The sequence below is a fragment of the Sphaeramia orbicularis genome, chromosome 16 (genome assembly GCF_902148855.1).
Source record: "Sphaeramia orbicularis chromosome 16, fSphaOr1.1, whole genome shotgun sequence".
NCBI classification, from domain to species: Eukaryota; Metazoa; Chordata; class Actinopteri; order Kurtiformes; family Apogonidae; genus Sphaeramia; species Sphaeramia orbicularis.
In genome coordinates this window covers 5,919,277-7,027,202 of record NC_043972.1, presented here as the reverse complement: position 1 = coordinate 7,027,202, position 1,107,926 = coordinate 5,919,277, and the positions used below count along the sequence as shown (strand labels likewise).

The 1,107,926-nt window shown below is 38.3% G+C and overlaps 14 protein-coding genes and 1 long non-coding RNA gene across 21 annotated transcripts; 7 read left to right on the top strand and 8 right to left on the bottom strand.

Moving 5' to 3' along the window:
- The first annotated feature begins 15,323 nt into the window (after nt 1-15,323).
- On the top strand, nt 15,324-17,381 carry kcns2 (potassium voltage-gated channel modifier subfamily S member 2). Its single transcript, XM_030159226.1, is given in 3 exon segments — nt 15,324-15,436; nt 15,645-16,553; nt 16,556-17,381. Coding segments are annotated over 2 exon segments (1,437 nt in total). The 5' UTR covers nt 15,324-15,436; nt 15,645-15,646; the 3' UTR covers nt 17,086-17,381.
- Nucleotides 17,382-176,427: 159,046 nt separating this feature from the next.
- On the top strand, nt 176,428-180,645 carry osr2 (odd-skipped related transciption factor 2). 2 transcript variants are annotated; one of them, XM_030157088.1, is made up of 4 exons: nt 176,428-176,683; nt 178,657-179,334; nt 179,662-179,761; nt 180,233-180,645. In XM_030157088.1, the coding sequence occupies exons 2-4, from the start codon at nt 178,685-178,687 to the stop codon at nt 180,305-180,307; spliced, it is 825 nt and encodes a 274-aa protein (XP_030012948.1). In that variant the 5' UTR covers nt 176,428-176,683; nt 178,657-178,684; the 3' UTR covers nt 180,308-180,645. The 2 variants fall into 2 exon arrangements, with proteins under 2 accessions (XP_030012948.1, XP_030012947.1); XM_030157087.1 differs by having other exon boundaries at nt 180,151-180,645.
- A 3,447-nt stretch (nt 180,646-184,092) lies between these two features.
- vps13b (vacuolar protein sorting 13 homolog B) lies at nt 184,093-648,206 on the top strand. 3 transcript variants are annotated; one of them, XM_030157727.1, is made up of 68 exons: nt 184,093-184,200; nt 184,808-184,966; nt 186,310-186,453; nt 201,822-201,939; nt 210,285-210,452; nt 212,036-212,217; nt 213,543-213,717; nt 219,844-220,112; nt 224,338-224,433; nt 226,707-226,829; nt 228,221-228,358; nt 230,661-230,748; nt 237,344-237,529; nt 241,006-241,175; nt 244,224-244,418; nt 249,883-250,007; nt 266,083-266,267; nt 283,218-283,352; nt 284,151-284,330; nt 351,180-351,289; nt 355,835-355,967; nt 370,577-370,710; nt 397,348-397,582; nt 400,900-401,117; nt 405,939-406,142; nt 416,155-416,326; nt 419,751-419,865; nt 426,880-427,021; nt 428,712-428,984; nt 429,959-430,115; nt 430,606-430,720; nt 462,889-463,092; nt 470,841-470,967; nt 474,302-474,445; nt 492,992-493,333; nt 494,174-494,588; nt 495,036-495,173; nt 503,221-503,601; nt 526,645-526,847; nt 529,668-529,884; nt 532,945-533,129; nt 542,613-542,809; nt 544,537-544,718; nt 545,918-546,138; nt 546,257-546,388; nt 555,429-555,590; nt 581,163-581,318; nt 586,894-587,160; nt 591,897-591,980; nt 592,694-592,869; nt 596,796-596,966; nt 603,770-603,977; nt 606,359-606,547; nt 609,577-609,723; nt 611,931-612,217; nt 614,075-614,202; nt 614,280-614,476; nt 618,119-618,237; nt 619,498-619,948; nt 620,836-621,006; nt 622,216-622,444; nt 627,369-627,545; nt 628,924-629,094; nt 630,754-630,930; nt 637,324-637,426; nt 642,807-642,975; nt 643,057-643,137; nt 646,671-648,206. In XM_030157727.1, exons 2-68 carry the CDS (start codon nt 184,820-184,822, stop codon nt 646,917-646,919), a joined length of 12,189 nt encoding a protein of 4,062 aa, XP_030013587.1. In that variant the 5' UTR covers nt 184,093-184,200; nt 184,808-184,819; the 3' UTR covers nt 646,920-648,206. The 3 variants fall into 3 exon arrangements, with proteins under 3 accessions (XP_030013587.1, XP_030013589.1, XP_030013588.1); XM_030157729.1 differs by lacking the exon at nt 426,880-427,021 and adding an exon at nt 425,478-425,544; XM_030157728.1 differs by having other exon boundaries at nt 430,609-430,720; nt 646,671-646,919.
- Nucleotides 648,207-650,108: 1,902 nt separating this feature from the next.
- rgs22 (regulator of G protein signaling 22) lies at nt 650,109-687,917 on the bottom strand. The gene is made up of 24 exons (XM_030157536.1): nt 687,790-687,917; nt 687,674-687,702; nt 687,507-687,569; nt 687,191-687,373; nt 687,018-687,103; nt 685,632-685,762; nt 682,863-683,532; nt 682,594-682,755; nt 679,671-679,857; nt 679,435-679,557; nt 679,128-679,229; nt 675,033-675,227; nt 670,121-670,213; nt 668,289-668,476; nt 666,538-666,700; nt 661,038-661,202; nt 658,134-658,202; nt 656,120-656,278; nt 654,496-654,675; nt 653,218-653,397; nt 653,000-653,143; nt 652,636-652,735; nt 650,307-650,411; nt 650,109-650,220 (listed from the first exon to the last, which is right to left on the bottom strand). Exons 1-24 carry the CDS (start codon nt 687,809-687,811, stop codon nt 650,189-650,191), a joined length of 3,531 nt encoding a protein of 1,176 aa, XP_030013396.1. The 5' UTR covers nt 687,812-687,917; the 3' UTR covers nt 650,109-650,188.
- Nucleotides 687,918-688,391: 474 nt separating this feature from the next.
- On the bottom strand, nt 688,392-695,059 carry fbxo43 (F-box protein 43). 2 transcript variants are annotated; one of them, XM_030158372.1, is made up of 6 exons: nt 694,954-695,059; nt 692,074-692,912; nt 691,206-691,958; nt 690,225-690,327; nt 689,321-689,509; nt 688,392-688,887 (listed from the first exon to the last, which is right to left on the bottom strand). In XM_030158372.1, the coding sequence occupies exons 2-6, from the start codon at nt 692,874-692,876 to the stop codon at nt 688,639-688,641; spliced, it is 2,097 nt and encodes a 698-aa protein (XP_030014232.1). In that variant the 5' UTR covers nt 692,877-692,912; nt 694,954-695,059; the 3' UTR covers nt 688,392-688,638. The 2 variants fall into 2 exon arrangements, with proteins under 2 accessions (XP_030014232.1, XP_030014233.1); XM_030158373.1 differs by having other exon boundaries at nt 694,958-695,042.
- A 749-nt stretch (nt 695,060-695,808) lies between these two features.
- Nucleotides 695,809-698,038, top strand: spag1b (sperm associated antigen 1b). The gene is made up of 8 exons (XM_030157535.1): nt 695,809-695,933; nt 696,097-696,256; nt 696,361-696,483; nt 696,573-696,628; nt 696,831-696,943; nt 697,049-697,154; nt 697,366-697,496; nt 697,865-698,038. Exons 1-8 carry the CDS (start codon nt 695,809-695,811, stop codon nt 697,984-697,986), a joined length of 936 nt encoding a protein of 311 aa, XP_030013395.1. The 3' UTR covers nt 697,987-698,038.
- A 3,553-nt stretch (nt 698,039-701,591) lies between these two features.
- Nucleotides 701,592-718,672, top strand: LOC115435569 (sperm-associated antigen 1A-like). The gene is made up of 9 exons (XM_030158075.1): nt 701,592-702,067; nt 705,032-705,131; nt 705,489-705,641; nt 707,697-707,854; nt 709,450-709,591; nt 711,790-711,916; nt 712,072-712,230; nt 713,615-713,938; nt 718,064-718,672. Exons 1-9 carry the CDS (start codon nt 701,692-701,694, stop codon nt 718,190-718,192), a joined length of 1,668 nt encoding a protein of 555 aa, XP_030013935.1. The 5' UTR covers nt 701,592-701,691; the 3' UTR covers nt 718,193-718,672.
- Nucleotides 718,673-723,690: 5,018 nt separating this feature from the next.
- LOC115435579 (E3 ubiquitin-protein ligase RNF19A) lies at nt 723,691-739,267 on the bottom strand. The gene is made up of 9 exons (XM_030158091.1): nt 738,558-739,267; nt 732,609-732,817; nt 731,701-731,845; nt 731,172-731,334; nt 727,842-727,956; nt 727,414-727,575; nt 726,234-726,447; nt 725,974-726,117; nt 723,691-724,728 (listed from the first exon to the last, which is right to left on the bottom strand). Exons 1-9 carry the CDS (start codon nt 739,265-739,267, stop codon nt 723,927-723,929), a joined length of 2,664 nt encoding a protein of 887 aa, XP_030013951.1. The 3' UTR covers nt 723,691-723,926.
- A 21,864-nt stretch (nt 739,268-761,131) lies between these two features.
- On the bottom strand, nt 761,132-767,138 carry LOC115435355 (polyadenylate-binding protein 1-like). The gene is made up of 15 exons (XM_030157706.1): nt 766,318-767,138; nt 765,683-765,876; nt 765,411-765,526; nt 764,165-764,304; nt 763,977-764,071; nt 763,714-763,851; nt 763,502-763,597; nt 763,141-763,413; nt 762,909-762,999; nt 762,626-762,748; nt 762,387-762,529; nt 762,149-762,233; nt 761,869-761,999; nt 761,615-761,705; nt 761,132-761,494 (listed from the first exon to the last, which is right to left on the bottom strand). The coding sequence occupies exons 1-14, from the start codon at nt 766,508-766,510 to the stop codon at nt 761,616-761,618; spliced, it is 1,908 nt and encodes a 635-aa protein (XP_030013566.1). The 5' UTR covers nt 766,511-767,138; the 3' UTR covers nt 761,132-761,494; nt 761,615.
- A 4,192-nt stretch (nt 767,139-771,330) lies between these two features.
- Nucleotides 771,331-787,478, bottom strand: LOC115435356 (14-3-3 protein zeta-like). The gene is made up of 6 exons (XM_030157707.1): nt 787,353-787,478; nt 784,251-784,562; nt 778,735-778,858; nt 775,647-775,810; nt 775,341-775,436; nt 771,331-772,464 (listed from the first exon to the last, which is right to left on the bottom strand). The coding sequence occupies exons 2-6, from the start codon at nt 784,551-784,553 to the stop codon at nt 772,405-772,407; spliced, it is 747 nt and encodes a 248-aa protein (XP_030013567.1). The 5' UTR covers nt 784,554-784,562; nt 787,353-787,478; the 3' UTR covers nt 771,331-772,404.
- A 13,810-nt stretch (nt 787,479-801,288) lies between these two features.
- Nucleotides 801,289-804,453, bottom strand: LOC115435052 (zinc finger protein 706). The gene is made up of 3 exons (XM_030157229.1): nt 804,321-804,453; nt 803,333-803,481; nt 801,289-802,438 (listed from the first exon to the last, which is right to left on the bottom strand). Exons 2-3 carry the CDS (start codon nt 803,465-803,467, stop codon nt 802,343-802,345), a joined length of 231 nt encoding a protein of 76 aa, XP_030013089.1. The 5' UTR covers nt 803,468-803,481; nt 804,321-804,453; the 3' UTR covers nt 801,289-802,342.
- Nucleotides 804,454-805,276: 823 nt separating this feature from the next.
- On the top strand, nt 805,277-822,105 carry grhl2a (grainyhead-like transcription factor 2a). 2 transcript variants are annotated; one of them, XM_030157225.1, is made up of 15 exons: nt 805,277-805,614; nt 806,242-806,428; nt 807,828-808,253; nt 809,014-809,069; nt 810,281-810,539; nt 813,284-813,395; nt 814,075-814,169; nt 817,876-818,034; nt 818,143-818,200; nt 819,084-819,223; nt 819,372-819,409; nt 819,821-819,912; nt 820,014-820,099; nt 820,877-820,941; nt 821,039-822,105. In XM_030157225.1, the coding sequence occupies exons 1-15, from the start codon at nt 805,601-805,603 to the stop codon at nt 821,151-821,153; spliced, it is 1,902 nt and encodes a 633-aa protein (XP_030013085.1). In that variant the 5' UTR covers nt 805,277-805,600; the 3' UTR covers nt 821,154-822,105. The 2 variants fall into 2 exon arrangements, with proteins under 2 accessions (XP_030013085.1, XP_030013086.1); XM_030157226.1 differs by having other exon boundaries at nt 805,281-805,614; nt 810,281-810,437; nt 821,039-822,103.
- A 1,956-nt stretch (nt 822,106-824,061) lies between these two features.
- On the bottom strand, nt 824,062-936,528 carry ncalda (neurocalcin delta a). 2 transcript variants are annotated; one of them, XM_030157228.1, is made up of 7 exons: nt 936,407-936,528; nt 929,813-929,928; nt 903,350-903,406; nt 842,553-842,963; nt 831,843-831,948; nt 828,438-828,557; nt 824,062-826,151 (listed from the first exon to the last, which is right to left on the bottom strand). In XM_030157228.1, exons 4-6 carry the CDS (start codon nt 842,928-842,930, stop codon nt 828,460-828,462), a joined length of 582 nt encoding a protein of 193 aa, XP_030013088.1. In that variant the 5' UTR covers nt 842,931-842,963; nt 903,350-903,406; nt 929,813-929,928; nt 936,407-936,528; the 3' UTR covers nt 824,062-826,151; nt 828,438-828,459. The 2 variants fall into 2 exon arrangements, with proteins under 2 accessions (XP_030013088.1, XP_030013087.1); XM_030157227.1 differs by lacking the exons at nt 903,350-903,406; nt 929,813-929,928; nt 936,407-936,528 and adding an exon at nt 877,711-877,962.
- A 26,977-nt stretch (nt 936,529-963,505) lies between these two features.
- Nucleotides 963,506-979,696, top strand: LOC115435727 (uncharacterized). Its single transcript, XR_003937732.1, has 3 exons — nt 963,506-963,516; nt 979,442-979,452; nt 979,582-979,696. It is a non-coding gene; the product is annotated as an uncharacterized LOC115435727 (long non-coding RNA).
- Nucleotides 979,697-1,011,960: 32,264 nt separating this feature from the next.
- id4 (inhibitor of DNA binding 4) lies at nt 1,011,961-1,015,456 on the bottom strand. The gene is made up of 3 exons (XM_030158325.1): nt 1,014,748-1,015,456; nt 1,014,137-1,014,202; nt 1,011,961-1,013,407 (listed from the first exon to the last, which is right to left on the bottom strand). The coding sequence occupies exons 1-2, from the start codon at nt 1,015,123-1,015,125 to the stop codon at nt 1,014,155-1,014,157; spliced, it is 426 nt and encodes a 141-aa protein (XP_030014185.1). The 5' UTR covers nt 1,015,126-1,015,456; the 3' UTR covers nt 1,011,961-1,013,407; nt 1,014,137-1,014,154.
- Nucleotides 1,015,457-1,107,926: the final 92,470 nt, after the last annotated feature.

Here is a 1,107,926-nt window from a genome sequence, read left to right as displayed (position 1 = left end):
TGTTCTAAGAGATCATGTGGATGTGGACAGGGGTCTGGATCAGCACGCATGTTGGTCTAATGGTCTAAAAGTGATGTTCTAATGTTCAAAAATAAATGTTTGTGTTTTTCTTGTATTTTTATATTTATTTATTTATTTTTATTTTTTTTGCCACTAACGAGTAAGGAACCAAATACGGTAATTTCACTGACCTTGATTTTCTACATAACAAGAAAAAAAAGAAAAATTTCACAAAAGTAATAGTCTTGTTAGATCCTCCAATAACACATTGAGATTGAAATTTTGAATTTCAGAGAATTTTTCTGAGTGCCCCATAAAGGGTTAATACCTGTTGATCCACTAATCCTATCAATACATGTAAATAATTGGTGTAAAATGCAGTTTGTCATCTTTTCATAGTCATCACATATGACCCATTTGGACGTTCAGAGGCTCCGTAGTTACCATGGAAACACTGTCATCTTCTACAACATTGATTCACCAGTAAAACCCATGGAGTTGGATCAATGACAGTGGATGGAGACACTGGGATTATGTTCAGTTAATGACACATTTACTGAAAAAGTCACTTTTCTACAGTTTCTCTGTTTCTGATGTAATAACCCTCAGCTATAATCTGATCTTTTATGAACATCTACATCAGGGGTATCTATTCTTAAGTGATTTATCACCATTTATTATATTTATTATTATCTGTATTTGCATTTTTTCAGTGTAAATCATGTATTATCCTGTATTTAATTTAGTGACCATGTAGATCAGGGCTGTCAAACATACAGCCCATGGGCCAAAACCAGCCCACCAAAGGGTCCAATCTGGCCCCATGGGATGAATTTGTGAAGTATAAAAATTACACTGAAAATATTAACAATCCAGGATGTTAAAAGCATTTCAGGTTCAGGTTCAGGTTTCTACATACAGACCAATATGATCTCAAGTGGATCAGACCAGAAAAATAATGACCCTGAAAAGTAAAATTACATTATGAAAATGTTTAAAGCTACAAAGCATCTGTTTAAAAAGGTTTATAACATGAACAACCTAAAATAACTTTAAAAAAAAAAAACAAAAAAAGGGGGAATTTTAACAATATTTTGCCTCAGTTTATCATTTATGCATGTACATTACAACTTACAGATCAAAGTGGATCTACAAATACACCAAATATTTAGTAACAGGGATAATATTAAAATTGCAATTATTTTTCTTAAAGTTCATGTTGTTCATATTTGTTCAGGTTATTTAGATTTTTTGTGAAAGGACAGTTTTTAAGTGTAAATTTTAACATTTTCATGTAATTTTACTTTTTCAAATATTAAAAATTTGGAGTTTTCATTATTTATAGGTTGATAGTATTTTACTGGTCTGATCCACTTTAGATCATATTGGTCTGAATGTGGAACCTGAACTAAAGTGATTTTAACATCCTTGATTGTTAGTATCTTCAGTGTAATTTTTGTATTTCACAAATTCACCCCACAGGCTGGATTGGACCCTTCGGTGGGCCAGTTTTGGCCTTTGGGCCGTATGTTTGACACCCCTGATCTACACGATCACTAAATTAAATACAGGATAATACATGATTTACACTGAAAAAATGCAAATACAGACTACATACAGATAAGAAATACAGAGGATAATATTCTAATAAATGGTGATAAATCACTTAGGAATAGTTGAACATAGAGAAAAATTCATTTGGGAACTAGCACAAAAGTCGCTCTGGGTGTTTATGGGTTAAATACGCAGTGTTGAACATTTCATTACATTTTTTATTCTTGACTCTAGAGACACATCGGGCTCTTCAGTTGCTCTTTGACCTCACAGTTTCATGCTCAGTAATTAAGTGCTGCAAATGTAAGGTGCATCCATGTTTTCTGCTAAAGACATCCAGCTCTGCAACATTCTCAGTCTGCCTTTATGCTTTTTTAAGATCTACCCACAGATTTTCATGATGTTGAAGTCCAAAACCTTCAGCTGGAGTCTCTGAGGGGGTCTATGGCAGATTTAGAAGTGCTGTTGTAGAATCCATCCTCCTTTAAGCTTTGTCTTTTTTACACTGTGATGTTTGTTTCCACAATTTGTTGGTATTTAGTGGAATCCATTCTTCCTGTCCCACTGGCTGCAACAAAACCTCAAAGCATCATGGATCCACCATATGGTCAACAATTGGTAATTGTGTCCACAGAGTTCTACAGGGTGTCCATAATGTCTCTTTACAATTTAACAAATGTACTACAAATGTACATCCTTTACGAGGTGAATTTCAGCTCCTTTCCTCTGGACGGAGGTTCTTAGTCCCGAGGTGCAGGACACAGCGTTATAAAAACAGCTGTGTTCCTGTCGCCGTCACTGAGCTCAATAAGAAATACTGACATTGCACTTTATTAGCTTATTTTAGTTATTTATTCTATTTCTTTGCTCTATTTATTTTATTATTATTGTGACTTCAAATTTTAAAATTTTATGTTCATATCTTGGTTTTTATCCCAGACTGTTTTAATCTTCTCTGAGTTTTTATTGTCTTTTATTGCATCTGGTTTTTATTTATTTGATCTTATTTATTTATTTTATTCTTTTACTTATCCATGCTGTTATACTGTTGAATGGTGGAACTCTGAGCACTTTTTGTCCTGTTTTTTTGGTGCTGTCTGTAAGCTCGATTAAGTACCTGCCAAACATGTTCGATATATGTCTTGCTGTTATACCAAAGCAATCACCCCGACTGCAAAACAAATCTACCCACAGGTACAAATAAAGTAACCTTGAACCTTGAATCTTGAAAGCAAATGAACAGACAAATCTGTGGAAATTATGACAAAATGAAAAGTAGATATTGAAGTTTTTTTAAAGTTTAATACCCCTCTGTATGGGCACCAGGCCCGGACTGGCTAATCGGGAGGACCGGGACAATTCCCGGTGGGCCGGTATAATATTTGGGCCGCGAGGGCTGGAGTTCACTTTAAATATGTATTTAATATTTTATTTATTTATTTTTGGGGGGCCGGTGTTCAGTCATAGCACTGAGTTGATCACGTAATCTGCAGCCGCTGTTCCTGGGCCACACCCCCTCTACGAGCAAACTGTTTGTTTTCTTCCTCTTATTTGCAGACGCACCGTGACCTGGCGTAACATGTCCTTGCATTCGGTTAGTAGCTCTGTACTGTAGCTGTGGAGCATATATGATCTGTGCTCTGTAGGCTGTGGATGGTCAGCTGTGTTTGCTGTTTGAAACATGTATAATAGAAAGAGCATGGGTGGTGTGGAGAAGCAAGAATTAAAAAGAGGAAAGTTCTGGAAGCAAACGCAGCCAAATGTGACAAAATCTGCAACTTTTTCACAAAAACGACCTCCGGTTGGAAACAACTAATAAGGACGATGAACCGGGTCAGGTGAGCTGTTGGAACAGACTGTGTGAACAAGCATTAGTTCCAGTAAAACCACTTTCTAGACCTAAACGATAGTACTGGCCTATTTTAATTTTTATTATTAAAAGTGAGACAGTAAATACACAAAGCCCACAACTGAAAGGCAATAGCATAAAGTCATATTAAATAAGCCTGCATATTTAGCCAATGTAAATATCTTAATTGGTTAAGTAAGTCAAAATGTCTGTAGATATTATTTTTATTGTGATCCAGGTGCAGGAGAGTCTAGGGAAACTGGAGGAAGTGTGAAAGGGAGAGCAGAGTCTGCTGATGACAGAGGAGCAGCTCAGCAGCACAACCCTGAACCACTAGGCACAAATGACACAGATGAAGATGAGTCTGTCGTTAGCTTTGATCGCCCTCAGTCACAGGATACACATGTTTTTTTCTTATCATCCTCATCAAACCCCTAATATCACTATACCAAAAGTTTTCAATAGCAACGATGGAACAAACCGCAAGTAAGTTGTGATGGAAATCTTTTGTTGCAGAGGATACAAAAATAATAGTTATTAGAAAGTGCAGCAAGCTTTATTTATTTATTTTTATTTAATATTTTTATATATTCTTTCATTTCAAACATTTTAAAGGTTTGAAAAATGTTAACACTTATAAGAACAAAAATATAGATTCTGTTATTGTTGTGTTGTGAGGAATAATAATGTTGGAGATGTCGATGTGCACTCACTGTTAAAATAAATCCACATTGTGAAGCAATCTTTATTTGCGCTGAATTGGAAACATTTTAGAAAATACACTGAATTAGAAGGCTTTGCAGAACAGTGTGTAGACCTAACATGTAAGGTTATAATTGCATGATTTTAATAATAATCGGTCGTGATCTAAAGTGGGCCGGTCTGAGGTATGAAACTCCAGGGCTGAAAATGAGTCTCAGTCCGGCTCTGATGGGCACCATTAGTAGACGGTACTGGATTTCTTGCATAGCCTCATCAGTGGTGGCAATGGCATCAGTGATATTTAGTTTCAGGTTGCTGACGTCCTGCATCTTTGTTCGATACATGATATCGTTAAAGTAGTGATATTTTGCTTTTTTAAATGAAATTATCCATTTGAAAACATTTCCCTGTGGTCTACATCAACTGTAAATGCTCTGCTTGGGTCTGAATTCTTCATTCATTCAACTCCACAGGTCCATCTTCAACCCTATTTCTGAGTAATGACACCAGAAAGGTGGTTTTTAGCGCTGGCCCTTTAAATGCACATGAGCCACTTCATGCCCCACCCCCTCCAGGTTTTTGGCTGAATCCTCCAGGTGCTGTAAATCTATCTTTATATTCGTTTTGGTAAAAAATCAAGTAGATTTCTACAACCCGTGTTAATTCCTTCTTAATTCGTTACCTTTTAAAACTAGTTATGTCATGACATCTGCACATATAAGGTCAAGACTTCAGATGAACATTTCTCTGAGTACGCCATAATTGTTTGTCAGCAGCAGCGGTTGTAGTAAAAACTGAAAATATGTCCAAACTTCAAGCTGATTACCTAAAATGTTCAGTTGTTGGTTGAACAGTACAGAGCAGCACAGCCCACAACCCAGAAGGGGGTGGGGTCATGTGCATTTAAAGGGCCAGCGCTCAAAACCACCTTTCTGGTGTCATTACTCAGAAATAGGGTTGAAGATGGACCTGTGGAGTTGAACTAATGAAGAATTCAGACCCAAGCAGAGCATTTACAGTTTATGTAGACCACAGAGAAATGTTTTCAAATGCATAATTCCATTTAAAAAAGCAAAATATAACTCCTTTAATAGAAATAAATCCAGGGGAATGATATCTGAGTGATTGGTCGTCCACTCCTCCCTTTATCTAACACTGTCCTTGTCTCCAAACAGTGACGGTGAATGTCTTCCATATTTAATCCTGTAGTTTTGCTGAGTCTACATATCTGATTTTGTTGCAATAAACCACAATGTACATTGTGCCTTTTCTTGAGGAGTAGGCATTTTTAGGGGTTTATTTAATGGAACCTATTCCATCAATACAGTACCTGAAATACACAAATACATGTGATTGAAAACTTTGACTGTAATTGTTTGAGTGTGTAGCGCTGGTTTAACCCATAAAGACCCCAAACACTTCATCACCGACCAAAAGCATCTACTGATCTAAAATGTTTAATACCTGTTGATCCACTAAGTCTATCAATACATGTAAATAATTGGTGTAAAATGCAGTTTGTCATCTTTTCATGGTCATCAGATATGACCCATTTGGACGTTCAGAGGCTCCGTAGTTACTGTGGAAACACCATCATCTTCTACAACATTGATTCACCAGTAAAATCCTTGGAGTTGGATAAATAATAGTAGTTGTAGACACTGGGTTTATGTTCAGTTAATGAGAGATTTGACTGAAAAAGTCACTTTTTCTGCGGTTTTCTCTGTTTTTGATATAATTACCCGCAACTTTAATCTGAGCTTTAATGAACGTCTACATGATCAGTAAATTAAATACAGGAAAAAACCTGATTTATAGTGATAAAATGCCAAATACAGAAGATAATATTATAATAAATGGTGATATATCACTTAAGAAATGTTTAGAGGACATTTTATTTAGGAACTGACACAAAAGTATTGCTGGGTCAATATGGTTTAAAGATAAGCATGAAATAAAGTAAAAATGTAGATTTTACAGCGGTTAAAAGTTTTAAAGACCTTTACAATAAACATGGTGAAACCTTCACTTTATTTTCAATGCACCCACTCACATAAGTACTTCTACATTTTAGAAATCAAAGTATTTCACAGTGCTAAATCCTTCTTGACCTCCCTCATCGATTATTCAGCTGAAATATGTTCCTGTTTTATATGAAATGAATTACATCCAGCGGGCAAACTTAATGCAACAGTTTGTTTTTTGCGATTTACTGCCTGAAATCTGAACTGTAGATCTTTTAAATACTGTGGACATTTTATTTCCTCTTCTGTCCTCCTCATTTGCCATTTTAGGCTGTTGGGGCTGAGTCACTGCCATAAAACTGTCTATTATTTTATGATTAAATTTATATTGGGGTTCTGAAAAAGTTTCCATCAAAGGATATGAGATGTGAATGAACTGTGCAGAATCTGAATAAAGGAGGCTTTTTCTGGTTGGTTTTTGTTACAGCTTACATCTGTTTTAGTGTTGATTAATGGTATTCATAGAATTTTACACTTCTATGGTCTTTTTCCCATCAAGCCTCCAGTGTGTAAAGGCCTTGAGGCAATGACATGATGAAAGTTACAAATAATTAAGACATTTTAACCATTGATTCGAAACAGGACATGAGCAAAGGGTTTCCTATGTGAAGTTTCTGTGTCAAACTGCTAACGCTAACACTAACACTAACACTAATACTACTTTCTTATTTTTGCTTGAAGATACTCAGACAGAAGTATTCAACGAAGAATAGAATAGAATAGAATAGAATAGAATAGAATAGAATAGAATAGAATAGAATAGAACAGCCTTTATTGTCATTGTGTGAGGACTGGAATCGGGGGGTAGGACTGGATAAGCAGTGGTTTCTTCTTACTCCCTTTCAGGCACGATAGTTGTTCCATTTCCTATTCTTCTTCTTTTTTTTTTCTTCATTTTGTTTTTTTCCTATGTTTTGTAATATGTTTGTGTCTGAAATGAACAAAACTAAATGAAACGAAATGAAATTAGGAGTGCTAAAAAAATAAAAAAATAAATAAATAAAAGTAAATAGAATATCGATTTTATAATTTTACAAAGTAGCATAAGAATAGAGTGAAGAAGAATTAATAAAATAAAAATGGACAAAATATGACTAGACATAAATTTACAGTTTGAAGAGTATTTATTTATTTATTTATTTATTTATTTATTGCCATTTTTGCTCCTCACATTCAGGCACAATAATTATTTCATTTTCTATTATTCTATCTTTTTTAATTTTCATCTTCTTTTGTTTTTTTCTTATGTTTTGTATTATGTTTGTGTGTGAAATAAACTAAACTAAATGAAATTAGGAGTGCTAACTTTAAAAAAAAAAAATACAAAAACTAAATAGAATATAAGTAAATAGAATATCAATTTTACAGTTTTACAAAGTAACAGAAGAATAGAGCGAAGTAGAATAAAAAATAAAACCGGACAAAATATGACTAGATGCAAATTTACTGTATTAACAATATTTATTGTATTTTATTTTATTTTTTGCCATTTTTGCAGCCATAAGATGTACAAAAGCACAAAGTAACCCACAGTGGGGTTTTCTTGGCTGGACATTCAGATTATCTTTGTTAAAAGTCTCAAATGACAAAAATATTTAATAATATAACATTTGTTAGGTGTAATAGTTGACATGATAAAACCAGATCTATGATTTTCTGAGGAATTAATCATAAGAAAGTTCTGCTTCCACAAATCAGCTCTTTAAATTCAACTATTAATTGAGAAAATGAACCAAAAGCACAAGCAGACGGGGAATCATCTGCAAATTAAAGTCTTCTTCAAACAAATAATTTAGAATGAAACACCTCAATAATCCTGAGCAAAGTGGCGTTGTGGCTGATGACATTCGGTATTACAAACATCAAGCTTCTTCACCCACGCTAATGAAATCTGCAGAGGTGTGTGTGCAGCCAGAGATACCATTCAGGAGCGATGAAGCCTGCAGAGGGAGAGAAGACACCCATTATTTTCACCTGAATCAGATATCAACCTGCACAAAATGAACATTTCTCAGCAGGTGCAGGATTAATAAACTCCCTGTGTAATATAATCCACAGCTCTGTGACATGTGGATGTGTGGCAGTAAAGGTATGTTGTCAGCTGTGAATGAGAGGAAAACAATCGCAATAATACACATCATAAATATCAAGGAATCACAGCGAGCCGAGGATGATGCATATTCACTCTGTAGGTCCCTCGCAGCATGCTGGATGGGGATAATGATAGAGTAAATAGGATTATAATCACAACACAACATTCCCACACATGCACAGATAAATCCTGCAAGTGAGAGGCATTAATAGAAAGTCTGTAATTTCACATTATTGCAATCAGCAGAGGGGGGCTTCCAGCTCGTTCAAGGCTGTTGTTAAGCTTCCCAAATCCTACAAATCTGCCATGTGAGGGTGTAAAGGATCTGCAGAGGTCTATGGATGATAATACCCTCATATTTGGAGCACCTAAAGTGGGCAGCTTTGAGATTTCATTAAAACTTGACAGGATAAGGGTGAATGTAGTGTAAAGACCCAATCTGTGCAGTCGGTCTCAGGGGCTTCCATTCTTATGTTAAGCTCCAATTGTTGGGAGGAAAAATGTGATAAAATATTAATATACAGGCTGCCCGAGAGGAAAGATCCTATTACAGAGCAAACAGTTCAACTAGCAAATGGTTATGTCTCCAAACAAGTGCTGGGTTATAATATAACAAACATAAAACTGCGTTCAGTGATCCTAAATGTACTTTAAATGCAGCCAGAGACAGGTTTTAGCCAGAGTAGATGGTGTTTAACTCATAAAGACCCAGCACTACTTTTATGTCAGTTCCCAAATTACATTTTCTCTATATCTAACCTTTCTTAACTGATTTACATATAATACTATCCTCTGTATTTTGTGTTTTATCAGTATAAATCAGGTATTTTTCTGTATTTGACCCTTTCATGCACGAATTATAAGAACCTTAATCAAGATTTTTTTCCTGAGTGTGTTTATTCCTCTTTAGGCATGAAAAAAAAAACAAAAAAAAACAATGCAATTGAAATTTTTGTATGACCCTACTTTTCATGGAGTTACAAAAATATCCACTCAGCTGGACACCATGCATTTAATTTTTGAAGCAAAGAAACATGTATTCACTGATATACTGTGTGAAAACTATGAAATACATTTTTTTAATGCCGCTAATCTGATGTTTTGTCACATTTTAACATACTCTAATGTTAGTTATTACTCACTTTATGGAGATAAGATGCAAAAAAAAAAACCTTTTTGTTTAAGAAAAACTGTTAATTACAGTCTAATATCAATAACAAGCAATTGATTTACACTCAAACATGTTACTGCAGATCAGGTTTATCAAGAACAGCAAAGTTACAGTAATGGTATGAATTGCAGTGTATGGGATGGTGCATAGGCATCCACTGTGTTGGCTGATATGGAACTAAAAACAATAAAATCCATGAATATACAAGAGAACAGCTGTAGAACAGATGTCCACTGGAGTGACCAGTATGCATGAAAGGGTTAATTTACTGATCACGAAGATTTTCATAAAAGAGGGTTATTATATCAGAAACAGGTGAAAAAGTGACTTTTTCGGTAAAATCTATCATTAACCCATAAAGACCCAAACATCTATCATCAAAAGCATCTCCTGATCTAAACTGTTTAATATCTGTTGATCCACTAATCCTATCAATACATGTAAATAATTAGTGTAAAATGCAGTTTTTCATCTTTTCAGGGTCATCAGATATGACTCATTTGGATGTTCAGAGGCTCTGTAGTTATTGTGGAAACACTGTCATCTTCTAAAGCATTGATTCACCAGTAAAACCCATGGAGTTGGATCAATGACAAATGATGGAAATGTTTGTTTTTTGTTCAGTTAATGATAGATTTGACTGAAAAAGTAACTTTTTCTGCAGTCTTTTTCTGTTAATGCATAAGAAATATTTAAAGATGTGTTTAACCCATAAAGACCCAAACATCCACTGGAAACTAAAGTCATTTACTGATATAAAAAGTAAAAATACATGTTGATCCACAAATTCTATCAGTGCATGTCAATAATTGGGATAAAATACAGTTTGTCATCTTTTCATGGTCATCAGATATGACCCATTTGGACATTCAGAGGCTCCATAGTTACCGTGGAAACACCGTCATCTTCTACAACACTGATTCACCAGTAAAACCCATGGAGTTGGCTCAATAACAGTGGATGGACACACTGGGTTTATGTTCAGTTAATGATAGATTTGACTAAAAAAAAGTCACTTTTTCCTCCATTTTCTCTGTTTTTGAAATAATAATCCTCAACTTTAATCTGAGCTTTTACGAACATCTTCATGATCAGTAAATTAAATACAGGAAATACCTGATTTATACTGATAAAATGCAAAATCTGGAAGATAATATTATACTAAATGATGATAAATCATTTAAAAAGGTGAGATATAGAGAAAATTCAAAATCATTTGGAAACTCACATATAAGTATTGTCTTTATGGGTTAACTGAACATAAACCCAGTGTGTCCATCCACTGTTACTGATCCAACTCCATGGGTTTTACTGGTGAAATAATGTTGTAGAAGATGACGGTGTTTCCATGGTAACTATGGAGCCTCTGAACGTCCAAATGGGTGATGACCATGAAAAGATGACAAACTGCATTTTTCACCAAATATTTACATGTATTAGTGGATCTACCGGTATTAAATATTTTAGATCAGTTGATGGTTTTGGTCGGTGATGGACATTTGGGTCTTCATGGGTTAAGAACAGCTTTCAAATGACGGACGGTAGGAGACTTAAATGATCACAAGATCAGCCTGAGAGATGCCATTAACACCTTCACTTAAGCACTTCTCAAACAAAATGAAGAGGTAGTGCTATGACCTTTATCATGGCTACTAAAAGAGTGGGTTGGAATCCCAGGTGGGTCACGTGGACTTCTCAAACATGGCATCCTCCAGCTCTGAACACAACAACTCAACTGCCTATTTTGTGTTTCATAATGTGGAAAATGTTCCATTTGATGGTAAACTAACAAACACAAACACCCAGGGGATCTATATGAGACCTCTTTCATCTGAAACTCCCATTCGATGCACCAGGACATATGAAAATAAAGAACTTCAGCACTTGAAAGTGAGGCTGTTCATCTGGATTTACGTTCGACCAGACAAGGCTTTTAATGATGTTGCATCTGAACTGAGAAAAGGAGACTGAGGTGGTGATGATGGGAGCATTGGTCAGAGCTGAGAAGCTTCTTTCTCCTTGGATGAAACAAACAATTGCCCCCACATGCTGTGTCATGAGAGCCAGTAAACAACATCTGATGTGACTGTGGGGAGGAGGTATTGGCCTGGGTTGAATGTCATAAGTCTGTGGATAAACTGCACAGCAGGGTGCCTGTTTGATCAATGACCACAGACACGGAAATCAATGGTAACCTTTACATGAAAACATCAGCCGTTGCATGTTTTAACATTTACAAGTTTTACAGAAAAAAGTCGCATTTGTTACTTGTTCATCTGAGGCCCTGGTTCTATGGCTCGTCCATGGCATTATCATTAACCCTATAACATCAAACATATCATAGTTGAAACATGTTTTGAAGCCCTCTACCTGATCAGTGTGATATTATTTTTCTTGAAAAGCTGATGTATACAATTAGATACATGCAATACACAAATATTCCACCAGGGGGGAGGAACTCATTCACTAAAGACCTTTCCAGTGACACTGCAAGACTGTCATTAATGAGGAAGGAGGCAGAACTTTTCAATTTTGAAAAGGAATTACCAATTTGTTAGACATCTTTGTGTTATATTATGTTGTTGTTTGTTCAAAAATGATCATATTTGAGCATTGAGACCCAATGTATCAAATATGATACAAAATTGAAACTCATTCAAGAAATTAATATTTGAAAAAAAAGTTTTTTGGGATGTTCACAAGGACCAATAAAGGCTCCAGTTTCAAAGAACTGGAATTTTCTGTCAGTGATTTCATGGTTCAGGCTTTTCAGGGTTAACAATAGTTGGTGATCGTTCAGATACTGTGTCATGGTTTTGTTTACAGTAAATGATTAGGTCAGCTTTATCCATATATATTTTGCGACTGTTTTTGGGGAGGATAGATTTTGGGAATGACATGCAGCAACTGATAATTCCTCAGGCTGGAGTCAAACCACCGATGTCACATGATGTGCTTTTCAAGTCATGGAATACAGTAGAGCGCAGCTGTTATAATAAGAATTATGACAGAAAATGGACAAATTTCTAAATGAGAGTGAATAAAATGATATTGAAACCAAATTCAGGCCAGATTGGCATAACAACAAAATCAATACTGACAATGAAATGAAACGTCTTCAAGATATTTTGGAATTAAGTTGTTTTTATGAGCAGCAAAAAAACCATCTATAACAGATACATAGAAAAGTGACAAAGACAGATATTAAAATCAAAAAGCTGGTATACGTGTGTGGGTTTTAAGACAACTCTTAAAAATATCTTGACTCCAACAGTCTAATAAATGACGCCTCCTCATTTTTTGTTTTATGTATGACACATGTTTATTAACCCTTATGTCTCCAAAAAAATGTTGACATACAATATAACACACAAAAAAACTGTGTTCAGTGATTTTAAATGTACTTCAACCCTTGAAGATGTAGAAGTATTTTTATGGTAACTTCAAAATGTTTTTTTCTACACATCTAACCTTTCTCGGGTGATTTATCTCCATTAATTATAGTATCATCCTCTGCATTTTGCTTTTTATTTCAGTGAAAATCAGGTATTTTCCTATATTTAATGCACTGGCTTTGTAGATGTTCGTAAAAGCTCAGAGTAAATTCAAAGGTTATTAGATCAAAGCAGAAAAAAATGAAAAAGTTACTTTTTCTGCATAATATATCATTAACTGAACATAAAAATACGCCTCTACAACCACTGTCATTGATCCAACTCCATGGGTTTTACTGGTGAATCAATGTTGTAGAAAATGATGGTGTTTCCGCGGTAACTACGGAGCCTCTGATGATCCAAATGAGTCATATATGACCATGAAAAGATGACAAACTGTATTTTCCAGTAATTATTTACATGTATTGATAGGATTAGTCGTTATAAGCCATTAAACATTTTATATCTGTAGATGCTTTGGGTCGCTGATAACTGTTCAGATCTTTATTAAGCCATAAAGACCCAAACATCCATCACCGACTAAAATCCTCTACTGATCTAAAATGTTTAATAGTCTAACTGTTGATCCACTAGTCCTATTAATACATGTAAATAACTGGTGTAAAATACAGTTTGTCATCTTTTCATGGTCATCAGATATGACCCATTTGGACGTTCAGAGGCTCTGAAGTGAATGTAGAAACACCGTCATCTTCTACACAGGGGTTCCCAAAGTGGGGCTCACATACCTCCAGGGGTACTTGGAATTTTATTTTTTTTTTAAAAATACATTAAATAAGTCAACATGTACCAAATACATTATAAATAATGAAAATTAATGCTGAAATATAAAACACAATAAATACATTCATATAATAGTTTTATTGTCAATCATTTTGTTTAAGCTTTGGTAACATTTTAAGAACATTTATGTTTTATATTATTCAAAATAAGTTTATTTGAGTAGCTAAGTAATTATTTTTTGTTGATGAAAGATTCATTTATTACTTAATGACCAATTTATTTATTTTTCTTATCGGTGAAAGAGGGCACTTTTCAGCTTATATTTTGCACACAAAATTTACTTTTAATTAAATTAAAAAATATATATATATTACTGTTAAATATATGTTGTTGGTTTACAATGTTTTGAAAATATAAACAGACACCTTTGGCACAGGAACAAATTTTGCCTTTTTTTTTTTTTTTTTTTTTTTCAATCAAAAATGCTGAAGTGAGAGTTGGGGGTATTTCGCTAAAAAAGTGTATTTAAGGGGGTACTCCACTGTAAAAAGTTTGAGAACCACTGGTCTACAACATTTATTCACCAGTAAAACCCATGGAGTTTGATCAATGACAGCAGATGGACACACTTGTTTTATGTTGAGTTAATGATATTTTGCTGAAGGAGTCATTTTTCTTCAGTTTTCTCTGTTTTTGATATAATAACCCTCAAGTTGAATCTGAGCTTTAATGAACATCTACATGATTAGTGAATTAAATATAGGAAAATCTCAGATTTTTGCTGAAAAAACACCAAATAAAGAAGATAATATTACAATAAATAGTGATAAATCACTTAAGAAATGTTAAATATGGAGAAAAATCCATTTGGGAACTGACACAAAAGTAGCACTGGGTCTTTATGTTTTCCAAGGTTTTTATAGTAAGCTTTTCAAATCTATAATTCACAGTAAGTCAGTGGAAGTGGCAGTCATGTCACTTCACACGACCACATCTCAGTTTACTTCCACTCGGTCAGGTGTCAGTACAGCCTTCCTCTGGCTCTGTCTGCTTTGTGTGGATGCTGTGGTGGGGGTGGTGGTGGTGGTGGTGGTTGGAGACTCCCAGAGCTGCGCCTCGCCCTCCGCTCCGTGATGCTGAGATCACCGGGGGTAGGCGGCGCACACCGGCTACGTGTTGCTGCGCAGCAACAGATACAGGAGAGAGAGAGAGAGAGAGAGAGAGAGAGAGAGAGAGAGGAGAGAGAGAGAGAGAGAGAGAGAGGAGAGAGAGAGAGAGAGAGAGGAGAGAGAGAGAGAGAGAGAGAGAGAGAGAGAGAGAGAGAGAGAGAGGAGAGAGAGAGAGAGAGAGAGAGAGAGAGAGAGAGAGAGAGAGAGAGAGAGAGATAGGAGAGAGAGAGAGAGAGAGAGGAATTCCCTCGCTCAAACAAAAGCTGCCAGGGCGTGTATCAGTCCGTGTGGTTCCAGAAATCCCTGTTCTTACTGTAGCTGATACCTGTAGCTGAAGGAGGTGTGGGGAGCACGATGTGAAGAGCAGCAGCTGCACCAAACCTCCGGCTGTTTGGAGAAAGGAGCGATCATCACTGCCCCTGTGGAGGCAACATCAGATTTAACATCGTGCGGCTCCTTTTGGATGCGCCTTCCTCCTCCTCCTCCTCCTCCTCCTCCTCTCCCTCCTCTTCCTCCTCCTCCTCCTCCTCTGTTCAAGCTGTGAGACGCCACCTGACTGAGACGCGCCTGTCTGGACCACGAGTGACAAAGGTCTCCACGTTTAGGGTCAGAACTTGGAGAAAGCAGGATGGCATCACAGGAGCTGAGGTGTAAAGTGTGGCTATAGGAGGACTGGATGAACTGACCGCGTTTTAAAGTAAGTTTGTTGTTCTTGAGCGCTGTTTTACAAGGCAGGTTAGAAAGCACAGCCTGTCTTTGTGTGTTTGATGAAAACACGTGGATGTGGAAACTGGCTGTGGTTTATCTTCGGTTTGTAAACTAACTCCTTTTCCTTCTGTTTTCTCTGTCAATGTGCTTGCGTCTCTGGTTCCATTTTCTTGTTGTTGTGTCTTTGTTTTCCACAGTCATGACAGGTCATATCTTCGGTGAACCGGGTCGTGGGTCTCACATGGATGACAATGCCGCCATCCGCATCAATGTGGGCGGCTTCAAGAAGCGCCTCCAGTCCGACACCCTCTCCCGGTTCCCTGAGACCAGACTGGCGCGTCTCCTCCACTGCCAGTCCAAGGAGTCCATCCTGGAGCTGTGTGACGACTACGACGACACGGAGAAGGAGTTTTACTTTGACAGAAACCCGGCTCTGTTCCCCTACGTCCTGAATTTCTACAACACGGGGCGGCTCCACGTCATGGCCGAGCTGTGCATCTTCTCCTTCAGCCAGGAGATCGAGTACTGGGGCATCAACGAGTTCTTCATCGACTCCTGCTGCAGCAGCGCCTATCACTGCAGGAAAATGGACCAGGACCGGGAGGACTGGGAGGACCGGAGCGATGAAGGGAGCACCACTTCATCTTTTGACGAGCTGCTGGAGTTTTACAACGACGCCACTAAGTTTGACAAGCAGCTGCTGGGGAGCGCACGGAGGCGCGTCTGGCTGATGCTGGATAACCCCGGGTACTCCGTGGCCAGCCGCATCATCAGCATCCTGTCCATCCTGGTGGTGCTCGGATCCATCGCCACCATGTGCATGAACAGTATGAGCGAGTTCAGCCTTTTGGACAGCGAGGGGCAACCCACTGAGGACCCCCGGTTCGAGACCGTGGAGCACTTCGGCATCGGCTGGTTCACTCTGGAACTGGTCGCCAGGTTCGTGGTGGCGCCGGATCTTCTGCATTTCTTCGAGCATCCGTTAAACGTCATAGACCTGGTGTCCATACTTCCGTTTTACCTGACGCTCCTCATTAACCTGGTGGTGGACAGCACCCCGGCCTTAGCCAACCTGGGACGCGTTGCGCAAGTGCTGAGACTGATGCGCATTTCCGCATCCTGAAGCTGGCGCGCCACTCCACGGGGCTGCGCTCCCTGGGGGCCACCCTCAGGAACAGTTACAAAGAGGTGGGCCTGCTGCTTCTCTACCTCGCCGTCGGGGTGTCGTTTTTCTCCGTCATGGCCTACACGGTGGAGAAGGAGGACAACGAGGACCTCACCACCATCCCGGCGTGTTGGTGGTGGGCCACCGTCAGCATGACCACCGTGGGGTACGGGGACGTGGTGCCGGTGTCCATAGCGGGTAAACTGACCGCATCCGCCTGCATCCTGGCCGGAATCTTAGTAGTTGTGCTTCCAATTACACTAATTTTCAATAAATTCTCCCTGTTCTACAAGAGACAAAAACAGCTGGAAATCGCAATGAGAAGCTGTGATTTCGACGAAGGGATAAAGGAGGTTCCGTCCGTCAACCTGAGGAACTATTACGCACACAAAGTCAAGTCCCTCATGGCGAGTTTATCCAACATGAGCCGGAGTTCCCCCAGTGAACACAGTCTGAACGAGTCCATACACTGACCCCGTTCGGTCCGGGTCCTGGTCTTAGCCCTGGTCCTGATCCGGCTCCTGGTCCTGTTTTGGGTCCTGGTCTGGGTCTTGGTCTTGGTCCTTGTCCTATTCCCGGTGTAGTTCTTTGTTTAGGCCCTGGTCCATGAACTGGGTCCTGGTTTTAGTTCTGGTCCTAGTCTGGGTCCTGGTCCTAATATGGGTCTTGGTCCTTGTCCTAGTCCTGGCCCAGTTCTTGGTTCAGGTCTTGGGTCCTGGTCCTGATCCTAGTCTGGATCTTTATCCTGGTCCTTGTCCTGGTCCTGGTCCAGGGTCTGGGTCCTGGTCCTGGTCCAGGGTCTGGGTCCTGGTCTTGGTCCTAGCCCTGGTCCTGATCCGGTTCCTGGTCCTGTTTTGGGTCCTGGTCTGGGTCTTGGTCCTTGTCCTATTCCTGGTGTAGATCTTTGTTTAGGCCCTGATCCAGGAACTGGGTCCTGGTCTTAGTTCTGGTCCTAGTCTGGGTCCTGGTCCTAGTCCCGGTTCTGATTCTGATCCTGTTCCCAATTTGGGTCTCAGTCCTTGTCCTAGTCCTGGCCCAGTTCTTGGTTCAGGTCCTGGGTCCTGGTCCTGATCCTGATCCTGATCCTGATCCTGATCCTAGTCCTTGTCCTGGTCCAGGGTCTGGGTCCTGGTCTTGGTCCTGATCCTAGTCTGGGTCCTGGTTCTGAACTGGGTCCTATTCCTCATAGTCCAGTCAGTGTGGCTGCATGAGGAGCTGTCCGAGGTGCTGAAGCCTCTGGACTGAAACCTTCTTCCCACTGATGTCTGACCGTTTGCCTCTGTAGCTCAGTGCAATAACGTGTTTATTTATATGTCAGTCACAGTCAGAACGTAAGCAAGTGTAGTGGACAGCCTCAACATAATATCTCACTGTGCATTATCATGGCGGTCCACAAAACAGGCCAGCTGTTCAAACAAAATTTGCGCTTTTAAGACTAAAATGACAGAATGCTGTGGTTGTTTCCAGTCCTACAGTGTCACAATGTAGTCCACCTTCCAGCTATACTTGTTGTGATCAAATATGTCTGAAGTAATTTCAGCTGTACCTTTTTTGAAAGAGTGTTCATGTATAATTGTGATGTTGCAACAAGTTACTTGAGATGTGTGGATAAAGCAAACTATATTAAACCAGAAACATGTAACCAGGTTAATCGTTGTTAATGTCCAGAGCACGCGGTCTTCCTAACTCTCTGTTACTGATTGAGATGCCACATGTTCTTGTTAGCCTGAAGGGGGGGGGGGGGGGGGGGGGGGTTATAGAAGTGACTGGCATAATATCTAAAACAGTTTGACAGGCAGAGCAACAACCATTCAGAGCTGACAAGTTGAATAAATTTATTCTCTGAGGATTTGATTTTTGTGCTGCATCCCTGTCTCATTTGGCAGAAACAGTTGTTTATCAGTCAATAGGATTTACAGTAGATTTCGCTTCCCATGTAAATGACCACTGAAGGCTCAGACTGACCATCTGTCACCGTCACAGATTTGTAAGTTTCCCCCAAGGAGGCAGAGTACATAATTTATAATATAGATTCATGCAAACTGCTTTCTTCTCTGAATGTTAAATTCAGTTTGTGAGAGTGACGGGTTACATTTCCTTTTTCCAGTGTCGATGTGTCTGGATGAAACAACTTTGCTGCCACTTTGTCCCATTCCTCGGTCAATGTTACACTGAACACCTCACTCACCAGATGCAGTGGCACTTACAAAAACCCAGAGGAGAGCACTCGGTAAACTCACTTAAAGGCACTTACCTAGAAAATTCAGTTTAAAGCAGAGAGAGGTACAGTATCTGAGACAAGCAGGACACAGGTCGGTTCATATGTCGTCTCATATAGTCCAGTGCAAAAGTTCTAATCCAACATTAGAATGTTACTCTGCCAACAAACCTAATGTCCACACATACGCATTTGTTTCTGCATGTAGAGCCAATCGGGATATATGTTAAGTATGTACAGCAGGAAAAAACAAAAGTTTCAGAGGAAAAAAGTCCATATAAATCAAAGATGTCGTATTTAGTGTAATCTCCCACCACACTTAATATGTCTTTTGTTCTGAGAAATTGAGAGTTATGGCATTGATTTACTAATGATTTATACCAGTGAAAATTTTGGCCAAAAAAGAGTAAAATGAGCCATGAATTGGAAAAAAAAATAATCACAAAGCAAAAATAAACAGGGGAAAAAAATCACCCCAAAAAAAATCAACAAAATGAATAAAAATTATTATTGTAATCAACAAAATGAACAAAATGATGAACAGATCAAACAAAAACAAAAAAGTAATCAACAAAATGAACAAAAAAAAATCAAGAAAATGACTAAAAATGACTAGTAATCAACAAAATGAACAAAAAAAATCAACTAAATGAGTAAAAATGACTATAGTAATCAACAAAATGATCAAAATGATGAACAGATTGAACAAAAATGAAAAAAAAATCAACAAAATGAACAAAAATAATTCAAAAAATGAACAAAACGATGAACAGATTGAACAAAAAGGAAATAAATAATCTCCAAAATGAACAGAAAAAAATCAACAAAATGAGTAAAATGACTATAGTAATCAACAAAATGAACAAAATGATAAACAGATTGAACAAAAAATGAAACCATAATCAGCAAAATGAGCAAAAATAAACAAAATAATCAACAAAATGAATAAAATAATCAACAAATTTAACAAAAATGAATAAATAATCAGGTTTCATTCAACAGTTTCTATATAGCGAAGTATTTTCTTCACAAAATACTACACTTGTAATGTAGTACAGACAAATAAATATATATTACCATGCAAAGTCCTCATCCAACAGTAGGTTTGTTTGGTTTGTTGGATTTATGTGAAGTATGTACAGCAGTTAAAAAGAAAAGTTTCAGGGAAAAACAACTTTAACTTTTTGTTTAGACAATACGATATTCACATCATTATCTTTTTTGATGTTTTACACAAGTTTCATTCAACACATCAAATGTTTCTAGTTGTTTGTGCTGCTTCTTGTCATGGGGTCAGGGGTCACACTAAACATTGACTTTAACCTTTACAACACATTTAGTATGTTTCAAGGCTGTGCACATATTCCTGTATTTCTTGCTGGATCTGAAAAAAAGAGAAGGAGAAATAAATATGTATGCTCATCTCAACCCTGAAAAACAACAAAGACAAGGTGGAATCAGACTTTTCCACAGCACTGTATCATTAAAAAAGTAAAATAAAAAGTATTTTATTTTTAAGGCTGCTTTTAAAGTGGTTCCCACATGAAAAGAACTGACAGTTATATTTGAGTGAATCTGCATATCAAAATAAATCCGCGGTGGCACCTTCACCACTTTGTTTTTCTGAAGTTGCAGATAATTGCATACATTTATGCACATTTCAATGATTTGTGCAATCAAATTTATCTGCTCGCTGATCAAAGCATAATCTGAAATTCAATGTTTACTGATTAATATACAGATATGTAGACGGGCAGAAGACCTGAGGCACTACGGGCCCTTAAAACTAATGAGTCTGAGCACAAAAAAACACAGACTGAGTGAATGATTTTCACCCACAGAAGACGGAAGCCCAGGGAACTTTATAACTTCTGCAAAACTAGGATTCATTTTGAGACAGGGGTGTCAAACATGCACCAAATCCGGCCCGCCAAAGGGTCCAGTCCAGCCCGTGGGATGAATTTCTGAAACGCAAAAATTACACTGAAGATATTAACAATCATTTTACCTCAGGTTCCACACTCAGACCAATTCAATCTAAAGTGGGTCAGACCAGTAAAATACTATTATATTAACCCATAAATTAAATTGGCTTCAGAGTCTGGTTTCGACCGGCTCGATATATGAAGGGTCATGAGATAACTTTTGTTATGATTTGGCGCTATAAATAAAATTTGACTGACTGACTGACTGACTGATTGATTGATTGATTGATTGATTGATTGATAATGACAGCTACAAATTTGTCTCTTTGTTTTAGTGTAAAAATAATCATTTTAGTTCAGGTTCCACATTTAGACCAGGGTTGTACAAAATTCCAAATTTCAGAATTTATTCCAATTCAATGAATGAACTGAAGTTGAATTGACTCCACACTACAGGATGTTGAATTGAATTTGAATCAGAATTACAGGAAGTGGAATTGAATTCATTGCAATTCAGAGAAATCCATTTTTATCACATATGAGTGAGAATGTGATACTTTTAACATCCATTTTTCTTCCAAATAGAAGTACAGACACTAACATTAAGCATACGTTCCCTTAATGTTGAATAATTAGTAACATCTTCATTTCAAAGTAATTAAATGAAATAACAGAGTATGTTTTTAATGTTAATTTGTGATTAAAAAAGGCCTACTTACTACCATATGCTACTGTGTACATAAAGTCCATACAATAATATCTGTATGAAATTCATGTTGTACTCATGTAATACATGCTGTAAAGCTTCATTATTAAATACACCTTTATTATGTATGATGAATTTCTTTGAATTTCATGGAATTCTAATTCTACTTCCTGCAATTTGAATTGGAATTGCAATTCCATGTCCTGTTTGCAATCTCGATTCAAATTCAAATTCAAGAACGGAATTGGAATTTAGGGGTCATTCTCAATTAAGTTCTGAATTTTGTACAACCCCCATTTAGACCAGTTCACTCAGTAAAATACAATCATAATAACCTATAAATAATGACAACTCCAAATGTTTTTCTTTGTAAATGTAAACATTTTCATGTAATTTTACTGTATTTACACTAAAACAAACTATCGTTTCTAAATAAATATAAATAACCTGAACAAATACAAACAACCTAAAATGTCTCAAGAGAAATAAGTGCAATTTTAACAATATTATGTCTGTTATTAAATGTTTTGTATATTTGTACATCCACTGTGATCTAAACTGAAGTATAATATTGATAAAATTGCACTGTTTTTCTCAATAAATTTCATTTTGTATATGTTAGTCACATTGTCTTAAAGAGTAGTTTGTAGATGTAAACATTTCACAAAGTAATTTTACTTTTTTCACTGTAAAACATAGAGAAAAGGAGAGTTGACATTGTTTATATATAATTATGCTATTATTTTACTGGTCCGGTCCACTTCAGATCAAATTTGGCTGATTGTGGCCCCTGAAATAATATGAGTTGGACACACCTGTTTTAATTGGATAGTTTTATTATACGACAACCAGGAGATCCACTAGATTTACTGAGTTACCAGCTGTCTGTGAATGTATAGACTGAATTAATATTCAACAGGCTCTTGTTTCATATTAGTGATGGAAGGAAACAGTGGCACAGAGGTAATTTAAATGTACGTCAGCAACAAGGTCACGTCGTCTTGGAAAATCCTAATCAGAAATCTGAGTATTGTTGGATGTTTTCCTTCTATTTCTGGGGAACTCATTTGAAATAATATTTACCCTCAGAGGCCAATTATATCAGTCTCCTTTTGTTTACTCCAAAACCTTTAAAGGCTTTTCCCCTGGGAGCAAATCCAGCACGACACAGCAGCGTGGAGAATGGGTAAATGAGTTCACAACAGCAGGTGACTTGAACAAATCGACAGAGGCGTGTCAAAAAGAAACAGTGGCAATTCCTTTTCATGTTGGGATGGTGAAAAAGAAGAATGTGAAACGCAGGGGCAGGAGAGACGCTAACGAGACGACAATACTGAGCCGCTGTGGTTGGAGTTCCAGAAGCGGCGGCTGTGTGTTTGCGTGTAGGTCACTGTGACTCTAGAGGAGAATGATGAAGATGTCTGGTCCCTCTGCTGCCCGGCGACGGCTCGTCTGTATCATTACCCTCTGACTGTGGTGATAGATGTAAGGGAAGCCCAGGGCCTGGCTGGCACACAGCTGAGCACAGATGGCAGCTCAGGTCATTAGACGAAGGCCCTGGACGACGTCTTCACCAGCCGGTCCAACATTGAATCCGATCCAATCGTCTATTATGATCCTCAACACTCAAATTTGCGGCTCATGAAGCTAAAACAGTCGACAACGATAAATCAATATATAAGAGCTTTCAGGAGCTTAATATTCAATGAATAATTACTAACAAAGAGGAGCTTTTGATTAAACATCTGAGACTGTGTTTGTTTAATTCCTGTCAGGTTCTTACTGTAAAAACAAAAATAAATATAACCCCCTGTAGACTATTATCGTGAATTCACCTCAATATTCCACTGTTTTCGTAATGAGGTGCTGCTGAAACACACTGTGTGAATGTACATACAGCCATGGAAAAAAATTATTAGACCATCAAAAGTCATCAGAAACAATGGTTATGCAATCAAGTACTAACTCCTGTGGGTGCTATGTGACTAAAACAGACAGAAAAGAAAACATGGAATGTCTAAAAGCACTGTTTTTGTCAGTGCAATGCCATAGATATTGATGTAAGAACTGAAGTGATTTTGGTTATTATCAAGAAAACCATGGAAAATGGATAGATATCAGCTCTGAAATCAAACTCCTATGAGCTATTTTTGTTGTTATCTTTATATTTGTCCAAATAAATGTACCTTTAGTTGTACCTGGCATTAAAATGAACAAGAAATTGAAGAAAACAAGGGTGGTCTAATAATTTTTTTCCGCGACCATATGTTACCTGGTTCATGGATCTATTTCAAAGCCCTGTTTCTGTAACAGTGGCATTCTATCAATTTTTGGATCATTTTTGTTTTGTTGGGATCGTTGACTGGACAAACTAATCAATAGCAGTATCAATAAAATAATCTATATACCTGAAACTGCAAAATTTGTTCAATTACTATCATGCTAATTATGTCTGTCACTGATTTGCATCACAGTTATTGTATGTGTTATATTGAAATTAACAATATCCACTTAATTTGGCCTCTGTGTCACAGCAAAAACACAAATACTTCATTTTTTTTATACAATAAACTTGGGCAGTAAGGGGTTAATTTCAAATGAATAATTACTGAGTCAGAACAGAAGCTTTTGATTAAACATCTGAGACTGTGTTTGTTTAACTCCTGTCAGGTTCTTACTGTAAAAAAAAAACAAGAATAAATTTAACACCTTGTAGACTATTATCATGAATTCACCTCAATATTCCAGTGTTTTTGTAATGAGGTGCTGCTGAAACACTCTTTGTGCAGGTACATATGTTACCTGGTTCATGGATGTGTTTCAAAGGCCTGTTTCAGTAACAGAGGCATTCTATCAATGTTTGGATCTTTTTTGTTTTGTTTGGATTGCTGACTGGAGGAACTGATCAATAGCAGCATCAATAAAATAATCTATATACCTGAAACTGGAAAATCTGTTCGATTACTATTATGTCAATTATGTCTAATGTCACTAGTTTGCATCACAGCTATTGAATGTTTTATATTGAAATTAACAATATCGACTTAATTCAGCATCTGCGTCACAGCAACAACACAAATAATGTATTTTTTCTATACAATTATAAATACATTTGGGCATTAAGGGGTTAATTTCAAATGAATAATTGCTGAATCAGAACAGAGGCTTTTGATTAAACATCTGAGACTGTGTTTGTTTAATTCCTGTCAGGTTCTACTGTAAAAAACAGAATCAATTTGATCCTTTGTAGACTATTATCGTGAATTTGCCTCAATATTCCACTGTTTTTGTAATGAGGCACTGCTGAAATACTCTCTGTGAATGTACATATGTTACCTTGTTCATGGAGCCCTGTTTCTGTAACAATGTTATTAATTTCATGACATTTGACCAATTTTTTGCATCATGTTTGTTTGGTTGGGATTGTTGACTAGAGGAACTGATCAATAGCAGTATCAATAAAATAATCTATATACCTAAAACTGGAAAATCTGTTCAATTACAGTTATGTCAATTATGTCTAATGTCACTAGTTTGCATCACAGTTATTGTATGTGTTGTATGTTTGTATGAAATTACAATATCGACTTAATTCAGCATCTGCGTAACAGCAACAACACAAATAATGTATTTTTTTTTATACAATTGTAAACACATTTGGGTAGTAAGGGGTTAATTTCCAATGAATAATTACTGAATCAGAAAAGAGTCTTTTGGTGAAACATCTGAGACTGTGTTTGTTTAATTCCTGTCAGGTTCTTACTGTTGAAAATAGAAAAAATTAAATAAAAGCAGCATGAAAGGGTGATGAAAACAAGAAAGAAGACTGAGCTTATTAACGCAGCAGTGACGGGGAACATGATTTTAAGTGTGTGTGCTTTGGCGTGCGCTTAAGTATTGTACACACATAGACAGTGTGTCTAACGGGGAACTTATCGAAGCTGGCAGCAGAAGTGTCATCTCCTCTGTGCTCGGTATCGCTGATATAAAACTCTGTTACTAAGCAGGCGTCATGTGTTGTTGCACGTTACCATCTGCTACTATGCCGTCACTTTAAACAGTGTGGGAAGATTGGATCTTTACAGTGTGCTTGTTTCTTTCTCCCCCACCCCCCCTCCTGCCTCTTCCCGCCATGTCTGATCTGTGAACGTCTCCAAGAATAATCTCTCATTACATGGATCATGGCATAGCTAATTATCACCTAGAGATCTGATGCAAACGTGTGCAGGTAAAGCTGGACAAGAATAGCTGATAAGGGGGTTTGAGAAAAATAAAAAACAAAGCAATTTTGGAGTTTCCTCTGTAGGTTTGTTTTAAAACTGGTACATTAGGTTTTGCTTTTTTTTTTTTTTTTTTTTTTTTTTTTTAATAATCTTATAAAGGAAAAGAGAACACAAAATACAAAGTAAATAGTAAATAGGTAAATAAATAAATAAAAAGAAAATTTCAAAATAAATACAAAAAGAAATTTAAAAGGAAAAATACATATATCATTCAGTTAGCAATACCTTTGCTGAAAAAGTAAATTTTTCTTCATTTTTCTCCATTTTGATAAAATTAACTTTGAATTTACTCTGAGTTTTCATTAACATCTACATGATTTCTGTATTAAATATTGGAAAATACAGGATTTACACACAAAAAAGGCAAAATACAGAGGGTAATATTAAAAAAAAAAAAAAAAAAAAAAAAGTGATAAATCGGTTAAGAAAGGTAGAAATAGCGAAAAATTAATTTGGGACAACTGCCACAAATGTAGCACTGGGTCTTTATGGGTTAAGTTATCATTCTGCTCTCTGTTAGAACCTGAAAGTATGTCAAGGTATTCCCATGAGGAAGCTCACTGGATGAAGCTCATCATTCCTGAATACCTTGGTCCCTGTTGGCTAAGATCTGAAACAACCATGGACAACTAACCCTACTAAGACTGATACTTAAGTTACTCTATTTTTGGTCATAAGACAATTTGTTGCAATGTAAATAAAAAGTAAATAAAAAGAATCAAAAAACATTGAGATAGTGAGTTAAGCATCTTTCAATCTGGCATAGTAAAGCAAACTCAAAAGAAAAATAAAGTGCAATCATAAAGTGCAATGAGCATCAAAACATAAAGACAGTGAATGTAACAGTTAAACAGTCCTAATGGAAGTATTTGGGGGGGGACTTGGTTCAAGCCCGGATGATCCTAAACATATATATATATATATATATATATATATATATATATATATATATATATATATATATATATATATATATATATATATATATATAAAATCAAGTCACTGCTTTAGTTTTAACAAAGTGTGTGTTTCTTTGTGAAGCTTCATTTTACATGTCCTGGTTAAGTGATGGTTTGAGTGGTGGTTTCCATAAAAATCATTTATAGAAGTCCATTAGATGATGCAAGGTCGAGGCAGTTCCTCTTTGTGCATTAAAAACACCCATTATTTCAGTTCCCAACAAGCCCGAATGGCCCATTAAGTATTAGTTTGTGATTCTTTGTTGCAGGTGTTGCCAATCCACAATACTTTCTCGTTTTTCTTTAAATACTTAAAGGTTGAGTGTTTAATATTTAGTGGCATCTGGTGGTGAACTTTTGCAGCTCACAGGATGTCCTCTGCTGGAATAATCTTGCCATTGTGCAACTATTTTAGTCTTCATTCTCCTCTCTTTCAAAGTCCTCCTCATGATTTGAAAGACCAACCTCTGAGCTGCAATTATATGCTGAAAGTGTCAAGTTTTGACAGATGTACATGTTTCACACAGCGCTTTCTTTTGCAGAGATTTAGTCATGTTTAGTCATGGACCCCCCCCATGTGCTCCCACTCTACAGCATCCTTCCAGACTGGAATTACATCTGCAAATGGAAATCCATCAGTCCTGGTGCATCTATAGCCTGTCCGTCCATGGGAGTGGGCCTCTCCTTTACTGTGGTTCTCCCTCAGGTTCCTCTTTTCCCACTGGGTTTTTGGAGTCTTTCCTTGCCAAGACAGAAGGTCTAAGAACGACGGATGCCCAGTACATTAATCCATTTCCTTCATCTGCTGTTTATTTGACTGTTGTTTGTTTTCATATCCAACTAATTCTGTAAAGCCCTGTGAGGCAACCATGTTGTGATCTACAAATAAAATTGAATTGAACTGAATAGAATAGTCCTACAGTTGTGCTTGTTCTCATGCTCCACTAAAGTTCTCCTCAACGTAGCACCCATCAAACCACAGTGGGGTTTGTTTAAAGAATACAAACTAGCTAAAAAAACCCAGAGACCCCATGTTTTCCATATTCTGTGATGACTGTAGATGGTGTTAGACATTTGTTCAGTCCTAACACAAAGCTAATTAAATGGGGAGAAAGGTCTGAACACCAGTCATCCACTACAAGGAAATCCCTGTTTGGTCTGTACTGGACATCTGAAGGAGAATTTAACCCTTTATTGGGCAAGTGACTATTTTTGGTCATTTCCACACATCTTCACATTACCAAACAGTGACAGCAACAGTTACAGTCAGGACAGTGAGTCAACAATCTCAGGTCCAGTGTGGTCTACAGGGTCTGTAAGGTCCACCTCTGCATGAACAGCAAGTATACCTGTCATGTCGGCTCCCAGACTGTGTCTGGATTTGTCTGTCTTTTATGTTGTCTGTCATTTCCTGTTTTATTTTGTTAAGTTTCCCTCATGTGTCATGTCTGGTGTCTTTACTTCCCTTCCCTGATTGTTTCACCTGTGCTTGATTACCTGACTCCACCCTGATGTGTTCCACCTGTGTCCAATTGTCTTCCCACCCTCTTGTGTATTTAAACCCTGTGTCTTCCCCTGTTTGTTTGCCAGTTTGTGTTCTACACTCGTGTGCTCACTTACCAGTGTTTTGGATCCTGTCAGTCTGTTTGCCCGTTGTGACCCGTTTTGTCTTCCGACCACCGATTCTGCCTGTTCCTGTTTTGCCTGCTCGTCTGTGGCCTGGTTCGCTACCTGACTCTGATTCTGCCTACTCCCTTTGGTACCTCAGCCTCCAACGATTACCTGTGTATCGACCCTGCGCCTGGATTACTGACCGTGAGTTTTTGCCTGTCCCCCATGTACCGTTGCCTTTTGATCTGCTCTCCCGTGTATGACCTGGCCTGTTTTTTTTTTTTTTTTTTTTTTTTTTTTTTTTACCTCCCTTTGTTTGTTCCTAGTCGGGGTTCTGTTGGGTTTTTCCCGGCTCGGCCATGCTGGTCGCCAGCTGTCTCTAGCCCCGAACACAGCGTCATCACAGATTCACTTATTCTGTGTTGTGTCATTTCCCTTGTTAAAGTGTTGAATAAACACTCGAACTCTGTCTGTCTATTGGTCTTGCAATTGGGTTCAGCCTCTGTACTTGTCTCATTACAATACCTGCTTTGTTAGGTACATGAAGTAATGGTACTAATGTAAGTAATGATGTTCAAAGGGATCATGTGGATGTGGACAGGGGTCTGGAGCAGCACTTATGTTGTGGTAATGCTCTAAAACTGATGTTCTAATGTTCAAAAATACATGTTCCTTCCGTATTTCATGTGGTTTTTCTTTTTTTTTTTTTTTTTTTTTTTTAAACATTTACTTGTATTATCTTTTTTTGCCACATATGGGCAAGGAACTAAATAGGGTAGCTTCAGTGACCTTTTTGTATTATATTTTCGACATGACTATAAACAATTTAGAAAAATTTCACTAAAGTAAGAGTCTTGTTAGGTCCTCCAATAACACACTGAGGTGGAAATTTTGAATTTCCGAGTATTTCTATAAGTGCCCTATTAACTTTATATGGCCGATTTCATGTATAGAACGTGTTTGAACCACAAAAATATCATTAATTCAATTTGTACATGTTCATGAACTTCACCCTTTATAGTATAAAGGGTGAAGCGTGATCTACATCCAACATCGTTCAAATGACAAAAATGCACCTTAACGCTGGATGGCACCAGCTAATAAAAAGGTGGGAGTCATTTTGGAATGACTACAGAAACATGTTCAACTCCATGAAAGTGACTCACTCTGTAGCTATAAGCAGCTGAATGTCCCTAAATCTGAACCTTTAATGTACAGATTTAGAAGAGTTCCCAGATGATGCTACAGCTAGACTGAGACCAGCACCTGCAGGAGTAGATCTGTGTTGAATATCAGGTTTTATGCATGAAAAGTGTGGATCCAGAAGCAGATTTATGGTCAAGAAAACAAAACCAGGAAATACAGAGAAAATCCAAAAGTCCAGAGATGAGATGTTACAAACTGGAAACAAAGGGAAGGTGAGTGACAGCTGATTAGTGAATGGAAACAGGTGAGGACAGGTGGAGGCGGGACAAAAGGAGACAGGAGGAGGGGTGTGATTATGGATGTTTAACTAATTTTGGTTTTGTGAAAGGATAGTTTGTAATTATCGATATGTTCATATTGTAATTTTTTCTTTTTAGTACAAAAAACCAAGACAAACATTTATAGTTGTCATTATTTATAATTTTTATGGTTTTCTTTTACTGATCTCTTGAGATGAAGTTGAACTGTGTGTTCCCTCTGAACTAAAATGAATTTGACACCCCTGATTTAGATTAAATACTCAGCATCTTATGTGAATAAAACATTGCACATTCTGTAGGTAAAGCAGCTGGCCTTCATCTGGGGCATATACAGTCACGTGATGAAAAAAGGTGAACGACACGCACATCCAAAATTAGAGGTGTGCTGGATCCCAAAAACAGTAGAACGTGAGAAAAAATAAAGGAAGGTCCGCACAACCAGTGAGCTCCCAAACCATTTAATCGTGACGTTTCGGGCCAAGGCCCTTCATCAGACTGAGGACAGAAACTTACACAGGTGTTCTATATGTGGCGTCTAATCATAACACGTGACCTGCGTTACACGTCATAACAGAAAAAAATTAAAACTTTTCAAACATATGACCAATTGTAGATGATCAAGAGTCTTACATTTCAGAGTATCCACAAATACAAAATACACAGGTGTTTTATATGCAGTGTCCGATGAAAATAGCACGTGACATGCAATAAACATCATCTTAGAAGATCAGAAAATAACTTGTAAAGCCTAATCATATGTGCAGAAAAGTCTTTTAGGTTCGGATCTGATTGTATTATGTGCCAGTGTTTATTGATGATCTGTATAAAGTCTTTGCCCAAGGGTGAGTATTGTATAATACAGTTGATTTTGGACTCTGTTTTTTTTTAGTTTTCCTAAGTTGAAGACATTGATTCTGAGTCTTTTGGTCAAACCTTTTTCGTGCTTCTGAAATCCATTCCTCTTTATACTGTCTTTGTTGGAACCGCTTTGTCAGATCCTCTGCTTGAGTCTTATAATCAGAGTCAGAGCTGCATATGCGGCGGATCCGGTTAAATTGGGAAATGGGTAAGCTTCTCTTCAGAGGTGTAGGGTGAAACGATTCACCATGTAAAAAGACTTTTCTGCACCACCACGAGTGGTTTTCAAAAGACCACCTAATTTGAGTAACATGCTGGTTCGGGCTTATTTACCTCCCTTGACTCAGCCACATTTTTTACAAAATATACCACATGGTAACTATAGATGCGGCCACTGCACTCAGTGTAATTTTACACATAAAACACAGACCTTCACTCATCCTAGGTCTGGCAAATCCTACAAAATCAAAGGAATATAACCTGTAACACAAGAAACTTAATTTACATGTTAAAATGTCCATGTGGACTAGCCTACATTGGAAAAACCAGTAGACATTTGAAAACCAGGATCTCAGAACACAGATCAAACATGCGTAACAAAGACACAAAGAACCCAGTGGCCATACATTTCACACAAGCACAACACAATGTCAGCATGCTTAAATACTGTGGCATAGAAAAAGTCAGTGTGCCCAGCCGAGGGGGAGATATCAACCGCTTGTTACTCCAACGGGAGACTTTTTGGATTTACACCTTAGACACACTTAGCCCTAAAGGCCTTAATGAAGAATTTGATCTTAGACCATTTTTATAGACTCTTCACAACTTCTCACACGTTCCTAAAATTAATCTTCACATAGACCACTTCACTCCAGTGTATGTAGTATATATATCCTCACTCCAACACTGCAGTTTAGATGTCTATTTGGATGTATCTCAACGTTGCCCAATATAAACCTTTTTTAAAAGAATTTTTCTTTTGTTTTTGCTCTTGTAAATCTGTTCTTGTATTTTTGTTAATAAGAACCGTGCACACATGCTGTGGTGCTTGTCACCACATTCAGATGGACAGTATAACTACGTAGACCTGTAGAAATTTGATTATCTATTTACAAATATGAATGCAAAGCAATTTGATCATTAAAAATCATGTATATTTGCAGTCGTTTGTAACACTTCATGATTTATGATTGATTGCACATATGATTAGGCTTTACAAGTTATTTTCTGATCTTCTAAGATGTTTATTGCATGTCACGTGCTATTTTCATCGGACACTGCATATAAAACACCTGTGTATTTTGTATTTGTGGATACTCTGAAATGTAAGACTCTTGATCATCTACAATTGGTCATATGTTTGAAAAGTTTTAATAATTTTTTTCTGTTATGACGTGTAATGCAGGTCACGTGTTATGATTAGACGCCACATATAGAACACCTGTGTAAGTTTCTGTCCTCAGTCTGATGAAGGGCCTTGGCCCGAAACGTCACGATTAAATGGTTTGGGAGCTCACTGGTTGTGCGGACCTTCCTTTATTTTTTCGCATATACAGTCACGGACACAATTATTACACCATCAAAAGTCATCAAAAACAATGGTTATGCAATCAAGTTCAAACTCCTGTGTCATGTGACTAAAATGGAGAGAAAAGAAAACATGGAATGCCTAAAAGCACTGTTTTTGTCAGTACAATGCCATAGATATTGATGTAAGAACTGAAGTGATTTTGGTTATTATAAAGAAAACCATGAAAAATGGATAGATATCAGCTCTGAAATTAAACTACTATGAGCGATTTTTGTTGCTATTATATTTGTCCAAACAGATGTATCTTTAGTTGTACCAGGCATTAAAATGAACAAGAAATTGAAGAAAACAAGGGGTGGTCTAACATTTTTTTTCTGTAACTATACGTATTCAATCCAAGAACTTCTGAAGGACATGAAACCAGAAACGGCAGCACTAACATTCCTTCTGTTTAATGCACTGCTACCATTAAATGACTCATACAGAGACAGATGTTTTTGGACCCAAATCAGTCATGCTCCCACTGAATTTTAATGGAGAGCACGAAACGGCCCCATTCAACACTTAGCAAGCATTACTTTACCTTTTACCAGTGACTTTTATGAAAATCAATTCCCTGATTTATATTTTAACGCCACGTCGAGTCCTGTTTAAACGGCCTAAAAGCCTGAAATGCATTTTGCGCTCTCCAGCCAAGAGGGGTAATGGTATACTTTGGCAGTTTTGTTTGGATGGCACAGAAGTGGCAGTAAGAGCAAACACTTTAATTATATGAGCTCATATATTTCAGGCGTAAGTGCAAGCAGAGGAACTGAAGTTATGGGAAAGAATTCCTATACGATGTCTCTGGAGTTAAACTCTGGGAACTGGACCAGAAACAAACACTGTCTCGCAGAGTTTTTCACTGGGTTTCGGTGCCACTTTCAGATGGAGTTTGACAATTGTGGCAAGAAAAGGAGGAAATGATTTATTGTTCATTTCCTCTGCCTGGAAATTCTGAGCTGCTCAGAGGGTTTAATAATATCCACCCCGACGAAACCCTGCATTTCTGAAAATCAGGCCACAGATTGTCAAAGAAATTCATGTGACCCACCTCTGGTTTTACAGTTAATGTATTTAGAAGGTAGCTTTTATTATTCCTTGGGTCCTTCATTTAGTTTTTTATGTAAAATTTTTTGCACTGTTTCATGGGTGCACGAGTACTTTAACTTTTATTTTCAAGAATTAACTAGTTTTACTCTTGTGCATATGTTAGTTTGAAATGCTATAAGGAAAAAGAAAGCAACTTTAGTCCAAAAACATTTATCTTAAGTCACATTTTGTCATTAAACCTTTTTATTCTTGAACATCAAACCATTAAAATGCAATACTGATTTTACAGGCAATTCTATTTAACTCCGTTTAATCATTCACTTTATTTTTTACTCAGTTTGTGACAATATTGTTTTTAATTTGTTCCTCCATTTTCAGAGCTAGTTTTAGTTATGAACTGTAATTACCTGGCTGCTGAGGCAATTTAGTCCACAGTGAATATGATTATAGCACTAATTTAAAATCCAAACAAACAAAGATGAGTTTTTATAGATAGATAGATAGAAAGAATGGTTATGCAATCAAGTCCTAACTCCTGTGTGTATCATGTGACTAAAACAGACAGAAAAGAAAGCATGGAATGCCTAAAAGCACTGTTTTTGTCAGTACAATACCATAGACATTGATGTAAGAACTGAAGTGATTCTGGTTATTATCAAGAAAACATGGAAAATGGATAGATATCAGCGCTGAAATTAAACTCTTATGAGCTATTTTTGTTGTTATCATTATATTTGTCCAAACAAATGTACCTTTAGTTGTACCAGGCATTAAAATGAACAAGAAACTGAAGAAAACATGGGGTTGTTTAAACATTTTTTCCGTGACTGTCGATAGATAGATAGATAGATAGATAGATAGATAGATAGATAGATAGATAGATAGATAGATAGATAGATAGATAGATAGATAGATAGATAGATAGATAGATAGATAGATAGATAGATAGATAGATAGATAGATAGATAGATAGATAGATAGATAGATAGATAGATAGATAGATAGATAGATAGATAGATAGATAGATAGATAGATAGATAGATAGATAGATAGATAGATAGATAGATAGATAGATAGATAGATAGATAGATAGATAGATAGATAGATAGATAGATAGATAGATAGATAGATAGATAGATAGATAGATAGATAGATAGATAGATAGATAGATAGATAGATCAATAAAATCTATCTATCTATCTATCTATCTATCTATCCACTGTTTGCACTGTAGCACGTAGGGATTTGCTTTTAATTTCATACATTTAAGCACATTTCTTTGATTTCTACAGTCAAACCAGCGGTCAAAACATCAGCTGGGCTTCTAAACGTACTGCTTCTTCCATGCCCAGAGGCTGAAGTATTGTGCATAGGTCATCACACCACTGAGAAGTTTCTACTTGTGATTCCTACATGTCTCTTTCCTCTGCATCTGGACCATGACTCACACTGAGAGGGCATCTCAGCCCGTACCGACCCTGTACACCTGTCAGGATACTCGTGGAGAGAGGGAAGGTGTTGGGTATTCACAAGGTCACAATTCCCGCTGTCACTGAGACAGTCCCCTAAAGTTAAAAAAGATGAAAGAGTAATATACACCAACTTTAACAGTAACACACACCGATGCACAGGCACTGCTCAGAGCAAATTGAGAGATGGTAGTTCTGAGACAGAGCTGCTCCCACAGGTGATACGGAGTCAGACAGACTCAGATTGGATCCATTATTGTGCTCGGATGGATGTGGGCAGAGGGTTGGGGTGTAGTCAGGAGGACAGACATTTCCAAATTCTAAAATGAGAATAGAAAATTTGTCTCCTAGAGAGATATATATCGTGTACTGTTCAGTTTGTGTGTATCCTGTGATGGTGTGGTTTATGTATTTGCATATATATTCAGTTTGTGTGTGATTACTTCCCCCCGGATTCAATTTCCTTGAGGATGTGCCAAGGACAGCAGTGCAGACACTTTCATTTGTAAAGCCTGAACAGGAGAGTGTCTGCAGGCCTCGGTGGCCGTCCACCTGAGCCCAATGCGTGACGTCAACAGAACCATCTCAAAGCCGGTACATTCACAAGAAATAAATACTTTTATAGAAGCTGTTGCAGAGATAACACAAAAGCGGACAACTCCAACCACAAGGATCGTGACTCCTCAGAGCGATGAACATTCTGAACAAGGTGCTGAGGCAGTAATTGGCTCCATCTCCTCCTGCTTTTGGTCCTGTTCCTTCCAGTTCTTCTGTTTACTCCTCTGCTCTCTCACCCTGCTCTGTTTCTCAGATTTTCCCTAAGGAATAATCACTAAACCCTCACAGACCTAATTAACGTCATTTGGTGGGTGATTGAGTGCAGGAGGACTTGAGATGGTGTAAAACGAAGTGGGTTTGGAACAATCGCTGCATGAATCCTATAATAACCTTTAGGCTTATTGTAACTACAATGTTGAGAAGGAACAAGTCTTCTAGAACTTCTCTTGGCTCTGATTTTAGAAAGCGTGATTAGCCCAGTGGTTCCCAACCTTTTTTCACTAGTGAGTCCATTTTAACATGACAAATTTCTGGTGACTCCAGAACAGAAACATTTTTTTGCTAAAATTAATGTTTTTGATCAAGTAGTAGTGTGCTATACTATGTTTCAAATAAATGTTAATTTTAGTTGACATTTAGTCTATATAATGTTTATTATTATGGACGGAGGCAGAAAAGCCAGGTGTAGATTACTGCACAAAGTGAGAATTTGATTTTCCTTGGCCAGGATATGTCCAGTCAGTCCAGCTTAGATTTCCAAGGCTGACAATTAATACTGAACAAACAAGAACTCAAACTATGAATTATGAAAGAGCTGCAGCATCTGAAACCGACCACAATGAACATTTGACAGATAAACAGAACCACAGTGCTTCAGTTTCAGCTTCAAAGTTTGTCATGTCTTTTATGGACTGTGATTGTCTCTGTCAACTCACCATATATTTTTTGTTAGAAAGTTTTTCAAAATTTTTTATCAAATACTAGATATTTCAGGCGACCCCATTTGAATTCCAGGCGACCCCACGTGGGGTCCCGACCCCAAGGTTGAAAAACACTGGATTAGCCACTTTTACAGACATCCCGGAAAAAAGGTGAGATGGTGATCCCACCTTTTTGCCACCATTGATCGATTTCCACAACCAAGCCAAGGGAGTAACAGAAGTGAGACAGGCTGGACTTTTACTCTCTGGACCTGCGTTCCGGAATCAAAGGGGCAGTGACAAAGCATATAGTGTGACGTATAATTTGCACGTCGGAAATATCCAGAGCGGCACTGGCTCTCAAAACGACAATGGACGACGAACAGAGCGCAGCAATGTTTATTTTTTTAAAGTCCTCACTGGTCTTTTACCATCTTTAAATCATTACATTTTCAGTATCTTTTAATGCAAGTCAATATCACTCTCGTGCAAAGGACTGGCTCACATTGATGCACTGCAAAAATCAAAATCTTACAAAGTGTATTTTTCTCATTTCTAACCAAAATATCTCATCACACTTAAAATAAGACATAATCGCCTGAAGAGTAATTATTCAGTGAGATATAAGAACTTATTTTCAGACAATAGCTCTAGAAAACCTTATTTCAAGAAATCTTACCAAGATAATTTTCACTTGTTCCATTGACAGATTTTTTTTTGCTTAATTCAAGATTTTTTTTTTTTTTTTTTTTTTTTTTTTTTTTCTTAATTCAAGCAAAAAATCTGCCAATGGAACAAGTGAAAATTATCTTGGTAAGATTTCTTGAAATAAGATTTTCAAGATCTATTCTGTTTTTTCTAATTCTGAAAAAAAACAACTTTGAATCTGTTTCATATACGTAATATATAATATCATTTTTATATTTACTAATCACTCAAGACTTGTATAGATTGTATGAGATAAATTACAAGGTAATAAATAATAGAATACAGAAAGATATAATAAATTGGTCAACATTAACACTAGATTTGAGTTCAAGGATAGAGGTGGTGAAAATGAATCTATTGCCTAGACTACTCTATCTCTTTTTATCACTTCCGGTCCGAATCCCTGACTCTCAGTTTGTGACGTGGGACAAATTAGTATCTAGATTTATTTGGGCTGGGACAAAACCAAGGGTAAAACTTAAAACACTTCAATTGGGAAAATTGGAAGGAGGTCTAGCTTTACCTAATCTGAAACAGTATTACTACGCAGCCCAAATGAGGTGTATTGTAAATTGGTGTTCCCCTGAGTATCAAGCCAAATGGAAACATATTGATTTAAATTTAGACATTTCACAACCTCAGGCTTGTTTAGGGGGTAAAGAACACACAGAATATAAGGGAGATAATGACATCATAAAAGAACAATTGAGAATATGGAATGTGATTATTAAGAAATATAATTTGGAAAATGATAGTAAGCTCCTGGTATGGCCTTCCCAGTCAGATAAATTCACCCCCGCTAAATCTGATAATAGATTTCTGAGGTGGAGAGAAAAGGGAATAACAGCCATTTGTACACTCATTGAGGGGAAAACTTTTAAATCATTTGATAAAATAAAAAAAACAATATAATTTGGAGGATAAGGATCAGTATGGATATTTACAGGTAAAACATTTTTTTGACAGAGATTAAAAGTAACTTATCAGAGGGCAGTGAACTGATTAAGGTCTTCACAGGAGCTTACAAACACACACCCACTAAGACTGTGTCTAAAGTATATCAGGGTCTACAAAAATGTAATGGTGTGAATTCATTTTATGTTAAATCGAAATGGGAATCTGAATTGAATATTACTGTCTGAAAGTGAGTGGCATTCTATGTGCAAAACACAGCTAACATCCACCAGCTCTAAAGGTTGGCGAGAATTTGGCTGGAAAACATCATTCGCTTCTTTATTACACCAAATATTAAAAGCAAACAACTGGGAAAACAGCAGCAATGTTGGAGAAGATGTGGACACATGAATGCCAATCACTCGCATATCTTCTGGACATGTGTAAAAATGCAAATGTTTTGAAACCATATTTTTCAGACAATGGAGAATATTTTAAATTATAAAATTCCAATGGACCCCCAGACTATCTACCTTGGTCTAATACCTGATGACATAATTAAAAGAGAAGACATTTACTTATTTAAAATTTTAATTCTTGCCTGTAAAAAGGTAGTCACAAGGAACTGGTTAAAAAGTGACCCTCTATGACCACAACAATGGCTGGACATTACAGAAGAAATATACTCCATGGAAAAATTAACATTTCAACTGAGGATTAAGATGGGAACTTTTAAGCGAAGATGGGAGAAATGGATCATATTCAAGGACAGAAATTCATGATATCAGATTGAGTATGGAAAAACTGTCGAATGTATAAGGAACAACATCCCCCGTGTTTTATTGTGTGGGTTTCCACCCCCAATTTTTTTTTTTTTTTTGTTTTTTTTCTTTGTTATTTAGCATTGTTAATGCACTGTAAAAGTGATTCAAAACATTAAAATAAAGAGTATTTTATTTATATATATATATATATATATATATATATATATATATATATATATATATATATATATATATATATATATATATATATATATATATATATATATATAAAAATTTTTTTTTATATATATAAAAAAATTTTTATATTAGGGGTGTTGTTTTTTTTAGCAGCAGATTACGTTTGTTTGGGGTTTTTTTTTTCTTTTTTTACACTTTCAGATCCTATTTTTTCACTTTCAGATCTTTTTTTTGTCAGACTTGAAGAGGAAAACAAATATTAATAATAACAAAGTTAATGAATTAAAAGACTATAGAAGAGTTTAATAAAAAAAAAAAAGTTAACTAAGACCAACATTTCCTACTTTTTTACAAATTCACAACTTGAAATATCAGTTTATAAAGTTATTTGTTCAATTAAAACCTTTTTGCTCAAATTAACTAAACTTGTGGCCTGGTTTTGGCTTCTTGTGTGCATATTACACACTGTTCTTGTTAACATATTATTTCTTTGTAATATGATTATGTATTTGCCTTTCCTACCGCCTCTGGGTTTCCTCTGGTAAACCCGTGTTTGACATCACAGTGCTATAAACTATGGAGAATTCCTTCGGGCAAACTCTGTAGAAAAGCAGACGTATGGAGAATGTGCACAAAGGCTTCAGAATATCTGCGAGAAAGTCCTCATGGAGTTGAGGTTTTGACACGATGACAGCCTTCAGCCCTTATAGATATAGATGGAATGTGTCTTAAAGTCTGAGTGTGGATGTTGTGATTAGACCAGTGTGTTTTCAGTTTCTTTGTGGTTTCTGCCTCCTCAGCCACTTTTCCACTCAGTTGCTGTTTTCCTTCATCATCCCATTCTCTCCCAGTAACACACACCTGTACTCACCTAGTATCATTCTTTCATCACCACAGCGTATTTACAGAAATACAGCAGGTCCTCCCCCAGTTAACTGCCTGATGTGAGGTGTTTTTCCTGCAGTGGATCCTGTTAATGCAAAAACGAAAAATAGTATGTGGATAATACTGGATATATCAGACACAGAGGCTTTAATACAGTGGTTCCCAACCTTTTTTGGTTCGTGACCTCATTTTAACATCACAAATTTCTGGTGACCTCAGACATTCAAAACAGAGACATTTTTTGGCTAAAATTAATTTGTTTTTGATCATGTAAAAGTTTGCTATACTATGTGGCAAATAGACATAAATTTTAGACGACATTTAGACTATATAATCTCTATTACTATGGACGGAGGCAGAAAAGATATTTTCATTCTCCTTTCAGTCCAGTTTTCTGACTGTGACTGTGTCTGGGTAGGTTGAAGCATAGTAACGCATGTAGTCAGATGATCGGGTCAATCCCTCTCAGATATTACATCCTGCATTTTATTTGAACTTGATTTTTATGAGGAAATGTGTTTAATGTTTTAATTATAATGAAATATATATTGAATCATTGAAAAATATTTTTATATGGAATTTTTTAAATCTTTTATCAATTATTAGAAATTTCAGGCGACCCAATTTGAATTCCAGGCAAGCCCATGTGAGGTCGCGACTCCAAGGTTGAAAAACACTGATTTAATCTGTAATGAAGGTGAAGCAACGACAACAGGTTCAGTAGTAAACCTGTTACCTTAAGTCTTGATTGTGGAAATGTATCCTTCATATGATGTGGATCTGTCCGTCTCCCAAAGGTATCAGTGCTGACCTCAATCTACTGCAGGTCATACACTGATTTATACACCTGGATTTGATGTTTCAGATGCAGCTTCAACACACAAACACATAACAGACATGATCATAGACCAGGGGTGTGGAAGATGTGTTGGTTCAGGGGCCACATTCAGCCCAATTTGCTCTCAAGCAGAACAGATCAGTAAAATAATAACATATGGCATATAAATAATGAGAACTCCAAATTTTTGTCTTTGTTTTAGTGCAAAAAGGAAAATGAAATTATGAAAATGCTTGCATTTATTTTCTTCAGAGCAAATTCTTTGGGAGCAAAATTTGAAAACCCTTAAGTTTTTTAAGAAAAATTACTGCAATTTAAACAATATTGTCCCTCGACTTATCATTTATACTTGTACATTAAAACCGATGTTGTAATGTAACAGTACAGTAACGTAACTTCTTTTTTCGGGTAAAAAGTAGTGTAACGCGTAACTACTGAAATGTTGGTAACGAAACGTAGTTCTTTTTTAAATTTGGCATAACGTTACTTTTCTTACAGACAGATTTGTAGTCATGTAGAGTTTTTAGCTCCGCAGTCATCTGGCAGTGAAACAGCTGTGACTGTACTGTAGTCGCGAGCTGTCAATCCACATGGTATGTCACAGAGGCTGGTGTTAGCATGGCGACATTAGCATGTGAGATGTCAAAATTTTACATAACATATATCCCTCCAATGCTATTTTGTGTCGATTTTATGATGTGGAAGAAATGTGCAACTTTTGTCAATCTGAATCTGAAACTACTCTACACTTATTCTTTTTATGTGAATGTTCTTCTAATTTTTGGTCCAAAATTGAAAATTATATAATATCTAAAAGTAACAATAAAATAAATATAACATCCCAAAATGTAATTACTTATTTTAAACATGATACTAACAATCTAGAATTTATTGTAAATTTGTTCATATTATTTGGAAAATTTCATATACATAAAAACAAATATACTAAAACACTCCCAAATTTTAAAATCTTCCTATTAGAATTTGGAAATTCTATAAAATCTTTAGAACTCATTTATAATAATAATAATAAAAAAAAAAAAAAAAAAAAAATTAGAAAACAAAGCACTAACACCTCGGCTATTTATAAACAAATTTTTCATACTGACTGAACTCTCTGTTGCATTTATTTATTTATTTATTTATTCATTTATTTATTTATTTATATTTGTCACAATTATTATTTATTATTTACTTTTTTTTTACTTTTATTTATATATTATGCTTTGTATTTTTAAAACTATGCATTATTTTCTTAAACTTATATGTTCAATTGCTTTTCCCTTTTGACATCTTGTTTGTTTAAAATGTTGAACTGTATACTCAAATTTTGTTAATAAAGTTGAAGAAAAGAAAAAACACATTAGCATGTGAGGAGCAGCTAACGATAACTTTGGAGGGATGGGGGTATTCCCATTACTTTCAACTCGTCGAAACTACAGGGAGGAATGTGAGTGTAAAGTGTACACTGTGCCCTGGCGAAAAACTGTTGTCCACTGCCCTGAACTCAACTGCTAACTTCACCAAGACTTTGAAAGGAAAACATGCTAACGTGAAGCTTCTAGCCAAAGACAAATGATGTTATGTCAAAGGATACAAGTTCAGATAAGCAGCTAAAACTTCAGTTTCACCAGGTAAGTAAACAACATTTCGACACTCTTGTCGTTTTGTTCCTTGTCTAAGAAATGTTATCCATCTATACTGTCGAATCGCACACTTTCAGAAAAAATAATTAGCAAGATACCGTTAGCAGGAGACAATAAGCTCTTATGTATATTGTGTTCACCTATATATATATACTGTAGTTTGAGGCGTAGTGGTCGAGTTGAAGCTTAAGCCTCATATTAAATCCAGTATTTTCCCGTGAAATGCCCTGTTTTATGGCTTTTTTTTTTTTTTTTTTTAAATAAAGAGCTCAAATTAAATACCTGTTATGTCCTCCATAGTACAACTTTATGTAGCCCTGCACATTTAGGAACAGATATGTGGTTTTGCCCAAAGTTGGGCAACATAAAAGTAATGTAAAAGTAACGAGTAATGTGAAAAAGTTAATTTCCATAGAGGGTAACTAAAAATGGATTACTTCTTAAAGATGCAACAAGTAACGAGAGAAAGTTACTTTTTAAAAGTAACTTCCCCAACAGTGATTACAACTTAAAGATTACAGTGGATCTACAAAGATGAAGAAAAAAAAAAAAAAAAAGTTGTAACAAGTGCAATAATGTTAAAATTTTGGAGTTTGACTGTTAATATCTTCAGTGCAAATTCATCCTGTGGGCCAGATTACATTTATTTTCTTCAGAGCAAATTCTTTCAGAGCAAAATTTGAATAACTTGAAAAAGTTGAAGTTTCTCAAGAAAAATAAGTGCAATTTGAACAGTATTATGCCTCAACTTATCATTTACGTATACATGTACATGACAACTTACAGATGACAATGGATTGTACAAAGATGCAAAAAAAAAAAAATTGTAACAAGCATAATAATGTTAAAATTTTGGAGTCTGACTGTTCATATCTTCAGTGCAAATTCATCCTGTGGGCCAGATTACATTTATTTTCTTCAGAGCAAATTCTTTCAGAGCAAAATTTGAATAACTTAAAAAAGCTGAAGTTTCTCAAGAAAAATAAGTGCAATTTGAACAATATTATGCCTCAACTTATCATTTACGTATACATGTACATTACAACTTACAGATCACAGGGGATCCACAAAGATATCAAAAAATTTAGTAACAAGCATAATAATGTAAAAATTTTGGAGTTTGACTGCTAATATCTTCAGTGCAAATATATCCTATGGGCCAGATTGGAGACTATGGTGACCGGTTTTTAATATCAGTTTTATAAAATGTCTTTTGTGGACGGGGAATGAGACAAGACAAAAACCTTTGAAAATCCAAGACTAACAACACAAGATAAGACAAAAAAAGCTAATAATTTCTATTGGATATTTGTCAAAGAAAAGACAAAAAGGCAACAAAAGTTAATTTTCTCTTTGTCAGTTTCAGACAAGAGACATGAAAATGCTGTCAAGTATCTGTGCAGTTTTTAGAAACCTCACACTCAATTTGAAAAGCTGTGGCTAAAAACAGATTTCCTGCATATGTAGCACGAGCTGTGATAACATATTGTGAGACATGATGTGAACATAATAACATAATTAGTCTATTTCGGTTTCTTAGTGCTGCAGCCTCTCTTACTTTTCTCTCTCCCACTCTCTCTCTCTCATTTACTCTATCGATCTTCCTGGATCATCAACTCACTAAATACTAAGGGCTATATTCATCCCCTATAGTACTGGGATGGTGATAATTGCCTAATTTGTTATAATTGTGGTTCTGTACCTTGTCTGGTGTGGTTAATTGCCTCTGAAATCCACCTGGTGTCTGAATTATACAGTGTTTCAGCCACTCTAGGGGACCATGGCGTCTAAACGAAGCTGATTATGGAAACAAACTGAGCTCTGGCCTGACTCTGCACACACTAGATTACGTGTGTGTTTTGTAGATTTAGACTAATTTCGGGTTTGATGGAGGCTGATGGGGACAGTTTGTGTTCTGAGGTGAAAGTGCTTGGTTTGCCTTGTGATGGATAAATGCTGGTCACTGCCCTGCATGGCTGCTGGGTGACAGTTCAGTCCAGTAAAGCCAGATTTGTTGCAGTGACACAAAAAATTGTGCATCTTGTCCTCAGGAAAAGGTGCTTTTAAAAATGTCAGAACTGGCTGTCAATCTTACTGATGCAAGCAAGTAAAAGGGGGTTGAATCTGTGCAACAGTGGAAGAAGTGAAGTAAATAATATCACAATGTGAAAACATCTCACAATGAATAAACAAGTAGCCTTTTGATTTTATTTTGCATTAAAATGGTCCCTGTCAGTGTAATATTATATTATGTTTTTGGACCCATATTACTGCTGCTTATTCCCGTTCATTACTCAGGTAGAAGTATTGATACTTGGGTTTAAAAAGACTTTTGTAGAAGTTGAAGTATCTACTCAAGCTTTTTACTCAAGTAAAAGTATACAAGTACTGGTTTCAAAACTACTTTAAGTGTAAAAGTCAATGTAAGGGGAAAAAAATGCCATTAGGACAAAAACTTCAGCCACGCCATAGGGGAGGGGCAGATGGTGCATTACCCCACTTCCCCAAAAAAACATTTTTATAAAGGCCATAATGACTATAATGTTATATTAAAATGTTAATGTTGAAACATTTAGGATGCACTAGGGTACCTGTTTCAGCTGCGTATATGCCCACTGAAAATGAACACATTTTAGTCCCCTGCAAATGTATTAAAGAACCATATATGTGCACTACTGAGCATTAACATGTGTTTCATGGAGCAGAAGATATGATGACTAGTTGAATATAAGTATTAGAATGGTGCAAAAAGTCAGGTGTGATGGATTGCGTACAAACCAATAGGGTATCAGAATGGTATATGTTTATATTTTTCATCCAATCACGATCAAATTCACTCTATCCAGATGGTGTGATTGATCTGGGTGTTTTTCTTTTTTTTTTTTTTATTTGAACGATGACAAGCCGGTATTAAATAGGAGTAATGAGGCTATTTTTAAAATGTAAGGAGTAGAAAGTACAGTAAGGAGTAGAAGTAAATAGTCATCTGAAAAATAATTACTCCAGTAAAGTATAGATAACTAAAATTTCTACTTAAGCAAGATAATGAAGTATTTGTCCTTCGTTACTTGACACCTCTGCACGTATCTACATCTTAAAAGTAGTTCTATGCAGTGTTAACATTCCAAACTGTACCAGTAGGGGGCAGTCTGGTACCAGAACACACTTACAACTACCAAAACCAACGAATCAACACTGTGTATCTACACACTGTATCGCTCATATGTTACAGAGACTAAATCTGCATTTATCAGAGCCCTGATGAGTTCTATATCTGCCGCTGAAGTGATCTTTAATTACAGGAAAACCCACGTTAGACCTGAATATAAGGAAGGGGTTAACCTGATGACAGTGAATGCATCATTTGAACCAACGATAGATGAATTACATAATCAGAAAAAATATATTTAGAAACTATAGGCTTTTTATTAAACAAGTTCAACTTTGCTTTGGCAATATTTGTTCTCTTGATATAATTTTGATTATTTTAGCTATATTTTATTTGTTAGGATGTGTATACACAAACTCCTGTGTTTGGACTTTAAGGAATAGTCATACTACTGTAACTTCTACTATGACTAATAGTAATATTTATGTACTTACTTCTTTTTTTTTATCCAGCCATTGGATTGGCTTCGCACACTTCATGAACTTCACTAACTGTTGACATAATGCTGTCTTCTTTAGTTAGTTCTTTTAGATTTTGCATTTTGTTTTTTCCTGGTTAAAGAAATTCAGTTGAAAAAATGTTATTGAGCTCAAAACCCATGTTTATAATACAACCCCAATTCCATAAAAGTTAGGATTCTCTCTGTTAAATATAAATAAAAGCAGAATGCAAATCTCATAAATCCATATCTTACTCATAGTATAACACAGAAAACATATCAAATGTTTAAATGAAGAAAATGTACTATGTTAACAAAATAAACAGGGTGATTTTCTGTTTAATGGAAGCAAAATTATTCTAAAAAGGATGGAAAAGTCAATGCTAATAAAAACAAACAGCTGCAGGGACATTTGCAACTAACTTGGTTCATTAGCAACAGGTCAAAAAGAGCAAAAAGAACATTGATTATTTTCATTTCATTATTATTTTTCTAAAATTGCACATTTCCTCAGTTTAAATGTTTGTTTTCTGTGTTCTTTTGTCAATAAAATATGGGCTTATGAGATTTTGCATTTACATCCCAACTTTTTGGTATTGAAGTTGTGGTTTCTACTTTAATATAGAGTTATTTCAAGGTTCTCAACTGCATTTCCTTTGGAGATTATGTTTTCACAGTTATTTATGATAAGGAAAAGCTTCAACAAATCATGTAACTTCACTCATGTTATAACAGGTGGATAATTTGTAAGAGGCGTTTGAGATAATTATTTTGTCACACCTACAATAGTTTTTTTTTTTTTTAATGTAAATTGCTTGGGTGTTTTACTTATTATGATTTCATTCTTGCAGATCATCCATATCCATCATGCTTTATTATCTGTGCTTATGTCAGCAGTTCAGGCTTCAATTTATCTCGTTTCCAAAATTAGAAGCAGATAAAATTCTCAGCTTGGTTCGTTGTTGTTCAAGGATGTATGTATGCAGCATTCAGAGAGCAGAACTGTAGGTAAATGAGGAATAACAAGCAGGATTATAAAAACTTGAAGATGGCCCTAAAGGGTAAAAGCCAGGAATGTCGGAAGAGCACGAAAGTGATTATGCTGATAGAGATTAAAGATGAAAGAACAGTCTGAAGTCGAGTTCAAGTTGAATCCACTCAGTTGGAGTATTATGAAAGGGAACGGGGTGATGCAGGAACCTGAGATGAAAGAGGGACCAGCTGTGAAACGCTGCTTCTTGTTTATTACTATTTCACAGGAGGAAAAAGAGGAGTGAATGTGAAGGAGCGAAGCAGGAATACAGATGGATGCCTCCCATTATGGATGATTACCATTTCCTGTGGTCCAAAAATCTGCTAATGTGCGATCCTGTGTGCTTTTATTGTACTTAGAATTTTTATCAGGGGTTGTTAAAACGGTTTTATACGGTCGTTCATCAACACTTTGTCTGTTTATGGCTATTAATACGCATTATGTGGTTGCTCCTAAACACTAATTCTGTTTCGTAGAAAAATGCATTCAATCAAATCATACTGAAGGGGTTTATGTGTGAATGCGAATCAAAGTGGAACTGAGGGTTAAATCTGCTTTGTTGTTCTCCCAAAGTAAAGGGTTAAAAATTTAGATAAATAAAATGGTAGTGCTGATTTTCCCAGTTCTCACCAGAACACATTTAGGACCAAAACCACCAACGAATCAACCCTATGTATCCACAGACTGTGTCAGTCACTGAATGAAGTATAAAGCTCATTGTTTCCATATCTGTATTATAGTTTCATCAAGTTTCTTCTTTAAATTAAAACTCATAGACGCCTATTTTGATAGTCATTAAAAATCACAGTGTCTTATAATGTCATGTGCTGCTTTAGCTGATAATTTACATTATAGCTCTGTTAGCTTAGCTCTGTTTTTAGATGGAAAACAGCCACAGTAAAACCACAGATCACCTGTTTTCTGTTTGGTTTGTGTCGTCAATAGCTGAACTAAAGATCTGTTTGGAATCAAACAAATAAGGTCAGAACTGACAGAGTTTAGTCTGAACCATGGATCAACAAACAGCAGCTTAGCAAAGATAAGAACATCCCATAATAACTTTATACCTTCATTAGCATCAGAATCAAACTCACCTGTGTGGAAGAAATGCTGACGTTTCAGCATCAAACTCTATTCTTTTCATTTAAAGTTGTGTTCAGTGGTGAAAACAACAACAGTGCTTCAAGCTTTTGTCACAGAATCACTTTTAATGACTCTAAAGGTTCTTTCTTAATGGTTCTCATCCCTTCTTGTCACTTTCTGACACTTTGGTCAAAGGCTCTGTGGTGTTAGATTCCCTCATCATAGGATACTGGCAGAGTGAGTCAATACTTCATCTAGTGGTCACATAAATCCCCTGACCTGAAACTTGAACTAAATTCACTTCAGCTCTCTCCAATCCAATACATTGCCATCTTTGGCAGAACTTCACAGATTTTTATTCTAAACATTTATGATAACTGAAGACCCTGGTGCTAAAAGTGCTAAAGCCAGAAAAAATAGTCTGTTAAAAATATTTGTAGGGTGGACTTAGCTAAACAAATACAACATGTTTATATGCTCAACTTGAACTAAAAAAAAATGTGACTTCAGTACTTTTAGCACCAGGGCCTTCAATTTCATGGTCTTTTTTGTATTTAAAGGTTGAAATGTTACCTATAGACCCTTTAAGAAACAATGATTTTTAAATTAGAAGATGAGTCACAGTAACTCCAGTGACATTTTTTGCTGGAGAAGTCTTTGGCAGTAAAGCCATGGCCACATCTGAGTTAGGAATCCCAACTTTCAAGCTCTGTCACATCAAATAGAATCAGTGAAGAGGAAGAAAGAGGAGCCACGGAGGGAAAGAGGCAGCGAGATGTGCTCACCCCAGACACTTCTAATCTATTAGTCTTGGCTTCAACTCCAATCAAGCAAAAACACCTAAGCAAGACTCTGTTGTGTCCCAAAGATCCTGCTCGGTTGCTGTGTCTGTATGCACACATCTGAATACGCGTGTTCTGGTTTCCAATGAGGTGTCTCCCATAACAACGTATCTGAATTCCAGTCACATCTGTGTGTGCAGCGATGCACCGAATAGGCACCTATACCCCCAGGCTGCACCGGGGCGTACACAGCCGAGTGGAGACACGACAACAGGACCTTTGTGGGTCCTTTAAGCATCCCACCTTCTGGGGACTCCCATGACGGTGTATAAAAGGACAATCAAGTCTCACTTATAAGCTTTTTGGAGCCCAGGAGGAAGCAGCACTGCCTCTGTGAAGCACATAGTAGTGATTGCTTTCTGGTGAAATGTCACACCTATATTCCTAGTGTAAAAGACTGGATTCCTGTGTATCACTTAGAGCCACTGGGGACAGATGCATCATTTGGAGGAGCTCATTACTCTTTCATGGATAGTTCTCAGCACTCGAAAGGCGCACACACCTTTTTACCAGCGAAAGAAAGCAATGTTACGCATTCATTCATAAGGTCACCATTAATTAAGCTTCTCACAGTGGTGGAGATGGTGATGGATGGTTGATATTTTCCTCAGAAAGCACTCTGTGGTGCAGATTCCTGGAAAAGGCTTTACTCAATCAATCAAGCAGGAATCAGATTTTCTTTTATCCAGAGGCGTGAATCTATTTGCCTCTGTCTGGTGGTGCCAGTGGGCTCTAAACACATCAACACAAACGGTGTCTGAGTGGGTGTGGAGTTAATGACATTCTGTCACTGCTGGTATGGTGTAGACAACACCAAAAACTCATCTTCCTTCCTGTGAAAGGAGAGAAAAGGACAGGAAAAGGAGAGATGTGTAAAGTATATGTAGTTTTGCATTTGTGGCGTGTTGAATCTTACTTCTGTCTGCATCAACATTTTTATGAAAAGCATTTTATTATGATGCATCATTTTATCTTCCAGTATGTGGAAACTGTACCCTGTGTTTTGTGGTTTTCCATCAGGCCAAAGTTGTGGAGAGTATCTCGGTCCTTGTACTTTTTTTGTATCTCATCTGTTGTTTCTAGTGAGCTGAGAGATACCAAAAGGTCACATGAAAACAGACGACTGAATGTGTAAGAGAAAATCCTCACTACCACTGAGTCATCATTGTTTGAGATGGGGTTAAACAAACCCTATAGTCTACTCTACATTATATCAATTTGTTAAACTATACAACTAGCACACAAAGCCGAGCCGAGGTTGAATGAAGAGGCGCAGACGTTTCAACAAAGATTTTGTGTCATGTCAAACATGACATTGAGGCACTTTCATGTTGCGTTGCTATGACGACCAGCAACATTGAGCATGGTACTATCCGCAGTGGAAATGAACAAAGCATCAGGTACCAAAAGCAATTAGAGTGGATGAACCCATGCAGTGGAAAAATGCCAGATGTTTCCAAAATGTCTGAAAAGCGGCTCAAAGTAACACACACCTGAATGCATCGTGAACTGCAACAACACAACACTGCACCGCATTGTTTTTCAGACGTGACGATCACACAGCTAATTATCCGTTCATGCAATTTCATGTTCTCCTTGTGGCGGTGAAGAGGCAAAACAACTTGAGGCAGAGAGGGTCCCTGTGGAGAAATGCGCTGATGTCTAATTCACATTCATTTACTGGCAGAAAATAGAAGCAGTTTTGATGTGCCTGCAGCTACTGTTGTGTTACAAAAAAATACATATGTTAAGGACAGATTATGATTCCAGAGGCATTCATGTTTTAATTCACTGCTGCCGACACTCTCTGTGGGCTGAAAGTTTATTATCGCTAATAGAACTAAAACTATCATGGATAAATGCAATGAAATTTAGTTCATTTGTATAAGAATAAAAGCATGAAAAGTACAAACAAAAACTATGTTGTATAGTGCATCAAGAACTCAAGTGAATCCAGTGGTGGGCCTTCAGTGGTGTTCTTCATGACTTAATCTACTTTTTAATATCAATACTATACCATCAATACTACAGGGTGTCCCATAAGTCTCCATACATAGGAGACATAATAACTTATGGTTCTAACATGTATTTCTTTATATTTCTTCTTTATAGTTCTTCAGCAGTGGAGGACACGCATTGAAATGTGTTCCCGACAAAATGGCAGTCATATAGAGCATAATATATAAATAAAAATGGTTTATGTCAAGAAACGTTTATTTTTCCTATGTAGGGAGACTTATGGGACACCCTGTATACAAAAAACACAATGTAACGAGGTGTTGCATCATAGACAGGCATCTACCATATATAATCTCAAGCATAATCAACAATATTTACTCAATAAAATGACAATAACATACAAATATTCATAAAATACATTATACTCACCAAAATTACCGATTATTTTTTAGTCTGTCTGCAACCAAATCCATTTCTTCTCTTCTGTCAGTCATTGTGAGTTGACAGATATTACATTTAAATTAATAATTTCTATTTTATATAATTCTCTATATGTGTGGTTTGTAGCTGCTATGTCCTTTGATCGTCCAATCAAATTATGTGAAAATACCTAACTGAATAATTGTACACCTGCTAGATTGCATCACATGTGGCCAATATGAAATCTGAGTGGTTAAATCAACAGGTTCATTCCATTTATTTTTGCTCCACAGGCTGCAGAGTTGATTTTGAGCCTTAAGGCAGGTTTCTTTTACTGGTGAAATCTGATTGGACAAATATTCTAATATACATGTAAAGGACTGAAATCAGTAACCAAGAGAAACGATAGCAAATACAGAGAATAGACTATAATAAGGAATAATTAAATACAGCTGATGGCCCACGATCGAATGAAACAGTAATGCATATGAAACCTTTAATAAATAGTGGTTGTAACTTGTATTTAATGTCATGGATTCTTTCATCACACCTCTTTCAATTTCATCAAATGTAATATTTCGGCCAGTATCTCTACTGGGAAATAGGATGACTTTTCTTTTATGAGAGCAGCAGATATTGATCTGTTGTGTTATATTAAAGATTTTTTAATAACTATGTATGTACGTATCTGTGTTCATTCAAATATAATGTGATGAAGGACTGGAAGACTTTAAAATAGAAACTATTTAATATTTATAATGAATATTTCTTTATTTAGAAGGACATAAATAACAAAAAAAAAAATCAGATTGTCATTCTAAATATCAGTATTAGTCATGAATTTTGCGTCCCTACTCATCATAATAGCTAAACACCATAAGAAAAAACAGCCAATTCCTCAAAATAAAAACAGAACTAGAATTGAAAGCCAAAACCAAAACTAAAAGTTTCTGTTGCATTTATAAAATCTTCATGTCAGGCTTAGAATTGAACATATATTAGTTTTTGCTCAATTTCTGTGGTTTTAGTTTAATCACTGAAAAAAACCAAGCACCGCAGTTTCACCCAAAACTACATATTTGTCAAACTGATCCCTCCTCATAAGCAGTGACAGAAGTCTGAATTATTAAACACATAAAGATCCAGCTAATCTAATTCAGCTGTTTATGAAGACATCGATACACTGAAATGACAGTAAGTAGCAACACCTTTGTCCCAGAAATGAAGCTTTAATCGAAGTGTAGGGGCTGTGATATCATAAAAGTTGTACACAGTAACCTCGGCTGTCATTACATAACTGTCGCATTAACGTGACACCTTGGCTGTGAAATAATTACGACAAACAAATGAGTCGATTTCTGGAAAGCCCTGCTGCTGCTGCTGCTGCTGCTGCTGCTGCTGCTGCTGCTGCTGGTCGGGTTTCTAATTACTATAAAGTCCTGCTTCTCCTAAATCCTCTGGCTTCTTGTCAGGCTGAAGTCGTTGCTGTAGGGCTTTGGAGAAAAGGCTAATTGTGCTGGAGGTGATTATTCCCACAACTACGCTCACATTTCACCAGGTTTTACTCTCTAAGTCTCTGAAAGTCTTAACTCTAACAAGGAGGGAAATGTTCACATATAGTGCAATCAAGTAGAATCTAGTTGAGTTATAAATGCAGTCCTGGCTATGATTTTGTTGGTTTTGAATAATACGGCACTGCTTTATTAACCCATAAACACCTAAACAGCCACCGGTGACACAAACTGTCTACTGATCTAAACTGTTTAATACCTGTTGATCCACTAATCCTGTCAACACATGTAAATAATTGGTGTAAAATACAATTATTCATCTTTTCATGGTCATCAGATATGACCCATTTAAACGTTCACAGGCTCTGTAGTGAACGTGGAAACACCGTCATCTTCTACAACATTGATTCACCAGTAAAACCCATAGAGTTGGATCAATGACAGTGGATGGACACACTTGTTTTATGTTCAGTTAATGATTTCATTTTGCTGAAAAAGTCATCTTTCATCAGTTTTCTCTGTTTTTTGTATAGTAACCAGTGTAGTCAACTCTAATTTGAGCTTTTATGAACATCTACATGATCAGTGAATTAAATATTGGAAAATATTCTATATTCTACTAAAAAAACCTGGATTAGCAACTCACACTATTGTTTACATTTGAGGTGTGGACATTGAATTGTACCTGAAAGGGAAGTTTTGTATGATTTGCTTCTCCAAATAAACAAAGAATGGAAATATATACTGTATATAGGAATATATATATAGGAAAATATCTGATTTTCACTGAAAAAACACAAAACACAGAGGATAATATTATAATTGGTGATAAATTGCTGAAAGAAAGGTTAAATAGAGGTCATTACTTTCTGAAAGTTTCACTCAAATATCTGAATTCTAAGTAACTTGAAAATTAAAAATTGGTATTTTTGTGGTAACATGTGGACAGAGCCTTTTAAGCAACTCACAAATGTTCAGACCCATAAATATCAATAATATTCATAAAATAATGAAAATCTAATACTTGAAACTTAACAATCATCTATATAATCAACAGACTGAATACATTTTTCTAATTTTTTAGACATAGTTTTTAACGTCAAATTCAAGCTATGGCTGTGTGTAAAAAGTACAATCGATAAAATCTATTTTTTCTACAAGTGGTATTTTAAAAAGGATAACAGTTCCATAAATAGATCTTTAGCTAAAAACATGAGCCCACTTGATAAATGATGTGTGCAGATTTACATTTTCATGTTGATGTTCACTTTCGCTTGATCGGACCCTGCAGTAATTATCTGGTAGAAGTATATGAACTATTTGCCTCAGGCTGCATTTATTTCATTTCAGATCCATTTCCACAATGATTATTATGTGTAACATCATCTTTAAAGGATTTCTTCGAGTAAAAGTGGGTGACCCCCCAGCAGCATCTTTAATGTGGTCATTTTTAGAGTAGCACACCAGTGACACACATTGGCTTCTGTCTGTGCATTAGGAGGAGACTTCATCACAATCAGCCTCATCTAGAGCCACTTGTGTTAGCGGATGTCACTGTGGGACTGTTGTCGACAATCAGCCATTAAAAGAATATTAATTGTGCATAATTAGACACAAAGCCGACTTGGATGCTCGAAAGTGGGGCTTTGAGGAGATTTTGCCCCTGAGCCCTAACACAGATTTAGAAAAAGGCTCTACTTTCTTTGGAAATGAGCATTTCAAGGCAGCACTGAGTGTGTGTGTGTGTGTGTGTGCGTGGGTGTGTGTGTGTGTGTGCGTTTGTGTGTGTGTGTATGTGTGTGTGTGTGTGTGTGTGTAAAACATTGAGATTTGGCAGAAAAAAAAAAACACAGTTCATTCTAGCTGAATAACAAGATGAATATTTAAACAGTCTGTACAGTCTCTGTAGACAAGAGTCATTAACAGGGGTCGCAGTGAGTTGCATCGTCAATACTGATTCATAGCTGAAGAGTTTTGGATTCCAGTCATGCAAAACAGAGCCATTCTCCGCTGTACATAATCAATACAGACGATTATAAATTATTCCATGTTCTCTTAAGGTGGAGCTCAGAGGGAGACAAGTATAGATTCATGTCAGATGGGGTCAAAGGAGTCAAAATACTCAGGCATGGTATGGATAAAAATAATGTCATCAAAGTACTACAGACTAACAAAATAAAGAGCAAAATCAATATTAAGAGCTGGTGAAAATACTTCAGCCTTCCAAAGATCCAGAGGGAGATCTCTGTGAGGGTTGTAGAGCTCATTCCTGTCAAAAAATAGGTTGTGACATTATCGAAGATATGGTGTGAGCGATATGGAACAGCTCATACACAGACTGAACCCAGAAAACAGAGGAAAGGATTGCTCATAAAACTAAATCCAGCCAAAGCGGAGTAAGGTGTACAACTGAATGATTTATTTTTGTTAAGAAGCATGAAAAGGAATAAAAAATTTAAGCTGAAAAAGTAGGTTGTGGTTAATTGTGTCTACACTTGAATCGGTGTAGCCACCTCTTGGCTTTGGGGTTTTCTTCAGATCTTCATCTGCCTGGATTACGATGCTCACATCACATCACATCACATCACATCATCTCTTTCTTTCCAAGCTAATGACTGCTTGATACAAAAATCACGATCAAATCTTTAATATTCATAGATTTTTTTCCACTGTATTTGACAGATGTTTGATGAAAAACATGAAACAGTGGAGTCATAAGATGCATAATTCAGTTTGGCCATTTTGTTCTAATGGGAATACTGACTTTGAGGGAAATAATGACTCAAAAATAAAATATAAATCCCATCTACATCTTTTAGTTTGATGCCTAGTGAGTCTTAGATGATCAGTTGAGCAGTCATGCAGATTCTAATTGAGTCGCTTCTGTGGTAAATGTTTTTCAGGGGCGATATCAGTCACTTTATTCAATTTTTTATATCATTTTCCACCATTGTTTGACCTTCACAGCATGAAATGTACAAGATCATTATTTCACATTGCTCTAGAAAGTCACTTATTATCATTTACATTCACATATTCCACCACTATTGTTAAATTAAACAGGTGATATTCCAAATTAGAACTTTTTCCCAAATAAGCATTGACGTGGGATGTGCTGGTATTATTCTGGTATTCAGCAGATTAAGAAAATAAATCTAACTTGCATATTAGATCATGTTCTAGAGAATCAAAAAAGTTGAATAAAAAGTATGAACTGAGAATAATTTGTAAGGTCATTAATATAAGAACTGAAAAGGATGGGGCTTAAGATTGTGCCTTGAGGGATTTCTGTCTCACACTTCCTATTGTAATATTAATAACATGTTGTTCACAACACTTAAAATGTAAGATATATCATGACAGTGACCATTTAAACAAATACACATACACATACAAGTTGTAATCAACTCAGTAAAAAGAATGAAAGATAAACCAAACAAAAAACAGAATTAATGAATAAGCATTAATTAATCCGTGAATTATGTATTAATTATTGACATGATGACAAAATGTATGATTTACAGAATAAAAAGCCTTTTTAATATTTAATCCAGGAACACTGAACCTACAACATTTTCTTTATCGGGTGATTTAAAAAAGAAAAAAAAAGTTTTCCAGTAAAGAAGTGACGAATTCTGTTGAATGTTTATATCTGAAACTGAATTGTAGAAGGTGAAAATAATAGCATGTCTCCAAGGTGTGTAATTACTGCTCTGATACAACCTTGTCCAGAACTGGGAGAAAAATAATGGTCTGTAGATACTGACCTCTCCTCAGCAACATAATGTGAGCAAATTTCGAAAAGTTGCCCTTTTCCAGATGGTGTTTTAAGGAACAAAAGAGGGAGGGGTACATTTTTACAATGAAACATTACTCCTAATTCGCTTGTAAGTAGGAATATTAGAAAAAAGACTGCTTCTCATTGGCCTTGTAAAAAGTCACATTAGACCAAAATGTTAGTCTGTATTTAACCCATAAAGAGCAACTTTTGTGGCAGTGCCCAAATAAATCTTTTTCTCAATTTAACCTTTATTAAGTGATTTATCACATTTTTACAATATTATGCTCTTTTTACAGGTCTCCCAAAAAGCACCACTGACAGACTTCAGCTGATTCAGAACTCTGCAGCTAGGTTATTAACCAAAACCAAGAAGAGAGAGCACATTACTCCAGTGTTGGTTTCCCTGCACTGGCTACCGGTAACCTACAGAATTGGTTTTAAGATACTACTCCTCACGTATAAAGCTCTAAATGGAACCGGACCAAGTTACATTGCAAACTCACTGATCAATTATGTACAAACTAGAACACTGAGGTCATCAAACGCAGGGTTACTAGCGACTCCCAGAAATATTACAAAGAAAATGGGGGACGCAGCCTTTACTAACTATGCACCAAAGTAATGGAATACAATTCCAAAAGACAATAGAGAAGCCAGCTCGCTGAATATATTTAAAACCAAATTAAAAACATTTTTATTCTCATTAGCCTTTGAAAGGAGATAAAAATGGGGTCACAATTCAGGAACCAGGAATGTGCGGTTTTTTATTTTTATTTTATTTTATTGTATTTCAAATTTCATCTTATTTCTTGCACTTCAAAAATTCTATGCATAATCAAATATTTTAATTTGCGCTGTTTTTATGTTTATTTTATTTTATTGTATTTCTAATCAAATCTTAATGTATTTTAATATTGTATTTTTTTCAATCAATGTGAAGCACTTTGGGCTACAATTTCTGTATGAAAGGTGCTATACAAATAAAGTTTATTATTATTTTTTTGTTTTGTTTTGTTTTTTTTGCACATTTAAGTGAAAAGTCATACATTTTTCCCTATATTTAATTCACTGATCACATATATGTTCATTAAAATCAAGAGTAAATCTAAAGGTGAATATTTTACAACAGAGAAAACTGAAGAAAAAGTGACTTTTTCAGCAAATATATCCATAACTGAACGTAAAAACAAGCATCTCCATCCACTGTCATCGATCTAATTCCATGGATTTTACTATTGAATCAATGTTGTAGAAGATGACGGTGTTTCCACGGTAACTACAGAGCCTCTGAACGTCCAAATGGGTCATATCTGATGACCATGAAAAGATGACAAACTGCATTTTGCACCAGTTATTGACGTGAATTGATAGGATTAGTGGATCAACAGATATTAAACATTAGAGTTGAGTAAATGCTTTTGAATTTTTGCTTTTTAAATCATCATTAGGTAGATAGGCAAATATTTTAAAATATGTTTGTAGTTATTAAGAACATTTATATTTATTAAAGATTATAATGTAAATTGTGTCTCTTATCACATGTTTAAGGGAACCATTTATAAGCTGAGGAGTGCTTATGGGGTGTCCCATTAAGAAATATATCTTGTAAATGAATTGTTGATCTTAACTGTTTGTAATAATTTTGTTATAAATTGAATTGATTGATTTTGGTCACCATTAGCGGTTTGGGTCTTTATGGGTTAAATGTACTCAAGAGCAGATGTAATTTTATACAAAAGATTAAATGCATCTCAGATATTTTTGGAACTCCTTTGGAAATGGTACACAAATTAAAACCATGGTCCAACACACATGACAACTTGACAACTCATTAACTACTGGGGTTGTGTGGCGTTTCGAACTTGAAAATGGATTCATAGACTGAAAAAGATGATTAACTCTTCTTTAAAGTCTGCAGATTGTGGACAATAGCTCAGTTAAGCAGCAGCCGACAGACATGAGACTGAAAACACACAGTCCAGACACACGAACACAGTCTGAGATCACACACACAATCGCTCATTAAGAGAGAAATGTGGAGCAGTTGATCACAGGGAGTCCATGCAGATCTAAAGCATTATCGACCTAAAAATGGCACCGTCTGTCACAGCTCTGCCATGACTATCGACACACCGTCTGCAGCAGGATGGATGTGTGCTCCCTGACTTTAATGGGCTGCTCTGATATCCACAGAAAAGGCTTTCGGAGATTGATCGGTGGTTTCAGCTGTCTGCCCGGTCAGCCCTTCACAGCTTACAGATAAATCGCACAGGAAGTCGCTCGTTGTCCAACGCTGCCTCCATAAACTCAGACACTGAAATCCACACTGTGCTTTAGAAATATATTCCACTGAGCTTTTACCATGACGAGAGCGGGATTAGAGCCCGGCTGTGGTGCTTTTATTTGTAGCCGAAATAGAACCGAGTGACCCTGTTTACAGATATCTAGTAAGGTTTTTTTAATAGCTATTGTTTTATTTGATTTGAAATCTTTATTTCAAACATGTAGACAGTGAAATCAAAATTAAACCAACCAAAAAAATATTAGTAATGATGCATCAAAGGTTAATAAGTAAACAAAAGAAAAGAGAAAAAATAAATAAATAAAAATAAAATTAAACATGCACAAGAAGGAGTAGGAAGAAGTAAAAACGTATATACTCCTACCCCCAATCCTTATGATCTCTATATAAATAGTAGCAATTATTATTTTATATGAATATCAATATAATAATAACAAAAACAATAACAACAAGTTATAGATTTGATGCCTTGAGGGTTTGATTAAATTAATCCAAAAAGGACAAAATTAAGTAAGTAATTTAATAGTGTTTTTCAAAATATGACTTTTTGTTTCCAAATTACACCAAATTATCTACGGAGATCTTTGTCTGTTTAGGTTTTTTACCCCTCAGCCTAGAGATATTTTAATCATTTTGTCATCTGTCTGTCTGTTTTTTGTTTATACAGATCCCCATTAGCTTCCACCATAGTGGTTGCTACTCTTCCTGGGTTCCATTAACCCTTTCATGCATGAATTGTGAGAACCTTAGTCAAGATTTTTTTCTTCAGTGTTTTTATTCCTCCTTAGGCATGAAAAAAACAATGCGATCGAGTTTTTTTTTCCTATGGAGTTACAAAAATATCCATGCATTTAATTTCTGAAGTAAAGAAACATGTTTAAAACCCAATATCAGAAAGTGATATGAACACAATGAAATAAAAACATTTTTAATGCTGCTAATCTGACATCTTCTCACATTTTAACATTCTAATGCTAATAATTACTCACTTCGTGGAGATAATATGCAAAAAAAAAAACTTCTTGTCTAACAAATAACAATTGATTTACACTTAAACATGTTAGCGCAGATCAGGTTTATCAAGAACAGCAAAGTTACAGTAATGGTCTGAATGTCAGTGTATGGGATGGTGTGTAAGTGTCCACTGTGTTGGCTTATATGGAACTAAAACAACAAAACCCATGAATATACAAGAGAACAGCTGGAGAAGAACTGTCCACTGGAGGGGCCTATGCATGAAAGGGTTAAAATACAGATACAGTTACAAAATACATACATAAAAACAAGTTCACAGTTCATTGTTATCATCAGCCAGCTGAACATTTCATCTCAACACATACACCATAAAACATTTCAACTTTTATCTTTACAGCAACTTGGATTGCAAGAGTCAAAACTCATGATTTTAAAACTCTTGAATCCAGTTTAACCTGTAAACAGCTCCCAGTGACCAAAAGCATCTACTGAACTAAAATGATTAATAGTGTGTAAACCACTAATCCTATCAATACAACATTATCAACACTGCACAGAGTAGCAACACAGTCATAAATCCACTTTATCTAGACACAAAAGATAAATTTAAAAAACTAGAAGCACTCGGAGAGCGCAGACCTCCGCCAAGGCAGATCAGTGCCCTGGATTTGGATGAAAATTTCAGGAAATGTTGATACTGGCACAAGGAACAAATGATTAAATTTTGGTGGTGATCGGGGGTGGGGGGGGCCACGGGGGCCCACTGATCTGCCTTGGCGGAGGTCTGCGCTCTCCGAGTGCTTTTCTAGTTCTTTATAAAATGAGACAGCAGGACGGGGACAGACTTCTTCTTGAACAGTGCTTTACTTTTCACACACGACAACTACCTCCACAACACTTCCTGACACACATCCTCACCTGACTGAACTAACAAATCAGGAGCTAGCAGTACTTAGATCAGCAAATGCAAGCGATTTAGAAAGGCAGATTCAACAGGTTATTTTAGCTGCTTGTACACTACAAATAAGAATATTTAAATGTGTAAATAATAATTCTGCAAACATAAATGTAAATAGTTAATTGGGTAAACACTGTCAAAATATTTTTAACAAGTACATGAATTAACTTATTACCTGTTATATGAATTTACTGTTAAACCTTACATTTCTTCAACATTAAGTACCTTAACTTCTGAGCCTTACATTATCTTGAACAGATGAAGTCACAGCCTGATGGAGACACACATATGAAAAATTATAACTTCATTTTGTGAATGTGATGTTGAGAATAAATACATGTTTACTACTTTACCAAATGAGACCTAATTAATGACATTAGATGGATTTAACAGGAGCTTTAATACTGAATGAAAACCGGTAAGTGCAATTATTAGGATAATACAAAGATTCAGCACAACCAAAAGAATATTTCCTGTTTAATGTCTTTGAAAATCATTTCCTGATGTTCACCTTATGCCATAAACCCATAAAAGTATTAGATCCAACTGGAGGACTGTATTAGCGTCAGTAAACATAATATCAAAATGTCTGTCGTATCTCTTCATTAAGTTTTTCCAACATTTTCCTGATCATTGTATGCATCCATTCTGTCAGTCTGAGGTTTTTTGGAAGATGTTCAGTTTTGTAAAACCAGCCGAGCAGCTGTAACCCTTCCAACAGTCACAATAGTAAACTGATTAACTGTGGAAGTTGTGTCCAGTTCCCCAGGAGGCGGAACGCAGGACTTGAAGGCAGCGTGGAACACAACCAATTCCTAAGTAGTGCAGAACTTTGAGCCAAAATGGGTAAACAAACGATCCTTCCAATATCAAGTGTCCAAAGACTATACCTCCTTTTGGCATTTCCCCATCCTGTGAGAGCATCAAGTATAACCTGCATGGAAAGTTTTATCATGCTTGATAAGATCTTTAACCCATAAAGACCCAAACAGTCAAAAGTATCTAAATGTTTAATAACTGTTGATCCACTAATCCTACCAATACATGTAAATAATTGAGGTAAAAGGCAGTTTCTCAGCTTTAAATCATCATCAGATATAACCCATTTGGACGCTCAGGGGCTCCACAGTGAATGTGGAAACACCGTCATCTTCTACAACATTGATTCACCAGTAAAACCCATGGACTTGGATCAATGACAGTGGATGGAGACACTTAATTTTACATTCAGTTATAGATATATTTACTGAAAAAGTCACTTTTTCTTCAGTTTTCGCTGTTTTTTATATAATAATCATCAACTTTAATCTGAGCTTTTATGAACATCCACATGATCAGTAAAGTAAATATAGGTAAATACACGATGTTCACTGAAAAAACATAAAACACAGAAGATAAAATCATAATAAATGGTAATAAATCACTTAAGAAAAGTTAAATATACTGGAAAAAAAATACTTTGGAATGGCCATAAAAATAGCACTAGGTTTTTATGGGTTAAAACTGTACAAGTTAAATTTAATTTTGTTCTTTTTTTTTTTTTTACTTGCTGCTTGAAACAAAAATCTGAACCAAAATCAATGTTGTCCTGCCTTCATCTTTAATTGTTTCACCTGTGTCTCATTTTTCTGTTTGTGATATAATAGCCTTTGAATTTACTGACTTTATAGACATCTACATGATCAGAGAATTAAATATAGAAAAGTATATGATTTACACTGAAAAATGCAAAATACAGATAATAATATGAAAAAATGGTCATAAATCACTTAAAAGAGGTTAAATGTTGAGAAAATTTTCATTTTGGGAAGGCCACAAAAGTAGTACTGGGTCTTTGTGGGTCTTGAAGTATTTCTCCTGAGATCTTTTTGTGTTTCTGAGCTCTAATGGTAATCAGTTAAAATTAAATAAAATATGGCAGCTTTGGAGCAACTTATTACCACCACTTCAGTCTACATATACATCTGAAAGTGAATCAGATTAGTGAACATTATAATATACTGTCTTTTATTGCACTTGCTGCACTTTTCATTAAATAATATATTGATCTCTTCCCTGACTTTAAATGTAAGTAGAAGTTATTTTTGGGCTCTTTTTTCCACTTTTTGCACTGTTATTTTCTTGTTATATGTAATATGCAAAAAAAAAAAAAACTTTTAATACAGTAAAACATAGACTTAACCTTGTAAATTATAGTAAAGCAGCTGAAGAGCAGATGGAAAAGTCTCTATTTTTATGGATTTCATGGTTTAAACATGTACCTGTCTGCACTGTGGAATAACAAATTACACCCACGTCATTTTCAAGAAAGTAAAAACAGATTTCACTGATATAACAGGTTATATGGTGAGTGGTGTAAGGACAGTAAAAAGGCTACTTTGAGCAAAAGGGAAATTTTAAGATATTTTATTTGGTCCTGACAAGTGATTTACTGCACACTGTGAAGAGCTCCTGATTTATGAGCTTCCTTTTCTAAAAGAATGTCTGAAGATAACATTTATAAAATAATAAATATCAAATGTTGCTGCAGTGCAGTGAATACAACCTATAAATCTTCCTCTGAATAAAAACAGTCTTTAAATGAGTCAGTGTGCAGTAACAATATCACTTTTTACTGAATTATTTAGTTTCAGTGCCTGCTATTGTTTGTACCACATCAATACTGTAGATGCACTTTTAATGGTATAAATCTGACAATCATTTTGTAGTTGATATATTTTCAGTTAACATGCCCTTTGATACTGGCAACTGAAGATACATAGAAGATAAACATGAAACACATGAACTATTTGCAGATCCCAGATGGAAAAAGAAAGCCTCAGGTGAATTAGACGACCACAGGCTGCAGAAACAACATTGAAGTCAATGATGTGATGCATGATTTACAACCCGAACAGTAGGGTGTAGACAACCAATGAAAGGCAGCTAAGAATGAGCTCTATACAAGAATAATAAAAAACATCACATATTGGATATAATTGTATATCAGTGAAATACATGGTAACCACAAAAATTTGTTCTATGATTTGACTCATGGTTTATTGAATAAAGATCATTAACATTAATCACTTACATGAACAAAGGAACTTTTGCTGAAGAGGTTTATGAAAGAGGGTGGATGTTAACACTGGTCACACTGGTGAATACTGGGGCAGAACATTAAGATGTAGAGTGAACAATTTGGTTAATATCCTCCTGAGACCCAGCAAGGTATCTTTGTCCTTGATAGGGGACAGGAATTTCACAGCTTTACTAAAAAAAAAAAAAAAAAAAAAAACTGTCAAGGACATTCCATTGTCATAAGTTTTGGTGAGAGATGGACCCACGATGCAGATAAACAAATGAGAGATGAGCTTGTAAAAATGACAAAATCTTTAATGATTGTACAAAAACAGGTTTGAGCTGGAGCAGGATGAAGGTGGCTTATCAAGTCCGGGAAGGTAGCAGGCACAGGCAGGAACTGGAAAAAAATGCAAACAGATTAACAAAAACAGGAAAGTAGCAAAGCAAAAAAATCTACAGAGGCAAAGTTTATGTAATACCACTTGAGGTTAGCTGACAATCTGGCAATGTGTAGAGCTGAAGACCGGGCTTAAATACAGAAGAGTGGAGTAGATGATTGAAGGCAGGTGGCTTGATTACAGATGGAAGGCAGGTATGTGGGTGAGAGGTGACCTCCAGCTCCGCCCAGCTCCAGACAACACACACACAGACAAGACAGGAAAAGGACAAACAAGACACACACCCACAAAAGGGAGGGGGAAACACAAGAAAACACTAGGATCCTGACATCCATAAAGAAAAAAATAATAAAACTGTCTCTAAAAAAACTCTTGCCGTTTTTAATCAAGGCTATTGTTTAATGTGAAAAAGCCAAAACTTTTATTTTCCCGGGCCTCAAGAGGAGATATACATATATACAGTATGTGTGTGTGTGTGTATATATAAATATAAATATATATATATATATATATATATATATATATATATATATATATATATATATATACGTGTGTGTGTGTAATACATATATATAATACATCTACATATATATTTTATATATTGTATTTATATAAATTCATATAGTTGTGGGTTATATAAAAAAACACATTTGAGACAGTCATATTTTGTAGAACTCAAGTTTCTCAACTCAGCTTTATTCAAAAAGCACTTTAAAAACAACACAAAAAGTGCTGTACACAGACATGAAAACAAAACACATAAAAAAAATGTATTAAAAAAAATTATACATTAAAACAATGGTGCCAGGCACAATAAACCCTGACCATTGCACGTATTGTAGCTTATTTAGTCATCGATCCAACTGATGTCATCATGTCTATGCGTGTGCTGATGTCAGCATAGACAAATTTCCCCCATTATAAGTAAATGGGGAAAAAAATAATAATTTCAAAAATTCTTTAAAAATTTGAACTTTGACCTACTTTTCCCATAATGTAATCACATGTATTCTGGGTCACCAGCAATCTATAAACTCAATTTGGTATGAATTCAACCAATAGTTTTGCTGCTAAAGAGTTAAAGAAACAAACCGAACCTGAAACAATCCCCCTTGCCTCCCCTTTGGGTGGCGTGGTACCAATAAAGGAAACACTATTAAATATTTTCGATACGTAGATGCTTTTACAATGTAGGTTTCTAAGGGTTAACCTCAATGACAACTTGACAACAAAAGGATGAAAATATCTTCATTTTTAGTGTAAAATTCTGTTGTCATCTTGTAATTTGTTGAGTGTTCACAGCCCCTCTACAGCTTAAACAACTGGGAAAACTGTTCTCTTATTTCACCTTCATCCATGGATAAAGACACCTATCCATGTTGTGTATCACTAATGTCAGTTACACAGGATGTTAGAGCTACACTAGTGCGTTCTGTCAGTTCTGGAACGTTGCAAAATAATTATGTAATTGCAAATATTGATAACAAATGCGTAAATCATACAGTAGATTCGTTGGCAGCTACCGAAGCCCCTGAGAATGCGATTGGTGTTGACAGTGCATTTGTCAGGATTAGTGATAATTTGGCTGCTGTCAACAACGGTTGTGTGATAAAATGAAAATGATGAAAACTGAAAGCTCAGCATCATTACTCAGTAGAAAATGATATTAATGTCATTTTAATGAGCACGAATGCAAAGAGGATTGATGAAAAAAGACTCGGATTATTACTTTTATTAACTGTACTTTGTGTTAAATCATAATGCAGATCTGAAATGTCTGCAGATTGGGAGGTTGTTGTATGTAGTTTTCATCTATGAATGTGAGTATGTTAGAGGCAGTCAGGTAGCTAATCAACCCTGTCTTCTCACCGTGTCTCCACAGGGACAAGCCAAGAGGCAACAACAAAGAGTGAGAGACAGTATCTTGATTATATTTTTCATCAAAACAAAAGGCTCTCTCCAACTCCAGCAGCCGACAGCAGCCCAACCATATAATTGAGAAGATTTAATATTGTCAGGTAGAGAAGCTTCTTTCCATGGGGGGTTAGGGGAGCATGCAGATCACAGGAACACAAGCATGAAAGGACAATTTTACGGCACCAAGGACAGAGGCTAATTATCAGCTGAGGTTTCAGAAAGAGAGATTTTTGACATATAACACTGAGACAAAGTCTAAAATAATCCCTCCTGTTTTACCCGATGTTAAGTGAATACTGATATCCTGATTGGAAAGCAGTGGAACAGCCTGTACGAGAAGGAGGGAGCGATCAGATGGATGTAAAGTGGTGAAGAAGAGGATGATGGGATGGTGATGTTTTGGTCCCAGACAGTGAAGGCAGATCGTCTGGGTGAGTCACTCTGCGATCCTTCATTTCCAAGCAAATCAACAGAAAATAAGCATCGGAGGAGAGCAGCTTGATGAGGTCTGTGGATCAATATGCTGTTAAAACCTGTCTTTACCCACTCTGCCCCCTCCTCGACCCAGCCCTGACCGGTACATCTAAATGTTTCCCGTCCAGCCTGAGTGGTCGACTCCAACAAAAAGCATCGATGGTTGCATGTGTTCCTCATTTTCTTTGCAGTTAATATTAGTCTGTCTGTGATATGATATTTGGATAGAATAGAATGCCTTTATTGTCATTATAAAAATGTACAATGAAATTTAAAGAGACAACTCTCTTTCGGCTCGTAGTGCAAAACAGTTTAAAAGAAAAAACAAGTGTAAATATATATACAGAATAAAAAATGTATAAATTTATAGTGATAAGTTATGATTTCTAGGCTTGAATTTACACTGGCTGTCATAATTTGTGGTAATTTACTTTAACATTTTGTATTTATTTATTTATAAAGAAATAATGCATATTAATGAACATATATAGCCTATGTAAATATGCAAGATTATAGCCAGGGCTAATTTCCATCTTCAGTTCCTTGGCAGGCCCAAGCCAGCCGCACAACACAGCTCATACAAAACAATATAAAAATAACAACAACAGTCAATATACAATCAATATACATATTGATTTTTTAAAAGAAATTCCCATAGTGGAGCAGGGGATTTTCCTTGGGGGATCTTAAACACCAGGATGAAATCTACATATTTTATCATCAACAAATTATATTTATTAAGATCCTGCGGTGATAAGTTTTTATGTTTTTTTATATTTAAACCTTGGTTTTTTTGCTGTTTCAACAGGTGTCACAGCCGTCTTGCATACCAGTACCCACCTTGTCATACAGTATGTATGAAGTGCATTTTATTTGATTCAAGTGTTGTATTTAACCCATAAAGACCCACATATCCACCAGAGACCAAAAGCTTGTACTGATATAAAATGTTTAATAACTTTAGAACCACTAATTCTATCAATACATACAGATAATTGGTGTAAAATACAGTTTGTCATCTTTTCATGGTCATCAGATATGACCCATTTGAACGTTCAGAGGCGCCACCGTCACCTTCTACAACATTGATTCAAGAGGAAAACCCACAAAGTAAAATCCACAAAGAGAGTGGATGGACACACTGGGTTTATGTTCAGTTAATGATAGATTTTACAGAAAAAGTCATTTTTTCTCCAGTTTTCTCTGTTTTTTTATATAATCATCAACTTTAATCTGAGCTTTCATGAACATCCACATGATCAGTAAAGTAAATATAGGTTAATACATGATGTTCACTGAAAAAATGCAAAATACAGAAGATAATGTCATAATAAATGGTGATAAATCACTTAAGAAAAAGTTAAATATACAGAAAAAAAATATTTTGGAATGGCCATAAAAATAGCACTGGGTCTTTATGGGTTAAAACTGTACAAGTTAAATTTACTTTTGTTCAATTTTTTTTTTTTTTTTTTTTTTTTTTTTACTTGCCACTTGAAGCAAAAATGTGACTCAAAATCAATGCTGACCTTCTTCTTTAATCGTTTCACCTGTGTCTCGTTAAATCCTCAGATTTCTTTCCCTTCAGTAGATGTTTCATCCCCCAGAAGCCCCTCCCCTTTTGGTCGTATCTCCATTCACACTCACCTGTTGTTCATTCTGTAATCACACAGTCTATATCTACACTTTCCCTGTCAGCTTATTACATCATCTTCATGTCAAACTCCTTAGCTTCCCCTGTGTCCATTGGTCTGCTCTTGTTCCCTTGAGCTGCTTTTGGGGTTTTCCCCCGTTAATAGATCTTTCCAGGCAGGATATTTGCCCAATATAACATGGAAAAAGACTCCAAACGGCCAAGACAAAGCAAAGACCTCATATCTAAAACCAGAGCTATTTCTGTCATGTGGTTTATTTATGAAAAGTCAGACATGGACCAGACGATTACATAAAATAACACAATATATGAATGTTTTTATGCTTAATTTACAGAAACACTCCAAGGCTACGCTCAGATTTGGGCAGGTAAATGTGGCCCAAATCCGATTTTTTTTGCCCATATGTGACCTGTATCCGATCTGTAGACAGTCTGAACAGCACAAATCCAACCCAGGCCACTTTCATATGTGGTCCTAAATCTGATACGTATCTCATATTTTGCAATGCGACTTCAGTCTAAATGACCAGGTCATATTTATCCGACCTTTACATCATTGAAGTCGCCACGTCACAATTCTGCGTCCCAGGGGGTGTCACTTCCATAAACACAGTGCGTACCTGCGTGGTCACGTATTACGTAAGGACCTTTTTTGAGCATGCGGGTCACTTCAGGGTCGCATTCAGTTCATACTCAAAACTGATAGAAGTCACATTTAACGTGTAATATGAACGAGCACCCAAAAAAGTCGGATTTCACCAAAAAAGACCTGCTGTCTGAACCTGCTGTCTGAACAAAGCCTAAGTAAAAGGAATCTGAGGAGTTAATTTAAGAAATAGGCCCTGTGCTATTAAAAGATATGACATGCGTTGGTATATTTTTTAACTTTTCTGTCATATCCTCCTGAGACCCAGCAATGCATTTTTGTAGGGGACAAAAGTTTGACAGTTTTACTTAAAAAAAAAAATGCTGTCCAATGCAAAAGACATTCCATTGAAAAATAAATAAATAATAATTCTAAAAATGTGTCTGAAAAAACTTGCATAATGCAGCTTCCAATCAAGACAAAAAAAAGCTAAAACTTTCACTTTTCTGAGTCTCAGGGGGATAATGTGACTTTGGTTGTACTCTCAAAACCTCTAAAGTAGCTGAAGGATAAAGACGCATCCTTTTCATACTTTGGTACCTGCTGGCAGTCGTCTTAAATCCTCCTGACTTGCATGTCTTCGGGCTGGAATTGAATAAGCAGTTTGATGGCTGCGAGGCAGAGTTTTAATGGAACAGCAGTCTACAACAGGCCAAGTGTCTGCCTGGCTGCTCGGTGTGTTTGGACTCTAGCAGACAGACTGGCTGCCGGGTTAATGGCAGCCGGATTACATGCATGTCTTATCTGACTTTGGCAGAGCTCTCCTGATGGACTCCAGTGCTCCTTCACATGAGCACACAAAGGAGATCTACTGCAAAAGTCACTGTAATGAATGTTCCTCAGTTGATTTGACACTTTTCAAAGTAAAGCCTATTCTCTCAAAATAGGAGGAAACTCTACCATGACGGATGTGCACAGCTTAATTTCAGCTTATGGTATAATACAAAGGGACACGGGTACAACAGCAATTATTATACACTCTGGAGACAAATATGGTATTGTTTGCACTCATGTCCATCTGAAGAATAACTCACAATAGAGGCATTCTCATTTTTACTATAAAACTTGACATGTATACGGATTGAATGAATATCTGGAACACTAGATTTTTATCTACATGTCCAGAAAATATACTCTGACTTTACAAATGTACAATTTTGAGCCAGACATTTTCGAAGATATGAACAAAAAAATTATTAAGACATTTTATTTACTGAAAAGAGTTTTACTTTTTACCTTTTTAAGGCACAAATACCCCCACAATTGTTTTCTGTCATGGTTAGGATCTTATCCTGCCTTCACATGCTATGAGAATTATGCTAAATACTAGTTACAAACTCAAAAATTGCACATGAACGTCCCTTCATGCCATATTGGGAACTGGGAAAAAATTTTAATATATGAGCTTCTGAGATGAAAATAACCTTTGAACTTTTCAACATGGTAGAGAACAACGAGGGATTCATCGCAAATAATAAACAATGCTTTTATTATTGTTCTGCTGCTGTTCAAAATTAGAAAAAATGTCAGGTCCGGCATCGAAATGTGGTTCAACGAAACTCAAAATAAAGACAGCAGAATATCATGGGGAGCCTCATATACTTTATGAAGTTTCCCTTGGCAATGCAAATTTGTTCAGCACAAAAGGGCAGCCAGACCACCATTCTGCTGTTATGATGCTGGACAAGACAAGTTTAAAAAAAAAAAATAGTAAAAAAATAAATAAATTAGAAAAAATGTTGTAGCAGATGAATTAACACATCCAAAACTGTTTTACTCAAGCAGTAGGTCACGATAAATTGCAGCCATCTTTCAATTCACTATGACAACAAAAACACTTAAACACAACACACTTGTAATTTTAATTCACAAGTGGAAAGGACCGTTTTCCCGATGGCCCATGAAGGCACCATTGGCCACAGGTCGTTAGTAGTTATCAATTGCACTTGCCGTGTTTCTGCTCACCTGATTGTAATTAGTCAGTGGAAGTCTTTAAAAGGAGACTGAGCATCCCAGCTCAGTGGGCTGTGTACTGGCTAAGTGTCCACAATGCCACTTAACTTTCTGTAATTTCCACAAATATACAAAGTATTACTAAGTACAGTTGGCCTCTTTTCCACCCTTTTGTCCTACCCCCGTCCTGACCAGTGACTCCCAGTTTAAATACTGTCTAAGGCCCACCTTTTTTTTTTTTTTTTTTTATCTATCTCCCTGATACTCAATGGGTCACCTTTTAGAACCCCTAAAAGAGCCCTTTTTAGCCCTTTTTCATGGTTTTCTAGCAGTTTTGTTTTGTCGCTTTCCCAATTTGCGACCCCTGTCCATGAGTGTTTTTTTGGATTTTAACACCATCATGTGTTGCAGCAAAATATATAAACAGATAGAGTTTCACCTTTGAAAAACTGGTTTATGTTCTGTATATACTGCTGCTGGTGTACATTCACTTTCCCTACAGTGCAGTGATTCTCCTTCTTCCTAAATCTGAAGTCAGACTGAAATACTACATGAGGGTGAAGTGTCCACTCTGCATAGAAATGAGACAACTTTCTTTCATCATGACCGCTATCTTATCTTCAGTAGCTCTGACTTTTAAGGCAAAAAAAGAAAGTGTTTCAACCTTGAAGTTGCTGTGTATATGTTACACAACCACTCGGATACAGTGGCCTTCGGCAGAGGGAAAAAATGGTTGTTCCGCATAAGTAAAAATGACAGAAATTACACATTTCAAAGATTTACTTCAAGACTGGTTTAATACAAGGCTTATCGGCACGGTCATGGGTAACGGGACACCACAGGGACTTTCTCCAGCTCCATGTTGAATCCATATGTTTGATAACATAAGGTTTTCTCAGAACGTCTGTAAATCCATTAATCTGAACAAGATGTAAGGAGTAGATCCAAGTTCCCTAATCTAAAAACCAAAAAGTCATAAATAAAGTGAAATACAAATTCGCTGCATGACTTAAAATGATTCTATGTAGTATCAGGACTAACAAAACCACCAACAAATCACCACTATGTATCCACAGACTGTATCACTCACTGAATAAAGTATAACGCTCATTGTTTCCACACATCGAGTTTTCTTCAAATTAAAACTCAGATGCTTATTTTGACAGTTGCTCAAAATAACACACTTTTATAATCTTTATGTGCTGCATAAGCTGATAGTTTACGTTACAGCTCTGATTTTAGACAGGAATCAGCCACAGTAAAACCACAAATCACCTCTGTTTTCTCTACGTTTTGTGTTGTCAATAGCTGCACTAAATCAAACAAGGTCAGAATCATCAATTTAGTCAAACAGCAACTTAGCAAAGATAATAACATCCCATAATAACTTTATACCTTTATTAGCCTCAGAATCGACCGCATCCAGGTAGAAGAAACATTATCATTTCAGCATCAAACTGCATTCTTTTCATTTACAGCTGTGTCCAGTGGAAACAACAGCCTCTAACAAAGGCTCTGTAGTGTTTATTTTCCTCACCATGAGAGACCTCCAGAGTGGCTCACTACTCCCTCTAGTGGTCACTGGAAATAACTTGGGTTTACGTCTCTACAATCCAATACATTGGCATCTAGCAGAACTTCCCAGCTTTTTATTCTAAACATTGAGAATCTAAGGTCATTTTTAACATTTGAAAGTAGAAATATTTTATACATAGACTCTTAAACTTTTTTTTTTTTTTTTTACAAAATAAAATCTGTACAAAACTCTGACAGAATTTGCTTACCTATGTTACAGTATCTCACATAATAGTTTATAGTTATGACTTCAGATCCATTCATTAAAGACTCCCAGCCTTGAAACACTAGTGGACGATGTTATATTATTCTCTGAAAGCCTCCAGCAGAAGTATCCATTCATTCCAGTATTCCATTCGTTCAGTCCATCAAAATACTTTAATTAAAAGGACACATGAGATTCAGTTGGTTCAGCAGTGTGCTATATGTGTGTGTGTATATATGACAGAAAACCATCCCACGATGCCGTACGCAAGAAGAGAAGTCATTACAATCTGACAGGTTCCCTAGGAAACTGCTTCCCACTCCACTGCTGGCTGCAATGATGTTAGCTTTATCTGCACTTTTCTCATATAAAAGAAATAAAAATTATACCTGTCATCTTCTACATGTTATTACATAAAATATATCAAATAACACATAAAGGAGACAGAGAGAGAGAGAGACACAAGGGGAGAAAAACAGATATTTCCATGCTTCAGATCCACGTAGACCATATCCAAAATGATTTGAATCATATTTCTCTGGAGCATTCATCTCCATTCGGTGAACTCTCGGTTGGTTGACTTCCAATTTGGAGTGATTCAAGACTCAAATGAAGGATGGCAAGTAAGGCTTTGGATTTATGCCATTGTAAAAGACGGAGACTTAAAACAAGGGCAGGAAACGCTGTGGACTAGACAGCTCATTAGGCTGACGTTATGAGTGTGAATAAGACAGGACATTGTACAGAATAAAAACATACATTACTGTATCATCACACAGGAACATATTGGCAGTGATCCCTGCTTCTGATATATAATAAAAAAAAAATTAATAGAATTGATTGGTTTTGACAGTGCAAATGTTTTTTATTGAAGTGCAGTTCCTTCAGTATCAACACTTGGCGCTCTGCAGGTCGACAGGAGGAATGATTAATGCACCCAGTCCTGATTTCCTCTGTTACTCAGCATGATAAGGAGCTGCCACACATCACCCGATCAGCAGAAGCCAAAGGTGTGGTGGTCAGCTATAATATTTCATACCTGTCGGACCGTGCACACTTTAAGCCTGATGCTGAATGACTAATGGAACAAATCCATTTCTTCATAAAACGCACAGAAACATTATCACTGATCTCAAAACTGAATATCCTCTGTGTGATCAACAAATCTGCATTAAACCATAAGAATAAAACAGATCAGTGTTGACAGCAAAATCCCCCAAAACCACCCCTGGTTGTTGAGATGATCTGTCTTTTGTGTGTAAATAATACAACAAAATTCCACTCTTTTTGTTTTTAACCCACAATTTATATGAGTAGACAGGCTTCTTTAAGGTTTCCACTTTATTTTTATTTTCCTCTCTCTATTATGCAAGAGTCTTAAAAGTGTCACGCTGTTACTTTTGAAAGTACCCAGGGTGAAAGTAGGGTGAAAGTACTTTATTATGTGGCAATACACGGTCATATGTAAGAATACAACCTGTTCTATAGACACTAAAGCTACGCTCAGACAGCAGGTCTTAATGTGCAATTCGGATGTTTTGGTGAAATCTGATTTTTTTTTTTTTTTTTTTGGTGCTCGTTCATATTACACATTAAATGCGACTTCGATCAGTTTTGAGTATGAACTGAATGCAACCCCCAAGTAACCCACATGCACAGAAGAGGTCCTGACATAAACGTGACCACGCAGGCACACACTGTTTACAGAAGTAAAAATATTTTGCGAGTATCCTTTTTTTTCCTTCTTCTTCTTCTTTGTTGTGGGTTGTTGTTGTTGTTGTTGTTGTTGTTGTTGTTGTTGTTGTTGTTGTTTTTTGTTGTTCTTTTGTTTGTCAGATGTTCTTTGCATTTATGTGGGTACCACCTGGAGGAGAGAGGGGGTGGGTTGGGGAGATAATGACTTGTGTAATTAATGCATTTCAGTCCATTGTAAAATATGCTTATAAAGTGGTTAAAAAAAAAAAAAATTCCTGCTGCATCTCCTCCTGGGATGCAAAATTGTAATGTTTGTCGCATTTCAATGACATAAAAGGTCGGATAAATGCGACCTGGCCGTTCAGACTGAAGTCACATTGCAAAATATCAGATGCATATCAGAATTAGAACCACATATGAAAATGGCCTGGGTCGAATTTGTAAAAATCAGATTAGTGCTGTTCAAACTGTCTTTAATAGATCGAATACAGGTCATATATGGGCAAAATAATCTGATTTGGACCGCATCTGCCTGCAGTCTGAACGTAGCCTAACAGAAACTGAGAAAAAGCACACATTATAGAAGTTTCTGTTTTAAAACATTTTCCAAACTCTAAACTTTTTCACTTCAGCTCTGTCTTTATCAATCCAATTAAAACCAGTTATTATCAAAAGTGGCTGAAAATTAGAACAGAAACAGTTGGAAGTAAGACTTTAATCATCAGTCTTAAATCAAGTTAATTATACTTCTTCTGTACAATGACCTCAAATCAACGCACCATTCACAATTGTTTCATATTTAATCAAGATTGCATGATTTCTTTTAATTTCATCAGAAACTAACGCCTTTAAAATGTAAAAACCCAATTAAAGGCCTCCTGCTGGCGAGCGTAGCCACAGCCGGGGGAAACGATCGGTACAAGAAGGTTTTTTTTTTTCCAGTCCAATTTTATTTATTTATAAAGCACAATCATAACAAAATCCGCCTTAAGGCACTTTACACAGTTACTATAAGATCTTGAAGTATTATAGAAAGAAACCAAACAAACCCCCTGAGAAAGCGCTTGGCGACAGTGGGAACAAAAAGCTTCTTTTTAGAGGAAACCTCAGAGAAAACCAGGCTGGGGGTTTACAACCGTCGGCTTCGACTCGTCTGAGGAAAAAGGAAGGAAGAACGTAGAAAAACAACAATAAACAAACAAACACAGGGCAGCGTAGGGGGCAGTTACCAGAAAACCACAGCTCAGGAACCAGAGGTACCTGTAGGACATTAGAGAGACTAACAGGACAGAGGGGGCTTTTCTACCACATTAATTCTGGTCCTGGAGCCAGGGTCACTCAGGATTCTTGGAACATTGGTGCCATTTAGGGACACAACAGTGAACAAGAACACTGTAATCAATGCACTATCGATAGTAGTACAATAACATATTACCTCACCCAGGTCTACTTTTGACACTTCTTTTACATATACAGTTGTATAATAGGGTGCATTTCATATATACTCAGTTTTGGTCATGTTGTAGGTGAAACATGTGGCCCATGGCCCAAATCTGGCCCACCGTAGGTTCCATCTGGCCAGTATACTGCAAAAAAGGTGTCTAAAAACAAGATAAAAGCACTAAATCTGGGGAAAAAGGTTCTCAAAACAAGTGAAATATCTGTCCATGCAGCAAGATTGTTTTGTATCTTTGTAGGTCCACTGTGATCTGTAATGTACATGTATAGTTGATAAGATGAGGCATAATATTGTTAAAATAGCGCTCATTTTTCTTAAGAGATTTTGTTCTCAAAGGATAGGGAAAGAAAATCCATAATTCATATTTAATTTTACTTTTTTGCACTAAACCAAGACATACATTTGGACTTATTTATACACTATCATGTCATTATTTTACTGGTCTGACCTGCTTGAGTTCAGTTTGGTTTAAATGTGGCCCCTGAACCAACATGTGTTTGGCATCTGAGACAAAGAATAAAAGTTAACCCATAAAGACCCAAACAGCTACCATCAACCGAAACCATCGACTGATCTAAAAGGTTTAATATCTGTTGATCCACTAATCCTATCAATTCATATAAATAATTGGTGTAAAATACAGTTTATCTTTTCATGGTCATCAGATATAACCCATTTGGATGTTCAGAGGCTCTGTAGTTACCATGGAAACACCGTCATCTTCTACAACATTGATTCACCAGTAAAACCCATGGAGTTGGATCAATGACAGTGGATGGACACGCTATTTTTATGTTCAGTTAATGATATAGTTGACTGTAAAAGTCACTTTTTCTTCAGTTTTCTCCGTTTTGATTAAATAACCTTTGAATTTACTTTGAACTTTAATGAACGTCTACATAATCAGTGACTTAAATGTAGGAGAATACAGGATTTTCACTGAGGAAAATGCAAAATGCAGAGAATAATGTAACAAATGATAATAAATCACTGAGAAAAGGCTCAACAGAGAGGAAAATTCATTTGGGAACTGCTACAAAAGTCACTGGGTCTTAAAGGGTTAATGACTGTAAATGTAAAAGATTCGTGTAATAGTGGCATATATAAGTCCATTTAGAGAAAGAGCAGCTCAGTGCATCATGTGATGTCCCTCTGCAACCTGGGCCTAAATATATTCCAAGTCAAATCCCTGTAATAACTTCAGACCTCAGTGAGGCACAGCTCAGGCCTTCCCTGTCCACGCATTACACTGTTTTATAACGCCTCAGAGTGAACCGCAGGTCACATATCTCAGCCTCACACCTCTCCAAAACATCTGAAAGTAACGTCAGTGTCCTCAGTTTGTACCACAGACTCACAGAGATCACAGTGTTAAGATGCTCTTGGTGCAGAGTGGATTGTGGGAATTTCCAATTGTACATCCTGCAGGTGTCATAGGCCTAATTCAACAAAACAAACTCTTGATAACTGTGACATACCCACGCATGGACCGAGGCTACAGCACAAGTTTACCTCTGCCTCTGTCCATGATGCATCAGTATTTTCTAACCTCAGATGTATTATTTTGGTTTGAGGGTAAAAATGAGTACATAGCTTGCATTTAACCTCCTACATGGTCTCTCACACAATGACGCCTTTACTGCTACATACTTCACCTAGATTCATTCACTTGTAACTTCATAGAACTGTGATTTTTACTTCCATCACGGAGGTTATTTTTTTATTGGCATTGGTTTGTCTGTGTGCAAGATAACTCAAAAAGTTATCGACGGATTTGGATGAAAATTTTAAGGAAATGTTGATACTGGCGCAAGGAACAAATGATTAAATTTGGGTGGTGATTGGGGGGGCACGGAGGCCCTCTGATCTACCTTGGCGGAGGTCTGCGCTCTCCGAGTGCTTCTAGTTCTCGTTTTATTTTTTTTGTCTTTATTCAGATGCTTTCAGATGTGAGTCAGTACTTATCAATTTACTGAGAATGAGAGCAAACTCTTTGCTTATGGGTGCTTCTATGAAACTGGGTACATTTTGGTATCTTTTTAGACCCAAAAACAAGAGAAATTTAGACATATTTCCCCCCAGGATGTACCTAGTGATGACCTCAGATAAATGTAAAAAAAATTATACTCTTGCTCTGAGCCAGCCCAAGATTAATGAATGTTTAGTAACATATTGGGGGCAAAAATAGGACCAAATTGGGACAGGAAAAGCTACCTAGGTGTCAGTGCATTTGATCCGAAAACATCCCTGTAAATGGTCTTATCTAGTGCTATAAATAAAGACTCTGTGTGTGTGTGTGTGTGTGTGTGTGTGTGTGTGTGTTTAAGGATTCTAGTAGTTTTTCTAATCCAGACATACAGGTTTTTCATGAATCTCAGTCTCATTCCAGGTTTCATGTGTAACCCATTGTGTCCACTCACATTACATGCAGAACCTGCCCATTTAAACACAAATAAATTGCAAATTATTTTGCAACAGTGGTTATTTTTGTGAAACACTCTGCCTTGCATAATTAGTTCAATTCCCAAAATGTACCTGTGAGAGAATAAAAAGATAGTTTAAAAAATGGTAGCATGTAATTTTCGTGTCCTTTTGACCGCGTTGCATGTATATATTAAAAATAATGCAAAAAAATATAAAAATGTGTTTTTATCTGAAATAGTTTCTCTTTTATCTCAGTAAATATTTATTTTTAAAATGGACCCAAAGTGCTTCCAAACTTGCTTCATAACAGTCTACATCTGGTTTGAATGTTTAGCCCCCATGTCCTGTTTTTAGGGACCAGTTTCATAGAGGCACCCTTCCAGAAAGACATGAAGTGCTTTGTGGTGTAATTCAGAGAATCCACTATACAGAGGTACAGTAAGGCTACCACCCAAGCAGACAGGATTGTGGGTGGCACTGCAAATCAATGACAGCGTTGATTGTCAGTTCCGTCACGAACTGTCTATTGTCACTGTCATTCCTTTTCAATTCCAGCCCCTTCACTGAATTTCTTTGTCTGAATTAATGCAGCCTATTCCTCTCCCTCACCCCCTCCCGTGTATTTCATCTGTATTTTTCATTAATTTCTTCCTTTCTCTCAGGTCACCTGTCTCTCTATTTTCACACACTCCTCTTTCCCATCACTTCTCCTTGCCTCTCTGTTGAAGATGATCCGATAGGGCTGGTAATTAGCTTCTGAGAGGCTGCACAATGGTTTGAAAGAGGAGGAAGAGTGTGCTTGACAACAGGCCAAAGATAATGAAGAGATCCCAGGTGAGAGCCGTCCATTAGTCCACTGAACTCGGCTGGAGCACATGAGGAAAGCAGCCGGTCCTCGTCCACAGTACAACCATCCCTGCACAGCCACAGCGGCATGATGCACACTCCCACTCTCCACATCTGACAAGAAGCTTTCAACCACAGCTCATTTAGAGAAGTCACACCTGCCCTCAAGGTGTTCAGTTGTTCCATTTAGCAGCAAAACCTGAGACTGTCTGCTCAGAGTTTTATGAAATTCACTGTAAAAACTCAGCCGCATGAAAGAAAAAAACTATAGTTGGACCAACCTGGAGAAAAGTGATTCCTTTAGGTTGGTTAGAACATCCAGTTCTACGGAAAAAAATTATTTGACCATCAAAAGTCATCAAAAACAAACGTTATGCAATCAAGTACTAACTCCTGTGTGTGCCATGTGACTAAAACAGACAGAAAAGAAAACATGCAATGCCTAAAAGCACTGTTTTTGTCAGTACAATGCCATAGATATTGATGTAAGAACTGTAGTGATTTTGGTTATTATCAAGAAAACCATGGAAAATGGATGGATATCAGCTCTGAAATTAAACTATGAGCTATTTTTGTTAAATTTGTCAGAACAAATGTACCTTTAGTTGTACCAGGCATTAAAATGAACAAGAAATTGGAAAAAACAAGGGTGGTCTAATAATTTTTTCCGTGATTGTATATTCACTGTTGGATGCTGATGGTGACTTTTGATACAAAGGAGCATTAGGGTTGCAGTGAATAAGAAATTAAATATATTTCAAGAATAAATTCACATTTCACAAAAAGGTCGTAATTCTACAAGTAAAGTCATATTTATGAGGAAAAAAAAGACAATTATTTCAGCTGAATCCCAAAAGACTGAATAAGAATATCCTTTCAACTTTACTACAAACTATTGAACACTTCATTATTTGTGAAAACTGGTGGACGGACGTTTCGGCCTAGGACGTTTCGGCCTTTCAAGGGTTAGGTTTAGGGACTGCAAAAGTGCAGTCCAAAACATCCTAGTCCGGAACGTCCTAGGCCGAAACGTCTTAGACCGAAACGTTCAAGTCTGAAACGTCCTACATTCGTGAAAACTATACTTGTCTAACTCAAAGTGTACCTGCACTGAGTATGCTTATGATATTAATTGTGCTATGTGTATTATTTATAATCGAGAAGTGCAAATTCAGTTTAAAAAATCGCCATAAATAAACTGAATTATGCGCGGGGCAGAACCTACAGGAGCAGCCATTGTTTTATTTTTCAGCATTAATCCTCATTATTCATTTTGTATTCGGTAAACGATGACTTATTTAATGTATTTTTCCCCAAAAATTTCAAGTACCCCCTGGGCTTCCTCCAAGTACCCCTGTACCCCACTTTGGGAGCCCTTTACCTAGTGCTACTCTTTGAAGAGATGCTCTACATTCCGCATTTTAGGAAAATAAAATGTTATCTGAGAAAGCATCTTCATGCATCATGAGAAATGCTTTTACATATAAAACCTACAGCCCCACTGTGGAATTGTTCCTGACCCAAAGTGTGCAGATGAATCCCTTCTACCTGCAGAGGCTGATGTGTTGAGGAGGAGGAGTTCATTTGTCTGGCTCTGAAGTTTAATTATGCTCCTAATTAGTGTTCACAAACAGTGCAAACAGATTACAGAAACTGTTTAATTAATGATATGAATGAACTGTTTTGTCTGAAACTTCATGTACTGTACCACACACACATCTGGATCTGTCTTTATGAGGTGGGTTTTAAAGCTTGTTTTCATTAGCATCAGGTGGGTGATTAATGAGTCCTGCTGCAGGGGATGTCTTTACTCTGCTTAATATGCACATAAAACTGTAAAAGGATGAATTACTTTATCAGAAAATCTCCCCAGTAGAATTAATAAACCTCTTTAATGACATGACTCAGTTTGAAACTCATGTTTAAATATTTTGACCATAACTAACAATGATTCCTACTTAGATTATCCAGTAACTATTTTTTTAAAATTGGTTCAGTATCAGTGTATTTTGTATATGCAACGAAACAAACAAAACTAGAAAAGCACTTAGAGAGCACAGACCTCCACCAAGGCAGATCAGTCCCCCCCCCATCACCACTAAAATTTAATCATTTGTTCCTTGTGCCATTATCAACATTTCCTGAAACTTTCATCAACATCCTTCCATAACTTTGAGTTATCTTGCTTTTTTTTTTTTTTTTTTTTTTTGAGTTATCTTGCTAACAAACAGACAAACCCCGATGAAAACATAACCTCCTTGGCAGAGGTAATAATCCTACATTAGTGTTTAGAAATTAAACAGAAATCAAGAACACATGAAAACCTATACAAATACATGAAAACAACATATAATGACTCAATTCGCATATTCGAAAAGGAGTAGAAGTGTAACATATAACTCCACCACTTCTCCAATTATGACATCATCACCAGCTGAACAGATAAAACATGAAGCCATCAGATGTATATTTTCCACCACTTTACTGTTTTCTTCTATATTGACTGTTGAGACCCAAGTAAATGTCACGGTAGAGTTTTAACTTCAGTCCACATTCTTTTTCAATCCCCCTCCGTCTATTCATCTGCTGAACACACACAGACACCACAAACACAGACAGAAAGGCTTGACCGAAGGCCATCACAGCAGAGACAGACCTTTTTTCTCAGCATGGAGTGGATACAAAGGCTAAAGAGCAACACACACAGAGGAGTGGAGTTACACACTGTACAAACACACACACACACTGTTTCCATGTGACATTACATTGCTTACATACATCCACCACAAATATAAATGTAACCCGACTCTTTAAAAAATATCACACATTTAAGGTTTACAGTAAAATAATCGTTCATTTTAGTTTTTTGTTGGTTTTTTTTTTTTATGCTAGTGGGCAAGAATTCCATAATTACCTTTCAGCACATTGTAGTTCAAGTGGTGTGAGAGAACCTAAAACCTCTGCCTCTACTCTGAACTCTCGACATGCTGTAGAAAATGATAGGTCAGAGGAGGTGTTCACCTTCCAGACAATAGTCAAACCAAGGTTCTGTCAAACAATGTTGACTCCACTGCTTTTATCAGTTTCAACATCGATGCTCCTATTACTGATACTTTTACTTTACTTTTCATATTATCTGTTTTGTTTTTTAGTATTTCGGACATAGAGGAGAAAGGTGTGCAGGACAAAATTCTGGCGCTTACCTCTCCTCTCCATTCAACCAATGAGAACAGAAAAGTTGACCAAGCAACAGACTGAACAATGAGGGCAAGAACCGACGGCAAGCTTATTTATTTAACTAAAAATAATTTACTTAGGGGGTCAAATGAGTGGCCATTTTTGTCACAAAAAAAAAAGTTGTAAGAAATGCATAGAACTGTGTTGAAATAATGCTAATCCATTTGTGCACAGACTACTGATATTATTTGACAGTGGAAGCTATATTTTCAGAAATATTGGATTTGGAATAGCACGTGTATGTGAAAACTTTTGCTGGTGGATGGACGTGACATTACCCATGATGCTCTGGTCAGTACCAGTACTTTATTAGCAATAAACCTATACACTTACTATTGCTAATTCTCCTCTTATTCATAAATGTTAGTATTGTGGATCTAAAACAATCCCAGCTGACACAAAAACACAAAATGTGTCAGTGGACGGATGTGACATGGTTGTTGTGGATCCCATCATACTGATGCTCGGCAGCCATGTCACCGTTTACACTAATGATCCCTGCGCAAAAACTAGGATCAGAATTATTTATTGTATAGTTTATCATCATACTAAAGAGTAAATAACAATATAGAATTATTTCCTTATAAAAATGCTTATTATTAGAAAACTATTGATTTAAAAAGTGACGTGTGACATTCTTAATGTATGTATTGGTGTAACATAAGCAGGATGGATCAGCACCATACTCCAGATTGAACCTGTAAAAATAAAACATGTGATATGTAGGATAGAATCTGGTAAGAAAAACTGGGGAATCTAACAGAATAGAATATTTGTTTTTTAGGTAAATTCAGTTAAAATATAACTTGGCCTTTTGTGACATGAAAATATAGCATTAATTGTGATGAAATTGGACATTTTTGAGCTGAAAACATAGTTCATATGAGCATCAACATGTTGCAACAGAACTGAAATCCTGTAAATTTGCATAATTTGCATTTACCAACACAAAGTTCCTTTAGGGATTCATTTATATTGATTTCTTATGCACAAAAACAGAAATAAGACCTCTAAGCAAATTACATTTTATTTGTAACGCACTTTACATTTGACACCAAATCTCAAAATGCACAATACAAACACAACCACAGAAACAGCAAGAATGTACAATTAATACAAAACACAACAATGGATAAAATCAACCAGAAAAGGCTTTTCTAAAAAGGAAAGTTTTTAGTCCTTTTTTATAAACATCCACCGTCTGTGGAGCCCTGAGGTGGTCTGAGAAGGCATTTCACAGACGGGGTGCAGCAGACTCAAAGACCCTGTCACCCATGGTCTTGAGCCGAGTCCTGGGAGGGTGCAGATATCCTTAATAGCACATAAACATAGCCACACCCTCTTAAAACTACACAGGAAGTTCTTGTTCATTGTCTTAGGCAGCAGGTTAATATGAGTGTATGCGCGCACATGCTTTGCCCAGAGTTTTGTCTCTCAGGCAGATCATCAGTGAGAAGAGCAGATGCTATTGTTCTGCTTGTACATGCTTTGCAGCTTTTCTCCACACTTCATTAGGTCTGTGTCAGTGCTGTGTATAGGTCTGGTTTGCTAAAAAAAAAAAAGTAAAAAAAAAAAAAAAAAAAGATAGGACAGACTTTATTGATCCCATATGGACAGATTTCTCAGTTGACAGCAGCAAATACAAAAAATATACACAAAATACACACTTGTGAAGCATACATAGCCTATATAAATAGCATATTTCTTTTTTTCTCTATTAAATTTAAACATTATATACATATGTATTTGTGCATAAACATGGTGTGATACTGGGGGGGGGTTTATATATTCTGAAGGCTGAGGGAAGGGATAACCTTGGCTTGTTCTTGGGCGGTGCTGAACGCAGGAGGCTGTGACAGTTTATTTGCAAAATAGTGTCAGGAGAAAAGTTGTTATGGTAGAAAGTGGTGAACATGAGGAAGTATGTCATGGTGTTAAAACGACTACATCCCCACAAAAGAAATGTCACATAAAATGACACGTCTTTGTTGAACCTGCCATTTCCAGGGGGTTGTCACAGTTGAAGGGTTGTTGAGTAGATCTAGAGTAGGCTGATGGTGCAACACCACGCAGTGACAGGTTCAGATGATTATTGCAAGGATTATTATTGTATGAGTTGTTTTTACCTCCGCCAAGGAGGTTATGTTTTTGCCGGCGTTGGTCTGTCTGTCTGTCTATGTGTCCGTGTGCAAGATAACTCAAAAAGTTATGGACTGATTTGGATGAAAATTTCAGGAAATGTTGATACTGCCACAAGGAACAAATGATTAAATTTTGGTGGTGACTGGGGGGGCACTGATCTGCCTTGGCGGAGGTCTGCGCCCTCCGAGTGCTTTTCTAGTTTTTTGTTTGGGTTTTTTTTTTTTTTTTTCAGGAAATGGTTATAATTTGCTCTGAAGGGTATTTTTAAATGCAAACTGATAAAAAATTCTGTGATACACTCTGAGACAAAAGACGGAGTCACTAGATTCTGGAATCAGAAGATTTTACTTGCAAGGAGTCAAGTACATACAGTGAGATGCAGCAGTTGACTGACTCTCAACAGGAAGTTTAAGATCTTATGAAAGAACTTGAATATTACAATTATTGGACCAAGTGTACAAATATTATGACATTGATCCAGTTCACCATTGGCTTAGGTATTCAAAACACGGTGATGCATGGGTTCAGTGACCGCGTTTGTACTCTTCCCCCACCTGCCCCATGGCATGATCTCCTCAAGGGCAGCAGCCTGCTCTGGTCCCAAACTGGATGGACAACAAGTACACTTTGGTCCCAAATTGGAACAGAACGAGCAGACAGCAAAGAAATGGTAGACATATCCTGAGTGGATATGTCCAGGCATTCTTGCAAAATGTCATCATAACCCATCCATGACTCGTGCTCTGGACACCTGGTATTTACAGGATATAGTCTAACAGCCTCATTTTTCTAACACAAACGTTCAAATAAAGCAACATGACACACAATGTAACATATGTAAAATATTTCATCCCTTTTTCACTCAAAGGGTTGGATTCTTCTCTGGAGCTGTACATTTATATAGAATAAAATATGAACAGCTTTATCAAAAGTATTCTTAAACACTAAAAAGGGCCTTGGATCATATAACACAGTCCAGTATTTGATTATTTTGCACCTAAATCCATAAGAAACAGACTGTGATTTCTGAAACAGTGCAACCTTTTGAGGTAAATGTACCAAAAGAGGGAATTATTATGAAAAGATCATGATGAGAGGCAGCGATGCGTAACAACAGCCATGGTGGATGTTGTTTTATTAAGCCTTGAGTCTGCCTACGTCCACAGTGGCATCAGCAGAGCCTCTGCCCACCAAAACCCACTCACACTCCCTGCTGCAAACTGCCCACTCACTCCAAAACAACAGCACAGATAGTGAGCGTTCAGGACACAGAGTTAAGTTGTTCCAGATATGAAGCGTGTTATGATTGTGCCGTTTTAACAACCTTTCATAGACAATAATACCACTTTATTGTAACGTATTAGGAGATGATTGAAAGCACGTTCTGCTTCTCCTACATGAAAATGCGAACAATAGGTGACGGGGAAATTCATCAGTCGTCGGTTCGCTGTGCAAACATGCACATCAATCAACAGTAAAAGGTTAATCAAATGCAATTTAATATACTGACAAATTATATATCGACGCTCATGTCAGACGAATAATTGATCTGTGTATATTTACAATATCGTTTTCTGATTGTACTCCCTCCTCTGCAAACCATGATGAGTTTTTTTTTTTTTTTTAACTGCAAAATCTGTCTCATGTCAAATATGATCTAATACTTCCAAAATGCTGAGTAATCCAGTGCTATATTCAATGTAACTTGGAGCTTTTAGCCTATACACAAAAAACGACAGCAAAAAGAGTCATGTAAGCTCGACTGCACGACAAAAGTTAGAGCCGTGATAAAATATATCAGCCGGAGCAGGAAGGTCAGTCAGCAGTTTCAGGCGCTGGGACTAAAGTTTTGTTGCTGTCTCCTTCAGGAATATTAGACCGTGTTGACGGCGCTGATGGATTCGTCTGGTTTCAGGCCTGTGAGACTTATCACTTTGTGTCTTCACTTGTTGATACAGGTCTGGACAACTTGGCAATGAAAAGTTTGCCTTCACATTTATCAACACAGACATTGTCATCAGACTAGTGTTTAACAACCTACATTAACCCATAAAGACCCAAACAGCCACAAGTGACCCAAACCATCTACTGATCTAAGCTGTTTAATACCTGTTGATCCACTAATCCTATCAATACATGTAAATATTTGGTCTAAAGGAGGTTCTTAGTCCCAAGATGCAGGACATAGCGTTATAAAAACAGCTTTGTTCCTGTCGCCATGACTGAGCTCAATAAGAAACAGTGACATTGCACTTTACTAACTTATTTTAGTTATTTATCCCATTTCTTTGCTCAGTTTATTATTACTGTGACTTCAAATTTTTAAATTTTATGGTCTTATCCTGGTTTTTATCCCGGATTGTTCTTATCTTTTCTGGTTTTTATTGTGTTCTATTGCATCTTGTTTTTTTTTTTTATTTGATCTTATTTATTTATTTTATTCTTTTACTTATCCATGCTGCTATACTGATGAATGGTGGAACACTGAGCACTTTTTTGTCTTTTTGTCCTGTCTGTAAGCGTGATCAAGTACCTGTCTTACATGTTCAATGTATGTATTGTTGTAATACCAAAGCAAGCACCTAGACTGCAAGGAAAATCTACCTGCGGGTACAAATAAAGTAACCTTGACCTTGACCTTAAAATGCACTTATTCATCTTTTCATGGTCATCAGATATGACCCATTTGGATGTTCAGAGGCTCCATAGTTACCATGGCAACACCATCATCTTCTACAACATTGATTCACCTGTAAAACCTATGGAGTTGGATCAATGACAATGGATGGAGACACTGGGTTTATGTTCAGTTACTGATATATTTGGTCACTTTTCTTCAGTTTTCTCTGCTTTGATATAATAACCCTTACCTGTAATCCGAGCTTTCATGAACATCTACATGATCAGTGAATTAAATATTATAAAATACATGATTTACACTTGAAAAACCCAAAATAAGTAGGATAATATTCCCATCAATGGTGACAAAACACTTAAGAAAGGTTAAATGTAGAGAAAATTTTATTTGTGAACTGCCACAAAAGGAGCACTGGGTCTTTTATGGGTCAAAATGAGTCATTATTAATTCAACTATTTAGTTCATCGCAGATATTTCCTTTAATTTTCCTCAACAAGTGATATAATGCGACAAATGTAATTCCATCACTTCCACTGATGGGAGTGGCAACACCAAGCTGCATCAGTACATATAGATGTGACATGCACAACTGTTCCTTCTGACAGTAAATTATGAAGACTTATTAACTCTATTTTTGTGGTTTATCGTCATTTATTTTAAGATTATTCTCTGCATTTTGCATTTTCAAGTACAAACCAAGTATTTTAATGTATTTAATTTACTGATCATATGTTCATCATAACTCAATGTCAAAAGAGAAAACTAAAGAGGAAAAAAAGTAAAATATATCATTTACTGAACCACTGTCATTTATCAGACTCCATGGGTTTAAACAGTGAATCACTGCAGGTGACTGTGTTTCCAGGTTCACTACGGATTCTCTGTCATCTTTTCATGGTCATCGGATATGACTCATTTGGACGTTCAAACTGCATTTTAACACCAATTATTTACATGTATTGATAGAAATAGTGGATCAGAGGTTATTCTACATTTTCGATGCTTTGGGTCACTGGAAACTGTTTATATCTTTAGTAATAGTAAATATGTGATTATTTGTGTTGGTTTTGTAGGACATATGAGGAGGACAAAGCCTTTATATAAAACCCATGATTTATTTCTTTTCTTTCTTTTTTGTGCTCACTGTTACCATAGAAACAAAGGTTTAAAGTTCAAGTTCATTGGCTCTTCAGTTACAGTCAGTTATAGGCCAACCAGCCAAAGCTGAAACCGTAAGCCATAAGTGACATTGTGTTTGTGGTTTAACAATACTGTGGAAAAACAGAGTGGACTAAAACTTGCCCTTCTCCTTCCATGTTTTATTCATTTTCGCAGTGTGAGCCATGCAAACGGTGTAAAGACGTTCAGTTTCTGTTTGTGGAACGCTGCCTTTTACTGCATACAGTTTCAAGCATCGTAGGAAAATAAGTGCTCTGATGGGATTTTCATGCAGAGCGCAGGTGTAATTACTGTAATAAACCAAAAACACTTCATCAGCAGAACCATAAGAGGTCAGGAGAAAATAGAAAGACTTGGTAATGCTCACAGGTAGGATAGACATGCAAATCCCACCTATGTGTCTCATACCGGCGTCAAAACCTGACAGCCAGAGTAGACACGTGAACTGTTCAATGATAAGTTCTTGAATATTTACACAGTGAATGACTTACAACCAGAGTTGTGCATGTTACTCCCAAACTGTAATGTATTACAGATTATTTGTTACTGTTATTTAAAAGTAATTCCTTACCTTAAAATATTTCTGTCTCAGAATCGTAATGCGTTACATGACTTCTGTGTTACTTTTAAGTTACATAGACTCTCATCAGTACCCTCCTCCCATCTCCCATATAAGAGATAACAGAACCTTGGGATATATACATTCAACTCATTTTAGTTCAGTGGCCACATTCAACCCAATTTGATTTGAAGTGGGCCAGACCAGTAAAATAACAGCATTCATTCATTCATTCATTCATTCATTCATTTTCTGAACCCGCTTTATCCTCACTAGGGTCATGGGGGTCGCTTGGAGCCTATCCCAGCTACATAGGGGCGCAGGCGGGGTACACCCTGGACAAGTTGCCATTTCAACTCAGGGCTGAACATATAGAGACAATCGCTCTCACATTCACACCTATGGGCAATTTACATTAACCAATTAACCTATCAGTGCATGTGTTTGGATGGTGGGAGGAAGCCGGAGTACCCGGAGAGAACCCACGCGGACACGGGGAGAACATGCAAACTCCACACAGAAAGGTCCCACCCCCCGTCGACTGGTGTTGGAATCAAACCCAGGACCTTCTTGCTGTGAGGCACAAGTGCTAACCACTGCACCACCCAAATAACAGCATAATAATATATAAACAATGTCATTTTCAACGTTTTTATTTCTAACTTCTATGTTTTAGAGTGAAAGTAAAAATTATATTATGAAAATATTTACATCTACAAACTATCCTTTAAAAAAAATGTGAATGACATGAACAAAACAAAAAGCATAATATTATATAAATAATGTTATTTTCAACCGTTTTATTTCTAACGTCTATGTTTTAGAGTGAAAGTAAAATTATATTATGAAACTATTTACATCTACAAACTATCCTTTTAAAAAATGTGAATGACATGAACAAACTAAAATTTATTAAGAAAAATACGTGCCTCATCTTCTCATTTGCACGTTTATTACAATTTACAGATCACAGTGGATTTACAAATACATAAAACATTTAGTAACAGGCAGAGGATTGTTAAAATTGCACTTACTTCTCTGAAGACATTTCAGGTTGTTCGTATTTGTTCAGATTATTCACACTTTTTGTGAAAGGATTGTTGGTAAATATAAACAGTTTCATGTAATTGTACTTTTTTACACTAAAACAAAGAGAAACATTTGGAGCTGTCATTATTTATAGGTTATTATGGTGGTATTCTACTGATCTGAGCCACTTGAGATTGAATTGCTCTGTATGTGGAACCTGAACTAAAATGATTAATATCTTAAGTGAAATTTTTTGCATTTACAACTTTATCCCACAGGCCAGACTGGACCCTTCGATGGGCCGGTTTTGGCCCGTGGGCCCTATGTTTGACACTTATGGTCTATGAAGTTCGAATCCCACCAGGAACACTTGCATTTTTTTCAACATTTTACATGTTCAAACAGGGGACATGGTGCCGAGGACAAGAACACCGATAGATGAAGAATCAGTAAAGAACTCTAACTAGTAGTAGAAATGTTAGCTTACCTGGTCAGTGCTGATCATGCTATGTCATACTAACTAGATTCTGTAAACAGGGTTAGTGTTAGTAATGAGCATATGTCATGTGACCAGTGGACTGTCTTCTGCAGTCTTCACCCATTGGCTGAACACCAACAGGAAATAGAACTTTTCAGACGCATTTTTGATTCTTTAAGGTCTCACGGTCTTGCTGTTTTTTCTGTTTTTGTTTGTTTTTTTCATCTGAGCAATTAAATTATGGGTGAAAAGTGTTGTAACGCAAGCGGTATTGAACATGTACAAAGTAAAATATTACTGAAAATTGATTAGTAATAAATGATTGAATGAATTTTTATTACTGTGTCCTGCATCAGAATATACCCAGCCCTTACATGGGCTTAGAAGACACTGAAAATACAAACCAAAGACCAAATACCAGACAATAGGCACAACAGATATAAACAAGACAATGTACTGACCTATTTAAACAAACACATCTGCCACTTTTTCCAGGCTTTACAAACAATTAATGCTAATTTATATACACTGGAACCAAACAACCATTTCATCTTGTCATCATCAGTGCTCCAGAGCATATCAGATTTCGAATAAACATCAAACAAAGAGGCTCTCAGTTCATCATATAGAGGACAATACAAATTAGTAATGCCTTACACTACTGTGTTACAGCAAGAAGTAATCTGTTACTGTAATGCATTATTTTTGTAACGTGTTACTCCCAACACTGCTTATAACATTCAGGAGGATGTATTTGTTGTGATAAAAACTGCATAAAAATGCCTGCGGATGCTTTCAGCCCCTCACTGTGAGACACTTAAGTTGTTTGAGACACAAACGAGAATCCTGTTGAGTTGATAAGTGTATCGCATAAATAACTAAATGTTTCTCTGACAGAATTAGGATTGTTTATAGCTTGGGTTATGTGAGAAGAGCTTGTGTTGTTGTCATTTTGTCCATCTATAAAATGCCTCAGAGTGGTTCAGAGCATGAGTGTATATTATTTACAAAGCACTTTTGGATTTATTGCAGGGAATTTAGACTCCCACTCTGCTCCCACATCCTACTGTTTGACCTGATTTTCTCAGGCTACTTGTTTTTGTTTGTGTGAAATAAGGTGATCTGCTGTTACTTTTATCAGACACGGGTCTACTTTTCCACCAGTGGAAACATAATCATGTAGAGACTCACCTGATTCTATTTTCCCACACCACCCTGGCCTATTTTATGCCCCATCCTTCACCTCAACAGACTTTCTCAGCATCTATTCCAGTTCCTCTGCTTCTTCTCCCACACCCTCCTCCAGATATCTCCCATCATGCTCTTCTTCATCATGCTCCCTCTCTCCCCTAATCTCCTCTCCTCTCTTTTGATGTGACTTGATTTGTCTGGAGTCTTGTTTTCGTCCAGTCAGAAAATTTTAGTCTCACTCGCCACAACACCTCCCCTGGGACGTCAAGGAAAGCTGTTGATGAAAGCGAATAGTGAAGCCGATGTGTGTCGGTTTGGGTGCACACAAGACAGTGGTTATATATATATGTTTAGCTTCTCTAGGCTGTGAAAACCTCCCAATTTCTCATTCTTGTATAGATTTAGAAAATGTTGCAACCCCTCAGGCTTATGAACGCCTCACAAATCTCATCATATAAACCCAAAAATGGCTGGTTTTTAAGCTGAGACAAAGCTGTTTCTCGTCCTGAAAAGCTGACATTTTGCTGATACATGCTCGGGTTTTACCCACTAGCCTGTATTTGTGTGTGCGAGTAACTGAGAATGGAAAAGTGGACTTGAATGTCACACCTACTAGGAACCTTCCAGACCATGACAGCCATTGTTGAGCTATATCATACTCCACAGGGAGAGCTTTTATTCTCACCGATGTGTGGCTCTGCAAAGGCTGAAACCACAGCCACTGCACTTTATCTCTGACCTTAAACAATGAGGCTGCTGCTGGATACGGTATAAACCCAACATTATATAACAATAGCGGTTGAATAATTACATACAATGGACATTTAATAAGGCAAAAATATCAGCAAACTCTGCTTTAAGAATTTATTATTATTATTATTATTATTATTATTATTATTATTATTATTATTATTATTATACATTGCATTTATAAAGCACTTTTCATTCAAAACTGCTACAGGGAAAAAAGTCTTACACAGAATAAAATACAAAATACGAAAGTTTGTTTTTTCTTCTAATGATGTTATAAAAACGTATAAAGCCTAAAGACCTAGAGCTTTTTGTGAAGACTTAAATTATTTATCATCATTTTTTTTTAAAGATTATTCTCTGCATTTTGCATTTTCGAGTGAAAATCTGGTATTTTCCTATATCCTCCTGAGGCCCTGCAATGCATTTTTGTCCTCTGTAGGGGATAAGAGTTTCACAGCTTTATTGAAAAAAAAAGCAAAAAACAACGCAGTCCACTGCAAAGGACATTCAATTTTTTTTTTTTTTTAACGCATCTGAAAAAACTGTTTCATTATGCTGTTGCCAACAAGGCAATTATTTAATGTAAAAAAGCCAAAACTTGTACTTTTCTGGGTCTCAGGAGGATATATTAAATATCAAGTTGTTTTTTGGTTTTTCTTTAATCAAGTCTACATTTGATACAACAACATAGTTTCTCGTCATGTTCCAATTTGTTGCATCATAATAAAGAAAATACAGGAAATAAAAAGACCATTGATAAAGTAGTAATCATCCACAAGTAAACACCAAACTGACAAGGTTATATATGAGAATTCAGAGGTTTTAAAGTGTGATGTAAATGACAAAATAGTGAGCGATGCACACAGAGTGACTAGTAATTAAGTATGTATTTGTATTATATATTTATTATAAACTCATACACAATTAAGGGGGTAACTGCAGATATGTACAATTAACTAAAAGAAAATAACACACAAAAAAAAAAGCCCAAGGAAGGAACAGTTGAGTAGCTAAACTAAAGGGGTTCATGAGCTAAATTAATCTGTTTATGTAAAGTCCAGTTATGTAAAGAGAAGAGATGTTTCCAAGCTTTTCTCATTCCTGTCTTTGAGTAAAACTTAGTTTCTCTATACAAACACTTTAAAAGTTTTAAATGACATTTTCTGAAGTCAGAGTCGATCTGTGCTGTGTAATAAATCAGACTTCATTGTTCGTTGCCCACCAGCATATAGTGCCATCCCTCATCCACAACACCTCTGACCTGGGCTTTAAAACCATCTATTTGAGGAGGAGCTCATGAAGTACTTGTCCCATCACCCATTTGGCACTTCTGTTAACTTAGAAATATAGCGTGTTTATTATTTTTAACTGTCTTCGTTCAGGTCTGATGTGTCATTGATCTTCACCTTGAATCCGTAAACCTTCTTTATAAGAGAATGACAGTGCAGGTAGACTTTTTTTGTAGTGTGTAACGATGGGGTTTATAGAATGGAAAGGCATATATCCATTTATTTCTGTATTTATGAGCAAAGATCACAAGAGCAACGTAGTGAGAATAAATTGCTTATTATATATGAAGTGTATGAAATGTCATGGATGGTATTAGTGGAGAAGGACGACAGCTGTTGCGTGGGCATCAAGAAACATCTACTGCATCTTCTGTCCCCCGTAAACTATCAAAGTCACAACTGTTTACCCAAGTTTCTTATTATACTTCCTGAAATTGTTGTTTATTGAATAGATACGGAAAATATTATCTTGACTCTAGGGTAACAAGGTTTCAACCTTAGTATGAACTGAGACCAAAAAATGTTAAATGAATCAATGTCAGAATAAAACAACTGGTCCTTGCATGAACAAATGATATATAAATGAGCAATGTAACCTAAACTATGCACATGGTGATAGGGGAGAATAGAATATAATATAATTAGTGTTGTTATGTTTTTATTCTGTTTTTATCGGATTCCTATTTGTTGTTTGTTGTATTTATTAGAATTGTTCTCGCTTTGACCTGTTTATTTACTTTAACGTATGTGCTTATTGATAACACTGGTAAACAACAAATTTATTATCTAAGTTTTTTGAGCTGATTTAGGATAATTTTGGTGTGCTGAATCCAAAAATCACATTAATTTTGCTCAATCAGGTCAACTTTCTGAACTATGCTACATATTGGCTTTTTAACATTTTTGCTTACATTTATGGGCATTTTCACATCATATGATACAAAATTCTTTCATATTTCTTGCAATAAACGAGTTCTGAAGATTTTACTTTTGCCAATTTATGATTAATGGTTTTTTTTAATATTACAGGTGAATGAAATGGCTTCGACTAGAAGATCTGGCAAAAATAAGCCTGACGTATTCTGCTACATCTGCAGTGAATACACCATTGTACCTAACAGGAATCCTGTTAGAAGATGATTTTTTTTCTCTTAAAACTTATTTTGGGTGAGAACTATATAAAAAAATCAACTGATAAAGTCACAAAAATGTAATCAATTTTGTGAGAAGATCAAATTTTTCCAAATCAAATTAGCAAAAAAAACCTGACCTGATTGAGAAAAACAGATGCCATTTTTGGATTTAGCGGTGCAAAATGGTCCTTATTCAGTTGAAAAAACCTAGACAACTTGCAAAAAACATTTTGTTTGTAACCCAGTGTAATTCCTATCCTTGAGTCTTTATTTTATTTATTTATTTTTATTTACTTGTGATTTATTTTTTGCTTTTCTTATGCTGTAGCCCGTGTTCTACCCTGATTTCTAAATGTTATTCTACCTTTGTCTGTAAAGCACTTTGGACCAACTAGTGTTTGTTTTTAAATATGCTATATAACTAAACTGAATTGACTCCAGTCAGTGCAACAATATGAATAAAAAAACCACAACGTCAGAAAATAATAATAGAGCGAATATAAAATTACAAAAACTAAAAAGTAAAATTAGAAAATAGGATGTAAAATTTTACAAAAAGTAAAATAAAAAATAGACATAAATGAAGGATGTACAGAGATTTTTGCATGAACTGCAGAGGATTATTGCACAACTTATTGCACATACTTCACATTACACTGGGCTATTGCACATTATTGGGAGTAACTGCATGAGGATACATTAAGGGAAGTGAATGTACTGGAATTACATGATTGCTCTGGGTTTTGTTGATGAAAAATGTGAGACATGTCCATCCCCAGAAGTGAAGGTTGGAAAAAACAATCCTTGAGAGTTCCAGTGTTTGGCCTCCATGGAAAACAGCCTTAATGTGCCTTAGCATTGATTCTGGAGTCTCAAGGTTATGGATGGTTAAAGACTGTTATTCTTCCATTCCCTCCATTAGTGCTTTGATGATAATGGTGGAGGCTGTCCATCCATTCACTTGCTGCTGCTTATCAGAGACATAATCCCTTCAATATGTCCACGCTCTGCTCCATGGTGTCCTTCTGGTTGGACCCAGGAAGGTGTCCAGGCATCCTGTCATGATGCTCGAACCACCCCGACTCCATTCTGTCAATGTGGAAAAGCAGCAGGTCTACTCTGAGCTCCTCAGTGTGTCGCTGTGTGTGACTCACGCCTGATTTTGTTTTTTTCTTTTATGAGCACAAATCCGATCCTATCTTATGGTTCTAAATCGGACACATCTGATGTTTGGCAATGTCTGAGCTGCCTGAACGGTCATGTTGTATTTCAACTTACAGAATAGAATAGGATAGAATAGAATAGAATAGAATAGAATAGAATAGAATAGAATAGAATAGAATAGAATTTGTCATTGTGTGTGCAATGAAATTAGTGTCTTTATGTTTTTATTCTGTTTTTATCAGATTCATGTTTGTTGTTTTAATTTCTATTTATTAGATTTTTTCTCATTTTGAGCTCTGTTTCATTTTAACTTATGTGCTTATTGATAATTCCTATCCCTGAGTCTTAATTTTATATAGAATAGAATAGAATAGAATAGAATAGAATAGAATAGAATAGGCTTTATTGCTATTACACCAGTTGTGCAACAAATAGCAGGTGGTCTCTACAAGCAACAGTGCACATACAACTAATGGCAACACAACAAGCTATAAACATATATTTAAAGAAAAAAAATTGTGTGCAAAAGAAATATGTGCAAATTTGAGATATACTGTACAAAAGGGTCGAAAAGATGAAAATTTTTCTGAGGATCAACCAAGAAATGTTACATTACATGGAAGCCTTTCCTCTCTTTGATAAAACATCTATAGAAAACATAACAGAATAGAACACTCGTAACACAACATAACACTCATAATTAAGTGAATGTGGACCAGTGTGGGTGAGGGGTGGGGGGTACTCTTTTCTCTTTTTTTTCTTTTTCTTTTTTCTTTTTATTTAGTTTAAGTTTTTATTTGTTGTTAATTGTTTTCTGGAAAACTGAAAAATTGGACATGCTAATACCTGTGCTGAAAGGATATGTATACTGAAAATGTGTCCAAATAAAAAAGATTATTTAAAATAAAGTGCAAACGTAACAGTTTAAGTCACTGAAATACGACAGACATCATAATTCTGTGCTGGAGGAGACAAGACTGGGAAAGATCCATATTTTCTTTCATAACCGTTCACACATGAGTCTAATGGCATCACATTTGAATTATAATGTAAACAAACACGCAAAAAAATCTGATTACAGCAAAAATAATCTAAATTACGCTGTAAGACCTACAGTGTGAATATAGCATAAGACAGTTCAGAGGAAACCCATTTTCACCACTTACTGCTAAGCCTCATCTGTGGTTACTACACACAGCATGTGGCCGTAGGTGCAGATGATGCAGATGTTGGACCAGTTCACTCATCCATCTCCTGCTCCATCCTTCCCAAACACATGGAAAAGACCTCCAGATACTTGAGAACCATGGCCTCAGACCTGCTGTCAAACACGTCAGCCCAAAATTTGGTTGAAGATCTGTGACTCTGAAGTCCAAAGTTATGACTCACACCATTTTCAGGCTCAAACTTCATTTAGTGAGTATTATCGTCCTGGAATAGGCTGCTCCCTCCAGGTGTTTCCCTTCATTTGTCACCTGTCTGTACATATTCTACAGAGCTCCAAGACTGTGATCCAAGTTGTTGGAAGTTAAACTAAAGGATTTGTAGGAAAATGATGGGAAGAGGTGCATCCTGTTCTTTGACTCCATACAGTGACTCCATCTGTTTGTGAATCCACTGTATATAAAGGATTAATTATGTCAAATCCCTGCCAAAAGTGTACTCTTCTTTCTTCGCTCTACATCCATCCATCTATCCATCGTCTTTCCTCTGACTCATGTCCCTGGATCTGAGCCATCCCAATGGAGGTAACATGACTTTGAGGTAAAGCTCTGCTGATTGCTGTGTAATGGTGGCTGCGTAGGAGTTGCCAAAGGCTGTCGATTATCTTTGTACAGAAGGTGTTAGTTCGGCAGGCCACCAAATCGCTCTGGGAGGAACATCAACATTATTTCCTCAGCCGTTTGGCGCAAGCTCTTCAAACAGTGACTCAGACCCACCGGGGCATACGCACTGCAGAACTCACAATGCTTCAGAAATGAACGCAGCTGCATTCACCGAAACATAAGCCAAGAAAAATTAAAAAAGTGAATGTATGTGTGTAAAGTAATGCCCTCAAACAAAAGGTGTTAATCCCCAGATTAGTGTCTCATTCATAGTTATGGACTCAAAACGCTAACATCTGCTCGGGGCTGCTTGTAAATAAGATTTCTGAAATGAAACAAAGCGATTAAAATCCCAAATGAATGCTGTTTTGTTTGCAGCATGGTCAGCAACATGACTGCTGACAGCCTCATTTTGCTCTCTCAGTTGGGTGCGATCTAATTTTACCCCACTCCAAATAAACCTTCGCCTTCCAGTAACTAGAAAACCACACTCAAACTGCTCTTCACTTTTGCTGGAACATAAACAGAGAAACCGTGAAGTAAAACAAAGGAATACAATACGAATGAAACAGCCCTGCCATAACCCAAACTGTCTGCCATAAAACAGGATCTTCATTCTCATGGCCGCCTGTGTGTGAAAAACCCATAACTGTAAACAGTCCAGCTGGAAATCCACTCAGAAGCCCCAGAGGTTTAGTATGTGTCAGCTCTGTGCAGCGTTGACTGGCTTTAACAGGTCCTGGGATGCTTATGAAGACCTGAGAGTCCTTCACCTGGACGTAATAGGCCCCAGATCCCAGAGCCTCCCTCCCTTCCCAGAGGATGGACCGGACCGGGCCACGTTGGAGCTGACATGTGCTGGGCAGATGTACCTGACTAGAGCGACCGGGGAACACAGCAGGTGTTACTGATGAATGATTCAGATGCTTTTTCAGAGGCTATTTTTAGGGAAAGTGGCCCAATGATGAGATTTAGATTGGTCTTCTCTAAAAGGAGTGATATTTTTGCTTTTTTAAATGGAATTTTACAGTGGTTCCAACCTTTTTTGGTTCGTGACCCCATTTTAAACATCTCAAATTTCTGGTGACCCCAGACATTCAAAACGGAGACTTTTTTTTTTGTTGTTGTTAAAATTAAATTGTTTTTGATCATGTAATAATTTGCTATACTATGTTGTAAATAAATGTTAATTTTAGATGACATTTAGTCTATATAATGTATATTATTATGGACAGAGGCAGAAAATCCAGGTGTAGATTACTGCACAAAGTGAGAATTGTATTTTCTTTGGTCAGGATATGTACAGTCAGTTCAGCTTGGATTTCCAAGGCTGACAATTAATACTGAACAAACAAGAACTCAAACTATGAATTATCAAAGAGCTGCAGCATCTGAAACTGACCACAATGAACTTTTTTTTTTTTTTTATCAAGATCTTGTTATTGAAGTTTTCTCAGTATAATACAAGTGCAGTGCTGAATGGTCATTAAAGAAATCTCAAGTAAGCATAGGTGTAAATTAAACGCAGCTAGCACCATAGAAAAAAAAAAACAAAAACAAAAAAAAAAAAGCAGAGCAATTAACAAACTACATAAAAGAATCCCTCCTCAGTCATTGCCAGTGCACTAGAAATAATAATAAGGGGTCACTATCATGACAAAAACCTGCGCTAGGAGTAAGTATGGAGTAAGCAGCATTATTAAACTGCACTTAAAAGTCAAGCATTTACAGGGTCCGGAATGTTTTTAGGAAGGGACCCCACACTTTCTGGAATTTCCCATTTGATTGCTGGAGTGAATATCTAATTTTGTCCAGTTTTAAGCAGGACATAATGTCTTCTAACCACTGTGCATGAGTCGGGGGGGAGCATCCCTCCATCTAAACAGGATTGCTCATCGAGCTAGAAGGGCAGCAAAGGATAAAGTGTGTTGTTTTTCTGTAGGTAGCTTAATTTCACCTTCCTTTACACCAAATAGAGCAGTCAAGGGGTTTGGTTCTAACTTGATGTTTAACAGCTGAGAAAATGTATGAAAAATTTCAGCCCAATATTTGTTAAGGCTTGAACAGGACCAGTACATGTGGATGAGAGAAGCTTCTGCATGTTGGCATTTGACACAGTGTGGACTAATATCAGGGGATATGGAAGACAGTTTTGCTTTACAATGAATATTTGACAGATAAACAGAACCACAGTGCTTCAGTTTCAGCTTTAGTTTGTCTTTTATATATTGTGATTATCTCTCTCGACTCACCATTTATTTTTTATTAGTAATTTAAAAAAAAAAAAGGCTACAGGGTGGGGAAGCAAAATTTACAATGAACATTTAGTTGTTTTTTCTCAGCAGGCACTACGTCAATTGTTTTGAAACCAAACATATATTGATGTCATAATCATACCTAACACTATTATCCATACCTTTTCAGAAACTTTTGCCCATATGAGTAATCAGGAAAGCAAACGTCAAAGAGTGTGTGATTTGCTGAATGCACTCGTCACACCAAATGAGATTTCAAAAATAGTAGGAGTGTCCATAAAGACTGTTTATAATGGAAAGAAGAGAATGACTATGAGCAAAACTATTACCAGAAAGTCTGGAAGATACTATTAAAGAAGAATGGGAGAAGTTGCCACCCGAATATTTGAGGAACACTTGCGCAAGTTTCAGGAAGTGTGTGAAGGCAGTTATTGAGAAAGAAGGAGGACACATAGAATAAAAACATTTTCTATTATGTCAATTTTCTTGTGGCAAATAAATTCTCATGACTTTCAATAAACTAATTGGTCATACACTGTCTTTCAATCCCTGCCTCAAAATATTGTAAATTTTGCTTCCCCACCCTGTATTTATTTTTATTTTTATCAGCTACTAGAAATTTCAGGCAACCCTATTTGAATTCCAGGTGACCCCGACCCCAAGGTTGATAAACACTGGAATTATGCATTTTCAAACATTTCCCTGTGGTCTACATAAACTGTAAATGCTCTGCTTGGGTCTGAATTCTTCATGAATTCAACTCCACAGGTCCATCTTCAACCCTGTTTTTGAGTAGTGACACAAAAAAAGTCATTTTGAGCACTGGCCCTTTAAGTGCACATGACCCCACCCCTTTCCAGGTTGTTGACTGTGCTGCTCTGTCCCATTCAGCCACTTGTGTTTGTTAATACAATCAACAACTGAACATTTTAGGTAATCGGCTTGAAGTTTACACATATTTTCAGTTTTTACTATAAACGCTGCTGCTGACAAAAAATTATGGCGTACTCTGAGAAATATTTGTCATCTTATATGTGCAAATGTCATTACGGAACTAGTTGTAAACATAACAAATGAAGAAGGAATTGAAACAGGTTGTAGAAATCCACTTGATTTTTGCTGAAATTAATATAAAGATAGCTTTGCAGCACCTGGAAGGTTCAGATTCAAATTTTATGAACTATTAGGGTCCAAATACACAAATAAATGAACCAAAGACTAATGAAAGTGGGTTTAGCAAAATATGACCCCTCTAAAATTGCAAATTTGCTCTCCTGGCCTGGTGACTGTTATTTTACATTATGACAGCATTTAATCACACTTCAACTACTGCAAAACACAGGGCATGCAGTAAAAATAATAGCAATGATAGACAGCTCTGATTAAAGGCTGGGTCATGGGAGATTTTATTTGGGTCGCCAAATAAAAAAACAGCTGAAACAAGAAGCAGCACTGAATGCTTATGTTCTGATAATTGCATTTTTAACACTGAATTCAGGATAAAATGCATGCAACTGATAAGAGAAGACAGATGAGAACCTGTTTACTTTGTGTTCATTCATAAGGTATAAAACAGGGGTGTCAAAAATACGGTCTGGGGGCCAAAACCAGCCCGCCAAAGGGTCCAATCTGGCCCATGGAATGAATTTGTCAAACGTAACAATTACAGTGAAAAAGTGGATCAGACCAGTAAAATACTATCATAATAACTTATAAATAATGATAACCCCAAATTTTTCTCTTTGTTTTAAAATAAAAAAATAAAATTACTCAAATATTTACATTTACAAATTATCTTTTCACAAACAACCATGTACAATCTGAAATGTCTGAAGAAAAATAAGTGTAGTTATCACAATATTCTGCCTGTTTGTAGATCCACTGTGAATCAATGTTGTAGAAGATGGCGGTGTTTCCACGGTAACTACAGAGCAGTCATATCTGATGACCATGAAAAGATGACAAACTGTATTTTACACCAATTATTTACATGTATTGATAGGATCAGTGCACTGTTTTTCAACTCTGGGGTCGGGATCCCACACGGGGTTGTCTGGAATTCAAATGGTGTCGCCTTAAATTTCTAGTAATTGATAAAAAATTTTAAAGAACTTACTAATAAAAATATATGGTGAGTTGACAGAGACAATCTCGATCCATAAAAGACATGACAAACTGTGAAGCTGAAACTGAAGCACTGTGGTTCTGTTTATCTGTCAAATGTTCATTGTGGTCGGTTTCAGATGCTGCAACTCTTTAATTTAATTTTAATTAATTTTATTTATTTATTTATTTTATTTCAAACATGCAAAGAAAAATAAGACAAAACAAAGCAAATTAAGACATGAACAAAATAACATTTAAATGGACAGAATCTATCTTCAAGCACATACAAGTCTGAGTATTGCATGGTCAAAAAGGAGTAGGAAGAAGTATAAACTTATTTAATCCTACCCCTCAGTGCTTTTACACCTTTATCATTAACTTAATACAACAATCAGCCTATACTATTTCCCTAATTTTAGCATCGAACCACAACAATCCATCATAATTCATAGTTTGAGTTCTTGTTTGTTCAGTATTAATTGTCAGCCTCATAAATCCAAGCTGGACTGACTGTAAATATCCTGACCAAGGAAAATCAAATTCTCACTTTGTGCAGTAATCTACACCTGGATTTACTGCCTCTGTCCATAATAATATATATTACATAGACTAAATGTCCTCTAAAATTAATGTTTATTTGAAACATAGTACAGCAAACTATTACATGATCAAAAACAAATTAATTTTAGCAAAAAAAAAAAAAAGTCTTTGGAATGCCTGGGGTCACCAGAAATTTATGATGTTATAATGAGGTCACGAGCCAAAAAAGGTTGGAAAACACTGGATTAGTGGACCAACAGGTATTAAACATTTTAGATCAGTAGACGGTCTTGGTTTTCAGTCTTTATGGGTTAATGTGTATAATACTTTTCCCAAAAACTATGAGTATAATATCCAAAGCTAGAATGACTGCACAGCAGCGACAGCCTACATGCACAGTCTGTTTCACATTACCTTGATCAGCCTGTGTGAACAAGTATTGTGTCCTTAGAAAATGATGCGGAGAAAACAATCTGTTCTGCCTCCACAAAAGAGAAAAAAAATAACATACTGTGGGTTGAAAAACCGGGGGGAAATTGTTCCACTTCCTTGCAAAAATGGCCAACACGGGTTAGGAGGAGGAAGACGGCACATTTCTGAACAAATCCAATCACACTGTCAACCCCCAGAAGTTTGTCACTGTCCATTTCTCACAAGCTGATAAACTGCTGTCTAGAGGGCAGCTCCTTATCACAGACTGGAGCTCTGCTGGATAGATACCACATCCGGCTCTTTCTAAACAAGCCCTAATGCACCCAAGGCACGAGGAATGTACGTCGTCTTCTTCTTCTTCTCCCAGTTGTCACGCTGTCTCTCATCATCACCAATAATTCTTTTCCTAATCAAGGAGGACAATTAAGTCATTGTGCTCCAAACTGTACGGTTTCATTATGTGGGCCACTGACTTGACAAGCACGCGTGTGGGTGGTATTTTTTTGGTGAAAAATGAGGTAATTTCTGTTTTCTTTAATGAGAGGTGGTGGGTTAAGTAATCATGTTCTAGTCCCGTGATCCAATACTTGTAAGGATACCCTGATTGCCTAAATGGGTCATTTCCACCTGGGGCAAACAAACACGCTCTATTTAACATATCATAGGAACTCCTCAATACGAAGCTGTGAGGAGACGCCTGCAGTGCCAGTTTTTGGGCACAAAGGAGGGGTAACATGATGACTTAAAGACCCATTAAATGTTTCCCACCCTTGTTTGGTTTCATTCTGTTTTTTTTCCCACTTACTCACCCTTTTTCTGTTTTCCTTGTGATCAGTCACTAATTGTTGTAGCCCACCATCTCCATCACCTCCAACACCCACAAAAATGCCTGCTTTTTCCCATTCTCTCCTTTTTCCCGTGCGATGGTTGTTTAAGTTACAACACCCACTTCACAGTCACACCTTATGCCAGAGCGACACAGCAAGTGAGGCCAATCACAGTCAATGTGAAACCAAATAGCTCACTGCAACTCACATTTCAAGGGAAAACAAAAGGCAGCAGATGGGAATTGGGCAACAGCTGGCACAACACTTACATCTAGTGGCAGAAGGTTGAACTACACCTGAAACACCCTCATGTACCAGACCTGGGCATTGAACAGCCTACGAGCCATACATAGCAGACCCTGACTGGCCTGCATGAGGTCAATGGCAAATTAAAAGGCAATGCAAATATCTATTTTTTATTTTATTTTTTGTTGTATTTAACCCTTTCATGCATAGGTCACTACAGCGGACAATTCTTCTCCAGCTGTTCTCTTGTATATTAATGAGTTTTGATGTTTTAGTTCCATATCAGCCAACACAGCACCATCCCATACACTGACATTCAGACCATTACTGTAACTTTGCTGTTCTTGATAAACCTGATCTGCACTAACATGTTTAAGTGTAAGTCAATTGTTATTTATTAGACAAGAAGGTTTTTGTTTTTGTTTTTTTTGCATATTATCTCCATGAAATGAGTAATTACTAGCATTAGAATATGTTAAAATGTGAGAAGACATCAGATTAGCAGCATTAAAAATGTTTTTATTTCATTGTTTTCATAATACTTTCTGATATTGGGTTTTTAAACATGTTTCTTTACTTCAAAAATTTAATGCATGGATATTTTTGTAACTCCATAGAAAAAAAAAACCTCCATCGCATTGTTTTTTTCATGCCTAAGGAGGAATAAAAACACTGAAGAAAAAAATCTTGACTAAGGTTCTCACAATTCATGCATGAAAGGGTTAATTTTTTTATTTTGAATATTTTTTAAAAAGATAAAAATTCAAAGTGGAATGAATTACAACTTAAATCATCGTAATAGTGGCAACAAATACAGCAACACTTGCTTTTATTTTGAAGGATCTGCTTTTTTTGTTTTTTTTTAAAGAAATATAAGGATGAACAACAGCAGTTTAACTCAGGATGATAATGGAAGTGATAAAAGAAGGAAATACAGCTGTATTGTGTTTGTGCTCTTTAGGTTTCTATGGTTTGTTATAACTTGAGCCCTTTTTCAGTAACTTAGTGCTGACATGTTCGTTTTTTTTTATGGACTGTATGTGTCTGTAAATTTGGGGTAGGACAATATAAGCTCAGCTTCTTCCATTTTGGACATAAAGCGTTGTTGAGGAGCCACAATGAGTAGTTCAACATTGTGTTCCTTGCCTTTCCTTACCTTTGTTCTTGTCTTTGATACTCTGGAATGTTCAGTTTAAAATTGTGGTCTCTCTTTAACTCTTTCACCTTTGTATTTTGTTTCTACTTACATTGAAAATAAACTTCAAACTTCAAATTAATGCTTTTTTTTTTTTTGCATATACTTGGCATAAGGTTTATGCACCGATTGGTTTGTTGGTCAGTTTCAGCCCATGAAGATGTCAGCTAATGCAAAAAAAAAAAAAAAGACAGAAAGAAAAGAAAGAAAAACACTGATTCAGAATGCAGAGTTTTTAAGAAGACACAGACTTCTAAAAAAAATAAAAAAAATATATAAAAAATAATAATAACTAAGAGATGCAAACAAACAAAGCTGAATGCATTTATTGTTTTTCCTGTAAAGTTAATGTGTGGAAGTGGGTTTGCACATTTTCGGAAATGTTTTTGGTGAATACTTATTAAATAGTTGTATTCTTGCATTTTCTTGAACCCCTTTGTTATGTTTGTTTTTGTTTGTAAAGCATCTTTGAGTGTCCAGAAAAGCGCTATATAAGTGTGATTTATTACTATTACTATTATTATTATTATTATTATTATTATTATTATTATTATTATTATTATGTGCTCCACATTTTCATTGTGTCATTGTATTATTTCATTTCCTATTTTATGACATTATTTTTGTAATCTGTGTGTAAACTAATGCTGTGATGTGTGGACGTAGCCTTAATTTTTATTTATTTTTTTTTTTTTATTTTCTAATTTTATGAATGCTGGTACTTTACATCTTACCCAGGGACAACAGTTGAAAAATAGCTTTCTTGCTAATACTGACACATTTACAGAAATGTTCATTAACCCTTTCAGGCATGAATTATGATAGCCTTAATAAAGATTTTTTTTTTTTTTTCCTGAGTGTTTTTATTCCTCTAGGCATTAAAATAACAATGCGATTGCCATTTTTTTAAACCTATTTTTCATGGAGATGCAAAAATGTCCATTCAGCTGGACACCATTTAATTTCTGAAGCGAAGAAACGTCTTTACTGATATACTGTGTGAAAACTATGAAAAACATTTTTAATGCAGCAAATCTGATGTTTTCTCACATTTTAACATACTCTAATACTGGTCATTACTCGCTCCATGGAGACAATATGCAAAAAAAGAAAGGTTTTTGTTTAACCCATAAAAACCCAGTGCTACTTTTGTCATCATTTTGTTTGAAAAAAAACAAAAAAACTGTTAATTACAGTCTAATAACAGCAACAAGCAACTGATTTACACTCAAACATGTTAGTGCAGATCAAGTTTATGAAGAACAGCAAAGTTAAAGTAATTATATGAACTGCAGTGTATGGGATGATGCATGAGCGTCTACTGTGTTGGCAGATATGGAACTAAAATGACAAAATCCATGAATAGAACAGCTGTAAAATAGCTGTCCACTGTAGTGACCACTGTGCATGAAAGGGTTAATGTGTACTGTCCCTGCTAAATAAACAAACATAGAGATATATATTGAGCAGAGCTGCCAGTGTATTGATCTGGCTCTTAACAGCTGTCAAAGTTCCTCATGTGGCCTCATAAGTAAATAACTGCCCACCCCTGTCACCCCTGTCTACCCTGCTGTACATCTAACCAACCCCACGCACAGACATTGCTAAACCATGATCAAAAAATGACCAAATCTCCCAGTTGCACGTCTGAGAACCCATCTGTCCGGAACAAGATGATTACTTCCACAGAAATAAAGCAGCTATTTAGACTCACTTCATCATAAGTCCAATGGGCCGTGGAAAGGCAGCAGTGACTTTTCCATGACTCTGTATGTAATAGTGTCTGCCCATCATGACCCCTGGCTCTTCTGAGGCGGGATCTTCCAAAACAAGTCCATAACATGGTCGTTCCATCTACGTATCTATGCTGACTAGTCGGGTCCTTCAAGGTCCATTTTCCTCTAAGTCATCATTTCTAACCGCCGTCGCCAGCTCCATCTCATCTGAACAACCGCCTCCCCGTTCTGCCTCTGCTGTTCAATCCATTTCTTCATTGTTCGGCTTTCTGAGTGTGATCTTTTATTTCTGAAATTCTGTCTTCTGTACGAGGGAAGCTTTCACCCTTATTTCCCACACATGCGGTAAATTGCCGGTTCCTTTCAGCCCCGGTATTTTTCTGTGTCATCTTTTTTCCTCGCCTCTTTTGTCACTCGTAATTTAATACAAGCTCTTTTAGTCCCTTCGCCATCAGCTGTGCCACATGTCATAGTGTTTTTCTTTGCACTTGAAGCCTTTCTGCTCCTTCTTTTTGACTCTATCTGATAGATTTTAAAGGCCCAGTGTGGAAGATTTTAAGAGGTTTAGGGGGATCCTATTACAGAAATGTAATATAATGTTCAGAATTATGTTTTTGTTCATATGTAATCACCTGAAAATAAGAGTTTTACCTTAAAACGGGCTCTCCAAAGTATTTCAGATTAGAATGGACTCTGCCTCCTTTTCTACATTGTATGAGGGATGGAACTCAGTGTTCAGATGCTCTATCATCACTTACTTTATTCAGCTGTGTCATTTTAACCCAAAGGTCCAGAGTAGATAAATGTATTTTATGTCTGTTACCATGACAACAACAGTTTGGCCAAACTAAACCTTTAAATGGGTTCTGCGTAGTATTAATATTCCCAATTCTCATCAGCAGGGGCAGACTGGTACCAGAACACACTTAATTCTACCAAAACCACTAACAAATCAAGGTCAAGTCAAGGTCGAGTTTAACCCCATAACACCAAACGTATCATATTTGATACATGAGGATTCACCTTTGGAGTCTCTGACCTCTAGTACAGCATTGTTTTTATCTGTTATCTGGTGTTTTTGTTTCAGTTCAACACATATTGGAGCCAGCATGGTGGCATCTAGTGACATAAACCAGCAGTTAGAGATCGGAGCCAGAAATCTTAGATAATAGACTATATTATTTTCATTAAAACTCATTTTGGTCGTAGTTAAAGAGAAAACACAGTGTCTGCAAATCCTGAAAAAGTTGTCCTAAATTAAGACCTTAATTATTCTTAACCCTGTAACACCAAACATATCATATTTGATACGTGAGTTTTGAAGCCCTCTACATGATATTTTACTTGAGAAACCTGATGTATACAATTAGATACATGCAATACACAGATTTTCCACCAGGGGGGAGGAATTCGTTCACCACAGGCCTTTTTAGTGACACTACAATACTGTCATCAATGAGAAAGGAGGAAGAACTTTGCCAGTTTTGAAAAGGAATTACCAATTTGTTTTTCATGTGTGTGTTATATTATGTTTTTGTTTGTTCAATAATAATTATATTTGAGCTTTGAGATCTGATGTATCAAATATGATACAAAATTGAAACTCTTACATGGAAATTGATATTTAAAAAAAAAAAAAAAAAAAAAACCCGGTTATTCAGAAGGACCAATAAAGGCTCCAATTTCAAAGAACTGGAATTTTCTGTCAATAATTTAATGGTTCAGGCTTTACAGGGTTAATTCTACAGCACATTTTAAAACAACAGAAAACTGCCCCAAGTGTTGTACAAAGACATGGGTAAAAATACAAGAAATGCTAAAACTGGTAGGTAGGTAGGTAAATAAATAAATAAAATTAAATAACAATAAATATAAGATAAGAAAACTGATATAAACAGATACAGAATAATAAAATAAATAGCACCTAAAACACATCAGTCATCAACACTACATATCCACAGACTGTATGACTAACTGAATAAACTATAAAGCTCATTGTTTCCACACATCTGTATTATAGTATCATCAAGTTTATCTCTTCAAAACAAAACTCATAGTCACTTATTTGGACAGTCAATCAAAATAACATTGTTTTATAATCTGCACGTGCTGCATCGGCTGATAGTTTACATTATACAGTAGCTCTGTTAGCTTAGCTCTGTTTTTAGATAGAAAACAGCCACAGTAAAACCACAAACCACCTCTGTTTTCTGGACGGTTTGTGTTGCCAAAGCTGAACTAAAGATCTGTTTGGAATCAGTCCCCCACCCTCATCACCACCAAAATTTAATCATTTGTTCCTTGTGCCAGTATCAACATTTCCTGAAAATTTCATCAAAATCTGTCCATAACTTTTTGAGTTATTTTGCTAACCGACAAACAAACAGACACACAAACAAACCCCGATGAAAACATAACCTCCGCCATCCTTGGTAGAGGTAATAAGAACACTCCATAATAACTTTATACCTTCATAAGCCCCAGAATCAAACTCACCCATGTAGAAGAAACGCTGACATTTCAGCATCAAACTCCATTCTTTACATTTAAAGCTGCGTCCAGTGGTAAAAATAACAGCTCTTTCATCAACCCTAAAACTTGTTTCTTAATGGTTCTCATCCAGTCTGGCCGCTTTGACACTTTGGTCAAAGGTCCTGTGGTGTTAGTTTTCTTCACCATTGAGGACTTGCAGCTGACGTCACTGGTCATGTGATTGTTGTTTACACCGCCATATTGGTAGGCACGCTATCTGGATCTAGAAAGTCAGAACTGTTGCTTTATATCGTGTTTTTCTTTGGACTCGTGTTTTCTTATTCTCTTATTTTCTCGTGTTTACTCCCCACCCGTCTGAGCAAGTCTGCTTTTCTACTATGGGACAGCCTTCCCGATGCGGTCAAGTCAAATTATGCGGCTGTGAAAGAGAAGATGGGATCGGCTTTTGGACAGAGGCAGTTAATGGACCGTTTTAGAACTAACATATCGGCTCGTTCACGAGTTCCGGGGCAGAGCCTGGAGGTGTACGGCTGATGTGAGCCGGCTGGTAGCTGGTACTTGTGTTTTTACCTCCGAGTTGCCCGCGCATCACTGTTGTTTGTAAAGATTGAAACTCATCTATGGTGCCTTTATCACAAGCAGATATACTCACAAATAACAAAACACACAAACACGAGTCCAAAGAAAAACACAATATAAAGCAACAGTTCTGACTATCTGGATCCAGATAGCGTGCCTGTCAATATGGCAGTGTAAACAACAATCACACGACCAGTGACGTCAGCTGCAAGTCCTCAATAGGGTGATAGTCCAGGGGAAGCCCTCCTGGTAGGTTTAAAGGGGTCTTCATCACCGTACCACATGATGGCAATTCTTTTTTCCACGCTGCTAAGCTAGGCTAACTATACTGAGAAGCTATGCTAACCGTGGTAATAACTATAAACAGTGGTCGGCAGAACAGAACCACCGCTGCCACCAATGGAACCGAGTGGTCTTTCTGCCTAATTTATAATTGGTGAAAACTAAGTAATAAACGGCACACAGGAGTTTAGCAGGTCCATCGTTTAACACGTTGTACGATCCGAGGAAGGCTTGCCTACCAATATGGCGTCGTAAACAGAAAACCATGTGATCATGTGACGTTTGTGCAGAACCTCAATTGGAGACCGGTGGAGTGAGTCAATACTCCCTCTAGTGGTCAAATAAATCCCCTGGCCTGTCCATATCTCTAGAATAAAAAGCTCTGAAGTTCTGCCAAAGATGCCTACAGTATGTATCGGATTGTAAACACTCTAATGGTCACTTCAGGTCATGTTTTAATACTCGAAGGTAGAAATGTAACATGTACCCCCCCTTTAAGAAGGAGATTTAACGCCTCAGAGCCCGACAGCTGTGGTCAAACATGGGCATCACTCTGTGCTAACTAGAGGATGAAGGCAGCCCGGTTGCATTGGAACTCAATTTTCTCCTATCTCTTAAAGTAGCCACGAGCGTCAATCATAATGTCATTCCTGGGCAGGGGATTTTTCCTCTCCTAACTGCGTGCAACAACAAGGTTCTGCCGACAGCTGTTTGAAGTTCTTACAAGGCGAGGACTACTGCTGCTGTGTTTAGGAAAAAACATTTAAAGGACATTAGCCGGCTTGGATCTGACTTCAAATGGAAACTCAATCAGGGTGTGAAAAGACCCCGACTATGCAGCAGCTCTCACTATTCTCCGCTGCTTGGACTCTTGTCTGGTTTTATTTGAGAGTGACAGAAAGCAAAAGGCAGCCGAGTTTGTGGGGATCGCACTTGTAAACATAATTTGCGGTCGAAGCAAGTGGTTAGAGATGCTTTGTTGGTTGGATTGGTGAGATTAGTTTGAAACTTTAAACGTGTCCCACAATGTGATAAATAATCAAGCTGAGAAGAGTTCCACTAGTTGAAGCCGTGGGTCTGTGGTTTAATGGGGAGTATTTCTAGGAGTTACGGTGAGATGACTGCGTTTGTTTTAGGCTGATCTGACTTGAGCTGAGATAATCTGGCCCAAGCTGTGCTGAGTTTGGAAGACCAGGTCTGGCTGAAAACGGCTGAATTGAGCTGAACTGGTCTGAGCTAAATCCTTTCTGGTCTGGGTCTGGATGTGGTGGGTAATGCTGGCCAGGCTGTGTGCAGCTGGATTGATGAGATTCACAAAGTGGAGTTCTTTTCACCTCTTCTTCAGGGATGAGAGCACAGGCCTGGTGATGTCATCGTCATGGTAACAACAGCCAGTGTTTGAGTCCACTTTGCTGGTTACAGGAAGCTACAGCAACCCACCTAAAACAATCCCTTTAAAATACCTCTGGGAAAGATGAAATCCTACGTCTCGCATGCGTTCCGTAACAAAAGGACGAAGATGTGTGTGTGTGTGTGTGTGTGTGTGTGTGTGTGTGTGTGTGTGTGTACAGTGTGCGCAGACTTCTGCCCTCATTAAATCATGCATGCATCAGTGTGCGTGTCATGACTGTGTGTGTTAGTAAGAGAGATTCGCCTCATTGCCTTCGCCACCAGCTTGATTCCCTCAGCTCTGGGCCTGAGGCCTGGCGGAGGGGGCTGCTGGAGGCCGACTGAACAGATGCCTGACACCTTTATGAGGACCAGTGGCAGGGGATAAAACCACATCCTGCCACCTCAATCCACTCACATGCACACACGCATACATGGAGTTCAGATTCAAGTTTATTTGTCATTTCAGCATATAAAAAATACACAGAAACAAAACAGTGTACTCAGGTCCCCGACTGTCAGCAGCATTTAGTAAATAGTATAAATTACTGATAAAATAATAAAATACTGATATAAAATAGCAATAACAATAACCCCCCCAAAAAAAAAAAATTACCTATAAATAACTAAAAAGTTTTATTTCTAAAGTGCACAGCAGTAAAGTGCCAATTTAAAGTGCAAGTGCAAGTTGTACAAAACACGACCAGTGGAGTGTACAAGTACAGTTTTTGGACACCCTTAAAATTTTGCACAATCTCAAATATTATTGTAAAATTCATTCATTCATTTTCTGAACCTGCTTTATCCTCACTAGGGTCACAGGGGGTTGCCAGAGCCTATCCCAGCTACATATGGGCGAAGGCGGGGTACACCCTGGACATGTCGCCAGTTCATCACAGGGCCGACATTTGTTGGCCAGGTTTAAAAAGGCTAGCTTACAAAAGCTGAAAGTTGCATATAATGATTCCATGAGAATACTGTTTAAAAAACCTCGATGGACTAGTGCAAGTGAGTTATTCTGCAATGGAGGGGTTAACACTTTTCAGGCTCTTATGAGAAACTTAATGTACAGATTTATCTGTCGATTGAACGATTCTCAGAATTCCATCATTAGGCTTTTGACAAATCCCAGTCATAGTTCAGTGCGATACCAGTCATCCCTGTGGTGACACTGGTACAGTTGTCTTTTATAATATGGATGATGTTTTGTCTGTATTTTTAACCTGTGTTTTTAAATGTATTCAATTGTTGCTTGCTTGTTTGTATATTTTTAAATGGACTCCCAAGTCTGCAAATAAAGATGATGATGATGATGATGATGATGATGATGATGATGATGATGGAGACAAACAATCCCTCTCACTTTCACACCTATGGGCAATTTTAGATTAACTATCAGTGCATGTTTTTGGATGGTAGGAGGAAGCTGGAGTACCCGGAGACTCCACACAGAAAGGTCCCATCCCCATCAACTGGTGTTGGAATTAAACCCAGGACCTTCTTGCTGTGAGGCACATAAAATATTTGCGGGAAAATCTTTTTGGTGTTTCAGGTGTGGCTGCATCAAACAAACACAAACAAAGGCATCTTTTTTTAGTTTCTTGTTATGAAGAAAAAATTAGCCAAACCACACTCCTGATCATTTCATCATGCCATGTCCTGGATGTGTTTCATTATCGGCTGAAACATCCAGTTTCGATCTCAACAGAACAGAGCATGTGCAGAAGGAAGCATGTGGATAATGGATTAATATTTGGTAGACCTCAGTGACTTAAAAGTGGTTTTTAATGCAATAAATCACAAATGCATGGGGTGAACAAAGACTTTTTTGCACCACTGTATTTAACTGTTCTTTTGTTTTACATGTGTGACATGTACTTTTTGTATGATGACTTCATGATGTTTTTATTTTTATAATCTATACTCTGTGTTTTGTGTTTGTAACGACTTGTTTTTAGCTTATGTAAAGTGTCTTTGAGTGTCTTGAAAAGTATCATTATTAACTCTATTCTCTTTCTACTCCATCTCACAGGTAAATACTATACTTTCTTCTCCACTGCATTCCTTTGACAGCCTTATTTACTAACCAAATGAAGATTTTACACAGTGGATAATGTAACACGTTTTTCAAATACATATTAAACCAGTGCTTTCCAACCTTTTTGGCCTTAGATATCTAAAAAAAAAAAATTTAAAAATGCCATGTGCAGTCAGGCACACACTTCAGATGTCAATGAGTTGTCAACAGCTTCAACAAATAGTGTTTTTTCCCTCGAAGCTTCTCACATGGTTTCATTTCAATAGATCTTCAGATCATCCAATATCACACCATAAATCATAGATTGGACAAGAAGTCCAAAAACTGGAAACAGATTTGTGTATCAGAACTTTATTTTTCCTTCTTTCCTTCCATTAATCATGTGATGAGCCCTCGGATTTATCTGGTGTCTGAAAAAATGGATATGAAGTAATTTAGACTAGGTCCATATCCAGCAGAAACACCAGTAATGTACTGCAATGACATTGATACTTTAGCATTAATAATCTAATGGTGTCATATATCATTAGACATCTGCCAAAAGGACTAAACCAGTACTTCTACTTCAATACTCTAAGTACATTCTGTTGCTGTTACTAATGTATTCTTACATTTTCTTAAAAAAAAAAAAAAAAAGATATTTTTCTTTTTTTAAATGGAGTTATGCATTTTAAAACATTTCCCTGTGGTCTACATACAGGGTGGGGAAGCAAAATTTACAATGAACATTTAGTTGTTTTTTCTCAGCAGGCACTACGTCAATTGTTTTGAAACCAAACATATATTGATGTCATAATCATACCAAACACTATTATCCATACTTTTTCAGAAACTTTTGCTCATATGAGTAATCAGGAAAGCAAACGTCAAAGAGTGTGTGATTTGCTGAATGCACTCGTCACACCAAAGGAGATTTCAAAAATAGTTGGAGTGTCCATAAAGACTGTTTATAATGGAAAGAAGAGAATGACTATGAGCAAAACTATTACCAGAAAGTCTGGAAGATACTATTAAAGAAGAATGGGAGAAGTTGTCACCCGAATATTTGAGGAACACTTGCGCAAGTTTCAGGAAGAATGTGAAGGCAGTTATTGAGAAAGAAGGAGGACACATAGAATAAAAACCTTTTCTATTTTGTAAATTTTCTTGTGGCAAATAAATTCTCATGACTTTCAATAAACTAATTGGTCATACACTGTCTTTCAATCCCTGCCTCAAAATATTGTAAATTTTGCTTCCCCACCCTGTAAACTGTAAATGCTCTGCTTGGGTCTGAATTCTTCATTCATTCAACTCCACAGGTCCATTTTCAACCCTGAGTAATGACACCAGAAAGGTCATTTTGAGCGCTGGCCCTTTAAATGCAAATGAACCACTTTATGCCCTGCCCCCTCCAGGTTGTTGACCGTGCTTCCTGTCCTGTTCAGCTACTTGTGTTTGTTAATACAACCAACAACTGAACATTTTAGGTAATCGGCTCAAAGTTTGGACATATTTTCAGTTTTTACTACAACCGCTGCTGCTGACAAACAATTGTCGTACTCGGAGAAATGTTCTTAACCTCTTAACTGTATGCGCAAATGTCGTGACATAGCTAGTTATAAAACGTAATAAATCAAGCTGGAATTGAAATGAGTTGTAGAAATCCACTCGATTTTTGTCAGAGTGAATATAAAGATAGCTTTGCAGCACCTGGAAGGTTCAAATTCAAACTTTTTGAACTATTAGGGTCCAAATACACAAATAAATGAACCAAATACTAATAAAAGTAGATTTAGCAAAATATGACCCCTCTGAGTACACAGTCTTATACTTATTCTAGCACTGCTGTACATCTGTGTATATGATGCAGGTGTATAGAAATGTTGAACTACTTATTCAATATTTCCATGAATATTTCCAGTAACATGATTCGTTACAGAATAATTTCAATCAATTTTAAATGCGCAACTCAATATTCTGTTCTGTTTAGGCTGAATTTTTCAATATTCCATGGACTTATTGTATCATGATGAGCAATCCTTGAAATATTCGGCATTCTGCTTGACTACAATTCAGTTTGGACAAGAGGTCACTGCATCTGCTGCAATGCACTTGAACTAAAGGATGACTGTTCTAAAAAAAAAAAAAAAAAAAAAGAAATAGGAGGGATTGAAATTACATCCAAGGCAGATCAGCGCAGCCCAAACTGGATGTGTGGCCACTAAAGATTTGTTCAGACACACAATCCTCTGCCAATGGCCAAGGGGGAGCAGTAATCAATTAGGCTCACATGGTATTGCAGTAATTATGTACTCCAATTTACTCCTGGAGGGTGGAGAGGGAGAGGGAGGTGGTGGGGGAACCATTTCATGCTACTCCAAACCACTTCCATCCATGTATCTCTCAGATCGTATCGCATTATAGCGCCAGCACACCAATTCAAACTGGCACGGAGGAAACCAGGTCCATATTACCCCCTAATTGGTCATTTCCAGGGGAAGCCTTGGTTTGCAAAACCTACTTCCAGGACAGGGCTTTCTTAAACAAGCAGGGGCTTAAGACAGAGGCTACATCTGGGCGGCAGGCAGCCCGACAGGCAGGCATTGATTGGGTCCGGCCCAGTAGTAAGTGGGCTGATTGCGGAGCAGGCAACACGTTACATCAGCTTTTAGTTTCCTATTTACCTTATGTCAGAGGAGAAAGGTATATACTGTACGAGCTTCAAAGTGGACGGGGAGGCGCACAGGCCCGATGTATTTCAATTACAGTGTCCTTGACTGTGAAACTACACAATTCACTGATGCTACTGATTATAGGGAGAGGGCCCCCTAATGTAAAGTCTTGACTGAATAGCTGTGTGGGGTATTTTGTAATGGGAAAAACTCTGTATAACTCTTGGCTTACCACAGTTTACGTGTCTGTATAACTGTCTGTTGATTGCAGATATACAACAGGTATACAAAAATCCGTGCCTTCCCCCCTACAAACAAACACAACAGAGGAACCTGGGATTACTTTGTATACACGGCACATCACGAGTGTGGATGTTTAACCTTAAACTTGATCCATAAATGTCATCATTTTACACTTCTGGAGGGGCCTGATTAGAAACACAGCTTTCTATTTCACACCTTTTTCTCTGCCTCGCCTCAGGACGTTTCATGTGCAGGACCTTGATATGCAGTAATACTAAACACAGATATCTCCAGTGCAACACATGTAAAAATATGCAGACCTACACACACACACACACACACACACGCCGCTCTACTGGGCAGCCTGTGACCAGGCTGCTAAGCACTGCCAGATTTCAATCATATGACTGCCTATTGGATTACTAGCTGCAGGTTACTGGTGATGAGCAGATCCATATCTAATAGATGTTAATGTGTAATTCCTGTGTGACTCCTGTGTGTGTGTTTATTATATTAAGAGGACATAAATCTGTTTCTGCTCTGGCTTGTGGGGACGCAGACACCTTATGTGGACACAATGAAAATTAAGAGTTGTTTCAGGGGCGTTTCAGGCATGTTATGGTTAAAGCAGGTCTCCAAAAAAATCAATTAAAATACAATGTAATGACTCTAATCATACTGAAATGTAATGAGTGTGTTTGTTTGTTTGTTTGTTTGTTTGTTTTTTATATTATGGGGACACAGCTCACACACTAAACCAGTCCCTGCTGCTGCCAGGGAAAACTAGTTTTGTTAGGTTAAGATTCGGATCAAGGTAAATATCTGCAAAATGAATGTAAGTTAATATAAAGTCCCTTGAAAAAAATGCACTGTGTGTGTGTGTGTGTGTGTGTGTGTGTGTGTGTGTGTGTGTGTGTGTGTGTGTGTGTGTATCCATAGGGACAAAAACTGGAGATAAAGCTGAATTCACAGTGAAAATCATTAAATCAATTAAATCAATTTTAGTTTAAGTCCTCTTCGTAACCAAAATCAGAATAGTTTTTATAGTATGGTATGGCAAAGAGCACTTTTACAGTACAAGGATAGTGGCAGAAAGGGCAGAAGAATGAAATAAAGTACTATAAGGAATAAACTTACTATTATTATTAGAATATGTGGATCTATATACATTAAATAAGAAAGTGACACATAGAAAAAAGAATAAATAGAAAAATAACTGGAAGCTAGGGATGTCCAATATTGGCTTTTTTGCCAAAAACCGATATGCCGATATTGTCCAATGCTTAATTTCCGATTCCGATATCTACCGATACCGCTGCCGATATATGTGGGATATTAAACTAATTTTAGGTAACATCACATATCTCCTGTCATGGAATTAACACATCATGCCTAATTTTATTGTGATGCCCCATTGGATGCATTCTCAAATGCAACAAGGCTTTCAAAATGTAAACACTGTCTGTGCAAAGAATACATACTTCAACTTAAGTTGTGGGAAAAATGCCATATTTATTTATTTTCTCTTTTCCCTCCATGAGTCTATTTCAGTGTGGCAACTCTACTGTACAATTCTGAAAAATGCACATTTCTTTCAGCTATAAACAATGCTTCATTTACGCGCCGGTAAATGCTGGTGACATCAAGGCATTATTTTATCAGTTTTAATGATAGGCAAAAAAAATGATAACGATAGTCACCGATGTTACATTTTTATGCCAATATCGGGCCAATAATATCGGTGGGCCGATATTATCAGACATCCCTACTGGAAGCCAATGTAAAGGTCTATAAATACATGAAAATGTAACTTATATGCAAGAGTTTGTGTGTTGTATCTTTGCATGAATCACTATGACTATATCTGTGTCTATATCTATATTCCTGCCGGTCCTCAACACAGCCTCATATTTCTCCTCACACAGTAAATCAGTGAACAGTAGGTGACCGTGGATGTGCTTTCACTCATATTTTTCTGGCACAGGGATGTGTTGAGCACTGGGGGGCAGTGTACTGTAGGCCTGGTCCAGCCCACACAGTCCATCAGCGTCCACATGGGTGAGCAGGTCTAACAATAGACCAACTGTTACAGTGTTAGCACCAGAGCTCTCCTCACCTCCACCAGCGGAAATCACTGACGGAATTTCTACAACTGGCAGAGTGCTGAGTGAGCCAACCTCAGTGCACCGTAACAGTAAAGTTTATCCACTTCACACAGTATGTGCCCTGTATGAAGAATTATAAGGTTAATCAAACATATGCGAGACAGGACAGCTTGTTTAGAAAAGTCAAACATAACTTAATGAATATCTCAAATGAATTCTGTAATGGCAGTTACTTTTAAGTGCGGGCTGTGAAGTCTGTTCAGACGTAGTTATGTGTCGTTTTTTTTAGAAACACAAAGCATGAATAACTGTCCGAGGCTGTCAGAGTGTGTGGGTGTGTTCGCCGAGGTGCCGCTCTACTGTAATAACATCGGCAGGTGGCCCAGCTAGCCCCCTGCCCACCCCCCCACACACCCCCCCCCCCCCCCCCCCTCTGCTCCCCCCACTTCTTCACCGCAATGGAAAGCAGGTGTCCGGCCCTGGTCTGGGGACAGAATTGAATTAATGTGCAAAAACAAATGACTCCATCAGCAGCGTCTAGAGGGGCCACAGTGACAGGCCTGCAGACTCCAACGGCCCAAAGCTGAGCACACTGTCACCCGACACGGGCCAAGCAGGATAATATCCACACCTATTACACGAGGATTCATGGGAAAACAACAGCCCAGGCTAAAGGTGAGGATGAGGAAGGAAAGGAGGGAGAGGCAGAGAGCAGGGAGGAGGAGTGCGGAGGTTAGGGAGGACAAAGCTGTATTCTTGGAAATACCTAGAGATCTCATTTAGCCAGCAACGGCCAGTTTGTCTGTAGTGAACATCCAAAAAGGAGTGCGTTAGTCCCCGTGATCTGCAAGGCTTTGAGGAAATGTTTTGTCTAATTGGAAGCGACGGTAGTCAATACACAGACGGAATCCCGCCCTTGAATGACATGCCCAACTCTAATACTGTCTCCAATTTCAGGATTACCCTGATAATAACTGAGGCAGCCATTTCCAACATACACACATGCAGACATAGACATGGCCGCAATACACACAGGCAGTTCTGGCACTGACATTGTAGCAGGGCACAGAGAGTAAATGTCTGAAACCATTAACTGCATTGCCTCCAATGAGGCTGTCTTGGCAGGGCGCTCATGAGAACCATCTAGAGGAGCTGTAAAAATGACAAAGTCAATATCGAAGATGACCGCAATTACAGCCTTTCAGGGGACCGAGGAGTCATTGGTCTTCCTGCTTGTGTGCTGTGAACTTTCTTTATCGTGTTATTTATTAGGGGTCAGCCCACACTTTATGAATGACTTAAAACTTTAAAAATCTTTCGAAATTAACTAAAATATTTCCTACCCTAAACTTTTTTGCAGCTTTTTTACCATATGTTTTCTTAACTACCGTCTATGTGTTTTTGAATACCATTCACAAAAATAGGCTCCTATCAGCTGCAAGATCTAGAATACAGGATGGCTATATTTACAAATGTTTCCCACTGGTTTCCCAGCAACTAAGGGCTTTCCCTCATGACAAACACCCCCAGTCCAGCCCCCCACTGCCCATCCTCACCCATTTTCACCCCCTCCATTGCTACAGCTACCACTAACTCTTGGTAATCTTATCATCTCCCATCATTATATGTCTCTCCCACAAAAAAAAGCACCCAGCCAGAACTGACATCCCTGAGACTCCCTTGCCCTTAACTCGCCCTCCCAAAACTCTATCCTATCATTTGGTGATTTGTAACAACCCCTCTACTCGCCTACACCTCCCTATAGCTGCTGGAACTCAGATTCAACTTTCTGTCACCTCGAATACCAGGTGGGGGGCGGATGGGTTCGGACAGCGGCCACCGTATCCCGTAATGCTCGAGCCAACAGCCAAACTTTGATATTGGGGATTAAGCTCCCGTCGGGCTGGCACAACACGGCGAGGCAAAGCGAGGCGAGGTGGCCCCGTAATTTCAGCCCCCTAATTTGTGAAAAAATGTCTGGAATGACATCAGCAGCTATCAAAACAAGAGCGGCCGGGGGAGGGGAAAATGGAGGGTGTCCTGGGGATTCTCGCTGGCCAACGGTGGCTGATTGAGTCGGGGCGTGGTAGTGATGAGCTTTCATGTTGTGGTCTATCTACGCTGCAGTCTGGCCAACTCAGACAGACATGGGGGTTAAAGGATGGGATGGATGGGGATCAAGTGTGGGGGACCGGCATCTCTCTCATTCACCCCTCTGGATCCTCATCAAGGGCTGGAAATGCATGTGGGGGGTGCCTACGGGTCGAGGTGAGGAGGGGGTCAGGGGCAGTTATCAGCTCTGATAGCATTATCTGGGAGCAAACAGGGAACGCACTTGGTTGTGATGTATAGGGGCTGCAAAGGGTGGACTTTGGTGTGAGCGGGCCTGCCACTGTGTTACGTACAGGCCTGTCTGCATTTTCAGACTTTCACACCATCTAAAGATATCAGCACATTCACTACAGGCAATCAAATCATTCATGGGATGCGCTCGGCTCAGTGAGTTCATCTGTTGAGGGTTAGATCCATGTGGATCAGACGAGAGAACATCAGCAAACCAGCAGACCTGAAGGTGCCCTTCCATCTGAGTTGTTTACATGTAAAACACCACTGACTTTAATCTAATATTTTTGGTTTTAATATGTTGTAGAAGTCAATGATGGAATACTACTCATTTATTGTACTTTAGTTTATTTGAGTATTTCCATTTTAGGTGACGAATGTGTTAATTTTGAATTGGAAGGATTAAGAAAGAGGAAAGTTCTGCGTTAATCTAAATAAACACTTTAAAACCCTCATGGATTAGCTGGATGAAATGCATACCATATTTTTGAACCCAGTTCTCTGAGTTCATGTAGAGTTGACTTTTTTGAATGACACTATTCTCACAGGAAAGCAACAGTATGAATGAATGAATAAATGTTTATTTCAGACATGTAAAAATCACAACACAACCCAAAAACAAAGCAAATTACCAACAGAAAACAACCAAAACAAAACAGGAAATTTATCCTATTATACAAAAGATATACTTAATATATTTTTAGTAGTATTTATACATCTGAAGAGGAGTGGGAAGAAGTAAACGCTTAAAAAGATCAATTAATTAATTAATCCCACCCCTTTTGCCTGAATCATCTATTACAAGATTTCATCCTCCTGACATTACTGTAAGCTGCAAGGACCTATCAAACACCAAAACAATGACCATCCCACCAGAGGAAGACAAAAAAAGAAGAAAAAAAATAATAATAACAATAACTACAAAATAAATAAATGAATAAAGTAACCACAATATTATGCTTGTTATTAACATTATAAACATATGATGATTTTAGAATATCCTGCATTATTTTTTCTCAAACAACCAAAAAGAAGATCAAGTAAAGGACATTAACATTACATTTATGCAACATTTACATGAGTGCAGACTGAATAAACTCAATCCACAAACACTATCATTAAGAACAAAACACTGACAAGACCCTGTAGAAACTTTTCACAGTGTGGTATTAGTTCTTTTATTTGAATAAATGCTTTGTCATTACTGCTCACCATGATTAGAATGTAAATATCACATGTTATAATATTATTGTGAAAACGTTTTATGTCGCCCTTTAAATCATCACATTTCGAGTTTCTAGTCCAATTGCGATAAAAGGCTCTGACGTTTAGAAGTTCCAAAATTTAGAGCTACAATTTGTTCTGAAGTGTCTGATGAACGAGCAGGCTACCATCCCTTCATTCCTCTTTGTATTGCTCCCACTATCTCTCATTGGTGGATTTATGACCTCCCTGAGAGGTCATTGACAGGGTTACAAGTTTGGCATTCCCAACCGAGAGAAAAAAGGGGGGAAACGGAGAGAGGGAATGGAGGGGGGGATGAGGGAAAAGAAAGAAGAAGAGTGGAGGATAGATAAGGGAGGTAGGAAGAATGAGGGAGCAACAGAAAGAAGTGGAGATAACAAGTGGGAGAGAAGTGCTGATGGCTGTAGGTCAAATGCTTGAAAGCAGCAGTCAATAAAACAGAGGCCCACCTTAAAAATGTGATAAGAAATTGTCTTAAGTGTGGGCTATTTATTGCAACACTAACCCTGCTCTAACTGCCATGTTTTGACCATTGATGGAAATATTCCACATGCATGACAGGTGATTTTTCCTCTGTTTCCCAAAAATGTGGTGAATGTTCTGGTCCTGCTTCGACTGAAACTATAATGAGGAACGAACTCAGCGTGACTCATTTCTGCTGTGGATTATTGTAATATATATATATATATATATATATATATATATATATATATATTTATATATATAGTATTATATTTTCAAGAACAGAGACTGGATGTAGAACACACTTCTGATATTGATCTGTGAAATGCACCTTTACTGAAGCTAATCCCAAAGTCCACACATAACTACAGAGGGAACAGGGGCACAAGTGTTTGGCTTTCATTTCCAAACCCTCTCAAAGCCCTCTAATCACTGACTTACATCAAAACATTCAGGAGTCTGGCTTAATTAGCTAAAATCAACCGGGACTAAACTGCATTTCTGAGCTGAACACGGTGGAATTCACATTCCAGACGGGGGCAAAAAAGAACTTCAAATATCAACACACCGCACAAACTGTCAGAGCCAATCAGCTTCCCCCGCTCACTCTTTGTTTAGTTTGGTTTCGTGATTTTGAGTTCACTGAAAACACCACGATTAATTTCTCCGTCTTAATCATCCTCATCAGAGTTGGATTCAGTCGGTGTGGCTGCTCCCACAGAATAAACAAAGGCATTACAGTGGGGGAAACTGCACCACGCTTATCACTACCATGACTTACACAAACCCCATGGTCGTGGCCTTCGGCGAACTAAATTTGCATGTGATTATGTTAAAAAAAAACTTTTTTCCAATGACAACGCTGACGTTATTTTCGGCTTCTGGCATTGGCAAGGTAAGCTGCGTTGTGTGTCAACTTGAAACCTCAGACTTAATTCAGATTGAGAGAGAGGACTCTAGGGGAGTAATGGATATCTAAATGTGGTATCAGTTATTCTTATGTGGCCAAATAAATCACTACGTGACAGACGCTCACTGCTCAGTTAGCCATTGTTGTAGGATGTGTCGGTTTGTCACAGCAACTCTCGGTCAGCCAAACACTTTATCAATAAAAGTGATTGATGATAGAATCATCAGGCCCTAAAGTGAATGAATTTATTACTGTCATCTCACTCAACCACTCTAACCCTCATCTTAACCACCCACACACAGCCAGACCCCACTCAGATATACCCACACACACCCTCCCACTCGCTCACAAAGACGAATTACAGCCTTCTTGAAGTCTAATCCGTACGCACACACCCCCATGCAGATGCACACTTTAGCTCCCATCCGTGCTCACACTCTTAAGTCGAGCAATAATCTATTTTCACATGAGCCTTTCTTCAACAAGTCACCAAATTTGTCATCCTGCTGCTCTGACGTCCAGGGGATCCACCGAGGCGTTTGTGGGATTCCTGTAAACAAGCTGCCAAAAAGAAAAATAGACGAGACAAGAGGGCACGGGAGACAAAAACACGGATAAAATGAAATGCAGAAAGAAAGAAAGAAAGAAAGAAAGAAAGAAAGAAAGAAAGAAAGAGTGGAAGACGATGAGAAGACAGGAAAAAGTACAGAAAAATATGAACAGTTGGCGCCTAAGGTCCCAGACAAATAAACACTTCCTTGTTCGATCCCTGCGTCTCTATCGTACTGTAAATCTGCTGAACAAATTTTAATGGGTGGAATAAGTGTGTGTTGCAGTGTGTGTGTGTGTGTGTGTGTGTAGGTGTGTGTGTGTGTGTGTGTGTAGCGCAGTCTAAAATTTCTACCGTGACTGAGATTCAGGAAACTGCTCCATCTGCTACCAATGTAACCCCTTCCATTAAATTTCCTCCCAAAAAAGGGCATCACAGAGAGCCCATCACTTCTGACTCTTTATCTTTGGTGTGCTTAAAGCCACTCTGGAGGCAGCACCCCCACTCACCCCACCCACAGCCCCCCACCTCCACCTCTGCTCCACTGGCCAACACGTACATTCATCCGTCAGATATAAACCTATTTATTACAAACACCGTAGCTGCAGCGGTGTTGGCAGGGGGATTGCATCACATTTGTAGAACATGTTACGTGCTGCTAAAAATACAAGAAAAACACTTCAACTCGACCCAGTAGAAACCCAGGAGATAAGATTCTCTGCTACTTGTAATTCTGAAAACATGACCTTTGCTTGCTGCGTATTGGATTCATCAGATTTGGTTCTTTTTTTGGAAAGTTTGAGGATGCTATCACACATCCTACACTGGAAAAAATCAAAATCTTACCAAGTGTATTTTTCTCATTTCTAGTCAAAATATCTCATCACACTTAAAACTAGAAAAGCACTCGGAGAGCGCAGACCTCCACCAAGGCAGATCATTAGTTCCTTGTGCCAGCATCAACATTTCCTGAAAATTTCATCTACAACTGTCTGTCCCATTCTGCCCCCCCCCCCCCCCATTCACCACGAAAATGTAATCATTTGTTGCTTGTACCAGTATCAACATTTCCATAAAATTTCATCCAAATTCGTCCATAACTTTTTGACTTATCTTGCTAACAGACCAACAGACAAACCCAGATGAAAACATAACCTGCGGTAATAAGACATAATCACCTAAAGAGTAACTTTTCAGTGAGATATAAGAACTTATTTTTTAAACAATAGATCTTGAAAATCTTATTTCAAGAAATCTTACCAAGATAATTTTCACCTGTTCCATTGCCAGATTTTTTGCTTGAGTTAAGCAAAAAAAAATCTTGAACTAGAAAAGCTCTAAGAGAGCGCAGACAGGTCACCCCACCACCACCACCACCGCCATCACCACCAAAATTTAATCATTTGTTCCTTGTGCCAGTATCAACATTTCCTGAAACTTTCATGAAATCCATCTGTAACTTTCTGAGTTATCTTGCTAACAGACAGACAGATAGACAGACAGACAAACAGACAGACCCTGATGAAAATATAACCTCCGCTGTTACACTTGGCGGAGGTAATTAAGCAAAAAAATCTGCCAATGGAACAAGTGAAAATTATCTTGGCAAGATTTCTTGAAATAAGATTTTCCAGATCTATTGTCTAAAGATAAGATCTTATCTCTCACTGAAAAGTTACTCTTTAGGTGATTATGTCTTATTTTTTGCACTAATTGCACTGTTTCATACAGTGCACTGCATCCACTGGCACTGATGTGTGTGTGACGTATTGCTGTGTGATAAATGAAGGAGGTTGATGTGTGAGGAAATGAATGAATGGATGTTGATTTGTGAGTGACGCATATTTTGTTTTTATTATATATTTTTATAGTTATTGTCACTATTTATTACTATTTATGAGTACGCATTCTGATACATTTTGCATAATGACAATAAAGTGTCTTATCTTATCTTATCTTATCTCTCACTGAAAAGTTACCTTTTAGGTGATTATATCTTATTTTTTGCACTAATTACTCTATTTCGTACATTGCACTGCATACACTGGCATTGACATGTGTGTGATGTATTGTTGTGTGATAAATAAAGGAGGCTGATGTGTGAGGAAATGAATGAATGGATGTTGATTTGTGAGTGATGCATATTTTGTTTTTATTATATATTTTTATAGTTATTATCACTATTTATTACTATTTAATTGTAAGCATTCTGATACATTTTGTATAATGACAATAAAGTATCTTATCTTATCTTATCTCTCACTGAAAAGTTACCTTTTAGGTGATTATGTCTTATTTTTTGCACTAATTGCACTATTTCATACATTGCATTGCATACATCAGCACTAATGTGTGTGTGTGATGTATTGCTGTGTGATAAATAAAGGAGGTTGATGTGTGAGGAAATGAATGAATGGATGTTGATTTGTGAGTGACGCATATTTTGTTTTTATTATATATTTTTATAGTTATTGTCACTATTTATTACTATTTATGAGTACGCATTCTGATACATTTAGTACATTTTGTATAATGACAATAAAGCAAATTATCTTATCTTATCTTATCTTATCTTATCTTATCTTATCTCTGACTGAAAAGTTATTCTTTAGGTCATTATGTCTTATTTTGACTAGAAATGAGAAAAATACACTTGGTTAGATTTAGATTTTTTCCAGTGTACGAGGGGCTAAAGAATGAATCTGTACACTGGACGGTCCTGACCTCGACTACAGGCCTGTTCACTCATTTCAGAAATAGATTTCTGTCCCAAGAGCCTGAGACCAAACTATCACTAACATTTCTGGTTCCGCTGGGTTGAAAGGAAAGACAGGGTGAAGGCTGACAAATAAACACCACTCAGCATCGCCGACCCAGACTGAAAGGCCAGGACGAGCCCTCCTCCTCCCTGCCCTTCTAACATTTATTCACCTCCACAGTGGAAAGAATAACAGGCTGAGGGCAAGGTCCAGTTTGTGTAGGTGGCCTGAGGAGGGTCAGGCTTCATGGTGACTGCAGAGCCCCCAGTGCACCTCCTCACATCTGCAGAATGTTTGAATAGAAAGGGAATAAGGAGGAAGTGGGGGGACACCAAGGACAAAACATGGGCGTTTATTAAATTACTGATATGTCTGAAGCCAAGAGGAGCAAAACCAAGCCAGGCCCAAAAAAAAAAAAGAAAAAGAAAAAAAGAAATAGGACATTTCTGCAAACCTTGAACATGTATAATCATTTAGTCAGGGGTGTCGAACTCATGTTAGTTCAGGGGCTGCATTCAGCTAATTTGATCTGAAGTGGGCCAAACCAGTAAAATAATAATATATAATAATGTCAACACCAAACGTTTCTCTATGTTTAACCCTCCGGTATTCCGTCCAGTAAGGCCTTACTAAGCACCAAGTGTGCCTTTATGGCACACTTGTGGAATAATGTCAAAAAAATTTTCATACCGTTTGTTTTTAATTCTTTTACACTTTTTTCTATTTCATCAACTTGAGCCGTAAATAAAAAATACCAAATACTCAATAATTGTCACATTTTTTTTAACCCTTTAATGCATGTTTGTAATATAAACAAACCATTTTTTTGGATGTAAAAAACACACAAAATTTATTTTTTTCAATATACTACATAAAAAGTGGATCACATATTATTAGATTTTTTCATCCTGGCATATGTCAATGATTAACTCCAACATTAGTTAATTTGCATTATTATTTTTGGCGCTAGGTCAAATGTTCAAAAATACTAGCATCTGTCACCAAGTATGCGTAAAATGCCACACCTATAAATCAAACTATTAAATATTATATACTGATTTATTTTTCTGCTCTAATTTGATTTTATTTTTGTAAATCAAGGTCAGCCCTAATCATACATATCAAATGGTAGAAATAGTGCGTTTTAGGCACACTTGGGAGACAGATGCTAGTCTGGTAATTTTCTTTTGTTTACAATGTGCACATTTTAGTTGGTGGACAGAATTTTAAAGATCATGCAAAAATGAACACTTTTGAAGTCAGATTAAAGTTATGTCATAATAGCAGAAGAACAGAGAAAATTAAGAAAAATAACTTTTCAGCAAATCTATCATTAACTGAACATAAAATAAGTGTCTCCATCCACTGTCACTGATCTGACTCCATGGGTTTTACTGGTGAATCAATGTTGTAGAAGATGATAGTGTTTCCACGGTAACTACGGAGCCTCTGAACACCCAAATGGGTCATATCTGATGACCATGAAAATATGACAAACTGTATTTCACGGACTGATAGGATTAGTGGATCAGAAGTTTTTAAAAAATTGTCTATTGGTGGAGCATTTTGGTCACCAGTGGTTGTTTGGGTCTTTATAGGTTAAAAAAGATCACATAAGAAGAAAAATTAGTTTGGGAGGTGCCATAAAAGTAGCACTGGGTCTTTATGTGTTAACCTTACAAAAAATTTAACCATTTACCATCCAGTTGTTTCTGGGAGAGTTAGGGTTAGAGTCAGACGTGACTGGAACAACCTCAAGTCCAATATGTGTGTTATTAAGCGTCAATTGAAGGGGACTGTCTTCTAGTTTCTGTATTTTGCATATCACTAGGGATGGGAATCATTAAGAATTTAACGATTCCATTATCGATATTGCTTATGGATGCGATTCTCTTATCGATTGTCATTGGGTGAGGGAATAAAAGACTACAAACAGGTGTGTTTGCATTAACTGCCTTTTATATTTCCATCTCTGCACAGAAAATATAACATATACAGTACGTACAAATAATAATAACAGATGACGCCGGGCCGGTTTGGGGGGGGCATGCAGTGAAAGTGAAACTAAAGATGCTTTACTAATTCCTTTATTGCTGCATTTCTACTATGTGGAACTGGTTCGACTCAGCTCGGCTTGTCTCCCGTTGTTGTGCACCTCATTTCCTTTCCCTTCTTACCTTTGGAAACTTGTATTTGAGGAGTTACGACGTTTGTTGCCCACACCGGAACCGGCCCGGCATTCACTCTGCCACTACATTCACAAGCGTCGCTAAGTAGCATTTCAAATACGTGACATTCCTGTACATGATTCACATGCTGTGGACAAATGTTTGAGGATATTGGAGGGATTCCACCCTTTTGAAGACATGGAAGCTTTGACAGTGTTCCAATAAGTGGACCTGGTGTCGTCTTTTTAGACCGTTTCTGCCGCAATGCCATGTTGGCCATACTCTGACCAAAACAATGCAGCATACGTGTGACGTCATCGCGCATGCACAACGAAGGCGGAATCGATAAGCAGAATCGTTAAGCAGGCAGGCAAACGATTCCAAGGAATCGAGCAACTGGGAACCGGTTCTCAAAAAGAACCGGTTCTCGATTCCCATCCCTACATATGACACAATAAAACTACATCAGTTAAAGACAAAAATCTTAACTTTGTAACAGTTTGGAGGTTAAATAGTTAAATATAGCATAATTTCTGAGGGATATGCTTGAAAAGAGCCGTGAATGGTTAAATGCTGTAACACCAACATACAGTCCTATACAAAAGTCCTAGTCCTACATTAGGTTTGTTGGTTAGTAAAGTTCTAATGACCACGCATATGCATTTGTCTCCATGTTAAGATCTAATCTGATATATGTGAACTATGTACAGCAGGAAAAACTAAAGTTTCAGGGAAAAAAACAGCTTCCATAAACCGAAGTGGTTGTATTTAGTGGGACCTCCTTTTGCATTTAACATGTCTTTAACCCTTTTGTTCAGACAATATGAGATTCATGGCACTCATTTTCTGATGTTTTATTCCAGGTTTCATTCAACACATGTCATATTTTTGTAACTCTTTGTGCTGCTTCTAGTCATGGGGTCAGAGGTCAAACTAAAAAGTGACTTTGTCCTTTAAAACACATTTAGTTCAGTTTTGTGTGTTTTTTAAGGCTGTGCACATATTTCTTGTGTTTTCTTGTTGCATCTGACACAAAGAGAATGAGAAATAAATATATATATGTTCATTTCAACCCTGAAAATTGACAAAAAACAAAGATAATGGTGGAGTTAGATTTCTGCACAGAACTGTATGTATAGAAATCTAGGCATAAAACATGTAAATGTATCAGTGGTTTGCAGAAATGCACAATAGCAACATTTTAGTCTGGCAATTAAACTGCGAAAAAGGTTTTAGTATAATGAGCTAAAATTCATTGTATTCAAATTTTAATATATGTTTGTTGCAGTTGCTGAATACTGTGAAATTTTTTACACATTAAGAGGTTATTTTTGATATTTTGTATTTTGTTTCCACATTTTATGGTAGTTTTTATTCTACTCTATTGACCTTTTATATGTTTTATCTTAGATTTTATCCTTTTATCTTCTATGCTACAGAACTGAGACCTGGGTAACTATATTTCATTCTATCATGTACCACTGAAGGAATGACAGTAAAGCTGAGTCTGAGTCTGATTATTACTAAGTTGTCCATTAGTTTTGTACATGAACTTGAACTTAGTAACTGTTCCCTTTGGCTCAGTCGTGTCTAAGTCTGGAGCAGACACCTCTGAAGAATGTCACCCATGTGGGTGGACGGCGAGGGCAGCGGGGCTGGGCCTGAACGGCACAGACTGAAATAGCAGAGGCATTTAAACAAGTTAACTAATCAGTGCTCATTATAGACGATGTCTAGCCAGAACACAAACAGAGGCTCAGCGAAGGCTCACGGTGAACTGACACTCTGCGACAACTGAGAGACGGAGGTTGTTAGCTGAACGGGCACGAGTCACGCTCAAGCTTCACCCTGTAAAAACTTAAATGGCTGCTATTAAAAATGTTATGATGCCGATTGATGTAAACACTTGCCCCGAGTTATTACAAGTAAAACAAGCTCCTTAAAATGTAATGATGCAATATAAGCTTCAGCATAGAGAATAAGCGTGGCATAGGTCAAATAGAGTACATTTCTGAAAACAATGTTCCAGTGGGTGAAGTAGTTTTCAGGAAATACTGTGGTTGAGGACAAATCTGAGTTGTGTGCACTTTACTTGAGTGTTTTATGTAGGTTATATATAGTATTTAGGTTATACATTTCCAAGGTAAAGACTATTTCCACTCCATTTCAGTTTCCGTCCATGGATCAAATGTGATTATTCTAAGTTTGTGTGATAATATAAAGAATGAAGTGATGTTATTAAGGGTTGAGAAAATTATTTTAGCTAATTAAACTTGTTAAAACCTTTTGTATTCGATGAAAAAGCTGAAAACAGGCCAATTTTCCTGAGTCATAACAAGTTGACCTTTTAGAAATGCACGACTCTGACAGGACGACGAAGCTGTGAACATCATCTAATAGAACATGAGGCAGCACGACAGTGTATGAGATTTGCAAAATTAGCTCAAATTTAAGCATTAATAGAAATTATAAACAAAATCAAAACATTAATGCACTTAAACATGTCCTTTATCATAGCAAAACACAGGTAGAGACCAACGACTTAATTTTCACACATCAGGAAATTTACAGTATGTACATACTTATGTTTTTACAGGAGGTTTTGAATGTACGACAGAATCTTTATTATTTAATCAGTATTTTCATTGTTGCTAAGTTTCAGATCTAATCAGTATCAAAGGTGTGAGGGTTTAGTTCCAGTTTTTAGACACCATCATATACTTTGTGTGAATCATCCATTACTTAGTGTGTTTTAACGCAGTCAGATCGAGGGCTTTTTTTGAGTGACAGTCGGTGAGCTCTGCTCCTAATACCCTTTGAGCCTCACGCTACTCGTCTCCTTATCTTAAAGATAATAAGAGATTTCCAAACAACGTAGGTAGCCAGCTATCTGGACCCTCGAAGAGATAAAAAAAAAAATCATATGCAACGCCTTCATTATGCAGCAGTCTGTGGCTTCCAGAGGATGGAGAATGGCACCAATAAACCGTTCACCTTTGTACTGGGCAGTCGCACTGAGTGTTAGTGATGGCACAGGCAGAGATGGGAGCAGGATAAGGATAACGAATGACAAAGAGCAGCAGTACATATTTACACAGACAGCTCGTCAAGGTAAACAAACCTTAAAATACAGTTTATATGAAAGATTGATTTTAGAAAATAAATGTTGGATGGATACGTGTGAAAGTGCTCCGTGAACAGGTCGAACCTTTTTGTGTTCAGGAGAGGATTATGGAGCCGCTGTTTATTGACATGCAACCTTGTCTTATCACATCATAATCAATACTATACAGCTTCAGCTACATCCCAGAGTAGTTAAACAGGTGCACTTTATATTCTGAATGCACTCTGTCCATCAGTCTGTCACTTTGCAGGACTGTAGGCCTCATTGCTCTAATGGACCTCTAAGCTGTTCCGACGTACGTATCGGACCATTGTTCACCGACGACACACACTAAATGTTGACTGACAAGCCATGGTCAACACATTGATGTGAATGACAGATAGCCGCCTTATCATTATCTTATCACAAGCATCTGCTTGCAGGGACGATCTGCTGCTCGGCTCTGCTGACAATCAGCTCTTTTTTATGCTCTCAGCCAGTGAGCGTTGAAAGGTCATAATGACAGTCATCAAACCATAAGCTGATGATCCAATTGTTTGTGAGAGAATACATTCATCCATTTACACACATATTATTAAATATGAAACCATTTACTAACTGCAGAGGTAGATGTATGTATACACCCTGGCAGAGACACAGTTTATGTTAGTGTATGTCTCTGATACAATATACATCTGTTGATATAGAAAAAACAGACAGGAAGATACGACAGACTGCAAACAATGAGGATGAATGACTGGCTCCAGTCTGAGGAGAAGCTGTTTGAACATTATCAACATTAGAACAACTCTTTAAGAGGAAGTCACATATACATTATTCACTGTTGCACAAAAAGTTGGAATAATTTTCAGACACATTCTTCTTAATCAACTTTGTCTACAGTAGGTGTAATGGTTACATACTCTGTCCCAGTTACACTTTATATTACACTGGTCTACAAGGAAAATGCTTCCAGAACAAAAGTAATGAAATTTTACCACATGAGAGTCACTGATAAAGAAAAATCAAGTCAAAATGCTGGTTGGCTGAACTTTCCAAGATACAACCTTGGGTCAAAATGTGAAATTCAAGAATTAACGAGAGAATGGGTTTGACTCTAAAGGAATATTTGTCTCCGAGCTACAAGATCTACTTCAAAACACTGTCTGCACATTAGAATACATTCACTTTACAGGTTCTATTTAGTGGAAGATTTATAAAACTATTATATAAATATACATAAACCAATATATATGTGTAATAACACTTAATTATATACCTTGAAAACATGAGCAAACCGGCACTTTTGTCATTTATTTTCCAATTAATCTTATTAAAATACGTAACATTTAGCACATTTAATCTCTGAAGCAAATCATTCTTTAAAAAATTGTAGACCAGTGTTAGTGCTGTCAAAGGATTAAATTTTTTTATCTGATTAATCACAGGGTTGCTGTGGGTTAATTTTGATTAATTACGATTAAATATTGATTCGTAATCTATATTAATTGTGTTTCATCTTGCATGAGCAAACAGACTCAAGAAAGAAGAGAATATATGTACACTTAATATGTTTATTAAACACCTTCAAAAGTTCCAACAAAACAACTTGAAACAATGTTCCATCTTGTTTTTTTGTATTCATATTTGTCTTATATCTTTATCCGTTGGTTCTGCTGCCTGTCACTACCGGACCAACTGCCTGTTTGTGCATGCACGACCGTAACTCTACTTGGACAAACTGCCCGTGCTGCTGCAGATGAGTTAATTGCATTAAAATTTTTAATCAGATTAATCATGATGATGGATTAATCTGTGTTAACATGTTAATTTTGAGAGCTCTACTTTATATGAATAATGAATAAAGGAATAAATCAGACAATCACAAGAGGTACAAATATTTAATTCCAAATTTATGGGCAACAGCGTACAATTTTACACACTGTAACTGAAGTATCTGTGTCTCTTTAAGTACAGGCAGAGTGTTATTAATGCCATATGTAAAATAAATGCAGGATAACTGTAATGTATCATCAGAGTGTTGAGCTAAAGAGATTAAAAATCAGACAGAAACCCTTGACAGACCTGGCTTTCCTCATACTTTTTTTCCCAAATGATCTCAATTGTACAAAAATAAATGTAAACTATAGTAATGTCTAATTAAATAACGGAATAAGGGAGGCTCTGATGAATAAAAAGTACAAAGTTTAACAAATTAATTCTAAAATAGTTGAATTGACTGCATTTAATACATGGATTGCGACTGTATCAGACAATACAAGATAATAAATAAATAAAATACAGAAAACTAACTCTGAAATAAATTATTAGGAACGGTCTAATCTTTAAACAATACTCTATTAACTCTATCTGTGATTCTGTTTGATAATGACACGATTGAACACTTCCTTAAACAGAAACCATTAGCCATTAAATCATTACTGTTGCTCCTTCTGTGAATAATACAATTGTTCTTTCATTAGTCCTAATCTAAACACGCTGATAAAGAAATAGGTTGAAGATATGAACACTCGATCAGGAAGCCGGAGTGAAAAAGAGGTTCAAAGTCATGTCAAGAAATCAATAGACAGTAGCTCTGATAACGGCCTCCTGCTTGGTGTTTATTGGTCTAATTCACCATTAGAGGGCACCACTGGTGTTGTTTCCCTTCTAAACATGTCAACAATAAAGAAGGAGACACAGGAGATAATATACAGGACATGGGACAAAGTCTGTGTAGCCCACCCAGCGGCTTTTTTCTGTCGTTGCCTAAACAAAATGCACTGTCATGAGGCTTTTTGTGTACATGTGAGTGCCATCTTACTTCCCTGCACAGCTGATAACACTGACAACATCAACACCCATGTATTGCCTCATATTGCTTCTGAACTTGCAGATACATCCAGTTATTATCTGGATGAACTGCAGTTAAGGACAGCTAAATAAATGTGTGATAAAACAGTAAGATATGATTAGAAATGACTGCTGACTGTGCTGAAGATGCACGTAATTTTTTTTTTTTTTTGATGCTTTTGCTCACAGCTGTAAGACATTTTGATAAAAACACCGCTATCATTTTCTTTTCTGTGCATCTGCCTCCGTATCTGCTTCCAAACTGTTTGTGCAGCCGCAGAAATTCCAGGGTTGCTTGAGGTTAATAAAACTTTTTTGGGACGACTTTCACATATTGTAACAATTTCGACTGCAAAGCCCAGATGGCGTTCTATTTTATTAAACAAGATTAATTTTCCACTCATGAGCTGACTGGCTAGGAGGCCATTCATGGTCCAACTATGACAGGTTGTAGTGTGTTCAGCTGGATTAGCCCTGGCATTTCATCATGCTGATTTATGTCTTACATAGAGAGACACCGACTCGGATTCACTCTGACAAATGTGCATGTATAAAGTAAAATATTTCAATTGTGTCCAGCTTCGTGTCTCAGCCTATAATAAGGTTCCTGCTTTAAAAACTCTAATGTAGACCACAGCTCATCAGTTCATGTTCTGATGTTAACAGCCGTGATGAATAATTACTAAAAGCAGCAAAAATCTGAAGTATCCAGGGTGAAATATAAATCATATCTTTCTGCAAATACCCTTAAACATACTGTCATCAGCTTACACCCTGCAAACCATTACATATAGGTGTTCAGATCTGGTGACTGCAAAGGCCGCAGCATATGATTTACATCATTTTCATCAAACCGCAAACGTCCCTGTGGAAGATACCACTCCCACGGATTTTTCCTTTAATTTGTCACCCATCTGTATGTCTTACAAAATCTCTGGCAGTCAAGAATGAAGTAAATTATGTGCAGGGATTACAATGTGTGAGACCCCTGAACTGGCAAACAGACAAGTGTTGAAAGCACTTCCTTATGACCTATCGCAAAAAAAACGTCATGCTTTTCATCTTGAAAACATCATCGACTCAGGGTCAAAGCCCACCGCCACTGCCCCTGTCTGTTCCCGCAGCAGAAAACCTTCAGCGGGATGTAAATTCCCGACGTTTTGAGATAATGGAGAGCGTTGATGCGCCGAGCCAAGAAAGTGGATGGTGTCCTGCTTTTCTGCACCTAACCCTCCTATCAATAGCAGCCCAGGATGAGCTCCAAATAAAACAATCTTCCCTTCGCCTGGAACGCATCTTAGGCTTTATTGTGAGCAAAGGTCTGCAGCAGCTGGCACTGAAAGGTCCGAGGCTGGAATAATCTTATCTGCCATCAGCTATAAATATTTGACAGAGAAGGGAGAGATGAGGAGAGAGGAAGAAGCAAAGGAGGAGGAGGAGGAGGAGGAGGAGGAGGGAGGGAGGGGGTTCTGAGGACCTTCTGAAAGCCGGGTGACAACTGCGCCTTGGAGATTTCTGACAAATTAAAAGTTGGGCCAAGCAGAGGATTTGCTGGTCTTTTCGAGGCAGGAACAGATTAAGATGCACTTCACAGGCTTGTTTTTGGTTCTTGACTGATCCGTCAGTCGTGTTGCACAGCACAGACTGTGCTCACTTTACACTCCGAGTTCCTCGTCATCATCACAAGCTCATTCTTCTGTATGGAAACACAGGTGGTACCACAAATAAACACTATAAAACCGTCTGGATGGCTTTTATATGTGTGCAGCGTTCTCATAACAGTCTTAATCAAAGGAAACATCCCCCCAAAACACATTTCAGGTGGTCCGGTCCAAGTGTGTGTCTGTGTGTGGATGGGCGCTTTGGGGGTCATTCTATTCTTACATCCAACTACGTCAGATTTTTTTTTTTTTTAATTCATTCCATACTACCTACCGACTTGTTCTGTTTCTCCTCTGAAGCTCACGGTCCAAACCCTCACACAAAAGGAGAAGATTATAGGAAGAGTGGAAAAACAAAACTAATTACTCGAGGTATTTCAACCAGCCAATGCTGCTTAAAATGTAATTACATGGGTTTAGAGCTTTGGCTGAGGCTGGGGTGGCTGGAAGTCTCACACTGGCAGAACTGTTCCTGTTGTAAAACCTCTGAAAGTGACAGCAGGACTTAGACCGGGTCCGGACGAGGAGATTAATGTCACGTCCTGTGTTGGGAGTAATAGATTACAAAAATAATGCATTACTGTAACAGATTACTTTTTGCTGTAATGCAGTAGTGTAAGGCATTACTAATCAATTTTCAGGAATAGTTTACTCAGTACGTGTTTAATAGTACTTGCATGACAACACACTTTTCACCCATAATTTAATCGCTCAAATGAATGTCATGACCTGGCAACAAAAAGGGAGACAACACCGTGTTAAACTTTACAAAATATCTTTATTGAACATATTTAACCAAATTAAATATTCAAACAAATCCTAAATAAGCCAAATTGGACCAAATTAAAGATTTAATATGGGATGTGGAAGTCAGTCAAAAAAAAACCAAAACAGCAAGACCGTGAGACCTTAAAGCAGCATATGACTTTTGTTGCCAATTTTTCATCAAATCTGTAAAACCCAAGTCATAGCCTATGTATCATGAGTCTGTAAGTTAGGGGTTTCCAACCTTTTTTGTATGGTGACCCCATTTTAATATCACAAATTTCTGGCGACCCCAGATATTCAAAACGGAGACACGTTTTTTTTTGCTAAAATTTATTTTTTTGTTTTTGATCATGTAATAGTTTGCTATACTATGTTGCAAATAAACATTAATTTTAGAGGACATTTAGGCTATATAGTATATATTATTATGGACGGAGGCAGAAAAGCCAGGGGTAGATTACTGCACAAAGTGAGTATTTTATTTTCCTTGGTCAGGATATGTACAGTCAGTCCAGCTTGGATTTACAAGGCTGATAATTAATACTGAACAAACAAGAACTCAAACTATGAATTATGAAAGAGCTGCAGCATCTCAAACTGACCACAATGAACATTTGACAGATAAACAGAACCACAGTGCTGCAGTTTCAGACTCAGTTTGTCATGTTTTTTATGGATTAGGTTTTGTCTCTCTCAACTCACCATATATTTTTTATCAGCAAGTTTGTTTTGTTTTTTTTTTATCAATTACTAGAAATTTCAGGCGACCCCATTGAATTCCAGGGGGCCCCACGTGGGGTCCCGACCCCACTGCACTGCCGCAAGTTTTTCCGTGATTACGCATTTGAATCTCTTTCTCACGATGAACAATTTCAAAGTGTACTCTGCCATAAACAGTCCATTTGTTTTATAACTGAGCCGGTTGGTCACTTGGACATTTTTGGAAATTTGTTGCGATGTGCATTGTGGGAAGTGAAGCTCCACACACCTGCATTATGGCCGCAGCAGCAACAAACACAGAAACGGCTTCATTGCCTTTTGTTACCGCAACTGCTGGAAAGTTCTATTTCCTGTTGGTGTTCAGCCAATGGGTGAAGACAGGACAGTCACGACATAGAGGTATGCTCATTACTAGGCCTGTAACGGTACACAAAATTTTCGGTTCGGTACGTTTTCGGTTTTCAAAGCCACGGTTCGTTTTTTTCGGTTCGGTACAGGAAGAAAGAAAACCCCTCAAAATGTATTTCATACATTTGAATTTTTGAACATTTTTCCCCCAATTTTTGGACACAATAGAATATAGAAAAACAGGAGTAATATAATTCTGCTGCTATAAATCAAATAGAAAATAAATAAATTATTAATATGACTAATGTATTTAAACATTAGTATAACACTTTTCCCTGAAAGGTAGTTTTGAACAAACAACAAAAATCTAATCACAGTTCTGTCAGTTTACAGTCTGCATAAAAATATCAACCAAAAATTCTGCATGTAGTTCAACATTAACAGGAGGGTAAACTGGTATTCTGTTTTAACAAACTGAAGAGCAACATTGACAACAAACTTAACCAAATTATTTATTTAGGACAGAGAACAAACTGTTTAGGACACTTTGTGTACTCGTGTGTGCGCGTGTGTGTGTGCGCTGTGTGCGCACACGCAAGGTGCGATTTGTCTGGGGGATGGTTGTTTGTTTGTTTGTTTTTGGTCGGAGCCGGGGGGGTGCGGTCCGGTCCATAACTAACGTAACTAACGCTGGCGTGAAACGAAAGTGAAACTTCATTTTTATATACTTTCAACGTCCAACTCCGAGTTCTATTCCTCTGGTATACAGCGTGCGTGAGAGACAGACAGACAGACAGACAGAGCTAGTGTGTTTTAGAACTACCGTAGCTCCCAGGGGCCACACAGCGTTCGTCTTATCTCCGTTTCTTTCCTCGTTGTTGTCTTTCACTGGGACCTGAAGTGATCCCCAAACTGGACTGTACTGATGGTGGAGGTCTTCAATCTCTTCCTTCCAGGTTCTCATCATATTTTTTTTTTTTAACCTTATATCAGCTGCTATTTCGTATTTCAGGTCAATGTATACGTCCTTAAATATGTCCGTGTGAAACTTGCGCGTATTTAAAGTTCCGCATCAAACAATGTCTTTCGTTCCTTTTTCTTTTTCTCAACAGACTGTGCCGTTTCGGTACAACTGTGTACCGAACCGAACAGGTGGGTACCGAAACGGTTCGGTTCGGTACGTGTACCGTTACAGGCCTACTCATTACTAACCCTAACGCTGCTTTACAGAAGCTGGTTGGCATGATCCCTGTGATCAGCAATGACAAGGTAAGCTAACGTTTCTATGACTAGTTAGAATTCTTTATCAGTTGCGGATTTATGTACCGGCATCCTCTGTGTTGCACCCAAAGTTATAATAGTTTTGTATTTTTCATTTTAGTTCAGTTTTATTTAGTTTTGACTTGTTTTTGTCTAATTCAGTTCGTTTTAATTAGTTTTTAGAGGAGGTTTGCTAGTTTTTATTGTTTTTGTTTTATTCTAAATGCTTAGTTTTAGTATTAGTTTTAGTGTTTTTCATATCTTTTATCTTCTCGCCGTCATATTCAAATAAATCCCGTACAGGACTCTGCTGCTTTTTCCCCAACTTTAGTCTCCATGTGCCATGGTAACAACGACAAGTGACAAGAAGTGACGGACCATGAAGTGGCGCTAGCTAAAACTGCTCGAGCGAAATAAATCAATTCATATTAGTCCGACATTGACAAAGACGAAAACGAAGGGAATTTTATCCATAATTTTATACGTTTTAGTTAGTTTTCGTAATCTCACAATACAGTTTCAGTTAGTTATCGTTTTTTCTTTTAATTCTAGTTTTATTTATTTCAGTTAATGAAAATGTTTTTTCAGTTCTAGTTTTCGTCATTTCATTAGTTTTCGTAACGATAATAACCTTGGTTGCGCCCTGTTTGAACATGTTAATGTTGGAAAAAAATGCAAGCGTTCCTGCTGGGATTTGAGGGTCGTAGACCGTAGCGTTACTGAGCTATCCATCCACATGGACTTCAGAGCACAAATTTATGCATCCCAAGGCTCTCCTATCTCTTGTATGGAGGGTGGGGTTACTATTTGAGTTGGGGTTGGGGTTGGGTTCTACTGCGCGATTCATGATGAGAGCCTGTATTTAACTCAAAAGTAATACAGTAATATAATATTGTAAGGTAAGGAATTACTTGTAAATAACAGTAACAAGTAATCTGTAATGTATTACAGTTTGGGAGTAACTTGCACAGCACTGGTCATGTTTCTGTCATCCACTTGACAGAAAGTTGGAAAGAAGATGATGAAGTAAGATGAAAGTTCAGCTGATTCGTTATGTTATGTTCAACAGGCCTATAAAGCCTCTTCAAAAAACAAATGTTAACTTTAAAACCCAATGAAATTCTTTAAATAAGTTTTTTTTAAAGCGCCACAACACAGGTAGCGACATTTTACAAGGACATCTTGCCGTTTAATCACCAATTAACTACTGTAAACTGTTATCTTTGGGTGGATGCACCTTTGAACGCTATCACAGGTGAAGAGACGCACACAAAGGGTGGTAAAGCCATAAAATTAGGGTAGCTATTTGACAAAAGGCAGATACCAGTCTGTATAAGGCAGAGGTGAAGGCTGCGAGCCGTGGGAGCTGATAAGGACGGCTCATCTTTCTCCGAACACTGGCAGTTGGAGGAGAGATCGCTTTAAAGTTTAGATACTTATCTGTACCAACCCTCGTCTCGCTCTACTTCCAACGAAGGAGCAAAATGAAGTGAGAGGGTGGGTAAGGTGGAAAAAAACACAAACACCGGGGCGTTTTTCTGTCTGGCATCCAGTACGAAGACGTTCAAGGGATGTCGGAGGAATTAAGTGAAGTAGAACGGAGTTATTTTTGTTGAACACTCATTTTTCATAGAGAGAAAATATGTGGGAAAATTTTTGGAAAAAATACGGGAGTTAATAGTGGACTAATCCTTGGTGGGCAGTCCATCCACAGCACCTTTACCCTACATCTACTTCATTCATGTGTAGGAGTAAAAGATCCAAACATTTCATAAGAGCATCTACCTCCAGAGCAAGAGTTTAGCCCCATTTCTTAAGGGGGGGTGGGGGGGGGCTGCTTATGCAATATGACAGTAAAACTCCTACCATAAACTACTGTTTAAGTCCCGGCTGTAAAAGTAAGGTGTGTTTCCTCTGCCTGGTTTACTGCACGTCCTCTGTAGTTCTTCCATCACTTCACAGTCTTTTTATAAACTGTCTGTAAAAAGAATCAAATGCAAATGTTTGGGAATAAAAAGCAAACACCAGCCACTGTTCTCGCTGTGAACGAAGAGTTAATTACGTTGTTAAACTGAGATATGGACGTGTTTCTTGTGAGAGACATTATCCTGTACAACCTGTGGCTGAATTCCCTCAAACATCGGTTTGTTTTCTGTTCTGGTAGTGAACTCTTAAAGCGCACAAATTCCAAAATGTGTATATTAAGTCTGTATAGTTTTGTTTGCATCAAGAGCATCTTTCAGCAAAATCATCCACAGGTCCTTTCCATCATCTCCCACTTGGCAACATGTGGTTAAGCTTAGATTAAACAGGAGGGAGAAAGAGAAAGTATGTTACCAGTTATTGGAAGTGACAAAGAAGCAACCCGCTCTCTTTCATTCAGCTCCTGTCTCCACTGTGATGATATGCTGAAGGAAACGGCTCCAAAAGCAACAAAAATCAGTATTTAAAGTGTCACGGTGCTATTAGAATTGGCATTAAAAACCTGTATAAATATGCCAAGTCCCTTGACAGCCTCAGCAGTGCAGAACAGGACTTCCTGCTGGAGAACGTAGATGCAGTTGTGGAGAAGATGAAGGCACACGATCCGGGACTGTGTGGTGATTTAATACAGCGAGCATTTAGAAACAACAAAGCACAGACAAGCAGCCACTTGGGACCATGCTTCAAAGACCAGTGTGTTAAACACTTGCAGAGAGACATTCTTTGGACTCGTGATCATTCGAAATAGCGGGAAAGAAGAATTAGGGAGGAAGTTGAGGAGGAGGAAGGCATAGAATAAGAAAAAGAGGAAGCCAAACACACAAAACTGTCAACCTGATGATACCGCAGCAACATGAAAGGGAGGGAGAGCGCTCCGTCCACTTTCATTGAATCTTAGTTTAATCTGCAGAGTCCATCTCCTCATCTTCTTCGTGTCTTCCTGTCAGCGGAGGAGCCCACAGATATGCGCTCCACGGCCGCTTTCTGAATTAACAATAATTCAACGCAGGTCACTTAAGTGTCCTGTGGCTCCAAATGACCTGATGAACAGCGGCGAAATGCTGAGTCAGCAACAAAAAAAAAGACCAGAATCCATTCTGTCTCTCATCAGGTGGCTCAGTTCAGTTCCTGTACCAAATCTGAAACTCTGGCAGCCTCCGTCTCAGCCTGCTGGATCAGGACTACTGGCACCGACATCTAAGAGCCTGTACACAATATAATGCGAAATAATAAACTTCCTCAAAGTATCAGTTCTGTAAGTCGGAGCCAGTTTAGCATGTGGTTTAAGGAGGCTTTTGTTTAAGAAATTAAAGGCAGATTGGTAGGGACACGTCATTATTAAAAGCAGATCAAACATAATATCTGCAATTCTATGTGTTTGGATTGAACCAGATTGCAGTCGCACCTTGGACATGAGAGGGCACCAGCTGGATGTTCTCTGATTGTGTTACACACAAATATGAGGAAGCACCACACTCTGACACTGAGAGAAACACTATCATGATTTAAAGACGGTTTTCCTCAGCAGGAAACACAAGGTTAAGACATAATGCATTTTCACATTCTTTAAACTCCCACTTCAAATGAACGTGATTTCATTATACAAAGTCTGAGCCGCAGCATCCAAAAACCTGGAGGTGTGGAAGTATTGTTTTCATTGCAGGTTTTTGATCAAAGAAACAAAAATGTGCTTATTTTTGAAGTGGGAATAGGAGAATTTCACCGTCGCTGCCAGTAACTCAACCTTTAGCTTCTCTAAATGCTACTGTGGCAAGAACGGGTGTTTTTCCTCCTAATTATTTTACCAGTCCTACTTGCTCGTGCACCCTCCGAGTGATTAATCAAAGTTAGGAAAAGCCAACCATCAACTGGGGCATGTTTCGCATTTCCTCCTCCTTTCGAAGGATCCTTGTAGGGGCTGGCTGCTCGGCCTTATTACAAGTTAATTGAAACCTTGTTTAGAAATACCAAGGTCAACATTTCCAGCCATGTTATCCCCAATTAGTCTGCAATGAATCCCTTTAACAGGGGTATTGAGTGGCCGACCCAGTGTGCTACTTGAATTCCCGGCGGGACTCCCACATTCAGGGGCCTGGGAATGGGAGTGTGGGTGACTGCGGAGAGACACTAGGGAGAGGGGTGGGAGGGGTGGGAGGGGGCACTGGGTATGGGTACTGCCACTAACAACAACTTTATTACAGACACATTTCCTAAATCTCATCAGCTTCTAATGTATCCCAGGGCTGGATAGCTACAATACTGTGTTTATTTAAATGTTGGAGTTAAGTTACGTTTAATATAAATCAAAGTTTATTACAGGCACGCATTACAGCCGTTTCAATCATCTTTCAATAAAGAAGTGCAAAAAGCCCCTAGAAAAGGACAAATGCAATCAATGTGCCTTTGAAACAGGACTTCTGGTTTATGTAAAAGGAGGCATTTGTGTGCCATGGAGGTTGTTGTGCAGATTTTCATTCCAACAAAAGGCTTTATCAGCTGATTTCACTGATTAGAGAAGAGGAAAGAAGAGAAACTGATCATTGAAATCAGCTGGTGAGAATGAGAACCAGGATGTTGACTGCTTGGAGTGGCATATGATCACTACTCGCTCTCATGGAGTGTCAATCAGGTTCCTGTTTCTATTTATAACCGTTCTGTTTTTCATGTATGATGTCTGTAGCTGTAAAGTAGAACGTGAGAACCTGCAGAATCAGCGCTGTGCATTCATAGTGTAACTCATGTCCAAGAAATATATATAGAATTAAGGCACTTTTAATGCAATGTATGTATAAAAATTGTGATTTTTTTGTGAGACACACTGTCATTTCTGCACAGTTTACCCGACAAGAATGTCCTAACATGAACAAAATGAAGCTGATAGGCGAGCAATCAACAACAGATGCCACAGTGACTTTATTTGTATGTGTAAGATTAAAGTGTTGAAATGAAAGATAAAGCGTTCGTTTCTGGGAGCCTTGTGATGTCAGTCACATTCCTCCATTGATGAACCCCGCTAGAGCCTGCGTGCACGCCGTAAAGACGGAGCACAAACACTCTGATGGCTGATTACAGTTCTCAGAACAACTCGCAGCATCTGGAAAGGAGCTATGCAGTCATTTCTTAAAAATATCAAGCAGATTCTTTTCGACATTTTCATCTGATTATACTCCAAGCATTAGAGGAGAGCCTGAATTCTGCTTAGAGTCAAGTACAGATTTGTTCGCTGTTGTTCATCTTTCTTGTGAAGGAGTGAAACCAGTCGTTATAGCATGAAAAATAACATTGATAGAAACTCTTATGCCTTAAGACACCGCATCCCACAAAAATATGCTTTAAGTGTTCAGCGGTCACTTATTTTTATTCCTTTGTGTTTTCATGCCGAGTGCTGTTTAAGTGTTTAATTTAGGCCCAGTCCCAGCGCCTGGACTCGTGAACTTTGAGATACATTCCCTCTAAATCTGCGAAGGCTTAAGTCTGTCCCACTGTCAAATCATCAAGTGCACAAGGGCTCTGACATCGGCATTTTGGGATTTTTATGCACACTTTCATAAATCCACATTTCAGCAGACTTTGTGTGAGGAAATTACCAGCATTTCAGTAATGTCAGATGGGTTTACTGGAGATAAAACCCCAAGCGCTGAATAAGAAGGTAAACAATTGTGCAGATCGGGTGAATTGTTAGAAATAAAGACACTATGTTAATGAAGATTTAAGATGATACATAAAGAACCAAGTGAATCAAAGGAAGGAAAGCATATTGTATCATACACATCTGTAGAAGCCAATAATGTAATAACAGCCGATAACGTAATAACGGCCGATGACTTAATAATATGCTATTTTTTAAAATGTAATAAGCCAATAACATAATATCTAGCCAACAACATAATAAAAGTCTTGAACTGATAACATAATAACTTTGGCCAGTAATGTTATAACTTATTGGCGGTTATTACGTTATTGGTCTGGTAAAAAAAATAAAATCTTTGCAAATGTAATAACTGACCCAATAACATAATAAGTTATAACATTATTGACCAAAAGCTATTACATTATCGGTTCAGGACTTTTATTATGTTGTTGGCCAGATATTACGTTTTTGGCCTATTACATTTTAAAAATGGCAAATTTATTACGTTATTGGCCGTTATTGCATTATCGGTCATTATTACATTATTGGCTTCTACAACATCTCATGTTTATCAGCAATTTCATTTCATTTCTGTTCGATGATGCTGGTTTAACACAAATCATGTCTCAGTTACCTCTCATCTATTTTCTAAATCAAAACTAGGCCTCTGACTGTTTTTGGGGCAACTTCAGAATGAATTTTTTATCTAAATGTAACCTTTTCTAAGTGATTTGTCACTATTTATTATGATGTAAGGCTCAGAAGTTAAGGTAATTTATGTTGAAGAAATGTAAGGTTTAATAGTGAAGTTAATTCATATTACAGGGAATAAATTAATTCATGTATTTGTTAAAAATATATTAACAGTGCTTACCCAATTAACTACTTACATTTATGTTTGCAGAATTATTATTTACACATTTACACATTTAAATATTCTTATTTGTAGTGTACAAGCAGCTAAGAGAATCTGTTGACTCTGCCTTTTTAAATCCCTTACATTTACCGATCTAAGTACTGCTAGCTCCTGATTGGTTAGTTGACTCAGGTGAGGATGTGAGTCAGGAAGTGTTGTGGCGGTAGTTGTCGTGTGTGAAAAGTAAAGCACTGTTCAAGAAGAAATCTGTTTCCGTCCTGCTGTCTCGTTTTATAAAGAATGAATCATTAACCACCAACAAACCATCACGTTACAATGATATTATCCTCTGCATTTTGCATTTTTCAGTGGAAAGCAGGTATTTTCTTATATTTCATTTAAGCTCAGAGTAAACTCCATATCAAAACAGAGAAAAGTGAAGAAAAAAGTTACTTTTACAGCAAAATATGATGTAAAAATGTGTGTCTACATCCACTGTCATGTATGAAACTCCATGGGTTTTACTGGTGAATCAATGCTGTAGAAGATGATGGTGTTTCCGCAGTAACTATAGTGCCTCTGAACGTCCATATGGGTCATATGTCATGTTGAAAAGATGACATACTGCATTGCATTTTACCTCTATTATTTACATGTATTGACAAATTATTGGTTCAACAGTTATCAACCATTTTTGTTTAGGTCTTTGAAGATTGAAGGCCGCATTTGAGAACAAAAAAAAAAAAAGACCAAAAAAAGTAAAGTGTAAAAAGTTCCCAAATCTAAATATTACAAATGTCATAGGCTAGAACCATTTTTCAGGAATAAAAAAAGAAATAAATAAATACGGTTACAATACAATATTTACAATATTACAGTCAAGGGTGAGACAATTATTCCATCATTTACACATTTAATGTTTGTCAGTTTTAAAGACAATTTTACAGATGAATGTGTGAGTTTGTTGTAAAACTGTTGACGTATCAGACTGTGAAAATACATAAATATAAGACTATACAGCTGAAAGTCATGGAGGGACGCCATTGTGACAATCCCTTCTCACAACCTGTTCAGTCTGAAGATGGAACCATTAAACTTTTTTTAATATATATACTTTATTTTTATTTGTTTTATCAACAGACAATACAACACAGAAACTAGGGGTCACTGGTTGAACACAAAATATTTAAATGAAATACAGTAGTAATTATGCATTGTTTTGTTTATAGTCCAGCCATTTTCTCCAGCACTTTATGAAGATATGTTTCTTGAGCCGTCAATCTTTCCATAGAGTAGATTTCTGCAATTATAGCCACTGATCCTCACGGGGAACCATTAAACTTTTTAAATGTTTTTTTCACTTCACTCTCAAACATTGACACAAAATTTGTTAAGGCAGTGGCAGTTTTGATGTTGCTGAGTTTCAGCTGTTTAACACTTATTTAGATGTTTTTTTCCCACACACTGTGACTCACTTGACTTGTAAAATGATCTTTTAAAGTGTCAAACAACATGTGTATGAATGGTAACATTTTTATCTCTTCATCTACCACCACTGACTACCTTTCATACATTTTTCATTTCCATTGGTTACAGCATCTCTCTATTTATTTTGAGCCCATCATTTATCAGATGGTGTAAATTAAGTGTGTGATGCTTTAATGGTTACTGCTTATGAATAAAAAAGGATTAGAACTTATTGTTAATATTATAAAAAAACGCAAACCTATGCATCGAATGAGAGTTCACCACTACTCATACTGTAGCCCTCTCTTTTTACACCTATGAATCAAAATTAACAATATAAATCATTACTTTCCTTATGTCGCAGTGACCTCATGGCTCATATTATAATAAATTAAATATATACAGGAGTGTGGTAAAGACAAATGAGGGTAAATGGGTATGAGCTCAATGAACTATACCACTTGAACGTTATTGATGTTAACTTCCTAAAAGAAAATATTGTTGCTGTAATTCTGCTTCAATTGAGCGAAGCCAGAAGCTTCCATCACAGATGGATGACTCCAGCATGAGCAGAGACTTTGTACGATGGCCGCTTATGCAGCATGGGATGAAGCAGGAATTAATATCAATATCTGTGTGATGTGAGTGATGGCGTGGCGTTACGATAAAGCAGTTAAGACGGAGCTCCCTGTTGTGATTTCATGGCTTCCAAAAACACAAGCAGACAGTGTCATTACCTCGCCTTAAAGCCGCCACGGCCTCTCCTTTCACTGCATTTCCACTCCAAATACACAGATCACCGCGCAAGGTTAAGAAAGCAGGGCCTGTGTATTTTGGCAGGTGGAATATATTCTGAAAGAGCAACAAATCTGCTATATTTAGTTTTGATGGCTGAGCGGGATGAGGGAACCAAGGCCTGCGTTGGTAAACTCCAGATCCAGTGGAAGGGAAGGACAAAGTGTTGCATGACAGAGGTGATACAGGAGATAGAAACCACAGGTGTGTGCGGGAATGTCGCACAAATTATGCCAAAAAGTCCATGTTTACGCTGTTCAACTGGGAATCTCTCAGGTCAGAACACAGCAGGATCGTAAGCCAAAGCCCATGTATCCGTCGTTCATATTGCGTGGAATTGAGCGCAGGTCTTCCCGCCTTACTGCCAGACGGTGACAGAATCGGAGTTGACATCTCTGTTTCCAGCTCCGCTCCACACAACGCCGACCGCCCCGGCAGATTTACGGCGGAGTGTGGAAGCAGCAGCTGGAGAGGGAAGCTAATCTTGTTTACATTCAATCTGCTATTTCCTCCCCTCTGAAACCTTGAGAGAGCAAAGTCATGTAATACTTGTATTAAAAATAAGTGTAGCAGAAATGGGCCTACTGGCAGCATGCAGCAAGAGGGCTTTTGTGGCCTGGCCAAGAAGGCCTGCGGCGAAAAGCAATCGATACGCCCAATATTCCAGCACGTACTCTTGAATAACAATAACCCACATTTAGACCTACACCACAAGTCCTCGACCTGCTCCAGAGAAAATAAGGGAACCTACTTTCTGTGTCCATGTCAATTGGAGCGAGTTGGTGAATATGATGAATGTAACGTTTGCTCGTGTGTGTTGAAGAGTGTGTGTGCATGAGAATGTCAGTGTGTGCGTGTGTTAATAGTAGGTAAAGAAATATAATAACATGATCATTTCACATTGAACAGTACGAGCCCTCGTTCAGCAGATCCATCAAAATACCTCAGAATGACAACTTGTGATTTTGGTATTATTATGATCAGCTGCACTTGATGGTTATATAAGCAAGATGGCATGGTTAAACTTAGTCTGAGTTATACTACGTTTTCTGTACATCCATAGCACACTGAGTTAGAGGTCAATACAACTTCCCTGTATTTTACAATTCTACTATATCAGAATACTCTGCTGGGGCCCTGTAAACTTTTTTTTTTTCTTTTTTTTTTGTTCTTAAAAGGGTAGATTGTTGTTTGGCTCACAGCTTGATGTGTTTTTCCCCGTAGCAGATGCTGGCTGTTTTGCAGAAAACTGTGCCAGAAATGGAGGCCTACAGGAAAAAAGGAGCCAAAACTGCAGCCATCACAGCCCCTCTGGTGAAGGTCTGGAATGAAACAATTGAAACTTCCTAAAAAGGTGAGAAGCAGTTCAGAGCATAAAGGCAGGTTTTGAGTAAGAATCTAAAAGTGTACAGTATGAGTGAGCTGGAAATGCCCACAGCACAGCAGGGAAGAACACAGAGGAAGCAACCACTGCTGAAGTCGTGTCAAACCCAGTTCCTAAGCAGACGTAGTTAACCATAAATGAAAACTATAGCTGGGAGTACACCTCCCTCAGGTGCTATACAACTTTGATTTTTCCAGGGCTGCTTATATTCACCCAGAATCCCAAAGCTCGTGGAGGTTTTCTGGGTTTATGAAAGGTCTGGTACCTTCGTAGCACACAGTATATGCACATTAGGTCTGCAGACGGATGCCCAAAAATTACATCTGACTATGTAATGAACCAGCTGCAGACACTAGAGTTACCACCGTCACCCTTTTCTGAAACAATCAAATGTGGTAACACAAAAAAACTTAGTAGAGCAGGAGTTTATATCACATAAGTGATGATTTAGTGTAAGTACCTTGGAAAAAAACACAAAGCTGATAATGTAAGCAACAACTGAAAGGAAATAAGAATAAAATCAGAAAAAACACAACGGAAAAGTGCGTTCTTTTTACGGAAACTAAATTTCGAACTGAAAACCATGCAATCACCACATTAAGGGCTCCCATTCTTTAGACAACCACCGGTATGCAGCGTGGATGCCAGGGCAATGTTTTCCATTAGATTTCTCTGTTTTTTCAGTTGATCTGGCAAATTAACTTACAACAGGCTGAACCCAAGATGCAGCCTGGAAAGGAGCATAGCAGCAAATTGCATTATCAAAACACTCACTGAGACTGTTTACTTTATGTGATCTAATAAAAAAAAGCTCATGCTGGGAGTGTTTCAGTGATTGCATATGGATATAAGAGAACAGTAAGCCCCAAGTACGACCGCTTAGACCACATGAAGAAGGGCCACATTTAAACCCCATCACCGTCATTTGTTTATCACTTCACTATCATGGTATCTTTGTGAGGCAGTTTTTCCCATGCTGCTTTCCGCCTATGGGGTTGTGATTGCTCATTCTCCGTCGCATTCTTCAGGGATAACCGTGCTTATAAAAGCTGTAGGTCATATCCTCGTTGACCATTTAACACAGCTAATTAGATATATGAATTATTGCCTCCAGAAAAACAGAGCTGTCATATTCATTGATAGGGTGAGCATTGGCAGCGAACATTTTTGCTTCCTACCGCAAGTTTTATGGAGCTCTTGCTGTGGGTTAAGTGAGGAGGAGGCCATATATAAGTCAGACGGCTTCCACTCGCCACCTAAAATGCTGCTTTATTGGCGTTTTCCCCTTCTTGTTAAAATAAATAAATAAGCATAGGAACACACCTACCTGGGCTACCATCCATTCTGTCACTTCGTTTCTCACATATAAAATATAACTACCATTGTTCAGCTTCTTGGATGACATTCTTGCAAGCCAAAAAAGCATTTTGGGCTCAGGACGTGACATCTTACGAAGGATAGGGAACTAGATCAAACAGGATCCTCAGAAGACGAGAATAAGGATGACCCTATGAAATGAATCACCATTACACGCTATATCCAGTCCGTTTCTCCTCCCTCACAGCCTTGACGGAGAAAGGTATGAATGAACTTTGCAGACACATTGGCTGTAAATCAAACAAAAATAATGTAAGGAGTTTCTCTCCCCCACTTGCGCTTGCATTTATTCTGTTTAAATTATTTCACTCTTACATATGTTAAACCTGAAGCTTAAAATGGTTTATTGTGCTATATATATATATATATATTCCAGCCCGACTAAATTGAAAACTCTAACACCCGCCCTGTAGCTTCATCCCAGTGCGCTGGTCCAGCCTCAGTCCCAGCCACATACAGGTTCTCAGGGGTCATGGTCCTGCAGTTTTTATAGATCTCTTTAAATCATCAAGTGCTTAGCAAAAATGGTTAAGTGTCCAAAAAGTAAAACAATGCAGCCAGGTAAGTAATGGGGCGCTTATGCTCTGTAGAGCACGGACCACCCAGCCCGGTCCCAGCAGCAGCAGACCCCGGACTGTTTGCAGCTGTTTGGTCCAAACCAGGCATGGATCTCTGTCCGATGCCCTGGTCATCGACCTCTGGTTAAAAGGTGGAACTATTTAATGGATAAACTCCTATAAAAGACCTGATGAAAATGAATTGTTTTCTGTTTTCTTGCTCTGGCATCTTAACAACACTGGAGGTTTCTATTTGGTCTGTCCCGGAGGAGGAACTGTCTTAAATTTTAAGCCCGCTCCATAGGGAGGTCAAAGGTCAGATCAAACACAGAGGAGTACCCCTAGAGCTGGTATATTCAACGTCTTGCTCAAGGACGCTAAAGCAGTATCAAAGGCTCGTATTGTTTTGAGTACTATTGTGAGCTCACTCTGCTTTGCATGGTCTGTGTGCACTACTTCTGTGTTCTCCATCATTTGCATAATTTTGTTCATTTCTTCCTTCCTCACTGAACTTCCACAGTACTGTAAATCTCCTGCCCTCAGGCACAATGCTGTTTATCACCCACAAAGAGTTCACTACTGACTAACCACCCACGGGGAGCTTTAGCTGCTCTCTGACCCCCCTCTGAGGATCTCTGGCCAATCACTGTAGAGAAAAGAGAGGAGTAAGATGAGTGTAGCAAAGATACACCAGTGTGGGAAAAGTAAAATGTCCTCAGTAAGCAGTAAGCGCCCAAACCACAAACTTCTGTTGGAAACATGACGATCGCTCATAATGGGAATTAACTGCACAGCCTGAAGAGTGTAGCTCCTACTCTTCTGTACTCTGCACATCGTCTCTCTGGCAGCTCCGGAGGTTTTTTTTTTTAAAGATAGAGCTAGATTTTGACAAGATTAAAGTTCACAAGGGGTCATAAAAGTTCCCCACAGCATTCTTTGGAAATAAATGGAAGCAGAAACTGTGTAGGAATAAACAGTTCCAAAAGTCTGCTGCATCCAGCCTTTTGTTTTGCACCAGAAAGGTTAATTTAATAGCAGCGAAACCACCGAACATAGACATGATCATCATCTGCCATATTCTCCAAGGGAGACCTGACTTTATTATGTTGACTTTTAGAGAGTGGAAGGCCCAGTGGAATCGAAGCTCACCGTCAAATGTCCAGCCAGGCCAGAATCAGCCAGTTTCGCATGACCTTCCCTGTCACAGAGTATATTCCCAGCTTTCATCTCCCGGTGGATTTTCCTCATAAAATGCAGATAGCACAGACCCTTCAAGGTTGATTTGAGGATGTAGACTGTCTCATCCTCATTGAGCTGTGCAACAAAAACATACAAGGGTTATTTTTCCAGTGATTAAGACACTCCAGAATATGAGATGCTGAGAGTCTCCTCCTGGAATAAAACAACCAACTGGCACAATTTTAATTTGCTTTCAGTTATGGAGCAGCAGGTGCTGTTACTGGAGGTTTGGAGTAATAAAACAAGTATGGATGCATGCAGTTATGTTTGAAGTCAATTCATCCGTCCAAGTTTTATTTTCAACATTCTGAGATTGAGTTTGGAAAATGAAGTGCTGTCTCATCTGCAGCTTCAGCATCAAGGTGCTGAAAATGAAAATAACCTCCTTGAATTGCATTTGTTGATGAATGTTTCCTTGTCTCAGACCAATTCACAGAAAGTAAGTGCACATTTTTTTCTCACACTCCACCGTTCAACGTCAGTCAGTGTCTCAGCCCCTAAACCTTTATCCCATTTTGAGCCACCCAGTCCTGCAATAAGTCAGCCCTTTAACAAGTCAGCCAGCCAATCGCCCAGACAGTCAGCCAACCGGTCCAACAGTGGCAAACAAGTGTAAGGAGGTTTATGAATCAAACGTCCCCTGGCTGATGGCTGGCTGTTCAGGACATGAGTCACACACACCAGAGTGGCAGCGGCAGAGAGCAAGGCAGGCAGGGAGGCATGGAAGAAGGGGAAATTCCCATTAAGGGATGGCCAAGGAACCGGTCTTTGCCAAATGCTCCGGCAGAATATGCACTTCATTAGTGGGAAAGTGCCGGGCAGAACCAGGCCGGGCCAAGTTCTTTGAGGCTCGGGAAAAGCTAATAAAAATCTGAGCCAAGGAACCGTACAAGCACACTTGAACCAAGAGACAAGGCAAGGCAGCAAGACAGCAGAGGTCTCATCTGAAAAATGTCCAGAGATGCATAAAGGCTCGCTGCGTTATTCCAGCGGTCTGATCTGACGGTGACGTGACATCATCTGTCAGAGTCAACAGAAAGATGCGGTTTTAGGACTACACAGAAGCGCAGCACAAACTGTTTTAAAGCTGTGCTTCCCCTACCCGATCACCCAGAAGAAACCACAGATACACGTAATGTCACTATAATCTATCCCAAAAAATTTTACTATTTTGCCATGTTTGCAAACCACATGTATGTGTAATCTCAGAGTAATTTATCATTGAAGGATCCAGTGTTTTTTTGTCTCTACATCAATAGGCAGGAGGTAGGTGGGCTGGATGGTGGATATACAAAATCCAGGACTTTGGATGCTTTCTCTTGCTTTTAGGTTCGTGCAATTTACGTTCTTCAGTTAGCGTTATAAAAATGAATATTATTGTGAGTCGTTTTTCATCTCATATATACAGAATGTAATATAAGTTTAAATATGTAGGATTTGTGCATGCATGGTTAAAAGAAATGTACGTAGAAGTCTGTGTTGTGCAGGAAGCTGGATGTGTGTTGATGTTAGCTGTATCCATAAATTACCAACAGCTAGAGGTCCAGAGGAAGTGAAGAAAATAATTCCAGTTTACATTAAACCAGTGAAAGGCTGTTTTCATGGCTGTAACCAAGGCCATTGTTTGTGTAGAAATGTTGGTACCATCAGCGAAGACTGGTTTCCAGCATAAAACAGATGCGAGAAACAGCGCAGGAGGCACTAATCTTACACATTGAACCTTTAGATATATATATTAGTATCTTATTGTACAGTTAGACAGTACTATTGTCCCTTTAAACACAGTAAGATAAGTATAGAGAAATGCTGCTATGAAACCTTTTCCCCCTGTTTTGCAATAACATACTGTGACAACATTTGGCTGTAACGGGTTGGCATCCGAGGACAAAAAGGAAATTCAGCAAAGATTGTCTTTTTCTGCAGTGCATGAATATCTAGATTCGGTTACATTCCCTTGCCTTTGTCTTTGCAGCTGTGCTGGAATTGCCAAGATTGACTTACACCACTACAGCGCAGAGCCGGACCCCCGGAGCCGTAGGTTGAGACACTCCGAGCAGCCACCCAGATGCCTAAGCCAGGAGAGCTCACATAAAACACAAGCTGTTTCACTGCCTTTTACACATACGGCTACACTTACACCACACACCGCTGCTTTGACTTATGTAAAGCGAATTTCTGTCGCAATACCATAAAGACCTGCAGAGAGGTGCAGAATCATAAAGAGGAAGAAAGAGGACGGATACAGAGTGGAAGTTGAATATTTATGGAATTCCCAAGGAGCTGGAATGAAAGGTGGTTTCAGAAGGTGATTTCTGAGAGCAGATGCTGAAGTTGAGGATATGATTCACAGTATGTTTCATTTCACAAGCAAGAGAGTGAAGTCGCACACATGTGGACACGGTGAAGGGCCCGGGGGGATCATTAAAAGACAATGTTTTTTTGCTGTTGAAGTCCAGTACACAATAAGGAAGGATGTCTGATTATTTATAGGCGGTTTTCTCTCTGTACCGGTGTGAGGGGATTAGCTGGTGAAGGCTGGACCTGAGCTCGCCAGCACCTGGACAGTTACAGATCCCCACAGTCCACTTCAGCCGCTTGGACGCACCATGCGCCACAGGAGCCCGCCTCCCCCAACCCTCCGACCACAAAGCCTTTCGCTTCCATCTCCCTCCATGCACTTAGCCCGTGTTTATTCTCTCAAATAGTAACAAAAGTCTAGGGCCCGCAGAGAACTGTATCTTTTTACAACGTGGTGACATCACTTGTAAAAGCAGCGAGGTAAACACACAGTGCTTGGGCTCCTGGTCTTCCAGGTTTACAGTTCCCTGCCTGTCCATCCAGAGGGGCCCGATATAACCCCTGGTGACCCCCGTACCGCTGTCTGACTCCTGATTGGGGTCAGGAACATTGCTCACATTGGTTTCACAGCCCAATTAAATCACCCCGATGGACACGCTGCACTGTACTGTTAATTCAGTCAGTGAGGAACTGGGGAAAATCTGTTTTTTCTTCCTTTCTTTGGGCTGTAACACAAAGCATATGAATGAACTTCTTACACTTAAGAGTGTGAGTGAAAAGATAATTGAGATAATGAAAAATAATATCTTCCAATTTATCATAAAGAAAACAGGAACCAGCTGGAAACTTGAAGAAAGTGGAAACAACATCTTTGTGTGAAGCAATATCAGTGTTTCAAAGCCCCAAGTGGTTGAAAAAAAGATGTAATTTATGATATTATTTAAGGCATGTTAGGTGTGTAGAGATGTAAACACATAACAAACACAACAATAATTTGTTGTCGTATACAGTTACTATGCGTAAACTCCATAACCATGAACTACACTCAGAAGTCAAACAGGTCATCGAATTGACAAACATATTATTGAAGACAACAGAGTCTTAGCCTCCAGTTACAGCTGTCATTTCAATGGGATTTTTGATACCTGATCATGGAAATCTTAAAAGAACTGATCTCAGCTTATCCAAACTTGGTCTGCAAATGTCTGTTATGCATCTTCATGTGGTTGCACTTAATTAAATCTGTATTTTCTTCCCTCACTTTATGTTTCTCAGATGAACAATGCGACTGGACAGTGTCCAGACGACGCAGAATTCCACTGACAATGAAATCCAACCATTTCGGATGTGGTCTCGCTCATTACACTAAAATCCAAATTGGAGTGTCCTCAGCTGTCAGTCAGTACATCCTGGCATGACTGGAAAAGTTAAATTGTTTAAAAATCTTAATGGGAATCAGCTTCATCTGAATCAGCATCAGTCGACAGCTGCTATAGCGGCCGACTTCGCAACAACAGCATCTGCATCATTCGCTGAATTTAAGCATCGCTCCGATGTTGGTTCAGCTCAAACTGTCACTACCGATCCCTTTTCAGCTGACACAAAGAAAAGGTGAATAGGACTTGACTGTAAGTCAAGCCAGTGAGGATCAGCTGATCTCCAGCTGCAGAGCCGTAGACATGGAGCTGGTTTCTGCTGGTTACTGGGCCACTGGGCTGCAGTCAGCACTTTAATGAGGAGCATTTGTCTCTGCTTCCTCCCTGCGGTCACTTTGACAGCATCTGTTGACTGTTGCTGCACCCCCCATTCCATTCTGCTCCCCCCACAACCAAAAGTCCCAGATACACAACAGCTAAATAAAACACACAAATTAGCCATGTGGACCATGGTAAACATTTCCAGCTTCCCTGTCCAAGCCAGCTGGAGTTGCATGTGTTGTACTGTAGCTTTACAGCAAAACGCCGACTTCACAAGCACTGTTCCCTCCAGCAGGGAACTTCAGCATGAACAGCTTTTCTCTGTGTCACTTCGAATCTCTGCAGCGAACACAAACTCTGGTGGAAAAGTGTAAAATTATAGACAAGAACAAAATTATTTAAGACGCCATTATTCTTATTATTATCTTATCTTATCAACCATTTGCCCTAAATAAAAGACCATAACAGCTTCAAATGCCTAATCTGTATTCATTTAATAACAGCCTGTGTGTGTTTTAAACTGACCCGTCCAGGTCACTATGCACTACCAAATCTACTGTGCCAGATTCTATAAAAATCTGTTGCCTTTATGGTCTCATTTATAATTACCATGTGCACCGTTACCAAGGGAGCAGCAATCAATTTCCATGTTTAAACCAGTAATACATCCACCATGAGCTTTAGCTGAGATTTATAAATCTAAAAAGTCAGAATAATTGTGGATACAGAACTTTTATAGTATTTTTAACGGCTCCCAGAGCTGTAGAACTGGGCCCCTGGCCCCTAGAGCCTCCAGCCAGCCCTCCATGAACATCCCAGGGACTGCATTCCCCTTCCTCTTCCAGTGCTCGAGCCCTGGTACTCCTGCTCCACATGTGAAATCAATACTACATCATTTATAGCCAATTCTCACATGTACCATCAAATCTGAAACATATTGCCAAAAGTATTACCATTTTTAATACTCTCTCCTTAAAGATAAAAGTTACTGTGTGAGAAGAAGGAAAGATAGCACAAAAGAATGAGATGACAGCACATATAAAGGGTGTCAAATACTGTCCTTTCAGATTTATCAATGCATAACAACGTAGTTCCTATTTCATTCAAAGTAGTAAATGGATTCTTAATTTCATGCCCAAATGGTAAGAATGTGTGATGAGAGCCGCCAGAGAGTGTTAAGTTGGATGTGCAGGGGCCTCCAGCTCTAGGTCCTCTCATAGGTGTTTAATAATAAAGCCTTGGTTCATCCAGCCTCGCACTTTGACTGAGATTATGTGCTTCACAGACCAACCCCAGGGCCCTTTAACTTTCATAAAACATAATCCTGGAACACACTTTCACCATCCATCACTCTGACACCCCTGCACATGCAGAGATGCATTTCGGCTACATGTGACAGGTAAAATTCAAGGCTTTTAGGAAATATTAAATCCACTGGAACACCAGTCTGTGCCGGTGGTTTTCTTCACCTGTCTCATTCAGGACAGCGCTGTGTGAATTCCAAATGCAGCAGCAGCAGGAGCAGAATGGCCGGAGAATAGCAGCGCCAGGTTCTGAACCTCCGCAGAGGTGAGAAATATGTGATTTGTGAGGAGTTTTAACACTACATCACACTTCCCTCTCTAAGCCCCTTAACGTCCAATTACAGCATTCAAACATAGTGACAAGAGGCTGTTTCCATTCAAAGGAGAAAGAGGGGAATGTTGCTCTTTTTTTCTCTGTGGTATTAGGAGTATTTTACCAGAACCTGGGCACTAATCTAACATCTATGTAAAGACAAAGTAGCCTGGTTTTCTGCGCATTTCCACTCCCATCAGACACAGCAGCACACAACACTCTCATGGTCTTGCCACAGGAGGACTTTTTTCCATCCACTTCAAACAAATACTCAAGTTGTGACTCGACTTCCCCCTAGTTTTACGACAAAGCACCAGTGTTGGTATAAAACAGGTCATTGGGACCTCCCCAGGACCAGCCTGCTGGAACAGTGCAACCTGCCAATATCCACAGCCGCCCAGGAGCCCCCCTTTGACCAATAACTCCACTCTCACCCATATGTCGTAAACAGCTTAAAACCCTATTAAAAGCACAAATACATTTCAGAAACTAAGTAGACATTTATAAAACAATATTTCCTGTCTGTGAGTTGACTGTATGACTGTATAGATGCAGAAGCTTATAATATATTCCTGGTGGTGGTCAGAACTTTTTTTTCCCCGGCAACAAGTTGTGAACATGCATCCTATAAATGCATCAGTAAAAGACGGTGATTTACTGGGCTGGAAGGGAAGTGATTACGAGTGGCTGATGAGAGCGCAAAAGCAACCTCCCTAAAGACTGCACCTGTGTACATTAACATTTACTCAGTGCGTGGTAGCGCTGTAGTGTGTGCCAGTTGAAAGTGTCTGAAAGCATTTTTCTGTTTATGTGTGTGTGTGTGTGTGTGTGTGTGTGTGTGTGGATGCAAGTGTCCACACACTGAATGCAACAGGAATCCAGGCTATTACTTCTAACCACAGTGGAGTAGAAATCCATCAATAACACATGACTCCACTCAGAAATTATGTTATTTTAGTTCAAAGAGCAACAAGGTTGGATTCCAGCCATAAGCGATATTTATACCAGCTGAGAAAAACAATTGGCTTTTCAGGTTTTTTTATTTTCGCTATATCTCAGTGATTCATTGGCACAATAATGATAATGGTCTAAAGAAACGCCGCCCTTCGTGGATAAATTTAATTAGATTGTCCTGTAGTCTTATGAAAATCGAAGCAAAGGGCCTGCCTGCAGAGTAGCTCTCCCAAAGGTCCTTCACAGCCAAAGGTCCTTCTTGTAACAGTGTCAAGATCTGTTCTCATTTTTTTAAGTGGAAAGCCATTTCCTGACTCTCTTTGTAATGCACATACGTCTGGCACATCACAAAGGGAGAAAAAGGCAGGGGAATAAAGAAATTATATGAAATCACACAGGATGAAAGTTATTGTTGTTGCTGTTGATGTGGGAAAATGACTGGGTCTATTGCATTATTCATCCCTCATCCAACAATATCAGAGAAATGCTTTCAAGGAGGCCTGATTACACTAAATCATGACTAGTAGTCTGCATCAACAACTTCTTAGAGTTGTTCCACCATCCCTCTACTCCTTACATCAGCCCTTTCCACCCACCTATCTCCTCATCTTTCCACTGCTTCTTCAAACAAATCGTGCTTCTTCCATTCTGCCATTCCTCCACTTCTTCATCTCTCTATCCGTTCAGGCCTCCTGTTTCTGTTCAAGCTCCCCATCCCTTGCTTTCATCACTCAGTCCGTGCTCTATTTCCATCTTTCCAGGTACAGGACGGATGCAGCAGTCACTGGGACCTTTTAAAAATGTCACTTCTGACAGCCTAGATGAGACACTCTAACCCTCTGCTGATTTATCCTTCCAGCGCGCTGCAGTAACTTTGTTAACGTCTCTCATCAGCCTATTAACAACACTTGAGCGTGGCCAGGAAACAGGTGCTGGGAGAGTTTTACTGTCCATCACCTCAGAGGCAGGAGCTGATCGGCAGCAGGGAGCCAAATCTGTGCAGTTGGACTGACAACGAAGATACTTTTGGGTTGACAAAGGCAATAATTAAGCCAAAGATCAGACACATAAACAAGTGTAAAAGAAAAGAAATCAGCTTTAACACATAGAACCAGGGTTACCATTCCATTGTAGCCAGGGGCGCTGCTACCTATTGTGGGCTCCATGAAAGCTAAACGTTGTGGGCTCATTAATAAAATTCAGTATATTGTCGATCTGTCGGAGTGGGGGAGGGGGGGGGGGGCGCGCAGAACATACATAACATCACTTATGCTAGCATGAAAACAAAACTGAAACTTGACATGCTTTCAACGTCCGATTCCTGACTTCTACACTTCTATGCCTCTCTTATGCAGCAGACCATATGTAACGGAGTTAATGTATATAATCTAGGATTCCACTTGCCATCTCACACTGTTTTATTGTGTTAATTGCAATTTTATTTTATGGACACTGAACACCACACTCCTGCGAACTAGGGTCGTGCACCCCAGGGAGATAGCGGCAGTTTCGCTATGCTGTCTGCCTGGTGAGTACACGCATGTTGGTCCCGTCATTATTTTACATTTTTTGTTTTTTTTATGTCATATTTGAATAATTGTTTTGTACCGTTGTGTTTGTGTAATGATTGGCTCCCTGTCGGTTGAGCATGTTTTTGAATGACAATGTTCTTTATTGTATGTTCATGGTCTGATTGGCATGTGGTGTTAGCTAACTTTGATTTTTTTTAATTTTTTTTTTTTGACAGTGTGAGAACGGAATTCATGTTTTTCGTGAGACTGATTTTGTGTTTTCTGCCAGCCTTGAGTAAACAGCAAGGTGTAAAGAAGATTGCGTTTTGGCAAATTCTTCACAACATAAGAGTACAGCCGCTACACATACACAAATTTTTTTACAACTTCTAACCTGTATCCACTGGACCCCCTTCTCTGCTTTATAGCCCCCCCACAAATTCTGGGCCCCATGAATTTGTCATGTTAACTCCCCCCTTATCTGCGCCCCAGACTGTAGCCTCCAAAATAAACATGGAAATATACAATGTCTGATTAATGTTAATTAAAGTTGTAATACCCCTGACAGCCACTGGGGGGTTACCATAAGCTGCTTTTACACAGAGATCCCGGGAAAAAGGTGAGATGGTGATTGACTGATTTCCACAGCCAAGACAAAGGAGTAACAGAGGTGAGACAGGCTGGACTTTTACACAATGGATCTGCATTTCGGAATCAAAGGGGCAGTGATGCAACGTATGTAGTGTGACGTATCACTTCCACATCAGAAAAAAGCCCGAGCATGAGTCTCCAGAGTCAGCCTTGTCTTTCACCGTTCCACAAATGTTAGCATGGATAGAGTCCTCTGCCCGAGTGACAACAGCTCACAGATTTTGGCCCAATTCAACATCTTTCTGGTCTCGTTGATATGTTGTTTACTGTTCACAGCCCTCAACTTTAATCTGAGTTTTAATGAACATCTACATGATCAGTGAATTAAATATAGGAAAATACCTGATTTTCACCAAAAAGAACAAAAAAACAGAGAATAATACTGCAATATATGCTGATAAATCACTTAATAAAGGTTTAAACAGAGAGAAAAATCCATTTGGGAACTGCCACAAAAGTATCTCTGGGTCTTTATGGGTTAATTTTCCACATTAACCCTTTCATGCATGAATTATGAGAACCTTAGTTGAGTTTTTTTTTTTTTTGAGTGTTTTTATTCCTCCTTAGGCATGAAAAAAATAATGAGAATGAGTTGGGGGGGGTTTCATAGATTTACAAAAATGTCCACTCAGCTACACCATGAATTTTATTCTTGAAGCAAAGAAACATGTATTTAAAACCCAATATCATAAAGTGATATGAAATCAGTGAAATGAAACCATGTTTAAGGCAGCTAATCTGATGTTTTCTCACATTTTAACATATTCTAACAGTCGTTATTACTCACTTCATGGAGATAATATGCAAAAAGTAACAATTAACAACTGATTTCCACTCAAGAGCCAATCAAGAACAGCAAAGTTAGAGTAATGGTATGAATTGCAGTTTATGAGATGATGCATAAGTGTCCACTGTGTTGGCTGATATGGAACTAAAACAACTAAACCCAAGAATATACAGGAGAACAGCTGGAGAATAACTGTCCACTGGAGTGACCACTGTGCATGAAAGGGTTAAACTCACATAAATATTATACTTTTTGATTGTATCCCCACTGAAATTGGTTTAAAGTGAAACAGTAAATGATGAAAATATGTTGAATTGAATTTAATACTCATTAAAACTACTATTAGAATATTTTTTCAAGTAAAATGTGTATAAATTCACCTCATTTGACCTAAATTCCCCTTATTTGAGAAAATAAAAGCACTACTCAGGCCATACAATCATTTCACCGGCTTTTCTAGAAGCATCATATTATCGTTTTGTTCCACATTTCTGCATAAAAGAAATATGAAACCATTACACTGGAATATAGATGATGCAAAGAAACAAAACATTTACTAGTGTGAGAAGTTTCCCATGTAATTCTGTGAGTTTGAAGGGAAAAGTGTGGGAAAAGAGAAATGATGCAATGATGAGGGCAACGAGGCAAAGTCACCTTTTAAAGACCCGCTCAGTCCTCACACCAGAGCAGCAGCTGAGTCCAGAAAAATCCCCGCCCGGCAACAAAAAGGTCACGCCTGTCATAGCCGAGCAGCGAGGAGCTTCAGAACACACTCCAAGAAAATACCTTTTTCATGACGACCACATAACAACGTAAAGATGCAGTGACCTTACAGCGAGGAGAACACGCTTTAGACAGTTTGATATGGCCCTGTCTGCCTGTTTTCAACTAGAGGAGGAAGTGAAGCCTGGATTCCTGCTGGGATTTTACACATACATCCTCCAACTTCACTGCTCATACAGTATATACACACAGCTCAGGGAAATGTGGACTGAATCCCAGTGTTTGTCATTTTCACTCCAGTCATTTCTCACTAATTCATCCCCTTCTTCGGAGCTGTCACTCAGGCGACATTTCATTTCCGTTCATTTTTTCATGCTGCTCTCATTACTCTGAATGTGTCTGCCCTCCAGACTCTCACTCTTGACGTATCTCCTCTTTGTTTTCAGTTTCTTCGTCTAAAATTACAGCTTAGGTGGATTTTCCATAATAAAAACCAGTGGTAGAACTCAGCTACTTTTACTCAAGTATTGTAATTAAGTTCAGATTCAAGGTGTTTGTACTTCACTTAACTGTCAGTTTTATGCAGATTCGTTATTCTACTACACTGTTTTCCATCATATTCGTCTTCAGTTAGTTTTCAGATTTGCAGTTTTTGAAATGTGTTGATTGTGAATGTTTATGGAAAACTCAAGGACAAAGTTTCCATTTAATGATCTGAGTTTAACTTATAAAGACCCAGAGCTACTTTTATGTCAGTTCCCAAAAAAAATTTTCTCTTTATTTAACTTGTCTTTAGTGATTTATCACCATTTTTTATAATATTATCCTCTATATTTTTCAACTTTTTCAGTGAAAATCAGGTATTTTCCTATATTTAATTTTCTGATCATGTAGATGTTCATGAAAGGTCAGAATAAGGTTCAGGGCTATTATATCAGAAACAGAGAAAACTGAAGAAAAAGTTAGTTTTTGAGCAAATATATCATTAACTGAACAGAAAAAAAAGCATCTACATCCACTGTCATTTATCAAATTACATGAGTTTTACTGGTGAATCAATGTTGTGGAAGATGGCGGTGTTTCCACAGTAACTACAGAGCCTCTGAACTTCCAGATGGGTCATATCTGATGAACATGAAAAGACGATAATCTGTATTTTACATGAAGTATTTCTAAGTATAGGTAGATTTAGCAGTTAAGAAGCTAATAAACGTTTTGGATTTGTAGATGCTTTTGGTTGCCAATGGCTGTTTGGGTCTTTATGGGTTAAGCTAAATAAACTTTTAAAAAAAAATCTTGGATTTGCTGGAAAAAGCATCGCAGCAAAACTGAAAACAGGCCTGTTTTCCTGAGATCATGAAAAATTGTTTGTGGTTCTCATAGGACTGTGAAGACCATATAGAATATGATGCATTGCTGCAGATTAAATTACCAACAGTTTATAAAGAAGATGAAATGAACTCAACCTTAAACATGTGCAGAAGTAAAATGCAACATACACGTCAATGCAACAGTAAAATAAATGGAAAAACAATATGGTAAACCAGTGAACAGGCCTTACTTTAACCCATAAAGACCCAAACCTCCACTGGCGACCAAAACCATGTACTGATGTAAACTGTTTCATAACCTCTGATCCATTAATCATATCAGTCCATGTAAATAATTTATGTAAAATACAGTTTTTTATCTTTTCATGGTCATCAGATTTGACCCATTTGGGCGCTCAGAGGCTCCAGTTAACATGGAAACACCGTCACCTTCTACAGCATTGATTCACCAGTAGTTTGATAAAAGACAGCAGATGGAGACCCTGGTGTATGAGTTCAGTTAATGATATTTTTTGCTGAAAAAGTTACTTTTTCTTTAGTTTTCTCTGTTTCTGATATAATAACCCTCAACTTTAATCTGAGTTTTAACCCATAAAGACCCAGAATTAGTTTTGTGGCAGTTCCAAAACAAATTTTTCTCTCTATTTTACCTTTCTTAAGTGATTTTTCACCATTTATTATAACATTATCCTTTGTATTGTGCATTTTTACGTAAGTAAGTAAGTAAGTAAAGGTTTATTTATATAGCACTTTTTAAAACAACATGTTACAATGTGCTTCACATAAATTTTTCACTGTAAATCATGTATTTTTCCTTTATATTTAATTTATTGATCATGTAGATGTTCATTAAAGCTCAGAGAAAAGTCAGTGGTTATTATATCAAAACAGACAAATTTGGAAAAAGTGACTTTTTCAACAAAATACATCATTACTTAAACATAAAAAAACAAGTGTGTCCATCCACTGTCATTGATCCAACTCCATGGGTTTTACTGGTCAATCAATGTTGTAGACGATGATGGTGTTTCCATGGTATCTACAGAGCCTCTGAACATCCAAATGGGTCATATTTGATGACCATGAAAAGATGACAAACTGTATTTTACACAAATTATTTACATGTATTGATAAGATTAGTGAATCAACAGGTATTAAACAGTTTACATCAGCTGTTTGGGTCTTTATGGGTTAATAAACATCTACATGATCAGTAAATTAAACAGGAAAATACATGATTTACACTGAAAAAAAAAACTCAAAATAAGGAAGATAATATTACAATCAATGGTGATAAATCACTTAAGAAAGTTTAAACATAGAGAACAATTCATTTGGGAACTGATAAAAGTAGTACTGGGTCTTTATGAGTTAAACACATTTTGTGAATAATACTTACATACATTTGACCTTTTACTTATAGTGGGGTATTTTCACAGTGTGATATCAGTCATTTACGAGTAAATATTTGCACATATGCATTACATAACACCTCTGGATGGAACTAAAATGCCGTTGAAGGCTCATGGTGTTGACATGATTAGACTCACATATGCCACCATACAGTAAACACTGACATTTGACTTTGAGGCTTCCATACGTTCACTTAAGCGGCTGATGGTTTCACACATATCCAGTGACCGATCAGGCATTTATTGATGCACTTTATGACTAAACACAGATCCCTCCTCTCGCTTCTTCTCTTCACCACTTTTTGCTTCTGCTTGCCATCAAACCAGACAACAAATAACTAAAGATGTCATGTTAATGGAAGGGAGCGTTACAGAAGCGCCTGGCCTGCACAGACAACGGGAGGAAGCTATTTGCTGACAAATGGGATTTGGTGCTGGGCTTCAGCAGCATTAACTGGTGGGTTTTATTGGTTGAAGGAGCACGATAGCATGGCGGTTTTCTTCTCTATGCCTCTCTGGCAAAGTGGATGATGTTGCAGGGAGTGAAGGCGTTTGGTCACGCAAAGGTGCCGGGCGCTGTTAAACAGATGGCAGGAGACCAGTGAAGAGAGTGGCAATGGACGGCAGATGGAGAAGAGATCATGAAAGGAGACCAGAGGAATGTTCTTCACATACACTGTGCACTGCTTGTCCCATGTTCCAGCTCATACACACACACACACACACACACACACAGACACACACAGCTAAACACAAACACACATATACAGTACAGTACATGCACTTGTAGGTGTTTTGCTTATGTTCATCTGAAGATCTGCAAGAAAAAGTATTTACAGTCACAGAAAAAAATTATTAGACCATCAAAAGTCATCAAAACAATTCTTATGCAATCAAGTACAAACTCCTGTGTGTATCATGTGACTAAAACAAATAGAAAAGAAAACATGGAATGCCTAAAAGCAGTTTTTGCCATAGCTATTCATGTAAGAACAGAAGTGATTTTGGTTATTATCAAGAAAACCATGGAAAATGTATAGACATCAGCTCTGAAATTAACCCTATAACGCCAAACGTATCATATTTGATACACGTTTTGAAGCCAACTATGTGATCAGTGTGATATTTACCTCTGCCAAGTGTAGCAGTGGAGGCTATGTTTTCATCAGGTTTGTCTGTCTGTCTGTTAGCAAGGTAGCTCAAAAAGTTATGGACGGATTTTCGTGTAAAATTTCAGGAAATGTTGATAGTCACACAAGGAACAAATGATTAAATTTTGGTGGTGATCGGGGGTGGGGGGTGGGGGATTTTTTGTTTGTTTATCTGTCTGTTAGCAAGATAACTCAAAACTTAAGGACAGATTTGGATGAAATTTTCAGGAAATGTTGATACCGGCACAAGGAACAAATGATTCAGTTTTGGTGGTGTTGGGGTGGTGGACTGATCTGTCTTGGTGGAGGTATGTGCTCTCCAAGTGCTTTTCTAATTTTTTTTCTTGAATACCCTGATGCATACAATTAGATACATGCAATACACAGATAATCCACCAGGGGGGAAGAAATTCGTTCACCAGAGGCGTTTCCAGTGACACTACAAGACTGTCATTAATGAGGAAAGAGGCCGAACTTTGACAATTTTGAAAAGGAATTACCAATTTGTTAGACATGTTTGTGTTTTTTTTGTTTGTTTGTTTGTTTGTTCAAAAATAGTAATATCTAAGCCAAGGGTGTCAAACATGCGGCCCAGGGTCCAAATCCGGCCCGCCAAAGGGTCCAGTACGGCCCTTGGGATGAATTTGTGAAATGCAAAAATAAGATATTACAATCCTTTAAGTTCAGGTTCCAAAATTCAGACCAATTCAATCTCAAGTGGGCAGGATTCAGTAAAATACTATCATAATAACATAAAAATAATGACAACTCCAAATTTTTCTGTTTGTAAATGTACATAGTTTCATGTTTTTCCACAAAAAAAATATATAATTTTGCAAAAAATTTGAATAACCTGAACAAATATGAATAACCAGAAATGTCTTAAGAGAAGTAAGTACAATTTTAACAAGATGTTTTGTGTGTTTGTAGATCCACTGTGATCTGTAAGTTATAATGTACATGTGTAAATGATAAACTGAAGCATAATATTGTTATAATTACACTTATTTTTTTCAGTTTGTTCATGTTATCCACATCTTTAGAAAGGATAGTTTGTAGATGTACACCTTTTCATAATGTAAATTTACTTTTTTTGCTCTAAAACATGGAGAAAAGTTTGGAGTTGACATTGTTTATATATTATTACATTATCATTTTACTGGTTCGGCCCACTGCAGATCAGATTTTGCCAAATGTGGCCCCTGAACTAAAATGAGTTTGACATCCCTGATCTAAGCATTGAGACCCAATGTATCAAATATGATACAAAATTGAAACGCATACATGAAAGAGATATTTGGAAAAAAATGCTTTTTGGGTTGTTCAGAAGGGCCAATAAAGGCTCCATTTTCAAAGAACTGGAATTTTCTTTCAGTGATTTAATGGTTCAGGCTTTACAGGGTTAAACTCTTAAGAGCTGTTTCTGTTGTTATCATTGTATTTGTCCAAACAAATGTACCTTTAGTTGTACCAGGCATTAAAATGAACAAGAAACTAAAGAAAACAAGAGGTGGTCTAATATTTTTTTCCGTGACTGTATATCACAGGGTATAGAACAGACATATATATATTAATCCAAAATTTAATGAATGAAGAATGAAAGCGTGAAGTATTTCTCATTGTTTTGGTTTCACAGACAGTATTTAATCATGTTTGTGGTACCTGACCTGCAGTAGTACGGGGTGTGTGAAAAGTAACTAGGCATTAGAAATTGCTTATAGAATTTTTAGTATCATTCCATGTGATTTTTACCTGTATGATTACACTAAAGAGGAAGTGTACAAGACAGAACCATGCACACTGGAGGACACGGAAACACAGATTCAGGAGGTTCTCAAGGATATCCCAGATGACATCCTTCAGAACATAACAATAAAGAATACAGTACATATTGGAAGGCAGAAGTGGAAGCAAGAGGCCACCTACAAAATTTGATATAAGAAACATTAAATCAGCTTCATGAGAGATTAAATACCAGTGTGTTCCAGATACATGAGTCATATTTTAGTCATGTCTGTCACACATTAAAACAGAGAAGTCCAATAAAGTCACCAGAGTTACTATTATTCTCTCTAAAAATAAATAAATAAATAAATAAATAAATAAATAAATAAATAAAAATGAATAAATAATTTAACTATAAAATATCAGGAGAGGAAATTGCACACGTCAATAAAAAATGACAGCATGAAGCTATTTCAGTGTGGATGCAAAAATAAATAAATAAATAAATAAATAAATAAATAAATAAATGGAAACAAAATCAGTTACTACAGGAAGTCGCTAATTTCCCCCAAAAAATAATACTTAGCTTTTTTTTTTTTTTTTTTTTTTTTTTCTGTCTTCATTAATTCTGTCCAAGGAACAAAAAATAACCGCAACTTACATAATCACAAAATTTACAGTGAAAAGGTTGTTGATTCCATCCCTGGCCATTTGAGGAAACTGGATGATGCCACCAGTGCTTACGTTGAAATATGAAGATTTACTAACATTTTCCCATGTAATAAAGAACATGTATCATTAGTTTCAATAAATTCATAATAGGAATATGGATTTTATGACCAATTTTTAATGCCTAGATACTTTTCACCCACCCTGTATATTTAGTTTTTCTAGGATTTCTGTAGTATTGGTCAGAATCTGTTGCTCTATTCATCACTTTTTTTTCCCTTCTTTTTTTCCAAATCTGTACATTGCACATTATTACACATTTAATACAAGCCCGTAGATTTGTATATATTTATATTTTTTGCTTATCATATATTTCTTTTGATTTCTAAGTACATGATTATTGCTCATTGTCTCCATTGCACCAAGACAAATTAAATTCCACTTATGTTAATACTTACTTGGCAATAAAGTTAATTCTTAATCGGATCAGGTTTCAAACAGCATCTCATTTGGGAGAAGTTCAATCTCATCCAGTACTTTAAAGTCACATTTTCAGGAAAAATAATAATAATAGTGTCAAAATATGATGTTTTTTTCCCCTTTGTAGCTCAGAAAAATCCTGCAGCATTGTTTTTTTTTTTTTCTTATTTGGAAAATTGAATGTAGATGTTTTAAGTTTCCAAATAAATTACTGTCTATTCTAACTTGAAAATTAGAATCATTCGTTGGCTCAAACTCAAAAATTTGATAAATCAGTGTTGGAGAATATCAAGGTCTGAACACATTCACTATGGAGCCTTTACATGAATTAATATGTGCTGTTTATTATCACTGAAAAGCTGAGGAACTCCATTTTAATTTACTTTTAAAAAGCATGTGTGAGAGGCTCAAAAATTAACAAATATTTCTGAAAAAAAAAACAGACATTTAATTCACAGATGATGGTCTCAGAGGGTTTTAATTCATGTCTCATTCTGATGAACACATGATGAAACATGTTGCGGCTCTAGTAATTCTCATATACACCAATAGGGGGCAGTCTTGTACAATAAAGTAAAGGACAGAGCATGTGGTCATCACAGTTGGTCCTGGAAAGTCGATGTTTAATCCTGTCGAACTGTTATAATAAGATACATTAATTGTCTGTTTCCAAGTGTCACAATTACACTCATTTATACTGAACACATTTTACTTTATTTATCACCAATGACTGATGATTTATTCATGACATAAACATGTTACAGATCCTTTAAATGATCCTGTTGATGTCAGTTCTTGCATCAGCCTCATGCAGCCAACAATAACCTTATAATAAGACAGCTTTAGATATACAAATGCATCTAATTATGCATTTTAAGAACTTAAATGCAGGCTTTTTAAATATAAAATCATATGTAACTTCATGAAATGTGTCAAAACTGTGTGAAGACAGTTGCAGAAAGAATATCAATGCATGAGGAAAAACAAATAACAAATCAGTTCATGTTAAATTTTGTGAATAAAAAAGGCTTTAATAAACCATAACAGCAGTTATATATGTATATACACTGCTGTAATCACCTTTGACAGGGTGCAATGGTTACATACTGAGTCCCAGTTACAGTATATGTTAAAAATAAATCACATCCTCATAATCATTTTGGGAAAAAAAACATTAAAAATATTTTTATTCCAACGTATTGAGCAACAGTCTATGTATATGTTTTACTATTTTCCCATCAAGTAATGCCATCTGTACTGTCTGTTGTTTTGTTGGGTTTTTTTTTTGCTATTTACGCTCTTTTGTAAATATGTATATAGTCTGTAGTTTTGTAGTTTTTTATTATCATTGAAATTTATTTATTTATTTATTTATTTTTTCAGTTTTAGTTTTAGGGGGTTTTTTTTGCACTGTCCTTGCGCATGTACACTTTTTTGCACTTTGTTCTGTTGCTGCTTTGATTGCTAAATTTCCCTGTTGTGGGATCAATAAAGTCTAATCTAATCTAATCTAATTTGTTTTATTATTATTTGGGCTACTTGTATTAATTACATTTAGGGGAAAATATCACCCACTACACATTGTAATTAGTCATATTTTCATATAAAACAGGAAACAAATCAGGCAACATGCACATATTTATGCTTCACTTTTACATGACAACAACTCAGACAGAATGAGGCATAAACCCCTTTTTGAGAAACGCTCCATTTCATGTAAAAGAGTTTGATGTGGAGGAAAATATGACTCTAGGGGTCTCTGAGAGAAAAACAGCAATCCTGAGAGCTGCTGCCGGGACAGGATGAGTGAGAGTGTAGGTGGGGTTGTGGGGGCTCTGAAACCACAGCAGGTAGGTAACAGTGACAGGTTCAATCCCCCCTCCTCCTCCCCCTCCTTTCACTATATGGACCTGACATCCTGTCTGGCAACACACACAGAAATACAGCAACACAGACACACACAGACAGACAGACCCACAACAAGACAACAGCTCCATGTTCAGGACTCCGAGGACGACAGAGGTAAGGACACGAAACAAGAAGACACCATTTTACAGCAGATACAGGACGGTGAAAAAGTCTTAGGCTGGGTGAGAAAAGAGCATATATACTTATTACTCGTTATCTTTTATTCAGATACAATATGGAAATACAGGAAATATGTGTACAACCTTAAAAGACAAACAAGCAACTGAACTAATTGTGCTATAAAAGTTGAAGTCACCATTTAGTGTGACCTCTGACCCCATGACAAAAAACAAAAAGCAGCACAATTAGAAACAGCTGACATGTGTTGGATGTAAAGTGATTATTTTGGTCATTTTGGTTCGATTTGTTGGTTATTTTGTTCATTTTGTTGATTATTTGGTTAATTTCTGTCCATTTTGTTTATTATGTTGTTCATTTTTGTTCATTTTATTGATTATTTTGTTCATTTCTGTCCTTTTTTGTTATTTTGTCCATTTTGTTGATTATTTTGTACATTTCTGGTCAAGTTGTTGACTATTTTGTTCATTTTGTTGATTATTTTGTTCATTTTTGTTCAATTTGTTGATTATTTTGTTCATTTTTGTTAAATGTGTTGATCATTTTGTTCATTTTGTCAATTATTTTGTTCATTTCTGTCCATTTTGTTTGTTATTTTGTTCATTTTTGTGGGTTTTGTTGATTATTTTGTTCATTTTTGTGCATTTTGTTAGTTATTTTGTTCATTTTTTTTAATTATTTTGTCCATTTTTGTCCATTTTATAAGTTTTTTTTTTTTCATTTTGTTGACTATTTTGTTCATTTTCTTTGTTAAATTGTTCAATTTTCTTCATTTTGTTGATTATTTACTTCATGTTTCTTCCTTTTGTTCGCTATTGTGTTCATTTTCCTCATTGATGTTGATTATTTGGTTCAGTTTGTGACTAATTTTTCTCTTTTTTTTCAATTTCTTTGTGGCAAAAAAAAAAAGCATCAGAAAATGAATGCCATAACCCTCATATTGTCTGAACAAACAGGTTAAAGACATATTAATCACACTAGATTCACACTAGATTCAACCACTATGGTTTATAGAAGCTGTTTTGTGACTGAAATTTGTGATTTTCCTGCTGTACATACTTCACATAGATCAGATTGAATCTTAATACAGAGACAAATACATATGTGTGGACATTAGAACTTTACTAAACCAAAGGCTTTTCAATGGTACTGGTCAGAAAATACGGAATTGTACATGTTTTCAGCTCTAAGGAACTGGCAAACTATGCTGTAACAGAGTCAGATCAGTGAATAAAAGGCACATACTGTTGATTTTGTTTCCATTATGTCTCATTTGCAGAATAACATGTAAAACGGGTACATCTGGGAGTTTATTATAAGTTATATTAGATTAAAAAAAAAAAAAAAAAAAAGCTAAGTATTCATCTTGTAAAATCTCCAAAAGAGTCAATGTGTCATATCATGTCTCGAGCCTTGATTTGAGCTTCAACTCAGATTCTGCCTCTCAGTCTTTTGTGCAAATTCACCAGAGCTCTGTTGCTGTTTATTAATAATCCCTGCTAGTCTTCTCTTCTGTCACTCAGTGATATTGGAAGAGGAGTGTCGGCCATTACAGGCTTGGCAGCTGCTCTGAGCTGCAACACTGATACTCTGTGGGAGTCAGATTATCATAGAGAATGATGGCGGCTGTAGGGGACTCAGGGCAGGGCCAAAGGGCAAAGCATTAACTCCATGGCTCTGACTTTACCCATAACTATAAAGAATACAGTAATACTATAGCACAGATTGGGAGGCAGAAGTGGAAGTAAGAGGCCACCGACAAAATTTGATATAAGAAACATTAAAACAGCCTCATGAGAGATTAAATACCAGTGTGTTCCAGATACATGAGTCATATTTTAGTCATGTCTGTCACACATTAAAACAGAAAAGGCCAATAAAGTCACCAGAGTTACTATTATTCTCTCTAAAAATAATAATAATAATAATAATAATAATAATAATAATAATAATAATAATAATAATAATAAATGAATAAATTATTTAACAATAAAATATCAGGAGAGGAAATTGCACAAGTTAATAAAAAATGAGAGCAGTGTGGATGAAAAAAAAAAAAAAAACAATAAATAAATAAACTACAGGAAGTCGCTAATTTCCACACAAAAAGAGATAAAATAAATACTTTTCTTTTTCTTTTTTTTTTTTGCGAGATTTAACTGCATTTCTCTTCTATGGATTCCACTGGTAAATGAAATGTTATTATGTTTCTAAGCCGTCCTACAGATTTCTATCAGAAACTGTCCTTGCTGTCTTCATTAATTCTAAGGAACAAAAAAAAGGAAAAAAAAAAAACCGCAACTTACATAATTACAAATTTCTAAAGTGGTGAAGATATGCTGGGAAAATGCCATCATCTATAATGTAAAAATGTTGGGGTTTACATGTCATCTAATCTCCTCCAATTGTTCAGTGTTTTGACAGTGAAAATAGAGGCCTGTGTGATATGAAACCGAATGAAAACCACAAGCATGTTGTGTGCAGAAAATGTTCTGCAGCTCAAAGAAAACGAAAATTAGGCTACATGAGCTCTTGGTTCGACTAAACGAATTAGACAAGTGCTTTTCTTGTTATCTCTCACATAATGAGCTGAGAGCTGCGCGCGCCCCTCGGCTCTCGTTTTATTATTTAGTCTAAAAACACACAGGAAAAAATGCAAAAGCTTTAATGATTCACTGCTGGAATAAAAATGTGTTTAACTATGATTGTTTTCCGTCAAGTGCATTAATTTACTTGACGCCTGCGTATTATAAACATCGAATATTTTATCAGAAAAATTAATACACCATTTTATTACTATTAAATTATTTATAATAGAATGTTTTCTGCGATTTAGACACATAATGTTTTTCAGTGCATTTAGTGTCACATTGTCAGAGTTGTGTCTTCATGCAGTTTTATGGACACAGTTTGTCGTTTGTAGAGATGCCCAATAGGCGGCGCTGCAGACCTGCATTCTGCAAACAGGCAACACCAGAGCTGCAGCTGCAACAGTAAAACCCTGAGAGTCCTCAGCGCTGGACGCATGAGTGTGTGTGTGCATTTACACATTTAAGTGAAAACGGACAAACTTTACCTCCTGTTGGTTCGTTATCGATAATGATCATTAGAAATAAACAGAAAAAAAAAATAGAATAATCTGAGACGCAATGAGAGAATATCTAATATCATCTGGGTTTTTGTTTTGTTTTTAACTTGGATTTAAATGCCAAAAAATGTCATTCTGCTTGTACGAATTGTATGTTTATATGGAAAAATATGACAAATTACACATTTTCGTTCAAGCTGTTTTCGTGCGTAAAGTCCCTTCTCTGCGCTTTTGGCACAAAAAAGCTGCACATTAAACATTTAAGTAGTTATCTTGTCTTGATTGAGCGGTATCTTCGGCTACACAACCCGCAGTGTAATTAAAGAGTAGACAAATGAATCTCATAGAGTCTGTCGCTTTTCATAGACCCAGTGTCAGAGATGGAGAAATGATAATCATGTCAGAATGAAACATAACAAAAAAAAAAAAAAAAAAAAAAAAAAAAGATTTATCTCAACTCATACACAAATGTCAAATCATTACATGGGGTGATTTCACTGTGTAAATAATATATAATAAGAATTCAGTAGTAACTTCAGTAAAATGTCTGTCTTGGCAACTAAAGTGACGTTTTCATTCGTCAGGTTTATTAAAGGGTTTGATGTGATTTAAGGGGAAATTATAATAACAGAAAAAGAGCAGCTCGTGTCTGAACTCTACAAGTGGCATGAACTGTTTAGTTTGTATTTGTTCACTATTACTGTTGATCTCAAAGGCGTTTTCTGTCAAAAACCTCAAAATTGTTTTACTCTTACCACAATGAAATAAAACGATTTAATGTGGTGGCTCTTGCATGTGCCCTCCATTTTCGTAAATGGGATCTATGGTTTCAGAAAAAAAAAAAAAAAAATCTTGTAAGCTGCTCAAGTATCCAAAAGCACGTTTTCAAAAGCGTGGAGTTTGGGGAAAAGGGGATCAGGGTTTCCTCTTGCGCTTCCAAACATGTTTCCAAAAGAAGGTATCAGCTTTGGCTATATGGTACATGAGAGGTGTCAGGAGGCAGATTGGGCCGAACACGCTTCTCTACTAGGTCTGCAGCCCTAGTTGCTATCCAAACACAAATAAACAGAGGAGGAACATTGGAGTTAATGGCAGAGGAGGGGGGAAGGCGTGTCGAAGGGCGGGCTGAACGCACTGGATCCCCGAAGCTCTAAAAAAGTGATCGGCCGGCTCGTACGCACACTTCCAGCCCGAGCTCCGGACGGGACTCCCACGCTGCTCCTTGTCTCTCCTCCAAACTTCTTCGTCTTCTTTCTCCAACTTTTCACAACTTGTTACATCTCTGCAAAGGTCCGAGGCATCCGAGTTGGCTGCATGACTACATGAAAGTTTCATGGACTTGGAACTTGGAGAACTTTTAGCGACGCTTTATTGGAGCTCGTCGCCTCTATAGTTACTGTGGATTACTGACATACCGCAGGACCTTTGGCAGCTATTTATTGGGGTAAGATTCTGTTTGGCAGCGCATCTGTCAGTCTAGTGCACAGAGGGAGCAGACCCAACTCAACTAAGTCCTCCACATACTGTCAGGGTAGAAACTTTACTGTGACTGTGCTGTTAGAAAAACCTAGTATCAGTTTAAATCAAGTCTTGTTTCTGGAGGAAGGTTAGGGGGAGGTGGGGGGGGGGACCGTTGCGTCTTGACGATCACCAGCTGGAGGTCATAGTTCACCCATGTTTTTACATCACCGGTGTGTGTCCGCAGCGCCAACAGCTCCAACAGCCAGTGACCAATGCGTGCGCCAAGACTTGTCACGACTTATAGAAACGTAAAACCTTCAGCCAAAAACAGAAACTGACAGGGATTTAAGGAATATGACAGGGCACTTAGTCTGCTGTCAGGGTTTAAGTCAGGTCCAAAGGTTATTAGAGAGGAGAGGAACAGGTTGAACAAAGTTGGACACAGAAATGGCCAAAGAACAACAAGTGCTTGCATAGTAATTTATGTTGCACCTGTGCAAAATGAACCCTATCCCCAGAGCTGAACGCGTAAAGGAAAGAGTTTTTTTTTTCTATTCAGCAAAGTAACGACCTGACTGAAATAACCGAGCAGCCCTCCGGCTACCGTGTAAGCAGGACTGTCACTCTTCAACCCCTCTCCAAGTGTGAATAATGGCTTAATCTCCAAGACGTGTCAGCTTTCACAGGTTTAAAATATGTAGAATAAGAAATTAATTTAGACCGATCAGGCCAGAGCAGCTTTAAAGTGAATAATATATGATTTAAAAACATATAAAGCTCAACTTATTTTTTTTTTCCCCTGAAGGTCAGTTGAATGTGGTTCAGCACCGTTGGCCTTAAGCCAGTCTCGCTTTCCCCCCACATCGAGTCCCGGGTTTACACCGTGGACTTTTCCGTGGGAAAACATAACCTGTCATCCTCATCCATCGGTGCCAGACGCTCACATTTCTCGCACCGTCAGCTCCCTTTATTTACGCAACATTATGGAGCTCCTTGTAATTATTTTACGCATACATTGTTGGGTGGAAAAGTAGGTTAAATCCCCCAAAGGATATTTACTACCGTGTTCTCCTGCCAAAGGAAAACTCACCTTACACAAAACATCAGGCTTTAAAGAAAACAGACATGTAAGCTTCGAAAAATTATGAGTGCCTGTAAAATTAACCGGCTTCTATCTGCAGCCCAAAAAATAAAAAGCACTTCCATTTCCAGCTCAGATAAAAGCAGCTTTCTTGTGGTTAATAGCCTGGGTTTGTGTGTTTTACTCTGACTCATGCTCTTGTACTTAATAATACATTCGATCAGTGTTTGCCAGTTTTCAGGCTTTACAAATCTGTAAACAGAGCAAATGTTTTGCAACAAAATAGAAGCTACAAACCCGAAAAACACTAACGTCTCTGATAAGATTTATCACTTTATTCACAGTGATCTGCATTTATAATTCTAAGTACTAATCATTTCCATGTGAGGAGTTTTACACCCATTTAATTTAATTAGTTTCGACGATTGATCTGTTTTATCAAATACAGTAGATCATCTCCGTTTTAAAAAGACAAACTCTGCTTTAAAATAACTTACGCAAAATATCAGCTGTTAATGGAGCTACAATTACTCGTCATTTACTCACCAGTAAAAGTAGTTTAGGGAAAATACTACAGCACCTTTACATGCTGGTCAGATAATTTCCTTTTTAATGCTTTGTGCAGGTTGTTTGAGTTTTTTTTTTTTTATTCAGTTACGATGACATATGATGACATCTATGCACATCCATAATTTATGATAAATATTATAATGTTTAATTATGAGGAAAAATATCTAGTAAAATATTTAATGCATTGCAGGTAAAATAGTTGTGTATATGCAAACAGGTGTGACAGACGTTTGTCACCACTGAAATTCTGATCTTAAAGTGACATTTCTATTAAAACACTCACTCTGTTTTATTTTTCCCCTCAGGATAATCAGTGTGTTCTGCAGAGCTGAGATGGGGAGCAAAGCCCTCCACGCTCCGATCCCCCTGCACCCGGCCCTCCAGCTCACAAACTACTCGTTCCTGCAGGCCGTCAACACGTTCCCCGCTGACCAGCTGCAGGGACTGTACGGCCTGAGCGCGGTGCAAACCATGCACATGAACCACTGGACTCTAGGCTACCCGCACATCCAGGGACTGCGGTCGACCATCACAGAGATGGCAGCCGCCCAAGGTCTGGTGGACCCCAGGCTTCCCTTCCCGGCGTTACCCTTCACCGCAGCCCAGCTCTTTCACCCAAAACAAGCCGCCGTTACGCACGGTGTGCCGTCGCTGCACAAGGACAGGCCGAGGTTTGACTTCGCCAACCTGGCCCTTTCCGCCACTCAGGAGGACCCGCCGAAAGCTGCGGATCTGGCCAAGCTGGCAACCGGACTGGGGGGTACCATCTCCGAGCTGAGCAAGCTGTCCCCGGATAGAAAACCCACCCGGGGCAGGCTCCCGTCCAAGACTAAAAAGGAATTTATTTGCAAGTTCTGCGGTAGGCATTTCACCAAGTCATACAACCTCCTCATCCACGAGAGGACCCACACGGACGAGCGGCCCTATACCTGTGATATTTGCCACAAGGCCTTCAGAAGACAGGACCATCTCAGAGACCACAGGTAAGACTTACTCATTACTGATTGTGTGTTAATTACGCACAGACCTGGGGGAAGGTGTAGGGAACCTGTGGCGCACGTTACAGCCTCAAGTCGTTAAATAGATCATGTTCTGTTACTAAGAAGTGGTCAGTGCAAAAACAAATCTGAATTTTACTCCAACATATACACAGGCCTGTTCCCAGAGTTTTCTCCATGAGGGCGCTAAAGTACTTTTACGCTCGCTGCTCAGTAGAGCTTTTTTCAGCCGTCGGCTCTGGGGTTTGTTACAGCTCCATGCAAATCCTCGCATGAGCAGACATTTGATTAAGTGTTATTTCTGTTTTACAGATACATCCACTCCAAGGAAAAGCCATTCAAATGTCAAGAATGTGGGAAGGGATTCTGTCAGTCTCGAACTCTAGCCGTCCATAAAACCTTACATATGCAGGTAAGCTGACTACACTGTGAAAATATTAACAGTGACCTTGATTTTATGCTTACTTAACTGTGTCTTACGTTTTGATCATAATTCACCCAATTACGCACAGCCTGCTGAATGCATGGGGATGCTAAGTCTCATAATAAGTCTCTTTCGATAAGTCTCATAATTGGACATGCGTTTGGAAACTGACCAAATTAATCAAATTGCACTGAGAGACATTTAAAAAAAAAAAAAAAAATCATTTTATTTATTTATTTAATTAATTAATTTTGTTGTGGAAATTTGATTAGTAACTGGCACAACAGTGGGTTTTATTGAACTGACTGAAAGATCAAATTGTAAAAGTTCTATACAATTAAAGGGAATAATCCTTTGCTTGCTTTAAATCTAAACAGGAGTCTCCCCACAAATGCCCCACATGCGGAAGAACCTTTAATCAAAGAAGTAACCTGAAAACTCACCTTCTCACCCATACAGACATCAAGCCCTACAGCTGTGGCCGCTGCGGAAAGGTGTTTCGGCGCAACTGTGACTTGCGACGGCACAGTTTGACGCACAGCCCACATCAGGACTACTAGCCTGGACAGAATAATAAAATAACAATGGACAAAACACAGAAAGACAAGTCAGCAACTTTCTCTTTTGCTCAAAGACTATCTCCAAATCGGGACTCGTTTACTGCAGCTCATTGCAGAGTGGGATTTGGTTGGCCGTCAAGTGGGAGCGCACCGCAGCCGTGGCCTCGTCCAGCTCTCAGACCACCTGTAAATATCAAGACCATGTAAATAATGTTGTTTTTCTATGTTTTTTGTGACCTTGAAATGATAAAGTTGTCAAAAAACAGTCATAAGTTTAAAGTATGTTAAATTGTATTTTAGAAAATAAATATTTCCTTGACAAATTTGTTCTGTTTTATTTCACACGCCTTGAAACACGAGATGGAAAAAAAAAAAACATATTTAGATGGAACTAATAGTATAATGTGTAATAATGTGTTTACGCAGCAGCTCAGTCTGGATTAGACTTTTATTTAGGCCAGCTGATTCCATGTAGCAGGACACATGAAGGATAAGAGTTCAGCTAAAATAATAATCATCATAAAATATGTCTTTATGCTTTTATATGTCATCCAATTATTTATTTCAAACCATATTCTCAATATAATGAGAATATTTGGGATCATTTCAGTCTCAATGACCATCATGTCATGTTTATATCTATAATATAATAAAGACGAAACAGCAGGGAGGGAAAAAAGCATGAGTGGCATCAGCAGAGCATCTAAAATAAACTGAACACCACAAACAGTACGTTATGATGAGGAGAAATGTCTGTGTTAATTAATCCATTCCACTAAGAAAAAAAAAAAGAAAAACAAGGGGGAAAATGAAGATGAAAGGGAAGAAATTAAGTAGTTTTGTTTTATTCTGCAGCCAGTAACGGCGCTGTTACGCATGAAATGATGGATGTCAATCAGAAATAAACACAAACCAGGCCTGGATCTGCGTTCTGTGATTAAAAACTGGGACGTTACTCGAGACTTGACAAGTATTTGCGTCATTAATTAAAAGCATGATACAGGAATAATTGTGAGGAAAAGGCCCTGAACGCAACACTTTGATAAGACATTACATTTGGTTTGATGCGTTTACGCAGGTGTTGGAATATTTTCCAAACCTGAAACCATCAGAGCTGCTTTTCGAATCTTCTTCTTCTTCTTCTTCTTCTTCTTCTTCTTCTTCTTCTTCTTCTTCTTCTTCTTCTTCTTCTTCTTCTTCTTCTTCTTCTTCTTCTTCTTCTTCTTCTTCTTCTTCTTCTTCTTCTTCTTCTTCTTCTTCTTCTTCTTCTTCTACTATCAGTTGGCCTTCAGGCCTCGTTCCATGATTGCTCCAGTTTCACCAGTTTCTCTGGCTGCTACAAAGGGGTTTAAAAACCTGATTTCCACCCGCAGGTGTACTCAATCGCGTGAAAAATAGCAGTAATCTTTAATGAACTCGTAAATAGGATCTGGGAGAAGTGGTTACAGTCACAACAGAAGATTTAAATCGGCGCTTATTGCTGCTGAAAAGCTACTAAGTAAGTCCCCGTTTATTACACACTGCGGGCCATTTCCCTAATTATTATTTCTGAAATGGAAAGTTGTTTTTTTTTTTTCGGCACAAAGTTCAGCGTATTTAGCAGGTCTTTATTCGGAAAAAACACTGAACTGACAATACTGGAATTAGTATTCAGCCCAAGCGTGCTATAATAATAATAATAATAATAATAATAATAATAATAATAATAATAATAATGAACATTATCATTCAAATTTAACTAATTCATTCAAATTGAAAATAATGTTTATGGTACATAACCATAATATGTCCTTAATAAACGGTTCTTCTGCAGGTGACAGTACAGACTTTTGTTAATTATATTAAATATATCTGGAATATAACATAATAAGTATGTTTTGGGCATTTTACAGGTGCACATATGCAACGTTTCCTGAAGTGTTTTAATTCCTTCTTTCAGCACTTGGCCTTGGCCGATGGAAAATGTGCAACTGATCTGCGAGATTCGGTTGAAATCTCTTATCTGAAAGCAAACTTTGCAGGAATGATTACAATGCTTGTGGAAAAAAGGTGATTTTTTTTTTTGTTGTTTTTGTTTTACGAGTCTTTAAAAAATAAAACCTATCAAGACAGTTTAAAGCGTAAAGGGACACCAGTGCCAAAGGGAGATTTATAAGGCAGCTATGATAATATGTATGTGTGTATGAGAATATAAACTAAATCCCTGCAGAAATGGACTCGGTGGATCTTTCCAGAAGTATCTGATCGGAGGTCAGAACAATGGCACCAGAAGTGAGCAATCTTTTATTCCTTTCCGTGGACGCGCTCAGACACGTACGCAGTGGACAGTCACATGATGGACTTCATCGGTGACCGTGTGCGTGGACTGTGTCCTCAGGAAGTTTTATCTAACGGACACAAACAGACCGTAGGCCGCAGGACTCTGACATTTTATGATCCAAAGGTGACTCCCAATGGGTCAGGACAGTCAAGTTTACTGTTCCATTTCTCCAGAAGCTGCACACATTCTCCTTTCTTTTTATTCTTTTGCCATTTTCTTTATCATCATAGCTAGATAATTATTTATATTATTAAATTTATCATAGTAGTAGCCTAATGTTATTTTTATTTACTTATACTGTTAATAACGCCGTCCCCTCAAACTGTGAAATCTGATTGTTATTGTTAACAAATTATAGAAAATAACTTTGAAATATTCAGGTCAAGCTGAGTTATGTTTAATTATACAACAAATTAGGCTATCACAAATGACAAATTTACTTCCGAGACTTAACGATCTATCCAATATACAACACCTTCTGTTCTTCAACCCTTGATTAGGAAAGGAAGCGGTTGCACACCAAAAAAAAGTTCATAACTCAGTTTCACAGACAAAGAATACTTAATATTTTATTGTCCTTTATTGCTTTTGTTCATTGTTTGCCATTGTGTTTTATCCCGAAGCCTCCATTGTGTAAATAAATGTTCGTCCAGTGTGTTACGTTAACGCTTCATCACATAACATATTATAAGTCAAATCAGTCACAAATAATGTTTAAAAACAAAAAAAATAATAATAATTTGTTATATTTGGTTAATATTTTAACTGTGGGCCTGTGTCTTTTTCATAGGCTGCATCAATTTCAGATCTGAAAGAACAACAATGTGAAATATTTTAATATGCGGCAAAATTCTAAGTCATCGGTTGTATTTTATTGACATTGATTCATCTCAGGAGAAGTGCATATTGACACTGAGGAAGCTGACCGGTGTGGGGTTTATTCTGTCACCCTTATCTCACCGCAGGTGAACTTCCACATCCATATAAGGCCCGTGGGCGCGCGAAATAGCGTATGAAGATCACGTGGTATGATGCCTTCCTGTACTTCCAGTAAAACTATAATAACAGAGTTGATGCTGGAGCTTCAAACACCTTATGACCAAAAGCAAATAAAGAGTCAACTCTGGAAATAAGCTGTGTGTTACTTTTGCATTTAAAAACGCGAAACTGCACCATTACGTTTTTTGATTAGCCAATAAACGTAAATTCATGAATGATTTGATATTGATGTGGATTTACTTTAGTGATATAAGAAGGAGTTTATTTCCCTTTTTGTAGATTAAAATATAATACATGCTAAAATTTATGTTATCGGGTTTGTCTTGTTTGCCGTTTAGTCCAGGTATTCTATGAGCTCCAAAGCCTGAATGTCAAATTTTCCACATTTACAAACGCAACACGGCAGCAATACGGAAGCCGCGTTGCTGTTTACTGATGACGTTTCACTGAGACTGTTGAGAGATGTGGCTAACGACATTTACCGGGATGATTTTGTGATATTAAACGTCACTTTTAGAAAATAGCTTCAGGAGACAAACGGGAATCAAGTAAGCTCATATTTTCGTTGTGTTACACCCGTGGTCGCGCCGTTTAGCTCACTAAAAGGAACTTAGGGAGACTTCTTTTTAGCTGTTAGCTTAGCTTCTTTCCTGTGCTGCTGCTGTGAGTGTAACTAGCATCTGTGGCTAACTCCTCCGCAGCTGGACCGCGGTGAACGATGCTGCTAAATTTAAGACACAGAGTTATATTTAGCCACTTTGGTATCTATCATAGTATGCAAATAGACATTTCTGCCCGTGGCCACTTGTGGAAATGTAGAGTAGCTTCCAAGCTACTTAAAGTCGCTGCTCGTAACTTATTTGTATGCTACAGACAACATAAAGCTAGACAGAACACAATTAAGAGACAGCTGAAGGAAAACATGATGTCAAATGAAGGCACAGGTGTGGCTAATGACATTAATTATGACTCCATCCCATTTTCACTCTGCAAGAACCAGAGATAGCACTGATTGCATACAATGCCAAAATACTTGTGTTTGTTGACATTCGACTTTAAGTTTGACAGATTTAACATATAAGGCGTGTAATGTCCAAATGAATCCCACTCTGAATTGCATAAAAATGTTGTGTTCAATATTGAATGTGTGTCCAGGACAGGGACAGGATGTTGGAGTCCTATGTCACGCCGCTCCTGATGAGCTATGTCAACAAATACATCAAGAATCTGAAACCATCAGATCTGCAGCTCTCACTCTGGGGAGGAGATGTGGTGCTCAGCAAGTTGGATCTGAAGCTGGATGTGCTCGAACAGGTACTGTGTGCTGACTGCTAACATCTTTCTTTTTCCTTTCAGAAAAAACAAAAAACAAGATTTATGAGGATGAACAACTTTCTTTGCCAGTGATGCTTGTGTTTTCTCTGTTATTTTAATACAGTTGTGGTGCTGTGTACATTCATTCATTCATAGCTGTTGCTGTTTGAAACAACAGTAAAAAAGAAAAAAACAAAATTGGAGGGTCAATCAGTCTGAAATCTGTAGTGTAGTAATTTAAAATAGATGCAAATCCTCAGAATTGACCTGTAATGTTCGAAGTATCTGCAATGAAAGCTGTTGGAGGCTACGTAAAAAAACAAAAAGCAATTCTTGCTTGCTTAAAATGGAGGTTGTGATATTAGATATTTTAAATTACTGAATAATTTTTAACTTCAAAAGCATCTGAACTCCATTTAATTCAATAACAGATAAAATTAGAGCTAAATTACAATGTTTATATGTATGTGTGATATAAAGTGGATACAGTTGCAGCATAAAGTAAACTCTTCATATGATTTGGAATGAATCAAAAGCTCTTTTTACTCTGGTGTGTAGAATAAAGACATTTTACCTTGTCTTTTTAACAGAAGCAAACCGCAGCAATGCTTTTTTAGCCATGGTTAAAGGCAGTGTCTATACTGTTAAGTCATATCAGAGGAGCTCTGATAGATATACTTGGACATTTTGCACTGCAGTGATATTTTGACATAGTGCTCTTTTTTACACTTGTAATATCTGGATTAAATCAATCTGCCATGAGTTAAAAAAAATTCTCCTGAGTGGTTTCTGACTGCTTCTGAAGAGCAGACCAAAACACTATCTAACCCAACAGAGAGTGTGATGAAAGTTCTTATTGGAAGCAGCTTTAAGTCAACTGACAGTGGGAATTGTGTTAGGATTTTGATCTGTAACGCTACGTCAAAGTTTTGGCACTTCTTTTGTCTTTGCTCTTTTGCATTAAATTTGGAAAGCACCCCTTTATTCTTTGCTTGATAAATATGTAATTAGATCATATGCTTATTGTGAAGTGTCTTAAAACGAAACACTGTACAAGATATCAAACAGACATATTGTAAATCCATGACAGCTTTCCTTTAGAAATGTTTTTGGTGTGAGTTTGAGGAGGATTTGTAACTTGTGTGTTAGCAGTTGTGTTTTCCTGGGACTTGTTTTCCAATGTAAAAGTTCTTACACATTTTGCTAAAACTGTGATAAATATGTTATCAAGCAGTTAATTTTCTACTTGTCTTGAAACAGTGTGAAAATACTACATACCTGTGTAGATGTAAATATCTGTATAGTTCTGTCTTTTCATATTTCATGTCTTTGCATGTTCGTAGGAGTTGATGCTGCCTTTCACATTCATGAGTGGTCATATACATGAGCTACGAATCCACGTACCATGGACAAAACTGGGCTCAGAGCCTGTTGTCATCACCATAAACACGATGGAGTGCATCCTCAAACTGAGGGATGGAGCTCAGGTTAGTACCTCACTTGTATGAGAAACAAGTATCCCTGATCCTGCTACGCTGCCAAAACAGGGCTGGCCAGAAATACACGTAATTTATGTGAAAATCCCCCTCATGCCAAAGTGAAGCTTTCTCATTCCTTTTCCTTGCTGTGTTTCCAAGTCGTTTCATCATAATTTTGAAGTACAGTCTCCTTCTACTTCAATCTGCGCTCTATTTTCAGTTGCACCAAAATACTGAAGTTTTAGATATTTTTGCAAATATGTATATGTAGTCTTACATTTGGAAATAATCACTACAGAGTTCCTTGTATATTCCTTGGATATTTTTCTGTTTATATAAAATGTGACTAAGAGCTCTATGTTTTAGGGCAGTTATATTTTATTAGTGTTTGTGTTGTTTTGACTTCGCTTTAAAGAAAAGGAACCAGCTAAGATTAATATAAATTAGTGTTCACATCCACTTTGATTAAGTCATGTGCAACATTTCATGCTATAAGTACATATTTTATGTAGTCAAATTGGTGACGTATGTGTCACTTACAATATCTTTGGAGCAAAAAGCCAGTGAAACAAGGGCTCACTATCAAAAACTATCATACAGAGAGTCTATAGAGACTGTGATATTTTGTTAAAACTGACACTAGTCACTTTAGTTTGACCTTGTTAATCTGTCTGATTGCTTTTCTTCCTCAAAAAAATATTACATTATCACTTCAATCTTCAAAGCTGTAACTGCACTGTAAGAATATGAGTTTCAGTAAAGTGCACTTTGGTAATGGTTACGTCAGCTGTTTGTAAAATTATTTGCATCTACTTAATTGTTCCAAACCATACTGGTCCAAGAGGTCAGGTGGACACGGACGCATTCAATGTTGTCCGGCATGTTGGATCTTCCCTCCTCACTGTTTCAGATCAAAGTGTTTCATCATTTATACTATTTTTACTATTTTTCAATGGATCAAGAGGGTCAAGAAATGTATTCCAACTTAAAAATATTGTATAATCTAACTCTTTAACTTTTGCCATTGCAAAGAACAAAGGGTGAACTTACTCAGCACATTTCTTCCTCATGAGGGGAACGACTTCACTAACCACAATCAAGATAGTTTTGTATCTCTGTCAGATCTGAAAGCTTAAGCAACAGAAGTTGGATATTATCTTTTATCAGTTTAATGTCACTTTGAGCAATGTCATGCATCATTTTCAACAAAAGACTTGAAAACAGCTTACCTAAAGAGCACTATTTACAGTGTGTAAAGCACATTTTTCTCAGATTTGTTTTTGTAGAAGAGCCTGGTCTTACTGCTGCCACCCATGCAGTTTGCTAAATTGAAATTGGAGCTCAGCACTGGCCCGGTATTGGAAGGTTGAAGTTTCAAGGCCAGATGTCCCAGAAGAAACACATTTCATGGGAAGTCAATTACAGCTAATTATATAGACTGCGGCAAAAAGATTTGTAACACATGAGCCTGAGCTGCCTAGAACTAATGGTAAATATCATACTGTGCAGGTGGCTACTGCTTGAGTGATCAGGTTTCTCCTTCGATGGAAATTTCAACTTATTTTTTTGCTTCATACACTTAAGGTCATGCACCAGAACTGGGGCTTGTGAATGCATGTACTCTCAAAACAACTATTTGTTACAGATGTTTTCTAATAGGTTTCCAGTCAAGAAAAGATTTTGGGAGAATTGCAAATGACGTTTAGACAAATTATTCAGTGGTATGTACACCCATGAGACATAATTTGGATCAATGCCAGGCTTACAGCAGAAATCCTTCCAGCATGAGGAATGTAAATGAGCCGCTACACTTCTCCCCTATGTGAGGGAGAGGCCGGACTCAGACTGACTACTGTGTTCTCATGCCAAGAAAATGCAGCCAGTTTCCTCATATTATTTAGATTTGTGTAATTTGGTAACTTGTAATACCTTTTTATTTTATGTTCATTACATTTTGAGGATTCTTAGATCATTAAAAAAAACTGCAATATTTGTCATGTTATCCTTCGGGTGGCAAGTTCCCACAGGAAAAAATGGGAATTTGCTTAAATAAAAGAAAAGGTCTGGGACTTTGTCACATTATTCTCCCAGAAACTGGATTATATTCCTCTAGAGGCTGAATATCCTGTTCATATACATGTCAGGCCCTGGTCCAGCTTTAATCAGGTTCTAGCAAGGATGCAGAGTTTGGCATAGGTGCACATAAAACCTGGATCATAACAGTGCTCCCAGAAGCCCTAGAGTAATTTGGGTGATGGCCCACAGGATTTTCTAAAAAAAAAAAAAATGTTAAAAAATTCATGTGTAAATGGAAAATTTTACATTTTAACTTTAGTAGATTACCAGTGTTTCTTTTGAGCATTAGACAGGAACTTTGTGGTGGGCCTCATGCAGCCAAAGTGTGGAAATGATAAATTATATCATTAATATGGTTTGTTTTCATAATTACCGTTAAAGCCTGAGTGCTGGCCTGTAAAAACATCCGTACGTCTTTTGAAGTTCATTAAGGGTTGTGTAATTTGACCGGAATTATTTGGACCTTTTTAATGTTCGTGTTTTCCCTTGGGAGGAACTGGGTAATATTAGCGATATTCAGATTGCTCAATAGGACCCATCTGCAAAGCACCAAAAGCAACTCACAATTATAGTTTCCAGCGTTTGGGCGTTTAGCAGCAGTGGGAGATTACAGCTCCTGCTGACAGTGTAATTGCTTTAAATAAGCTGTAATGAGGACTTGTAGTGCAAAAAGTATGGTAATAGAAAAAATGTTGTCAACTTGTTGTTGGCATTAATTTTACAAACCAGAGGCCATGTACAAACAACATGTATAAGGTTGAATATGTGTAATATTGTCCTGAAATGAGTTGCATTATGTTCGGGCACAAACTTTAAAAATCTGTTTGTGTTGAGCTACTATTAGAGCAAAAGACTCTTCAAGTATTTATTAGTATTGGTCTCTGTTTTTAAATAGACATGATTCCGGTTTATTTTTTTTTATTATGTTTGTGCATAAGAGGCCTCCTTATATTTCTACATGCCTTACTTCTCCATTCATGGATCAGCAGTGTAAACATCTTCATGTGAAATTTGACTAAACTTTCATTTATGCACTTGAACTCAGGTGAGTAGTTCTAAGATAAACAGGTTTGTATAAGTGAATGTTACGGTCTTTGTGTTAAAAATCACATTTAATATTGTCTGTCTTTAACTTTTTGTCTGAAAATGTCACTGAGATTATCATAATTTTTTTTTTTGTTTTTTTACATCTTTTATTCTACATGGACAGCTCACACTGAAAGTCAGATTATCTGTCTAGTGTTTTGCTTGTGTTTGTTTCAGGAAATGAGTCTTCACCCAAAGCATTCACATCCTGGACAGTTTTTTTTATTGAACATATTTCAGTTGATCATAAGGTGGTGGTGTCATTTCAGGGTTTTCCAATTCCAAGATCAGTAACAACAAAATCTGAACTGAGTCCTTAATGAACACCCTAGCTGCTAACATTGACATAATAGCAAAATTACATACATTTTTTTTGTCTGTTTGACGTCTTGGTAAACTGCTCCAGATGTTGAAGATGAGGTGTGATCAACAAAGACAGAGAGGAACTGGCTGGACAGCAGTTAAACTGGCTCAAACTGTAACACTCCCAGGCTCTCTTTATTTTTTTACGAGACAAAGATAAGGGCTTGGGTTTACTGAGGAGAGCCTTTCTGGTTTTGGCTCAGCTCGCTGCTTGATCTGGGAGTTTTATGGCTGCTGAGTGCATTTGCCACTGATGTGGAGGTTCTGATTGATGCATTGCCTCAAGATGATTTGGGGAGGTGCTTCTGAGACTTGTTGGTTTGGCATATGGTCCAACAAGGCCCTTTCTTCTGTTAGATTCCTTCCAAACTATTTTTAGGGCTTTGCACCACCAGACCTCAGTGCTCCTAAATAATGGGTAATACATATGAGTTAGGGAACCCCCTCTTGAAGACTACCACCTATTAAACAAAACATAGCTACTTGGCGTTTAATTTAAATGGGAATCTACAGATGTGTATAGCACAGGTCTATAGGATGTAACTATCAATCTCACGAAACTCTCAGATGATTGTGACCTCAGCGGCGCAGTCGAATCCCCATCTTGGATTCCGGTACTGCTTTAACATGTGTGGTTTTGCCACCCAGTGACTGAATCCTTTGGGTGAATTCTTGACATATAACCCAGTGAATAGGAAACCTCTGATGTATGGACTGTTACCACCGTCTGTTGTGGTGGTCTGTTTTAAGTATGCTCTACTTTCTCTTTTAAATAGAGAAACTGAAACTCCAGTTCACACGATGAGGAGGATGTTTTATACCAACACTGAAACAATCAGAAAGGTTTATTTAAGATATGTAAGATATATTAGTTTATGCCTGTGCAGCTATGTTTTACCAGTAAGAAAGCCAAAGGAAAGGAGCATGTAAAAGGAAACAGCCTGTGGAAGTTTGCAATCAGATAGCACAAACTGGATAATCTCTGTCCCGATGCCATCCGGAAATCTTGCCTTTGATTCTCCGGCTCGCAGGGAGCAAATAGCTTACAGAGATTGCACCATAAATCCATCTGATCATCAGCTCAGCAGGGCCTTGTCTTCAGGAGTGAGGAGGCAGAGGATGAAGACGTGAAGCTCTGGAGAATGCGCTGTAGAAACACAGCCCATCTCTGAGTGTAAATAACAGAATGATGCGGTAATGTTGGCATACTGTGGATTCCTAAATGCAGGTGAAGGTCTGGAAAATGAGATAAGACAGCTACAGAGGTAGATTTAACCTCAGCACATAAACTTGTAGGTAGCTCTTATAAGGGGGTGTATGTCCAAGTACCATCCGATCGTTCAACTGAGATTATCTGGTCGGTAACGCTGTGCTTCATGTTTAACTGATCATTTGAGGCCTTAAACCTCTTGTGTAAGTCAGTAATCTAGATTTATGTCCCCATACATGTGAATCTTCTCCAGTGACCTGTTGCTCTCTGTGGATTGAGTTAATGCATCCGCAGAAAGCACAGCTACATGCGTGTCATCCCGACTTGCATCCAGCCACCACTGCCTGTGAGTCAGCCACATCTACACAATGTACAGCCATTTGTTGCTTTGTCTTTGAGGTTTCGCTTCCTGGTGGGATGAGATTACTTCAGCTCCTCAGACAGTCCTCAGACACAGGAAAGCAGTCAGGGGAAAAATTAAACCCAGCAGCTTCCTTCATCGAGTGAGTCAAACAGTGATCAATACACTCTGGGCAGGATGCTGCTGTTCCACAGCTTAATCCCTGCTCTCAGGCCATCCGGCTACAGCAATAGCTCAGTGAGGCTTATTACTTGCTCGGTGCTCCTGGTGATATTGAAGTCTGGGAAACAATTACCTCGCAGTTAAGACTAATGTTGGCCTTATTAGTGCTTTCTTTGGACAGAAAATCTGGGAAGGTATTAGGTTGCAACTTGGAACATTATTTGTTTAATTGAATTTACATGTAAGCAACCCTCTGAGTAAGAACTGCACTAATTAGGGAAGATATTTTTTCAACTGTCTGCTCTTCATCCTGCATGCTACGTTGATCACAGTGCACATTAATCCATGGCAGTAACATGACGCATTTAGCAAAGCAAAACAAACTACTTCATGATTTAAAAGAACTTTCCCTATTTTACCTTTTGTTTGTAATTCTTACTTAAACTATAACTTAACAATTGCTCCTTTGTTGAGTATTATATTTACAACATTTTGTGTATTTGCAATTATTGTACTTATCAAAATTATAATATTTGCTGTGAGTGAAAAATTCAGTCAGGCATTCTTCGTCGTACTTTATCAAAGCGTGACATGTTGTGTTTTGGATCTTCAGTAGAGGGTCAAATGTGAAGTTAAACAACAGTTTTAAGGGTTTGAACACGAGTTCAACTTACATCTGCACTTAAACTTCTGTTTACTCTGCAGGCAGACTGTCACTAAAAGGAGTAACACAGTAACAGGGTGGCTCTGTGTGTAATTTCTCATTGGATAAAGGTAGCTTGTACGACTTGATGTTACACAAACTGTGGGTGGTCTGCGTTTTATGTCCCAGAGTGAATGTGTGCTTCATTTAGCGAAGTCTCACACCTTTGACCTATGAATAATTACACTCTTATTATCGAAATCGTGACGCCAAATAAGGCTTGGTTGTTGATTTACAGATCTAGTAGCTAATTTAATGAGTGGAACGCTTTGATTTTTGAGATGAAGTTACAACACGTTTTCATCAGGAATATGGATCCCATTGTGTTTCTGGAGTAGCTCTATGTTGTGTGTGGGCATGTGAGCGAGAGTGTGCCAGAGTTGGTAGTGTTTGCTTTTATCTCGGCCGGCTCAGACCTCTGTTATGTGTGTGTAAGAGAAGAAGAATGTTATATGAATAATTGCACAACTTGTCACTCTCCATGGTGGGGGAGAAAAGAAAGGGAGATTGTGTGGAGAAGGCATATGGTTAGCTGAAAAGATAATAAACGTGCAGAAGTTGAAGGAGTTTATCGCTCTGGTTTGACATTGACCACACTGGCTCTTTAAAATGACCTACACGTTAAGAATTTACATGGTATAATCAGGTTGAATCTGGTCCAGTTTAGACACTTGAATTGACAGAACTGATTGTAGGGATACTGTGATGCTGGATCGAGAAGTATAAGGTATAATTACACCCACATTTCAGACTTCTGAAATGAATTTTTAATGACTTGAAGTGAAAGATAGGATTTTACTCTCATCTTTTGCTGTGCTTTAAATCTGGACTTCACTGTTTCTTTCTTCAATTTGAGCTTGAAATCTGCTCATTCATCTTGACACGATTTGGTTTCTGTTATTGTTTTAGGAACATCCTGATACTTGCTCCAAATACAGAGGTGTAAGCCGCCAAAAATTCCAGCATTAAACTTTAGTAAGATTATGAATATTATTCTGCAAACACTCTGGGTATAAGCAGTTATTACAGACTTTCAAATCCAATTTCAGTCTTGTGAATCATACCTTATACTTCCAAATCACACTTTTACAACTATAATTTTATTCTTTGTTTTATTATTTATGAATGTAATTTTACTTCATAAAAGGGGACTGCACTCTGGATGCTGGCCAGGGATAAGCTTTGTGTTCATCATGCTATGCAAATTTCAGTGAGAGAATGAAATACAGTACGTCTCCTTTCATTATCCTGACATGGACAATAAGAGCCTTGAGACCCACGGACAAGGACTGGGTTACAGCTTCAAGATGTTACAAGGATGCAGTTAAAATGATTTGTTTCTAAAGTGAAGTTGACAGTTTTCCATCCCTCAAGTAAGCTGATGAATGTTGACAGTACTTCAGTTGCTTTGGAACCTGGTGTATAAAAGCTATGCAAACATAAGGCCTGCTGCATTCCGCTTGCGTGCTTAAACCTCCTGCAATATGGCTTTGGTATTTCTCAACATTGACGGAAAGTCCTCTCCCATTTCTCTCTGTTTGATTTATTCTATCTTGCTGGTTTCAGAACATTGATACTCTCCAAGAACACTTAGGCCTCTATAGTTCGTGCCTTCCAGCTGCACCTCACATGTGCAATTAAGTTGTCAGAATAGCCTCAGCCACTGCTTGCGCTGTTCCTGGAGCTTGATGCCTACATCTTTCAAGGGGTGCTTATGTCTTGTATTAAGTACCTAATATTGTGTATGTAATATTGTTGCAAAGCTCTGAAGAGGGGTGTTTCCGGTTTTGACAGATGAGTGTCAGCTTATGTTAAACTCTGGGTCTGACCACTAGTTGTCAGCAACTGCGCAAAATAAAAAGCTTGAAAGATCTTCAGTAGAATAATCATTTTCTTTAATCATCTGCTTAAATATATTATATATGCCATGAAAATTAACGACGAATAACGACGAATTTCTTATTGTTCTATTTGAATTAAGAAAAAAAGAACTGGTTATGTTAAAAACTATAGCTGCTTTTAAGAATTCCACCACGTGCGTCATTCTTGACCTGACTGAAGACGGGTGCTCGGTGTTTTTTCACATGCCTAAGTGCATCTGTATGTAAGTCATAGGTCTGTGTGGAGTGTTTTATTGTAGCTAACACATTGCAGTTATTAGCATAAGAGGGTAGCTGTGCCAGCGTAAGCAGCATGCCTCACATGCTCAGCCTGGGCTTGTGGTTAGCTGATGGAGACATCTGAAGGACCAAAACCTCTCAGATCTAAATCAGGAACAATTTCTCCCTCTTTCCCATTCTCTCTTTGTGTCTCCTTCTCTTTTGATTTTTTTTTTCCCGCCGCTTTCCTGTTGTCTCGCTCCTATTTTTCTTCTTTTACTGTCTCGGCTCTCTAGCTCTCTTTATAATTTCATTCTCACACTCTTCTTTTTTTAATCTGCTGTTTATTGTATTTCTTTCAGTCCCTTTCCTTTCACTAATGACACAGTTATAGCTGTGTCAGGTGTAATAATATTTAAAGTGCAGGACACAAGAGGGAACCTGGTATGTTAACATTCAGAGGTCATTGGACAGAATTTGCATTGGCTTTAATGAAAGGAAAATCAAAACACCAGTGATGTCGACTGTTCTGGTTCCAAATTCTCTCATGGCACCTACACCAGAACAAGTGACTCCGGTCTGAATTCTTTGTTATTAGCTGTTAATCAATCAGGCTTTGGATTGGAGTCATTATGACTCAAAATCCTTTGTTTTAACGGCAACAGAAGAAAACAAACACTGGCACCTGAAATAAAACAACAGTAACCTCATTGCTCCATCTGATATTTAAGGTCTGCCCATATGGCCATTTATGACAAAGAAAGTCATTTAACGCATGAATGCATTGGCTTTGAGATTTACTGGATCCATGGAGAATTATGTACACTTTAACTGGAGCAAGAACAGCTACTGTACCATAAACACAAGATTGGTTTCTGCTGGTATTACTTGTGGTTTTCTTAAGTGTGTTAGGATTACAACTAAAGCACAGAACCACAGAGCTCAGTAGATCCACAGAAAAGCCAAACAATATCTAAATGGGTCACTTATTAATGGAGAATTTTAGCTGAGATAATGTGGGACGTGACCTCTGGAAAAACTACTGTTATGCGCTGAAGAGATTTCAGGGAGGCATGAAGCTTACAGCTCGGCCAAAAGGGTCTTACAGGAAAATGATGGAAGTTCAATGTTCAGTTAAGTCTGTCTTATATCAATAATCGGGTGCCAACAGGAACTTTGCAACAGGTTTAGCTTGCAATAATAATTCTTCCTGCTTATACTGGCTTAAGACCAGTATAAATTAAACCTTTCAGGTGATTTTAGCGTGTGGCACTCATGTCGACCCCTTGCTCAGATCAGCAGAGCAACTGTATTCAGGTGAAGGCGAAATCCAAGTGAAATACGGCAGTGCGACGTCGCTTTTGTTGCACTCTGCGGGTCTGCATCTTGACTGGGATCCCTGTTTGCCTTTGTTGTTATTCTGGGCATGTTGGAGGCAGATGATAAACATAGCCGGTTTGACTTGGGTACAGTGGAGGCGCTCTTGGCAGGGATCCTCGCTGTGACATCACCAGTTCTGTTGTTGTGATTCCTCCCGCTTCAGAGTGAAATAGTTTTGTAATTGTGTGTTCTCCTTTTGGCAGATATGTCGGAATCTTTTCCATTTCGGTGCTCCCCTCCTCTTTTATAAACATGTTATATTTTCAGGCTTCTGAAAGAAAGAAAGAAGTCGCCTGTTTGGAAAATGAAGCTGTGCTTTCATTGTTAAGAGTCTACAGGGACAGAATGTGCTTAGTAACACTTGTGATATTACAGACGTTGTAAACAGTACCCCCCTTTGAAACGAGTCCAAACAAATCCCACAACTCTCTTTATTTGTTGTGGTCGAGGAAATTATACAGGTATGACGGTTCTGAAAAACACAAATTACACATAATTACTCAGACAATAAAATAAAAATAAACACGCCTGAGTGACGTCCAAGATATTTTGTAATCTGACGGGTAATATGCAGAATGTTGTGAATGGTTACCAGAGTTGTGGTGTGCGGCTTCACAAAAAAACCTTTTTTGTAGCCGAATCATGCGAGCTTTGCTTTTGACATTAGGAAGCCGCACATTACCATTAATTTTAGCTGTTTTCAGTTGTACTTCCTCTGTTACACTGATACACTGAGGTATTTGCTCAGAAAAATGAGCCTAAGTACTACACCAGTTCAAGTTAAAGACTGCAGCACATTGTATACATTTCAGAGCTGTAATATTTCATTAGTGCAGTAGATTCATTGCAAATGGGGATTTTCTTTCCCAGTAGTGGATTTAATTACTTGAAGAGAGAGGGAAAGAGAAAGAAGGAGACCACATTTTTGTAATGAGCTGTTTTCATTGAGATAATTATTCAGAATGTCACAAGATGTGATATTCATCTGGGTTCATTTCGAGCTCTAATCCCTCCAATCTGCCATGGATTCCAGCTGCATGGCTCTACTTTATATTTAGGGATATGTGAGATTGTGCTTGTTCGCTGAAGTGCTGCAGTCTGTGCTGTGCTGTTTGGTGTCCGAATACACATCACGGTGTATAAATTGTGTAGAGTGTTTGTGATTGTTTTGCATGCGATGACGACTGTGTGGAATTTGGTTCTTGCATCCCCCTACTCTCGTTTACCTCCGTTTGAGGAGAAAATGAAACCCGTGTCTTTAATCATAGCGTAATGGCTTTCTGCATTTGTTACAGTTTCATTAAAAAGCCATTAGCAGCTAATTTTTAGTTGGCCTGATGGATGAGTTAGAAGCCAGGGGAAGTTAAGGAAAAGGTAATTTGAGTCAACTATGATGAGCTGCGTTCGCTGCAGTGGGTCGTCATCAATGGCTTGAACAGCGCAAGTGTAAGAGAAGTGGCCACATACCATTTGACATTACTGGAACCACCCCAGACTGTGACTGTATGTTTGAAACACTGAGCTATTTTTCATGTCTCATTCCGTGTGGTGCCAGCTGGAAACAATTCTTATGAGAACCAGGGTCACTGTTAAACAAGCTGTAGACTAGCTGGATATGGATTGTGTAACAAGGTCTACAATAAGTAGATTGATAAGGATAAAGGGCGTAATAACAAAGAACAAAATGCAGAATAGATCACCGTGCAGGAGAATAATATATACAACTCATAAGACAGAAGTAAAATGAACAGAAGCTGTAGTTGTAAGACGATATGAACTGATGAGTATAAATAACAGCACTGAGAACAGAAGCGCCGTGAAGCTTTCTGCTGTGGGTTTTGAGTGTTGTTGTGGACGGTTCAGTCTGGACGAGGGTCTGATTACTGGATCCTCTCCAGGGAGGGTGGTCTCCGAACCCTGACATGTGTGACACGGCCTCTACATGTCAGACCTGGGGTGTGTGACTGTATGTGTCAAAGAGTGATTTGATAAAGGAGGGGGTTTGTCGCAGATAAGGAGCTATTGGGTTTCCTTCATTTATTTTCTCACTCCTTGGGCTTTTACCCTCCACTGGCCGCTCCTCAATCTCCAGGCCGGCCGCTTTGATGTCAGCATGTGTTCGCCAGTGACCCGCAGAGGAAAAACAACAATAACACAGAGCGTGTTTACCCAGAAATGGTCTTCTGCATGCTCCCATTAATCTGCTCAAACTGTGAAATTGACCAGTTTTAAAAATGTTTGGTTTCCAAAGTGCTGGCTGTTGTAGACATGCAGAATAGATGGCTACAAGAATTTGTGTGTTTTTCCTGTGTGTGTTTGACCGAAATTGAATAATTGATTTTTAATTTGTGGATGAAAAATGACGGTTTTTATTTCAGAAACAGTGCTTTGGACAATAAAAACAGTTAATGTTTAGAGACCGTGCTATTCTGTTTTCACTCACACTGTTTTGTATATACTGTGTTATTTTCACGACTTCATTTATCAGCCTGATTTTGTATTCTCGCGCCGCTCTTCAAGTTTCTACTTACTATGACTTCAGATGGTCTGAAAAGTCCTCTTATCCAAAACACTTATCTTTATTATTTTTTTTTAAAATCAATAAACCTATTCATGTTATCTTACATGAAAATCTGCTTCTAAAACACTTGCACAAATGACAAAATATATTTTCTTGTCCAGTCTTTTTAAGTTTGTTCATGTTAGTGCATTAAGTAGTTTTAGTGTTAATTTAGTTTGCTTTTTATTTTACATTCTACTTTATTTAACCTTTAACACAAAAAGCCTTGATTTTTAGAAGCAGAAAAAAGGTCAGATGGAAAAATGCTCAACATCAAGTATGATTTTCAGCATTAAAGAATCCATGTAGTTCAAAGCCTTTTTATTGCAGATGACAATAAAAAACATGAGGAAAACGACACTGACTGTATTTAATTTAATAGATTTTTTTTCTTTTTGTTTTGGTGATTTTTCTCTTTTGTTAGTGCAGTTTACATTTTGTCCACTACTAGTTTTCTACATGTCTTGTATTAACTCTAACAGCCCTGACCTTGATTGAGAACTAGCTTATTTGTGTTTTTGCGGTGACAGTATCTACAGAGGTACTGTTTTAATTTAACAGCTGCCTGGATGTGGTGGTGGGCTTTAGCTAACGTGTTAAGCAGCTCAGATGAGGGTCGACCCTTCAGACAAGCTCAACACACTGCCTCCCGGTCCCTGACTGAGCCAGACGTCTGCAGGCGAACAGAGGTCAGGCCTGGCCTTCCTGTGCCCTAACCCTCCATAGGTGCCCACTTACCCTCTGAGTAGGGGGTCCCCCTCGCCTGTCACTCACGCCACCAAGGCCTGATCCTTCTCTGTATCTTGTTTCTGATCTCATTCTCTCAAGTCTTTCTCAAATGCTCTCGGTGTCACTTTCTCTCACTCTGTTATTTTTTCCATTTATCTCTTTGTCTCTTGTCTCTTTTTCCTTTTTTGCTACCGTCATCTTTGGTCAACAGCTGAGTTGACATGCCTGCAGGGGAAGCAGCCCCCCCTTTTCCCTAGTCCCAGTGTTTCTCCCTCCTTCTCCAGCCTTCCATCCGTCCCTCCTCGTACTATGCCCTGCTGTGGCGTTTGGGAGGATCAGTTTACCCGGCAGCAGCTGAGGCAGACTTCATTTGTCCCAGGGCTTCCCTCTGAAAAGGCATGTTTCGCCTCTGGAGAATAACTCACTGCCCACGGTGACATTGAGCGCTTAATTGCGCTACTTCCAAATTTGGCAGTCTTGTCCTTTAGTGGCAGTTTGAATTGTTGAACTCAGTGTTCTCTTGGCCTGCAGGGATAGGCATTCCTTTAGGTATAGATATGAGAGTTTAGAGCAGGGAGACTGGTTCTAATTTTAATGTGCTCAAGAAGTGTATTGTGAAGTAAACTTAGCACCTAAACATGTGATCATGTTCAGCTCTAAACGGACGTCATCTAAAAACAAACCTTTCTTCTTTTTCATTGACACGGCTCTAAATTGTACATCTTTTGAAGTGATGGCAACAATTGAACTGTACATAATGAGAAACAAATTTACACCTTATTATTTGCCAATCTCTATTCTTTGTAACCTTGATGAAGTATTTATTTTTGCTGCTCCTCTGTTTACCAATTCCCACCGCTCAGTGATGGGGAAAGAAGCGGTGTGGTGCAAACGCCTCACTGATCTAACATGTAAATATTTCTGCCTGAGCCTTTTTTTGTCTCTTTTGGCAAATGCGTGTTTACTTTACCGCACTGGGGGATACTCGCTTCTTTGTCTAAACTTATGCAAAACACGTTTATGTCTTCATTACACACAGAGAAAAGGGTTTATTATCATTGAATTGTGTCACGACTGGAGAATGGGTTAATTATGTGAGGTGCATACATGTGTAGTATGTACAGAATGTAAAGTGTGTGTTGCCTAAAACATGTTGCTGTGAGTTTTCATGTGCCTATTAGAGCTAAAACATGTATGTGAATGGAGTAGTGGAATATATTTAGTTTTGACACCTTTAGTGTTTACATTAGTCGAGATAAGAGTGACTCCTGAGTCACTTGGCCACGCTGATCCTCTGCTTAAATGCTAAACACATGTGACCATTCGCTCTCTTTGTCCAGATTGTTGGACTAACTTGCTGCCCAAAGGTTTTATTTCTGCACCAACCCGTGATGAATGCCATACTGCATGTTGACACACTAAACTTTTAACATTGTTTCCTAAGCTTTCTATTTTTAGAATAGTTTGTAAATGTATTGTCCTTTCTTTTCCACTTTAATGTTGTGTGTTTCTTTTTTCCTTCATTTTTACCTACCATCCTCTGTTGCAGGAATATTTCTACTGTGAACATGGATATGAGGTACTTAGAGTAGTTAGACATAGAAGTTGTAGTAAAGTAAAAGATCCCTCTAGTCCTCGTAGTATGTTGGGTAGAAAAATTTTCTCACAGATTTATTAATGTTGATAAGAACAGTATAAATGTGAGTCGTTAAATATAAGAATATGAACAAGGTCTCTGCTAACTCTTGCACAACAGAATCAAGACCTTCTGCAACTGTTGTAGAAATATAGTGCTTTATAGTGAACGGTGCTTCTCCAGGGATTGTTACTTGACTACATCTGAGGGTCTCAATTCTCAGCTTTTAGCCTTTAACTACTTTTACATATGACTTAAAAATCTAAAATATTTTGTACAAGAAGATATTTTCTATTTTAGTGCATTTGCAGATTTGCTGAGCTGTGGCTAAAATGTGTATTACCCAACCTTTAGATCCAAAGTAGTCAGTAGTTAGAACCATAAAACTGTGACATTAGCCTTTTCCTTGTATTATCATAGTTCCACGTCTTGTCTTACTTTAATCACAGAGCACCCCCAAGGAGAACTAATAGTAATCCCCCACCCCCTGCCCCAATCTTAACCCAATCTGTTTATTTTTAGGCCCATCCCTGGCCAGCGATGTCCATTTCATCGTCATTTCTACACGTAGATAAACACAAACACAGATCCTATACTTGCATTCCTGGCTTAACGCACCACTGCTGAGTGCTGATGACATTTTCTGTTGTGGAGGAGAGACCTTAACCCCTCTCATCCATGGACCAAAGTTTATTTGTAGAGCCCACAGAGCTGGTTGTTAAATGAGGAAGAGAGGAAGGTTAGTGCGAAGGTTTGACGGGGGCCTCAGCAGAAGATGTTTTGGCCCCTTGGCACCAGATGCCAAATATCACATATGTATTCTGCCTCTCTTTACATGTCTGAAGAAAGATGGAAGGAACATTAACCTGAAAAACAGCTACATCAAGCCATAAATGTTACATATTCCACATTTTCCATATCTATTAAAAGGCTTAAGTGCACCAGTTCTCTAGAGTTCTGTGTTTCCTCCACCGCCTACCCTTAAGGACCTTCTTGTTTGTTTTTTCTTCAGGATGACCACGAGAGCGGCTCTAGCTCCACCAGTCGCAGTGTTTCAGACAGCTCCAAGGCCGTAGCCAAGCCCCGCCGCCTCCAACAAGCTGCCCCCAGCGACCCGGACCTGCCCCCAGGTGAGTAATGGCCCTGAGGCCAATGAGGCTCTTCTGCCTCCCTGTTCAGACAATAACCACCAGGGCAGGCAAAGCCTCAGTGGGGGAGGACAGGGGCACAGAGGTAGACATAGATTAAGACTTATTTACACTAAGTAGAAATGTTGCTTTTATTGTCAAGCCTCTAAAAATTTCAAACTGGATTTAAAGCCCCTGTTGTCAGTAGCCTAATGACATAAATGTATGGTGTATAAAATGAAAACACAGGTATTTTCTGTTTATACCTTAAGAAATATACTGTCTGGGGGGAGCTTAGTAGCATTGCATTTTTCACTGGCGTTAATGTAGCTGGAAAGGGTATGGGGGATGTGCCTGTGATAAATCACATAGTGATGGCTCTTATCAACAAGGCCACTTGACCACATGCCTCCTACAGGGCTGTAGTATCCGTACCTACTTGAGTACTTAACAACACTTCACAAAGACAAGCCTTTTTGATTGGAGCAGGATAACAGCCTTTTATAAATAGTTTTGACATGTATTTTTATCGAGATATGTTGAGAATTCTGACTTAAGTTGCATACTTTAGCTAGTATACTTTTTAGGTGAGACATTTTGGACCTTACCTTATTGTTTACAGTATCAGCAACCTGAACACACGGTGTCTTAATGTTTGCAACAACCTTTTGTTTGTTTTCAAGTTGGTGAAAAAGTTAAACCAAATGAAAAGATAGAGGCAAAATATTGCACAGAAAAATATAAAAGAGGGAAGTAAGAGTTGTATTTCCTTACTTGAACCAAGGGTCAAAGGGTAGAGAATTGAGTACTTTGTACAAATTCTGAAGCACTCTGAGGTTAATCTGTGTTTTGTGTTATTGGGTAGTATAAATGAAACAGAACTGAATTGAAAGAGGAGGAGGGGAGTCTTACATATAAAGTCAAGGTATTGCTTTTAATGAGCAGAGGAAAGTGGAGAGTGGGGGTCTGCTGCATTAAGCACGAGGTCAGAGTCTAACACCAAACCATAAGACACACTTTTAGAGCTCTAGTCTTCATGAATATATGACCCTGCACTCCTGGCTGGTTGTATCTGGGGAGGATCCATTTCCAGGCCTGACGTTATGAGATAATATCTCTCCCCAGCTGTTAAAGCAGGGTGCCTCACACCCCAGCATCTCCCTTTGGGCCAGCGTCCACAGATCTCCTCCCAGGTGTGTCTGAGTGCAGGAGTATTCCTGAGCGTCTTTGTGTGAGAGAGATTCTTCTGTATGTGCCCTTGTATATGATTTTTGTGTGTATTTGCGTATGCACCGGTGGACCTTGTTTCAACCCATTACAGGCTGCAGAGATAATTATGGGGTCAAAGGTTGTGGTACCTCTATAGGAGCGAGGAAGCAAGTGAATGTTGTAATCCCAGCCTTTCTCATTAAAAGGTAGAGGTTAAAAGGTACAAGAGGTAAAACTAACCTGCTATGACTCAGACAGAGGATGTTTTCCTTAGAATGAGATACAAGAAAAACCTGTCAAGAGTTTTTAATGTTGTTTGGAGCTGATTTTAAAAAGTGAGGGCACTGCATGGGGCACCGGGGTCATTGGAAATCTGGACTTTTTTTCATGTTTGCTGCAGTAGGTTATCAGCATGTGAAATGTTATGGTGATGGATCATGTTAACTCTACTAAATGTTCCTAAAATACTAAAATACCCATCAAAACACATTGCTCTCTGTTAATGTCAATTTCAGTGGCTTGATCCTCTTATGGGTGTACTCTATATATATGTTTGTTAGGCGTTTGTTCAAAATGCTGCAGCTAATTTTAAATTTTCTGGTATTTTCATGTACCTTCTTGGACCAAATGTTCTTTTATACGTATGTACATTTTCTAATTCACATCCTCTTTGTCAGGACAAAACAGCAAATGACCCAAATGTTCCTTAAAAGGAACTACTGGTAGTAACTTTTTAATATTAATTTGGGTGAGGTTCACAAAGACACCGATCATCCATAATATTCTGACCACTGAGGGGAGAAGTGCTATTAATACTGATTATCTCATTCCAATGGGACCTGTCAGTGGGTGGATATATTAGACACCGAGTGAACATGTCGACCTCAACGTTAATGTGTTAGAAACAGCAAAACAAGCAAGAAAATGGATCTGAACTTTGACAAGGTAGAACTAGTGATGGTCAAATCACTGGGTCAGAGCATCTCCAAATCTTGTCTGTCATTCCCAGTGTAAAGTGGTTTGTACCGACCAAAAGTATCTAAAGAACAACAACAGGATCTCAACTAATCCAGCATCTATGGGAGCAGAACATTATTTTCACCTGTCTAATACTGCATAGGTCCCCCTTTTTCCACAAAAACAGGTCTGACCCGAGGCCTGACCTGAAGGTGCACACTGGTATCTGGACCAAGATATTAGTTAGCAGCAGATCCCTGAAGTCCTGGAAGTAGAGAGGTAGACCTCCATGGATTGGATCTATTTGACCAGAACCTCCTACAGATGCGTACTTGTCAACAAAGTGACCAAAAATGAACAAATACTGACCAAACTAACCAACAAAGTGATTAAAAGTGAATGAAAAAACAACAGTATAGTCGACAGTGAACGAAATGGACAATAAATATACAGCAAAATTAGCCAAATATAATAAAGCAAAAACATGATTGTCAATGAAATGAACATAAAACTGCCCAAACTAACCACTATATAAATATAACACATAAGAAAGAATATGAAAGTCAACACAATGAACAAATTTAGAAAAATGATCAAAAAAAGAATACAATCATAGCAGTTGGCTAAAAACAAACAAAATAATCTTCGCCCATGAATTAGATTTATTGGTCCAACACCTTCCATAGATGAACAATGGTCCTGAGATTGTGACGTCCTTCCTTAGTCCAGGGGTGTCCCATCCTGGTCCTCAAGAGCTATTGTCCTGCATGTTTTAGATGTATCCCTCTTCCAACACACCTGATTCAAATGATAAGCCTATCATCAAGCTCTACAGAAGCCTGATAACGACCGTTAGGTGTGCAGGAAGAGGGACATACCTAAACATGCAGGATAATAGCTTTTGAGGACCAGGATTGGACACCCCTGCCTTAGTCTGATATTGGCAGGTACTAATGACTGCAGACCAGGAACACCCAACAAGACCTGCAGTTGTGGAGATGCTCTGACCTACGCATCACCGTTACAATATGGCCCTCGGCAAAGTCACTCAGTTACTTATGGTTCTCATTTTGCTGCTTCCAACACATCAGCTTCGATGATGTAAATGGTCGTAATGGTCACTTGCTGCCTAACATATCCAACGCAGTGAAAGGTGTCATTGTAATGAAATAATCACTTATCTGAGGCAGAAAAACTTGCTTGTCAAAATTTATGATTATCTTGCTAATTTTAATATAGAATTCAGGATTTGTTGATTGACAGATGATTAAAGAAATCCAGGTTTGGTCTGTCACAAATAGTGTTTCAGTAGAATTGAGTGGAGTTTTGGTGTGGCGGTGGATCAAAAGGTGGGGAATGTTTTACAGTTTGATCTCTGATTGTTTTAATTAATATGTCCTTGGTCAAGATGCTGAACCTCAGATTGCTCCACTGGTATATGTGTTTGTGGACAGTAAGAAACACCTGCTGTAACTATGACACCAGTGGAGCTCCATGGTCAATCTAAACTATTCATCCGCATCTACGTCTAAATACCACTGTGTTGCGTCTGCCTCCTCCCTTCAAAACAACCAAAACAAAACACGGCCGACACTAAAAAGCAGCCACGAGCAATTATCCAGTCATTTGGCCCTAAGCTCTCACATACTGAATGAATTTATCCTTCATGTTCTGCCTGTGGTGGAAAATAGTGATGTTAATTCATATGCCATGGGATTGGTAGCCACACAAAGACCAAAGACCAAGTGCTTCCACCTTGGGCGATTCTGTGAGTGATTATGTTTACTGCTGCTTGTGGGGGACCAGTGGCCACCGTTTGTGAGAACCACGTTTCTTTACAGTGCCAGGAGAGTCTAGCTTTGGTCCTATTCACACTGTTGAAAATGTGTTTTGTTTTACGTGAGTTCAAAGACATTAAATGGTGATTCTGTCTCACTTTGGGTCTAGGTTTAGTCTACTACCTGCTTGTTGTGGGGAATCAAGGCTGGACGTTGGCCAAGACCTGTAGCTTCAAAGTTGAAAGAAGTTTTTTCTCACTTGGTTATTTTCCGTGGATATGGACTTTATTTATATATGGATCAGCAAATTGTCACATTTTTGTTCTTAAAGAATAGGGTCAAGTTCTTTTTATTTCTGTATTAATCTTACACTGAGATCAGACTGATTTCTGTGACAGTTCTTAGTCTTCAAACAGCACTAAAAGTTTTCTCCTGTAACATGACAATAATGTCAGTGTTGGGAAAGTTACTTCTAAAATATATTTCTCTATTTTACTCAAAGCGAGTAACTTATTTAAATGCACTTAATTACTTTAATCTTTTCTTACTGTATTCTAAGTGACTGTGAATGAATGCAGCATTCACACAATGCTGCCACATAAAGTACAATAATCCTTGATAAGATAATCCTTTATTAGTCCCATAGCAGTGGACTAAACCCAGGAGTCACTCTGAATCTTACACTTACTGCACAGATTCAGGCTCTAAGTGTCAGTAATTATGCAACTTGATTGCCCACCAGGCCAAATATTATCATTATTAGAGCAGTTACTGCTTTTACAATTATTCTTGTAAGAATATTTCTCTACAAACCGGGTCGAGCAGTTTGACTAACTGAAACTAGAGGCCAAAATTGCAAAAACATTAGAAGATTCTTGGCACCAGATTTTGCATTTGACATGAATACAGTAACAAAAACTCAACACACTATACTCTTGAGACCCAGCAATGCATTCTTGTCCTCTGTCGGGACAAGAGTTTCATTTTTCAATTTTAAGACAAGTATGTGTATTCTCATTACCACTTATTTATACTGTGGTTGTAGCTAAATACAGTTGCTCACATTGTGCATTAAAACATGTAACTTTGTTAAATGAATTCTCAAACTCCCCAGTACTGGCTGTGAGAAATAGAGGATGAAATGCACAGCTGTCATGTTCAGCTGGGGCAAATATAAAACTCTAGCTTGAGTAATATAAATTTAATTGGTGTCTTTATTTACTTTGAGTTTCCCTCTTTTTGTCCATCTGGATTGGCGAAAGAACTACCTTAGTAGCCACTCTAAAGTCTGATGAATATAAATACTGAAATTGTACTTTTCCAAGATGAACAGCTGCTATGTGGAGGGAATTGTTGTATCGTCTCTATTATTGGAGCAACCCATGCATATTTTGTTTACCTTTGGTGTGGATATAAGTTCCTTCCTTATTGCTTGTGTATTTGCGTCATTGTGTGCATGTACAAAGACTTTAGAGTAAGTAGCCTACATGCACCTAAATTTACCGTATGTGCAACACTAACGTTTCTTTGAACGTATCCAAGAATTTTGCATGCATGCAGAGTTGTGTAAGCATGCATGTGATTGGGGGAGATCAAGATTTGTGAGGGCTGAAATGCAAACACACTCCTGAGACAAATCCACAGTCCAGTGTTACTGCTGTCCTGGTACCGGGGGTCAGAAAATGCTCAGAAAATAAATACTGCAGCTGTTCAGGCATTACTGGAAAATGCTACTTATGGATGGAGAATATCACATACAGTACTGTTAAACGCAGGAGCTATCTCCAGCTGGAGCGTTCCTGTGTTCTGGAGACCTGCTGTACCATGCATGGTTGGGTTGTTTGAGTCTACACCTTAAGTCAAAGAGGCCCAAGAGAAAAAAAAAAACAATGGCTTGTGTTTTATTGAAAGGATAGCCTCTTGACACGTACCATCAGAAATACAACAAGTTTCTTTTTGTCGGGGGACTGGTATCTTTTCTAGTAAAGGTCAACAGTGCTTCTGGGATAAAAAATGAACCTGCATCGAATTTCTTAGTTTCCAGTGAAAAGATAATAATGTGTGCTTTGTTTTTCAATTTGTTTTTTGCTTAGGGCAGTACCAAACAAGCATGGTCCCTCCCATCTAAGGAATATGGTTTTGTAGCGGAGCATCTTTATTCCACCGCAACACCTTATTTTTATTGATGAGCTGCAATATATACCTTTAAGCATATTGCCATGAAACTACTAATACCATTTAGGAATTAATTATTCTGCCCTACACAGAAGGTGTTTTTCATCAGTAGCTGTTAACTCTATTCTTTTGTCTCACTGTGATTGTACCTTTCAGAATTACAAAAAGAAACTAACTCACAATATTTACTGTCTGATGGACTTTCCTTGACCAATAGCTGGCACAACTAATGGCTACTAATACTTTCCATATACAGGAAAAATGGCGAACATGGACAGTATAGTGTTTCTTTCCTATATTGCACAGAGGAGAGTACTTGGCCTGTTCTGAGATCACATAAAGGAGCCGGTTTTTCCAGTCATTTTATGGTTGAACAGTTTTAAGTGGGCTCCTTCCCTGTGGGCCACAGCACAGGTGCTGGCTGTGTCAATTGTTTACAGAAGTTCAGAGCGGTACGATGGTTCTTAGGGAGACGTACGGCGTCTCTGGACTTGATGTGCGAGTCTAGAAGAGGTAGAGAGCAAGTGTAATAGAGTGCAAGAGAAAAAGAGAGACACCCTGACACGGGTAAATTAGATCCAGAGAGGGAAATAGCAGGGGGTAAAGTGCCGGTTTTACTGCCCAGGCTGCAGGTGCGACGGAGTGTTCGGACTGACCCCACAACCACAACCACAGAGGCAGACACACATAGGGTCGCACACACTGCCACATTCATGCACGCAGGGGAGAAGCTAGACTCGCACTCAGTCAAGCACATGCATGCATGCAAGGCCACGCACAAATGTCACGAACACACATTGCGTTTATGAGTTGAGTTTATATTATGTCATCCTCGCTTCCTGCCGCTCTGTTTGGTCAGGCAGTGCACTCATGAGAATTTTGTCAATTGGATTATGCTAATGTGTAGCTGGGCCTGTGTACAAGTGGCAGAACAGCTAACCAATTCATATAAATATTTTCATCAACAGCACCATTTAGTTCTGCCTAATTATCAGTTCTGTTATGCCCTGTGCCAGGCATGTAGATACAGGAAGACTAACATTTGGTTTGGAAAACAGGGGAAAAGCATTAAAGGTTTATATGTTTTAACTCGTAGTTACTGTGTTTAACAGTACATGGGAGGAATGAATAATGCCATTGGTCCTGTGGTTAGGACGATTTATTGCTGTATATTTTCATATTTTATGGTCAAAACTCCCCTGTCTGTAATATTTTAAGTTCTTTCGTACTTTGTTGAGTAATGACCTTACCATGTATGTTATTCCTGTGAAGCTTCTGTTTCTGGGCGTCACTGTGGCCATTAGGACGTACTGGTAACGCTGCAGGATGGCTCCCCCAGCTCTGCTGAAACTCAATCTGTCAGACGGTGCTCGGTTATTACATCCCTCCGCTTCTTCACCACAAAAGCCACCTGCCCCCACCTTTCACCCTCACCATGAAATCTATCTCTGTATTCCTTTTTCTTTTCACTTAAGGAATTGATTTCTTTAGTCTTTGCTCTCTGTCACCATAGAATGGCAAAAACTCGTTGATGCGGTCGAATTAATGTCAATATCATAGTTTTTCTGTAAATACCATCAGTGACAATATAAACTTAAGGCATTATGATGAATGTGTCTAGTTTCCTTCTTATGACCATTTTTTTTTCATTATTTGGTTGTTTTTCCAATTTATCATTGGGAGAATTTGTTATTTATTGGAAACCCCGGCATTGTACATCATCTAGTCTGAATGTGTGTTTGTGATTGTAAGGAAGGGTGAGTATTAAATAAGAATATGTGGTTTAGTAGGCATGGAGGAGGGATGTGTCTGAGGCAGCATACACATAGTTTGGGGTTAAGCAGGACTTTGCATCTGAGAGGAGAGCCCGTTTGGGATTCATAAATTCACCCAGGATTTGTAGCGTTTCTCCGACAGGGTGAGGAGTACAATGTTTTTCATGCATATTTAGCTCTTAAACAGTGTACGTCCAAGGAATAGACTTGGGCTAAAAATAACATGTCAAGATTTCATCTTATTTATGAGACCATAAGGATGGGAAGGGTCAGGGATATTGAGCCTGGACTTTCTTGGAATGTGGTTCTGGATTTCAGTCTTTCATGGTGTGTCAATACTAAATGAATGCATCCTGATGTATGGTAGCTTATATGCTAATAATAGCCACGCATTTTGTACATGTTTTACATTTGGATTTTCATTTGTTTTGCTTGTGTTTTTTATTGTGTCTAGGTTATGTGCAGAGTCTGATCAGGCGTGTGGTCAACAATGTCAATATTGTAGTCAACAACCTGATCCTGAAGTACGTGGAGGACGATATCGTGCTATCGGTGAACATTACCTCGGCAGAATGCTACACCGTGGATGACATCTGGGAGAGGGCCTTCATGGACATCACTGGTGAGTAGAAACAGCTTACTAGTCACACAACAACCTGAATGCTATAGTAACAGTTGCTATTTATTCAAAATAAAGTTAAAAAGACATCTTGCGCAAGTTTAGATGTAAAGGTTTGTTTATATACTCATGGTAACCAGGTGAGTCTCACATTCTACTTTGACAGCCGATTTTAGATGTACATTTCGAACAATGTAGGCTTGAACAGTTCACACCTAAAACTACACTGGTTTAATGAGGTAATGGGATTCTAAGGCTAGATTTTAAGGCTAAAGCACTACTGTGATATTTTAATTCAAAGTCATTATGGTAATTGTTAATGGTCCCAGTACCCCCCCCCCCCAGCATGTGCATGTGCAATCACAATGTAAGTATGTAAATAATATTTACTTCTAAATTTATATAAATATTTATAGAAATAACAGATTTCTTATTTTTTTCTCTTTATATTTCATTTTCCCCTTGTTTGTTGTTTTTCTATCGTGTCTTATCTTAATGGAAGAGTTTAATTTCACAAACTGCATATTTATATTGGAAGTCCATTATATGGGTATAGAACAAGAAAAACAAACTCATTGATTAGTCATGTTCCTGGGACTTTCTGATGCTACACACCCGTTAAAAACGCCATCCATCTCATTTGTTCAAGTAAGCTCACTATGTTGAAAGAGTGTGCTGCTAGTGCAGAGAGTTCAGCCAAATTATGTAGCGTTGTCATACAAAAAACTGGAACCTGGGTATACTGTTGCACTGCTGCAATGTCATTTGGAAAGTCAGTGTCATGGCCAATCAGGGTAATTCAGACTGAACTTCATGTCTCATTTTTACCTGAAATAACACACCGATAATCAGCTCCTAGGGTTATTTTATAATGTCACATAGACCTGACATCATTTCTACGTACATTGACTTATCTGGCATTTTCCCAAATATTTTCTATGTCCTTTAACAGGGAAAAACTTCAGTCTCTCTCGTGATTATTCACAGCATCAGTATTGTAGGAGGGGAGGGGTGGAGCTCAAAACCTCTACTTCACTGTACAGATGTGTCCATGTAACTCACACAAGGCTTTTACGTGTCGCTGTTAAAGAATTACACTTAATTTACATCCATAAAGAGGTGATTCTGAATGGAGACTCAAAGACAAATCCTCCAGTGTCATTTTCGGTCATTGTTATCACCATACAGTTTCTTGTTAAAGGAGGCCCCGTTCCAATGTGTGACGCAAGTTAAAACAATAGTTACTGGCATTGGGTCGGGAATGAAATTCTGTGCATGAGTAGTGCTGTTATCACTCTGTGAGGTGAGTGAGTCAGTGACAACTGAGAATCTGAGTATGTGTGATAATCCCACATGAGACAAAAACACACTCACAGATCACTTAGTTGTACCTCTCACACAGGGGCCCTGCACTGCCTGTCCTCTGTGAAGGTTTCTGTAAAGCTTTGTATGTACACTGCCTGTGTGTTATGTATATTCAGTGATATGCATTTCCTGTATGCACACATGGCTAACACATATATAATAATTGACAGATGTTGTATGTGAAATAATATTTTGTCATTTTGTTTTGCCCTTTCATGCAGCTCCAGAGCTTGTGTTAAGGAAAGTGATCAACTTCTCCGACTGTACCGTCTGCTTGGACAAACGAAACGCAAGTGGCAAGATTGAGTTTTACCAGGACCCACTGTTGTACAAGTGCTCCTTCAGAACCCGCCTCCATTTTACTTATGACAACATAAACTCCAAGATTCCATCTGTCATCAAAGTGAGCAGCTTTAAACTTCTGCAGTTATGCGAGATCATATGTTTGATGATAGCTGTTACCATTGTTAAAGACAGAGAAACTATTTATGGAGCTGATGCTACAAGCTGTTAATTTCATTTCATCTTTTCATTTTGTTTTTATCCAAACATGTTATGCACACAAAGCTTAAAATCTGAACTCAATTAAACTGTCGCTGCTTACTCTTGCATAGAATAGAATAGAATAGAATAAAATAGAATAGCCTTTATTGTCATTGTGTGTTCAGTGAAATTAGGAGTGCTAGTCCAGTCAGTGCAACAATATGAGTAAAAAACCAATATGTCAGAAAATGAGAATTGAGCGTATGTAAAATTACGAAAAATAAAAAGTAAAATAAGAAAATACAATATAAAATTTAACAAAAGTTGAATAAAATAAAAAATTAAATATTAACAGTATGTACATCTATGAATATCAGCAATACCAACAGTATGTATATAAAAGTCTATCAAAATAGTGCATTTACGTTTGAATAAATATTGAAATAAGTATTGGATTGTTATTGCAAGAACAGAGGAATTTTGCACCACTTATTGCACTTAATTCACGTGTAACTTGGTATCTGGCTAGACTATTATACAGCAAGGTGTTCTCAGATCATTGCAGCCTAAGCATTAATTTCAGTTCGTTGTTCATATGCAGTAACATTTTATATTTGTTTATCAGTTGTTTTCACTGGCAAGGTCTTACTTTAGTGATGATAGTGTTACAAATATTATCTTGTGTTGCTGCCATATTATCATGTTTTGGTTCCAACGTGTACTCCCTAAAGAGATTTGACTTCACTTATCATCTTGACATTAGTTTCATAATGCCTGTCTGAAAAATTATCCTGCTTTTTAGTGTGGTAAGTTTAAAAAGCAGCTACAAAAATATTTCGTTTCTGACTTGGGTTTGCTCAGAATCATCCATGAGGACTTATAAAACAGAACATTTAGTAGGACATGTAGTAGAAACAGTTTTTTACTGTTGTGACAAGTTTTATGATAATTAATTTGTTGTTTGAGGAGTATTTGTGTAAGTGTCGTGAGTATAAGAATAAGACCGTCGGCTTCTTTGTGTGATTAATTTGACTTGTATACACAGTCACAGAGAATTTCAATGATAAACATAACATCAGAGCTATTTTACTGATTATTCTTCATATTTTTTTTGCCCTGACATGAGCTTTTTATTTGTTTTAGTTGTTGCACTTTGTCTATTGCTCATTAAGTTGCATTTTCAGTACTCACATTCTCATATCTTTTAACAAATTGAATATTAAACTGTATTTTTTGTTTTCTTAGATCCAAACGATGGTCGAGAGCCTGAAGTTGTCAATCACTGACCAGCAGCTCCCCATGTTCATACGCATTTTAGAGCTGATTGTTGCCCTCTATTATGGGGAAATAGGAGGACACAAAGAGGGTGAAGGAGAAGAGGGCAGCAGTCATGCCAAGGAGGCTGGAACAAGTTTACCCGGTAAGTTTTATCATGAGGAAACCACCTTTTTGTTTTTGTTTTTTTTTTCTGTAATTTTATTCATCTGTATTTTTGTGCGGACATATGCAGCTGCAAATGTTAATCTTTGTGTGTGAAAACAGCTTCGTTGCTGGTGGATATATCAGTAACAACCACAGAGAGGATGTTCTGTAGTCACTTAAACTAAAGCAACAACTGATGTTGATGTAGCTGGATCCCAGCATAGAGAATTTACAATCTTGATTTATTTTTATAAGAAATACTGAGTATTCTTCATTTAATGGTGACAGTTCTGTTTGCTAAACTGTCATGCTGTGCCTTTCTGTGCATGTACCAAACAAAAGGCGCACATAAAATGATATTTTTATAATATGGTTCCTTTAGAAGCCACATTTCCCGAACAAAGAGTGAAGTGGTTAATCACCCAGCTCGTGCGGAAAGCTATGACCTTTTTTCCTAGACAGTGTTTTCAGGTCTATCCACATGCTGTTGTTGTTACTAAATGGGACATTGAACATCACTTTGACCGTAGTGTGCGCTCCTCCTGCCATTTCCACAAACAAAAATCTATGTTTAACTCGACACAGGCTTTCTTCTCCAGGCCTGATTCTCTCCATGTGGATAGAGGCGAGAGAGAAGAGAATGAAACAATCAGCCACAGCCCCATCTTTGTCTTTTTGATTGGAACCTTGCAGAAAATCACACTTCTTACATCAAGGAGCAAAGAAAAAAGTATGATTCCAGACGGTGTTTCTCCCAGGCATACCCACATACTGTACAAATATATAAAGTGTGTAATATATAATACACAGCCACCTGCGGCATGTGCTAATGTAATGTAGCCGTGAAAGGCAAACATACTGCACATACACACGCAAAATCACACATATACATAGAAGGTATAGTTTTAATAGCTACAGCCACCCCCTAAAAACCAGCCCCACCTCATTCCCTATACACCCATCTGACCTCCCCCCGACTGCTCACGCTCATCCCAGCCAAACAGAACAGGATCCACTCCCAGGTCCCTCAGGGCTAAATCAGCCTCTGTAGCACCAGGAGCAAATTATGGAGGAGGGAAAGTGGTGGGCAGAGGGGATGCAGGCAGCTCAACACAATACAGCCCATTGGTTTACTCTTCTTTCTTTTACTCCCTGCCTGTTGGCCTGGAACTTTTACTGCAAGTTGGCGCAGCTTCCACTTTGGTGTCCAATGCCAGATGTAAGAGTCAATGTCATGCTACTGCTATGCGAGGCCGCTGAGAATGAATTAGTATCCCATCACAAAAATATACAAGAGGGGACCAGCTCTTGGAACCTGAGCGTCCCCAGATCTTGTTATGCTGGAAGTAATCGACAGAGTGAAGAAGCTGAAAGGGAGCGGGGGCCAGTTTGTGCATGCATGTAGTAGGTGGACGTGTATTTGTTGGGATGGGCTCACGCTTGTTCTGGAACATATGGTTTTTATTGTATTTATCTTGGATTAAAAAAAGAAGAATTGTAATGACATTAGTAACAGTCCCATATTAAATAAAAAGCTGTTTTTTCTCAACCCACCATATGTGCTATTGTTGTAGGGCTCTGAGCACGACAGCACTTCACAAATGTTCACATTTATAGTGACGGATTTGGCTTCGGTACAAATTGTATTTTTAGTGTGTTGCAGTTTGTAGGAAACTTCATCGTCACATGATTGCTGAAATGTGATATCCGTATTATGCATATTATGCAGTATACCATGACATTCGTTTGATTTCCCTTAGGCTGCTTGTGGTAAATATCTCTCTCTCTGTATGTAGGTGCTTTTAACCGTTACTAGAATATGTGGGCAAACGTTTGAGCTGAAAATGAAGGCCTCGGTCTGGATCCACTCTGTGTTGTATTAATAAAGCGTGACTTTTAATTGAAAGCAGTTCTTTTTAGAACATTTCAATCAAAGGGAATATTAATTTTTCCCCCATGTGAAGGTGTTTTTCTTTTTGCCAATTAACGAAGTGGAAAAAGCCTTGTAATGTGTTTATGTGCCGGTGATTCACTGAGGCCGCATGTTGTTTGTTTAAATCTCTCTCTTTAAGGTAAGAGCCAATGTCTCATTAATGAATAGCCCTAATAAGTAAACTACGCAAGATACTTGTGTGTCACTAACCAAAGCAACCTTTCAGTTCAGGAATAGACAGCTAGTTTTCCTACTGTCTGAAATTCAATGAAGTCTGCGAAACACTGTAAAAATTTCAGTGGTTGGAAACATAGATGACTAACATGCATGAATGGCCCAGCTGGTCACGGCAGCGAAAGCTCAACGGTTTCATCAAGTATGTGAGGAATCGTGAACCATGGCCTGTGGCTGCTAAAGTGTGACTGTGTGTCTGTGGGACTTCTAGTGTGCACGCCTCTCTGCAAAGTATATGATGACGTGCCTGAGTGTCCAGTGGCATATATCATTTACTCTCTTTATATGTGTGTCACAAACTACAGTGTAGCTGAAGGCAGAGGCCGCTGAGTTTACCATCACTGCACTCGGATCCATATAGAATAGATTAGACCATCACAGCGAGAGGCCAGCGGCGATCGCCCTGTTATACCCTCATGTGGTTGCCTTATGTTAGCCTAGTGTCGTGACAGGCCTCTTTTTAATCATCCCTTTCATTTTTTTAATATTGGTGTGAATATATGAAACCCATTAAGTTTAGAAGTCTATGGATGTGGATTGCATAACTTTTTGTATGTGTTTTTTTTTTTTTAATATATATTCCTCTGCCATGAAAGCTGAAATGGAGTTTGAACATTTGGATGTTAATGATACACTGTTAGTGTAAAAGTGAAACAATATGTGATGCACATGTTGTGTTTTGGTTCTTCGTATCAAAGTAGGTACTCTATGATAAGTGTGCGTGTTTGTTTTGTGAATGTATATTTCCTTTGAGAAAGTAGTACTAATCTGCATAAATACGAGCAGAGGTGTGAGTGTTGATTTTTCGGTGTTTACTGTTTCCCATAATGTTGGAATCAAATATTTCTTCTCATCAAATAATGGTAACAATGTGATTTGATTGTTGATAGTGTAACTGGGACTCAGTATCAAATCATTACACCTGATCAAAGGTGGTTACTGATGTGTATAAAGAAAAATATGTCTAAAAACAAAGTTATCCCAAGTTTATGGGCAGCACTGTTCATGCATTATACTTTCATCATATATTTATGTGCCTGTGCGTATATGCCCGAAAATGTAAGCACATTCAGCAGACAAATGAAGTGAGGAGTGGGTTGTCTTTGCTGAGTGGTCAGGTAACCTCTCCCTCTTCAAACATGGAGGGACATCTACTGGCCTGTGAGGGCACTGCCTACTCTCCCTCCTCTCAGTGTTTCAGTGCTACTCAGCTTTTTACTAGTGCACATACAACCCACCCACCTTTGACTCACGGAGACAAGTTACAACCCTAAATAAAAGGTGATACACTTGTGAACACTCTTGTGCTGCTATGCCTGTAGTAGTCATCTGTTACAATAAGATCCTGTCATGGAGGGTGTGGTTTAGGGTTTGATTTCTCTTAACAGTAAGCTGAGATCAATGGTGTCAATTTTCCACCTGTGTGGTTGTGGTACTCTAGCCCACAGCGGCATACATTTTGACCAACTCACATCACTCTGGGAATTTTTCACTCACCTCTGTGGATTAATACTTCAAAGTCTTCTTAAGCCGGTCTGTTTTGATCACTTGATCGGTAATTGTGCTTTTATTTTGATTGCCTCACAATTCAAACGTAGGCTTCGTCAGGCTGTGACGTGAAGCGTAAGGGCTTAACTTGTTGAACTGACACCTCAAAGGCTTCAACAGTGAAAACAAAGAGGGGAGAAAAAAAAGAAACAAGAGATAGAATCAGACGTGGATATCGGGGGAGTGAGAGTGAAAAAGCCATAGCATGGGATTTCCAACTGCCAATTCACAAACTGAAAGATTTAATTAAAATATGTCATAATTTTCACCGCCTTAGCCTCTGGGATTCCTAAGCTGTGACCTCACGGACAATATTGTTTTCTCGCAGAGGACGTGAGGCCGTGAGGAATGGTATTACACATTCTTGTGTATTGACATCAGCTTCCTCTCTCCCAACGCGCATGGAAACAGACACGATGGGATGAGTTCAGAGGTCAGGATCAGGGAATGGGGTGGTGGAATTGACGAACATGTGACCCCCCCCTCAACAAAATGTTTTGCTAAGAGAGAAGTAACAGAGAAAAGTGAGTGGGGTTCACCAGACCTCTGCTTGTCTTTATTACCCACATCATCAGCAGGCTGTACTTCATTCTCCTGCACCGACTTCCATCCCTGCAGCCGCCGAATTAATTACTTTCCCATTTGCTTTCGCTCGCTGACAAAATGCTGACCCATACACAGTCCTGCACTTTCTATTTAACTTTAAACCAATGTCTTTTGTTTCCTAATCACATTTGTTGTTCAGCTGTTGCCCCATATTTAAAGCTGCAGTTGCACCTCCACCCAGCCTCAATCTGCTTGTCCTGACCACTTTGAATATTACCCTGTTCACCTTCTGTGAGCCATGTGCTCTGCAGTAACCAGCGCTGCATTCAAGCCCTCACACTCTGAGCAGAGAATGTGTGGTTACTAAATGACCACCCTCCTCCTCCAGCTCATCTTAACCAGTCCCATGGTCAGCCATTCCTCACCTTCATCTACTTCTACCTCTGGCCAAACTCAACCTGTACTGATCGCTCACACTGTAAATCTTTTATGCCTTGATATAGAACAGGGGTACTCGACGTGTTTTAGCTGGGGGCATTTTTATAAAATGACCAAGGATAACAGTAGTCTGTTCATTCTATTAGATGAAATGAATAAACATGAAATCGTCTCTTTTTGAAATGATCTGAAAGTGTGCAAGAGCAGGATATTTTCTATATTTCATAACTGCAGCTGTATTATAAATACATACTTGAGTTGCATTTGAAAGAGTTTCTAAAAAGTGTACATGTATTTTTTTTGACACATGAATAATGTTGAACTGTTTTGCCCCCAATAGAGCGCAGGCCCCTACAAATTCAATATTACATGCAAGATAAATGCATGTAAATAAATATACAATAATATATTTAAATATCACATGTAATAAAATGTCTCTCAATCAGGTAGACACATCATATTGCTCTGTTCTCATGGCCTCTATGTCAGTCTCATGGCTTGTGGACAAATATGTGACCCAACCCATTCCTACACGTGTTTGTGGATGCAGGCGGTGCTGTTCGGTTCAACTAAAGCCCCTTTCAAACATGAACTCGGGGCAGTGTGAAAGAGGTATAACATGGCCCTGACCACAGCACCTACTGGGCCCATTCAAGGCTCTCCTCTGTCAGGATGTTTGCTGACAGCCCATGCCCTCTGGCCTGCATCGGAATAGACTTCCTAATATGCATGCGCACACACACACACACACACACGCACACACAAATACACATACAAATCTCAACAGATGTAGTGTGCACAGATGGAGTTCATGGAGCACACATGTTCTCATGCACCTGCATGCAGGAGCATTGGCAGCGGCTACTGTGAGGCCGCCTTGGTCTTACTGTTTTTGTGTGTTCAGTTGACAGCTGAAACAACTTGCTTGTATTGAATTTGCCTGAAGGAATGGACTAATTAATTTAGTGTGGTGTACACTGTGAGGAAACTTCCACTATCAAGACATTTTCTCTGTTGTAACTTCTTTGTTCTCAGGAACAGATTGACAATAGACAATTGTTCTATTTTTAAAGGTGAAGAGGGTATTGAACCTCACTTGAATTTAATAAAAACCCTCAATCACTCCTTACAATTGTAACAAGATACCGACTGTTTTCTTTCAGAGTTTGTGTCTAGCAGCATTACACACATTCTTCTACAACTACAACTTTGTTGGCTCGGAAATACAGACTGTAACTATAACCCTAATCATAAGTTGGAGAAGACACAGTGAAAGTAGCAAATAAATCATGCAAAAATGGACATGTATCCTCACAATTTTGTTCCATGGCTGCTGAAACTACAATCAAAACTGCCTTGTAAAATATGTTTCTGTTTGTTCACATACATTAACATCGTGATTAATCAATACTTTTTCTCCAACAGGGATAGATGTGGATATGGAAAGCCCTGGGACGAGCCAGTACCCCAGCCCAGACCTGTACATGCAGACGGGGAGTCCAGAGGATGCAGACCAGGGCTGGGTGTCCTGGGCCTGGTCCTTTGTCCCAGCCATTGTAGGTACAGAAGAGGAAATGGAAGAGGGGCTCTACCAGGAGGCAGGAGGCATCCCCAACAGCCCCCAGCAGCACACACCCAAAGACCCCATCGTCTCCATCGGTTTCTACTGTACCAAGGCCTCCGTTACCTTCAAGGTAATTCTGTTGATGCAGTCTGATTTTAATGATGATTTTAGATGCTAAGAGTTATGGAAGTTACACTGGTTGTAAATAAGTATAGTATCACTGTAAATTAGAAGTAATACAACTCAGCCATCATTAGTACTTGGAAATGATGAAATGTCACACATTAGAAAAGGCCTTAAAAAGTCTTAAATTCAGCTTGATAAATGTTAGATTTTAAAGGTCATTAAGTAGCTGAAAACCATCTTTGTTGTGTCCAGACACTTGATAACTGTAGAGACCCTGTTTCATTCATTATTAACCTTGAGTAATTGAAAAAAATCTGAATACTTTATTAATCAGTGAGGGAAATTGTTGTGTTACAGTAGCTCCATTGAAGTATAATAACAAGTAGTAGGAAAGAAATTATCAATACAACAAAAGGAGAAAAAAAAAATTAAAAAATAAATATATATACACACCAAATATACATATTAGAACACTCCATTAAGACACAATTAGAACAGCAATTTGTACAATATGTACTGGACATTATATTTTCAATATGACAGTTAAAGAAATATACTTAAGTGTGGAAAAATATTGTTGTGTAATTATAATTATGAGGTTATAAGGTAGAATTAGACAGTGTGATGGCCACAGGTATGAATGATTTCGTGGAAATGTACATTACAGAGGCAGAGCAAATAACTGCACACACTTAGTCTGGAAATTCTTAAGGAATTTTAGCAATAACAATATAGAATAGATTTGGAGCATGTCTGTGTAAACATATTGCTTCAATACTACTGTTAATGTTATTTACTTCCACTGCCTCCCCTCACATTCATACTTTGTGATCATTTTCAGTTTAACTCCCAAAGAACAGCTTGATCCCCAGGAAGTTTTAATCCTCTTTGTGTCTGTGTGCGGTACTGGGGAGGGTAGCGTAACTGCTAAATGGCGTCTCGGGTCACGTTAATGTTTTAAACATTATACATGGTATGATGACTATTCAGAAAGGAACCCCTAACTTTAATCCTGCCTGCTCACTCAGAATAGTTGGGATTCATCTGCGTTTCCCCTCAGGTTCAGGCTCTTCAGATCACATTACTGCTTCAGTGTGTGTGCGTGTGTTAATGTGTGTGTATGTGCACGCGTGTGAAGGGGAGGTTTGTCTCGGTCCAAAAAGACCTTGGCGCTTTAATAGTAATGTTGCAATTGTTTCTGTATTGTTTAAGTTCTTTTAATCAATTAATTGCCTTTGGACTGGAGTAATTGCAGACAGCTGAAAGGATGTTTTTTTTTTAACCTGGTCGTCTCTTTCCTATGAGGAAGTATTTATTTTGATGGAATTTCATGTCTTTGAACAGCCACTGACTGAACCTGAGCCTGACATGGTCATGAAATCAGAGAGGTATTTTTAGATCGCGGACATATCGGTCTCCAGGTTTTTGATCAGAGAAATTGGCTTTTACACAATGCAACGGTCATTTGTTCCCCTTTCTTCATTTCAGCTGCCATTCCAATATCTCCTTACATGCTCCACTTTGCCTGATAATTTCGCTATTATTGGCATTTTAATTTATTTCAAAAATAGACTTCGATTGTTCTAAAGGTTTTGTCTCCACCAAGGAAGTCGGAGGATTTCTTGAATTTCTCTGTCAGTTGGCTTATGCAGAGTTACTGAAGTGATTTTCCTGACACTTAGTTCAAGGTTAGGGCAGAGGCCATGGACAAATCATTTCCATAAAAGAGCAAAGCAGGATGGAGTTTTTATTTTTTTTCCTTTTTTAAGACTAGAAAGCTCCGGGCTATTCTTTGATACACTTAAAGGTAGTTCAGTTAAACACCAGCTGAAAAAGGTTGGTCACAATTTGGAGTTTATTTGTTGTTTATTAGTATTGTGGAAAACTTTCCGAGTGCCCTCCGGTATTTTTACTGTGTTGCATATCATTGAAAATGCATTAAAGATATGCAATAAATCAGTTGAGACCTGCTGAACCTTAACCAATAAAGACCCAAAGAGGGCTGCATGATATATATTGCAATATGAAAAACTACTCAGGAGGATATAATAGCTGTATAGTGCCAACGTAAATGGTGAAAGATATTAGTTAATAATAATAATAATAATAATAATAATAATAATAATAATAATAATAATAATAATAATAATAATAATACGTCAGTTTTAAAGACACAGTTGTGTTTCCTCTTGTTGTGGCAACAGTTGCAAGGCACTGTCGACACAGAACACGTGTTTCAGTATCATCCTTCTTGTAGCCGAAATAATTCCAGATATTTGACGTTGCTTTTCTTTTTGGTTCCAAGTCTTCGCTTTCAGTGATTTTCTCTTGTTCACTGCCCATTTTTCAATGTTGTTACCAGCGATTCACTCCGTGTGCAGGGGTATGGTCTGCTTTGGCAAACTAATCAAGAACGCTTGTGATTGGTGGATCTTTGTGCGTAGTGTGCGTCAGGTACCCAGGTTGAAATTACATGAGAACACATTGAGTTGATTTCCCTCCTACATTGCAGGACCTGCGATGTGACTATTGCGCACACACACATGGTGATGACGATGCTCAAACAATATATTGTGCAGCTCTAGACCCAAAAAGCCGCCGTCAACTAAAACCTGTTGATCCACTAATTCTATCAATACATGTAAATAACTGGTGTAAAATGCAGTTTGTCGTCTTTTCATGGTCATCAGATATGACCCATTTGGATGTTCAGAGGCTCTGTAGTTAACGTGGAAACACCGTCATCTTCTACAACATTGATTCACCAATAAAACCCATGGAATTTGTTCAATGATAGTGGATGGACACACTTGGTTTTGCATTCAGTTATTGATAACTTTGCTGAAAAAGTAACTTTTTCTTCAGTTTCTCTGATATTGATATAATAGCCCTCAACTTTAATCTGAGCTTTAATGAACATCTACATGATCAGTGAATTAAATATAGGAAAATACCTGATGTTCACTGAAAAAAACCCCCACAAAATTCAGGGGATAATGTCATAATAAATGGTGATAAATCACTTAAGAAGAGTTAAATATAGAGAAAAAGGTATTTTGGAACTGCCTCAAAAGTAGCACTGGGTCTTTAAGGTTTAAAAAGGATGGAAATGTGATGAAGGAAAGTTAGCGTAGGAGCACCTCTTTCTATGACTCCCTGTATTAGGCATTTGTGTCGATGCTTAATGGTATATTTCCTTTCTGTCCTATGTGTTATATCGCTCCTAGTCCAGTCAGGAAAGTCCCCCCCCCCCCTCCCCAGTCCAACCTTGGCTACATTCTTATTTGACAACCAGTCAACATGTGTGTTTGATTGTGATCTGCAGCTCTTCACTCCAGAGCCACTATGCAGAGAAAGGAGTTGTGTAGTCAGATACAGCTCCTACTCACTGCTGCTCCAGAATAAGTGCAGGATGGATTGTGGGGTGGGGTGGTCCCTGCACATGATTAAACCATCAGAATCGAAAAGCGGGGAAGGGAGTGAGTGCAAAAGAGTCTGCTCCATCACTGTGGATAATAAGCCACAGCTGCTTCTTGCTCTGCACCTGCTTCCTGTGTTAAAGTGGAGTGGGTTAGGGTCTGCACAGCTCTGCTCTACACCCAGAGTTCTTTGGCCGGTTGGGCTCAAAGCATCACAGGTCTGTGCCCTTCTCACCTCTGACACACTGCTGTGGACCACAAACACCTCCTAATCCTCACAAAGAATGAAACCTGCAAGGAGAATCTCTTTTATCAGACTACCTGGGTAAATAAACCTGAAAATTCTCCTCAAGCTTTTCCTGTTTCTCCTCATATTTCAGTACGTTGTGATTTTTTTTGATTGTCATACTCAATAAAAGCAGCGATGGCCTCCCCCAGGATTCAAGAGGAATGACTGTCATGTGGTTTGATTTATGTTACTGGCCTGTTTCCAGACATAAAAGACACTCAAGTAATTCCCAGGGCTTTATTCAGTTTCTGATGTAAAAGATGCCATCTGTCCTTGTTTGGATGTTAAGTATTTAGAGCTTGAAACATTTTCCAGGTTCTCATCAACCTGTTTTTTTTTTTTTTTTTCCAAGCCACGAGTTCTCCTCCTTCTCCTTCTCCATCTCCTTTTTTCTTTTTCTTCTTCTCCTTTTTTCTTCTTCTCCTTCACCTTCTTCTCTTTCTTTTTCTTCTTCTTCTTCTCCTTCTTCTCCTCTTTCTTCTTCTTCTCTATTTTAAAATGTCTCTGTGTCTCTTTTTCAGCTGACAGAGACCCAGTCAGAGAGCAGCTACTACAGTCCTCAGAAGGTCAAGTCCAGAGAGGTTTTGTGCCTTGAGCAAGAAGGGATCACCATTGAGGTAAGACTTGTGTCAACATGTTGAATTTGATTAGTCTTCTACTAGATTTTCACCCTGGTCATTCATGTTCCTTTTTTTTTTTTTTTTTTTTTTTTTTTAATCAATAAACTGTCTAAATTCAATGGAAACTCAAAATAAACAGTGACACATTACTGTAGTGAAACAAACCTGGTGGCCTTATCAGATAATATCTGGAATTTACAAAATAATTAGTGTCCTGCTATAGATGAGTTATTCTGTCCAACCCAGCATTTTAGCAGTGATTATTCTTATTGATCATTAATGCAAGCGAGTGATATGTGTCTTTTCAGAGATGAGCAGATATATTGATCAAATTGAAAAGAGTGATAGCTGTATTTGGAAGTGATGTGCACCTGAAATTATAAAAAAAAAAATGCTTTCACATTTTAGAATAACTCTAATACAGAGCTAAAAGTTGGGTTAACTCTGAGAAAGTGCAATGCATAATAATGTTTCAGCAATATTTACTGTCAGTCTTCAATTGGAGGGAATATTCATAAAAAATACAATTACATATTTTATTTTATTTTTTATTTTATTTTATTTTACCTTTATGTAAAACAGGAAGTCCCTTGACAATAGAATCCCTTTTTCAAGGGAGTCCTGGCTAAGAATGCAAACCAACCAGCTCAAACATGACAAAATGCATAGAATATAACACAGATAAAAACAACAGGTAAAACAAGGACAAAACTATGCAGACAAAGGTACAGAAATACTCAACAAAGTTTTAATGTCCCTTAAGGAGACAAAATCATTTAGTTGTAGAATATTCTGAAGGCTATTTCAAAGCCAGGGAACAAGAAGTAATTCTGTATAAATCCCAGGAATTTTGTATAGAAGCCAATTAGAGAAATGAAAGTTAAAACATCTGTTGATAGGTGATAGAAAATTACACAAACAAGTCTGGAGTTTTGAGTGTTGACAGGCTACTATCGGCTTTGAGTGGGACTTTACTTATCACCACTAATCCTGATTTATTCATTTTGATGGATAAAAAAAATACAGATACTGATAATATTAAAAATGTGACCATTAGAGCCAATAATTGGTCAATCCCTAATTTATGCACCCTTCAAATTATTTCAACAAGCAGCTCATTGTGGTCAATGCAGCCCTACTGTAAAAAGACGCCTGTGCTTCGTTTTGATCCAGCGCCGTCATTATTCTTATTATTATGAGTAGTGGTAGTGGTGGTGCAGTCATTATTCCTCTGTGGGTCACTGATCCGTGGCCTGTGTTGAACACAGTGGAATCTGTGCCTGAGTCAACCCCAAGTCTGATCGTTTCCGCATTTCTTCTCAACGTAGAAAAAAATGTTAAACCTTTTCTCTGATTACCTGGTTGGGGTAGAAAAGGGGTTTTCTGCCCTTAAGCTTTCTACCAGATGTGAAAATTTGAGAGATTTCCAATTTCAATTTCTGTAATTTATGCTTTTGCTGGAAGAGGGAAAGAGGAGTCTGAACCGGGACCAAAAGTGAGAGCGTTGAAAGGCAAGGAATGGCTAGTAAAACGGGGGGGAAACTAGGCCTTGTAATTATTGTGTGGTGAAACGTAAAGTTTTATTGGATTGCTCTCTGTTTGGTTGTCTGCTAGATGAAGTAAAAGCACAATGTGTGAGGGAAAAGCCACACCTTTCTTGTTTCAAGGGCTCATGGAAGCTGCTTGACCCCTGGTCTTTTTTATCACAATGAAAAGAACCCGTAACCTCACACGAGCACCACAAACAAAACTAGTCCTAAAATGGTCATGGTGGAGAACCCTGTTTGAGATAAGCACACAATAAATTCAGTCTTAAAGTGTCATTCATTTTACATTATATGTTTTATTGCAATGTAAAAATGCAGTACAGTCAAACTAATTTGTGTGAATTATTGCACTGTTATGGTTTTACAAGGCTTCTGTTGACTGCTTAAAGACATTTTCTGTCCTGGGTGTTCTCTGTGGAGGGAAAAGAATACAGAACATAGTATTTTCCCCTCATTACACCTGACTCAGTTTTAATTTACCTTACACGATCACATCCTAATGTCTCTTCTCAGATTCCATTGCCATGCAACCAAGTATATTAACATCCATTTCAATGAATTAATAGGCCTTAGAATTTATGAACTGTCAAGGCCTTTGTATATTTTATTTTCCTCAGTGATGAGAGAACGATTCCAATTTTCACATTATTCTTTACGCAGACACGAGTAAATCAGGAGCATAAAAACCGGTTACGTCACAGCTCATCCTCTGTCTTTTCTCAGGTGCTGATGATGGGGGAACCCTTCTTCGACTGTCAGATTGGTTTTGTGGGCTGCCGGGCGCTCTGCCTGAAAAGCATCATGGGAGTACGAGATTTCGAGGAAAACATGAACCGAAGTGAAGAGGTAAAGACAGCCTTAAAACCTCAAGGAAAGATAAAAAGACAGTCTGGTTTGTTTATGGAGGAGTCTGCCTTCTGTTATTTGACATTTCTTCATGTCACAGTCTCAGTCTCATCATCCGCACCATTTTTGCACTGAAATCTCCAATTGTGGTTAATGTTTTACTCTAAATTCACCTTTGGTTTATTAAAATTAAAAGGTGAGAGTAGTTTGTTTACATTAAACTGGTTAAGAAGGAGATGTTTTATAGGGTTGGATGATATGAATGGACAAAAAAATCATAATAAAGACAACAAAGTAAATCCCCAAAGCAACAGAAAACCACCAAAAATAAATTAATCCTATTATTAAAGAGCAATACTTTGTACAAGTTTAGTGTTATTTACACATCCACAAGGGAGTGAGAAGAAGTAAACACTTATTTAATCTCACTCTTTTTCCCTAAATCATGTAAGGCAAGGCAGGTTTATTTCTATAGCACATTTCATGTACAAGACAATTAAAAGTGCTTTGCATAAAACATTAAAAACATTACAGCAGGGAAGCAATAAAAAGTATAGGCATGAGAAAAACAAGCAAGCAAACAAACAAACAAACAGGGTGTAAAATACTGGAAAAAAAGGGACTTTTTCATTCAATCTGTGGACAGTAAACAGTATGTAAATGTTTGAATATACCTGTGACCATTTCTGTTTGTTTTGTGCCTTATATTAAAATAATAAAAAATAAAGTACAAAAAAAAAACAAAAAAAAATCTGATAGATAAAACAGATAAACAGATAAAACAGACAAGCAGATAAAACAGATAAAAACTTTTATCTTAAAAGGAACAGTGCAGATCTGATCTGATGAATAAAAACTCTGTTCAAATGCAGCTGAGAACAGGTGGGTCTTTAACCTGGATTTAAATAAACTAGCTAATAAATTATTACAAAATTTCAACCTCCTGACATTAATGTAAATACTTAGTTAATCCCCAAAACAATGACCATCCCATCAGAGGAAAATACTACTAATAATAATTCATCATCATATCATTACTTCAATTTTTTTCTCCCTCACACCCAAAAAATAAACAGGAGAAAACCCACTGATATACAAACATTTTGGTCCCATATCTCAACAAAATCATATCTTTATTCCTCTGTTTAAATTGAAATATATTTGGACGTAGTTTTATAATTTCACTCCACAAACAGAAACACAAAAATTCGTCCTTGTTTTGTGCACCCTCATATTTTTTTAAAAAATTATATAACCCCCTTTAACTGATTTTTTTCCCTTATTAATAAATGTTTTCTGGGTATTCTTTGGGTATTTTTTTTGCCTTAAACGTATGATTATGACTAAATGTTCCTCGTGCTTTTTTTCTTTTTCCTACTGTGTCTCTGCAGGATGCTGTGTTTTTCACCTGTGGCGACAGCCTGAGCAGTAAAGGAATGACCTACCTAACTAACTCCCTGTTCGACTACCGTAGTCCGGAGAACAACGGGGTCAGGGCTGAGTTCATCCTGGATGCCGCTAATCACAAGGTCGCTATCAAATGAGACCTCGAATTTCCACAATTTCAGCACAATTCTACATGCACTGTAACTGATTTAACTTTGCCTGTAGCCATCTGTCTGAGCAGCATTACAGCATAGCTCATATTCAGGCATTTTTGCTCAGAAAACTATCAAACTGATAGCACAAACTCAGACCATATTGCAAGAATTAAGTAGTGAGGTAGAAGCCAAACTGGGCCAATAACCAACTCAACAAGCACCTCATGGTTCAAGCCAAAAAAATTACACAACACAGTCATTAAAACGACAGTAATGCTAAGAGAATTAATTAAACATTATGAACTTGGTGTTGCTCATTACTTACACATCGCCTTCACTTTATGGAGACTTTCCTTATTCTCATTAGTGAAGAAAAAAGACTAAATAGCAGAAATAGACAGCTGTTTTTATGTGTATTGGTAAATGAATTAGATAAATTAAGTACTGTTTTCATATTTCAGTCCCCGTGTTGGCAATTTTCAGTGTGTTTTTTTAGTCTGCTGGATTATCTCCTCGCATCAAGTAGTGTTAAAACTCACTTCATCAGCCATCAGAGCTGCAGTGTTGACTTTTCTAAGAAATGTTCACCGCCCTCTGTGAAGCAATTGTTTGCCTGCATCCATCCATCCACCTATCGATCAGTCTCCACTTGAAACTCTTAAGAAGTCAAAGGTTTTAGTGTTAATTCATTAGCGGTTCTGAAAACAGCCAATGGCTTTGATCCAAAAGCATGTCAGAGCCATCAGAGATCCCCTAATAAATATTACTCATTAACCCGCCCCTCTGATAAGACTATTGAAATTTGTGTTTGGAGAACCAGTGGGTAGGTTTTGGGTGGGGGATGTTAAATGTGTGTAAGTGGTCTCTGTCACTCGTATCCTTTCTTGTTGTTTTTGTGCTGTTTGTTTTTGTTTGGTTTGATGTGCAATAGAAATATCTTTCAAATATTCACCAGGACAGGGTCAATAGCTCTTGAACTGTAGACTAATAAATGATATTGTAGTGAAACTCTAGTTGGTAAAAGATTAGAGAAACATTCATGGTTCTTTGAGAGTTAACTTGATATTACCAATACATGCAGATGGAGGCGTAACTCTGCATTTCAACTGGGTTTAAACCGTTTTGTTGGTCTTTTTTTCTTCCAGCGTTATTTTTTTCTCTGCTTGGATGTTCCATCATCAACCCTAAAACCTGAAACCTGCATTTTTTGGTCAAATTATAAAATAAATATCAATTTTTGAGCTTGTGTGAGATGTGATTTAAAGCAGTTTCATGCAAACCCTTAACATAATACAGGAAGATACCTTTCACATCGCATTCGTGCTTGTTAAAGCTGCACTTCCAAGTCATGTTTCACAATTTTTAAAATGAAAGTATCGGTCAAATCTCCTGTCAGGGGGTTTTGATTTGTTATAAAAATGTCCTGTCTTCTTCCAGATAAGATACGCATTTATTTCTGGTGGCGTACATCCAAGTACTGAATGAATGGGGAAACCTTCAATTCCTGTTATCAGTGGCTTATTTCTCAATAAAGAACATACCTGGTATCTAATAAATTACTTCCAATGCATTGTAAAGTACAATGAAGATGGAACACAGCTACAGGACTGTCTAATTTGATGCAGTTTTCATCTTATTGCTCTAAAATGTTGATTGTGTTAGTCGTAGGAAAGGTCCATTATCAAAATCAGAATCCTTTTTTTTTTTTTTTTTTTGACACTTTTTATTTCTAAACATTTTAATTTTACAAAACAAGAACAAGAAAGTGAGGTCTGGGAGTGACGATTATAACACAAAATGCATACAATTAATTATTATTAACATTATTACTTAATTAATTATTATTACAGTGGCTCCGTGCAGTTATAATTAAAGTAGCAGCAAAGAGGTTATCAATACTACAGAACAAAACAAAACAAAAACAAACAAACAAAAAAATATATATATAGCTGTAAATATGTGTGTATATATATATATATATATATATATATATATATATATATATATATATATATATATATATATGAAGTATACATATTAAACACTCTATTAACCATAGAAAAGTAAATCATTATCACTTCATTTCAAGTTTTTGTCAATAGCTCAGAATATTCTTGGTATTGTTTCCCGTTAAAATGATGTTTAACTAAGAACCCGAATAACTTTTTTATCTCCGACTTGACCCCCGTTTCTGCATCCACCACGACCCCTGTCAGTGCCACTATTAAAGGCTATCAGTGTGTTTGCTCCCTTACTGCCGTGTTTACCCAGCTCTCCTTTTGTTTGACAGGAGACCTACACGGAGATAGCGGGCATGCAGCGCTTTGGTGCTTTCTACATGGATTACCTCTACACAATGGAGAACAGCAGCGGCAAAGGTATTGTCCGACTTCTCCCAGAGCTTGTCTACTTGCCCTGCCTACTTCTTGTTTCTGTTCCCTTATGTCAGGGGTGTCAAAGTCATTTTAGTTCAGGGGCCACATACACAAAATAATAACATAATAACCTGTAAATAATGCCAACTCCAAACCTTTCTCTGTTTTGAAGTGAAAAAAGTAAAATTACATGATGAATATGTTTAGGTCTACAAACTATCCTTTTAAGAAATGTGAATAACATGAACAACCTGAGATTTATTGAAAGTAATAAGTGGAATTTTAACAGTATTAGACCTCAGTTTATCGTTGACATATGTGTGTTGCACCTACAACAAATACACAAAACATTTAGTAACACGCAAAATATTGTTAAAATTGTACTTAAGACATATCTTGTGAGTCATATTTGTTCAGATTATTGCCATTTTTGTGAAAGGATAGTTTGTCAATATAAACATTTTCATGTAATTAGAATTTTTTCCACACTAAAAGAGAAAATTTTGGATTTGTCATTATTTATAGGTTATTATGACAGTATTTTATGGGTCCGACCCACTTGAGATCAAATTAGTCTGTATGTGCCGCCTGAAGTAAAATGATTTTGACGCCATTGATTGTTAATATCTTCAGTATCAATTTTTTTGGAATTCACAAATTCATCCCACGGGCTGCATTGGACCCTTTGACGGGCCGGTTTTGACCCGCGGGCCGTATATTTGACATCCCTGCCTTACATCTTCTAGGCACTCTTCTCTTTCTTGCTATCTATCTCGTACCCTCTGTCTTTCAGTCTCTTTTTTTCTTTCGCTTCTCTCTGTCAAACAAGCACCGCGGAGACTTGAAGAAAGAGTTTGTCTTGTTTAAGCCACAGCCACCTGGTCCTTGACCCTTCCTGTCCTCGCTCTCACCCCAAACTTACCTGGAGGGCAGCTGTCAGAAGTGTTTAGTCTGTGCTGACACATATTTGAGTTTCTTTCTCCTTGCTGCTTGTTGAAACACTGTTTCCCCCGTCTCTACCTGTAAGCTATTGAGAAAGTGAATAGGCCCCTTTTGCCTAATTAGGTGTCAGTCTCCCTCGCAGAAGCCTGAAGACCGTCAGGATTCCTCATTCCTCAGTCCAAGCACTCAAGAATGTTTATTCAAGTCTCCAAGATCTGAAGTTACCATTAAGAGATAAAGCATTCTCTGTACAATCTGAAATGTTATATTTGGCCGACGAACGCCTCTGTGCTTTAATGTGTAATTGTTGAGCGTTTAATTTCTAAGATGCTCTTTGTACAAATGACAGAGACTCTTAGAAAAGATGAAACCTGACTGACATCCACAATTTTAAAGTAAAAAAAACATGCCCATCACTCGATTTAAAGGAGACGATACCACCCCTTCCTGTGTTCAAAACAAGGTATATGGAGATCCATAAAAAGTCTTAAAAAATCTTTAAATTAAAGCCTTAATTTATATATCAAACTGATCATTAATCCTTAAATCTGACACAGAAAGGTCTTAAAAATTTCACAGACACAATAAATGATATTTGCTGTATTTACTTTGTAAATCTTTATACAGAATTAGTCAAATGTGTAATTCGTGTTGATCATTTTATCCTCCCATAAATGTAAAAAAAAAGTGACTCCCTCAACAGACCATTTCATCAAATAATAATAATAATAATAATAATAATAATAATAATAATAATAATAATAATAATAATAATAATTTATAGAGCACTTTTCAATCAAAGTACAAACTGCTTTACAGAGAAAACAAATGAAATAGAAAATATAAAACAGCAAAAGCATATATAGGATAGTGTTGTCCAGATTAGGATCATTATCCCCTTAATCTAAAATTTGTAGGTCCTTCAGTAGAGGTAATCACATAACTGAATTATGTCATCATGTATTCATCAACATGTTGAATATGATGCATGTGACATTGTAAGACAAAAGACTTAAGTGTGATTGTTCTAAATTAAGGCCTTAATTGTCCTTCAAATTAATAATTAATCCTTAAATCTATCACTCAAAGGTCTGAAAAATTCAACAAACACAATAAATGATATTTGCTATATTTTTTGGTAATGCTTTTTCCAAAATTAGCCAAATGTGTCATTAGTGTTGATCATTTGATCCTAATGGAGATGGGAATGAGTGGAGCCTCCAACAGTCATTTATAGGTGGAGGGGTTCAGGTATGAGCTTTAGCAGCTTCAACGACATTAGCACAAACTTTAGTCATGGACAAATGGAAATGTAATGTTAATGGATAAAAACATGGTTAAGACTGGTTCAACGCAATAACTATGGGGCCTGTTGGACTGGTTTTTATGTGAATGGAAGGCCTGAAATTTGACCAAAGATGATGACGAAAATGCAGAGCCCTGCAATGAACTGGTGACTCATCCAGGATGTACCCCGCCTTCGCACATAGGTAGCTGGGATAGGCTCCAGCACCCCCCACGAACCTACTGAGGATGAAATGGATTTAGAAGATGAATGAATGAATAAACATGCAGGTGCACTGTGTATGTTTAGTGTATTTTATTTTATTTGTGTATTTGAGCATATTTTTGTATATTTTACCTTTTTTTTTCATTGTGGTACATTTTGTTTTTTTTCGTATTTTAGTGTGCTTTTTGTGCATGTTAGTGTATAATAACTCCAACAATCATTCATTAGCACAAACATTAGTCACGGACAAATGGAAATGTAACATTCGTGGATTAAAACATGGTTAATACTGGTTCAACACAATAACTGTGAGGCCTGTTGGACTGGTTTTTAGTTTACCAGCCGAGAGGCTGTAAGCTATTGTCGTCATGCATCGTCTGGTGTCGTCATCTGTCGTCCGTTGTCCGTTACAAAACTTTCAATCGTCTTCTTCTCCAAAACTACAATTCTGATTGACTTCAAACATGGTATACAGCTTCTTCATGATGATGTCAACACAAGGTATTGAAATTATTTCGAACCGGATCTGATTCTGGATTTGGTGCGACTTTGAAAAATTTTCCCATTATAAGAGATAGGAAGTGGATTGATCCAATAAATAAGTAAATATCAATGATATCAAGTTGGAATTTGAATTTTTTACAGATCTGATTGGAATATGACCAAAACATGGTAGCCATATGCTGATTTGCTTGGCACCATTAAACTGAATTCGAATTTGTTGTTTTGAGGTATCCAAATTCTTACATGTCTGCGTGTTACAGACGCACGTGTTTGATTGTTTACAAATAACATCATTCAGGTAAAGGAGTACGGTCACGTTATTGTCAACAACCAATTGCCGACTGTACTTCCTTCGAGCATGCGCGGTGTGATCCTTTGCATGTTATTTGTTTAGAAATAACCTCATTCACGTGATCAGAAGAGGATTCCTAGTGACGTCATCGCCGGGAATCCTCTAAATACACATAACTGGGTGATAATAAATGGCATCTGGATACATTTCCCAAAGCTTTTAATTTGGCTGATAAACTACAAGGCCATTGGTCCTATTTTTATGTTAATGGAAGGTCTGAAATTTGACCAAAGATGCCTTGAAAAACATCCTTAAAAGTTAGAAATTTGGCTTCATCAAACCTGCAGATACCCCGGTTTATTTTGAATGTGACAAGGAAACCTAGTTTATAATCTCTATTGATATGCATTTATTTAGGTTCGTAAGTGAAGAAAAAACAGTAAGTTTAACTTTTTTGATGACCCTGTGTTACAAAATGACAGCAGCAAACGCAAGAATAATATTAATAAAAGAAAGGATACATCTCTGTATTAAAAATGGTAGGAGATAGAGAACAGCAAGATAGGGAAGAAAATAGAAGAGCAGTTTGTCAAGGAATTTACACTTAAACATCAATAAGCTAACTCACATAAACAGTATGAATACACAGATACAGTTTAAATGAATCATATAAATTCCCTTTTGTTTTTACCTCTTTCCCTCGGCCTGTTTTTGCCTCTGCCTCTGTCTGACTGGCCTATTGTTTCTTCCACTGTCAGCAGATAATCATCTAAATTAAAACCAAACAGTGATAGTGTCATTCTGGGTCGTCAAACACGTTTCTGACAGCAGGATAAATGTCAGTCTTCTTCTCCTGTGGGATGACTGAGGTTACTGTTGCCAATTGGAATGCTTCTCCTCTGTCAGTGTTTCTTTTCTTGTACACGGACCAGATTCAGTGTCAAGCAAACAAATTAGTCTCCACTGCCAGGGGAATAACACAAACCCCGAGCTGACTCACCCGACCCAGGTCACACTCACCATCGACTTCACATTAAAGCAACGGTGAAGATTTTGCTTTTCTTTTTACTCTCTCTGCTGTTTTTTTTTTTTTTTTCAGATCTTGGGAAATGGAGACACTTTTAAATCGTCTAAATCCTGGCTAATTTCAGCTTCCTCATTATTCCACTGACCGTTCTAACTGCAGCCATATGGTTGATATTAGGCCTAATCCATGGCAGCCAAATCATGCTGAAGAAGGGAAGGGGAAGTGGCATTGCCCGTTGCCCTTTTATAAATCTCCAAATTCAATGAGAATTTTAAACCGTCTCCCAACCGTTCCAGCTAAAAAACTAGAATTCACATTGTTGATTATTCGCTGTGTGGATGTGCAGTTCAGCCGTGGAATGTAATGGGAATAAGGCAAGTTGTGACCCTTTGTCCTCTACCTCCCCCTCTGCCATTCATCCACCCCCTTCCTTTATTTTTAATTTCTCCCTTTTTATTGCCGGGGAGCTGAGTCTTTTAAGTCGACCTCTGGAACAGAGGCCTGGGATGAATGAAGGGACAGCTGTGTGAGAGAAGTGGACATTTGGAATATTCATCATTCCAGTGAATCAGGGCTGTGTACGCCACTCTGTGCTGCTGCGTTACACCACCGCCACATACTCCACACCAGATTGGTCAATATAGAGTACGAGGTCACGATTGGCTCCACAGTAATTGTGATGTCACAGATCTTTCTGGTTGGTCACATACCTGAAACTTTTAATAGGAGCAGAAAAAATGTCTCCCTCCTCATCAGACGAATGAAAAACAGCATCAAAGTACAAACTAAAGCTAGTGATTCTGTTACACGGTGATGTGTTTGGTTAGTTTTAGCTTCTTTTTGCAGTTGTGTGAGTGCAATGATGTACTTAGACTTTATGGACAAAAGAATTAGGACACATTGAATTCAAGGTCATAGAGGGTTATGTAAACTAATTGGCTTGGTAATAAAAATGTCATAATATAGATACAGAGTTTTTTTTTCTTTTTTTTTAAATATTCAATTTTGATATCAAGATTTCAAAAAGCTGTTTTGATCAGTTTTGTTGCTTTTCATAATATTGTGACTTTGTCACTTAAAGTGTTATTCAGCTCAATAAAATAAATAGAACGAAATCAGAATCATATTTATTCATTAAGTATGTTAACGCATACAAGGAATTCTTGGCTGGTAGTTGTTGTCACTCTAATAAATTATAAATACAAGTTATAGGCTAATAAAAATGTATAGAAAGTAAAATAAGAAACTGTATATACATGTAAACTCTGCATATCTAGACAGAGGTCTTAAAATAAACTTAATTTAATTGTTAAAATATTATTTAAAAAGTGTCAAAAATAAAAGTAAGAGGAAAGAAAGACTGAATCATCAGACTTTGGTATGAGATGAAGAGGATGATCTGGATTTCCCAAGATGTCTTCCACCCCCACCAGTATCAAATATCATTTTATATTTCAATAAATACCATTGCAATCAATATTTTGATATCACCTCTGTCATCTTCACAGTTAGTTTTATTATTTTAAATGTTCTACCGCTAGGTTTTTTGAATATGTGCCACATTCTGACCATAATTGATCATTATAAGCCATATTATTTCTTCAATTTTCAGTCACAAAGACAATTCAGCCAAATACTGATTTACATCATGGTAATTATTAAACATGTTTATCATGATAATATTTCAAATCAATTAGAATGAGAGTTCATTCAAGCTGCAGGTGTGATGTCCCAGTATTTTTGTCATCATTACCCATGTGGGTTGCTTGCTGCTGTAGCTTATACTGATTTGTAGATGGGTTTCTGATGTTGATGTGTTTGACCAGAGAAAAATGAATGGACAAGTTTTTGTGTCTGTTCTACTATTTATTATTACAGGATCACTACTGGTGTATTTATGATCATGTCATTGTTCTGTGGTTCTCTCATATTCCTGTCTTTCATGCTTTTTAATATTTTTCATGTTAAGTTTCTGTTTCTTTCTACTTTCTAAAACTATGTGCTACCATGGCTTATTTTTCTTTCTGTCTCTTTTATAATGGATGATTATAGCCTGCTGTGGTTCCTCGTACTTGGTCTGAATTTCCAAACCATCCAAAAAACACAATTTGACATTAGGAAGGAACTGGACCATAGTTAAATTTGATCTGGACTAAGACCACCTCTTTTCATTGGATCCAGGTTCGGCTGTTTGGTTTTAGGAAACTTTAATACCTGTATTTTTGGTTTTGATCAGTCTGGACCAAATCAGTTTGGTGTGATAGTACCCATAGACCCTCAGTTAAACATCCCAGTAACTCGTGTTTTTTTTTTGTGTTTGCAGGCTCTCAGGACTTCACGGTAATTAATCCAGAGGAGGTAGCACCCACTGTCCAGGAGACGTCCATCAAGCGGCTGGTGGTTGGACCTCTGGACGTCAGGCTCCACAGCAGCGCAGTTCACCGCATTCTCAAGATGGTCACATGTGCCATGGACCACGAATACGAACCTTACTGCAAACCACAGCGAGGTCAGACACCACGTGTTTACTGTTCTCCTCATTTACTGGACTCGCTCTACAGCCTTCTTTTCTGCTTTACCAGATACCTTGTGTTGCATTGTGTCCGGTTATCTTCTGTTTCTGTATTCTTTCCTCTGTAAGTTATCAGAAACAGCAACAGCTTGCATTTTACAGTACCCTCATTACATTGTTATTTCCTTGCACAACCCGTCTTTCAACACACAGCTGTACATGAAAGTAGTGACCTTTTGGACCACAGGAGGGAGGTTAAACCAAACACCTTTGTTGGTGATCGGCCCTGCACAGCTATTGATGAGCTCATCTCTGGGATGTTATGAAACAACTTTCAATCTGTACCCTTGTGTAATATTTGTAGCAATAACTCAAATTTTTTCGAAATGATAACATCCGTAGGTTTCGGTTGTTGAAGCATCTGCAATAGATAATAGATGATGGAATAATTACTTTAGAGCTTTTGACTAAAGCCGGGTAGGTCATCGTGTTCCTTCCTGTTTCTATACGTGTCTGTTTGTTCTGGCATATGTTGGAGAAGGGCCAGTTTAGATAGACCCCCAGAAGGGATTGAGAAATTGAGACGAGATAAGAGGAAGCTCTTTTTTTTTTTTTTAGCCAAGGTAACTATTACAGAATCTGAAAATAAGTTTAAGTACACTCTGTCCTCTACTTACTGCACATTTCCTCTCTCCTCTCAGTTAATTACATTATTATAGCTTCTATAAACTAGAAGAGCGTTCATTCTTCTTCTCCATCCACAATATTTAAAGGTTCAGGTTCACTATAACTCAAGAATTCTTGGAGTAATTCTAACAAGAATTCACATTAAAATGTATTACGATTAAATGATGAACTGGCGACATTTGATATCCTTAATGTCAAAGGTTAACTTCTCTGTGACATCATGATGTTTTGTTAAAACATTTTCTGTCCATTATTCAACACCATCTATCACCAGGTCTGTAAGTGAAACCTGAATGTTTCTCCTCTGGAAATTACTCACTGAAATCATAAGTTTCAATGTAGTGAGAAACTCTATATCACCATAAAATAACCTTAATTAAAATCCTTCACTATGCAAATGAGTCTGGACAGATGTGGATGTGAACTGTAACCTGGTTGGTTCACAGTGGTATAGAAGTCTGAGATGGTAATTGTAGTTTCTAACTTTTTAAGGATCTGTTTCAAAATTTACTGTGTTCATGAAAATCGGCATTAGTTTTTGCCAAATGCTGCGGGCTGACAGATTATCCTGTGTTAAACAAATGTGTAATAGGATAAAATGATGAATTGGTGACATTTTATATCCAAAAGGTCATCGGTCAGGTTCCTATGACATCACTAAGTTTTGTGAAAACATTTGTCTGTCCATTATTCAACTCCAGATTCGTCTAAAAGTGAAGACAGGAAATTATTCACAGAAATAATCAATTATAATATAGTGAGGAATTCTGTGTCACCATAAAATACACTGAATAGCTTTATTAAAACCCTTCACTTCAGTCTGGTCTGACATGGATGTGACATAGAAGAATTGATCTTTTTTTTTCATTGTTACAGGAGCAATTAAAATTTGTTTAGCACACTTAAAGTGTAAAAGACTGTATAACAATATCAAACAAAATGCTGAAAAATATTGGCAATATACAAAAACTACAAAGATGAAATACTAACTTTGCAAATACTACTATATACAAAAGGCAAGGCAAGGCAGGTTTATTTGTATAGCACATTTCATGTACAAGACAATTCAAAGTGCTTTACATAAAACATAAAAGCATTACAGCAGGGTGCAGGGAAGCAATAAAAAGTATAGGCACTAAAAAAACCCAAACAAACAAAAAAAACCCTAAATAAACAAAACAGATACAGAAAAGAACTTTAAGCTTAAAAGAAACAGTGCAGATCTGAAGTTCTGAATAAGAACTCTGTTCAAATGCAGCTGAGAACAGGTGGGTCTTTAATCTGGATTTAAATAAACTGAGTATTACAAAAGCTAACTCTATAAAACAGATAAGACATTAACAACATATAAGGATATATATGAGTAATAAAGGACATATAGCCTACATGGTAAAATTAAAAACAGGGTGCATGGGTTGTGATAATTGCACAGAGGTAGGGTGAGTATTGAAATGTCCATTAGACTGGGGGTGGCATAAAATTCTGAATTTATCATTTTTAAGGATCTGCATCCAAATTTACTGGATTCATCATTAGCTCATGTCTGACCATGTCACCAAGTTTTATGAAAATGTTTAGTAGTTTTTCCCAGGAAGGATGACTGATGGTCAACTCCATCGTTACATTGCAGCGTTATGCTTTTGTTGTATACTGTAATCAGACTGAGACAGTGTTTGTGTGTTTGCTGTGACAGAAGTAGAGGTCAGAAGGTCAAAGACTTCACTATCTTTCTACTCTCCCTGTCCATTTCTCTCCTGCTCCTCCTTGTACATCTCTTGCAAAAGCCTAGAAGGATTAACTTTCCCTTCCTCCCTAAACTGACCTGTAAACAGAAATCAGAATACCCAGTGTTGTTATTATCACTCTATTTAATGCATGACTTACATTTTGCTCAAGAGCAATAGGTGGAACAAGTACAGGAACAATAAAAGTTGTTCATTTCAGAAGGAAAATACAAAGCATGTTAAGGTTAAAGTTTCGTCTCATTGTTTTATTGAATAACAGTGGATATTGACTTTAGCCCTAGCCCTTTATGATTAGATCGAGCGTCTCAGTGGTAGGCCAAAGAGCAAGACGACTTAGCGATCAATTTCTGGGCCCACCTTGAAGCAAGAGCCGAATCTTAAATTAATAGACTCAAGCCAAGCCAAGAGCCAAGGCCGTTCAGTAACAAGAAACTGGGGTTTTGTTCCACCTCAGTGTGGATGGGGTTTGTAGTGTCAGTGTTTCAGAGCTGTGGTCCGTCCTTTAGTTTGGTCAGTGCTGACCTCGTAGCCTCCAATCCACGCTGACTCAGTTCATTTCTGGAGGTTTTAACCTTTACAGCGAGAGATTAAATCAGGGATTAAATCAGAGTTCAGAAACAAAGCTACTCTAAATCAGCCACTTTAATGAACGTAATTTCTATATGCCAGTACTTTTACGGTGCATGTTTATGTTATGTATGAGTTGGTGGTTTTGTTGGAAAAGATTTTTTTTGTTTTATTGCTGCAGGCACGGAGGAAAGGCACCCACTCAAAACGTGGTTTGCTTTATAGCTAACCCCTTTCTCCATAAAACAGTCTTAAATCACTCATATCCAAACGTTTCTGGTCTTTCTCACAAGTTCTATCTCTAATAACACATAACAGGTTGTAGTTACAGTCACTTGTATAAAATAATGAATCCAAAATGTAAACGCTTGTTGTTAATACTCTGTCTTAACCCTTTTCATTTAACTCTGAAATGATGAAATGGTAACTGGTTTTTGTAACATGCTGCTCTCTGTGGTGTTATTGACTTCATAGAAATAGTTGAGGAGACCCATGCTCCAGCCACTTCTGAGGAGATATCAAGCTTAGAGGAATTCATCCCAACCAGACTCACTTCTCTCACACTACTCCAAGTTTCGGTCACTGTCTCAATGGCTGAGTTTAACCTCCTTCACACACTAATGCCTGTCATCATGGGACACAAGGTAATGCACAGAAACATACTCTGTAGATCCAAATACTCTGCTTATAATGTCTCTTTTTCTTCCTCAAAGGGGTCATATTTAGCTAAACCCACTTTTTATTAGTCTTTGGTTCATTTATTTGTGTATTTGGACCCTAATAGTTTGTGAAGTTTGAATTTAAACCCTCCAGGTGCTGCAAAGCTATCTTTATATTCATTCCGGCAAAAATGAAGTGGATTTCTACAACCCATTTCAATTCCTTATTAATTTGTTACATTTAGAACTGGTTACGTCACAACATTTGTACACATAAGGTAAAGACTTCCGACGAACATTTCTCTGAGTACACCATAATTTTTTATCAGCAGCAGCGGTTGTAGTAAAAACTGAAAATATGTCCAAACCTCGAGCCGATTACCTAAAATGTTAAGTTGTTGGTTGTATTAATGAACTCAACTGGTTGAACAGGACAGAGCAGCACAGTCAGCAACCTGGATGGGGAGGGGTCATTTGCATTTAAAGGGCCAGTGCTCAAAACAACCTTTCTGGTGTCATGACTCACAATTAGGGTTGAAGGTGGACCTGTGGAGTTGAATTAAAGGTCCCGTATTATGCTATTTTTCAGTCACGTCATATAGGTCTCAGAAGCCCAAAAACATAGTATTTAAGTTTGTTCGCCCCAAAATCTTCCTTTTTTCGGAGTTTCAGCGGTCGAAAAAGTCACTCTCACCAGCCCTCCTCAGAACAGGCTGTTTCTGGGCCTGCTTCCGGGTATGCAAATGAACGCATCTGTCCACGCCCACTCCCCCTCCCCTCTCTGGGAGAGGACGCGGCTTCCGCTAGCGGTACTACGCGCTAATGTTGACTGTGAAGCCATGGCTCTCTCGTCTACAATACACATGTCTCAGACAGAACGTCTTTCCAAACACTGGCTTTCTTTGCCTTGAGGCGTGATTGAGCCCCGACGGAAAACGGCGGTGTTGTGTCGGGTTCGTGGACCTGACACGGAAAGACGCCTGCCGCCACTAATGCAGGCAGCTACAAACAAGCTTGATGCTAACTATACTGATGCCAACCACAAAAGGCCCGTGTTCAAAGTAGTTCTGTTGAATGTCTCACGATATTATCAGCTCTTGCATGTTAACGGGGACGCAAACGTTAGCAGCAGTAACCGAGCTATGTTAGCTGCCATGCTAACGTTAGACGTACACATCAACAAACACAAGCTTATCCGTAATGTAGGGTTATGCAGTAAAGATACAAAAAAATGATAAGAACTTACATCTCCCACACTTGTACTTGGGTCACGAAGCGTTGGTACTGCGTACTTCTTGATTCGGAGTCTTTGTGTTAAACCGGAGCTGTATGGACCCATGTTCGAAAAACACTCGTCCGTGAAATGCCGGGCACACACATACAAGCGTTTGGTACATGGCCATCACAGATATAATCCAGCCACTTTTTTCGGAGAGGCTCGGAAGTGAGGAGCAAAAATAAACTATCGTGTTGGTGTGTGCAGCCAACAACACCACAACTTGCGTGTCTCGCCTTCGCCATGTTTGTTGTCCAAGAAGTACTTTGCCAGGGCGGGGCTCGCTTTGCCAGGGTGGGGGCACAGTCAGGGGGAGGAGTTAAATCCGCTTATGTCGTCATAAGCGGACCCAACTCAAACTCGGCCGTTTGAGCAGGCATTTTCACTAAATGTGGTGTAGCAAGGCAGGGAGGAAACAGACAGTTTTCAAATTCGAACCTCATAATGAGGCTACTGCAACACACACTACTATAAGAAAACTTTCACAAAGTGAGATTTGCATAATACGGGACCTTTAATGAAGAATTCAGACCCAAGCATAGCATTTACAGGGTGGGGAAGCAAAATTTACAATATTTTGAGGCAGGGATTGAAAGACAGTGTATGACCAATTAGTTTATTGAAAGTCATGAGAATTTATTTGCCACAAGAAAATTGACATAATAGAAAATGTTTTTATTCTGTGTGTCCTCCTTCTTTCTCAATAACTGCCTTCACACGCTTCCTGAAACTTGCGCAAGTGTTCCTCAAATATTCGGGTGACAACTTCTCCCATTCTTCTTTAATAGTATCTTTAAGAAAGTCGACATTGCTGTGTGATGTTCTATTGGTAGCATGTTCTAAAACGCCTCGAATAACATAATCCAGAGGGTTTAGATCTGGGCTAGAAGGCGGCCATAAACATGATTCCCAAAAATTGCTAAAGTTGGATTTGTTGCTGTTGCCAACAAGTGTTTTGGTGTTCTTGTGTAAGATTTTAACTTCGAATCATATTTTACTGCATTTCTAACGGTCTTGTTGTCTACCTCAAGCTCAAGTTGCCATTTTTCTCATGGATTTGGTTGGATCCTTTAGGATTTTGGATTTGAGAGCTTTAATAAAAGCTTTGGTACGTTTTTTGTTGCTTCCTCCACTTCCAGACTTTCTCGTAATAGTTTTGCTCATAGTCATTCTCTTCTTTACATTATAAACAGTCTTTATGGACACTCCAACTATTTTTGAAATCTCATTTGGTGTGACGAGTGCATTCAGCAAATCACACACTCTTTGACGTTTGCTTTCCTGATTACTCATATGGGCAAAAGTTTCTGAAAAGATATGGATAATAGTGTTAGGTATGATTGTGACATCAATATATGTTTGGTTTCAAAACAATTGATGTAGTGCCTGCTGAGAAAAAACAACTAAATGTTCTTTGTAAATTTTGCTTCCTTACCCTGTAGTTTATGTAGACCACAGGGAAATGTTTTAAAATGCATAATTCCATTTAAAAAAGCAAAATATCACTCCTTTAATCTCATATTCTGTCTCTGTCTGCGGTTTCATCTGTACTGTCTATTTTTTTGGAATTCCACTCTTTTGTAAATATGCATATAGTTTACTTACTACTGTTACTACTATTTTTACATTCTTTGTCTTTTGCACAATATTTGCACATTTTTTGGTTTTGCACTTTATTCTCTTGCTACCTTGACCAGTGAATTTCCCCAATGTGGGATCAATAAAGTCATCTAATCTAATCTCATCTAATCTTAAAGGCTCCACAAGGACCAGTCAACATACCAGCCTTCCAGCCAGTGTGTCCTCTGCCATCTGTGCAGTTCCAGGTTGAAAGGGTGAACGTCGAACACTCGGTTCCCATGTATGCCCAAGAGCTGGTTGGCACTGTGAGCAGCCTTGGTCAGCCCTCGGACAACCTGCTCCACCACTGCTACGCACACCTCTACCTCAAGGTGAGCAGAGAAACCATGAACATGACGGACTCGGACTAAAGCCATTTGATGGAATTGTTTGTGTAGATGTGTGTTTCACTAGTTTCACTTTCAACCAATCAAATTTTGTTTATATAGCGTCACATCATTACAAAAGTTATCTCATGACACTTTACATTTAGAGCTGGTCTAAACAAGACTCTTAAACCAATTTACTGAAACCCAATAGAATCCTCCAGGAGCAAACACTTGATGACAGTGGAAGGAAAAATTGGCTTTTAACAAGCAGACCCCAACTCTTGGAGGATGGTCGTCTGCCTCGACCAGCTGGGGTTATGGAGAGAATTTTAAAAAAAGAGAGAGAGAGAGATAGGGGGTAGACACAAGGACACACAGCAAACAGAACTACAACTGTTAAAAACAAGAACTGCTGTTGCTAATATAATTACCGATAGGGCTGCGCGATATTTGAAAAAACTGACATTGCGATTTTTTTTTAACCCTGTGATATATATTGCGATATGAAAACATACTGAGGAGTATATAATAGCTGTGTGGTGCTGCTGTAAATGGTCAAACAAATTAGCTGTGTTACCTCTCGTTGTGGCAACAGTTGCAAGGCACTGTCGACACAGAGCACGTGTTTCAGTATCATCCTCCTTGTAGCTGAAATAATTCCAGATAACTGACGTTGCTTTTCTTTTTGGCACCAAGTCTTTGTTTTTGGTGATTTTCTCTTGTTTGTTGCTCATTCTTCAATGTTGTTACCAGCGACTCACTCCATGTGCAGGGGTGTGGTCTGCTTTGGTAAACTGATTAAGAATTATTGTGATTGGTGGATCGCTGCGTGCAGTGTGTGTCAGGTACCCAGGCTGAAATTAGATGAGAACACATTGAGTTCATTTGCCTCCTACATTGCAGGACCTGCGATGTGACTATTGCACATGTGTACATCGCGATGACAATGCTCAGACGATATATTGTGCAGCTCTAATTACCAATAACTAGAACAAATGTCCATAACTTTTCAGGCAGGAATGTGTACAAACTTTATTATCAGTTCCTAGAAGGCAGTTGAAGAATTAATGGAGGTCTTTTGTCCAGATCAGACCTTCTCCATCTGTTTAGTTTCTTGTTTCCCAGACACATCAACAAATTAAAGCAGACAGTATTCTTGTGTGACGCGTTTAATGCATGTTGGTCTGCTTAGATTGTTTTTTCTGCATCAAGACAAAAAGAACCAAAAACAAACCACACCAAGTTTACCACCTCCTCTGAATGGATGAGAGCAAACAAACAATAGTTGTGAAACAACCCTTACAAACCCTGTGTTTTAGACCAACACGAGGAACTGATCGCTTGTGCTGTTTCATAGTTTTCCTAAATTAGGATCTGAATTTTACATCTAAATCTGTTTATTCCCCCTAAAGGTTAGTTGGATCTGAGTAACCATCTTCATACCACATGTCATGTACTACAGCAAGATATCAATCAGAAGACATGCCCCAGTTAAGACCTATAATTTAAAGCTTATTTTTGTGGTTGTGATTTGGTTCTTGCATTAAACAAGTTGTTTTGTGTTGTAGACAGTTGTGAAACAGCACTAAATGTTAATTATACTGTACAGTGTTAAAGAAAATCGCAGTTGTATGGAATGGTTTAATTCCAGGAGCCTCTTTTGTCTTTTCTGTATTTTATTTATTTAGCACAGGGTTCTTTTTTTCTCATTGTTGTGTTTTATAGAACAAATATTGAGTACTTTGAATAGCCAAAAGTAAATATGCCTGCCCTGTACTACTTCACTTCTTTACAAAATGACCCTAATGGACCTTTTAATGGCCATGATGACCTCTTTTCACCTGGTCATAAACATTTCAGCTCTGTTCTGTGAAGACCTCCAGTCCAGTCCTGGTCTACCTCATGTTTTCATCCAACAAATAGATGGAACACTACAGGACACTGTTGTCCAGCTGTGACGTTTCCCTTAGTTGTTTATATATTCCTAACTAGATTTTAAAGAGTTGTTTCAGTAAGATGTTTAAACCACTTAAAGAGCTAGGGCTATTATTGTTCCTTCCAAAGGATTTTTTTTGTCTACATCTAACTTAAGTATTTCATCATCATTTAGTATAATATTATCATCAGCATTTTGCAATTTTCAGTAAAAAGTAGGTGTTTTCCAACATTTAATTTAATGATCATTCAAATCTTCACGGAAGCTCAGAGTAAATTTGAAGGTTATATCAAAACAGATAAAACTGAAGCGAAACTGAAGTGACTTTTTCAACAAACTATTTAATTAACTGAACATAGAAACATGCATCCACAGTCACTGTCATTTATCAGACTACATAGGTTTTACTGGTGAATCAATGTTGTAGGGGTGACACTTTTTCCACATTCACTACAGAGCCTCTCAACATCCAAATAAAAACCCATGAAAAGATGACAAACTGCATTTAACACCAATTATCTCATGTATTGATTTGATTAGTCGTTAAAAAGTTATTAAAAGGTTTTCGGTCAATAGATGCTTTTGGTTGGCAGTGAATGTTGAGGAATACAAGTATTTTCTGAACGTTTGTCTAGAGTTAATGAAGTGTGTTATAATGAATGTTTGTTTGTAGCTACTGTAAACGTGGTCTTGATTTCAGTGAAATTTTCTCATTAACTGAAGCCTATAGAAAAACAGAAAGGAAACATCCACAACTGCTGAATGACAAGATTCAGGAGTGCCATCCTATAAACACCTCTACAAATGTCAAATGTGTTCATACTTTTAAGAGCATTGTTTTTATTTATTTATTTTACTTCGGATACATTGCAGTATTTTTATTTAACTAACTCATAAACTGAGCTGATAATGCAGACAAATAAAGTGGACCTTTGATGTCAAAGGAGCGTTGTAATGAAGAACGTAACGTATTGTTCCTGTGTCTAATCAAGTGTCCAACTCTGGAGACTTTAGACATTTCAGCTAATCCTCTCTGTGGAACCTGGATAACAAATGTGTCCTGGGGTGTCCCTGTCTGGGCTGTTACGGCCTGGATGTGTTGTTTTAAAGCAGGATGTTTGCTGGACATCATGCTGGTAGTTCTTATCACAGGGTCACTGCAGGGTTAACAGTCAACTAGTCGGTGGCCAAGGCTCCTTCTGACTGATGGACCAATCTGCATCTGTATCTACCTCGGTATTAATTCGCCCTCTGGATTTCGGCAGTGGGATCATGACAGGGTGGAGGTCACTCTGGCCACAATTCACCTAATTCAGGAAGTGATTTGAAATGGGTATAAACTAAGGCTTATCTTAATCTCTGTTTTATTGACACTGGCTGTCAGAGCTGAAGCGTCTGTCTTTAAGGGAACATTTAGCCATTGTCTCACTTTTCATGGTTGTGGACAAGAATTCTAAATCGGCCTTTTTTCAAAACCAGGAGGCCACAGAAGTAAATACACCTATCATAATTGAAAACTTGGACTATTTCAAGTTGCTTTGGGCCATCAATGGCAGCAAAATTTGCTTGTCCTCTCAAATAAGCTGTGGTGAAACAGGCTTCGTGTCCTCAAGCAGGATTTGTATTATGTCTACATCTGAATCTGGCAATCACGCAACGCAACTGGATATTCGACTATGGTTTATAATGTCACATCCATAGCCCAGTTTCCTATGAATTAATTATTATTTTAGTTTTGTCTGTCTTCTGTGGGACATCTGCACGGCAAACTAGTTTGGTAGACCTTCACTCTGCAACACATAAATGAGCGGGACAGCTGGGTCCGGCCGTCAGTCACTACCTACAGTATTAAACAGGATTACCGTCCACCATGTTCACTATTGGCAATATGTAAATGGAACTGCTGCGGTACAGTTTGTATTGAGAAGGGTTGCTACCAAGAGCTTAAGTAATGAGAACATAATTGTGTCTTGACAAACTATAAGAGAAAAAGAAATCTGCAGCTGTCTCTAAACAGATTTATAATTCAGTACAGGGATATAACAAAGCTACCCAGACTTAAAATGGACTTGGAGAAAGCTGTTTGTAGAGTAAATAAGAATGAGAGTTGAATCTGTTCTTTTATTGAAATCACACTTTTGCGCTATGGCTGATTTCAGACTATAATCGGACCAACAGTTTTTATTCATAACATGGGTGAAGTCACAAAAGCTGACATGTCGAACAGTTGGATATACAGCGTGTCTATAATGTCTCTTTACACATTAAGAAATTTATTACAAAAGCAATTGATGAGATAATTATCACATTTGTTCCATTTACTCAGTGGTTATCAAAGTTTTTAATCATATGGTAGGATCATGTGCACTTGAATCATTGGTCCATTTTTCTCCAACGAGAGATCAATTACTGCAAATGTTATCCTTGACCTTTTGACTGAATATGTGTCACCACAACTGGGTGACCTTCAACCAACCATTATTTTCCAGCAAGATGGTGCACTACCACACTGGGTTCTGCATGTTGGTGGGTTCCTAAATCAAACATTTCCACACCAGTGGATTGGAAGGGATGGCCCAATTCCCTGGACACCTCATTCAACAGATGTCACTCCCCTGGATTTCTCTCTATGGGGATATGTTAAAGATATTTGTTTGTTATATGTTTCAAATAAAGATACGGGACATCAGTGACCTGAAGCAAAAGATCACTGATGCCATTGACGCCATTGATGAGGCTATGATACAGTAGCATTGCCAGCCATCTGGTTTTCTCAGTGTATTCAATTCTGAGAAAAAAGTCTGGAATTTAGCCAGTTGCTGTGAAATATGCACAGTCTATTCTATACCGCCTAATCACAAGTCTGGGTTAGCAGGTGTTTTGCAATGTGTCATATGGACCAACTTCTTTTTGTTGCAAGTCAAAGTCAGTTCCAAGTTTGCAAATCTCATTTCAACTGTTGTTGGTTGTTTGCTTGATTCAAAAATAAGGATTGAATTACTGATTACTCCCTGTATTCTTAAATTTCTCTGACGAAAGCGTCATGTCCGTCTTATCTGTGATTGGTTTACTCGGTGCCTGTTAGTCCCGCCTTCATATTTGGATTCAAGCCCAGCGATTCCAGACGGATTTCTCATCGAGAAAGACGGATGGCTGGCCAGGCTAATGATACAACCAACAAGGCAGGAAATCGAGTACCATCTTGATGCGCTTCATGTAAATAATGGTGGCCATATAGAGGTGGATTAAATGAGGGGAAAAAACCCGTCAGTATCTACTTTTCATTTTGTAATAATTTCCACAGATTTGTCTATTCATTTGCTTTTGTAATAAATGTGTTAAATTGTGAAGAGACTTTTTTTTCCTTTTCTTTACTTTAGTAGAGTAAGTAGTAGTAGTAGTAAGTAAAGTAAAGAAAAAAATTGTGAAGAGACTTTATGGACACCCTGTATGCTAAACTACTGATGTACTGTCTTTGCCTTTCCCTCTTCCTGTCACTTACTGTCTTTCTGTCTTCATCCTTTTGTCCAGGTGTTTGGGTTTCAGACAGGCTTGACGTGCCAGGACACTTCTGGGGTTTTCCTGCCTCTCATCCCCATCATCCCTTCCTTCAGTACCGCACTCTACGGCAAGCTGATCCAGATGCCTGCATACTGGTGAGTCTGACATTTCAATGCAGAGTTGAGTTGATGCGGAAATGAGCAACATCAAGCCTGTCAGTACATTTCGACTTTCTTCAAATATGTGTTCTGTCAAGTATTCAATGCTTGTTGTGGTAAATGGCAAGCCTTTGCGCATGTTATTTAAGGTGTGTATGGTAATTCTTTAGTCTTTCAGCATGAAATGTGTTTGTTTAGTCCACTTTAACCTGCAGAAGTTTGTATAATTTGTAGGGATGCACCGATACCACTTTTTTCCAGAGTACGAGTACTTACATTTGAGTACTTGCCGATACCGAGTACCGATAGGAGTACTTAATAATCCCATTCCAGTTCTTAGTTCCTTTTGTAAATGTGCTTTATTGTCGTCATTAGTCTGACTGCAACAAAGTGCTGCTACTGACATTTAATGTGTTGGAATGAACGTTTCTCAATTAATCCACCAGGGGGCACTGCTCTGAATTAACCATACTGGACAAATACTACAAAGAAAAGTAAAGTTTTTTGAGAAGAAGAAGAAGAAGAAAGTCACTAATAACAAACATGGAGACGACAGAGGCAACACTAATGCGATACTAATGTTGCAGCGTTTTCGCTAGTAAGGTTTAAAAGCTTAGCTTCAGCAGGTAGAGAAAAGAGAAATGAGTGATAAGTTTTGTTTTCACTTCCGCTGGCAGCGGTCCGCACTGCTCCGTACTCCCGGTGGTATTCTCTGTCTGGGTACACATCCGCCACCACCTGGAAAACGGATGGAATGTACGCAGAGGACGGACAGAACGCTGTGTCCGTATCTGTCTGTGTCTTTAATGTTACTTGCAGTCAGCGTTACTTTTATCACTGTCATTTATTTTGAAAAATCTCCACACTCTTCACACTACCCACACATTATTCCACCGCCGCGTACCTGCTGCACAGAACTGTGAATGTTGCATGGCCGTAAGTGGTATCGGTGCATTTGTATCGGATATCTTTTCCGAGTACAAATACGAGTACACACACTGAGTATCGGAGCCGATGCCGATACTCGTATCGGTGCATCCCTAACAATTTGTGTTCAGATCACAGTCAGCTGCAGAGGAGGGTTTGTTAGAGAAACCTCAGTTTACTTTCCACTAAGTTATGCACGCTAGGGAAACTGTTTTAGTCATGTTGTGTTTTATAATCCTTACCATTGGCTGTTCTTTACCTGCATATTGGATCAGTGAAGCCATGACATGCTGTGAAGGTTCTAACTCAACATACTTTGGTGACTCATTCATGTAAAGGGAACATTGTTGGTTCAGTTCACAGACTGGGAATGTTTGCGGTACCTCCAAAGTACCATTCCAGTAAAAAATCTGCCACATACAGGTGGGAATCTGAAAACCGCATTGGGAGACCAGCTAGTCTCCTTTAGGTAGTGGAACATGTGCATGGTCACATAACTATCCCAAGTAGAGACCATAAGTCTTCATAACTAGGCTGCTCAAACAACATAAAACAGTATTATGATTCCCCAGAGGAATATTTTTGTTTATGTGTTTGGACTGCGTTTCCAGGCAGCTTTCAGCTCAGAAGGCTGGGACCGTCAAAATATTGTCACTATGAAATATACATGTGATCCATCTCAAAAATTTGAACTTCCACACAACACAATGAACTAACAGAAACTGGGGCATCATCAGCATCAGTCTGCCTTAGTTGTATTGAAGTTCATGAGCATGTGTGTCTGTACTGAATGGAAAAAAATAAACACTACTTTTATTTTCTTGTGGGTCCACTATTGACTAATACATGCAGGATTAACAGATATACTTTGTTGTGTGTCTTTGCGGTGTTAAGCCCATGTATTGTACTTTATGTAGACTATTGCAGCCTCTTGTGGGCAGTGCATCAGAGGGTATTTAAAGTGATGGATGAGCCAGTTCCTCAGCGGTTGGTGCGGAAAACAGAAAAACAGAGTCATCGAGTAACAACTGCAACAATTTCTCAGATGGTTTGAAACACTAGGAAAGGAAAATAAGACAACGCTGTCGAAGGGGATGAAACATATTGCAATATCCCTGTCCTTGCACCAGACGGAGGATGACTCACGGGGGATATCCCAGGGAGAGGTAAAGAGAAGGTTGGAGTTGAAGAGAGGACAAGAAGCAAAGGACCAGAGTATGACAGAGGAGGTGACAAAGATACCAACAGAGCACAGGTGTAGCAGGAAGTGGAAGAGGATCCCAAAAACAATGACGCTGGATAAAGGAAACTAACAACAACAAACGGGAACAGAGAAAACATGTTGAAAATGTTTTTGGTCAACTTATAAGTCGTTAAATGCAGAGGCTGTCACAAAGAAACCAAAAAAAAAAAACGGAAAGGACTGAATGAATAAGCAGCTCATTGAAAGGATTAGGCCATCTGGAATATAGAGGGAGGACAAAGACAGAAAGAGAAGAAAGAACCCATTAATGGAAGATGAAATCTAACCATAACTCTAAAACCAAAGTCTGTTTTACACCGCTGGTCCAACGTGGGAATATTGTGCTTTTATTCTGCTTCAGTTTTCTGTATAAAAAGTTTGAACATGGAACAGAAGGCATTTTTGTTCTGTTTTTAAGCCAGCAGGAGAAGGTTGAGATGTTTTGCTGACATCCCTAAAGAAATTGTTGGATGCAAACCTGCAGGAACCAAGCACTTGAAGACCTCTGCCAATGTGGTTTTAAAAGGAAGACCACAATGTTTGCATTTTCCGATGGATATTTTACATTTTGCACTTTCTCTGTTGACCTCCATTGTATCTAAAATCACAATGCAGGTTTCCTCTGGATTCCTAAGGGTTTCCCCTGCCATTAATTAACAGGTACATACAGTTTCAGAAAAAAAATATTAGACCACCCCATGTTACCCTCAATTTCTTGTTCATTTTAATGCCTGGTACAACTAAAGGTGCGTTTGTTTGGACAAATATAAAGATAACAACAAAAATAGCTCATAGTAGTTTAATTTCAGAGCTGATATCTATCCATTTTCCGTGTTTTCTTGATAATAACCAAAATCACTTCAGTTCTTACATCAATAGCTATGGCACTGTACTGACAAAACAGTGCTTTTAGGCATTCTGTGTTTTCTTTTCTGTCTGTTTTAGTCACATGATACACACAGGAGTTACTACTTGATTGCATCACCATTGTTTTTTATGACTTTTGATTGTCTTAATAATTTTTTTCTGTGACTGTATATATGCATTCTATTATCAGTGTCCCTGACCACGGTGCTGATGGAGATCAGTAGTTGGTTCGTGAGTGCCTTCAATATCAGGTCACTGCTTGTAATGTGTGCTATATGCTAATGCTAGATGCTGTGTGTTTATTAGGATGGGGGAAAATTCAGAGACTGAATTTCCCTATAGGGATAATGAAGTGAGTTAACTTAACTTTTAACCTTTATTTTTGGTTCAGTGCCAGGCAGCACTGGCATAATTATGGGTCTGGATCTCTGTTTTAAAAGTGCTCAAGTCTTAACCTTCAAAAAGCCTGCTCTCCCTGTGAACCCATTTTTGTCTTCATAATGACTCGAGTCCTCATGGGTCACTGTGCTTTCAGGTCGAAGTCCCCAATAGGACATAAGAACAAGGCACTCACACATTTTGCCCTCTCTCCAACACCTTGCCGTTAGTACGCCTTTGAAAGCAGGAAAACCTGTCGGAGAGTACTATCTTGGGAATCCATTTCCCCCCATTAGTTTAGATTTAAACATGCCAAAGACCTGCAGATGTTTTTGCCTTTTCCTGACGGCTTCTCCAGACAAACACTGTATCTGCTGTACAGTGCTTCGCAGGCCACGGCGTCCTCATCTGGGGGGGTTATGGGTGTAAGAGAGTGCATTTCCCTGTACCCTCTGCTCCCAATAAGAGACTCTAAGCTTCTTGTTTGATCTCAGGGCCTTCTTTTTTTGCCCTGCCTCCTTTAAATAGTGGATTCAGATGTCACACGGATGTTATTTTTTTTCTGACAATCACAAGAGGTTTCTCGTCTGTAAAGAATATTGAACTTTCATTTCTGTGCCCTTTCATGACCCAGCCTTTAGGAAAAACACAACAGAAAAACACAATGGAAGCGAATGGGTATTAACATGATTAAAATACATATTTAGCTACGTGATAGCATTGCAGTCATTCCTCAGAATATGTGTGCACAAAATACCTGAGATCATGTTGCTGATCACTTCAACTTCATCCCATTTTCTTCACCTCAGTAACTAAATTCAACTTGATGTTTCCGACACTTTCCGACAGGTTAGAAGCACTCGTTAAATTCTGTAATAGTTGCCTGTTTGTTTCACTGTCAGTTGCTTTCCTGTACATGATAATGACCCTCGGTATTATTGTGCAGGATTATGCATTCTGAACCTGTCATTTTGACTCTTAAGTGACTCGTATTTGACCTTGGCAGGTATGTCTGTCTTACTTCTAGTCCAGTGCACAATGACAGTCAGGATCTTATTAATGAAAGCTGACATTTGCTCCTGTAAGAATGATGATGAGCAGGTTTGACAGAAAGGAGAGAAAAAGAAGTAAAAGACAAAAATGGCTGCTTTTGGTCATCTCTAAACAGTAATAGCGCCCTCACACCGTTTGTACCAAGAAGAGAGTCAGTTTCTTTCACTGAGGTGAAAACTTAGCTCAGAGTGACAGAGAAGAGCAGCCAAAAGATGCAATCCACCAGGTGGTAGCATTTAATTTGACTGTATTGATGTTTGTTTTGGGACGGCTCTTCAGCACTGATGTAACTATAACAACACTTGTTCTCACTTTCCAACATGTTCTGTCCTCAGACACTGAGCAGAGCTGTGGAAGCGTTTGAAGTTTTAAGGCATTATGGGAAAAAACGGGAAGCCTGAGACCTTAGCGAAGGTGTGAGAGAGAGACAGAAAGATGGCAAGACAGAGAAAGGTCAGCCCCTGGTAGTTTGTTATGCAGATTCTTGGAGCAGCTTTCCAGTTTCTTCTATAAAAGATGGCTTTAGATTTGTCAGCTTCTGGACTCTGTTGTAAAGGGAATGGTGAGTGACAGGAGAGAATGGTAGCTGGGAGTTGGAAGTAGAGAGGCTGATGTCATTTGCACACATCTTACATTCCTATTCCTTTCTTCTTTTTCTTTTCTTTTTAAGTACAACGCAGTTTCGTCTTCTTTTTCCTCTCCCTCTTTTCCTTACACACATACAGACCAACTAGATGTGTTGAAATTGTGCAGGAGCCTGAGCCAAGCATATACGACTGCCAGGTGATCATGGGGATTTGGAGAGGCACCGGGCATCTGTGAAGACCCAGCACCTCTCCTGATGAGTTGGCCCACAGTGCAAAGAGAAGCTCAAGTTTCTCCGGTCTGACTGCAGTCTAAGCCTTCCCATAGTAGGCAGCAAGGGACTTTAAGTGGGGAAAGTACATTAACTGGAGATGCTGTCTTTGCCAGCCTCGCCAGGCTTTTACTGAGTATTTGGTTGTGAGTGTTAGACCTTGGATAAATCCATTTATCTTCCTCAAAGATCTACAGACCTTGGATTTAGCTAATTAGACTTTAATGTATTTACTTCTAGGGCAGTCCTGAATAGCACTTTTGGGCCTTTAAAGATTTAGTGAGAAATCGCAAAGCTTAAAGGTGGAGTAAGACAAAATCAGAGATAGAAAATATAAGTAAAGAGTCAAGATTAAAATAGAATCCTACCCAGATCTTTAACACAGGCCTCCTACTGCTCAGTCTGCTTTTTGGTTGTGTTACAACAAAATCAATGTGTCCAACCGGGAACTGCTAGTTCTAGTACAATAAAGCCAGCGATGAAAAATATGAACTCTGAAGGTGTTGACGAAGCAGGGATGCAAATCAAATTCTTTGCACCATCTCCACTACTCAGGAGGTCTGGGATCAAGTTTCACCTCATTTTTTAAAGAGTTTTCACATTCCTTGTGACAGTCACTTCATTGTATACTACCAGATGCTTGGCCTTTTTGATATTTTGCCAGTGTAGTTGTAACTTGCAGGCCTTGTGCCATTGTTTCATTGTTAGATACAGAAGTATATGGATTAAATGTTCATGTCTGGGCCCTGAGAGTAACAAATAATGTTGATGCATAAAGAATTATGGTGAATGATTTATTGCTTCAATTAGAATTCAGAATTGGTTGTCAATTACTGTGGCAAAGGTGAAAACTATACAGATCTTAGGGGTTTCAGTTATTTTTAATTAAGTTTAATTGCCTTATTGGGAATCGTGAATCTGTGTCTCACATTTTTTCTAAGATATAAGAAGATGTCAAGCTACTACACTGTAAGTCAAGAAGGTAGCCCATTTGTTTCTGCCCTGAGTTGAAAGAGGGCAGTAGCCTTCAGGTGGGATTGTTGTGTCTGTGTCTGTGGAATGGCACTGGTTGGAACGTACAAACCAACAGCGTGTGTTATTTGGTTGTCCTAACTACAATGATGCAGATAGTCCAGTCCGTCTCTCTGTGACATTGTGTTTGGGCATCACTATGGCTAATATATAACTGAAGGAGGGTGTTAGCTGTTGTTAAACAGTAAGCTCAGGTCCAATTCATCACTGTCAGCAGAACAGAGGTTTGTGGGAGCTTTCCTAAATTCTGACACTAGGTGCTGGTTAGAAATACTAAGATAAGAATGCTGTAAAAATAGCTATCGAAGGGTTATTGGTGTTAAATATCCTCTTCTGTGGTGAGCTAGTTTAGCGTGAAGTGTTTTTTTTCCCTTCTGTATCCAGTCATTTGGAAAACATACCTATGATGTGCAATATTCCTAGAGCACTCTTACATAAGTAAATATCACCTTTAAATGTCAAAAATAAGCTTTGGTGATGGAATTGAGTAAATTGCCAAAACTTTCTAAGTCCCTGCTACTGTGACAGAACTCAAGCAGTCATTTAGTTAGCAACAGTCCTCTGAAATAAACTTCACTCCCAGTGAATTAAAGTGCTGCTGAGAGGCATCAGGCTGTACTTATGTGTAATGAAAGGTAATGTATGCAGCTGCCAGTTTCACAGGGACTCTACAGAAAGTCTCAATGGATCTGGTTGTTAAACCTGTTATCCCACACATGCCGGTGCCTACAAAGAAAAAAAAGAGAAAAAATGTGAGGGAGGTAGCAAAAAGGACAGGGAGGTTAAAAGTGCCACTTGCACCAATCTCTCTAAAACCTAACCTCATTCACACATGTGAGCGCACACATGTATGCTCACACCATATAATATTCGTTATGTACGGCCACCTGACAGCAGGAGCATATGGAGGCAGGCCAAGACCGGGGCCTACCAACTAACCAACCAGCAAACCGGCAGCAGCCTAGTGTGGCTCGTCGCATTGCAGGCCATAATTCAACCCCACGCCAGCTTTTATGTGGCATTTTTAACAGCCTCTGTTCCTCGCTCAGCTATTTCTGAGGGGATAATTTCTTAAACCATGTGGCATTACAGGTGCATGTTATATAGCCACGAAAGGCTGTCTTGCCTACCAAATGTTTCTGAATAGAAAAGAATGTTGGTTTCCCCTGATATGTAATTATTGGTCTAAGTTCATTATATTGTCAATGGTTACTTCATTTTTTAGCACTACCTAAAGGATTTTTTTATGTGAAGTTGAGAAGTCCATTACTATGTCTGGTCCTGTAGTCTAGACTCCAGATTAGCTCATGTTGTGATTTATGAAAGCTGCTTGAGGCATCTGAGGCATGAGGCTTCTGGTGTGATTGTAATGCCTCATTACTTCTGTTCATAGTTATTCATAGCAAGCTGCTCCTGGTCTATGTCTCCACGCACAGCCAAGAACAGGAGGACAAATGCTTTCTGTGTCCTTCTGTGGTGTGCCGTAGAGATCCAAGTCAAATTTAGCAAATGTGGACGAGGACATTAACAATATTCACTGGTGAGAACATTGACCATGGCTGTTACATTTGTCTACTGGCCATTTTGGCAGGCAATATCATTAACAAATTGAACTGGAATAATCATTTTGGCTGATGAAAACTGATTTGGGAGTGGCTGTTGGATGGAAAAGTCCATTTCTGCGCTCTAAGTACATTTATGTGCCCTGAGTACACATTTATATGATGTATGACAGAAATCTTGTGAATGATGTCACACATGCAGCTTCTGCGTCAGCTGGTTTGCTCCTAAACCAACTTTGATTAGAGCAGAATTCATTGTGAAGTAAGCACTATTTTTTTCGCATAGCAAAGCACCCACCGAGAAGACGTGGTTAAAGTTGCTCCAAGATGTGATGGTGAAGGATAATTAAGTGACCTGAAATCAGTGTGTGGTGGCTGCGGTCATGCTCTGCTTTAAGATGTGGTTCAGAGGCCACAAGTGCAGCGGAGAAGTCATTTGACTGAGGAGGGCAACCTAACATGAATTAGACTCTGTTTAACAAAACCATGCAAATGTTTTCAGAAAGGGCATTTTCACGTGATGAGGCTAAAGGGGTGGCATGTGCACAACGCAACAAGTAAGCTTTATGTATTAACAGGTGTGTATTAAAAGTCTGGAATGGCACATGATGTAATATTGTTCCACATTTGGCTCCAAAGTGCAGGAGTGCAGAGGATTGTAAGCTGCTAGTTGAAACATCATATTTCATGTTGCACAGTCCATAAAGTATTTTGACCAACTTTGTGGTATGGATTTTTTTTCTCCTCTACATCTGGTGTCCGACAGTTTTATTTGGTTTTATGTCTAACAGAGATCAATGGACATATTGAGGAGCCTTGTATAAAGGAAATGGCATCAGTGAAAGCAAACTTTGTTCTTTAGATGATTGACGTCTCGGTTCTAATGGAAGCTTCCACGGCTTTCTCGCAGCTTTAGTTTAAGTGGTGTTACTCAAACCATATTTATTCAGTTATAGAATATGTGCACTAATTATTACAAATGTTATTTGGTAGCCTAAAGCAACAATGGTTTTAATTCATGCCTGAAGTTAATATTGGAGGCTGCAATATTTCTAAGACTTACGAATATCTATTGAAATCTAACTGTACCATAAGATATATTTGGATATAATTTATAAACCAGAGCCAGGAAAGTGGACTCAGAAGCAGCTGTAGATGTTTTCACTTGACTGAAAGAGTCTATTAATGCCTGAATTAGTCATCTGAGGAACTGAAGCTTGAGGGAGGGAAAACAGTGGGAAATAGGGAAGGGTAGATGGATTATCAGCTCTGAGTGGATTATCATCTACTGTGGTGTGCATTCCACTGTCCTCTTCTCCCAACCAGGCCCGAGTGCTGCTCCATCGCTTCCCAGAAACGAGTCCCATCCAAATATCACTGCTTAAGGACAAATCTACAGTTGTTCATGAGGAACAGGAAACACCAGTGGTTACCACAATAAAAATTAATATGTCTTCTATTTAGACAGGCACCTTGGGGAAGAACACACACAGGAGGAGAGTGTGTTTGTATTGTCAGTAACCATCTGGTCAGAGACTTTGTGAGAATTACTGAGGACAACATCTTCAGACCCTGCATGTGTTGGAGTGACGGTATGATCTGTGAAAGCCGGAAGCAAAATCTGAAAGTATAAATGTGATGTTAGGTCTGCAGTCTCTGGACAGCAGTGTCCTATCTGTGTGTGTCCTTATATGGAACCGCATGTCCTGCACAGCTGGACATGTTGGTTAGAGGCAGGAAGCCACACACACACACACACACACACACACACGCCATTATACATGCACTTACACAGGGCTCTTGATGTGTTTTCCTTTAACAGCCGATGAACCACGTCATTGCCATTTTCTCGCCTCGCAGTCTGCAGCTGTCTGCACAACTTGATTAAAACATTTCTTTTAGTAATCCCTGTGTAATGAAGCTCTCTCCTGAGATCGGACTTCGCCGTGGTCGTGTATTCGTACTTGTGTGTGTGACGTTTTGCGCATGTGTGTGTATTTTGGGTCAAGGGTGATCCAGATGGGAGAAAGGGGAGGGCCTTGTTGATGTGTGAGAGTGAGCGAGGGCTTCTTTCTAGGAAGTGTTTGCACCGTTCAGGACTAATTATTCAGAAACATCTTCTGGTGTCGTAAACCACAAAACCAGAGCTATGGCCTCATGGGCAGACTTCACCTCAGCCACTAAATTCTTGATCAAATCCAGCACAGAGACATTTCAGAACATGGAATAAAATCAAATCAAATAAGCAGTCAGGAAAAATCCCAAAGAATGAACAACTTTCACTACAGAACTATTTATCAAATAAAAAAAGCACAGTGAATTTGGCAGAAATAATAAACTTTAGTAAGATATATGTATTACTGTAGTGAAAGGAATGAGATTAATGAAAATAATTATATCAGTAAAAGAGGCTGCAGGAAATGCACATTGGTATGGAATTGATTTTCACATAAATACCACCACTTCCCTCTAATTCTTTCTTGCGCTCTTCAATTGGGTTTAACTGGATTAAAACCCACCAGATACATTTGCCAACAATTATAGTTACCATGTATTTCTGCATTTCTGCCTTAATGGCTTTTTGCGTAATTATCTCCATTGCAAAAATGCAAAGGGGTCCACTTGATTGGTTTCCAACTTGTAAAATGACAGGTTTTCCCATCCACCGCGACGGTTTCTTAGGTGTTATTGTTTGTGAAGTGGTTGAATGATTTATAATGTCCATTTGGAGGCTTTGGGTGACACTGTTGTGAGTCTTTTGTAGTAAGATAAAAGAGGGGGCTCGAGAGCAGTCTATAACTCACTCTGGTTATTTTCAAGAGGGTTCAGTGACCTTGGCTTGGAGAGATGGGGAATTCTGCAATCCTTCAAATCAATCCACACCACAAAGGGGAAAAAAAAAGGACTGAAGGTGCAAGCTGTCAGTCCTCTCTTCCCTCCGTTTTCAGCCAGATTCCCTCCAAGGAAGCTCAGAAAATTGGAAAACAATAGCAGTTGAGTAGTTGAACTGCGAGAGATAGGGAGTGTTTATACTGGTTAATTAAGGCAGGGTGTGACAGTGAATGATTTGTAGAAACTTTAGATAACTTATCACGAATCCCAAGACGGTGGCTATCTGTTTTATCTATCTGACAAATATGTCAAATGGTAATGGATTACATTGGCATCGCCGTAGACTTTGTAAATATACCCTGATAAGTAAAAGAGAAAGTAGCGCATTGTGACCTGACTATTTTGTTGACAGTTTCACAAACATTTTCAGTTGTCGTTCATGTGGAACTTTCCATTGAACTCCCATTGTAGTTTTTATTTGGTGGATTTACCACAAGTGGGAGTCTGATTTGGACCGACCAGACACCTTGACCCACATCTCCTGGCCACCTTTTAGCCTCCGCAGATGTCCGTCTCACTGTGTTTTGGAAAGCATAAGGAAACCTTTTTTTTTTTTTTTTTAGCACCATAGAGGATATGAGTAATAACAAAAATGAATATATTGGAAAGTGTGTGCGGGTTCCAAGCTTGTATTCTGGGACACTGTGTAAACCATTAGGACCAGCTGCTCTTGGCGATATTCTCCCAGTCATGGTGAGATGCTGACCACATATGGCCCTGCAGTTCTGAAATTTTCGTTTGTGTTATGCTTTGTTGGCATTGTCCTCTGTCAGAACATTTGTGCTAACGCCATCACAACTAGATCTGACTCGAGAGGCATACACAGCACACCCTGACATGTTGTAATCGCTCTGTATATAAACAACGCAGTGCTTTTAATTAGGCAGCAGGATTTTTACACAGAGTACAAAGCAGTGACCTAAGGGTTCTGCTACTCCTGCATTTGTACTGGAGCTTTTCCAAATGGCTTTTTTAAGGAGACTCCCTATGTCAGGTGTTATTTTATCTGGACAATAACAAATGACCTACAAGTTTGCGGTCTCTATCTTCCTCTGTTCTGTGGTTCCTGATTTTTCTCTCTTAACAGTGGGAGCTGGTTTTGTAAGTTTTATATTCCATGTACTTGTTGTTAGAGCAGCAGGCCTCCCATCAGCCCCGGTTCCATTAGTGTTTTGGCTCGGACAAACCTAGCTGCTGTTATTTGTTAATATGTCTTTGCGCTATTATAGCTGCTGCAAACTAGACTAAAACTTTTTTTTTTCACCTGAAATGCGAGTAAAAACATTTTTCAAAGACAGTAAAAATAAATTCAATTGTATTCAAATAAAAAGTATAAGAACGGTGTAAAATAAGCTAAATTGCAGGTAAAAACTCCTTCATTTTCTTTACCCTAATGTTTAATGTTTCATGGTGTAGAGGAATAAAACAGCTTTGCCAAATCTGGAACCTTAAAACTTTAGCTTTATAAATCATATATTATGATTCTCTTAAAGCCATACTTTTCCTCATAAAACCATAAACCGAAGTTAAGTGAATTACTTAAAAAATGAAAACGCTTATGCACTCAGGAAATGTCCTAAAACTAAACTGAAATAAAAGTAGAAATTAATGCGAATGTCAAAACTTTAATACATCTGGGGCATCTGCATGTACACACATACCAGTATGATTCACAGGAAGTGATATGTGTGTATTTGTAATTACCAATTTACTTTATTATGTACAGGTGTGTGTGTCAGTGTGTATTAATGTGCTTCTGTGTGGCCTCTGTAAAGCAATGATCTCGGCCCATTAGCGCGAGCCACAGCTGTATTTGTCTAAATATAGTCGTGACCACAGACCAGTCCAGGACGCTGATTAGTCTGAGAACCAGTGGCCCAAATGGATCTCAGCAACTATGAAGGGAAGACGGTTTGGTCCTGCTCTGAGGTCCTGTTACTCAGAGGCTGTTCTACAGGAAAGTTAGGTTTAGGGGGCGATACCTCATGCCAGTGTACGGCTGCAGCATGTTCTGAGCCATGACTCCTGCACCAGCTAACTAATTAAGACAAATTATACAACAAAAAATATTTTCTTAGGGCACTGTTAAGTCCATTAACTTTTAGATTTCACTCATTCATTTTAATGACTAAAATAATTTTCTGTTCAGTCTTTGCTTTATGTTCACATTTAGACAGACACACAGAGGAAACAGAGGAGGCTGAGAGTACAACAGCTGGTTTGATACTCATGACTCGAACTCACGCCCTCTGCACAACATTGTACCCTGTTTTACTTTACACTGACAGGGACACTGGACAGAAGGGCCATGCCAGTCTGTAAGCCGTTTACCTCGCCAAGCAGTCCGTAAGTCAGCCAACTGGCCTGTCCTAGCCCTGGTCTAGTTCTCTGTCACTCATTCACTGCACCAACAGGGGACAGGTCGGGAAATGAAGCCTAATGTTGTTGAAATACTCAAGAGGAAAGAATATTTCATTGGCTGAAATTGAAACACCTAATTTTTCATAGCTCCTGCTAATTTTGATTTCCTTTTAGCATATTCCTGGTGGCCTCAGTGTTTTAATAAAAAAAAAGTTACTGACTTCAAGGACTACTGTGAGGTCAGAGACAGCCTGTTCAATGAGGCACTGAAGTTCAAGCCAAGGACCTGATTTCTGAAATTATGAGTCAGGATCCAGAATGGGTTGTGGGCCCACTTCTGGTGGGTCTCCACATTATAGGAGTAAAAGTATGCTTTAATGAGTTTTGTTCCCCAGGCTACAGATTCTCTTACAGTTTCTGTACTGTAGCAGTAAATAGCATTTTATTAGTTGTCCCAGGCACATGCGTTTTATGTAGTAAGATACTGTAAATGCAGATGTAGTGAAGTAACTAGATACTACTGTTGATGCCCGAGGTATTGGTAGTGCCTCTTTGTACACTTTTGTGTCCTTCAAAGCCTCTGGTAACGGTGAAAGAAGCCGCCTGCCAGAAAGCTGTTTACCATGTTGTAGGAGAAACACTGAGTGTGCCAGCTACTTAATGAAATCCGATGAGTGTCTGGCTGTCTTCACATCCAGCATTCCCAAAACACCCTAATGAGAGTTTCTGCTTCTCATTTAGCTCCAAGATCCAAGTTGCTGTTCACAAAGAATTGGGCATAATATAATAAAAACAGGTGCATAATTAAAGTTTTAGACGACCACATGCACATGACAGCTCCCCTGAAACGCTATAAACACTCGAATAAACCAACAAACTTTCATCCCTTGCCAGTCCTCCCATTGAAGTGGCTTTGCAGGCACATTTGCTCAGCATGTGGGGACATTGTTGTTGCTGGGTCCCCTTCACTTTCTCTTGTTTTCCAGGAATATTGAACTGTACACACACTCACACACACGTGCTTGTACATTTGAACAGACAAGAATGCACGTAAAAGGTCGGGGTGATTGATGTCTTGCTGTATAGCATGTAACAGTAGTGATTTTTAATAGTAGAGAAGCATGACATTGCATGGTCCAGCTGGTGCCAAATGCACCATATGTTGCCAGGGATTTTAAAATGTATATGCGTGCTGTCAAGGTAAACTCATTGACCCTGTCAGGTTGGGAGTTTCTTTCACTCTTGGCCTTTGTTTTTGCTTTACCCTTACATCTCGCTTTATCAAATACTCTTTCTGTCTAATAGTAGTTCCCCCTGAGACAGCAGGCAGTTAAGAACTCTGAGCTTTGCTGTGCACGGCTAACAGCGAACAGCTCATGTCACCCTACTGAACCACCCAGGAGCAGAAGAAAGGGAAAGATAAAGAGACACGGATAGAAGAGAAGCAGAGGAGTTAAACGATTGCAGAGCTGCCGAGCAAGGGGAGAGACCCTGTGACATATCCCACACTCTGAACTGGGACCAGACCAAAATGGATGTGTGATTAAATGAACTGTGATGCTGGTTCCTGACACGCCGCAGCCATCCCTGGAATTAGTCACGGTTCTATTTTCACCGAAAGCGTCCCTCAGAAGGCAGCGCCGCTTTTGCTTCCATTACAATATATAGCCAAGAGATCACATACGCTTATGTATGCGCACACAAAAACTTGATGTGTATCTAAGTAGGGGGCAGTGCCAGTCCTCAAAACCCAGCCCAAGAACCTCTCTGAACAGAAGAGAGGAAAACAGGAGTGGAACCAGAACGGGTTGTTTTGCAGTGTTTAGTTTAGGCTCCCTGGGTGTTTTTCCAGTGAATGGAGGTTCTCGGCGACACAGAGGAAAGAGGGAGGGAGAGGGAGACGGGCAGAGCGAGAGACACGAGAAGGATAAAGTTTAGTAATTGTGAGTCTGACAAGCGCTCCATCACTCTCAGCACAGAATATAATGCAATACCTCGGCCAGTGTGTGTCTGTGTGTTGGGGAATCCCTCTTTTCGCTGTTGCTGATGTCAGGGGTGGAATCTTATGAACTGAAGAGCCATGACTTCACAGCCTGGATCAGATTGAAAACGCGCTCCAAGACCCAAATCAGAGATTTTAAAGGGCAGAGTGTAATATGAGTGGTTAGCCTGCAAATATGAGAGAGGAGGAATTAAAGAAAAAATGGAAAAAAAAAGTTAACTTTGTGTGTGTGTCTGTGTATTAAATGATAAATGAGAGCACGGTCCGCCGAGGTTGTGATGGACAGGGGCCTGGAGGACTCCGTCCGACTGCACTGTTACCTCATCCCTCTGAACGCTCAACTCATCAGCCTGTCACACACACACACACACTCACACACACACACACACACACTTAGACACACACAGAATCTCTCTCTGCTCACTCTTGGAGACAGATGAAATGTTAAATGCGTAGATACTCTTTTCAGGGTCAGGTTTCTGGGCTGTACATCTCTTCACATAAATCATCATCACAGTTTTGACGGAGGGGAGAAAAGGGTCGACGGCAAAGAGGCAAACTTCGCCCAACTGCCAAAAAACTAAGGAAAGTTTGGCTTGTGCTTGGTACTTGTTCAATTTGCTGTTGGAATGCATTTCTACCTATTTGGCCCATTGTACTATCAATGAGCTGTTTTATATTGCGATATGATATTGATGGATTTGTGGAAGCTGTGAACGATTTGTTTCCACTGGTGTCCATTTCATTCAGTGTGTGTTGGCTCTCATGCACAACTCTCCATTCCTTCATTTATTATGGCCAATATATCTTTACTTTCTTTGTTCCTGTTTTTCATCCCATGTACGCTATTGTCCATGATCTAACTCTGTCTGTCTTTGTCTTTTGTCCCTGTCTTGCAGGACCAAAAGATCCTCGGTGCTCACCACAGAGTGTATTTTCGAGCTTCCTCAGTTCACGGTTCAGGCCACGAGGGCACAAACGCTTTTGCTACAGGCGATTTGCCAAAGCTGGACCCACAGTGTGGTGAACGGAGCCCCGATGACGCTGAGTGAAAGCCTACTTAATGAAGTGTACAAAGCTCCAGGTAAACAACAGGCGCTACTGTAGACTTTGTGAAGTTAATTGAGCTTGCTTTGGCTTTAACAACAATGCCTTCCTACTCACTAATCCAGTTTTATGCATTCCTAATACCTCTACTCTTCATTTTTCGGTTTAGGAGAGGTTTTGGCCTGTATTTGGATCTACTCTGTTGATCTGAAATATAACAAACCTCTTCAGATTTTTCCAAAAGGGTGTTTTCAGTTTAAACACAGTTAATTAACCTGCACAAGTGTTAGCCAGAAGCCTGACCCTGCGGAGTGTTTTGCTTTTCACAAATCTTCACTGATTACCAAAGGGTTGTGTGATGAATGCATTTTCTTTGTTGTTATTTTTGCCCATACTTCAGTGGTTGCGATATTAACTTTCCTCAGACATTTTGCTCTTTTGTTGTATTTTAGCTTTAAGGTGTGTGAAGAGAAAGTGATTATCAAAAGCTGTGTTCAGTATAAATGTTTCATAATGCATTTATACAGAACACTAACAACAATAACTCCACAACGTCAACTCAGTCGCTTGGTAAAATAGAAAAATACTCACACATGAAATCAATACATCCTCTGCCTTCTTGTTCTGTGCAGCGTTTCCATGCATACTCCAAGAACAAACCACATTACTCATCTGGTCTCTTTTAAGCTATTGTATTAGATGTTAATGCATTCATCATTGCAGTTGATTTATTAAATTCTCTTTTTCCCCATAAATTTAATTTACTGCGATTTGTTTGTTTAGTTCACTATAAAATAGAAGTTTCTCAGTACTAGTAAATTTCCAAGAGAGATATATAGAACTGGCTGCAGTTTAAAGTCATTTGACAATTGTATAAAAACCTTTTACAGTTATTTCTCAGGGCTTACTGCCTCATGTGCCAAACAGTCATTTGCCCAAAACAAGTCAACCTGATAGCAGCGAGTCGGCTTGGGGTAGATTGGCTGCACACCAGTTTACCAGTGGTGCAAGTACGCATCCAGGAGTCTAGGTCTCCAAATATGTGAGTCGCTTTGGCATAAAGGTCAGCTTGTCCTGTGCCCAGTGTGGGGTACTAGACCTGCAGCTGAGGGCAAATCAACTTTGAAACAGTTTCACGCTTCATGTCATCTAGGATGCCTTAATGGTCAAATAATAAATTTTGCCCCTTGTTAAAGAAAGGGAGGGGAGCCTGAATTCAATAAAACAGTAGCGTTTCTCATGACGGTAGCATCTGGACAGTCCTCTGGAGGGCCAGGGATTTTCCAACTCATTAGGATCATGTTGTTTGGTATGCCGTCAACATTCTCCCTCGGCCAAGCCATCCAAGCTACCTTTTTCACCGTTGTGTGGCTGCCAAAATTTATGAAACTGGTCTCCCGTGGAGTGAAGTCAAATATTCCTCTCCCCTCATTCTGCCTTTCTCTTGGAACAGGACTTGAATAGCAACATGAAGAAACATTTGCACATCTGGTCTGTGTGCTGGCAGGTTAGAAAAAGAGCAGTGGGGGAAACAGTTTGGTTTTAGAAGGCAAGAGAGTGAAGGGGAATAGGTGATGTGTTGTGTAAGTATATGTTTAGTGGGGGAAAACTCTGCAATAACCCCAATGACATAACCGAAGATGTCTAATACTGTATCTGGTTTTGAAATTGTGGTGACACGCAGGGTTTAAGGAAGATGTTAGTTGTCCCAGGCCCTCTCACTCTTCACTATGACAGCATGTGTATGGAGGAGAAATGGAAAAAAAAGGAAGATGCAAGAGGAGGACAGGAGTAAAATTATTAACTTAACAGACTTGTGAGGTGCTTTGAACCGTGTTTGGTGGTGTATATCTGCCTGCACACGCAATGAAGCCCAGCCAAATAGTTTTGGTTCCTGCGGGCGTTGTGGTTGTCCACACTTTAGCCTTATGATGGAAACTTGCCAGCTGCTCTTTCTGGCTGTTTGCCTCCTCATCACTGCATTGGGCCAGGTTTTTGTTTTTTTAAGTATGACAGGGTTTTTATAATTTGCTTAATTTGACTGATGGTAATAGTCTTTATACACCTCATGCTTTCCTGGGTAGGATTTTCTCTGTGGTGTGACTGTTTGTTGTTAAACAGTGGGCCTGGTGTATATTTACAAGAACCAATCTGGATCCTGATTGAGTCCTGTGTTAGTTCAGACAAGAGCAACGGACACATTGGAAGTTGATTATTAATATAGCAGGAAAAAGATAAAATAAAACAAGCTGTCCACTTTGATCAGTTGTTTTCCTCTTTCTTGTCAGAATTTCTCCTCCTTTCAGTTCTTTTGATGTTACATGGTTTTTCAATAGTCGAAGGTGTTTCATATCGAGGTCTAGCTGATAACACAGATGGTCAGTGTCCTTCGCGGGGGAGCCATTCGGGTTTGAGATTGAAGGAAATTCCACACTTCAGCAAGGAGGGAAAACTCAACAAAACTTTAGTTCTTAATCTCAGGGTACTGACAGACCAGTTACATTTCTTCTTGTGGATTCAGATTAAAGAAACAGACTTGGTTCGCAGTCAGTAGAAAAGGTTTTCAGTGTCTCAGACTTGTAAGACCTCTGTGCTTCCCAGCGGCAGCAACAGCAGTAACGCAGCCAACAGCGTATGCACTGTAGCGTGTGTTTGGTCTATAAGCCCAGAGACGACTGAGTGAAATCACAAAACAAACCGTAAAATCGTATTTTCCCTCGACAATCAGACATCGTCAGTCACTGGCTGTTGATGGTGACCATGATGGCATGGTTTGTCACACAGCTGTCTTTAGTGCAGTGTTGATTTTCAGCGTTGCTGTTGTTAGCTTGGCTTCAGCGCGAGCCGAGCTTTCTGTGGTGACACATTATTTCAACGTTCTGCTTTTGCATTCCAGTAAGACTCACAGTAGTGTTGTATTTTATTGGTGAGCTCTACAGAAAACAGTATGTCATACTTTATGTGTCTGGTTGTATGGTATAAACTGAAAAGTGGTGTATGGGGAGTGGTGTTCGTGTTTGTGCATACATGAGTACATGCATTCTCACAGTATGTGCCCCCTAAACCTTAGCCTTGTCATCTGCCCAATAATGGTAACATTTTTTTCCAGCATTTCCTGCCTCATACTTCTGTTTGTGTGTTAACACATTTACTGTCCATCTTGTTTTTCCTGTTCTCCCCTTGTTTTTAATAGAATTCTGAGCTGCCAACTTTGATTTTCTTCTTTGCATTTTACAAGCTGCCACTTCTTGTGATTTTCTTGCTGCACTCACTGTGTCACACAATCCCATCATCTCACTTTTGGCCACTGAAACTGGAACTTTCTGTTTTCTTTTCCTGTGATTGTCAGCTGTAGCCCGTCTTCCATGTCCTCTTTGTTTATACTTCCACGATGCCTTTGTGGTTTGCAGTAGCGGCCATAGCAGTAGCAGTAATAGTAGCAGAATGGAGCCAGTAATTCAGGCCTACCACTGCTTCTAGCCACTGCTAACCTCAGATTCAGCGACACACTGACCACAGTGACCTCCCACACACTCCTTAAGCCAGCATGCATTTGTGTGTGAGCAGACAGTTCATTCGCAATAACTTCTTTGGATTTTAATTCGTTCACTCACTTCCCTGGTCTTAACTCACTGCACAGTGATGAGTCAGTGCAACGCTGGCTTCAAGACTTACTAATCTTTTGTCATTCCTAGTGCTGCCTTTATTGTTGAAGAAATGTGAGAATAAATGTTGTTATATACTATATATGTGGAGTTTTTGTTAGTTGCTTCCTTGTGTGTACTTCTTTTGTCACGCTGACAAACAAAAATTCAGTTTCAGCTGCAGCTTTGGATCTGTGATACTGCAGTAAAAGAAGTCAAGATTCTCCAGACAGGTCATTAGAGAAGATGGATGATTTTGTCTGTCCATTCCTTATAAACGCAGCCAGCAGTGAAAATTCTTCAGTTGTTTTTTTCTACTTGTGTGCTTTACCCGCAAGTAGCTGAGAGATATTTCCCTTGTTTATTTTTGTATTTTTTTGAAGCTCTATGAGTAAATGACCTGACATAGTCTTAAGTTATGGCAGTTTGTTTTGAGGGAAGCTTATCTGTTTACTAACCACTGTTTTTGACTCTTCTATAGGCTGCTTCAATGAATCTTCTGCAACTAAGATCCCAGCAGAAATATAAATATATCTGTGCATTTTTATTTAGTTACTGTGAAAGCTAAAAAAAAAAAAGTTTGAATTGCGAAATCCTCAACAGTTATGTGTGCCTTATTTACATGTGACTTATCTAATAAATCTAATAAAAACGTAGTCCTTTAACACTGTTGGGGTGATCGCTAATACATTCGACAACAGCTGGTTTTGTGCGTAGCTCAGTGGTGGTCTCGCACAGGGGGAGGGGGATCTGGTAGAAGTTGGTTGATGGTGGTCACCAGACGTGCTCTAGATGATTGCCAGGTTATATATGAGCTGTGACATAACTTTTGCATGACAGATAGAAGGGGGGGACAGAATGGAGAAAGAGGAAGAGAGAGTGAACATTATAATAAGCAGAATGAAATATGAAAGAGAGGGAAACACATTTGAAAGGAAAAGTGGAACTTGGTGCACGGAAACCCAACTGGCCACTTTGTCTTTATTAAATCCAGCTTTGGCACCTAATTAAGAGTCGGGTTAGAACCACCTACGCTTCTACACACATGCAGGAAAACATCCATATTCACAGATCCACCTCCATCCACTGCATGTACCCCCGAACTCACTGCATACAATCCTATTTAAGGCAAATGACATCAAGAATGTTTGGGTACAGACACTGAATGCTCTCATTGCATAGCTACTCTTAGTCATAACAGTATCATTGTTAAAACAAGCCTTTTGTTTTTCTAAGTTCCCCCTACACATAAAATGGGGGAGGCATGGGGAGGGCAGAAGAAAAATAAAGAAGAGCAGAGGAAAGGCCTGAGTCTACTCAAGGTTACGTCAGGGAGACTTATTTATTCTTTTCTTCACACTGATATTTCCCATTACTGGGAAACAAATCTCTAAGAAGACCGTGTCAACAACAGTTTTTACGCATTTTTGCACTGCATGAAAAAGGCTGCTTCTGTCATGGCCAGCGGTTAACCTCCCTGTGATCTAACTGCCTTCCTGAATATGGCTCTGACGCAAATCCCCCTGTGACGCTGCCGCACAATAAGTGTCGGTAATAGCTCTGTGTTATTGGAGGGGAAACAGTGTCCATTTTCATATCACTCTGTCACCTCCGTAAGCTGATCCATGGCATGTTGCGCATTTTACGTTGTCTGGTCGCAGAACATACCCGTCCATCTCTTTTTCCACTTCTTTTTGTTTCTCTGACATTCGCCCATGATGCAGCTGTTGGTAGCATATTCCTGGACATGAGACTGTACAGGGGAGGTTGAACTCCTCTCAGTTTTCCACCGTTTTCCTGTGCAGATTATGGCTGACATAGCCCTACTTACTCAGAACCTTAATGTTTCCCATCTATTAATCGAGACAAGCCGGCTTTGCCCTGTCATATGACGGCCCATACACTTAGCTCATGGAGATTATTTTGATAGTCCTTTTTCATTGTTCCACAATGAAAGTGAAAGAAGGAAGGACAAGAGCCTTTCTTCATGGTCTGTGGCTGTCACAAATGTCAGTAAAGAGATGGGAAATTTAATGAAAACCCTGAGATGTCTGTTTCAGCGTGGCCTGGCCCCTCACTCAAGTATCCATACTTCTTTGAAGAGGTAACTTATTGGTTTGAGAGAAATTTCTGCCTGTCTACTTGTCTGCTTCACGGATTGACATCAGGGCAGGAAGAAAGCAGGAGGGAAAGGAAAGAAAAGGGGCTTTTTCATCCATACGCAACCTTATTCCTGACATTAAAAACACGTTGTGTCAGCATCAGAGAAGCGATAAATAAATCTTGGATGGAACTTGAGACGGTTCTTGTCAATGAAAACTTCAATGAGCCACAGACGCCCCCCGCTCCACTCCTGGCAGATTGTGATGATGTTTTAAGTCAATCCAGACTCGGGCCTTCCTCGTTTCTTTTGTCTTTCTGAAGCTCTCTGCTCTTTTTCTGGTGTGCGCTGGAGATCAGAGCTAATGAAAGAAGCTAGTGGAGACGATGCAAAACAGAAGTTTGTTGTGTTGTGTTGTACCACAATGGGACATCACATTACATGGGTATTTATATGTTTAACGAGATGAGAGGAACATATGAGGAGCCTGAGGTCTCAACATCTCTAGTCAACCTTCACCAAACAGCCCCTTTATGCGCACATGCAAAACGCAAATGCACACACACTCCCTCTGGGTGTTTGTGGCGTTCATAAGGACACACAAAGCTTGTCATTTCATACGGTGATTCTCCATTTATCATCCCCCTTTCTTCACACCGTCCGCAGGCTTCTGGCGAAAGATGATCTGTAAAAGAAAATCAGAAGTCAACTGAGAGTGCGCCAAGGCTTTTCTTTCTGCTGTTAGTTTGAATAGTAGCCCATTTTTCTGTCATGGGAAATAAGATGTGATCCCTGGCATGTTGGATAACATAAATGATCCCAATACAGGATCTGGAAACCTAAATTTTACATCCAACTTTTTATCTCAGCTTTCTGATATGAATCATCGATGGTTTCTCTGAGGCATCTTTCCACTCACGACTAAATCTAATATACCATCAGTGTTGCTCCTGAACATGTAGCTAATCTCAAATCCTTTATGCTCCAGTGGTTGAGTATGGCAGGTAGTGGCCGGCCAGGACTTGGTGGAGTTCTGGTAGGTTCAAGTGGTCAGTATACTGAAATGTGAAAGCCTCTGTTCCTATGCTCTATGAAAGCTGTTTAAGAAAGATGGGTGAAAATATACAAAGTGCATTTGTTCTTTTGTTTTGATGACTGTGTTTTATATGAAAGCTCCTTAAAGACACAAGTACATGAATCAAACAAAACTGTGATGTCAAGTGTTTTCATAGACCTCCAGAAAACCACTTCCTTCATAAACAGAAGCTTTTAAACTGAAGGTAATACTTGGGAATTGATTGCATATAGATTCACACAATAAATACTTTCAAGAGAAGATGATTAAGTAAGTAACTGGTTATCTAGATGAAGACATGCACAAATCAGAGTGTTTCACTGATGCGTGAAGCAAAATTCTCTGTAAGTGGAATGTGCTTTAAAGAGCCCACAGCAGACTGCTAAGCCCCGAATCAGTGACAGCCTCCAATAAATCTGTTTGTATTTAAGTCATCTGGTAGTGTCTGCAGAGCTGGCTCCCTGCTGTGAGCCAACCGGCCCATCTAAGGGTAGTGACTAGTGCCGACCGAGCACATAGCTCCACGTCACAAAGACATAAATTTCCACTGTAAGTCCCATTGAAGTGCCTCAGCAGCACCAAAACCCCAGTCACGTCTTGGCTACCACCACACACAGACTCAGTCAGCATCTGCAAAGCTGGGACATAAATATTGATCTCAGTGGATTATTGATAAACAAGAAAGTTCTGCTCAGTTTTTCTTTAATTCTCTTCCATAGCAACAAAAGGGAGAAGGGGGGGAGGTAGCATGAGAAAAGGGACCAGTGTGAGTTATTGAGTCACCAAGATCTTGAGAGGCTGAAGAAGGGAGCAGTAATCCAGAGTTACATTTCAGTGACGGAGGGCCTGGTTTAGCATCATTAGCTGCGGTCTGTAGTTTCGAGCATCCCTCTCATGGTGGAACCACACTGGCATTCCTTCCTGGCTGCCACTTCAAAGCCAGAATGCCCCTGTTTCTGTGCTAACCAAATTTGTCAGGGCAGCATTAGACTGGGGATATGGGAGATTGAGAGGCAGGCCCTCTCATCCAGAACTGTGTTTTAATGGCCTATCTCACCACCGGCTAATCGTCTCTTACAAGTGGCAATGTGGGAATCCTCCATGTCACTGCACATGTTTCTCTATCACCCTCCACACATCTGTGTCTCCGTTTTTTCTCCTACTCTCTCTCATCTTCCTCACTTGTTCTATAACCCTTTGACTCAGCTTTGCTCTACATCTCCCATCTATCTTTCTTCTTCCGCTCCCTCTTTCACTGTCTTCCAAACCCCACTGCCTAGGCCCATTAGTGTTTGCCAAATTGCTTCCGCATGAAGCCTCCTTAATTGTGGTAATTCAGTGGCAGAGAGAACTAAGGTTTGAATGAGTGGAGAACATGTGTCACTGCTTTAGCGGGCAGACAGAAAGGCAGGCAGCACCTGGAAGGGATGGTAATCATGGAAATTAGACCCCCAGCCTCAGCTACCACCAGCACTTACACCCCGTTGCTGTCTTCATACCACCACAGAACACTTGCACACTCCACCAGTCTAACCTTTACCCAGTGTGACGGCGGCGGCGGTGGCGGCAGCGGCTGTGAGAGCTGAAAGGTGGTCTGTCGGCGGGGATGTTTGGAGATACATGCCTGTTCCCCTCTGACTTTAATTTAGCCACTTTAGACACATTCAGAACATCAGTACTTTGTATGTTTATGCAAAAAATAGACTGTTTATGGGGGTTTTTGTTCATCTTTCTTTTCAGGAATGACATTGTTGTTTTTGGTTTTCATTAGGACTGATCAGTCTGGTCAAAAGATTACATAACAACCATGATCCCTTTCTCACGTCTTGTAAGATGTAGGTCGTTACAACCAAACAAGGTTATGGTGGCATGTTTTTTGTCGTTGATGTCATTTGACTCGGAAAAAAATGTTTTTGCGCCGATATTATTGAATATTTACCCAAGCGCTAGGTGAAGCAAACTCCAGGCAACTTTTTCCTAATTGTGGTGCATACAGCTGCAATGTTTTCTGTTAATTACCTCATCTTTTGGCCCGTCATAGTCTAACTTGTCCCACCATAGTTTCATAATAAACTGAAAATATTTTTATACTCCTCATAATAACATAAAATCGTCCAACAGTGTGTTTGCACCCCTGCTTTGGCAAAAACCAAACTTGCTGCACATCAGACAGTTGCATCCACCAGCAGCTGGATGTAATTACTTCATCAGTGGCAGCAAAACAGGCTATTACACAAACTTCTGCAGGTTAAAGTGGACTAAATGAATACTGAAGAGTGACCATAAAAACACTCCATGATGCAACTCAGTACCTAATTGCATTGGAACTTCGGTTATTTAAAATGAATATTAGTGGAGTAAAAAACTTTGGACAGTACAGTATTTATTTAATATCTGATCTGTGCAAATACTAGCACTAGCACACATCAACTAAATGTAATTCCCCCATAAAAGATCATGAGATTGTGCAACCCTTATTTTCAAGAGTCAACATTCACTCTATTGTCCCTCAATGTAGGGACATTTTACATCCACACAAACCCAATTAAAAGACATTCAACATACATAAACATAGTGACACAAATGACAACCAAACCTAAAATTAAAGTTAAAAAAATATGATACAAAGATGGATTAAGTTGCAAGTTTATACTTATGCATAAACAGATACATACACTCATACATACCTATATACAGTCGCGGAAAAAATTATTAGACCATCAAAAGTCATCAAAAACAATGGTTATGCAATCAAGTCCTAACTCCTGTGTGTATCATGTGACTAAAACAGACAGAAAAGAAAACATGGAATGCCTAAAAGCACTGTTTTTGTCAGTACAATGCCACAGATATTGATGTAAGAACTGAAGTGATTTTGGTTATCAAGAAAACATGGAAAATGGATGGATATCAGCTCTGAAATTAAACTACTATGAGCTGTTTTTGTTGTTATCATTATATTTGTCCAAACAAATGTACCTTTACTTGTACCAGGCATTAAAATGAACAAGAAATTGAAGAAAACAAGGGTGGTGTAAAAAATTTTTCCGCAACTGTATATATGCATAAATATAAACATCACATTAATAAAAACTGTTGGTCTGACTGTTCAACCAGGAAGCATCATCTATCAGTGTTCTTGTTGGAAATAATTTACATAAATAAGAAGCAGAAACCTTGACCTTTCACCAGTGGCTTCATGTTTGTGTGTGATATCCTTGGAAAACATTCAGATTTCTTACGTCCTCTTCCCCCCTTTAACCTGCTGCCAGACCTGCTCTGTTCTGACTGTCGCTGTGGCTGCAGGTCTAACCTCTCCTGCTTCACCTTGTGTGTTTTCGTGTCCTCCTCCCTTGGTGTGTGTCTGTATTTTTGCTGTGTGTCAGTGCTGGGCCCGGTGCCAGCAGACCTCCTGCTCCTACTTACTGCTTTTACTTCAGCCCCTCCTAACTTAGGAGAGACAGTTATTGTTTCTGCATCAGCACTTAATGGCTCAGCTGGCTGCTTTCAGTCCACCTAACCTGTCTATGTCTACTTCTTTTTCTGTCAGCCCCCTCGCTGCTGTGGGCCCTTTGCCAGACGTTGAGTTGTTAGTACTCTGGGTCCACTTTCCTTCTCTGTCTTTCTTTGTCTGTCTACCTTCCCAGTAGTGTTCGGCTGTAGTGTCCGTCCTACTGACGACTGACCGTCATCACATATCAAACTGATCCCTTGAGTCTTAGCACAAGATAGTGATGGATTTTTGGAGAAGGAGAGGAGTGCTAGTCTGTGAGTTTATACAAAAGGTTGAATGAAATCACAGTTTAAACACCAGTCTTGTGAACGTTGAACATTTTATACCACATTTTTAAATCTGTTAAAGAATACATGATTGGAAATGGACCTAAATTTACTGAAATGAAGATTTTTTGTTACGTTTTGAAGCCAAATAATCATGCCTATCAAAGTCGATTAATTGTGAAGTCATTGTGAACACATGGACTCTACACAAACCAAATTAATAATAACAAAAGCTTTTCAGACTTAACATATACAGCACTTAAAAGCACCATAGCCATTTGTTCAATGTCAGTAAAACCATCTCCACCAATCACCAAAACAACCCCAAATTAAAATTAATCGACTCAACCATTCTTACTGCCTTGACTAATCATTGAATCGATTATGCATGCACGTCCCTGTTCAAATACAGACAAATGTAGAAAAATAGAGAAAAAACTCTATAATGAATGTATGCCTTCCATGAGAATAATATAGCTTTTGCACATTTGACTGTATAAGTTAATAATAATTTAGAAAATCCCTTATATTTACATGCATGATTTCTCATGCTTGTTAGCTGTTTATACTTTGTTGTTTTGCAGGTTATCTTATGTCTTTTATACCTTCTTTTTTCTTACCTCAGCCATTGTTGTAACTTCTTGCTCCAGCCTATTGCCAGATATTGTTAGTTCTTCAGCCTCACCTTCGGCAGTAAAGGCAGTTACAGGTTCTGCATCAGCACTTAATGGCTCCTCTGGCTGTTTCCTGAAGTGCAAACATTATAAAACTTTTCACACAGGGAGGAGGCCTTCTTCCTTTCCCTTCTTCATCTTATAACAATTTAGTGTTCTCATGTGAATCTCCTGGCTTATTTGCTAAAACAAGCGTTCCATAGCAGCAGAAGTGAAATTTTCTGCTCTTTTTTTTTTTTTTTTTAAAGAACTGTGTAAATGTGGGCTACTACAAGAACTGTGCTTCTTCTGTACAGGCATGTAGACTGGCCTGGCCCAGCTTTATAAGCAGACAACTTTCCCATACCATTTTTCAAAGCAGTGAGAGCAGGACATGTTGGAATGTGTAAAACATGGCTTTTATGTCTGCAGATGTCCCACACGCACTCGCATGCACACACAGAAATGTGCACACCACATTAAGGTTTGTGAGTGATAAGGTAACGTACGTAGAAACAAGAAAACCGTTCACATACCGCCCCATGAGCATGCTGGGGTTCTTTTTTTTTTCTGTCCTTTATGTGAAAAAAATCTCTCTTCCTTTTCTACTCTTTCCATTCCCCCTTTCCTTCCTTTTTTCTTTACTTTCTGCTCGGCCTTCGGGATGGCAAATCCAGCTGCCCATAGTTGCCCTCACAGTGTTTGATTGAGTGCCGTAGCCTCTGGCCCCTAGCTGTGTGTTTATGTTCTCCTTGCACCTGCCTGTGGTGGAGGAATAACAGCACCACACACATTTCACTCACTCACTCAAAGTCACTCAAAGAAACTCGCAAACACACACGTCTTCTGGCTGAACTACACACTCTTACCAAACTGAATACAACTGTTCACGCCGACAAACTACTAACCGTGTTTTTCCTCTTCCTGTGTACCCTACGTTTTTATAGTCCAACAGCTGGCCAAAACATTGTCCAGAGCCCCCCTACGCGACAGCTACCACCCCAGCAGGTGCACCGTGCCCTTTAGGACATCTACATGGGCAAGCAGGATATGTTATAGTGATACCCCTACTGCCTTTTATCCGAGAGCAAACAGGCAGAGGAATGGCCTCGTGTTCTAGATAGGGCTGCACTTTAGAACTCTGGCAGAAAAACCTGAAGGAAACGGGAAAATGTTCAATTAATCGAAAATATGTATGTGTGGATATGTTCTCAAAACATACACAGGGGCTCTAGAGAGAGAGAGAAAAATTCTTGAGTATTAATTTAAAATGTGTTTTTCTTTTCTAATATAGTGGCATGTGTGCCCTGCCTTTAAATACCTCATATGTTAACTGGATAGTTGAAGCCCTGCCCATTCCCCTGTGCACCATGGGATCTAACTTCAGTGCCGAGACAAATGGTAGATTAGAATTAGATTAGAAATAGGCCATTAGAATTGTGCCACATTTACTCATAAAAGGTTAAAGAAAACGTTTAAGATTAACTTGCTTTATTATCCCTGCAGGGAAATTCAGTCTTTGCATTTTACCCATAATACAAACAACACCTAGCATTAGCATTAACACTTAGCATGCATTAATAGCAGTGAGCTGTCATTGAAAGCGCTTGGAAGCAAACTCCAGATCCAGGTCCTCCAGATTTATTATAGCAATAATTATGATAATAATAGTAGGAGCCAAGAAAGTATGATACTAAAGAAACATCTACTTTTGTGTGAAACAGTTCCAAACTAGCACCAAAATGGTTGTTGCCTTGGCAAATTTTACATTCATTTTAGAGATCTAGGTGAAAAAGTAGTATGAGGTGTAAATCATTCCAGTTTGGTCATTTTCAAATTGCAGAGACATCTTTAACAGCTCTTAACATTTTTGCATATTTTCTTCTTTACATATTTCCAGTCTGATTTGTTTTCCAACAAACTGTGACTTTATTGACTTGTAAAATTCTAAGTTTATTAGTGACAAACGTGTGTACTTGATACATAAACACACAAACAGGAATAAAAAAAAATGTCCTCAGATTGATTGTAATATATATTTTTTACCAAAATAAATTCCCATGGGACTTAACTTGAAGGGGCTAGACTCAGATTTTTTTTTATTAATCAAAAATATTTCCTGAAATAGGAATATCACTAAATACAATAGCTGAATCACAGGAGATACAATATTTTAGTAAAATGTGTCATTACACGTCAGTATTTTTAAAAAAATTAAGAATTGTGGCCTGTGAATAACTTTCTCCAGACACAAGGGAACATCTTATTTTGATACAGACTTAACATTTGTGTATATATTTTTAAAGTGAAAATGAAATTCAAAATTCCACTTAAATTGTAACTTGTTCTGAGATTGCTCAACCTGTCAAAATACTTACAGTATAACTCTTTTTTTCTCTAGTCTTTTGTATATATCCCGCTACAACTCTCTCATCTCTATCCAAATTGAGAATCTAAACATACAGATGGATGAACCTGATGTTGTTTCATGCCGTTATTGGAAATCAAGCCATTTTCCAAGCTTCCATTGATGAGACGTGGAACAGAGAAGTAGAATGACGTCCAGGAATCGGATCAGTGGTCACCTACCTGTCTGAAAATGTCTGTGATTAGGCAAAGTCTGGGTAGATTTACTGCAGCTTGAAAACACAGAGCAGGAATATGCAGAAGTCTCACGTCCTCTCCGACCACTTGAATTACAATACGCTGAAAGGAAATTATGGAATTTTTACCCATCGATGCAAAAAACCCCCCAAAAACTATCGAGTAGCTTTAACCACTGGCTTCTATGGATTCCTGCACCTGAAATGCAACCCGTGTCGTACAGATTGAAAGGTTTTGTACGGTTTCACCAAAGCCACAGAGACACACAACACTGCTCTGTTTCACTTCCAGATAGATCAAGTGGCAGGCAGCAAGACAGAAAGAGGGTTATTAACGTTCCCATCTTCCATCTGTGCTCATAGAGGGCCTCTCAGACAGCAGGTGAAGAGGTTGCTGGGTAATTTGTCTGGGGGAGAGGAGGGAAGTCAGTGGTTAGGGAATTTGGCAATTGCCTGTAATTTTTCTGGTTAAATGAGCTCTGTTTATATGTCTACTGACTTCCTTTATCACCTGTTCTCTCTTTGACATTAAACCAACTTAAATAAGTCAACTGACGGATGAAAAACTAGTTTTGTTGGTTTATTTTGTGATGTTGTACTGCAGTGGTTCCCAACCTTTTTTGGCTCTTGATGCCATTTTAACGTCACAAATTTCTGGTGACTCCAGACATTCAAAATGGAGACTTTTTTTTTTGCTTAAATTAATTTGTTTTTGATCATGTAATAGTTTGCTATACTATGTTGCAAATAAACATTAATTTTAGATGACATGTAGACTATATAATGTATATTATTATGGATGGAGGCAGACAAGCCAGGTTGAGGTTACTGCACAAAGTGAGAATTTTATTTATTTTTTTTTTACGTACAGTCAGTCCAGCTTGTATTTACAAGGCTGACAATTAATACTGAACAAACAATAACTCAAACTATGAATTATGAAAGAGCTGCAGCATCTTAAACCGACCACAATGAACATTTGACAGATAAACAGAACCACAGTGCTTCAGTTTCAGCTTCAGAGTTTGTCATGTCTTTTATAGATTGTGATTGTCTCTCTCAACTCACCATAGATTTTTTTTTTTTTTTTTTTGATTTTTATCAATTACTAGAAATTTCAGGTGACCCCATTTGAATTTCAGGCGAGCCCACGTGTGATCCCGACCCCAAGGTAGAAAAACACTGTCATAGGCTTTTGATTTGAACTGAGAAAAGAAGGAGGATGTGTATTATAAATCCTGGTATTTCTCCACTTATTTCTGCCACCTGTAACTTTAAGAAACAAGGTAAAAGAGTGGATCGACGTTATAAGGAAACCTGACCATTGTTTTTTCTATATATACCTACGTCTGATGAATACATTACCTTCTCAGTTACCTGTTAGCAATAATCCTTTGTCACCTGCTCTTTTAAGAGAAGCAACTGTTACTGAGTTGTAAACTTCAGAAAGTGCTACTTATGCTTAAAGGAAATTAAGTGCTATCGCCGTAAGAGGGGATTATTCTGAGAAGTAAAGCCTTATTGGAACAGGTGATGTAAGAATTTAATGCGATTCCCTTGGACAGTTCCAGCTCACTGGAAGAATGTAGCATGTGATAGATGGATCTTCCTCTCTTCTCTCAACAGGCGGTTTGGCCAAGAACTCCTTAACTCCATGGTATCTTTTATACGTCCAGATATTTCTCTCTCCTTCTCCTATAATGTGTTTGAAATAGCCTCTCACCATAGAAATAACATTGACATATTATAATGGTGAGTATGTAACCCCCCCCCCCCCCCTCCTCCTCCTGTTACCACAGTGTGAGCTTCATTTTGGAAAGATGGCAGATGGAGGATTCTTCCACACTAAGCTGCCATTAAGAGAAATAATCATTGAGTAAGAGCACTTGAGGCTCCTGTGATGTAATGCTGGTGTTAGGTGAGCAGTAGTTGACACTAAGCTGGATACAGGCGTGACTGTATTGGATATTGTTTTGGAAAGATATATCCTTTATATTGGCCTATTACTCATACTTCTAATAGCCTCTGTTATTTAACTTAAATGCTCAAGTCATTCCACTCGGTAGATTTATTTGGAACTTGTAAAACATTTAGAACAAGCACTTGACAATTTAAGGCTTTTTATCTCTTTTAATATCCTTCCTGAGCACTTTCTAAAAAAACAATATGGCTGTGATCTTGGAATTTTATGGCGGTCTATCCAAAATCCCATCTATATACTGTAAATGTTTTCACTGGGACTTGCGTAGTTGGAACACTAACTGATAAATACATATCTTTGGTATTTGGGTTGTGGCTTTTGGCGACTGTCTACTTATGTTTTAAAGACAGTTTTACACTTCTCTGCTCTTGTTGGAGGTGTTTTCATAATAAAAACATAAGTGTAAATGCAAGTTAACTCTAGAAACAGAGGGCACAACTACAACTCCAGACAGATCTTAACCCATAAAGACCCAAACATCCACTGTTCATCTAAATAATCTACTGAAGTAAAGTGTTTAATACCTGTTGATCCACTAATTCTATCAGTACATGTAAATAATTGGTGCAAAATGAAGTTTGTCATCTTTTCATGGTCATCAGTTATGACCCATTTGGACGTGCAGAGGCTCTGTAGTTACTGTGGAAACACTGCTATCTTCTACAATATTGATTCCCCAGTAAAACCCATGGAGTTGGATCAGTGACAGTGGATGGAGACACTTGGTTTTACATTCAGTTATTGATGTTTGCTGAAAAAGTTTTTTTTTTTTTTCAGTTTTCTCTGTTTCTGATATAATAATCATCAACTTTAATCTGTGGTTTTATGAACGTCTACATGATCAGCAAATTAAATGCAAGAAAATACCTGATTTTCACTGAAATAACAAAGATAATATTTCAATAAAGGGTGATAAATAGCTTAAGAAAGGTCAAATGTAGAGAAAAAATTATTTGGGAACTGCCACAAAAGTAGCACTGGGTTTTTATGGGTTAAATAACCAAATCCACTTGCCTTGGACCTGGTTTCTCACAATTTCAGCGTCGAAAAAGGGGTCAGGAACAATTAAGGGCCAATCAACTGAAGCTCCGGCAGCAGTGTTTAAACCTGCTGGACTGCACTTAATTTTCGCTTTGTTTTTTTTTATTAGGTGTGAAATCTCCGGGCCCGTCACCGACTCTCGAGGGCTCGGTCCAAAACCTGGAGCTGAAGTTCTGCAGCCGTGCGACGGTGAAATGTGCCTCAGGAACCGTGGGAGCTGTAAAAGTGTGCGCCAGGACCCCAGGTGTGTGCAGCTGTGCCCTGTTAAAACTTTACAGCCTGTGTAGGAGGGAGAGAGCGAGACCGACTAGACTCTTCTTTTACCTTCTTTAACTCACACTTTTATACACTCCGCTCTCTCATTCTCTTCCTCTGAGTTTCTCCCTCTCTGTCGTTATCTTGATGCGTCTCCAGCTGTGTGATTCAGTCGCTGTTTTCTCCTGGGGTGCTGTCATTGGGCTCTGGCCATGTCTTTGATGGCGAGGATGTTATTGAAGCGAGTGTCATAGCACTGAGTTCACAAGGTCATACTGCACACATGATGTCAGGCAGATTAAAAATTTACTGCAGCTGTCAATATAGGAATAGAAAAATACCAGCATGTGCAATTAATTTTCTGAATTTGAAATTAATATCTATACGAGATGCATATGATAATGTACGCATTCAGTAACTTAGCTACGGAGATAATAAATCAACACTGCACTGCTTTGGAATTAAACTCCACTGGCTTAATGTGTTCAAAATATAATTTTATTGCATTTGATCGCCACCACTAAAACACATGACACGATTTGTATGTTTGTTCTTGCAAAACAAAGGCCATCGACTCGTCTCTGTTCTCTCTGTTTCTGTATTTTTAATTCATCGCCCCCCTACAGATACGAGGGGAAACATTTCTAAAACACACAATCCCCATAAACAGGATCCAACCCAGGCTCTTGATAATATTTTTTCTTGTTTTGACATTAGCATGTCTTTCACATTAATAAACTCCATTCTGATTGCGGCCACTAGAGACTTTGTAACTCTTGTTCCCAAGGTTCAGGCGAAGGGATGAAGGAGAAGCTGGTCCCTCTGATCCAGGGCCCGTCGGACACCAAAGAACTCCACATGAGCCGCTGGCTTAATGAGATCCGCAAGCCTGAATCTCTGCTGGCCCCTGACCTTCTGGTGTTTTCCGTTCAGGTCCCCCAACAAGGAGACGATTGCAGGAACTCAGGTAAAAGCTGTTGAAATGCGTTAAGACGTCACCTCCCTCCTCTCTGCTCTGAGCCTCTTTTATGTGCACCACTTTCTTTCCACTGAATCCATCACTGTATTTCTCTGCGCCACAGACTTTTGTTCAACCTGTGTATTTTTTACATCCTGAATCGCTCCCTCTTTGATATTTCTGCATTTTTAGATCCTTTTCCAATCCTGGTCGCAGTGTTTGGATTTGTCACAGGTGCTGGTCGTACATATTCCATCACAACATTGGTGATCTAATGCAAGTTTCTGAACTTTGTTTAGGTTATCATATTTTCCTTTCTCCGACAGTGGCACGCAGTACCCGGTTTCAGATATTTGTTTAGCAAAGCCGATAAGTGTTTTCCACTCCAGTATTGTTGGTTGGCAACATGGCATGTCTCGGTGTGCGACTTCTCCAAACAGCAGCTCGTTTTTCCATTAGCGCAGGTCGCATACTCTTTGTCATGATTTGACTGAGCTGGCTAACAACAGCTAACCACTCAGAGATTACTGTTGAAGGCTCCACTGATGTCATTTTGCAGTAGCAGTTTCTCATTGTACCTTTATTCCGAAGAATCTACTGAATTTCTGCTCAGTATATGTCTGTGTTAAAAGGGAAAATGTTATATCAATCAGCAGAAATGCAGAACACACTGTGCTGCCGTGCTTAATTTAGTAACGTGGATACAGTTTTGGTTTGTCCCAGAATCCAGGTTCTCCTGATCTCCACTGTACACTCTGTTTTTCAGCTAAAATTAGTCTATGAATGAAGCCATGAATACCAATCTGTCATCAGTACTCCCTCTTACCTGCCTCTCTCCGGCTCTCCTATCAGACTGCTGTTTAACTTCCACTGGATGTTGTTGCATTTGGATGTCGATCACTTGTTCATCTTTCTGTTGTTGTAGCTGTAAGCAACTCCCAAGTCCATAAATGTCTAAAAATAAAAGGTGACCCCCTCAACAGACCATTTCGCTTAATAATGAGAATAATATGTATATTTTTTATTTATAGAGCACTTCTCAATTAAATTACAAACTGCTTTACAGAGAAAATAGATGAAATAGAATCTATAAAGCTTAGCAAAAAGTACATATAATGTTTTCCAGATTGGGATTATTGTCCCATTAATCCTAAATCTGTATGTTCTTTGGTAGAGGTAATTACAGAACTGAATCATGTCATCATAATGATGTCATGAAGCACATGACATTATAAGACAAAAGTCTTAAAAGTGACTGTTCTTAATTATCCATAAAATTGATCATTAACCCTTAAATCTAACACTCAAAGGTCTAAAAAAAAATCCCACAGACACAATAAATGACATTGCTATATTGTCTTTGTAAATCTTTCTCCATATTCAGTCAAATGTGTAATTATTGTTGATCACTTTATTCTAATGGAGATGGGAATGAGTGGAGCCTCCAACACTCATCCATGGGTGGAGGGGTTCAGGTATGAGCTTTAGCAGCTTCAAGGTCAGTAGCAGAAACATTAGTCATGGACAAATGGAAGTGTAACATTACCTGGACTGAAAAATAGTTTAGATTGGTTCAACACAATAACTATGAGGCCTGTTGGACTGGTATTTGAGTACATCTTAAATTTGATCAAAGATGCTTTGAAAAATGTCCTAAAAAGTCACACATTTGGCTTAATCAAACCTGCAGATACACTGACATGAACTTCGAAAGCGACATGAACTTCGAAAGCAACATAAATGTTTTGAACGCAGCACTAGTATGCTTGTAATTCTGAGGCAAATGTCAGCCTTATTTGTCTCAAAATCAAAGTCAGTGTTATGAATTTTTTTCGTAACTAACATTTTATAAGATCTGTTTAACCCATTATAAGGCACTCATAGAAATACTCTGAAATATAAAATTTTAACCTTAGTGTGTTATTGGGGGACCTAACAAAACTTTAATTAGTTTTGTGAAATTTTTCCAAAATTGTTATCGTCATGTAAAAAATTGGAATGAATGAAATTACCGTATTTGGTCCCTCGCCCATATGTGGCAAATAAATGAATAAATCCAAGAAGTATATATGAAAAAATTCAATAAAAACATGTATTTTAGAACATTAGAACATCACTTTTAGAACATTAGACCAACATAAGTGCTGATCCAGACCCCCTGTCAACATCCACATGATCCCTTTGAACATCATTCCTTACATTAGTACCATTACGTCATGGTACCTAACAAAGCAGGTACACTCACTGTTCATGCAGAGGTGGACCTTACAGACCCTGGAGACCACATTGGACCTGAAGTTATTGACTCACTGCCCTCACTGGAACTGTTGCTGTCACTGTCTTGTAATGTGTGTGGAAATTACCAAAAACAGTCTCTTACCCGATAAAGGGTTAAGAATACTAATATCTCCGACTGTTGTTCCTCCAATCCCTCTCCACTCACCAACTGCATGACAGTGTAAGAGAATACACCTGAAGTATTCGTCTCAGACTTGTTCTCAGAGTCACGCCTGTACATCACTCTCAATGCGAGATTGCAAAGAGTCATTGTGTCGTCTTAACTTACACAAACCCACAAACTGAATCCTAAATCATGTCAGACCACGGGGCCTTTTACATGTCAGAGCTGAGCTGGACTTTGCTGGTCATGCAACAACGAGAAGCTCCGGCTGTCTCTTTATGTAGTAGCCGAACCAGAAGATATGTTAGGTTTATATAGACGGTGGATTTGGCAGGTTATCTCTGACTCGGGTTTCAGCTGCTTTTTGATTGTCACCCAGTCAATCAGTGTCCGATTTCTGGTGAAGGGAGCACAGAGATGCAGCTACGAATTGAACATGTAAGATGAGGAAATCCTTACATTTCAGCGGGAACTCAGTTTGATAAATGCACAGACAGTCACTGATAAATTCTCTGACATAAATGTAGATTTACAAAGAAAAGTAGCATTTCTTAAAGGGTTGTTCCGCCTTTTACAGCCTTACAGACATAGATAGATACTTTTAGGAGCTCTGTTAGATTCTATTTAGTGCACAGCCTCAGACTATTACTTTGATTTAGAGCGCATATTATTTCAGCGAAGCAATGGCTCATAAAGACAGTACATATTTTTGAATATTAAAACCTGATCTGAACACAAACCAGAAGACCGAAAAGGAAACGAAAAGAGGGAGGGAGAGAAAGAAGATGAAGGTAAAACAGAGGTGGGGGGGCGACTCCCAGAAGCACTGGATATATCTCCAGCAGATGTGGAGCGGCGGAGGCCTGCACTCTTTCTCATCACCGCCTCAATCCTCTCCTCCATTTTTTTTCTTTCTTTTTCTTTAATGTTCCTCATTTCTCGCTTATGCTTTCCTTCAGTCTGTCTGCATCTCCCTTTGTCTCTCCCTTTTTCTTTTGCTTTCTTTTATTCTCATATCTAATTGTTTTCCATTATGTCTCTGCTCACATGCAATTAATTAGATTTCTTAGAAGTTAGTATGTACAAACTGACTTTTTTTTTTTTTTCATTTTGAGCAGACAGCCTTGCAGAACAACACAAACATGTATTTCTATCTTCTTAGGACATCCCAATTCTATTCCCTAGCCCTTTATTCTAACCTAAACCAAATCCTAAACCACACTTTCACCCCTAAAACAATGTTTAATTTCCTAAGAGCCTAAATACTACCATTTGTTCTCATAACTACACAAACACATCTCCCCACACTCACTCACATTTACGCCAAAATCCTTCTTTTATGTTCACTCTACCTGTCAGTCCATTCAGAGATGGAAAGACCAGTGCTGCTTGACAGTAACAATATCCCCAGACTGGAACATTTCTATTTCTCTGTGCATGTGCGTGCATTTTGTCAAATATTCTGCTAAGTGAAGAGCTAGCTAAGTAAGCGTGTTGGTGCTCGGGCATTTGTGCGCGTCTGCAGGCCTGCGTTTTGTATCGTAATCAGGCTCACATCAAAGTGTTTGGTCAGTGCACATGTCCCGTGTCCCCCGCCGTCGTCCAGAGGGCGACTGGGAGTAGAGCGTTAATGGAATGATGGATGCAACGCCTCATTCAGCCACAGATGAAAGGTGGGGTAGCACCAGTTGAAACAGGCTGCGCCCTCTGCTCCCCCAGGACCGACTCTGAGCCTCAGAGTTTTGTGATCATGACATTTCTGAATTGTTTGAGCTCTTGGCCTTGGCATCAAACGCATTTTATTCGTCCCATGTGGTTCTGTTGATTCCATTTAGCAAATTCTTAAAGCGTGATCATTATACATTGAGTGTAGAGCTCGAGTAGCGGAGCAAGAAAAACGCTAACTCCATACAGCGTGGACATACGGAAAAGATTAACATATAATGAGCCACAATCAACTTTTATATTCTATTTTACATGTGATTAGTTGCTTCTGGTTTTTGTAGGGATTCGATGCTGAACAGTGCTGCTCAATCCGCCTGTCCCTTTCTCGAAGCATAATATTTATTTAACAAAATGGCGAAAAACTTTGACATCAAGATGCCGGCAAGTAGTCAAGAGTTTAAACATGTACTCATGTGCCATTTTGCATCCACATATGCATAATTTGTTTTGTATGTGCATTTTTTACTGTGTGATTGAGTGCAGTTGATTTTTACACAGAGAAGTCTTAGCATCCATGTTTCCCCTCTGACTTTGGATGTGTGATTTCTGTGCTGTCTCATTTCTTAGAGGATGTGACAGGCTCTGGAAATCGCCCGCACTTTACTTATGGATCCTTTAACTCGTACCAGAAGGCGTTTCCTTTGCATTTTTTTTTACATGTTCTTTAGGAGCTCGAGAAGATTTGTATGTCGCATTTTAACATATTTAATCGAGTAGATGGTTAAATTCCATTTTGATGTCTAATTACACAAGCGAGTATAGAGCACTTCAGCTGTGTGCCTGAAATAATTTTAGAATTAACCTTAAAAGCCCTTTTGGGAATGATAATTTTTAGTGTGCTGAATAAACCACTCAAACTAATGAGTCCAAATAATTGAATAAGCAGTAGTGTGTTCTCAGGGCGACTTTCTCACATGTTTTAATCCCCCCTGTTTTGTTCTTGCTCATTTTATATCTTTCATGGAAAGTTAATTCACCAAAGAGATGCGTTGCTTTCAAATAGGGCCAGTGACATCTGTTTTCTGTCTAATTGTTTACCAGTGAATTAAAACAAAATTCCAATTTACTTAGAAAACGAAATGAGGGGTTGGTGTTGGGAGGCTCCGGGTCGTGGTTGGAGGGGGTCCCTTTACACTTGTTGAAACTCCTGCAGAGCCAAACTAATGTGTTTCCATTTAACACAGTTGAGGCTGGAACATTCTAATAAATTAAAGACAATTACAGGCGTGGGTTTTAATGCAGAAGGACGAAGCTGTGCTGCTTTGAAATATCCCCTTTATAGATCCAAAGGCGAATAGTCATTTAATATCTCGCCTTTAACCCTTTGCATTACAATGTGACAGTCCCAGATGATTTCTTCTAATTGAGTAGTCGTTCCAGATGGATCTAACAACGATAAGATTTTTTGGCAGTTCCAGGCTCCGCCATAGCCAGCTATTCTTCTTTTTCATTTTCTCCCCTTTTACAAAAACCAAACATGATTAATGTTGTTCTTTGTTATGACACGGAGTAATGAGAAATCAATGCCATTTTTAAAATAAAAAGAAATATGCAGTAATTAAGTGCGGGAACAATATGGAAGAAAGATGGAGCGGCAGAACGAGGAGCTGGGGTTGGGGGTGGGGGTGGGGGCATTGTAGTTGCGGTCCAGATTGGCAGACTGACTGAAGGGGGCACAGGTTAGTCTTCCACATGGGCCCAGCTGCGAGCCAGAGACTTGTCATCCTTCAATAGCACTTACTGGGACTGATGCCTGTATTCCTTGACTGGCATTCGGTCTATAAATTATTTGTGAATTTAATCAGAGACGAGTCATGCCTCTAGGATCAGTAGGACCAGAAATCTTTGGCCGTGTCATTCATAATGATTGCCAGTGCTGCTCTGAGTGTAAATTATCAGCGCTGCTCAGGAGACGGCTTGATCATTTTGATCCCCGGACAGTGGCTCGCTGGCTGACTATCCTCCTTGGCTTGGTCCGGGCCTGTCACTGCTGATGGATGGGGAACACTAAGGGGGCCTTGGACGAAGCCGGCGTGGGGGAGTCGGGGCCGAGAGGGCGTGTGAGGAGCCGGGGTTTGTGCTGAACTTTGGGGCGAGCAGCAGCCTGCAGGTGTTCCCCCCCCGCCCTCCACCGCTGTGACTTTCACCAGAGGAGGAGGGACGGACGGGTCGGGTGGGCTTCATGATCATAGCGAAGACAAAAAAAAGAGAGAGAGTGAGGGATAGCATGTGTTTTCCCCAGGCACGCCAGCAGCTGCGAGACAATGATTTATGCTCTTCTCAGAACTCTGGGATCTCAAAATGTTACATTTAATCAAGCACACTGAGAGCAGAGCAAATGTTAAAGATGTTCCCTATAAAGCCCTCCAGTTTTGATCTCTTTACCATACCATGGGAGCTGTGGGAATAAGGGAACAAAGTGATCTTTAATCTTAATTTAAACATATTGGAGGGAATTATGAAAGCTACATGGAATTAATCCTCAGAGAGTGCCCTGGGCGCTGTAATACTTAACATATTTAGTTCCCTAATTGATATTAAAGCTGTTTTCTCCTCATTACTTTTTCCTATTGCACAGATGGAAGGAAGAATGTTTCAGAGCGATTGTTTATGCAAACTTTAGTCCTCTGCTTAATAGTAAGTGTTTACAATATGACATTTTTAATATACAGTTATTATAAGACAATAAAATATGTTCCTAGTTCAACATGTATTTACACAATGAGTCAACACATACATTACATTATATGCTGTTGCGTGATCTGTTTAGAGCATCTTTCTATGAGGTGTCACATACTAATAGAGTTCACAGTTTAGGAGACCTGTCTACAGAAGTGGGAGACAGGTGGGATCGTACTGTATAACCCTAAAGACTAATGAGAGCAGGTGGAAACGAGGCGCCACCTGACTTTGATCTGACCACTTCACACATGCACAACACGGCGAGTGCAGCGCTCACGCTTGCACGCACGCATATACATAGAAACACTGGCTGCACATGCTCCTTTTGTTTCATCTCTGTAACTATAGCTTCGGAGTGGGCTGCAGCGACCCCATAGATGGGGTGTGAATTTTGGGATCCTTGCTCCAGGCCTCTCCTCCATTACAATCTTTCAGTGATCTGCCATGCTTTCATACGTCCATCTATCATGCTCACTTTCCTCTCCTTTGAATACGCTCGTTTAGTCCATTGAGTTTTACATCAACAGTCTGGCGTTGTCTCACACGGCAGCTTGATGGCTTTAAGCTGCTGGCCTCACTTTTTTTCCCAAGTAGTAGCAAAAAGTTGTGAGAAAACACAAGAGGCAGTTTATCTTTCTTAACACCTGCTTAAACCACAAAGACTCAAACAGCCTCTGGCAACCAAAATCATCTACCGATCTAAAACTTCTGATCCACTAACACTATCAATACATGTAAATGCAGTTTGTCATCTTTTCATGGTCATCAGATATGACCCATTTGGGCGTTCGGAGGCTCCGTAGTGAACGTGGAAACAATGTCATCTTCTACAACATTGAGCCTGTTTATGTGACCATTAAAGTCCAATAACTGGGAGTAATCAGATAATTATAATAATCAGATCTGACGCATTTACATGCACTTAAGAAATGCAATAAATTAAAACAATGATTTAGACATTCCAGTCCATTATCGGATTTCTTTCGGAGTACATAGGTATATGGTAGAATCAAACTTCCTATTATGGTCTTTGTAACTTCCATTTTCTACGATTTTATTTGTTTTTACACATGCGCAGATGTAAAAGAACAAAATAAATCAGATTAACCTGTATACATGCAGAAAGACATTGAGGAAAGAGTATTGAGGAAAAATCTAGGTTAATCTGATTAATTGTGATTGTTAATCTGATTTCTCATAATCACATTACTACTGTTATCTGATAAAGCGTATCAGATTATCCTGTTTACATGATCACTTGAATAATCCGATAACTCTAGACATCAGATAATGATCATAGTATTGGTGTGCATGTAAACATGCTCATTCATTCACCAGTAAAACCCATGGAGTTTGATCAATGACAGTAGATGGACATACTTGTTTTATGTTCAGTTAATGATAGATTTGCTGAAAAAGTCACTTTTTCTTCAGTTTTTGATGTTTCTGATATAAAAGCCCTCAATTTTAATCTGAACTTTTTTGAACGTCTACATGATCTATGAATTAAATATAGGAAGATATAGGATTTTCACTGAACCCATACATGTATGAGTTAAGAAAAAAAGTATTTAGATTTTTTTTAGATTGATTTTATTACTGAAAATTAGGCTAAAGTTGAAATGCATTTTTAATTTTTTTTTAAATATGGTTTTATTAAGAAGATATTGAACCTCTTGACACCCAGGAAAGTACAAGTTTTGGCTATTTTTAATTAGTAATTGCCTATATTGGAAACATCATGATGAAACAGGTTTTCACATGCATTATTTTAACAATTTTTATGGAATGTCCTTTGTGGTGGACAGTTATTTTTGTTTGTTTTTTGTAGAAATCTGTGAAACTCTAGTTCACCAATGTTGACAGAAAACCCGTAGCTGGGTCTTAGGAGGTTTATTTTATGAGATCACAGAGCAGTCCATATTCAACAACTAAAGTCATACTCTTTCGTTGTATTCCTTAAGGTCTATAGAAACCACCTCGATGTTGTTTGGAGAACGTTGCATTTATAACCCTTTGGAAAGTGAACTTAAACTATGTGTCCACAAATGTGGACGTCATGCATGAAAGGGTTAAAAATTGCTACATGGAGTGGGTAATATTATAATAAATGGTGATAAAATACTTAAAAAAGGTTAAATAGAGAGAAAAATTCATTTTTGTAATTGCCACAAATGAAACTTTGGGTCTTTGTGGGTTAAGTATGAGTGAGTGTGTATTTGTAAAAAGTACAGGTGTTTTTTCTCCTTCACTTTTAGATTTCATGACTGTAGCTGCTAGAAATCAGAGCATATGTTGTTGTTTTTTTTTTTTTCATGTGCTTATTTGTTTAAGCACTCTTTAAGTTTTAATGTCGAAGGCAGCCCCTGACATCTCGTCTCATCAAGCGGAGTAGGTAATGCGGAGATTAGACCCGAGGGAACCCAGGCTATTGAGGTCAATCATGGCCCATTACTGGAGCTGTTCATCTGTGAAGTGTTGGGCTACTTAGGCCACTCTCACAGTGCTTAAAGCCGGGCTGGAGTGTGAGGCTGAAGGGCAGAGGCCAAAGATTGGGGACAACGTACAAGAGGATAAGGGCTGATATTGAGGCTAGAGCCGGGGTAAGGTTGGAGTGTGACTGGACCCGAGCTGCCGTTCAGCCTAGAATCCAGTTGTACATGAAATCCCAGCTCCCATGTGACCATTTGGCACCGATCGTTTTACACGTTGGTGATTATGGAGTTCATCTCAATTGGAAATTCAGAATGGGCAGATGTTGCACTTCATTTTCCTTTAGTCAAATGTCTTATAGAGCTAAACTGGAAGTCACTACCAAGTACTTTGAGTTAAGATGTTGCTTAGAATTCTTCTCTCTCACCCCAAATAAAATTTTATCACCTATCCCAAAATAACCTGTTTACTTTTTTTCATTATTTATCATATTTACTAATATTAACTTCATCCAGTCAGTGCTATTATATTCATTTAATGGCAGAAACTAATTACTTTTTTCAGTAGCGATTAATCTGTCAATAATTGTTTTGAATAATGAAGTAAGTGTTTAGTCTGTAAAATGTAAAAAAAAAAAAAAAAAGACAAATAGTTGATGTTCTCAAGTGTGTAATTTGCTGTCACAAATGGGGTAAAGTAACCAGACAGTACAGAATTATGCCCTGTCCACTGTAACATAGATGATTTTTCGAACTGATAATTTCTTCCTCCATTTTTAAAATATAAATTCTGTCCACACAACGCAAAAATAATTCAAAACTGGTCCAAACTCTTAGACAAACTAGAGTTGTTGTTCAACGTGTGGACACCGTGGATAATACTGGATGTAGCAGGCACAGAGGCTTTAATCTGTCATGACGATGAAGCAGCAATGAGTTCAGTTGTAAACTTGCATTACTTTAAGTGTTGTATTTGTGGAAGTGTATTCTTTACATGATGTGGATTTGTCTGTAACGCCAGTCCAGTCCAGTCCAGTCTGTCTCCCAAAGGTATCGGTGCTGACCTCAATCTACTGAAGGTCATCCACTGATTTATACACCTGGATTTGATGTTTCAGGTGCAGCCTCATCACACAAACACGTTAGATTTGAGCAAAGTGGTGTGAGATGCCATCGATTAACAATCTGTATGTTTTTTTAGAAACACATGAATACACACAAACCATGGTTTAGTAAATGCACACTTTGGAAAGCATTGTTAAAAATCAGTTTCTGTGATATAAAATGCCAGTTATGTGTGAACAAGAGGAAGAAACTTTATAAAGCTGAGTTGAGTTAACTGCAAAGTTACTTTTGCAAATGTTCCCAAATACATTTTTCTATAGATTTAACATTTCTTAAATGATTTATCACAATTTATTCTAACATAATCCTCTCTATTTAGCATTTTTCCAACGAAAATCACTTATTTTCCCATATTTAATGTACTGATCCCATAGATGTTCATAAAAGTTTAGAGGTTCAAAGGTTATATCAAAACGGAGAAAACTGAAGGAAAAGAGACTTTCATCAAAGATATCAATAACTGAACATAAAAACAAATGTGTCCATCCACTGTCAATGATCCAACTCCATGGGTTTTACTGATGAATCAATGTTGAAGCAGATGAAGGTGTTTCCACGTTCACTACGGAGCCTCTGAACGTCCAAATGGGTCATATCTGATGACCATGAAAAGATGACAAACTGCATTTCACACCAATTATTTGCATGGATTGATAGGATTAATGGATCAACAGGGATTAAACATTCTAGATCAGTAGATTATTTTGGTCACCAGTGGCTGTTTGGGTCTTTATGGGTTAATTTAGTAAATCAAAATTGTTGGCTGCTAATTAATTGACAACTAATTTATCAATCAAGTGGCTCTGATTTATTTACCTATTTTAAGTCCAGTAACTCATCTTCTTCACTCTTTGTGTTTCTCTTTCAATATTTATGCCATTCTATGTGATTCAGTTGATGGACAGCGATAAAAAGGTTTGTTAAAAATAAATTAAATGAAATGTAGATTTTTTTGTTACTGTTACCTGCTTTGCCTGTCAGGTGGCGTGTAATAAACCGGGGATGTTTCGTTGTGTTCTGGGTAATATGGGGCAGGTTCTGCAGGTATAGCTGTGAAAACCCGAGACTAATTGCAGCTTAGGGGAACACGGTGGTCAAACCGTGGGCTTTCCTGGAGTTAGCGTCAGTCTAAGGCAACGCAGTGGGATGTAAGTGAATCAGAGATGAAGACTGAGCCTTTGAGTGTGAAGAGAGGTCATTCTGGGTCACTACTGTTTCACGTCTAAACGCAGTTGTCTAAGTAATGCAGGGTCAGAGGGTGGGAGACGGAGCGGTAATCGGCCTGGCTCAGCGTGTGAAACTGGAGACCATATTAGCTCATCAGTTTCATTAAGATCATCTTTGTACAGACCTAATGACTGTTTTTAACTGTGACGAGACCACCGCCTTTTATCATTTAACACAACAGTTTCTAACACTACAAAAATAGGAAGGCAGTAAGAGACAGAACAGGTAATGAGCAACAACATTATCAGTTAAGATCTTAATCAGTCACAGATATCACAACAAAAGCTTATTCTGTGTGTGCAGCTTTCCCTGTATTTCCATTTTTTACACTGATTAATTGATACACACAATAATATGATCACATGGCGTGACAACATCGCAACAAAACAAAAATTAGAATGACAGTAGTTAAATAAATTAAATAAAACGGATACAGAAAAATCGGATCTTTTAAGTAATTCAGATAATTACATCGACATGATCAGCACCATTTAAAATATTAGACTAAAATGAAATGATTGTATTTTGGAATAATCTCATTTTTCCCACTACAGTGCATTTTTCCCATTTTATGCTATGGCTGGCAATTTTTTTTCCTTTAAAAAAAATCAGCTGTGCTACATTTTGTTTTTGTATACTTCAGATTAGTTATTGATAGAAATATCATAATATGTAAGGAAACTAAGGAAGGCTAATTGATGATAATATAGGTTTAAATCAATAAGGAAGTTGGATAAATAGTAATGATTAATTTACGGAGGATTTGGAGTAAGCAACTTCTGCACATCCTCCTACTCTTCACATATTAAGTGAAGGCATTATGTGATTGACAGTTCCTTCTCTGCAGAATGTAGTGTTGTATTTTTTCTTGAGTCTTTATTTTCTGCTTTTTTGCATTCAATATCAGCTTCAGTATTGTACCAAATGATATACATATATGATAAAAGTCTGGGTAGAGTTTTAATCCACAGCCACATAAAGCTTTAAGGTCTCCATTTCCATAAACTTGCAATGCTGAAGCATATTTTCCTTGTAAATTTGCTTCTCAAATAAGGGAAGGAGATAGTGATCCAGTGTGTCAGCTCCTGGCTGTACTGGCTCATGCATTTCCATTCAAGGTGCAGTTCATTTTCATGTTTGTCACCGCGGCATTCAGTGAAAAACCCAACATGAGTTCACTCGAAAGCCCCCTCCCCTACAGTTTTATACACACCCATCATTTGATATTCCCATGTGACTTCAGAGTTATTACACTGAATGATTTCACCTTAAGCTCTTTGGAAAGGGAGGGAGGGAAGCAGAGTCTGTAGTTTCCTCCATCCCCAAGTACTTTACCAGCTGCATTCTCATTCATCATTAGGGGAGAAGAAGTTAATTGATGTATAGAATAGAATAGAATAGAATAGAATAGAATAGAATAGAATAGAATAGAATAGAATAGAATAGGGTATCAACAGATCTAATTTAATAGTTTTTAATGCCACTTTAAACAAATTTAACGCCCATGTCCAACAGTTCAGTTCAGGTACGGTTGCCGTCGACAGGCTTTAACCAGGTTTTGAATAGTTCCTCCTCCCACCACTTTTGCTGAAACTTGCATTTTCCCATTTTTCCGACATTTGCTAATATTTCCTCCACTCTTTCACTATGGCATGAGCTCGCTCCCAGCACGTTGCATTCCAAGCATCCGGTGTTGTGACTTCGTGCACTGGTCATAAACAATAGTCAATTAAAGGGTTCCGCCTGTCAATCATCACACTATACTTCCAAACAAAATTATTAAATTTTTACATAATCAAAATTAATTGTGAATAACAATGTTTTTTCCATCAAGTGTATTACATTTACTGCCTCTGGACATTGAATTTAATGCTTTTTAATGCCATTTAAGGCCTTAATTTTCGCTAAATCTATTTAATGACTTTTAATGGTTGTTATTGACCTGCAGAAACCCTGTAGAATAGAATACAATAGAATATCCAGTTCAATCCAATTTTATTTATATAGTGCCATATTATAACAAAAGTTATCTCATGACACTTTACATATAGAGCCGGTTGAAACCAGACTCTCAGAATAGAATAGAATAGAATAGAATAGAATAGAATAGAATAGAATAGAATAGCCTTTGTTGTCATTGTGTGTGCAATGAAATTAGGAGTGCTGTTCCAGTCAGTGCAACAATATGAATAATAAAAAAATGTCAGAAAATAAGAATAGAGTAAATATAAAAATACAAAAACTAAGAAAATAGAATATAAAATTCTGTATTATATGTATATGTATAAATTATATGTTAAATAAGAATAGAACTAAAAGTAGAATAAAATAAAAACACTTGGAATGATTTAGAATGTAACAACATATCCTGTATAACAAAACTGACATAAATCTATTGTTTTTGTATTTTGTGTGTGTTTTGTTTTTTTTTTAACATTTGATTTTCATATTTTTATTGATATATTTTCTCATAATTTTATCCTGTTGTATCACTGTAAAATGTTTAATGGGTGAAAAGAAAGAAAAACCAATAAAAAGTGAGTTACAAAAAGGAAAATGTGAATAGACACATTATTAAAAACATTAACAATATATGTAAGTGTGTATCAGTCTATAAAATACTGCATTTATCTTAGATTATGAATATATTGAATAAATACATTGAATAAATCATAATGATAAATATTGAATAAATATTGCATTGTTATTGCAAGAACAGAGTTATTGCACATAATTCACATACATATGGTTCAGTGTTTGTGGGAGTGGACGGCAGTAACCCCTGCTTCTCTGTCCGTCCCACAACGTGTTTACACTTTATCCAGTTCTGAACAGAGTAGCAGGGGCGGAGGAGGTCAATTTAGTTAACCTTATCTAATTGAATGTTGTCACCGGATCAAAGGTCGCCACATTCCACGCCGTCAGATCAAGCACACAGCACAATCAAAACAATAGGCTTCTCCGGATCACCTAATCAGGAGCCCGGGATTTTATTCTCACAAATTAGAGGGGATAATGTCCAGACTGACTCGCAGGGCCAGAATACTGTCTTCAGTTGTGCATTTGGATTAGAGCTCATTTGGCTGCTACGCTGAAGTTTCACCGGTACTGCTTTTTGTCACATATTGCAATGAAAGTCTCAAAGGAAAAACAATCGTTGAGTTGGTGAAGCGGCCCTGTTAGGTTTTGATCGCTTTGGAATAGCTTCCCTCTTGATGTCATTTATGCTTTTAATACCTCGTCCTCTGATGCTGCATGATAAACGGCACAAATATGCTGATGCCAAAGCTTGTGGCTCAGTATCGGTCCTGCGGTTGAAAATGGCCCCTTCTAATGTCTTATTATACATCGTGTTTTTGCTGACAGAGATAGAACTTTAATTTGTGGTGGCTCCTTGTTGATCACCCAACCACCCCCCAACCCCACCCCTTCCCCCTCCCCTCTTAGTTTATCAGTGTCACGGTCTGTCTTGGAGCCATACTTCTGTCTTTCATCTCTTATTATTACTGTTCCAGCTCTGAGTGAGATCAACCGCCACCTTCTCACATTATTAAAGGCTGGTTACTGATTCATACCGTTCCAGGACTAAAGTCACACACAAACTAACCCCAGTTCAGACGGATGCCGACTCAACCCGGCAAAGCAGCGCAGACATGACCAGACAACGCAAACACAAATAAAAATGATTATGAAAATAACAGAACCAGTACGAAATACAAGATTAGGAGAATGTATTTTAGAATAATCTCATTATTCACTAGAATGGATTTTTCCCCCCATTATATATATGATTTATGCTGTGGCTTGTGATTTTCTTTTTTCAAACATCTAATTTCCAACATTTTCAGGCTGTCTACAGATCCATAAAAAGTCATTTTTGTAAATTAATGCTTTACTTATCCTTAAAATTAATAATCAATCGTTAAACCTGACATTCAAAAGGTCTTGAAAATTCCACAGACACAATGAATGGTATTGCTGTATTTACTTTGGAAATATTTGTACAGAATTAGTCATATGTATAATTAGTGTTGATGATTTGATCCCAACGGAGATGGGAGTGAGTGGAGCCTCCAGCCGTCATTCATGGGTGGAGGGGTTCAGGTATGAGCTTTAGCAGGTTCAACGTCAGTAGCAGAAGCATTCGTCATGGACAAATGCAAATGTAACATTAGCTGGACTGAAAAATAGTTTAGACTGGTTCAACACAATAACTATGAGGTCTGTTGGACTGTTATTTATGCGAATGGAAGGTCTGAAAATTGACCAAAGATGTAGAAAAATGTCTTAAAAAGTCAGAAATGTGGCTTCATCAAACCTGCAGATACCCTGCTTGTGTTTTTAGTGTATTTCTAAAAAAAATCTTTTAGTGTATGTTCTGAGTATTTCATTGTATTTTTTTAGTGTATTTTGGCATTTCTTTCATAATTTACCATATATTTTATATTGTCATGCATTTTTTTTGTGTACTTTTTGTGCATGTAGGTGTATAATAACTCCAACAATTAGTCAGTAGCAGAAACATTAGTCCCAGACACATGAAAATGTAACGTTAGCTGGACTGAAACATAGTTAAGACTGGTTCAACACAAGAACAATAAGGGTGTTGGACAGTTAGATTTGACTATATCTTATATTTGACCAAATACACCTTGAAAAATGTCTTAAAAAGTCAGAAATGTGGCTTTGTCAAACCTGCAGATACTCCAATTGTATATTTAGTGTATTTTTTTTCAGTGTCTTTTAGTGAATGTTTTGAGTGTTTCATTCTATTTGTTGTTCATTTTATCATATTTTTGTGTGTTTTGGCATTTCTGTTGTAGTTTACCGTATATTTTATATTGTCATGCATTTTTTTTTAAATTATTTTTTGCACATGTGGGTGTATGATAACTCCAAAAATTAGTCAGTAGCAGGAACATTAGTCTCGGACACATGAAAATGTATCGTTAGCTGGACTGAAACATGGTTCAGACTGGTTCAACACAAGAACGATAAGGATGGTTGGACAGTTATATTTGACTGTATCTTAACTTTGACCAAATACACCTTGAAAAATGGCTTAAAAAGTCCTATATTTGGTGGGTGAGATCAACCACCAGCATCTCACATTACTAGAGGCTGGTTATTGATTGATACAGACTAACCCGACTTCAGACGGCCGCCGACTCATCCCAGTAAAGCGGTGATGAAGCCAGCCGACTGGAGTTCTGTGCCAGTAGCCAAACTAATATGTCTCGCCGCTTGAGTGGCCATCAGAAAACACGTGGTAGGTGTGGGAAGGGGATGAGAGCCCATTAGCTTCTTCACAGCTCAGCTGCCGCGACGCACCCCCTCATCTCTCCTCCTGTTCCCCCTACACTCCTCCATCTTCACTCCCCTCCTGTCCGGTCATGATCACACTTTCCCAGGCTGCACCGATGCCCAGATGAGCTTGTACGAAGAATTGAACCAGCAGCTTCTCCAAAGAAGAAAAAAAGGGGGAAATGGACGAAGTATTGGGACACGTTGAATTCAGGTGTTTTTTTTCTCTATCAGGGCTACAAAACAATGGCAAATGTCATAAAATAAAATCTTCATCCTTTGAATCTGCTTTATCCTTACTAGCATTGTGGGGGGGCTGGAACCTATCCCAGCTACCTATGGGCGAAGGCGGGGTTCACCCTGGACGAGTTGCCAGTTCATCACATGGCCGACATATAAAGACGAACAACCAATCACTCTCACAGTCACACCTATGGGCAATTTTATTTGATTTTTTTTGGTTCACCAATAAACTTATCAGTGCATGTCTTTGGATGGTGGGAGGAAACAGGAGAGAACCCACGCAAACATGGGAAGAACATGCAGACTCCACACAGAAAGGTCCCTGGTTAGAATCGAACCCTCTTACTGTGACTGCGACAGGGCTAGCCACAGTGCTAACCACTACACCACTGTGTCACCTGTTTGTATTTTTTTCTTTATTTTTCAATTTTCATAATTCATTTTCATTTTAATAATAAGCATTACATCAGCATAGGACATATGAACTAGTTGAAGGCAGAACAACACACAAACATCAAACCCCATCTACCCACCCATCCAAAGGCTCAGAGAGAAGGAAAATAAATAAAATAAAATAAAATAAAATAAAATAAAGAGAAAAGTTAGACCAGGAGTGTCAAACATGTGGCCCGGGGGCCAAAACCGGCCCGCCAAAGGGTCCAATCCGGCCCGTGGTATGAATTCATGAAATGCACAAGTGACTCTGATGATATAAAGCCCTACTTTTTGTCTTAAGTGGGTTGGATTAGTAAAATATTACCATAATAACCTATTAATAATAACGCCAATTTTTTTCCTCGAGTGTAAAGGCATAATATTAGAGGCATAATATGGATAAAATTGCACAATTTTTCTCCAGAATTTTCAGGATGTTATTGTTATTCACATTTTTTAAAGGATAAGTTGTAGATGCACACATTTTCATCATGTAATTTTAATTACCTCCGCCAGGAGGTATTGCGATTACTTTGCTTTGTGTGTTGGTGTGCGTGCATGTTTGTTTGTTTGCGTGTTTGTTTGTTTTTTTGTTAGCAAGATAACTCAAAAGTTATGGATGGATTTTCATGAAATTTTCAGGAAATGTTGATACTGGCACAAGGAAAAAATGACTAAATTTTGGTTGTGATTGGGGGGTGGGGGGGGCAGATCTGTCTTGGTGGAGGTCTGCGCTCTCTGAGTGCTTTTCTTGTTTGTTTTTTTTTTTACTGTTATTTTATATGGTTTTTTTTTTTTGTTTTTTTTAACTTATTATTTAATCGGTCTGGCCCGCGTGAGATTACATTGGACTTTATGTGGCCCCTGAACTAAAATGAGTTTGACACCCCTGAGTTAGACTGTCTTTGGTAGTTTTGTTTAAATGATCTTTGCTTCCAAAATTGATGAACTTGATGTTTATAAACTATATGGACAAAAATACTGGGACACATCATGTCTACCGCTGTTCATGCTGATTTGACATATAAACATCAATATTTCCTTAAAGTTTAATGGGAGATTTTTCTTCCCAAGTGAGATGTGAAGAAGGTAGATGATTTGTTGTGGTAGAAAATTATTATTTACAGTCAGAGCATGAAAAATATTTTCAAAATTTAGAGGTAAAACATTTAAAATTATAGTCATGGATAAAAAGAAAAAAATCAATGAGAAATTTAGTAAAAACCATCTCTGAGACATTTTGGAAGCAAAGATAATTTAAAGAAAACTAACCAATGCAATGATATTCATCATAATATAAAACTATGGTATGACGTTTGCCATTATTGTTTCGAGCCCTGTTAGAAAAGAACCACCTGAATTCATCCTGTCCCAATACTTTTGTCCATGTATATAGTGTATTAAATGTTAACGGTGCAGTACAGTCCCACATGAAGCAGCAGTGGGGATGAAAAGATGAAGAAGGGGCTTAGTGGCAGTAGAGTCTAGGGGTGAGAAACACTGTGATCCCATATTCTTGGAAGTTTCTTTTGATGCTGATGTGGGGATTATTACTGGAGCTGTTTGCAAAGATGTAATTAATTAAGATAATTAAGCTAATGGTGGTTATGGGGTTGTGGTATAGGTTTGGGCGGGATGGTTGTGGCAATGAGAGAGAGTTCTCACAGAGTGGAAAAAAAAAAAAAAAAAAGTCAAAGTAATTAACAGAATCAGCCACTAGGAACCAGACCAAGGGAGGGGGGCTTCATTCACTGAGGCTCAGTCAAGAATGGAATGTGACACAACCTGCACTAATGTTGAATTCTCCCATATAACTGGATTATTCTTACACACTCTCAATCACACACAGACGACTCTCAATAGTGACAATTACAAGGTTGTTGGATCATGTTCAGAAACACACCGGAGCCCACACAGTTTAGCATCTTCTGTTTCTTTCAGAGCAATAGAAGCAACTTCGTTTTCATTTATTTCATTCTACCATCCAAAACCGCCGTTATTGGTTCCAGTGACAGACAAATCGAAGAATGGCTTCACTCCATCATCACATATTTATGCACTAAATATGGAAGCCCCCCCCCCACACACACACACACACACACACACACACACACAAGTCAGAGAGTTCTTCAGACCACACAGGAACATCTTTGGTGTCATTTCCCATAAAAGACCCCCCCCGAGTCATGTTGAGATAATGAACTATGCAGATTTAAGCGTCTGCTGCAGTAGGATAAAGTGGAGCAGATTCACAGCTGTTGCTTCTAACCTTAATGCATGCATCTTTTTTTTTTTAAACTCTCTTTTTATTAGATGTTTAATTTTAACAACACAGTTGAGTTTATTGTATTGTGGACAATCCCAATTAATTAACTGTATCAATAACAGTAAAAAGGGGCAGCTTTAGCCAACATGGCTTGTATCCTGCTGTAGTCCCAGGCCTGATGACAATAGGCACCCTAAAAAAACCCAATGTATTACAGCACACTAATTAAAAAGAGAACGTTAAGACAGCTAAGAGACAAGATGAATCAAGATAAAAAAGATAAATAGGAACAGTGAAACATCAGTATAATCACACAGAGACAGCACATATAATCCAAACATACAAAAGCAGCACATGCAATATCACACACATCACAGAGAAATAATAATGCAGTAAAATACACTGACTAACACATGAAAAAAACAACAACAACAACAAAAATGCCCAATACCTGTTGGTGAAATTGTGGGGCTCAGTTGGGGAACCATACCCACATATTTTGGACATGTCCTAAGGTCAGAGCTTTCTGGGATGATGATACATTTGTCGCTGTGAACAGTTTTTTTTTTCTTCTCTTTTTTTTGGACACTTTTTTTTGGTCTCTTTATAGTGATATTCATGTTTCATTTGTAACTAATTGTAATCAATATCTACTGCAGATATCCATATTTTATTTCCATATAGGCTGTATAGGGATGTTTGATTAGATATGTTTATGCATGTAAAATGCCTTGTATATTTGTATGAGGAAAACTATATAAAAATTTAGTTTAAAAAATACAGGGTGGGGAAGCAAAATTTACAATATTTTGAGGCAGGGATTGAAAGACAGTGTATGACCAATTAGTTTATTGAAAGTCATGAGAATTTATTTGCTACAAGAAAATTTACATAATAGAAAATGTTTTTATTCTATGTGTCCTCCTTCTTTCTCAATAACTGCCTTCACACACTTCCTGAAACTTGCGCAAGTGTTCCTCAAATATTCGGGTGACAACTTCTCCCATTCTTCTTTAATAGTGTCTTCCAGACTTTCTCGTAATAGTTTTGTTCATAGTCATTCTCTTCTTTCCATTATAAACAGTCTTTATGGACACTCCAACTATTTTTGAAATCTCCTTTGGTGTGACGAGTGCATTCAGCAAATCACACACTCTTTGACATTTGCTTTCCTGATTACTCATATGGGCAAAAGTTTCTGAAAAGATATGGATAATAGTGTTAGGTATGATTATGACATCAATATATGTTTGGTTTCAAAACAATTGACGTAGTGCCTGCTGAGAAAAAACAACTAAATGTTCATTGTAAATTTTGCTTCCCCACCCTGTAAAAGTAAACAGGCTATCTTGTTTGAGGTGAGACAATTCATCAGGTCCAAATGATATAACAAATAATTGGATTTACCAATGGGAGTAGGAAAGGAATGCAGCCAGCAGTCACTGTAAATTATGATTCAGGGACTGTTTCCCGTTTTTCCAGTATCTTTCACATTTTTCAAAAGAACATCTCAAAGAAAAAGTTAAACTCTCCATAACATAGAGTTCTTTCTTTTTTTTTTTGGATCAATTTTTTATTTGTTTTCATTGTGCATCTCAGAAGTACAATACAGAAGAAAAAGAAAGAAATTCACATTTTATAATACAAGATTCTGTGACACACAAAGTATAACCCCCACCCCCCCAGAACCAGTGGCGACCCCCATACCAACCCAATCTGGATCTCAGAATACGACAACCAATTAATAAAGACAAATAAAGACAAATACATGTATATAGAGGAAAGAGAATATAATTTACAGATATAAACAGAATGGTGATCAGGAAAGTCACAGACAATTATGTTGCACTCTGTTTTTAACTATAAAATAAACACCATCCTACATACTAAATGTTTTTCGACTGGCTGCATGCATCCGGGCCACTGACCTCTCCATCATAACTATATCAAGAAAATAATTGATCCATTGTTCATAACGTAGAGTTCTTGTATTATTTCTGTCCATTCTGAAAGTATCAGTGTTTTTTCATTCAGCCATTTGGGGGCTATAGCCTTCCTGCCAGCAGCCAGTAATATTTGCAGCAGTTGTCTGTCCTGTTGGCAAGTCGCCCAAAAAAATCCTAAAGTTGAAACCCAGTCATCAGTTTAGTCCTTTCCATCAGGTCTGTCCAGTAGTTAATGCACACATCTTGTAAAGAAAGTAACTGCCTGATCAGCTAACGTGAGCGAGACTGTATTACTTTCCATGTCCGAAACGATGACATCAGTGATGTTTCTCAGCCCAGACTGTGATTGATTTTATGGAGGACTACGTGGCTGAGGTGAGACTTTTATAACATGCCTGCTAATGCTTCATCCATCCATCGCCTACTGAGGATCAGCTCATACCGTACGCTTTCAGAATCATGTACAAGAGAGGAGTTGTTCTAGGTTTTTTTTTTTTTTTTTTCCCTGATTGCAGTTTTTATTGTACATCACTGAGTCTGAGTCGGCACCTCTGCAATCTCAGATGCAGTAAAATTATAACCTGCCAGACTCATGACCAGTGGTTTGGACTCTCTTTTTTTTTTGTAGTTTTTCTAGGCTTATATGGAAGCAAAAATAGAAAAATAATGCCAATAAACTGCCACCTTCATCTGAATCAAATACTGTAAAACCATCCAGGCTTAAAATGGTTCGCATTAAAAAAAACATCTTTTACTCTTACTTTTTAATTTGCTTCTGCCTAAATGACTGTATAAACGCTGTGTCCTGCGGAGAACTCGTGTCATAATTCACTTTTTTCTTCTAAATATATTCACTTTCACTTTCTGCTTTGCATCAACTGGGTGATTCTTTAAATCACATGTCACATTGTTCATTAGTAAGAAATATTTCCAATGGATTTTTAAACTTTTTGCTTGTTTAGTTTTTCTGCTAAAGATAAATGATATGTATTAATCTGTCAACCCGTGGCTCTCACTGTGACACTTTCCTCCTCTATTTTTTGCTTTTTTTAAGTTGTAGCGCTATAATCATTAAGACAGATTTTGTAAAAAAAAAAAAAAAAAAAAGAAAAATTAATTAACTATGAGAAGGTCTAAGATCATGTGACCGCACACATTAAACGTCTGCTTTCAGTGAAAGTCTTAATGATGAATGCTACATATTCATCTTAAGGAAAAAAGTTTGTTATGATTCACACCTCCTCTGAATATTCCAGTTACACATCTCTGGACTCTGTCATCATGACCTTTCTACCCAGCATTTAGTTTTTAATTTATGGTTAGTTCAATGTTTGTTCATGCTGTAAAGTATGGCTCAACCTCTCACAAGTGTTTTCACATCTACCTACATATCGGACAGATTTCCATATTGTCGGTTACAGCTGAGTGTTTACTGCGTGGGTGTTTAGACAAGCAGTTTAGGATGATCTATTGCAATGTAGGAATTTAATATATAACATTAACTATTCTTTTATTTTATTTTGGCACTTGAAATTTTCTTTAAAATTCTAATCACATTTTTGGAAAACATTTGATGTCATTAAGCAATATGGGATGTATATTATACATTACAATACCACACGATGTGATGTGATATGACATGATAGTATACGACACATTTTGATGCAATACAACTTAATATGATACAATATGACAAGATGTGATGCAATGCGACATACTTTATTGATCCTGTGTGGAAATTTGGTTCAGATTCAGTGGTGTTGTGTAAATACATTATCATAAATACATCTAAATCATTAAAAGGCTCATATTTAGTTAAACCCACTTTTAGTAGTCTTTGATACATTTGTTTGTTTGGATGCTAATAGTTCAAAAAGTTTGAATTTGAACCCTCCAGGTGCTGCGAAGCTATCTTTATATTCATTCACGCAAAATTCTACAACCTGTTTTAATTTCTTCTTAATTTGTTACGTTTTATAACTAGTTACATCCCGAAATTTGCACATATAAGGTCAAGACTTACGACGAGCATTTCTCCGAGTACGACATAATTGTTTGTCAGCAGCAGCGGTTGTAGTAAAAACTGAAAATATGTCCAAACTTCAAGCCGATTACCTAAAATGTTCAGTTGTTGGTTGTATTAATGAACACATGTGGCTGAACGGGACAGAAAACATGGTCAGCAACCTGGAGGGGGTGGGGTGTGAAGTGGCTCATTTGGATTTAAAGGGCCAGCACTGAGAAAACTGGAGAAAACGTCTATATAAAGATACGCTTTTATGTCAAATATTTGAGTATAGTTTTATTCGTTCATTTTCTAAACCCGCTTTATCCTCACTAGGGTCACAGGGGTCGCTCGGAACCTATCCCAGCTACATAGGGGCGAAGGCGGGGTACACCCTGGACAAGTCGCCAGTTCATCACAGGGCTGATAGTTTTAATTTATTACAATTTTGATTTTATATACCTAATATTTGGAACCAATATTTACTTTTAAAGTCTTTGAAAAGGTTCATTAAGCATCTTTGAGTTATTTGTGCAAAAAATTATATACATTTTTCAAATTGGATTTTATATTTGTTGTGTGTTTTTTGGCCTTTTGTGTTGATATAGTAGATTAAAGTGAAAAAATAATAGGGAGATGAGATAGATGACATTGTGCTGAAAAAAAAAACAAAAAAACCAAACATGGGTATAGTAAACATTTCTTTATATAGTATATAAAGGCAAAATCAAAAGTACTCAAAAATGGCCAAAATAGGCTCAGACCCCTAAAGGTTAAATAAAAGTAACTAGAAATAGAGGGTAACAGCCATTAAATAAAGTCATCAATAAATAAAAACCAACATCAATAATCAAAACTAGAGCAATAAATGATTGACAAGTAACACTACATAGATGTCAGAATGATTTACAATCAATAAATAGTGTCTTCATGAACAGATTTTAAGTAGATATTTGAGTGTCTATTACCATTAATTTTCAATAGTATATGAAAATATGTTTCTCTCTGGGTACTCCGGCTTCCTCCCACCGTCCAAAGAGATGCACTGATAGGTTATTTGGTTAACCTAATATTGCCCATAGGTGTGAATGTGAGAGTGATTGGTTGTTTGTCTCTATATGTCAGCCCTGCAATGAACTGGCGACTCGTTTAGGGTGTACCCCGCCTTCGCCCATAGGTAGCTGGGATAGGCTCCAGTGACCCCCGTGACCCTAGTGAGGATAAAGCAGGTTCAGAAGATGAATGAATGAATGAAAATATGTCCATGCATTCGTGATATCTCTGTAAACTGTGTACATTTATAAATCTACATGTGGAAGTGATAATAGATGTACATAAGTTTACATAAAGTGCTTCATACATTCATAGGAATCTCTGGAATGGCCTAGTTTGCATTTAAGTATCTATAATGACTGGTTCCGTTCACAGAATGTGTCTGGACGGAGGCTCAGTGAGTAGTTTCAGAGCTCTACACTCTGGATATTGATAGATTTATACATGTCAGTGTTTACCTCCACTCTCTCCTAACCCTGTGTCCCAGTGTGAGTCAGGTGGTTTAGCTCAGGTCTGATCAGTAATGGCTTTAGGGAGTGGGCGCTGCGTAGCCTGGTTTACATCAGCCCGGCCACTCTGCTGTCCAGTCCTGACCCGGGACAGCTGGGGTCGTCCCTGATGAATCTGCATCTGTTCCACAATCACTACTACACCAGCCTGCTTTTCCTCATGGTTTCCTGCACAGTAGTTTGTGGTTTTTGTGCTTTTTTTTTTTTAAAACTGAAACACCATTCCTCTGTAAATACCTCTGGAAAAGCACCGATGAAGGGTATTTGGGTTTTGGGTTCTAACTACAGCTCAATTCAGTGCAATAGCCACAACACATGCACCTTACTACTTCCTGTATATATCCTATTTGTTGTACATATCTGTCATCTGTAGTATAGAGTTAGCTTTTGTATATTCTTTCTGTATATTTTGTTCATGTCAGGAGTTCTAGCATTACTTTAGTAGCATATGTGTATTAATATTTTTTTCTGAAACCCTTGCACAGTCCACTTTTTCTTAACCCTCCGGTATCCGGGTGCGCCTTTTAGGCACACTTTGCACATTGTGTTAAAAAACTTCACATTATTTTTCACAATTTAAATAAGGTTAAAATTCAAAAGTTGTTCATTTGTGCATGATCTTTAAAATTCTGGCCACCAACTAAAATTTGCACATTGTAAACAAAAGAAAATTACCAGACTAGCATCTGTCTGCCAAGTGTGCCTAAAACGCACTATTTCTACCATTTGATATGTATGATTAGGGCTGACCTTGATTTACAAAAATAAAATCAAATTAGAGTAGAAAAATAAATCAATTTATAATATTTAATAGTTTGATTTATAGGTGTGCATTTTATGCACACTTAGTGACAGATGCTGGTATTTTTGAACATTTGACCTAGCACCAAAAAATAATAATGCAAATTATCTGATGTTGGAGTTAATCACTGACATATGCCAGGCTGCAAAAATCAAATAATATGTGATCCACTTTTTATGTAGTATACTGAAAAAATAATACTTTTTTGTGTTTTTTGCATCCAAAAAAATATTTGTTTACATTACAAACACAGCATTTAAAGGGTTAAAAAATATGACAATTATTGAGTATTTGATATTTTTATTTGCGGCTCAAGTTAATGAAATAGAAAAAAGTGTAAAAGAATTAAAAACAAACTATGAAATTTTTTTTGACATTATTCCACAAGTGTGCGAAAATGGCACACTTGGTGCTTAGTAAGGGCCTTGCTGGACAGGATACCGGAGGGTTAACACTGTGATATTTGTCTTTTATTTTATTTTTCTTATACAGTCCGTTTTGCACTAAGTGTTTTGCTGCTAAATTGAACTGAGCTGCTGCACTGATTTTCATTGTTCCTGTGACAACGACAGTAAAGATCTATTCTATTCTATTCTATTCTATTCTATTCTATTCTATTCTATTCTATTCTATTCTATTCTATTCTATTCTATTTAATCTCATGACCAGTTTAATCTCAGACCAGGAAAATAATATTATAATAACTCATGAATAATGACAACTCCAAATCTCTTTGTTTTAGTGCAAAAAAAAGTAAAATTACAGTATGAAAATCCCTACATTTACAAACTTTCCTTTCACAAAACACACGAATAACTTGATCACTGACGAACAACTTAAAATTTATTTTTAACAATTTAACAATATTATGCCTCAGCTTATCATTTACACATATGCATTACAACTTACAGATCACACTGGATCTACAAAGGCACAAAATATTTAGTAACACGTCGGGAAATGAAAAATATAGTATTTAACTTTATGCTCAATACAACTTGTCAAGACTCAGTGATAGTCTTGACTTGACGTTGCATTTCACAAATTCATCCCATGGGCCGGATTGAACTCTGCGGAGGGTCAGTTTTGGTCCGCGGGCTGTATGTTTGACACCCCTGCTTTATGCAATCTATACACTATGATAAAATTAATACAGTTGAATCGATAGTAGTTAATTACAGGCTTTGGGAAATGTTTGCTAATGATTTGTTCCATAATTAATTCAGTTCATCACATGTAAAAAAGGACTTGATGTTACCCTTATCTTCATCTTGTGGAGGTTTAGCCCATGCTATGTCTCCATTAATGTAAGAAAACCATCAACACACACATGAATGCATCCACTGATACTGTAAACAGACATGAGGTCTTAACAGCAGCAGTGCAGACCTGTAAGTGGTGTTATTTGTCAGTGATTTAGTGTGTCCTTCTGCACTCAGAGTACACAGACCTGGTCCAGATCCCTGTTCTGCTCTTTCCTCTGCAGCCTTTCCCCCCCACTTCCCGTCCATCACTCTCCACAGAGGGGTCATCACACCGTCATTCCCTCCCCCGGTGCCCCTGTTTTCTTCTTTTTCTTCCCCTTTCTGTTACTCTCCTCTTATAAACCCCTCAACTCCCTCAAACCTCAATATGGATCCTGGCCCCAGTCTTTTTGCCCCCCCACCACCATCTCACCCCACTTAACCTTCATTTACTCTCCTGCCAGGTTTTGCAGGAATGTTAATGGAAGCTGTCGATGGGGGCGGATTTGGAAGGTGATTGGAGCTCCATCCAGGGCAGGCTGGATGTGACAGAGGCTCCGGCCCAAACAGAGTTATGTTCTCCTGGGTGAGGAGAGCATCCCACTCCCTCAGCCCTTCGGCCCCTCCTTGTAACCTGAGCCTGAGTGTTTCTGAAGTCCATGCAAGGCCAGGTGACTGGTCATCTTCAACTCCACTAAACTTTTATGACTACTTGTCACTGTCTGACTCAAAACACTCCTTGCTTTTACCTTCGCTCCTATTTTTTTTTTTTTTTTAGCAGTTGCTCTTTAGACCTTTCAGACATAACTTTAATCTTAACCTATGCTGTGAGGCAGATTTTAAGACAACAAACCTTGCTTATTATTTTAGCTTCTTCACTTGTATTTACCTTTCTTTAATCTTGATTTCATGTCGTCTTTGCTTTAGCTTTATCAGCAAAATTAGCATTCTGGGGCTACTGACGCCTGCTTCTCAGGGATTTCTGTGGTTTTCACAGGAAGAGAGATAATGAGGCCAAAAAGAGCACTGCCCAAAACCAAAAGGTTGTCATTATGTCATGACTCATAAACATAATTTTTGACGTTAAGATCTATATGAGATCAGAGCGAGGCGGACGGATGGAGAGGCGGCCTGACCCACCAACGTACTCATTACAGAAATTAATAAGGAAAACATTTCACCGCGACATATGATCTGGTGTTTTGAAAGCTGTGGCTAATGTGTGTCTGTACACATAGTGTGTATTAGCTTAATCAGTTTTCACACTGCACAGACTGTCTGGGCTGTGAGGGAGGTTTAACACTTAGCCTTGGGGCTTCATCCTTGCTTCTGTGAGACTGAGTTCAACAGCCAAGGTGCAGGCCTCGCTCAGGGGCCTTGGACCTCCGAACCTCCTGTCGTCTCCCTGGTTGACGGCACCATTAGAGCTGTACTTATCCGGTATCCCTGGGAAAGGCAGTCAAAACCTCTCACATAAACTGAGCACTATATGAATGTGTGTTTGCACTGAGAGTGATTTTATATGAGTGTGTACCCACATATACATGTTTTATTTGCAGATATATAGGTGATTATAGTCCGCATATAGATACATTTTAGTTTGAAGTGGACTGTGGACTAAACAGATGTTGCTGTGTTTTCAATATGTCCATGGTACAGTTTCCAACGTATTTTGCAGAGGTTGACTGATAGCATGTCTGGCGCTGATGCAACTGCCTCTCAGCCTGTAGTCACCTGTTATATTTACCTCCGCCAAGGAGGTAATGTTTTTGCCAGGGTTTGTTTGTTTGTTTGTTTGTTTGTCTGTCTGTCTGTTTGTTTGTCTGTCCGTTAGTGTGCAACATAACTCAAAAAGTTAAGGACAGATTTGGATGAAATTTTCAGGGTTTGTTGGAAATGGGATAAGGAAGAAATGATTAAATTTTGGTGGTGTCGGGGGTGGGGGGGCCCACAGGGGGGGGGGGGGGGGGGGGGCACTGATCGTTAGTGTGCAACATAACTCAAAAAGTTATGGACAGATTTGGATGAAATTTTCAGGGTTTGTTGGAAATGGGATAAGGAAGAAATGATTAAATTTTGGTGGTGATCGGGGGTGGGGGGGCCCACGGGGGGGGCCACTGATCAGCCTTGGCGGAGGTCTGCGCTCTCCGAGTGCTGCTAGTTATTTATATATCCTCCAGTTCAGTTTGACAGTAAATATTGTTGAAATATTATTGCATTTACTTTTTTATTTGATTTGATGGCTCCAAAGCATGTCAGTTTTATGTTGGAGTCGCTCTAAAATGATGCCAACATTTTAAATTCCTATTGATTGCTAATAATTAGAATCAGAATCAACCTTTAAAAAACATATTTCTGGACGCCTTATTGTTCTATCCTGATGGTGGAAAAGGTGTAAACCCTAGAGTTTAGGAGGCGCGCCAGCAGAAACCAGCAGCAGGCAGCTAATTTATCAGACTAAAGGAGAGATGAAAGCTGTGGAGTCACTTTAAGCTGCTTGATGTTGTTTAACTGTGTGTGCTCTTATGTGTATGAATGAAGAATGGGAAGTGTGTGTGTGTCTTATGTGCACATTGCTGGAGCTGTATGTACAACTTCTACAGATGTTAAGAGTTTCTGTTCCTGTTTTCTAATAGTGAGCTGAGGCCATTAAACTATGTGACCTGCTGTGCATGAGTAAAGATAAAGCTTTGCCACACATACCATGTATAAAATGCACACAAGTGTTTACACCACAAGATACACTTGTAACCCTAGGGTAAACCTTCATGTTTGGACTCTTTTAACCCCTCGGAACATGGAAGTAGTTGAGAATCATTACAGCATCAGCTTCCAGCAGGTTTTGAGGTGTGGTCTTCATTTGTGTCCATCTGTTTTTTTCTTTTCTTTTTTTTTTTTTTTGGCGGGGGGGTGTCTTCAAGGACATAAGGCTGATAAGTAGCGTTGCACAAATGCACCAGTGTTTGGAATCCAGCTATAACTGAGCATCATACAGGAGGGGAGGAAGCAAAGACAGCAGATTGACTGCTGAACGGGCCTGCTCTGTTTTAAAGTGTCACTATGAGGCCTGGTTTTTGGACAGGCAGAAGATATCTGGCCAGGTGCAGACCCTAAATCCAGCCTGCTTCTCCACACCAGGAGATAGATGAGTCGTCTACATGTGTGGTGCATGCGCGCAGTAGGCCGGAATACACAAGGGCCTGTTACCTCATAGAGAAAATTGGAAGTGACTGTCTGCTTGCTCGGTAAATAACGGCTACAAGACACGGATTACGGTTTTAGGTAATATATGTAAAAATTCCCTGTCAGTATTTACGATTCAACAAGTAACGATGAGTTCACGCTGTCTATATTCATCCATTATGTAGTCCTCATGGGTCTGAGGCTGTTGTCAGACCTAATCATTATTGAAGAGCACCTTTAATTGTCAAAAAAAAAGCTGTGTTTGGGCTCTAACACTTAAATGAGGTAAAACATGATTAGTGAGCATGGGGTTGCTGTTGTTACTTTATATGGGTAACATATCACAATAGAATATCTGAATTAATAGTTGTTTGAGAATAACCACACTGTATTTAATCCCATTTAATTATTTTCTTCTTTTAATTGTAACTTCCGTACAAAGAATTGTTGAAATGACCACATTTTGTGTAACATACAGACTTGTTGCAGTTTTTTTTACCTCATTTTCATGCATTTTTCTCCATGTGGAATTACTCAAAACCACTCAAATGGTAAAAAATATTGCCATACAGACTGTGATCTGCAACCCAGTGATATAAATTACAAAGCACAATAGGGAACAGTATTTTTTTTTTTATCATATGATATATATCATCATATCTTACAGCCCTATTTGTGAGGATAAACAGCATGAAGACCTCAGGGAAACGCCACCTCTAATGGAATTTGTTTTGTGGACTAACCATTGGATGACCCCCCCACTCCCACTCACTGGTCAATATTGCACTGTGGCATTAGTTAGAAATATTACCCTGTTTCAGTATAAGTTATAGACTTTCTTCTATAGCCTCGCTGTATCAACACACTGATCTAATTATTATTTTCTCTCTGATAAATTGCCATGTTTTGTGACTGCACTATTGTCCTCTTGGTGCGCTTTGCATATTTTTCACATGCTGTCACTTTACCGCTTGTTACAAATCTCTAAAATTCAGAAGTGAAGCCTTTTTATCTGTGTAGACATGTGCTAATGCTGCGTTTTGTTGTGGTGAAAGTCATGAGTGTAGCCGTCTGCGCAAAGGCATCGGGCCTCAGTGCATGTGTGTCTGTGTGTACTTTGTGACATTAGTGGGTGTCTGGGTTTTAGGGTCTTCTTATTGTTGAGCTCGACGGCTCTTGATAGATCTCCAGCATTACGGGATCATTAAATCATGCTCACCCTTTCACCTCCATCTGCTTCTTCCAGGCAGAAATCCTCCGTTTGTAACAGGCGAGGCTGAAAAGCGACGTGTGACAATCCTTAGATGGTGGAAGGCCCCTATAGTGAACTAATAAGCCAGGCTAATCTCTAAACCCTGTGATGGCCAACACTCTCCCACCACCTCTGCCACCTCCAACGTGTTGGCGACAGCATTTCAGCGCCGCTGCTTCTGGATCCCTCTTAGCCTCTGAGCCAGTCAGTCGGTCGCCCCGTCAGTCCAATCTGCCCAGTCCGTCAGTTTCATTTAAGAGGCTCTTTAATGCCCGTTGATTAAGGTGTCAAAGGTCACACTGTCGTCCCTTTCCCCCATGTGTGAGGGGGTGCGGAGGGGAGGGGAGGGGAGGGGGTGAGCGACAGTGTGATAAGAAGCAGACAGGAGAGGCTAAGCAAAGAAACCTTATCACATGGTCGATTTATGACTATACAGCAGTAGAGTGGAACTATACTTGTCCCCAGGCCCAGCAACACTCCTACTGATATAAAACACACACAAACAAAATGTATTTAACAAAGAATAGTTATAGATGTCAACACTGAATGAACATTACATCAAAACTCTTGTTAGAAATGTATTTGCTAAGAAATAAAGTACGATTACCAAATCACAGGTGCTTGAATTAAGTTTTGTGCATGAATGAATGAATGAATGAATGTTTTTTTCAGTTAAATACAAAATACAAAACACATACATATTAAAAAAAACAACAAAACAAAACACATACATATTAAAAAAAAACAACAACAACATAAAATTAACACATTTTGTAACTGAAAAAGGAAGAAGCTGAAGCCGGAGCATTAGAATTAGATTAGATTAGATTAGATTAGAAGTTTATTGATCACGTGGGCAGAGTTTAGGCAGAATATTTGTTGGCCACAATAAATAAATAAATAAATGACTTTTTTGATGCAGACCCCAGACTTTATCATCACCTCCTTAGAGTTTAGTCAACCTTCCAACCTCTTTTACAGCTTTTACAGTTCTTCTGGGTTTTTTTTTCTCTTTTATTTTGGTTACATGGATTCAGAACACCATATTTAACACCAACTTTAGTAATCATTTTGTAATCTCAAAAGTCGAGTCAGGTTTATTTTTTTCCAGTATGTACCAAATCTGACCCCCTCTGTCCCTCTGACCACACAGACTAACTGTGCTCTGACAGGTAGGTCATAACAGCCCGCCCATCTTTCTGACGTCCTTTATCCTTGTAACCCTCTAACCTCCAGTGGTCTGTCATCCTAACCCCCTGCAGTGACAAGCTTACACTGCTGTTCACACCTCTCTTATCAGCCACCAGTCCTTCTCTGCTATCGCAAACCTTCGCAGGAGCTTCCTCCGTTGCTGCAGGAAGGCAAGAGAGACCAACAAGCACAGACTCAGATATAAAGTGGTGGAAGAAGGGTTTTGGCAACATGACATCATGAATTGTGTACAGATAACACACCACTTTTAATTTGTATGCATTGTAAGCTTTCCGCGTGTATGTTCACAGCGCGTAAAATACCACGTGATTAGCGGCTAGCGTTAGCGGTTATGGATATTTAAACCGGACATCTTGGCGTACATTGAGACACAATCAAATGACGTTGAATAACATGCGAAGCGATGAAAGTGTGTATGTATAGCACGCCAAATGCCATAAGAACTGGCGTGACATAAAACGTGATTTCATGAGATCAGTCTGATTTTTGGACACCCCATGCATTTGTCATACATTGCATTAAGAATCACTCTTGCATCATTGAACTCTGCTTGGTATTGTTTTTCCAAATCCTTATATTCCTATTCTGCACATGCTCTGTTCCATTGAGGTCAAAACTAGATGTTTCAGCAACATGATAAAGCACATCCAAGACGTGACATTTTGAAACAGTTCACAACTTTGTTAACAGAATAAATTTTATTTGTTTGTTTCTGTATGATGCAGCCACACCTTTTGAAACACTAAAAGGATTTTTCTGCAAATATTTCATGATATTTGAGATTTTAAGGGTGTCCGAAAACTTTTTTTCCACTGCTGTACGTATTGTTCAAAAGGAGGTATTTCACAGATGGACTTTTTGTGCAGATGATGCTTTGGTGGTGCTGATAATAAACTATTTTAGATTTCCTGCAGAGCACCCATGATGTGTTCAATTTCCTAAACCCAGTGTAATCTATTGTAATCCAGAAATCTGATCTGAGCAGACACTTAAAAGGAAGACGCCCTATCATGACATCCAGCAGATCTACTCCAGTGGTGCCTACACAGCAGGTGGCGGGGTGAACATATGGGCGCAGAGCAGCTTGACCAAGAGCTACCGGGGTATCAGAGGTGTATGATGCATTTCAGATACGCTGCTAAACCCCCTGCCCTCAACCCAGGTGTGAACACGGGGTCACCTATTCAGGGGAGGGAACGAGCAGCAGGGAGTTGGAGACGGTTGTCAGACAGACAGACAGACAGACAGACAGTGGTTAGATGGTCTCACTCCACTGGATGGTTAACATTCTGGGTAATAGATCACAGCCACTGCTGTAAAAATAGCCGGCCCTGACCCTTTTAAGTAGGTACACAGAATATTTTATATGATATTCTGTTTCCACTTAACAATAAGACAAGAAATGTTTTTTTTTTTGTTGAATACTTTTTTAAATAGATAGATAGATAGATAGATAGATAGATAGATAGATAGATAGATAGATAGATAGATAGATAGATAGATAGACTGAACAAAAATGTAAATGCCCCACTTTTGTTTTTGCTCCCATTTTTCATGAGCTGAACTCAACAATCTAAAACTTTTTCTATGTACACAAAAGGCCTATTTCTCTCAAATATTGTTCATAAATTTGTCTAAATCTGTGTTAGTGAGCACTTCTCCTTTGTCCTTTGCTGAGATAATCCATCCACCTCACAGGTGTGGCATATGAAGATGCTGATTAGACAGCATGATTATTGCACAGGTGTGACTTAGGCTGGCCACAATAAAAGGCCACTCTAAAATGTGCAGTTTTACTGTATTGGGTGGTCCAGGGGGGTCAGAAAACCAGTCAGTATTTGGTGTGACCACCATTTTCCTCGCACAGTCTTCTTCATGAATTCTCTGAAACAGCTTTGGAGATGGCTTATGGTAGAGAAATGAACATTCAATTCACAGGCAAAAGCTCTGGTGGAGATTCCTGAAGTCAGCATGCCGATTGCATATTCCCTCAAAACTTGTGACATCTGTGGTATTGTGCTGTGTGATAAAACTGCACATTTTAGAGTGGCCTTTTATTGTGGCCAGCCTAAGGCACACCTGTGCAAAAATCATGCTGTCTAATCAGCATCTTGATCTGCCACACCTGTGAGGTGGATGGATTATCTCAGCAAAGAAGAAGTGTTCACTAACACAAATTTAGACAGATTTGTGAACAATATTTGAGAGAAATAAACCTTGTGTGTACACAGAAAAAGTTTTAGATCTTTGAGTTCAGCTCATGAAAAATGGGAGCAAAAACAAAAGTGGGGCATTTATATTTTTGTTCAGTGTAGATAGATAGATAGATAGATAGATAGATAGATAGATAGATAGATAGATAGATAGATAGATAGATAGATAGATAGATAGATAGATAGATAGATTGATTTGTGTTACTTCTCTTTTAACTGAATTTACACTATGGCCTGTGATGAACTGGCGACTTGTCCAGGGTGTACTCCACCTTCAACCCTATGTAGCTGGGATAGGCTCCATGTGACCCCCATGACCCTAGTGAGGATAAAGCAGGTTCAGAAAATGAATGAATTTACACTATTAATTTACCATTTTTAATACTAATTAATTCATTTATTTTCCATTATCTGTGGCGAGTGAGCAGGAAAGGAGTATGTACTTGAGTTTGTTCTATGTAAATGTTAAAAAATTCAACAAAAACAATTTTCCAACAATAACAATAGGACAAGAAGTGGTTAGTAATGATGTGAAATTACAACAGTTTTCAAACACTGATTCTGGCTCAACATCCAGCTAATATTGCACATTTTTTATCTGTTAAATCACAGAACTTATTGTATCCAGTTCCATTTTGTGAGTCAGCATGTTAAAATATTTCATAACTGGCGTGCGGTAAAGTCTGCATCGCCATTTATTGATGAGTTGAAGTAAATTTAAGGAGTTGAAGCGTTGGTGTATGAATCAGTTAATTTGATTGTGGTTAAATTCTAATATCTCGCTAATAAATATCAGATGATGGTTGATGGAGAAGACAAAGGAGACAAAGAAACCTAGTGAACTCATTATTTGGTCACTGTAGCCCTGTTTCCAATGTGTGTGACAGACTCATTAATAACTGAATCATCAACGTTTTATAAATCCTTCATATGCGTAGTCGTCTGTTAAAGCGGCTCTGTTCTACCTGTGATTTTATCAGTGAACGACGCTCCATCTAAGTGTGATTCAGCCGACACAACATGCAAACGCTGCCACTGTTAGAATGTTTGACTTTATGGATGTTGGAAATTCGGTCTTGAACTGGCAGCTTAATAAACACCATTTGCAGCTTCAAAAGCGTGTGGCATTTTAGCTGTTTGTGGTTGCGACTTTAATGCATGTGAGTAATTGCTCGCAGCTTTTGAAGTTAACAAAACGTCGCAGAAAACCCAATTATGGAAGGAGGATTCATATGCGTGACTTTGTTGCTTTTTTTCTTCATAAATAAAGAAAATCTATGCCGGTCTGAGTCAGCGTTGCTCTGATCATCTCGTGCGTGTCCATGTTGGGCCTACACCGGATTGTTTATCGACCACACTTTGCGAGGATGACACAGCGTTGGGTGGAGTGAGTGCGCGCTGCATTTGGTTGGAATTGTTTGCGGTTTGGTAGCAAGTACAGTATAACTAGGCTTTAGATGAGTGTGTCTGCTTTTGTACATGTGTTGCACTGGTCACTGGGCTCTTCATCTTTGTGGTTTACCCTTTGCAGGCTTCCAAAGAGGTAGACATCTGGACCGCCAGAATATCACACACTAGAGATGTTCCAGAGTGCAGCAGAGATGGTCTTTTTTTTTCATCTGTTTTCTAGTGATTGCACAGTTCTGTTTTCTTTTATGTGCTGGCCCACTGGTCCGATAGTTGACTCTTACAGTGGGTTAAACAAACACAAACAACAAGGTACTTAGAGGCTAAAAGAAGCAGTATTCCTGTTTGTTCGATAGCCACAGATGGTGTGTATGTGATTGACAAGCTGTGACACTGTCCACCGTGTTCATACAAGCTGTGGTGAGAAGATTATTAGTGCAGATTTTTTCATGAGCTGTGCATTCGTGGCCCGGCAGCTTGCAACATCTCTTGGCTTGTTTAAAGATCGGGTCACAACAGAGACACCAGGGCGCCTCCCTCTGGGACCTGTGGTTTTACTGGGACAGCTCTCTGGGAGGCCAGTGACTCTGTTTGTGTATGTGTGTGTGTGTACATCTGCGCTATTCAAAGGACACCGCTGGCAGACGGGCTTACATATTTTTAGTGCGCTATCTAAATGAAGATTTGATTATTTGGTTTGCTTTTTCCATCTATATATAAAACTGTTTAAAGGTCAGGGCTGTTATTAATGCTGTGTTATGACTTTTAATCTGATACGGTAGAAACTTTTAAGCCGTTACTTTGTCTTTACTGATCTTTTTAAGAAGTGCTGTCTGTCTCTGTCTTCATTCCTGGTTCCTCATGTCTCTTCACTGCTTCTTCATCCTCTATCATTGTTCTTCTCCTCTACTTCTTGTGCAGTCCTTCATCACCCACCCTCATATTCTCTATTCCCTTCTCGCTCTTCCATCAGCTCTCACTGAGGAAGTCACTCTGACCTTTGGTAGGTCCTTGTAGCATCACTGCCCCCTTGTGGTGTGTTGTTTATAATGTGAACAACCCCACACTGTGCAGTTGATGGTAGGCCACCCCAGTGGACACTGTGACTGTGTAAGTAGAATGTTAGATGTGTTCATCCTGATTAAACACAGTAAACCAAATGTTCTATGGTCTTTTTAAGTAGCTGATTTAACTTTTAAGAAATGCCGTGGTTTTACTGTAGACACATCTCCAGTTTATGAGTCTGTGATTGATGTCATTTACACAGAAATACTTAAGATGATGAGAACATGAGCTGAAACATGGAGTTGTGGTAAAGAAAAACAAATCTGTTAAAGAAGTATTCTGTTATTAGGAATCTGTCTGACTAGTCATCCTTTACCATTCCAGCTCATCCACTTCATCAGATGAAACACTCAGACTGCTCTGTTTGAGACAGTGATAAATGCACAAACTCATGATCTGGTCTGAGTTCAGCGGTAGTTTACAGAAAAGGAGGGGAGGGGGCCGGGAGCACTATGTTGGAAATTTTTTCCGGAAATGACTATAATCATGCAAATACCCGCAGTCACTTTCTAAACGCGGCTGCCTTTCACCCGAGCTCGTACACATAGGCGTTTTCTAAATATGCAGGATGGTTGTGTGAAATACTCCCATAAACACATCTAGCCTTGGCTCTGTGTGCATGTGTTTGTGTGTCTGTGCATATGTGCATTAGTGTTAAAAGTTGTGTAAATTCTGCAGAACAGCAGGAATGTGGCCATTCAGAGGTCCTCTCTTCTACAAATAAATATTTGGTGATGACAATATTGGAGATATGTTAAACACGAGGAGGGTAATTTTCTAGTCAAATAAACCTCAGCTCTGTTGGTGGTGAGGGGGGCACACATGTGTCTGTGTTTTTGACATGTCGGAAAGAAAGAAGGAGTGATGGGGAGAGAATGGATGTTATGTATACATATATGTAGCAACAAGTCAAAATCTATAATAATACTGACAGTGTTATTTTACTCTTAATAGTGCTTTTTTGTACTTGATGCAGTGAGATATGAGTTTGTTGTCCTGTCAAGTTTGACTGACCTGAGTGGTAAAAGGGTGATGACAAGAAAACTGGGCTGAGAAGAGAAATTAATATATGAGGACCTGTGGTGTATAGTTATGGTTGTGTATCTGTGCTTTTACTGCTGCTGTAACAAAACATAATTAGAAAGAAATTTTATTCTTTAATTTTTCATAATTTTAAGTAGAGCAAATATGATGGAGCTATTGATCAATTGGACATAAATGAATATACATTTATGTTGACTTACTGTGTGTCCCTGTGGAGCATATTTTTTTTGTATATTTTAGTGCATTTTAGTGTAGCTTTTGAGCATCTTAGTGTAATTTTTCATATTTTACAGTATTTTGTGTGCTTTTTGTTCATGGTGGTGTAAAATAACTATGAGGCTGAGTTGTACTGTTATTTATGTGAATGTAAGGTTTGAAATTTGACCAAAGATGACTCAAAAAATGTCTGAAAATGTCATTATTTATTTCTTATCAAACCTGCAGATACCCAGTATAAGCTGTTCTTGTTCATGTTCCAATATGGATTTATCTTTATTTACTTGTAAACTGTTTTTGCATTCATGACATCCTCGATCATTGAAGAAAGAAACTCCCAAGTCAATAATAAAATTATGGACTAGTTAGTGTATGTTGGAAAATATTGGATGGATCATATGACTGACGCTTATGAAAACATAGGATCTGCTTGAAGCCACCCACTGTGATCCTGCAAAGTGCACAATGGTTGCATTAACTACAACCGAAATGAAACTAAACCACTGCCAACATTCTGCTGCACTCGGCTGACAATAGAAATGCTTTATAATGGAAATTTAATTCAATAATATCGTGAGTAATTACTGAAAAAATATTTAAGGGCGAAGGGAAATTATGTGCGAAAATGGGCGAGGTTTCAGGTTGTCAACAGAGTTCAGGTGTAACTCATGAACCTCCCTCCACCAATGTGTCCTTTAATATTAGAAGACAATTACACTGTGTTTTCTCAACTGCGGTTTTCGGTCTATAAAACTGCGCCTTATGAACAATGGCTCATTTATTTGTAACTTTTTTAAAATTAAATTGGTATTAGTCATAAAAAATAATTAAAGTTTTTTTTTCCTTTACTAATAAATCCAGTTGTTATTGCCATTTTAAGTGATATTTCTATCTCTTTCATCAACCAGATGTGGTCTCGCGTTGATCCCGTGCTGATTTTCCTGATAGCGTGTCTTCAAAATGATTCTATTTACAAAGCCAGGAATCATAAATATTGCACTGCGGAATTATCACAACCTGAGATCACAGTGCACAGTTCAAAGTAAGCGCCCTGAAATTACAATAGTATATTAACATGGCCTGAACCAGACGTGACATGGAGGTTTGGCCCTTATGTTGAACTCCAGGCGACTTTTTTTCAGTCATCATTTAAACAATGGCCTTTTCTGATGTCAGGTAAAAACCCTGCGATTCTTCCAGTCCGACCACCACGCACTGAACATCCACACAACCAACGTAATCCTTAGAAGTCAGAGCTTAGCATCAGAGTCACATCCCCAAGTAGTTTTGATTAAATGTAATGCTGCGCGTCTAAATATTTAAGAATTTGCATCAGTTTGATTTATTATAAAGAATACAACAGATTAGAATAATAGCTAATTCCCTCTGGTCGTCATAGGGGTCTCCAGGAGAGCTGACAGATGTAATTTCTCCAACATGTCCCGACTGCTTTGTGGTGCCCAGATAAATTCCATTCAGTCCATTCAACATTAACGCACCGTGGCTCGACATGAAACTCCAGGAGAGTCCGGCCCTTATTGATTACTTTTACTCAAGGTCAATTGCAATAGTTGGTCATGTAAGTTACAGCAGGACCGTCTGAGGTATTATGTGCTTTTTCATGGGAGTGTCTTTGTTGTTGACAGTCTGAGATGTAATCAGAAGTAGTAAATGTTTTGAGGCAGGTCGTCCTCGGGTTAGCCAGCAGATTGTGTCTTCACTCCCTTTACTTTATGGAGGGTTGGGACCATAGGGAAGCTGAGAGGGTGCAACAAGAGGTCATTACCTAAGGAGAGTGTCACTGTTCAGAAATTGTAAATGGGAACAATGATAGAAATGATGTTTGTGTGGAACTGACTGAACGCACTAAATTGAGTTCTGGGATTTATAGCGTTGAGGCATATAGAAACCATAAGAAAATTTAAATTGTCATGTTAGTGATAGAGATGGGACATGGGAAAACACCTCAAATATTACAGAGAGATTGAAACTTCGCACTAAAAGCTGATTTGATGACATTCACATAACTCTGTACATGATTTTTTAAGACAATTTCTCAGTGTTTGATGCCTTGTCCACACTTTTTTTTGGTTTATTTCGAATATGCAACAAGACAAAGTAATCTTACGTTGTCCTTAGAAATAAAACAGGTTGTAAGAAGTCATGTAAAAAACCAAAAACCCCCCCCCAAAAAACGAAACTTATACATATACATAACTGCAATTGTACATTCGAAAAGGAGTGGGAGGAAGTATAACTTATTTAATCCCACCCCTTCTCCACTACTTATGCAGATATTTTGTAGAACTGGCCTCTTTTCCATATATAAACACCGTTGTAGGTCACAAAAACAGACTGGACTAGTGTTGTGAAATCTATAGTAGGGTCCGATCAAGTGAAAGTGAACACGAAAAAGTAAATTTGCTCGCATCATTTATCAAGTGGGCTACTTTTTTAGTTAAAGATCTCTACTTTATGGAACTGTTATCCTTTCTTAAATACCACTAATACAGTACAAGAGAAGTTCCGAACCTTGTGCTAGGCTGCATTAAATTAACAAAAAGACTGTCTATTACTATGAGAAATTAAAACTCTAAATAATGAAGTTTGTGAAATTATACACCGGTCACATTTAAAAAGACTATCTGTGAACTGTTACCGAGAAATTACTCTTTATTTGTAATTTACGTATATCAGTATGGACCAGCACAAGTTGTAAATAACAGTGTTAGTATTAAATACATTAAATAAAACATTGTGATTATATCTGGCTTGTTGTTTTAAAATAAGTCAACATTGTGGTTGATGCATACGATGGTAAAGAGTTGTCCATGTGTTACTATGGCAGCCTGTCTACGTGTTACCACATTCTCATGTCAATAAAACACAGACTTTTCAATATTTTACTCCAAAATTTATTTTGAGCATAGCTGAACATAATATCTAAAAGGTTTTGTTCTATGTGATATCAATTTCTGTCAAGAACCGCATGTTTTGAATGTTTGGTAAAGCTTAAAAAAATTGATGTCCTTTTCAAGTCCATGTGTTACCGAGCAGTAATTTGACATTTTCACCTAAAAACGTTATCTCCCCAAATTTTGTTATACATAATGTTGAAGTCCTTACAAATACCTACTCACATATGTATAATACATGTACATAAGTTACTCTGCTCACATTATAGTGACTGTTAAACACCAAATGCGTCCACGTGTTTCCACTTGATCGGACCCAGTAGTGGAAAAAAGTTTGTGCAACACCCATAAAATTTTATACAATCACAAGTATTGTCATGAAAAATGTGGGAAAATCCTTTTTTGTTTCAAAAGCTGTGGCTTCATCAGACAGCAAATCCATTATTTTGTTTATTGTGAACAAGAAAAAATGACAAAACTAAATTGTTGCCAGTTTCAACATGTCATGTCCTGGATGTGTTTCATTCTCTGCTGAAACATCCAGTTTTGACCTCGATGGAACAGAGCATGTGCAGAAGGAAGCATGTGGGTTTGGAGAATGGAATAATACTGGTCAGAGTTCAAATACTTTCTTCCACCATTGTACATAATGTTAAGACTTTCGATTCCAGATTGATAAATGATGGCGTCACACCCTATTTTGTTCATGTCTTTTATGTCCTTGTGAAACATCAAACCCAGGTATATAAATCAGTGTATGACCTACAGTAGACCCAGGCCAGCACTGATACCTTTGGGAGATGGACTGGACCGGCGTTATGGACAAATCCACATCATTTAAAGAATACACTTCCACAAACACAACCAACACTTAAGGAAACACAAATTTACAACTGAACCTGCTGTTGCTGCTTCGCCCTCATTACAGTTTATAGCCTCTATTTCTGCTACGTCCAGTATTATCCACGGTGTCCACAGTTTGTAGTCCTTTTTATGTTGTAGTGTGGAGATGTTTTTTAAAGTAAAGGTTGTGTGAATATATTTTTTTCAAAACCCAGAGGAATATCTGTGGGATGTCTGCTCAGAAAAATATCCGTGTTAATGTGAACAAGGCACAAGTGCACACGATACTTAAATCTGAATTAAAATCTGTGGGCATTTATGGAACTTGCACACGTGTATACAATATATGTCCACCCTAGAGCATGTCAGAGCCAACCCTTACATTATAAATGGGTGTATGCAGCTGTAATAGACTGTAATGAAGCATTTTTGAAAATGTTTAGCTCATTTTACCCAAAGGCACATAAAGTAATCAGTTCTGTAATGCAGACTCCTACCCTCATAATGTCCACTGGTTATGACTCAACAGCAAGTGAGTAAAACATTTAAATGTGTCTTAGAATAGCCTTTTTATTCACAATGAATGGGCACCTCTCTTGCCCTGTCCAGATGTTCTCTGGTCCTGCAGAGTGGCACACTGACAATACCCTGAACGTCTTTGGTGGTGGGTTTTTCACCGGTGGTGTTGGTGGGACTGGGAGATGTGTCAGATGGCACGATAGCCTGCGTGCCTGAGGAGATGCCAGGGTTTATTTGAACAGCAATTCTACTTAACATTTCTGAAAGTGTGAGTCGGGATTTATTGTTTAGCTGCGAGTCCGTCAGTGAGATTCTTATTTCATGACTTCTCTGATAGGTCCAAGAAAAATAAACCCACACCTGAGCTGGGTTTATAGGTCCGCCTGACGTCAGGCCCATTATCCACAGCATCGACTCCACATTTTTATTTCTCTACAACCTGGTGTGTGTGTGTGTTTGTGTGCTTCATGCGTGTTTGCAAGTAAAGGATTAAGTGTCTTGAGTTGATGCGGTCACTGTGTCTTACAAACATGTTTCTGTTCAACCATTAGCAGCAGCAGGAAAATGAATGGCTATTAACCCTTGACTACTGGTAAAGTAGGTTTTTTTTTAGCTTGAACTAAGTGTTAAAGAAGTGATATTTTGCTTTTTTTAAAATGGAATTCTGCATTTTAAAACATTTCCCTGTGGTCTACATAAACTGTAAATGCTCTGCTTGGGTCTGAATTCTTTATTAATTCAACTCCACAGGTCAATCTTCAACCCTATTTCTGAGTAATGACACCAGAAAGGTTGTTTTGAGCGCTGGCCCTTTAAATGCAAATGAGCCACTTCATGCCACACGTTAATACAACTGACATTTGAACATTTTAAGCAATTGGCTCGAAGTTTGGACATATTTTCAGTTTTTACTACCACCACTGCTGCTGATAAACAATTATGTCATACTCGGAGAAATGTTTGTTGGAAGTCTTGACCTTATATGTGCAAATGTTGTGATGTAACTAGTTATAAAATGTAACAAATTAAGCAGGAATTGAAACGGGTTGCAGAAATCCACTCGATTTTTGCCGGATTGAATATAAAGATAGCTTTGCAGCACCTGGAAGGTTCAAATTCAAACTTTTTGAATTGTTAGGGTCCAAATACACAAATAAATGTACCAAAGACTAATTAAAGTAGGTTTAGCTAAATATGACCCCTTTCAACAAGCGGACAGTTTTATTTTTCCATTCAATGCAGTTAAATTTAGACGTAACATTTCATTGTTAGTGGTGATATATGGTATTTATCAGGATGCCATGGTAACAGTTCAGCCGTTTCCAATATTTTTTTTTATCTCTCATTTAAGGAAAACTGAGAAATAACACAACACAGATAAATAATGTCTGAGTTTCAAAAGCATGGCATTTCATCTTCACACCTCGTTGAGAAATTGCGTGTGCATAAGCAAGCGCCTCATATTTAGTAATACTTGTCCAAGTTGTGATTGTCTTCTTGTTCTTGCCACGAATCCTAAGCTAGGTGTGTGACATCATGCAGGTCAGGTTCATGTCTTGGATTCTTCGCTGCAGCAGAGCTCACTATTTTGCAACACTATCTCGTATCTGATCCAACTTTGTTTCAGGGTCCTGACCTCGCAGCAACCAAAACATGAGCTGAACACAATCCTTACAACTTAGGTAATGCACTGCGGACGCTTGTTGACCATCTCTGGGGCTTGGAATAAGAGATCAGTTGATTTTCGCTTGTTGTCTGGTCTTTATTACTCAGGTCCTGTGATGAAAAAGACGGATGGCTACACCCAGCCCACGGCCTGAATTCCCAAATCGCTGTAAAGATTATACTGAATTAGACCACTGATTTAAACTCAGAGTAAGAAAATATTAACACTCAGATCATGTTTTCTCCTGGCTTCCGGAGAATATTAAGTGATTGCCATGCAAAGAATGTCCACTGTAACAATATACACAAACCACTTTCATATTTTCTGACACCTCATTGTTGTCGAACAAAAAATATAAAGTCAAGTCTTACATATAAGTACATGTAATGTTTTTTTAATAAGTCATGAATGATACCAAATCTCATACGGATGAAACTAATAGGACACCTTTGTGTAAGACTGTATGCACTTTATATGTGAAATATTAGGGTATAATTTATCATTTTTCCTTCACAGTTTTAAATTGACTCAGATTACAGACTAAAAACTTTTCTTTGCAATATTAAAATGCAATATTACATTAAAGATACTTCTTTAATTTCTACTATAGATTATTTTGGTTGTAAAATAATAGTAGTTATTTTAAATAGTAATACAATAACAGTATAAAATTAGGTATTCATCTTTAAATATGGTGTTTTGCAATTACATCCTTGTTTTGAAAATTCTGGTTTGTACCATCTATATCATAATACTGGAAGGTCTCAGAGCGTGTGTGTGTGTGTGTATCTGCAGAGTTCTGAGAAATTGAGATGTTTTTCTCAGGCCAATTTGGTACCTACAGTTGAGGAATAGTCCCATCGCCACATTAAATATCTCAGCAAGTTGAAAAGACCAATATTTTGAGAGATATTAGTCATTTTGGAATACAATAGCCTTACAAACATGTTGCTCAGTTGACCAGAAGCGTAGTACCATGCTGCACGACAGGAAATGAAGTTAAACAGGAGCAAAGCATTTACTAACTTCAGTCCCTAGATATCGGTATTAATATGGGTCAACGCGCTAGTATATTAAATTCTCACACTCGATCAGACATTTGTTCAGTACTCCTCTGTCAACACTCATAATAAAGAAATAAAAATAATAAAAAGATTTGCGGGTGTCATGGTCCAATCATATGCATTAACATTTACTTTAACTCGGTAAGTGTTGGTGTGTTTGTGGGTAAATGAAAAGTGGGGTCTTCCGTTGCATCTCTGCTACGTTTGTCATAGTTTTCTCCAAAGTTTCCTTCAACATTTCCTTTTTTTTTTTTTTTTTTTTTACATGTACATCACATTAGAAAATAAATAGACACATGAACTAATTTGTCCAATCATAGGAGCTGTGTATTACCCTGTGCAGCTCTACTATGTTGTTGATGTAGTGTGGATACTATTGTCCTACCAAAATGAGAGATTGTGGACATTTGTAAGATCGATCATGATATGAGTTTATCAGATCGGCCACCCATATTGTTACATTACCGTAGTGGACACTGGTGGGAGACTGTCCAGCCCGTTCACCTGTCTTTCATCACCCCGTTGAGCCATACGTCCATCTGTCGAACCACTCAGTCACTGTTTCGAGTCCATATCCTGTTCAGGGTTGTAGGGAGCTGGGGAATCAGCAGGAGTCACAATACACTCTGGACAAGTCACTTGTCTCCAGTTGACACCAGTTCACATTCTTTGACCTTTATTAAACTGCTGTAAGACGTATTGGACCTGCAGTCATTGTGTGAGTAATCGTTTGGAAACTGGACTCAGAAGAGAAACATTATGTGGCCCAGAGGACGTGGATGGATTAGTGATTGAACTGAAGCAGGTTATGAAGCCTGTCTCCACTGGTGTGCATGAGTAAATGACTTGAAGGAGGTAAAGTCGAACAGAGAAGCAGAACTAGTCAGAAGAAGGAAGACAAACAAAAGACAGAGATGAGCAAATGACCATTTTGTGGGTTCACTTGTATTTAGTAAATCCTCCCCTCCTCCCCATCCCAGTGAGTGATATTTGGACAGAAGGGGGACGTGTCGACTCATAGGATGAAGGTTGATAATAATGTTTTATCCGTGGAGAGTCTTTCATGCGGGTTGTTGTTTTTTCTCTGCTTGGACACATCCCCCTCTGACAGCTATGCATGGAGTCCACAGGGAAGTCTGTTGATTAGATATACTCAGAGTACCTTAGTAAAAGTTTAGCTCATAAAGTATTAGGAAGATGCATTTCTGTACTGTTTTCCTCCTGTATCAGATTACACATATTAACTATTATACCCTCCTTCCTTCACCTGTGGTCGCAAGCTGTGGGTAGTGACTGAAAGGATATGATCATGGCTACAAGTGGCAGAGATGGGTTTCCTTCGCAGGGTGGCTGAGCTCTCCTCTTAGAGATAGGGTGAGGAGTTAAGGCATCCAGGAGGGGCCCAGAGTAGAATCACTGCTCCTCCACATCAAATGAAGCCAGTTAAGGTGGTTGGGGCATGTCCATCCAGTAGGAGACCTCAGGACAGACGCAGGACATAGTGGAAGAATTATATCTCTCATTTTCAGAGTGAAAATGATTTGTTGGTCAGTGGAGAATGAACAGACTGGTTCAAGCTCATTGAAACTAAACAATAACTCAAACAGACCACCGGTTACAACTGAGGTCTGCAGAAGTGCATCATTGCATGCAGAATACATCAAACGGCCCTAGCATATACACTCTCTGGCCCCTTTATAAGGTATATCTGGTGTTAGGTGTAACTTCTTTTTACCTTATCATACTGAGATGAACTAATAGGCATTAAGGTGTTAGATGGTGCTGAGTAAAAACCTAAATATGCAGGATGAATTCCCTATAAAAGATGAGTTTTTTTTCCCTCAAACTTTAAACTCTGTAACATTTAGTTCATGTATCACTTAAGATTTTCCACTTTTACAAATGTTTCCTGCTCATCTATTTAATGTATTTACGTTTCAATGAATACACACTTGCATACCAACACAGTGGCCCTAGCATATACACTCTCTGGCCCCTTTATGAGGTATACCTGGTGTTAGGTGTAGCTTCTTTTTACCTTATCATATTGAGATGAACTAATATGCATTAATACGTTAGATGCTGCTGAGTAAAAACCTAAATATGCAAGATGAATTCCCTGTAAAAGATGGTTTTTTTTCCTCAAACTTTAAACTCTCTAACATTTAGTTCATGTATCACTTAAGATTTTCCACTTTTACAAATGTTTCCTGCTCATCTATTTAATGTATTTACATTTCAATGAATACACACTTGCATACCAACATGGTAGAGCAGCGGTGCAGGTGCCTCCCAGCACCACTGACCAGTGTTATTGTAATGGGCAGCTCCCTGCACAGATGAGATAGTGTGTGTAGACATAACAGCAGAGATGAAAGCATGTTGGAGAGAGATGGTGTAAACTCGAGTAGTGTGGCAGTAGTTAAAAGGGAGGTATGGTGTTGCCTTAAGGTCCAGATGGATGGCTCTGTATCAGAATGCCAGCTTGCTCACTTACAATTTATTATTCTACCGAGGGGACTTAGTGGTTTAGCTGCTCGGATGAAGACAAATATAGGTCTATGATTTTGACCCTTTCTCTTTGAATAATGAGGACAAAATTCTCTTTAACTTCAGAGTTGTCCAGTTTCCTTTCTTCTTTTTTTTTTTTACCTTCCCTCTCTCTCTCTCTGTTTCTTTCTTTCTTCTCTCTATTCCTCACTCCCTCCTCCTTTTCCTCTCCAGCTCCCCATGCCTCAGGCAGTTGTGTTCATTAACCCTGGGTGTAATTATTTTTGTTTTAGTCTCATATTGCTGACATTTCAACTCAGGGGCTCCTCAATCAGGATTAACCCAAACCGCAAGAAATCACACTTCACAGCCTTTTCTTACAGCAGCGCTTGTTGCCTCCAATTTCAGTCAAATTAAAGGTTTATTTTATTTAGCCTTCTTTTTTTCACTCCGGCCCTGTACCGTGAGAAAACAAACCAGACTGCTCGCCTTTGATTTGCTGGTTGGTAGTGACTTTCTCAGTATCCCCGGCTCTCTCATTTTCATTGGGCACAAAGCAGCCCTCTGTAAAGGCAGAGAACATCGACATCACACAGGTGGTAGAAATGGGAACATCTGCTGTAACAGAAAATGCTCACATAGACTTGATTACTGGCTATTAATGATGTAAAAGCACTGAATACACATGTTGCCTGGTGGGTGTAGCAAGGTTTTATGCTTCAAATGACGAAGGAGAGGAGTCGAAGGAGGGACTTTAACATGGAAGACCGGGAGGTGGGGGATGGAGTTGGGATTTCACCATTAACATAACATACTGGTTGATATGGATACTTATTCATTATGATGACAAATGATGTTTCAGTTGCAGCTTCGTCACGCAAATACATAATAGACATGAGCAAGGAGTGTGAGTGTGACACCGCTGTTTCCTTGAACAGACTGATTCACACAAACCATAGTTGAGAAACATCTCCACTTGGGAAAAACGTATTAAAAATCTCAGTTTTTGCGACATAAAATACTGTATATGTGTGTTTGAACAAACTGAGAGAAAAATATCTGTTTTGCAAAATACCCACATCAGTTTGGACAGGGATGAAGACATCCATGAACTCACTTCTTTACTAAATTAACTTCTTTCTAACGTTGACACCAGACCCAGATGACAGATAAAGGATATATTTTATTGCAGTCAAAGTGCACTAAAACTTCATTATAGTCTTCGTTTGAAAGACATTAAGAGTGTGTTTCAGTTTATTTCCACTTAAAAAATGTCCGACACTGTAAGTTGAGTATCCCTGGTGTGCATAAAGTGGCAGTTGACAGATGAAGTAGCTTGAAATTCTAGCACCGCGCAGCTTTTCGTCGTGTTTAGTGTTTCAGTCTGATATAATGTAAATGTAAATGAAGTCGATTTAAGGCAACAGTCTAGTGTATACATGCTTGTCCTTCCTAAAAGCTTGGTTTCCCTCTCTTTGCCTCAGAGGCCTTGAGGTCCACAGGAACCTTCAACTCGTCTTCCTGCCTCAGGGGCACTCAGTCTCAGCACAGTAGTAATAAACTCTCATCACTCTGACTCAGTGGTGTGTGTGTGTGTGTGTGTGTGTGTGTGTGTGTGTGTGTGTGTGTGTGTGTCGGCCTGCTTCTACAAACGTGTGTGTGCAGCAGGAGCAGCAGTAGTCATAGACCGTGCAGTAGTTGTAAAATCTCATCACTTTGAGTGGTCCTCTGGGGGTCCTGGACTCCTCTCGCTGTGTGTGGTTTGACCTGCTGTGGCCCCCCAGCCCCCACATGCCCACTTAGATAAACAGGCAGTAAACACAGGCAGTCCGAGCACCACTCTCGTTCCCTCACAGCATATACAATACCAGCAGATGAAAGGACCATTTCCCGACACTAATAGCCGCTAGAGATTAGCTTCTACCAACCTCCTCTGACTCATAATTAGAAGTTCAGCTCCCAAGTTTCATAAAGCTTCTAATACTAGTTGAACACTTGGCTTAGGTCAGCTGCACCTAGTCTTAAAAATACAAGCTGTTTGTGTTGCCTTAAACGACATACAGGAATGGGGGTTGGACAAGAAAGCAATAATAAACCCTGATAAAATGCTGTCTGAATACTGGTATCGTTATGGGGCAAATAAAGTAGTAAACGTACAATTAATTTGCATCTTAAATGTATTATTTGTAACAATTCCACACTGAAATATTCCATGACATCCAACCTAAGAGAAAGTCACCTCATGGATTCAACTTGGCAAATAGTCCAAATGTTTCCATATGTTTCAGTTTTTTAACCCTTTAACTGATGGAGTGAGGAGGCAGCCATCAGTTGTAGAGAGAATAAAGACTGGACTGTGTTTCAATGCGAATGAAGCGATTACCCATCATGCCTAGTGCCTACGGTAAAAGCCTGTGGGGACTGTGGTATGATCTGGGGTTGACTCAGTTGATCAGATCTAGATTGACAACGTTACATGTCCATAAAATGAGGTTAGCAGACCGCCTGAATTTACTGAATGACCAGGTCTGAGCATCAGAGGAGTTTTTCTTCACCGATGACACCTTCATATTCCAAGATGACAATAATGGGATTCGTCAGGGTCAGATTGTGAAACAGTGGTTCAGGGAGCATGAGAGATCATTTAACACATGGATCGGACACCACAGAGTCCAGACCTGAACCTCATTGAGGATCTTTGAGATGTGATGGAGAAGACTTTACACAGCAGTCCAACTCTCCATTGTTAATACAATATCTGGGACAAAAATTAACGCAACTATAGATGGAAATAAATGACAATTATAGTGACAAAAGCAATGGATAGCATACAGTGAATGTGTCCTGTAGTCAAAGTTTAAGACATTCCAACAAAATACTGCATATGGGGCTTTTTTTTTGGGGGGGTGGGCAGTATGTATTGTATTAACTGGTGTACTTACATTACATCAAATATTCGTATTGATCTACATGTCGTTTGGCTCAATTGCATCATGAGCAAAACGATGTTAGTTGGGTCTGTTGCTTGAGAATTAAATGACACCTCATGAGTAATGTGAAAAAATTCTATTATATTACATCGATAGTAGTGAAACCAACAATTCCCATGATCCCATTGTACTTCACAATATCATCATCGTCTTTATAGGGGAAGTCGATCAAAGACACGGGGTCTCAGGGAACATTGTGTTTGTTCAGACGTGGTGAGGAGAGGCAGATTTACTGCTCGCTATTGTTGGCTTTATCAGAACAGTTGTAAATTGCCAATTCATTTTTCTCAGTATGCATCTCACAGAGTCTTAGTGTTAATGATGGTGGACAGGGTTCTGGGTAAAAACACATGTCCTCCTACTCTCCCATTACATTCCTTTAAATGGCGTGGGCCACTAACTCTCAATGTGGGGAAAAACTCTCTTGATCCTTGGTGAATTTCATGAGTCTAGACAGAAAACATTTTCATCAAGTTTAACATTTCCACGGAGACATTCATTTTTAGTTTTTTTTAGATCACCTTGGGATTTGTCCCGCCACCATGGCCAAATATGTCATCTCCTGTTTTTTCATCGGCCGACAGACATCTGAAGGCAGGGGAGATGGATTGTTGGCTGGCCGGCCTTTGCTGCTCTTATTGTCTGCGGCATCTCGACGTTGCATGTATAAGGCTTCGTCAGTGGTGTGAGGAGATGTACAACAGTCTACAGAGTTACATGGACCGCTGTTCTCATTCCTCCCACCGGCAGGATGTGTGTAAGGTTGTGCGTAGATCCATATTAGCATTTCGTTGAGACGATGCTTTTAGGCACAATAAGTCTTTATTTAAGGAATTAGATGGTAAGAGATGGAATTTGGACCAAATGTGAATCCTTTAGATATGCTCTGTGTCCTGATGATAACTCTGAGATTACAGGTTGAAGGATAAGTGCACCCTCTTTGACAGCAGCTGCTGCTGCTTTTCTACCTTCAAAGACTCATCCTTCCTCCCTCCCTCTCCTCTGCCTTTCCTCCCATTCCCCATATATCTCCTCGGCCTTCCCTCTCTCCTCTCTCCTAACCTCCCATCATTTCCTTTTCTTTGTCCCTACCCCTCCCTAGTGTTCTTCATCCCTATCGTCTCCCTATCTCCCTCTCCTCCACGTCTGTGCTGTTGGTCTGCAATGAGCCAGTCTGTGTTTCAAGTGTGTTTAGAGTAGCTGACTCATCACTGTTTCTGTGCCACGGTTTGTTAATGTCGGGCATCTGATAGCAGTTTGGACGTCCTGTGTTGCAGGTGGCCCAGGCGGTCTTTGTTTGTATGTTTCACAGCACACGTCTGTCTGTAAGGGTGACGTCTGGCTGCATTAAATAGCCCCGATAGGTATAAACACATCGGCCTTATCATCAGTGTGTGTGCAGACAGAAGTGACATCCTCCAAAAACATGACCCACACTCTGTCTTTACTCTGCTGTCAGCAAGGAGTGCTCAAAACACAGCTTCATTCAACAGTGACTAATAACAGGCTAAAAACACAAGCTTACCACACAAAGCTCCATGTCCTTGGTGAGTTTTTGTGCTTATCCAAGACTCGTGGAATTTGTGAAGACGTTTTAGGAGGTAATTGGCACACCACTGAGACGACAGGAATCTCTCTGGCCTTATTAATCCGCCAAAAGCACTATTTTGTCAATTTAACATAAGGCCTCGCCGAATCAAAAACAACTATACATGATCTTCCTCCTCACTTTAACATGCTCGGAATTTACTTTTTTCTTCTAATTGTTCAGTCGTAATCATCCCATTTCTGTTGAGCTCATCCCTTCTAGCGCTGACACTGCAGTGACCCCCTTCCTGGATACGAGTATCCAACCAATCAGAGCAAGCGTTTGATCGCATCGTACACCCCTTCTCGTCTTCTATCCCTTCGTCCCTGCATCGTGGCTAAAATAGCTCATCCTGAAACCATTAGACAAAATTGCTAAATGGTTCAAATGTGCAACCACTTAAGGCTATGTCTTTAAGAGGAGTAATCTTCAATCTACTGTGGCAAGCAAGAAGAGGATGAGGTGGATAGTGGAGCAGCAGCTGAGAGGGACCCACAGAGACTGGAAATGAGAAAACGACAGTGAGACAGAAGGAGGAAGGGCAAAGAAATATTAGTGATTTCATAAGCATCTCCCCACCTCCACAATTTTCTCTGTTTCACTACACCCAAATGATGTATTTATTATACTGCTGTTGCTTTCAAGAGGATGTGAAAAATTACATTCATGGGAATGTGAGACACAGCGGTAGTTATTGAGGTTAATAGCGAGTAAAAACACACATGCTGAGACTTATTTTCCCTCGCACATTCACACGGTACTTCGACAGACACTTGTTTTAAAGTAGAGTACAAGTAGATGAACTGAATGAATTATTGACTGGTCTAATATATTAGCTATAATTGATTAAACATTAGCATTTATGTGAAGAATGATGATGATGAAACCAGAGGAACTGACTGTGTTAGCACAGGCTCACTGGCAAACACACAAATAGGTTCCCAGTGTTGCAAATCACAGTCACTGGAACGGCGCTTGTTTTTCTTTGCGAGGAAAAAAGGAACGAACAGTCACAACAAAAAGGACATGGAGAGGTTGACATGGAATCAAAACACATAACAATATTAGAATAAAGGTCCTCTCTTTCTATAAAATATGTGTTTAAAAAAAAAAACTTGTGCAAGAATCAACTGGAAAAAGAACATTTCATCGCAGGTTATGATTCATATCCATGGAGAGCACAGCGCAAAAGAATGCCTCAACAGTGACTACTTATCGCCTTCTACCTGACCCAATAAATGGCCCAAACAGACGAATATATTCAGCAAAAACACACAGACAACAGGCCAAGATCTATTGCCTGTTGTCATACAAACTATAGATTCCTCTGTGTAGAATCCCCAGCTTCCTGAGTGACCTCAGATCTCAGCCGGAGCACTTTGATCTGTCACTGAGATCATTACTAAGTCTACTGAATTGACAAAAGGCCAAGCTGAAAAACTTGAATGTAATTAAAGACAGGATCTCGTCCTCGATTGTCCTGCATGCTCTACAGAAAGCTGAGGCTGTGGAGGAGGAGAAAAAAAACAAAACAAAAAAAACCTGAGGAGAATGGCTTAAGAAGATGGGATTCCACACCCACCATCTGGATGTTTGTTGCAAAATATCGTTGGGTCATGAGACCGGTCAGTGTTTTGGATGCAGACTCTGTATGACAAAACTTTCAGACAAAACCATAAAGTACAAAACTAACCAAACAAAGGAGTTAAAAACTACAGGAGGAAGAGAGGGAAAGGGGATCTAATATGTGGATTTTTATGTATTTTTGCTATAATTCCAGTCTGGCTGATCCATTCTTACGCCGCAGTTTTATCTTGTCTTTTCTGTATGAGCAACACTTGGTAGCCATGTATTTTATGAATAAAGTTTTACTTGTTTACAGAAGAAAAGAATAAAAATAAGGATGAAGCCACATTAGTCTGGTTGAAATATCAGAGAAAATGTTATTTAAATAAAAGTAAATGTACCAAATGCAGCATATAGGCTACTGAATCATAAAAAAACCCCAAGAATAGACAAATACACTACAGTTTTCTTATTTTATGTGCTGGTGCAACATTTTAGCTTCCTACAACCTCTTTACATAGAAGAATGAATTCATATGTCAAATGATCCAAATGTTTTTTTTTTTTTTTTTTTTTTTTTTTTTTTACAACATTCACATATTTTCAAGTGACTCAAAAAAAACAAAACCAAGAAAAAGAATGGAAGCTTCTCGCATGCGAAGAGTAAAGTTCTTAATGTGAACAAATAAACAGAAGTAAACAAAGAGCTGGACATAAAAATGAGTTAAACGTTGCATATCACGCAGACAGACGCTGTATTTCAGTCTCGATTCCTTTCCTCCAACATACTTGAGAATTCCTGCATATCTGCGTGTTTCCTATTCATCCTCAGCTCTCACTTTCATTGATTTCTGTGTGTCAGAAGCTTAACTAAATATTTCCACATTTGTATACAAACTGCTTCCAGTCTTCTTCAAGTTGTTCCTACTTTTTTTTATTATTTATTACAGAATATTTCCCCTGGTTTTATTGCATAAGTATTTTTATAGACATTTTTATCCTCAAGTGTTTTAGGAACGTTACTGCACTTTCAGGCAGAATTGAAATTTACATTAACAGTGCTACATGTTACAATGCATTTCATATAAAAATACTTGGAAGAAACCCCGACTAATGACAGACATTAAATTGCTCGACTCCCTCCCTCCTCATGACAAACTGAGAGAACTCAGCTTGAACTGTAGAGAAAGCCCATGAGCCAGCTGAATGATAGCAGTGATAAGGAGTTTTCAAGGTAACTATGCAAAACTGAAACTTTCTGTGGGAAAGCAGCAGCAGAAGCAGAAGTCTGTTTATTTTAATGAGCTCAGAAGTGTCTCTCCTGTTCCCATTACATTACAGCAGGGCTCATTTAGAGTTCACACAGTGCACTGTATGCCCATGATGGATACGGTAATGATACATTAATGCAATCAGGACACAGTCTGTTTTGTCTCTCATTAAGAAGGCAAGCTATCTTGCTGACAAGCGCCGGGTCACGATTGGTCGTGACTTGTAGAATTATCCTTCGTGTGATTTGAAATGAGCGAGACAGAAAGAGTGTATTTTTGTGAGCGTATCAGAGAAAAAGTGTAGGAGACAGAGGATAGGGAGACAGATAACAGCTGGGTTTCTCTGGATCAGGGCTGCATGGGTTTCAGAGAGGGCATAAACTGCAATTGTGAAGTGTCTGGTTGGCTTTTCAACACCATGAGAGTTGAAGTGGATTTATGAAGGTTACGAATCAACCAGAAGGCGGATTTGTACGGCTATGGAGTCTCTTATCAACATCTGGACTTCGCTAGAGCTGCTGTTCTACCACTCCAGACGGTCATCTGGCCTCACTGCTGGTGCACAGTATATGGATGTGCATAAGTCCACTTTCCCATGGCCAAACGTGGAGTGTGTGGTCTGTAAACTATTGTAAAATCATCTTATACACAAAAACATTCTTCATTTCAGACATGCATCAGAAGCAAATGTTGTCCGAAACTGCGTGTTGCTATCACATTTATCCTAATTTATCTCTAGGGATGGGAATTGATATTCGAATCAGGTTCCATTATCGAAGAGGTATTGAGGTTGGTTTTTGATAAGACACTCCTTATCAAATCTTACGACACCATTTTAAACAGCCTCGCTAAACAGTTTCCAACAAACAACCTTCCACTCCTGGACGCAAGGTCTTGGACAATGACCCACCACCTACTTAATGACCCTGAAACCCAGGGCCACCCCATCTACCACGCTAGCACTTAAGGTCATTAACATATGAAAAGACAACCTTCAAAGACCACTCCCCCTACAGGTTTCTAAGTCCACTTTAACCCAGCAGTAAATATAACTGAAGAAGTCTATTGAACACAAAACTAGTCCAGCTGAACCTAGAAAAAACTACCAAGAAGAAAGATGACCTGGGCAAATGAAAACATGCACACATACATAACTTATTGATTTGATACCCTATCAATTCTCTTATCGATTCTTATTGGATTAGGGAGTAAGTTTACAAATGGCTCTGTTTGCATTAACTCTTTAATGTCAAATATGCACAACCATTCTGCATTAGATTCGAACTAACCTCATTAAGACTTATAAAGATGCAGTTAAAGAAGTGTGAGTTCTATGTGCTGCAGCCTCTGATCCTCATTGTCATCTAAATGTAATTATAGAACATGGAGATTATTCCTAAACAACAGTGAAACCAGGCTGACACAGTGAAATGGCGCTAACATTAACAGTATTGATAGAACCTAGCGGTGTTTAAGCAGCCAATCAAAGACGTTCCACTGGTGCAGTTTAATTGGATGCTGTGGTTAAATGTTTATGCACGTTGGAGGCGTTTCCTTCTTTTGTGTTAATGGAAGCTCTGCAACTGTTGCAGAGAGTCTTATGTCATCTTTATTGGTGCAATGCAATCATAGTTTAGAGTGATTCATTCATTCATTCATTTTCTGAACCCGCTTTATCCTCACTAGGGTCACGGGGGTCGCTTGGAGCCTATCCCAGCTACATAGGGGCGAAGGCGGGGTACACCCTGGACAAGTCGCCAGTTCATCGCAGGGCTACTTTAGAGTGATTCTCAACCAAAATACAGAAATGACGTGTGACTCATTTGACGTGACGACGGCACAAACTCGATAAGCTGAATCGTTAAGCAAGTCAACTAAATGATTCCAAGGAGCTGCGTTACTATGAAGCGGTTCCCTGATTAGAAACCCATCCGACGTAAACATTTGTACGAACACACGTTTTCTGCTCGCACAACCGTTGGACATGAACCGAAGCCGAGTTCAGTCACTGCGGAATGGTCACGTCTCAGAATAAGCCTGAGAAAAGTCTGAAATGAACAACAGTGAGTCACCAAACCCAGCAGAAGGGGAACATAGAGTCTCAGGGCCTGTGGGAAACAGGGTCGATCTCTCTCTGGATGACATACAGCTCCAAGCTCACGACATTGACTACCATCTGGGTGCACGTTTACATCCTCGCATGACAGTCAGCATCCACATGTGTACTGTCAGCGTGTACACAAGGGCAATACATACTGTACTCCCGCGTTTTAATTCTCTACTGAATCCGTGTACATGTACATGGGTGTAAAAGTTCTTGATGTAATTGTTTTTGTAAGCATTGACACTATGCATGCATACATGTGCACGCCTCTATTGCTGGACTCTTTGTGCTGTTGCTAGTTCACAGCATTTTGCATATATGGAGACTCAGTGTAGTCATCCCATAAATCATGCAGATCTGTGGCCAAATTCCAAAGCCCACTCACTTATCATGTAGATTAAGAACACAACTTCTTAAAAAGCACTTTGTCATGCACTTTTTTCACATGTTATGTCTGTTTATTTAGTGTATCTGACTGTCTGTGCCTATATTTTTGTTTCTTTCTTTGAATATATGATTACGTTTTCCAGTCGGTTTGTGGATGTTTCTTTGCTTCTGTCACTTTATCTTTTCTCCGTCTCTCCCTCTCCATCTGAGTTACTCTCCAGCTTCTTCCTGCCGATCGCTGTAACTGTACCCACAGCCACAGTCAATCTTTACGAGGTGGGTCGAGCCCGTCAGCTGCAGGGCTACTGCTGAAAGAGACACACTTATATACGCCACACACATATATACATAGTGTATATACCGGCTTCCAGGGCAGAGAGTTGTACAGCCCCAGAGTGAGAGCAGGCTTTCCGTAGGCCAGGGTCTGTTTCCAGTCAAACCTGCCCGTGTCCTTCCTGAGCCCCTGGGCTCCTGCGGCGGCGCTGCCCCTGGGCCGACAGGTCGCAGCGCGGCGGGGGAACAGCCGTACGGTGACTGTGTAGAAGTGAGAAGGTGTGTGTCCATGTCTGCACACTGTCCCACTAATAGAAACACTTCCTTATGTTTCACAAAGATACATGTACAGACTGGTATCATACACGTGCACGCTTATAGCATACATTGCACACACTGTTCCATGCATCCACCCACACATAGCCGAATCCCTTTCCAGCGGTTACAACAGTTGTAGCCCTCACACACGAATCACACATCGACGCACACACACACCAGTAGAACACCTGTCGGGCTGCGTGGCTTGCTCCAGGACACCTTCGAGTCATGAGCTCATCGGAAAAGCAATTAAAGGCAGCGTAGGCCCCGCACGCTGGCGTAATGTTTTGTTTTGCTACTTGGCTTCGAAATTAACCAAACCTGTCAGAAGTCATCTGGCTGACGCGGGCTGGGCTATATTTATTTATTTTCTGTTGGAGAAGCTGGACGCAGGGTCCCAGCACTGCTCGGCGTCCAACAATGAAGCGATTCTGAGGGGGCGATTAGCTGGCGAGAACATGAATCCTCCCCCCTCCGCCTACCTGGGGGGTACACGGTGTTTGCCTCTCGCCTCTCCTTGCCTGTCTGTAACTCTGATTGTCGGGTCATGGCCCTGTAGTTGGAAGGTTGTGCCCTTTGTAACCCCAATCAGGGCTTTGGTCTCCACTGTGGGTTTTGAACTTGCACTGACCTAACCGCTCCCAGTTTATTGAATTTCATGCTTGTGGTAACTGAACAAAAGCATGTTTTAGGTTCAAAAATGTTAATATATAAGCCACACAACCTGATAAAAGAAAGAATGAAGACAGAAGGGTGTATTGCTGACACTTTACCGGTGGACTGATATGGAGATTGATGGAAGAACATGGTCAGAGCCTGAAGGGGTTGGAGGTAATCTGTCACCCTGGCCTCATGCTCCACTGTAGCCTCAGGCCTTTCACAGCCTGATGTCAGACAGCCATAAAACAACAGCAGCAGCAGCCTGTCCTTTTCTCTACTAACTCTACTGGTCTTAAGCCACTGAATAAAAAAAACAAAAAAAAAAAAACACCTTTGACATTAATAGGTCCACTGTGGGTGAGTCAAGGTAAGTGTGTCTTCACAAATGCCTGCACATACATTCTGCGGTCGTCTGTATTTTCAGAGCCCAGGCCGCCGAGCAGTTTTCGTATGTTTACCCGAGGAATCATTTAGGAAGTAAGAAAAACACCTCTGTTATCATTGTCATCACTTTCTGTAATTACCCGTATGCCACCCTGTTAGAGCAGAGAAAAACAGTTAGGCTGCTGCCGAGGTCGCCCTTTAAGCATGCCAGGCCGATTCACGGAGCTGCACGCTTCAAAGGAGGTGTCAGTCTTAAGCAGTTATGTCAACACAGTGATTAAACAAGAACACACAGCGTGGACGGTAAAGCCTCAGTCTTCAAAGCCTTAAAAGCCAGGTCAACACATATTTTGTTTCTGTGTCAGTGTCAGAACAGCAGACAAAAAGAGAAAAAAAGAGTGTTTGCACTGTTAATCTCAGAAAGAAAGCCTTTTGAGTGGTGTTTTGATGTATCAGTCCGGTCATGGCTGTCACCGGCAGAAGCCAAACAGACATGACAGACGGCCGCAATGAAACGACAGCCGCTGAAACAACACAGAAACAAACACTGACACAACGCCATTTACTGGGGCCCAGTTACTTATTTAAGCATCCACTCACATGATTCTAATAATAAGCGTATTTGTTTCTTATTTAATTTCTCGCCGCTTTTCCGTTCTCTCAGACGAGTGCACAGTGACATCCAAGTCAGCCTTTTTTCATCCGGTGATCCTTTGTTTTAAAGAAAATTCTCATTGTGTTTTTATGTTTGTGCCTGTTCACGGCAATAAATAGCGTTCTGATCTGGTTTTGGCTCTGCGGCAAATGCACAGAGCATGAAATTGTGCCTTCTCTGTTTTGTGATGTTGTCTGGTCCCTAAAACAGGATTTTGTCCTTTTGAAAGTTGAAATGGAAAGTGAGTTCAGGGAATGTTGTGTCTTCAGTTTAAAGTTAAGAACAGTAGTGACATTTAGAAAAAAAGCAGCATAATATATACAGATTGTGAAGGATGGTTTTATCATTTTTTTCTGACATTTTATTTGTCTGTTTGGATCTGATCATTTTATAAACCTTCTGGGGTGTTTTTCCTCTCACCTGCATTTTCTATTACATTTTGATCTATATTTTCATTTCTTTTAATAGTAATAATAATAATAATAATTTGCCTGTACGTCACTGGAACTTGTTGTACGTTTAGTTAAAGGTAATTTGCCATAAAAAGGTATTCTATTACAGATTTTGCTCTTGTTTTACCTTATCATACTGGCTTACAGAGTTAAAAACAAAAACATAAAGTAAAGTAAAGTAAAGTAAATTTTATTTATAGAGCACTTTTCACAGACAGAGTCACAAAGTGCTTTATCAATTCAAATCAGAATCAAATTAAGTTTACAGAGACCCAACAGAATCCTTCAGGGGCAAACACTTGTGATTGGTGATCTAAACATCTAATTTAGTCCTAAAAAGACATTTTTAAAAAAAAGACAGTAACATTATTTTTTGTCTCAGACGTCTAAATCTTCAAATCCAGCCTATATTTTTGCAAATGACGAGAACTGAGGCTTTTCCCCTCCATTACTTTGACATCACAGTGTGTTCACAGAGGACATTTAATGTCCAGGATTACAGCGGTCTTCACTCTTCTGTGGTTCCAGGACAGACTTGAAAATTTGTGAACGTTTCCTTTAAAGCTCTATTGGCTGCGGGATGCATATCGATGATATGCAAAGACCACAGTTAAGCTGCTCTGGTTTAGAGCGTTAGCTGCAATTAGGAATATATATCATTTTATTTGCTAAATTATCTCTGTAGTAACTCTTGAAGAAATAATCCATCTGTGAAGACGCGTGATTTATTGCCCCATGACTCACTTATGCTGAATGTGCTTGCTTTGTCGTGCTCACTGCATCCCATAGACCACAATTTAGGGTCAGTTTATTGAACACATCTTCACTACTCAGCCCATTCCCAGCCTTTTGGGTCCCGTATTGCTCATGCTGTTCTGGGCGGAAACCACTTGAAGTCGGGCCCCAGCACTCCAGCTACAGCCAAAGCTTATTAAGCAGCCACACTGTGGTATAGGAGTTCAAGCCACAGGGCTGAGGTTATGGTTCCTTGTCAGGAGGCGGGGGGTGGGTGGGTGTTGGATGCAGGGTGACAGGGAAGGGTGGAGGAGAGGTTTGAGAGGAGAGGATGGGGGAGGGGGGACAGAGGCACCTGGAGGGAGAAGTATAGAGGAGGTTCGTCCATACAAGATGGGTGAGAGAAACGAGGGAAGCTTTACAAATTAAATTAGAACAACGACAGCCTGGCAGAAAAGAACGTTTTGAGGTGTGGATGGTTAAAGACATTTAGAAATAGGAGAGGATGTAAGTGACACAAACTACAAATGACACCATGCTGTGAGTCAGTTTTAGTTAAAACCACAGTAAAGAGTATTTTTTTGGTATCACATAGCAAAAAAACACCCAAACCTTGATGTAAAGTGTAATTCAAGTATTCTGAGATGAAACTAGACTTGTGCACCTCCTTCTCTTGGTTCTCTTGTCAGGTTCTAACAAATCAGCTGCAGATACTAGGACATATGGAACCACAATTAGAAAAAAAGTTTGAGGCCCTGTAATGAACATGAAAACAGAATACAAAAATGAAACACAAAAAAACCTGTACATTGCAAAAAATGTATCTAAAAAATGAAGTTACATTATTCTGTTTCAGTGACGGCAGTTATTTAATGTAAAAAGCCTAGGACAACATTTGTCTCTCTCGAATGACCATCAGATTATTGTTAGAAGAAGAGTTGAGGCTACACAGTGGTGACCATGATCCTGTCATGAGATGTTTTACATCTATCTTATTCAAAGTTACCTTGTTTTTTTCTAAATGCATTTCCTCAGTTTAAACTTTTTGTATGTTTTCCATTTTCTTTTATTATTAAAATGATGTTTGTAGGATTTGAAAATCATTGGGTTTTTTTTTTTAATTTTCATTTTTCTTTTTTGGAATTAGGTTTGTATGTAGAAACATAGTCTTTTGTCATACTGCACTTGTAAATACATGCTGTAATGTTAATGGAGTGATCAGAAAGGTGTTTTTTTTTTTTTTTTACCTGTCACGTCTTTGTGGAAGATGCAGTATCTTTATTCTTTATATCTTTATAATATTTTGGTTCGGTATGTTTTTGGTACAGTGGTCCTTGGTTCGATACATTTTTGTTATGTTTTCGGTACAGGGAAGGAGACCAATTTCATTAAAAAAAACTTTAAATATAACCAATCTTTATGAAACAACGCCATTAGACCGCCGTCAGACCGACAGTGAATCCAAAACGCTCCTAAATCGGAGACCTTAGAGAAGATGGAGGGTCTTCCAACTCTGGCTTTGTACTTGTGACACTGCTCTGAGCTGCCATACTGATTCACCTTCAGCATGTGTATGGTGCGTGTACTGCTTAGACGTCTGACTAGGATATGAAATATTGCGCATGGTTTCTGCTTGTATCCACCCTGCTCATACTGTGTGTTTTCCGCTTCAAGGTTCATGTGGAAACTTAAGGCGAGTGTTTTCTTTCTTCACATAGGCTACAAGTATTTGTTCAGTACTCCTCCGTATTGTGTCAAGCGCCCCGAACTGAAATGGTTTGGTTCAAAGTGCACCATTACACCCTTACTATACGTGGTGCAAGATTAGTGTCAAGAAATCTAAAAATGAGTAATAACCAATTGCTTAGTTAAGAATCTGTTATTGCATCTCAGCCACAAAGATACAGTGAGTTCATTTTTTCCCCATAGTGACAGGAAACATCACATTATGCATGTTTTTATATAATCTATGTGTAGGACAGAGAGGAGAAAGTTGCAGGAGTAGGGGGTGGATTTTCTTTTTCTGCTGCAGCTTTAATTGAATGAAGTTTCCCCAAAGCTTTATTTTTCTTTTCAAGTGCACCCGGTGACGTAGATAGATGCACACACATGATAAGTGCTTTTAATGTTTACACACATTAAACATCATAACCACTGAGAACGGTATTTTCACTTATTTCACATCACACGTCTTTGAATTGTACACATTTCTGACTGTGAACACCCACACACAGACTCACAGGCCACAAATCACTGAGGGTTGTAAAGTGGGAGCAAATTAAAGCTGTTTTATTTGCATTGTTCACAAGAAATAATGGAGGAGGGAGTCTCTGCTGCCAAACTGTAGAGACCGGTCTAACATAAATATGTGTTTAGTGTGTACGTGTGAGAGAGAGAGCGAGTTAAGAGAGTGAGAAAAATCGTAATTATGCTTTGTCATTGCTATACACACAGTAAAATGTGCAAAAGTACAAGCAGTCAGCCTATGTCGGAGGCGAAACACACACACATTTACACGTTCACACATTTACACACACTACTTCGCCTCAGGACGTGAAACAAAAGACCGGGGTCTTGTCCAAAGCTCCATTAAACTGCTGAAAGTCCTTCTAGAGCTGAAACATCCTCCTATCGTCATGCTGGGACATTCCACGGCACGCCAGAGCCCCTGCACTAATCCTGCCGGCATGGGAATCATTATTGATAGGATCCTAATGCATTACCTCAGGGCCTGCTTATTGTTGGTACAGATTATTATTTAAGAGTAAACCAAAACCCAGAGAAAGTCTCGAGTTTCATAGAAATTTATCAAAAGAAAATGTTATTCTTGGCTTAGTGTGATACCACTTTGAACAGTGCAATTGAAACAAACTGTGCTCCTCGCCGCGCTCCAACAACAGCGCTCCATACCCACTAGTGGGTCATTTAACTCGGTGGAAAGGTTCAGGAGTGGGAGAACCTGACACTCACTGAGCAGATTTACTTAAGTCATTTTCTCTGTGAGCTTATTACCTTACATTGATTTCATTGATCCATATAGGCGCGCCTCTTACGTTATAGAAATAATGGCATCAAGTACGTTTAAGTATTTTTATGTACGGGTGTTCAGTTTCCACTTCAGCTCATCTCTCAATCTGGATCTTATTGAGTTAGCTGTTAATCATTTACATTTAGATTTGTCAAAACCACGGCTCGAATGCTTCCATACAACTGGTCTGTGTTTGCTACATAGCTGTAATTTTCATTTTGTGAAAGCAGGAGGCATTGACATATTGAGGTTGATGTTGTGATTTTTGTGCATATATACATCCCATATCCACGTCTTTCCGAATTGTAACGAATAGTTGTGTTTCTCCTTCTGACCAGAAATGTGGGCTTTTGTTTTTGTTACACATCTCGACGCCAGCCTCACAAACTGTTTGTGTACCATGCATAGAGCTGACTGTAAACAGGCTGTATGTTGTGGTAAAATCCAACAGAAATGTATATCATTATCAGCTTATCCACATCTTAGGAGGAAAAGGCTGCATTTGGAACACAATGATCAACAATGATTTTGCTACTGGGAAAGTACACTAGTTGTACGCTGATTCCAAATGTGAAATCAGGATTTTGTTCTATGTACATGTCAATATACAGGGTGACACAAAAAAACGGGAACTTTTTAACAATCCAATAAAACCAAGAGTGATGGAAGAAAAATATTTTATTCATAGTAATTGAAACCTTAAACCATGCCATTTAAGAACCAATGATGGAATTTTCTTTTTTTTTTTTTAATGACTTTCTGTAGATGGCGTCCTCCTGTACGAATGCATTCTTGAAATCTGCTGTTGAGATTCCTCATTGACCGCTGCAACATCTCAGCTGGGATACTGTGAATTTCATCCAGAATTCTCTGTTTTAACTCATCCAGAGTTCTTGGTCGAGTCGTGTACACTTTACTCTTGAGATAGCCCCACAAGAAAAAACCACAAACGGACAAATCTGGCAATCTAGGGGGCCAGGGAACGTTACCGAATCTTGAGATCACACGGTTACCGAACAATTCTCGCACAGCCGCCAATGGTTACTAAAATGGGGGTGTGTTTACTTGCTCAAGGTCACTGTCTCGCAGTGCTGCCACTTGCTCATGTCTGCCAATACGCACTTCAAAAATTCCCGTTTTTTTGGGTCACCATTGTAACCAATTGTAAATCATAAAGTTAAATACTATAATTTTTGGTTTCAGATGCCTGTTACTAAATGTTTTGTGCTTTTGTAGATCCAATGCGATCTGTAAATTGTAATACACATGTGTTAGTGATAAACTGAGAAATGATGTTAGTAAATTGCACATATTTTTGTTAAGAAATTTCAGGTTGTTCATATTTGTTCAGGTAATTTACATTTTTTGTGACAGGATAGTTTGTAAATGTAAACATTTTCATGCTGTAATTTTACTGTTTTTGCATTAAAAGTTATTTTGCTATTATTTTACTGGTCCGGCCCACTTGAGATCAAATTGGGCTGAATAAGACACCTGAATTAAATTGAGTTTGACATCCAGGATTTAGAACAATTCCAAACTGAGGGACTCTGATACTTAGATATATTGATGTTTGCCTTGATAAATAAATATGACCAGTTTAGTACAGACTATCTTCTGATTGTGAAAACATATTAAAAGGTGTAGGAAATTACTGTTTTTACATGTTCACATAACTCGAAATCCTGAGGTGCTGGAGAAATTTGTGATTTCGTTTTTGGAACCCGCCTAATCGACCTAGATCAGATGTTTTTCCTCCAGTAGCAGATGAAAAATTGCTGTCCCGTGTTATCCAAACACAATAATCTATGTCCATGCTTTAGTTTATGTATACATCATAGGCGCTTCCGATGAGAGATATATTTTTTTATGAAGCCAAGTCTTCAGTTTCCTGTGTTTCTAGATTACATTTCTATATTCCTGATTATTCATGTCTCTGCGTATTGTCTGTGTTGTCCAGGTGCCGTCCTGCTGGTCAGCGTCCAGGGCATAGCGGTCAACGTGGACCCGGTCTTCTGCACGTGGCTGTTGTATCATCCACACAGAGGGAGCAGCCGGCAGCAGCAGCAGGTACTGAACTCACAAAAATCTGTCGGTTTCTCTTACTGGCCTTTTGTGTCAGGAATTATACAGATCACAGCATGTTTTAACCTCACATTTTGTTAATAAATAATAAAACACTCATCATATTCTCCTGTTGCAGTGGCTTTGGATACGAGCCTGAACTGAATGTAAATGTCCGTGGTTCTGGCTCCCTCCCTCTCGCTTTCCCAGCTACCTTTTTCCATGTGCTCTGCTCCCTGTCTTCTATCCAGTCGCTCTCTATTTATTTGACAGGGGTCATGGTGATGGTTATGGACATTGAATGCTGTGTGCCCACATTACACACAGTCAAGCACACACACATGCACAAATGCTCAAGTCTGATTGCCTGAGATATTGCACAGGTTCACTCTATAAATATATATAGTTCTGAAAGTATCATATTATAATGCATTTAATGTTTTTTTTTTTTTTTCATGCCTCCTGCAGTTTGGACAGGCTGTCAGCATGCATGTGTGTGTGAGAGACAAAGAAAAAGGGAGTTAATTGCACCAACTCCTTACTCTGGACGCCGTTGCTTTTCAGGGTAAACACATGTTATGAGTTGAACCGCAGCCAATGGGAAGGACACACAAAAATGGCTGCCGTGTGTGCAGACCTGCAGCCAAAAACACGTGTGTTAGTCCTTCCATGTTTTTGCTCATGCCTGTGTTTCTCTAAGGTCGTGTACTGTACTTCAGCTGTCTGTCAAAACCGTATCTCAAGGCCCGGCTGCTTTATCCCGGACCTTCAGCTGAAGGCCAGACCACAGGCTGAAGGACGTAGGAGAGGACGAGGATGGGGTAGGGTCAGGGTGGTAGGAAATGATGAGTAAGGATGTGGTGTAGACAACAGGACAAAGGAGGGGACAGCAGAGGGAAGTATCACACGAGGAGGTCAGAGTAAAACAGACTGTGATGCAAAATGTATTTGGTGAGGTTAGATAAAGAGCGGAGATATGAGAAGTAAAGGTACAAGAAACGGGAATGGGTTGGACATTTAATAACTATTTACAACTACTACTTAGTTATGTTACTGTTAGTTATGAGCAGGACCTTAAATTTAACATGATAACTTCATCTGCAACAGCTTTACTTTATTACAAAAAGCAGCTAATTAATGATTACTCTTTGGTTCTTTATGGAAAGTATCATGTACTACGAACGAGTGACTGTTTACATGGGCATACATCCCATTAACCTGGGATTTTATTTGAGATATGGAGTTTGCATGGAACACTGGGAAACCTGGATACTCACATCCTAATGCAGGATAAATACAAGTATCCTGGACACTTATTTTTGTGCAGGCGCCTGATGTTTCTAACATAATGTGTTGATTTAATCTGATATTTCAGTGGCTGCTGCCAAAGTTTGAAGTTACTGTGGTGACTGTGGTAGAAAACCAATCCACTTTGGTTCATGGTAGACTTGACTGGGTTTGTCTTAGTAATATTCATCTATTGGCGGCACTGGGAGATGAGATCAGCAGGTACACATCCAGCTGTTATTCTGTCAGTTTCATCATGTACAGTAGTAGGAGCTGTGAGTGGTGGCACAGGATCAACATGATGGAGTTCAGAGACTGGGTTTAGTGTGTATCCATTTAAAAATGCTTTTGTAGTGTTTTCCACTGGGGCCTGACTTTCACTACATACAAAACAAGGTCAACATCCGGATGACTTTTTCCATCTAAACTGCCAAGTATATTTAATTTTTTTCATTAATTAAAGACAACACTCTGTGTCTCTGTTGCTCCAGTAGCAAGATGCTTTCATTGCTGACACCATGTTTGTTTTTCCGGTATGTTCCACTACATCATTTACCACCTTCACAGTAATCCACGGCAGTCAGAAACCAGGATGACATGTATACAAGTAACAGTATCACGGTTACTATCACAGTACTCCATCTAGAGTGGGGGTGTCAAACATACAGCCCACGGGCCAAAGCCAACCCAGCTAAGGTTCCAGTGTGGCCTGTGAACTGCAAATATTACACCAATGGGATTAACAGTCAAGGGTGTCAACCTCATTTTAATTCCACATTCCAAAATCTGTAATGCACATGTATAAATGATAAGTTGAGGCATAAAAATCTTAAAATTGCACTTGTTTTTCCTTAAGAAATTTCAGTTTTTCAGGTTATTCACATTTATTTGTGAAAGGATAGTTCATAATTGTTAACATTTGCATTATTTAATTGTACTTTTTTTGCACTAAAATGGAAAAATTTAGACTTGTCATTATTTATAGGCTACTCTGCTATCATTTTACTGGTCTGGCCCACTGGAGATCAAATGGGGCTGAATGTGGCCCCTGAACTAAAATGAGTTTGGCATCCCTGACCTAGAGGATCCGGGTTTCTCAAAATTAGGATTAGGTCTTAGCTTATCTGAGTTACTGGATCTAGGATGTGACATTTACACACACAAACACTAAGATGGAATACCTAAAAAACTGCACAATATCCAGGATAGTGATGTGAATTTAAAGCCAATGAGTGGTAGTCACTAGTTATGGTATATACATCATACACATCATACACACAACCCATCAAAAATAACACATCTACTTCTACATACAGTAATCCAATTTAATTCAAGTCAAATTTATTTATAGAGCCCAGTATCAGAACAAAGTCACCTCACAGGGCTTTACAGAAATTGCTGGAATGTAAAAAAAAAACAAAAAAAAAAAACAAAACAATGAAAATAAACAGTCAAGAAAACACGCAGTAAACAGTTGGTAAAGCAAATGGATCAATGTCTTGGGCATCCCCCGTCTTTAGACCCCTCTTCGTGGCAAGGAAAAACTCCAAAAAACCCAATGGGAAAAAGAAAAACCTCGGGGAGAACCACAGCAATGGAGAGATCCACTCCCATGGATGGATAGACTGTAGATGAGACTAGCACTGACGGACTTCCATTTGCTGATGTAATTCCAGTCTGTAGGGTGGGGGTACATGCAGAATGCTGAGGGGGTACATCTGGTGAGGGTGAGGAGGTCCATCCAGACTGGTGAGGGTGAGGGGGTCCATCCAGATAGGTGAGGGTAAGGGAGGAGGTCCGGGGTCACACATCAGGACAGGGCACAGATGGGTCACCTCAGGTCCTGTCGTCATTGGGCCTTAAGCAGCCACATCTGAAACAGTAGCCACGCCCCCAGAGGGGAGTGGGGAAAAGGGGGTGAACAGCGGTGAACAGACTAAGTAAACTAAATATTGTAGATCCAGTGTCCAGTCCACAGTAAACCAGTGTCTATATTCTATGTATAGGGCTTTTGGCATTGAATATTTGAGCGTATTCCACATTTGACTTTGAAGTCACACCTGACTTTGGGCGACTAACCTACTGGCCTACAGAATTTTATTTACCCTATACTAAGTTGAAAGACCCTGGAGGCATTTGGCATCTTACCTCAGCCAGTAGCTGCAAATACTAATGTAATTTTGGGGCCCATTTTTAATCTTACCACAACCAGCCTTTGGGTCCCGACTCAGTCACTGAAAAACAACTACATCAATGTTCTGTGTGTGTGTGTGTGTGTGTGTGTGTGTGTGTGTGTGTGTGTGTGTTTACACAGGCTGCAGTACGTGGTTGGCTGGTGGCCTTGTGCAGCTGCATCATAGCCTAGCAGTGCTGCTGGCTGATGCTAATGGGGTTTCCTTATTTCAGACCAACCTTCCACTCTTCTGTCTTTTAGCCATCTCACTGGCAGCGAGTGTGTGTGCATGTGTTTGTGTTGTGCATGCGTCTGTGTGTGTGCAATTGTGTGTTTGGCCTGCCAGAAGTATGGGAGAGTGCTCAAAAAAAACAGGGAGCTGTCACTAGTCCTTGTTGGTCTTGGAGGCCGCTGTTATATTCCACTGCATTTTTCTTTTCTCTTTCTCCTTTCTGGCTCTCTTTTTCTCTTCCTTTGCATTAAGCATTTTGCCTCCATATTAACCCAGATCTGTAAAGCTGACTTAAGCTACAGCAAATCTGCCTCAACACAAATCAACGATTGTACAATATAACAAAAATGTTCTCAAAGTTTCCACAAATCTTTTTTTTTTTTAAAGCAAATTCACTAGATTCTGATTTAGTGGAAATGCATGTCTGTTGCATGGACTATATGGTGGTTGATTTTCAGCATTTATACCGCATTTACAGTATTGCACAACAGGGATATGACCATGTTAACCATTAGATATCAAAGTGGCTATGTTTATTATGTTAATTATTACCTCTGCCAAGGAGGTTATGTTTTTGCCGGCGTTGGTTTGTTTGTCTGTCTGTCCATGTGCAAGATAACTCAAAAAGTTATGGACGGATTTGGATGAAAATTTCAGGAAATGTTGATTCTGGCACAAGGAACAAATGATTAAATTTTGGCGACTGATCTGCCTTGGCGGAGGTCTGCGCTCTCCAAGTGCTTTTCTAGTTAAAGATGTAAGGGAGTGATCTCTTACCCAACTAATCTTTCATATTTTGATAAATAGATGTGTGTTATGAAGTTATGAACTTGTTCTTGCTCTGTTGTGATGACTGCAGACTCCAGGCCTGGTTCCTCTGGTCAAGAGAAGAGAAGATGAAGCATCAGTTGGGAGCACGCCCCTCGCCAAACAGACTTCCAATCAAGCCTCAGACTACGCCAGCAGCCCCGTCAAAACCAAGACTGTTACAGGTGAGTCTACCTGAGTTTAGATGCTCTGCAGGTGTAAAAATGAAGAATGACTCATTGATCTGGACGCGCAAAACAGAGATTTGTGAGAAGATCATCATACTAATGAAAATCTGAGTGATATATACATCTGGCTCTATGTGTTACTGTGCTATATTGGTGATATCCACAATATTTAGCACATTTAACCTCGATTCTGTGCACTCAGTCCATGTTTCTATGTTGTTATATAACACACCACAGCTGACACCTGAGTGAACCCTTCCCTCAGAAGACACCACATATCCAGGCATATCCTCGATTTTCCTGCACTTGTAGTATTACTGTGGCTCTGTGGGCTCTGAATGCCCAGAATAGATGAGTGACTTGGCTTAGTGGAACCCTCTTCGATGCCAGTTTTCCGCTTTCTGGGACCCCCTTGTGCAGAACAAACACACTCTATGCACACACGTATAAATCCAGAACATACAAGCACAAATAAGCGCACAAACACACGCACACACACACATTTAGATACAGGTACTTAGTTTTATGCACCTGTGCGTCCCACACATACAGTCATAGTGTTGCTATGGTGCTTCTTAGATCCTTTCCAGTACTTTTCAAGTGTTTTCCGTTTGTAAGAAGGAAACTCTTGGTCCTGTAGGACTTAAAATAGACAGATTGAAGAAACAGCAGAAAGGGGAGCAGATATGAGGGAGGATCGACACAGTTTTGGACCTTGTCAAGAATGTGACTGCCTGCTTTATTGTAGGAACACACACTTAGGTAGTGGCAGGACAGTTAAGGGAATAGAGTCGCTGACAAGTGTACCAGGCCAGAGCAAAACACTCATACAGGTTCTTTTTTTAATAGTGTAAGGTATATGTTTAGTGGACTTCTGGGATTTTGTATGGTGATTAAAAAATGCTACCCTAAGCACAGACGCACACTCTTTCTGTATGATGCACATTTATTCCTACACTACTACCTGGGAGGATGACTGGAGCCGTCACTCTGTTTAGGAGCTGTTCATGAAACAACACAGAGCCTCACTGACTGCAGAAATGGTTTTTACTCATGATACTCAAATGGCGTATTTATAAAACTTAATAGCCCACATCCCTCACGTTCTCCTATACAGTATATATTAAGTGAATGTCCTCAAATGGAACATCCTGGCTAAGCTGATGTAACCGAATTAGGTGCACAGTTTAAAAACTGAATAAATAAATACAATAAAAAGTCTTCCCGGTCTCTACTGTTTGAGTCTCCCAGTGTTTGGGCTCCAGGTCCTCTAAACACTTTAACGGCTTAAACATTCGCTGCCAAAGCATTGCAATGACAAGTTGAGGGAAAAGCAGGAGGTTGTTTGGCTTTTTTTTCCTTTGTTTTAAGTCCCTGGGAAATATGTTCCCAACAGGGATGATGAATCCCTGTTTTTTGGGTGAAGTCATCTTGTAGCTGTAAATAACATTGCATGTGTATGACGTTCCCCTCTGTCAAGTGTTTTGATAGGAAAAATGCTCCTTTGACATTTCAGAGTCTAAAAAAGGCCATTAGGGTTGTTTCCTTGCTTGCTTTAAAAGCTCGCAGCTGAAAGGTCATGCTGCCTTTTCCTCCCGGTTTTCCCTCTGTTCCTCGTTTGATCCAATCTGCTCTAATGGGTTTTCCATACCGCAGCATCTTTGCTTACTCACATCTCAACAGTATATTCTCTGGTTAGAGGTTGTCAGTAAACAGTCACCTTGGCTCTGTTACCAAACACACAACTAAACCCAACCAACGTGAACACGCCGGCTATTAGCGTCCGTAACGTCCAATCTGCCGGCCGTGACTGCTCTTCTGTCTTGCTGTCTAACTTTGTGTTTTTCTGTCTGTGAAGATGTTTTTCTGTCTAGCTGTCTGTTTATCTTTCTCTTAAGTTTCTCACTTTCTTGTCTTTTATGCCGTCTGCATTTTTGTAATTCTGTTTGGACAGGTATGGATAAATGACCAAGAACAAAGCCTGGATCGGACTTGAGGATTTCAGAATCAACCACTCGCTGCGTGAAATCCTAAACTGACGTCACATTTCGTTTGTAATCGTGTGCGTTGTATTGTTTCGTTAGGCTGCATTAGCTAGTTAGAAACACACTCAAGCTCTCTGTTGTCCAAATATTTCTCTAGTGAAGCAGAAACAAGACGTTGGTAACTAGGTTCTGGTCCTGTATTTTGCTTTAATTTACCCCTGAGTGCCTCTACTCAACACTCCGCATTGGACCGGAGTGTGTTAGGAAATGAATAGCTTCTTCTCTGGAAATGGCTGCGGTGTCATAGGAGTAGATGTAATAAAAAGTTACAAATTGTTTCCGCAAGCAATCAGAATAAGAAAAGGGCAGAGGCATTTAGCCCTTGTGGTTTTAATCATGGTGAAACAATAAGCCTCCCTACAGTTAGACAGTTGTGATCGAGTACAGCTCGACGCAACACGGGGTTTTATCATTGTTACATAATACGGCATCCTTCCTGCAATTACCTGTTTATTTCTCAGTTTGCGCTATATCAATTGAAATAATAGGTCATGAATGAAAATTTGTTCTTTGACTGTTCTGCTCATTTAATGTTAATTTTTCATATTCCTATGGGTGGATATGTAAAACTATCTGTTATACACACTGGTCTACCTTGATCCCTGTTTATTGCATTTGCCAATGTTATTATTTTACTCTAGCTCTCCTCATTTGCTCAGTTTCACATGAATAACATACAGGATTGTGCAGTTCAGGTGGATTTTTCCTCATAAAACTTTCCATCTATTACTTCACTCCTGACATCTAACATGATTTGATTTAAATTAGGTTAAATTAAGATGATTTATCAATTGCTTTATCATGTCTACTGAAATCTGACGTTGAAACAAGAAGGAAATAATTGGACTTCCCTCTTCTCTAGCTGTTGTGTTGGAGGAAAAAAATCCTCAAAAAAACAAAACAGAAAAACTGGCTGGGATGAATCCTTCAGTCTGACTTAGTTATTAGTTTATCATGTTCGCCGGTGGTGTTTATACTTTGACTTTTAGCTGGACATAAAACTGTCTTCTGCATTTCCTTGTCAGTAGGATTCATTTCGTCTCCAAAGCCATTTAGCCATGGCGAGGCATCTGATGGATTTTTCAGAATCTATTTGTAATTGCTGCGTGTTTACCCTGAGACATCCGATCCAGCTGTTTAGCTCGGGTTGAATCAATAAGCTATAATGATTTACCAAAGGGTAAAGCTGATGTGAGTACAGTTTAGAAATAACCATTGTTTCTCGATGGACCCTAATCTGTGATGGAGGAAGGTTTTCAGGCAAATTAATAATCGCCCTGGGAAATAAATCGCATTGCAGTGAGAAATGAATAGAAATGGCCCAGCTTATTTTTCATCTCTGGAGCAGGTATAAAGAAAAATATTTTTTTTCCCCTCTTTTTGCCAAATTATCATTTGGCATCGTCCTCGATAGCTCTAATGTGCTTATTTTAACGTGACTCCAAGCAAAGGTCCAGATACATGACAAGGTCGATTTTTGCTGCGGGTTTATTGCTGGCATATAATTTCTCAGGGGACTCTAAGGGGGTTTGTAATCACCGCAGCAGCCGTTTTATTTTTCAGTCTTCAGTCATCTATTTAGGTAAACAGAGGAGAGATGTGCCGATTGTTTGCCAGTTGGAGTCAACACGTGTTCAAGCTGCCATTCAAAGAGACGCACAGGGAATAAACACATCGGACTGGCTCTGGCTCAACAGGAGCAGCCCGCCAAATGGACCGCCACTGGTACTGCCGCTCCGCTGACCTTTAAGAATAGACGCCATAGAAGGTCTTACACAGACTGTTACACTGTATTTGGTTGCACATTAAACCACCATAACTGAAACACTTTCAGCCCCAGGTTCAGCACAATCTATTTATTCTACTTCAAAAAGTTATGTCATTTTAATTTTTTACTCACCAGCCGACAGGCCAGGAGCTATTGTGAAGGCGCTGTGTCTGGCGTTGTTAGCAGTTTCTTCAAACATCATCATCATCTTCTACAAAACTACCGGTTGGATTCATTTCAAAGGATTTCAGTTTTATATGTAGCTTCCTTTGGACACTGTCTACAAAGTTTGTCCGTGACCGTTGACCTTGGATGACCTTGAAGGGACAAATAGAAGGTCAACAATGTCTACATTTCAACAATCATCTTTTCCTAAACTAGTGTTTGGATTCATTTAAAATCATTTTATGTAGTTTACTTGGGACAATGTCTACAAAGTTTGTTCATGGGTTTGAAAAATTTAGATTTTGGAATTTTTGACAAATTTTTAGAATATTAAAAATTTGCTATTACTTATAATCGTCCATATTTTGATGGTTTATAACATGTAAATTCTTAGAGATATCAATACAGTTACTATTGAGCACTGATAGGAAGTCATATATGGACTTTGATTTAATTGTTTGAGTTCTCCTCCAGTGAAAATACCACCCACTTCTATTGGGAGATTGGTCTTATTTTTCTGTTTTAAAGGACAAGCGTCACTTATATAATACGTTTCAAGACAAAAATAGAAGATTTTCCATCATTTCATCCCACTGTTATTGTTATCTAAGCTGCCACAAAACCCTTGGTATTGAAAAAACAGTACATCTATCTAGTGTTGAGAGGGTTCTTCTATAAATTGCTTCAACGTTATAGATGAGCTTTACATCACTGCAGTAGGAATTTGCATGTTTTGATCAATATATTTTTATACACGTTAAGTATTGATCTAGAAAAGGTTGAAGGAAATTGGGAAGTTAAAAAAGATAATCTAATGGAAACTGCTTTTAATGCTCACTTGAGGAGACTTTTGTGTTTAACAGAGCTGGAAACGTTTTTTTCTGCATATGTTATAACATAAAGATTTACCTCAAATCTCACTGATCAGCTGTTTCCTCTGTGCATTCGTCGATATCCCATAAAGCAACAACAATGCGGCAGATAGTAGCGATCGATGCGTGGTGACTGAACAAATTACAGCCAAATTATATCTCGGTCTTATCCGTGAAAAAACAACCGCAGCTATAAAACACCAGTGGAATGCTCTACTTCCACCGTCCTCTTGCGAAACTATGCGCCCTAGTTTATTCGATCCAAACCGCTTGATGGAAATGCACAGAACTGGCATTTTCTTTTTTGTGACATTTCGAAAGTTCACTTCTAATTCGGTTGACAGTTATATGGAAATGCAGCTAGTGTTACACCACGCGCTTCTATACTCATGCCTTGGTATTCATAAGATACTGTGGTCACATCGTGCCCACCAACCACGCATTAAAGTGGTCAATTAGAAACTATAAATTAACTATAGTCTATAGTAACCAAAGCGAGGTTGTTTGACATACGTTCATAAGATCAAGTGACCTGATGTGCTGGATATATGGAATATTGATATAGAGCCGTGTTTTGTTCCACCTGATTATAAGTTGGCGAGAGCAGGCTTTTTCTGTGCCTATTGATTTTCATAGTTTTCCACTGGAGCTATTGATTTCCCCACAGAAATCACCTCGGGGAATTAACAGAATAAATCATAATCCACTGGAAGAAAATCATTTTCAGAGTTTTTAGCAGTTCAAAGCCTCCTCAAAACAATTGCACTGGCTAGATGTCCCTGCTTCCAATTGGCCATTTGAACGCATGCCTGGCACTTTTATGATGTAAAGAGAGTGTTATGTTGTTTTGTTACCACATTCAGCCTAGCTACAGTTTCGTAGTAATCAAGGGGGACTTTCCTGCAGGCTTTTGGAAGGTGCCTGTTAATGTGTAGGCAAATGTACAGAGACACACAGAACCAGTCGACTGCAGATCATTTCCCCAGAAAGCACTGAGGGCAAGGTGATATCATACTGGGGCTGTGGGGCTGCCCGGCTCAAATCTCACAACCCATATCCACTCAACTACATTTGGCAACAGACTATTTCACTCCGTCTCTCTTCCTTTCTGGTTTTGGTCATTGCACATGTTAAATATACAGGGTCTGTGTTACAAGACGTAGCCGACTTTCAGAACCAGAAGTGGGTGATTTGCACCAGTTCCGGTGGATGACAGCGATTTTAACTGCCAACAAAGCGGATGGTAAAAGATATTTTACCATTTGTATTTTTATGTGACTGCACACAGGTCTGGCTCTCGTTCATGTTCGTCATCATGTTGCGCTCAGAACATTATCACATACTCTTTGTAAAATACTCTTTTTTTTAATGGATGTTTTCAGTAGTTTGTGCGAAAACTTCACTTTTAAAGCTGGTCAGTTTTTTGTGTGACGGACTACATATGATATTTAACAGTTTTGCTAAAATCCACCATTTTTACATCTTACTCATCAACATTTTTTTTCCTGTTACAAAACTAAAGAAGCTAAGTAGCAGTAAACTCAGTTTCCATTCAGTCCATCAAGCTTTCGTTACTGGTCAAAGTACTTAGAGTAACCGATTGTTCTGACTGTAGAAGCTGAGATTTTTACTTGATTTTTAGAAAACAAACACAAGGCAGATCTTTTACCTTGCATAATGGCTTTGTTTGAACGTTGCTTAGGAACATCCCCATACAAGTGTTAACAGTTGTTTTTGTGTGATTATCCCTCGCAAGAAAGACCATGGAACAGCAACTCTGAAAACAAGTCGTTTCTTCTCAGTTTGAGGTCGATTTCTGTCTGCCCGCACAATTACACCACAAATTGGTTCACATAAAACTAGCCTCTAAGTATTTTCTTTATTTGTCCCTAATGAATGTTCTTGTTGGCAGCTACACTGAGTTTCTGATCGAGAGCCTCTCAAGTCCCGAGCTTCTCATTGTTCTCTAACATCTACCAGAGTAATGATCTCACTGGCTTTTCTTTTCAATCCTAAAATTAGCTGTTGGCGCTCGGAGAACATACTTCTTTTACTGAGAAGCCTATCCTCCGATCTGGCTACGCTTCCTAAGCATTGGAACGAGAACTGTTGTCTTTGTTCCTGTCTGCTAGTGGTCGAGATGATGGGATTAGATGTAATTTTTTTGTTTATTGGGAGGAAGAAGGACGTGGAAACAAAAGCATTGTTCATTCTGTCAATATACAAGGTGGAAGACAGTATCGAGTGCTGGTCACGGTTTTAGGCCTGACAGAAAAGCTGCTGTACTGATGACTTTTCTGTGATCTCAACCGTAGTGCAAAGAACAAAAAGTGGGAGTTTGGGAACATGAAGGAAAGTCCAGGTTTTGTGGTCAAGAGACATTTCATGGAAAGACATGAATTAATATATTCTGGAGAAAGAAATGGCAGAAAGTAACTAATATATACATGAACATTCACATATGTAACAGGGGGAGAGCGATCTGATGAGAGGCTTTCAGGCAGAACTACACAGTCATACATAACTATAATCCAAGCCCAAGTAGCCTGATGGAAGTCAGGCGGGTTTTTATTGGCTGCCGTGTGCTTTTCAGAAGGGGATAATATTTTCATTGTGGAGTTATTTATATAGTTTAATTTTTCTGGTAAAGTCAATAATTTATCAAGGTAATGATGGTTGGAGTGGGGAAAGAAAACAAGAAAAAGGAGAAATAATGAGATTGGAGGCCCCCCCTGAGAAGAATGGCTGTAGTCTGTAGGGATCTGGACTCGGTAGATTAGAAAGTCTCAGGCCTCTCAACGCTGATGAGTCCATAGAAACCACACACCGAACCATCTGCGGGGAATAGATGTGTCCGTACGTATCCCTTTTTTTTGCTCTAGTGAATGATAACGGTATTAGGTCTTGTGGATGTTGGCTGTGGTTTTTGGGGTTGACGGGAGAGGGAAGTTGGGGTTCAGTAGTGGTGGGGAGTGGGGGGTTTAGTGTAAATGACATGGGAACAGGAAGGGATCGGTAACTGGGCTGACATGATTTCACAAGGGACCTTTTAAATGTTCCCGGTGTCACAGAGAGAAGACTTGTCGTTTTGTTTTCATGCTTTATGCAGTGTGTCATGGTCTGGCGTGCAGGAGCTTTCCTGTCCTGTCATTTAGATAAGTATCTCCTGAATTTTGTGTGGATTGGATAGCGATGTTGTGAATGATCATCCTAGACTCTGATGATAATGATGATGAAAGCAATGACGATTCCCACCAAAAATGTGTATGATGGTCTATGTGCCTGAGACGTCAGAGCATGTCTCCTGAACTGACACATCTTCCCTCGACGATTACTTCGACTGGTTTGGGGACTTATTAAAGCTCAGCTGACAGACAGAGAGCAGATATTCAGTGTGTTCTCTACAGCCAGAAGACATTGCATTCAGGTCCTTTATTTAAAGCTGCAGGAGCCAAAATCAGGAGGAAGGGTCCTTATCAAAAGACTATATGTAATACAGATGAACCTGATGACCTGACTTGCATACAGTTATAGAAAAGTGAGTAGAGCAGAATTGCATCTAGGTCAGATCTGACAGAATATGATCAGTGATTGGTCATTACAGCTGTCTGTCATATATTGAACCCTCCTACTTGTCTAAAAATACTTGTAATTAGATCAAATCTGAGTATCATGCCGTAGATGTAGACATCCTGTATCATGTCAGATCACTTGAATTACAAATTACATGAAGGTCCTCATTGAATTTTTGCCCAATGATGCTAGAAAACTATCAAACACTGCTGTATTAAGTAAAAGTATGTGGGTAGAGATGTGAATTCTGTTGAACTTCTGAAAGTGAAGCCCCTACGTTTACAGTGCATGTAATTCTTAAATGGTTAATACAATATTTTTGCTGAACTTCTTGAATTAAAGCTGAAAGTCCACACTATCAGTCACACCTGTCTTGCTTCATCTCAAATTCAGTGGAGGAAAAATACCAAATACTGTATGTGGCACTGTCCATATACTTGTGGGTCTGACTTTATCAATAGTGTTTAAAGTTTGAGCCATGTTCTTGTGTTGAAGCATGAAGGAAAAGCAGAATATGGCAGCTTTCACAATATTTTCCAGCTGGAAATGTTAAAAAATCAATGTTGATTAATATGATAGCACACCTTTACAACAGTTTTTAGGTCTTTGGCTGAAAGGACATAAGCTGTTCTGAGGGTGCTGTGTCCAGTGTCGCTGTCTTCATTAGCAATTTCTTCAAACATCTTCTCTGGTAAAAGTACTCATCTTGTTTTTATGGGACAATATCTACAAACTTTGTTCATAGTTTTGTTATACTTTGATTTTTAAAATTGTTGACGAATTTGGTAAAATGAAACATTTGCCTTTACTTATAGTGTTCCATATTTTGATGGCTTATAACGTGGAAATGGTTACAGATATCAATATACTTACTATTGAGCACTGATAGGAAGTCATATATGGACTTCCATGTAATTGGCTGAGTTCTCCTCCAGTGAAAGTACCACCCACTTCTTTTGGGACATTGATCTCCTACATCGAGGCCACAGGACTCTAACATTGCATAAGAACCTGACAAACTCGCAAATTCAATTTATTGATGTGTGATAGAACATGCCAGTGAGATACAGGGACATTGGTCCTATTTTTCATACATGTTTAACTGCATGACGTTTATACGACAAACTGTGGGAAGAAGGAGAACAAAAAGTATGGATTTTGTTGCACATGGACAAATGACTATTAACTTAAACTGTTGGACAAATATAGTGATAGTACAATATTTGTGGAGTTGAAGTATGAAGTTGCATATCGAGTACTAATATCTCAGTTTTTTTACTTGGATGCAGTACTTGACTAAAACTAGTCATTCACATCCCACCACCATTTCCAACATCGTCACACCGCTGCTCTTTAGTGGCATCTTCAATAATGCTCTAACAAATGGAGTCACGTAAATATTTAAATAAACACAGACTTGCATCCAAAACAAATAGGCGGGCAGGTTTATTAAAGACACCCATTGCTGCCTCTGCGCACAGCTGTAACAGAATATACAACACTTCAACTCCTTGTAAACCATTTGTAATAGGGAACATACCAGAAAGATAGCAGGCGGCACGAGGAAATGCTGAGATCTCTCGATGAGGCGGCTTTTATGGTTGACTTACTCAACCACTCAGGAAAGACATATGGACACTTTGTGCCATTGTTGTTTTGAAGATGGTTAAATGTGTAGCCGAGGCTTTGCTTACGCTGTTATGATATTAGCGTCATGTGAGTGTGAGTAAATCAGTGAACGGTTTGTGTGTGTGCAACTTGCCAATTCATATGATGTGCGATTTACACTCACCAAACCACACACCCTCACACATTTTACAGCCGTGTTACTGTGCTGCAGCGGAGTGTGTTGTACATCATGAAGTGATGCAACTCTGATTTGTTCCTCGCCTTAAAGCCTCGGTGTTGCGCCGAGCTCCGGTCGCTGCCTTCGCTCTGATCACTTGACACATGCTTAGGCTGCGGCCGTGGAAGACCAGAGCCTGTCACTTGCCTGGAGATGTGATGGAGCTGTTAAAGAGGATGAATAATCACCATAAGAACACTCCAATGTTTATGGGGAACTGCACTGGCAGCTTCGCACAGCAGCTGAACATTGTGAGAGAAAGAGAAAGGGAGTGGTCAGAGAGAGTGAGAACAAAACAAAGGAGGAAAAGCAAAGGGGAGGGTGTGTGGTCACAGTTTGTCCAATGAGATATTAGCCTAATGACCTAACAGAGGGTGAAAATGAGGACATGGCTGAGATGGCACGAGGCAGGGGGAACAACCCCGCTCTAAGAGGACTCTGAGGACTTATTAGGCCCGGGCAGGTTTAAGAGCTCTGGGCGCTCTTGTCATATTTCTCTTTCATTTGCATTTAGACATCCAGTGTTCTCTCTGTCTTTCTCATTCTCTTTCCCTGCCTACCTCGCTTTTTCTCAGTCCTCTCCCTACAGAGATGGCGGGCGCCAAGTCACTATAACAAGATATGGCAGTTTCATTCCAAATAATGACCCCAGGATTAACAAACAGAGTCCTGGAATGGTATTTAAAACAAAGCAGGGAGCTACAGGCAGACTGGCCTTGCATTGTTACTGCCTATGCTTAACTTCAGTCTGCTTTCTGATTGGCCTAACAGACGCTCTCTGGGGAAGGACTTTCACAGCCTGGCCAAACCCCAAAAAACACTCAGAAAATAAATGATCAGAAATTCTCTGCTTGGTCTCCTTCAGGTCAAGGTTAGCCATAAGGTCTGAAGGATTAGGCCTGTAATCAGTTTTTAGATGAGAACTGCAGCTAGTGTCAGGTCCGTGGCCTGGTCAAAAATGTAATAAGCTCAGGGGGAGTCCTTCCAGAGAAATGACTCAAATTAAATATTTGATGGTTGTTTTGTAGATTTAAGGTGAGAAGGTAGTGAAGGTCATTATTTTATAATAACACACAGCAAATGGTGTCCAACTTGTAGTCATGCAGCGTTCACTCCACCCTCACGCTAACACTGCGGTGGTGTGTAATAGATTATGTTGGTAAATCGGACGGACACAGTACAAGTGTGGGTGACCAGGATTTATATTACTGAACCTCAGAGGGGTGGTCTCTGTTTACTTAAAGACTTCATCAGTGATGATTTGTTAGGGTGTGAGCATATTTTGGATCTGGTTTAGAGGAGAGCGTGTTGTCAGGGCACTACGTGTGTGTGTCCACAATGGTGTTGTGTTTTCTGATGTGGCAAAGTGGTGCGTGCAGTGTGACAGTGCTGTTTGGTTGGAATAAGACGTATCCTAGTTACAGGGGGTAAAACTAATAACACACTAATGTGTCAGTTTTGTTCAAGTCTTAAACATTGACACTCAGGAAATGCACACACTTAAAAACATATAGTTTATAGGTTTTTATTTATATTATACTGATGCTTTGACTTCTGTATTGTGCTTGAAAGATGTTTTTTTTTCAATACTCTACTTACGAAATTGATTTTAACAAGAAAACTGCTATAAAATAGTCAGGTCAAAGCTGGTTTTACATCATAAAAAATAAGTTTGACTTGAAATTGTCTTGTGAAGATTAAGTATGATTTATGGGTTTTTGTGACATTTGTGTTGCAGTATGTTTTCCACTGGGAGTGTTTTAATGTTTTCTAAGCTAACAGTAGCTAATGCTGACCACTGTTGCAGCTATAGAGGAGCAGGATGAAAACAATGAAGAAAATGGGATCAAGCGTAAGGATTTTTCATGGAAAAACTGAACCCTCCGCATAGGATTCAGTGTATTGTGGTGGTTGTTATAGATGGAGGCAACAGAGACAATCGTTGGCTTAGTTATGGAGTTAGATAATGTTAACAGACGATGGAGACAATCCTCTTGTGAGAACACTAGCATGCATGTTCTGTATTATCCATATCCTTTTAACGTTGCAGACAAATTTGGTACTGGACAGCATTTTTTCCCTACCGTATCGTATCTAAGCAGTTCAGTCGCCTTCTCGTATATAAATCACTGACTCACGCTTTGCCCAAAACCAAACGCATTACATTGTCACCTATTTTACAGACAACCCACACACACAAATGCACACTTGGACAAATGGAGCATGCCCGGTCCCCAGGGTAACGTCTCCCTGGTCTAGACAGTTGGGCCACATGACAGAGCACAGCAGCCACAGAGCTCTGTCATGTCTATATGATCCCCTACAGAGCTGAACAGGAAACAGCTCTTCAATGCAGTGTGACAGGAATCCTCTAAACACACACAGCCCCGTACAACAAAACGCTATTGACAACCCAATGATATCACAGCGGTTTGTGCAGCACTCTCTGCACATTACTCAATGAAAGACAGTCCGTGAAACATAATCTGTCCTGTCAAAGTCAATTTTTGCCATCTGTGACTATGTGGAAATTTAGTTAAATATAAGACCATTGGAATTAGTTCTGTGCACGGCTCACAGAAACAATGTAGCTGACAAATAAGGAGAAAGGGAAGGTAAAAATTGTTAAATGTACCATGCAGTAGAAAGTAATGTGTATACAGTAGTATGTAATGATGAAGCAATGTTGATTATAAGCATCATGACAAATGCAAAGCTTTTCCTACTCCCCAAGTACCAGAGGTGCACCTGGATGCTGAGTGTGAGAACATGCTGTAATTCCAGACGTGATGATGTGCGCTGTTCTTCCACATACACATAAATACATATTTTACACACATGCACCTGTGACCTTAGTCACCCGGTCACACACACACAAACTTCCACCCACACACTTTGGGCCAGTTGCCACAGTGACCACAGTTCAGGGTAACTCGCCATCCCCTACATCCATTGCTGCAGCAACACACTCTTGTTACCATGCCAACCGGGTTCGATGTTTTTGTGATATTTGGGAGCGTGGCGTCGAAGGAAGCATGGTGGTATTGTGACATCACCGCCGTTTCAGGACAATTGTGGGATAGCGCTGCTGAGCAAGGCAGACCTTTAAATCATGGAATATGTCTTAATGTGTCTTCAGAGAGACCCCCTTCCCTCACCTCGGACGCTCTGATGGCTTTAACATCCACAGACCTCAGGCTAACCTGCTGCAATATACGTTCTGTCTATAAGCCTCCGTTTCATTCCTCCTGTTCCGCTTCTGCACCTTTCTCTTACATGAAGCGTCTACTCTTTTCTTCCCGCCTTAACTAACGCTTACACACCGAAGGCGTTTTTGACCTTTGGGTTCAAATGGCAAAAGCAGAGGCTAATAGTGGGTTTTGTTGCTGTGTGATTTGTGTGCTTGGCTGTTGCCATGAGTGTCAGCACAGACAATCGGCTTTCGTCTGGACCACAGCAGGCACACTAGGACATGTCATGTCTAGGACACTGTGTGTGTGTATGTGTGCATTCTCTCAGTTCTCATAGTTCCCTCTTTCTCTGTAGGAGACAAGAAACCTGAGTGCCAACATTACATCACCTCAATGAGGTGTCAGTTAAACTACATATAACATGATACTGTACAGCGAATGAAAATAACAGTGACTTATGACGAGAGTTAAATAAAAAGATGAATACAGGACAATATATTTCTCATGTACCTTATATTGATTTTATTTTATATTTTACCTTTTACAGGGTGCAACTGTACTTCAGCGGTAAAGAGGTTCCTTTAGCTCGGGACCAAGAGTTTGAACAAATCTAATAATTCTAATAAGACTTCCTCTTTGCACTCCAGGAAGCTGATGCAACTAAAATCTGCACAAAAGACAAGATTTTATTAGATATGACAGCGTAGAACAAATTACAAACACACAACAGCTCGTAGAGTAAGTGAACTTACAGATGTTAGTCAGTACAATGTCCACAAATGGGTGAGGAAGAGAAAAGGCCCAGGATGAAGGCTAGGAAATATTGGTGGGTCAAAGGTCAAAGAAATATACAATTAAATGCAGTTCAGTGCAGTGCAACATGAAAGAAGTAAATCTCAGCTGTCTCTTGATATGTTCAATAAAGCATTAGATGAAGGAACTTCAAGTGTTGGACAGATACATGAATTATCTCAGGGTATCAACATCAAACCGTGTACTTTACCCAGTTTTCTAAACAAGGAGTTTAAACTGATTTCCATTTTTTTTACTGTAATAATACCAAATTTTAGGGCTTGTTGGAATAAGTAGTATAAAAAGTACAAGGCAGACTAAAATTTAACCTTGTTCATATTTTCTCTTTGACAGAATCTCGTCCCCTTTCCATCCCGATGAAAGTGATGCCTGACACCACGGCTGTGGAGTCATGGTCCACGTCAGAGGAGAGAATGAAGGAGCTCATCGCTCATGCCTGGGATGCTGTTAAACGCCTTACACTACAGGTACCATACCTTCGTTTTGTAGTTTATGCTTGTTTATTCTTTTTTCTAACTGGTGGTGATCTTTTTGAGATCACGCTTCCCCATCTCCTCAGGGATGTTTTTCATTTCCATTTTACTGAAAAGCTCTCAAGCTACACACTGAAATGCCTGGTGACTCTGTGCATGGTTCTATCAGAAGTGGCCTCCCAGTACACAGTGGATCTGCCTTTACCACGTGTATCCTTGGTGTCAAAATATCAGAACTGTAGCCAGTAACTACACTACATTTCCACACACAAGTCCCAGATCTACATTAGAAAGTAACTCCTTCACCCTGTCCTCCTCCTTCGATCTCTGTCACCGAAAAGTACATTTTTACTCAGCTCAGCCAAGTACAGCTCAGCTCTCTCTGTGGTTGTGGCCATATGGCTTCCAGGGACCTCTGTTAGCTGTTAGCTTATTAGCTTGTTTTACATAAAGATGCATTCGTAGTGTCTCATGTCCCTTTGTGGCAGGCTCACTTTCTGGTTGGCTGCTTGGCTGACTGTATTTCCCTGTCTGTATGTTTAAGTGTCTAACCGGGTAGTTAAGTGCTTCCATTGTGTAGCCGTTTGCTGTATCTTGATTGGATCGGTTAGCTGTGCCCACATCACAACCAGCCCCATCTGAAGTACATCAGGAAGTGCTGACAACTCTCTGACAGAGCTCCTTGAAGCAGGAACATAACTTCAGGGTGCAAGCATAGGTGCCTGTGTGCTTCCACACACACAGCGCTCATGTAATATAGTTCTGATTGGGACATATGGACGCCACATTCACATGCCGACAGTATTAATTTCTTTTTCTTTTTTCTCTTTTCCTTTTTTTTTTTTGCTGTTTTTTGGGTTCGACTGTAAACATATTAAAACATTTTAAGCTCTTATTCTTTTTATTGGAGACCTAACCAGAACTAATTCGTTGACTATTTGTTTCTCCTGCCTTAAATAATAACCACAGGTAGTTGTTATTGTTGTGGCCTGTTGTTTTAGTGGGCTGGACGTAAGCACTCTTCAGTTTCCTCATCGCCTGTTTATTTGTGTCAACAGGGATACTGTTGCAGGGTATTTAAAGTGCAGGTAAACAGCTTAAATCACCTAAAAACATAATCAGTGATGCAGAAGTCCAACAACCATTCTTCATTCATCTTAATTCTTATTGCTAGGACCACACAAACTGATGTCAGTCAAACATGAAAGAGAGCATGACGCATGTGAATTGAAATAATGCTCCGGAGCCCAGGTCCCATGTCAGCTCATTGAGCTGTTTACAGTACTTCAACAAAAGTTAACTCAACCCTCTAATAGTTTGCTGAGCCCGTCATTGCCTCCACTTTCCTCTGTCCCCTTCGGCTGTGCGACTAGGACCACACCATGTAGTGCAGGAGTAATTAGGAAACAGTCTGTCCTGTTGACATGGGAGTGGAAGCGGACCAAACCGAGCAAACCGACAGCTGGTACCCCAGGCCTTGGATATCCCCAAATTTAAACCACTCCATTTATTTTAGTGTGGTGTAAACAGAATACCTAATCGCTCACACTTCTGCTGCACATGTACCCAATTTGGCATGTGGGGGTTTCTTTCCGTCCTTTACAAAAGAAAGAGGAGCAGGCGAAATAGCGAGAAGGTGGCAGCATAAGATTGTGGGAGAGAAAGTTACAAAAGTATTTATTATTCTACGGCTGCTGAGACCACTTACGGCTGAGACGGTTGTTTAAAAGGAGCAGTGACACATGAACAGTGGAGATTTTGTAAATTCTGTTTAAAACTCTTGTAGTTCTGGTCACAAGTGCAATCATGAGGTTTTCTCCCAGTGACAGGATTCTTTCCTACAAATTCTCAGCAGGAGACATGGGGGTAGACATTTTGCACAGATGCTAGTCTGTAGAATCATTTTAATAGGAATAAGTAAGAAAATAGTTATAACACAGAATGGAAACTCTACAGAACATTTACATTCGCTGCTATTGTCTGAATTCCCAGCAGTTCATGAATTGGATTTTTTTCTTTTTCTATCGTTTCCTTTTCACATCAGATGTGGGTCAGATGTTTAAACTGTACATGGTCTAATGCACTTTGCTGCATCACCATTATCTTACCCCAAGAAACAGACTAACTTCAAGAAATCTGGCTAAGCAGTTCTATCCCACTGTTCTGCAAATAGCATTCAACTGTGACGCTATACCTGAATATATCTTATGTAATGTCTTCGACTCAAATCGCCCACTCAAGAGCTAAAACCAGAAAAGCAGCTGGAGAAAGCAGAACATGCACTATTTCTGTTTGTAGCTTTCTCCACAGAAATCTTTCTTTACACTGTGTCTTTTTAATGAAAGGAATAGTTAGCATTGATTCCTGCTGATGTGTCGTCATGCGTAGTTAGGGCACAGATTATTATCTGAATCCATGAGTGTCACGCTCTATCTGTGGCTAAGTGCATCAACCAGTCCCCAGAGATGATCCTGAGCCATAGTTTCTCTGCAGTGCTTTTGTATCGCTGTCTGTTTGTAAGTCCCTCTTCTCCTGTTACTTCACAAAGAAATACAGACGTTATTCACCCCTCAATGAAAATGGCCAAAGCCTTATTTGTAATCCATTCGAAGCCATCAAAGAGCTTTCTTTAATCTTACGAAACTGTCAATGTTAAAGACAGATGGGCAGCTAATGCTGAAAACAGACAAGCTGCCTGGCTCAGAAAGGTTCATTTTACACATATAGCTATGGGAATCGCTGCTTGGAGCTATATAAGGACCTACATTCCTAAACAGTAGTTCATTAGTTTAGAGGCTCGTTGTGAGGAAGAAAGTGACTTTATAGAGTGAAAAGAAGTGCACTGCATGTTAGACTGTCACGCCAACCGGCATGATGAGGTGATGTGTCATCCATAAAACAACACAAATCATCTGTGCTGTACAGACAAGGGAAGGAGTGTGTATGTTTGTTCCTGTTGGTTTCATTGTGGGTCATACAAAGTAATAATATGTGTTGATGGTGCAATTTTAGCAGTCACTTCCCATCAGGGCTGAAGGGCGATGCTGTAATTGTCACCCCGGCCAGAGTGGCCTGGCACATCTGAAAATGGCCATTTGCCCCTAACCTCGGAGCTCTGACCCTCAGCTTAACTGCCTCCTCTCAGTCCAAGTTGTGTGTTGTTCCTCTCATCCAGTACATTTCCCATCTCTCACTGTTCGTCATACCTCTCGTGTCCCTCTTAACCCCCTGCGTTTCCTCCTGCCTGCCCCTTACCCCCACTACTCACTCTTACGTCTTTTAATCCTGTCATCTCCCCATCTCCCCCTCGTTCTCCTCGAGGACACCCATGTTCTCTCCAGGCCCTGATAATAATTGCAAGTGATCAGGATGGTGATTCTATTTCAGGAATTTTGCAATAATTCCTTCTATTTAACACATGAATGTGTTCAGCGCTGGCAAAGGAGCACGTTGCTACCAAAACTGAAATGGGATCTGCTGAAACAGAGAGACCGTTGCCATGGAAAAATGAAGTAACACTGCTCCCTGCAGCTGCCATGCATTAATGAGTAGGATATTTTTTTAGTGAGAGAAAAAGGAGAAAAAGCAGTGGGGTAGAAAAGGTAAAGTGATGGAAAGGAGAGGGAGGTTGGGAAGAGAGGCTGATGGAGGAAAAACTGGGCAGAAGGTGAATCTGAAGGCATGAGGAAAAGGAGAGAGATAGAGGAGGATCTGTGCTGAATGCTTGGTGTGGCTCCGATAGAACTGTCCAGATGGTTTCCATGAACAGGATCTGACCCCCGGCTGGAGCGCCTTCTGCAGGCACATTACTTCATCCTCTACCCCCTCTCCCTCTGTCCTATCATCCCTCCATTCAGCACCTCATCCTCCCTGTCTGTCACATTCCCACATTTCCCAAATGATTTGCAATTACATATTAAACTTTGTGCCTAAAACTGAATTTTTCTTTAAGGGTTTTGGTAACGTGTTATCAACATTTCAATCTGTACCTACACGACACGAACGTTACAAAGTCTGAGGTACAGGATCTGGTCTAAATCAGAATGAATATCCAAGGTAAATTATTGGATGGAATAGCAGAAAATGCATTTGTTTAATTTTGTTTATTTCAAAGCTTAAGGTGATGAAACCTGATCAATTCACAAAGGCTGATGTAATTTAACAGCAATGAAACTGTTATCACCTTGCTACACACATGTTGCATTCCCTCCCAGATGCTTCGACTTTTTTTTTTTTTTTTCCTAAATTTTGCTGCTATTTTCTAATGATCAAATAAACAGCTTAATATAAACTATGTGCTTTGTAATTATTAGTGTTAATGTACATCCTGAGTGGTTCAGTCTCAAGTCAACAGCTCGAATGAAAGGTGTGAATGCGTTCAGGATACATGGAGGTCCCATCACTCAGGACACATTCAGAGGTGGTCTGGGATGCACATGTCCACATTCTGTCAACAGTCTGAATGCAAATACATCCTGGGACAGACTGAAGGACGTCCAATGAGAGCTTCAGGTGTAATAGCACTTGGGGATATTGGGGCGAAAAAACCAACACTTTTTATTATAATATCTACAGTTTGCATGATGATGTGTGCTCGAGGTTTCAGTCATACTAAAGTTTATGTAATGCAGAGGTAGACAATAAAATCAATAGAAAGGTCTCATCAATATTAAACTAATATTGGTTGATTTACTGCATCAACTCATTTGTTACTAACAGGCAAGACTTCACTGCCCCTTAAGAGTCGCTGCTTGTTTTTAAGCCAGTTTGTTAATATAAATAGAGTTTGGAAGCAATATTCATTCACAAATGATCATTGAAGACGCATCTGGGGAAGCATTTTAATGTCAGGTGTGAACAGATGGTGACATGTGATCTGATCGCTCAGGATGTAGGTTAATTAAAGGTCTGGACACAACCACGGTGTCTCTGAAGTCCCTGGAAGCTAAACAGAAATCTTTTTTTTTTCTTCTTTTTTTTCCTTTTTTTTTTTTTTTATGAACAAAAATCTAATGATGAACAGAGAGTGAAGGGTAATACTGTATGTATGTCACCCATGTCCTGCACATATCCCCATAAACACAAAAGAATAAAAGGAGAGAAACGAGAAATGGTGAGGGATTGTGAAGGAGTTGGAGAAAACCGAGTCCTTCCTGTTCTGTCGACGCGTTCATCCTCTCTGGTATCAGTTAACCTCATTCACCAGCCCTCAGTGTCACAGTAGATGTGTCATTAGATAGAGAGAATATGTGTGTGCTTGAGTGTGTGGTCGTGTATTTCTTACATTATGGGGAGTTAAATCTGCTTAGATAATCACTTGTGGGCTCTGGGCTCCCATGTGAGTACAAAATGTGGGTTCCCATAACGTGAATCATTAAATTTAAGGATGAAGAGTTGTTTTAGGGTAAGGGGCAGATTAGAGTTCGTATAAGGTTAGGGCTAAGGTTATGCATGTTGTGGTTAGGGTTGACTTCAGAAAAAGTCTTTAGGAAAGGAATAGAAGCTGTTGTAATGTGGCAAAAACATACATGCACGTGTTCGTCCTGTGCATGTGTGGCCAGAATCGTGTTCCATCATCTGCTGCTGTGTCAATACAACGGTGACCTCACAGCCATTAGAGACACACACATATTTGACCCCTCACTGGACTGCACTGGAAAAGTGCTTACCACTGTTCCCTTGTGTCAGTAACCTCATGAACCACAGAGGCCTAGAGACCTGAAACTGATTTTCATTAGGATAAAAAACACTGATTCGCTGCTTCGCTTCCTAAGCACAAAATTGTCACAGCAGCTACAGTTTCAAGACCGGGATGTGTTAAAAAATTGTCAGGGAAAAATTATGTGTGGTTTTCATCCTGATCCACTGAATGTGTTTTGGAAAGCACGCTTGGAGGTGAATCTGGATAAATAGTTGGAGTGTGCATCCACCCTTTGTCTTGAGACAGAGGAGGAAGCGGTGCCAAACACAGGTCAAATCAGATCAGCTGAGGTTTAGAACAGCCCAGTTTGGCCTACTTGATACGGTCACACCACATAAATCAATAGTGGTGAAAACGTGCCAGTGTTGGCCAATAAAAGCTCTTTTCATCTGCGCTCCATCATAATCTGATCCATCTTGGCCTAGTGTTTCATACTGCATAACATAATCATAGCCACCTCCACTCACTTCAGCTCGCTCGGAGAAAAATAGTCTGGCTACACCACCACTGTAGATAAACCAAGCCAAGCCAACTGACCAAATAACAATTCAATCTGCTTAAAGAACGTGTATGCTTCTGCTGTTGGAGCTCTCAGCTATACCATGAATCATGTGTTGCCTAATGCTCAGCTCCAATCCCATCCATCCCAATTCACATTCGCGTATTTTCCGCCTAATCCAAGCCACACTATCCGAATTTCCCCCAGGATATCGATTTGTTACCCTGCTTTACAAAGCCTATTTCACAATGTGGTGTCGTGATGGAGATTATCAACATGTTAAGTCAACCCAGGTTTTCTGTCTATAGTTATGTGCATGTTCGCATTAAAGTTCTCACAAGAAGAACGAACTGTAATCCCAAAAAAAAAAAAAAAAAAAAAAAGGAATTTTAAAATGTAATAGAGCACTCGCAGCCAAAACCAAAATGGAAACCTGGCAACAAACTGCCCACTGTGTGAATGTGAAAGATGACATTCAACCAATATCACATCATTAAGGCACAAGTAGATTTGACTATAATTACAGTCGTGTATTCCATTAAATTCATTTGTTCCTCAGCTGTATTCTCACGGTCTTATTCTTTTCAGATGCAATGCTGACATTTTTTTTTATGGTCTTGGAGTGAAGTAATGGGCAAATATGAAAATAAAATGCAAACTGATAAGCAGCCTTACTGTCAAATCCTATAAGGTTAACAAGTTCAAGGCTTTTGTGCTGTTTTGAGATGACGTATTATATCACTGTGTAAAGCCAAAGTGTTGAAAGGGTCTCGGAAATCTCTAGCCTTCCTCAAACTCTATGCACTAGGGATCTTTTAAGGGGCTCTATGTAGTTTTTCTACTCTTTCAAAGATTAAAGATGTCAGTGTACTGGATTATAGAGATATGAATAAATTTATTTCCAGCGACAGGCCAGGGGATTTATGACCACTAGAGGGAGTAGTGAGTCACTCTGCTGGTCTCCTAACGCATTAGAAAGTGTCCGGATGGGATGAGAACCACTAAGAAACAATTTTTAGAGTGGGTGAAAGTGAGTTGATGCTAAAAGCTAGAAGCACTGTTGTTGTTTGCACCACCAGATGCTAAATGAAAAGAACGGAGTTTGATGCTGAGATGTCAGTGTTTCTTCTCCACGGCTGAGTTTGATTCTGAGATTTATGAAGGTATAAAAATTATTATGTAATGTTATTATTTTTGCTAAGTCGCCGTTTGTTGATCCACGGTTCAGACTAAACTGTGACAGTTCTGACCTTGTTTGTCCAGTTCCAAACAGATTTTTATTTCAGCTATTAACAACTCAAAATGTACAGAAAACAGAAGTGATTTGTGGTTTTACTGTGGCTGTTTTCTGTCTAAAAACAGAGCTAAGCTAACAGAGCTATAATGTAAACTATCAGCTGAAGCAGCACATGAAGATTATAAGACAATAAGCATCAATGAGTATTACAGTCTGCTCTTGTTATACCGCCAACTTCCGTTCACGGCCAAATTGGCGGTATAGCGAAAATGGCGTTACAACGGGTTGCGTCCATAATGTGCATGTCTTTACTATATGATGTCTATGCTGCCTCCGTTAACCCGTTCTAATTGCGTTTCTAAATAAATCTTGATTCTGTTATGTTGTAAGGGATCATTTAAAGTGGGGAAACATTTTAAGCATTATTATACCGTGTCGGGAAATGACACCCCATCATCTTGAGGCTTTGGCTTAATCCCACGTCCTCTTCCCGACATCCTGACCTACTGAGTGTTCTGCGATAAATGAACGGTGGCCGTTCCGTAGACCTACTCGTAGCTTGTCGCGATCAGCGTCTGGTGCATTTGTTTCAGTGTATTGTTAAAATTTATGTGTACTCGATGGCAATCACGCTGGCGGTATAACGGTCAGGAAATCAATGGTATAAGTGTTGTTTGTGCATGGAACTGGGCTGGCGGATGGCGATAGGCGGAAATGGCGGTAGCTAATGGAATAATGCATTGGGGATTTTTGTGCAATGGTTTTGGTCGGCGGTGAGCGAAAATGGCGGTATTACGGCGGGCGGTTTAACGAGAGTAGACTGTAGTTTAAAGAAGAAAACTTGATGATACCATAACACAGATGTGTGGAAACAATGAGCTTTACACTTTATTCAGTGAGTGATACAGTCTGTGGATAGTATTGATGTGTGGGTGGTTTTAGTCCTAAATGTGTACTAGTATACTAGTATGCAACATCCCCCTGCTGGTGAGAGTTTGGAACAACACTGCAGAGAAAGACTTAAGAATTAATTGGGCCGTAGGCGGTGCTTTCATACATTATTATCAGGTAAATTGAGCATAACCTCCTTCTGCGAAAGGTCAGACCTGAAGTTACTTTGCTAAGCCCTTTATCCTGTGTCACAGTCCATACCCCTGGTCAGTCCATCTTGGTGTTCCTGATCGTGACCACCCACACCCGGCGCATCCTCAGTCCTGGTCGCCCTTTAAAGCCCATCTGTAACGGCTCACCATTTAGCGGTGCTGGAGAGGGTGATTGTTTGAGATTGGGGGCGGGGGCTGGCGAGGCAGGCCAGGCCAGCCGCACTCCTAAGGCCACTGCTGGATCAATAAACGCAGCGATCAAAGTCGCAATTAACCCACCGCACTAACACAAACAGCCAGGCCAGCAGAAACAAACAAAGCCTTCATGTCACCTAAAGCGTTTATTTTTGCAGATTTCCACCTCGGCAAGGGAGACCTCCAGCGCTTGTCAGCTTCTGTAAGCAGTGTTAGGAGAGAGGAATGCAGGGCCACAGGGATGGCTTGTTGCCTGGTCGAGCTGCTGTGCCAGGCCACGAGCTTATTGCTTGTGGTGGCATGTGGGTGAGACCTACCCTATCTGTTGTCAGGAGGCATCACGCTTAGATGCCTTTTTCATAGACATCAGGCAGGAACGCCACTTAATGGGCGCACGTCTGTGTACAACAACACACATCTGCACAGTGTCATCCTCAGATACACACATTAATCATCCTAATTTAGAAGGAGACACTATTTACTATAACAAGCACTATTCCAAATGTGTTTCTGGACAAAGCTGAAAATGCAGGAGGATACACAGAAAATGGGAGCAGAAAGTTAACAGTGGGTGGGATATCCAGAGAGATTTGGTAAAGGTGGAGGTGGCGTGGGGGGGGCGGGCTTGTTCTGTGGACCTTCTGTTCATCTGACCGGCCACTTAGGAAACACTGTGTCCCGTCTGGTTTAGGCACAGGAAGATTACATTTGGAGCGGTATCAGGTTTTTAAAAACAAAGGGATGTGTTTTCCGTCCACTGCCGATCCCTCCACTGAGATTTTTCTGCTCCAGAGTTGCAAATGTTTTCACTAAGGATGCTGGGAGGGTGTTTCTAATTTCCTCCTCTCTATCTCTGGGTGATTTCCTGTGTGTCATGGCTCGCTTATTGTGTGCGTGAAAAAAACACTGTGTAGTAAAGAAAACAATCAGAAAATGTGTGAGTACACCCATGCGCTAACGTACGGGTTCGTGTCGGAGCGTGTGTTCGTACGTGGACGTCTCATGTTGTGGGGTCGCTCCACAAAGAGGTGATCGTGACCAGTAGGGTTTGGACTGAACAGGACTGAGGTCTGTGCAGAGTCAGAGCCTCCACCGTTCTCTTCCCTGCAGAGATACGAAAACAATGAACCATCAGTGATTTCAACCACAACACCGCAGGATAAATATCAAACAGTATTTCAGTCCAAGATACACTATATGGACAAAAGTTTTGGGACGTGTTGAATTTAGGTGTTTTCTTTTCTAACAGAGGTCTGAGCTACAAAGCAGTGGCAAATGTCTTAATATAGTTTTATATTGTGATAAATATCATTGCATTGCATTAGTTAGCTTTGTTTAAATTGTTCCAGAATGCCTCAGAAGTGGCTTCTACTTAATTTCTGTCAACTTTGATTTCTTTTGATTTTTTTTTTTTTTTAATCCATGACTATGATTTTAAATGTTCTACCTCTATATTTCTAAAATACTTGTCATGCTCTGACTGTAAATAATAATTTTCTACCACAACTAACCATCTACTTTCTTCACATCTCACTTAGGAAAAAAATGCCCCATTATAGCAATGATATGTAGCACTGTGCCCAAGATGAATTTCCCCTAGGGGACAATAAAGTTTATCTTACTTTACTTTACTTTTATACTTTAAGCAAATATTGATGTTTAGAAACTATATGGACGAAAGTTTTGGGCCACATCATGGCTACAGCTGTAAAGTGTCCTGTTCATGTCAATTTGAGATTTAAACATCAACATTTCCTTAAAGGTTAATGGGAGATTTTTCTTCCTCAGTGAGATGTGAAGAAAGTAGATGGTTAGTTGTGGTAGAACATTATTATTTACAGTCAGAGCATGAAAAATATTAGAGAAATTTAGAGTTAGAACATTTAAAATCGTTGTTATGGATAAAAAAAAATGCCCTTATTGTGAGAAATAAAGCAAAAAAAAAACCCAAAAAACCATCTTTGTAGAAACAAAGATAACAGTTGAAAACAAAACTAACCAATGAAATTATATTTATTCCAATATAAAACAATCCCAGACCCCTGTTAGAAAAGAAACACCTGAATTCAACATGTCCCAATACTTTTGTCCATATAGTGTAGATGAATTAGAGGTTACATTTAGCCTTGTCAGAACTGTGAACTCAGGGGTCTGTGCTGCTGAAAATGTACTTTTAAAGAAAACTGGGCATGGGGCACTACATCTACATTAGCTAATGCAGTCAGAATATCAAGCCAACTTTTTCTGCTTTTATACTCAATTTGAACTGGTTGGTCAAAAATAAATACATCAAAATAATAAAAACCGGAGGGCACTTGGAGAGCACAGACGTCCGCCAAGGTCAATAATCCACCCTCCCTCTCGTACCACAACATTATTAAACCACAAACAAACCACAAATTATGACTCATGTTTTTCTCCTTTTTGTCAATCAGTGCCAGTGGTCAGATATACTGACTGTTACCAGGCTGTTCCTTGGGGTAAACTGTTCTCCAACGTTGAAGAAAAGTGGGAAAAAATGACATCTTCCACATACTTTTTTGCAGATCTGCTTTTTGATGCATCTGCTTCATCCTTTGCTGCCGCTCTCTCCTTCTGACTTTCATGAAAATTGTTGCAATAGTTTTTGCGTCGTCCAGACAAACAGATAGTTATATATTTTATGGTGTTTTTCTCTTGATCGTATATTTTATATTACTTTTCATCTCATTACACCCTTTTTTCTTCTTGTTACTGTTGTTTTTATCATCTTGTTACAAATTTTACATTGTTCATGTTAATCTTGTTCAGTAATTTCATAATAGTCAAACTTGTTCACGTTGCTTCACATATGCTGACTTTTACATCATTAAACCAAAAAGAACAAAATAAAAATAAAAAAGTAATAATATTCTAATATGGACTGTGTGTGTGTGTGTGTGTGTGCGTGTGTGTGCGTGTGTGTGTGTGTGTGTGTGTGTACAGGGTGGGGAAGCAAAATTTACAATATTTTGAGGCAGGGATTGAAAGACAGTGTATGACCAATTAGTTTATTGAAAGTCATGAGAATTTATTTGCCACAAGAAAATGTCCATAATAGAAAATGTTTTTATTCTATGTGTCCTCCTTCTTTCTCAATAACTGCCTTCACACACTTCCTGAAACTTGCGCAAGTGTTCCTCAAATATTCGGGTGACAACTTCTCCCATTCTTCTTTAATAGTATCTTCCAGACTTTCTGGTAATAGTTTTGCTCATAGTCATTCTCTTCTTTCCATTATAAACAGTCTTTATGGACACTCCTACTATTTTTAAAATCTCCTTTGGTGTGACGAGTGCATTCATCATATCACACACTCTTTGACGTTTGCTTTTCTGATTACTCATATGGGCAAAAGTTTCTGAAAAGGTATGGATAATAGTGTTAGGTATGATTATGACATCAATATATGTTTGGTTTCAAAACAATTGACGTAGTGCCTACAGAGAAAAAACAACTAAATGTTCATTGTAAATTTTGCTTCCCCACCCTGTAGCGGTACTACAAATGATAATAATAATAATAAAGTGGTAATAATAATAATGATAATAATAATAATAATAATAATAATAATAATAATAATAATAATAATAATAATAATAATAATGATAATAAGCAGCAGTAAGAAAACTAAATTACCAACAACAAACAAACAAACGTTGCACACTGGATTTTATTGTAAATTATTGAAGTTCATTAACATTTTAAGCATTGAAAGTATGTGATTAATTAATGGTATAATTCAGTATCTGTCCATGTCACTCTGCAGGTCTTTCAACCTGCTCTGCGCCCTGTCATTTCATGTCTGAACCATTTAACTGCACTTCTAAGAATGACTATCTGTGAATAATGTACTCTTAAGTTGAAGTTGCTCTTCAGAGTCGACAGGCTGTCCTCCATCTAACTCACTAGTGTGTCATTTACTGGCGAGCTCCGGCGGATCCTAAGAGCCTCCTGTGGTTATATAGGCCATTTCCACATGGCCCCAGCCTTTTAAAGCCTAAGTGTGTTTGGCCCTCAGCTTCCTCTCTATTAGAACCTGCTCTGCTGGAACCAGATAAACCATCTTCATAAAGACTCAAGGGAGAAATGCTACACAAGACAGATCATACACTCCCACTGCTGCTCAGAAGAGGAGGAAGTAAGGGACTCTTTTCGGGGGTATTAAGACTGAAAGATTTGAAACAGGGTCCGCACATGTGGCTGGATTCTGAACGCTATCTGATGAAGCAGGGAAGTGATCAGAAATAAAACTGAGCAGAACACGCCACAAAAATGGAACAATCCCTTATTTAGAACCCTGTGATGTGACGCCAAGCGCGGATGAGAAAGAAGAATTAAACAAAAGAAAAAATGTCTTTAGGCATCTTACCATTTAATCAAAGTATCCTCCAAATGGATATGTTTCAGGCTTTTTTGTTCTGCTGTCTCTTTTCTAGTAGTATTTATTTACTCCTGACAGCGTATACTGGCTTCCTGATCCAGAATCCAGATTGAATTAGTGCCTGAGTGACTGTAGATCAAAGTGTAAGAAGATCCTTGTTCATTTGGAGGCCTAAGAGGAAAGGATCAAGGCCTAAGTCCCCGGATAAGCAATGGTCACCTACTAAATAACCAGGCTGTCACTCAAAACCCGGGACACTCTCACTCCCGTTTCACTGAATCGAGACTTATAGACCCGATATGCGCTTGCTCTTTACACTCCGTGATGCAGATCCCTTTGTGATTTCCAGCTACTTTCTGCTCTCTTTGTTCTGTCACTCTCATCTCTGCGTAAGCCAGCCAGATAACTGAATTTTCTTTATGGATGCGGTGATGAAAGGCAGCAATGGGTAAAGTGCATTGTAGGGGTTTCTGTAAGCAAATACACATATGATCTATGTTGTGTGTCTAATTGTGTTGCCAGCTTATCAGACTGAAGGCGGTTCAACCTGGAGGAGCTCATTCCATCGATGTTAACATTAACCACTGAGACGTTATTTCAATGAAACGGGCCGCTTGGAATTTGTGTCTGTTTCAGTGTCATAAAAGCTGCTGTGATAATGTGCTTGTGTTTCTTTACTTCAGTGGTTTTCTTTACTGTGTGTTTTAGGCTCAAAACAGGGTGGAATAACAACAAAAGACAGAGATGAATTGAAGTTTTACACTCAGAATGTACATCAATAAGAGATTTAGGATGTTTAGCATGACCTGTGAACTTGAACACACTGAACTACAACAAGGATTTGAATTTTGGTCCAGTAGTTTTTGTTTTGGGCTCTTCTTTTTCTAAATCAGTCCTGCTGCTTTTTGCACCTGGTTGAACTCTGAAAAGCTGTTACACGGTCAAAACTCAGTAAAAACACAGTAAAACAAGTGGTGCCAGGCACAACAAACCCCGCCCCTCGCACATATTGTTGCTTATTTTGGCATGGATCCATCTGATGTCATCATGTCTATGCATGTGGTGATGTCAGCATATCAATTACCTCTATACATGTGGCAAGTTTGAAGTAAACTGAAACAAAATTGATATTTTTTATAGACATTTTAAATTTGGCCCATTATAAGTAAATGGGAGAAAAAAAAGATTTTAAAAATTCATAAGAAATTTAGACTTTGACCTATTTTTCCCAAAATGTAATGACATCTATTCTGTGTCATTGGCAATCTATAAACCCAATTTGGTGGCAATTCAGCAAATAGTTTTGCTGCTACAGACATTTGAAATTTCAGCCATTTTAAGTAAATGGAAAAAAAAAAAATTAAATTCATGAAAAATTTGAACTTTGACCTACAGTTACCAAAATGTAATGAGATCTATTCTGGGTCACTGGCAATCTATAAATCTAATGTGGTATGAATTGAACTAATAGTTTTGCTGCTAAAGTGTTAACAAACAAACAAACAAACCGAACCAAAAACAATACCCCTTGCCTCCGATTCGGGGCCGAGGTAAAGATTAAGGAAAATCACACCACTGCAAATAACAGCAAATACAAAAAAAAGTCAAGGAAAACTGCATTAAAAAAGCCCAAACCTTCTATTTTTATAGCAAGTCTGTGTCACTCACTGCTACACAGGCAGCGGGGGGTGCACTGAGCATGCCCAGATGTCTGTGGAATGCACAAGGTCTATTTTAACAGCACATTTTGAAATTTTTCTTTTTGAGCAGTTTAATTTTTACGAATGTTTAAATTAAATCATCCATTCAGAATGCTCACCGCAGACACGTCAGGGGTTAAAGGGTCACGAGGAAATACCAGAAGAGGAAGGATGCTAACTGGGCTAATTCTGCAGTCGGTAGCTTCAGCTTGAATGCAGTCTTTCTCACGTAGCGAGCGTCGTGGTGTAACTGAGTTCATTGCTATTGCAGGTGCCATCCTTCAAAGGAAGTGGTAAGCACAGCACCAAGTCTATAAGGATATTAAAAAGATGTGGGGGCCCTCACAGCACAGCACTTGTTTAAAGAGAAAGAAGACGGGGGATGTTAATTCAGGTGTTTTGGCTCAAGCCCAGGGATTTTTTTTTTATTAAATTTGTTTGTTTTGCTCCTGACTTTTGACTGATGACACCATTTTCAACAGGGAATGTGATCTAGGGCTGTGAGTGTGCGTACTGTATGCGTAAGTGTGTCATCTGAGCGTGTTTTCGCAGCGTAAGCCGGCACGTGCAGCCTCATAAGGACCCGATTGGCTTCAGTCTCTTTTCCTGAGATTTCCTGGTTGAAATTGAAAAGCGTTTTGACTGTTTTTGAAGTATATTAATAGAGTGTGCTGCCTGCTTCTGAATACACACTCAGACACATACGCTCAGTGTCTCTGTGTTTTTCCTAAATGAATCTGTCATTAAAGGCTATGGGTAACTGAAGCTTAGTCCCAGGTCGCTGACACTCCATTTGCTATATTAAAAGATTTAGTTTCACTTTGGCAGGACATGATGTCATTGAACAAAAGGGATGAAGTATGTCTCTTGACTCCTCTTTTCCCCACTGAAGCTTCTACGACACAGTTATTGGACACACCTGCGATTCTTAAACTTCTAACCCACAGAAGTTGCTTGAAATCCAGATCTTTAAACAAACCTGTAATGCTTTATTCTAATATGTTTCAGCTTCACATACCATTCTTCTAACCAGAACCCGCAACAATGTAAAGACTCAGATCACACATATGCCTGGTCTGAGCTCTGACTGTTTGTTGTCATTTCCACAGACCATCTATCTGTCTTTTTTTTTTTTTGCTGTACTTTTATTCCACATTACCATTAACCCCACAGAGGGTAACGTTATGTAACAGATATTCCACACTGCAATTATACCTCTGGCTTTCAGATATTAGTTGTGCCCCTTCTATTTTTAAACTTGTTTCAGAGTTTTCCTTTTGCTGCATTTGGAAAAGTGTCCTTTCCATGGGTCTACCCCAACAGAAAATACATTTCCACTATCCTATTATTGGTAAAATTTAGTTTGCTGAGCCATGTGAGTGGCTGGTGAGTACAGTAACATGCTGCTAATGTGGCCCATGTGATGGAACAAACTGGGTTTTAGGTCAGCCTGGCATACCTGACAGTTTCCTTTCCTGTCACAGTACTTTGTGCCTGCTTTTTCTGTCTCATATACACTCACACAAACATACATGAAGCTGGCGTGGCCGTCGGCTTCCAGGCGGGGGACACTGTCACACAGCCGAACTGCTTCTAGTGCTGTGTTTATTGGCCTGTTACAGAGCTGTTAAACACAATTGCGGGGAATAGCAAACACGACCCTGCACAACCTCAACTGAACTTTTACACCTGAAACCGTGACATAAAACACACGCTCTTACTTTCCGCTTTGACCAGCATGAACTTTTTTTGTTTTGTTTTGCTTTTTTTGGGGTTTTTTTTTTTTTTTTCTAGCCTTCCTCCCCTCCCTCTAGGTTATTCTTTCCCCCCTTTTTGCTGAAGTCACACCATCTCTACACAGACTTTCCACCTCAAATCAATGCATGGTCATGATGAGAGGCCTGGAGCCCCTGTCGAAGATGACTTAGCCTGGTCTAGAGTGTTAGACCTGTCTTAATTTCTCTCTCCAATCAGCGTAATGCAAGTTTCCAAAGATAAAGACTGACTTATTTTAGACACCCTACACTCAGGCTAAATTAGAACTAGTCATTTGTTTCCATGTAAAAATACAGCAATGAGGAGGCTGTCAGTCATATACATTTGTCCAAGAAAATTGTCCCGAGCCCACACATTTTTCCAAATCCATTTAACATTTTGTGTGTGTATATTGTTACTTTTTACCTGAATTTTCCCTATGAAATGTTCTGTAACGGTTCAACCAGGCATTTTGTTTCCTTCTTTTGTTGGAGTGAATAGAGATGAGCAGCTTAAAAAAAGCATCTCAGTCAGCTATCCCGGGTTAAAAAAAGCTCTAATTTCCCAGAACTCCGATCTGTCTTAGTGCTAATTAGATCGAAGCCATATTCAAGGTCTGTTTTGGTGAAAGTGGCCTCTGGAGACTGACGGCAGGCCTCGGCACTGACGGGGACAAAAGGACAGAGCGTTGGACTCACTCGGGGAGAAGAGATGCTGTCAGTGGTTTTGGCAGCGGTCAAACTAGTGATGCATTTGGGACATTCTGACCTCAGACTATTTCTCTCTTTGGATCTGTCAGCGCTGCTCAGTAATGCCAAGGCTCGCCATTCTCGCCCTTTTGTTAGTCCCGTCGTCTTTCTCTGGATACTCGGTGTGTATGTGTGTGTGTGTGTGTGTGAGTCACGGCTCAAACATGAGACCACAGAGAGGGAGTGAGGTCTGCGAGGTTAACCAGAGAGACCTGCTGTTAGCGGTAGCACGAAGCAGGAGAGCGAGGCCCGCCGGGTCCTCGGTCCATGCTCTTAGAACGAGGACACGACCGCAGAACCGACCATGTTTGGCAGGAATTTTTATATCCCGTCTTTGGATGACCAGTGGTTTGCTTTGTTTTCATGTGTCATTTCAGTGAACATGAAAATGTGCAGGCCGCAGCAAGTGAGCTAAACATAGAAACGGCTTTTACATGTATTCTTTCTGTACATTGTTATGCTTTTATGAACATTTTTCTCTTGATGTTGTACCTATAAAATACTAGTCCTTACTAGATGCTAATCCAGTGTTTTTGAACCTTGGGGTCTGGACCCCACGTGGGGTTGCCTGGGATTAAAATGGGGTCGCCTGAAATTTTTAGTAATTGATGAAAATAAAAATAAAAACTTACTAATAAATAAATATATATATATATATATATATATATATATATATATATATATATGGTGAGTTGAGAGAGACAATCACTTTACATAAAAGACATGACAAACTCTGAAGCTGAAACTGAAGCACTGTGGTTCTGTTTATCTGTCAAATGTTCATTGTGGTCGGTTTCAGATGCTGCAGCTCTTTCTTAATTCATAGTTTGAGTTCTTGTCTGTTCAGTATTAATTGTCAGCCTTGTAAATACAAGCTGGACTGACTGTACATATCCCGACCAAGGAAAATAAAATTCTTTCTTTGTGCAGTAATTTACACCTGGCTTTTCTGCTTCCGTCCATTATAATATACATTATATAGACTAAATGTCGTCTAAAATTAACATTTATTTGCAACATAGTATAGCAAACTATTACATGATCATAAACAAATTAATTTTAGCAAAAAAAAAGTCTCTGCTTTGAATTTTGAATTTTTTGTTTTTTTTATTATTTTTTGATTTTATGTCTTGTTTTCTTACTTGCTGTTTTTAATCACCTTTTACACGTTTCTTTTATAATGTTTTAAATGTGTTTCTTTTTTCCTGTCGTATTTCAATGTCCTGTGTGAAGCACCTTGAATTGCCTTGTTGCTGAAATGTGCTATACACATAAACTTGCCTTGCCTTGCCTTTGAATATCTGGGGTCGCCAGAAATGTATGATGTTAAAATGGGGTCATGAGCCAAAAAAGGTTGGGAACCACTGTCCTAATCTAACATTATGTTTGTAGGTTTAGTGAAGTTGTAATGACCACACATACAGGGGTTGGACAAAATAATGGAAAGACCTTCACCTTAAGATGATAATGCCCCAATCCATACAGCTAGAATTGTTAAAGAATGGCATGAGGAACATTCTAATGAAGTTGAGCATCTCGTATGGCCGGCACAGTCCCCAGACCTCAACATTATTGAGCATTTATGGTCAGTTTTAGAGATTCAAGTAAGACGTCGATTTCCACCGCCATCGTCTCTAAAAGAGTTGGAGGGTATTCTAACTGAAGAATGGCTTAAAATTCCTTTGGAAACAATTCACAAGTTGTATGAATCAATACCTCGGAGAATTGAGGCTGTAATTGCCGCAAAAGGAGGACCTACACCATATTAAATTATATTTTGTTGATTTTTTAAGGTGTTTTCATTATTTTGTCCAACCCCTGTATGCATTTGTCAGTCTCTATGTAAAGATCCAATCTGGATAGATGGGAAGTATGTTCAGCAGTGAAAACCAGTAACAGATTTATTAAATTAAGCAAAATGAACCAAAAACTGAATTTAAAAAATCTCTATGAAGCAAGAATGAACAGAAAAAATTAACAAAATAATCAACAAAAGTCTAAAATAATCAGCAAAATGAACAAATGAATCAACAAAGTGAATTAAATAATTAACAAATTTGGCAAAAATGTGTAATATAATCAGGTTCATTCAGTAGTTTGTATAAACCAAAGTGGTGTGACCTCCCTTTGCACTTAACATGTCTTTAACCCTTTTGTTCAGACAATATGAGATTTATGGCATTAGGTTTCATTCAACACATGTCAGATGTTTCTACTTGGTTGTGCTGCTTCTTGTCATGGGGTCAGAGGTCACACTAAATAGTGACTCTAACCTTTATAACACATTTAGTTCATATTTCTGTGTATCTTTTAAGGCTGTGCACATATTTCTGGTATTTTCTTGCTGTATCCAAAGAAAATAGAATGAGAAATAAATATGTACGATCATTTCAACCTTAAAAAAACAAAGATGAAGGTGGAATAAGACTTTTGCACAGGATTGAAAATAAAAATGATGACATTTGTACCATTGTTTCTAATGGTACAGACTGAACGTCACTTCATTGCTCCCATCAATAAGACAACAAATATAGACAAATGTGCTGCTGTGGTCGTACACAAGGCTCTTTGAATATGTGCTAGTTCTCATTTTATTTGATCTTACATCTGTTTACTATATTTGTCTTGGATACGACTTCAGCCAGTAAGTGCCAGTAATCCATACCATACTCCTAGAGCAGGTGTGGATTACAATAAGCATTTTGTTCAGGGACTCATTGGCCCCGCAGACCTCTGCAAAGTTGAACCCAGGTCCTGGCAGGGTCTTCGAATACCATTAAAGTTATTTTTTTAATCTGTTTGTAAAAGCATTATTGGCCTTATCTTTCTGTGCCTTCATTCTTCTTCTTCTTCGTCTTGCAGCAACTCAAGATAAAAAGCAAATGTTGTTGAGTTCTGTCTGAATCACAGCATGTTTGTTTCTGTGTTTTCTGTGGCTTTTATTAGCTGACACCAAAAGGGGAAAAAGGGAGAAAAAAGCCAAGCAAAGATTAGTTTAGTATCACCCAGATTTAGGTCTGACATGTCATTTTCTTTTCCATTACATACCCTGGGCCTTTGAAGCATTTTAAGCTTTTCTGCAATAGTGTAAACATTCGAAGCAGCAGTCGCTATGCCCAGTGGATGCCAGTCAATTGTTGGAACTTTTTCCTCTGTTGTCATCTGTGAGATGTTATCTGATTATTGTTACGATTTCACTGATGTGGCAAGTCTCTAGCTACCATACACTTGACATCATCTTTAGTTTTGTGTTACCATGGGGAACAACAGCAAAGCATTATAAAGTCATAAGCAAACACCATTAAGGGTATTACAGTATGTTTTTCTGTAATTGCACACCACAGCAATTATGGTGGTAAATTATATAGTAGGTGCCAATTTTTATCTGCCCTGCTGTAATACTCTAAGATTTATGAACATATCCCCTGGTGTTACAAACTACTCTTTACATAGATAAAGTCTTTTTTTTTCCCCTTTACTGAGCTTTTCCAAAACAAACTGCCTGCCACTCAGTACCTCAAAGAATATAAAGTCACCCTTTTCCGAGCAGTTATGAACAAACTTTACTTCATTTTTAATTGAGCTAAAAATATCCACCTTTTCCATTTTTCATTTTAATGCCCACATTTGTTAATAGCGGAGGTTAATGCAAAGTAAATGTCCTGTACAGTAAAAAAAAAAAAAAAAAACTACATCTGGGTCTTTTCATATACAGACAGAACAATTTCCTCAGGTATTTAAGCAGCGAGAGCCTTCATCAGCAAGTGTTTAATATGTTCACATGCTTATATAAAAGTCCCAGCCTCAAAGTTTGATATATGGTGACAGATTTAGTCAACCATCAGACATAGTATAGGAACCGAAGCCATTTAGGTAACTTTAGTTGGTCATTTATAATAGTTGTACATAAAGTCCGCTTTGCTCTGAAATGATCCATTTAGAAGTGGTCAGTGTGTGTGTATAAAGTTACTTACTGTTTGTGTCGCGTGTTTATTTATGGCAGCAATAATCTTATTGAGTGACACGCAAACATGCACACATTTAAGCTTCATTTCCTATTTGCCCTGCATTAAATTGATCAATAAATCAAATGCAGGTATGACAGTTTTTTTACTTTATTTTAGTAATTTTTAAAGCTATGTTCAGATAGCAGGTCTTAATGCACAATTCAGATTTTTGGGTGAAATCCAATTTTTTTTTGTGTGTGTGTGTTTGCTTGTTCATATTGCAAATTAAATGCGACAGTTATCAGTTTTGAGTATGAACTAAATGTGACCCTGAAGTGACCTCCATGTGCAAAAGAGGTCCTGACATAATATGTGACTACGCAGGCACGCACTGTGTTTATGGAAGTAAATATGTTTTTCCCACCGCTTCTCCTCCTGGGACGCAGAATTGCAATGTTTGTCGCATTTCAATGACGTAAAGGTCGGATAAATGTGACCTGGCTGTTCAGGCTGAAGTTGCATTGCAAAATATCAGATACGTATCAGATTTAGGACCACATATGAAAGTGGCCTGGGTCGGATTTGAAAAAATCAGATTAGTGCTGTTCAAACTGTCTTTAACAGATCGGATACAGGTCACATATGGGCAAAAAAATCGGATTTGGGCCACATTTGCCTAAAGTCTGAACATAGCCTAAGCAACAAAACAAATAATGTACTTATATTCCCTAATTTAAAGACAATTTTTCAAGATTTTTCTCACGTGTAAAATTAGAAGCTTTGGCCTTGACTAAAACTTGTAAAAATCATGATTATACTCTGCACAATATGCTATTCTGTGTTTTTTTGGGGGGTTTTTTTCCCCTTTTTTTTTTCTTCCCATTTTGTGTTTTTATTTTACCTTATTTTACCAGGTGAGTCCCATTGAGACGGGGGATCTCTTTCTTAAGGTAGACCTGGCCAAGACAGCAGCGATACAGACACATAATTACAGTTTTACCATAATAAAAGAATTTGCAAACAAGAAAAAAAAAACATATACAATCGGTCGAAACATTTACAGACCAACAGGTTTTATTCCAGGGTTTTAATGCTCTCTTTAAAATCCGTCAAAGGAATCAGTCTTTGTAGATGCTGCTCAGACTGCAGCTTGTTCCAGACATCAGGAGCTGAAAACCTAAAAGATTTATATATACTATAGCATATATTATATACTATACACTATATTCTACATTTTTGTGTGAAAGCTGCTTTATAAATGAATAAAGCATAAGTAGGTAATCAGATGAATACATTACATCTGTGAGGTGTTTGATCATTTTGTCGTCATGTTCTCAGTGCTGCAAAAGCGTTTACCGTGCATCTGCCCCTGTCACAGTCCAATCCTGTAAAATACTTTGACAATAATAAGAAGAAATGATGTGCAATAATGTGAAATAACGTGTATGACTGAACCAAGATGTCCAGCAGGAGTGCATTAGCCCCACTCGGCGAACTGGAGGTGCAGATCAGAGTCGGTGTTAAAGCCGGCGGTTTCCGTGTGTGCGCCTGCTTCACAGCTTAACCCCACTCAGATCTGCAGCTGACCGGGCAGTGGCCGTGGATTTTCTTCCTGCGTGCCGCCTCTTAAAACGGCCCGAGCTTTATGCGTCGGTGTGCAGAAGTGTTCCGATTTCAACCCCCACTTTGAAGAGGAAGCAGAGTGAGATGAAAGTGTAACCATATCTCTACATCTTTCTTTTTCTCTTTTGCTCTCTTTTCTCTTTCTTCATGTCTTTTTCTGTTTTTCTCACTCTTTTTCTCTGTGTGTCTGCTGTTTGAGGCTCCCGATCTCCTGGTTCCCATCAAATCTAGGAGAGCTAGTCCCTTTTATACAGGCCAATGTGCGATATTAGCAGTCTGAACAAGTGTATTTGCAAATATGATCAGTACTCTATATCTATGTGTACTGTGCGTATTGGGGGTGTCAAATATGCAGCCTGTGGGCCAAAACCAGCCTGCCAAGGGTTCCAGTCTGGCCCATGGGATACATTTGTAAACTACAAAAATTACACTGCAAAAGTCTAAATCTTACCAAATGTATTTTTCTTATTTCTAGTCAAAATATCTCACAACACTTAAAATAAGACATAGTCACCTAAAGAGGAACTTTACAGTGAGATATAAGAATTTATTTTTAGACAATAGAAATCTTATTTCAAGAAATCTTACCAAGATAATTTTCACTTGTTCCACTGGCAGATGTTTTTGGTTAATTCAAGATTTTTTTGCTTAATTCAATTTTTTTTTTTTTTGCTTAATTCAAGCAAAAAATGGAGCAAGTGCCAATGGAGCAAGTGAAAATTATCTTAGTAAGATTTCTTGAGGTAAGATTTTCAAGATCTAATGTCTAAAAATAAGTTCTTATATCTCTCTGAAAAGTTACTCTTTAGGTGATTATGTCTTATTTTATTTATTTTATTTTTAATTTTACACTTGATAAGATTTAGATTTTTTTCCAGTGTATGTTGAAGATATTAGCAGTCAAAGGTGTTGAACTTGTTTTAGTTCAGGGGTCACATACTGAACAATGTGATCTCAAGTAAAATATAATAGCATAATAACCTATAAATAATGACTCCAAATTTTCTTTTTGGTTTGATGTAAAAAAAAAAAAAAAAAAAAAAAAAAAAAAAAAAGCCTATAAATAATGACACAAAATAGTAACATTTACCATTTAGATAATGACAACTCCAAATTTTTCTTATTTTAGTGCAAAAAATAACATTCAATTAAAAAATATTTACACTTACAAACTATGCTTTAACAATAAAATGTTAATAATAACTTGAACAAATATGAACAACCTGAAATGTCTAAAAATTGAGTGCAATTTTAACAATATTGTGCCTATTACGAAATGTTTTGTGCCTTTGTAGATCCGTAATGCACATGTATAAATAATATGTTGAGGCATAATATTGTTAAAACTGCACTTATTTTTCCTCAGAAATTTCACTTTTTTCAGGTTATTCACATCGTTTTTGTTTGGATAGTTTGTCAATGTAAATAATTTCAGAATTTAATATTATTTTTTGCAGTTGTCATCCTTTATAGATTATTGTGCTATTATTTTACTAGTCCGGCCCACTTGAGATCAAATTGGGCTGAATGTGGCCAATGAACTTATGAGTTTAACATCCCTGGTGTATATGTACATTTAACTAAGGCTCTCCCATCACCACCATATCCTTCCAGTGTCGTACAGACCACATTTAACACACTGAATATAACACACACCTGCTGCTTGGCCTCTGGATCCCGTCCTCCTCTCCTCTCTGTTAACTGGTCTTTTAAACCTCCGCAGCCTGGATGTAATGGGAAAAGAAAGGCACCATTAAAGCTCAGACACGTTTAATATGTTCATACCATTACTGGCTACTGGTTACTGACCTAATGGTAACCAGTAGTCGTAGTAAAATGTGCAGATATATGAGTTGCAGGATGCAGCCAGAAAGGTTCTCCCAGTCTGAGTTTATAGCTGCAGTGTACTAGTATTTCTGTGTTTAATTTCCATGCTTATAAGTTGCTTGTAAAAATGTCAAGATGGTTATTTTTGTGATTAATTAATTGTAATCTTCATCATTTTTAAGTGCCTCTGGTTTCTCTTTCTTGTAATGGTGTTAAGGCTAGGATATTGTTTTTTTCCATGGCTCAATTATAACATTGCATCTGTGAGGTTATACAGTGTAAAGTAGTGATTTAAGCAGCATACTTTCATGATAGTGCATGTTAATATGTTCACGATGACAATGTTAACACTTAAACTGAAGAAAAAGAGCAGATCAGTGAACTTATTACAGCTCATTCCTAAAGCGACAGGATTGGATCAAATTTCCTGGTCACTCCCATATCTTACTGACCGCAAATTTTAACCTCTGGGAGGCACAAAAGTATCTAATTTTCTGCAAATCTATTTAGTGACAGTCCAGTGGATTAGTGTCAAAATAAAAAGTGACATGTTACAGTATCCATGTGTGTTCTATATTCCGTACACAAACATAAGAGACTCACACAGGAACAGACGGAACTCCGCAGTGCTACTAGTGTCCAGAAAGTCCACCAAAGCTGCAGAGGGCGTCTCCCTCAGATGGGGATGTTTAAAATGGTTGCAGTTGTTCATTTCAAGTCTGAAATTCTTCATAAAATAACACTTTCCAAGATAATATCCATCAATCTACAGTATTTTCTGGGATGTAGTGGGCTTTAGCCAGCGAAGGCAGGATCCGCCCTGAATAGGTCACCGGTTTATAACAGGGTTTACACATATAGAGGAAGATAAGCATTCACACCCAGGGTCCTCAGTTAACCTATTAACCTGCACGTCTGACCACACAGAACAACACGACTGAGACTTAAAGGAGAGATATTTTTTAGAAGGAATTATGCATTTTAAAACATTTCTCTGTGGTCTACATAAACTGTAAATGCTCTGCTGGGGTCTGAATTCTTCATTAATTCAACTCCACAGCTCCATCTTCAACCCTATTTCTGGGTAGTGACACCAGAAAGGTGGTTTTGAGCGCTGGCCCTTTAAATCCAAATAATCCACTTCACACCCCACCCCCTCCAGGTTGTTGACTCTGCACTCTGTCCTGTTCAGCCACTTGTGTTAGTTAATACAACCAACAACTGAACATTTTAGGTAATAATGTGTTGTTCTGTGTGTTGTTCTGATGTTTTGCATTTCTGTCTACTGTCTTTTTATGATGTCTTTTACGATATTTTGCCTTTTTTTTTTTTTGGTCAACTGTCTTTCCTGTCACCTGCCTAGGGACTACAGATGGAAATTAGCACTGCTGATACAGTCTGGCATATTTACAGCTGCAATTGTTGTAGATGTTCATTAATATGCACTGTCCCTATTAAATAAAAAAATAAAAAAATAAATCGTCTCAAAGTTTGGACATATTTTCAGTTTTTACTACAACTGCTGACAAACAATTATGTTGTACTTGGAGAAATGTTTGTCGGAAGTCTTGACCTTATATGTGCAAATGTCGTGACGTAACTATTTATAAAACGTAACAGACTAAGCAGGAATTAAAACAGGTTGTAGAAATCCACTCGATTTTTGCCGGAATGAATGTAAAGATAGCTTTGCAGCACCTGGAGGGTTCAAATTCAAACTGTATGAACTATTAGGGCCCAAATACACAAATAAATGAACCAAAGACTAATAAAAGTGGGTTTAGCAAAATACGACCCCTTTAAATACAGAAAATGAAGTTCTATGAACTGAAGTAACAGGTAAAATGAAAATCCCATTATAATCCTCTTCTCATGTGTTCTTTGTTCTTCCAGTTGGAGCTCCAGTCGTGCTGTGTGTTCCTGCCCAACGACAGCCTTCCCTCCCCCAGCACCATCATCTGTGGCGACATCCCCGGCACCGTCCGGAGCTGGTACCACAACCAGGCCTCCATGCCCGGGACGTTGGTGGTCTGCCTGCCCCAGATCAGCGTCCTCAGCGCTGGACACAAGTACATGGAACCCCTGCAAGAACTCCCCTTTGTGGTCTCCAAACCCATCTTAGAGGAAGGTACGGGAATGATCAGAATTTAGCGATTCAGGCCCACTGGATGAATTTATGAAATGCAAAAATTACACTGAAGATATTAACAGCCATGGATGTCATAAATCATTTTAGTTCAGGGGCCCCATACAGACCAATATGATCTCAAGTGGACCTAATTAGTAAAATTCCATCATAGTAACCTATAAATAATGACAACTCCGAATGTTTCTCATTGTTTTAGTGTAAAAAAGTAAAATGACATGAAAACATTTACATTTTACAAACTAACCTTTCACAAAAAAGTGTGAATAACCTGAACAAATATGAGCATGAAATGTCTTAAGAGAAGTGTTTGTAAGTGTAAGTTTAAGTGTTAAAGAATGTTTTGTGTATTTGTAGATCCACTGTGATCTGTAAGTTGTAATGCACATGTGTAAATGATAAACTGAAGTGTAATATTGTTAAAATTACCCTTTTTTTTCTTCAGACATTTCTAGTTGTTCATGTTAAAGGATAGTTTGTAGATATAAACATTTTCGTAGTCCAATTTTACTTTTTTTACTGTTATTACTCTACTGGTCCGGCCCACTTGAGATCATATTGGGCTGAATGTAGCCCCTGAACTAAAATGAGTTTGACAGCCTTGTCTTATTGATTCTCATTGGATTAGGAAATAAACTATTGTGCAGTGGTTTGGTTTGTGTTAACTCTTTAATGTCAAATATGCACTAACATTTTCCTTTCAATTTGAACTAAAGTCATGAAGGGTTATAAAGGTGTAGTTAAAGGAGTGTTAGACCTACCTGCTGCAGCCTCTGAGCCTTGTCATCTAAATTTAATCATAGAACATAGAGATCATTCATAAACAACAGTGAAATGATGCTAACATTAACAGTATAGATAGAACCTGGAGGTGTTTAATGTTACCAGCTGTGACCTTTGGATGCCATGCTGTAGGCTCTACTTCCAGAGTCACTGCCCCCTTTGCTAAACAGCCAATCAGAGACAGCCAATCAGATTGGTGCATTTTAATTGAATGCTGTAGTTAAATGTTTGTGCATGTTGGACGTATTTCCCCCTTTGTCATAATGGAATCTCTGCAACTGTTGCAAATGGCCCTAGTCTCATCTTTACAGGTAAAATACAACCATGCTTTGGAGGCTTCCAAACCAAAACACGGCATAAAATCAAATATGGTGAAATGACGTGAAATGATAGAATCGTTAAGCAAGTAGACTAATGATTCCAAGGAAAAGAGCAACAGGTTTTCTACAAGAACAGGTTTTGTGTTCCCATCCTCAACTGTATCTGTACCTCACAACGTAAATGAGAATCGTCTGAAAAGCTGAACACACGTCATGTTAAATGGGTTCATTAGAAAGTTTAAATGAGAAAACAAAATGTCACACTTTGGAAATCAATGGTGGAGATAAGGTCAAAGGTTGAACGTGGGAGTCTTGGAAAATACATTTCATGGGCTGGAAAAAACTCTGTTAAGTGTTGTAATAAATGAATTTGCTTTTATTAATAATTGAAATGAATGTTTAGAAAATAGTAATAGGCTACATTAAGTGAATTCATCATCATTATGGCCTTTTCAACACTGAGGAAACCTTTGACCCACTACCACTCATTTACCATGACAAAAGACAAACAAACTTAAGTAGAGTGACTTTGAGAGATAGATCTCGCACATGTGGTGTGCACACCTGGTAGAGTTGACATAAGCAACACTCAGACGGTCAAGCAGTGTTTTCTCTTCAGAAGAAAAAGAGGGGGCGCCCTCCTTTTTTCTCTTAACTCTCCAATGACATCAGAACTGGGCATAGAGATTTCAAAAATGGAGGAGAAAGAAAAACGACAGCAAAAACAGTTACATCAGTGGCCTTGTCAATGTTGCCGTTAAAATTAACAACCCATGCTTTTAGTAATTCATTCCTACCCTTTGAAAAGTTCTTCATCTCTCATTTTTAATGCTCTGGATCAAAGCGTTCTGCCCACAGTGCAGGGGAAATGTATTCTTCATGGCCTTGTGCTAGTGAACAAGTTCCCTTTCTCTACTGGATGGTCCTGAAAGAGCAGCGAGTCGGCAGTTGAAGTTTTCAGAATGTGGCATCGTGCGTTAGACTCTCAGATTTACAATAGCACTGCTGAATTACGTCCCTGATATTTAATTCTACCGCACTTTGTTTTGCTGCTTTTTCTAAATCCTCGCTGACTTATATCCCAGGCTTCTCCTCAGTTTCACAACACTTTGGCTCGTGCTCTTCGCCTTCCCTTCACATGACATCTCTCTTCTTTAGCTGCTCCTCTCAATTCCTGCCAATCCCTTTCACAAATCTGCGTTTCATGCTCTTTCTCTCATTTTCATTCCTTTCCCACGTTTCATCATCCAGGGTGCTTGTGCAGGTCTTGAAAGTCTTAGAAAGTATAGAATTTTGAAACACTGTTTTCCAGACCTTGAAAAGTCTGGAATTTTGTGTGAAAGTCTTGATAAAGTATGAGAAAAAGTTTCCGTCATGATTGAATTTTAGAGTATGCTCAAAGGCACATGATCTTGTAAGATAAGAAGTACATGAGGAGAGCATATAAAAACTTGATATTATTTCACTAACTGGTCAGTACTGGAATGATTCTAGCAAAACTTGTTTGTGTGATATCCATGCACTTATGTTTTGAGAAAGTTTCTGTCAGTAAAACATAACTTACTGTGAATTATGCATTCATTCATTCATACATTTAACATGAACTTTTCTTCTACACACAACAGGTACAATCTCAGCCAAAGAAGTGGGCACACATGTATAAAAGTACATTAAAGCTACCTTCAGACTGCAGGCAAATATGGCCAAATCCGATTTTTTTTGCCCATACGTGACATGTATCCAATCTATTAAAGACAGTTTGAACAGCACAAATTAGACCCAGGCCACTTTCATATGTTATCCTAAATCCGATATGTATTGAATATTTTGCAATGCGACTTCAGTCTGAACGGCCAGGTCGCATTAATCCGACCTTTACGTGATTGAAATGCAACAAACGTCACAATTCTGCATCCCAGGAGTGTTACTTCCATAAACACAGCATGCGGTCACTTCAGGGCTGCATTCAGTTTATATTCAAAACAGATAAAAGTCGTATTTAATGTGTAATATGAACTGGCACACAAAAAAAATCAGATTTCACCCAAAAAATCTGAATTGTGCATTAAGACCTGCTGTCTGAATGTAGCCAAAGTCAAGATTCTAGAAAAAAAAAAAAAAAAATGCAGTTTTGGAATTTTTATTTGGATAACGAGCAAGCACCCTGTCATCCCCGGGTCTTTTTCTTGGTCTTAGGTGATGCTTTCCCTTGGACCGTGAGCCTCAGTCAGTTCAGCGTGTACACCCTGTTGGGGCAGCAGCAGAGCCTGAGCCTCCTGGAGCCCATGGGCTGCACCTCCACGCTGGCCGTCACATCCCATAAGCTGCAGAGCTCCTCAGAGGGACGGCACTCTTTCGTAGTCTGCCTCCACGTTGACCTCCAGCCGGTCCACGTCAAGTGCTCCAACCCTCAGGTCAGCCACAAAGCCCCGCATCTCACTAAGTAGTCATCAAACGTACATGTGTATTTATACAAATCATCTACTTATAAACTTCCCTAAAATATCAACACAGAGACTCTGGCGGGAACAGCCTGCCTCCACATCATTTTTCTGATGTAGATTGACTCCAATAAACAAACGGCCTCATCTCCGTACCAAGTAGGATTCCCATGAAAATAGGAGCGTAAACAAGAGAGTGTTGCCTTGTTTGTTTTGGTCAAACATTTTGAGGTCTGAGCGAAGCAGAGCGGAGGGTTGTGAGACTCATCATGGTTGTTTTACAGGGTGTTATTTTGTTTCGGTGAGAGCGTGATGAATACGGACGGACTGGAAGTGGAACATGTTTGTCTCCTGGTTAGGGCTTTGTGTTGGTTTTCATTGTGCTGTTACAGGCCTATAATCACATCTACATGTACCATTACACATGTTTTGTTTTTTCTCAATTGAGTTAGCTGTATTGAATTAGGTTTCTCTGTAAACACTTAATTGGAGCGACCTTTTGAGTGGTCACACTGTTAAATGTCTCCGACCACAGTGATGAGCCATGGTGATATTGAGGGGAATTGGTACCAGAAACAAATGAAAGGCCTTAATCTGTTAGTGGTGAAAACTTTCCCAGCGATGAGGAGAGCTTGGCCGTTTATTGGGAGAATGTTTCTCTTTTCTTCTCCTCTGTTCTTCCTTTCAGATGGAGTGCCTGTGACTGGTAGAACTGGGAAGGGTTATTGTGATTATTTGATGAGTCATTATTAGTTTTTGGGTCCAATGAAAACTCATGAAATTCTCTTCTCTTCTCTTCTCTTCTCTTCTCTTCTCTTCTCTTCTCTTCTCTTCTCTTCTCTTCTCTTCTCTTCTCTTCTCTTCTCTTCTCTTCTCTTCTCTTCTCTTCTCTTCTCTTCTCTTCTCTTCTCTTCTCTTCTCTTCTCTTTTCTCTTCTCTTTTCTCTTTCCCTCTTTATTTTCTCATTGTGTCTTTTCATTCTTCTATTTCTTCTCCTTTTTCTTCCTCTTGTTCTTCTTCTACTTGTGTTCTCTTTCTTCTCTTATTTTTCTTCTTTTTTCTTCCTCCTGTTCTTTTTCTTCTCTCCTTATCCTCTTCTTTGTCTCATCTTCTTGTCTTTTCATTCTTCTATTTCTTTTTTTTCTTCTTCCTCCTGTTTTTTCTTTTTCTTCTCTCTGTATGTTCTTCTCTTCATTCTTCTTTTCTTCTTCCTCCTACTCTTTTGTTCTTCTCTTCTACTACTTGTCTTCTCCTTTTTCTCTTTTTCTTCTTCTCTTTTCTTCCTCCTGTTCTTTTTTCTGTCCATATCCTCTTCTTTTTTGTTCTCTTTTTATTCTTCTATTTCTTGTCCTCTTCGTTTTCTTCTTCCTCCTCTTTTCTTCTCTTCTTTTGTTCTACCCCTATTCTTCTTCATCTTGTCTTCTTCTTTTCCTTTTCTTCCTGTGCTTCTTCTCTTTTCATTATTCTTCTTGCGTAAATTGTGTCGAGGGGCAGCAGCAGCTCCTTATGAACTCCTGCCAGAGAACCTCCACCCCTTCAGAACAAAGGGGACCTCACACCACTAACTCCTCTTTTTAATTAACTTTGCCATTTGTGGGAATGTAGATGAGGATGTCAGAGCACAGCACAGTTACTGCACGATGAGTACCACCAACACAGTAACAGATGTACACATGGGTGATATAAAAGGGAGGAGACTGGGTGGTGGAATCAGATACCACAGATCAAAATCAATAAGATATTATCACTGTAATTCTGAGACATTAATTTGCTGAAATTAAACAAACAATGCCAGTTGGCCTTCAACTTCCTCTGGCCACTAAACTGCATTTTTGTGACATAAAATCAGATTTTCCAGAACATGCAATGGACTGCTGTCTTATACAAAAAAGAATGTTTAATACGCTGAGAAAAACAGGACAGAAAGGTTTTGTTTTCCAATTTTTACACTCGATTTAGTATTTTTGCGGGTTGATACAGGTATCCTGTTTCTGTGGTTTTGCTTCATACACGCAAAAACACCTTTTTTTTTAAACCCACCAACAGATAAAATTCCAAACGTTTTGGCAGCGGATATAGACAGTGACGTAGGTTAATAGCGTGAAACACTTAAAGAGTAAAATGAGTGATAAGTTGGGTACAGAAGAGTGAGTGTATCAAAATGCATTACTTTTCTGTGTAAATGCATCACTGTAAATTGATGCATTTACTTAATAATAACAAGAAAAAGAAAAGAAGAATTAGTAGTAGTAATAGTAGTAGTATTAGTAGAGCATTTCATAAATTACAAAGGTCTTGATAACATACAAAATTAGAAAACACAAAAAAGCTTGGTTATTAAAATAGTACACAAAAACAATAACATAAACACACAGTTCAGATAACACGAGAATGTTCTATCTGGTAAAAGTATCGGAAAACCATCTAAAACATATATACTTAAAACTCACTGAACACTGCAGCTGAAGTGGCTGAAATCACTCCACAGCATTAAATATAACATTTGTTGGGTAGTGGTTTGTCAGTGGTGTTAGATTGTTCTTTGTCAGTTTCGCCTTCTTGTCCAAATACGGGTGCTTCTGGCTCCAAAACACCAAAGCAGCTTCTTGAGAACAGTAATTCGACAAAGCAAACGGTGACACCACAGTGGTTACATCCATGTATTTTACACAGTTTATGGGTTCATTTGAAAGTGAGGAAGGCCAGGTTTTCATTTCAACAGTTAAAAGTCAAACTGGTTCTCACAGTGATAGTAACACAAGTACACACACATATACATATCACAACTGTTTGCGTTTACCTCTGGCACATTGCTACATAAACACACGTGTACACACACTACACATCTGTACACCTGTATACACTAAGTTACCACACAACAATATGCCAGTTCTGTGTAGCTTCTATGTCTATATATATATACTATCCTGTGCTTAGATAAAGACACACAAACACTTACCATGTGTATGCTCTCCCGCCTTTCATCTGTGTGTTTTTATGAATGAGTGTGGAAGCCTCTGTTCAGTCTCCAGTTTGTACTACTGCAACCTCACAGGCCTCCTGATCTCCAGATGACAGGTCTTTGGAGAACTTAACCTTGCAAATGTTTTGCTCCATTTCCTTGCTCATGAAATGTGGCATCTGTGTTATGAGCTCATGTAAACGTGTATGTGGCCCGCTCGTCTGACGATGGCAGCTGAGATTAGCCAACTGACCCCATGTCCTGCTACGAGTGGGTACCGAGAGCAGGAAGAAAGACAGAATGTGCTAAGAATCGTCAGAAAAGACTCGACAGAATGTTTCCTAAATGTGCTGATGTGCCTTGAATCCGGCTAAAACCAAGGTCGTGTGTCACCCTCTCTACTCACCCTGTGTATTTTTTCCTTTCCTCTGTGTTCTCCATTCTGTTCCCTCTCATGTGCTGTTGAATGCAGTAGGCCTTGTTGTGCTCGGTTGGCCGTCCAGACCCCAGACTCTCAGAAAGGGGAGCTTTTAGCTTTGCCTCTCCTGCCGGCAGTGCAGTTCAGTAGGGTATGGCAGACAGCTGTTGGCCCTGTCCCTGGACGGCTGCTGGATCAACGTTAGCAGCTCTTCCTGGACATGTTTGAAATGGCCCAGCTGTAATGTATTGTGCTGCTTTTCATTTGATTTATGCTTATTTATGGAAGGCCTCCCTGTAATGCGTGTGCTAACAGGCGTGCCTGTGTGTGAGCGAGCAGTAGAGGGTAAAAATGTGTTTGGAGTTCAGAAACCTGTTTTGTGTGTGTGCTCGTGTATCTGTGCACCTTTTCTTTTGAGGGACCCTCAGCGGTGGGGGGTGAAAGGGTTAGCTGGCTGCAGAAGCGAAGCATTCGAAATCCAGAAATTAGCTCACTGTGAAAGAGCGTCAATTTTCTCCCTTCCTTTCCCTCTTTCTTTTCTAAAGAACACCGAGTGAATGCATGAATAACCGAAAGCATCACATCACATTCCCCTGCCTTCCCCTCATGTTTTCCACTCTTGTTTTTGGCTTTGTTGTTGTTTGAAACTCAGGCCTCTTTTCATGTGAACACATGATAAATAGTTGAGAACACTTGACGCCGAGCCTTCAGTTTTTCCTAACCGTGGTGACTTTTTTCTGGGGAAATTGATGACACAACTTAACTTTCCTCTGTGGGTGTTTCTTTGGGAGTTTTGTTGTTATGGATAACAAAATTGTACAGTGAAGCACGTGTATGAGCATGCGGTGGCTTTCATATAATCACCCATCGGACAGAAAGGTTTTACATGTGAAACGAATATAGGCGATGAAAACTAAAGATAAAAGTGGGTGACATGGGAGAGAGACATTGAGAATGCATCATGTTCCATTACTGGCTAATATTTTCTTCTTTCTCCTCTTCTCGGTCAACTTTAACTAGGTTTGGTGTCACATGACTACAAAACTGCCAAGCCAAATCATGGTAATGGCCCTTAGAAGTCAAACCATATGAGAACTCCCCAGAACAGCTGTTTGAGTCAGACCTTGGCAAAAATACATGTGAATTAGGTCTCAAATATTAAGACTATTTGTGGTCTGTTAGGTTCATCTTTTCAGGATTTCAGTTGGCCCAGAACATTTAACTATTTTAAAGTGTGTTCAGGTTCAGTAGCTTTTATATGTGAATCATGTGTCCTCAAAATATGAGGAATTTGGCATAAAAATCCCTGTCACTGGGATGATTTTTTTCTAAATTGTGTATGATCATCAGAATTTAAGATGAAGTGCTTTAAGTGCTGTTCACTTAAACTAACCTCCATTGTGTGGTTCTCCAGGTCCAGCTGTTGTACGAGCTCCTCCTCAGCTGGAGCTCCACGTGGGCTCGTCTCCAGAGACATGGCATCCTGCGTCAGACTTCCAGCGTCCCAGAACCCCCTGCAGGCGCCGCTCCGTCGTCTCCAGTACGAAGCAGCGCCGGCACCGCTCTCCCAGACACCAGCACCTGCAGCCCCTCGGCAGACTTTGGCTCCCCCACCGAGGTTTGTTTTCACTGCAGATATGTATTTTAGCAACATTTAGCCTTCAGTCATCCTTCTCCCAGTGTCTTCAAATGCTAATTAGAAAAAACAAGACCCGATTTAGATATAAACCTGACTCCACAAGATGGAAATCATAATCATAGAAGTCTGGGAGAAGAATAGTTGGATAGCTTCCCATAATTTGTGTTCAAATGTGTTGTTTCTGTCCAGTATGTGTGTCAGTAGCAAATATAAGACCTAAATCACCCTATGAAAACTTCAAGGATTGTCTGAAAACAGTCTCCAAAAACCAAGCTAGCAAACTAGCATCATTAGAACGCTAACTGTAGTCATCAACAATCGTCTTAAATGCAAATTTATATATTTCTTCATCTCAAAACTAAAAAAATTCATCCATTTTGTGTGTGTTTGAGGCCCAGTTTACACGAGAACTCTCTCAGGTGACAATCACAAAATATTTCTTCAGATGTGCCTTTCATTTAGACGGCAACAGCGTTTTTGGGGGTTGAAAACGCAAAAAAAGTGAAACCTCCTTCCAGAGTGGAAATCTTAAAAACGCTCCACTCTTCTGTCACCATCTAAGGGGTCGAAAATGCAAAACTGCGTTTTCTCGTCGAGTAGAGTTTACTTCACAAGCACGCACCGGTACAGGAAAACAACAACATATGAGATTATCTCCCTGTGATGGACCTTCAAGTTACCCTAGCCGCTCTAATTTACATCCAACAGTCGTTCCAGCAATTGTCACTAATTGCCATGTTCTGTTTCCTGTTTTGTGATTGTATTTCACGCTAGGAGAAAACAGGAAGAGAAGCAGAAAGGTTCTACGCAGGCACTTGGTCTTGGTGGTGGTGATGTCACCTAGCCCCCTGGTGTCCATACTACATTGATAAATAGGAAATTTCGCACACTTTTGCGTGTCCGTCTGCATGCAGATTTTTCCCCCAAAATATGTGTCTAAACATGGAATTAAAAATGAGAATACAGCATCACTTTTGCATTCTCAGTTCAGATCATTACCGTCTAAATGTAGCCTCAGTATTTCATTAACACCAGGCACCATCTTAGAGGTTAAACTGTGCTATTACATCTGGTTTTAATGGGTTCAGAGATCAGTTTCATCAGACCTTCTCAAACAGCTTCAGAAACCTGCTGACCTCATGTAGTTTCTCTACTACTTCTCTACATTTCTTAAAGCCAACACGTGGACATTTATGCAGTGGCTGTCCATGTTGAAGTTTAGTTCAGGTTCTAAGTATCTATACGTTTTTTTTTAGGTCGATGTACAGACTTTTTATTGTGAGCACCATTTTGAGAAATCCAAGGTTTAGAGAACAGAGCAGAGACTGACTCCAGATCAGCGGCTGGTACTCTAAAGGCTGCACTTACAAAGAAAGAACAAAAAAATGTGATTTACTCACTTCTATATATATTTATTGATGTTTTTACTGAAACCATAGTTCACGTATTTAATTTTCGAGCTTTACGTCTCTCGTGTTGTGCCATTTGATTAATAAGAGGCCTTATGATTTATACCCTGCCAACACCCAGTTATGAGCTTTTATAATCGGAGGTGGTATGCGTCATGCATTAACACTTGCTATTTAAGCCGTTGTTGTATACATAGCTCAGCAGCTGATTTATGATTTTAAGTGCAAATATTGTATTTTTTATTGTTTGAGTAGTTGAGTCAGTGCTAACATATGCAATTTGTCCAAAAAATCTGTTTTGTTTGGGAAAGATTTTCAAAGCTGGAAAAAATCACATCAGTGCTTGTGTTTCTTACATTATTTTTTCTTACCCAGAACAGACTGTCCAGATAGGCAGTGAGCTCTGTTTGATTCTTGTAAGCTTGGGCTTGATTGAGTATAAACCTGCCCCTTAATTTGGGGAAAACAATAACCTGTATTTACATTTTTCACTCAGATAAAATATCAAACCCAGAGAATGAAGTATGAACTGTAGCGAAGCGTGCAAGCATGTGAAAAACCAATGGAAAAATTACGCTCCGGGTTTTTAGGGGGCAACAACAAACAAATGTTGAGTGTTATTTTTCCTCTTGCCCCAAGGTGATGCTTATCTGAGGCTTAGGCGATGTAGCAGAGTGATTTCTCTCAACTAGCACAGTAGCAGCAGCAACAACAACTAGCCAGGGGTCCATGGCTTTGGGGCCTCGGCCCTTGGGGGCTCCTGTGTCATTTTTATGAAGTAGAAATATAGGGCGAACCGGATGGTGTTGATGAGAATGTTTGTGTTTTTTATCCCTGGATTTAATGCTTTTTGACCAGGTTGGTGCATACGAGGCCCCATGAATCATAGCAGCCCCATCATATCACCATGAGAGGCAATGAAATGCATCTGCAGAATGTGTATGAGTCTGTATACATGTGTTTCATATGCCGATATGCATCTCTGGCCGCATTTGTTTCCGTGCGCTCAGCGTGAGTGTTTTTCTTGCATCATTTGTGGACCCGCGGTATAGTACGTCTATAAAAAGGCTACAGAGGCCCCTGACAGCCCACTTGTCACTGTTTACCTAAGTACAAACACTGGTAGAAGTGTTTAGTCCTCTGGGAGGCTGGGTGATTGAGCAAGAATGTAGGAGCTGTTTTGATAAGTCTCAGCAGTAGTGGCAGCAGTCGCTACCCAAATCCCCTGCCCCCCACCCACGGACTACATCCTCTGCACAGCCCCAAACTATCCATTACCAACCTTTCCTCGCCCTTAAGCTGTCAAAATGAAACAATAATCTGCAGCATTTTTGGAGAAATCTGTATTTGTAAGTGATACAGTATGACATAGTGTTTATTTAAGATGTCATGAATTTCATCTTCCCTTTTTCTTTCAGCATCTCTCACTTTTTATTGATCACCCTCAAATGTAGTCACTTTATGAAGAATGAGAATCTTAAACCTCAGCCTGATAAAATCTTCTCTAAGCCTCAAGGCCTAAAACTTCTACAGCAAATTTGATCCTGACTCTAGCCTAAAAAAAGTTCAGTTCAGTGTGTAACATTTAGTGACACCTAGTGGTGAAGTTGCACATCGCACAAACGGAATAATCCTATGATCAGTAAAAAAAAAAGTAAAATGCACATGTTTTTTTTGTTCCAGGCTTTTTAGTTGCGAGGGTTTTTGAACTCTGATCCACATTGAAACATAGTAGGTGATGGTAATGGTCTTTAATGCTTGACGTCACCTACTAGTAGCCACTTGAACTAACTGCTCCATGTTATGTGTTGCCATGGTAACGCTATGTGACGCTTGTAGTAATATATACATGCTATATATCCACGTAACCAGAAGAACATCAGCTAAAAGTTCAACAAAACCCATTTTCGGAAAACAGACCACAACTCAAACAGGAAGCACTTTAATGAGCAAATATGTAAACTAAGCTAACAGTCGAGATAATCTTTGCAGCGCTAAGCTAACACTTAGGAGACCCAACAGTACAAGTATTATTTCTCTACTGCTAAAACTCACTGAACGAGACGAAGAAGAACAAAAATAAAGGTCAAAATATGAAATGATTAGGATGATTATGAACTTTATTACTTTTGCTGTTTTCTGGTCAGAGCTTGGTTTGACGTTTCTGCTTTCGGCTAGTCCATTGTTTTTGTTACTTTGAAATGATTCCAACTAGAAACAACTAGCTCAGCGTTTAACAGTTTAAAGAGAATAAGAGGAGGAAGAAGAAACATGCCCATGCCACATCACAAAGGCACACGCAGATGCTGAAATAGTTAAAACATAGCAATTCTTATTTTGGTGTGAAACTAATGAAAAGATATTCCATTTTTGCAATCCTCCTAATTCCATCTAACTCTTAAGACTGGACCTGGACTCTTGACAAAGCCTCCCTACTGTGAAATTTACCAGAACCATTAGTCATATTAATTCTACTAATGTTGATAATAAAGTTGATAATACTAATACTAATAATAATAGAGAGGTGCTCTCTTGTGATAATCCCAACTTCCATAATCAGTCTCTGTTGGAGTCTTATCTTACCAACCTTTTCTTACTCCAATCTGTTTTCCTTCAGTTTTCTTCCGTTTTACCCTGCAAACCTTTGCTCATCTGTCCACCTGTCCTTAAACCATCCCCTCTTTCCACTCCTCTTTCTTAATCTGTCCTTAGCTCCATCTTTCTTTGACACTTCCCAGCCTGCTGTTGTCTTCCAATGTTTGGGTCTCTCTGATGAGCAAAGACAAACGTTGCAGAGAAAATAAACCCAGATCCTCAGCCCGTTTATAGCACAGAGGCCCAGGAATTAAACTGTATACTTTACATCTTGGCTTGTGAAGGTGTGGGAAAATAGCTCCCTCTCTGAATGTGTGTGTGTGAGTGTGTGTTGTTTTTTTTTTTTGGAGGGGGGGGCAGATTTGGCAGCTCAGGAACGTGGCAGAGCCCACCTCCACCGAAACCACGTCACCACATCTGGTCCTCAAGGCCTCACCTTGATGAGAAGGCAGGGGTACAAACATAAATAATAAAAACCTCAGCTTAGAGATATAGTGTCAACTCTAGAGGTCGACTGATAGGGAGCTTTTATGGAGCAAAATGATAACAAAAGTGCCCCTTCTTCCAAAACCTTGTGCACTTAAAAAACATTGACTTGTAAGTATCTTTGACTTAAGAAGAAGGATAGTTGATGCTAAAATCCATCATCCAGAGGGCTTAAAAATTCCACAGAACTAAAAGAACAAGATTGCTGTATTTTCTTTGGAAATGTTTATAAAATAAATTTGTAATGGGGATCAGACAAAGGCTTATTCTGAACTCTGTGGACGTCAGTGGTGGTCCATCAGGTCCAGAAAGGCCTGCTCTGCCTAAAGAATCAGAATCACTGACCTACATTTATATATTTGCCTCATGAAGGTGCATTAATTAATTCCCAATAGTCTTTTCTCTTGGTCACTGCTTCAAGTCATGTAAGTGTATGTCAGAGTGTTTGTCCAATCACATTTCACCATTGGGTACTGCTGGGTATTTCCACATTGAGGCTCAGAAGCAACACCGCAAAAATGGTATAATTTCCGGACTATTGAGCGCACCTGAATATAAGCCGCCACCTCCAACATCTCACCATCGATTCATTGATGCCAAGCTTACGTGCAGCAGCTCTATTTCCTTCTTTAACAGCCAGATCAACCACCTTTAACTTGAAAGCTGCCTCATATGCATTTTTTTGTGTGTTTTCCATGATGAGGGTGTGTGCATGATGCGCAAAATGACTGATCTGAAGAATTTAGTGTGAGTGCGTTTGATTGTTTGATCATTGTTAAAGCCACAGGGTTCAAAGCGTGTGAAAAAAGTAGCAGCTTATAGTCCAGAAATTACAGTAAATAGAATGAACTTGTAGCTTTAACCAATCAGATTTCATATTGGCCACCTGGGGGCCATCTAGCAGGCATACAGCAATGCAGGCATTGGATGGACCTTCAAAAAGCATAAGAGCTACAAACCACATCTGTAGAGACTTGCAATCGATTGGTTTAGATTTAATATCTATTTCCAACGCACAATGGCCGACAGAGGAGAATAAATGGATTTGGTTCAAACAAACTAAAAGATGATCAGCTGTTTTGGTGAATACAGTGTATTTTATGAACATTTGTATGATCAAGTTATTTTATTCACTAAATATTGCTGATTGTGTCGAGATGATGTATGTGATACAGCCTGCTGCATTGTATTCATTGGTTTCTTGGGTTTATAATGACATTCTTTCTCTATGTCAGATACCTGTATGTGATGCAACCCCTTGTTATATTGTGTTTTTTTGCATATTATTGATATTAAAAAGTTGATTAAGTCAGGTTAGACACCACTGAAGGCCTGGGTGTGAAATACATGGATCAACACTGCAATTAGTGCAACCACCAACAATCATTCATGGGGGAAGGGGCTAGTTTCAGGTATGCGCTTTACCATCTTAATCATGAGTGTCCAGTGGAAATGTGAGTCAACTAATAATAAAAATAATGCATTTATTTCTAAAGCTGTCCATCAAAGTGTTTTATAGCAAAGAATAAAAGGAGTAAAGAGGAAGTAGTAAATAGTATGTAGTAAATCAAGTAAATAAATGTTAAAGTTGTTGTACTTTTAGGTATTTCATGAATGTAAGTCTGATTTAATTAAAGTGGTGTTGAAGGGGGCCTTAGAAGTCTTAAATTTGGCTTCCTTAAACATGTAGATACACTGCTGTCCATAATTAAAGTAGTAAACACATAAAAACCTGAATAAATCTATATCACATCGTCAAGTTAACCATGAAAAATCAATGTGGGAGCAGTTTTTAAACATCCTATTGGCCAAGTCGGTCTGTCGCAGTAAAAGTGTCTACGCAGAGACTTGTTAATCTAACAGGCATGTCCGATTGTCAGAATGTTCTCTTGGTTTTTCCTCAGCTACAGTGAGACCGGGGATGTTTAAGTGACAGCAGTGGTTCTGACTGGGATGCAGGAATAGCTGGGTGTCCGATGCTCAGATGTAACCACGCTACAGTACACAGTGGTCGGAGTTTCCCACAGCGCCAGCGGCTGGCTCCTGTTTCCACACATGACATTACAGAGACTAATCCGACCGACCGGCCAGAACTGTAAACTAAACAGCGCTAACCACACACACACACAGAAGGAGAGAGAAAGGGTGCTGTGTTTTGACTCCAGCTCAACAATAATTAGTCCCCAAATAGCAGTTGACACTAGAATATCTCTCATGGAGACTGACTGAACAGCGTTATTACTGAGCTCATGTTACTCACTGCCAGTCACACAAACCCAGCAGCGCACACACCGGCGCTGCTCGCTACCTGATTGAGATAAATGCCAGTTCTAAGGGAATTAAGTTATTTAGTGTTTTTTTTTTTCCTCTGGGTTTTCTCGTCATACCTACAGAGTCTGATTAGCCTCCACACTTCATTAGCTCTGCACCAGTGACAGATGTGACCTGGTTTAACGTGCAAAAAGTCGAACAATAATACTCATTCTGGCAATAATAATGCAATATTTATCAGACATAAATGCACTATTTTTTATAGACGTGTTCACAGATATATATATATATATATATATATATATATGTTTATGCATTTGGCAGACGCTTTTTTCCAAAGTGACTTACAGGGGAAAACCAATCAAATCACTCAATCAATCAAATTTTTTTTATAGCGCCAGATCACAACAAAAAGCTATCTCATGACACTTTATATATGGAGTTGGTCAAAACCAGACTCTAAGCCAATTTACAGAAACCCAACAGAATCCTCCAGGAGTAAACACTTGTGACTGGTGACAGTGGCGAGGAAAAACTTTCCTTTAACAGCAGAAACCTCAAGCAGACCCAGACTCCTGGAGGATGGCTGTCTGCCTTGACCAGTTGGGGTTAAAGAGAGAGGGTAAAGAAAGAGAAAAAGAGAGAGCGATAGAGACTGGGGGAGAGGGGGAGAAAGGGAGAAAGGGGGAGTATACATACTGTTAATATTGTGTCTATTCATTTTTTTTTTATTATTTTATTTTATTCTACTTTTTGTTCTATTCTTATTTCACTTTTTGTAAAATTTTACATTCTATTTTTTATAAAAATTTTTAGTTTTTGCAATTTTATATTCACTCCATTCTTATTTTCTGACATATTGTTTTTTATTCATATTGTTGCACTGCCTAGAGTAGCACTCAGTGACAATAAAGGCTATTCTATTCTATTCTATTCTATTCTATTCTATTCTGTTCTGTTCTGTTCTGTTCACTCCGCTCCCCTCCACTCTGGTTTGTTTGGTTAGTTTGTATTTCTGAAGCAGTGCTAAGGTCATGCCAGGCAGGGGGACATTTGGTGGAATATGTGCACATGGCCAAGTGACACTGAATACCCACATAAGAAAAGGCCACATATGATTGTGTACATGCCATTTTTTGTAGCTGCAACTTGATTGTTGATATAGTTTCCTTAATGAAACTAGGCAAGGCAGGTTTATTTATGTAGCACATTTCATGTACAAGACAATTCAAAGTGTTTTGCATAAAACATTAAAAGTATTACAGCAGGGAAGCAATAAAAAGTATAGGCATGAGAAAAAAAATTAACAACTAAAAACAGATAAATAGATAAAACGGATAAACAGATAAAACAGATAAAAACTTTAAGCTTGAAAGAAACGGTGCAGAACTAGCAAAAAGGAGGAGAGTGCAGATGGAAATAGTCACCTAATGGTACATCCTGACTTGATATATAGTTTTATCTCATAATTGCTGTATTTAGTTATTTTTGGGGGGATCTTTTAGTTTATTTCCACTTGTCTACATTATGTTCATATCTGTGTCCTACATTTCTTAATTCTTCTTCTCCTTCTTCTGTGAACTAAAGTAAATCCACACATGGTGCACATACTACATCTTAGCGATTCCTGCTGTAATGCTGAATCTATTTTTGAATAAGCATTATCTTTAATTTATTTATATTATTGTTATCCACTGTTATTGAGTTCTGCTGTCTGCCACTCTCAAATGTGCTATTAAATTAAATTTTCACATTAGAGTGAGGCCCTCACCCCCCCAGCTGTGGAACAGGGACATATTTTCCTCATCTGGATCCTCTTTAAGACACTGTAATCAGCCCAGCAGCTGTGGGGTTTCTAATTGAGATGGTTGATAACCTCCTCACCAACCACAGCCAGGCTCGATAACCATGACACAATCTGTCATTACCAAGCTGCAGAGAGAGAAGCTGTGGAAAAAATGAAACCCAGCAATGCCAGAGCTGCAAATTGCCATATTGTTTGTTTGCAGGCTTTTCACTTTTCCGAGTCAGACACACAGATACATGTTTGGAAAACACATTCACCAGGAAGAGAGAGAGAGAGAAAAAATAAAACCCGTCCCCAGTGCTGTCATCCTCTGTGTTTGCCAAACCCCCAGTAATGAGATGAGAGCTCACAGAAGGCAGCCTCCTCCGCCGCATCCTGCTGCCTCTCCACCTAACCCCCAACCTCTGCCCCCGCCTCCGGTCTTCACTTCCCATTCTCTCCCAGGCTGTGAGACGTGTGTGTCCTGGTAGTTGAGTGAAAGCAGCCCATGTGGTGCTGGTGGCTCCGTTTGGGGTTAACACCAGTGACAGCTCCACGCAGCGCCCCCACCCCCCACCCCCCCTCTCACACATCGCTCATCTCAGCTCTGTTCAGCAGACACTGATGTCATCTCTACACCAAAAGGCTCGAAAGCTGGTGGTTGCTTTGTTATGGCTACATGCACAGCGACAACACATTGTTACATACGTACACATGCACTGAACAGATGGTTCGACGCACGCACACAGTGACAAACCACCGGACTGTTGACTAACATCACAGCTGGTAAATAATACTGGAAATACTGTATTCTGGTGTAGATTATATAAATACATGTATCATTTGCTCTGCTGGACTGTGTTCTGTTTAAAATATGAAGCAGTGATTCAGGGTGCTTCCGCAGGTCTTGAAAGTCTTAAAAAGTTTAGAAAAAAGTTTCTCTTGTAGGCGAATTTTACAGTTTGCTCAAAGGCACATCATTTTGTAAGATAAGAAATACATGAGGAAAACATATAAAAAAAACTTGACATGATTTGGCTAACCAGTCGGTATTTGAATGATTCTAGTCAAACTTGTTTGTGTGATATCCATGCACTTTTGTGATTTTCATGTTTTGAAAACTTTTCTGTCACTAAAACATAATTTACTGCAAATTATGCATTCATTTATTCATACATTTATTAAAATTTACTTTTCTACTACACTCAACAGGTACAATCTCAACCAAAAAAGTAGGCTCAGAAGTAATAAAGTACATAAAGTCAAGGTCTTGTGGAAAAAAAATAGCAGTTTTGAAAAAGTTTGCAATTTTTATTTGGACAAAGAGCAAGCTCCCTGTCATTCATAAACTGAAAACACCTTTGGTAGTCTTAAAACTCATTACAGTTCTTTCTTGCGTGTTTTTATGTTTTGGTGCTGAACGCATTCTCTTTTGGCTTGGTAGGGCGACTCGGTACCAGCTGGAGACGACAGTCCTTTTGCCGACACAGTCACTCTGGAGCAGAAAACCAGCAGCATCGGTGGGACCAGTGGGAAGGTCAGCCTGTGGATGCAGTGGATGCTTCCCAAGGTCACGGCTAAACTTTTTGCTCGTGATCCAACTGCCAAAAAAACAGGTACTTTAACCCTCAAAGACCTAAACATTTACTGTCAACCGAAAGCATCTGTTGATCTGAAATGTTCAATCACATGTGATCCACTAATCCTACCAAAACATGTAAATAATTGGTGTAAAATGGAGTTTGTCATCTTTCCATGGTCATCAGATATGACCCATTTGGACATTCAGCGGCTCTGTAGTGAATGTGGAAACACCGTCATCTTCTATAACATTGATTCACCAGTAAAACCCATGGAGTTTAACAAATGACAGTGGCTGTAGACCAGGAGTATCAAACTCATTTCTTCCAGGGGCTGCATTCAGAACAATTGGATCTCAAGTGGGCCGGACCAGTAAAGTAATAGACAACAACAACAACAAACATTAGACTGAAAAGTGTGATGACTTTTTTTTCTTTATTTTTATTGCTTGATTTCTGTACAATACAAAACAAACATAAGCGACATTTGGGACACATCGACCGAAGAAAAACCTTTGTGACTAACAATTGGTTTTAGTAATGTGACATTGAAATGAAAATATCCCATTTCTTCCATTTATCATGACACGGCTCTTCTTCACGAATCTCCATCTCGAGTATTCCATTCACAATTTGTAGCCAGTCGTTAGTTGTAAGAGGTTCTAATCTGCACCATTTTTTGGTAATAACCTTTTTACAGGTTGCTAATAGCAAAAAAGTGTGACGACTTCTAACACATTTGACTTCTGCATTTTGCTGTGTTAAAGGTTACCGGAAGCATTTAATTTTTTCATCTTGCTATATCTCCACCTAAAGTGATCACTCCTACTCCTTTTCATTGGCATGCTGAGCACCGAGAGGGGAAACGCAGCTGGAGAGAAGGAGGGATGGAGGGAAAAGACAAATAAATAAATGGGTGATGAATCCTAAGCGAACCGCCTCTTGTCCCCTTTAGATTTACTGGGGCGATGAAAGGCTAGATTTACCTTTAATTGGTGTCTGTAATGTTTAGCATCTGCCAACCAGATCGCCCAGCTTAAGGTCTTTAATAGTGGAAAGGGAATATTTTGGAGGACCTCACAGAGATGGTTTGACTTAGAAACATCCTAAATAGGAATTACTTTGGATTTGGGCTTAATATGTGCCATCTGAGTCGCGAGATGAACTTACCACCGGATTTTCTGTATGCAACCCATTAAGCAAAGCGCAAGGAAATCAAAGCAATCCTGCATGTAGGATGTCAATAAAATTGTGTGTATGCAATATATTAACTGGCTAATATCACAAATACATTCTTGGAGATAAGTAAACCACAGATACGGCTGCAGCCAATCTGCTATGATGTAATATGTTTTTCAGCTGTGAAGGAAATAGGACTCTTGTCTCTCCAGAGAAATGGAAAAACAGCCCTTTCAGATGTATTGGTTCTCAGATATAATGTTGTGCCATTATGTGTTGGAAGATTAGAGGTCGAAATTTAAGCACGTCTCCAGAGGCTGTTCTTAAGGCACAAATCAGCGGTGCACTTTCCTTCTTTTAAGATGAACCGCTTAAGTCGGAGGGACTAAGGATTTCCAGTACTCGTTCAGGGGGAAGGTTTAGAAAAGTCATACATCAATATCAACACAGTGTTCGGAGAGTTTCAGAACAGCTAACAACTACAGAAAGTTCTTTCCACACAGTATCCACAATAAAGTTGACAGGCCTTGTGTTTCAATATTAATAAGCCATTAGGAACTGCTCTGTTTCTCTGAACCACCGCAAGGCAACAGTACAACAACAACCATAGTTTCACATGCTTGAAGTCCATTTTCCCAAGCTACCCTGTGATTGTGGGACTTTCTCAGTGGAAACAATGAGAGAGTACCAGCAGTTAAGCTCACAGGCTCGGTTCAATATAAAGTTAATCAGTACTCGTATGAAGCTTACTCACTTTGCCTGCAGTGGGTGGGTTTGTTGACATACAAGGTGCACTGAGGCATGCAGATACATTTATATGAGTACACACAGACAGAACTGAGCCTATTGGATAAACACACACAGTAGGTACACACTCTCTTCCTCATTATGACCAGCTGAGGGCTCCGAGGCCTGTCGGACAATGTATCCATCACCAAAGATGCTCTGACTTCTTACCCTCAACTTGTGAGCAAGGTCAAGGTCCAGTTTCTTTATATAGCACATTTAAAACAACGCTAAGTGCTGTACAAATCTGCAGATACAAATGCAAGACATGCTAAAACTAGTAAAATAAGAATACATTTTATTTATTTATTTTTATTTAATTTTTTTTGCACATCATAAACAGCAAGAGAAGAATAAAAAAACAAAAAACAAAATTTTCATGCAAGTAACACCATTGTCCAGGAGAGGATAGAAGCCAAAAAAGGCTTATGCAAATACCTCCCTGGAAATAAACAATACACAGGAAAAAAATAAAAATAAAATTACAGTATAACTGAAATAATAACCTAAAGTAAAAACAAAAGAAATACAAATCAAATGAATTACAGCCTTACATTTTTTTGTAAAAGTCCTTTTCAGATGCTTTTTAAATACAAAATATATTTAAATGAATAAAAAACAGATACACAGTAATAGGATAAATAGCATCTAAAACACAACCAGAAGATAAAACAAATAAGTCACACATTTGTATTAACAATGATGCAAAAAACCCCATTAAATATACAATATAACTGAAATAATAATCTAAAGTGAAAACAATAGAAATACAAATCAAATGAATTACAGCCTTACATTTTGTCGTAAATTAGAGTCCTTTTCAGATGCTTTTTAAATACAAAATATATTTAAATGAATAAAAAACAGATACACAGTAATAGGATAAATAGCATCTAAAACACAACCAGAAGATAAAACGAATAAGTCACACACTTGTATTAACAGTGATGCAAAAAAAAAAAAAATAAAGATACAATATAACTGAAATAATAATGTAAAGTAAAAACAATAGAAATACAAATCAAATGATGTACAGCCTTACATTTTTTCATAAATTAGAGTCCTTTTCAGATGCTTTTTAAATACAAGATTAAAACGGATAAAAAACAGATACACAGTAATAGGATAAATAGCATCTAAAACACAACCAGAAGATAAAACTAATAAGTCACACACTTGTATTAACAATGATGTAGTGATGTATTAAGTGTTTTGTCTGTAGAGTTTTTATGGGTATTAACCGTACGAACGCCCACACACATTCACGCTGCAGGCCGGTCCATGAGTCCAGGAACCGACCACAGCAGCGTAGATGAGGGCCAAAGGCAACACCTGGACAGGGTTACAGAGCAGGTTCTGGTCCAAGTGAAACCTCCCTCGTTTAAGTTCATTTTGGTTCCTGTTTGCCAGGTACCGGTGTGGTCACGCAGTTGCAGAAACAGACAGAAAGATAATTTAAAGCACACATTTTTCTGTTTTTGTTTGTGTTTGTTAGAGATCTGTGTCATCAGCGAACTAGAGGACCTGAGTGCGTCTGTGGATGTCCAGGACGTTTACACAAAGATCAAATGTAAAGTCGGCAGCTTCAACATCGACCACTACAAATGCAGGTGAAGTAACTCAAATTCACATAAATAAAATTAGCTTTGTGCGTAAAATAACTGATGTGATAAAACATGGGCCAAACCTACACATATGACGTGATGGGATAATGTGTTGGCTTTCACATTTAGTAAACATATGTAATGTAACTTACTATATTTGAGTAGTATTGGACTTTTCTTGGACAACAGAGCTTCGAGTCCTAAAACTATAAATCTAAACCAGGCATTGAAAAACCACAGAACTCCAAACTGAGTTCTTCAATGTAACTTCAATTAAGGTTGGAATGTTTTGTTTTTAAAGCAAAACCACCAAAACAAATCACAAGTATTTAGATCACAAACAACAAACTCTGACTGCAGTAAAAGAAAGCTCTGTTCTGTCGGAATAAACTGAAACGAATATTTATCGCAAGTAAGCTCTGTTTGTACCTGTGTTTTAATTATATGTTTTATCATCAGTAACGTTTACAGATTATAGACAGTTACCTTTACCTTGTACAGGGTGTCCATAAAGTCTCTTTACAATTTAACAAATGCATTACAAATACAAATGAACAGACAAATCTGTGGAAATTATTACAAAATGAAAAGTGGATATTGAAGTTTTTTGCCTCATTTAATCCACCTCTGTTTGGGCACCATTACAGGGTTTCTGTGGGTCATTAAAAAAAGCATTAAAAGTCATTAAATAAATGTTGCGAAAATTAAGGCCTTAAATGGCATTAAAAAGCATTAAATTCAATGTCCAGAGGCATTAAAAAATTAAATACACTTGATGGAAAAAAGCATTGTTTTTCATGATTTATTTTAATTATATAAACATTTAATAATTTTAATCGGAAGTATAGTGTGATGATTGACAGGTGGAACCCTTTAATTGTCTATTGTTTATGGCCGATACACAAAGTGTCAACACCGGATGCTTGGAATGCAACATGCTGTGAGTGTGTTCATGCTGTAGCAAAAGAGTGGAGGGGATATTAGTGAATGTTTGAAAAATGAGAAAATGCAAGTTTCAGCAGAAGTGATTGGAGGAGAAACTATTCAGAACCTGTCAACGGTAAACCTTCATGTATTATAAAACTGTATCTGCATTTGGACATGGGCATTACATTTGTTTAAAGTGGCATTAAAAAGCATTCAATTCAATTTGCGGATACCTACAGAAACCCTGCATTAGTTGCACAAAGCACATGCAGACAGTACTGGATTTGTTTCCATGTTGTCTGTATCATAGCCTCATCAATGATGTCAATGACATCAATGATCTTTTACTTCAGGTCGTTGATGTCCAGTATTTTTGTTCAATACACGATATCTTAAACATAACCCCATAAAAAGAAATTCAGGGGAGTGATATCAGGTGAATGAGGTGTCTAGGGAATTGGACCAACCTTTCCAATCCACCGGTCTAGAAAGGTTTGATTTAGGAACCCACCAACATGCAGAACCCAATGTGGTGGTGCACCATCTTACCTGGAAAACGATGGTTGGTTGAAGGTCGTCCAGTTGTGGTGACACATATTCAGTCAAAAGGTCAAGTGAAACATTTGCAGTAATTGACCTCTCGTTGAAGAAAAATGGGCCAAATACACAAATGCAATGTGATTAAAAACTTTGATAACCACAAAGTACATAGAACAAATCTGATTAACATATCTCTTCAATTGCTTTGAGACTTTGTTGACAGCCTGTGTTTTAATTATTTAATGCTGTTTCATGTTGCTGGTTCCTCCAACAGGACACTTTTGTTCTCTCCCAGTCTCATTTGTACATGTGTTCACGCAGAACATCGAGACTTCACCACCAATACCACTGACACTTTGTCTGTTCCCACTTCTGCTCATTTGGGTGATTTTTCGGATTATCACCTTGGAGTCGTCGTCGTGCCAGACAGCTGTTGTGGTGATGACCACAAAAGTAACAGGCAGATGGACAGAAAGACAGACAAAAGACCTGACGGACTGACCCGACTCTGACTCAGAGCAAAGCCGTTCAATCAGTCCGTCAGTCATTTTCCTTATGCCTGCGGTGTCGGAATCAATTCACAGAAACATTAACACGTTGTTAGGGAAGGAAAACCACCGGGCGACGTTCCACTGCATCCTTATGGTAATCTCTCCCCACGTCAAGTTCCAGTTAAAATGGGGTAATGGGGTAAAAAGCACATTCTACAGCGTTGCACCAAAGAAGCTGTGACTAAAGATTTTACCACTATTTCCATATTTTCCACTCACACACATTATGGCTGCAAAGTTAGAGAGTGGTTCCATCTTTTAATACCTACAGTTCTGTATTTATTCCTGTTTGCCTTGGTTATACATACCTCTGAAATGGAGTCAGCAGCTCTGTGTACGTGCCTGAGGTCAGAGTCTGTTGGGAAGAGACCACTTAGCAGGAGGCAATTCCCCCTGTCTTGCTCTGATTAGATAATGAAACAGTGGTAGAACACTCCAGCATGCAGCATCCAGCCGACCAGAGTGTGTTTTCAGGTCCGTGTGCCTCGGTGCCTCTACAGATATTATTAAGGAGATGGACCTTGCCGGGCCGTCCGCCCATATTGAATTTCATTGTTTGTAATCAGTGCCCTCACCACTGATACGATAATTGATATTGATTCTGATATGCCAGATTTTAAATTACCCTTGTCAGGTCTAAGCCGTGTCAATAGGTCAGAGAAGGACCGGGGCGAATGTCTTGGAGTTGAACCGAACTGTCTAACAAGCTCCTCTCAGACCTCCCTGTTTCACTGCCGTCAGTTGATTTATATTCTGTCAGGCCACATGTGGCACATTTACTACGCATTATCACCCCAAGCCAGGACAGTGTCAGCGGATCGACGCTTCCAGAGCCCGAAGGTGTCGCAGGTCGTTATATCATCGTATTTTGCTCTCCACAGGTGTGTGTCCAATTGCTTCTGAGACTAAGCCAACCTTAATCTCTTTAGTAGACCTCTCTGCCTTCTTAAGTAGATAATGGGTCAATTTTCTCATTTCTAGGTTATTTCAGTTTAATGTGCATTTAACAACATGGTCTCAACACGCTTTTAACCAGCTAAAGTTCTGGCAGGCAGAAGCACTCATTCATCCAAGCCAGGTTATAGTCATGGCTGTTTAGGACACAGTGGAGGACCTCTGGGCTCCCGGCCCACTCTAATCTGTATCATCCACATATACAGGAGAGCCCACAGGGGTTGGAGTCCATATTAATCATTCTGAACAGATAATTGTTAGGTATTTCATCACCCAGCCCAGGTTATTTGTGTGCAGTGGGTCAGATTAAATCAAGCTTGACACAGAAAATGTCACGTCTGGCCTTAGCTATCTCACTGCTAGAAAATGAATGGAAAGTTAGATAGGGCAGGGAAATATGGGAGGTAAATATATAATTGAATCCCTGATTGGAACATAATAGGAGGAGGAAAAGATAGGGCGGAGGAATGAAAGAGAATGACAAAGTGGGAGTCCACGGGGAATTTGAAATAGGTGGGAGAGGGGGGCTGAAGAAAGTCAAGGAGGTGATGTGGTGATTGGCCGTTTAAGCTTGCCGTCTCCTGTCCAGTGGGAAGGCTGGAAGATATGATGAAGCTCCTAATATGATGAGAGGCTTCTTCTCCTTCTCATGAATTTAGCCAGGTCTCCCCTAGCAACGGCGCTCCTTGAACCGTTCTGAAAGGCAAAAACTTATTTCAGAGGATGACCGGTGACAGATCATTCTCATTCGCTCCAAGGAGCAGCTCACACAAATTGGAAGTGATGTCTTCCAGCTGCTCTGCAAATGGCTGGGAGCAGAGGATGACTAGATGGAAGCGGAGCACGGGAAAAGAGCGGCATGATGGGGGAGACGGAGACCTGTGGGGGGTCCATATGTATTAGTCACTGTTAGAGCTGAGGGGGGAGATTACAAAGAGATGTTCTCAAAGCCGTGCACAGAAAGGCTTGTTTTACACTCACACACACTTCCACCCGTAGATCCACTTCACATTCTCCACTCCTGCTGTCCTGGGGGGTGTCGTCCGGGGGGAGCTGAGCGAGAGGGCAGCATCAAAAATGTTGTGAAACCATTTCCATTATGTAAACCATATTTGGCATTAATGCGTTGTGCATGATTTGGCATCACACTGCACCCGTAATAACGCTGCACATGTGTGTTTGCGTGTGTTTATCATTCACCGTGGATTTAGTTGTTTTATTATGCTCCAAAAGGTGATAATTTTTGTGTGTTTTCATGTTAACTTTTTTTTTTTTCTTCTTTTAGATCTGCTTTACAGGTGTTGCGGTGGATTTCCACAACTATACATGGAAACTGAATTAAGTCAAAACAAAGACAATGATGTAGCACACATTTTGTGTTAAAATAATGGAAACAAATGAATACATCTTTATAAATATTATGTGAATGTTTATGAATGTGTGGTCATTCATCATACCTTGGGGCGTAACGATTCTCTCCACGTCTGGTTTAAACCATAATTTGTGAGTCACGGTTTGGTTTGAGTAGAAATAAAACGTCAGGGTTTAATTAAATCAGCTATATTTTGGCAGTTTAAGGAGAGTAAAGGTGCATTAATATAAAGTAACTTGACATAAATTAACAGTACACAAAAATACAGTAGTGGAAAAAAAAAGTTTTTGGACACTCTTAAAATTTTTACACAAATACTCTCATACAACATAATTAAATTCTTGGCAGTTTAAACATGTCATGTCCTGGATGTGTTTCACTCTTGCATCCAACCATTTTTAATGCAATATATCACAATGGGGTGTTCCAAACAGTTTTTCCACCACTGTAGATGCATAAACTTCTCTACATGTTAATTGAGAAAGTAGATAAATTAAAAACCAGACCAGTAGCATTCGTCTTTCTTCCAACACAGAAGTTAGAACCACAACTTAAGTCATTTCTGTTGTGGATTCAGACTTGATTCCACCCCTCATCATAACTTTTATTGAGGTTTTCAGAGTCCTGCAGGCTGCTGATTTTGATCAAAGTAATGTCAGTATGTGGTTCATTTATTTTGTAACTACTGTTGCTATTAACCCATACAGACCCAAAGCATCTACTGATCTAAAATGTTTATTAACCGTTGAACCATTAAACCTATAAATACATGTAAATAATTCAGGTAAAATGCAGCTTTTCAGCAACATCATATGTCTTTTTCACATGCATCCATATTCTCTGTAGTGAACATGGAAACACCATTGTCTCTTGCAACATTAATTCACCAGTAAAAAGTGACAGTGGTTGGAGACACTTGTTTTTATATAGAATTCATGATATGTTTTGCTGAAAAAAAGTCAGTTTTTCTTCAGTTTTTTGTGTTTTGATATAATAACTTCTGAATTTACTCTGAGTTTTTATAAACATCTACATGATCAGTGAATTAAATATAGGAAAATACCTGACTTTCACTGAAAAAAATGCAAAGGGTTTTATAATAAATGGTGATGAATCACTAGGTAATGGTTAAATGTAGACAGAAATTCTTTTGGACGTTACCACAAAAACCAGTTCTGGGTCTTTATGGGTTAAAGCGATATGATCACCCCCTGAAACATCAGTGTGAGTGCTCCCAGATGCCGCTCTGAGCTTGGGCTTGTGTGTCTCCCCAGACCAGGGCAGGGCTGGCACTCTGGTCACTATGAAGGACTCATTCTGCAGTGCAAGGACTCAGCCGTGGTGAGGCCTGTGTCTGTCGCAGAGCAGCCATCGCAGCCTTAGGCCTCTGTTTTCAGTCCTTCTGTCACTCTGCTGCTCCTCATCGAGCCCCGGCGTCTCTGCTTATACTGGACAGACAGGAAAACAAAAGGGTTTGGGCTGGGGCTGGGACTATTCTGGACCCTTACGTATGATTTGCATAGACAGTACTGCACTCCCTGTCTCTCCAGTGACTCTGATTGGTTTAATAATCAAGCCAATGAAATCTGGGGGCGACCTTTTTTTCTGTGTGTGGGAGGACGTGGGCTTCCCTTCTCCTGATGATGATACTTTTACTGGCGATGGTCTTATACTTGTACCTTACATCAGGGCTGTCAAAGGTCACATTCAGTCCAATATGGTCTCAAGTGGGCCGACCAGTAAGATAATAACTGTGAAGAAACGTAAAATTACGTTCTGAAAATGTTTACGTCTACAAAGTTTCATTAAAAAAGTGAATAATATGAACATCCTGAAATGTCTTAACAAATATACATGCAGTTTTAACAATATTATGCCTCTGTTTATCATTTACACATGTGAAGTAGAACTTACAGATCACAGTGGATCTACAAATGCACAAAACATTTAATAACAGACAGAATATTGTTAAAATTCTACTTATTCTCTTAAGACATTTCAGGTTGTTCATATTTGTTCAGATTATTCACAATTTTTGTGAAAGAATAGTGTGTAAATGTAAACATTTTTATGTAATTTTACTTTTTACACTAAAACAAAGAGAACAATTTGGAGCTGTCATTATTTATAGATTATTATGAAGATATTTTATTGTATGTGGAACCTGAGCTAAAAAGATTTTGACGCCCTTGATTGTTAATATCTTCAATGGAATTTTTACATTTCCCAAATTCATCCCACGGGCCGGATTGGGCCTTTCGGCGAGACAGTTTTGGCCCACAGGCCTTATGTTTAGCACCCCCACCTCACATTTGTGATGCCTAAAACTGTTGATTTGTACATTTTAAACACAGTTGTGTGCTTTTCACAACATCCATCTTAGACTTTCATAGACTTTTCAGTTCATCTGAATGTATGAGTAAGAATCTATGTGTAAGACCACGCCATAATATTTCATCTTATTGAAGCTGGTGCAACTTCTCTTAATTTTAATCAGGTTGCTCTGTTAATTTTTTTCCTAAAATCATCACATTTCATGCTCTTCCATCTCTTCTCCTCTCCCCGCTGTGTTCATCTTGTCTCTTTTTCCGTCGTCTGGCCTTTCCCATCCCTCTCCGCTTCCTCTTCCTCGTCTCCTCCTTCCTTCCTTCCTTGCTTCCTTCTCCTCGCCTCCAGTTTGGAGGATGGTGTTCGGAGCTCGGGCAGCTGTGGAGGAGTGGTCCTTTCTTGCACTGACAAGCTGAACAGACGCACTGTGTTGGTTCGACCCGTCAGCAAGCAAGACTCTTTCAGCCATTTCTCTGGCTTTTTCCCTCCTGTAAGAATCCACATCCTCTTCTTTTAAGCCTTTGTAGTTTGTTCTGCTTAACCTCTATCAACGGTGGTTTGAGGGAAAAATGCTGTGTGCTCCTCAGTCCACCTTTTCATTTGGTTTTAGATTATAGTGTTGTTTATTTCAAAATCCTCAACATCAATAAAATTAAGGCACTAACAGTCACAGATTAATAAAATCAAGAGTAAAATGCTTGACTCTGGGGTTCTGAGGAATGTACATATGTTTTTATGTTTCTTATATATTTATCTAGTTATTCCAGAATGGCAGCACATTCATTTTTCCAACTTTCTACCACAGTTAATGGGTGTTACCGCAGACTTTATCCTGATTAAACAGATCTGCCATTGTTTAATAGTGCATCAGTTGGAGCTGGTATTTATTTACTTAATGGATATTTTAACGATTATCATTCTGTAGACAATTTATAAATGATTTATCAGAAGAACGATCTGGCTTATGTGAAAAATAAACAAACGGTCTTTGTAAATTCAGCCTCGGAGGTTGCTGCATTAGTTCATTTCAGGTAATTTCTTTATTTCTATGCACCTCCTAAAGCAGGCTGAGTTGCTGCTCCAATTGAAATTGCAAAGCAGATTCTGATAAATCTGATGTAGAACTCTGCTCAAAACTTCATCTTGGCTGCTATTAGAGTCTTCGTGGCTGTAGAGTGAACTGCTTTCTTGATTGAGGTTTGGTCTTGACCTGAAATGCTTGTTCAAGGTTTCAAATATAAATTACAGGGGGGTCCACGGATCCTTAAAAAGTCCTAAAGTAAGGTCTTAATTATCCTTAAAATTGATAATTAATCCTTAAATCTGACACTCAGAGTTCTTAAAAACACAATAAATTATATTATTTGCTTTGTAAATCTGTGTACAGAATTAGTCTAAGGTGTAATTAGTGTTGATCATTTGATCCTAACGGAGATGGGAATGAGTGGAGCCTCCAACAGTCATTCATGGGTGGAGGAGTTCAGTTATGAGCTTTAGCAGAAACGTTAGTCATGGACAAATGGAAATGACTGGTTCAACACAATAACTATGAGGTCTGTTGGGCTATTATTTATGTGAATGGAAGGTCTCAAATTTGACCAAAGATGACCAAAAAAATGTTAAAAAGTCAGAAATTTGGCTTCAGCAAACCTGCAGATTACCTGATTGTGTATTTAGCATATTTTAGTGTATTTTCTATGTATTTTAGGGTATGTTTTGTGTATTTTATCATAATGTAGTGTATTTGAGTACTTTTTTGATATTTTGGTGTCTTTTTTTGTGCTTTTTATTGTATTTTAGTATATTGTTTGTGTATGTTGGTGTATAATAACTCAGTCATTAGTAGAGACATTCGTCATGGGGAAAGAGAAATGTAACGGTAGCTGGACTGAAACATGTTTAAGACTGGTTCAACACCATAACTATGAGGCCTCTTGTATTGTTAATTAAAAATTATTTCAATTTGACCATAGATACTTTGAAAAATGTCTTAAAAATCATAAATTTAGCTTCCTCAACCCGCAGATAATAAGAACATTTTTTAAAGATACTTGCTAAGACGTTGCTGGTCAAGCCTAACCCTCATTCAGGAAAACACTGGACGTATTGAATTATGTGGAACTGCAGTGTAATTATGTGCTCGTGTCATCAGTGAATGTGTCTTATTTCATGCTGAGCAGACGGCAGCCAAGGTTCTGGAGGGTTCACACCAGCAGCATGGCTTCCTGTCCATCACCTACACACAGGCCGTCACCAAAAACGTCCGCCACAAACTAACCACGCGGCCCGAGCGGCCGTCACGCAGCAGCGCGACCACGGCGAGTCACCGGGTGACCGCCGACCCCCTGGCCGACGGCTCGCCTCATTACCTGAGAGAAATCCTGCTCACAGCCCAGCCTTTTGATGTGGTGCTCTCATGTCCTCTGCTGGCAACTGTAGCTGGAGTATTTCAGGTACAAAGGACAAGTAGTCCACTCTTACAATTCAGTGTATCATATTCAGTATATTTACATGTTATTTAGTACTCTGAGTTTCCCAGGAACTCAAATAAAGAAGTCTTATTTTCTTGTTTACAAATAAAAGCAGAAAACTATGTAAAGAAATATGTATTTTCTGAGGTGAGGGAGTGAACTATTTGGCTCATTATTTGATTCAATTCAATTTCCTGTGTAGAGCCCAGTATCACAAAGTCGCTTCACAGGGCTTTACAGAAATTGTTGAACTGATAAAAAAAAAAAAAAAACACACACAATGAAATAAGAAAACAGTCAAGTAATCAGTAAATATTCAACAGCAAAAATCAAATATGATACAGGTTTTCTCATGATATGATAATAGACTGAATATTGACAGCTGTAAATCACTCCAGATAATTACAAGACTTGAGCAATTCCATGAAACCAAAAAATATAAATAAAACTCTTTACAAAACTTTATAAAATGTCCTCAATAAGATAAGATATTCAAGTAAAATGGGAATAAAAATAATCTTCACACATACGGATATATAAAAATGTACAGCAAAATATATATTTTTCTATTTTATATATTTAAAATGTATTTTATTTCTAAAATTAGTTGGGTTTTTGTAAACAATAGCAGTTGCCACAGTGAAACAAAAGCAAATGGGCTTCAAAAATCAAAGATGCCATTGCAAAGTACTTGCTATTTTCCCTATTTGCAGAACTATATAATCCATTTGAACTGTTCTGAGGTGTCTAAATCATTTCTCAATCTTTATAAAAAGTCATAAATGTCGTTAATTAGGTCGGATTAATTGCTTTTTTAACCTACTCTGTAAGAACTGTTTTCTTCTGAGATTATTAACAGCATTACACAACCAATCAAGATTTTCATTTAGGATCTTCTTTATCAGTTAATTACGCACATGTTCATAAAACCTTGCGTTTGGTTTGTGTGTTTTCAGGCTACAGTACCGAGACGCTACAGAGAACGTGGGAAGTCAGCGGGTCAGCCAATGAGAAGCCACACTCTGACTTCTCGGTGTTTGCCTCTCATTTACATCAACACCAGTGTGATCAGGGTTTTCTGTCCTGGATCCCAAGACAAACATCCATCATCAGGTCAGAGCTCTACTGTCTGTTCTGAACACACACTTGTGTACTTGAGCTGACAGTGGTGGTTCAGGATCATGTCACCCGCTTTGTTTTGGATCCTCAAAGCCTTTGGTGTCTGTGTGAAAGCTCCAGTCGTTGCCGACCAGACATAGCAAAGCCACCACATTAGTATGCAGACATTTGCTAAGATAAATAGATGAGGTTCTGAGGAGCAAACCACAGTTATATACACTCCTAACAAACATGAAATTATTGTTGGAAATGTCATAAGTAGAGGTTTGTTTTGTCTGCTTGAAGTGATGACTAACAGTAGTGAGGCTTTCCTTTCAAGTGTCTGTGTGTTTGCAGACATTTAGAGGTAAAGAATGTGGAATATGTCTATTTACATTCACATCTGTAAATTGTAGGTTTGTAATAGTAGATCTGTGTTGTTCTAATTGTAGGTGGTGTATTATTCTTTGTGTGTAATGTGTGTATTATTGTGTCGCTATTCCAGCAGATCCACATGTGAAGAAAGAAGACACCCTGGTGTTAAAGCTGGGGTCTCTCAGCATGGCTCCACAGGCCGATAACCCCCTGACCCGCACCGTGCTGAGAAAAGACATCTACCAGTAAGAAAAACCATTGCATCCTCTCTGATCACTGAACTAAATCTATAACTGATAAAACTTAGTAAGACTGGTTTGTAGGCAGAACCAGGGCTCTGTAGTTTTATCTAAGGTTTCATCTAATCGAGTGTTGCATGGTTAAATGACACTTTACATCAATGTTGAGCTTTTACATGAGCTTTTCATCATAATTTTGAGAAATAAAATCCTGATTTAAAAACCAAAAGTGCTATGAATACAGAAATATAGGCCTATTTAGAAATGGTATTTATTATATGGCATATGGTTTTGACTCATAGTACATAGTCTTAGTTGAGTGTAATCAGAAATGCATTTGGTATTATTTATCTCCACAGTGGTGTTTACACCTACTGCCAGGTATCTATGCTAGTGGAAGCTGTGTTTTGTTGAATAGATCTATACACATTTAAACCATTTGCAAATGTGGTAGAAGGCCATGTTGCAATGCTAGCTGTTAGCATTCTTCTCTATGTTTTTGTGTGCTGTTTCATTTCATTAGGTAAGGAATTCTAGCATTTTTGTCTTTGACTTCTGAGTTCAGGCTTTTTGGGATGAAGTTTTATTTTTATCATAATTTGGTAGTAATGGAGAATGGAGGGAAAACAAATTATTAGTTTAGTCCGACAAACTGGACTTTAACAGTGCATGTAAACATGTTAACTCGACTGAAATTGAAGTTTTACTTGTTGGAGTAACACATATAGATAATGCGATTGAAATCAGATCTACTCTTGCATCGGACCAGTCGGACTGGAACAGGACCAGGTTTTCTGACCCAAATCTTGAACATCATGCATCTCATCAGCATAAAACAGTAGAGCAGACAGAAAGTACAACATGTGCAAATTTACAACTTTGTCCATTGTTGTGTCCATTTACCTCATGATTTGCTAGTTCGCTATTGACTGTTGTTGTGGTCTGTGACGGCGCAGGTTAACAAACTTAAAGAGTGAATATCGCTACCTATTGAAGGTAGAGTGACATGGTTTTGACAATAAATCAATTACACTCCCGTGCATGTGGACTGAGACAAAGACAACAGTCCAATTAAATGGATTGTCAAGCTACAGTCGTAGCTCAACTAAGGTGTGCATGTAAATGTACTGACTGAGACTCAATAAATTCCATGTAAATCCATGTATTTACACTTGCCGTCCCATCCAGAGGCCTGATAGTTAAGACCAGATCGGTAAAAGTGTCCAACCTCAACTCACACTTCATCAAACCTCCTGTGAGGCAGGTTTTTTTCCCATATACTTACGGGGTTTGTCCGTTTGACGCTTATCGCCCACTGGAGGTTTTTGTGGCGTAGCAGGTGACAGCGCCACATAGTGGTTGCACCCGTGCACTCAGTGACTGACACCTTGGGGGTCCACCAGGCCCTCCAGCTGAAACACAAGACTGTTGACACAAGCCCCCTGTGCCATGTGGATCAAAGCTGCTAGGCAGGGAAATTCTGGACTTCTGAGGGAAATAGCTCCACGCAAAACACATTTCCCCACTATAGGCAGCTACGAGAATCTGGATTGTGTCATAGCTGCCTTGAAACCGCAGCCCCACGGCGTGGTGTGTGTACGAGTGTGTGTGCACTTGTGTGAATGGGCAGATATGGAGCTGGCAAACACATGTAATGAGGGAGATAAAAGTGGTGCCTAATGCTTTGTGCAGCTGCAAGTGAGATGTGAGCTGACACAAGACGTAAAGTAGAGAAATAGGGGGAAAAAGGGAAGGTGGACAACAAAAGCAGAGGAGAGGCCACTTCAGCCATCATTGCTGCCTTCAGTTAGTGAAAGTGTCATATGTAGGGAGATTGTACTGAGCAGTGAGGCTGAGGGGGTCCGGGCCTATGGGCACGTCTGGCAATCTGTAACCATCAAGGCATCAAGACAGAGAGAAATACAGTCTGTCCAACATTGTCCAAATTTCTTCCAGAGTATCCCAGCTATCTCCCTCAGAGCCTTTCATTTACCCTTTTGATGTATTAGAGCAGGAATGGTACTGATCAGTAACCATAGCTACTGTTTTCCAGGGACTTTTCAGGGGTGATTCTCTTTTTCATTCCACCAGTTTCTCACAGTATACCACACTGAAATGTTTGCTGTTTGTTTTGGTTCAAGTAAATACACGTAATGGGATGAAACGGCTCAGTTTCCATGGACACGGTGCCTAGATTTATTTTGCTGACAGGTCGGCCATGTTGTTATCATGTCAAATGATAAATGACGACCTTGTGGGCACGGAAAATAATCTGGAGTTTTTCTCAGACTTTCACCCCAAAAACCAGTCACACCAGCCATGCAATTTCACCCCATACTGGCCAGTAATGTTCTGGTAGTTATAGGATTGGTGGCTCTGCGGCGGTGGTGCCCACATCTTCCTGCAGACCGAGATGGTCTTCCATGACGCTCCACCCTGATGTGAACACACAGGCAGACATGTAGGGAACTGACATGGAAGGTATTACATGGTTGTAGTGTTTCAATTTGGTATTTGATTTCGGTTTGAGGTGAGGAGAGGCCTGGTTTTAGTTTAGGATAAAATAAGATAAGATAAGATAAGATAAGATAAGATAAGATAAGATAAGATAAGATAAGATAAGATAAGATAAGATAAGATAAGATAATCCTTTATTAGTCCCATATCTGGGAGATCGAATGTATATATTTGGTGCTGTTTTGCTCATGGAACTTTAATTTCCTGCAGGCTCTACCTAAGTGATCAATACATTTCTATCTAGTCTATTAGCATCACATTTTAGCCTCAAGGTCTTTAGCTACAATACATTTTAATTGTTCATTGTAATATCGTTAGCCTCATAGCATAATTGCCTTAGTCATATTTTTCTTAGGACATATCCGGTGATGTAAAATGAAGCAGCAGTGTTAGTAAAGTTATGCAGATATCACAAATTGGACAAAACTATGACTTAGGTAATTAAACTATATGCTATTAAAGGTGCTAGCAGGCAGTTCGGGCTGCTGCCAAGGTTTTACAATTTGTGCAGGGAAAACAACCAGATTGGGCTTTAAGGTTTTTCCGACCTTGGACAGCAGGGTTAACCCGCTGTTCACAGAGAAGCTGTTAAGAACTGGTTGAGCTTCTAGGATTCTTTGAGTCCCCGGGGGCACAAGTAGTGAATTGCACTCATGATGAGGCAGGTAACCCAGGGGTGGTGGTTTCCACCGGAGTGGAACATCTTTTCTGCACTTTCCTTTTGTTTAATGTTTTATTCTGCTATTGTCCTATGTAATTTTATGTGTTTCTATGCCTTTGCAAAACACTTTGACTTGCCTTGTGTATGAGGCTAACGGTATGTTGCTTTTATTTTAGTCATACCTTACTTATTGTAGTGATCCTCTGTTTGTTTCCAAAAACCACATATGAGTTGTATTCTAACATGACTTTACATCATGTCAGACGGTAGAAAAAAAAAAAAATCCATAAGCTCCGTAAGCTCTCTTTTTATTTATTGCTGAAGGGTCATACGACACACATACACAGTGAAGGTGCATTAAATAGCAATGAAGAAAATGAGAAATTTGCAACTTCACACAAATAAACCTAGAAACATTAATTCTTATTAGCCATTGTCTTTTGGCTCTTACACTTACAATACCCTTGTCACAAATAAACGTACATATGTGGGGCACCATCCTCTCCTGTCTCTCTCCACTAAGTCAATCAGATGAAAAGGCCAAAAATAAATATTTAAATAAAACAGAATATACATATGTGTTACACAGTCTCACACACTAAGCAGCAGGCATGACCATGTGTACAAATACACCAACATTTAGTCACCCCTTTAACCTCTGCACACAGAAGCCAAGAGTCACCACTTCCCTCTTTGCACCGAAACCCAGGAATTATGTCAAACCGCTCTCAGTGTTCATTCTTCCATTCCTAACTATGCATTATACCAACCACCTTCCCTGTTCACATCTGCCCTCCAATTTAGGACAATGACACCCGTGAGTCATATGATTGATACCCCTGAGATCGGGGACTTGTTGACATAGAATCGCAAAGACGGACGGCGATACGCTCTATCTGTGCTGAACTTTACGGCCTGTGCTCCCCCAAGTTGTATAGAGAGAGTCGTAGTGATAGTCTGTAATTATGCAAACCAATGTGTGTTTACAATCTATAACCAACTGTGGCTTTAAGAAGATAAATGTCTGTGAGTTCCGGTAGCCATTTGCTGCAGTTCTGTTTAAAGTCCGCCACTAATTACATCCACTGTCATAATTGAATGACTGATCCAAGTCGTCACGCTGGCTGTTATTGTCTACTGTACATGAAATGATCACAATGTCTGAGACTGGGATTTACTGTAATGCCACCCTGCGAGAGAAGACAGCAGCGAAGGCTAAAATAGCGAGAAAGTGTAAACATCCCAACGGAGCGTATCTGGACGTCGGTTCTGACACACTTTAAGCCTCGCCGTTTTCAGGCCTCAGTGTGTATTTATCATCGAGAGCAGATAGACGCCTTCAAAGGAGGTAAAATAAACCTGTTTGACTGCAAGGCTGCAGAGCTGAGTCGATGTCCACCACCAGGTTCATTTGGTAACAATTAACACCGTTTCATTTGATCAAGTGACGGTCCATTTTTTCCCTCCCTCTGAAGGTCCCCAGCGGCTCTTTTACTAAGCAAGAATTATGACACAGAGCTGCATGCTTCCCCTCTTTCTCCCTCTCCATCTTCACCTACAAGGCCGCTGTCAATTTACACAGCTGAAATCATTTTCCTGTCTTGAAAAGCGCCTTTTTCCAAGTACATGAGCGTCGACCGGGGGAATGTCCAGCATGCTTTCAGCCCTGACTTTCTTGTGGTTTGGGCCCTCTGTAAAATCTCACAGATCTTTTTACTCCCCTCTCCTATTTTCTCCCATTCTCTCTTTCTCCTTTCTTCCTTTTTTCCAGATAGATTTTTTTTTTTTTTTTTTTTTTTTTTTTTTTACTCACGGAACACTTAATTGAAAGCTTCTTGTAGGGTGAGCAGCTGGGGGGCGAACGGGACCACCCTTCCAAGTATCCTGCCGAAACTGGATGCTGCTTTGTAAGGCCACTGAGTACAGATATGAAACACATAAATACATCTGAAAGTTAATATAATGGTAAAATTCATCAACATATTGACTTCAGTAACATTTCATGATCCCATATTAATGAATGAATCAAAATAACCATTAGTCAAGTGAGGATTTTCTTTAAAATATTTGTTTTAGGTAAATTATTTTAATGGACAGAACACGTTACAGGTAAGTAAATTAGAAAATGAAAGTACTTGTAATCTGTTACAGCTACTGAGAAAAAAAATATTTGTGTTAATATTATCCTAGAAAGGAGGGTTTAGGCCACACTGAAGATAAAAAACAAGGTATTTCAGATTGAAGTCATTATATATTGAGAAAATAGTAATTTTTTAGAAACAGCATATATTTGTAAATATTTTTTTAGGGCAAATTATGTTTGTGTTTTACATCTGTATTTGATTGGATCATGAAAAAGTGACATTACAAGAATAAGATGAGTAAGAAGTTGTGTTTTTATGGGGAAAAAATACAACAATTAAAATTAGTGAACCCCGAAGTTTGATTATGTGAATATTTTTCCAACTTTCCATCATTTGTGAAACTTACACTAAAGTATAATTTAAGGAGGTGCTTTACATTCCTCATTTTAACACGATAGATTGTTCCTTTAACTTCTTAAAAACTTAACATAACTTTAGGAATTTTTTGTAAAATATCACAACCTTATCCTCATAATTTAGACTTTTTTCTTGTAATATGAAGACTTTTTTTCTAAAAAAATATTACCACTTTAATCTCTGTGGCATATTCATGGTTAATCTTCAGTATGGCTTTGTCATATACGTGTATATTTTTTCATTTTAGTATTTTCTGCTCTTAAAAAGCTCATACGTTGAAAAAACTTGTGCTCAATTGTTTTGCTTTTTTTTTCTGTGCAAGAATCACATCTTTTGCTGATTTCTATACAGTCTGCAAAGCAGTCAAATGCAGTAAGTAAATTCTGATGAAGTCACTGATAGACATAGTTTCCATTAAAGTTGGAATAATTTTATTTTCATACACATTTGTCTTTTTATTCCTATTTCTACATCAGTAATCACCTTTGACCAGGTACAATGATTACATACGGAGTCCCTGTTATACTTTATCTATCAAGAATGAATCACATGTCGTCGTCTTCGTTGTCATCTTCGTAGTCGTAGTCTTCATTAGCAGTTTCTTCAAATATTTTCTCTGACAGAACTACTTGTCGGATTCATTTCAAATTTTATATGTTGCTTAATTGGGACAATGTCTACAAAGTTTGTTCAGTTTTGAGATATTTAGATTTTTTTATTTTTTTATTTTAATTTGCCATATTTTGATGGTTTATAACATGGCAATGGTTAGAGATATCAATATAGTTCCTATTGAGCAGTGATAGAAGTCATGTATGGACTTTGATTTAATGAGCTGAGTTCTTCTCCAGTGAAAGTACCACCCACTTCTGTTGGGAGATCGATCTCCTGCATCCAGACGACAGGACTGTAACATAGAAACAGAACCTGACAACCTCACAAATGCAACTTTGTTCTTGATAGAACATGCTGGTGAGATACAGGGAAATTGGTCCTAGTTTTAGTAGAACTAGTAATGTATAAGATAAAACATGTCATAGATGGATACATTTGTAGGATAAACCACTTCTTTTGACATTATTTTACATATCAGTACCTGCTACTTCACGTCACAGTAACTGAGTTTTACTGTAAAGAAAAAAAAGCTAATCCAGCGTCAAAGCATGAGCATTAATTTTTCCTCTTTATGCACGTGTTTGTCCCGCCCTGTGCTCACATCCATGTTTCTGAGTGTGTGTTTGTGTCTTAAAATATCCTGCACATTTCCCGACATACCCACACCTACATGACACAGCTCTAGATTCCATCACATACTCGGTTACCTCATGGTCTGTCTGAGGGAGACTCGGGAGCATCCCGCTGCCGCAAAATATGGTTTTCGTTTTTTTCTTGTTTTGATTAGCGCACATGACTGCGTTGCCACGGAGACGGCAGAGTAGGTTGCTGTGTCATCGGTGACGCAGAGCCAGCTCAACATGATGCAGCTCCGGTCTCTTTCTCTCACATCACATTTAGTTTTATTTAACTTCTATTTGCTCTTTTCGTCTTTTGCTCATCCTGTGTTTGTTTTCGCTGGTGTTTCTGAACCAATTTACGTCATACTTTAGCATTTTGTTTATGTTGAATCATCCCCACCTGAGCTCATTTTCAACACTATTTTTCTATGTTCTCATCACCATTTAAAAAAATATTACACCAGCCCACATGATCACACAAAAACAACTGTTAATACTCATTGTGTATATAATATGTTTGGGGTTTTTTCTTCTTTTTGCTTTTTATTAGTCAAAGAATGTGCATAAATATTTTGGGTTACAGTGTTACATCAAAATGAGCAAAATTACTGATTGTGAATCTGTATCTGAATGCATCTTATGTTAAATTCATTAAGTTTTAAGCCAGATTTTTTAGAAGTGGTAGGAAGTTTTGGTTTTTTTTGTATTTTTTTTGGCCCCCACTTTCTTTTTCATTGCAAGATAAGACAAAATTTCCCCGGTTTCTTACTATCTTAACTCTTCTTTTCTCATTCTCTCTGTGTACATTGCCTTATTTTTGCCTTATATGTACTTGTGTTTCCAACTTGCTCTTTTTCACACAAGACTTCCATTACATTCCCCTTTAGCTCACCTTCTGCTGTCCTTTTAACCCTCAACATTTCTCTTTTCAAATTACATTTCTTCATTTTTTTTTACGTCTATTTGTTATTTCCTTCCCGTCGTTCCCTCTCCCTCTATGTTTCTCCAGTGTTGGTTAAACTGGTCCCAGTCCCAGTACGCTGTGGTCAGTAAGCCAACCCCTTATTGCTGTTGAATGGCTGCCTGGTTAAGCCCACATATATGTCCTAATAAGTGGTTGTGATGGGGATCTCCCTTCCACAGATAAACACAGCTCACTGAAGCCAGGACCCTGCCTGTTACTAATAAAATTCCCTGGCAGTGCGTTATATGCACCCTTCTCCTCCAGTAGCATCCACGCTACAGCCGGGGACGAGTGGATGGAGGAGCAGAAAAAGACACGTCTCCAGAGGGATGAAAAAAAAAAAAGACAAGATGGACTATGTATTGTGTAATGTGTTCTTTCTTTTCTCCTGCTTGACACTAAGTGTTTTCACCTGGTGAGAAAATGATGGGAACAGATTGTATCTTGGTTTTTCCTCCAAATGGAACCATGTTTTTACTGCAGTGCACAGACAGTATATGGTTTTAGTAAAACCTGCATAGTTGGATTCTGAATATTTTAATAAATAAATAAATAAATACTGAACCTTAATAATGTTAATTCCTCATACAAACTACTTTAGAGTACTATACAACATGCAGGTTTAATGTACCATAAGATTGCATCTACACTTGCACATTTAGGATTAAACCGAGCTTTGTTGTTTGATTAAAACAAGTTAACTGAAATGGAGTTTAATCAATATGGAGATATTGCATAACCAAATAAACATAATTGGATAAGTAAAAAAAAAAAAAAAAACTTGAGTGAACAGAAAAAAACTGAAAAAGTAAACCATTAACTATCACATGCTCTATTCCTCTAAAAAAAATTCTATTTGCTACCTGCCTAGAAAGTTACTAACTTTCCTACACAGTTCGATTTTTTTCCTCCTCAGAAAGACTTCTCAATACAGTAAAAGAAGGTAAGTCCATCTGTGCTTTAACTTCTTTGAGGAACCTGATTATTTTTCCCAAAACATCTGAAAAAGGCAGCCACCTTTACCCTTAAAGTTCTAGAACTATTTTTTTGTGGTAGTTTTCAAATAATGTTCTCGGTACATTTCATCATATAGATGTTCATAAAAATTCAGGGAAAAAATTCAGAGCTTATTAGTCATAAGTGAGAAAACGTTAAAAAAAAAAAAAAAAGGCTTTTTCAGCAAAATGTAACGCTAATGGAATGTCAAAACAAGCGTCTAAAACCACTGTCATGTATCCAACTCCGTCGGTTTAACTGGTGAATCAATGTTGTAGAAGATGACGGTGTTTTCACGTTCACTACGGAGCCTCTGAACGTCCAAATGGGTCATATCTGATGATCATGAAAAGCGGTTGAAAATATTAAACATTTCTGATCAGGAAATGCTTTTGGTCTTCGGCTGCTGTTTAGGTCTTCGTGGGTTAAAAGTTAAACCTTCATGAGTCCCTGAGATTAACATTAATACTGAAGCACTTTTTTGAGCTTTGTTGAAACAGGATTTAATTTAATCTCAGTTTAGGGCAAAATTCAGCTCTGAGTTGTAGTTTCTTCTGATTTTGATGTTTGATGCATAATTTTAACAAAAACAGAATTTGATGCAGTTGAGAAATTAGTCATTTCTGGTGCACCCTAACTCTGATGACCTTCATAATATTAAATAATACATAGTAATAGTTGAATTAATAGATGCTTCTTCATTACTCTACACTTTGCAATAACATTTACTTAAGATTCAGTTACTATGGACATGCAGCTGTACTGAATATTCTAGTTTTATTTATGTCGGCGAGTGTTAGACGTGTTGTTTGTTCATTCAGTAGTAGCAGCAGACATAGTATTTCCATTTTTATTGGTTCACAGCGGTAGGAGTGAAGCCGAGGTGTGGAATAACACTGTGTTTAAGCCTTGAGCACATCAGCTCTGTTCAAAGGTGCAGGCCTGTCACACCATCACCACACACCTCTGTAAATTCACCAGCGGTCACCGAGGTTCACATACTGCTGCTGCTGCTGGTAGTGGGATTAGGAGACCCTTTCCACTTTTATGCCATTTAATCTCTTGTCCTCACATCGAGGCCGAGCATTGAATGAGCATCTCCGGCGGCTGTGTGACAGCTGCGACCTTCCCTTTACTTTACGTTTCATATGAAATGCCATTCTTTTCTGAACACTCTCAGCTGGTCCCCGTCTTTCTTGTCTTCCCTCCTCATCTTTCTTTTCCTCATAAAAACCCAGAGTTCCCAGCAAATGATTCATTAGATGCTTCAGTGCACACTTGCCTCATCACTCACTTTAGTCGGCTGCCAAGTGCCCCATTTCCCCGTTTGTTTACACCAGCGAAAAGTGCGCTGCTTTGCTTCGCTGCCGCAGTGAAGAGCTCCTCAGGCCACACACAGTGACACCCAGGACCTGCACTTATATACACTCATGTAAAAACACTGTGTCTGGTGAGCAGATTTAACAACGAACTTACTACAGTGAGTGGAATATCTGTATCACACAGATGAAAGATCTCACATTCACAGGAAGTTCTGCACTGCATTCATAAGTGGAGATGTGTATGAATAGAAAATACATTTTATTTGTTGTAAAACTCCCTTGTTAGCGTCATGTACGACTATAAACTGTTGTGAGGATACAGAGTCACAACAGAGCGGCGTTTCTGACCGGTAGTAGCTAAGGGGATTACCCAGCCAGACATGAGTTATTGGAATCAAAGTTGTTTTTTTATCTATTTTGGTCTCTACTTCCAGGCTTTGAAAATATAATCAGAGGATTTTCGTTCCTTCGTATACACTCTTACTATTTTGTCTTTTTGTGAAAATTATGCCAGTGTGTCATTAACACTGAACTGTGGCTAAAACCAAACCATCTTACTAAATCTCTATAATTGCATTGGCCCTTTACTTGTTCTGCTCTTTAAGTCGCTTCATGTGTGTATCATGATGTAATTACTTATTTCAGCCTCTTTTATGACTTTAACTCAAACCTACTTTTGCAGTAATCCGTTTAGATGCAGCGTGTCTGCTCTGAGTAAATGTAGTTAGAGTGCGGTACAGGCTTATCTTAGTTATCTAGAAGTAATTTGGTAGTTAATCCAAGCTTTTAGGACTGAAAGGAGCGAAAAATGAGGGGCTTCTCATTCCAAGTTGCCAATAAAAGAGCACATGCACGTGGAAAAAGTGTGAAAGGTTTCAATAACGGGAGCGGCCAAGCATTAATTCCTGTTTTTAACTCACCGGTCGATGGGGAATGAGCTGTTGTGAAGGCGCTGTATCTGGGTTTGTTTTTGTCATCATCTTTGTGATTGTCTTCATTAGAAATTTCTTCAAACATCTTCAACTGGGTTGGATTCATTTCAGATTTTAGATGTTGCTTCCTTGGGACAGTGTCTACAAAGTTTGTTCAGTTTTGAGAAATTTCAATTCTTGCATTTTTGGCACATTTTTTTAAAATTTGCCTTATAATGGGTCATATTTTGATGGCTTATAACATGAAAAGATGTTAGACATAGCAATATAATTACTACTGAGCACTGATAAGAAGTCATATATGCTCTTTCATTTGTGTCCATGACTGTTGAACTTGAGTGACCTTGAAGGGTCAAACTCAAGGTCACCAATGTCTAAATTTCAACAATCTTCTCTGAAACAACTGGTTGGATTCATGTCAGATTTTTTATGTAGCTTCCTTGGGACAATGTCTACAAAGTTTGTTCAGTTTTATAGAAATTCTGATTTTTGACCACAGGACTCTAACATAGCGGCAGACCCTGCCAACCTCACAAATTCAAGTTTTTATTGATTCCTAATAGAGCATGCCGTTGAGCTACAGGGCCATTGGTCCTATTTTTCTATTTGCGCCTGGAAAGCTGAGAGGGACTTCCAGTTTGGATGTTTCCCGGTCAACTCTAAATCATCTAGCTTCATTTGCGTCTCTCCTTTGCTTTAACCCTCTCCTCTGCTCTCTGGCTTTAGATGTTCACTCATGTTCTCCCTCTCTTTTACAGCAAAAGAAGATAAAATAAGCAAGGATTGGAGGGTCAGCCAGAATAAACATTGTTTTTTGTCAGTGCAGCAAATGAAACACCTGGTGCTGGTAAACGCTGAGGACATATTTCACATCGCCTTGACACTCAGGATTAATACAACATCAAATTGTTTTAAAGACGGGGACAGCCGCTACCCAGTGTAAATCATACACCCCCTTTTATTAAAGTTTGCCCCAGAATTTATGTGTTGAATTAGACGGGATGGCTGCGCCGGGCCGTCAGATGAGACTGGGAGTGGATTCGGAAGGACTCATGTTGGAACAGCCCTCAGACGATGTGTCGTAATGTGAAGAGGAAGTTTAGACTCAGCCACTGAATACTGCTGTGGCTTTGAGGTGGATTATAACCCCCTTCACCTTTTTTTTTCTTAAGATAAAGTCATATTTGTCATATTCTTCTGTGGGAACCAGGCTGATAGAAATTTCTTTGACTCCCAGATGATGCCGTGAACATATCGCATGTCATACAAGCTGATTTCCTGGAAACGGAGAAAATAGTATTTGCTTCTATTTGAGGGGGGAAAAACTGGGTTTGTGTTTGCGGAGCTAAAGTTACGAGAGCAGAACAGAGGAAACCAGATGAATGTTAGTGGATTTGATCTTTGATCTGTGAACCAGAGTACCTGACCGCTGTGTTCAATCAAGCCAACCGCTCGGTATGAGGCTATCAGTCTTCCTAAGGGTCTGACCGCCAAACGTCCCTTTTTCTCTTTGACTAGAGGCCCTTGAACACATTATTACAAGTAAACTTTGAACGAATACTGAATAAAGCTGATTTGTTGCTTCGTCTGTGTATCGTATCATATCTTTATCATCTGTCTCTCCATCTCTCTAATTCCAGTTATCCATCACTGGCAAGCCTTAGACCACAGCTCTTCACTTTGTGTTTAGCCAGCAGTGTCTTGCGCTGTATATGAGTAGGGAGCTGTATACAGCATCTTGTGTGCTGTGTTGTGGTGTCTGCTGACTTCTGTGTACAGCCTGTGGTTCATTCCATAAATAACTGTGGCCTTTGTGATGTTATTCTCAGGCCCTCTGCTCTGTGAGAAGATTGCACCACAACACTTGTATTCCTCGGCCTGCAGTTAGAGGTTTAGGGGGATTAGGGGGGAGAAAACCCCAGCCTGAGCCCTGCTATACGTTTTTATGGCCATTTTATTCATACGATTCTGATGTCGTTTGTGGGCGAAGGAGAGAAGTGGGAGAGATGGGGGTATTAGGACTCACCGCAGGAGAATCAAACAAGTAAACCACAGCGCTTTTTCCCTCGCTTTTTTAGCCGCACTATTGGACGGGCTGTCAGGATGGTGATGTGTGTCTGTCCGTCTGTTGGTCCGACGCTTCTGGCCAGAGGGAAAACCTCGAAAGCACTTGGATAGACGGTCGTACAGTCCGCTACGACATCTATCACTAGTGGAGGGGGCTACAACAAGTTCAGCAAAGGCCTTATTGAACTCAAACACAAAACTTTGCACGTACATTAGAACTGGGGGAATATTTTTATGTGGGTTTGTGGATCATGGATCTGGCAAAATGACTCAGTAGCTTCTACTGCAAAGCTCCACGTGCCAAATTAGGTTTCACCCAGTTTCAGACTTCCAAAAACCCCTCTGGAGCCGTACGTTAATCCACAAATTCCACTGCTGTTTTTTGACATTTCCAGACGTACTTTAACAAACTCATCGTAGATAATTAACCTGAGAAGCTCCAGTATAATTTGGACATTTCATTGAACTCTTTGGTTGTATTAACCACGTTGATGCTACAACGCTCCCTGCCAGAACACATCTAAGTGTTAATGAATTATAGTCATAGCACTACCTGCTGACAACAGGAAATGAGCCTTATGTAACACATATTAGCTGATTTACACAAATGTACCTGTGTTTTAATGACATTCAGCAACACACACTCTGTACTGTTCCATCATAGTCGATCATTAAGTACTGGGTGGAGATTTGGGGAAACACTTACAAAACAAACACTAATACAGAAATTTTTTATGCATCAATAGCTTTAATTTTTCATAATTTATATGCATTAAAATTCCATGACATCTATCTATCTATCTATCTGTCTATCTATCTATCTATCTATCTATCTATCTATCTATCTATCTATCTATCTATCTATCTATCTATCTATCTATCTATCTATCTATCTATCTATCTATCTATCTATCTCTATCTCTATCTCTATCTCTATCTCTCTCTATCTATCTATCTAGTTGTTTACTTACTTATTAACTGTTTGGATGACTTCTAGAAAATTCTGAAGTACACATAAATAAACTAACTAACTTACCAATATTGCATAAAAGATATTGATGTGTCTGGAAAAAACACTGCTACACTGTGACATAAGCATGAAGTAACAGCTGTAACACACAGCTGTAATTCCCCACTTTATTTCCAGATTGGATATTGTGAATTTTGCTGCTAATAATCATGGTCCACAGAGGATAAACCTCATCATACCGCCCCTCACAGATATTTGTAGTGTATGAGACAGATATTTGATGAATTAAATCATGACCATGACAGAGTGAACCCCCATGATTCCGTTAACAGATCCAACTCTTATGTCACACACCCCATGGTTCGACTTTTACATTTTTTAGGAAACATTTATTAAGTCAAACCGTATCAGTCCTGGTCTCGTTCACACATTGCCTATCCACCTCCCCAACCACTGCTTTCCTTTATCCTTTTTTTATGAAGCATCTGTGTGTGTGTTGCCGTTCGTAGCAGCACAGAGTTCTGCATGTTCGGTGGCACTCGAGGTGACGGACCTTATTTCAGAGCTTCCCGGAAACTGCTCTCGTGTTTTGGCATTCTGCTGTCAGTCAGGTCGGGATGCGTGCTGACAGAGGCTGGAGGGATCACATCTCAGCTGTCCTGTCTCATAAAAGGGCCTGATCCAGGGGTTGACCACCTGGCCGCAGAGCTCCAGCCTCAGTGTGTGTGTGTCTGTGTGTGAACAGTTCATCCTGAAGCAGGATATAAACGTTCCAAGAATACACCCATACTACCAACTAGGAAGCCCTGAACTCTACTGCAGAGTGTGATACGGATATTCTACCGCTGTAACTTTGTGTACGTGCGTGTGTGTTGTTGTGTGTGTGTGTGCGGTGAAAGCCCAGCCTCGTGCATCGTTGTGTTTTTGTTCCCCTTCTCCCTGCTCATGACATGTTGATGTTCTGGCATCCTGTGTGGTTGGTTTGAAGCTGTCATTGTCCTGTCAGACACACTCTGAGTATCCAGTCACAGAGCAGTAGCCGGGCCAGGTGGACTATCAGGGGAATGCAGGGATACGGGATCGATCATCAACGTGTCTCCACTTTGTCTAGGTTTTTTTTCGTAGATAGTAATAGTTGAACGTGAGCCATGTGTCAGTATCCACAGTACAGTTTAGGAGATTGCGAGACAGGGAAGATGATTTGGAAGGAAAATAATCTGAATGGCAGCTTTTTCTCTTGGAACAGGGAGGCTGTTTGTGCACTGACAAAACTGGATTTTAGCCAAATTTTGCATCATTCTTTACAGTAAATATTGTATTGAGGTACTGTATAGTCACTTGAAAACAGAAATATACCTTGATGCTGTGTTTCCATATTGCTGTAATAATTTATAAGCATATCTTGTGTATTTCTGTAGTAGTAGATGTGTTTGTGTGCTCTCTGTTGGGGAAGTGACTTATATAGTATAGCCTTGAAAGTTTAAAACTATGTCACACTGGAAGTAGTCAAACAACAGCAAAAAAACATTGGCGAGAAATGAAGTTTTCTGAGCCAAAACTACTCATCAAGATGTCACAGTGAGTGAGTATATCTAATTCTAAATTATAACAAAATGTAGTAAACAAAGCCTATGTCCCAGCAAAAAAAAAAAGTGTAGCATACCCCCCCGAATGAAGGATGACCCTTCACTGGTGATTTTCAGATTTAATGGCACTAAATCCTTAAATCGACTGTAAAAGCTAAAGAACACACAGACAAAACATATGTAATTACAAAGCACTTACATTAGGAAAATATCTGAGGATTAGCTTGACTGAAACCTAACAATAAACATTAGCTTAGATTGCTATCTTAAATGACAAATTAATAAACCAGTGAGAGACACAAAATATTCAGTTACATTTCTAAATTTAACACAAACGTACCTTGTGCCTCTTCAGAGGGGCGGCTAACGCAAACTTTTTTAACTGTTTTTTCTCTTTTTGATGTCGAAATAGGAAGTTACTCTTCAAAATAAAAGTCTGCTATGTCCAAACTGGATATTACCCTTTACATAGTCAGAATAAAAACAATATGCCAAGACACAATTACAGAAGTGAATTTAGCAATTGCACTCGGGGTTATTTACAGAAAAGTTTAATGCTAAATATTCGAGTTTAATGTTAGGATGATGGGGGTTAATACAGTAGCAATTTTATGGTCCCAAAATATTATTGTTTCAGTAGTTAACTGAATAAAACAGCCAACAGAGTAGTTTATCTTCTTAACTAATGAGTATGCAAATGTAAATGGAGCTGAATCACCAGTAAACCACAGGAAGAAATCTACAATAGTACGACTACTTGTTTGTAGTTGCTACTGATTACCATTGAACGCTGTGTTTGCCTTGGTGTGCGTGTGAGGTCAGTAGCCTCTCGCTAAATTATCCACATTTATCTGTCGGCTACACAGTAGAACATAAGACCAGAGCTGAGGCAATTGTAAGATGGAGAAGTAGCACAAGAAAAAAAGCCAACCTCAAGAGAGAAGGAATGTGCAGATGCTTTCAAATGTCCATGTGTGAAGCCACAAGCTCTTCTGCGGCTCGGGGAAGCCAATGAGAAGCCAGTGGCGTAATTGCCTAATGCTTGTGTAATAAGAGGCACATTACAACCCCAGGAGGCCCAGCCAGACATGAAAGAGCCAGAGGCTGGCACTAAAGTGGGCTCAAAACTGTCTTCCTCCTCCTGGTCTTTACCACTTGTTTTTACTCTCTCCGACTCTATACCAAAAAGCTTATTTTATGTGTATTATAAACTCTACTGTATGTGTTAGAATAGTCCCACTAGCCCTATACTCCAGATCCAGTTTCACATCACCTTGCCTAACACACAAATATTCTCCTCAAATAAACATGTGTAATATGTGGAAATCAAATACTGTATCCGCTGTAATTTGTGGTCTTTCAGTAGTCACTTTTATCCGTCTTGATTAATGACCCTCTACTATAATCTGATACATCTCAAAGTGTGTCCATTTGTAGGTTTTATAGCATATTCCAGGTTGATTCAAGTCTTATTTTGGTAAGATTTTTTTTTTAAACCTATTTTTATAATCTGTTCTAGCTGTAATGCACTTAATGAGGTTATTTACTTGCAGGAAAAATAACTTACACATTTTGTTTTTTTTATAGAATTTACAAAAAAAAAGAGTAGTGAAGTCATCACAAGCCAGTTCTGCCCTGCATCAAAAGCCTACTCAGTATAATGTTTTTTTGTTTTATGAATTTTTCTTTTCTTGATAATAGTATTCATGCAATTTATCACTTTTCATACAGTATTGCCAACATATTCTAGTAAATACTGAACTGTAATCATATTGCTAGATTATTGCTGAAACACAGACCAATTCCCGACTGTGTGTTAAATTATTCACAGTGTAATCCATGGTTAACCCATAAAGACCCTAACAGTCACTGGCATCCAAAAGCATCTGCTGATGTAAAATGTTTAATAACTGTTGATCCACTAATCCTATCAATACATGTAAATTATTGAGGTAAAATACAGCTTCTTAGCTTTGAATCATCATCAGATATGACTCATTTGGACGTTCAGAGGCTCCATAGTGAACATGGAAACACGGTCATCTTCTACAGCATTGTTGCACCAGTAAAACCTGTGGAGTTTGAAGTGACAGTGTATGGAGACACTTGTTTTATATTCCATTATGGATATCTTTGTTGATAAAGTCATTTTGTTCTTCAGTTTTCTCTGTTTCTGATATAATAAACCTCAAATTTAATCTGATTTTTAATGAACATCAACATGATCAGCAAATTAAATATAGAAACATATCTGATTTTCATTGAAAAAATGCAAAATACAAAGGATAATATATATAAAATAGTGATAAATCACTTAGAAAAGGTTAAATGGAGAGAAGAATTTACTTGGTAACTGCCATCAAAGTAGCACTGGGTCTTTATGGGTTAAACAGATACCGTGCATGGAACAACAAACCGATGCATCTGCAAGTTTAGGGGCCCCATGGCCACCAGAGGACCCATGTTATAATGTACCACAACAGACCTTAACATTTGTTTTTGTGATTTATCAAGTCAGTGCTAACCAGACAAAATTTCAATATTATGCTAATAGGAAGGCTCTTACCGCTACTTTAATGCATCTGTTACACATTAACTGGATTTTGATGTAAGTGCACTCAACACAGCCCAGCTAAAAGCAATGTCGCATCCTGGATTTAACAAAACACATAGGTAACATCCCTCTATTGGATAATTACAGCCGTGACTAATGTGTTTCAGTTCCTTTAACCCTTTACATCATGCAGTTAGGAGCTTTACAGTCATCAGTTTGTAGAGAGAATAAGGACTGGACTGTGTTTCGATTGAAAAAGGTCATGTGGTCTGATGAATCCCGATTGATCATGTTCCAGAGGTGAATAGAGGGATTACCCATCATGCCTAGTGGTTACAGTACAAGCCTGTGGGGGCAGTGTTAGGATCTGGGGTTAGTTCAGGTGGTCAGGTCTAGGTCTAGGCCTGTTTCAAGATGGAAACACCAGGATTCATCAGGATCAGAAATAGAGGTTAAGGGGGGATGAGGCATTATTTTCACACATGGATCAGACACCACAGACTTCACACTGTGGTCCATCATCAACACAAGATCTTTGAAGGTACTGTTGACAAAAATGCGTGTCGCTAAATTTACCGTAACATTGTGTGGCATAAAAGATGTTAGGGCAAATACAGCCTGTGAAATCTAAAGGTTGTCCGAAGAAAGGCTGTGTTTATGACATTGACTGGACAGATTCTTCAAGTAGTGATTTAGTCAGTAGTGCTGATGATGGTGAGATAGTGGGTGGTGGTTGTGGGGGGGGGCTCCTCTTCGGCCCCCCATGAAGGCCTGTGCCGCCCCTGGCTGTAGCTTCAGAACAGGTTGTGGTATAAATGTGTGTGTGTGTCGATTGTGTTACTTCATCTGCAGGTTTTCGACAACCACAAAGGGAAATGTGAATCCACCGTGTAGACAATTCTTCTGCGGTGGTCTTCTTTCTTCTCTTCAAAACTTACCACACACACACACAAGTCCACGTGCACACACATGCACGCACGCACACACTGACATCTTCCAATCAGCGCCCCACCCCTGTCACTTTATCACCGCACGCATGCACAGCTCTTGTTACGCACATGTAACCGGGGCAAAAATTATTAACTTGAGAAAATATGCTTTGGTCGATATATTTATGCTGAAATGAAACTGTTGGCAGGACTTTCCTCCATTCCTCAGTAATGACGAGGAGCCAGTGTTTAAAGCATCATAGTTCCCCCCTTGATATTTTTCCATCTTCTCTTCTAACAACTGAGAAGGCATTTGAAGAGCTTTGAAAGTTTTTTTAAGGCCTCACATTATGTGTAGCGTGGTAATGGACTGATATTATTAGGATTTTAAAGCCACATTAGAGATTTTTTTTTTTTTTTTTTTACGGAAAGAAAGCTGGTTTGAAGGCAGAAAGAGAGATCCATATGACAGGCACATGTTGGACAGGCAGTAAAGGGAGACAAGAGGCTAAATCTGACACATCACAACATGCCATATCACACTGCAGACCGTACATACATCCTCTCACACATGTTCTCACTCGCACATGTATTCGCAGCCCCATTAACCATGTTTTTCATGAAACTGCTGCGTGAATTTGAAGCAAACTTGGCAAAATGCAACTTAGGTGCATTTCCATCAACAAGTTTGGAGTGAATAAACTAGGCTGTGTTCTGTTGTTGGAAAGTGGTGTTATAGAATATGTTACATATGGCAAACACCAGCTATGTTTTCATACAGGGATATGTGGGAAATTACTGGAAATAACCGGTCACTCATGTGAGATGAAGTTTTGTTTTGCCATAATATGAAAAGACAGAGAGTAAAAAGGGAGCAAGCCAAATAGAGATTTTCCATCAATTTCCTCAAACCAGGTTAAATATTAATTCACTTTATTATCCTCCTAGGGAAATTCAGTGTGTATTTCACCCATCCTTAGACACACACAATTCCTAGTATTAGCATTAGTAACTAGCACTAGCACATAGCAGATAAATACACAAATTCACTTTAACCCTTTCATGCATTAATTATGAAAACCTTTGTTAAGAATTTTTTCTTGAGTGTTTTTATTCCTCTATAGGCACGAAAAAAAACAATCTGATCAAGTTGTTGTTTTTTTGTTTTTTTTTATGGAGTTACAAAATGTCCAATAATTTTTGAAGTAAAGAAACGTGTTTAAAACCCAATATCAGAAATTGATATTAAAACAATGATATAAAATCTGACGTTTTCTCACATTTTAACATATTCTAATGATAATTATTACTCTTTTCATAGAGATAATATGCAAAAAAAAAACCCAAAACAAAACAAAAAAAAAACAAAACTTTTTTTTCTAACAAATAACAATTGATTTACACTGAAACATGTTACTGCAGATCAGGTTTATCAAGAACAGCAACGTTACAGTAATGGTATGAATGTCAGTGTATGGGATGGTGCATAATTGTCCACTGTGTTGGTTGATATGGAACTAAAACAACAAAACCCATGAATATACAAGAAAACAGCTGGGGAATAACTGTCCACTGTATTGACCATTATGCATGAAAGGGTTAAAATGTGTATAAAAATAACAACCACTTAAAGGTTTACCCACTTTATTATCCCCATAAAGAAATTCAGACTCTACATTTTACTCAAATACACACAGCACCCAGCATTTACATTAGCATAACACTTAGCATAAGTGATTAACATTATAAAAGCTAATGTTATTATTATTATTATGTGCATTATTATCAGTGAGCTACCATTGAAGACTCTTGAGGACCGACTCCACATCTTCATCAGTACTGTGCTAAAGGGCACCGACAGCAGAATTCAGCTACATATACTTGTTTTTGATGGATGGACCTGGAGGAAAAGGCGAACTAGGCACAGAAAGGCCCTGATTTGACTGGGAATCGATTGCTGCTGTGAGGTGGAAGTGTTAACAACAGCCCTCTGCATGTGGGATTTTAGATGCATGTAATATTTAGCTGGAGATCGCAACCAGCTGAAAACCCCTCACCTCACCCTCCTCTATGTTGGTGGCTAAAAACACCAAAATATGACAGGTCCCCATTAGACCCAGTATTTGGTTTGTCTATTCTGGACCACCATAATGTGTCAGTGCAACATGAAGAAATGTCTGATTCTAACATCAGTTCTTCTTAGTAGGTGATTGTGCTGTATGGAAACATCAATACCAGGTTCATTTCTGTAAACAGATACCTCTACGTCTTCCACTTTGGACTTTTAATCTGCTTCGCTCTAGGTTTTGTCACAGATCAGCCTTATCCCAGCCCATTCGGGGTCATGTCTCCTCACAGGATGTTGCAGCTTTTTCCCACTCTCTCTTCCATCCTCCCACCCTACACTATGTTCTCCAGAGTTTTCCCTCCTTCTCCTGTTTCTCCCCGGGTCCCTCCATCCCCCTGCCTTGTCCCCTAATGTCCCTCTTCTGTGCAGGATGTTGTTGAACATTTTCTACATCTGCCTTCTTCTGTTCTTCACCTCCCACTTGATTTGCTCTCCTGGCTGCTCCCTCTCGTCTTTCTCTCTCTGGTCAGCTCACAGGATGCTGTAGAGCATTTCCTGCCACCCGGGCTACAGGAAAGAGGCCAAGTACAACTCCATTTGATGTGCCATCTCCTCTAATTCTTTACACCTGGACCGTGCTCTGACTGTACAGATTTTCTGCTCAACAGAAGCCCCGCTCTCCTCCCTCCTTCCTTCCTACACCATCGTACACTCAATTTCTCAACATGTCCCTGCAGCCTCTTGCTACACAGCTTGTTCTTCTGTGCAACATGCTTTTATGGTTTATACAGGGGGCATTAACTCAATTCCACAGAGGCACAGGGGGTTGTCATGTTAGCATCATGTCTTTCTCATCTCTCATTACGTTCTAATAAAACCAAGGCCCGGTCCAGTCTTTCTCTCTCAACACAGATACTGCAGAGGCTGGGCTTTTGCATGTTTTTCATTTCGTCTCTTTTTTTTCTACCCATTTCTTTCCCTTTGTTTTTTCCCCATTAAAGGTTCTCAGTGCCTGCAGCTGTTTGGATGTCGGCATGGTGGTCAGAAGTTTTGGCATTGTGTTGCTTGGATGCCATATTTTCACAGCACTGCCTGTTTAGAGTTGTGGTTTGTCAGGAGCCTAGCCCTCAGGGGCCACTTCCTCCTCACTGTTCTGGAGTTGGTGTACCAAAACACTGCCTTCCAGGGGAGTACAGGGGAGAAACAGGAACCGAGAGGGTTGAATTTAATACTTTAACTCCTCTGTATGCAAACTTAGACTTCTACTCCACTACATCTAAGGGACAAATATTGTACTTTTTACACCAGTATATTTGTCTCACAGCTTTATGTTCGTTCATCAGCTAAAAGATTTTCCACCTTTATCTCAATGAACTCTTTAAGAACTTCTTGGATTAGCTGAAAAACTCATGAAAAAGTTGACTCTTGATGTATAGTTCTTACAAAGCAGTGACGCTAGAAACATCTGACGATCATATGGAATATGAATCACTGTTGTAGATTAAACTTCTCAACATATGTATCCATGAATGCAGCACTAATGTAATTCCACAAAATATCATGGATATAGTAAAAAGCTGACATGTACCATTTTACTTCATAGTGTCTACTGTCATTTTACATACTTTAACCCATGAAGACCCAAACATCCATGATCATCCAGAACTTTGTACTGATATGAACTGTTTAGTACCTGTTGATCCACTAATCCTATCAGTACATGTAAGTAATTGGTGTAAAATACAGTTTGTCATCTTTTCATGGTCATCAGATATGACCCATTTGGACGTTCCGAGGCTCCATAGTGAACATGAAAAGGCACCAGTTCAGATTCTGAAGAGGCTGCATTTATTTCTTTTAACTCAAATGCAGTGATGAGTTTTCATAGACAGCGTTTTACATGCAGTAGATCATGATTTAAGTAAATCTTTAAATCCTGTTTTAGCCCCTTGTCAATTTATAGCAGTGCATCACTTCACTTCCTGTTCAACTGTGTATTGACATCAGTTGCCACTTTGACAGAAATGATGTGAAAGGCCTCATAAAAGCTTTATTCTGTATCAAGACCATAAAGACTGGGTGCCGATGCACATGCTGTTTAGCTAAAATGCTAACGTTTGCTAGTGCCAGCGATCTTTCTCAGTCATTTAAGACTTACAACTTTATTAGCTTCATCCACTTCCTCTGCTCTTTATCATCACATGTGAAGTGGTTTAAAGATAAACTGACAGGTTTTATGGACTCAGCGACCCAGTACTGCAGCAGATTCAGTACAGAGGAATGAACAGGAAGTGGAAAGTGATGTCACGGCTTAACAACTGATAGACTGATATTAAGAAGGAAGGGGGATAATTAAAGATGAGAAGATTAATGCAGAGGAATGGAAAGTGCAGAAATTGAATTATGTTGATATATTATGCCTTAATCACAGCACATTAAACTTATTGCTCATTCCGTGTCTCCTGAACTATCGTGATTTTGATCTCCCTCAGTTTCTCTCTCCCCTTTGTGATTCTCACATTGTGCATGTTTCTAGTTCCTTATTTGATCAAGATGATGTGCCAGCTAACAAGCAGAAACAACCAGGCTCTGGCTGGTTCTTAGAAAACGCCGTCATTGCACAAGTGCAGTATGAAGCGCTCCAGATGAGTCTGATTGAACGCAGCCTTTATTCCAACTCCAGCCTGATCAATGTGTCATCTATATTACTTTGGATTTCTTCTACTTTTGACTTCGTTCGCATAATACGATAAGCGAGGAGAACTTTGAGTACTCTCGAGTCCAAACTTGGATTATTTCACTGGCAAATTAATCAGAGGTATCGGTGCGATGACATGAAATGTGTATGATGAAATCTGTTGACATGAACCACGTGGAGTCAGTCACAGCCATTATGGATCAGGATTTGTGTTGACATATTTTTGTGATGACACATTTACACTAGCCTTTTCAGCCCCGTGACTTTGCATCAAAAAAACCTCATATGAACTCTGAGGTAAAATTTCAGTAGCTGTGTTGGGTCCGTTGTTGTCACTGTTATGCAAATATTTATTTTGTGTTGTTTCTAATTCTGGTTCCTCTGTCTCTGTTTTGTTTCTGTACCTCTTCCCTCCTTCTCCAAATCAACAACATCACTAGTAGAATTAGATAAGCTCAGGAGTTCACTCCCTCCATATGATTTCCTCAGTTCGAGGGGAAAAAGCGGGAAATCTCCCATATAGAAATGTCACTTTGTATAAATACACTCAGCGGTTTGGATGAATGCAAGATCCGCTTCAGAATTATAAACACTGGCTCCGCAGTCGTTCACAGAGGAGGAAGAATTAGCTGATGTAGGAAGCATGTGTGCCCCAGATTATTGTAATTATTTTATGCTGTTTTTCCTTGCTGACATAAAAGTATTTGGACACTATCTCATGAGAAAGCCCGTAGTTGTGTAGACTCTTCTCATATTTTCAAAGTCAAAGTGTATCTTCTTAAAGCTTTTGATTTAGACATAAGTTTTTAATTCCATTATGTGGGAGCTTCCAGCAGCAAGTTGTATTTTGTTTCATTCTGCTTTTTGTTTGCTGGAAGGAAATCTGAATTAGAACAAAATGTTGTTTAAGGTCAAGGCAAACGTCAACGAGAAGGACCTACTGTTTTAGCTATCCGGTTACATGTTTGTTCAGCCTGTCTGCTAAACCTGTAGCATACGTTAACCTAATCAAATATGGCCATCATTTACTTGACATTGTTTAGGAAAATTTTCATTCTTTATCCGAAGAAGGATAAGGCCTTGATATGTAATCTTGTTGCTTTAAACATTTGTCAGAATTCAATAATTGCTGTAAACAATGTGTAATCAACTTCAAAGTGCACTGCCAAAGACCCTCATTTAGACAGATAAAAATGAGCATCTTCAAAAACACACACAACACGCCTGTGTGTACACTAATTTGAACCAGCTTGACAACACTGAACCGCTTAATCAATATCAAGTGGAAAAAACAGTAGTGGTTCATGGAGTTGGATCCATAAAGTGGGCCTAATTTTACAGCTCCATAAAACACCCTCCTAGCTGGAGCAGGAATTAAACAATTTATGTGCACAAGTAAATCACAGTAGACTGTAACCGTGAGACTTGTATCGCACAGTATATGTACACTGTATGTTCCTGTGTGTATGAGATTTTGCATTTAAAGGCATTGACTCTGTACATTTTTTTCTGTGCTTATGTTTACTTCCATGCCTGTTATGACCTCGACATTGTATTACAACTTAACGGCTACTGTTATAGATAGAAAACTTAGCAGCGATAAGAGGAATATACAGCAGTCCTCCACGTATGGCTTTATTTTCTGACAATCTGGACAGCACGTCCGATAAAACATGTGAGATGCAGCTGTACAAGTATAACTCGCTGTATCATCAATTATTGTCAATCAGCTAAAAAGAGCGTCAGCTGGATTTAATGGTTTTATTCCTGGGTGATTCCCACTCCTTTGTGTTTGAGAAGAGCTTTGATTCACTTCAGGCTTTGTCAGTCAGAGCAGCGAGCACGCTAGTCCCTGCCAGACACTAGGGACAGAATCAGGAATCCTCCTCCAGCAAGAGGATTATTTTCCTTTAATTAGTGTAAAAGTAGCATTGAGGTATGCGCCTGTTCTACTTTAGCTTGATGAAAATGACTGCATACAAGGGCAAGCCAGATCTTTGGCTACTCCTACCATGTTCCCTACTGCAGCCAGTTATGAATAATCTATTCCACGCATGTGTTTAGCGATTAATTAAAGATAAGGCCCCTCAAATTAAAATGGCAGTGGGATTACATCATTGTGAAATCGCTCTGTGGGGACACAAATCTGGTTTCAATCTGGGGTCTGAGGAAGTCAACGAGGCATTCCCTTCACACCTCGACGTCAGGGACCCAACGCTAAAACTCTGCCTGACAGGTTCTTATAAAAGCAGCATTATGTCCCTTTTCAAAGCAACGAGGAAGTATTTCATGTCTGTTACTGCTAACAGAGGAAGTGATTTCATAAGCACCGGTCCACTCAAGTCTATTGGAAAAATGGTAGCTTTGTCCCGGTTTATCGCACGCTCACGAAAACACACACTTGACTCTCACAGTAGTGATTCTCAGCTGTATTGTTGAGGATCCAACACAGACTCTCACAATACACACACAAGTCTGCAGCCGCATCTTTTGTTCACAAATGAGTATCCGAGATGCCTTTTTGTGTAGATTCGCTGCAGATGTACCTACTGTATGAAGGAATCCAGCGAGTAGTCAGTGCCCTTAAAAAGCTGGTGAATTACTGTCGCTGTTAGCCAGGAATGTTCCGTGCTTAGAGCTACGTTCAACCAGAAGCAGGAGAAGATCACAGGTAAAGCTAAACAGACCAGGCAAAGTGTGCATTTGTCTGTGTGTGTGGAGGCAAAGCAGAACAGAAGCAGCGAAGATGAGGACAACATGTGTGCGTTTCAATAAATGACTCTCGCGGTACTATTAGCAGGGACAAACTGCAGAATCCGTCAGACTGAAATGTATGTTTGGAGGCGCATCAATGTTCTGACTGATGTGCGGCCAAGGATAATGTGATATTAAGGCTTAAAAAATACTTTCTTTTTTATAATGTGTTAATAAATGAGCCAGGATCCACAATGTGATCGTAGCATACTGTAGCTTTTTACTGTACAATGAATCATGGAGAATGATGAAAGAAGAGCAGTTTAATTTGTATAGTCACTGGCATGTGTGAATTCCACGAAATGCACATCAGCCAAAGCCAAATGAAATATCTGTTCAGGCTTCACACATGGCTTCTTTGCAACATGGAGCTCTGATGCAAGAAACAGATTTTGAATGAGTGCATGATGAGACCATAAATTACACCATCCAGACTGACATCTTTAACAGGCCATCATGGCGAGCACATGTTAGCCAGTGTCTTCAGAGCAACACGTCTAATTCTGACTGTTTATAACAATATCACTTCTCTGACATGTAAACTGCATGGGAGATAAATGACTCCTGTAATTAAGATATGTTGAAATCACACTGCAAACACTGACTTTCGGTATACATCATGTCACTGTAAACACAGAGCCCTCTTCAACAGCGCTTTCTTCTACTTCTTTACTATCTTGTACTGCTGACATGAGGGTGGTACAACTTTGAGTTAAGCCCTGCTTGTATTGTATATAGAAGTAATAGTTTCCTCCTAAGATCTTGTGTAAATATGATATAATTGGTCGAGTATGAATGTCTTTAAAGTGCAATCAGCCTAATGAATAACAGGCTTCTGTTGGGAGCAGCAGTGGAGATGAGTAATTCTGTTGGGCAAAAAAAGAACACAATATTGAGTCTTTGTCATGGGAATTTGTGAGTACATCAAGGCCAAGACACAATGCAGGAAAGCAGCAATTATTGTTTATTGTGGCTTGTGCCAGTGAGAAAGAAGTCGACTATAGATTGGATTTGTTGCACTTGGCTTAAAACACCCCTAAGTACTTTGTTATTGCCAAGTGTGACAAATTTGGAGCATTGTCGCTGCTTTGTTGACTTGGATATTTTGTTGTTTTTGTTACTGTGTTTGACTCCCGTTGTAAAAGCTCCAGTCATCAAAAATCATTTTGGTAGCAGCGGTATAAAGCTCGCTGACTGACTTGGTCTTATATTCTGCTGACTCGCCATGTTCCACGACATCATTTTCCCCTCTCACTCCGAAGCCTTCTCAACGTTCTAATTCGGAGCCTTAATTACTATAATTGGTAGATGCAAATTAACAGCAATTGGACTTGACTGGGGTCATAAATCCACAGCTCAGAAGTTGCCGAATTTCTGGCAATCCGGAGCGGACCACCGTAGGCAGGGGCGCTTAACTTACTAAGTAATTGCAAGTTTCATGAATCATAATGCTTATGAATTCCCCCTCGGCACACACTCAGGCCCAGTGGGCCTCGCTTTAAGCCTCTGGGAGTCATTGCGAGCTGATTGAGAAGCCACTGTGCAGCTCAGGCTTCTCCACTGCAGAAACACCCCCAAGGAGCTGCTGGGTGCTAATGGTGTTTGGCTAATAAAATTTGGAGCCTCAGAGAATATCAAAACCTCAACTGAACGCTGTCTTTCTAAGACTTTACGGATGAGTAATATTATTTATGCTGGTCTCACAAAAATTCCTTGGCTTGTGGATGTTGCTTTACCATTTGAATAAAGTGGTCAAGCCCCTCCACAAAGGGAAAATAGCCCACCATGACATGCACCGTTAGTATTTCACGTGGCATGTGTTCTTTCAGTGTAAATATACAGTAGTTGGGTTCTGCTCAAAACAAAGAACACGGAACAGTCATGAAATATAGCACATATGTGTACAGACCTAATTTAGCTTGACTAGGTGGAATTAAGCCTGAGATCTGAATGAAATTTCTACTCAATATGTAGCAGGAGAGCAGAAACAGAGGCCCCTATCGCTCTCGGAGACACACTCGTATATGCTCCTGCCTCCGTTCAAAGTGTAAGCAGACATGTATTGCATGTGATTTTTGGGGAAATGGAGTGAAAAACAGGTCTGGGGTTGCGGGTTCAGGTTGCGGGTTCCAGAGTGACGAGATCCAGAAGCCAGCAGCACTTGGTATTACCCTGCTGCTTCCTGCCCCACTGGCCCAGGGGCAGGGGATGGGGGGGTGAGCAGGGTGGGATTGTGAGAAAGGAAGGTGGGAGGCCATTTAAGCCAAGGCCCACGATACACCCTGCCCCACAGGCTCACCTCAGTGAGAGGCTTTTACACAGTCCACTGCTCCTACTATTGGGCCCCGAGCCTCCACCAGATCCCACTGTGGTTTGTTTTACAACCTTGAACCATGGTTAGCCTTCAAAACCTCAGCATGGTAATCAGGCTCTCCCAAGATTCCACTTTCACTCTTTTTCAACAAGGCCTTTTAGTTATTTACCCATTGACTCTGCACAATAAAACTCTGTATCCGTGCAACTTTTGAACATTTATTTCAGTCTCTTTTCCTTACAATTGTTTCTCTCCCGTCGTGCATGCACTAAATCCTGAGTTTTGATGTTATTCCAAAGTTGTATAGAGCAGCAGAGTAAATCTTTGGCTGGTTACACCTAATGCCTCCATGGCATGCAGCAGCAATGTGTCCTCATGTGCGTATTCACTAATCACTATATACATGTGCATTAGTCTGTGTTCTATATTATGCACATGCCCAGAAGGTTTCTCCTGTTATGACTTCAGCACAAAACCCCCAAATCTGCTACATGTTAAGCACCCAGTCCTCCCACAAGTCAACCTAATAACACAAATCATGATTGATTCCCTGCCCAGCACCATGCATAGACCCGAGGAATGTTAAACAGAGGAACATAACTTGCAATTAATTACCCATTTGTAAATTTGTCTGCATATCTCCTGTTCAAAAAAATTTGGACCATCATTATTTTTTCTCTGTGAAGCACCACTGCAAGTCTCTTTCCAAGTCCCGCATTGTAGATACATAACACTGCCATGTCCTCACTGTTTTGTCTCCCGTTTCCCACTGAATTTGATGGAGGATTTGACTTTGAGCCATAATAATTTTGGACGGGAGCCTTCATATTTCAGCTCTGATGCGAAATCTGCCCAGTGGCTTTTCAGACTCAAATTGGGTTTAAATTGTGTCAGAAGAGGGAGAAATGTTTTTTAAAATAATAGCCATGAATACCATGAAACAGAGCGTTCTTGCTGCAGAGCTTTTGATCCGTTTTTATAAATAGCAGAATTTTGTCGTAAAAAATAATGTTTCTGTGGTCTTTTCCTGCAATTAAAATAAGGTTGGCTCAGGAACAAGGGCAAAACTAAGTGCTTGTGTTCGAGAAAAATTTCTCCCTCTCCTTCTCTCTCCCCCTCCCTGCACTCCTCATCTGCAAAAGCATGTCATTTATGACTTGTTATTTTCATTTTTGTCCGTATTTTCCACTTGGTAGTGGCGGGCAGATGTCTGATAATGGTATGTGAGACCAGCAGAAGGGTGTGTTCCACCTGCTTCGCTCTGTATGTTTTAGTTCGTCCGTGTATATGGTGGGCAGAGTGAGTGCTTTCCCAAGGCATTCTCTGATTCCTTTTGGCCAGGCAGTGTGGTCTTCACATGACCAATCAAATATGTCAAACCGCCAGTGTTTTCCCCCCACATGTACAACAAGAAAATCTGGCTTCAATTATTATTGCACCCCAAGGGGAACTTCCAAAATTCCTCCCCTCCTCATTTGTCAGAAATGAAGCTCTCTCGTTTCCTGCGATTGGCTGAAATATGTCTTTTGATATTAAATCACACCGGTTTCCACTGCCTGCATGACCAAGACAAATGTTTATCATATTTATTTATGTCATTGGAGATGACCCTGCAGCTCAGCAATGCAGAGACTTGGCTGCAGACTCCCCTGTTATGTTGATTATGAGTAAGAGACTCTCCTAAATAAGCTGAAGTTAAGAGATAATTTGGAAAGCATATGAGGTAACTGTGGTTTGTTTAATGTGAAAAATACAGTTTGGGGTTGGGGAGGGTGATGGAGGTACTGTTACAAAAGCCCTAATGAATCTAGACTGACACATCCCACCCAAATCTTGCAGGGCTCATGGATTGATTTATATTATACTCTGTTGATAAATGCGGTTCCAAATGTTGATTAAGGATCTGTTTCACTTGTTTGTATGTCAACAAATCCGGCTAAATCCAGTTATACACCTCTGATCTCTCATTGCCATTGTTTTTGTATTTGGTGCTTATTGTCATAACATCACGCTCTGGTAGAGGCCTTTCCAGTGTGGCTAAGGGAGGGAAACGCTATATGAAAATTGCCATTGACGTTGCCGAAACAAATAAAACTACTCATGCTGCCGCTACATCTGTAGCCATTTTAAGCCCTTATTTATACCATTTAAGCTCTCATTTGAATTCACCAGCACAAATAAACATATCATAACGAAGCGAAAGCCCTGATGTCATATGCAGATGTTGAATTTTGATTATTCCTTTTGCCTAGTGAATTCGTCAGGATCTTGTCTCTCAAAGGCAAAATACATGACATCATTTTTTCTTGGCACTGATGGGACACTGTTTGCTCACTTGACTGTAGCAGCTCAACTACAGAGAGAGCGCTGCCCAGTCCTGACATATCTCTACATCTCTTCTACCATATTACAGTTTGTGTATACTGTAGAAGTCCTGCATTTCTGGAGACAGAAATAGAAAGAGAGGCTGTAAGAGCCCGAGCCTCCAGACTACTGTGCCGTCCAGCCAGGGTTTAAGCAATGTTTACTGCCAATGATAAGCTGGCATAAATCAAAACTTATAAAAGGTAAATGATTTCACCTGAGGCCTGCGGGGTTATTTATCTGAAGTCTGGTTATACAAGAACCAGAGGCTTTAATTTAATCATGAATCATACTGTACGAAACGTGTGCTACTTCTACCACTGGAGTAGGCAGAGAGAGGAGAGCAGTAAGTAGTGGTTAGGGCCTCATGCCAGATCCTCTTTAGTTGTTCAGTATAACTTACTACCTGGTCTACTCCTGTGGGAGCCAAGTAATTCATTGTAAAAGACTATAAAAAAGTGCACCGTGACCCAATGTAACCTGTAAAACAATTAATAAAATCTATATCAATGTTTTATACGTTTAGTTTAGTTGGACCAAGACAGCTGTTTGATGGATGTGCTCTACCCCAACATGGATACCATGTTACACAACTCAAATCCCATTAAGCGTTCTGAATTTTCTTCTTTTCTTCTGGTACATTATGTTGTTGTCCTGTCAGAGTCTAAACTTGGCCTGAGCATCCTGGACTTACTAAAAAACTACGTAATTCATGAAATGCCTTGTCCTTTTCCATCTCCAGACATGCACTGAACCTTGGCATCCTGCGCGACCCGGGTTCAGAAGTGGAGGACCGTCAGTACCAGATCGATCTCCAGTCCATCAACATCGGAACGGCCCAGTGGGAGCAGCTCAAACCCGAGAAGGAGGGAGCTAAAGGAGGCCTGTCGGCAGAGAACGAGAGGAGCTCCCAGAACCCAGCGCTTGAATGGAACATGGCGAGCAGGTCAGGAGACGATTGAGTATTTACATGTTAAGGCTGAACAAAGGATGCTGGGATATTCAAGATGTGCATAATGTCTTTCATGGACCAAGGTTTAGTCTCAGCATTGGACGCTGCCACCAATCCCAGATAAGATATAGATAACATCTGACTAAAATGACCCCACTGACTTGTTAAAGCAGTTTTAAATATGGAGTGAACAGGAGTTTTGTAACATCCACTTTTTTTTATTCAATATTTTGCTATTCAAAGATTATATTTGATAAACATCCTGGTGCCTCTTTATAATTCTATGTAATGTAAAGGAGGCTGTAGTTTTTAAACACCTGCTTACATCAAACCCTGAATATGGATTTCCACATCAGTCTGTTTCCTGCATACAAAATAATTAATTAATTGTGACATACTCATACTACTTGAATTAATTAACTGAAGTTCAATTTGTTCAATCCATAAATGTTTACTTGTGCTGAAAACCAGACTGTCGACCTAAAAATATCAGCTGACGATTCCTTTTCAGCCAGATATTTAGTCAAATCAAAAAACAAAATGAAAAACAGAAAAACTGATGTTCTGTCCACACTTACACAGACATTTATTTATACAGATGTCTTTGTCATCTGTTTTGTTACAAAATAATAATAATAATGTGTCCACATAACAATGTCAACAGATCACAACCTGGTACAAACACTCAGACTTTGTTAGCCTTGTCCAACCTGTTGACACCGTGGATAATACTGGATGTAGGAGACACAGAGGCTTTAATCTGTTCTGAGGGTGAAACAGCAACAACAGGTTCAGTTGTAAACTTGTGTTACCTTAAGTGTTGGTTGTGATTGTGGAAGTGCATTCTTTACGTGATGTGGATTTGTCCACAACACTGGTCCGGTCCGTCTACCAAAGGTATTGGTGCTGACCTCGATCTACTGCAGGTGCATGATGTTTCAGGTGCAGTTTCATTACACAAAGGCATAACAGACATGAACAGAGTTGGGTGTGACACCACTGTTTAACAATCTTTATGCTTTCCCTGAACACACAAACCAGAGTTTAAAAATCTAAACTTTGGAAAAAGTTTTTAAAAATCTCCATTGTTTCGACTTAAAATGCTATTTATATGTGGATGAGAGGAACAAGCATAGACAAAAAATATCCACAATAGTGTGACCATACATCATAGTGTGTTGAGCAGCACAAACAGAAACTACTAGTTTCTGGATCAAATACCAGAATGTGCCCTTTTTGCTATCAGAAAGATGAGGTAATGTGATTAGCTCAAATATCGGGGTTATTCAGCAATGACGTATTCTTAAATCTACACCATTGATGTAATGGAAGAGATATTAATAACTACCCATCAACCCCTGCCACCTAGAGTGAGGTAAAAGTACAAATGCAGCACTGAGCTTGGTAGTTAATCTATCAGGAACACGGTGTATATTTTAATGGGCCCTCAACATTAATGAGCAGTAGTTTTCACGCAGGACCTAGGTTAAATGGTATGCAAAAAATGAGGTCTTTTTTATACCTTCACACCTTGTCAAACTAGCAAAGCAGTACAAACACAAACTCAGAGCACTGTATTAATTTATGTCAATGCTCTTTATTGTCGTCTAAGTCAGTTGCTGTCCCCCCAGTCAGGTGCAGTGTGTGTGATCTACTGTGAACGTCCCATATATTTTTTATCTCATCAGTGTTGATGTGGGAGCCGCATGTAGTTATTGAGTTAGCTCTCTATCACGGAGCCTCTCCATGCACAGTCATAATTACAAACCCTGTCATTCTTTTATAGACTCGGGAGCTAAAACAAGCACGAGTGTAACAGCCTGTTTGGCCCCACATCCTTTTTTTTCCACTCATGTTTTGAAAGGGAACAGGCCCAAAAATCACAGAATCGCAGGCAAAGACTCCAGATTTGTTCCCTGTCAACTAAAAATAAGCCTCGTGGAAGAATGCAGTGAAAAATCAACACAGGACTGATTGAGACTGAGCACTCTCGGGTCATCAGGGCTCAGAGCGAGGTTGGCCGAGATACACACACCTTTAACTGACACATGCACACTCTGTTGCACACCACACAAACACTCATAAAACCCATGAGGAAGCATTTATATTCTCTATATCTTTCACAGACAGACTTACATTATGCTAGTCATTGGATTCCATCCAGGAAAACACAAACTGCTGCTGGTGATACTCATACTGAGGCCGAGGTTCTCAGGCATGCCTTAAAACCCTTTATTGCAAACCACCATCAAGATTTATGAACAGGAGATCCCATACTTACATTTATTCCCCCTGTTTGTTTACATTGAGTATTTACATAAAGTCGATTGTTAGGGTCCTACCGGCCTCGGGGTTTAATGTACCTACTGTGTAATGGCAGCCTCCCGGGTTCTTGGCCAGGAGTCTTGGTCGCCTCTCATCCTCCATCTGTCTCTCTTTTCCTCTCAGCTCCCTACTGTCAAAATGCCCAAAAAATAGTTTAGAATATATTCAGTGGACTTTGTCTTTTTCTGAGTACCGCTCATATATCAGTGGAAAAAAAGAGGACAGACACTTTAACAGAAGATAGCCAGTGGAAACCGGTCTTTTGTAAAAAAAAAAAAAAAAAAAAAAAGAAACTTACATTATTTAGTTTAAATCAGTTTCTTGCAAGTGTAAGTGTTGTTTGACTTGTTTGAAACATACAAACTACTTCTGACCAATAAAATGCATTTTCAGACAATAAGAACAGATGATGAAGACATGACAAAAGTAAAGTATGACACATAGCATGCAAACATTTCACTTGCATACATGGGCCATGCATTCACACCATACATCACCATACCAAAGCCACCCATTGGTTTCTAAACTAGTTTGAAATTTAACCATTGCCATGTTGGCTTCTTGGAGCCAAAAGTGACCATATTTGGACATAAGAAGCAGAGCTGCAGGAGTGCAAGGGTTCCTCAATGTGCTAATCCTAAACGCTAGCTAACAGAGTCAGTAAAACGACAAACTTCATCGAACGCTGTGCAACAAAACCATTCTAAAATCTTCTTAATGTAACCTATTAATCGACAACTACAGCCGGGCTATCTGTCAGGAAAAAATGAATTTCATCAAATAAACAGGAACTCCAAAAGCCTGACACGGCAGACGAGGGAGCTGTCAGTCACACCTGTCAGTCAAATCCCAACACAGCAGACAGACTTCTATTCAGCCTCAGGCCTTAATAACAGAGGAAACATTTAAAGATGGACCACCAGATCGCTTATTAAATGGTCCAAATAAAACAAATGAGACTGAAGTGAGTCTTGGAAAAAAAAGAAATATTGGTTATTTTAATAGAGACGTTCAGTGTAAGTCTATGGGCTTTTCAGAGCCAACCCCGGTGGCTGTCAGTGGAATTACAGTTTTGATATATTTCCACACGGGCTTCATTTGGAAGTAAAATTCATTCACACCGTTTGGCCAAATCTATGAGGGTGGCTGATGAAATAGAAAACAATGACCGTCTAGAGGAATCAGTTGTGGTTAATAAAGACCTTGTTGCATTTCTACTGTTTAGATAAAGCCTCTTAAAAGACGTTATTTTATTTTTTATTGCAGTGAGACATTGCATCTGTGTAGCTTATGTCGTGGAAGTTTCTAGCACTCTGGACACCATTTTGAAACAAGAACACAAAAACTCACAGAACTGGGGTTAAAGCAAATATATTGTTACATGTAAGAATATTGACACAACAGACCGCAATCCGTCCAAAGCCTTGCCCCCTGCTATCTGATCAACAGAAGAATTCTTAAAGCTACTATAAGTTTAGTCTTTTCCCATGTTAGGTTGACATCAGTTGATTGATTTCGTCTCAACTCCACCTATATACACATTTTACCTTAAACAGTAAAAAGGACAGTGAAGTATTCCTTACAGAGAAGGTAGACAGTAAGTCTCTGACTCATCATTTTGTGACAGTGAAGGAAGCAACGAGCTTGATATGTTCACAGCAGGTAGTCATATGTTATGCAATGTTTTAAATGGGAACATGGGACTCTGCAACGTTTTACTTTTCTTTGTCATTTACATGTATTTTTTTAATCTTTGCTTATTTAGCGCAATATTGACAATGCTTTGAGACACGGCAGATATTCCTCATATTGTCCAGGCCAGAAACAGACCTATGGGATAATCTCTGTAAGCATCAGACCACCATGACTGCTTCTCTTGAACCTTCTTCTTCTGGGTAGTTTTGACTATTTATTCTAAAATCCTCCTTGTCCTGACCTCCTCACACTGTGGCAGCCAGGCCCTGCTGTAAAAGAGGCCATTTAGGTAGCGAACTTGGACCCATGTTGGAGTCTTACACTTTGCCTGGCAATCTCACAGCTAAGTCTGACTAGCTCTTTGAGTAAAGGGCTACTGGGGCTCGGCCTACTCCCATATTTTCTTTCTTACTCTCAATGTGTCTCTGTGGATGGGAACGAGCCTGCTTAGGCCTCGCGCCAATGCCAGATTGTCTGAAAGGGCAATGAGGTGAGATTTTGGGCTCACACTTTGAGCTCCAGAAGAGTGTTGAATGCCTTTTGAGTTGAATCAACTTTCTTTAGACATGCTATAGCTGCAGGCTCTGGATTTGTATTCAGACCTCGATTACAAGATGACCTAACATGTAGCTTAGCAGTTATTATTGCACTCGAAGGATTGACACCCAGTGTTATTTGGTGAAGAATGTAAAGTAGATAGCGAACATTACAAGTTCAACGTGTCCCACCGATTAATCATTTTGTATTACACGGCTCAGGTTTTGGCTGCTGACATCGCATGCAGTCAACTTATCATTTATGTGAACTCTCTTTCGTATCCCTGATGATTATGGTCCACACAGTACGTCAGTCTGATTCTGTGTGGTCAAGCTGAGGAGTCACTGGTGGCTTCTAAACACAAACCATTCGCCTGAACAAAACGTTACCATTGTAGGTTTCTGCAGACCACAGATATGTATAATTTCAATGTAATTTGTCACCGAGGGATCCAATTGTCTTCCCTTAATAGACAGGAGGCGGTTGGTGTGTTGGATATATAAAATCCAGGGCTTTACCACCCAAGACTGGGGTTTGCATCCACACCTCCCTAGGCTTTTAGGATTACGCAGTAAAAGCGGTGTTTAACGTTATGTCCAGGAAATATTGAGTCAATTTTATCAACTTTATCTGCATTAAAAAAAAGCCCTTATATCTTTCCCAAAACAACTTATTATTAAAATTACTGTTATACTTCACCACAGACGACAATTATATGTATGGATTAACATTTAACCATCTTATTATCCATTGATTTTAATAAAAGTTCATGTTTGACAACCTGGTTGAGAGAGCTTACACGTACACATACATTTAAATATTTACTTATGTATGTCATTGTTGAGAGACATGGATGAAAGACACAGCACTTTGATAGATGTACCTAGAAATTCTAGTATAAAATGTTTTATTTCAGGAACATTGAGATTATATGTACTTGTGGTTCACAGAAACGTACAGTGGCAACATTTTATTCTGGTGAATACGTAGCCGAAGAAATTCGTCAGTGTTGCTGTCATTGCCTCCTTGTTTCTTTTCTCTCCAAACCATGGCAGAAACAGCACTGGACACTCTGTTGGAAAATGAGCTTTGCAATGTACACCCAGGCTCAGCCACCGCCACGACCAAGTCATAGCCGAACATGTGATTTCGACTGTTCCAACACACGGAGGAAAGGGGAGTCAAGTTCACAGCTTTACTTGTCTGCTGCAATCACCCACAGAAATACACCACCTCGGTTGTAACAAGTTTTGACACACACCACTTCCAAAGTTCACACCTTCCCCTCACTCCCTACATCGAACCCCCCCTTCCCTTCTCTTCTCTTCTGCTTTGGACTTGTGGCATGTTCGCTCTACAGTTTTTTTTGGGTTCAATTCCAGTAGTTGTGGATCAGCAGTGGCCTCAGTTGGCTTCCTGAGGTTTTGTGAGGAAATTCCAGCACCATGGATCCACTGACAGGATCTGTCCTCGTCACAGTGTGTAGTTGCCGGCTAGGAAAGACCCCGTGTCAGGGAGCTGTGAACTCCCTCTACCCCCCCACACCCCCACCCTCTCGTCAGCTGGCCATAACAGGCCCCTTCTCTCTCTTTTTTTGTCCATGCCACTGATATCCCCACTTACTGTTCACACTGCAGACTTATACAAGAGAAAAGCCGTTCAGTTTTCAGCCTTTTGTTATTTGCACCACACCCACTCAAAGGTGCACACACACACATACACACACTTACGCAGAGGCATGCACATTGCTCACCAGCTGAGTTAGAGGCCCCTATATTACTGGTAAATTGAGCTTTATGCCTCCTTGCCTGGCTGGTGAATGATAGCACCTGTCCCCTGCAACGAGACACTCATTGTTTCAATCCCTGTCTGAGGGGAGATTAGCCAACACCAATTGGCCTCACAGATCATTTCACCTCTGAATTAGGCCTCCCTCAAACTCTCTACTTGAAGAAATGTGTCAGAAAATAATCCCTTAAGGGCACTGGTAATGCACATTTGTGTAGCAGAAGCGAATATGATATTGGTTCTGGTTAAGCACTGTACTCCAGGCCACCTAGAAACAGGCCCTTTTCTAATCCTGGCCAACTATAAATATTGGAAGCTGCACCGCTTGATTGTTTTAATAGCAGCAGATGTGGCAATTAACACCACCTTATAAAGCCCACTTGTATATTTGTTTTACTGCTAACAAATGTTCCCACAAATATGACTTGATTGTGGGAATGAACATTAGTGAAATGGAGAGAGCTGGTGTGAGAAGGTCTCAGTTTGATCTTGTGTATACAATTAAGGGGTGTTCCCAATTGAAACTTGTCAAATAACGTCTCACTCTGTCTCCTTAACCATATTCAAGCTTCCAGCGAAAATGTGTTGGAGCAGAAATTTCGTGGAAAAATCTCGCAGCTCTGGTGTACGAGAGAAAATCCAATTTGATGTGTCTTATTTTGAGTTGAGCTCGTCATCGGACTGGGTTGAATTTGAGAAACCAAAGCAAGTTTGAAAAGTGTTTCTGTCTGTCAGCTAAGGGCATAACAATAGCTCAGCTGTGAACATTTTGTGGTTTTGACTGTGTTGTGTTGACTTGTCAATCTTAGGCAGATGGGACAGTATTACAAAGATTTTACAACTATAACTATGACAAGTTATTAATAAATACACATTGAAGAGCTTTAGCTGGTCTTGGTGTTGTAGAATGTTGCCAGAAGAGCTTTGTCTGGTTACTTCGGTACTTTTTCATAGACCCATCCCAACTGATGCTGCATAGAAGGGGGGGGGCATTTTAATATGGACTAGTGGTTTAAAGTTCCAGAAGCTGAAATCAGAGGAAAAAAACATGATTGGTCACTCAATACACACCTTCTTTTTGAAGCTTCTCAGTTATAAAAACTAAATGACCTGGTGTTTGATGCCACTATGGAAAAGATCAGTATGGTCACATTTGACTAAATCTTAACAACAATCAGTAATTTCATCGATTCAACCATTTTGCACTATTGAGTGGTCAAAAATCTCCTGTCATGAGGTAGATTTTCATGTCCACGTGAGGGGGTAGAATTCGAAACCATATCTATTAGTACTTGCTGAAAAGTAATTATTATTTTCCCAGTGATGCCAAAAAACTATCAAGCACTGTAGCTTTAATTGCATCTGTTTCTAATGGTTTGACCTGTTTCTCTGTTCAGTATCAGGAGGCACCAGGAGCGCCGGGCCATCCTGACTCCAATCCTGACTGACTTTTCCGTCCGAGTCACCGCTGCTCCGGCCATTATCTTCAGCAAGAATCTGTCCCCTGACAGTGGACAAGCAGAGGTCAGTACCCACTCAGGACATTGCATTGTTCAGTTAAAATTATTACACTGTCCTACATGAGGGACTTTTTCTCATATCAGATAGAGACTAAAAATAGTCAAAGCAAATTTAAAAGAACTCATTAATACCGAACATTTGTAATATCGAGGTTGAATATCTGAGCATTAATAACTACAGGTCCTGAGAGAGAGTTTTCCCAAACAGTCAGTTGGAGGTTGCATATTTTCCTTCATCTACTTTGCACAGCTTTGTTCACTATTTATACTGACATCTTGTGCCCTTTGCCCATGACCTGCTGCAGCCATGATTGCAGCCATCCGTTGTTCCTATGAAAATATGTAATTGATTATGTGAGATGTCAGAATTATTTACATTTTGCCTCTTAACATACAGTAACTTACTCATTAGGAATCCTTCAGTCGGTGCACCATGTAATGGAGGCTTTTGACCCTCAGAGTTCAAACCTTTCTGCTTATACAGCTGATGTTTTCTGGCTCGGCTCTCTGAAACTTCCTGCCTCTTTGATGCTGCCTCCGTCCGTGCTAACGTGCCCCTTGACAATGCGTAACAGCTAATCCATAGTTTGCACCGACGCACACACATTGTACAACTCCCTGAGATATGAGACGGAGCCGGTAACAAAACAAACACGGCGGGACTTTTAACTACTTACTGCAGATGACTTACAATTCCTTTTAATAAAAAATTTTATTTTATTTATGAGTGTCCGAGTTACTTTTAATTGATTTATGCCTGTTTACTTTATAAATGTTCTCTAACAGCTGTCTTGAAGTTCTTTATTGTAATCAGTTTAACAATAAATTTTCATTCACCCGGTCACATGTTCTGTAACTGTTATTGTAACCTCATGAGACGATGACCTTATATGTTGGAACTATTTGTCCTGCTACTTCAGCTGCTCCTCCTACAAATGGCAGCAGTGGTGGTAGTACTCGGATGAGCAGTAAAATGTGACTGGAAATACTCTAACATTTATATCCATATATTCAACATATTATTAATAGAAATAAATGTGGTGGGTTTTCCCTCATACAGTTAGAAAGTACTACCAGAATAGATTATTCATGCACATGCAATACACTTAATGAAAAATTAGAGTAATTTTTTGGCACAGAAAATTAAAAAAAACAAAAAACAAAGATGAACATATGCATTAATATATAGGCCAGACATCTGTATCACCCGAGAATACTATTATCATGCAACATGTCTTTTCACAGATGACAGTGTTATATTGAAGGTTTTCCATAAATTTGTGTGTTTTAATCTGTGTTCATTCAAAGATAATGTGATAATATAAACAATTTTTTATATTTATAATTCAGAAAACAAATCAAAAACACAATAAAGACACAGAAAGCAGTCGGTATCACCCACAAATTTTTATTATTTCTAACATCAGGATCAGTACTAGCCAAAATGTTGTCATTAGTGCATCCCTAAAAAAAATAATTTCAGCCAGTTTAACTTTCTAAACAAAAAACACTCTGGACAAATTTCACATAAAAGCGCCGAAATAGGCAAAGAAATTACTCATAATGACAAGTACTAATAGACGGTAAGTACCTCGAGATGAAGAGGGGAAAATGATGTAGAAATAGTCGTGGAACAATATAATGTCTCCTTGTCTAATTGAGCTGTTTTCATACAGTCGAGTAGAGATGGTTGTGATTATGATCTGATAATGTGGTGATGTAATAAGGATAGATTATCATAGTAAACAGGCTGAACAGTTTATGTTTATTCAGCAGCGGTCAGTGCTGTTGTTTGTAGGAGCTGTGGGTTGTGGCCCTTGTGTTTGTGTTTGAGCTCAGAGTGTTAGTGAGGTGAAGGTCTGTGGGTGGGACGCTGTTGAGGACAGAGGGAACAAGGAAAAGAGGGAACAAGTGAGTGAATAGAGCAAGGATGTCAAACTCATTTTAGTTCAGGGGCCACATGAGGCCCAATTTGAGCTCAGGCCGGGCCAGTAAAATAATAGCATAATAACTATAAAACAAATAATGAAATAATAATGAAAATAATGAAAACTCCCATTTTTTCCTTTTTGTTTTAGTGCAAAAAAAGTATAATTACAGTATTAAAATGTTATCCTTTCACAAAAACAAGTGCAGTTTTAATAATATTATGCCTCAGCTTATCAGTTACACAACCTACAGATCACAGTGGATCTACAAATACACAAACCATTTAATAACAGGCATCTGGAAGTAAAAAATACTGTATGTCCCAAACAAAAATTACAATCAGACTTTCTGCAATGATAACTTTAGAAACAGTGAATCAATCAAAATGCAATTTCAGGGCATGAAACTATAACTTATTACTTACATCTAGCAGAAAACCCCATTCGATTTGCTTCAGTGGTCACAGAGAAATGGGAATCTTTGTAAAACCTGTCAGAAGTCCCTTCCCTCCAAGTTTTGTAAGGAGATGAATTTCCTTTCTCTGAACTCCTCCCTTACCCTGTCAAGATTGTGGTTTGTTTCAGTGCACCTTAACACAATGAATGCTCTCTGAGCAGGAGTTAGTTGCTGACCAACCATACTGAATTTGCAGTTTGAGAATTGGATGAGTAAGAACCAAAGGGAATGCTTGTCAACAGATGTTAGCTTCTTAGGAACAAATGCAAAATGGTAATTGAGAGATCAATGCATCTTTCAACAACAAAACCTCACATGAGTACACACCATTGATATAATGTTATGCACAGAATTTGGATTAATTTGTTAGTTGCCCTGTCAGTTATGAGCAAAATATTTTTATTCATATGGATGCCAAGAGCATCCAAGTGCCAAACTTGGAACAAACGAACCCATGATATGCTTTACAAAGATCCACATTTCTCCATGACCACTGAATTCAATTAAATGGGGTTTTCTGCAAGATGTAGGGAACAAGTTAGTTTAATACCCTGAAATAGCATTTAGATTGTGTAATTATTTTTGAAGTTATCAATGCGGAAAGTCCGATTGTAATTATTTTGGGGACATACGGTACAGCTTATAACTTTAAAACAACTTGTCAAGACTCAATGACACCCTTGACTGTCAATGTCTTCTGTATAACTTTTTCACTTTGTAAATTCATCCTATTGGCTGGTTTGAACCCTTTGGAGGGCCGGTCTTGGCCCGCGGACCATACGTTTGACACCCCTGGAATAGACAGACAGTAAATAGACTGAGTAAGAATCATAATGTTAAGACAGAACAGCACCGTGCCAGAGGTTTCAAACAGTCCTGATGTTTCGGCCATATTTCCTGCCCCCTCCACCCCTGTTCTCATGACCTCCTCCTGATCTGCCTTGTCTCTCTAGGAGGTGGTGGTGTGTGGTCACTCTCTGGAGGTAAATATGACGAGCAGTCTGGATTTCTACCTCAGCGTTGCCCAAGTGCAGCTCCTTCAGCAGCTCCTCAGAGACAACATGGTGGGGATAGACGCTCCCGAGAGCAGCTCCGAGGTACATGTCACGCAACACAGCGTTCATAAACCTACATGCTCTAAGGTAACCATTAAAACCTGCCTCTAAAACATGTTTTTCCAATTTTTCTTTATGACATTGTAATTGCGTTCAAAATTACACACACATAAAGGCAGCTGCTGCGTGACCCTTCAGTTCTATTCACATGCTCACACTTCACACCGTGGCCCTGTGATCACCTCTCTCATGCTCGTATGATTAATCTTTTGTTCAATCTGACCGAGTGCCAACGACTTGACATCCATCCATTTTCAAATCACCCCGCGATACCCGTGCCAATTTCGCTCCAAACTCCATCATGGATGTTTTCTTGATACAGTGCCCCTAACTATCGCCCCCGACTATTTTGGGTGACTCTAACACATTTAAATATTTACTCACTCTGAGCGAGGCGGTTCTCTAATGTGGCCTTAGTTTACTGTACTGTGCTCAGCTGCAGCTTTCAGGGCCCTTCCTATTGTTTACAGGACAGGGAGCTCCCAGGCGCCATTTGCCCCGTCTGACCGCTTAATAAAGCTTTCTAATGGAACACAATATAAAAATATTTACCAGCTGTGGTGAGGATGGGAGTCGCAGAGGAGGAAGGGGGACGAGGGAGAATTGGATACAATTAAGTGAGCTGACAGAGTGATTTTACTGTTATCTCCACTTAGGATTCTTTATGGGGGGATGTGTGTACTGACGTGCAGCGACTGCTCCAGATGACTCACATCCTGCAAAAGCTTCTGTAAGGAGATGTCGTAGGTTCCTCAGAAGCAAAACACATTAGGCTCATTAGACGGATGCAGGTACATTTATCCGATGCATAGATGGCGCATCATCTCGGAAGATTTGTTTGTGTAACTGAACAAATGAGCGGAAGTCACGGTGTGAAGTGAGCCGACTCCTTTATTTATTCATTTATGTTGTTATTTATTCATGGAGCCCAAAGGAGGGGCCTGCCGTGCATCTGGTCCTGATTTGGGTGATCTCGGAGCGGTCACCCCTGACTTGTAATGATTCATGGCTTGATTCTGTTAAAGGGCAGCTAGAGGCTGTGGAGGGTTCATTCAGGTTCAAGGCACAATGCACAAGTTGAATAGCTTTTCAGGGAGGTCTATTAGCATCAGGTTGAAATCGAGTCTTGTGATGGTTCCTTTAGGTTTTAACCCACTGAAAAAAAAAAGAAGAAATATTTATATTAAAGTACGCAAATCTACCATTAATGAGTTTTTATAAGCATGCATCGTAGTAGCATATACTGTCTTTTTATTAATGTTATTTTGCATTTTACAGCTGCTGGGTCATTAACAGTTTTCCTTCAGCACACTCCCAGTTACTGCTTTTTAAAAATAGTAAGAGAAGTTGTATATAGATTGGACAGTATGAGCCTTAAAAAGCAGTAGAAACACAAGAACGTCATTCTGCTTATGTAACAAACCACAAACTACAAGTGTTAATAGTGCTCAAATAACTCCAATAAGCATCCAGTTAATGGTGGATATGAGCACCTTTCTAATATAAAGTGTTAGCAGAAGGATATGGAATTTGTTGTACTATATTTCTTCCCTCTCCTCGTGCCTCAGGTTTCTGTTGTTTTTGCCGGAGCAGCTGGTGTTTAAGGGTATTTCTCATGGGCACCCTGACAGTAGCTGCAGAGTGTTACATGTTCTTTTTCCCTTATCCATCTTTCCCATTTTATCCATGGATTGGAAACATCAACTTTGTGCTCTGGAATGCACATCTAACTGTTGTGTTATTGCTGCCTCCTGCTGAATTAAGTGAAATTGAAATAACCCACAGGTCCAGAGTGATGTAATGTGAAGAGCAGTAATCCACTATTGAGAAATGAGGAATATATGCTTGGGAAAATACCTCTGTGTGCTCGTTTAATGGTAGTTTTTTTTGGTCGCAGTTGTAAGGAACTCACTGCTCTGTACTTTGCTTTTTATTTAATTTTCTTTTTTTTTTAAAACGCCGTATTAATTTCTGGTGCATTATTTCCTGTTCTTTATGAGTGTGTTATAGTAGTGCTGTTGTAGAACATAATGTTGTAACTGTATCATTAACACTGAGGTCACATGGTGTGTGTCTTCACCTCTGTGCAGCTGCAGAGCACGGGGGTTACTCTGAATAAATGTCCTCTGGCTTTGAATTTTTGGACACTCTTTGTAAAACTATTTGTACCTCCATCTATCTCAATGTCGTAAGTCTTTTGGCCACTACATCTGTCCGGCTGCTTGGCCCAGACCTCAGTGTAGGCAGGTCTGTGTGACGCTGCTGTGTTCCGGTCTGCACAGGCCCATTCTACAAGCTGCAGAGCCCTCTAGTGGTGACTTTGACTACAACACGGTGTGATTACATGCCCTGGTTCTCGAGGCTGCTTCTCTTCACTCACAGTCTGCTCTGCCAACAGCTTGTCTACCCCCTGCTAACACATTAGACACACCACCAAATAATATCAGTAGTATTTGTACTAAAATTGTTTGGAGTATGAGTTTGGAACGGGTAAAGACTTTTGATACTGCCTGAGTAGATTGCAGAACAGAATAAAACAGATGCCTGTTGACCCCCTGCTAACAGGTTACAAATGATAATCACAAAGCTGAGCTATGTTTCTATTTTAGCAGTTTGGAAGCAGTCTTTTTTTTTTATCTTAACCCAACTTCACTCCTGATATTTATGATATTTGACAGTTTTGTTTGTACTTCCTTTGTGCAACCTGCTCAAAGGATCCAGTTAAAAACAGGTCCTGGTTTTCAAGCATCTGGCAAAGGGGAATTGTTTTTGTTGTTGTGCTTCAATAAAGCATCTCCGCTCTCACAGTCAGCGCCGTCCCCAGCAAGACTTTAAATTAAACACTGCTCCTCGCTCGCTCTGTCTTATTTCCAAATCCTTTGCTCTTTTTTTTTTTTCTTTTTTTTTTTCACTTCTAGACATTTTGAGTACACACTGTTTGCCTCAAACAGATTCTCTACAATCCCGGGCGCTGATTTCAAACAGTTCCCATCGCCCCTCACAGCTGTGTTTTATTGTCTGGGTTAATGAATTTGTTTTGTAGGGGCTTTTGGGTTCCCTGGCAGTGGTGAGGCGAGCCAGGCGCGTGGGCAATGTGTGCAATTCCTGTGTGTGATTTCAGTCATTTCTAGTCACTGAGCCTGTGCTCTGAGAAAAGTTAGAATCTGTCCACACACACATTAAATATGACTCTTCCTTTTGTACAGACAGATGTTGTCCTAGATAGTTATTCCCTTTAATCTGTAACATTCTCTGTCATTGTCTTTTATAGCCAGTTCCAAAGCTAGACCAGTCGTCTTTTTTTTTGTTTGTTTTTCTTTTCGTTGAATCATGATTAAGACGCAGACCAAATGCAATACGATTACTATGCAGTCAATAGGCGGATTTGTTGCTCTACAAATCACTGCAGTATTAGAATGTTTATCACAGCATTAGCCATGGTCCGTCACAGTTTGACTTCATCTCTGTATTTTTTGGTTGATGTTAATGATGATAAAGTGAGGCTGGGCTCAGATCAGGCAGCTTTCAGCAGCAGGAGGTCTCGCAGCCAGGCAGCTATGAATAGATGATAGAGCGGCTTCTGGGACTTATCTCACTGCTCTGTCATCAGCACTGTCACCCAGCAACACAGAAGTGTATACCCTACATGTGCACACACGTACACAACTGCATATACACACAATCACACACACGTACACATGGCCCCCACATTCTCTGCATGGTAACTGCCTGCAGCCTTTTATTTGCGAGCCAGTGCTGTAATGCTGCTTTACGACTGAACAGCTGACCTGTGTGTTTGCGTGTGTTTGCATGTTTGTATTCTGTGTGTCAACTTGGCTATGACGTTATTGGTGCCTCTGAAAGGGCAACGCAGATTTTTTTTTTTTTTTCTAATTTCAACTTCCCTCAAGCTTCTCACTGCCAGACATTTGTCTCCTTTAACCACTACTACTTCCTCTACTTCCTCTACACTATATCATTCATGATATCATATTTTTGTGCCACCTCAGTGCCATCTGAGTGGAACCTCTCATTGGTGGCATCGTTTTCTGGCTGCTCCCAAAGTTTTTCAGTGATTTCCCACCAAACTGGTAACTAGAAAATTGCTTTCCATGTCCTGTGTTGGTATCTCTCCCTCGGTCTGACACACACACACACACACACACACACACACACACATAGAGGCAGTCCAGGTCAACCATGTGCTTGTACCACAGTGTGAGAGGAAAATACCCTCTGGTACAGGGGAAGTCCCGCTCGGCTTCATCTTCCACCTCATCCTGGGATGATTACACGCATGGGAAACAGGGCTTTAGACTTCCTCCAACACTCATGTGCACACTCACATTAGCATACATACACACAAACACACACACACACACACACACACACACACACACACACACACACACATACTGATGCCAGTGCAAACAGACACTGAGCCAGTACCAGGTTCAAGACAAGGTATCAGCTCTAAATTACAGTTTTACTCAACACACATGGGGAAAAAACTCAGTCACGTACACGATTACCTGCCTTATCGGTTTTCCTCTCCTTTTCTGTCATTTCTATTTTGTTGCAGCTCCATCCACCAGCCCACACAGCCTTTCTCTCCCAATCTCCTTTTAAAGTCTTTAACCTCCGTCCAACTCATCTCTCAGTTCCGCTTTTATCAGTTCCCTCGCTTTTCCATGTGCTTCTTTTTCTCTCATTCATTTCTTTTTCCCTCTGGGGACTGGCACAGCTCCTCGTAGGAAAACTGTCGGTCCTTCCAGCGCTGGATAGTTACGTAGCTCTCTGGCTGACAGTGGACAGGGCTCCTTCTCTTGAGACAGATAGACTTTGACAGTCCGTAGATTATGATATTACAACGCTATTACATCTGTGTAGTCTTTAACGCCTGAGCTAAGGACGCTCACAGGCCTCACTCTCATGCAGAGCTGGACTAATGCAGCACTTGGACAGCGGGGGAGACTGCCAGCCAAGGCGAACCGCTGTGAGAAGTGAATTTACAGTAGGCACGAACACGCCGGTCGGTAGCCGGTTTGGTTTGTCAGTGGGTTTGGACAGCAGTTTTAAGTTATTAGTGGGGAGGATTCAGTGTTTTATTGATGCATGTTTTTTTGTGCACATCATCCCCTCAACCACACTCAAATACAGTGAAATGTGTTTGGACAGTGAACTTTGTTGTTGAGTATTTTATGTGTTGTAAAGTTGCCTGTGTTAGAGGCTTAAGAGGAAACAGAACCATCTTGTTTTGTTTGTCTTTTCATTAAAGCAAAGCAAACAGTGATGCAGATCAGTCAGCAGTCAATAAGGAAACATCAGATTTCATCGGCTTACATTTTCGGACTTTGATTCTTGATAAATAAATGAATAAAACCTATGAAAAACATCAGGATCCTTCTCTCTTTTCACTCCAAATGCTACTAAATGTGACACTGTGGGAGAATGGAAGCTCGCTGACCTGTTGTGCTCCCTTGTATAACAATTTAGCTTTAGATCAAGTAGGAGTATTAGCTGAATGTCACAAGCACATGAGATGGCTTATCTAAGCCATGGTGTTGTTGACAAGCTTGGCTCATTGAGGAACCTGGGCCTGGATGTTCGTCTGTGTATGTTTAAAGTAAACTATTTCCAAGGCCGCTCCTCTTCGCGATGAGTGTTTCATATTGTCTCGTAGCTGTCGAGCTCTGAGAACTGAAGTTTCTGTCTCGACCTCCGATCCTTCCAGGACAGTGAGGTGTCAGAAGAGCTTTTATGTCCTCTGCTGGCCAACAGAAATAGGGAGACATCAAATGAGAGAGAAAATCTGCAGCACGGCAGAGGAACAGAGCAGACATAAGAGAGTGGAGACAGCTCCGAGAGAGGATGGCCAGATGACAGAGAATGCAGGAGAGAGCAGGAAGGGAGAAATCCACCACGATCAGACACGACAGAGAGAAAAAGAGTCCGAATCCAGTGTTTGCTTTGATTCTTGGCTCTGTCCAAAGTATTAGTCTGTAAATGTGGGAGCTGACGTTTGTAAGAGGTCAGCTCTTAACCACTCAACCTGAATATTAACCCTCTCTGAGGGCCAGATCCCTTTCACCCTGACCTCTTCCCATCCTGCCTCCAACTATTTTCATTCGCCCTGTTGCTGCTGAGAGCAATAATAAATAAGACTCCCTGCACAGCCAAGTCTTTTTCCATTTTGGCTGCTTTACATCTGTTAAATAAGCGTCGTTGTCTTAGCTTATCTTAAACATACATATTTTTATAACCAGTGTTCATCTTGCTGCCCTTCTTTTGTTATGAAACTGTATCTTTTTCTCTCTTTTTTTGTTCATGTCTCACTGACCCTCCTGTGTGAATCAACTGCTAATTGACAGCCAGTCATAACAACTCACCTTCCCTGTTCAGCCCCAGCACCGCGACCAGCCTCTGTCTCAAAGCATAACCATGGCACATTCTTAAATTGGCCCCTTGGAAACTCAATCTACTTGAGATCAGTAGCAGCTGAATTTGCTCTCTCCTCAATCGGTTTTGGCAAAATTGGCGTGAAAACTCCAGATAAAATCACGAAGGTTGGAATTCTATTAGAGTGGAGAAACAAATGGTGCCTTTGAGGGGAAGCAGCGGGCCCCCACCATGAACCGCGGGATCGGGTGTCGACTCAGGTGAGGAGGAGTCAGGAGGACCCTCTCTCTCTGCCTGCAAGGGAAAGAGGGTCACAAACCCAGGAGACTCGTAAAGCAGGGCACACCAGGCCAACCAGGGCAGACTCATATGTACACACACTGTCGTTGACTTTTTTAGAGTAAAAAAGCTTTGAATTTTTGTCTGAAGAGGTGAAAAGAGGAAACAGATTTTTCCACGCACCTGTATAAGCAAGATTCCACCTAGAATAACAGGTGATGGGGAGTATTGGGTTCTCGCTGTGTAACTTGAATATTGCAGTAAAAGTGTGTGCATGTGTCTGTTTTTTTAATAGCATGTGTATACGTGTGCAGATATACAGTAAATGTTTGCATTTGACTCCACCACTGTATCTGCTTCTCCCTCACTGTGATTTTTATTAAGCCTGTGGTCGACCGGAGTACTACCTAGTTCCTCTTGGACTGCTCTCATTAAACTAAATATTTACCCTAAAACAAATTCACACATCATTCCACAGGCTTCGGAAGATTTTCCTTGGATGAAGGCACATTTTCATTTTTTTCCCTTATGTCCCTGTTTGTATGTGACTGAGGTCACGTAGGGGTAAAATATTAAATATGACAAGTCCCTAGATTCAGTCTGCTCAAGTACCAGCAGAAAATGTATAGTGCATGGGTGATAAAATTTTAGAACTGCAAAATGCCCTTTTTTTAACGTACCGTCTACTTTCTCACATGGTCAGGAACTGTGAGAACAAGTACCATAGGTTTCAGAAGTGTCTTTGTCTCATAATAAATGTTATTAAAAGGTACATTTACAATGAAAATAGCTGTTAATTGCAACCCTAAATGTGCTGTTATTTGTGGAAGTACATCTCTTCACCTTTGGAATCGTTGTGCTGTGTAACATGCCCATTCCTCATGTCCATATTTTAAGAAACAAGACTTACACGATGTAAACAACTGCTATCTATGAATGTGTGTCTAAAATGAAAGCGGTCTTTGTGCTGTAGGCTTGTGACCGGCCCTGAAACCTGATAGAGGCATGTAGTCCAAATGAAGTCTAGGCAATGATAGATATGCACGGATAGGTGCCATGAAGCCACTCGAGACCCAACTGAAAAACATAGCTCAGATGGTTTAGATAATCAAGAGGTGGACTTGAATTTATACCTCACCTGTTTCAGTTTGTCTGTTTGGAGGTGTTCCAGTGGTTTAGATATGCATGTCAACAATGAATCATCTAGTGCACTACACATATTCCAACACTTGGAATAGACATCAGCAAAAATAATCAATTTCTGATAATCCAAGTGCTTCAGCCAGTGCAGAAAAAAAGATGTGTGTGATGATGAGTTAGTTTTGGAGTTTAAAGCACTACAGGTGTTCCCTCTTCCCAATTCTGCTTCTGAATCCTCCCAGTGCAGCCAAGCAATCATGTTTTTGACACCTGAAATTGTTGCTTCCCCTCCATAATGTCCTCTTGAACTATGCTTGTCAAGTGTGCAGCCAAGGTATCCTGAGAGAGCAGCAGGTCGGCTCCAGGTTTTTCTTCTATTGCTTCATTTCGGTCTTGTCTTCTGTGATGTGTCCTGTAACTCTGTCCCCCCCCCCCCCCCCCCCCCCCCCCCCATTGAGGCCCTCTCCGACAATCCAGATGAGGGGACAGGGGGTCTTGCATCATTCTCCTTTGAGAACCTTACATACAGCACATCAGAGCCTTTGTTTCACTCAGCCCTGGGAGCACATCCAGAGAGAAATTAAAGGAAGATTACTTCAATCCTCTTCTTCTAATTTCAGCTCTGTAAATAGACAGCGAGCCAGGATTGTTCTCGTCTTCATGCTGCTCTTTGAATTTGTTTTCAATCTTGTGTGTGTTTTTTGTGTTTGAGCGTGCAAACATGTGTGCACAGTTATAGGTGTGTGCTGCTCACTCTTACACACTTGTGTGTACTTGCATGTATGTATTTTTGCAACTGTGAGTGTGTGTATGTTCCCCAGAGTGAGGGCTGGTCACGGCAGCATCACTCACAGTCCTCAGACCACCTGGGGCTTATCTGCCCCCCTCAGCTCCACGCCTTCCACCCCATCGTCCTCCAAACCGCCCCCATCTCACCTCTGATCGCTGTTGTTTTCCCTGTTGTTGCTGTTACTAAAGCAGAGAATACAGACATGGCCGCCAGGCAGCTCATGCAGGCGTTTCAGAAGAACAGTCCCATGACCTAATGAAAGGCATCTCCACTGCTGTTTGAAGTCTCTCAGACGTCTGCTTTCATGAACCACCGAGCCCATGCTGAAGACAATGCAGTTTGAAGTCTCTTTTGTTGTTTGTTTGTCAAAAACATAATGCCAAAGATAATTATGTTAAGTTGAAAGCTAGGATGAGTGATCTTGAAGACCAGACTGAAACCTGACGATTACCCTGCTGCAGTTCTCAGCCTTACTGAGTGTGTATTGTACCATGTTCATGGACACGCTTTACTTTAGTCACTAAATATGAATGAAGGTGTAGTTAAAAAAGAAAAAAATTGCACTCTGTGCTCCTTTAACACCTTCTCATGCTGTTCATTTATATCACTATAATAACATTCAGTGCACGGCAACAATGAAATGTAATTGTATTGTATGCACTTTATTTTACTCAAGTGCTCAACTTCATGACAATCTTTACATAATTCCATTTTATGCTGCTTTCATCCTATTGTCTTTCAGATCAAAGTATTTTGTATTTTATTTCACTTTGTTTATTTGACAAAAGGATATGATGTGCCTGACATGCTGAAGTACTATACTTCTAATCTACTACCAAAGCATCTAAAGTTGGCTCTAGATAAATTAAGTCAAATCAAGCTTAATTAATTGAAACTTTTTCCCATCACCCCTCAATTTTTAGGACTTGAGACTCACTTGACACTGATGAGAGACTTGACTTAGACTCATCTTACTCAGCTTGACTTATATCAATATCTAGAGGTCAGTATTTAGTGACACATTAGAAGACATTTTCATGGTTTGATGTAACAGTAAATATATTCACCCACCAGTGAAACAGAACCCCGAGACCAACTTGAGGTTCAGTGTCTTGCTCAAGGACACATCAACAGGTGGACAGAGGTCAGGGATTGAACCTTTATCCTTTGGGTTAGAGGATGACCTGCTTTACGAACTAAACCACATCTACATCGTAAAGACTAGAAGTAGTAGTGGAAGAAGCACTACGTCAGTAACTTCAGCAAAAGTACTGATATGATGCTGTGAAAATGTTCTATTACAAGTAACAGTACTGTATTTTCAAACTTATCTCTTAAAAGTAGGTTTTATACAAAGTAATCAGTCAAATGTAGTTAAAGTGACAATAGCCAGAGTGTTGATTGTGTTCTCTAAGTTAAAACACTTAACTATATTATCCTGTATACTGTACTATATATAAACTGCTATATTCCACCACTGTCAGTAATGTGAATGTGTTTTTTTCACTATTCAGTTTACTTAATATTTGTTTGTGTGAAGAGACCAACAGAAACAATATAGACGCATTCTGTAATTTCAGAGCACCACTTGCTGTTGGTGTTCATCTGGGCTCATAATTGGAGGCTCACTTTTTTAAATTCATGTGATTTTATTTGACACAGTTGATATAAACAGTAACTGGACTTGTCTTGCTTGACTTTTAGCTTGGACTCTACTCGATTTGCTTGATTTTCACCAGAGACACGTTGAATTATTTGAGACTTGGTGGTTCAAATTTAAGACTTGTTGCTTGTACATAGGTGACTTATTCCCACCTTGACTCAGTGTTACCAAGTGGTTGTTTCAGTTACAGCTGCCTATATTGACCAGTATGACCTCTCACCTCTGATATCAACAAGGCATTTTGACTGTTCACTGGGTACTTCCTCTTTTTCTAACGATTCTCTGTAAACCTAGAGAATGAAAATCTTAGTAGAGCAACTTTGAAGTCAGAGTTTATCGTAGATTGAAGAACTGAAGAATGATGTAAATCCTACTCTGGTATTTCTTCTTTTTCATGTATTTAAGTAAAGGATTTGAGTTCTCCTTCTAACTCTGCTGTAATGTAAAGTTGTGTTGTGTCATCGTGGTACCGCCTTAAAAAACGCAGCACATTGTGTAACAAACCCAGAGATTTTTCATTTCACAGTAGCTCACCCACAGACAAACACTTTAACACCCATTTTCAGGCCCCACCGTTACCATCAACCCCACCTCACTCGGGGAGTCTTGGCATGTGTAAACATTTGAGCCTGAATATTAGATTAGAAAATTACCCCTGCTCAAATCCCAAAACTAAATAGGGACGGTGACAGCTAATGAGAGCCAGTTGTTTAAAACTCCATTCCCATGGAAAATAAAGAAATACAGGCAGGAAGAGACGACAAAGGAAAGAAGGTTCTGATGATGATACCGTTGCTGCGGAGGCCAGGATCACTGCAATTAAGACAGACCCCAGGGTGCTTCTGTCTCTCATTCACTTTCACTTGTGCTGTAGCGTGTCTTATAATTACACCTTTCCCACATCTGGCCTTCATCTTTGTTTCATCAGAGTCACCGAAGACTCTGAAATATTAGCTGTCTGGATCCAGTTGTCCGGCGATGTAGAAGAAGGAGTTAATATAGATGTTTTCATACTACATGTACAAAGGCCACTCATCCATTTATCAGCAACAATTTGTTCTGGCAAGTTCTGCATCTAGCTTTGGCCCTAGACAACTTTATCATAAAATTTCAATGTTTTCACTGCCCTCATGTTGTTTACCACATGGCTGATACGTTGTTTATCATTAATGATGGAAGCTTTCGGTGATAAAGTCCATTCAGCGGCATTTGATTCCAGCCAAGAGATTATGTTGGATGAACGGAGTGAGTCTGTGTATCATTTCTGAAAACTTACATCATGACGGTCGGGCCACTTTCCCCCTCTGTTTGTTTTCACTAACACAGTTTGGTGTTAATCTAGAAATTGTCTTCTGGCATTTTAGAACACTTCCTTTCCTGAGTTATAACAACTACATCGCATCCTGCTTATACAAACAGTCAGTGTTATTGTAAAGATATGGGGTAATCCCTGCGTGTCCTCGCTATCACCCCTAACCCAGCCGTTGGATTTTATTGGTCGATGTGAATCAGGGTTGTTGGTTTAGATTGGTGGATCTGTTGAGGATGACTGAAGCAATAAGTCTCCTGTTGAGCTTTAAGGGTGGTGTCTGTGAAGCCTTTTAAATCATTCTTGATTGCCAAAGATTAGGAGTGGGGCATGGTGGGTTTGGCGAGCCTCTCCCAGGGCCTAGAGCTGCGAAGGCCTAGGTCTGAAACATAACGTGTCGAGCGGAACGCCGTAGCCTGCTGCACGTTAAAAGTTCTGGATGCAGCTCTTTTTAATAGGCAATGGCAATCTGCATTCTATTTGTGGCAAAATATTTGTAAGCAAACTAATGTCGTGTGCAGGCGTTGGAGAGAACCAGTTTTGAAGTTCAATCAATTATAAAACAGAGGCTTTGGCCACCACATCTCCCAGAGCCAGGTTTTTGTGGAGCAGCACACTGTAGTTCCCCAGATGGACCACATTAACTTGCTCCTTTCACAATTTTTCTTTTCATTCTCCAGCCTTTATCATTTGCATCTTTGTTTTTGGGCCAGGGCTTTTCCAAACCATAAAACAGCTGAAAACTGAAGAACATCATCTCTATGTTCATGTTTTCATGCGCGTTCATCTTGTTTTGTTTTTTTCCAGTTAGGTGTTTCACAGGCCTTCCTCCATTCAGATGAGCCATTCCATGCTCTCTTTGCTTCTTCCAGTGTAGGTTTTGGATGGAAACTGTTCCCACTGACCCACTCCTTTAGGAATGTCAACACATAGAAATCGTTACCTGGACGTTTGCTTTCCCCAGTATACATGGAATCAGGGGAACGGGACTTTCTGACATGCCAGGAAAAATCAGTGATTATTTTTCTGATTCTGTCCAAATCACAGAGAGAGGGAGAAGGGACTTTGGAAATCTAGGAGGGTGGTTTGACTGTGAGAAGACAGAGTTTAAAGTGTAGGATATTGTCTCTCCTGCTCCCTTGTGGAACATGCTGTGAAACCCTGGAGGAACGAACCCACCCACCAGCACTACTGGGTGGATCGAGCTTGTTAAATCGGCCCCACTCGGCGCCCGGAGCTTGTGGAGTTCGCTGTGTTTAAAGTACAGTTGACAGTCACTCTGAAGCACTCTGCATCCATTTGCAAGGAACAGGGTCGCGACCTTCCAGTGCGTCTTTGTTGTGGTTCAGTTGAAGTGCATAGCAGGTTGTCTTTGTTATTGAAACAAAGTCGAATGTATTAAATGACTGCTTTGATGCCCTTTTTTGCTTTGTGGCCGCTGTTATGGCGTACAAAGAGCGGTGACTTCATATTATAAATGTCTTCCCCCCTCTGTTTGCCACAAGAAAATAAGAGAATGAACTGCGGCCTTTATGGCATTTGGTTAAGTATTATTGTTATTATTTTGGATTAGGATGAGGTATTGCCGCATTGAAGTTTTCTTCCATCAGCACAAAAGAACAGAGGCCTGCTATCAGCTTTATGACTCTGGTAAACAATAGCGGGTAACACAGCAGGGGCCCAACCTGTAAACTCTGATGTAGTCAAGATACAGAAGTTAATTTCCATGCAGGCATCCTGCAAGTAAGTAGCTCCAGTGAATGGTTCTGCCAGACAGATTTAGTATTATGACTTCCCATGTAATTCAATGGGAATTCTACTGGATTTACTAGAGTACATGGGAAAGGCATGATAATCACTGAACATATTTAACCATGAAATGTATGGAGAACAGACCAGATCCTCCGCTGACCTTAACTGACCACTTCATTGACTCTAACTGCTTGTCATTCGTCATATTTGTCAGAGTGAATAAACAAACCCGTCTTTCATCGCAGTCGTAAAAGACAGAAATAAAACTGTTTTTATTTGTGAGAAACATGAGCAGACGGTTGGGCCTGTAATCTCTTCTGGCTCTCGGTTGTAATGCTGTCCCCACATACTTGTCACCTTCAAGGTTCTCTCTGAACAAATAAGTAATTCTCTAATGATGTCAAGTTGCTGACCCCCTCCACTCAACACTGATGTCCGACTTCCTTTCATAACGCCGCCTTGACCTTCTCCTACAATCAGCGCTGTTCCCACTTCCTGGTGATGTCATTCGACAATTCATGACCATTCATGAGTACAGCTTCGAGTACAATGTTTAGTGTTTTGTAATGTAATAGCCTCCATATTACATCATCAGACTTATACATTCAGTTCTTTTTTGATGACTTTTCTGATGGATGTTTTACACTGGTCAATACACAGGAAATTCACTCCAGCATTACACAGCCATATACTGTATATCCAGAGGTCATATTCTGTGTCTGCAGTTTTTTTTTAGCATCACTAAGCAAAAATTCCATAAATTCCCCCTCTGTTGGTCTGAGAGGACAGGAGACTTCTGCATCTACTTTTTTCTTGTGTTTTCAGGCTGTAGAAAATATTCCCTGTGAGGCAGATTCTGGTGTTTTCAGACAGGTATGGGGCTAACTGTAACTATCAATCATACATGACCTGGATGTTATTCTGCTGCTCTGTGCTGTTTCCTGATTCAGAACCTTGGAAACAAAAACATGAAATGACATGAGGTTCATCTATCTTTACATCCAGTCTTTTCATTTAGACTGAGAGCAGAGAGCTGCAGGAGGACGACGTGCATTTTTAATTCTGATTTCAGCTCCGGTGGCTTCAACTGGAATTTAATTGAATCTTTTTTCTCAGTATCTGTAACTTGTTGCATGTAGTTACTCCGAAACTCTGATCTCATAACCATCATGTGTGGCGTGTTTTAGTGCCATTTTGTACTTTCTCATGCCTTTCCTTCATATTGTCTTCATCGGTAGTTGGGCCAGTAGCCAAGATTTATTTTTACTTTTTATTATCTTTAATGCTTTCATGCCTTTCTTGAGCGTTTCTTGTCTCTAAACCAAACCAGGACACCCTGGAGCCTTTATTTTATAAAATGACTGGATGCAGACTTCATTGAGTATATCTGCTTGTTAAATAGAGCCTTTTTAAAGTAATAATAGTCACCTTTGTTCAGTGCGCTGTATTTATTATATTCTTTCCTGTCAACTACCATGGGCCTCCCCACCATCTTAAAACATCCAGATTTTCATGTTCCCTGATCTCTGAACCTGAATTGCAACCTACTTTTCATTCATCTGGAAACAATCAGCGGCATATGTGGTATTCAGATGTAAAAGTTATGTTGTCATATTCGACTAGCCAGCCAACACTGTAAACGGGTGGCATTTGGATGATGTGACATTTGCTTCCGCATATTAGCCTTCCTCTAGCCAAGCTGTTCTGAGTTACACTGACAGAAATAGGGGTCAGAAGTCGTACAGATGCACTCTGATATGATTGGCACTTGGGAGACTCATGGTTTCACACTTTGGGGATTATCCTCCATTTTCCAGAATGTTCTGCCTAGAGACTCTGAGGGGATGACCTCATGATTGGCGGGGTAGGGGTTGGGGGTTGAGTGTATGTGTGTGTAATCGCACATTCATGATCATGATCAGCTAAGTCCAGAGAAAGATTGCATTGGGATCTGGAAACAGCGCTTCAGTGCAGCCATTATATAATAGAATCGAAAGTAATGGTTGGAAAAGGGGATTTCAGCTGGGACCGGGCCTTTAGCTGCACTGCATGTTTGTATGTTGAATTTATTGCCCTCTGTCAATGAGTAAATTGGCAAAAGGTTAAAGCATATAGAGCACAGAGCCATAGGTTTATGTTTTCTGTGTATACCTGTTCTCCTTTTCAGTGAGTGAGCACCATGGGGATATAACTAAGCCCAGAATTACAGAGAGGAAGCCAGTTTTCTTTAAAACTTGAGCTGAGATCAAACCCTGGGAAAGCAACTGACTTCATGTGGGTTTGTGTGTGTACATGTTTGTGAATGCACTGATTGCATGCGCTGATTCAAACTATATGAACAACTGTGTGCTGTGGTATGTTTTCTCGTTGTCTCTTTTCCTTTATGCCCCTGATTGTGTTCCCCATTATCCCTTATTCCACTTGTAAGCACATCTAAATATAGACCAAGAATTTGCTTAGGGGGCACTCTCTTAGTAGTGGTGGTTAAAAAGAAGACGGGGTATTTGCTGTAATTGTAAATGCATGTGTACAGCCTTAGCTTGGGAAGAGAGACAGAGAAGCGTAAAGAGTATCTGGCAGTTTCTCCTGGCTCTTGCGCTTTCCCAGCTGCTGTGCAGCTTATTTGTCCCTTCAGCGTGGGGCGCTCCTCAGAGTGGACGCTTTGCCTTTGCCGAATACCTTTTCAAATACCTCTTTACCTCAATACAAGTTTCAACCGCTTAACACAACACACATGGAGACAAGTCCCGGCTCTTTTCTGCTTTCTCTCCCCTCCCCATTGCTTGGAAAATCTTACATTTCTACAGAAAAGAAGTGCACACATCCTGTCCTCATTAGACCGGGGAAAGGAGACGGATCTGGCAAGGTCGATCCTATGGAAGCCCTACACATAAGCCCGGCCGAAAAGAACAGAACAGGCAGGCAGGCAGGCAGGCATGCCGCGGCGTTTTATATGGCTCTTGTTCTTAGCCTTTGATGACACTGTTTAGAATAGGAAATATCTAATAAGTCAAGTATTTTGTCTAATGTGCTGCCAGTGGGTTTAGTATTAGCCTGGAGGTCTTGAAACACTATCTCCGCCACAGCAATAATATACATTTAAAATTCTCATGGAGTGACTGAGTGGGAGAGAGCGATGTAAAGAGAGGAAGGGGGCAGCTGAGCGAACATGCTGTAATAGCAACCATGTGCTGGTTGGATCGGGGGGGGTGGGGGTGGGGGCTGGTAGGAGGTAGGACGGGACACACCTTGAGTGTTGAAAATTCTTTGTGAATGCCTCCTCTGTTTTTCAATTTATCATAATCATGTTTCAAGAGACAGCAGTAGCTAATTGGGACTGATGTTATATCCATTAACGTGGATGAGAAACATGGGCAATGACCACAGTAAAGGGCTAAATGTGTTAAACCAGTTAATGGAAGTCATGAATATTTACGCTTTCACCCTGCATTCCTTTTTTTACACGTTTACCTGAGCCTTCCTGTCAGAATCATCTCTACTGTATGAGAAAAGTCTGTTCTTTTCTCTCCAGCAATAAAATATTTTCCAGGAATTTTCTGAAAAGGAAACTCCTCTTGTTGTTGCAGCTTTTTCCCAGCTTCTCTTTTTTTAAAATGTGTCAGTTTTACACAAACATATCCAGTAATTTATTTTTTTCTAGGTAGCATTTAGCTTTATGTGTTTGTCTGTTTCCTCCCCCTTGGGAGCTAGTGGCGGCTTCTTTATTGTCATGAAGATGGCATTCTTTGGTAGCAGAATAAAGATGCCTGTTTTCATTGTCGCTTGAAACCCAGCAACCTACTCACATTGATTTATATCATCTGTCACTGAAAGCTTTTTATTGCCACAACGGCTGGAACTCTCCTGACATCCGTTAGTTGGAGCCAAGCATAAAATCTCGGCTGCTTTATACACAATACCACAGTCGCGGCACGAAACAATTCGATTTGCCGGAGTAAGGCCCTTTTTAAAAGGCATTTCCAATATTGCAAGAAGTGCAAAATGATTTTAAGACCGCAGGAAAAAGTCCCAGAGCATGCCTTTAATGTCTCTGTGGCTATAAGATGCTCTCCTTCTTTGGTCAATTTGTCCATGGTTTCAATCAAGTCAGCTATTTGGTTTGAGTTCCCTTGTAAAGTCAGGATCCAAACAAGAGAAAATAAAACAGCTCCATCCATTTCAATATGGTTTCAGATGAAAAGTTGGTTTAAATTTGAGATGAATTCTCACATCAAGGTTTTAGAGCAGTTACACAGGTTGTATCTAATGTGTTTGTGTTCAGGTTATGAATTCTATTGTTTATTTTATCTTTTGATCATTATTAGGTTTTCTGTTTTTAGACAAATTTAACCCTTAAAGACCCAAACAGCCTCAGGCAACCAAAAGCATCTACTGATCTAAAATGTTAAATAACTTTTGCACCATAAATCCTATCAGTACATTGAAATAATGAAAGTAAAATGCAGTTTCTCAGGTTCTCAGTGTCATCAGATATGACCCATTTGGATATTTAGAGGTGGAAATTGTATCATCTTCAAAACTGATTCCTCAATAAAACCCATGTAGTTTGACAAATGTCAAGATTGTAGACGCTTGTTTTTACATTCATTCATACATTTAGATTTTTCTGAGTTTTGATACAATAACATTTGAACCTTTTATGAACAGTTACACAATCAGTAAATTAAATATAAGAAAATACCGGATTTTCACTGAAAATTGCAAAAAGTAGAGGATAATAGAATAATACATTTAGAGAAAAAATCATTTGTGCCACAAAAATTGGTCTTCAAGGGTTAAACAAAACAAATTTGATGAATGTATAAATTACATTATCAGCATATATATATATATATATATATATATATATATATATATATATATAGTAAAAATACAATATTGTATATATTATACAGTACATATATACATAGTATATATTGTAAAAAAAAAAAAAAAAAAATATATATATATATATATATATATATATATATATATATATTTTTTTTTTTTTTTTTTTTATTTTTTTTTTTTAATTTTTTTTTTTTTTTACAATGCAAAACCAAAACCTTTTACTACAGAAGAGAAACTCTAACTGTAACCGAGGTCTTTTTTTTAAATTGTAGTGTTGGTATTTTTCTCCTGTTGGTTTCACTGAATACAGTCCTACCTTCAATCTCCTGTTGTACACTTTCTCAGGTGCGTCGACATGAAAAGAAGCGCTGCAGTCGTGACTCTGCAGCAGCCATCGAGGCCTCGTCGCGCCACAGCGGAACCGGACAGGACAGCGGCTTCGGCAGCGACAGCGCCCGCATCCGAATTGTCCAGATCGAGCAGCAGAGCGGCGCCAGCCACCACTGCATCGCCCGGCCCTCCCACAAGTCCACCATCACCAAGAACCTCAGCTTCATCCCTTTTGACATCTTTCTCACCGCTAGTAGGCTGTCTGTCATGACCTACGCCTGCTCCAGTCCCCCGAAGGCGCTTCCCTCATCATCAGACACCCCCAGCACCCCCGAGAAGAAGGAGCCTGGGGAGAAGGTAAACAAATGCCTGTAACATGGAAGCTCTCGCATGAGTCAGGTTCTGGATCTGTCAGTGGTCCATGTGTGTATAATTAGTCTTACCATGCACATTTACAGTACTTCAGCAGTGTGGCGGTGTGTAAGTATAAAATATCTACATTACTGTTTCCAAATTAACTTTTTAATTTGAACGTTTGATTTGTGGTTGATGAGGGTAAGTTCAGTTTCCACAACTATGGAACAGAATTCAACTGACAGAATGATATACTTTGTAAAATGTATATATTAATCCCATCAGTCTGTCATTGCTCAGACAACTACTCCTAGCTTTAAAAATGTATAATGTGCATAGCCTCTTTGCATGTGAAGTCAAATTACAGATTACTGTGTTGTGGTGGGAACTGCAGATGGAAGACAGTGATTCTCTGCACAAAAAGTCTGAAAACCTCTTGAAGTGTCTCTGGTTGGTAGCATTTACTGTTAAAATCAATCAAACAGAGAAACCACAGGGAGATTTTATTGATTAACAAAATGTATTTTGAATACTCCGACTGCTGTAATGATTATAGATTTAACAAAAAAACAAAACCTACAAACAGCAGCATTATCTTAAATGATAGTTAACAGTTGCACAAAAGACAGCCGAAGGTAATTAAGTTGTCTTTAGGTTTTACAGACCATTGCACATAAATCCACATCTCTAGTGGTATTTTCTGCACCTTTGACAGTAGTGAAGTTAGTGAGATTGCATACACACAATTACATGACCTCAAAGAACACATTAAAATCCTCTGGATATTAAAAACTGTCTTGTCCAAAAAACCAAACACTTTTAAATTCTGTCATCTGTTTTAAGGTGGGAAAGAGTGCCCTTAACCAGCCTGAGACGCTGTCTGAGTCTCCTCCAGCTTCAGCCTCCCCAACTCCAGACCCAGCCTCCGCTGCCCAGGGCTCCCTCGCCGGCCTAACAGCAGAAGACATCCTCAACAGCAACACCTCCCAGCCGGCCTCCCCACTCCTCAGAGGCAGCCTGCTGTCCCTGGACGGGCTGCCAACTCCCAGCCGCTCCTCGGCCCGCCAAGCACTGGGTGTCACTATAGTGAGGCAGCCCGGGAGGAGAGGGGCTGGGGACCAGGTGCTGGAGCCCCTGCTTTACCTCCAGGTGATGCAGCCTTCGGCTCTGCTCAGCTGCCACCACCGCAAACAGAGGATGGAGCTGTCTGTGTTTGATGTGGCCTTAAGAGGAGTGGCTTCAGACTACAAGTGCCTTGGTAAGGGAGATCAAGCACAGACAGAAACCTATAAAAAAAATAGATAAAAAACAGGAGTTGGTTTGACTTTTTTAATGTTGCTTTTGTTTTGTCAGTTTATTCCATTTCTGTGAACGTTTTTAAAGTAAGTGAGGATAAACCAGTGCAGAATAGGTTGTTATAGCTGTTAAGATGTTGAAATAATCATAATCAAGAAAAAGGATAGGATTTTTATATATGAATTATATATATATATATATATATATATATATATATATATATATATATATATATATATAATATATTTAGGCTAGTTTAACACCAGCACATTATAACCACACTAATACCACATCATGCCACTTTGTACCAGCATGTCATAAAACCAATACATATACAGTATCCTCGTGTTACATATTTTTAACTTCTTTTCCCTTAATTGAATCTTCCTCTTTATTTCCAACTCTCCAGATCCAGGGAAGACTCTTCCTGAGTCTCTGGACTACAACGTGTCGTGGCTGCAGACAGTAGCAGGAGAGGTTGACGGTAAAACGGGCATCCCTCCCCCTCTGCTCTGCCTCCAGATTAAAGATTTCCTTAATGGACCAGGTGGGAAGCATTCACACACACTCACTCACACACTCACACACACACACACACACACATAAAGAGTGTTCAACGAGTGCAACTGTACAGTCACGCTAACATGCGTGTTTATTTTTTTTAAGCATCCGTTTCACATTTGATCCCATTTCAGGGGAAATGCTCACTGCTGTGAAGCAGCGAGGAGAGCGCACACATACGTGCAGAAAAAACACACACCAGAGGCAAAGGCAGAGGTCTTTTACACAGTCCTGTGGATTTTAGTGTATGTATAAAGTCCGACCTCTTTCATAACGACTGGTTTTCTATTTTTGGACTGATTTGATAGCCATATGAGTCACTTTAATCCAAGGTCGACCTTTGGGTGTGGCTGACATCTTACCCGAAAAGAATTGCAATGAATAAAAGTGTGAGTGGGCTTTTGAGTGTATGAATGTGAGCTACCGCCTTATCCCTGCGAGGGTTTCGTGAAGAGTGTGTGTAGGCGCAGGACATCCTTCAGAGTTCAGCTCCTTGAACCCAGCAGGCCAGATGCTGCAGAAACATACGCAGACACACAAACACTAACACCGAACCGCAGGCGTACCGTGACATACAGTATTTCATTCACATCCATAACATGAACACATACTGTGCATGTATACAGAAGAGAGCCCCATGCTAGAGAGTCGGTGTTATTCATGATGGTTTTGGGAAGTGTAAAGCTCCCTCGCCTACACACATCCCTTCCTGCTGTCAGCAGGAAGCCCTCAGCATCTTTGTCCACCTGGACTCACGCCACAAAGCACAATGTGGCCCTCTGTACGCCACAGTGATCACACTGTGGAGTCATACTCTACCAATGTCCATCTACCCCTCTGCTCACACCAGATGACGGAAGTGGTCGAATTAGAGAGGGCGTGACCTTTCCCTGAGTCAGAAATGACATCAGCACTTCAGTCAGGTTGAGCCTATGGTAAATATGATTCTTTTCTGAAGGGGATTAACTGTATACATGTGAGGAAGGTCAGTTTTTTTTTAGGGCAGAGTATGCACGGACCTCTGATGTCCCTGTGGAGAGGCACAAGAAAAACGATCAGCCACAGATGTAAAGTAAATCATCCAAAAAAAAAAAGTTTTAAATCTAGATTACATCTTCATAAATGTATGTGTTTTAACAGGATGTTTAGCTGTTGGACTAAACAGGATATGGCTTGTCAGAACCTTCTAGATAATTCATTTTGTGCAGTAGGTGCATCTGATAGTGTTCAGTTGAATTGCAGACATTGACAATGTACAATTACTGTCACGGATTTCCCTTGAACTTGTGCAAAACCAGAGCTATCCTTGTCTTGGTCGGATAATTTCATTCATAATCACTCACATTCATCTCCTCACCTGCACATGGACTCACAAATAACCCCCCCCCCACATATGACTCAGACAGGATCCAGGCTTAGGACATTGCCCCAGGTCAGACTCTGCTGGAAACATCTAGAATTGACCGCACATGCTACTGGTTCCTCCTCACCCACACAGGCCGACATGGGCTCGCAAACACTCATCTGTGTGTTGTTTGGGTAGAAGACTCTCTGGTGGAGATAAGCATCCTCTGCAGGGATGAGTGAGCAGAGGAAGAAGTTACAAACTGCATGACGCACCGACAACATTACATGAACACAATATTCCATTCTTTGCTCTGAAAAAGACAATATCCTTACATGGCTGTTTAGGAAGATCTGCTAATATTCCATTTTACATGAACCAAAGTTAAAAAGTTTCCACTCGTGGCAGGTTTGGTCCATCTTTCTTTCCTTAAACCACCTTCTTTAAAAGGTTAGAATTGTAATATTTGCATAAATATAAACAAGAATCTGTTGGTATGTAAGTTTTTCATAATGTTTATCAATGGATCAGAGTTGTAGGATTTGCTTTTGGACATCCATCTGCAGCACGGCCTTGTAAACTGTAGATTATTTAGTTTGGATTATGTACAAAGCACTGAACTCATAAAAGCCCAGTTGAAATTCATATGTCAAATGCACTTCATACACGTGTCTCCAAATCTGAATGATACCAGCACCTTCCATGTGTCTCCATCAGGAAATGCTACATCTGTAAAGCCATATTTTATTTAAATCCCAAAATATGCTGTTCGCATGTCCTGTATGAAATGTGGACGTGGGCACAATTACATTTTTTTTTTTTTACCAACACACAGGAATGGAAATGTTTTTATTTGTATTTACCGCAGTGCTGATGTTATTAATAAATGTTGAATTAGAATAAAACAAAAAAGGGAACAAGACTGAAAAAGTGGAAAGTTGGATGCAGACAGTATTATGAAGAAGAAAGAAGTAAATCCAGCGTCGTATTTATGTATCCCCTGTTGTTTTTCACAGATGGTTTATTTGCAACTGTCTGTCTGTCGCCCTGTGTGTGCGCTGTGATGTGCATGTATCATGTCTGGCGCCTCTACTTTGATTCGACAGTGCTTCACATTTGATTTATTTCAGCGAGGCACAAACGGAGAGCAGACCGCTGTGAGGCCACGTCTTGCTGTGTGTTTACAACAATGTGCTCGCAATTTCAGCAGCATTTATTCTGCAAGACCAATCAAAGCTGTCCTCCCAAGGATGCTGAGTGGGAACCACTTGTAACATGTGTACTGTATACTGGATGGTGTTTCAGCGCTGACCCTCACTCAGCAGCCGCTCATCACATACACACACACACACGTATAAACACTGCTAATGCAGATGCATACAGGAAGCCAGATTTCTGAAAACCAGGAGGGTTCAAGGCTTGACCAGCAAACAGGTCCATGAAAAAGACAGTGATGGGTTTGTTTTTTTTTCCATCAGAGTTCGGTGATTGACCAGCAAACACACACATGCACACGTGTACTTCCCTTCTGGCCTTCTATCATCTTTCTTACTCTGTTCCAGTTTCTGAGAGGGTCAATGAGCGAGTCCAGAGATGTAACTGCTACCATTTGGAGACGGGAGATCAGCCTTCCCTCAGTAGAGAAGCAGCAGGTGATAGATTAGCTAGAACAAATTGGAACCATTACTCTCCCGTGTCCCTGGTTCCCGTCAAGCTATGAGTTCGTAGAAATGTTGTCAGTTACTGTATACAAGCCCGTGCCCCTCCGAACTGTCCAGAACTGCTCTAATTTGAGTCAGATGGCATCAGAGGCGCATGTCACTGGCCTTACTTGGTACACAGCTTTTTTTTGTGACAGTGGGATTCTGCAGATACCCCTCAAGAATTACTGGCTAGTACAAACACAGACATACACACATCATGTAGGAAAACTCGTGCCCTTCATATACAGACCTTGTGTAATTGGACACATTGCCACCTGTGTCTGACACGGGCTTTTTTCTGACAAAAGTCAAGCGTAAAAGCCAGCTAAAGAAATCAAAGGTGGGGTGGGAATGAAAACAATGTTCGCGGTGGGTGCACACACACCAACACTCGGTTCAAAACAGGGACGGCGTCATGCATGACCTCGCCTAAAAGCCAAAGTAACCTGGATAATAAGCATATTTGATCTCTTCCACCACTTTGCAGAGATATATATGTGTGTATGTGCCTCTGTCAGACCTTGATCTCCCACTTTCTCCAGTGCTAATAGAGGCTGACACCTGAGAAGGGCCAGTCTATGATTCCCTGCAGCCTGTTCACATTAAGGCCTGTTCTTTAAAGATATGTGAACACCAACACCACCTCTCAACCTCCAGGTCTGAAGCTCACTCCATACACAGATCTTTCACTGACAGTCTCTGGCTTAAAATAGCTGTTAGTCTGAGGTTGAAATCAAGGTGTTCCCACTAAAAGTATTCGTGTGTGAGTGAATGCCACTGTTGGAAAAACCCCTCTTTAGACTAAGCCTGTTCAGTGATGAAAGCCTCAGCACCTTTCCTATAACAAATGGAATTTCTTATATATTTTTTTTTTCTATTAGATCTGTATTCCGTCTGGCTCCTGTAAAACATAGCAGACACATATGAAAGTAGTGATAAATAATGGTGCTTTTCCACCGCATGGTACCGGCTCATCTTTACTCTGCTCTACTGACTTTTTTTTTGGTTTTCATCAGGCAAAAGTTGTCAGTTGTACCTGTAACCTGGTGTTAATTTTAAGAAAGACAGTGGAGTACTAAAAGGTGATATGAAAATACTGCAGATTGTTGATTTGTCCCCCAAAAATATCACTTTTTTTTCTTCACTTAAGTTTTTATTAAAATTTTATGAACACATAATCAGCGAACACAACAAAAAGCGAACACACAAACCTTGCTTGGATACAATACACGACATTATATTCATATTATTCAGTCCTTCCACCATTCCAGGTTCTGTAATCAGTCCGTTTATTCCATTTTTTGTCAATTTGTGCTTCTTGTAGTCGCAGTTAGAGAGTTATTTTTTCCATTGTATATATTCCTTCAATAATTGTGAACCATTGGTCCTTTGTTGGTGGTTCTGTCTTTCCCCCGTTTCCTGTAATAGCTTTTTTGCAAGCCACTAAAAGTACCTTAACTAAGTGCACTGCAAAAATCCAAATCTTACCAAGTGTATTTTTCTCATTTCTACTCAAAATATCTCATCACACTTAAAATAAGACATAATCACCTAAAGAGTAACTTGAGATATAGGAACTTATTTTTAGACAAAACTTCTTGAAAATTTTATTTCAAGAAATCTTACCAAGATCATTTTCACTTGTTCAATTGGCAGAATTTTTTTTTTTGCTTAATTCAAGATTTTTTTATTTAATTCAGGCAAAAAAATCTGCCAAAAAAATCTTGGTAAGATTTCTTGAAATAAGATTTTCAAGATCTATTGCCTACAAATAAGTTCTTATATCTCACTTACAAGTCACTCTTTAGGTGATTATGTCTTGTTTTAAGTGTGATGAGATGTTTTGACTAAAAATGAGAAAAATACACTTGGTAAGATTTAGATTTTTGCAGTGTGCATGTTGTTTCCCACTACATTTCCATCAGACAAGTCAAAAAATGTCACTTTCACCATGTTATCATTGTGTAAATGCTCCACTTTTCTCTCAATCTTCTTCTTCTTCGGAGGCCTCTTCCTCTTCTACCAGTAACCACCACAAAAATGAGCATCAAGAACAGAATCCCATGTGTCATGTGGAAGATGACATCTTTGCAGTTTTATTTGGTTATCATTATAATGCCCAGCTACACTGACAGGATCTATGGACCTGCAACAGAAAAGTACCTGGTATCAAAAGTGGGTTAAGCTGGTATCATGTGGGGAGAAGGCAGCAATAGATTTGTAAGAAATGGGTCTCAGTTTGCTTTTTCAGTGTTAAAGAGGTGTAGTCGTGTATATGACCTAGCGAGGTCTTTATCATAGTACTGTATTACATCTTAATACATAAATATAGGAATTTTCAGTTTATCCCGTATAACTTATAAGCCTGCAATGACTTATAAAGGGTTATATAGAAGTGAATTTTTCCTCCTGTTGTGAGGTTTTAGTTTCCTTTTTTTATGCCTAGATAGTGAAACCAAATGGAACGTTGGTTTAAAGCCTGATACTCACATTCCCATTGTGTATAGAAACAGCCAAACTTAAGGAAATGACACAGATGTACTCAACATGAAGTCATATAATACTGTGCAGTTATTTTATTAGAATTCTGCAAAAGATTCATCGTTTGACATCGCTCCACTGCAGTAAAAACACTGATGTGCTCCATTGGTTGCTGGATAAAACCAGGGGGAAGTTGGACAGATGCTGCGACTCCTTTCCCAGCATCTTCCATGGAGAGTTCCCTCTTAGTTCACAGAACGTAAAATCCAGATATGCTCCATGCTCCATGCTCCCGTCGGTTGACAATGTAAGGTGAAAGAAATGTCCTTATGATCTGTCTTTCCCATAAGGACCTCTTAAATTGAGACAGTGATAGTCAGTGTTAGTCATTTGTCATGGGAAGCATTATGATTCTTGTGAACTATAACATGACATCCTCGCTGTACTGCACTGAAATTTGCAGAATGTGGATATATGAAGTCAGGAGACAACAAATATGAATCATTTTAATGGACTGATGATATTTGCGCTTTCAGCAGGTGGTTTAAGGGAGAATGTTGTTGCTAGTGTCGTTGTTGACATGCACTGATTTTAACCCTGATGTGCAGAAACAAATGAAACCTCATCTTATCAATGAAACATTAATAAGTATATTGTAACTGTTGGAAATATAGGGAGGTTTTATTCCCGACCAACTAACCGATAAAAGCAGGTCATGTTATTAAAACCATAGCGTCGTATCGAGCTTTATCGGCTGCAGAACAGCGCCGACCCCTTAGTCCAGGTGATTTCTGTTGAACGGGTAATAAATCCCTAAACATAGCTAGAAGTGACTGAGTGTAGCAAAGAGGATGGTGTTTTTGGGCTGGATGGGGGTGGGGTGGGGGGCAGAGAGGGACCTATGGAGGGAGGACAGCCCATAATCAGGACCAGGTCTCCCTGAGTAGAGAGCCAGACAAGGACCAGGACCAGGATCTGGTGCTGGCCCTGAGAGTGATCAGAGACAGCTTTACATGATTACAGTGGGGGGGGGTTGATTAGGTAGATGGGCTGAAGAAGAGTAGAAGATAGAAAGGGATGAGGAATAGAGGAGAGGCAGAGGGATGGGCTTCATGACACAGAGGGGGACGTGAAGGAGCAGAGGAACCTGGATGAACAGCTGCATATGGGCTATTTATTTCACCACTGGAAAGTTTCCTGGTGATAAGTCAAGTGGAAATGATAAGCTACATTGCACAGCAAATTCCTCCTATCTGTACTCCAATTCCTCTCTCCAGCCATCCTTCCATTTGACCATGTGCCTCACTTCCACTGGATTAAATAAGAAAGGCTCCTGAGGGCAGAGTCAGTGTGTGTCTATGTGGGTTTCTTTTTTCTTGGCAGCGCTCCCGCTCTTGTCATCCAGTGCTCCTACCTGGGAAGGAGACAGACGGGAGGCCTAAAACCCTTAAAAAGCCTCTAAACACTGCTGCCTTGATGAGACCATGAAAAACAGCTGCGCTTGTTTTCGGCTGCTTCCCTCTCCCATCATCATGACCAAGTGGAAAAATAGGATAATGGAAGTGGTGTAAAACGGCATTGAGTTAATTCATGTGTCTCTGTAAATTCCAGTCAAGTGTTTGAAGGCTGCAGTGCACCAGAGAGCTAAGAGGTAGAACAGGAGAGCAAGGGATCTTAGATTTATATGGCTGGCATGAAGAGAAGATTCTCTTCTGCTGTTCTGCAGTGTCACGTTAGGATGTTGCACTGAGACAGCCCATAATTTTGACAGTGCATATGTGTGCATATAAAAGAAGGAGACACTGAGACTGGACCCAGCTGTCCTGTAACAGGTCTTTGCATGCGAAGCCCAGCGATCTGAAGAAGAGAGCGAAGTCCGGAGTTTGATTTACAAGACGTGGTACCATGCAACATCTCGTGTGTTACGCAGCAACAGATCATTCTCAGCAAAAACCGCCTATTCTTAAAACCCCCAAATGGATTGTGTCCAGTTTATGGTAACTTTCGAAATGAGAAGTAGTTTTTAAAGAGTTAGAACCTCAGCCAACAGTGAATTTATTCAATTTGTGTCCTGGGTCTAATATAGTTTAAAAGGCCCGAAAGACTAAACAATCATTCACTAGATTACCAATCATAAAAACTAATGTGCATATTTATTTTTTCAATAGCCTTCTGTCATAACACATTGTTGATTTGTTCCTTTAAACAATATAGGCATGTTTTTTATTACCTGTCCAACAGTGTTGTTCTCTGGACTTCCTGCCCGGCTTTCTTTTTCACTCACCACATCATAAATACAAGTAGAGATGAGCACAGGACATACTCCCTTCTTTTTACAGAGTCTCTTCTGAACAATCCCGATGGAGATTAAGTTTGTCAAATTCTGCAGACAGCTCCATTTTTATAAACATTAATGCTTCTATTTAATGTTGTCTCTTTTTCTTTGCTCCCTCATGTTTAATCTTTTCTTTCCTGCCCTTTCTGTCTTTCCACTCCCTCCACAGCTGAGCTCAATGTGGAGCTCTCACGCCCACTTAAAATCAACCCCACACTGGCCAAACTGGAGCAGGCCAAGGCCTACCTGAACAAAGTCCTTCCTAATCACCCGTGGGACGTCTCCAGTAAAGCACAGTCCACCTCGTCCACTCCTCACTCTTCACCCGCCAAAGCCGTCCCCAGGGCCTTTCCCCCTCGTGCAGACCCCCACCAGGCTTCGACCAGCAGCTTCAGGACCCTCGGTTTGTCCTTCCACAAAGTGTCTGTCCACACGGCGCAGATTGTTGTCGTCATGGAGACGGAGGCCCATCCAATGAGACCCAGTGTGACAGTATCAGTGTCAGCTATGAAGGGAAGTCTGAACATAAAGTCAGGACCGAGGATAGATGGTGAGTAACATCCAAGCATTTTGTTTTAACATCCACCCACTTGATTTTTTTTTTTTTATGGCTTAAATAAAACACTCCAATGACTGTTCCCTCGTTCCAGGTTATATCACTAATATACAGAGGGCCCAGTCATTAAATCACTCATTGTCTTCAAGTGTGAAGTCCAAAACATCAAACCGTGTGTTTGATCCACCTCCTTCCACCGTATTCCAAAATATCGCCACTTGTTTCAAGAGAATTCTCAAAGCAGGTGGAGCTACATTGGAAACAACTGTAGTGACTTCACCCCATTTGGCAGAATTTAGCCTCTTTTAAAGAAACCACAATTTTAAGACTCAGTAATGCACTGCACTAAATGTACACACTGTTTTGTGATGTGTCATTTGTCGAGTACCCAGCCTCAACACGTGACCCGTCAGGGTTCGATCACAGTCCTTTGAAAATGAGGCTCGGCTACACAGAGCTTCACATAAATGGCATAAATAGGCAGCTGAGAACAGATTGTTCTGAGATTCATATCATTATGTAACAAAAACAGGATGTGGATAAACTCGTCAGTGCACCACATGCAAAGATTTTATTTGTTCACATCACAAATGTAGATTGTTGTTCTTTCTTTTGTGAAATTGGGCATTTAATGATCATATAAACAATTTAAATTAATTCCTACATTACACTCATCACAGTAGGGTTGAAATGTATATAAAGAAGTGTAGGCTGACAAAAATGGGATTCTATGAATTTTTTTCTTAAGATTAATTATTAACAGTACCTCTAGAGCGCTTAGTCAAACTTTCCACTGTCCACCCATGTTTGTTCAAGAATATGTGATGTTTCAGGCTTTTTGGAAGATGTCAGATCTTCTCCACCGTCCGATGCTTACATTGTGAATATTTGACAAGCAAATACCAGCGTGGCTTTTCCAAATCATATTGGAATATTACTTTTTACACATGCTAGTAGTCCTCATCTTCCAAATACAAGGTTTTTCAGTAAACTGTAAAGTGAGATGTTTGTGTTAGTCTTGGACCTAATGTTATTGTGAGGCCGTATTTGTTCAGTTGCGTGGATGTGTCTGTTTTAGACCCTGAGAAAGACAGATATTTTCGTGCATTTACGTATGAGTATGTGTGAGAGCGAGATGTTTGTTTTCGTGTTCCGACCAAACCCTGTGTTCATCAACACTGACTATTATCCAGGAGGCATCACAGTGTTTCCATTATGACAATCAGAACTGCTAATGCTAATGTAAATTAAAAAGCTTCCAATTCCTCTGTGCCGCTGGGTGTGAGCCGACACACTGTAACAGATGATCTGGGATTTTTGGTTTGTGTCTCAGTTTTTGCAATATTTTTGGCATGTCCTCTGAACTGGACAGCAGATGGAAACAGAAGGATGAAAGGGAGTGAGGGGTTGAGGATCCACATGAAGCAGAGGCGGTCTGCACCTCAGTGCCACTGAGCAACACGTCCCGTATAGACCAGGACTACAGAGGGACGAGGACAGAGCTCAAACTCAACTCCCTAAGTGCCTGCATCTGTTTTACAGATGTTGTTATATAGGGTTACTTCAGATAAAATGATTGTCGAAAATGTTAATTAAAACCTCAAACAATTTGCACTTTGTTTACTCAAATCTGCATAACTGCACGGTGACACAATGCTCAGCGCTGCTGCCCTGCGCTGATTTCCACCAGCTTTTCAGCTTTCATCCATCTTTGATGTGTTGACTTTGATAAACACAGTTGAAACTGCATAACCAATGCAATGGAAAAAGAAATAAAGTTTAGAGACAATTGTGCTAATGCGAAAGTTAATCCTCTCCCACTCATTTTGCTTTCAAAGGCTCTGCTATTTATAGAGATTATTCTTCCTTTTCACATAACAGCATCAGATTTGTAAATACTAGTTCTTTTATTTGTTTACAGTAAACACAGGAAATTAGGAGATTAGTGTGCAGTGAACTTTGTTTTCATGGTTATGGTTTTCCCCTTTACCAACACCTTGAATCAGAGCCACTGCTACTCAGTGTTCAAGTTTATTTGGACATGAATAAAAATGCACCACTGTTTACTGACATAGAAGTCATGTGTCCTCACTTCAGCTCCAGAAACCTGATGCCAGTTATGTCTGTTCTGTTCAGGATACAGTAATAACAGCCATAAAACTAATAGTGTCATCTAAAGCAGAAGTTTCTTTTAGCCAGTCATATATCACATCTGTGAGGTTTAGCCTGCAAAGACCCTGGGCTACTTTTGTGGAAGTTCCAAAATATTTTTTTTCTCTATATTTAACTTTCTTAAGTGATTTATCATCATTTATTATGACATTATCCTCTATATTTTATGCTTTTTCAGTGAACATCAGATATTTTCCTGTATTTAATTTACTTATCATGTGGATGTTCATAAAAGCTCAGATTAAAGTGGAGGCTTATTTTATTAAAAACAGAGAAGAAAAAGTGGCTTATTCAGTGAAATATATCATTAACTGAGCATAAACCAAGTGTCTCCATCCACTGTCATTCATCACACTGTATGGGCTTTAGTGGTGAATCAATGTTGTAGAAGATGACAGTGTTTCCATGGTAACTACGGCACCTCTGAACATCTAAATGGGTCATATCTGATGACCATGAAAAGATGGCAAACTGCATTTTACACCAATTATTTACACATATTGACAGGATTAATGGATCAACAGGTATTAAACGTAATAGATCAGTAGATGGTTTTGGTCTTCTGTGGCTGTTTGGGTCTTTATGGGTTAAGATCCTTGGCATCGATCCTGGTTTTTCAGTTCTGTCTGTTTTGGAATGGCATCTTTAAGAAAGTATAGAAACATTCCTTCTGCATAATGTTTGTCTTCACTAAAGTTTTTGTTGTTATTCTGCTACCAGTACCGTTCGCACTCTTATAGATCTTCATCAAAGCACATACAGCCGTTTTCCCAGAGGGCATCTTCACATAGTGTTTCCAGATTTGTTGCCATCGAAGGGAGACAAACTGTCTCCAATTACACAGACTGATTGTTGGTGACAATAGACGTATCTGCTGACTTTTAGCCCTCGCTGCACAGCCTCCATCACTCACCACTTCAGCCTCCTCTGTCTGCTCCATACTTCAGAAAAACAATACCCTGGAACCTTACAAAGATAGAGGTTTGGATTCCCGTTCCTGTACAGTCCGAGCCTTTGAGCTGCTGTTGCACATCAGAGAGAATGACCCATCTGGGACAGGCTGCACATGAGAGATGGAAGACAGAGGAATGTAGTACTACTACTGCCACAGTATGTACTACTACTGGTGCTGCTGTTGTTACTCTCCTGGTCCTCAGTGTCAGGCTGATTGATGGAGCGCAGCAGAGATGTCAGGATGATGCACAGTGAAACCAGAGAGGCAGGAAGAGGGAAGGAGAAAAAGAACTGAAGCAAAGGACAGACAGGGTATTAGGTCTGAATCTGAATTTTAAACCTTGTAACGTCTGCATTTAGTAATCAGATGTACTCTTTGATTTAAGTGAATCACTACTCCTACAATCTTTGTGCAAAAATGTTCGGATCATTAACCCTTAAAGACTCTGTGCTACTTTGGTGGCAGTTCCCAAATTAATTTTTCTCTCAATTTAACATTTCCTGATTAATTTACCACCATTTACTATAATATTGTCCTCTGTATTTAGCCTTTTTTTCAGTGAAAATCAGGTACTTTCCTATATTTAATCCACTGATAATGTAGATGTTCATAAAAGCTCTGACTGAAGTTGAGGGTTATTATATCAAAAACAGAGAAAACTGAAGAAATAGTGACTTTTTCAATAAAGATATCAATAGCTGAGCATAAACCAAGTCTCCATCTACTGTCATTTATCAAACTCCATGGGTTTTACTGGTGAATCAAAGATATCAAGACCAGAAGTAAAGGACAGACAAGGTCTCTATCAGGACTGAATCTGAATTTTAGACCCTGTAATGTCTGCCTTTTGTAATCAGATGTACTCTATTATTATTCTTCCACTTCAGTTTAATTGAATCACTACTCCTACAATCTTTGTGCAAAAATGTTTGGATCATTACCCCTTTAAAGACTCTGTGCTACTTTGGTGGCAGTTCCCAAATTAATTTCTCTCTCAATTTAACCTTTCCTAATTAATTTATCACCATTTATTATAATGTTATCATCTGTATTTGGCCTTTTTTTCAATGAAAATCAGGTATTTTCCTATATTTAATTCACTGATTATATAGATGTTCATAAAAGCTCTGATTGAAGTTGAGGGTTAGATCAAAAAAACACAAGCCTGGAGTGCTGCGTGGATATCATTGGTCTTCTTTCCTAGCTTCTGATGCTCATCAGTGTTGGGATCCAAATACTAGTTGTTTGTAAAAACTGAGGCACTCAGAGTAGGGCTGAAATTAAAAAAGCCTTTATTAAAGCATGGCCAAACAAATAAAAACTGAGCTGACGTGTTGCAGCCTATGGGCCTTCATCAGGGCTGATATGAAGTTGAGGGTTATTTTTATCAGAGACAGAAAAAGAAAAAAAGTGACTTTTTCAACAAAGATATCAAGAACAGAAGTAAAGGACAGACAAGGTCTCTATCAGGACTGAATCTAAATTTTAGACCCTATAACATCTACATTCAACAATCACATGTACTCTCATATTCGTCTTCCACTTCGGTACATTTATCAAATTGGTACTCTTGCAAACTTTGTGCTATTAAAACCAAACACCAAAATGTTTGGATCATTAACCCATAAAGACCCAGTGATGCTTTGGTGGCAGTTCCCAAATTAATTTTTCTTTCAATTTAACCTCTCCTAATTAATTTATCACCATTTATTATAATATGATCCTCTGTATTTTGCATTTTTCCAGTGAAAATAAGGTATTTTCCTATATTTAATTTGCTAATTGTGTAATTGTTTATTAAAGATCAGGTTAAAGTTGAGGATTATTATGTCAGAAACACAGAAAACTGAAGAAATAGTGACTTTTTCAATAAAGACATTAATAACTGAGCATAAACCAAGTCTCCATCTACTGTTATTAATTAAGATAGAGAGAAAAATACATTTGGAAACTGACACAAAAGTATCACTGGGTCTTTATGGGTTAATTAATGTTTACATTTTTTCTGGTTTTAATTTTTTTTTTTTTGTTTTTTTTTTATTAGATTTGCTATTAAGTTAAAGATGGATTAACCATCTTCTGAGATATTTTCAAGCGGGCTTTAAGATGTTCCTTATCTTATCTTATCTTATATTATCTTATTTTGCTTATTTTGTCCTGTCTTGTCTTATCTCCTAATACTTTCCTGCATTTACATCAGGACCATCACCAAAAAAAAAAAAAAAAAAAATCTTGAATTTCCTTTTTAAAAAGCCTTTAACTTGTTGAAACCTGCGGAGTCCCTGATCTAATATAACCCAGGACTAAAGGTAAAAGCAGAAGACGAGCAGACGGCGCTGTGTGAGTAGTATGTTATTACGCTCACCCCACCGCCCCCTGTCTTCATCAGCGTACATTCATAGCTGCAGTAGGGTGAAGACCCTGTCACCCCCCCCCCCTCAACACACACACATACACACCTTCATTCAGGGAACATCTGGGGCTCTGTACCTGGTCATGGCAGCCCCCCTCTGCCAGGGGACAAGATGGAGAGAGAGGGGATTAGGTTGACAGTGAGGTGTGTTACCAGATCCTGTGCTAATGAAAAGCAAGTGGAAGCCCCGCATTCCTCGCTCCGTCCACCGCTCACCACTCCCCAAGGTAGGGGAGCATTTATAGTTCAGTGAAAGAGAGGAGGGGGGGGCAGGCGAGAGAGGGAACAGATGTCTTAAGGTCCATGAAACAAGACCCTCCCTAATCTCTCAGCTCTCCGTCGGGCTGCCCATAGAGTGCCCTGATCTCATAAGAACACACAGACATGGACGGGCTCCGTTACTACACGTTTATGTGCATACAACAACATGAACACACACACAAAGCCTCTCCTCGGCCCGGACCCCCTGCTTCTTCACGGTGATTTACTCCAGCACACTTGTAAAGGAAAACTTCTGTGCGAGGAACAAAGTGAAAGCTACCCATTATTTATTTACATCTTCATTTTTTTTTTTTTTTTTTTCATCTTTTTGTTTCCGCGGCCAATTTTTGAGTTACGATCATGTCAGTTTGTTTACTCTTCTGAAAGAAAGCCACTCTTTTCCATTTATCATATCATTTCTGTTTCAACAGTCGAGCAGGGTGGAGGAAAGCCAAACTTAGATTTATATTTGGAAATATACCCCGCTGTAATTTGGCAAATCTAACCCAGCTATTATGTTATTTTTCTCATTACATTAATAATATAAATACTGTATGTCATAGAGAAGACCTGAGGAAAAACGGCCCAGCAAGGTATTTAAAACACAACCACAGAGTTCAGCTCCAGTTGTATGTGATGTATAATTTAAGAAAGAATGTCCCGTCTTTTTAAAATGATAGTCTTAAAGGTTAAAGGTTTAAAGCTCCTGTCTCTACATGCTGTAGATTGGACTATTTCTGCAAATGTCTAGTAAAAAGAATGGCGCGCATTTTATAAAACTTCATGTGATAACGTTTAATAAGAAGTGCTAAATGAGTCATATAATCAGTGTTATAATTGAGTGCATTTTTTCTCATTTGCTCTTTGGATTCAGTTTAGAGTTGTGGGCAGATTTAATTAATGTTGAGGTTTTTTTGTGGAAAAGTTGTAGTTTTTTTTTTTTTCTTAGTTTTTATTAGAATTTCTTTTTTATCAGTACAGTACAATGTACAAGTTCAGATGCAGTTCGACAAGTTTCATGTCCTCCATCCCAGCTTCATGTGCATCTCCACAAACCTCTACAGGCAATACAGGATGGAAACCAAAGAAAACAACAACAGTCACAGCAAATAAATCATGTCCACTCCAGAATACAAGGCCACAGGTACAAATTCTAGTCCGAAGCAGGATGATAGCACCTTAATATACAACATGAGGTTATACATCACCAATCAGTATTATTGCAGCAATAAATGTAACATAGGTTCCCATCTTTTAGTAAAGGTGTGTTTCTGAAGCCTTAGTGAGAATGTGATCTGCTCCATTTGATACATATCCCAAACTTTTTGAATCCATGTATTGAATGAAGGAGGTTCTGGTTTCATCCATCTGATGATTAAAATGTTTAGTTTTAATGTAGTTTTTATTCAGTACTTTCTGAAAGTAAAGCTAGATTAGCCTTCTTGGCTTTGTTCCACATCTTATCTCAAGTCATCATCACAATTTGGTCTCCAGTATGAGTGTACTCAGTGCCACAAGTTGCTTTATAATTTTGATCTAAGAGGGTTTTGAACCTTAGATCAGTTTCCCCAATTGGTTGGATATTATTACTGTATGGACGTTACCTGATGGGAGAACAGGACAGGGGTTAAACACAAACAAACACTGACACAGACCATGAAACAGAAACAATCGACAGGTGAAAAATACCTCTTTTTTTTCAGTTAACTAACATGTACACCAGTGGTTTTCCAACCTTTTCTGGCTCATGACCCCATTTTAACATCACAAATATCTGATGACCTCAGACATTCAAAACGGAGACTTTTTTTTGGCTAAAATTAATTTGTTTTTGATCATGTAATAGTTTTCTATACTACGTTGCAAATAAACATTAATTTTAGATGTCATTTAGTCTATATAATGTATATTATAATGGACGGAAGCAGTAAAACCAGGTGTAGATTACTGCACAAAGGGAGAATTTTATTTTCCTTGGTCAGGATATGTACAGTCAGTCCAGCTTGGATTTACAAATACTAAACAAACAATAACTCAAACTATGAATTATGAAAGAGCTGCAGCATCTAAAACCGGCCAAAATGAACATTTGACAGATAAACAGAACCACAGTGCTTCAGTTTCAGCTTCACAGTTTGTCATGTCTTTTATGGATTGGAATTGTCTCTCTCAACTCACCATATATTTTTTATTCGTAAGTTGTTTTTAGCTTACCGGCCAACAGGCCGTAAGCTATTGTTGTCATGCGGTGTCCGGCGGCATCTGTCGTCTGTTACAAAAATTTCAATCATCTTCTTCTCCGAAACTACAACTCCGATTGACTTCAAACTTGGTACACAGCTTCTTCATGATGATGTCAACAAAAGTTAGTGAAATTATTTGGCTCCGGATCTGATTCTGGATTTGGTGCGACTTTGAAAAATTTCCCCATTATAAGAGATAGGAAGTGGCTCGATGCAATAACTCAGTAAATATAAATGATATCCAGTGTAAATTTCTACAGTCCAGCCCTGATGGGGAGATGACCAAAACATAATGGCCACATGCTGATCAGGATCTTCTTCTGGATCCGGGAACTTACGGAAAATTTCACATGGGCTCTTATGGGGAAAAATTTCAATCGTCTTCTTCTCCGAAAGTACAGTTCTGATTGACTTCAAACTTGGTATACAGCTTCTGTATGATGATGTCAACACAAGGTATTGAAATTATTTTGATCTGGATCTGATTCTGGATTTGGTGAAACTTTGACAGATTTTCCCATTATAAGAGATAGGAAGTGGATTGATACAAAAAATCAGTAAGTATCAATGATATCAAGTTGGAATTTGAATTTTTTACAGATCTGATTGGAATATGACCAAAACATGGGCTATTTCTGTAATATAATAAATACACATAACTGGGTGATAATAAATGGCATCTGGATACATTTCCTAAAGCTTTTAATTTGGCTGATAAGCTACAGGGCCATTGGCCCTGTTTTTATTCAATTCTTTATGAAAGTAAAGCTAGATTAGCCTTCTTGGCTTTGTTCCACATCTTATCTCATCTCAAGTCATCATCACAATTTGGTCTCCAGTATGAGTGTACTCAGTGCCACAAGTTGCTTTACAATTTTGATCTAAGAGGGTTTTGAACCTTAGATCAGTTTCCCCAATTGGTTGGCTATTATTACTGTATGGACGTTACCTGATGGGAGAACAGGACAGGGGTTAAACACAAACACTGACACAGACCATGAAACAGAAACAATCAACAGGTGAAAAAACATATCTTTTTTTTTTTTCAGTTAACTAACATGTACACCAGTGGTTTCCAACCTTTTTTGGCTCGTGACCCCATTTTAACATCCCAAATTTCTGGCAACCACAGACAATCAAAACGGAGACTTTTTTTTTTGCAAAATTTAATTTGTTTTTGATCATGTAATAGTTTTCTATACTATGTTGCAAATAAATGTTAATTTTAGATGTCATTTAGTCTATATAATGTATATTATAATGGACGGAGGCAGTAAATCCAGGTGTAGATTACTGCACAAAGTGAGAATTTTATTTTCCTTGGTCAGGATATGTACAGTCAGTCCAGCTTGGATTTACAAGGCTGAAAATTAATACTGAACAAACAAGAACTCTATCTATGAATTATGAAAGAGCTGCAGCTTCTGAAACCGACCACAATGAACATTTGACAGATAAACAGAACCACAGTGCTTCAGTTTCAGCTTCACAGTTTGTCATGTCTTTTATGGATTGGAATTTTCTCTCTCAACTCACCATATATTTTTTATTCGTAAGTTGTTTTTATTGTTGTTGGTTGTTTTTTATCAATTACTAGAAATTTCAGGCAACCCCATTTGAATTCTAGGCGACTCCAAGGTTGAAAAACACTGATGTACACTAATAATAAGTCAAAACCTTAAGGATCGTCAGCATATTTTTTTAAGGGTCGCCTCCTTTTTATCTGGGGTGGTATGACCTTTATGTTTTAGCTCATAGAGTCCCAATACTAATGTTTCCAGCACTGTTTCTGCTCAAGTTCTATCAAGTCTGAAAAAGTGTTAAAATAATTTCAAAACTTAAATGGTATTCTTGTGGTTCACCCTTGTTTGGTCAGGTTTTATTATTATTGTTCTTATTTTGGTTTGGGTGGACGACACATGTTAACAATGACATCTCGAATAAAGAATAAAAAGTACTGAAAAACCATCCCAACCTCCCACAGGTAGTTTTCAGCATTTCATCGGTTTAACCTCAGCTTGAGCCTGACGTATGATTTATCAGCCCCTTTAGACTCAGGCAACAAAACTATATTCATACTCAGAAAATCATTGAAAATTCAGCCTTTTTATAGCCTTGCCTTCATACTTGTGGCCTATAAAAGAGATGACATTTAAAGCTAAACAGTAAGCAATTAACTGGTATGATATTTATGTAATTCGCTGATGCGTGCTAACTGTCATCACACCCATATGAAACTCATCAACACTCACTCACCGTATCTGTGACGGCTTTGAATGACGCACCGCTCCCTGCGCTGTACCATGTTGGCCGACACTGTCCCCTGCTATGAAACCAGTTTCCTCTGGTGTCCTATAGTGGTCTTGTGGTAAGTGAATAGAGTATTTCTGTGGTGAGTGACAGTATATTACTTCTATTACTCTTACCATCCCAGACAGTCTTTGGGGGCCTCTGTTAGTTAGGTAATGACTCCTTTAGGTTTCTTCTAATTGATACCAGTACGTCCCGGAGTATAAATCAGCCAGGCAGTGGTCAGATAACGGCTGCCAGGGAGAAACCGACGCAGTAAATCAACATCTCCGATCCTATCTAATCTTACCCCATCGTTTGCCAGAGATGTATTTCACTTTAGGAACATTTCCACCCATCCTGCTCCCCACCACCCACTTTGTTCCTCGGTGTCATGGGTTGTACGTTAGCCTGCACAGAGTGTGTTTGTGTGCAAAGGTTGACTGCAAAGTGTGCTTTTACATGAGTCGTGCAGGTGTTTTTGTCTATGTGGATGTGTGTCTTTATCCTCTGTGTGAAGGATTGGTGTAACTTATAGGAAAGTTAAGGTTTTGGCTTCATCTATTTTTTTTTGTTTCCATTTAATTTCATTTATTAAGATCCCCATTAGCAACTGAAACATCAGTTGCTATTCTTCCTATGGTCTCCTCTACATTTTAATTATTTACATTAATTTTACACCATTCATACCCACACACACACACACACACACACACACACACACATGAACAGGACCTATAATACAGCTGCCCAGTGCCATCAAAATAAATAAACAAACAAAATAACTACCATACGTTTATACTCATTCACCAAACAATAGCTGTCTGATATAAATCCTGACATCTTTCATGGACATTCTATTATCAACTCTTTCCATAACTCTTTCCATATCTATTAAATAATTGATTTGATTGGAAATAGCATGATGCAACAGTTCCTGGTTTTTTTTGTTTTGTTTTGTTTTTTTTACTTTTTTTTCCTTATTTATGGAATGTTCTTTGCAATGGACAGTGTTTTTTTTTTTAAGTACAGTAAAGCTGTGAAACTCTTGTCCCCTACAGAGAACACAAATGCATTGTTGGGTCACATGAGGATATTCTATTATCAATGCTCTTTCTATATCTACTAAATAATTGACTTGATTGGAAATAACATGATACAACAGTTACTTCTTTTTTTTTTTTTAACTTTTTTCCCCTTATTTATGGAATGTTCTTCGTAATGGACAGTGTTGTTTTGTTTTGTTTTTTTTTTTTAAGTAGAGCTGTGAAACATATACTTATTTCTTTTGTTCAGACAAGGTATAGGTTTTAGATGTTTCCTGCTTGACAGGTACAGGTTTGACTATTACTCCAGTCCTCCTCAGAAGCCTACCTTGTCTGAACAAAAAAAAAAAAAAAAAAGAAAAGTATAATTACATTAACAGTAGACAAAATGAGCATCATTAGCCTTAGCTGTTAAACTTGTCCCCTACAGAGGACACAAATGCATTGCTGGGTCTCAGGAGGACATTATTGCAGATTTGATAACGCCCAGAGGAGTTTGCAGATTCTCTACCACATAACGAAAAGGCTTAGTTTGCTATATTCGCGTGGTCACAAAACGAGGAGCCCACTATATTTGTGGGGACTTAAATGCTAGATCCCAGAATAGTTTGAGGGTTAAGACTTGGTTTCAGGGTTAGGGTTACAATTAGGTTAAGTTTAAGAAATGCATTATGTTAATAAGATGCACCCGCAAAGATAGAAAAAACATGCATGTGTGTGGCCATGTTCATATCATCTTCCTTCACTGAGTCAGTTTTTTACAGCAGAGCCTCTTCGAACATGTCAAAACAACAGGTTCGTGTTTGCTACAGTATCTGCATGTGTTTCCAGATGAATAACTGAAAACTCAAAAATGTTTTTATATTGGTTTCATGCTCTCACAGATGATACCTGCACCATTTGTATGAATATTCCTGAAAATGTCAAAAGGTTTGACACACAGATTCTGGCTTCACTCTTAAGGATGTTGACTTAACAGACATGATTCCAAAAGTGCAGAAGTCCCACACCTCTAGGTTTGTTGTTTAAAATGACCATACACATGCATTTCACAGTCAGTATCAACTTGTGTACAGCTGGAATGCACTGGAAAAACATGAATAGCATTAAAAACAATTGAAATTTGAACAAAGATGACAAGAAAACCTGCAGATACACTGTGTATTTAGCACATTTTTGTATATTTTAGTGCATTTTAGGGTATGTTTCATGTATTTTATCATTTATTAGTATGTTTTTGTGCATATTATTGTATTATAGCATTTTTTGGTGGTATTTTAGTATATTTTTGAATATTTTGGTACTTTTTTGTGTGTTTTTCAGTGTATTTCACTGTTTTATTTGGGGTTTTTTTGGGCATCTTGGCGTATAATAACTCAATCCGTCAGTAGCAGAAACATTAGTCATGGACAAATGGAAATGTAATGTTAGCTGGACTGAAACATGGTGCAGACTGGTTCAACACAATAACTATGAGGTCTGTGTGACTGTTATTTATGTGAACGTAAGGTCTGAAATTTGACCAAAGACGCCTTGGAAAATGTCTTAAGAAAGTCATGAATTTGGCTTCGTCAGATCTGCAGATAGCCTGTAAACATTAATGAAAAATATCAACATCACATCATTGATCACCATATAAATCAGATTAAGTCAATATTTATATTCTTACCATTTGGGATATTCACATGATTAATATTTGTGTTCATGTCCATATCATCTGGTTCAGGGTTTTTTCGGTGCTGTTGATTGGTTGCTGGATGTCAGTAAGGCGGGACTCGACTGTACTGTGATATGTTTTCTTATATATCTGTGTTTGTCTTGTAGGTGTGTGCAGCTCTATTAGGTGGTAACTGCTTGATAATTGCCTGACAGATATCCTCCAGTAATAATAAATCCCCTCTCTTACAACTATGTGTCTGTGTTTAAGCCTCTCTGGTCTTTTTCTGCTGCATCTTTATCTTTTCCCATCATTTTGCACTCCCTTGTCAGTTCTTCTCTTGCTTCCATCTCTTTTTGCTTTTCTCTTATTTCCATTCCAGACTGTGCTGCATATCCATGAATGATTTATTTCACCAGATTCACTATAAGGACTAAAGTATTGGAACACGTTGAATTCAGGTATTTCTTTTCTAGCAGGGTTCTGGGATACAAAACAATGACAAATATCGTAATATAGTTTTATACTGTGAAAAATATCATTTCATTGCAACAGTTAGTTTGGTTTTAATTGTTATATTTGCTTCCAAAATGCCTTGGAGATGGTTTTTACTTAATTTCTCTCAACACTGATTTTGTTTTTTGTTTTTTTCTTAACCATGACTATTATTTTAAATGTTCTACCTCTAAATTTCTAAAATATTATTCATACTCTGACTGTAAATAATAATTTTCTACTACAACTAAGCAGCTACGTTCTTCACATCCCTATAAACTGTAAGAAAATGTTGATGTTTTTATCTCAAATCAGCATGAACAGGAAATCTGGCAAGCTGTAGTCATGATCTGTCCCAATATTTTTGTCCACATAGTTTATAAACATCAATATGGATTTTTTTAAAAAAAAAGGAAAAGAAAACAGCTGAATTCAACTTGTCTGAATACTTTTGTCCACATCATTTATAAATGTCAATATGGTAAAAAAAAAAAAAAAAAAAAAAAGCAAACACCTGAATTCAATATGTCTGAATACTTTTGTCCGCAACATTTATAAACATCAATATGGATAAAAAAAAAGAGGAAAAGAAAATGCCTGAATTCAACGTGTCCCAATATTTTTGTCCACATCATTTATAAAATTCAATATGGATTAAAAAAAAAGAAAGGAAACACCTGAATTCAACCTGTGTGAATACTTTTGTCCACATCATTTATAAACATCAATATGGTTGGGAAAAAAAAGGACAAGAAAACACCCGAATTCAACGTGTCCCAATATTTTTGTCCAAATCATTTATAAAATTCAATATGGATTTAAAAAAAAAAAGGAAAAGAAAACAGCTGAATTCAATGTGTCTGAATACTTTTGTCCACATCATTTATAAACATCAGTATGGTTGGGGGAAAAAAAGGACAAGAAAACACCTGAATTCAGCGTGTCCCAATATTTTTGTCCACATCATTTATAAAATTCATTATGGATAAAAAAAAACAAGAAAAGAAAAGAAACACCTGAATTCAACCTGTCTGAATACTTTTGTCCACATCATTTATAAACATCAATATGGTTGGAAAAAAGAAAGGACAAGAAAACACCCGAATTCAATGTGTCCCAATATTTTTGTCCACATTGGTTATTAATATAAATATGGATAAAAAAAAAAAGTAAAGAAATACCTTAATTCAACATGTCCCAATATTTTTGTCCACATCGTTTAGAAATATCAATATGGATAAAAAAAAAAAAAGTAAAGAAACACCGTAATTCAACATGTCCCAATATTTTTGTCCACAGCATTTAGAAATATCAATATGGATAAAAAAAAAGTAAAGAAACACCTGAATTCAACATGTCCCAATATTTTTGTCCACATCGTTTAGAAATATCAATATGGCTAAAAAAGAAAAGTAAAGAAATACCTTAATTTAACATGTCCCAATATTTTTGTCCACATCATTTATAAATATCAATATGGGTAAAAAAAAAAAAAGTAAAGAAACACTGTAATTCAACATGTCCCAATATTTTTGTCCACATCATTTATAAATATCAATTTGGATAAAAAAAAAAAAAGTAAAGAAACACCTTAATTCAACATGTCCCAATATTTTTGTCCACATCGTTTAGAAATATCAATATGGCTAAAAAAAGAAAAGTAAAGAAACACCTGAATTCAACATGTCCCAATATTTTTATCCACATCATTTATAAATATCAGTATGGATTAAAAAAAAAAGTAAAGAAACACCTTAATTCAACATGTCCCAATATTTTTGTCCACATCATTTATAAATATCAATATGGATTTTTTTTAAAAAAAAAAGAAAAGTAAAGAAACACCTTAATTCAACATGTCCCAATATTTTTGTCCACGTCGTTAATAAACAGATATGGATTAAAAAAAAAGAAAAGTAAAGAAACACCTTAATTCAACACGTCCCAATATTTTTGTCCACATCGTTTATAAACATCAATATGGGTAAAAAAGAGAAGTAAAACACCTGAATTCAACATGTCCCAATATTTTTTTCCACATCATTTATAAATATCAATATGGATTAAAAAAAAGTAAAGAAACACCTTAATTCAACATGTCCCAATATTTTTGTCCACATCGTTTATAAACGTCAATATGGGTAAAAAAGAGAAGTAAAACACCTTAATTCAACATGTCCCAATATTTTTGTCCACATCGTTTATAAACATTGATATGGATTTTTAAAAAAAGAAAAGAAACACCTGAAATCAACGTGTCTGAATACTTTTGTCCACGTAGTGTACATTTGACACCCTAACTGTGGTATCCCAGGGTTGTGGTGGGTCAGGTGGGCCCTGGGGGAAAAGGCTGAAGGCATTCCAGTGTCTCATAGCAGTGAATAAACAGGGAAAATCAGGGATGAGAGGACTGGAAATGCGTTACTCAGCCTCTGTGGACAAATGGAGGGAGGGATGAAGAAAGAAAGGGATTCCCCCTCATTAAAACCACTCCCAATTAGGGTGATTATTGAGCGTGCTGGCTGCTGCTGCTGACTTTAACACCAGATGCTGTGGTCGACCGGGCTGTAAATGATGTATGGTAAAACAGGAGAGAATGCTTTGATGGACAGTGTGTGTGTGTGTGCGAGGGCCTGTATTTGTTTCCACTTGTTCACTCGCTTTTCGTTTGTTTGTGTATGTACGCTGGCATTTTCTGTATGCGCAGCACTAAACTCATGCGTGTGCTGATGTCTCCTTTTATGCATTTGTGTGAATGAAAGATTCTCCGTTTAACAAGCCAGTTTGGGAGTTCCCTTGTGCTGTCTAATAAATCGTAGCCATGAAAATAAACCCACTGTCCACAGTTCAGTAAGTAATCTCCAACAGTTCTCTCCGCACCACAACACCAGCAGATATTAGCAGGTAAACTGCCAACTTGTATCAACAGCGTCTTTCCTGAGAGAAATGAGTCATCCCAGTGTAATATTTCCCCCAGAATGATTTATACGCCATCAGTCCTCTTTCATTGGAACCCCCCTGTTGTGTTATTGGGCTCTGATGTTGAATAAGATGTTCCTTACTTCGTTTACCAAGCATGGAAATGATGTGAGTACTCTCATATGTGTGTCATATCTTCATCGTATCATAGCTCTTTCTTCCACACACCCTCCAGCTCCGTCTTTCACACTCTCTCCCTCCCTCCACGTCTGTATCTATGCGTCTCCTCATTTATCAGCTCCTCCCCTTCTCCAGTCATGCGCTTTTCCATCTTTCCTTAACCCCCATCTATCCGGCTTTACCCCAAATGAACCCCGAGTCTTGAAGAAATGACACAGACTGACATAAGGAAGGTTTTATGTAAAATACCAGACGTCTCAGTTTAGGTGTAAGTGATTATTTCAGTCCTGGGTGTTTAACCCTTTAGGCACCGGAGTTAGAAAAAAAAAAAAAAAATATATATATATATACAACAGCATTCAGTTTTGATATCAAGATTTCAAAAAGCTGTAGCTTGGAAGTGTTTAGAGATAAAGTTATATAAATGAGAAAATATTGGGTATGACCCAAAGTTTATGATAGGAGTAAATCTACTCATTTAATTTGCATATTATGATGTCACAGGGCGGTAGCCATATTGAATTGCGTAGCTTTTAGTAAAATTGAACTTTGGACATACACTATATTGCCAAAAGTATTCGCTCACCTGGCTTGACTCGCATATGAATTTAAGTGACATCCCATTCTTAATCCATAGGGTTTAATATGACATTGATCCACCCTTTGCAGTTATAACAGGTTCAACTCTTCTGGGAAGGCTTTCCACAAGGTTTAGGAGTGTGTTCATGGGAATTTTTGACCATTCCTTCAGAAGCGCATTGGTGAGGTCACACACTGATGTTGGATGAGAAGGCCTAGCTCTCAGTCTCGCTCTAATTCATCCCAAAGGTGTTCTATGGGGTTGAGGTCAGGACTGTGCGGGCCAGTCCAGTTCATCCACACCAGACTCTGTCATCCATGTCTTTATGGACCTTGCTTTGTGCATTGGTGCACAGTCATGTTGGAAGAGGAAGGGGCCAGCTCCAAACTGTTCCCACAAAGTTGGGAGCATGGAATTGTCCAAAATCTCTTGCTTCAGCATACCAACAGATTTTGGACAATTCCATGCTCCCAACTTTGTGGGAACAGTTTGGGGATGGCCCCTTCCTGTTCCAACATGACTTTAATCATATAATCTATAATCACTATAATCATGTCTATTGAGGACTTGCAGCTGACGTCACTGGTCATGTGATTGTTGTTTACATTGCCATATTGGTAGTCAGAACTGTTGCTTTATATCGTGTTTTTCTTTGGACTCGTGTTTGTGTGTTTTCTTATTTGCGAGTATGTCTGCTTGTGATAAAGGCACCATAGATGAGTTTCAATGTTTGCTAACAACAGTGATGCACGCGCAACTTGGAGGCAAAAACACGAGTACCAGCTACCAGCCAGCGTACACTTCCAGGCTCTGCCCCAGAACTCGTGAATGAGCCGATATGTTAGCTCTAAAACGGTCCATTAACTGCCTCTGTCCAAAAGCCGATCCCATCGTCTCTTTTACGGCCGCATAATTTGACTTGACTGCATCGGGAAGGCTGTCCCATAGTAGAAAAGCAGACTTGCACAGACGGGTGGGGAGTATTCTCACCAGCTCCCCGCTGAATTAACCGGTGTCACCTGCCGTAGCTCTGACTGCCACTTCCAGCAGAGAAAACTCTGGCTGCCATCGCTGGCAAAGGGAGCAGGTAGATCCACAATCACTCTCTCTCTATAGGGTGATAGTCCAGGGGAAGCCCTCCTGGTAGGTTTAAAGGGGTCTTCATCACCGAACCACATGATGACAATTCTTTTTTTCCACGCCGCTAAGCACAACAGACACGCAGGCTAACTATACTGAGAAGTTACGCTAACCATGGTAATAACTATAAACAGCAGTCAGCAGAACAGAACCACCGCTGCCACCAGTGGAACCCAGCGGTCTTTCTGCCTAACTTATAACTGGTGAAAACTAAATAATATACAGCACACAGGAGTTTAGCAGGTCCATCGTTTAACACACTACGAACTCGGCGTGACTTCCTCCTCCAACACTTAATGTATGCATACGTCACATGAAACTCATCTATTCCAACCAACCGCAGCACATGTGGTTACCATGATCACCCTGCTTAAAGCTTTATGTTATTGTAGACCTACACAGGAGAAAGATAAATATCACCAACAATGGGCAATTGTACGATCCAAGGAAAGCTTGCCTACCAATATGGCGTCGTAAACAGAAAACCACGTGATCATGTGACGTATGTGCAAAACCTCAATATACATGTATGTATGGTGATGTCAGGATTTGAACCAAAAAAGTGTTAACATTGAGATTACTTTAAGAAAGATTTAGTGTTGTTTCAGTTATATACAATATATGCCTTAGTTTTATGTCAGTGATGTATAACAATTGCCTCTATATTTGTGCAAAGTTTGAAAAAAATATGGAAACAAAATTGATTGCCATTTGAAATTTTGGCCATTATAAATAAATGGGAAAAAGAATTGAAAAATTCATTTGAAAAACATTTTAATTGTGAATTACTTTTCACTATTCTGGGTCACTGGCAATCTATAAACCCAATTTAGTATGAATTCAACCAATTGTTTTGGTGCTAAAGTGATAACAAACGAACAAAGAAACAAACTGAAACAAAAATAATACCCCTTTCCTTCCCATCGGGGGGATGAGATAATAAACTTTGCCTACTTACTTATTAAACCACCTTGGAACCACACCTTTAAACTGGATTTTCTTCTTCAGTTTGAACAGAAACATCCCCTGAAATGGTGTTAGGATTGAAGGGACCATCTATTATTAATAATAATAATAATAATAATAATAATAATAATAATAATAATAATAATGGATTGGATTTTATATAGCGCTTTTCTAGACACCCAAAGCGCTTTACATTATTGATCCATTACACTGGTCTACAAGGAAAATGCTTCCAGAATAAAAGTAATGAAATTTTACCACATGAGAGTCACTGATAAAGAAAAATCAAGTCAAAAATGCTGGTTGGCTGAACTTTCCAAGATACAGCCTTGGGTCAAAATGTGAGATTCAAGAATTAACAAGAGAATGGGTTTGACTCAAAAGGAATATTTGTCTCAGAGCTACAAGATCTACTTCAAAACACTGTCTGCACATTAGAATACATTCACTTTACAGGTTCTATTCAGTGGAAGATTTCTAAAACTATTATATAAATGTACATCAACCACTATATATGTGTAATAACACTTAATCATATACCTTGAAAACATGAGCAAACCGGCACTTTTGTCATTTATTTTCCAATTAATCTTATTAAAATACGTAACATTTAGCACATTCAATGTCTGAAGCAAATCATTTCTAAAAAATTGTGGACCAGTGTTATTCATTCGCTCTCACATTCTTCCTCTGGTGGTGGTAAACTACATATGTATCCACAGTTGCCCTGGGGCAGACTGACAGAAGCGTGGCTGCCAATTCACGCCTACGGCCCCTCCGACCACCACCAAACATTCATACGCATTCATACACCAGTGTGAGTGGCACTGGAGGCATTGGTGGGAGGTGGTAACAAGATTTGGCCACTCTATCTGGAGCTGTGATCTGTTTCGTTCAGTTACGTCGCTTTTGTTTTATGTTGACTTTGGCGCTTAAAGGGTTTTTTAATATATCCACTTTATTGCAGTTTGTGTTTTGGATTGGTTGTTTTTAGAGTTGCTGTACCTATTTCATCCCTTTAATTGCTCCTTTTTCAGAGCCACTTCTCAGGGTATTATTAGTCATCCATGGTTGAGGTTTGTAAATGTGCTGCTGCTGTAGCTTTAACGGACCAGATCAGCCATCCCATGTCAACAACAAGCAGAAGGGGTTTCAGTCGGTTGATTTATGAGACCGAGAGGCCAAGTTCAGGACAGTGTGAGACCACAGTGACACATCTCTGTTTAAATGGAAAGGACAGAAAATGCCGTTGTTATTTATATGGTTTTCATGCTACTTTTGGTTCTTTTAAGATGAGTGGGTGTTTGGCTGCCGGCTCGGGGCTTCCTCCTCATCATCGTGTCTGGTAAACCTTTCAGTTTAACAAATCCGAGCCTAAGAATCTAACTATGACATGCCAAGATCTTGAATGTTTTTATCACCCTGTCTACTATTGACATTACCCAGAAAAGGAAAATCTAAGTTGGTAAAAATTAGGCATCCTGTACATCCTTTACAAGTCATTAGTCTGTCTCGAAGAAGCCCCAAGGCAAAAACAGTCTTAATTTGTTAAGGGAAAAATCATGTTCTCCTCATTCAGGAAGTCAGGCACTTTTGCTAATAACATCTGATGAGCACAATGGTTGGAGGCCAGCAGTGTGGTCGTTCTAATTGTACTGTATGTGTTGTTGCTTTTTATCCAGACTGTTATAGTTGAACTTTATTCAAAACCCAACGGCAAGTTTTCATACAACTGGATGTTGAGGTTGAAATGTTTATGTGTTTCCGTTTCTTCTGGCTTCCTTCGACTTGGATCAATGAACTCTGTTAGTTATTACTGATAATTAGAGAATCGGTAATTCATTTTGGAGCTTGTGTTGAGTTTTTAAATCGTTTTTTCTGCGTATTTCATCCCTCTTTCTTTTTCCGAAGCGCAATACACGTTTTCAACTTTTATTCAATCACAGAAAATACTGAAATGGAGGCATCATTTACAGGAAACAATAAGAAACGGTGGTGAGAGCAATAAAAAGGTAATTCCATAAACAGTAAAACCTAAAGGCTAATTACAACTTGGAAAAGACGGGATTCATTAACTCTTCCTGTATTTCCACAAGCTGTGTGTTCCGTAGACCCATCGATGTGTTTTCCCTCATGATAAACTTCACATAATTGGACATATTGTGGTAAAAGTATACACATTATTTACTCTAGTAGAGCTGTACATACTTTGGCCAAAGTAGATTCACTGATTCAATAACTTAATTGAAGTGAATGTGAAAAACTACAGGTACTTGATGTATAAAAGAAAAAAAAAAAGTAGCCTTTCAATGACATTTCCACCTGCTGTCTCTGTTAAACCACCTCATGTCACATTACTATCACATTATTAAACCATTATATTGTCAAATAGAGTAAAAAAAAAATACATTAGCTTGGTTCCAATATATCTCAATAACACAGTTTGAAGCATTATGACACCTTTTTACTGCAGTTCGGTTCTGGTCTCTCATATCCTCATTTCTTTTGTTCTGTTGTGTTTTTCATGCACCACAGGAGTCGTGTTTTTTATGTGTATATGTCCCATCTATCAGTCTCAATCCATTCAGTGATGCAAAATTAAAACATTCCCCACAAATGCCCAGAAATAAAAGAGAAACATACAGGGTGGGGAAGCAAAATTTACAATATTTTGAGGCAGGGACTGAAAGACAGTGTATGACCAATTAGTTTATTGAAAGTCATGAGAATTTATTTGCCACAAGAAAATTGACATAATAGAAAATGTTTTTATTCTATGTGTCCTCCTTCTTTCTCAATAACTGCCTTCACACGCTTCCTGAAACTTGCGCAAGTGTTCCTCAAATATTCGGGTGACAACTTCTCCCATTCTTCTTTAATAGTATCTTCCAGACTTTCTGGTAATAGTTTTGCTCATAGTCATTCTCTTCTTTCCATTATAAACACTCTTTATGGACACTCCAACTATTTTTGAAATCTCCTTTGGTGTGACGAGTGCATTCAGCAAATCACACACTCTTTGACGTTTGCTTTCCTGATTACTCATATGGGCAAAAGTTTCTGAAAAGGTATGGATAATAGTGTTAGGTATGATTATGACATCAATATATGTTTGGTTTCAAAACAATTGACGTAGTGCCTGCTGAGAAAAAAACAACTAAATGTTCATTGTAAATTTTGCTTCCCCACCCTGTATAATGAGCCTGTCAGGGATAGAGAGTACTGTAGAAGAAAGAAGAGACTTCCTTTAATGTATCCTCATGCAGTCACTTCCAAAAACGTGCAATAACCATGTATAATGTGAATTATGTGCAATGAGTCGTGCAATAAACTTCCTTGCAATAGCAATGCAATATTTAATATTTATTCAATATTTATCCAATCACAAATGCACTATTTTAATAGACTTGAGTTCATAGATATACATACTATTACATACTGTTAATATTGTGTCTATTCATATTTTATGTGTATTTTGATTATACTTTGAATTCTATTGTGTTTTACCTTTTGTAAAATTTTATAATCTATTTTCTCGTTTTTATTGTAATTTTATATTCGCTCTGTTCTTCTTTTCTTAAGTACTGTTTCTTTATAATGTTGCACTGACAGGAATAGCACAACTAATTTTACTGTACATACAATGACAATGAAGGCTGTTCTATTCTATTCTATTCTATTCTATTCTATTGTCACTCATTGCGTCTCCTTGTCCTCGTAGATGCCGTTCAAGCTGCCTCCGTCCTCCTGGAGCTTCAGGACGTGTTGGTGAGAACAGGCCTGAAGGAGCGGATCCGTCTTCTCCTGGGTCCGTTCTCCTGCAGCACTTCCCTGGAGGCCCGGTGGTGTCGGCACAGCGGCAGCCCTGGACCCGAGCCCGGTCCTCCTAAACTCCTACTGGACCTGAAGGGAGGCCTTTTGCAGGTTTGAATCCCCATGACGTGATTTCACCACATTGTCTTATAAGATTTATCTCCATGTGCAGCTCCAGTTTGAAAAGTTCAAGGTCAGATCAGCACCTCTGCACCTGGTTGGAACTGACGGTTTCCTTCCAGGACACGTGAACTCAGGGGTTGAGCTGAAGAGCAGCATCTCATTATGACGCAATGCTTCTACGCACTTAAACACCACCTCAGCTTAAGTCTTTGAATTAATACGCTGACACCTCATCGCACTCATAACACTGCTCATAAATCTGCTCTTTGCCTTTATTCTGCTGTGGCTTCTGTCCTCTGTACAGTTCAAGTGTTGACATTCTGTAATTCCACTATAGATTTGAGTCCCATCTGCTGGTTATGTGGTGGAATATTCTAAGGCCATTTTAAAAGGGGGTTATATCTTATGTGTGAAGTTTTTCCTGAGGGAAGTTACATAATATGAACACTCAAAAGTCCCCTTTTCGATGTGACTAACTCAACATATTATTACTAATGTATTATTCCACATTACTTCTTCATGGGGAACCCCCTCCCCCCAGCTTCAATGGCTCTCTTAATGCTTTTATTGCGTGCCCATTAACAGAAACATCACTCGCAACTCAACACTTAATACGTAATCATACATTTCCCTCTGCAAATATTGGCGTTTGTGGTGTTTTAATCAAGTGCTGTACAAAAACCACCGGAATTCCTTCCGATTCCTTCTTCTCGTGCTCTCTTTCCAAAAACCTGAAAAAAAATCCCCAAATTTTCCTGTTTTTAGAGTTTAGTCATAACCCACCCTTTGCAAGCTAGCGAGCAGCGGGCAAGCAGGCAGGCAGCTCCATGTGTGAAGCGTTTTTGACTCAGAGATTCCTGGTCCTTAGTCCAAACCCCAGGCAGACCCACTTTGATGGAGCACGGGAAGGGGAATGCCGCGGGTAAGTAAGGAGGATGTTAGGTTGTGTTGGGTAATGTTAGTAAGGATGTGAAGGGTGATGACGAGGGTAACCCTGACTGCTTCTTTTCCTGTTTTCAAAATTATTGTAGACGAAGCTGCCTGCGTATTATCAGCAGCTGTGTTTTTCACTTTTCCCTCTCTTCTTCTCTTCCATTTTACCTCTATTATCCCTGGATCATGTATGGACCTGCTGCAGTGGTCCTGCTTCTCTCCAGCCTTCATCATCATTATTCATTTATCTGTATAGTTGTGATAGTGTTTATTATATAGTTACTGGGATGGTAGAGTACCGGTAATAGTATATCTACTGATAATACTTGGAGTAGTAGTATTATCAGTTAACAGCTGTGGATATTTGTACTTATACTAGTAACAGCAGTTCTAGTTTTTAACAGTTCTAGTTCAGTTTGCTGTGCATCCATGTGAGTCGGAGGGGAAGGGCTAAGGGGGAAGGCTGTTTGGCCCTCGAAACAAAGATTTTTCAGGGCCACACTACAAACGGAGGGGTATGAGAAATCTCCCATAATTCTGTTCAAATCATCAGTAAGATGGAGGTAAACACAGTAAAAATGTACAGCAGTGTGATGAAAGAAACACACAAATGTACGTATTTTCTTCATAAACAACTTAATCATTTGATCGACTGTTTAATGCTGTTTGAATGTGTTATAGATCGATTTGTGCGGTTTATAGTTGATAGCCACAAAAAGATCCCCAAAGCCCATGGAACAGAGATGGTCACAACTGCTGATGGCATGGGGAATTATTTCGGAAGCAAAGTTGTCACATCTGTTTATAGCGGCGTCGATGACTGCTGATGACGTAACAGGTCTCAGAGGCTTATCTCATTTCATAGGGAAATGTTGCAACTCTGTTTCAAGGGGTAGGGGTAAGGGGTGAAGTGGGTTTTTGGCCCGAGTGTTTTCTCCTGGAAGATTCTGTCGATGTCTGTGAATTAGCTAAAGAGTCCTGTTCAACCAGCAGCGGTCACGGCACAACTTTTGTTTGATTTGGTGCTATATAAATGATAGGATATGATAAACTTTATTTCAAACAAAATACAAAGGTGAACAAAAGGCAAAGAGAAACCATACATTTAAACAGAACACTCCAGAATATCAAGGGCAACAAGCCAACCAAAAAAGAAAAAAAAAGTTACACAATGTACAAGCTCCTCACCAACACTTCATGTCCGAAACGGAGTAGGAAGAAGCCGAGCTTAAATTGTCCTACCCCAATTTTACATGACTAATATACTAGAGCTGCAACTGATTAATCGATTAGGTGCTTGAAGCGAATGCAAAAATCCACGATTCGATTAATCGACTCAAATTGATTGAAGAGAAATATTCTGTTGCAGTTTTCCTGAATTGAAGCTTCTTTGTGCGTCACAATAAGTGTCCGTGTGAAACACAACAGTGGAACAATGTTTAACAGCAGAGAAATGAAGGAAACAAAGCTTTGATTCAGGAGAATTGTGGTTGAATGATTTTTTTCGATCACTTTGAGTCAATTAATCGGTTGCAGCTCTATAATATACACAGTCCATAAAAAAGAACAGGTCAGCACTAAGTTACTGGAAAAGAGCTCAAGTTATAACATACCATAGAAAATAGAGCAGCACAAAACAATACAGCTGTATTTCCTTCTTCAAACACTTCCATGACCATCATTGGTTAAACTGCTGTTCCTCATCCTTATATTTCTTTAAAAATTGTATTTTATATATTCATTTAAACTGATTTATGTTTTTACTTTGCTTTAATTGATCTAAATGAAATTTGATTTGATTTGTTTTTCTAAACTTGACTTACTGCTCTGTCCCGTCCTCCGTTTTCCTCTCATCCTCTCCTCATCTCGCTGTAGGTGTTTTTGGGTCAGGAACACCTGAATTGTCTGAAGTTGGTGGAAGAACACCTGCAAGACTATCTTCACCTGGACAAAGGGGAATCAGCTGAGATCTGCTCAAAGGGAAAGACCTGCCACTCCCAGCCGCCACCCTCGCCCGGTTCCCCCTCACCTCGGACAGAACACAGCTCCGATGACCTTCGCACGGGCCATTTCCAGTACATCCAGGACACAGGTGAACGTTTATACAATACATGCAGGGGTTTCCAAACCTTTAGACTGACACCAAAAGAGGCATTTGGTGCCTCTGTGGGACAAATGAAAAACAAAAATAGCTGAATGACTTCTATGTTTTTTACTGACTCTTAAACAGTCAGAACTGTTTTGAATAAGTGCACTTTGCTGCCAAATCCACAGTAGAGAAAACTGTAAAGTCGTGGCTAGTTAGTCACTTCTTACTCTGTGAACTAATGTTAGTTAAAAAGCAGCACAAGACAAAACAAGACACTTGAAACAAACAAGTCAAGTGAAAACAACCAAACATGAACACATGACTGGCTTAATTTTACACCAGTGGTGTCAAATATAAGGCCCGTGGGCCAAAACCAGCCCGCCAAAGGGTCTAGTCTGGCCCGTGGGATTCATTCATGAAAAGCTAAATTTACACTGAAGATATTAACAAACAATGGTGTCAAACTCATTTTCAATCAATCACTTGTCGTTTTCAAGTGGTTCAGACACATAAAGTAATAGCACAATAACCTATAAATAATGAAAACTTCAAATTTTTCTTTTTTTTTTTGTTTTAGCGGGGAAAAAGTAAAATTACATGATGAAAAAGTTTACATTGACAAACTATCCTTTCACAATAAAATGTGAATAACCTGAACAACCTGGGATTTCTTAGGAAAAATAAGTTCAATTTTAACAATATACTGCCTGATACTAAATGTTTTGTGTCTTTGTAGATCCACTTTGATCTGTTTATTGTAATGCACATGTGTAAATGAGAAGCTACGGGGTAATATTGTTAAAATTGCTCTTTTACTTTTTTGCACTAAAACAGATGCAAATTTGTAGTTATTGTTTATTGGTTATTATGCTGTTATTTTACTTGTCTGGCCTGCTTGAGATCATACTGGGCTGAATGTGACCCCTGAACTAAAATGAGTTTGACACCCCTGCTTTACACTTTTAGTTTTACTCTACTGATGATGTGTTTGGAAAAAAAATCGAGCATCTTTCTCCAACACTAAGCACATTTGTTAATTTTAAGCATTTTCCACTGAGCATTGTCTTCATTCCACAGGGCTTTTGTGAACCAAACACTACCAAACTCTTCCTTGTGTTTTCTTTTTGGCATCATATGCATGATTAAAGGACACTCAACATGGAAAATGAACTCACATATAATATTGTCATGCATTGCACAGCTCATTTTTGAGTCCTGATCTACATACTACCTACAGGTCTACATACAGAGTAAGCTTGGTGACATATTTGCTGTGTGGAACTTTTCATTTCCTCAGAAAAGCACAATAGATGTTCAGCAGTAGCCCAGACATTCAGAGATTTACTGCTCATGCTGTTTTCTTGATTACCTGGCATCCATAGCACCGGTTGCAAACAGTCCAAGTCCGTTCCTGAAGAGTATATTACCTGGATAGGATTTTCCGGCTTATTTCAAGGTTGTTAAATGGATGGAACAGTGGGAAGCCTGACAAGATGAACAGAAATGGTCAACCATTCATAAAACTATATGAGCAAGTTAGAATTGCCTTGAAGGAGAAGCTTCATGCCAAGAGAGATGTCACTTTAAGATACACATCAGCTTAAATCAAAGTCAGATCAAAGCCTGTGTGAAAAGGAGTTTCATCAAACATGTCTGCCTGGTTCCACTCGGAGGAACATGCTGTTTATTCCCCTCTTTGTGCTTTGTGTGTGCTGTCCTCTACGTGCACACACACAAACACACAGGAACATTATACACAAGAGGATCAAACTTCTCTCTGGCTGTAGACCAGCCGTCCACTCTGTCAGCTGTGGTTGAGTCTTTGTTTGTTGCACTGTTCCACTGGTCTTTGATGCATTTAATATGTTGGCTAAAGCGGGAGAACGTACAGTAGTGAACTAGAACAGAAAGGACAATCTGTCTGCAACATGTTGTCAACAGCCAGGGAAAACCAGGCCCCGGAGTCCAGAGAACAGAGAGTGCCCCCCCTGGGGCCTGACACAGGGATGGATGGGATAGATGGACAGAGGAGATGAAAGATGGATGAAGAGAGGCGTAAAAGGCAGCTCTGTCTCTCACTTTCTCTAAGTTCAAGCAAATAAAAGGAAAACCTCATGAAAGTGTCTTATTTTTTCTCGTCCACCCTGTTTGCAGAAGAACAATATGCCGTCCACTTTCAAACAAGCAGTTTACCGCTTGACATAAAGGGAAAAATTAGCCACAGACAGATTTCACTGCCCCTTGAAATGTGTTTTCAGCAAAGAACGTCTTTGTGTTTGTGCCCTAGGTACCCCAGGGGCCAAACAAGCAGTTCTCTGCTTCACTGTTTTTTTCAAATAAACATTTTTCCAAAGGACTTGAATCCCAAACAGCAGCCACGACTTAAGTCAAACACCACTCAGAAGTTTAGATCCAGTGTTATCCACTTTTTGCAGGTGCTTGGCACGGTTCAATCAATGACTATTTACTCAATAGTGAAAATGTTTACTCAGCCACTTTGTTTATATACACACATAAACATGCTGAAAGCGTGGAAACTTCTACAGCATTCTTTAAAACATATTGTTGAGCAAGGCCTGCATTCCATAGTGGAAATAACCGTATAAGCATCACCAGACCACTGATGTATGCACGTTAAACTCTGCCTTTACCACAAAAGGTGAATTTTGTAATTACAGATCACGGCAATTATAGAACACTGTGGAATTTTCATCGCCTTTTTTCAGCCTCTGTGTTTCTCTTTCTTCACCACATATTTGAAAGTGTTCCCAGAGGCACGTTAAGCTATTCAACAGCCATTCTGTTATGAAATTTGAAACATTGGCTTTTATTAGTACAGAAGTAAAACTACCATGCAATAAAAACCCACTTGCCAGTTTTATCTTTTTCTTACTCATTTGTTTGGTCCAGTTTGCTTTTAAGTTTCTCTTTTATCTTTCACTCTCCTCTGTTGTTCTCTTATCTTTAACCACATGCTCTCCCGTTTTGTTTTTATGTCTTCCTGTAAAGCAATAAGCACTGATGGATCATTCTGATATTATTATTACTCCTCTTTCCTTGCAGCTTCCCAGAGACAACCAGGACCCCATGAGGTGGTGTTTTACAGCGAGACAGAGGATAGTCCCGGGGTGATGCTGTGGCGATACCCCGAACCCCGCGTCCTCACCTTTGTCCGGATAACCCCCGTCCCATTCAACACGACCGAAGATCCTGAGATCAGCACGGCCGACCTGGGCGACGTCCTGCAGGTAGAGACCATGTAGCTCTAACATTTCATCCAACCACATTTTCATCTATTGGGATGTGTTGTGATTTGCTTGAGCCCCGCTGCAGGAAGAACCATAAAAAACCCATAAAATGAAAAGAAAATCCACGCATACCTCGCTCTAGTTCCTGCTTAACATCACCTGCAATGAAAGAGAAATAAACTGTCTTGGAGCTGGGCTTTGTGCCATTATGATTCCCATGACATGACTCATGAGTACTCCCATACCCTCCGTGTTATTGAATGACAGAGACCCCTGCTGTCCCTCCAAACATGTAATACACGGTCAGACAGCTGTGGAAGTCATCTCGTATGCTCTGGTGTGAATATCCAGGTGTCTCCAAACCCAGATGAGGTTATATTTTGGCAGAACATAGCAGCTACTGAGTCTGCAGGGCCTCAGCAGGGGACAGGACATCCCACTCTTTCCTCTATCACTTATCCGCTATCTTTCTAGGTTGTCATCTTTGAACATGAGTGTGTTCCAGTTATTTTCTCTGACATCCTGCTTCATATTATCTTAATGCATTTCTTGGGTTACATTCTCTGACACTGTTGCATTTACTACATTCATTTTAAGTCTTTAAAGCGTGCCTGTACTGGTCATTCATACGACATTAATTGTGCTTTGGTTATTATTACTTATAAGTAAGAGAAGCGGAAATTCAGTAAAAAATCGCCATAAATGCACCACACTGAACCTTTTTATTACTTGAATTACGCATGGGGACAGAACCTATGGGGAGCAGACATTCCCGGCAGAAGTAATGTACCCACATTGATTCCGAGTGATGGAGTGCAAGTAAATATGCAGCAGTCAGTGAGTGAGATTGAGTGGAAAGTACATGTGCGCACTTGTCGTTTGCGCAGCCGTAAACTTTGCACTGGCTAATAATGTGTCATCTTAGACTGGTGTCTGTTGCATGGGGTCAGTGACCAGGCCATCGCAGCCCAGGTAATCGGACAATTACTGCATCACTACCGATGCTCGAGCAGGCGCTATCCATGCCTGACTGACGGAGCAGTGACTTAGTACTCACACATACATGACAACAGGCTACAAACTAAGCTACCTCACAGAACTGCTAGTATAATACATGATCTTTTGAAATAGCTGGCAAAGAAAATTCACAACAGGTACCCTCTTAGCATGAAAACTAATCCAAACCTTATGAAGTTTTATAGTTTATGATACAACCATGTAATCTGCCCATGTAGGGGTACTTTTTCTCTCCATTTGTGCACCTCCAGCAGACGTTTTCCATCTTCCCCTTATCTTCCTTTCCGTCAGATTCTTCCTCCGACTCCCAGAATAATTTTGCGTACGCTGCAGATGTTTTCTTCAGTCTGTTTGTGTGTTTCGGCTCAGGAGGGGTAAGATATTAAAAGGTGCTGCAGATGTCTGACTTCCCACCAAGGCCTCGCAGCTGTAAAGTCTGTAACGACCCAAACTTCTAAGCCTCGTGCTGATTGGCTGCATATTAAGTTACAGTAGAAAATAGTGGGAGCTGGTGTGCGTAGGCGAGGGCTCGCTAGAGGAAGAAACAGTAATAGACAGGAGTTAAGACTTGGAGAGGGCGGTTAATGGGGTTAGATTGACAGAAAGGAAGAGAGCACAAAGAGGGAGAGGTGAACGGTGATGGAGAGGGAGGAGGGTCCGGGAGAATGAAGATGGATGGTCACGGGGGAAGGGGGTGTCTTCAGTGATGCTTACAACAGCCTCTGTGTAAGAGGATCTGTGTGAAAACGCACCATCTCCCGTCCAGGGAAGGGAGGGGTTTTCACCAGCTGATGAAATGAGCATTCAATGCAACAGTATGTCCAGTCTGACATGATATACATCAACCTGACAGGAACCTTCCAGAGCATCTCATACACAGACACGTGAAGACAAGGATACGTGAACGCCCAGATTTATGCCTCACATGGTTTCATAAATCAGCATCACACACTTGAACCATGTTGTTCTCAGCAAGAGATAAATGTATGACTTCACTTCTGCATCTTAAAGGTAAAATGTGCAACATCTGCATTAAAATACAAACAACATGTCCTGGAGTTTGTTGACTTTTGACTTCTATTTTATAAAAGTTTAGTTTAGTTTAGTTTAGTTTATGGAATGTCCAGGAACCTTAAAAAGTCTTAAATTTAATTGTCTTTAATTAAGGCCTTAATTATCCTTAAAATTAATCCTTAAATCTGACAGTCAACGGTCTTAAAAATCCCACAGATACAATAAATGATATTTGCTGTATTTTCTTTAGAAATCTGTGTAAAGAATTAGTCAAATGTGTTGGGAATGGGTGGAGCCTCCAACGGTCGTTCATGGGCGGAGGGTTTCAGGTATGAGCTTTAGCAGCTTCAATGTCAGTAGCAGAAACATTATTCATGGACAAATTGAAATATAACTTTAGCGAGACTGAAACATGGTTAAGACTGGTTCAAGGAAATAAATACGTCTTAAATTTGATCAATGATTCCTTGAGAAATGTCTTAAGAAGTCATAAATTTAGTGTCTTCAGGCCTGTAGACAGATAGAAACCTACAATAGATTAGATTAGATTAGATTAGCCAATATTTAAAGCTAATTTACATCCACTGTTCCTGTGCAGATAATAATAAATACAAAGTTTCATTACGAAATTCTTGAAACAAATAATTAATTTCTATTTTAAAGCACAACTGGATCCAGCCCATGTAATGGTGCTTTCTCTTCTTGTTTTTAGCATTAGATATCCAGATCACCTAATTTTAAGATGAGTTAGCTAAATATTATGTTAGCTAATGTTACTTAAGGTTATTTCATTGAATGAAATGATCATAATGTGAATGAACTTCAGTAAATGGAATCCTAATAAAACTTACAACCCACAGCGGTGGTAAAAACAACAGCTCCCATGATTCCTCACACCTTTACGATTGCATCAAACTCCATGTTTTGTTTTGTTTTTCTTGTATTGACTGAGAGACCCCTGGCGGTATGAATTACATACTGTGCATTTAACTCTATGTCTGTGTCTGCGTGTTATGAACATCTTCAGTTGTGTGTGAGTGTGTATTGCACAGCAGGAGATGTGGAACCTGTGGTTGATGAACATGTGGTTTCCACATCTCCCACTCCACTCCTCCTGTCATCTGGCATGGCCTCGTCTCTCCTGACAAGTCTGTTAAAAGGAATCAGGTGATGAGCCCTCCGTGGGGAAGTGCTGAAAAGAGGAGGCTCCAGGCACCCAACTGTTCCCGAAACCACTTCATGTGGGGACGAAGCTCAGAGGATGAGACAATATGTCTGAAGAGGAAAGCATTAGAATCTAAGGATTTAAATAGGTGCCATTATTTTGACAGCTAGAACTATCTAAGCAGTTGTGCAAATAAATTTTAGCCTTTATTTTACAGAGAAAGTCGTAGAAATGACTTTGCCAGTGCGTCATAGATCAGAAGCGAGTCCTCTGAAAGGGCTTTGGCCGGAGCCTGCTGCAGACATGCCTGTAACTGTAAACTTGGACCGTTATAGCAGTGGGCATAGTCACCAAGGTATTGTTGGGAACATTATGAAAACCATCAATTACAGAGTGTAAACTGTACGTTAAACTGGTTTCCATTGTTGAAAGCTTCTCTGATGCATTTTGTTAACACTGCTAAAAACAGTATCACGTATCATGGAATTTCTGAAAGAAGTGATTGTGCTGTAATTGGAAAACATTTGATCTGTGCGCTGATATGTTACACACTCCTGCTTACCTCATGCATCCACGCCCGTTGTGTATGAGCAGAGGGCTTGAGTTTGTGTGGGGTACACGAACAAGAACCCCTGGTCGTGAGCCAACGTCATTTTGATTCCACATTTAATTGATTTCAGCCTCTGGCAAATAATTACTATTCAATCTTTGATGCGAAACTTAAAAGTCTTCATTAATTCATTTTTATTTCTCCCAAGGCCGGAGAGAAAGCCCAGCTACAGAGATCGGAAATGCAGCCCTACAAATTAAACTAATGGCTCAGCTTGTGTTCCAAAGGAATTTCATTTACTTCACATTTCGACTTTGCAAAGAGGCAGTCATAATTTCTCAGGCCTCTAAAATTACCATGTGGCCACGCGGAGATGGAGGCTGATAGATTTTGAGAAATGGAAAGTGAGAGGTGGAGGGAAAGAAAAAGAAATAAGGACAAAAGAGAGAGGGCCCCTTGCCATCCTGTCATTCCTCTCTCATTAAAGCAGTAATGTTTGTTTTTTGCCGTTTATGATTGTTTACCAGCAGGTGGAGGGTGGACGAATGCAGGACAAAAACAAGTGTGTTCTCCCCATATATGCTGCTTTTTCACCCCATCTCACTTTCCTCTCTAATTTTGTCACACTCCCCCTCCACCTCCACCTCCTCCTTTCCTTTGCTCCCTCCCTCCACCCAGCTGAATGGATGAAGTTGGGGGGGGGGGGGGGTTCTCGCTCTGAGCCATGCTGCTCTCTTGTCCCCAGAGCAGATCATATTAACATTTTATAAAATCAAGATTTCCTGCATTTAAATAGTTGTGGTTTCCCAACTGGTTCCAGTATCTCAGAAGGGGAATTCAACCCTCCTTCCATTACTCAAAGTCAAATTGCAGCCCGTGCTGTTTTTACATACAGTAGAAGGGGAGCGCAGATTGATACAGGAGATGGTGGTGGGGTGGGGGGTGGGGGGAGCTAAAACATGACAAATCCTTGACAGAGCATCCACAGGTTCCCACCTGTAGAGGCCGAAGTGATGAAAGGATAGAAGGAGAGAGGAAGGTGACTCATTCTCACCTTCTCGCCGCCGTGTGGTCCAGTTCTGTGAATCATAAGCAGGTGTCCTTACGACTCTTTTTCCGTCCTTCTCGTTCGTCTTCCCCTCCTCCTGCCTCTCTGTGGGGTTCTGCAGCCTGAGAAACAGGAGGTAAACACAGGAGCTATGATTCAACCTGACCCCAGCTCAGGGGAGAAGGAGGAGATGTAGCATGTTAGAGTGTAACGTCAAACAATGTGTTCTCATGTACGTCCACGTTCACCCAGGCTTGATAAATGTTCAAATTTGATCATCCACTTTTTGTTTGAAGCATCTGCCCAGTTCTCTTTAACTTTTTCACACTAATGTCACTCCATCTGCTCCCCTGCTGTTGCTTTCGTGTATGGTACTGTGGGACGGACTTTCATGTCGCTGCACTTGCCATCATGGCCTTACTGGCCTGAGGCTGATATCATAAAACCTCTGTGGCCTGGGATGAACCGGGCAACCTTCCGTCATAACCACTACTGCAGCTGATTTGTTGTTAATACGATAAACCCGGGTCCACCATTAGCTTCTTTTTATTCATACGTCCTCTTTCACCAATTAGTGAAAATATGCAGCCTTTTGTTCGGAGGTAGAATCGGAGGGAAGTCACTAGGTTATTTCACATGAGAGCAACACATTGAAACAGAAAGAACGAGAGCGCGTCGTAGCCAAGATAACTATTATTTTAGTGGGACAGCGCTCAAGCAGACCTGCATTAGTCACAGCTAATGCACTATAAAAATAAAATACTGTCCATGTGGTTAATTTGATCTGGAGTTTTTACACCTCATCCACCAAAACTCCAGTCCCCCTTAAAAAGTTTGGCATTACAGACTAAAGAAAAAAACAAAAAAGTCGAGCGCAAAGATCTCTGCATGGGCTTATTCCTGATTTTCCACACTGATTAATGTTAACGTATATTAGCCCACCTGAGACAGCATAGCAGGAGTCATTTTCAGAGCAATTTTCATTACATCTCCTGAGTAAACATTTGCTCAAGCCGATGTCAATTCAATTTGTCTGCTGGCTGATAAGAGGTAGCTAGCAGTGGAGCTTTTAGACACATAGGCATCAGTGAAATAACAGAAGACCTAATAGCAATGTTGATATTGTTAATAAAAGTAATGGCAGGCAAAGCTCTGGATGTCATGGCCGCAGCCTCAGATGTAGCTCAGGGAGTCTTCAGTTGCAGAGACATATCTGAACTTTCGCAGCGATCACACCTGTGTTGATAGTAGAAATTCTTCTATATGCGGTATGTTTAATTTAGTTTTCCTTCCATGAGAGAAATCCAGAAATGTAACCTTATGAAGGGCAGTACGGTGGGTAGTACGTATTGGAGGTGGGCAACAGGAATGGGAATCGGGTCTGCGTGTACGTAATGCTGCCAGCAGTCCTGGATGTACATGTATTTGTAAATAGATGTGAAGCTTTAAACTACTCGATGGAGCTTTCTAGGCTTTTGAATCACCTCCAAAATGGAACTTTAAGTTAAATTTTAAGATAACCCGTCAGCTGTTATTTGGTCCTGCCAGGCCCGCTCTGATTTGTGATGGAGGAAAACACAGATTGGACCCATCCAGCCAAGGGAATGTCAGCTATTCAGGGATACAGGTTGTTTATCAGATAAGGTACACACACAATCAGGCAGCGGAAACTGACAGGGCGCAGGCTGTATTATGCACGCACATACACATGCACACCTGTGTATACACTTATTTATACAGGCATATTGGCTTTCATATGTGCAATTATACATGGTCTTTCTCTTGAACATATATACATTCTCCACTTGACATATACACAGGTGCCTTTTCCTCCCACAAACCAGTGCCAGAGGTCCCAAGAAACATAGCTAAAAACTTTATTTAATCTTTTTTTTTTCTTTCCTTTTCCATCATTCTTTTTTTTATCGATTTCATCTCCACTCTTCTCTAAGGCCAGGGCCAAGTCAAAGGGATGGGAACATGACGCACATTCAACCATGCAAATGTATTCCACTGTACCATATATGTACCTTAAATATTCTCCTCTGTATGCCGTCATGTGTATAGAATATCACAGGTGAAAAAAAAACACCCTCTGTGTTTTAGCAGCTCAGTTCTGGGAACTCTCTGTGGAGATTCAGTGAGTTTCCGCTCCAGTGGCTTAGTGTTGGGGTTGCGGGTGCACAACTCTGTCAGGTACAATTATGAGAAATTGATTCCAGGAAAACCTGTGTGGCATTTCATACATGATGTAAGCTACGGTTACCTCACCCGTTACTCTCTTACAGTACAGCGGCACACATATTAATGCAAAAACACCTCCGCTTTACGTATTCACACACACCAACTTGATGACAGTTCCCTGAGTTTGGTAATTGTCTGGGGAGCAGCGAACCTCTGGTAAACAACTGGATTGTCACACACATGTGCATGGACAAATGCACTCGTTCCCCCATGTACTCCACACACACATACACACACACACACACACACACACACACTAAGACACAGGATGCATTACTGCCTGGCATCCTTCAGGTGTACCGCTCAGAGCTCCCTGCCACTACTGATCCATCAGTAGCCGAGTTGTGCAGGTGGTCAATGGAACCTGAGAAGCTGCTTTAGTTCACACAGGAGCACCAGACACATTTATGCTAATTTTGGCACAATGTGAGAGGAATGACTGGAGCCCTACCAGTCATCACATAATGTGAGAACACTCACACAACATGATTATAATTCAGTGTGAGAAATGGCTCTAGGACTTCAGCACTAATGACCATCTTGTAGTGTACAGTTGCCTAGTGTGTAGTTATGTTGCAGTCATACAGCGTTGTCATGGCAATGACTTGTCGTCTTGCTGCGTTGGTGGTCTGCGGTCAAAGTGTTGCAGTTTTTTCCGACTAGACAAGAAATTAAAGATTGGTTTGTCTGAAATGAGTAAAAATCAAGGTTGTAATGCAGACACCATAAAAAAATCACTTGCTCATTCCTTCTCCGGGGCAGGGATTCCCCTCGTCTTGAAAGGGTCATTAAAGTATCACACCACTTGATGACTAGCAGACCACTGCAGCTGCTTAATACTTTATGTGTAACTTGGGGATCGCAGGACTAAAGGAGTACCTGTTGTGCAATAACGAAGCCTTACAGTAATTGGGTGGTGAGTAATCCGGGTTACAATGGTCTGTTTGTTCGGTCTGAAGTTCCAGTGATGGTCAAGCAAGGGATACAATAGTAGGATATCCACTGGTGTCTGTCTGACAAGGAGATGTGTGGGAGATGTGGATGAGTAGTTGCAGAGGCTCTGCGTGAGCCTACCAGACAGCCAAAGAGAAGATGGAAATAGGTTGTCAAGTACAAGGCCGTTGTGAAAGATAGAACCACACACTCTATCATTTTACAGCAGATATTAGCGTTCAAACATTTGATAACTGAGGTTAATGTCAGTGATCATCAACTGGCAGACGTCATCCAGCCTGTAGAAGATTATTACATTCAGAAAATGTGATGATGAAAAAAATGAAGTCTGATATTTAGGATCTGTAACATTTTTTCTTCCTGGAGTGAGGCAACCCCACACTCAGCTGAGATGGATATAATTTTATTAGGAATTTTTTAGCAATCCCACATATGCGTGTTTGACCTGCAGAGTTTAAAGATGTTATAAATCCATCTGTTAGCGAGTGGTCGACTCGACCTGGTGAAAGATTTTTGCACCAGTCACAACACTGCTTCAAAAACAGTTTAAGTAATGTGAATTAGGAGCTCATTTTGCACATATATTTTCAAAATGACAGTTTTTAACCATCAGTGGACTGTCATCTTGGTGGAAATCTGGAAGGATTTTGTAGTTAAGCCCAAGTGACAGGTGTCATTATAGATTCTGCATGTTTTACAGATGTCTGTTCACACTGGTGTAGGATAATTTAGTAAGAAAGTGAGAATATTTTGCAGTAATAGGTATTTCGGCCCAAAAAACCATACTCTTTATTTGAAGTGACCTTACAAAGATTCTAGCCCTTGGACAAATGTAGTCTTCCCCTGCTGAAGTGAATTTGACATTGAGCATGTTTATGTGGCCATAAAAATCCTATACCTGGAAGTAATCAGATAGATGTGTTAATTGGATCTGGCACATTTACATGCATTTAAGAAATGAAATAATCGAAAAACCCTGGTTTAGGCATTTCAGTTCATTATCAGATTTCTTTCAGATTACATACATACATAGTGATAGTAGACTCAAATTTCCTGTTATTGCCTTCACATCCATTTTCTACGATTTCCTTTTTTTTTTGTTTTTGTTTTTACACATGCACAGATGTAAAAGAATGAAATACATCAGATTAACAGGTATAAATGCATGAAGATGTAGGAATATTAGGGAGAAATGCAGGTCTGTTTATCTTATGATCAAATTACTGATAAAACATATCAGATTATGCCGTTTAAATAATCTGATAACTCCAGGAATCAGATAATAATGAGAGTATTAGTGTGAATGTAAATGGGCTCATTGTCTGTGTGAGTTCTCATTTGTCCAAGTCATCGTTCATCAGTTCAGATCTGGTGGAGACTCCTGGAAGAGAGACGAAGCATATTCAAGAACCAAACCAGTCCAGTCGAATCCAAAATAACTAAGGATGAATCTGACATATAAGTCTCTGCTGTCGTTGTCTTCTCTTCCAGGTACCATGCAGCCTTGAGTACTGGGATGAGCTCCAGCAGGCTTTTGTTCCATACAGGGAGTTCAGCCTATCAGAGAGCAGCGCCTGCCAGCTGCAGCTGCCCAGCCTGAGCCTCACCGACCAGCAGAAGGAGCTGGTGGCCTCAGACCTGTGGAGGATAGTCCTCAATAACAACGGAGAGGGAGGAGATGAGCAGAGGTGAGCGTGGTCTCTGTGTTACATCTCGGACTAATTGTGCTTTTAGGCGTGTGCATGTGCTGCGTGTAACGTGGATGCCTACAACATGGATGTGTGTATGTGGACCAACAGTACAAGTGCCGTCCGCTGTGAGAGAAAACAGAGAGAGAGCGCACCCAGGCCGACGAGCACAAAGAGCGAGCAATGTGTCCCTCGCCCCACATCTGGTGTGCAGGAGCGGGGAGCGGGCTTGGAAGGCGTTCAGATCGGCCTAATGAGATTTCCCAGCACACCAAGTGCCTGTCAGGGCCCATCCGGATTCCTTCCTGCTTACCTTGAGTGTATCTAATCGAGGGGAAGCTAGAGGAGTAAAACCCCCTTTGGGTTGCCTCATACGTTCCTAGGCCCGGCCCGGCCTGGCCTGGGTTGGGCTGGGTTGAGCTGGGATGGGATGGGTTGGACTGGGCCTGCCAAGCACTGTAACACCTCAAAGAGCCTGCGCTTACTCCCCTCATCTCAGTACTTCTGCTTCCACTCGTCATTTCTCTCATGTCTCATCCAGCATCCCTTTACATCTTCCACTCTGTTCCCATTTTTCATTTCTTTGACTTTTTCTCACCCGCCCCCCAACTCTTAATTTTCTCTCTCTTCTTCTCTTTTTCTCTCCACAATTTTTACTTCCTTCGGGATTTAGGGAACTTTTAGTGGATGAGAATTGCCAAGTCCACATTCTGTGTGGCTTAGAGAACTCCAGAGGAGCAAGAAGGGAGGAATAAGAAAACATGTAGGAGAAGAAGCACGGAAAAAAACTCTGCAGTACCAGATACAGTGTGAAGCAAAATATACATCTGCATTTCATTACAATCATACTCCAAACACTACATTTCCTTTATGTTTAAATTATTTGTCTTTTTTGATCAAAATTGATTCGCCTTTCCTTACTGACTCGTTTCATCTCCCTTACTTTAGTTTCCACCAGAAAAATAACTTGGCCGCCCTGCCAACTGGAAGTAATGAAAATTGTCAACATATGATGCTTATCTTTTTAAGGAGCGCTCTGCTGCACCAGCGTTTTTCAGGTCTTGAGCGTTTCCTGCTGGAGTTTTTATGGTGGATCATGGTAGCAGCAAATTACAGAGCAAATGGTCATTCACTTCAATTACCTTCCATTCAACATCATCAACCATGACATGCAATTAATGTCCATGGAGAGGTTCTCCGGGAAACTGCGGGAGTAATAGTGTACCTAAAACTCACAGCCTCGGACAGCGAGGAGGCCCTCATTATGTTATTGTCTCATTTCATTCCTTTTTTCTTAACAAATGCAGCATTTGTCTTATTCTAGTTTTCTGATGAGGATGTCACAGTTTGAAAACCACTGGATAAAACACAAGAGCAATCAGCTACAAATAAGAATCAGACTATTTTAATTAGGGAGGAGAATTTTTGTGGTTTTTATTCCACAGCTGTGCCTTTGCATTTGACATGAGAAAACACGAATTAATAGAAAATTAAATAGGTGTTTACTAGTTTTTCAATCAGCGTTGTCAATGCTTAATCACAGTTGTATATTTTATATTTTTTACATTATTGTTTTCATATGAAATGTCAAAACATCTTCAGTTTGTTATTTTCCTTGATTGCTTTGCAGTTTTGTTTTCAGCGTCGCAGGCAAAAACACATCATCGCACATCACATCATCTGTAAATATTTGTTTTGCGCTACACGTTATTTCTCTCTCGCTGCAGTTCCGATAGTGACTGTGGGTCGGTGCTGCCGTGTGATCAGCTGGTGTCTCCCATGGCGTTGGCCGCCTGCACCCGGGTGGACTCCTGCTTTGCTCCGTGGTTTGTCCCGTCGCTGGGTGTGTCCCTGAAACTGGCCCAGATGGAAGTTCACCTTTGCCATCACCTGGAGCAGCTGGGCACCGGTAAAACACACAGTCACTAAAAACATCAGAAAGAGCTACATTAAGAAATACTCAGATGATCTGTGACTGTTCATATGTAAATGTTATGGTATAAATATATGTATACATATATATATGTATGAGGAGGAATGTAACAGATTGTGGCATTGCCATTTGTAAGTGCTCTTTATAAATAAAAAAAAATTAAAAAAAAACACAGTCACAGAGGAAGAAGCTTTAGTGTTAAATGACTTTAAGGATGCATTGTATTGGACGAATTGTATGTTGATAACGATACTTGATATTAGAGATCTCACACAGCAGCAATAAATGGAGCAGACAGTCAAACTACAGTCATTGCTTTCCATTATTTGAGCCAAGGTCTGACATTAACATAGATGAAGTGACAAGTGCACCATATTTATGTAGATATACTAAAGGGTAAATGAATCCCTGTCTAATGGACAATGCAATACTCACCATACCTCAGAGCAATAATCACAACCCATGCACTTTGTTTTTAATTTCACCTCATATATATCTTTTATTACCTGTATATATCATTATTTGTTGTATATATTTGTTTTATCTGCAGTATAGAGTTAGCTTTTTGTATATTTCACTAGTATTTAGTTGTATTTTACTAGTATTTGTATATTTCAATATTTTATCTTTGTAGTTTTTGTATAATGCCAATATTTTTCAGTATACACTTTCAAGTATAATTTTGTGTGGTGTTTTTTCACCGACTTTTGTACTTTAAGTGTTTGTTCCTAAACAGAAACAGAGCTGCTAACCTGATTTTTGTTGTTTTTGTAACATTGACAATAAAGATATATTCTATTCTATTCTATTCTATTCTATGAAAATAGTCATTAAATAAAAAGCTATATTTAGATTTTCTGTGGTGTTTTAGTGTCATTTATGGACACAGTGCGTCTTTGCTGATGCAGTATGCGTCCAAGTTTAACACAACAGAGACAGGAACATCATGATGCTTTCAATGACACTTGTAAAATTCAGACATGTATAATCAAATGCCCAACCAGGTTGTTTTTTTTTTTTTTCTTTTGCTTCCATACATAGGTCAACTTCTGTTATAGTATAAAAATGCAGTCTCCTATTAAGATTAACTAGTGAACCCACCATTTTCAGGCTCAGGTCATGAGAAATCAGCCTGTTCCCTCTTTAAACACATATGTTTTGTGTCTTTCTTCCAGTTCCATCACGACAGCTCCGCCCCTTCCTGCCAGACAGGAAGTTGCCTCAAGAGCAGGAGTTCATGGTGCTCAGTGCTCGGGAACCGCGGGTCTTCCTGCGTCAGTGGAGCAACGGACCACGTTACTGTCAGGAGTTCAACTTCTCCACTCAGCTGGACTGTAAGCTGCTGGAGTATCGGAATCTAACACACCTTCAGCTCCTTCAGCCCTGTGTCCTGCAGGTACAGACAACCCCTCATGGTTTTATTGTCCTGTTTGTATGCGTTGTACTGTTATGACATTTACTGATCAATAGCAGACAGTAAATTAATCTAGAGGTTTATTTCTTGTGTGTTTCAGGGCCAGGCTACTGCCACCTGCTGCCCCCAGAACACCACATTGGATGCAAATGTGTTTGTGGACCCAGTTTTCCTCAGCATCAGCCAATACGCCATTCACACCGTGGACACGGCCCTGCACAGCTGGAAACAGGTGCATACAATACACATGCATACAACAACCAGCCAATTAGAACATCAGTATCTCTGTTAGACCTATGATTCCCAGTCTAGGGTGTTTATTTTCTTTGATTTTGTTCCTCCTACTTAAAAGCCTCGAAGGAAAAAATGAAAGGAGCCACTGTGTTATCCTACTAAATTTTCTGTTTAAAACTAATGTATAAATAATGTAGCTTGTTTGTATTGGCTTCTTTGAAACATTATAGACGGATTAATGGCGTCATTGATGAGTTGGTGGACTGATTTCCATAAAAGAGCGGCAGAACTGATGAATGCTCTATCGCCTCCCGTCTGGTTTGTGGTTCTGTATGATTTGGAGAGATGTTTGGTGTGTCATTGGAACTATATTTATTTATATTTCACAGAAGCATCAGAGTGAACAGGTATTTTGGAACATAAGGAAATATAAGTATCAAGCAGTGACAGATATGGTGATTTCAGGACCAAGTATACAGAGTAGGGCTGAAATTACTATTTGTGTTGTCAAATAATCTTACTGTTTCTTCATCAAGACTTTAAAAATAGTGGATAAGCCTGGTAATCCACTACAGCCCAGTGTGGTGTCTTCATTTTTACCCAAGGGTACTTAGTCCACAACCTAAAGATGCTTTTCTGACAGTCTTTAAGAGAAAAAAGGGGCAAAAATGATGGAAGTTTAGTGATTTATCAAAGTAATTTCATGTTTCATGACTAATCTATTAATTGATCAGTTGTTGCAGCTTTAACTCAAACATGACTTCTTAAAAAGTAACTGTCCTCCTGGTGATCGTGCCTGTAAGCATATGGTTAATATATTACAAGCAAAGGGGTTGTAAATCCGCAGAAAATCATAAGACACTGCATGAATATTTATAGGTTATGCTAAAAGTCTCTTTTTTTCCCAGATGGAGTATCAGCTAAACAAATTCACAACAAAGTGGAGGTTTTTATGAGAACAATTTTGGTTGCATTCCAGTAGTAATAAAATTTTCAGCGTGGAACTGGCTTTTTGGTTTGGTGTAAACTCTGACTAAGAGGCTACGGCGTGTCTTCTAATGCTATGGTCCTCGTCATCTCTCAGTTCTCAGCTCTCAGCACTGCCTCTGGTAGCCAGGATACTTGTGTGTGAAGTGATGCCCATGAAAACACGGTAAAACTTGAGTGCTGACACCTGCCAAGACTTCATCTGGCCTTAGTCCTCCACCCACTTGTCTATTACACACATGCACACACACACATGTAGAGCGTTGAGGGAACACACACCCTGGCCTCTCTGGCTCGGTGTGCCCTATCATGGCTCTGCTGTGCTCAGCTGTGGCTGTGCTGACTCATATACTGGCCTCGGGAGACGTGAGGTACGCTCATACTTTTACATGTATGCACATTCTCCTGCCAGGTGAAAGAAATAATAGCTTATGTTTTTCTAAGAACAGCTGCGGTCTTTTACCTGTGGAAAATAAAATTAACTGTATAGAAAATCTACTATTAAATCTTTTTTTTTCAGCTCAAGATTTAATACTTTTGTTTTAACTCAGTGGCATCATTGACTCATCAAACGCTCTTAACCATCCGTGTTGGATGATGGGTCATACTTGACCCTTGGCTCCATCTTTGCATCATTTAGCTTAACCAACTGAATGTTCCCTATTTCTGCTGGTTAATTTAGCCATAAATAAGACTTTAGAGCGTTGGTGTTGTAACGAAAGGTCATATTGCAGCTTTACTGGAGTGTTTTGGACATGTTGGTATCCATGGTGGGCTCTACCCAACATCTCAAGCATGAATTGTGCGGTTATTAGTTGCTCATTGCTTTCAGCCTGGCCTTCTCTGATACTGATTGGGTGATATGTTTGGCTTTTGGAATGCCATCTCTGCCCAGTGGCTTCACAGTCAAACATATTTGAGACATGCGGTGCAGAGGGGAATACCATACTATACTGGTACAAACTGCACTTCAAGGTTTTTAAGACTCAGTGTGTAAGATTTGGAGGGAATTATTTTAACCTAATTTTAGAAATGAAATTTTCTTATAATGTAATGTTTCTATCAGTGTTTCATCACCTTAAAAGAAAGAATTGCTGTGGGTTTTTTTTTTGTTGTTTTTTTGTTTTTTTTTTACTGAAGCATGAGATGTTCTGCTCAGAATTTATTTGTTCTTTTTATACGTTCACGCTACCAGTAGCCACCGTCAAATCCAGTATTTTTTCTTGGGTATGTCCATTCTTTTCTCAGATTTCACTTAGATTTTGGTGGTTCAAGGTCAAAGTCAGTGTGAATTTACAACATAGTTTTTCTAATATGTAACAAAAAAAATTGGCATAACTGACATTTTTCCCCCTACAAGTCGACTTTAGTCTTGTGAAAGAAGGACAAATGTTGACGTGGACTCAAGGATGAACTGATTCGATTTTAGTTTGTTTTTCATGGAACTTATTGTTAGTGTAGTTACCCCTAGACCACTGACCACTGGACCATCGACCTTGACCTTCATTTTCAAGGTCATATTGGTGTCGACAAGTCTAATTTTGCCTTCAGCAATCCCATTACTGCGGTTATTCTTCACCAAATCATCCAATCTCTTTTTAATTTAGGTGCAATTTGGGAAACTCTTGAGGATGAACCGAAAAGATTTTTCTCTTAGTTTTTCATGGAAATTAGTGTTAGTCTAGTTTTTATTTTATAGAAGGTAGCATCCAGTGTGAAGGTCCATTACCATATGATGTTTCAGTTTGAACTGGTGCCAGTGTCCTCTAAAGCAAAAAGCCCAGAATGAAGCCAAACACAGACAGTAATAAGAGTCTTCTATATTTTTATTGCAAAATTGAGGTTGAAGTGATACGTTCATTCATTTATACTTAGCGCCCTTAGAAAAGCACTGGTCAGAATAATATGTATATTTGGAGATATATTAAATTAATTGGTTTGGGGTTGCCTTCATATTAAAGAAGGAAGCATTGGTCATTAGAGAATGAATTGTGGACAAATTGTGATCAACTTAACACGTTTATTCAGTCACTGAATACAGGTACTCAGAAATTGAAAGTGTCATCATTCAGTATCAGGTGTGTCCACCTCTGGCTTCCAAACAAGCATGGAAATAAGTCTCATGATCCTGTCCTGAGGGATCTGATCACTCAGACAACTGATTGTACTGCGATGACAGCGCAGACGGCGAGCCACTTCACCACGGCTCAGACCTGCGTGTAACATGTCAATGGCACGTTCTCTCTGTTATATCGTAAGTTGTGGCATTTTGAGGTGGCAAAAACATTTTGGCGTTTTCTTTGCTGCCTTTATATCAGCTATTGACCACACCTAAAGTTACCAGTCAAGTGTGACTCTGTACAAGAGACTCGACTAAATGCCCGACATTAAGGGATTAGTCCAAACGCCAACATCATGCGTGTCAGGAATGAAAAAAACACAGCTTTTAACTGTGTTACTCATCTTGTGAGCAACATATACAAAATACGCACCTTAGCAAATCATTTTGTGGAAATTACACCACATGTTTGGACCGTGCGTTTTTAATGGCACTAAGTATATTTGTGATCTGCAACTTTAGCAGTAACTTCAGCAGTAGACATCACTACATCTCATCTACTGTTTTAAGGCCAACGTGCTCACACTTGAATCCAAATCCTATCACTACATCTCCATGTTCATTTGGTTTTCTCCTTTATCTGTATCACAATTAAGCCTTCTTTATTATCCTAATTGGACTAAACAGCAGCCGCCTTGTAACTTGTACAGAACTATTTTTTTAACTACTTCCAGCCTCCACCACTTCACTCAACACAAGGGAAAAAAACAGTGTAATTATAGAAGGCAAATGTGCTGCATGTGGGTATGGCACTCCTGGAGTGAGGGGTAGAAAGAGGTCAAGTACAAAAGAATGATCCAATAGAAAATATTCATATAAAATCAACATTCAGAAAGTTGTGAGCGATTTATCTCACTTTCTTTCTTTCCAATTTTTCACTTGAAGTTATTCTTATATGTGGTGAGAAAACCTTTAAAGCGTGTGACCGAACACAAGTCGTCTGAGGGCGTGGGCGACTGTAGACACGTATGCGAGGGCGTCCGTTTAGGCCAAAATCCATCTTTGATCTGATAGAGGGTTACATTCCACACTCATAAATTTTTCCATCCATAGAAAAACTTGATCCTAATCGAATGCATAATCAGAAGCAGTTGGAAATGTTAACAGGCTCTGTCCTTCCGCAACAGAAGGATGTATCCTAACGTGTGTAATTGTTTCAGTGATTTTCATGTTTCCTGGTGTCAAGGCTGGCAGGCAGGCCCGTTGTGATGTGGCCTGCAGGGTCAGCATTGAACCGTGGAGAAGATTCCTCAGCTACCACACAATTGAAACCTCACAACCCAGCCATGGTCATACCACACCGCCACAGCCAGAACAGCTGGAGCACTTCCAGATGAACAGCAATAAATAGAAATAAAGTGCACTTTTAGGTATATGGTTGTAATTTACACTCATATAGCGGTTATATGTTGGAATATACAGTTGTAGCCATGGTAACAGGGGCTATTCCTGTGTCCGTGAAGAAATCTAGAAGAATTTTCTGGAAATCATATTGCGTTATGTTTTTTAATTAATGCTGACATAAGTGCATTTTTTCATTTGCTGTAAAACTGGAGTTATTGTCATTCTATTTTGTTTATTGTTATTTAATCTTTCATTTTGGTTTTGGGGAGTTTTATAAGCACTTGAGTAGTTTTTTATTTTTTTATTTTGAGGAATTTGTTTCATTTGCTTTAGATTTGTTTCGTTCTGTTGTTAACTTCAGTTTTTTGTGTATTTTAGTGAAAGTGTTTATGTATGGAAGCTGAAAAATGTAGAATGAAACAATAAATGCCATTGTTTATTAGCACGTAGTTGACCATCGACAGTTGTTAGACATTGTTAGAAAAACAAAACAAAATTGATTTTATCTGTAATTCCATCTCGTTTTAGTTGATGCTTCATTGTTGTTCACCATAGGTTTATACTTTGCTTCTTTTGAAAGCTGTTGTTTTATAACAGTTAAAGTTATGTTTTCACTGGTTTTAGTTTTAGTCGCAGTTTACAGTGATTTTCATAACCTTCACGTTTGTTTCTACATCAGGAAGCTAACATGTCCATGCATTCAGTACAAACTTAGCTCATTTCATGCTCCAGCTTCATTGTTACCAGTTACAGAAGATCAGGGTGAAACTACAGTCTCATTTTTCTTTTAGGACGTTGCCTTTTCTTCGAATAATCAGTCTTGTTTTGGCTCATATTTTTGCACTGCGAAGCCCCATATGGCCCCAGCCTCACTCCCCCACCACTCTAACCTCAGGCCCCCATGCCCCCATCCTCAGTTCTCGGTCCCCAGCCCCCAGTTTGAGTCTTCTCTCCCCCTAGCCCTTAACCCCAGGGAAGTGGCTTTGGTGGAAAGCCACACAAAAGCCCAGTAGTATTTACACACTCTGCTTTCTCACAGAATGTTCACAGGCTGTTACATGTGCAATTGAGACAACAGGAACTTTCCTCGTTATTTTTCCCTTTTCTCCCATGTTGGAAAGTGATAAAGAGATCATGTTTCCGGTTGCAGCAGATGTGCAGGCTAGGTCCATCTATAGAAGAATATATATATAGGTGATTTTAGAACTAATTATTGGTGCTTTTTGTTGCCCCTCTTCTGCTTTCTCTGTGGTGTACTGTTTCATGTGTATAAATCATGAGTGGGTGTCATTATTTACAATCTATATCCCAGACATTTTACTGTACCTTGCCATTTATATATGTGCCACTCTGTGGCTGATCTGGCCCAGACTTTGTGAAAACTAAAGTAATATCATCTGGGTGGATTAGGGAAATGGATACTTTGATTCCTGGTAGGACTGTGTCTGAAGAAGAAGCTGTCATCTTGTGCTCTTTAACAAGGAAGATGTGTTGACTGTTTAAATACCTTTGTCTCAATATTTGTCTACTTTAAGTCTCTAGATAGACCGAGAGTGATTATGATTACTGGAGGAAGCTTTTCTGAACCGTGTATCATGTTGCCTCATGAATTGAAGAGGAAAGACGATACCATCAAAGAGTGGGCTTAGCAATGGCATCTTAAGATGGCAGCAGGAAGTTTGTAAATCGCAGTGTCAGATTCATAAGGGAGCGCAGATAGTGTTCCGCTATAAAACTGGAAATGGATTTCAATCCACTTTAGCAGCTGTCCCATCTATATTTTGCTCCCTCTACCTCTCGCTCTCTCACACATCTATCATCAAGTGTTCTTTTAATGGTGTAAACTTTCCCATCCGTTTTCAATAGCATCAACAACCCCAGGACCCTGAACGTGCTTGGCAGTCGAACTCCGAGCTGTTACTGCCAGTCTCTTTTAACCATCAACCATCAACCCCCCTGCCATTTAAAGTATACAGCAGGCTGGGGTCTCTCTTTGTTGGGATAGCTGAGTAGTTACTGAGAAGCTGTCTGAGCCCCGGTCATGTGCGTCAGGACTCAGGGAGGGGTGTGCACGAGAGATCCCATCACAGCCTAAGAGCCTTTGGAAAGATCTCAAATAAAACTTGCACATATACGCACTCACAGTCCAGCTCACATGTACGCTATGTCCTGGTTCTAAATTGTGTACTGAAATGCCGTATGCAGGAGACTTGACACACTCCCCTCTCGCTCTTAGACCAGTGTTTTCAATAGCAGACCAGTGAGCTCTGCTCCCTTGCATGCGAGGTGACGTATGAGTGGACAGCATCCCTGTATGACTCGCATGACTTGAGTTTTCTGTGAGGCTCATTGACCCATTGCTGTAGGTGGGCCAGGCTTCACCATATTGTTTTCTTCTAACAAACCACAATATATTGATGACTCTTACTAACAGGAATGCCTACTGAGTGGCCTGTTGTGTTCCAAGCATTGAAAAAATGTTAGGAAAAACAGAGTTGCCATTTGAAATGAGCTGACATCTCCAAACTTGTTTATCACAGCAAACACCAGCCTTTAGCGATTTTATGAAGAGTGTGAAAAAAAAAAAAAAAAATCAGTGGTTTGAGACAGGATTAAGGACTCACCAAGGTTTTTGTGGGACCAGGGGGTAGATTTGGCCTTGAAGCCCAGAGCTCAGACTGATAGGCTGTGTCTAAGACTACTCACTGCTCAACATATAGTCCACTATAATCAGTGGTTTCTCAGGGTTTTTTGCTTGGAGCCATCCATACTTATCTAAGAAAAGTTCAATACAGCCCACACACACTAAATAATAAAGTGGCTCATTACAAATGTTTAAAATCAGTCGTTCATTTTTTTTCCTATTTTCTTTTGGTTCATCCTGATTGTATGTGTTTGCATATTTAACAGCCCTTAGAAGGCAAGGCCAGGCTAGGCAAGTTTATTTGTACAGCACAATTCATACACAGGGCAATTCACAGGGCTTTACAAAGAGTTTTAGAGGTCACAGAGGTGTGACCTACAAAAAAACTCTCACTTTTTAGTACTATTAGACTTTTGATAAGATCCAATTACTGTATCAGTATGAGTTTAGAGCTAATAGTAGTACATCACAGACCTCCTGTTGGATTAAAACCTGCAACCTGGTTTGGGAACCATACTCAATACATAGTGAGTTCAGTATTTTGTGATCCAAATGCAGAGTTTTTCCAAGGTACTCTGTGTATCCCAGTATTTTTCCAAAGTTTATTGACTAGAAAGGGGAAGTCCTGCCCATTTGTGAGACCTTACTTAGAACAAAATAGCATTAACAGTCAGTGTTAAAAGTGAAGTATTTGTTTGATCCCCCTATTCCATCATTCGCATATATGATTTCTGTCAATTTAAAAGACAATTACAAGTGAATAAAGTGTGTTTGTTGTAAATCAGGCTGTGAAAATCTGTAAATATAAAGACTACACACCTGAAAGCCATGGATGTGACATCATCGTAACCGTCTCTGTCCACAATCTGTTCAGTCTGAAGATGTCTCTGCAGCTTCAACATGGCCAGACTGGAACCATTAAACCTCTTTAATACTTTTCACCTCACTCTCAAAGAACGTGGTGAGATGCACGGTAACATTTGTGTAAGTGTGAGACAAGGCATGCAATCCACAAAAAATAGATGTTATTTCACTGTTTTTACCACAAACTTCAACTTTCTCGGTGTATAAAATTATTTCTTGAATTGATAGACACTATATGTGAACGTATTGGAAAAAAAAAAAATAGCCATAAACAGTTTTTGGTTTCTCAGCATTGACCTCAGTTCATATTTCATATTCAAAGTCAGGTCCTAATCAGTCAGAGTGGAAGGGGCAGGACTTCAGAGTCTCTATACTCAGGGATAGGAGCAGGAGGTTTTTGTCAATTACACATAAATAACAAAAAAGCTTAAAAACAAAAGTTGCTCAACCATTGCAATTAGACTCTGGGGGAAAGTCCTTTAGCTAGTCGTGATTCTTTCCACAGTGATTTTACATTACTTTGTTTTAGATGGTGCATAAAATGGATTCTGCGCCTACGCCTTGTTCAGGGAAAATCCTGTAAAGTGAGAATTACTATACCCCCTATAGTGTGCTTGAAATATCCCATAATGCATCATGAAAAGTAATGCCCGCAGCATGCTCACTACTTCCTGCTAAGAATCCCACAGTACCATGTATCACACTGCACAGATGTGTAAAATATCATTGCACAATTACACAAGTGTCAGTTTTGTCATGAAATTACACTGATGACTAAGTGTCCAAACTTTGTGTGTACTGCTCAGACTGAGTGAATGGGGAGCGTTTTCTGGCACAACCATATAATTCACTCCCCAGTTGAGGTTGTGTTGTTTGCGGGGATGATGTCACTCATCTGTTCTACCGGCTGACAGCTCCCATACATTACTGAAACTGAGAACACATATCGTAATGCATATATGTATACAAATATATACTGCAGTTTACATACTTGGAAGTATTTCAGGGCTCATTTATTCACAAGCTCTCTTTGTGCCCCCCCCCCCTTCTTTGCCGCCTTCGCTCTGTGTTCTCTCTCAGAATGGGAACCCAGAGGCTGAGGAACTTGTCTACAGCCACTACGTGATCTGTAACGACACCCACGAGACTCTGCGTTTTGGCCAGGTGGACACAGATGAGAATGTGCTGCTGGCGAGTCTGCACAGCCACCAGTACAGCTGGAGATCCCACAAGTCCCCACAGGTATCGCACACACTCGGCATCCTCTGGAGACTCAGAGTAGAGGCTGCACAGCATCTGTTGTCCCTCAGCTTTGTGGTTTTGGAGTTTTGAGTAAAAACACTCTCATATGCATGTTCATACACACATTTAGCACTTTGATGTACAGTGTATGCAGTAGACATGAACACACATACATGTACTTGGAAAACTGTTACACCTTTCTATTAAGGTGTGTATAATAAGTGTTAGTTAGTAGGTAATAAGGCTCTCACGAGACGCTGTTATTGTGCCAGTAAGACTAATTATAGAGGAGCCAGTTGAGGTTGTCCATGCAACTGGTTTGTTGGTTTCTTAGCTGGTGTGGGAACAGAAACACCTCAGTTTCTTCCTGGAACAGCAGAAGAAGGAGGCCTGGGAGTTGGAATCACTGTTAAGGCTGCTGCCCTACAGCCTTGGATCAATGAAAGATAATGTACTTATTAACTTAATGAGGTTAAATCCTTTTATGATTGAGTTATTAACATATCGTTAGCCTCATAGCATAATTGCCTGAGTCATATTTTTGGCCAAATTGTGATATCTGTGTAGCTTTACTCTCCTAACACTGCTGAGTCATTTCTCATCATTGGCTTTGGCCTGGAAAAAAACATGACAGGCAATTATGATATGAGGCAAACGATATATATCCTTTTATTAAGTCATTATACACTGTTGCCCGTACAGTTGGAATAAAACATTTTACTACTTCTTTCTTTCTTTCTTTAGGATCCCCATTAGCTGTACCATAGCTACAGCTATTCTTCCTGGGGTCCTTACAATAATCTTTACAACTAGTCAATTCAATGCAAATAACATACACTATAATCATACAAATCAATTTTTTCACATACAACATAACATGACAGAAAGTAAATAACAGACAAAATACAGACACGACAGCTCTTCTCACTGAATAATTGTGATAATGTGTTTTATTCTTGATAAATAAAGTGTAACTGGGACTCAGTTTGGAATCATTGCACCCGGTTAAAGGTGATTACTGATGTGTATTAAGAATAAAAACAGGAATGTGTCTGAAAACACAATTATTCCAACTTTATGAGCAATAGTGTACATTAAGAGGTATCTTATGCAAGGATTTATTATGGCCATACTATTTATTAACTAAAGCTTATTAGAAATGACCTGTAAAATATATAAATACACATGTATACATATGGTGGTAATGTAGTAGAACAAGGCATCTGTGTTTAAAACAGACATTACCTGTACTGACGTGCACATGCATATACACTCTTAGGTTTTATACCTGGATACACATGCACTGGCTCTGTGCACATCTTGTACATATTTACAGGTCTGTACTTATTGGAACTTGAACAAACAAATAGTGTGTATTCACGCACAAATGTACACACACATATACTATGAACACACCGCCGCTATCAGTGTGCGTCTGTCAGCGCTCTCAGACAGTGCCCTGACAGCATTGTTAAAGAAGATTGATTATATTTAACCCTTTGTGGTTTTGAGGTTGAGCGGAGGGTGGGCTGGCGATCTGTGGCATCTGTGTGTGTTTGGTACGCACATGTTTCAGGACCCCCACGTGTTTCATGGTGAGTGTGAGAAAGTCAAGCTTGAGAAAAGACATGGCCATAATTGCTCGCAGTAAGTCAGTAAGTCAAGTTGTATTAATCATCGACCATGGTTAATCTTTGCTCTTACCTCACTCTTATTAAAACACACACACACACACACACACACACACACACTTGGAGAGTGGCAATCTGGCATATCAGTACGGCAAATACCACATCTCATTTTAGCAGTGAGCCAAAATGACCTCTGTATTTTCAGGGATGTTTTGGAAGAAAAATAGTCCGAATGGGCCAAATGTCTTCATAGATGAAGAATGTGATTCCAAGATGGTTCTGTCATGTGTTATTCCATCATGTGTTTGTGGTATATGAAATATGTGTTCTTAAGATGAATATGATTTGTGAAACTAGATAAATAAGAAATAGTGCAACTTTGCCAAATTCACTCAGTTTACTTATTGAGCTTGATGATAAAATGCCTGCCAATATGTCCGCCTCAGCAAATTGTAGCACACACCTAATTACATTCGGGGTTATAAAAATAGTGACACTGATAAGAGATGGGCTTGTGTTTCTTAAATGGTTACTTGTTTCTGCACAGTGTGTTTTTATTGCTCCTACAAATCAGTTTCCAGATTGAGTCTTAAGTGATCGTGCTGTTTTGTTTAAGTCCCATGATGCTTTGGAATGTCTAAAACAACTCTGATCATCATCAGCCATTGTTCCCTAGATGCCCACTCTGCATTGAAATCTTAGTTTCTGTTTAACCTCTTGACTGGTCGTCTTTTTGCCCTTATTGTTTTGTCTTCCGTGCAAAACATTGTCCATTCGTACAGCTGTAGTAATTATATGTAAAAGCAATGAACTTCAAAAATCCCAACCGACTCATTTTCCTCTCTACATCCCCCTACTTCTCCTGTTTTCTTAATTTTCTTGTACTTTTATGTCAGTCAGAGTCATTATATTTAATGAGAAAACTAACAATGAAAAAACCAATTTCATCAACTGAAATAAAATTATAGTTTTCCATAAACATCACGACTGAATAAAACTACAACGAACAAGGCAACACAAACTGAAATGAAGTCGAATTGTTATTGTTTTCAACCTCAATTTGCTCTGTGGCTTTGCACACTACGGGACTTTTAATAAACAATGGTTTCATAAATCACATTTGATCTCCTGCATTGTTTCATCTTAACATTTCCAGCCCCTATAAAGACTTTCCTCATAAGACTGAAAAACAAACAATAAACTAAACTAAAATTACTCAATTCCTCGTAGAAAAATAAATGTAGCTGCACTTATGCGCTCATTTAACTAAACTAAAACCTGAAGTAAAAGACTAAATAAAAGCTAATATTTAATAACCCAACAAAACACTTCTCTTCCTGTGTTCTTATCCAGTTTTCTAGTTTATTTTTACTTCACGTCTTTTTCATCTATTCCTGAATCAGTTTATATTTTACATTTTTTCTTTCATGTTTCTTTCATCTAATAATTTGCTGAACTATATTTTATACCAAATCTTCCAGACAGTTCCGGTCGTCTGCTGATGAATCTCAACTCAATAAAGACATTTCTATCTTGTCATCTTTCTAAACACAGTCCAGCATCCAGACTGAAGCTTGTAAACATGTTCACATCATCTTATTTCCGTCCGTTTACTCTCATTCCCTCCTTATTCCCTTGTCTAAGCACATCAGTAAACACTTTCCTTCTTGGGACCCACAGCGCAATTAGTTCAGTCATACAAGGGCTATGCTAATGTTACGCGTATAGTATTCTGTGTCTTTTCTTGGACATGGACTGTAGGGACCCATCAGATCCAGGCCAAAACACATGTCAGGCCACACACCCTAAGATGGAGTTTAGAAAACATAGCAGCGCAGTATTCCCCTGACACGTCTTGGGTCCAGGTCTCTCTTTCTTCCCGATGCTCACCTCCATCGGCTCGATGACATCAGTAGACCTGGACAGTCTCCGGCCTCCACACTCTTTTGGGGTCTCACTTGGACATTTGTGCCTTTCTCTTAAGACTCTCCAACAATATCAAAAGGCTTCCCAGCGCTGTCCTTGTCCCTTTCATAATCCCCCAAACACACAGCCCTGGTTGGGGTGTTTATGAGCACACTGGCTGACATCATTAGCCTCGTTTGGCTCGTCCTGCCACTGGCCTCCACCTGCCTCTCCTGCTCTGCCTTGGACTCTGGCTAGAAGGCAACTGTGTCCTTTTAATTTGTGTCACACCCCAGTAAGTGCTGTCCTCTCATATGGGATCAGGGACTTGGATTAGCTCCACAGGTTTTGCTCTGAATCTGGACCAGGCGGATGTGCTCTGTTCTTTGGCTGCACCGGCCTCTTTTTTTTTTATATTCATTCACTTCTCTTTTTCGAGACTGGAACTAAAACTAGCAGGTAAAGAATGAACTGAAACGTAAAAGCAGCAGTTTTCTGAAGACAAAATAAAATGACAATGAACCAAAGTCAGACTTATTTTCATTTTCTTCAAATGGTAATCTTGTATTAGAATAAAATGGCTGCATATTGTAGGACCTGTAGATTTAGATTCGAGATTTTATTGATCCCACAATGGGGGAAAATCAGTAGTCAAAGTAGCAACAGAATAAAGTGTAAGAAAAAATGTGCATGCATAAATATCGTGCAAAAGATAAACAGTTTAAAATAATCATAATAGTCGTAATAAGTAATAAAACTCTTTGAAACATTTGATGGACATTCTTTCATTTTACTCTTTTCGGCTTCTGTGAATCAAAGGTTTCCTTATAAAACTTGAGAAACTAATATTAAACCCAACAAAAATTACACTTAACTATCATTGTGTTCATGTAAAAAAAAAAAAGAAAAAAAGAAAAAAAAATGCTTAAGACTTGGTGAGTCATGTATTTTATCCATTATAATGCGTAACTATGAAGTACAAATCTTTCAAAGAACAAAATAAATACATAAATAAATAAATAGATTAGTAGTTATTAATGCCTTTCCACACTAATGCTGATATTTTGCAGAACAGATATTTTCCTCTGGAGATATACAGATATTTTCCTTGGGCTTCTCATCTACATGTAAACAGTATTTTTAGTCGTAAAAACTGAGATTATTCAACTTGTAGATTTTCTAAACTCCAGTTTGTGTGTTCAAGGAAACCATAGAGACTCATAAACGATGGTTCCTCACCCTATTTTACTCGTGTATTATTTCTTCGTGCCATGAATCTGCATCTGAAACATCAAATCCAAGTGTATAAATCAGTGCATGACCTGCAATAGATTGAGGACAGCACTGATACCTTTGGGAGACGGACCGGACCAGCATTATGGACAAACCCACATCATGTAAAGAATATACTTCCACAACCAGAACACTTAAGGTAGTGCATGTTTAATACTGAAGCTGTTGTTGCTGCTTCACCTTCATGGTAGATTAAAGCCTGTTACATCCAGTATTAACCCTTTCATGCATAGTGGTCACTACAGTGGACAGCTATTCTACAGCTGTTCTCTTCTATATTCATGGGTTTTGTTGTTTTAGTTCATATCAGCCAACACAGTGGACGCTTATACATCATCCCATAAACTGCAATTCATCCCATTACTGTAACTTTGCTGTTCTTGATAAACCTGATCTGCAGTGACAGGTCTGAGTGTAAATCAATTGTTATTTGTTAGACAAAAAGTTTTTTTTTTTTTTGCATATTACCTCCATGAAGTGAGTAATAACTAGCAGTAGAATATGTTAAAATGTGAGAAAACATCAGATTAGTAGGCTTAAAATCTTTTCATTTGTTTTTATCTCACTTTCTGATATTGGGTTTTAAACACATTTCTTTACTTCAAAAATTAAACGCATGGACATTTTTGTAACTTCATTAAAAAAAAAAAAAAACTCAATTGCTTTTTTTTCATGCGTAAGGGGGGATAAAAACAAGAAGAAAGAAAAAAAATCTTGACTATTGTTGTCATAATTCATGCATGAAAGGGTTAAATACGGTGTCCACAGGTTGGACAACATATACTGTGATTTGGGGTTGATTTTTTTGTGTTGGAGGAGGAAAATATCAGTTTACAAAAATATCCGTGTTAGTGTGGACAGGACATAAAAAGCACTTCAATGCACAACATAAAAAAGTAGCTTTGGGGTGGGGTGCAAAACTAGAAGTACACCTAAAGTTACTCATGCAAACCTTAAAGTAAAACTAAACTGAAATCATCATTGTTTTTATGTCCTCATTTCAGTCTAATTGTTGCATATTTTGCTTGTCTTTACTGTACCTTAGCTCTGTCCTGTACAGTTTTACCAACTCCTGTTAATATTGTCACTGTCAGGAGTTTACCTTGGCGTCCTAACTTTGTCCAACGCACACACACAGACTGATGTACAACCTTCCCGCTCCTGTCGTTAATGGTCAATCTCATTTTGTCCTCATGACTGTGGTATGATGTGTGCGTCCCAGCTGACCTGTCCTCTCAGCACAAACACACACAGTCCAGAGCTACTAATTTGCTGTTGTAAAGTAATCTGTCCCCCTCTCTGTTTCTGGCTCCCCTGAGAACCCACTGGACATGAGATCATCTTGAAAAATCGCTGGGAGAGAGTGAAAAAACGGTGGGGGTGAGGATGTAGAGGCGAGGGGCAGAGTGGACAGAGGGAAAACTTGTAAAATGAACAAGGAGGGTTTGCGAGGAGTTGTCGAGGTGGATACTGCACAGGCCTGCGTGAGGAAAAACGGGAGGACGTGGAAAAAGGGAAGCCAGGGCAAAGGATGAGCCATGTTCTTAGCACTCACAGATTGGCTTAGAGAGCTCCACAGTGGCAACACGGCCAAAAATGTGTCCGCCCCTCCCACTTTCACAGACTCTGTTCATTATTCACACACATCCCATTACGGAAGCGCAGATGAGCCGATTTGCCAACTGTGCTTTACTGTGGTCCTGTAAATGCTCTTAATATGCTATCGCCACTGCATTAAGTGCGAGCGGAAGAGAAAGACCTTCCTAAATGAACAGGCCCGCTGTTGTTTCAGCTTGAACTCAAACAGGGAGGTATATTTAAAATCCTGCAATCTCCCGTGTGTGTGCCTTTGTAGGAAAAGTGCTTAACGTGTGTGATCCTGAGCAGCCGAACCAGCGTACACTTCCCGCGATGTTGACATACCTCTGAATATCTGTCACTTGTCTCAGAAGAACGCCCCAGCAGAGTGTTTTCGCAGTGAAACATGAACCTCGGCTCAGGTCACACTCCCTCTCACTGCTCCTCTGTTTCTCCCCGTCTCCCTCGCGCTCCCTCCGCCTCCCCTGTTTCTGCCGTCAATCATAGGCAAAAGGTGTGTTAAAAGGGTCGATTGAGGCAGTCACGTCCTCAGAACCCGCTGTCATCTAACCCTCCGTCGAATGCATACCCACACATACACACTGTGATAAAATGTTTCCGAAGGCCTGGAGTCTGTCAGAGCTCTCAGTGCAGTTTATTTCTTTCAAGTTGAGCATGCCTTCACACCCCTGCATTCACCAGCCAAGGTAAGGAAGGCTGCAAACACAAGACATACCCTCATTTTGTGTTTAGCTCCTTAAAATATAACTTTCCTAGAACGAAAAGTTTGGTGATAGATGAATTGATACATTCTTTAAAAACACCAGAATGATCATGAGTGTAACTACGTACTCTCTATAATTACACACACAAACACACTCACTGTCTCCACCCTGCTGTTTTTCAGGACTCTGGCGTGTGGTGTGGTGTGGATGGTTGAAATATCTGGCTGCTCGGTACAGGATGCAGCCAGGCTGATGGAAATCCCTGTGGTTACTGTGGTTAGCAGGGCGAGGGGCGTAAAAAGCCCCCCGGATTTGAGAAGGACTTTTTAAGTGCCTACAAGGAATATTCACAATTTGTATAAATTGTAATTTAGCCGAGCTGCAGGCCTCGGCGGCACAGCGCTGCTTCTCTGTTTCTGGATGTGTATCTTTACGTGTCGGGGTGTGTGTGGTATGACTCCGTATGAGTGTGTGGTTCCCAGGGGTAATGTGCTGGAGATAGCAGCCCAGAACTATTAGTGTGTGGTTAGATTGGCCGTGTCGTTGGAAGGAGGCATGACAGGGAGGCATTGGACTGACTGTGTGTGTGAAATGAGAAAAAGAGAGTATTTTTTGCTTGTTTGTGTGTGTAACAGTTTTTGTCCTGTATCCATGTTTATGCGGTTGTGTGAGAAGACTTCTTATAGCGTATGAGTGTGTGTTCTGCTTATGTGGTGCAGGCACTTCGCTGTGTCGACTTAATATCCAGAGCAGTTCAATTTTTACAGCTCATTATTCAAAATAAGTATATTTAGACCTGAAAATGACGTCTATTTCTCCATTCTGAACCATTGTTTAAGAAACTCTGCCTTCCAGTGCAGTGGTGTGTTTGTACTGTTCATCTAAGATTGTGGCTTAAACTGTAGTCAATTAGGTTGACCCTTTGGGAGACATTAGCCACAGTGAGGTTAACCCACGCATTGACTGATCAGCGAGTGGGAGCGAAAGAAGCTGATGAAAAAGACTTTGATCCCTGGAGAAAACCTACACTTTCCTGCCGGTTATTCTCAGAAATGGGTTGGGTCCAGAAAGCAGCGTGTTATTTTTTTATTCTAAACTGATGCATAGGAAGAGGTTAAACATTTGCTACTCACTGAATACTACATTTTGGTGACTGTTTGTGTCAAAGTTCACTGTAGTGAAGAGTAAAGCGAACCACTCATGCATGAAATTCTTCCCCCACCTGGCCGTTATTAAAAGTTCATCAATGTATGACAGTAAAGGCATTCATCCTGTACTGTCACACCGTTGTCCTGCCCAGGCACGTCTCCTGAAACAAAGAATAAAAGAAAAATCATAGCTGTTGTTAATGCAGTGACGTAACATTTAGCTTCTATGGCAACAACATACAAATTGTGTGTGAGTCAGCTGGTCAGAAGCTAAGTCAGCCCCTGGAGAGAAAGGATTAATATCATCATGGCAGAAAAACACAATAGTCATCGTTAGGCGAGGTTACAGTCTCATTCAGCTATGCACGATTCACATTCCTGGGCCAGATTTTCATGGTAAATGACCAGTGAGAAGGATTTGGCAATCTTAGTCAGCACAGCACAAAAAAAAACTGCACCAGGAAATCAAAAAAAGACGATGGAGAGGGAAATGAAAACTCTGTCAAACATTATATTGTTTGACTGCCTGATCATTTTAACATATCTAAGTGGAGATGAGTCCCAGATGACACCAACTCCATCATCCAATGTATTAACCCTTGTGTGGTGTTCATATTTTTGTCATTCAGCCAGTATTCGTGGGTGCGGTAGACCCGCTGCATTTGTGCGTTTTTAATTCAGCATAATCAAACAATTTTATGATAAAATACTCAACAGATATTTACGTCATCCCAATTACAAGCAACATAAAAAGAATGTATGTTTAACATGTACCTTTTGCTTTTGCTAAATCACATTTATGAATTAAAGTGCTACTTGTTTTTAGTTTTTGTTTTTGTTTTTGTTTTTTTTAATAAATGTAATATAATCAAGATATGTACGGAAGAGGATTAGGGCCACTGGAAAAAATAAAAATAAAAAATTATGGTCCAATATATTTTTTTATTATTATTATGAGTAAAAAAAAGTCTGCATTCTGACTTTTTTCTCAGAATTCGGACTTTTTTCTCAGAATTCAGACTTTTTTCTCAGAATAATAATTTTAAAAATATATTGGACCTTTTTTTTTTTTTTTTCCAGTGGCCCTAATCCTCTTGCATAAGATATGAGAGGAAAAAATTCATTAAAAAAATAGTCATCATTTTTCTTTTAGCAAAAAATTAAACTGGGTCCCACAGACCCAAACACCATACAAGGGTTAATATTTAACAACATTTATGTCATTATAACTTATATATTCCGATCAAATATTTGGTCGTTTAAAGCATTAGTTACGGATGAAGTTTTTTACTCTAGTAATAGTACTAATACCACACTGGGAAAATACTCCATTGCAAGTAAAAGGTTAAAATATCTCAGTATTACCAGCATAATGTATCAGAATCAGAATACTTTATTAATCTCATGGGGAAATTATTGTATTTTAATATGTGCTTTGAGTGTGAAAATTAAATTTATTCATTATGCAGTAAAATGGTCCCAGGGAGGGTTTTTTTTTTTAATGATGTTTTGGATTCATTTTACTGCTGTAGATGATGTAGATGTTTTGGTAGCTTAATATAAAAGGCTGCATCATATTTTCATTTCGTATCACATTTTGTAGAGGTCAGAAAGTGTGCAGTAAAAATAATATTTCACAGATGTGTATGAAACATTGTAGGTGAAGAGTAAATATTGAGATTGATTTACAGTGCTGTGCAAAAGTCTTAGGCCATCTTTAGTTTTGTTATTTTTAAGGGTTGAAATTAGCATACATATTTATTTCTCCTCTTCAGATACAACATGAACATACAGAAAACAGGGAGGTCACACTAAATTTTACCACTTTCTATAACCAGATTGGATCTAAATATAGTGACTGACAAATGCATATATGTGAACATTAGACCTTTACTAAACCAACAATCCTAATGTTGGACTTTTACACAATACTTTATCTAAAATTATGATAAAAAGGGAGTGAAACCTCAAATCAGTGACACTGAAATGTATTAAGAAAGAAAGCAACTTCCACACATTGTTTGTAACTTTACTTCTGTTAATTTCGTTATCTATCATGTGTTGTGAACAGGTGTATATTTAACTTTGGCGATATTGTGTATTTACTTATCAGTCTGATTTTTTTCTTTGATATCAGATTCTATAAATGCACATCCTCACTTACTGATCAGAAAATGTCAGTTGCAAAGGGAATCAGGTCGAGATCCACTGTTCTATATGACCGACATATGTTTGTAGTGTTGCTGTCCAATGGAGAAGTTGACTTTTCATGATGAGGTTTTTACCACAGAATCAAAGAAGAGTGGTTTAGCTTAAGAAGGAGGAGAATTTTTCAACCTGTGAAGGAAACACTTTTATCACAGATATTCAGAATCACCTGAAAACACTGGGAATTAAAGCTGTCGAGAAATGTAGAGGAGTAGAAATACGGACAAAGCAGAAAATGGAAATGTTTAAAGTATTTAGAGAGACAGGTAGGTGGACGGACGGACGGACGGACGGACGGACGGACGGACGGACGGACGGACGGACGGACGGACGGACGGACGGACAGATAGATAGATAGATAGATAGATAGATAGATAGATAGATAGATAGATAGATAGATAGATAGATAGATAGATAGATAGATAGATAGATAGGCAAGGTAGATTTATTTATATTGCACATTTCATGTACAAGACAATTCCAAGTCTATTACATAAAACATTAAAAGCATTACAACAGGAAAGCAATAAAAAGTATACGCATGAGAGAAAAAAAAAACCAGATAAACAGATTAAAGAGATAAACAGATAATAGATAAAAACTTTAAGCTTAAAAGAAACAGTGCAGATTTGAACTTCTCAATAAAAACTCTATTCAAATGCAGCAGAGAACAGGTGGGCCTTTAACCTGGATTTAAATAAGCTGAGTGTTTCAGCCGGTCTGAGTCTTTCTGGGACTTTTTTCCAGATAGATAGATAGATAGATAGAGAGAGAGAGAGAAAGAAAGAAAGAAACTGGGAAATTACAGGTATTTCTAGCATCATTTCTTGACAGCAGTACAGTATCTGTCTCATTTTACCCAGTAGTCAAGGGTCAAAGGTCACAGAGGATTGTGTGATCTCCGGACTCGAGCCAACTTCACATTCAGAAGATTCAAAGGCTCAAACCTCTGATCATCCCATCATTGACCCAACCCTTGGTGCACATGAACTATTTCCAGTCCTGGGTGGATCAGCTCAGTGGGCACATTGTTCCAAAGGACTTCAGGCTGAAGTTATTGTTTTAAGAAATGCCCGTTGTTAGTATTTACTTTCAGTATGTGTCACTGGAGGAATCAAACCATTTCTCCACGCGATGCTTGTTTTGAGTGGTCCTGATTAGTGATTAATAGGATATGTCCACACACAATCATGCCTTGCCTTATATTGCAAAACATTTCAACATCACAATGTTGCCAGTAGTTTTAGAAATCAGTGACTTTGAATATTCTGGGGAGCCATTCTCATCTTTCTACAACCCACTATTTGGTCTTCATCCAACCTTTTAAAAACAATGTACTACATTCCCCAGCTCTCCACCACAGCTCCCACAGCCAAGACTTTCCATGAGAAAAACAGTGAAAGGACAGTGGGTCTCCACCTTCACCATCCCCTTTTTTCTTTTCATCTCTGTTGAATCCTGCTCATCCCTCCAAACCGACTCCAGTATTTCAGAGTTTGTTTTCTCACTCTTATGACAAGATGTGAGATTTTATTATGATTCCGTGGTGTGTATCTGATGAAGCCCTGATCTGTCGTGACTGCTGTGTATATATATTTGTGTAATTCCACTCGTCTTGTGTAGTTTGTCCCAGAGGAAGCCTTCTCTCTGACATGAGGAGATTAATTTAATTATTATGTTGATGAGAGCTGAGCTGCTAGAATCTCCTCTATTTGTTTTTCTATGTAAATCTTTTTAAACATGCCAATGTGTTAGCAGTTTAAAAAATATGTTTTCATCCTCTTTTGGCCTTGAAACTACAACAAAGGCCTTTAAACCACAGGTTGCAACCCTGTTTGGGCAACAGAACTGTTTCTTGTTGCTCTCCACATGACAAAAGTGTTGGTATGTTTTAATGACACTGAGCCACATTGTGACAGCAGCTTTATTCAGTCGAAATCCCAGTCTTAACAAGATCACCAACCCGTGCATGATGTCAGACGCAGAAAGAGCTCTTTCACTGTGGCCAAGGGTTTTTTATATACTTTCCATATCAGTTTTTTCAGTCTTTTCATATTTCTTTGTATGTTTAAATTACAACTGTGGAAGAATTTTTTTGTCAGATTGAGTCCCAGTGTCTAGTAAATGCTGTATACTGCCTTTCAGGTTGACCATGTTAATAAAAGAACATAAATAGGGCGGCACAGTGGTTTGTACCAGTACTCAAACTTTTCCATGTTGACTTTACCTGTTCTCTCTGAGCCACGTGGGTTTCCTCCAGGTCCCCCGGTTTCCCTCACCTATAAAAACAGGTACTTATAGGTTAATTCTCCTAGACCAAGGTGCTGATGAAGATCTGGAGTTGGTCAACCAGCATCTTCAGTGGCAGGTCACTACTCCAAATTTGTGCTATGTGCTAATGCTAACTGCTAATGCTAATCCTAGATACCACGTGTGTATTGCGAAGGGCAAAAAGTAGGGACCGAATTTCCCTTAACAAACAATAAAGCAGGTTTACCTTGAACCTTTTAACCCATAAAGACCCAAACGTCCCCCTTTAACCTAAACCATCTACTGACCTGAACTGTTTAATACTTGTTGATCCACTAATCCTATCAATACGTGTAAATAATTGGTGTAAATACAGTTGTTCATCTTTTCATCGTCATCAGATGTGACCCATTTGAACGTTCAGAGGCTCCGTAGTTGCCGTGGAAACACAGTCATCTTCTCCAGTATTGATTCACCAGTAAAACCCATGGAGCTGGATCAATGAGAGTGGTTGCGTACACTGGGTTTATGTTCAGTTAATGACAGATTGGACTGAAAAAGACACTTTTACTTCAGTTTTCTCTGTTTCTGATATAATAACCCTCAACTTTAATCTGAGCTTTAATGAACATCTACATGATCAGTGAATTAAATGTAAGAAAATACATGATTTTCACTGAAAAAACACAAAATACAGAAGATAATATTACAATAAATGGTGATAAATTGCTTAAGGAAGGAGGAAAATTCATTTGGGAACTGACACAAAAGTAGCACTGAGTCTTTATGGGTTAAATATAGTAAGGTTGCGGGGTTGGGCTCTGGCATCCCCGTGGCCTTCTCAAGGATAAATGCAACTATTACAATTTGTCACATTGCAAGGAATAAATCAAATAGTGTAAGCAAACACCTTACTTCAGGTAATGTGTGGCAGAAGGACCGATAAAACTAGGGATAGGATTATAAATATATTTATAAGTTGAATCATCAAGACAGTTTTGGCCAATTAGTTGTGACATCATCATTAACATGTGCCCTCAACCCAAACTGAAATACCAATAATAAAAATACTGACCAACCAAACACTTTTGAGACTTTAATATATGCAGCACTTGGCCAGAAACTGTGCCATAAATTTGTATCATATGATGTAAAACTTGCATCTCCTCTGATCTCTATCACTACCCTAAAAAATAAGACTTGTACAGTGTGGAATGAAATCACATTTCATTGAACAAAAACACTGAAAATATAATATAACACAAAACACTGACAAATCCTTCTTCTGTCTTATCAAATTCACCCCCTCAGAGCTGCTTTTTACATGTCAAAAATCATGGATGTTTTACATGTAAGTAATGCTTAGTGTTATATGTTCGTCCTCTTTTATATCATTTTAACTTCTTTAAAGTGTCTTTGAATACCCTTAGAATTTGTTCTAGAAATGAAACATATTATTTAGTTTAGTTTAGTTGTCTCAAACTTGAAGTAAAAAGAACAAACAACAATAAAAGCAAGAAGTCAATTACATATGCACCCATCAACGGTTATTAATCACAGAAAAAGTAACGAAATACAATAAATTCAGCATAACGGTACATATGTATCAATTGATAATACACAGTTTCCTACAGCAGCCAAACAAACCCTTTTACAGTCTCCGTTGTGGTTGAAGAGATCATAAATATGGCAGATAGAGGGTTTCTCCTGACCCATGGTCTGGCAGGACCTTGTGAGTCTGGGGGTCCCAGTGGTGATGACCTGGTTCAGCACCATGGACAGTACCAGGCTTTAAATTGTAGAAGTAAGTGGAGCATCCAGGTAACATCCAGTTCCCATTAATGTCTGGTCTTTTAGTGTATGTTTGACTTAATTAACCTAATAAATTAAGTGGTTAAAGGCACAGATGTTAAATTTAAAAAATGAAGTGCCTGTATTCAACCTTTTTCTTTCTTGTTATCTGAGTTGAAAATGTAACTCTTATTAATAACAACTGGCATTCAATGTTCAACAATGTCATAGTTACCTCTATGATTCATGCTTTTGTCCTCCCATCCTCCGAGTGCCATTTGTAATAAGCCCCAGTGTCCCGTCATACTGAGCAGAAGTAAACTGGAACAGAGGATGGGTATGTGTTGGTGAATATTTGTCTTAGAGTGCTGTGTGTGAAGGCATGCATGGCAGTGTGTTGTACGTGTTCAGGATGTTACAATAGCTTCCTTCTGTCATATTCCTACAGAAGCCCAGGGCAAGCTTTTGTTTTGCTGTGTGTTTACAGAGAGTTAGGCAAGGTCCCTGTCCTTTCAGGGGTCCTCGACCACTGACTTCATCCCCCACCCTGCGGTTTTCAGACCTCTCTTCTCTCATACAGAACTTCTTTTGTGAGCTCCCTTTTTGGTGCAAACACTTGCCGCGTCTGCGTCTCCTGGAACCCTTGAGGCCCTGGATGTCTAAGATGCCTTGGTAGAAACCAGAGGGAAACTATGGAACAATGTTAGTCAAGCATAAACCTCTTAACGTCTCTTCTGTCAACCACGGACCCACACAATGCCTTCTCTCTGTACCTTCCTCCAGCTCTCAAACCGCTTCTTAGACTTGCAAATCTGGACTTTGATGTTGTGCTGCCTTGCTTCTTTTGTCAGAGAGAGGGAGCCAAGGAGAAAAGAGGCATTGCAGACAGCTGTTAAAGCCACCATAATTCCCTCATGTTACATGGGTTAGCCCTCAGTGCCCTGGCAAGGATGCTGTTGTGTCTCTCTGTTTTCTCTTTAACTCATTTGCGCTCACTTTTTTCTTTTACTGCGAGTCAACTTTGTCTCCTCCTTCCTGGAGGACAAAGTAATTCTTATCCTTTTGTTCTGTTGTCTGGGTAGAAACCTGTTTTTCATTTGTTAGGTGGCTAGCTAGCTCCCTGGTCCCAGAGTTATTTCACCAGAATAGACTGGCCTCTGTTCCATACCCTGTAGATAAGCACAAAGGGACATGTGAGATTCATGTCATTTTAACGCAACAGAAAGTTAAATATAGATGTAGAGCATCCTTTGAATCCATCTGATGATTGGATCAGTCTCTCTGCGCTGGTTTGCACCAACAAGGAATCATATTTAAACCTGATTCAAATCAGGTTTAACTTTAATGTCCTGTACATGCTAATGTAATTGTCCCAATGGCTATTTTCCTCCCACGTTTAAAAAAATATTCTGTCAGTATAACCTTCAATTTGCAAAACATCTCTGTACACACTAGTCGGCAAAAATGACAACACACCACCACAAATGCTCAGGCAAACCGTAATTTGTGTTAGACTTGTACTCAGATGATAATGGACACAACAACAGCAGAAACTTTTACCTGTCATGACGCTGAGCACCAAATAGCTTGTTATACTTTATAAACTGCACTATCCTAACTTATATTTAAACTTAATACCCTGACTTACACACCTGTTTGGCCTATGTTTGAGACACAAATGGAGAGAAAAATGTTTGTGTTGCAAAAAATCCATACAAGAGTGGACAGGATATACATTTTGTTGAATCAAACTTCATAACTAGCTTTAAATTAAGATGAAACATATACCTTACTTTAAACCTCATTTTAGTTTTTACACCTAAATGAAATGTAATACCCAAACTTTACACTCTAATTGAGTAAATGTTTAACTAGCAAGTATGGTTAACTTTAAATTTACAATGATGTTTAGCTTTAAAATGGATTGAAGCAAAAAGTTCTCAGAAGTAAGGTAAAAGACTGTTTTCCTTCTATTGTTCAGACATGTTTTTTCTTAATTAGATCTTCTCTTCCAAATCATCATGAGTAGGCTAAATAAGTTTTTAGCTAGCTACCAAATATTATAACTAAAGGGATAGAAATCAGCTGAACATCCCCATTTATACATGCTTTCTTTACTGACCTCTGTCAAAGGGGTTGTGTGATCTTTTCTGTGTCAGATTAACTCCAAAACTCCTTTAGTGTTCATCAAACTTGGATTCTGAAGCAGATCCATGAAGTTTTTCACTTTATTTTAACACCAGAGAGGCCCAGTCCCCCAAAAATCTGACACCATGTCCCATTGAACAAAATTCCGAAGTGGAATTCTTCTGCAACATTTCAACACATACTTTGACTTTTGTTTGAAAAGGTCCCCAAAAAATCATCAACAGAGTTTGAAATAATCCACAGCATAGACAGACAGCTGATCCTCCACTGTCCTCACCGCTGCTGATTACATTTACTGCTCTTCAATTGTACTTGTTTAGCATCACAGTTGTGTAGCACGTTTTCTTATTCTTGATCATTTTCTTTAGAAATTCTTAAATTTCTTAGAATAACAAAAATGTAAATAAAAGCTAAATTTGTGCTAACATGATGTGTTGAACATGACACCTCATAACATAAAATCTGATGCTTTCTGACTGGATGACAGAGTTTCTATTGTTCATCAAATTTTTCTGAATTGATTGCAAACGTTCTTTAAAAACACATAGTTACAGTAGTTGTTATAGTTGTGGTTCCTGGTGTAGATGACCCTCTCCTCAAACTACATCAGCGATTTGTTTGCGGTTTAATACTATGGAACCAAAACAAGACTGTTGCGTCTTTGTGTTTTGTTGTTTTTTTTTTAACTTTATTTAAATAGAGTTGTCAGTTTCTCTCAAATTCACAGAGATAAGCTTGGATAAACTGTACAGAGATGAGTTTTTAATTGTGCAGCAGACGTTGTTTATTTTTCCATCTGGATTTAGTGATTGTAAAACTCGTTAAATTGATCTTTGTTGGTGCAGGCCTGTCCTAGAGCTGTCTGTACCTCCACTCCGTGTCCTCACGTCTCCAATGTCCTATTATAGTCTGCGCAGATGGAATGAGGGAATGGTAGTAATGGGTAGACGACCAGCAACCACTGCGGCTTTGTCAGCCAGTCTGTGTAGCATCCAGGAACGCTGATTACATCTCCACTGCGGACAGACACTTAATTTGCGCTATGTACGCCCAAGCACATTCCTGCTAGAGGACAATAGACGGATAGCGGTTACAGTGGCAGGGGTGACTCGCTCTCTCTGCAGGAGGACGGTGGTTGGACGACATCTGATGCGAGTGTGCTTGTACTAAAGACAGAGTTCATCTACTGTGTATTCTTCTGTCTTTGGCCGACACCCACATCATCAAAGCGCACACACACTCGAGCTGTTCACATGAGGCCAGGCTCTGTGTTTACCAGGAAGTTAACAGTCATAGCTTTGGGTATGACTTCCTGATAGCTTACTGTCTTTTACAGGAAATTAACGGTTTTCTCCCAAGACCAGATTAAGCAACGGACCAGAGGCATGACATCGAACCCGTGATGGAATTTGGTCATCTGATTGACTCACTGAATATAACTTTCAGTTTAGACGGGCAGTGATGATATTTCTCAGAAGTTAACACTGTTTCTGAATGTGTCAGTTCCATGTTTGGGTTCTGATGTCAGTATCCGTGGCAACCTGTAAGTCTGGGTAATGGCGGGGGTTAAAAAGTTCACATGGTAGTGATGTTCTGATAAGGCGCTCGCGTGATCTGTGCCTGAAGTTTAGCGTCATCAGTCTGGCGCTCTGATATTTGGTTTAGTGGACAGGTGTTCCTTGTTACGTTTAGGTTAGTCACAAATTCAGCAGAGCCCGTGATATGAAAACATATGTCACACTGTGCTCAACATTCAACAATACCTGAACCCTCCAAGTTGTTTAAGCTGATTGGATTGTGGCAAAGTCTGTAAACCCAGTGGTAATGTGTTTACATACAAGCCATATCACACTTGAATTCAGCATTCATCACTGTCATGTTCCAGCACTGTGAGGCCGGTAAGCAACGCAGTGATGTGGCCCCTGAAGCCAAGAGCGAAGGAGTTGTTTTAAGAGAAAAAACAGTCACTCTTCTGACAAAAAGTTATGAAGACTTTGCTTACATGGCTGCTTCTTAACCCTTAGATGCATAAAAAAAAGACCCGGTGAGGTTGTTTGTTTGCAGTATCTTTGTAATGAAAAGTTGTTTTTATTTCATATTCCAGGTTTTCCTCAAAAAACATGTTATTGACATTATGCCATTTATTTTTTAACTCACCTTTTATAGATTTTTCCATAAGTGGGTCAAAATGACACATTAATTTTGAATGGTATTTCATTTGAACTCATTCTAGGGTCAAAACACAGTAATGTCCCGTCAGAGAGCGAACTTTAATTGATTGTCATTCCAACATTTATTTCAATATAAAATAGCTCCTTGTTTTGGATAATCGCTTATGGTTCAACTACAGCAAAAATGAATTTAAAAGTAAAAATGTGGGTCATTTAGCAACACTAATCTGTCAAATTGTCTGTAAAATGTCCTGTCAGAGATTTCAAATACGGTGTTTTGAACCTCTACATTCATTCTACACCAAAATTAAAGGACTTGCTCGCTCACTCGCTCACTCACTCACTCACTCACTCACAAAATGGATGTTGACATTCTTTTATTGCTGTTCAATACTATATACTTCACTTTTCAAAATTTCAAAATATATATAAAAAAATTTTTTTTAAATTGTTAAAAATTAAGAAAAATGAGAACATGAAATCATTCTTTTGTGGCCCAAACTATAATGCAACTATTTTTTGACCTACTTATGGAAAAGTGGAGGGTCCAGATCCATGTGCATCTGAGAGTTACATTTTTGCATTTCCTACCAAAGAGCAGCTTCATTCTCTTAACTTTTTTTCTTTTCTTTTCTAAGGAAACAATTAGTTTTAGGTCAAGAAAGGATAGACAGTCCCATTGTCAAATCAGTCAGGTGATTCATCCTCATGGAACGTCAATGAATCATCGATATCTTACGTTAATTGCCTTATTTTGACAAACGTGTAACTGTGAACATTCATGAAGTTACAAAATGATCTATCGTTAGACTGTAAAGCATATCAGTAACTTTTAGTCCATTCATATCTAAAGAACTGAGAAGAGTAATTGTACTTTGATTATATTTATGATGAAATCATTTATTTTATTGGTATGTCAATATTTTTGGTGTGGTGACATCCAGAGAGTTTGGATGAACGTGTGTGTTTTGTTAACGTCATGGCTTCTGTCCAGAGTTGTTATTGGAAGTGCTACAGTATGAGATGGCCCTTTGTCAACTCATGCTCAGCATCAGTAAGAAGATAACAGACAATAAACAGTGCAAAGAAGGAACAGAATGAAAATGTTATGTGGTTCACTCAGTTTAATAACGCTCACGCACATCACTCTGGTACCAAAACTGGAGCCCAGTGCAGTGTTGGAAACCGAGTGTCCACCAACAGCCAGCTGTAATCACGGCGTCTCCGTGGGATTTAAGAGAAAGGAGGCGATATCAAGGTTTCCACATTACTTTGCTTTCACACCAACCTGACAGATCATTACTTCGTTGACTTTGGATGAATTCTTCAACTCTGAGCAAGTTGTTAATGGTGAGAGTTTGACAAATTTAAAATGAGTTTATTTGAAAATGAAATCAGATTTAATTTGCATCTGAGGTTACAAACTGACAACTGATTTTCCTTAAAATATTGTTTTCCTTATTCTTTATTCAGACCTCCAAGAGTAACAGCTCTACTAGAGTCTACAGACAATAAAATAACATACAAAAGCAAGGAAAAACTCTCATTAAGAACTTAAACTAGGTAGAATTGATACTTCAAACTGTCACCAGAAGGGGTGACAAAACACACTGAGGACCTAAACTACCAACAAATCAACACTATGTAAAGATTGTGTATATTGTGTGGAAGAGTGAGTGAGGGAATGAATGCCTCAAATCATATAAATGCAACGCTGGATTATTGAATTATATGGTCTGATTGTTTTAAATGATGTATATTTTATATTGTACTGCAATGTTGCGGAAGAGCCCAACCGGGGACTGGAGTTGAGAATTAGCACTAGCTATAAACTCTTAATGCATCACATCAGCTGCAACTATGTTAGACTGCATTGTCCCTGTCAAGTGAATAAATAAAAATAAAAAATGTATCCACAGACTGTATCGCTCACTGAATAAAGTATAAAACTCATTGTTCACACATCTGTATTATAGTATCATCAAGTTTTCTTCTTCAAACTAAAACTCATAGACGCTTATTTTGACAATCACTAAAATAACAGTGTCTTATAATCGTCACATGCTGCAACAGCCAATAGTTTACATTATAGCTCTGTTAGTTTAGCTCTGTTTTTAGACAGAAAACAGCCACGGTAAAACCACAGATCCCCTCCATTTTCTGTACGGTTTGTGTTGTCAATAGCTGAACTAAAGATCTGTTTGGAAGGTCAGAACTGTCACAGTTTAGTCTGAACCATGGATCAACAAACGGCAACTCAGAACATTTGATAACATCATGTAATAACTTTATACTTTCTTAAGCCTCAGAATCAAACTCACCTGTGCAGAAAAAACGCTGACATTTCAGCATCAAACTCCATTCTTTTCATTTAGAGCTGTGTCCAGTGGAGAAAACAACAACAGTGCTTCTACTTTTGTCACCAACTGACCTTCACAGACTCTAAAAGTTGTTTCTTAATGGTTCTCATCCCATCTGGTCACTTTTTGACACTATGGTCACAGACCCTGTGGTGTTAGTTTTCCTCACCATGGGAGATCAACAGAGTGACTCACTACTCCTTCTCGTGGTCGTATTTTAAAGTGCAGATACCACATATAGCCCCTTTAAAACAAGTTAAATAAATAAATAAACATCACAACACATGAGTTTGCATTAATCATAGTTGCTCTGTTAAATAATGATGTGTTTATTGTTAAATTGTGGTTCTGTCATCTTTTTAAACTGTCCTTTCTGGTGGTTAATTAGTAGTTCCTCATGATTCTAGCATCACATTTTGCCGGGCTAATATAGACCTTGTGTCTATTGACTTGGAGAAAAAAAGAAATTCCATTTATTTTGGCCCCGTTTAGTTTGTCACCTTGGCGAGCTGGCTGTGTTAAGCCATTACACATTGTAATGGTATTATAACATGCAAGTTTTGCGCTTAAGTCTTGTGCAAGTCCTCTGGGGGTATTTCATCACTTTGGTTCTTGAGGTTAGTGATCTCCAAATTAGAAAACAGATGGGATTATGGTTTCTTAACATGCCTGAGGCTACAACAAGTTAAAGGAAAAACTGAGGGCGAAATTTAAGTCTTGGTATATTTACATTTAACGGAAAACACAATAACCTGTTTTAGAGTCCGTCACAGAACAGCACCTACAGTTAATGAATTAAATGTGAAGTTGTTTAGCTAATAAAAAGAGAGCATGATTTACTGTGATTTTGCCTCAGAGAAGGTCTTGTCTTCTTCTCTTTTCCTCTGTTAAGTTGAATGTTATTAGCGTAAGGCCAGGCCTAATCCATCTGCATGAAACCACCACATGTGGCTGACTGGCTTTTCTCATTGTCACAACAGTTGAAAAAGTCACAAAGAGGCAAAACAGCTTCTTATTTTTCATTCTTGTTGTCTTACGTGTCCAGTTCATGTGTGTCACCGCTACCCTGTTTTTTTTTTTGTTCTTCCACCGCTTGACTCAGACCAGTGATGAATTAAAACAAAAGCAGCAGTCACTGTTTGAAGTTTGAGGAGAGACATTATTATGACTTCTCCCTTAAAGGTCAAGTTGAGCCACAGGCATGATATAGTGAGCAGAGAGGGAGGGGCCGAGGGGTTAAAGGAGAGCGAAGTGTTGAAATAACAAATCGATCCACGCAGATGGTGCTGAGGCACACCAGAGATCTGCAGCGGCTTCATTTTTAACATAATTAACAGCAATCCAATCCCACTCAAAACCTCAAAGTCATGGGGTAATACAACAAAGACATGGCTGTTAGTTACATGTAAAAACCCAAATCTCATCCAGTGAAAGGTTACTTACAGAGAGACTTGGAGCAAAGTGACAGAAAATCCCACATGACAAGGATTTTCAAAGATTTCCACCAACCACCACGATCATGATCTTAACTGGTCTTGATTATAATGTTAGTACTGGTTTAGAGAATCATGTCGAGGTTCTCCACCCTTAGGCTTAACCTTAACCCCCACCACCTGGCTGTTTACTCCACTTTGCCACTTTCCCTGTGAGCAAATCCACCGAGTGGGAGATCTGAGAAATTATGTCATTTTCACTCAGCGAACCGAGAGGAGCGACGATCTTAAAGAAAGCGAATTCAGGCTTTGATTGAGAATGTTATTGTAAAGAAATCTGCCTTCAAACAGTGAAGAAAGAGTACAGCACAGAGCAACATAGAAGGTCCTGACCAGGGTCCCCCCGTGCCCTTTGACCTCAGGAGTAATTTGTTTTTCTTTAAACAGATTGGCTAAACGTTCAGCACATTGAAGCGACGAGCCAAAGTGTAAATCTTCAAAAACGCTTTTCAGGCTTTCAATCTGGTTTGTTCTCCTCTGGGACCGGACTGAACCCATTCCACCCCCCCCACCCCTCGTCTCCTCCGACTCTCTCGCTCACATGCATTCTTTGTCTTTCTCATGTTCGCTCCCCTCCCTGTCGAACTGTTGCAAGTTTAGAACAGTGTTGGCAGCCGGGCCGACATGGCGAGTTCAGTCAGGTGGAAGGTCAGCGCCGCCGCCTCAGGAGGGAACCGAGGCCTCAGATCTCTCTATGTATTTATGATTCTGCTTCTGTATTGTGACCATAATCTCATGACAACACTCACATTGTTTGACAAATGAGTTTCCTTGTCATGTAGCGCTCAGCATCCTGTGGTGAGAAGTGGACAGATAGTCTGTGAATGACCTCACTGTAACACAGATGTGTGTTTGCATCAGTGACCAGTCCCATTAAACATGTTCTGCTTCACTTTTCTATTGTTTCAATGTTTATTTAGGTGAAGTGGCCCTACAGGTGTGTAAGGAATATTTTCTAACAGTAACTGTCTACCTTCACATGCACAAACTATTTTGTTTTGGGGTTTTTTCCCCTTAATCCAGTGATTTCCAACCTTTTTTGACTCGTGACCCCATTTAAACATCACAAATTTCTGATGACCCCAGACATTTTTTTTTTGCTAATGTGAATTTTTTTTTGATCATGTAATCGTTTGCTATTCTATGTTGCAAATAAACAGTAATTTTAGATGACATTTAGGCTATATAATGTAAATTATTATGGACGGAGGCAGAAAAGCCAGGTGTAGATTACCTCACAAAGTGAGAATTTTATTTTCCTTGGTCAGGATACGTACCGTCAGTCCAGCTTAGATTTACAAGAATGCAAATTATTACTGAACAAACAGTAACTCAAACTCTGAATTATGAAAGAGCATCTTAAACCGACCATAATGAATATTTGACAGATCAACAGTGCCACAGTGCTTCAGTTTCAGCTTCAGAGTTTGTCATGTCTTAAATGTGTTGTGATTGTCGCTCTCAACTCACCATATATTTTTTTTGTAGTAAGTTTTATTTATTTATTTTTTTATCAATTACTAGAAATTTCAGGCGATCCCATTTGAATTTCTGACGACCCCATGTGGGGTCCCGACCCCAAGGTTGAAAAACACTTCTTTAATCTGAAAAAGACAATATTCCTGCTAAGATGCAAATGATAATGAAAATGAATATTCCCCTTTTACATGCAGCTGTGCCTGTCTGATTAGTGTAATGCAACATCTGGAGACACTTACACCATATTTTGCTTCTTTGCATCAAGATAGAAGGTTTTTTTTTAAGTTTTCCACTACTGGAGGACAAGTTCAAACATTCACTTTTTCAATCACTTTCTTTAAAAGGTCAAAATTGCGATAGCTGCACATATCCAAAAACCTGCTGATATTCTTTTGTTCTTCCTACTACTAATCTCTGTTTTTTTTGTTGTTTTGTTTTGGTCATGCATTTCTTTTCCAGCCTTACAAACTGCCGGCTGGTTGGTTTTTGTCAAACACCTGGCCATAATCAGGACAGAAACCATGTGTTGCATCCTGCAGCAAAAATCTCACAAACTCGTATTATGAACGCACTGCACACATGAGTAAAAATGCTTCTGGAATATTAGTGATTATCTAAACTGAATATACTATTTGCATGACCTGTATTAAATTCAGAAAGTTGTCGGATTACGTATAATTGTGGAATGTTATTGTGAAAGTCACCACATTGGCACTATCTGATGGTGGATTAATAGAAAACAAAACTAAACCATTTGTCTGTTTTAGCTTTGTCTGCAGATACAGATATTCTCTCATAAATCACACTTCTTGATATATTTCCAGCCCTGCAGCTTGTTGTGGCACACATTACAAAGAATTATGTGGAAAATTGTAGGAAATGGTCACCATTGTGAAGTTGTTTAAACGTCAAAAAGATAGGACAGTGTCTGTTTATTGCTGTCCTCATCGGTCTGTGTGTTTACAGCCAGCCACACACGTGGATGTGCTCCACATTGCAGTGATGGATATCAAGCCGAAAAAGCTGAGAGCCAAACTATCTGCCTCTTATTTAGACGTGTGGAGAACAGAGACTTCCACATCCAACCACACATGCACACACACACGCATGCTGCAGCCATAATGAGCTTCCACATCAGCTGTTTTCCACCAGCCAGTTTATTGTGTGCGACCTTCCATTTCTACTTCCAACAGCAGCAGGCCCATTCAACACCAGTAAACAGGAACTTTGTTGTTCTTCTCCCTCCTTCTAAAATCCTCTAAACAAAGACTCTCGTTGTTTACTTGCCTTTTGCTTAGGGATAAATAAAGGGCAAGAAGACTAACCTCTGATGTCTGGTCTCTTCTGTCTCTGCCTTTGTATGTGTGTGTCCTGCTTGGTCGCGTCCTGCAGCTGCTCCACATCTGCATCGAGGGCTGGGGGAACTGGCGCTGGTCAGAGGCTTTCAGCGTGGACAACGTAGGAACTCTGCTCCGGACCATCCAGTACAAAGGTCGCACCGCCTCGCTCATCATCAAGGTGGTGCAGCTCAGCGGCGTCCAGAAGCAGGTACCGGGGTTTGTTTGGATTGGATTTGGTTTTTATTACAGATGCACAGATGGCAGACATGTTGGCCCATACCTATATCAATACTTAATATGGTAAATATGTGACTGATGCTGATACCAATGTTACTCTTTGTTTCTTTTTTATTATTTATTCTACCTTAAGACAGTTACTACTTAAAGTCTGTCCCTCCTTCCTCACATTAGCTTTGGATGAACTGTGACTCAAACATACAAATGAATGAAAAAACATTAACCCACAGAGACCCAAACAGCCCCCATCAACCAAAACCATCTGCTGTTGATCCACTAAACCTATCAATAGATGTAAATAATTGGTGTTAAATGCAGTTTGTCGTCTTTTCATGGTCATCAGATATGACCCATTTGGACAGAGGTTCCGTAGTGAACATGGAAGATCACTGCCATCTTCTACAACATTTATTCACCAGTAAAACCCATGGAGTTGGATCAATGACAGTGGGAAGAGACACCTGTTTTTACATTCAGTTATGGATATCTTTGCTGAAAAAGTCACTTTTTCTCCAGTTTTCTCAGTTTCTGATATAATAACCCTCAACTTTAATCTGAGCTTTTATGAACATCTGCATGATCAGTAAATTAAATATAGCAAAATACATGATTTTGACTGAAAAAATGCAAAATACAGGGGATAATATATAATAAATGGAGATAAATCACTTAAGAAAGGCTAAATATAGAGGGAAAATTCATTTGGGAACTGCCAAAACAGTAGCACTGGGTCTTTATAGGTTAATATAACACAACAGATACTGATTCCAATATCGTCCAGTATCAAGAAATGTTTGCAGATACTGATATCCAGCCAAAATATGTGTGTCCATAGTACATTTTCAATGCAACTACAGAAGATGGTAGATAATATCCATACCAGGAACTCTCATCATTTCTGATTTAACTGTTGCCCTTCAAGCTTTTTTTTAGCTGGATATGAGACCGGTTTTGAAAAACTACTTCTTAAATGAATATTGCTCTGCAGTCAGTCAGAGCAAGGACAAAAAGACAACAATCAACAGGCAGCTCAATATCGTAATAAATCACGACTACCTGCCCCATATTAGATTAATGGTTGTGATTGGCTCAACCCAATCAAGGCTCAGTTTGAGTCGGAGCAGTTCCAGGCAGATCTGCCAGATCAGTGTGTCTGGTTCCCAGGATAACAGGATGTATCTGTATCATCTAAAAATCTGAGTGAGGATAGTGATGGTGCGCTTCATGTTGCAGTTCTAATATTGATGAAACGGTGAACACATAAAAAATGAGGACCATACAAAATAAAAATAAGCTGGTGTCACCTCATAACCACAGAAAAAGAGAAAACACAAACCACCCAGATGTTCGTTTCACCTTCAGAACACTGCACTGACGGGTGAGCGACAGCCATGAACTATTCAAACAGGTCTAAAACATCCCGAAAACATTATGTCGCAAAACTTTGGTCTGAGTCACACCTTATAAACATGAATGTTTATGCAAATGAAACTCCCACATTAAAACATATCAACAGATTTTTATGTGTTTCATTGTGTTTCCTGTCTTGTGAACATGAAAAGTATCATATTTGTTGTAAAAAAGTCATTTCCAATCAATGCAAATGCTTGAGCAGTTAAACAAGGCCCCAAGGAAGACATGAAAACAACTTATTTATTTTCAATAAATCTATGACACAAATCTTGCCATTTCTGATTCCTATTAAGTGCAGTGCAAATACACCACAGTAATGAAACACTTCACTGTGCCTCCTTTGCACTGTCTCAAGTTGTTACCAAGACACAAAATAAAGCTGCAGTAAATAAACAGTTACCAGCCAGGAACAAGCATTTACACAGAATGTGGTTAACAGTCTCACCGATGCCTTTTTGTTTTGACTGTATTTACTGTTTTGGCTAAAACTGATGCATCTTTGTAGTTATTTTAGCCTGATGTGGCTGAGTGGAAGACGCTGATGACTCTGAGTGGTCTCACCAGCCTGAAATAAAAGTAGACCTTTGTCAGTTTTATGAGACACCTCCCATCACATGACAATTATAACTGAGTGATTAAAGTATATGTGAATTGTTGCTGTATGTTTTCATCTAGTGCCACCATCAGGTCAAGTTTTTATTTTGTATAATATATATTTCAGTTTACAACGTTCTTGCCAAGTGTCTGACATTCTCCTGAGCTTCGGCTGTATTTTATGTTTAATGCAAACATGCTGAACTTCCATGTTGAGCATGGTAAATGTTATATCTGCTAAACATCTGCATATGTTCACTCTGCATATTTTAGATTGATGATGAACCTCAGAGCTGCTTTAGACTCTTAATCCTGTTGAAGTGAAGTGAGAGTGAAAGCTGCAAACCTGATCTCCATTCACATACACATTTACACACAGCGATGCATTTGACTGGTCCTACTTACATTAAACCTGTAACAAATCTTTTCAGTGGTTCAGAATTTTGCAGAAAGCAGGAACTTATTTGCTGCCTTATGCCCGCTGACCACTGCTATGTGTCACTGTAAAAGCCTGGCCTATTTCCCAGCACTCGTTTTTGGATGAGCACTTTTTAATCTCTAGTTTTTTCCACTTGCACGTCATGATTTAGTAGTTGTTCACCAAAATGAGACTGTGTTCTGTTTGTGTCAGTTTTGTAATCCGTTTTATAGCACTAAAACAAAAGCTTATGAGCCCGAGGCAGTTCAGAAACACATTGTGCCCCATCAATCCACAGAGACAGTCAAAGGGAATCAGACCAAATCCTAAACCAACTGCATTTGCCTTTTAACACCAGGGACAGCGGTGAATCGTGTTTGAATTTTTCCACAAATACGAGACAGAGTTGCTGTGTCCCTAAAATGCCAAGATACCATCAGATTATAGCGGTGACACTTTGTTATGTAAACAGTGTCAAGTGTCGCACATGTCTTCCTCTGGTCCTCCAGACAAAACAGACTCGGCCGCTCACATTCCTTCCTTCGTCTGTCCCAGACTTTGCTTACATCTTGTTCCCATTGGATTCAATGATAGGGTATGAGTGACAGTCACATCCAATTCCCAGCTCAAAGCCTCATAGAGGGACAGCAGCTGCCACTAGACGACGCTGGCTTCTGCCTCCGAGAGCATACCTCATCCTGTGTTTTTTTTTTGTTTTTGTTTTTTTTTGAGCGGGGGCGTTCGGCACTACTGTCTGTCGACCCCCTCAACTATTATTGTGTTGACCTCTTTATTTATGATGTTTGCACCTCATGTTTACTGCAGTTATAAAAATCTCTGTATGAATTCCATTTATATTAATGTATACACCTACCTCTGTACACACACTTGCTCATAAAAGGACTTTTGTATTTTCACTGGCAGTAACGGCTGCAGCTAATAATTATCCAAATCCATATTTTCATCCCATCATAATATTACTAGCTTTGTTGTAAAATTATTTGCCAAGTTGGTTCTTTCAATAGATTACAGTATTTATTTTACATGGATATAAAACAGGGAATAGCAACAAATCCTTTCATTTGATGCTAGAAACAGTCAACATTCAGATGAATAACTCATTGTTTTTGATGGTCACATATTATTGATTTTTACCATTGAATCAAAACTATTTTTCCTCCCCTCTAAACCTCCAGGCGGGCTGTTGTTATTTTCTAAAACAAGTTTTTATGGTTCCTTTTCACATCAAAAGTGGCTTTGGCATCAGTGTTTGAGGAAACAATTCTGCAAAAACATTAAAATACAATGTTCATTTGTGATACTAATATTATTACCCTATTAGATTTTTATTGTTTTATCATGGAAACAAGAAGATGGGAAACAGGAAGGTATTTGTGTAGATTACAACTAAAAACAAGGTGACAAATTAAAGGAAAAACATGAAACATAAGTGGACAGATTCACTTTGCCTTTTCACTGAATGTACAACTGTGTACACTCCACTTAAGGAATCAAAGACTATACTTCTTAAACATATTCCCTTCTTTCGGTGTTTTAGTGATGATGTTCCGTTAATCACACACTCATTTTATCAAATTCGTCCTTTACTTAATCACCTTTTGTGGAACAGCTATTAACGTGTCTGTAAAAGGTACAAAGGAATGGCTGAAGGCGAGATGAGGCAGTGTGTCTTTTTCCCAGACCATTATCTTTGCCACAGCCTGAACACATTGATAGACACTTAACCAGGACAGTGGAAAACGATCACTTCGGAGCACAATTTGATGTGTCAGTCCTCGATGACGGTCCCTAGTGGCTGTGGCCTGGCAGTGTGTGTGTTTGCATAGATGCAGAACCGAATACAGCGCCCAGATTGCACAGATGTCTGTGGCATATAACATAAGAAAGAAATCAGAAAAAAGAGTGAACTTAGAAAACAGGAAGCAGTCAGGCTTCATAGAGCGAGCCTTTGATAAGATACAGCGGTAAAGCTTCAGCTGTGGTATCAGACGCCAGAAATTATCGTCAGAGGAGGGAGAGTTTATGCAGTAGGGATTTTCTAACTACAGTGTACAATATGGACAATAGTATTCGGACATGTTGAATTCCAGTGTTTCTTTTCTAACAGGGGTCTGGGATACAAAACATAATATAATATAATATAATATAATATAAACACAATATTGATGTTTATATCACAAATCATCATGAACAGGAGCTGTAGCCATGATGTGTCTCAGTATTTTTGTCCACACAGTTTATAAACAACAATATTTCCGTAAAGTTTAATGGGAGATTTTTCTTCCTAAGTGAGATGTGTAGAAAGTAGATGGTTTAGTTGTGGTAGAAAAATATTATTTACAGTTAGAGCAGGAAAAATATTTTAGAAATTTAAAGGCAGAACTTTTAAAATTGTTGTCATGGATAAAAAAAAAAAAATCATTGTTGAGAGAAATTAGGTAAGAAACATCTATGAGGCATTTTGGAAGCAAAGATAATTTAAACAAAACTAACCAATGCAATGATTTTTATCACAATAAAAAACTATATTATGATATTTATCATTATTGTTTTGTAGCCCAGACCCCTGTTCGAAAAGAAACATCTGAATTCAACATGTCCCAATTCTTTTGTCAATATAGTTTCATATATCATTGAAGTTTAATGGGAGATTTTTCTTCCTTAGTGAGATGTGATGAAAGTCGTTGGTTAGTTGTGGCAGAAAATTATTATTTACAGTCAGAGAATGAAAAATATTGTAGAAATTTAGAGGCAGAACAATTGAAATCATAGTCATGGATTAAAAAAATACAAAAAAACAAAATCAGTGTTGAGAGAAATTAAGTAAAAACCATCTCTGAGGCATTTAGGAAGCAAAGATAACTATTTAAACCAAAATAACCAATGCAATGATATTTATCTCAATATAAAACTATATTATAACTTATTTCATTATTGTTTTGTAGCTCAGACCCCTGTTAGAAAACAAACACCTGAATTCAAAGTGTCCCAATACTTTTGTCCATATAGTGTATCATGACCCTTTTGCATGGATCTCATTGGACAACAGCTGCCTCCTGTAATTGTTTCGTACTGACTTCTCATGTGATCTTCTCTCCAGGTAATAATCTGTGGGAGGCAGGTGATGTGCAGCTACCTGACCCAGGACATCGAGCTGCGGGTGGTGCAGCACTACGTGGGCTCCGACAGCCAGACGGTGGTGAAGGAACACTGCGACTGCCTGGAGGCGGGAGGCAAACTACCGTCATACGTACTGGAGGACGCAGAGATGACCGAGCTGTGTGTGAGGGCCCGCGGAGATGAGGACTGGTCACAGGATGTCCAGCTGGAGAGGAGGGATAAGGGCAGCAGCAGCTCTGTAGTACAGGTACAGCAACACGGATGGATGGATGGATGGATGGATGGATGGATGGATAGATAGATAGATAGATAGATAGATAGATAGATAGATAGATAGATAGATAGATAGATAGATAGACAGACAGACAGACAGACAGACAGACAGACAGACAGACAGACAGACAGACAGACAGACAGACAGACAGACAGACAGACAGACAGACAGACAGATGCTGCTTTTCCTCACCCTTATATTTATTTAAAAATTGTACTTAGTATTTTCCTTTAAATCGATTTATGTTTTTAGTTTCCTTTAATTCATCTGTTAGACTGTTCCATAATTTAACCCTTGTCATTGAATCTTTTTTTACAGTTGTTTTGACACATTTTCAACTTCAGTTTCCCTCTTAGATTATATGCCCCTTCTCTCTCTAATTTGTTTGTTTGTATATGCCTTAAAGGTGTAGTGTTGCTGGAGCTCATGTTCGCCCTTGTGACACTTTTTATCCAGGAGAGGAAATCAAATTTTTAAATTTCTCCTATTCCTGATGAAATTCATGAATTTATTTAAGAGGCTGAGGATCCTACAATCATTCAAACATATAAGAAGCAATAAGAACAAATGGAAAGTTCTCAAAGTGATGTTTAGAGACTGTACTGATTCAGTAACAAGACAATGAATTCAATCAGTTTGTCCAACCCACTTTTTTTTTTCCACAATATTTTTATCGGTATTCAAATTTTATAATGAAAGGTATACCAAATAAATAATAATATACATAAAGAATGTGAATTAAAACAACACAAACACTCATACACACACCCATTCACACCAGGTAAACTTGAACCAAGTGATATTTTCATATATATAAATAATAGGGATGCACCGATACCACTTTTTTCCAGACCGAGTACGAGTACAAGTACTTACATTTGAGTACTTGCCGATACCGAGTACCAATACGAATACTTAATAATCCCATTCCAGTTCTTTGTTCGTTTTGTAAATGTGCTTTATTGTCGTTGTCATTAGTCTGACTGGAACAAAGTGCTGCTACTGACATTTAATGTGTTGGAACGAGTGTTTGTCAATTAATCCACCAGGGGGCGCCGCTCTTAATTAACCATACTGGACAAATACCACGAAGAAGAGTAAAGTTTTTTGAGAAGAAGAAGAAGAAAGTCAGTAATAACAAACATGGAGAGGACAGAGGCAACACTAATGTGATACTAATATTGCAGCGTTTTCACTGGTAAGGTTTAACAGCTTAGCTTCAGCAGGTAGAGAAAAGAGAAATGAGTGACAAGTTTCGTTTTTACTTCCGCTGGGGGCGGTCCGCACCGCTCTGTACTCCCGGTGGTATTCTCTGTCTGGGTACGCATCCGCCATCACCTGGAAAACGGATGGAATGTACACAGAGGACGGACATCTGTCTGTGTCTTTAACGTTACTTGTAGTCAGTAACGTTACTTTTATCACCATCATTTATTTTGAAAAATCTCCACACTCTTCTCACTACCCACACATTCCACCACCGCATACCTGCTGCACTGAACTGTGAATGTCACTCAGCCGTAAGTGGTATCGGTGCTGTTGTATCGGATATCTTGTACGAGTACGAGTACAAGTACACACACTAAGTATCGGAGCCGATGCCGATACCCATATCGGTGCATCCCTAATAAATAGCATACATATATTCTTACGAACATGTCCAACCAACTTTTACTAGTAAAGATGAAAAGTCATTAAAACACCCTTTCATGAATCCATCCCTCTTCTCTTCCTTTATGGTGTTTCCATTAGCATACATCATCCGTGCTCTGTGCAAAAGCTCTGCAGGAAATGAAGCTTATTTATTTCAATCTTAGGCTCTAAATGAGTGTGTTTATTTGCATGAAGAGCACAGCAGTTAGATCCAGTCACCGGGTCTGAACTGCCGTACACAGAACCCTCCATCACACATGTTAGTACCAGGTGTGAACAGGGTCTGTGTGAATCACTGATCACATTCAAGCCTCTGAACGTGCTACGCTGTCTGACGAAGATAGTTATAAACACACGCATTGCACACAATACCACTTCCATCCAGCTCTCCATCTACACGCACGTGTTTGATGGTGACTGGACCACCAACTGTGATCGGATTCAGTCCTCCTGGGTGGCCACAGTGGCAGAGCTTCCTCGCTGCTACTCGCTGAGCAGATTGAGATCTTTCCCTCAGATAGGCTTACAAAGGCCTTCCACTTTCCAGCCCATAACCCAAAGATGTTGAGAGGCAGAAAATACAGTTTATGCTCTCTCATAACAACACTAACCATAGACAGGAAACACTAGCTGATATGTGGGCACATGGAGAGGCTTTGAAGGCACTTTCACACCGCTGGACCAACGCCAGGCAGTCACTCCATCTCTTCTCCCTGCTGTTCCCACTCCTGCTCTTTATTTTTCTTGTTCTCTGTCTTTGTCTGTCTTTGCTATCCTTGTATAAGCCCCATGCTGTTAACACCCAGCCGTTCTACTTCTCCGGCTTCTGTGTGTGGGTCTGAACATCTCTGACTCCACTCCAAACCTCCGCTGTTATCTCTTCTCTTCAGATCAGCCATTCATTACACATATGGAGAGCTGGCTCCAAATGAGAGAGCTGCCTGGACTAGTAGCTGAGTCCTTAGATCTCTCTATCGCGGTTCTTTCTGCTGCTATTTCACTCTCTGGTTTCCTCCCTGTCTTCTACTCTTTGGCTTATTCATCTATCTTACTGTAGTTAACTCCTCTTCATTATTTACTTTATCCTCTGGCATTCAGCTTGTCCACCTGTTCCATCCTCTAATTCACTCCCTTGTGAATGTCTGTCTCTTTTCTCATCTGTCTCTTAAGTCTCAGTAATCCATCTGAAGTAACTCCTCTTCCATATCTCACCTTCCACCTCCCTAACTCGTTTTTTTTTTTTTTTGCCCCTGTCCTTTTGACAAAGCACAGGAGGTCATTTTGACCTGCGTTGAGTGGTGTTTCTGGTGAATCAGCCGCACAGAGGGTCTGTTTGCCAAAGTTACACTCCCTCATCGTAACAAGGCTCTTTTGCAAGGGCCACTTGTATTAAAACTGAATGTTCACTCTGTCTCTTTACTCCACACTGCTGTCCCCACCAGTAAATGAAGTCCCCCGTCTATCATAAAATAGACCACTTGTAATGTGCCTTGGCATCCGAAGCCTTAAACGAGGAGCGAGAAGTAAATGGAACAAACACCAGTGACACATTAAGAGAGCTCAGCCTTCGGTGGGCACATTCTCAGCCTTTAAATCTTGCAAAGATTTTATTGCCTTTAATGGCCTATTATCTGGCACTCACAGTTGTCAGTCGCCTCAGTTGTGATATTGTGTTGCAGGGCTTTGGGGAGACTTAACTTTTAACTACTGGCAGAAGCCAAGAAACAGCATTTTTTAGGACAAAACATGATAATGCGTTACTGATGGAGGCCATAAACATGCTGTCAGTGAGTGAGAGACGGCAAAGGCATGTAAGACGTCATTTATCCATATTTTACTTTACAGCCACAAACAAACACAAACAAGTTGCTGTTGAGTAACCTCTTTTTGGTTAACCCTTTGTTCAGGGCATCCATAAAGCCCCTTTACAGTTTAACACATATATTACAAAAGCACGCACACAGCACTCAGATCCAGCAGGACTAAGAGTGAGGCTTCACCTTTGTCAGTGTTCAGACGAGTGTCATTTGTCACCTTGATAAGGGCAGTCTCAGTGTTGTGATGGGGCCTGAAACCTGACTGGAAATCATCAAAGCAGTTGTTCAGTAGAAGAAAGTCAGAGAGCTGTTGCTAAACAACTTTCTCAAGGACTTTACCTAAAAACAGCAGGTTTGATATGGGCCAGCATCAAAACTACTCTTCTTTAGGAGAGGCCTAATGACAGCAGTTTTCAAGGCCTGGGAAATGTTCCAGATTGTAGTGAAATGTTAACTAAACGAGTGAACTTGGGTAATAAAGTGCTCAGCTCAGATTTTAGTACTCTAGTGGGCAACTCGTCGAGGCAACATGTGGCTGAAGTCAAACTTCTATGTACTCAGTGATTATCAAAATTTTTAATCATATTATGGGATCATGTGCAATTGAATCATTGGTCCGTTTTTCTTCAACAAGAGATCCATCACTGCAAATGTTTACTATGACCTTTTGACTGAATATGTGGCACCACAATTGGGTGACCTTCAACCAACCATCATTCTCCAGGTTGATGGTGCACCACCACATTGGGGACTGTATGTTGGTGGGTTCCTAAATCAAACATTTCCAGACAGATTGGAAGGGATGGCCCAATTCATTGGCCACTCTGTTCACCTCATATCACTCCCCTAGATTTCTTTCTGTGGGGTTATGTTAAAGATATCATGTTTCGCACAAAGATACGGGACATCAGTGACTTGAAGCAAAAGATCACTGATACCATTGACACCATTGATGAGCCTATGATACAGCCAACATGGAAACAACTCCAGTACTGTCTGGATGGGCTTTGTGTAACTGATGGTGCCCATATAGATAGAGGAGTATTAACTGAGGCATAAAAACTGTAATACCTACTTCTGATTTTGTAATAATTTCCACAGATTTGTCTATTCATTTGCTTTTGTAATGCATTTTTTTACATTGTAAAGAGACTTTATGGACACCCTGTACATTTTAACATATACATATAGTATCTATATTATGAATGAAGTGAACTGTAACTGTTGTTGTTTTTTCAGGTGCCGTGTTCAAGTGGTTCTTTGCTCTATGTTTGGTGTACGCTCATCACTATTGAACCTGATTCTCACATGCAACAGAGAGTGGTGAGTATCCCAGATAAAAGCATCAATACAAAATAAAACATGTACATGCATTATTTTTACTGTGCGAATAAGTTTATGTTTCTGTTAAATTTGATATGTTTGATTCAGTTCGTAGTTCCATCTTGCAGTTTTCTGAGCTTTACACTTCATAGGTCATACCTACATCCTCTCGTCACCACTGAAACTGCTTAATTTGTACATGAACTTGAATCTGGCTTCAGTGTGATGTCAATTCATTAGGTAGCTTTTTTTCTGTTTGAGGAAGGAGAAAAATGAAGTAACAAATTAATTTCTTTGCCACTATATATTATCATCACTCCTCATTATCAGCTATCGTATGCTCAGAAAACACATTAAAAGTTTTGGCATCTTTATTCTACTTGTTCAAATTTTGTCAAGTTTTATTACCCTGTCAGATCATATTTATTTTTCAAAACTTCATATTTTCCTCTTCCAGTGTTCTACTGTGACTGATTTTTCCTTCTTGAACAAAACTCAAAAGCCTGAAAGTCCAGAGCAAACATGTTAGGTGTGAAAGTATAAAACACCTGACATGGGGAGAATGTGGGTCCAAATCGAATTAAAACAAATCCTAATAACTGACTTTTTCACTTCTTTGGGGTATTTTAAACAAATTACATTTTTTAAAATTTCTACCTATATTTGTTTGTGTGTCTGTTTCGTGACTTTGTTGTATGATTCTTCTCTTTCAGGTGGTTTTCAGTCCACTGTTCGTCATGAGGAGTCACTTACCAGATCCTGTGATCGTCCACATAGAGAAGAGGAGTCTGGGACTGAGAGAGAGTCAGCTGATACAAGGACAAGGCCACCAGGAGCCACTGTTAAACACCGAGGCCGACCTCACACACCACCTCACATTTCAAGCCAGGTAATAAAACAAGATTCAGTGTATTTACTCCATCATACTGTACAGTAAGACCATATTTAAAGTACTTTACGATCCTGAAAAAACAAGGCAGGTCTCATTAAAACATATAAAAAGAGACTAAGAACAGAAACTCATTCGTCTTCCATCCACTGCTTCATCTCCTCCTTGTCTGTCTGTTTCTATCTTTGGAATTTATTCATAACCAGATAGTTACGTATCAGTCAGACATATTCAATGGTCAGTTTCAGTCCAGTGCTGTCCTTGCCAAGCAGCTCATTCCGCACCAAAAGTCTGACTCTCGTCTTCTGTAATGAGTTCTTTATGCATTCATTTACTGAAGAGGGAGAGAGACACTTACTTCAGATTCTCTCGCACCACATTCTGGTTTCTCTGAGTCAACATGAAGACATGATCCAGGGGAATCTAGGCACATTCAGGGGAACAGGAAGCCAGCTTGGCAGCTGCTGAGACACAGATCCAATTCCAACATGTCAGGTTGGACCATAATTACGCCTCATTTAGATACGGGCCCTAACAGAGAGCAGGTTTCTGGCCCCATATTGGCTTGGTATTTATCTGAGTGTGTGGACTGGGTTGTGTGTGTGTATACACATGTTTGTGTGGGTGGGTGGATGAATGAGTAATGTATGTGCACATGTGTCCTCTTATCTGTGTGTGGTCTGTGTCTGTCATTGTCTTGGTTGCCTGTTTGCCAGTGGAAGTGTGACAGTCACCACTTCATCATGGGCAGAGCCTGTCACATACATCACTACTACGCCAGTTACTCTGTCCACATTTGTCACACTGTGTTCACACTTGCTCATACTGTTAATATCCTCTAAGAGACAGTTTAAGGCCTGTCACAATTATTACACAAATGCGATTATTTGACCTGACTGTGATCATTGTGCATATGTTTAGAATCGTTTCCACTCACCTGCATAAAAGCAGCTGGATGAAACATAAATGTCATATTTCCATCACTGTTACCACATCATTTTCAACATTTGAGCTGGTGTTCTTTTAATGATGTCATCTCGGCACACCCTGTTCTGGTCTAGATCAACAGCACCTGAGTAGAGAATTAGTATCACCAGCTGTTCATCACATGATGCTTAAAATTTTAAAACCGCCACAGCATTTTCAGTGAAGATCTACTTATATTAACGCTGATGGGCTGTCAGTTAATGTGTTTGTCAGTTGAAATCTGAAATACATTAAAACACCACAGTGACACAGCAGCACAGGCTGCAGAATTGTTTTTTTTTTTTTTTTAAATGAACTCTGGTCGGTTTTAGTGCATTTCAAGAATTGTTGTTTAGGTGGTCTTTTTGTAAGTGTTAACATTGGAACAAAGGCTCAAAGTAGCCCTTTCAGAGCCTCATGATCAGTGCTGGGAGAGGCTTGTTCTATGTTCAGTTATTGATATCGTTACTGAAAAAGTCACTTTTTCTTCAGTGTTCCCTGTTTCCGATAAAATAACCCTCAACTTTGAACATGATAAATGGCAGTGGATGGACACACTTACATTTACATTTATGCATTTGGCAGACGCTTTTTCCCAAAGCGACTTACAGGGGAAAACCAATTAAATCACTCAGTCAATCAGATTTTATTTATATAGTGCCAGATCACAACAAAAAAGTTATCTCATGACACTTTATATATAGAGTTGGTCAAAACCAGACTCTAAGCCAATTTACAGAAACCCAACAGAATCCTCTTCTTCTGCTTATATTCAGTCAATGATATATTTTGCTGCAAAAGTCACTTTTTCTTCAGTTTCTGTTTTGATAGAATATCCTTTGAACTTACTCTTACTTTACAGTAAATTATATATAGGAAAATACCTGATTTTCACAGAAAAATCCAAAATGTAGGGGATGTTATTATAATAAATAGTGATAAATCCCTTAGGAAAGGTTAAATGTTGCCGCAAAAATACAGTCTCTTCTTAACTCATAAAGCATTGACAGAGTATTTAAATGTACAATATCTACAACTTTTAAGGAGCAGGATACTATTCTATTTCCAATACCATACATTATAAAGTCTAATAAACTAGACAGAGACTCAGAGCACAGACCTCCATCAAGTCCAGTCATCTATGCAGTAGTTTTTGTTTAATCCTATTCAGTAACAAACTGCAAATGGTCACATAACATCTCTGGCAGAAGTAGTGCCGTCACCACATTATGTGTCATTACACGTGCAGTCAGTATGTTCAGTATGGGTGGCACCAGTGGAAATAATTACGGCATGTACAAGTCATTTTGTTATCAGCACATTTGTAATCTGTGTTGTTTTATGCAAAATGGATCCACGGAAGAAAAATCACCCCTTTGGTAGCAACTAGTGGTGATCTGAATAAACAGAGTAAACGTTGAGTGTAATTGACTCCCCCTCGGAGAATTTTTTGCTGTTACTGTTCTGTGTTTAGATATCTGGTCACAAAGTTTGTTTTCATTTCAGCTGCCATAAAGGAACCACAGTGGCCATACAGTTACTGAGAATGTATTTGGCCCCTGTTGTTGTAGATAAATCCTTCTCATGAGCGCAAAAAAGCAAGCTCAGTGTCTAAGTGTCTTGTCTTTCTGGATTGCAACCACAATGCTCCTTGTGTTTACAATCCGTCCCCCTTCCTAAACCGCCTCTCACCACACAAACTTACTTGTCCCCCCAACTCAATCCATCCCTCATCCCTCTTCATCCTCACAAACACACACTCAGAAAAGCCACAACTGTAATCGTACCTTCACACACATACACTAGCGTAGCGCACACAAGTACACACCAGCCCCCCAAAACCTCTAGGACGGATCCGATCTTGAATGTTCGTTGGTCAACAGCTCGTCTTTCCTTCCTGTAATTACACATAGTTGTGGGCTCTAATGGACGAGGTAGAGAGCAGAGTTGTGGTCTGCGACACAAGAGACACAGACAAGTCTTAACCAGAGCCGTTATGTCCTGCTCTCCTCATATTGGCCACCACATTAAAAAACTCAAGGGTTACAATCAGAAGCCTCATCCAGTCCCCCCCTCAGGAACTGCTCTGGATGAAAAGCTTCCTGTCAACACCTTGTCCCTCTTCTATATCTTGCCCCAGATCCATCAGCAATAGCCCCTGTGTTCCTTTTATAGCACAATAGGCTCTATTAATATACTGCTGCTCTGGGGTGAGGGGGCTGCTTCGCTTTAGCCAAGTGGAACTGGATGCTGCCCAGACAAAGAGAAGAAGCTATTACGGTGTTTAGATTTAGTCCTTTTTTCCCCATTTTGTTGTAAAGCCATAATTGACCAGTGTCTGAGTCTGAAGTATCCAATAGGATTATTTACTGCTGCTTAGCTTCCTCTATGATCTTTGTGAATTAGTGTTCGTAAGGCAAGACTGCATGTCAGGAAAAAATCCAAAACAAAAAGCAGATTCAATCCCGTTTCAGAGGTTTTCGGGGTAAAAGCAGAGTTTAGCCGCGGGTCAGTTTAATTCCACCGAACAGAACAATGGGAATAGTCAGTTACTGTCAAGAGATGTCTTCTTCTATAGGGAAGTAAAAAATATGTTTGAATTGCTTCTGGCAGAGAATGAGTAAACACGCATCCGAGCCAAATTTACTGAAAAAATATACAACACTGGTGCCCAGCCATGCGTCTCTGTGGCCTTGAGAGTATGCAGTTTTTTCAAACAATCACGTATCACACCAGGAGGAGATAATGAAGGTAAAATGAAATCAGCTGGTGGGGTCCTCGCTTGGCAGGCGCTCCACAAGGCTCTTGGGTAGAGATGGTGTATGTTTTGAGACTTGCTGATGAAATGTGAGGTATCTATTGCAAATGTAAAATTGGTTTCGTCGTCCCGCATAGACACACAGGCAGAGCGTTTTTGGGAATGCTGGGTAATGGTTTTTGGTTTGTTTGGTGTCTCTCAGGGAGGATGAGGACGCTTCCCACTGCGCTGTGCCCATCTCCACAAGCCTCATCAAACAAATAATGAACAAGACGGGAAATGAGAACAACCTGGAAAACATCCTGGAAGACTTCTATGGTCCGAAGGCGTCCAGTGAGCCACCGTGGCCCTACGTCACCAAGGATACAGACAGGTACGATCATACCAAGAAGCCCTTATTAGAGCCAGTGCTTGGTTTGTCTGTCGTTGGCCTTTTATTGTATTGATTGTATTCAACACTTGGGTATCTCAGGTGAGGGTAACACACCTTAACATTGGATCCCACTCAATAAAAACCACAAAAAGGAGTGTGTTTTGAGAAACACACCTTCTGCAGATACTGTAGCTCATTCTAAGGTAAAAAGAATGCAACAATTTAAGATGATTATACTCTAAAGACAACATCGATATGTACATTGATGGAAAAAAAAATGATGGATACCACCATGCATTTGTGACATATTAGATTAAGAATCCATTCTCTAAACCAACATGTTCCCTTCTGCACACGCTCTGTTCCATCGAGGTCAAAACTGGAGGTTTCAGCAAAATAATGAAACACATCCAGGACATGTCATCTTGAAACTGTGAGAATTTAGTTTTGTTATTTTTTCTTGTCAACAAAGAAAAATCTGTATATTTGCATTTGTTTGTGTCTGTCTGATGCAGACACCAAGATTTTTCTGAAAATATTTCATCCTAATATTTGAGATTGTGTATACATTTTAAAAAGTGTCTGTAAACTTTTTTCCACTAGTGCATATTATATTTCATACCTGACTTATTTTCCATAATTTCCTTAAATGTTACAACAAATGCATTGTGTATTTAGCATTAATTACAATTACACCTTCACCTCAAATCATAGACATATATAAGGTAAATCAGAGCAGGATAAAGAAAGTCAAATGGACAAAAAAAAAAGAAAGTTGGGTCCAATTTCACACCCGCTGCATGACAGCATCAGCCTATACCTCATCATCCTTAGAAATAATTCAAGTCATGCACTTTTCTTTTCATCTTTATTATGGGATTTTTGTGGCAAGCCTTGAATCCTACTTTAACATTTCATAACATAGATTTCACCAAAGCCCGCCACTGTGTTTCTCTTAATAGTAGGATTCATACAGCATCCTTCCATAAAGTACCAAGTTGTGCAACAGAGCCTTTAATGAGAGAGGCTTCTCGTTATTGCCTACTCTTTGTTCACATAATAAAACAGTTAACTGCAAAGACAATGCAGGGCCATGCATCAGACGCTAGCAGGGACCACCACCGTCCCCACAGACTGGAGATTTAGCCTGTCACTCTGTCACAGTCCCACTTTCTCACACAAGTTTCAAGGCCTTGCAACCAGTTAAAACTTGGCACATGTTTACAAATGTGCAGTGTGTATACAGTGTATTATGTGTATGTGTGCACATATGCGGCTCCTGCATGAGTGTACCACGGCGAGCCCGTCCACAAATGTCACTCTGGCAATCGTCTTTTGTCACATAGCAATCACATCTTGATGGCAGCGGTGCACGTAGCCACATGCTCTCCCACAGGCTCCGAGTTACAAAGCATCCCAGAGGGTCTGCTGGACATGTGGGCCATATGTCTGACTGTGGTTGCCTGGGTTTCTCTGCTCAATACATTCACAAACACACATCACACACAGTGGCCCCAAGCAGAGCTACACACACTTATAGCGTTTAGTTACAAAGCGCACCACCTTTACATAAGTGTGTTTCCATCCAGCTCTTTTTATGCATAATTTAAAAACCTTGAAAATGTCAAAAAACCTTAAAATGTACCAAAAAATTGAATAAAAGGAAAATATGAATCAATGAAATGAAAACAGATTTCTAATCACGTTATGCGTGGACGAATAAGGAGACAGCAACGCTCCTTGAATTAATACAAGAAACAAATATAAATGCCATAATAGATGGGAAACAGCAATGAAACCCCAGCATGTATGAGGAGCTGCAGAAACAGATGTTAGACAAAGGCTCTGACGAAGCGTGGAGAATTCTAAGAAGCAAGTGGAAGAGTTTGAAACAATTTTATACAAGGGAAAAGCGTCAGAGGGCGAAAGTAAAGCCAGACTGGATGAAGTTTTTGGGTCAAAGACCTCTGGTTACGTCTATCAGCTCCTCGATAACCATCGCAGGTAGTGTTTTATTCTATTCAATACTACATGTAACTGGCAAAAAAATCCACTTTTAACCCATAAAGACCCAGCGCTACTTTCGTGTTACTTTCCAAATGAAATTTTCTCTATATCTAACCTTTCTTAAGTGATTTATCACCATTTATTATAATATTAACATCTGTATTTTGCATTTTATCAGTATAAATCAGGTATTTTCCTGTATTTCATTTACTGACCATGAAAACATTCATAAAAGCTCAGATTAAAGTTGACGGATATGTGTAATGTGACTTTTTTTTTAGTAAAATCTATCATTAACTGAACATAAATCAAGCATTTCCATCCACTGTCATTGATAAAACTCCATGGGTTTTACTGGTGAATCGATGTTGTAGAAGATGACGGTGTTTCCACAGTAACTACAGAGCCTCTGAACATCCAAATGGGTCATATCTGATGACCATGAAAAGATGACGAACTGCATTTTAGAAAAATTATTTACATGGATTGATAGGATTAGTGGATGAAGTGGTATTAAAGACTTTAGATTAGTAGATGCTTTTGATCAACGGTGGATGTTTGGGTCTTTATGGGTTAATGTTGTTGTATGTTTTATTTTAAAACCAAATGAAGTAAGGATGACTTAAAAGTCTTCTAATGCTCACATACCAGTAACAGTAATATTAGTGAATAGAGGTACTGTTATTCTGTGAAAATACTGCAATATATGTGCATGGAAACCTGATTCTCTGTCCTACCTGTGATCAATCTTTACATGACAAAAGTTAATGGGCAATGTGCATTTCCCATCATGGAAAGTGTCAGTTTGTCTGAAAGCCGCCACTTAAATGATGGAGCATGAGGGGAAAACGTCATTAGAGGATTAATTGCACTGATTTGTATCTCTAAACACACTCAGAACTTGGACAGAAAGTGAAAGCCACAGTTTATATTGTATATTTTCCCTTAATGCTGATAACGGTGATACGGTTTGCTGTTTGGAAAGAGGATTCAGTCTCTCCGGCACAGTGGAGAAACCAAACCAAATGAACTCCTTGGCAGGGAGTGTGTAAATATTGTGTCTTAAAGGGGCAGAGGAAGTTGAAAGTGGTAAATGTTATTTTTCTTTCTCTGTTGGATTTTTAATGGCAGAAAGGCACCTCCACAATCATTAAACAAACATCTTGTAGTGGTTGGGGTTAGGGTAAGCTGTAGCTGCAGGCGTTTTGTGCGTATGTGTGTTCAGAGCGGTGTGCCTCTCAAAATTCACACTTCTTATAGCCTCGGCTCCAAAGTTGGCAGGTTCTGACAGAAGCTGCTGAGCACATTTCTCTCAGTTGCCGTTTTGCGAGTTCTGTAACGTGATTTATGAGCCCGGCACTTTTCTGCCCTCACTGTTCGGGTCAGCGCCCCATTTAATGGTAAAGAATGACTTCTACCAGTGCTTTTTTCTTTTCTTTTTTTTTTTTTTTTTTTTTTTTTTGGTCTAGTTTCACAGCAGGGAGTCGTCGGTTGTGTGACGTGTTTGCGATGGCGAGGTAGTGGCCCTCAGGGAGAGCGACGCGTGGGCCACGGTGAAGGCTTTGAACTCCAGAGTTAGTCTGAGAGGACTGTTTGTTTAGCTCTCCTCTGGCTCTCAGCGCTGTTTAGGGTTCACAAGACCATGATTACCGTGAAATGACTGTTGTGGCAGTGAATTGGTGGAAAATGGCTGTGAGTGTGTGTTTGTGTCTGTCTGCCTGTTTGTCTGCGTCTCAACATGCCCATGTGTGTTCCCAGATGCCTTGTCAACTGTTCTTTATATCAGTTTGCGTTGCATTACGCGTCTCTTTCTGTTTGCATAGACCGTGACTGTTAATGTTCCATAGAGTATCATAATTATTTGTTTGCATATGACACATTTATAGAGCTCTTACACAGAAGTCACTGACTCGGTGTTGAGGCAAGTCTATTTTTTACATATGCAAAGAGTGTTTAGACAACAGACTGCACTTCCAGAGTCTGCTTGCTGCTGTCTGCCAAGTACAGAAATACAAAAAGCCCTTATCATGCCAATAACATAAAAGGTCAAGTGTTACATCAGCGGCTGGTTTTACTTTTCAGTTATACATGCATTATCTTTTTTTACAGCAAGGGTATTGATTCCCACAGGTGGTATGTTAATTTTTTTTTGCAATTTCCTTGTCACTCTTTAAGGCTGCTTTGTATTTTTTAAAGCTGTATACGACTTTCCTCACCAATTTTCCATCAAATCTGTAAAACCAGAGTCATACGAATCCATTAGTCTTTCCGTGATTACGCACCTGAATCTCTTCCCTCACGGTGAACAATTTCAAAGTGTACTCCACCATAATCAATTCATTTGTTTAGTCGGTAGGTCACTCGAGCATTTTCGGAAATTTGTCGCAATGTGCATTGTGGAAAGTGAAGCTCCATTCAGCCGCATTATAACCGCAGCAGCAACAAACACAGAAATGTCTTCATCGCCTCTTGCTACTACAGCTGAGTGGAACTCCGCTTCTCACAATGCACATCGTGACGAATTTCTGAAAATGCCCGAGTGACCTACCGGCTCTGTTTATACACAAATAAATTGTTTATGGTGGAGTACACTTCGAAATTGTTCACCGAGAGGTAAGAGATTCAGATGCGTAATCACGGAAAGACTTACAGATTCGTGATACTTAGGCTATGTCTCGGGTTTTGCAGATCTGATGAAAAATTGGTGATGAAAGTCATAAGCAGCTTTAACTCTTTCGGTGCCAGACAGTTAAGGGGCTAATAAGCCTTAAAAGCCTTAAAAGTGCCACAGAATTTTTCAGTATTTCGCGTCGTTCTTATAATATTCGAAGAATCCTGCAGGAAACCGCTTGGTAACATCCGGCGTGTTCTCCAAAGCCGATCTGATCGGCCCGCAGCACTTTAAAGGTTGTATTCGTAAAGCCGATTTAATCGGCCCATGGCACTGAAAGAGTTAAGCATTAAAAACATGCCTATTCTGTCCTAGCGATGTGTCCCAACAATGCGTAGACAGATAGCGAACGGTTGAATGATTGACAGAGCACAGTTGTTGCAATTAAGATGCTTTACTGATGAACTCTTCCACTCATATCCGTAAAACTAAAAGAAATACAAGATAAAACATAATCACAAAGGCGTTCCAGGAGTGCACGTTACTGGCACGCTAGCATAACACAACTGGTAGCTGATGTTGATTTCTGACGCAAACATACAGTACAGCATTCTACTCAAAAGTATTTCTCTCTTAGTTAACAGTGTCAACAGAATATCAGTCATAACAGTTAGACCGAAAAGTACAAATATTCAAACAGAAAATAAAACAACTTACGGGCATATCTACTCCGAGGTTCAGCGCACGCACAGCACAGCATTCAGATGAAATCGAAACTTAACATTCCACTGACTAGGGGCGGTGACGTTGAACTAAACTTACAATGCAACACCTATATAACCACTAGATGGCGCTTATACACCACAAATGAAATTTAAAGCTGGACTAAATAAAGAATTGAAAACACAAAAATTAAATTAGTCATGACAATGCCTGTAGTCAAATAACGTGAGCAGATCAAAGCTTAATGTGTATAAAACCAGTCCTGACAATAATAGCTGTTTCAGTAGTGACTTTCTATCTATAGATGTGTCATTTGTGCTGTGTCTGTTCTCTCTACTGTAGGTAGAGCCTCGCCGCTGTGGACTCAATAAGAAACAGGCTCAGAACAGTAGAAATATATTCAGCATGTCTGCCTACTTGCCTGTCATCTGGTCTAGACCACTGCATAGAGAGAGGCATTACATTATGATTCTCATTAGATAAGTCCAGTGAGTTTATTTGCAAAGCACATTAAGAAACAACAAATGTTGACTACAGTGATGCACAGAGATAGAGTCAACTTAAGTGAATTAATAAGAGCATGAAGTATCTGGATAAAGTCAAAACACAAGCAGCGTCGCACAAGGAACAAATAAAACACTAACACATACAATCCAGAGTGTGGTCAGACATGTCTTCATGAAAAGACGGGGGCTTTAAGGCATGCTTTCAAAGCATCTCAAATGAGGAAAGAGCTGGAAATTGGTGGCAAATTATTCCAAAATGTAGGATAATTTCATCAGTCTGGCCTGGTCACCTGTAGGGTGGCATGTGGAGAGCTGATCAGACAACTGGTCTGGGGTGAACGGAGGTGAATGGAGATGACGTGCACATGAAACAAATTAAATAATCTTAACACTGATTCTGTCTGATTTTTTTTTATTACTATCATCAATGTGGTTTTGGTCGATTCTTTCGTTTATTTGTAATTATTTGCTTATTCTTCTCTTTTTTATTACTAAGTGATAAAATGGAACATGACAGAAGCTGTTTTGTTGTATTACACGTACACTCTATTCAAATAAAAATTTCTAAAAAAGTAAAATAAATATGTGTAGAGAGGAGAGACTGGGAGAGAGGCTGATATGAAGAAGATGTGGTCTCTTTTTGGTTCCTATGAGGAGTCTCAGTACCTCTAAATGCATCCCCTTCATCTGTGTGTTTGTTAAACATTAAATCTGACATTCGATCACCAGAGGATATGACTTGACCTGGCCAAGAGAGCAGCACAGACATAGTTACGACAAATCAAGACACAACAAACCGACTTCCATTCACTACAAATAAATACAACACAATGTCTAGTTATAAACAATGAAAGACTGACATAAATAAAGTAGAAGTTCAAGAGAAATTTCAGTGCAAAATTCAGAAGCAATTACACTTGAGTCATGTCTGCGGTGGTTTTGTGTCGTCTCCTCAGGCCGGTGCTGGAGCCCCTCACCCAGTGGGACAGCCCCATGCAGGTGAAGTTATCCTGCTGGAAGTCGGGCCTGAACACACTGCTGGTGGAGCTGCTGCCCTGGGCTCTGCTGGCCAACCACTCCCAGTGGGACCTCTGGCTTTTTGAAGGGGAGACTATTGTCCTGCAGATACCGGCAGGAAAAGTCATCGTACCACCAAACTTCAAGGTAAGAAGTCGAGTGAGAAACACAGCAGACAAGTGCTCTAGAGCTTAGACCGTTGATGTCAAACTCGTTTTAGTTCAGGGGCCGCATACAGTCCAATTTGACCTCAAATGCGCTGGATCAGTAAAATAATAGCATAATAACTTAACAATTCCAAATTTTTCTTATTATTTTAATGCAAAAGAAAAAAAGTTAAATTACAGCATGAAAATGTTTACATTTACAAATTATCCCTTCACAACAACCTGAAATTTCTTACAAGAAATAAGTGTGATTTTAACAATTATATATATATATATATATATATATATATATATATATATATATATATTATGCCTCAGTTTGTCATTGACACCCTGAGGTTTCTCTTTTCCCACTGGGTTTTTGGAGTTTTTCGTTGCTGAGAAGGAGAGTCTAAGGACAGGGGATGGCCAGGACATTAATCCATTTCTTTTTTCTACTGTTTATTTGACTGTTGTTTGTTTTCATATCGAACTAATTCTGTAAAGCCCTGTGAGGCAACCTTGTTGTGATATAGGGCTCTACAAATAAAACTGAATTGAAAATTGAATTGAATTGACACATGTACATTACAATTTATAGATCACAGTAGATCTACAAATTCACAAAACATCTAGTAACAGGCATCTGAAAAATATAGTATTTAAGTTTGTGACCAAAACAACTCATCAAGACTCAGTGAAGCTCATGACTGTTAATGTCTTTGTGTAATATCCATCCTGTGGGGCAGATTGAACCCACTGGAGGGCCGATTTTGGCCCGCAAGTCACATGTTTGACACCCCTGGCTTAGACTTTGCTTTTGTAGAGCTGAGCTGTTAGTGTCTTGTGTTGGTGTATGTTAATGTGCATATAATACTGCGCAAAAGATATATATCGTAGAAAATGTACAACCTCCGATCAGAAGACAGCGTGAAAAACACACATGAAGAGGCAGAGCAAACCATCGAGTGATTTTCCCATGCATGTCTTTTCTAGATGCTGCTTTTGTACCAAACCATGATTACAATCACATGCAGTCATCAGCTGTTTCAAATCACATCATTTTTAAAGTTTTTACCTCATTACTTGCCCCAAATTGCCTCCATTCCAACTTTTGTAGCAACGTGCTTCAGGCCTGAATGACAGAAATGGATATAAATTCACAAGTACAATGAAGTTTACCAGATAAAACATTACATAACGTGTCTTCATATTGTCGGCAGTGGAGTCAAATCCACTTCCAGTTCATTTTCCTCACCATCCTGACTCATTCATCTTTAGGGTTGTCTTCGGTCACGTATATATTCAAATAATACCTCATACTCGCCTGTAAAACGGGTCTTTTTCGTGGATGTCACCTTGCAAATGTTTCCCGTCAGGTTAATACTCTGGCCTTAGCAGAAGCGCTTTGCCAGCAGAACTAATACTGATTCTGCGAGACGTTACAAGTCTGCTGGCTTTATGTGATCTACAGTAATATTGCACTAAAAATATATTTTGTCTTTCAATCAAGACATAAAAACCTTTTCATCTCGGGGGAACCTTCATTCCAAAACGAGCGCTTTTTTCATTTCAGTCTTGACTAATAAGCACAAAACCTGAGATCATTCTCCAGAGCTGCATTACACCAATATTCCCTGCCTGAGTTTTTATCTGCAGCCAAGCTCTGTCACCGTATATTGTAGGCATGTCTTCTCACTCGCTTCTGAGATCAGAAGAAGAGGTCTGCAGATGGTTTTCCCCCCGTGGAACATAACACACACATGCACAGATTTTTCTGCCACTAACCCAGGACTAAGCGGGGAGGCAGCATATCAAAGAACAAGTGTAGATACGGTCCAGCACAAAGAAACAAAATAAAAAGTTGTAAGTGTGCAATAGCTTGTGAAATAGAAACAAATAAAGCATTGTTTCCATAGCGCCCTGCTATTTCTCATGGCACGTCAAGGCAGAGGAGCCTCGTTCTCAGCTGCGACGCTCAGATCTGATGTGTTTATGGGGGAAGGCTGGTGTTCGACTGGCACGTTGCACTGCACTGGCCACATCAACACTACGTTTGTCATTCAAACATCTGCAGGGCACTTAAATTATGTTCTCCCAACATCGCCAGCAGTAAGAGAAGTTGCATTCTTTTCACTTGCCAGGACTATTGTAATACTCTGAGCGCACTGTCAGGAACAGTTTGTTGTTTTGTTGTTGTGTTGAAGCTGCAGTTGACCCCAGCATGTGGCCTTTTCCAAAACACAATCAAAAGCAGTCTGTCTTAATAGTGGATAGTGTTTGGCTCGACTGATTCCTTTATGGTCTAACGTTTCCATCTGATTGCCTCTAACCTCTTACATTCTCACCCTCTTATTTCCGCCCTTCCTGCCCTCTACCCAGGAGGCCTTTCAAATCGGTATCTACTGGGCCCACACCAACACTGTCCACAAGTCGACGGCGCTCAAACTGGTCCACGACCTGACGTCCCCTCGATGGAAGGAAGGAACGGGCTCCGAAGTGGTCACTCTGGACGAGGAGGGGTACGTGGAGGCGGACATCACCCTGGGAGCTTTTCCCGGCAGACAGAAGGTAAGGAAGGAAGACGACACTCAGACTGTGAGGAATGTGGAGTTACTTACTCCATCCTACATGGAAGGTCAGGTATTACACAATGGCCTCTATGTGGGGGCTTCAAAAAGTTTTGTGAAAAAAGAACATAGTTTTGACATGGTTTAAATCATATGGCCCTCAGTCTAACACAGATGGACTTAAAGGCAGGTATCATTTCTTGCAGAAGTGTATTGACCTACAGTCGCATAAAAAGTTATTAGACCATCAAAAGTCATCAAAAACAAGGATTATGCAATCCAGTACTAACTCCTGTGTGTATCATGTGACTAAACCAGACAGAAAAAAAAACATGGAATGCCTAAAAGCACTGTTTTTGTCAGTACAATGAAATAGATATTGATGTAGGAACTTCAGTGATTTTGGTTATTATCAAGAAAACATGGAAAATGACTAGATATCAGCTCTGAAATTAAACTCTTATGAGCTATTTTTGTTGTTATCATTATATTCGTCCAAACAAATGTACCTTTAGTTGTACCAGGCATTAAAATGAACAAGAAATTGAAGAACACAAGGGGTGGTCTAATAATTTTTTCCATGACTGTAGATAGAGTATATGTTGAAAAATAAACATCACAATTTAAACAATTTTTAAACTGTCCTTTTTTCACAAACTTTTTGAAGCCCCATCATAGCTCATATTGCTCATGCACTTAAAATGGTTTACCTCCTCAAAGTTCAGCTGATCAAACCACCAATATCAACACAGGTGTTCAATGACGCGTCATACTTTCATAGAAGATGACCGAATTTTCAGTTCAAACAACAATAAATCAGTTATCTAGTTTCTTCAGGTGAAATGGACCCAACACACACAATGTTCAAACATTTCATTAACTCAAGTATATATTATGTAGTTTATAATATATGAAGTTAATTGTTTAGCGCATTGAATAACTGACTGTTAAACTGTAATAAATCCTACCATTACATGTGTTTGTCACAAATGTGTATTAATCACATTTGAGGAATATCTTAGTTGAAGTATATGTATTTGTATTTAGTCTTCTCTAATTTGCCCTGTTTTATAAGTATTAAGTACAACCAGGCAGTGAAATGATAATTATTTTTATCATGATATATTTTTATATATTCATCAGTGGCGTACATTTTTCTTTTGTCCATATGGTTTACTTTGTCAACATTTCAGCCTAAACATTTACAAACCTTTTGATATTTTGTTGTTTACTTCATTTTACTCATACATTTTATCTTTTTTTTTCCCGCTGAAGTTTTTATTGAAATTTTCTATACATATATTTAACTAAACAACAAAAATTGAACAAACCAACATTGCTTGGGTACATCACTTACATTTCAATACATTCACATTATCTAGTCTTTCCACCATTCTGAGCTCTGTAAACCGTCCGTTTATTCCACTTTTTGTCCATTTGAGCTTCCTGTAGTCACAGTCATACATTTTATTATTTTAAATGTCTTGAATGTTTTATATTTAGATTCCTGAAATTAAAAACACGAAACATTGGTTTCTGTAACTTTCATCAGAACCAAAAACCAGCCTTTGAACCTTAAAAAAATCCTAACTTGATATTTATCATGATAGTTATTGATATATACTATTATCATTATTCTGTTCATCATAATATTTGAAGCCATTATTGATAAATCTGCTCTTTGATTAACGCTGTGTATGTCTTATGTTAAACATGATTGTTGTAAATGCGTTTAATTAAACAGCAAATCCATGAGCATCTACCAGGGGTGTCAAACATGCGGCCCGGGGGCCAAATGTGACCCGCCAAAGGGTCCAGTTCGGCCCCTGGGATGTTTTTGCAAAGTGCAAAAATTCCACAGTCTTGAATTGAATTAAGCAAAAAAATTTAACTTGAATTAAGGAAAAAAATCCTGAATTAAGCCAAAAAAAAAAAATCTTCAATTAAGTAAAAAAAAAAAAATCTTCAATTAAGCCAAAAAAATCTCAAATTTAGCAAAAAATTTTGAATTAAGCCAAAAAAAAATCGTCAGTTAGGTAAAAAAAAAAATCGTCAATGAAGCCAAAAAAAATCTTGTTAGGTAAAAAAAAAAAAAATCTTCAATGAAGCCAAAAAAAATCTTCAGTTAGGTAAAAAAAAAAAAAATCTTCAATGAAGCCAAAAAAAATCTTCAATGAAGCCAAAAAAAATCTTCAATTAAGCCCAAAAAAATCTCAAATTCAGCAAAAAATCTTGAATTAAGCAAAAAAAAAATCTTCAATTAAGTAAAAAAAAATCTTCAATGAAGCCAAAAAAAATCTTCAGTTAAGCCAAAAAAAATCTTCAGTTAAGCCAAAAAAATCTCAAATTTAGCAAAAAATCTTGAATTAAGCAAAAAAAAAAATCTTTAATTAAGTAACAAAATCTTGAATTAAGCAAAAAAAAAAATCTAGAATTAACAACTTAATTTTTTTTTCTTTGTTTTAATGCAAAAAATAACATTAGATTATGAAAATATTTACATTTACAAACTACCCTGTAACACTAAAATGTGAATAATCTGAACAAATATGAAGAACCTGAAATGTCTAAAGAAAATTAAGCACAATTTTAACAATTTTTCTGCCTGTTCCTCAGTGTTTGGTGTCTTTGTAGATCTGATCCATAATGCACATGGACAAATGAGAAGTTGAGGAATAATATTGTTAAAATTGCACTAAATTTTCTTACGTTTTTTAATTTAAATTTAAGTTTTTTCAGTTTTTTTTTTGTTTTGGTTTGGTTTTTTTTTGCATAGTTTATCAAAGTAAGTATTTTCATAATTTAATGGGTTTTTTTTACACTAAAACAAAGACAAAAATTTGGAGTCGTCATTATTTATAGGTTGTTATGTTATTATTTTTCTGGTCCGGCCCACTTCAGATCAAATTTAGCTGAATATGGCCCCTGAACTAAAATGAGTTTGACACCCCTGATATTACACAGTTTCCGTTCTGATGGTGTTTTTTCACGGTTCATGTTTGGCGTACCTGTGTTTTATTTCCTCTGTAGCTGTGTCAGTTCTGCGTGTCGTCTGTGGTGAGACACGGCATCCAGATCCTGCAGATCGAGGACAGAACCATCCTTGTGAACAACACGTCCTACACCCTCCAGTACAGGCCTCTGCTGTCCGACCACACACTGGGAACCGACGACCAGGTAACGTCCGTCTGAGCTCATGTGAACGGGCTCTTTCCTCTGTGAAACGAGCAACGCGTTCCTCTGAATCACACTTTGTTTTCAGAATCCCACATGCACACAAATGCGCAATCAGAAAGCCCAATGGCAGCCTGACTCAAAGGAAGTTTCACAAGAGAACAGAGGATTTCTTCTTTGACTAATAAAATGATGGTAGTCATGTCAAATCCAGTTATTTCTGCGAATGTAAAAATATGAAACCCCATTTATTTTAACATGTAAAACAGCTGTTTGCATTGGCCCAGTGCTGGAACTAAAGACGCAAAGTTTTTTCGCCAGTATTTAATTCCCTCAAGGTTATCTGTTTGCAATAATTCTCTGAAACACCCCCCAAAAAAAAGTTCTAAATTCTGAATCTGTCGCTGTAATTCTTTACTGTTATCTCGTAACTGTAAAGCCTACGCACATCTGTGTTTTTGTTTATTTCTGCGTCGCATCCATCTCTTCCCTCGTCCACTCCACCGCTGTCGCACACGCTCATAGCAGGGATATAGAAAGCCGTTTTCCATCAGATCATGTTGCTCCCCCTCCCTTCTCCCTCTCCACCACTCTTACCATGTGGCCATGGCACTTCATAGGGACATTAGACAAACACCCAGAATTGGATGCAGGTTTCCCTACTCGCTTTCATCTGCTGCTTGTCCCCAAAGAGAGCAACAATGTAGTGATGTCATTTAACGAGCCTTCAGATCCCCTTAAAGAAGGATGGCAGGCCTTGCCAGTTGCCACTAATTGACTGAAAAAACCTTAAAAAAAAGAGCTTAAAAACTAAATAGCAGGCGATGGGCTTAACAATAACACAGACCACAAACAAGGCTAGGAATGCCTTTCTAGTGTGTCTATTCATCATGCTTAGTGCCTAATCCCTGTAGTCCTCAGATACTGGCTGCTCACTGCCTGTTAAACCAGCGCAGCGGGGTTTCTCTGCTACCAATTTAGCGCTAAGCTCAGTGGGAGAAATAAGAGAGTACAATAATACTGTGGTTTCTCCATGTATCTTTTGTTGTAATCATTTGCATCTTCTTTACTTCTCTTTCTTTCTTTTCTTCTTCGCCTTCATGTCTCATCTCATATCCTTTTCTGCATGACTTTTGTCTACTTCTCTTCCTTTATTGTCATTTGCTTTCCTCACTTTTTGTTGTTTCTGTTTCTGTCTTTCTTCACTCTTTTTTTTTTCCCTCCTCTTCTCTTGTTCTCGGTCTCATCTGCGTCCGTACTTTGAATCCTTATTTAACCTCTCCTCTGCCCACCTCTGTTTTCTGACTTCACTTTTCATCTTTCTGGATGACTTTTGTTCACATATCCCCCTTTTGTCCCTTTTTGTTATCTTTTCTGTGTTTTCTTCTCTTCTTTTTCTTCTTCTTTTCTTTTGTTCATTTTCCTCTTTTTCTTCTTTTTCTTGTCTTCTTTTTTCTTGTTTTTTCTTCTCATCTCATCTTCTCCATGTTTTTCTTCATCCTCTTCTCTTCTTTTCTTCTTATCTTTTTCTTCTCATCTTCTCCATTTTCTTTGTCCTTCTCTTCACTTGTTCTCTTCTTCCTCCTCATCTTCTCATCATCTTTTTCTTCTCTTCTCTTCCTCTTCTTTTTCTTCTTTTACTCCTTGTCTTTTTCTTCTCATTTTCCTCTCATCTTTTTCTTCTTCCTCTCTTCTTCACCTTTTTCTTTTCTTCCTCTTCTTCTCCTCTTGTTCCTCCTCATCTTCTCTTCAACTTTTTCTTTTCCTCTTCTCTTCATTTTTCTTCTCCTTTTCCCCTTGTCTTTTTCTTCTCATCTTTCTCTTATTTCGTCTCCATGCTTTTCATTTCTTCCTCTTCTTCTTCATCTTTTTCTTCTCCTCATCTTCTCCATCTTTTTCTTCTCTTCTTCCTCTCTTCTTTTCTTCTCCTTTTTCTCCTTGTCTTTTTCTCCTCTTTGTCTCTTCTTCTTCCTCCTCCTCTTCTTCTCTTCATCTTTTTCTTCTCTTCCTCTTGTCTTTTTCTTCTCATCTTCCTCGCTTCTTTGTCTTCTTCCTCTCTTCTTCTCCATCTTTTCCTTTTCTTCCTCTTCTTTATCTTTTTCTTCTCCTCTTCTCCATCTTTTTCTTTTCTTTCTCTTCTTCTTCTTCATCTTTTTCCTCTCCTCTTCTTCTCTTCCTCTTCTTCCTCTTCCTTTCTTTCCTTTCTATAGGCCTGTCAGATACCAGAGACGGCGGTCTTCACCCTGGCGCCCTCTGATCACTCATCCCTGGCCAGGCCCTGCTCTGTGCCATGCTGGGACCTCCTCCAAACCAGTGTCCAAGGAAAGGTGGAGTTCCCTCTGCCACTCAAACACATGCTGTTCAGCCTGTTTCCAAAGCCTGAGGTCGGAGTTGGATCTGCAGCGTGGAGCCTCCCGGCCCCCGTCCGACCAGACTTCCCCAGGCAGAGCTTGTCCGTTCCTGGGGAGCCGGACTCTTGGGGTGGCCTGAGCAGCAGGTGGGTGAAGCCGAGCATCTGTGATTTTCTGGCGGTGACAGTCGATTTACAGCAGGGTGCCGAACCCCGGCTGGAACCAAACCTAAGGAGAGGAGGCACTGCAACTGGTCACAGCTTGTTAAACGCTGGCGATGAAGCAAACGGAGAAATGCCCTCAATGTTTCCACTGTCAGTCTCACTGTTTGTCTTGTTCTTGATCTCTTTCAGCCTATCTCACGCTTGCCTTTCTTAATTTCTTTCACTCTGTCTTTTATTACCCCTGACATGTTTTTGTGTCTGTCAATAAGGATTGTACAAAATCTGCTGCACCAATTTTCATGAAACCCAGTGGAAGGGTCGGGCATGGGCCAAGGATGAACGCCTGACATTTTGGAGCAGATCCATAAAAAGTGTAGAAGGGAGGCTGGAAATGTTTTCCATTTTCTTAAACACTGGAAAGTGGTTAGAAGTATGAGGTTTAGACTAACCAGTGGCATCAACTGACAAAAGAGGAGGAAAATCCCGGTCATAATTTGTGGTTTGTTTGTGGTCAAATAATATCTTTGGAACCTGAGGAGAGTGACATATTGGTAGTGGAGGTTTGTACATGTTGACGTTCACTCAAGTTCACCTGGAGTAACCTCAATAAACTACTGGATCATCTAAACCCTAAATACTAATGTATTATTTCCTTTAGATTAGGTTGTCGACCCAATACTTTTTTCATGGGAGATATCAATTATATGATGATAATAAACTTTATTTCAATCATAAGTACAGTCGCAGAAAAAATGATTAGACCATCAAATGTCATCAGAAACAATGGTTGTCGAGTACTGTCGCCTGTGTGTATCATGTGACTAAAACAGACAGAAAAGAAAACATGGAATGCCTCAGAGCACTGTTTTTGTTTTAGCTATTGATGTAAGAACTGAAGTGATTTTGGTTATTATCAAGAAAACCATGGAAAATGGGTAGATATCAGCTCTGAAATTAAACTCTTATGAGCTATTTTTGTTGTTATCATTATATTTGTCCAAACAAATGTACCTTTAGTTGTACCAGGCATTAAAATAAATACGAAATTGAAGAAAACAAGGGATGGTCTAATAATTTTTTCCACAACTGTAGGAATAAAATATAAAGGTGAACGAAAGGCAAAGACAAATTACAAATTTAAACTTAACATTCCAGAATATTGAAGGCAATAATTTAACCAAAAAAAAGAAGAAAAAAAAGTGTGACACAGAATACAACTATTTCATTGTGGCTCTTTAATAACACTTTACCAATTATTATTAATTAGAGAAACCAATAAACACAATTTTGAATAAAAATGGTGAATCTTGGAGTACCTCTAACATAGAATGTTAATGAAATACCCTCTGAATGTCAGAACAAATAAGGCAAGAGCTGTTTACTTGTATTCCAGGAACATGTATTGTTCCCATAATGAATGGGGGGAATTCTAAATAAGTTATTAAATGAATATCCTTGTTTTTTCATTTCAGTGTTGATAGATTATTACATATGAGTCAGAGCTGAGGTTTTGTAATTTATTTTAGTGGATTAAAAATGATCTTTATAATTGTAAAACTGAATATGGATTGGATAATCTGTTGACCCCTACCTCAGATACACCCTCATGTACTGGATTCAATCACAGACGCTCACACTTTAATTCTGCTCAGCGTCTGTCTTCAGTTAAGGCTCTGCCCATTTGAGGCTTTTTCAAATGGACATAGTAGTAATGTGACGTTTGACATGTCGCTGGGTGTGTGAGCTCTTATCTGTGTGTGGTTAGCCGGGGTGGGATGTAAACTGTCTGCAGGCTTTATTTATGGGTTTGTTTGTTTATCTTTAATTTCTGCATCTCAGAGCCATAGTGCTGACGTATCAGGAGCACCTCGGGGTGACATACATCACCCTGAACGAGGACCCCCACCCCCGGATGCTGATCCACAACAAGTGTCCAATCCCACTGCTGCTGAAAGAAAACAGTAAAGGTAAGAAGAGCTTGACCTGGGTCATGGTCTGGTCTCTGTGTCCAGGTTCTTACTCTTTTTCTTTTCTGTTTTTATAGAAACTCCAAGGACTGAGATGTTCTGTCGACCCCTGCCTGCTAATAGCTCTCTGCACCATGAGCTTTACCACCACTTTTCCAGTTTTCCTGAATGCAGGCAGAGGGAGGTACTGCCCACTCTGCTGCTCAAAACTACCTCAGACCACAGCACCACCGACTGGACTGACCCCATAGACATCAACTGCCCCGGAACTCAGGTAAAAACACGAATGTAGGCCAGGCGTAAAGATGTCAGGAGGGTTTTTTCCAAAATAACTCTCAAGATGTTCTTATAAAAGCTTCCTTCAGTTGTAACAAACAGTCTCTGTAACAGCCAACAGTCTGCATTTGTCAGCTAAGTCAAGAAAAGGATTTATGTTTAGCACCACAGAGAACAGTTCCCATCACAGGCTCGTCATTGATGTTTTTAATTAACGGATTAACAGCAGCCAGATACATAACAACTGAAACAAAAGCTCCTTTAAAACCTTAGGCTGCTTCTTCTTCTGTGAGTCATCACTGGTTTCATGATTAGATTCAGATACAGCTGACCTGTCATTCATTCTCAGTGCATCTTCGGTTCTCTGCATCACCGCATATGGAAACTTTTTCATCAGTTAGTAGAAGAAGTCTGGTAAATCTGGACTCTTTTATTTCTACAATACAAATAGAAATGTGAGCCCACTTCAGAACACACATCCGTATTTAGGTAAATAATGATGTCTTAATCCAGGGGTGTCAAACACGCAGCCCATGGGCCAAAACCAGCCTGGCAAAGGTTCCAGTCCGGCCTGCAGGATGATTTTCAAAGTGCAAAAATGACATATGAACAGTCAAAGAGTGTTGAACTCATTTTAGTTCAGAGGCCACATACAAACCGATGTGATTACAAATAAAACTAGAAGCACTCGGAGAGCGCAGACCTCCGCCAAGGCTGATCAGTGCCCCCCCCCCCGTGGGCCCCCCCACCCCCGATCACCACCAAAATTTAATCATTTCTTCCTTATCCCATTTCCAACAAACCCTGAAAATTTCATCCAAATCTGTCCTTAACTTTTTGAGTTATGTTGCACACTAACGGACAGACAAACAAACAAACCCTGGCAAAAACATAACCTCCTTGGCAGAGGTAATAACAGCATAATAACCTATTGATATTGACAACTCCAAATTTTCTCCTTGGTTTAATGTGAAAAAAGCATTAAATTCTGAAAATATTTACATTAACAAACTATCCTTTAACAATAAAATGTGAATAACCTGAACAAATATGAACAACCTGAAATATCTAAAGAAAATGAAGTGTAATGTTAACAATATTCTGCCTGTTACTAAATGTTTTGTGTCTTTGTAGATCTGATCCATAATGCTCATAAGTTTACATACCCTGACAGAATGCGCATGAGACGGTGTTGGATTTTCCAACAAGACGACCCAAAACACAAGGCCAAGTCAACCTGTCATTGGCTACAGCAGAAAAAAGTGAAGGTGAAGGAGTGTCCATCTCAGTCTCCTGACCTCAATATCACTGAGCCACTTTGGGGAGGTCTCAAACATGCAGTTCATGCGAGAAAACCCAAAATCTTAAAAGAACTGAAGGTGTTTTGCCAAGAAGAATGGGCAGCTTTACCATCTGAGGAAATAAAGAGCCTCATCCACAACTACCACAAAAGACTTCAAACTGTCATTAATGCAAAAGGCCCCAATACAGAGGATTAAGAACTAGGGCATGTAAACTTTGGATCAGGGTCATTTGGATAGTTTCTGTTGTCAGTATGATTTAAAAAGAGCAGACACATTTGTTTGATAATAAATGGCTTCACCAAACCACTCGCCACGAGTGAAAGAAAAGTTTATGTGTTATTATTCATATTCTCTGAAAAATGGCCAAAGAATCACAAATTCTGCTAGAGTATGTAAACTTATGAGCACAACTGTAAATGATAAATTGAGCCATAATATTGCTCAAATTGCACTTATTTTCATTTTTAACAAGATATTCACTTTTTTTGTGAAAGGATAGTTTATAAATGTAAATATTTTCATCATTTACAAATTAAGGGGTTTTTTCTGCACTAAAACAAAGAGAAAAAAATTGAATTGTCATTATTTATAGGTTATTACGCTATTATTTTAATGTTCCAGCCCACTTGAGATCAGATTGGGCTGAATGTGGCCTCTGAACTAAAATGAGTTTGACACCCATGTCTTAATCTATAATAAATCACAAATATCACAAAAATCATCTTTAAAAAGCTTAGATTTTCCCCCAAATTAATAGAACTCGTACATTTTCAGTGTGTGCTGCCACCCGCTGGGTTTTGTCACGAACCTGCTTCAGTATTTTGGATTCACACTAGTGTTGGGTCAGCGAGATCATGATGTGTAATGTTTAGTGTTGCGTCTAGTCGTCTGCAGGTTGAAGTTGAGGCCGGGGCTGTGTATCTCTGGTTACTGTGAGGTCTGACTCTGACCCCTGTGGTCGGGGTGAGAGGTTAAAGGTCGGACTTGTTATGACTGCTCAACCAAGCGTTCAGCGGGATCTGCTTCCTTTCGCCACATGAGAAGCTGATTTCTCTGAACCTGAAGGGACCGAGATTGAAGTCAGACACTTGAATCCTGAAAAAATGATAATTTTAACTAATGAAGTTTTATTTTTTTATGTTTCTGTAGTGACATTTTTAAATTTTTCGGATTTTATTTTTATTTTTCTGTTATCTAAGTACAAAAGTCAAGGTTTATTTCTACAGCACACACCAAAGAAATAAATAAAGTGAAAGAACAAATACATTAGGTAAGAATGATTTACTATATGAAATGCAGCACATTTTGGCGTCCTCTGAAAGGGTTTAAGGACAGATTTACAGAAGCCACTTAAAACGCTCAGAGATTTAGTGCATCTGATAGATCGGCGAAGATGATCCCAGATGACTGAGATGAAAACAGAAAAGACACAGTCACCTTTTGTTTGGAGCATTGGATGAATAAAAGGCTGAGATTTGAGGATGAGATGATCAAAAAGTCCAATGCTTTTTGTTTTGTCTTTGAAAACATTTGGTAATAAATGTTTTCCCTTTTATCCTTTTGATTGTTTTGTCTGTGTCCATGATATAGAGTCAGAGGACCCACTGTTTAAAATAATAAAACATCACGATCCATTAGAGCTGAAAATCATGAGAGCAAATGTATGCAGAAATGAACATTCAGGACCATTTTTGCTGCATTAATAGTAATCATTTAAGTCCAGTCATTTTATAGAAACAAACGCTCAGTGTAGTTTCCATTTATGCAAGTTCAATAGGCTGTCTCATTGTTTTTTCCTCCTCTTATCGATAAATCAATATACACGTGTTAAATACTTCACAAATTAGACATTATTTACACTGAGGTGGAGTTAACAGGGTTTTATTTTTCTTCTTGTCAGTAAAACAGAACACCCACCATTATTTCATACTAAATTTAATAACATAAGTACCATTATCAGAACGGTATGAACATTCATCAGTATCATAGAAATCCTTTTAATTAAAGTTTTGGGAAATTTATTTGATTAAATAAAATATCCTGCACTTTAGGGCATAGATATTTTGTTGTACATAAATGCATTTATACGACCTGGCATGAATCAGAAAAAATAAAATAAAATGCTATTCTGTGCATCAGATGAGCAGGTAGAATAACTATTTATAGAATACAAATACACAGTAAAAAATGTATGTAATCAAAGATGCATAAAAATATATAATAAAAGAAAAAAAAATACATCATCCAAACCACTATAGAGCCATATAAATGAGACACATTTAGAACCAACTGCAGGAAGTCATTAATTGAGCCGTCATCCTTCATGCCTCCTTCAGGTGGTGTTCCTGCCAGGCTTCGGATGCCTCTACATCGACGTGGTGTATGAGAAAGGAACCCTGGTTCTGTCTCTGGCACCAGAGGGCAGCATGGACCCTGTAATCAACCAGCACAGCAGGTAAATGTTTGCACAGGCTGTCATTTTATTACTGTTGTTTTATGCTTCTGACATATTTTTACAATGAAAAAATAACCCGTGCATGTTGTTCTTCCTAACCTAGAGGTATCTACCCGCGTCTCATTTTATTGCGTTCACTTAAAATTGCTTTATGATTATTGTTAACAGCAATGTTTCATGCTGCAGTTCTAACCAGACCCCAAACATGAAGAAACAGGCATCATTTTCACCACAGGAGGGCAATAAAACCTTCTGCTGTTGTCATAAGTAAAATTAGTTCTACAGTAGAACATGGTATTACAGCTTTATTCCATTACATCAACACACTGCAGCTTTGTCATTTTGGCAGGACAGGAAATTAATTTAATCACATATTCGGTAAATGTAAACAAATTACATCAGGAGACCATCTTTGTTATAGAGCTCTAGTAGTAGGAAATTAATGAAACATCATAACATGAAACATGTGATACTAAAAAAAAAAAAGAAATGTGTGTGTGTTGACAGATTTAATTGTGATAGTCAGACGTGGCTGAAGTACTCTGATGGTTTGTTTGTAAAAATAGTAGTACCACAGTGTGAAAACTCAGAAAATCTCGGAAAAAATACTTAAAGATAGTCATATTCACCTGAGATGTTCCCGAATAGAAGTATAACACTAATACAAGGTGAAATTTATTTTTATAGCCCAAGCTGCTTGAAGTGCTGTACAAAGATATAAATATTATACATAATATACTAAATTGTAAAAAATAAGAATAAAATATATTAAAACTGATAAAAACAGACACAAAGTAATAGGACAAATAGGATAAAAACATCTAAAACACAGCTGGTAGATAAAATAAATAAAAGTCACACACTTGTATTAAAAGCTGTAAGGTCAAGGTCAAGATTATTTATACAACACATTTACAACAACGCAAAGTGTCCAAAGTGTTGTAGAAAGATATTATATATTTAAAGTGCTCAATGGAGTTTGCATGGGTCATTGTTGGGGCAGAAAGTTCCAGAGCCTCAGACCTGAACAGAAAAGACTCGACTTTAGTCTTTAAACAGGTTCTTGGTCCGTGTAAAACCAGGTGATTTGAAGAACATGTTTCCCAGTCGAAAGGGTATGGAGGTACCAAACCATTCAGGCACTTAGAAACATACAGTAAAAAATAATCAAGTATTTCACGTAAAATTGCCTCATAAGTGACAAAACTGATAAAAAGCCTGTTTTCTTTGTACTTTTATGCGTCACCTTCTCTGTTGCAGGTCTTTGAAGCTGTCCTTCAGAGTCCTCCTGAGCGAAGCCAGTGTTGTGTTGAATGACGACATCACCAGCCCTTCAGGATCAGTCGAGCTGCTCAGACTCACGTTGACCAAGCTGCTGCTCAGTCTTTCCCCGGCGCCTCCCCTCCTGCCAACTGAACTGATGGACAGCACCTCCGAGGGGACGGAGCCTGTCCCGCCTCTGCTCCCCGACGCCTCCCTGATCGAGGTCTGCTGCTTCGGTCTGCAGGTGGACAACCAGCTGTACAACCGAGCCAGCTTCCACTTCCCTGTGCTGCTGTGTCAGGACCAGAGGGGGGCGGCGGAGCCCCCGGCCTCCTGGAGCAGCGACGCCAACCCCACCGAGTCTCCTGAAGCCCTGGAGGAGTTCAGACGCTCCTGTTTCCTCCAGCTCAGGGTGACTCTGGCTGGAGACAGATGCACCGTGGAGGAGGTTGGACTCACTTTAGTCCCTTTGGTCACAGTGGTCTCAAGTTGTCACTTTCAACATTCTACAGCTGTCAAAAGCACACAACTGAAGAAAAATACAAAAAATAACCAACAGCTTGACCAGGAAGAAACATAATCTTCTTAAATATAACCAAATTATTATTTTATTTTATGAACCTTTATATAAAAAAAAAAAACTTGTCGAGATTAAAGCTCTCTTTTGCTCTTGTCCTGGCCAAGACAGCAGCAGCAGAAGTTACAGACAATAGAGATTTCATCCATACATCCACACTAAAAATGTACATAAAACACTAAACTAAAAACACATATGTATATAAAACACCATTAATAGTTTAATAGGTACTAAAATTATACAACAGTGTTCCTTAATAACATCTCATATTATCTGGTTTGATTACCGGTTGGATCAATTTGCTTAGTTTAATTTTGCTTTGCTTTGAATTTATTCTTTTATGAACAGATCAGTAAATTAGATATAAGAAAATACGTGTTAAATACCTGTTTGTCATGTATTCAGTACATTCTCATTGCATCATCACCGCAGCTGTATATTCATTTCAGGCCAGACATACCGACCAACCTCACTCTGATTAACAGCAGATTTAGTCTTGTCTTCACGCACCAGTAAAAGGGTTAATGAACTTATAGAACCTGTGTCATCTCCTTAATATAATTTAAGTTATTGAAGTCAAAACGTCGTTGATTTTCCATATGGAGGTAGAGTGAGTTTCATCTCTAACTCATTTCACCATAATAGTTTCAGTAACTTCTTCATTATGTATCAAAGCAACAGGAACGTCTCTAAGCCAACATAATTTTCCTGCTTCTTTGATGACATTGGAGTCATTCTATTCCCTTTACTCTCCTCAGGTGGTCTTCCAGCTCCAGCCGGCCCGGGTCTACCTCGAGGACACCTTTGTTTACTACATTAAGACCCTGTTCCACACCTACATCCCCGACACGGCCCTGACTTCCACCACAACCACCGGAGAGGCTCAGACTCACAGCAAGCCTGGATCAGCTCCCGCCGTCCCTGAACAGGTGCAGCGTTCGTGACATGATGTTTTTATTTAGGCGCTGATGAGGCTAAATGTGTTCGTCGTGTAGTCACTGCATTCTCATTGCATCATCACCGCAGCTGTGCATTCAGTTCAGGCCAGACATACCGACCAACCTCACTCTGATTAACAGCACATTTAGTCACGTCTTCTCATTCTGACACACACCAGTAAAAGGGTTAATGAACTTATAGTACCTGTGTCATCTCCTTATTAGAATTTAATGGCAAACAGCAGTGGAAAGTAGATTTACAAGGATTTAAGGACATGTTAATGCTAGTAAACTCTCAAAGACCAAAAACAGCCCCGGCGATTAAAATCATCCACTGATCTAAAATGTTTATTAACTGCTGATCCATGAAACCTATCAATGCATGTAAATAATTGGTTTAAAATTCAGTTTGTCATGTTTTCATGGTCATCAGATATGACCCATTTGGATGTACAGAGGCTCCGTAGTGAACATGGAAACACTGTCATCTTCTACAGCACTGATTCACCAGTAAAACCCATGGAGTTGGATCAATGACAGTGGATGGAGAAACTTGTTTTTATGTTCAGTTATTGATTTATTTTGCTGAAAAAGTCAAATTTTCTTCAGTTTTATCTGTTCTGTTGTAATAATGTTTGAATTTACACTGACATTTAATGAACATCTACACTAATAGTAAATTAAATATAGGGAAGTACCTGATTTTCACAGAAAAATGCAAAAAAACACAGCATAATATTATGATAAATACTGATAAATCACTTTTAAAAAGGTGAAATGTAGAGAAAAATTTATTTGAAAGTCGCAACGAAACTAGTTATAGGTCTTTAAGGGTTAAACTTAAGTATTTCCCTATTTCAAAACTTTTTATCTTTACTAAATTACATCTCAAAGAAAGATACATATTACACCTTTTACTTAACCACCGTTAAAATAAGCAACTCTTGTTAGAAGTTACTAAAACAATTTGCTCTTAAAAAATATCCACAGTAACATCTGTCTCATTACCAGCAGCAGTAGTAAAGATAAACACATTAATATATCAGTAATTATGAACTAGAAGCACTAGAACCTTTTACCGCTACATTTACTGTAAGTTATTGAATTCACAAGGTGAAATGACATGGTTGTATGTAGATGACTGTTTATTTCATCATACGTGGTTGTATTTATGTTGTTTGTGATGGTACCGTCCTGCAGGTGCTCCAGTCGGTGCAGGCCTTGGTCCACCCTGTGCGGCTGCAGAGACTGGTCATCCAGCCGGTCAACCTGCTGGTCAGTATCCATGCCTCTCTGAAGCTGTACATCGCCTCAGACCACACGCCGCTGTCCTTCTCCCTGTTCGAACGAGGACCGATCTGCACCACGGCCAGACAGCTGGTCCACGCCCTGGCCATGCACTATGCCGCCGGAGCCCTCTTCAGAGCCGGTAGGTGGTCAGCGAAGGGTCAGTAAGGTCATATCACAAATGGAACGGTCTGATTTTATCCACATGTCCGCACTGATAATTGTGTGTAAATGTGTGATCTGAGCCCAGACATCATCAGCCACATATGACCAAAGATAGAATATCAGCTATCTATCTATTTATATTAATTATTCTATCCACAGATAGAATAAAATCCACAAAGTTCTGTTCAGTTTTGCCTTCGCAGAAGTAATTTTTGAGTCACAGGACATGCCAAATACACTTTTAAATCCAATTTAAAGCTGATGAGAATTGTATTTAAAGGATCTCTAAATGCGGTTTGGACTCCCTATTTCCTATGCTTTTTCCTGCTGTCCAGACTTTCTGAAATCAATCTGGACATGACAAATCCAGATTTGGGTTTACAGTCTGACCAAGTCTGCAGTCATGGCCAAACATTTTGGTACTGATAGAATTGGCCAAAATATTATTTATGGGCCAATAAAAGTCTTTGAAACTTATAAAATTCTTATAATTGTTCTCCAATGTACCTCAGAAACTGAAACTAAAAAACTGAAGTAGCAAATCTTGCAAAAACAAAATTTGCCAAGACTTTTGACCATAACTGTAAAATGTGAAACTCAACTGAATCTCTCATACTCTCTATGCTTTAAAAATACACTATGTAATTTTATCCCCTAGTCAATAAAATACCAACCCAACTTCCCAGCTCTAAAGATGTAGCCCCTCGGGTCCTAGACTCGGTCATATCTCCTCCAGTCGGCCTCCTCAGCACTCAGTCCTCGATGTGCATCTGAAGGAATTGAGGCGTCATTCAGTATATTAAACCAAGATCTGTTTAGAGGTTTGAGGAGCCAAGGAAGTGAAAAATAATGAATTGAGAAGCAGCTGTAGTTTCATGATGTCTGAAAGTAGCAAAATGTATTATTATTATTATTATTATTATTATTATTATTATCACCTTTAACTAATCAGGAAAAAAGCTCATTGAGATTAAAAATCTCTTTTTCAAGACTGTCCTGGCCAAGACAGCAGCAGCAGAAGTTACACAAAATAGAAATCACAATCATACATCCACACTAAAAATATACATAAAACGCAATAAAATCTGCTCTAAAGCCATACATAAAGCACTAAAATAAGAACATGCATATAAAACACCACCAATAATTTAAAAGGTACTAAAAGTAAACAACAATGTTCCTTTAAAGCATCTCAAAGCAGAACCTGATTCAATCAGTTAGAAAAACCACTACATCCAGATTTATCATTAATCTGTCTGATATAATGTAGACAGAAATCCTATTTACTCTTGAGATATGAAAGTTTTATTCCTTGTACATTTAATAATGTATGTCGACATGACGTCACTGAATATCTGCGTTAGTTAATGAAACAAGTCATTTAAATGGACAAAATGACAGATTCTCTGAGTTTTAACATCATTGGAAAGTTGAAATAATCTAAGTCCACATATCATCAACACATGTATTATAGACTTACTTAATTAATGCAGAAATGTTATAATTAATTTCATATCTACTGGTCAATCTTAATCACCTGTAAGTGTGAATATGAGAATGAATGTTCGTTTGTATATGTCAGTGTCGTGTTGAACTGGTGGCATATCCAGGATGTGCTCCGCCTCCACTCAGTGAATACTGAGATATACCCCCGCCCCCACGACCATCCAGAGGATTAAACAATCACAGAAAATGAATGAATGAACGAATGAATGAATGACCCAGAGGCCACCACCTGAGCCTGATGGGTGTCATGTCTCAGCATCGGCTGCCACATCTGTGTGTATTTTAAACCCAGAGCAGGAAAATGGTGAAAAATAACAGGATGTGTGACAATTGAGAAGGTCTACGATTAATTTATCATAAATCTACAGTTGCACACATGGATCTCCTGTTGTTTTGTAGCAGAAAGTGCATTAAAACTACAGACCTCCAGGAAATAAAAACCACACTCACAGGAGGTCGAATGGAGGATTTACGTTCACTCATTGTCACAATTTACTGTTTTATCACAAAGTCTGTCTGGTGACTCATGGTTCATGCTCTGTGTAGCCCGTCCACTGTGGCCACCGGCTCCGTCTGACTTATCAGACCCTTTAACGGTCCATACCTCCCTCCTGTATTGTCATGCTGTCGACTCGAAGCCTCCACACATGGTCTGACTTAACCGCGTCATTTCCACATCAAAAATCACCGTTCTGGCCGGACGCTTCCTCTGCGCTGTCTCTTGTTAGAGCCCCCATTTCTGCTCGTATTTCAACACGTCACCTCACCGCACTCTCCTCTTCCTGAGTCGTCAGAGTTTGGGGCTTCTGGAAGCTTTGCATTCTGGGATTGATTAGTTTTAGGATGTGGAGTATTACCTTCACACACTCGGTCACAGGTATAAAGACGATAACAATAAAAGACAAGTACACGTGCAAAAGATTCTGGGCATCTGGACGGTAAAAGGCGTGCATCATCTGTACATAGTGTGTGTGTTTCAAAGCATGACTCAGCCCTGTAAACATCAGCTCCTGTCAGGACATTACGCTCTACCAAAACCACAACTGGGAGGCCATGTAAAGCCGAATCGACCACGAGGCCCCGCTGGAGCAGCTTTCCGACCATTAGAGCCCATCACTCAAGTGAAAATTGACGGAGAGTGGAGCAAAGCCGTGCCTCGGCATCTTGAAAAATGGCTGTTTGAGTTTTGTGATGCAGTTGTCAGAACATAAATACCAATGAGCCGTGCCATCTGAAGGGCGACTCTACGGCGAATGACAGAGGTGAGATAGTAGGAGGCTGTAAATCTTTCGGTGGCACATGTTTGATTTCATACTAGAGTGGATTCGCATGTGTCTTATACACTACAAACAAAAAGTTAAGAATATTTTCTTTTTTTTTTTTTTTGGTCATTTTTTTGTCATTTTTGCCGTTTGTAAATAAAACTATGTCTGGTCATTAAAAAATGTGTTTCAATTCAATTCACACACAAAATAGTAAAAAGCGCTCTGCAAGAATCCTTAACTTTTTGTTTGTAGTATATGTGCATCTTTTACTCTGTTCTTAAGAAATCAGATAAATACAATTAGCAGAATATTATTCATGATGTAAAGTGTTTTCTAAGTTATTGTGTGAAATGTTTTTATCGGTAGCCTCCCACTCTAAACTGCTTTTGGCAAAGAACAGATCCAGGGTGTGATTTTCCTCTCGGGGCCTGTACTTTATGTGGAATGTTCCTGTTAAGTGCAGGTGTGATGGATCGGTATTCCTTTTTATTTCTGTTGAACACAAAACACATTTCAGTGATGTAAAAAATGCTGTGGGATCATACAGTATGTGCTACCTCCAAACATAACAGAAGGAGTTTCAGTTATGAGCTGAATGACTTATGAGCTATGGTATCTTCAAGTCCCTACTGGTGGTTTTAACGGGCAACTTTAGTGCTGAAAGATGCAGATAAGATCCACAATGAGGTTACCATCGTGAAAAAGCTGTAAAATGTTTTATCGTGTTGAGATCCCATAAGTCCGTGTCTGTATAAGACTTATATACACAAATCTTATACAGTGCTGTGTCCATACCCTCTGAACTGCATTTCTTATTTGAAAAACACAACGCAATACACATAAAGTTTATTACTATTTTTATCACCAAGAATTACTTAAAGGTGTTCTATGTAGTATTGGTATTCCAAATTTTTTACCAGCAGGGGGCAGTCTGGTACCAGAACACACATAGTTCTACCAAAACCACCAACGAATCAACCCTATGTATCCACAGACTGTATCAGTCACTGAATACAGTATAAAACTCTTTGTTTACACACATCTGTATTATAGTATCATCAAGTTTTCTTCTTCAAACTAAAACTCAGACGCTTATTTTGATAGTTGCTACAATAACACTGTCTTATAATCTTCACGTGCTGAATCAGCTGATAATTTACATTATACCTCTGTTAGCTTAGCTCTGTTTTTAGTATGGTTAGTGTTGTCAATAGCCGCACTAAAGATCTGTTTGGAGTCCAATGAACAAGGTCAGACCTGTCACAGTTTAGTCTGAACCGTGGATCAACAAACAGCAACTTAGCAAAGATAATAGCATCATATAATAAATTTATATCTTCATAAGCCTCAGAAACAAACTCACCTGTGTAGAAGAAACGGTGCCATTTCAGCATCAAACTCCATTATTTTCTTTTCTGCTTTGTTTATATTTCTATCTCTTCATTTCTTTGACTCTAAAAGTTGTTTCTTATGGTTCTCATCCTCACCTCGTCATATTGAGCTGCTTTTGAGTTTAGTTTTCAATGCACTGGGCAGACTCAAGGCCACAGTGACTCACTGCTCCCCCTAGTGGTCACATAAATCCTCCAGCCTGTTGCTGAGAATAAATTCAGCTCATATCTTTACAATCCAATACATTCACATCTTTGGCAGAACTTCACAGTCCTTTATTATAAACACTGATGATAATTTTAGATAATTTTTAAATATTTGATTCTATCAGTACCAAAACGCTTGGCCACAAGTGCAAAGTTGGTCAGACTGTAAACCCAAATCTGGATTTGTCATGTTCAGATTGATTTCAGAAAGTCTAGATACCAGGAAACAATAAAAAAAATATATAAAATATGAAGTCCAAACCACATTTAGAGATCTTTTAAAATACAATTCTCAGTCGAAACACTGTTTTTATTTCAAGATTATAAAGTAAAGTTTTCCCAGACGACAGATAGAAGTCTTGTTATAAACTCTGGACTCAAACCTCAAACCTACAGTAAACATCTTTGAGGAAAAAAGCAACTTCACAGTTTCTTTGGCTGATAAAAATAACTATTTGGGGTATTTGGTGACTGTAATGTAAAACTGATGTATTCCTCACACCTCCTGTCTCTGTGTCATCCTGTGGTCCAGGTTGGGTGGTGGGTTCTTTGGAGATCCTGGGTAGTCCTGCCAGTCTGGTTCGGAGCATCGGTAACGGTGTGTCGGACTTCTTCCGTCTGCCATACGAGGGCCTGACCCGGGGTCCTGGGGCCTTCGTCAGTGGAGTTTCCAGAGGAACCACCTCCTTCGTCAAACATATCTCCAAAGGTTCATACAGACTCTGTGTTTACTCATAAACGTAATGTTTCCTGTAAGTGAACGTAAGGGGAACACTTCAGATTTGACATAAGTGTCTAATGCTCTCATCATACTTCTACTGTGAGATGGTCGTATTTTTTTTTACTTTTTCTGACTGTAAAGTTTAACTTTTTGTTCCCTTTTATAAATAATAAATAAATAAATATAAAATTAATACATTTATAAATAATATTTGCCTTAAGTCTAGTATTCACACTTACACTATATGGACAAAAGTATTGGGACACATTGAATTTATTTTCTAACAGTTCTGGAATATAAAACAATAATGACAAATACCATAATATAGTTTTATATTGGGATAAATATCATTGCTTTGCATTAGTTAGTTCTGTTTAAATTATTATCTTTGCTTCCAAAATGCCTCAGAAGCGGTTTCTACTTCATTTCTCTCAACATTGATTTTTTTTTTAACCATGACTATGATTTCAAATGTTCTAGCACCTATATTTCTAAAATATTTTTCATTCTCTGACTGTAAATAATAATTTTCTGTCACAACTAACATCTGCTTTCTCCACAGTTCACTTATGAAGACAAATTTTACATTAAACTTTAAGGAAATATTGATGTTTATAAACTATGTGGACAAACATATTGAGACACATCATGGCTACAACTGTAAGACACCCTGTTCATGATGATTAGACATATAAACATCAATATTTCCTTGATGTTTTTTAGAGGCACTTTGGAAGCAAAGATAACAATTCAAACAAAACCAATCAGTGCAATGATATTTAGGAGGAATTTAATCACCACTACTGTAGATACACTAAATGGAAAAAAGTATCGGGACACAATCAGATGTTTCTTTTCTAACAGGAGTCTGGGATACAAAACAATGACATGACTGATGTTTATAAACTATATGGACAAAAGTAATGGGACACATGGCTACAGCTCCTGTCAACTGATTTGATATAAACACCCATATTTCCTTAAAGTTTAATGGGAGATTTTTCTTTTTAGGTGAGATGTGAATAAAGTAGATGGTTAGTTGTGGTAGAAAATGATCATTTACAGTCAGAGCATGAAAAGATATTTCAGAAATTTAGAAGTAGAACATTTAAAATCATAGCCATGGATTTTTTAAAAATGTGAGAAATTAAGTAAAACCATCTGAGGCATTTTGGAAGCAAGAGAATTAAAACAAAACTATCCAATGATATTTCTCCCAATATAAAACTATATTATGACATTTGTCGTTATTGTTTTGTAGCCTAGACCCGTTAGAAAGGAAACACCTGAATTCCTTGTGTCCCAATACTTTTGTCCATATAGTGTATCTAGTACTTCAAACCAAATATGCTGTTCTTCTGTCCAGGAACACTGACCTCCATCACCAACCTGGCGACGAGTCTGGCCCGGAACATGGACCGTTTGTCTCTGGATGAGGAACATTACACCAGGCAGGAGGAGTGGAGGCGGCAGCTCCCAGAAAGCCTCGGAGACGGACTGAGACAAGGACTGTCCCGCCTCGGCATCAGCCTGTTAGGTATGTGAGGAGGCGAGACTCCTGGACCCGTGTTTAGGACCAGAAAAAGGACTCCAGTAAATAGAACAGAAGACGTGGAGTCTGTTTTCTTTTCAGTCACAGCAGGTGGAACGTTTTCCTGAATTTATTAGATGTGAAGGGATGTCGTTGGATTGGTCCAAGGTAGGGTTACTATGGATAACAAAAACACTATAATTTACATATAACAAAAGCACTAAAAAAAAAAAGACTAAAACTAAACACAAACTATTCTCCAAAATAAAAAAACGTCTTGTTACAAATGCACTCATAAAATTAACTCAGATTTAACTGAAACTAGAATAGAATAGAATAGAATAGATGTTTATTGTCACTGTTACAGTAAGAATGGAAATCAGTTTAGCAGCAAACACTTAAAGTGCAAAAAAAAAAAAAAAAACCTGTATAAAAAATCCCAAAAATAACTGAAAAATATTGGCAATATAAAAAAATTGTAGGGATAAAATATTAAATATACAAATACTACTAAAATACTGCTAAAAACTACTAAAATATAGAAAAAAGATAACTTTCTACTAAAGATAAAAATGTACATTAATTAAAAACCAAAATGTAACACTAATAATAATAAAAACTAGTTGGAATTTCACTACTGTCAAAACTTTCATCCATGCAAAAATACATATTGACACTTTCTCTTCATGTGAGATTGTCATTCATACCTCGTCGTTCAGGTCATTTGGTTCATAACATGTATTTATCTGTTGGCTCGCACAACAAGAGCCTCAATATGACACCGAGATCCGAGACGGAGCATTGGCGACGGCACAGCGGGGTCTCCATAAACACTCGGGGGGCAGTAAAACTCTAAACTCATATCACACACTAAACACACACTGAGCATATTGTCATTGAAGCTAAACAGCTGCTTGTTTCAGTCTGGGTTACAGTAGATTATAATTCCTGAGGTGCTCTGTCAGTCACAACATCTGTGACCTAAACACTTGAATAGTCCGATATTTTTATCAAATCCTCACAGATCCACATTAATAGCACTTTGGATTCTCATGTCTCACTGAATAAACGAATATGAGACAGTTTTTAACCCATAAAGACCCAAAGATCCACCATCGACTAAAAGCATCTACTGATGCAAAATGTTTAATACCTGTTGATCCACTAATCCTATTAATACATGTAAATAATTGGTGTAAAATACAGTTTGTCGTCTTTTCATGGTCATCAGATATGACCTATTTGGATGTTCAGAGGCTTTGTATTTACCATGGAAACACCATCATCTTCTACAACATTGATTCATCAGTAAAACCATGGAATTTGATAAAAACAGTGGATGGAGACACTTGTTTTATATTCAGTTATTGATATATTTTGCTGATTTATTTTCTTCATTTTGTCTGATTTGATCTAATAACCTTTGAATTTACTCTGATCTTTCATGAACATCTGCACGATCAGTAAATTAAATATAGGAAAATTGGTTGGTTTTCACTGAAAAATGCAAAATGCAGAGAGGAATATTCAAATGAATGGTGATAAATCGTTTAGGAAAGACAAAAAAAATCATTTGGGAGTTGGGACTAAAACAGTTGTGGGTCTTTAAGGGTTAAAACATACATGTATTTGTTGAACACTTTGATGTGTTTGTTGTTGTTGCAGGAGCCATCGCAGGCATTGTGGACCAGCCCATGCAGAACTTCCAGAGGAACTGGGAGCTGCAGATCTCAGCTGGAAGCAAAGCCAAAGGGGTCATCTCTGGAGTGGGGAAAGGCATTGTGGGAGTGTTCACCAAACCCATCGGAGGAGCAGCAGAACTGGTATCGCAGACCGGATACGGTGAGTTTAGGACAAAAAAATGCTTTGACATCCAGAATTCACTGAGCTGAACTGAGGGACGTGAAGACGGTGGAAATCAGGATGGATGCTGATGTTAGGGATGTTCATTTTTCCCTTTTTGTTGTTATTTATTCCTTTTTATGCCAAACAAAGAAATCGTGTAGATAAAAATAACTGACTTTTTTTTTTTCCCAACTTATTTTACTGAGTTTTTGTTTTGTTTTGTTTTGTTTTTTTCAGTCACAGGTTCCATGTATACAACATGCCTTTGTATGTGAAATGGGAAGTCAGTAACCTAAGTGAGAGCAATTTATAAGAACAAAATAAAACAACCTCAACAAAGAACAAAACAGACAACAAACAAAAAGTACCTCGACATTAAAGAATACAATTATATGATCCTATGTAGGTCAGTCAGTGTCCATCTCAGCGTTGAAGGTGCCTCATTACACACTGTGTGCTCATTATGCTCCTGTATGTTCAAGAGTAAATTAGGTTTAGTTCATTCCAGTCCAAAAATAATTATTTTGAATGAGCACAAATCAATCACACAAATACATGATAGCACAGCAGATACATAACAGCCACTTCCATCAGTGTAACGTCAGATTATTTACCGATAGACCGATGGCAGACACGTACATCTGCAAATGTTGGTGTTATTTGTGCATCTGTGGCAAAAACTGAACCAGATTCAGTTTTTTTGTTCCTTCACTTGATTATTATTTTTCTTTCGTTGCGTCACAATATTCAGATTTAACACAGGGAACAGAGAAGGTTTGGTCACATGTCATTTAAAAGCTATAAAGTGTTAATTTTTTCTGCCAAACTCGAAGCACAAACTCATATAAAACTTTCCAATGAGCCTCAGGCAACAACACTTTAATGAACGTTGATATGAATTAAATGTCGTGACCATTATAAAGCCATCAGTGGACGGACGAGAGTGTTTATGAGTGGTTCTGTCGGGAAAAGCCAAAAGGACACAAACACACTTTAATATTGTGTTTATTAAATTATTTCTTTTTCTTAATATCTGAGCAACTTCTCAGACATAAAACCTCATTTTGCGCAGAGATCACTTTGATGCTCCAAGAAAAATTAAAAATCACAATTTCACTTACAAGTAATAATAATAATTATCATTATTATTTTCTTATTATTTTTATTATGTTCACAGAACTGACCTCAAACAGATAATGTCGTTAGTTTTACCTTCATCCTAAAAGTTCATACATTTAACAAAGGCAATAAATCAGAATCAGAAATACTTTATTAATCCCCAGGGGGATATTTGTGTGTTACAGTTGCTCCAATACAGTTAAAGTATAGAAAGAAAGCAACTCAAGAGCAAGGAAAAAAGAAAAATAAATAAGTAAACAATGCTATGCAGGTATGTACTAGAAATGTACAAGATTTACAAGGGAGTTACAATATTCCTGTTAGAATGTGCGATTCTACTGAAAATACAAATATAAATGCTGGTCCTGGAAACTTTGTCCTGATTCATCTTTCATATAGACTTATTTTTCCTAAACTACATGTTATTCACATTCACCCGAAACACTGTTTAACATTCGATCTTTTCTAAATCTTTGTCGCCTGAATGAGTCTTACGTCATTTATTCAAATTGCATCGACATAATAATCATGATGCTTTGTCTTATTTGTAAAGAATCTGTCAAATTTGTAGTGAGTGTTTTGTATTTTTCCTTTCATGGGAAGGTTGACAGTTTCTCGTATAAACTTTGCAGTTTAAACGTCAGTAGCAGCAGAATCATCATCATTATGGAGGAATAGAAATGTAACCTCAGCTGGATGGATAATCCCACAAACTATATTCAATGCTGTTAAATCCAGATCAAGGCTGTAACCGCAGTTTCCCATGAAGTTGGAATAATTCTGTTTTAAGTCACATTCCTGTTTTTATTTTTATTCCTATTTAATCACCTTTGATCAGGTGCAATAATTACACACTGAGTCCCAGTTATACTTTATGTATCAGGAATAAATCACATTATCACAGTTCATGCAATCACCTCCAGTAATGTGCAATAATCCTGTAAAATATGAATTATGTGCAATAAGTCATGGAATAATCCTCTGTTCTTAAAATAACAATGCAATATTTATACAATATTTATTCAAAAACAAATGCACTGTTTTTTAAAGTGTCAATTCATATTTTGTGTCTGTTTTTAATTTATTCGAGTTTTGGTTCTATTCTTATTTTACTTTTGTTAAATTGTACAGGGTGGGGAAGCAAAATTTACAATGAACATTTAGTTGTTTTTTCTCAGCAGGCACTACGTCAATTGTTTTTAAACCAAACATATGTTGATGTCATAATCATACCTAACACTATTATCCATACCTTTTCAGAAACTTTTGCCCATATGAGTAATCAGGAAAGCAAACGTCAAAGAGTGTGTGATTTGCTGAATGCACTCGTCACACCAAAGGAGATTTCAAAAATAGTTGGAGTGTCCATAAAGACTGTTTATAATGGAAAGAAGAGAATGACTATGAGCAAAACTATTATGAGAAAGTCTGGAAGATACTATTAAAGAAGAATGGGAGAAGTTGTCACCCGAATATTTGAGGAACACTTGCGCAAGTTTCAGGAAGCGTGTGACGGCAGTTATTGAGAAAGAAGGAGGACACATAGAATAAAAACATTTTCTATTATGTCAATTTTCTTGTGGCAAATAAATTCTCATGACTTTCAATAAACTAATTGGTCATACACTGTCTTTCAATCCCTGCCTCAAAATATTGTAAATTTTGCTTCCCCACCCTGTATATTCTAATGTCTTTTCTTACTTTTTAAGATTTGTATTTTTTTTATTTTATATTTGCTGTATTCTTATTTTCTGACGTATTTGTTTTTTATTCATGTCGCATTGACTGGAGTAGCACTAATTTCATAGAACACACAATGACAATATAGGCCATTCTATTCTATTCTATTCTATTTCATGAGAACAGGTAAAGGTATTTTATTCCAACTTTATGCACAACAGTGTATGAGGTTTGTGGTATTTTTGCTGTTTTGTTATTCCATAAATGTTTAAAAAGTCTTAAATTTGGCTTCTTTAAACCTGCAGATACACTGGTATTTAGTATATGTTCACTTATGCCATTTTTTACAGTGTTTCAGGATTTAAATGCCCTAAAATAACACTCACTCTTACATGTCTAATCATATCAACGCCCTCCCAGAGTCGTGTGTTTTACGGCGCTGAGGCCTTCGTTGGCGCTAACAGGTCTTAGTTTCAGAACATAAACCGCCAGTGAAGTGGACTTTACCATAAAAGACCAACGGCTCCTGGGGCCTGGACCTGATCTACGTGACCCCTGAGCCGAGCACAAACACACACAAACACAAACCTCTGCATTTACACAAAGGCTGAACAAAGACATGACGCAGATGAGCTGTGAGGTGATGAAGTCCCACCACAGGGTCCGTTATTAAACACGTACACAGTCAGAGGCCGAGGCAGTGACGTCATTAACAGCGTTCTTTACTGCTGTGTTTTAACGTCTTGATGAGTTCGTTGGCCTCCGCTCACCGACAGCAGACGGAGATGAAGGAAAACTGACCACACACTCATGAGTTATGGACTGAAACGTACACACAGAATCAGTCACATCATGCACTGGAAAAAATCTAAATCTTACCAAGTGTATTTTTCTCATTTCTAGTCAAAATATCTCATCACTCTTAAAATAAGACATAATCACCTAAAGAGTAACTTTTCAGTGACATATAAGAACTGATTTTTAAACAACAGATCTGGAAAATCTGATTTTAACAAATCTTACCAAGATAATTTTCACTTGTTCCATTGGCAGATTTTTTGCTTAATTCAAGTAAAAATATCCTGTTTAATTTTTTTTACTTGTTTTTAGAGTGTGTTTTTAAGATTAGCTTCATCAGAGTTAAAGTGAACCCAGGTTTCACTCAGAGACGCTTCATTCTGGTCTAGTTCAGTATGAAGTAAATAAAGATTGTACCACGACTTCAACCTCTGAGCTCAGATCACACAGAAAAAATGTTTATATTCACTGTAACAGAGGAGTTTTAGGCTTTTTTTCAACACCAGAACTGAAGAAATACTAAATCTAGAAGGATTTAGCATTTATGAGTATGTGAACCATGTGGAAATTTATAGTTTTCTGCATGAATTGGTCATAAAATGTGATCAGACCTGCACAACAACAGAGAAAAGCAATGTTCATAACCTAATACCAAACAAGTAATTTTAATATTTCATGTTTTTATTCAACAGTTCAACAGTTCAGGTTTGTTAAATCCTGACTCTAATTATCTCATTTTGGAGTCATCAGACTCAGGGTTCACTTATGTTTTACAGCAGAACCATGAGTTTTTAATAACTGTGTCCAATAAAGACATGGAATACCATACTTGTTGTTTGTTTGGTTTTAGGTTAAGAACATTGTGTTATGGAACGCAGATCAGATCACATTTTATAACCAGTTCATGCAGAAAATGACAAAATTTCCGAGGCTTCAAAAACATCTCCTACCATTGTAGTCACTGGTTAGATATTTCCAGCATGGTGCTCCATTTCTAACACATTTTTGTTTATAATTGTCCTTGTCAGTATTTAAACCACAAATAAACCCCTGACTGTGACCCATATTTCCCTCTGTTTTTGCCACTCAGTGCCGAGAACGGACCTTGGTTTGGATCATTATCAGCATCAATAGAAGGTTTTACAATGGATTTGTAACAGCTAACACTATAGCCTGAAACTAAAAATAAATAAACAAATAATACCTTCTTACAAATCTGATGGGGATTTTTCATTTTGACTTAGATGATCAGTTCAATCTTTGTTTAGTTAAAGATGTTTAATTTCCAACAGTCAAACTCTAGTCATTACATCTGCCTTTAAAAATTAAAAAGGAATTAATTTTGTTTATACATCAAAACTGTGATTTTTTTTTTTTGGTCATATGCTCATGTGCTTTGTTTATACTATAGTTAAAATAATAAAAAAATATCAAAAAAATTTAAAAAACATATCTACAAGAAATTGGTAAAAGTAATTAGATTACTGCTCATCGTGTGCATTGTTAAATGGTGTTGGGTTCACATTTTAATGCCATGTTTTCTGTACAGAAGTGACTGAAAGATTCTATTTTTTTTTATAGGAAACACCTGAAATTCATACCTTCTTTACCATATATGTTGCATTATCTTTTACTCTGTGGTCTACATGAAATTTTAAAAAATTACACACTGAAAAATGTCATTTTGTTTTAGGATTAGGAAACAGTATTCAGTTCCATGTACTACCTGTATATTTCACTGTTTGTGTGTTTGCATTGTCCTGTTAAAATACTGTTAAAATTGAAGCTCTCCTATTGGTGGACCCCGAGTTCGATGGATTACTGTGACATAGGTCCTGGTTCTGTGTCAGGTTTTATTTTTTTCTTAATTTATTTTTTATTGACATTCAGTATTAGAAATTCGCATGCTGTACTTCATATGTACATATGTCATACATTTGTTGTCGGCTCTAAAGGCCAAAATAATTTTATTTTTTTTGTCCAGACACTGAAAAGAAAGGCAGATAACCAAATAAAAGAGAGAGAAAAAACTATGTACAAGTAGGGAGGGGTCTTTTGCATACAACACAATCACTGATTTGTAAAAACAAAATCAGGTCTGTAGGGTGTGATATAATTGACACAGTTTTCCAGTAGGAAGCAAATTTCTCCAATTTGTGATTAACAGAAGCTGTAATCTTCTCCATTTTATAAATGTCCATTGTGATTTCCATCCATCCATTTAAAGTTGGGTTCTCCTGTAATAGACATTTCCTGGTGATAGTCTTTTTACAGGCCACCAGCAAAATATTCATTAAATGTTTATCTCTCTTTGGCCGTTCCTGAGGTATGTGTCCGAAAAACATAGTGTTACTCTCAAGGGGTATGTTGCATTTTGTGTCAGATTTTAAGAACAACTGTGAAACTGTCTCATTTCCTTCAGATAAATCTAACAGTAGAACTAAACTAATGTTGTGTATGAGTCTAGGCAAGGCAGGTTTATTTATGTAGCACATTTCATGTACAAGACTTTTCAAAGTGCTTTACATAAAACATTAAAAGCATTACAGCAGGGAAGCGATGAAAAGTATAGGCATGAGAAAAAAAAGAGAAAAACAAAAAAAAACAGATAAATAATAAAACAGATAAACATGAAACTGATAACTTTAAGCTTTAAAGAAATAGTGCAGATCTGAACTGATGAATTAAAACTCTATTCAAATGCAGCTGAGAACAGATGGGTCTTTAACCTGGCTTTAATTCTAAATCTTGTCTCTGATGCCGACTGTGTTTCCTGTTTGTGTTTCCGGACAGGAATCCTCCACGGAGCCGGACTGTGGCAGCTTCCTAAACAGCTGTACCTGCCCACAGAGGAGAAGTCGGCCCAGGCCCCGAACAGCCACCTTAAATACGTCTGGTACGACCTCAGATCTGTTCTTTTCTCTTACTTTCACTGGCGATCGTTTAGACGTGGGACATGTGTTCTTGTCTTTGCTTTCTTTGGGTTCTGTCCAGGTTCTGCTGTTCTTTTTCACCCTCTACCTCTCATCATTTTTGCTGTCTTGTTAAAAAAAAAAAAAAAACCCTTGGAGGGATCATTACCCACTGTGAAAAAAAACACAGCAACTCTGGAAAGATGTTTGACCTTGGTCCCACACATGGTATCCAGGCTGCCCTCTCCTGTTCTCATGGAGCTGATGTTAAAAGGTTTTTCTAAGCGCTCTGCCAAAGCCGCCAGCTAGAAATTGTTCTTGTTTAACTCTGAGTCTGTCCAGAGATGATGCTCTGTGCCATCAGTTGGAGAAACACCTTGTTTTTTGTGGGCTGGAAACACTTTGTCAGTAAGATGAAGCCGAGTGAACAGAGGCAGGAGGTTACCTTTAAGGGATGGATGGGTGGATGGATGGGTGGATGGATGGGTGGGTGGGTAGGTAGGTAGGTAGAGATAGATAGATAGATAGATAGATAGATAGATAGATAGATAGATAGATAGATAGATAGATAGATAGATAGATAGATGGATGGATGGATGGATGGATGGATGGATGGACGGACGGACGGACGGACGGACGGACGGTAGATGGATGGATGGGTGGGTGGGTGGATGGTTAGACAGAAGATAGATGGATGGATGGACGGACGGATGGACGAAAGATGGATGGACGGATGGACGGACGGACGGACGAAAGATGGATGGATGGATGGACAGAAGATAGATAGATGGATGGATGGACGGACGGTAGATGGATGGGCGGGTGGGCGGGCGGGCAGATAGATAGATAGATAGATAGATAGATAGATAGATAGATAGATAGATAGATAGATAGATAGATAGATAGATAGACGGACGGACGGACGGTAGATGGATGGATGGATGGGTGGGTGGGTGGATGGATAGACAGAAGATAGATGGATGGATGGACGGACGGATGGACGAAAGATGGATGGATGGATGGACGGACGGACGGACGAAAGATGGATGGATGGATGGACAGAAGATAGATAGATGGATGGATGGACAGACGGTAGATGGATGGGCGGGTGGGCGGGCGGGCAGATAGATAGATAGATAGATGGACAGAAGATAGATAGATGGATGGATGGATGGATGGACACACACAGTCTCTTTCGTATTGTTCAGAGCAGCTTTTGCAGAGGGGATTAAATATTTTTTGTCGATGTTTTTTCTGGCCACTGGAGTCTTCAGCTCTTCGTGTCCCAAACATCTCAGGGTGCTCTTGAAGGAACACTTAATATAACCATAAAAATTTATGAACGAGACCCCGGTGTCTCCAGAAGGTTATCAAGAGCCGCGGCTGAAGCGTAATGAATTTTCCACAATTTAGTCGGTTTCCATAGCTATGAAACATTGACTTCCAACAGCAGTCGACTGTCGACTGGCGTGAGAAATAAGGCCAAGTTTTAAATACAATATTTCTTTAGGACATTTCCACTTTAGTTGTCATCACCCGGGAGGTTAGCGAGTATGTTGTGCTAATGTTAGAGGAAGATGAAAAAAGGAAAGAAATACATGAATGCTGAGCTAATGCTCCCTGGTGGATTCCTTCATGGTGCATTGCAGTCAAACTGGTTTCCATCAGGCATCCATCAATTATTTTTACTACTACAGGTAGCGCAGACACTTGAGGGGTCAGACTGTGAAAGCAGAGTAACACTGAACAGAACCTGAGTGTCCCTACTGTGGCTGATCCAACATCTGCTCCACAACGGGAACACCTGCCTTCCAAAGCAAACAAACTGTCAGAGGAACATGACGGAACACTTCACCCAGCGCTCGCTAATTTCCCCATCGAACACGTGTGTAACAGGACACACTCGCGTCTAAATTACAGGGTGTATGAAGCCGCTTGGACGTGTGTGTCAGGGTAGTCGGACACTTTGTGTGGTCTTAGGTCTATTTACAGTTAGGAGGTCTTTAGTGTGTACATGTAAATATAGTCACATAATCCAGGTGTAAACGAAAAGCAAAGTTCCAGTTCATGTGAAAGTTCCACTGTTTGATGCGTGATGTCCTCCCCAGACCAACAAGTACATGTTTTGGCTTATTTACATTAAATAATTGTCTTGATTGGAAACAGAATAATGCAACCGTTTAATCTGATACATTTTTTTATGGAAAGTCCTTTTCAGTGGACAGCGTTTTTTTTTGTTTGTTTTGTTTTTTTAAAGTAAATCTGTGAAACACTTGTCCCAGATATCAGATAATGATGATGAGTTTATTCATAAAAAAGACTATGAAAAGACTATTATACTTTTTAAATAATGCACTTGTTTAACCCATAACGACCCAGTCCTACTTTTAGGTCAGTTCCCAAATTAATTTATCTGTTTTTTGATTCTGTTGGGTTTCTGTAAATTGGCTTAGAGTCTAGTTTTGACCAACTCAATATATAAAGTGTCATGAGATAACTTTTTTGTTGTGGTCTGGCGCTATATAAATAAAATTTGATTGAGTGATTTGATTGGTTTTCCCCTGTGAGTCGCTTTGGAAAAAAGCATCTGCCAAATGCATAAACATAAACATCTCTCTATGTAACCTTTCTTAAGCAGTTTACCACTGTTTATAATAATATTATCCACTGTATTCTGGTTGTTTTTAAGTGAAATCCATGTATTTTTCTATATTTAATTCACTGTTCATGTAGATGTTCATAAAAGCTCAGATTAAAGTTGATGATTATTATATCAGAAACAAAGAAAACTGAAGAAAAAGAGACTTTTTCAGCGAAGATATCATTAACTGAACATAAACTGTCCATCCACTCTCACTGATCAAACTCCATGGATTTCATACTGTGATTATCATTGATTATTTGGTTTATTATGGTTTATTAATAACCCTTAAAGACCTAGACCCTTTTTTGTGACAACTTCTAAATGAATGTTTCTCTAGATTTAATCTTTCCTAAATGATTCTTAACCAGTTATTTAATATAGGCCAGTGCATTTTGTGTTTGTCAGTGAAAATCAGGTATATTTCCCATAATTAGTTCACTATCTAAATTGATGTTCATAAAATCTCAGAGGAAATTCAAAGCTTATTTTCTCAGAACAGAGAAAACTAAAAAAAAAAAAAAAAACTTAAAAAAATAAAATAAAATCATTAAATGAACATAAAAACAAGTGTCTCCATCCACTGTCATTTGTTAAACTCCATGGGTTTTACTGGTGAATCAGTGTTGTAGAAGATGACAGTGTTTCCACGGTAACTACGGAGCCTCTGAATGTCCAAATGGTCATATCTGATGACCATGAAAAGATGAAGAACTGCATTTTACACCAATTATTTACATGTATTGACAGGATTAGTGGATCAACAGGTATTAAACAGTTTAGATCAGCCGATGGTTTCGGTCGTCAGTGGATGTTTGTGTCTTTACGGGTTAATAAAAGGTAGTTACACATATTTAATTATTTTTAGGTTTGATTTGGAACCTTTTGTTGAAGCTTCAGGAGCCAAAATTAGGGTGAAAACACCACAGTATGAAAACCCTTGCCTCCCTCCTGCAGTTCTCTCCCCTCATTCCAAATCCAGAAACAAAATACAAATGTACAGGGTGGGGAAGCAAAATTTACAATATTTTGAGGCAGGGATTGAAAGACAGTGTATGACCAATTAGTTTATTGAAAGTCATGAAAATTTATTTGCCACAAGAAAATGTCCATAATAGAAAATGTTTTTATTCTATGTGTCCTCCTTCTTTCTCAATAACTGCCTTCACACGCTTCCTGAAACTTGCGCAAGTGTTCCTCAAATATTCGGGTGACAACTTCTCCCATTCTTCTTTAATAGTATCTTCCAGACTTTCTGGTAATAGTTTTGCTCATAGTCATTCTCTTCTTTCCATTTTAAACAGTCTTTATGGACACTCCAACTATTTTTGAAATCTCCTTTGGTGTGACGAGTGCATTCAGCAAATCACACACTCTTTGACGTTTGCTTTCCTGATTACTCATATGAGCAAAAGTTTCTGAAAAGGTATGGATAATAGTGTTAGGTATGATTATGACATCAATATATGTTTGGTTTCAAAGCAATTGACGTAGTGCCTGCTGAGAAAAAACAACTAAAAGTTCATTGTAAAGTTTGCCTCCCCACCCTGTATAAGAATCTGATGCTGTTTTGCGCTGCTTCTGAAAAGAAAAGACACTTTCCAAGCATCCACATCAAACCATGTAGTAGGGCACTGTCGTGTCTGGAAATCTGATCAGTGATTGGTAGTTACAGCTGTCAGTCATAGAATAGAATCCCTCCCTATCTGCCTGGAAACACCTGTGACTAGTTAACATTAGTATCACAGGTTGGATTTTCTGTAGCATGAAAACAGTTCATTTCACAAACATCTAGTTTCCTGTTGAACCAGTTAAAAAGACTGAATCTGTTGGAAGATAATTATGGAATATTCAACCTGCAGTTTTAAGGTACAGTCCTACGTAAAAGTCTTAATTCTACTGTTATGTGCTGTCTTTTTAGAGTTGAAATGCACATATATTTATTTCTCATTCTCTGTTCTTCATATACATCATGAAAATACAGGAAATATGTGCCTTAAAAGACACACAAAAACTGAACTGAATGTGTTATAAAGGTTAAAGTTACTATTTATTATGACCTCTGACCCCATGACAAGAAGTAGCACAAACATTTAGAAACAGCTGTCACGGTGTCAACTTTTTTTTTTTGATAATTTTATTAAATTTGTTGAGTATTTTATTAATTTTTTGTTCATTTTGTTGATTATTCTGCTCATTTTTTCTGTCATTTTGCTTAGTTTTTGTTCTTTACTGGTGTATAACATCAGGAAATTAATGCCGTAAATCTCATATTGTCTGAACAAAAGGGTTAAAGACATGTTAAGTGCAAAAGGAGGTCACGCTTTGGTTTGTAGAAACTGTTTTTACCCTGAAACTTGTATTTTCCCTGCTGTTCATGCTTCACATGTATGAGATTGGATATAAAAATACAGACTGATGTGGACATTAGAACTTTAATAAACCAACAAACCTAATGTTGGACCAGGACTTTTATAGAGAACCGTATAAAACATAAAAACGCTAAATAGAAAACACTTGTCAGCTGTTTGACATGATTCTGATGTAGATGATAAAAGGGTTAGTTTGAGGTTTTTTTGGGGGGGTTTCTGTTGTTTCCATGTGATGCCTCCTTCATGAAAAAACTCAGAAGTGTGATCTGCGTTAACGATAAACAGTGTTTGACCTTTTACCGTATTTGTCGTAATCCATCCACGTCTAATGCATTTCCCGTCCATCTTCAGGAAAATGCTGCAGTCCCTGGGCCGTCCTGAGGTCCACATGGCGCTGGAGGTGACCATCGTCAGCGGGTCGGGTCAGGAACACGCCGGCTGTCTGCTGCTCACCTCCGAGGTTCTGTTTGTGGTGAGTCTGAGCGAGGACACGCAGCAGCAGGCCTTCCCCATCACCGAGGTAAGAACCCTCCGACCGGACCAGAACCAGCGGATCTTTAACAGAGAGTTGGGAGTCCTGAACCCGATGTGTTGTGTGTAGGTGGAGTGTCGGCAGGACCCGGATCAGCAGGGTCAGCTCAGCCTCACATTACAGCAGCAGACGGTGACCAGCGACACAGAGGTAAGAACCCACAGACGGACTGAAGAGTCACCCATAAGACCCAGTGTTCCTTTTGTGGCCGTTCACACTTGACTTTTTCTCCATATTTAACCTTTCTTATGTGATTTATCACCATTTATTAGAATATTATCTTCTGTACTTTGTGTTTTCAAGGTCCAAGGTTACTTTATTTGTACCCGTAGGTAGATTTGTTTTGCAGTCTAGGTGATTGCTTTGGTATTACAACAATACATACGTTGAACATGTAAGACAGGTACTTGATCACGCTTACAGACAGGACAAAAAGACAAAAAGTGCTCAGTGTTCCACCATTCATCAGTATAGCAGCATGGATAAGTTAAAGAATGTAATAAATAAATAAGATCAAATAAATGAAAACAAGATGCAATAAAACACAATAAAAACCAGAAAAGATAAGAACAATCCGAGATAAAAAACCAGGATAAGAACATAAAATTTAAAAATGTAAAAATTTGAAGTCACAATAATAATAAATGGAGCAAAGAAATGGAGCAAAGAAATGGAATAAATAACTAAATAAGTTAGTAAAGTGCAATGTCACTATTTCTTATTGAGCTAAATGACGGCAACAGGAACAAAGCTGTTTTTCTAACGCTGTGTCCTGCACCTGGGACTAAGAACCTCCGTCCAGAGGAAAGGAGCTGAAATTCACCTGGTAAAGGATGGGAGTCACTGTTAAGAACTGATGAAGCCATCCTCTGGACCTGTTTAGTGGACAGGGAGGCGGGACAAGACTGGGACTCACCAATCAGGCGACTGGACCATCTGACTATTTGATTTAGTGAGTTTCTCTGCAACCGAGGTCTGACCGAACCACGGCACCAGACAAAAAGATAAAACAGACTCAATAAAGGAACGATAAAACAAAGTTAAAACGGTTCGGTCAATGTGGAAGTGTGCCAGTTTTCTCAGGCAGTGAAGGCGCTGATGGCCCTTTTTACACACAGATCTGCAGTTTTCATTACAACTCAGTTTTCATCAATTATCAGTGATAATCAGGTATTTTCCTACATTTAATTCACTAATCATGTAGATCAGGGGTGTCCAATCCTGGTCCTCCAGAGCTTTTGTCCAGTGTGTTTTAGATGTGTCCCTCTTCCAGCTCACCTGACGGTCGTTATCAGACCTCTGCACAGCTGGATGAGAGGTTCATAATTTGAATCAGGCGTGTTGGAAGAGGGATACATCTAAAACATGCAGGATACTGGCTCTCCAGGACCAGGCTTGGACACCCCTGATGCAGATTTTCATTAAAGTTCAGAGAAAGGTTGAGGATTATTATATCAGGAATAGAGAAAACTGAAGAAAAAGTATATTTTTCAGTAAAATCTATTAACTGAACACAAACCCAGTGTGTCCATCCACTGTCACTGATCCAGCTCTTTGGGTTTTACTGGTGAATCAGTGTTGTAGAATAGGGGTGGCCATCTCAGGTCCTGGAGCTACTATCCTGCATGTTTTAGATGTTTCCCTCTTCCTGCACACCTGACGGTCGTTATCAGACTTCTGCAGAGCTTGATGATAGGTTTACCATTTGAATCAGGTGTGTTGGAAGAGGGATCCATCTAAAACATGCAGTATAGTGGCTCTCCAGGACCAGGGTTGGCCACCCCTGTTGTAGAAGATGACTGTGTTTCCATGGTAACCACAGAGCCTCTGAACGTCCAAATGGGTCATATCTGATGACCATGAAAAGACGACAAACTGACCAGTTATCTACCTGTATTGATAGAACCAGTGGATCATCAGGTATCTAACTTTTTATATCAGTAAATGATTTTGGTATCCTGTTTGGGTCTTTATGGGTTAATATGAGATTAAAAACCAACAGTTAAACAGGACTGGAAATGAAGAGCATTCAGATCCTTTACTCATGTATATTACATAGTCAAAAGTATTGGGACACATCACGGCTACAGCTCAGAAAAAAAAGCCTGTTTTCAGTTTTGCTCTGATCTGTTTTACAGGAAAAGGATCAAATGTATGAAATAGTAATAGATTTCAAACAAATACATTGAAGCAAAATGATAGGAATTTGCTTCTTAGATGTTGCGGTGCTAAGTATAAAACTGTACATAATAGACCAGGGGTGTCAAACATGTGGCCCATGGGACAAAACCAGGCCATGAAAGGTTCCAATCTGGCCCACAGGGGGGAAAAAGTGCAAAAATGACACTGATGATCACTCATCAGTCAAGGGTGTCACACTCATTTTAGTTTTATTTTACCAATATTCTGCCTGTTACTAAATGTTTTGTGTCTTTGTAGAGCCACTGGGATCTGTACAGTTGTAATGCACATAAACTGAGGCAGAATATAGTTAAAATTGCACTAATTTTTGTAAATAATTTTAGGTTATTTGCATTTTTTTGTGAACATTTTCATAATTTCACATTTTCGCACTGAAACAGAAATTTGGAGTTGTCATTATTTCTAGGCTATTATGTTATTTTACTGGTTTGGCCTGTTTGTCATCAGACTGGACTGAATGTGGAACCTGAGCTAAACCCTGTAGACGTTACATTCAACCACAGCTGGGTTAAAATAAATGATTTAAAAATGACTAATATGTGATCTTTTTTTTTTTTTTTTTAGGCAATATATTTATTAACACTTTTTTTTATATATATACACATACACTTGTAAATATAAACACATGTAGACCTGTACCTCACAAAGGCACCTGCAACATTACAAGTGTTACAAGTAAACACACACATACACAAAAAATAAATAAAAAATTACAAATAAACAATACACATCACAGACTTCTCAGTCATAAACATTTGTACATAATTTAATGCCCTGTTTCAGTTATGGGTATTTGAACTCATTAACCCTGTTGTAAGGTTTACACAACTGAATATTTATTCCTCCTCATTGTCATTTGCTAAATCAACATTTTTAACAAATATCTTAAAAGGTTTCCATATTTTTTCAAACATATCCTGCCTACCTTTTTGTATGTACATCAGTCTCTCCAAAGGAAAAGTTGTCAACATTTGCTTCACCCAGTATGCAATACTTGGCCTGCTGGTCTTTTTCCAAAACATTGCAATGGATCTTTTGGCATGTAAAAGACACACATCTATTAATATTTGTTCACTTTTGTTGTACAGGGTGTCCCATAAGTCTCCATACATAGGAAAAATAAACGTTTCTTGACATAAACCATTTTTATTTATATAATATGCTCTATATGACTGCCATTTTGTCGGGAACACATTTCAATGCGTGTCCTCCACTGCTGAAGAACTATAAAGAAGAAATATAAAGAAATACATGTTAGAACCATATATGTATGGAAGTATTATGTCTCCTATGTATTGAGACTTATGGGACACCCTGTATTTATGACCTTTTGGGTAAAGCCCTAAAACAAAAAGTGCAGGATCCATTGGAACGATTTTCGAAAATCATTTTAATATTTGATCATTTTGTCTTTAATGACTGAAGCGTTAGTATTATGGTCTTAGGCCGTCTGTGTTCTTAACCCTCCGTCGTCTCCTCAGGCCGATGGCGTCCGTGAGCGTCTCTCAGACCAGCAGTACCGGCGCCTGGTGGACTACGTGACCCGGGCGTCTCAGTTCCTGTCCCCGTCCACAGCGTCTCTGCAGCTCCAGACCCCGGTGACGCTGGCCGAGCCCCCGCCCTCCGTCACCAAGTCGTACCGCTACCTGGTGGACCCCGCCTTCGCCAGGGTGTTCGTCAGTAAGTTCACCATGGTCAAGAACAAAGCCTTACGCATCGGATTCCACTGACGCGCCCGTAGTTTAACAACCACCACCGATCCCCTTTGAATTAAAGCCTTAAAGCTCTTCATACACTGGCTCTTAAAAAGACGACAACACGTTTTATGCAAAAGGTCGGTTTATTTTTTACCACGCCTTAGGGATGGGTAGAGTTTAGACATTTTGGTAAAAAGATTTTCTACAGATTCGTGACATATGCACAGAGAAGAGCAGATGAAATAGAAGCAGAAAACAGTGTAGATCTGTTTATTTTACTTGAACATTTCAGTGAGTCTAGTGAACACTAAACACGTGAGTAACGAAGGCGTTCAGATGATTTAAAGCTGTCGTACGACGTCGTCCATGACAACATTACAACAGGGTTCAGTTGCTGTAATTGCGCTTTAATGTTACAAAAGATCAAACATTTACTTGTGTCCAAAAACATTTCAGTTAATAATGTAGAAGTAATTAACTCCCACTTCTGAAACTGAAACATGAAGAGTGAGTTTGTACTTAAACCTCTAAGTAGGAGTCAGTGTGAGCAGTTACAGCAGATGGATTCAGTTCTAGTGTGGACACCTGTGACGGTCTAGAACAGTTGTGAACCTCCTTTAAACCTCCTCGGACCAACAGTGTGTTCCCTGTAAAGGGTCAGGTGGATTATTCACAGTGGGTTTGTATCCGTGTTAACAGTTACTCAGCGGGTCAAACAAAACCTAAGTCTCTGTGTCCATTTTACCTCGAAATCCAAAACTTATTGAGTTCAGTCAAACATATGGCCCTCCATCCCAGCCCAGGGATGAATCTGAAATGCAAAACTTACATTTAAGACATTAACAGTCAACAGCGTCAAAGTCATTTTAGTTCAGGACAGAGACCAGTTTGATCAAGAGTAAAATAATGTAATGTTTCATGACTCTTACAAACTATTCATTAATGTGAACCAAAAATGTCTTCAGAAAAATAAGTGCAATTTTAACAATATTTTGTGTATTTGTAAGTTGGAATGCACATGTATTAATGATAAACTGAGGCAAAATATCATTATACTTAAGAAATTTCAGGTTCAGATTTTGTAAAGGACAGTTTGTAGACATGAACACTAACAATGAATCTTCTGTATATGTCAAAGCAGTATGGTTTTAATGAAGTGATGAATCAAACTGAAAAGGTTCTGTAGCCTCTTAAACCCAGGTCCATTTGTTTCCAGTGGGAATAATTTCAGTGTAACGCAAAACAATGGATTAGCTGAAGCTTCATTTACCTCCACCAAGGAGGTTATGGTTTTGCCAGGGTTTGTTTATTGGTTAGTTAGCAAGATAACTCAAAAAGCTATGGATGGATTTTCATGAAATTTTCAGGAGGTGTTGATACTGGCACAAGGAAGAAATGATTACATTTGGGGGGGGGGGGCTGCGCTCTCCAAGTGCTTTTCTAGTTTAAACCAAGCTCTGATCAGAAAACAGCAAAGGTAAGACAACATTCACCATTATCTGTTCATAATGTCACCTTTATGTTTTGTCTGTCTCAGTGAGTTTTATCGGTACAGAAATAACACTAGGACTGTTGGATCTGCTTAGTGTTAGCTTAGCGCCGCAAGGTTCGTTTCATTGGTCTGTTGTTTATTAAATTATTCATGCCATATGCTGGTCTTAGACCGTTTTGAAATTGTGTGCATTTAGCTGATGTTCTTCTGGTTACCTGGATGCACAGAATACGTTAATTGTTGCAAGTGTTGTGTGGCGTTACCATGGTAACAGACGGAATTGTGGCTGCTTCAGGTACTGGGGGCATCCATGTGACTAGAAGAACATCAGCTAAAACCTAAAAAAAAAAAAAAAAACCCTAATTGTCGAACAGAACTCAACTGGGGTATAACAAATCAATGAGACAAACTGCAGCGCTAAGCTAACACGAAGCAGATCCAACAGTACTGGTGTTATTTCTCTAACGATAAAACTCACTGAACGACACAAAGATGAACAAAAATAAAGGTCACATTATGAAGCGATGTTGGTTAATGTCGTCTTACCTTTGCCGTTTTCTGATCAGAACCTGGTTTTACACGAATGAAGCTTCTGTTATCAGCTAATCCATTGTTGTGCGTTACGTTGAAATGATTCCCTCTGGAAACAAACGGACCAGGGTTTAACAACAACACAAACTGGCCTAAACACCGGTACATTTTTAAAACCAACCCACTATGAATAACCCGAACCCCTGAAACCTCCTTGTTGTCGTGACACTTTGCGTCGGGTTTCTCTGAGCTCTTAGTGTTTACATTTTTTTTTTTTTGTCTCATGCCAACGTTAAGTGCAATATTCAGTAGGTGTTGATGAACGCTCGATGTACCAGCTGTCAACCAAAATTTTTTTATAGACGATGTAACATTTGTTTCTCTATAACACTGTTGTTTGTAACCCTACGCTGTTGCCAACCCCTTATGATGCAAACGTTATTGTTGCCTTTTCTATTGTTGTATGATTTAATGTAAATGGATAATATATTAATAGAGAAGCATTTTAATAAAAGTATTCAAACTAGTATTGTGTCACTGTGTTCAATGTTGGCAAATATTACACTGGTCAACAGTAAATTTATTGTTTCAGTTTTTTGAGCTGATTTAGGATAATTTTGGTGTGCTGAATCCAAAAATCACATTAATTTTGCTCAATCAGGTCAACTTTCTAAACTATGCTACATATTGGCTTTTTAACATTTTTGCTTACATTTATGGGCATTTTCACATCATATGATACAAAATTCTTTCATCTTTCTTGCAATAAACAAGTTCTGAAGATTTTACTTTTGCCAATTTATGATTGTTTTTTTTAATATTACAGGTGAATGAAATGGCTTCGACTAGAAGATCTTGCAAAAATAAGCCTGACGTATTCTGCTACATCTGCGGTGAATACACCATTGTACCTAACAGGAATCAAGTCACAAGTTTCATAAAGTGTTCTTACCAATCTTATTTTGGTATTAATTATTATATTTTGTGAGAAGATCAAATTTTTCAAAATCAAATTAGCAAAAAAACCTGACCTGATTGAGGAAAAACAGATGTCATTTTTGGATTTCGCGGTGCAAAATGGTCCTAATTCAGTTGAAAAAACCTAGACAACTTGCAAAAAACATTTTTTTGTAACCCAGTGTTAGATGAAGAATTATTAAAAAAAAAATAAAAATAAATATTCATACATGTAACGTGTAAATCCAACCTGAAACCTCTCCATCCTTCATTTGTGGTTTGGTGCTGAGTTTTCTCCCATCATGCTCCAGTGATGGCGGTTTCATTTTATGTTACAGGCTCTCACCCCAGTCCCTGCAGAGAAAAAAACAAAAAACAAGAAAGTCTCATCACATTCCGTATAATAAAGACAGAATAACCAGTGTTGTGTTTAGACTTACTGCTGTATCTGTTGCGTTTACTGTCGGCTCTGGAGCGAAGAGACGTCTGCCTGTGGCCGCCGGGTTTGAGGTCAGCTGACCCGACGCTGCAGAACGACGACGAATCTGCACAGAGACGACACAGGACGTGAGGAGTTTAATCAGCACTACTGTAGATACACCAAATGGACAAAAGTATTGGGACACGATCAGGTGTTTCTTTTCTAACAGGAGTCTGGGATACAAAACAATATGATTGATGTTTATAAACTACGTGGACAAAAGTAATGGGACACATGGCTACAGCTCTCCTGTTCACTGATTTGATATAAATGCCCGTATTTCCTTAAAGTTTAATGGGAGATTTTTCTTTTTAGGTGAGATGTGAATAAAGTAGATCAGGGGTGTCAAACTCATTTTAGTTCAGGGGCCATATTCACCTAAATTTGATCTGCAGTGGGCCGGACCAGAAAAATAATAACATAATAACCTATAAATAATGACATCATTTCAATGATAATTCAAGATTTTTTTTTTTTTTACTTAACTGAAGATTTTTTTGGCTTAATTCATGATTTTTTTTTCCTTAATTTGAGATTTTTTTTTGGCTTAATTCAAGATGTTTTGCTAAATTTGAGAGTGTTTTTGGCTTAATTGAAGATTTTTTTTACTTAATTGAAGATTTTTTTTTTTACTTCAAAATTTTTTTCTTAATTCAAGCTAAATTTTTTTTTTTTTTTTTTGCTTAATTCAGTTCAAGACTGGAATTTTTGCACTTGGCAAAAACATCCCAGGGGCCGAACTGGACCCTTTGGCGGGCCACATTTGGCCCCTGGGCCGCATGTTTGACACCCCTGAAGTAGATGGTTAGTTGTGGTAGAAAATGATCATTTACAGTCAGAGCATGAAAAGATATTTTAGAAATTTAGAAGTAGAACATTTAAAATCATAGCCATGGATTTTTTAAAAATGTGAGAAATTAAGTAAAACCATCTCAGGGATTTTGGAAGCACGAGAATTAAAACAAAACTATCCGATGCAATGATATTTCTCCCAATATAAAACTATGACATTTGTCATTATTGTTTTGTATCCCAGCCCCCTCTTAGAAAAGATACACCTGAATGCAACATGTCCACATACTTTTGTCCATATAGTGTACTCATCAATAGCCCTCTTTGGTGGATTATACTGTGTGCTCCTAAAGTTTTGGTTTGTGTTTCTAGAGTAACTTACAAAAATTGCTCCTGACATGTTTTTAACTCAGTCCTGTCTGTTGTGACTTTGTTTGCATCAGTTCCAGGCTCCGCCCACCACTGAAACCAAACTCAATATCATGAATTGTGTAAATATACACGCCACTTTTACTTGGTGTGTTACCTGTACACATTATAAGCTTTCCACATGTATGTTCACGCTGCGTCAAATACCACGCGATTAGCGGTTAGGGGTTTTAGATATGTAAACCGGAGATTTTGGCTGAAATTGACACGTGATCAAATGGTGTTGAATAACGTGAAAGGATGAAAATGCGTACGTATAGCAACGCCAAATGTCATAAGAACTGGTGTGACATACAACGTGATTTCATGAGGTCAGTCTGCTAAAACCTGATTTTTTTTTTTCCTCACTTTCAAATGTCTGTTTGATCAGAAGCCGTACTTATCTATTCCGACATTCTACACATAAACCACCTAAACCTGAGCTTTTCCACAGGTGTTTTAGGTCCTCGTGCACCGTAGAGATGTTTACGTCGTCCGCACAAACCTCTCAGCTCTTTTTAAACGCCTCTGTTTGTCGAACTCGTACATTCCCAGAGCTTCTTTCTACCGTGAAGCCTCAGCGATGACCTCCATCTGTGTTTCCAGCTCCCATCCTCCTCTGAACTATCCCATTAAAACACTATTTGCACTCTGCTTCATTTCCACTCGTCTTCTAAGTCCTAAGTCCTGCGTTCGCATCACGCTCCATTTACGGATCCACGCCAGTGTGGGCTCGCACTCGCTCCTACACAGAACATTGACACTTAATGGACAGGCTTAAGTGGCTGTTTTGGCCATGGTTCGATGTAATGAGACAGTTTTGACGTGTGTGTGTGTGTGTGTGTGGTGGTGGTGGTGGTGGTGGTGGTGGGGGGGGGGGGGGTTGACGGCGCTTTAGCTTCCACTGGCAGGTAGTAAATTTAGCTTGGATTTCACCGTGGGAATGACTAAATGTAATTTCACTGTTATGGTTTCCTGCGTTTAAGGCTGACTAGTAGCAGAGACGTCAGAGTCGCTGGAATCGGAGGTTTGAGCCCTGGGAGACGGAGGAGGTGTGTGTTTTCAGTGTGTGTGTGTGTGTTTTGTACCTGATGTTGTGGAGAAGGAGGCGTCCATCTGACTCTGTCTCTTCAGCAGCACCTCCTCCCTCTTCAGAGCTGCCATGTATTTGGAGTAGGACCACGACAACTGGGGGGAACAGGTCCAGAAATCCAGTCAAATCCAACGTGATTAGAAAAACGGTTCAATTAGAGGATCGTGTTTCTGCTTTGTAGCGTGACGAGGCCTGGGTTTATCTTCACGGCTGCGGTTTGTACTTTAATATGTTGTTCTTTCAGATCGTTATCGGTGGAAATCAAGGTTTAATTTGCTTTTGGCTTCGTTTTGTGTGATACACGTTACACAAAGACATGTTCGGTTCCACCTCTGTGATGTTTGTTATAAACTGCTTACCGCCTCGGTGGGAGAGAACAGCAGTCTGCTCTGCGTCATCGATGGCCTTCTGTCGAGGCTCCTCTCCTCGGCCTCGTCTTCGTCATCATCATCATCCACCTCCTCCTTGTCTCGAAAACTGATCTCCTGCGTCTCCAGCTCTTCCTGTACAGAAATATACGTCTCGGATTTGGCTTTAGATTCGATTTTTCTTTCACTGACTTCGACAGATTCCTCACCCGGGCTCTCCTCTCGTTCTCTTCATCCTCCTCTTCCTCTTTTCTCCTCTGTCTCCTCAGTCTGGCTCTGTGTTTCCCTCGTTTCTCCTCCAGTAAAGGCAGGAGTTGCTCCTCTTGGACGCTGCTTCGGAGTTCTTCAAACTCGGGCCAAAACTTCAGCAACTCATTGAAAACTGACATCTGTAAAGAGGACAGGTGCACAGGCAGCAAACGGGGAATTAACCGATGGAAATGGAACGGAAGAAAGTGCACAAAAAATGAAAAATAAAAGCCATGAAAACAGATGTGAAATGAAAAATAGTGACTCAATTAAATGATCCATGATTCACAACACAAAACCACAACTTATCATTTGAGGCAAGAGGCCCCAAAGGTAGAAATAACAAAAGTTTACTTGGAAAACGTAAGTGATGAAAATGCTGGATGTGATGCAATATGAACTTTAAGCTATCAAACGAAAACAAACTGGACATTTATCGTTTACAGCAAATAAACCAAAATGTTGATCCAAAACTAACCTTTCAGGCGGAGGAGTTTACTCTTTGTTTTTTTAGAAAATATAACACTTTGATATCAAGATTTCAAAAACCTGTGTCTTTTAAGTGGTTAGACATAAAGTAATACTGTAAATGACAAAAATATCGGTTATGATCCAAAGTTTATGATGGGAGTAAACTTACTCATCTAATTTGCATATGACATCACAGGATGGTGGCCATATTGAATTGTGTAACTTTTAGTAAAATTGAACTTTGAATATATTTACATGGAAGTTTTCTTTGTGTTTGTTTTTTTGTCATCTTATCCTTAAAATAAATGAACTTAAATGTTAGTAGAAAGTAAAATGCCGTACGTTTTAGTAGCTTTTCATCCAAACAGCAGTGTAGACAAATCTGTCCTTATCTACCCAAACTAAAACTAAATAAACTTTACTCACTAAACCAGCTCAGGACCACGCCTTTAAACTGGATGTTCTTCTTCACTTTGAACAGAAACATGCTCTGAAATGGTGTTAGGATTGAAGGGGCACATGTCCGCCATCTACTGGTGGGAGGTGGTAATGATTTGGAAACTTTCTGGAGCTATGGTCTGTTTTCATAATGGTAAAGTCTGTGTGTACGAAACCACAGTGAGCAAACAGAGGTGATGAGAATGGATGGGAGATGAAAAGATGAATAATAAATTATCATACGATTTAACCCTTTAAGCGCCAAAGTTGCAACATAAGCAACATAACCGAATGAAACACCTTCACTATTATGATGGACTCGTACCGACCTGAGCCTCTCTGAAGATGTACGGGCCGAGCTTGTGTCGGTTTTCCAGGATGTGCTGGGCCTGTTCGGGGGGGATGTCGATCTGTAAACTGGGGGGCATCGATGAGTTGATGAAACAGCTGATGATGGTGGAGATCTTCCTCTGGATGGTGGCTTCATCGCTGTGGGAATGACACAGGTCCTGCAAATGCAGAAGAGAAGGAAGAATTAAAGTAACACTGACTTAACTACAGTTTATTAAAGGCACCGCGGATGCTGTAATATTTTATAGATCACTGTATTTCAGAGGTGAAAAGACCAAGATTAGGATGTTTGTTGAGGGGTAGAATTAACTGTGAACCTGGGAAAGTTTAACAAAGAAATTAAATGTTGGTGGTTTTCAATGTTACGGACAATTTATGATCTTAATCGATTAATTTCCGGTTTCATGAACTGAAGACACAAACGACAGATAAATACTCAAACAAGTTCCAGTTGGAATTTTTGTTGAGCTGAAAGATCTCCAGAGAAGAAATAAGTTTTCAATTTAACCTTTTTTCACCATTTTCACAAAGTAAAACCTTGATTAATCGAATTCATTCGATATGTTACCCAGCCCTAAGTCAAGATAAGATCAAAGTTGGAGAAAACACATGGCTCATATCGACTCATATTCCAAATTTTACACCCAATAAAAGGGGAGATCCAATCTGATTTCAACAATTATTAAAGTCTGTTCCAGAGAGTGTGTGAGAAAATATCAGAAATGGACCAGTTATTATATTTTGTGATAATGCATCCATTCCCAGAAACACAATTTTAAATTTATGGGTAAAAGTAAAGATGTTGCAAACAAACATTAAATTTATCTTGTTTGTGTGTCCTGTCACATAACACATGAAGCAGTTTACGAGGTAAATTAAAATATTGATCCAAATTGTGAATTAATTTTCAACCAAACTTGTTCAGCTTGGATTTTCTGCATTTGTGTCCTATATAAAATTAATTTAGACTCACTTGCATCATTTTGGGATCATGTATATTCAACAATTGTTACGATATTGGGTTATGTAATCCCTAAAACATGTTTGGTGATGTATTTCCGATATATTATTGGTAATAATGTAATCAAAAGTGATAGATATTTGTTTAAAATACTATTAGCAGCCTGTAAAAAGACTATTACCAAAAAAAGATGCTGATTAGAAACACCTGCAACTAACGACTGGCTACAAATTGTGAATGGAATATTTGAGATGGAGATTCTGACCCACAGACTGAGGACTCAAGCAGAGCAGTGTCATGATAAATGGAAGAAATGGACAATTTTCATTTCAGTGTCACATCACTAAAACCAATTGATAGTCGCAAAGGTTTTTTATGGTCAGTGTATCCCAAATGTCCCTTATGTTTGTATTGTACAGAATTCAAACACTAAAAATAAAGTAAAAAAAAAATAATAGTGATAATAATTCAGAGTCCTCTTTACTTCAGTATCTGCAACAGTAATTACCCTCTAAATACTTTAAATTACTGTAAGAGTCATAGTTTGTACCACATGATGATAAATGACAAAATGTAAATTAGCCTCAGATTCGTTGTGATTCGACAGCACATGAGAACATGTATGTTTTTGTTGGTCGTACCTTGTATCTCTGCACTTCCAGCCAGAACAGCAGGTCATTCTCCAGAAAATCCCCCTTCAGGGACACAAAGTACTGGAACTGCAGACAGGTGACGGGATTCAGGAGGATCCGCCGAAACAGGAGGATTTCTTTGGACGAACTCATCCACAAACCGTTGGTCTGCGGAGACACATGATAGACGACATTTTTACAGCTTGTTAAAAACTCTACGGTCCAATCATGTGATTTTTTTTCACTTAAAGTGTCATAAATGCACTTGTGACAGCTCTGGATTTAAAACCTGAACTTAAAGCCACTGGTCTGTCAAGGAAAAATTATGACTTAAAATCTGAAAAAATGAGAGAACTTTGTCAAAATCATTGTTTTCTACAGATTCTGGGACCAGGTTAAAAAGACAACACGTGCAAAAATGACAATAAATGATGAGTTTGTATTTCAGCGTGTGAACTCACAGGACGCCTCCACATGATTGTGTCTGATTTGTTTCATACTTTCAGAAAATAACGTCATTAGTCGAAGTAAACACCAGACAAATCTGGTGTTTACTACGTGTGAGAGGCGGGGTTTGTTGTGCCTGGCACCAGTTGTTTTAATGATATTTTAAGATACTGGGTCTGATTGATACACAGATTAAATTGGTTATGTATTTATATATATGTATATATTCTTTGCATGGAGCTATCCCAACTGCAGGTTCAGAAAATGAATAAATAAATGAACACATATCCGTTTTACTACAGAATTTTCTTTCCTGTACATATGTGATCTTACTTTTGGTTTTCGGGGTAATTTTTTTTTTTTTTAATTCTTTTTCTTATTTTCATTGTAGGTTTGGTTCTTGTACACCTTGTTCAAAAAAAAAAAAGAAAAATGCAAAGTATGGCTCTGAATTCAGGGGTTTTTTTGTTGTTTTTTTTTTGACAGGACAGTGACTATTATATTTTTCTGTCAGATTTGTACAGCCTGAATTGTTGAGTTTGTCTTTGTTGTGCCATACTTTTCAATAAAAATATAAAAAAAAATAAAATAAAAAAAAAATTAAATTGGTTATGTATATGCAGAATGACAAAGAACTTTTATCTTTAGATCTACCATAAAAACAACTGTATCACTGGAAACAGCATGCCTGTATAAATATATGTACAAAATATGAAGTTGATATCTTCAACCAAATCATATTTATTTTGCTGTTAGTTAATACATCCTTTTTCTTGTATGTACCTGAAGTTTTACTGACACTCCTCATGCATCAGCTGACAGTAATGACACATACTGAACAAAAATACTGTGAAAATATGAAGTTATCATCTCAAAACATTGAGAGATTTTACTAAAATACAAAGAAACTACCCAAATAATTCCTTGTATCTCTAATGACTGACTATTTTGGGAAGGTTCTTGTCATTTTCAGACATTAAGTCCAATATTTTTTCCATCACAGTGGCAGAATTCATCGTCTAAAACCATCTCTTCTCCTTCCTCACACTGGGAGAATCACCAAAGCGCAGCACGTAATAGATCTTAAATTACATTCATTAAAAAGTCTTCACTTTACCCTGCAGAACCTGTTTTAAGGACAATAGAATCTAGACAGCGGTAACGATGATCAGCGACCTAAAAGCTGAGATAATGATCCTTTTTTCCATAAAAGCTGCTGCTCTGCCAGTGATGAGATAATGATCACACAGATGATGATCGTCACAATCATGTATGAAAACTCCTTCCTGTAATCATCCCGCTTAATGTGAACGGTTCATGTTTTCTATCCGCGCCGAGAGGACGGGAACGGAACACACTCCAAAGACTATTAAAGGAAGGTTAGTGATGCTGATGCTTTAATCTTGTTTATCCTGGATCCAATTTGGGAAAACTAACCACGAGGCCAGAATGGTGTTTGACAAAGCCAGTGCTCGAATCCAAGTCATGAACTAAATCACACATGCTCCGGGGCCAGGAGATGCCTTATTCCTGTCCAGTCCAGACCTCCGTGTGCCTGCAGGGGAGTCGCACTTACCTTCCAGGCTTCCCTCCTCGTCGTACGTCGCCGGTGGACGTGCTGCGAGTGTCGGTGCGATGCTGCGGGCTGGAACGCAAACAAACACACACACGTTCAGGTCAGGAGTCAGAAACTGAGGAAAGAAGGATTAGCGCCGTCACTCAACACCTCTGGACGCTTTCTGCTGTAACTGGAACTCTGAGGACTCGGTACCTTTCACCTCTCCTCAGCCAGTTTCCTCTTCTCATGCTGTTCTCCACTTCACTGAGGTCATCTGCATCTCAACCTTCACTTCAACTCTTAACCATGTTTTCCACTCAGCTCCTCTCCGCTGCGTAATGTTAAACTGCGCCGACTTCTCATTACTTAATGAGAGGATCTGTGACCAAACATGGTTCACTTGATAACATAATGAGGCCGAGCAGCGGAATCTGTGGTTTTTTTATTACCACCTGATGAGGAAACCTGAGAGAACGGCTGGACGCTGACAGCGTTTAGTGGTTTCTCACATGGCACAGCAACTATTATGCATGATAAACACTGTCCAGGTTAATGAATGAGTGAATGAATGAAAGCCATCACCCTCATACTAAAACTGTCAGTCAAGTATGGGGTTTTGTTAACATGGCTCTTAGAGATTTTACATCAATGTCCATATTTTTCTAGACACAAACATCTACACATCATTTCTCCATATTTAACATGTAAGTAGAAATACATAGATCCATGATACATGATCCAGATACATCTATATATTTACATGGGGTGTAACAAAAATTAAAGAATGTAGCTGTAAAAACCCCAGTTAACAGCTCTTAATGCAAAGTTATGTATAATATTATTAATAAAGCAACAAATTGGCTTAATAGAAGTTGAATAATGAGTCAACAGGTGTGTTTTAACAGTTCTATGAAACTTAAGACTGTTTTTGATGCCATAATTAACATTTAGATTTACTAACACAATGTTAATAAGCATCTGTTAAAGGGCTCATATTTATCTAACCCCACTTTTATTAGTCTTTGGTTCATTTATTTGTGTATTTGGACCCTAATAGTTCAAAAAGTTTGAATTTGAACCCCAGGTGCTGCAAAGCTATCTTTACATTCATTTTGGCAAAAATGTAGTTGATTTCTCCTGTTTTAATTCCTGCTTAATTTGTTACATTTTATAACTAGTTAAGTCACGACATTTGCACATATAAAGTCAAGACTTCCGACAAACATTTCTCCGAGTACGCCATAATTGTTTGTCAGCAGCAGCGTCTGTAGTAAAAACTGAAAATATGTCCAAAACTTCGAGCCGATTACCTGAAATGTTCTTCAAAGCTAAAAACCTGGAGGGGGTGGGGTCATTTGCATTTAAAGGGCCAGCGCTCAAAACCACCTTTCTGGTGTCATTACTCAGAAATAGGGTTGAAGATGGACCTGTGGAGTTGATTTAATGAAGAATTCAGACCCAAACATAGCATTTACAGTTTATGTAGACCACAGGGAAATGTTTGAAAATGCATAATTCCATTTAAAAAAAAGCAGCTAAATATCCTCCTTTAAGACACATTCTTAAGACACCTAAGCCTTTTAAACTGCTCATAAATGTCTTATAATCTAACAATAAACATGTTGATTATGCTGTCATTTTCACAAAAATTTAGAAATATTAACACAAAATAATGTTAATAAGCATCTTATAAATGCCTTATTACCCATAAACTACATAGTGCAACGTTTCTATTCAACCTGAGATCTATGTTAAAGATCGACTAAACGCTTATTAGAGGCTCCAAGCAAAATACATGTGACCAGAATGACTCCTGGTTTGGTATTTTTAGTATAAAGTTCAATGTAGGCCAATGGGAGACAGGGATTTTTGAGTCACCCCCAGTGGCATTACAACTTTAAGATATTACCTCGACCCTGGAGCAGAATACAAAACTTTGTTTTCAATGTAGAAAACTGTAAGAAGTTTTGTCTCCACCTGTACCGACTTAAAATCTACAGCAAACAGTTTAACCCTCTAAGATCTAAACAGTCACCGACGAACATCCACTGATCTAAAATGTTTCATACATTCTGAACCACAAATCCTATCAATCCATATAAATAACTGAGGTAAAAATGCTTTTGTCAACCTGTCATGGTCATCAGATCTGATGAATCTGAAATGACAGTTATTGTAGGCACTTGTTTTTTCTGTTCAGCTAAAGATACATTCTCAAAACTCAGTTTTCCCTCAGTTTTCTGTTTTTATTTAATAACCTTTGAATTTACGCTGAGTTTTAATGAACATGATCAGTTATGTTTATTTTAAGAAATGGTAATTATTTCACATAGAACAGTTTAGTTGTAGAGAAAACTTAATGTGGATGCTGCCACAAAAATAGTTCTAGGTCTTAAACGGTTAAAACACATCAAGGAACGCTAAGACCTTCATAATATAAATGTAAATACTCAAATTAACTTTGTAATTAAAGTTAGACGTCTGCTTTGCGTAAATGAGAAGAACCAGGTGCGTGTTATGTCCTTGTCCTGATGAAAAGCGACTGTCCGCTACAATCTGGATCATAACAGACAGAACTTTACATGTGTGGTAATAGTAAAGGTATGTCTGTGAAACATGAGCGTTTCTTGAAATCCAATAATCACAACTGTGGCCAAAAAGGTGTTTGTAGTTTATATCTTAATCAAGCATGACCTTTACATGATTATAGGAAATACTATCATACCGTTTCCTTTGGTGTTTGGTATGTTTAATATCCATGTTTTAGGCCTATATTGGAAACTAGACTGTAATTAAAATAATTCACAGATGGGTTATGTAATGAATGTAATTATCCTGCTGCATGTGCGTTAGATTATGATCAGTCCAATCCTTTATCACCCTCTGAAGAAAATGACTGTGTTCAGGTTTCCGGTGTCAGACCTTTGGCTTGTGGCTCTGCCGTTCTATGAACTCCTCCGTCGACAGGAACTGAGGCAGCCATGTTTCCTCGATGTGAGTCCTGACGACGTCCTGGATCTCCATGACGACGGGGTTTGACAGACACTGTAACTTCAGACGCTCCATCCCACCGGCCAAGCGCAGAATCTGAAATCACATTTAAAAAAAAAACAACATAAGAAGACGGTCACGTGTGTGTTCATGTGTTCAATATGTACGTGTGTAGATTTCTATAAAAACCACATGAAGAACGATCTCTGAGAAAATCAACCCACAGTGGGAGAACCGCCTGAACGCTCCGGCCTCCCGCTGTGTCCTGCATCATTCCCACAACCCCTCTGTTCTCTTCATCTCCCCTGTCTGCTTTCTGTCTTTATACATCGATCTGGCCGTGTCTCCATATTTATATCTCCTTTATATCTCTTTGCATGCGTGCTCACATACACACTTCGGCTTCAGAAATGAGAACCAGTCGTGGCACTGGAGCAGGAGTGAGCAGATGAAAGGAGGCCAATCTGGGCCTGGATGACTGACTGATTGAAGGAGTGAAGGGCCAAAGCAGTAAAGCTGTCAGCCTCTCTACAACGCTCACGCAGACGAGAACCAACGCTGGGAAGAGAGAGGGCCGACGTAGAGCTATGAACACTAGAACTGGCATCTGTGTCCAAATGCACACTTATAATCATCGGTTTGGTGGATTTATGAGCACGACCGTTTAATCAACCGTGTCAACCAGAGCACTGAACAGAATCAGAGGGTCATGGTGTTTAGTCCAGTGGTTCCCAACCTTTTTTTGGTTCGTGACCCCATTTTAACATCACAAATATTCAAAACTGAGACTTTTTTTTTTTTTTTTGCTAAAATTTATTTGTTTTTGATCGTGTAATAGTTCGCTATACTGTGTGGCAAATAAATGTTAATTTTAGACAACATTTAGACCATGTAATGTATATTGTACAGTAGTGTATGGACGGAGGCAGAAAAGATTTTTCTATTCTGTGTTCGGTCCAGTTTTCTGACTGCGACTGTGTCAGGACAGATTGAAGTGTAGTAACGCATGCGGTCACGTGATCAGGTCAATCAAGATATGCCCTCTCCGATATTATATCCTGCATCTTATTTGAACTTGATTTTTAACAGGAAAAGTGTGTGGTGTTTTAATTTTAATGAAATATATATTGAATCATTTTACCTCCGCCTAGGAAGGACACAGGATATGTTTTCATCAGGGTTTGTTTGTTTGTTTGTAAGATAACTCAAAAAGTTATGGGCAGATTTGGATGAAATTTTCAGGAAATGTTGATACTGGCACAAGGAACAAATGGCTAAATTTTGGTGGTGATCAGGGGGGAGGATTTGGATGATATTTGCAGGAAATGTTGATACTGCCACAAGTAACAAATGACTGGGGGGGACTGATCTGCCTTGGTGGAGGTCTTCGCTCTCAAAGTCCTCTTCCAGTCTATTTGTAATTTTTTTTATTTTTATCAATTGCAATATATATTTATCTCTACTGCTTCTTGGTTGGTTGGCATGCTTGTTTTTATTCTGTATATATAATGACACTTTTTTTTAAACTGTTTTGCACTACGCACCAAAAGAGAGTTGTCTCTTAATTTTGTTGTACAAATGTATAATGACAATAAAGGCATTCTATTCTCTTCTCTTCTATTCTACTTGAAATTTCAGGCGACCCAATTTGAATTTCAGGCAACCCCAAGGTTGAAAAACACTGACAGTCCGTCACGTCGTGAGTAGAAAAGTAGGACCATTGTCTCTGTATCTCAGTGTCATGTTCTATCAAGCATCAATAACAAGCTGAATTTGTGAGGTTGTCAGGTTGTCTCTACGTTTGAGTCCTGTGGTCTGGATGCAGGAGATCAATCTGCCTATAGAAGTGGGTGGTACTTTCACTGGAGGAGAACTCAACTAATTAAATCAAACTCCATATATGACTTCTATCAGTGATCAATACTAACTATACTGATATCTCTAACCATTTCCATGTCATAAAAAAAATCAAAATATGGACCATTATAAGTAAAGGCAAATGTTTAATATTTCAAAAATGCGTCAAAAATTCAAAAATCTACATGTACCAAAGCTGTGGACAAACTTTGAAGACATGGTCCCAAGAAAGCTACATAAAAAATTTGAAATGAATCCAACCAGCAGTTTTGTCAGAGAAGTTGTTTGAACAATAAAAGCCAAACCAAACCTAAATGTTTTTAGAAAGTAAAAATTAAAGTAAAATTAAAAATAAAAAGTCAAAACTTAATGATAGACTATCTTGTATTATCTTGCGTAAAACAGTATTTATAATGTGTAAGTGTTCCATCTACTCATTCTGACTATACACTTTCGTGCAGTAATCCTAGAATCCAGAAACCTAATCTCAGACTATAAATGTCAGCAGAGACATCACGCCACTGTCACTGTTACTGGAGCTGGTCTTCATCTAATGGGCTCAAACCAAACTCGCCTCCTTCTTCACATTTTAATTTTAACCATGTCCTCTGATCGGCCGTCCCGCTGTCAGAGCCGTCAGCGTCAGCTCTGCAGGAAGCCAAAAAAAGCAGGGATTTGGGAAATAGTGTGAGAGCCACAGCAGCCTCTGTTTCTGGAACTGGGACGTTGAGACTCGACTGGAGTTTAACATCCCATCTATGGGCGGTCCAGTCATGGCCGGTGTGGTTCTGCTGTCGGTCTAAAGGTCTAAAGATACGTTCACACTGAAAGCCTCAGAGCTGGATCTGATCTATAGCTCAGATCGAATTTATTTAGCCGTTCACATTATTATTACAGAGTTCCTACAGGTTTCTACAAGTTAAATTTAAGACTTTTTAGGACAACTTAGAACAGAATTTAATGCCTATTTCACAGCCTTACTGGCAAAAATGGCTCGGGCATTTGTTTCGGATGCCTCCTGGACACCTCCCTGAGGAGGTGTTCCGGGCATGTCCCACCGGGAGGAGACCTCAGGGAAGACCCAGGACACGTTGGAGAGACTATGTCTCTCGGCTGGCCTGGGAACGCCTCAGGGTCCTCCTGGAAGAGCTGGTGGAGGTGTCTAGGGAGAGGGAAGTCTGGGCATCCCTGCTTAGACTGTCACCCCCACGACCTGGCCCCAGATAAGCGGTGGATAATGGATGGAATACTGGCAAAAATATGTCACTCCTAGAAATAAGGGGAATTAATTTATTTACTCCAACACCTTCATTCCTACTTTTCCGAGTCATTTCTCATGGGGGAGCTGCACAGTTAGCAATAATTGGTTCCTAATTTCAATAGAAATTGTCATCTTGGAACGGGTGGAACTTAGACCAACGTTACTTTCTTTACAGCTTGGACACATTTAAACACAATACAGCGAACAAGTTCATGGCAACATAACTTAAGACCTACCATATCAAATTTAATACCTTTTAAAGACTTTTTTAAGGTATTAAAGGCAGATTTGTAATTTCAAGACTTTTAAAGACCCTGTGGGAACCCTGTGTTATTGTTTTTAAATCAGATACTGGTGTCTGTGATGAACTGGTGACACATACTGGATGTACCACACCTTCACCTGATGATACCTGGTGTAACAGGCCGAAGTATACTGTACCCCCCCGGACTATACATTGGGTTAAAGGAGCCCAGAACAGATTATGCCCTACTGGTGTATGAGTGTGTGCATGAATGGGTGAATGTGAGGCTTTGTAAAGCACTTTAGGCACCATAAAAGTGTGGAAAAGCGCTATATATGTATCGACCATTTACCATACCCTGGATATATTATACTATAGGCCAGATTATACCCCCATGATATCAGTAGTGTTGAGTGATACACATAAAACGTTGTAAATATATACAGGGTGGGGAAGCAAAATTTACAATGAACATTTAGTTGTTTTTTCTCAGCAGGCACTACGTCAATTGTTTTGAAACCAAACATATGTTGATGTCATAATCATACCTAACACTATTATCCATACCTTTTCAGAAACTTTTGCCCATATGAGTAATCAGGAAAGCAAACGTCAAAGAGTGTGTGATTTGCTGAATGCACTCGTCACACCAAAGGAGATTTCAAAAATAGTTGGAGTGTCCATAAAGACTGTTTATAATGGAAAGAAGAGAATGACTATGACCAAAACTATTACCAGAAAGTCTGGAAGATACTATTAAAGAAGAATGGGAGAAGTTGTCACCCGAATATTTGAGGAACACTTGCACAAGTTCCAGGAAGCGTGTGAAGGCAGTTATTGAGAAAGAAGGAGGACACATAGAATAAAAACATTTTCTATTATGTCAATTTTCTTGTGGCAAATAAATTCTCATGACTTTCAATAAACTAATTGGTCATACACTGTCTTTCAATCCCTGCCTCAAAATATTGTAAATTTTGCTTCCCCACCCTGTATATAGTCTGTATAGTTCTCATTACTATTATTGTAATTTTTTTTTTTTTTTTTGCATGCATACTTTTTCTTGCTGCCTTGACCATTGAATTTCCCTGTTGTTGGATCAATAAAGTCTAATCTAATATGAGAATTACTTAATTTTTCAACTGTTCATTGGGGGTTCAACTTTGTCAGGTAAGTTAATGAGAAAGCTACCCCAGTTAAATCTTAAAACTAAAAAATTACTTTAATTACTTCACCCAGAAAAACTTCAATCTGTAAAAATGTTAGACTTCCACAAAGATTAAACATTACTACCACACTTCTCAGCAGTATTCACACATTAAAGTAAAAGCACTTTAAAAACAAAACATTACAAAGCAATTGTAACATAATGTTCAATTAATTTGACTGTTTGTAATAAAAGTCATAACATCCTGAAACTTCAAGTTTAAGACTAGCAAGTCCCCACTACAGTATAAATTGGTCTAGGCCATAATATATCCAGGGTATAATCTGCTGTAAAACAATACTGTTACCTCAACGTTTTTCACGTCATCCTTCAAGAGGTCAAAAGTTTGGTGATAAAAGCATTGAAAGCGCTTAAAACTACCGTATGTTTGGCCACATTGAAGCTGAAACGGATCTGAACAGTTTGTGGAGAGAAATTACAACAGCATCACCTCAATGACTTTCAGGTGTGTATTTTCACAGTCTTATACTTCACCAGTTTTACAGTAAACTGAAATTTTATTGATTTGTAAAATTGTCTTTTAAATCAACAAACACGTGTGTAAATGATGGAATAATTCACTTTGGGATAAATTACTTGTCTCTCACTATTGATTGCAAAATGAAGATCCCATGGTACTGTACGGAATTAAACCTCTCTATGAACTGATGCGGAATGAGAACTGAAATATCAGCATCCACATGATTTGTGTTTTGTAAAACGCAGATCTGAGTCACATATGAGCATTTCAGCCACTTTACTCTGCAGTCTGAAAGCCAGAAAACTGATATTCATCATAAGAATTATATTCCTGTGCTCCCATAACTCGTGCATACATCATACGTTCATAAAATGTACATACATCATTCTGTTGTTCGATGGAGGCTGGGCTGTCAGGGCCAAAGAAGTAGTTCCTGTTGAGGTATTTAGTTGAGATGTGAGTGGATCTCTCCTGTCTGACACTTTTATCCCTCTGAGGAGTCCTCCGGTACTGCTCCAAATCCAGCCAGCACGCCAGATGGACGCTGAGCACAAGAACACATTCTCATCAACACCTGTACATGAGATATAGGTTATATCAGGGGTGTAAAACTCATTCTAGTTCAGTTCCACATTCAGGCTAATATGAACTCAAGGGTTGTTGGACCGGTCAAATAACAGTGAAAAAAATAAAATTACATTATGAAAATGTTTACATCTACAACAGTGGTTCCCAACCTTTTTTGGCTCGTGACCCCATTTTAACATCACAAATTTCTGGTGACCCCAGACATTCAAAACAGACTTTTTTTTTTTGCTAAAATTAATTTGTTTTTTTATCATGTAATAGTTCACTCTACTATGTTGCAAATAAAGGTTAATTTTAGACATTTAGTCTATATAATGTATATTATTATGGACAGAGGCAGTAAAGCCAGGTGTAGATTACTGCACAAAGAGAATTTGATTTTCCTTGGTCAGGATATGTACAGTCAGTCCAGCTTGGATTTACAAGGCTGACAATTAATACTGAACAAACGAGAACTCAAACTATGAATTATGAAAGAGCTGCAGCATCTGAAACCGACCACAATGAACATTTGAAAGATAAACAGAACCACAGTGCTGCAATTTCAGAGTTTGTCATGTCTTTTATGGATTGGGATTGTCTCTCTCAACTCGCCATGTATTTTTTATTACTGAGTTTTTTATTTTTATCAATTACTAGAAAATTCAGGAAAACCCTTTTGAATTCCAGGCGACCCCACGGTTGAAAAACACTGGTCTACAAAGTTTCCTTAAAATGGGAATAACATGAACAACCTGAAATGTCTTAAGAAGAATAAATGCAATTTTAACAATATTATGTCTCAATTTATCATTTACACATGTGCAATTTTACACATTTAGTAACGGGCAAAATACTGATAAAATTACACTTCCTTCTATTAAGACATTTCAGGTTGTTCATATTTGTTCATCTTATTCCCATTTTTTGTGAAATGATAGTTGATATATGTGAATATTTTCATATAATTTTACTTTTTAACAATAAATCAAAGAAAAAAAATTGTAGTTGTTGTTATTTATAGGTTATTATGAAACCACTAGTGTGTTGACCTGTGGGACTGAAGTTAGTACATGTGTCGTTCCTGTTTTAAGTTGTTCGTAAGGCTACTGTATTCCAAAATGACTAATATCTCTAGAAATATTGGTCCCATCAACGTGCTGAGATATTTAATTTGGAAATGGGAGTATCCCTCAACTGTAGGTACCAAATTGGCTGGTTTAAAACGTCTCAATTTCTCAGAACTCTGCAGATACACACACGCACACACACATACTCTGAGACCTTCCAGTATTACGATATAGATTTTACTGGTTTGATCCACTTGAGATCATACTGGTCTGTATGTGGAACCTGAATTAAGATGAGTCTGACATCCTTGGCTGTTAATATCTTCAGTGCAATTTCATAAATTCATCCCAGGGACCGGATTGAACCCTTTTTGACACCTGTAGGTTACATCGTTCCATGATTAGAACTAAACATGCAGACTCTGTCTCCAGTTGCACAGTGAACCCTCATGCAACTTTCAGAAGCGCTACAAAAGTCAGATAAAGTCAACTAACCCGGCATCCTGGTTCTGAAGAAAGGCCATAAAGTGTCCGATCTCATGCCGGTGACGGAGTAATGATCCCAGACGGTATCCCTGGTACGGCGACGACACATTGGACCAAGAACCCGACGCCAGGGGGCCTTTGGAGAACAGAGTGGAGGGAGGAACAGGAGGAAACAGCAAAGCACTGTACTGTTCTATCTGTCAGGAAAAACAAGAGGATGGAGAGGGAAACAGATGACAAAGAGAAAAATAAGGTGTGAAACTTAACTGTATGATTTTTCCATATTCTGCCTTCATTTTAAAGCCACTATTCTTCATAAAAACTTATATGTTCATGTGAAGTAATAAGGCCCTGGCATAGGACATCACCAACACTGTTATTGAACATACACACATATTGGATAGAGGTTATTTTTGCAGATATATTTAGGTTAGTTCTTTATCCTCACAGTGGGCCTCATGCAGAAACATTCTCTTAAATATCTACTATATTTCTGATTTTTTGTCAAGAGAAAAAATTACAGATGCACCAAACATTCTTACCAGATCTGCTCCTACCCAGGTGTGATGAATGTTGAATCACACTAGGTTGTAAATGGGATGGGTGTGGCCAATTAGCATATGTGACACCCACTAAACACCATAAAAGGGCAGGTGTAGTGCCGTGTGCAAATTGCTGATTCTGGGTCAGTAATGTCAGCGATGAACCACAAAAGGTCAGTTAAAAAAAGGAGAACTTTAGCAGCAGCAAAACTGAAATATTTTAAAATCAAATCAAAGGAAACGTGAGCTTTCGTAGTGTCAGCACTAGCATTACAGGAACAGAAAAAACACAGCAGTGGAAACATATGTGATGTGTGAATGTCAGCAGAGGGATGAGTAGTTACAGAGATCAGAAGAAAGCGGTTTGATATAAAAAAAATAATGTCTGACAGGTGCACTATAGTTTTGCAGGTAAAAGTACTAAAAAAGGTGGATCCAGTAAGTCCTGTCAGATTCTCTTAGAGAAGAAAAACTATGGCAGTCCACTTCACTGTGAAAAATATAAACCAATTTATGAGTGTAGGCTTTAGTCAAACAAAAGGCAAAGATTAACACATATGGACGACATCTTCATTAGGGTTTGAATGAAGAATGAAGCTTATTATGTTCAGGACTTTTTGGACCCCCCCTTATTTTATTTATCTATGAGCTGGATATGATAATATCACAAAAACAAATCTTGAGGAACAACATATTAAAGTGGAAAATATTTATTTCCACTGTGCCCCAAAGATGTCCTTTTGTTTATTTTTGTTTTTGTTATTTCTGATAAAAAGGTATTCAGTCAGACGCTCCACTTCAATTGAAAAAAAAGATATTTTTCTGCCACAAATAATGGTCAATCATAGAACTTCTTCTTAAACATAAAATTATGTGAATTAGGTCGTATTATTTGTTTCCGTGTTCCATCCTAGGCTGGGATGTTTTTCTCTTATCTTGGTAAAATGCACTCGATCACTCGCAAAATGTTCTCTTACCTGGAGGAGAAAAAATAAGAAAACATTTTGGAATCCTACAAATCTGTGGGTACAAATAAAATAAGAGAATGTAGAGGATATGAACAAAAATAAGAGAAAATGTTATAGTATATGGTTTCACTTATTTTTTAATGTATATTTCTTTAATTATCATATTGAGATATATTTATCTATTTATTTATTTTCTTTTAGTTGTACTGATAATTTCTTTCCTACTACTTTTTTATTATACTTGAATGGGGACACTACAACACACAATAATTTCCCCCTTATAATAAAGTATTGTGATTCCTGCATGCCCCAGTGTGTCATGTGGACTGACCTGTTTCAGCTGCCGTTCTGATTCCTCATACAGACTTTGTAGTTCTCTGTACTCCTGACTGTCGACTCGTCGTGTCTCCTCCTGCACCGGCACCTGAACCAACATCAGATCGTGGTCAGACCTGCTTTCATTCAATGGTGTGATAATCATTTCTTAGATCTTAATGTGTCGAAAAGGAATAGATAATTGACTTCAGACAAAATAAGGACTCATCAAGAGCAAGACCCATCCACCATGAAGAGGTTCAGATTGATGACACCAACAAATATATTTGTGCAATGTTTGAGTCAAAGTTAAAATTTAAAGAAAACACTGAGCTGATGTTCAAATGGGGCCAATAAAGAAGTAAATTAAAACAGAAACTATGCTCTTCTAATGTTTATGATGAGTTTTATCATTCCTTTATTGAGAGTCTTTTAACCTTTTATCTGCTGGTTCAATGGGTTTTCTATAAACACTAAAATGTGCGAATATAAGTGGGTTTACTTTTTGGGTGTGTGGGGAAAAAAGTAACAACTATTTTTATTTTTTTTCTCCTCCTCTGGTGGGATGGTCATTTGTCTGGTGATGAACTACGTACTTTCAACTTGGATAAATGTCAGGAGTTTGAAATATTGTAAGTACAGGATTTAAAGAAACAGAGGAGGGATTAAATAAGTGCTTTCTTCAAGTAAATAACACTAATATTTTATGAAGTATTTCTTTTGTATAATAGTATACATATATTTTTTATTGCTTTGGTTGTCCTATGCTGATAATTTGCTTTTGGTGGTGGTTATATTGTATTTTTTTATATGTCTGAAATAAAACATTCAAAAATAATGTGCCCACAAGCAAAACAAATAAACAAAACATCCGCTACTCTTTCTGCTACTAAACTCTTAAACACAGCCCCCATCAATCTTAGATGAAATTGACTACTTTTAGAGGATTTTATGTATTGATTTTTATTGATTTGATGGGCCCATATGTCTCTTAATGTTTCCTTCACTGATCGTTGGATGTGAGAAAGCTGAAAATAAATTATCCATTTGGGATAAATAACATTTTCTGAACTGAACATACAAACCAAATTTCACAAACTCCTGACTCTAATACTTATGATTAATCTTTACAATATGCATTAAAATAACTAATAATTAGTAGATATTTCAGGTATTGTGGGGTCAGGGTCAGTTGCTGTGGCAGCTGTAGAGCTTCACTGACCTCATGTTCACTTTAACATGTCAGCTGTTTATTAACTCTCTACTCCGTCAAGTCAGATTAACTTCATTCAGCCCAGTTCAGCCAATGCTCTTCTATTAAATGATATCATACATTCTCTGGACACACACCAGTGCTGTGTTGGACTATTTACTAACTTCACCAGGGCATTTTACTGAGAAAATTACACTTTTTTGGTTTAAACTGGTTTCATGCATATTTATTTCATGATCTAACAGTCTTACATCATACCTTCCTTTATTTCCTGTGTATACGAGTTACCGTATCATTTGTTTTACAATCGACATAAAGTATATTACTACTCCTGCCCACACTTATTATATGCGAGTTATATAATCTTATATAGACACTCAGTCCATCACAAGCCTTCTCTACATTACACTCTGCCTGTAATGTTCTACAGCTTTGCAGAACCTCAAACATGTACTTAATGTTGATTAGTTTTTTTTTTATTGTTTTCAACAACCCATAACCCCATCATACAGGATTTCTTTTTAAGACCGTGGATGTAATATAAGACTTATTTCACATTCCACTGCACTTTGGTGACGTTATTGTTGCAAATGCAGAACAATGTAGGGTGATGGTGAGTGTTTTCTGTTGGTATTTAAGGCCTAAAATTCAGACTCACGGAGAAAAGCTCATAATTTAGCCTTAAAACTCCCAGAAACTTTGACTACGGAAGCCACAAAAGGAAGAAAACCAAGTCATTGTGTAGATTTTTCAGGTATTAACAGAAAACCCTTGAGATGAAAAAGATAGGATAAAAGAAGGTCATTAATTTATTAAACAAATTCATATTGTGCAGACATTGTTTTCGTATTCATAATCCATCAACAGTGGGAAGAAAACAAATCTGATTTAACTTGCAACTCCGTGTGGTTTATGTTCGCTGTAGTGTTTATTCAGTTTTCATATTTCTTTTTTCATTTCATTATTTAGTTAACCAAATTATTAATTCATTTTAGTTTTTAGCTAAAATAACTCAGCATCTTTTTCTCTTCAAACAGTTTAAGTTTTGGGTCCGATCAAGCGGTAACACGTGGACACATTTGGTGTTCGACGGCCTCTGTCATGTAATCAGAGTAATTTTTATGCATGTATTACACATATTTGAGTAGGTATTTATAAGCACTTTAACATTATATATGATAAAATTTAGGAAGATAAAATTTTTAGGTGAAAACTGTAAAATTACTGCTCAGTAACGTGGACTTGAAATGGACATCAATTTTTTAAGCTTTACACAAACATTCAAAACATGCGGTTCTCAACAGAAATTGATATCAAACCTTTTACATATTATGTTCAACTATGCTGCAAATATATTTTGGAGTAAAATACTGAAAAGTTTCTGTTTTATTGACATGAGAATGTGGTAACACGTGGACAGGTTGCCACAGTAACACAGGGACGACTTTTTACCATTGTATGCATCACCCCAAATATTGACTTATTTTTTAAAAGAACAAACCAGATATAATCACAATGTCTTATTTTATGTATTTCATACTAACACAGTATTATTTACAACTTGTTGTGGTCCCTGATGATGAGGTAAATTACAAATAAAGAGTAATTTCTCGGTAACAGTTCACAGATAGTCTTTTTAAATGTGACCAGTGTATGAATTCACAAACTTCGAATTTAAATTTTATAAACTAAGAGACAGTCTTTTGCATGTCTTTTTGTTAATTTAATGCAGCCTAGCAGAAGGTTCAGAACTTCTCCCGTACTGTGTAAGTGGTGTTTTAAAAAGGATAACAGTTCCATAAAATAGAGATCTTTATAAATGATGTGTTCATGTTGATGTTCACTTTTGCTTGATTAGACCCTTTTGTGCTTTGTGAAAACTCAACTGTTAACTTTAAGTACAAATTCTTTGATGCCCATAATTCTAAAAAAAAATATCCGTCCAAGGAGCAACTCTTTGCATCAAGAATATGACCCTGAATTATTGCATTTGGATTAAAACTGAAGTGAAATAAAACTTAAGTTCTATTTTATAATCATTTAGGAATGTGGTCAGTGAGCCGTCTGTCATAAAAACTCAACAGGGGTTTTAGAGAACAGACAGAAGTAAAGCAGTGACAGTATTAGACCAAGATCAGGATACAGCTAAAGATTGATTTCACTGATGATGAACTGGTCAGTTATTTTCTTGACTAGTTGACCTATTTGATGGACAAATGATCAGTAAGTAGTGTTTTCCAAAAAAAGAAAAAAAACAAACAAAAAAAAAAAAACAATATAGCATCCTCAAAGCCTAAAATATTCTGTTAACTGTCACACCAGAGGCAAAAACAAAAAAATATTCATATGCTGTTTATTTTATATGAGAAGATGGAAGTAGAACATTCTGAATTTTTCATAATAAGTCACTTTTTTTTTCTTCATCTTTTCTGATCTTAGCTATTACGCCTGTTTTGTAACAGGCTGCACAATTACTCAAATGCAATCGCAATATGAACAATGATATAACTGTAAAAGGGTATGACTTAAGCGTTCAGATTTAGTGGGATTTAACGTGAGTTATCTGCTGAAGTGTGGGAAAAAAAATGAACATAACCCCCGTTGTCTGGATATGTGGATTTAATGACACTGAGCAGATCCAGATACTGGGTAAAATATGCTAACTTAAATTTATTTGCATGTTTTTTTAAATGCTAGTTCAGGTTTGTATGTTTCAGCTGATCAAAATATACAATCCAACATGAATAATAAGTGCATTTTCCTTGACAGCCACTCACATCAATTCAAACTGAAATCACAATATTTCACAGAATGACTACGGAAAATTATTTTGTAACCACTCAGATTGTGCTGTGGCTGCAGCTGCACCATAGGAGTATAATTTTAAAGCATTTATTCTGATACTAGATTTAAAAATTATACCAATATTAAGTAAATAAATGTTGAATATGTCATCCAATAACTGTCCAGGCTGATAATGGTAAATGAACCTGCACTTATATGATGCCATTCTACCTTTAGGGTATTAAAATGGCATTACACTGTGTTAAATTCACACAGACAGTCACACAGCAGTGCAACTTGTGGTTCACACTGCAAAAATCTAAATCTTACTGAGTGTATTTTTCTCATTTCTAGTCAAAATATCTCATCACATGTAAAATAAGACATAATCACCTAAAGAGTAACTTTTCAGTGAGATATAAGAACTTATTTTTAGACAATAAATCTTGAAAATCTTATTTCAAGAAATCTTACCAAGATCATTTTCACTTGTTCCATTGGCAGCTTTCTTTTTGCTTTATTCAAGATTTTTTTGCTTAATTCAAGCAAAAAAATCTGCCAATGGAACAAGTGAAAATTATCTTGGTAAGATTTGTTGAAATAAGATTTTCAAGATCTATTGTCTAATAATAAATTCTTATATCTCACTGAAAAGTTACAGTTTAGGTGATTATGTCTTATTTTAAGTGTGATGAGATATTTTGACTAGAAATGAGGAAAATAACACTTGGTAAGATTTAGATTTTTGCAGCGCGGTGTTTTGCTCAAGGGCACTCTGACATGTGAACGGGGGTCAGGGGTCATGGACAACCTACTCAACCTACTGAAGAGCAGCCGATAATCTGTTAAACCTGATGTTAGATTCATGACTTTTATTAAAACACGCACAGGTGTTTATGGGGGTGGTGAGCCCCACTAATGGAGTGTTTACCTGCTGAAATGACTCTTTGTCCCCGTTGATCAGCAGCGTCCAGGGCTCCAGCAGGATGTTCAGACTGTGATCCTCGGCCTCGTCAAACAGCTCCTCGAAGGCCGGCACCAGTCGGTTATACACCTCCCTCCTGATCTCCTCATCCACCCCGATGCTCCTCCGGGCAGAGCTGGACAGAAAGGTGGAGTAAAGGAGCTGCGAGGATCAGAGAAGAGAAGAGAAACCATAAAAATGTCTTCACTACGGACACATTTCTCATCACAACCACCATCTGTGGGTCGTTCTCACACCCAGTATTCACATCTCATCACCGCTGCCATCGCATCACGTAAATGTCAGTCATTTTAACCTCTTGGCCACCGAATCACGGAAAGCCCATCTAAATGTCATCCCTCTAGTGAACTAAAGGTTAACTGAGGGAAAATAGATTTCACCGTGAGGTATTCTGGACCGGACTGTTCTGCCCCCCGCCCTCGTCCGGCTGAATCCAGACAGGGTGGATCAGGGTGACTGGACTGGCGCAGAGCTGGGGGGGTCTGACTCACTTGTTTTTGTGGGTGTTTAAGTCTCTCCACTTAGCAAGGGCAGTGAGGCAATGACGAGTACGTGATTGGCCGGCCAAGACAGAACCCAAACAAGTCCAGGTGTGTGTATAAGAGGAGATGAGAAAATGTCACGGGCAATCTCTGCTTTATTGCTTTTTGATGACTTTGTATTCGATTACTGGTTGTTTTTTTTATACATCTTAAACATTATTTCTCTGCAAATGTAATTTAGGGTGATTCATGATTTTTCCTGGCTTCTTCAAAGAGACCTCTTTATCTTTCTGGATATTGTAATGTACTGCAAAAAGAATTCTAATTTAAAGTTTAAGGTCAGCTCTACCTTGGTCTTCCATTGGCAAAAAGACGTTATATAAATGCGCATTTTGCTATGTCTTGAAATTAGTTTGATGTTGCACAGTTGGTCCTGGCGATAACATCTTTAAAAAGATTGAGGGGAAAATAACAAAATCAGAAACAAAATTTAGTATCTGGAGTAGTGTGAGTTCTGGGGTCTGTCCATGCCAACTCAGCCAGAGAATTCAGAACTTTTCCCAGGTCATTTAATGGATTCTCCTGAGAAAAAAATCATGTGAAAACATCTATTATATTTATGGGATCTTGCAAAAGCCTGTAACGTTGGCCCCTGGTGCAGGAATGTGTTTAGCTTCATCAAAAACTATTTATCTGAATTCATGTTACAACTTATCGACAGGGTTTCTTGGATGTTCAGGACGTGCAGTATTTCAACCAATCGACAACCTCCAGAGAAAAACGAAGTCAATGCAGAAGTGTCAAAGTCTGCATTAAACTGAATGTCCACTATGGGCTGTCTCCAAAGCAGCAGGAACGAAACATATTCACAGCTTGGTACAAAAAGTTCATTAGTGAGTGCATTTGTATGTAACATAGCATTTAGATTATATTTTTTATATTATATTAACATCAAAAAGTTCTGGAGAATTAAGGGCGTGACCACTGTGATTGATAACCATTTACTGACTGCCTGTGTGTGTGGACTTTGATTGACAGCTAGCATGATGTTCAGAGCTCTTATATTTACTGAATAAAACTTTATTTGTAGTTGTTGCAGTAGTTCTTTTATGGTGTTACACTACCAAGACCATCAGATGATTCTGTCATAAAGCTTACTGGAGATTAATTACAATAACCAGTGTAACTCAGATGTATTCGCTTAGGCTAGCAATAATATGTGTTGAATAATATGACTCTCAGCTACTCCAATAGTTGTTTTGAGTATAAAGTTGACAACTTTGATACTACTGTTACAAAACACAACTGTATATGTAAACATTTATGGAGGAGCTGAAATGACTTTATGATGTTTAACCCATAAGGACCCACTGTTACTTTTGCGGCAGTTCCCAAATGAATTATTCTCTATATTTAACCTTGTTTAAGTGATTTATCGCCATGTATTGTAACATTATCTTCTGTATTTTGTGTTTTTTCCGTGAAAATCAGGTATTTTCCTACATTGAATTTACTGATCATGTAGGTGTTCGTAAAAGCTCAGATTACAGTTATGGGTTATTATATCAGAAACAGAGAAAACTGAAGAAAAAGTGACTTTTTGAGTAAAGACATCAGTAACTGAACAGAAAACAAGCCTCTCCCTTCACTGTCATTGACCCAACTCCATGGGTTCTTACTGGTGAATTAATGTTGTAGAAGATGACGGTGTTTCCATGTTCAGTACGGAGCCTCTGAACATCCAAATGGATCATATCTGATGACCATGAAAAGATGACAAACTGCATTTCACACCAGTTATTTACATGTATTGATAGGATTAGTGGATGAACAGGTATTAAACAGTTTAGATCAGTAGATAGTTTTGGTCACTGGGGGTTGTTTGGGTCTTTATGGGTTAATAAAACACTGTTAATGGATGTGGTTGATGTTTTCAGTTAGTTCTGGGTTCTTCTCCTGTGTGTTGGAGCCATGTTTGTTCTCTGTTTCCTGATGTGTTGGACTGTGTTTGTATAATAGGGGGGTGGTAATTGGACATGAGAAGTGTTAAAGGTTATAAATTATGCAAAGTGCTACTCACTACCAGGTGTATTTGTCTAAGAGGAAAAAAGTTTGAAGCCCTGTATGAACTCGACGCGTAAGTAAACATATGCCAGAGTCTGTTCTACACATGTCCACCTTGTCATTGATTTGTATGAATATGCTGCATCACAAACACATCAAAACTGTAATAATATCAGTCAACCGCCTCAATAGACAGTGGGTTTTTTTTGTTAAATAGCAAGTCACTATACCAGCTTTTCTCCATCTGCTCTGCCTGCGCGTTTCCAAAAAAACAACATGCCGACAGCCCTGTTGTGTACATCAAAGCTTCAGAATTTCAGTTCACAAACCAGATGGGGATGACTGGGAGGGCCCAGCCACTATTAATATATCTAACCTAATCTGGAAAAAAAGAGGCAAATGCTGAGGTTTACAAAATGGAACAAGAAAAGATGAAAATTAGCTCAGAGGGACTAATTACGACTAAAAAGTACATGAAAATGAGCAATAGTGGTCAAAATGGATTGTATATATCACCCCATTGAGGCCTGATTAAATTTAACTGGAAATGACAGGTTATAATTGAACTAGTTGAATGTACTGGAGCTGAAACTTGTATGGATTTTGGAATAATGAAAATAAGGGGAAAATGTGCCATCTTTTTGTTGTAAGTTATGTTTAACAAAATATATATAAACTAAAAAAGCACTCGGAGAGCGCAGACCTCCGCCAAGGCAGATCACACATACCCCCCCATCACCACCAAGATTTAATCATTTGTTGCTTGTGCCAGTATCAACATTTCCTGAAAATTTCATCAAAATACTTCCATAACTTTTTGAGTTATCTTGCTAACGGACAAACAAAAAGACAACCCCGATGAAAACATAATCTCCTTGGCAGAGGTAAAAAAATAAAAATAAAAAAAGGGGAAGACTTACTTTAAGAACAGTTGTCTTTGTTTTGCTTTTGTTTTTTTTTCTAGAAAGAGAGCTAACGTGGACTGTGTGTTAAATTTCATGTTTTATCATTGTTGATTTTTCCGACATGGTATACAAATGTGCTTAGATGTCTGTTGTAAAGTATCTTTCCAAATGAAAAAAAAAAAAAAGAAAATAAGCTATAGGTCCCACAGATCTGGAAGTTTCACATTCATTTGTACCCTACATGAACTGGAAATGAAATAAAGATATCTTAATAAATAAAGATAATCGAACCCTAAAAATATCAGATACCAGCTGAATCAGCCAAACCTTAATTTTCAATAGGCATGTCCTACAGATGGATTATTTGTATAAAAATGAACAAAATTATCTAGAAACTGTTTAATATACACTGCTTTATAGAGCAAAATCTCTTCACTGGATTCTTATTTGCAGTGTTCCATATAATCCACAAGTGTATAACTGTATTTATACTTGACATTAATTAAGATCTTAGTCATTTACGTTATGTCAGGAGCAGTTTTTTCTGGTTCTCAGGTAGGGAGGGTCTTTTCGTGTGTTTCTTTGCTGACCTGTGCCTCTCTCTGAACCCTGTACGGGTCCAGTCCGTCCTGGTAGAACAGCTCGTGGTAATGCTGCAGGTCAGTCCAGAAGTAAACAGCATCCTCCCACAGCTGGGGCCGGAAAAAAAGAATCACATTGCTCATCGTAAATGACTCATCAAATACTGCCGAAACTGATTTTAACTGGTTTTATGACTACAGTAACATTTATAAGCATTGTAATCATCTGTTTTGGATGTGTAATGCCAATAAAATAATATGATGGATGATAGAGCATGAAAGTACAAACACGGGGATCTGTGAGCTGCTGTTGTACCTGGTTTCCAGATTGTTCACAGAAGTGCGTGAAGTACAAACCGCTGCATGAGTCAGAACATAGAGCCTGTATCATCTGCTCCATTCTTCTGCTTCCCAGTAACTGAAATCGGCTGGAATAGAACTGATGAAAACAAACTCCGATGAGACAACAGTTACAGATACATATGTGATTTAACCCCAGCTTTACATGTACAAAAAGAACCTGATAATATAGTACAAGTTGGGTGTTGGTACCTGTGTCTGAGCAGTGTGGGGGGTTCTGGGTAGACATGGTTTAGGACAGAGTAGAGGCAGAGTTATAGAGTTATGATGAGGTGATATGTCTGATGTAGGACGAATACGACTCTCTGTCCGAAGACCGATGGGAGGAGAGATGACATGGTCTGCCTGAACAAAGTGGGACGTCCAGAACCGTGGAACCCTGTGGAGGTTGGAGGCGAAGAAACAGAGAGAAACATTAGAGGAAGAAGTATTCAGATATTTAACTTAATAATGAAAATGAGATTGTGCATTTAAAATCTTACTTAAGTGACAGGATGAAGGTAAATTGAATTCAAGTGTAAAAAGTAAATGTATTCACTGTTAAGTAAAAGGGTTCCTAATTTGTATTTTACTGTTAAATATGATGTTTCCTAATTTCAAAAATGAACCCTGTGAACCCCAATACCTGTTGGTGAAATTATGGGGTTCACTTGGGGAACCATACCCACATATTCTGGACGTGTCCTCAGATTAGGCCTTTCTGGGATGATATATTTGTCACTGTGAACACAGCTTTCAACCAAAAATTTTCTAAAGAAATGAAGTTTGCTATTTTAGGTGTAACCCCAGAAAGGTTTTTTTTTTTGTTTGTTTCATAATTTTATTGAAGTATATACAAAAGAATTGAAGGTACGTACAAATACCAGGGCACACTGATGTCAACATTAACTATGTTTGTAAACAACATTACGTTTAGATTTGCTTTTTTTTTTTTTTAGGAACAAATAACAATGAAACCTGACAAACAATACAATGAAAAGAATACAAAGACATAGTCTGTGTAAAATAATTGAACTGGTGACATAAAAATAAGAAAATAAATAAATAAATAAAAAAACAAACCTCACTAATCCATTGTGTGCATAATCCCAGAAAGTTTAGAGGGAAATAACCGAAAATACCTTTTGTGAGTTTTACTAACAGCAGCCATTAAATGCATCACTATCAAGTGGTTGAAACCTGAACCTTCCACATATAACATCTGGACAGAGAAAGTGTGGGAAATCTATCAAATGGAGCAAATTACTTATGTACTTAGAATTCAGGGAGAGCTATTTACGAAGAGATGGAGTCCCGTGATTAAACTTTTAATGCAATAAGCATTCAGAAGTGGTCATCTACATGTATGGGGTTTTTTTGGTCTCTTTATAGTGTCATTCATGTTTCATTTGTGACTAATTGTAATCGATATCTACTGCAGATATCCATATTTTTCCATATATGCCATATGGGGATGTTTGATTAGATACATTTATGTATGTAAAATGCCTTGTAAATTTGTATGCGCAAAACTAAATAAAAGTAAAGGTAAAAAAAGAAATTATGATGTTTCCCTAGAAAAAATTAGATATACCATTAGGGGCTCCACCAAAGAGTTCTATGCCACTTGGCAGCCATTTATCAGCTTTGTAGAAGGTATGGTAGCTACCAGCATATCTGTGTAACTCCAATATCTGTGTACCTTTTTACTTTACTTTTTAATTCATTAATTTTTTTATTTTCTTTCCCCTTATTTATTTAATTATGTGCATGTGAACTTACAAATATGCATGTGTGTATATGTGTGCATGTGTTTGAAGGAGGTTTATATATTTTTGTAGGCAAGTATATTATGTCTGGCTGTATATAAATTTAATGAAGGTCCGGTACTTGAGGTGGGTGGGGGGGCAGTTGGATAGGAACTGGATACAAAAGTTTCATGTTCAAGTTGTATGTTTTTTGTTGTACATTTGAAAATTGAAAATAAAACAGACCTTGATCAAAAAAAAAAAGATGTTTCAAGGTTTATATTGTAGCTGTATTTTACTGCTGTAGGCATTTATAGATGTTATTACTTGGCTTTAACAGCAACAAATCATTCAAGCATTCCATCTATTTTTAAACACAATATTTCAAATCTTTTCTGTGACGTTTCAAGGACTAATATTTACATTCATAATAATTTTCTCTCTGTTTTGTTTTTAGTCAAATAATGAAACTAAAAAGCCACCAAAAAAAAAACAAAAGAAGGAAAACCTTGAGGTCTGCTCCATTTATAAACACTTTCTTTAATGTTAAAATCAGACAGTCTTGTTTTATGGATTTCATTACAGGCAGTAGGTGTATGTGGATTGACAGTTGATTATTTTTCTTAAGACTACAAAGCTTCTTTAATTTTCTTGCTGCAAGAGTAATTTGTAATGTAGAAACAAAAATTGTAGTAATTAGTAGTAGGTGCTTCCCTGGGTCAAAATTATGTAAATTAAGGAATTAGGTGCTCATCAACAAAGGACAAGGGCAGAATGAAGAAAAACCAAAAGAACAAATAAACACCCATCGCAAAACAATCAGTCATGTTGAAAAAGTAAACTGCGCAATAGGTAATCTAATACAAAAATAAGAACCCTTTATTTCCCACAAAGACACCATTGTCAACACATTTCAGCTGAAGAGTCTTCATCAGACAATGGTGTCCCTGTTGGAAATAAAGGATCTTTAGTTTCATATCAGAATACCTCAGATGTGTTTCTGGCTGCTGTATTTTTGAACAACTTACTTTTTGAACAGATTGTTGATTCTTTGCAACAGTCTTTTTTGCTCTTTTAGTCTATCTGTCATTTATTACCTCTTTTATTTATTAATGTATTACCTTTCTATTTCACTATTTAAATGTTGAGTTTTCTGAATTTATGGTCTGACTTTCACTACATTTAACAGAAACATTGTGTAACCTGTAAGTGTGGAGTTTGCATTCATGACAATTTAATTCCATGATATTTCCAAAACTGTTGATTCGTTTTATTATTTTCACAACTTTTTCAGGATTTCAAGTGTTTTTTAAAGCAACTTAGAAGAAAATTTTACAGTGCATGTACGAATACAGTCTTATCAGTGACTTCAGACTGTGGATTCTCACCAGTAGAAGAGCAGAGACTCTGTGATGGTCGGTTGAACTGACTGTAGTTTCTCCTCTGTCCAGCAGGGGGAGGTGTTCAGGCCCAGTCTAGAGAGCAGCTCCACGTGCAAACAGCTCTGGCTGCTGCTCTGTAGGTATCTGCTCCTCATCAGGCCCAAATACCTCATAGAAATACCATAGCTGTTACTTTAAAGTTCCTTACATTCCCAAACTTTACAACAGCTGTGCGTTCGCTCCTGAAGTGTGTTTCGCTGTGCTGAAATGTTTACCTGTTCTTCCGCTCTCTGTTCTGGGTGGTTTTCAGTCTCTCTATATCCATCCATAGATTAAGTAGTTTATCTCCGGGTGTTCCTTGCAAGAACGCCTTAAACTCATCCAAGCCTGATCTGTTACCATGACAACAAATATCATGACAACAAACCCCAGGGCCGTTTTCCTGCTGTGTTCGCCCATCTGTCTTCTCCCATTCTGCCTTTTCTGTGGCTGTTCTGACCCTATTTCCCTCTTGAACTTTCTCTTTCTTCCCCTGTACTTCATCTCGGTCCTCAGCAGCTGAATCCTGGTAAACTTTACATTCGAGGCGTCCATCTGTGCAGCAACACTTTGTCTCCTCTCTTGACTCGGTGAAACAGTCACAAGTGTTTGCCTGGTTCTGTCCATCCATCACTCTCACCGCTTCATTGAGCACCTGCTGAACCACTTTGGCAGACAGACGCTCCAGCTCCAATTCTGAAGATTTAGGATTCTGGCTACTGGGTTCTTGGATGGGGGGCTCTTCCAACATGCTGTCCAATGGCTCTGAGAGGCTGTGAAGCTCTTGTGGTTTCTCATATTTAAGGTTGGAAGACAAGGAGAAGGAGGAAAAGGCAGAGGAGCATCTGGAAGAATTAAAGTAAATAAATTCAGTCTGGTAGGTGGGAAGACGAGTAATGGCAGATCCTGCAAAGTAAAGAGAGACAACATTAGAATATTTAGCATCACTAAATTACAAATAGAGATATTAACTACATGCAGTTACACAGAGCTTATAGAATTTGGAACTTCTACATTTTGTTGGTCGAGTTAGCCTTTCAACTTAAAGGTAGGGTAGGAAAAAGGGTTCGAGCAAGCTACATTTTGAAAATACACAATTCTAACCCAACCATCAGTTAATACATTTCAAGTTTATACACAGGATGGATTTAACTCCCAGGAAACGTCACGCTATGAAAATTATTCCATCTCCTATGTGTGACTTATGTATACTAGATACTGTAGGATCATTTATACATATGTATTGGGAGTGTCCTGAAAGTGTATGATTTTTGGAAGCAAATTTCTGTCACTTTGAGTGATATGCTGGAGATTAATATCCCATTATCACCATCTTTACCTCTGCTTAATGATGACTCTACCTTAGAACTTTCTCTTCAGCAAAGGCATACATTATGGACTGCTCTCACTGTAGCCAAGAAAATGAGATGGCAACCATCTCATACTTTCATTTTTATTTTTATTTTTTTCATTTTTTTATTTTATTTCGAACATGCAAAGAAAATAAAACAAAACATAGCAAATTAAGACATAAACAAAATAACATTTGAATGGACAAAATCTATCTTCAAGCACATACAAGTCTGAATTTTGCATGGTCGAAAAGGAGTAGGAAGAAGTATAAACTTATTTAATCCTACCCCTCAGTGCTTTTACACCTTTGTCGTTAACTTTATACAGCAATCAGCCTATACTATTTCCCTAATTTTAGCATCGAACCACAACAATCCATAATGCAGTAACTGAATTACCCACAACAGTATGTTCATGTCAGTATAGTCATACAAACAGACTCAACTTTATCACGGCAACAATGGATAAATTATTTTCTAGATATAGTTATGATGGAGAGGTCAGTGGCACGGATGCATGCAGCCAGTCGAAAAACGCTTAGTATGTGGGATGGTGTTTATTTTATAGTTAAAGAAAGAGTGCAACATAATTGTCTATGACTTTCCAGATCACTATTCTGTTTATAACTGTAAATTATATTTTCTTTCATCTATATACATGTATTTGTCTTTATTAGTTGGTTTTCGTATTCTGAGATCCAGATTGGGTTGGTATGGGGGTCGCCACTGGTTCTGGGGGGGTGGGGTTTATACTTTGTGTGTCAGAATCTTGTATTATAAAATGTGAATTTCTTTCTTTTTCTTCTGTATTGTACTTCTGAGATGCACAATGAAAACAAATAAAAAATTGAGTAAAAAAGAAAAAAAAAAGAAAATACACAATTCTAAAATCTAAACCCCTTTCTTCAGACTTCCCCCCAAAGTCACGCTTCCAGAGTACTAGATTGTACTTGCAGAGGGGGAAGGGACAAACAGCAGTTGAATTTGATAGACATATCACCATTTAATCATTTTGACGGGCCGGTTAAAATGATTGGTGTTTTTTCAGTCCTGTCCGTTCCACAGGTGACTAAAATTTTTTATTTTTGTGTTACAATATTTAATTAATTGGTTGCAATCAGGGTGTGAAGGTGATTTTAAGCAATAAAGTAAAAAATGCTCCAGGAAAACATCTCCTACCCTTCCTTTAAATTTGATGAAAAAAAAAATAATAATAATAATAATAAGAGAAGACTCAATAGCTGTGTGGTCCAATGGCGTTTACATACTATTGTCTATAGAGATAACCTAGTGAGAAAACTAATTTTGGAAGTTGTTTTTTTCCTCGAAAGTCTTGGCTGTTTTTCTTAGAGTTTCCCAGAAGGAAGGCACCAAAGTGCAGCTACAGGATGTCCCCTTTGACCACTAATATTGACAATTAGCGGCTCTAAGTCATAACATCAACTTCCAAAGCCTTACAAGACAATTATAGACACAGTGTACTTGGTCACGTAAACTTCCACCGTCTGAATAAATAAAATAATCCAATTGCAATTAAAAATTTACTCCACCACCATGAACTCTGACATCCTGTAAAGCTGTTGGGCTAACTGAGCTTACAGATGTAATGTATACTGAGTGTGTATGTAAATGTCTGATTTCAGCTGTACATACCATTCTTCTTTTCCTGGGAAACTTTGGAGGAAAACTGCAGACTTGTAGCTGAAAAGGTGGTTTGTACTGAGCTGACTGACCTCCTCTGGACGCAGAGGTTTGGACTCCTCTGAAATAACATCTTGGCCAGTCTACGAACAAAAAATAAAAATCAGAAATCTTCCAATCACACAACAAACAAGGAATTTTCTACCCAAAGAGCAGTTTTCTAATTATATAATTAGCATATGTTGCCCTCTAATGATTTCCACAGTATATGTAGGTTGGCAGCTACTGTGTCAGTCATCTGATCTGTACAGGGACAGGGTAGGCTCTTCATGATGCATAAGAAAGTAGGCAGATCAAAACAGAGGACGAAGTAAGGTGACTGTCTGCAAATACAATCGCAAGGATTTCAAGATGCCAGACAATGACACAGCAAAGTGCATTGTCCTGCCGTTTAGTCATACCTCAAGGACATTACTGCTCTTAGGACATACATGTTGTTACCATTGCTTTAGGAAATCATTATTTTTGACTTTTTTTCCCTGCATATTTTAGTTTAGTATTATTACAGCTGGATATCGTGTGTATTTTGTGTCCTTTCTCACTCTATTTAGGTAGGGGTAATTTTCTGCCTCTCCTGTATTTTATTTATCTTCATTATTTAGCATGTTGTATTTTTATTTTGCGCAAAATTACACATTCTGGGAAGCATCAGACTGGAATTATAGGGATTATTTGTACCTATGCAAATTTGTATTCTTTTTTTGTTCCGTAATCTAATGTAACAATGCCATGTACAATATGTTTATTGTCCAGTGATTTTGTTTATTAAAGAAATTAAAAAAAAAAAAAAAAAAAAAGACATTCTGGATTACAGCTAGTACTGGATAAATATATACTAGATTTATATGAGCTTTAAAACTACTATGAAGCAAAAACTTTTTTGAACAAATATAGAAATGGCCCACTTGAATAAGAAATTTCTATTTTTTAGAATAACATGAATATATTTTGTAATAATAATTTGTTACTATAAAAGATTACTGAGATGATTGCATGAATATGAACCCAAAATCATTCATTCATTTTCTGAACCCGCTTTATCCTCACTAGGGTCACGGGGTGAACCCAAAATCCTCAGAAGGAAATATGTTTTTGTGTTTTTATTTATACATTGATTCCTTATTTTGAAATCCTGTATGCCAAGACCATAATGAGCTTCTGTAAATTTTTATTTATTTATTTTTACACCCACTCTGGATGTATATAGTTTGTGTATCTGTCTGATTTTTCAGTGTTTGTAAAAATCTAAACTCTTTCAATCAAAAGAGAATTAAAGAAAAAATAATAAAAGATTTCCTCACATTATTGTAAGTGAAACATCTCTGCAGTTATTGATACCTGTATTCATAATAGTAATCGCTCTGAAGGAAGAAATGCAGTCTTTCTTTCATGACCCACTGGATCCCTCGCTCTCTGTCCAGACACTGCAAACAACAGTGAGACATCAAACATCAACTCTGTGCACATTTACAGAAAAGTGCTTCTATCTAAATACATTATCCCTGACTTACACGGACTGTGTACCGGTTGTCTACTGGAGGAGTTCTGGCCAACTCCATGGGGTCACCCATAAGAAGCCGGGATTTGCTGTGGTTTAGGCCTAATCTAATTTTTCTGGAGACAAACTCGGCTGCTCCACTTTCCACCTCAAACAACCCAGTTTCCTGGTTGTAAAGCAAAACCTCTGGAAAACACTACAGCAAAGAAAAAGTAAAACATTCAGATTTAAGCCAAAGTTGAAGAAACAAAATTACATATTCAACTGTTCTATACAAATCGTTAGAAATAGTTTTGACTGTATTCTGCTTTGTTTTTGTTTAACTTTACCGGCAAACTTAGGAAATCATTGAAGTAGTGAGCCAACAAGTCATCAGAAACCAGTGTTTTCTCCTGTAGAGACAACAAAGATTTGACTATAAAACTAAAAAGGAAAAGTGTACAGTAAGAGTCAACAAAAAAAAATAAAACTATTGACTTAAAGAGCATTTACTTACAAAGTTCACTGCAGTAAGATGGGGACACTCTGAAAAACAAAACTGCAGTTACTAAACAAATGTCTGACAAAAACTATTAATAAGTTCATTTAAATTCCAAAAAGTTCAGCTCTTACCTGCTGAAATGACGCCACGCATTGTTAAAAACAAAAAGGTATAAATGCCATGTACAGTGAGTTAGAAGTAGCTGGTCAGATCGTCTTGTTAAGCCACATTTAACACGCATTCAGCCAGCAAACGCCAGCCACTAAACCTCTCAGTGTAATTACAGACACAGTGTGGGTTGCTATGGAAGTGGACTCATTTTCAACACACAGGGGGCAGTAAAAGTTTAACTAGACCAGACCTGGAGACAAAACAGTTCAAGTTTCAGCTTCTTTTTGCTGTTTGACGCATGAAAACTAGTTTAAAATAAATAATTTCTACAGCTGAAGTGGTTGTTAGAATCTTAAATCACTTCAAAGTAATAAATTAAACTGACAGAACTACTTTGTTGCAGTTTAAAAACTCGTTACACCACCAGATGGCGCCAAACACTAATAAATTCAGTGTTCTATGGCTCCGTGTGGAGATAATTGACTAAAATGACAGTTATAACAAACATTAAAAAAAAACAAAAAGTTAATTTATTTTAAAATGGATCTGAAAAACATGGGTAAAAGTTCAAAATCTAACACAGGAATCCCCCCCAAAAAAAAAAACATTCTGTACAGTAGATAATTGTGTAGGAAAAATACATCAACAACAAAGTTCAAAAAGTTACATTCATAATTAAAAACACACAAGTAAGAACTGTGTTGAAAAAACGATGTAGGAAATACAATACACAGAGTAAAGACACATTAATGAGAGTACAGAATTGTTCCCATGTACAGACTAAAAAGAGTTTACATGTTGCAAAGCTTCTCCTTCACAATTTAGCAGCAAAATGCAAAAACAAAAAAACAGCACAGTCCACATCCTTCTCATAGTCTTCGAACATTTCGTTTGCTTTGAGCGCTTCCTGGTATGAGGATGTCCTTCTTGCAGCGGCCAACAGACCGACTGCCACATTCTCTAGATCCATGAAAGGCACATAAACAGGCCATACAAAACTGGAAACCACAGTCAGCTCTGCTGCACACGCCCTCCCCTTTCACTGAATGACACCTCGCAGGATGCTGGCATCGAGGGCACGGCTTCAGGCATTCATCACTGAAGAGAGTTTTAGCAACCTGCAAGTGAAATAAAAAAAATAACATCCTGAATAACGTAAACGTTTTAAGATTAAAACTGATGTGCATTGAATAAATCAGTTATGTGAAAACATTTGTATGACATACATTTCTGTTTAGGTTAATGTAAACATACACCTTAGTGTGTTTTATCATATTGATGAAGTAGCGGAGTACGCCCTCTCCGCCCAACAACTTTTCTTTCTTTTTTCATTTGTTCTATATTCGACTAAAAATCTTGGATTAGCTTCTTCATTCAAATTTGATGTGTGGATACTGAATTGTACCTGAAAGGGAAGTTTTGTATGATATGCTTTTCCAAATAAACAAAGAAAGGGAAAAAACAAAACTTCCTCTTCCTTCACTTTTAATTGTATGTTAAAAATAGTACACGGCACAAAGACAATATAAATCTAAAACATTTCACACTTACTTCGAGAAACTTGTCCCGTTTGCTGCCTGAATGTGAGGCGCTGCGCTGTAAAGGGGTTAAAGTACTACCTCCTGACTGTGGGGTGCAGGAGCTGGAGCTCCTGGACTGGGTCTGAACCGTTTTTAGAGCCGACCTCTTGAGCAGAGTCAGTCTGGTGTCAGCTTCAGGGACATAGATGACGTTACCGAGCTGGAAGACAGCGATAGAGAGGCTCAGGCATTTTTTACAGATCGTCTGGTTTCTATTAATGTTCTTCATTCATGTGCAGTTTGCTCAAAAAATACAGTTTATTTCTGTTTTCACTTGATGTTAAAATGAATACAGTGTACTTGTTACAGAAAGACACAGGACCTCAAAAGCTAAAATGAACTCGGCATTATGGTACATATTCTCCTAATATCATGCAAGTCTAATTACATTAATACATTTTAAGGCCATTTAGGTCCAAACAGAAATTCTATTACATCACCCTTCATATAGAGTTTATTTGATAAGGTCTGTGAAAAGGTGCCACCTTAATTTTTTTTCCTTGTCCTCCTTTATTTATACATTTACTCCATTTTTCCACCAATATCTGGTGATTTTGGTCACAATTGACCATCTGAAATTAAACTGGATTTGTGTATTGTCCGGATTACGACTTTGCTCCATTTACTCTCTTGACAGGTAATGGGAAGACAAATTAACTCTGAGGACCATTAAAGTTTTACTCCACTCTTTAGACTAAATCAGCTTTGACAAACTTAATTACAGTGAAATCACCATTAAATGTTTACACTAAACCACACTGCAGTCAGAGTCCCTCTTCTACATCACAGACCATATACAGTGACAGAATATAATTATTTGAGTTTGAGCGAGGCCATTGGTCAGTACCTGTGATATGATCTGAGAGTTTTCTTACCTGAAGAGCAGCCTCGACTTCACTCAGATGATGATTTCTCCTAAAGCTGGCTCGCTTGTCCTGAAGGATGACTTCATTCCAGCTTCTACATACTAGACCACACCTGAACAAACACATACATGAGTCTGGATATTTTAGCTCACAAGCACCTTGGCTTTATTTTAAACTGTAACCATCAGTCATAATTAAGATTTGATGTTGAAAAACTGGTTTACTTCAGATTTCCATTTAAAAATTTAAACAATGCAGACTGCAATTTAAGACCCATTTGACATCCATACTGGCAAAAAAGTACCGTGGACACTCAGACATTTGAAGCACTAGAATTACTTGCTAAACTAAAGTACTGACATTTAACTAAACATGACTATATACACACAACTGTGTGTACACAAAAGTAATGTGGTCAAAGGCATCAACCAACCACTTAATGTGCAGTTCGCTGAAATTATAATTTTTACAAATACGTGAAAGATGTTAAACTATTTTAATGTACATTTTGGATGAATGTCTAAATACAAAGCAAGACAGATTACTTAAAAAAAGGTAACTTCAGAGTCCAGTCATTTTTAAGACGTGTTAAAAAAAAAGTTACAGTTCAGACATTTATGGCCTAAAGTTTAGACACACAAATACCTTGAGGTGGAGGCAGGGCAGTGACTGCAGGGTTCAGGACAGACCTGTCATATTCACATAAATCAGTGGTGTGACCACAGGATAGGAGGGTATTTAAAAAAAAAAAAAAAAAAAAAAAGAAAAGATCCCCCCATGTTGAGATGCAAGCAGTTGGACTATTACAGTGTTTCTCAACAGGGGTGGTACCTCCGCAAAAAGACCCCGTGTAAGCTCCAACATATAACAGAGGCACATACTCCCCCCGGTCCCAAATTTTTTCAGGGGGGCGGCAGGAGGCTCATGATGCCATAAGTGGGCTTTTGTTCAAAAAAGGTTGAGATACACTGACATAAATGAAACCCTCACCTGCAGATACACTCAGGTGTCAGGTGGCTCAGTATGACACACAGGATGTGTCTGAGGTTCCTCTTCTTCAGCTCTGTCAGTATGTCCACCTGACCCAAACCCATCTTCCTGCCAATCAGACCTGCCAAGGGCATGGTGGTCCTAAACATCACTGGGGTCTCAGCCAGAGCTGCTGTGGACTTCAGCTGCTCCTTCAAGCTTGGGCTGTGTCCAATAAACATCTGGGTTTTCTGCTGGCACATAGCATGAACCAGCTGCAGAGCTGGTGTTAGAGACAGATTCACGGGGGTTTGCTTCAGAGGAGTTACACCTGGATTGGCAGACGCACTGTTGAAAGGTGTCCCACTTTCTGACTTGACTGTGGCCACTCCAAGAGGGGTCGTAACATCTTGTTTTGCAGAAATCAAACCATCAGAGCTCATGTTACTCCCCATTTTGAGAGAAAGGACTCTGCGTGGGGAGGCACTGACAGTAAAAACATCATCTTTACAGCGGTTTTGGCTCTGATGAAGGCAGTTGTTCTTTCTGTCTACTGGATCATCGTCAGACTGAGATCCCCCTTCTTTAAGTGTAGAAAGCCTATGCTGCCTTTGCAAACGAGAGCGACGTCTGGACTCTCCCACATTTGGGGTTTCACTGTTTCCTCGCGAGGCAGCGAGCAGCAGTTCCTGGAATGAGCCATCATGGTCCACTGAGGAGTCTTGGGACTTGTCAAGAGTCAGGGAACTGAAACCACTGTCTTCACATGCAGACCTGTTGAAGAATAAGGAGGAAATGCCTTTGTAATTAGCAGGATATGTTTATATTTCATACATTTCCCTTCCTATTACTTAGTTGAGAGTCATTAACATTTAAAGAGTGAACATACCTGATGTATTTGGGTGTATGTGTGGATGACGGGGTGCAGAAAACATTAGAGCCATCACACACGTTATTAGTCACTTCACTGACTGGCGACTGTGAGTTATCCTTCAATGATGCTGGTGAGAATTTGTTCAGATGTGGTGTTTCATTAGAGGTCTGCTCACACACAGAACTGTTGTCCTTAAAATCTGTATCCGATACTGAAACTCCTCCCTCAAAAATGGAAAAATGTGCAGAGTTGATATTGTCATCTACATGAGTGGAGGTCCTAACTTGCGAAAAAAGTAAACGACGTTTCCTCCCAGATAGTGGCAAGTCCAGGTCTAGTGTTAAAGTGCTTGATGCCAACGTCCCCTTCACAGTGTCTAGAGAGTCCAGTGAAGAACTGAGAGACTGTCCTGATATCAAACTGTGGGAGGAATCAGGCCGTTTGGTGTTTGGTGATGTTGTGCTGTGAGTGTTTGGATTAATGATGGATTTACAAACAGCAAGTCTGTGTCGTAAAAATGCATCTCGCTTGGAAACTTTAGGCGTTTCGCACCAACTAACTGTTGAAGGCCACCGCGTTGTGTCTCTGGTCATTTCCCTCTGTGTGGGAGAAAGCCTCAGGTTCTCTTTTGGAGTTTCATTTTGCTCTACTACAGATAGACAGCCATCTCCACTGGTGCTCTGTGGACTGTGGAATAAACCCGAGTAACCACTGTCAACACCATCATCGTAACAGGGTCCACCTTTGCAGCTTTTAAAGTAGACATTTGACTCAGGAGTGCACTGCATTTCCTCTTCTAATGTGAAATCCTTGACCATGCAGAGCAGCACTGACGTGAGGTTGTTTCAGCTGCCCTGCAAAAGATCAGCAGAATGTAGAACATGTCACATGTTTTGAAGGTTAAACAAAAGATGAATCCCATATTATGAAAATTCACTGCACCAGTGAACATCACTTGAACTAATGCATCTCCAGTGTTCCTTTTGCTGGAAAACTTGTTATTGCTGACAAAGATGATGCAATTAATGAATACAAGATGTGTTCTAGTCCTGCTCAGGGGACACAGCAATTTGTAAGGCTGTTTTAATTAGATTATGGTTTAACTCTACAATACGTTGCACACATTTTTAAAGTGATATTAAAATGAGCATTTAATTTAAAACTTTAAACCTTAGTTTCTGCACTAAACTTCGGTATGATTTTTTAAAAGACTAATTTATTCAGATAGATCCTCAAAGAAAAGAAGCTGCCTCAGACTCTACCAAACTGAGTTTTATGAACTGCTTCTCTTTCAATATTCTGGTTTAGCAAGGAAATTAAAATGTTGAACTGGAACATTGGAACAACTGTTATGCAGCTTTACAACCAATGGTTAAGCTTTTCAAGCTATCAGGGTAAATATTTTAAGGAATATGGTAGCTAAAAGTGAAGAGTTTTCTACCTTTCTTTATTTACTAAACCTTAACAGTGCATAAGCTTTTCTTTAATGTAGTTACCATTTTCTTTGAATCTTAGTAAACAATAATCACCATATGAAACTTTTTGTTCTCATAAGGAGCCTAATGTATATAAAACATATACAGCTCTGGAAAAAATTAAGAGACCACTAATATTTTCTCTGAAATCAGATTCTCTACATGTGTGATAGCTATTCCATTCCAGTGTATTTTGAATTCTGACAGAAGCACACCTCATTCTGCTTAATAATTATCTGAATCAGCTTAATAAAGGAAAAGTTTAAAAACTACTGCGGGTCAAGTTTGACTGTTTGTCATATTCTGCAAATAAATGGTCTAAATTACAATTTTCTTTATTTGAAACTTGGGAGAAATGTTGTCAGTAGTTTACAAAATAAAACAAAATTGTTCATTTTATTCAAACATATACCAATAAATATTAACAATAGAGAAACCGATCATTTTGCAGTGGCCTCTGAATTTTTTCCAGAATTGTACATTCGTCCATCTCCAAATGGCAGCCATTTTTAAAAACCCTGGATCACTTTTTTTTTTTTTTTTTTTTTTTTTTTTTTTTTCCCGTTGCAACAGGGTTCAAATGGATTTAAAACTAAAGTGAGGTTTCTTCTTTTGTAGTTTTTTTTTTTTTTTTTTTTTTTGGGTGCAACATCTTAGTCCTACTGTAAAAGTTAATCCTTGTTTTTATACTGGCCAGAGGCAGCTGCTTCACTTCTGTTGCTATGAAGGTGATTTAACCCCCACTCCTGAGCTCCTGATGCCGCTTTAAACACGTCTGTAACCGCCAAAATACAGACAGCCGAACACAATTTATTCCACTCTTCTGGCTTGTGATTTATCATAGTTAATGAATCCCCCCCAGATTTCATGTTATTGCAGCAAAAATAGCAAATGTCAGCGCTGAAAAAACAGACTACAGACTAATTAACTAGTTAGCAAATCAGCTAATGCTAAGTCAGTGATTTAGAAGGCCATAAACAAATAACGGTGATAATTAAAGTGCGGTTTAGGTGTTCTTATATGATTAACAGCAGCTGGCATTCTGTAGAACGACAAATAAAGTTCTAAATAAGGATAATAAGAACATTTTGAGGACACTTGTGTTGATTGTAAATTGCATCATCTCTTATGGACTGGGGGCAAACAGCTACTAACGTAAAAAAAAACAAAAAAAAAAAAAAAAAACCTTGTAAACAGTTCAATAAACGGAAACTAGCATATATTTTTCTGTTCTGAGATGTTTTTTCATACTCTCAGACAAAATAATAAAATCTCAACAAACTCTTGAAAACACAGAACTAGAAAAACTCTTAAAAGTGCTTCCGTGCCCCGTGTGGACATGTTGTTATGACTGTTAGCTGTGTCATGTTTACAATAAAAACTGTATTTAACCGGAACAAGACGCAGAGTTTTGACTTACTTACAGATAAAAGCAGGTTAAAGCTAACGCCGTGGAACTGCGTCGGTTCTATTATGTGTTCCTGCTCGTTTCGAGGTCACGGTTCCACCCCTCGTCGCTAGTTTCCTTCATGTTCTTCTTCACACAAATGCGGTGACACGTTTTCAAATTTGGAGCCCACCGAGTATCGGGTCACGTGTTTCCGCCTTGTGTTCCGCGTGGAGTTACCATGGTAACCACTTTACCGAGGAGGCGAGCGAAACAGCAGCAGGTAACGCTAAGCCGAAATTTTATTTTTTTTTTTCTTTATGATTAATGTAACGTTAAGGACTCGTTTTCATTGTAACTGAATCCATCTTTTGTTTTTCTTGCAGTGTATGAACACGTAATTTTAACTTCAAATTTCATGATGACCTACACAGCTAACACACAAACTAATTTGATAGCTAGCATTAACGCTAATTTAGCAATAAAAATATTACTAAATAATATTACCAAGAGAGTAAGGACTCAGAGCTTTTTACGTTACAAGTAAAATCGTTACGTTTACAAGTAAAATCTGGGAAATCTGAGACCTCAAGTACCAAATTTCGTGCCATCTCATGTGTAAATGTGTGCTGGTATGACAATAAAAATCCTTGAATCCTTGAAATGTGCATTCAAAAGTTGAACTATAAGCATCAAAACAAAGATGCAGAGTTGTTATTTCTAATTATTTATGCGTGAATGTATTGCCATGTGTAATGTGTATATATGAAGAGGAATGAAAAGTTCAGTTTCCTTCATAAATGCAGTGGATTGCAAATATATAGCAGCATAAAAAGTAAATACATTTCTGTAAGCAGTGCAAAACTAAACCTAAAATTCTTCCCAGACATGGATCTGTTTAAAGAGACCATTGCTGACAGCAGGAAGAAGGTTCCAGTGGAGCACTTGGATTATGGTTACATTGAAATATGTAAAGATGTGAAGTACCTGGAGAAGATCTTAAGAGTTCTGAGGTAAAAGTCACATATTTCAACTTTGGGTATAAATGAGCAAAAATGTTATATTCTCATCAGAAGATGATATCTCAATGTATTATAATGTTTTTATTTATGTACCATTATTATAATCTTGACAGCAAACGTATTCAGAAATAGTTTTGTTTATTTTTATGGAAAGGTCTGGAGATGAGGGTATTTATCCTAAATTGATTGAGTTCTGTGAGAATCATCTGGAAAAACTGGACCCAAAGAGTCGAGCTCTCTGGAAAGAAAACCCTGTGTCTACAGCTGCCAGTCTTTCCAAAGATGAGTGGAACCAAATTGCTGATGATTTAAAGGTACTCTAATTACTAGAAGAAAAGTATTTATTTAAAAAACATTGCTTCCTGTCTGAGTTCTGAATATTTGTCAGAAACATTACAATGTATTTTGTTTTTTATAGATGTGGCAAGAAGAGACAAAAAAGACTGAGGCTTCACTTAAACAGGTGCCAATATTTGAGGATGTAACAAATGAAAATATTCCTCCCGTAAGAGGTTCTAATCATTCAGTTCCACTTACGCAGGTATGTCATTGCCTACCATGTTTGCATGTGTTTAAAAATGAACAACACTAACATTGAATCTTATTTTATTATACAATGCACTCCCAAAGGCAAAGAGAAATCCCTCAAAACGTGCTCTACCTCGTGATCCTCGAGAATGGGACAAGTGAGTTGTTACGTCTCAAACAGACTAATAATATTCAGAAGAAAGAACATGTTGTTAGAGCAGTTGAAGGCACTGTACCTAAAATGTTTCGCTAGCATTTTTGCCAAGCATCTTTACTCAGTTAATCCACAGCTAAACTTTTAATGCCATTCGACATTTGGCTGAATATCATTTACCTAAATACTTTTCCCTTTATTTGTAGGTTTGATGTGGAGGAAGAATGCAAAAAAATTGATGGAAACATGAAGGAAACGGATCAAGCTGCTGCTATAAATGCAGGAGCTCCAAATATCAAGACTAATGTGAACACCTCATGTAATATATTAAGTACTGCATGCCATATTTATTTAATTTATGGTCATTATGAGTGTGTTGCAGTTGTGACATGAGTTCAGTGTGTGCTTTTTGTGATTCATACAGTGCTGACACAACCAGAAAAGCTCCTCCTGGCAGCCCATGAAAAAGACAAAGGCAATGAGGCTTTCAGAGCAAATGATTATGAGGAGGCGGTTGCATACTATTCCCGGTCAGACTTTTAAAACAATCTATTTATTATACAAAGCATTTTGCATCTTCTAAGTGGCTTACATCATCCTGCTTAGCATTTATTTAGATCACTGTCTTTTATCCATGTCCTATTTTACTCCCATTGACTGTGTGTACCTCTTACATTGAGTGCTTGTTCATTAACCACACTGTAAAGAGAGCTCCGTTATATTGTTGGCCTTCCATTATAGGAGCCTTTCCATTATACACACTGTGGCTGCATACAATAACAGAGCCCAGGCAGAGATCAAACTCGAGCACTGGCACAACGCCATGAGAGACTGCCAGAGAGTACTTGAGCTGGAGCCAGGCAATGTGAAAGGTGCTTTCTTTGTTTGTAGAATTCATTAAGGATAATAAAATGCTCTTAAATTGAAGACATTATTATATTAATTTCATAAAAACGCATTTGCAGAACTAAATTTGCTGTGTTTTACTTTTACATCCTGTTTTCATAATTATTTATCAATGTATGTCTATATATTTTTTATATATCATAAAACAGGGAAAAGTCTTCGCACATTATCTTTAAGGTATCAGATGTTTTCTTCTGAGATCTTCCATGACTGAAAGAATATTAAATGAGCAATCTTTTTTTTGCGACATCTCGTTTTTTTGCCTCACACCTGGATATTTTTCCCTGTTTATGCACATATTTTGATTTGAACTTGTCATACATCTCATCATCAGGCCTGCTACGTCGTGCCACGGTGCATAAACACATGGGTGACTTTGAACAGGCTGCTGAGGATCTAAGGATGGTGCTTCAGAAAGAGCCACAGAACACTGCAGCTTTAGTAAGTGACGGATGAACTGACTATGACAGTAGCTTCCATGTCCAGTAGATGTCGCTGTATTTGTGTGAGATCCAGACCTCAGCTATAGGTAATAATAAATGTACAAAAATATAATAGGAGATTTTGGATGAAAGACATGTTTACAACAGGTTTGGAGAATATACTCACTCATTATATACATTTGGTTAAATACTTTATAGACCACTGATGCATGAAAAATAATGAAAAACTGATGTTCAGTATTGAAACAGATTAGTACATAAGCCATTTACACATCCTGTGTAGTGCTAGTATTTCCCAAAATGGCAAAAATATAATGAGTAATGTATATAATGATTTGGTATATTCTTCAAACCTGTTGTAAACATGTATTTCATCCAGAATCTACTGTTATTGCCCAAGATGATAGCTTAATATCCACACTTATATATTTGTTTGGTCAAAATAAATCTTCATACTGTTAAATTACTTTGTATCTTGCATATAAACAATAGGAACATACTGTCGTGGAAAAAATTATTAGACCATCAAAAGTCATCAGAAACAATGGTTATGCAATTAAGTACTAACGCCTGTGTGTTTCGTGTGACTAAAACAGACAGAAAAGAAAACATGGAATGCCTAAAACCACTGTTTTTGTCAGTACAATGCCATAGATATTGATGTAAGTACTGAAGTCATTTTGGTTGTTATCAAGAAAACATGGAAAATGGATAGATATCAGCTCTGAAATTAAACTCTTATGAGCTATTTTTGTTGTAATCATTATATTTGTCCAGACAAATGTACCTTTAGTTGTACCAGGCATTGAAATGAACAAGAAAATGAAGAAAACAAGGGCGGTCTAATAATTTTTTCCGCAACTGTACATGTGTCTCAAAAACAGTAAGAATGGATAAGCACTGTAGTTCCATTTGTTTTTGTGATTTTCATTAATGGCTAAAACGATAAAAAACAATGACATTATAACAATGACACTAAAAAAAAACATTTAGCCATTGCTTGATAACTGTAACTGAACCTCCTTAGTCCAGTTCCATGTTCTTTTTCTTTCATCCTGACCGACAGGCAGACACACCTCTCACTTGACCTTTGTGTATTACTAGACTCAGTCTGCTCACACAACAACTTTCATCTCTGAACCTGAGCAAGAATCACATTTAACCTTGTACTTTAAACACTTGGACGTTTGCATTTAAATCATTTGCATTTCTCCCTAGACTATATTCATCTACTTCCTTTTTGAAACACTTGGTAGATTCCACAGTAGTTTCCCGAACACAGAGTAAATATGGAAAAGCCCCTCTGTTAATAATCACACACTAACAGTTGACCTTTGGGTTGTTTTATGGTGTTTGTCCCCTTTCAGAAACTTCTATCTGAAACAGAGAAGATGCTGAAGCAGAATCAGACAGAGAACAAAAGCAAAGGCAAGAAAATCCTCATTCAAGAGGTAGAGGAGGAGGACGACAACAACACAGAGTCAAAAGCAGAACAAACTGGTGAGGCGCTTTGATCCCCTTAAAAATCAATATCTATATCCCTGATTTACAAACTCACACTCACTATAAACAAGCCAGTGGCCATACAGAAGTCCCAGTTAAAAATTCCATCCAGAAAATCGATGCATGACTAGTTTAATGTAATGTTCCTGCGCTAAATTTAACTCAGTGAGGTCCTCCTCTCCCTGTCAATTTAACTCAAATGAAAAAGAAAGAGATAGGAGTGAGGTAAATATACAGTTCTGTGAGGAAAATCATAACTCAGGGTTTGTATGAGCATGAGAAACCTGCAGAGATCATGACGTTTGACAACAGCAATTCAGGCCTGGAATTAGAAGCATAAAAGTTAATAAATAATAGAGTTTTGGAAAAGTAATGGTAATTTTCTTCGCAAATGTAGTTCACTTAAGGTCAACTGAGAATGACTGACATAACAGTACTTTAATTTTTGGGCAGATCAGTCATGTCACCTGGTGTTTGTTATGTTTGGGGTAATGTCAGACTCTGGTGTACTTTGAGAAGGTGTAATTGCCATCAATTCCAAGACGATGAATAAATTTAATAATGTTTGTCTTATAAGGCATAGCTTGAGAAAAACCAGGACTTGGGATGTGTGTAATGAGGAGTGTATAGTAGAATTTGGTGCTAGTATTAGTATAATATTGATTTTGGATCAAGCACGTAGTGTAGCTTGTCATTAATTGGAGTTAACTGTGGTAAAATTGGATGTGGATATTCATTTTTCAGACGTTTCAGACAATATGTGTTCATGAAAATCTCTCAAAATCATGGAAAAGTCTTGACACATATTGGCAAAAATGTAAAAGTGAATTTCAGCACAGTTAGAGAATTGTTTTCAGAAATAAATCTGAAAAATAAGTAGATAGTAGTAGTAACTTAATAACTCACTTCCTTTTAAGAAATACAACGTATCTGGCTTTGTGTTAATAGGATATTTCAGCTAATATTGACCTACATTAACAAATAAAAACAATAATACACCATAAGAGGAACAAATTTGCATTTTTGTACTTGTATTTAACCAAGTAAGGTGTTTTCTCCTTTGGCATATTTTTTACTTAATACAAGACAAATTGGATATTTTTATAACAATTAATAATAAATCCTTTTCAGGCTTAATTCTATTCAAAACAAAAGTCTAAACATACACTCAACTATTTCATGAGTCCTGTATTTTTACACTATAGTGTGACTGTACATTGGAGCTTAATTTGAGCTTTATTTAGTCCTCACTGTGTCTGCCAAGCTGAGGATTTGCACTCAAAATGATATTTATGGGTAAAAATGTGTACGAAACCTGCAAAAAGGAATGTAAGGACCATAAATAAGCATAGGTTTGAGAAATAAATCTGATGAAGGGGTCGAAATTAGTACTAATTGAATAAGTCATTTCATTTTAAGAAACACAATATATCTGGCTTTGTGTTAATAGGATATTACAGCTAATATTAAACTAGATGAACAAGCAAAGACAAGAGTTTGCATAATATACCATCAGAGGAACAACTGTCTTTTTGTACTCATATTATGTAATATAGGTATTATATTTAAGAATTCATGGTTTAATAGTACAGCTGGTGTTAGTGACTGTAGTTTGTCTATAATAAATCCCTCTCTGGCTTCCTTTTATTAAAAACAAAAGCCTAAACATACACTCAGCTATTTCATGTGTCCATCTGTATTTTTACACTATAGTGTGACTGTACATTAGAGCTTAATTTAGTCCTCACTGTATCTGCCGGGCTGAGGATTTACCCTGTAATCCACTCATGGTTTGTGTAAAACATCAGAGGACACTCCAGTATGCCATGAAGAGTGGGGCAGTCATGTTCATCACAAATCTTCAGTCAGCCGCGCTATAGATAGAGGAAACTCCCCTGTTCCCTGTGAGTAACGTGACATACTATTCGTGTTGAGTTATGTGCCCTGCCCCCACTCATTGCTGTTGTAATTCACTGCTGAGGGCGGCTGCTTCCTGGAACTCCCTCTTTTAAGTGGTTGTGTGTCGTTTGCGTCCAACCCTCCCCCACTGTGATGTAACCGCTGACTGCTTCCTGTGGGAGTGTCACCCCTCTCTCTGTCTCACTCTCTCTTTCCCTCCCTCCCTCCCACCCTCTCCCTTCCAGCTTGTCCGGTTGAACCTAGCGAGCCTCAGGGAGGGGAGGAGAGCTCAGCTGCTCCTGCCGAAAGGGGAGACATGGGAAACGCTCAGAAAAAGCCCCACGGTAGAGGGGATGGGGGTCCACACAGCGAGACCGGCAACTCCCACCACGGACACCACTGGAGGGGCAAAGGAGGCAGCTCAGACAAGTACAAAGTCAACCACGAGTCCAAGGAAAAGGTGGCCAACGGGACGGGAAAGAGAGGCTCGACAGCTTCGGTCCAGGCTGATCAGAGCAGCAGGACTTCAGCAAACACGGGAGGAGAAACTGTCAACCTTGATGCCCCATGTGGAGCCCTGCCCCCACCTCTGGCTCGACTAAAGAACGAAGGAAACCTGTTCTTTAAAAATGGACAGTTTGCTGATGCACTGGAGAAATACTCACAAGCCATTCAAGGCTACTCAGAGTCAGGTAGGGACAAAAGGTGCTCATAGTTGGTGATGTTTCAGTCCTTCTAGTCGGAAATAGGAGGTTACTCATTTACATGGCTTATGTTTTACTGAGAGAAGTGACCTATGAAGATTCAGTGTGTTATGAACCTGCTTTCAAAAAGACACAAATGGCCTGTGGTTCAAAGGGCTGATGTTTCATCACTAGTCTCATCCATATTTCAACATATATCACTCTATGGCTCGTAAATATTAATGTTCCTCATACTGTATACTGTAACTACTAATGCAGTTTAAGTCACAGGTCATGACCTTGCACTTACTGGCAGTGCATCTATTTAATTCACATCTATTGCAGAGGAGAGTATCATCAAAAGTATGTTCAGAATGTCCTTGTTCTAAGAGAAACAGTATGTAAACAACAGAAACCAAGCAGGACGCTTGCCTGAACAGGCTGAAAGTATAAGACATATCTAAACAAGGGCCACCCACAAATCCAAACATTTGGTTTTTTTCTCGTGTTCGGTGACTTTGTGGCTAGCGTGATGCGTCACAATGTTGCGGCGTACATTGACAGTGTTTCTGTTTTAGCTTCAGCCTGGCGCTAAGCCTCTCAGCTCAGGTCTGTCCAGGTCACATGACCGGCAGCCACTCACTGTGAAATTGAATCTGTAGGACCGCAGCTATAACTCACATCCAGGAGGGAGAGAGAGAGTGAGCAAATGATGGAGATGGAGAGAAACTGCTGCCTCTTGTCAGGCTCATCCACCCATCATATGCTCAAGGTCTGTTTCTTTGTGGACGTGGTTAATGTAGTGACTGAACATTGACAACACACAGGACACTCACTGGTCTGTCAGAAAGGGACACTTTCAAAAACACAAGTAAAAAGTAAAAAATTCCAAATGTCCAAACTTTCAGACCTGTGTATATTTGTATAGTCAGTATAGAAATGCTCCAGTTAATTCAGTCCGATTATGGTCTTAGTAACCTCCATAAGCACAAGCACTTGCTGAGACATAATCATCACACACTGCCTCACTGTGTCATTATCCATAATCTAATTTCATCTCATGAGATGGCACGCTAACATGACTCTGCTTAGTGTCTATAATACCTTACACAGGCCTGACTATAGGTTTCCTGCCCCAGTTATACACTCTTGCCCGTAAAGTTAGAATAATTTCGTTTTCATTTTCCTTTTTTCATTCCTATTTATACACATCAGGTGCAATGATTACATACTGAGTCCCAGTTACACTTTATCTGTCAATTATTACACCATAATTTCATGAGGAGACGTTAAAAATATTGGTGCATTACTGTGTAATACTGAGCAACAGTTGAAGTAAACATCCAGCGGAGAAAATACATTGTGTGAAAATGTCATAGAAATGGTCTGATGAGCTTTTCCCTGACCTGCATTGATAAAAATCTTTAATTTGTCAAACCTGAATCTAGATAAAAACTGTAGCCACATGTCCAGGAAACTGAAACCATAGTACCATACTCTCATGAAAATGAAAGGCATGAAAATAAAAATGTACGAAAAAGATACACCCTCCTAACAGAGCCTCGCAAACTTAGGCCTAAACATTCATTAAATTCAGACTGTACTGAATGTTGAAATGTCTGGCTTATAATTATAAAGAATAGTTAGATAAAAGTATCCACGTCTTTTCTTATGTTAACACAATCTTATGTGTCTCAGTGTGAGATCAAGCTCTGAGATAAAAACTGGTATTTCATCATTATGTGGTTTGAAAATCATGCCTGTAATGCAAACAAAAAATTATGCCATCTGCTAGTCACAGGATTCCGTCGTTGCAACATACACACCCACATGCAGTATCAGTCTGTGCATACTTTGTACAGTGAACATACAAAACAGACGTTAACCTCTGGACACTCTACATGATTCATGACACGAGGGAGTAGCACTTAAAGACAGATGAAGGGGTGATTGAAGCTGCTGTAAGACATAGAAAACTGCTTCTGAGTACAATGTACAGTCATGGAAAAAATGATTAGACCACCCTTGTTTTCTTCAATTTCTTGTTCATTTTAATGCCTGGTACAACTAAAGGTACATTTGTTTGGACAAATATAATGATAACTACAAAAATAGTTCATAAGAGTGTAATTTAAGAGCTGATATCTATCCATTTTCCATGTTTTCTTGATAATAACCCAGAGTTTTTCAACCTTGGGGTCACCTGGAATTCAAAAGGGGTCGCCTGAAATTGCAATCAATTTTTCATTGATAAAGAAAATAAAAGATAAAAAAAAAAAAAAAAAAAACAACTCAGTGAGTTGAGAGAGACAATCACAATACATAAAAGACATGACAAACTGCAGCACTGTGGTTCTGTTTATCTCAAATGTTCATTGTGGTCAGTTTCAGATGCTGCAGCTCTTTCATAATTCATAATTTGAGTTATGTTTTTTTCAGTATTAATTGTCAGCCTTGTAAATCCAAGCTGGACTGAGTGGACATATCCTGACCAAGGAAAATAAAATTCTCACTTTGTGCAGTAATCTACACCTGGCTTTTCTGCCTCCATCCATAATAATATACATTATATAGACTATATGTCATCTAAAATTAACGTTTATTTACAGCGTAGTATAGCAAACTATTACATGATAAACAACAAATTAATTTTAGCAAAAAAATGTCTCTGATTTGAATGTCTGGAGTTGCCAGAAATTTTTGATGTTAAATGGGGTCACAAGCCAAAAAAGGTTGGGAACCACTGTAAGAACCAAAATCACTTCAGTTCTTGAATCAATAGCTATGTCATTGTACTGCCACAAACAGTGCTTTGAGGCATTCCATGTTTTTTTTCTGTCTGTTTTAGTCACATGATACACACAGGAGTTAGTACATGATTGCATAAACATTGTTTTTGGTGACTTTTGTCGGTCTAATAATTTTTTCCGCGACTGTACGTTCTGATTGTGGTATTTGTTTCTTTTTACGCAGGGATCGACAGTCCAGAGGATCTGTGTATTCTGTATTCTAACAGAGCTGCGTGTTACTTGAAAGATGGCAACAGCCAAGACTGCATACAGGACTGCACAAAGTGAGTACTGTATATGCTGTTGTTGTAAATGGAGAGCTGTTCATTGAGATTATTTTTACTTCCTTCTTTTACATCCTCTCAACAGACTGTACACATTTTAAATAGCAAGTCATGTGGAAATTGAGACCAGGATGTGTTGGTAATTAATCTGTAAAAGCAGGCTGATTATAGGATAAGATAAAACAACATTAGAACTGTGCACAGCTGGAGCAAAAACAACAAGCAAAGGTCAACAACCCATCACACATAGTGATCCCAGGTCTAGGTGGACTGGACTCTCAGACAGCAGCATCTACAGCAGAGGCAGCAGACTTGATCCTTTGCTCCTGTCTCATCACATCTATTTATACCAACCAGAGCCCTGGAGCTGCAGCCTTATTCCCTCAAGCCCCTCCTGCGCCGGGCCATGGCTTATGAGTCTCTGGAGCGCTACCGTAAGGCCTACGTGGATTACAAGACTGTCCTGCAGATAGATATCGGCGTGCAGGCGGCACAAGACAGCGTCAACAGGTATTAGCCTTCACCTCTCACCTCAGCTGTGAGCGCAGAGTAGTGAACACGTAATATTCACATTCTGTTCTGTCCTCTGATTTCACAAAATGCTGTGAAATCAGGTGATTAAATTGCAACACACAGCAACAGAACACACACACTAATTAGAGGTTAAGAGATTTAACTGCTGTTGAGAAGCAGCTCCAAACTAACGGCTAATTATGGCTCTCAGACTAAATGTCCCCAGTCTTCTTATGTAATACAGAAACTCACCTGGCTGCTTAGGTCCAGGAGAATCAGTCAATCAGCCACTGGTGAAAGAAACACTCAGAGCCTTAACTGACTAAAAATACTAAGACAAAATGATCCACTACAAGTTAAAGTTCTGCATTCCTAACAGTCCTTTTGTAACATTTGGTAAAATGCACTGGAGTCCCTGGTTCCTGTGAGTGTATTGTTATTGTATGTGATGATTCTGGGTTTATTTTACTGCTGTTCATGTTTAGAGTTCAGCTCATTTTAACTACTTGATGTACTTTTTAGATTTTAAAGCAACACACTGCACTTTCACTGTCTTGTAACAACCATGTTTCTCCAAAAATGTCACCTTTTCATGAGGTCGGGCTTTGACTTTGCATTTTCCACTGAATCCAAGAGTTTACTTAACCCATAAAGACCCAGCGCTACTTCTGTGGCAGTTCCCAAATGATTTTTCCTTTTATATTTAAGCTTTCTTAAGTGATTTATCACCCTTTATTGTAATATTAACTGCTTTATTTTGCATTTTTTCAGTGAAAATCAGTTTTTTTCCCATATTTAATTTACTGATTACATAGATGTTCATTAAAGCTCAGATTAAAGTTGAGGGTTATTATATTAAAAACAGAGAAAACTGAAGAAAAAGTGACTTTTTCAGTAAATATACCATTAACTGAACATAAACCAAGTGTCTCCATCCACTGTCATTGATCCAACTCCATGGGTTTTACTGGTGAATCAATGTTGTAGAGTAGTAGTATAAGATTGCAGTGTTTCCACGTTAACTACGGAGCCTCTGAATGTCCAAATGGGTCATATCTGATGACCATGAAAAGATGAATATCTGTATTTTACACCAATTATTTACACTTATTAATAGGTTTAGTGGTTCAGAAGTTATTAAATATTTTACATCAGTAGATGTTTTTGGTCGATCCTGGATGCTTGGGTCTTTATGGGTTAAATTGTAAGAGTATACATGGTTTTCATTGGACAGGAACAGTGTGAAAAATTGTAACCTGAAACAGACAGACAATGTAGTGAAATAAAAAGTACATTGGCCTCTGAGATGTCCTGGAGTATTAAGTTGCATTCAAGTACCTCACATTTGAATAGTTATCAACATTTGACAAACTACATCCATAAAGCTGAACAGTTCTGAGATGTTTGCAGTAAAAGTACACTTAATAGTCTAGGTTTCTTTTAACATTTTATCAATAATTTACATTTTCATAACATAATCCACAAAAAATCAGCAAAGTACTATATGAATTCAGTTACAGTAAATTTCTTCAGAAGCTGTTTTAACCAAGGGACCAAAAAGTAGCATCCTCCTCTTCTGTAATAACTTTTTTTTTCCATTTGAAAAGGCCTAACCCTATAGATCTCAGTAAGAACATCATCTTTTCCATCACACATATCTCCTTAACTGTATCTATCCATTTTTTAAGGGTGTGGGATAAAAAAGATTTTACACTAGTGCCAGTCTTTTCCGTAGATGGAGCTTGGCATATCTGCATCCATTGAATTTCTACATTTATACTGAATTTCTGGAAATGTCCAGAAGATATGGGAATGATTCACATTCTTGTATCCACATTGCCCATTTTTAATGTAAGATGTAATGAAGAAACATCAGATTCTTGTAGCCCATTTATCTCCACATCCCTGAATTAGTTGTAAAGTCTATCTATTTTTGCCACACATACTGTATGTTTGAGGGTTTTTTTTCCTTTCTTTCACATCTGTCCTTGTAGTATATGTCCCCTGTGTTGTATGTGACTCCATATGTAACTGACCTCCGTCCTCCTTCAGAATCACGCGGCTGTTGATTGAACAGGACGGTGCGGAGTGGAGAGACAAACTCCCAGAGATCCCCCTGGTTCCTCTGTCAGCTCAGCAGCATCGCAAACAGGAGCCACTCAGCGAGGAGGCCCTTCAGGCCCGAGCAGAGAAGGCTGCCAGAGACGCAGGTTTGTGTTAAAAAAGACAAAACACACACAAGTGGGAAAAGTGGCGGCGTATGAAAGAATGTCATATAGGATGCAAGACAAGAAAGAAAAATATCTTTTGAAATGGAGCAAATACCTGGAATCTGTAGATTTAAAAGACTACAGGCTAAGAGGATTCACACTGAAAAGACAATGATCACACGCCTTATGTTTTTATGTGTATATTATGATTAGACACTTCTGTGTAGATATTTATGGTGTATGTATATATTATATACATAGATACTCAAAGTTGATGTGTGTGGGATAAAAAGTCACTGTATCGATGTGAAGACCCCCTCTGGTTAGGGGTGGGTAATTTACCAACGCTCCAATGTTACTATTTGATGTGTGATGATGTGATATGTTTGGAAAAAAGAAATAAAAAATGCAAGTTGTGAAAAAGAAAAAGACAAAACACACAAAGACACACAACACAGGGTTTAGAGTCTTTCACTGACTCAAAACCCACCTGTTCAAACTAACATTCAAGCTCTAATGTTACTCTTTATCTTTGTTTATTCAGTTATTTTTTTCTCTCATTTTGTATCCTCTCATTTTCTATACTATATTAACTTATTCTTGACCATAACAGCATCATTATTGTTAAAATATTTATTTATTTCTAATTCTAATGGTGTCTTATAAAGAGTTCCTGAGTGTTTTAAAAGGTCCCAATAAATGAAATGCCATATTATTATATCATTTTAGGACTGCAGTGGTGATTATAGATAGAAAAAGGGCAAAAGCAAAAACTTCCAATGACCACATTAACTGTAACACAATCTAAACAAAAAATAGAAATGCAGGTAAAATCTGTTTCATTTTCATTTCTCACTTGTATTTGCTCATTTAACATGGGACATTTAATAAATAAAAAGTATATAAATCATATTAATGTTTTGTCGCCCTACCCTTATCAGCTTCTACAAATCAATACTTTGCTCAAAACACCTAAAAAACTAAATCTAATACTAAAACTAAACCCAGATTAAACTGATAATAGTTAATTCCTCTACACAGAAATAGGCAAAGATCAAAATGATGAAAAGCTGTGAAGAGAATGTCCAAACTATAATAACTCTGATGTCGTTTCCTTTGTTCATGCACAACAACAATTAAAGAAAAGCCCAAATTTGGCCACTACACCACTTCCGTCTTTATGTCTCTATGCCTAAAATAGCAAGATGTTAAAGGCCTCATTTTTCTAAAGAGGATGTGTCACCTCTGTTCACTGACCGTGCACTTTTTCCATCCTCTGTGCTGTGCTAAAGCTGTTATTTTTAAACTCTAATGAAAGAATAGACCTGCTGGCACAGTTTTCCTCCCAGAAGACCCTCTGCAGCAAATTGATTAGCCCTTAGTCCACACCGTGACTGATTGCTGACTTGGCTTTCACGCATCACATCCAACCACCCCAGCATTAATTTCAAGGGTTTAAACTCAGTCGCTTTGAGGTGTATGTTACTGGCATATTCCCCTGTGTAAATGGTCTTTTTGAGAATTAAACGGGAGGTCAGAAGGGAGAATATGAATATGTTGCAAATATGCTGTAACTCTACTTTTATGTCTTTCAGAAAGGAAAGCAGAAGTCCGTTTTGCAGCACTGAAGCAAGAAGGGAATGACTCTGTGAAGCAGGGACAGTACGAAAACGCTGTGGGGAAGTACAGCGAATGCCTTAAGCTGAAGCCGCAAGAATGTGCTATCTACACAAACAGGTTAGAGAACGAACACACACTGACGCCACCGAGGCTTCTTCCACTTTCTGTTTGTTGATACCATAGTTAACCCTGCACTGATAGAGGCTCCAGGTTAAAGGTGCGATGTGTAAGATTTAGGAACATCATTACATAGATGGATTTGTATAAACAAGTAAATATACGATAATATGGTTTGCTTATTATCATCACCTATAAATCAGAGATGGCCAGTCCACATCTTTTGAGGCAGTGAAGCATATGATGGTTATGGTCACATGACCATGGTGAAATGGTTACATACAAACAAAAAACCATCAACGCGAGTACAAGTACAGTCATAGTCAAATGTTTTGGGAATGACACAAGTTCTGTTTTCACAAAATTTGCTGCCTGAGTTCTAAAAAAAATCCACATGTTTCTGGGGTACATTGAAGAATAATTAGAAGCACTATGTGGGTTTCAAAGACTTTTATTGACAAATAAATCATATTTGTCAGTAAAAGAAAGAAAGAAGAATTTATCTATTTATGAGTGTATTTTCCTTAATACCTGTTGATCCACTAATCTTATCAATACATTTAAATAATTGGTGCAAAATACAGTTTGTCATCTTTTCATGGTCATTAGATATGACTCATTTGGACGTTCAGAGGCTCCGTAGTGCACATGGAAACACCTTCTACAACACTAATTCACCAGTAAAACCTATGAGGGTTTGATCAATGACAGTGGATGTAGATACTTGTTTTTAGGTTCAATTAATAATATATTTTGTTTTTTGTTTTTTGTTTTTTTTTTTCAGTTGTCTTTGTTCTGAGAAAATAAGCTGTGAATTTACTCTGAGATTTTATGAACATCAACTTGGATGTGAACTAATTATGGGAAAATACCTGATTTTCACTGAAAAATACAAAATGCACTGGCATCAAATAATTGGTAAAGAATTGTTTAGGAAAGAGAAACTTTCATTTAGAAGTTGTCACAAAAACGGGTCTAGGTCTTTAAGACTTATTTATAAACCAAATAATCAATAATAATCACAGTATGACTTTTTCGTGCAGCGCTGCTCACTACATCCTCCCCTTAGATTCTCATTCCTTAATCTTCAGACGTGATAAATTCTTGCCAGCTGTTTTCTGTCCAGCAGCGCCTTCAGCTCTGATCTCAACACGTCGTCAGTCTGTCAGTACCAGTAAATTAGCAGCCATTGTTCAGAACAGACTGGCCTGGGTTCAGCGAGCAGCTGCCTGCTTCAGTGGCGTTTACGTCGCAGATAATCACGTTATCATGTGTCTGAAACCCACATCGAGCTCAGTGCAGCCGACAGGTCCAACTCCATTCCCTCTGCACTCTGTTCTTTTCACAATAGGTGCGTGATCAGTAGTTGTTGGCCACACAGCAGAGGAACCTGTGAATAATATCCTTTGTGTGTTTGTGTATTTTGAGCTGTGTAATGGAAAGAGTGTGTATGATCAGCACACAGCAAAACATGTGCAAACTGATGCCAGGAAGCTCCTGAGCAAATGACCAGAAAAACAAAGGAAAGGCATTAAACAGTAACTCATGTCTCATATATAGCATATAAAGCAGGGGTGTCAAAGTCATTTTAGTTCAGGGGCCACATACAGCTCAACCTGATGGGAAGTGGATTGAACCAGTAAAATAATAGCATAATAACTTAGAAATAATGACAAAATGCACATTTTTCTCATTGTTTTAGTATAAAAAGTACAGTTACAGTATGAAAAATGTTTACATTTACAAACTATCCTTAAACAAAAAAATGTTAATAAGCTGAACTTCCATAAATGACCTGATATTTCTTAAGAAAAATAAGTGCAATTTTGACAATATTATGTCTCAGCTTATCATTTACATGTGCCTTACAAGTTACAGATTACAGTGGATCTACAAATGCACAAAACATACAATAACAGGCATCTGGAATGGGAAAATATAGCATTTAACTGACAAAAAATAAAATACAACTTGACTGTCAATTTCTACTCTTTGCAAATTCATCCTGCCCTTTGGAGGGCCAGTTTTGGTCCACAGACCGTATGTTTGACACCCCTGATATAAAATTATTTTAGTTTTTTCATGCTCTATAATTCAGTTTTATTCAGAGTTGATGAATCACAGACTCATGATACTTGTGTGAAATAAGATTAGCTGCTGGTGACAAAATTAAAAATCAGACGTGTTGTGTGTTGCAGAGCTCTGTGCTACTTGAAGCTGGAGAGGTTTAGTGAGGCCAAACAGGACTGTGACGCAGCACTGAAAATGGAGCCAACCAATAAGAAAGCCTTCTACAGACGAGCCATGGCCAATAAAGGCCTCAAGGTGAGCGGGTCGCCCATTACACCAAACGCCATCTGGGCGTCTGATCACATTTAACAGCTGGCGTGTGTTAAAGGACCATTTAATTTAATTTAATTTGTTAAACAACACGATACATTTAAATGCCACTTAAGCTGACTCGTCTGTTTGTCCCTAAGGACTACTTGGCGTGTAGCGCCGACCTGCAGGAGGTGCTGCAGCAGGACCCCAATGTGCAGGAGGCAGAGAAGGAGCTGCAGGAGGTCACGGTACTGCTCAGACAAAGCCTCGCCAACGCTTCACCGGCCAAAGCCAGGAAGACCGTCCCCATCACAGAGGTACATGAAGAAGCACCAGTCACAGACGTATGAGGGAGATCTGGACAAAACTATTAAAAGAAACTGTTATTAAAAGTACAAATCAGGAGTTTAATAATAAGCCCAGTTGCCCCTGTTGTGCCAAGGTATGTATCCCCGCTCAGAACTGTTTCTCCTGGCCATGGGAGCATAACCTCAAATTTTTATCTTGTAATTTCAACTTTTTATCTCATAATTATGACTTTTTATCTCATAATTATGACTTTTTATCTCATTATTATGACTTTGTATCTTATAATTTCAACTTTTTACCTCATAATTATGACTTATCTCATAATTTTGACTTTTTATCTCATAATTATGACTTTTTATCTCATAATTATGACTTTTATCTGATAATTTTGACTTTTTATCTCATAGTTATGACTTTTATCTGATAATTTTGACTTTTTATCTCATAATTATGACTTTTTATCTCATAATTTTGACTTTTTATTACACCTCAGTGCCCACAGTTCTATCTGTGTTGCCATGGCAATGCTATGCAATGCTTGAGCAATATACACGTATTATACATCCACGTTACCAGAAGAACATCAGCTAAATGCTCAACAAATCCAGTTGTCAGACAACAGAACACAACCAAACAGGCACCTAAATGGTCAAATTTCTAAACCAATCTACCACTCTGAGACCAGCATATGTCATGAATAATTTAATAAAACAGACCAGAGACAAACTTTAGCTCTAAGCTAACACTGAGCAGATCCAACAGTATCAGTGTTATTTCTCTACCGTTAAAACTCACTGAATGAGACAAAGTAAAGCAAAAATAAATGGTTGCATTATGTGTTTTGTCTTACCTTTGCTGTTTTCTGATCATAACTTGGTTTAAATGAGTGAGGCTTCTCTTATCAGCTAATCCATTGTTTTGTGTTACAGTGAAATGACTCCCACTGGAAACAAATGGCCCAGGGCTTAAAAGGATAAACACAGTTTTAGATCAGATCACATGTTTTAAGCTTAAGTGCATGAATGAGCTGAACTACTCATCCATCAGATCTTTATGATGGACACGTTGTGGATGGTTGTTTAATGTTCAGTTATGATATACGGTATTTTGTTGAGAAAGTCTTTTTTTTCAGTTTTCTCTGTTCTGATATAATAACCTTTGAATTTACTCTGATCTTTAATGAACAGCTACATAGACAGTGAATTAAACATGGAAAAATACCTGAAAAACACAAAATCCAGTGGCTAATATTCAATAATTGTTGAAGAGTGTTTTTTTTTTTTTGTGCAATGACAATAAAGGAAGTCTAAGTCTAAGTCTCTAAGTCTAAGAGTCATTTAGGTCAAATGTAGTTTGACATACTTTAAGCTTTTCCATCATCTTGTTCCTCAGGTTGATGGTGATGAGGAAACGGCAGGGGCTCCAACGTCACAGAGCAGCTGCAGAGAAGAAGACATCTCCATCAACCTCCATCCCACCAATCCCTACGAGTTCGGCCAAGCTCTGAACGCCGCGCGCTGCAGCGGGAACACGGCGGCGTGCGCTGACCTGCTGGCGTCCACAGATCCGCAGACGCTGCCTCAGTTCCTGAGCACCCACCTGGACGGACAAACCATCAGCTTCATCATGGAGGCGCTGGACTTCCACCTTCTGCAGAAAAACCCCAACCTGGTGTATGAGCACCTCAACCACCTGCACACCGCCGACAGGTTCTCGGTAAGAGTCTCCTTTTACATCCACCTGACACCTGGGAAATAACAGTTTCTGCTTTTTTTGGCATTAAATAACTCTGCATTCAGACTGCAGGTAAAAGTGGACTGACTTTTTACCCATATGTGAGTCATATCAGTCTGAACAGCACAAATCAGACCCAGCCCACTTTCATATGTGGTCCTCAATCAGATACTTATGACTTTAGTTTGAACAGACGTCACATTTGAGTGATATAAACTAGATACACACAGAGAGACAGACAGACAGACAGACAGATAGACAGACAGACAGACAGACAGACAGATAGATAGATTGTAACACTTATTTATTATTTTTTATTATTACTTCGTTGTTATTTGTTGTTTCTACTTGTACTTTCGAATGTACAACTGCCTGTTTTTCTTCACTACTGTTTTTATAGTTACTGTTATCACTATTTTTCTTGTAGTATTTCTGTTATGTGTACATTCAGTGTTGTGCTGCTACTGGAACCTCAGTTTCCTGTGGGCTCTAATCTAATCTAAAAGTTGGATGAAATGTGACAAATTAAAGTCACAAACGTCACACTTCTGTGCTAAAGGAGGCGGGACCCTGACATTTACATTATAATTGGAACAGCCACTAAAAAAAACACAGAAACACTCAGAAAAACAGAATTAAGCTTTAAGACCTGCAGTGTGAATGTAGCATAATCATCTTGGGTGGAAGCAGCACAATGGAACAGTTTTTTTTTTTTTTTTTACATCCTTTTTTTTTTTTTTTTTTGCAGTGGATAGTTTTCTTTAGTAAAACTGTGAAACTCTCGTCCACTGCAGAGGACAAAATACCTCTGTGTAGCTTTGTACCTGATGGTTAAGACACTGGAGGTTCAATCCCAGACTCCTCCACTGTCAGTACATGACCCAACAACAAGACACACTAGAAACTGTTTGAGTTCTGTTAAGATAAAAAAAAAAAAAGCAGTTAATTTACCACTTCTCAGTCCAGCAGGAGTCTTCTTTTGCAAATGCGTTCACACTTTTTCGGCGATTTCACACATTTTTCACACCCTTTAAAAAACAGTTCACACAGATTTCATAAAAACACTATAAACTCTTTTAGATTGAGTTCAAGAAAATGAAAAATGTATTCACACCTGATAAAATTTTTCTGCGTAACTTTGAAGCTCTAATGCACCTGTTCATGTGATTATCTATGAAGGATGCGACCTTAGTGCGAGCAAAGAAGAACTGTCTTAATATTTCCACCTATACATTTCCTATTCTGGGATTCTGAGTCTGGAAAGTCTGCAAACAAGACTAGAACCAGGCAAACAGAAGGATATGCACTGTATACAAGATAAAGTTCAGTCTGAGTGTTTTTGGATTTTAGTGAAAACCGCTACCAGTTGAACAAAGAATATAGTACAGAAGTTTTACCTCAGTAACTATCCAATTGTCTGGTGATACTGACTGTAGATTTTATATGTTAACAGAGCTGCACATACAGGATTCATGCATTTTTTTCCTGATCAAATTCAAGCACTTTTCAAGCACTTTTAAGGGTCATTCTCAACATTTTCCAGCACAGCACCTTATCGCTGGGGTAAAATCTACAGGAATACATATACTCACGGTTATTTTTGTCACTTTTTATCACAATGATGCGCATTGTATTATGCTATAAAGATCTAAAATTATGTTTCAGAATAGCAAAAAGTTTAGAAATTAAAGAAAATTAAAGAAAGGAAAGAAAGAAATTAAAGTTTTATGCCAAAAAAAAGGAAGCCACGTGGCGTTCTTCAGACACACTCGCACCAAGACAAAGATTAAGATAAAAATGTACCTGGAGTCGACCTGAGAACACCCGCTAATTTACTTTTTTGTCATAAAGTTTTCGTTTTTAGAATGTACCACCTCTCTGTAAGTAGCTTTGGCTTGCCATCTAACTTGGCAAAGTTACTATTGAAAATAACTAAATAACATAAATCACATCACAGTTAGAAATGCAAGCACTTTCAAGCACTTCAACTAAAATTCAAGCACTTTCCAGACCATGAAAACACAACACTGAAATTCAAGCATTTTCAAGGATTTCAAGCACTCGTATGAACCCTGCACATAAGAATAAAACTAGACAACTTTCTTAGAAACCTAGAATAATTAAAAGGTGCAGAGGGGTTTGTTACCTGTAGTAAAATCCTACAGAATATGATTCATGTTCACTTCTGATTTGGCCTAAACTGAAACTAGAAGCACTCGGAGACCGCAGACCTCTGCCAAGGCTGATCAGTGCAGAAATGGGCATTAAATTTTGTTCTAAGTAGTCTTAAAAAGGTCTTAAAAACCAGCAGGAACCCTGGGAATAATGTGTCCATTGTTTCCCTTTCACTGAAATTTTGTGGGTGTAAACCAGGGACATCAAACTCATTTGTCCAGTATGATCTGAAGTGGGTCAGACTAAAATATTAGAAGAGTAACTTACAAATGATGTCAACTCCAAACTTTTCTCTATGTTTTAGTATAAAAAATAGGACTGATGCATGTTCTATCAAGAATCAGTACCAGGTTGACTTTGTCTGTCAGGTTCTGTCTCTGTGTTAAGAGTCCTGTGGTCGGGATGATCAGTCTCTCAATAGAAGTGGTTGGCACTTCAACTGAAGGAGAACTCAACTCATTAAATCAAAATCCAAATATGACTTCTGTCTAGGGGTGTGTTTTGGCAAGAATTTGGCGATACAATACAAATCACAATACTAGGATCACAATACGATATATCATGATACTGTTAAAAAGGCAATTTTTTGTTTGTTTCTTTTATTTTAGATGATTATTTCCTTAAAGAGTTGAATTACAGCAGAAATATGCACAAATACTAAACACAATTTTATTTGATCAGAACAGGATCTAATATCACTAATCTATATCGCTATATCACTAAATTTTCCTGTGTTAAAACTTAAATTCTGTTTTACAGACATTACAGTTTAAGATCCCGTTCAAATGTTCATATTCTATTAGTTCGTAACTAACATCAGAACAGTATTTTTGTGCAATCCCAACAAAGGAACTAACATTATTTAATAAAAGAGTGTTAAATAATAATAAAATATAAACAAAAAAGAAAAACAAAAATGAACCTCCACAATATCTGCATTTGAATAAATACCTAAAAGTATCAATACAGTACTTTTTAATACCGATACAGTATTGTGAAATAAAATATCGCAATATATCGCAGAACCATTATTTTCTTACACCCCTACTTCTATCAGTGCTCAATAGTAACTATATTGATATCTGTAACCATTTATGTTATAAACCATCAAAATATGGACCATTATAAGTGACGGCACAAAGACACAATTTTTCAGAGGTACAGGGATGAGGGAGGGCTTGGGGATCACTGGGTGTGATAAAGATGTCCAAGTATGTGGTAAGTGTGTGTAAATGTATGTATAGGTGTGTATGTGTGTGTGTATATATGTAGGTGTATATGTGTGTATATATCTGTGTATGAATATGTATTTATATATATGTGTTATTGTATAATGTGTTTATGTAAATCATATTATATTTGTTCATAATAATATAAAGCCAGAAACCTAATTATTTACTAGTAAGTCTCAGTCATATTATGGCATAGTGCATAGATATGATTAGACGAGGAAGGTTATTATTATTAATTATATAAGGAGAAGGGGTGGGAGTTTATAAGTTGTACTTCTTCTCACTCCTTTTCGAATATGTATTATATGTCTTATGTTTAAGTGTTTTGTTTATTTATTTTCTTCTGTTTGACACTCATGTTCGAAATAAATACCTCAATCCTCAAAAGGCACATTTGTAATAATCCGAAGACGATGACTAACACAGCGCCGTCTGTCTGCCAGTGAGCTACTAAAGAGAAAATGAAAAAAATATGAAGAGGTTATTTTGATGGATCTGCTGGTCCGACCCACCTGACATGGAACTGTACTGTATGTGACCCCTGAACTAAATTTCAACATCCTCATTTTAGTTCAGAGGTCACTTTACATTTCACAAATTGATCCCATGGGCTGGATTGGACCCTTTTTGCGGGCTGGTTTTGGCTCACGGGCCGTATGTTTGCCCCCCCGGTCTAACCACCAGTCTGCTGTGTCTGCAGGTCTCGCTGATGCTGCTGGAGAAGGACGAGCGCCGCCGCATGACTCAGCTGTTCGAGCATCTGTCGGCCGTAGAGAGCGCCGAGTTCACCCAGAACGACGTCCAGAACCTGGCCAACATGTACATCTGACCCCACCCCCCCCCATCCCATCCCATCCCACCCCGGCCCCCACTGCATGAGCTACTGTACCACTACACCTCTCGGATCTATGCAAAACAGCGCACAAGAACTGAGCACACAAAGGCAGGAAGCAGCAGAATGAGTCCCAGAGCAGGACGAAGGAACTGACTCACATCCATCTACTGGAGTCTGAAGGAAAACTAGAAGGACTTTTTTTTTTTCTCTCTCTCTCCAGAACATTTTGCTATGCAGATTTACTTTTGTACCACCACCAAACACTTCTCTTCCGTTGCGTAACAGGCAGACGATGCGACACTATGGACCTTTCACTTCACCGTAAAATAAAAGAAGTCCAACGTCCAGCGTTACATAAGAACACAAACCAGTCTTTCCCTCACACTTAGATTTACTCAAGTTCAGCTCTGGTCATTGAACCCTGTCCATAATTCAGATCAGATATTAAACTCAGAGCTCGCTTATAATAGACAAGAACCACAAATACCAGGGGTGTCAAACTCAAGCCACGTTCAGACCACTATGATCTCAAGTGGGCCGGACCAGTAAAATAATAACACAAATAACCTATAATTAGTGACTTCAAATTTTTGTCTTTGTAAAATTAAATTATGAAAATGTTTACATTTATAAACAAATGTGAATAACCTGAAAAAACTGAAATTTGTAGGAAAAATAAGTGCAATTTTAACAATAATATGCCTCAAATTATCATTTATACACATGTATTACAACTTACGGTTCACAGCGAATCTACAAATGTACAAAAAATTTTGTAAAAGGCATATTTTTGCTAAAATTTTGGAGTTTGTTGTAATTATTTATTGATTATTATGCAATTACTTTACTGGTCCAACCCACTCGATCGCTTTTCGGATATGTAAATAACACTAAAATTGTATTAAAGTATTTATTTTGTATAATAGAATCAATTTCCCATTTTGTTTTGGTTGTTTTCAGTTGATAATTTGCTTTGTAATGTGAGTTTTTAGATGTCCAAACCAAAAAACAATTATTAATCGGTCTATATGTGGCCCATGAACCTTCCACTGTTAATATCTTCAGTGTAATTTCAGAACTTTACAAATTCGTCCTTCGGGTCAGATCGGAACCTCCAGCGGCCACTTTTGGCCCACGGGCCGTATGTTTGACACCCCTGATGAATAGGATAGAGTACCAGCCTCATCGTGGTCGTGTTCTGTCTTATCTCCATGGAATAAACAGGCCTGAGTCTCTGTTGGACTGATATGGACCGACAGTGTTTAGGAGAAAATCTAAACTGTACATGACTCAGATGCTGGGGTTTGTTTGGGGTTTTTTTTCAGCAGATCTGGGTTTCATCAAATCAAACCAACGCAGTGACATCAACCCTTTCCTAATGTTTGGGTCTTTTTTTTTTTTTTTCATCATTTCCTGTCCAGATTATCCTTTTACCATATTCGTCTGCCGGACAAAGCACATCTGACACCGTTTTCTCCATCAGCTCGGTGGATCCAGATGTGTCGACATGGGAGAGAAGCAGCATCTTCACTATGGGATGTGTGCCTTGGATCACAGACTAACACTTTGTTGATGTACAAATGAGAGTATATTTATGTCATTCGGTAGCTTTTATGAATTGTTAAATGGTTTGGGTTCATGCTCACGTCCAGTTTCATTCATTTGTTATTTAAAGTCATTTATTGAAGAGGCATGAACCCAAACCATTGTTTCTTTTAAATCTGTTATCAACTGAATGTACTGTATTTAGTAGATGCAAACACATTGGGGGGCAAGAGGCAATAATTACATGTAATTATAATAAATTCATGTTTTACAGTTCTTCCTCTTCATATTATATTTCAGTAGAGATGTAAAAAATTTAAATATTCAGAGGGCTAAAGAATAAACTGGAGAGAATCTAAAGATGTTTTTTTTTTTTTTTTTTCTGTGCAATGATGAGTTCACATACTTGAATAAAACTGGAATAAACAGGACTTCCATTAACCTGAAACACAGACATTTCAGATATATTTTTTTTATTTTTCTGATATGCATTTACACGCATATTGTAAAGCAAAATTACCAAACAAATATACAAATACCTTATGCCATTCTGCACAAATTACAAATTATATCTGGCACTAGTGTTCAAATTAGGATCAAGAATCTGGAGTTTTGGTGGAGGATGAGAAACGGAATAAAATTAAACGTCCGCTTTATTGTAGCCTCGTCCGAACCGAGTCCTGGGTCGAGGTTTGAGATGCTTTTAGAGGTTCGCCTGAGCAACTGAACGGTTAAAACAGGCAAACGCTCTCAAGTAAAGTGTAAAAAAAAATGTGATTTGGAAGTCGGAATCACAGGGTCGAAAATGAAGGGAACCTGTGACGGGCAGAGGTTGGATTATCTGACACGGGGTTGGATGGGGTTCTTGTTTGTGGTCAGTGTTTTACCTGCAGTAGATCAGTCAGAAGTTAACTAAGATGCTGCTGTGGACGGCGGGAGCAGGAGAAAAAAACATATTAGAACCTCAAAAAAAACTAAACAGCAATTCAAGCTGATGATACATTCAGCCCAATATGACCTCAAATGGGCCAGACCAGGAAAATAATAACAAACCTTATAAATAATAACACCAATTTTTGTCTTTTAGTCCAAAACAACTAAAAGTACAATTTTAACAATACTCTGTCTTATTTATCTGTCACTTCTCATTTATACATCATACATCACAATGGATCTACGAATGCACAAAAAGTTTAGTAACAGGCAAAATATTGTTAAAATTCCACAAATTTTTTTAAGAAATGCCACATTGTTCATGGTTGTGTAGATTATTCACATTTCTTATGAAAGGAGAGTTTGTAAATATGAACATTTTAATCATGTAATTAAATGTTTATCACACTAAAACAAAAAAAAATAATCTGGAGTTATTAGAGCCACAAATATGCTCATTTCTGTGTGAAGAAAAAAAAAAAAAATAGGATATCAAACTCCTTTTAGTTCAGGGGCCACATTCAGCCCAATATGACATGAACATAAGAACAAAGTTACAAATGAGAACTCTCAACTTTTCTCTTTGTTTTAGTGCAAAAAAGTAGAAATACATGAAAATGTTTACATTTGCAAAGAAAATGTGAATAACCTGAACAAATATGAACCTGAAAGAACTTAAGTGCAATTTTAACAATATTCTGTCTGTTATTAAATGTTTTATGCATATGTAGATCCACTGTGATCTGTAGGCTGTAATGCAGATGTGTAAATGTCGTAAAAATTGCACTTTTTTTTTTTTTAAGAAATTTCAGATTGTTCGTGGTTGCTCATGTCATTCACATATTTTTAAAAGACGGACTGCAGATGTAAACATTTACATAATGTAATTTTACTCTTCAGCCCTGCGATGAACTGGCGACTTGTCCAGGGTGTACCCCGCCTTCGCCCCTATGTAGCTGGGATAGGCTCCAAGCGACCCCCGTGACCCTAGTGAGGATAAAGCGGGTTCAGAAAATGAATGAATAATTTTACTCTTTTCCCTGTTATTATTTTACTGGTCTGGACTGTTTGACATATTTTGTATGTGACCCCTGAACTAAAATGACTGACACCTGTTTTAAATAGTCCACTCACGGACAGATACTCGTTTTTTTCAGGAGGCTGAAATACTTCACTGCTGCCATCCCGACTGCTGTACGCTGTAGGAAACACACACCGACTAAGGACAAGGACCTGGTAGAACCCCGTGTCAGACGGTCCACGTTAACCCTTTAACCTCGAACATGGCAGAACATGAATGGAATCAGAAATACAGATAACAGTGCAGGTGCCTCGGGCCACTCGGCGGCCTCGGTTACTTGCGTTTTGTGAAGCGTGTTATGAGACGGCGGCGTGTACGTATGTCTGTATAATCCTGGGTATAGTCTTTGTTCAGCCCCGTGGTGTAAAAAGGATGCGACATACTGCGAGTGCAGATGACAAACACAAGTCAGAAGGTATAAGATTTAACAAGAGCCTGAGTGCTGTCTTTGGTAGGCAATTGAAAAGTCTTCATTTACCACGTTGTCTACCACAGTATGTGAAACCAATACTGAAAGAGCATCCCTCCTACACAGACAGACATTCCAAGATCTATGAGTTGTTGTTGTTGTTGTTTGCAGTCTTAAAGACACAGTGGAAAGAGACGAACAGAAAACACTTCTTGAAGGCACCATGAGTTAACAAAGATATCAAAGCTCTCTCTTACTCAGTGAGGCGACACCATCAGCCTGAATAAATCACCTTTTAACGGGACACGACATTTTCTTTACACAATTTCACAGAATTGACCAACCCATTGGTTAATGTTATTATACTGACTTTCAGCATTATCTCGAAAACCGTGGCCTTCCAGAGACCGTTCGCAGTTCAGACACTTCTGCTCCCACCCTGAACAAACTGTATATATACGACGAGCCTTCCTCAGAACAGAACAAGGCCGGGGCTCCGTGACGCCGCTTTTCCACCGACACAGCAGATCCAGGGTTGGTTTGGTACCAGAGCCAGACCCAGTTCTTCACATTTCAGCCCGGAAATCTGGACCCAGAGGGGCACCAACACCGCTTCAACCAAGATCTGGGACAGGGGTAGACTTAGAGCAGCATCTCGTCTCTATGAAACACCATTTAAATCAATATTTCCCATCAGAATATTCATTTCGTTACTGCAAAATAAACACTTTCAGGGCTTCGGGCCACCTCAACATCCTTTAAACATGGATATAACATCACATTTTTACAATCCCGACTCACAAAGCCAGCAGCAACACTTGCAAAACAGACAGTGGTGGTGGATTTCAAGCCCAAACCAGTTGTTATTATCTCTAAACCAGAACTAGCATGAGATCTGTGTCGGTGGAAAAGTGGGTGCAAGTCATCTTAACTCTGAAAACACACAGTGAGAGTTTTAGGCATCAGCTACAGGTCTAAAGTCAGTGTGGACCAAGATGCTAAAGAGCTGTCGAGCACCATTTCCCAACAAGGGACTAGAGCTACTGTATGTGCATTGATCTCATTTGTGTTTCAGGTCGATTTCAGTGTTAAGACGATGAACGATGCTGAGCCCAGGCCTTAGGAACACACAACAGAGGGGTCATTTCAAATGCAACATCCAGGGAAAAAGAAAGTAATAATAAATAAACGAGAACCGAAGGGTTCCTCTGTTATTAATAAGTCCATTTTGGGAAAAAAAAAAAAAAAAAAAGCAGAAATAGTGAATCACATTGCCTGGTCCCTGTTTGAGTTCTCCTCTGGAAAGCAGTAACTTTAAGATTCCTGCGTGGTGTTGCATCCGCGTTTAAGAGCCCAAATCAAATTGTAGCAAAAGTGGCACAGTGGTTTTATTTTAACCTACACAGATGTTGATGACAGCGTGAACCAGTGGCTGCCTTCTGCTGCGAGTGGCGACGAGTGAGCAGTGGAGAGTGGACGACAAACACCAGCATTCACAACCTTAACTTTTCTCACATGGCTGCATTTTTTTTAAACCTTTAATACTTTAAAACAACCCGTCCTAACAGTTAGAGGACACACAGATCTGTTTTTTTAACTCAGAGGTTGCTTTTTATGAAGAACATAAACTCCAAAATAATGCATTCCCCTTTAAGAGAATAACAGAAAATGCGGGTTAAACTGTAAGCTGATTAGATTAGTGGAGAAAAAGATGTGTAATAGAAACATAGTGTCTGTGCAGCACTTAAGGTATTGAGATTTCATATGTCGGTCTGTATGCAGGAGTTCCTGGGCTGCTGCTGGGTTTGGGGTGGATGCTGTGGTTGGTGGTGGTTGTTGTTGGTTTCTTTTAGCAGCTCTCCGGTGTTGCTGTGCGAGTCCAGCTCAGCAGGACACACCAGGTTGACATTCTCCTCTGTGATAAAGCAGAGAGGGGAGAGCTCGGCGCCGTGGCCCAGGGACGAGGTGGTGGACGTGGGGGAGTGGGGGGTGATGAAGGCTCCCTGTCCCTGGGCGGAGGATGAGGAGGCGGGGCACGTCTCCAGGCGGTCGTTCTCCACCTCGGGTAAAGGGCTGACAGTGGCGAAGCGCGTGTGGTAGTCGCCGCCGCCGCCGGAGCCGTGGCTACAGGACGTCTTCATGCTTTCCAGGTCGGAGCAGCTGAACTCGGAGAAGTGGCTGGAGTGGGAGTCGGCGACCGAGGGGAGGCTGCCGCTCAGCGAGGGCGAGTCGAACTCCGACGAGTTGGTGCTGCGCTGCTCCAGCAGCTGAGCGTCCATATCCTCCCGCGTCTCATTGATCTTGGTTCCTCCGCCGCCCTTCTTGCGCAGCTTGCCTTTGCTTTTTTTGCCGCCTGAGCTGGAGGAGGAGGAGCAGGAGGCCTCTTTGGCCCATTTGGTGGAGGTTCCTTTACCTTCAGAGGATGTGCAGCCGTTTGACGGGCAGGTCCATCCACAGCGGCCAACGTGGCTGCCGTCGTCTACACTACTGCTGCCACTGTGGTGCCGCAGTTTTCCAGGTTTGGATTCAATGTCAACTTGGACCTCCATACTATTCCCATCTCTGGAAGAATAGCAGAGATGAGCATGAGACATCAGTCAGTGTGTTTACACGCACACCTTAGTCGACCTACAGCCGTAACTTGATTAAATCGTTTAATTGGACTGTTGTCTTTGTCCCAGTTTACATGTACGGGAGTGTAATCAATTTATTGCTGAAATCAAGTTGCTTATTATAGGTAACAATATGCACTCTTTCTGCTTGTTAACCTACTCCATTACAGACCACAACAACCTTAATAGCGAGCCAGCAAGTCATCAACCCAGAGGCAAACTGGCACGACAAAGGCAAATGTTGCAAATTTGTACATAATGTACTTTTTGCTCGTTCTACTTTTTGTGCAGATGAGATGCATGATGTTCCACTTCCATGCCAGGATTTGGGTCAGAACACCTGGTCCTGTTCCAGTCCAACTCGTCTGTTTACATGCAAGAGTAGATCCATTTTCAATCACATTATCTACTGCATTAGTCCAACTAGTTAAACTTCATTTTCAGTCGAGCTAACACATTTACATGTACTTTTAAAGGCCAGTTTCAGTCAGACTAAAGCAATAATTTGGTGTGATTTGGTAATGGAAACTCACTTAAGAGTCACACGCAGAAAAGACTGGTGCTGTGTGAACATTCAACAGGCAAAGAAGGTTTTACAATAATTGCCAAAAAATAAGGCAAAGCTTGAGATACACCGACTGCTGTTTCCTTGTCTGATTCCTGCAGATTATACGTATTTTTGGTCACTTCTGACTATTTTTCTAAATAAACCCGACCATGATGAGCAGCATGAAACAATTATTTATATATTTTTTGACCTCTCTCACTCTCTGTCAAGAAAATCAAGAAAAAGTGTTGCAGGTTAAAAATAAGATAAGATTCCAGAAAATACAGGACTGCAGTATATCTTCTCTACTGCAGAGATATGCAACATTTATTTTACTTGGCAAGTCACCTCTAACAAACAGCAGAGAGGAAATCAATATTACTTCTTTGCCTCTAATAAATCTGCACTCACTGCTCTGTATATGTGTGGATGTTTGCACATTCAGCGTGATGAAGCAAAAAGAATGACTCTGCATGTTGTGGTTATTCTAACAACACCGAAAACTTGTCATCAGTTAAAATCCCCTTAACAAATTAATATTCAGATATAAATTCTTCTTATTATTATTATTAACGGATGCTGTATTACAGTTAGTTTCACAACAGTTACACAGAAACACTGACGTTCAGTAAACAGACTCATGCTCACCTGTCGAGGGGCATGTAGGCGTTAAGAATGGAACCAGCCATTGCTTTGGTGCTAGCGTTGTCGCTGATTGTACCCAGGCTGACAGTTCCAGACTCACCGCTCAGACTGCAGCGTTCCTTCTGCACATCAGCCTGCACCTCCAGCCTGACAACACCAGAGGAGCAGGATCAGAAAAAATGCAAAAGAATGGAAACACATGTTCAAATAAACCTTGAAATGCTCAAACACTTGGCTTTAGGGGAATCTGGCTGCAGCTCTACCTGTTCAGGTAATTGACCATGGCGCTTCCAGACAGGCTGCCGGTGATGCTGGCTCCAGCGAGGGCCATGGTGGACGCCGTCTCGCTCAGGTTGTCCCTGATGGCCCCCAGTCGGTCCATGTGGCTGCCGCTGGCACTGAGGCTTCCCGTCAGCCCCCCGACGCTGCCCTCGCCTATACTGGGGTTGTTCCTGGTGTCTGCCACTGACGTTGTATCTACATACAAAGTAAGAAAATGTGTTTTAAGCTTAAAACTATTTTTGGGAAAAGGCCAGTGAATTGCTAGAAAACAGATATAAGTCCTTTTTCCACTGCAGGAACTTTTACTTTACCCAGAACTTTGAAAAACCTCTGCGTGTTTCCACCCAACTTACCTGGTAAAAAAACTTTCCGTCGACTCCAAACTTTCCCTGAATATAGTTCCTAGTGGCGGGGTAGAACTTTTCAGATTCCCTGGAATTCTTTTGCTGAAGAACGCTGATTGTTGGAACACACTTGCAGCATTCCACACTTACATTCACCCACTTTAAGACAGTGGTGGCTGCATACATCTTTATTCAGTTTCTACAAGTTTCATTTGATTTGTGTTTTGGTGATTTGGAAAATAGAGCTAATGATGAGAAGCTACGAGTAGTGGAAGGACAACGACGTATATTGGCCGAATACACACTTTTGAGTGTTTAGAGTCACTGTTTTTGGTGTATTCCTCTCACATTGCAATCATCTGTCTGTCCATCTGAATACAATTAGAAGAGCCTGGACCTTTTCAAACATATGTGCTGAATATACTCAAAAGAAATTCAACAGGACTTCGAGTCATTGACTGGAAACAACCAAACCTGATTTGAATAAATTTCATGGAACTTTTAAGTGGAAACACAAACCACACAGATTACCAGGAGTTCTTTTACCCAGGTAAATAAATTCTTGATAAAAAAAGATCATGGGAATCTGGTGGAAAAGGAGTGATAGAGAATACAAAGTTCTGTTTGATTATTTTTTCAAGAGCACGGAACATATGATCTCACAGAGGACAAAGGAAAAAGGGCAGAAGAACAGTTATGTAATGTATTTTATTTGGACAGGGGCTCCTCTTCATCCCAACAAAGACAAACTGTGCTGTTTGCTGATTGGACATCACGTCAGAGGGTGACTGCTGGGAATTTGAATAATGAAGCTCACCGGTGGCAGCTGCCCCGCTGCCGATGTTCATGTCATTCTCATCGTCAAACTCGATGCGAACTCCTTTCCCATTCCCAGCTGAGACACCACAACCTCCGCTACGGCACAGAGAGATGGGCACCACGCCGTAGACGTAAGCAAGCATGATGGGAACCCCGATGCCTGAGGGACACAGAGACAATTTGAGACACTGGGCACAAGTAAACCGAGGCTTTACAATCCAAACAGCCCAAATCTTTGTCAACTTTCCCATCTTTACATAACAGCTGATGAGAAATCCAATTAACTTTGAAAACAAACTCTGACGTAATCTGAACTTCAGGATTAAACAAAAGAAATTCCCGGAGCGAGAAAAGTCAAACAAAGACACGTCAGCAAAGAACAGGAGAGAGGAAGACTGTGAGAACGAGGTTTGAGAGGGAACTGACCGACAGTGACGGCAGCCACGACTGGGGACACGATGACCGACAGCGTCACACCACCAGCGATCACCAAGTTCCTCTTGTGGTTGGAAATATCTTTACCTTCATAGCGGTTATGAATCTGCAAAAGAAGAGGAACCAGTTAGAACCAGTGTCAGATGCAGAATGCTGTTGTGTAACGTGTAATTATTATAATAATATATCACATGATATATTGGTGGTAGTACGAATAATGTTACTGTTGGTATAATTGTGTTTTGATGGTATAAAATATATTGATGTAACAAACATTATGATATAAGAGTACAAGTGGAGTAATCTATGAGTATATTTGTATGTATGTGACGATGTAAGTAGATGTACATGTCTGTATAGTTTCATATAAGAGAGTGTACAGGAACTATATGTATAGATATACAGTGTATATGGATATATGCATGTATTAGCTTCTTCCTACTCCCTTTCAGACATGACTGTTACCGTGTATACTATGTTTTGGGTTTTTTTGGCTGAAATAAACAATAAAAAAAATTTTAAAAAAAACAATGCAGTAAACAACAGACAAAATAAGTGACAGTTTCATAAAGGTTAGATTGGTCTCAGTTTTGTCCTTTGACATGTCTAAAGCAAATACAACAATCTGAAAAGAAATAAAGAAAACCAACATGGCAGAGGACGTCTGTTATTGTGATTAAAAGCCAGTTACACAAACCATTGGTACATACTGAAAAAAGGAGGAAAAAACTGGTCATAAGTTGTGGTTTCAATAATATTGTGGTACAAGCAAACACTTTTAGAAAACGGAGTAACATCTTGGAAACAGAGCGAGAAAAAGGCTACTCTTAGAATAACCAAAATAGCTTTATTTTCACACAAAAAAAAAACATATCTTATACATTTAAGTTCCTCTAAAAGTTATCCCCCTAAGTCTGAGTGCTACTGAGATTTAAGGCTTTGTCAAACACTATCTTTGTGGATGTGGTCCAAGAATTTGTTTCCCTGAGTCCATTCAGTAGTAGTAATCTGTCAGTATGATTAGTCAGGATACAGTGTGATACTATGTACTCCCACCAGCCAAAAATCCCGTTAGTAATAATACAATGCCTCTGTTTTTAGTGACAAAGTACAGAAGCTGCGGCCTTGGTGCTGTCAATCAGCTTTAGGTTCAAGACTCAACGGTTCTGTGGATCACGTGTGCGTGAATCGCAGGTGATTCATGTTCAGATGCTTGAACATGTCATGTGATCATGACTGCATGTTCTCGGCTTTTCTCAGAGAGGAAAAGCAGTTGTTGGCTCGGCGCTGTGTTTGGCAGGCCCGAGTGGGGAATTCTGGAAAGTCTGACTGCTTCCATTTTATTGAACTGTAAGAGGTTTTTATTAAACAGATCTAGACTGATGAGTGATCCGTGCAGCACACAGATACAGACATGCAGCAAACTGGGGTAATATGACCTCAGCTGACCCGTGACGAGCTCAACGTCTGAGAAAAATACATGACAGTCTGCACTCGGGATTTTATGAGTCATTACTAACTGATTGAGATGCAGCTTTAGTTCCTGGTCAAGCCCCCTTCCTTTACTAATAAACTAAAACGAATATAGTTATACAACATTCACTGTTTACAGCGGGAGACTGGAATGCCACGTGAAAAGACAGAGCTCTGTGCATGGGAATGATTTACTATTGAAGGCAACACCCAAAGAAATCCCATCATGTACTGTTATTTAGAGCCTTTATAAAAACCCAGACAGCTCAATAGAGTCCGTCTAAAGCCTCTGCAGACTAAACCAACAGCCTTACAACTATGGAAAGCTGGTCTGAACATAATACTAAACTTTTAAAAACTCGAAGAAATTAGTTTCAATCCAAAGGTGGAATATTTCATTTAAGGTTTTGTAAATTTTATTATGTTTTTGGTTATCCTTGGATACTCACCACACGTGTACACAGTGGTGATCTACAGCGGTGGAAAAAAGTTTTTGGACACCCAGTGCATTTGTGATATACTGCATTAAGAATCACACACAAAAAAAACGCCACACATGCTCCCTTCTGCACGTACTCTCTTCCATCGAGGTCAAAACTGGGTGTTTCAGCAACATAATGAAACACATCCAGGATATGACATGTTGAAACGGTTAAGAATTTAGCTCTGTTATTTTTTTCATGTTAACAATAAACAAAAAAATCACTTGCATCTGTCTGCGTCTGTCTGATGCAACCACACCTCTTGAAAAACCAAAACGATTTTCAGGCAAATATTCCATGATAATATTTGAGATTGTATAAAATTTACTGTACTGTATTTTGCAAATCAAACATCTAACAAATCCATCCATCATTCTAAACATTTGTACTCCCCAATGATGCATCACTAAACTTGGAGAGGCAATTTGACCATACTTTGATGAGCCCCAAGGAGTTTTCCTTGGATCTGAAACACTCATTTCCCCACTTCCTGGTTTAAAGCGGTCATACTTTTATTAGTCTTTGGTTCATTTATTTGTGTATTTGGACCCTAATAGTTCATAAAGTTTGAATTTGAACCCTCCAGGTGCTGCAAAAGCTATCTTTATATTCATTTTGGCAAAAATTGAGTGGATGTCTACAACCCGTTTTAATTCCTGCTTAATTTGTCACGTCTATAACTAGTTACATCACGACATTTCCACATATAAGGTGAAGACTTCCAACGAACATTTCTCAGAGTACACAATAATTGTTTACCAGCAGAAGCGGTTGTAGCCCATACTGAAAACATGTCCAAACTTCAAGCCGATTACCTAAAATGTTAAGCTGTTGGCTGAACGGGACAGAGCAGCACAGCCAACAACCTGAAGGGGGTGGGGCGTGAAGTAGCTCATTTGCATTTAAAGAGCCAGCGCTCAAAGCCACCTTTCTGGTGTCATTACTCAGAAATGGGGTTGACGATGGACCCGTGGAGTTGAATTAATGAAGAATTCAGACCCAAGCAGAGCATTTACAGTTTATGCAGACCACAGAGAAATGTTTGAAAATGCATAATTCCATTTTAAAAAGCAAAATATCACTCCTTTAAGTTTTGCCGTGTTGATTTGGATCCAACACTAGTGTAATGAAACATGATCTGCCATGCCTGTACAGCCTACACAGCATGTAGTTTATTTTCACTCACCTTTTCCTGATGCTTAATGAGATTCATGATGCATTTTTACTGTTTTAAAGCAAATCCAAGATAAACTACAGGCTTTAGACTCAAGTTTCAATCTGAAAGAGAACACATTCTTCCTCCTGTAGCAAACAAACTCAGAACATGTTCTTAACGTCTGTTCTGAATGTGTCTCTAGAGCCTCACCTTCCTTCCCACATACACAGGGATGCCAATAATCATGGCGGGGATCGCTATGCCTGCGATGAGCGCGATGCCAACGGGGGCACCCACTAGTGTCCCCAGTTGCCACAGAATCTTTTTCTTTCTGCTCCAAGGCTTCTTCCCCCAGAAAGTACAGCCTGACGGGCTGAAAGAGAGGAAAATATTACATGTTGTTAGTGAGCTGACAAGCTTTAAGGCTGTTCTAAAAATATATTCATCAAATTTAGCCAGGCAGGGAAGAAATTAAGAAAGTAAACAACCAAACTTGCTGAATAAGGTCCGATACAGGAAACAAAAGTTACATAATCCTGTTTTATATGTGGACCATCAATTAAGTAAACAGTTTTTTACAAATGGTTAATTGTTTGAAGAGAAGCAACATAATGAAAAAGCACAGATATATTTATGCAGCATCTTTTTAAATAATGTAATTTACTGTTAATGTGCAAAACAAAACTCAGCCACTGCTGTGTGTATGCATGTGTGTGTGAATCTGTGTTTCCATTCTTACCTCAGGTAGTGCAGGTCTGAGATCTCCTTCATGCAGAGCCAGCAAAACTCACATCCACAGACAGCACACGTCATGTGGTTACAGCTCCCATCATTCATCTTGATGATGTAAGCAGCGCACCGTGGACATGGCTTTATGTCGTCAGCTGAAAGAAAACATAATTTCATCTCATTATTTTACATCGTTTCACTGGATAGATATAAACACACTGGGTGAGGTCAGTCAGATGATATCAATAAAATGCCATTCCAACAAAAGCTGCAGAAAAGCACTTTTTGTCTAAGACATCTGGTTGGTTTTAGAGCACTTCAGGGCTTCAGTTCCACGAAGGAAAGGAGTGTATGACGGCGACAAAAAATGGCAAAAATATTCTAAATGTAGTGTACACTTAAACGGATATTAACTTTTAGTAGGTGGTTAAACTAAAATACTAAAATTAACTCCTTCAGAGGCTCACATGATTCTGCATAAGTATCTTGTGATTCATCTGTATGAACCCGAACTACTTCTGTCACACATCCACTTATGGACAATTACACACTGATCACCTCCATCTTAGCCCGTTTCTGAATTCGTAGCTTTTTTTCTGAATCATAAAGTGGGTGGAGTCAGAATCGGACAAGGGGGAAAGTTGCACTTGAATTTGAAATCAAATGTGAATAACCGTGTGGAAGCTATGTCTTCTAACACACAGTTTTCAAATTGCAGTCAAACACATTAAAATTCTGAAGAAAATACATCATAAACGGTATGTTGTTCTTAAACTTTGAAACCTCGGGTCTATTTGCATTAGCAGACCCTTGTGAGTAATCTGGTAAAGATGTGGGAAATACTTAAAAAGAATTGACCAGATAAAGGAAACGGAAAATGCGCATCCATTTGTGTAATTGTGTGCTCGTCTGGCCGACCTGCAGCTCCACTCTCTTGGCTGTAGCTGAGAGACGATGATCGAACGGTCCTCAGGCGGAGGCTCTGGGCTCGCTGCTGCCGGGCGGCGTCGCAGGTCTGATTGGGATGCCAGAGCTGCTTACAGTGGTAACAGAACTCTGTGCCGCAGCCTTCGCGACCACACGTGATCTTCGGACAGCTGGCACAGCCGAAGGCAATCACCGCATACCTGGAAAAGGACAAACAAAAGATGTCAGGCCAATGTCAAGATTTACGGCAGCATGCCAGCGATGCCAGAATGAGCTATTGATGCACCCACTTAGTCACCAACAAAAACAAACAATAACTGAAACAAGACCATTATTTGTAAGAAAATCATGAATATTAAAGGCAAGGTGATACAAAGAACAGAAGACAAAAATCAGCTGGCAACGAGACGAGGCAGTGGAGCACTCTGTTCCAACAAGATGGAGCTGGGGACGGTTCTGGCATTACAACACCAGTGTAATCTATCTTCTTCCAATTTATATTGCAAAGCTTTTAAAATGGCAAACTAGACAACCACTTTATCTCATGTTGTGTGCAGGTTGGGTGAAACAGTACACCCTCTCAGATCCTCTGGCATGAGTCCGTTAGTTGTTCAGAGTCGATCAGTCTGCAGCTGGAAGTGTTTAGATCTCTAAAAGTAAACTTCAGAGCTACGTCTTCACTCTGGCATTTGATTAAGTATGGTTTACAGACATTATTTGCCTCATTTTGCCAATTTATTTTGTTGCATTTATCTTGTAAAGTTATTTTGGTGTAGGGGTTATTTTATGCATTTATTAGATAGAAGGAGAGAAGGGGAAAAAAAGCATGCAGTTAATGTTTATTTTAATCAAATATATCAAGTTGTGCTTCCTGGAAATTTCCATCTTATCTGTAGCCATTTGTAAGACACTTTGAACTGCACTAACTTACATGAATGGTGTCATAAAAATAAAATCTATTACTCAAGAAGAGGCCACTAAAACCTTCTGATATGAGTAATAAGATTGTTTCTATACACAATAACCTGTGTGTCATCAGGTAAATGTCTTTTGATGTGTTTGGCCCTATCACGCCCATTAAATGGCTGAAACGTAATATATTTTTAACAAAATAAAGTATAACACCATAATTTATTTAAGTTTAATTATAGTGAGCTCTGTCTAGACTCTTGACTTCTTGATCCGCTGCATCTCCTTCAGCTGGATTTGTATTTATACAACATAGCACAGGACAGGAGATCATAATATCTCAGACACACTTGACAAATCAAAACAGGAAATACAATGTCAGCTGAGTGAGAAGGACAAAAAAAGCCCTTAAGTGCCAACATAGGAACAGTGTTATGTTCAAACACAACAGCTGCAGAAGAGTAGTTCGTCAGTTTCCTGAGGGAAACCCTGGAGTGTGTGACGTAGTTGTATCTGAGCGGAGCAGAGGCCTCCCAGTCCCTCTGAGACTGACCCAAGGATTAAATTTCAATCACAGAGCCTGGGAGACTTCCTCCGCCGTGGATCGTTTTACTCCACATAGGACTATGTCTACAACGCAGACAGACAGTGAGAGATCCCAGAGTAATGTCAGCCTTGTTTAATATCATCCTCCATAAACCACCAACATTAAACAGTACACAGACAGAAGACTGTGCAGCAGTCCAGGGATAACAGGCAACGGGAACACCATGGATTTACTAACGGGATCACAACATCTGCTGTGAACATACATGCAGTTTAAGACACAGCAAAAACTATCAGTTACTGTAGGTGTAGTAATGAATCCAAAAGTGAAACTGGCACAGACATTTCTGATAACTGACTGTCAACGAGTTACTTCACAGGAGAAACTAAATACTGGTTCTAATGTGTGCACTGTTTTTTATCTAAATTTCTCTAAAACAACTGAAGACATAAAACTGGGACTAAGATTTGAAAATTAGTGTGCTGGCTAAAGTCTTTAGAGCACCGGGAAAGAGGAAAAACTAAAGGGCTATGGAAAACTGAAATGGAAGGAAGACCAGTTGCAGTTTCCTCTGAATCACTCCAAAATGAAAAAATAAAAAAGAAACAAAGAAAGTATGAACTAATGCCAACAAATGTGTGCTAATAAACCTGTATGCACTGCAGAGACTGTATGTAAATACATTGTGAGTCTGTGGAGATCACTGCTGCGAAGTATCTGCATCTGTATTTGTACTCTTGAATCAAGACAAAACTAACCACACCATACAATAACACTTAGTAGTTAATGTACAGCTGTACTGTTTTGCCCTCACGTTAAAGCCAGAGACTAAAAACACCAGAAAAGGTCTGCAGACATGTAATTTTTAACTCAGAACTACTGTAAAAGCTGGCGAGTTAACCCATAATATTAGAGATTTTTTTAGGAAAGAGCTGCTATTTGAGTCTAGTTTTCTAAAAGCAAAACAGATCATCTCATCCTTTCCAATTTTTTAACAGTCAAACGCATTTGCTCCTATTCTGGTCGAGGTTACAAAACAGGACATCCCACAAAACAAAACATCCAGCTGACCAATTATTCAAGGCCACTACAGCTTCAGCGAGAAGCACAAACAGTACTTCAAGAAACTCTGAGTGGGTGGGGGTGCGTTTATAGCCACCTGACCTCAAACAATTCCTGGAAGAAAGGGAAACGGCTGCAGCAGAGAGAGATGGGGGGGATTTTATACGACATATGCACACTGAGGTGGTCTTAGGAGTAATGATTATCTAATGAAAGTTAACCTTTTCATGCAGGAATGTGTGTTGAGCGTGAGAATGTTTCTGCGAATGTATGCGTCTGGTCTACGGCTGTCGTCCAGAGTACAGTAGCTTTTGGCATGAGAGACTGACAGACTGACAGAATTCCCACATACAATGGTCCAAAACACCTAGAGGAGGGGTGTCAAACATGTGGCCCGCAGGCTAAAACCAGCCCATCCAAGAGTCCAATTCAGCCCATGGAATGAAATTGGTGCAAAAATTACAGTGAAGACAGTCAAGGACGTCAAACGTAAGTTCTGGGGCTACATACAGACCGATATAATGTCAAGTGGATCAAACCAGAAAAACAATAGCATAATTACCTAAAAATAATTGACAACTCCATTTTTTTTAATGCTTTAGTGTGAAAAGTAAAACTAAATGATGATGTTTACATTTACAAACTATACTTTCACAAAAAAATGTGAATAATCTAACCAACCATGAACAACCTGAAATTTCTTCAGAAAAATGAGTGCAATTTTAACAATATTATGCCTGTTACTAAATATTTTGTGCCGTCGTAGATGCACTTTGATCTGCAAGTCAGAATACACATGTGTAAATGCTAAGCTGAGATGTAATATTATAAAAATTGCACTTTTACTTTGTTGTAATAAAACGAAGAGAAAAATTTGGAGTTATTATTTATAGGTTATTGTGAAATTATTTATACTGGTCAAGCCCACTTGAGATGAAAATGGGCTGAATGTGGCCCCTGAACTAAAATGAGATTGATACCCCTGATTTAGACCGTTTCATACTCTGACAGAAAAGCACTAAAAGATTCTCCTTTAGAAATATTCTTTAGGGATTGTTGCAGTATCACACACAAAGCACTGGTTGGATCTATTTTACCATAATGTGAAATCTCAAGCCACCTGAACCACTACTAAGAGAGGCGTCCACTCATGTTCATATGAATGAGCTGCTGATTCTATTTGTCATTGAGTCCAAGTCGCTGTTGAACCCTACAGGGCCTTTCCAAAGACCCAGTGCAGTGGCACTATGGGTGAGCGAGTGGACGGGAGCCAACAAGCCATCACTCAGGGAAAAGATTAAACTGCAAAACAGTCCAACTGAATTACACAGGGACCAACAGCAGGTGAGTGAAACAAATACACAAAGACAGACAGGGATGGAAGAAGACTGACAGCTGCTGTCTGAAATGCTGCTGGGGAAAGCTGGAATTATTGCCCTGTCTGCGTCTGTCAACCGGTCAAATTACAGTGTACACCTATGTCAGTCCAGATCCAAAAAATATACATGACGAAGATGTTATAGGAGTTTAATAAAAGCGTATTTTTTGGTGAAATTTAAGAGAAGTCAATTTCCTTGTATGTGTTCACACGTTTGACAAATAAAGCTGATGGTGACAGAAGACATAGTTCTATCCATGAATGCTGCTGCAAAGCATGGCTAAAAAGCTTATATGATAAGAACTGACAGTTAATATATCAACGGCAACTTCGCTATCAGGTTGGACTGAAAGCTATTGTCAAAAAAGCAGCACAGTTTCATCTTTTTCCTCTAACCTCTGTCTCTGTCAAACAACTTATATTTATAGTAGAAGAGGTGAAAGTTAGTGGTTTGGTCGGTGGTAACAGAGGTACAACTCTGCCATATCCCACTGAAAACTGTCACCAAATAAGTTTCACCTGTTTGTCTCAATACCGTTTCCTGTAGCTGCTTCATACACGTCAACAAACCTACAACATAGATCTGCACCATCACCACATATTCACAGATGTCTCCCCTGCTGTTTTCCAACTTGTGGTGTTGTATGACAACCAGACACCAGATTATTCTATTACAAATTTGAGCACAATTTTGCCATAAGTTCATGAACTTTGGAGTGCAGGTGTACTGTGACATGACATGATACACTGTTTTCTGACATTATAAAATTTGGTTAAACATAATCAACCTGAAGAGACAGAAAATATGGATCAGTTCCTGCTTCACATCATTTCTTACTCGTTCTGAAACTATCTGGCTCCATCTATCTTGTGTTTTCCCTGAAGCCCCTTTTAAAAGGAAACCATCACTATCAACTGTAATGCTACGTTTCCACCATGTGGTACCAGCTCAACTCGACCTTTTTGCATTTCCATTACATAAAAGAACGTGGAATCTGGTACCCAGTACTACTTTTTTAGTACTTGCTCGCCCGAGGTTCCAAAATGGGTGAAGACATACTAAAATGTGACATGTAAACACTGCAGACCGCTGATAGGTCAGGGAGTTGCCTCTGTGTCATTGCATCATCCATGCGCGACACTCCATTTTTTTATAACCAGATTTGGAAGTTTACAGTAAGTATAGTGGTAGGCTAATCCATGATGACAGCCCACAAAACAACAACATGGTCAGTCGAGCAGGTTCAGACATTTCTTTCCTTGGCGGCCGATGAAAATATTCAGTGTGAGCTTGACGGGGCAACACACAACGAGCGAGTTTATCGGCAACTCTCTGAGCAGATGTCACGGAAGTTACGCACAGCGTCACTATGACAACCAGGTACTCTTAAGTTGGTAGTATCCTGTAATGGAAACGGTCTCCAGGAATAGTACCTAGTACCCGAGTTGAGTCGAGCTGGGATCACGTGGTGGAAACCAGCATAAGAACAGAACCAACACCTCCAAAGGGGAGATGTTCAGTAAAATGCAAACGAGCAGCCACTGTACTTATATACAGCGTCATTTTCAGGTCTGAAAGTCCAGGTAAAGAAGTTAAAGATGGTTTCAAAACACATAATACATGTTTGAAAACTGCTGAAAACATGGAAAAAAAAAAAAAAGTGAAATATGTAGCACTTAACTGTGAAGGTACTGGCCAGGCCACAATTCAAGGCTCGATAGGTCAGTGTCCTTTGGCTCAGAGCTAAAACATGTCGGACTGTTCAAGTTCAACAAGGCTGATTTATGTATCATCCATTTTCCAGGTCATGGTGGTATTTGACACATGAGGGGCTACAGCTTTCCGACATCTGAAAGTGGTTTGAGAGCCTTTCACAGACACGGCCTGTGTTCCTGTGCATAGGAGACTGCTTTTCACTATTCTGAAACCTAATTTTACATACTTCAGTTTTTCATTTCTTCATATTTATTCACAGACCTCTTTTGAACAGACTACATCAGTGTGGCTGTGTTCATTCCATGTGTGTCTCTTGTCACTTCTTACCCACAGTCCGGTGCAGGACACCATCGGCAGTCGGGGTCGGCCACCAACCACCTCCTCAGCATGAACTCCTCGTATTTCTCCATGAGCGCCCGGTCCCCCAGGATCATGCGGATGTCGTGGGGGTTGAAGCGCTCGGAGCACTCGGGGCAGCTGATGTTGACGCGCGACTCCGAGATCTCGATGCGCAAGTACTGGCGCAGGCAATCGATGCAGGAGCGGTGGTGACAGGTCATGATGTCGGGGAAGCTCTCCCTGGAGTGGCGCAGAAGGCACAGCGGGCACTCCAGCAGCTCCGACCCCACCCCGCCCCCCACCTTGGACGAGGAGGAGGAGGAGGTAGAGGAGGAAGGCCCTGAGGCAGATGAGGTGGAAGCAGCAGCAGCAGAGGCAGCTCCGGTCCCAGCCACAGAGAAGAAGGCAGAGTTCTTGTCGTTGCACATTTCGGAGTGGATGCTCTCGATGCTGGCGATGCCGTCCACTCCCCCCAACCCCCCAGGTCCGTGGTGCTGATGCTCTCGGGACCTCTGGCGCCCTGATTTGGACTCCCGCCCTCGCCGTCTGAAAAGAGAGGCCAGGGAGAGGCGTCTCTTCTTTGGGGCCTTCTTGACAGAGGGCAGTGAGATGGAGGAAGCGGCGGACTGCAGGTCCCGGTCAGAGCCCATCACCCCCACGCTGCCCCCGCCCAGCTGCTGGTGCTTCTGCAGGCTCATTTCTCCGGAGGGAGGGGAGGAGGGGTGCGCCAGCGGGGAGCCAGGGCTGGGCAGCCTGTCCCTCGCAAGTGCAGGTAGGTCGGGGAGAGGAATGGGGCTGGGGGACGGGGTAAGGTGGTGGATGGGGGAGGGGGAGGGGGGTAAAGGGTGGGGGGACAGGGCTCCGGAGGGCCCGTCTGTGTTTAAGACATGGTGGCTTCTCCTAATCAACCTCGTGGTCACATCTAAGAGCCGGATTTTGGCGGAGGGGTGGGGGTCACCTGGTGTGAAACTGATGCAACAGATCCTAGAGGAAGAAACAGAACAAAAGGAAAAAATTGAGGAAACAGTGAAGAAAATGTCATTAACCTTTTTAAATAAGACATACAGTACATTCTTTAAATATAATAGCAATTCACACAGCCCCACCACGCTGCCACATGTTACTGACGTAACAAAATCCTTCTTCATTTCACGCTTAACAATATCCTCCAGGGAACCAGGAAAGTAAATGTTTGGGCTTTTTCACATTAAAAATTGTCTTGATCGGAAACAGCTCAACATATAGTGCATAATATATAGGGTTTTTTTTCAGGTCCATTTTTATTTAACTTTTTTTATGAAATGTCCTTTGCAGTGGACAGCATTTGTCTTTTTTAAAGTAAAGCTGTGAAACTCTTGTCCCATGCAGAGGGCAAACCTGCATTGCTGGGTCTCAAGAGTATATAACACAAGTTAATCACAACATTATAATTGTACTTAAAGTTAGGGCAAGCTGTATATTTTGTTAATACTACAAAACACACCTACTACGTGAATCAGGAGTCGTGTGACACGTGACTGGTCTTCAGAGAAATGTCAATTTATTTACTTTGTGTTATTTACAAATTTCTTTAGGATTTTTATTTCTGTTTAATTTGTAGTTACACCAATGATTTATACTATGGTATTTACTTACAACAACTATTATTCAGCCTATCACCAGTGGTGGAAGGTGGCCTTAAATGCTCTAAAACAAATGCAGCTGAAAAGGTAATTAGTAATTTACTGGCTTAAGCCCAGTGCTAGTTCTTGACATTTCACTGCGTCACAGTTGGCGCAGTTCAGGTTTGCATTGCTGATGAACCTGTCCGTCACCGAGCCAAAAAAAAAATAAAGAGGACACAAGGTTGAAAGCCTTGGACAATACTGACGCACGGAGACAGCGCTCTGAACAAGAGACAAGGCCTGGGTCTGACCGTATTCTGGAGGAAACGCGCAAAAGACAATGTGAATGCAATACAGGCAGATACACAAGTTATTTCTTAGAAACTGCACTAATGCAAGCCCTTATGCAACTCTATTTTAAAAGAAGTTTGCTAGATACAGTACATCGGATAATTTCACAATTTCCTCCTACATGTCAATGCATAGTTACTTCTCTGTTATTCTGTGTGATCAAGTGTGTGCTAATGTGTCCAGTCACACCACAAAATGATAATATCAGCACAGATGGCTTCTGAGCCAATCTGATGGCTTCTGTCCACTTGAGAATTTCACACATTTGAGAGGGTGAGAGAAACAAAGAGCCACAGTGAGGGAGACAGAGAGGGTCTGTGTGAGCTAGAACAGTGCAAAGCTCCAGAGGTCAAAGAACTACAGACAGATCAATACCAGAAATAACGCAACACATTTTTACAAAGTAAGAAACGAGAGTAACAGGTTCTTCATTTAAACATGCATGCTACTAACCTCAAGACATGTTCTCTGCATCATAAGATACTGTGCATCAGCCAAGAAATTCAACCCACTCATGTATCATGCAGACTTTCCAAAAGATTACACCGGATGAGTTGCTGCAACATTACTGCAGGTATGACGCCAGAGGCGAAATAAACAGCTGACAAACAAACAAAATGAGACACAATTTTTTTCATACACAGACCACTCATCCAATGTTGCTTTGAATGTTTCTTTTTGCGGTACAGTTTCTCAGGAAATAAACATACATTGTCCTCAGAGAAATTCAGTGAACCCACACAACATAAAACTGCATTGAGAAAATCACCTACACTAAAGCCAAAGACAAGGCTACAGCTATCATAAACATAATAGTTTGAATTACTATAAAAGTTAAACCACAGGTCTGGGCCACACTTGGCTGCACTTCTTTACTCTGTCATTCAGTGTTTTGTTTTGTGTTTCTGGGAGTGGTGGTAAAGGAGGTGGAGGAAGAATCTCTGTTATTTTGGGAGCGTGTAGCTGCTGTGGTCCGGCCTGCTCACTGGGTGTCCGTCACTGCATGTGTATGTTTCCCTGTGTCTTTGGTTACACCGTGGCCATGGTCCATGCCGTCGAAACATAAACGGAATAACACCGTGAGACACACCCACAAGCTCCCCTAAAAAGCATGGGAGGCCTCTGGAGCACGCCGCACATTCTGAACATGCTCGTACTATGTGAGGGCTTACTACAGTGAAACACACCCACAAATCTTTCAATCTGCACCACAAACTTATATGATCAAAAGAAGGTAGGAGCACTGAGCACAGCGGCTCTGCAGCTGCAACTAAACCGCTGCCACTACCTCATTTGCCCCAACAACAGCACTGTGTTACTCTGTTTTTATGAAACACATGCAGCCAGTGAGAGACAGTAATCCCCTCCCTGTGACTCCCTTTGCTTTGAGTCAAGAATGAAAACAGGAAACTCTGATGTGGTGGGCAGGGCCATCTTCAGTATCTACTGCACATATGGAAGAAGGCAAAAATGTTTTCCATAGACGTATACATGGCTGATTGTTTATTATCTTGCTAATGTGTAACATGTAGAAACTTAACTGTAAGAATACTTAAAGTCCCTTCTTGTTACTTCCAAGATTTTAGAAGGCACATAGTATGAGTATCTGTATGATGTGATGTCAAAGATATCCACGTAGCCTAATACATTGCAAAGATGCATACTGCTATTAGCATATTAACCAGCTAGCTCAAACAGATCTTTGTTGCAGCTAATGAGAAAACGAACCATGCTACTAAAAAAAATGGTTATATTTACATGGGTTTATATTTAGCTTTTATTCATTCAAAATGGTGTTGATACTGTATATGGATTTGTTGTCATTGTTTTGTGGTCTTGCTAATACTAATCTAAAAACCGCAGTCTGACAACACACATAAAGTGAATGAAATAGGACTATGGGAGTTCATTTTGTAATCTTAATCTAAAAAATTCCCCCATTAAAGAACATGTGAAACCAGACTTCATGTGTTGCAACGCCAAGATCTCAACCATGACGCAAAAAGTAGCAAACTGTTAAAAAAAAAAAAAAAGGCACGGAAGATTTCATCAAAAGCTGATTACATGCCAGGTGCTACATGCTGACCTTGATTGCCTGACATGGGGCCAACGCCGCATCTTTATCAGCCAAGAAGTGGCTGTTCAGGCTTATCGCAATCGTGCAGATAACTGTGTGTGCGGGATGAGAGGATTGATGATGCCGGTCGACTTTGCCAGCTGTCTTGTCTGAAGGCCCTGGCTGGGTCTCACTCACAAAATGAAACACCTATGTCAGCTGGTTGGCTGCAGGCTGTGGTCAGCACTAAAGGCTTGTCTCATTCAGTGTGCTGATTTAAGGACATTAACACAATCTGAATCCGCCTGGAACTGGAGATGGGAGAGCTCGGACACATGAGGGGTGATAGGAGAGAGTCAAGGAACAAGGAAAGAGAACACTGCAAAACCACTGAGCAGGAATCATGCGGCAAGAGAGGAAACTGAGCAAAATGTGCTGAAAGAGTAGTTCACATAGAAAAAAAAAGCCCTGTGTTTTGACAGCTTTCCATAAAACTACAGTACATTCCCCGTCATAGTCTCAGTTACCGCTCTAGAGTGGAAGAAGGTGAGAGAGAGAGAAATTCCCCTAGAATAACAGATTGTGGTTTGTTACTCATAAGCACTGGCTCGCTAATGCAGCTGTGAGCCAAGGCTTTATAAAACACAGTTGTGGCTTCTAACATGCAAACAAAAGAGGTAAATGTTTGGGACCAATATTTACTGTACTGACAGATTTGAGCAGTTCTGGTCAGTAAAGTTATATTATTATAGATATGTTCACCATGTCAAAGTGTGTTACATTGGTCAATACATTTAAATATAACAGTGACGGAACTAACAAATGAGGCTAAAACATTCACCACTATTCACTCTAACTTCACTTCAATTCTGAAAATACATTGAGGTAAACACCTCATTTTCAAAGCAGATTAGTCAACTGAAACAAGCACAGTGAGAAGCAAAATACTATACAATGAAGTTTAAGATTCATCAGAAGTTGATTCCAAGTTGCAAGTGCCTTCTGATTAAACTGCCGGATTTTCCAGTCTCCGAAAAAAGCCAACACCTGCAACCTAATACAGCAATTTGAGCTTGTACAATAAAGACCATTAAAACCCAGCGGTAAAAGAGGGAAAAATCCACTCAGGACAGAAGTGCAGATAAACCATGCATTTATAAAATTTCACCAGGATCCAAAACCGATAAAGTTGTCTCCTTTAACCATAGAATTGCTGCTATGATGCAGAGGAACAGAAACTTAAAGGTTAGCTTTACATCTAATCTAAGATACCAGTAACACATAAAACTTTCAGTATTTATCCAACGATTCACATCTTCAACAGGGGAGAATAACATGGATTCAGTTTTATCTGCATTAAGACAAGTTTAGGGTAACACTGATCACAGCTCATCACACTATTTTAATGGAGTGGATCTCAGACACACTGAAGCTACAAAGTGTGAGTGAGACCAAAAGCTAATAACTAAAATATATTTTCTATAGGTGATGGAGATCTGACGTTTCCACTCTTTCTAATATCAGAAATCTCTTTGCAAAGACAATTGACTCACTGTCTGACCAAAACCCTGTTAAATAATGCCCCTTCTAGGTTCTAGGTTCTAGATTCCCGATTAATATAAAAGAAGTACACACCAGTTTTCGCCAGGCTTCATTTTCAGCAAGGAGCCATTTTCAGAAGTTAACAACATTAGTTTTGTTGAGCTCTTTCACTGTCAACCTGCAGTGAGTCATTGTCCAGCGTTTAGCCCACTCTATTATACAGTACACACTACTAGTGACTTATAAGTGAATTATTTTGTGTGGTGAGACAAATGAATGATGGTCAAATAGTGATTTACTTGCCACATACTCTTAACCGTGACACCAGCTGATAAAACAGAAACAAAAAGTAAACAGAAGAAGCCTCTGGAATGCAAAAGCTAACATTTTAAATCATCTTAATGTCACATTTAGGATGTGTTTACACCACCTTAAATCTTCTATGCAGGAATGTGTGCAGAGCTTGTCATATTACCAGCTTTGTATCAAGAGTTTGACATAGGAATGACAATATTAGTGCATCTGCAGGTTTGAGGAAGCTGAATTTCTGACTTTAACACATTTTTCATCTTTGGTCAAATTTCAGACCTTCCATTCACATAAATAACAGTCCAACAGCCCTCATAGTTATTGTGTTGAACTAGTCCTACCCATGTTTCAATCGTCCAGGCTGCTAAAGCTCATACTTGAACACATCCACCCATGAATGATTGTTGGAGGCTCCACTCATTCCCGTCTCCATTACAAAATGGTCAATGCTAATTACACATTTGGCTAGTTCTCAACAAAGATTTCCAAAGCAAATATAGCAAATACCATTTATTGTGTCTGTGGGATTTTTAAGACCTTTGAGTGTCAGATTTAAGGATTAATTAGACATTTTAAGGATAATTAAGGCTTAATTTAGGACAGTCATATTTAAGACTTTTTAAGGATCCATGGACAGCTTGTTATATACACTAGGAAAGTACACCAGTAACAGTACCAATAGCAGGACTTAAGAATGACATTAAGTCTGCAGATAAGGGCGCATAGCGACTTAGGGTGTGCATCTGCATGTGTATGCACAAAAACAACACAGTGAAAAAGCAGATAGAAAGACGAGAGTTGGTAGACGTGCCAGAGTTCTCCTCGGGGACAGGGTTCATTAGACATTCCAGTGGGGAACAGATCCAGTACTGACCTCAGCTGACCTGCAGCAGCCTGGGAGAGTACAACTCTCACCAAATACACACTGAGAAACATCACACACTGACACTTAAAGGCAACACACATTTCCTGTAGTGGGGACCCACTGTTGTGTTCAATTTCAGTTCAGTGTAAAAAGAATTAATGGCATGGCTGTGGACGCGAATAGTACTGTCAAAAATATTACCAGAAGTAGCTACATGAATTGTTGTTATTAAATAAATCAGTTATAACATTGAGGGCAATGTAATAAATATCACCTTATCACCTGAAGATAAGTGCAGATAATACTTATGGGACATCAGATGTCAGATTTACAATTTCCTAGTTTGGGATCAATAAAGTATGTATATCAATCTATCAGCCTATAGATAGACAGAATTATGATGCAATGAAGGATTTTAGTTAACTTACTCTACTACTATCCAAATTGCAATACAGTGGTGGAAAAAAAGTGTTTGGACACCCCATGCATTTGTGATACATTGCATTAAGAATCACTCTTAAATTACTGAACTCTGCCAAGTATTGTTCCATTCTCCAAACCCACATGTGGATGTTTCAGCAGATAATGAAACCCACCACATGACATGTTAAAACTGTCAAGAATTTAGTTTTGTTATTTTTCCTGCTTAACAATAATCAAAAAAAATATTTTCACTTGTTGGAAGGGCGGGGTGTTGTACCTGTCTGATGCCACACCTTTAGAAACTGAAAAAAAAAATCCACAAATATTTAATGACAAAATGTTTAAATGTGTTCAATTTTAAGGGTATCGAATAGTTTTTTCCACTGTATAGTAAATTCATGCTATAGTCCAATGATGTGTTGTATGTAGAATTTAGTTAAGCAATAACACAGCTAAAGCAGGTCTGAGGTCAATTAAACATCACTATCAACCAATGACAACATCTCTTAACAACAAAGCACCTGGACAAACAAGTAGTTCAAAAATGTTCTAAGAAAAGACATGACTGGATGGTACAAAAGCCTGTTCACATGATCTCAGACGACAGATAGTAATACTTCAAAACAGTGGCAGACAGTTCAATCCAGCTTGACAAGGAAAACCCCATTTAACTGTTCATCTGTAGATTGAATTTGCTTGTGAACGCACATAGCACATTTTAAACCCAACATCGTGACAGACACCAAAGAATCACTATCACCAGACTGAAATAAACCCACTTGCCTAGCCACAGTCATGCTAATAACCCACAATGCAGAATACTGAAGCCTCAACATCATGAGTGAAAAGTGATGAGATAAAGATGACAGTTTGACAGATGACAGTGACACTATGAGTTTAACTTTAAAACTAGTGTGTGAAGTACTGTCTACTGGTGACGACTACATGATGAACTTATCGATTACTGCTGTAAATTTGAAAACAGAAAATGTCTGAATATTAAACTTGAAAACCAGATGTCCATCCATCCAACAAGTATTGAAATAGTCAAACATGTAGGTCCAAACCTAGAATAAGATGAGAATTTGCTCCCATTTCTCCAACTACAGAGAAGTGCATTTACTGTTAACACACATCCCTTTTGTGTATTTTTCCAATATGTGTGCTAGGTTAAACATCGAGTGAACACCAGATTAAGTTCATGAGTTTGGTTCTCTGGATATGTGTAACATATCTAATGCATGGAGAGCAGAACTTAAGACTGTTTTTGTTTTCAAAACCGCACACTTTGCCTGTACTGGAAACTGAAGTATCCTCTCAGAAACAATTCTCTGGCTAGAATCATTTTCTCTACCGTTGTCCAACTCAAACTACAGGTCGACATCCACATGTGGTTCTCCTACATAAAAAGAACATTTTGGACAGATACCTTTGAAACACACAATAAAACGTGCACATAAAACAGACTGCTAGAACAAACAATGGATTAGGGTTCCCACTGAGTCATTTTCCTGTCATGTTGACTCTCAGGTTAAACACAAGCCTGGTCTAACCAACTCTAAACTGACGATAAAATTACACAGGTCATCTAAGCCAGGTCTTCTCTATGCCAAGAGCGACAACCCTGCATTTTCTATAATCTAAGTGAAACAAAAAGGACCACCCTGCGTGACTCAGCAGTGCACAAGAATGCCTGCTATTCCACTCAGCTGAAAATTAGACCTGGGATTCTTCTGAGTCTAAATTTGGCTGGCAGAGACTCAGTAGTGAGATGTGTTACTATTAGAAGCGAACAGCATGTTTTGCATGAGAGGGGCAAAAGAAACCACCCACTAACAGACTGGGAGGTCTCTATCAGTGTGAAGTGTAACAGCCTGAAGTTGGATATCCTCTTACAGGTAACTGGAATACAAAGAGGACTGGTTGATATACAGGTGAACACACATGGCGACAGACAGCGAGGAGTGATGACAGGTCAGGAAGGCAGACAGAAATGTGAATGGTGAATGGTGCTGGTGTGGTCACCCAGTCAGTGCAACTCCAACTGCATTCCTGGCCTGCCTGTCTCCTGTGTAATGCTGCCTCTATGCACATTCCTGAGCTTCTATGGGGCTGGGGACAGTCAATACATTAGTGAGGCCTCCACTGCATCATCAACACAAACAAGAGCTACCTCCTGGCAAGCAAGATGAATGGTTATTGACTGCCGTGGGGTGAAAGTCAAACAGTGACCCTCCCTTTTCTCTTTCTCAAGTGCAAAGTGAGATGAAAACTAGGGGTGGGGTCAGTTTCTGCATTGAAATGCGTGGTTAAACCCTTTATAACTCAGATCAGACAGGGCATTAGACAACTGATTTAAAGACCAAAGCAGGGAGTAAAGATTACAGATGATATACTGCATGTCAAATATAAGATAGATGCAAACCTCAGAGGCAAAAAGGAGTTGAAAACTTGATGATGCATAGCGTTTTAGATCTCAGTCAACAAGAAGATGGATTAAAACTGTGCAAACAACCACAACAGCAGTGTTAACAGGCAGGCCATTGTTGAATGTACAAAGAGAGGCTAGGCAGTCCGACAGGGAGAAGAAAAGGAAAAGTTTCCAAACTCAACAAAGCCAGTACAGTCTCCAGCAGCCCCCCCAAACTTTACTCATGAGGGGAGGAAATGAGGTAAGCATCCTGGCATTTCTGCTCAGCTGAGAGCTAGGAGCTCAGGAAGAGGGTGTAAAATAAAAACGAGTGAGCTGTTAAATTGAGGTACTGAAATATACATTCACCGATAACTCTGATGTGTTTGCACCGTCAGACAAAGCTTTGCAGACTGGTGGACGGTTTAAACTACGGTCGAGCATACTACAAATCAATGAGCTGTTCTAATAGGTAACATATTCCAGACTTTCTGATAAGCCCATTGAACATCTACTGAGGCCATGACATATAGGACACCACAACATGTTTCAGAATCAGTAGCATATGAAAACAATATTTTACATCGGCAGTTTCACAGTCCTGTAAATCTTAGTTAAACCCATTAACTACCAAGAGGTGCGTAGCTAAAATATACAAAGGGAAAAAGGGACCATCGCTAACGCTATCACAACTAACCAGTAATTACATTTACATGCATAAAATATTGTGCCCTCAGTCTGAAAAAATTACTGAAGCCATGTATTCTCCAATTAAGTGAAACACACCCCCACGACATACATATATTCCACTGTACCCTATAAAGATTCATTTCCATTTCATTCTTTCAACCAACTCTTCAAAATGACACGTTTCCGATATTCACACATATCCAAAAACCTACTAATATCTTAGTCTTTCATAATGTTTAATACATGTGTTTCTCCCACTGACCAGAACAGAAGTGTGGCAGAAGACCTTAAATTATATAATCTTCAGAATATTAGTGTACATCCAACCTTAAGAGTCTCTTACTATTCTGTAAAACGAGTATTTTGTTAACAAAGCAGTTCCGGAGGGAGGCTGCGACAATTTAAGAGAATTCAATTTCATATCCTGCTACTGTAACTGCTGTTTCCTCATATATTGTCTTAATGCAAGCAGTTCACAACCAAAAAAAGGCTCTGCAGAACTGTGAAAGCCTTGGGCATTGGAGCAGGATTGAATCTTAATATATCAGAGTTCAGAAAAACATTAGCAGCTCAGTCAGACTGTTTATTGGATTCTGGGAAGTTTATCCAAGATGTGTTTGCCAATCGCATCTGTTAGTCCTTATCCTCAAAGCCTTTTCCATTATCAAAGTGAAATGTGTGAAACCTTATTGCTATTACTCCTTGCATGTTTTCATAGTAAGCATCTGAAAGGGTTTAGTGTATGTTAAAAGGAACAGTTTGATCTTTAAATTCTTCCATAATAGTGCATTGATATACTACGGCAAGCTATAGATATTCTACAATACAAAGATGTAGTTAAACACATAATGTGTGCAGGTTTTTTTTTTTTTACACATATCAGACATACATGAAAACATTAAAAGATCTGCCAGAACACTGACAAACTCAATGAGGACTTTTACTGCAGGTTGTGGCACAACATCACTGACTATGCAGGGCTGAGATAATGACAAAGATCCTCTCTGGTAAGGATGGATTTGCTAAAGAAAAGTCCACGTCTGGTCAAAACAACAAATACACATACTTTAAAAGAACAGAAGAACAACAGTTTTAGAAACATAAGCTTACACTGAAAAGTTGACTTTTCCTAGAAGGCATATGAGGGAACATAAGGGGGAGGCTGAGTTCAGTTCCCACAGTCAAACATCTGCCACAAGCGGAAAACTTACAAAAAAAAACATATTTAAGATCCTGTTTACAATATTAGTGGAATATTTATTTTCACTAGTCATGTAAACAGCTTGTTAGGATTTTTGTCATTGTCAAATAAGGGTAAAAAACGGTGTATTATATACATGTAAACAAATTTGCTGTTAATTTACCATTACAAAAAGTTGCTGTGAAAGTTTCAATAGGAAGCCAACAAACAACTCATGAAAGAAGCCATTTGCTGTAATACACGGCAGTTACAGATGCAAGATGTTTGCACGTACCCTCAAAGTTGAATTGTGAAATGACAGAAGTTGTGGTTGATTTGACAAACGTAACACTTCATAACCCTACGAGTTTACAAACCACCAGGTAGGACTGATAAATTACCGCCTCTTTGCTTCTTTAATGATTCAGCACAAACGGTAGGTATCTGGTATCACCGAAGGGGTGGGGGCAGACGCATCACAATCAATTACAGCACCCTGATGTGATTGCTAGGCCACCACCACCTAGTCCAGCAGCTGTGTTTACCATCCAGCAGGAGGTCACACACAGGTCCTGACAAATGCAAACACAGAACACAGACCAGGTTGCCACGCCGGGACAATGACCTTTCTTTGGAAGAACACACCGGTCTGAACAATATGCTGCAAAGCCTGGGCAGACCGCTGAATCCAAAACAATAATAAGAGTGGAAGACCGCCTCTAGTAGTGGAAAAACACAATAAACTCAGAACAACATCACAATAATTTAATTTGCTGGAAGCTCAATGTGAAATTGCAGCAGTACTCAGTATTAAAGGAATAAGCCTTGGCTACACGTTTTAAATTCAAGGTCCTTGAAATAACATGATATTTTGGTGGAGTACACTACAGATTTCAACTCTGTAGTGACCACGAAAAAGTCAAGCAAATTTCTGCCAGAAAATAACATCTTTACAGCTGGAATGACCACCCAAGCAGAAGAAATGATTCAGACAAAGGGAAGAAACACATCAAACCATGAAAATAAAAGATAGTGACATGTTTTCACCTTTATTCAAAGGGCATTATTTGGTTAGATCAACTAGGGGTCCCAAATACCTGACACCCAAGTAAAGACAGAATGAGAAGGTCTTAGAAACATATTGCTCATAGAGCCAACTCATCATTGTAGTACCAGACCTACAAACTACTGGTTTGCCAATATTCCTATTGCTCTTATGAACTGTACATATTTAGAATATAATTCAAATATATGTAGAAAGAGCACACAGTAATCTACACCACAAATCTTTTCAGGCAATTTGAGGTCATTCCGTTTCCCAACAAAAACTGTCTTTTAACCAAGTTGTTTTTCTCACAATACAGAGATTATGACAGCCTTATTACTTAATAGTGCTTCCTCAATTTTGACATGTTGCTTTTTCATTGACACAATGACAGAGCAACTTCAATGCATGGCAAAACACAAAACTGGTGTCCATGCTTTTGTCAAGCAAAGGTGGTAAACCATGCAGAATAAGTATACTGAAGGACATCTGGGGAAGTAAAACACAATGTTCACTCCACTGCACAGTGCCAGTACATCTACTACACAACACCAATCAGGGCTTTTACAGAAGGACACACAACTCTACAGTAGAGAAAGACTATAACTGGCGTTTCTTGCTAATCCTGCACGTGAGCACCATTGTGAATATTAAAAAAAAAAAGTCCTCTGGGAAAGAAGCTCATTCTGCAAAGGTAGCTGAGCCAGATTTTTAATAGATCACATGCAGAGTGACTACAAACAGGGTTATCGTGTACTGCAGATTTGTACAGACCATGATTAATGACACATCAACTGCAGCTTCATTAATGTAGATGATTCTTGGGCATACGGCTACACAAGTCTATCTGGAAGACATATCTTTATGCTGATTCGGTTAATCCAAGACTTGTAGTTGATATCAGGCCGTTCCAACAAAGTATAATTACATATCTCATCTGTTTAACACTATGCTGCACATCCATACCTACATCCTGTGTTTTTAATCTAAACTCAGTGGCTTCAAGCTCTAAATTCGGGTGGCAGATATTACAAGATGATAAAAAAAATCCTAAACACACCCTAAGTGTTTCCGCAGAAAACGAAAGGCATTGCATATATACTTAGCACAATCCAAGTTAGACAGTCTTACTAAAAATCCCCTCTGTAATTGTTTCCCTAACAGTTCCTATGATATATTTCATGGCATTCATTAGCCATCATCAGACCAGACACTGCTGCAGTAAACTTGAACGCTACCGAAACACTGCCTCCTTCACATAACGTCTTTAATTTACTATCATTCATAATATAATCAACGTAGATCATGTGATTTAGGTAAAACTAACCAGCTGGAATTCAGTTTAGAACTGTTTTTGACTTCTCGGTTAAAATAATGTTGGACTTGTAGCGACATTAGCCAGTAGTTTACTGTGTTAACGCAAGTAATCGTTTCCTCATATGTTATCACGCAAAAATAAGGCGTATAACGTTGGCAAATTACAGTTATAAACCACCAGAAATGTTCCATAGCTCTGTGCTTGGCTTACTCAGTAACCAGAGTGCCAACCAGCTACCATTACTAAACACAGCGAACGTTAGCATCTGGCTAGCAAGGTTAGCTACAAACGATGAGAACCTACCGTCTGTTGCTAATGACACTTGTTCCGGAGACGGTAACAAAGAAGAGATGAAATGTTCTGCCTCACAAAATGGATTTCAGATGAGTTGTTTGGTCGTCCCGGGGCAGTGCCGTGAATTGCGTCTGCACTGCTATTAGCACTTCTTTTCCCCTGTGTTCGGTCCCACCTAACCGCCTCGAACGACAACAGCCCCGACACTGCCTGCTCTGTTGTTCACAGATCCCGTTCTAGCTCAGAAATTCAAATCCTATCGCGAGATTTAGCTTTACACTTCTACAAGCTTAATGGTGACTATATATTCTGTTTTCATTGTAATAATTTCACTTCTCTCATCTCAAAAATAATCACCAGTAAATTTCTTTGGAATTTACAGCAGGCTGTATGAATTTTTAACTTAAAAACTGATAATTTTGTCATAGTTTAACCTTTATTTAACTAGAAAATATCATTTAATCCTTACTGTTCAACATGGTTTTGCTTTTTGCTCTCCCTTTTCAGTGTTTTTCTCCTCATTTTCAGGTTGTGGTTGATCCGTAAATGGTCATTCCCTGGTTTGATTGTTTGATAAACTGGCCAGGAATGATTGTGACTGGTGCACAAATCAACTTGTCTCAATCTCAGTGGAACTTTGTCTGTTTAAATAAAGGTTAAATTAAAAGTTGACACAAAAATAAAAGGTAATATCCTGTACTGTGCAAAAGTCCTTGTCCAGCATTCTGTTTGTTGGTTTAGTAAAGTTCTAATGAACACGCACATGCATTTCTCAGTGTCTGTATTTAAATCTAATCTGGATAAATGTGAAGTATGTAGAGCAGGAAAAACAAAAGTTTCAGGGGAAAAAACAGCTTCTATAAACCAAAGTGGTCATATTTAGTGTGACCTCCCTTTGCACTTAACAGGTCTTTAACCCCTTCATTCAGACAACATGAGATTTATTGCATTAACTTTTTGATGCTTTCTACCAGGTTTCATTCAAGACAAGTCAGATGTTTCTAATTATTTGTACTACTCCTTGTTATAAGGTCAAGGGTCACACTAAATAGTGACTTTAACTTTTGTTTATATATTGAGAGCATTGAACAGTTACTTATTGCAAATAATCATGCTCCCAAATTTCAGGTTGTTTTGGAGCTGATTCCAAGCAAGAGATACTCATCTTCACTATTCCTAAATAATGTACTTATTCCATGTTTTAACTTCATTCATCATTAGTATTTCTTCTTTTCCTCAGCTGAAGGACACATGCATTTCTCCTAGGGATTAATTAAGTTAACCTGGATCTGAATAAAATGTAAATAAACTACGTAAAGCTGAATAAAACCTAAAGTCAAGTCCTGGGCTACTTGTCTGTCGGAAAGTAGCAAAACATCCATAAGCCTCTCAACTATAAGCCGTAAAACAGCTCTTGATTAATATCACCAAATTATATCAGTAGGTCTTAGATATGTGGATCACAGAGCATGCAAAATAGAATGATGGTATAAATAAAAAATAATAATAACAATGGCTCAAAAACATAAGTTACATGTGCATCAAAGTGTACACATGCTGAAAACAAATATTTTAGAAGCTTTTAGGATGGATGCACACACCCATTCACTGTGAGATTTTGCTGGTGAATTAACAAACAAGGCAGCCTCAGACAGACAAATCTAATCCACACTAGAGAGGATTACATGACAGTGCATCGTGCGTAAAGAGACACAAGAGGAGGTGACGAATGAGCTGAGACGATGGTACAGCTCTGACCACAGCCTCTCACATGTGAATGGACAAACAATATCAGGAACAGTGTTTACTTCAAGCAAGGATTCCTGAAGCAAAGCCTAATTAAGAGGGAAAGCCAACAGAGACAAGCAAGAGCCTGGAGCAGACTGTAAATCATGTGATAGCTGGAATCCAGGGTAAGCTGAGGGCTTTATTGGCAATAGTTACAGGTCAGAGTACACTGTTTACACCTAAATGAGTGTGCATGCAACCCATTCAGGACATTACAGTCACAAGTAGTATATCCACATGAACACTATGTCCAGGAATGAAAAGGAAAAACAACAATACAAGAAACAGCACAAAGATGACCATTTATATAAACACGTCAAATACTAGAAATTAAAAGCATTTACTCAAACTCCTTCGTCTGTGAACCATAAACAGATATGAAATAAGAGCGTAGTCCCAAATCTGGATAATCCCTTGAAATCCCTATGAAAATTTGTTTTAGCTGTGTACTGCATCAGGTTTCGGAGTATGTGTGACGTCCAGTGCTCGTTTTAACAGTACAGACCCAGCGTTGACCTCATTTTGGGTTAATAGTGTTGACCCAAAATGAAGACACACAGATCCCTTCATGAATGGGAGGAAGACACATCCAAACAGATCACAAATTAAAGGAAAAAAAAAATAGTGTCGAGCAACATAACTCCTACCCCTATATAAACCATAACTACTTGTAGCTGTAGCTGAATATTTCATTAATTAGGCCACAACTGCCGTTCCAAAACCTGGAGTCGGGACCCAAAATGGGACACAGGACTGTTTTTAGTGGGTCATCATCTGTCAGTGGTAAAATACATCACAATATGACATGTGGATTCAATTCCCTGAATTGAACAGAAGTCTGTGTGCTGGAAAAGTGTTTCTATAGAGACAGAAACAAGGTAAAAGATGCAACAAGGTTAAAATGATGTGAGAAGAATAAAAAATGTTCCAACTTTCCAGCAAAATGCTTTTAATTCAGCATCATTTTAACAGTAATAGCAGCTTTTATTAACATATAAAATACATTTTTTGGATGTCAGACTGAAAATGTTTGGGATCTACCAGGAAATAACAATCTACTATTGAGTAATACACTGCCCAGCCCAAAAGAAAGTCAAACATGCAATATTTGACTGCACCACTTTTGGTTTCGATTCCAGGAGAGATTAACGGTCACATCCTTTGTGACACTTAATGCTTATGTAGTGTCATAATAAGGTTCATAATAGTGGTGTAGTGGTCCATGGAGAAGTGGGTATAATCTAAATTTTTGCCCTTTTTTTAAGTAGTCCAGAAAAACACCATTTTAGAAACTATGTAAGACTACTCTATTTAGTTTACCCAAAAATCCATCAGTAGTATTTGCTCACTATTATAAAATTATCATGACTTGATCAGGAGCAGTTTGTAGGCATTACTGGTCACACAAGCAGCTCCATGAATGTCAAATACTACTGAATGGTGCACATTAGGGGGGATTTAGAAGTGGGTATACCCAATGCTGACTGAAAAATAAGTAGGTATTCTCTGTATACCGCCATATACCGTGGAGTACACCGGTGGTTCATAATATTTGCATTAATTCATATAAAGAATCAGACAGCTGCATCAAATCGTCATCACATCCTGAATTAGAGTCTGGACTTTATGGAGGCTAATCCATGTGTGAAAATTATGTCTCATTCTCCCTGAACCATTCTGTCACAAGCCTGATGATCCTGATCAGTCCTGGCATCGTCCAATCTTTATTACGTTAAAGACATGACAGGCTACTTACTGCATCAGCTAGAGTGAAATAACCTGTTCCTGTTTCCAACTGAAACATTATTAACCACTGCAGTACTGAACCATGCAAGGATATGAACTATTTACTTATTTAAATCTGATGAATGTCTCCTATAATCAAAACTAAAGGTGGTGCAGTCAAATACTGCATCTGTGACTTTTTTTTAGGTCGGTCAGTGTCCATTACACAGAGGATTAAATAACTTCTCTCTCTTTTCTCTCTCTAGAAAAACCTTCATCTACGACAGGGATGAACACTATTCTTCTATGGAATGAATGCTCATGTGGTGGAGTTAACTTCCAGTTCTTTTCAAGAGCTGAAAAGTTCTTTGTAGCAATTAACCCTTTCATGCATGAATTATGAGAACCTTAGTCAATATTTTTTTCTTGAGTGTTTTTATTCTTCTTTAGGCATTAAAAAAACAATGCAATTGAATTTTTTATTTTTTTATGAACTTATTTTTCATGGAGTCACAAAAATGTCCACTCAGCTGGACACCATGAGTTTAATTTTTGAAGCAAAGAAACATGTATTTAAAACTCATCATCAGAAAGTGATATACTGTGTGAAAACTATGAAATAAAAACATTTTTAATGCTGCTAATCTGATGTTTTCTCACATTTTATCATATTCAAATACTAGCTATTACTCATTTCATGGAGATAATAACCTCTAAGACCCAGGAAATTTAAAATTTAAGCTTTTTTACACAAAAAAATTGTCTTGATTGGAAACTGCACAATGCAACAGTTTTTTCAGATACATTTTTAAAATAATTTTTATTGATTGATTGATTTTTTTAATGGAATGTCCTTTGCAATGGACAGCATTTAAGTTAAACTGTCAAACTTTTGTTCCCTATAGAGGACACAATGCATTGTTGGGTCTCAGAAGGATATGCAAAAAAAACAAAAAAAAACAAAAACAACTTTTTGTTTCAGAAAAAGGTTAATTACAGTATCATAACAATTAGCAATTGATTTATACTAAAACATGTTACTGCAGATCAGATTTATCAAAAACAGCAAAGTTACAGTAATGGTATGAATTGCAGTGTATGTGATGATGCGTAAGTGTCCACTGTGTTGGCTGATATGAAACTAAAACAAAACCCATGAATATACAAGAGAACAGCTGTAGAATATCTCTCCACTGTACTGACCACTATGCATGAAAGTGTTAATGAATTCCACTGAAAACATTCATCTGTCAAAGAACTGAAGCCCCAAAGAATTCCATTTAAACAGAATCACGCAATTCAGCTACTTTTTTTTTTTTTTTTAATTGTAAGCAGTTTTCAAGTAGCACCAGTGTTTTCCCAGTTCCACAAATGGAGGAAAACAATGGTCATAATTTATGTTTGTGGTTTAATAACATCCATTACTTCCCTGCTCTTTGAGTGTCCTTACAGTTCATTTATGTATTGTGGAAAATAATCTAATCTTATTATTTATGTGTGTGATAACAGTATGTGAGCCTCTAAAATTATCTGCTCATTTGACAGTGATATCAGACTCAGGTATTTCAGCTGATGAGATGCTAATCAGCTGTGAGTCCGGGAGGTTGGACCTTATTTGTTCAGCAGAAACCTGGCTCTTTGCTATCAGTCTTATCTCGACAGCACAGGTTGGTGGAAATGTGTCACAGCTTGAACAAACCAGAGTCCTGCAAATTTGAGAGGAAGGCTTGACCTGTTTTGTCATGTCTGTCATAACTGATGAAACTGAAGGTCAGTCGTTCTTGAGTAATAATACAATAAGTCCCCAAGAACTGATGTATTAAATCATAAAGACCCAGAGCTAATTTTCTGGTACTTCCCAAATGAATTTTTCTCTACAGTCACAGAAAAAAATATTAGACCATCAAAAGTCATCAAAAACAATGGTTATGAAATCAAGTACAAACTCCTGTGTGTATCGTGTGACTAAAACAGACAAAAAAGAAAACACGGAATGCCTAAAAGCACGGTTTTTGTCAGTACAATGCCATAGATATTGATGTAAGAACTGAAGTGATTTTGGTTATTATCAAGAAAACATGTAAAATTGATACATAACAGCTCTGAAATTCAACTCTTATGAGCTATTTTTGTTGTTATCATTATATTTGTCCAAACTAATGTACTTTTAGTTGTACCAGGCATTAAAACGACCAAGGAATTGAAGAAAACAAGGGTAGTCTAATAATTTTTTCGGCAACTGTATTTTTGTGATTTATCACCATTTATTCCAGTATTATACTCTGTATTTTAATATTTCTAAATTAAAAATCAGTTATTTTCCTATATTAACCCTTTCATGCATAGGTCACTACAGTGGACAGTTATTCTCCAGCTGTTCTCTTGTATATTCATGGGTTTTGTTGTTTTAGTCTCAAATCAGCCAACACAGTGATGCTTAAGCACCATCCCATACACTGACATTCATACAATTATTGTAACTGTGCTGTTCTTGATATACCTGATCTGCAGTAACATGTTTGAGTGTAAATCAATTATTTGTTAGACAATTTTTTTTTTTTTTTTTGCATATTATCTCCATGAAGTGAGTAATTACTAGCATTAGAATATGTTAAAATGTGAGAAGACATCAGATTAGCGACATTAAAAATGTTTTTATTTCATTGTTTTCATATCACTTTCTGATATTGGGTTTTAAACAAATGTTTCTTTACTTCAAAAATTAAATGCATAGAAATTTTTGTAACTCCATAGAAAAAAAAAACTCGATCGATTGTTTTTTTTCATGGCTAGGGAGGAATAAAAATACTCAAAAAATAAATTTTGACTAAGGTTCTCAGAATTCATGCATGAAAGGGTTAAATTCACCGATCATGTAGATGTTCATAAATGCTCAAATTAAAGTTGAGTGTTATTATATCAAAAATAGAGAAAACTGAAGAAAAAGTGACATTTTCAGCAAAATCTATCATTAACTGAACATAAAGCCAGTGTGTCCATCCACTGTCATTGATCCAACTCCATGGGTTTTACTGGTGAATCAATGTTGTAGAAGATGACAGTGTTTCCACGGTAACTACAGAGCCTCTGAACGTCCAAATGGGTCATATCTGATGACCATGAAAAGATGACAAACTGTATTTTACACCAATTATTTACATGTTTAATTTGGGAACCACCACAAAAGTAGCTGTGGGTCTTCTTGGGTGAATAACCTCCGTGCAAGTTGTTCTCATTGCATGTGGCCTCTATGCGTTTGTCGATGTAAATCTGCATCAGAAAACATTCACATCAACCCTGCACTTCTCAAAAGCACAGCAATAATTAATCAGGGAAGATCACAAACACAAGGTGATGACGTTAAAGCCTAAGGGTTACGTAAAATGTAAGCTTTGATGATCATGAACTGCTGCCACTCATTTATGCAAAGCTGCCCTACTTTCTCAGAGTATGGAGTATCATATACAGTATGTAGGTCACAAGTGCACACAGCACAGCCTTCAGTGCTTTTACTTAATGCACTTGTGCAGTAAAACATTCAACACAGGGTTGTATTTATGGTTTCATACTATCAGTTAATGAATATGTATGTTGAGTTTTATTGTTGTACATCGGTCTACATTAATGCATCATATTCTGTGTCAAGTATCTTCACTGTCTCATGGGAACCACATATCTCTAACAATTTTCACAAGCTCAGAAAACCAGCTCTTATCAGTTTGTGACGTTGCATTTTCCATGAAATCCAAGTTTTATTTTACAGGGAATTTCTCAGCCCACACAACTACTTTCCCAGACATGAATTAACACCAGTCTAAGTGTAAAAAATCATGAATAAACATTTTTAGGCTTAATCCATGTCTGGGAAACTAAGTCAGAAAAGATCACTTAACCCTTCAATTTATCACAAACCTTCATCACAGGTGAAGAGATGACTTTTCTACTGGATTTGAATATGATCTATGACAAATCTGGCAAACGTACCAGGCTAAAAAGTATAAAATTTGTTTGTGATGTAGTGGAGTACAAGTATTAAAATAGGATACAAAGCTAAATAACACAAACACAAAAACTAATGAAATGACAAGTATTTTATGCATGGGCCTCTAATGACTAAATGGGTGATTTTAGTGAATAAAAAACTATTTCTCTCAAAAACCACAAACTTACAGCATGTATGAGAACATTTATTAAGTTTTGAGGTTAAAAATGTGGTTTTAGTGCAATTTAATAGGACTTTTTTGACCTGAATGACTCCAGGGTAAAAAAAAAATAAAATTTCTAGCCACCTGTGATGTTACACAGAAATAAACAGTGGCTTCAACTAACCAAACTGGTATTTAAAGGGTTAGAATCCTTACAATGATTGAATGTTTGGTAGTTTGGAGATGTATGCAGAAAAACTAAATCTGCTAAGTTTTGATTGCACGTTTTGGAAGTGGACACTTATCCTGAATGATGTAAGAAATTTAAAGATGCTTGATGGTTAATTTAAAACACAATAAAAGTACTTAAGCATTGTCACCTGGCAAAAGTCAGATTTGAGGCATTTGTTAGATTTACACCATTTATGATCAGACCTGCTCCAAAATGTCAGCTTTAAGAGCAGAAAAAACCCCCAAATACTACTGGTTTAAGAGCAAAATTATAATCTCTGGAATAGAACTTAAAATTAAGATAATAAATCTGAGTTTCAAAGTGTCACTTTTATGCTGTCCAGTTTTCCTTCTGGGGTTAATAAAGTTCACAAGCATCTGTAATGAATCCAGCTGCAGATCTGAGTTACAGCGACACCTTGTGGTAAATATCACTGACTCATCTCTCCAAATGAAACATTGAACTTTTCAGGTAAAGGTTTGTGCTGGAAACAGAAATCAAAGTCCAGAAACTGACAGTAAGAAATAAAATCATTGGCAGCTTGTTTGCATTATATTCCAAAGTGACAACACAAAAGAAACAGAGGCTTTGAATGAGAATTTATTACAGCCAGTTAACAATACAAATCACCTTCCAAAATGCTCAGCTACCACATTCTCGCACATGGCTGATATTCTGAGCACTGACACAGTAAAATGACATAAAACAGAGGAATGCATTCAAATTTATCATCTCGATTTTTTTTATATCTATTTTGCTATTTTTTTTCAACAAATTTTTGTTTATGAACAAGGTCTAGTCAAACCATCCCTAGACCTGGCAATGTCAATTGTTTTCTTTTTTTAAGAAATAATTTATCATTTTGCGATGTTTTCAGAGTTTTAGGTTTTTCAATGTTTAATTTTTTTTTCTCTTTTTCCATCGGTGAAGCAGGTTTCAAAATGCTGTCTGTGGAGAGATTAAAGGAATGCATTTCATTAAAAACACTTTGACTCAAGACATTTGTAATTCTATTTAATATCTAATTTATAACCTCGTAAAGCTTGCATTAACTTCCCATTCACCCACCTTAGACGCTGGGAACACCAGCAGGAGTGGTGGACTTCTGGGCAGCCTCTTTGGCTTGATGAGCCTGAAGCACGGCAACAGCTTCATCCACCTGAAAAGATTCAAACACAAACTGTAACAAACAGCTCATCTTCATAGAGAATACGTCATACAAGTGATTTTATGATTCATGAGGAAACAAAAAGTGAAGGAACAAATGAATCTAGACAAACAGGTTTCTGCAAAAAACACAACTGGTGGTGTCATTCACTAACCTTTGAGCGCAGAGACTCTGGTGACTCAAGCATGTGGAGAAGCTCAGAGTTGTCGATTTCCAGCAGCATACCAGTAATCTTGCCTGCCAGGCTTGGGTGCATGTTCTGGATCAGGGGGAACAGACGCTCACCTGATGGAACAAGAATCATTAGAACCAACCTGGCATTCAGATGTGACTGGGTGCAAACAGACGAACTGGTCAAATAACCGCAAAGGAGTAATTCAACACCGTATACATATTCACACAATGGTTCTCCTTAAACAAGGAAATGAACTAACCCAGCATCTGCTTCTGTTCCTGAGGGGGGGCAGCAGCCAGCATAGAGGCAGTCAGGGGCTCCTGTCCTTGGACGTGGACAGCAGGCTAAGGAAGGAATAACTGCAGGTTAAACTGGGCCTAGCTCTGATTGAGGATTTTAGATCTTTAAAGGATAGTTAGGATGGAATAAAAAAAAAGTAGTTGTCATAGTTCCTGGATATTGTCATCTTTGGGTAAGTTAGCCTGAATAAGTCTTACCTGCTGCATGGTGACCTGTGGCTGGGAGGCCATGTGCTGCTGAGGGTTGCGAACGCCTGCAGCGTACTTGTACTGGGGAATGGCTCGCACTGGGGCAGCTGTTGCCGAAGCACTGGCGGGGCGCTGGCTGAGGGCCTGAGTGGCTACACCAAGACAGAAGAGTGTCAAACATAGTTCAATATGCACCCTGAGAAAAGAACAAAAGCTGATTTTTGTGTCATAGCAGCTGTAATACTTACGCATGCGCTGGGAGGTCATCATGCGTGGGACCTGGGTGTTGGTGGTCGTGGTAGGACGGATGGTGTTGAAGGTCTGGGGCCTGGGAGCAGATGGGCGCATCGCATTGGGCATGTTCTGGAAGTCTGGAGCAAGAGAAAACATTCAAACCACAATGTTTTACTGCTAAAACACGGAAAGATGGACACCAACGTGGATGTTCAAGTCACATCAGTGTCATAATACAGATTTTACATGTCACACTGGATCATTAACCATAGAATCGAAAAACTAACAGTTACTTACGCTGAGGACGCACTCCCTGAGTGGCCCAACGGGGGCTGGGGCGAAGCTGAGCCAGCTGGTTGGCGGAGTAGTATGCAGCACGGTTCTGAGCCTGTAAAGATTACAATTGTCACGATTCCTCACTGCTCAAAAATGAAATTATGGTGCATTTGGTACAATACGGTGCAGTGTACTGGGCTAAAGAAATGCACCATCAACCTACAACAACTCAGCCTTTACATTAGTGACTCACCTGAGGTATAGCCGCCATGAAATAGCCTGAAGGTGGCGCTGGCTGGTAGGGGTTGAGGACCGGATTGGGTACAGCACGGACAGTAGCCATCCTCTGCATGTACTGGTTTGTAAGATGGGCCTGACGCTCCTCCTTCCGCTGAGCTAATGCCACATACAGTGGCTTTGTAGCTACAATGCGCCCGTTCATTTCTGTCACAGCTTTAGTTGCCTCCTCAGGAGAAGAGAAGCACACAAAGCCAAAGCCTTTGCTCCGGCCTCCCTCCATCATCACCTAAAAGGAGAACAAGCTATTGAGCATTTGATCTCATGAAATCATACAGTTACCAACTATATTTTAAATGAGTCCTGTAAATGTTTACCTTTGCACTTGTTATGGTTCCAAATGGAGAGAATTCTTTACGCAGACGTTCGTCATCCAAGCCATCATCCAAGTTTTTCACATAAAGATTAACACCCTAGTATTGGCAAAAGAACGGATTGCAAGATTTGATAAACATCGCAACAAACCTACAAACTTGTGAAACTTCCTGACATTTCATAAAAATGAGAAATGAGTGTAAGACTAACTAACCTGGTATCTGGTCATGCGATCTTGTTTCATCTGCTCAAATTTGCGTTTCAGTTCATTCTGGCGTTCTCCTTTCTTCTGTGCGCGACCCACGTAGACTTGTCTGCCATTCAGTTCTTTTCCATTCATGTCATCTACAGCCTGCAGTGAAAGCATATGCCCAATGAAAACTATTAAACTCTTCTCAAATGCATCAGCAGCAGTAAAAAGACCAATATGATAAGCGCATTAAAAACACAATTCATAAGATTGGGGTTATTACAAACCTTTTGAGCATCTTCATGTCTCTCAAAGCTGACAAAGCCAAACCCCTTAGATTTGCCACTCTCATCGGTCATAACACGGATACTCAGGGCGGGCCCTACAAAATAAAACAAGTGTATAACATTCATACCAAACTACTCTCACATTTACAAGCAAGCAACTAAATGTAAAAATTGCATCACCGTCGTACCATATTTGCCAAACAACTCTTTCAGCTTCTCATCGTCCATGTCTTCTCCAAAGTTCTTGATGTAAACATTGGTAAACTCTCTGGCACGTGCACCAAGTTCAGCCTCTCTCTCTTTCCGTGATTTGAAGCGTCCGACAAACCTATTGGTCAAATCATTAGGTGAATTAGAACACACCAAGATTAGCACAATTATACCCCCTCCAAAGTCCTGTATGCCCTTATACAGCAGTTCAATCACAGTATCTCTGCTTTAATTTGAACTTCTAAGTGATCTTGTCAGTCTTTATAGTGAACATTTAAGCAAAATCTACTGCATCAGATTTTGTGAAATTTGCTACAAGGGTCAGGGATAGTGAAAGGGTAAACACTGGATTTTGGATTAGGCACGTCGGATGACGCTTCTGAGGAAGAGTGGAGTCACAGTCTAAACTGTCAAGCAGGTAACATCTAAAAACTATACCTTGTCTGAACAAAAGAAAAAAAAAGTATAATTCAATTTTGGAGCAGATTCTTTTTGATTCCCATCAAATTTCCCAACAGTACAAGGTAGGGCTTTCTAATTCAATTTAATCATCAACTGTGGGGCGTTCCCTGCCACATGCATTATGGGTGTCCCTCTAGTTGAATTTACACCTCTGGTAGAATCAATTAATTCAACTTCAAAATTTGCATTTAACTTTAAACTGTCACACATATGCCTCTCAAACGTTTTAACTGTCATAAAGATTCAGCACAGCTAAAAATTCATTTTCAACAAAAAACAGAACCTACTGTATTATCAGATATTTTAATATTAGTCCATAACACAGATTGACCACCCTTATAGTGGTAGAAATGAAGACCTTAGCCATTTATTTCATGTGTTTTCGTAAATTCAATAAATTAAAATGTTCTGTGTTATGGGCTGTAGTTTTAGTTAAAACATGCATGTTTTACACAATGCTTCATCCTTTTACTATTAATGTCAAAACATCAGACTCGGCACAGGAAATTACTCAGTTAGGTATTGCACCAACTCAATCGCACACTCAGATTAGAACATCCTTAACATATCGGTTCTGTATTTATTTTTTAAAGTTTGGCACCTTTTTTGCTAGATTTAAGTTTTACCTGTATGTATGAAATAAACTTGCATACAACTTGCACATGATGCAGTTAAACAACCCAAAAATAAGTGATTGTCAATTTCAAAACTTCAAAGTAAATAAATTAGTTTATACAACAGGATAATAGTGGTCCCACTTACACTTTTCTGTCATTGAGCAACATGCCATTCATTTTCTCAATGGCTCGCTCAGCAGCCTCGTGAGTCTCAAAGTGTACAAAACCGTAGCCCTTTGAGCCATTTTCATCACAAACCACCTTTGAAAAAGGAGATTTAAGCATGTCAAAAACAATCCCACACACCATGCAACTCAAAAACACAGACAATTGTCTTCAACTTGATGCGATCTCAAGACATGCAAAGTATTAATATGTATGCAAAGTACTGGCACAAAAATAAAAACAGGCTTCTACCTTGCAGGAAAGAATGTTTCCAAAAGCAGAGAAGGTGTCATAGAGAGCCTTGTTATCAATGGACTTGTCCAGGTTCTTGATGAAGATGTTGCCCACTCCACTCTTCCTCAGAGAGGGGTCACGCTGGGACCACATGATGCGGAGAGGCCTTCCTTTGATGACATCAAAGTTCATGGTGTCCAGAGCTCGCTCAGCTAACAAATGTAAAAGAAATTATGAGATTGACAACATGAGTGGAGGGTTTATCTGGTTACCGTCGGTACAGAAGAACTCCTACACAGTCTGATGCAGCTATAATATCAGCAATGACACTAATATTAATGAGTAGCAGGAAATTTAAGGACACTACTCATCCTACAGGGAAAATTCAGGAGACCACTACCTCACATTAGCGTCAAATACACAGGAAACTGAAGTAAGTAATGTGGTGAACGAAGTAAATAGTTTAAAATCTTGAAAACCAAGACGCATCAAATTCATATATACATTATTTTGCCATGTCATGCTGTGAAGATACAAGTAGTGTCTTGAAAAGTATGAACAGCACATTAAACCTGAACTCTATTCAAAATGGAGTCCAACAGGACCCAGCCTTCCTGTTAGCGGCCAGATACATGCGATCATGCTCAACCTACCGTCCGCGGGCTGCTGGAAGTTGACATAGGCGTATCCGAGGGACCGACGGGTGATCATGTCCCTACACACTCTGATGGAAAGGATGGGCCCAGCCGGGCTGAACTTCTCGTACAGCATAGCTTCAGTAACATCTGGGTGCAGGTCTCCCACATACAGGGAGGCCATGGGGTAGCTAGGCGCGCTAGGATTCATGTCGGACGACGCGTGTTCTCAAGCGATACGACGCGAAGGCAAATTATAGGGTAATATTAATCTGATATGTCCTTGGCAGTTGTCAGCCAATACAAGCTTTCTATATGAAATGGTTTCTTCGTCAGGTCCACAAAAATTAACAGCTCAAAAACCAGCTAGCTTAGCAACGTGGGCAAGTTAGCTTGATTAGCGAGGTGTCGGAACGTGGCCTACACGATGTGGCTCGTAGTATTTCAACACAGCCAATTAACACGGTAAATAGTCGGTAATTAACCAAGCGAATGTCTATACGTACAAATATAACTGGAATGACAAAACCCTCAAACAGGAGAAATCAGTGGTTACCTATACAACTGGCTAACGTTAATCACCCACGCTCTCAACAATGACGCTAACTGCTTAGCCTGCTAACGTTCGTCTTAGTCCGTCTTTCGTTCTTTTTCTTCGTCGCGTTGCTTTAGTTGGCAAATCAAATCCTGCTTCACCGATTTTTTTTTTTCTTATAAAAATATGTCTGCGTGTGCTCTCTAGCTTTTGGTTTGTTTCATAATAATAAAATGTGTGCCGAGACTAGCTCCGGAGCACACCCTACGCAGACGGATTACGGGAGTGAAAGGAAGGTCGGAGGAGGTTGGTTCCCGATTCCAGTCGAAGCCTCGGCGCGTGCACCAACTAGTGACATCACACATCTCGCGATATTTCACAAAGTGTATGTTTCATCATGTAACCACGATCATTTGGAAATAAAAAAATACTGCAACCACAAATACAGCAAAGTGTATCTAAAACCATGTATTTCTTTATCATATCCTGAGATAAAATACTGTAATACTTGTACTTTTTAAAATGTAAAAATAAACATATAACTGGTCTGGTTTGCACAGTTCCGTAGGTTTGAGGGCCCCAGTTTACAAGTTGAGGACTGTTTCTGAAGTGTCCTATTATAAAATGTATCTTGTAAATGAAGTGTTGATCTTAACTGTTTGTAATAATTTTGTAATAAATTGAACTGATTAATTGATTGGTTGACAACTTTAATTAAAAAACAGACTGTATATAGATTAATAAAAAAGAAAAAAAAAAAAAAAAAAATCTCAATAAGGGCAACACGGTGGTGCAGCGGTTAGCACTCGTGCCTCACAGCAAGAAGGTCTTGGGTTCAATTCCAACACAAATAGAGAAAATCCAGCGTTGAAAAACAATCTATTAAAAAAAAAAAAAAAAATTACATTCTAAGAATGTGTTGAGAGGCTATTTACGTTGACATTTGACAGAATATCACAGTTAGTCAAATACTTATTTATGAACCTGTAACTGATTTACAAATATAAATAGACTGCAACTTATAATAGAAATGGGGCATTACATTGAAACATTACTGGAACTAAAAATAGTAAACCAAACAAAACAGACATTTGCACCTAAATATTTTTCTAAATTGTGTTTAGAGAATTGTTGATGGAACTAATGGAAAAAAATGTGGGATTCTTTGCTTTTCTGTGACCATATCTGTGTTTTAACAGCAAGTAATAAATGTTCACCGCCAATGGAAACAATGACATGAACTTCAAAATGACACTTTCCTGTGACTTTAATGTTTCGAACTACACAGGATATCAATTTTCTCTCATTCATTTTACAATATAAGTGTAAGATTCACCCACAACTGAGCAGAGACAAATAAAGCTTACGATATTACTATGATACCAGTAACATTTTAGGAAAAAAAAACAACTAAGATTAGTTGTTGAATGTAAGTCTGACCTTAACTCAAATAATTTTACACATGTTCCCATTTAAGGTTTTTCCATTGTATTTAACTTTATCCATTGACAACATTACTTCCAAAAGCTAAATATTGTACTTTTTAATCCACTATATTTATTAGAAGTAAGTATTAGCATAAAACAAGATAAAAAAAAAAACTACTATATTATGATGTAATATTAAAACATAAATGCAATAATAATTTAATGAGTTCCACCATCACAAGGTACAACATTAAATTAATATTATGTCAATAATTATTATCCATGAACAGATTTAACTGCACTTTTACATATGAAACTTTAAAAATATTTTGATGACAATCCATGAAGGAATTTGTATTGCTTCTATTGCTTCTTCCATTTCAGTAAATGATCAGAGCATTTCTTCTCTCTGCTGATTATTGTGTATAAACTGGTTGTACTGCATATTTTCTTCTATGTAAAAATGAAGTCATACATCATATAAATCTGAAATAATGAAACAACTGATTGAAAATAAATCAGCTGCACATAACCAACATAAAATAAAGGGCATATAAAAGCCTTTGATGACCCTTAGTTTTACTGTATTTTCTTTATTTACTTCATCTCGTTTCGTGACAGTTTGCCACCAGCTGCTCTGCATTCCTGTGGTAGCTCTGCAGTGCCACTTACTGTCAGAAAAGCAGAAAATCCAAGAGGTTGTGTAGGTGTGGCAGTGAACGCAGCGGCCATTTGGCTTTGTAACCAGACACTTACAGCGTTCCTGCACATTTTAAAAGATGGAAAACTTTCCCAAGAATTTTGAAAACCTTCATAACTCTTAAGTACATGACCATAAATATGTATTAGTTCAGTTAATTGAATAAAAACGTCTTTGTCATGTTCATTTCAAATACTCAGAAAAATTCACTCAAAATTCAGATTTTCCAGGATACTCGTTGAGATTAAAAATCTTTTTGGCTAAAACAGGCAGTAAAATGCATTGTGTTTAGTTAGATAAGAACAAGAAACCATCCTAACAACTAAACCATGCTCTTGTTTTGTAAATTTTAGTACACACAAAAATCAGGGATACAAACTCATGTAGCATCAGGACATAATTTGATCTAAAACAGCAGATTTCACCATAAAAGGGAGGAGGTAGCAGGCAGAAAGATTTAATTCCATGATTTAAAAAAACAAACATATTTTTGTGACTTTCCCAAGCCTGAAAACATGAGACTTTAAAAAATTCTTTGATATCTCCAGGATTTTTTTTCTCCTCCTGCTTTAAGAGTGTAATATTATTTCAATGTTCTTATGTCATCTGTGCTGTTTGGATTGGACTGAATGTCTGCAGCTGGTACCTTGGATGTTCTTTGTGTCTCCAAAACCAAAATCTATTCCAGTGCTGTCTCCATCTCGGTGTTATTGAACCTGTATTCTGTGATGTATTTCAGTAATGGCAAATGAGATCCTGAGGAGAGCAGGATTTGTTTAGAGTCTTGTTTGTGAAGGTCTTGGTCTTGTTGTGGTCTTAGATAAAGAGGACTAAGGATTTCATTTTAAAACCAGTCAAGACCACCGCTGAAGGGTCAATGGACGTCTGGTGCATTTACTTAAATATTTCAAACACTTCTTCTACTGCATTGTGTTAAAGTCTTCTGCCATTATTAGGTTTGTTTTGGCATCTTATAGACAACATACGTACTTCTACATATCTGCATCAAGATATAACCAGAAGATACAGGAATTAAAAAATGTTGTATAACTCAGCTTCTATAGGCCAAAGTATTTGGTGTGACCTCTTTTTGCACCCAGCATACTTGGCTTAAGAGTCTGGTTTAGACCAACTCTGAGATAACTTATGTGGTGCTATATAAATTAAATTTGATCCAATTTGAACGTCTCGGCTCCTTTAGTGTACTGATCTAGTGTTTTACACCATGTTTCACTCAACACGTGCATTTCCATTATTTGGGCAACTTTTTATCCTGTGAACAGAAGTCAGAGGAAGCTTGATTTTTTTTTGTTGTGGACATTTTTGTACTCATCTCCTGTGTTAAATGTGTACTGTTCTTTACGACCGTGCCAAAACACCTAAAGGTAGCCTGAGACTTCTGCCCACTGCATTAAATCTGAAAATTTTGGCAATTTCGCAGAATGAGGCAGTGGAAAAACAATGCATTCTCAAAATGGCAATCATCTCACCCCTTATACAATAACACTGGGTTACAAAAAAATGTGTTTTGCAAGTTGTCTAGGTTTTTTTAACTGAATTAGGACCATTTTGCACCGCTAAATCCAAAAATGACATCTGTTTTTCTCAATCAGATCAGGTTTTTTTTGCTAATTTGATTTTGAAAAATTTGATCTTCTCACAAAATTGATTACATTTTTGTGTCTTTATCAGTTGATTTTTTTATATAGTTCTCACCCAAAATAGGTTTTAAGAGAAAAAAAAATAATTTGATCACTTGATTCCTGTAAGGTACAATGGTGTATTCACCGCAGATGTAGCAGAATACATCAGGCTTATTTCTGCAAGATCTTCTAGTGGAAGCCATTTCATTCACCAGTAATATAAAAAAAACCTCATTAATCATAAATTGACAAAAGTAAAATCTTCAGAACTCGTTTATTGCAAGAAATATGAAAGAATTTTGTATCATATGATGTGAAAATGCCCATAAATGTAAGCAAAAATGTTAAAAAGCCAATATGTAGCATAGTTCAGAAAGTTGACCTGATTGAGCAAAATTAATGTGATTTTTGGATTCAGCACACCAAAATTATCCTAAATCAGCTCAAAAAACTTAAATTTGTTGTTGACCAGTGTAATCAATGTGTAATATTTGGAAACCTTGGTTGCCTTGATGTCCTTGTACATCTAGTCTGCGTTTGGTCTCGACTACAGTTTATGATTGACAATCCTCTTTGAGATCACCTCACTGATTTTTTTAAATTAAAAAATAAAATTTGTCATTTAGGACAAAAAGGAGTTAAACAAGATATTTATGCCTTATGTTAAACGAAAACCTCCAGTGTTGAAGGAGACTCTTGGGATAAAAAGTCAAACAGACAAATGTAAACTTTTAAATTATCTTTTTATTCCGCTTACATGAAATCACACATTTCCCCCAAATAACAGTTATGCTAGGGTGTTCTGTATGAAAACTCCAGAGACATTAACAAAGCTACCCAGCCAGACAAAAACCTTCCTTACCACTCCAAGAATTACTTTTCACCAACATGCAGTTTTAGGCAAGTACTGAAAGAAAAAGGAGAATTAAAGACTAAACAAAAGAAATCTCGAATCTAAAAAGCAGTATAACTAAATAAGCACGTGGGATTTTCTTTTTACTGGTGTGCTCATACAAAACAGCAACAATAACAAGCTTGTGTGCTCTTTTGTTCTTCAAAGTCTACTATACCTCGTAATTCATACGCAGAAATACAAATGCAGGTCTCCCAAAAGATAAAATTAAAAAAAGAAAACAATGAGCAACTGAACAGTAAATGGAATGTAACCTCTCTGTTCCAACAAAACCTTGCCTTTTGTCTCCAGTTCTTCCCACCGACTCCTCCGCTGTCTTTACCCCTGCGGTCTTCCAAGTACAAAACAAACTATCAGCTGCTGTCTTCTCAGATGTGAGGAGAAAACTCCTGATTTTGTGAAACCACAGATGTATCGTCAAAAGATGGCGCTAATCAAGGAAAGGACCGGTAACAAGAATGTGGTAACAATGCAGTACAGCCGTTTTTTTTTTCCCTCTAAAACCAATGTAACCCATAATTCAGAAGTTAAGAACTTGTCCTTTTGTCCACCTCCTTAGCTCAATACTCCTAATGCTCACATGCTAAAGATGTCAGCAGAGAAGCGGCCGTCCCCAAACACGCTTTACCCTCAGCCTCGTGAAAACAGACCGACTGCCAACACCCGGTTCCAAACGCACCCTCCCTCCCCATCCCCTCTCCCCACAGTTACTACAAAAGAAGACATGGTAAACAGACGGGAATGAGATGAGTGTCGAGAAAACCCAATAGTATAAAGTTGGATGACGACAATGATGATGATAATGAGGTGGTCTCGGTGTTTATGATGATGATGAAGATGAGCTGGGATGATGGTAAGTAGACAGGGATGGACTACGGGGGTCTGGCTCATTCTCTCTGCTGCTCCTCTGCCTCCTCTCCATCACCCTGGGTATCGGAGGTCCACAACTGAAAGAGGAAGGTAAACAGAGGAGGTCATCAGTGATTCGGCCATATACATTTATTTCATATTATTTATCCTCATCTTTTCATTGTGTTTAAAAAAAAAAAAAACATCTGCTGTAAACTGTTCAGTTTGACATGATAGTACTATCAAAGTCGTTTCTGGGTCCAAACAGTGAAATGACAGGAGCTTGTTTCCTCATTTACTTTAACGTCTCTCTTTAATGAGGCACCAGTTTGGATTCAGAGGGGGTTACATTTATTATACTTGAATACAGTTATTACAATTTTCTGTATTTTTATTTTTAACCTGGAGCAGATCATGATTTTAAGGGTCATTAATATTGTTTGAGCTCAGAAGTGCACTGCTTATTGCATGCTCAGCTGTGTTTTTACTTGATTGTATTGGTTTATTTAACAGGGACGTTATATATTAATTCACATTGCTGTAATGCACCAGAGTTAACCTAATGACTATTTAACATCTGCAGTCCCTGGGCAGATGTTAAATTTTCACCCTAAAAAGGTAGCACAAGGTTATAAACATGCAGTTTTTAAAAATATATAATTTTAAAGTACCTAAACACAGATGAGTGTAAGACGAGTGTGCAATACAAAAATTTACTATTAAACTGAAATGTATTATCAGACACATTTATCATCCCTTGGACTGGACAACGCAGACTAAGGGTTAATGAACAAAACACCAAGTGTGAAAAACACCTCGTAAGAACCTTATTCTATATCAGAAGAATCCATTAAAGATGCAGTTCAACAAATGCAGTGGGAACTAATGAAAGTTAGCTCATGTGCAAATATGAGCTAGTGTAAAACTAAATTTTTTCTTCGATTACTATTTGTAACTTTCAGCTTCATCTACTTCCTTTCCTCTTTATCATCACATGTAAAGTAGTGCAATGAACTGGGTGTGTTTTTTGTTCTACTCAGGGACACAGTGCTGCAGCAGACTGAATACAGATGAATGACCAGAAGTGAACCCAGAAACAAGAAGTGACATTAGGTCTTAAACTACTGGATATTTTTGCTTTGCAACGGTTTTCACACTTCCACATGTCTTAGATGCAGACAGTTTTCTTTTTATACTGAGTCTTATTCTCATACTATAGTTTTAAAATTCTTCATGTTTCCATTTGGCATTTTATTTATGTGCATTATTGCTAATTTTGATATTTCTGACCGTGTTCACATATTAGGATGATATTTATTTTCCTGGTTCGCAAGGACAGCTCAAGCCCTTATTTATCTTATTTACAGGGTTTCTACAGGTTTCTAAAAGTTAAATTTAAGACTTTTTAAGACCTTTTTGAGACTTAAAACAAAATTTAATGTTCATTTTAAAGCTATACTGGCAAAAATTCGTGACTCCTAGAATTTAGGAAAATGTCTTCATTTACTCCAACGCCTTGAGTCATTTCTCACTGGGGGCTGCAAAATTAGTGATAATTGGCTCCTAATTTCAATATAAATTGTCGGGTTGGAATGGGTGGAACTGAGTCAACTGACGTTACTTTCTTTACAGTTTAGACATTTAACAGACACATCTAAACACAATACAGCCAACAAGTTTATGGCAACAGAACTTAAGACCTACCATATCACATTTAATATCTTTTAAAGACTTTAAGGTATTAAATGCAGATTTGTAAATTCAAGACTTTTAAGACTTTTTAAAACCCCACGGAAACCCTGTATTTATTTTCATTATTTTGAAAAACGGTCAAATACATGCATGTACCTTAATTTGGTGTACATATGATTCATAATGTTAAAAAAAAAAAAAAAAAAAAAAATTCACTGATGCACTGAATTTCCAGAAAACATGTATTATATATGTATTATAAATGCGTAAACATAAACATTATGATATGTAACATGTTCTAGATATAAAACTAACTTACTTATTAGGACTTTTTTGGATCATTTTGCACGTTGAGAACACTTTTTCCTCCCTTGAATCAACAATTCTTGATATTTCAGTGTACTTTTTTCTTATCCATTTTGATTTGTGCCATATTTTACACACCTTTGTCAAATTAAAAGATAATTTTAGATAAATTAAGTCAGAATCTGAAAAAATCTTAACGATGAACATATCATTTTTTGATTGTGTTTACTTTATTTCACCATTTACACATTTGTTGTTTGTCAGTTTAAAAGATAATTTTAAAGGTCAAGAAAGCCACTGTCTGGTAAAAATATAGTAAAGAAATATCTACTTTAGTGTCAACAGCTGAATGGACTGAATCTCTTGTTGCATGTGATACACATCACTATCACCAAACGGCTGCTGCATTGGCACATTTTACCTCAATCTTTAAGAGCGAAGTGAAAATAACTACAAGTCTGGTCATGTTGAGGCTGCAGAAACAACTTTAGACTCTGAACAGACCATACAGAAACAGCTACAATTACGTAACCCAACGCTGTAGTCTTTACGGATTTTCAGTCTGATAGTTCAGCAGTTTTACAATAAACTGAGATCTTCTCCACTTGTAAAATTATTATTATTACTCTTTCATTTATACAAACATATTTATATGAGTAATTCAGACAGGATAAAATGGCTCATCTCACACATCATTGATTAATAATTAAATTTTTTTCTGACATAAGACCCAATGGGGCAGAACCTCAGCTGTCTCTGGTCTGGCTTCAGTACCAAACATTTGACAGCATTTATAGAAAGCCATCAAACAAAACTTTTAGAATTTACACTACAGAATAGCAAAACCCAGTAGTAAACATGTAGAATATTCCTATTCATGTAGCTCCACTAAAAATGCTAGTTGGATGTTACGTAAATTATTCTTTGTGTAGAAAGTCTGGCTTCAGGACCAATTGGGTACAACTGCAAGACTTACTGTTAAGTTGTCTCTCAGTAGCTGCATGATGAGGGTACTGTCTTTGTAGGAGTCTTCACTGAGTGTGTCAAGTTCTGCAATGGCGTCGTCAAAAGCCTGTAGAAAACAAAACACATTTTAACAGGAAAGCAAATGGTTTAAGTAAGCCAGAGGACTGTTTGTGTATTTCACGTCACTTTGTGTATACTGGTTTTATTGCCCTCTGAGTGTGAACTGAACAGCTGTGACCAGTCATCACAGTAGAACTATGTGAAACAGTGAAATGTCCTCCGTGATGAAAACAGGTGTGAAGTGACATGTCCTTACGCCTTTGGCCAGTGTGCACGCTTGCTCAGGTGAGTTGAGGATCTCGTAGTAGAAAACTGAGAAATTGAGGGCGAGACCAAGACGGATTGGATGTGTGGGCGCCATTTCCTCTTTGCTTATGTCATAGGCTTCCTGGTAGGCTAACTTTGAATCGTTGGTGATGCCTAAAAGGAAAAACAAAGGTATTAGATATAGTACGTACACAGTGGTAACACTAATGGCAAGACAAAACCCTTGTTATAGTGGTGGAAAAAAGCTTCTGGACACTATGCATTTGTGATATACTGTATTAAGAATCACTCTTGAAAATCATTGAACTCTGCCCAGTATTGTTCCATTTTCCAAACACACATGCTCCCTTCTGCACATGCTCTGTTCTGTCCAGGTCAAAACAGGATATTGTAGCAATATAATGAAACTGTCAAGAATTTAGTTTTGTTATTTTTGCCTGGTTAAACAAAAAAGTCATTTGCGTTTTCTTGTGTCGATGCAGCCACAAAAAAGGACACAATTTTACATAAATATTTAATGATAATATTTGAGATTGTGAAAAATTTTAAGGACGCTGCTGCAGTCACGACAGTAATAAATTAAGACTGATTACTATATACTGTTGTGTTATTATCATTACCATAATTATTTGCCCTTCCTCTCTCTCTCTTTCATTCACTCTACACCCCTCTTTTTTCCCCCATCACCCCTAATCAGTCTATATTGTTTAGTTGCTCTTTTCATTACCTCCACCAAGGAGGTTATGTTTTTGCTAGGGTTTGTTTGTTTGTTTGTCTGTCCGTTAGTGTGCAACATTACTCAAAAAGTTATGGACAGATTTGGATGAAATTTTCAGGGTTTGTTGGAAATGGGATAAGGAAGAAATTATTAAATTTTGGTGGTGATCGGGGGTGGGGGGGCCCACGGGGGGGCCACTGATCAGCCTTGGTGGAGGTCTGCGCTCTCCAAGTGCTTCCAGTTTATCATGTTTTTCATTATAATATGATGCTGTCAGTTGTTTCATTATCCTTTGATTGTTTATTTACTTGATTTGTCTTTTGTTTATTTGTTGTTTTTTTTCCTTTCCACTATGTCTCAGTAACTGCATCCCTAATAATAATAAAAAAAAAAATTAAAGATGTCCATAAACATTTTTCCACTACTGTATTTGGTCAGAAACTGAAGAATTACCACATACAAAGCATGCTGAGGAGCATTACTTTTTCTTTTTCCCCACACACATTTAGAGAGGAGATTCTTTCTGCTGGAGTGAGCCGAGTGGCTCGAAGTCATTGTGAAGTGATTTTAGTGTGATGATTGTGTTTTTTCTTAATCCTCATTAGTAAAGTCAAACTTAACAGCTTCGTTCATCAGATACAGTACAGCCAGAAATGAAACAAAAGTTTTTCAAGACATCTGAATTAATCTGTAAATGCTTGACTAAGAAAAACCTCTAAATCTAAAGGTTGCTGCCGGGGAGTTTTTCTAATTCAATCCATTTATAGCAGTGAAAGTAAAAAATGACTCAGTACTCCTAAAATGGTTATGAAGCTTCTCCTGAAAGTTCTACTGTGCCATTTCCATCACCAAATTAACTTAAAGCATTATTATTATTCACAAATTATCACAAGCACACATCAAACCATAACCAGCTTTAAAAAGCGTGTAATGGCTTCGAGTACAGTAGCAGTAACCGCTGACTAATACCCAGCCACACCTCTCTGTGGCATTAACAAGGCCCTCTTATTTCAGTTTCAGCTGGGTGTGGAACACCAGAGACGAGCAGTGTGTTAGGAGACTGAATACACACATTCTACCTAAATAAACTCTGTCGGAACACAATGTGAAAACGCCAAGCTGTGCATATTTTCTTATAGGAGCTATTTTAGTGACAGACCAGGAAACTAGTCTTCAAAGTGAAGGGGAATTGTAAAGCAGAAGTAGTGGCTGATGCAAGAGGTCGGTAAAAAGGCACAGCAGATCACATTCTGAACTTCCAGATACTGACTCTTGTTATGCGTTAATAAAATATGTAAGGGGACCTGTAAGATCCAGTTTCATTCAATCACATTTTGGTTAAGAGTAATTAATTGGTGCAGATAGAGCATTTGACAGTCCATCAGTGTTGGCTGAAGGTGAGCTTTCAAACAGACGGAAAGAGAGAAATACTAAACTCTAAATGACCAAACTAAGACTCGCGTCATCTAAAAAGCCAAAAGTAAAATCCCTAAACTCAATATTGTTTTAGGACAGGGGTGTCAAACTCCTTTTACTTCAGGGGCCACATTCAGTCCAATGTGATCTCAAACTGGCCAGACTAGTAAAATAATAGTGAAAACAGTAAAATTACATTATGAAATTATTTACATCTATAAACTATCCTTTAAAAAAATGTGAATTACATGAAAAACCTGAAATTTCGTAAGAAAAATTTGTACAATATTATGTCTGACCTTATAATTTACACATTACAACTCACAGATCTACAAATACACCAACCATTCAGTAACAGGCAGAATACTATTAAATTTGCACTTAAGACATTTCATGTTGTTCACATTATTTGTGAAAGGATAGCTGGTAATTGTAAACATGTTCATGTAATTATGCTTTTTTTTAACACTAAAACAAAGAAAATGTTCGAGCTGTCGTCATTTATAGGTTATTATAATAGTAATTTACTGGTCTGATCCACTTGAGATCATATTTGATTTAATATCTTTAGTATACTATTTGCATTTCACAAATTCATCACCCAAATCAGATGGAACCCTTTGGCGGGCCGGATTTGGACCATGGGCCGTATATTTGACACCCCTGCTTCAAATACTCAGAGTCAAAGAGAGATGTATGAAAATCAGGCCCATTAAAGTCATCAGATACATTTTCTATATTTAGCAACTTTCAACATGTTCGATCAATTTAATCAAGAAGTTGATTCTGAAACAAATTAAAGAAGGTACTAGCATTAAAGTACATTTGCCCCACATTTCTTACTTCGGGTATTTTACTGTTGGAAGTGTCATGTTAAGTCAAATGGATCTGATAAGTAAAAGAAAACATGAAGACAGAGGACACAAAATGAGAAATATCTTACTTGTCTTGTCCTCTCCTGTGGCCACTTCAGCCAGGTAGCGGTAATAATCTCCCTTCATTTTCAAAAAGAAGACTTTACTCTCTGTATCTCCAGCCTTCTCAATCAGATATTTGTCCAAGAGTTTCTGAAAAAGAACAGATCAAGGCTTAGTACTGACGTTAAATTCAGTGTCAGCTGTAATAGATTTAGGGTTATGAGGGGTCGTATAAGACATAATTAATTCTGTGTCTCAAATTCATACATTTTCTTTTCACAAGAACACACATGCAGACATTTTCTTCTTACATAACTGGGTTCGAGTAGGTACAGGAAGTAAAATTTGAGAGTAAGTGTGAGAGAAAATGTGAGAGAAAATATAGAATGTGAGTTAAAATGTATGAATGTGAGAAAAATGTATGAATGAGAGAGGGACAGAATAAATTATCTTGCATGACTCCAAGCAGTATAGGACTGGGTATATATCTTGTACACTGGCAAAAAAATAAAGAAAGAAACTGATGTGTAACTGTACATTAAACCATACAATACAAAACTCCAGCCCGGGGGCTCATGATGACTGAAGAAATAAATTCACAATGAACAAATAGGACGTACAAATCTCTATTTTATGATTTAGTCATTTGTTTCACATGTTCAGTAGCAAACACTGAATAATTTTGCTGATTGTTATCAAGTAGACATTTTGAATGTCGTTAAAATTAACTGTTTAAAGCAACACTGTTTAACCTACACACATTCACACGTTAAGCAGAATTTCTCATTAGATTTAAATAGGGGGAATGAACTAGAGACGTGCTGGCTGATGTTACAGACACATTTACAAGGAGGTGGAGGAGCGTTTGGACTCAGCCCTGTTCATACGAGGAGCCTATGGATGGAAGATGGTGGGGGCGGAGGAGAAGGAAGAGCCGAGCTGCTAAACTCCTGGTAAGCTGTTGCTAAGGAAGTAGGTCACTCTCAGAGCCTGGCTAGGCTCTTCAAAAACAAGCATACACCACTTGGATTCCTTCCTGTTGCTAACCTGAATATTAGCAGGCAGAAAAAATATAGCCTGATTTCATAAGTAGCAAGACTGCACCTTATTTACCACAGAAGTGGAAATGTGTTTGTTTCTAGTTTATGACTAAGTGCTAGGAGACAAAGAGGATTAAACAACGCCTTTACAGAAACAGAGAAATATGAATTAAAGCTTCATTTTAACAGAGGTTTGATCTCTTAATGGCATCACTGTGGATTTTAATGTAGATTGCACATGGGCAATTTCATGTCGTGTTCTCTGACGGTCATTAAAAACATGTATGCCTTTTAGAGTTTAAAGAATTTCTAAGCGCATTAATGATGCCACATTAGAAAACCCCGCCATGACCTGTGTCTAAAGTCACTACACCCGATTTCTACAAATATGTGTTAGAACAGGATAAATTATAGCCTCGTCAATTGTTCACCTCTCATTGTTACTGTATAGGACTTTAATGAACAAAAAATGTGCAGTAGGTACAGCACAGAAATTATTTAGGTCACAAGCTGCATAGCTTCTGAAAAGAGTGCATATTTAGGGTAACACCATATGTCTACAGCAAGATATTAATATTTCAGACACAGAAACTGACATATATCCCTGTTTTAACAAATATTTAACAACTTCCCAGGTATAAAAGAACAAATAAGTCTGGTGCTACAGCCTGTATTTAAAAAACGTTTTTAGCCTGATGTGAGGTTATAGAAGAACCACTGGGTGCTAAATGTAGAACTGGGCCACTGGCAAGGGCATAGCTGAGAATCAAACTGCCTCCATACAGAAGGGGTAAATGAAACGCTGTATGTCACTAAAAATCCGTGTTTCATAAATAACTGAAATTGCAACAATGGAAAAAACAAGGAGGCAAACCCATGAAACAAAGAAAGAAAAGCTACTGTTATGTTTCATGGCTGCAAATTTCTGAATTACCACCAGGTTATGATGACTTAGCGCAGATTCCTGTTACAGGAAGAAAAAAGGTGGGTCATTCTTTTTCTGGAGATGTGCAGAGTTTTTCACAATGTCCCAAATGCTAATCTGTAGTGTAAATCAAAGCCACAAACAGAATCTATCTGCTTGTGGTCCATATGTAGCATCATGGAGAAGGTAAATGCAGTATTATCTCCAATAGGGCTAGGCATCACCACCAAATTCCTAAATAAAATAAATTTTCATTACCAAATCCCACTTTTATTTAATCTCTGCTTTGATTTGACTGCGAGTCGATTTCAGTTACAATACATACGGTCCTGGGAAATGAAAGGTTCTGAGAAGTAATAAATTATACAATATATTAACATTCACATTAATAACTGACCACAAAGAAGTTACATTAATATAATTTTTATTTAACAAAACCAACAAGTGCTAAGTGTTTTCTTTAGTGCAGAGGTTAAATTTCACTCAGCCACAGGAAAAGGCATGTAATAAAAAAAACCCCATTACAACACATTTATTTAGATTCAGATGAAACCAGAAAAAGTCATATTGGATTAGACATTAAGGTCAATTTCACTGTTTTTTTCCCCATTAATTTAGCCGCAACATCCAGAGACCACAGGAGGCAGACAACAAATCAAATGAACAGAAGACACAAGACCAAGGAGGATGGAGGGATTTCATCAATGGCCTGAACAAAAATTTATTTCAAAATTTTTAAGTTGTGGTTAACTGGTGTCTATGGCAATGCAGTGGATAACCATAGTGGGTCAAAAGAAGTGCCATGTTATTCTAAAAGATGATCTTAGTAACAGCATAAGATCTTGTGAAAACCACACGGAGGTGAGACCTGGTGTAGTTGTGGTTTCATCTGAAAGTGCAGTGAGATAAAATAAGACAACATGAAGAAGATGGGTGTTTGCTCCTTCCCCAGCTCTACAGTTGACCAATCACTGAGAAGGTTGGTGTGAATGCTGGAGTGGTGGTTTCACAAAGTTATAAGAACTGACATACAGCTGGAGAGCTGTGGGGGGAGGGAGAAACATGAAATGCTCCTGAGTGAAACTGCAAAAGATGTTGCCATTATCCTCATTTCTACAAGTCATGCTTAGTGCTCTATATATGGTAGCTTTCACTCCACTGGGCCCATTTGAAACAAGAATTAACGCTTGTCTTCAGATGGAGCAAAATGTCCCCAGCCTCTACCACGCCTCCCCTTCTGGACTTTTAGTCTCTCATTCTGTTCTGATAAAAGGCTTGGACCGAACTTAGTCTGTCAAACATTGTGTTGGTCTGCGTTGGTGGAGCTGTATCAACACTGAGATGAACAGAGAGATTGAGTAAAGTGACACCAAGAGGCATTTTTAACAGCAGCATAAGATAAAAACATCCAACATTGGATGCGTTACCCTACTCAAGGCCTTAATTTTACAACAAAAAAAAAACACACATTATTATTTACATTTAGGAAGTGTAGCCATAGACAACTTGTGTAACCATGACAAAAAAAAGTTCACACAAAGCTGTTTATTGCTTAACCAAACTACACAAGCATGAGCTAGTGGAAACACTGAATGCAGGCTGACAGATCGCCACAAAACTGCTCAACATGTCTGTCCTTGCCCTCCATGATTGCAGGTTTGTGCAACTCTGGGCAGGTCATCGCTTTCATGTCGAATGGTATTAAACAGTAGAATGCAGGGTGACTGCAAAGACCACAAGAGCCTTTTACATGCAAATGACCACTAGCTATATGACTAGATAGGGATATGCATAATGGGCGACACGGTACCATGCTGAGAAAACTTCAATCAGATCAAATTTCTGTGTTTTTTTTTTTTTTTTAACTGCAGTGCCCTGTGTTACCCACTCTGAAGCATTCTCCCGCAATCTCAAATGTATGAGAGCTCTGTGCATTTTAACGCACGGCTGGATTTGGTCTGAACGTAGCCTTAGGCTGTTGGGCCGAAGTGGACGTCAGCGGGTCAGTACACTGGGGGCTCAGCTGCTGTCATTATAGGATTAGGACTTTATGAGTCACCGGGCAGATAATGCAATGCATGAAAGACAAAGAATAACAGACCTACATATAGCTATGTAAATGTAGCCTACACAGTATGGTCATTAAAGATGTTTGAATATAACGAGCACAGCATTATATCTGTAAATCAGGGTCACTCTTTAACACTAGGGAAAATATATGTCTATTTTTAAGTGCAAGCTTTCAGCCCAGTGCAGTATATAGGTAATAATCAGCAGATTAATAGTAACATATTCTCTGAAGTGACTCTCTCTGCCATTTAATTTTGCCACTTGACTATTTTTATAGCTTGTCAGCATGCACAGGGTTGATCAAAGAAGAAAGTTCATTTAAGGTTAGAATGTATCATAGGGTTGGAACATAACTTAGACCAACCTAACAGGATTAGCAAAGTCAGTGAATCTGGCTACCTCATAATTTACATCTGATGAACCACTTATAGTTACTGTCTTAATCTTTAAGCAATATGATGCACTGTTTGGAATATTTTGTCTCCAACTGTAAAGAACAAATTGCGCTTCAGTGCTCACATTAAACACAGTTACTGACAAAGCTTGCATAGATGCAGGTTGTTCCTTTGTCCTGATCAGAGTTAGGTAACGTTTCCCAAAGTGTTATAGCGTTGGGGGTCACCAGGCTTGTCTACAGTAGTGTAAAGAATTTACATGTCTCATTCACTTTTTTATTTCCAACATTTGAATCAATCATGATGTATCTTAAAAATGCTTTTGGGCTGTTTTGGTTGCTGCCCATTGTCCAAATTCTATGTGGAAGACATGGGTAAGATTTTAATGGGAAAAAAACCCAAAACGTTCTCATTTTCACTCTGGTGCGCTTCTGTTCCTCCATAGCAGGAACAGCGTGCAACACTAGCTAAGAGATTTCTTGGATTTCTCCACTTATGCTACAAACCAAACACACCCAACCTTTAATTATTGAGATCATTTTAATATACAAAATGTTTGCTTTTTTCCAGTTCGCTCTATGGACTTGTGACTGACCCCCCCCCCCCCCCTTATCTTTTATGTACAAATTTAATAACTTTTACTGCCACTTCAATACCAATATTGGTAATGGAAGAAAAGAGAACAATTTATGTGGTCAAAAAACAACTACACTATGCTTTGATCAACAGTTCACTCAAGTCAAACTTTTGGAACTCATGCAAATAAAACGGCTCAACCAATTCTGAAACCAATTTTGTTAAATTAATTTACTACTTGTCACGACAGCAAACTAGCACTTCTTCATCTATTACCCCAGCATTCCCCGAGCACTGTTCTTTCATCCAAATATGGCCACAACTAGTTTAGTATACAATTGTTAATTGATTATCAGGTAGTCTTTTAGCTTGAAATGCCAATTCCCAGCCATATTTGAACCCAGCATGCTGCAGCTCAGAGTCACCATCTTGGCCTAGAAAGTCATGAGAAAGCCCCTAAAAATCACCTCTTAACAGATAGATGAAAGTAGATGTTACATGTGCTGTGTCTGAAAGGGATGAAACATCAGTCTTACCAGCACATCATCGCAGATTTCTCTCAGTTCTTTCTCAATGGTCTCCCGGTACGCTTTGGCCAAAACTTGCTTCCTGTCCTGACTCTTCTGCTCTATGCTGGAAACCACACGCCATGACGAGCGGCGGGCTCCCACCACATTCTTGTACGCCACTGACAGCAGGTTACGCTCTTCACTGGAAAGCTCAGGGTGTTCCTCAGTCAAAGCTTTCATCGAAGCAGCCATGTCATCGTAGCGCTCAGCCTGCTCAGAGAGCTTGGCCTTTTGCACCAGCTCCTCCCTCTGGGTTGAGTCCTTACTCATGACTGCACACTGGAGGAAGGAAAATGAAGAAAAACACAACAGATAGAGGTTAGTGAAGTGATGGGTATGAGGGCAGAATGTTTAATTAGATCAGGACTTATTTAGCGGGAGTAGCCACAGTGGGATAAGAAATGAAGACAAACATCAATTAGGAGCAGTTATAAGCCAAATGAATGTCAAAATAATCAGGAAATTATGTATTACCTTTGTTATTTAAATTAATATATGAATTGCTGAGATTTTACGTTCAACCGCATATCATTTCTATCCACACTATACAGTATTATATTGCTGGTGTAAAATGAGAGTTAATAAGCCAAGCCAAAAATTGCAAGATATCATCAGATATTGGTCAAAGGCAGTCTGCATGTAGACTTGAAATGAACACACACGCAAACACTGGGAATTCTAATGACTGGATCAATATCTTACATCCGTTTGAAACCTCAATACCGCTAGCGGGCTTTCACTAAATCAATCACTTTTTTCCATTCCAGAGTTCACTTTCTGTGGCATGTTCGAAAAATTGTTTTGGGATAACATTTTGCAGCCCATATTGAGCCGGATGACTAAATTAAGTGAAAAAAAAAAAGAAATAGATGTGACAGACACAACAGTTATGGTAATTTTACGGATTTGTACAGTTTTACTCTCCACAAATGCACATGTTTTTTTTAAAGACTGAGAACTTTTTTTTTTTTTTTAAGTGATTTGCTAAAAAAAAAAAAAAAATCACCACAATTTGTATCAGTAACAGCTAACATGTCCATTAACTAGAAGCTTGTCAGTTTGCCATGAATACTGTGAAGTGTCTGCATCTTCATTGATAAGACATCCAGAAAAATGTAAAATTTGCATTAGTAATTTGATGTCATGCCCCCACACAGTATGTAAAGATGGTCAATGCCATTACACCTCCACCTGCTACATAAAAGTGATGCTAAAATTCTGTGGTCCCAGAAACTTCCCTGTTGCCCCTGCAGAGCTGGAGATTGTGCAGTAGTGGCGTGGAGACATGAAGTCACCCATGAGTCTGTTCATCCTTCACATCAGACCCAATCTTGACAATTTCTCTTAACAGTAACAAATCACCTGATTTATACCATCAAATAACCCATTAAATCAGACTGATCAGAAATATGATGAACTCTAATGAGCATGATATTAACTCTCCTTAAAGAGACAGAAACCACCTTTGGGATATGTATTCATTTTTATCTGTTTATTTAGCATGTACCTTGGTTTGGCCTGAATACTAATGACTAACAATGACAGGCGGGGCTTGTGTCCTACACCGCATCCAGCCACCAGGGGGGGATAGACGTTTTAGGATTCACTTATAGTGCAACAATGGGTTATCAATCATGTAATACAAACTATGATGGAACAACTAAATTAGCTAGTCTTACATCTTGCCAAAACAGATTGGTATCAGAAGTCAATGATCTGATTCCAACATTACTAGCTTAATTTTTTCTAAAACCACCTGTTAATTCAAATATTTTAAAATGACGTGTTCAGATTGATTTTCACTGTTGCAGAATGATCTAAATTTTAGGGAAGATTTTCTTAAATTTTTAAAAAAATCAGATTTATGGGTGTCTCATTAAACTATAACTGCAAACTACCTCTTTGGCTAGACGGTGATTATTCATTTCCAGAGATGTTAAAGTTTTACAAAGACATTAAGCTTTGCTCATTTTCACGCTGTGACTCTTGATGCAAATAAAAGCAGCTGCAGATTGCTATCCATGGGTCTTGGGCAGGACAACTCGTGTCCTCTAGGGCAGAGAAATCCAGTCCCTGTTTCTCCCACACTCACCACACCCATCTCCGTACCTGTGGCTCGCCCTGCAAGCGGAAACTTACCACGTTTAATGGCTTTTCCGTCGCCTTTTAGCTGGCCGGGGCGAGTTTAATTTGCCTACATGTGCTAAAAAACACGACTGCTGACTGAAAAGACACGGTTCAGACGAAAAAACCAAATTTAGCGAGAGTAAAGAGACCGTATTAAGTCCTCGTGACCCGTTTCCAGAAATGACACAGACTACTTCTTGAAACGGAAGCAACCCGACTCAGCTTTTGAGAATGGGTTCAAGGAATATATACATTTATAAAAACTAATTCAAAGCTTGCGTTATGTCGAAGGAGCTCGACTGTGTTTAGAGGACACCGAGCATTTTTAAACGTGTTCATCTTTCTTTTACTGCCCATCTGTGGGCAGATGTGATAAGAATCACGCCTCACCTCGTCCTGTTAGTTGGGCTAATGCGCCGCTTAACAAGACAACGAAAATGCAGCCGTACAGAACCATGTCTCTGGTCTTTAACCCACATTAGAAAACGTGCCATTTATTAATACTATGACCATTATTTTAACCAGCAAATATTTTTTTTCAGTCGGTACCTTTATGTCTACAGAAAGAACACGCATTATTGCTACATTTGAGTATCATCTAGTCAACGTTAATAAAATTATAACCCAAGACGATAAATCTAACTACAGTTGAAGCCAGTGCCTTATAATATCAAATGGTGAACCTTCGACCTGACACGCCTTCCCCGTCTGGCAGCCCAATGTTCCATTTTGAAACCAGCCATTAGACACATCCCAAACTGTAGCTTAGCTAGCTATTGTTCTTTGGTCTGATAATTACCGCCGCTAAAACCAGACAGAAAAATCAGCTACGGACAAATGCGCTTCCGTCGCCTTTTGATTTTACGAAGCTATAAATACAGCGTAGCGATAAACTGTGCAGGTTTAACGGCGTTTTTTTTAAAGCTGTAACTCTTGTCATACCTGAGTTGTAGCAGAAAGCAGTGATGTCGACGTACAGCTGATTCTCTCCGCTCGTCAGTGAGTGCAGTCTATGGGGTTTCCCTCCAATCACACCAGTCCAAGGCACGGCCGGAGCGGGGGGGAGCTGACGTCAAACGTTACCCAGGCAACCCAGCGCGGGGCATTGTGGGACTGGTAGTTCATGTCCTTTACTCATGCTTTCCAAGTCTTAATGGGGTAAATGACAAGAACAGAGCTGGGTAGCATGTTTTCCTGAGAGCTATACTAACTTAGATAAAGCTTGGCAAAACGTAGTTCAACACTAAAGCAATTCATTGTGCTTTGTGTAATTTCAAAGCAAGTGGAGACTTTAAGTAGGGACTGAAATGGAGCTTTTTCCCTAAGCCATAAGAATCATGACCATGACATGATCATTGGGAACTTGTTACTGGTCCGTGCAAAAGCCTTGACAGATGAAGAGCGTGTGTGTGTGTGTGTGTGTGTGTGTGTGTGTGTGTGTGTGTATACTACCTCTGGATCAACACATATGACAAAATATAACATTCATTCATTTTCTGAACCCGCTTTATCCTCACTAGGGTCATGGGGGTCACTTGGAGCCTGTAAATCAACTGCTAATTGTTATTAGACTGTAATGAACAGTTTTCTTAATCAAAGTTTTTTTTTTTTTTTGCATATTATCTCCATGAAGTGAGTAATAACTAGTATTAGAGTATGTTAAAATGTCACAAAACATCAGATTATTCATTCATTCATTCATTTCTGAACCCGCTTTATCCTCACTAGAGTCAGGGGGGTTGCTTGAAGTCTATCCCAGCTACATAGGGGTGAAGGCGGGGTACACCCTGGACAAGTCACCAGTTCATCGCAGGGCTGAACATGTAGAGACAAACAATCACTCTCACATTCACACCTATGGGCGATTTAGATTAACCAATTAACCTATCACTGCATGTCTTTGGATGGTGGGAGGAAGCCAGAGTACCCGGAGAGAACCCACGCAGACACGGGGAGAACATGCGAACTCCACACAGAAAGGTCCCACCCCCTGTCGACTGGTGTTGGAATTGAACCCAGGACCTTCTTGCTGTGAGGCATGAGTGCTAACCACTGTACCACCGTGTTGCCCAAAACATAACACTATGGTTTTAATAATTTTTGGAGCTTGCAATGTTTGGTGACATTGAAGGCCACACTGAGGACAATATTTGGGTCTATCCGTACTAATCTGCATTACATTTTGGTGTCAGTAATATGTATTTTGTACATGTTACCACGTAATGGGGACACCAAAATGTAATGCAGATTAGTACGGATAGACCCATTTAGCCCTAGTGCAGGTAAGATGAATCAAAATTCATCCCGCTCCTTTTCAAATGTTTTCCTTTCTTTTTATACAAATCTTTTTGTGATTTGGTTTTAATGTTATATTTGAAACAAACAAACAAAAATAGTGTCGTGAATGGTTGCATCTCTTTTTATCCTTTGCCATGTATTATATTTGTGTCATGTTACTACATTAGAACTGATCCGGATACAAATTTATTGAAATAATATCTTTAAAGAATAGTACAGGTGTTTTCCATTATTTTATTGCCATGTGTTATTTGCAAACTGCAAATAACACATGGCAATAAAACATCAATCCTGTCATGCATAGTGGTCACTACAGTGGACAGCTATTCAAAACTGTTCTCCTATACATTCATGGATTTTGTTGTTTTAGTTCCATATCAGCCAACACAGTGGACACTTATGCATCATCCCATACACTGACATTCATACCGTTACTGTAACTTTCCCGTTCTTGATAAACCTGATCTGCAGTAACATGTTTGAGTATAAATCAGTTGCTAATTGTTATTAGACTGTGATTAACAGGGTTTTTTTAAACAATTTTTTTTTTTTTTGCATGTTATCTTGGTGTGAAATAACTAGTATTATAGTATGTTAAAAATGTGAGAAAACATCAGATTAGCAGCATTAAAAAATATATTTCATAATTTTTACACAGTTTGTCAGTAAATGCATGTTTCTTTGCTTCAAAAATGAAACGTATGGTGTCCAGCTGTGTGGACATTTTTGTAACCATGAAAAATAGGTTCATATAAAAATATCAATCACATTGTTTTTTTCATGCCTAAAACGAAATAAAAACACTCAGGGGAAAAAAAAACTTAAGGTTCTCATAATTTATGCATGAAAGGGTTAAAGCTTATGTACTAAATTACCAAGTCTAAGAGGCACCTTTTACATGTGTTTTATACCTAATGTGGATGCAAAGTCATATCCTTCACTTCAGTAAAAAATATTACAATAAATACTCTGTTACAAGTAAAAGTCATGCAGTAAAAACACAATTTGGGTAAAAGTAGGAAATGCGGTTAAAACAATTATTGAAATACAGTGAAGTATCAGTGTGTAGGAGTCATGTTACTGTGGGAGCTGATGGGGGTGGAGCCGGATGAGACCACCGAAACCAAAACCAAGTCCTGAGTGGGATCAGAGTGACTCAGACAATATGACGACTGTGAAGGGCTGAGCCTGAGACTACATACACACCAAGGGCATGATGGGAGGCAGATTTTTCAGATATTACACAGATTATGATAAGGCCAAATTGATTAATTTTCTTAAAAGAGCGCTGACTCACCAAATTCATTAACCCTTAAAGACCTAGAATTATTGTAGCGCCTTCCAAATAAATTTTTCCCCACCTATACTATGTGATTTATATTTTTCATAATAATTATCCTCTGAATTTAGTATTTTCAGTGAAAATCAGTTATTTTCCTACATTTAATTAAATTCAAATGGTATTATACTAAAACAGAGGAAACTGAAGAAAAAGTTTTAGCTCAAATGTTTATATGTATTGATAGGATTAATGATTCGGAAGTTATTCAGCATTTTATATCAGGAGATGCTTTTGGTCACAAACAGCTGTTTAGGTCTTAGATTAAACTCCTGAAGGGGATGGAGTTTTGTTTTTCTTTTGAGATTGCAAAGTGAAGCTGAATCAGTAGATGGAGACACTTTTTATGGTCAGATAATATTTTTTACTGAAAACTTTTTGAACTTTTTCCCCAGTTTTCTCCATTTTGAGAGAAAAAGAAATGTTAGTGTCTGACGTGGTGATGTAAACAGAAAAAACAGACAATGCAGAGGCAATTTAGAAATATCCCTGCAGCGGTGGTCTTGAAATAGAATCCTGAGACCGATGTTGAATACTACACCATTAGTTTGACACTGATAGCGTAACATTTACTGAAAAGTTTAGAGGGGAAAAATAATGTGGTGCAGCTCATAGACATCTGAAGTATTAACATGCTTTTTCTATGACATTGCAAGCTAAAACAGTTTAGAACCTTTGACTTAACTTTTAATTAAGTGAGTGAATAGCATTAACTTCATTAATATTGTGAAATATGTCTATGGTCTATAAAGTTGCATTAAAAGGAAACAGTCAATTAAAAGTAACTAAAATTTATTTATTTATAATTTTTTTTTTTTTTTTTTTTACTTATTCTTCTGCTAACAGTGTGATATTTCTCTTACAATATGAGTTATGGTGGAATAATTAATTTGCATCTATCACAGTGATTTTAGTATTTTCCGGACATGCTGATGGAATTACAAACTAGAACACAGGACACTGGGCCTCAGTATATCTTGCCTAATAAAAACTCCTATTTCTGCATTCTGGTTGGTTTCCAAAGGGAGAGAGTGAAGCTATTTTTGCCTCATCACATGTTTTCCCCTTGGGCCAAGATTTGAAGCTTGTAACCTATTTAAGGCCAGATCAGATAATATCAGCTGTAGAAGAAATATACAGACACAGGAAGATTTCTCTGTCTTGTAAAAGTGCGGTTCAGGAAGGGGGTGTAGGGCTGAACAGGACTTCAAATAAAGGCAAAAAGTATAGGCTTACAGGGAGCCAAAAGGTGTGTAACCGGTTTGGTGAGTTGGAGCTGCGTTTATCATCCTCATCTTCAGAGACAGGAACACACAAGTACACACTCACATAAAACTCACAGCTCAGATCAGAAATGTGCGTACAACTGAGGCTAAAAGCGGCCAAACTTAGCCATTGACGCTTCTGAACATTTCATTCCAGTGCATATTTCTCCTGTTGCCTCAGTGAGTTCATCTACTCTGTTCTGATTATGGGAAATTTCAGCTTTTATTTATTTTGTCTGTTCTCATTGGGTCAAACATCCACACACTTTGTCTTTTATCCTCCAGGAATTGCAGGCAGGACTTAAAAAATGTATATCAAGTGTTATTATTGGAAATGAATTGGAAATGAATCACTTCAGATCTTGTGTACTTTTGCTTATCATAAAAATTAGCCATGAAATTTAAAAATAGAAAAGTCAAACCAATTTCCACAAGGTTTCATTGTTTAAAGACTTGGTGTACTGGGTGCATGTAAATCAGGGGTGTGAAACACGCGGCCTGTGGGCCAAAACCGGCCCATCAAGGGGTCCAATCCAGCCCACAGAAGGAATTTGTGAAATGCAAAAATTACACTGAAGATATTAACCCTTTAACCCCTGAGATGTTATTTCAATGAAACGAGCTGCTGTGATTTTGTGTCTGTTTCAGTGTCATAAAAGCTGCTGTGAATATGTGCTTGTGTTCCTTTTCTTCACTGGTTTTTCGTTTGTGTGTGTTTTTTTGTCAAAACAGGGTTGAATGACAGAAAAAGACAAAGAGAGGAATTGAAGTTTGAAGGTTGAAGGTTGAAGGTTTTTACTGAATAAGGCACTCAGAATGTACATCAATAAGAGATTTAGAATGTTCAGCATGATCTGTGAACTGGAACACACTGAACAAGGATTTGAATTTGGGTGCGATAGTTTTAGTTTTGGAGCTCCTTTAGTCTAAATCAGTGCAGCTGCTTTTGGCCACCTGGTTGAACTCCAAAAAGCATTTACACAGTCAAAACTTGGTAAAAACTAGATTAAACTAGAATTGCACTCGGAGAGCGCAGACCTCCGCTAAGTCAGATCAGTCGGCGTGCCCCCCCCCACCCCCATTCACCACAGAAAATGTAGTCATTTGTTCCTTGTGCCAGTATCCTTGTGCCAAATTGCCAAATTGCATAAAAATCCTTCCATTGGTAAAAATAAAGCAAAATCACAACAACAGTAAAAACAAAAAATGACAAGAGAAACAATTTAAAAAAGCCTGCCTATTGTTATAGTGAGTCAGTCTTACTCAATACTATATGTTTTGCCCCCCATTCCACAGGTGGTGGGGGGTGCACTGAGCATGCTCAGATGTCTATGGAAAGAACAAGGTCTATTCTATCAGCACATTTAGAAATGTTTCCTATTGAGCAAACAGTTGAATTTTTATGAATATTTAGATAAATCATACAAACAGAACGCTCACCACAGACACATCAGGGGTTAAAGGGTCAACAGCCAAGAAATTCAAAATTATTTGAGTTCAGGGGCCACATACACACCAATTTGATTTCAAGTGGCTCAGACCAGTAAAAAAAAAAAACTATCATAACTAGAAGCACTGGGAGAGCGCAGACCTCCACCAAGGCAGATCAGTGCCCCGGATTTGGATGAAAATTTCAGGAAATGTTGATACTGGCACAAGGAACAAATGATTAAATTTTGGTGGTGATCCGGGGGGGGGCCCACTGATCGGCCTTGGCGGAGTTCTGTGCTGTCTTTTCTAGAAAAGCACTCATAGAGCGCAGAACTCCGCCAAGGCCGATCAGTGGGCCCCCCCCGGATCACCACCAAAATGTAATCATTTGTTCCTTGTGCCAGTATCAACATTTCCTGAAATTTTCATCCAAATCCGTCCATAACTTTTTGAGTTCTGCACACAAACAGACAGACAGACAAACAAACCAACACCAACAAAAACAAAACCTCCTTGGTGGAGGTAATGACCAGACCTACAGTATAAACAATGACCGCTCCCAATTTTTCTCAATAAAAAATGAATAACCTGAACAAATATGAACAACATAAAATGTCTTAAGACAGATAAATGCAATTTTAATCATATTCTACCTGGTATTAAATGTTTTGTGTCTTGGTACACAATAGCGTTACATCATACCAAAAGTTCTCTCATGACACTTTACATATAGAGCTGATCTAAACCAGACTCTTGACCCAATTTATAGAAACCCAACAGAATCCTCTAAGAATAAACACTTGGTGACACCAGTGAGGAAAAAAACTTCAATTTTTCAGGCAGAAACCTGGAGCAGACCCCAACTCTTGGAGAACGGACGTCTGCCTTGACCAGTTGGGGTTAAAGAGAGAGAGGATTAAAGGAAGAGAGAGAGAGAGAGAGAGAGAGAGAGAGAGAGAGAGAGTGACTGGGGGAAGGGGAAAACGGGGGAGACACATGGATGCACAGCAAACTGCACAACTGTTAAAAACTAAAACAAATGGTGCCACTAACTCAAACAAATGTCCGTAATACTGCTACTCCAAATACAAGTATTAACAGTGGATAAACTCCTACTGCAGCTGTTAAAGGAGTGATATTAAGGTTTGTTTGTTTTTTTTTTTTTAATGAAATTATGCATCTTAAAACATTTCCCTGTGGTCTACATAAACTGTAAATGCTCTGCTTGGGTCTGAATTCTTCATTAATTGAACTTCACAGGTCCATCTTCAACCCTATTTCTGAGTAATGACACCAGAAAGGTATTTTTGAGTGCTGGCCCTTTAAATACAAATGAGCCACTTCACACCCCACCCCCTCCAGGTTGTTGACTGTGCTGCTATGTCCCATTCAACCAACAACTGAACATTTTAGGTAACTGGCTCAAAATTTGGACATATTTTCAGTATGGACTATAACCGCTGCTGCTAATAAACAATTATGTCGTACTCTGAGAAATGTTCGTCAGAAGTCTTGACCTTGTATGTGCAAATGTTGTGACGTAACTAGTTATAGATGTAACAAATTAAGCAGGAATTAAAACAGGTTGTAGAAATCCACTCGATTTTTGCCAACATGAATATAAAGATAGCTTTGCAGCACCTGGAGGGTTCAAATTCAAACTGTATGAACTATTAGGGTCCAAATACACAAATAAATGAAGCAAAGACTAATAAAAGTGGGTTTAGACAAATATGACCCCTTTAACATGAATAATAGAAACCACCACCATCCATGTAACTATATAATAAACACTATCACGACTGTATGGATAAATGAGTGATGAGTTTGACACCCTTTATGAACCCCTAAACCCTATTTGACCCTATGAGAATCTCATCAAACAAATTAAAGCTAGAATTCAAAATTCTTACATCATCAGTGTATGTAAACCTGTGTCCCCTGTTCTGAGATTCCTCAGCTTTAACCCTTTCATGCACTAATTGTGAGAACCTTAGCCAAGATTTTTTTCTTCGGTGTTTTTATTCCTCCTTAGGCATGAAAAAAACAATGCGATCGAGTTTTTTTTTTCTAAGGAGTTCCAAAAATATCCATGCATTTAATTTTTGAAGTAAAGAAACATGTGTTTCAAACCTAATATCAGAAAATGATTTGAAAACAATGAAATAAAAACATTTTTAAGGCTGCTAATCTGATGTCTTCTGACATTTTAACATATTCTAATGTTAGTAACTACTCACTTCATGGAGATAATATGCAAAAAAACAAACAAACCTTCTTGTCTAACAAATAACAATTGATTTACACTAAAAAATGTTACTGCAGATCAGGCTTACAAGAACAGCAAAGTTACAGTAATAGTCTGAATGTCAGGGTATGAGATGGTGCATAAGTGTCCACTGTGTCCAGCCCTTTGAGATAACCTTGTTGTGATATTGGGCTATACAAATAAAATTGAATTGAAAAATTGAATTGAATTGTGTTGGCTGATATGGAACTAAAACAACAAAACCCATTAACATACAAGAAAACAGCTGGAGAAGAACTGTCCACTGTAGTGACCTATCCATGAAAGGGTTAAAACACCAGCAATAAACCATGAAAAATATCTAATATCTATAAGTCAGTCATCACTTTGAAATCATGTCTTTCTGCAGCTCTTCCACTGATCACTGGTGTGAATGTAAAGCTCCGCTCCGTCTTCACTGTCAGGTCTCATGCGCTGATCCAGCTCTGATAGGTGAGGAGGTTTTACACACCCACTATAAGTCATTTCAATGACAACCTGACGCCGCCAACAGCCTCAGGCCTGAACAGATGTACAGTTCAATCATTTACTGTACTCTAACTGACATTAAGACCCTAAATCGACTGTTTGGCCCACGTTTAATATGTCCATGTACAGTATGTATGAACAGTATATAAGATTAAACACGTACAGGTGTACTTACGTTACTTATAGGTGTTTATAGGTGTATGTCTTGATACAGTTTTATCATTGTGTATTTTTTAGCTGCGGTCAAAGTAATGGTATAATAATAAAGTCCACCAGTTAATTCCAAACAGGCCACACTTCAAATTTGTACTCATCTCCATGTTTCTGTTGGTATTGTGTAAATGTGTGTATTGATACTCTACAACAGTGGTGTCAAACATAAGGCCTGCGGGCCAAAACAGGGCAGCCAAAGGGTCCAATCCTGTCCATGGGATGAATATGTGAAATGAGACTAACGATATTAACAATCAACGGTGTCAAAATCGTTTTAGGCCCGGTTCACATGACAAGGCTCTCGGGTGAAAATGACAAAATATTTTATCAGATGTGCCTTTCATTTAGACAGGAACAACGTTTTTGGGGGTTGAAAACGCAAAAAAGTGAAACCGCCTTCCAGAGTGGAAATCTTAAAAACGCTCCACTCTCACGTCACTGTCTAAAGGGTTGAAAACACAAAACTGCGTTTTATGGTTGCATAGAGTTTACATCACAGGCGCACGCCAATACAGGAAAACAACATGTCGGATTATTTCCCTGCCCTAGCCGTTCTAATTTACAACCAAGAGTCGTTTCAGCAATTGCCATGAAACACAATGTTCTGTTTCCTGTTTTGTGATTGTTTTTCTCACCAGGAAAGAACGGGAAGAGAAGTAGAAAGGTTCTACGCGGGCCTTGGTCTTGCTGGTGATGTCACCTAGCCACCTGGTGTGCATACTACATCAATGAATAGGAAATTTCACACACTTTTGTTCGTTTGCATGCAGACCCCCCCCTCCCAAAACAGATGTCTAAATGTGGAATTAAAAGTGAGAACGCAGCGCCACTTTTGCATTTTCGGTTCAGGTCGTTACCGTCTAAACGTAGCCTTAGTTCAGGGGCCACATACACACCAATATGATCCCACGTGGGTTGGACCAGTAAAATGGTATCATAATAACCTATAAATTTGATTAGATTAGACTTTATTGATCCCACAATGGGGAAATTCCATGGTCAAGGCAGCAACAGAATAAAGGGCAAGAAAATATGTGCACACATAAAGATAGTGCAAAAGACAAATACATTAAATAAAAAAAAAATAATGACACTCTAAATTTGTCTCTGTTTTAGTGTAAAAAGTAAAATTACATGAAGATGTATAAGAACAGGAAATGTCTTCAACCCACAAACACCCAAACATCCACTGGAGACGTAAACCATCTACTGATCTAAACTGTTTAATACCTGTTGATCCATTAATCCTATCAATCCATGTAAATAACTGATGTAAAATGCAGTTTGTCATCTTTTCATGGTCATCAGATATGACCCATTTGAATGTTCAGAGGCTCTGTAGTTGCCGTGGAAACACCGTCATCTTCTACAACATTGATGCACAGTAAAATCCATGGAGTTGGATCAATGACGGTGGATGGAGACACTGGGTTTATGTTCAGTAAATGACTGATTTTATTAAAAAATATACTTTTTCTTCAGTTTTCTCTGTTTTTGATAGAACAACCCTCAACTTTAATCTGAGTTTTAATGAACATCTACAAGATCAGTGAATTACATATAGGAAAATACATGATTTACACTTAAAAATGCAAAATACAGAAAATAATAACAGAGTAAATGGTGATAAATCATTGACGAAAGGTTAAAAATAGAGGACAAATTCATTTAGAACTGCCACAAAAGTAACACTGGGTCTTTATGGGTGAAGAGAAGTTCAATTTTAACAATATTCTGCCTGTCACTAAATGTTTTGTGTCTTTGTAGATCTGGTAATCTGTAAAATCTGTAACTTGTAATGTACATGTGTAAATGTTAACATATGAGGCGTAATGTTGTAAATAAGACGTTTCAGGTTGTTATGTGGTTGTTCAGGTTATTCACATTTTTAACCCTTTCATGCATAGTGGTCACTACAGTGGACAGTTACTCTACAGTTTGACTCTTGTATATTCATGGATTTTGTTGTTTTAGTTCCATATCAACCAACACAGTGGACACTTATGCATCATCTCATAAACTGCAATTCATACCATTATTGTAACTTTGCTGCTCTTGATTGGTTCTTGAATAGAAATCAGCTGTTAATATTTATTTTTTGCATATTATCTCCATGAAGTGAGAAATAACTAGTATTAGAATATGTTAAAATGTGAGAAAACATCAGATTAGCTGCATTAAACATGGTTTCATTTCACTGTTTTCATATCACTTTATGATATTGGGTTTTAAATACATGTTTCATTGCTTCAAGAACAAAATTCATGGTGTAGCTGAGTGGACATTTTTGGAACTCCATGAAAAACAGGTTGATTAAAAAAAAAAAAAAAAAATTCAATCACATTATTTTTTTTTTCATGCCTAAAGAGGAATAAAAACACACAGGAAAAAAAATCTTGATTAAGGTACTCATAATTCAAGCATGAAAGGGTTAAAGGGTAGTTTGTAGATGAAAATACTGTCACACCACTTTCACTCTAAAACAAGCAGAAAAGTTTGGAGTTGACATTATTTATAGATTACTGTTACTATTTCACTGGTCCGACCCAGTTAGATTGGTCTGTCTGTGGCCCGTGACACGCCTGATCTGGAATATTCAGCCTTTTCAGTCCTCACATATAGACGTGTGCATTCAGATTCCACAAAGATTTCTGCTGTGACTAAGTGTTTGATATGTACCCATGACATAGGGGGAACAAAAATGTTGGAAGTTCAGTGCAGATCTGTGCTAAGGCGTTAAAGATTCTCACAGATGGGTGTGGTTGTTCAACTCTGGGGTCACGCCCAACAAATCTGCACCTGGGTACAGACTGTCCAAGAGTGAGCAACCACGAATCCACGTTGACAATCACAGAAACTGCTGATGCAAAAACATGTTAAGAACCCTTTGGTATTTTATTTCCAGATCACAGATATATTTGTTTTCAGTCTCATTGAGTGATTCTTTCCAACCAGTTGGCAAAGTTTTAGAAGAAATCTTAACCTTTTGTTGAACTAAACTAAACTTATTGTGTCACACAGCTACTTCTCAGGCTATTAGAGGATTTGAAGTACTTTAAAATGCTCAGTTATGTTCGTATTTCAGATTTTTTTTATACAAACACAGAAATCCTTAACATAATGTCCGCATTTACAGATGTACTTGTGCTTTCTTACACTGTGAGAGCGGTGGTTATGAGTAACAGGCGTTTGTCGTCACAGTAAAGGAAGCTATTGTTAGGACAGGTTCATAAACTTGTTTGCACACTTGTTCAACTGAAAAAAAAAAAAAAAAAGGTTGAACCGTCTGTTTGCAATACATTAGTCACGAGACTGCGCTCTGAGTTTCCTCATAGGTGTAGACAGTCACACATGGTATTTTAAAACAGGATATTTCAGCCATATGAAGTACTTGCCATATAAATTAATTAACTATTGAGGAAATCCATCTTGTTTGCACATGTATTAGTTGTAACAGTATGTACCGGTAATGCAGGCAGCAAGAAGATGGAGTCCATGCACTCAGCTGTCAGGATATGAGGCCATTAATGAATAAGGAGTATTGTTAATTAACAACTAGTGATGCTTCTGTTGGGTTTGTTCATGGAGGATTAGCAATGAAACCCCGTAGGTCATTATTGTTACATGTCACTGCATTATCAGCTGAGAAAAAACATGTTGAAACCTCTTGGATTGTCACCAGTATCATTGTATAAAAAGTAATTATTGGATTTAAATGTAATAAATGTACATCATGGACTTAGAGCATTTACAGTGGTTTATGAACAATAAATGTATGTGGTTGATTTAAGGTAATAAAAAAATATAACGGTAACCGTAGTGTATATAGACATAACTCAAATCTGAAATAGCAGCATAGAAAATAAGGTTAATATAAAATATAACATAACTGATAGTAGTTAGATCATCCTGTAAAAGTAGAAATAATGCACAAATACAAGTTAATTCCTGAACTCATAAGTAGTAGTAATTTATTTGTCTATTTAACAGAACATAATACGTACCTACAATTTGAATTTTTATATTAAGGATGGGCGAAAAGGTGTAGGCTGAAGCAACAGCTGATTTTTGTCTACCTTATTTATAAGAAGGAAAGTTACAGAAACAGAAGACAACAAGATGGCACAGTTTTAAACAATAATATAAATCTAAGCGAAATCTTAACATTTATACTAATAATCAGCTTATTTATCCTAATATTTTACATAATGCTGTGCAGTTTGGCTTTAAGTTTTAAAAGTAATCATGAATTGTCCTCTAAGGTTTCAGTATTTTGTTTTTATCCCTAAGAAATGCAAAAGAAAGCATTGTAGTTTTTGACGTGTCATAAATGTCAGTAAGTAAAATTATAACAAAATTATAAAAACTCATGTTAAATTTGAACACAAGTAGCTTATTGAAAAAATATCAACTTTATTATAATAGTTACGTTAAAGTTATAGTTCATCGTTCCAAAACTGAACAGATAAATGTCACAAAATATATGATAATACGTCATCAGACATTGTTCAAGAACATGAAGCCGACTTAATGGTTAATATAAAACAACCTTTATTAAAATGCTATACATTACATTGCATGGACAAAGATATGATTATTACAAAAGTAAAAACATGGCTGGTTGTCAGTCCAGACTTTAGCACAGTGATAAAATGTCAGTGGTTAATGACCAGAAGGCCCAAACGTATTCAAAATAGTTCCTTTCTATAAATTAAATGTCTCATCTGTTAGCATGCTATGAAAACAGGCTAAAGTAAAACGAACCGATGCTAACGTACAGTGAAATGTTGATTGGAGATTAATGCAGGTTCAGAGTCAAAATACATTTGTGCCATTATGACAGGATAACACTGGTGACTGCACTTGGGATTCCACTAATGTCACAAAGATGACACGTGAAAAAAAAAAAAAAAAAAAAATTCTGAAAGCTACACAACTAAAAATACCACAGTGGTGAACAAAATCATTAGCAATTACTAGACACACACGTTACAATGGCAGACTGGGGCGATATGAGGACAACCAGTGCAAACTTTTATCTTCATCCTAAATTCACTGAACACGTTACTTCTATCAGAATAAAAGATACGATGGATGCATTATGCAGTCATCACGTTCTATGAAGAGGAGTTGGAGAAATTCTTTTAGCCAAGAGTGTGTTATGAGTAGACTTGCAGTGCAGTCAACTTTTACAACTCAAAGGAGCAAAATAAATCTGATGCTTACAGTCTAATACAGGGGTGCCCAATCCTGGTCCTCGAGGGCTGGTATCCTGCATGTTTCAGATGCATCCCTCTACCAACACACATGATTCAAATGGTAAGCCTATCATCAAGGTCTGCAGAAGCCTGATAATGACCGTCAGGTGTGCTGGAAGAGGGAAACATCTAAAACATGGAGGATACCGGCCCTCGAGGACCAGGATTGGACACCCCTGGTCTAATATATTGAGAAAAAATAGAAATTATGAGAATAAACTTTTTTTTAGAAAAAAGTCAAAATATTAGGAGAAAACAGTCACATTATTACAGTTTTAAAAAAAAGATTTCTATTTCGCAAGTTGCCAAAATTACCATCTGAACCAACTGCACCACAGAATTGGTTTCTAAGCCAATAGACTTAAAATTCTTAATTTCTATTAAAAGATTTCACACCTATAAAACAGATTTTTTTTTCTTCAAAATATTACATTTTTTTCTTGTCTGATATAATTCTCAAAATATATTCTTAAAATATTGACATTTTTCTCGTCAGTGCAGTCTTCACTCGTTCATTACATAGTGAACGTTGAGTCGAATTTGCGGAAAACTGAGGGGAAAATTATAAGTACCCGTGTAGCACAATTAGTTTAATATAGTCTTCATATTATCAAAACCTACAAACTATTCATTCTGGAAATTATTGCGGCAAAAAAAAAAAAAAAAGAGAAAAGTCAGTGCAGGTTAAAAGTAAAACTGAATTTACTCATATGAACACATTGATAGTGGTTTGGAATGAACATCTTTCTGAATGCATAATCCCACGTTATGCAGAAACTTTAATTATGACAAACCCACAATCAGAAATCCAAGGTGGGTTTTACAGTACACTAAGATTCGGATGTAGAAGACTTTCAATCATTTCAGTACTAAAACTTTGTTCATCTGAGCCAGTGTGAAACCTGTGTTCATTTAAACTCAAAGCTCATCCTGAACCAGTGGGAGCCCTGAGATGGTGTAACGGTGCTAGAGCCCATGGACAAGCTGCTCATTAGCATAACATTGGAAGAAAAAAAAAAAATTGCATACAATCAATGAACTTGTGGGTTTCTTATTTTTGGCACAAGCCGAGAGAGAGTAGTTGGCTGCAGTGCGTCTACCTTCAGTACTGGCCCCTGACCAAAGTTCTGGCAAGAAGTTATTTTTTTGCACAAATTCAATGTTGAGCAAAAGCCAATGGGTAAAGTAGGCAAACACCACCCCTGCATAAAACACGCATTCATCACCTGCTAAGTATAACAGCATGAGGAATAACTGAAGTTGTGTTTGAGGATACTTGATCTGAAACATTGCAAAATGTAGAATCCCGTCCTGAATGAGCCCAAACTGTCTTACTGAAAGAGGTGAATCTGTTATGCCTCCACACCAGCCAGCTCCGGGGGCATTGGCGACTTTGGATGTTTGCTTTCAAAGTGCTGCTTAAAAGTCTTCGGGTCTGGCATTTGTGTCTGACAAAGTGCAGGAAAGAATAACAGGGAAATTAGAAATATATACAAACATACATGCAGTCAGATCATAAATTACAGTGTATTCTGAGTGGACAAATGGAGCCACATGTAGAAAATCATCATCACTGTCGCATTTTACAACTATTTGGTCATCTGCAACCATTCATCCTTGAAGGTGCATTGACCATAACACAAGTCAACTCGTACTTCTAAAACATGTCTGTTTTTTGGTGCTGCTTAATTTAACAGATGTAGGAAAACAAGGCAGGAAACCAGGATCATCAAGATGCAGTTTTTAGGAGCAACAGTTTTTACATAAAAAGTATGAAGATGCCCGTCATAAATAATGTAGGATTAGACTAGTTAAAGTAATGTCAAAATAACTTTTGCATTTACAGTTTGTTGCAAGACTGTAATTACAATGTTATCACCTCATATCTGCCCAAACCATTCTTTAGAAAACTGTCTAACATCAGAACCATTAAATGGATGCTGTAGGAAAGAATGTGAAGAATGTGGCAGAAGAGTTTGAGGGGCACAAGAAGGTCTGACCATTTTCATACCTGTGCACCTGACTGATCACTGAATGAAGGATTTCTTTTGTTCTCGTCTCACTATCAGTGCTATAAAAGTAAACCACCTGGTAGAAATATGCCATAATTCACAGGCAATTTCCTGTTTATTAGGAACCTGAAAGATAATCTCATTAAGGCACTGACACATGGATTTTTTTGCTGTATATAATATGACAAAAGAGGCTGATGGCTCTTGGGTGGTGGAAGTCATGTGGCTCCCTTAAAAGGGTTTAGTTAGTATTACAATCCTCTATTGATTGTTAAACAGTGAGCACAGTAAGTATATAATGTATTTTCCCATTTCTGCCGAAGCACATACCCGACACACAGTGCATGTGTATACTAAAGCAGCCTTTGCTGCTGCTTTCTGGTCATGGCCTTTGCTCTTCTTGATCTCTGCCTGCTTTTTGGCATTCTTCTGCTGGGACTGGAACTTCTGGTGCCCACGGGCCATATCTGATCCTAGACCTGAAGAAATCATACATAACACCTTGAGGAAGGCGATCACACATTGACTTGGAAACTCGAAGAGACTCTAGCTCGGTCATAGTGACATGTAAAGAAAAGACTGACAAATTAAAAACAAGAGCACAAAGGGACTAAAGTAACCCTAAAGTCAACAATCATGATTTAAAACTGATGAAAAGCTGTTTCTACAGATCAGCAAACTTCACAATATTCGAAGCAGCAGTGGGTGTGAACAATATTGTAAAAATGGGTTAATTGTCGCTTTTTGGGTCACGGGGATTTAGCAATTAACTTCGTAGTTTCCCCGAAGATATTCAGACAGCAGATATTCAAAGCTATTATGGACACATTCGCAAAACTAGGTCAGTACAGCCAATTCCTTCGCTTTCAGCAATATCAACAAATCATTAACAGTATATTGTTTGGGATTAGCTGTCATTCTCACAACCTTCAACACAGAAACTGTTAAATCTACGAGCAGTGTATGTGATATTAAGTCAGTTGTGTGCCATGTAATACTCACACTGCTACCAAACCTAAGCAAACGTTACTCAAAAAGGTTTTAGCAGTAACTTTAGGTTTAAAAGACAAATGAGCAACGGTCAAGTAAAGCAAAGGAACAGACCGTCTTAGTAACACAAAGCTCACTTTTTTGTGATATGTTTGATTTCCATGTAAATATCACAGAAGCCTTCTGATAGCTAACGTGTTGCTAACGCTATACAAGCTAACGACAACTAGAAATTAGATGGACGTTCATATATTTTAGCGAGAGGCAAATAGTTTTCTTAGTATATTAAGTACTATGAAAGACATAACAAGTACTGTAAAAGTCTTACCAGTACAAATAGGTGTATTAAGGATACGCTCAAGGTAAATATTCAACAACGCTTGGTTAGATTGCTAACGCTAACTGTGAACCTCCTGCCGCTTCAAGTAGTTTATCCTGATTGTTGTAGTGCGCATGCCCGAGATAAACATGCTGCGTTCGAATGGTGTCAGTAATCCCGAAACCAAAACGTTTTTTCGGTTTCCTACTCAAATAGCTGGGGACAGAAACTCAAACGTAGTTCACGTAACAGTATAATTCAGAATACTGTAGGGGAGGTGAAAGAAGATGGTAAGAATTTGTAGAGAGAACGCTGTTTGTTGAAAACGCCTATACATTGAATCTTCCGTTTTTTGGCAGCAAGTAAAGGCGTCATGAATTCCATTCTGTAGAAGAAAAGGCACAAGTATGGTTTCACAAACTCCCAAGGATAAATACCGTGGATTTGACCAAAATACACGTGAAGGAGTCAGTTTTCCTCTAAAAAAAATAATATATATATAAAACTTTAAACTATCAACTGTATCCAAAGGGTCATGCTATGAATAGCACAGCCTTGAATAATTTGGTGTAGAATTAAAATTCAACCACAAGGTGTCACAGTTCAACAACAATGAAGCCACGTATTGTTCTACTGCTGCATATAATCAAGAATAAGAAATCTATTGTCTCTGAAACAGTAATACAGACTAAAACATAAAACCAATAAAGCATCAAGAATTTACCAATTTCACTTTGAATTAAGGTCTGCAAATATTACTTTCCTTCCCATGTGGCAGATGTGTTTATTGACAACTGTTGTAGTCAAAAATGATCTCTCACTCTGATGGTAAATGTTCTCCAATGTTAATGAGATGAAGTGAAAGTGGGACACTGAAACTGAATTTTAATGGTAGAAGTCGTGCCCACCTATGCTTGGGTTACGCCCTTCTCCTCCCAATTTACCAATAGGAAAACGACTGTGTTGACACTTCTAACCAATCAGCAACTCACCTCACATTTCCTTGTTTACAGTCCCATTTCAGCAGCTGTTGTAGCCATCTATTATTATTAAAGGTAGTTCCTCTAAAGCAGCATGCAGTGTAGGTTTTATTCAGTCAGTTTCAGTCAAAGTCAGTTTGATGTTAAGGACAGGAGAACATCTTCAGGTGCACATGGGATAGCTTCACTTACTGGTTTAATTGGAACGTCAGTGGTTTTTAAGACTCCCACAAAAACTCACCTGCACTAACTAGAAAGTCCAGTTTCTCAAGCAAGTCCCAGAAAACACCAGAGAGTCCTGAATGCAACATGGACCTGGACAGGTAAGAAAACAATCAGGAATGCATGCAAATTCCATTCTACCACTAAAATTATATGAATTTGATTTGTTTCATTTTGTAAACATACTTTTTTCTACATTTAATCCCATTATTCTATGTAGACTAAATCTTTAAGATATGTATTTACAAATAATTACAATAATAATCTTAAGCATGTTAACTTCATATAATCATATAAAGATCTATCATATTGTGAAGATAGAGGAAATGAAATATCTCATCATGTTTATCTTGATATGAATGTGGAAGTTATTTTATTATGGGCAAACCTATATTTACTGAGTTGTAGAGAAACACTGAAATTTTATATGCCTGTTATATACCTATCTGACCACCTATTTTGACGCAAAACTGAAAAATAAAGCATTTTGGTCACCATGTTGACACCTAAACAGTACATATTTCAGTTATTCATCATGTGACTTAGATGTAGTTCTTCTTCTGTAGTAAACATGGTTGTACACAGTCACATAGTGGGCAAATAGATGGCTTGTGAGAAAGTGCCCGGGGCAGATTCAGTGGCTTGGCAGGCAGCTTTTGTTAATGACAGATTAGATTTGCTGTAACAACACGGTTCATTGTGTCTTGTCTTTTGTCCTGGCTTTAAAGTAAACGTCTGGTGGTAGTAGTCCCAAACGAAGCATCTGCACCGCCCCGCAGAGTGTTCAGCAGTGAGGATGAAGCATGGAGGAGTTACCTGGAGAACCCACTGACGGCTGCAACCAAAGCCATGATGAGCATCAATGGGGACGAGGACAGTGCAGCGGCTCTGGGGCTGCTCTACGACTACTACAAGGTGATACTAAAATCAGCCGTTTTAATCTGACATACTAAAAACATGATTTTCTGCACTGAATTTCATCATTTCTGAATTATTTCATTTGCATAAACGCTGTTGGAGCAGTTTACCCCCAGGGATCAGCCTCACAAAGCTGTTTCAGACTGGTTCATATCGTCAGACCGGTCTCAGATTTGCTGTTAGATGAGTCTGATGCCAGTTTGACTGTTTCACAAAACTCAAGTTTGGATGAAAGATGACAATCACCCCTGAGGCTAATATAAATCAAAAACTGCAATTTTTTTTGGTGGATTGAGAAGCCAGCTGAGGCAACTGTCAGTTAATTAACCAACATGGTTTGGGTTCACAGAACATCCAAAAAAGGTTCAGAGTCAGAACAAAGTTTGGTAAAAACAGCTTTTCAACATGTTGTCCCATCTCCATGAAATGATTTACAGAAGGACCTGAAACTGTCAGAACTTGGAACATTAGAGTAATTTAAGTCTGTTTTAAATGATTGAGAAAATACCAGTTTTAGTTAATGCGACTGGTTATGAAAATGCACTGATCGTGTCCTTATTAATCTTGGTCTTTCTTTCTATACAACCAGATATCATATTTATTTATTTATTCGTAGTATAAAAATTACTAGTTTGTTTCGTCTCAAAGAGAATTTCATCTAGTTTAATAAAGGATATATACAGTATATTTAGTCAGAAACCGAAGAGTTATCATACACAAAGTACGTTACTTTTTTTTTATTATGTGTTTTTATGTTCATTCTGAAAAGAAACACTTTCTGCTGGAGTGAACTGAGTTGCGTGAAGTTCTTGAGAAGTAATTATAACTCAATCACCTGTTTGTGTCCAAGTTTTTAGCAAATGAATTCTCTTTAACACAGTAAACCAAAACAGCTTTGTTTATCAGATATAGTACAAATAGCGATATGATTAAAGTCTTTCTAGACCTCTTCATTTATCTGTAGATATAAAGATCTATGAATCAATCTTCTACTAGTCTCTTACTGACCAAAAGGAGCCAAACATTCGTCATAATCAGTGATTTGTTTGTGGTTTTAATACCAGTAATATTGTGTAACAAGTTCTCTAGAAAAGTTGTAAATATTTTACTTTAATTCTGTTAGGTTAGAGAGAGAGAAGAAAATATGTGGAGGCTAAAGAAAGTGACAAAAATGACAAACCTGTAGAGAATTAATGCCAATGTTAAAGTCTTTCTAGATCTCTTAATTAATCTATAGATATAAAGATCTATGATTCAATCTTCTACTAGTCTCTTACTGACCAAAAGGAGCCAAACATTCGTCATAATCTGTGATTTGTTTGTGGTTTTAATACCAGTAATACTGTGTAACGAGTTCTCCAGAAAAGTTCTAAATATTTTACTTTAATTCTGTTAGGTTCCCAGAGAGAAGAGATGTATTTCTGGTGGTGTCAAACCCCCAGATCCCCCTGCTCTCACCTCTAATAACTGTGGAAGTCTAGAGATGCTGGACCAGCATCTTCAGGCTCTTGGATCCATGCCTGTCAATCTCTCCCTCAACAACACTATGGCTGCAGAACATCACAGCTCCAAGTACGGACCCCTCAGCCTCATAGGAGATGCCAAAGGAGGAGGAGGTGGAGGTGGAGGAGGATCTCTGGTCAAATCTGATGGTCACATGTCTCTGCCGGCTTCTTGCTCCGGAGGTTCCTACCCAGAAGAATCCAAAGAGTCACTGAGGATGGTTTACGAGCAGAACCGCTATGATTTGTTCCTCGGTGGCTGTATGAAAGATGAACAGAGAAGCACGCCAGACAGCACCTACGAGGATGTGGAAGAAGAGGTGAGACCTGTTATCCCAGCTGGGTGGGGTGGAGGCTGAGGAGAAAGTAAAGAGAATCAGAATCAGAATCAGAATCAGCTTTATTGGCCGAGTACGTGAACACATACAAGGAATTTGGCTGCGGTTTTTCTTAGCACGTTTCAACATGAACCTAAAACAACATGAACCCAATCACACTTGAACATACACCTAATATAGACTAGAGACAAGGACAACAATGGGATGAGATTTACAATGGATTTATATTGTAATATGTACAGAGTGTAAAGTGACATTTTATACAGTGAGTGGATGTGTACAGGGATCCGGTCTATTAATATATGTTTATGTATACATTATTTACAGTGGGTTTTATATTGTAATATGTTCAGAAAGTGCAAATTGGAGTTTTTATACAGTGAGTGGATGTGTACAGGGATTCAGTCTATTTGTATATATTATTGTAGTGCAAATTAGTCTGAGATCTTATACAGAGGCTGCTAGTTGTACTGTGTATAGGTGTTTGAGTAAAATGGTTTATTCTAGAAATAACAGGTAACATTTTTCCCTCATTCCAATTGCTTGGAAACCACAGTAAACCACATAAAAGTAAAATGTTCAGTTTTATCAGATCAAGTTCATGTTGTTTTTTTTACACAACACATCTTTGGAAGAGTTCATTAATTGATATTAGGTGATTTTTATATGATTTTTTCTCCCATTGTTTCACTTTGCTATTGGTTTCCTCATGTTGATGTCTTATATCTTATGTCTTTTTCAGATGTTCCACAGAAGTCCGTGCTCTGGAGGTGGTGGATTAAATTTCAATGCACCAGTGTAAGTTAAAATCCAGATATTAATGTACTTCAAGTGCACATGACTGAAAAATCTTCTTCTGTAGCGAATCATAAACATCCTCTTAACCACAGGTCATGATGCTGCTACATTACAGTCACTATTGTCACTTTAGTTCTAGCCGAAATAAATTTAAATAAACTGTTACTGCTGCTCATGTTGCTGCTTATATGCACCACCACCTTAAGCTGTTACTGCTGCTGTATATTGTGTATTATTGTACATATTCAGAGGTTTATTTGATCATACTTTAGCGTATTTTATGGTAGTTTTTCTATTTAGCCTTCATATATTTTATTTAAAGGGGTCATATTTTGCTAAACCCACTTTTATTAGTCTTTGGCTCATTTATTTGTGTATTTGGACTTTAATAGTTCAAAAAGTTTGAATTTGAATCCTCCAGGTGCTGCAAAGCTATCTTTATATTTATTTTGGCAAAAATCGTGTGGATTTCTACAACCCATTTTAATTCCTTCTTAATTTGTTACGTTTTACAACTAGTTACATCCTGACATTTGCACATACAGTATAAGGTTAAGAACATTTCTCCGGGTACAACATAATTGTTTGTCAGCAGCAACAGTTGTAGTAAAAACTGAAAATATGTCCAAACTTTGAGCCGATTACCTAAAATGTTCAGTTTTTGGTTGTATTAATGAACACAAGTGGCTGAACGGGACAGAAAGCATGGTCAACAACCTGGAGGGGGTCGGGTGTGAAGTGGCTCAGGTGCATTTAAAGGGCCAGCGCTCAAAACGACTTTTCTTACGTCATTACTCAGAAATAGGGTTGAAGATGGACCTGTGGAGTTGAATTAATGAAGAATTCAGACCCAAGTAGAGCATTTACAGTTGATGTAGACCAAATGAAATGTTTTAAATGCATAATTCCATTTAAAAAAACAAGCAAAATATCACTCCTTTAATATTTTGTCTAATTTTCATGCTGCAAACACAGAGACCTTGGTAACTATATTTTGTTCTATCGTGTCTATCGATTGAATGACAACAAAGCTGAATCTGAGTTGTTGCTCTAGTCGTCTTTTCTGAAATTATTGAGTTATACCAAACAGACATAACAGCTTAAATAACTCAATAGAAATTTTCTTCCTGTTCCTGTAGAAAAACCCGTTGTAGTAGAACAATTACCAACATTCCGTGAAGGTTTTCAGACTGGTTTTTGTATCTTTGCAGTGACAGTTTCCAGTACTGTCTGGAGGCCAGCATGTCTCTGCGGCCCAGACAAGCAGAAGGACCCATGGCGTATCTGAACCGCAGTCAGTTCTACGCCCTGACGCTGTCCCAGACCGGCTTCAGATCATCCCTATCTCAGCCCAGAGGCAAAGTGCGGGTGAGTGGGCCGGCGACGTCACATGGGCCCAAGGGGAGCCCGTCCAGTGGTGAGCAATGCACCATGGGAGGCTCTGAGCTGCAGCGGGACAGTATGGTGCAGGTGAGGGAGGGGAGGTAGCCCAGCGGTAATGGTGGATGTAGAGGGTTTTACCCAAGTAGTGTTGAGTGTTTTTTTTTATTTGTTTATCCTTTATTTAGCTAGGATGTTACCAACGAAGACAGCAGCAAACAGCTTCATATTAACCAACATATTCATGAACTGAGTTAATTTTATTGGGTGCTTTAAATCCAAACTGAGAGTTCTGGGGCCAACTCAAAAACATGCACTTGTTTTTCATAATTTGCCTTTAAATTTAGATTTTTCTCTTTAACTTGTCTGTGTTACTTGTGTTTTAACTGTGTAACTGTGTAACTTTGTTTTCTGTTTGCTGCTGCCTATCTTGGCCAGGACTCTTTTGAAAAAGAGGTTCGTAATCTCAAGAGGATTTTCCTGGTTAAATAAAAGTTAGATAAAATTAAAATTTTAAAAATACACAATTCAAAATTCACAATTCTCTTCACGAAAAACTGGGGAAAATGGATGACATTCAGAGACAAATGTATCTATTAAGGGACCTTAAATATTCTGTCACCATCACAGGCTGTTCTTTTCATCTGTTTGTTTGTTTGTTTTGCTCTTTTCCTGCTCCTCAACCTGAGGAGATTGTTTTGTACTGTTAAAAATTGAGAAATAATAATTGCTCAAGAAAAAAAATACACGATTCAAAGGTTAAACAGGAAAAGAAGAGTAAAATAGAATGTAAAACAGACGCATACAGGCCACACGAGTGATACCGAGAACATGTTTTTTGTTTGTAAAATACCTGTATCAAAGACTGTTTCTAGGTTGATATTGTGCAGCTCACTCCATGGTCACGATCTGCCCTGAGTATATTCATTTTATGCATCTTATATATTGCACTATATACTAGACTACGTTTGTCTGACAGTTTTTCATACTCTTCCTGTCTTGTGAAAACCCAATCTCCAAATGTACTGATGAACTAAAAATCTTAACTTAAAAATCCTCCTTCTTAAGATGAATAAGCTGTTAAAATTCTATTGGATTCTCTGGGAAATGCAGTATCACAAAGTTTTTCTAAACCCGAGAAAAGTTGAAGTTTCTTTCTACAATGATTTTTAAAGGTCGATATATTAAAAATACTTTGGGGCACGAAAATTAAAGCTGATAAATTAACTGGTATTGATACTGTTTGATAAAGAAATAGAAATACTTTATGGTGTATTTTTTGCTTTTTACAGAACACAAATGTTTGTCTTTGGCCTGTGTGCACATATTTATTCATCACGATCACTCATAAAATAATACAAAGATGAAGACATGTCACTCACACACAAAAAAATATTAGACCACCTATATTTTCTTCAATTTCTCGTTCATTTTAATGCCTGGTACAACTAAAGGTACATTTGTTTGGACAAATATAATGATAACAACAAAAATAGCTCATAGTGGTTTAATTTCAGAGCTGATATCTATCCATTTTCCATGTTTTCTTGATAATAACCAAAATCACTTCAGTTCTTACATCAATATCTATGGCACTGTGCTGACAAAAACAGTGCTTTTAGATATTCCATGTTTTCTTTTCTGTCTGTTTTAGTCACATGATACACACAGGAGTTAGGGCTGGATTGCATAACCATTGTGGTTGATGACTTTTGATGGTCTAATAATTTTTTCCGCGACTGTATATAGCAGGGGTGTCAAACATGCGGCCCGGGGGCCAAATGCGGCCCGCCAAAGGGTCCAGTTCGGCCCCTGAGATGTTTTTGCCAAGTGCAAAAATTTTACAGTCTTGAATCGAATTAAGCAAAAAAAAAAAAAAAAGCTTGAATTAAGTAAAAAAAATCTTGAATTAAGCCAAAAAAAAAAAAAAATCTTCAATTAAGTAAAAAAATCTTCAATTAAGCCAAAAAAATATCTAGAATTAACAACTTAATTTTTTTTCTTTGTTTTTGTGCAAAAAATAACATTAAATTATGAAAATATTTATATTTACAAACTATCCTGTAACACTAAAATGTGAATAACCTGAACAAATATGAAGAACCTGAAATGTCTAAAGAAAATTAAGCACAATTTTAATAATTTTTTTGCCTGTTCCTCAGTGTTTAGCGTCTTTGTAGATCTGATCCATGATGCACATGTAGAAATGATAAGTTGAGGAATAATATTGTTAAAATTGCACTAAATTTTCTTAGGTTTTTCAATTAAAATTTCATTTTTTTTTTTTGGATAGTTTATAAAAGTAAGTATTTTCATAATTTAATGGGGTTTTTTTTACACTAAAACAAAGACAAAAATATGGAGTTGTCATTAGTTATAGGTTATTATGTTATTATTTTTCTGGTCCGGCCCACTTCAGATCAAATTTTGCTGAATATGGCCCCTGAACTAAAATGAGTTTGACACCCCTGGTATATAGTCAATGACTTTATCAGACGATGGGTAACTATTGTAACTACTATAAAACTAATGTAAGAAATGAATCCAAATACATAATAAAAAAGAACACAACTTGTTTAATGACTACCTTTACTTTTCATACTAGTACATTTTGCAGTATTTGCATATTTAAGTGAGTTTTTGCAGCATCTACCTCTTCTTGTGTATCATTATTAGTAGTAGTATTTGTAGTTAAGAGGAGGATGTGAGTACTTCTTCCACCTATGAAGTCTGTGGGTTTTAAACTCATTGCTGGATGCTTTCCAACTATGCAGAACACGTTGTACTTTCCCCATCACCCTGAATGCACTGCATCTTTTTCCTTCTCGTTAAAGAGTGTCATCATGGTTGTCTTTGGGGAAGACAAGTGCAGAGACGAGCAGCTGAAGAATTGGAAATACTGGCACTCCCGTCAGCACACAGCCAAACAGAGGGTCCTAGACATTGGTAAGATAAACGCTGAAGCCCCCCCCCCCCGCTTCATCCAGGGCAGATGGGGTCACCTCAGACACAACAGAACAACACACTTCAGTATTGAATGTCAAAGCCTCACGAAACTGTCTGGGTGTAAAAGCACAAAAGCAGGTGGCAAACCTGCAGAAACCTCCTGTGGAATTCTTTCACATATCCTGAAGTGAAACCCGTCTCAATTTACATAACTGCCAGTCCACGTTTCCCACAGGAGCACAGTGAAGACACAGCCAGTGGGTCTGCATTTGCATAGACGTTAACAAAAAAAAAAAAAAAAGAAATAGGTGGGAGCCTGGAGTGAGGCCATATCCCGCACAATCAGCGAGGGACAAGCCTCAACCTGTGGCTCAAAATGCAATGGAATGAACCACAGGAATCAGAGAGGGCTGGTTTGGTTCATGTCAGTACAATAGTTGGTGGGTAGGAATGAGCAAAACGAGCTGTGTTTCAAGTTAAATCTCACTCTCATTGCCAAATTATGACATAAATGCCTTATGTATTATCATTTTGTCATCATATCTGCGTCCGTTGAGTTTATTTTAAGCACTCACTCGTGTTCATACCACATTTTAATTAGTGTGGTCGGGCATAACATCAAACCTCCATGTTTAACCCACACTGAAACAGTTTTTTTTTTTTTAAATTATCCTCACAGCTGACTATAAGGAGAGCTTCAGCACGATTGGGAATGTCGAAGAAATTGCCTACAACGCTGTCTCTTTCACATGGGATGTTAGTGAAGAAGCCAAGGTAATGTTTTCACCTCATGACACCTTCAGGTTACAAAACAGTTGGAGGAGCATATGCTAGGCCTGTCTGTCCCTGTCCACCCCCACCCGACCCCCCAGCCCTTTGTCCTCCATGACACAGGGACGTCTCCCACCATCCGTTGGGTCATTAGTTACAATAGAAGACGTGTCAGACACTCAGGTTTCACCTCTGCAAAGGCGATGGAGACAGACAAACAGAAAACACCATCTATCCACAAACGCAGAAGCAGTTCAGCCTCAGGAGAAACTTAAAGCATGTCCTCATTCTGTGGGTTTGGGGATAAATGAGTTTTTGGGACACACCTTAAATCCTCTGTGTGTTCAGACCACCTTGTGTTTAATCACATTATGCTTCTATAAACATCTAAACAACACAAACATATCTGAGTTGTGTCTGAAAATCAGCCTCTTTAGGGCAGGACTGTGTATGTGAACATTAACACAATCGTTAAATGTTATCATCATTTAATTCTGTCTTAATGAAATTGAGAAAATCAGATTATTAACTCATAAAGACCCAGCAGTTCCTTTGTGTCAGATTTCTCCCTATTATTCCTTTTTTTTAAAGTGATTTATCACCATTTATTATAATATTACCCTCTGTATTTAGCATTTTTTCAGTGTAAATGAGATATTTTCCTATATTTAATCCACTGATCATGTTGATGTTCATTAAAGCTCAGAGTAAAATCAACGGTTATTAAATCAGGAACAGAGAAAACTGAAGAAAAATTGACATTTTCAACAAATATATCAATAACTGAGTACAAAACAAGTGTCTGTCCACTGTCATTGATCCAAATCCATGGGTTTTACTGTGTTGTAGAAGATGACGGTGTTTCCGTGGTAACTACGGAGCCTCTGAACATCCAAATGGGTCATATCCGATGACCATGAAAAGATGACAAAACGCATTTTATACCAATTATAATTACATGTATTGATAGAATTAGTGGATCAGTAGGTATTAAACAGTTTAGATTAGTAGATGCTTTTGGTCACCAGTGGCTGTTTGGGTCCTTATGGGTTAATAAATATCTGGATGATTTGCAGTGAAGTTTGATGATATGACCATACGATTAAACGTAGATTTTTTTCAACTTTTGCCTGATTTACAATATTAATCAGTGGTTTTCTGGCAACATGACTCAAAAATACTTTTTCTTTTCTAAAACTACACAGCCTGGTCAAAAAAAGTTCTACACTGTCACATTTCCTTGGAAACCTTTCACTTTGACTATTGCAGGCATACATTTATTTCCATCAGTTTTTGGACACTTATGTTGCTGGTCCTCATACATACTACTAGTAATATGGCCGTATGTATGATCTACCTCTGTACAGTATGTTTTTTTTCTGCTATGACGTTAACCCTTATTTTTGTGGCGGCATTTAGCCTTTCTTATGTAATTTATCAGCATTATTTATTATTTGCATTATCCTCTGAGTTTTGCGTTTTTAAATGAAAACCATGTATTTTCCTATATTTAATGTACTGATCATGTAGATGTTCATAAAAGCTCAGAGTAGATTCCAAGGTTATTATGTCAGAACGGACAAAACTGAAGAAAAAGTGACTTTTTCAGCAAAACAAATATTAACTGAACATAAAACAACTGCTGTCATTGGTTAAACTACATGGTCACTGCAGGGTTTTTAAATGTCTCTACGATCACTACGAAGAATCTGAATGTCCAAATGGGTCGTATCTGAAGACCTTGAAAAGATGACAAACTGCATTTGACGACAATTATTTGTATTATGTATTGATAGGATTAGTGGCTAATTTAATTTTAGATCAGTAGATGCTTTTGGTCACCTGCTGCTGTTTAGGTCTTTAAGGGATGATTTCCTGTTAATGAACTAACAGTGACAAAGTAAAAAAAGACAACCAAGATGGATCCACTCTGCGAACTCTATTTGATTTTTTATTTTGTTATTACATTTAACACCATCAATCCTTAAGTCCTTTAAAGTCCCAGACCTGTTTTCCTGATATTTTCTCACTGATCAGATTATCTCCCTTTGATCAGGTCAGTCTGTTGTGATTGAGGCGATTACATGAGATAATTTTATCCTGAACAAGCTGTTAGAGTCATTGTTTGGATATTATTTTCCTAAATGGCTGTTTCTATGTCCTTGTAAGGTCTACATTTGTCCAAACATCACCTCACACCCTCAGTCTAGCGAGTCGTGGAAAGTTTTTTATCATGAAATCAGACAACAGTACACAGACGCTGAGTCATTCTTAAAACATGAGGCACCATTAGAGAGTGACCTTCACTACCTCAGTCACAGAAGGAGGAATTTCTCCACAACCATCATATTTAATTCTACTGTTAAGCCTGGAGCAAAATGTTCAGACACAGTGTCCGGCGAGAAACCAGACCAAACCGAATCCTGATGGAAACAGGGTGAAGAAAAACCACCTTTGTATTTGTGAGGAGAGACGATCGATGACTTGCCGCTGGGTGGTGCAGGTTTCAGTGAAGCTCTGACGGGCTGACATAAAAAAAAAAACAAAAACATGCTTTTGGAGAGCTTTTTGTTTCCTGTTATGGCATGGCTCTACTGTTGCCAGGCAACCATCCTCATCCTCATTGTAACTGCATGTGAAATGTGTTTATAGAAGGAGATGAGTCGCTTCCTGCAGCCCAACTCTACTTTTCTATTTGTTTGTTTGTGCCAGGTAGAACGGATGGCACTGAATCAGCCACTTTACAGTAGCCCCCTGAACTTATTTGTTGTTTATGAAGGTATTTGATGCTCACACATCTGCGTAAACACAACAAGCCTCCCACTCGCACACACACACTCACGTAAACGCTAGCAGAAACAGTGCTTCTGGAGACATTTACATGGCTCGGGTCCGTGGAGGTGTGAATTAGTGAAGGTGTGTAGGAGGCTCATTTGTGCTCCAGGCCTTTCCAATAATCAGCCCTCACCTCTGCAGGTTCAGACATGATGCTGTTGATGCCACTCAGTGGGAAAATTGCTGTTTAGTGTCGATGAGGAAACTTTACCGTTATCCGTTTCTATCGACCTGTTGCTCAAGCTGTTAGTCCTGTTCAACGGGAACATTCACCTGAAGTTTAGTTAGTTTGGTAATAAGTGAGCAATGTCATCATTACTTGTGGTAACCTGTTCTGTCGTATAAACTAAATGTGTGGAAATAAGCCACTCTAGTATTGTTTACAGTGTGCGTTTCATTGTTTAAAATAGTAACGGGATTCTTCTGCAATGAGGTGAGAACTTATAAACAGTTTTTCTCTCACAACCTTTTAAAAGATTTAGCATCTCAGCAAGGCAGCAGCTCTGTTCCGCTACTTTATTTAGGACTTGCGAAGACATTTTGAGTGCCAAATGCACACACTTCTACAGGCTGTGACAGAATTAAACTACTGACTCAGGGTCTCAGTAGGAAACCATGTCTTAAATAAGTATCATTTACAAGTTCTGCCATATATTGGGAGATCATTTGTCAGAAAATAAAACGTTTAGCACATGGGGTGTGAAGATGTGTTGGAGCACATTCACTAGCTGTGTGTTGCTTTTGGCTGTTGTTCATGTGACTCATGACCCTCTGATTGTAACTCATTGTACAGTTTATGAATCAGATTCATTCCCATAACAGCTGCGAACATTAACTGACCCTACTGTCTTTTTTTTGTTTTTTAAAATCTCAGGTGTTCATCTCCGTGAACTGCCTGAGTACGGACTTTTCCTCACAGAAAGGTGTGAAGGGGATGCCTCTGAAAATCCAGATCGACACCTACAGCTACAATGGCTGCAGCAGCAGACCCATCCACAGGGCCTTCACCCAGATCAAGGTCTTCTGCGACAAGGTGAGAATGAAGGATATTATGGATGACGTCACTATTTATTTATTTTCCCTACTTTTACTCTTTCAGTCTCTAATTTTCTGTCCTTTCATGCCTGTGTGTGTTTGGCAGGGTGCTGAGAGGAAGCTACGTGATGAGGAGAAAAAGCAGCTCAGGAAACGAATGAAAGGTAAAGACATTTTCCTTATTCTAGTCATGAATATTGTTTAGAGGCTTGGTTTAAAACAGTTTGAGCTGCAGCAGTTCATAGTTTCTATTAATTATTCTTCAGCATTTTGTCATTCAAGTGGTCTGAGAGGATGTGAGACTTCTACATCTACTCCATTTCATTCCTGTATTTTTATCTAATCACAGCCGTTTTCAGGCAGGTAAAGGGGTTAAATACATGATTAACATGTACTTACCAATCACTGATCAGATTCTGTAAGATGTGGCCTGGATGTGATTCTACTGCTCTACTCATACAGAAAAGTGTCTTCATTTCTCTGTAATGGAATGAAACAACATGAGATCATTTATATATTTGGTATTTTGATTTAGATAGAGTGGAGAAGCTGCAGGAAGAAGAGGTATATTTTCTAATTTCAGCTCCTGTGGCTTTAAAATTACTGCAAATTACTTTCCAGCCACTCAAACAAACCAGCACTCACCAATAAATCACATTTTCACTGAACATACAGAGATACATCACTGAAGACCACCCAAATTGGAAGAATAAGAGCAAAAGAGATTAAGAAAAATATGATCTATTCTAGTCGGTATAAAACCCTTATCAAAATAATTCATTTCACTTTTAATGTAGCAGACGTTGGCTTTTTAATAATTGGTGTTTGTGTTAACAGTGTGCCTATTAAAGTAGGAAGAAATAGTTTAGAAAAATTTATTACAAGCCAGTATTGATCAATGTTATTGCACATCAGATTTTCTTCATCTCATGCAGGTCTAACAGAAAAAAAAAACAGACAAATGTAATCAAGCCTTATTATATTTATTGTACATGGAGTGGTTGCCTGGCAACAGATGCTGAGTTCATGCTCTTGTCTCTGAATTAGGGAAAAATGGCAGCTCTGTGTCTGCCTCTCCCATTAAGCGGTCAGAGAACACACTGTTCAAAACAATGAGTGACTTGGACTCGCAGCCGGTGCTTTTTATTCCTGACGTCCACTTTGGAAACCTGCAGCGAGCAGGACAGGTGGGCGACCTCTGTCTGTCTGTCTGTCTGCCTGTCTGTCTGTTATCATTATACTAACACACACAGAAAAAGCCATATTAACACTTAATGAGCTTTGACAGGGATCAGGTTCAGTCTTGCTCATGTTGCATTTCTGCTTCATTTACAGGTATTTGCTTTTGACACAGAGGAGGTCGACGGCGATGGGTGGGTGCACTATCACTGTCTTCACACATCTGATTCACTCTAAAGGTTCAGCTTCTGATTTATTTATGATGATGTTTATGTGGCAGAGTTTCAGCAGGTCTTCAAAGCCAATAAATGTCTTAAATTTGGATTGGATCTAGTGCATGGGTGAAGCCTTGAAAATAATTAATGAAAAATGTGTTGTGCCAAGAAATGAGACACTTTGGGGATGAGGGCAGTTGCAGCAGATGTCAGGAAGACATGAAATGCAATCAAAAGTCACTAAACTCCTGTTATAACCCACATTGTTTTGTATTTTGGCCCCGTGAAGGTCTTAATAGTGGTGGGAAATTGATGTTTTCCAACATGAACAGAAAAATGCTACAGAAAGTCTCTCTTCATTCAAAGAGTGTGTGTATTTTTGCATTTCAGGAGCGTACTGGTGAAGAGGGTATCGTGTATTTCAGAGGAAAACATGTGTCCACCTCAGTCTAAAAAGTCCAAAGTCGATCAGGAACGAAAAGGTGTGAAAGTGTCAAGTTTTTTCCAAGTTTTTAATCATCTTACCTCAGTGTTTTCCTGAATAACTGGTTGTTTTTGTCTTGTCTCCTCTGTCCATATTCAGTCCTGCTGTATGTGAGGAAGGAGTGTGATGAAGTGTTTGACGCCTTGATGCTGCATACGCCAACTGTCAAAGCGCTGATGGAGGCTGTAAGTAATGAAAACGTACACGATCAAGTACAACATGACCTCCATTTTTGTAATTTTACAGTACCATATATTTCCTACAGTGGAGTGTTGTCAAAGTAACACTAACAAGTTTTATTTGCAAGTAATTAACAAATGCTACAAATTTTTTGCATCATCCTGCAAGGCTTAAGAGACCCTTTTCACCCCAGACATTCTGACTAAAGACAGAAAATATACAGGCGTAAATGGTATCATTAAAAACATCTACATCACATTAAATTGTGCATACTGTGCACTAAAATGACCTCCAGGGGGCAGTAATACCAGTGCTTCACCTATTTTCCAAGTCAAAATTTCTGCTTTTTGCTGCAGAAAATCTTAAAGTTATCAGCCATTGACATATTCCCTTAAATTGCTTCATAAAACTAAGAAATCTACAGTATTTGTCTATTATTCATAGCCCTGGCCTTTATGTTCCTCTTTTGTGTGTCTGCTGAAAAATTAAGTTAATCTTAACTTGGCAAATAATGTCAATGCTAGAGTTTTTAGTACATTACTATGTGGTATATTAGTTTAATAATGGTGATAAAAGGCAGAAAAAGTCAAAGAAGTAGGTGTTCTGACATTTTTTTTTTTTTACCAGTAGTTGATATTGTTATCTGTTATAAAATTTCAGTCACATAGTACATGTGTTGTGCTGAATAGGATAAGTCAATCCTTATCATAAAAAAAGATGACTTATCTCTAAGTTGCATAGATATGATCAAAATGTGATGATTAAACACTATTTTCTCACAGATCTCCGAGAAATATGGAGTGCCTGTTGAAAAAATTTCCAAAGTTTATCAGAAAAGTAAAAAGGGGTGAGTAAATAAATAAATACAAGGATAAATTAAGTTTATGTGTGTGTAAATGAGCTGAACTTAACTGGGTTGTGGTTTTGTGTCTCATTTTCCTTAGGGTTCTAGTGAACATGGACGACAACATCATCCAGCATTACTCCAACGAGGACACGTTCATCCTGGCCATCGAGAGTTCAGCAGACTCCTTACGTGTCACACTGTCAGAAATCTGAAAAGACTTCAGCAATATACAAAATATTTTATGTAGAGATAATGAGGGGATGAAACGTTAACTGCATCTACAAATAGTGTCATTGCTCAGAGTATTACTCCACAGACCTGCTTACACACATCTTGCTGAAGGTGAACAGTTCCTGGCTGACACTCATGCATCTCTTCACTGTTTGACACTAAATGGTTGTGACTAAAACAGTGTTTATCTTGTTCATCACCAAGTATCCAACCCCGTGTTGTGGTTTCACAGGAAGAAGACTGCTCCGTACACTTTGTCTTATTGGATTAACAGCAGAGGCTCCTGTTTGCATGCTCTGCATACATTCCTGTTACGCAGCCTTATGACGGAAGCTTTTACATGACTTGTTCAGATGTTTGATGGAAAGTCTGTACGTCTTCTGCTTGGACTTGTCAACATTACAGGATACTCATTTTGTATGTGAATAATTTTGTATGTCCATGTTTTATTGACGGCGGTCATATTTTACTGCGTGCTTAATGTTTCCAATCGGTGCCAGTGAAATAACAGTTATCCCAGGTTGTGATTACACGCTGGTGTCTCTGGTGTCTATAATTACACGAGGCATCATTATGGAACAAGACTCTGAGTCTCCAGGATGCTGTTAAACTGTTTTGCTTCCTCTGTGTGTGTTTATTGCTTTTCATCTCACTGAAGAGACTGTAGTCATTAGTATTTATGACATTATTTAGAGACTCACAAAGCCCAACCGGCCCATCGATTTACACAGTCGTCCTCCGAGTCTTCTGCAAAGAATCAAAGCCTAACAGTTTGTTTTCTCTGCTGCAACTTAGTGCCTGTGTTTGCACCTGAATGTTGCTTTATACACACCATGCTCCATAATGTACAGTGAGTAAATAAATATAGTTTTATATTGTGTCACTTGTGTACTGTACTTCTTTTAAGTGTCCTCTGCAGCACAGTCGGCCTGCCCGAGGAGATAAGGCTTGCGGAATCAGTGACATCTTTTAAATCACTTCTTAAAACACATTTTTATAGACTTGCTTTTATGTGATGTCTGTCCCTTTTTAACTTTTAATTTTTTATTTAAATTTTTAAATTTGATCCTGTTTGACTATTAATTTGTTCATACATCTCTCTAATTGTGTTGCTTCTGTTTTAGTGTTTTTACTTGCTTCGTGTATCCTGCTGTTGTGCCCTCTGTCAAAGCACTTTGTAAACTTTGTTTTTAAAGGTGCTATACAAATAAAGTTATTATTATTATTATTAGTTCTGCAGGAGGTTTTTCAGTCCAGTTGGTCATAGTTGCTAACCCAGAGTATTTTTTTTCTCACATCTATCCTGAGCGTTAATACAGTTACAACTTATAGATGTGGTATAAACCTGTCTTTTGCTGCATGTGAGTGCTAAGAAGAATAAATGACACGACAGACATGTACTCAATGTCCTACATTTCAGAAAAGATGTCCGCTTTCAGTTACTTTTTAAACATTCTGGTCTTTTCTATAATCAGGTGTCAAGGTTTCATAAATATTTTCTTGGCATAACAATTAACCTCAATGGACTGAGCTCTTCAGGTCACATGTAAAATGAAATGCATACTCTTTAATGATAGTTTGGTTTGTTTGGATCAGTCCTTAGTGGTACTAATTTAGCAATGATGACTAACCTTATTATTATTATTATTATTATTATTATTATTATTTATTTTTGTGGTTTGTTTGCTTATCAATCATTTATGTACCAGCACTTACAGTTTGCTGGTTGATTTTTGTTTTAATTTCATTGTCTACATGTTCGAAATAAAGATTTCATTCATTCATTCATAACCTTGTTAAGTGGACTTGGTTTGTGAGTTAGTCCACCAAGACTGGACAAAATATTACTAAAACTATTGGTTAGATTGCTGTGAAACTGTTCCCACTGGATGCTAACAGTGAGATCCCTTGAGTTTTCTTCTCCAAAGTCTCAGATTGAAATCGGTGCCCACTCTATTGTCAGAAGGCCCTTTAGTCATTAAATTAGTTTGGATTTAGTTGATAAATCCAAGACTAAACCTGTTCTGACTAACAGGTCTTCTGACAATAGGATGCCTCCGACTGAAAAGCCCATGAAAATATTAGCAAAATGTCCATGAATAAACTCATTGTGTCACTTGTGTTGTAACTCCTTCAAAACTTAAATTTATTAATTAAAGTCACCTGCTTCTGATTAAATACCTAAAAACCTGTAACTTTCCCAATCACCTGCTTAGTGAATATTAAATTTGTCAACTATGCTAACATGTTAGCACGCTCAAGTAAAACAAACCTAAACCTGTTGGCCCATTAAAAGCATGTTAACCTCAGTGTACTTTTGGTAAATAATAATAATAATTTTTTTTTTTTTTTTTTTGAGTATCACATAACGGCAACCATACAAAGATTTTTTTCTCTATCCAGAGCTGACACGGAATTATGGAATAAATTTAGCATGTATACATTTGCCTTTAGCTTAGCTCAATGCTAACATCAACTCTAATTTTTCCTGCCAAATCAGAAAACTCGAGTGTAAAATAAATTCTAAGGCAGTGAAAACACACTGACACCATCTGATATATGGTATTTACAGAACAGAAATATTTTAGAGAAATGAGAGTTAATTTGATGGACTTTGAAAAACTAAGTACTCTGATTTCATTAAAGAAGTTAGCATAAGGTAGCATGACATTTGCTAATTAGCCTACTGGAAATAGTTCATGTCTTAAAGATTTCTGAATACAATATTAACTTTTTATAGTGGTTAAAAAGCTGCTAAAAATACAGAAAAAAGCTTACCAAAGGCTTTCAGTTTTGTAGAACTTTCTTGATTTCTTGGCACTTATGTGTACTAATACTGACAAATCTGCAGTAACCAACAGGAAGAAGCACAATTAAATGGACACCACATTTATGCTTGCACACGATAAATTGTAAATTTAATTCTTGCCTTTTAAAGTTGACCAAAAGACAGAATCCTGTGTTCCAAAACGGCAGTCACTAAATACAGGATACCATACAAAACCTACAAAATGCAACAATTACAAACATTTTGTTCAACAGTTAACAATTGTACAGTATAAATTTATACAATACTGTTCTTGTTTTTATTTGGCACTTAACCACAAGATGCTATTTTGTGTTTAACAGAAATGTTACACCTGACGCAGATTTAAAAAATCATAAAAATACAATAAAAGCAACATATTGTGACAATATCATTGCAGTAGTTGTGATTCTCAGTTGTTTGTCTGCTTCTCTTTTTTTTTTTCTTTCTTTACAAAAGAAAACAGTAGTTATTTAGTAAAACATTCAAAGCTTTTCTAATTGGAAAACAATGTGATAAAATGGATTGACCCATGGAGGGCTCGGTACATTCAAGGGAAGGTTTCACTGGTCCCGGTCCGGCTTCTGAAAATGATCTCACAGGGAGAGATTTTTATTCTCTTTACAAATATTTTCTGTGGATTTTCTGAAAATGACAAACAGAAGGTGAGGAGATGAGATCAGTCCAATACATGTGTGCACTAGTTTATCATTTGTTATATGTAAATGCTGTTTGGCCCTACAAATACCACAATTTAATTAATCAAACAGAAAAGCGCTGTCAGCTGTGACTGGTACGTGGGTTTTTGTGTACAGGCTGTTGTGCGCGGTGGTTGTCTTCCTTCCATGTTGAGTCTCCGTCAGCTTTGGCAGTCCATTCGCTGTCAATAACACTGACCACTGGTTGTACTAACAATGACAAAACAAACATACAGAAGCAAGCACAGAGCTGGATGGGCGATCGGCCGGTAGCCACTGATATCCATAAACATATGTAAACACACACATGCCCATTAGTCACATGCATATGTGTTATTAAGTCTATGCACCCCTGTACCCAACTGTTCAAACAACTGAATCAACATGCGGCTTTTAAAAACACCGAAAAGTGAGCATGAAGAAGTGGGAATTTGTTCTTCACATAATCAAAGAAGGAACTGATTTGCATGCTTGATATCCTGCAACAGCTTAAATTACAAACAGGTTTATTATTTCACAACATTTGTTCTGAAACATAGCATCCTGGACTATCTGAATCGCTTTACGTCAACATATCTACACTGTACTGAAATATTTTAAAAAGACTACTTTTCTATTCCTTCCTTTAGCTAGAGCGCAGTCACATGCCGCCGCTCTGAAATTATTTCCGTCTAATTCATACTGATATGAAAAACCACTGGAACAGATGATGGATAAAGGGATGCGTCATCCTTATTAAATTAGTGAGACGTCACAAAATTAAACTACTTATTAGGGCGCGTATGCATAGTAGCATAATTGTACATTTTCTTGTCCCAGCACAAAATATAAAACAAGTCTATCAAGTTTTCTTAATACACAAACACACTTACACATTCTCACAGTAGAAAAGAGGAAACTACAAGCAGTACTCGATCTGAGTGAAGGAGAAACTTCACAAGTCCTGTCTGAGGGTTAAACGTTTAAATCTCACCTACAGTATGTCCTTAAAGTTATTCACCGTGATCTCTTTCTCTCTCTCTAGTCGTCTCATGCACACACTCTGTTTATGATACACATAAGAGTGATAAAGGCTCTGTGCTGAACCCTCGAACGGGCACAGAAACCAAGCAAAGACACTAATACAGAGACTCCAGTTGATACTGTATATACAACCTACTGTGGACCATCTTCATCCTCTGACATGCCTATAGGAGGACTGAGGGTCAGGAACAACACACGGGGTTTGGAAACCTGTTTGGGAAAGTGTTCAGGTCCAGGTTTATGGAGGGGTTTATATTAACAGCTCAGGTTTTTTTCAAGGGGGTGAAGGGGCTGGGTTTAGGGACTGGAGAATATAGCTAATGTGCCCGTCATTGAAGTCCTCAGTTCATACTGAAGGCTTGTCGTCTTCATCCTCAACAGCTCGTCATTCTTCATCATCAGTCTGCTCCATAGTGGAGGGTTAAGGGCATCCAGAGTCACCCAAAGAAGCACTGAAAAGACAAGAGAGAACCACAGATGGAGCAGGAAGGTCAGACCCGGAGAGGATGGGAGATGATTCATGCAGTGCTTTTGTGAAAACACCTCTGGACAGTTAATAGACCATGGAAAACACAAAAAGACTACTTGTTTAAGTATTTATAGGCAGACATTTGAGTAAAATAGACAATTTTGCTAATGGCGACATTTCCATCTCCAAAATTCTTAATAAAAATAGTCAATCTGTGCTGAAAATCACAACAGGACAAATAACAAAAATATAGTGTTAATATTTTAGTTACTATGATAAAGTTCATCACAGACTTTGGAAAGCAGTAGTTGGTTTAATAAGCCTTGTGCTCTTTCACTTTGTCGCTGCCCTTCCAGATGTAAAAATGCAAACGGCTCATCTTTGTTTAAGGAAGTGCAACTGTTCATCTTGCTCTTGGTTTTGGTTTTCTATACGGTCCAGGTCTAGACACTTACAGTACTGTCTTATGATGGTTTATAATTTCCAAAACTGAATGTAAAATCTGGCAAAATTAAATCATATAAAACATCTAAAACAAGAAACACTCATCCTTCTTTCCTTGAGGATGTGAACCTTTTGAATTTTTAGCTTTAATAAATAAAATATTCATTCCTAAAGTGACCACCAACAGTTTAAGGCGGGGTATACCTTGCACATGTCACCAGGTCATCACATAATAACCTACAGATAATTTAGATTGATGAGTTAACCTAGTGATGTCTGTGGATGGTGGGAGGAAGCTGGAGAACCTGGAGAGAACCCACGGATACGAGGAGAACATGCAAACCACTACACTGTTACTCCACTGCTAAATGCTAATGCTGATACTAGGGTGCTGTGTGTATTTGGGTAAAATACAGACTGAATTTCCCTACAGGTATAATACAGTGAATTAACCTCTCCATTCCCACTGCCACCCAGTTACTATTTTGTACTAAATATATTTAAGTTTCTACAATAAAACTTTTATCAATATAGACATGCTATACGTTGTTAGAAAGATTAGATTCTCTGTAACTGAATTGCTAAGTTTATCTTACAATATTCAGTTCCAAAACATAATTAGTGAAAGAATCCCCTGGATAGCAATCAAAGCTAATGGGAGCTCCTACCTGTTTGTGTCATTAAGTCACATAACTGGTCCATTCTATCATTAATAATACTGTAGTTCAAAAATGGGGAAAAAATGTTTCAGCTAAATTTAACCAGATGTAGTTCAGGTTGTATTTTCGCTATGTATCAAAAAAGAAAATTAAATGAATCTAGACGTACGTACCTTTCAAATGATGTGTGACTGATTAATTTGGGCCTTGTGGTTTTTCAGTTATAGTAATCTTTAGAACTTGGTAAACAGGCAAAAATTAACACAAATTAGAAAAAGAACAGTTTATCCTGTTAACATAATGACAGAAAAAAAAGGATGGTTGCACGTACAGATGCACTGACTTCTCTCTGTCCTGTCAAAATGGTGATTTTATGTTTTCGTCCTTTCTATGTTTATAGTTATATTGTTTAGTGTTTATAGGGTATAGTTCTATTCTATTCTATTTGATTTTTTTTCTCCTATGTTCATGTTGCACCGTGGGGCCATAGATTCTTGTAATTTCAGTTTTCTGTATGTGATGCACATATGGCAAAAACTGACAATAAAGATGACTTTAACTTTTTTGACTTTGAACTTCATTAGCATTTAATCCTTTGCATGTCATCAGAGTGACAAGTCAAAATCAGTCTCAGAGATCTACACCTTTCCTGACTTTCACTCCATATAAAAGTTGTGTCCAAGCTCTGGATAGTGCTGCTGAGTTTTACATCCACATGGATGTACACAAATCCAAAGTTTACACTTCATAAAAACACCACAAAACTGTAAATTTTACATAAGAGAACAGAGGAGGTGCCAGTAAAGACAATACCTGTCAAATCCCACACATGGAGGCTTTAAAAATAAGACGCTTGTTCAGAGCAAAAACACCTTCTCCAAAATAACAGACCAACACCTACAACGTCTCTCATGTCAGTCCACAAACTACAAATAATCCCAAATCAGTGCCACTGTGGATGACCCCTCCCACATCCTGTTGGCAGAAGAACCAGGCTCAACCTCCTCCTAATGACCCTCCGTTGAGCTCACAGACTCCAAGCAAGTTATTCTTCTGCTGTTGTTGTGTGTGTTTTATAAATTGACACTGTTTACCCCTCTGGGCTGATTATAAAATTCACTGTGTTTCGTTGTGTTGCGGGTGCAGATTGCGAGGATGAGGCTTACAGTTTGTGTTGATGCCTCAGGTTTAGAACTGTCCGGCGCTGCTGGGGTCGCACTGCAACAGGCGGACGATGGAGGGGTCGCTCTTCGCACCTTTGATGAACTCCTCCAGAGACAGTTTACCTGAAACACAACGAACACACGCAGACATTTAACGGTTTTACATGATACGCCGATACAGAGGACGGGCTCAGGGTGAAGGTAACAGGTAACATTTAGATCTCCAGACAGAGCAGCTGCTTAAAGATTAAAAAACCTTCAATCTTTAATGCATGTGAAGGCTGGTGATGTGCAAAAAGATCCAGTCTTAAACTTATAGTCCACAGACTGTACATTGTGCTCTGCTGCACCTTCACATTTTAATTGGTTTTCCAGTTAATATAACTTTAACCACATCTCAGAGGAAATACTACACTTTCTCCTCCAGACCTTTAGTTAATTTTTTGATGTAGCATTATTCATTTCCTTTCTGTCCAGTGAAAACATCTCCAACTGTGTTGATTTTTACATAACTGCAATAAACTGAAGGATTATAAATGCTCCTTTATGGGTTGAGAAAATTCACCTCTTAAAATATATCCTTCATTTAACCAGGTAAAAAAACCTCACTGAGATTGCAAATCTCTTTTCAACAGTGACCTGACCAAGAAAAGCAGCATAACACACCGTTTCTAACAAGACAACACATAATCAACGCATAATACAAAAAACTTACAGTCAATAATTACAAAACAATCATTTGTGCAAATTTAAAAACAGTTACATTGACCACGCTCCTTGATTTCACGCTCCTTTAAAATAGCTTCAACCTCAATGAACTCTGTTGGAATACATAGAAAATGTCTCAAAGATAAAAACATGAGCTCATGGAAATGTCTAACAGATACAGTACCACACTCAATAGTTTTCCTTTATTTTTATTATTTTGTACATTGTAGATGAATATTGGAGACATAAAAGCTAGGAAGGGACACCTATAGAATACAATAAAAAGGACATATTTTCTATTCCTTCAGAGTCCATACCTTATGCTTTGGCCCATATCTACATACAATACAATTCCACGAGTTCCTTCATAGTTTTGATGCCTTCAGTATTAACTGAAAACAAACACTTTCAATCAGTAGATGCTTTAGGTTGCTGGTGGTTGTTTAGGTTACTGACAGTTAAAGCAGTAGTAAAAACAGTTAAAACGTGATATTATATTTTGCTTATTTGTACTAAATGAAAGCTGTTGGTTCGTTGTGTTTTTATTAGTTGTAACTATGTCTGTCTTGGTTGGGTCAATCTCACTGAGTATTCATCCGATTAAAGAAATGATAAAAATGAATGAAATGACAATGAAGACACAGTAAAATGAATCAAAATCATCATATTTCACTACAGGACTACTTTACATCTTATTTTTAATATTTACTCACATTTACATTGGAAAGTTTTTTGAATGCAGATTTTTTAATTACTACTTTATCCATTATTACCTTTCTGTATGTAAAGGATTAAAATACTTTGTAAAGGTGTACTTTATATCACCTCCCTCTTCTCTGATTGATTAATTATTCCTCTGATCAAAATGTGACTTGTCATTTTTGTTTTAGAGGCTTCACCATAAATGAAAATCACTGTTTATCCAAATCCAAATGAAAAGAAAAATGCAAAATAAGTTAAGATCGAGCTCATTTCTCACCAACAGGTGGCAGTGTTGAGATGTTTCTTCTGTCAGTCTATAATAGAGACATTCAAGGAAACTGACTGGTGTTCTGTTGTTCTTATACACACATAGGAGTGCAGGCAGTTCTCGTGATTCTCATCAGAGGAACCAAATGTCAGAGAGAACATTTTCTGCAGCCTCGGCTCAGCTCTCACTTCATTCCTCCTCCTCCTCCTCACCCTCACTTATCTCTTATTTCTGTACTTCCCATGTTCAGGATCACATTAATTGCTGTGTAAATGCACACTGTGAGCGTGTGTGTGCATTTGCGTGTGACTGAAGTGTGTGCTGTGTGAGGAAAAGCCCATGTCAGGTGTGAACTCTTTTGTCAGTGAAGAGCTCTGCAAGAGCTTCTGAAATGGAAAACCAAGCCCGTCTGTTTAACAACCAGCCAACCAGGTGGCAGTGACAAGGCGGTCAAAAACATCTGTAATGGAAATAACTGGTGCGCTCTCTCATATCGGACTCTTTTAATGGATGGTTAGATTTACTTAGGTGCATATTTTAGAACCTCTAGATCAGGGGTGTCAAACTCATTTTAGTTCAGGGGCCACATTCAGCCCAATATCATCTACAAACTATCCTTTGAAAAATGGGAATAACATGAACAACCTGAAATTTCTGTAACCCTGAAATATTGCTTGTCTCACCAGGGCTGTGGGTAAGGCGGGTTACAATGGTATTCTTAGTGCTGATGTTTTGCTATCTTCCGTGCTAATAATCACCAAACGGCAGGACAGTTTTAGCCAGCTTTATTGTCAGCAGCTCAGCACAACATACGCTGCTCGCGCTCCACCACGGACATAACTCTTGTGTCACGCCAAAACAGGTCGTACCACAAACAATAGGTAGGAACCAAAATATTAAGAAAGGCAAGAAGAAACATAATAAAAGAATATATAATATAAATTGAGTAAATAATTAATGAAATAATATGTAAATTACAACATAAACAAATGTCAAAATAATAAAGAAAAATTAATGATTTGGAAATAAAATAATGTTCAAATTAAATGTTACATTTCTTTAAAAATAAATACAATATTAACAATATGCCTCAGCTTCTCATTTACACATGTGCATTAAAACTTACAGATCACAGTCGATCTACAAATGCATTTTAGAAACAGCCATAATATTGTCAAAATTACACTTGCTTCATTTAAGACATTTCAAGTTGTAGATAATTGTTATTGACATTCTTTGTGAAAGGATAGCTTGTAAATGTAAAAAAAATTCAATTAATGTGACTTATTTTATACTAAAACAAGGAGACAAATTTGGAGTTGTCATTATTTATAGATTATTCAAAATGGTGCGTATGTGGCTCCTGCTCAATCAATCAATCAAATCAAATATACTTTATTGTGCTTGAGGGGGAATTTGTCTTGGGCAAAGTTTAAAATGTACACACATACATAAAAACAGACAGTGAACCACACTACACCTGCAGCATATTACACTATATTATCACACCTGTCCTGACAATATATAAAATAAATTATGATAAAAACAACTGCGCTAAAACCAAATCAATAATCCGTGCAATAAGATCAATAGAAAAATTAAACAAATTACGATTAAACCAAAACCAGCAGACCTAAAATCTAATCATAATTTGCATAAAATCCATAAAAACAACCTTAACAACAGAATAAAATGACCAACGGTACTAAAATCAAGCATTTATGTCTTACCGTCTCGGTTGGTGTCCATCTGCCTGAAGATCTTCTCTGTCCTCTTCTCAGGTGTCGACTCGTCCTCAGGCATTTTCATCACAGAGGAAACCATCTTGTAGATTGCCTACATGGAGAAAAGAACATTAGAGGTGAATTCAAATAATTTACCTTTACAAACTGAAGGTGCCGTTTCTCTACATCCCAAGTAAATGTTTCTCCATCAAACTAAATTGCTTACAAAGATTTCTGCTTGAGATGTTTTTGTGTGAACCTGTTTCATTCTGCAACATCCATAAAAACTCTGAATTCCACATGAATAAATGCAATAACAGTTGATTTTTATTTCAGTTAAAATGCCACTAATGTACACTCGTGTACTTTTTAGTGTACATGTGAATTTGCCTTAACAGATTTTTTTTGTTTGTTTTCTTCTGCATCATTTTTATTACCTCCGCCAAGGAGGTTATGTTTTTGCCAGGGTTTGTTTGTTTGTTTGTCTGTTTGTTTGTCTGTCCGTTAGTGTGCAACATAACTCAAAAAGTTATGGACAGATTTGGATGAAATTTTCAGGGTTTGTTGGAAATGGGATAAGGAAGAAATTATTAAATTTTGGTGGTGATCGGGGGTGGGGGGGCCCACGGGGGGGGCGCAGACCAGAAAATTTCATCAAAATCTGTCCATAATGTGATGTGATGTTGATAGCTGCAAAAATATGTATAACAAGGAATTGGGGGAAGATGAACGTATCATCAAAGGATCAATGGATAACTACGATCACGGACATATTTCTAATGGAAAAACTAACACACAGATTGAGACTACAAGAACCACAAATGAACAAAAAGTGGAAAAAAATGGACATTATATAAGCAAAATAACTGATAAGACTGTGCTACCCAGACTTATTTATGTTGTTGTGTTTTCTTTTTGTTGTTCTTTTAAAACTAATAAAATACAAGTTACAAAAAAAAATGCACTTTTTTTTTCTTAAGACATTTCAGGTTTTTCACCTTTTTTGTGTACGTTGTAATGCACATGTGTACTGTAAATGATAAACTTGGGCATAATATCATTAAAATTGTACTTATTTTTCTTCAGACATTTCAGGTCGTTCATGTTTTTTTTCATGTTATTCACATTTTTTAACAGGAAATTTTGTAGATGTAAACATTTTGAAAATGAAATTTTATTTTTTCCTTAAAAAAAAGAAAAAAAAATTGAGCTGTCATTATTTACCTACGAATACACAGAACATTTAGTAACAGGCAGAATATTGTTAAAATTGGCACTTTTAAGACATTTCAGGTTGTTTAAATTTATTCAGGTTATTCACAATTTTTGTTAAAGGATGTTTATAAATGTAAAGATTTTCTTGTAAATTTATGGTTTCACACTAAAACAAAGAGCAGTTTTTGAGTTGTCATTATTTATAGGTTATTATGTTATTATTTTACTGGTCCAGCCTGTTTGAGATCGTATTGGTCTGACTATTGCCCCTGAACTAAAATGACTTTGACACCTTTGGTTTAACCTCATCAGTTCGAAGACAGGGTTTTGGAGAGGCACACTGGGGGGAAAAGGGCAGAGGTCAGACATCTGTTGACTTATTTTCACCGACTGCCAGCTGATTTCTGTCTGAGGTGTCATGTAGTAGTGAACATACACTGATCAAACATTCCCAGCTAAAACGGAAACCCACGGCGATGTTATCCACCCCAGCACTGATCTATTCATCTACCCTGCTATTCTTCTCAATGTCAGTAAATTATCAGAATGAACGTGTTTTTTCCAGACAATGAACTTCCCTCTGAGCCCGTCTGCTCAGCTGATAGTGTTTCACATGGACGCCATACAGAGCAGTGATATCAGATATTGACGAGCTGATGTTTTTATCCTCCTCTCTGTGTTCAGATTTTGCCGTTATCCCGAGAAGACGAACTACGCTGGCTGTGATCCATCTCATTCAATTATTCCCCGCAGCAAGAGCAATTATGAGCATCACCAGCATTTACACACTCTCTGCAGGAGAGAGCATTAGCGAGCTGGAGAGGCAGCCTCGCTTCTCTGTCACGGTGGTAAATGGTGGCAAGCGTGAATAGAAAACACGCGGGTCAATGTAGGAGGGATGACGGCGTCCTCTGGGTGAAGCGCTGTCAACAACAAAGCTGGTGTGGAGGACGGTGTGTTTTAAAAACAGGTAGAAATACAACAACAAAAAAAAAAAGAGGTTATGGAGGGTTCAGGAAGTTCACGAGGAAACTTTAAAGCCCCTGAACTAAAATGAGTTTGACACTCCCGTGTTAGATATAAAAAACATAAATATATTCATGTTTTCTCCAATAACAACTACTAAAATGCTTCCCCATAAAAGCAGTAAGACATTACCAAATTTTTGTCTCAAAAAAGAAAAAAAAATAAGTGAAAAAGTTCTGGGTGGTTTTAGACTTCCAGATAAAGTATTGAGTTAAGATGAGAAATTGTATGAATTAATGAGAGAATGTGTTGAAATGTTTGTCTCTGAGCTGAAATACTGTCTGCACTTTGAAATAGAGTCACTTTTCAGGTTCAAAATAGTTTAAGATTCATAATTAAATCACATTAATATATGTAAATTGGTGTAACTATGACAGGGGTGGGCAACCTGTGGCTCCAGGGCCACATATGGCTCTTGGGCCCTTTTCACATGACTCCATTTGGCTTTATCAAAAAACATATGGAAATGAAAAACAGTTACGTTTATTTTTTATTTTTACACATTTTGTCACAACCATAATGTCATTCTGATGTCATGCAATTGTAAAAATGTAGACTACACTCCAAATGAATTAAAAAATAGAAGTAGTAGTATTGCTAATAAACGTAGACTCGTTATTATTTTATGACACTGAAGGTATTCATCTGTTTACTCTACTACAAATACCAGTCCATTTTTGCTGAACAACACAATAATGACAAATGTCACCCTTTTCTTTAGTGTACTTCTATAATTTCTTTTTATTTCTGTAAATGCACAGAAATTTGATTCATTCTCAGCACATTCTGTACATACTAATTCTAAAGAACTTCTTAAACAGTCACCACTTTGAGGTTTAAGGGAATCTTTTGGCTTGAGACACTATATATATATTTTTCTATTTCTGTCCTAAAATGGTTCTTTAGATAGCAAAGGATGCCGGCCTATGACCTATGAAATAAAACTCATGCTAATCAGCACTTTGGTTATTTGTTTTCCAATTTGTCTTGTTTTATGTTTTGCATGTTTTCTCTCCGAACTTTAGATCAGTTTACTCTGTGGTCGATGATGCCCTACAGCAGTGGTTCTCAAACTTTTTACAGTGGAGAACCCCCTAAAATATATTTTTTTAGCCAGTACCCCAATTCTCGCTTCAGCATTATTGACTGAAAAATTAAGACAAAATTTGTTACTGCGCCTAAGGTGTCTGTTTTTATTTTCAAAACTGTGTAAACAAACAACATATATTTACTGTAATATATGTAAGTAAATTTTGTGTGCAAAATATAAACTGAAAAGTGCCCTTTTTCATTGATAAGAAAACCAAATAAATTGATCATTAATTAATAAATGAACCTTTCATCAATCAAAAATAATTACTCAAATAAACTCATCTTGAATAATATAAAATAGAAAAGTTCTTAAAATGTTACCAAAGCCTAAACAAGAGGATTGACAATAAAACAAGGAGTGTCAGTTTTATTATATGAATGTATTTATTGTGTTTTATATTTCAGCATCAATTCTCATGATGACTAATTTCATGTATTTTTCCCCCAAAAATTTCAAGTACCCCCTGGGCTTCTTCCCAGTACCCCTGGGGGTACACATACCCAAATTTGACAAAGACTGCCCTACAGCACATCAGATATTTATACTAGGGATGCAAATTATTGATCCATTAATTATTAGTTGGTTGACCTTATCGACTGATTAATGATTAATTGATAAGCAGCGATTTTCCTGAGAACCTGAATTTCTCTTTTAATAGGGTCTATAAGAATAAAAGCCAAATTCTGTTTATATATATCATGATAAAAACATGTCATACTCCTTAATGATTGATTTATTGTACCATTGGATACAGTACAGGCAATGACATTTATGTAGTAGAACTAAATAAATTCAGCAGAGAAATTCAATAAAATAAATGGATCTGAAGAGGGGTAGTTTAGAAGAAATGGGCATTTTTGACTTTACATCACTACCTGACACAATGGAACGAGATTTCAGTGGAGATGAATCTAAAAAGCACCAAATCAGAAAGTTTAGTGTAGGGAAGAGTATCAAATCACACCGATGTTAAAAACCAGCGTCTAAGTAAAGACCACATCCACCCAAAGTGGTCACCTCAGCATCGGTGTCAGTTTTTCACTTTTGCATTTATCTGCAGAGCTTTCACCTGCCTGAAGATACGCAGCCTTGAAAGAATCCACCACACTGAGCTGCAGATTTAACCCACAGACTTTGAGCCCAGGCTTCATTTTAAGTTTGCAGAAGCCAACGCTACCTGAAAACTTTCCTCTTAAGCCTGTTCTGTCTGTGCAGAGGCGTGGAGGCTTTCAACCGGTGGAGTCAGGAAAGGCGAAAGGAGAGCAGGATAAGACACAGATGAACACAGATGAATACTGTGTGTGTCTAAGACTGGAGAAGACAGAAATGGAGATGGAACTCAGCACTTTCTGCAGATCAGACGGTGATGAACGACACCGTTTTACCCGCAGGGTTCTGAGATTTTCATTAGTTTTTTATTTTTCATAAAAGCATAAAAATCCACGGTGCTGAAAAGTTCAACCATGTGTGACGGTGTCATTTAATGGGGAACTCTAACCTCCTCTAACACCTTATTCAGATGGGATTCGTGTTTGAATTAAGCTCGGTTACAATTTATGGAAATCACCATAAAACAACCATCTTCATTAATAGTTTATAAGATGAGTCTATCATTAAGTTCTATTGCTTTCATGATGAATTTTCTAAAATATTTCAAGTCCAAATGAGTTGAAACTTCACTGGTATGTTGTTCTAACGATAATAGACACGTTGTTTAATTTAATTTAGATTAGATTTCAGGTAAATCTAATTCAAATCACCACATTTCAGAAAATAATTCAGAGACTGAACTTTACACTGTAACATATCAATAATCTTCAACAATCTAACACTCAAATAAATATAGTTTGGTTAAAGATACCAGGTTCATATTCTGTGCATGTATTAGTGCAGACATGCTCTTTCCAGTGATATTCGTTGCTTTTCCATTGACCTTCAAATTGCACGAATATAACTTGCGCATAAATATTTGCCTAATGGAAAAACGCCAATTTTGCCAAAACTTTCATTTTTTGATTAAAAGTTTTTGCGCTGGCAAGAGGTGGTTTTTCGGGTGTAACGCAATTGGTATATCACGCAAAACTGCAACGGAAAGACCTTTTTCCGCAACTAGAGTCACGTGAATAAAAAAAAAAAAAAACGGAAGTTGATGAGGTGTTTTCGTTGTAATGCGTAATCAGATTTATTCTACTGTTGTACTCTATGGTTCGATATGGAAACGTAGAAAAGTGCTTTTTCTTCTCCACAGCGATGAGGAAAGGTACCAGGTTCATCTGTGTTTACATTTAGTTTTGATCTGGACCGAGAGAACAGAACCGCAGAGGGAACGTAAGGACGAACTACACAACCTCTGATTGCATTGATGCTTTTCTGCAGGTATAAAACACGTCTGAATTCCTCCCAACTGCTACAATCACAGGAAATAATGTGCCAAATGATCACAAACAAGCACCATCATTAAATGTGAACTTCTCCCTGCTCCCATCGCCTCATCAACTTCAGCTGATGAAACCTGCAGAACGTGTGACTCACGCCTTCTGTTTTTCGTGTCCTTGGACAAAGAACCTCTTTTAGAAGTGGGCAGAGAGCTGGTGTCATCAGGGTGTAGAGGAAAGTGACGGGAGGCTGACGTCTGAGTCACCGCCGTCTTCAGATATAGAGGTTAATTTAACCTTGAAGCGACGCTGCGTGGGCTCACGGGAAACGTTATGGATTCACATTTCATCGGGTGGACGGCGGCTACATGAGGAATGAATGAGGAGCTGGACTGATTGGCTCGACTCTGAAGAGACTGTAGCCTTGTGTTAGTGATTATAAAACACTCTGTTTTATATCTCTATTCGCAAAGTTCAGCTCATACTTTCCATTCTCTCCTCTCATCAGATACATCACACTGACTTCCTGTCCGTGAAATAACTTGAGGAGAGGAAGAAATGTGCTCAGTGACAGGTTTGAGTGGATTGGGATGCGTTCCTCTGCATGAAGACAGAAGAATGTCTGATCTTATTCTAGACCAGGGATGTCAAAGTCATTTTAGTTCAGGGGTCACAAACAGCCCAGTGTGATCTCAAACAGGCCAGACCAGTGAAATATCATCATCAACCTACAAATAATGACAGCTCCATTTTTTTTTCTCTTTGTTTTAATGCAATTTTTTTTTATTAGATTATAAAAATGTTCATATTTACAAACTATCCTTTAACAATAAAATGTGAATAACCTGAACAATCTGAATATTCTTATTAGGGATGCACCGATACCACTTTTTTCCAGACCGAGTACGAGTACTTACATTTGAGTACTTGCCGATACCGAGTACTGATACGAGTACTTAATAATCCCATTCCAGTTCTTAGTTCCTTTTGTAAATGTGCTTTATTGTCGTTGTCATTAGTCTGATTGGAAAAAAGTGCTGCTACTGACATTTAATGTGTTGGAATGAGCGTTTCTCAATTAATCCACCAGGGGGCACCGCTCTGAATTAACCATACTGGACAAATACCACAAAGCAAAGTAAAGTTTTTTGAGAAGAAGAAGAAAAAGTCAGTAATAACAAACATGGAGACGACAGAGGTAACACTAATGTGATACTAATATTGCAGTGTTTTCACTGGTAAGTTTTAAAAGCTTAGCTTCAGCAGGAAGAGAAAAGAGAAATGAGTGATAAGTTTGGTCTTCACTTCTGTTGGCGGCGGTCCGCACCGCTCCGTACACCTGCTGGTATTCTCATTCTGTTTACGCATCCGTGAGCACCTGGTAAACAGATGGAATGTACGCTGCATCCGTATCTGTCTGTCTTTAACGTTACTTGCAGTCAGTGTTACTTTTATCACCGTCATTTATTTTGGAAAATCTCCACACTCTTCACACTCCACACACATTATTCCACTGCCGCGTACCTGCTGCACTGAACTGTGAATGTCACATGGCCGTAAGTCGTATCGGTGCATTTGTATCAGATGTCTTTTACGAGTACGAGTACACACACTCAGTATCGGAGCCGATGCCGATACTCGTATCGGTATCGGTGCACCCCTAATTCTTATGAACAATATTCTGCCTCAGTTTCTCATTTACACATTTACATTAAAACTCACAGGTCACAGTGGATTTACAAATACACAAAAACATTTAGTAATAGGCGAGAATATTGTCAAAATTGCACTTATTTTTCTTAAGAAATGTTGGGTTGTTCATGGTTGTTCAGGTTATTCACATTTTTATGAAAGGAGAGCTTATAAATATCAACTTTTTCATGATGTAATTTTAGTTTTTTGCACTAAACAAAAAGTCCTGCATTCAGTCTTATACTTAAAAATAAGGGAAAATAAGGGTACACTTTCCTACTGAATAATACTAATTATATGTTGATAATATAAGCCTATATGACAAATGAGGAAAATAAAGTGAATACTTCTACTCACAATTTCATAATCTTAACCGTGAAAAAAAGAACCCATATAAATATTGTGAAAGTACCGCATCGACAAACATTAACATTATGAGTGGTATCCATAAAATCTTAATAACAATATCTATCCCTACCTAGAGGTGAATCTTTCTTACATTAATGAACATCACTCATTCCTCATGTTTGACAGTTTATTGGATGTTTTATTTATATATTTTCTTCTTTTTATTTACTCTTTTATCTATTTATTTATTTATTTATTTTTCCCCTTTTGCACTGAAGAGGGTAAGCGCTACCCAGTTTCTCTATTCTATTCTATTCTATTCTATTCTATTCTATTCTATTCTATTCCACAGAGCTCAGTATGTAAAGTTCACTACAGTACTTTATTTAATATTTTATAGTATTTTACTTCAGGATTGACATTTCATTTACACTTCTACTCCTCTTTCCTCCTTTTTAATCCTCTTCATTACTTCAGTTTTTCATCCTCCTCTCATCCATAAACCATGCATCTCTAAATATACTGTATTAGAATGCTGAGAAAATTCTCCCCCTATTTAAGCCAAATAAACTTTCTTGAGAACAGATCAGTGATGCTACAAACATATGCTGTCGTAATGTAAGGAAATCGCAAACAAAGTAGTGCACCTTTAAAAATCTACAGCCGTAAAATGCACCTAAAACATCATCTCTAATAGTAAAACACTGACAGGGACTTCTATGTACTTAAGGTATTAAATGCAGAACGTGTAGTATTCAGCACGTCTTCCATCAGCCTTAAAACACAGTAAACACCACAGGCCAGTATCTGAAACGCAGACTAAACAGTGTTCAGTCGGTGGTTTTACACACTGATGGGCTCACATTTAGCTCCTGTAAAATGTGCAGAGCAGATGGAAAGTCTATCCTTTTCCTTTCCAGATAAGACTAAAACCCACTTTTAAGAAGAGGTAAAAGCTAATCAGCGCCTCGCATTTTCCAAAAATAGCTCTCGAGGCAGGAGGAGAAATGGCTCCAATTAATCTAAATGTGTCTTTTTACTACAGTGATGTGTCAGTGTAATTATAAATGACATGAGGTCCTTAAGTTCTTACCTTTCAGAAGCTATGTGTTAGATGGGGGTAACAAAACCCTACCACTGTTCATCCTCATCTCATGGACAGTGTGTTGTGGATACAGCGATGGCACATGTTTAACATTAACAGCACTGGTTCATTAAACAGTGAGTGTGTGTATGTAAATGTGTCATCTCACATTCAGAATCGCTGCATCATGATGGTGATTAGAGCTGTGATAATAACATAGACCAGGGGTGTCAAACACGTGGTCTGCAGGCCAAAAGTGGTCCGCAAAAAAAGAGGGTTCAATCCGGCTTGTGTGGACCTAAGTCTTGTGATAATAATAGTCGACATCTCGATAATTTGGTGGTATCTGCAACATTTTGTTTCCTTTGTGCATAAATCAATCAATTTTCTGATCGAGAATGATAGACGCTGCAATGGACCCATAAGTTTAAAGGTAGAAATTCAGAGGTTCATGTCACGATATAGCATGGATATTTATGACAGAGCAAACTAAAATCCTCCAGAAACAAAACTATTGTTTATTACTTGCAACTGCATCTTACATTAGTTCATGTTTGTTCAGCTTTTAGTTAAATTTAATGCATTTGAAACTGTGACTTTCACTCTAATTGGAATTTGCAGCATTATTTTTACTGCTAGTTTTAATTAAAGCTGCAGGTTGATATTTTTTTTTTTTTTTGTATTATTGAAGAAAAATTTCTCAAATAGTTTTCACATATTATATTTTACATGATTGTAGAGGAAATTAGAATTCTCCCAACTTCAGGCTGTAGAAAACCTAATAGTGTAATTAAAAATAGCTGATCAGATTTATTCTACTGTTGTACTCTGTGGCTCAATATGGAAATGCAGTAAAGTGCATTTTCTTTTCCACAGCAATGAGGAACAGTATTAGGTTACTCTGTCTTTACATTTAGTCTTGATTTGGACTAGGAGAACATAGCCACAGAAGGAAGGTAAGGACTAACGACACAAACTCTGATTGCATTGATGCTTTTCCATCTACGCTGCAGGTATAAAACATGTCTGAGTTCCTCACAACTGCCATAATCTGCCACAAAGGGTTCAATCCAGCCCATGGGGACATAAGTCCTCTAATAATATTAGTCGACATCTCTGTAATTTGGTGGAATCTGCAACATTCTGTTTCCTTTGTGCATAATTCAATCTAGTTTGTGATCGAGAACGATAGATGCTGCAATGGACATATAAATGAATGTTTAAAAGTGGAAATTCAGGAGGTTCATGTCACGATATAGCATGGATATTTATGAAAGAGAAAACTAAAATCCTTCAGAAAAGCAACATCTGATGAAGTGATAAAGTTTTCAGCAGCCATCTGTTAGTGGTAAACCATTCCTTAACATCAAAACTGAGGAATAATGTCCAAATTCAGGTAAAAAATAAACTTTGCTTATCCAGGTTAGAAAAACTGCATGAAAAACTGTTGGCTGTGCTGCTCTGTCCTGTTCAGCCAACAACTGAACATTTTAGGCAATCAGCTCGAAGTCTGGACATATTTTCAGTATGGACTACAACTGCTGACAAACAATTATGGCGTATTCGGAGAAATGTCGTGTCGCAAATGTCATGACGTAACTAGTTATAAAACGTAACAAATTAAGAAGAAATTAAAACAGGTTGTAGAAATCTACTCGATTTTTGCCAAAATGAATATAAAGATAGCTTTGCAGCACCTGGAGGGTTTAAATTCAACCTTTTTGAACTATTAGGGTCCAAATATACAAATAAATGCACCAAAGACTAATAAAATTGGGTTTAGCAAAATATGACCCCTTCAAGGCTTTTTAAGACCCCGCGGGAACCCTGATTTGAGGTTCACATGATGTGATGGGAACCCTCCTCCTGCTGCTGACACTCACCTGTACGATCTCCAGCATCTCAGCTTTACTGATGTACCCGTTCCCGTCCAGGTCGTACATGCTGAAGGCCCATTTCAGCTTCTGCTCCAGCTTTCCACGTGACGTCACGCTCAGCGCGATGATAAACTCCCTGAAGTCTATTGTCCCGTCGCCGTTAGCGTCAAACGTGCGGAAGACGTGCTCGGCGAATTTTGACGCGTCGCCGTAAGGGAAGAAGTTACCGTAGATCTTCTTGAACTCCTCCATGGACAGATTCCCGCTGGGGCAGTCCCTCAGGAAGCCCTTGTACCACTCCTGGATCTCGTGCTCGGTGAAGTCGGTGCTTTCCAGCAGGTCCTGCATCACCTCAGGACGGAGCTTGCTGTTCTGCTTCCCCATGTCGGTGGGATCCTTCAATCAGTCGGCTCAGAGCTGGAGAGAAGACAGACAATCAGACGTTACAGGAGGATAGAGACATTTAATCCCAGATGTAAGGAAGAACAGAACGGAGAGGCATTTTATTCCACATGTGAGAACATTTATGGACCGTAAGAAACACAAAGGATCTTTTGTCACCACTGGAATTAGACATGGAGAAAAGAAAAAACCCAAATATTTCCCGCCTTTGTATTTGCAGTACAGTACAGAAGTCTTATTCTACCGTTATCATTGTTGTTTTCGAAGGATTGAAATAAACATACATATTTATTTCTTGTTCTCTTTTCTAATTGGTTTAACCTCACTTTCTACCTGTCAAATATATGTAATTAATAATGTATATCAGCATTAATAACCCAGATAGAAAGAATAGAAATGACCTTATCAATTATTACAGAAGCTATATATAACTATTTCTATATTAAACTAAAATGTTAATTTTTGCTTAATAAATAAATTAATGCAATAAATCATGTGTAGCTGTAACACTTGCCAACCTCAGCTGAAGAAGATTCAGTCCTGTGTAAAAGTCTAATTCACCTTTATCTTTGTTGTTTTTACAGGGTTGAAATGAGCATACATATTATTTCTCATTGTCTTTTCTTGAGATGCAACAAGAAAAAAGAGACACAAAAACCCAGACTAAATGTGTTGTAAAAGTTAACGTCACTATTAAGTTTGACCTCTGACCCCGTGGCAAGAAGCAGCACAAACAATTAGAAACATCTGACGTGTGTTGAATGAAACCTGGTATAAAACAGAAAAATTAATGCCATAAAAAACCTCATATTGTCTGAACAAAAAGGCTAAAGACATATTAAGTGTAAAGGGAGGTCACACTAAATACGACCACTTTAGTTTGTAGAAGCTGTTTTTAACCTGACACTTTTGTTTTTCCTGCTGTACATACTTCACAAATACAGACTGGATCATAATACAGAGACTGATAAATGTATTGTCTTTTCCACCAAACCTAATGTACTTTACATTTACATGTCTCTTCCTTTGTCTTTGCCATCTGTTCAGTCATAGTCAAGACAGTTGTTGTTACATAATCAGTGTCCCATGATGCACTTGGGTCGGATAAGACTTTTATTTGTCTATCACAGTACCTCAGACTTGTTTTTAGCTGTTGTATTTATGCACTACTTACTACTTGTTTGTTTGTTCTTCCTACTTTTTCTGTTTGTTTTACCCAGTGATGTGTCCTCTTTTATTTTTTTTACTTGCAATATTTTTGTTGACATATAATCAACATTTTTCTTGAGTGGGTAGAGTCAAGTCTTAAGGCCAAGCAAAAACACTCATTTATTAAAATAAAGGCTGAAGGACAGTAATTATGAATAAAAATATGTGTAATAAAGTGTTCTGAATAGCGTAGTGCAGCTTCAGGTTAAGAACATGATGCAAATGTAATATAAATGTTTAAATGTCGACAAAATGTCAAATGGCAGGTCTAATTCTGCGTGTCTGCACTTTAATGTATTGCTTTTAACCAGAGTGACTTTATTCAAGCATTCCAGGTAAATTGTAGGTTAAGTATAAAGTTTTGTGTGTAGTTGCAGAGCTTTTATGTAGGAATATTGTTATTAAAGTGAGTTGGATTAAATTTAATTTGACCAAAAAGTAAGAGTAGGTGTCAAGTGTAAAAGCAGCATCAGCATCAGTAGAAGATTAAGTTTTATAACAACAGTAATGCCAAGAACAAATATATTTTATATTTTTAAATATATTAGATACATTTTTAGAGACACAGATGGTCAATTATTGAACAAAACAACAAATAAATGACTTGCTGGTTATGTTCATAAAGGATTCTCAGATGGAGATGAGGATTTCATCTTACAAGGAAATAAAAACATCATCATTGCGTCACTCTGAACACTGTGAAATGTGGAATAACTTAATTATATTACACTAATACTACTTAAATATTTAAGTATTAATATAATGCGCTTTACAAAGATGTAAAAAGTACTTGTTTGGAGAAGTACAGGACAATGTATTGAGGTGAGACATGTCAATGATGCTGTTTTGTTTGATTTTTTTGCCTGCTGCATTTTGATAATTTAAGTTGTAATACGTAATATTTGTGGAGTTAGTGATTTTAATCCTGTCAGAACTGGCCAAGTATAAGATAAACAATGGTGTTCAGGATTTATTTAGGATTAGGAAAAAAATGCTTAGACATCATAAATTTGTACTTCTTCCTTTAAATATGCAGTGTTATGCAGATGGACATTTATTTAATAATATTTTGATAATTTGTTGATGACTATAAACTAAACTAAAGTAAAACTAAACTAAAAGCAATTATATGATGGGTGACTGAAATGATAAATATTTACTGCAATGAATATTAAGTGATGTTAACACTTTTTAACATGAAAATGAACATGAAAATATAGACTACAACAAACATAAAAATGAACATAAAAGAAGCAAAATAACCGCAGTAAAAATCTGACTAAAATAATCAAAGAAAACAGGAAAACAACAAAGTGCATTTTGCTTTTCCTGGATACAATATTAACTGTTCATTCCTCTTTTCCATCATTTTCTCTGACACTTCACCATTTTCTGTTTTCTATTTAGATCTAGCCACAAAATTTTAACTGTAAAGAAAAAAACAGGAGATGCAATAGATAGTTTTATGAATGCATGTGAGGTAAATGTCCATTAATATACACAATTAAACACCGAAATTAAACTAGACAGATAGAGGTTACCCTAAGTTATAAGGAAATAAACACTAGCCTTAGTATGCGTCTTTAATACATCTTCTTCCTCTTATAATAAACCCAGCTGCTTTGTACTGAAGTGACTTTACTGAGAAAAGATCCAAACACGTAATCAGCTTTGCATTTATCAGCACGAAAATCACCCCCTTTTAACAAACTTTCCATGGAAAACAGCGGTGTGTACTCAGAGCACACACAGTGCCATATGCTGGACATGGGTTTAATTAGTCTATAAAAGTCCCTACACACATTATAAACTCAGACTTAGGAAAAGGTGAAGCTGTCAAGTAATATTAAAGCAGACCCACTCAACAAACATCATTGAAATTCATAAAAAGTCATGGAACGTCGTGTATATTCTGATCCTGGAGCGTCTTTATGAACAGGATGCAGCTTTAAAAATCTGCCTCGCGGTGTTTGCAGTTGGTTTAAACGTTCATGTAAAGTCTGAAATATACATTTTACGTACATCCGCAACGATAGTATTTTATCATCTGTATGCAATTGAGCCTGAATAGTGACGTCTAAAGTTCTGATAATAAAATCGAGTGTTTCCTGAATGGGAGATGACCTTAAGGTAGTAAAAATTCTCAAAAACAGCTATCACATGCACTGTTACGCACAATTAAAAGCTTTATTCTATTAAACAGAGGAAAAAAAGACATAGAAAGCAGGCAAATGGGCATAAAAAAAAGACACAAACATGGTAAAAACCAGACAAGTAGAGCAGAGTCTGACTTGTATCTGCTTCTGTGACACAAACAGGAAGTGGCGAGTCCTGGTCTCAGTCAGATTGGACTCTGTTCATGTTTCCATAGGAGCTGGTGTCTGAGTGGGGTTTATCTTGTTTGGTTTGCATTTGGACTATATGCACATGTCAACCCTCTACATTGCCTTGTCGGCCCTAATGTGGCCTTCTACTTAAAAAACACACCAGGAAATGAGTCATTTGTGTATCCAAAACCACACAGAAACTGTCCTTGGATACTACAGCACTAGAGGAAACTCGACTGAACAATTTCTCTCACATTTGTGTGAGAACATCGATTGAAACGTCTGTAAGATGAAGAGCGAGAGAGAGAAATGCGCTGTTGATAAACGAACACTTGCCTGCTCTGTGTTAATTTTTTAATTCTATAAGAGTTGTGGTTTGCTGATGCGTGTGTGTTTACGACCACTCGTCTCTGCTTCAAAGAGAACATGATGATAGAGAAACTTGCCTCTGTATCAGATCACAGAATGTTTGATATCAATGTGTTTGTGTCTGTCCAGTCAGCTTCAGTTTTTGACAAATACTATTAAAAAATACCTCATATGAAGATAGACTACGGACATCCTCATTAGATGGGTTACTAGAGCTGGAAATATGAAGACTGTGCAGTAAGAATTAGAACATTTTCAGCAGTTACATTGCAATTTTACTGTCACCGTTTTATCTTGATAAAATCTGAATTTCCATCTCAAGGAGTGGTTTTATTACAGGCACAACTGAACATATGGTCTTTGTTCTGACCCAAAAAAAAATAGGTTTGGTCAAGATCCAACTGAGCTATGACTCATTCATTCAGACGTTTAGAAGAGTTCTCACTTTTGGACCAATTGTGGGAAGTTACATGAAGCTGCTACGGACAAAAAACAACAGATAAAATTAATTAAAAATGAACTGAATTAACAACATGCTGATGTCTGACACAAACTCATCTATAAAGCTATAAAAAGCCGAAGTCTCAATCCTTCCTGTTGTGTCCTATGGGATCTTATTTTGGGAAAAAAAACTGCACTACAGTGGTGGTGTTTGTCAGATTAAAAGATAATTTTACAAGTCTAAGAATTTGCAGTTTGTTTTAAAACAAATGTAAAAATATGTAAATAGACAACAAACCCAAAAACTGCGCAACGGACCACATCCTCATAACAGTTTCAACATCTGCTCAGAGTCTGCAGAAGTGTCTGCAGCTTCAACATGACCAGACTGGATGCATTTTTACCTCTTTAATACTTTAAATACTTAAATTTAAATACTTTACATTACATATGTCAAGGTAATGTTTTGGTGTTGGTGAATCACATGTGAGATGCATCCACTGAGCTGTTTAGCTCAAAAATAAATGTTGTATTATTATCTTTATGAGACTGAAACTTTCTTGTCTTTTCTAGTAAAATTACATATCAAGTAAGATAAAGATCAGATGTGCACAATTCAACACATCATTTGTCTTTCGCCTTTGAGAAAGGATAAAGAGACACGCAACGCAGACCATGCAGATAATGACATCAGGACTTAGTTTGCTCTAAAAATGCAGAAAACCAAGTGGACCAGATACACACAATGGAGTTAAAACATGAAGACTGGCTCAAAATGGTGAGAGGAAAATGTAGGCTGTTAATAAATAAATAAATAAAATAATTCACAGTCTACTAATGTGCATCAATAAAACTTCTGACCTGTTAGTGTTAGGTGTTGTTTTAATTGTTATCCCGCCGCCTGAAGGGCAGGCAAGGGGTATAGTTTTTGGTTCGGTTTATTTGTTTGTTAACACTCTAGCAGCAAAACTATTGGTTGAATTCATACCAGATTTGGTTTGTAGATTGCCAGTGATGCAGCATAGAGCTCCCAACATTTTGGGAACAGTAGGTCAAAGTTAAATTTTTTTATGAATTTTTAAAATCTTTCTTTTTTTCCACTGACTTATAATGGGCAAAATTTCCAATGTCTGTAGCAGCAAAATTATTGGTTGAATTCAAACCAGATTGGGTTTATAGATTGCCAGTAGGGATGTAACGATATGAAAATTTCATATCACGGTTATTGTGACCAAAATGATCACTGTTATCATTATTATTGCGGTATTGTTGAAACTGGGCTCAAAATGTTCAAAAAGTACTGATACACACACTGAAATAATTTAACCAAGTTGTATTCAAAAAAATAATAATAAAATAAAATAATTGGCACAATATCCCTTCTGTTGGCAGAAACATTCAAATACAAACCCTTAGTGGTCTGAGCCTATTTTGTCTGTTTTTCAGTCCTTTCGATTTTGCCTTTATATACTATATAAACAAATGTTTTCTATACATGTTTGGTATCTCCTTTTTCAGCACAACTTCATTTCTATCATCTGTCTATTATTTTTTCACTTTAACCTACTATATCAACACAAAAGGACAAAAAACACAAAAAATATATAAAATCCGATTAGAAAAATGTCTATAATTTATTGCATAAATAACACAAAGATGCTCAACGAACCTTTTCAAAGACTTTAAAAGTGAATATTGGTTCCAAATATTAGGAATATATAATTAAAATTGTAATAAATTAAAACTATACTCAGATATTTGACATAAAAGCAGATCTTTGCATAGGGGTTTTCTATGGAAAAGTGCGGTAATCAAACACAGTTATCATGATAATTACAATTTAAACGGTAATACTAACCGTCTGCAATTTTACCGCGGTTTATCGTTATACTGGTAATCGTTACATCCCTAATTGCCAGTGACCCAAAATACCCATACCCATTACATTTTGGGAAAAGTTGGTCACAGTTTAAATTTCACATGGCTATAAAAACATCAATTCTGTTTCAATTTACTCCAAACTTGGCACATATATAGAGACAATTGATATGCTGACATCATCACACGTATAGACATGATGACATCAGCTGGATCGATGCCAAAATAAGCTACAACACATGTGAGGGGCGGGGTTTGTTGTGCCTGGAACCAGTTGTTTAGAACCGTTTCCAGACTGTGTGGATTGAAAGGCATAAGAAGTTTAATTCACCTTTACCTCTACCTGTTTACATTCAGAAAGCCTCCTGTACTCACAGTTTAACCTAGTTTCACACCTGAGCAGAAACACCACAGTGAGCAAGAATATCTGACACCTGATAACTTATCAGTCGTGAATTACACAGTATGCTCTCACAGCGAGCTCTGTGCAAAATCTGTGGTTTTAGAAGCTTTGTTCCTCACTTAACAATGAAAAACAATCTTTCACGTGACGTCTGTAAAGGCACGTTATGTGGGAGATCTGTCTGTATGTTTGTCACTGAATTTTGTTTGCACGGAAAGAAACTGCCTCACTTTTATCCAGTGCACGACATCTTACTAAAAATGTGCAAAGTGTAGATAAGACAGACGTAACATTTACCAAGCAAATAAATCAATAAAAATACGATAACCAGAGTGGAAAACTGAGTATCTCAGACCGATTGCAAGATAATATCAATACTATACTTTACAAGGTGAGAGCCAGGGTGTTGGCTGAAGTAAACACAGCACGAAGCAATGTCAAACATGGCTGGTTTAGAAGAACAAGTAATTAAGTTTCACTTCCTGTAATATTTAAATTTAATCCATAAAGACCCAAGCATCCACTGGTGACCAAAGGATCTAAACTGTTTAATACCTGTTGCTCCACTAATCCTATCAATACATGTCAATAATTGGTGCAAACTGCAGTCTGTCATCTTTTCATGGTCATCAGATATGACCCATTTGGATGTTCAGAGGCTCTGTAGTTACCATGGAAACAGTGTCATCTTCTGCAACATTGATTCACCTGTAAAACCCAAGGAGCTGGATCAATGACAGTGGATGGACACACTTGGTTTTACATTCAGTTATTGACATCTTTGCTGGAAACAAAAATCCCTTTTTCTTCAAATTTCTCTGTTTTGTCATAATAACCTTTGAATTTACTCCTTTTATGAGCATCTAGAGGAAAATAAACATAGGAAAATACATGATTTACAGTGAAAAATGCAAAATACAGAGGATAATATTATAATAAATAGTGATAAATCACTGCAGAAAGGTTAAATAGAGAGAAAAGTTAATTCAGGAACTACCACAAAATTAGCACTGGGTCTTTATGGGTTAATTTCACCGCGCAATTGCTTGATCACACCCACAAATATCACATTATATATCATTTCCTCCTACAATTCAGCCGTAAAATGAGCCACTTGTGTAAACTTTTGACCCGTGAGAACATGATCAAACTGAAATTACGTGCAAGCAAACACAACCTCAACCTAACAAAAAAAGAAGAAAATGCCACAGACGTGCAGGTGACTCTGTGCTCCATTTATCCACCTCAGGGCTGTAATGTTTGTTTGTGTGGCTGAGAAAACTTAAAAAAAAAATCCTTGACTTTATGGCATTTATTGTCTTTATAGTGCACTTGAGTCTGTCACCGAGCTCTGCTAATAGACTCCGCAGCCGTGACCTCGTCCACCAGCCATTATTATTGACCCGCTGTCACCTGTTGAGACATACTGTACATATATAAACGCCTCCGAACCCCACACAGAGCCACAGCCATGAAAACACGCTGCCATTTCTGATGACATGCTCAGCCAAGCGAGGCTGCTGCCGGCTGCCCACTGGTGAGACGACAGAGATTATATCAGCTGCTTTAATGTGTGTCTAAGACCTGCTTTTTAAATGGTTTATGCTATTTTTACGGTCGCACAATCAAGGTATAAATACATCATCAGACGTAGGGGTAAGTAAGTGTCGTATACGTGAGATTGACAGTGCTGATAATAAAGTGAGTGGGCAGAAGTGAGTGACAGAGGACGCCACTGTGCCTCTAAGGGCTGCTTTGGGGGTGGTATATACGCAAATAATTACAAAACTTCAAACTTAAAAAAAGACATATCACTCTCTCCAACTACTGACTCAAGGGCCAGTTATAGTTTATCCACAAATAGCAGATTTCTGGAGGCTATGAAGTATGTCAGCTACTGGATTTATTATTCCCATCTAACTGCAACTACATCTTACCCATCAAATGTTTGTCTGGACGACAGCGCTGAGATCAGTACAGGTCACGTCATGTCAAGTTCTGGAATAGATTAGACATGACTGTGCATGAGAATTAAATTTGGGTTTCTTATTACCCCGCCCCCCGAAGGGGAAGGAAATGAGTATTGTCTTTGGTTTGGTTGGTTTGTTAACACTAGCAGCAAAACTACTGGTCGAATTCATACCAAATTTGGTTTACAGATTGCCAGTGACCCAGAATAGATCTCATTACATTTTGGCAAAACTAGGTCAAAGTTACAATTTTTTATTAATTTTTAAATTCTTTTTTCCCCCCATTTACTTATAATGGGCGAAATTTCAGATGTGTGTAGCAGCAAAAGTGTTGGGTGTATTCATACCAAATTTGGTTTATAGATTGCCAGTGACCCAGAATAAATGCCATTATATTTTGAGAAAAGTAGGTCTAAGTTTAAATTTTCTATAAATTTTTTAATTCTTTTTTTTTCTTCCCATTTACTTACAATGGGCAAAATTTCACATGTCTGTAGCCACAAAACTGTTGGTTGAATTCATACCAAATGGACGTAATAGATTTTCAGTGTCCCAAAATAGATGTCATTACATTTTGGGAAATTTTTTTATGAATTTTTAAAATCTTTTTTCTTCTCCCATTTACTTATAATGAGCGAAATTTCAAATGTCTAAAAAATATCAATTTTGCTTCAATTTACTCCAAACTTGGCACATATATAGAGGCAATTCATATTGCTGACATCATCACACGTGTAGACATGATGACATCAGCTGGATCGATGCCAAAATAAGCTACAACAAATGCGAGGGGCGGGGTTTGTTGTGCCTGGAACCACTTGTTTAGAACTATTTCCAGGCTGTGTGGATTGAAAGGCATAAGAAGCTTAATTCACCTTTACCTCTACCTGTTCACATTCAGAAAGCCTCCTGTACTCACAGTTTAACCTAGTTTCACACCTGAGCAGAAACACCACAGTGAGCAAGAATATCTGACACCTGATAACTTATCACCTCACGCTTAGACATGATAACATCAGCTGGATCGATGCCAAAATAGACTACAATACGTGCGAGGGGCAGGGTTTGTTGTGCCTGGCACCACTTGTTTTATTTTTTGGAAAGTTATCGGAGGCTCACTTTCCAAAAACATCACTGAACTTTTCTTATTGTCTCTAGTCCACTTCTGGGAAACTGGCTGAAAAAGTTTGCAAACACATGTATATCAATCCCATCTCACGCCTGTATGAATGGTACTTGAAATCATGCCCCACACCATCTTTTTCTTTACTTTTGATTGCAAAAGTCCTCCATCACCGCCTCATTGTGATGCTGTTTACTGGGAGACGTAAATGAATAACCTTCACCATATATTTAGATTACAAGTGTGCCCCAGCTAGGGATGGGAATCATTAAGAATTTAACGCTTCCGATTCCATTATCAATATTGTTTATCGATCTGATTCCTTATCGATTCTCATTGGGTGAGGGAATAAAAGAGTACAAACGGGTGTGTTTGCATTAACTGTCTTTTATATTTCCATCTCTGCACAGAAAATATAACATATACAGTATGTACAAATAATAATAACAGATGACGCCAGACCCGGTTGGGTGTGGGGGTGGGGTGTACAGTGAAAGTGAAACTAAAGACGCTTTACTAATTCCTCTATTGCCGCATTTCTACTACGTGGAACCGGTTCGACTCGGCTTGGCTTGTCTCCCGTTGTTGTGCACCTCATTTCCTTTCCCTTCTTTTTTTTAATAATTTTATTTTTATCAGGGAGGTCATACATAGTCCAGCATTTTACAAGATCTCTGTGATACGCACTAGACAGAAAAAACACAAGACATGTTTCAACAGCGATGATCTTCCAACCCCTGCTCTCCCTTACATTTTCCACCATATTTTAAACAGGTTTATATACTACTGAACAGTTGAACAATGGCTGTCATTTCCACTCATCCATCCTTAAAGATCCACACACAATACAATCCACATGATATTTCACTAAGTTATAGCAAATCTGGTCTCCTGGGTCTAATGTATCTACGTAATCCATTTAGCCCACAGTCTCAAAAACTTTTCCATTTGCATTTTTAATGAGAATGTTAGTCTTTCCATAAAATAAACATCATATATTCCTTTCCCTTCTTACCTTCAGAAACTTGTATTTGAGGAGTTACGATGTTTGTTGCCCACACCGGAACTGGCCCGGCGTTCACTCTGCCGCTACATTCACAAGCGCCGCTAAGTAGAGTATCAAATACGCGACATTCCTGTAAATGATTCACATGCTGTGGACAAATGTTTGAGGATATTGGAGGGATTCCACCCTTTTGAAGACATGGAAACTTTGACAGTGTTCCAAGTAAGTGGACCTGGTGTCGTCTTTTTAGACCGTTTCTGCCTCAACACTATGTTGGCTACGTTCTGACCAAAACAATGCAGCGTACGTGTGACGTCATCGCGCATGCACAACGAAGCGGAATCGATAAGCAGAATTGTTAAGCAGGCAGGAAAACGATTCCAAGGAATTGAGCTACTGGGAATTCCCATTCTCGATTTCCATCCCTAACCCCAGCATGGGTTTTATGGGTAGAATATCCACATTATCATCAGGTGTGAGAGTATAAGATGGCAAATTTGGAAGATTATACTGATAATTATTAAAATTGACCTGCTTTGTCTGGAATGGAAGGTTATGTAAGGAGCAATTAGTGACATGTTTGGTGAGTTCAGTTGAGGATAATCAGAGAGGTTGTCTGACTGTTATGGAACCAGCATTTTTCACTGAATAGTTACTTATTCAGTGAAGTGAGCCACTTCTCACATAGGATCCATTCACACAGATCAGACTCTGCTCGTCCTTAAAAGACCCTGAGGTCAACACACATTTGGACCTGGAGAAAGGAAATGTTCATCTTTAGTCAGAATATTTTTGCTGCAGTTACTTTACTTGATGGCATCAGATGCACTATAACTAAAACAAACTTCTCAAAGCTCAGTCAAATTAAAGTTTAACTTTCACTTATAAATAGTGGATAGAATGACATCCACAATAATATTCAGGGAAGACACTTAGCCTGCAGTTTATTTGATGGAGAGTACTCGCTATAATAAGGTTGAGAGCCTCTGATCTGGTCAAACTGCAGAGAATATAAAACCTAGAAAAAAATCTAAAGAATCTCTTCCGTTCTGAAAAAATGGGGCATGGCTGCTGAAGATACAGAATCTACATCCAATCACAGGAAAGGTGGAGTGCAGATGCCTTATCTTCAGGTCATTTCAGCCACCAGAAAACACAATCTACATGAAAATCAGCCTCATTCACAGGATAAATATCTATTCAGAATATTGTCGGTGGCAGGTAAAAAAGCCATCATCAGGAAGTGGCTAAAAAAGGATGCTCCCAAAATGGAGGACTGGGTAGAGGTTACAGATGACATCTATAGGATGGAGAAGCTGACTTTCTCTGTCAGACTTAAGTCAGACAAATTCACCAATTATTGGAAAAACTGGGTTGATTTTGTAAAACTATTAAGAGCTGATTTTACTTAATAAGAGTAACGTGCATATAGACCCATGTAAACCCTTCTGGAAGGAAAGAATAGAATGGGAAAAATACTTGTCATTTCCCTTTAACTCTATTTTAGGTTACTGTGTATATTTTTACTATTTCTGTCAATGCTCCCCCTGTATGAGTATGTTTTTGTTTTTTTAAATTTTTCTTTACATATATGGAAGTTAAATACATGATGTAAAATGGCGATAAGATAATGCTGACTGAAAAAAATAATAAAAAGATAATTACAAAAAAAAAAAAAAGAAAATCAGCCTCAATCATCTCAATCTGCAAGTTAGCAATGTCTATTAATGATTATCATGACCTACTGTAACCCACAATCCAACAGGTGAAACATGGATGTGTCTGTTTTTTATAGAGTTAATATTTAAGGCTCCAGTTTGCTTGGAGCCATGATGTCTGACCTGCACAAAAAAATTATTGAAAGATGATAAAAACTGATATAAATTCAATGATCTAACCCCACAATGTAGTCCTACATAATTCACTTCACTTCATAATGCAGTCATTTCATATGCTGATTGCTATGCTAAATGCTATATAATTATTTTCATGCATGTATAACGTGTTTAGAAACGCATCTGAATTTCTTTTGCATATACTTCAATACGTGTGTGGGCTTTCTGTGTGTCAGACAGTATTTAGCACAGTGGAAACCACTAATGCATGAGACTTCCTGCTTATAATGCTGAGCCTCTTCGTGATCTGCGGTTTCGTGCTTCAACCCCCCTTTCAACAAGTTTAGGAAGTGTACGAACAATCTGGACACGTAATATAATCGGCAGTTACGTCAGATGAAGTAACGCAGGACTCTCTCATAAACACACATTTCTTTTCTGCAGAAACATTTGGAAGCTGCGTCGAATCAAACTCCAAATAGATTATCATCGAAATGAAGCGTGACGGTAGAAGCAGATGGTGATTCAGATTCAAATGGAGCCTGAACAGAACCGGTTTCATGGCTCAGATTCACATTCAAATTCTCACAACCTCAACAGTTCACACAAACATACATGCACACACAAAAACATCAGTTAAATGCACGTATTTTTCAGTCACTTCTATGATTTCTACGTAAAACACAAGGCCTCTGTGAAGACTGTGATGATGTTAGGGTTTTGAAAACATGTATGAAAGAGCTAATGCACTGATCCGACAGAGTTAAAATGGATGGAAAGGGTCAAATTCTAAATTTTCAAGACCTCCAACAAATGCTTCTGTCTTAAAATCCCAAATATCAAGAAAACTGCAGTCAGGAAATTATGCAACACTCATCATTTAGAGGGTATGTATCATAGGTGCCACTTATGAAAACCTGCACAATTTACAGTTACTTTTGTGGAGAAGTGGAGTCAAAATGTGAACCATTATCTGTTTTCCAACTCTAACTTCCAGTTTCACTTTAACACTGACTTTTATTTTAATGTTTTTCATATTCTGATGAAAAGCAACATGTGGTATTTAACAGGTGAACAAAAGAATCTCATTCAACTGAAGCATCACATTTTACTGGACGGTGAGTAAAATTTGTTGTTTGTAAGTTCACCTCCGACATTATTCAGAGGTGATTTGGGTGATTCAGTGCAGGTTCTGGCATGGTTTGTTTGACATGGATTAGTCAAGTAAAAGTACCCATTAAAACAGGAACAGTCCAGCTGAATGGATAGCTTTTGCAGTCTGAGAATTAGTATCTGTTGCTCTTTATTAGGAAATGAAAAACACTGCAATAAAAAAACATATTTACAAGAAACTATGAATAGAAAATGGGAGATCAGTAGCCATGCTCAGCTGCAAAATGGATGGAGTTCAAACTTAGATTTTTTTTACACTCAGTTTATTATAAAGTGTGTGTACAATAAAAATCTTTATCCCTGTTTCTGCATTTTACCCATCCTACTACACACGTAGCTTTAGCATTGGCACATTAGTAGCAGTAAGCTATTATTGAAGTTGCTAGGTATCATCAGTACCACTGTCAAGGGCAATGACAGGAGAATTAGGCCTAATCTACAATTACTACTACTATAATTAACCTGTTTTTTAGGCCCTTGTCCAACTGGAAATCGAACGCGGCGGAAGTGCTAACCACTACACTACTGACACCTTTGATTTTGATGCCCCTTTCTATATGGTAAAGAGTGATTTTTTAAATGATTTTTTTTTTTTTTTTTTTTTTTTACAGGAAACGCTTAAAAATGTTAGATTTACTTTGTCAGTAAACAGCTTGTTTTTACCTAATAATTCTAATGTTGACTTAAAGGTGTGGCACCCCTGCACATCCACCTTATTCTGAACCAGCATAGAGTTAATCTTATTCTCCAACTGTAAGGGAATATGACTACAGCGTACTGATGTAGGTAAAAATCACATCTTCAATCACACCTTTTTCCAGTGAGAATTACATGTAAAAATGGCCATTACAGCCATGACTCACTTTGTAATCACAATATCTGATCTTTTTTTTCCAGAATGCTCATAAAAAAATCTCTCCAAATCATTAACCCTCCTTCTTTTTTTTCATCCCATTCATAAACTCTCCTTTCTCTTCCACCTCTCCTGCTCCTTATTTCCATACGCTTCATCCTCCTGTCTTATTTAATCCTACACATGACCAATTCACTCTCTCATGCAGCACTTTTACTGCAGTTACCATAGTAACATTCAGCAAAACCTCACAGCCATTGATGAGCTTTCTGGCTGAGTGCGCACGCACGTACACGCACACGCACACGCACACGCTCACGCTCAGATCGGTCTTGTCGGCGTCTATGGGGGGATGTATGCATGTGGAGGTGTTGGATGGATGTGTGGGTGAAGGTATGTGAGGTGAGTAGCGAGTAGACAACTGTGATCAACAGAAAGGCAATAAAAATCTGAGATATGAAACAGGGCGGCACAGAGTAATAATAACTGAGTCGTATACTGGTCCAATGTGAGATCAGGCTTGTATCCCTTATCTGAGTCATCCTGCAAGATTGAATGTTATGTGCACCACTTGTACGCTAATACATTTTAATCTCCAACAGCGAGTTGATCTCCAGCAGCCTTTCACATAGTCTCTGTAAAATTGCCTTATTTTTTTTGTGTCACAACAGAAAACTGCTGTTTCACACCATTGAAACAAAATCATCTTTGTGAGAAAATGTGGCTGTAATTATGAGAAACACAGATTTAATCCTTGAGAGAAAATCAAGTCTATGATCATTACACCGACGACAACTGCAACTCAGACAATAACTGACCGAAGAAAAGAGCAGAAAGACTTCAGAAACAGCACTGTGTGGCTTCATGCATTAGTATGGTGCATCAGTACCATGGGTGCTTTAAGCTACACACTAATACATACTAATATGTTCACAGTGACATTCTAGAAAAGTAACAGCCAACATGATGGATAGGCTACGTTTACACTGCCTGCTGTAATCCCTGATGCTGATTCACTGCTCAGACCTGCTTTTTTTTTACTTGTCTGTTCACATTATCTTTAAGAGATAAGAGGAGGAGATAGAAGTGTTTAGAGGTTCATCATTTAAAACTTTACTTTTAATTAGGGCTGGGTGATAAAACGATAAAGATATATGTCGCGATATAACTTTTCCTCGATAGAAATATGAGACATGTTTGAAACAATTTCGACAGAATTTATTCGGTCTGTGCCTACAGCAATACTAATACACGCAAACCATATGGCTGTATAACTGAAACTTAAGAGGCTTATAAGATGGGGGTCAATAAATCTTAACATGACGGGTTGAGGGGAGATGAATAAAGCGGGGAGAATAATACATAACAGCGGGAGTGGGGTGGGGTGTAATTCTAAGAGTGGACAGATGGACTTCTCCATATGTACCGCGACGTATGTATTTCTTTCACTCTCTGATGTCTTCACAACTAACTTATGAGTAACGGAAAATTTAACCTTAATTTAAGACATTAAGATCGTGATACATATCGATATCGTCTGATATGAAAAAAAATTATCGTTACATGATTTTTTCCATATCGCCCAGCCCTACTTTTAATATAATATATGTAAGTATTATCAGTATTTACTCCGCAGTAAAAGGGTTCTCATCAGTGTTTATACATGATGTATGTAATATTTTGGATTAATTTCCCTGCTGCGGTCATTCATGGTGCATCTTAACAACATTACAGCATGTGATGGACTCTTTACAGCATAAAGCTATGGTGAATCTCTATTTAAAGTGACGTAAAAGTTGCATAAATTGAGATCTGCATCTTCACACTGAGGTCACATGGAAAAGATCAGATCTGCACATGATTCAGGACCACATATTGAATCACATATGAGTGTTAAGATCAGATTTGGGCCAGGTTTTATATTTTAAGGTCTATTTTGAAGTGTTTCTCCTTTATTTGGTAGATTAAGAAGGAACAGAACAAATGGCTGAACATCAGAAAAGAACCAAGGACTTCAGCCTATGTAAAATATGCCCCAACAGGTGAAACACAGAGGCCATGAATTAAGATGTTTATGTGGTACAGATGCAGGTAAAAATCACCTCTTTTTTTTCCCTAAATTTTTGTCTGAGAATTAAATGCAAAAATGAGCACTAAAGCCATGACTCTCTTTGTAATCACAATATCGGATGATTTTCTGAAGATATGAAGACATAAAAAATGCATGAAAACTCTACTTTCTTTGACAACCATCAGTTTGTTCAGGAGAAACAATGTTACAGTCGCGGAAAATTATTAGACCACCCCTTGTTTTCTTTTCAATTTCTTGGTCATTTTAATGCCTGGTACAACTAAAGGTACATTTGTTCGGACAAATATAATGATAACAACAAAAATAGCTCATAAGAGTTTAATTTTAGAGCTGATACCTCGCCATTTCTCATGGTTTTCTTGATAATAACCAAAATCACTTTGGTTCTTACATCAAAATCTATGGCACTGTACTGACAAAAACAGTGCTTTCGGGCATTCCATGTTTTCTTTTCTGTCTGTTTTAGTCACATGACACACACAGGAGTTAGTACTTGATTGCATAACCATTGTTTATGATGACTTTTGATGGTGTAATAATTTTTTCCACAACTGTATTTATCAAAAAAAAAAAAAACTAGCATTGCATACATTTATTAAAATGCATGCTACAGCCTAATGAAACCTTAGACCTAGATTTTGACCACATCATCTGTTTTAACAGAGTACAATCAGATTTAGCATCTGTGCTACAACATTGTTGTAATGCTTAATATGTTTTAATAGTTCAACGTCTCTTTGTAACATTAGAGCACATCAGATAAGCAACCATGCAGCATATTGGACCAAACAACTCAACATCAGGCTCAGACCAGTGTCACATCCTGACCCTTTGACCGCTCAACATTTACTCCCACAAGCAAAGACAGCGATGCCACTGGATTATTAGATTTAGTTCCTCCATTTACTGCAAACCCTTCTAATGGAAACCCAGGCGGAGAAGCTAAATTCACAATGGAAATCTAAAGTGGAGTCAAGTGCTGACCACATAAAGCAGCTGCCATGAGTGACCACAAAGGGCCACAAAGGACTAGTTCTGGTTTGTGGACACACAAAGAACGTTTCCACAGACACAGAGAGGGAAGGTTTTTTCCTTTTTGGTAACATCTGTACACTTTTCTCAGCAGAAGGTTGTAGTTTCCAGAACAATGGACAGCAGGAACAACAGAGGTTGGACAGGGGGTACGAGACAAGAAGAATAACACAAAGACATGCTCACACAGAATTAGTGATTAAAATAAGAAAGAAAATGCTGATGAATGGATGATGACTGTGGCGGCTTACATTGTGCTCTGCCCGGACAGACACACCTCTGTTCTGTCTTTTCCTGTCCCACTGGGTAAAACAGGACGTTTCAGGACATTTCATCCATCAGGCTGTTTTTCAACTATTTTACCACTGATATAATATAAACATCTTGTTTTAGAGAAACTTTTCCCAGAAAGACTCAGCTATTTTGATAGAATGTTCAACATAGCTCTAATTTTTTAACCCAAAACCATGTGGTCTTTAAAGAGACGAACATTTCTCCCCTTATGTTACATCTTTAACCCATAAACAGCCTGAAATATGCCTTTGCTAAAAAGAAAACAGAAAAAAAAGTAGATTTCTCCTCTTATACTATATTTTATGCTATATTTTAAGCCATAAAATGGCTGAAAATGTGCCTTTACTATAATGAAGAATAGAAAAAAACTACAAATTTCTCCACATATTTTACATATTTAACCCTTAAACAGACTGAAATATTCCTTTACAAAATTGGGGAAAAAAGAAAATGGTTCAGTTAAAAAAGTTAAAAGACAGGAGAAAAAGATGAATATTTCTCCCCTTATTCCACATCTTTACTGCATAAATAATCTGACATTTGCTATCAGTGTAAAGAAAAGAGAGAAAACCGAAACTTTATACTACATTTTTAACCCCATAAACAGTCTAAAATGTACCTTCACAAAGAAAAGGAGGAAAAAGCAAAGAGTTTCTCCGCTTATTCTACACATTCTTCATCCTAAATAGCCTAAAATGTGCCTTTCTTGTAAAGATGGGGTGTACAAGCAGAAATATGTAACTAAAAACCTTACTGAAAACACTTTGCCCTGGGATGTGAGGTAAAAAAACACAGATGGATGCTGGCTGACGTCCAAGTTGACCCAAACAGAGGCCACATAAGTTCACACTACTCAGACCGAGACCATCTTTGGTGGCATTTGACTTCTTGATTGTGCACTTTTCTTTTGGAATAACACTGCACTTGAGCTGCCTATTTTCTTGAAACATCAAACCAAACCTGAAACAGCAAATGTACGGCGTTTCCACTCTCATCAGCCTGATTGGGGTAGCTTCCCCATTAGCTCGGTGCTGCCCACGGGCGTTACTTTCACCCTATATACTTTTAAATGGCCTCCTTAGCCTTCATTAGGTTACTATGGCAACAGCCCTGAGAGGAGGAGACGGAGGCAACTACACATGGCGCCTATTGATTCAGGAGAAAGAGAGTGAACTGGAGAAAAGCACAAGATGACACACTTCCTCAAGTCAATTTCATAATCAACTTAGGGGTTATGTAATTTCATCTACGCGGGAAACCACACTGTGCGATCTGAGGACACACAACTGCAGCTACACATCATCCATGTTAGAAAATGTTAATTATGTAACATCTTTAGCATTTGTGCTAAGCTGTTTACTGGCACTGGGCAAATGTGCAAAAATCAGCATACATTAGGATGAAACCAGATAAAACCAGCTTGTGTTGTCTATGGACCAGAGATGCTATAGTTTGGAAATTTTCATTAGTATTTCTTTTTATTGAGTCTGTCAGTTTGGGTTGGGCTGAGACAAAAATCCCTGAATTGCGTAACTGAGATTAGTGATTCCTCATATTCAAAGTGCAGCCTGGATGTTACTCAAGGTCTTGCCTTGAAAAATCTGCTCAAAATTGAAAAAAAAAAAAAAAAAAAAGAATCCAAAGTACAACCTGTCTACTTCTTGTCATACATAAATTGCGAATGTTTCTCCAGCTGTTTCTTACATACAGTGTTAGTAAAGAAACAGCGTTTCTGAATAATGTTATTTCTTCTCTTCATGTAGCCAGAAAGTAGAAACTAAAATCATAAATCGTGCATAACATTGAAAAAAAAAAAAAAAAAAAAAAAAAAAAAGATTACGTTTCATGACCTGATTTCCAGCTCTACTTTCCAGGTGTTCAGGGCAAATCTTCAGTCTTCCTGAAAAAGTGATTAAATGAAAAGCAGTTGTCTCATATATACCTGCATGTCTATTGTATGTGACAGAGTAAACTGATGCAGATTGTGAAAAAAATGATTTACTGTTTATTTTAACAGGATGTGCTATAATACCCTGGACAGATTTCTTGGTACATCTCAAAAAATCTAATTAATCAGTGCATTGTGATAATGTCTCAATCTAATTGTTTAATCTTAAATAGAGTCAGAGCTGACATCAGTCTTTTAATTGGCCTGTTTAAAGATAAAAAACCAAAAACAAAATGTGTCACTGTGTGCAGGGTGATTGCTCTTTATCCAAACAAAAATTCCAGACTTTTTCTAGAGCTTTTCAAAACTGCTATTTTTTTCCCCAGACCTTGACTTTATGTACCTTTTGACATGCGTGCCTACTTTTGGTTGAGGTTGTACCTGTTGTGTGTAGCAGAAAAGTTCATTTTAATAAATGTATGTATGAATGAATGAATGCATAATTTGCAGTAAATTATGTTTTACTGACAGAAATGTTTTCAAAACATGAACATCACAAAAGTGCAAAGATATCACGCAAGCAATTTTCACTAGAATCATTCCAGTAACAACCGGCTAGTGAAATCATATCGTAATTTACACGCTCTCCTCGTGTATTTCTTATCTTACAAGATTATGCGCCTTTGAGCATACTCTAAAATTGTACTAAGAGATAAACTTTTTCCATACTTTATTAAGACTTTCACACAAAATTCCATACTTTCTAAGACTTTCAAGACCTGTAAACCTGAACTGTGAACTGTGTGAGAGTGTGGGTGGTTGAAAAGGGTGGGGATTTTTGGGTTTGTCTTACTGTAAAATGTGTTGCATTATTGTTACACGTGTTATTTATTCTTTGTGCCTGGGCCCCTCTCAAAAAGCTCTTCAGCATCTCATTTCACATAATGTAAATGTAAAATGTAATGTTTTACACTTGGTTCTTTTAATAGATATGTGAATAAATAAATGAAATGAAATTACCTGCATCAGCACCCTGTGTGTAGTTTGGTATTATGTTCACTACACTGAACATAGACCAGAGAAAGAAAAGCAGATAGTTGTCTGAGGTGGTGAGGCAGAAAACTGTAGATAAATTAAAGCTGCTTCTCTCATAATTTTCCATAAAACTGGAGACAATGATTAAAAAACTTCATCTTCCCATTCAATCACAGCAGTTGAATACACATTTCCATTCACACTTGAAAGAAAAGAATGAAGCGGGACGATTACAAAATGCGCCAAATCTAATGGCAAAGCGGCTACAGTTGATAAGAGATGTTTAAAGAACATGGTTAAAAAGGAGGAGGTTGTGCAGATTATGTGATGTAAACATAAGAGCCAGAGCAGAAGAAGGAAAGAGTGGCAGAGTCTGAGCCTGGAGATGGATCTGATTGAAGAATGCCCCCGGGGAGGCAACAAAGATCTCACTGCTTCCTGTGGTCAAAGAAAAATATAGAAACAGGATATAGCATCACGGAAAATAACAAACAGAGCGGAAATGACATCACATGAGAGGTCATGGGTCAGCATGAACCGGGGCCACTGGGATGTGATGAACAGAGAAAACACTGGAAAAAAGGTCTTCAACTGTATCAACATCTGAACGTTGAATGTGAGAATCCTGTAATTAGCCAAAGATTTGATTGTTTTGCCTGTTTCTTCCGTGAGATTGAAGTGGCTGTTTTAATGAAAATCCACAGCTCATGTAAACATGTAGAGTGATTACAGCTAAAATAACAGCTACTTGTGTAAAAACAAAGTAATTAAGAAAAGAAGAATGAGAGAAGCAAAGAAATGAGGCAAAAGCAGCCATTTGCACAACAGCAGAAACATTTATACTGATTTCCCACCGTTTGAAGATGTGAGCCCATTTATATGATGCTAAAAATCGGGTAAGTGGGAGAAATCACATAATTGTAATAACTGGTTCTGATGTGTTTATGCACTTCAGAAATGTGACGTTTAAGTCCATTTTCAGAATTCTTTCTCAGTATGTATGTACGTAGTGATGGTAGACTCATTTCCTATTGCCTTACACTCACTTTTAACTACATCACTTCTGTTTTCTATTATTTCTTCCTTTTATTTATTTATTTATTTTTTTACACATGTGCAGGTGTAAAAGAATGAAATAAATCAGAATAACAGGTCCACATGGGAGTATTGGGGAGAAATCCAAGTGTGTTAGTCTGGTTTCTCATTATCAGATTACTGCTGTTATCTGATAAAGCATATCAGATTATGCGGTTTATATAATTACTTGAATAATCTGATGACCCCAGAAAACAGATAATGATCAGAGTTTTAGTATGCATGTTAACAGGGTCATTGTGATTATTACTGAGCTACTTTTTTTTTTTCTTTTTTCATGTATTTTCCACTGGATTCAAAGGGAATTCCAATTTGCGTAACGTGCCAAATTAGATCAATGAATGACCTTCACATTACTGTTGCTTTTAAATCCTGCTACAGCTGGTATGTGACCTCATAAATAAGTCTGCTTTGATAAAACATTTGGAAAATTCTACTGGGAGCATTCTTTTAAAAAATATAAACTGTCCGCCTCTGGCCAAAGCTGCATGAAATAACTGCAACATGTGATCCATTAATGAGTCAATCCTACACATAAAACAACCTTTTCTCTTTCTCTGGCTTTTATTGAGAGAAAAAAAGACAGAACAACCATAAAAAGTACAAGGTTACCACCTGGTAAAATTAATTGGCGCAAATAAAACCCTCAGTGCAGATGGAGGTTACTGTGTTTCCAATCATTAACCAAAACTGCACACAGTCCTCTGAGGTGTGTTTTTAGTGACAAAACACAAAATACGCCTCAAGGACGTTCAGCCAAGAAACTAAATACAATATAAAACATATTTCAAGTCACCAAGGCAACAGGACTTTCTTTAAATGGCTGCAGATGTAGTTGTAGCTCTGTGTTCAAAGCCTCACCCGGACTCAAAGGGGAGTCCCGGGTTTTCACCTCCTCTCAGTCGTTTACAGCCTTTCCCACCACAGGGACTTTCCTGTGGGAGTTAAAACCTGGTGTGGAGAACAGGTCCTTCACGTGTCACCTGTGTTCCAACTAGAGGAATCGCACAGACTGGACAGTTTTAGGGATAATCCATTTGTAAGAAATCCACTCTCAGGATGTCAGAATAGGGAAAATGAAAATTCTTTATCTCAATTTCAAAGTGAGTATGCAAAATATGAAGAACAACATAAATTGTGGCTTCTTATCGTAGCACATTCGCTAATTACCAGCATCAATGGCCGTCTCGTTTAGCAAAAATAATAATGGATTAGATCTATATAGGGCTTTTCTATGAATGCATACTCAAAGCACGTACAGAGGATCCATTATTCAGTCACTGTCACGTTCTCCCCCTGGTGGTGGTAAACTACATTTGTAGCCACAGCTGCTCTGGGGCAGACTGACAGAGGCGTGGCTGCCAATCTGCACCTACCACCAAACATTTATACACATTCATACACCAGTGTGAGTAGCAGCACTGGAGGCAAGGAGGGTAAAGCGTCTTGCCCAAGGACACAACAGCACATGGACAGAGCGGGATTCGAACCGCTAACCCTTCTGTTATTGGCTCTACCATCTCAGCCATGGACACCCCAGAAATGATGGGAGAAGCAAGGGATCATGGGAAATGTAGTCTCATATAGCTCCCATCAATAAACACCTCTATAGTCGCTTTTCCATTGACCCTCAAATTGCGCAAATATAACTTGTGCATAAAAATTTACCTAATGGAAAACGACAATTTCGCCAAAAGTCTCATTTTTCGATTGAAAGTTTTTGCGCTTCGGGCATAGCGCAAATGGTATATCCCGCAAAACCGCAATGGAAAGGCCTTTTGTCGCAACTGGAGTCAGGTGAATTTAAAAAATGGATGTTGACGTATGTTACAACAAGAAGAAGAAACATGTAGCAGTATGTGTGGACACACCAGGAAACCCAATCATTTTTTAATTTAGTACGAGATAGAGGGGTAATATATAATAGTAACGAATACATCTGTAAATCAACACCATATTTACATTTGTCGCCATGTTTATAGAATGACTTCTCGTGTCATCTCGCAATGATAAATGAACAAATCATCGCATTTGTGATTGAATGGAAACACCGACATTACGCACTTCTGTTTTTTCAACATTTAGTAAATATTGGTAAAATTTTGCACAGATGTCCAATGGAAAAACGACTTATGATAAATCTACATTAAATCAGCTGCCAATAAATCAAGAATATTTTCAAGATTTATCATAACTAAAGTAACAACACCATAGCGTGAATGGTGCCACTTCACACTAATGCGACTACATGAGATTAAACAGCAGTGAGTAATAAAGAAATCATGCAAAGGTTCACGTTAGACAATCTACCTCATCTTACCTTTAAGTATAACAAAAAAGTGGTGCGTCGAGCTACCCACAACCCATCTGTGTTAAGATGAAAGGTCATGTTCAGTTGGGCACCTTTAAATAACTGTGTAACGGTTTCACTGTGTCAGCATTGTGGGTCATTAATGTCACTGTGCATAAATAACCAAATATGTTTATAGTGATTATTTATAGTATGTCATCACTAAATGTGTTAAATTTGTTCACTTTAACAGACTGCAGAAGTTTGCGTAAAAAGCTTCAAAGCTGTTGTTAAGTCCTGATGTTGAGCTCACAACACATTTTGACAGTGTTCAGGTGCTTATGTACCAACAACTTATGGAAACTGAATCCTCATTTTGCCATGTTATGTTGTTCTACGTCCTCATTTCTGATCTTCACGTTCACTTTATCATGTTGTGTGTTATGTAAATTGATGTTTGACTGTTAGAGCTGTGACACAGAATTTTCTACTTCATTATTTCCTACAATATTAATAATTTCTTTCAAGCCCCCAGTGAAGAATCAAGTTTTTGCTGATGATTACTGGAAAAACCTCAGGGTCCCAGTGAAAAAGAAACATGGCCAGCCTTAATATTAATACTCAATGACTACATTTACACTAACATATTCTGGTTTTGCCCTAATTCTAAAAAAGACAATATTCCTTCTAAGCTGTCGACAAGAATACAGGAAATAAACAACTGTAGGTGTGAATAACTTGTGCTGTTTTGCTTTTATGCATTTAAATATGATTTTTTCAGGTTTCTATTTGTTGTCTTGTTGTCAACCAGGAAATTATAGCTTTTCCTGTTTGTGTGTATCTCCTTGCACCTGTGTATTCTGACTGAAAATTTTCCAATGTGCATTAATTTAGGTATGTATATTTGTTCCTAAATATCTTCTGTATGTTAGAATATTTCTTGCTTGTATTTATTTTTAAGTATATTAAGTAATGGTTTAATTTTTTTTGCATTTTCTCATCTATCCACGGTATGTAGTTGAGTTTCTATAATTCTTGGAGTGTCTGCAGCATGATTCTGAATAAGTTATTCATGTGGTTTCCTCTTTGTTTTTTATTTCAGCCTCACAAACTATTGGATACATGGATTGTCTGGAACATATATAGCTGGCTGTACAAAAAACCTGAACTAGAAAGCATATTCTGTGACAGATGTCCAAAGAATGTAGAAAAAAATCCAGATAATATCATTTTATTCCATTATCTTCATCTGAAAATTGAATAATTTGGACTATCCATACACAATATGCTGTTTTGGCTGTCGCTGCAGAATAACCGAGGGGTGGTCTTGTTACTGTCTACAGTTAACAGTGGATGACAGCACCATAAAACAATCAAGGTAAGCCTTACACATCCTTGTCATATCAGGCAGAAGACATTCATAACCACCATCAGTGAAACACTAATCTGTGTGGGTGTATCTCTGTGTACTGCCAGCAGCTGCCACAACAAAATACAAGCTACACATAAGCAGGAGGAACTGTACCCTCACCGCAATAGCATCTTCATTTCTAGCAGCTCACAACAAATGCACAGCAGCAAGTCAATATTGGATTCCAATGATTTTTAGTGACAATTCGGTGATAAGGCTCTTCCCCTTTGCCTCACAAACACACCTCAGGAAGACACGCATCCTGACTGCCAAGGATCTCAGGGAGCACAGAGGAATTCTAAGTAGCTGTGAATCTGAGAAGCATCACTTCCAAGCTGCATCGCTGTCATTTGCAGTGCCCCTTTGGGAAATAAGTCACATATGATTGTGAATAATTGAATATGTTCCACTGAGGATGAGCGATGCTTGTGTGCTCCTCGTGAAAGGTAGAAAATCAGCTCAGTTCAAAATGTCAGCGGTAATTGGACATGAATTTCTCATGAATATCCAAATCCTTTTAACCACAACTCATCATTCACCATGTTGTCTCAAATGCTCTGTTATAATCTCGGTATAGGCCAATATTACAGATGAACTTGTAGCTGGAGTCGACCACTGGTGTTGTCGTGAGTTTTTGTAGATAAGTGACAAAAAAGAAGGTGGATAGAGAAGGAAAAAGCATTAAAGGTTGACATTTTTCTATCAACATCTGTCCAAAATCTATATGTTTGTTCTCTGTTGGTCTAACATGGAGGTTTCCCAGTCTGAGTTTTGACAAAAAAAAAAAAAAGCCAATTCGGCCAAAATCTGTTAGTTTAGCTCCATGAAATGGTTTCTCAAATCAGGCAATTATCTATACTGACGTCAATCTACTCCATTTTTTAGGAATATGCTCTTCTGGGCCATTTTCTCAGCTTTAACTCGCATAACAATCTTTCACTACAAATAGATTTAGGAAATGACAAGCAGCATTTATAGCCAATTGCCAAAATAAAAGGCTAAAAGACCACAACTATGCCAACAGTCTGCTCTTATGTGATTAAACCACAAACACAGCACTTACCGTGACCTATGTTTTCCTCCTCTTTCTGATCTTACTTTTAATTTGTCAGCTGGTGTCAGTAATAATAAGGTTCATGCTAAATATCTGCATAGCACTGCAACATACTGCAAAGTACTGTCATGAAAATAACTGTAGATGAACAGCAACAATTAAAAGCTGCATTGCACACATTGTTGGCAAGAGAAAATGCCAAAACACATCCCACTCTGAACCCTGAACCTGTTGAACTAGACTGCATCAGGCATTTTTCATATGAGCAGCAATGTAAAACATAACAGTCACTAAAGCATTAAAATCATTATCATACTGCGCATTTCTAAGTTTCGGCCAAATGAATTGTTGATAATAGTGAGTGAGTGTTCTGCTGGCAACATGACAGCAACATCCTGCAACAGTTCCTTTTGTGGCTGCTCGCTTAACAAAGTGAAAAATAAATGCCATATACTGCTTAAAAAGCTACTACTCTCACAGAGGAAGCAAACAATGAATAAATCCAAAATCTCTCCCTAGAAAGAATAAATTGAGGACTTTATCTCCATTTGTTGCACAATAATGTGGGATTTTCAAACATTTTATGAGGAGAAACTGTGAGTAGTAATGTAAAAAAGTGAAATTAATAAACTCAATCTCCTCGGTGTTAAAGCGTAAAAAGTGGCTGCAGAGGAGTTACCTGGGTGCAATATGTTTTTATGGATTAGTGCAATGACAGAGTGTGTGCTTGTGTGTGAGTGAATGGTTTCTGCTTGTTCTCTAAGTATTTATTTTTGCTGCTTTAGTTTGTATTTTTACAGTAGGTTCGGGATATAATACACACTTGGATTGGATGGAATTTATAATTTCATTGCACTTGATAAAATAAAAATAAAGATATTCTATTCTATTCTATTCTATTCTATTCTAGACTTAACTAGACAGCACACAAACACTGCAGAAACAGCTCAGAAAATAACACAGCGTCTTTGTGTCCTGTGTCCAAGCTGACATGACAGTGTGTGAACTCGACCGAGACTAAAAATAGAACATCTGTTTCTCATAGTTCCTCCTCGCTGATGCATGGGAGCCTATGTGGGCCGACGCAATTCTTTAAAAACGGTGTGTGTCAGCGAGCGTCGCCCTGTGTGAGACCCTGTGGCTGGAGGCGAACCCCTCAGGGCATTGCGCGCCCCACCGGGTCTGGATTTCAACTAAATGACCTCTGACCCCTTTATAAAGGAGCCTATTGAAAGATGGCCAGCTGTCCCTCCAATCCACCACCAGTATGTGTTCGTCTACAAGCCCTCGCTCCACTTGGACCTTTCCCAGTAGATGGAGAGTAAAGTTATTTATATTCTGTTGCTGTTTTGGGCCCCACACCTAATTTATTACCAACTCCCATCTTCTACCAAAACACTGAGTTCATCGTGCCATGTCTGGGGATGAGAATCAGGTTCCCAGTAGCTTAATTCCTTGGAATCGTTAATCTGCTTTCTTAACAATTCCACTTATTGTTTTCGTAATCTCATCAAGTCAAATGCGTCATCATTGTATTTTGGTTCAGACGTCTCTAAAGTATGGTTGTATTTCACCAGTAAAGACGACACTAGGGCCATTTACAAGAGTTGCAGAGCTTCCATTATGACAAAGGAGGAAATACTTCAAACATACAGAAACATTTAACAACAGCATCCAATTAAACTGTCTTTAATTGGCTGCTTAGCGAAAGGGGCGGTGACTCTGGAAGCAAAATGTACGGCAAAGCATCCTCTATCGCAGCCGGTAACATTAAACACCTCCGGGTTCTATCGAAACTGTTAATGACGAGGCTCAGAGGCTGCAGCGGGTAACGCTCACACACCTCATCCACCCCCCCCCCAATTATCTTTATCAAATTTTATTACATTTTTACAACAACAAATGGCTCAGCACAACACCTGGTCTATATGAAAATAAAAATAAGAGGCTGTTCGAAGATTAACAGAGTCGCTCACACACCTTTAACTACACCTGTATAATCTTAAATTAATTTTGTTCAAACTGAATTAAAAATGTTAGTGCATACTTGACATGAAAGAGTTAATGCAAACAAAGGCCTTTGTTCTATAGTTTACTCCCTAATCCAATGAGAATCAATAGGGAATCAATTTGATAAGTGATAACAATAGAACCAGAATCAGTGAACTCTTATCAGTTCCCATCCCTCATGTCTGAACCCATGTTGCTCTTCTGCACATTATCTGCATAAACCCAACTGTGAAATCCTGTCTTTCCAAGACCAAACACTGCAGTTTGTCAAATGTCCAGTAAATGCATCATTCCAAATGGACTTTTTCCTCTGCCTCGAGTCTCTGATGGATCCCAGGCCACAGTCACGCTGGAGGCCACATCATTCCCCCTGCAGGCATTGTAAAACGGATTTCTCCTCATTTGAGAATAATTACATCAAACCGCAAAAAATTTCAAAGCACGACAAGCTCATGGTGGATATGTATGATCAGTGAAATAAAACAGAGCTTTAAACTTAATTTTTTCCCAAGGAGTACATGCACATAAAAGATAAAAATATGAGCGGATAAAGAACTTTAAGGGTGCGACAAAAGTGGATCGAATAATCAGAAAGAGGGATGCATATCCAAGAAAAAATGCTGCTTTTATCTGCATTTTTAAAATAATGCAATTATTTCTACTTTAATTATTAAGACCAAAAACATCTTCTGATATAACATTTTTGTTGAATCACTAATCCTATCAATACATGTAAATACTTCAAGTAAAATGCAGTTTATCATCTTTTCATGTTCATTAGATATGACCCATGTGGACGTTCAGAGGCTCCGTAGTGAACATGAAAACACCGTCATCTTCTGCAACATTGATTCAACTGTAAAACCCACATAGTTTAATAAATGACTGTGGTTGTGGACTTGTTTTTATGCTCAGTCAATGACATATTTTGATTAATTAAAAGTCACTTTTCTAAGGTTAAAAGTAGAGAAAACTCACTTTTCATTCACTTGGAAGTTGCCATAAAAATACTTCCAGGTCCTTAAGGCTTAAATGTTGTAAACACAATAAAAATATGAATAGTGCTTCTATAATAAAGCAGCTCTTTTTAGTTGTAAATGCCAAAATGTCTGTTCAGTCCCTTAAGACACAACAGATATCACGGGTCTGCAGCATTGCCTCAGTTCAAACACATTTAGACAAGTGTTGTGTTAAACTGTGCTTCAGTTTGCTCGACTTCACGTCGCTCACGGCGGTTTGTTATTTCCCATAAATACACTTTACATGGACACCACCAGAGAAGTATGTGCATTTAAAGAATAATCTCAACATTTTTACTTCTGTATATTTGCAGCCTGGTATAATCTGAACTGATCCTCAACACTCTCATCATAAACAGGGTTTCTGCAGATATCAGAAAATCTAATTTAATGGTTTTTAATCCCATGTCCAACTGCAGAAACAGTTTTATATACAGTTTTATATATAGTCTACATGACGGTTTACTGTCGACAGGCATTAACCAGGTTCTGAATAGTTTCTCTTCCAATCACTTCTACTGAAACTTGCATTTTCCCTTTTTTCTGACATTTGCTAATATTCCCTCCACTTTTTTGCCACAGCACGTTGCATTCCAAGCATCCTCTGTTAATGACTTCATGCATCGGCCGTAAACAATAGACAATTAAAGGTTTCCGCCTGTCAATCCTCACACTATACTTCCAATCAAAATTATTAAATGTTTATATAATCAAATAAATTAAGTGTATTTAATTTTTTAATGCCTCATTTTTTAACATCAAATGTAATGCTTTTTAATGCCATTTAAGGCCTTCATTTTCACAAAATCTATTTAATGACCCGCAAAAACCCTGATAAACTGAAAATACAGCAGCAGATGATGACTTACAAATAAATAATGGGACAAACTTTTCTATGAGAGCATCACTCTGACAATTTATTCACTGTGTCTCTGCTAACACGGGGTATCACCTTGTAGGTTTAGGACATTTGTATTATCTACTTTGTTAGCGGCTGCGTGGGCTGAGTTTTGTAATACTTTTTATTCGCACACATGCGCCTACATTTTACACTCAAGCTCACATCTATTTATAGTCACACTGTCCATCCCTGTTAAGTGTGAAATAAAAACAAGTAAACACAGAAATAAGTCATCTTAAATCTGAGGTAAAACCAGGGTTCATGGTTCAGTGTTTTAAAGTAAGGTGACCGAAGCTTCTCAAAGTTTTACAATGTACTGTGGGGGCGTTGTGCAGGAGCTTGGACAGCTTCTGTTTTTGTTTCAACCTTCTTATTATTGGTATTTGCTGATAGTGAGGTGAACAGGTACAGTTGCATATATCACACTACATGCAATGAATGCAGAAAACTGATAAGTGCATCCAATTCTACATGTAGTTTGGTGACTCTGAACTATAAAGCACAACAAAAATGCACCTTTCCTTTCCCTTCTGTTCCGACCTTTATGAGTGCAGATAAAGTGATGAAACATGTCAAAACCATTCCACTGCAGCGACACCGGAGTGGTCTGCACTCCCACTCTTTGTTCAGGGGTGTGTTATGTGTTATGGCCAGAGGTTCTTTAGTAAAGTGTGAAAATAAAGAGCAATAGCACATTTTAGATTTAGGTGAGATTTGTAGTTTGGGTAAATTTGATGAAAAGAATGAAAATGAACTACTTTAGTGAATATATAATGAAAACTGACAGCTGGGACACATATTGAGGCATTTCCTTTGCCTGTAATTATCGTTATCAAACACACAAACCATGTTGGATGTTTACGAAAAAGTTTGACAGATGCAAAGTTATGAGGAAGTTAGAAATTTTGAATTAACAGTCGACTGATTTCTTACTTCAGAAAACATTTCATACTGTTATTTACCACCTTACAAAAAGAATGAGTGGAATCCGGGGAGGAAACACATCTATCCACCTCCCGAAGTCTGTCTTTTCTTATCTTTGACTTTCTCCTTCATTCAAACTCTCACCGTTTCTGTCTCCCTCACTGAGTCTGCTCATAAATCAACAGTTACATAAACTGCCTTCAAGTGAGTTTCCACCAGTGTTACATGAGACTCCCTTAAGTAGAAAACAGGATGTTATAGAGCCTCGCTTCATGCATGCTGGGTTAGGCTTTTGTATAGCGGCAAAATTGTTTTCTCCATGTCTTTTTTAACGGATGTGGGCATAAATGCATCACTCAGACGTCTCTTAAGAGTGTGTGGGCTCTGTAGAAGAAAACATTGGGAGGAATTGAAATACCTTTTACTATTATGTAACTATTGAAAACCAACTGACATTTAGCAAAAGTCCTGCAGGGTTTGGTAAAATAGTCATATTGCAATTATTGTGGACGATATGGTGATTTATAATGAAGGAAAAACCACAAAATAAAAATATAAAAATGTAAAAAAAAAATAAAATAAAAAATCAAACTTCCATTTTGCATTTTGTGACTGAATCCAGAATATCTCCAAACACACACTGGACTATTAAACTGCAGCCTTTTGCACAGACTGACAGTGCGGTTCGATTAATTCTGCAGCACATATATGTATGGCAACACCTATGCAACTCCCAGAACAAAGATGCAAGCAACTGCTGCTCTACTTTCACACACCTGCAACCACAGACGCACAAAGTCACATCCACATACAGCTCCACCCAAGTGGTGCAGATGAAACGTAGAAAACAACTGCAGACGTCTGTAAGAAACAACCACAATTATGTAATTATTCTGTCAGTTATGTCACTTCAAATCCCAGTGAAATTAATTTGACTGAGTATATTTCACTGTTAAAGCACACAGTGGCAGGTGTGCAGTTATGTCATCTTTAGACAGAGAACATGACCTGGTGACGAGGCCACCTCCAGGGAGAGAAACTGGAAAAAGTCAGAGCTGACCCGGTGTGTGCTCTGCTTAAATGAATCCCGGAGAACAAAATGAGCAAACGCCATAGTAACCATAACACCCTGCTCAGCCATCCCATCACCCCTGCTCTAATGTGTGCTCAGCTGTTAGCGTGAAATGAAAGAGAGTTTATAGTATCAAATATCACCACTACACTATCATACATATGGCTCTCAGTGGTGCTCATGAAGATGAAAAGCTAAGCGAGTGCGGGGTGATGATAAAAATCGTAACTCTTCACTTGAGTTTCCATCCAAAATTAAACCGCTGCTGAGTGTACAGATGATTTAACCCACTCTGCTTTCATAATTCACTTCCTGACATCAAATAATTGCACTGCATGACATTGCTGCACCTAGCTGCAAAGTCATATATGATCATCTATAGCTATGACCTGCTTTGCTTTGTGACATCAGTGCACACACACACACACACACACACACACACACACACACACACACACACACACACACACACACACACACACACACAGAAAGAGGACTATCCGCCACTGCAGGATGTCAGATGAAGATAAAGTTAGCGGTTGTATGTTGGAGGCATGTGCAATGGCAGTGGTTCAGTCTCTTCAGTCATGAGTAGCAACTTACTTACGCTTAATGCACAAACACATAAAATGAGACGACACTGAGCTTATGCACAAATACAAAGGCTTAGACAGACATCGCATTACTCTCAAAATGGCCCCTTGTGGTATTCGTACAGCTCATTTCACAACAGGAAGACACTTCTGGTTTACAGGACATTTGGAACTCCTTAACATGGTCAATACAGACTGGAAAAAGACAAATGTTTTAGAACGCAGCTCGGCCTCACAGTGTCTTTTGTTATACTTCTTATGCTTATGAACTCATGTCTGTGTCTCTAAAACAAAAAGTCTTCAGTATATTTTCTTGATAAGTGTGTGTACGTTACTCACTTGGGAGAAATATTTATTGACCATCAGACCATGTAAGGTATCATGTCACTGCAACCTTTCCCCAAAAACATTATAAATCTAATCCAATCACAGCTGCAAAATGCTAATTTGTGTCACAGCCTTCTGCACAGTCCTGAACATTTAATTAGTTGGAGTCAGTAGATAATCTGCAACCAGCGTACTTCAGATACAGTGACAAAGACCTGTTACATGCTCTTGGCTTGTCTCCACTTCATTAAGTCAGAGGAGGAGGGAGGCACCGAGACAGAGATAAAGTCTCATAGTAGACGAATTCTAATGGAAGAAGGAGGAGGACAGAAGGAGAAAGTGCTGAAAGGAGATCCAAACTGCTCGTTATCTACATTTTCCCTGTCTCTTGACTTTCCACCCTATTTTGGCTGAATGTGGGCTGGTGTTCTTTTGTTTGAGGCATGCAGGGAGGAGGGGTGGTGGTGTGCAATGCTGATGGGGATGGGGGGGGTGGAGGTCTCAAGTTAGATGCTTGTCAAGAAAAATTCCAGTTTTGAAGTATTTTCTCACAGAAAAACAACATCTTACGAGCCAAACTGAGTGTAAGTGTTACATTTTTGCAGTGCATACCTCTCAGGGTTTCCCATCTCCTCTGAGCGGGGCAGGTGGCAGCTGTTCGACCCCCCCGAGCACACTCAACCCCCCCGCTGCCTCTGACTGCAGCCCACTACTGCCTCTAACATTAGCAACGCTTTGGGAGGAAAAGCCATGTGGAGCTGCCCATCACTGCCAGCTACACCACACATAACGCATTCAGCCCCCGTAATGATCACACTTTTCTTCTCCCTCTTCACTTCCTGGTGGGGGTTTGAAAACAGCTCTGACTGTGTTTGCTAAGAGATCACACCCTGAAAAACCAGGGATCTCCCGCTCAGTGAGCCTCATTTCTGCAACTATTTGACCCTAAAGTTTAGCTGAACACAAAGACAGAACTGGGATAAAAGACAACTTCTCTACCGCACAGGTCTGTGACATTTCTAGCAATGCAAAGACATTAGCTGAAAGCTCTTCTTTATGCAGCCTTTAACTTGCTGTCCAGCCATCTGGAAGCAACCACAAAATGCATACACACAAAGAGAAAACGCAGGAAGCTTACCTCAGTTTAACAAGCTGTTCAGCAGTCCATCACCTAGCACGTTCTCTCTGGACTAAGTTTGTAGCAGCAGCAGAAGAAGCCGAAGAAGCAACAGGCGAGAATAAAAGAAGTGGAGATGAGAGCTGGAGTGAAAGGGGGAAGCACAGAGGAGGAGGAGGGGTGAAGAAGAGCGACGGTATGAGTAAGTGACAGAGGCAGAGCTAGCGGTGACTGACACACTCCCAGAGACTCCTACAGTCTGAGCGGGAGGTCTGTTAAAAGCCCACAAACTAACTCACTGCCTCCCCAGCTTGACGTCAGCACGGTCACATGACCTCGCTCTGGTGTGGAGGGGAAATGAAAAGGGGAGGGGCCACAAAAAGAGAGAGAGAATGAGAGAGAGAGAGAGAGGGAGAGAGACTGAGAAGCCTGCGTTACCGTGGTAACAGGCACACTGCACCGCAATGATTCCAATAGGTCATCTGACACACACAGACAAACAGACACAATTTCTTATACAAAGAGAAGCCGACTGAAGACCAGACCAGAGCTGTTGGAGTCTGGAGAGAGTCGAGAAAACACCGACACAGTGAGAGGAGAGGAGCCTTTTTTTCCGCTTCTGTAAAACTAATGCAATCAGAGAAGGAATGTGCACCAGACAAACTGAACTTCTGAACTCATGCTTCGGCTTCTTGAACCAAAATAAGCAGCAAGTTCACATTTTTACACTGGGTTTGTTTTCACTACATTTCATGACCTTTTTCTCAACCACAGAAAGGACAGGGTAGATTTTTATTCTGCCTCTAAGGGTTCACTGTCGCAGGTGATTATACACGTCAGCCGGACCTCAATACAAGCTCCTGTCTCCAACAATAACGCTGAGATAAGGGAAACAGATTTGGGATTGTGAGGCAGAAACCCTCTTAAATTATTCACGTGGACTTTGACAATGGGGGTAGACTTAGATTAATGATTCCTTTAGTCATTCGTAAGGTTTTATGATCTACTGAATTACCTGAATAGTTTATTGAATCTACCTTAAAATAGTTAGAGATATAATAAAACAGGTTAAACAAACAAATTAATATTTCAGATAAGTCATCTTAAACATAACTTTGATGCAAACTGCATCCACAAAGCTTTCCTGTCTTCACAATTTTTACCATGATAAAAAAAACAAAAAAAAATCTATGTATTTTCCTTAACATGTTTTCTTTAATACTTGCTACTTTATGTTTTATATATTTTAATTGCAGCTCGGACAAATCATCAGGAGCTGTGACTTTTTGATAAATGCAAAAAATATCATCCTAAATGAAATGCTGAGGTTTTATTGAGATGCTCCAGCTTCAAACCACATTCTCCAAAGCTAAGAAAACATGTTTGTTTGGTGCAAACCACAGCAAAAACCACATCATCATTTTTATCAGTGAAAATGATATTAATAAATGACTATTGTCATTAAAATGGCAATCATATCACAATACATGCAACTGCAATATCTGTCTTAATAACTGCAATATGATCTTTTTTGTGTGTTGCTCGTGTCTCTGGTATCAACATTTCCTGAAAATTTCATGAAAATCCATCCATAATTTTTTGAGTTATCTTGCTAACAAACAAACCCGCACGCACACAAAGCAAAGTGATCACAATACCTCCTGGTGGAGGTAATAATTATTCAGTACTTAGGTAGAAAATATATGCCAATTTATAGCAGATTTTAGGTAATTACAGCTGGTAAACAGGCCAGTAAATGCACAGAGTACAGCAGTGAAACCTCTATAGTTAGCTTTAAGCTCAAATAAGTACTTTGTAGTCGTGTGCAGTTCATCATCAGCATTATCACGTGTTTTCCTTTTGACGTTCAGGCAAAATAACATATCACACAAACCACGTGACGAGGTACAGTGGCGGACACGGCACCACAAAGTGCATAAAGAATAGCTTGCCTGTGTGAATGAGGTCACAAATATCAGGATAAAATGCATATTTTAATGGAACAACTACAGCTGTAATTCAGTATCCATTAACAGCTGTATGACAAAGGTTGTATCTTATTTTCTTCCACAAAGGGTCGCATGAAAGGTGTTCAAGTACATCAGGGAATGATTGATAGTGGTGCCTGATTGGTTCACATTGGGTGCCGGAGTGGTGTGGACTCTATGTTTTTAGAGCTAAAAATGTATTAGTGTACAGGGACAAAATCTTCTGAAATTCTTTACTTTTCATAAATGTCTTTACAATGTGCTCAGTGAGATAAAACAGCAAAATGAAGCCTTGTTTGTCTTGATGACACTACCAGGCTCTTACCAATTAATCTCCAATAAATGGTCCAAGCAACTAAAATTAACTTCATTTACTGTTCATTTCTATTTCTTAATTTTGTGACTATAAAAAGAGCAGTTACTATCTTTTGCTCTAAAAGGCCAAACTTTCTTTACTTTAGAGAAGTGAGGAATTCAACAGCTGCACTTTCAGTTGTGTTTTGATTTCGTAAATGAGTGACACTGTGAGACACACAATCACAACACGGGGATCCAATTTCCATTACAACACCAACGATACCAGCCAAACACAACTCATTACCATGGACAAAGGCATCAGCGCTGACAGGAAGCAATAAAAGTGAAGCACAAAAGTGGAGGAATGGTTGTGATTATTCTTAGCTTTGGGCTAAATTATCAGAAGGGATTCTTTGTTGTCACTGTCATAGGTAATTATTCACATTGGCTGCACTCGACACAAGCTTCTGTCTCCGATAATAAATTAGAGAAGTGAAAAACAGGGATTGAACGGCAAAAAAACATCTCTACTCACAGTGGAAATTGACAATGTTTGTGACTCATTTAGTTATTCTTAAGATTTTGTTGACTATTGAATTGCCTTTTTATTGTTTTCATCAAATCACTTGCACTTATATTTTAAAAACAGCCTCAACTTTTATATATTTTGAGCTAAAATAAAAGTTATATGTGTGAGTAGTTCACATAATTACAATTCAAATACAACTGTGATTCACATTACAATCATAAAACATTCAAGTTTTCACAATCTGACAAATACTGATAAGAATTTTTCTCTCAACTCTGTGAGTGTAATGTCCAAAAGTCACTGGATCTATAAAACAATGAGCAAAGGAACAAAATGCAATAGACTGGGCAAGTAAGATTAACCTTCTAAATGTAATCTTTGCTAAGTGATTTATCACCATTTATTATTTTATTCCCCTATTCTGCTAAATTTAATGAACTGATCATGTGGATGTTCATAAAAGCTCAGAGTAAATTTAAAGGTTATTACATCAGAATAAAGGAAACTGAAAAAAAGGTGATCTTTTCAGCAAAATATTTAATTAACTGAATATAAAACCAAATTTCTACACCCACTGTCCTTTATCAAACTACATGGGCTTTACTGGTGAATCAATGTTGCATAAGATGACAGTAGTCGCTTTTCCATTGACCCTCAAATTGCACAAATATAACTTGCACATAAAAATTTACCTAATGGAAAAAACTCATTTTTTCGATTTAAAGTTTTTGGCAAGAGGTGTTTTTTTTGGGCATAGCGCAACTGGTATATCACTCAAAACTGTAATTGCGGACCTTTTTCTGCAATTAGAGTCACATGAGTAAAAAAATGTTGTTGGCGGACTTTATAACAAGCGACGAAGAAGAGTTTTAAAAGAAACATGGAGCGGTATGTGTGGACACACCAAGAAACTGAATAATTTTTTTAGTACAGGATAGAGAGGTAATATATAATAATAAGGAATATACAGCACGGTATTTATGGTCATTGCCATATTTATGGAATGACTTCTCGTGTCATCTTGCGATAATAAATAAACAAATCATTGCATTTGTGACTTAATGATCAAACCGACATTACGCACTTCTGTTTTTTCGACATTTAGTAAATATCAGTAAAGTTTTGCGCAGAAGTCCAATGGAAAAGCCACTAGTGTTTCCATGTTCCCTATGGAGCCTCTGAACATCCAAATGGGTCATATCTGATGACCATGGAAAGATGAAAAACTGCAATTTACCTCAATTATTTACATGTATTGATAGGATTTATGGCTGAAAAGTTATTAAATATTTTATATCAGCAGATGCTCTTAGTTGGTGGTGGCTGTTATGGTCTTTGAGGGTTAAATACACAAACAGGTTCATAACATTATCTCAGCTGGTTAAACAATGAAAACAGCAAAGAAATAACAAAAAAGACAGAAATAATATTAAAAATACATCACAAAACAACCATTATAAGAGGTTTGTGCACTAAAAAATAATGTATACACTTTACATCCTGGTATTAAGCATTTTTAAGCAAATATTTACAATAAGTATAACTCATACCATCTCTTCCTATATTTTTGGAGCAGGTGTCTGTCTAAATGACTGCCTCCTTAAAGTATGAATAACCTTTTTTTTTCCAGCCTAAGTGCGACATCTCTTCTCCAATACCAAAGTATGCATTGTGTGGGGTTTATCTGGGGCAGGGCTTTCATATCAGACAAAGACCGAGAGTATGCAGTGTGGGAAGAGAAAACTATTTTGGGGCCAATCCCAGACTCTCCTTATCCCATCCTCCACTCACCCAAGCTGTGAGTCTCTACAGCTTTGGTCTGATTACATTCATTTGAATAGCATCTGCTGGACCACTTGAATGGAGCACAGTGGGGCCCAGATCAGGGTGGGGTAAGTGTGGAGGGTGGGGTGAGGTCAGCCAAGTGAAAACCACCCCCCTAGTGAACTACTGTGAGTCAGTGACGGTATGTACGACCCGGGGAAAGAGACAGGAGATGAAATGCCGCAATGACGCACCAAGAACTGACAGACAGCGGTGAAAAATAACCAAACTAAGCCTGAAAGTGACTGATGAATCAAACGGAGACAAAAGTAACAGGCATCAGGAGAGGAGACGGTACAATGAGCGCAGATGATGTAAGACAGTGAAATGAGAATCTGAGTGGCAGGTGGGTAAATTGGTAGAGGGTAAAGTATTCAGACTAACGCTCGAGTTCTGGGATTAGTGGGCTGGATGCTCGGACCGTTAGATCAAGGCTGGGTAGTGATAAGAGCTGCAAAATATACAGCGCCATCCTGATGCGAAAACTCAGACTCAAAGATATGACACTGTGGGCATGATAACAAAGACATGTTGATCTCAATACAGATTCGAATCATATAACTATTGGGTTGAGCTTTTTTAATGTTTTACAGGCAGAACGATGTATGGGTATTCTGGAGTTAAAGGTGTCCAGTCTGAGGAATAAAAGAGCGTAAAGGCGGCCATACACTGTGCGATTATTTCGATCGTTGCACGCAGCTCCATCTCAAACTGCGCGAATCAATCGTAAAGTCAGGCTCACGATTCATGTTCTCACACTGTACGGACCGACGCTCGTATGCGACCTGACTGCTCACATTGTAGGACCATACACCAGAGGATGCACCACACGTTCAAGTGTTGTATCCGGAAATACAACGTTAAAATACAGAGGAATCTGTAAAAGTGCGTAGACGGTTGTGTATTGGCGTGAGTCACGAAATGGTAGTGCTAAACAAAAACCAATGAGCCGCTTTGGCAATATGTGCCATTATCTGCAGGGAATCAAAAAAGAAGAAAAGACGACGATGTGTTTGGTGCAGGAACTGGTTGTCCAGACGTGGACAGTATGGGCTGTCAGTCCTACAGCAAAGGGAACTAGAGGGAAGCTGCAACAGCCAAACTGCACTAGGACAATAGCCAGCTACTGTAAGCTTGTACGCTACTGTACGCTTCTGTGTTCGCGCATGCGCAGTGTGAGAATTTGAGGCACATCGGCTCGTGGCACTGCTTTGACAGTGTGATACCCTCACGAGGAGCGAGCAGGATTTCAAACAGCTCCGTTTTCCTTGCGAACACACGATTGCTGGTCGTAAGGTGGCCGTGAGGTGTTAATCGCTTCTCCTTACCCCATGTACATTGCACGACCCACGACACACGATTAGAGGCACATCTGGCCCGATCCCAGAAATAGTTGCACGAGTGAGAAATCGTCTCTAAAATCGCACAGTGTATGGCCACCTTACAACACTGATGCAATCCTGCAACCTCCAGCTTCTACCTTGGTAACCAGAAGCTGCAGCTACACAGGAGGCAATGTCAGCACTCAAGCTTCAGGACATAGTTATGTACAGTGAGGCAGAGAAGGTCTTGGCCTTGGAGAGAGCTGATCCTCTTGGCACGAAGTAATCTCACTGTGAGAGCTGAAGAGGTTCGCCATCAAGAACAGGAATTGAGCTATACAAAGGGGGTCCTGCAAGTAAAGCAGGGTCAGGGTCTTATCTGATGACCACGGCAAGATGACAAACTGCATTTTACCTCAATTATTCACAAGTATTCAAAGGATAAATGGTTAAAAAGTGATTAAACATTTATATCAGTAGGTGCTTTGGGTGCAAGAAAATAAAGTTACAGAAACCAAAATTTTAGGTTTGATCTATAGTTATATTCAGTTATTTATTTATTGTGTTTCAACATACACCCCTTCCTTTTGCACCTCTCTCAGTCCAAATAAAAAAGACTAAATATAAATATAGATGAACCTGATATTGTAGACTTTTTACAGCTATAAACTATGGGTAAGGAGTAGACGCAAAAGTCTCATTACCTCTCAGACTGCATGAATTATAACAAGTAGATATCAAACTGGAAGAAAAATCCAAGGCTCTCTCTTTAAACATTAAAATGCCTTTATTAACATGGCATGGTCATATCTAGACCCAAAAAACACTTGTATGTGTTTCGGCTTCAAGCATTCATCAGGAAGTCAAAAAACTTCCTGATGATAATAAAGGCATTTTAATGTTTAAAGAGAGTGCCTTGGATTTTTCTTCCAGTTTGATATCTACTTTATGAATCCCTTTTTCCAAAGAGCACCTCGAACAAACTCTTTTTTTGGTTCGAGAAGCATTCTCTCCAATGAATTTTTAAACATTTTTTTATGAATTACAACAAGTAGAAGTGTACACCAGTTGCCAGTCATCATTTCATTTCTGACCAGTTTATCAAACGATCACACCAGGCCATGCACCATTTACTCATCAAACCCAACCTGAAAACAATCGTGGAAAACACTGAAAAGAAAGAGCAGAAAGCATAACCATATCAGTTGTGTGGAATTTTCTTGGTTACAAAAAGACGTCAACCAAAACCAGGTATTTGTTTGTTGGTATTGTTTTCATGGTAAATCAACTAATTTCTTTATTTAAAAAAATCACCTTCTGTGTTGAAACCACCATTTCTATCAGAAGTATAGTTCACATTCCAAAAAGCAGTTTATATAAGTCCCCTACACAGTCCCTCCAGTTAGTCTAGATGGATTAATTCTTTCCGCAATCAACTCATGTTGTGGAAAGTCCTTCATTCATAGTTCTAGTCAACTGATGAAGAAAACACAATGAAAATATAAAGGCTTTCCAAGCCTTAGTGGTGAAGGTAAATCCCACTTGTACACATGCTGCAATAAAGCATCACTAGTAAATAAAGGTCGACACTGACACTTTTGACTTTCAGCTTCTCCTCTTTTATAAAGCCAGGGATTTAGTTCTATATAGACCTTCTTATCTGACCTTGCCTCTGCTTTTACTCTCTCGTACAAAGCCATGCAACCAGCTCGTGTGTGTGCATATGTGTGTGTTCGGATGTAGGGTGTGTTACAGGCTCTAGAGGGAATTCCTTCCTCCTTAAGACTCAGGAAGCAGCAGCATGAGCGGAAGAGAAAACAACTTCTCTTTCCAATGCAAAGCCTTCAGAACTTGTTCCTTTGGAAGAGGAAACACTCCCCTCACTGTGTCAGCGCTAGCAACTCACTCCTAAATAACTCCATTATTGTCTGCAGTGTGTTACTAAAATCAGCTACGGGTCTGAAAAAATGTCAGGAAAAGAGTATGAAAAGGATGGGCTGTCACAGTGAGTTCCCGAAATTAAGAATAAATCCAAATAAGCAGCACTGATGACTGATGGGAGTTAAGGTCTGTGCTGCTGGATTGTTTTTGTCAACAGCTTGAAACCTTGAACTTGTAGGTTGGATGTGAATCAAAGAGCCGTCCCGTTAATCTCAACAACTCAGCTGGAGGCATTAGATAACAGCAGATTATAAACTGAATAATCGAGAGGGACAGCCAAGATCTGCTAGCAAGGTCTGAGCATGTCTTATCCATCCAATCGATGAAATTATCAATGCGTGCACTCAGACGATTCCTTACGTCTCTGATAACAGTAGGCATCCTGGTGAGTTTGAAGTAGTATTTTTAGAAAACCACTTCTGAATGGATTAAGACGGAGCAGAATGAACACGACAAAAAAGATTACACTGTGAAAGACTCTGTAAACTGGGTGTCTGGAATATATGATTCAGACTGAAATTGTTTGGCTTTACTTTCTGCAGTTGCATCAACAATAATCGCATTTGTTTTAAGGCACACTTTAAACATTTACTTCTTCCTCTAAACTGTTGCTTATCACTACTCTTTGTAGAAGTCACATCAGCGCCTATTTATGAGTCTTTCCATTGAACCGTCGCCTCTTTTTCCCCATTCTCCATCCCCCGTGTGATTATTTCTTTCGTCAGTACAATCAATGCTATGCGACTTACAAACAGGATTCTCCCGGAGTTACGTAACAAGACCAAAAAACTCTAACAGAATAAATTTAAGCTGCAGATTGTTTTCAGTTTTCTCATTATCGTAATCTTTTATCTTCGGCCTGCTGTTTGCAGGAAATTACATCTAGGTTTGTAAGTGGATGGGCTTAGTGTCCCTGTTCCATACAGGGCAGCTACTGGGAGATATCACACTAATATCAGGCTGATGTGTTTTTGCCTCTGTTAAAATACAATTTAATAATAATAAATGAGACACAGAGATGCTGAAATGAAATGAAAATCAAATAAGCATGTTATATACTGACGATTGAACCAGGAGAGGATATCACTGACCATTTTAAGAACCTTTTGTTGGAACCTTTTCTTACTGCTTCAGTTTAGGCCACAGAATGTTTGCAACATGTTTGTGGTTTGTATAATATTAATTGATACTGTTAAAATGAGGGTATTTCATTATTCAGATATTAATGATTTCACACAGGCACAGGTTCATCTCATGATTACATTATGTTCTGTTAACGCTGATGTTTTGCTCCATCATATGATCAGTCCTGAAGTTATTTTTCACCTTGTAAGAAAATTGACATTTGGTGTAACAGTGGAACCAAAGTAAGAACAGACCAGTTTCTGTCACTGTAAAAAACACACAGTCACAGACCACATGTTAAGTACATTAATTATTTGAGTTCAGATTTGTCATTTTATAAAAGATGAACATCATTAATGCTACCACTTGTGTTTGTTATAGCTGTTCATTTCACTATAAAACTAAACATCAGATACTGATGGCAATTTATTAAATAAAAAATAAACAACGAATGATGGATTTATCATTTATACTGTGCTTATCTAATCAAGTTGGATTAATTTTGCTGCTGCAGCTGGAGCTCTTGGGGTTTTAGAGGCTGATTCTGTGTCTGATTTGGTGTGTTTTGCGCACAGATGCTTGTGCATATTGTAAAATGTACTTTGTGTGGTTAGTTTCATTTTCATCACAGGACCTATATTCAACCTCAAAATTCGATTACATCATTAGCACAAGGGTTAAGTGAGTCTCAACACAATATTTTGGTTCATTTTAAGACGGTGCTGGAGCCAAATATAGTGTGGTGGGGTGCCACAGTATGTTTCATTAATGGGAAACTGGAAATGTTCCAACAATCAGTCATGTAACAGAAAAAACGGAAATGCACCCATATCACACAGGTAAATATATTAAATAAAATTCAATGAATGAAGATGCAGCTCATTTTTTAAACTTTCACCTCACTGATAGTTTTAAGACAAGGTTTCCAAGGTTTAATTCATTAGATTAGATTAAAATTTATTAATCCTTTGAACAGAGTCCTCAGGAAATTAAGGCTTGATTATCTTTACATTTTTACAATTTGTTTCTGAAGTTATTTAGCATTGTTAATGCTGCAGCTGTGATAACTGTCTTTCCATAATTTCTTTTCCATCATATAGTGATTCAAGAGAGGAAATCAGGTCACTACAATAAAAAGATACTTTTAGCTCTAGGACGGTGTAAATTTTCCCCAGATTTCATCTCTTGTAGTTTTAGCTCTAGTTTTTATTGATACAGCCCCTGTATTGTTCTTTCACTGCTGTTTGTGTCTCATTAATTATATGTACCACAACATCACTGAAAATGAGGGATCTCCCTACATGTGTTTTCATAGATTTTAATAAATAAACTCGTGTTAATGATATTTTATTGCTGTGTCATATGCACCACAGTTATAAAAGTAGGTCTACTGTTGTTCGCAGTTCACAGAGTTACCATTAATTCTCAGCCACCTCACATCACCGCCCACCAACTACAAGGTCTGCTCTGTCTCAGATGTGCTGCAATATTTTAGAAAAAATATCCTAAGAACTCTACTTCAGCTTGAAAAGGTTTGTAACAGAGTTATTGGTAACCTGTTTGTGTACAGGTAAACGAGTGAGGAAGAAGACGCCATGAGCTGTCACTGTGGCGTAGCCCTGGGTCGAACTGTTTGGAACATCCTGCGTTACTGACAACACACGACAGCTACAGAAGGCGGAGACGACAATGATGTTGACTATTTGCTGTTGCACAAGTACAAGTGTAGCCTTTCGATGTAACTGCCAATTACAACACATACAAGAATCAGCAGAAATCTGGCCGACAGACAGGGAAGTGAATTCAGCACCCACACACCATATGGTTATGAATATAACAATGATATGTCCTTAGAGGAGGGTAAAACAGGGAGAAGGACATCCACCTCCCACTGACACTAGACATGTAAATATGCAGCCATGCATGAATTCACAGCCTGTATGAAGCTTCCCTATGCATCCGTTTGGATTCTATCTGGAGGCACTTTATCTGCAGCTGCTGTAGTTCGACAGGCTCGTACAAACAGACAGCTACACACATTTTTCTGTATGTACAGTAGGTTAATTCACCACTCACCGAAATGAGTACACAAGACTGTTTAAAAACAAATCTGTTTCGGGTTTGTTATGTAACTGCAATACATGAGGTGGGCAGAGCGATGCACCTCGCTCGACAGGCTAATCCAATGTACCTCACTGTTTGCCAAAACAAGTGACGAAAGCATCTTAGAGGTCTATGCTGTTGTGTAATAAAGCAGACTCATCCATATTAATTCAAAATAAACAGTGCAAATGAAAGCAAATAGCAATGCAATCATCCATAATATACAGTAAAATAATCTATTTATCCGTTTGGAGACAAATTCTGCTGAATCTAAAAATAACGTGAGATGATCGACAATGTAAATCTATGACTGAGATCACACACACGCACTATTCCACATGCAAACATACATCTAACTCCTACATACCATATGGAGGTTCTATGTGCTTTTTCTCACTTTTGGCTGTGCATCACTTTGGTTTTTGTAAATTCTGAAACGCCCTGCAGAATTCTCAGAGGCTTTATTCAGACTTTGTTTATTTCCAGATTTCAATGGGAAGCAAATAATCAAATGAGATGATATTTTTAACTAGACTGGTTATTCATCCATTCAAGTCCACTCTTTCCATGCATAGTGTAAATAATTGACTTAAGATTTTATATTTATTGTTTTATGTATTGTTTTTATTGTTTTTCTTATTTTATTTATCATATACTGTGACTGCACGTTCTGCTGTGGTGACAATGCAAATTTCAACATTGTCCCACAGTAGCGAAATTTGGCATTGAGGCATTAACTTATCTTATTTTTTTATGTTTTTCACTGTTTTGCTTTAGTTTTATAATGGGTTTTATGTGATCTCGTTTATGTATATTTGTGTACAGCGCGCTGGCCAACTGTGTTGTTTTTTATAGAGCTTTATAAATAAAGTTGGATTGGAATCCATGCTGCTACAACTATGGAGGACAACATAGAGAATGACAGTCTGTTGACAGATGCCGAGATAAATTATCTGTGGGAATGTTGGAGGAGGCTTCTCTACAGGCAAAGCTGAAAGGAACATGAAGCTGTGAAGTAGTGTCACCAGCGTAGCTACAGTACGTAGCTCCTGACTCCTTCATTGTTACCACAGCAACTGATGCAGACAGATTGATGATGTTTGGACACAAAAATCAGATATGATTAGTTATAATTAACAGTGTGGACAGTCTGTCCTAAAGTTATGATTTGAGAAAAAAAAAATCTAATTTTTTTGCAGATGGAGCTCAAGTTGGCAATGGAGCTCTTACAAACATGCCAAAACCCAATTTGAGTTTAAGAAAAAGCAAAACATATCAAACATGGTCATAATCCTTCTCTTACTTAACCTTCCTGGCTAGACAACCTGATATGTTTAAGGAAGAAGTCCAAGTTGCCACAAATCTGAACATTTGGTAGAGTTCATTATACTGATAGTGAAGCCCTCAACATTTTGTATGAATGACCTTTAGGATGTGATTTGCTGAGGCGTTTTGGCAGAAGAAACCAGAGTTACTGTCAGAGTAAAATACAAAAATGAAAACTTGTTTCACTGGGGGAAACAAGATTGTTAGAAGAAATAATGTGACCACTCTGCATGTGAACAGGTGCAGAAATTCGATTCATTTCATATTTGTAAAAACAGCACGTAGGCCGGTGACTCACTCCTTCTGCCTTTGTGCCATTAAGAAATCAACCCACAGCAGTAATAAACAAGCCACCATGATGGTTTGCTGCCCTGTAAACTGCCCAACATATAATCTGCACACAAAACACAATAAATAATAGAGAAACAGACCTTACAACTGCTGAAACATGCAATTATTAGACTCCCACTGATAACAGCCTGCAGCAACCACAATAATCTGTATGCAGTCAGACAAGGGTGCATAGTAAACTGAAAATCATATCAACTCTTACAATAAGAGGGCATTTGTTCTTGGAAAGTCACATTCAAGAACTAAACAATTCTGTATTCACATCAGCAGTTAGCCTACTTTTGATTGGTGACTATTTTCTCACATTTTTACATAGAACATTGAATGATGGGTTGTTTCTTCTCATTATGATGTGACTGATGGACAGAGTCAGCCCTAAAAGTGCTAAGTAAACTAAATTTATCAAGCGGGAGTTTGTGAACACGTCATACTGTTAATAAATTCATGACAACCAAAGCATTAGTCAGTGATTCGGTCTTCAGTTAAGACATGGATCGGAAGTCGAAATATCAGTCGAGCAGCCAAGGATGTCATGATCGTAGGTGAAAAAAGACATAAAGAACAAATGCAACCCAAAAACCCTGACTGGGAATGTATAAGAATGTGACAAATATATGAGATAAACAAATATGAGACATAATAAGTCAAGTATTACTAGTTAAACAATTTGAACAACTGGTGAATTCTTTTTTAAAATCAGTTTGATATAGACCCCAAGCGCCTGACTTAACTGGTGTACCAAATTTTCACTCAGAAAGAGAAGAAATGAGACTACCAAAGCTCATGACTAAGAGTGTAGTGACTCCAGTCAGCTTGGTGGCAGTAATGCACCTCTATGCTGGTTTGACATCTACCAGTAAACATTAAATAAGAGAAAAAGCAGGAGGGAAGTAGCTGAATATACCAGACTAAAGCACCGTAATATGGTTTGCTATGACTTTTTTTCTGCAGTGTCTACATGCTGTAATGTCTACTTTCTCAGCTTATCATTTTCGTCACAGACTGCAGAACCCACATTCAATAGTTTCACTATGTGTGTAAATTTGTGATTTATATTGGGGTCTAGTGCTGCAACAACAAATCAGTTAAATCAATCCTAATCAATTCTTAAAAGAGTTGGCAATGAATTTGGCAGTGGATTCGCTTGAGCATGTTAGTATTGACGCGAGCCCACACGCTGTGTAGTGTAACAGAGAAAAACACACAGCAGCATGGCCGAGGCTTCAGATACTAGACAGTTCTGTTTGGCTGAAAAGTAGTGTGCTGTTTATGTAACAAAACTTGAATATGGAGGAAAAAAATGTCCAAAATCCCACGGTGCAGTACATTTCAGGCAAACAGGGCTGTTGTGGCCACCGGGAACATAATGTAAACCTAGCTTAAGATAGCCTATGTGTCGTGATTACTTTAGCCCACTAGCTACTTAATAGACACTACTGTCATAATTAATATTCTCATCCATCTCCATATTTATCAGGCCATCAGACTAATGTTACCTATCGTTGACTGGAACTAATAGATACAATGCTAGTTTGATATCCTATAACTGGAGGTGGTTGAAGACTATAGTGTGCTAGTCTCTAGCCATAACAAGTCAAGGTAGTGGGCTAGTGCTCGCTAACTATACCCGAAGCTATTGTGGGGATGTAATCAATGGGGCGGCCATGGCTCAGGTGGTAGAGCGGGTCGTCCAATAACCAAAGGGTCGGCAGTTCGAAGTCTGCTCTATTCTAGTCAGTCTGTTGAGTCCTTGGGCAAGACACTTCACCTTCCTTGCCTCCAGTGCCACTCACACTGGTGTATGAATGCGTATGAATGTTTGGTGGTGGTTGGAGGGGCCGTAGGCGCAAAATGGCAGCCACGCTTCTGTCAGTCTGCCCCAGGGCAACTGTGGCTATGTAGTTTACCACTACCAGAGGGAGAATGTGAGAGCGAATGAATAATGGATCAATAATGTAAGGCGCTTTGGGTGTCTAGAAAAGCGCTATATAAAATCCAATCCATTATTATTATTATTAATGACTTTTCTGCAGCCTATATTGCTTATCCAATGAATCGATTAGTTATTAAAATAATCTACAGATTAATCAATTATTAAAATCATCATTTGTTGTAGCCCTATTGGGATCAATACACTAAAGAATGAGAACTGAACACTGGATATCAGGTAAACTGTGCATCACATGCCAACAGTGAAAACACCAAGAGATCAGTCTGGCATGTGGATGAGCTGGTGTATGGAAAAACCTCGAACACACTACATTGAATCCTGTTCAACTGGATTAGAAAATAACTCACAGTTACAGCACACTTCATTGTTAGCATAGCTTTGATCTGCCATGAAAGATCTGTGTGTAGTATGATGGTGCATTTTCTCTTATTAGAGGGAATCCTAATGCCTAATTATAAAAATCAAACATGTTAAGACTGGAGGTGTGCAGGTGTGTAAAGGGTGTTTCAACTCTCTAATTTCTCTTCGTAATCATAATAATTATATTAATGCATGACTCAACCTTTGATATGCCTAAATTTCTTCATAATCCAGTGTGGAGACAAGGACATTATGCCCATAATATATGTATTTCATCTTGTTTTTGTCTGGGGAAGTGTGCCATATGAGCGCAGGAAATCAAGAGTGAAATAGGGGTTTGTTATACAATCGGAAAAGTGTCTCAAGAGTTACTCAACAGCATTACAACCCACTCCATCCTTGGTGATTCAGGAGCTATAAAAAGCTGGAAGAAAGGAGTGATGACCGGTGTGTCCCATCTATTGTTCGTCATGTCAGATGGCAGACTCGGTGCACAGAGAGGATTAGCTCGAGTCCACTGTCTCAGAATCTCTTATCAGGAGGCAGCAGGTTGGAAGTCAGGAGCAAGAAGAGACACATCACCTCCTCTTCTATGAGTCACGATCTGCTCCCAACTTCTGCTCATACACCCGCAATGAATACATATTATTACACAACACGTATTACATATATACAGCCCTGTCACACACACACACACACACACACACACACACACACACACACACACACACACACACACACACACACACACACACACACACATTCATCCTTCCTTATTGTCCATATCCACATGAACAGACAGATACAGATGATCACAGCCACCAGCCACACTTACATTTTTACTGGTCAGACACTTCCTGTGAGTCACACACTTTCTAATTTTGGATATTAGGGCTATGCGATACGACAATACATTCTATGTGACGCTTGGTAAATGGTGTCTTTTGTTATATTTGAGTTTATTTCACAGTGTCACAAATCCCACTATGTATGTAAATGTTTTTAGTCATTTGGATGAGGCAAGTAATTTACATGAAAGCAACTGAAACATGAAAGAGAGTGAACATGACATAAGATGGGGTAACTCTGAACAGACCTTGTACCTAGGATAGGTAGTACTTCTGTAACATGGCCATGGTTTGGGCATGAAAAGTCAGACGTAAAGCTGGAACATGGTACTTTGCATACAATGTGATGTGGTAACCTAACACCATTAACCACTTTTAGCACCTATCCAACATCAACATCAAACAGTATGTAGAGAATATCTATGTGAAACTTAAGAAGTTGAATGCACACGGCCTCTTTTGGAGTTTAGAGATGCTGTGATGCCAAACAGAACATAAGCGTTCATGTTCCTGAAATTCCAGATATATTCAGTGACACATAACAGCATTTTAAAGGTCCAACAACAGTTCAATCACATGTCTCACCTGCTTGAAACACATTAATAGCTGGAGCCTATTCTGATGGTCATTTCAGTAGATCGTATAAGAATGAATTAAAGTTAGTTTGCAACTGTGGAGAGCTTACGGACCAATCTGTGTGCTAAAATGCAAAGAAACACCTGAATCACATGAAAATTTTATGCAAAACAAGTGCAAATAGCCTTCAGGTACAAACTTTATGGATGTCTTTGTGCCAATATATATTAGAACAAAACCTTATGTGACTAGGTCCTTAAAATAAAGCATACGGTGGGTGCAACTGCAGGACAATAAATGAGTACACTATTTTGAGGGTTTTGGCCTTAATTAATGTAGTGATTAAGCAATTATCTGAAAAGGATGCCTTGAACTAACAATAATCTGGGAAATATTGTCATTATAAGAGATTTTCAGCACATAGGGTTTGTATCCCCTTTCAGATGACTTGCATGTATTTGTATTTAAATGTATTTTGTTAGATGTTTAAAACAACACAAACAGTGAAAAATAATCAAATATCAGCAATTATAATTAATTCAGAATGTATTAAGAAATATACCTTTCAAAAAGATTATTTTAGACAAATTATTTATTAATTCAACTACCAGAAAATGTTCCATATTCTATTATAATATAACATTTTAGTCATACCACAAATCTGGTACTGATATAATAATGATAATCGTGCTTTTTGTTCTATTACACTATGATATAATTTTTAGAAGACCGAGAGAATGTGTTTTTTTCAAATGTGCATTGAAGAAGCTATGTAGCACACTGTTAATACTCTTCTCTACATGTTCTCGGTTGTGAATAAACAGTGCTGTACCTGTTGTACCTGTACCTGTACCTGTGCCTCAATTTTGTTGTACTTGGTACAATGACATTAAAGATATTCTGATTCTGATTGTGCATCGACATCACATCTACATTCATTCAAGTGTGTTCGGGTACTGCCTGTACTGTAGGATGTTTGGATACTGGCAGAATAGGGAATGTCGTCACTCAGCAGCAGTCATGACTGCTTGACTTTTTAAAATACACTGTATATAACTACTTTGGGTATTTTTGTTCCTTCACTTGATAAAAGACAGAAAAGAAGAAAAGGGAAACTGCATTACAACGTTCACTCAGACTGGGAATCGATCCAAGATGAGCCCAGTTTTAATAGTACAAAAAATGAAGACAATCAGTGTAAACAACCAGAAAGACAATGGAGTTTTCTAATTTTTACAAAAGCACAAAAGTCAATGTATCTATAGTGTAACTGACATTTATATGGTATTAGGTGTCAGAGGAATTACAGGATATGAGCTTATCTCAGGTCACTGCATCAGTTTTAGAGGTGTTTTATAGTAACATGGTACTTTCTCCTACAACTCAAAGAGCATCTCATCAACACTTCAGATCTCACCATCAGCTTTTACTGCTGGGAACTTAGAAAGTGTGACTGAATCCTACTAAATATAACCTCTGATAAATCTAGGACGCCATCAGGGACAGATGTGGAGGCCTTACATACTAACCAACTAGAGAGACGGACGTCATGTGAAAATCATCTCAAACAAGCAAAGAATGAATAAAACAAACACTGAAACATCAGAGGAAGTTCAATTACTGAACTGAAGCCATGGAAGGGGATCTCATAACTGATAACTGGGAACACTGCTAAATAACATGATCAATGAGCATGGTATAAAAAATGAGCAGGATGAGGAGCCAGTTGATCCATTAAGACCCGCTCACTTTATCACTCACCCTCTTTATCAAATGCACATGCAGTGTTTCCCACACACAGACTTTACTTGGGCGTGTTGCCAAAGTATATCTGATGACCTATTTTAACATAATTACAGAGTTTCCCAAACACTGATTTATTATTTTCTGCCAAAATATTGACAATGACCATGACATATGGATTTTCAGGGTTGTTTTACCAGTTAAAATTAATGAAATATTAAAACTCATTGAAATGTTAAGCACATATTCACAGAACTGGAGTTAGTCTACATCTAGTAACCCAGTGTTTTTCAACCTTGGGGTCGGGACCCCAAGTGGGGTCGCCTGGAATTCAAATGGGGTCGCCTGAAATTTCTAGTAATTGAAAAAAAAAAAAAAAAAAAAAACTTACAAAAAAAATATATGGTGAGTTGACAGAGACAATCACAATCCATAAAAGACATGACAAACTGTGAAGCTGAAACTGAAGCACTGTGGTTCTGTTTATCTTTCAAATGTTCATTGTGGTTGGTTTCAGATGCTGCAGCTCTTTCATAATTCATAGTTTCAGTTCTTGTTTGTTCAGTATTAATTGTCACCCTTGTAAATCCAAGCTGGACTGACTGTACATATCTTGACCGAGGAAAATAAAATTCTCACTTGTGCAGTAATCTACACCTGGCTTTACTGCCTCCGTCCATAATAATATACATTATATAGACTAAATATCGTCTAAAATGAATGTTTATTTGCAACATAGTATAGTAAACAATTACATGATCAAAAACAAATTAATTTTAGCAAAAAAATAAATTAAAAAAATCTCCATTTTGAATGTTTGGGGTGGCCAGAAATTTGTGATCTTAAAATGGGGTCACGAGCCAAAAAAGGATGGGAACCACTGCGGTAACCACTAATGTACATAGCCTGGTGCACCCCCTCATGCCCTGTTCTTACAAACACAGCGACAGATCTGTCTATGAACAGTGCATCAGTACATAAACATTAAACAAGCAAGACAAACATTAAATGTTAATGTTCATTGGCCTTCACTGCATCTTTGAGTCAAGACATTTTCACACCTCTACGTGAAAGCTGCATATGTGTTCAATAAACGCAACAAAACCTGAGGCACAATCAGTCCTGTGTAGATCAGTGCTGTGTCTATCAGTAGGTGGTAGTTGCAGTCAAGATCAAGACGACGTAAACTGAGACCAAGTCATGAGCAAGACCAGGATGTATCAAAGCTGAAACCAAGACTTTGAGGGCTATGTCACTAATGGCATCACCTCACCTCAACTGTACTCAGTTTAGCTCTGACATGCTTCATCCCCCCTGCAGGTGCAGTACTATCTCAGCATCTACTGTGACCTCCAGCATGACTACAGCGTTGACTGATGCAACAATGGAGCCAGAAACTTTAAACTGTTTACAACTGTTTACAATCCTTGAATACTGTTTACTATTGTGCACTATGTTTTATTATTTATAGGTTGTAATTGCCTTACTCATCACTGTGAACTATATGCTAAAGCTGAGTGGCCGTCTTTGAGCTCATGAAGGTTCACCTAGTGGTTGACCTTAATCTACATAACCCCTCTAGGTATGGTTCCGTCATTCCTATCCTCACCTCTCCAAAGAACCACTCTCCAATATTCATTATGGTCTTGTGAAATGTATTATTTGAATGTACCCCGAGCTGGGACTGAACTGGAGAAGCAAGCCTTCAGCTCTGTTTTGCCAGAAATAGAATGATATTCATATAGCTGTAATCTTGAGTGGTCTTAAAATGCACAAAAATGAGTCCTAATTATTCAAGACAAGGCCAACACCTTCAAAAATTTTACATTACATTATCAGAAATACCTACTCAGCCAGAAGCCAGCACTCTTGAATGTCAGAAAATGTTAATTGTCTGGGGTTTTATTTCACATTCTGTTTGTTTTAGGTCATGTACCATTTGCTTCTGTTAATTCACATAGTTGGTCTGGTATAATATTCATACGAATATAATAACAGAGAAAGATCTTTTCTGCTTTGTTCCAAGACATTTACAAACAAATGTCACATGAAATCCAACATTTGTGTAAGGTTTTTACATCACTGTTTGCAAAAAGTGAATCAACATTAACAAACATGAATTCACAAACATTATAAAGGCATTTGCAAATAATCAGACGCTGCACAATTAAGCAAAAGGCTGGGAGGTGTATGGCAATGTTTGCAAAAATGTTTGTGTGATGTTCTTTGGTTATTTGTGTGACTAAGGATCATTTACACACATTTCTGCAGTGTTCTTTGACCTCACTTACAGATACAGATGAACTGATTAATCCCCAAGTGGTAATTCAGTATTTTAATTACAAAAAAAAAAAAAAAAAACGGAATATAAAGAAAACAAGACAGCAACATGCAAATGTTACAAAATCATTCAAGGAAATTTTCTTTTCTCTGGGGTTAATACCACATAAAACAGCTGGGCCAGATCACGCGAAAGTGAAAATCAGTGTCAAAAATTAAGTTTCACTTATCATTTCTTAAATAGGCTCATTTTTTAGTTTAAGAACCCTATTTTATGGAACTGTTTACAAGATTTCAGTATCATAATAAAAGTTTATTAGCATATTTGTAGTGTCTTAGTCCCAGCAAAGTCTTTTATTCTGACTACAGAACAAAGTGACAAACTGCTGTCCCAGTGTCACAACATATTTGTGTTCATGAAAACTTATCATTTACATATTTTTATCCAACATTGATCACAATTGTAGTTTAACATCATAGCTCAAGCCCTGTGTTTCATTTAGTATCAATTTCTTATGAGAACAGCATGTTTTGTGCATTTGTGTAAAGTGAAAAAAAATGATGTTCATTTAGAGTCCCTGTGTCACGCAGCAGGTATTTAAGTATTTTTACCCCCAAATTTTATTTCTGTAAATTTTAACATGTGTCATGTGAAAGTACTTACTGAGACCTACTCATACATGTATTAAACATGGAGATAAGTTGTTTAGTTTTCAAAACAGAGCTTATTGAACATGAAATGTGTCCCTGTGTCACTGCTTGATCTGGCCTAGCTACTGATATCCCTGACGAAATATTTATAAGCACCAGAAGAAAGTAGCGGAAATCATGACCCTTTCTCCATTGATTCAGAAATAAACAGAGCCGAGTCCCCCTATTTTAAGTACAGATGCCATTTTAAGGAAGTTCAAGACGTTCCACTGTTAGCATGTGACCTGAAGTCTGAGCTGCAGTCAGTGATGTTTTATGCCTCTTCAGCGGACGGGCTGCAGCTGTCCTTTAGCGTAACACCACTATTGACCGATGTCTGTGTGTGCTTAACAAGTAACACCGAGCATGTGTGTCTCAAAGAGCAAAGGATGTCAAGGCCATTTATCTCTTTTTAATGACAGTACCACACATGGACACACATTTTTGTCCCAGACTTATGAGGGAGTGTGTGTCTATGTGTGACTGTACCGTGTCCTGTGTTTGCAGGGACGTGGGGGCCTGGGAACTGTGTGGAAATCACATCGGGCTTCCTCTGGCTCATCTCAGAGTCATGGGAAACAACACTGACCAAAAACAACAGGGCTCATGCAGGCAGCAGCTCCACTGGCCAATACTTAACTGTTTAGACTAGACACAAAACACTACCACCTCCAACAGACAAAGGACACAGGAAGTCCCTCGCAGTAATATTCTACCTTTAAAGAAGCAATATGTAGTATTTCTACCCTCAAGTATTAAAAAATGACTTAAAATTATTATCAGTGTTTATAATAATGAGCTGTGAAGTTCTGCCAAAGATGCCAATGTATTGGATTGTAGCGATGTGAACAGAATTTATTTCCAGCGATGGGCCGAGGATTTATGTGACCACTAGAGGGAGAAGTGAGTCACTCCGGTGATCTCCTATGGTAATACCACAGGCCTTTGATAGTGTCAGAAAGTGATAACATGGGATGAGAACCACTAAGAAACAACTTTTATAGTCAGTGAAAGGGATTTGGTGATAAAAGCTAGAAGTGCTGTTGTTTTCACCATATGGACACAGCTCTAAATGAAAAGAATGGAGTTTGATGCTGAAATGGCAGCATTTCTTCTACATGGTGACTTTAATTATGAGGCTTGTAGTGCCGCACTATGTAATAACGGTGCAATATGTAATAACGCAATAATTTTTCACCTCACTATGTAATAACATCGCAAATTGTAATAACATGCCACATTTTGTAATAAAATTCTTTAATGCATTTTGTAATTAACTTTACAGCATTTTGCCATAACTTACTACATATTGCAACAGTTATTACAAAATGCGGGTGTAGCACTTTTTTTTTTCAAAAAAGAAAATGTAATAATTTGGTGTATTATGTAATAAACCATCAAAAAACTGTGGCAATCGATGCCTTAATTGGAAAAGCCATCATACCAGCAGAACAACATTAAGCATTCCAGCTTAATCAGAATTCATTTTTAAAAACTTGGAGGATGTTTCATTGGTCAAATCTAAATGAAATGTAACTGTATTCATTATAATGGAGAATGTGTTTGCAAGCATAGAGACAAAAGCTGCATTAATTAAGTATTACTGACAAGAAACTTACTGGTGCACTGAAATTTTGGAAGTTATTACAAAATGCGGTGAAGTTTATTCCAAAATGTGTTCAAGAATTTTATTACAAAATGTGGTGTTATTATATAATGAGGTGAAAAATTATTACATTATTACATATTACACAGTTATTACACAATGCGGTGCTACAAGGCTCATGAAGGTATGAAGTAGGGTTAGTAAGTAGGATTATGTGACGTTGTTATCTTTGCCAAGTTACCATTTGTTGATCCACGTTCAGACTAAAGTGACAATTCTGACCTTCTTTGTTCGATTCCAAATAGATCTTTAGTGCCGATATTGACAACACAAACCTCTGATTTTTGATTTCACTGCAGCTGTTTTCTGTCTGAAAACAGAGCTAAGCTAACAGAGCTATAATGTAAACTATCAGCCGATGTAGCACATGAAGATTATAAGACACAGTGTAATTTTGAGGGACTGTAAAAATAAGCATCTAGCAGTTTTAGTCTGAAGAAGAAAACTCAACCATAATACAGATGTGTATAAAATATGAGCTTTACTGATTCATTGGTGGGTTTGATCCTAAGTGTGTTCTGGTACCAGACTTCCCCCTGCTGGTGAGAGTGTGAGACACCTCCTATCCATCCCCCGCTCCAACTTCTCAACAAAAGGTGACTGTGCTTTTGCAATTCTGGCCCCAACCCTCTGGAATAGTCTTCCCCATTACATCAGATCATCAGATTCTATAGACACCTTCAAGTGACTTTTAAAACCTCACTTTTATAAACAAGCATTTCATTAAATCTCTTCTGTTTACGCCCCAGTGAATACATGTTACTGACTTGACTTCTTCCCTGGAGTCTCTGTGCTTTATCACCTCACAGGTTTTCCCAGGATCATCACAGGTTTTCCTAGGATCATCTCTGGACCTGCTGCTGTGGTCCTGCCTCTGTCCACCTTCATCGTCATCACTCACTTATCCATATAGTTACGATAGTGTTTATTATACTGTTCCACAGATGTTCTAGTTCAGTTATCTGTGCATTAGCTGCATCCATGCGTCTCCCCCTACCTCCCCCCTCTCCCCCAGTCTCTCTTTATCTCTATCGCTCTCTCTTTTTTCCTCCTTTACTTTCTCTCTTAAACCCCAACTGGTCAAGGCAGACGGCCATCCTTCAGGAGTCTGGGTCTGCTCGAGGTTTCTGCCTGTTAAAGGGAAGTTTTTCCTCACCACTGTCACCAGTCATAAGTGTTTGCTCCTGGAGGATTCTGTTGGGTTTCTGTAAATTGGCTTAAAATTTGATTTGACTTGATTTGATCTATCTCTCCTTTATGTGAAGCACTTTGTAACATGTTGTTTTAAAAAGTGCTATATAAATAAAGCTTTACTTACTTACTTACTTACATCAATACTGTGACAACCCCTGCTGGTGTTTACCATTGGGGTCTGGAGTCGGATGCTCCAGCCTGGTAACACTGGTCTACAAGGAAAATGCTTCCAGAATAAAAGTAATGAAATTTTACCACATGAGAGTCACTGATAAAGAAAAGTCAAGTCAAAAATGCTGGTTGGCTGAACTTTCCAAGATACAGCCTTGGGTCAAAATGTGAAATTCAAGAATTAACGAGAGAATGGGTTTGACTCAAAAGGAATATTTGTCTCAGAGCTACAAGATCTACTTCAAAACACTGTCTGCACATTAGAATACATTCACTTTACAGGTTCTATTTAGTGGAAGATTTATAAAACTATTATATAAATGTACATAAACCAATATATATGTGTAATAACACTATCGTAAACCTTGAAAACATGAGCAAACTGGCACTTTTGTCATTTATTTTCCAATTAATCTTATTAAAATACGTAACATTTAGCACATTTAATGTCTGAAGCAAATCATTTCTAAAAAATTGTAGACCAGTGTAATTGGTGACTGAAGACACCTGAGCTTGGTGCACAGGTAGTTCATATAAGGAGGTGTTCATTCATTGTTTCACTCTCTCTCTTCCCAGACAGATGCCTGCTTCCCTGGGTGATGTGGCCGCTTTAGTTTTGCTTTGCTCCTTTGTTTCATTTTATGCACTCCCCAACACCCCCACACCCCATATTCACCACACATGCACATCCTACATTACTGATGCCACTGACTCTCACATCCCATGATTTGATTTATCCTTACATTATGTTAAATAAACGTACTTTGTTATTCCTTTGTGACAATGCGTCTCTTGTTTGTCATGGCCCTTAGCCAGTTGTGACAAATGGGGGCTGGTCCAAAGCTAACGTTTCACATGATCGTTTGTTTAGCGGGCGTGCCTGCGACTGGGTTGCCAGATATTGGTTTTACGCACGGTTTGTGGTGCATGTTAGAAACACTTTAAGTACATTTCTGAATCTTACTTAAGTGGGAAACATGGCCAAAACCAGCCTTATTTTTCCTGCTAAAGGTTTTTTTGGGGTGTGTGGGTGTTGAAGGACAGGAAATTTAGTAGATTTTAAAGCCTGTAATTCTTCAGGCAAATTTGTCATTTGTAATACTGACTTGACAGGTTCAGTAATTACTGGAAAAATCCTCTAAATGCTTCCATATCCATCAAAAATTAGGGATCAAAGAGTAACATAATTAGAACAAATCAACTACAATGGAAGTGCTTTTAGTATTTTTTAATATTGGAACATGGAATTAAGCTCCCTGTGACTCAGAAGTTTATTTATTTATTTATTTATTTTTATTGTGGATTTGGTCTTGGTTACATTATCTTAACACCCTTAGTAAATTAAAATATGAATCTAATTATTTTCTTCACATACCTTTAGCCTCTACCTCTGGATAATCTTCAGTCCAATAAACTTCACGGCCAGGCAGATCTGAAAAAGTTAGAAAATTAATCCAATTAACAAAGGATTTTTTTATCATACATCAAAAGCAGCTTTGATTCTGATAAGTCTCTGAATTCTGGGGAACAGAGCTACTGTGTTTTTACAGTGAAATGATCTAATTAAACAAGATTTATTGGAATTAAGTGCATTTCTTCAGTCCTCTATATTTATACAAGAACAGGGGGCAGAACTGGAAAAAACCCAAGCTCAAATCTCACTTTAGGCCACAATAAATAGATTCATTGGCCATTTGTGCAAGAAAAGTGATAAATAAAAACAACTAAGGCCTGTTTCGACAGTGGTTAATTTATTCACAAATGGATGACTTCACTTCCACACGGCGCTATTTCCAAGTGAGCTGAGTCACTTCGTAAGAATCAGTCATCAGTTCTTCGTATTCCTTTAAAATACTCGGATATGTGATGTTTTTTTTTTTTTCCTCAGCTATGACAATACCAGCAAGTGTCATTAAAGCTTTCCTTCCATGATTTTGAGGCTGAGGAAGAAAAAACAACAGCTCCTGAGGTTCCTGCCCCTCTCACAAATAACACAACTCCTCAGGCGCAGCAGCTTGACAAAACGTACAGGTCAAATGACAGCGTTGCATGTGAGATGGCGAGTTGCATCTGAAAGTCTGTGGAGAGTAGATATCCGAAAAGATTACATAGGTTTTCAAACCAATGAGGATGAAAAAGGATGAAAACAATGTCTGACAGCTTCTCTCTCAAACATCTACACTTTGTTTACTGGCAATATTTCACAAAACAGTAGGTTATGGGTAAATTCAGTGGATGAGGAGGCAAATTTTACCCTGTCCATGTTAATAACTGTTAATTTCTTATTCTTTTGTCATATTTCAGTAAGAATATTTTTGCTTAAAGGAAAACTTAAGGGTTTTGGGAAACATGCAGCTACAGATCTTGCCAAAAAAATGAATGCAACTACGGACGTAAATAACTGTTATGACATATTTTGTGACATTGCTAAACCATTGCATGACATAAGGCTGCAACAGTGAATGTGTCCTGTAGTCAAAACTAAAGGTAGTCCACAATTTTACACAACTGAGACTGTTTAAAACTCACCTGATCTATGATAGTACATGTTAGAAATGTAAAAAGGAACCCTGAGTGGTTTAAACTTATGAGTGCCTGTTATGAAACATTGATTACCATCAATGTCCAGAATAAAACACGTCAGATCTTCCAGAACTTTGTGGCATATACAGCATAAGATGTAATCAATCATAATATGTACATGCTGCTATGTAAAAGTATTGAAATTAAGATTTTTCACGGTGCTGGGGTCTACGGATTTTTATTTATTTTCACCATTTTCTCTGTTTCCTTTGTTGCATTTTATTCATGTTTGTCAGGGTAACTCATTTTTGTGTGGGTTTGTGTTCTTGTGTCATTTTTGTACAGTGATGTGTATTAGTACAGTATTTAATGGAGAAATTAATAAAACTAAGAGCTAAAGTCAGTCCAATAAAATACTACATGCAGGGTTTTGTTTTGGCCAAGTAGTGTATAAATCCTTTTCTGTCTGTAAGAAACACATTAGACTAGATTAATGATTGCTCACGAACATTCTGCAACTTTTTTTTTTTTTTAAGATTATGGGACTGAAGCATCACTGCTCCTACAACCAGTCATTATGTGCTGCTGCAGCTTTCCAAGAAATACTTAATCAGTGGGATGGATTTGTACTTTAGGGGATAAATACACATTTAGCACACATTCTATCACGCAAAAACACTTTTTAGCATTGGACTGGATTGAATTATGCTTGGAAGCTTCTCTATAAATATTTTAGTACAGATTCGCTCACATGTTATGAGTATTTCACTTGTCGTTGAAGTGAGAAAAAAAGAGTTTTTCTGAAATAAATCAAGCTCTGGTTCAGGACCTTGTGGTTAAACTTTAAGAAGGAAGACCAGAGGGAAAGATATTACTGCCTGGGAAAAAAAAATAAGGATTTGTATCAGGGATAAAGGGTCAATCCTTCCAAATACATTCCAACAACAATTCCCTCAATCCCATGATTCTTTCAATCTTGGGGCATTATTTCCCCTGGTTCTGTGAGAGCTGGTTTGACTCAGGCCACTTTTAATAGTCCTATGAGTGAAAGCAGAGGTTGTGTGTTTATGCACGCTCATGCTTTCCCTCTTTCACACACAAACATACATATGTAGATACCGCAAAGTGTTCAAACATATTTCACACACCACTGGTGAAACTGCACAAACATTTCTGACCTACATGCCTGCTTTTCTGACAACCGTATATGGAATACTACTTCTGGCTCAATAACAAAATTACTCAGTAACTTTGATGTTATGCTAAAGAGAACAAGAGGAAAAAGCGAAAACAAAACTAAAAATAGAACATATCCATGACTGAGTCCAGCTTTTGTTTTCTGGCAGGAGATTTGAAGTCATGACATCATCCCAGAGCCAGGCTAGCAGGCTAATGACTAAAACTATTTATACGAGCTTATTATTGCAATCACGCAAAAACTGCAGGGACACAAGATTCAGCAGCAGCAGCAGCAGCAGGAGTATCATATTTATCTTGTGCTGATGTTTGTCAGATTGTAAAATCTGCTGGAACGTGGTCAGCTCTCCTGGTGAGAGACACATTTCATGAAGGACAAAGGAAGCAGAAAAGCACACTTTGGAGAGCTCAGGTTCCTGTTGAATAAAATGTGACAGGAGTGAGACCTCAGCCTTTTCACTGATACCATGGCAACATATTCAGTACATACATAGGGTACAGAAAAAGCAGCTGAAATCAGGGGAAAAACTAGAACAATATTAAACTGCAGGAGAATAAAGGATCAAAAGCACCTGTATGTGTGTGAGTGTATTCATGCAAAACATCAAACGCCGGTGGCGGTGTCAAATGAGCAGGAAGACTGTGTAATTTAGGGGATTAACATTTTATTAGCAGGGAGCTCTCAGGCTGACGTTCTGGTCTATTCATGAGGATAAAGCTCATAGAAATGATCAAACACCACTGATACGGACAGCTCAACAAGGAAATTGCGTAATTTAAGGGCTTTAACGTGTATTAGCAATGAGCGTCTGCATATTCTTTTACTGTCGCACTAGTGTACATTCAGGAAAACCACTCATTACCGCTGTTCCTATTATGGCAGATCTGTCTGTCTGTCTGTCTGTCTGTCTATTCTATGGGAATCAAGGATTATGTGTGTATTCTGAGAGTAAATTGAACATTTTTCATCACAACAGATATTTCACACTAATGTTCTGGGCATCAACTAACGAACATTTTCTCTGAATATTATTTTCTTGATTGATTTCTTGATTAGTTGTGTTGATCAGGTTTTCCCAAAATCCAAGATGATGTCCTCAGTTCAATGTAGAAATACACTAATGTATTAGCCAGACATCGGTATTCTATGTATGCAGGTATTTCTATGTTTGTATCATTGTTCACTCAAAGATAGTGAGATGAAGATGAACTATTTTTATATTTATCAAAAGATTTCTTTAAGGAGGATAAAAAAAACACAAAAACAAAATAAAAACACCAAAAACAATGTCAGTATTGGCATCTGCTATTGGTTTAACCCTGATTCACTGCCATTGAGAAAAGAAAACACCAGAAAATATAGTGAACAGACGGAAGAGGCTGGAATAAAACATCTTTTTTTCTTAAAAACTACTCAAAGCAATAAACCGTCTATTATCAAAATAGTCCAGGTTAAATTCAAAAACTGATAACTAACCTACTAAGTAAATTGTTGCAGCTCTAATAATGTCTGGCAATCTGATGCTCATACTGCATTCGTAAAATTGCTGACAATTTTCGTTATTTTAAATGGTTACTTATACAGCATTTTCTACACCTTCATGGTGCCCAAAGCACTTTAAAAAGCCTCGCATTCACGCAAGGAGCTGCCAGGCCAGGGAGCAATTTAGGGTTCAGTGTCTTGCCCAAGGACACTTCGGCATGATTCAAACCGTCAACCCTTTGGTCACTGGATTACCCGCTTACCAGCTGAGCCACAGCCACCTTCTATTTTAAACACATGTTGCTGCCATCAAATTAAAAACTACCTTTCTTTTTTTTTAAGTGGCACATTTTCTACGTTTGATTTACTGTGAATAAAATATTGGTTTATGAGAATTGAACATCACTGAATTGTGTTTTTATTTATATTTAACACATATTTCCAACTTTTTTGGAGCTGGAGTTGTTGATAATCATGGATCCACTATACAAGGATACAATAAAATTCTGGTTAATAATCAATTTTAACTCATTTTATACCTAGTTTTACTGAACTAGATTAGAATTAGTTTTGATTAAATTACAATTTACAGTCTACAGTTTGCTGGTGTAAAAATATTTATTTTGGTAGCCGAGTTTTACAATCTTTCTTCTTCCCAAATTGAGTTATAGAACATCTGAGAGGTAATCTCCAACTGATACTGATAAGTTTGCTGTCATTGATATAAACCAACAAACTGAAGTCAAGAGTGCACATAGAAGTGAATACACTGAGCATGAGTTTATTTTCCCATACCAGAAGTGGGATTCGAACCCACGAGGACTTTTGTCCATTAGCTCTTAAGTCCAACGCCTGGTAAGTACTGACACTGAACTATGATGTAACTGACCTGATGTTTAATAATTTATCATTCCAAAAATGTCACATCTCACTGATAACTGGTCAATTAATAAACTGTTGCAGCTCTAATTTGACTGCATCATTAATCTGCAAAATATCCTCAAGTAAGACTGCCTGAACCCCTGTCTGAAATGTGACTCTGATTCTGACAAAACTGGAGCTTCACACTTGCAAATATTAAATGTATGTGATAAACAGAAAAAAAATGTAATGATCATCCAATTGTTACAAAATGTAAGCAGCATTGATGACAAGATGTCAGGCTGTTTCTACGTCATTTCTGACACTTTTTTTTTTATGTTTCACATTGTGAGTCTGGCACCCAACCTGCTCAGACCAGTGCACCACTCTGGATCTCCAACACTGAGCAGGAATTCCCAATGTGAAAGATGTCACAGACCACAGGAGCAGATCTGGACAATGTATCACCACCACAACGCGCACTGAGAGAAACACAGATTCACAACAATGTATTGCTGATCGCCCAGAACACCGGCCCAGGCAGTGTGGGTGTCTGGACCAGACATGTTCGCTTGCTCATTCGCTCATCTGCTCCATAAAACCGGGCTGTGGCTGCAACATGTTGTCTTCCTACCATATTCGCTGTGGTATCCTCCCACATGTAACCCCCCTCTTCCCATTCGCTGCCTCTCTCACTCCCCTTCTTGCGGCAGACCGGCTGTCACGGTTTCCAACCCACTCGTTACTGTTCCTCTCTCACATAACTGTCGCTCCAAGAAGCTTTCATCCTACCTCTCCTCTAGTGCATGCTGGGTGGCAAACAGGAACATTATATAAAGATAATGTGGGCCTTGCTGATGTGTGTGAGTGGACATGTGTACGTTTACTTTTGTGCGCTCATTTGCATTAGTTAAAAAGGCTTGTGGGCGTAAAACAGTATGTCAATTATAGTCAAAAATATTGGCTTGAACATAACAAACTGTACGAAGAGGGTAATTAAAAACAAAGTATGTGGTGGAGAGCAGAAACTTCTACATCGGGAGTTCCCACACTTTTTCGGCTTGTGAGCTACTTTAAAAATGACCAGTCAAATTGGTCTACTAAATGGATTAATCCGGGCCTCAAACAGACTTCTACATGATCATCAGTCATGGTGGAATGCTATTTGGACTTAATGTTCATATGGAATAATGACTGCGGTCTGATTAACTGTGATTTTAGTTCCCTCACTGTTCTCTTTCTCAGCTTTTCAGAGGGTAATCAGTGTTATAGTTGTTATGAGCAGTTCCAAAGTGCCTCCACATTTTCCTTCTTTGGAATATCAATGATAGATTAGCACACTTTGAAGATGACACTGTGACAAAAGTCCTCCTCCCGTTCCTCATGGAAGTAGTACATTTTTGGTTTCTTACTTTGTTCAGCTCTCCCACTCATTTTTTACAGCCTTTCTTTAGTAGATATATATTGGAAAGACTGGAAGCTCCTTGACCTTTGACCCCTACATTAGAAGAGATCTCAGACTGGACGCCTTGTATGTATATCAAGTGCCAAATGCCACAGGGAGGATAGATGATAGACTAACATTTAAATAATTTATTAAATGGCACAAGATCTATCAATCGATCGTGATTGACGTATTGGGAACCCAGAATGGTTTGGATAAAAAGATGGCATCCAATAGAGAGGTTTCGTATGACGTATGCATACATTAAGTCTTGCTGCGCACGCATCTCGGAGGCATAAAAACTGCTCGGTTCCATTGGTGGCAGCGGTGATTCTGTTCTGCCGACCGCTGTTTATAGTTATTACCGCGGTTAGCGTAGCTTCTCAGTATAGTTAGCCTGCGTGTCTGTTGTGCTTAGCAGCGTGAAAAAAAGAATTGTCATCATGTGGTACGGTGATGAAGACTCCTTTAAACCTACCAGGAGGGCTTCCCCTGGACTATCACCCTATAGAGAGAGAGTGATTGTGGATCTACCTGCTCCCTTTGAGTTTCTTCAGCTGGGTGAGGCAGATGGAAGTGGCAGTCAGAGCTATGGCGGGCGACACCGCTGAGTTCAGCGGGGAGCCTGGGAGAACACTCCTCACCCGTCTGTGCAAGTCTGCTTTTCTACTATGGGACAGCCTTCCCGATGAGGTCAAGTCAAATTATGCGGCTGTGAAAGAAAAGATGGGATCGGCTTTTGGACAGAGACAGTTGATGAACCGTTTTAAAGCTAACATATCGGCTCATTCACGGGAGAGCCTGGAGGTGTACGGCTGATGTGAGCCGGCTGGTAGCTGGTACTCGTGTTTTTGCCTCCGAGTTGCATGCGCATCTTAATGACGTCACTGTCGTTAGTAAACATTGAAACTCATCTATTATCGGTGTGTTGATATCTAACACCATTCAAAATGTAAGAAGAGTGCTTTAGATTAACTGTACTAAGGAAATAAAATGCAACAATATATAAAATTTATTTCCTAAAGGCTGGGTTGCACCAATAAACACTTCTCTCTAAACTTTAATTGGATCGCTTTAAATTTAACTGTTGTAACATCAGGAAAGATTGACAAAATGTCAACTCTTTATATCAAATGGCAAATCTGAGGTAGAACCACTGAGCTTAAACAGCACAGCTGTAATTAATCCTTAAATGGGAGCTACATAGGTGAACAGATTTTTGGATGTAATATGAAGTGGACACAAGCTTTTCCTCTGAACCAAGATTTAATGTAATTCTGAGAGCTGACTTTTTAAATGACTGCTGTTTTGAGATGAACTGAACAAATAATAAAGGAAAATAAAGAACATCAAGTGACAGACTGTGTGCTGCTTTTCTCAATGGCCAAAAAAAAAAATCTACTTTGTCAAGCACTAATTCCACTGTTAAGGATGGGCCGACCCTTCTTTCATACTCAGCATGCAGAGTTTAAATAATTATTTGTTTGTCGAGTTAAGAATAACTTTATGGTCAGTACTAAGTATGTTCATGTACAGATACATGAGATATTGTTTCACAGGTAGGACTGCACGATTAATCAAATTTAAATCGAAATTGGATTATTTAATTAGGACAATGTTTAAAAAAAGGTAATCATCAAATCAAAATTAATCTCTCTGGTGTCTCTGGGCCGTGTGCCTCCAGGCTACCGTAGGCTCCTCCTCCTAACTGTGACAGCGGTCTCCACACACCAGTACACAAATGAGGTTTGCTATAGCAAGAGCAAGTTAGCTGTGTAGAATTGGTTTCCGATGAAGACCAAACCAGTTCTCGCTGCAAACTTTGCCTGAAGGCGATATCTGTCAAAGATAACAGCACAACCAACTTATTTCAGCACCTCAAACATCATCACACACCAGAGTAGGAGCAGTGCGTTGCATTGCGGGCTACATACGAAAACGACATGCCGACTTCTGTTGTCTTTTGTAGTTTTACCCAGAAACCAAAATCGAAAATTTTGTATTTAGAGGAAAAAAAATCAGGATTTTATTTTTGGCCAAAATCGTGCAGCCCTATTCACAGGGGCTGAGAAAAGCACAGGAGACCACATTAAAGTATATAATTAATACTGCAATAAGCACTAATAATATCATAAACAACTGCTGAAAGTACTACACCAGTAAGAAGCAGTGGATCACCCATACATTCCCTGATATACACTCATACATGTACAATACCACAACTAATAATAATAAATAAAATTATAAAATTTAGAAAACGCACCATTTGCAGCTGCACTTTTTCACAGATTAGTGAACCTCTGTCTATCTTTCCTTCTCTTTTTCTGTTTTTATATTCAGTCATGTTACTAATCTGTCGCCAATTAACCCAGTTAGTTATAAATTGTTCCTCTAACTGTTTCTTTCTAGTACTACTTATTTTTCCAGCCTCTCTTCACCTTTGTCCCAATTTCCTGAACACTTGCTGCCATCAAATCTAAAATTACCTTATTTTCTTCTTAAAATGACACATTTTCTAACTTTGATTTGTTTTCTATGGTTTATAATGAATAAAATATGTGTTTATGAAAATTTACATATCACTGAATTGTGTTTTTATTTACATTTTACACAGATTTCAAACTTTTATGGAATTACAGCTGTTTTAATTTTGGATTATGTTCAAAATCATGCATTAACTACTAAACGATGCAACACAATTCTAATTCATTTTCAATCTAAATCTAGTTTTGCTGATGATGAAATTACACTGTACAGTGTATGCAGTCTATACAGTATGTTAGTGTAACAAAATGTATTTTTAGAGCTGAGTTTTTAAATCTTTCCTTACCCAAAATGACTTCCATGGAGTCTAAACAAATCTGGGAGGTAATCTCATATTGATACTGTTGTTGGCATCATGAAGCTGTTACGTAAACAAGCTGATTTTAGATCATTTCCCATTCCAGAAATGTCACATCTCACTTCGTTAATTTTTTGTGATGCGTTCACTGCCAATCAGCATCTCATACTTTGGAGGTTAAGTAAACGACAAATGTGGGTCCAAACATGCCCCTCGGTAGTCCGTTGTGTACACTGGTGATCATCACACTTGTCTGACAGGGACAGGCGTTCCAGGCACCGTCACATTCTCCCACTGTGGGAAAGCCCAGTGCTAATTCAGGGTATGCCCATGGACTCCTGGCCAGGCAGGGTGTGAAGCCAAAGCCTGTCACAGAGGCTTAGCAGCTCCTCTCAGCTCTGCGGCTCCACCGGCTGCTGGTGATGCCACTACTTCTGACAATTTGTCTGGCCTTGGCTGTGGGGTGTCACTGTGGAGCTGTTGAGGTAATGGAGTGTGTGCTGTAAGGGTGTTAGAGTGCATACAATTTTTAGCACTTCAGATTAAAAATGCATAGTTGTCATTAACTAATGGAGTCTTCTTTTGCTTTTCCGCAATCTGCTGTCTGTTTCACTACAGTACACTACTGTATGTACGTGTATGTATGTTTACAACTGTAATTCTGCCATTACACATATTGTTTATTTGTATTAGTGCATTTAGGGTTTATGTAGGTTTCAACAGCTTAAATATGACCATTTCAACACCATCATTTTTCACGTCTACTGTCTGCCTAATGTTCACGCACAAAGTACATCAAACGAAACTGAGTTCGATGATTAGGGACACCGGGCTGCTGCTCCTATTAGAGCGCTGCCACAAACCCTTTTCTTCGAAAATTGCAGTGAAGAACAGAAGATAATGCAAAGCACAAATACAAGACATCATACAGTTTTCACACAGTACACATGGACACATGCTGGAATTTTTTCATGGATTTGAAAGGGAATTGGGGGACAGCTGTCAAATGACAATAAAGGCTATTCTATTCTATTCTATTCTATTCTATTCTATTCTATTCTATTCTATTCTATTCTATTCTATTCTATTCTAATATTACAATTTCAGTCCTATTTTACATCTATATTGAGAATAAAACAGTATAGATGTGTATATTTTCTGTTGGTTTTCATGGATGCTATATATTTTTGTGACTTCCTATGCACCTCTTGGCAGATTCCCTAATTTTAATGTTTACTATCTCAAGGTGCAGGAGGCTTTAAATTCACTACTTTTGACATCAACAGAGCAGTAAATGCACTGTTCTTACAATGAATTATTGACAGAATTAACAGGGGTTGTTTAGTAACATCCACTTCAAAATATAATTGATTTTTTAAGACATTTTAAGGACTGAAAACAACATTAATGGACATTATGAGTCTTTATTTTATATTTTCATAAAATATAAAAATTATAAATCTTTGTTCATAAAAGCTGGTTTTGAGAGGAGACCCAACAGAGTTCACCTCAGTGAAGTTTAGCAGCTGTTCATGAAGACTTACTCACATCTGATGTTGGGAACAGCAACAACTGAAAACAACTACTGCTGCTGTTTACTCCATCCTGCCAACAATAACAGAAAAACTTCATAATGAATTTTCTGGAGCTTATTGTTTCATGTCTTGTAACTAGGAACAATAACAGAGAACCTCGGCTGCTTTCTGTCTGTTACAGCCTTGTTGTGGAAACAGATGTAAGTGGAACAATAAAAAAAAAAAAAAGTTTTAATTAATAAACATTCACCTTTTGTGTGAGTGCCACACTGTGCTGTACATAAGTCAGAGAGTGGGCAGACTGTCACATAGATGAAGAGCGATCACAGTGAAATGCAACAGCTGTCGACCATTAAAAGCTTTCACAAATGGATGCTCCATGGTATGTTGCCCACTGGGGTGGATGTTCCACACTGACTTTGAGCACCTGGGTGATGTTGACAGAGGCGTCTAATGAAAAGACTCCACTACCTCTGTTGAGCTTTGTCGCCCATCTGAAAATACACTTACTTTATTTTGAGGTTCTAATGTAATGTCTAATGTTAGATGCTCAAACTTTGAAGGAGTGATATTTCACTTTTTCAAATGGAATTATGCATTTTGAAACATTTCCCTGTAGTCTACATAAACTGTAGATGCTATGCTTGGATCTGAATTCTTCATTAATTAAACTACTTTTGAGTAATGACATGAAAAAGGTCGTATTGAGCTCTGGCCCTTTAAATGCACATGACTCCACCCCCTTCCGGGTTGTTGACTGTGCTGCTCTGTCCCGTTCAGCCACTTGAGTTTATTAATAGAACCAACAACTGAACATTTTAGGTAATTGGCTTGAAGTTTGGACATATTTTCAGTATGGACTACAACCGCTGCTGCTGAGAAACAATTATGTCATACTCGGAGAAATGTTTGTCAAAAGTCTTAACCTTATATGTGACAAATGTCACGACGTAACTAGTTGTAAACGTAACAAATTAAGAAGGAATTAAAAAGAGTTGTAGAAATCCACTCAATTTTTGACAAAATGAATATAAAGATAGCTTTTCAGCACCTGGAGGGTTCAAATTCAAACTTTATCAACTGTTAGACTCCAGATACATAAATAAATGTACCAAAGAAAAGTGGGTTTAGCAAAATATGACCCCTTTAAAGGAGATCTATGTAGCACTGATATTCCAAACTCTCACCAGCAGAGGGATGACTGGTACCAGAACACACTTAGGACCAAAACGGACCGACAAATCAACACTACGTATCCACAGACTGTATCACTCATTGAATAAAGCATAAAGCCCTTTGTTTCCACACATCTGTATTATGGTCCCATCTAGTTTTCTTCTTCAGACTAAAACTGCTAGATGCTTATTTTGACAGTTGCTAAAATAACACTGTGTCCTATAATCTCGATGCACTGCAACAGCTGATAGTTTACATTATTGCTCTGTTGTCTTAGCTCTGTTTTTAGACAGAAAACAGCCACAGTAAAACCACAGATCACCTCCATTTTCTGTATGGTTTGTCTTAGCTGCACTAAAGATCTGTTTGGGATCGAACAAACAAGTTCAGAACTGTCACAGTTTAGTCTGAATTGTGGATCAACAAATGGCAACTACAAAGATAATAACATCACATAATAACTTTATACCTTCATGAGCCTCAGAATCAAACTCACCCATGTAGAAGAAACGCTGACATTTCACCATCAAACTCCATTCTTTTGATTTAGAGTTGTGTCCAGAGGTGAAAACAACAACAGTGCTTCTAGCTTTTATCACCAAGTCACTTTTACAGACTCCTTGTTTCTCATCCCATCTGGTCACTTTCTGATGCTTTGGTCATAGGACCTGTAGACAAGCACAGTGACTCACTACTCCCTCTAGTGGTCACATAAATCTGTCACTGTCATCACTGTAAATTAATCCACTTCACATCTCTACAGTCCAATACATTGGCATCTTTGGCAGAATTTCACAGCTCGTTATTCTAAACACCAATGATGATTTTAGGAAGTTTTTTCATACAACATATAGTGGTGTGCAAAAATATTAGAACACTTGTCAAATCTTCAGAAACTGGTGGTTTATTTGTTCCCAGAGCCTGAATTTCACTTTTTTGCCATTGCAAAAGGTAAAGGCAAAGTTACTGGGAATATTTCACCTACAAATTTACCAGTCCAGTCCTTTTTTTTTTACACTTTACTCTAATATTTAGTGTGGCCCCCTCCGGCAACAATCTTAGGAAACTCTAAGGAAACTCTCTGGTAGGGATGCAACGATTACCGGTATAATGATAAACCGCGGTAAAATTCCCGACGGTTAGTATTACCGTTTAAATTCTAATTATCATGATAACCGTGTTTGATTACTGCACTTTGAAAAGTCACAGTACTGCACATTTCCTGGATCATTGTGCTACTTATTTACATTTATTTTTATTCATTTTCTTGCCAATTTTGGTCAGTTTTTATTCATTTTTTCTCATTTTTTTTCATTTTTCATTGATTTTGCTGCTTATGTTTGTGCATTTTTGTGCAATTTGTTCCTTATTTTGTTCATTTGTTGCTTATATTCAACATTTTTATTCAGTTTTTTTTTTGTATCTATCTATCTATCTATCTATCTATCTATCTATCTATCTATCTATCTATCTATGAAAAAGAAACTAAAAAAACTCAAACTTGATATGGAAAATGGTCAAACAATGGCCATAAGGTGCCATCTTTAATGCACATTTGCATGTTTGATGTTTACATGTTAATATTTGAATGTTTCTACCAACAAAAGTACATTGTGCCTATTATTATTATTATTATTAATATTATTATTATTTATTTATTTTTAAATACAACTTGGTTACATTATTTTAGTGTGTGTATAAGTATAAATACCGCGATAATAATGATAATCATGTTAATTTTGGTCAAAATAACCGTGATATGAAATTTTCATATCGTTACATCCCTACTCTCTGGAATGAGCTTCTGAGAGTGTGGAATGACATTGGGGTTGAAACTCTCCGAAAATACATCGACACAATGCCAGAAAGATGCACTGCTGTGATTGTTGCCGGAGGGGGGGGGCACACTAAATATTAGAGTAAAATGTAAAAAAAAAAGGACTGGACTGATAAATTTGTAGGTGAAATATTCTCAGTACCTTTGCCTTTACCTTTTGCATTGGCAAAAAAGTGAAATTCAGGCTTTGGGAACAAATAAACCACCAGTTTCTTAAGATTTGACAAGTGTTCTAATATTTTTGCACACCACTGTATTACATCTTTAATTTTATTTGTTTTGTTTTTTACACATGCATGGTTATTTTCTGGGTTACAGCATGAATACCAAGGCTGCCCAATTCACTGACTGCTGCAACCTTTCACTTCAACACCCTAAACCGGTTTGTACTCCTCACTAATCTTCTGTCTGAGTGGGCTTTCCAGATTGCACCGAAGTGTATGAGGCAAGAGAGGGGAACATGACTCTAATTTAGCATCCAGCCATGAAGCCCATCACCAGGCTGTTAGACTCTGGCAGTTGGTCTCTGTGTTTCTATCTGACCTTAATAGAGAGACATCATGCCAAACAGATGGACAGATATACAGGCAGAAAGAGTTGCGTTATAAGAGCCAGCTGGTAGTTAAAGCTGACATTTGAATGAGAGGCCACAGAGGGATGTGGGTTTTTGCAGGCATACCAGCAGGAGGGTGCGGTAAAGGATGCAGTGGTGATCACCAGCACACCCTCGAAATAAATATGATCAAATTTGAGAAGACACCAAGATAACAGACATATCAGATGTACGAAAGTAAACCACTCAGATCCAAATTCACAGCAGAGTCAGGCTGCATGACAAAAAGCTTTTAGGAAGCTTCGCTCGACTGTTCAGCCAATTCAGTTTGTGATTGTTGCTGGCAGCATGTTACAACTATAAACTGTTACTGTCATTTCACAAAGACACTAAGAGATTATGTTTTCACTCACACCCGCACAGTGACAAATTTGGAATATCATCTGCAATTATAAACAAATACATTTCTTGGCGGTTTTTCTGTTGGGAGGGTCGCGACAGAAAACAACAACTTACCTTTAAAGTCTACAACACAACTATGACAAGAACACTGGTGAACGGTTTGATGAACGACGGAAACACCGACAGTCTATCACAATACATCTACATTTACAAGAAATCATAATTCTATAAAGCATGGCAGCCTGTTCTAAAATTCACAGAAAGTTATAGAATGAGCACTTTATCATGACCTCAATATCAAATCACCACTCATCACCTGGATAACTGTAGGTATTGTACATATTTTATTTCTTTTGTTATTTCTTCTTTATATATATATATATATATATATATATATATATATATATATGTGTGTGTGTAATTGTTATTGATTTAATGTTACTTATTTATTTATTTTTGCTTTTGTTATGTTTTCACATCTAGAATTTGCGTGAATGCTATGTACCTCCTGTTCATATTCCTGATGTCTTTTGGTATATACAATCGTGGAAAAAATTATTAGACCACTCGTTTTCTTCAATTTCTTGTTCATTTTAATGCCTGGTACAACTAAAGGTACATTTGTTTGGACAAATATAATGATAACAACAAAAATAGCACATAAAAGTTTAATTTCAGAGCTGATATCTATCCATTTTCCATGGTTTTCTTGATAATAACCCAAATCACTTAAGTGCTTACATTAGTAGCTATGGCATTGTACTGACAAAAACAGTGATTTTAGGCATTCCATGTTTCCTTTTCTGTCTGTTTTAGTCACATGATACACACAGGAGTTAGTATTTGATTGCATAACCATTGTTTTTGATGGCTTTTGATGGTCTAATATATATATTTTTTTTTCCACAACTGTATATTTACATGTTTATGTTTACATCTAAGTTGGTGGTGGGGACTTATGTTAAGGACAGCAAAAATGTACACACTGTCTGATGCATCCATGTTACACTGTTGAAAATCCATAAATAAAATTATATAAAACAAAAAACAAAAAAACAAATCATGTTTAGCATGTGAAGATTAGACTGCACACCACATTATGTAGCTGTGATTTATCTTATTCTCATTAATAACATGACATAACAGAGCTGAGGTGCTGTCCAATTATCTTGTTTCCTCAAATAAAAACCGAGTCAATTACAAGCCAGGTTTCAAGAAAAAAGGTTAAGGGTTAACTTGCTTTATTATCCCCATAGGGATATTGGGTCTCTGGATTTTAACCGCTCTAATTAGCATTAAAAAGCATTAATTATTAACAATTCGCTTTACCACATAGCATACTCTAATAACTGTTGGGTGTGAGGTTGACACAAACAAATAAAACCCAATCACTAAATACTATTAAAATACAATACAGATAAAATACTAGTATTGCCAGTTGAAGACAATGTTCATTTGTACAATTAAATTCCATATATCTGACAAGATAATCCAGCTCCTTCTAACTAGCTCTTCTAGCTCTTCAACACTTGCTCTGGGTCGTTCATCTTAAGTGTTACTGTCTGATTTCAGCCACTGCAGATGCATGGGTTACTTTTGCAGCACAGCTATCATTTGTAGAAACTTAAAGCTTGGCAGGAAGACAATGTTTGCACAATAAAAGCTATGTGAAGCAAAGAATACTTTCTATCCAATGAAACATGAGAGGATTTTTGATACAGGAAGGGAAGTGCTGCATTAGTAGAAAAACATATTGCAGTACTTTTAGCATCACAACCAGGAAAGGATGAAAACAAGGCTTCACACTAATAATGACTTTTTCTTTTTTATTAAACAAAGGAAATTAGAAACTATGACCTGACTCTTAATTCACATAGAGGCCTGGTACCTTCTGCCAAATTAGGGCTTTTAAGTTATTATTATGAAATGCAGTCAGCACTCGTGACGGCAGTGTAGAGCATGGAGTATGGATGATTTGTGGCCCTTTGGAGATAAACAGCAACATTTTGTACTGAAAATATTTAATTTTGTATAAGAGAAAGTGGATTAATTAACCCCAATTGGCCCTTTTTCCTCCAGTGAGATGTTCAGTTGCAATTATAGCTCTTTTGGACAACAGCTCTTTAGTTTTATTTGACAGATACTCTAGGTAATTCTACTAAATTATAACAGAGAATGCGGATTTACATCCTTACTCCCTTGGCAGGCAACAATAAACAGTACATTACAAATAACAACATACTGATATTGAGCTGTAACTATATGCTGAAAAGAGGAACCTCTTACAAAGATATGGATTAGGCAATAATAATATGTTCTTTATACCGTTTTCTTTTGCAGGGTTTATTCCTTTTAATGCCTGGGTTAAACTCCTCATGTGCAAATGCTCCAACAAAACAGGTTCCACTTGACATTTTTTGTAAATTAACTGTCACTGCATCCAGAAGACTGCGACTGGTTTGAAAAAATATAAAAGATCCACAGCATTTCTCCCTTTAGGATAATGGATTCACGGGGACATTTCTCATATTTCACACACTCGTTCTGTTATGACAAGAACTCTGAACTGGGATCTGTACCACAATAACAAATAAATATAGTATAAGCCATTGAAGCTCATGTATGCAGATCATTTACTGAAGTCTCTCCTCACTTTTTGGAAGCTATTGTTCTGAACACATCAGCTGTGATGACTCACGAGTCAGAGAATGGCATCTGACCAATCACAAGGCCAGGTGTCAGCGCTCAGTCATCTACTGCAGACTCGCTATGACACATGCAACACATATGTCAGAGTACTTTCATCCTACGTAATCATTCTATGTAGCTTTACATTACCAGAGTACTTTGAGTAGGCTGTAAGATGTAAAAAAAACCAGACCTAAAATACAACAAGAGGTTTAACTGGATGGAAATAACTACATGACAGACTTATGTAATGTATATGCTGAACAAGGTCAAATGTGATCAAAATATTCATTGCGTGTGTCCTTTCAATGTGTATTCTCTGTGTGTGGATATCAGCACAGCATGTGAGAACAGTTTTATTAAGTTTCCTGTTGTTCTGTGGCTAACTGTATGACAGTGCCATCCCAGAATGCCTTGCTGGTGCTTGTTCTGGTTTCAACCAATCGTCATATGGTCACATTTTAGAACTCAAGCAGGTAGTGAAACATCAGTTGCTGGAAGAGTGAGAGGTCAGTTCTCTCAGAACTACACATTTAACCAAGGACTCTTTTTTGCAATATTTTTGTACAAATCTGCACATTTTATTGTAGCATTAGCATGTAGTTTTTCTACATACAAATATTGAAACAAATATTTCATTATTTTGTTTAGAAAAAAGAGCTGTAAAGTTTTGCCAAAGATGCCAATGTATTGGATTGTAAAGATATGAACTGAATTTATTTCCAGCAATAGGCTGTGGGATTTATGTGACTACTAGGGGGAGTACTGAGTCACTCTGTGTCAAACTGTACAGAAAATGGGGGTGGTTTGTGGTTTTACTATGGCTGTTTTCTGTCTGTAAACAGAGCTAAGCTAACAGGGCTATAATGTAAACTATCAGCTGATGCAACACGTGAAGATTATAAGACAGAGTTATTTTGTGCAACTGTCAAAATAAACATCTATGAGTTTTAGACTGAAGAAGAAAACTTGATGATACTGTAATACAGATGTGTGTAAATAATGAGCTTTATACTTAATTCAGTGACTGATACAGTCTGTGGATACATAGCATTGATTTGTTGGTGGTTTTGGTAGAACTATGTGTGTTCTGGTAGCAGACTGCCCCCTGCTGGTGAGAGTTTGGAATATACTACATTGAGCTGTTCTGTTTTCAGTGATGTAAGAAGATTAACTGAAATAACAGCAGAATTACCTAAGTACATCACATGATCCTCCCCTGATGTTGCTCTAGTTTGAGGATGATATTAAGAGACTTAAGAAAGCCTGGAGAAATCTAAATAATACTGCTAGTAGTGGGAGAAGAGGATGTCTGCTTTAGTAAACAGAGCAGAGGTGTCTTCTATTTCAGTAAATGTACTCCTACAACACTGTGAAAATACTTCAGTACATCTGTACAGTACAGTAAAGGCTTGCGAGTATTTAAGTAGTCATTATGCAGTAAAATGGTCCCAGTTGACTGTATTTTCCTGCCAATCCAAAAGGCTTTTTAAGTGTTAATGTGGTTTATGGGGTGGAAGAATTTTCCTCAACTCATGGATGAACAGTTAATCCTTCATTTTATTACAAACTGCAAAGATGTGTGGTTTTCACTGGACAGTAAGGAGGTGTCCTTCAAATATGGAGTTAAAAGTACATTATTGACTTCTGAGATGTATTGGAGAAGAGGCATTAAGTCAAATAAAATGGAAACACTCAAGTCAAGTACAAATGCCTCTAATTTGTACTTAAGTAGAGTACTTGAGTGAAAGTACTTGGACATAGTCTGTCACTGGATGAAATGGAAATATCACAGAGAAAATGGAGTGCAGGACAGAGCAGCTACTGTTAGCTCTACACTCTAATGCAGTAGTATCTTTACTCCTGTAGGGTGGATACTGTAGTTCTGAATGTTTCTGGCATTTCTTAAGATTTTTACTGGTGTTCTAAATGCATGAATACAGACATTACCCAGCTAACTGAGGTATGATTCTCATCAGGTTCTAATTTCATCACATGGAGGAACTGAAACCTTGACAGACCTGCCGTGGACACTCACAGTTGCTAAGATATGACTGTAGAGCTGCGAGCAGATGAAACTGACGTTCTTTACATGATTTACAGCTTGTCAGGAGTGAGGAGTTAATAATAAATACGACAGTAAGACTTTAAACCTTTTTCTTGTATTAAAAGCAGCTCTGTAAATAGGGAAGGTCTTTCAGGTATCTGAACAGGCTAAATTTAATTTTATGTTGTTGAATACGTCTTAATCTTGGCAGCAGTGATTATGTTTGTGTCGATTGTTTTAAACAGCGAAACTGATCCAGACTATGCAGCCATTTCATTACAATGCTTTCTGTCAGGACACACTTGCCATTGGACGGATCATGTGTTAGTATAAAACCTTTTTGCAGTGCTGTGGTTTGCATTATGCTTTCACATAATGGCCTGAGAGTAAACCCTGCACTTCTGTACATGTAGGCTGTTGTTAGAGCATCAAGTTCTTTTATAGATATCCAACATATTCCTTAATAAAGCAGTGTTTTTAATCTTTTTTACAATGTATTAAACGTGAAATGCCATTATTACCTAAAGTATGTGCTAGCAGTTCTCTGTTCATGTTGTCTGCCCCGTCTATTACTAATACATCTCACGTTTTATTCATTTATCTACTTTTGCAAGTAGGTTTTTATCAACATTCTCCCCTGCTACAAATATTCTTTGGTAAAAAGCTATTTTTACTGTACATTCCTGCAAATATGAGGTAGATTTGTGTAGTGCCAAAGGTCAGGCTCAGACCAATCAACCTGACAAGTGTAGGTGAAATCTGATCTGGGACCAGTGCTCAGTGTTCAGACTGTGTGTTAATGTGAGAGGTTTAGGGTTCCTTAACCCTCCTGAACTGCTCGTAGACTCATCAGGTTCTTAATTTTCACACACATTTAAAATCTACGCCAGTACTTTCCATTCAGGACCATGTTAACCAGTGTCAGAGATGGTGTTGCCAAGCAACAAGTGCATCCCGTAGTGAGTGATGCACCATTAGTTCCAAATCTTGTACTATGTGAATGTTTGAGATTAGAGAAAAGAATATCTGTGAAGTTTCTCTGTGTGATTGAGTTAAAAATTCATAATTCCTTTGAAACACAGCACAAAAGAATACTCCTTTAAGTAAATTACAAGTTACTTTAGACCAGGGGTATCAAACAGATTTTAGTTCAGGGGCCACGTACAGCCTAATACGATCTCAAATGGGTCTGACCAGTAAAATAATAACATACAAACTGATAAATAATGTCAACTAAATTTTTACCCCATGTTTTAGGGTGAAAAAAGTTAAATTACATTATGAAAATCTACAATCATCTACAAACTATCCTTTAAAACATGTGAACAAGAATTCTTAAGAAACATGAGTGCAATTTTAATAATATTATGCCTCAGCTTATCACAGTGGATCTATAAATACACAAAACATATAGCAACAGGCAGAATATTGTTAAAATTACACTTTCTTTTTTAAAGACATTTCAGGTTGTTCAAATTTACTCATGTTATTCACATTTTTTGTGAAGGATAGTTTAGAAATGTAAAGATTTTCTTGTAAATTGACTTTTTATACTAAAACAAAGACAAAAAACTGGAGTTGTCATTATTTACAGGCTAGTATGACAATATTTTACTAGTCTGACCCACTCGAGACTGAATTGGTCCATATGGTAATTTTTACATTTCACAAATTCATCCTATGGGACAGACTGGACCCATTATTGGCTGGTTTTGCCCATGGGCTGTTTGGTTGACACACCAGAATGAAATAAATAAATAAATTAATAATAATATATTAAAGTTATATTTGTTGCACCGTTAAGGAGTAAAGGTGCAATAGATCATCAATGGGGGGTTAAACCAGGGCTCAGAGCAGGGTCTCATCTGCTGGAGATCTTGGTTCAATTTTTCACTGGCCAAACACACACTGTGGGAAACAGTTTTTCCATTTGTCCGTCACTTTTCCCATGATGGGTAGTCCAAATTGTTAGCATTCCCAAGGACACAACTATGACAGTTAACTGAACCCCCACTCCCAGTAAGAATGTTGGCGAGTCCAGTTACAGTCAAGCACATTTTTTTAGGGTTATTTCAACCCTAACACACAACTAATAAACACTAGAACAAGGCACCCTCTGTACGCTGCAACCCTTCTCCTGGACCCACCCCTGTCCCAGTACCCTTACGCACTCCACTGCTTTTACCCTCAAACTCCCCCGGTTCCCCTTGACCCTCTGCCCCTTCCCTTAAAATATCCATCTCACTTTCATGCACTAAAATATCTTTTCTCACCAGATGCAAATGCTGTCATGGTGTAGTGTTGTTAGAAACTGAACATACACTTTCACCTTCAGTGGCTTCATCCCCTCTGCCCAAATGAAAAGACTCAATCTTAAGATTAGACAATATGATGGGCGGCTATGGCTCAGGAGGTAGCGCAGGTTGTTCAATAACTGAAAGGTCGGTGGTTCAAATCCTGCTCTGTCCTAGTCAGGTGTCCTTGAGCAAGACACTTCACCTGCCTTGCCTCCGGTGTCACTCACACTAGTTTGATTTGGATTGGCAAGAACACTTCTAAATGTAGCTCATCACCAAAATATGGATCAAAAATATAAAATGCTTTAGGTGCCTTGAAAACTGCTATAGAAATGCAATCTATTATTATATCCCGCTACTATAAAAAAAGGGAAGCATGCTAGATAATGTTGTCTGTGTCAATACCGATCAATCAAATTTTACATAGTGTCAGATCATAACAAAAGTAATCTCACGACACTTTACATTTACAGCTGGTCTAAACCAGACTCTTAAGCCAATTTACTAGTAGGTGGTGATGACGCACTTAAACGTTTGATATTACCTACTATAAAACAATAAAAGGAAGAAAAAGAGGTGTCTTTAAGCTACTGCAGAAACATAGAAGCATAATATGCAAGGCTGACTCTGGAGGTGACCCACTCCCGCTGCAGTCATATTTTCATATGATTATACACAAACGAGAACATAATAATGAATGCTGCATCCCAATTCTGCAATTACATCCTCATAAAACCCATAAATTGTACACAGTGGACTTTTAGGACTGAATTTTTCTAGATGTCACCATAGACGGAAGGAACAGAACACACAATTGTTCGCCAGTTACACAAAAACAGAATGAGTTGTATAACTTTATAACGGAGAGCTGAAGTCTCACCCTTTCTGCCGTGCCTCATGGGACGGAAAAAATATGAATGGTGAGAGACAAATAACTTTTTTGATCACATATGACGTTACACATATGACGTTCGAGTCACAGAAGTCATGGTTTATGGTAAATATAGTAAAGAAACATCTAGTGTCTTTGCTATATTTACATCTATTAATTTATGGCATTTATTCATTATATACATTGTATTCTTTATTGTATTAAGTATATTATTTTATAGTGTTCAGTATATTATTTTATAGTATTTAAAAGCCTGACCAGGGACAAAGACTGCAAATTGGCTGAAGCTGGATGTCTTCCATGTATTGCATTTTTCCTTTGGTGGTAATACTGTATGTATCATCCCTGTTCAACAAACATTAATTGAATAAATAAACAGTTTTATGTTTAACAGCTGAATGGATTGAACCTCTTGTTACATGTGATACACAGCGCCAAGATGGCCACTACCTCAGCACATTTTACCTGAATCTTCCAAAGCAAAATGAAAAAGTATTAAATGCAGAAACATTTCCAGACTGAACAGTTTGTGGACAGAGACAGTTATGATGATGTAACCTCCAAAACTATCAGGTGTTTTAGTCTTTATATTAATGGATTTTCATAATCTGATACTTCAGCACTCACAACAAACCCTGACTTCATTCGTTGTAAAAACTAGAAGCACTCGGAGAGCGCAGACCTTCGCCAAGGCTGATCAGTGGCCCCCCCTGTGGGCCCCCCCCACGCCAAGGAGGTTATGTTTTTGCCAGGGTTTGTTTGTTTGTCTGTCCGTTAGTGTGCAACATAACTCAAAAAGTTATGGACAGATTTTGAAGAAATTTTCAGGGTTTGTTGGAAATGGGCCCCCCCGTGGGCCCCCCCACCCCCGATCACTACCAAAATTTAATCATTTCTTCCTTATCCCATTTCCAACAAACCCTGAAAATTTCATCCAAATCTGTCCATAACTTTTTGAGTTATGTTGCACACTAACGGACAGACAAACAGACAAACAAACAAACAAACTAGAAGCACTCGGAGAGCGCAGACCTCCGCCAAGGCTGATCAGTGGCCCCCCCGGTGGGCCCCCCCACACCAAGGAGGTTGTGTTTTTGCCAGGGTTTGTTTGTTTGTTTGTCGGTCTGTCTGTTTGTCTGTCCGTTAGTGTGCAACATAACTCAAAAAGTTATGGACAGATTTTGATGAAATTTTGTGGTCTGCCCCCCCCCCCCCCCCCCCCCCCCCCCCGGGGGCCCCCCCCCCCCCCGATCACCACCAAAATTTAATCATTTCTTCCTTATCCCATTTCCAACAAACCCTGAAAATTTCATCAAAATCTGTCCATAACTTTTTGAGTTATGTTGCACACTAACGGACAGACAAACAGACAAACAAACAAACCCTGGCAAAAACATAACCTCCTTGGTGGAGGTAATGACCTTTGAAACTGACAAACATCATATATGTAAACGACAGGGGATCAAAAATGAACGTGTCTCTCCACTGACTGTAATATCATCTTTTTCTGAATTAAGTTCCCATGTTACACAACTGAAATAGGCAGGACTTCAGGTCTTTGTAGAGGATATGTGGTGCATCTTGAAACACAACATGCAACCACACAGACCCTGTAAGACGTATTTGCCGGAAGAATGGAAGAAAATTTCACCAGAAACGTGTAGTTAGTCCATATAGTCAATCCCTGATCATATTTTAAGTGCCGTGAAAAGAATTGATGACAAACTCCTAGATACTTTACTGTGCCAACTTTCTCAGATGCGTTGCAGGTTCATTTTAAGTAAATTTCCTCAGTTTTAAATCTGCATGTTCCACTTGCATCTCTTTCTCTTATTTGATGTTGTAAAGGCAGGACTGAGAACATGAAGAACCCAGGGCGTTACAGTCACATGGTGCAACATAAACTCTGAGCTCCTGTAGGGTTCCCCCATATCAGACACACCAAGACAAATAATACAACTAGGTTTCCATGATCTCCCACAAAGAAGAAAAATAAGCTGATGAAATACAGAATGTCAAGGTATGTCCTTCAGTTGATCCTTGGAGCTCGTGGGTATGGACAAATATCCCGGTATCCCACCCAGAGCTTGGCAGTCATTCCTGTACCTTCCCTCTGCGTGGCGTGGGTGTGGCTTAGTGGCCGAGATCAAACCGGATCATCAGCTGTCAACTTCATCTTCAAACAGATGCTCTGGTGACAGTCTGAACAACGGAAAATGACGTGCTGCCTTCAGAAACAGGCCCGGCTCTTGACACCCCCCCACCCTCACTCACATTGGTGAATGATACGCTGTATAGGTTTACTTTACGCCTGCTGTATGAAGGCATGTTAGCAGGTCTGGAATAATTAACAGTGACTCTGGAGCTCAGTATTAATTATGTTTCATTTGAATAAACCTGGCTCTGGTTGCATGTAGAGCAGGAAATGCAGACGTATGTGTATGTTAAAGATTTAACCAGAGTATACTTCTACTTCACATCTCTGAGGTAAATACTACACTTTTTAATCCACTGCAGCTTTAGTTACAGTTTTTCACCCTATTCCTGTCCAGCGAAAATCTCCAAATGTGCTGAATTTCAATGTTGAGCTGAAGGATGTGTTCTATTATTCTCTTCCTTCTTAAGCTCAATAAACTATTTAAAAACCCTCTTGAATTTAGTGGAAAATACATCGTGACAAAGCTGACAAAGACCTGTTTTTCTCAGCTCATAAGTACTGATAGAACTATAAATGTGGTGATCTTATAGAATATAACGTGTATGATCGGAATATACAGTAATTCAGAAGCAGATGCAGTAAATGCAACATAAACATTAACCCCTTTAGTCTTATCAGCCTGCCCGCAGGCCGAAAAAATTATATTAATATTCATCTACAATAAAAATATAATAAATCCGGGCAATGAATGTTTTTTCCAACTTTTGCTCAAAGTTTAGACCCTAATGTTAATAAAAGTACATCAAAAGTGTATTTTAGTGCAAACTTTAATGTTCAAACATGATTTTTAATCTTTGTAGGGTGAAATATACGCGATTAAAATATCCGACACGAACAATTAATTTATGCATATCATCGTCAATCCAGCCGAAAAAAAACAGGCGAGGATAAAAAATTCCAATTTCTCTTTTAGTTTGTTACAGTTTACTCAGGCATAGTAATAGATACAATATTTTAGACAATGGGAATAGATTCTGTGAGGTCTCTAAATGTCCATAGACACCAACAACATCCATATGAACCTTATTATTGTGAAGGAATTCTTCATTTACTTTGGGTATGTCTCTTTAGGCATTTTTCCCCTGAAAATATGGTCAGGGTTTAACAGGAGGAAAGGTAGACACTCAGACAGAATGAGCTGTAAACACAATTATATGACTCACTTGATACATCTGCAAAAATCTTTATAAGTCAAAATGGGTCAAATCACCTCTTTTTGAGCCTTCAACACCTCCATGATAATAGAGTCGTACTCCGAATATCATTTTAGTACGATTCCTTTCATTGATTTTGTATAAAATAAGTCAGTGCTACCGTCTCTAATGAGAGTTGTTTCTGTCTACGTATCCTTCTACCTGTCAGTCTGTTTCATTTTCCACTAAAGCTGTTTCATCACTCACTTAAGAACCACCAGAAACACATGACAACAGAGATTTCAGCTCATAAAACCACTGACAGATTAACTTGTTTGTCAGTTTGATCCCGAAATAACAAACACTGCAACACAGGCTGAAGAATTGCACTTATTGTTGGGGAACTTTGGTTTAAGATCACTTCAGGGCTTCAATTCACCATGGGAAAAGACTCTACAGCACTGAGAAAAAGTGGTAGAAATATTCTAGATACAGTGTGCAAAAAACCTCCAAAAAACCCAAACAAACCAAAACAAAAAAACCCAGCACAAAACTCAAACAAATCCCTTCACAGCTTCAGAAATCTGCATAGTTGTCTTTTGATTGTCATGGGGTAAAATTAGACTTTAATGCAGCGTAACATTAATATGAAAACATAAAAAATGACAATACAACTCAGACATGGGCCAGTAGGTGGCGTGGTCACTCACCAGGTGGGCAGTGGGCTGTGGTGATGCCCAGGTGAGTTAATCACAGCCTGGTCACTCCCTTTTCCAGGTAACTGACGGGTATTCTGTCCTTATCCGTCCACCTTAAAAGAGTCCACCTTAAAGAATAAAAAACATGTAAACCAACGTGTGGAGTGTGTGTTCATTGCTTCTTTATGCTCAGAGTGATGCATCTGGATAAATATTTGGATTGTTTTGTGAGATGAAATAAACTTACACATGTCATTAAATGCAATAAATCTACAATTATACTGACTATTTCACTGTCTCTGAAAGTCTTTTATTTTTATTTTTTTGTTTTATCTTGTTTTAATCTTGTGTCTTCTTTTTTACATCTACATTTTTATAGACTTATATTTTTACCTTTTTGTAACTTTTACATAATTTTAATCATGTTGCATCATTTTATGCTTGTTTTGATGCATATTTTACATTATTTTTGACTTGCTTTAATGCCATTTGAATCTTGTCGCTTTTAATTTTTTCATCTCCTTTTTTCATTTTTATCAGTGGAGGCTGGTCAATAGGGAATACTGTGATGTTACCTCACCTAAAATTACATGGTGAAAACATAAAAAAAGCTAGTTTAAAATAGTAATTTTAGCAAAAATGTCACTGAAGTACAAAGATAAGTTTAAGTCATTACAGTGTAACACATGTCCTTTGATTCATGTTGACATTTATTGATGTTTTTAAACCATATTTATTTAATTTCTATGTGAATATTTTCACCTCCTGGTCACCGGGTGATGATAAAATTACAAATATTATGTATGCGGCAAGGTTATTATCGTTAACGAAAACTAACGAAATGACGAAAACTAGAATTGTAAAAACATTTTCGTTAACTGAAATAAATAAAAACTATAGTTTAAAGAAAAAAATGATAACTACCTAAAACTGTATTGTGTCTTTACAAAACTAACTAAAATGTATAAAAATTATGAATAAAATTCCCTTCGTTTTCGTCTTTGTCAACGTCAGATTGATATAAAATTGATTTAATTCCCTCAAGCAATTTTAGCTGCTGGCACCATATGATATTTAACGGTCTGTCACTTCTTGTCACTTGTCGTTTAGAGACATCTTCTGGTCCCCACTCTACCTGGAAACACGGAGACTAAAGTTGGGAGAAAGCGGCAGAGTCCTGTCTGGGATTTATTTGAATTTGACGGTGAAGACGAGAAAAGATATAAAGAAACTAAAATTAAACTAAAACTAAGTATTTAGAAAATAACAAAAACTAATAAAAACTAGCAAACCTGCTCTAAAAACTAATTAAAACTAACTGAATTACAGAGAAAAAAAAAGTCAAAACTAAATAAAACTAAACTATAACGAAAAATCCAAAACTATTATAACTTTGGTACGCGGCTCTGAAAACAACAGGCTGTGTTCTCATTGGAGGATTAAATATTCACTTTGGAGCGCTGACATTTGGAGCCAATCAGAATTGTTTTCATTTTCTGTTCTTTTTATTTAGTTTTCTTACATTATATACAGTATGTCTTGTTGTTTCATATAATTTTTAAGTTATGTTAATCTTTTTACAACATTTTTGTGCTGTTATATCTTTTACATGATATTTCTCTTCAGTCTTTTTTGTCCTATTATTTGGTTTATAACTCATGCCTTTCTTCTACATTTCTCAGGTCAACATTCATAAACTTTTCCAGAGAACACTGTTTTTCTGTTTTCATTAAGAAAATCCATTCACATGTACTACTACTATAAATTTTCACCTGTCCATTGACGACCCGATAAATAAGCAAATAATAAATAAACACACATAATGTCAGAGATACACAACGCAATATAATGAGAGGATCTCAGCCACAAAATGTGCAGTATTGACTCTACCTGCCATGTTGGGCCATATTCAGTGCAATACATTTGAAAATCAAACTACAGGGTGTCCCATAAGCCTCCATACACAGGAAAAATAAATGTTTCTTGACATAAACCATTTTTATTTATATAATATGCTCTATATGACTGCCATTTTGTCGGGAACACATTTCAATGCGTGTCCTCCACTGCTGAAGAACTAAGAAGAAATGTAAAGAAATACATGTTAGAACCATAAATGTATGGAATGTATTATGTCTCCTAATAATAATAATAATAATAATAATAATAAACTTGATTTGTATAGCACCTTTCATACAGAAATTGTAGCCCAAAGTGCTTCACATTGATTGAAAAAATACAATATTAAAATACATTAAGATTTGATTATACATCAAGAAATAAAATGAAATTTGAGAGAAATACGATAAAATAAAAATAAAAATAAAAACAGTGCACATTAAAATATTTGATTATGCATAGAATTTTTGAAGTGCAAGAAATAAGATGAAATTTGAGAGAAATACAATAAAATAAAAATAAAAACAGTCCACATTAAAATATTTGATTATGCATAGAATTTTTGAAGTGCAAGAAATAAGATGAAATTTGAAATACAATAAAATAAAAAATAAAAACAGAAATACAATAAAATAAAATAAAAATAAAAACAGCGCACATTCCTGGTTCCTGAATTGTGACCCCATTTTTATCTCCTTTCAAAGGCTAATGAGAATAAAAATGTTTTTAATTTGGTTTTAAATATATTCAGTGAACTGGCTTCTCTAATGTCTTTTGGAATTGTATTCCATAACTTTGGTGCATAGTTAGTAAAGGCTGCGTCCCCCATTTTCTTTGTAAATTCTTTCTTTCTTTCTCCTATGTATGGAGACTTATGGGACACCCTGTAGTATAGTTTTTCTTTATTATCACAGATTCTATTATGTGCATTATTTATTCATGCATATTTATATATTTTTGTACTGACTATTTTATTTTTTATTCTGTCTACATGTGTTTTATCTGTGTTTTTTACTGAGACCAATGCATCGTCATTTCGTTTTTGCAGTACATCTATATTATTTAAATGACAAATAAAGAATCTGAATCAATAAAAACAGCTCTGTGACTCATTTTAGGGCCCGAGCCTAAGTTTGAGAAACACAGTTTAAAGAAATAAAAACAACACAGATGATTTCCCCCTTTTCCTGAATAATAACAGCTGGACCATTCTTTCATCCATCACTAAAACAAACTGTGCAGTGTGTTCATTTACAGAAAACCATGCTAAAGGGTTAACGCATGAGCCACTAATGAGTGGGTCAGTGGGTGGATGTATCAATAACTGGGGTGAAGACGGGTGAGATATGAATGGATCAGAGCCGCTGACCTGAGGCGACATCTGCTGAAACCGGAGATGACACACACGGGGTCAGAAGTATGACTGGTTAGGGTCAAAGGTCATATAATGGAGCTCAAATCACTGCCTCAGGTTATTTCCTCTGTTATACCGACTCTCTGCCAACTGTAACAGTACACCACACGCATTTTTCTGCACTATATCTGACACATCCTCATGAAAACAGGTATTCACCATGAGGCAACAAGTAAACACTGCTTAATAAATGATGAACAAACCAGGGATGGAGCTGATGCAACATATACAAGTATAAATACTGATGAAGGGAAGAAAAACAGTCAACTTCTGCATATTTTTCTGTCTTATTTGTGATGTTCAACAGGAAATACAGTTTGGTTAATTTATTTCAGAAAGGCATATTCCTTTTTTTTCTTTAAAGGTTCCTGTATTTTATTAGATTTTATGATTGGATATTTTATTTTCAAGTGAGTTTTTACACATATTTCCATTAAAAACTGGAATTTGGCAATCCACTGAAAAGTTTTGCAAAATTCTTCGTAAATGCCAACGTTACTTTCAACACAAAAATACATAAAATAGTTTCTACTTCAGTCATTCGTTACATAACCTTTGAATAAACACTAGTTCCGACACAAAAATGTATGTCTAAACCTTTAATTTAACTCAACAGATACATATCAACCACTTTCATCAGTGAAAAGATATCTGATATGCCAGTGTCTGCCTGATGTATCGGTGCACCCATATTTGATTCATTTATTTCTACAGAGACATTTCTTTATTATTTAACACGGACATAACAATAGCAGTGGAACATTTTTAAAGGTCTCTGCTGTTTCTTTTTTTTTTTAATTTCACTCATTTCCACGTATTTATTTTCTAAAGGGAGTTTTTTGAGGTTTTTTTTTTTTGTTGCACATACTTCGATTTAAAACTAGTTCCAATCATTCACAGCAAAGTATTTGTCCTTCAATCCTCTCATTCCTCTAAAGCTTATTGAAACTGATAACAATAATAGTTGTGTAACACACGACACTTTGTAACTATGACAGTAATTTGTTCCATGACATCATTATTATTCGGCTGAATTTAGTACAACCACAAGACTGACACTTCTTTAACTAGGTCCAAAACGTTGACTCCTTTATAATTGTTAAAAAGAAATAATTACTACGGTTGTGTCACCTAGGATGTGATATACATATGTGCATTAAATTTTTTTCTGAATGTATAGCCTACCTGATCAGTTGTTTTGGTCGATTCATCTGCACTGACTTTAATCTTTTTACATCTTTCGCTTGCTTTCTCTCTTTTAAAGAAAGTGCTAGCTGGGATGATACATACAGCTCAAAAGATACTCACCCACTTACATTATTTATGGTTAGTTTGATGTTCAACTGCACATATATTGATGAATTACTCTAATATTCAACAGTAAATGTAACTAATGTGTAAATAAATGAGTCTCAATCACATTATTAATATATATATATATATATTTTTTTATTATTTTTTTAAAATATTAATAATGTGATTGAGACTCATTTATTTACACATTAGTTACGCTGACCTCAGAATGGAGTTCAATTGTTACCCAGTTACTACCAAGGTAAGAGATAGTTAATATCAGACTTGCCTGAAGCATTTTAGTGTCAGTATTTTGTGCAGGAGGTTTGCAAAATATGGTAACCTGCTATACACTCATATCAGCCTTTAAAAAAATAAAAAATAAAAATTGTCACAATAAACCAGACTAAGAAAGCTTTGCATTGCATCTAAAAAAGTAAGCAAATGAACTTAACATATGCGTTTAATTGCAGGTGAAAGTACAATGTTCTGCACATGTTGCAGCAACAAAGACTATGTGGGAAGTGTCAAAAGGAAATATTAGACATAAGTAAACATAACTGAGACACACAAAGAAATCAGACAGGTGAGTTAAATTAAATATATGTAAACAGATGAACCCTTTCATGCATGAATTATGAGAACCTTAATGAATATTTTTATTCCTCTTTAGGCATGGAAAAAAACCAAACAAAAACCAAACTAAAAAACAGAACAACGTGATTGACATTTTTTTTATGAACCTATTTTTCACAGTTGCAAAAATGTCCACTCAGCTGGAGCCCATGTGTTTAAGTTTTGAAGCAAAGAAACATGTATTTACTGATATAAAGTGTGAAAACAATGAAATAAAAATATTTTTAATGCTGCTAACCTGATGTTTTCTCATATTTTAACATACTCTAATACTAGTTATTACTCACTTCATGGAGATGATACACAAAAAGAAAAAAAAAAAAGTAAAAAAAAAAAAACAAAACAAAACAAAAAAAAACAAAACAAAACAAAAAAAAGACCCTGTAAATTACAGTCTAATAACAATTAACGATTGATTTACACTCAAACATGTTACTGCAGATCAGGTTAATCCAGAACAGCAAAGTTACTGGAATGATATGAACTGCAGTGTATGGGGTGATGCACAAGCGTCCACTGTGTTGGCTGATATGGAACTAAAACAACAAAACCCATGAATATATAAGAGAACAGCTGTAGAAGAACTGTCCACTGGAGTGACCACTATGTATGAAAGGGTTAATTTCCTTTGATAAAGTGGTAAATCTCTGTAATCTGTGGTCCACTCCTTCCACATTTCCTCACTTCCTTAAAGTTATGACATTAGGCATACACTAGTATTGTCACTTTCTGTACAGTACTTCCTAATGCATAGTGGTTATGTCCAACAAATCAAATATAATCTGGATTATCTGTTCAGATCAGACTGTGTGTGGTCTAAAACATACCGTCATGATAGAAAATACCTGATAGAAGGTTAGAATTAAACCGGTCTGACTGTGGATTCCGAGATTAAATTACAGGAAATACTAATAAATCCAGGTTCCAGCTGCAGCAGTAGATTTATTACAGAGTTACAGCGGCATTTGCAAACGAGAAACAGAATGAGTGAAGTGTCATGTTCATATAAACACACAAACCTGAATTAGTTTAGAAAAATCCGGCGGAACCTGAAACCATCATTAAAACCAGTTCAGGAACAGTTAGCAAAACAAGCTAAACGGCTAAAGCTAGCGTTAACTTAGACACGACGCAATAAACGGAGCAAATAGAAGCAGAAAACACTTTGACTGGAGCTTTTTCAATCAGGAAGTTATTTTACCAACATGACATTAGCTGTAACTCTGGGTAAAAATGTGTTAAAAATGTCAACGTAAAACCGTTTTCCACACATTTACACCAAGCTAATGTGAGTCTCCGTCCAGGTTTTACAGGGAAAATGAATCATGAGGTGTTATGTGTGCTGTAAATTGTCAAAGACTCACCGTATCATGTGCAAAATGTGTTCCCAGAGGGGGTTTCTTCATTTGCCGGTGAGTCGGTCAGTGTGAACGGACACATGGAGCCCAACAAGTGTCAATGTGTAAACACAGCAGGCAAAGATCGACTCTAGAGAGGATGTGTTACACCTGAAGGAAACACACAGGTTCAACTTCCGGTCTGTAAAGTTGTAACGCTGACAGCTACTGTACCTGCAGACACCTGAAATATAGGATTTAGTTCATAACAGTACGAAATTACCCAATTATACGTCATTAAGCTAAGTAGTGATGTGACGTTCACGAACGAATCGAATCCTTTGAACGGCTCTTTGAAATGAACGATGGGAACCAAGTCTTTGTAAAGAGCCGTTTATTTATTTATTTATAGGGATGTCTGATATTGGCTTTTTTGCCAAAAACCGATATGCCGATATTGTCCAACGCTTAATTTCCGATTCCGATATCTACCGATACCGCTGCCGATATATGTGGGATATTAAACTAATTTTAGGTAACATTACATGTCTCCTGTCATGGAATTAACAGATCATGCCTAATTTTATTGTGATGTCCCATTGGATGCATTCTCAAATGCAACAAGGCTTTCAAAATGTAAACACTGTCTGTGCAAAGAATACATACTTCAACTTAAGTTGTGGAAAAAATGCCCTTTTTTTTTTTTCCTCTCCCTCCCTCCATGAGTCTATTACAGTGTGGCAACTCTGCTGTACAATTTTGAAAACTGCACATTTCTTTCAGCTACAAACAATGCTTCATTTACGCGTCAGTAAATGCTGGCGAAATCAAGGCATTATTTTATCGGTTTTAATGATAGGCAAAATAAACTGATAACGATATTCACCCATATTACATTTTTATGCCAATATCGGGCCAATAATACCGGTGAGCCGATATTATCGGACATCCCTATTTATTTATTTATTTATTTATTTATTGGATTAATAACAGTGATTAATCACTGTTGTGTTTTGTGCAATTTTTTCCGTATGTTTACACACATTTATTGTTCTTGTTCTGAGGGAAAATGTACTACAGTTGTTAAGGTATTTAAATAATTGCAATGATAAATCACTTTTGTGTTTTGTACATTTTTTCTGTATGTTTACCAACATACTGTTCTTATTCTGAGAATTGCACTATAGTTCAGGTATTTAAGTAATTGCAGTGATTAATCACTGTTGTGTTTTGTGCAATTTTTCCCGTATGTTTACACACATTTATTGTTCTTGTTTTGAGGAGAATAAAATGTTATTTCATGTTTTATTTTCTTCTTCATTTTTAGGCTACAGACTAGTCCACATAATGTACTGTGATGTTTTTTTGTCAAATTCCATCATTTGCCTAATGTCACCTCTTATGCCATGGATTTATTCCACACATTTGAATTAACTATTCTTTTTTACGGTAAGATAATATCTACTGCCGCGCCAATTAAACACCTTTAAAATATATTGTCAATCATCACATGTAGCCTATGTAGTCATTAAAACATTGGTGTTTCAAAATAATGCAAAAAACATAAAAGAGCCAGTCTTTTGAACGGCTCTTTTCAGTGAATGGCTCCTGATTGAAGGACTGCCTTCAAAGAGCCAAAAGTCCCATCACTAAAGCTATGTGTTTTTGCTTCCAGTTTTGGTATCATTAAAAACATTAGAGTGAGTCATCTGTCTTTTTCGCCCAGCTGAACCACTATGGCTGTTTTTAAGTTTCTGGCACCATCTGGTGGACATTTAGAAAAACTACAGCTTTAGTTAATTTCATAGAATGAATATGATCTGCACCAGGGCTCTCAAACTCATTTTCTTTCAGGGGCCACATTCAGTCCAGTTTGGTCTCCAGTGGGCCGGACCAGTAAAATAATAACATAATAACCTATAAATAATGACAACTCCAAATTTTTGTCTGTTTTAGTGCAAAAAACCCCCATTAAATTATGAAAATACTTACTGTTATAAACTATGCAAACAAAAAAAATGTGAATAACCTGAAAAAACTGAAATTTCTAAGAAAAATAAGTGCAATTTTAACAATATTAAGCCTCAACTTATTATTTCTACATGTGCATTAGGGAACAGAACTACAAAGACACTAAACACTTTTGTTAATTGTTAAAATTGTGCTTGATTTTCTTTGGACATTTCAGGTTGTTTATATTTGTTCAGGTTATTCCCATTTTATTGTTCCAGGATAGTTTATAAATGTAAATATTTTCATAATTTAATGTTATTTTTTGCACTAAAACAAAGACAAATATTGGAAATCGTCATTATTTATAGGCATAATGTAATTTTTTTTCACATCAAACCGAGAAGAAAATATGAAGTCATTTTTTGTACAGTCATATTGGTCTGTATGTGGAACCTAAACTAAAATGAGTTCCACAGCCTTGACTGTGGAATTTTTGCTCTTCACAAATTCATCCCACAGGCCAGATTGAAATCTTTTGCTGGCTGCATTTGGTCCCCGGGCCGCATGTTTGAGACCCCTGATCTACACTGTTGCCATTGAAGTTGGAACAATCTATGCTCGAATGAGACACTGTGTGGTCTAAAACACACCTTCATGATAGAAAAAACATGACAAAACACTTGAATTTAACCAGTCTGACAGTAAATAATGAGATAAAATCATAGACAGACCGCTACTGTACATGCCAACACCTGAAATATATAAATTAGTTCATGACAATACATAAAAACCCATGTATATCTCAATACACCAGGGTAAGCTATGTGTTTTTGCTTTCAGTTTTGGTATCATTAAAAAATATCAGAGTGAATGATCTTTTTCACCTAGTAGATTCTGGCACCACCTGGTGGACATTTAGAAGAACTACAGCTTTAGTTGATTTCACTGAATGAATGTGAGCTACACTTCTGCCCATAAAGTTGGAATCAAATATTTTTACCTGTTCTCATGAAATAATTGACAATGTGTTATTCTTGATGGATGAAATATAACTGGGACTGGGCATTGTTGCACCTGGTTAAAGGTTATTAAATAGGAATAGAAAAGAGAAATGTGTCTGAAATAAAAATTATTCCAACTTTATCAGCAACAGTATCTATTTAGCTAAGAGACAGAATATACTGCTCACATCCTACACTATCACTGTGGCCAAAACTAATTTTTTTTTTTTTTTAAATTTTGAGCCACAGATCTTTTTGGAACATATATCCGGTTGTCTTTCATAGTGGGGCTGTGCCATATATGTGCTGATAATACCTAGTTTAAATATGGATATATGAATATATTATTACTATATTACGATAGAGGACAATATAGAATATTATGTATTATATATGTATATGTGTTGTTGTTTGTTTTGTTTCGAAGTTTTTATTAATATCTGGAAGGATAAGTTGTAAATGGGTATTATTATATTAGCGTATATAGGAAAAAGGATGTATGATATTGTTATACTACTATTATTATTGTTATTGTTGTTGTTACTATTATTATTATTATTATTATCATTATTATTATGATATTCATGCAAAATAATCATTATATAGTGATAATAAGGAATAGTAATTGGGGGTAGGAGTATATAAGTTTTTACTTCTTCCTACTCCTTTTTGAGCATGTATAATTCAATTTCCTTTGTTTTCTTCATCTTATTATTATTATTATTATTATTATTATTATTATTATTATTATTATTTATGTATTTATTTTTGTGGTTTGTTTGCTTATCAATCATTTATGTACCAGTACTTATATTTTACTGGTTGATTTTTGTTTTTATTTTATTGTCTACATGTTCGAAATATAGATTTCATTCATTCATAAAACATTGTTTAAAATGCATAAATGAACAATTATGACTGCACTTTAGGATTTGCACAACTCATGTATGAAAAAAAAACCCATCATATATACATCATACCATGTACTTTTTTACACAAAACATGAAAAATAAAAGCTATTAAGAATTTTATTGAAACTGAAAAAGCAAAAATAATCTGAAGCTTTTGGTTTTATTACACAGTCATTTCTAAATTCACAAACAGTGCCTGTATCTGTTGATTTAACACATATATGACATAATTACACACTAATACAGACTTTTAATAATCTTAAATTTGAGTAACTTTGGAAATACTACAACTACCTGATATTTTCTAGAGGTATTTAATGTTTAAATGGGTAAAATATGACTTGGGCAATAAAATACTACTGCTTCTGCATCTACAAAATATTTGTGTTATTCTACAAACAACTGGTGACACTTCTGCCAGATTCCAAACTTATCTTATCTTAGGATGTATGTGGTGAAACATCCTCCTATCACACTAGAGGCAACAGAAAAAGACATTTAGATTATTATTATTATTTTTTTTAATAAACCACGTCTATAATACAGTTCTTCTAATATACATTAACAGTGCACAGGAGAGTATAATGTGTCACCAACAGCAAAAAATAAAATAACAATGAATCTGACAATCAATGATTAAAATATAAATTAAAAATAAGTAAGAAAAAGGGGGTGGAAACAGTTGGTGAATCAATGTGGGGTCTGGCTAAATTCTGTTTCTGTAATCAAGTATAATCAAGTGTGATTAAAGAGAATAAGAAGGAAATTAGTGATGAGGACGTGATATTCGGGTTTCTTAATATATCCAGTCCTGGTTTGGTCGAAGGTGTTTCATAAAAATAAGTCGTATTCAGTAAAACTCATACAATCTTCTCTAAATCTAAATGTGTGTCCATACCAGTTTATGTTTGACAAAAACAACAAATACACCAGTTACTGTACACATCAGGCCACCAGGTGGTGATAAAGTTCTGTGCATTTTATTTCCATGTTTGGCAAGTTCAGGTCTCAGGGATTCTTTCATCCACACTCTCACTTATTTATTTTTCCATTTGCATTTCATTCCACTCAGAAAACACAGTCATTCTCTGTATAAGTGTATTTTCTTGCACAGATTTCAGATATTTTACATCTTCGTTTGGATCAGATGAAGCTGAAACATCCTTGGTGTCTCCACGTCATTGACCCTGCGTCACCTCTGGCTTTGTTTTAATGAAAATACTCAGCGTCATCATTAATCCTCTGCACTTTTTAAAACATTAACCACACCGGACTGCATCACATATGTATTTGTCACCATTTTGACACAGTGTGATTTTTTTTTTTCCCCCTTTCTCCCCTCACCCATGCGTCAGTCAGATCTGTCCATAAATCTACTCTCACTTTAATGAGCAGAGAGGTAATCAACAAGAAGTGATGCCAGGCGTAGTAATAAATTCTACAGGAATACTAATTGGGGTTTTGAAGGGTCAGAGGACTGTGCCTGTACCATAAAACACCCCGTTCTCATCTTAAGGACTAATGTTTATTATGAATTCACTTAGATTCAGTCTATTGTTTGCGTTTTTCCCCTATTTTTTTGCACAAATCTGATGTAAACTTCAATATTTTTGCAATTATAGGCGGTTGGGATTTACATAAATGCTAAATATGAGTGTGAAATGTTGTCTTTTCAAGCTGATTTGCTTTAAAAACTGATCTTATTGCACATACAGCAGCCGGAACAACCAGTTATCACGCAACATATCTATGCCGCTTCTTATTGCGTGGCTTAATTGAAACATTGTCTCTGGAGCATATCTCTGTAAGACGTGGGTGTGGTAGAAGGAAAAAGAAAAAAGACAAATCTATTGTCCGGCACCGAGACAAATCCAGTTTTTGTTCTGCAGATTCCTAATTGCTGTTAATCACAATTAACTGTCCAATAAAATAGATAGAATTACTGGACAATTAAGGGCCAAATGTCCATTCTTTGCCCCAAACAAAACCCAAAAGAATGAAGACGAAGGATTCTATAATAAGAAAAGCCTGGTGATCAGAGGGAAAACGCAGAAATGGCCTATAAACAAAACAATGTGTCCAGAGGGGAGGATTACATTTATCAGGGCTGCAGAGCTGCCATGCAGACAGAGACGGGATCAGAGAAGGATAACTCACAGAAAGCAGGCTTAAGCAGAAAAGCAATCTGAATAATAAAAGAGTAAATGTATAAAACAGGAACAAAAAAAAGAAAAAAAAAAAAAAAGTTTTTAATTATTTCGGTTGCATTTTGGAACATGAAATTGCTAATTATGTCAACAATGATTCCGTAAAATTGTTATCTCCAGAAAAGATTTGCTCATGCCTTTTACGCCGTGCAGCATTTTTAAATGAATTAATTAGGCGATCACAGTAATTACTGTTTATATTGTTGTTAATGAGCCCAAAGGCAAGCGAGCTGCACTCATCCAAATTACACTCATGAGGCACGGAGCCAAGAAAAGGTCCAAACCAGAGCGCTGCATGTTAAATATCCCCAGGTTTACTGGTTAAGAGATAACCACCAAGACACCAACAGAGTTACACTTTAACCTTTCATTTCCTTCTGATTACACGTCATAATTACCTTCAAGAATCCTACTTTTCACAGCTCAAAGTCCAACACGTCCCCGTTCTGGTCTACCTGCTTTAATATGCATATAAAGCAGGGACGTCAGATCCCAATCACCCTGTCATTCTGCTCATTTCATTTTTCATTTTGTCAGTCATCTTTCAGATTTTACTCCCCCCGTCTATCAAATTGGTCTGACATTTACTGGCTGCATCTTGGCCCTGTTGTATTTCATCACACGCCGCACCTATCACCAACACAATAGCTGAGCGTTATAATGGAAAGGTCTTATTGTAAATATGATAATTTCATCAGGTTCTGTAATCAGGATGGTGAGAGAGTGACACACGGAGTCGGAAGGATATCGGCCCTTTTGTTTTTTTTTTTTTTTATTACTGAAATGTCAAAACGGAGCGACAGAATTAGAGACAAGAGCAGACAACTTTGTCCTGCAGACTTCGACTTCATTCTTTCCCATTAAGCATCATTCTTTACACTACTTTTATGTAGTAGTGATGTTCCAAACTCTCACCAGCAGGAGGCGGTCAGGTACCAGCTCACACCTAGTTCTACCAAAACCACCAAAGAATCAACACTACGGCCCAATCCCATTTCACCCCTTTCCCCTACCCCTTGCAAAGGGTAGGGGGTGAAACATTCCCCTTTGAAATGAAACAAACCTTCGACACCTGTTCCGTCATCAGCAGTCATCGATGCCGCTATAAACAGATGCCACAACTTTGTTTCAGAAAGAATTCCCCATGCCGTCAGCAGCTGGAACCGCCTCTGTTGCATGGGCTTTGGTCATCTTTTTACTACGATCAACCGCAAACTGCAGAAATGTACATGTCTATAACACACTGAAACAGCATTAAACAGTCGATCAAATGATTAAGTTGTTCACAAAGAAAATAAACATTTGCGTGTTTCTTTCATCACACTGCTGCACTTTTTTAGCTGTGTTTACCTCCATCTGTCTGATGATTCAAACACAACTGTGGGAGATTTGTTATGTTTTATGTTTATGTTAAGTTATATTTGTTTGATCGCTGTTGTTGTTCATTTTGTCTTATTGTTTACTTTATTGTGTATTCATTTTGTGTCACCTTCAAGGATGTATGTATGTATTTATTTTTTTACTTTTCTGGCATGTCAGTATAGGTGTGTATGTATGTATGTGTATGTGAAGATGGTAAGTGAGGTTAACTGATAGAAGGGACTTGATTTTTCATATATCATGTTGATAGGAAGCTAAAGGATAGACTGTTGTGTGGAGAAGGGGTGGGATTAAATAAATTACACTTCCTCCCACTCCTTTTTGAATATGCAAATTAAGTCATACTTTGTTTTCATGTATAAGTTTTTGTTTGTTTTCTTATAATCTGTTCATTTATAAAGACTAAGTAAGATTATTTTTTTTTGTTGCATATTCAAACTAAACTAAACAAGAAAAGCACTCGGAGAGCGCAGACCTCCGCCAAGGCACATCATTTCTTCCTTGTGCCAGTATTAACATTTCCTGAAAATTTCATGAAAATCCGTCCATAACTTTTTGAGTTATCCTGCTGACAAACAAACATGCACGCAAACACACAAAGCAAAGTGATCACAATACCTCCTGGTGGAGGTAAAGATTTCTCATACCCCTCCATTTATAGTGTGGTCCTGAAAAATTTCCATTTCAAGGGCCAAACAGCCCTCCCCCTTAGCCCTTCCCTTCTGACTCATCCAGAATTGGAACACCCCTACCCCTTCATGTGAACGCATAAAATAGAGGGAGAGGGGCCAAGGGGGGAACTAAGATTGGGCCTACGTATCCACAGACTGTACCACTCACTGAAAAATGCATACAGTACATTGCTTGCACACATCTGTATTATGGTATCACCACATTTTTTGGATCAATATCGCGGGGGTCACTGGAGCCTATCCCAGCTACTTACATCTCCCAAAATATTGGTCTTATCAACTTGCCATTTTTGCTAGTGTCTTCCTTGGCCGTGAATGCATTGTTCCTGTTTTTAACTTCATTTCCCATCATGCAAGGCTGCTTCCTGTCCCTCCCCCTGGCAACTGCTTAGCAATGTGAATTAAATCAGTCCCTCCTGACTTTAAAAAAAGGAATTTTGAAGAAAAAAATTCAATGTGAAGATGGGACTGTTCCTCAACTGTAGGTACCAAACTGACCAGTTGAAAATGTCTCAATTTCTCAGAACTGCGCAGATACACAGACAGACAGACAGACGCTCTGAGACCTTCCAGTATTATGGTATAGATTTTACTGGTCTGACCCACTTGAGATCAGATTGGTCTGTATGTGGAACTGTTTGACACCCCTGATCTGGGACAAAGGACAGCAGCAAACCTTCACCACGAGAAGCATCTCAGCTAAAACAAAAAAACACACACAAACGTATGAATAATTGACAGTCAGTAGCTGTGGTTTAATTGTCTGTCGACCATCCAGTCGATTAATTGACGTCTGGCCCAACGGCGTTCTGCAGACGTCTGTGTGTGTGTGTGTGTGTACATATGACGGTAGGTGTGTATGTGATTTACTGTTGCATGTGTGAGTGAAGGAGGAAGAGAAAAAAACAGACAAACATGAGGGGAAGATGTTGCACCTGTGTTTCTTGGGGGTCATCCAGAGTTGATTAAATGTTCCTGCTTCCTGCTGTAGAAGAAGAGGGAAAATACCTGCTGTTGCCATGGTAACCGTTATGTCACACACACCCCTCTACACAAATACACACCATCATCACTGCCACTTTGGAATCACACAAACATAAGTTTTTGTGTCTCTCTGGATCTGGAAAGGTGGAGTGAGCGGATAAATAATTCATAAAGTCAAATTCACTGGTTTTATCAAATGGCTGTAGATGTTACTCGTCATATTTTGTATTTTACAGGATGTTTTTGTGACTTAAGCTGTAATACTGGCAGGATCGTGAGTATTGTTGTTGGTTTCATCCTTCACTGACTTGACAAATGTATGTTGATAAATTTGATCTGTGAAGGTGCATTAAAACTAACATGTGTTAATAAGGACCTGAAATGATAAATACTGTTACTGTGGTTTATTGTCTTTGTTTCTTTCTGCAATTAAACTTGTTATTCATTTGAAATGATCACAAAACCTGATTATATTTCAGTGTTTTCCACTGAAAAACAATCTACTTTCCTGATAAATCCAAGCAAATAATAAGTTTTGGCACTGTGCCCTAACATACAAAGAAAATAAACCAGAATAATATTATCCAGTATTTCACATCCTACATTAACAGAAGAGGTTTGCCAAATAATTTATTTTATTTACCATTTTGTTGCAAAATCAAATAATATGCATAAATAGAAATGCATGATAATTCACCCACTACTGCTTTAAAGGTGTTGAGTACACCTTTAAAGCAGCAGTGGGTCCTTCATCCTACATTCTTTATAAAAGTGTGTAAATATACTGAATGGCTGCATCCAAAGGTTACAAACGTAGTGAAATTTCAGTGTCAAACATGATAAGAGCTGAATTCTCTAAATGCAAAAGAATGGAGCTTCACTACTTCCTTTAGGATACACTGGACCATCCTTTACCAAAGCAGAAGAGAAAATACCGTCCCATAACTCACTGTAGCAGAAACAAAATGTGATGTTAAATATGAGCGGACAAGAGGACTATAGGTGTAGCTGTTGTAGCGGTGCAACGGTACATGTTGTACCGTCGTACTATTCGGTATGCCCCTTACGGTTCGGTACAAGCATGTACCGCGGCACAGCTCATTTGTCATTTTCATTTGACATTTCCGGACAACTTGCGTTTATATTAGAGCTTTGCAAGCTGACATATGGAATTCTACTGTTATTGGTTGGAGCTGAATGCGGAGTTCGTCTAAAGCAGTTGTCCCAACCCCCGGTCACTGGACCGGTACTGGTCCGTGGATCATTTGGTACCAGGCCACAAAGAAAAAAAATTGTGGTTAATATTAAAGCAATTTTTCCCATTTGTCTTGCGGAGATTTTATTTTGAAAAGCGACCGTTTCCTCCCTCACCTCACAACAGCTAGACTTTGGTGCACCACTTCCTGAATCAGTAGAAACACAAGCTAAAGAAATGAGCCAAAAACAAAATTCACTGGAGAACTTTTTCAGGAAGAAACAAGGAAACGATGAGACTGTAGAAGGGTCACAGACCGAAGAAGGGTCACAGACTGCAGAAGGGTCACAAAGTGCAGAAGGGTCACAGACTGTAGGGTCACAGACTGCAGAAGGGTCACAGACTGCAGAAGGGTCACAGACTCTAGAAGGGTCACAGACTGTAGAAGGGTCACAGACTGCAGAAGGGTCACAGACTGCAGAAGGGTCACAGACTCTAGAAGGGTCACAGACTGTAGAAGGGTCACAGACTGCAGAAGGGTCACAGACTGTAGAAGGGTCACAGACTGTAGGGTCACAGACTGAAGGGTCACAGACTGTAGAAGGGTCACAGACTGAAGGGTCACAGACTGCAGAAGGGTCACAGACTGTAGGGTGACAGACTGTAGGGTCACAGACTGCAGAAGGGTCACAGACTGTAGGGTGACAGACTGTAGGGTCACAGACTGCAGAAGGGTCACAGACTGTAGGGTCACAGACTGCAGAAGGGTCACAGACTGTAGAAGGGTCACAGACTGTAGAAGGGTCACAGACTGAAGGGTCACAGACTGTAGAAGGGTCACAGACTGAAGGGTCACAGACTGTAGAAGGGTCACAGACTGCAGAAGGGTCACAGACTGCAGAAGGGTCACAGACTGTAGGGTCACAGACTGCAGAAGGGTCACAGACTGCAGAAGGGTCACAGACTGTAGGGTCACAGACTGCAGAAGGGTCACAGACTGTAGAAGGGTCACAGACTGTAGAAGGGTCACAGACTGTAGGGTCACAGACTGCAGAAGGGTCACAGACTGCAGAAGGGTCACAGACTGCAGAAGGGTCACAGACTGTAGGGTCACAGACTGCAGAAGGGTCACAGACTGTAGAAGGGTCACAGACTGTAGGGTCACAGACTGCAGAAGGGTCACAGACTGCAGAAGGGTCACAGACTGCAGAAGGGTCACAGACTGTAGGGTCACAGACTGCAGAAGGGTCACAGACTGTAGGGTCACAGACTGCAGAAGGGTCACAGACTGTAGGGTCACAGACTGCAGAAGGGTCACAGACTGCAGAAGGGTCACAGACTGTAGGGTCACAGACTGCAGAAGGGTCACAGACTGCAAACAGAAAGCTGCATTTAGAAGGAAATATCAGGATTCCTGCCTCAGTTCCAGGTTCATCCCAACAGGTGACACACAAGCGCCTCCAAACGGTTCCAACACATCAATCCATGTCTGAGACAACTTCAAACCTCTGTGCATTCTGGATTCAAGTCAAAGCAGAATATGTGGATATCGCCACAAAAGCCCTGAAAGTCCTTCTTCCGTTTTCAACCTCCTATCTTTGTGAGGCTGGGTTTATATACAGAACACACCTGAACTCTGTGTCTCCATCAGCTCCTAATGGGACTGTCTAGTTGCAGGGAAACAAGTCCAGGGTTCCACTGGTTCTGCATTAGGGTGAGTTGATATTCTACTGTAGAATCATTATAATTGTCTGTTATACAGTGGAAGTGTTTCAGATCACATGCTCTGAACTGACAAAGGGTTTTTGTTATTGGAACCCCCACACCTCTACCCAGTCCGCGGAAAATTTTCATGCATGAAACCAGTCCGTAGTACAAAAATAGGACCACTGGCCCTGTAGCTTACCGGCCAAATTAAAAGCTTTGGGAAATGTATCCAGGTGCCATTTATTCTCACCCAGTTCTGTGTATTTATTCTATTACAGAAATAGCCCATGTTTTGGTCATATTCCAATCAGATCTGTAAAAAATTCAAATTCCAACTTGATATCATTGATACTAATTTATTGGCTCAATCCACTTCCTATCTGTTATAATGGGAAAATTTTTCAAAGTTGCACCAAATCCAGAATCAGATCCGGATCAAAATAATTTCAATACCTTGTGTTGACATCATCATACAGAAGCTGTATACCAAGTCTGAAGTCAATCAGAACTGGAGTTTGGGAGAAAAAGACAACTGAAATTTTTTCCCTATAAGAGCCCATGTTAAATTTTCCATAAGTTCCCGGATCCAGAAGAAGATCTTGATCAGCATGTGGACATTATGTTTTGGTCATCTCCCCATCAGGGCTGGACTGTAGAAATTTACACTTGATATCATTTACATTTACTGAGTTATTGCATCGATCCACTTCCTATCTCTTACAATGGGGACATTTTTCAAAGTTGCACCAAATCCAGAATCAGATCCGGATCCAAATAATTTTACTAAGTTTTGTTTACATTATCATAAAGAAGCTGTATACCAAGTTTGAAGTCAATGGGAATTGTAGTTTTGGAGAAGAAGATGATTGAAATTTTTGTAACGGACGACAGACGCTGCCGCCGGACACCGCATGACGACAATAGCTTATGGCCTGTCAGCTGGTAAGCTAAAAAAGGTTGGGGAAGTATTAAGCGGCGTAGTCCATTACGCGGCAGAACAATGCCTGAGCTGGATGTGGTGGTGCCCAGCTCGAGCCAGATGTGGAGCACAGCCCTACTCTAAACTACTCTTCTCAAATTTAACATGAGTATCCACATTAGTAAAACCTCCTCTGTCGTCACCATGTTTGCTATTATTGACTTACTTCTTCTTCTCAAGAAACTTTACTCTTCTTCATGGTATTCGGCTAATATGGTAATTAAGAGCGGCGCCCTCTGGTGGATTGATTGAGAAACACTCATTCCAATGTATAGGACGCATAGAAGTATGAAGGTCGTGACACGACATTAGAGCTCTCCATCAGCTCCCAGTTATGTTTCAGGACACAGCCGGGCTCCAGCCCGCCTCTGCATCCGTACCGTACCATAAACCATGAACTGTGACTAAAGAACCGCAATACGCAAACCGTGGATAACCTGTACCGCTGCATCCCTAAGCTGTAGCCGTCATTTAGGCCTGTGTCTGTTCCAACCTTAGTAATGACATCAGTTTTTTTACTGTGTTGTCCATGTTTATATACTGCATTTAACAAAAGCAAGCATCTGAGATGTGTTTTTTGTTGCTCATGGTCATGATATTGTGGTTTCATCAAGGACAATTCACTTGGTTTTCCGCTGAAGTCAAGGAAAAGGAGGAAGGAAATATAAATAGGACGTATTTTTGAACCTTTTGGATGCACCCAGGAATTCCCAAAGAGTAAAGAAGTAAAGAAACAAAACTGGTGCATTTGTGTCAGTAGGGCTTTGGTTGCACTGCCACCATTTTGAACTGAATGAGCAGTTCAAAGAAGTAGAAGGACCACCTTGACTATAAGGAGAATAAAATAAAAAGGTAGAATTATTCATATTATTAATATTAGTAGCAAAATTACATGTAAACATATCAGACTGAATCCAGCATCAGATGTGATTTAATAACAGACTACTGTGTTTTATGTTATTTCATGCATAATGGTTTCCTTATTTCTTTATTTCAATTAACAAATATCAGGCAGATTTTAACTTTTCTTGTAATATTGAGATTTTTTTTCTTGAAATACTGTGACTTTGTTCTACAATATTAAAACTTTTCTCAAAATTCTATAATCTTTTTTCTGACATGTCTGATGTTTTCATCCTCATTCTCCTGTATTCCTGTTGTTTGTGCTAGTGTTTCTCCTGTGAACTTTAAGTGTAAATGAGAGGTTGGTGATGGCAGTTGTGGTTCGATGATGATGTAACCATTGATCCATTGAATTTAGTTTAAGTTCTTTGTCATTATATCTCATCACAACAATGGAACACTTTGCCTATTCCTCTGTTTATTAGAGCCATATGTAACAGTACAACCTGCAGCAAATTCATATCAACTCATAATTTTCCAAGTGTTTTCTTCAATTTTGCTGAAAATTTTAGAGAACTGATAAAAAAAAACAAACAGCCTGCATTCATGAGTAATGAAGGACACACAATCATCGGCCTCTTTTACATGTTCACATGAACAAAAAGCACACAGCTGAGACCTGAGTTTGTAATTAAAAATCAAGATGGAAAAATAAATTAAGGACGGTGAAAAGCACCAGGATGTTGGCAGTTGAAGAGAAGGAAACGGTGGAAAAGGTATTTTATTTATGAGAAAGCGGATATTTCTGACAGGTTACTGAACATTCTTTGATTTTCATATGACAGAAATTAGTTCCAACAGCACCTGAAGGCATCAGATTTAACCACGACCAGGGGAAATAAATGTGTGTGAGAACAGAAGCTTCATTTATTGAGATGGAGGTATAATTGTATAACAGGGACTGTTTTTGTCCCATTTGTCCCATTTTGCTTCCGTACAGAATTCAACTCGATGTGTATTGCGAGGTATGCTAATTGGTTATCAAAGACCTCCGCATACATAAACACACAAAGGCAAATAATGCGCGAGTGGGTGAGTGGTTAATATTTTTTTCATTTTTTGCTGTTGTCTGAGCAGGTCTGTGGTCAGTCTACAGCTGCTGATAAACCATCAGCAAGAACAACAGCAACAACAATAACAAAAACAACAACCAACCAACCAATCACCAGCCACTGATTGAGATGCTGCTGCAAACTGTTCTGACTGGAACCAGATGGAGAACAGAACCCTATTTACAGAAGGTCACGCACACTCATGTGGATGTAAGAGCTCCTGCAGATGCTCAACATACATTTCAACATGGAGGTTGTGTATATGCAATTACGCACCTGCACACAAATACATGCTTAAACATACGAGAGCAGGTTTGTGCACACACCTAACACGTTAAAGTAGACTGAAGTGTGTTACGTGCATTCATCTACAGAACTGTCACTTTCTTAATTAACCATCATTTTCACAGTTTCCCCAGCAGCTGTGAATGTGTAGCAGGACACAAAAACACTGACATCAATTCACAACAATTACAGTATGTTACAGTGCTGACCGAAGGGAACCTGAAGCTCACACCGTCTATGATACAACTTATTTTTAGCCGATGCGGAAATGGTGTTTAGATCACAAAGCACTAACGGCAAACTCTGCAAACACTCCACTACGAGTAAAAGTTCTGTCTTCATTACTCAAGTATTATCTGCAAAAGGTGCAGGTGTGAAAAATAAGTCATCGTTGTGTAGTAAAATGCTTCCTGTCTGTTTTTTTTTAAATTATTTATGGCATCTCTGCATTCACTTTACTGTGTTAATGTGTATGTTGAATTTTACTGCATCGTATTCCATACCTTTATCTTATTTTAGCCTTGCAATGTCTTTTACATTATTTTTGTCTTGTTGCATCTTTTGCACACATTTTATCCTCAATATTTTCACTTTATTTACTTATATTGATCTGCTGCTTAATGCTTCCAAAATAGAAGAAGAAAAACTTTCTATCATAGAAAAGTTACGTCAAAAGTGCTAGTATATCTTTTGAGACACAGTTTTAGGTTTGAATGTGAGATTGTATGAATTACTGATTTAAAACACTTGAACATATTTGAGTACGTTCAACTGTCACATTCCTTCAAGTGTAAGTGTTACATCTATTACAGACATGTATATGCAGTCGCGGAAAAAATTATTAGACCCTCTTTGTTTTCTTCAGTTTGTTGTACATTTTACTGCCTGGTACAACTAAAGGTACATTTGTTTGGACAACAACAAAAATAGCTCATAGTAGTTTAATTTCAGGGCTGATATCTATCCATTTTCCATGGTTTTCTTGATAATAACCAAAATCACTTCAGTTCTTACATTAATATCTATGGCACTGTACTGACAAAAGCAGTGCTTTTAGACATTCCATGTTTTCTGTTCTGTCTGTTTTAGTCACATGATACACACAGGAGTTAGTACTTTATTGCATAACCATTGTTTTTGATGACTTTTGACGGTCTAATCATTTTTTCCGTGACTGTATATTAGTGCTATCAAACGATTAAAATTTCTAATCAGATTAATCACAGGGTTACTGTGGCTTAATTTAGATTAATCACAATTAAATGTCATTCATTTTTAATCTATATTAATCATGATTCATTTTGCATGAGCAAACAGACTCAAGAAAGAAGGGAATATATATGCACTTAATGTGTTTATTAAATACCTTTAACAGTTTCAACAAAAGGTGAAACAAATGTTCCAACTTGATTTTCTTCTCCTCATAATTCCATCCAGAAGGCCAACATGCTGTTTATCATCTTCCATTTTATGGGTTGGTTCTGCTGCCTGTCACTATTGGATCAACTGCCCATTTGTTCATGCATGACACTAACCCTACTTGAATAAACTGACTCAAATATTCTGCATCATTTCATATTCTGAGTCATTCTGTGCTGCAGATGAGTTAATTGTGTTAAAATTTTTAATCAGATTAATCATGATGATGGATTAATCCGCATTAACGTGTTAATTTTGACAGCCCTAATATAAATGTGTATGCAATAACACTCTATCATATATATTGAAAACATGAGCCAACCAGCACTTTTGTCATTTGTTTACTAGTTCATCTAATCAAAAAGGTCAAATTTAGCACATCTTATTTCTGAGACAGATAATATTCAAAAGATCTGTAGACCAGGGTCATTTCCTAGTGATAGCGCACATTGACAGACATCCATACCAGAATAAGATAATATAGCAGAGGTTGTTAATTTTCATCTATAACAAAAGGTCAGTCTTACAGTGGGATTTGCACAACAGTTAAAGGAAAGTGAAAGTCTGTTCCAAGATTTACTTCCTTTAACACATTTTAATCTTTAGAAGGTTTACTAAAACACCTTTAGAGATACATGTTTTTGTCTGTAAATGGATGAAAATCTTTATGAAAAGCAACTAAAGCTCTCCCAAAATGTAGTAGAGTAAAACTATTTTCCTTTGAGTAAAATCTCTTACCCACATTCCACCTCTGGTTCATACTGTGCGCACATCAACAAGTATTTTTCTCAGACCTCTTCACCAATAACTGTAAAAAGAAACGGTTTCAAACAGAAAACTTGTTCTAAATGCAGAGGTGCCATTTCCACAGATTAAGAAAAAATGGTTGTAATTATTTTCCTATTGAATATTAATAACTTCCCTTACATTCTAGCCCCCTGTCTGTGTTTCCCCTCCTCTCTCCGTCGCAGACGTTTATCTAAATAGATGCTCTCTAATTAATGTGTCTGCCGGCCTTATTATTCTTTGAGGGTGATATTTTCCTGTGATGAAAGGCAGAGAAGGTCAATTTTAACAGAGACCCATGGGACAGAAGAGGACGAACAGAGATTCCAGTGTGTGTGTGTGTGTGTGTGTGTGTGTTTACCTGAGTGAACATAGTGGATAAACCCACTGCCTGTAGTTTGTGTATGTGTGAATATGGACACATCTGGTATCCTGTATTTTACCATGAAAACTCTTTTATTTCACAACCTGTTGAGAGGAAAATAATCAACCTGATACTACTGAGCATTTATCGCTGAAAGCTGTTTCTTTATATTTTCCTATATGTAGAAGTTCTACTTTTAAATGTTACAAATGACCTAAAATGATCATTAGAGTGTTGTATTGTATCCAATACATTGTACAGATATGAACCAAATTTATTTCCAGTGAATTTATATGGCCACTAGAGGGAGTAGTGAGTCACTCTGTCAGCCAAGGCCAAATTGAGGATGAGAACCAGTAAGAAACTAGACGCACTCGGAGAGCGCAGACCTCCGCCAAGGCAGATCAGTGCCCCAGATTTGGATGAAAATTTCAGGAAATGTTGATACTGGCACAAGGAACAAATGATTAAATTTGGGTGGTGATCGGGGGTGGGGGTGCCACGGGGACCCACTGATCGGCCTTGGCGGAGGTCTGCGCTCTCCGAGTGCTTTTCTAGAAAAGACAGCGCAGACCTCCGCCAAGGCCGATCAGTGGGTCCCCGTGGCCCCCCCACCCTCACCCCCGATGACCACCCAAATTTAATCATTTGTTCCTTGTGCCAGTATCAACATTTCCTGAAATTTTCATCCAAATCCGTCCATAACTTTTTGAGTTATCTTGCACACAACCAAACATACATACAGACAGACAAACCAACGTCGACAAAAACATAACCTCTTTGGCGGAGGTAACAACTGTCAGTCAAAGAAAAGAAGTGATAAAAAAAGGGGCCATTGTTTTCTCCATTGGACATGCTCTCTAAATGTAAAGAATGGAGTTCGATGGTGAAATGTCAGCGTTTCTTCTTCTTATGAGGCTTATGAAGGTATAAAGTCATAATGGGATGTCATTATCTTTGCTAATTTGCCGTTTATTGATCCACGGTTCAAACCAAACTGTGACAGTTCTGACCTTGTTTCGACGATTCCAAAGCTACTGACAAAACAAACTGTACAGACAACAGAGGTAATTTGTGGTTTTACTGTAACTGTTTTCTGTCTAAAAACAGAGCTAAGCTAACAGAGCTAAGCTGACAGAGCTTGATGATACGATAATACAGATGTGAGGTAACAATGAGCTTAACCCTTTATTCAGTAAATAAGCATCTATGAGTTTTAGACTGAAGAAGAAAGCTTGATGTAATACACGTGTGTAAATAATGAGCTTTATACTTAATTCAGTGACTGATACAGTCTGTGGACACATAACGCTGATTCGTTGGTGGTTTTGGTCCTTAATGTGTTCTGCTACCAGACTGCCCCCTGCTGGTGAGAGAGTAGAATATTAGTTTTATTTGTGTTGTCACTGTAATGCTATGCAGCACTTATAGCAATATACAGTCGCGGAAAAAATTATCAGACCATCAAGTCATAAAAAACAATGGTTATGCAATCAAGTACTAACTCCTGTGTGTATCGTGACTAAAACAGACAGAAAACATGGAATATATAAAAGCACTGTTTTTGTCATTACAAAGCCATAGATATTGATGTAAGAACTGAAGTGATTTTAGTTATTATCAAGAAAACAATGAAAATGGATAGATATCAGCTCTGAAATTAAACTGTTATGAGCTATTTTTTGTTGTTATCACTGTATTTGTCCAAACAAATGTATGTTTAGTTGTAGCAGGCATCAAAATAAACAAGAAATTGAAGAAAACAAGGGCTGGTCTAATAATTTTTTCCACAATTGTACACATTCTTTACACCCATGTGTCTACAAAAATAGCAGCTAAAACTCAACAAAACCAACTGTCACACAATAGAACACAATGTAAACAACAAGCACTTAAATGGTCAAATATCTGAACCAAGCTAACAGTCTGACACCAGCATGTCAGGACAGACCAGTGAGATGAACTCTGCAGTGTTAACCTAACATACTAAGCAGATCCAACAGTACAAGTGTTATTTCTTAAACCATTAAAACTCACTGAATTAGACACAGAAGAGCAAAAATGAACTGTTGCATTATGAAGTGATAATCATGTATTTTGTCTTACCTTTGCTGTTTTCTGACGATAACTAGGTTAAAATGAATGAAGCTTCAGCTAATAGCTAATCCATTGTTTTGTGTTACATTGAAATCATTCCCACTTGAAACAAATAGCCCAGGGCTTAATAGGAACAATAAAAGAATAAAAAAATCTGAAAAAACATACCAGACAGATAAAATGGCACTGCTTAATGTAAACATGAACCTAAAATATAGTTCATTGAATTTTCTTTGTTTCTTTGGGCTTCCATCTGATTTAAAATGTGCTTCAAGCGTAATATGGATTTTCTTTACTCCATTATGTAAAAAACCTTTCGCTTTAATCAATTCTTTAATCACAGTGACTGGTTTAATGGTTATTGGTCAGTGTGAAAAAACTAAAGCAAAACTGAATAATGATTACATTTAATCCCAACACTGGTCAGTTGATGTGACAAAACCTGAATTACTGCTAATTCAGTTAAATCATAACAATAAATTAAGGTTATTTGCACATCTTTATGCGGCATCTTTAGGAGCAAAATTAGTCCAGTTGAACCCAAAGAACTACCAAGAAACACATCTTTATGCAATCCCCATTTTACACCAAATTAAGCTGCATTTTATGGTTATATCTGTAAGAGAGATATATTACAACACTGCAAATCACACATGTAAGTGTAAAAGCAAATAATAATAACACACATTAGTTGCAAAACATTTGGTTAACACTGGTTAGTATGTGACAACACGCATATATCCACTTGGTTTATGGTCCCATTTCATAATTTATATTAACTGTACAGCTTGAGATCTAATGATGATGATGAACCAATTCTTATTATTGACATCACAGTATGTATTATTAAAATCTGCTTTACATTTGGATAGAACCCTATTTGTTGATAATGTACTACAGAGGCTTCTCCTGGTTAAAACGGGTAGAGAATCCCTGTTACAGAGTCCACGCATGTCTTCCTCCCTTCGTACAGTAGACGTTCAACTCCTCCCCATTCGCTTCTGGACTCAGCTGCTGTGATAGCGACCGGCTGAAACCTACAATAATGAGACCTGCAATTAGCACTGGCCAATCAATGGGGTAATTGCAGCACAGCTCTGATGGACTGTGAGGGTTTTGCTGCCGGCACCAGATCGATTTCCCTCAAACCAATTAGTTGCTTTCCACCACTTTGGAGTGTTGGTCCCCTGCCATCTGCTTCTGTAATACAGACAGGATGAAACATACAGTCGTATAGATCGAGCAGATCCACCTTCTATCTATGAGAGGATGTGGAGGAAATCTAAATTAGGATCCTGGTCCATAAAGGCAGTCTCATATATCTGAAAAGAAAAAAAAAAAAAAACAGCCATGACTGTATAATCCAGTAGTGATATGCACAGAGCTGCTGTTAGCTTTATCTGCATATTATAATATATAGTATAGATATGCCTAGACTAGGAAGATTATTATTGTTATTAATTATTTAAAGAGAAGGGGTGGGAGTTTATAAGTAATGCTTCTTCTCGCTCCTTTTTGAATATGTATTATATGTCTTAAGTCTTATGTTTAAGTGTTTTGTTTATTTTCTTCTGTTTTGACATTCATATTCGAAATAAATACATCAATCAATCAATCAATCAATCTATCTGTGGTAGCATCCATGAAAAGATTTATACTCTAAGTGCTAACCTGTAATCTAAATTATACATTACAAACATTACAAATTATTAAAGGAATGATAATTAACAATGATCAAAAATAAGAAATAAAAAAAAAAAAAAACTACAACTACATCTACTACTACAAATAACAGAAATGTGAAATTCATTTTTAAAACTCATTTTAACTTCATATTTTTTTATTCATTTTATTTTTTTGGTCATTTTTTTCATTCACTATTACTCAGTCCTTGATGACATTTACTGTTTGACTGAGGCAGTAAACCAGTGTTTAGTATTTGCTCACCTCTGATCCCTTCAGGCTCCCCCCTTTTGTCCAAATATGGTTACTTCAGGCCCCAAAAGGCTGATAAAAGCTGTAGTTCAGAAAACAGTGGGTGATTTCAGTGTTTATATATAGTCTGTCCTGAGTCAATAGAGCTCAGATTCCTACTCAGATTATATTCTTTAAACATGTCACAGGTTTATTCTGGTTTATAGACACTCTGACCCGGATTAATGGGCTCCTGGTGGAGAGAACAGGTACACTGACAAACGTTCAGTTGTGATCCATCGTCTATTTCATCACAATATACGTACACAATATACGTAGAATGCTTGTTCAAACATAACTGTATGAGACTATTTAATCATGTTACTTCTAAATTCAGAAAATGTATTATTTCTGGCAGGTTGAATCCCAGTGCACCCTCCACTCCAGATGAAGTCCTCCTCTTCTCATTATACTCTCTTTGCAGAGATCAGCACCCAGACACATACAGGCCTGGTATTGATTTGGAGAGCTATTTCCAAGATGTCTTTTTCCATTCATGCAGTAGTAATGTGCAAAAGGCCAGTCTCTCCCCCAAGTGAAGCCATTAATGCATGCAACCTGTCCACCCAACCATAATAATAGAGCCACTTGAGATCAGCACTACAGCATTTTCCCCTCCTTCTTCTTCCAGGGACCACAATCACAAAAAATTATTTCGTGCTTTTCACAGCAAAGCTAAATGGATCTGTAATTATAATGACCTTCTCTGAAAAGGTTGTGGCATAATTGGAAAACAGCCCTGGAGTATGGGCCATCTTCTTCAGAAGTGGTCGGAATGGAGGCGGGAGAGAGGAGAGGGGAGAGGGGAGAGGGGAAAGGGGAGAGAGGAGAAGGACGAGGTTTGTAAGGTAGATCAATTCTGGCATCAAAATGGCAAAATGCTGAAAAACACAGAACCCTTTCCATTTCTGGAGTGTCTCTAGTCCCTCTTTTATGAGCCGTTATTCAAATAAGTAGAGGTCGACGGGCAGAGCGCTGATGGCACATAAAGGCCTGAATATGATGATGATGATGATGAATGGGTGATTTGATGATAAATATTCCGGAGATGTAGCTCGTATGGCTGTCTTTCCAAAAATGCAAAGACCTATTACTTACCTTTAGATGCCAAAAAGAAAATGCAGTATGGGAGCTTTGCCCACAGTTGATGGAGTCTGATGAATCTGCTGTCTGATCATAGAAATCTAATTCTAAGTGCGACTCCCAGAGCGTTTTCTTTATAGCAAGTGAAGTGCAGAGAGAAGCCTGATCTCCAAGGGAAGAGAAAGAATGGTAATTGCAGCAGAAAATTAAAAAGTCCTCGCAGATAAGTTAGGCAGCGTCTTTTTTTCCCGACTCTTTCCCCTCTACATAGCGTATTTACATATTTTATTTCTGCTGCCAAATTAACATAGGGTGACTGTATCTGCGCTTTTCATTACCAAACTAATAGATTTTAATCTATTGTTCTTTGCATTCATTTTCCTGCGACTCATCAGAACGTGACTCAGAGCAGCGCTGTCTGTCTGCAACCGTCTCTCCTTTCTGCCTCTTTCACAAACCATCACAATGGAGCTGCTAGCAAGAAGAGAAAACTGCTTCCTCAAGCACACTCTCTCCTTCCCTTTATTGTCTTCAACAAAGCCAGTTTATTAATCCAAAGGGGAAAGAGAGAAGAGAAGGTGCGGGATGAACAGAAAGGCAAGTCAAAGCAGTTTTGAGTTTCATCTCATTTTTCTTTGAGAACTGAGGGGTGGAAAAAAAGAAATCAATTATGGAGCACACCTGAATATTATTTCGAGCACCCAGCCACCCACTCGCTGCCCGTCCCCTAGAAAACCAAATTACTCAGCAAACTTATCGCTTGCTGTAGCAGGTCTGGTATTAAAGAAAACAATCAAGCAGGCCTGGATTAATCTCTGACAGGCGCCTTATCTTTAACTTGCACCTTTGTTATTTTCTGATGAGCTGCTCTTTTTTCCCGCCACATTGTACCATACCTCACTGCCCCCTTTCATTTTCTCTATGGGCCACGGCAGAGGACCTTTCAGTTTATTAAAAAACCCTTTATTTGTGAAGAACAAAGAGGAGGCGAAGGCAAACAATAAGGTCAGGCAATCTCCTTTCTGCCAGCAGTCGCTCACCTGTTATTTGGAGTGTTATCAGTGGTGGGGAGGGATTCGCTGTAGGTGAGAGAGACGGACAGGAAGGCAGACGCCACTGCTGCTTCAAGAGACAAAAAAAAGCACAAAAAAAAAGCTGATTGACACGTATCAGCCTTGAGCTAAAGACCTTTTGGCTGCTCTTCATATCAAAGAAAAGAAGCCTCTGGCCACTGCACACCTCCACGGATTGTTATACAGGGAGTAAAGATTCAGAGGGCACGCGTCAACTGTACACCCACATGCATCTGCGCATACATACACAAAACGCATCCGCTGTGTCATATGACGTCCTCCGGCCCTGTTTGTTACTGTAGCCAGGTTTGACCGCCGGCTGATGGAGCTGAATGGGGCAGATCTGTCGTCCAGATTGCTCTCCGTTACTTACCACTGACCCTCCCTTCACCAGCCATTTGTCCTTGACAGTCCAAACAGAGAAACACCTGCCACAAGTGGACACGCAGCTCAAACACTGTGTGTAATCAGAGTGACTGACAGGGATGGATGGCAGGGAGAAGTGCGGGCATGCATAATAATGTCCATGAAATATGTAAAAGAAGCCTGAGATGTGACAGTCGATGGGTTTATTAAGAATCTATTTTAGTATCTGTTTAATGAGTCCAGAGTTGCACTAAAAATAAATATATTATTGAAATGGAGCTGAATTATAGCTATAGCTGTTTGACTCCAGTTGTTGACTTCACACAGTGCAGATATGACAGTTATGACAATGATACTTCTATATATAAATGAATAAATGTATAAGAAAAGTATTATGTATTGTACATATGATGATGCTGCCGACCTGTACATTAGGACATTTTCTCTATCCAGACCTCCTTAAATAATAATCACCTACCTGTGGACAAAACAAACATAAATAATCCCTGACACATGTTTTGACTTTACTTTGAATTGTTCTTTAATGCTCATGATTTCCTTGAAAATACCCAAATATAACAAACATGGATAATGATAATTTCAAATGATACATAGCATCAAAAATAATAAATAATATACTTATGAGTTAACATTGTGTGTGTGCATGTGTGTGTGTGCGTGCTTTGAGGGGTCCAGTAGACACCCAATTAAAATCACAGGTGACCGCCAGTTATTAATTCTACAGTAATTAATTATTAGTCATAAATACAGGTATTACTAGTCCTGTTTGAATAGGGATTAACATGGGGGGGCTCTAGTATGAAACCTTTGCTTTAGGGCAAATCAAATCAATCAAAACTCCCCTTTTAAACTGCAGGGACTTTTATCATTTACCAGGATTTTGACAAACCTTGGCACGTTTCCACCAAAATTACCCTGGAAAAAATTTACCCTCATCCCCAAACTGTACCTGAAAAAAAGTACCTACAGTTGTGGAAAAAATTATTAGGCCATCAAAAGTCATCAAAAGCAATGGTTATGCAATCAAGTACTAACTCCTGTGTTTATCACGTGACTAAAACAGACAAGAAAACATGGAATGTCTAAAAGCCCTGTTTTTGTCAGTACAATGACGTAGACATCAATGTAAGAACTGAAGTGATTTTGGTTATTATCAAGAAAACATGGAAAATGGATAGATATCCGCTCTGAAATTAAACTATGAGCTATTTTTGTTGTTATCATTCTATTTATCTAAACAAATGTACCTTTAGATGTACCAGGCATTAAAATGAACAAGAAATTGAAAAAAATAAGGGTGGTCTAATAATTTTTTTTGCGACTGTAGTTAGGGGCGAGGACTTCTCTGATTCCCCAGACTTGTTGAGGGGCGGGGCTGTGTGCTGAAGAATGCTAATTGGTGGAACACACTATTTCCATTCACTTTCCATGTTTAATCCGGTGGCGCCTGTGTCAATGTTTTTATTTGTGATGTAGTAAAACACAAAGAACAAAACAACTTGAGTGTCCTCCATCCTAGTGTATTTTGTCAGTTGCCATTTATGGCATCATTGGGCTTGTTTCACCTTAAACTTCTTCTTACCGCCGCCTACAAGTATTAAATAGACCTGATTTGCTGTGGAAACGTAAACCACACAGATTACCAGGAATTCTTTTACCCAGATAAATAAAGTCATGGAAATAAAAGTTCCTGGAAATGACGGTAGAAAAGGAGCAATGGTAATTTATATTACTGAACAATGTAAAAAAAAAAAAAAAAAAAGGGCCTAAATCATAAAACTGAGCTTCATCTGCTGTTATAACATTAGGTTTAGGATGCTGCAATTGCACCCTGCACATTTAAGCTTTCAAATGTGAATCTTGCAAGGTCTGAACTTTAAATGCTGCTTTTTCTTATTGTTGTTTGTTTATATTGCACATATGTACTTTATCGAAATGAAACAGAAAAGCCGAAAAAGTGGAACTACAGATTGAGTGTCTGTGTAAAAACAAATAACAGTAGATAGAAGGGATCAGATTTTTTACTTTATATTTACCGTGTTTTGTAATGTAACAGCATGTCCCTACAGAGACCCGGGTTCTGGTCTTGCAGCCCGTCCCATCCCGCCTTGATTCCATTAAATTCTTCCAATTCCAATCTCCAACAACATCGCCTGTGACAAGTGTTGCTGTTCACCTTTTCGCTCTTATCTCCCTCCTTCCACAGAGCTCCTCTCCTCTCTCTTCTTTCCATGCCACCCCTCCCAAACGCCTTCATGGTGGAAAGAAATAACAAACTCTGACATCCTCACTCCAACATAGGAGTCGATGAGAATGCACACGTTTACGAAACAGTATAAGTTTGGGAAAGAGGAAAGTTTCTGATCTCTGAGTTTATCAATTGCTTAAAAACACTTGTAAAATAATGCAATGTATCTCGTCTTTCTCTGCGATTATTGGGCTGTTAACATGTTCTCACTACATGTTTGTATTTAACCTGATTCTTTTCCTGTCTCCATCCATGACATGTGAAAAATTTTAAATGAATGACTACTGTCGAAGGTGTAAGAAAAGTGTAAAACATGACAGAAACATACAACTTTCATTCCACATTTTTTCCATTTGACTTTTCTATCCGTCTCACAAACATTTCAAAGTAAAGGCTAATGCAAACGGTTGAATTGTGTTTTTATCTATAACTGTATTAACTGCATTATATTTTAACAGTAAATGAATCACTACTCATTACAGTCATTTATTTCTAATTTATTTAGATGAATTAATCAAAGGACAAACATTTCTTGGGGCAGAACAGTGATAAAGTGCTGGATTATTAGAATTATTGTATTCTTGGTGTAAAATTAGATTTTATATTATAAAACACCCAACACTTTCAGCTTGTTGTCCTAAGAACATACATACATGTATTTATTCATGAATAATGATGGTAAAAGTAATAAAAACTGAAAAACAGAACATTATTAGCTTGTAAGTGCAGTGTATCCAAACTGACTTTACTATTGTTTAACACAGAGATGTTCAGTTCAGTATTAGATAAAACCTATTAAAGCATCAAAACCTCACATTTGAGAAGTTGCAACATGCAAACTTGGTGCAATCTGCACTTGAAAAAACACTTGAACCATGAATTGATACTAAATACTTCATTACCCTGCCCCATGAAGAGGTCGCAAGGGATACTGGCTTTGGTTCAGTTTGTTTGTTTGTTTGTTTGTTAACACTCTAGGAGCAAAACTATTGGTTGAATTCATACCAAATTGGGTTTATAGATTGCCAGTGACCCAGAATAGATGTGATTACATTTTGGGAAAAGTAGGTAAAAGTAAAAATTTTTTATGTATTTTTAACAATCAAGCAGGCCTGGATTTTACCCCCCCCCCCCCCCCCCCCCCCCCCCACACACACACACACACACACACTTTTAATGACATCAATTTTGTTTCAATTTACTTAAAACTTGACACATATATAAAGTCAACTGATATGCTGACATCAGCACATGCATAGATGTGATGACATCAGCTGGATTGATGCCAAAATAAGCGACAATACATGCAAGGGGCGGGGCTTGTTTTGCCTGGCACCACTTATTTACTCTTTCATTAAAAAATATAAGTCGCCCCTTTAAAGATAACTAATACTCCTGCATATATAAAAAACTGAATCTCACTGACAAAAACAAAAAGCTCTTGCCATCGTCATTTGCTGCTGAAAAACATAAAACCCAAACTGGAGCATTTGCATCTCCTCTTCTCCTCAGACCCCCTGCAAACGTACAAATTAATTCATTTTAATTAAACCGCAGTTTCTATCTCTTCTTCATGATAATCACGCATGAGCTTCACTTGACTTGGCACAAACAGATTTAGTTGTGCCACTTTTTCATGCATCATTAAAACACTACACTCACAAAAGAAGCCTCAAAGGGGTATTAGTTGGAGAGGGGTATCAAACATGCAGCCCGCGGGCCAAAACCGGCCCACCAAAGGTTCCAGTCTGGCTGGTGGGATGCAACAGTCAAGGGTGTTGAACTCGCTTTAGTTCAGAGGTTACATATAGAGGTAAAATAATAGCATAATAACCTATAAATAATGACTTCTTCTTGGTTTAATGTGGAAAAAAAATTACATTATGCCTATAAATAATGAAAATTCCAATTTTTTCTCTTTGTTTTAGAGCAAAAAACATGAAATGATGAAAAGTATTTACATTGACAAACTATCTTAATAATAAAATGTGAATAACCTGAACGAATCTGAACAACCTCAAATGTCTAAAGAAAATTAAATACAATTTTACCCATTTTCTGTCTGTTATTAAATGATTTGAGCCTTTTGTAGATCCGATCCATAATGCACGTGTATAAATGGTAAGTTGATGCATAATATTGTTAAAAATGCACTTATTTTTCCTCAGAAATTTCATTTTCTTTAGGCTGTCCACATCTTTTTTGTTTGTAAATGTAAAAATGTTCATAATTTAATGGGGTCTCTTTGCACTAAAGCCAAGAGAAAAACTTGGAGTTGTCGTTATTTATAGGTTAATATGCTATTATTGTACTGGTCCGGCCCATTTAAGATCAAATTGGGCTGAACGTGGCCCCTGAAAGGAAATGAGTTTGACACCCCTGGGTTTGAGCGTCTCTTCGTGGGTCAGTCGTGGTCTGGTGAAGACCTGCAGTGGACACCAGCGTCCTCTCACAGCGCTGCCGACTCACATTTTCCACAGCGTTGGGAGGAAAAAGGCTCCTCTGTCGTTTTATTCTCTCCTCTCTTGCTTTCACTCTTTATCTCCCTCCCTCTCCTCTCATCATCCTCCACAGCCGGGGTGTCATTGTGGCCCTGTGTGCGCATTGTTTGATGTTGTTCTAGAAGTAAATAGACGCGGCAAACACTTGACACAGTTGTTAAACAGAGAGCGTCTAAATGTCTCCTAACTCGACATCAAACACTATGCTAATGTCTGCTGCATTAGTGATAGGGAGCGCAGCAGAGAGGAGGGAAGTGTACACAACCAACACAGCTCAGTGCGACACAGCACAACGTAACGCTGAACTACACATCACAGCACAACACACCTAGTGCACCACACAACAAGAAAATGAACACAGAGGAGTGGCATGAAGAGGCTCCTTTTTGATGCTCAGTGTGATTTGGAGAGCAGTGGATACAAGAGCAGCAACACTTACAAACACTTACAAATGATTTAATGCCACTGCTGATGTTAAATATTTCTTACACAGTGATAATTAAATTACAGCTATCCTCCTAGTTAGCCAGAAATATGTATAATAACTTCTCCTTTCAACAATTTGCATTTATTTTTGATAAGAAGTAATAGTGCAGCATACAAAATGAATATTCAATACATTTAACTGATGTATAAAAGTGACTGCAAACTAATAGGAACACCATTTACTGTAGTGCGTAAAAGTCTTATTCCACCTTTATCTTTGCTGTTTTTGCAATACTGAAATGAGTGGACATGTACATTTCTCATTCTCTTTACTAACTGGTTTAATCTCATTCTCTATGTCAGATATACTTCATAAATAAAGTATGTTAACATTAATAATCCACATAGAAAGCATAGAAATTACTTTATCACTCATTACAGAAGCTCAGAAATACATTTTTATAGATAAACATTTGCTCAAAATATGTTCACACCACAAAATGCATGATCTGCAGAAACTGGAGACGATTTATATATTAACCCATAAAAACCCAGGGATACTTTTGTTGCAGTTCCCATATGATATTTTATCTCTAAATGCATCCTTTCTGAAGTGATTTATCACCATTAATTGTAATATTATCCTCTGTTTTGCATTGTTTCAGTGTAAATCATGTATTTCGTTGTATTTAATTCACCGATCAAGTTGATGTTTCGTAAAAGATCAGATTAAAGTTGAGGGTTATTAAATCAGAAATGGAGAAAGCTGAAGAAAAAGTGTCTTTTTCAGTCCAATCTCTCATTAACCGAACATTAACCCAGTGTGTCCATTCAACTCCATGGGTTTTACTAGTGAATCAACGTTGTAGAAGATGACGGTGTTTCCACGGTAACTACGGAGCCTCTGAACGTCCAAATGGGTCATATCTGATGACCATAAAAAGATGACAAACTGTATTTTGCACCAATTATTAACATGTATTGATAGGATTTGTGGATCAACAGGGATTAAACAGTTTAGATCAGTAGATGATTTTGGACACCGGTGGATGTTTGGGTCTTTTTGGGTTAAACTAAAATGTAGCATGTCTCAGTTCATTTTTGTTTGATAAATAAGTTAATGCAGTTAATGTAAGTAATGTAAGTTAATGTAGCTGTAACACTTTCCAACCTCAGTTGAAGAAGATACAGTACTTATTCTGCTTTTATCTTTGTTGTTTTTGCAGGGTTGAAATGAGCATACATATTTTTTTTATATGCATTTTTTAAAATTCTTTTCTTTAAATACAAGAAAATATTGAAAATATGTTCACAACTAAATGTGTTGTAAAGGTTAAAGTCACTATTTTGTGTGACCTCTGACCCCATGACCAGAAGCAGAACAAACAAGCAGAAACATCTGATGTGTTGAATGAAACCCGGTATAAAACATCAGAAAATTAATGCAAAAACATACCAAAAACAGACTAAAAATTACCACTTTGTTTGATAGAAGCTGTTTTTTCCCTGAAACTTGTATTTTTCCGGCTGTTCATACTTCACATACATCAGAGTGGATCTAAATACAGAGACAAACGCATATGTGGACATTAGAACTTTAATAAACCAACAAACAATGTTGGATCAGGATGATTGCTCAGTACTGTATATTATAAAAGGGATAGTAATAATAATAAACATCAAACATAATTTTTTTTTAATTCACTTAACATTGAAGCTAAAATGCAATATACAAATGGACAATGAATTCTGTCCAATAACAGATGTTAGTGTTAAACATTTTAGTTCGTATTAATATTCTGTTGTTGCTGCCTCAGCCCTTCTGGGGAGGCTCACAAGATTGTGGGAGCTGGATTAAAGAGCTCGACCACTGTGATAAGTGTGTCCTCGCCTGCGGTCAGTGGTTCACCTCGTCCTGAAGGTGATGGATGGGGTCAGTGAAGGCCACCAGAGTTCTGAGAAAAAAAAACTTATTTACAGACGAGACTTTGTGTTCAAACAGTGAAGGAAGTACTTCAAACTGTCACCGCAAGTTTGGGCTTTTTCAGACACAGTGGATAAGATGATAAACCTGGGCCTGGACCACAACCACAGTCATGAAAAAAATAAATAAATAAAAAAGATTTTGGGCTTCTTATGTTTTGTCGGACTTACATTATCTAATTTTACAAAACTCTCACATCTTCAGTCATGATGCCAACAAAATGTAAAACTAACTGGTCTGGTGTTCTTGTTCCACTGAAATAAAAAGTCAAATTGATTTGCTCTTGTACAGTAACCGTCAACTGTGTGTAAATTACAGTTAAAAGGCCTCATTGTGAAGCCTCAGTGGGCAACTATTTAGGCTGAACATAAGTCAGTCTTCATATTTGTTGAAGTGCAACTGTATGTGGAAGTGGGTTCCAACACAGTGGAAGAAAATCATCTATAATAGAGAGTTGAAGTTGTTTCGCAGTCAGTGGTGAGAGACAAGTACATTTTGATGCTGTTTGAATTATTCCATTATTTACACATACACTTGTGGAAAAAAATGATTCGACCATCAAAAGTCATCAAAAACAATGGTTATGCAATCAAGCACTGCCTCCTGTGTGTATCATGTGACTAAAACAGACAGAAAAGAAAACATGGAATGTCTAAAAGCACTGTTTTTGTCAGTACAATGACACAGATATTGATGTAAGAACTGAACTGATTTTGGTTATTATCAAGAAAACATAAAATGGCCAGGTTTCAGCTCAGAAATTAAACTCTTATGAGCTATTTTTGTTACTATCATTATATTTGTCCAAACAAATATACCTTTAGTTGTACCAGGCATTAAAATGAACAAGATACTGAAGAAAACAAGGGGTGGTCTAATAATTTTTTCTGCAACTGTATGATGTAGAATTTAAGGATCATTTTCCAAGTGAATAAAGCATGAGTTTTTTTGTGTAACCGTTAAAGTATCAGACTGTGAAAGTCCATAAATGTAAAGACTACACACCTGAAAATCATGGAGTTGACGTCATTGTAACTGTCTCTTATCTAAATATTGTCTCTGCAGCTTCAACATGACAAGGCTGGAACCATTAACCCATAAAGACCCGAACAGCCACAGGCGACCTAAATCATCTACTGTTGTAAAGTACTTAATACCTGTGCACTAATCCTATCAATACATGCAGTTGCATGCATTTTGTCACCTCTGTCTGAATGTATTGTAACATCAGGAGGTACAGGTGTGCGTTTCATAAGTACCGAAACAACCACAACAGGCATGAAAACGGAAGTAAAACTTAACTTTGAATGTCAGACTCCCGCATTCTGTACCTCTCTTCTATTGTGGAGTTTACACGAAATCATCACAACTTCTAACCTATATCCACTGGGTCCCCTGGAAATGCTGGGCCCCGTAAATTTCTCATGTTTACCCCCCCTTTACAGCGCCCCAGCGAACAAACGTCATATGTGTGACAAAGTACAAACACTGTTGGGCTGCGCATCAGAAAAAGCTTTTAAAAACATGTACAAACTAATATTCCTCAATGTTTTAATGCTGTTACATTTGTTTATTTTAACTAGCTTTTATTACTCGAGATCTTAGTTTCATTGCTCTTTATTTTGTTAAAATGTTCTTTGATTTGTATTTTGCAACTTGCTGTAGAAATGAACTTTTTTTTATTGTACTGAATATGCTGTTATTACATACAGTACTACCTTCAGTATGTGGTTTTTGTCCACAGTGATGTATTTGCAGATATGTTCAATGTAAATGTGTCACTGATATAAAATGTTACAACTGTCTGTTCATATAAATGATTGTAAATGTTCGGATTTGAGCTGAAACGCCCCCTCATCCCTGAAGTGTAACTGTGTATTGTTGTGTGCATGTTGTGTGTCCATCAGCCTCTGTTGACCCCAGTGTTTTCTCCTCCATTCACCCGTGTTTTTCTCAGACGTTTCCCACCGATCTGTCTGTTTCTCTGCCCGAGTCTGTGAGGAAGAGAATTTATGAGATTCAGAGTGATGGTCTGACAGGGGGAATGATCCTCTCAGACGGCTGCTGCTTTCACACCCGCTGTCATCCTCAAGTCCACCACACTTTTTTCTTCAGAGAAAAGAGGATGTGAGCCCACCTCCACCACCTCCTCCTCCACTCTCTCCTTCACTGGACTTTGTTCTCCATCTCTTTTCTTTTGTCACTTCCTCTTATGTTTTCCTCTTGCTCGCTCTCTAAGCTATATCCTTCTTTTTTAATCTTTTGCAAGGATATTCTGTCAGGAGCAAAATAGACATTTAGAAAAGGATTTGCCATCTCCTTTTGTTGCTATTATTTCTTTTTAACAAAAGAAAATGTACAAACGGTATCTGAGGACAAAATAGTTCAAATGACATCCAGATGCTAGGATTCATATTGTAGCTTTCAAGCAAAATACTGGATTGAGACACTGGAAATATCTTTCTCTTTCTCTTTTTTTTTTTTTTTTTTTTCAGATTTTGATCAGGTTTTACCATAATTATATTTTAATTGTACTCAATCCAAAAGCAGTTGAAGATTATATCCTTTTCCGATTGGGCAAAAAATACCCACTACCACCTGGCTTTTGTCTTGAAATGGTACAAAAGCCAACATCAACTCCAGCTCTGATCACAGTCAAAATGGCAGATGCACAAAATTTGCAATTAAAAATTTCACATGTATCACTTCAAAAATACGACACAAATAGTACACAATTCAATACGACAAAATGTGCATGCACACAAATGCACGCACTTTTAAACAATAATCGTTAATGTTTGCATCAGTGTAGGCCAGTAGACAGTTGAGGAATAGTCACATCTCGACATGAAAGATCTGTTTTGTTTAACATTCCCTTTTTTAAAGTCAGGAGGGACTGATTCAATTCACGTTGCTAAGCAGTTGTCAGGGGGAGGGACAGGATGCAGCTTTGCACATCCCATCAGCCTTGCATGATGGGAAATGAAGTTAAAAACAGGAACGACGCATGTTGTCTAGGTTCATGTCGGAACTGTATGCTGTGAGCAATGTAAAAACCGAAGCCAAATTCCTTGTATGTGTTCACATAGTAGGCCAATAAAGCTGATTCTGATTTACAGTCAAGGAAGACACTAGCAAAAACAACAAGTTGATAGGACCAATATTTTGGGAGATATTTGTAATTTTGGAATACAATAGCCTTACTATCACGTTGCTTCGTCCATGACAATTGACAGGAAGCACAGTACCACACTGCATGATGGGAAATGAAGTTAAAAACAGGAACAACGCAGTCCCTAGATATTGATTTTAAAATAGCATTTGAACACAACCCATACACTTAAATACCATTAGTACTGTGGTCAGGGTTAATTAGCAAAAAAATATTTTGGCATGATTGGCATCAGCTAGAATGATTCAAAATGGAAGGCTATTTATTATCACTATCACTAGCTGTCCTGCCCCCCCCGTCGCTTTTTGCTAACCACACGATGACCTGATAATCACCTTCAAAATGATTTTATAACTTTATACCAACATTTCACAAAAGAAGTTGATTTAAACTAATAACCACCCCTGCACCCCACCTCACCACCACTGTTTAGCTTCCATCTTGATGCATGAGTGCAGAGAACTGTGATGCGGTTGGACAGGTCGGAACTGTGGTGGTGAGGCATGAAATATCAGTGCCCGTATCAATGCCTGTGGGACTAATACAGGCGTGAACATACACATGGAAAGCTTATAATACCGTACAGAAAATACGCCAACTGACCATCAAACGTGGAGTGGATATTTACGTTGAAACTTCCTATTATTGTCTTCCGATCACATTCGACTTCCGGTTTCTATGATTTTAATTGTTTCAGCACATGTGCAAATGTAAAACAACAAAATAAATCAGATTTACAGGTATACATGCACAAAGACATCAGAGTACTGGGGAGAAATCCAGGTATGTTAATCTCATTTCCCATAATCAGATTACTGCTGTCATGTATAAAGCATATCAGATACCGTTTACATGATGAGTGGAATAATCTGATAATTCCAGAAATCAGATAGTGATCAGAGTATTAATGTGCGTGTAAACAACCTCACTGACATAAACCTCAGGAATAGAAACTTCTATCAGTGTGAACGGAGTCAATCACTTACTTTTAGCTGTTTTATCCACGATCAAAAAAAGACCGAATACACACACTAATTTCTGGATTAAAAGCAGTGTAACAGCGCTGCAGAGGGATTTATTTACGATCAGACGCTGCCCTTTGAATTTCTCTTTTTGCACATGTGTGCGTTTCAAGGCTTTAATTCACACTTATAAAGAAGCGCACAGTGCCACGGCGCTGTCACTCTGATTGATGTCAAATGGTCTTTTACTGTGGACTCTCCCCGTGTTGAATCCGTCTGTGTTGCCTGCCTGGTTTTCTCTCTCGTGCTACTGAACCCACCGAGGAGGAAGAGGACTAATAAATTAACCAGTCTCCCTCGTTCCCGACGCTCCAAACTGAAAGTGATGGATGTGAATAAATGGCCCATATAAAAGCAGTGGGATTCATGCAGTCGGTTTGCTGCGTCCTCTGTGCCATATTAGATCTCGGAGTGTCACTGTGATGTGTCTCATGAAAATGTAGGCCATGTCCACATAGAGGATGGAGGGAATAACATTTCATACACAGACAAGTGCATTAGCGCAGACTCACGAGACATGCAAATACATCCCTAACAGTTATATATTTATACGCCGGCTTTTCATTGAACTCTGAAGAAGCAATTTCAAATTTCTCTGGTTTGAAGAACAACCGAAATTTGTCATTTATCATTTCTTTTCCTTAAATAAGTTGTAACCACACACCTTGCAGCTCGTAACAGAAAAAAGGGTGGACTAACATCGAGGACGAAACTGAAAACTCTCTTTTAAGCCTAATTAAAATATTTGTAGCTAACTCAGAACTAAACACACAAAAGATTAATTAAATGATTCCCACTGAGTTGTACTGATTAGAAGGACTTTGGCTTAACAGACACCGAGGAATACCTTAAACAAGGGAGAACAGATAAGAAATACGAAGACAGAAAAGTTTTTTAATTCTTATTGTAACATAACCTTCATCCAGAACCAGACTTCAGATATGTTCCATGTTTTAACTTTCATATAAATACTTAAGGGTAAATTTCTTCTTCATGGCACAGATTCTTTTCCAAAAATCCGACACATCCTTTTGTTAATTTACGTTGTTTTCAAAAGGAGTTTTTACACCCACCGTCACTTCCACACCTTGAACAAAAAGATAATTAGTGTAAACCACGCTGCATGTAAATGGGATAACCTGAACGCTAAAATGTGTTTTTGAAGATGTAGGACTAACTTACTGCCACTGTTGGCCCTTTTTATAGAGTAAACTTTAGATGTAGTTTGTTAGCATTAATAAATCACATTATTGTAAAATAAAAAATATTAAACTTAGAAAGAGGTAGATTTTATGTCAGAATAGATTTTGACACTCATGCCTACAAACATTTTATTTTACCTTTTTTTTTTTTTTTTTTTTTTAAAAGGCTCATGTAATAATAATCCTTATTAAGTGGAAAACCTGATAATTTGGCTGATTTCACCACCATTGGAAAAAAAATGTAAATGATCTATTTTTGGTAGGTAATGAATACCTAAATTAATCAACAAATAAAAAAGTGAATCTCTAAACATTAGATTCAAAGTATAAAAATTCCTTAAATAACTATATCATTTCTTTGTAATTTTCAGTGTGTTCTTTTACTTTTTGAGCTTCTAATTTCCTGGTGGTTATCTGCTTTTGTAATTTGCAAACAAGGCCAAAAACTATTTGACATAACAGTGTATTATCAGGATCTTTACCTGTTATAAAACCACAGATCAAGTCTTGTTTTTTAATTTCTGACTTAATGCAGAATAGAAGCTTCTTCTGTTGCACCTGATAAAAGTTCTCACTGCAGAATCTGCTCAGACAAACACAAGTTTTTCATCTTCTACTTAAGTGAAAGTTAAATTGTCCAGACCTCGTCTTTTCATTTGTCTTTGTTCATAAGGAACCTGGTCTTTAACAAACTCATCCACTTTCTCACTGTAAATCCAAACAGATATTTGTTTTTTTCAGTAAATGATGCTCCTGGCAGCAGTCTGTCACCTCCTCCTCCTCATCCTCCTTCAGGGCTAATAGCTGGAATTGCTCCTAAACAGAAAAACACACTAAGCGTTCTGTCACACAAACAAGAACATGCACATGTTGGCAAATTGCTCATGTATCCCAAATCTGAGACCTTATTAACCCAAGGTAAAGGGGAAGATTTTACTTACATGTTTTGCCAATTTATGCTTCATGTTTTATGTTATTTATATAACCCTATACAGTACATAAATATATATAACCCTAACAGAATTTTGTAAGAATAAATAAATAAACGGGTTTCAGTTTCTGCACAGTTTTGTACAATGGGAGATTAGAGCCACACCGATGGTATTTTGAGAATAAGGCCATAATAGTTTGAGAAAAAAAGTTTGATTTTGAAGTTGTTTGGAGTCTAAAGTGTTATTTCTATTAGTTAAAAGTTGTATTTTTATGAGAAAAAAAAAACAGCAAAATTTCCAGCTGAACCTCAGAGGAATCTATGAATTCTACATGAGGCCAAAAGACTCAGTATTTGGTTGTGAAATATACAGTTTATGTGTTTTAAAGTTTGTAATTTAAGGAGATTCCCTATATTTCTCAATTTAACATAATTCCCACTTTCTTTGAGGTTATTCTCATATTTTGACGTTATTCCTCAAAGATTACAACTTTATTCTTGTAATATTATAAGTTCATTCATTTGATAGTATGTGACAACTGATAGGATTAAAAAGTTATATAAATCATTTGATTGTACATAAATATAAAATCAAATCACACTATTTAACGAACATGTGCAATGCTAAAAATGCAGATGAAGCTTGAAAATTTGCTTTTATGACCAATTTTCTGTGCAGAAATTCTATTAATGCACACATTTCATAATTGATCCATCTATTACACTAAAGTACATATTGGATTTAAAGCAACATGGTACAGCTTTATATATATATATATATATATATATATATATATATATATATATATATATATATATATATATATATACACACACACAGGGTGGGGAAGCAAAATTTACAATATTTTGAGGCAGGGAATGAAAGACAGTGTATGACCAATTAGTTTATTGAAAGTCATGAGAATTTATTTGCCACAAGAAAATTGACATAATAGAAAATGTTTTTATTCTATGTGCCCTCCTTCTTTCTCAATAACTGCCTTCACACACTTCCTGAAACTTGTGCAAGTGTTCCTCAAATATTGGGGTGACAACTTCTCCCATTCTTCTTTAATAGTATCTTCCAGACTTTCTCATAATAGTTTTGCTCATAGTCATTCTCTTCTTTCCATTATAAACAGTCTTTATGGACACTCCAACTATTTTTGAAATCTCCTTTGGTGTGACGAGTGCATTCAGCAAATCACACACTCTTTGACGTTTGCTTTCCTGATTACTCATATGGGCAAAAGTTTCTGAAAAGGTATGGATAATAGTGTTAGGTATGATTATGACATCAATATATGTTTGGTTTCAAAACAATTGACGTAGTGCCTGCTGAGAAAAAACAACTAAATGTTCATTGTAAATTTTGCTTCCCCACCCTGTGTATATATGTATGTGTATATATATATATATGTTTTATAATATGTAACAAACTTGCATAAAATCCAACTGATGCAAATATTCACATTTCACTCAAAAACAAAAATGTATCCATAACATGAGACAGAGGTTAAGGTGAAATAATAAATGCATATGGAGGTGACTGTTGAAGACGAGGCTGCGTGTATCATGTTGAAACCAACCTCCGACCATCAGCCAGATGGAGCGAGGAGAGGTGAGAACGATGGACGAAGCAGGGGGGAAGGAGAGAGGCAGCTGTTTGGAAAGGCCGAACACACAGACAGAGAGACTTATTACAGCCACAGACTAATTACAACGCACTCACCACCACTAACGGGCGCATGGCTCGGCCACAACACCCACACCTGAGACCTGTCATTGGCCGAAAGAGGGGCTAATTTCAGCCAACGGGAGGTCTGCGCACAACCTTTAATAAATAACAATGCCCCTGGATTCAGACATGTGCACCTGCGCCAATTAACAGGTTACTAATTGGCCGGTGAAAAGCAGGATATTACAAAAATGTCAGTTTGACTCAGCAGACTGATTGATCCACAGGGGATGAAGAGTCTGACGTCTGGGACTCTTCACCCTCAGGAAAACAGATTCATGTTGTTTTCTTTTTTGTTGCAATGCGTCTAATTGTGTTTGTGTTAGATGATTAAATGCTGCTTGTGTTTTTACTTTAAGCCGGAGGTTACAAAATGTAGACAGAAAACAAGGAAAAACGGCTACAAGACCTCAAAAAATAAAATAGATTAAAAAAAAAATCATAGTCAGTGTTAAAGTGTTTTATGTTACAGTATGAGAGAACATAAAGGTTCTGACCTGATGATGAAGATCAAATTAGGATGGAGATGCTCTTTATCTCCACCTTTCAACCCTAAAACACCAAAAGCATCTACTGATCTAAACTGTTTAATACCTGTTGAGCCACTAATCCTATCAATACGTGTAAATAATTGGTGTAAAATGCAGTTTGTCATCTTTTCATGGTCATCAGATATGACCCATTTGGACGTTCGCAGGCTCAGTAGCGAACATAGAAACACCTTCATCTTCTATAACGTTGATTCCTCAGTAAAACCCATGAACTGTGATAAATAACAGTGGTTGCAGACACTTGTTTTACGCTCAGTTAAGGATATACTTTGCAAAAAAAGTCACTGATGCACAGGAGGTGAAAGGGAAAAATTAGGCTGTCCAATTAATCGAAATTCAATTACGATTTCGATTATCACACTCAACGATTACAAAAATTATGTAATCGAGAAAAAAAAGATTATTAATTTTGAGTTTTAATTCATGCGCACGCAAGTTACCATGAGCTGCTCCGCCCCGCCCCCCTCTTAGCTACAGCTAACAGCTAGCCGGCAGGTCCACCTCATGAGGACAGTTGTACTTAGCAGTCTTGAAAAATGGCAGGAGAATCACAGCAGAAGCGCTTGGTAAACAACAAAAAAGGCAAGTCAAATTCAATTGCATGGAATCACTTTGGGTTTGATGAAGAAGACGGACAGCAAAAACACATCACGTGCAAAAAGTGTTTTGTAGTTGTGTCCGCACCGACCACTAAACACAACAAACCTTTTTAACCATCTAAAGTTTAACCATCGTGAACTTTATGATAATCTGATGAAAAACCGAAACACAAAAAAACCAACTCCATCTACAACTTCGTCCGCAATGCAGTCTTCACTCTCCGAATCTCTTTACGCTGCAACTCCCTACTCATCAACATCGGAGAGACACCAAAAGATAACAGACTCCATTGCCCATTACCTGGTTAAAGGTATGTGCTCCATTAACACCACTGACAACTCGGGCTTCAGACAAATGGTGAATACACTGGACAAACGCTGTGTTTTGCCTTCAAGATACCATTTTACTGGAGCTGCTACTACATTGAACATACTTGAATTTATAATTTGCACTTTACGTGAGTTGCTTTTTTTTATTGCTACAGTTCTATGGCAAGTCTAAAGCAGTTTAATTCCAGTGCACTATTTGTTTGCAAAAGGAAACATACTTGAATTTACAGTACACTTATTTGCATTCAAAGATTTTTTTGTTTCGTCCAAAAGTGAACATACTCTGTTTTAGTGTTTAAAAGCTTTATTTATGTTTAAAGAGTATATTTTACATTGTTTTGCAAGAAAAAAAATAAACAACTTTAAGGTTAACAAATAATTGTTTTTAATAATCGTGATTTCAATTATTGCTAAAATAATCGTGATCATTATTTTTTTCTATAATTGAGCAGCCCTAGGGAAAAGCATCAGAAAAATCAGGGACTCACTGGCTATTAGTACAAAGGAGATGCAACAGATCCCCCCCATGTCGAAATGCAAGCGGTTGGACTATTACAGTGTTTGTCAAGGGGGGCGGTACCCCCACGTAAAAGACCTCATGTAAGGTCCGGCGTATAATAGAGGCACATACTCAACCCCACCCCCTGGTTTACGGATTGAGGTCTGTTGTGTAATAGAGGCAAAAAAGTCATTTGGAAGTCACTACAAAAATAATTCTAGGTCTTTAAGGGTTAATTTGTCACCATGTTGCTGCTGCAGGTCTTCATGTAGCTGCTTTAACCCTTTCATGCATAATACATATACTACAGTGGGCAGTTATTCTACAGCTGTTCTCTTGTATATTCATGGGTTTTGTTATTTTAGTTCCATTCCAGCCAACACAGTGGATGCTTATGCATCATCCCATACACTGTAATTCATTTTTTTTTTTTGCATATTATCTCCATGAAAAGAGTAATAATTAGCATTAGAATATGTTAAAATGTGAGAAAACATCATATTTCATTGTTTTAATATCACGTTCTGATATTGGGTTTTAAACACGTTTCTTTACTTCAAAAATTAAATGCATGGACATTTTTGTAACTCCATGAAAAAAAAACACCTTGATCACATTGTTTTTTTCATGTCTATGGAGGATTAAAAATACTGAAGAAAGAAATCTTAACTAAGGTTCTCATAATTAATGCATGAAAGGGTTAACTTCTTTGGCCCCATTTGTGATATTTTCCAAAACAGATATTTTCCTCTTCGTGTCGTCCTTCACATTTAAACAGTATTTTTTTGGGTCAAACTCTTTAAGTGTATTTTTCTAAACTCTGGTTTGTGTGTATCTGTGTTCAGGGAAAGCATAGATATTGCAATGGCGTCTCACCCCAAATGTCTGTGTTTCTATGGACGGGGCTTTAGTTGTGTTTTGCTTTTACAACCACTATTCTAAAAAGTCAGAAGATTGTGTTAAATGTAAATAAAAACATCCCCAGTTAACCTAATTAGTTTCTAAATGTTCCTCCATCTGTTTCCTTTCGGTACCACTTTTCCAGCCTTTTATTCGTGCCTCCATCCTAACTTTTTGGAGACGTGTCACTACTGTCAGCTTCTAAATTACTTATATTTACTCAGTTTAGACATTTAATATATATTCTACTATGATATAATATGGGCTTTTCACATTTGCAGCTAATTTCCTTCTTTCCCAACTGTTTTGGGATTGGGGTTGTACTTGTACTGCTCATGTTTTGTAATGTCTGTGCTTCTGCTTTACATGTTCTCAATAATCTCTCAAAATACAGTTTTCTTACATGTCTTGTATTTTAAACAGTATGTGATAATGTTAATCCTTTTTTGCTGCATCGTGTCTGTATGCTTATAAATGACCTATCCATGTAGTTTTGTCATTTGTAACATTACACTGTTGTTTTTAAGGTGACACTAACGTCTGTCCAGGGACTACAGATGGGAAATTGCCTTTGGCTAACTGGCACATTTACAGTAATGTTTATTAACGTACACTGTTCCTGTTAAATAAACCGGTGACGAAAATCAATGAATGGTTCTGTTGCCAGATTAAAGCTGTTTCTCAATACACGTTCTTGTCTGGTCTTCTGTTCTCGTGAAATGTTATCAGTCAGCCCAAGTACTGCTCCAACTGCAAGTTCGCATCAACCAAGAACGCATGAAATATCCGGATGTTGTTATTGTCAGCTGTGCACGGCTGAACTGACGAAATGTATTACAGTTTTGAAAAATATACAAAATGTATAAATGACATGTAACTACTAGTATAAATGTATTGAAATCAAATTGAGTGACATTGTAATGACTTGAGGAAAATACACGAGGGAGCCAATGGCAGAAATACAGCAGAGACAGGGAGGAAAGTTCATAAGTACACAGCCGTTCCAATTACACATACACTTGCATTCTTAGGAAGTATGTTCTCTGGCACCGTTCTTACCAAGATCGTACTCGCCGAGTTCACAAGACTGTACTCTGGGTTCTTGGTATTGAGAAGCGACCTAAGTTCAAGACAGCATCCACACTAATATGCTTATTTTATGTTTAAAACGTCATTTTAAGTGTGGATGCAGCCTTAGTTAGCTACAGCTTTAAAGCGTTGAAGAAGTGAGAATTAGATCTGACTTTTAATGGATCAGCTTTAACATTCAGGGGCTTTGTCTTTGGACCAACTACTGTACATTTCCACAATTATTATTAAAAATCAGTACAGTAGTTTTTGTTCAATTCTGCACAAAAGTTTAAGTGATTACATTACGTCTTTGTAAGTATAAACACATAATTTATCACTTGTTCAACTGCAGTCCATGCACAAAATGAATGTTGGTGTTAATACATAATTTTTTATTTATTATCATTCAGATGTCGGTTTTTAACTGGTTGTGTCCGTCCTTCTGCTGCTGGTCCTCATGCAAAGTGACAAGGGTAGTGATGCATCAGAGTAAACAGAAGAAACACTCAGAGTAGGTGCATAAACTGTTCACCAGGATCCATTACTTCAGCAGCATTTCTGCCCAAAAGTCACAAACGAAATTACATCTGAATTCATCCAGCAGTTTATTCCTTTCCACCTGCACTGCTTAAAGAGTCTCTGAGTATCCTCTGTTTCTGTACTGCATACATGTGTATTTCAGGATTATTATTAAGGTTCAAGGTTAATATTTTGAACCAGTTACAGACATAAACAACAGACTGACTGTCCAGTTATGAAAGTGTTTAAATAATATATCACTGTATCAAGAAATCAATCAAAATCAAATATATTATCAGCAGAAATATGACAACAAAATATCATAATTATTTCAGTTGCATGTTACTGAACTTTTGTTTGAATAATTATACCACATTCCACATTCTTCTAAGTCATTATTACAACTCTTGTCTTCTATCTTTTAGGTACTAACCAAAATATGTACAGAAAGTCAAATAATACATGAAACTACTTGCTTAAACTGAGAAAATTAATTGACTGATGTTGTAAAAATGTGATATTATTTGACTGATTAGGACATTTTTCTTATCTAAATAAATACCTTTAGTTTGATATCTGTGAGGAGACCCTACAGACTGTGTATATAGAATGTTTGGTGGTTACTGTCAAAACAAATGTAAGCCTGAGTCCTAATGCGAGCTCTGTTTAAAGTGTTTGATGTATTGTTCTGTCCGTGTTGTGTATTCATTGTGTTCACAGATATCCTGCTACACTAGCTCTTGCTTTTCCCGCACTAAATCTCTCCTATCTGTCTCCTTCCAGTCCTTATCCCTGCATCTCTCATTCGGAATCTCTGCTCTTATTCTCTTGCCGCTGCTCTTTAATGCCTTCCTCATTCCTCTCTGCTTTTTCAGCCTTGTCTTCTGGCTTTATCCCTCATCTCCTCATCGTTGATTCTCCCCCTCTTTATACCTCCTGTCTTTCTCTATCTGCTGCTGCATGCCTTGTTTAGATCCTCTGCCTTCTATTCCCTTATCGCCATTAATTCATCCTGTCTCTCTTATTTCTCTGCCATCTTCTCCCTCTTCCACTCCCGCCACCCAAACTCTCTCTTTTCTGTCTTGCTAGCCCTCTCTCGCCCTTGTCTTTCTCTCTGCAGCTGCACACTTAAAGACCCTTGCTGCATTATCCTTTTAATAAAGGCCTGGGCAGGAAGCAGGGAGGCAGAGGACGGAGACAAAGACGAGGCCGCCGCTGCCACAGCAGCCTTCAAACCTCATTAACTTTTGTCTTGTTGCGGCAGACACACACATGTACAAACACACGTGTGCTCACAAACATACATGCCGCCCACTCATCGTCGTACTGTACATGCAATTACACCACACATTCACGTTATCGCCGAAGCCTCTAGTGCCATGAACTTACAGTTTGTCCATCAGATGCTTGTTTGATCGTTGTGATTATTTCTTAAATCTGAGCTGCACGAGGAGATGAATACAATTATAAAGGAATTTACTTTAAACAAAGAACAGTCATTCTGTGCAGATATTTAATATATTGAATTAAATGTCCTTATTCTTGCAGTCACTCATTTATCGGTTTCATGAATTTACCGTCAGCCTGTTTCCAAACTCCTCTTTACCTGTATATCCTGGCATTAACCTCGCTGCTACCGCTGGCTCGTCTCCAAAAATAATCAGTCATGGTGATATTTTTGGATTGAGCAGGTCGACGGGTAAAACTGTTAATATGATGTAAATGAACGGAATGAATGAGGTACATGAGCACTTATAGAGACCAGTTGGAGTACAAGTTAGAGGTTGGAATTTAGTCAAAATGCAAAAGTCCTGGCAAACATGAAGAATACCACATTATTTTTATTTAAGGCTCAAATCTAGAGGGATGATTACTGTACAATACCCTGCTAACAACTGGGTCTGACGGATAAACTTTAAAAATAGAAAAATAATAATAATAAAATGTGTAAACTCATTATTTTTTTCAGCAGAAAAAAGAGTATGTGGCACCAGAGTTATTAAAACAGTGTTTCCACTGGATCCATACATCCATCTAAACCATACATTTCATACAAAAAAATCATCACCGTTGCATTAGACTTATTTTATGTATATATATATATATATATATATATATATATATATATATATATATATATATATATATATATATAAATATATATATATATATATATATGTGAGGTATGCAACAAGGTGGGATTAAATATTAGAAGGTCTTGGACATTTCTGATCATAGAAATTATGCAGTGCAAACCTTAATGCATCCTTATGTGTCTTATATGAAGACAATTGGGGACAATATGTCATTAATGCAAAACACAGGGGTTGTTTTATTGACAATATGCCAACTCAACCAAAAATGTTGCACAGCACTGATGTACAACAGCAGAAATGTGACTATCTGTGTGTATCTTAGCTAGTCTGAGTGAAACAAATCAGATTGTGCACTGGTCTTTTAGTCCTCCAAGTGGACAGGACAGAGAAACCTGAACACAAGTGGTCAACTGGATACACATCATAGACACAGGTGTGAATCGTGATGTGTACTGGATGTCAGCTCATGTCAGGATCAACAATTTGTGTTTTAAAACCTCAGAAACATGGGTTTTACATCAGTTGAATTGATCACATTTTATACACTGGTTTTAAACAGTGTTTTGCAGTGAACAGACGCCTGCATAGTATGACGATTTAATGAAATACAACATGTCTAATGTGATACTGGCAGTAATACTAGAAAACAGCTCAGCTCAGACTCATCACCTGTTACAGCAGTGGTTCTCAATCTTTTCCTGTCGGGCCCCCTTTAAAGGACGAAAAATCTCCAAGCCCCCCTCAGCCCCAACAATATTGTAACAATGGTGCAACTATAATTTTTACTGAAAGAAATATCAATATCATAACAATACTTTTTGCTTTTCCTTGAATAATTTGTTGTACCCATTAAAAATAAATCAGACTTTTGCTTGAATAATACAAATAAACTCAACAAGACTGCTCCCTGAGACAATGTTTTTCCAAACAAAAACAGGAAATGCGCAATTATCTTACAACTATCTTACAAATTTTGGTAACAAAGATGAACATTTTAACAATATCAGTGGCTGCAGTGAGCCTTTTTCCATTGCACATCTCAGAACATTAAAGTGCAAACCGTACAAACTGTGCAAAAACAGAAACATTGCACATTTCTCTTTTTCAGTAAAATCCTTGCCCATTCTCCAAACCTAAACTCTTAGTCTAGTGACAGATTTGTTTGTTGCACGTCCCTAAAATCAGTCCAGGGTGCTCCAGTGCTAAAACTTTAGTTCCACCTGCTACATGTTCTAACCTAAAGAAAAAAAAAAAAAAAACACCCAGGAGTGATCCCATGCCCCCCCCGGCAAGCCTTCGCACCTCCCCTAGGGGGCCTGCCCCACAGTTTGAGAAACACTGTGTTAGTGACATACTGGAGAAACTGTTGATAAAATGACTGTATCCTCCGTCTCAGGCGGTTGAAATGATGACCTACTGACCTTCGTCATGTAAAGGGGGCTATCCTGCTTCATGTGTGAACAGGATATGAGTTTCCTGTGCTACTGTGTACTGTACAACAATTACACATCCATACAGTAAGGAACACAGGAGGGGAATTTAAAGGGGGTGCCAGGGTTGTTTGTGCCACTCAGTCACCCGCTAATGAGTAATCAACTTTCACAGCTTGAGTGTTGGGGTGGTAATTCGGGTTGCACACCATGTTCCCGAACCGTGGAGTAGCGATTCATTATCATGGAGATCTGTATAATCAAACAATTAGTGAATTTCTTCTCATCAACAAGGCCTGCTCCCTGTCTGATGTGTTCGTCTGTGACGGGTGAGGTGGTGGTGATGGGAGGAGGGGGGTGTTTGAGGTGGAGGGGGATGATCGTTGCTGACAACTGGCTGCCTCTGTGACGTTCTCTGGCTGGTTTCCAGTTCGGGGCGTTGCGAGGGTTAAACAGCTCTGATGAATGCTCACACACTCTGTGGATGTGTCAGACTGAGGAGGAAAACCACTGGGACAGTAATTGACAAGACGGGAAAATGTGAAAAGCGATGAGCGAGAGACGGAGAGAGGGGAAGGATTGTTTATCAGAGATGAAGAGAGAGGCATCTAAACGTGTTAGTCCTTGTTTTCTTACTTCTGGAAACAGATTCATTTAAATCTTTATGGAGCTGGGAAATGAAAACAAAGCAATATCTCACAACATGGTACATTTTTAATATGTGTTGTTATTTCTCCTGTGGCTGAGCTGACTAGAAGAGACCAATATCTTTTTGACATGCGCTCATTCTTTCACTACATCAATAAAAGTGATCACAAGAGACTATGGCAATTTTAATCTCTGAGAAAATCTGTCTTAAAACAAAAAATAATTTTACATTCTACATGTGTACAGGTTTACTGTGAGGAGCTGTCTGGGGTCGTTTTTTTTCAGGACTTTAAGACTTACAGTATTTGTAATTCCTAAACAGTTAATGCAATATTTTGTTAAACCCCCTGAATTAAAGCTGAAAGTCCACACTTCAATCATATCTTGGTTGTTTAATTTCAGGTCCACTGTGGTGGTGAACAGTGGGAAAAACTACACAATTTGAGTTACTGTCCAAAAGTGTATGCACCTGAAAATGCACATAAAGATTTTAGTGCATAACAGCACAAATGTTTGCAGCTAAAGAGTGTTAAACTGTATAGCATCAGGACTGTTCCTTTAACCAATCAGATTTTAATTCCACCTCACAGGGCCAGCTAGCGACCCTCCATGTCATCAGCATTTATCCTTTCTCTGATTGGAAGGTAAGAGCAAAACTATTATTCAATATAGCTTTGGCAATATTCTTTTTGATTCATGCTAATAAAGCTAATTTAATTGTATTGAATTTAACTATTGGCACGTTTGAGGTAGATTTTTTTTCACCCACAATGGCTAACGGAGGACAGGAAAATGATTTGGTCTCGGACATACTTAAAAATTCATTTTCAAGACGGGCTTTTCCAGAAAAGCTGGAACTAGTGAGGAGAGGTTGGCCAACCCTGACGCTAGCTAGCTGGTTGAGAGGACATTCTCTGTCCCCAAGAGAATACAAACTTAAGTCAGGAATATGACTGGAGAGAGGAGACTCACAGCCTTGGCCTCCATAGACATAAAAAAGAACTTATTGATGGAAATGAAAATAAAGTAGGTTGGATTTTGTATCTAAATAATGAGCATCTCTGGTGAGTAGGCTATGATGTTTTTTATTTTTATTTTTTTTATGTTTTTATCATGTTATTACATAAATATTGATTGTGAACTGCTCCAGACAACGTACATGGCATAGTTATAGTTTGGAGTTGTCTTAACTGGGTTTCTTACTTTAGTTATAATGGTATTCATCCTCAATATGGGAAATGTCTCGCTCTTTAATTCCAGACCTTGTTATTTTGCAGTTTTTTTGTGTAGTATTGATGGTTTCAATAATTGCAACATCAAAGTGGTGGTATTAAGAAGTGGATAAAATCAGGGAAGTCACCACTGAAGGCCCAGGTATCAAATGCACGGCCCGTCACTGCCTTATAAAGACACTGTCAGAAAGAAATGTTAAATGGACTTTTTATCCTGTTAACTTTAGGATGAACTTATGAAACTCCCACTTTTAAAATCCAAAAGTCAAACTAATAAGTCCCTAAAGGGGGCAGAGCTGACTCAACCTGTTCATTTATGTCTCTTTCAGCCTTTTTTGACCTACAGTGCACTCTTCTTCTTTCTATTCTTCTTTTTCTTTCTATTCTTCTTCGTCTAACGCTACTCCTTTCTGTTATTCTTGTTTTTCTTCTTCCTCCTCCTCTTCTTCTAATTACTTCTGACTCTGTGCAGGTGTTTGGCTGGAGTGAGCGGGTCATTAGTGGAATTGGATGCACCTGGGCCTGTTGCTTCCTGAACAGCCTGAATCTTTCCCAAAAGATGCAAATGTGATGTAACATCCCATAAAGCATTGTGCTCACTTTGCCCTGCACTGCGCACCTTTTGTCACTTTTGCTTTTTCTTTGTACTTACTGTTACAAAAACAGTAAGGTACAATACATCAACATCTGATAGATATAGTGCATTAATTTATAAATAAAATATTGCATCTACTGTTTCTTGTAAAGTTACTTACATCCCTGAAGCTAAAACATGTTCGGCTGAGGTATTTATTTCACACATAAGAGATGTTTCCATGACTGTTGAATGATTTACAGAGGAACCTGAAACTGTCACAACTTCTTACTTTGGTGAAATTAAAGGGATTGAGAAAATAATACACTTAATTAATGTGATTGAGTCTAAATTTACATTGAAATCAACTTGAGGATTTCATCGGGTTAAATCAAATATGGATACATACGGCACTTGAAAAAGTCAGTGTGGAACAAATTCTAATGCCAGATTCATTAACCTTCTTTATTTAGCATATTTTCTTCAACTTTTAATTCATTTATTTTTTACAACAGAACAATGTGTATCCTTTTCTATTTTCAGTAACTATTTACATTCTTTACAGAGTGATGATTGGTAACAGAGTCAGTGTATATACAGGGTTCCTACAGGTTTCTGCAAGTTCAATTTAAGACTTTTTAAGAGTACTTAGAACTCAATTTAATTCCCATTTCACAGCCATAGTGGTAAAAATCCCTAACTCCTAGAATTTAAGAAAATGTATTTATTTACTCCAACGCCTTGATTCCTATTGTTCAGAGTCATTTCTCACTGGGGGCTGGAAAGTTAGCGACAACTGGTTCCTAATTTCAATATAAATTGTGGGGTTGGAACTGCGTAGACCCTAATTATTTTGCAGCTCGGACACTTCCCAGACACATTTAAACACATTACAGTGAATTAGTTTATGGCAATATAACTTATATCAAATTTAATACCTTTTAAAGACTTTAAGGTATTAAATGCAGATTTGTAAATTCAAGACTTTAAAGACTTTTTACGACCCTACAGGAACCTTCTATATATGACAACATGTGGGAGGAAAATCTAGTATTTGTCTAATGTTTGTCCACACTGATAAGGATATTTTGTTAAACAGATTTTTCTCTGCATTTGTTCCTCACCTTGAAGCAGGAGCACTGAAGCGTTAGGATTTAACTCATGTTACAAAACCTCTGAACTGATCATGAAGATCCATGGGTTCTGCTGCGCACTCACCATTTATGACGAGAGTCTGTGTGTAACTCAAAAGTAATACAGGGTCATGTAATGGATTACAATTCTGAGACAGTAGTATTTTAAGGTAAGGAATTACTTTTCAACAACAGTAACAAGTAATCTGTAATGTATTACAGTTTGGAAGCAACTTGTACAACACTGGTGGTTAGGGGAAAATGTAGAGATTGTTAAAAAATGGTGCCACATCCCATTCTGCGCATGTCTATTATATATTTGTGTGATGGAAGTTGCACCTGAAATATCAAATTAAGGTGTATAAACCAGTGTATGACCTGCAGTAGATTGAGGACATAACTTGTCGTGTGGTGTCATGTCAAATTTGAAGAAAACACCAACAGTCAGATCCAACAGCCAATTATTTTCTAACTCTATAAAATGTAACTGACTGTCATAAGAAGCCCATTTTGATTAGAGTGAGAAAGTATTTTTTTTCTATTACGTACGCTCCATTAACTCTGTCCCAGCTTCTGTTATGAAGAAGTCTGATGTTTTTTATAGGCAGACATCAGAAAACAAAGACAAAACAATAAAATGACTGTGATCATTTAGTATTTGACACACATAAAACAGACACCATCCAGCATTAATATTATTTCTCTTGTAATATAAAGAAGTTAAAATGAGTCTTCAGAACCGACTCCATGAATGTGTAACCGGGCAGGTTAAGGTTATTTAATTATATCAAACTCTACAGTGAAATCCCCATGTGATCCACCAGTGATTCAGTCATGAGCCACTAGTGCACTTTTATTATTAACTATATTTGTGTCCCTGATAATGTAATCAAAACATCCACATGATGCCTCTTTATTGGTTTTGCATGAAAACAATATCAATCCCAGCCAGTGAATAATCCACAGCTAAAATCAAATTTGTTGGCTCTGTTGTGATGAATAGTATTTCATAAAGTGAACAAACCTCCCGATTATTCCGACCGCAGTGTGTGTGGGGAAGTATGTTCCAGTGACATTACGCTGTATATTACTTATCTGAGGAAAATAGGCTAGCTGGGAGACATTATGCATATGATAAATAATGCATTCAGTTGGAGTTACCATATTAGGGTGAGCCATATGTAGGATGTGAGAGGGGAGTCTATGTGTGTGGTTTACAGGTCTGACATGGTTTAGCTGGTTCAGAGGCAGCAAATGAAAGTTGGTAAACACACAACAGTGAGGGAAATGAATACATGCATCAGGTGCTACTGGAAGAAAAAAGATCAAACCGGCAAACTCATTTTAGTTCAGGGGCCACATATAGCCCAATTAGACCTCAAGTGGGCCGAACCACTAAAATAATAGCATAATAACTTAGAAATAGTGACAACAGTATAATTACAATATGAAAATTTTACATCTACTACCTATCCTTTCACAAAAAATTTGAATAACATGAAAATCCTTGAAAAACCTTGAAATTTCTCAAGAAAAATTTGTGCAATTTGAAAGGATATTTTGCGTTTTTTAAATGGAATAATGCTTTTTAAAACATTTCCCTGTGGTGTACATAAACTGTAAAGTTATGCTTGGGTCTGAATTCTTCATTAATTCAATTCCACAGGTTCATCTTCAACCCTATTTCTGACCAATGACACAAGAAAGATGGTTTTGCCCTTTAAATGCAAATGAGCCACTTCACGCCCCACCCCCTCCAGGTTGTCAGCTGTGCTACTCTGTCCTATTCAGCCACCTGTGTTCGTTAATACAACCAGCAACTGAGCATTTTAGGTAATCATCTCAAAGTTTGGACATATTTTCAGTTTTTACTACAACCGCTGCTGCTGACAAACAATTATGTCATACTCTGAGAAATGTTCGTCGGAAGTCTTAACCTTATATGTGCAAATGTCATGACGTAACTAGTTATAAAACGTAAAAAAAATTAAGGAGGAATTAAATCAAGTTGTAGAAATCCACTCGATTGTTGCCAAAATGAATATAAAGATTGCTTTGCAGCACCTGGAGGGTTCAAATTCAAACTTTTTGAACGATTAGGGTCCAAATACACAAATAAATGAACCAAAGACTAATAAAAGTGGGATTCACAAAATATGACCCCTTTAACAATATGCCTATGCCTGTCATTAACACATATGCATTACATCTTACAGATCACAGTGGATCTACAAAGACATAAAACATTTATTAAAAGGCACCTGGATTAGAAAAATATAACATTTAACTTTATCACCAAAACAACTTGCCTAGACTCAGTGACCTCTTGATTTTCAATGTCTTCAGTGTAATTTTTGCACTTTGTAAATTCCTGCCGTGGTCAGATTGGACCCTTCAGACGGCTGGTTTTGGCCCATGGGCCGTATGTTTGACACCCCTGATCTATAACGTGGTGTTAGAACTCTGAGATCTGATATCGTACAATGATGGTTCTACTGCACCATCCATCCATTTTCTGACAGACGAAGGCAGGTTACACCCTGGACACATTGCCAGCTGACACATTCACACCTATAGGCGATTTAGATAGGCCAATTAACCTATTAGGTTGCAGAAAGTCTGAGTATCCAGAGAGAAACCATACAGATACGGGAGGAACATGGAGGATCATCATCATCACCATAAGGGATCTTCACTAAGTGTTGCATCAGAAGTTTATTTTGATGCCTTCAGGTCGGTGTTACCACGCATCTCAGAAGAGAACTAACAGATATTCACTATCTTTTATTCCTTCAGCTATCACACTTTTAAACTCTGACAGCAGCCATTTTAGTCATTTTGTATGAGATTTTTTTTTTATGTTAGCAGAATCAATAGGGTCTTTTAGTTTGCATTGGTATTCATTGATTAATTATTGTCTATTTAAATGCATTTATTCGTAGTTGCTTTCAATGATCTTGTATTTGTGCACTGATTTGTTTGTCACATTGCACTTTGGATGTGGGCTGATGTCTGTGGTAAGCTGCAAATGAATTGCTTGTATGGGATAAATGAAGTTTTCTGAATCTGAATCTTAACTCCATACTGAGACTGAATGGAAGCCAGGACCTTCTTGTTACGGTGATAGTGCTAACCACTGCACCATCCTGACAGCAGATGTTAATGTTGGTTCATTAGACAGAATCAGTACAGATGGACCAAATGGGATGAAATGGCGGTGCAGAATTTTTATCATTATGTATACAATGTACAACATCAAAATGGACATATTCAGAAAGATAACTATTTCTAATAGAGTTTCTCTAACCGTGGTTGCAAGGAGAATATGTTTTGAACCTAGTGTAAATCATACTGAAATTCAAGCCTAAGTGATTACACTGATGCTAAAAAAAGTGACTTAAGTGGATTAAATCCTTCAAGATGCAGTGATCTCCCTGGAGATGGACTGATCTGACAGCTTGACTTAACCATGTACAGGTTTAGAATTTAGCCCTTATTAAGCAAACAATCTGAGCTCGAATGAAGACAGCACAATAAGTTACAATGCAGAAAGATGTAAATTTAACATGTAAGGCAAGAACAAAATTATAAAAGTGAATAATATCTGATGGATGAGCAGTTGAGGAAAAAACAGAGCACCAACCTCCACAAAGATGATACGATGCACAAATGTGGAAACTGACGTAGGGGCTTGGAAGAGAAATTAAAAAATATAAAGAAATTGGACATCATGAAAATCGGGTAAGAAACAAAGTCATAAAATCAAAATTGACAGTACGCATAGTTGTTCTAATCTGCTCAAAATATAATGGAAGTAATTTTTTTGTGTTTGGGTTCATCTGGTAAAGCTGCAAGAGCTGAAGTCATGCTAGTGAAAAAACAAATAAATATTGATGGACATGACATGATGGCTTTTCATGCTATTGTGGTAAAGAGAAGGTCAAGACCTGGAGTACAGCAGTAGAACCACTTCTACATCTAATCAGTCATGATCCTCTTAAACTTGACATCATTACAAGAAGAATTTTTTATTCTGACTGACATATGATTCCAGTTGTTAGTAGAATATTACAGTCCAGGTAAAAACAGTCACAAACACAGATACAACTGACCTATATTTCCATCTCTGCTTTACACTGAAAACTTACAGGCTGACACTCTTCACCTGTGCTACAGCAACATAATATCCCTACTTTCACCATTGATTTACTTTAGGAAACATTCTTTAATAAGTAAATAAGTAACCTAAATGAGCCTCATGTACTTAATTCCTGGCTGGTTTCAAAACCCAAAGACAAAGTTGCTTTATAAGGACTAATTACACACAGAATTACACAGTAAAATGTCAGAAATGTGGCACTACGAGATAGTGTTTAGTCCTCAAAGACCCACGACTACAAGCATCTACTGGTCTAAAATGTTCAGTAACTCCTGAACCACTAATCCTATCAATACATGTAAATAACTGAGGTAAAATTCAGTATCTCACCTTCATGGTCATCAGATATGACCCATTTGGACATTCAGAGGCTCCAAAGTGTCATCATCTGCAACATTGATTGACCAATAAAACCCTTGTAGTTTGCTGAAAAAGACACTTTTTCTTCAATTTTCTCTTTGACATAGGAAAATACAGGATTTTCACTAAAACACATAAAAGGTCAAGGATAATATTAAAATAAACAGGAATAACTAACTTAGGAAATGTTAAATGAAGAGAAGAATTCATTCGGAAGTCGCCACAAAAGTAGTTCTAGGTTTGTACAATTCAGGGAAAAGAAACACTGGAAATTCTAAAAAAAAAAATCTAACATTAAATGACAGAAATAATTTGTAATGATGCTTCTAAATCCCCACCTTGGCCTGAGCAGAGTGTGCACCTTTAGAGCATCCTCTGCAGCACACTCAAGGAGACATCTTCCATGTACCACGGGTGTGTGTGTGTTTTATCTCCTTTTTTTCCTCCTCGTCTCAATAAAAGTTTTGGTTGTATCAGCACAAATTAGCATTGATGGTACCTAGCTAATCTCACACAGCTGCAGAATGGAGCATTAGGGAGAGGGTGCAGGGCCCCGGCCCATCTGTGGAGGGACCGACTCACAGTCCCCTGAAACCAACATCACTTTGGCCTTGTCAGATGGTCCCTGCAGTGTGGCGTTTTGTGTGTGTGTGTGTGTATAAGTGTGTGTCGCTGTGTGTTTGTTTGCTGGTGTCGCATTAACTTACAGAAAACCTTGCTTGTGAAATTGCAAACTTGAACGTAGTGAATTTTGCCGTAATGGTGGATAAGCAATTCTCTAAAGATGCCTCCCCCTGTAGACCCACACAGCTGTGATCAAGGTGCTTTTAACGTACAAGACAAATTATTTCACTGTACATTTCCCATGAATTATAGCCTTTTTGCTCATATTGGGTCCAGGGTTGTCACTTTCTCCCTCTCCACTAAGTATTGTTCTCATCAGCGCCCTTCCTCTCCCATTCATCTCGGCACTGTCCCTCTCGCTGTTCACAAAGCGCCACTGTGATGTATGTAGAATAGTTTAAGGTCTGTCATCTCCGTCTCTGTCTCTTTCGATGGCCTGTGTCCTGTCATGCTTCAAATCAGCAGCTGTTAGTGTTTTCAGACCGAAGCAGAGACTTAGAAAATGAAGAATGATCTTTCCATTCCAGTTCACATTACTGAATGGTTGTTTTACACGCTACACTTACCAGCCCTGATTGATAGTGTCAGGGAAATACATTTTGGATACAGTGGATGACATGCACAACGCTGAAGTGCTACCATGGGCAGAGCAGCTTTCAGTGAGGATGCCAATGGCGGTCTTTGCAAATCTGATTCCCATCCATTCTACACCCGCGATAACAGCGTTATATAAGGCCTCAACAGCGGTGTACCAGGAAGTGGACTCTCTATCTGTCCTACTTCTACGTTCCGGACAGCAGTCCTCTAAAAGCCTTCTCATGTGTCCGTCTGAGTGGCCCCATGTCGGAGCTCAGGTGGTGCAGAAGCCCATTCGAGTGCGGCGCCAGTGGCTGGACAGTCCAGACGATAGCGGGTGAGACGCTGTCAACACCGACTGCCATGTCAGCGGCACCAGAGGACGGGTGGATGGGGGGGGGGAGGCTCCGGGGGTATGAGGGTGAAAACAAATGGGCGGTTTATCCACGCAGAGGAAACGGATATGAAAATGTGATGAACTGCTCATACAATGGCACTATCATTAACATCTCCTACCAAAACTAACTTTTCCTTGGAATATTAAAGCAGGGGTTCGTAAAGTTTGATAGGTTTGTTACTTTCGTACATTTTTAACCCTTAAAGGCCTGGATTTCCTGAAAGACTTCCAAATGTTTTTTTTCCTCTTAATTTAACCTTTATGAAGTAATTTATCACCATTTAGTATAATATTGCCCTCTGAATTTAGCAGTTTTGAGTGAAATTCAGGTGTTCTCTAATATATAGCCCAATTCACTGATAATGTAGAAGTTCATTAAATCTCATTAAATATTATATCAGAACAGAAAAAACTGAAGAGAAAATGATCATTTTCAGCAAAGTATGTCATTAACTGAACATAAAAACAAGAGTCTACAACCAGTCATTTATCAAACTCCATGGGTTTTACTGGTGAATCAATGTTGTAGAAGATGACAGTGTTTCCATGTTCACTACGGGGCCTCTGAACGTCTAAATGGGTCGTATCTGATGACCATGATGACCAAATGTAAGATGATTAAACTAAGTTGAATCAACAATGTACCGATGTCAGTACAAGTTTTCCTTTTTGTAGATGCATCACTTGATAATGACGACAGTAGAATGTATTAATCCACCATGAAAGAAAAACTGGACTCAATAGATGTTTCTCAATACGCATTCTTGTCTGTTCTTCTGTTCTCGCAATCTTGTGAAACGTCAACAGTCGAGGCCCAAGTACTGTTCCATTTAAAGGTTCGCACAAACCACGATCGGATGGAATTCCTGAATGTTGTTCTTGTCTCCTAGCTTAAACTAAGGATGCGCTGATGGTGGTGACTCATGTTGACTTGGCTGGCAAATATTACCAGATGCATTTCGTGCTGCTTTCGAAGGCAACGGTGGCCTCTATGATAACTTACCTCAGAAATGTTTTTGAGTAGATGACGATACGAGATGAAGTGATACAATGTTGGAACACGCCTGAGAGGCAGAATATTGAGAAAAACATCTTTATTATCATGATATGGGGTTCAACAAAATTTGTTTATCCAGTTTTGAAGAACACACAAAATGTATAAAAATATAAACATGTAAATAGTTTTACAGATGTATTGAAATCAAATCGAGTGACATTTTGCGGTGGATTATGGGAATTACGTTAGGGAGCAGATGGTAGACATACAGCAGAGCCAGGGAGAAAAGTTCACAAGTACACTACCATTCCAATAACAGAGATACATGTGTTTTAGGAAGTCCATTCTCTGGGGCTATTCTTACCAAGTTCGTAACTCTGAACTCATAACTTAATATTGAGGCATGTCTAATGTGTACGATGCGACCAACAATATAAGCCTTATGTCCTTGGTTTGGACCTTCAGGTTCACTTTCACTGTCTATTCATATTCCAAAAATGTTCTACCATTTCATAAACACAAATTTGAAAATATATTCAAAGCTGCAGGAGCAAAATCAGGGGGAAAAAACTCACATAATTTCTGCAGATATCTCCTCTCACTCCAAATCAGAAGACTGAGAATATAAATACAGGTGAGCTGACATTGTTTCATGCTGTTATGGAAAAGCCAGGACCTCCTTGTCGAGACTCATTCAGGTGGCATCTGACAGAATCTGCTGAACAATTTTTATAATAACAGCTGTCAATCATATTTTCAACCCTCCTACCTGTCTGAAAACACCTGTGATTAGACAAAACTGTGCTCTCAGTGGGTAGATTTCCTGAAAGCACAAAGAGAATGAAGAAGTTACATGTCCTCTCAGACCACTTGAAAAATGATATAATGAAAGGCAGCTATGTCATTTTTACTTTCACTAAAAAAAAAAATCAATCACTGTATCTTTAAATACCAGCTAAACAAATCAGCATCCACTAGGCCAATGGCAAGAGCAAGATTTAAGCCACTTTTTAACCTATGCCATTTAGATTAAGCTTCAGTCCCATTAAATACAATAAACTAGAAGATATTCTCTTCCAAATGGAAGTATAATGATGGATATTAGTCTTGCAGCTGTTCTGTTTAACCTTGCAAAGAGAGGATGGCATAAGGTTAAACAGTGTTAGTTTATTCAGTCTGCATTACAACTAAACTTGATGGTAACTGAATTACTAGACCAACATAACAGTCCTTATAAATATAAACACTTAAGATGACTTACGGACTAGGGATACACCGATGCGACTTTTTCAGTTACAATGCTGATACTGATGCTGGGGCCTTGTGTATCGGTCGATACCTGATAACGATCCAAAAATCAATGGTGATTTAAGAAGAAATAAATTCAAGAACTTCTTTGGTTATCTTCATGGCCTTCATGCTGTTATTTGGACATTTTTCCCATCTCTGTAGAGCTTCTACCAACGTAAGCTGTGTACTACCTCCAGCAGCGGCGGGTCCTTTTGATCTGTTTAGCTGCTAGAATTCCTCGCGCTCCTTTGCATGGTACTTCTGCAGGTGCTTAATTAAATTTGTCGTGTTGTATTTGGCAGTGCTGCCACCACCCTTGGCAACATTCGCTTTACAAGCATTACAAACTGCAGTCGAGCTACTTGGTGTGGTAAAGTTGAAATACCTCCAAATCACAGACCTCTTAGTTCGCTCCATGTTGCCCGTCTGTGTTTGCAACAACTCCACTCAACTCTCGGCACGCATGACGTGGCCCATGTCGCTAAAAATTTAAAAGGGAAGGATCAGTCTCACGGATCTGCTGCCTTTATAAATCCCCGATCCAGCTAAAATGTTGATTTTGGGGCTGATATCTGATCCTAATATCAGATTGGTACAACCTTATTACGGACTTTCACTTTTAAAATATTGGCTGTACTATTCCCCTGTCAGATCTTTGGCAGAACTTCACTCAAATCATTACAGAAGTTAACACAACAGCATCACAGAGGATGTAATAGTATTTAAATCTCAAGCAATAGTTGACAGCTGTCGGAACATGACAGACTGACATGATGTGTCAGTTATTAGAATTTCTACTGTTAGTTACTGGTAAACAACAGTAATGTCACATTGCCTGAGTTCGATAACATCAGTATGAATGGACAGTAGGGTGGTTCTTTTGTAGACTCAGTGAACAAAATCTCTTAAGTTTAATGAACAGAGACAAAATCGGTCAGAGTGTGTTTATGTTAAATATGTATAGCCCTCCCACTCAATTCTAATTTGTTACAGAACTGTTGTGGCCTACCCCTGTATACCTGATATCACCTCGAACATGGGAGGTGAATTGAAGGGAGTCTAACATACTAATTTGGGAACCTGTCTGCTTTATCTAGAGCATATGACTCTGCCTAGGGTGCAGAGAGGCCTGGTTAGCTTATTTTATAGCTATACTGTTGATGTGAGATGCAAACTCCCATGCATACCTTTAACACACCATAGCCCTACTTTAACCATTTTTATCAGACATGAATGAACATTACAACTGCAAATATATATTGCAACAACATAAAATGCTTCACACACAAAATAGGCAATCACTCTTTAAAATATTCTGTAGACCCTTTAAATCAATAAAATAAAATATTGTAAAACTCAGTTATGGTAACATGTCATTGGTGCACATGTTGGAGCTCAGTTGAATCCTCATTAAAATGTTTTCAGTACTCACTGATCCTTGGAAATTCAGAAACAATTAGCAGCACTTTCCTCAAGCTCTGCTCAATGGAGAAAGGAGAGACGAGATGGAGAAACCAGTCCTGGATACAAGTTCATGTGCAACAGCAGGTTGTCTGGCGACCGCAGGAAGTTCCGAGCACCCTCTACAACAGCAGCAGCAGGCAGTCAGGCAGATGTGTAGGCCTTGAGGCACACTATGCAGAAATTCACACTAATAACCTTAGTATTCGTTCCCATAAATATTTATATTGTCACTGGTTCCATAGCGAGGATCAGGCTAAGGCTAACTAGCACTAGCGCACAACAGAAAATGGCGTCGCCAAGTTTAGTATAATTTCCAGCTGAAACAGCTTTGATCACGGCTCATTCTTACATTTTGTACCAGGTAACACACAGATAAGTTTCAGTAGCAACAATAACTTTAAAGTTTAAACAGTTTCAAATGGCTTACAATTAGCTCTTTACCTTATGTCATTATTTTTCTCCTCGGTTCTCTCGCTAATAGTCGTCTCCCTTCTTTGTTTTAGTCCCACCCCCTCTTAGAATCCAATAGGTAGTTGACGTTCATCTCTGACTCGCACTGATTGGCTAATAACAGATTGACACATGGTTACCCAAATAAGAAGAGGAAACGACATGAGTTATTCAGAAACTATTAAGAACATAGGATATTTAGGTACCATCACAGAACCAAATTTAAAATTCTTCATATTAGTGCAAACTTATTCCACACCAGCAGTAAATTAACAGATAATATTTCAAAATATATTGCCTATTTGTTAACCAAACACATGTTTAAAGAAACAAAATATTACCATTTGTAGCAGGGCACTACATATGCTACCAGACAGGAGTCTAGTGTACTTCAGTGGTATATGTGGGTGTCTATATGGAAACCATAGTAATCTAACGTTAACCGTATAATTTAGGCCATTTTGTCACTTTTCTACAGTTTTTAATATTTTCTCATGTTGTACCATTCAGATGGGAACTGATCAATGCACCTGAGTTTAAGATGATTTATTTTTTTTCTTTTTCCTTCTCTTCTTACGATGATGGACATTGAATTACCTTCTGAGGATTACTAAATGTAATCTGTATCTGTACTTTCCATCTTGTAGGCTTCTGGTATAGACGGTGCATGATATGAGGTTTCGTATGTGCAGATTTTAGGGTGAATCTGATAAAAACACTTAATTTCTTCTCCACATGTTCCTATTTTTAAGCTATGTGTCAAACACAAGCACAAGGAAATGCGCCCCTGTAAACAAACAATTCCACTGTCCTAAAATAGTCAAACTTTGCAACCATGCTTCATGATTGATTGTTGTGTTCACATACTTCCTCTAATCACTGTCTGTCTGGTTAGCTCTCTCTCCTCTTCTACTAACCCTGTTCTCTATCTGTTCTCCCTTCATCTTCTTTCTTATTCTGTTTGTCAAACTCCTGCCATCTGTTTTTTTTTTTTTTTCTGTTCTTATCACCCTCGTCCCCTCATTCGGCCTGTACATTTATTATTGGATGCCTGTTGTCGTCGCCAAAGTTGTGGCACAGCAGCAAAGCTCTGCTGCTCGGGCGACTCAGGGGACAGACATTTCATTTCCGCCCTCTTAACGAGTTGGTGTTGAGTGTGTGTTAATATGTGTCTGCATGTGTGTGCGTATATGAGGGGAGCTGGTTGATGGTGGGTGCAGGGGGGCAGGCTTCATCGTTGTCCTCCTCCTCTTCCTCCTCCTCCTGCACACTCTCAGACGGAGATAATGGGGGAGCTGATAGCAGCCTTGGAGACTGCTGTGGCTCCAAGCACAGATATGGACCGATAACGCCTCCACCACCTCGCCTGGTGCTATGTGTGTGTGTGTGTGTGTGTGTTTGTGTGTGTGTTTCTTTGTGTAGTATCTGGATGTAAATGTGCACAGTGGTAACACGGTACACACGTGCACACAGGTATATAGATGTGGGTGTGTCATTTTTTTTTTTTTTTTTTGCAAGTTTTTCACAGCTATTTTCAGTGTGTGTTTTAAAGTGCAGTGCATCTTCGTATTTTGTTTTTGCAAATAAGCATCTTTCCGTGTGCGGCTGTTTTGTTTGTGTGTGTTTGCAGAGTGCAGTGTGTGTCGTTCGGCGTATACCTCCTGTGTGTGGAGGTGTGTGTGTCCTACATCTGCTCCTCCAAAGCGAGTGTGTGTGGCTCTCGTTGTCTCTGCAGCCTCCTTCATCCCACCAGACATTCCTGCCTCCTTTTTATGGGCACAGGAACAGCTGGCCACCCCAGTAGGGCATTTTCACAATGAGACAATCACAATATATGAGCCTGGTGCCACACACTCACTCATACACACATGCACATTCACAGGAAAGCACATACAGTACAGAGACACACACTCTCTTGGCTATTGCTAATATGTTTCCTGTTGTGCTGTTGTGTTACAGCGCCATCAGGATCTAACAGCCGGAGTGGGTTACCGGTGCAAATGCGTTTATCATCGCTCTTTTCTCTTTTACTGCTCAAGATATGAGCAGCTTTTCATTGTTATGGCTCTGGCGAAGCACATTGCAGCAGCTCCGGTGTTGATTTCCATTCTGACGTTGAAATTTTTTGCCACAGGACTTTGATGAATGGCAAAAGGCGAATCTTTTCGCTGTACCTCACACAATCTCCTGGTACAACAATCACGTTCTGACAGTTCAAATGAGAAAATGATTAATAGGGCTTGTGATTAACATAATGAGTTATTATCCAGGACAGGTAGAGAAATTATTTCATCAAGCCAGGCTATATTTATCTTTGTTCACCTATGCACCTGTTCTGCTAATTTCAGAACGTTTTATTGCATGTGAGATTACAGTGTTTTTCCATTCATGGCCGTGCTGATTAGTTTTGAACAGAGGAAATATGATTGGGAATAAATTGTTTCCTTTTGTACTTGAAAATGCATATGAATGAGTATATGTACTGAGCTTGAAATACAGGATCTGATGCAGAGAACAAGGCTTTTTCTAAGGATAGCTTTGCTTTGTTTTCTGTCGTATTGAATGTGAGGGGATGTATTCTCTTTCACTGTTAACATTGATCTGATCTTTTCGACACCACTTTCCAGTTTGCATTCATACAAGACACTTCTTTGGCTCGCTGTGGGGAGATAAATATCTGACTCTATTCTTAAAGTATGTGCAGTAAAAATACATTAATGTGCAAAAGTCCTAGTTCGACATTCTATTTGTTGGTTTAGTAAAGTTCTAATGTCCACACATACTGTATGCATTTGTCAGTCTCTGTATTTAGGTCCAATCTGATGTGAAGTATGTGCAGCAGGAAAAACACAAGTTTCAAGGAAAAAACAGCTTCTATAAACCAAAGTGGACATATTTAGTGTGACCTCCCTTTGCACTTTTATGTCTTTAACTCTTTTGATCAGACAATATGAGATTTAATGCATTAATTTTCTGAATTTTTTTTTTTTTACACAAAGTTTCATTCAACACATGTCAGATGTTTCTAATTGTCTGTGCTGCTTCTTGTCTTGGGGTCAGAGGTCACACTAAAAAGTGACTGTAACCTTTACAACCCATGTAGTTCAGTTTTTGTATGTCGTTTAATGCTATGCATATATTTCCTGTATTAGAATGAAACATGTTTGTAAGCTCATTTCATCCCAACGAGAAATCCAAAGGTGAAGTAAGATTTTTGCACAGTACTGCAAATTATGAGTTTTTATATATGTATACACACACACACACATATGTATATATCTATCTATCTATATCTATATCTATATCTATATATATATATATATATATATATATATATATATATATATATATATATATACACACAGGGTGGGGAAGCAAAATTTACAATATTTTGAGGCAGGGATTGAAAGACAGTGTATGACCAATTAGTTTATTGAAAGTCATGAGAATTCATTTGCCACAAGAAAATGTACGTAATAGAAAATGTTTTTATTCTATGTGTCCTCCTTCTTTCTCAATAACTGCCTTCACACGCTTCCTGAAACTTGCGCAAGTGTTCCTCAAACATTCGGGTGACAACTTCTCCCATTCTTCTTTAATAGTATCTTCCAGACTTTCTCGTAATAGTTTTGCTCATAGTCATTCTCTTCTTTCCAATATATAAACAGTCTTTATGGACACTCCAACTATTTTTGAAATCTCCTTTGGTGTGACAAGTGCATTCAGCAAATCACACACTCTTTGACGTTTGCTCTCCTGATTACTCATATGGGCAAAAGTTTCTGAAAAGGTATGGATAATAGTGTTAGGTATGATTATGACATCAGTATATGTTTGGTTTCAAAACAATTGACGTAGTGTCTGCTGAGAAAAAACAACTAAATGTTCATTGTAAATTTTGCTTCCCCACCCTGTATATATATATATATATATATATATATATATATATATATATATATATATATAAATATATATATATATATATATTCCTTTACTTATGGTTAATCTGATATCAGCAGATACATGTACATAGATAAACTGACAACAGAAATCCTATATAAGTATAGTAGTGTTTGTAGAAAAAATGTATTTGCAAAGCATCCCTGGAAAACCTTGAAGGATGACCTGAGTTTAAAAGAAATACAGTAAAATTAAACCTGAATGCATGAGGATACTAAGAATACACACGTAAAATCAGACAGAAAATTAATGTTTTTGTTCAGAAACTAGTGACAATTCAGCCAAATTCAAATCATAAATATTGTCATTTATTTTCAGTAAATAACAACTGGTCAAAATATTAAAAATGCAGCGTTATTACACCATGACTAATGCTTTAATACGTTTCCGTTTGTCTTTCTCATTACTGTTGGTCTTTCATTCTGCTCCTGGTGCAAAAATATAAGCAGATCTCCTTTGTTTGACCATTTCTAATCACATTCCAGAGGTTTTCTATATGGCTCAGGTTTGGAAATCTGGAGTCTCTTAATTTTTTCTCTTAATTTTTCAGGGCTGTGTTTTGGGAAATAGTGCTTTGCTGAAAACCCTGATGATGTAGCATGGATTTATCACTGTCATTTAACATCATATATGGACGATTTTCTAACCTGTTCACAATGTTTCCAAAATATGGGACTTGACATACAAGATCAGGCATTATGGGAAATATAAGATGTACGTTCTTCTTTTGGTCAGTCTGTCAGGTCACCAATATGTGTTTTTCTATAAATGTGGAGCTCTATGATACAGTGATACGCCACTCTCAATAACAGCTAGTTTTGTTAGATTTACGCATTAATTAACGCATTAATCAAAATATTTCACATATAGCACAGAGTATAATAGAAATGTAGAAATAAAAAGATGAAATATCATTAAAAAATGTGATGATTTTCCCATGACAAGATAAAATGGAGAAAAAAAATATCTGGCCTTCCATCTTTTAAATATTGAATATTAAAGTTGCATAAACATAAAAGGTCATGCTTTATTGCTTGCAGGAGCTGTGTTTGCATCTGATTTTTGGCACTTATTTTTTTATAAAATGTCCTTCGGAACTTTTTCTTTTAGGTTCAGACTATCATAACACAAAAACTGAATATTAAGTTTGCAGAATAATGATCAGCCTTCTACTTTTCACACATTTTTTTATTCATGGAAGGTCATTTAAAGTCTTTATCGTGTGTTTGCGGGTGCACCGCTGCTGCCCTGCATTTACGCCTGAATCTGTTCATTAGCCGCTGGAAAACTCAAAAGGCTGAGATAGACAGTGGCAGTACCCAGAATGCCTTGTTCTGGGGAGCCATACGCACTCGTGTTTTGCTAATGAGCACATCCAGGGGACGTTTGGCAAGGAGGCACACGCACACACTTTTAGAGAAGCACAAGCACTCCCAGCTACACACGACTGACATTCTCCTCACACAACTGCAGAGAAAGTCTCCTGAGAAGGATTGCTGCCAGGCAAGAAAACGGAGAGAGGAGAGCAGCGAGAGAAAGAGCAGAGCAAGAGGTGAGGGAGGGATGTGTGGGGGAGGAGAGGCGATGGGAGGACTGAGGGTCGGCACAAATAAAAATGCAGTTTTCTCTCCACCAGCCGCAGATGTTTTGTCCTCGGTGCTCGTGCCTTCAGTCGTCGCTGCGCTTTGATAGGTTTCAGAACACTCGACTGTATTGACTGCAGTCTTGGCAAGCATGAGGACAAATCAATTAAGAGCGTCAACTGATACAGTGTCTGAGTTTCCCCCATTCTCAATAGTGAATAAGAGCAATTAAAAGCCGACTGTAGCACATGATGTGACAGTAATGGCCATAATGGATCGTCATCAAGGTTCAGACGCCAGATAATGTTGTTGTTTATCTAGATGATTGTTGTTGTTTATTCATAAGCTTGGGAATCCTCAGCCACCCCTCCTCGACACCCGTAGCCCTCGCCCAAACACAAACAGACGTCTGTGATATTGAAAGGTGGCCATCTGTCCAATCAGGGAATCAAGTCAATAAGGGGAACCAGTTTGGGGGCGAGACCTGATCTGGAAGACATTAGCATGTGAATTAGCTGTTGACTGGGTGCCAAAGCCAGCAGCCTAATCGCTGCCAGCTAGATGACAGCATTTCCCTAATCGATGGCTTGATATCTATATGGAAACATATGGAAGGATCAGGAGTGCGGCTGTGCCGTTTTATTTTGATCCAGTTTGGGCTGAGTTTCCTCTCAGCTTGTGTTACGGTGAGAGATTTTCAACATTAAAGACACTGACATTTAAACACAGCAATGACAGAAACACAGTGCTTTATTTTCACATGAACCAAGGCCTTTGGGAGCTGATGTTTTCTGTATGTAGAAGGTTATTCCATTTAAATACTAGATTCATCAAAAGTCGACAGGCTTTCAGGGTCCATTTAGAAACTTTCAGACTGAGTTGCTGCTGTTTTTTAGTGACAGATCCATTAAATCTTCAATGGTTTCAGAGCAGTTCAGATAACTCACACAAATACTAAATGTAGTAAATATGAACAAATGCCTTTCTAATGAAATTGTAAATGATCTGTATCAAAATGCATATCTGTGTCTGGCCCCATGATCTGTAAGAAACTGAAACATTGCAGTGCAGGGAAATTAATTTTTTCCATTTCCAAATATAATAGCAGTAATGCAGTTATTCAAGGTCTCCATTTGTCATCTCAGACTCCAATGTAATTTCTGTTTGGTTTGATGTAGTTTCCCCTCAGGCAGTCGCTGAAATAAAATCCCCATTTTGACTCGGTATTCCCACTCAGAGACAATTTCATCTGAGGGAATCTGATAGCTCATATCTGAGTCCCCGAAAGAATTTAAAATGGCAGAATAATGCGGCGCACAGACTCCTGTCAGCCTCAATCAGGACAAAAGCCTGTTGTAGATGACATTTCCTCATGTGTGACCTTGAATTAGCATCTATCTATCTATCTATCTATCTATCTATCTATCTATCTATCTATCTATCTATCTATCTATCTATCTATCTATCTATCTATCTATCTATCTATCTATCTATCTATCTATCTATGACGTTTATGCTGGTTATGTGCATGATGTTATGTTATATGAATTGTGCATGTTTTGCCTTTCTTTATAAAATCATTACGTATTACAATCAATTTTGCATTTTGACGCTAAATATCACAGGTTACAGACTCCGCAGAAATTAAGAACATTCTATTGCTAATATTTGTAGGAATTTACTAAAGGAAAAAGAGCAATTTGTTTATTGTAGACTCTAGATTTCTCTCAAATTCCAAATAAAACCTTAATTTTACTTGCAAAAAAATTACAACAAGTGGAAATAATGAAAATTGCAGTGGTTTGATGATGTCCAGTTCATATTAATTGTAAAACGAGAGGGGTTATTTATATATTTATAGTAGGTTTTATATGTACAGATTGGATGGCACTTTTACATTTCTTTACAACGACAATAAACATATTCTATTCTATTCTATTCTATTCTATTCTATTCTATTCTATTCTATTCTAAAATGACATTATTTTAGTGTTTTAAATTATTAAGAGCTCAGAGGCATTGATTCCACTTCTGGCGTAAAATAGAAATAGCTTGGCTTAGTTTTCCTCTTGATCACATTAAGATGTTTCCAATAAGGTCTAGAAGTTTGCAGTGGTCTCTTTAGTTTTTACAGAGCTGTAAATATTATAATCTAAATTACACTCTTGCCCATAAAGTTGTAATACTTTTTTTTTTTTTTTTTACCTCTTTTCATGACATGATTGTGACAATGTGATTTGCAGCCATTCCACCTTTTCAAAGGTGATTAAATAGGAATAACAAGCGGAATGTGTCTGAAGATGAAATTCTTCCAACTTTGTTAAACCTGCCCAACTTTTAATGAGTTTTGCATTCGTCAACATATCTTCCACCTCAACAATGGTATTAATACTGTAGTTTCTTAGTAGTCTTCTAGAACTTGTTTCATGTGATCTACAATCTAATATTCTTATTTGTCGTCTCTGGGTGAATGAAACTAAAGGAGGCAAATTTTTTTCTGTTGAACTGCCCGACAATATATTTTCACTTTTTAAGACTTACGTGAATTGAAAGCATCAAGAAACTGTTTTAAAATAATATTTCTGATTTTATTTTTGTGGGGAATTTATTTATAACTACTTCTTTTTTCTTGCTGTACTTCAGTCTTGCATTACATAGATATTAATACATACAAATAATTTATGTGCAAAATACAGTTTAATAAACACCTATTGCATCTACTGTCTGCCCATTGTCAAGGACAGTTTCCTCCTCTGCACCTTGTCCTGACCCTTTTCTTTTCTTTTCTTTTCTTTTCTTTTCTTTTCTTTTCTTTTCTTTTCTTTAATCAGATGACGGCCAAATGACACAGTTCATGATATATGTTATATTTTATACAGACAGTAAATCTCCTTAAATGAAATTTGCAATACTGAACCCTATAACAATACATAAAACTGACTTGACTGTAATTTTAGCTGCTTGATGTTTTATTTAAGGCTTTTAATCATCCACCATTTTAAGTTTCTCTAGCTGTTTTACGCATCTGTTGTAAAGCATGTGGTGATGCTAGTTCTGATGAGTGTAATATGAATAAATTTTATCATTATTTTTATTGCAAACAGAGTCGTATATGACACTTCTAGATGTATTGTGCTTACCTGCCCAGGGACTGCAGATGGAAATTAGCTTGTAGCTAAATCTGGCGCAACACGTCTTTTCTCCTTGAGATTAATGCTTTTAAATATGGTCCCTGTTTAACTCAAATAAAAACTGAACTTAACTAAATTAATATAGGTTATTGTCAGATTTCAGGTAGGCACACTGGCGAAACTTTCTGTCTTTTAAAGATTTGTCTACTCTCCGAAGTGGAGCACAGGGGAGAAAAAAAAGTAAAGGTTTTCGATAAGAATAAAAAACATTCTTTAATGAGGCACGTTATATTCTTCAGGAAATGAGGCATATTGTTACATCTTTCCGAGCAAAGAAGTGTAAACTAAGCCTCATTAATTAAGCCCATTAGGTGAACAGAAACCTGTTTGATTGGAGGCAGTTGGAGCCCTTCCGCTCTGATGCAGCAGCGGTATTTAACTCGCCATATTGGCTGTGTGATGGCTGCACCTCAGGGTCATGTTCTGTGACATGGCTGTTGTCCCAGTGCCACCCCTGCATGCACACACACATGCACTCGCCACAGATCCTTTAAGGGGCTTGGCAGACCCCCGGTTCCCCCTCTCTAATCACTGTGTTCTCTTGGGGGGGCATAGCCATTCTCGCCGCTCTTTGGAAAAGCTTGGCATTTGTCTGAGATCTCATTTCTGTAATTCATCGCCCGTCTCCTGGGAGCCACGGTTGGCACTGGTGATGCCAAGTCCTCCCTCCTCCTCCTCCTCCTCCTCCTCCTCCTCCTTCCATCGCTTCTACACTCTCCTCTCTCAGCGCGTCCCTTTCTCCCTCATTCACCCCTGTTGTTGTTGTTTGTTGTTTCCCTGAAAGAAACCAGGACTAAAGCTAAACTGGTGGGTGTACACACATTAACTCTCCTGTGATTGTGTTTGATGGCCGCTCCAGGCTCAGATCACATAAACAAGTGGAGAGTGTGTGTGCACGTCCTTCTTTCTCCGGCGTCTCAGATACCCAGAGTGTGAAGCTTCGTCAGAGGCTGCTAAATGAAAACGAATGATCCTCAGTGGGATTATTGTTTCTTCATATTTTCCCTCATTTATAAAAACATTTAGTGTCAAACTGTTAATACACACACAGCCCAAATGAAGAAATAATTACACATCAGTTATCACCAGTAATAAGAATGTAGAAAATATAATTGTGATTAATTAAGCATCAGTGAAAATGTACATCTGTTACATCTTTGCAATAAGGAGGGGAGAACTGATGGATTGTGAAAAAAAAAACAAAAACGGCTCATTGTTGAAAATGTGCTTTAAAAAGATCAATGCAAAGTATTCCATGAAGTATTCACTGGCTGTGTGAGAAAATAAGGCTTTAAATATTTAAGGTGCCATGTGCTGTGGCGTCTCGCTGTAGCACAAAGCTTCCAGTGAGGGTGTAACTCTTGTTTTGGAGTCTGAGCAGTACAGGTGAATTGCTGCATCTCACATTTTGTTTATGAGTAAACGGCTGTTGGTGGCAGGCATTTTAAGCTAATAGCTGCTTTAAATAGCTGCAATTAGTGAGAAGCATGAGATATTTAATCACTCTAGACCAATTAGTCTGTAATCAAGTAGTGTCCAAGAGCGAGCACGTTTTTGTCCTCCACTGTTCCTCTGCAAGCACCCGCCATATATTTCTCTGTGCACTGGGAAGAGCAGTGATTAACACGCAGGGATATAGGCCCCCGTGGAACGCCATAATGTGGAGTTAAATCAGGGAAAGAGGGAGGCGAGACACCACAGCTAAACCTGTTATTGCAGTTTAACATATGCAGAAGGTTAATTCAAGGCAGAGACAATCGTGAGCATCCTCGTTTTATGTGTTTGTGTCACGGTGTGTTGTACCAATTTGTGGAATTAGAAGCCAGTGCATTTCTGATGTGCGGCGGAAACACACCGGCGTTTTGTCTCGGATACAATCAGCGATGGCAGATTCTGATTTAGCTTCACCTGGAAGAGGATGATAAAAGAGGTGTAGATAATGAGCAGGCGAGTTGAAATCACAAATTGCAAAAATCCCACTTGTAATTTTTTTGTATTTTTTTTCCCCCGGTTTTTATATTTGTGATTTATTTATTTTAAAGCCTGCTTCAGCCGAGAAAACACACAAAATGAAAAGCATGCATGAACACTCACACCTGTGCAAACAATTGGCTCCACTTGCAGAAAGGCCAGTCTCTTGTTGTGATAATAATGATACTGTGCTCATAATGACATTTCCGAGTGACTGGTCAGAAGGCTGCAGCGTCCACGTTGACCAATGTGGTTTGGGCCTCCTTATCAGACAGGATGTGATGCTTTCCCACGATCTGGATCAGGGAGCACACATAAACACACACACACACACACACACACACACACACAGCGGAAAAGGCTCCAGGTACAAACTCAGCCTGAACCTTGTGTCCGGTTCATTGAGAAGAAAAAGAGTGAGAAGGGAAATGTGCTGATGAAGCCGCTGCAGAACTCTCACATGTTGCGCTGCCATCTCAGGGATTATTTGGAAAATCCTGCAGCGCTAATGCTGGAGAAACGCTGGATGAGGCTCCCTTTGTGAAAGCTGGTGCTGTCTAATAGCTAGACAGTGGGAATTGTGAGTCAACATATGGCTGCAGCAAAGTATAATAGGAAAGGAGATGAATAATGTATTCTGGATGGCAGCAGTTTGGGTGCTGACTAATAGAGAGAATTAGACTTCCAGTTCAAGCTTCCTGTCTTACGTTGCTATTTTACAGCTGCAAATGTGAGGAGAACATTTAAGACTATGTAATAGAACAGAATTATTGTGCATATAGCTATAGATAAATGCATTAGTGTGTGGCCGACTTGCTGTCTGTTATATGTGCAGATAATTCCACATTTACTCCACATTACACAGAAGAATGGCCTTTTTTTCAGTAAATAAAAAGGCAAGAATTTTAATTGAACATGTGACGATAACAAGAGGACAGAGTTAGAGAAACATTCAGATATTTATGCAGTAACTGAGCCAGTTTTTAAGTAAATTATTCCCTTCTGTTTAAAACACATGAATTTAGCAAAGCCACTAAAATGCATGTTGTGGTAATAAGGCCTTATTTGGAAGAATATTATTACTTTTTTAATTTATTTATTTTTGTACAGCTCTGGAAAAAATTAGCAGACCACTAGTTTTACTATTTATATATACCTTTTTATTAGAACATTCCAATTTGTTTCACACAGGAAATGTCTCTCCATATTTGTATGAAAATAAATGTCTGTCACTATTACCATAATGTGAATGGTAAAGGAATAAGAACAGCATGGACTTTAGAGGAAAATACAGACTGTATAGGTCTGGAAAAAATAAGAGACTACGACGATTACTTGCAAATTCCAAATGAAAGTATTGTTATTTAGAGGATTTATTTGCAGCAAATGGCAGCGGGTCAAAATAATAAAAATGCAGTCGTTTCAGATGTTCAAGAATGCAAATAAAATTAGTTTATATTCAGTTTTAAACAACAGAACTCTAATGTTTTAAATTAGGAATTTAGCTCAGAGTCAGTGTTTGCTGATTTTAGATCACAGCTTTAATGCATCATACAGCATCATGCTCTTCACCAGTCATGCACTTCACTGGAATCACATTCCAGAGGTTTTCATTTGGGTTCAGGTTCAGAAATTTGGGGTGGTTCCTAAATTGTTCCCAGCTTGCAGGTAGAAGCAGCGGATAAATGACCATATGTAAATAAAAAGAGCATCAGCTCAGGGATGACCCAGGGTCATCTGTGTTTATCTACACTTTATCCCTGAATTTATCTTGAAAAAGGGGGATTTGCTGGCAGAAATGCATTTGTGACGCTCTCAGCTGTGCAGTCATGGCTGCTGGAGCCTGGTTTGAACTCCCAGACCTGTGCTCTGCTCTTTCTGAGAACGAGAATATCTTTAATCATATCAGGAAGGTCTAACTGTCAAGCTGGCCACCTGTGCTTTAACACATTTTTTCATTTTTATTTTTTTTTTTACCTTTCATCACTCATGCTCAGACACACACACTCACACACACACACACACACACACACACACACACACACACACACAGAGCACACAAACATACATTTCACATCACAAGGACAGTGCTTGTCAAGGGCAGAGAGGCCAGGCTCTCGTACTGTGGACTATAAACACATGCAGGTGGCCTGGCCTGCTTATCCTCAGATGGCCACGGCGTCTCAGAGGTGTCGTATCACCCACAGGGCGGCTCTGTCGCCCGGCTTGTCTGTGTCAAATGGCTGCTTTAACCTGCATTCGGCAGGTTGATGTGGGACAACTGAACATCGGTCAGTGTGTCTGGAGGAGAAACCTGCAGCTCAGTGGGAAACACCGATGGAGGAGGCGCCGTCACATGGAGAAAACCAGTGTGTGACAGAAACGTGTGTGTTTTAATGACAGAGTGTTTTGGGTGAAAATTAAAGTTTTAAAATTATATAGTTTATAGTTATTTCAGACAAACATTTTTAAATGAGGAAAAAATCTTGAAAATGAATGCGGAAGCTAATCGTAAACTGACATTTAAGAAAAATGACTAATAAAAAGGATTAAATCAATATTATAATTAAATTGGTTCCTGTTTTCAGTGTGAAGTATTGCAAATATTTTAGATCCGTCCAACTGTTTCAATCAAATCAAATCCTGTTCATAGTAAGTTTAAAGAATTAAAAGCTACAGATTTTCAGGTGAATGCTCACATTTCATCTTATCTTTTTTATTTTACCTTTTAATAGGTTATTCGCTGCACAAGATAACTTTGACATTTTAACAAAAACTTTAATTATACAGGTGTACTGTGTCTAAACTGTATGTTCTGAACTATTAAATATTACCTCCTTTTAGCTCAAAAGCATCGTCTAAAAAGAAAAAGTACTGACCTTTAGAAAGATCATTTTATCTCATGCTTTATTAGATAAAAAAAAATTATGTCTGTAACATTTTATATGTCATAATTTATCTCCATGTAATTTAAGGAAAACAAGTTGCAACAAAAATCTACCTTCACCTGTGTTGAACTGTTGATTCACAGAAATGATAATTGCACTTGCAAATAATATAATAGAGATAATTAACCTGCTTCTACTGGTATAAATAAATGTTTTATAGTTTAAGATCGGAACTCTTGGCTGTCACTTGTGATTCTGCCTGTGAAACCGGTTTCATGACATCTATTATCCACCCTTTACTTTCCACGACTCGGTTCATTATGTTTGGGTTTTCTACATTTTTAATGTACTTGTTTTTCCTACACATTTCAGGTGTTGGCATTGAAAGCGATGAACCAAGATGCCCCTTGAGACAAAACTTGAGACGACACAATTCTTCCTGGAAACTTTAATTGTTTTGACAACTCCTCACAAGCCAGTGAAGGTCAAGTCCAACAGTGCAGCTGACAGTCATGTACAGGTGCCCTCTCACACTGGCAGGAGGGTGGTGAGGTAAATTCGGTGTTCAATGTCATGAAAAAAAGTTTTTTCTTCTCTTTACATTAACAATGGCTGCTGCCTTTCCAACAGGGAAATCATTGAATATCTACTAACAGACTGAATACAGCTGTGTTGTCCACAAAGAGTCTGTTAATGTTCACATATTTCATCAATTCATAACCAAAGTTTAATGATTTCATGTGTCAATCGTTAACTTCCCAAGGAGAAGCTCTGAGTGCACAAAACCTGCAGTAAAACAGAGACATTGTTTTGCAGTGATCTTTAGGTATTACATCGTAAACACTGTCAGAAGTGCTGTAACTCTCAGATTGACTTTAACAAGAGTGCAATGCAACAGAATAAAATTGGGCCTTTTTACGTTAAAGATTAAACACAAAAGCGACCCATCTCTCCGAACGGGTCAGCGTCATCATAGTTAATGAGTACAAAACAATTCAAGAGAAAAGCTTAGCAGGACAAATGAAAGAAAGGAGAGGAACTGGTGTTGAACTCCACCACATATCTACACAGGGAGGGCAGCTTCAGTGCACATTCAATACCTCTGCAATGAGCCTGACATGCTACATATTAAACTATTCCAAAAAACACTGCAAAGAGTTAACTGATATCATCATGTGAGGACATTATAGGCAGAGCATAACCATGTTCATTCACTAAAGACTTAAAAGTGGAAACACAATATTTACAGGACAACAGAAAAAAAGGTTTTAATAAAAATATCTTATAATTACAATAGTCTATTTTAAGCATATAAGTATTCCTTTCACATATTTTTATAGAACATTTGTTTCTCTATATGTACAATCTTAATTGTCTCGGATCAGAATTGTTCTTCTTTACAATATCAAACATTTTAAGGTTCCAGGGACGACAGCCCCGTTCGACCCACATCATCTATTTGAAACAATAGATGTCCAAAAACATATACAATGATTTTCGCAGTTTAGTAAAGCTTTAAACTGGAGTCGGGTTTAGTTTTTCTTTAAGCACAATTCACAAACAGTTTTCAGATGCTGTTGACACATGGGTTTCCAACAAAAACTTCTTGGCATGGGGAGTCCGTGTTTTCACTCTTTTTGAGACATTTCAAGTGATAAGAAGTAAAGTTAGAGCAACTTAAACAGGGGAAGGAGAAGGAGATGTCTACACACAGATTCCCTGTTCAGTGGAATCAAAAAAAGCTGATATGAATAGTGATTTTATTTGGGTTTAATTCCTCCCAGCGGTTTTGAAATCCCCTTGTGATTGTGCCTCCAGTTGGGTGTGAGTCCCTGGTGAAGCTTTGCTGGCTTTGGAGCGGCTCTGTGCAGCCTGCACACCTGTGGAGGGGATGAATAGAAGTGGGGGGGTGAGCTGCAGAGCTCCAGACTGACTGGCGCCACCAACAAAACAGAGGCCATGCTTGATCAACAACCCAAAACAAACCAGGTCAAACAACAACCACACAGCTCCTCAAGCTGTTGGGCAAGGCTGACAAGAGGCAGCTGAGGGCGGCCAAGACTCAACCGCCACCAGGCTGCACCAAACACTGCTACTGCTGCTGTCACACACCAGGTACACGCTCATAGGCTGGTTTTATCCAGGTGTGTTTAGATCAGGAGCTGTAAATCTAACTTTAAAGGCAGGGCAGCAGCTGGGATGTAACTGAGTGGGACGGAGAGAAAGTGGAAGAGAAGCACAGAGACAGGAGGAAGGAGTGTGTGTCAGAATGAAAGAGGGAAAGCTGAGGTTTTAACCCTCTCTCCTTCCCATATTGCTACACCGGTGACAGTTATTGCGCAAAGCACAGCTGCCTCTGAGGTTGGTGCCAATTTTATGTTCCTCAATTATTATTATTCCTGACATCTACTGGCCTCCCAGAAGCACTCTACAGATTGAAAATGTGCACAACATACAGGCTAAAATAATCAGGATGACTCACTGGACACTGATTTTTTTTTTTCTCTGAGTGTCTGTGATTAAAAAAAAAAAGAACTAAACTTGTAAAGGTGCACACAAAATTAAAGAGTCGTGTTAGATAATAATGAATAGTATTTGAGTCAACTTACCAATGCAGTGCGTGTGTCTCAGCGGCATAAAATAGAGTCCTCCGGCTTTTTGACTATTGACGTCCTCTACAAGAAAAAGAAGAAAAAGAAAGATGTAAAAACGCTTTATCTTACCGTGGATGACATTAAATACAGGCGAGGCCCAAAGCCCTGAAAAATAAATGATATACAGCACAGCAGCAGAAAATTAGACAGCTATATCTGCCATAATAAATTCTCTTATAGGCTATTGAATAACAAATTGCCCTTATTGTGCGCAGTGGAGTGGGCTGCAGGCTGAGGTACTTCACCAATCCTGGATAAGGTGGGCCTCTGACACACACTGTCATTATCATGCAAATCATAAAGCCCGCAATCAAGTGCGCAATCTAACCCACGGCAAATGTGTTGTTTTACGCATGATTTTTTTGGGGTCAGGGATACGCAGAGAAGTATGTTGTATTTGAGTCTTTTCTTTTTCCGTCTCCCACTGAAAGGACAATGACACATAACGGGCATGACGCGCTTTGTCTGAGTCTGACTGGCGGACGCAGTCTGGCACACCACAGAAACCGGGGTCCCCGGTAAGTCCCCGGTAAGCGGAGGCTGGGACCGGAGAGTCTGGAGCTTACCTGGTGGTGGTCAATGTTGAGGACGGTGAGCGGTGTCCGGCTGGGGTTGGAGGCTGGAGGGGGGCACGTCCCGGTCCGCTGTGCTGGTTGTTTATGAAGGGAAGGGTGCGTCTCCAGGGCCAGCTGCAGGTCCAGGATGTAGTCTATGACATGCTGGAGGATTTCCACTTTGCTGACTTTCTTATCCTGCGGTATGGTGGGAACCAAGCGCTTCAGTCGGCTGTAGCAGTCGTTCATGTCGTATTGCAGGCAGAAAAGGTCCTCCTCTTCCATCCTGCACCGGGCGATGTTGAGGCTCTCCTTCGACAGATAGTGCAGGGAGAGCTGGCTGTCGCTGGAGGAGGAGTCCTGGGGGCGGACTGGAGTAACAGCCTTCATCTTAGATAACCAAGGGCTCAGAGAGAGAGAGAGAGAGGCAGCGGCGAAAAAATGAAACAAATGCACTACAGGCAGCAGGAGGGACTGGAGATGAGACAACGGCGATGGAGAGACTGAAAAGCTGCTCTAATAAAATCACACTTAACCGAGAGAATAGAAACCAAACAGCTGAATTCTAGTCTGTCAACACATCCCGTGGAGCCTCACAGTTCCTCTTACTTCAGCAGGCTCAGTGTGAAAGGAATGAATAGATTTCCTACATTTATAGAGGAGAGGGGAGGCGCCAAGCCAGCCGGCTGACAGATCAGGGAGAGAGGCTGGTCAATCACCGGCAGCCCGCTGCCCACCGACCCGACAACGGAGCCGAGAAAAAGGCGTGTCTCATTCTGTGCGCTGCGGTGGGTGCCGGTGGGTAGGAGGTGAGAGAGAGAGAGAGAGAGGGGGGGGGGGGGGGGGGGGGGGGGTGTAAAGCACTCCACTGCGCATTAACATCCACGACTAAAGAAAATATTCAGCCACCTTCACAGAGGCGCACAGACCACATTGGTTTGGTGTGAGCTGTGGGCATATTCGCACATTTGGGCAGGTTGATCAGCCTCAGACTGGATCCTCTGAGCCACAGTCACTGATGCGTAATTACGCACAGCCTCGGTTGTATTGATCCGTCCAGTGACAGACAAACCCGAGCCGAACCACCTGCTTCAGACAAAGTCCTGTTTTCTCTCAGTGAATGAAATGAAAAACGACCCTGACAGCAGCTGAAGAAATACAGTATTCAACTAACAGAAAGGATCAAATAATCAGATCATGTTAATTAAGAATATGCTCTAAATTTACGTTTATATAATTAATAAAATTTCCAAAATGATGTAGAAAAGCCAACTTCACAGACAGAGTTTGGACTGACTTTATTGCAGTGAACTGATATAATGGTATTTATGAAACATTCATTCTGTTAGTTATTTTGTTTTGGCACTTGATCTTTGTCAGATTCAAAAACTGTTCTCCAGGACATAATTCTACTTCATCATCATCATCGCAATTGACTAAATTGCTATGATGACTCTATATAACAAACATTTTCATTTTCGCAGCCCTGACAGCAGGGTTGCAGTTCTAGGGGAGCCAGGACGGGCCAATTTGGCGGCGCCTCCTTGCCATTTCTTCTCCCAGCTGTGTGTTATTGTGCCTGCCACATTCCTCCGCTCCCTGGGCCGCGTCGCCGCTCCGCTCCCTCCCTCACAGCCGCCTATTGAGCCGCCCCGTCAGGCAGACTGCCTGGCGCCACACCGGGACTCCATCCATTCACACAGACACCAGTCTACTCTACTCTTTTCTTTCTTTCTTTCTTCTTTCTTTCTTTCTTTCTTTCTTTCTTTCTTTCTTTCTTTCTTTCTTTCCTTCCTTTCATTCTTTCCCCCTTCCCTTCTTTCCTCCTTTCTTCCTCTCTTTACTTCCTTTCATTCTTTCCTCCTTTCTTTCTTTCTTTCTTTCTTTCTTTCTTTCTTTCTTCCTTCCCTTCTTCCCTCCTTTCTTTCTTTCTTTCTTTTTTTTACTTCCTTTCATTCTTTCCTCCTTCCCTTCTTCCCTCCTTTCTTCCTCTCTACTTCCTTTCATTCTTCCCTCCTTTCTTCCTCTCTTTACTTCCTTTCATTCTTTCCTCCTTCCCTCCCTCCCTCCCTCCCTCCTTCCTTCCTTCCTTCCTTCCTTCCTTCCTTCCTTCCTTCCTCCCTTCCTCCTTCAGTCTCAGTTTAGCTCCCAGTGCTTGCTTTGGTTTTCAGTGTTTTCAGACCGGGGTGCTCATGGGGGCCCTGGGGTCTGAATCAGGCACAGATGACACCCACCTCCATGGCTCTTTGGAGGTTTAATGTCCCACACTTTATGGGAACCACCACAGTCTCCTCTGTCATGAATATTGAAAGGCTTAAATGGCTTTAAGTGGGTATTTTCCTCTTCTTTCTGTCTCTCTGTCTTCCGCCCTCTGCCTATGTCTTTCTCCCTGTTTTCTGTTGCCATGGGAAGTCAGTGTTCTGCTCAGTAATGTGTGCAACGATGTTTGGTCCAGGGACAACTTCAAAAGGGTCAGTGGTATGAATCTTTGATGGTAGCCTTTCCACTAGCAACATGGTGCGTGAACTCTTGCCCATGACAAACAGATGACAGATGAGAAAAACACTGTTCAGTTTAGCCCCTGCAATGCCTCCCTGATGCAACCATTTTGACCATTTATGTCTATAATAAACCATCATACAGTACACACAGTCAAAATTTCAGTTTTTGGCTCCCGTTCTGAAGGCTAATGGATTGGGAAACCTTGCTGCCAAAAACACTCTTCCCACAAGGAATAATTCATTTGTAATTTCTACAGGAATGTGTTAAATTTTATGAGGAGGCAAAAACAGACTAAAGACTGCATGAAACTGAAACGAAGCATGTGAACGTCAGAAACCCATTAGCACTTACAGCTGATATACCCACTGAGGAGACGTTTTTTGATTTTAGATATCTGACGTGAAATATTCCTCCTCCCTTTAACGTTAAACCAGTGTTTTTCAACCTTGGGGTCGGGACCCCACATGGGGTCGCCTGGAATTCAAATGGGGTCACCTGAAATTTCTTGTAATTGATAAAAATAAAAATAAAAACTTACCAATAAAAAAAATATATGGTGAGTTGAGAGAGACAATCCCAAACCATAAAAGACATGACAAACTGTGAGTCTGAAACTGCAGCACTGTGGTTCTGTTTATCCGTCAAATGTTCATTGTGGTCAGTTTCAGATGCTGCAGCTCTTTCATAATTCATAGTTTCAGTTCTTGTTTGTTCAGTATTAATTGTCAGCCTTGTAAATCCAAGCTGGACTGACTGTACATATCCTGAGCAAGGAAAATAAAATTCTCACTTTGTGCAGTAATCTACACCTGGATTTTCTGCCTCCGTACATATTAATATACATTTTATAGACTAAATGTCCTCTAAAATTAACATTTATGCCACGTTTCCACTATGTGGGACCAGCTCAACTCGGCTCAACTCAGTATTCCTGGAGACCGTTTCCATTACAAGATACTACCGACTTTATAGTACCTGGACGTCATAGCGATGCGGCGCGTTACTTCTGTGTCGTCTGCTCAGAGAGTTGCTGATAAACTCGCTCGTTGCGTGTTGTCTTGTCTGAATTTTTACGTCGGCCACCAAAGACTGAATCTCCTCGGCTGACCATGTTGTAGTTTTGGGCTGTTATCATGTGAATTAATGTACCGCTATATTTACTGTCCACTTCTGCATCTGTTTTTGGTAAAATGGCGGGTCACAGAGACAACTCTCTGACCAATCAGTGCTCTGCAGTGTTTATACGTCACGGTTTAGTATCTGGTCCCCACTCCTGGAACCTCGGCGGAGGTGATACCAAAAAAGTAGTGCCGGGTACCAGATTCCAGGTCCTTTTTTGTAATGGAAACGCGAAAAGGCAGAGCCGAGCTGAGTCGAGTCAAGCCGGTACCGCACAGTGGAAATGGGGCATTATTTGCAACATAGTATAGCAAACAATTACATGATCAAAAACAAATTAATTTTAGCAAAAAAAAAAAGTCTCAGTTTTGAATGTCTGGGGATGCTACAAATTTGGGATGTTAAAATGGGGTCACAAGCCAAAAAAGGTTGGGAACCACAGCGTTAAAGTATTTGTGTGCGAAGGAATAGCCTTGTTGCAGAGTTTGGAGTGTAAGCGGGAATGTAAACACGGTACACTTTGACTCTATGTGCTCAGTAACCTTGTTAAATTCTATTCTTGTCCATCTTTAGCCCTGTACCCATTCAGTGATATGCAGATTGACCTCAAGTTCTCGAGTTTAACACATGCAATATTTCAAAGTTACTCAGAAAAAAAGGAAGCATGAGTGTGCATTATCTCTTTGCCCTTCTGTCTTTGTGTTTGCTTTCTCGTGCTTCCTCTGTATGTACTTCTCTAATTGCGGCCCTTCTGGCTTTACTTCCCTAAAGGTTTATAGCGGTGCTGATCGGGGACTGGATGTTGGTAACTAGAGACTCATTACCAGATAAGCCTGATCGGTGGACCTCTGTGTTTGTTGTAGCTACACAATGTGGAGACATGGAGTTCAGACTTTTAACTCAACTGGTCGACTCTTTCTGGATGGAGCAACATGTTCCCAAAGCTGCGTGTTTACAGCTTTGCAGAGACATTGAGAGGTAGTCAAGGTCTTGTATTAGTATTTCAAAGCAATGCTACTGTGGTGCTGCAACACGGTAAAAAAGTGGAAACTGCATGATGGCCACATCTATGCAAACAGCTTCTGTGGATGTGGTTGCGTTTTTGATGACAAACAGTCTCCGGTGACAGATGTGGCTTCTCACCTCTAAATCCCTCATGGCATTAAAACCATAATGATAACCAACAACAAGGTCTAGCACCTGACATCAGCTTTGTAAAAATATCTACATAGAATCCCGCATGAAATGTAGTTAAAGATCCTCTCCAAGACATGAGAACACAGTGCTGCTATAAATAATTTGATTTTTTTTTTTTTTTTTTAACAAAGGTTCTGTGCCCTTATTAAAATTCCTCAGTACAATTCCACATCAATAATCAATTAATGTGCAAAAATCATTCATTTCACTCTGCACTTGACAAATTTGCACTTGAAACATCGTTGGCAAAGCGAAGCTCAAATAGAACTGTGAAGAAAGAAAAAGAAAGAAACATTCTGAAGTGGAGGAAGACTTTAGAGCAGATACCATTAATGCAAAAATGGGTTCTGAAAGGTTCTTTTTAAAACCTTAGAGATCAAGGATTCCTGGTTTTCTCAAGTATTAAATGGCTTTGGCTAGGAAGGTTAAATGGTGGGTTGATTTATTAGCCACATGGATATTTTTAATCCCAATGTACATACCTAGATATGTTCTATCCAGATGCAGGGGCATAAGGCAATTATAAATCCTCCTCAAAAGCTTAAAACCTGAGCACCAAAACCACAAGTGTAGCCAAAACCAGGGCGGTTACAACTAAACAGACTGGATAAACTGGGTGAGTAATTTGTCCTGACAATATGTTGACTCCAGATTAACCCATAAAGACCCAAACATCTACCGTCAACCAAAACCAACCACTGATCTAAACTGTTTAATACCCGTTGATCCACTAATCCTATCAATACATGTAAATAATTGGTGTAAAATACAGTTTGTCATCTTTTCATGGTCATCAGATATGACCCATTTGGACGTTCAGAGGCTCCGTTGTGAATGTGGAAACACCGTCATCTTCTACAGCATTAGCCACTTTTACACAGAGATCCCGGAAAAAAAGGTGAGATGGTAATTCCACCTTTTTGACTGATTTCCACAGCCAAGCCACAGGAATAACAGAGGTGAGACAGGCTGGTCTTTTACACATCGGACCTGTGTTCCAGAGTCAAAGGGGCAATGACGCAGCACAGTGTATAGCCCAGTGGTTCCCATCCTTTTTTTTAGCTCGTGACCCCATTTTAACATCACAAACTTCTGGCAGGGACTTTTTTTTTTGTTGCTAAAATTAATTTGTTTTTGATCATGTCATAGTTTGCTATGCTATGTTGCAAATAAATGTAAATTTTAGATGACATTCAGGCTATATAATATATATGTTATTATGGACGGAGGCAGTAAATCCAGGTGTAGATTACTGCACAAAGAGAGAATTGTATTTTCCTTGGTCAGGATATGTACAGTCAGTCCAGCTTGGATTTACAAGGCTGACAATTAATACTGAACAAACAAGAACTGAAACTATGAATTATGAAAGAGCTGCAGCATCTGAAACTGACCACAATGAACATTTGACAGATAAACAGAACCACAGTGCTGCAGTTTCAGCTTCAGTTTATCGTGTCTTTTATGTACTGTGATTGTCTCTGTCAACTCACCATATATTTTTTATTAGTAAGTTGTTTTTTTTTTTATCAATTACTACAAATTTCAGGAGACCCCTTTGGAATTCCAGGCAACATCACTTGGGGTCCTGACCCCAAGGTTGAAAAACACCGGTACAGTGTGACATATAATTTGCGTGTCGGAAATACCCAGAGCATAGTGTTAGCTCTCAAAACAACAATGGAGGAAGTGACAATAACGGATCTCAGCGTCTCCCCAGTTCAACATCTTTCTGGTCGTGTTGATATATTTGTTTACTGTACATGGCCCGCGCTCATTTTTAAATCTCCCCAGCGCGGGGGTCGCACACGCAATACGTCATCAAAACGTCACACTTTAGTTGCAGAACAAGAGGTGTTCCTTTTTTGACATCTCGTTCCTTTTTTGACATCTCGTTGTACTTGTATAACGACAATAAAAGGCTTTCTATTCTATTTTCTATTCTTTCAGAACAAGAGGTGTTCCTTTTTCCATAGCGTTCCAGAATCATGATTCCATCTTTATCATGGCTCTGTTACTACCTCCAGAGGTGTTACAGAAGTGGGACCAAATGATCCCACCATTTTGTTTCCGCAGATGTTGTTCCGGAGTAAAGGTGAAATATTCCCAGAACAGAAGTGCTGTGTAAAAGGGGCTGTTGATTCACTAGTAAAACCCACAGAGTTGGATCAATGACAGTGGATGGACACACTTGGTTTATGTTCAGTTAATGATAGATTTTACTGAAAAAGTCACTATTTCTTCAATTTTCTGTTTTTGTTAAAATAACCTTTGAATTTAGTCTGAGCTTTAGTTAACCCTAAATTATCAGTGAATTAAATGTAGGAAAAATTTACACTGAAAAAACTCAAACTAAACCGGATAGTATTATAAAAAAATGGTGATAAATCATGTAAGAAAGGTAAAATGAGAAAAATTAAGTTGGGACCTGTGACAAAAGTAACACTGGGTCTTTTTGGGTTAAAAGTAAAACAGTCACATATTTTTCCCGACCACCCCAGACCTGACAAGGGTTTTCATTACAGAATATACAGATGAACATGGCCTCCTTCAACCAAACTTTCTTTTAGAGTCCATCTAGAGAGAAAATGCAACAAAAAGTCATCAGAATCTGAGATATGCAAGGCTTTGTAGCTTATAATTTAACCTTGAGATTTCTATGAGAGACAGAGCCTTCGTTTCTGTACGATAAAAGCCCAAGGCACAATTATTTTCACAGAGGGTGCAGGGCGCCATAATGCGAAACTGTATTAAGATCCTCGTAAATACATGCCCATAGCTCCGTTGTAAGCTGTGTATTGGTTTTATTTTCTTTATATTGGTCCATACATCCCTGTTGTCCATATATGACTTCATTCACTGCATCTCTGTGCCTCGTTTTCATTTTAGCTGTAAACCATCTCATGGCTGTGTGCCCAGCTGTGCAGGTTGTCTGGTTGTGGTTTTGCTGGGTGTCTGTGTCCTCCACAGCTCTCACTGTTTGCCCAACAGTTGCTGTTTGCAGTTGAAGTTCAACATATTATGTCTTGCAAACAGTGTTGACATGAGGTTACTTTAAAATGCAAATGAAATGTCATTTATATACTGTAACTATTCCAATGAATTCATCAAGGTACTGCAACTATTACATGTGATAACTTTTAGAGGCAAGGCAAGTTTATTCGTACAGCACTATTCATACACAGGGTAACTCAAAGTGCTTTACAAAGGCATAAAAAAGTCACGACAAAAGCAAAAGCAAGACATTGAAATTACATTAAAATCAAAAAAAGGGGAAAAAAAGACATTAAAAATCATTAAAGATAAAATGTGATTTTAAAATGCATTCACAGAAGAAAAGAAAGACATCAATTATATTAAAATCATACACTGAAACTAAAATAGAGTAAAAGCAAGACATTAAAATTAAAAAAAAAGAAAAAATTATAAAGTGCGGAGGTGGTAAAAGTACACACATTTTTTTCTGAAGTACAACTATTGATACTTGAAGAAAAGTAAAAGTGAAAGTGAAAAAGTTCAGGCTGTGGGATCTGGTCAAAATATAAAAGCAATAACTCGCCCTTCGAAGGACATTTCTAACATCTGTGTCTCTGCAAAGTAAACTGACTTATCTCAAGTTCATTTTCATTTTCTAAAATAATGAAAATATACTTTGCTCCATCGTGTCAAACAGTTCAATGTCAGAAATAGAAGTCAGACTTTATGATGCTTTTATCCAGCCTGTCTTTGGATCTGTGTCATCCTATTACATCTTTTATGGCATATGCATTGTACATGATGAGTCATTCAGCACTTTTGTGTGTAATTCCAGTTTATTTAGGTTGAAACCAGTATTAAAATATGTGTAGAATATGTGTGGAATAAAAAGTATATATGTTTAATTAAAAAAAAAAGTAAAGCACAGGTAGTGTATTTGTATTTTTTTTTAACTTCCCATGTCTGTTACTTTTTACTTTTACACTGGATCATAAATATGAAAAGTCCAAAACCTTGTAACTTTGCATCCACTTGGGAGGGTAAGAAAATATTGTATTATTTCCTGCAACACTGTGACCATTAACTCTAAACTAATGTTATATAATTTTCAGTCTATAACACGGGTTGACAGCCTGATTTAACCTGAATCAGATACACTGTTCACAAATCTAGAATGAGAATTTCTCCAGCGGGTCAAGATTTTTAGTTATGCAGAAGTTAATTATTTATTAGTAGCAGCACACCGGTGTTTTAGTTTAATAAATTTTAAGTGTTAAACATTTAGATGCTCTCAACACCTGAGGGAAAAATTGGTGATAAGATAAGATAAGATGCAAAGCTGAAAGTTTGAATTTTCATCAAAGAATTCATCGATGATCCTGTATTTACTTCAAAGTTCAGATCTAGAAAATAACAAACTTGGATGTATTTGTGCAAGTGGTGACACATTTCTGTTCAACCAGTGAGCCTTAAATTATGATCAACTAAATGAGGACACGGTAAAACCAGAATGTTGTTAAAATTTAATTTCTTTCAGTCACTCATTGATTTTTTTCCTCCAGTTTGGTTGATATAAGTGATGAACAGCTGGACGATTTCATCCAGGTATTTCTGAAATGGAAACCTGGCACCAAGAGGCTTCAATTCAAACATGATGGTGATACTGTTGGTTCCACAGCAGGAAACTGTCACAACCACAAGAACAAGAAACAGAGTCTGAAACAGAAAAATTCTGATCATTGGGCTTGAAATTTACATCTATAATTTACCTATATTACAGATCAGTAGATACTCTATGGTCCATAAAGTTGGAATCTGTTTATTTTCAGACACATTCCTCTTTTTATTCCTGTTTATACACATCAGTAATCACCTTTGACCAGCTATAATGGTTACATACAAAGGCTATGTTCAGACTGCAGGTAAATCTGACCCAAATCTGATTTTTTCCCCATATGAGACCTGTATTCAATCTGTTAAAGACAGTTGGAACAGCAAAAATTTGATTTTTTTCAAATCCCACCCAGGTCACTTTCATATATAGTCCTAAATCTGATACGTATCTGATATTTTGAAATGCGACTTCAGTCTGAACAGCCAGGTCGCATTTATCTGACCTTTACGTCATTGAAATGCGACAAATACCACAATTCTGCATCCCAGGAGGAGGAACGGTGGGAAAAACACATTTCCTTCTGTAAACACAGTCCGTGCCTGCATGGTCACGTATTACATCAAGACGTCTTTTGCGCATGCGAGTCACTTCAGGGTCACATTCAGTTCATACTCAAAACTAATAGAGGTTGCATTTAAAGGAGTGATATTTTGCTTTCTTAAATTGAATTATGCATTTTAAAACATTTCCCTGTGGTCTACATACACTGTAAATGCTATGCATGGGTCTGAATTTTTCATTAATTCAACTGCACGCCCCCATCTTCAACCCTATTCCTGAGTAATGACACGAGACAGGTCGTTTGGAGCCCTGGCCCTTTAAATCCAACATAACCACTTCATGCCCCCCCCCCCCCCCCCCCCCCATGTTGTGATGTAACTAGTTATAAAATGCAACTAATTAAGCAGGAATTAAAACGGGTTGTAGAAATCCACTCAATTTTTGTCAAAATTAATATAAAGATAGCTTTGCAGCACCTGGAGGGTTCAAATTCAAACTTTTTGAACTATTAGGGTCCAAATACACAAATAAATGAACCAAAGACTAATACAAATTGGTTTAGCAAAAATATGACCCATTAATGTGTAATGTGAACAAGCACACAAAAAAACCCAAAAAATCCAAATTGTGCATTAAGACCTGCTGTCTGAACGTGGTCTAAGTTACACTTTATCAAAGAAGAACCCAGTGTCACAATCATTTTGTGTGATTAGATACAAGTATTTTATTCCAACTTTATGGGAGATAGTGTATTATCTTTAGGTTGTGAATACATAATAAAGGCATGTGTGCAAGATTGGAAAATTATGTTGTTGTTTTTTTACATGTTGTAGAGAAATTCTAATTTTAGATTCAGAATTAGGCTGGTTCATTGAAGATCAGATGTTTTTCTTCAGATTAGAAGGATTTTAATTTTTTATTTTTATTTTTGCTGTTGTTCTCCAGTGTTATGCATTATACTCACATTCTTACATTAATAAGTTCTTAACATGTATCTACTTCCATCCCGTCGCAGCTTGTCATTACTCCAAGTCTGACCAGGTGATTGTTTTTTTCTGTTATTCCCTCTGTCTTGTGTGGGTGGAGACACACTCACCTTACACAACAGTTCTAAACCTTTCAGGCCTATTTATTTAACATTTGCATGCAAAGTTTTGACTGCATGAGGAGCTGGAGGGCCGGTTTCGTCTGAATCCAGAGTTTGCTGCGACGGCTGGTTCAGCTGCGGTTGTGACGGGTGGTGCCACACACTTTTTTTTTTTCTTATTCTCTCCAGGTGACACAGTTTGCACAATATGCCTTATTCCCTGATGGCTTCCCAGCTAAACACAACAGCTCTCTCTCTGTCATTTACACAGGTGCATTCACTGTTTACACTGTGCAACCTGAGTAACCATACACACATGCATCCACACCTACTTTTATACACGCACTCACACACATGCATGCACAATTACCCTGCTCTCAATTAAGGGACGCGACCTTAAATACAAAAAAAAAAAAGAGTATAAGTGAGACACTGATTATTTTTATGTCAAATAGAAGACAGAGTAGAGTGCTGTGTGTTGAATGCATGGTAAAAAATAGTGAGTTTCAGGGTAAAAATAGAGTAAAAGAGAAAGAAACTCAGATATTTGTCTCTGCAGACAGATGAGCTATGTGCCAGTCCACCTGTGGGGTTTGTGTTTAGTAGCCATGATCTATTCTCATATTAACTGTGCTAAAAGTGGGAGCTGTGTTCTGGGCCACACTCATGTAGGTCACAAGCAGTTCAGTCAAGTCTAAAAGCATTATTCACTGCTTTCCTGTCAGAGCCACTGGGAGTTTTTCATAATTCCCCCAGCTGCTACTTTCAGTTCCCCAGTTCCCACCGTGGTCACATCAAACACTCCTGACCTGGCGTTTTGGATGCTTGCTCAGTTTTACTGTGTCCTGTTTGTACTCCAAACTGTGGAGAGACCTAACAACATGTAGGTGCAGACACATATTTGTGTGTGCAGTGCTCTCTTTGTGTTTGTGTTGGTCTGTGTGAGTCACAACAGGTGCACCTTTGTTGCATCCTGTTGGACAGCTGCTGCCCTGGCTGTTGTCGCTTCTGCCTCGCATCACAACCACAGCTCTGAAGCCTTCTGTAATTTAGCCTGCTGCTTTGGACTCTTTCCCCTCTGGAGACGAACGGCTGAACATGTGATCGACGACAGATGATCGGAGTTTAACGTCACACTGCAAAATTCACACAACCCACATATGTTTTACAGGCAACGTTATCCTTCTTTTTCATTCCGTACAAAGCATTTGATCTCATCAGGTAAAGGATAACAACAGCCCACCTGAATTAAAGACGACCGGAAGAAAACACACACATTCATGAGAAATTCACTCTTAAACCTCAAGTCATTTGCAGAAAACTTATATTACTTAATGATAGCAGGAGACTAACATTATCTCAGGAGTGAAAAATGAGCTCTAGATGAGCTCTATTAAGCTAATTCCACACGATGAAGAGCTTAGTCTAATGGTTCGGTGAAAAATCTGGTAAATAATTAGTAAAAATAAAGCCATGAGCATGTAAATGATAAGTGGCTTCTTATGCTAAGGGTATCGGGTAACAGAATGAGGGTGATAGTAAATAGCAGGAACTCGATGAAAAATAAATGGAAATGTTTTCGATCAATGTAGAAGCATAATCTGATAAAGCTTTATCATCTTGATAATCGTACATTTACTATAAAACAGTCTATTTGGAGGTCTATGTGGATGATTTCAATAAAGTATAACAGTAAAATAGTAGGAGAAATATTCATGATTTCTGCATTTACATCCGTAGTGAGCAACAGTAAATACTAGATTGCAATGCATGACTTCTTAGTGTCACATTTGTAGTAAATTTAGCTCAAAAGGGAAAAGGAACATATTCAAATACTAAAGAATAAGGACCTCAGTTCCAAAGTGAAGCCAGTGTGGAAGTTTGTTAAAGTTGTAATACCGTTGATGGCCACTAGACGTTGCTCTAAAAAGCCATGACTCCCGTAGACTTGCGTAGAGTCAACATTTTTGGGGGGATTCATTCTGGTTTCATCTGTTCATCTGGGTCTATCTTGAAACTTTTCTTCCATTAATTAGATCCCAGTTTTTTTCTGCCGTAATGAGTTTTGATTGACAGCTCACTTGCCTGCCGAGTCAGACCTTTGAAGCTTCTGTCTATTTAATAAAACACATTTTTTTTCCTGACAGATCCACTGTGGTTGTGTTGAACAGGTTCCACTAACAGCATATTTAAATGACTTTGTTTTGGAATGCAACCCTTTGTCCAAATATGGTCACTACTGGCTCCACAAAACTAACATGACAATACCAGAAATGTAAACCACTGACTTCAAAACAGTGGATCAGAAACCAATGGGTGATCTCATAGTTGATGTCACAGCTGATCAAGCTCACTGCTCCAAATGTGTGCTAATGCTAATGCTAATACTACTATGTGTGTGTATTAGGTAAAATGCAGACTGAAGTTCCCAGTGGTGATAATAAAGTGAGTTAACTTTAACTGGTATATACATACATGTTATTCATTAAATGTGCAGATTATGTGTTTCTGTGTTTTCCAGAAATATGCAATGACAACGGTTCATTCTGGTGATGGTTGATGAATTTAGTCTAAAAGGGGAAAAAAATGCAAATAATTATTTAAAAAAAAAAAAAAAAAATTGGCCTTTAATCCTTTCATGCATGAATTATGAGCTCCTTAGTCGAGATTTATTTATTTATTTATTTTTACCGTTTTTATTCCTCTTTAGGGATGAAAAAACGATGTGATTGATTTTTTTTTATTTTTTATGAACTTATTTTTCATGGAGTTACAAAAATGTCCACTTATCTTAACACCATGCGTTTAATTTTTGAAGCAAAGAAACATGTATTTAAAACCCATCATCTGAAAGTGATATACTGTCTGAAAACTATGAAATAATAACATTTTTCATGTAGCTGATGTTTTCTCACATTTTAACATACTCTAATACTAGTTATCACTCACTTCACGGAGACGATATGCAAAAAAACCCCCAACTTTTTGATTAAGACAACTTTTATTATTAGTCTTATAACAATTAACAATTGATTTACATTAAAATATATTACTGTAGATCAGGTTTATCAAGAACAACAAAGTGACAGTAATGGTGTGAATTGCAGTGTATGGGATGATGCGTTAAGTGTCCACTGTGTTGGATGATATGAAACTAAAACAACAAAACCCATGAATTTAACAAGAGAAGAATAGCTGTCCACTGTAGTGACCAGTATGCATGAAAGGGTTAAAATTAATCTCAAATGGACTGTTCAGTATCTGAACAGATCACTTCTGGTTGAGTAATATTTGCTGCTGAGCTCTATCGATGAATGGATGAACATATGGGTGTTTTGGTCTTTTCACTGGATTCCTTCATTATATAAAAAAACATATGCAGGCCAGTGAATTATCTCTATATATATCAGTTGTTACTAGTGAAGCGATTCTTGACATTAGCTCTTTTTCTTTTCATTAAAAAAAAGAAGCATAAGGTGAACATAACTGCTGCCTGATCTATTTAATTTCATCTCATTTCACTCTTGGTCAGAACGCCTGTGACAAACATCTTTACCATGGATGTTTAATCCTGACCAGTGGGAATGAGCGCAGTAGAAGCCAAGAAACAAAAGAGGCTAATTCCTGAAGTGTCGGCTGAAAGTGAGAATGACGACACTGGTGTCAGAGTCAATGAGGGACTCGACCTTTGACCTGCAGGGTCATTAAAGGTCTATGATGCAGTGTGGTGGCGGATTACAACCCTTATGTTACCGCTTTGCTACTCGCCGCAACAGAAGGTTAGACGTGAAAAGGTAGCGGTTGATGGACAGATGGATTGATGTGCTGATTGATCGCTCACGACAGCTAATCACCTGACACGGCTTTAAGGGTAAGACTCAGTTTTCCATAGGTGGACTCATTATTGCATATTTGTGATATATTCCTGTTTATGTTGTTTTTATTTATTAACTGTGAGCTCTGGAATGTGAAAAACCCAAAGTAGACCTTAAGTCCCTTTCATTAAGAAAAGTTCCCATACAAGGCTTCGTACTTTCCGCGCGCTTTTCTTCCTTAGATAAAAAAACCCTCTTTTTCTTTTTCACCCTGTTCTTCCTGGAAACTCCCACCCAGGGCCCCCACCCTCCCTGAACTTTTTTTTTTTTTTTTTTTCTAGAGGGACTTTAAGGAGGAATGTCATTCAACACATTCAACCATGCACCCCCAAATCTCTGCTGCAAACATGTTCCCACTGATTCGCTCAAAGAATTAATTGCTCCAAATAATCTCACCATCTGGTTGCGGAGGTCCATACCTATGAGGCTGCTTGCATTGCAGAGGTTGGGGCCTATTCAGATGCCTGCAATGCTGCTGCGATGCAGAGAGAGAGAGAGGCAGAGAGAGGTGGTGAGGCTTGCCAGGAGGCTGAAAAGACGAGGGAATGACAAAGACCACCATCTGCTCCTTGTCTTTCTTGCCGGCGACCCCGGACGCCAACAGAGACCCTGCATCTCTATGATCCGACTGCAGACCGCGGACAGGAATGTTATTGAGAGGGAGGATGAAGAAACCTGAACTATAGAAGCCTTATATCATATCATTTTACCCTTTCTTCCTTCCATTGTGTATGTCCTGCCTCTTTGCATACCAATAAACCGTCATCCAAATACTACGCAAACTTCTGAAATGTTGCAAAAGATAAAATGCAAATCGGGCCTGTTTCCTCCAGCTGGGTTGAAGAGCATCACTCCTAATGTCGGAAAAGCACACATCCACACATCCACAAGACGCTGCTTCACTGGAGCCGTTTGTCAAACCGATAACTGATCCCAGCTCACAGTATTATTAATTGAACCCATTTTCATCAGAATGTGGAATATTTCGCAAAAACAAATATATGCAGCTGGAATTTACAATGATTAAGTGCCTGTATGTGTAAGTGTTTTAGCTATCATCAGTATATTGACTGGAAGTAACTAAATACCGCTTTCTACCTGTACTACACGTTTATTATTTTTTTTATTGAAAGCTGTGACAAATACTTGGTCGATTGATTAGTCACTAGATGAGAAGGAAATGGCAACTACAGACCAAATATTTGTATTTATTATTTATTTATTTATTTATTTGACAGGGACAATGCAGTCAAACATAGTTGCAGCTGATGTGATGCAAATAGAGTTTATAGTTAGTGCTAATTCTCAACTCCAGTTCCCAGTTGGGCTCTTCCACAACATTGCAGAACAATATAAAATATACATGATTTAAAACGATCATACCATATAATTCAATAACCCAGTGTTGCATTTATATGAGATGAGACATTCATTTATTCTCCCACACATTATACACAATATTTACAGATGAGAACTGTTGTGTTTATCTTTAACCAGGTTTTGGTTCTGGTGGTGAACATCTTGAACTCTGAGATGGATTTTATTTCTGATGGCAGTGAATTCCAGAGTTTTTCCTTGTGACTGTGACATTTTTGATTATTTGAATTTGTCTTTTAATAATTCGTGGTTGTAATCTTTGGGTTTCGGATTACTTATCATTAAAAAAAACAACATTTTGGGATTTTCTTATATTCACATGTTCGTAATTCCAGTTCCTCTTGAGTCTTGTCAATGGGTATAACTGAAGAAAAAGTAACCTTTTCAGCAAAATATGAGACAAATGTCTACAACTATTGGTCAAACTCCATGGGCTTTACTTGTGAATCAATGTTGTAGAAGATGACGGCATTTCCACGTTCACTACATCCAAATGGGTCGTATCTGATGACCATGAAAAGATGCCAAACTGCATTTTACCTCAGTTATTTACATGTATTGATAGGATTAGTGGTTTATTAGTTATTAAATGTTTCAAATCAGTAAATGCTTTTGGTTGTTAGTGCCTGTTTAAGGCTTTAAGGGCTAAACTGTGCAAAAGATGTCATCTAGTCGAACCCCATCTCATGATGTTATTGCATAATTATTAATTTTATTTTTGATGCATACAGCATTCTGTATTTTACTTATCTGTTTTTATTTACTTATTTCATGTTTTTAGCCTGTAGTATTAGTTTTTCTTTAGTAAAACCCATTTACAATCTTGATCCATTATCTTATTTCTCTTGTCTTTTTGTCCTTTAAAGAACTGGCATTTTGCTTTTTAAAAAAAAAAAAAAAAAAAAAAAAAAATGGAATTATGCATTTTCAAACATTTCCCTGTGGTCTACATAAATTGTAAATGCTCTGCTTGGGTCTGAATTTTTCATTAATTCAACTCCACAGGTCCATCTTCAACCCTATTTCTGAGTAATGCCACCAGAAAGGTCGTTTTGAGCACTGGCCCTTTAAATGTAAATGAGCCACTTCACACCCGCCCCCTGCAGGTTGTTGACTGTGCTGCTGTGTCCTGTTCAGCCACTTGTGTTCGTTAATACAACCAACAACTGAAAATTTTAGGTAATTGGCTCAAAGTTTGGACATATTTTTAGTTTTTACTCCAACCGCTGCTGCTGACAAACAATTATGTCGTACTCGGAGAAATGTTCGTCGGAAGTCTTGACCTTATATGTGCAAATGTCGTGACATAACTAGTTATAAAATGCAACAAATTAAGCAGGAATTAAAACAGGTTGTAGAAATCCACTTGATTTTTGCCAAAATTAATATACAGATAGCTTTGCAGCACCTGGAGGGTTCAAATTCAAACTTTTTTTACACAAATAAATCTTTCAAAGACTAATGAAAGTGGGTTTAAATAAACATGACCCCTTTAACGATCATTTGTTCTTGATGCACTCTAATGGTCAGTTGCTTGCTTTGTCTTGTAGAAAAGTACATTCAAATCATTACTGTGTGACGCTGGTTGCGGTTTGTAACTTTATTGCTAAGTGTTGATATTCATTCTTTACACTTTGTGCAGCACATTGTGGTTCCATCTGGAATGACGAGCTATGTAAATAAAGCTTTCTTTGCATACTTATGTTTTTAATGGATGAGAATTTGTATAGTGTGGATACTTGTGCATAAGTAATAGATGTGTACTTCTATCATCACTGCTAAAATGTGCCAATTCACCATAAAAAAGAGCAAAGTGATGCAAAATCTTTAAGACTATCTTGCCTCATGTCTTCATTCAAGCTTCATAAAGTGGAGCAGTTCATTTGATTTCTTCATCTAATCTCAGCCTCTATGTAAATAAATGTTTTTCTTTCCTTTTCTGTGTTGTCTTAAAATATCTCTTTGTAGTATTTGCTTCATCATTTCCTGCACTTTCTACACTCTCCATATGCCTACTGTTTTTCCCTCTTAGTAAAAAATGATCTTCCTCTGCATATCTCCACACACAGCGAAGCATCCCTCCCTCTTGCCCATTCACTTTTAGCTCTTTACAAAAAGAAGAAAAAAAAACAATTGTGTGTGTTGCAGGGGGTGGGGGTGCAGATCCACTTGCGGTGTTGGAATGTGTTGTGGTATGTGGTGGAAACGATAAAGGCTGAATGAAGGTCTGCAGCCTTATAGTGTGTGCAGTGTGGGCGGCTGCTGTTGCTGCCTCTTGTTGGTGAGAAGTGTGTGTTCTTTGTGCTCCAGGGTGTTTGTGGCCTCTCCACCTCCACACCCCTGGGAAAGTGTAACAGGTGTGCCTTCCAGTGCACCACCACCACCACCACTACCAGCAGCAACAGCAGCGGCAGTAGAAGTGGTGGTGGTGGTATAGTAACAGGGCTGAGGGTGAACAGGCCGGATGCTCTGACCCCCCCTCTGGGTTCTGTGACCCAGCATGCATCCTGTCCATGACCAGCAGCATCTATAGCTGCAGGGATATTTCACAGAGACAAGGAATAGAATGGACCTAATGACTGCATTACCATCACAACTGAATGACAGATCACAGCAGAAAATACAGCTTTCATACAACCCATTTTTATTGTTCTTGTTCAGTGGATTCATATTAGTGTTTAGATGTAGACACTTGGGTTAGGGCAGTGTTTTTCAACCTTGGGGAATTCAAATGGGGTCGCCTGAAATTTCTAGTAATTGATAAAAAAAAAAAAAAAACAACTTAACTTACTAATAAAAAAATATATGGTGAGTTGATAGAGACAATCCCAATCCATAAAAGACATGACAAACTGTGAAGCTGAACCTGAAGCACTATGGTTCTGTTTATCTGTCAAATGTTCATTGTGGTCGTTTTCAGATGCTGCAGCTCTTTCATAATTCATAGTTTCAGTTCTTGTTTGTTCAGTATTAATTCTCAGTCTTGTAAATCCAAGCTGGACTGACTATACATATCCTGACCAAGGAAAGTAAAATTCTCTCTTTGTGCAGTAATCTACACCTGGATTTACTGCCTGCATCCATAATAATATATATTATATAGCCTAAGTGTCATCTAAAATTTACATTTATTTGCAACATAGTATAGCAAACTATGACATGATCAAAAACAAAATAATTTTAGGAAAAAAAAAAAAAGTCTCCATTTTGAATGTCTGGGGTCACGAGAAATTTGTGATGTTAAAATGGGTTCATGAGTCGAAAAAGGTTGGGAACCACTGGGTTAGGGTTAGGAAAAGAAAGCTGTTTGCTGAAGTGAATTTTGTTCCACTTTTAATCACAGCTTTGTGGACATTTTCTGTAATACATCAGGCCCTGCTGTATTGGAATCTTGCCTGGTTTAGCTGCTCCTGGTGCTAAAACACTATAACGCTGATATTAAGCAATGTTAAAATGTATTTCTTGCAGCTGCAGTAGATATCACAACTTTGTTTGACGGAGGGTTGTATTAGATATAATCCAGCTGTTTTCAACACTTAATCATTCATCTGAAGAGTTATCATCTGACTCGGTTACTGCAGGTGTGTGTCTTACCTTTCAGTTATACTTTAATTAGTATAAACTGGAACTGGAAAGTGGAAATGGTAGAAAAGGTCATAATTTGCATGAAACTGCAATGTTTGCAATGTTAAAGATACTTTTTAACATCTTTAACTGTAACGAAATGAAAGCCCTCTAGCTTTTCAAAGTATAGAATCTATCCATTGCTTAAGAGAGTTTTTATTGTACAAATGTCTTCCCAGTGTGATATCATGAATTGCGTACAGATAACATGCCACTTTTAATTGGTGCGTTATCTGTACACATTATAAGCGTACCACATGATTAGTGGTTAGGTTTAGGGTTACGGATATGTAAACCGGAGTAAATTGACATATAACGACGATTTCATGAGATCAGTCTGGTCTTCCTGTATTGACTTTAGGTTTCTACAAATTACTGTTTTGTTAAAAAACTGAGACACACACCTGCAGTGCCAATAAGACTGCAGGTGAATGATCTAGAACAACAAAGTGTTAAAAAAATAGCCAGATTGTATTGTTGAATGTATTAAATTAAACATGTAGAAGTGCACATTGTGTTTAACTGGTGGCAGATTACATGACAGAACTGGAAATATGGCATATCTGGTTAATTTAAATTTTATATATCTATGTTTGCTGGAATGTGTCAGTATTTAATTATATCCTGGTGACTTGGCCTTAATTAAATATAGTCAACATTTACCAGTAAACTAGTCCTGATGTTGTGAGTCAGTTATTTGCATTGACATCAGAGACCTTCACCGTCATGGATCTGATAAACTGATATCGAAAGGATGCAAAACATGCACTAGACTTTAGCTTTCCAAATGTGATGGTTTACAATTTGCATGTTGTCATGATCAATTGTGTTTTTGGACTTGCAGTACAAGTTACGTTACATAAAAACAGGAACAATATTTACAAGAATGTTCATTTTCCACCTCCTTGCAGTTAAACAGAGGTTCATTTTGCTGGAGACTGTATGAATCCTCCTCTTTACAGGCCTAATGATGAGAGTAAATCCTGAAAATATTCTGTATTTAAACAGTTCTGAGTGTATGGATATTTCTTCTGTTTATATCCCGCCAATGAGAAGTTTGCTTTCGGAGAACATCTTCACCTCATCACGCTGCAACTTAGAGATTTTCAGAAATGGACTTGTCATGGAAAATTGCCTGCTTGGTTTTTGAGTCCAAACAGCTTTATTTGGATGGAGCGAAGCAGTGGAGCCTATCAGAATTAATAGACGTGGCGTAGAAAGGCTTATTTTGAGAGGCAGGGCTCAAAGCGTGCAGCGTTAGTACCTTCAGTTCTGGGCGGCTCCTGAAGTTGCAGTGTTTGCAGTGAAGGGAGAGGAGCCAGCACAGATGGTTAGGTACCAAAGGCAGCGGACTTTTTCTCATGCCTTTAAATGGGAGCACTCTCTTTCTTAGCTAATATTTAGCTCCTTCAAATGCTAATGGAGTGGCTTCGCTCTCCAAGGTTAGCATAACAACTATGGGAAAGCCTTTAGATCTCAGACATTTGTTTACCAGATGAAAGAGGCTGCACATCGTAAGAGCAGAGAGAGAGTCAGGCCTCTGAGCACTATATCTCATGAACTACCCCAGTCAATTTCAAGTCACAAGGCTGTGCTATTTGTACTATTTTCTAAGAGTTAATTTACCCCTCCACTTATTTCCCTCTCTGGTGATTTTAAGAGAAAACTGTTATCATGCTTAAAAGTGATGTCACATTTGTGTGTGTGTGTGTGTGTGTGTGCGTGTGTGCGTGTGTGGGAAGTGGGATTGTGTATCATAATAAATAAAGGGTGGGAGAAAAGATTGCCGCATAACTTGAATGGCTTGTTATGGTCTAAGAAAGCTGGGAAAATAAATCTGTGATGCTTTGTATGTTTTCATGTATTTTTTTCCATCACAGATTATTTAATTTGAGCAGGAAAAATGACTTGCTTATGCAATTTTTTGGGAAATTTAAGTAAATCATGATGGGACATCCCTTAATATATTTGGCAATAAAACAAAAATCCACAATATAAAACAAGTTATTGCAATTAAGTGTGTTTGTGTGTTCTTCTGTAAAGAGAAACACAGCTTTACTGTTTCCAAAAGCTGCTTTGATTCTGTTTTTAGCTCCATTTGATCCATTGTTAAGTGGAAGCAAAATGATTTATATCACCATGGAAACACCAATAGCGAGCATAAAATACTCTGAAAGCAAACCGAAATGCCAGATCCCAGAAAAAAACAGCTTTTTTTCCCCTTTTTTTTTTTTTTTTTTTTTTTTTAATCAGAGCTCTCAAATGTTATTGACGTGTGCTAGTTCTGTGACTTAAAAACAATTCTTTTCACTTTGGGGAAAAAGAAATAACCTGAATTATTAAATATGTATCAAAAAGGGGGAAAAAAAGAATGGGCCATAAAAAGGTCCACAATAAGTAGCGCCATTTCCCCTGCTGAACAGTTTCTGAGGCAAACAACTCATATTATACTTCAAAACTGTAATAAAGCACTATCTTTCCAGCATCTCCGTAATGCATTATTCACTTCCAGTTGCCAAGAGGGGACTCTAGAGAATGGTTAAGAACCCACTACAATATTTATGTAGTATGCTGCAGTGCTGCCATGCTCACATATAAAATCCTATCAAACGTTAGTGTTGCTGCCAAAAAATCCATACAGAAAGACTACCTATATGTCGGTGGACTAACAATGTGAAACTCCTCTCACCTACATGCATTTCTCTGTGTACTAGCCGGTAATACTAGCCTGCTTTATATAGTATCTTTAGGCTGATTCTATTTTATGTCACACTGTCACTTTCTCCTAGGCATTGACCCACATTGTGAAGATTGTTTATGTCTGTTTTAGGATTCAGGCCAAGCAAGACTTCAACTTCTTTCACTTGGGATTTCTATACTAGGAGCATTCTCAGCCATGATCTATTTGAAAACAGAAGACAGAAAACACATTCCTTAGAGATGCTAAATATATTTCTGAAGAGGCTCGGAAAACATGTTTGATTAAAGACCAGCAGCCCTGTAGCCTATGTAGTGCATCACACTCCTCAAAGTAACAGAGCAAGGTTTAACTTTCAGATCATTAATGATGATGATGGATGCTGTACGGTGATGATGTAGACACTGCAGGTTATCAGATGATCGTAATGACGGCTGCTCTGCTTGTCTAATGAGACAGAAGGATCAGCATCTCAGAGTCATATAGAGTTAGGTCTCGTGGGGGTTTTCTTCTCATAGCGTGCATTTGTTTCTGTGCAGCAGAGGAATATATGATGACAAAGAGGCATTTGGGAAATCCTGCACACACGAAGCCCTAATTGTGATCTGAGTTCCGTGGGTGAAGTGTCTTCAAACCTCTTCCACAACAAACTACTGACCCAGGAAATGTGTGGGTCAGTCACTGGTGTGAAAAGGTCCGTTTCAGTACAGCGATGCCACAAAACAACACCGGTCAAAGTCATGGTTGAAAGCTGTGTCAAAGTCTGTTCTGCGGAGTGTGAAAGTTCAGGTTGTAGAAGTGTTCCCAACATGCCCCTGAACACAACACACAATGACACCAGATACAGCAATTCATTCTATACACCACAGACCAGTGCACACATACTCGTCTGGGGCATGCACAAAGGATTTACTAAACTAATAATACAGATTAGTTGTTGTAAGCAAGTAATTGGACACATCGCACAAAATAACAGCTAATGTTAAAGTGATGCTGTGTAGTATTGATATTCCAAACTCTCAGCAGCAGGGGGAAGTCTGATGTGAGAACATACTTTGGACCAAAAACACCAGTGACTGTATCACTCACTTAATAAAGTATAAAGCTCATTGTTTATATATACATCTGTATTATGGTATCATGAAGGTTTCTTCTTCAAACTAAAACTCATAGATGCTTATTTTGACAGTCACTCATAATAACAATGTTTTATAATCTTCATGTGCTGCATCAGATGATAGTTTACATTATAGCTCTGTTAGCTTAGCTCTGTTTTTAGACTGTTTTCTGTACAGTTTGTGTTGTCAGTAGCTGCACTTAACATCTGTTTGGAATTATTCAAACACTGTCAGAACTGTCACAGTTTAGTCTAAACCATGGATCAACAAACAGCAACTTAGCAAAGATAAGAACATCACATAATAACTTTGATTCTCAAGCTTATGGAGGCATTAAGTCACCCATGTAGAAGAACTGTTGACATTTCAGCATCAAACTCCATTCTTTTCATTTAGAGCTGTGTCCAGTGGTGAAAACAATAACAGCGCTTCTAGCTTTTATCAAACTCATTTTCACCCGCTGTAAAAGTTGTGTCTTGGTGGTTCTAATCCCATTTGGTCACTTTCTGATGCTTTGGTCAGAGGCTCTGTGGTGTTAGTTTTCTTCACCATGGTAGACTGGCAGAGTGACTTCCTACTCTCAGACAGAACTACACAAGTCTATGAGCAATGCTGCAAGAGACAACAGCAGAATAAACTGCAATCAGTTATTTTTTTTATATTTTTCCACAAGTGCCAATTGCCAGAAACTGTTATTGATTGGCCTTTATGTTGGAAGGTCATCCAGAAAGATCCTGAAGATGAAGATAGAGAACAGGGCAAAGAAATCGCCACACACTGACAGTGATGATTCAGGGAGTTGTATTAGTCTAGAGTTGACATACTTTACCGTTAAGATGCTTTATACAAAACCCATAGCTATAGATTTGAGCAAAAAGCCTCTAAATCCTCAACAGAAGCTAATATGATGCCCCAAGAGTGTAGGAAACAGTGCATGTACAAATGCAGATGGTACATTTTACATCAAAACAACCAGACTCCTGATGCCGAATGGGTTTTATGCATAGCCCCACTACTTCCTGAACTTAAAGCAGCTCCTTTATTTCCTGTCTTTCATTACTGGACACACTGATTAATCCATGTGTGTCTGACCACTGTAGTCACAACAAGAAGTAGCAGACACACCTGGATTAATCAGTGTGTCCAATAATGAAAGACAGGAAATAAAGGAAGTAGTGGGGCTGTGCATGAAGCCCATTATGTAAGTTTCAGCTGAACTTTATGTAGGAGGCACTTATTTCTCTGCTAATAATGACAATGACAATAATTCTTTACATTTAAGGTAGTTTAGTTTTAAACTCCTCTTTCTTTCTTCTTCAGTGCTGAATGTTGATTGTTTGTTATATGAAGCAATGATTCTCTTTCTACGAGCAGTTATTTACTATGATGATATTCTATTGTCCTCTTGCATCACAGCTGCTCCGAAATCACAGAAAAATTAACTAACAAACATAACTTTGACGACAATATTCAAGGCTCTGCAAAGTATACTTGAGCTGGAATTAAGCCTCACCTTTAAAGGAGTGATATTTTGAGTGTTTTTTTTTAAATGGAATTATGCATTTTCAAACATTTCCCTGTGGTCTACATAAACTGTAAATGCTCTGCTTGGGTCTGAATTCTACATTAATTAAACTCCACAGGTCCATCTTCAACCCTATTTTTGAGTAATGATACAAGAAGACAAGAAGGGTCATTTTGAGCGCTGGCCCTTTAAATGCAAATGACCCCACCCCCTCCAGATTGTTGACTGTGCTGCTCTGTCCCGTTCAGCCATTTGTGTTCGTTAATACAACCAACAGCTGAACATTTTAGGTAATCGACTCGAAATTTGGACATACTTTCAGTTTTTACTACAACTGCTGCTGCTGATAAACAATTATGTCGTACTCTGAGAAATGTTTGTCGGAAGTCTTGACCATATATGTGCAAATGTTGTGACGTAACTAGTTATAAAACGTAACAAATTAAGAAGGAATTAAAACAGGTTGCAGAAATACCTTCAATTTTTGCCAGAATGACTATAAAAATAGCTTTGCAGCACCTGGAGGGATCAAATTCAAACTTCATGAACTCTTGGGGTCTCCAAACTGGGGCGCCAATAAAGGGGGATAAACATGACAAATTCATGGGGCCCAGCATTTGTGGGGGGCCCATAGAGCAGTGGAGGGGGTCCAGTGGATACAGACTAGAAGTTGCAAAAATTTTGTGTAAGATCTGCTGTATAAGAGAGACACAGAAGTTGGGAGTCGGGTGTTGAAACTATGCTAAGTTTCAATTTTGTTTTCATGCTAGCGTAAGTGACATTAAGTATGATCAACAAGATACTGAATTTTATGAAAGGGTCCACAATGTTTACCTTTCATGGGGCCCACAATTGGCAGCGGCGTCCCTGTCCCAAATACACAAATACATGTACCAAAGACTAATTAATGTGGGTTGAGCAAAATATGACCTCTTTAAAAGGTCATTCTGTAAGATTTTAACCCTTTCATGCATAGTGGTCACTACAGTGGACAGCTATTCTACAGCTGTTCTCTTGTATATTTATGGATTTTGTTGTTTTACTTGCATATCAACCTACACAGTGGACGCGTACGCACCATCCCATAATACACTGCAATTCATACCATTACTGTAGCTTTCCTGTTCTTGATAAACCTGATATGCAGTGACATATTTGAGCATAAATCAACTGCTAATTATTATTAGACTGCAATTAACATTTTCTGAAAAGAAAAAGATGTTGTTTTTTTGCACATTATCTGAGTGTGTGGTAACAAATATTATAGCATGTTAAAATGTGAGAAAACATCAGATTAGCAGCAATTAAAAATGTTTTATTTCATAGTTTTCACACAGTTTGTTGCTTCAAAAATGAAATGCATGGTGTCCAGCTCAGTGGACATTTTTGTAACTTCTTGAAAAATAGGTTCATAAAAAAAAAAAAAATCACATTGGGGTTTTTTTTGCCCAAAGAGGAATAAAAAGACTCAGAAAAAAAATCTTGATTAAGGTTCTCATAATTCATGCATGAAAGGGTTAATATGATTATATGTCCATGACGTTTGCAGAAGTCTGAAGACTGACTGCTGCACACCTTTATGAACTACAGATCCATGTATTTTTCTTGCGATGGCATCAGTTTGTATTGGATGTTCAGAGTGTTCAGAGTGACTCACCTGTGTGTGGTTGCTATATTTAACAGGCTGCCCATTAGTGGTCACTTCTGTCATCATTACTCAGTGTTTTGCATCAGCTGTTGAAGCAGACTTTAACTGCGTAGTCTATAAGTGTACCTTGTTCCATCTAATAATCCCCCCACAGTAGATGTATATGATTAAGTTTTTTTTTTTTCCCGTGCTGTTGTTGCCTCCCTTCTTCCCAAACCACAATTCTAATCTAACAATGTGATCAGTCCTCTACACTCTCCATATCCTGATAAATAGAAGCTCTGAGTCACCGAGTCCAGATTGAGAGGCCTGATATTTTGTAGTCAGGGAGGCTATTGTGGCTATTTCAGCGTATTTGAGGTCAGGGCATTCAAGGAGCTGTCTGCTCATGGCTTGTAGAGTGAATGAATAAGAGAGACTGACTGCAGCAGAGATAGTGTGGTTGTTGGGGGTGGGGGTGGGATGGGAGGTGGTAGGGATAGGCAGAGATAGATAGATAGAGAAAGAGAAAGAGAGAGAGAGAGCACACACTTTCACAGAGAGCGAGAGATAGGCTTCTTTGTGCTGATGTGTTCGGTGACCTTGTGCTCTCAGTGATGGGCCTCTATCTCCACTCACACAATAGAGCAGCAAAAAAGAATTCATAGATACATCAGCGCGCAGTGGAGGCAGAGACTGGATCTGACTGATGCAGTGGGCCCGACACCGAGGGGCAGAGCCAGAAGAGGGTGTGCTGTAACCTCACTGTGCATGTGTGAGCAGTGTGATAGTGGAAACAGCAGAAATAGAGAAAAAGGAATGCCATCTATCACAAAGGCTGAGAGGCCTTGGCAGAGCCTCGAGGTGCTTATTATTTTGCCCACAGTGTGTGGGCGATCTGCAGCACACAGCCTGGTTAGGAAGCAGATAGATTTAAAACCAAGGTGTTCAGGTCAGGGAGCAAATCACATGAAGTACACAACACTTGCAAAGAGTTTATTCCATATATAAACAAGGAATAAAACCCTAATGTATGATAGCAACTCAGAGAAAGCTAGCCTGAAATTAATATTTATAACACAGCTCTACCCTGGACACTTCCACAAACTGAGGCTTCTAAAATACTGAATATATTTACTTATTTACTTTAGACAGAAAATATTCTGGGTAAAACCAGTGAACAGAATCGTGAACATTCTATTGATACCACAGCTGTTACTGTCTGTACATATACAGTTCTGTATAGATTCCCTTACTGATTCCTGATCCTATGTCGAAAAAAGTCATGTTTACGTCTTTATTCTTGAGATGATCGACTTGGATTGGTTTATTTGTCTCTGCTACGACTCCCTCTTATTTCAAGCAGGAAGTCTGATGTCATTGTTTGTCAATAGAATAAAACCTGCAGCGATTAAATGAAATAATAGACTTTGAGGTATATGATTTCAATGGACTCTACAAGTTTGGGTCAGTTCGAATAAAACCGGTTCAAGATTATATATTTATGTGGTATGTCTGGGCCTCTCGCCCCCATTTAAATGGAAAATTTCATAATTTTGGTTTGTGTGTATCCATGTACACTACTGTAAAACGTAGACACTGTTAAACTATGGCATCTCACCCCATATTGTTCATGTCTGTTATGTCTTTGTGTAATGAAGCTGCACGTGAAACATCAAATCCAGGCGTATAAATCTGTGTATGACCTGTAGTAGATGGAGGTCAGCACCGATACCTTTGGGAGATGGACTAGACCAGTGTTAGGGACAAATCCAAATCATGTAAAGAATACACTTCCATAACCACAACCAAGACTTAAAGAAACGCAAGTTTACAACTGAACCTGTTGTTCTTGCTTCACCTCCTGACAGATTAAAGCATCTGCGTCTGCTACGTCCAGTATTATCCACAGTGTCCACAGGTTGGACAACAGCTATGGTTTGGACCAGTTTGGAGTCAGTTTTGTGTTGTTGTGTGGACAGATATGTCAACGTGATATCATGAATTGCGTAAATATACACACCACTTTTAATTGCCGTGTTATTATCTGTACGCATTATAAGCTTTCCGTGTGTATGTTCACGGCGCGTCAAATATCACACAATTAGCAGTTAGGGTTTGGGTTAGCGGTTATATATACGTAAACCAGAGATCTTGCCGTAAATTGACACGCAGTCAAATGACGTTGATTAACACGCAAAAGGATGAAAATAGGTATGTATAGCACGCCAAATGCCATAAGAACTGGCGTGACATACAATGTGATTTCATGGCATCAGTCTGGATATTTTGTAAAATGAAAGTTGCGTGGACGTACCTGCTCTATGATAATGTGAAAATGGTGTAAAATAATCAGTTTGTTTAATTACAGCATAAACAGAGATGAAATGTACACGTGTTAATGCCAATGATGTAAAATTCTAAAATATAATACTTTGAAAGGGGTGATTTTGCATGATGAATAACTTTGATCCTCTTCAAAATAATTTGTTTTTTAGTATTTTTACACTCTGGTATTCCTACTTCCACTGCTACTTCCTACACCTCTGAATTCATGATGTTCTTATGTTTTTTTTTGATATATCATCAACACACTCAAAGCACCTACAGAAAGTTGCTAAGAAACAGGGCCGAAAACAACAAGACTTTCTCTGAATTAAACACTGCACACATTAGTATTCATTCACTTTTCACTGCTGTTCAGATTGTGTTAAACATAGACAGCTCACCCCCGTCCAACCCCCCCCTCCCTTCTTCTCCCTCTGCGCTCCTTCCTCCTTCCATCATCTGCCCGTTTAACTGTGATGCGATAAGACAGGTATGGCTACTCCCACGCTGGATACATCTTGATACATCGCAGGCTCTGTGGCGCGTAAACCCTGGGGTCTTTGTGCTCCTCGCGTTGTGCAGATCAATGTCCTCGGCAGGTTCCCAGGAGGAACACAAAGCCTTACATTCGAGACACTACTGTCCCTCAGCAGCACCCTCCTGAAAGAGAGAGAAAGACTGAAGAGTGACAAGAAGGGAGGTGCTAAATTTAGGGGGGTTAGGGATTAATTTTTTTCTTCCAGGATAAGGACTTGTCTTTTAAGAGAAAGACAGAGAGGTTCTCTTGGAGGAGGAGAGGCTCTGATCCCTCTCTCTCCCTCCTCCCTCCCTCCCTCTCTCTTCTTCTTCTTCTCTTTTGTGCTCCTCTACTGCTCACTGTAATCCAACGTGACACAGTTACAGATGGTCTATCAATGCCACAGCCCATCAGAGCCCTGTTGAGGGGCCTGCTGGGGGCCTGTGGGGGTCTGATAGGCTGTCCAGTACTGGGTATGTGTGTGTTGCATGTCCATGTATGAAGCTCTACCTTCTGTTACACCTACTTCTGCTCACATGGGACCAACCAAGAAGGCCGAACGACACATCAAACAGCCCCGTCTTTGAAGTACATATATATATGTGATATATACACCAAGAGGCTACAAGACACTACATCTTGCCGCGGAGAATTCTGCCATGACACAATAGGTTTCTTGGGAGGCAGAAGGGAAGAAGCCAGGCTGACACTTTGACGGATGGATGTGGAGTGGTGTGTTTATGAGCAAAGGCCTCCTGTGCCATCTCACCATGGTAATGGCGTCCCAGAGGAAAGGCCTTTGACTATATGTCTTATCCCATACATCCACTCCGAGTCTCAGATCGCATCTCCGCGTACCTGGAAAGGTGCTGCTCTTTAATTGAGCCTGAAGGTAGAAAACCCACAGCTCTTTCTTATGGTAATTGAGCATTGAATGCAAAATATACAGAAGATTAAACAGATGCTATATTAGAGGCATATAGCAAGCAATCTATACAAAAGGATGCAGTAATATTCATGAATGTGGTAATGAATGTGGCAGTGATGTTAAATAAGGATATAATCTTCGCACCAAGTGAGGTTACGAGTGGATTCATGAGACTGTTTTGCCGTTTAAATAGTAATATTACTTTATTGTATAGGTTTTTGGTGCATTTAAAAGAAGCAATCTGACAATTTTTACCGTGTAAATCACAAATACATATAATTCCTCTGCATCTGCTCCAAATACTGAGCATATCAGCTCCATTTGCTTTGAGCGAGGATAGCTTTTTTTGACATTTCCATTATGTGAGAGCATGTAACTAAGTTTACATAGAATCAAAATCACTGAGATTCCAAGTGAGTACATGTTCTGAAAAGATGAGATGAGATGAGATAAGATAAGTTAAGGTAAGATAAGATTGAGCTTTACTGATCCCACAGCTACATGAAGTACAAAAAATGTACACGCATAAGGATAATGCAAAACAAACAAAAATACAAAAATAATAATAGTAATAATATAAAATGTTTCCAAACAGCAACTGTATTCAACACTCAGCTGATCAAATTTACCCGATTTTAATCAAATGCATAATATCCTGTTTCCAAATGAACATTCCCAGTTGAGTAATTAGTAATATGGAGAAGACATACTATCCATACTTAGTATATGACATTAAAAACACCACAAGATAATCAACGTTTCTAAATTAGCATCAGTCATAACAATGTATTCAATGTGACAGGTTGCAGCTCATCATCAGGAAGGCAGATGCTGAAAACCACAACAGAAACGCCTCAAATGCAGCCACATTGTTGAATCAACACCTCTGTGACACAATCTCAACAAATACTGAACTCTGAACGCTCTGCAAGCTGCTATTTATAACACAGCTGCAACGAGGAACATGTTGAAAACCTACACACAAACTGGACCGGACAGTTCAGTCAGAGACGCAGGGTTTGTGTTTGCATGAGAATCCAGAGTGCCTTCGACCATGACTCCTCAAGTAGCTCTGGACAGATACAAGATATAAGACTGACATTAGAAAGATATGGAGGTAATAAAATCACTAATAAGCATGAAGATGATGAAAAGAAAAGAGGTACAAGTAATACGTTTAGGACACCATTATACTGCATCATCACTGGTTAAAACTTACAATGCAGATGCTCATAATACAAGACATGCAAAATATAAGACATGCAAAATAACAACAAAAAAGATCATAATAATAGAAATGTGGTCTAAACACGGCCACATTGTACTGCATTGTTCGACAGTAACTGAAACATGCAAAGCAGAAGCACAAAGATAAAAAGTGGTGTGGTATAAAGTGTAAAGTCCATCTGATACAACACAAAACAGAGTTGAATACCTGTATTATCATGAGTGGCTGATATTTACTTACACTGGTGTGCTGACCCGTGAGGAACCACGGGTTCCAGATCTTCTGGTACACTTCATTCTTTTACTTTTTTACTTTCTTGGTAAATTCCACTGGCATTTTCAGTTGAATAACCTCTCAGCTGGCATGTCTGTTTCTGCACATGAAATTTGACACCATGGCAATGTGACCCTATTGTTTATCATAGCAACATGATTGGCTATTGAATTCCAAAATAAGTAATGTCTCTCAAAATACTGATCCTATCAACTTGCCGTTTTCACTAGTCTCTTTCTTGACCAAAAATACATAAGTATGCCAAACTGCAGCAGTCAGCTCTGTACGGATTTTGTGTGATGCCCAAGACAGACAGAGTCCACTTCCATTTTATAATATAGGATTATAAGATGATATAAAATGGTTAAAAAGGGGAATTCAAAGTGCAGGAGTATATTGCAGACCTGTTTATGTTGACAGTTGTTACAGTAGTTGCTTTTCCATTTACCCTCAAATTGCGCAAAAATAACTTGCGCATAAAAATTTACCTAATGGAAAAACAACAATTTCGCCAAAATTCTCGTTTTTTGATTAAAAGTTTTTGCGTTGGCAAGAGGTGTTTTTTTGGGGCGTAGCGCATTGGTATATCATGCAAAACTGCAATGGAAAGACCTTTTTCCGCAACGAGAGTCACCTGAATAATAATAAAAAAAAAAAAAAAAAAAAAAAAAAAAACGGATGTAGAGGGACATTACAACAAGCGAAGAAGAAGAGTTTTAAAAGAAACATGGCACAGTATGTGTGGAGACACCTGAATCATTTCTTAATTTAGTACAGCATAGAGGGGTGATATATAATAATAATTAATATATCTGTAAATCAACATGATATTTACGTTTGTCACCATGTTCATGGAATGACTCCTTGTGTCATCTCGCAATTATAAATATACAAATCATCATATTTGTGATTTAATGGAAAAACCAACATTAGGCACTTCTGTTTTTTCGACATTTAGTAAATATCAGTAAAGTTTTGCGCATAAATCCAATGGAAAAGTGACTAGTAAGACATAAATCCTCCTTAAATATTGTCTGTTAGAGAGCATTTAATACTTCTTAGACAAGAGCATCATCACAACTTGTCAAACACATTGTATCTGTTAAAGAGAAAAACTCACTGAAGGTGAGATTGAGGACAAATTTATAGAGAGTGAAGTATAATGAGGAGGAAAGTGAAAAAAGCAGCTCACTGTCACTGTCATGTGAACTTTTTCCGCTGTGGATCTGCGTATGTGATTGTGTGCTTGTGTCTCCAAGTCCAAGTGTTTGTGTGCGCATGCATGTGTGTGACACCGAGGCGTGGGGCGTTGTCTGCCACTCGGGGCCCCTGTTGTCGACTGCTGGCGTATCCCAGAATCCTATTAGGAGCAAGTCACACTTGGGTGGCACATTCATCATGGGCCCTGCACATTCAGATTGCTGTTATGAATATAATTAGAGAGGAGCACAGAGGAGATGTTCAGGGCACTCACACATACTCCTACTCATATGTGGAAGCACAAACACATATGTCAGCACGTACACACATGTATATCCAGTATATTGTCATGCATACAAAACATGATCGCACCACATGTACAGGGCCCTAGACAGGTGAATGTCCCTTTCACACAAACATTTTCCCTCTACCTTGTACCGCTCTCTTTTCTAACACACAAACATGAAGATTTGTATGCACACACACACCTATCCTGTTGTCAGACACTTCATTTTCACCCTGGCGCTCGGCGTGCCTCGTCTCACCACTTCAAGTACAGGCCGGCCAGCTCACATGGGACGAGCCCCGACCGTTCTGGCAGAGCTGAAGCAGGCTGTCTCTGCACTAACTCCTGTGTGTAGACTATTGAAACTGTCTGAGACTCTGAACTCAACTCTGGAGGTGAGATCCCATTGCAAGATTTCAAGACAGATAGACACAGTAGCACAAAACAGCACCGGGTTTTCAGTTCCGAGTTTTGCTTTTTTCCACTTTGGGATTTTCAGATCAACTGAAGGTTTTCTGCAAATTATTGAAAAATGTATAACACAGCAAGCTTTATGTTTAAAAAATAACCTGGGGAATGATTATTTAGAGGATCTACTCTTGACATACAGGCTATATTTTAAAGGTTTACAAGTAAAATAGTTACATTGCATTTCTTTATCATGATACAGAGGTTATTGCTTCACTCTTGAATTACATTCGATATATTCATTGATATAGATGAGTTTCAATGTTTACAAATGACAGTGATGTCATTAAGATGCACGCGCAACTCGGAGGCAAAAACAGGAGTACCAGCTCCAGCCGGCTCACATCAGCCGTACACCTCCAGGCTCTGCCCCGGAACTCGAGAACGAGCCGATATGTTAGCTCTAAAACGGTCCATTAACTGTCTCTGTCCAAAAGCCGATCCCATCTTCTCTTTCACGGCCGCATAATTTGACTTGACCACATTGGGAAGGCTGTCCCATAGTAGAAAAGCAGACTTGTACAGACAGGTGGGCAGTATTGTCACCAACTCCAGCTGAACTCAGCGGTGTTGCCCGCCGTAGCTCCGACTGCCACTTCCAGCTGAGGAAACTCAAACGGAGCAGGTAGATCCACAATCACTCTCTCTCTATAGGGTGATAGTCCAGGGGAAGCCCTCCTGGTAGGTTTAAAGGGGTCTTCATCACCGAACCACATGATAATTCTTTTTTTCCACGCTGCTAAGCACCACAGGCACGCAGGCTAACTATACTGAGAAGCTACGCTAACCGCGGTAAAAACTATAAACAGCGGTCGGCAGAACAGAACCACCGCTGACACCAGTGGAACCCAGCGGTCTTTCTGCCGAACTTATACTTGGTGAAAGCTAAGGAATAAACGGCACACACGAGTTTAGCAGGTTCATCCACAGGTACGGCCTTTATTCCACCACGTTTTTGTTTAACACGCTACAAACTTGGTGTGATTTCTGCCTCCAAGATGCACAAGACTTCATGTATGCATACGTCACATGAAACTTTTCTATACACAGTATATGCATAGCTGCTGTACATGCATCTTATTTTGTTCAGTCTAGGAATTATTCTTCCCTTTCTTCTATTTTTTCATTCCACACAGCTGGTAAGACAGTCCCAGTTGATATTCCTTATATTAAAAACATGATATATTTGTACCTGGACTGGACACCATAAATTTGGTTTAAATGTTTACTTGGACTCAAACACAGACCGTTTCTTTGTTCAGGGCTTTTTGGGAGTATTTTCTTAGTCAAACCAAGTTGAAGGACAGAGGTGTCATTTATTGTACTGAGACTAAAACCTCTTGAGGAGAATGTGTAATTTGTGACATTGGGCTAAAATAAACAGAGCTGTGCTGTAAACACACACACACACACACACTACACACTTGTCTTAGTATTTGTCTAAAAGTGGCTCATTTTCTTCTTTTTTTTTTGCTGTAGATTTACAGCATTTTGAAACACCGGCCTCTAAAGTGCTGAGTGCTGTGCACTGCAGGTCTTGAAAGGAACTAATGGATCAAAAGTGGGTGGTAATGCAAGGCCACATCCACGACAACAGAGAGGTCCAGAGGAGAGAAACTGAGGAGCACCGCAGTGAAGTGTAATCCTTCATAACGCTGCTGTTCCACATTTTTCAGTGGGTTCCGGTGCATCTCACTACTAGTAATACAATATTATATTTGTACTGACATGAGCTGTGTTATTTGGGCTTTGTCTTTTATTTTTTCATTATTCAACACTCATTTTGTGATTTTAACTTGTGTGTTTGCTTGTTCCCTGATGACCTCCACCTGTTCCTGCTCTTCCTCTTGCTCGTGGTCATCCCCATACACTCACATTCCTGTTTTTATTGTGTCCTTTACCAGATTTCTTTGGTTTATCCTTATGCGTTAAGCCACTCTTATATTTGAACACGGTTTGTTGTGTAACGTGAGGGTTCGTTGGTGGTTAATAGTTCATTCTTTATAAAATGAGACTGCAGGATGGAGATGGATTTCTTCTTACAACAATGCTTTACTTTTCATATACCGTAGCAGCTACCACAACACCTTCTGAAACATCATCTCACATGACCGAACCAGCCAATCAGGAGCTAACAGCACCAAGATCTGTAAATGTTAAGGGATTTAGAAAGGCACATTCAACAAGTTATTTTAGCTGCTTATATACAACAAATGAAAATAATTAAATGTGTATACATGGAAATAATAATTATGCAAACATAAATGTAAATAGTTATTTGGGTAAACACTGTCAATATATTTTTTAACAAATACATGAATTAACTTATTCCCTGTAATTTATTCTACTGTTAAACCTTACATTCCTTCAACACATTATTTTAACTTCTGAGCCTTGCAGTTGTTTTGGATTTTTTGCCTTTTGTTGGACTGAACTCCTATGTATAATCTGCAGATTTTATTATGAACTCTCCTTTTGGTCTTGAGTCTCTCTACATCTGAGTCTGTTAGCACAAAAATACATGTAAAACTACTTTGCATTTTACTTCCATACAGTTTAACACATCACTAAATGTTTCAACTGAACAGCTATTCATTACACCTTAAGGATGTGAACTCAAAGCGCTCTGTTTCTGCATCCTTCCGTCACAACAGCAGCAAACAGATGCTGTTTGTTTGTGTGAACTGCTCCTTTTACCATTAGCTGACACAGTGATGTCATTTAAATATGTACATTATACATGTAAATTGCCAATAAAAATGGCCTGTCATCACAGCATTGTTTGGACAACACTGACACCTGCATTCACTTAACATAGAGAGGCTTTAGTTCATTAAAATGAAAAATTGACAGTGCGAATGTTGGATTTGGTTCAAACATATAAACACACAATTTGATATGTTTTGTTGTTGCTCCATTGAGGATAAATAATGGACAAGTAAATCTACTTCATGTCAAGAGCTGGGAAGGCTTCCAAAAAGGGATTACTTTGTATAATTTAATGGAAACCCAGGCAGCAAACGAGAGAAGATCTATAATATAATATGAGATAATGTTACTGTAGGTCTGTTTTTTTCTACATGAACAGTAGCCTGAGTGATAACACGTCTGGGCTGACATCCAGCTGTCTGAGGGCAAAAAGCTTCATTTGTCCACCTCTGAAAATCCTCACGGGGCTGACGCAGAGCTCTAATTAACAGTGTGAAGGAACGCTGGACGTCTGTGATGACACTCTTTCACACTCACACAGTTCCTTTTCCTCTTTTCTCTCTCGTTCTCTCGTTTGCTACCTCTCTCGCCCTTTTGCTTGGAGCGCTAGCAGGAAGCTGGCCAAGACTCTTGGAGAGCCAGCATGTGTTTACCACCCTCTGAATGTGCGCCACGTCGAGAGCACTGCCTGCCATCTGAATGCTCTGTAATATCAATAATTGATGCTCTTGAGGAGTAGTAATTAAATTAGTTAATTATGCCGGTAAAATTACATGTAATTATGAGACTGGAGGGTATGTTTAGTAAATTAGTCTCATCCATGCTCACTGTGTGTACTGCTGCCAAATTTTATTCCTTGATGATTAGGTAATTTTGATACCAGCTCCGTTTTTTGGAACAAATGCATCGTTTACACACAGACGCTGTCTGATCTGGATTACAGGGCTTTTGTCACCAGAGGTATTTCATTTTCATCCTGAAAAATCCACAGCTTGATAACTATGTGATAAGTGCTCTTGGCAGGGATTTCAACATGTAATACTTCACATATTTACAGCTCTCCTCTCTGTATATATTACAGGTTTTAGTGCCAGTTTTCAGGTTCGTTTCATTTTCCAGCAAACTCACTCTCACTCTGCCGGCTGATTTAGTGTTCGATGAATGTGATTTTATTTATTTAACCCATTAAGACCCAGTGCTACTTTTGTGGCAATTCCCAAATGAATTTTCCACCAGATTTCACCTTTCTTAAATGATTTATCAACATTAATTATGATATTATCCTCTGTATTTTGCTTTTTTTTTCTCCAATGAAAATCATGCATTTTCCTGTATCTAATTCACTGATCATGTAGATGTCCATAAAACCTTGAAGTTGAGGATTATTATTATATCAAAAACTGAATAAAAAGTGACTTTTTCAGCAAAAATATCATTAACTGAACATAAACCCAGTGTGTCCATCCACTGTCATTTATCCAACTCCATGGGTTTTACTGGTGAATGAATGTTGTAGAAGATGATGGTGTTTTCATGTTCACAGAGCCTCTGAACGTCCAAATGGGTCATTTCTGATGACCATGAAAAGATGACAAACTGAATTTTACACCAATTATTTCAAAATACTGATAGTATTAGTGGATCAACTGGTATTCAACAGTTTAGATCAGTTTGGGTCTTTATGGGTTAATATGGATAATACAGTTGATATATCGTAGTTCCAGTAAAATGAGTGAGAACTGGGTTATTAGCTGTTTTCCCTACACAGTTATACATAAAATACACAGTCTTTACCATGAAACAACAATACACTATTAACACAGGAGTATAATGGAAAATACACAATAAAGTACACTGTGTATTCAGCTGAAAATGACTGTGCCTCTGGTTTGCTTTTAGCTTTGCTGTAAAAGATTTTATATCAGTAATTAATTTTACTTCTGTTCGTAATGTGCTACAGAGTTGACGGGCCTTTATGAAGCTAAACTGTCGAAACAAAAAATGACTCAAACCATTAAAACTACGTAGCCTGGATCTTGTCAGGATGTGTCAGTGATGTAGTGATGTGATCAGACAGAATATGTGAGACTTCTGGATGTAGATGATGATGTTTGAGTCTTACCGTTACACAATACAAAAAATGAGTGAGGATCGTATGGTATTTATTTACACAACAGGCCTGTCTCAGAGGACATGTGCATCAATTAGTGTCTAAATATTTTTTTTTCTCAAAATGCCATTGCTATAGAAACCGTTAACAGGAGGTGCATATTACACCAAGTAACATGGCAACATAAAATCCCAATTATGTCCATTATGTTACAGCAGAGGTAAGAATAATGTACTGAGAATCATACAATGACACATTTCCAAACTAACAACATACGGCCTAATTTCATTGCAAGAAAAAGAAATTCAACATTTTTCTTAATATCACGGAGTAATAATATTCAAAGCACCAAAGGTAAAGTGCAGATTTGAAGTGTGCTGCATTAGAATTACTGATGCATTAATGTGGCTGGAAGAATTTATAATAATACATCAAATGGGGTTCATTTTTATTATATATATTGACATGAATCTGTAAAGTAATCAGGAACTAAAGCTGCATTTGCCTCTAAAATAGAGGAAAATGGACATTCTTGGGTAAATGTGTATTTAAGTATAGCACCTGAGTAAAACTGCCTGCTATGTTCACAGCACTGAAAGGCTGAAATCATTCTGGAGACCATTTAAATATTTCTACAGTTATTGTAGTAGATACTGAGCGGATACAGTGCAGATGCTCTTATGTTACAGATGATTTAATGGAGGTGAGTGTAGAAAAAAACAGCAAAATTGAACAGAGTTGACCTAGTGCTTTTTGTATGTATTATACTTTTTTTTTGTATTTTGTTCAATAAATCTGAGAAGACAGACTTTTGTGGAGGATACACTTTTTACAACACGAGTCAGCCATAAGCTCCAGTGGAAGGTTTTATTGGAAAACCTACATTTTTAGCTAGCTATCTAGCTATCTAGCTAGCTAGCTAGCTAGCTAGCTAGCTAGCTAGCTAGATAGATAGATAGATAGATAGATAGATAGATAGATAGATAGATAGATAGATAGATAGATAGTGCACAAAACACTTGTACATGTAATGAACACATGTGGTTTATAACATTTATTATTGTCATCTACATAGATTTCATATATGGCACAAACGGAGAATTATAGATGTCCTGTTGCTTTAATATGTCGCAGAAGGAGCAGACTGAGAATCTAAATCTAAGAATTTAAGCTGAACAAACTCTGTATTGGCTATGAAGAAGTACTTCATCATCAGTGCAGATAAAAATAAAAGAAGGAACCTTTTTGGTTCCATGGACAAAGACTTGTACTTGATTTGTGATCAAAAAGTCATAAACAACAAAAACATTTTAATAGTAAAAAAAACAAGCTTAGCATCACTGTGCTTTAATTCAGTTTTCCACAGTTGCCCTCGTAGTGAGCATTGGTATCATTTGACAGTTAAGCAAGGTACAAACTTTCTCTGGTTTTGCTTAATCCTTTCATGCATGAATTATGAGAACCTTAATCAAGATTTTTTTTTTCCTGAGTGTTTTTATTCCTTTTTAGGCATGAAAAAAAAAAAGAAAATATTTGTATGAACCTATTTTTCATGAAGTTACAAAAATGTCCACGAGGCTGGATACAATGCCTTTAATTTTATAAGCAAAGAAACATATATTTACTGATATACTGTACAAAAACTATGAAATAAAAACATGTTTAATGCTGCTAATCTGATGTCTTCTCACACTTTAACATACTTGCATGGAAATAATATGCAAAAAAAACCCAAAAAACGTTTACAATCTAATAAGAATTACCAATTTTTTACACTCAAACATGTAACTTCAGATCAGGTTTATCTAGAACAGTAAAGTTACAGTGATGGTATGAATTACAGTGTATGGGATGATGCATAAGTGTCCAATGTGTTGGCTTATATGGAACTAAAACAACACAATCCATAAGAGAACACCTTTGAACAGCTGTCAACTGTAGTGACCACTATGCATGAAACGGTTAAAATATACAGTAGGCATTCAGAGACGATACATAAGTCAAACAGTGATGGTTAAAAAGATTAGAATAGTATGCAGCCAGGAAAATATGCAGTCCTTTGGTTTTTTTTTGTTTTTTTTTTTAAACACAGCGCTCAAAAACTAGTGAATATTGATCAGTTTGGAGTTAAATCCAGTATCTACATGATTTCATATTGTTACAGTAGGAACATGTGATTGTACAGAGAAAATGCTTGAATGGGTGCTTGTATGAAACTGGTCCTAAAAACAGGACAGAGGGGCTAAAATTTCAAACCAGATGTAGAGTAATGTTATGAAACAAGTTTGGAAGCACTTTGGGCCTATTTTAAAAATAAATATTCACTGAGATAAAAGAAACTATTTTTCAGATTAAACACATTTTTATATTATTTTATACAAAATCCGCATGTAACACGATATAAAGGACATGAAAATTACACGCTACAATTTTTTCGAATATCTTGTTATTCTCTCACAGATACATTTTGGGAATCGAAGTAAATATATGAGGCAGAATGTTCCATAAAAGTGACTGCTGTTGCAAAATCACTTGTAATTTATATGTGCTTAAATGGGCAGGTTCTGCATGTAACACCAGTGGACACGATGGGTTACACGCAAAATCTGGACTGAGATTCATGAAAAAGCTGCATGTCTGGATTAGAAAAACCACTAGGATCATCAAATTTAACACGATGTCTTTATTTATAGCGGTATACAAGACCATTTCAAGCAATGTTTTTCAGGTAAAATGCACTGACACCTATAGGTAGCTTTTCCTGTCCCAATTTTGGTTCTATTTTTATCCCCTATATTTTATTAAAAATTCATTAATTTTGGGATGGCTCAGAGCAAGAGTATCATTTTTTTTTTTTTTTTGCATTCATCTGAGGTCATCATTAGGTACATCCTGGGAGGAAATATGTCTAAATTTGTCTTTTATTATTGGGTCTAAAAAGCTGGCAAAGTACCAGATACCAAAATAAACCCAGCTTCATGGAAAAACCCAAACAGTGTGGACTATTCATGTGAACATTTATCACTGATTCCACATCAGGAGACACAGTATGAGGAACCTTTTAAAATATTAGCTACAGAAATCATATTCCAAATACACTCTGAGAAAATACAGCACCTTCTTATCACCTTCTCTCTAAAACTTGTCTAAATACGGCTGTGTGAAGGGTGGAGGCTCTGTGTCAATAACACCGGCAAAGCGCCTCCAGGCTGTGCACCAACTCTCTCTTGTTTGACTTTGTGCTATGGAGGGAGGCTTATCTGTAAGCCCTGCCATATTGCTGCATCACATTTCCCTCAAGATCTCATAAACAGCTTGTCGTGCTCCTACTTGTGAAATAGACGGCATATTGTCTAGACCAGGCTGAATGCACAGACAAATAACAAAGCTTAAAAACACTGTGTACAGTAGTTAATGAGATTAAACTTACTGCCAAGGAAGTTTTTCTCCCGTTAATTGCCTCTGGATTACACGAAAAGAACAATGGCGCCACATCATGAGTGGAAGTTTCCATGAGTGAAATGTGCGTTTCAAACCGTAAGTCATGTTAAAGCTGATGCTGCTGATATTAAACAGCTTCATGGATCATTTTAAAAGGTGGAAGTATGCAAATTCTCCCACATCTGCCACACATGAGAGGCATATTAATGATTGGCAGAAGTGCTGGTCCACGTCGTCCTCCTGCGGCATGATGGGAAGGCTGTGGATGCTGTCAGGCCTAAGAGGCTGTCAGTGTCTAACTTTGCCTCAGGCTGGATCCTTTTAATTTATGTTGGTAAAGAATCGCAAAGTGCTGCCTTCTCTCCAGAGATGCCTCGGCAAGTTAATTGCATTCTTCCACTTGTTACCAACTCACACACTTACAATCAAGCGCGCACATGCACGTCTGTGCACAAACACACACTGAAATACACGCTTTTCCTCTGGGACCATAAACACTTTTTGATTCTCAAAGTTAAAAGTGTATTTCTTAAGTTCACAGAATCAAACACACGTCAGAGTCGGGGAGGAGATTCATTCTGTCTGCAGAGAAACTGTGACGCGCACACATACTGTCATATAGATGCACATGTGTCTTGACAGGCAGAATAACTGGCTGATTGAGCAATGAGAAAACAACTGACATAGAAATCCTCCTCCCTGCCCCTGCCTCTCATCTCACCCTCCTCCCTCGAGTCTCCCTCTACAAGAACCTCCTGATGTTCATTTTGGGTGACTGAGATGTGGCCTCACTTATCGGATGTGACACCCTTCAGAGGTGATGATAAAGCCCCAGTAATGTGCACGTGTACGAGGAAACAACTTTAAATTCCTGTCCTTTTTAATTTCTTTACATACAGAGAAGAACGTGGCTGGGATGCGTGTTCATTTTGTTTTTCTGTACGTCATGATTCTTGTGCACAAAGAGGTTGAGAAAAGTGTTGGATTATTTATGCAAAATTATCATAGATTTCCTCAGCTGTAAAAACTGATAGGTGTAAATTCTGCAAGAAGGAACAGATCTGATTGCTATTTCTCTCACTGTAATTTTTATTGCGAACGTAACAAGAACATGACGATAACAGGAGCTTCAGTTCAAGCGTGTACGTGTTCACAGGTCATTTGAGCCACCTTCTTAGAGCGGCATATGTTGTGTATTAACTGTGTCATATCATTATGTTCAAGAACTAAGTAGGAGACAGAGTTAGATGGCAACAAAGTACTTTCTGACGGAACATCGTGTGCCAAAATAAGATCTTAGGATTTATAATTAAACGTTATATATACAGTACTGCATATAAGTCTTAGGCCACCTATATCTATATCTATATCTATATCTATTCAAGGGTTGAAATGATCATGCATATATATTTCTCATTTTATTTTTCTTCACATACAACAAGAAAATACAAAAAACATGTGCACAACCTTAAAAGACACACAAAAAAATGGAACTAAATGTGTTGTAAAGGTTAAAGTCACTATTTAGTGCGACCCATAACCTCGTAACAAGAAGCAGCACAAACAATTATAAACATCTGACACGTGTTGTAATGAAACCTGGTATAAAACATTACAATATTAATGCCATAAATCTCATATTGTCTGAACAAAAGGGTTAAGGACATGCTATTGCAAAGAAAGGTCACAATAAATATGACCACTTTGGTCTATAGAAGCTGTTTTTACCCTGAAACTTTAGTTTTTCCTACTGTACATACTTCCCATATATTAGATTGGATCTAAATATAGAGACTGACAAATGCATATGGGTGCTTGTATGAAACTGGTCCCTAACAACAGGACAGAGAGGCAAAAATTCAAACCAGATGTAGACTAATGTTATGAAGTAAATTTGGAAGCACTTTGAGTCATTTTAAAAATAAATATTTACTGAGATAGAAGAGAAACTACTTTTCCGATAAAACACATTTTTATATTTTTTCATATTATTTTTATGCAAAAATCTGCATGTAACAAAGTGAAAAGGACACGAAAATTGAACGCTACTATTTTTTTGAATATCTTTTTATTCTCTCACAGATACATTTTGGGAATCGAAGTAAATATGCGAGGCAGAATGTTTCACAAAAATGACTGCTGTTGCAAAATCACTTGAAATTTATATGTGTTTAAATGGGCAGGTTCCGCATGTAACACCAGTGGACACGATGGGTTATGTGCAAAACCTGGAATGAGACTGCCAATTCATGAAAAACCTGCATGTGTCTTTATTTATAGTGGTATATAAGACCATTTACAGCCATGTTTTCAGATCTAATGCGCTAACATCCAGGTAACTTTTCCTGTCCCAATTTTGGTCCTATTTTTGGCCCTAACATTTTATATATATATATATATATATATATATATATATATATATATATATATATATATATATATGTATATATATATATAAAAATCATTAATTTTGGGATGGCTCAGAGCAAGAGTATATTTTTTTTGACATTTATCTGAGGTCATCATTAGGTACATCCTGGGGGGATATATGTCTAAATTTCTCCTTTATTTTTGGGTCTAAAAAAGCTGGCAAAGTACCAGATACCAAAACAAACCCAGTTTCATAGAAGCACCATATGTGTGGACATTAGAACTTTACCAAACCAAGAAACCTAATGTTGGATGATGACTTTTTCATAGGAGTGTATGTGAACAGGTATCTCAGTATCTCAGCCAGTGGGTTGTTTCATTCTTGTGTAACAGTATTTGAAAGAAAGTGAGACACTCACAAACCAGAAGACCAGGCCTAGGTTTACCTTGACCCTTGTAGCTGAATTGATGATGATGATGCACTGTTTAACTCATTCAGCTTCAGTATCACTCTAATAAGTCCTGTCTTAGAAGTCATTGCAGACTTCATATTTGCAGTACAGACTGTATGCATGTCAGTAATTTATGCATAATGTGCTGCTTTGCTTTGTTGTTTGACTTCACTGATGCTACGCTCCTCATGTATATGCATGAGTGCCTTGATTCAAGGTCTCTCATTGGCCACAACCAGGGGATAATGAACCTTTGCAGAGGAGACTGTTGTTCATCTATCGTTTCAAACTTAACTCTTAACTCTAACCAAAATGTTAAACTAAAAATAATCAGTCAATCAATCAATCAATCAATCAATCAAATTTTATTTATATAGCACCAAATCGTAACAAAACTTATCTCATGACACTTTACAAACAGAGCTGGTCAAAACCACACTCTGAAGCCAACTTACAGAAAGACAACAGAATTCTCCAGGATCAAACACTTGGTGACAGTGACGAGAAAAAACTAATAATCACACCTTACAGGGCAGAGACTTTATACATGTTAATACTATTCGTTTTAGTTTGTTTAACCTGCTACTTGTTATCAGTCAAATGTTGCAACATTAAACTGTTTTAAAGTTTTATCTGGTCTGATATGCTGAATTGATCTTATTTTTCTTCACCACAGAGGCTTGTTTGAAGTTAAAGAGAATCATTATGAACCAAGAGGAATAAAACAAGGGCCAGGTCTAATATCGTGAGTTCATGTATGTACAGGTAAATGGCTTCAATGAGGACAAATTCAATTTACACATGTCAAAAAATGCTTCTGCAAAAGGTGGTGAACAATATAAAAGTAATGTGTGATTACAATGTATGTTCATTGTATAAAATGCTTGGAAATTTAGCTTTTTTTGTTTGATCTATTTTTAACCCATAAAGACCCAGCACTACTTTTGTGGCAGTACCCAAATATATTTTTCTCTATATTAAACCTTGTTTTTAATCACCATTTATTGTAATATTATGCTCTGTATTTTGCATTTTTCAGTGCAAACCATACATTTTCCTACATTTAATTCATTGATCATGTAGATGTTCATTAAAACTTAGAGTACATTCAAAGGATATTATATAAAAAAAAAAAAACAGAGAAATCTGAAGAAATAGTGACTTTTTCAGTAAAATATATCATTAACAACACAAAACCAATGTGTCCATCCACTGTCATTGATCCAACTCCATGGGTTTTACTGATGAATCAATGTTGTAGAAGATGATGGTGTTTCCACAGTAACTGCAGAGCCTCTGAATGTCAAACAGGTCGTATCTGATGACCATGAAAAGATGAATAATTGTATTTTACATCAATTATTTAAACATGTTGATAGATTTAGTGGTTCAGAAGTTATTAAACATTTTAGATCAGTAGATGGTTTGGTTGGTTATGAGTTAAAGTAGTCCCAAACTTTACAACTACTTCCTGTTTAACTAATATTTAATCAAAAAAAAAAGGAGAAAATAGAACAAAAAAACCTTATTAGAACCCCTGAAGAAACACATAAAACTAGCCTCTTCATTTACTAATATTAAAATATATTAGAATAAATGACAGGTGTAAGTGGTCATTCATTTTCTTAAGCCATATAAGTCTCTTTCGTGCACTTGAAACTTATTAAATCAAGATGATGCTGCTGGCTTTAATAAATGTTCTGAGCCTTATAAGCCCTGGTAATTATTCAAAATTGTCCAATAAAAGTCATGACGTGACTTAAACGCTTGCATATTATGTTTATTAGACCGTTTTCACTGTGTTTCTCATTTCGGACACGAATGTCTGTTCATGGCAACAAAAGACTGTGAGTGAATGGATTAAACACAAGCACGTGTTCAGTTTGAGCACACACATGTGTAATCACACACATGATGACTGTCGCTGCCATTTTATGAAGACCCTCCCCTCACAAATGACAGCAAACATTAAATAACCCCTTTAATTACATCCCATAATCCCTCCATGATCCTCCCTCATGGATCTTATTATGAGGCTCTGGAAATCCTTACATCTCCAATTTGGTCGTTATATGTCCCAATTTTATTATGTTTTAAGCCGTACTGTGGATCGTAAAATCATAAAATGTCAAAACACTTCATGAAGGAGGAAGAAGCAGCTTAAGATTCTTGATGGTTTCCTGATGACAAGCGGCGTTATGACTCATGGTAAGAGATAAAATAAAGCATCTGTGATCATTGATACATTACAGATATTGAATATAGTGAAGTTTATGTATGAATATAGTCTATGTGTGGGTCTTGACATCACACCTGACACTGATTGCTATCTGTTGAAAGGTGGTGATATGTGTCAACATGTAAACTGTCACCAGAAGAAAATGTTTTTATATATTTCTGCAAACCACATACTGATTGAAAAATGAGAAACAAACAAAAGAAAATCACCGAAAACAAAGACTTGGTGCCAAAAAGAAAAGCACCGTCAGTTATCTGGAATTATTTTGGCTACAAAAAGGATGATATTGAAGCACGTGTTCTGTGCCTTGCTATAGAGCAGGTTGTCCAATGATCGAAGGGTCAGTGGTTCGAATCCGGACTCCGACTGTCCACATGTCGAAGTGTCCTTGGGCAAGACACTGAACCCTAAATCACTCCCAGCCTTACTGGTGAATGAGTGTATGAGTGTGAATGGGTAAATGTGAGGCTTTGTAAAGCACTTTAGGCGCCATAAAAATGTAGAAAAGCGCTATATAAGTACCGACCATTTACCATTTGCACCTGTTGCCACAACGGGTAACACAACTAATTTGTTTGACCATTTACATCGACACCACACAGCTATAAAATCCTCCTGAGTATTTTTTCATATCGCAATATATATCACAGGGTTAAAAAAAAATCGCAGTGTCCATTTTTTCCAATATTGTGCAGCCCTAACTTGCAGTTTTGTGAACTGTAAGTTTAGATAATAAAATTGCAATAGCACTGGTCAGAAAAAGATTGTTGTTCATTTTAAAAGCTCAATATTTAGTCTCCTAGACCTATTAAACCACAACTCCAGTGGAGCTGCCAGTCAGGAAAAATGTATCTTATCAACCCTTTATTGTGCAAGTGAATTTTTTTGGTCATTTCCACATGCATTCACATTACAAGACAGTGAGAGCAACAGTTCCAGTGAGGACAGTGAGTCAACAATCTGAGGTCCAATGTGGTCTCCAGGGTCTGTAAGGTCCACCTCTGCATGAACAGTGAGTGGACCTTCTTTGTTTGGTGCCATGAAATAATGGAACTAATGTAAGGTATGATGTTCAAAGGGAGAATGTGGATGTGGACAGGGGTCTGGATCAGTACTTATGTTGTAGCAATGTTCTAAAAGTGATGTTCTAATGTTCATGCATTCATGTTCCTAGCACCTAACATGTTTTTTTTTAGGTAAGAAGCCAAATATGGTAACTTCATTAACCTTGGTTTTCTACATAACGATAATTTTTTTGGGAATAATTTCACTACAGTAATAAAGTCTTATTAGGGTCTCCAATAACACACTAAGGTTAAAATTTTGAATTTCAGAGTATTTCTATGAGTGAACTATAAAGGGCTAAATCAGTGGTTCCCAACCTTTTTTGGCTCGTGACCCCATTTTAACATCACAAATTTCTGGCAACCCCAGAACACAGACATTTTTTTAAAATTAAAATAAATTAGTTTTTGATCATGTAATAGTTTGCTATACTATGTTGCAAATAAATGTTAATTTTAGGTAACATTTAGTCTATATAATGTATATTATTATGGACAGAGGCTGTAAATCCAGGTGTAGATTACTGCACAAAGTGAGAATTATATTTTCCTTGGTCAGGATATGTACAGTCAGTCCAGCTGTGATTTACAAGGAGGACAATTAATACTGAACAAACAAGAACTCAAACTATGAATCATGAAAGAGCTGCAGCATCTGAAACCGACCACAATGAACATTTGACAGATAAACGGTAGCACGGTGCTTCAGTTTCAGAGTTTGTCATGTCTTTTATGTATTGTGATTGTCATTCTCAACTCACCATATACTTTTTTTTTGCCAAAATGTTTTTTTAAATTTTTATCATTTTAACAAACAAACAACAAACAGTGCATACATCAGATCCATGCAACCTGTCGACTACAAACACAAACATCATTGTTTACAAAACAAAAAGAAAAAAAAATTATACAAAATGTAGAAATCTGAACATCCACCTTCAGAAACCACAGTGTTAACTTTTTCAAATGTTTGCATTATCCTCCAGTAAATTTGGATTCTTTGCATACACAATTAAAGGATTCCAAACATGTTCAAATGACTCCTGTTTGCCCTCAAGAATATAGGAAATTTTTTCTAGTGGAAGGGTAGAAAGCATCTGCCGTATCCACTGACTAACAGTTGGTTTATGAGTTCTTTCCCAAAATAATGAAATGCATTTTTTAGCAATAAGTAGATTGAAGTCTATAAAAATCTGTTCATTTGTTGTATATTCATGTTTTTCTGGATATATGCCAAACAGAAATAACTTTGGGTCTAACATGACTTGTTTAGAAATAATTTTTTCAATTATTTCCCTGATTTCCCTCCAGAACAATGCAGTTTGTCGGCAATACCACATACAGTGAACCAATGTTCCTTTGCATTCTGAACATTTGGAGCATACATCGGGTAAATTCTTATTATATCGGTTGAGGTCTTCTGGCGTAATATAGACTTGCATCAACCATTTAAACTGGATTAGTCGAAGGCGTATATTAATGGAACTGGAGTGTACAAAAGCACATGCAGACTGCCAATCTTCCTCTGTTAACTGCAATGATAAATCATCCCTCCAAGCTGCAAGTGTACCATATGAGTCTTCAGATAACCATATACTTTTTATTCGTACATTTGTTTGTACATTTGGTTGTTTTTTACTAGAAATTTCAGGCGACCCCATTTGAATTTCAGGCAACCCCACATGGAGTCCCGACCCAAAGGTTGAAAAACACTGTTTAAATAAATAAAACTGCACATGTCTGTCTGTATTTTGATCAAAGTACACAACAGCATGTAACATGTAATAGTAAGAAATTTTCAGCTGAAGTGAGTTGATGTGAAAGAAAGACGGAGTAGGTGAAGGTGAAGAATGGAGTAGGTTTTGTCAATTTGTCAAAGTGGCCTTTTTCACCCGAAGAGACACCGTGAGCCAGCAGACAGAGGTCGGCCTATATGGACTGGGTGTGATAATACGTCTGCATCGAGAGGAGACGGCTGACAGAGATGTAACTAACAGACGATGAAAAGAAACATTAGTCACAGTAAAAAATGGACTTTACCCCGCAGAGGGAAGAGGAGCCGTTTTAGCACAGTTAGCCTGCAGAGAAACTGAGACAGGAAAGTGGAAAGTGAAATAAAAAGTATAAACACACAATGAATATTTACCTACTAATTAAGCTGAACCGATACAGCGATAATGAGTGAAAGAAAAACAGAAAATGAGGGAGTTTGTGAAAGAGAGGATGGCAGAGAACAGATTTACAGCAGCATTAGTTCACAGAGAAAAATAGGATGCACCAGAATTCAAGATTTTATCAAGGGCAATGATGCAAAGTGAAGCAATACATCAAAAACGCGAAAAGAAGGAGGGAAAAAAATCCAGGAGTGGCTCTTAAACACACAGCGAGTTCAGAGGAAACGGAGCCTCCCCCAAAGAAAAAGCAGAGAATAGACCATGCATTTAGATGGAGAGGAAACTTTTTTATCATGTGTGATGATGTAATGTGAAGAAATATGTGTTCAGGTAAAGGTGAGTGTGTAGACGGACAATGGAGACGCTTCAATAAATAGGGAAAAGGCTATATTTTTTAATTGTAACACTATAATAAAGCTTGAATCATTTATTAAATCCATGTAAGTGTGCGTTTTGCTGATAGTCCTGGTTGTGTTTTGCAGGATGAAATGCATGTGGGCTGGTGCAGCTCACATTTTCAGTTACAGTGACTCCATTAAACAGAAACTAGCTTTGTTCGGGAGCAGTGATCTTTGACGGACAGACAAAGGAAACATCACTCACGGAAACTCACATTTATAAACCAAATTCAGCCAACCGTAACGACACAATGATGCAAAAGGAGCAAAAAATTAGACATTTCCCTTCTACGTGTGCTGACCGAAGGTGAAGAACCCGACACATAAACACCAGGAGGAGCTTCATTTATCTGAAAACAGACAGAAGCTGGGTGGAATGAGGCGTATTTCAGAAAATGAAACATCCAAATATTGCCCTGTGAGAAAGAGTTATGAGCTGGGAGATGTGCTAATGTAGCATTCCCTAAAATCATTTAAATTAATGTGCCATGAAATAGGTCATTAATGAGGATGCATGGGCCATACGTGGAGACAGACAGATGAGGATGCTGCTGCTGTCGTCATATAGCTGACATTAAACACAGACACAGAAACAGGAGGAACTTCAAGAGAAGAAGAACTCCAACTTTAGAAGACATTATTGATGACAGACCTCAGGTAAGTGCACATCAGCACTAATGTATACCCTGTTAGATCAATAGTCTTACACATTTATAACATCTTGCTCCTTTAGGCCATAATACGCTACTTTTTTTCCCATTTGAACTATTCATTATCATATACTGGTTCCTGCTGCGGCAACATTATGATTTCCTGCTACATGATTAAATGTATTATCCGATTGAACAGAATATAATATAATAGAATAGAATAGAATAGAATTTTATTGTCACTGTCACAGAAACAATGAAAATCCATTTAGCAGCTCTGTTCTCAACACTTAGCCAAAAAAATTTTAAAAAATCACAAAATTTTTTGCACAAAAGATTGAAAAAGGTAGGCAATGTACAAAACCTACAAGATAAAATCTTAAATATACTATTAAATACTACTAAAGTACTACTAAATTTAATCTCTGGTAAAAAAAAAAAACCCAACTGTGCTTGAGTCAATGTGTCAATGCTAATATTTGCAAAATGATGGATTTATTAATTAAAAATGATTTCTGAATAAATTCCATCTCAATCAGCTGATCCTCCTGTATACATACATAGTCTATCTGGACAAAAGTATTGGAACACAATGAATTCAGGTGTTTCATCACTAAAAGGGGGTGGGGCTACAAAACAATAATGACCAATCTCAGAATGTAATCTGCAATGAATGGTTTTATTTGGTCTTTGGGGTTGATTTTGTTTACATTGCCTCGACTTTATTCTAATTTAAAGAAACATCTGAATAGGTCTCTACATAGTGTCTCAAATATTTTCTTTATTGTAGGTCAGATTTTCAGTATAAGATCATATCTCTAAGTTTCATTGTTTTTTCTTGTTCTTTTTTATGATATATTGATGCCTGTATTTGGATTTACTTCTGTGATTTTTTTGTGAATGGGTAGATATTTGCATAATCCTAATATGTACTGATATGTCATCTTATTGTACATCATGCGCAAATCAACTTATTCCTCTTTGTTATGACATTATGACATTAGTATTATTTGATTTTTGGTCCCAAAAATGCCACAATGTGATCATTACCAGCTAATCTGGTATTATGGTTTTGTGTATGATCACAGTAAACTATCAGTTTAAATAGAAATATTATCATCCTTAAATTAATGGTGCACTTGTACAATGTGGCCACTTCTGAGGAAATCCTTTGCCAAGAGATGCTTTAGTTAATACTGACTGGTTGATTGATGAGTTTATTTTGAATATGAATGTCAAAACAGTACACTTAAACATAAGATATGAGACATATAATACATATTCGAAAAGGAGTGAGAAGAAGCATAATTTATAAACTCCCCCATTCTCCTTAAATAATTAATAACAGTAATAATCTTCTTAGTCAAAGCATGTTTATACTCTAGCTATACTATAATATGCCTGATACTTATTATTAAATAATTTGGTTTCTGGCTTTATATTATTATGATCAAATATAATATGATTGACATAAACACATGATATAATAACACCTATATGTAATGACATAATATGACAATAATATACTAGAAGGTAAAAGATAGTTAATGCCACTGTTAGTTCATTTGAGGGCTCATTTCACAAAGGTAAATATGTTCGTTCTAAAGTCCCTGTGTTCCTCTAAAATGTATGTGGTTGATGAGTAAATAAATTCACACACTATCCTGCTTAAAATACTGCAGTCCAGGAAATATATCCTGGAAATAACTTGTTGTTTACATCTCTAGCAACCCTGCGGTGTGCTCTGTAATCACCCAAATCACCATTTTCCGTCTGTTTTCAGGCTGTACACTGAACCACGAGTGTGTTCTTTCTTCCTTGTGGTCTTCCTGTGGAGCCAGCATTAAAGTTTACCAGTTAAACGCCCTCCTTTTGCTACTGTCCAACCGGTGTTTTGTGGTGAGTAATCACCTTCCCACCTGCAGATGAGATCGCTGTATGGAAGAGGAGTGTGTGTGCAGTTGTGTGTGTGGTTGTGTGTTTGTTCTCTGCCTCCATGCTCATAAGTGTGTGAGTTTGTGTGTGATTTATGAGTGCAGCTTTCAGAGCGGGCTGTGTTTTTCTACCTCACAGGCTGCCTGTTGCCCACACGGCTTCGCTCAGTCTGTACCTGCGATGTCCAGCTGCTGTCGTACTCTACATATGGACATAGAAGAGTATAATCATCATAACACAACAAATGAGATGGTCTGAGCCGAATACAACACCGTAATATCATGAATTACGTACAGATAACACACCACTTCTAACTGGTGTGTTATCTGTACATATTATAAGTATGTTCAGTATATGTTAAGTATGGGTTAGGGCAGGGGTGTCAAACTCATTTTAGTTCAGGGGCCACACTCAGCTACATTTGATCTGAAGTGAACCAGTGAAATAATAACATAATAATATATAAATAATGTCAACTCCAATTTTTTCTCTGTTTTAGAGCGAAAAAAAAGAAAATTTACATTATGATTTAAATTTACAAACTATCCTTTCAAAAGATGTGAATAACATGAACAAACTGAAAAAATAAGTGTAATTTTAACAATATTCTGCCTCAGTTTATCATTCACACATGAACATTATAACTTACAGATCACAGTGGATCTACAAATACGCAAAACATTTAGTTACCTCCGCCAAGGAGGTTATGTTTTTGCCAGGGTTTGTTTGTTTGTCTGTCTGTCCGTTAGTGTGCAACATAACTCAAAAAGTTATGGACAGATTTGGATGAAATTTTCAGGGTTTGTTGGAAATGGGATAAGGAAGAAATGATTAAATTTTGGTGGTGATCGGGGGTGGGGGGGCCCACGGGGGGGGGGCACTGATCAGCCTTGGCGGAGGTCTGCGCTCTCCGAGTGCTTCTAGTTATGATAGTATTTGACTGAATCCTGCCCACTTGAGATTGAATTGTTCTGAATGTGGAACCTGAACTAAAAGGATTGTTAATATCTTACTGTAATTTTTACATTTCACAAATTCATCCCAAGGGCCGAACTGGACCCTTTGGCGGGCCGGATTTGGCCCCCGGGCCGCATGTTTGACACCTGTGGGTTAGGGGTTACAGGTATGTGTGAACCGGAGATCTTGGCGTACATTGACACGCGATCAAATGGCGTTGAATAACACGTGAAAGGATGAAAATGCATACATAGAGCACGCCAAATGCCATAAGAACTGGCGTGACATACAACGCCATTTCACAAGATCAGTCTGAATATAATGACGTAGAAATATTTATCATCTAGTAAAACCAACCCAAGTCCACCCAAATGTTTTGCATAACAGAACATGATTATTGAGGTAGCTGTACTTGTACTTTTAAATTTGAGGTGCTTTCCATTTTATGTGTAGAACACAAAAAGTATGTAAGTCAGTGTATACTGTTAAAATGGACTTTTAAAAGTTGACTCTGTATATTGTGCTTACAGGACCATGATAATCTGATTTTATGAACTATATATGGCCACTATGTATTCCTGTTGACCTTAAATATTATCATTATAGAAATGTTAAGTCAATAATTATCACAATAAATGTCAAATCAATAAGTTTAATGACCTGAATAAGAGTTGAAGAAAACCGATAACTATTAACTGATTATTAATAGTCCAAACATGATTAATATTTCAGAAATCTAGAGGTAGATTATTTAAGATGATTCTAACAAAAAAAAAATCAACGTTAAATAAAACCCTTTTGCAAGCATTGAACATTATGATGTAAATAAAATTAACCCTAAAGATGGAATAAAAAGACTGCAATGATGTTAACTGTAATCAAAAAATCACATTATGACATTTGTCACTATTGCTTTGTAGTCTTAATTAAATTTGATCCAACACTTTTGTCCATAATGTGTTGATGCCTTTATAGTAAGTCAATAATTATCACAATAAATGTCAAATCAATAAGTTTAATGACCTGAGCTGAAGAAAACAGACAGATAACTATGGTTTAAAATGATTGTTAATAGTCAAAACATGACTTATATTTCAGAAATCTAGAGGTAGAATATTTAAGACGATTCTAACGAAAAGAAATTCAACGTTAAAAGCATATGCAAGCATTTAGCAAGATGATGTAAACAAAATTAACCCTAAAGATGAAATCATATTGCAATGATGTTAATCGTAATATAAAATAATATTATGACATTTGTTAGTATTGCTTTATAGCCTGAATTAAATTTGATCCAGTACTTTTGCCCATAATGTGTTGATGCTGTTAAATAAGTCATTATTAAATTAGTAAGTAAAATAAAAGGTCTTAAAGATAAAAGATAAAATAAAGATCTTACTACTAATTACTTTAAATCACCAACACTATATTAAAACAGCAGTAAAACTCAGCATTCACAATATTAACGCAGCAATGTCATGAGAAAAATATAATAGTAAAAAAACTGTAAAAACAGAATCAGTTGCACTTTTATTTGTCAAAACTTTACTTAAACTATGTTTTGAATGCAGACCTTTAACACTTTGCAGTCATCGTACTTTTACTTCACCACACAACTTTCAGCTTGTTCCACCAGTAGATGGAACATGAATGTTTCCTGTAAAGAAACACTAGAAATTTACAAAACTCAACTGTCTTATAGATTTACCCATAAAGACCCAGCGCTACTTTCATGTCAGTTCCCAAATGAATTTTTCTCTCTATTTACCATTTCTTAAGCGATTTATCACCATTTATTATCATATTATTTTCTGTATTTTGTGTTTTTTCAGATTACATCAGGTATTTTTCTATATTTAATTTATTGATCATGTAGATTTTCATAACAACTCAGATTAAAGTTCAGTGTTATATCAGAAACAGAGAAAACTGGAGAAAAAGTGACTTTTTCAGCAAAATATATCATTAACTGAACATGAACCAAGTGTTTCCATCTACTGTCATTTATCAAACTCCACGGGTTTTACTGGTGAATCAATGTTGTAGAAGATGACGGTGTTTCCATGGTAACTTCGGAGCTTCTGAACGTCCAAATAGGTCATGTCTGATGACCATGAAAAGATGACAAACTGTATTTTACATCAATTATTCACCTGTATTGATAGGATTAGTGGATCAACAGGGATTAAACATTATAGATGAATAGATGCTTTTGGTCACTAGTGGCTGTTTGGGTCTTCATGGGTTAAATTACAGATTTAGCTCAGTACTGATGATAAACAGCAGTGGTTGAAACCGACACAAGTCCATTTTTGAGCCTCTGTTCCTGCTTTGTCTCCCGTGTGTTAACCAGGATCAGCCTCAAACAGATGCTGCTGCTGTTAAACAACCGGGCTGAGATCGACCGAAGGGACACACACTTACACACTCCTGCACACAGCTCCTAAAGTTGCGAAATGGCTTTTTTCACCAATGCTAAAAAAGAAGGATTTGTGATGACAGAACATGTGATGTGCTATGACAGTTTTGCCGTGGAAAGAGTCAGAAGAGACAGGGCGTCACTCAACAGGAAGTGTAAATAAGACACACAACTGTGAGAGCGATCATCGTCGTCATTATCCACGGAGGATTCATAGATGTTTCAACTCTAACCTTAGCGTCACCCGAGATGACAGGTTAATGTAAAAAAGGAAAGCAATTCACTCTTGGTCTTATTGAAGTTTTATTTTAATGCTCAGTGACATTTTTCACAGTTTATATCCATCATTTAGTGTTTCCTACAGTCACATGATCCCATTTCTGACACATCTGACACAATCCTATTTGTGTTTCTACGTGTTACAGATGGTGTGGACGGTGACAGGGAATTCATTCTCTCTAGATGGACCTGACAAATTCCTAACAGTTGTGGCATCACAGCCTCCTTTGCCAGTGCTTTGTGAAAAGAGCACTTTCAGGTAGGACACGAAGTGCCATGACCGACATGACACTCCTGTCAACTGATACTCTGAAAGCTGATGAAAACACTCATCTGAGCTTTAATTAACATCAAGCTAAGCTACTCACAGCCCTGTAGAGCTATACAGTGCACTGTCATCACAAGCTTTGTCCCTCAATTATCATATGAAGCACATGTGAAAATTCCTATTTGCGACTGTTATTGATATATGAGTGCACATTCTCAGCAGTTACGAGGAGGATAAATTACGTACATATAATTTTGCTGCTGTTTATTAAAAAAGGAAGATGTAACTTCAGTGTTTGGCTTCTCCGCCCGGTGCTACACGAGCCATATTAACCACGTAAATCACAAATCTTTTTGTGGCTTTCAGCACAAAAAATGAACAAACCATATTCATTGTTGGAGAACCTTTAATGGTCCTAATTACATCAAGCTATCACACATGCATTGTTAGCAAAGCCGCAGTAGAGGAGGCATTTGGGAGTGAGGAGGGTTGAAATGCAAAAGGATTACGTCAAACTGTTGCAAATCTTTTTCAGGGATTAGGGAGGCTTAAAGTCAGGAGAAAACCCAAGGGTGTCTTCTTCTGGTCTGTGTGTGTGATGTCTGCTTACACTCTGCAGATGACACACAACACAGGTACACACACAAACACATGTGCCACACAAATAAATCACCACATCCACATGGCAGACCGGCTTCTTCCCGCCTCTGACACACATCCATATGAGGTGATCAAATACTACAGTATGTGCCGGTGTGTGAGGCTGCCTGCCTGTTATTGAGGTGTGAATGGGCTGCAGGTCTGCCCAACGCCGTCTCAAACGGGCTTAATCTGCGAGATGACCCGCGAGGTCAAACCCATTCTCTCGGACGTGTCCCTTATTGTAGCAGGCAGTTTAGAAGCTCATCCACAGTCAAGCCCAGTTAAAGCGTGAAGGATCTGGGGGCTATCAGACAGTGTGGCCATCACATCACGTCTGCGTCTGTCTCAGTGTGCCTGACAGCAGAGGCAGAGAGGTTTCAGACAGAGAGGGAGGAAGAAAGCCGGCCTGACAGCTGTCAGACATGTAGTGTAAATGACAGGCGAGAGGACAGACAGGTGGATGGGAACAGACGGAGAGACAGGCACGTCGACTGGTTAATTGTGCCGGCAGACACGAAGATGCAAAGATATAAAGACAAGCAGAGGGTAGAGGCGAACACACAGAGGTACGGCTGCAAAGATGGAGATAAAAACAACACTACGGATAGCCTACTTATGAATCATCTGGAACAAAATATATAGATGAGGGGTGTCAAACATATAGCCTGTGAGCCAAAACCGAGGTAAAAATGACACTGAAGATATTACCAATCAAGGGTTGTTGAGCTGCATTATGTAATAAATTCCCATTATGTAATAAAAGTTCAAAATGTAATAAGAATGTCATGTCATCTTGTAATAAAGCCGCATTATGTAATAAACTGACACATTTTGAAATAAACTACCTCAATGCATTATGTAGTAAATTTTTTCGCAATATGTAGTAAGTTATTACAATTTGAGAAGTTTATTACAAAATGCACTTGACACATTTTTCTTTTCAGGAAAATATAATGTGCTAAATTAATCTTTAAACTGCGTGGTTAAAGTTCTGAGTACATTACCTGTAGCTCCTGTGACTAATTTCTTCTAAATTGCTCTGAAATTATATTAATTTGGATTGTTATTACATAATGAACCATGTTATTACATTTTTCAAATTGTAATAACTTACTACATAATGTGAAACAATTTACTATAAAATGCATTGACATAGTTTATTACAAAATGCGTCAGTTTATTACATAATGTGGCTGACATTCTTATTACATTTTGAACTTTTATTACATAATGGGAATTTATTACATAATGCAGCTCAACAAGGGTGTCAAACTTACTTTAGTTCCAAATTCCAAAATTTTAACAATATTATGCCTGTTATGAAATGTTTTGTGCCTTTGTTGATCCACTGTGATCTGTAATGCATATCATTAGCATAATTGCATAACTGCCTAAACCCTTTTTTTTTTCAGATTATAGTGAATTATGAAAAATGAATCAGCAGTGCTGGGAGGGTAAAGTTATATAGATATCATAATTTGGCCAAATATATGACTTAATAAGGCTAAAGACGTTAATTTTGTCTTCTGTTTATGTAAATATAGTTTTTTCTTTTGCTCAGACAAGGAATAGTTTTTAGTTTTTAGATGTTACCTGCTTGACAGTTTCCAGTCTTCCTCAGAAGACTTCTGAGGAAGACTGGAGTCACAGTTGAAACTGTCAAGCAGGTAACATCTAAAAACTAAAAACTATTCCTTGTCTGAACAAAAGAAAAAAATATATTTATATGACTTAATTATAATGATTATAGCCTCGTAGCAGTTATACTATGATGCTAAAGATACGTCTAAATGATAAGTTGAGACATAATACTGTTAAAATTGAAGTTGTTTTTCTTAAGAAATTTCAGGTTTTTCAGATTCTTTCTCTCTTTTTTTTTTTTTTTTTTTTTTTTTACTTTTTTCACTTAAACAAAAAACTAAAATTTGAAGTTGTCATTATGTATAGGCTATTATTTTATTAGTCCGGTCCACTTGAGCTCAAATTGGACTGTACGTGGCCCCTAAACTAAGATGAGTTTGACACCCCTGATATAGCTCGGCATGGTAATTTTCTAAATATTTTAACATATATATTCGGTCAGTCTGCCCCAGGGCAGCTGTGGCTACAAATATAGTTTACCACCACCAGAGTGTGAATGTGAGAGTGAATGAATAATGGGTCAATAATGTAATGCGCTCTGGGTGTCTAGAAAGGTGCTATATAAATCCAATCCATTATTATTATTATTATGATTATTATGATTATTATTATTATTAATATGAGGATGTGTCATTTTCACAAAGCTTCAAGATAAATTCTAAGGTGTAATAAGCACAAGTAAGTTTGCATTTGATCCTTTGTTTCAGTAACCACGTTTTATTTTACTAAACAGTAAATTAACATTATATAGATGTCTTAAAACACACAGCTAATGTTGTGAGAGTCCTGTAGTTTAGTTTGTGTTTATACTAAAAAGTAAAACATAAAATAAAAGAAATTCACTTTCAAATACAGTTCAGTAAATGTATTTTGGCCTTGCATGTCTTCTGTTATTACTCTAATCCTGAACCTAAATGCTAGCTCAGGCTGGGGTTCCATGAAGAGGGTGGATGTTAAAAGGATGTATTTAATCTGAGGAGTAACTTTTTACCTTTTACTGACATTTAAGCAACGAAATTGAGCACAGTTGTAACCAGAAGGACAGTCAGAGAGCCTCACCTCCACCTAGGCATGTCCATGTGTTAAACTGTGATGTCATTTCCTGTTTCCAGGTCTGCCTCTGTTCATTTGTCTGTATTCAATCTGTGTCCCTGAGTGCAAAAGCCATTCTACGACTTGACATGTGATGATAAAGAGCAGAGGAAGAGGATGAAGCTCATAAACGACTGAGAAAAAAATGAAGTTTATGTCAGTTCCCACTACATCTGACAAACCGGATTTTTACAGATTTCCCTGATACAGAATGAGACTCTTATGAGGTGCTTCACATCTTCACACTTTGTGTTTCAGCCCTTTGTGTGTGCCGTCCAGTTAAGGAGGTGGAAAATACAGTAATTATTTATGCCAAAACGACCCCATTCAGGGGACGGACACAGCGGAGCACAAAGTGGAGCCACGGGGAGCTTGTACCAGGAGGTTGTACTGTATTTAAGACCATTTAAAAAGAAAAAAAAAAAAAAAAAATCAATGTCAGGTTAATTATACACTATTTTCATGGGTTTGCTCAGTAGTAATTCTGCTGTGTCTGTCTCAAATGTGTCCCAGTGGAACCTGCAAGTAAAACACTGACAACGGAATATTACTAATCACTGTATTTCAGTTAAGTCAACAAACTTGGGTGGTGTGATGTCACAGCAGATACCACATCCACCTCACAACTAGAGGGTTATGGGTTCAATTCAGAGTCTTTTTGTGTTGACTTTATCTGTTCTTTCTGCAGGCTTCCTCTGTTTTCTCTTGCCATACAGGTTATATATAGGTTAATTCTCCTGTGGCTGTCCTTGGCCACAGTGCTGATGAAGATCTGGAGTGGGTCCTTGGGCGCCCGCAATGGCAGTCACTGCTCCCAATGTGTGCTAATGCTAAAGCTAGGAACTGTGTGTGTGTGTGTGTGTGTGTGTGTGTGTATTAAAATGACTCAAATTTAGAGACAGAACAGACTGACCTCATGAAATTGCGTTGTATGTTACACCAGTACTTATGGCATTTGGTATGCTATATGTACGCATTTTCATCCTTTCATTCTTTATGCAACACCATCGGATTGCGTGTCAATTTACGCCAAGATCTCCAGTTTATATATCATATCAAGCATATAACCATGAATCCTAACCGCTAATTATGTGGTATTTGACGCAGCATGAACATACATGCGGAAATTTAAAGTGGCGTGTATATTTATGCAATTCATGATATCACATTGGACAGAATTTCCTTATGGGAAAAAAAGTGAGTTAACCTTTAAATTACCCCCATCTGAACCCTACCTGATGCCTTTCTATATCATTTATATAGTACAGAAGCACATAAGGCTGAAAAATATCAGACTTAACCAGATTGTCTACTCCCTTTACAGCTGGTGGTTTGTTGCTTTTTAATCTGTTTCCATTCTGAGTCCTAACACAGACTCCTCACTCTTAAAGAAAGTGAAAAAATAATCCCAGCATCCACACTTCACTTTGTAACCCTATCTCTGTACTCCAATATATGACTACAATTTGAGAATGAAAAAAAAAAACCAAAAAAAAAACAACAACAACTACAAACCACAACAAACCCTCAGACAAACCACTGTTTTTCTTGTCCTTAAGGCCTTCACATAATAATGGACACAGCAGATGCAGAGGCTTTAGTGTGTCTGCTATAAACTTAAGTTAACTTAAAAGTGTTGGTTCAGACTTTGGAAGCATATTCTTAACATTATATAAATGTCACTGCGACACGATTGTATGCTTCTATTCCCCAAATCTACTACAAGTAATACACTGACTTATACTCCAGTACACATGCATATACACAAACTGGAGATTTTAAAAAACTTTACTTTGGAAGATGTTTTAGAAAATGTCCCCTTTAGTGATCTAAAACACTGTTTACCATAGCCTATTAGTGTGGACAGGCTTTAAAGACAGGCAGGTCCAACAGATGAACATACAGGGGCACAGGTGCATCAGTTGAAGCTGCAGTCCAGTTAGTTGTGTACAACATGAAAACAATAGACATGACAGTGGAAATACTGCAGTGAAGGGAGCTATTACAATGATGATAAGCTCTTAATATGGGTTCAGGCAGACAGAGTTTGTCCAGGTGGTGCTCTTTGTCAAACTGTGTGCGTCTGTGTTCAGAATTTGTTTGCATTAGGACAATATGACAAGTCATATCCATGTAAGACATGTTTTGTATCACATAGTGTGCACCTCCCAACATAGTAAATATAACATTGAATCACAGTCTCAGCCTTATGAAATGAAGTATGCAGTCAGACTTCATTTTCTCTCCTTTCCATCTACTTCTCAGTCTCTGCAGAGAAAGAATATTTTTTCTTTCAGATTTGTTTTGCAGTTTTTCTTTCTTCTCCTTCCAGAGTAATGATGCCGGTTCATTTCGGCTGGCCACTGGTGAAAAGCATCTGAGCCGAAGCATTAGTTTTCCCAAAGCCTTCCCTGATAGAGACAGATGGTGTCCATTTAAAAGGTCCCATGGAAGTGTGTTATTTCTGGTGCTTACAACCCACACAGATACCGAGACACGCTGGGAAACACACACTCACGCAGATGTAGAGACCCAGCGGTGTCTGCATCTGTGTGTGCATGCAAATGCCTATTAACATGTTCAATACATGCAAACAGACACATAACACACAGCACTTGGATGTATTCTGCGTGCACAATGAAAGAAATAGAAAAGGCAGCATGATACGAGGTATCTATATATCTTTTCTGAGTGTGAAAGTACAATGACACACCTTTCACGTTGCCCTATTTCAGGAGCAGGGTGTAAATATCAGCATTTATGGTAGCCCCCTCCCTGTTTGCCAGCATTTGAGCTATGAAAATAAAGGCAAACGAAATTCTGCTGATGCATAAAATGAGGATGGGAAAGGCACATAGTAGCACCTGGTGGCATAGCATCAATTGGTAGCTGTTAAATAGCTCCCTGTTTGTGCCAGCTGCTGCATTGTTGGACTGAGACAATATGAGAGTTCCAGTAACAGGGCTCGCCACTGGCTCATCTGTGTGTGCAGCCTGACCTCAACCCCCCCCTCAGGGCTTTTTGGTGCTTTTTCTAGAGCTTGTTTTAACAGCGTGGGAGACACTCTCTGAATTGTAGTCCCAACAATTGCATTCAGATTCAAATATTTTATTCAAAACTGCAGGGTGCACCTCAGGGTACACAACATCAGGTGGACAGGGGGACCACAATGCACACAGTCTGGACTGAAGTCAGCTGAGTCGTAACTGCTGGTTAATTCATGGGACTGTTTATGCACAGGCGAGGAAGATGCGCACAGTGTGGAGTTTCTCTGCAGGGGCTGCGGGAGGAAACGGTAATTGCTGTTTGGCAATGCATGCTTTCATGCTCCATTGGTTTGTCATTTTTCAAAGTGTAATATTTTCCCTTTCATGATGAGATCCACATGAGAGCTTCCTCCACAGACAGCGTTTGTCTCAGACCGATCCCAAATATTTCACTAATAATGATGATGATGATAGTGACGCAGTGCTTAAATCTTTGGTCACTTGGGTCATACTGTGTTTTTTAGTTGTTTAACATTTTCAGTAAATGCCCAATTTGAGATTAAGTTCCAAGTTTTTACAGCTTTTCTCAGAGTTCTCAAGAAAAATACAGGCATATAGTAACACCAAAAGTGTCACATATACTCACAGATAGTATTAAAAGTTACATATGAAGTGCTTTGTTAGAAAATGCAGAAAAAAAAAAAAAAAAAAAACATTTTGCAAAGAAAAAATGACTATATCCAAATTGTCAACAGGGTAAGAAGCCTCAGTAACCAGACCTGCCAGTTGAAATGTCTATTCCTACTTCCATATAACAGATAACTGAATGATGTCATGTTTAACTGATGCCAACAGGACCTGGCATTAACATTACAAAAGGTGAAAAGGCTGAAAGCAAAGACAACATGCAGAATTGGCCATTGACCAGTGGCTTCAGATGATATTAATGAAATATATATTTACAGATGGTGTTGTTAAATGTGGGGTCATGAAAGAAAATACAGAAGGGAAATATGCAAAATTTCATTCACATTTAGTAAAATATATTATATCATGTAAAGAAATAGATTCATGTAATGTTACACAGTACTGACAATAAAGGGCAAACAAATGAAATGAGCTGTTATTTGGGGTAAAATGACAAAGAATTTATAGTAATCAAAGAGACAAAAAGCAAAAAATAAAAGCATAACATAAGCTTGGTTGTTTTTAGATTGTTCAAGGCAGGGTTTTCAACCTTGGGGTCGGGACCCCATGTGGAGTCGCTTGGAATTCAAATGGGGTGGCCTGAAATAGATAAAAATAAAATAAAAATAAAATAAAAAAACTTGTTAATAAAAATATATGTGGTAAGTTGAGAGAGACAATCACATTACATTAAAGACATGACAAACTGAAGCTGAAACTGCAGCACTGTGGTTCTGTTTATCTGTCAAATGTTCATTGTGGTCAGTTTCAGATGTTGCAGCTCTTTCATAATTCATAGTTTGAGTTCTTGTTTGTTCAGTATTAATTGTCCTCCTTGTAAATCCAAGCTGGACTGACTGGACATATCCTGACCAAGGAAAATACAGTTCTCTCTTTGTGCAGTAATCTACACCTGGATTTACTGCCTCTGTCCATAATTTTGTACATTATATAGCCTAAATGTCACCTAAAACTAACAATTATTTGCAACATAGCATAGCAAACTATTACATGGTCAAAAACTAATTAATTTTAGCAAAAAAAAAAAAAAAAAAAGCCTCTGTTCTGAATGTCTGGGGTTGCCAGAAATTTGTGATATTAAAATGGGGTCATAAGCCAAAAAAGGTTGGGAACCAGTGGTTTAAGGTAACCCATGTAATATTTCTCAGTTATGTTAGTGAGTACAGCTGTCCAAAAGTCATCCTCTTTCTCCTTAGCGAATGAAGTAGAGGGAGTGGTTGAGCGAGCATTAGAATGAATGAGGAGAGTGAGCCCGGGTGGTGAGAAAATGGCAGTAAACCTATACACTTCATGGCGGTCAATGCAGTAAGACAAATACTTGAACGAGAATGAGAAAGTGGATTGTGCCACTATTAGCCACAACAAATAATTTTAATGTATTGTTCTGCTTTTTCACAGTGTGTGATGCTGTTCTTGGTCGAACATACAACATGACTACCCAAACGTGAATTTTTCAAATAAATACGTGACCACACACTGACATAAGGGATGACTGATGGATGAGTCTGTATAAGAAACTGTTTTATATTTTGCCTATATTGTTAAAATGTTATATTATAAGGTGGTGCAAATAAGACATGAATTGACTCTTTAGTCCACTACCTATTGTATGTTTGGCATGAATAAGGTAAACAGTATACCGGTCATAAATAAATGACATATTGCCTCATACATGCCTATTTAAATGTGGACTCATCAGCTTTACCTACTACTGTGAAGCATCTATAACTATGTGCTGAATTTAGTAATAAATGACAATATAATTTAATGCAGATGCAATTATAATCAGATATTCTCATGTTTACACAGTTTATTCAGTGTTCATACTGATTCTCTGTATATTCTGTAACCTGTCCTGGTGTCAGCCAAGGTGATGTCCGCTCACCTCCGAAGCCTGACATCATTTTTACTGATATTAAAATCCCTGACCACCCCCCAACCACACTCTCATATCTCCCTTCCCTACTTTCCTAACTAACCCCCCATCCCCCCTCACCACCTTCTCATTAGTGCTCCCCGCCAACCCTCTAACAACACAGACTCTTCCTCTGCTTGCTATTAATGAGGGAACTGAGGATTCCTAATAAGCAGTTTTTCTTTTAATTAAAAAGTCTCCATAAATAATCACCTCATAATCCATCTGTCAGATTCTATCCAGCTCCTACTTAGTTAGACTCCAAGATTAGAGACCAGGGCAGGAGATGAGCCACGATGGAGAAACCTATCTATCTATCTATCTATCTATCTATCTATCTATCTATCTATCTATCTATCTATCTATCTATCTATCTATCTATCTATCTATCTATCTATCTATCCCCATCTTTCCCACCTTCCAAGTAGATCTCTCTGCATCCATGAAGAATATGCTAATATCGTTTGTGTGTTAATAATTGATGGTCATATAAGACTTGGCTCTGCTTTGCTGATTCGGCAGTATTAGTGAAGGCGGCCGGCCGCGCTAAATGATTTATTGTGGCCAATATTCTTCCTGGAGGGATTCTGAATTTCTAATAAGGAAATATTCCTCCTGTGCCGGTGTGTATTTATCAAATGGTAAGCTGTTTTCTGATAGGCCCAGCAGGTCTCCACTGTGGAGACAATATACAGCTCCAGTCACTGCTTACTCAATATTTCTGGCACTCAATTTCCTTTAAAACCAATTTTCCCTGATCCCTTTTGCATGTTTTTTTGCAAACGGAGACCATTTAACAGCTGCTGAGCTTTTGTTTTAAGCAAAGAAATCATCCTTTGGGTTGGTGCTATAAACCTTTTTAGCTGTACGGTAACCTAATATTATCCCTGAATTACATTTTCATTATTCATTATCTGTGATATCCATAAAAGCCCATAAAAGTAAAAAAAAAAAAAAAAAAAGTGGAGCCGAAAAGCTAATAAGCTACTAGTCTACCAAAGCGACACTATGTGGAGCAGAGTTTGTCTGTGAAGACAAGATTTCCTGTTGAACAATGTCAGAGCATCGTTGCAAAGGAATGTAATTGACTCTGCAGGTCCAAAAATAGGCTCAAATAAAGACTTTTAATTTAGTAATTTGCAATTTTTTTAGTGCTAAGTATATGGTACCATAGCTAAATGCAATTTGGTTGCATAAACTGGCTAAAAGAATGAACTATGTATCCAAATAATGGTAGTACAGTAGAACCTCGCCATACGAGTATAATTCCTTCCATGACCGAGTTTGTTTTGCGATTTACTTGTTTAACAATTCTGTTTTCCCTTTTGAAATTAATTAAAATACAATTAATCCATTCCAGACCCCAAAAATCTGTTTTTAAGGGTTTTTAAAACAGAAGACGTGCACTTAGAAATGAAATAGCACTCATAAAAACATTATAAAAGAGAATGCAAAGGAAATAAACTGGTTTGATTAACTTAATTACCTTAAAGATGAAATGTTCTGTGTGCGAGGAAGATGATGGAGTGGGGAGGAGGAGGATTATTGCTTGGAAGGAGAATCTCCTTCCATTTAAACGTAAGGTAGAACATTTTCTGGCGTTTTCTCTCTCGTTTCACATAATTTGAACTTTTTGGCTTCAGTCCCAGATAACTATTACCTTTGGGCCGGATCCGCATTACAGCCTTTACATCCGTTTATAGCTCACATCTGTTTTCTGACTTTGGACCAAATCTGCATCGGATCTGTCTTTCAGCTCTCTCTAGCAATTCCGGAATTGTGCTGGTTTACAGATTCGGCCCAGAACAGTCTCCCATCACACAACCAAGACTGATTTTCAAAGTAGTAATATGAATCTGGACCAGAGTTGTAATACAAATCTGGGCCAACGTGATTCTTGTGTATATTCTAGATGTGATTGAATGGAACTGGGCCAGAGCTGGACTGTTTCTGTAGAAGATCAGTTTCACGGAGCAGTACCTGTTTTGGCCCGATGTGCATTTGGACACCGGGCCAGATCCGCCAAATGGTTTCGGGTCGAGTCGGGGTACGATTCTGTTCCAGATCCATCCCAGTATCTCTTTGCCATCTGGGGTGTCTTTGCTGTCCGCACTTGCAGGACATGCTAGCTCAATGCTAACTAGCGGCGGCTAGCATGAAGCTCACTCATATTGTGGATTTCCTATTTCAAGACAAAAATACTCATAAGCCACAGCTCATAAAGCAATCCTGTGCTCGTACTGCAAAGTTCTACTGTATCTACTGTATTTTTTTTTTTAGCTTTGTTATATCCAATGGTAATGAAAATGCTTACACTATCACCTTGTGGTTGTATGCCATGTACAGTTGTTGTTTCAGTTCTTTGTAAGACATGGTGAAGGTGGTGTGTATATATATTGTGTCCAGAGTTGTGTGTTACACCCCTGGAGCTACATGCAGGTGCAATGTGTGCATGTCCGTGTGCACACGTTGGACAGGTTCTCCATTCTTCATCCCGTCAAAGCAGAACAACATGCAGGTGTGTGGTGGAATGTGTGTGTTTAGCACTATTACTGTGAGCAACGCCTTGGGTCGGTTGTGTTTGTTCACATGGGAGGGAGGACTGGAGAGAGAAGGAGAGAAAGCACAATGATAGATAAAGTCACACTGAAAGGAAAGTGAGCCTGTGCGAGTCATCATTTTCCCATTGCCTGCCACCTCGCTGCTTTCTGCATGTTTACGATAAGCTTGTTTGCACAGAGAACAAAGGCATTCAAGTGATATTTAATGATCATAAGAAAAGAAATGTTTGGTCAGCCACACTCTTGGAATCCCTCCTCTGTTTTGTTCCATCCTTTAAAAACAATCGTGTTTGCCAAAGGTGAAGTCTCTGCCGCACTGCCTTTGACAATACCTCATATGTCGGTCTCACCCTTCAGTCACATTAGCTACAGAGTAAAGCTAGTGACACCTTACTTTATTGACTCTGGGATTAAGTGTGGCTGAAAGGAAAACCAGCCCAGAACAGTGGTTGACATAGAAAAGTGATGGATGCCTTGATCAGGACCTTGCATACGCTACAATGAGCTGTTTAATCTGCAGGATAAACTCCACCCATCTGCTCATTCACAATCAGATACTGTGAAGCGTCGGCTAACTGCTCTGATGCATCGTACGAAACCAAAGAGCAGAAACAGTAAAGTTCGATGGTGATAAACTCTGAGAAGATAATAAGTATGTTACAGTGATTTCAGCCACAGAGAGTTTACCACATCTATTTAAAACACACACACAAAATGGAAAAACAAAATACTTCTATACACACGAGAGTGCAAAAACAGGCAGAAAGCTCAAAAAACATCCACACCAATAATACCCCAAACACCAAAAAAAGACCATTGTGAGATTATTTTCCCGATAAAACATGATTATTTACTCTCCTATAGTTATTGGGTGTCTTTTGCGTCATCTTTGCGGCACGTGGCTCAAGGTGCTATGACCAAACTGCAAGCAAAACGTGATTCATACTTGTGGACAGACAAAAGGTGGAGTTTCAGCTCTCTGCCATGTAACAATAAAAGCGATGAAAGTCCATGAAAACATTCACTACAACAAAGGGCTTAGAAGAGTTTAGGTGTGACACGGTCAATGGAATATTTACAAAGAATGTTTCAGTGTTTACATGTCTGTGCTTGAGTATAATGTCTCAAAATGTGTAGGAAAATGTTAATTTTGCAATATATCCATGTTAATGTGAACAATGACTTAGGATCTAATACTATTTATCACTGAATTAACACCATTATCGTGTGAATCTGCTGAGATCTTCAACATATTTACCAAACTAGGATCTTGTTTTGGTTTTTGCAAAGCATTACTGGGTAAATTCCGAGTTTATTTATGTAATTTTCTATCACCTCGCCATCAATTGTTAGAGCTTTCACTCGTCTTTACAAACTTCCAAGGATTTTCACAACACTTGGTAGAACAGCCTTCTCTTCTTTTGCTTTCTGGTCTTGGAATAACCTTCAGAATATGATACTTGAAACTTATTCCTAAACTGAAATTTGTCTCATGTACCTTTTCTCCTTTCTTCTCTTGTTTTTTTTGTCTTTTTTTTTTGTGTCTTTTCTTGTCTCATAGTCTTTGTCATGTTTGTTTTTCTGAATTTTACACAGATTAATTCGTCCTCTTAGGCCTGGACTCACCCTAAAGAGACATTTTATTTACCCTGGTTGAACAAAGGGTAAATAAAATAAATAGAATATGTTGGTGCACAACTTACTATTGCATCCACATCTACTATGGATTATATGTGTGTATGTGTATTTGTATGTTGTGTATATGTATAACCGTATGTATGTGTATATGGATGAATGAGTGTGTGTGTGTGTGTGTGTGTGTGTGAATAGATATATAAATATAGAAAAGCAATGGAAAAGGAAGAGGGACATACATTATTAATAATATTTTAATTTTAAGGAGAGGGGGTGGGATTAAATAAGTTGCACTTCTTCCCACCCCTTTTCGGGCATGTAAATGGAACTATTGTGCTGTTCTTCTGTCTAAGATTGTTATGATTCTCGATATTTGTATTACTATGCATGTTTTGATAGTTTGCATACATGTTAAATTTCATTGCATGTTCGGAATAAATCACTAAATCACAAAATTACTATGTTCATTACTGCTAATATCAACTCTTAGTACTGCCGTTGTTAGTATTCCTGCTGGTAGTACTGCTCTCTATTATTACTGCAGCTGTTGCTTTTTGTCGTAGTTAAACATCAGATGACTTACTGTATGTCTATATCAGGTCAAGTCTAAAGTCTACCTGCCTTTCTTTTCAGTGTGCGCTCTGGTTAAACCTGCTGGTCCTGCTGAGCCAGAACTTTCTGGCTTGTAACAACAGATCAAGTCGACTTCTCAGGCTTCACTGTATGTGATGTTGATTGAAACGCAGCTGTGTTACAGAGAAAGAAACTCAACACTAGATACACTACGCTCATTCCCACCTCTCACACTGCACCACATATAGATAAGTAGGGTTACAGTGGGGTTACACAACTCTGTGAGGGAACTCAGTGACATAACACACTCCCTGCACCTTAACCTGAACTTAATATCCATCCATTCATACTCCAAACTGATGAGGTACCGACAGGGGAGCAGAGATTCCTAAATTCTTTCAGCTGTTCCTCGAAGATCCCCACTGAAAGGCGGGGTGGGAGATATTTTCCTGGAGTATTTTTTACTATATTGCTTAAAATCCCCTTCACACCCCGATTACAACCAACTAATTAAATGCTCTAACACAAAAATAAAGAAATGTAGTCACCTGTGGAACGGACAGGACTGAAAAAACACCATCCAATCGTTTTAAGCGCCCAATTGAAATGATTGAACAGTGATATGAGATCGGAACTGGGGCTGTTCTGTAAGAGCGGGGGTGTTGGAGGAGACTGAATGAGGTATGCATGGATCAGGGCCATAGCCGGGGTCGGAGCCCGAGCTGGGGTCGGAGCCCGAGCTGGGCGAATTGTTTCTGTGTGCAGCCCTCGTGAACCCTCTGGAACAAGCATTGCAGTTCTCTGGAGGCGTGGCTTCAGGGGGATGTCTGAAGAAAGGGGTTTGGACTTTTGAATAGAGTATTTTCAGAATGTAGCTTGCTCGAACCGGTTTTAGCTTACCAGCCGACAGGCCGTAAGTGATTGTCATCATGCGGCGTCCAGCGGCGCCGTCTGTCGTCTGTTACAAAAATTTCAATCGTCTTCTCCGAAACTACAATTCCGATGGACTTCAAACTTGGTGTACAGCTTCTTTATGATGATGTCAATACAGGTTGGTGAAATCATTTGGATCCAGATCTGATTCTGGATTTGGTGCGAGTTCGAAAAATTTCCCCATTATAAGAGATAGGAAGTGGATGGATGCAATAACTCAGTAAATATAAATGATATCCAGTGTAAATTTCTCCAGTCCAGCCCTGATGGGGAGATGACCAAAACATAATGTCCACATGCTGATCAGGATCTTCTTCTGGATCCGGGAACTTACAGAAAATTTAACATGGGCTCTTATGGGGAAAACATTTCAGTCGTCTTTTTTTCCAAAACTCCAGTTCTGATTGACTTCAGACTTGGTATACAGCTTCTGTATGATGATGTCAACACAAGGTATTGAAATTATTTCGATCCGGATCTGATTCTGGATTTGGTGCGACTTTGAAAAATGTTCCCATTATAACAGATAGGAAGTGGATTGATTCAATAAATCATTAAGTATCTATGATATCAAGTTGGAATTTGAATTCTTTACAGATCTGATTAGAATATGACCAAAACATGGGCTATTTCTGTAATAGAATAAATACACAGAACTGGGTGATAATAAATGGCATCTGGATACATTTCCCACAGTTTTTAATTTGGCCGGTAAGCTACAGGGCCATTGGTCCTGTTTTTCTAAGATCTCCTACCGCACCTTTAACTCCAGCAGTCCAGCTGAGAGATACACTGTAGTCCTTCCATTAAGTCCTGGGACGAACCAAGGGGCCTGATGAGGATTATCAGATGCCCAAACCACCTCCAATGGCTACTCTTAAAATGTAGCTGACCTGCTGGGAAAACACTTTTACAGGCTTGTTCTGAGCCATTAACTAAAGATCATGGTCATGTGTGAAGGTAGAGACAAGGATGAACTATCCACTCATTCTTCTTCACTGAGGTAAGACAGAATAACCCCATATCTACCAAAACAGCCAACATACTGTAGATAATAAAAAATAATAATGGATTAGATTTATATAGTGATTTTCTATGAACACATACTCAAAGCGCGTACAATGGATCCATTATTCATTCACTCACACATTCACACTCTGGTGGTGGTAAACTACATATGTATCCACAGATGCCCTGGGGCAGACTGACAGAAGCATGGCTGCCAATTCTCGCCTACGGCCCCTCCGACACCACTGAACATTCATGCGCATTCATACACCAGTGTGAGTAGCAGCACTGGAGGAAAGGAGAGGGAAGTGTCTTGCCCAAGGACACAACAGCACATGACTGGGACAGAGCGAGAGTCGAACTGCGGTTATTGGACGACCTGCTCTACCTCCTGAGTCAATCTAATGATCCCTTTTCCCAACACTTTTGACTGATATACAAGTATTGCCCAGTATCAGTCCTGTTGACTTCCATTGGCCTATTGGCAAATAAAATGGCAAATAAGATGTTCATCTGTTGTATTATATTAAAGGTTGTTTCCAAAGTCATTTCACCTAAATCTGTACTTATTCAAAAATAGTGTAATGAAGAGCTTAAGATTTAAAACAGTTATTTATTCATAAAGTTCAGTTTGCCTTTTTTAGATTTTTGTTTTTCTTGCACAAAAAAGGAAATAAATAATGCCAAAAACAAAAAGGACACACCAAAGGAAAAACAAAAATATATACATATCAGCATTAGCTTGTAGTTAAGTTTACCTTAAAAATAAAACAGAGTCTGAACCTTCAAATAGATAAATGAAGCTCCAGGTACAAAGGTGAGGACCTTAAGTAAAAGGTATTCACTTTAAAGGTTCAAGAATCAAGGTATCTTTATTATCCCCGATGGGGCAATTTGATTTATGGCCAGCAATAAATAAATAAGCAAACAAACAACAGCAACCAACATCAGTCATCCGACGACAACAAATGCCAACACAATTCCAAATTATACTGTGTCATTCTTTGTAGGTCAGTTCCTCGCTTCAGCAGTTAAAACATTAAAGTGGTTCTAATAAAAATAGACATACAAGTACACACACACACACACACACTGAAAAAGCCTCGTCCCTTGACAGCTTCCAGCGCTCACTGCTCCAGTTGTTTAAGTGTAACTGTGAACGGACTCATTTGGAGCATGTAGTATATCCATGTCTACGTGCACGTGGTGTATATTTGGTTTTAATGCACCTATATGCACACACACCTCACACACATTGTATGACCAAGGTTACAGAGTCATGCCGGGCCCTCCCTCCACTCACACCTGTTCATCTCATCCTGACCGCACCCCAACCTGCCCCGACTCAGCACCAGTCTATGAGCTGACTGACAGGAGCTCCATCTGTGACCTCCAAAGGTCATCACACTCTACACCGACAACTTTTTACAGCAGCTCAAGTGGAGCAGCGTTACCTTCAGGGACACTGTTACGATTACGGCCAAAAACTGCCAGTACTCTATTTACTGTTAAAAGATAGATCCGATGCTGCACTTATACCGATAGAGAATGACTTTAATTGACTGTTGGATGAATCCTCTGTCTGATTTGCCAGTCAGTGTGTGTTAGATACCAACAAGATACTATTAAAACCACATCCACAAAACATAATGGATTCAAAATAGGGAAATTCTGACCATTTCAAGCAGGGCTAATGAGAGAAAAGTGGAGTCCAGTACTAAATGGGGTGGTTCATCTGTGTTCATGCAGGACAGAAACCTCCTATGGAGCTGAAGACCTTGAAGATTACATTTATTTATTTACTCATGTATTTAGATTAATTCAAGCCATTTTTCATAATGTGACTCTGACAGTCATTTACTCCTCCTAACCAATTTCCACTTTTCCTCTTTTGGTATCAGCTCATCTCCATTTTACTCAACTTGGTTTGATTAAGCATCCTAAACATCCTGCATTTCCACTGAAGGTACTGTACTCCCTCAGAGTGGGTCGACATGAGGAAGGCAGCAGCAGCAGTAGATGACACCTAAAACTGTAAAATGTTGTTTTAAGATCTTTTTCAGGCAAGAATGTACAACTCTGGCCAAAAGTTTTGGCAGTGACTCTGCAAGTTTGGGAGCTTTAGGGTTTTTATTTTCTAGTTTTTTCCATGTGTTTTACGGGTCCAGTAAGTATTTTCTGTTTCAAATACTTTAACATCTATGCAAAGAGTCTACTGGTGTCACTGCAAAACCTTTTGGCCATGAAGGTAGTTATTTCTGTGCCTAAATTGCCCTGATTTTTCCAAAGATTTCATGCCAGGATAACTGTTTTCTGCATTATTTGCATTACATTTAGTACTACTGTCTTGGATCCACAGCTAAAGTAATAGTTGAAATATTATCTGATAATACCTGGTGGTTGTTGCTGAGTCAAGTTGAGACAAACTGAGCTGACACCATCAGTTGAAAAGTGTCATATGTTACCACACACTGGCTGTTTCGGAAGCTAACTGTTGGAGAGAAGCATGAACCACTAAGAAGAAAGGCAGCCCCTCATTAGATCCCAGATATCCATATTAGGCTTTAGTCTAAGAGTGCTTGAGCAGAAGAGGGCCCCACTTAATCCTATGGCGTTACAAATGGTATTATTGAAGTGTGTGCAGAGTTGCATCAATATTCATCTCTCGGAGGAATATAGGTTTCACTGTTGCATAATAAAATGTAACAATAGCTTTTGCCAAAATATGCAAAGACCTTCTGTTTCCCTTTTGGATTATGTTATTCATATCCAGCAACCTGGTATCTGCAGTATGCATAATGTACCAAACTCTGTCCTACAATACGTCCTGTGGGTATGATATGGGAGGAGGCGTTATGAATGTGAATGCAAATACAAAGGCTGCTGTAAAAACAAAGCCGGGATTATGATTGGAGGAAAATAAACCTTGCCTGAACACACATGAATAAAAGCAGGGTCTTTTTACTGTCCTGAGAAGAATCTGACACAAACCCTGTTTCAACAGCAGATTTACTTTGGTTGGGAAGCTGAATTTAAGGTCAGGATTGAGAAAATATTTAATATTTGGATGTTCCATGAAGCACTTGGGCGGCTGTAAATCGTGTTACATCTGGTTTTGCGACAGCTCAAGTAAAAAATACAAACGCATCCATGATCTTTGTTGGAAAATCAATTTCCTATCATGACCGAAGGATATCACAGTGAGAGCCATTTCGGTTCCCAACAGTAAAAAAAAAAGTAAATAAATAAATAAAGCTGTACAATAAAGCAGAGGAATGTTTATTTGTATTGAGATGAAAAGCCATTTCCCATCCAGATCCCATCAATATTACATCCCTGGTGTTGTGTTCGAGGCCTGTGAAGGGATGTGCGGGGAGGAGTTTTGGACCAGAGTTCAGGGGAGGACAGCTGACGAGTCATTTCACACCGGTGAGAAAATTAACAGGAAAGAGCTTAACGTAACAAGGCCAGAAGAAAAATATTACCCCTCCTTTTTAATTCTATTAATAATAGGATATTCATTAGGTTGCATTTGGCAAGGACAAGTTATGGTCTTTCCTTGATCTTTTCTGGCAATCAGTAATTTTTTTATTTTTTTTTTTTGTACATTGTGGTGACTGTAATAAATTTTTGAGTGATTTATTATAAAATACCCTCTGCATTTTGCATTTTTCAGTGAAAATCAGGTATTTTCATTACTGATCATGTAGATGTTCATTAAAGCTAAGAGTAAATTCAAAGATTATTTTATCAAAACTGAGAAAACTGACAAAAAAAGTGACTATATCATTAATAGAACATAAAAACAAGCATTTATAACCTCTGTCATTAGTCAAACTACATGTGTTTTACTGGTGAATCAATGTTTTTGAAGATGACAGTGTTTTCACATTCACTACGAAGTCTCTGAACATCCAAATGGGTCATATCTGATGACCATGAAAATGTGACAAACTGCATTTTATCTGAATTGTTTAATTGTATTGATCAGAAGTTATTAAACATTTTTGATAAGTAGATGCAAAAAAACAACCAAATAAGAGACAAACAGCACATGGATGTCGTCTGTCCATATGTGATGTGTGTTTGCATCCCTGCCTGTGATTCTGTGCTGATGTATAGTGTGTGATTATATTGTATGTGCTGCTTTTGTATGTTTAGTTTATATGTGCTGTCTCTGTTCTGTCTACTGATGATTCACGGTTCTCTTTTATCTTTTTTCTCTTTATTGATTTATCTCGTCTCTCTGTTTAATTAATGTGCTGTAATATATTGTTTTTTTTTAGGATGCCTATTGTCATCAGGCTGAGGACTACAGCAGGATATTAGCCATGTTGGCTAAAGCTGCCCTTTTTACTGTTACTGATACAGTTAATTAATTGGGATTGTCCACACTATAATAAACTAATAAACTAAAACTAAATTCCGTATCGTCTATTATTCATGTTCTACTTCAACAAACATTTCCAACCTGTATAAATGTTTTGAGCATCATGATTTGCTCTTAGAATTATTTATATTCAGAGAATTTTGTGAATATGACTTAAAAAGTGTTTACAACTAATTAAATGACCTAATTGTAAACAATTCAAAATCATTTATAAAGGTTAATTAATGTTGAAAAAATACATCTTGAATTTAGAAAATATTTATGCCTATTTTCAATGTCATATGTGTGAGCTGTTAGAGAATATTATTACTTAACAAGCAGCCCTCAAACAGAAATAGCAAGCCATGAGTTGGCAGCGCACTGAAATTTCCATTCTTGTACAGCTCTGTTTTCCCATTTACACCTTTCATGCTGCCTCCATAATGTGAAAAGATTGCATACAAGAGCAGAAAAAGAGAGCGGCGTGCTGAACAGGCCCACTGGACCCAGCGATTACCAGGTTCTGAACAGCAACCAGAGTGCCCGGAGTCCCTCCTCTGATCCGAGCGCCGTACACGCGGGACCAGGCGCTCGCTAATAGAGACATTTACACCTTAGTAAAAGTTGGCAGGTGTTACCCCGCCGTTGTCGAGAGCAGACGCATGCCGGGCATCATTAGGCCCCGTGCCAAGCCTGCTTTGGCTGCCAGCCTCGCTCGCTCATTCTGGTTGAGCATGTGCGCATCGCTGCGTGTTTGTGTGTTTGTGTTCGCCTGTGTTTCACCGAGCAGCGGAGGGAAGTGTCCTCTGTTGTAGTGGCGTGCTACGAAGGGCTCCGTACTGAGATGAAAAGAGGTGTTGGCGTTAGTGCTCGACATGCAACATGTATCTGTCTGCACTGTTGATCCGCGAGTCCAACAGGAGAAAAGGTTAAAGGGACGTCATCTGCATAAAAACACACGTGCATTTACAACAACACCAATAAACTTGATTGACTCACCCTGTCACCTGGAAATTATGCTTTTACACAACTCATTTGCAGCAACAAATATGTTTTTTTAGGAAATAAAATGACCAGATGATGAGTTTTTTTTAGCCATCTGGATTCTTCTTTTTTGAGGAAACCACTCACACTCACAGTAAAATATTACAAAAAATTATACAAAACCTCTTAACCTGTCATTTTTCTCTACATTATTCATTTTAAGCTTATTCTATTAAAGCATCTTCCAGACTTTAGACTTCTCCTCAAAACAATGTTGGTTAAATGTTGAAAAAGTTGAGGACTGGAAACAAGATTTGACACACTGACAAAATTTTTTCTTTTTAAAGAACCCACTTGTAGACAAAGTAAAATGTTGTAACTTTCAGACTACAACTACAAACCATCATTTTATTTTGTTACTGTGTCCTTATTACATTTAAAATGTGATATTTCAACAAGTGCTTAATTTGGTACAAACATTCACTTGGACTTGAAGATTAACTGAAAAGATAGTAGTGGCCAAAGGTCAAAGTTCAAGGAAACTGTGACCTTACTAAACACAAGTCAGGCTTTACATTGTGCACATATATTTGCATCATCAATATGAATCAGAGTCAGAAAAAGGTGTTTATCAAATAGAAGAGCAGTGGAAGATCATCTTTGACATTGCTCTAAGATGTTGATATAAAAATACAAGTTAAAAGTAGAAAACACTCTTTATGTTTACCACTTGAAAGAAAAAAAATCTCATACACTTTAAAAGACAAACAAGACACTTTTGAAAAAGTGGGGGGCCGTTTCATTAATTAAATTAAGAACAAAGATTTGTCTTGTCTGTTGCAGAAGGACTGTCATGGATTCAAGCATCGATTTTAAATGTGCCTTTTTGTTTTTTGATTGTTTGATTGTTTATATGTTTCTAGTTTGCATATACTGGAACACTGTTATACTTTTAGTACCTTTTAAAATAATGGTGATGTTTTATATGTATGTTCTTATCAGTTTTAAGTTTGTTTTTAGTACTGACTTTCATTGTGTTTACGTATATTAATGTGGATGTATGGCTGTGATTTCCATTTTGCAGTGACTTCTACTGCTGCTGCTCCTGTCTGGGCTAGGACGCTCTTAAAAAAGACATTTTTAATCTCAATGAGCTTTTTTTTCCTGGTTAAATAAAGATAATAAAGATAATAATAATAATAATAATAATAATAATAATAATATAGCCTGTAAAAATCTCAAGAAATATTGAAAACAAAAGTAGAAAACACAAGTAGAACACAACATTTAATAATACATCGAATTATTAATAGTGTTATTGAGTGAATTAAAACATAAAGACTTATTAAGACTTGTTACTGTGTTAATAGCATGTGATGTGTGTTGTTTTTTGTTTTTATTTTATTACTAACTAGACGTACTTCTATTCTCAGTGTTACTTTTGTCCATTAAATCCCAGAGGCCACGGTGCAGTGATGGAACTGAACCGATTGGTCGACTGGAGCTTAAACTCCTGAATGCATCTGCAAATCTCTGGCCAATATCTGCATTTCTACACACACACACACACACACACACACACACACACACCGTCTCTGTCTGTGTCTCTGAGTAATGAAGTGTTGGGGCTGCACTCAACCTCCTCCATTTACATATAGAATACATTACTGAAAGCTTTATATTATGGCTCCGGAGTTTGCAACAAGATTCAATAAATTCTCCGTCTATAGAGCGAAGCAAAACAAGACAGAGAGCAAAGAATATAAAGGCAGGAGGTGAAATGATGTTGTAGAGATACAGACACGTCTCCTCGCTCAAAGAGTGGGATGTAAATTGACTGCAAACAGAAAAGCCATTAATAATGATAATCGCAATAATAATTTAGAAGCAGGGGATACACACATTTAGCCAGGCAATCAGAAATCCATCTGTGGAGGTGTTAATATTGAAGAGATGCTGATGGCACAAAAAAAAAAACACACACACACACACACACACACACACACACACACACACACACACACACACACACACACCAGCATCTGAATATGTAATGACAACCGGGAGGCCATAACAAACATTGCTTTTATGTAGAGAGTATTACTTATTAAAATTGCATCTTAAATATTTATCACTTTATAGATGGCCCCTGTCACTGTTTCCTTATTTGTCTCCCAAAAGGGAAAGGCGAAGTGGATGTATGAACTCCATTCAGATTATTATAACCCCCCCCCTTTTTTCAGAAATGGCCTGATTAAAATCAACTGCCACTGTAGATTGTGATGAATTATGCAGACTTTGGAAAGGGAAATGAAGCAAAAGGCGGTGGTTCATTTAAAAATTTAATCTCGGACCTTTTAGGTAGATGTCGAAGCGCTGGAGAACACTGCATATTGATAAGGCATTGTTATTAGTGATGTGCGAGGCATTGTTTAACAGGTGAGATGTTTGCACGTACAGATGTACCACTGTGACTGTCACCTCAGTGGTTTGTCTCTGTCAACGCGTCGCTGCGAAGTTGTTGGAAACTGCTGCGGAGAATTTCGCTGCAACAAATTATCATTTATCTCTGCTTCATTTTTCCACCAAGTCATAAACAAAATAAATACCTGCTTTCAACTTATGTTACAAAGGAGATGAATCAACACTATAAGCAGTTTAGGTATTCAGAATATAAGCGCAATGATACATCACTGTTACGTGTTGTAAATAAGATAAAGTATTCAAGAAAACTTTGGAAATAAGAAGATATATTATTAGTTTTTTGTTTATTCATTTTCCTTCTTTCTCCAAGAGTAACGTCCCATCCACACTAATGCGGATATTTTCCTAATCAGATCATTTTTTCCTTCGTTTTCTCCTCATTACCTTCATTTTACTAAATATCTGTCCACACCACAACACAAAGTGGACTCTAAACTGACCCAAAGTCTCAGACAAACCATAGTATGTGTTGTCCAACCTGTGGACACCGTGGATAATACTGGACATAACAGATGCAGAGGCTTTAACCCATAAAGACCCAGTGCTACTGTTGTGGCAGTTCCCAAATGAATCTTCGTCTAGGTTGAACTTTTCTTAGATGATTTTGCACCATTTATTACCTCCATGTGTTTGCAAGATAACTCAAAAAGTTATGGATGGATTTTCATGAAATTTTCAGGAAATGTTGATACTGGCACAAGGAAGAAGTGATTAAATTTTGGTGGTGATCGGGGGGGGGGCAGATCTGTCTTGGCAGAGGTCTGTGCTCTCCGAGTGCTTTTCTTGTTATAATATTATTCACTGTATTTTGTGTTCTTTTAGTGAAAATCTTGTATTTAATTTACTGATGTAGATGTTCACAGAAGCTGTGTTATTACGTAAAAAAAAAGAAAACTGAAAAAAAGTGACTTTTTAAGCAAAAATATCAATAACTGAACTTAAAAATAAGCATGTACAACCACTGTCATTTGTCAAACTAAATGGGTTTTTACTGGTGAATTAATGATGTAGAAGATGTTCACTACGGAGCCTCTGAACGTCCAAATGGGTCATATCTGATGACCATGAAAAGACAAAAAGCAGCATTTTACACCAATTATTTGCATGCTTTGATAGGATTAGTTGATCAGAAGTTATTACCTCCACCAGGAAGTATTGTGATCACTTTGCTTTGTGTGTTTGTTTGTTTGTTTCTTAGCAACTTTACGGGAAAACTATTCCAACCATCTTTCCTAAATCTTCCCCACAGATAGGCCTAGGCCCTGGGATGAACCCATTAAATTTTGGGCCAATTAGGCCAAAGTTCAAGGTCACAGCAAGGTCACAAAATCTACAATTTTCCCTTCTGTCATCAGTGAGCAATTTTTGAAAATTCATAAAAAAAATTCAAAAGTACTCCGATTAGCCTCTAATTTGATCCACCCGTACTTTAGAACAATATCTTGTATCTGACACAAAATTGTCCACATCCACTGTGGAATGTGGACTCTGTGGACATTTATATTTAACACTGAAAATCCCATTTACCACACATTTTTCATTATAACTCAACAAATATTGATTGGAATTGAACATAATTTGACATACACATGACTGGTACCAAGCTTAAACTTTTTCTGCTGTATGGAACAACCTGGAAACTGTTTAATTTAAAAAGAAATGGTCGATCTACGCATGCACACTGTTTGGGGTGCTTGGCGGAGGTTTATGTTCTCTGAACACTTGTTAAACATTTGAGATCAGTAGGTGATTTTGGTCACCAGTTGCTGTTTGGGTCTTTATGGGTTAATCTGTCATGAAGGTGAAGCGACAACAAGTTCTGTCATAAACTTGTGTTAGTTTAAATGTTGGTTGTGTTTGTAGAAGCGTATTCTTTACATGTTGTGTTTTTGTCCATAACACCGGTCCAGTCCGTCTATCAAAGGTATCGATGTTGACCTCGATCTACTGCAGGTCATACACTGATTTATACACCTGGGTTTGATGTTTCAGATGCAAATTCATTACATAAAGCCATAATAGGCATGAGAAAAATGAGGTGCGTCATTGTTTTACAATCTCAGTGTTTTCCCTGAATACACGGATACACACCAATGGGGGTTTAGAAAATCTACACTTTGGAAAGAGTTTTTAAAATCTCTGTCTCTGCAAACTAAAACACTATTCACATGTAGCTGAGAAGCTGAAATATCAGTTTGCAAAATATCTGCATTAGTGTGAATGACAGTTGTGCCGATCATTTGCACAGAATCCCAAAACACTTGACATGTTAATGAATCATCCAAGCAAATGAAGTCAGAGATTTACACATATAATATAAACAGTGTAAGTGACAATGGAATGATGCTACAAGAGCCATTCATGTTGAATAAATGTGTAAGTGTGTGCACAGGTTATATCACTTTGGAAAAAACAGTTTGAAAGAGCATGAGAAGATCATTATTTATTTATTCTATTTTTTCATATCATATATGTGTAGGACAAATCAAACAGAAACTCGTGATCCTTGTGCTCTAATACACTCCCAAGCAGAGACAACCAGACTAGACTGTTACAGGAATCCTGCCCCAGTTCTCAAACGAAGCTAAGAAATCCTAAATCTTGGTGAAATGTGCAATTTACTACACAAGGTGACCACAGCTAAAAACAATAATTACCTCAGGGTGAGAACAGACTAAAGTATAAACCATAACAGAGCTAACTCATGAAAGAATCACAAAAAGACATTCGCTATCCCTTTAAGGTGGGGTAGGAGATGTTTTCCTGGAGCATTTTTTTTTACTATTTCTTAAAATCTCCTTCACACCCTGATTACAACCAATTAATTAAATGCTCTAACACAAAAATAAAAAAATGTTATCACCTGTGGAACGGACAGGACTGAAAAAACACCATCCAGTCATTTCGACCGGCCCATCGAAGTGACTGAATGGCCATATGTCCATCAAACACAGCTGCCATTTGTCCCTCCCCCCTCTGCATGTACGCCTCTTCGTGCACGAATCGCACATTGTCAGAGGCTTGGAGCGCTAGTACAGGAAACAGAGCCAGAGCCAGAACTTGGCTAGTTATATTAGCTATATTAGGATGTAAAGTTCACCAGCAAACTGTTTTGTCACTAATAGGGCTGTGTATCAGCAAGAATCTGGCGATACAACACAAATCCCAATACTAGGATCACAATACGATATATCACGATATATCACGATACTGCTAAAAAGGCAATTTTTTTGTTTGTTTCTTTTCTTTTTCAATGATTATTTCCTTGAAGAACCGAATTGCACCCGAAATATGCACAAATACATTTTTATTTGATCACAATAGGATCTAATGCTATATCACAACATGTTCCTGTGTTCAAACTTCAATTCTGTTTGACAAACATTACAGTTTAAGATCCTGTTCAAGTGTTCATATTCTATTAGTTCAGAACTAACATCAGAACAGTATTTTTGTGCGATCGCAACAAAGGAACTGACATTTAATAAAAGAGTGTTAAATAATAATAAATTAAATAGAAACAACAAATAAAAACAAAAATGAACCTCCACAATATCTGCATTTGAATAAATACCTAAAAATATCGATACAGTACTTTTCAGTATCGATACACTTTTGTGAAATGAAATATCGCGATATATTGCAGAACCGATATTTTCTTACACCCCTAGTCACTACCATAAATCACTAGGGAATGTAACGTTAGCCAGATAGGTATGAATTGGAACTGTTCTGCTAACATACATAATGGTGAAATGCATAGATTACAGCGTTCAAAGCAAACTTTAGCGGGCTGCTAGCCTGACATCAGTCTTACTTCAATCAGCTGTTCTTACTAGCCCAAGATTACTTAGAATACGTATCAAAACAACAAGTGAAAAGTCCAACTTCTTCTAATATACTGATGTACAGACCTGAATTCAGAGGTCTGGATCAAGGATTGCACGTTCCAGTACTCTGGAGGCGTGGCTTCGGGGGGAAGTCTGAAGAAAGGGGTTTGGACTTTTGAATTGTGTATTTTCAAAATGTAGCTTGTTTGAACTGTTTTTCCAAGATCTCCCACCCTACCTTTAACTTGGAAAAAAAAAAAAAAAAAAAAGGAAAAAAACTCATTGGCTACTCAGTGGCTGTATGGTTTGGAGCAGGAGTCTCAAACATGCGGCCCGGGGGCCAAATGCGTCCCGCCAAAGGTTCCAATCTGGCCCCTGGAATGAATTTGCAAAGTGCAAAAATTCCACAGTCAAGGCTGTGGAACTCATTTTAGTTCAGGTTCCACATACAGACCGATATGATCTACAGTCAAATAATAACAGCAGAAGAACCGACAAAAAATAATGACTCCATATTTTCTTCTCGGTTTGATGTGAAAATAACGTCCTGTCCGTTCCACAGGTGATAGTTTTTTTTTATTTTTGTTACATTACATTCATTTTTCATCACACTCACCTCATTCAAAAGTCAACTCAAATCCCACCTCTTCAGATCATCATTCGAAAACTGACTGCCCGTTCAACCTCCTCCACTCTCATCTACCTTCTTTTGTGTGTTTTTCTTTTGTCAGTATTTGTCTCTGTATTTGTTCTTCAATTACCATTTAGTATTAACTTCATATCTGTTTACCCGTTGGATGTATGTTTGTCCCTTGGTTGTTTATTGCAAAGCATCTTTGAGTACTTAGAAAAGCGCTATATAAAACCAATGTATTATTATTATTATTATTATTATTATTATTATTATTATTATTATTATTGTTACATTACATTCATTTTTGTGACATTACATTATTCCTATCAATAATGACAGCTTCCAATTTTTGTCTTTAAGTGCAAAAAATAACATTAAATTATGAAAATATTTACATTTACAAACTATCCTGTAACAATAAAATGTAACTAACCTGAACAAATATGAACAACCTGAAATGTCTAAAGAAAATTAAGCCCAATTTTAACAATTTTCTGCCTGTTACTAAGTATTTAGTGTCTTTATAGATTCGATCCATAATTTACATGTAGAAATGATAAGTTGAGGCATAATATTGTTAGAATTACACTTATTTTTCCTGAAGAAATTTCCATTTTTTCAGGTTATTCACATTTATTTTGTTTGGATGGTTTATAAAACCAAGTATTTTTTGGTATTTTTTTGGTTTTTTACACTAAAACAAAAACAAAAATTTGGAATTGTTATTATTGATCGGTTATTATGTTATTTCACTGATTCGGCCCACTGGAGATCAAATCGGGCTGAATGTGGCCCCTGACAGAAAATGAGTTTGAGAGCCCTGGTTTGGAGGCTGAGGAGATGGATGCTCCTGCTGTCAGTTTATTGTCGGGATCTCTGCCTTTTTCCATCTCCTGATATATCGGCATGAGTCGATCTGTAGCAGCCAGTGTGGAAGTCTGACCCTCTGTACTAAGCCAATCAGAGAGGACCACCTCATAAACCTCCTCCTCCTCCTCATCTCAGCAGAACTCTCAATCATGCATCACGTAGTCACACCCAAAACAATAAACAAACAAATTCCAACAGTTCACACTCACCAGCACTGTGAAATACAGTTAATGCATGCAGGGCATGCAGCAGGATTGGAGGTTAAAGAGGTAACTCCAGGCTCTGGGACGGCGGTAGTTGGATAAAGGGACTTAACATGCATAAAATCACCGCTTTCTAGGAAAACCGCCAATTCTTAGAAAACCCCGTGGACCTCAGAGTCCCACACTTTCTGGAGACTGTCCTGACAAGCACTTATTTATTCTTTACTTGCTCCCAAAACATTTAACATTTAGTACAAGGGGTTGCAGCTGAAAGAATCAGGCTAGAATTGTAAGCATACATCCAAGCAACACATAATATGCAGCTGTAATTAGAGTCAGATGTACTCGTGCCTTAATGATTGGGCAGGGGTATTGATAAGCCTATTAACTTAGTGGTTTGCACAGATTTAACATCCTGGCTTTGGCTGCAGCAGCTGTACTGTTTTTAGGCTGTATTGTATGAATACATTTGACGTGTCTATTAGGATTATACTGTGCATCTTGTGGGAAATACCAGTGTACCGTCCATGTTTGTGATCTGGAGGAAATGCTGCTAATTTTCAGCACTGGACTGATTCAGCGAGTTGTTTATTTGGTTAAAATGGATTCCCATTAGTTGCTACCAAGGTAAAAACTAGTCTTAAAATAGCACTTACATAATTTGAACACATGCATATAAAGAGAATATACAGATTTCCTTTTCTTCTTTGTTAGATGGAAAAAGAGTTAATGTTTTTACCTTCACCTTTTACCTTTTTCCATCTGTCTGACAAATAAGAAAAGGAAATATGTGTAAGTTCTAGTTGACAGTATGAACCTAATTGGACCATATAAAGAGAAGCTTACAAAATAGCCAACAGTGCCTTATAGGGCTGCACGATTCTGGCAAAAATGTGAATCACGGTTTTTTTTGCTTAGAATTAAGATCATGATTCTCTGGCACGATTTTATTAACAGAATGTTTATTGCACCACTGTCAAGAACAATGGGTTCTTTTACCTCTGATTTGCATCTTTCATGTCATTCCACAAGTAGTCTGGTCACTTATGGTCCCGGTTGCTAAGCGACACCAGTTTGCAGCGCAATGAAACTTCCCAGCCGGTACAATGTTATTTTTTTAATGTGAAATTTTTGAATAGGGCGAGACTTTTGATTCTTGGTTAAAGGCCGAGTGTTAAGGCATGACACTTGGTGTGGACCCAAATGCAACGAGACTCAAGGATCAGTGGTCAAAAGGGATTTATTTAACAAAAATTCACAAGTAGAAAAATGGATAAACAAAAAGAGAAAGCACAACGTGCTCTACATAAACCTAAAAAACCCCAATGAACTCAAAGAGAAGTACAACGTACTCTATAAGAACTAAAAAGCCTGAGGTAGATAATACGAGGTTCAAGATTCAAGATACTTAACACTAGTTGGTCTTCACAAGATCACAGAAATGACGCACTGACAACAGACAAAGGGAGAGGGGAAGAATATATAGGGAAGGTAGGGATCACAAACAGGTGTGGGCAATTACATTAGGAACACCAAGGTGCAGGCAATGATGGGATTAGGGAAGACCAAGACAAGACCGACAGCGTGCAGACAAAAACAGGAAAGTGACCACCATCACCAAAATAAAACAGGAAGAGACCAAAACTCCTAATTATCCTCACTGGCAAAGAAAAGAAAAGGAGAAGAAGAACAGCGCAGAAGTCAGAGAGGTGAAAGTGAAAAGACACTTGGATCTGGATGACAGAAAAGACTGGCATGAGATTAACGTCGATGAATGCGAACTTTCATTGGGCACGAGTTCAGGTGGGTGACTCTGACCACTACCACTGGGGTTTTCATCCATTTCGCACACTTTACCGCAGACGTTCCTCCGCTGTAATTCCCTCTTTCTTCACTCAACTGCAGCCGACAGCAGCAGGCTCAGGTGTGGTGAAGACGCTTTACCATTGGTTGAGGGAAGAGACGAAGACGGTTCTGTGTTTGTGGGCATTTGTTTGTAATGCAGCCTGTGAAATAAAATGCTTACGAATCGTCCGTGTTTAGAAATAAGATCACGTACATGTGTGAATCGAGATCTAGATCTTTTAACAATTAATCATGCAGGCCTAGTGCCTTATAATAAAACTGAAATGTGTACAAATGTAGTGTAACTTACAAACGTCTTTCAAATTCAGACAGATTCTTTCAAATTGAAGTTGATGAAACCAGCTACAGAAAACACATCTTGGTGTATTAAACTTACAGGTCCCAGGAAAACATGATCATTACTTGTAGAAAAAAGACAAAAATCCAGGCACTCACTCTGTTGGAAAAATTAAAAATTGTAAAAAGCACACCAATGCATGTCAGCATGCACCTTCTTCAGGGTGGTGACACGCATTGGTGTTTTTAACTATTAATCTACAGGCCCTTATGCAGTAAAGGCTTTTTACAATTTCTAATTTTTCCAACCAAGTGCGTGCCTGGATTTTTGTCTTTTTTCTATTGTTCATGCCCTCTCCATGAGCACCTCTGGTTTGTCTAATACCAGTAACTCCCTGTGAATTTTTTTTTTTTTGTGTCTTTTTAGAATCTTTGATGAGCATTACTTGGTTTTTAGATTTTTTTAACTAGTTTTGTTGATCATCAAGGTCAAACACTGATCACATACAATCATGAAAACTCCTTGACAACAAAGCTCATTTAACAATGTTAGTTACTCTACCACTTAGATTCCAAGCAAGAAAGGAAGAAACTGAATTGCACAAGTGAAAGTTAAAGAGGGGAAGGTTTTAGATGATTTTATTTCATGCACAAATTGCATATGTGTTTCTTTTTTTACTTTACTTCTACTCATTAGATATCTAAAACACATATTCTTTGCATACTAAGACATTTATGTGTATTTCCAGTGAAGCATAAGTGCAATTTTGTGGTAAAATATGATTTTAGTCAAGTTTTTGACGCTGTACAGGTGAGAAAAGTAGAGACAGAACAGTATGAAAGCAGCAAACCACTATGTCGCTATGATACAGTGCAGAAAAAAATAAAATAACAGCATGCAAAGCCTCATATCTAGCCATTATGTGAAGAAAAATACCCCTATATTTACAGCAAAATGCAGAGTATAAAGAACAAAAGCATAACCCCGAACCATATATGCCATTTTTGCACAGAAATGAGCTGAATTTTCATCCCTCTGTGAATCAGTATAAGCGATTCTGAAGGGGAGGGTTCCAACACGATCCCAAATTTGAGATTCAAGCACCTTGTTACAACTCACCAGTTACAATAAATTGAAATCCAAGAAGGAGCAGAGCTTCTTTATTTCACAGGTAGGACCTACTTCTCCAAAACTCTATTTCTTTTTTTTCCCTCATTTCTCTGTTTTTGATCAGGCTATAATAACGTCTACGACAGGGATGACTGCCCCTGTCTCTTCTCTTCTCCCCACCTCTCCTCTCTCTGTCTCTGTCCTGTCTAAATAAAGGAACACAGAGGAAGAGGTTTTAATGAGATCAACACAGAGCGCCGGTTACATTGATAAGTAAATACTACAGCTTTAAATGCTTCTCGCACTCAATTGGCTCCCTGCTATTGTTGCCGAGCCTACGCCTGAGTGAACACTAAATTTTCACTGTCACACTTCAATAACCCTAATTGTCCAAAATAAATGAGCTAATTTCTGAAGTTCCATTTTCATATGCAGGAGATAAGGCAACTTTGCTGATTGATTGGATTCCTTTGTGTGCATGTGAGTACGAGTGTGTGTGCACTTCAGAGCGTATGTGTGAAACCGCAGCACTCATAATTTGAGTGAAGGCTTCTGTTTATTATGCCTCTGTTATTCACTGCAAGCATTTCTCTGACCCCCGCTGATATTCATCCGGCTTCCTCTCCCCACAGCAAGAATGAAGAAGGAGAGAGAGAGAGGGAAAATAGATGGATGGAGAGAGCGAGAGAGGGAAAGTTAAAGAGGGAGAGAGAAAGAGCAAGTGCATGAGAGTTTGTTTGTGTGGTTGGAGTGAATGTGTGGCTATGTGTGCACGAGTCTAAGGGGTCCCTGTGGATTTGGTGCTGGATCTCGCCTGATCATTTGCATTTTTTCATTTGAGCTGTTATTTGCAGCATTGCGTGCTACACAAACCCCAAAGGGCCTGCAGAGTAATTCAGTAAAAAGGCAGGTAAGACATAAATTAATCATAAGACGTCTGAGAATTATTGCAGTCAGCTCACACACACTCACACATACACACACACACATACATACATGTTCATGCACGGATGTAAATACACATATATAAATACATGAAAACACACAAACAAACTAGAAAAAAAAACACACACATCCTCGTGCAGATACAGAAAACACCCACACACATCAGAGACTCAGATTGAATCTGAAAGGAGACCAAGGTCGAGTGAAAAAGTTTTCAACTCCATCAAGCAGAATTACTGAGCTGGATGGAGAGGAGTAACTTTTAATGGACCAGTGTTTTAATACAAAAACTTTCTCAAACTGCAACGCCGCTTGCATATGAATGTGATAATTCAGTTCTCAGTAATTTATACACCATCTAAACAAACTAAACTAATTCTTTTTCATTTATGTCGCCATAAGTCAGTGTAAGTAGGAGTGTTTAAAATATGGTTTTCTGAATTAGTGTATACTATATTTATGGATCACCTCATTAAAATTAAAGCCACAGGAGCATAAATGAGGGGATAAAAAAAAACACCAGAAAATATGAAAATACACTAGAGCTGTCTCTCCTCTCAGGTTAAATTAAAAGCTGAAATATAAATATAGATGAGGTCTTTCACTTCATTGGAAAAAAAGAAGACACTTCCCAAAGCTTCTGTATCAAGTAAAGTATTAGAGTCACGTCGAAGGAAGTCTGAAGCAGATCAGTATTTACAGCAGTCAGTCATGTATAAAACCCTCCGAAATGTCTGGAAATACCTGTTATTGGTCATGTATGTCAGAGTCCACAGAAGTTAGTAGAACTATTCCTCTCAGACCACTTTAATTACAATAATAACTCAAAATATCTGAAAACTATCACACACTGCAGCTTTAATGGTCAAAAATAATGATAAATTGAAGAGAATTAATGCTGACACTTTAATAAAGTTACCAAATTATGAAGTTAACTAAGTAAGAAAAAAAATACAATGGGAAAAAAACAGATTATTGTATAGGATTCGAGTGTTTGCTTATTTGTTTTTTTGGTTTTTTTTTTTGTTTTTTTTACAAGCTCCATCAAATGTAAAAGCTTCTTTGAATCAATCACCATAATTATGTATTAAGTATTAACAATTTTGTCTCTGATCCCAATTATGTTCTAAAGTTGTCACCATCAAAGTGGAAATACAGTCTTCTTTGATTTTGAGAAGGTTTAAATAAAAGAAATGAATTATATGAATTTTAAATCATAAACTAATTCATTATTAATTATGGAGCTTAATCGCAGATCAAACGTGTGGTGATGTTATGATTTTGTGATGAAACATTTCAAGAAGAAACACAGCATATGTTACACCAATCTGATATATACCAGTACCTGTGCATGGAAATGGGTTTAAATGTAATTAGGAAATCCGATTTTAGAACATAGGTTGACTCATTTCATGCACAAACGACTCCCTCCAGCTAACCACCAAAAAGTTGTGGCCTTTTCATCTTTAGGTGTACTGTTCTTTTCAAATGGAAGGACTCATCATCTCCAACACACGATCAATGGATCAGAGACATCATGCTTAACCCTTTCATGCATAGTGGTCACTACAGTGGACAGTTACTCTACAGCTTTTATCTTGTATATTCATGGGTTTTGTTGTTTTAGTTCCATATCAACCAACACAGTGGACACTTATGCATCATCTCATAAACTGCAATTCATACCATTATTGTAACTTTGCTGTTCTTGGTTGGTTCTTGAGTGGAAATCAGTTGTTAATATTTATTTTTTGCATATTATCTCCATGAAGTGAGTAATAACTAGTATTAGAATATGTTAAAATGTGAGAAAACATCAGGTTAGCTGCATTAAACATGGTTTCATTTCACTGTTTTCATATCACTTTATGATATTGGGTTTTAAATACATGTTTCGTGCTTCAAGAATAAAATTCATGGTGTAGCTGAGTGGACATTTTTGTAACTCCATGAAAAACAGGTTGATCTAAAAAAAAAAAAAAATTCAATCACATTTTTTTTTTCATGCCTAAAGAGGAATAAAAACACTCAGGAAAAAAAAAATCTTGATTAAGGTTCTCATAATTCATGCATGAAAGGGTTAATATAAAGCTTTAAAAGATTAGGTGCACCCTAAATTACTCTGTCAACAAATTGAACAAAATATGGGAGCCTGTTTGACACTATGTGAATATGTTACCTGTCCTGGAACTGTAAGGACATTTTAGTTTTTTTTTTTTAATTGTGATTGACCTATTTATTTATTTATTTATTTTCTTTCCTTCAGTGTACCAGAATACACTGTCTTGACTGTCCTCTTTATGCGTATTTTGTTTGTATTGCCTTTTTTT

Coding starts and splice junctions, on each gene's coding strand:
- osr2 (XM_030157087.1), top strand. CDS start 178,685: ATGGGGAGCAAAGCCCTCCACGCTCCGATCCCCCTGCACCCGGCCCTC. Junction 179,335..179,661: donor GACCATCTCAGAGACCACAG/GTAAGACTTACT, acceptor TCTGTTTTACAG/ATACATCCACTCCAAGGAAA. Junction 179,762..180,150: donor ATAAAACCTTACATATGCAG/GTAAGCTGACTA, acceptor AAATCTAAACAG/GAGTCTCCCCACAAATGCCC.
- vps13b (XM_030157727.1), top strand. CDS start 184,820: ATGTTGGAGTCCTATGTCACGCCGCTCCTGATGAGCTATGTCAACAAA. Junction 250,008..266,082: donor ATCCAGATGCCTGCATACTG/GTGAGTCTGACA, acceptor CCTGTCTTGCAG/GACCAAAAGATCCTCGGTGC. Junction 592,870..596,795: donor CACCTCACATTTCAAGCCAG/GTAATAAAACAA, acceptor GGTGTCTCTCAG/GGAGGATGAGGACGCTTCCC.
- rgs22 (XM_030157536.1), bottom strand. CDS start 687,811: ATGCGTGGCGTCATTTCAGCAG. Junction 687,104..687,190: donor ACAACCGGTACACAGTCCGT/GTAAGTCAGGGA, acceptor TGTTGTTTGCAG/TGTCTGGACAGAGAGCGAGG. Junction 654,676..656,119: donor TGGAAGTGCAGAGATACAAG/GTACGACCAACA, acceptor CTGCATTTGCAG/GACCTGTGTCATTCCCACAG.
- fbxo43 (XM_030158372.1), bottom strand. CDS start 692,876: ATGGTCAAGGATTTCACATTAGAAGAGGAAATGCAGTGCACTCCTGAG. Junction 691,959..692,073: donor CATACACCCAAATACATCAG/GTATGTTCACTC, acceptor ATTCTTCAACAG/GTCTGCATGTGAAGACAGTG. Junction 689,510..690,224: donor AAGTCGAGGCTGCTCTTCAG/GTAAGAAAACTC, acceptor GCTGTCTTCCAG/CTCGGTAACGTCATCTATGT.
- spag1b (XM_030157535.1), top strand. CDS start 695,809: ATGGATCTGTTTAAAGAGACCATTGCTGACAGCAGGAAGAAGGTTCCA. Junction 696,944..697,048: donor GACTAATGTGAACACCTCAT/GTAATATATTAA, acceptor TGATTCATACAG/TGCTGACACAACCAGAAAAG. Junction 697,497..697,864: donor GGAGCCAGGCAATGTGAAAG/GTGCTTTCTTTG, acceptor TCTCATCATCAG/GCCTGCTACGTCGTGCCACG.
- LOC115435569 (XM_030158075.1), top strand. CDS start 701,692: ATGGGAAACGCTCAGAAAAAGCCCCACGGTAGAGGGGATGGGGGTCCA. Junction 705,132..705,488: donor TGCATACAGGACTGCACAAA/GTGAGTACTGTA, acceptor TATACCAACCAG/AGCCCTGGAGCTGCAGCCTT. Junction 713,939..718,063: donor ACACCGCCGACAGGTTCTCG/GTAAGAGTCTCC, acceptor CTGTGTCTGCAG/GTCTCGCTGATGCTGCTGGA.
- LOC115435579 (XM_030158091.1), bottom strand. CDS start 739,267: ATGAGCCTGCAGAAGCACCAGCAGCTGGGCGGGGGCAGCGTGGGGGTG. Junction 726,448..727,413: donor CAGCGGGGCAGCTGCCACCG/GTGAGCTTCATT, acceptor CTTTGTATGTAG/ATACAACGTCAGTGGCAGAC. Junction 724,729..725,973: donor GCCTACATGCCCCTCGACAG/GTGAGCATGAGT, acceptor CTATTCTTCCAG/AGATGGGAATAGTATGGAGG.
- LOC115435355 (XM_030157706.1), bottom strand. CDS start 766,510: ATGAATCCTAGCGCGCCTAGCTACCCCATGGCCTCCCTGTATGTGGGA. Junction 765,527..765,682: donor GAAACATTCTTTCCTGCAAG/GTAGAAGCCTGT, acceptor CCTTTTTCAAAG/GTGGTTTGTGATGAAAATGG. Junction 764,305..765,410: donor TTGCTCAATGACAGAAAAGT/GTAAGTGGGACC, acceptor TTTGACCAATAG/GTTTGTCGGACGCTTCAAAT.
- LOC115435356 (XM_030157707.1), bottom strand. CDS start 784,553: ATGAGTAAGGACTCAACCCAGAGGGAGGAGCTGGTGCAAAAGGCCAAG. Junction 775,437..775,646: donor CGTGCACACTGGCCAAAGGC/GTAAGGACATGT, acceptor TGTTTTCTACAG/GCTTTTGACGACGCCATTGC. Junction 772,465..775,340: donor TACTGAGAGACAACTTAACA/GTAAGTCTTGCA, acceptor TTCCTCTTTCAG/TTGTGGACCTCCGATACCCA.
- LOC115435052 (XM_030157229.1), bottom strand. CDS start 803,467: ATGGCCCGTGGGCACCAGAAGTTCCAGTCCCAGCAGAAGAATGCCAAA. Junction 802,439..803,332: donor ACACATGCACTGTGTGTCGG/GTATGTGCTTCG, acceptor GCACTTTGTCAG/ACACAAATGCCAGACCCGAA.
- grhl2a (XM_030157225.1), top strand. Junction 818,201..819,083: donor GCTCAGGAAACGAATGAAAG/GTAAAGACATTT, acceptor TCTCTGAATTAG/GGAAAAATGGCAGCTCTGTG. Junction 819,410..819,820: donor GAGGAGGTCGACGGCGATGG/GTGGGTGCACTA, acceptor TTTGCATTTCAG/GAGCGTACTGGTGAAGAGGG.
- ncalda (XM_030157228.1), bottom strand. CDS start 842,930: ATGGGGAAGCAGAACAGCAAGCTCCGTCCTGAGGTGATGCAGGACCTG. Junction 831,949..842,552: donor AGATGCTGGAGATCGTACAG/GTGAGTGTCAGC, acceptor TTCTCCATGTAG/GCAATCTACAAGATGGTTTC. Junction 828,558..831,842: donor GATGGACACCAACCGAGACG/GTAAGACATAAA, acceptor GTTGTGTTTCAG/GTAAACTGTCTCTGGAGGAG.
- id4 (XM_030158325.1), bottom strand. CDS start 1,015,125: ATGAAGGCTGTTACTCCAGTCCGCCCCCAGGACTCCTCCTCCAGCGAC. Junction 1,014,203..1,014,747: donor TCAACATTGACCACCACCAG/GTAAGCTCCAGA, acceptor TTTTTCTTGTAG/AGGACGTCAATAGTCAAAAA.